General features: G+C 42.2%; 1 protein-coding gene across 1 annotated transcript; it reads right to left on the bottom strand.

Moving 5' to 3' along the window:
* Positions 1-66,969: 66,969 nt before the first annotated feature.
* Positions 66,970-886,965, bottom strand: adarb2 (adenosine deaminase RNA specific B2 (inactive)). The gene is made up of 11 exons (XM_072252060.1): positions 886,866-886,965; positions 533,966-534,076; positions 458,892-458,978; positions 440,017-440,969; positions 276,466-276,580; positions 231,787-231,955; positions 177,879-178,030; positions 167,264-167,432; positions 110,880-111,061; positions 87,303-87,481; positions 66,970-67,146 (listed from the first exon to the last, which is right to left on the bottom strand). The coding sequence occupies exons 1-11, from the start codon at positions 886,963-886,965 to the stop codon at positions 66,970-66,972; spliced, it is 2,394 nt and encodes a 797-aa protein (XP_072108161.1).
* Positions 886,966-972,850: the final 85,885 nt, after the last annotated feature.

Genomic DNA, 972,850 nt, shown 5'->3' with positions numbered 1-972,850 from the left:
AGTAAGTTGCCAAGATCAGAGAACAGCTCAACCCAACCAGTGAGGACATATTTGAGCTGGGCACTAATCCATTTTAACTAATATTTATTCCAGGTTTTGAAAGGAGTGGTCATTGTACAGATTATCATTTTGTAAACCAGCGAAGGGCAAACACAGCTCATGGTGTACGTAAAAGAACACAAAGGGATAGACTGAGCAGCTGCCTCACATTGGGAGTCAGCATGTTGTTGGGAAAGGTTCTGAGGGGCCTCATTTGGAGTGGCACAAGTAACTGTAGCATGGTCTGTTTGGGTCATGTCATATCTGATTAACTTCCAAAGTCCAAATTCATTGCAATGTGGTTCTGATCCAATGACTTTGTTCAAGAAAATAGTCTTATTACACTTTTAGTAACAGGAAGCGTGTACACTGTTCAAGTAAACAGAGTTGCCAATCACATTCAGTTTATCCTGGCTGCATCTTAAATGACCCTTGACACCACTATATAGCAGTTAGCCACGGCTGAAGTTTGAGGTTAAGTTTGTTCATTTGATCCAGGAAATTAACAAGTGAATATAAAACAATTCTCTGTTCTTATAAAGCCCTTGTGAAAGCAATTGTAGGCATATCTTGGTAGGCTGTTCTAATGAAGGGTCTTGGCCCAAAACGTCGACTGTTTATTTTTCTCCATAGATGCTGCCTGACCTGCTGAGTTCCTCCACATTTTGTGTGTTGCTCAATATTTACTGCAGCTGAAGAATCTCTTCTGCTTAAGTCCATCACCTCTAATGGGGCATAGGCCACCAACAGCACCTCGCCAGAGTCCTCTGTCCTGGGCCAGTCTTTCAAGGTGTAACCCACCCAAGATCTGTCTCCTCTCCCAGGGATGAGGCCTTTGGAGCTTCTGTAGTACTTGTTTTTTCTAATATATGGGATAGCGTTGCAGGCCCTATAAACAAGCCTCCTTTGGCAGCTGGGCATGGATTGTCGATAGTGGAGTTCATCTGCAGAATCTTCTATGCTTATCTGTTAGTTTCATCACACTTACAACTCCAGTTCAAAAAAAAATCTCCAGCAATGGCAAAATTTCCCTTTATACACATTATCAAACAACTTGTGAAAGTACTTCTGCCTGCATGAAAAATCCCTATAGGAAATCAGCTTTAATTAAGCTATTTAATATTTCAACTGCTACAACACTATTGTTTCTTTGATATTCTTTAACGTTCTTTAATGTTCAGTAGTTCAAGTTTAATTTTCATTCAATCATGCATGAATACCCATGAATATAGCCAAAGGTAACAAGGCTACTCAGGTACCAAGATGCCAGTGATCACACACAGCACAAAGCAGATACAATGCCTATAAAAAGTATTCATCCTCTTAGAAGTTTTCATGCTTTATTGTTTTACAACATTGAATCACAGTGGATTTAATTTGGCTTTTTTGACACTGAACAGAAAAAAGACTCACAGTGGATTTAATTTGGCTTTTTTGACACTGAACAAAAAAAAGACTCCTCGGTCAAAGTGAAGACAGATCTCTACAAAGTCATCTAAATTAATTACAAATATAAAACACAAAATAATAGATTACATAATTAATCATCCCTTTAATATGATACACAAAATCATCACTGGTGCAGCCAATAGGTTTTAGAAGTCACATAATTAGTTAAATGGAGATCCCCTGTGTGCAGTCAAGGTGTTTCAATTGATTGTAGTAAAAATATACCTATATCTGGAAAGTCCAACTGCTGGTGAGTCAGCATCCTGACAAAAACGACACCATGAAGACAAAAGAATTATCCAAGCAACTCCATGAAAAGGTTATTGAAAAGCACAAGTCAAGAGATAGATACAAGAAAATTTCTAAGTCATTGAATATTCCTTGGAGTACATTTAAGTCAATCAATCAATCAAGAAATGGAAAGAATATGGTACAGCTGTAAATCTGCCAAGAGCAGGCTATAGTAACCATGCAAGAAGGGGACTAGTGAGGGAGGCCACCAAGAGACCAATGACAACTCTGGAGGAGATTCAAGATTCAGTGCTGAGATGGGACAGACTATGCATACAACTATTGCCCGGGTGCTTCATCAGTCACAGCTTTATGGGAGAGTGACAAAGAGAAAGCCACTGTTGAAAAACAACTCACATGAAATTTCGTCTAAAGTTTGCCAGGAAGAATATGGGAGACTCTGAAGTCAGCTGGGTAAGGTTCTGTGGTCTGATGAAACCAATATTGAGCATTTTGGCTATCAGACAAAACACCACGCAACATCATCTCTACCGTGAAGCATGGTGGTGGCTGGATTGTGCTGTGGGGATGCTTTACTGCAGCAGGACTTGGAAAACTTGTAAATAGAGGGTAAAATAAATGCAGCAAAATACAGGGAAATCTGGGAGAAAAACCTGACGCAATATTTAATAATTGTAATAAATTTAGAACAATTTGTAGAAATTTGTTTTCACTTTGACACGAATGAGTCTTTTCTGTTGAACAGCGTCAAAAAACCCAAATCAAATCCACTTAGATTCAATATTTTAGAACAATAAAGCACAAAAACTTCCAGCAGGGGTTAATACTTTTTACAGGAACTGTATGGCATATAAGGTACCAGTAAAATATAGTTGGACAAAAACTACATAATCCAAGACCCTGAGTCAATGAATATTGTAGCAATTTGCAGTCGAACACAATAAAGCTTGTCTTCGATTGAGAAAGCATTGGGGGCAGTAGTGACTCTAGCTCGGATGCCACACCACACCACTGCTGGTGAAGTGCACCGACTCCAGCACCTCTCTCCTGCGCGGCTGTAGACAGGCAGCAATGTGGCTTGCTGCCTAGTCCTCGCTAAAACCAAGTCACAATGTATTGATAAACTATGCAGAGTGTAAAATATATCAAATCTTCCCTCCCTCCCTCTCCCCAGTTACAAAGAGCTTGTGTTCATGTAAAACCATCTTTATAGAGACATTTTGTAATAAACTCTTTTTCCATGTTAGAAGTGGAGATGCAGTCCCACCAAAATTTTTATCAACAGTAATGCCCCTATAGGAGCAGAAGTAGGCCATTTGGCCCATCGAGACTGCTTCGCCATTCAGTCATGGACTGATCCAATTCTTCCAGTCATCCCTACTCCACTGCCTTCTCCCCATATCCTTTGATGCCCTGGCTAATCAAGAACCTATCTGTCTCTGCCAATGACGTGGCCTCCACAGCCGCTCGTGGCAAGAAATTCCACAGATTTACCACCCTCTAACTAAAATAATTTCTCCGCATCTCTGTTCTAAATGGATGTTCTTCAATCCTGAAGTCGTGCCCTCTTGTCCTAGACTCCTCTACCATAGGAAATAACTTTGACATATCTAATCTGTTCAGGCCTTTTAACATCCGGAATGTTTCTATGAGATCCCCCCTCATTCTCCTGAACTTCAGGGAATACAGCCTAAGAACTGCCAGACGTTCCTCGTACGGTAACCCTTTCGTTCCTGGAATCATTTTCATGAAGCTTCTCTGAACCCTCTCCAATATCAGTATATCCTTTCTAAAATAAGGAGCCCAAAAACTGCACACAATACTCCAAGTGTGGTCTCACGAGTACCTTATAGAGCCTCAACATCACCTCCCTGCTCTTATACTTTATACCTCTAGAAATGAATGCCAGCATTGCATTCTCCTTCTTCACTACCGACTCAAGTTGGAGGTCAACTTTTAGGGTATTCTGCACAAGGACTCCCAAGTCCCTTTGCATCTCTGCATTTTGAATTCTCTTCCTATCTAAATAATAGCCTGCCCATTTATTTCTTCCTCCAAAGTGCATGACCATACACTTTCCAACATTGTATTTCATTTGCCACTTCTTTGCCCATTCCTCTAAACTATCTAAGTCTCTCTGCAGGCTCTCTGTTTCGTCAACACTACCTGCTCCTCCACCTATCTTTGTATCATCAGCAAATTTAGCCACAAATCCATTAATCCCATAGTCCAAATCATTGACATACATTGTAAAAAGCAGTGGTCCCAACACCGACCCCTGTGGAACTCCACTGGTAACTGGCAGCCAGCAGAATAGGATCCCTTTGTTCCCACTCTCTGTTTTCTGCCGATCAGCCAAAGCTCCACCCATGCTCGTAACTTCCCTGTAATTCCATGGGTTTTTATCTTGCTAATCAGTCTCATGTGTGGCACCTTGTTAATGGCCTTCTGAAAATCCAAGTACACCACATCTACTGCATCTCTTTTGTCTACCCTGCTTATAATTTCCTCAAAAAATTGCAGTGGTTTAGTCAGGCAGGATTTTCCTTTCAGCAAACCATCCTGGCTTTGGCCTATCTTGTGCCTCCAGGTTTTCCGTATTCTCATCCCTAACATTCCATTCCAACAACTTCCCAACCACTGATGTCAGGCTAATAGGTTTATAATTTCCTTTCTTCTGCCTCCCACCCTTCTTAAATACCGGAGTAACATTTGCAAATTTCCAGTCATCCGGTACAATGCTAGAATCTATTGGTTCTTGAAAGGTCATTGTTAATGCCTCCGCAACCTCTCCAGCTACTTCCTTAAGAACTTGAGTGTGCATTCCATCAGGTCCAGGAGTTTTATCCACCCTCAGACCATTAAGCTTCCTGAGCACCTTCTCAGTTGTAATTGTAGTGGTGACATTATTGTAGGAAATTCTGAAGGTAATCTAATATTGTTCTAATTAACCAACATTGGATGTTATAATGTTTGATAAAGTATGATTGTACAAGTATCAAGAGGAGAGGTAGAATCAGTTTCCAAAGGAAGTGGCCTCCTGCTGGGAACCAGAAGCTAGATAGTTGTCTTAGTAAAGTGGTTGAGTTCTGCGTTTCTTAAGAAAACCTATTCTCACCACCATCCCCCATATAAAGTGCATGAAAACATTTTTTAATTTCATGTATATGTAAATTTTTGGTACTGATTATTGTATAAGGGTGAATTTCTGATACGCAAAATGTCATAACTTGGGGGGGGCGCTGCTTTGGATTTCTGTTATATTACTGATCCTTCGGGTTCTTCGGGGGTCAAGAATGGCGAGCAGTTTTAATTCTTAACAATCGATCATTTTAAAGTTTAAACAAAGATGCAGACTAAGTGAAGGGGTGAGAAACAAAGCAGAGATTCAATGGAAAGCAAAGGAGAAGGTGAAGAGAAAGATGGGGCCTCTGAAAAATCTATCACCTATATAATCCAGTTAAGAAAAATGCCTTAGATAAAAATAAACCAATCAATGGTTGCACAATTGTATCACATGGGCAATGTGCTAACACTTAGCCAATGAAAAATGAGAACGATGATAAATAGTAATGTGACTGCTATACTGACTTCTGCCAGTAAGTGGTGTCGAACCACCACGTACTGTGAAAAATATATGCAACACACACAAAATGCTGGTGAGTGCAGTAGGCCAGGCAGCATCTATAGGAAGAGGCACAGTCGACGTTTTGGGTCGAGACCCTTCGTCAGGACTAATGGAAAAAAGAGATAGTAAGAGATTTGAAAATGGGAGGGGAGGGGGAGACCTGAAAATGATAGGAGGAGGGGGAGGGATGAAGCCAAGAGCTGGGAAGTTGATTGGCAAAGGGGATACAAGGCTGGAGAAGGGGGAGTATCATGGGACGGAAGGCCTTGGAAGAAAGAAAGGGGGAGGGGAGCACCAGAGGAAGATAGAGAACAGGCAAAGAGTTTTTAAAAACGCAAACACAAAAAAATCTGCAGATGCTGGAAATTCAAGCAACACATCCCTCCCCCTCCTGTCTTCTACTGTCTCCTAGTTCTAGCCTTACCTACCAGTGGAAACAACTTTCCGGCCTCTATCTTGTCTGTCCCATTCATAATTTTATATGTTTCTATACAACCTCCTCTCATTCTTCTGAATTCCAGTGAGTAGAGTTCCAGGCGACTCAATCTCTCCTCAGCGTCTAACCCTCTCATCTCTGGAATCAACCTGGTGAACCTCCTCTGCATTGCCCCCAAGCCAGTATATCCTTCTTCAAATAAGCAGACCAGAACTGCACGCAGTACTTCAGGTGCAGCCTCACCAGTACCCTGTACATTTGCAGCATAACCTCCCTGCTCTTAAATTCAATCCCTCTAGCAATGAAGGCCAACATTCCATTTGCCTTCTCGATAGCCTGCTGCACCTGCAAACCAACCTTTTGTGATTCATGTACAGGCACTCCCAAGTCCCTCTGCAAAACAGCACACTGTAATTTTTTACCATTTAAATAATAATCTGATCTTCCATTTTCCCTTCCAAAGTGGATGACCTTGCATTTACCAACATTGTACTCCATCTGCCAGACCTTTACCCACTCACTTAACCTACTTATATCTCTCTGCAGACTCTCAGTATCCTCTGCACAATTTGCCCTTCCTCTCAATTTAGTGTCATCAGCAAACTTAAGAACACTGCACTCGGTCTCCTCTTCCAGATCGTTAATGTATATCGTGAATAGTTGAGGGCCCAGCACTGACCCTGGGGCATACCATTCACCACTGATTGCCAACTAGAGAAACACCCATGTACCCCAACTCTCTGCTTTCTATTAGTTAACCAATTCTTTATCCATGCTAATAAATCACCTCCAACGCCATGCACCCTTATCGAATGGATAAGTCTTCTATGTGGCACCTTATCAAATGCCTTCTGGAAATCCAAGTAAATAATGTCCACCTGTTCCCCTCTATCTGCACTTGCACTTGTTATATCCTCAAAGAACTCCAGTAAGTTTGTCAAACAGGACCTGCCTTTGCTGAATCCATGCTGCATCTGTCTGACGGATCCATTTCTTTCCAAATTATTTGCCATTTCTTCTTTAATGATAGCTTCAAGCATTTTCCCAACACAGATGTTAAACTAACTGGCCTATAGTTACCTGCCTTTTGCCTACGTCCTTTTCTAAACAGTGGCGTGACATTTGCCTTCTTCCAATTCACTGGGACCTGCCCAGAGTCTAGAGAATCTTGGTAAACTATCACCAAAGCCTCAACTAGCTTTGCCTGCTGTTGGCGACCGAGGTTGAGGTCGAATCGTTCAGACAGACATGGCGCTCAGTACCCGGTGTCGGAGCTCGAAGTTTTCGGATGACTCAGAGTCGGACTGTGGTCGACATGGCAGGGAGATTTCTTCCTTCTCCCGTCTGTGTGAGATGTGGGACATTTGAGAGACTTTGAACTTTTACTGTGCTCATGGACTTCTTCATCAAGTTATGGTATTGTTGCACTGTTGTAACTATATGTTATAATTATATGTTATAATTATATGGTTTTGTCAGTTTTTTCAGTCTTGGTCTGTCCTGTGTTTTGTGATATCACACCGGAGGAAATATTGTACCATTTCTTAATGCAGGCATTACTAAATGACAATAAAAGAGGATTACGTGTCTTCGTAATCATAACTATAACCTCTGCCATTTCTTTCAGTACCCTGGGATTCATTCCATCAGGACACTTCACCTGTTAGTCTGTTGGGGTCATCTACTGTCGCCGGTGCTCCAGGTGTGGCCTCCTGTATATCGGTGAAACCCAACATAAATTGGGAGACCACTTTGCCGAGTATCTGCACTCATTCCGTGAGAAGAGGCGGGATCTCCCGGTGGCCACACATTTTAATTCCACTTCCCAATCCCATTCCGGCATGCCAGTCCATGGTCTTCTCTGCTGTTGCAATGAGACCGCACTCAGGTTGGAGGAGCAACACCTTATATTCCATCTGGGTAGCCTCCAATCTGTTGGCATGAACATCAACTTCTTGATCTTCTGGTAATGCCCCCTCCCTTCCCCATTCCCCATTCCCATTTCCCTCTCTCGCCTTATCTCCTTACCTGCCCATCACCTCCCTCTGGAGCTCCTCCCCCTTCCCTTCTGTCCTCTCCTGTCAGATTCCCCCTTCTCCCGCCCTGTATCTCTTTCACCAATCAACTTCCCAGCTCTTTACTTCACCTTTCTCCCTCCCAGTTCTACCTATCACCTACTACCTTATATTTCTTCCTCTCCTCCCCTCACCTTCTCATACTGACTTCTCATCTTTTCTCTCCAGTCGCGATGAAGGGCCTCGACCTGAAACATCGACTCTTTACTCTTTTTCATCGATGCTGCCTGGCCTACTGAGTTCTTCTAGCATTTTTTGTCTTTTGCTGGACACATTTATTTCTAGAATAGGTGAGATCTCAGTATATAAGGCAACAACCGCCAAAAGAGAGAGAGTCAATGTTTCAGGTCTTTGATCCTCTGCCTGACGTACTGGATGTTTATCGTACTTCCTATTTTGCTCTCAGGTTTTCAGCATTCTGCAGTTTTTCTTGCTGCAGATTCTGAGAGGAATTGACAGGATATATACAGTGTATCTCATATGAAGTAAAAAAGATTATCCATTTAAACTAAGTTGTGAAATGTCTTTGTGCAGAATGCTGAAATCATTGAGATTCTCAGAGGCCTGTAAATGTTTGGCTTTCATGAAGATTTTGGACACTGAGGCTTTGAGTGGATAAGATGATAGGGACATAGGGGTCAGCCTTGGCAATCAATGATGAAGTAGGCTCGCAATACAGATTATCTGGTCATTATAAACTGTTGTTTTTGTAGGAGCTTGTTGTCGCTTCACAATTCACTGAATTCTCACAGTGAATTCTTTTAGAGAATATGACTCTTTGAAACTGTCTGTGGCCATGAAAACTGCTACTTTATAAAGTGTGGTGTAAAAACATGTTTTTTTGTGTGTTCCTGAGATGTACACTGCTTTGCAATGCTGCTGTTATTGATCTTTATTGAAGTGTTATATCTTTTGCTTTCTATTGTGTCCAAAATATCAAAAACACAAGAAAATCTGCAGAGTCTGGAAATCTAAACAACACAAACAAAATGCTGGAGGAACTCAGCAGGTCAGGCAGCATCTATGGAAAAGAGTGAAATGTCGACGTTTCGGATCGAGACCCTTCGTCAGGACTGAAATATCAAAACTGAGTTTATTTTTATGTACTTAGCTGCAGTGAAAAGTTTACTTGCGGCAGCTTACAGGTATAGAGCACCCTTATACTGTAGGCGGCATTCAGAAAGAGACAAATTATACACAACTTTTACAAGGAAGAAGACAATTTTTACAAAAGAAACAGTCCATTTTAGTGCAAAGAGTTCCAAGTGTTGCTGAACTCTTGTGATTAGGATTACGCAGGTCAGTTCAAGCACCACGTGGCTGAAGGGAAGTAGTCGTCCTTGAACCTGGTGCAGTGGGACTTCAGGTTTCTGAATCCCTTTTCTGATGGTAGATTTGAGATGGTGGGGATCTTTGATGAATGTTGACTTTTTGAAGCAACACCTCATGCAGGTACTACCAGTGGGGGGTGGGTGGGGGGCGATGTGCCCTTGATGTTTGGGCCAAGTTCACTACTCTGTAGCTGCTTACGTTCCTGTGCGTTCAAACGACTGTACCTGACCATGAGGTAACTAGACAGGATACTTGCAGCAGTACATCTGCAGTGACGTGTTGGAGTGATGACAAGCCAAACCTCCTCAGGTAGAAAGATACTAACTTGCCTCTCTTGTGGTTGCAATAAGTAACCCTTGATGGTCAAGATCCACTTTAGATATTTTTGAAGATTGGAGAGCAAGGAGGACATTAAGCAGATAATTTTACATGTGCAAAGATTGTTTTCAAAAGTGTTTTTTTTTCCCTGACCAATATATGGTCTTACCTGTGAAACAATTTTGTACAGCTAAGGTGAAGAATGATGACCTTTAGATTGAGTGGATGGCCAGAGATCTTTCTCCAGGGTGAAAGTGGAAATGGAAATGGAAATATGAGGCTGCATAATTTTATAGTGATTGGAGGAATGTGCGGGGGGGGGTGGATGTTACGGGTATTTTTTTTACCCAGGGTCTGTGGAACGTGCTGCCAGGGCGGTGGTATAGGCAGATACATTCAGGGCATTTAAGACATTCTTACATCAAAGTTGCTGGTGAACGCAGCAGGCCAGGCAGCATCTGTAGGAAGAGGTGCAGTCGACGTTTCAGGCCGAGACCCTTCGTCAGGACTAACTGAAGGAAGAGTGAGTAAGGGATTTGAAAGTGGGAAGGGGAGGGGGAGATCCAAAATGATAGGAGAAGACAGGAGGGGGAGGGATAGAGCCAAGAGCTGGATAGGTGATAGGCAAAAGGGGATACGAGAAGATCATGGGACAGGAGGTCCGGGAAGAAAGACAAGGGTGGGGGGGGACCCAGAGGATGGGCAAGAGGTATATTCAGAGGGACAGAGGGAGAAAAAGGAGTGTGAGAGAAAGAATGTGTGCATAAAAATAAGTAACAGATGGGGTACGAGGGGGAGGTGGGGCCTTAGCGGAAGTTACCCCATCTGTTACTTATTTTTATGCACACATTCTTTCTCTCACTCTCCTTTTTCTCCCTCTGTCCCTCTGAATATACCTCTTGCCCATCCTCTGGGTCCCCCCCCCCCTTGTCTTTCTTCCCGGACCTCCTGTCCCATGATCCTCTCGTATCCCCTTTTGCCAATCACCTGTCCAGCTCTTGGCTCCATCCCTCCCCCTCCTGTCTTCTCCTATCATTTTGGATCTCCCCCTCCCCCTCCAACTTTCAAATCCCTTACTCACTCTTCCTTCAGTTAGTCCTGACGAAGGGTCTCGGCCTGAAACGTCGACTGCACCTCTTCCTAGAGATGCTGCCTGGCCTGCTGCGTTCACCAGCAACTTTGATGTGTGTTGCTTGAATTTCCAGCATCTGCAGAATTCCTGTTGTAAGACATTCTTAGATCGGCTCATGCATGATAGAAAAATGGAGGGCTATAAAGGAGGGAAGGGTTAGGTTGATCTAAGAGTAGGTTGAAAGGTTGGCACAGGATTGTGTGATGAAAGGCCTGTACTGTGCTGTAATATTGTATGTTCTGTGACAATCAAATGGAAATATGTGTAAGAAACCTCATATTTACTTATAGCTGATGGGCAGAGAATGTATGATTTCGATCCATCAACCATGAATCAGATTTAAAAAGCAACATTGAAAAGAACAACTTTCCTTTCTTTTATGATGCCATATGCTGTCACTAGGTGCTTATTCCAAAACAAAAATCAAGAACACATCAATAGTGCTCCACACGCTTTAAACAGCTTTTGATCTTAGTGATTCACTCTTATCTGAAGTAACCACATGGAATTGACAGTTTACCTCAGTGGGCGTAGAGTGAAGAATGGATTTAGTGTGCTGGGGAAAGAGTTGCCACACTTATTCCCAAAGATGTCAATCAAAAAGTCTTCAAAGAAGTTTATAACGCCTCTTTGCAGACCTTCCCACGTCCTGGAGACAAATTCAGCGCAGTTGCTAACGAGGGTTCACTATTGAGAGCCCACCAATAAAATTATGATTCAACCAGGAAGAAGCTCGCCTGTGAAAACAATCCTCTGCACTGGATATGAAATAAACTTTCTGCCTTGTACCAGCGGGCAGATAAATCTTCAAAAAGAAATTCAGTCGAATGATGCATTATTTGACTGACTTGGGTTAGTCCAGTTGTACTTGGAGGAGACAAAGAAGGATAAACCAAGGAAGAAGCCCGGTGCAATACATATACTAAATACAAGCTTTGTTTCTGAAAAGTTCTCACTCTTATTTCAATGTGAAGCATTACTGCAAAGCCCTTTGCCAAAAATGACTTGCAGTATGCAATTGCCTGCCACGCTACAGCATTGACAGCCAATGACCTGGTACGACAGTAAGTGAAAGAGACTGCAAATTAGGCAAGATTAGAATCGTTATTTTCTAAATTAATTACTTCTATCCTCTAGGTGAACTTCGGCTTTGATCTTGTGAAACAAAGGGAAATAAAGAACTGGTTGTCTTCGTAGAGCCACTGTGACCTTAGGCTGTCACAATAGTTGTGAAATAAATTTTCTTCTTGAAGGTAAATGTCAAAGCAAATTCATGCAAAGAAATACCACAAACAACAGAAATTTTGTTACAGTAAAACTGATCATTTTAAACCTTCACAGTGGTGCTGGACTGGCAGACTTTTGCAACTATTGAATATTACTCCAATTAATCTGCCACACATCCTTAATTCACCTTTTTCAGATGTTAAGCAGCAGTGTAATTTCCCCGGACCCATGTAAGTTTATAAGGAGTGGGGACATAGAGCCTCAGTGAGTTTGGAAATAAGGGCAGGGGGCCAAGCTGAGTTTAGGCCGAATATGGGATGGGGTCCAGGAGAGTTTTGAAAGTATGTGGGAACAGGGTCTGCCAAGGACTCAGAGACCAAGCTATCACAACTTCTGGAGAATCAATAGCAGATTATTAGTGTTATCAATTTCAGGACTGTGAATAAGACCATAAGTCACAGGAATAATATTAGGCCACTCAGCCCATCACATCTGCTCCACCATTACATTGTGGCTGATCTATTATCCCTCTCAGCCCTGTTCCATTGCCTTCTCAGGGATGGGACAATATCACAGCTGAGCCCAGAGGGGACAGAATGGAAGCCTTGTCCATGAAGTTTATACGGATATAACTCAAAAATGGGAACAGATATGCAGGCAGGTTTATGAAAGGTTGAAGATCCCATGACGATCCCATGACCCAATTTGATAGGTGAATCCAAGAAAGTTTCTTAAATCAGTATGTAGATATTCCAACAAGAGGAGGGGCTGTGCTGAATCTGGTGTTGGGTAATGAGCCCGGCCAGGTGACCTATCTTTCAGCGGGTCAGTAGTTAGGGTGTAGTGACCACAACTCCTTAAGGTTTAAGATAGTTATAGATAAGGATAAGTATGGGCCTTGTGGGAGAGTATTAAACTGGAGCAGGGCAAATTACAAGAGCATTAGGGCAGGGTTAATTGGAAACAGCTTTTTTGGGCAAGTCCACATCCAACATGTGGAGGCAGTTTAAAAACCAACTGCACAGAGTATAGGACAGGTACAGTATGTTCCTGGCAGAAGACAAAGATGGCAAGGTGAGAGAACATCAGGTGTCGAAGGAGGTGATGAATCTAGTCAAGAAGAAGGAAAAGTTTGTAAAGATTAGGAAGCTAGAATCAGACAGAGCCTTTGAAGATTAAAAAGAAGTCAGAAAAGAACTCAGTCAGGGAATTAGGAAAACCAGGAGGGGCCATGAAAAGCCCTTGTGTACCTCCTCTGCTGTTCTCCAATGCCAGAACATTAAGGTAGACATCTGGCAAAAGGCACCAAAGCATTCAGGCTCTCATGACCAGACTATGTAACAGTTTCTTCCCCCAAGCCATCAGACTCCTCAATACCCAGAGCCTGGGCTGACACCCAACCTACTGCCCTCTACTGTGCATATTGTCCTGTTTATTATTTATTGTAATGCCTGCACTGTTTTGTGTACTTTATGCAGTCCTGGGTAGGTCTGTAGTCTAGTGTAGTTTTGTGTTGTTTTACGTAGTTCAGTATAGTTTTTGTATTGTTCATGTAGCACCATGGTCCTGAAAAACGTTGTCTCATTTTTACTGTGTACTGTACCAGCAGTTAGATTATGAAGACACACAGTCCTCTTTTATTGTCATTTAGTAATGCATGCACTAAGAAATGATACAATATTTCCTCCGGTGTGATATCACAAAACACAGGACAGACCAAGACTGAAAAAAAAACTAACAAAACCACATAATTATAACATATAGTTATAACAGTGCAACAATACCATAACTTGATGAAGAACAGTCCATGAGCACAGTAAAACGTTCAAAGTCTCTCAAATGTCCCACATCTCACGCAGATGGGAGAAGGAAGAAAAACTCTCCCTGCCATACCCGACCATGGTCCGTCTCTGAGTAATCCGAAAACTTCGAGCTCTGATCAGCTCTCCGACACTGAGTACTGAGCACCATCTCTGTCCGAGTGATTTGACCTCCATCTCAGTCACCAACAGCAGGCAAAGCCGGGGATCTTGAGGCCTTCCCTCCGAAAGATTCCCGATCACGCAGTAACAACAGCAGCGAACTGGCGTTTCAGAAATTTTTCCAGGTGTTGCTCTGTGCTTTCACGTCCGCCTCCGTCAAATCAGAATTGTCCACAGCCCCTATTTAATGGATACAATATAATTTTTCACCGGAGGGCTGCGCACGCATAGCACGCTGCTCTTTCTCCTCCCAACTCTGTTATGGTCGAAATGACAATAAAAAGTGACTTGACTAGATAAGTCTCTAGGGCCTGATGGGATATACACCAGGTTATTGAGAGATGAAAAAGAAGAGATTGCTGGGATTTGGCCAATATCTTTGTGTGCTCTCTAACACAGGTGAGTTCCCAGAGGACTGGTGAGTAGCTGATTTTGTTCCATTGTTAAGAGGGGAACCAAGTCTATTCTCGTGCTGTACCCTTCTACATTCTAACCTCCAGGAAGATGAGGATGCCATAAACTTGGCTGTATATACTTTTTGACTAGAAAAATATCGCAGACCAACCTTTATATATTACCACAGAAGGATTAATAAATGAAAAGCTTGGATTAATCATCCCAAGAAATGAATTTGAGTCTTGCAATAATTTTGTATTTGGTTAGTTAAATGACAACTCAAAAGTTATTATCAGTAATAGTGACAGAAGACTACTAAACTGTTGTTAAAAAAATAAACCATCTGTTCTCTGATCGCTGGTGTATCCCACGATGTTGTGGAAAACAATGGAAGAAAATGCTGGGTTCCTGGCAGGGACTTTGGTATCTTCCTCAGCCATGGGAAGGAACTGGAAGACTGGAGGCTGACTAATGCTGTGCATGTATTTAAGAAAGGCTACAAGGACAAGCCAAGGAACCACAGGCCAGTGAGCCTAACATCATTGGTGAAACGAAAAATTATTGGGGAAGGTTCTGAGAGATAGTGTCTATCAGCATTTGGAAGGGCAAAGGTTGATAAGGGATCACAAACACAAGAAAATTTGCAGATGCTGGAAATCCAAGCAACACCCACTAAATGCTGGAGGAACTCATCAGGCCAGGCAACGTGTATGGAAAAGAGTACAGTCGACATTTCGGGCTGAGACCCTTCATCAGGACTGGAGAAAAAAAGATGAGGAGTCAGTGTAAGAAGGTGGGGAGAGGGGAGGGAGAAACACAAGGTGATAGGTGAAAATGGGAGGGGAAAGGGTGAAGTAAAGAGCTGGGAAGTTGACTGGTGAAAGAGATATAGGGCTGGAGAAGGAGGAATCTGATAGGAGAGGACAAAAGGCCAAGGCCATGGAAGAAAGAAAAGGGGAAGGAGCACCAGAGGGAGGTGATTGGCAGGTAAGGAGATAAGGTGAGAGAGGGAAAAAGGAAATGGGAATGGTGAAAGAGACGGGTGGGCATTACTGGAAGTTTGAGAAATCGATGGTCATGCAATCAGGTTGGAGGTTACCCAAATGGAATATATGGTGTTCCTGCTATCAGGTTGGAGGCTACCTTATATTCCGTCAACTTCCAATCAACTTCCCAGCTCTCTACTTCACTTCTCCCCTCGTCCCAGTTTCACCTATCACCTGCTACTTTGCATTTCTTCCTCCACTCCCCCATCTTCTAACTCTGACTCCTCATCTTTTTTTCCCTCCAGTTCTGATGAAAGGTCTTGGCCTGAAATGTTGAAGGTAATTTTTCCATAGATGCTGCCTGGCCTGCTGATTCCTTCAGAGCTTTGTGTGTGTTGACTGATTACAACAGTCATTTTGGTTTTTTGCATGGAAAATCTTTTCTCACGAACTTGTGTTTTTTGAAGAAATGATCAAGAAAATTGATGAGGTCAGGATGTTGCCTACATGGACTTAAGCAAGGCTATTGACAAGATCTTGCACAGAAGGCTGATCTGGAAGGTTATTACTGCATGGGATCCAGGGGGAGTTAGATATAAAATTGGCTTGGTAGTAGGGGTCAAAGGGCGGTAGCAGAGGGTTGTTCTTTTAGGTTGGAAGCAGATGACCAGATATGTGCCACAGGTTATGTCTAAAATGATTTGGATGCATATGTAGATGGTACAATTAGTAGTTTTATGGATGACCCCAGCAGTTCTGTTTTACTGTCAGCCATAAAGGACATTCAAAACCACAGCAGGATCTAGATCAATTGGGTAAGTGGGCCAAAGAAAGGCAGATGGAATTTAACTCAGACAAGAACAAAGCCATGAACTTTTGGAAGTTAGCCAGGGTAGGATGTAACCAGTGAATATCTGTGTCTTCGGTGTATTGTTGAACAGGGATACCTAGACATACAGCTTTAGTATGTAATTCCCAGAATGTGATGACACTAGTAGATAGGGTGATGAACAAGGGATATGGTATGCTTGTCTTGTCTTCACTGTCTGTGGCATTGAGTATGAGAGATGGGACATCACATTACAGTTGTACAAAATGTTGCTTTAGCTGCTCTTGGAGTATTATGTGCAGTTCCAGTCATGTGCTATAGGAAGGATACAGTTAAGCTAGGGAGGGGCAGAGAAGGTTGATAAGACTGTTGCCTGGACGAGAGGGCTTGATTTATGAGGAGAGATTGGGCGGGCTGTGGATGGTTTCATACAGCATGGGAAGCTGAGGAGTGACGCTATAGAACTTCATAAAATTATGACCGTCATAGATAGGGCAGAGAGTCACAGTCCTTTTCCAAGAGTAGGAACTATTTCTGAAGTCACTAAGGAATGCCCATTAAAATAGGTTAAGTAATTATTGGCTAGAATTATCAGTATGAGTTGGGTAATGAGGGGATCTGGGTGGTAGAGTGAAGATACGTCTCTACCAAAGGAGGTGTAAGGTGCTCCTTCCCTCTGCTAGTCTACAGAGACAAAGTGTAGCTCCTGCTTAGCCCCCAGTCAGGGTCATGTGATACCTTAGGAGCAGATGGTGGATGGTTGCATGAGCAGCTGGTGCATATCACAAGTCTTGTTTATGCAACCACTGACACCAGGCAGACAATCTGTGAAGAGTATTGATAATGGCGGGGGTCACCCATCTTGCCCAGAAGGCAGCAATGGGAAGCCATTTCTGTAGAAAAATTTGCCAAGAACAATCATGGTCATGAGGGCACGATTGCCCATGTCATATAATGATGATATCATACGACACAGCACACAATGATGATGAATGAGGTGATTATGGAGGTTGAATTTGAACTTGAGTTTTAGAGTTACTATATCTGCTTCAAGAAACTCTCACAAGTTTAATTTGTTTATTCTTGTCAAGGTCAGTGAATCTTTCAGCCCTCACAGATGTTGACCAACTTCCACTTACCCAAATGTCAAAAGCCCTCAGGCAAGACGAACATGGATGAACAGAGGATGGAATGGAAGAGTGTGTCATAGAACCACTGCATGTTGACTCTGGCAGTAACTGAACTACTTTTTTGGAGGTGGGGTCTGCTGAGTGAGCCTTGTTCTATAGTCCTCCGAAAGTAATGGGAAATAGCGTACTCACCACAGGCTCTGAGGGTGGCGTGACACAGTTGATAATGGTCAAATTGATTTTGCCAGCCTGAGCAGAATGCCAATTTATTAGTTCCATAAGCTGCGATTGATAGATGATAAAACAACCATTGGTGTCAATACTTCACAGCCCTGGAATAAGACAATACGCCAATACCATTAATAATAAATAAGTAATGTTGTGAATTTGGAGAATACTGTTTATGAATAGTCAAATACAGTGAACAAATATATAGGCATCCGTGTCATTTCTTTATCTGATCTCTCTTTATCACCATCCTTCTGTTCCACCATAGAAGGCAATTACTTCTTTCTCTCTGTAAACACAGCAATGGTTTTCCCCAGCACTGGCAAAGGTAATGCTTGAACAAACTGTGCGTGGCTTAAAAGTTGCGCTGTAATAGCTGAATTATGTCAGCAATTAAAATTAGACACATGCCAATTAGCTATGGAAGACTTGATGATTCCCAAGAAGCAAACTTATCTCTTTCCTTTGATCACGGGCTTACAGTTGAGGACTCACAATAGTTAAATCATGTGCAGTGCCTCAAGGAATCCAGCACCCTGCAGTTTGAATGGTCACAAGCATTATTGCAGCAGATGTTTTATTGCCAATTTTGTCTGACTGTACCAATTAAATGTTATGCCATTGTTCAGATACCCATATGTGTGTATAAACTAGATTATCATTACTGATTGTCAGTGTATAAATAAAGAACACAGATGATTACAGCTCCACTGTAAAATTAAAAGCGACTATATTGAAGGGACCATTAGAGGGCACACTAAGCAAATGTGATTTGCAGAACTGCTGTCCTTGTTTGAAGTGCACTGTATATAAGGCATTAGAATATCGCAGTATCTCGTTCTGCAGAAAGCAAACATCAAACATTAAAATTCCCTGATGAACCATTCTGTAAGAATATATCTACAAAGAGCCTGAAGCTTTCATTTCTATAAATTATGGAAAATAACTAATGTAATATACTTTGTAGCCATAACTCAATGTAATTATTCAAGTAATTTCATTGGAGATCAACAAATTGCAGTAAAGTCACTTATATGCAAATGGAGACTGATCTCTTAAAAAATTCTGTCAGTAAGTCTATCAAATGCAGCTGAGTTCACTAATAGGATAGCAAGTTAATTTTAAATTGTATGGTTAAAAAAATTAAAATTGGACTTATTTCTAGCCTAGTTTTAATAATGACTTGTAGCTGCAAGAGTTTATTTAGTTAGGTAGGGTGCAGAGGACAATTCTAATTGTGTTTCGTCACCAGGGGATTTATTTATTTATTTATTGAGATGCAGCGCAGAGTTAGCTCTTTGAGCCACATCGTCCAGTAACTCCCGATTTAATCCTAGCCTAATCGCAGGATGATTTACAATAGGCAATTAACCTACCAGTCAGTAGGTCTTGGGACCGTGGGAGGAAACACAGGCGGTCACGAAGAGAATGTACAAATTCCTTACAGGCAGCTGCAGGAATCGAACCCAGGGAGCTGGAACTGTGAAGTGTTTAACTAACCACTACACTACCATGCCGCCCTGTGGAAAGTAAGCCCTGGACAGCAAAGAACACACATACGCTGCCGTTCAGGGAAAAAAAAGACGGACAACTGTGTGTTGCCTTTGCCAAACGAAAGTCAAAAAAATTGAACTGAAGAGGTGTTAATGAATGCCACAGCTGCAAGGAACTAAATCTCTGCCCAGAACTTGGATACAAAGATGGTCCTTATAAAGTGTCACATAATTAAAAGTGCAAATAATTCAATTGTTTGTTCTAATTTTTCCTCTTCTAGTAAAAACTGTTTAAAACTTTTATGTTTAATTTATGGTTTTCTTGCAAAGGTTGTGCATCTGTGCTATATTCCCACGATAAGTTTTTCATAGCACCTGTGTAATTGAACTTCATCTGCCACTTCTTAGCCCAGCTCTACATTCTGTCTATGCCCTATTGTAACCTACAACAACCTCCTACACTATCCACAACAATACCAACCTTCATGTCATCTGCAAACTAACTAACCCACCCTTCCACTGACTCATCTACATCCAGTGCCCACTTCATTAAGTACACCTGTGCACCTGCCACTGTCAATGCAAATGTCTAATCAGCCAAGCATACGCAGCAACTCTATACATAAAAGCATATTGACATGGTCAAGAGGTTCAGCTGTTGTTCAGACCCAACATCAGAATCGGAAAGGAGTGTGATCCAATTGATTTTGACAGTAAAATGATTGTTGGTGCTAGATGTGATGGTTTGAGTATCCGAAGCACTGTTGATCTGGGATTTTCACATGCACAACAGTCTCTAGAGTTTATAAAGAACAATGTGAAAAACAAAGAAATCCAGTGAGTGGCAGTTCTGTGGGCAAAAATACTTTGTTAATGAGAGAGGTCAGAGGAGAATGGCCAGACTGCTTCAAGCTGACAGGAAGGCAACACTATCTTAAATAACCACATATTACAACAGTGGTGTGCAGAAGAACATCTCTGAATACACAGCACCTCAATCCTTGACATGACTGGATTACAGCAGCAGAAGACCACCAACCTCCTGTGCTTAATAAAGTGGCTACTGAGTGTAACTCATTCACACTACAGCACAAAAAGTAGAGGTTCAGGAACAAATTCCTGCATAACATCGCTAGTCACAGTCCTCCAAGCAGAATACATTGTACCTATGTAGCCAAGTTTCCATCAAGCTCAAAATATAAGTTTGCTGATGACACCACAATTGTAGGCCGTATCTCCGGTAATGATGAGTTTGAGTACAGAGAGGAAATTAAGAACCTGGTGGCATGGTGCAAAGATAATTACCTATCCCTCAATGTCAGCAAGACAAAGGAATTGGTTGTTGACTTCAGAAGGAGTAGCGGACCTCACGACCCAATTTACATCGGTGGTGCGCAAGTGGAACAGGTCAAAAGCTTTAAGTTCCTCCGGGTCAATATCACAAATGACCTGACTTGGTCCAACCAAGCAGAGCCCACTGCCAAGAAGGCCCACCAGCGCCTTCACTTCCTGAGAAAACTAAAGAAATTTGGCCTGTCCCGTAAAACCTTCACTAATTTTTATAGATGCACTGTAGAAAGCATTCTTCTAGGGTGCATCACAACCTGGTATGGAAGTTGTCCTGTCCAAGACCAGAAGAAGCTGCAGAAGATGGTGAACACGGCACAGCACATCACACAAACCAATCTTCCGTCCTTGGACTCACTTTACACAGCATGCTGTCGGAGCAGTGCTGCCAGGATAATCAAGGGCACAACCACCCAGCCAACACACTTTACGTCCCTCTTCCCTCTGGGAGAAGGCTCAGGAGCTTGAAGACTCGTACGGCCAGATTTGGGAACAGCTTCTTTCCAACTGTGATAAGACTGCTGAACGGATCCTGACCCGGATCTGGGCCGTACCCTTCAAATATCCAGACGTGCCTCTTGGTTTTTTTGCACTACCTTACTTTCCATTTTTCTATTTTCTATTTATGATTTATAATTTAAATTTTTAATATTTACTATCGATTTGTAATCCAGGGAGCGGGAAGCACAGAATCAAATATCACTGTGATGATTGTACGTTCCAGTATCAATTGTTTGGCGACAATAAAGTATAAAGTATTACCACCCTATGGGCAAGCCAATTCTGAATTCCATGCCTCCTGATTTGCTGAATGAACCTATCATAGAGAACCTTGTCGAATGCCTTACTAAAATCCATATACACTACATCCATCACTCTATCTTCATCAGTTTGTTTTGTCCCTGCCTTGGAAAAGTCAATCAGGCTTGTGAAGCATGACCTGCCCCTCACAAAGCCATGCTGACTATCCCTATTCAGACAACTATGCTTCTACAAATGGGTCTATATCTTGTCTCTAAGAATCTTCACTAGTAGTTTACCACCACTGAAGTAAGACTCACTGGTCTATAATTCCCATGATTATCATTATTACCTTTCTTGAACACAGGAATAACACTGACAATCCTCCATTCTTCTAGAAGAACACCTGTGGCCAGTGAGGCCAGAAACTTCATCACCAATGACACATAATCCTTTCCTTCACTTCCTGTGGCCAGATGGGATATACTCCTCCTGCGTGCTACTCTGCCAAAGCTTGTTCTCCAGCTCTTTCCAGTATTCCTCTTTAGCCACCTTGATCTTCACCTTTAGCTCCCTCTGCACATGTTTCAATTCCTCCCTGTCTCCTGATCTAAAGGCTCTTTTTTTGTAATTGAGTAGAGCCTTTAGATCACTGGCAGCCCATGGTTTGTTGTTAGGGAAGCAGCAAACAGTCCTTGGTGTTATTGCACACAGAAGTTGATGTAGTCAGTGACGCAATCAGTAAGTCCGTTAACGTCTTTCCAGTATGGTTCATAACACACATTCCAGTCAATAACCTCAAAACAGCCCTTCAAGGCCTCGATGGCCTCTAGAACATCTGGCAGCCCTTGGGCTGTATTCCCTGGAGTTCAGGAGAATGAGGGGGGATCTCATAGAAACATTCCAAATGTTAAAAGGCCTGAACAGATTAGATATGGCAAAGTTATTTCCCATGGTAGGGGAGTCTAGGACAAGAGGGCATGGCTTCAGGATTGAAGGACGTCCTTTTAGAACTGAGATGTGGAGAAATTACTTTAGTCAGAGGATAGTAAATCTGTGCAATATGTAGCCACAAGCAGCTATGGAGGTCAGGTTATTGGGTGTATTTAAGGCAGAGATGGATAGGTTCTTGATTAGCCCGGGCTTCAAAGGGTATGGGGTGAAAGCAGGGGAGTGGGGATGACTAGATGAAGTGGATCAGCCCATGATTGAATGGCGGAGCAGACTCGATGGGCTGAATGGCCTACTTCTGCTTCTAAATCTTATGGTCTTATGAACAGAGCCTACTCCCATTTGGATAAGCAGGGCAGCAATGTGTAGATCATGTCTTTTTGATTTCTCGAGTGCCTTCAATATCATATAGTCCTCATTGCTGGGAAAAAGCTCCATTCAATGTAGGCTGGCACTTCCATTGTATCCTGGATAATGGAATATCTGAATGGCAGACCACATTTTGTGCGGCTTCAGAGCTGTGTGTCAGACATGGCTATAAGCAGCACTGGGTCCCCACAGGGGACTATATTGGCTCCCTTTCTATTTACCCTGTATACCTCGGACTTTAGATATAACACTTAGTCATGTCATGTGCAGAAATTCTCTGATAACTCAGCAATAGTTGGGTGTATAAAGTGAGGATGGGAGGATGAATACAGGGCCCAGATAGAGGACTTTGTCAAATGGTGCAAGCTGAATCATCTGCAGCTCAACATCAGAGAGACAAAGGAGATGGTGATGGACTTTAGGAAGACTAACACTGCACTACTCCCTGTTACTATTGATGGTGAGGACATGGATGTGGTGTTGCAACGAATGAGGCGGACCTAAGTGCAGGACACAGGCACGGAGATTTGGTCTGGATGCAGACGTGAACGGCAAACAGGAGGGAGAGCAGGAAGGCAGGAGACGGACAGAATTTATCTTGACTCAGAACGTAGAGAAAGAAACGGCAGACAAAACTCTTCTTAGTGTGGAGAGACAGAGTTACACTGAAGTAAAACTTGAGAAGACTTACTCTGGCGTGGAGAGGCTGGGTTTCACAGGTAAACCTCTGAACTGGAAGTGACCTTAGAAAACTGATCTTGACACGAAGAGACAGAGTTTCACAGGTAATTCTCGGTACTGGAGCAAAACTTAGAACATACAGTCCTAAGCGGCCGGGAAACGTTAATTATCACACAGGCAAAACCAATGATCTGGTGACTACTGGTTGTAACGCTGGGGTTCTTGTGCTGCAGGTCCTAATGGAAACCACGTGTGCCATCATCTAAGAGAATTAGGAGCAAATGGGAAATTAATGGTCGGAACTGTGGCACAATCAAAGGAAATTAGGAGAAAATAGGGAATTAACGATCGGGACCGTGACATGTGGTGAGTACCTACAAGTTCCTGGAGGGTGCATCTGAACGACGGACTTGAGTGAAGCACCAACACAGAGGCTGTGTACAAGAAGGACCAGAGCCACCTCTACTTCCTGAGGAGACTGCGGTCCTTTGGAGTAAACAGGCCCCTCCTTCACATGTTCTACCAGTCTGTGTTGCCAGTCCAGTCCTCTGAGTGGTGGTATGCTGGGGCAATGGCATCAACATGGGTGATGCCAAAAGGCTGGCTCTGTTATAGGTGTCAAACTGGACACACTGGAGGCTGTGGTAGAATAAAGGACCCTATGGAAAACCCTGGCAATTCTGGACAATGTTTCTCACCCTCTGCATGCCACCTTGGCTGAACAGAGGAACATTTTCAGTAATAGGCTAAGACAACTGCGCAGCTCCAAATAGCTCTATATGAGGTCATTCTTACCCTCGGCCATTAAGCTCTATAATGAGTCAGCCTATAGTCAGGGAAGTGATAACTCTCCCCTCCTGTTAGACTGTTTGTAGTAACCTGTTTTATTCTTTATACTAAACACAAAATAATCTGCAGATGCTGTAAAAGATCAAAGCAACACCCTCAGTACGCTGGATGAACTCAGCAGGTCAGGCAGCATCAGTTAGAAATGATGAGTCGACGTTTCGGGCCGGAACCCTTCGTCAGGACTGAAGAATGAAAGATGGGGAAGGATTTGAAGAATGCTTGTAGCGTCATTTGATAGACCAGTAATTTGAAAGACAAAGGGGTGGAGGGAGGGGAAGCATTGACGTCATAGCCCTGAAAACAATGGGTAGTAGAAGAAGGAGGCGGAACCATGAGGGAGCTGGGGGAGGGGGTAGAGTGAAATAGGGATAGAGGAAGGGAGGGGGAGGGAATCACCAGAAGTTGGAGAATTCTATGTTCATACCAAGGGGCTGGAGACTACCTAGACGGTATATGAAGTGTTGCTCCTCTAACCTGAGTTTAGCCTCATCATGTCAGTAGAGGAGGCCATGTATGGACATATCTGAATGGGAATGGGAAGCAGAGTTGAAGTGGGTGGCAACCGGGAGACCCTGTCTATTGTGGTGGACAGAGTGGAGGTGCTCGACGAAGTGGTCCCCCAATCTGCGTCGGGTTTCACCGATGTAGAGGAGGCCGCACCGGGAGCACCAGATGCAATAGATGACTCCAACAGACTCAGAAGTGAAGTGTTGTCTCACCTGGAAGGACTGCTTGGGGTCCTGAATAGTTGCAAGAGATGAGGTGTAGGCACAGGTGTAGCATTTACGCTTATTCTTTATACTTCTCTTCTAATATTCATATCTGTGTTCTTGTCATGCTACTGTGATGCTGTAATTTCCTTTGGGATCAATGAAATATCCATCTATCTATCTATCTATCTATAATTTCCTTTCTTTTGCTTTCCTCCCTTTTTAAAGAGCGGAGTGACATTTACAATATTCCAGTCCTTCAGAACCATGACAGAATCAAGCGTTTCTTGAAAGATCATAACCAGTGAACCTACTCTCTCTCCAGCAACCTCTCTCAGAACTCTGGGATGAAGTCCATCTGGTCCAGGAAGACCTTTTACTTTGCCTAGTCCTTTTTCCTTTGTGATAGCTCCCTCCTGCTCCTGCTCCCTGACACTCATGGACCTCTGGCATACAGCTAGTGTCTTCCACAGTAAAGACTGAAGCAAAGTACTTGTTAAGTTCATCCACCATTTCTTAGTCCCCCTTTACGACCTCATGAACATCATTTTCCAATGGTCCAATATTAACTCCTACCTCCCTTTTCTTCTTTCTGTAACTGAAAAAAAATAGTATCCTGCTTTATATTATTGGCAAGTTTGCCCTCATATGTCATCTTTTCCCTTCTTATGGCTTTTTAGTTGCCTTCTGTTGGATTTTAAAAACGTCCCAATCATCCAACTTCCTACTCACTTTTGCTACCTTACATGCCCTTTGCTTGGCTTTTATGCAGTCCTTAACTTCCTTTGTCAGCCACGGTTACCTACTGCTGCGATTTGAGAACTATTTCTTCTGTGGGACATATCTATACTGCACCTTGTGAACTATTCCCAGAAACTTCAGCCACCTCAGTTCTGCTGTCATCCCATCAGTATCCCCCTCCAATTCATCTGGGCAAGTTCGTCTCTCATGCCTCTGTAAGTCCTTTTATTCTATTGCAATACTGATACATCTGACTTCTGCTTCTCCCTCTCAAACTGCAGTATGAATTCAATCATATTGTGATCACTGCCTCCTAAGGGTTCCTTTATCTTAAGCTCCCTAATAAAATCTGGATTATTACCTAACACCCAATCTAAGATAGGCTCAAGAATAAACTGCTCTTAAAAACCACCTCGTAAGCATTCAACAAATTCCGTCTCTTGTGATCCGACACCAGCCTGATTTTTCCAATCCCCTTGCATATTGAAGTCCCCTTTTACAATTGTGACATTACCTTTATTACATGCCCTTTCCAGCTCCCTTTGCAATCTCAACCCCACATCCTGGCTACTGTTTAGAGGCCTGTATATGTTTCTCCTAATGGTTTTTGTACCCTTGCAGTTTCTTAACTCCAAAGATTTGACATTCTCTGACCCTATGTCACTTCTTACCAACAGAGCCACATCACCGCCTATGTCCTTTTGATGCAAGGTATATCCTTTGATATTAAACTCCCAACTATGGCCTTCTTTCAGCCACGACTCAGTGAGCCCACAAGTCATACTGACCTATCTCTGATTGCGCTATGAGTTCATCCAACTTATTCCAAATGCTTCGTGCATTTAAATGCAACACCTTCAGTCCTGCACTTTTCGCCCTAAGAATTTTGCTTCCATGGTACAACTTAACTCTTTGCTCTGTCTGCATTTGTACCCAATCATTGGTTTGTCCTTCCTTACATTCGTATTACACCTGTAACTCTCGTTTCGGCTAGCGGCTTAATATAGGGGATGATAGCCCCTGGCCCGGCCAAACTTAAGAAATCTTGTTTGGGTGGGTGCTGCACGATGTGTCCCCTGTTACAAATCAGTACCATGAAATAACAAACAGTACACAATATGTGATTAAATAATTGAGCTTTATAATTCTTAATTTGACTATATGGTTAGTAAAGAAAACAAAAAAAAAAACAAAAAAAAGGAAAAGGGCCCATTCTCATGAAACAGTCTAATGCGCGACATTGGAGCTCACTGATAAGGCCATTCATCCACCATCGACCTCCTCCGATTGTCACCGACCTTCGGACCCTCACTCCAAGTCCGTTCTGTCCAGCGGTCTACCAACTCTCTCCATGTGCGACTTCCCTCCTCATCTCTCCCCAGCAAAAGACCGCAAATTCCTGGCTTCCAGACACACAAGAAAGAACAACATCCCGCTCATTGGCTAACATGCCCTGTTATCTCTAGTCATAACCCAAACATTGCTGCCAGAGAGAAACCATTACCTCAGCAGTGGAACATTACAGAGAAGCCATTACATTAGCAGTGAAACCTTATAGCGTGTTACGCACTTGTAAACCTGCTGGCTCATGCTCAGCTCTATCATACGGGTTCCTATACCCCTGCCATATTAGTTTAAACCACTCCCAATAGCTCTAGCAAACCTGCCCACAAAGATATTGGTTCCCCTCGGACTTAAGTCAACATGCCTCTTTAGTACAGGTTACTCCTGCCCCAGAAGAGGTCCCAATGGCCCAGACATATGAATCCCTGAACCCTGCTGCAATTCTTCAGCCACCTCATTCTATATCTATCCTCACTGTTGCGTGGCACAGGCAGCCGTCCCGAGATTACTACCCTTGAGGCCCTGCTTCTCAACTTGCTTTCTAAATCTGCACGTTCTGTTTTCAGGACCTCCTCCCTTTTTCTACCTACATCGCTGGTACCAATATGTACCACGACGTCCTGCTGCTCACCCTCCCTTTTCAGGATATTGTGGATGCATTCAGAAACATCGTGGACCCTGCCACCTGGGAGGCAAATACGTTTCTTTTTCACGTCACAGAATCACCTATTTGTCCCCCTGACTATAGAGTCCCCTAATACTGCTGCCATCCTCTTTAGTTTCCTGCTTTCTGAGCCACAGGGCCAAACTCAGTGCCAACGAAACAGCCGCTGTTGCTTCCCCCAGACAGATCGCCCCCCTCAACAGTACTCAAAATGGAGCACATATTGTTGAGGGGGACGGCCAAAGGGCTGCTATCTGATGTTTTTCCTTCCCTCTCTTGACAGTCACTTATTTGTCCCCTGTAGCCTTAGGGTGACTACCTTCCTGTAGCTCCTGTCAATCACCTCCTCACTTTCCCTAACGAGCGAAGGTCATCGAGCTGCAACTCCAGTTCCATAACACAGTCTCTAAGGAGCTGCATCTTGATGCACCTAGTGCAGATGTGGCCATCAGGGAGGCTGGAAATCTCCTGGAAATCCCACATCTGACACTCAGAACAGACCACTGGCCCTGCAGATATACCCCCTATTCTTTCAAGAGTTAAATAAAAAAAAGAAGTAAGAAATAAACTTACCTACTTACCCTGCCTCCGCCTGTTCTCACCGAAGCCTGTTGAGCCAAAGCCTTACCACTTCGACGACGACCGCTTCCACGATGACTTCTCCGCTACACAGTATCTCTCTTTTACAGAGAGTGGGTTTTTCAAGCTCCACTGTGGAAATGCGCTGGAACGCTTCTACTGTGTCTGTTCTGCTGTCCAATCAAAGACCCCCTCTGAAAACTGGCTGCTTTTTCAAGTTCTGCCCCAGACCTGCACAGGAACAGCTCTACAGCGCCTGGCCACTGTCCTGTAAAAGGGCTGGATGGGATACAGTTTGTCAAATGTGTTCAGGAAAGATTCCTTAATCAGTACATTGAAGTCCCAATGAGAGAATGTGGGATGCTAGATCTCCTGTTAGGGAATGAGACAGGGCAGGTGACAGAAATTTATATAGAGGAACGCTTTGCATCTAATGATGATAATGACATTAGTTTCAAGATAATTATGAAGGAGGATAGGTCTGGTCTTCAAGTTGACATTCTAAATCGGAGAAAGACCTATTTTGATGTTATCAGAAAGGATCTGCCAAGTGCGGACTGGGACAGGTTGTGTTCTGACAAATGTGTACTTAGTAAGTGGGAGGCCTTCAAAAGTGAACTTTTGAGAGTACAGAATTTGTATGTTCCTGTCAGAATAAAAGGTAAGGATAGCAGGTTTAGGGAGCCTTGGTGTTTGAGAAATGTTGAGGTCTTGGCTAATAAAAAAGAATAAGGTGCATAGCAGGTAAAGGCAGCCAGGAACAAATATGGTACTTGAACATAGGAAATGGAAGAGCACACTTAAGAAGATAATCAGAAGGGCTAAAAGAAGGTATGAGATTGCTCTAGCAGACAAGGTGCAGGAGAATCCCAAGGGCTTCTACAGATATGTTAAAGCAAAAAGATAACCAGGGATAAAATTGGTCCTCTGTAAGATCAGATTGGCCGTTACGCATGAATCCAAGAAAGATGGGGGAGATCTTCAGTGGATTTTTTTGCATCTGTGTTTACTTGGGAGATGGAAACTCAGTCTATAGAAGTAAGGCGTAGCAGCAGCGAGATAATGGACTGTTTACAGATTAGAGAGGAGGAGGTGTTTGCTGTCTTGAAGAAAGTTGCAGTCGATAAATCCCAGGGCCAGACAAGATGTTGCCTCAGGTACTATGTGAGGCTAGTGTAGAAATTGAAAAAGCCCTAGCAGAGATAATTAGACTCTAGAACCATAAGATATAGGAGCAGAATTAGACCATTTGGCCCATCGAGTCTGCTCCACCATTTCACAATGGCTTATCCAATTTTCGTGTCTGCCCCAGTCTCCTGCCTTTTCTCTGTATCCCTTCATGCCCTGACCAATCAAGAATCTGTCAGCTTTTGCCTTAAACATACATAAAAACTTGTCCTGCACAGCTGCCTGTGGCAAAGAATTCCACAGATTCACCACACTCTGGCTAAAGAAATTCCTCCTCATCTCCATTCTAAAAGGATGCCCCTCTATTCTGAAGCTGTGTCCTCTGGTCTTAGACTCTTGCACCATAGGAAACATCCTCTCCACATCCACTGTAAGGCCTTTAAACATCCAATAAGCCTCATATACCGTCTGGGTAGTCTCCAGCCACTGGGTATGAACATTGAATTCTCCAACTTCCGGTAATTTCCCTCCCCCGAATCCCAGTTTCACTCTGCCCCCTCCTCCAGTTGCCAATCACCTCCCTCATGGTTCTGCCTCCTTCTACTACCCATTGTGTTTTCCCCTATTCCTTCTTCACCTTTCCTGCCTATCACCTCCCTGCTTCCCCTCCCCCACCCCTTGATATTTCCCCTTACTGGTTTTTCACCTGGAACCTACTAGTCTTCTCCTTCCCACCCTCCCCCACCTTCTTTATAGGGCCTCTGCTCCTTCCCTTTTCAGTCCTGACAAAGGGTTCCGGCCCGAAACATTGACTGTTCATTTCCATGGATGCTGCCCGACCTGCTGAGATCCTCCAGCGTGTTATGAGTGTTGCCCTTCATATGACAAACCAATAAATTCTGGAATAATTTTGAACTCTCTCCAGTTTCCGCACATCCTTTCTAAGATAAGGGGCCCAAACTTGCTCACAATACCCCAGTTAGGCCTCACCAATGCTTTATAAAGTCTGAACATTAGTTCGTTGCTTTTATATTCTAGTCCACTTGAAATGAATGCTAACATTGCATTTGCCTTCCTCACCACAGACTCAACCTGAATATTAACCTTTAGGAAATCCCACACAAGGACACCATAGTCCCTTTGTACCTAGTCTTTTGTAATTTCTCTTCATTCCTCTCATTTATAGTCAATAGTCAATCCTTTCATTTCATTTACAAAAGTGTAGGACCATACACTTCCCAACACTGTATTCCATTTGCCATTTCTTTCCCCATTCTCTTAATATAATTCCTTCCGTTGCCTCTCTACTTCCTCAAAACTACCTGCCCCTCCACCTATCTTTATATCGTCTGCAAACTTTGCAACAAAGCCATCAATTCCATCATCCAAATCATTGACATATAACGTAAATGAATCAGTCCCAGTCAGACCCCTGTGGAACATCAGTAATCACCGGCAGCCAACCAGACGAGGCACCCTTTATTCCCACTCTTTGCCTCCTGCCAGCCAGCCACTGCTTTACCTGTGCTGGAATCATTCCTGTAATACTGTGGGCTCATGACTTGTTAAGCAGCCTCATATGTGGCACCTTATCAAAGGCCATCTGAAGATCCAAATACACAACATCAATCGATGCTCCATTGTCTATCCTGCTTGTTATTTCTTCAAAGAATTCCAACAGATTTGTCAGCTAAGATTTCCCTTGAGGAAACCATGCTGAACATAGAACATAGAACATAGAGTAGTACAGCACAGTACAGGCCCTTTGGCCCACAATGTTGTGCCGACCCTTAAACCCTGCCTCCCATATAACCCCCCCCCACCTTAAATTCCTCCATATACCTGTCTAGTAGTCTCTTAAACTTCACTAGTGTATCTGCCTCCACCACTGACTCAGGCAGTGCATTCCACGCACCAACCACCCTCTGAGTAAAAAACCTTCCTCTAATATCCCCCTTGAACTTCCCACCCCTTACCTTAAAGCCACGTCCTTTTGCACTGAGCAGTGGTGCTCTGGGGAAGAGGCACCTGGCTGTCCACTCTATTAATGGCCTATTTTGTTATATGCCTCCAAGTATCCTGAGACCTCTCCTTAATAATCAACACCAACATCTTCCCAGACACTGAGGTCAGACTAACTGGCCTGTAGTTTCCTTTCTTTTGCCTCTCTCCCTTTTCGAAGAGTGGAGTGATAGTTGCAATTTTCCAGTCTTCCAGAACCATTCCAGATTCTAATGATTCTTGAAAGATCATTACTAATGCCTCCATGATCTTTTCAGCCACTTCTTTCAGAACCATGGGCTTTACACTGTCTGGTCCAGGTGACTTATCTACCTTCAGACCTTTCAGTTTCCCAAGTACCTTCTTTCTAGTTATTGTAACTTAACACACTTCATGATCCCTGACACCTGGAACTTCCACCGTGCTGCTAGTGTCTTCCATAGTGAAGACTAAAGCAAAATACTTATTCAGTTTATCCGCCATTTTGTTGTCCCCATTACAATCTCTCCAGCATCATTTTCCTGTGGTCCAATACCCACTTTTGCCTCTCTTTTACCCTTTCTGTATCTGAAGAAACTTTTGGTATTCTGTTTAATATAATTGGCTAGTTTACTTTTGTATTCCATCTTTACCTTCTTAATGACTTTTTTAGTTGCCTTTTGTTTGTTTTTGAAAGCTTCCTAATCCTCTAACTTCCCACTAATTTTTGCTCTATTATGTGCCCTCTCATTGGCTTTTATGTTGGCTTTGACTTCTCTTGTTAGCCACAATTGTGTCATCTTTCCTTTAGAATGCTCCCTCTTTGGGATGTATATATCCTGTGCTTTCTGAATTGCTTCCAGAAATTCCATCCATTGCTGCTCTGCCAGCATCCCTGTCAATGTTCTTTCCCAATCAATTCTGGCCAACTCCTCTCTCATGCTTCTGTAATTCCCTTTACTCCACTGTAATACTGATACATCTGACTTTCATTTCTCCTTCTCAAATTTCAACGTGAATTTGATCCTGTTATGATCACTTGCACCTCAGGGTTCTTTTACCTTAATTATTTAAAACTTCCCCAGCCATGGGTGAGATGCTGGAAGTGTGAGGAATTATGGATCTGTATTGCCAGATCCCTCTGTTCTACACTCCTCAGCATTTCTACCTCTGAATTCACCATGTAAGTCCTACCCTGGTTTGTCCTTGCTGAGGGATCTGGGAATAGAGATCCATAATTCCTTGAAAGTGGTGTCATAGAAACATGGAAACATAGAAAATAGGTGCAGGAGTAGGGCATTCGGCCCTTCGAGCCTGCACCGCCATTCAGTATGATCATGGCTGACCATCCAACTCAGAACCCTGTACCTGCCTTCCCCCCATACTCCCGATCCCTTTAGCCACAAGGGCCATATCTAACTCCCTCTTAAATATAGCCAATGAACTGGCCTCAACTGTTTCCTGTGGCAGAGAATTCCACAGATTCACCACTCTCTGTGTGATGTAGTTTTTCCTCATCTCGGCCCTAAAAGGCTTCCCCTTTATCCTTAAGCTATGACCCCTCGTTCTGGACTTCCCCAACATCGGGAACAATCTTCCTGCATCTAGCCTGTCCAATCCATTTAGAATTTTATACGTTTCAATAAGATCCCCCCTCAATCTTCTAAATTCCAGCGAGTATAAGCCTAGTCGATTCAGTCTTTCTTCATATGAAAGTCCTGGCATCCCAGGAATCAAACTGGTGAATCTTTGTACTCCCTCTATGGCAAGAATGTCTTTCCTCAGATTAGGGGACCAAAACTGCACACAATACTCCAGGTGTGGTCTCACCAAGGCCTTGTACAACTGCAGTTGTACCTCCCTGCTCCTGTACTCGAATCCTCTTGCTATGAATGCCAGCATACCATTCGCCTTCTTCACCGCCTGTTGTACCTGCATGCCCACTTTCAATGACTGGTGTATAATGACACCCAGGTCTCGTTGCACCTCCCCTTTTCCTAATCGGCCACCCTTCAGGTAGGGTAGATAGGTCACAGGTAGATAGGGTCATGAAGAAGTTACAAAACATGGGCCTCTGTACCTCCCTCTGCAATTGGATCCTCAACTTCCTCACCGGAAGACCACAATCTGTGTGGATTGGTGATAACATCTCTTCCTTGTTGATAATCAACACTGGTGCACCTCAGGGCTGTGTGCTTAATCCACTGCTTTACTCTCTATATACCCATGACTGTGTGGCAAGGCACAGCTCAAATACCATCTATAAATAACCATTGTTGGTAGAATCTCAGACGGTGATGAGAGGGCGTACAGAAGTAAGATTTGCCAACTAGTGGAGTGGTGTCGCAGCAAAAAACCTTGCATTCAATGTCAATAAGACGAAAGAGCTGATTGTGGACTTCAGGAAGGGTGAGATGAAGGAACACATACCAATCCACATAGAGGCATCAGAAGTGGAGAGAGTGAGCAGCTTCAAGATCTCTGAGGACCCAAACTGGGCCCAACATATCGATGCAGTTATAAAGGAGGCAAGACAGCAACTATACTTCATTAGGAGTTTGAAGAGATTTGGTATGTCAACAAATACACTCAAAAACTTCTATAGATGTACCCGTGAAGACTACCTCACTTCTTAAAATATATTATTTCTGTATTTTGCATGATTTTTAATCTATTCAACATACGTGTACTGTAATTGATTGATTTATTTATTATTATTATTTTTCTTCTTCTTCTGTATTATGTATTGTATTGAACAGCTGCTGCTACATTAACAGATTTCACAACACATGCCAGTGATAATAAACCTAATTCTGATTCTGATTCTAAAGAAAGCTTTTGACACATTGGCCTTCAAAAAGCAAAATATTGAATACAGGTGTGGGAATGTTATGTTGAATTTGTATAGGACATCGGTGAGGCCTAATTTGGAGAATTTTGTGCTGTTTTGGTCACCAACCTACAAGAAAGATGTCAATAGGATTGAAAGAGTGCATAGAAAATTTACAAGGATGGTGCCAAGTCTTGGGGACCTGAGTTACAGAGAAAGGTTGAATAGAATTGTAATCCCTAGAGCATAGACAAATATCCTCTGACGTTGGATGAGAAGAAAACCGGAGGTTATAGATTAAAGTTGCAAAGTGAAATGTTTAATGGGAACATGAGGGGGAACTGCTTGATTCAGAGTGTGGTGAGAGTGTGGAAAGAGTTGCCGGCATAAGTGGCAGATGTAAGTTCGATTTCAACATTGCAGAGGAATTTTGATAGGTACTGTGCATGGATAGGAGAAGTGTGGAGAGCTATGGTCTAGGTGCAAGTTGACAGGACTGGGTAGATTAATAGTTTAGCATGTAGTAGATAGGCCGAATGTCCTATTTCTCTGCTATAGTGTTGTATCACCCTATGACTACAGAGGGGAGAAGGCAGGAGAATGGGGCTGGGAGTGCCATGTACCATTCAGACACAAGTGAATGGCAGAGCAACTCGATGGGCCAAACAGCCTGATCTCCTTCCACGTCTTATGGTGTTAATTAAGCTCAGTACTGAAGCACATGAAACATGCTGCTCCAGAATGCTGCTGCAACTGATGGTCCAACATGAATCCGATGAGCAATGAATCATTCAGTTTGTTCTATATTCTTTAGTAGTTATCTTTGAAGTGTTGTTGACGCTTGTGTAAAGAAGCATCGTGGTTAGCACAACACTTTACAGTACAGGTGACCTGGGTTCAATTCCCGCCTCTGCCTGTAAGGAGTTTGTACATTCTCCTCGTGGCCATGTGGATTTTCTCTGGGTGCTCTGGTTTTCTCCCTCAGTCCAAAGACGTACCAGTCGGTAGGTCATTGTAAGTTGTCCCCAATTAGGTTAGGATTAAATTAGGGATGGCTGGGTGGTACAGCTCGAAGTGCCAGAAGGGCCTATTCTGCACTATATCTCAATAAATGAATTAAAAAATGGAAGCTGCAATGGCCCTGACTCATTGGGAAGAAGCTGAACATTGTGCCCATATCATATGCAGGTTGCTGAGCTGGGAACAGATAGAAGGAAAGATGCTTAAGAGGAACTGGGAAACCTGTATTAAATACTGAACTAGAATTCAACTAATAGTCTTAATATCAGCCAAGCAAGAGTGCAAGAACCTTGACACAACATCTAATAGTCCCAATAGTTGTACTTGACTTGATTTGCTTCAATAGACAATAGACAATAGGTGCAGGAGTAGGCCATTTGGCCCTTCGAGCCAGCACCACCATTCACTGTGATAATGGCTGATCATCCACAATCAGTATCCAGTTCCTGCCTTATCCCCATAACCTTTGATTCCACTATCTTTAAGAGCTCTATCCATCTCTTTCTTGAAAGCATCCAGAGACTTGGCCTCCACAGCCTTCTCGGGCAGAGCATTCCATATATCCACCACTCTCTGGGTGAAAAAGTTTTTTCTCAACTCCGTTCTAAATGGCCTACCCCTTATTCTTAAACTGTGGCCTCTGGTTCTGGACTCACCCATCAGCGGGAACATGCTTCCTGCCTCCAGTGTGTCCAATCCCTTAATAATCTTATATGTTTCAATAAGATCCCCTTTCAGCCTTCTAAATTCCAGAGTATACAAGCCCAGTTGCTCCAATCTTTTCGACATATGACAGTCCCGCCATCCCGGGAATTAACCTCGTGAACCTACGCTGCACTCCCTCAATAGCAAGAATGTCCTTCCTCACATTTGAAGACCAAAACTGCACACAGTACTCCAGGTGTGGTCTCACCAGGACCCTGTACAGCTGCAGAATAACCTCTTTGCTCTTATACTCAATTCCCCTTGTTATGAAGGCTAGCATGCCATTAGCTTTCTTCACTGCCTGCTGTACTTGCATGCTTGCTTTCAGTGACTGATGTACAAGAACACCTAGATATCGTTGTACTTCCCTTTTTCCTAACTTGAGTCCAATTAGATAATAATCTGCCTTCCTGTTCTTACCACCAAAGTGGATAATCTCACATTTATCCACATTAAACTGCATCTGCCATGCATCTGCCCACTCACCCAGCCTGTCCAAGTCACCCTGCATTCCTATAACATCCTCCTCACATTTCACACTGCCACCCAGCTTTGTGTCATCAGCAAATTTGCTAATGTTACTTTTAATCCCCTCATCTAAATCATTAATATACATTGTAAACAGCTGCGGTCCCAGCACTGAACCCTGGGGTACCCCACTGGTCACCGCCTGCCATTCCGAAAGGGACCCATTAATCGCTACTCTTTGATTTCTGTCGGCCAACCAATTTCCAATCCATATCAGTACTCCGCCCCCAATACCATGTGCCCTAATTTTGCCCACTATTCTCCTATGTGGGACTTTATCAAAGGCTTTCTGAAAGTCCAGGTACACTACATCCACTGGCTCTCCCTTGTCCATTTTCATAGTTACATCCTCAAAAAATTCCAGAAGATTAGTCAAGCACGATTTCCCCTTCGTAAATCCATGCTGACTCGGACCGATCCTGTTACTGCTATCCAGATATGTCGTAATTTCATCTTTTTTAATTGACTCCAGCATCCTTCCCACCACTGACGTCAGGCTAACCGGTCTATAATTCCCTGTTTTCTCTCTTCCTCCCTTCTTGAAGAGAGGGACAACATTAGCCACCCTCCAATCCACAGGAACTGATCCTGAATCTATAGAACATTGGAAAATGATTACCAATGCGTCCACGATTTCTAAAGCCACCTCCTCAAGTACCCTGGGATGCAGACCATCAGGTCCCGGGGACTTATCAGCCTTCAGACCCAACAGCCTATCCAACACCAATTCCTGCCTAATATAAATTTCCTTCAATTCATCCATTACCCTAGGTTCTTTGGCCACTATTATATCTGGGAGATTGCTTGTGTCTTCCCTAGTGGAGACAGATCCAAAGTACCTGTTCAACTCGTCTGCCATTTCCTTGTTCCCCATAATAAATTCACCCGTTTCTGTCTTCAAGGGCCCAATTTTGGTCTTAACTATTTTTTTCCTTTTCACATACCTAAAGAAGCTTTTACCATCCTCCTTTATATTCTTGGCTAGTTTACCTTTGTACCTCATTTTTTCTCCATGTATTGCCTTTTTAGTTACCTTCTGTTGCTCTTTAAAAGTTTCCCAATCCTCTGGCTTCCCACTCGTCTTTGCTATGTTATACTTCTTCTCTTTTATTTTTATGCTTTCCATTACTTCCCTTGTAGCCACGGCCTCCCCTTACTCCCCTTAGGATCTTTCTTCCTCTTTGGAATGAACTGATCCTGCACCTTCCGCATTATTCCCAGAAACACTTGCCATTGCTGTTCCACTGTCATCCCTGCTAGGGTATTGTTCCATTGAACTTTGGCCAGCTCCTCCCTCATAGCACCATAGTTCCCTTTGTTCAACTGTAATACTGACACTTCCAAGTTTCCCTTCTCCCTCTCAAATTGTAGATTAAAACTTATCATATTATGGTCACTACCTCCTAATGGCTCCTTTACCTTGAGGTCCCTGATCAAATCCGGTTCATTGCACAACACTAAATCTAGAATTGCGTTCTCTCTGGTACGCTCCAGTACAAGCTGTTCTAAGAATACATCTCGGAGGGACTCCACAAACTCCCTTTGTAGTAGTCAAGTTGACTACTTTAATACTCTAGCCAGTACAGAATTGGAGATTTCTCAGAACAGCGCATTTAGAACAGTACGCTATGTCTGTGATGCCAATTTAACCTGATCCCATCTGCCTGCAGGTGGTTAATATCCATTCATTCCCTCACTGTTCACATGTCTGTGTAAAGCCCTCTTAAATCTCACTATTGTATCTAATTCCAGCACCTCCCTGGCAACATGTTCTGGTGTTTTAAAGGAAACAATTTGTCTCAAATCTCTTCCTTTAAACTTCCCGCCTCTCACACTTAAGCTATGTCTTCGAGTGCCTGACATTTCTACACGGTGGAAAAGACTGTCTACCCTTTCTATAGCTCTTATAATTTTATGAACTTCTATTAGGTCTCCCCCTCAGCCTCTGACACCCCAGAAAATAATTCAAGTTTGTCCAACCTCTTCTTATAGTCAATACTCTCTAATTCAGGCGTCTTCCTGTTGAACCTCTTCAAACCCTCCACTTGCTCCCTGTAATGTGACAGAACTGAGCACAGTACTCCAAATTTTCCCTTAGCCAGTGTTTTATATAGCTGCAAAATGATTTCCTGACAGTTATAATCAATTCCTCAGATGATGAAGGCAAGAATGCCATACGCCTTCCTAACCACCCTACATACCCATGTTGCCACTTTCAGTGAGCTATGGACTCCAAGATCCTTCTGTTGAGGGTCCTGCCATTTACTGTACACTGTCCACTTACGAAGAGTAGGTCTTCACACTTACCTGAATTAATCTCTCCATCCATACCTCCGGCTGATCTATATCCTGCTGAATCCTTTGACAATCTTCTTCACAATCAAAAACTACAATTTTAGTGTCAACACAACCAATTTAGTAACCAATGAACCGATGTTTTTCACACATGGAAAGTGTCTATCATTTGATATTTCATCTCCATTACACGAGCATGGTTATCAACGTAGACGTACTTAGCACCTTTTAGTCAATGAAGTGATCCTAAAGCACTAATCAGCCTTCAAGCAACTTTTTGATGATGGAAAATTGGGAGGTATTGACGTTCAAAGTGAACGGGTTGACTGAAAGCTAATTTGCAAATGGAACGTAAGAAAGCAATTCTTCAAGGGTTGGAGTTAACATTTCGGAAGCTCTCTACCCAGCTGGGTACACTTAATGCCAAGATGAACAGATTTTTAGGACTACAGGGCACCAAAGGTGATGAAACAACAAAGTAGAATTGAGGTCAATATTAGCTATGATTTTATTGAATGCTGGTGCAGAATTGAGAGGCCTTCTTCTACTTGATCAGAGAGGAGAGAGGATGTCCAGGGTGGATTATGTTTTCTGCTTTATGGAGAAGTGTTGACAGAAGGCTGTATTTTGTGATGTACCGAGCCGGGTCCGCAATCCTCTGCAGAGCAGTTGCCATATCAAGCCATGATGCACCTGGACGAGATGCCTTCATTGGCGACGGGCAAAGTGAACACGCCAAATTTAATTACTAACTGAGTGACAACATTCATGCACTCCTAGATTATTCAGCATTACATTTACAAGTTGGCTCAAAATATAAATCTATGACTTTATTCCAAAAGGAAATCCTCACCTCACATAATCAGGGAATCCATTTGTGTTATGTACAATGATTCTTGTCTCTCCTTCTTTGGAATATTGATACAGGGTTTATGAAGGTATCTGTGCCTGTTCCTGATTTATTGTAGGTATTGCATTGCCCATCATTTCTCATTGTATTGACAAGCCTTCCTGATCCATTTAACAGTGTCTCTTTGACTTGTCAACTGTCCACTGGATGCATTGCTCCAAGCAATGGGCCTAGCACCACTTCATGTCAGTCAATAAAGCCTTGTCATATAAAAATGATCAGGGGAAGATTTACCCCTGTGAAGTGAGCATCACCAGCCCTTTGTGAAATTTTCCATCCTTTCTGGTACAGATAGGGAGAAATGAAGAAGTAAAACTCCAGGGTCACAATTTATATTATATTGTTCTGATATTGGGTTGAGATTGAGGCCTACTTTGGTGAGGGTTGATCATGATGTTGCACCCTAGCTGTCTGGATTCGCAAGTCTGGGCAGTATAATATGGAGGGCAAGCTGTTGCTTATGCAGGAAGCTCTCCCTCTCCACTCATCTAATGAATCCAATGGAATGGAAGAGACGGATACAGTTTGGCACCAGCAGCGTCACAGGAGTTGCCAGTCAGCACTGAACTCAAAGTAGGGCTGCCTTAGGGACTCTAGCTCCAGAATTTCCCTCAGGATTTACTACCAAAGCCTTCCCATGTGTGGGTATAGCTGCAAGGCAGCGGAGGCTTGAGATTGGAATTGTCCTTCTCCAAGATGAGCTGCCAACCACTGCTAACCATCTGCCTCACCAGGTCTGATATTACGCATTACATTACAAATAGAAATCTTTCTTTCCTAGGGTGGTAAACCTCTGGAATTCTGGCGGATGGTGGAAGCTGGATCATTAGACATATAAAGTGAAAGTGAATAAATATTTGGTTGACTGAGGAGTAGAAGGGTACGGGGAATGGTAGATGAAGCCTGCATAGATTAGCCATAATCATATACAATGGTGGGGAAGGCTTGAAGAGTTTGAGGCCTACACTTGCTCATATATTCCTGCATTCTGGCATACATAAGGGCAGATTGTGAAGGGCATATCGTGTCTAACAAGCCTGATAGAGTTCTTTGAGGAGGTGACCAGGCATATAGATGAGGATAGTGCAGTGGATGTGATCTACGTGGATTTTAGTAAGGCATTTGACAAGGTTCCACATGGTAGGCTTATTCAGAAAGTCAGAAGGCATGGGATCCAGGGACGTTTGGCCAGGTGGATTCAGAATTGGCTTGCCTGCAGAAAGCAGAGGGTCGTGGTGGAGGGAGTACATTTGGATTGGAGGGTTGTGACTAGTGGTGTCCCACAAGGATGGGTTCTGGGACCTCTACTTTTCGTGGTTTTTATTAACAACCTGGATGTGGGGGTAGAAGGGTGGGTTGGCAAGTTTGCAGACTACACAAAGGTTGGTGGTGTTGTGGATAGTGTAGAGGATTGTCGAAGACTGCAGAGAGACATTGATAGGATGCAGAAGTGGGCTGAGAAGTGACAGATGGAGTTCAACCTGGAGAAGTGTGAGGTGGTACACTTTGGAAGGACAAACTCCAAGGTAGAGTACAAAGTAGATGGCAGGATACTTGGTAGTGTGGAGGAGCAGAGGGACCTGGGGGTACATGTCCACAGATCCCTGAAAGTTGCCTTACAGGTAGATAGGGTAGATAAGAAAGCATTCATAAGTCGAGAGATAGAGTTTAAGAGTCACGATGTAATGATGCAGCTCTATAAAACTCTGGTTAGGCCACACTTGGAGTACTGTGTCCAGTTCTGGGCGCCTCAATATAGGAAGGATGTGGAAGCATTGGAAAGGGTACAGAGTAGATTTACCAGGATGCTGCCTGGTTTAGAGAGTATGCATTATGATCAGAGATTAAGGGAACTAGGGCTCTACTCTTTGGAGAGAAGAAGGATGAGAGGAGACATGATAGAGGTGTACAAGATAATAAGAGGAATAGATAGGGTGGACAGCCAGTGCCTCTTCCCCAGGGCACCACTGCTCAATACAAGGGGAAATGGCTTTAAGGTAAGGGGTGGGAAGTTCAAGGGGGATATTAGAGGAAGGTTTTTTACTCAGAGAGTGGTTGGTGCGTGGAATGCACTGCCTGAGTCAGTGGTGGAGGCAGATACACTAGTGAAATTTAAGAGACCACTAGACAGGTATATGGAGGAATTTAAGGTGGGGGGGGTATATGGGAGGCAGGGTTTAAGGGTCGGTACAACATTGTGGGCTGAAGGGCCTATACCGTGCTGTACTATTCTATATTCTATGTTCTATAATAATGTTATAACATTCATTGCCGGAGTTTTATGTAATTGTTCCTTTTACTGCTGGTTTACAAAAGCCTTATTATTGTCCCCCTGAGCTGACGTATTGTTTTCTTCAAGTGGGTTGACTAGGAATCGCACAGTCTGCAAAGGACAAAGCCTGAAGACTTAAAGCCATTGAAATGATTCAAATCAAAAGTTTATTCACTTCTTTGACTGAATTCCCTAGGTTGCTTTCTCCTGGTATTTAAGGGGAACAAAACAAACCATTTTATGAAAAAAAGAAGAGGTGTTCGGTGCCTAATTACAATGCTGGATGATGATGCTGGTGATGGCATCCATCTGTCTCGAAGGACAATGGACAACGGCACTGGAGTGACTTCTCCAGGGCACAGGCCTGGCCAGAAGCTGTTGAGATCCTGGGATGTCCAGTAGTCAAGATCCCCCTCTCAGCCTCACCAGTGTAGTCCAAGGGAAAGCAAAGCAATGCATTTGGCACTTTCTTGGTTGCAGGAGCTGCCGATGTTCAATGCTGTCCAACTGCCTTAGGGGCTCCACTCCGGGTTTGCTCCCGTGGCCTTCGTCTCTCCTGAGGATGCCTACAAGACAGTGGGGCTACGTACCTATAGCTGGGGATCTGGTTCACGAGCACCATGGTGTGTCTACACACCGATGGGCCTGTGCGCTACATGTGCAAGGGGCCAGACCTCCTCCCTGTCCTCTGTAGAAACATAGAAAAACATAGAAACATAGAAAATAGGTGCAGGAGTAGGCCATTCGGCCCTTCGAGCCTGCACCACCATTTATTATGATCGTGGCTGATCATCCAACTCAGAACCCTGCACCAGCCTTCCCTCCATACCCCCTGATCCCCGTAGCCACAAGGGCCATATCTAACTCCCTCTTAAATATAGCCAATGAACTGGCCTCAATTGTTTCCTGTGGCAGAGAATTCCACAGATTCACCACTCTCTGTGTGAAGAAGTTTTTCCTAATCTTGGTCCTAAAAGGCTTCCCCTTTATCCTCAAACTGTGACCCCTCGTTCTGGACTTCCCCAACATCGGCAACAATCTTCCTGCATCTAGCCTGTCCAATCCCTTTAGGATTTTATACATTTCAATCAGATCCCCCCTCAATCTTCTAAATTCCAACGAGTACAAGCCCAGTTCATCCAGTCTTTCTTCATATGAAAGTCCTGCCATCCCAGGAATCAATCTGGTGAACCTTCTTTGTACTCCCTCTATGGCAAGGATGTCTTTCCTCAGATTGGGGGACCAAAACTGCACACAATACTCCAGGTGTGGTCTCACCAAGGCCTTGTACAACTGCAGTAGTACCTCCCTGCTCCTGTACTCGAATCCTCTCGCTATAAATGCCAGCATACCATTTGCCTTTTTCACCGCCTGCTGTACCTGCATGCCCACTTTCAATGACTGGTGTATAATGACACCCAGGTCTCGTTGCACCTCCCCTTTTCCTAATCGGCCACCATTCAAATAATAATCTGTTTTCCTATTTTTGCCACCAAAGTGGATAACTTCACATTTATCCACATTAAATTGCATCTGCCATGAATTTGCCCACTCACCCAACCTATCCAAGTCACCCTGCATCCCCTTAGCATCCTCCTCACAGCTAACACTGCCACCCAGCTTCGTGTCATCCGCAAACTTGGAGATGCTGCATTTAATTCCCTCATCCAAGTCATTACTATATATTGTAAACAACTGGGGTCTCAGCACTGAGCCTTGCGGTACCCCACTAGTCACCGCCTGCCATTCTGAAAATGTCCCGTTTATTCCCACTCTTTGCTTCCTGTCTGCTAACCAATTCTCCACCCACACCAATACCTTACCCCCAATACCGTGTGCTTTAAGTTTGCACACTAATCTCCTGTGTGGGACCTTGTCAAAAGCCTTTTGAAAATCCAAATATACCACATCCACTGGTTCTCCCCTATCCACTCTACTAGTTACATCCTCAAAAAATTCTATGAGATTCGTCAGACATGGTTTTCCTTTCACAAATCCATGCTGACTTTGTCCAATGATTTCACCGCTTTCCAAATGTGCTCTTATCACATCTTTGATAACTGACTCCAGCAGTTTCCCCACCACCGACGTTAGGCTAACCGGTCTATAATTCCCCGGTTTCTCTCTCCCTCCTTTTTTAAAAAGTGGGGTTACATTAGCCACCCTCCAATCCTCAGGAACTAGTCCAGAATCTAACGAGTTTTGAAAAATTATCACTAATGCATCCACTATTTCTTGGGCTACTTCCTTAAGCACTCTGGGATGCAGACCATCTGGCGCTTAGCTCCTGGTAGGGTCACCCATGGCAGGAAGCTCGAGGGGGAAGCTCCAGACAAAGAGTGATCCCACCAAGATCTCAATGATGGAGCTGGAGAAAGACGATGACGCATCAGAATGGCAGGGAAGATGGAGGAAGGATCCAGCAGTGAGGGGTCCCACCGTTGTGTTACACTCCGCGCTACTGGACCCTGACTCCGATCTATCAAGGACTGTGTGGTGGCTGCCCTTGGATCAGCCTCCCCACGTAAAACAAAATCACACACAGGGGTTCTCCATGGAGGGAATTCACCCCTATCATCCTAGATTACGCACCATGGTGATCAGCAAGTGGCAAAGGGCGGCAGGATTGTGAGGTCAGGCCAGAATATGTGGGTCTCGGACTGGCTTCTACAGCCACATGATGGCCCACCAATAGACAACCCCTTAGGGCAGCATCTACTCGACTCGAGTGATCGCACCTCTCTGTGCTAGAAATTCCCGTGAATCTGAAGGCATTCGCATATTTTGTAGAAGGTTCTGAGATGGCCTCCTTAAGATCCATGAAAACTTCTCAGGCCACCTAAAATTATTTTCAAGTTTAATTCATTATTCTCCTCCACTCTCATCTGCTCTCTTGTTGTTACTCACAGGGTAACTCTGCCAAGTGACGACATGCAATTAGTCATGATCTGCATGTCACAAAACCAAGCAAAATCACCTTTAACCAGTGTTGATTCTTGGGAGTACTTAATTGATTTGGCTCTAATGTTGATTTTCCTGTAAACCCACTGAGCCTATGAAAGCTTGGTTTATGTCTCTGATGGTTCATCTATATTCTGTGTTTGTTGAGCAGATTGATCATTCATACAAACACAGGTCTTTAGCTGTGTGCACACTATGCACTACCTGCTCTTGCTGATTTGCTGACCTCTTTCTCATAATAAATTTTGTCAATGTTTCCCAACAGGTGACGATCACAAGCATTTGCATGTTGAAGCTGTATGTCCATGACTTGCTCGAGGGTTTTGAAAGAAAGTAAGGAAATAGGAGCAGGAAGAGGGCCCTCTGGTCTCTTTTCATTTGCCACTTTCTTGCCCATTCTCTTAATCTGTCTAAGTCCTTCTGCATTCTACCTGTTTCCGAAACACTACCTGCCCCTCCACTAATCTTCTTATCATCTGCAAACCTGGTAACAAAGCCATCTATTCCATCATCTAAGTCATTTATATACAGCATAAAAAGAAGCGGTCCCAACACCGACCCCTGTGGAATACCACTAGTCACTGTCAGCCAACGAGAAAAGGGTCATTTTCTTCCCACTCGCTACCTCATACCAATCTGCCAATGCTCTAACCGTGCCAGTAGCTTTCCTAGAATATCATGAGCTCTTAACTTGGTAAGGAGCCTCACGTGTGGCACTTTGTCAAAGGCCTTCTGAAACTCCAAATATGTGTAACCCACAGGTTCGGCCAGCGGCGTTAGTCTAAGGAAGACAGTCTCTGGCCCCGCCAAACATATGAAATCTGAGGTGCAAAACCTCTAGTTTGTGTGGATGCTGTGTGATTCATTACTCTGTTACAAATCATTACCACAAAATAACAGACAGTACACCATATGCAATTAAACGATTTAGCTTTATAATTCTTAATTTACTAAAGGGTTAGTAAAGTAAAACAAAAAGAAAAGGGCCCATTTTAATGAAAGAGTCTAATGTGCACGTTGGAGCTCATGCTTCCCTTCTGCTGGTCCTCCATCGATTTCCCCGGGCTTCGTCAGCTCCTGGCCCCACTCCAAGTCCACTCCTTTCTGGTGTCTACGACCTCTCCTTTCTGACATCTTCTCGCTTCATCTTCCGCCAAACAAAAGACCCAGATCACCTCGGTCACATGCACACAACAAGAGAAAACACTCCCTTCATTGGACAGCGCGCATTCCAAAGCCTCCGTTATCTTTAGCCATAAGCCAAACATCACTGCTACAGAAAAACCATTACATTAGCAATGAAACCTTTCCCAGGGTGTTACATATACAACATCCACTGCATCCCTTTTATCTATCCTACTTGTAATCTCCTCAAAGGATTCCAACAGGTTTATCAGGCAGGGCTTTCCCTTAAGGAAACCATGCTGACTTTGTCCCATCTTGTCCTGTGTCACCAAGTACTCCATCACCTCATGCTTAGCAATTGACTCTAACATCGTCCCAACCACTGAGATCAGGCTAACTGGTCCATAATTTCCTTTCTGCTCCAGGACCATTGCAGAGTCAATGATTCTTAAAAGAATCATCCTGGCTCTTCTCCCAAACTTTCCTCATCGTTGCTTGCCCCTGTCACTGTTTGTGGTGATAATTTAACACAACCTCAGAAAAGGTGTTTTAAGAGATGTTTCAATGAATTTTCTTGCCTCTTGAACTACAGGTGAGCTGTAGCATGCATTTGATCGTGCCACCTTTATTTGGAAGCTGTTTGTACACTGTATTTAAGGTAGTTGTTTCTGTTTATTTTGTAATATTATTTTAACTATGTTATGGTTTGAATCATATTTCAATTGATGTGTAGCCCTAAGTTACCTTATGGGTAATTAAAAATGGTCTGTCTGGTGCCTAAAGAAGGGGGCAGATCACTCTCAGTCGCAGAGAGAGGTTGAGCAGTTCACACTGGCCATGTAAAAGTACAGAATTAATGTTGGGTGTTCTGGTGATTATCTTTTGATAAATATTGGCATTTTTCTTTTTGCTAAGTTTTATAAGTTTGATTTTTGATGCACTTAAACACTCTTGCACAAAAGTGCTAAGTGACTCCAGCCGTCTTTTCTTTAGTCTTAACCCAGGTATTGTAACACTGCACCTCTCGAAATGACCTTTTCCTATGCAGTTCTTACTAGCCTCAATGACCAAACAAAGGTCTCCTCTATAAACGACAGACAGTTCAATGTTGAAGAGTTCTCTGTATTTCCTGGATGACTTCAATGACTGCATGGTACTTCTGGGACAATGAACAATATTTTCATGGGGCTCACTGATTCCTCAGAGTAACCAGGAGGATGGTAGTGAAGCAAAAACAACATTGTTGGCATGACGTTCCCATATTGTCCAAAATATTCTTGTAAACCAGTTGGTCAAAGCACTTTAGCTGATCATAAGTCCAAACATAACTCATTATTTTCACACCTAGCCAGGCTATTTAATGGCAATCTAATTTCATTATCACATTAACAGCAATCTAAGAAGCCCCAGAGTGCAGCCATTAAATCCGTGAATACCGATAATTAGTTTGACTACTCAAACGAATATATTCCAAACTCATCAACAACCCTTCTGATCCATTCCAGTGTAGAAGCACAGAATTGCCCGCTCTTTTGTGTCTGAGTTAAAAACAAAAGTTTAATGAATTTAAGTGGAGATTACACAGCATTCTGAAATAAAAGCAGTACAGCATATAAACATCAAGCCACTCTGTGTCTCTAAAGTGAGTGCACCAACATGAGAAAATTCTTGAGTGCTGATGAAGTGTCTCGACCTGAAACGTCAACTGTTGACTCTTTTCCATAGATGCTGCCTGGCCTGCTGAGTCCCTCCAGCATTTTGTGTGTGTTGCTCCAAAGCAAGTAGATATGTTATGGCATTTCAGGCCTGGACCTTCCTTTGAGAATGGTCACAGAGCACTACAGCACAGAAGCAGGCACTTTGGCCCATCTAGTCCATGCTGAATTATTAGTCTGCCTAGTCCCATTGACTTGCACCTGGACTATAGACCTCCATACCCATTCCCATCAAAGTAGCTGTCCATTACATGTTGAAATCGAACCCATACCCAGCATTTCCTCCTAGCAGCTCAATCCATATTTGGGGATTTAAGGATAAAGTAGTGAGAGAAATAGAAATATTTAAAAAATAGACAGGGAGTTAATGCATTATTTGAACTATTATTGAATGGCAGCAAATGCCAGCAGTGAAACGATGCAGAAGAAAAAAATGGGACATGGCAGAGAGTGTGGGGAGAGTGAAAAGGTGGCAAAAAAATCTCTAACAAGATAGTGCACGAGACAATGATAAATAGGCTGAGAGAACTAACATGAACAGCAGTTCTGAATTCAGATCAGAGCCTCTCTAGGACTGCAAAAAATCAATGCACTCAGCTGAGAGCTGTAATAGTGCAAATAGAGCTGTAATAATCACCTAAAACACTTGAAAATTTCTACAGAAGCACTGTGGAGAGCATTCAGACTGGCTACATCACCGTCTGGTGGGGGTGGGGTGGGGCTACTAAACAGGATCGATGTAAGCTGCAGAGAGTTGTAAAATTAGCTCCATCATGGACACTAGCCTCCATAATATCCAGGACATCTTCAAGGAGTGGTGCCTCAAAAAGGCGGCATCCGTCATTAAGGACCCCCCCTGCCCACCCAGAACATGGCCTCTTCTCATTGTTGTCATCAGGAAGGAGGTGCAGAAGCCTAAAGGCACATTCTCAATGATTCAGGAACAGCTTCTTTCCCTCTGCCATCCGATTTCTGAATGGACATTAAACCCATGGACATGACCTCACTACTTTTTTTTCCTGTTATTGCACTATATATTTAACTTAACTATTCATTTGATGTGTTGGGCTGAGACCCTTCATTATTCCCGATGTTGGGGAAGTCCAGGACGAGGGGCCACAGTTTGAGGATAGAGGGGAAGCCTTTTAGGACCGAGATTAGGAAAAACTTCTTCACACAGAGAGTGGTGAATCTGTGGAATTCTCTGCCACAGGAAACAGTTGAGGCCAGTTCATTGGCTATATTTAAGAGGGAGTTAGATATGGCCCTTGTGGCTACGGGGGTCAGGGGGTTTGGTGGGAAGGCTGGGGCAGGGTTCTGAGTTGGATGATCAGCCATGATTATAATGAATGGCGGTGCAGGCTCGAAGGGCTGAATGGCCTACTCCTGCACCTATTTTCTATGTTTCTATGTTTTTATGTTTATACTCCTCCATAGATTCCGCCTGTCCTGCTGAGTTCCTGCAGAATTTTGGGTGTGTTGCTCTGAATTTCCAACATCTGCAAAATCTCTTGTGCAGATAACTGATTAAATGTTATGTAGGTAGAATGGACACAACAGGATAGAAGGGATATCAGTGGTTGTTCAGTGGTATTGTGGTTACCTCACTGGACTTTCATTCGCAAGCTTGGACTATTGATCCAGGGACACAAATTTTAGTCCCATCAGTTCTGACTTAAAAATCATGTATTTAAATAAATGCGGGATTGAAACGAAATCTGTAATCATGGCAGTAGGGCACATTTGTTTCAATGATGTCGTTTAAAGGAGATAAGTGCTGCCCTTATCTGGCTGATATATGACTCCGGACCTTCCAATGATTCTTGATTGTCTCCTCAGTCCATCAATGGTGATCCACAAATCTCATCAGTATTTAAAAAAACTGCACCAGGTAGTAGAATGCCCTGCATGGTCTGTGCCTGGTTCTCAGAAAGTTAAATGGCAGAGGTACTCCATTTTTAAAAATATATATGTATTTTTTCTGTTTTTGCACTATTTTAATCAATTCCATATACATATGTACTTACTGCAATTGAATTACCTGTTTATTTTTTTTCTTTTTATATTATCATGTATTGCATCATACTGCAGCTGGGTTAACAAATTTCCCAACACGTAGCGGTGATAATAAACCTGATTCTGATTCTGATTCTGGAAGTCATCCATCTACGCTGGAGGCCTGAGCAATCCTGGGGTACTTCGGCAAACTGGGTTACAAAATGATAAAAATGTTCAGGAGAGAGACACAAGTGTACTGGTGAACAACTCATTGAAATAAAACAAGCGCTGGAGACAGGGGCCTAAAGGTTAGCCTGTGATTTTCAGGGAATTGTAGGCCTATAGCTGACTTTAGCAGTACTCAATATATAGCACCGCTAATGAAGAGGGACTATCTCGCGATAGAATCGCAGAAAAATTATTTCACTCCAGTTAAATATGGGCTTGAGATTAATCCTGCTTCCAACCCTTGGACCACAGTTCTGTTGGTTATGTCTCTTCAATTGCTCCTTCAGGCATTCTTAAAATAGGCTCACGGTTTCGGCATCCACCAGCCATTCCTACTCCAGGTGCTCACCAACTCGAGGAATGATTATCCCCAACTCCCCTCCAAATGTTGTACAATGAATTAAAGTCAATGTCCCTTTGAAAGGCGGGAGGAGAAGATGGCAGCGCGACGCAGCGTGCGCAGCTCTCCGGTGAAATGATATCGTATCTGTTAAATAGGGACCGTGGACAATTCTGATTTGATGAAGACAGATGTGAGAAGCAGAGGAACATCTGGAGAAATTTCTGAAATGCCTGGTTCGCTGCTGTGGTTACTGTGTGATCGAGAATCTCTGGAGGAAAGGCCCCAAAATCCCCGGCTTTGCCTGCTGCTGGCGACCGAGGCTGAGGTCGAAGTGTTCGGATAGAGATGGTGCTCGGTACTCGGTGTCGGAGGGCTGATCAGAGCTCGAAGTTTTCGGATAACTCAGAGTCGGACTGTGGTCGGGCATGGCAGGGAGAGTTTTCTTCCTTCTCCAGTCTGCGTGAGATGTGGGACTTCTGAGAAACTTTGAAATTTTTTACTGTGCAATGGCCTGTTCTTCATCAAGTTATGGTATTGTTGCACTGTTGTAACTATATGTTATAATTATGTGGTTTTGTTAGTTTTTAGTCTTGGTCTGTCCTGTGTTTCTGTGATATCACACCGGAGAAATATTGTATCATTTCTTAATGCATGCATTACTAAATGACAATAAAAGAGGACTGCGTATCCTCATAATCTAATGTAATATTGATTTCTCTGCTGGAGTTTTTTAAAAAACATTTTCACTGTCTAGGCCCATCATAATAGATCTGTCCTTCATCTCCTTTCTTCTGAGTGCACTTACAGATCAAATGAATAACCTTCTACATGCAAAAAAAAATCAAGGGATATGGGGAGTGATTAGTGATGTAGTGTTGATTTAGATGATCAGCTCTGATCACGTTGAATGGTGGAGTTTGCTTGATGAGTTTAAATAGCCTACCTCTGCTTCTAATTTCTATGACCCTGTTTTCCCTTACTCTGTCCTCTTGTCCTCATGATCTCGCCATCACCTATGCCTTCGTCCGTCTGGGTCCACACCCCCTTTCCGTTTATTACACAGTCTTCAGTTCTCTCTTATCAGATTCCTCCTTCTTGACGCTTTGCCTTCCCAACCTATCCTATGATCAGCAGCACTGGGGCTCCACAGGGTACTGTCTTGTCTCCCTTTCTCTTCACCATTTACACCTTGGACTTCAACTACTGCACAGAGTATTGTCATCTTCAGAAGTTTTCGGATGACTCTGCCATAGTTGGATGCGTCAACAAGGGAGATGAGGTGGGATACAGGGCTGCTGTAGGAAACTTTGTCACATGGTGTGAGCAGAATTATCTGCAGCTTAATGTGAAAAAGACTAAGGAGCTGGTGGTAGGCCTGAGGAGAGCTAAGGTACCGGTGACCCCTGTTTCCGTCCAGGGGGTCAGTGTGGACATGGTGGAGGATTACAAATACCTGGGGATATGAATTGACAATAAACTGGACTGGTCAAAGAACACTGAGGCTGTCTACAAGAAGGGTCAGAGATGTCTCTATTTCCTGAGGAGACTGAGATCCTTTAACATCTGCCGGACAATGCTGAGGATGTTCTACGATTGTGGTGGCCAGTGCCATCATGTTTGCTGTTGTGTGATGGGGCAGCAGGCTGAGGGTAGCAGACACCAACAGAATCAACAAACTCATTCGTAAGGCCAGTGATGTTGTGGGGATGGAACTGGACTCTCTCATGGTGGTGTCTGAAAAGAGGATGCTGTCTAAATTGCATGCCATCTTGATCAATGTCTCCCATCCACCACATAATGTACTGGGTAGGCACAGGAGTACATTCAGCCAGAGACTCATTCCACCGAGATGCAGCACCGAGTGTCATAGGAAGTCATTCCTGCCTGTGGCCATCAAACTTTACAACTCCTCCCTTGGAGGGTCAGACACCCTGAGCCAATAGGCTGGTCCTGGACTTATTTCATAATTTACTGGCATAATTTACATATTACTATTTAACTATTTATGGTTCTATTACTATTTATTATTTATGGTGCAACTGTAACGAAAACCAATTTCCCCCGGGATCAATAAAGTATGACTATGACTATGTTTGCTACCCATACCACATGCTAATGAGGTCAGAAATAGGAAGATCATACAGTTCAACACACAACTAATCTTATGGAGTTGTTTGGGGAAATTACCAGGAAAGTGGATGAAGGCAAGGCAGTGGATGTTGTCTATATGGACTTCAGTAAGATATTTGACAAGTTCCCACATGGGAGGCAGGTCAAGAACGATCAGTTGCTTGGCATTCAGGATGAGGTAGTAAACTGGCTTTGAGCAGAACCCAGAGAGTGGTCCTAGAGGTTGCCTCTCTGATTGGAGGCCTGTGACCAAGGCTGTCAGAATTGGTGCTGGGTCCTTTGTTGTTTGTCATCTATATCAATAATCAGGATGATAATGTGGTTAACTGGATCAGCAAATCTGCATATAACACCAGGATTGGGGGTGGACAGTGAGGAAGGCTATCATGGTTTGCAGAAGGATCTGCATTAGCTGGAAAAATGGGCTGATAAATGGCAGGTGGAATTTAATGCAGACAAGTGTGGTGTTTTGCACTTTGGTTGGACCTACCAGGGTAGGCCTTACACTGTGAACGGTAGGGCACTGAGGAGTGTCGTAGAACAAAGGGATCTAGGAATACAGGTACATAATTAGTTGAAAGTGGCGTCACAGGTAGATAGGATTATAAAGAAAGCTTTTGACACACTGGCCTTCATAAATCAATGCATTGAGTACAGAAGATGGGATTTTATATTGAAGTTTATAAGACGTCGGTGAGGCCTAATTTGAAGGATTATGTGCAGTTTTGTTCAGCTATCTATAGGAAAAATGTAAGCAAGGTTGAAAGAGTGCAGAGAAAATTTACAAGGATGTTGCCAAGTCTGGAGGACCTGAGTTATAAGGAAAGATTGAATAGGTTATGACTGTATTCTTTAAAACGTCTAGATTGGGAGGAGATTTGATAAACATATACAAAATAAACAGGGGTTTTCTACTGAGGTTGGATTGGACTACTACCAGAAGTTTTTGTTTAAGTGTGAAAGGTGAGTAGTTTAAGGGGAACATGAGGGGAAACTGCTTCACTCAGAGGGTATGGAGTGCTATGGTCCCTGTGCAGGTCTTTGGGAGTACGCAGTTCAAATGGTTTCATCCTGGACTAGATGGGCTGAAGGGCCTGTTTCTGGGCTGTACTTCTCTATGACTCTATGACTTTTCACGGCTAAGGAGTTGGTGTAGGAGTGAGGGTGTCAGAGTTTTGGATCATTGGGATCTCTTACAGTGAAAGTGGGACTTGTACAGAAGAGACTGCTTGTACCTGAACTGGAGGGGGATTATTATCCTAATGGGAAGGTTAGCTAGTGCTGCATGAAGGGGTTTAAACTAGAGATGCATGGGGATGGGAGCTAGAGTGCCTGAACAGATAATCACGGGGTTGTAGAGACTAATGTTTGTTAAGACATCAGACAAAGTCAGGAATATAAAGGCGTGTATATTTCAATGCAAGAAGTATCATAGGGATGGAAGACGGGCTCAGGGCATGGATCAACACATGGAATTATGATATTGTAGCCATTCGTTTCAGGAGGGGCAGGACTGGCAGCTCATGGACAGAGTGGATGTGGCAAAGTTGTTTCCCATGATGGGGGAGTCTAGTACAAGAGGGCATGACTTAAGGATTGAAGGGCACCCATTCAGAACAGATATGCGAAGAAATTTTTTTAGCCAGAGGGTGGTGAATCTATGGAGTTTGTTGCCACGGGCAGCAGTGGAGGCCAAGTCATTGGGTAGATTTAAGGCAGAGATTGATAGGTATCTGAGTAGCCAGGGCATCGAAGGTTATGGTGAGAAGGCGGGGGAGTGGGACTAAATAGGAGAATGGATCAGCTCATGATAAATTGGCGGAGTAGACTCGATGGGCCGAATAGCCGACTTCTGCTCCTTTGTCTTACGGTCTAATGGTCTCAGTATTCTGAGGTTCCATTATTTTAGATACAACAGAAAGAGAGGGATTAAAGGAGGAAGGCGTGGTGTTACAAGTCAGGGAAAATGTCACAGCAGTGCTCAGTTGGGACAGACTCATCGAGTGAGGTGTTGTCACCAGGTTCGGACATGGCCCAAGTGCGGAGTGAGACATACTGAAGCGGGTCGACTTTAGTGCGAACAATGTTAAAGGGAAAAAGAAAACAATAAACACTAGGCCAAACAGGGCCGTTGACTAAAACCCTCAAATGGAAAATGAAGCCTACACCGCGGCTGAAAAGAATAACTAAAAGGAATACCGCTAGTCTTCAGAGTCAGTTGACTCGAGAGTCCAATTTCTCAGGCAAGGCAGAATGCAGATAACGAAGCGTAGCTTTGTCCAAGTCTCGACAAAACTATGATGGAATAAATGGAGTTAAATACAATCACAATGAAGTAATTAGCTGACACGTGCATATTCACGAGGGCAATTGCCAAATCTGATGCGCTGCTGAATTTGTGGTTATGACAGGTGTTATGGGAGGAAATAAGGAATAAGGAAGGCATGGCTACATTAATGGGGCTATACTACAGATCATTCGACAGTCTCTGAGGAACAAATTTCTAGAGAGGTTGCGGGCAGCTGCAAGAAACATAAAGTTGTTATAGCAGGTGATTTTAACTTTCATATTGACTGGGACTCCCATACTGTAAAATGACTAGATGGGATGGAGTTTGTCAAATATGTTCAGGAAAGTTTCCTTAATCAGTATGTAGAAGTCCCAATGAGAGAGTGTCCGATACTTGATCTGCTGTTAGAGAATGAGACAGGGCAGGTGACAGAAGTTTGTGTAGGGGAATACTTTGCATCTAGTGATCATAGAAACATAGAAAATAGGTGCAGGAGTAGGCCATTCAGCCCTTCGAGCCTGCACCACCATTTATTATGATCATGGCTGATCATCCAACTCAGAACCCTGCACTAGCCTTCCCTCCATACCCCCTGATCCCCGTAGCCACAAGGGCCATATCTAACTCCCTCTTAAATATAGCCAATGAACTGGCCTCAACTGTTTCCTGTGGCAGAGAATTCCACAGATTCACCACTCTCTGTGTGAAGGAGTTTTTCCTAATCTCAGTCCTAAAAGGCTTCCCCTTTATCCTCAAACTGTGACCTCTCGTTCTGGACTTCCCCAACATTGGGAACAATCTTCCTGCATCTAGCCTGTCCAATCCCTTTAGGATTTTATACGTTTCAATCAGATCCCCCCTCAATTTTCTAAATTCCAATGAGTACAAGCCTAGTTCATCCAGTCTTTCTTCATATGAAAGTCCTGCCATCCCAGGAATCAAACTGGTGAACCTTCTTTGTACTCCCTCTATGGCAAGGATGTCTTTCCTCAGATTAGGGGACCAAAACTGCACACAATACTCCAGGTGTGGTCTCACCAAGGCCTTGTACAACTGCGGTAGTACCTCCCTGCTCCTGTACTCGAATCCTCTCGCTATAAATGCCAGCATACCATTCGCCTTTTTCACCGCCTGCTGTACCTGCATGCCCACTTTCAATGACTGGTGTATAATGACACCCAGGTCTCGTTGCACCTCCCCTTTTCCTAATCGGCCACCATTCAGATAATAATCTTTTTTCCTATTTTTGCCACCAAAGTGGATAACTTCACATTTATCCACATTAAATTGCATCTGCCATGAATTTGCCCACTCACCCAACCTATCCAAGTCACCCTGCATCCTCTTAGCATCCTCCTCACAGCTAACACTGCCACCCAGCTTCGTGTCATCCGCAAACTTGGAGATGCTGCATTTAATTTCCTCATCCAAGTCATTAATATATATTGTAAACAACTGAGGTCCCAGCACTGAGCCTTGCGGTACCCCACTAGTCACCGCCTGCCATTCTGAAAAGGTCCCGTTTATTCCCATTCTTTGCTTCCTGTCTGCTAACCAATTCTCCATCCACATCAATACCTTACCCCCAATACCGTGTGCTTTAAGTTTGCACACTAATCTCCTGTGTGGGACCTTGTCAAAAGCCTTTTGAAAATCCAAATATACCACATCCACTGGTTCTTCCCTATCCACTCTACTAGTTACATCCTCAAAAAATTCTATGAGATTCGTCAGACATGATTTTCCTTTCACAAATCCATGCTGACTTTGTCCGATGATTTCACCGCTTTCCAAATGTGCTGTTATCACATCTTTGATAACTGACTCCAGCAGTTTCCCCACCACCGACGTTAGGCTAACCGGTCTATAATTCCCCGGTTTCTCTCTCCCTCCCTGCTATTAGTTTTAAAGTAAATATGGGAAAAGGTAGGCCTGGTCTGTGAAATGCAAATTCTAAATTGCACAAAGGCCAACTTTGACGGTACCAGAAAGGATCTGGCAAGTGTGGACTGGGACAGGCTATTTTCTGACAAAGGTGTACTTAGTAAGTGGAAGGCCTTCAAAAGTAATGTTTTTGTGAGTAAGGAGCTTGTACGTGCCTGTCAGAATAAAAGGTAAAGATAACAGGTTTAGGGAACCTTGGTTTTCAAGAGATATTGAAGCCCCAATTAAGAAAAAAAAAGGAGGTGCAAAGCAGGTATAAGCAGGTAGGAACAAATGAGGTGATTGAGGAGTATAAGAAATGCAAGAGAACACTTAAGAAAGAAATCAGGGGGTCTAAAAGAAAAAATGAGTTTGCCTTATCAGACAAGTTGAAGGAGAATCCTAATTGATTCTACAGATATGTTAAGCAAAAGGGTTGCAAGGGACAAAACTGCTCCTCTGGAAGATCAGAATGGTAATCCACGTGTGGAGCCAAAACAGATGCAGCAGATCTTAAATGAATTTTGTTGCATCTGTATTTACTCAGATTGACATAGAGTCTATAGAAGTGAGGCAAAGCAGCATCAACTTCATGGACCCTGTAGGGATTACAGAGGAGAAGGTGTTTGCTGTCTTGAGGCAAAATATGGTGGACAAATCCCCGGGGCCTGATAGGGTGTTCCTCAGACCCTGTGGGAGGAAAGTGCAGAAACTGCAGGGGCCTTAGCAGAGATATTTAAATCATCCTTAGTAGTGGAGGATAGGAGGATAGCTAATGTTGTTTCACTGTTAAAGAAAGGCTCTTAAAATAAACCAGGAAGTAATAGGCCGGTGGGCCTGACGTCAGTAGTGGGAAAGTTATTGGAAGGTATTCTAAGGGACCGGATATATGAGTATTTGGATAGGCATGGATGGCTTTGTGCCTGGTAGTTCATGTCTAACCAATTTTACAGAGTTACCAGGAAAGATGATGAAGGCAAAGCAGTGGATGTTGTCTACATGGACTTTAGCAAGGGATTTGATAAGATCCCACATGGGAAATTGGTCAAGAAGGTTCAGTCACTCAGCATTTAGGATGAGGTAGTAAATTGGATTAGACATTGGCTTTGTGGGAGAAGCCAGAGAGTGGTAGTAGATGCTTTCCTCTCTGACTAGAGACCTGTGTCTAGTGGAGTCCTACAGGGATAGGTGCTAGGTCCTTTGTTGTTTGTCATCTATATCAGTGATCTGGATGATAATATGGTTAACTGGGTCAGCAAATTTGTGTGTGACACGAAGATTTGGGATGTAATGGATAGTGAGGAAGACTATCACAGCTTGAAGCAGGATCTGGACCAGCTGATAAAATGGGCTGAAAAATGGCAGATGGAATTTGATGCAGACAAGTGCGAGGAGTTGCACTTTGGTAGGATCAACCAGTGTAGGTCTCACACAGTAGGGCACTGAGGAGTGCTGTAGAACAATGGGATCTGGGAAACAGGCCCATAATTCATTAAAAGTGATATCACAGGTAGAAAGTTTTTGTCTCATTGGCCTTCATAAATCAAAGTATTGAGTACAGGAGATAGGATGTTATGTTGAGGTTGTTTGAGCCTTTGGTGAGGCCTAGTTTGGAGTATTGTGTGCAGTTTTGGTCACCTATCCACAGGAAAGATGGAAATAAGATTGAGAGAAAATTTACAAAGATGTTGCCAGGACCTGAGTTATGAGGAAAATTGAATAGTTTAGGCCTTTATTCCTTTGAACGTCGAAGATTGAGGAGAGATTTGATAGAGGTAAAGATGGGGTAAATGCAAGCAGGCTTTTTCCACTGAGGTGGGATGGGACTACAACTAGAGTCTTAGGTTAAAGGTGAAAGTTGAAAAGTTTAAGAGGATCAGGAGGGGAAGCTTTTTCACTCAGAGGGTGCTGAGCGTGTGGAGCAAGCTGCCAGTGCAAGTGGTGCATGCAAGGTCAAGTTAAATGTTTAAGAGAAGTTTGTTAGGTACATGGATGGTAGGAATATGAAGGGCTATGGATCCGGTGCAGGTCGATGGGAGCAGAGAGTTTAAGTGGTTCGGCACAAACAAGATGGGCTGAACTGTCTGTTTCTGTGCTGTACTGCTTTATGATTCTGTGACTCTATGACTATATCCCATCCCACTTTCTCACATTATTCCCTTTTCTTCCCTCTGTGATGAGCTTTATGGGCCTGTGTGGGGAGCCAGGGAGCGTTGGGCTCCAAGAGTTTTAGAGCACCTGAATTGGTTACTTGTTGTTTAATAAGAATTATTAATTGTTTACAGTTCCTTGTGGTTTTTCTTGAGTGTCTCACTCTTTGTAACGCAGTCTCCCGCTGTTTTCTGTTTAAGCTTGTTCAGTTTATTTTGATAGGCTCGGGGATTCTGTGCTACATGTATTATTTAACTGGATGCCCAATTAGCACTAATTGTGGGGTCCTAGTTTGAGAATGTTATGTCTTGCAATGTCACTCAGCTGAGCCGCCGATGCTCTGTTGGAAGTCTTATGAATAAACTTATCACTGTCTTGACATGGGAGTCTGTCTTGCCTCTGCACTTGGGTTCTCACATTGCCAGCGCACACCGTGAAACGCTCCCACCTACCTACTTTCCTCTGTCACCTGGAATTGCCTATCACCTCCTCTTTCTCCTCCCCTACCCTTTTCTTCTGGCTTCTGACCCCTTCCTTTCCTGCCCTGATGAAGGAACTTGGCCTGAAATGTCGACTGTACCTTTCTCGCCACAGATGCTGCCTGATCCATTGAGTTCCTCCAATTCTTTGTGTGTGTTACTCCGATGTAGTCTTTCATTTGACTTCAGGTGGAAAACGTTCATCTCATCATCACCAGTGTTGGCGGAAATATTGGCAGGACAGCCATATTTTAAGTTGCATGTTCAATATTTTATTTTATGTACAAGGCTCCAATTGCATTACACACTTTTTACATCCTCAAAATAGACTTGCACTCTCTCAGATGCTAACAGAGCTGAACAAAAGTACCCAATCTTGTTACATGTCGTGTCACACGACACAGAATAGTAATCTTTTTACATTTGTTAAATATGAAATTTAAAAATGAAGACAGCAAAAATATCAGGGAACACACATTGGAGTCAAATGGAAAACGCTGGTTCATAAGATCATGACTTATGAATCAAGAACAAATTCCAGGGGGAAAGGAAACGTTTTTCTGTTAATGGGGCTGAATTAAAAGAAAAATGTGTCCGGAGCCATACGTTTACACCAGGACAAAAATCCTGAAAGGAAAAGCTGCCATTTTCACTTCCTGCGTTTCCTGAGCTCTCCGGTGCCTCTCTCTGTTCCTGCCGTAGACCTGGAGTATCCTGCTCCCATCTTTGTGTAAGCTGCACTGTGGGAAATGATGGACGTTCTCTATACATCAGAAATCTGCAGCACAAGTTTAAAGCGTCTGCTCCAAACAAAACACAGTGATGCCTGAGTCTTTCCTTGAGAAAGAAAACGGATTGTGGGTCTATCACACGGAGAAGAAAGGCTTCTGAAAGAAGGTGCTGGAGGGCACAGGACCCCTGAGAACCCATGGGCTGGGCTCCTGCTTTCATCCTCTTCACTGGTGTCCTCCAGTGCTCAGCTTGTGGTGTTTAATGAACTCGCAGCCTGTGCTGGTCTGCCATTGGGAGATGGTGCTGGATAGGGCATCTTGGACACACCTAGGAACTGCCTGAACCAACTGGGCTTTAAATGTGAGCCCAGTCCCCTGCCCAAAACAGGCTGCTTAAGTATGCAAATCCTTGAACCCATGTATTATAAGTCTCCAACTCTAGTCCTTTTGCACAAAAGGTGGAGGCTGCCGTGCTCACTTACTACAGTATCAAAATGTTGAGATAATTGAACATTTGAAAATTGCTGCATAGGCAAATAGGATTTTGAGGAGAGTGAATACGGTGATATTTTTGTTTGGAGCCATTTCCTTCCTGGACAACACACAAAAGATGCGGAGGAACTCAGTAGGCCAGGCAACATCCAAGGAGGGGATGATCAGTCGGCATCAGGGGCCGGGACCCTTCATCAGGATTGTCGAGATCCTCCAGCATATTTTGAGTGTTGCTCCAGAATTCCAGCACCTTCAGCTCTTCATGTGCCTCCATTCACTTCTCGGGACTGGAATTGATTTGGACTCAGGATGTCCAAGGGTACCAGCCATCTCATCTTTCCTTTCTTTGAAGTTGGGTTCATTTCTTATAAGACTGAGCCTCAGCTAAGCATAATAACGCATACACAAAATGCTGGAGGAACTTAGTAAGTTAGCAGCATCAATGGAGTGTCAACGTTTTGGGTCTTGACTCTTCATCAGTCCTGATGAATGGTCTGGGCCTTAATCCCTCGGCATGGATGCTGCCAGAGCTGTTGAGTTCCTGTTTGTGTTACTCTGGATTTCCAGAATCCGCAAAATATTTCAGACTTATGTCAGTGATATTAAACCAGATTCTGATTCTTATGTTTATGCTCAGCTAAACATGTCAACTCATCTATTTCAAACTTAAATCAAGATAATAAAACCTACCCATTCCAAAGTGTCTCGGTGATAATGTACCATAAACACACAGTAAAATTACTGCAGATGACATATAATAAACGGAGCTGTAATGGGCCTTCCTGCTCCCCTTGGGCACTGGTATGATTGCTGTCCTTTGAAGTAGAGGAAACTCTGATGACATCAGTGAGCGTTGGAGATGCTCTTGACCACTCCAGCCAGCTGGTAAGCACAAGTTAGGTACATTCCACCCTTGGAAAATGACAAGCTGGTTCTGGAGGAGCTGAGCACTGTGATAACACTGCACCTTGACACCCTCCTGATCATTGTTGGGGGACCTCAGTCAGGTTAGCTTGAAAAGAATTCTGATGGACTACCACCAGCATGTCACCTACGGAACCAGAGGAGCCACTACACTCAATACCTGTTACACCACTATCAAGAATGCTTTCTGTGCTATCGCACGCCTGCACTTTGGTGAGTCTGATCTCCTGGCTGTACTTCTACTCCCCACGTAAGGGCAGGAACTGAGGGCCGCAGCAGCAGTAGTGAGGACCAGAAAGAAGTGTATGGTCAAGGGAGGTGGAAGAGCATATACAGGACTGCTTTGAATTGGTGGACTGGACCATATTCAGATATTGGTTTCTGGATCTGAATGAGTATGCCATGGCTATTACCAACCCTGTAGATCATTACTTGAGATACAGCCTGCTACAGTGGTATCATCTGCAAGCCTGCCGATGGGACTAGAACAGAAAACGGCCACGCAGTCATGAGTGTACTAGGAGTAGAGCAGGGAACTGAGGTCAGAACCTTGTGCATCACCAGTGTTCAGAATGATCATGGCAGAGGTATTGCTGTCTGTTCTTACTGATTGCGGTCTGTTGGTCAGCAAGTTGCCGTGGGAGGTGTTGATTCCCAGATCTCAAAGTTTGGTGATGAGTCAGTTTGAAATTATAGTATTGAAGGCAGAGCTGTAATCAATAGGCAATTGTTAGATGCAGGTGCCTCTACTGTCTGGACGCTACAGATATGAGTGTAGGGCCAGGGAGTGTTGTCTGTCTTAGACAACCTGGCACTTAATATTAGTAAGACGAAAGGGCTGATTGTGGACTTCTGGAAGGGTAAGACGAAGGAACACATACCAAATCCTCATAGAGGGGTCAGAAGTGGGGAGAGTGAGCAGCTTCAAGCTCCTCAGTGTCAAGATCTCTGAGGATCTCACCTGGTCCCAACATATCGATGTAGTCATAAAGAAGGCAAGACAGCAGCTATACTTTAATAGGAGTTTGAAGGGATTTGGCATGTCAACAAATACACTCAAAAACTTCTATAGTTGTTCCGTGGAGAGCATTCTGACAGGCTGCATCACTCTCTGGTATGGAGGGGCTACTGCACAGGACCGAAAGAAGCTGCAGAAGGTTGTAAATCTAGTCAGCTCCACCTTGGGCACTAGCGTACAAAGTACCCAGGACATCATTAGGGAATGGTGCCTCAGAAAGGCAGCATCCTTTATTAAGGACCTCCAGCACCCAGGGCATGCCCTTTTCTCACTGTTACCATCAGGTAGGAGATACAGGAGCCTGAAGGCACACACTCAGCGATTCAGGAACAGCTTCTTCCCCTCTGCCATCCAATTCCTAAATGGACATTGAAGCTTTGGACACTACCTCACTTTTTTTTATTATGCAGTATTTCTGTTTTTGCACATTTTAAAAAATCTATTCAATATACATAATTGATTTATTTGTTTATTTACTGTTATGTTTTATTTTATTTATTATTATTATTTATTTCTCTCTCTCTGCTAGATTATGTATTGCATTGAACTGCTGCTGCTGAGTTAACAAATTTCACGTCACATGCCAGTGATAATAAACCTGATTCTGATTCTGATCCTGAACTATTTTGGTGGTAGGTGAATTGATGTGGGTCGAAGTTGTTTGGGAGGCTGGAGTTAATGATTGCCAAGGCCAGTCTCTTGAAGCACTTCGCAATGCTGGATGTCAGAGACACTTGGCAGTAGTCATTAAGGCCTGTTATATTATCTTCCTTAGGTACCAGAATGATGGATGTCTTCTTAAAGCAGGTGGGAGCCTCAGACTGATGCAGGGAGAGTTTTAAAAATGTTTGTAAATACTTCAGCCAGCTGATCTCTGCAGGATATAAGGACAGGGCCAGGGATACCGTCTAAGCCACCATCTGAGCCAGATTTTTTCCATGGGCTCACTCTCAGAAAGGCTAATCGTACGTTTGCAGTGGTGACTGTGGGTCAGGTGCACCGGAGGATGTCAGGGTGGGTGGTGCCATACCAATCCCCTGCTGTTCAAAACGTGCAGAGAATTCGACAAGTTCACTGGGAAGGGAAGGAAGGTGGAGAGCTTAGTGACATGGTGTCATGACAACATCCATTCCCTTCATGTCAACAGAAGAGCAGGTCATTGACTTCAGCAAGGGAGGCAGGGCACGTGCTCCTGCCTATGTCAATGGCACTGAAGTCAGCAGGGATCAGTGATAACATCTCTTTGCTGATAATTAACCCAGATACACCTTTTCCTAGAATGCATCCTTATCCTGCTGCTCTACACTCTCTACGCTAATGACAGTGTGGCTAAGCACAGCTCAAACGCCATTTATAAATTTGCAAATGTTACCACCGTGGCTGGTAAAATCTCAGACAGCAATGAGGAGGCGTACAGGGAGTGAGGTAGATTGGCTGGTGGAATGGTATTGCAAGAAGAACAATCTTCCACTCAGTGTCAGTAAGAGCAAGGAGTTGATTGTGGACCTCAGGAAGAGGAAATCGGGAGAACACTCACCAGTATTCATTGAAGGGTCAGTGATGAAAAGAGGGAGCAGCTTTAAGTTCCTGGGTGTCAACATCTCTGAGGATTTTCCCGCACGTTGATGCAATTATGAAAAAAAGCATGCCAGCTGCTCAAACTTGTTAGGAGTTTGAGGACATTTGATATGTCACCAAAAACTCTAGAGCATCCTGACTCATTCCATTACAGCCTGGTGTGGAGGCTCCAGTACACTGGATTTCAAGAGATTTCTAAAGTTGTAGATTCAGCTAGCTCCATCATGGACACAATTCTTCCTCCTTGATGAGGACATCTTCAAGAAGCATTGCCTCAACAAGGCCGAATCCATTACTAAATAACCTTCCCATCCAGGACAAGGTACAGGAGTCTGAACCCCCCCCCCCCACCAATGGTTCAGAAATAGCTCCCCGTCTTATGAATGGTCCATTAACTCATGAACACTACCTTGCTCCAGTTCCTCCAGTGTGTTGTGTGTAATTACCTTGTTATTCCTTTGCTTTTGCACTATTTGCTTACTTCATAATTTCTTATAATTTTTATGTTGTAAAACAACAAAGTTCACATCACATAGGACAGTGATAATAAATAACTGATTCTGAGGCCATTCAGCCCAACTGCTCTATGCTGGCGTGCATGCTGCACTTGAATCTCCTCTTGCATTTTCTCATTAAACCTATTACCTTCTCACTCATCTGTTTGTCCATCCCCATGTAAATATATCTACACTATTCATTCCAACCTCTCCCTTTGCTAGCCACTATCATGTACTCAATATTCTTCAGGTGAAGAAGTTTCTTTTAAATTCCCTATTGGATTTCTTGGTGACTTTTTCAAAATGGTGGCCTCTAGTTACATGCTCTCAACACGTGGGAACATTATCTCTGTATCCAAATTGAAGATGCTGGAATCCAGAGCAAAAAAAACTATAAACTGTTGGAGGACCTCAGTGGACCAAATGGATCTGCGGAGGCGAAGAGACAATTGATGCTTTGGGTGAGACCCTGCATTAGGACTGAGAGTATAGAGAGAGGAAAACCAGTATAGGGGAGGGGGGTGGTAGGCGATGGGGGGAGTTGGGTTAGGTGGGGTTAATGGATGGATTAGCCAGGTGGGGGAGGGGGTGTGGGAAGGTAGTGTGGAACTGGAAACTGATATTGGAAGTTTGATGGACAGATAGAAGCAGATTGGTGAGTGGATAGGAGAGGTAGGCCAAGGAAGGAGAAACCATGAAGATAAGTGTATTGGTGATGAGCAGACGGAAACAGATTGGGGAGTGGATAGGAGAGGTAGGCCAAGGAAGGAGAAACCATGAAGATAAGTGTATTGGTGATGGGCAGATGGAAACAGATTGGGGAGTGGATAGGAGAGGTAGGCCAAGGAAGGAGAAACCATGAAGATAAGTGTATTGGTGATGGGCAGACGGAGGCAGATTGGGGAGCGGATAGGAGAGGTAGGCCAAGGGAGGAGAAACCCGGGAGGATAAGTGTAATGGTGAAGGGCAGATAGAAGCAGATTGGGGAAGGGTAAATTATCTGGGTAACATAATGGTAGGGAGTGGGGAATGAAGAAAAGGTGAACAAAGGGATTTAGACCCTAAGTTGATCGATAGGCGTGATAAAGGAATCCACGAGGAGAGGGTTCTCAGACTGGACTCTTTTCAAAACTTTCATCACTTGAAGTTAGGTCACTGCTTGAGCTTCCACAAGAGGAGAGACCCAGTTTGTTCACCTGTTCTCGTTGTGTCTACACGCACAGTTCTGGTATAATCCATGTCAATCTTCTCTGCAACATCTCTACATCGCTTCTATTCAGTCCTACACACATTGCTCTTAGTCTGGTCTAACCAAGGCTCAATGTAGCATAATGTCACTACATTTCATTTCCATCCCTCGAGCAATAAGCTCTGGAACTTCGCTTCCTTTGTGGCCTTGAAAAGCTAAAACACATCTTCTGAGTCCACATACATTCACATTCTTTAGTCTGCTGTTATACGCCAGCTCATCAAAGCCCTTTGAATATTTACTGTAGATAAATAATATCAACTGTAATGATATGAAGTCAAACTTAACTTTTAGGGTGAACTCATTATGCTGGTCTGCAGGTAGCTTCATGTGGGGGTGATTCAAAACTCGACTGGTAACCCTCCAGATTATTTTCCTGTTCCTTTTTAAGAAAGTATCACTTAGAACGCTTGCAGAGTTTGTCAGACAACCCTGTTTGGGCTGCCAGTAGCTCAGATGGATTTCACCTATTTGTCCCCACGTTCTGCAGCGGGACTTCTTCAACGACCACAGGACCTGATTTGCATAGTAAAGCAGCACTGCACCGTCTCAGCCGTGAGGACTGTGAGCCTCCTTCCAAGCTGGCCTGAATTATGTGTATAGTATGTTAACATCGCACCCTCCCACCTGCCACTTACAACAGCCACTTCTCACTTCTCAAGTGGAAAGTACGCAGCTGTAAGTTGTAGCAATTTCACTCACTCAAGGCTGATTCAATGCTCTTAGGCTGGTCGCTGTTAAGCACTCGATCAATTCCGCAGTTGCCAGGCCGCTTGTTATCTGTGCAATTCTTAAACCAGGATATCTATGACCATTAATCCCTTTAGTTATTGTTTCACACCTAATCCAAACTAAAAGCACCTCAGTGTGAGGTCCCTCTCAACTCCAGCGAAGGGTTGTTGTGCTTCAATGAACTTCTCCCTATTTGGTTTTAGCTCACTTGCCTCTCGGACAGATGGGACTCATTTCCCACAGCGGCGACCTCTACAGGCCCGGAGAGATGCTGGAAAAATGTCTGCTCAGCCAGCTCGGCCTCTGTTTGTTTCAGATCAAAGTTTAATTAACAATCATTGCCAGCTTCTCAAAGCTTGGACAGTAATTGGACAGAATCTCAATGCTTGTGCACCAGGAGGCCTGGATATAAATATCAGATTAATAAGAAACTGATTATAAAATTGTATTCAATGGCCACCACAAAATGTATATGCGTGAGAGGAAAGAAGCACCTTATCAGAGAAGTAGATGAAGGGTTGATTTTACAACTCAATTTTGCCCTCAGACTGTTTGTCATGTCTTTTGTTAGGCCAACAGTTGGTGGGTGAATGCCTTTCTGCTATAGGTTAAGAACTGGAGGATTCCATAGAGCAGTTCATTACCAATGGAGCTGTTGGCGTCTGCATTGCTATGAACACCATCTGTGGAAACAGGAGTGAGCAGGTTTGATGAGGCAATGATGGGAGCTGTCTTCCGAAGAAAGGAGGAGATTTTGAGGTTTGCTTTTACTTTCTCCTTTACTGAAGTTCACTTTGAACATTACAAGCCGTGGTCTATGCTGTCATCTCTACGCAGCAGGCAAGAACTGGTCCTGTTCTGGGGGCTTCTTTACCCACGTGCCCAGGTCAGCTCTCTGCAACACCTTAAACAGCTGCTGCTTGGCGGCCTGGTAGTCCTCGGCTGCCAGCTTGGCCTCGCAGTACATGGACGGCGTTCCCCGAAGGCTCGAGGCTCGTGTGCTCAGCTGTGGAGGAGAGCAGAAAAACAAAGTGAATGAGCCGGCACTGGCAGGAGACTCAAACAGCTGTGTCCACAAACAGCTAATTTCCACGTTATATTTCCAGAAGCCGGCCTCATTCCTCGTACACCTTGTGGGATCACCTGCATCCCACTGTAAAGATTGGGGGAAAAAAAAACGAAGTAACATAATGATGTGAGACTGGTCTCCGATGCTGCTTTAATAATGGTGCTCTTTAATGTTAGAGAGGCAGGTGGACTTCAAGGGGAAAGTCCTATCTGTCCGTCTAATAACTTGAAGGGAGAACATAAGATCACTAAAAAGGAGCACTTACGAGGATATTGCCAGGAGAAGGGAGAAGTAGGGCAGGCTAGCACTTTATTCTTTGGATTGTAGGAAACTGGAGGTGACCTTATAGAAGTGTATAAAATCACGAGGGGCATAGAATGCATGCAATCTTTTTCCTAGGGAAAGATAATCAGAAATTAGAGGGCGTAGGTTTAAGGTGAGCAGGGCACAATTTAAAAGAGACCTGAGGTGTAACTTCTTTACACAGAGGGTGGTGTGGATATGGAACAAAGTGCCAGAAGAAAGGGTTGAGGGAGGTACAATAACAATATTTAAAAAGATAGCTGGACAGGTACATAGATAGTCAGAGTCATAGTCATACTTTATTGATCCTGGGGGAAATTGGTTTTCGTTACAGTTGCACCATAAATAATAAATAGTAATAAAACCATAAATAGTAATATGTAAATTATGCCAGGAGAATAGTTTAGAAGATTATGGGAAAAACACTGGCACATGGGACTAGCTCGGATGGGCATCATTGTCGAGTTGGACTGAAAGTCGTGTTTCTGTGCTGCTATTCTCTACGATTTTATAAGCAGGAGCAGACCACTCGGCCCCTCAAGCCTACCCCTTCTTTCAGTTTGATTTTGGCTGCTTTGCATCAAGCCCTACCTCCTCAATTTGGGTTTGAAGTATTTCCCATATAATGTGCTCCATATCTCAATAATGTTCAAAACTAACAGTAGACACCTTCGGTAATTAAAGGGTCAAGGGCAAACATATTGAGGGAGAAAAAGATTTAAAGTACATTTATTATCGAAGTATGTATGCAGTATACAACCCTAAGATTCATCTTCCTGTGGACAGCTTCGAAGCAAAGAAACACCATGGAACCCATTCAAAGAAAGCATCAAACTAACTAAAATAGTAATTTAAGCGCCACACACAAAAAGCTGGAGGAACTCAGCAGGCTGGGCAGCATCTATGGAAAAGAGTAAACAGTCAATGTTTCAGGCTCAGACCCTTCATCAGGTCTGTAATTTGACTAGACTAATCCATTCTGCCTGAACAATGTCCCTCTCGATCCATTCATGTGCCTATAAGGGCCTTTTAAATGACTCTATCATATTTGCCTCCACCACAACCTCTGGCAGCACATTTCAGGCACCCACCCTTGGTGTAAAAACCTCTACTGCACATCTCCTTTGAATTTACCTCTTCTCACCTTAAGTGCAAGTCCTCTAGTATTAGACGAAAAATGTCAAGAGCGATCTTAACACAGTGCATGAGCTGGAAATTGGGTCATAGACTAGTTTGCTCTATCCTTGCTGGAAAGACACTAGGCTCACATTGGTCCAGGATAAGGGTTGTCCACTGCACAGGTAGTAAAGGTACAGAACAAGTCTCCTGCTCTTTTACAGGGCTTTATCCTGCAGTCTCCTGGGTAACTGAGTAGCTAGCTAGGACCGGTTAACCGAAGTCAGGTGACTCAGAATTAGCGGTACTTCGGAAAATAAGCCCGTGGAGCCAGAACCACATGTTTTTAGCACAGCCTTTGCTGTGTCGAGGGAGTATGGACTTTGAGAGAGGCTCTTCAACGTTCGACTTTGAAACTTGTACTTCTACTATCAAAGTACATGTACTGTCTGTCACCATATACTGTGCTTAGCCTCACAGTCCTAATTTTGAGGTGAATAGACGGGGGCTAAACAGAGGCTTGTGGTGCTCCTGTGGTAATGGAGATTGTGGAGGAGATGTTGTTGCCAATCCGAACTGTCGGGCATCTGCGAGAGAGGAAATTGAGAATTCAACTTCACAAAGAGGTATTGAGGCTGTGGTCTTGAAGCTGATTGATTGGTTTTGAGGGGATGATGGTACTGAATGCCAAGCCGTAGTCGATAAAGAATGTCTTGCTGTATGCATCTTTGCTGAGCAGATATTCCAGAGTTGAGTGAAAAGCCAATGAAATGGTATTTGCTGTGGATGTGTTGTGCCAGTAGGTAAATTGGAGCAGATCCAAGTTGCTTCTCAGGCAGGAGTTGATAGGCTTCATCACCAACCTCTCAAAGCACTTCATCACAGTGGTACTGGACGATAGTCATTGAGGCAGGTTACCATGTTCTCCTCAGGCACCGGTGTAATTGAAGCCTGCTTGAAGCAAGAGGTTAAAGATATTGGTGGACAGTCCAGCCAGTTGATCAGCTTAGGACTTCAGTACTTGACCAGGGGCCTCCATCCGGGCCGGATGCTTTCCTTGGGTTGACCTTCCTGAAGGATGCTTTCATGTTGGCTTCAGAAACAGAAGCCACAGGGTTATTGGGGGCTGTGGGAGTTTATGAAGGTTCCTCCATGTTTTGATAGTCAAAGCGAGTATAGAAGGCATTGAGCTCATCTGGGAATGAAGCCTTAGTTGCTTGCTTTCAATTTGTAAGAGGCAATAGCATTCAAGCTGTCGAGCATCGTTCAGTGATTCAATTTTGGACTGAAATTGCCACTTTGCCCATGAGATAGCTTTCTGGAGAGCGTACCTGGACGTCTTTTATCTTATTTGGTTGCTAGACCTCAATGCCATTGTTTGGTCCTCAGCAGAATGAGGATCTCTTGGTTCATCCAGGGCTTCTGGTTGGGGAAAACTCTGAATGATGTTGTGGGGACACACTCGTCTACGACTGTTTTTATTAACACCCATAACGACTGTGGTGCATTCATTCAGATCCTCTGATGGGTCCTTGAACACAGCCCAGTCTACCGACTCCAAGCGGTCCTGTAGCCGCCCCTTTGCATCCGTTGTTGTCCTTGTCTCTGGAGGCTTCCTCCTTAGCCACTGCCTGTATGCAGGTAGGAGAAGGACAGCCAAGTGATCAGGTCTAGGGATGGACTGGTAGCTCTTCACTGGGCATTAAGGCAATAACAACGGAATTAAATGCACTGACTTAATTAAGTGAGGGAATTAATTTCATTTAGGTATGGTAGGGCAGATAATGTGCTGCAGTACCAGATGGTCCTGAGCTGGTGGAAATCATAACACTCATATGACCTGGGAGTCCTTGTGCAAATCAACCTAAAGGTTAACTTGTGCTGGTGAGGAAGGCAAATGCCACGTTAGCATTCATTTCAAGAATACAAGAGCAGGGATGTGATGCTGAAGCTTTATAAGGCACTGGTGAGGCCTCACCTTGAGTATTGTGAACAGTTTTGGGCCCCTCATCTTCGAAATGATGTGCTGGCATGGAGAAGGTCCAGAGGAGGTTCACAAGGATGATTTTAGAAATGAAAGGGTTATCTTACAAGGAATGTTTGATGGCTCTGGGTCTGTAATTGCTGGATGAGAGGGGATCTCATTGAAACCTTTCGACTGTTGAAAGGCGTAGACAGAGTAGACGTGGAAAGGATGTTTCCTATGGTGAGAGAGTCTAGGATAAGAGGGCACAGACTCAGGATAGAGGGGCGCCCTTTCAAAAGGGAGATGCGGAGAAATTTCTTTTGCCAAAGGGTGGTGAATTTGTGGAGTTTATTGCCACATGCAGCTGTGGAGGCTGGGTTGTTGGGTGTATTTGAGGCAGAACTTGACAGGTTCTTGATTGGACATGGCATCAAAGGTTACGGGGAGATGGCTGGGAACTGAGGTTGAGGAGCAGAAAATAAAAAAAAGGATCAGCCATGATTGAATGGTGGAGCAAACTCAATAGACAATAGACAATAGGTGCAGGAGTAGGCCATTCAGCCCTTCGAGACAGCACCACCATTCACTGTAATCATTGCTGATCATCCACAATCAGTACCCTTTTCCTGCCTTATCCCCGTATCCCTTCAATGGGCCAGATGACCTAATTCTGCTCCTACGGCTTATGGTCATATGGTCATATCTGCAGCAGCTGCAGTATTGGAAGCTCGACAGCCAGTTTACACACCAAGTCCTCATAAAATGTGATCTTATAATCAATGGATAATTTGTTATATTCTAATATTGGAGTAAACAATATTGTCAAATATTCCATTTCTAATCTAGACCATCCCTTCTCCCATCTAATACCACACACTCATCATAAAGACAAGTAAAACGAATAGAGTTATATCTATGTATTGTTGGTGCCAGTGAACAACACCACTAAAGGTGATAGTTCATGAAGCTGCTTCTTTTACTAATTCTTCATCTTTCAAATATGATCTGGCTACCACTGGAACTTGTGATTTATATTTTGATGGTGTGTTTTTGGTCGATTGAGTGATCTGGTGCTTTGCTCTCTCCAAGGGTTCGGTGAGGTTTTGAGTGGAGTGTCAGGCCCGGGGACTGAGAAGACCAGAGACAGGGTGCGAGCCCACGATTGACTCTGTTTCTTGCCAACCTCGCAGAGCAAAATTGAAATCAATGACAAGAGCAGAAGGTGAGTGGGAGTTCAGTGCCGTCAGCCTGCGTTTGACCGTTTTCTCTCTCTCTCTCTCTCTCTCGCTCGCTGCTCTCAGAGGAAGGTATCTGTGTTTGACTGGTTTCTCTCTCTCTCACTCACTGCTCCCAGAGGAAGGTATCTGCATTTGACCTCTCCCTCTTGCTTGATACTGGTTCTTGGATCTTGAGCAAGGTATAATTGACGCCGTTTGTGGATTCGACTCTGTGTTTGATGTTAGGTGTGTTCTGGTTTCATTGCTATTTTGTGTGATTTTTGATCGGGGCAGACTGGCTCTGCAGGTTGCTGTCAGTAAGCAACACAGTGCTAAATTGAACGGAACTGAACTGAGCGGTCCTAGCCTGTTTCAATGACTATGTGGTTTGATGTTTTATATTCTGTGTTTCTTGCTCGTTTTTTTTTGCTGTTTGCATGATTTGTTCTTTTTTTGTGCACTGGGTGTTTGATGTGTTCTTTGAATAGGTTCCATGGTGTTTCTTTGTATCGTGGCTGCCTATGGGAAGATGAATTACAGGATTGTATACTGCATACATACTTTGATGATAAATGTACTTTGAATCTTTGTATATCTATGCATTTATTTACACACACAGGCACGAAGATATTGTATTCTGAATAAATTTTTCAGGTTTTAAATTTTAACTCCCCTTTTACCAACCAGTAGGGGAAAAAGGGAAGTCCACCATGAAAAAATAAAATAAACACACTACTCATTAATCAATACTGATGAAGATATTGATTGTTACTAATCAGTGATGATGTTCCCATATACCTTCTGATTAACAATTGCAGAAAATCCATAAGCCACAGAATGCCAACCAAGTTGCTAATGTCTGTTGGGGTGAGATATCCTCACCTGATGTGGGGCTTGTTGCTGAAGAGCTGACAACAGCAGAGCAACTAATATTTTCAGTGGCAACTCCCTATGGAGCCAACATTTCACCACAGAGATTTTAGTTAACATTCTGGTATAAAACCTTTAACCTGAGGTAAGATGGTGCATAAATGTCCCTGACCGTGTCTTGAATAAAACCAATACATTAGACATAAGACATACAAGCAGAATTAGGCCATGTGGCCTATCCAGTCTATTCCATCATTCCATCATGGCTGATTTATTACTTCTCTCAATCCCTTTCTTCTGCCTTGTCCCCGTAACCTTTTACTCCCTTACTAATCAAGAACCTATCAACCTCCACCTTAAATATAGCCAATGAGCTGTCTGTGGCAATGAATTTCATAGATTCACCACTCTCTGGCTAAAGAAATTGCTCCTCATCTCTTTTCCTAAGTCCCTGAATTTTGAGGCTGTGCCCTCTTGTCATAACTCTCCCACACTAGGAAACATCCTTTCCACGTCCACTCTAACTCAGCTTTTCAATAGTCCATGGGTTTCAATAAGATCCCCCCTCATTCTTCTGAACTCCTGTGAGTACAGGCTCACAGCCATCAAACAGCCTCATACTTTAACACCTTAATTCCTGGGTTCATTCACGTTGATCATCCCATCTAGATCATCCCTAATGCCAGCAGCACCTTCCTTACATAAGTAGGCCAAAAGCAGCTCACAATACTCCAAAATCCATTCAAAGGTATTTCAAATGTTAATCCCTTTCCATTTTGTAGGTAGATTATTATTAGATTTCCTGAAAAGAATTCACAACTTTCTTCCTATGAATATTAATTTTGTGTGTAGTGCATGTTTTCAGGGATAGAAGAAGGGCTTCCTTTATGATACATCATGGTAATAACCCTTTGTGATTCACTCAGTTTTACAGCTATAGAGGAAAAGGATAGAAAACCTAAGAAGAGCAAACAGAAGATTAACCAATGTAGTTATCCATGCAATCAAATTCAGTGATAGAAATAAACATCTGGATGTAAATGCATCCTGAAGTAGTTTTGCACTGAAGTTATATTGGTGATAAACAGTACACTCAGTGGCCACTTTATTTTGTACCTCCTGTGCCTAATAAAGTGGCCACTGAGTGTACATTCTTGGTCTTCTGCTGCTGTAGCACATCCACTTCAAGACACGATGTGCTGTGCATTCAGAGATGCTCTCTGCACGCCACTGTTGTAATGCGTGGTTATTTGAGGTACTGTCACCTTCCTGTCAGCTTGATCCAATCTGGCCAGTCTCCGCTGACCTCTCTCAATAATAATACATTTTCACCCACAGACTCTGTGGATTTTATTTTTTTGCACCATTCTCTGTAAACTCTAGAGATGGTTCGTAAAAATCTTAGGAAATCTGGAGCTCCTAAGAATCTCAAATCACTTAGATCACATTTCTTCCCCATTCTGATATTTGGTCTGAACAACAACTGAACCTCTTGACCATGTCAGCATGCTTTTATGCATTGAATTGCTGCCACATGATTGACTGATTAGATTACATTAATGAGCAGGTGTACAGGTGAGTGGCAACTGAGTGTATGTATATATGTATATTTATTATGTTTTTATTGCGTTATTTATGCTTACTGTGTATTTTATTGCATCAGATCTGGAGTAACAATCATTTTGTTCTCCTTTGCACTGATGAATATTAATAAACAATCTTGAATCATTGTAGTCCAGTACAGACCATTGTGGTACTGTAGTAAAGCCATTATTGAAAAGGAATCATATGTGCACAATCTTAGCTCAGCTTAGAGGTTTTATACCAGCCTATTAACCAAAATCTATGCAGAGAAATTTTACTGATAGGGAGTTGTCACTGAATATATTAATTACATTGCTCTTCTCAGTTCTCAGCATATGAACAGAGGATGTCTCACTCTGCATGCATTAGGCATTTATATGAGCTGCAGCTGAATCAAAGAGTCATAAGTATACAGCAAAGAAGCCACTTGGCCCATCCAGCCTATGCCACTCCCTTCCTGACCTGTATATTTATCTGCCTATTTACTCCCCAATTCTTTCCGCTCACCCACTTTCTCCTTCTTTGTAAGCCTGATAGATAATGTCCCCTTAAGTTCCTATTCAATTCTATTGGCTGTACTGTTCAAATGTGCTCTTGTGCACTAGTTACTGAAAGCCAACATGTATATGCAGCAAACAATTATGTTCATATTTACTATGACAGGATTTAAATTCAACAGTATTGAACGATGTCTCATTGCAATTGTATAGTGCCTTGGTAAGACCACTCCAGAGTACTGTGTACAGTTATGGTCTTATTAATAAAATTGATGTATAGTACTTGCCATATAGAGAGCTTGGTGAAGATCACCCTAGAATGGTTCCAAGGAACATTTGGTTTGCTGAATGAGAGATTGAGTAGAGAAGATCTGATTGAAATTTAGAAAATTCCTATGGCCCTGACAACCTGCATACAGAGGAGTGGCACCACAAGTAGAGAGGATCATAAAGGGAGCTTTGGTTACACTGAGCTTCACAAATCAAAATTTTGGGTGCAAGAGTTGGAATGTTATGTGAAGCTCTATAAAACATTGGTAAGGTCTAAGTTGGGGTATTGTGTGCAGTTCTGGTCAACTACTTACCACAAAATATAAAATATAGGAACAGAATTCAGCCATTTGGTCCATTGAGTCTGCTCCACCATTTCATCATGACTGATCCATTTCCTTCTCAGTCCCAATCTCCTGCCTTCTCCCTGTAACCATTCATGCCCTGACTAATCAAGAGTCTATCAACCTCTGCCTTAAATATACCCAATGACTTGGCATGCACAACCGACTGTGGTGACAAATTCCACAGATTCACCACTCTCTGGCTAAAGAGATTCCTCCTCATCTCTGTTCTAAATGGATATCCCTCTATTGAGGCCGTGTCCTCTGGTCTTAGGCTCCCCCACTATAGAAAACATCCTCTACACATCCATGCTATCGAGGGCTTTTGATGAGTTTCAATGAGAGCCCCCCCCCCCATTCTTCTAAATTCTAGAGAGTACAGGCCCAGAGCCATCAAATGCTCCTCATAAATCAACCCTTGCAGAGAAAATTGACAAGGATGATGCTGGGACTTGAGGCTCTGAGTTATAGGGAAGGTTTGTATAGGTTAGGACTATTCCCTTAAGTGAGGAGAATGAGGGGAGATTTAATAGAGGCAAACAAAATTATGATGGGTATAGATAGGGTAATTGGAAACAGGCCTTTTCTACTGATGCTGGGTGAGACTGGAACTTGAGGTCATGGGTTAAGGGTTAAATGTGAACTGTTTAAGGGGAACATAAAGAGGAACTTCTTCAGTTGGATTTAGAATGTATGTCTAGTGCACATTCTGGAGCAGAGGGTGGCGGTAATGCACCATTAAGCTGGATGCCAACCGCCGTAAAACAAGATACAGACAGACAGACAGAACTTCTTCAGTCAGAGGTGAGAGTGTGGAATGAGCTGCCAGTGGAAGCAGTGAATGTGGATTCAGTTTCAACACTTTCGAGAAATTTGGATAGGTACGTACATGGATGGTAGGGGTATGGAGGGCTACGGTCTGCGTGCAGGTTGACAGGTTTAGGCAAGACAACAGTTTGGCATGACCAGATGGGTCAATGGGCCTGTTTCTATGCTGTACTGTTCTATGACTCTATGAGCCTAGAATCAATGGTCATAGTGTCAGAAATCAGCAGTAGTTGGTCAAGGACTTTGACAATGAGGGGGGAATGGTGAAACTCTGGAATTCTTTACCACAGGGGGTATTCACTGAATTCACCCAAAACTGAGGCTGATAGATTTCTGGATACGAAGAGAAGTAAGTGCCATGGAGATTGGACCAGTGCAGAAAGATGGCTTTACTGAGAAGATCAGCAATAGTTTAACAAATGGCTGAACATCCTATTCTTGTTCCTGCTTCCTATGTTCATATGGAAAACTTAATGTCATACAAAAGATTTCTAGTAGTACAACGCTAAAATCATTAAAATACTAACATTGGAAGATTTCTGTAGGGAAGGAATGAGATTGATACAAAAACCTCTCCAAATAACAGGTCAATGACATGTGAACCAAAATAGTTTTCTCTCAATAAATTACACTGGGAAACAAAAAAGGGTTAAAATGTTTAAGCAGCTTGGATTTTTCAAAACCTCTTATTTTAACCACCTCATCATGTAATTTAAATTAAACAGTAAAACAATTTATGTTCCAGCAACACTTGAGCAAATAACATATATTTATAAAACATTATTCTATTACAATTATAATGAAATTTTATTAAAAGAGCATTTGTAAAACATTTAACTAAGGAAGAAATTGCCTATAATGTAAAAAGTAATTTGAAGGGATATAAATTGAGCTGAAGAGCTTCAGGCTGCAAGTTTTGAGGATTCCTGATATTAAGAAGACTGTATGTGGAGAATATTGATGTGACTGCTTTTAGGTTGCCGTGCATGTTTCACTTATGAATTGTCAGAAATAATTTTCACTAACTGACTACTTGGAAGGAATTCTTATCACAAGGAAACCTCATTGTGACATTTATTAAAGTACTGATAGGTTCCCTCAGGGATATATATTTGCAGTCGTTAATGTGCAAATCCAATAAACCATGTTTTATTGAAGAAGTAATGTTGAATGGGAAATTTCCTGCAAATATTCTACAAGGCTTAGGAGTTCTATGAGTGACCCATCAGTGTATTATTAGGGCCTGAGCATGTCTGTTGCTGTAGAACTTAGATCAAGTTACAATCTGGTGGAACAACTCAGAATTGCATCACGATCGCAGAGTTGTATACAGCGAAGCATATGTATTTTGATAATAAATTTACTTCTAACTTTGATCAGGCAGGGCTTTGACCTAAAACAGCCACTATTCTTTTCCTCCCACAGATGCTGCTAGACTTGGTGATCTTCTCCAGCAAATTATTCCAGCATTCGCTTCCTCTTGCCTTTACATCAAGCTACTTAAGTCAAAGGATCATAGCAGTAAGTACACTTCAGAAGTACTTCATTAGTTGCAAGTAGTTTGGTATGTCCTGATGATGTGAAGTTGGCAACTTATAGCTAAGGGAACGGAATCCAACTTTGCTGAAGAACCTAATCCAGATAGGTTAATAACAAGGAAGAGATGTAACAAGGCTTCAAAGGATATGGACAAGGTGAAGGGCAGGTTCAATATAATATAGAAAATGTGAGGTCGTCCACTTTGGAGAATAAAACATAAAAACAGCATTTTTTTAAAATGGTGAGAAATTGGTAATGCTGATGTTGAAAGTGTTCTTGTGCAACAAACCACTGAAAGCCACCGTAAATGAGCAATGAGCAGCAAGCTCATTCTTACAGGATGTTTTGGAGGTCTGAATACAGAAGTCTTACTGAAATTGTTTGGTGCCTTGTCGAGATTGCACTAGGAATGCTGTGTACAGTTATGAAAAATAATTTATTTACCCGGAGGGAGTGTAGTGAACCTAGCTTGGTCCAAGGGGTAGCAGGTCTTTCCAAGGAGAGACTAGGCCTATATACTGTACACTGGAGTCTGGAAGAAGAGGTGGAGATCCCGTTGAAACTTGCAAAATTCCTCCAGGTTTGAGATGCTGGATGTAGGGAGGAAGTTTCCCCTGACTGAGGAGTATTGAGCCAGGTGTTCCAGTGTGAGGATAAGGTGTGGGGTGTTTAGCACTAAGCTGAGGAGATACTTCTTCACTCAGAGGGTACTGCACCTTTGATATTCTCTGTTCCACAGGACTGCAGAGGCTCAATTCATTCAAAACAAAGATACATAAAGGAAATCAAGATTAAGGAAATCAAAATGATATATGCGGTGGATTCCGGTTAATTTTGGTCCAATAATGTAGCTGCTTCAGTTAGCTGAAGTTTCATGGAAATAGTTAAAAAGGTGTAAAGAAGGCAAACTACTGTTCAACTAGGTAACAAATTATATTTTTAAATAAGATACAGAATAAATTAGAATAATACCAAAACTACTACTGTACTATAAAAATCTGTATTAATTCTTAATAGTTACCAATGGAAGAATTCATCCAGTGTATGCTGACATGTTCTTTTGATTGACTGCAAATGAACAAAATCAGTGCAGACACCTAGTGCAGGTAATGGACTGCTTTCAAACAAAGCATTCAATGATTGCATCCTCCAAATCTTCATTTTAATTGTAACATTCACGATTATTGTCGATACTTTCAAATTCTTTGTAGTTCCTAACTTGGTGGAGCGGTGAAATCGTTTCATTTTCACTCCCGGCTGTTTCTGACATCTCCAAGCCTGAATGCTTGAAACCGCAGTGAGTAGAACAGTTCTGAATTGTCTTACTCTTTATTACTTGCCAACTATCAGTGACAAAAATCACTGCTTTTTGATACAAACATGCAAGTGATGCTATGTTAAAGCTGTTTGCTCTAAGCATGGTGTAATGTCTAACAGCTACATGATGTATATGTGACTGACACAAATTAGAAAATGTATGGCAATAGTCTCCTGCTCCAATTAAGCAACACAGTGTCCCAAATAAAAGAGGGGAATCCTGGCTAGTTTCTCGATTTGATTTTGTTCTTTAAGAGTAGTTCCAAATTAGTGGATACCCCAATTAACCAATAGACCAATTAACTAGAATCTACTATATATTTATATATAATTTCCTTAATATGTGTTGGCACGTGGCCAAGTGGTTAAGGCATCGGTCTAGTGATCTGAAGGTCGCTAGTTCGAGCCTCAGCTGAGGCAGCGTGTTGTGTCTTTGAGCAAGGCACTTAACCACACATTGCTCTGTGACGACACAGGTGCCAAGCAGTATTGGCCCTAGTGCCCTTCCCTTGGACAACATCGGTGGCATGGAGAGGGGAGAATTGCAGCATGGGCAACTGCTGGTCTTCCATACAACCTTGCCCAAGCCTGCACCCTGGAAACCTTCCAAGGTGCAAATCCATGGTCTCATGAGATGCCTATCTATCAATTTCCTTAATATATGTATGTACTATATATACAGTATATAGAAAAGATATATATGTATATGTATAAAAATATATACATAAGTGGGTGTGTATATGTGTTTGTACATATTGTATCAAAAGGATTGCCAGGTTGGCAGAGGGGAGCTGGCTCTTTGGTAAAAATAAGAAATGAAATCCTTAGAAAGATGTGACATAGAATTGGAAGATGGAGAATTTTTGTGGGTGGAGTTAAGAAACTGCAAGGGTATAAAGACCCTGATGGGAGTTATATACTGGCCTCTGAGCAGTAACCAGGGCATGGGCTACACATTACAATGGGAGATAGAAAAAGCATGTATAAAGGGCAATGTTGTGATAATCATGAAGGATTTAATATGCAGATAGATGGGAAAAATCATTCTGTTGCTGAATCCCAAGAGAGGGAATTTCTAGAATGCCTACAAAATGGTGTTTTATAGCACCTTGTGGTTGAGCCCATGAGGGGAAATGACAGTGCTGGATTGGATGTTATGTTATGACCTAGATTTAATTAGGGAGCTTAAGGTAAAGGGATCCTTAGGGGACAGTGATCGTAATATGGTAAAATTCACTCTGCAGTTTGAGAAAGAGAAGCTAAAATTGGACCTATCTATATTATAGTGGAGCAAACGGAATTACAGAGGCATGAGCGCGGAGCTGGCCAAAGTTGACTGGAAGGGGACACTAGCAGGGATGATGGCAGAACAGCAATGGGTGGAGCTTCAGGAAGCATTTTAGAAAGTATAGGAAAGCTGCATCCCAAAGAAGAACAATCCTAAGGAGAGGATGAGGTAAAGGTAAAGGTTAACTTTCAAGTTGAGTTGGTGATAAGGAAGGGAATGAAATGTTAGCATTCGTTTCAAAAGCAATGATAATAATGCTGAGGCTTTATAAGGCAGTAGTCATACCGCACCTGCAATATTGCGAGCAGTTTTTGGCCCCTTATCTGAGAAAAGATGTACTGGCATTGGAAAGGGTCCAGAGGAAGTTCACAAAAATGATCTCAGGAATGAAAAAATTAACATATGAGGAGCATTTGATGGCTCTGGTCCTGTACTCACTATAGTTTAGAAGGATAAGAATAGTTTAGAAGATAGTTTAGAAACCTATCAAAAATTGAAAGGCCTAGATGGAGTAGATGTGGAGAGGGTATTTCCTATAGTGGGGGAGTCCAAGAGCAGAGGGAATAGCCTGAGAATAGAGGGACATCCAATTAGAATGGAGATGAAGAAACATTTCTTTAGCCATAGGGTGGTGAATCTGTCAAATTCATTGCCACAGACAGCTGTGCAGGTCAAATCGTTGGATCTATTTAAGGCAAGTTTGATAGGTTCTTGATTAATCTGGGTGTCAAAGGTTATGGGGATAAGGAAGGAGAATGGGGTTGAGAGGGATATTAAATCAGCCATGATAGAATGGCACAGCAGACACAATGGGCCAAATGGCCTAATTGTGCTGCTATTTCTTATGGTTTTATGATCATAAATATACATGAAATCAAGAGATTACACAGATGGTGCAGGAAAATGATGATATGGCAAAAAAAGTAAAACACCTGCAATCTTGATAAATAACAGAACTGGCTGCAGAGCTGAATAACCAACTCTTGCTCCAATTGTTTACATTCTTATGGGTGTTAAAGGGTCTTAAATGATGTAAGTCACTGTTTTAACCAAAACAGATGCTTTAGTTGGTATCACAATGAATCAGGTTCAACTAGAAACTACAAGGCAATCTGAAGGTCAAGTAACGAAACAGCAATTATGGATAAGAACTGAGGATTGTGGGAGTGAATTGCAGATTTTATGATGGACGGCATTTCATAGGATGAAATGAAGATCGTTGACTAAATCTGTATGATTGAGGTAGACTAAAGGATGAGGGGAGATCTCATTGAAAACTATCTGATACTGGAAGGCCAACACAAAGTGGATGGAGAGGTGCTTCCATTAGAAGGAGAGCCTAGAATCTGATGGTTTAGCCTCAGAATAAAGTGACATCCTTTTAGAGCTGAAATGTGGAAGAGTTTCTTCAGCCAGAGGGTGGTTAATCTGTGGAATTCCTTGCCACCGTGGGCCATGGAGGCCAAGTCATTTGAAACCAAATGACTTAGAGTAAATTGTGTATTTAAGACAGGGATTGATGAGTTCTTGATTGGTAAGGGAATTCAGAGTTACAGGAAGAAGGTGGGAGAATGGGGTTGAATAAAATCAATCATGATTGAATGGCAGAACAGACTAGGTGGGTTGAATTACCAAATTCTACTCAGATTCCTTATGAAGATCATGGATGCAAAAAGAACAGAGATTCAAGTTGAGGATCATAGAGCCGTAAAGTTGCAGAACACAGAAACAGGCTCTTAAACCTATCATAACCATGTTGACCTACTGCTCGCCTACACTATTCCCATTCAGCCACATTAGGACCATGTCCTCCTATGTCTTAATGGCCAGGATGATGATTAAAACCAGGGAGAACTGAAAATCTCAGAAGTGAGTGGAGGATCATGGTGTTTAATAACGAGGCAGCTGATATGTAAGCAATGCTGTTTTTCCACCTCCGAGTGTGAACAAGCAAGCACTGATCCTAAAGTAATTAAAGGTAAATATTTCAAATTTGGTTGCCATGGTAGCAGTTAGCGCGATGCTATTACAGCTCAGGGCACTCTGGAGTTCGGAGTTCAATTCTGGTGCTGCTCTATATAGAGTACATCCTCCCTGTGGAATGTATGTGTTTCTCCATGTCCACTGGTCTCCTCCCCGATCCAAAGATGTACTGGGTAGTTTAATTGGTTACTGTAAATTGGAGAGTCAGAGAGATCTTGGGGTCCGTGTCCACAGGATACCCAAAGCTGCTGCACAGCTTGACAGTGTTGTTAAGAAGGCATATGGTGTGATGGCCTTTATCAGCCCTGGGACTGAGTTCAAGAGCTGGGAGGTAATGTTACCGCTATATAAGTCCTTAGTTAGACCCTGCTTGGATTACTGTGTTCAGTTCTGGTCACCTCACTACAGGAAGGATGTGGATACTATAGAGAGAGTGCAGAGGAGATTTACAAGGATGTTGCCTGGATTGGGGAGCATACCTTATGAGAATAGGTTGAGTGAACTTGGCCTTTTCTCCTTGGAGTGACGGAGGATGAGAGGTGACCTGAAAGAGCTGTATAGGATGATGAGAAGCATTGGTCATGTGGATAGCCAGGGCTGAAACGGCTAACACGAGGGTGCATAGTTTTAAAGTGCTTGGAAGTAGGTACAAAGGGGATGTCAGGGGTAGGTTTTTCACACAGAGAGTGGTGGGTGTGTGGAGTGCACTGCCGGTGATGGTGGTGGAGACAGACACAATCGGGTCTTTTAAGAGCCTCTTAGATAGGTACATGGAACTTAGAAAACTAGAGGGCTCTGCGGTAGGGAAATTCTAGGCAGATTCTAGAGTAGGTTACATGGTCGGCACAACATTGCGGGCCAAACGGCCTGTAATGTGCTGTAGGTATCTATGTTCCGTGATTAGGTTAGGATTAATAGGGTTTGTCTAGGTTGCTGGGGCAGTGAAGCTTGCAGGGCTGCAGGGGCTTACTCAGCACTGTATCGCTAAATAAATAAATAAACAAATAAATCTGATAAAAAGAGAAAATTCTGACAATACTCAGGAGGTCAGGCAGCATCTGTGAAGGGAAAAATAAAGTTAACATTCCAAATAAATGATCCTTAATAAGAATGTAGGTTATTAACTCATTCCCCCAGGTGCTGCCTGACCTGCTGAGTGTTTCTAGCATATTGTTTCGGAGTCTTAGAGTTGAAGATCAAACAGACAAATTGCAAACTGGAGAATCCCTTTCTTCACTATGCAAGTGTCCGTAATCCTGTAAGTAATGGCTTTTATATCATGCTATTGTAAAAGTTAATTAATGAGTGTGTGCATTTGAATAAATTAATACCTTTACTAAAAAGCATGCAAAGGTAGTGTCTGAAACTTGATGAAGGCTTACAATTCAATGGGCTCTCTACAGGAGCCCTGATATAATTTCAGTGAGCAACTTGCTGAATTCCTAGGTCGTCATGAATTGTCATTTCTAGCTATGTTAGCTTTGATGATTCCTCACCAGAATTACTGCAAGATTATGGTAAATCCCACATGGAATTTCAGAATCTAAGTCTTGTTTCCTTATACTGCCAACAATAATTTCTAGACTTACATTATGTTGCCAATAGCTGTGAAGTCTAGTACCAAGTACAGAGATGCTTTGTTAGAAACATTTGTATACTGGGGTTCTGAACATTAAATCTGTTCTCTCACTTCGAGCAGTAATTTGATCTTTCCTCTGCAACCCTGCATTCATTCCAAACTCCAATGAAATCCAACCAGTTTAACTGAAGATGCTAATATGAGTATGAACATCCACCAACACACATCAAAGTTGCTGGTGAACGCAGCAGGCCAGGCGGCATCTCTAGGAAGAGGTGCAGTCGACGTTTCAGGCCGAGACCCTTCGTCAGGACTAACTGAAGGAAGAGTGAGTAAGGGATTTGAAAGTTGGAGGGGGAGGGGGAGATCCAAAATGATAGGAGAAGACAGGAGGGGGAGGGATGGAGCCAAGAGCTGGACAGGTGATAGGCAAAAGGGGAAAAGGGGATACGAGAGGATCATGGGACAGGAGGTCCGGGAAGAAAGACAAGGGGGGGGGGACCCAGAGGATGGGCAAGGGGTATATTCAGAGGGACAGAGGGAGAAAAAGGAGAGTGAGAGAAAGAATGTGTGTATAAAAATAAGTAACAGAAGGGGTACGAGGGGGAGGTGGGGCCTAGCGGAAGTTAGAGAAGTCGATGTTCATGCCATCAGTTTGGAGGCTACCCAGATGGAATATAAGGTGTTGTTCCTCCAACCTGAGTGTGGCTTCATCTTTACAGTAGAGGAGGCCGTGGATAGACATGTCAGAATGGGAATGGGATGTGGAACTAAAATGTGTGGCCACTGGGAGATCCTGCTTTCTCTGGCGGACAGAGCGTAGATGTTCAGCAAAGCGGTTTCCCAGTCTGCGTCGGGTCTCGCCAATATATAAAAGGCCACATCGGGAGCACCCGACGCAGTATATCACACCAGTCGACTCACAGGTGAAGTGTTGCCTCACCTGGAAGGACTGTTTGGGGCCCTGAATAGTGGTAATGGAGGAAGTGTAAGGGCACGTGTAGCACTTGTTCCGCTTACACGGATAAGTGCCAGGAGGGAGATCAGTGGGGAGGAATGGGGGGGACGAATGGACAAGGGAGTTGTGTAGGGAGCGATCCCTGCAGAATGCAGAGAGAGGGGGGGAGGGAAAGATGTGCTTAGTCCATCTTAGCCCCAAACAGTCCTTCCAGGTGAGGCAACACTTCACCTGTGAGTCGACTGGGGTGATATACTGCATCCGGTGCTCCCGATGTGGCCTTTTATATATTGGCGAGACCCAACGCAGACTGGGAGACCGCTTTGCTGAACATCTACGCTCTGTCCGCCAGAGAAAGCAGGATCTCCCAGTGGCCACACATTTTAGTTCCACATCCCATTCCCATTCTGACATGTCTATCCACGGCCTCCTCTACTGTAAAGATGAAGCCACACTCAGGTTGGAGGAACAACACCTTATATTCCGTCTGGGTAGCCTCCAACCTGATGGCATGAACATCGACTTCTCTAACTTCCGCTAGGCCCCACCTCCCCCTCGTACCCCTTCTGTTACTTATTTTTATGCACACATTCTTTCTCTCACTCTCCTTTTTCTCCCTCTGTACCTCTGAATATACCTCTTGCCCATCCTCTGGGTCCACCCCCCTTGTCTTTCTTCCCGGACTTCCTGTCCCATGATCCTCTCGTATCCCCTTTTGCCAATCACCTGTCCAGCTCTTGGCTCCATCCCTCCCCCTCCTGTCTTCTCCTATCATTTTGGATCTCCCCCTCCCCCTCCAACTTTCAAATCCCTTACTCACTCTTCCTTCAGTTAGTCCTGACGAAGGGTCTCGGCCTGAAACGTCGACTGCACCTCTTCCTAGAGATGCTGCCTGGCCTGCTGCGTTCACCAGCAACTTTGATGTGTGTTGCTTGAATCTCCAGCATCTGCAGAATTCCTGTTATGAACATCCACCATTTGCTTTCCTCAACAACGAACCCTCTGCTGTAGTTCACTTAATTAACTCGCAGATGCCAATATGACATTGGGAGTGCAATGAAGGCAGGCCTATGGTAGAATTCATTGTTATAGCAACGTTATTCCACCATCAATGGGGACTTTGGAATCAATGCAAAACCGAAAATATTGGAAGCACTCAGTAGGCCAAGTAATATTTGTGGAAAGCAAAGCAGTGTCAACGTTTCAGTCAGTAACTTGAAATGTTGACTCTGTCTCTCTCCCCCACAGACACTGCCTGACCGTATGAGCATTTTCTGTAATTTCTAGCAACTACAGAGCTTTTTGCTTCTATTACTTTGGAATTGGTGTTTGGCTGTCTGCGCTTTGATCTGCAAGATAGCATTTTGCTGACTGCCGTTAATCCTGATGGAGGTTTTCAACCATCCTTCTGCCTCCAACAGTTGCTGCAGATTACAGCGTCTCCAGCCACCTAAGTTCTCCTTGCTTCCACCTTCAATGTCTCTTTGAACTAAGAGAATCCAATTGTGCTGTCATGAGAATTCCAGGTACAGGAACACTCCAATCACCTGGCATTTAATTGTTTGGAAATCCTATTGGTTGGGCATCTGGTTCCCTCATTGGTCTGGAATGTAAATAGGAGGTCCAGGGTGCAAGGAGCAGTTAGCAGCAAGAGCTTGTATTTGTGGTCCAGGACACCTGGGCCACGTGGATGTAACTGGGTGTTGTGGGCTTGTTGGGCCTGTTACCATGCTGATTGTCTAAATAAAATAAACATCAGCGGTAAGGAACTTGGGTATGTTTGCAGCTGAGCTGGGACCTGGAGGGTTTGTATATTTCCTGCTTCACATAATCACAGAATTATAGAAAAATGCAATACAGACATGGGCCTTTACAGCCTCCTTTGTGCATGAATCCAATTCGCCTGCGTTAGGTCCCTATCCCTCTACTCCTTTCAGCTCAGGTACCTGTCCAAATGATCAGTGGTTGCCTGGAATGTGTTGCTAGGATGTTAGTGGAGGCAGATATAACATCATATCCCTCTATTCCTTTCAGCCCAGGTACCTGTCCAAATGATCGGTGGTTGCCTGGAATGTGTTGCTAGGGTGTTAGTGGAGGTAGATATGACATCATATCCCTCTATTCCTTTCAGCCCAGGTACCTGTCCAAATGATCGGTGGTTGCCTGGAATGTGTTGCTAGGATGTTAGCGGAGGGAGAGATATCAGAGGCATTGAATAAGTTCTTAGATAGGCAAGTGAAAGTGCAGAGAATGAAGGGATATTGTCTATGTACTGGCAAAAGCAGATGGTGTGACTTGACATTAGTTTAATAAGTTTGGCACTAGTTGATGGGCCAAAGGCCTGATCCTATGCTGTACAGATTCATGTCTATGTTCTGTGTCGGTATTGGTCCATCTACAGCGCACATCCATCACCAGATCACATAATTCTTACCTTGCCATACAGCTTTGCCCATTGGGTATAAAGTGCACGCTTACAGAGTCTGGACGAACAGCCCAGGTCCCCCTTTCCTGTTGTAGCATTAACAATCTCCAGGTCGGAATCTCCCAGAGTCCAGTTTACACTGAAGCTTGGAGACTTTCCCTGCTGGCGAAGTCCTGTGCTACTGACCCCTGCAGGAACACCAAAGCAAGTGCAATCAGAAAACAAGCAAAGCCTGAATCAATGAGCCTACTGGGAGGTTAAATGTCGATACCTTTGATTTCTTTAGTGACACATAGAAAGACAGTTTTGTTTCCCCAGGGGTTGGAATTGCTGATTCCATCGCATGCTGAGCTCAAATGCATGAATTATAAGAGAGTACTTTGAAACATAAGTGGATAACTGATTGGTGGAGCACAGAACTGAACCTGGACATATCCTGCACCTTATTGGAACTTGTTCTGCAACATTTTAATGGAGTGCATGTGTTATTTTAAGGAGTCTTGGTATTGACACATTACTAACAAAGGACACTAAATAGGAGAGAAAGCATTTCAATGCCTTTTAATTTTCCCTTACATCTACACGATTCCAGATTCACCAGGCAAATAGTAATCACTGGATGTCACTGTAAAGCATGTCTTGATATGATAGAAGCAGCACCTGTCCTATGTTAAGCAGAATGTCCAGAGGCCATTCTTTTGCCTTGATGAGCAATCTCTATTTCCACAGATATTAAATCAACCTCATCCCCTTTCATAGGGCCCTGATCACAAGGGCTTCGCTTGCTTTTGAGTGCAAACTTCAAATATTTCTAATGTGCTAAAGTGTGTGGAACCTTAAAACCACAAAGGAGAGTTAAACTAGGTTCTCTGTCTGTCTGTCTCTCCATATATAGTACAGTACTGTGCAAAAAATGTTAGGCAAATATATATATATATATAGCTAGGGTGCCTAAGACTTGTGCACCAGTAGTGTATTTGTCAATATGGAGCAGAGAGCGAGATTGTAAACCTGGCGGGAGCAAAGGATGTTGGAATTGGAGAAGGTGGAGCCTGTGGGAGGGGAGTGGACGGGGGCAGAGTAGGCGGTGTGGGGGTGGTGTGGGTGCAGCCACACCCAGCCCTGAGGGACGAGGCAAGGCCATTTGATTCCAACCAATTAGTTTATTGATCATTATAGAATGCCTCTCTGGTGCTTCCCACTCCCTCCCCTCTCCCTTCCCCTTTTCCCAACCCATGCTTCCCCTCTCCCTGCCTCCTTCCCACTCTCAGTCCACAAAAGAGACCCAAATCAGAATCGGGTTTATCATCACTCACATATGCCATGAGATTTGTTTTGTTTTGTGACAGCAGTACAGTGCAATACATAAAATGACTACAGTACTGTGTAAAGGTATTAGATACTCTAGCTATATATATGTGCCTTAGACTTTTTCACAGTTCTTTATATATATATATAGATTGTTAGATATAGATTTACCTATCCCTCTGTCTCTTTATTATTCTCTGTCTCTCTTTTTTACTGTGTTTTGAGATCACAGGGACAAAGGTTAAGGGGTAAGTCATTTAAGGCTGAGATGAGCAGAAATGACTTCTCCCTGGGAGCAGCAAATCTCTGGAAGTCCCTACAATGGAAAACAATTGACACCAAATCTTTAAATATATTTCAAGAAGGAGTTAACAAATGCACGAGATCGAGTTTAATTATCATTCTACCTGCATGAATACCTATGAATACAGTCAAACAAAACACTGTTCCTCCCGGGCTAAGGTACAAAACACAACATCAACAGTCAGACACAGCACAAGGCACATATAGTAAATATACAGTCACACAAAAAAATATAATGTAGCCCAAGTCCCTAAGTGACATGTCCTGTAGGTTGATGGTGCGTCAATGTTGGAGCTGGAGAAACCAAGGGACATGGGGAGAAAACTGAAGCGGGATTGAATTTGAGTGATTTTACTGAATGTCAGAGGACCTCATGCTCTATTCTTGCTCATGTTTCTCCATGTTTCCATTGATGGGACATCTTTCCGAATGCTAATTCAGTTGGAGTATTCTACAGACCCTCCCAATAGGTTCAGAGATACTGAGGAGCAGATCAGGAGGCAGAATTTGGAAAGGTGCGAAAATAACAGGGCTGTTGTCAATGGTGACTTCAAATTCCCTCACATTGATTTGACGCCTCCTTACAGCAAAAGGGTCTGGATGGGAAGAAGCTTGTTATGTGGTGTTCAGGAAGGAATCCTGACACAATATATAGACAGGCTGACAAGAGACAAGACCATACTGATCTGTACTAGGCAATGAAGCTGGTCAGATGTCAGATTTCTCAGTGGGTGAGCATTTTTGAGACAGATCACAATTCCCTGACCAATTTCATGGTGGAATGGCAGAGCAGACATGAAGGGCTGAATGGCCTAATTTTCCTCCTATGTCTCATGGTCTTATGATGCTATTATCAGAAACATGGAAGTGAAATGCACTCAGCAAAATGCACATGGAAATGTGGAAGTTGTTTAAGGAGTACTTGTATGGAGTTCTGGATAGATTTCTCCCATTGAGGCAGGGAAAGGACAGTAGTGTGAAGAAACCATGGTTAATGTGGAACATCTAGTCATGGGGAAGACAAAAGCTTACTTAAGGTTTAGGAAGTAAGGATCAATCAGGGTTCTGGAGAGATACAAGTTAGCCAGGGAGAAGCAGAAGAATGGACTTAGGAGAGCTAGCAATGGGCATGAGAATATAACCATGTAACCATATAACAATTACAGCACAGAAACAGGCCATCTCGGCCCTTCTAGTCCGTGCTGAACTCTTACTCTCACCTAGTCTCACCGACCCGCACTCAGCCCATAACCCTCCATTCCTTTCCTGTCCATATATCTATCCAATTTAACCTTAAACGACAACATCGAACCTGCCTCAACCACTTCTGCTGGAAGCTCGTTCCACACAGCTACCACTCTCTGAGTAAAGAAGTTCCCCCTCATGTTACCCCTAAACTTTTGTCCTTTAACTCTCAACTCATGTCCTCTTGTTTGAATCTTCCCCACTCTCAATGGAAAAAGCCTATCCATGTCAACTCTATCAATCCCCCTCATAATTTTAAACACCTCTATCAAGTCCTCCCTCAACCTTCTACGCTCCAAAGAAGAAAGACCTAACTTGTTCAACCTTTCTCTGTAACTTAGGAGATGAAACCCAGGCAACATTTTAGTAAACCTCCTCTGTACTCTCTCAATTTTATTGACATCTTTCCTATAAGAAGGTCTTAGTGAATAGGATTAAGAAATGCCCCAAGTTCTACATGTACAACAAGAACAGGACATTAACTAAGCTTAAGGTAGGACCGATCAGGGATAGAAGAGGAAGCATGTACCCCCTCCAGTTTAGGTGTAATCCATCCACCAGTTGCTCACTTTCATTATGTTCTGCACTCACACTGAGACATCCTTGACCCTGACATGAGGGAGGCAATAATAAAATAGATGAGGTTGGAGGAGGTGCACATGAATCTCTGCCAGACTTGAAAGGGATGTCTACATCCCTGTATGGTGGTGGATGAAGATAGTCCAGAGGAAATTGTTGGGTCTTTTACATTTTCAGAGGAAAATGCTGGGTACAAGGAAAGACTGATGGAAAGAGATGTGTGTACCAGTACATTATGGAGAGAATAATGTCTGTCGAAAGCAGAAACAGGAATTTGTGCACCTTGAATCTTTTCTGTTTAGAGGGAAAACTCTCAAACTGCATTGTTTTTGCTGAGCTGTTTTATAGCACTACAGCCTTCTTGGTGATTCTGTACACTTCTCACATTTGAGAAGTTGTCTTTCCTTGCAGTCAGAATTTAATTCCAAAGGATTTTTTTTAACACTCAGCACCTGGCTAGCTGAATGACATAAAGACAGACAAAAGGAGTCAAAGGAATTGCAGGCAGCGGCATCCAAGAGCCCATCTAACCTGTGCTCACAGGGATACACAAAGATGGACTTCATAGGCTGGGCTTCACTAAGGCAAACCATGTGATCTCCTGTAATGTCACTCTCAAGCTCCGACACAAGCCCGAATTGCTCTCGCAGCTGAAGCCATGGTCACAGCCGTTCTCAGTTTTCTAGTCTGATCATCATTCTAGTCTGCCTTTGCTGCCACTGATCTGAACACGTTTCAAATTTTTGAGGATGGTGAGCGTATGGAATGACCCACCTGGAGAATTGGTAGAGACAGGTACAGTAGTATCATTTAAGAAGCACTTAGATAGCTACACAGAGGGGCAGGATTTAGAAAGATATGGGCCAGACACTTTAAATTGGGCACTATGGTCAGCAGAGACTTGTTGGGATGAAAGGCCTGTGTATGTGCCGCATTGCTCTATGACTCTATATACACGGAGTCACAGGAGCAAGGATTTGATGCTGAGGATTTATAAGGCACTGGTGAAGCCTCACCTTGAGTATTGTGAACAGTTTTGGGCCCCTCATCTTAGAAAAGATGTGCTGGCATTGGAGAGGGTCTAGAGGAGGTTCACAAGGATGATTCCAGGAATGAAAGGGTTATGATCCGAGCAACGTTTGATGGCTCTGGGTCTGTACTCTCTGGAATTCAGAAGGATGAAGGGGGATCTCATTGAAACCTTTTGAATGTTGAAAGGCCTAGACAGAGTAGATGTGGAAAGGATGTTTCCCATGGTGGGAGAGTCCAGGACAAGAGGTCACAGCCTCAGGATAGAGGGGCATCCATTCAAAACAGAGATGCAGAGAAATTTCTTTAACCAGAGGGTGCTGAACTTGTGGAATTTGTTGCCACAGGCAGCTGTGGAGGCCAGGTTGTTGGGTGTATTTAAGGCAGAGATTGATAGGTTCTTGATTGGACATGGCATCAAAGGTTATGGGGAGAAGGCCGAGAACTGGGGTTGAGGAGGAGATAGGAAAAAAAGGATCAGCCAGGTAGAGAGTGGTTGGAGATGGAGCATGTTATGCCTGGAGGACAGTGACCAGTGGTGTTCTGCAGGGATGTGTTCTGGGATCTCTGCTCTTTGTGATTTTTATACGTAACTTGGATGAGGAAGTGGAAGGGTGGGTTAGCAAGTTTGCAGATGACTTGAAGGTTGGTGGAGTTGTGGATAGTGTAGAAGGTTGCCATAGGTTACAATGGGACATTAACAAGATGCAGAGCTGGGCTGAGAATGGAGATCAACCCAGAGAAGTGTGAAGTGATTTACGTTCGAAAGTTGAATTTAAAGGCAGAATTCAGGGTTAATGACAGGATTCGTAGAGGTGTGGAGGAACAAAGGGATCTTGGGATTCATATTCATAGATTCCTCAAAGTTGGTGCACAAGTTGACAGGGTTGTCAAGAAAGGTTAGTCGGGGATAGAGCTCAAAGGTTGTCAGGTGATGTTGCAGCTCTATAAAGCCCAGTTTAGACCACATTCAGAATATAGTATTCAGTCAGAGAGAGTGCAGAGGACATTAACCAGGATGCAGCCTTGATTAGAGTGAAGTTTTATGGGGATAGGTTGAGCAAGCTAGGGCTTTTCTCTTTAGAGCAAAGGAGGATGAGAGGTGTCTTGATAGAGGTGTACATGATGATAAGAGGCATAGATTGAGTGAACAGCCAGAGACTTTTTCCACGCCGGAAACGGCTAATACACGGAGGAATAATTTTAAGGTGATTGGAGAAAAATCTAGGGGGGGAAATATCAGAGATAAGTTTTTTATAGAGAGTGGTGGGTGCATGGAACATGCTGTCAGAGCTGACGATAGAGACAGATACATTAGAGGTAGTTAAGAGACTCTGAGATAGGCACATGGATGATAGAAAAATGGAGGGCTACGTGAGAGGGAGGGCTAGATTGATTTTCGAGTACGTCAAAAGTTTGGTGCAACATCATGAGCTGATGGGCTCTAATGTTCTATGTTCTATGACCATTGAAGTTTTATTTTCTTGATTCTGTTTCGCTTTTCATCCTTATTTCGGGTTTCTGTTTTGTTCTGTTACATTTCCCTCCCCTAGGAGATGTACTTCCCATTAGTCCTGGTAACAATGCAATTAAAAGGAAGAGTTGTTTACGGAAACACTACCTCTGGACTCTTCGACAGTGAGACAAGAAAGAGTGCTAGTATACACAAATTATTATTTTCAGCATTTAAATAGGGGTCACTGAATGTATGAAATATCCATGGAGACAGCAGAGGTAGAAGTTAGCAGCAAATTGAAAAGCAATTTTGGTAATAATTTAGTATCCAGTTTGGCAATGATTTAAAAGTAGATGGGTGACTGGGTGGAGATACATCTCTCTCAGAGGAGGTGTAAGATGCTCCTTCCCTCTGCTACCCTGCAGGTCATCCTTGGGCAAGATGTAGCACCTGCTTAGCCCTCCATATCAGGGTCACCTGAAGCCATGGGCGCAGGTTGTGGATGGTTGTATGAGCAGCTGATGCATATCACAAGTCCTGCTTATGTGACCACTGATACCAGGCAGGCAGTTTCTGAAGAGTACTGATAATGGCTGGAGTCACCCATCTTGTAAAGACACTACCCAGAAGAATCACTTCTCTAGAACTTGCCAAGAATAAATCATGGCTAAGACCATGACTGCCCACATCATATGTGATGATGGAGGGGAGGGAACGTCGACAATGAGAGGCCTGCGTCGGGCATTTTCATGCCTTACAAGGCGCAGATTGGAAGTCTGTGTGGGGCGCCACTCCTCGCACAGATACTGGAGCAATGTGTGGTTAAGTGCCTTGCCCAAGGACACAAACATGCTGCCACAGCAGAGGCTCGAACTAGCAACCTTCAGATCACTAGACGAATGCCTTAACCACTTGGCCACGTGCCCAACACATAACAATGATGATGATAAAAATACAGATATAGAGTTATACAGCACAGAAACAGGCCATTCAGCCCATCTCATCCTTGGTGATCAAGAAGTCTACTTGAGTTACAAATGATTTGTGAGAGAAACCAACTGGGTCAAACAGCATGTGTAAGAGGAAAAGAATTGTCAACATTTTGGGTCAAAACCTGACATCAGAACAAAGCAGACAGCTCGTTGCTTCTGATTCTAGCATCTGAAGTCTCTTCTGTCTCCTATCAATCTGAGTTGGTCTATTTGCCTCCATTTGGGCCTGCTGGGCCTTTCCTGTTACCGTGTTGGATCTCTAAGTGAAATAAAAATAAAGATAAGTAGAAGGCACATTAAGATGAGGACCCTGCAACAGGATTTAGATGGGTAGAGTGTGTGGATAAAAATGTGGCAAAAGGAATCTGGTGTGAGAAAGTGAGATGTTATGTGCTTTGGTAAGAGGAATAAAAAAAGGCAGACCTAGCAAAATGGAGAAATACCAAAGATGAACGAAGTACAGAGGGATCAAAGTATTCTTCAGTGTGAACCAGGAAGTGAAATGAGTGGTTAGGAAACCAAAGAGCATAATACTTTTTTGCAAAAAGAGCAGAGTTTAGAAATAGGGAAGCATTGTTAAAAGTTGTACAGGATGTTGGTGAAGTCACATCTGGAGTTTAGGTCACCTTATTTAAGAAAGAAGACACTGTCATACCAGGCTTCAAAAAGAGATTTATCAGGCTAATCCTTGGGATGAGAGGATCCTTCCTCTGAGCAGGTGAAGAAATTAGATTTAGAAAGATGATGAGTGATATTAGCTACTATAAGGATTGAAAACCCTCAGTGACATGACGGAGGAGATGTCAAGGTGGAGAATTTTGAATGAGTCGATATGTTACAAGATTAGGGAGTGGTCACTTAAAACTAAGGAACAGAGAAACTTCTCCTCCCAGAGGATGGTGAATCTCGGGAATTTTCTACCCTAGATGTTTGTGGAGACCAGATCACTGGAGATATTTAAAGAGGAAGCAGATATATTTTTGAGGACAGTAGGGAACTGGTGTGGTAGAGGAAGTGAGACCTGGGGCTATCAGCCATGATCACTTGAAAGGCAGGACAAGCTTGAAGATCCAAATGGCCGAATCCTGGTCGATTTACTCATGCTTTTAATTGTGTAAAAAGTTCGAACAAAGGGATATATGATACAAATGAGCAGATGGACCACGGTGCCATATTTTGGAGATCTACGAATGCTTATAGCCTTCGTATTTTTCATCAAATACTAAAAGTATGATTCTAGGTGTAAGCTTTCCATTGTTTCTCTCCAGTATTTTTCCCGGAGAATGGCCAAGATCTAAAGCCAGCTCCCTGATATGATGGACATTGATTCATTGAGTCCCATAAAGCGAGAACTGGACTTTTATCTGGATGAGGTAGATACTGTATAAGCAAAGGACATCCTACAGGGAATGAGGGCTAGAATGAAACCATGGACTAGTTTCCACTACCTAAAAACAACTGAGAAAGGAATTTCCCAGACGTTTTTCACCATGTGTTTTTAAAATTTCAACTAAGAAATTATGATGGAGAATTAATAAATTTCAATATATGGGACTTCACAAATACACAGAATGAACCAGAGTTTTTCTTTGTACACCTGTGTGGAAATGTTTTATTAATACTACATCCATTGTAGATGAGTACTAGGTCTTGGGAAGATGACGTGTGAAATTTTACAAGTAGCTATCAATATCAAAAAACAAAAAAAACACTTGAGGGAAGTCTCACCATTACTGAATGACTTGTTTGGGATTGGCTTTGAGGAGTTAGTTAGAAGATAATATGACTAAGCTGAATCAATGTTGCCGTGAGTTCATTTATTAACCAATACTCTTACTGACTTCATTTCAGCTCCTCCATAGAGATGGGTAATCCTCCTACTCTGGTCACCCGATGGAAAACCCCTTAGTTAACATCAGGAAATCTAAACAATAGAGATCTGTTAAATTGAGTCAACATGTTAATGTGTTGTTCTTAAAAAAAAGTCAACACTCTCTTTGCTTACATTCTAAATTTTACCTTCAATTTTCTGAAATTATTCAAGAATGTGAATATGAAGTAACAAAATTTGCCAATGCTCCCCCCCAATGCCAGAAAGAAAATTGTACAAAAGCACGAGATTACTCAAGCGTTATTCAACATTGGTTTTCCTTGTGTTGTTTCAATGCAACATTAGAAAGCAATGGTGCTTAATAATCCCGACCGTGTGGAATGCATAATTGTCAGTGCTTAATTTGGCTTCAGTCCAAGTAAATTAAAATTTCAGCAATATACTTATGGAGGGAAGTGTTTAGCTCAGTAGGATAATAAGCTTTATTGAGTAACCATTAACAATAAAATTCAGAGGATGAAAACTCAAAGCACATCACAAGTTAAAAATACGAATTTGGATTTTAATAGCCTGCTAACAAACTGCTGATAGCAGTAATAGAGGCTGAAAAGCAGTGTGTATTTTCACACCTCTAGAACTATGGTGGTTCAAAAAGGCAGCTCAGTACCACCTTCGCAAGGGCAATTAAATACTGACAGCCTGTGAAGCCCATATTCCTTGAATGAATAAACAAAAATTGGTTCACTGATGTCCTAACTGGAAGAAAATTTCCTGCCTTTACGGGTGCAGTCTATTCGAAAAGAAATCTTGCAGATGTTGGAAATCTGAAATAAAATGTGAAAATGTTGGGAATACTCAGCAGGTGAGACAGCATCTGTGGAGAGAGAATAAGATTTCAAATTCATGACCATTATCAGAACAAGGGAATGTTTAAAAGATATCTTTAGAGTTATAGAGTACCCCAGCACAAAAACAGGTCCTTCAGCCCATCTAGTCTATGCTGTACTATTATTTTGCCAAGTCCCATCGACCTACACCTAGAACCTAACCCACAATGTACTTGTCCAAACTTCTCTTAAATGTTGAAATCAAATCCACATCCACCACTTCCATTGGCAGCTCATTCCAGGCTTCCATTCCCTCTGAGTGAAGAAGCTGCCCCTCATGTTCCCCTTAAAAATTTCACCTTACACCCTTAACCTATGACCTCTAGATCTAGTCTCACCCAACGTTCCGGCTGATCGGTAGTGCACTGACAGCGGTAAGCATAAAGGAGTTGGGTGCTTACTGATCTGGTTAACAATGGATGGTGCAATCCGGGGCATATTACGATCGAGGAACGTGTTTGCAGACTGGATATTGAACTTTTTACTGTTGGACTTCAGCCACATTCAACCGAGATACAACACTGGGCGGCACGGGAGGTCGTTCCTGCCTGTGGCCATCGAACGTGCAGCTCCTCCCGTGGAGGGTCAGACACCCTGAGCCAATGCACTGGTCCTGGACTTATTTTCCATCTGGCATAGTTTGCATTTTGTTGTTTGATTGTTGGTGGTTTTTGTATTGCTATATTTACGCTCTATTCTGGGTTGGTGCGGCTGTAATGAAACCAAATTTGCCTCAGGATTAATAAAGTATATCTATCTATCTATCTATCTCAGTGGAAAAGGCCTGCTTGCATTTACCCGATTTATACTCCTCATAATATTGTATACTTGTATCAAATATCCCCTCATTCTCTATGCTCTATGGAATACTGTCCTAAACTATTTAACCTTTCCCTATAACTCAGATCCTCAAGCCCTGGCAATGTCCTTGTAAACTTGCTCTGCACTCTCTTTCAATCTTAATGATATCTTTCATGTTGGTAGGTGACCAGAGCTACACACAATATTCCAAATTGAGTCTCACCAACATCTTCTACAACTTCAACATAACATCCCAACTGCTGTACTCAATATGAAGACCAACGTGCCAAAAGCTCTCTTTACAACCCAATCTATCTGTGACACCATTTACAAGGAATTATGGACCTGTATTCCCAGATTCCTCTGCCCTACCGCATTCCTCAGTGCTGACTGTTCACCATGGAAGTCCTACCTTGATTTATCCATGTTAAGTTGTATATTTCCACTCACCCAACTTGTCTAAGTCACACTGGAGACTCTTTGCACCCTCCTTACAGTTCACATTCCATCCCTCCCCTACCCCCAGACTTATGAGAGCTGCAAGCCTGGAGACATAGAATCATAGAGTGGCCCTTGAGACCAACTCCTCCATGCAAACCATGTTGCTCACGTATCTCTAAACCTTTCCTATCCATGAACCTGTCCATGTGTCTTTCAAACATTATAGTTGCATCTGCCTCTGACATAACCCCCAGCCTCTGTGTTTTTAAGCTGCCCTCAGGTTGCCTTTAAATATTTGCCTTCTAAATTTAAAACTCTCATTAAAGATTCCCTATCCTCAAAAAGCCTATAACCATTTTTCCTATCTACGTTTCTCTATATCACCCCTCAGCCTCTTATGGCCGAGAGAAAAATTAGAAACTTAGACCATAAGATATAGGAGAAGAATTAGGCCATTTGGCCTATTGAGTCTGTTCTGCCATTTCATCATGGCTGATCCAATTTTCCTCAGTTCCAATCTCCTGCCTTCCCCCTGTATCCCTTCATGCCCTGGCCAATAAAGAATATCAATCTCTGCCTTAAATATACATAAAGACTTGGCTTCCACAGCTGCCTGTGGCAATGAATTCCACAGATTCACCACTCGCCAGCTGAAGAACTTCCTCCTCATCTCCGTTCCAAAAGGACGCCCCTCTACTCTGAGACTGTGTCTTCTGGTCTTAGACTCCCCTTCCATAGGAAACATCTCCATATCTACTCTGTCAAGGTACCTTACCATTCGGTAGGTTTCAATGAGGTCATCCCTCATTCTTCTGAATTCTAGTGAATACAGGCCCAGAGCCATCAAACGCTCTTCATATGACAAGCCATTCAATCTTGGAATCATTTTCATGAATCTCCTTTGAACCTCCTTTGAACCCTCTTCAGTTTCAGCACATCCTTTCTAAGATAAGGGCCCAAAACTGCTCACAATACTCCAAGTGAGGTCCTACCAATACTTTATAAAGTTTCAACATTACATTACATCTTTGTTTTTATATTCTAGTCCTCTTGAAATGAATGCTAACATTGCATTTGCCTTCCTCACCACAAACTCAACCTGAATATTAACCTTAAGAGAATCCTGCACAAGGAATCTAAAGTCCCTTACAGCTTTTTGTATTTTGTCCCCATTTAGAAAATAGTCAACCCTTTCATTTCTTCTACAAAAGTGCATGAACATACACTTCCTGACACTATTCCATTTGCTATTTCTTTGCCCATTCTTGTAGTCTGTCTAAGTCCTTCTGTAGCCTCTCTACTTCCTCAAAACTATCTGCCCCTCCATCTATCTTCATATCGTCTGCAAACTTTGCGATAAAACCATCATTTCCATCATCCAAATCATTGACATATAACGTAAAAAGAATCGGTCCCAACACAGACCCCTGTGGAAAACCATTGGTCACTGGCAGCCAGCCAGAAAAGGCTTCCTCTATTCCCACTCTTTGCCTCCTGCCAGTCAGCCACTGCTTTATCTAAGTTAGAATATTTCCTGTTATACCTGGGCTTGTAGCTTGTTAAACAGCCTCATGGTGGCATCTCGTCAAAGGCCTTCCAAAAATCTAAGTACACAACATCAACCAATTCTCCTTTGTCTACCCTGCTTGTTATTTCTTCAAAGAATTCCAACAGATTTGTCATGCAAGATTTTCCCTAGAGGAAACTATGCCATTTTATCACGTGCCTCCAAATACCCTGAGACCTCATCCTTAAAAATCAACTCCAACATTTTCCCAACCACTGAGGTCAGACTAACTGGCCTATAGTTTACTTTCTTCTGCTTTTCTCTCTTCTTAAAGAGTGGAGTGACATTTGCAATTTTCCAGTGTTCCAGAACCATTACAGAATCTAATGATTTTGAAAGATCACTAATGCCTCCAGAAGCTCTTCAGTCACCTCTTTCAGAACCCTGGAGTATAAACTGTCTGGTCCAGGTGATTTATTTACTTTCAGACCTTTCAGTTTCCAAAGAACCTTCTCTCTAGTAATGGAAACTTCACGCACTTCATGACCCCTGACATCTGGAACTTCCACCATATCGTTAATGTGTTCCACAGTGAAGATGGGTGCAGAAAGTTCTCTGATACAAATCATTGAAATGTATGATGAATAGCTGGGATCTAACTACTGATCCTTGCATCACCCAGTAGACAGAACCTGCTATACAGAACACATTACAATATAAAAAATACCGAAATTCCAGTACCAATTTCCGACCAGCTCTTAATTTCATGTGGACCCATACCTGTTTTTCACCTCTCTTTCTTGACATCCCTATTTCTATGTCAGGAAATGATAAGTCCAGAACCACTTTGACTCACATCCTATTTTCTGCGAAGACACCTTTCTATTCGCCAAGTCTCTCTGGCTCCATCATACTTGTTTTGATGATGATGGCTTCCCTTCCAGTTCTTTCCTGACTTCATCCCCATCTCCTAACCTTTCTTTCACCTTTTCCATAGCTGACAGGAGTATTAACTATGTCTGTTTGCTTTTCTACATTTCTGCTTTCACTGCCTCTCTTCCCAATCTGGTGATTGGGAAGAGAGGCAGCCTCCAATTCAATGGACCACATCTGTGATTCCTGTCACTTTCAATCTGATAACATCATCAGGCTAATCTTTCCCTCCCTATCCAATGTGATTACTCTCTCTATGGCTCCCTGATTCACCCTTCCATCCCCACCAATCACTTTCATTCTCATCATAATTTCTCATGCAATTGCAGAAAATGCAATGTTGAATTGAATTGAATTGACTTTATTTCTTACATCCTTCATATACATGAGGAGTAAAAATCTTTACGTTACGTCTCTGTCTAAATGTGCAATGTGTAATCATAGTAATTTATAATAATTTATAATAAATAGAACAGCCAATGCAACATAGAATATACTCAAATCAATGTGAGTTAATCAGACTGATGGCCTGGTGGAAGAAGCTGTCCCGGAGCCTGTTGGTCCTGGCTTTTATTCTGCGATACCGTTTCCCGGATGGTAGCAGCTGGAATAGATTGTGATTGGGGTGACTCGGGTCCCCAATGATCCTACAGGTCCTTTTTACATACCTCCCTTTGTAAATGTCATGAATCATGGGAAGTTCACAACAACAGATGTGCTGGGTTATCCGCACCACTCTCCACAGAGTCCTGCGATTAATGGAGGTACATTTCCCATACCAGGCAGTGATGCAGCCAGTCAGTATGCTCTCAATTGTGCCCCTGTAGAATTGGGGGCCCATACCAAACTTCTTCAACCGTCTGAGGAGAAAGAGGTGCTGTTGTGCTTTTTTCACCACACAGCTGGTATGTACAGACCACGTGAGATCCTCGGTGATGTGGATGCCGAGGAACTTAAAGCTGGTTACCTCTCAACCCCAGATCCATTGATGTCAATAGGGGTTAGCCCGTCTCCATTCCTCCTATAATCCACAACCAGCTCCTTTGTTTTTGCGACATTGAGGGAGAGGTTGTTTTCTTGACACCACTGTGTCAGAGAGATGACTTCTTCCCTGTAGGCCACCTTGTTATTGTTTGAGATAAGGCCAATCAATGTAGTGTCATTGGCAAATTTAATTAGCAGATTGGAGCTGTGGGTGGCGACACCGTCATGGGTATACAGGGAGTAAAGGAGGTAGCTTAGTACACAGCCCTGAGGGGCTCCTTTATTGAGAGTCAGAGGGGTGGAGGTGAGGGAACTCACTCTTACCACCTGCCGACGATCTGATTGGAAGTCCAGGATCCAGCTATACAAGGCCGGGTCAAGGCCGAGTTCTATTGCATCGTCTGTCGATCGGTTGTGTCGGTAGGCGAATTGTAGGGGGTCCAGTTTGGGTGGTAGCAAGCCTCTCAAAGCATTTGCTTATTATTGAGGTGAGTACGGCAGGATGCCAGTCGTTCAAGCATATTACCTTGGTCTTTTTCGATACAGGGACAATGGTGCACTCGCCCTGGGATGCCTTCTGGTCCCACAGCCTTGCGACTGTCCACTCGTGGGAAACGTCTGTGTACCTCAGCCTCAGAGATAACCAGGTTGCAGGTTGTAACGGTGGCTTTCCTCGGAGGCTCAGAGTTAGTGACATTGAACCGAGCATAAAATCAATTGAGCTCATCTGGGAGAGAGGCCGCAATGTTGGCGGGACCACAGCGTTTGACTTTGAAGTCTGTGATGGTATGCAGCCCTCACCACAAGTCACGAGTGCTGTTCATTGTGAATCTCGACTCAATCTTGTCCCTGTATTGTTGTTTTGCAGCCTTGATAGCTTTGCGCAGATCATAGCTGGTTTTCTTGAGCTCTAGCTGATCGCCGGCAATGTAAGCTCTACGTCACGCCGTGAGTGCTGCTCGCACTGAACTATTGTTCCAAGATTTCTGGTTCGGGAAGACCCTGACCGGCTTCTGGGGACAACATCGTCGATGCAATTCCGGATGAAGCACATGACTCCCTCAGTGAATAACTACTTTTTTAAAAATTCTCTTTCTTTCTTGACCTTCTCCGAGGATCGTTACCTTCTTGTGGAGGAGTGGCTTGTGAATTCCTGGGTTCCCGAGAGCAATGCTGTCTGGAGCTTACTATAGCTCCTGGTAGGGGATTCTGACCCTGATGGCTGCCTTTACATCAGTCTCCCCTCCTTAACCAAGGCCATGTATCGGTGTCGCCATTAAGGGAATAACCCCTTGGGAGAACATCATACTTGACTTAAGTGATTGCCCTATTACTATCTTTCTTGACATCCATGGACCCAAAAAAGCAATAATTCTCTTTTCCCCCTCTCAGTTTAAATATTGCATTCATTGCTTATGACATGGTCTTTATTCCACTGGAGAAATCAAACGCAGATTGGGTGACTGTTTTACAGAAAACCTGTTCAGTTGATGAAGATGATCTTCAGCTTCCATTTGCCCGTTACTTTAGTTCTTCACTCCACTCCCACTTGACTTCACTGCCTTTGGCTCTTTCACTGATTCACAAAGCCGAACTTGAGCGCAACCAACCATATCTCATTTTCTGAAGACATACGTTGCTGCTCTTGGAATTTAGCATTGAGTTTGATGATTTCAGATCAAACTCAGCCTTTCCAGTTCAAATCAGGGAAGTTCAGTTCTGATGAAAATACAGCAGCTTGCAATATTAACTTCATTTTACTCTCTCCATGACCCGACCTGACCTGCTGAGTAGTTTTCAGATTGCTGCTCCCTAACCTGCTGAGCAGTTTTCAAATTGTCTTTTATTTCAGGTACCCAGTAGTACAAGTGTTTTAAACCTTAGAGTTCTAGTGTTGTTTTTTTCTCTTGGAATTTTCCTTCATTTCTTACGCTTCAGAGTAATTCAAAATTATTCACCATCCTCTCTCAGCTGGCACCATCAAAATGTGTCAATCAGTCTACAACTTCCACCTTTCCATATTTCTTTTGTTTGCTCCTTGTCTCACTTTTCTCTGCAACCTTCTCTAGTTCTGATAAAGGCCGTTGACCTGGAACATTTACCATTTCTCTCTCCACAGCGGATGCCTGATCTGATGAGAAATATCTGTTGTTATTGTGTCCATATTACTCCATTCCAAACACATGCTTAATTCCCCTCTGGTTCTTTGTTTATGGAGCATCGAGGGAGGGACTGAACTGGATGAGTCAGAATGGCTCACTCATGCATCTGTAATTTTGCCGATGGGTCAGTGTTATCCTCTTGTGTGTGGATTTTGCTTTAGAGAGAGGGAGAGAGAGTAGGTTACGGGAAAATGTGGGGGGAAGTGGGATTGCTCTGTGAACTGGCATGGACTTGATGGATCAGATGATCTCTCATGGGAAGATCTTAGAAAGGCAAAGGATGAAGGAGTTATTGAGTGAAACATGATATTTGGGGCATGAAGACATAAAGGGATTTTACGTGGGAGTAACAGTTTCACAGCTCCACCCACCTAGGTTTTATCTTGACCTCCTGGGTGAAGTTTGCACATACTCCCTGTGACAGCATGAATTTCAACCGGGTGATCCAGCTTCCACCAGCATCCCAAAGACATGTGAGTTGGTGGGTTAATTGGCCACTACATACTGCTACTAGTGCACAGGTAAATCTGGGTAGAGTTGGTGGGAATGTAGGAATAAAATGACTTCACTGGGGTATAAGCAAGTGCTCGATGATCAGCTCAGATTCTATGGGCTGAAGGGCAATGGATTTTTGTGCTGTGGGGCTGTATTTTGGGCAGCGGTGGGGCAGGTGCCACTTCAGTGTAGCAGTTAGTGCATTGCTTCACAGTGCCAGCAACCCGGGTTCAATTCTCACTGCTGTCTGCAAGGAGTTTGCACGTTCTCCCAGTGACTACGTGGATTTCCTCCAGGTGCTACGGTTTCCTCCCACATTCCAAAGTCGTAAGGATTACTTGGTTAATTAGTCACAGGGGTATAATAGGGTGGTGTGGGTTGTTACCATGTTGTACCTCTGAGTAAAATAAAATAATTATCAGGTCCCTTGTGAGTGGTGACATTCATATTCACAATATACTGCTGGTTGCTGGGAAATCCAGTGGCAAAAGTCAGTTGAATTAAATATTCCAAGGAGTTTTGATAAAATTTACTGCTAATAAAGCACACACAGAATTTATATTAAAATGAAACCTCAATTTATTAAATTAATGTACTCAGTGACTATTCAACAATGGCTTTTTCTTCCGTTGTTTCAATGCAACATTAGAAAGCCATGATGCTTAATATTGCAAAATTGTGTGTTCTACTCAAGTGCCAGCGATTCATTAATTTGGCTTCAGTCCAAGTAAGCAATTAACTCTAAAATGTGAATTAAACTTAAATTAAGAACTTAATGACTGACATTTTTAAGATAATAGAAAAAATTATGTTGTTCTGCAACAGAGTGCATGGGTTAGAAAGTAAAGCATAAAATTGAAACTTATTTTAATTTTAACAGAGGTCAAGAGTTGGGGGGGGCAGAGCTAAGTCGTCTGGTTTCTGAAAACAGGTGTGGGGATTGTGATTAACTCCTGCCCATTTAAACCAGCAAAAAAAGACCATTCGTCCCATTGGGTTGATCCTATAAATCCATTTCTCCTTTCTTTCCTTGTAGCCCTGCAACTTACTCTATCTCTTTTCTCCCAGCGACACTCTATTGTTATTTCTGACCCCTTAATCACGCCAAGTTTTAGTTTACAATGGCCAATTAGTCTACAAGAATCTCTTCGAGATGTGAGGGAAAACTTGAGGACCTGGAGGAAACCACTGTGGTCACGGGGAGGAATTGCAAACTCCTCCCAGACAGTGCTTTAAGTGAAGTCTGAACCTGGGCTCTTGGATCAGTGAAGTTCAGTACAGTGCAAAAGTCGTAGGCACATGCATAGCTAGCGTATTGTATGTATGTATCGCACTGTACTTCCGCCGCAAAAAACCCACAAAATTCATGACATATGTGTCTCTTTTCACACACTTCATGAGTCCTTATTGTGGACTGTGAGTGGGAAGGGGCCAGGGGGAGGGGAATCATGGTTGGAAAAAGGGGAAGGGAGAGGGGAGGGAGCGGGAAGCACCAGAGAGACATTCTGTAATGGTCAATAAACCAATTGTTTAGAATCAAATAAGCTTGCCTGGTGTGTCAAGGCTGGGTGTGTCTGCACCGGCGGCCACACCCCGCCCCTGACTCTCCTTCTTTTCCACCTTTCCACGCCCTCCCCATGGTGCTCACCAGTCCCAGCATCCTTTGCTCCCGCCAGATTTACAAACTCACACTCCGCTCCACATTGACAAATATAGTGCTGTGCGAAAGTCTCAGGCACCCAAGCTATCTATATATATGTGTGTGTGTGTGTGTATAGTATATATATATATGTGTTGCTAAGACTTTTGCACAGTACTATAGCAGTGTGAAATGGTATATCACCAAGTGATCCTGACTGAAATGCTTTCAGCACACTATTGTCCTGCTGTCAGCTTATTAAGTTTTCCTTCGCAATCGTGCCAACCAATTTGTTTCTTGGCTGCAAACATCAGTTGCTCGAGATTGCAATTTGCTCTGGGCTATAAAGGTATTGCTTAAAACTGATCTGAACCTTTTGAGAGGGAAGTGCACTACACCTGGAAGGGTAATGGCAATCATGCAGGAAGAGAAATTGAGCTGGGAAATAGTGAAGGGCAGCACAAAATGGGGGAATTTGGTCTCCGGTGTTTCTGGACTATTAACTCTGGGTCTGGAAGCGTAGCGGCTATGTTACTGGACTATCAGACAGAGTTTTGGACTTTTGTTCCAGAGACATGATTTTAAATCTCTCCATGGCAGTTTAGGGACTTAAATTCAAGCAATTAAATAAACTTTAATTTAGGAAATAAAGCTGGCCTTAATAACAGTATCCACAAAGTTGTTAGATTTTCATAAAATAGCCATTAGATTCACTCATGCTTCAGAGGGGAAATCTGCTCTTCTTACCGATCCAACCTACAATGTAGTTTCAATCCCACCAATGTAGTGCACAGAACAGGGACACAGGACAGTGGGGCATAGGAACAGGCCTTTCGACCCATCATGTCTACACTCTCCATGATGCCAATCTAAACTACTCTTATCTGTCTGCAAATAGTCTGTATCTCTCTATTTCCCGCCTGTTCGCATGTCTGTTTAAATGGCCCTTTATCTTTGCTTTCGTGTCTGCTTCTAGCTCCTCCCCAGGTAGTGCATTCCAGACATCCACCACAATCTGTGGTAAGAAACACCTTGCCTCACAAATTTCCTTTAAACCTTCCCCCACTTCAAACCTGGGAGAACAACTTTGACCATTTATCTATTCCTCTCACCATTTTATATTACTTCTATCAGTTTGGCCTCAGCCCTCAGAGAAAACAGTCCATGCTTGACCATTCCTCCTTATTGGTAATCCACTCCAATCCAGGCAATATCTTTGGCAAACTTCTGCAACCTCTGCAAATCTCCTACATCCTTCCTATAGTGTTGCGACCAGAACGATAGACCATACTCCAAGTGTGGCCTAATTGTAGTTTGATGCAGCTGCAACCTGGTTTCAGAACTTTTACACTTAATGTCCTGACTGATAAAGGCAAGTATGTCATTCACCAAACTATCTACTTGTGTAGCCAATTACAGCGAGCTATGAACTTGTAGTACAAGAGCCCTCTGTAGATTAAAAAAAAGTTATTCTACAACAGAGTGCGTGGGTTAGAAAGTAAAGCTTAAAACTAAAATATGAAGGCAAGCTAGCCAATAGTATAAAAGAGGATAACAAAAGGTTTTTTTCCCCCCAGATATATCAAGAATAAAAGAGAGCTGAGATTGGATGTCAGACCGCTGGAAAATGTTGCTGGAGAGGTTGTAATGGGGGACAAAGAAACGGCGGACGAACTTAATAAGTATTTTATGTCAGTCTTCACAGTGGAAGGCACCAGCAGTATGCCAGAAATTCGAGAGTGTCAGGGGGCAGAAGTGAGTGTAGTTGTTTTTATTAAGGAGAAGCTGCTTGAGTAGCTGAAAGTTCTGAAGGTAGATAAGTCACTTGGACCAAATAGACTACATCACAGGGTCTGAAAGAGGTGGTTGAAGAGATTGTAGAAGCATTAGCAATGATCTTTCAATAATCAGTAGATTGCAGAATGGTTCCAGAGGACTGGAAGATTGCAAATGCCACTGCACTCTTTAAGAAGGGAGGGAGGCAGAAGGAAGGAAATTATAGGCCTTATTTCCGCCCAGATTTTTAACTGATTGCAATATCCCTTGACAACCTTCCTCACTATCAGCAATTCCACCAATTTTCTTTGATGTTTAACTGTTTTCTCAGTCCAGACAGGTACAATCAAGAATGGACATTAAATGCTGCCGTTGACCGTGTGGTCCATATTCTATAGTAGTGCAAGTGGAGTATGGAAGAGAAGTAAACCTTTACAGGCAGTGAAAGGTCAGTCCAAGCTCTCCAACTCTGGGGATGTGGCAACAGTGAAGCAAGAATTTCAATAACCTCACTTGATTTGTCAGAGTCAACAAATATATTCACAAATGCCTAATTCCCTCCTTCAGGCTCTGTATAATTCACCACCCTCCATCACACATCTGCCAACAATCAGTAGAGTCATAGAGTCATAAAGCACTACAGCACAGAAACAGGCCCTTTGGCCCATCTAGTCAGTACTGAGCTATTTAAACTGCCTACTACCATTGATTTGCACTGAGACCATAGCCCCCCATATATCTCTGTGTTGCATGTACCCACCCAAGCTTCCCTTAAGCATTGAAATCGAGCTCACATGCACCCCTTGTGGTCTGCATTTCCAGATCCCACTCTTCTATCGCACGACTCAGTGCTTTACCATTCACTGTGTAAGTCCTACCCTGGTTAGTCCTCCCAAAATGCAACACCTCATGCTTGTCTGCATTCAGCCCTGACCGCTGCCAGTTAAGTGGCTTCACGCATTCAGCACTCCTGCAGGCTCATCACAACCAAAACTTTCCAACCACTGATCCACTGACAGCTTTGAGGTCATGTCAGCCAGATGTCACATGCACTGGACATAGAACTGTTCAGCCCAGTACAGGCACTGACACATTCCCTTTCCATTCGCAGAAAAAGCCCCCACCCCCAATGGTTGTAGGCTTGTCTGTGTAACCCAACAGACACAGAGGAAGCAGTGACAAACGCAGACCACTACTCAAAGAGGGCAAGATGGGACCCAGGCTTATTGAGGATCTGCTTGAGTTTTTAGAACTCACATGCTGCTGATCGGTTGGGGAGGGGGAATAAGGAACAGTACTTGATAGGGGTTCAGGTGCATGGGAAGGAGATCATAGTGAGTAATGATGGATTCATCCAATTCTAATTTGTGGAGAGTTGCAAGTCTGGTTGTAATAGGTGTACGTTCCTTAGTCTTGACTTGATGTTTCAGATTTCCACTTTACTTGTATGAACCAGCTTCTCAAATATACCTCAGAAAACAAGCGTTGTTTGGGAACCAGCCTTACAGGTGGAATCTCACAGTCAGCCTTGATCTGCTCAGTTTAAGAGGAGGGAGCAGATTCATTTCCTTTCACTTATTTGCTTACAGGATGTGAATGTTCTTGGCAACATTGGCATTTATTGTCTATCCCCAATGGCCCCCGAGAGGGATAGCAATAAAAAGGCAACCCTGCTCATGGGTTTGGAGTCACAAAGCTGGGCCAGACAAGATAAGAATGGTAGATTGCCTTCCCGAAGAACGCAAGTGTACCAGGTTGCTTTCTTTTAACCTCTGCAACCATCCTGTAGTTTTATGTTCACTGGTATCAAGATTATTTTATTTTCAAATTTTGGTTTTATGTAACTGCTTAAATTTCATAAAACATAAAACCTAGGAGTGGAATTATACCATTCGGCCCATCGAATCTGCTCTGCCATCCCATCATGGCTGATTTATTATGCCTCTCAACCCCATTACTCTGCTTTTTCCACATAAGCATTGATGCCCTTACTAATCAGGAACCTATCAACCACTGCTCTAAATTTATGCCGTGATTTGGCCCCACAGCCATCCATGGCAATGGATTCCACAGATTCCCTATCCTCTGGCTAAAGAAATTCCCCTTTGTCCCTGTTCTAAAGGGACATCCTTGTATTCTGAGGCTGTGCCCTCTGGGGTCCTAGACTCCTCCACTATAAAAGCATCCTCTCCACATGCACTCTATCTAGGTTTTTCAATATTAGATAGGTTTCAATGAGATCGCCTCTCATTCAGGTGAGTACAGGCCCAGAGCCATCAAATGCTCATCAAATATTAACCCTTCCATTCCTGGAAACATTCTTGTGAATGTCTTCGGGACCCTCTCTAATGCAAGCTCATTTTTTCTCAGATAGGTGTTTGATGGCTCTGGGCCTTTACTCACTGGAATTCAGAAGAATGAAAGGCGACTCATTGAGACTGATCAAATGTTGAAAGGCCTCATTAGAGCATATGTGGAGAGGGTGTTGGGAGAGTCCAAGACCAGTGGACACAGCCTCAGGATAGAGGGGTGTCCTTTTAGAATGGAGATGAGGAGGAGTTTCTTTAGCCAGACAGTGGTGAATATGTGGAATATGTCACCACAGGTGGCTTTGGAGGCTGTCATTAGGTATATTTAAGGCAGAGGCTGATAGATTCTTGATTAGTCAGGGCATGAAGAGATAAGGGGAGAAGGAAGGAGATTGGGGCTGAGAGGGAAAATGGATCAGCCATGATGAAATGGCGAACAGACTCGATGGGCCAAATGGCCTAACTCTGCACCTATATCTTATCTTATAAGGGGCCCGAAACCCTTTTTGCTGCTCCAGTGGTGGGATTTGAACTCATGTCTGTGGATCAGTGGTCCAGAAGTCTGCTGCAGGTCTGGTAACAGAACCTTTATATTATCATGCCCTTTAGGTGAATTGAATCATGAACCAGTGTGCAGGTTTCCAGAAAAATAATAAATGCAACCAGTCGCGACTCAGTTGCCCTGAGCTTGTCTGCAACTTTGCTCAGTGCTGGCCAGACCGGGCTGATTAACAGGTGGAAAGGAATGGAAACCCAACTGCCTTGTCATTAACTCTAACATTCAGGGTCTTCAGTCATTTGGAAGGTCGACTCGTTACATTCTACCTGTGGCGTAACAATTACTGGATACACCACAGGTCTCAGTGTGGTGCGGGGATCGTCCGCGTGTTCATCAGGCTGACAACATACCACTGAGGAGAGGCTGGTTGTATCGGTAGGGTGATGGCAGCTGGCCGATATCTTCTAGCCGATGGCATATCGCCCGGGAAAGATGGTCAACTCGGTGGGTGCTTCCTAACACAATGCTTTGCAGGTAGATCGGTTCAATGAAATAACTCAGGAGCGATCCCTGTGTGCCCAGAACATTCCACCTGTAATACAGTTAGAAGCAGGAGAGAGTTAATAAGCAAGCAGGAATGCCCTTGACTTGTATTTCCTTTGGAGTTATTTCACCGTGCCAGGACGTGTTTATTCTAAGCAGGGGCCTCAAGCAGATTGTTCCCAGCTGAGCACTTTCCATCTGAACTTGCAGTTTATTTGGCGCAGTTAGCTCCTCGTCCGCTAATTGCAGTTCACTGCAATTAAGTGATGAATGGGCTGCAGGGCGATTAACAATTTAGAGCAGACCACTGTCCAAATGCATCTGAAAAAAATCTGTGAGCAGACGTGTTAATTGGGTGGAAGAATGAAATGAAAGAGCAGGAAGGTTAAAGATATTACAGATTAAATCCATTCTAGTGAGATCCAGATCAAAAGTTTAGAGATAACATCAGAATTTATAATGGCTGTTAGCCACTGTATCTTGTCTGATAGTCTGAATCAACAGAACATGAAATAAATGCAAGGTTAGATCACTTATCCCCACTGTGACATTCAGAAAGATTATCATGGATGGTCGATTTTAATTTTGAATCAGAATCAGGTTTAATATCGCCGGCATATGTTGTGAAATTTGTTAACTTTGTGGCAACAGTACAATGCAATACATAATAATATAGAAAAAAAAGTGAAATAGTGAGTTATAGCAAGTATATTCTGTGGATGTATATATATATATATATATAAATTTTATTTTATAAGGTAGTTAAATAAGTTCATGGCCTAAGGTAGAAGGAGATGAGTTATTAACTTCAAACTTTCTGCATAATCACTCAAAGAGTTGAACTGCACGTGCATTTAACAAGAGTTGTATAACTAATCTCCTTCTACTTTAGGCCACAAACTTATCAATCACCCTTGCTGTGGACCACTTCCTGGAGGTCCAAGACGCCGACTTCTACAAAGAAGGGATCCGTATGCTCCACGAGCGCTGGACTAAGTGTGTAAATGTAGGAGGGGACTATACTGAAAAAATAAATGTGCCAGGTTTTCTAAAATTGACTCCTTCTACCGTAGGCCATGAACTTATCAATCACCCCTTGTTGTATTGGGTACAGAAGATGGGATATTATGTTGAAGTTGGGTAAGATGTTGATAAGGCCTAATTTGGAGTATTGTGTGCAGTTCTGGTCGCCTATCTACAGGAAAAGATGGAAGAGTACAGCAATGATTTACAAGGTTGTTGCCAGGACTGGAGGACCTGAGTTATAAGGAGAGATTGAATAGCTAGAACTTTATTCACTAGAACATAGAGGATTGAGGAGAAATTTGATAGAGTATACAGAATTATGAGGGATATAGATAGGGTAAATGCAAGGCTTTTTCCACGGAGGACTACAACGAGAGGTCATGGGTTAAGTGTGTAAGGTAACGTTTTAAGGAACATGAGGGGAAACTACTTCACTCAGAGGGTCGTGAGAGTGTGGAATGCGCCGTCAGTGCAAGTGGTGGATGTGGTTTTGGTTTCAAAGGTTAGGAGAAGTCGGATAGGTACATGGATTGCAGGGGTGTGGCGGGCTATGGTCCAGGTGCAGGTCGACAGGACATAGAAACATAGAAACATAGAAAATAGGTGCAGGAGTAGGCCATTCGGCCCTTCGAGCCTGCACCGCCATTTATTATGATCATGGCTGATCATCCAACTCAGAACCCCGCCCCAGCCTTCCCTCCATACCCCTTGATCCCCGTAGCCACAAGGGCCATATCTAACTCCCTCTTAAATATAGCCAATGAACTGGCCTCAACTGTTTCCTGTGGCAGAGAATTCCACAGATTCACCACTCTCTGTGTGAAGAAGTTTTTCCTAATCTCGGTCCTAAAAGGCTTCCCCTTTATCCTCAAACTGTGACCCCTTGTTCTGGACTTCCCCAACATCGGGAACAATCTTCCTGCATCTAGCCTGTCCAATCCCTTTAGGATTTTATACATTTCAATCAGATCCCCCCTCAATCTTCTAAATTCCAACGAGTACGAGCCCAGTTCATCCAGTCTTTCTTCATATGAAAGTCCTGCCAACCCAGGAATCAATCCGGTGAACCTTCTTTGTACTCCCTCTATGGCAAGGATGTCTTTCCTCAGATTAGGGGACCAAAACTGCACACAATACTCCAGGTGTGGTCTCACCAAGGCCTTGTACAACTGCAGTAGTACCTCCCTGCTCCTGTACTCGAATCCTCTCACTATAAATGCCAGCATACCATTCGCCTTTTTCACCGCCTGCTGCACCTGCATGCCCACTTTCAATGACTGGTGTATAATGACACCCAGGTCTCGTTGCACCTCCCCTTTTCCTAATCGGCCACCATTCAGATAATAATCTGTTTTCCTATTTTTGCCACCAAAGTGGATAACTTCATATTTATCCACATTAAATTGCATCTGCCATGAATTTGCCCACTCACCCAACCTATCCAAGTCACTCTGCATCCTCTTAGCATCCTCCTCACAGCTAACACTGCCACCCAGCTTCGTATCATCCGCAAACTTGGAGATGCTGCATTTAATTCCCTCATCCAAGTCATTAATATATATTGTAAACAACTGGGGTCCCAGCACTGAGCCTTGCGGTACCCCACTAGTCACCGCCTGCCATTCTGAAAAGGTCCCGTTTATTCCCACTCTTTGCTTCCTGTCTGCTAACCAATTCTCCATCCACATCAATACTCTACCCCCAATACCGTGTGCTTTAAGTTTGCACACTAATCTCCTGTGTGGGACCTTGTCAAAAGCCTTTTGAAAATCCAAATATACCACATCCACTGGTTCTCCCCTATCCACTCTACTAGTTACATCCTCAAAAAATTCTATGAGATTCGTCGGACATGATTTTCCTTTCACAAATCCATGCTGACTTTGTCCGATGATTTTGTCCGAGGAAGTTTAGATGGTTTGGCTTGGGCTTGGTGGACGAAAGGACCTGTGCTGTAGTTTTCTATCCCTCTATGATTCTATCGACATCAACATGCAAGGCATTTCGGAGTATTGGCCCCGTACAGGCAGATGTGCATTTTAAATTGGCATTGTGGTTATGGAGAGCCGTTATAGGATGAAGGGTCTATTCATGTGCTGCACGGTTCCATGTTCTATGTTCTGTGTACTCTGTCAACCACAGTGCAGAAGAAGAGATGCAAAGGGACCTGAACATCTAGGACTCACAGCAAAGTTCTCTCTGTCATTGTGGGATGAAGTGACTCTTCCTCGTGTCCCCAGATTTCACAAAACTAATCACTTGAAAGACGATCTGAGTGACCAGGTCAAGATCTCCTGAGGCAAGTGAAAGGACTTCTTACATTGGGGTAATCTGGCTAGAAGCCCAGTGTAAATCTGATCTGGCTTCAATCATTTGGATGATGGAATTGATGGCTTTGTGGTCAATTTTGCAGATGGTACAAAGATAGGTGGAGGAGCAGGCCGTGTTGAGGAAGCAGAGAGTCTGCAGAAGGACTTAGACAGAATAGGAAAATAGACAAGGAAGTGGCAGATGGAATACAGTGTCGGGAAGTTTATAGTCCCTGCACTTTGGTAGAAGAAATAAAAGCGTAGACTATTTTCTAAATTTAAAAAATCTGAGGTGCAAAGGGACTTGAGAGTCCTTGTGCAGGATTGCGTAAAGGTTAATCTGCAGGTTGGTTTGGAGGTGAGGAAGGCAAATGAAATGTTAGTATTCATTTTGAGAGGACTAGAATATAAAAGCAAAGGTGTGATGTTGAGGCTTTATAAGGCACTGGTGAGGCCTCATTTGGAGTACTGTGAGAAGTTTTGAGCCCCTCATCTATGAAGGACTATGCTGACATTAGAGAGGTTTCAAAGCAGGTTCTCAAAATTGATTCCGAGATTGAAATATTTATCATATGATGGCTCTGAGCCTGTAATCACTGGAATTCAGAAGAATGAGGGTGGATCTTATTGAAACCTATCAAATGTTGAAAGGCCTTGATAGAGTGGATGTGGAGAGATTGTTCCCGATAGTGGGGGAGTCTAGGATCAGAGAGCACAGCCTCACAATAGAGGGACATCCATTTAGAACAGAGATGAAGAAGAATTTCTTTAGCCAGAGAGCTGCGAATCTGTGGAATTTGTTGCCACAGGTGGCTGTGGAGGCCAAGTCATTGGTATTTTTAAGGCAGAGGTTCATATTTTCTAGATTAGTCAGGGCATAAGGCTTACAGGGACTGGGGCTGAGAGGAAAAAGGATCAGTTATGATGAAATGGTGGAGCAAACGCAATGGGCCAGATGGGCTAACTCTGCTTACAGTCTTATGGTCTTGCAGTCTAACATCCAGAAATATTGTTAGTCTACCCAGAAGAGTAATAAAAAAGTTCAGCATGAAAATCATCCTGGAGAAGTGTGAGGAGAGCAAGAGAATTCATATAGTTAGATACTGAGAATGGAGAGGATTTCAGAGGGTGTAAGTACACAGATCCCTAAAGGCGCCAGGAAACATATTGGATATTTTGCTTTATTGATTAATTCATGGAGTAGTAAATGAATGACTGAAGCTGGAAACATAGAAGATACTTACCAAACCGTTCCTTAAACTCTGCGTTCAGGTTGGGTCCAAATAACAGGAAAGTCAGTCATTATTGTAATTCCTCAGGCCCATCAAGCTGTAAGGAGAAAGCTTACAAGGTTTGGAGAACCCAACGTATGAGGAGAAATTGGGAGTGCTGAGCTTGTTTGGAACAATGGAAACTGAAGAGTGATTTAATTGAAGTGTATTAAATTACGAGAAGGACTGGGAGAGTGATAGAAGTCAGAAGATTTAAGCTTGCAGGAGAAGGAAGTTGAGTTTTTTTTATATTCTGAGTGGAAATATGTTTATGAAATTCTAGTAAAGACAGAAACCTCGACCATTTTAAAAGCATGCAGCTGAGTTATTGATATGTCATAACTATAAGGCAACAGGCTGGGAGAAGTGAGTTCAGATCATCAGAATGGTTCTTCATCACTGGCATATACTCAGTGCCTCTTTATGAGGTACACCTGTACACCTGTTTGTTAATGCAAACAGCCAATTAACCAATCATGTGGCAGCAACTCAATGCATAAAAACATGCAGATATGGTCAAGTGGTTCAGCTGTTGTTCGTACCAAACATCAGAATGGGGAAGAAATGTAATCTAAGTGACTTTGACCGTGGAATGATTGTTAGTGCCAACAGAGTAGTTTGACTATCTCAGAAACAGCAGATTTCCTGTGATTTTTACACACAGCAGTCGCTAGACTTTACAGAGAATGGTGCGTTAAGCAAAAAACATCCAGTGAGTGGCAGTTCTGTGGGCGGAAGTGCTTTGTTGATGGGAAGGGTCAGAAAGGAATGGCCAGACTAGTTCAAGCTGACAGGTAGGCAACAGTAACTCAAATAACCATGCAACAATAGTGTGCAGAAGAGCACCTCTGGGTGCACAACGTCGAACCTTGAAGTGGATGGACTAACAGAAGCAGAAGACCACAAACGTACACACAGTGGCCTCTTTATTTGATATAGGAGGTACCTAATAAAGTGGCCACTGAGTGCAAATGTACCTGCCTGAACAGTCTCCTTCTTAAGACCATAAGATATAGGAGCAGAAGTAGGCCATTTGGCCCATCGAGTCTGCTCTGTCATTCAATCATGGGCTGATCCAATTCTTCCAGTCATCCCTACTCCCCTGCCTTCTCCCCATACCCTTTGATGCCCTGACTGATCAAGAACTTGTCTATCTCTGCCTTAAATACACCCATTGACTTGGCCTCAACAGCCTCTTGTGGCAACAAATTCCACAGATTTACCACCCTCTGACTAAAGTAATTTCTCTGCATCCCTGTTCTAAATGGACTTCCTTCAATCCTGAAGTCGTGCCCTCTTGTCCTGGACTCCCCTACCATGGGAAGTAACTTTGCTATATATAATCTGTTCAGGTCTTTTAACATTTGGAATGTTTCTATGAGATCCCCCCTTATTCTCCTGAACTCCAGGGAATACAGCCCAAGATTTGCCGGATGTTCCTCATACGGTAACCCTTTCATTGCTAGAATCATTCTCGTAAATCCTCTTTGAACCCTCTCCATTGTCAGGATATCCTTTCTAGAATAAGGAGACCAAAACTGCACACAATACTCCAAGTGTGGTCTCACGAGTGCCTTATAGAGCCTCAACATCACATCCTGGCTCTTATACTTTATACCTCTAGAAATGAATACCAACATTGCATTCGCCTTCTTCACCACCGACTCAACCTGGAGGTTAACCTTTAGGGTATCCTGCACAAGGACTCCCAAGTCCCTTTGCATCTCTGCATTTTGAATTCTCTTCCTATCTAAATAATAGTCTGCCTGTTTATTTCTTCCACCAAAGTGCATGACCATACACTTTCCAACATTGTATTTCATTTGCCACTTCTTTGCCCATTCCTCTAAACTATCTAAGTCTCTCTGCAAGCTCTCTGTTTCCTCAACACTATCTGCTCTTCCATCTATCTTTGTATCATTGGAAAAATTAGCCACAAATCCATTAATCCCATAGTCCAAATCATTGACATACATTGTAAAAAGCAGTGGTCCCAACACTGACCCCTGTGGAACTCCACTGGTAACTGGCAGCCAGCAGAATAGGATCCCTTTATTCCCACTCTCTGTTTTCTGCCGATCTGCCAAAGCTCCACCCATGCTCGTAACTTCCCTGTAATTTCATGGGCTCTTATCTTGCTAATCAGTCTCATGTGTGGCACCTTGTCAATGGCCTTCTGAAAATCCAAGTACACCACATCTACTGCATCTGCTTTGTCTACCCTGCTTGTAATTTCCTCAAAAAATTGCAGTAGATTAGTCAGGCAGGATTTTCCTTTCAGGAAACCATCCTGGCTTTGGCCTATCTTGTGCCTCCAGGTATTCTGTATTCTCATCCCTAACAATCCATTCCAACAACTTCCCAACCACTGATGTCAGGCTAACAGTTCTATAGATTCCTTTCTTCTGCCTCCCACCCTTCTTAAATAGTGGAGTAACATTCGCAAATTTCCAGTCATCCAGTACAATGCTAGAATCTATTGATTCTTGAAAGATCATTGTTAATGCCTCCACAATTCTCTCCAGCTACTTCCTTAAGAACTTGAGGGTGCATTCCATCAGGTCCAGGAGTTTTATCCACCCTCAGATTATTAAGCTGCCTGAGCACCTTCTCAGTTGTAATTGTATTGGTGACATTATTGTAGGAAATTCTGATTATATTCTAATATTGTTCTAATTAACCAACATTGGATGATATAATGTTTGATAAGTATTGTTGTACAAGTATCAAGAGAAGAGGTAGAATCAGTTTCCAAAGGAAGTGGCCTCCCGCTGGGAACCAGAAGCTAGATAGTTGTCTTAGTAAAGTGGTCGAGTTCTGTGTTTCTTAAGAAAACCTATTCTCACCACCACCCCCCTTAGTGCATGAAAGCAAATTTTTATTTCATGCATATGTAAATTTTTGGATGTCATTTTTTTGCATCCAGACTTCAATGATAGAATTCAGATTCTCAAACTGCAAAAAAAGTTCAAAGATCAAAGTAAACTTATTACCAAAGTACATATATGTCACCATATACAACCCTGAGGTTCATTTTCTTGTGGGCATACTTCTGCAGCCATCTTGTCACCAACCAACTAACTCTCGTTATCAAGATTCTTATTCTCAATCTCTAAATTATTAGTCCACAGACACAACCACGACACTGATGAGGATACTGCACTACTTTTGAGATTTTCAGTATCATTTTGTATAAATGGAAATAATCCGATGAAACTAAAGTAAACTAAGGCTGAAGGCCCTCATTGCAAACATTAAAATTTCATGTAACTGTCTAAATGTCTGTGTACATTTAGTTCCCAGTCTACTTAAGAGAAAATGAACATCACTATTATTACTCATGTAGCTAAACAATTATACTAAATTGTTAACAGCTTTTGATAAAGCCCGTTAAATCATTAGAATTATTTGCAATATTTCAGTTAAGCCACAATATACAAACCAGTTTATAGATGTAATAACATTGTGTAACATGGCTTATTAATTTTTAATAAACATTAGCTATGAAACATTTATAAATGCGATGCAATCAATTGTTATGAGATTACTTTTTATGCCAGCTTTCCAATAATAATCCTTATATTTTGTTCAAATATAGCTTTAATATGTCCTGTGGGACTAAACTAGCATGGCAGACTTTAATTCTTACCCTTACAACTGCAGAAACAAGTGTCAATCCAAAACAGATCCCAGAACGTAGGCACAGCTAGGCTCAGGGGGGTAAAACGGGAGTGGAAAATAGGTGGAAATGAGAATACTGAATCGTCTTAATCATTCGACAGTGTTGTCATTAGTGGTTTGAGCTCCTCCTGAAATGAAATGCTGCTGAGGTCCAGCCATAAGTGATGACTTGTTTTGTATGTCTGCAATCAATTCAATAGATTGACATCATTTCTTGCAACCTTAAATGAGTTCGGCTGCAGCAGGTGGAGTGGGAGACCTGGATTTAATCCTGACCTTGGTGATGACGGTGTGAAGTTAGGACATTCTCCCGGTGGTTATGTGGGTTTCCTCTGGGTGATCTGCTTTCCTCAAACATCCCAAAGACCTGCCTGTTGGTAGCTACGTTAGCCATTGTAAATTTTCCCCTAGAGTGCAGGTTCGTGGTAGAAGCTGAGTAAAGGTGATAGGATTCTGGAGAGGATAAAAGATGGGATGAACGCTGGACGAGTGTAAGTAGGTCCTTAGTGGCTGGTGTTGGCTTGGTGAACTGTGTTCCTTTCCTTATGAACTTATGACTCTCTAAGATGAGGAACTTAGTTTTACAAAACGGATTGATATTACAGGAGACACAAGAGACTGCATCTGCTGGAATCTGGGGCAACATACAATCTACTGCAGGAACCCAGAGGGTCAAGCAGCTTCGGTGAGAGGGAAGAAATTATCAACACCTTGGGTCAAAACCCTGCATCAGCCCGCTGAGTTCCTCCAGCAGACTGTGTTTTGATATTGCACGACAAGTCTACTTTCAGGGAACAGAGTTTATTATAATCTAACACTGTTATAAGTTATTGGTTACAGGTTCTGTACTTAGAGGTGGATTGAAATTTTTTATTGCTCCTAAATATTTGTTAACAACAGATGTTTATTATGGCTCTCTTTGCAGTAACATTGGAGGGGAAGATCTGCCTTTTTTCCAATTGCATGGACTCAAATGGATAATGTACTTATTATGATAATCAGTTTAATACCATGCAAAACAAGTTCACACTTCCCCTGGATTCCTGCAAGTTCATAGCTCCCTGAAAATGGTGAGGCAGGAGGAGACAGGGTAGTGAAAATGGCATTCAGTAGGCTTGCCTTCACAGGCTGAGGAGCTGAGTATAAGAGTCGGGCCGTCGTGTTGCAGGTGCCCAGAACACTGGTCAAGTTGTACTGCAGTTCTGGTCTCCACACACTACATCCTGGAGAATCTCTTTTGCACACTTTCTAATGTTACCACATCCTTCGTGTAGTGTGGAGACCCGAACTGCAGACAATGCTCCAGGTGTGATCAAACCAGTGTTTTGCACAGCTGTGACATGATGTCCCAACATTATACTCAAACCCTCAACTTATGATGGCAAACATGTTAAATAATTTCTCCTCAATCCTTCGAACCCTTGTTGCCATTATCAGGGAGCTGTGATCTTGCATCTCAAGATTCTTCTTATATCAATACTCCTGAGGTCCTGGAAATTTGCTGTATATGTCCTGTTGGTATTTGAAGTCCCAAAATACATTACCTCACACTGGCCCAGATTTAACTTCCAAATGCCTCTGCTCTATCCAGCTTTCAAATTAGTCTATGTCTCTCTGTATCCTTTCACAGCATTCCTAACTCCACAAGTATTTTGTTGTCATCAAGTTAACTATTTAGTTTACCTACATTCTCATCCAACTCATTTATATATGATGGACAACAATGGTCCCAGCTCTAATCCTTGCGATGCACCACAGGTTACAGGATTTTGCTCAGATAAAGACCCCTCGGCTACTGTCCTCTGCCCCCGTGAACCAAGACAATCTTGGATCCAATTTGCAAACTTCCTTTGGATTCTATATGCTACAACCTTATGGACCAGGACTCTGTCACAAGCCTTGCCAAAAACTATGTAATCCACATCAACTGTTCTAACTCCATTAATTCTCTTTGCTGTCCCCTCAAAAGACTCAGCAGAATCATAAGACGGATTTCTCTCATTGAAGATCCTGGGGTTAGTGAAGGTTAATCGTGCTAAGATAGAAAACCAACCATAGTTGTAGTGATGGCAGATCAAGTGTGGGGTAGCAAATGGCCGACTCTTAACTTCTTACGTTTGTGCTTAAAATGATAATGAACGTGCCACCAAGATTACTTTCCCAATGAAATCCACAGCAACAAAGACTGGTGCCTGTCTCTTGGCATAAGGTTCACAGTGTGGGCGCTGTAACTGTCTCCATCACACCATTGATACCACACACGCTAATGAGTTCCCAAAGCATATTAAGTCAGTGGCTAAACATTATGTACCTAATTTTTTACATCATTGTTCTTTTCATTAATTAACGTTTCTCCATCGTTAGTGCAATTATTGCAGCTGCCTTGCCGCTGTATATTTCCTTTCATGATTAATAAGTAGTCATTATATTTAGCTTCCTGAATCAGTCAATTAACAGAGAATACTTTGTGATAATTACAGACTGTTAAAGGCAATGTTCTGTACCTGGAGAGCAATCTGTTTTTTTGGAACCTGCGACACAAATCACCATAAAATAAAGTTCCTTCAGTAATTTTCTCAAACAGAAACAATTTAGTCCACATATTAACTCACCAGCAGAATCAATACTGTGAATTAGAAACATCTTTTAATATCATGCAAGAAAAAGCAACCATCTGGCATTAGTGATTGAGGGAAGAAGTTCTCTGCCAATGTGGGTCGTTAAGGTAACATTTTCATCTACTTAAATACCAGCCTGAAAGCTCGCATCAAATTGAAGATGATATTCATACAGAAACAATTAGTCCATTTTGCTGCCACTGGGAAGTACTTACTGCACTCTGTCAACATAATTTGCATAATTGTACTTAATCCACGATGTAGTTGTATTTAATCCCAAATAAATGTAACAGAGTCAATAGCCTCAGCGTAGCTCAGTTTGTGTGAACTGATTTACATTGTTCATGTATTTAATATTGTGTTTCAGCTTTCAGCTGCATCTTTCAGGTATCGACACTGCAGCACAAAAGGTCTAAGAAAATTAAATGGCATCTGCTGCTGGTTAGATTTGTCCTTGCATTCTTTAATCTCAAAGGTATTCTTTGCCTTGCCGTAAACTTCTGGAAATGGGAATTCTTCAGTGACAATAGACAATAAGTGCAGGAGTAGGCCATTTGGCCCTTTGAGCCAGCACCACCATTCACTGTGATCGTGGCTGATCATCCACAATCAGTATCCAGTTCCTGCCTTATCCCCATAACCTTTGATTCTGCTATCTTTAAGAGCTCTATCCATCTCTTCCTTGAAAGCATCCAGAGACTTGGCCTCCACAGCCTTCTGGGGCAGAGCATTCCATATACCCACCACTCTCTGGATGAAAAAGTTTTTCCTCAACTCCGTTCTAAATTGCCTACCCCTAATTCTTAAACTGTGGCCTCTGGTTCTGGACTCACCCATCAGCGGGAACATGCTTCCTGCCTGCAGCGTGTCCAATCCATTAATAACCTTATATGCTTCAATAAGATCCCCTCTCAGCCTTCTAAATTCCAGAGTATACAAGTCCAGTTGCTCCAATCTTTCGACATATGACAGTCCCGCCATCCCGGGAATTAACCTTGTGAACCTACACTGCACTCACTCAATAGCAAGAATGTCCTTCCTCAAATTTGGAGACCAAAACTGCACACAGTACTCCAGGTGTGGTCTCACCAGGGCCCTGTACAGCTGCAGAAGGACCTCTTTGTTCTTATACTCAATTCCCCTTGTTATGCCATTTGCTTTCTTCACTGCCTGTTGTACTTGCATGCTTGCTTTCAGTGACTGATGTACAAGAACACCTAGATATCGTTGTACTTCCCCTTTTCCTAACTTGACTCCATTTAGATAATAATCTGCCTTCCCGTTCTTACCACCAAAGTGGATAACCTCACATTTATCCACATTAAACTGCATCTGCCACGCATCTGCCCACTCACCCAGCCTGTCCAAGTCACTCTGCATTCTCATAATATCCTCCTCACATTTCACACTGCCTTCCAGCTTTGTGTCATCGGCAAATTTGTTAATGTTACTTTTAATCCCCTCATCTAAATCATTAATATATATTGTAAACAGCTGCGGTCCCAGCACTGAACCCTGCGGTACCCCACTGGTCACCGCCTGCCATTCCGAAAGGGACCCGTTAATCGCCTCTCTTTGTTTTCTGTCAGCCAGCCAATTTTCAATCCATGTCAGTACTCTGCCCCCAATACCATGTGCCCTAATTTTGCCCACTAATCTCCTATGTGGGACTTTATCAAAGGCTTTCTGAAAGTCCAGGTACACTACATCCACTGGCTCTCCCTTGTCCATTTTCATAGTTACATCCTCAAAAAATTCCAGAAGATTAGTCAAGCACGATTTCCCCTTCGTAAATCCATGCTGACTTGGACCGATCCTGTTACTACTATCCAGATGTGTCGTAATTTCATCTTTTATAATTGACTCCAGCATCTTTCCCACCACTGACGTCAGGCTAACCGGTCTATAATTCCCTGTTTTCTCTCTTCCTCCCTTCTTGAAGAGAGGGACAATATTAGCCACCCTCCAATCCACAGGAACTGATCCTGAATCTATAGAACATTGGAAAATGATTACCAATGCGTCCACGACTTCTAAAGCCACCTCCTTAAGTACTCTGGCATGCAGACCATCAGGTCCCGGGGACTTATCAACCTTCAGACCCAACAGCCTATCCAACACCAATTCCTGCCTAATATAAATTTCCTTCAATTCATCCATTACCCTAGGTCTTTTGGCCACTATTACATCTGGGAGATTGTTTGTATCTTCCCTAGTGAAGACAGATCCAAAGTACCTGTTCAACTCATCTGCCATTTCCTTGTTCCCCATAATAAATTCACCCGCTTCTGTCTCCAAGGGCCCAATTTTGGTCTTAACTATTTTTTTCCTTTTCACATACCTAAAGAAACTTTTATTATCCTCCCTTATATTCTTGGCTAGTTTACCTTCGTACCTCATTTTTTCTCCACGTATTGCCTTCTTAGTTACCTTCTGTTGCTCTTTAAAAGATTCCCAATCCTTCGGCTTCCCACTCGTCTTTGCTACGTTATACTTCTTCTCTTTTATTTTTATGCTGTCCATTACTTCCCTTGTCAGCCACGGCCTCCCCTTACTCCCCTTAGGAGCTTTCTTCCTCTTTGGAACGAACTGATCCTGCACCTTCCGCATTATTCCCAGAAACACTTGCCATTGCTGTTCCACTGTCATCCCTGCTAGGGTATTGTTCCATTGAACTTTGGCCAGCTCCTCCCTCATAGCACCATAGTTCCCTTTGTTCAACTGTAATACTGACACTTCCGAGTTTCCCTTCTCCCTCTCAAATTGTAGATTAAAATTTATCATATTATGGTCATTATCTCCTAATGGCTCCTTTACCTCGAGGTCCCTGATCAAATCCAGTTCATTGCACAACACTAAATCTAGAATTGCATTCTCTCTGGTAGGCTCCAGTACAAGCTGTTCTAAGAATCCATCTCGGAGGGACTCCACAAACTCCCTTTCTTGGGGTCCAGTACCAACCTGATTCCTCCAGTCTACCTGCATGTTGAAGTCCCCCATAACAACTGTAGCATTACCTTTGCGACATGCCAATTTTAACTCTTGATTCAACTTACACCCTACATCCAGACTACTGTTTGGGGGCCTGTAGATAACTCCCATTAGGGTCTTTCTACCCTTAGAATTTCTCAGTTCTATCCATACTGACTCCACGTCTCCTGATTCTATGTCCCCCCTCGCAAGGGACTGAATATCATTCCTCACCAACAGAGCCACCCCACCCCCTCTGCCCATCAGTCTGTCCTTTCGATAGGACGTATACCCTTGAATATTCATTTCCCAGGCCCTGTCCGCTTGAAGCCATGTCTCTGTTATTCCCACAACATCACACTTACCAATTTCCAACTGTGCCTCAAGCCCATCCACTTTATTTCTTATACTCCGTGCATCCATATACAATATTTTTAATTCATTACTCCCCTCACCTCCCACATCAATTCCTATATCACTTGGCCATACTGTACGATCCCTTCTTGAGCTTTCTGCTCTGTTGATTCTGCTGTCTTTCTTAACTTTTCTTATTCTCACTTTCACTTTATCTCCATCCTTATGTTTCCAGTTCATCCCCTCCCCCCCCACAACTTAGTTTAAACACACCCGTGTTGCAGAGGCAAACCTGCCTGCCAGAATGCTGGTGCCCCACTTAGTAAGGTGCAACCCGTCCCTTTTGTACAATTTATCCTTACCCCAAAACATACCCCAGTGGTCCAAGAATGTAAATCCTTGATTCCTGCACCAGTTCCTCAGCCACACATTTAGATCCATTATCTCCCTGTTCTTGACCACTCCAGCATGGGGAACTGGAAGCAAATTGGAGATAACCACCCTGGAAATCCTGCTTTTCAGCCTTCTTCTGCCTCAACGACTACCGTCCCGTTGCACTCACATCCGTCATCATGAAATGTTTCGAGAGGCTCGTCATGAGGCACATCAAGACCCTGCTGCCCTCCTCACTGGACCCCCTGCAGTTCGCGTACCGTCCCAACCGTTCAACAGACGATGCCATTGCCATCACCCTCCACCTGGCCCTCACCCACCTGGACAAAAAAGACACATACGTTTGAATGCTGTTCATAGACTTCAGTTCAGCTTTCAACACAATCATTCCTCAGCACCTGATTGGAAAGCTGAAACTGCTGGGCCTGAACACCTCCCTCTGCAACTGGATCCTAGACTTCCTGACTGGGAGACCTCAGTCAGTCTGGATCGAGAGCAGCATCTCCAACACCATCACACTGAGCACGGGGGCCCCCCAGGGCTGTGTGCTCAGTCCACTGCTGTTCACTCTGCTGACCCACGACTGTGCAGTAATACATAGCTCGAACCACATTATCAAGTTCGCCGATGACACGATCGTGGTGGGTCTCATCAGCAAGAACGATGAGTCAGCATACAGAGAGGATGTGCGGCAGCTAACAGACTGGTGCAGAGCCAACAACCTGTCTCTGAATGTGAACAAAACAAAAGAGGTGGTGTTGACGAGAGCACGGAGCGACCACTCTCCGCTGAACATTGACGGCTCCTCCTTTGAGATCATTAAGAGCACCAAATTTCTTGGTGTTTGCCTGGTGGGGAATCTCACCTGGTCCATCAACACCAGCTCCATAGCCAAGAAAGCCCAGCAGCGTCTCTACTTTCTGCGAAGGCTGAGAAAAATCCATTTCCCACCCCCCCCATCGTCCTGAGCAGCTGCATCACTGCCTGGTTCAGGAATTGCACCGTCTCGGATCGCAAGATCCTGCAGCGGATAGTGAGGTCAGCTGAGAAGATCATCGGGGTCTCTCTTCCCGCCATCACAGACATTTACACCACACGCTGCACCCGCAAAGCTAACAGTATTGTGAAGGACCCCACACACCCCTCATACAAACTCTTCTCCCTCCTGCCATCTGGCAAAAGGTACTGAAGCATTCGGGCTCTCACGACCAGACTGTGCAACAGTTTCTTCCCCCCAAGCCATCAGACTCCTCAATACTCAGAGTCTAGACTGACATCTACATCATTTATTATTATATTGTAATTTGTCCTCTACTGTGCCTATTGTCTTGTTTATTAATTATTGTACTGCCCTGCACTGTTTTGTGCACTTTATGTAGTCCTGTGCAGGTCTGTAGTCTAGTGCAGTTTTTATGTTGTTTTACATAGTCTAGTGTAGCCTTGTGCTGTCTCACAAAGTCTAGTGTAGTTTTGTGTTGTTTTATGTAGTACCAGGGTCCTGGAGGAACATTGTTTCGTTTTTACTGTGTACTGTACTAGCAGCTGATGGTCGAAATGACAATAAACATGACTTGAGGTGGAAAGGGTTACTCCAGGGCAGTCAGGCTCCGCCCGCCCAGAGCAAGCACATTGGCAGGCTCTTCACTGGTTGGATTGGAGCAGGGCTGAGGACTGAGAAGATAAAGAAAATTAGACTGGTGAGTTCAAAGACAAATCAAGTACAGAGGGAGAGAACTTCAGAGAAGGAACCAAGATTTGGATTAAAAGAGAGAAAAAAAATTTTAAAAAACCATCTCTGTTAAAATAATGAGTTCGCATCTCTTCAGGACTGGAAAGGAAGGAGGAAGAAGCCAGAGTCACAAGGTGGTGAAGGGGAAGGAGGACAAGCTGGAAGGTAAAGACACGTGAGGGGGAAGGTGAATGGGGGAGATGGGGTGATGAAGTGAGAAGCTGAGAGATGATAGGTGGAAAAGGTAAAGGGCTGAAGAAGCAGGAATCTGATTGGAGAGAAGAGTGGACCATGGGAGAAGGGGAAGGAGGAGGGACACTGGAGGGAAGTGAAGGACAGATGAGGAGAAGAGAAGGGGTAGGGGCTAAGATGGTAAGAGTTGACTGTTTATTTCTCTCCATAGAGGCTGCCTGAACTGCTGAGTTCCTCAAGCATTTTGTGTGTGTTACTCTGGATTTTCCAGCATTTGCAGGGTCTCTTGTGCTCAGTTAAAATAAACAACAACTGAGGCCTAAAGAAATGACATTCCACAGCCGTAATGATTAATTTTCAGTGCCAGAGAAGTTGACTGGCAGTAATTAACACCTCATTGTTAACAGGTTACATCGGAGTTGAAATAATTGACTTAAGTTTCTGCAGTGAGTTTATTCAGTGATTTAAGAGTAAGATGTGGGTGTACACAGACATTTCAATTCACTGGTGTTTGGAAGGGTTCACACTGGCACCTTCAATGCCGAAGTCATGTTTGTTCAACCATAACCTCAATTGAAATAGATTTATTTTGTATGATCCTACCTGTGAATGCTCCTGGTGAAGGCACAGGAATTTATCACTATTCACCGTATCAACTGGGCAGTCAGATCCACTCTAATGCAGGAGGAGTGTCACGCTTCCCACTTCAAACTCTGAAAATTATCACGTAGCTGCAGTTGCCTGAACTTGCTGTGGTATTTGCACATTAGTAAACGCAAGTAGTTTAGACTTATCACAAAGTTGGGCTAAAGAACTCAACTTCTTTAGCCCAAAAGTATTGGTGACCTTAAGGAATGACTCCAAACGGAGTGGTCCCTATGTCCCTATGAACGCATCATCCATCAACAGGGATGCCCACCGCCCAGTTCATGCTTGCTTCTCGCTGCTGCCATCAGGAAGAAAGTACCTTAGGAGGAGGAGGAGGCTCAGAATTCACACCACCAGATTCAGGAATAGTTATTACCCCTCAACCATCAGGCTCTTGAACCAGAGAGAATAACTTCACTCAACTTCACTTGCCTAATCACTCAACTGTTCCCAAAACCTATGGACTCACTTTCAAAGACTCTTCATCTCATGTTCTCATCAGTTATTGCTTATTTATTTATTATTATATTATTTCTTTTTTTCCCTTTCTTTTTGTATTTTCACAGTTTGTTGTCTATTGCACACTGGTTGTCTACCCTGTTGGTGCGGTCTTTCTTTGATTCTATTATAGTTAGTGTTTTTATTGAGTATGCCTGCAAGAAAACGAATCTCAGGGTTGTATATGGTGACATATATGTCCTTTAATTTATAAATTTATTTTGAACTTTGAACGTGATTTTACCTGGTATGGAAACACCCATGCCCAAGGACAGAAAAGCTTACAAAAAGTGATGGATACCACCCATCACTATAAGGAAAACCCCTCCCCATTACTGAGCACCTCTACAAGGAGCACTGGCACAAGAAAGCGGCATCCATCATCAAAGACCTTCACAGTGCAGGCCATCTCTCTTCTCACTGCTGCCTTTGGGAAGGAGGTACAGGAGTCTCTAGTCATCCAGTCATAGAACACCACAGCACAGAAACATGCCTTTTGGCCCATCTAGTCTGTGCCAAACAATTAATCTGCCTAGTCCCATTGACGCACCCAGACCATAGTCCTCCATATCCCTGCCATCCATGTACCTATCCAAATTTCTCTTGGATCTATCCATGTACCTATCCAAATTTCTATCCAAAATCAACCCCACATCCACCACTTACGCCAGCAGATCATTCCACACTCTCACTGCCCTCTGAGTGAAGGTGTTTACTCTCATGTTTCCCTGAAGCATTTTTCCTTTCACCCATTAGCCCATGACCTCTAGTTGTAGACCTACTCAGTCGCAGTGGAAAAAACCTGCTTGCATTTACCCTATCTATACCACTATTTGGTATGCCTCTGTTAAAATTACATTTATCAAAATTAGGTCCCATAGCAACAGGTTCAGAAACAATTATTATCTTTCAACTATCAGGCTCCTGAAACACCGTGGATAACTTCACTAACCTCAACTCTGAACTGATACCAAACCTATGGAATCACTTTCAAGGACTATGCAACTCATGTTTTTAGGGTTATCTATCTATCTATTTATTACTTGTTTTTAGTACAGATTTGCACAGGTTGTCTTTTGCACATTAGTTGTCTATCAGTCTTTTGTGTAGTTTTTCATTGGTTACATTATATTTCTTTGTTCTACTTTAAATGCCTGCAAGAAAATGAATCTTAAGGTAGGTTATGGAGACATTATTTATAGGCATCCGTTCGTTTCATGAGACCATGGATTTGCGCCTTGGAAAGTTTCCAGGTTGCAGGCCTGGGCAAGGTTGAATGGAAGACCAGCAGTTGCCCATGCTGCAAGTCTCCCCTCTCCACGCCACCGATGTTGTCCAAGGGAAGGGCATTAGGACGATACAGCTTGGCACCGGTGTCATCGCAGAGCAATGTGTGGTTAAGTGCCTTGCTCAAGGACACAATACGTTGCCTCAGCCAAGGCTCGAACTAGCAACCTTCAAGCCACTAGACGAATGCCTTAACCACTTGGCCATGTGCCAACACAATAGGAGACATACATGTACTTTTTTTTATTATTAATTTTTTATTGCAACACCAACAAATTACACTTAATATAACCAATTGCCAATTAAGACATACATGTACTTTGATAATAAATTTACTTTGAAATTTGAACTCTGAACTTTGAAACATGGTGGCATAACAGTTAGTGCGATGTTATTATAGCTTGGGGCGTCAAGGTTCAGAGTTCAATTCCTATGTATTCTGTAAGGAGTCTGCACCTCCTCCCTGTGGAATGTGTGGGTTTACTCCAGGTACTCTGGTTTCCTACCAAAGTGCAAAGGCATAACAGGTAGGTTAAGTGGTCATTGTAAATTGTCATGTGATTGGGTTAGGGTTACACTGGCGTGTCAGGGTTCGCTGGGTGGTGCGGTTGGAGGGCTGGAAGGTCCTATTCCATTCAATTTCTCTAAATAAAATGAAACCCTTCTATGACATTGCCCTGGTTCTGTTATTCCAGTTTCTGACTTGTTGTTGCTGTGTTCCAGAGCAGCGGAAGTGAATAATTTTGAAATATTATACGTTTATGGCATTAAAGGTAAGGGATCAATTATGCATGCCTTTAAGTGTGTAACTCATTGGGAAATGCCAGTCGGCCCTTGGCACAAGCTTCCCTATTCACTTAATTATGTGATGCTAACATTATCTGTCTACCGAGACACCATATCCCAGAAAGCAACTGCTTCAGAGAACACCTGCTTGTGGTGCAAAGAAACTGTATCACGTTGAGTCAGTTCTTGAATATATCGTATTCCTAGTTTCCACATCATCCCTTTGAGGGAAAAAATTATCTTCCATCTGTGATCTGTGGTGTCCCAGACCAGATATTCAGAATCCTACAAAATGTCCAGGTACTGTATAACCTATTCATTGGAACACTATCACGAGAGTGAAAAGGCAATTTAGAGGCACAATAGGATGCATGACAGCTGTGGCAGTGTTTGTCTGCCATTATTTCCTTTAAGACAAAGTCTAACAGCATAAATGGCAGTGATACTTCATTCCCCGATGAGCACAATGCTTCTTACACATGCCTTGAAACAGGAGAAAAGGGGGAACTCTCACAAGGCATCAGGTCCAGATGGTGTACCGGACCGGGTACTGAAAACCGTTGCTGACTAACTAACTGGAGTGCTCACGGACATCTCTGACCTCTCACTACTGCAGCCCGAGGTTCCCACCTGCTTCAAAAGGGCAGCAAACATACCAGATGTACTGCCTCAAGGACTATCGCTGGTAGCACTCACATCTACTGTAATGAAGTTCTTTGAGAGATTGGTCATAGAAATCTACAGCATATTACAACCCCTTCAGCCCACAATGTTGTGTCGACCACGTAACCTACAAGAATTAACTCCTGACTGAACAAGGACTTGGACTCGCTGCAATCCATCTACTGCTGCAACAGGTCTACGGCGAATGTAATCCTGCTGGCTCTCTTCTCTGCTTTGGACAGCCTAGACAACAGCAAAACATATGTCAGGCTGATGTTTATCAATTACAGTGTGGCATCCAATACCACCATCCTCTCAGTACTAGCCACCAAGCTTCTCACCCAAGACATTTGTACCTCCCTCTGCAACTGGACGACATCACAGCTAGATACATAGCCTGGTATGGAGGCTCCAATACAAGAGGCTACAGATGGTTGTAGACTCAATCAGCTCCTTTACAGACATCCTCCTCATCATCGAGGGCATCTTTAGTAGGTCCTCCCTCAAGAAGGCAGCATCCATCATTAGGGACCCTCACTGTCTGGTACATGCCATGTTCTCATTACTATTGTCAAGGAGGAGGTACAGGAGCCTGAAGACCCACAGAATCATCTTCTTCCCTTTTGCTATCAGAGCTCTGAATGGTTCATGAAGCCATGAGCACAATCTCATTATCTGTTTTTTCCGCACTATTTATTTATCTTGAAATTATAGTAATTTTATGTCATTTTGCTGTACTGCTGCTGCAAAACAACATATTTATGTCATACTGACAGTGATAACAAACCTGATTCTGAAATATGTAGCTTGATAGAGTGTCTGGAGAGGAATTTCCTCAGCTGGTACGTTTGCATCTTCTGACCAGAATTACATCAGGAGGTTCAAAAGTTCAAAGTAAACTTATTCTCAAAGTACATCTATGTCACTGTATACAACCTCGAGATTCATTCGCTTGTGGGCATACTCAATAAATCCTCAATAGTATAAAAACCATAATAGGATCAGTAATTCGTAAGAGGTATATTTAAAAGTATTGTACATAGCCGTTAGAACGTCACCATGGTTCACCAGCATCATCTTAATGTACACCAGATTTTCAAAACTTGCTGCCCTCTATCCCTCGGTCTCATGTGAGCTGTGATGTTGGGTGTGTTTGGGGTGGGAATGGGGAACTGGTAGCTTTCAACTCCTTAGGTTGCCCTCGCTCGTTGAATGTACAATATGGAACAGGAACTTGCTCTTTGGCCCACAATGTCTGCACCAAACATAACACTGAATTTTCTTCTGTTTCTACATGATCTGTATCCCTCCATTCCTTGTATAATCATGTGTCTATCTAACAGCCTCTACAATGTCATCATTCTATCGGTTTCCACCATTCCCGCAGTCACTTATTCCAGCCACCAATCATACTCTGCGTAAGGAAACTCACTCCACACATCTTCTTTCAACTTTCCCCTCTCACTGTAGATGCATGTCCTTTAATAGAATCATAATGTCATAGAGTCAAACAGCAAAGAGACAAACTCTTTTGTCCAGCTGGTTCATGGTGATCTAGATGCCCATCTAAACTATTTCCATTTGCTCATGATTGGCCCATATTCCTCTAAACCTTTCCAATGCATGTATCTGTCCAAGTACCTTTTAAAGGTTGTTAATATACCTGCAACAGCCACTTCGTTTGTCAGCTTATTCCGTATACTGATCACTCTCCAGATGAAAAAGTTATTCCTCACAATTCTATTAAACCTCTCACTTTAAAGCTTTGTCCTCTATCTCTTGATTCTCTAAACCTGGGAAAAAGACTGTGTGCATTGACTCTGTCTATGCCCCTCATCCTACAAGAGGTAGGATGTTATGTTGAAGTTGTACAAGACATTGGAAAGGCCTAATCTGCAGCATTGTGTGCAGTTTTGGTCACTCACCTACAGGAAAGATGTCAATAAGATTGAAAGATGACGGAGAAAATTTACATTGATGTTGCCAGGACTTGTGGACCTGAATTATAGGAAAAGGTTGAATAAGTTAAGACGTTATTCCTTGGAGTGTAGGAGAATGAGGGGAGGTATGATGGAGGTATACAAAATTATGAGGGGTATAGACAGGGTAAATGCAAGCAGACGTTTTTCCACTGAGGTTGGGTAAAGCTAGAACTGGAGGTCATGGATTAAGGGTGAAAGGTGAAATGTTTAAGGGGAATGGGGTGGTGTGGAATCTATTGCCAGCAGATGTGGTGGATGAACATTAAAGAGAAATTTAGATAGGTACATGGTTGGGAGAGGTATGGAGGGTTTGGTCCAGGTGCAGGTCAAAGGGATTAGGCAGATTAACAGTTGACTGTAGACTAGATGGGCCAAAAGGTCTGTTTCTGTGCTGTAGTGTTCTATGACTTTATAAAATCACCCCTCATTCTCCTATGCTCCAATGAGAAAAGTCCCAATCTGCTCAATCTCTCCTCACAACTCTGTGCTTCGAGTCCTGAAAACCTCCTCATAAATCTCCTCTGCACTCTTTTCAGCCTATTGGCATCTTTCCTTTAGTAGGGTGACCAGAACTGAACACAATATTCCAAACGCAGTCTAACCAACATTGTGTAGAACTGCAACACAACATTCCAACTTCTATACTCAGTGCCCCAGCTGAGAAAGGCCAACGTCCCAAAAGCCTTCTTCAGGAACTCTCAGCGAACATGTTCTTGTCTCCTAGATCCCTCAGTTCTACAACATTCCCCAGAGTTTTACCATTCAGAGTTCACTTATTTGTTTTTCCAAAATGCAACATCCAGCATTTACATGAAATGTAAATACAAGAATTGACATTTCTACCTGGGGTAAGGATTACAACTGTCTACTCTGTCTATGCTTCTCATAATCTTATATTCTATGAAGTCTTCTCCAAGCCTTCTATGCTTCTGAGAAGACAACCCAAGTTTGTTCAAACTTTCCTTATAGCTTATACTCTCTACCTGGTAAACGTCTTGTGCATCCTTTCCAAAGTCTACACACCTTTCTTGTTTGGATTAACTCCATCTATCATTTCTATGTCCATATCTGTCCCTATTTATATTCTAATGTATCCTTTGCAGCCCTCTACACCGTCCACTACTCCAATTTTTGTATTGTTTACAAGCTTACTACCGAACTACATTTGCATCTAAATTATTTACATGTATCACAAACAATGTAAACCCCAATAGCTGAGGAACATCACTGGTTACAGATCTCCAACCAGAATAAAACCCACTGTCCACTCCACTCTGTCTTCTATGGGCAAGCAAATTCTGAATCTAAACTACCAAGTCATCGTGGGTCCCATGTACCTTAACCTTCTGGATCAGCTTTCCAAGAGGGATCTTGTCAAATCCTTGCTAAAACCCACGTGGAAAACATTCACATGTCCTAACCTTGTCAATTTCCTTCATTACCCGCACAAACAACTCAAATTAGGTTTTTAAGACATGACCTGCACTGCACAAAGCCATGCTGACTGTTCCTAATCCAGCCAAATTTTTCCAAATGCACATAGTTCCTATCCCTATGAATTCTCTCCAATGGCTCCGCTAGAACTGATGTGTTGCTCAGCATCTTATAACTGCCTGGATTAATCTTATTTCCCTTCTTGAACAAAAGAATATTTTTGACTAATCTCCAGTCTTCTGGGACCTTGCCTGTTGCTAGTGAGGATAGAAAAATCTTTGTCAAGGCCCCTGCAATCTCCTCTCTTGCTTCCTTCAGTATATCCCATCAGGCACCAGTGAGTTGTCCATTTTGATACTCTTCAAAGCAGCCAGCACAACCTCCTTTTTGATCTCAAAGTGCTCTGGCTCTATGTTTGCCCTACACTGTTCTCACTAACCTCTACGTCCTTCTCCTTGGTGAAACCTGATTGTACCTCACCCACTGAATCCAAGCATAGGGGAACGTCAACTCAGACCATGAGAGGCCTGCGTCGAGCATTTTCATGCCTTACAAGGCGCAGATTGGAAGTCTGTGAGGTGCCACTCCTCGCACAGACTAGAGCAATGTGTGGTTAAGTGCCTTGCTCAAGGGCACAAACATGCTGCCATAGCTGAGGCTCGAACTAGCGACCTTGAGGTAACTAGTCGAATGCCTTACCCACTTGGCCACGTGCCAAGTACAAGTCCTCTCCCATCCCTCTTGCTCTCGAGGACTGTGCTCATAACGCTGCAGGAACTCATCAGGAATGTTCATGATAGGAAATTTCCACCCCAGCCTGGGCAACATGGTTAGGAGCAGAGGTCCTTGAAGGCTCCTGAGCAGTCATGTGCCTTGCACAACCAGTTATGATTGCAAATGTGTTGCAATCTGCAGAATCTCTTGTGATTACAATTACAAATTTACATGTTTGTGCCTGGAAAATCCTGACAGATGGCTTAATGTCACCAAATGTTGCAATACTGAAATTCTGGTCCAAATATTTCAATGGCAATATAAGGAAATCAATGAGACATGGCTATTCTTTGCTGCTTGAATCAAGGCCAGTTTACTTCTCCCGAGCACATTGATTTCCAGGGTGCACCGCCCACAAAATACTTCAGGAACTCAGCAAATCAGGCAGCATCAAAGGAGGGGAATAAGCAAGATCCTTCTGGGGTCTGGGGCTTTGACCCTTCATTGGGACTGGAAAGGAAGGGGGCAGAAGCCAGACTAAGAAGGTGAGGAGAGGGGAAAGAGTGCAAGCTGGCAGGTGATAGGTGAGACCAGGTGAGGCGGGAAGGTGGGTGGATGAAGTGGTGGGGGGGAAGTGACCAGAAGCAGATGTTCATGCCCTCAAGTTTGTGTTGGCCTTTATTTCTTTAGTCACTTGACACAAACTTGTCACCTCCACTTGACAGCTTTATCCAGATCATTCTCCTCATATCTTGTGGCTAATTGACAGTCCTTGAGGTGAGAGGCAAGAGCACTGGAGAACAGAAAGCATTTCAAGTCTTTTTCACTTTCAGGTATTTTTGGTATAATGTCAGTTGCTGGTTTCACTCCACCACTCCAAGTGCATCTGTCAATGCCTCCTGGGTCTCTGAAGAGCACCAATTACTGCTTCAACCTGACATTTCAATTGCTGACATTACCCTCCCTTATGGTTGCCAATATGCTGAAAATTATTCCAGTTATAGCCATCTTTATGTGGCAATAAGAATTGGGTTGGGTCCTGTCAGCCTCATCACAGTTTGTGCCTTTCAAGCCACCAGCTGGTGGAAATGTCCATCACCATCAATCTGGTGTGAATTTAAAACCCTTCTGCAGAGATAAAACTATACCATTGGAACTAACTACCGCAGCCTGAGTAGTTTGTTTTGATTGACAAATGCACTTAGAAATTTGTGAAATATAATGTGAAGATATTTCTCTCCTGTCTACATTTTACCACAGCCATTTATTGATGCTGTAATGGATATTCACTTTCCAGGGCCTGAGCGGCTAATTGCAAACCTCAGTTTTCTAGCTCGGCAGCACAACCTTTTCAAAGGGTCAGATTTGTTTGTGACAAAGTTAAACCTCTAACCAATATTCCTTGCTCAGTTTCCTGTTGTAAACAAGTAAACAATGATGACTTGTACGTCTATGTTTAATCAACATAAGACAATGGGGTTATGTTAATTGACATGCATCAGCCAAGTTTGCAGAGATGACTGATTTTGTCACTTAGCACATCAAATATGATCACAAGTAAGAGTAATCAATGGCTGGAATATTTGTATACTCAGATAGTCAGCTATCACAGCACTAACTTTGGGTGTTTGAGATCTCTGTCCCCAGAAGCATTTAGACCACCAGAGTGAATTACTTTGTCCCAGCAAAGGTATTTGAAAAAAAAAATCACATGTGGCAAAACAGTATAAATGCTAGAGAGCACTTGGGATCGTTAGGAAGGACAAAGGGAATGACAGAAAGACAGAGTGACAAGAGAAGAACTAGAATTTATTCTACAACCTTCAGTTTCTGCAACAGATGACTTATTCATCTGCAACTTGCTGGTATATTGAATTTTTTGAGGATGTGAGTAAACACATTGATGAAGGTAGAGCAGTAGATGTAGTGTATATGGATTTCAGCAAGGCACTTGATAAGGTACCCCATGCAAGGCTTATTGAGAAAGTAAGGAGGCGTGGGATCCAAGGGGACATTGCTTTATGGATCCAGAACTGGTTTGCCCACAGAAGGCAAAGAGTGGTTGTAGACGGGTCATATTCTGCATGGAGGTCGGTTACCAGTGGTGTGCATCAGGGATCTGTTCTGGGAACCTTACTCTTCGTGATTTTTATAAATGACCTGGATGAGGAAGTGGAGGGATGGGTTAGTAAGTTTGCTGATGACACAAAGGTTGGGGGTGTTGTGGATAGCGTGGAGGGCTGTCAGAGGTTACAGTGGGACATTGATAGGATGCAAAACTGGGCTGAGAAGTGGCAGATGGAGTTCAACCCAGATAAGTGTGAAGTAGTTGATTTTGGCAGGTCAAATATGATGGCAGAATATAGTATTAATGGTAAGACTCTTGGCATTGTGGAAGATCAGAGGGATCTTGGGGTCAGAGTCCATAGGATGCTCAAAGCAGCTGCGCAGGTTGACTCTGTGGTTAAGAAGGCGGACAATGTATTGGCCTTCATCAATCATGGAATTGAGTTTAGTAGCTGAGAGGTAAAGTTGCAGCTACATAGAACCCTGGTCAGACACCACTTGGAGTACTGTGCTCAGTTCTGGTCACCTTACTATAGGAGGGATGTGGAAGCCATAGAAAGGGTGCAGAGGAGTTTTACAAGGATATTGTCTGGATTGGGGAGCATGCCTTATGAGAATAGGTTGAGTGAATTCGGCCTTTTCTCCTTGGAGCGACGGAGGATGAGAGGTGACCTGATAGAGGTGTATAAGATGATGAGAGGCATTGATTGTGTGGATAGTCAGCGGCTTTTTCCCAGGGCTGAAATGGTTGCCACAAGAGGACACAGGTTTGAGGTGCTGGGGAGTAGGTACAGAGGAGATGTCAGGGGTAAGTTTTTTACTCAGAGAGTGGTGAGTGCGTGGAATGGGCTGCCGGCAACGGTGGTGGAGGCAGATAAGATAGGGTCTTTTGAGAAACTCTTGGATGGGTACATGGAGCTTAGAAAAATAGAGGGCTATGGGTAACCCTAGTAATTTCTAAGGTAGGGACATGTTCGGCACAAATTTGTGGGCCGAAGAGCCTGTATTGTGCTGTAGGTTTTCTATGTTTCTATGTTTCTGTGCTGGCGCGTGGCCAAGTGGTTAAGACGTTCATCTAGTGATTTGAAGGTCGTTAGTTTGAGCCTTGGCTGAGGTAGCGTGTGTGTCCTTGAGCAAGGTACTTAACCACCCATTGCTCTGCAATGACACTGGTGCCAAGCTGTACGGGTCCTAATGCCCTTCCCTTGGACAACATCGGTGGCATGGAGAGAGGAGACTTGCAGCTTGGGCAACTGCTGGTCTTCCATACAACCTTGCCCAGGCCTGCGCCCTGGAAACTTTCCAAGGCGCAAATCCATGGTCTCATGAGACTAACGGATGCCTATATATGTTTCTGTATTTCTGTTTCTATGTTCTTTTAGTGTGTAAGAGTTGTACCTGTGTTTGGACATCCATTGTAGTTGATAAGTCTTTTGTCATTTGGAATTTTTTTTATAAATTGGAAATCCTCTGTGAGTGTTAGAGGTGTGTTAAGAACTATTTGTGTAAATTTAAATGTGCATCATTAAAAATATAATAAACTGTGTTTAAATAGCTGTGTTAGCTGGAAGTATCTCCTCCATGGGTGGGTGGGGGAACCCACCACTACACAAACAGTGCATAATGGTATCTAGAGCTTGCCACAGAGACTAGACAGGGATCTAGGCTCGTCTTTGAAGACTAGGTTGATACAGTGTAACCTCCCTACAGTGAGGGTACCCTCGATATCTGTATTGGATAGAGCATAAAATCTCCTTCTGAGCTTTGAGGATAGTGAACCCAACACCACCGCAATGTGTAGTGCTTCTGGACGCTATTGCTTCTCCTTGGCAGACAATTGCGTTTTACAAGGTGACAATTATAAATAAGTTTGAGTTGCAGCTGACAGGAACTAACATTTTGTGTTAGGGTCGATAATGATTTGCAAATTCCAACTGAAAGTGCTTCCCACTAAGAGTGGGAAACTCTGAGGAAGCGTCACAGATAACAGCTGCAGTGCACTGCAGGTTGACTGAAGTACTTGCTGTAGCAACAAGAATGTGTCATCTGCCTCAGTATCTATAGAGTCAGGGAGTTATCCAGCGCAGAAGTTGGCCTTTCTGTCCTCAGTGCCCATGCTTTCTGATCCACTCTAATCCCATTTGCCTGCAATCTTTTCCAAGATAGTACAAACAGCTTTTTTTTAGGTGGTAGTGAAGAATTAGCAATTGAAAATTGTGAGATATGATTCCAGATGCATCTATTTCTGCAGCAATTGATTCTGTGTCCTCAGTTCCTCTTTGATATAAACTGGAGTGTGATTGAAATACAACTGTAACTGTCTGAGCTTTCCCAGGACTTAGAAAAGCTGGAAGCAAAATGGAGATGAGAGCTGCCTGCTTTAATCTGAAGGACTTCTCACTGCGCTTTGAGAAAAGAGAAGGGTTTCTTTCAATTCCCAGATTTATCCCCAGCAGAATGTGGCATAAGTTTAACTGAAGCTTACCGTGATTGTATTTCCCTTCTGATTAGCTGAGCTTTGGATTTGAAGAATAGTTCACAAAAGACTTGTTCCAGTAAACATAGCTCACATTAGCTGGGTCTCAGGTTTTTCGCTAGCAAGAACTTTGGTAGAAAATAATTAGCAGTGAAACAAATAGGCAGAGAGGGGTGATATTTGAAACACAACTTATGTTAACTGGTGTTTCAGAGCCAAATGAAAATGACAGATTTTTGGCAAATCGTAAAACAAACTCTTTTCTTTAGAGCAAGGCTTCAGCCCAACATTTAGCAATATTAAAACAAAGAAGTAACATCTTACCTAAAGATTAACTTCATGATTTTGTGCAAGGTGTTCTACAAGCCTTTCTTCCTCAAAGCTTTAAGAAATTAAGAATATTCCAAATAATTTTTTTAACAAATAAAACAAATGTGGAAAATTCTCTTCTGTGAGAATTTTCAATCATTCTCACTCATAAATGCATCATTTTTCAGTTCTTGCGCATGTCTTTCAGATGCTGACGAACTGCACTGACCTCTCCTTGGACAATTATGCCATCTGTGCCTTGTGCTAGAAGTCAACAGCAGCGGAGCATTAGGTGTGGCAGGAAAACTATATGAGTGACTAAATTTTTCCTTGCATTGGGTTGTTTAATTTCAGTTGCTTTTGTTTATATTTAGATCAGATGTACAATAGCAACTCAATTTCTTTATATGTAACGTTGTCACAAGATCCCATTTTTCATATCAAAAGCTCAGTTTCTTCTTCCTCTCTGCCATCAGATTTCTGAATGGCCCATGAAGCCATGAACACCACTTTGTTATTGGTTTATTGCACTATCGATATACTTTGTAACTTAGAGAGTAAGTTTTATGCCTTGCTCTGTACTGCTGCTGCAAAACAACAAATTTTGTGATATATGTTAGTGATAATGAACTTGATTGTGATTCTCTCACTTGACGTAGGGTGGGCTCTCTATGTGCTGAATTGCATCATTTGTGCTGAGGGGAATTAAGCTCCTGGCTCATCTTGAGGCTGTCAAAGCTCCTTTAATAAAGGACCAAGTCAATGAAAAATGCCTCTTTGAACATCTGATTGAAATCATGTGATTGTTAATTCTAACCCACCCTGTCCTTGGTGGAAAATTTGGAGAGAGCTGCATTTATGATGAAAAATTGGAGCAACTGGGCTTGTATACTCTGGAATTTAGAAGGATGAGAGGGGATCTGATTGAAACATATAAGATTATTAAGGGATTGGACACGCTGGAGGCAGGAAGCATGTTCCCGCTGATGGGTGAGTCCAGAACCAGAGGCCACAGTTTAAGAATAAGGGGTAGGCCATTTAGAACGGAGTTGAGGAAAAACTTTTTCACCCAGAGAGTGGTGGATATGTGGAATGCTCTGCCCCGGAAGGCAGTGGAGGCCAAGTCTCTGGATGTTTTCAAGAAAGAGATGGATAGAGCTCTTAAAGATAGCAGAATCAAAGGTAATGGAGATAAGGCAGGAACTGGACACTGATTGTGGATGATCAGCCATGATCACAGTGAATGGCGGTGCTGGCTCAAAGGACCGAATGGCCTACTCCTGCACCTATTGTCTATTGTCTATTTACAGTACTGTGCAAAAGTCTTAGGCACATTTATACAGCTAAGATGCCTGAGACTTTGGCATAGTACTGTATTTATCAATTTGGAGCAGAGAGCGAGTTTGCAAATCAGGTGGGAATGGTGAGAGTGGAGCACGGAAGGGATGTGGACCAGGTGGCAAGAAGGAGTGCCAGGGGCAGGTTGGGGGTGGGTGGTGGTGCAGATGTAAACACACCCAGTCCTGAGACACCCGCCAAGGTAATTTGATTCCAAACAATTGGTTTATCGATCATTACAGGATATCTCTCTTATGCTTCCTGCTCCCACCCCTCTCCTTTCCCCTTTTCCAAACCATGATTTCCCCTCTCCCAGCCCCCTTCCCACTCTCAAACCACAATAGAGACCCATATCCGAATCAGGTTTATCATCACTCACATACATCATGAAGTTTCTTTTATTTTTGTGACAGTAGTACAGTACAATACATAACATCACTGCAGTACTGTGCAAAGGTCTTAGGCATCCTAGATATATGATTAAGACTTTGCACAATACTGTATATGCTGCTTTGTTATGTACTTTGGGAACTGAAGTGCCTCATGTACAATGTGATTATCTTAAAATACAGTGTATGATATTAACAAAGGCTCAATATTTGCATCATTCCATCAGAACCAAACATTGGTCCAAGATCTAAAAATGATCAGGAATGAAGTACAGCTGCAATTATTTTTCCTTCATCAAAGACCCCCAACCTCTTCCCTCAACACCTATCAGGCAGACAGTATAGAAACCTGTTGTCCCCAACCTCCAGTTCAGGAACTACAACCATCAAGCTTCTGAGGAGGTGAGGATAACTTAATCCACCACTTCGCTCAACTGATTCTATGATCTATAGACTCACTTCCTAAGACTCTTTAAAGCACAGGTTCTCATTATGATTTTTATTGGCCCAGTTTGTCTTCTTTTGCACACTGGTTGTTTGTCAGGTTCAACACCCTGGGAAAGATTTCACTGCTAACATAATAGTCTTTTTGTAGAAGCAGTGATTGGATTATGGTTAGAGATAACGGATGCTTTGGAATGTAAGCTGGGTCTTTTGTTCGGCGTGAAATGGAGAGAGACGCTGGACAGATATGGTTGTAGAATACGACATGGTGGGGAGATTGTGATCCAATGGAGCTCAATTGCAAGATCGACTGAGGGTCGGTGAATTGAGATCCAACAGGGGCACATTTGACTGTTTAATTAGAATGGGCCCTTTTTGTTTTTTTCTTTCTACTCTTTACTAACCCTTTAGTTAAGATTCATAAATATATAATTCCTTTAATTGTATGCAGCGTGCTGTCTGTTGTTTCTTGACACTAAGTTGCAACAGGGCTACAAATTACACACTATCTACACAAACCGGAATTTGGGGTGAGAGAGCTGTCTCAATCTCCTGGGTTTGGTGGGACCGGAATGTGTCTTTACTAGACTTACACAGCCAAGGAAACCAGTGGGGTTTCACAGGCTTTGTCTGTTTATGTATAGTTTTTCATAAAATTCTATTGTATTTCAAGGCTCATTTTATTGTCAAAGTATGCATATACAATACAACTCTGATAGTTGTCTTTTCTTTTTCCTGTGAATGTATTAAAGAAAATGATTCTCTAGGCTCTATATGGTAATATATATGTACTTTGATAATCCATTTATTTTTAATGTTGAACTTGAAATATTAGCTATTGCCATGCAATTCATGTAACATCTCTTGACATAGCCAACTCACTCTTTGTACTTTCATAATTTCCTTTGTTTAGATTTAGGGTTGTAAAATTTATTTTTTTTCCCCCAAGTGCTGAATCAATGTCTTCTTGAAAGCCCATACTGATTCTATTGCCATTAAGTTTCTACTTTCCATATCCAAAGTAGTCATTGTGTGATAATGGTTTCATTAGATCTAAAATTTTTAACCGGTTTCTCCTGGCCCAGAAGAGCTTCCTATTATTTACTGTAACTAAACTCATCATGATCTTGAACTGTATTATTAAATCTCTTCCCAATCTTCCTTGCTCCATTGAGAACATCCCTAGTTGCTGCAGTCCAGCTTTATAGATGAAACCATTTAACTCGACCTGTTCCCAGGACAGCAGATCAGAGTTTCTTGAGGTGACACTGACCAAAATCCAATCTACAGGAACCATTCTACAATCCACAGAAGCTTAGGTGATGACACCAATATATCCGTCATTTCCTCATTTCCCTGACTTCTTCTGTTTTTATTTCTTTATTTCCTCGGTTATACTTTGACCCCTATTAATATCTTGTTTATAGCCCTTAAACTTTGGGAGGAGGGGAGTGGGTGGCAAAAAACAACCAATCTGGAACCAAATTCAAAACAGCTTTCTCTTGGCAAACCTGATACCAACTCACCATGACTAAGTGTTAACTTCATAACTAGACATAAGATCAAGTCAGTTGCAATTCTATTTTTAACTTGCTGTACAATCTGTGTTATAAACATTAAAAAACATCAATTATAGTAATTAGATGTATATCGCTTGGGCTGATTAAGTTAATTAGAGTGAAAAAAAGACGAATTCCTTTGCAACCCAGGATTTGTAAACCCTTTCCTTATGGAAGTTGAACAGTATATTCATTATGCCATCAAGAGAAAGAGCTGATTGAATTATGCTAATTACATCTACTTTACATTTGTTAATCAGACCAATTAGGAAATAAATTTTCCCCACAACAATGAAGGGAGCTGGAGCTAAGAAACGGCTCCATCTATTGCTGGTACTTTTGTAGTTAGTTTCCTTAAACCTACAGCACAATGGGGTGTTCAGCAGAGACACTCCTCCAGTTTCATTCATGAACTACCCTTCAAGCTGACACATTGATCCATTTGCTCGTTCGTTATGTGCCTTGTCATATGACGTGGGCGATCATGGTCTTCCCATGACCATGATTGTCCTCGGCAAATTTTTCTACAGAAGTTCTACAATGCCTTCCTCTGGGTAGTGTCTTTACAAGATGGGCGACCCCAGCCGTTATCAATACTCTTCAGCGACTGCCTGCCTTGGGTCAGTGGTCGCATAACCAGGACTTGTGATGTGTATCAGCTGCTCATACGACCATCCACCACCTTCTCCCATGGCTTCACCCGACACTGACGGTGGGGGGGAGAGGGCGGCTCAGCAGGTGCTACTCCTTGCCCAAGGCTGACCTACAGACTAGCGGTGGGTAGGAGCATCCCTTAAACCCCCTTTGGTAGAGTTGTATCTCCACCCCACTATTATCCATAATAGTTATAGCTATTATCCATTACAGTTATAAGCAGTATATCCCACAGAAACAGTACAGACAAGGACAGGCCTTTTGGCCCACAGTATTGTGCCTGACTAATTAAATTAGTAATCAAATGTCTAACTGAACTAAACCCTTTTACCTATGCAAAGACCTTCTATTTATTGCACATTCGTCACATTCATCTATCAGCCTCTTGAGCATCTCAATTGCCTTTGCCTCCACAATCACACCAGGCATCTAATATTCTCCATATGCTTGCTCATCTCCTTTGAATAGACTTCCTCCCACTGGTACCGCGTGGCCTCTATTATTAGATGTTTCAACTCTGGGAAAAATATAGTGGCTATTTTCCCTGTCTATGCCTCTCATAATCTTTTATACCTCCATCAGATATCCTCTCAGCCTCTGACGTTCAGATAATAGGAATCAAGCTTTTGCAGCCTTTCTTTACAACACATGTCCTCTAATCCAGGCAGCATTCTGGCAAACCTCATCTGCATTCTCCCCAAAGTCTCCACATTATTCCCAGAATGGAGTGATTAGACATCAATGCAATATTCTAGATGCGGCCGAATTAGGGATTTATAGAGCTACACCATAACTTTCCAACTCCTGAATGCAGTCCCTCAACTAATAAAGGTAAGCATGTCATGTGCCTTCCTTACTACCCTATCAACCTTGGTAGCCACGTTCAGGGAGCTACGGATGTGGGCCCCAAGGCTCTTTAACACATAAACATTGCATTAACAGCGTTTGGTCCCTTTACGTTTGATGTCCCAAAGAGCAACACTTCGCATTAGGCTAGATTAACCCCATCTGCCATTTCTCTACTCGTATGCGCAACCGATTTACATCCCACTATATCCTTAGCCATTCTCTTAACTATCTACAACACCATCAATCTTTGTATCATTTGCAGATCTCAAAATTCCCTAGCAATTTACATGCTTCACACTGATCTCTCGATACTCGATGCCCTTCCTTTTTAGTAAAGACCTAGGGTAATTACCTAGGTTCTTACCCTCGTCCTCTGCCTCCAAGCACACATTCATTTCTTTATCCTTGAATGGTCCTACCTGGTGCCTAATTATATTCTAGCCCTTGGTCTATATAAAGAATGCCTTGAGGTTCTCTTTAATGCTACTTGCCAAGGAATTTTCATGGCCCCTTCTGGCTTTCCCAATTCCCTTCCTGAGTTTTTTCTTGGTTTCTTTGTGATCCTTAAGGGCTCTTTTTGATTCTAGCATCCAAAACCTTATATATATATATTTTGTTTTTCTTCCTGACTAAATTCACCGCTTTATTGCTTTTTATTATTGAGATACAGCACAGAATAGGCCCTTCCTGCCCTTTGAGCCACGCCGCCCAGCAATCCCCGATTTAATCTGAGCTTGATCACGGGACAATTTACAATGACCAATTAACCTACCAACCAGTATGTCTTTGGACTTTGGGAGAAAGCAGAGCACCCGGAGGAAACCCAAATGGTCAAGGGGAGAACGTACAAACTACTCACGGTCAGCAGCAGGAAATGAACCTAACTAGCCAGCACTGTAAAGTATTGTACTGTTACACTACTGTGTCGTCCCATTTCTCTTGACATCCAAGGTGCCCTGACTTGTCCTTCCCCCTTATTGGAACATACCTGTCCTGTATGGTCTGCATTTGGTCTTTAAACACCCTTCACCTTGTCCCAAACCAACTCTTCCCAATTGACTCCCCCTAATTCTTGCATAATACTCTTGTAATTTGCCTTTCTCCAATTTAATATTGTCCTGCAAGATCCATACTTATCTGCAGCTGTCCTAAAGTTTCAGGAGCTGTGATCATAGCTCCGAACTGAAAGGTCAGTCACCTGACCAGGCTTCATATGTGACACCAGGCCCAGTGTGGCCCCTCCACATATTGATTTAAGAAATCCTCCTCAATACATCTGACAAATTCTGCCCCATTTCACTCTCTTGCACTCAGGAGGTCCCAGTCTATAACAGAGAAATTGAAATCACCCATTACAATAACTGTTGTTTTACACCTTTCCCTAATCCACCTGCATATCTGTTCCTTAATATTCTGGTGACTATCAAGGGGAAGTAGCTAGTAACTTTTTTCCAATATGTTGCAAATAGTGGATTTATTTTGGCTGTTAAATCACATTACAGAATCAGAGATTTATACGGAACAGAAACGATCCCCTTGTCCTACCACTTCCATGCCGAACTTCTTGCCAATCTACATTAATATCATTTACTAACGTAAGGTCTGTATCCTTCTATACCCAGCTTACCTAATGACTATTTAAGTGCCTGTCTAAATGTTACTAAAACATAGAAATTGTATCCCATTAAACTGCCTCCTTTGGCAGTAAATTCAAAAATGAGGTTGGATCTCATAGAAACCTATTGAATATTGAAAGGCCCAGGTACAATGGACGTGCAGAGGACGTTTCCTGTAATGGGGGAGTCTAGGACTGACGGACATACTTTTAGAACAGAGATGAGGAGGAATTTCTTTAGTCAGAGGGTGATGAATCTGTGGAGTACATTGCCACAGACAATTGTGGAGGCCAAGTCATTGGTTATACCTAAAGCAAAGGTTGATAGGCTATTGATTAATAAGGATGTCAAAAGTTAGAGAGAAGGCTGGAGAATGGGGTTGAGAAGGATAATAAGTCCACCATGATGGGATGGCAGAGCAGGCTCAATGGGCCAAATAGCCTAAATCTGCACCTCTGTCTAATGGTTTTATGGCATGGACCACATCAACCAGTTGTGTTAAAAAAAACTTTTCTCCTCAAATTCCCTTTCAATCTACTTAAACCTGTCCCCAACTGCTTTAAATACTCCTGCCATGAGGAAGCATATTCTGACAATCTAACCTTTACATGCTTCTTTTAATTTTATACACCGTATATACAGGTATTTGTTATGTACTTTAATATATATTAACAGCTGCATTAAAAAGAGGTGATTTCCAGCTAGAGGTCAGAATAATTGAATAGAATTTGGATGAAAGCTTATTAACCCAACCTCAGTCCTTTGTCTCCTTTCCCTTCAACGTTGCATGGCCTGGTGAGACTTTTGTTTTCAGATTTCCAGTACCTGCAGTAGTTTGCACTTGAGAATGAAAAAAGTGATCTTCTCTGCAGTCTGACTGAGTGCAATTAAATATAGAACAAGCTGAGTAATGACAAAGTAAATATACTGGCTTGTGGGGCTATCGTTGCCAGGAGCAAACAAACCTGTCAAGAGCCCGAAGTTGAATGGTGCTCCCTATGATTTAAACCATTGAACCTGCAATATTATTGACTGACAAACTATGCTGGCTGCATCACCTGTAACACTCTATGTTTCGTTTTTTATTGCACTGCCCTGATGTACTGATGTGATGAAATGATCAGTATGCATGGCATGCAAAACAAAGATTTTCTCCGTAACTCAGTACAATAATAAACCACTTACCAATTACTTTCAAAACTACAACAGCTCTCTACACTGTAAACAAATTTCCAATTGTATTCACCAATATGGAATGGCTGTTTGTGGATGGTAATTGATTACTAAACTCATTTCCCTGGCTTGAACCAGCCCACCATCCTCACAGCCTTCTACAGGGCAACAAAACCTGTCACCTAATACTGGAATCATAAATTGTACGTTTTACCTTCTAGTGTAAGTTTGATGATACCAGTTTAAATATTGATTACTGCAAAATATTGAAGGCATAAAAATCTTTAAAACTTTTTAAGCTTTACCAGAAAATAATATGAAAGTTAGTACCCGGTTTTAGTTAAATACATATACAGGTTTAAGATTTTTCCATTGGCAGGTAATGTCTGCACCTAATACTCATCTCAACCTCTCTTGATGACTTATATTTTACACAAAATCTCCAAGCAAACAAGGAGATTAAACACAGATGCTAAGATAAAGCATCATATAATGCATCACATATCACCTATAATGTGAAGAGAGGCTTCAGACAGAGAAAGCAAAGGAAAGAAAAGTCCAAAGTTAAGTTGTTTTTTTTCCCCTTCCCTTCTTTATATCTGCTCAGCTAGGACAATAGCGATCTCAGGCAAGATAGTGAAATGCTCCTCTTGCGGGATGTGGGAAGGCAGGGAGACCTCCAGTGTCCCTGAAGAATACAACTGCAAGAACTTCATCCAGCTGCAGCTTCTAACAATTCACGTTAAAGGGTTGGATCTGGAACTGGATGAACCCTTCGGGAAGCTGAAGAGGTGATAGATAGGACATGTAGAGAGGTAGTTACACTCAAGGTGCAGGATACAGGAAACTGGGTGACAGTCAGGAAGTGGAAAGGGGTTAGTGAAACAGTGCAGTGTATTGCTGTGGCCATCCCCCTCAACACCAGGTATTTCACTTTGGAGGTTGTTGGGGAAAGTCACAGTGGGTAAGTCTTTGGCACTCGGTCTGCCTCTGTGACTTAAAAGAGAAGTGGGGAGAAGAGACACGCTGTGGTGATAGGGGATTCGTTAGTTAGGGGAATGGACAGGACATTCTGTGGGTAAGAATGAGATTCCCAGATGGTAACAGAATATAAGAGCAGGGGTGTGATGTTGAGGCAATATAAGGCACTCGTGAGACCACACTTGGAGTATCTTGTGGAGTTTTGGGCTCCTTATTTTAGAAAGGATAATCTGACATTGGAGAGGGTTCAGAGAAGATACATAAGAATGATTCCAGGAATGAAAGGGTTAACGTATGAGGAACATCTGGCAGCTCTTAGGCTGTATTCCCTGGAGTTCAGCAGAATGAGGGGGAATCTCATAGAATCATTCTGAGTGTTAAAAGGCCTGAACAGATTTGATATGGCAAAGTTATTCCCCATGGTAGGGGAGTCTAGGACAAGAGGGCACGGCTTCAGGATTGAAGGACTTCCATTTAGAACAGAGATGTGGAGAAATTACTTTAGTCAGAGGATGGTAAATCTGTGGAATTTTTTGCCACAAGTGGCTGTGGAGGCAAGTCATTAGGTGCACTTAAGGAAGAGATAGATAGGTTCTTGATTAGCCAGGGCATCAAAGGGGATGGGGAGAAGGCAGGGGAGTGGAGATGACCAGAAGAATTGGATCAGCCCATGATTGATTGGCGGAGCAGACTCGATGGTCCGAATGGCCTACTTCTGCTCCTATATTTTATGGTATGCTGCCTCCCATAAAAGGGTTGATTATTTTCTAAATGGAGAGAAAATACAAAAAACTGAGATACAAAGTGCAGAGAGACAGAGGGGTGTAAAGTGAGGGTAGAAACAAAAAGTACTATGGAGAAAAGTAAAAGTGGCAGGCCGACAAATCCATGGCAATCATTAAAGAGGGCCACTTTTCAGCATAATTGTAAAAGGACTAAGAGAGTTGTAAAAGAGCGCCTGAAGGCTTTGTGTGTCAATGCAAGGAGCATTCGTAGTAAGGTGCATGAATTGAAAGTGCAGATTGTTATTAATGATTATGATATAGTTGGGATCACAGAGACATGGCTCCAGGGTGACCAGGGATGGGAGCTCAACGTTCAGGGATATTCAATATTCAGGAGGGATAGACATGAAGGAAGGGGAGGTGGGGTGGCGTTGCTGGTTAAAGAAGAGATTAACGCAATAGAAAGGAAGGACGTAAGCCGGGAAGATGTGGAATCGATATGGGTAGAGCTGCGTAACACTAAGGGGCAGAAGACACTGGTGGGAGTTGTGTACAGGCCACCTAACAGTAGTAGTGAGGTCGGAGATGGTATTAAACAGGAAATTAGAAATGTGTGCAATAAAGGAACAGCAGTTATAATGGGTGACTTCAATCTACATGTAGATTGGGTGAACCAAATTGGTAAAGGTGCTGAGGAAGAGGATCTCTTGGAATGTATGCGGGATGGTTTTTTGAACCAACATGTCGAGGAACCAACTAGAGAGCAGGCTATTCTGGACTGGGTTTTGAGCAATGAGGAAGGGTTAATTAGCGATCTTGTCGTGAGAGGCCCCTTGGGTAAGAGTGACCATAATATGGTGGAATTCTTCATTAAGATGGAGAGTGACATAGTTAATTCAGAAACAAAGTTTCTGAACTTAAAGAGGGGTAACTTTGAAGGTATGAGATGTGAATTAGCTAAGATAGACTGGCAAATGACACTTAAAGGATTGACGGTGGATATGCAATGGCAAGCATTTAAAGGTTGCATGGATGAACTACAACAATTGTTCATCCCAGTTTGGCAAAAGAATAAATCAAGGAAGGTAGTGCACCCGTGGCTGACAAGAGAAATTAGGGATAGTATCAATTCCAAAGAAGAAGCATACAAATTAGCCAGAGAAAGTGGATCACCTGAGGACTGGGAGAAATTCAGAGTTCAGCAGAGGAGGACAAAGGGCTTAATTAGGAAGGGGAAAAAAGATTATGAGAGAAAACTGGCAGGAAACATAAAAACGGACTGTAAAAGCTTTTATAGATATGTAAAAAGGAAAAGACTGGTAAAGACAAATGTAGGTCCCCTGCAGACAGAAACAGGTGAATTGATTATGGGGAGCAAGGACATGGCAGACCAATTGAATAATTACTTTGGTTCTGTCTTCACTAAGGAGGACATAAATAATCTTCCAGAAATAGTAGGGGACAGAGGGTCCAGTGAGATGGAGGAACTGAGCGAAATACATGTTAGTAGGGAAGTGGTGTTAGGTAAATTGAAGGGATTGAAGGCAGATAAATCCCCAGGGCCAGATGGTCTGCATCCCAGGGTGCTTAAGGAAGTAGCCCAAGAAATAGTGGATGCATTAGTGATAATTTTTCAAAACTCGTTAGATTCTGGACTAGTTCCTGAGGATTGGAGGGTGGCTAATGTAACCCCACTTTTTAAAAAATGAGGGAGAGAGAAACCGGGGAATTATAGACCGGTTAGCCTAACGTCGGTGGTGTGGAAACTGCTGGAGTCAGTTATCAAGGATGTGATAACAGCACATTTGGAAAGCGGTGAAATGATCGGACAAAGTCAGCATGGATTTGTGAAAGGAAAATCATGTCTGACGAATCTCATAGAATTTTTTGAGGATGTAACTAGTAGAGTGGAAAGAGGAGAACCAGTGGATGTGGTATATTTGGATTTTCAAAAGGCTTTTGACAAGGTCCCACACAGGACATTAGTGTGCAAACTTAAAGCACACGGTATTGCGGGTAAGGTATTGGTGTGGGTGGAGAGTTGGTTAGCAGACAGGAAGCAAAGAGTGGGAATAAACGGGACCTTTTCAGAATGGCAGGCGGTGACTAGTGGGGTACCACAAGGCTCAGTGCTGGGACCTCAGTTGTTTACAATATATATTAATGACTTGGATGAGGGAATTAAATGCAGCATCTCCAAGTTTGCGGATGACACGAAGCTGGGTGGCAGTGTTAGCTGTGAGGAGGATGCTAAGAGGATGCAGGGTGACTTGGATAGGTTGGGTGAATGGGCAAATTCATGGCAGATGCAATTTAATGTGGATAAATGTGAAGTTATCCACTTTGGTGGCAAAAATAGGAAAACAGATTATTATCTGAATGGTGGCCGATTAGGAAAAGGGGAGGTGCAACGAGACCTGGGTGTCATTATACACCAGTCATTGAAAGTGGGCATGCAGGTACAGCAGGCGGTGAAAAAGGTGAATGGTATGCTGGCATTTATAGCGAGAGGATTCGAGTACAGGAGCAGGGAGGTACTACTGCAGTTGTACAAGGCCTTGGTGAGACCACACCTGGAGTATTGTGTGCAGTTTTGGTCCCCTAATCTGAGGAAAGACATCCTTGCCATAGAGGGAGTACAAAGAAGGTTCACCAGATTGATTCCTGGGATGGCAGGACTTTCATATGAAGAAAGACTGGATGAACTGGGCTTGTACTCGTTGGAATTTAGAAGATTGAGGGGGGATCTGATTGAAACGTATAAGATCCTAAAGGGATTGGACAGGCTAGATGCAGGAAGATTGTTCCCGATGTTGGGGAAGTCCAGAACGAGGGGCCACAGTTTGAGGATAGAGGGGAAGCCTTTTAGGACCGAGATTAGGAAAAACTTCTTCACACAGAGAGTGGTGAATCTGTGGAATTCTCTGCCACAGGAAACAGTTGAGGCCAGTTCATTGGCTATATTTAAGAGGGAGTTAGATATGGCCCTTGTGCCTACGGGGGTCAGGGGGTATTGAGGGAAGGCTGGGGCGGGGTTCTGAGTTGGATGATCAGCCATGATCATAATAAATGGCGGCGCAGGCTCGAAGGGCCGAATGGCCTACTCCTGCACCTATTTTCTATGTATGTTTCTAAAGGGATTGTGAGTCCTTGTGCAGGATTCTCTAAAGGTTAATTTGCAGGTTGAGTCTGTGGTGTGGAAAACAAATGCAATGTTGGCATTCATTTCAATAGACACACACAAAGTTCTGGAGGAACTCAGCAGGCCAGGCAGCATCTATGGAAAAAAGTACAGTTGACGTTTCAGGCTGAGACCCTTCCGCAGGAGTGGAGAGAAAAGCTGAGGAGGAGATTTAAAAGGTGAGAGGAGGGGAGAGAGAAACACAAGGTGATTGTCGAAATCTGAAGGTGGAGGGGTGTAGTAAAGAGCTGGGATTCTTCCAGCACTTGCAGATTTTCTCTTGTTTGTGATTCAGTTCAAGAGGGCTAGAATATAAAAGCAAAGGTGTAATGTTGAAACTTTATAAAGCACTGGTGAGGCATCACTTGGAGTATTGTGAGCAGTTTGGGCCCCTTATCATAGAAAGGGTGTGCTGAAACTGGAGAGGGTTCAAAGGAGGTTCATGAAAATGATTCCAGGTTTGAATGGCTTGTCATATGAAGAGCTTTTGATGGCTTTCCCTGTATTCACGAAAATTCAGAATGAGTGGTGACCTAATTGAAATCTATTAAATGGTGAAAGGCCTTGATAGAGTGGATATAGAGAGGATGCTTCCAAAGGTGGGAGAGTCTAACACCAGAGGACACAAAATAGAGGACCGTCCTTTTGGACGTAGATGAGGAGGAATTTCTTTAGCCTAAGAGTGGAAATCTGAAATGGAAATAGTTTTCTATCTATGGAATTCTCTGGCACAGCCAGCTGTGGAGGCCAAGTCCTTATGTATACATCAGGCAGAGTTTGTTAGACTCTTGATTGGTTGGGGCATGAAGGAATGAGGGGAGAAGGCAGAAAATTGGGGTTGAAAGTAAAATTGGATCAGCCATGATGAAATGGTGGAGCAGATGGGCCTAATTCTGCTCCTATATCTTATGGTCTTATATTGGAAGAAAAAGAATGGGCGAAATTGCAGCCTTTGGAATGCTCTGATATAATTAAGCTCCTCAAATTCTGTATTTAATGGTCCTCAGATTTTAATTGCTCCTCTTTCTGCAGCTGTGATTTCAGCTACTAAATTCTGGGTTAAAAACAGAGAATAATGGAAATAGCTCGCAGCATCTGCAGAGAGGGAAACTGTTTACACTCAGCTGTTCATTGGAACTGGCCATTGAATTTCAAGGAACTAAGTGTTACCCGGAATCCTTCCCTTAAATCACTTTACCTCCCTGTCTCTTCTTCTTCAGAGGATGTTCCTTAAAACCTGAATTTTTGATTAAACTTTTGGCCATCTGCCCCTCAGCTTCCATGTGGCTCAGTAAAAATTCTTCTGGGAAGTGTCATGAAACTAATGCAGTTTTGAACTGACTACATAAATACAAGTTATGGTTGTTGGCAAGGGAATTTTAAATTCAGCACTCAACACAAATCATTATAGAACATCAACCAAGAAACTGATAAATTCTATACTGGAACATTTTATATTAAAATTGTGCATAGCTGAGCATTTCTAGTGTCTTCTATTTCCATCTTAGATTTCCAGCATCTGCAGTTCGTTTGCTTTTAAATATATCTTTAAACTCTGCCACTAGAATGCTCTCAAATCTTTGACACCATAGCACCTGTCCAAGGCTTCTTAACTGTTTTTGAATGTTGCTGCCTTTCAGAGACATGCGACTGAGACAGAGACATGCGGAATTTGGCTTGCAATGAAATTCTCTAATTTGGCTAATGGACAAATTGGTGAATAGTCACATTAAACAATCAGTCAGAATAAACTTTTTTTCTGGCAATTCCAGTACGACTGAAGGTAAAGTTCAAAGTAAATTTATTATCAAAGTACATATATGTCACAACATACAACCCTGAGTTTCATTTTTCTTGTGGGCATACACAATAAATCTATAATAGAATAATAACCATAATAATATTAATGAAAGACCACACCAACTTGGGCATTGAACCAGTGTGCAAAAGACAACAAACTGTACAAATTCAAAAAGAAAGAAATAATAATAATAAATAAATAAGCAATAAGTATTGAGAACATGAGTTAAAGAGTCCTTGAAAGTGAGTCTATAGGATTTAATGATATGGTGTGAAGTTATCTCCTCTAGTTCAAGAGCCTGATGACTGAGAGATAATAATTGTTAACTGTTCCAAGGTATAAGTATCACCATATTATCAACAACTTGTCCTGGTCCAGCTATATAGATGCTATGGCCAGGAAAGCACCCTAGTACCTCTACATCCTCAGAAGGCTAAGGAAAATTTGCAGGTCCCTGACGACCTTCACCAATTTTAAGTGCCATTATCATACCAAGCTGTGCTCACCATAGAATGCACGCTTATTCAAAGCATCACAGCTTAATATGGCAATTGTGCTGCCCATGACTACAAGAAATCAGAGAGAGTTGTCTATCATGAAAACTGGTTTCCCCTCCATTAACTCTGTAGCCAGCACAATCACGGATCTCTCCCACCTGGTCATTCTCTCTTCTCCCCTCATCGACTGGGCAGAAGATACAAAAGTTTGAGAACATAGGCCAAAGGACAACTTCTGTTGCCCTGTTATATGTTGCCCTCTTGAAAGACGTGTTATGCAATAAAGATGAAATCTTGATCTCGCAGTTTATCCTGTCTAGACCCTTGTACCTTATTAGTTTACCTGCGCCTAATTTTCTCTGCAATTGCAAAGTTACATTCTGCATTCCATTTTGTTTTTCTTTTGTAACGGCTTTTTGGACTTAATGATCTGTCTGGATGGCATACATCGCTGTACATACGGCATTAAGTCATTTACTGATTACCAACTGGCTTATTTTACTGTCCATCAAGCCTGGTATCCACAATCCTTTAAGTGAGTGGGAATGATTTAATGCATTAAATCCATCTTAATCACTTAAAGGATTGTGATTTCTACAATTACTGCTCTGCATTTACTGTATTTTCCTGCAGAAATCAACCTTTCCCTTTTTATGGAAGAAGTAGCTGTAGGTTCTATTTCCTCTTTTCAATAGAGAGTTTCTTCTGCACAATTGACAACTGGCTCTGAGTCATACACTGTGATCCACATTCCGACTCTGGCTGACAGTACTGTCCATTAACATTCACTGTAATTTAATGTAGGTGGCATGAGGAGTGGGTCAGGATGGCAGAAAGCATGAGGTAATCAATGCTGTTTATTAACATTAGCAGAGCTGGAATGTGCAGGAGCATTTGAGAACACAAAGTCTGAGACTGTTCATTGACACACCTAGTTGCCTCCAGGATTTCACCAAGAGCCAGGCAGACACTGAATTTCCTTCTGATCAACGTTCTCCATCAATGCAAAACATGATGGTAAACACAAACACCAGTGCCCAAAAACAGAAAAGCCTACAAGGAGTAGTGTATACAGCACAGTCCACCATCGGAAAAGCCCTCTCCACTATTGAGCACATCCACAAGGTCACTGCCACAAGAAAGCAGCGTCCATCATCAAGGAATTCCACCATCCAGGCCATGCTCTCTTCTTGCTGCTGCCATTGGGAAGAAGTCACAGGAACCTTAGGTCCCACACCACCAGGTTCAGGGACAGTTATTATCCTTCAACTATCAGGCTCCCGAACCAATGTGGATGACTTCACTCACTCAACACTGAACTGATTTCAACCTATGGACTCACTTTTAAGGACTCTATAACTCGTGTTCTCAGTATTAAATTATTTATTGATTTATTTATTATTATTATTATTTATTTTTCTTTTGCATTTGCACAGTCTGTCTTCTTTTGCCCATTGTCTGTCTGTCAGTATTTGTTTGTGTGTAGTTTTTCACTGATTCTATTGTATTTCTTTGTTCTACTGTGAATGCCTGTAAGATAATGAATCTCAGGGTTGTACATGGTGACATACACGCATCCGGATAATAAATAGACTTTGAACTTTGAACTTATTTAGACTTCCAGTCAAACCAGCTTCAACAGCATGCAACCTACGCCCATTAGATTTCTGGAATGAGATAGAGAATGCTCGTAACAATAGCAGCATATTTTACCTAAAAATAAGAGGTGCCATGGAGTGATTCTGAGCAGCAATTGAAACTCTGCAATCAAGCAACTGCAGGAAACTATCTGAGCTTCCCTGTTGCAGTTCAATCAGCATTAGAAGGTCTTGTTGAGATCACTAACTTGCAATCATTTCTATTATTCTGTGCTTTCTCTTGAATTCATACCATTATACCCTTTTCAATGCTAGCTATAAATTATTCTGCATATAATTTCAGTCATTATTTTATTCCAGTTATTAATTAACTTCACTTCTATCATTTCAATAAAATAGAAAGAGTCTGCACAAAAAGTGAGTTACAGAGGGATCTCGTGTTGTTGAGGCCATATCTGGAATACTACACACAGTTTTGATCCCTTATCTAATAATTGAAGGGGAATTACGTGGTTAATCGCTGGGATAGGAGGTGGATCCCATCAAGAAAGGCACAGTAGGCCAGATGCTGGATTTATTAATCAAACCATTGAGCATAAAAGCAGGGAAGTGGTGCTGGACCTTTATAAAGCACAGGTCTGGTTTTAGCTAAAATATCGCACTAAATCCTGGTCACCCTGCTTTTGGAGGTATGTGGGGATATTGGACAGGTCAGAGAATCAAAGAGTCACAGCATGGAAAACAGGCCCTTTGGTCCTTCTCATCCGTGCTAACCAAGTTTCCCAACTGAGCATGCCTCATTTAAAAATGAAAGATTACAGAGATTAGCATTATTTGCCACAAGTCTACGAGTCTGTGGTGGCCAGTGCGATCATGTTTGCTGTTGTGTGCTGGGGCAGCAGGCTGAGGGTAGCAGATACCAACAGGATCAACAAACTCATCCGTAAGGCCAGTGATGTTGTGGGGATGGAACTGGACTATCTGACGGTGGTGTCTGAAAAGAGGATGCTGTCCAAGCTGCATGCCATCTTGGTCAATGTCTCCCATCCACTACATAATGTACTGGTTGGGCACAGGAGTACATTCAGTCAGAGACTCATTCCACCGAGATGCAACACAGAGCGTCATAGGAAGTCATTCCTGCCTGTGGCCATCAAACTTTACAACTCCTCCCTTGGAGGGTCAGACACCCTGAGCCAATAGGCTGGTCATGGACTTATTTCCCGGCATAATTTACATATTACTATTTAACTATTTATGGTTTTATTACTAATTAATTGTTTATGGTGCAACTGTAACGAAAACCAATTTCCCCCGGATCAATAAAGTATGACTATGACTATGACTATGACTATGACATGTGAAATCAGTCATTTACATCAACAACTGACACTGCCTGAAGATGTGCTGTGGGCTGCCCGCAAGTGTCACCATGCTTGTGGTCATAGAATGTCCACAACTTACTAACCCTAACCTATACATCTTTTTTGGAATGTGGGAGGAAACCATATGGTCACGGGGAGAATGTTCAGCCAGCATCAGTGGGAATTGAACCTGACGCTGTAAAGTGTAATGTTAACCATTCTGCCACCCGATTTCCCTCAACCTTTCCTATAAATGTATCTGTCCAAGTGCCTTTTGGTCGTGAGGAAATTCCTTTGGACGAAAGACTATTTCTTTGAATGAATATTGGACTGTTTAATTTAGTGAAGAAATTTGATTATAATGTTATTAACGTCACCTTTTCTGAAGTAAATTGTGATGAACTGTCACAGCAAACAGTGAAAGGCGAGTGAAGGTGAAGCGATCGAGGGATCAGCCATGCTGGTGTGTTGCAAAATCGAGGCAGATGGAGTTGGACTGAGCAGTTTGAAGAGGAGGAGATGAGGCAGAGGAGTTTCGATGCCTGTCCAACTAACTTGGGTGCGAGGTTGAATTGCTCTAAGTGTTGAGCTGATTTGGAGAGTTCAAGAATGGCTTTGGGCTGGGTGGTGAGATCTAGGCCCAGAGCAAACGGCTGGGGGTGGCGTGGTCTAGGCATGGAGCAATTCACTGTGGCGGGGCCCTGGTCCTAATGTGACGCTGTTTGGACAATTTAAGCGCTGGCCCGGATATACTGGAAAGGCAAAGTGTTGGAAGTGGAGGCGACGGTCGAGCTGATTTCACACTGAGGCTGTGAGACAACCCCAGCTGCTGTGCTTTGTGTCTGACAGCTTCGCGATGATTTGCCCCGGCAATATGATGAACTGAGACCAAGGCTTTGGGCCTACACTGGGCTGTTCTGGGGATTTGGATCTCGGGACTCAGTCTAGTTTGAAATGTAGTTGCTCGCTTCTATTGTTTGCCTGAGTTGTGCTTTTTCTCTTTCTCTGCACATTGGGTGTTGGTCTTTTTTAAAATTGGGTCATTTCAGGTTTTTTTTGCTCTGTGGCTGACTGTAAGCAGATGAATCTCAAGGTTGTACAATTTATATATTCTTTGATATTAAATATACTTTGAATCTTGAACCTTTGAAAAGGCTAAAGGAAAATCTGATAGAAGAATACAAAATTGTGGAGGAGCCAGACAAGAGTAATAGAGGGACGCTGCTCCATTTGATGGATCAGTTGAAGACGTGAGGTCACAGGTACAGAATAAAAGTGAAGAAGATTAGCAGTGACATGAGGAACAACCTTTTTACTCAGCGTGTGTTTGGAATCTGGAACATGCTGCCTGCAGTTGTGGTGGGGCAGGTTCCATCGCATCCATTAAAAGGAAATTAGATACAAAACATGGTGAGGAAAATTTGTAAAATTGCAGGGATTCCAGTGGGAGGTGATAGGCAGGTAAGGAGAAGAGGTAAGAGGCTAAAGTGAGGATTAGAAGAAGAGGGGAGGGGAGGGAAAAAATTACCAGAAGGAGAAGTCAATATTCTCAGGTTGGAGGATGCCTAGATGGAATAGGAGGTGTTGCTTCTCCAACCTGGGAGTGGCTTCACTGTGGCAGAAGAGGAGAGCTTGGACTGACTTGACAGAATAGGACTGGGGATAGGAATTAAAATGGCTGGCCTATGGAAAATCATTGGCAGCTTGATGGGTACAGCCTGGATTAGTCCTTCTTTCTGAACCTCACCACCTGGAACTGTGAAAGTGATCTAAACAGAAATGTTGTCAAATATTGTAATGGCAACAAAACATAGAGAAGTCCTGACTAGCTTACTCAATGTCCTGTTGGAGTGTGGATTTCTCCTACCTGGCCAAGCATTATCAGGCATCTTGATTAGTCATGGTGTCAAAGGTTATGGGGAGAGACACGAGAATGGCACAGAGAGGGATAATATTTCAGGCATGATAGAATGACAGAACAGACTCGATGGGTGGAGTGGCCTAATGCTGCTCCTATGTCTTATGCTCTTATAGCACATACACAGAGTCCATCCCACATCTCGTGGTAGATAATAAATGTTTTCATGGTAAAATAGTTTATGCCGAGGACAATGGTTCAATCTTGACAATGCAAGCACAATTAACAGCTTATTGATAACGGTGAGAAAATCAGCGTCGTCGAATACGAGAGGCAAACACAACGGCATCTAAGCATATCAATGCTCGGAAGTAACAGACAAGCTCACTATTCTGAACCAAAAAGTTGTCTAGATAAAGCAAACTGATTCAACATCTTCTGAAATAAGGCAGCAATGCTGCCATTGTCTGCATTAAGCAGGTTGGAACAGTGTCATCTAAGAAAACCAGTGTTGGCTGTGTAAGGCAGATAAGGTCACTGTTGTTGGTTGGAACAGCTAAGTTTATTGTCATCTGGGAACAATAGCCCAAAGAGCTTTTCAGTGAAGTTCCACCTGCTATTTAGCATGATATCTGTGTCTTGTCTTATTAACCGCTTCTCTAAGCAAGTTTAGGGCAATTGAATCAAGATGAAACGAGGAGCATATTAATAAACAGCATCATTTACAGTTGGTATAAATTGCAGTCAAACATACACTTCAGGTGGGTCTGTTTTTGTCAGAGTTTGCAGGGCAAGGCACAGAGGTGTGACAATCTGCAGGTTTGATTCACATATTTTCTGGTGTTAATTACTGAAGCCGCATGCCAGGCAACCACGTTATCCAAAAAAATAGTAGGATTCCTAATCAAATAAGAACATTCAAATATCACAGGTACAGTAATATTTACTCTCTTCAGATTTTTAAAACTGAGGTACTTTGAAAATGCTACCTGTGTATTTACTAGACAGATCATAGTGTTAATCTGGGTACAATGTAAATTGACACACAGATGCCTTGTTGGATCTCACTGCCACTGTGCTTCTCATAAGAAGGAACCTCTTACTCCCATCCTACTTCTATTGTATGGGTGCTTGAGCCACATCAAAGTTCAAAGAACAAAGTACATTTATTATCAAAGTATGTGTAGGATATACAAACTTCAGATTTGTCTCCTTACGGACAGCCATAAAACAAAGAAACCCAATAAGACCATAAGACTTAGGAGCAGAATTAGGCCATTTGGCCTATAGAGTCTGCTCCACCATTCCATCATGGCTGATCCTCTTTTTCCCTCCTCCTCGACCCCATTTCCCGGTCTTCTCCCTGTAACCTTTGATGCGATGTCCAATCAAGAACCTATCAATCCCGAGATTGATCAACCTATCAATAGAACCCATTAAAAAAAAGACTGTCAAACACCCAATGTGCAGAAAAAAATCAAATCATGCAAACAATAAAAGGAAGCAAAATAACATTCCAAGCTGAAGTTCACAGAAGTGAGAACACAGCCACAAAGCCAACATTGCTGCAGCTGACCAAGGCGCCTGTTAGTTGGAGGCCACAGCCTTATTCCTGAACAGAGATGAGTAAACTTCACGAAGCAGTGAACTGAACACTGGCCCTGTCCCTTGCCACCCTGACCTTTTTAATCTGGCCTGGTGCTTAAATTGGCAAACCTTGGATTGAACCTCACTCTTGGGCCTGGGCATTGGGCCTGCTGCCTCAGCTCTGCCGCATCGAATCGCCTCCAACCCTGCCTTGCCTCCGCTTGCCTTGCCTTGGTTCTGCCCCGACACCCTGACCTTTTTAATCTGGCCTGGCACTGAAAGGCCAAACAATGGCTCATTCCCAGCTCTCGGGCCTGGGCATGAAAATGATTCCTTTGCCATCATCTCCAAAATGCATTTCATTTTCTTGGTTTGGCATTTTGGAGAGTTCCTTCCAATTCCTTGACCTCTATCAAAAGGAAAGGTGAGAGTTTCAGGCACAAACAAAAGCTAAATTGCATATTGGACTTCCATCTCCTATCCCCTAATGGGATCCCCGGCTTCTTCCTCCTGTAGTCAATAATCAGTTCTTTGGTTTTGCTGACATTGAGTGGGAGGTTGTTGTGGCACCATTCAACCAGATTTTCAATTTTCCTCCTGTATGCCATGTCATCACCATCTTTGATTCAACCAAAAACAACAATGGCATCAGCAAACCTAAAAATGGCATTGGAACTGTACTTAACCTCACGGTCATAAATGTAAAGCCAGTCAAACAATTGGCTAAGGCCAGTGGTATTACACCTGTTATAGAGTTATTGTGGTGTAAGCAAATCGCAACCGGTTCTTGCTCAGGCTGGGGTTAATTCTGGACATGACCAACCTCTCAAAGCATTTCATCATAAGGAGTGAGTGCTGAATTGAAGGCTCAGCCAGCTCCATCACAGCACAAGCCTCCCCACTATTGAGGGCATCTTCAATAGGCAGTGCCTCCAGAAAGAAGACCCTTACCATCCAGCATATGTCCTCTTCTCATTACTACCATCAGGGTGGAGAGACAGGAGCCTGAAGACCCACATTCAACGCTTTAGCCACAGCTTCTTCGCCCGTGCCATCAGATTTCTGAATGGTCCATAATCCCATGAACACTACCTCACTATTCCTCTTTTGCACTATTTATCTACTTGTTTGAACTTGGAGTAATTTATTATGCCTGCACTGGAGTGCCGTCATAAAGCAACAAATTTCATGACCTATTTTAGTGATAATAAACGTGATTCTGGCAACCCACCTGCTCACCACCATCAAGCGCAGCTTTAACCAATATTTACGGAATGTTTCAAAAATCCTGCCTTTCAAGCCCTCAATTATTTCTGTATTATTTTTTATAATGATTATTTATCATTTCAACCATGTTGCAGTTTTTCTGTAGCTTATAAACTACCGCTCATGTGCTTTTCCCCCTTGTTGATCAATATTTCTATTTATGCGTACGGTTTTCGGAGACAAAATAATACTCCTCTGTTGTCGTTATGTCCTCGTTAATTATTGGGGTAGCCCACCAACTCTTTTGCTTTATCTTTCCTTTCCATGCATTAAATACTCAAGAAGATGTACTTCACAACCTTGGTAACCACGCAACCATTTCTATCTAATGTTTATTTAATCAAATCCATTTATCTCAATTTATGCCTAAATTTGGCAATATTATTGTGAATGCCTTATGTATTCAGATACAGTGCCTTTAATTTTATTTCTTCACCATGGGTTCCTTGTCTGACCTTGTTCATTGATGCAATTTGATATTAAACTTCCTTCCTGTTCATTTAGCTTCCCGGCACTACAATGTTACTTTGCACCATGGCCTTGACATTCTGCTGAGATTTATCACATTTCCCTCAAGAAAGTTTTACTCTTGTTATACTTTGATTATATGTGATCATTAACAGACAGGGCATAGAACAGTACAACACAGGAACAGGCCTTATGGCCCACAATATTGTGCTGAACAAATAAAATGAGAAATTCAATGCCTAATTAAACTAACGCCTTTTGTCGACACAAAGTCCATATCCCTCCTTTCTTTGCACATCCATCTGCTTTAAGTGTCCTTATCGTACTTGTCCCCACCACTACCCCTGGCAAAGCATTTCAGGCATACACCCTGAAGCCTCCATCGGTTAGGGCTGACATTGGATGATGCATTCTAGATACGCAAGTCAGGGCAGTACAATATGGCAAGCAAGCTGTTGCCCATGTAGCAAGCTCCCTCTCTGTGTGCACCTGATGAACCCAAAGGAGTGGCAGAGACCGATACAATTTGGCACTAGCAGTGTCGCAGGAGTTGCCAATCAGCATTGAACTCAACATTAATATTCAAGCTCTTGATTTTTCCCTTGGGGTTTACTCACAGAACCTTCCCCATGAGAGGGTATAGCCACAAGGCAGCGGAGGTCTGAGATCAGAGCTTTCCTTCTCCAAGGTGAGCTGGCAACCACGGCTGATGAGCACAATCTGCCTGAAGTGACTGGTTTTAAGGTGCCAGTAACCCATCTTTGCCTGTTCTTCTGTCAGCAGAAACGGTTCCGCCGGGCTTAGTAGCCAAGCCACACGTGAAGGCCAAGAGCTGGACTTGGTTGTCAGAGGCTACTTGAGGTGCACACCACTGGGAGCATTTCATAGATAGTAGTATCTTGTCCCCATCACCACCCTGGCTATAACAATCTTAAGGGACCAGGCATGCACCTCTCCATGTGTAAAATATTTGCCCTGTATCCTCTTTTCAACTTACCCCTTCTCACCTTGAAGTAAGTTAAGAAGTCTGAGCACAGGTAACAGTTGCATCCTCACAAGTTCATTGTATACATATGTAAGGGGGTTTTGTCTTTTATGTTACTGCATAGGCTAATTAAAATGGCTTCTTTGTTATGTTAAACACTGAGAAAGTTCTTGCGCTAGCAGCTTGTTTTGGGTTAGACTGTGATAAGAAGATGTTACGAACAAATTGCGATAGTTATTATGCTTATGGTGTATCTGCAAGATATTGTATGGGTGGGGTTTGGGGGCAGAAAGCGGGAGAGAGAGAGACAGAGGATGGACCAGGTGCTGTGAGTCCGCTAACGGGGTCGGACCCCGAGCGGGGCGTTCGGCGAGGAGAGGAGACAGAGACAGACTTGTGGAGCATCTGGTCGACCACCGTTGTTGGTCCCAGGTGGCCAGTTGAGGTGGTCCGAGGGGTCACAGGGTGAAAAAGAAGGGTCCTGAGCTCCAACTGTTTGCGCACGAAGAGATTGAACTTTGATAAGTTTGGAGCCTTTTATTTTCCTTTTATATTTTATTCTCTATTAATTATATAGATCCAGTAATATCTATAAACTGTAAATCATTTAATCGTATCTGGTGTATTGTCTGTTATTTGGGCGGGGTGGGGTACATCACACAGCATCCACACAAACTAATTACCCAGTTTGGCGGGGCCGAGGGCTGTTTCCCTAGATGACAGTGAGCCGAGCAACCCTGAGGCTAGCCAGGGGGGCTACACATATGAATGGGGAAGACCATTCAGCCCATCTCAATCCAGACCCTCTTATGGTTGTCTCCCCCAAAGAAATCCAGCTATTTACAGCATAGAACAGTACAACACAGGAACAAGCTCTTCGACCGACAATGCCTGCATTGAACCTGATGCCAAATTAAACTAAATCTCTTTTGCCTGTACATGATTCATAGAACTTAGAACAGAGTAGCACTGGACAGGACACTCGGCTCATGATGTTGTGACAACCTTGATGCCAATTTATACTAACTATCCTCCTCCTGTGTATCACCCATATCCCTCCATTCCCTTCATCTTCATGTGTCTATCTAAAAGCCTCGTAATCTCCACCAAACTGCCCACTTCCACTGCCCCAATAACCTTCTCCAAGAACTTACAACTCTCTGCATAAAACACTTGCCTTTAATGCTCCCCCTCCCCAACTTTAAAAGCATGCCACAGGTGTTTTACATTTACACCCTGGAGAAAAGAATCAGACTGTACTCTGTCTATCACTGTTGTGCAAACTTCTATCAGGTCAACTTCCTCAGCCTCTGATACTCCATGGAAAACAACCCAAGTTTGCCTGACCTCTCTTGATAGCTTGTATCCTCTAATCCAGGCATCTTGGTAAACCTCTCTGCACCCTTTCCAAAGTCCCTATATCCTTCCTATAATAGGGTGACTTAACTAATATTTACAGAATGTTTCAAAACTTCTGCCTTAACTACTCTGGAGGGAATACTGTATTTAAGTGAGAGAAAATGAAAAGTGGCCCAAGGTTTGGATGATTTAAGTGCTGGACCAGATGGAAATGGTCAGCGTTTCGGGGTTGGAGGTGAGGGACGGTCCGATTCAGCTTGCTGCTCTGTGGGGTTTGCTCGCCTCTGTGCTGGACAGAGGCTGTGGCCTTCAACCAGTAGACTGGATGCTGTGATGTCGGCTTTGGGAACTTCTGTTCTGAATGTTGTTTGCTTACTCTTATTGTTTACACGATTTGTTTTTTTCTCTCTCTCTGCACGCTGGATGTTTGACAGTCTTTTCTTGTTTTTAATGGGTTCTACTGAATTTTTCTTTGTTTCGTGGGGGCCTGTAAGGTTGTATAAAGGATACATACTTTGATAATAAATGTACTTTGAACTTTTGAATTCCATTCTTCTTCTTGGTGTCTTGCTCCTTGGGTAGAACAATGGCAAAGCACCTGCAACCACTGCATAACTCTCCCGCTCTGGGAGCTCAACCTTCTGTGGACTGAAGGGACTGTCTCCATACTGTATGACTCTACGCAGATGATTTTTATTCTTGCTTCCAAGCTTAAATTGTAAAAAAAATACTGTGAATGGGACTTAGGAGGTGGAGTCCCTATTAACAATCAACCTGGGAAGATGAAATGATACTGTGTGTAGAAATACACTCCTACATTTGGCATTCTTTCTCTCTCTCTACTTGGACTATCCTGGTGCATCACTCTAGATCTTGTAAGAGAAACAACACCTTAATGTTGATCTCTGAATATATGTCAACCAATAGCAGAAAAGTGAGAAGCCATTAACTCAAAAGGTATTTTAATTTCTACAACCACATTAAGTTCTATCTCAGTAAATGGAAAACATTTATTGCAGATCTTCTGCATGTATTTTTGTCTGCTGCCTAGATGAAATGATAAAATGTATCTGAGTGATAAACCAGGTTAACGGAAAAGCAGTTGGCTGGAGGCCGCAGCTTCGCTTAAGTGTTCCAGTCTGCCTGCTTTACCTGTTAATCTTGTCAGTGCAGGACATTGTCAGCAGTTGTTCTCCCTGTAATACTCCATCCCACGTCTGGATGGAGTTGGAGGACCGGATTGGAATGGTGCCTTCTCCAGATTCAATCTTCGTTCTGAGGTGGCTCCGAACTCTCCTGCTCAATGGCCTGCTGTGTTGCACTGGAAAAAGAGAAAATACCGCTTTCAACTCACACACTGAAGCCTAGAGTGAAGAAGCATTCACCTGGAATTCTGACAGAATAATAAAGGTTGCAAGCACTGTTTTCTATTTGTGTGCATTTCTTGGCAACCCATTATAGGAAGGATGTGGAGGTTTTTGAAACAATACAGAAGAGGTTTACCAGGATGCCCCCAGGATTAGAGTATGTAATCTATAAGGAGAGTTTGGACAAACTTGGGTTGCTTTCTCTGGAGTGTCAGAGGGTGAGGAGAGACCTGAGAGAGATTTATACACTTATGAGAAAGGGTAAATGGTCAGAATCTTTTTCTCAAGGTGCAAATGATAAATATCAGAAAACTTACATTTAAGGTGAGGGGGGGAAGTTCAAAGCAGATGTGTGTAGATAGGCACATGCAGTGAATGGAGGGATATAAGTCATAATGAAGGGTCTAGGCCTGCAAGGTCAACTGCTTATTCCCCACCATAGATGCTGCCTGACCTGCTGAGCTGATGTGGATCATGATACCGGGGTTGAGAGTAGGGATAAGACCCCACTACCTATTTAAATGCTCCCAATGGCATGCATATCAAACAGCCTCTGACAAGCAAGTCCAGCCGCCACATGCTGCTTAGGCCCCAAGTCCTTAAATCTAGCAGAAAAGTTCTTACTAACAGGAGAAAGGGCAAAGGCACGTTACTAGCGCCTTAAAACCAATTGTTTTGGGCAGATGGGGCTTGTCAGCCGTGGTTGGCAGCTCATCCAGGATAAGGAAAACTCTGATCTCAGCCTTGTGGCTATAGCCACTCATGGGGAAGGCTCCGGGAGCAAACCCTGAGGAAAAATCTGGAGCTGGAGTCCCAAAGTCAGTCCTACATTGAATTCAACACTGACTGGCAACTCCTGCGACACCGCGGGTGCCAAACTGTATCAGTCTCTGCCGTTCCTTTTGGGATCATTAGCTGTGTGGAGGGGAGAGCCTGCTACACAGCTTGCTCTTTGTACTGTAATGTCCTGGCTTGTGTATCATGTTGGCAGCTAGCATGCAACTTCCATGATCGACCTTGACCAGTGGAGGTCCCCACGGATCACCTGCAGGCAGAAGGGATTCAATTCAATCTAGTATCATGTTTGGCACAGACACTGGGCCTGTCCCTGTGCTGCACTGGTATCTCCTGCATCCCAACTCACAAGAGTGAGGACAGAGAGCAACATCTTGTTCTTTAATGTGTGCTCCTGCTATCTATCTGATCTTTCCTAATCTGAGGAAAGACATCCTTGCCATAGAGGGAGTACAGAGAAGGTTCACCAGATTGATTCCTGGGATGGCAGGACTTTCATATGAAGAAAGAATGGATGAACTGGGCTTGTACTCGTTGGAATTTAGAAGATTGAGGGGGGATCTGATTGAAATGTATTAGATCCTAGAGGGATTGGACAGGCTAGATGCAGGAAGATTGTTCCCGATGTTGGGGAAGTCCAGAACGAGGGGTCACAGTTTGAGGATAGAGGGGAAGCCTTTTAGGACCGAGATTAGGAAAAACTTCTTCACACAGAGAGTGGTGAATCTGTGGAATTCTCTGCCACAGGAAACAGTTGAGGCCAGTTCATTGGCTATATTTAAGAGGGAGTTAGATATGGCCCTTGTGGCTACGGGGGTCAGGGGGTATGGAGGGAAGGCTGGGGCGGTGTTCTGAGTTGGATGATCAGCCATGATCATAATAAATGGCGATGCAGGCTCGAAGGGCCGAATGGCCTACTCCTGCACCTATTTTCTATGTTTCTATGTTTTCTATGTTTCTATCCTAGGGATTGGGTTTGGAGAGAGAAAGAGGAATTTGGGACAAAGTACCTTTTTCCTTAGACCAAATACTGAATGACTTTAGAGTTCCAAGACACATCAACTGTTCTTGGGATTAATGGCCATCTTGAGTCCAATCCTTGAGTGACATGCAGGCTTTTTTAATATTTTAAACAAAAGATGTGGAAAATGATGGGATTTGTAGTAGGGATATGTTAATGCATCAGCCCTTAGTCCTTTCAATCAGATGCAGGAAAGGGTTCCTATTAAAAAACGATTCAAACCAATAGATGCTGCCTGGCCTGCTGAGTCCCTCCAGCATTTTGTATGTGTTGCTTTGGACTTTCTCATGTTTCCTATTAAAATATTTGTCCTTTCTTCCCTGCATATCTTGGTGTAATCATCTCCCTTAAATAGCTGAGCAGAATGTCTTTCTGCAGAGGGACTGTTTAACTCAACTTCATCAATACCTTTCTTAATGTTATAAGACCATAAGTAGGCATCCATTAGCCTCATGAGACCATGGATTTGCATCTTGTAAGGTTTCCAGGGTGCAGGCCTGGGCAAGTTGTATGGAAGACCGGCAGTTGCCCATGCTGCAAGTCTTCCCTCTCCACACCACCGATGTTGTCCAAGGGAAGGGCATTAGGACCCATGCAGCTTGGCACCAGTGTCGTCACACAGCAATGTGTGGTTAAGTGCCTTGCTCAAGGACACAACATGCGGCATCGGCCAAGGCTCAAACTAGTGACCTTCAGATCACTAAACGAACACCTTAGCCACTTGGCCACACGCCAACACATAAGACCATAAGATATAGGAGCACAATTAGGCCATTTAGCCCATCAAGTCTGCTCCACCATTTCATCATGGCTGATCCAATTTTCCTCTCAGTCCCAATCTCCTGCCTTCTCCTCGTTCCCTTCATGTCCTGACCAATCAAAAACCTAACAAACTCTGCCTGAAATATACATAAAGACTTGGGTTCCACAGCTGCCTGTGACAATGAATTCCACAGATTCACCACTCTCTATCTAAAGAAATTCCTCCTCATCTCAGTTCTAAAAGGGTGCCCCTCTGTTCTGAGCCTGTGTCCTCTGGTCTTAGACTCTCCCACCACAGGAAATAATCTCCCAACATTCATCCTATAAAGACCTTTCACCATTCAATAGGTTTCAATGAGGTCACCCCTTATTCTTCTGAATTCCTGGGAATACAGACCCACAGCCATCAAATGCTCTTTTGTGACAAGCCATTCAATCGTGGAATCTTTTTCATGAAACTCCTTTGAATACTTTCCAGTTTCTGCGCATCCTGTCTAAGATAAGGGCCCCAAAACTCCTCACAATACTCCAAGTGAGGTCTCACCAGTGCTTTATGAAGTCTCAACATTACATCCCTGCTTTTATATTCTAGCCCTCTTGAAATGTATGCTAACATTGCATTTGCCTTCCTCACCAGCTGCAAATTAACCTTTAAGGAAACTTGCACAAGGACTCCCAACTCCCTTTGCACCTCAGATTCTTTTGTACTCTCTCTCCATTTAGAAAACAGTCAACCCTTTCATTTCTTCTACCAAAGTGCTTGACCATACACTTCCTGACACTGTATTCCATCTGCAATTTCTCTGCCCATTCTGCTAATCTGTCTAAGTCCTCCGGCAGCCTCCCTATTTCCTCAAAACTACCTGCCCCTCCACTTATCGTCTGCAAACTTTGCAACAAAGCCATTAATTCCATCATCCAAATCATCGATATATAACGTAAAAAGAATGGGTCCCAGCACTGACTCCTGTGAAACACCAGCAGTCACAGGCTGCTAGCCAGAAAAGACTCCCTTTATTCCCACTCTTTGTCTCCTGCCGATCAGCCACTGCTTTATCCATGCTGGAATTTTTCTGTAACAACATGGGCTTGTAGCTTGTTAAGCAGCTTCCTGTGTCACACCTTGTTAAAGGCCTTCTGAAAATCCAAGTGCACAACATCAACCGATTCTCTTTTGTCTATCCTGCTTGTTATTTCTTCAAAAAATTCCAACAGATTTGTTAGGCAAGATTTTTCCTTGAGGAAACCATGCAGATACGGCCTAATTCGTCATGTGCCTCCAAGTATCCTAAAATCTCATCCCTAATAGTTGACTCCAATATCTTCCCAGCCACTGAGATCAGACTAACTGACCATTAGTTTCCTTTCTTCTGCCCCTCTCCCTTCTTGAAGAGTGGAGTGACATTTCCAATTTTCCAGTCTTCTGGATCTATTCCAGAATATAGTGATTCTTCAAAGACATTATTAATGCCTTCACGATCTCTTCAGCAACCTCTTTTAGAAACCTGGGATGCACACCATCTGGTTCAGGTGACTCATCTACCTTCAGACCTAACAGTTTCTGAACCACCTTCTCTCTGGCAATGGTAACTTCACACACTTTATGACCCCTGACACCAGGAACTTCCACCATACTGCTAGTGTCTTTCACAGTGAAGACTGATGCAAAATACTTAATTCAGTTCGTCCTTCATTTCACTGTCCCCCATTACTACCTCTCCAGCATCATTTTCCAGTGGTCTGATATCCACTCTCACCTCTCTTCTACACTTTATGTATTTGAAGAAAGTTTTGGGAATCCACTTTAATATTATTGACTAGCTTACTTTTGTACTTCCTCTTTACCTTCTAAGTGACTTGTTTAGTTGCCTTCTGTTGGTTTTTAAAAGCTTCCCAATGTTCTAACTTCCCATTAATGTTTGCTCTTTTACATGCTCTCTCTTTGGCTTTTATCGCTTTGACTTCTCTTTTTAGCCACAGTTGTGTCATCTTTCCTTCAGAATACTGCTTCCTCTTGGGATGTATATATCCTGTGCCTTCTGAATTGCTTCCAGAAATTTCAGCCATTGCTGCTCTGTTGTCATCCCTGCCAGTGTTCTTTTCCAATCAATTCTGGCCAACTTCTCTCTTATGCCTCTGTAATTCCCTTTACTCCACTATAATCCTGACTTTAGCTTCTCCTTCTCAAATTTCAAGGTGAATTCGATCATAGTATGGTCACTTTCCCCTAAGGATTCTTTAACCTTAAGCTCTCTCATCGATTCTGGTTCATTGCACAACACTCAATCCAGAATAGCTGAACCTCTAGTGGGCTCAACCACAAGCTGCTCTAAAAAGTCATTTCATAGGCACTCTAGAAATTCCCCCTCCTGTAATCCAGCATCAACCTGATTTTCCCAATCTACCTGCATATTGAAATCCCCCATGCCTCTTGTAACGTTGCCCTTTTGACATACATTTCCTATCTCCCATTGCAATTTGTAGGCCACATTTTTACTACTGTTTGGGGGTCTGTGTACAATTCCCATCAGGGTCTTTTTATCCTTGCAGTTTCCTAGCTCTATCCACAATGATTCAACATCTTCTGACCCTATGTCACCTCTTTCTAACGATTTGATTTCATTTTTTACCAACAGAGCAATGTCTCCCCCTCTGCCTTCCTGCCTGTCCTTTTGATACTATATGTATCCTTGGACATTATGCTCCCAGCTATAAACTTTCAGCCATGATCCTGTGATGCCTAAAACATCATACCTGCCAATCTGCAACTGTGCTGCAAGTTCATCTACCTTATTCCGTATACTGTGCGCTTTCAAATACTCCTTTAGCTCTTTTCAAATTTGTCCATTTTATAAGTTGCAACTCATCTTGTTGACTGCAATTTTGCCCTATCAACAGCCTCTCCTCACTACACATTGCCTCTGTTTGTAAACCAGCTACCTCATCTTCAGCACTATTATCCGCCTTTCCTATGATACTTCTTGCATTGAATTATATGCAGCTCAGGACTTTACTCGCACTAGCTCAACCTTTTGATTCCTAACTTTGTCTGAGGTCTTACCAACATCTGCCTCCACAACCTCTCCACTAACTGTTCTGGCACTCTGGTTCCCATTCCCCTGCAACTCTAGTTAATTCCCTACCGTGCAATATTAATAAACATTTCTGCTAGGATATTTGTCCCCCTCCAATTCAGGCGCAGGTCCCACCTTTCTTGGAAGAGAGCCCAGTGATCCAAAAATCTTATGCCCTCTCTCCTACACCAACTCCTTAGCCATGTATTAAACTGTATAACCTTCCTAATTCTGGCCCCACTAGCATGTGGCAATCCTGAGATCACAACCCTGAAAATCCTGCCCTTTAACTTAGCACCTAACTCCCTATGCAGAACTTCGTCACTTGTCCTACCCACGTCATTTGTACCGACATGAATCATGACTTCTGGCTGTTCACCCTCCCACTTAAGGATGCTGAGGACATGATCCGAGATTTCCTGGGCCCTGGCACCTGGGATGCAACATACCATTCAGGAATCTCGTTCTCGCCAACAGAACCTCCTGTCCATTCCCCTAACTAAAGAACTCCCTATCACCACAGCATACCTGTTCTCTCACCTTCTCGTCTGAGTCACAGAGGCAGACTCAGTGCCAGACTTACACACTGTGACTTTCCTCTATAAAGTCATCCTCCCCAACAGTATCCAAAGTGATATACCTTTTGTTGAGGGGGATGGCCACAGGGGTACTCTGCACTGGCTCCTTAACCCCTTTCTCCTATCTGACTGTCACCGAGTTTCCTGTCTCCTGCACCTTGCATGTGACTACCTCTCTGTATGTCCTATCTAACAAACGTTCAGCCTCCCGAATGATCTGGAGTTCATCCAGTTCCAACTCCAATGTGGTGTGTTAGAAGCTGCAGCTGGAAGCACTTCTCTCAGTTGTAGTCATCGGAGACACTGGAGGTCTCCCTGCCTTCCCACATCCCGCAAGAGGAGCATTGCACTATCCTGCCTGGCATCCCTGCTGTCCTAGCTGAGCAGGTATAAAGAAGAGAACAAAAAAAATTATATTTAAGTTGCTGGTGAACGCAACAGGCCAGGCAGCATCTCTAGGAAGAGGTACAGTTGACATTTCGGGCTGAAGGGTCTTGGCCCGAAACGTCGACTGTACCTCTTCCTAGAGATGCTGCCTGGCCTGCTGTGTTCACCAGCAACTTTTATGTGTGTTGATTGAAAGTCCAGCATCTGCAGATTTCCTCGTGTTTGCGAACAAAAAAAATTAGCTTTTCTTTCCTTTGCTTTCTCTGACTGAAGCCTCTTTCGCAGAAACCTCGAGAGCTAAAGCCTCAAGATCACCACTCAGACAATGGCTGCTGCACTTGCCCCTACCTTCCTTTAATTTGCTCTTGCTAATCAATCCCAAATGCTGATAGGCCACTGGTCAAAGCTCTTTTTTTGCTGAACCAACCCTCTGCTGCCTTTTATCCCCAGGCAGCGGATCTGATTGAAGTCCCCTCCTCTCAAAACTTCCGATGTTCGGATTGGCCGCTGGTCAAAGCTCTTTTTCGCTGTACTGACACACTGCTGCCTTTCATCCTTGGGTAGTGGGCCTGATTATGTCCTTGACTTTTACAGTCATAGTATCATGCATCATGAGGACTGGCCCCTTGAACTCAGAAGGTCATCTCTGACCACTGAGCACCAATTTACACTAATCCCTCACTTATCGAATCTTATCCCACCCACACTCCATCAGCTCTCTCCGGATCTGACCACTCACACGCCAGCGGCTTCTTACAGTGGCTGGTCAGTCTAGCAATCCACACCCTCTTTGGGACGCGGAGGAAACCAGATCACCTGGAGGATACCCGTGAAGAATAACAGGGAAAACTCCAACAGATGCCACTGGAGGTCAGGATCGAACCCTGGTTGCTGCATGCACGAGGCAGTTCTCTACTAGCTGTGGCACCATGCGGGATAAAGTTCATCCTTTATTCAACGCGTGCTGCAGTGGAATAATTGTGGGTTCAATCCACAGCAGAAAGTCAGTTTTATGCATCAATGGTATTGAAGCAAAGGTAAATACATGCATATTGTATACGTTTGCACACACGGTGATATCAAAAATCTGACAGGGTGTGGAGAGGTAAAACTCGTTCCTCTGCTGTCTTGCTCCAATATGCGCCTCTGATCGTTATCCCAATCAAATAGCCAGAAGTCAAGTATAACAATCCTCAAATTAAAAAAAAAAGTTTACTGCATACTAAGACATCAAAGTATATTTAACAGCAAATCTGACAACAGCAAATCAGCCTGGGATGAATGATTAATGCTTTCTTTCCCTTGAACGTGTGTAAACATAGTTTCTTCAAATATATTATGTGTTAATGTACATGCTGTAAGCAATGTTAAATTTGTTTCTATTTAAACATTCCTGCCGTTGAATTCTGGTGGATTACAAATTGGGATTATAAACCACATTTACTTGCAAATTTCTTATTTTCTTAATTTATATCACAGAGGAATCCATCAGTTGTTGAGGCAACTTTGGGGAACCTTAGCCAAAAAGAAAGCATGATTTAATATTTCCTAGCATAATTAGAGAAAACATACTCATTTGAAGTTTATGATTTAATTGAATGGAATTTTGTTACTGGAAGCAAAGGAAACAGCTGGTTACAATGGATTTGCAGAAAATAATTAAGCAGCTAATTAACTGTGAGAAGTGACACAAATCTATGAGGGAATGTCATCAGATATTTACAAAATCTCAGATTTTAAAAAGCTGCTTTTTTTCATGTGAATGAATAATTTGCCAAAGGTGCTACGTTTTATAGAGAGCACCACTGAGGAGTATCAAAGGCTAGATGGCGTAGAAAATGGTCATCCTTGAAATGGGCCTCTAAACAAGGGCTGGTTGTGTCTTTGTCCACATGGGTCCTTGTGACGACAGCGCTTGGTAAACTCACTCTTTACACGCGCACACTTACACGCACACAAACGTTGGCTTGTCATTCTGCTGTGGTTGCACTGAGTGTGCGCACGTCAATGTCTCCCCCCCCCCCACCCCCCCCCGGTATATCCTCATAAGGGGTCCTAAACCAAGCTGATGCACACAGGTCGACTATATGGTGCCATTCCCACCATACACGGTGGAAAATTCAATTTTTTTTAGTAATGGGGATGTGTAAATGTGTATAGATTGTTTGTATGCTGTATTTAAGTTAGATTCTTCTGTTTATTTTGTAATATTATTGTGACTACATTGTGGGGTGCATCATATTCTAATTCATGAGTAGCTTTAAGCTAACCTTGTGGATAATTAAAGAAGTTATGAAGTTATGTCCTGGTGCCTAATAAATGGGGTTCATCACCCTCAGTAGGAAACAGAGATAAAGGCTGCTAAGAGTTCATACTGGACAAACATAAAATGGAGCTATTATTGTGTTTTCAGGTAGATATCATTTTGTAAAAATTTATAAGCCTCCTTTTTGCTATTCTTGCTCATTTTTGTAAGTTTGATTTTTGACACACCCAAGTAACATCTTGCATTAAAGTGCTAAGTGACTCCAACCATTTTTTCTTTGGTCATAACCCACGTATCTAACAGCTCTATTATTCCTGGTGCGTGGCCAAGTGGTTAAGGCATTCGTCTAGTGATTTGAAGGTCGCTAGTTCGAGCCTTGGCTGAGGCAACGTGTGTGTGTCCTTGAGCAAGGCACTTAACCACACATTGCTCTGCGACGACCCTGGTGCCAAACTGTATGGGTCCTAATACCCTTCCCTTGGACAACATCGGTGGCGTGGAGAGGGGAGACTTGCAGCATGGTCTGCAACTGCTGGTCTTCCATACAACCTTGCCCAGGCCTGCGCCCTGGAAACTTTCCAAGGTGCAAATCCATGGTCTCATGAGACTAGCGGATGCCTATCAACTATTATTCCTGGGACACATGGGAAGGGTGGTAAGGAGGGATGGCGATGTGAGGAATGAAGCAACTTCATTGGCTCATGTAGAGTATTCCACATTCCACATATTGCAAATGCACAGTGATGATGTAGTGAAGAAGATGCTACAATTTACAGAAGTTACAAGAGTGCTATTTCACATATGATGCAAACACAAGAGATTCTTCACAGGCTGGAAATCTTAAGAAAGATACAGAAAATGCTGGAGGAACTCTGCAGGTCAGATGGCATCCATGGAGAGGAATAAACAGTTGATGGAGAATGCTGTCTAGAGGGCTTCCCATAGTTGAAATCATCTCATCTCAACCTGTTTGGCTCTGTGGTTTAAAGGGAGGTTCACTGACTCTGTGGCTGTGAACTTACTTTCAGGGACTCTGCGGTTCATGTTCTGTGTATTATTGTTTACTTTTCTAGTTGTTTGCACAATTGTTTTTTTACGCACATTACAATGTTTGTCAGTCTTTGATGTGTGTGTGTGGCTCTTCATGGATTCTGTTGTGTTTCTTTGATTTGTGGCTGCCTGCAACAAGATGAATGTCAAGATTGTATATCGCATATATACTTTGATAATAAATTTACTTTGAACTTTGAACTTTTTGAAGCAATTGACACTACCATGAAATAATAACAGGTAGATTTTGTGAGGGTGAAGGCTGTGGAATGTCCCACTGTGACTGATTAGGATGCTGACCAAAATCCAATGAAACTTCGTCCAAAAGCCTACAGCTGACAATCCTATAAAAGGAATTTATAATACTTCAGTGTTCCCACAGTCCATGTCTTATATGTTTTTTATGCATTTCCAAGTTATACAATAACTCAGTATATCCAGAGCTGATATAACATCTTGATACTTACATTCAGCTCTCGCTTCTCGGTGGGAGTTCAGGCGAGCATCTCCACATGGTGGTGTACTGATGTACAGATGGAAAAGGATACTTTCTTTCAGCTTGTAGCCTCCCTCTTTTCGATGAACAAAGATTGAACGTTCCCAGTCATCTGGCTGTTTCCTTTTGGAAGCACAGAGATTAGATCAGTGCCATAATTAAATTAATTCTCACTGAGAAAACTGTATTAGGTTCTCAATAGGAGAAGCTTATCTAAATTGTTGGATTTACTTTTATAACATTAATCTTGACAGAATTTGAAATTAATGCCAGTGTTTGCACAAAGAGCTGTTTGCTTTTGTAACTGAATTCATTTACAATTTGGTGTTTATTTTAGAAAATATCTTCCTGCACTCCAAGCATAGCCTAATGACTTTTGGCCATTTAATTGTTGCAATCACTTCTTTAGCACAATAAGCTGTCACATAAATCACGCCAAACTAAATGTTAAGGTTAAATTTCCTGTATTTGATTTTCAGATCGGGAGTTCGTTGATTGCAAATTGATTTTCCACCTTTTACTTGCGATAATCTTGTGCATTCAGGCTTTACATGAAGTAATCCCCATTTACCCAAACTGAATACCTGGACAAGTTTGGTCCAGTCCAAATTCATTGAGGGAACTTTATGGCTGATAGACTCTGTTAGGAGCTTGAGGAGATTTAGTACAGAATGTCACCAAAGACTCTTGCTAATTCCTGCAGGTACACGTTGGAGAGCATTCTGATTGGTTTCACTAGAGCCTGGTATGGAGGTTCCAATAATAAATTGCAAGAGGCTGTAGAGGGTTGTAGATTCAGCCGGTAATATCATGGGGCACAACTCTCCCCACCATCGAGGACATGCTCAGGAAGGTAGCATCCATCACGAAGAACCCTCACTATCAGGGTCATGCCCTCTTCTTACTCCTATCACTGGCGAGGAGGTCCAGGAGCCGGAAGACCCACATTCAATAATTTAAGAACAGCTTCTTTCCTCCACCATTGTATTTGATGGCTCTGGAGCAGTACTCACTGGAATTCAGAAGAGTGAGTGAGGATCTCATTGAAACTATTCAAATTGAAAAGTCTCAATAATGTGGATGTAGAGAGGATGTCTCCTCTGGCGGGGAAATCTAAGACCAGAGGACACAGCCTCAGGTTAGAGAAATGTCTTTTTAGGGTGGAGATGAGGAGGAATTTCTTTAGCCAGAGAGTGGTGAATCTGTGAAATTTGTTGCCATAGGCAGCTGTGGAGGACAAGTTATTGAGTGTGTTTAAGACAAAGGTTGATAGATTCTTGATTAATCAGGGCATGAAGGAATACAGGAATAAGGCAAGAGATTGGGGCTGAGAGGGAAAATGGATCAGCCATGACAAAATGTTTGGAGCAGACTCGATGGGTCAAATAGCCTAACCTGCTCCTATATCTTATGGTCTTATATGTGAGCTATAATAATAAAGAGACCATCTTTGAATTTGCTACGGTAATTATACACATATTAGGGCAGACAATGTGTGGTTATATTTTGTTACAGTTTGTGTGGTCTGTAGAACAGCAAGTTGTTAGCTTTCCAGGAACACATTTCAGTTTCTCTAATCTATTTTTGATTTCTCTCTATTTTTATTTATAGAAATTTCTATATATTTCTCTAATCATTCTCTGCCTTAATGGTAGAGACTTGTAAATAAATCCTAAGTCACCTGCTTGATGGGTAGTCTCCAGCCCCTTGGTATGAACATTGAATTCTCCAACTTCCAGTAATTCCCTCCCCCTCCCTTCGCCATCCCAGTTTCACTCAACCCCCTCCCCCAGCTGCCTATCACCTCCCTCATGGTTCCGCCTCCTTCTACTACCCATTGTGCGTTCCCCTATTCCTTCTTCACCTTTCCTGCCTATCACCTCCCTGCTTCCCCTCCCCCACCCCTTTATATTTCCCCTTACTGGTTTTTCACCTGGAACCTACCAGACTTCTCCTTCTCCCCCTCCCCCCCACCTTCTTTATAGGGCCTCTGCCCCTTCCCTCTACAGTCCTGACGAAGGGTTCCGGCCCGAAACGTTGACTGATCATTTCCACGGAGGCTGCCCGACCTGCTGAGTTCCTCCAGCGTGTTGTGCGTGATGTTAACTCTGCTCTGCTCTCCCTTGTCCTGCTATCTACTTCCAAGAGTTTCTATCTCTGTTGAACTGATGGTCTGCTGAACTATCTTTATGTTTACTGTATATTAATTTCAAAAAACTTTTCCAGAGCTTTCAAATTGTCCCTTGAATGTAAAGGCAACATTTGAATGCTCCTGAGCATTAAGTTAACTGAAAACTTGGTCTTCTTTTAATAAACGTTATTCTGTAACATTCATTGGCTTTTAAGCCCATAAGACATAGGAGCAGAATTAGCCATTCAGCCCATCGAGTCTGCTCCATCATTCCATAACGGCTGATTTATTATCCCTCTGAATCCCATTCTCCTGCCTTCTCCAGATATCCTTTGATGCCCTGACTAATCAAGAACCTATCAGTTATGCTTTAAGTATACCCAATGACTTGTTCTCCACAGCTATCTGTGGCAATAAATTCCACAGGCTCACCACCCTCTCACTAACGAAATTCCTCCTCACCTCTGTTCTAAATGGACATTCTTCTATTCTGAGGCTGTGCTCTCCTGTCCTAGACTCTCCCATTGTATGAAACATCTTCTCCATATCCTCTCTAACTAGCCTTTCAATATTTCATCGGTTTCAATGAGATCACCCTCCCAATTCTTCTAAACTCCAGTGAGTACAAGTCCTGAGGCTCCAAATGCTCTTCATACCTTAACACTTTCATTCCCAGGATCATTCTCATGAATCTCCTCTGGACCTTCCCCTATACCAGCAAATCCTTTCATTGATAAAGGGCCGAAAACTGCTGATAATACTCCAATTGATCTAAATTGGAGGTGATATTCCATCTTGCAGATAGAGAGCCAAGATAGATCAGCTACAACAGCAGAAAATATTAGATTTTTTGGCATTTCTTAAATGTGCCAGGTGTTGGATCGCAATACCATCTGCTTTCATTGGTAAGAGTAATAAAATATAGCACCCCTTCTGACACTGTTACAGAGAAACTAACTTAATCAGTATGCTTTATAAATCTCGGCACTTGCTTTACTTTGCTACTATTTCACCAATGTTGCTATTGCACTGGGCATATTCTTGCTTGTTGTTTAGTTAGATACAGTAAACATCAGCAATTGTTATGGTTCAATCGAGTAGATGTTGTGGCCAGGAAGGTACACTAATGACTCTACTTCCTCGTAAGACAAAGGAAAATTGACATGTCCCCATTGTCCCTCACCAATTTTAATAGATACATCACAGCCTGGGATTTCAACTGCTCTGCCTGAGACCACAAAAAAATTGCAGAGTCGTGGACTCAGCTCTGTCCTTCATGGAAAGCATCTGCCATGTACTTTGTGGGCACTTCCTACTGCCTTGGAAAAGCAGCCAGAAGAATCAAAGACCCCTTCTGTCCTGGATGTTCTTTCCTCTTCTCCCTCCCCACGGTAAAAGGTGCAAAAACTTGAAAACAGGTATCATCAGGCTCAACAAGAGCTCTACCCTGCTGTTATAAGACCATTGAATGGGCCTCTTGTATAAAATGGACTCTTGTCTTCACACTTTTCCTCATCACAGTCCCGGCACCTTTTTGTCTACTCGCACTGTTTTTCCCCATTACTATAATAGCATATTCTGCATGTTTTGGCATTTCCCTTCAACTTCCTCAATGTGCTTATGTTTCGTAATGATATATATAGATGCCATGTAAAACAATGCTTTTCTGGACGTGACAATAATAAACCAATTATCTTTAAAAAGAACAGTTGATGGCTACACTGGGCCTTGCTGAAGTTAAAAATAAAACCCTGTCCATGAAATTCATCCCCTGTTTGTGGCACTGTTTAGGCTTTTGAATAGCTTTCCTGGATTGTACTCTGCCTCTGAAAATGAATTTTGGAAACAGAGGACAGCATGCTGAAACATTAAAGACATTAGCAACTGCATTATGTTGGAATCCGGAACAACAAACAATCTGATGTGGGGTTTTGACGTGAGACATTGACGATTCATTTCTCAACACAAATGCTGCTTGACTCGCTGAGTTGCTTGATGCTGAAATAGAGCATTTCCAGGCAGGAATGCACAAAGGCTGAATTCTGTTTCATTCCACGGTACAAGGGTTGGAGTCTAATTAGTTGGCTTTTTCAAAGAACTAATCAGATACTGGTTTGATGGACTAACTGACCTCATTCTATCATTCCATGATTTTTTTTAGACAAGGTAAAATGGTGCAGTTGTTGACTGTAGAGTGGAAAAAATAGTCTTGCTTGACTTCATTATCATTAGTGTTTTTTCTGAGTTTAAGAGATGTGGCTACCTTGTGAAGAAAGGCCTGATTTCTCAGCTGTCTTAGACGTCGTGAATAGCAAAATCAGTTCACGCTGAACCAGACGGCAGGTGAAATCTACGGTGGAAGGACCGCAGATTTATCTCAATGGATTTGAAATTACACAATCAAAGATAACAACTCATGAACTATGCCATTTAGCACTTTCTATTAACCCTTCCTGGTTTGAAAAGGCCCCCAGTTTAACCATTACAATGCTCAGATAAATGAAGAAGCTACATCTTCTGGAATACATCTTACTACTCTTTAATTTATTTGCGGTAATATTACTTTATGTGTTGTGTGTATGTTATACGTACTCTGTTGTGCACCTTGGTCCAGAGGAACGTTGTTACATTTAGTGATATACATATATACTGTTAAATGACAATAAACTCAAATTTGAACTTGACTGGGGTTCAAAATTAACCTTTCTCCTCTAATGCTGCTTTGGCACAAGATGTTAGTTGGCTTTTACAGATCTACAGAAAACGGGAAGTTTTACAAGTAATTAAAATATAAATTGCAAATGACCTTTGACCCTGCTGTTTCATCTTGATGTTGGAGTATTTAGATATGTTATGAATACTTCCATTCCACTGTGACTGATAGCTTATTTCTATCTCAGTTGAACCACTTTCTTAAAAGTGAAATCTGATTGATGTCCAATGCTGTTTTTTTTTGAAAAAGCAGAGTTTCTTTTACTTGGTCTTAAATTTGGTGGAGAATTTTCTCATTCATTCCAATATTGCTACTTGGTCTTATCACTGTGGGGTGTAAATATAGAATGTTGACAGTACAGTGCGAGAACAGGCTGTTATCTGTGCTGACCAGAGGGTGATGAAAGTATGGAACAAGCTGCCAGCAGAAGTCGTGGGTAAGGGTTCGATTTCAACGTTAAAAAGAAATTTGGGTAGGTACCTGAATAGGAGGGGTGTGGAAGGACATAGCTAGGTGCAGATCATCAGGACTAGGTTGGACTGGATGGGCCAAAGGGCCATTTCCTTTCCTGTAGTGTTTGATGACTTTATGACCTTGATACCAAATTAAACTAGTCCCATCTGTTTGCATGAGATTCATATTCCACCATTTCCAGCATGTAAATGTGCCTCTCGAAATGCCCCGTAAACATTACTAATGTATTTGCTTCCAGCACACTCCAGCTGTGTGTCCCAGGCACCTACCACTCACACATCTCCTTTAAATTTCCTCCTCTCGCCTTAAAGCCATGCCCTCAAACATTTAACATTCCCACCCTGGGAAAAAGACTCTGATGGTCCATCCTATCTATAGCGCTCGTCGTTTTATATACTGTTACCAGGCTGCCTCTCTCCTTATAGCTTATAACCTATCTGTAGCGCTCGTCATTTTATATACTGTTACCAGGCTGCCCCTCAGTTTTTGACACCTCAGAGAAAATAATCCAGGCTTGTCCAACCTCTCCTTATAGCTTATAACTCCAATCCAGGCAACCTCCTGGTGAACCTCTTCTTCATCCTCTCCAAAGTGCCCTCATCCTTCATGTAACACAGTGAACAGAACGAGACAAAATACTCTGAACGTGGTCTATCCAATATTGTATACAATGCAACAAAACCACCACACTTTATACTCAATAACTCATCAATGAAGGCAAGCATGTCATTTCCCTTCAATAAACCTCAAGGTGGTATACAGTAATGTGCAGTACATATACTTTGAGAATAAATTTACTTTCACTTTGACTTTGCCTTCTTTACCACAGAGGGATCGTGGGGTACAGGCCCTTAGCTCCCTGAAAGGGACAACACAAGTAGATAGAGAGCTAAGGGCTTGTACCCCACGATCCCTCTGTATGTCAGGGTTCCCCAGGGCCCTGCCATTTATGTATACATTACCCTTACATTTGATCAAACCTCACACTTGTCCAGATTAAACAATTTTCCCACCTATCTCTCCAACTGATCTATAGCCTGCTGCCTCCTTTGATAACTTCACTATCAACCCGAAGTCGTGGTACATATTGGTACCAACGACATAGGAAGGAAAAGGGAGGAGGTCCTGAAAACAGAATATAGGGAGTTAGGAAGGAAACTGAGAAGCTGGACCTCAAGGGTAGTAATATTAGGATTATTGTCTGTGCCACCGTGACAGTGAGGATGAGAGTAGAATGAGGTGGCGGATAAATGCGTGGCTGCAGGATCGAAGCGAAGCAGGGATTCAGATCTCAAGATAATTGGGATGTCTTCTGGGGCAGATGTGACCTGTATTAAAGGGTTGGGTTGCACTTGAATCGAGGGGGCGCAATATTCTTGCGGGCAGGTTTACTGGAGCTGTTGGGAGTGGTTTAAACTAGTATGGCGGGGGTTGGGAACTGGGATGATAGAGCTGAGGATGACCCAGCAGGTTTACAAGTAGATGATGTAATATGTCCTATGAATGTAATGAAGGACAAGCCAATGATTGGGTACAAAGGCAGACAAAGCGAAGAATTAAGTTGTGCCCCAGAGTCAAAATTTAAAAGTGCGAAGAATACAGGACTGAAGGTGCTGTATCTAAATGTGCATAGCTTTTGGAATAAGGTGGATGAACACGTGATGCAATTAGAGACTGGTCGATATGACATGGTGGGCGTCACTGAGTTGTGGCTGAAGGAAGGCCATAGTTGGGAGCTTAACTTCAAAGGATATACTTTGTATCAAAAGAACCGACAGGAAGGCATAGGCGGTGGTGTAGCTCTGATGCAGGAGATGAAATTACATCTTTAGAAAGTGTTCATAAGGTCACTGAATGGTGTATCTTTGTGGGTGGAGCTAAGAAACTGTAAGGGTAAAAATAACCACTATGAGAATCATGTATAGGCCTCCAAATAGTAGCCAGGATGTGGGGTTGAGATTGAAAAGGGAGTTGGAAAAGGCAAGTAATAAGGGTAATGACACAATTATAATGTGGGCTTCAATATACAGAGGGATAGGAAAATTAGGTTGGTTTTGGATTGCAAGAGGGGGGATTTGTTGAATGCCTACGAGGTGGCTTTTTAGACCAGCTTGTGCTTGAGCCTACTTGAGGTAAGGCTATCTTAGATTAGCTGTTGTTTAATAACCTAGATGTTGTGAGGGAACTTGATGTAAAGGTACCCTGAGGAGGCAGTGATCATAATATGATTGAGTTCATACTGCAATTTGAGAGGGAGAAGCCTAAGTCAGATGGAAAGTATCGCAATGGAAAAATGGAATTACAGAGGCATGAGAGAGGAGCTTGCCCAGGTGGATTGGAGGAGGATACTGGCAGGGGTGACGGCAGAGCAGAGATGGCTTACATTTCTGGGAAGAGTTCACAAGACGCAGGATAGATCTGCTCCACAGAGGAAGGAAGTTAAGGACTTCATAAAAGCCAAGGAAAGGGCATATAAGGTAGAAAAAGTGAGTGGGAAGTTGGATGATTGGAAAGCTTTTAAAATCCAACAAAAGGCAACTAAAGAAGCCATAAGAAGGGAAAAGATGAAATATAAGGGCAAACTAGCCAATAATGTAAAGCAGGATACTAAAAGTTTTTTCAGTTACATAAAGAGTAAAAGGGAGGTGAGAGTTGATATTGGACCACTGGAAAATGATGCTGGTGAGGTAGTAATGGCGGACAAAAAAGTGGCAGATGAATTTAATGTGTACTTTGCACCTGCCTTCACTGTTGAAGACACTAGCTGTATGCCAGAGGTCTGTGAGTGTCAGGGAGCAGGAGTGAGTGCCATTGCTATTACAAAGGAAAAGGTGCTGGGCAAACTCAAAGGTCTTAAGGCGGATCGGATGAGTGAGGTTGCTGAAGAGATAACGGATGCATTGGTCATGATCTTTCAAGAAACTTGATTCTGTCATGGTCCCGGAGGACTGGATAATTGAAAATATCACTCCACTCTTTTAGAAGGCAGGAAGGAAATTATAGGCCAGTTAGACTAACTTCAGTGGTTGGGAAAGTGTGGGAGTCTAGTAGTAGGATAAGGTTTCTGGGTACTTGGAAAGTAATGATAAAATAAGTCAAAGTCAGTATGGTTTCTGTAAAGGGAATTCTTACTGGACTGTTAGAGTTCTTCGAGGAAGTAACAAGCAGAGTGGACAAAGGAGAGGCAGTGGATGTCATTTACTTGGATCTTCAGATGGCATTTGATAAGGTGCCACACATGAGGCTGCTTCACAAGATAAAATCCTATGGTGTTACAAGAAAGATACTGGCATGGATAAAAGAATGGCTGACAGGCAGGAGGCAGTGAGTGGGAATAAGGGGGGCCTTTTCTGGTTGGCTGCCAGTGACTAGTGGTGTTCCACAGGGGTCAGTATTGGGACCGCTACTTTTCATGTTGTTTGTCAATGTTTCAGATAATGGAATTGATGGCTTTATGGCAAATTGGAAGAATGGGCAAAAAAAATGGCAGATGGAATACAGTTTTGGGAAATGTATGATAATGCATTTTCGTAAAAGGAACAATGGTGCACACTATTATCTAAATGGGGAGAAAGTCCAAACTTCAGAGGTGCAAAGTGACTGAGGAGTCCTCGGGCAAGACTCTCAGAAGATTAATTTACAGTTGAGTCTGTGGTAAAGAAGGCAAATGCAGTGTTGGTATTTATTTCAAAGGAAATAGAATACAAAAGCAGGGAGCTAAAGCTGAGGCTTTATAAGGCACTGGTCAGGCCAAATGTTGAAGGGAGTAGATAAGGAGGATGTGGAGAGGATGTTTCCTATGTTGGGGGTGTCCAGCACCAGAGGGCACAGCCTCAAAATTGAGGAGGGACCTATTAGAACAGAGGTAAGTAGGAAGTTTTTGGTCAAAGAATGGCCAGTCTGTGGAGTGCTCTGCCACTGATTGCGGTGGAAGCCACGTCCGTGGAAATATTTAAAACAGAAATTGATAGTTTCTTGATTGGTCAGGTTGTCGAAGAATATGGCGAGAAGGCAGGTGTATAGGGTTGAGTGGGATCTGGGATCAGCCATGATGGAATGGCGGAGCAGACACGATGGGCTGAATGGCCTAATTCTGCTCCTATGTTCTACAGTCTTATTCACAACTTCACCAAGTTTTGTGCTATCTGCAAATGTACCATCTACATTTTTGTCCAAATTATGCAGGTATTCAAACTCACATTGTCAGATGAATGGTTGAAGCCTCTGGATCTCAGTTCATTATTTGCCTGGCTAGGGTTGGATTCCAGCTTATAGAACTGCATATTAGGTTTTAGCTTTTCTCCCAAATGAACAATCTACTTGCCCTGGTGTGATAATGAACCAATGGAAAGTCAAAGTATTATGCATGGCAATCAATAAGTGGCTATAAGGAGGTGAACCATAGTGTAAAATCTGTGAGACAGGTATTTCAATGTGGAGCCTTTCCTGAGAGCATGGGTTCATTTGAGAAGATTAGTAAATTGGCAAATTGCTTCATTATTGTCATATGTACCAAGTACAGTGAGAAATGGTGTTTGCATGCCGGCAAACAGATAATTTCAAAACATAAGAAATTCCAGGAGGTTCAAGGGAAAAACAATAGTAGAATATAGAACATAGTATTACAATTACAGTTACAAAAAAAGTGTAGTGCAGGCAGACAATAAGGTGCAAAGCCCTGAGGAGGTAGATTGTGAGGTCAAGAGGTCCACTCATAACAGTGGGATTGGAGCTGTCTCTGAGCTTGATGGTAAGTGCTTTCAGACGTTTGTATTTTCTGCCTAATGGGATGAGGGAAATGAATTTCTGGTTTCTGAGGGGTCTTTGACTTTGCTTCGCCAAGGTAACAAGAAGTGTAGACAGATCCATCGAGGGGAGGCTAATTTACATGATGTCCAGACTGGCAAGGGTCCTTGATTATACTTGTTGCTTTGCTGAGGCAGTGAGAAGTATATATAGAGTTCATAGAGGGAAGGCTGGTTTCCATGGTGTGCTGCACTGTGTGAAAAACTCTCTATAGCTTCTTGTGGTCTCAGGCAGCGATACCAAGCCGTGATGCATCTGGATAGGATATGCCTATGGTACATTGATAAAGATTGGTCAGAATCAATAGAGTCACCCCAAAATTATTCACATTGGAATGCTCCATCCGAACTCTTTCGACGTTGAAGCAGCTTACTGTGATGCTGGAAAACATCACCAAACAAACAAATTGATTACAGCACCCAGTTCTCTGATCGATGCACCCAAAGAATCTTTCGATCTTGTCGTCCTTCATTTGTTTTATAAATGTAATGATGGCGAATAACTTCTGCTATTAGTCAGGAAAATACAATGGGTCCCAAAGGAGAAGTTTTTTTGTGGAACACTTTTTTTTGTATTAATCTAGAGGAATAGAAACAATCATATTGGTTTTGCATCTCATTACTTTTCCAGAAGTACATTGCCCAAAACATAGTTGAGAGGATGCGTGAGGAATATATCAGGCCGTATCTTATTGACGATGGCGAGGAGGGGGACACCTTGACATCCACCGCATTAAACTTGTTTCAATCTCCTTTTCTATCAAGGAATTTAAACCAATCCGTTTCCAATCCATTTTTCAGCTTCAAATTTAACTTGTGCTGGGGTTGTCAACTTCCAACTACTTGTTATGAACTGTCCGGGAGAAATATCTCCTGCCTTTGTGTGGGCTCATTTTGAGGAAATAGCTTGCATTTCATTTGCACTTCTTTGCCTCCTCAGTATATCAATCCCAAGGCACATCCCTGTCAAACTTTGATGCGTTATCATTTTTGTTTTATGGCTAAACATGCAAACCAATTTGTTTCCACAGCTAGTACATGATTGAAGTAGCCAGAATACTTGCTGTATATATGTTGGTTTTGCACAAGACTCCATTGGTTTAGGTTGAATTCCACCTTGGGGTCATTCACCTGAATACAGTTCTCTATCACAGCCAAAATTGAGATTGTACATATAGATATGAGTTTGTAGATAGGGTGGACAGTTACAATCTTTTTCCCCAGAGTAGAAATATCAAGTACAAGAGGATATGCATTTAAGGTGAGAGGGGAAATTTTAAGGAGACATGAAGTGTAAGTTTTTTATACAGAGAGTGGCAGGTGCCTGCAATGGGCTAGCAGGTATCATGGTTGAAGCTGATATGATGGGATTATTTCAGAGACAATTAGACAGATATATGAATCAGCAGGGAATAGAGGGGTGTGAATCATGTACAGGCTGAAGTGATTTAGCTTAATTCAGCATCTAATTAGGCTGTAGTTCCTTTGTTGTACTGCTCTGTGTCCTGGAATCTGGAATTATCATATTTGCTGATACATTACTGATTGCTTTCTGGACAGAATACCACGAATATCTATGGTCCAAGAAAATTATAAGATGAGCACAATATAGATGTTAATTTCAAAGTTTAATTTGTTTAATCACTCAATGATATGCCTGCTTAAGGCAAAACTGGGTTGATGAGATCTACAAACAATATTTTCATTCTTCTGCTTATTTGGATATGGCAGACTTATTTGGATATGCTGAATCATATCCCTCATGTGAGTGTTTACATGGATTTCTGGCTCCTTGAGTGCAGGGTTTCTTGCCCCAAGGGCGTACTTTATAAGGGCCCCTTATCTAAGAAAGGATATGCTGGCATTGGAGAGGGGCCAGAGGATGTTCATGAGAGTGATCCCAGGAATGAAAGGGTTAATGCATGAGGAGCATTGGGCTCTGGGCCTGTACCTGCTGGAGTTTAAAAGAACGAGGTGGGATCTCATTGAGATATTCTCTAATTCAGACAACATCCTGGTATATCTCCTTCGAACCCTCTCCAAAGCTTCCACATCGTTCCTATAATAAGGTGACCAGAACTGAGCATAAAACTCTAAGTGTGGTCTAACTAGAGCTTAATAGAGATGCAACATTACTTCATAATTCTTGAACTCAATCCCCTGACTAATGAAGGTTAACCACCATTGCCTCCTTAACCACCAGCTCAACTTGCATGGAAACTTCCAGGGATGTATGGATGTGCGCCCCGAGATCCCTCTGTTCCTCCACTTTGCTAAGAACCCGGCACTTAACCTTGTCCTTGGTAGACTTGGTGGTGAAGAAGAGTAAAAGGAGATAATTTTTTCTTTGTTAGTTTGATCGAGGAATAGCTGCGCAGGCGTGTGGACGTCAGCGAGTTAGACCGGAGAGAAAAGTTTAAAAAGGAGTCAGCTTTATAGAGTGGGCGACAGAGTAGAGGTAGACCAGTAGGATGGCTTTGGCTCAACAGGAGTTTGGCGATAACAACTCAAGGCAAGAATAGAAACAGGAAATATGTCTGTGAGGTCGGTGTTCTGTACTGGCTGTCAGATGCGAGAAGTCCAGGAGACTCCCAGCCTCCTGGAAGGCCACATCTGTGCCGGGTGCATCGAGCTGCAGCTCCTTAGGGAACGGGGGGGGGGGGGAACTGAAGAGATGGAAGAACAGGTGGTGACTCACAAATAGAGAAAGCTTGGAGACAGTGTGAGAGGGAGGATAGGCAGGTGACAGAGAAGGGATGCACTCAGACCAATGGCTTCAGATGTGTCTATTTTAATGCAAGAAACATCATGAACAAAGCAGATGAGCTTAGAGTGTGGATCAGTACTTGGAGCTATGATGTTGTGGCTATTGCAGAGACTTGGATAGCTCAGGGGCAGGAATGGTTACTTAGACTGCTAGGCTTTAGACGTTTCAAAAAGGACAGAGAAGGAGGCAAAAGAGGTGGGAGCGTGGCATTGTTGATCAGAGATAGTGTCACGGCTGCAGAAAAGGAGGAAGTCATGGAGGGATTGTCTACTGAGTCTCTGTTGGTGGAAGTTAGAAACAGGAATGGGTCAATAACTCTACTGGGTGTTTTTTATAGACTACCCAATAGTAACAGGGACATCGAGGTGCAGATAGGGAGACAGATTCTGGAAAGGTGCAATATTAACAGGGTGATCGTGGTGGGAGATTTTAATTTCCCAAATATTGATTGGCATCTCCCTGGAGCGAGGGATTTAGATGGGGTGGAGTTTGTTAGGTGTATTCAGGAACGTTTTCTGAGACAATATGTAGATAAGGCTACAAGAGGAGAGACTGTACTTGATTTGGTATTGGGAAATAAATCTGGTTAGGTGTCAAGTCTCTTAGTGGGAGAGCAATTTGGAGAGAGTGATCACAATTCTATCACCTTTACTATGGCATTAGAGAGGGATTGGGGTGTATGGGGTGTCAGGGACGGGTAGCACATCCGGTGGGGGAACATGTCGTATCTTCTTCAAGGTGGTTTGTCCACCTTTGGTCCCCACCTCGTACTCAGCTCTCGCCTGTGGCTCCTCGTAGCTGTTTGCATGCGACAGTGGCCACACCCCAGGCAACGGCTTTGACAAGCCGGCTAAACCAGGTGAGGGTAGCCGACGGGTCTCAAACCCTCGGTGAGATAGGGAGTTGTCTATCCCAGCATGTGAAGACAGTCTCCGGCAGATTGAGCGGACGAGACTAATAGAAAGTCCAACGGTCAAGAAGGTAGTCTCTGCAAGCATCGTGGAACGTTTACAGCAGGACAAGACAAAGAAGACGCCCTGGTCATCCACTGCACCTAGTCCCATCTCCAGCCATCTTGACTTTGTCTTGCCACTGGATCCAGCTGGGAATTGGGAAGAGAGAATGAGGCTGACGCTGCGCATCTTTCCCTCACTTAAATCCAAATCAAAATGGTGTCGAGGTCCTCATCAATGTCGACGATGGAAGAATACAGACAGGGATAGGAACAGACAAGTTAGGAAAGCATCTAAATGGAGTAAGGGGAAATATGAAGCTATCAGGCAGGAACTTGGAAGCATAAATTGAGAACAGATGTTCTCAGGGAAATGTACGGAAGAAATGTGGCAAATGTTCAGGGGTTATTTGCGTGGCGTTCTGCATAGGTACATTCCAATAAGACAAGGAAAGGATGGTAGGGTACAGGAACCATGGTGTACAAAGGCTGTTGAAAATCTAGTCAAGAGGAAAAGAAAAGCTTACGAAAGTTTCAAAAAACTAGGTAATGATAGAGATCTAGAAGATTATAAGGCCAGCAGGAAGGAGCTTAAAAATGAAATTAGGAGAACCAGAAGGGGCCACAAGAAGGCATTGGCGAGCAGGATTAAGGAAAATCCCAAGGCATTCTACAAGTATGTGAAGAGCAAGAGGATAAGACGTGAGAGAATAGGACCAAACAAGTGTGACAGTGGAAAAGTGTGTATGGAACCGCAGATAGCAGAGAAACTTAATGAATACTTTGCTTCAGTCTTCACTATGGAAAAGGATCTTGGTGATTGCTGGATGACTTACAGCAGATTGAAAAGCTTGAGCATATCGACATTAAAGAAGAGGATGTGCTGGAGCTTTTGGAAAGCATCAAGTTGGATAAGTCTCTGGGTCTGGATGGGATGCACCCCAGGCTACTGTGGGAAGTGAGGGAGGAGATTGCTGAGCCCCTGGCAATGATTTTTGCATCATCAATGAGGATGGGAGAGGTTCCGGAGGGTTGGAGGGATGCAAATGTTGTTCCCTTATTCAAGAAAGGGAGTAGAGATAGCCCAGAAATTCATAAACCAGTGAGTCTTACTTCAGTGGTTGGTAAGTTGATGGAGAAGATCCTGAGAGGCAGGATTTATGAACATTTGGAGAGGTATAACATGACTAGGAATAGTTAGCATGGCTTTTTCAAAGGCAGGTCGTGCCTTACGAGTCTGATTGAATTTTTTGAGGATATGACTAAACACATTGATGAAGGTAGAGCAGTAGATGTAGTGTATATGGATTTCAGCAAGGCAGTTGATAAGGTACCCCGTGCAAGGCTTATTGAGAAAGTAAGGAGTCATGGGATCCAAGGGGACATTGCTTTGTGGATCTCGAACTGGCTTGCCCACAGAAGGCAAAGAGTGGTTGTAGACAGGTCATATTCTGCATGGAGGTTGGTGGCCAGTTGTGTGCATTAGGGATCTGTTCTGGGACCCCTACTCTTTGTGATTTTTATAAATGACCTGGATGAGGAAGTGGAGGGATGGGTTAGTAAATTTGCTGATGACACAAAGGTTGGAAGTATTGTGGATAGTGTGGAGGGCTGTCAGAGTTACAGCGGGACATTGATAGGATGCAAAACTGGGCTGAGAAGTGGCAGATGGAGTTCAAACTAGATAAGTGTGAGGTGGTTAATTTTGGTAGGTCAAATATGATGGCAGAATATAGTATTAATGGTAAGATTCTTGGCAGTGTGGAGGATCAGAGGGATCTTGGGATCCGAGTTCATAGGACACTCAAATCTGCTGTGCAGGTTGACTCTGTGGTTAAGAAGACATACAGTGCATTGGCCTTCATTATCCATAGGATTGAATTTAAGAGCCGAGAGGTATATAGGACCCTGGTCAGACCCCACTTTGGAATACTGTGCTCAGTTCTGGTCACCTCACTACAGGAAGGATGTGGAAACTATAGAAAGGGTGCAGAGGAGATTTACAAGGATGTTGCCTGGATTGTGGAGCATGCCTTATCAGAATAGGTTGAGTGAACTCGGTCTTTTCTCCTTGGAGTGGCGGAGGATGAGAAGTGACCTGATAAAGGTGTATAAGATGATGAGAGGCATTGATCATGTGGATAGTCAGAGGCTTTATCCCAGGGCTGAAATGGCTAACACGAGAGGGCACAGGTTTAAGGTGCTTGGAAGAAGGTCCAGAGGGGATGTCGGGGTAAAAAAGTTTTTTTACGCAGAGAGTGGTGAGTGCATGGAATGGGCTGCCGGCAACGGTGGTGGAGGCAGATATCATAGGGTCTTTTAAGCGACTCCTTGATAGGTATGTGGAGCTTAGAAAAATAGAGGGTTATGGGTAACCCTAGGTAATTTCTAAAGTAAATACATGTTCGGCACAACATTGTGGGCCGAAAGGCCTGTATTGTGCTGTAGGTTTTCTATGTTTCTATGTCTCTAAGACTTCTGGCATGCTGCCTTTTTCAGTCGGGGAACTGAGTGCAGAACTTGGGATGTTCTGTTTTAGTTATAAAAATGATGAGGTGGTATTTGGAAGATCCTGTTAATTTTGGTCACCCTGCTGTAGAAAAGATGTCATTAAACAGGAAAGAGTGCAGAGGTTATTTATGAGGATCATCCTGGGATTTAAATGACCGACATGTGGAGAGGAGTTGAGTATGAGCAAGTTGGGACTTTTCTCATCAGAGTGTAGGAGAATGAGTGATCTTATGGAGTTATATCCATGAGGGACATAGATAGGTTCAATGTTCACAGTCTTTTCCCCAGCACTGGTGAGTCAAGAGCTAAGGGAGATAGGTTTCAGGAGAGAGGGAAGGGATTTTTATGGAACCTGAGGGGCAGCTTTTTCACCCAGAGTGTGGTCAGTATCTGGAAAAAACGGCCAGGGAAGGGGTTGAGGCAGAACATTAACAACATTTGAAAGGTACTTGGACAAGTACATTGTTAGGAAAGGTTTAGAGTGATATAGGCTAAACCCAGGCAAATGGGAGTAGCTTAGATGGGAATCTTATTCTGCATGGAACAGTTGGGCTAAAAGGCACATTTCAACTACTTCTATGAATCTATGATTTCCACATGAACAGTAGGTTCTAGAACAGTCAATTTCCATACAAGAAACATATTAATGGTTAAAAGAACTTCATTTAATTCTGGAATGAAGAATCTCAAAATAATTTATTATGTTTTGCTCTGCATGCAATTAAATTTCTTAATCAGGTTTAAGAATGGTGCTGCTATTTTTATCTGCTGATTATAACTTACATCATTGTCTATTTCTGCAATGGAAAACAATTGTTTTGGCTCTGAGCATATGGTCTAATATTTTCCAATTATCAGATAAATAAGGATAGATTTTCAATTTTAGTGCATCAGGCAGAGAAATAGCTGTGCAGATCTCTGCGCTGGGAGTACTGAAGATGAATATTTATACTGGACTATCTACTGTCCCTAATGCTGCCTTACAGCTCCAGGGGAGATTGTTAAGTTTAAGGGGAGCTATATCTTGTTCAACGTACAGGGAAGGTTAGGCTCTGCTTCATAAATTGTGCCTATTTAAGTGAGCTGTCTGCTCTGGGAGGCTCATATGATGGTTTAAGTTGTAAAAACAATAATGTTTAAATCTTCAAGACTAAAGTGGAGCACATTACCTCAGATGAACTATAAAAGAGAATGGGATGGTGTGAACAGGGTTTTGGTAGTTACACTAATGCACCTGTGATGATATTCCTTTGAAAGCTGCCGATTTCCCATTTCCCACTCACAGCCTTATGTTTTACAAAACTGTGAATAAGAGTTCAGGGCAGAAACGGGACTGCACTCAACTCCTGATCTTTCCAAGTCCCTCGAGCATAGATAAGATCCACCTGTAGGAATACAAACTGTAACGAAGATCGTTTCGCCCAACACTGCCTAAAACAGAACAGTCTACTCGATTATTACTGCTACCTGTGAGATTACTATCTAACCAACTACGTGCAGCATAAAGGCTGAGCAAGTTAGGGCTTTTCTCCTTGCAGTGAAGGAGGATGAGAGTGACTTGATAGAGGCATGGAAGATGATAAGACACGTAAATAGAGTGGACAGCCAGTGTCTGTCAAGAGGGCATAAGTTTAAAATGATTGGAGGTATGGGGGGGGGGGGAAGAGATGTCAGAGGCAGATTTTTTCACACAAGGTAGGAGGGAAGGGTTAGATTGATCTTGGAGTTGGTTAAAAAGTTGGCACGATATTATGGGCTGAACGTTCTGCTCCTCTTTTATACTGTATGAACTAAAACCCTCCACATAGACTTAACTTTTTCCTCTTGACAAGCAGTTAAGGCACTTTGTACAGGACAGCAAAGTCTTGCCCATTGCAGTGGAGGTTATAAAAACATAAAGTACTCAGAGACCTCAGTGGCAACGTATGTTACAGACTTCCAGGTTGAAGATTGGTTCTATCAATTTCAGACAATAGTCATGCTGCTTTCATATAGACCTCCTCTTACCGCATTTAACCTATGAGATTGTCCTCTCCTCCCCCAGAACGTGGGTGTTTATTCCTTCCCTGTGGCTCTCTTTCAGTTAATCACAGTGATCTGAGTCCCAGACCAGATAGGGATGGCAGAGTTCCTGCTCTGAACCACATCCTTCAGATGAATGGTTTTTATACCATGTTGACTAAAGACACACTGTTTATTTTTTTTATTTACTGATTAAAAACCTGAATTTAAATTCTACAGTTGTCATAGCGAGATGTGAACTCTGGTCTCTGGATTGTTAGCCTTGGCCTCTGTTTACGAGTTCGATGATATAACAACTGTGCCATCACCATACCCTCCATTGTACCTTGCTCCTTATCCCCTTTAGAGATTTAGTCTCTACTGTATTCTATTCTACCACAAATTCAACTAGGCTGGCTTGAAGAAGCCTCTGCTGAACTACTGCCAGTATTTCACTTGTAACACCAGAGGACCCAACACACTTAATCAGTGTTACACCACAATCAAGAATGCCTACTATGCCATCCCAAACCCACATCCTGGGCAATCTGACCACCTTGATGAGTTTCTACTTCCTGCAGAGAGGCAGAGACTAAAGAGTGTAGCACCATCAGAGAGGAGCATGAAGGTGTGTTCAAAGAAGGCCTAGACATGTATACAGGATTGCTTTGAATCCTTCATCAGGGTCCATTAGCATCTCTTCTTAATGCTGCCATCAGGCAAGAAGCACAGGAGCCAAAAAACCCATACCTCATGGTTCAACAACAGCTCCTTCCTTACTGCCGCCAGGTTTCTGAACCGACCTGAGACATCTCGGTCACGCATCTGACTATATATCTTTTCTCTCTCTCTCTCTCTCTCTCTCTCTCTCTCTCTCCAAATATTGCACAAGGATCATTGTTTATTTCACTGTTTACTTTCACATGTGTAAATTATGTATAATTTATGTTAACTTATGTCTGTCCAAGTCTGCCCCGTTGCATCAAAAAGCTAATTTCACTGCATTTATACCCCGTCTACGACAATAACAAACTTGAACTTGGACTTGAACTCTTCCTTTTATTCTTTCCTCCTCTGATGATTTGGTTTGCATCTTGAAACTTCCTTTTATTTCTAATTCTTCAGTGATTGTAATTAAAGCTCACTAGATTCACAGAATTATTGAGTCATGTGGTGCGGAAACAGGCCTTTTGGCTCAAACAGGACCCGTGTTTGGTCATATCCTTCTAAACAGCTCCTATCCATGTACTTGTTCAGTTGCCTTTTGGAAGTTTTTATTGTACTTGCCTTAGTCACTTCTTCTAGCAGATCATTCCACACTCTTATCACTTCATTTCCCCTTCACCTTAAATCTATGCTCTCTAGTTCTTGATTCCCCAACCCTGGGAAAAAGACTGAATGTATTCAGTTGACATATGCTGATTATGACTTTATAAACCTCTGTATGATCACCCTTCGGTCTCCTAGCCTCGCTAATCTCTTGTTATAACTCAGTCCCTTGAGTGCTGGTAACATCCTTGTAAATCTTTTCTGTACTCTTTTTAGTTTAAAACACCTTTCCTCTGCCAGAGTAATCAACACTGGACACAATATTCCAATAGCAGGTTCAGCACCATTCTGCAGAACTGAAACATAACATATCCTAACTTGCATATATACTCAGTAACCTGACTGATAAAGGCCAGCGTGCCAGAAGCATTCCTCACCATAAAACTAAAAGACCATAAATCATAGGAGCAGAATTAGGCTATTCAGCCCATCGAGCCTTCTCTGCCATTCCATCATGGCTGATCCTGGATCCCACTTAACTCCATACACCTGCCTTTTCAGCATATTCTTTGATGCCCTGACCAATCAGCAAACCATCAACTTCTGTTTTAAAAACGCAAACAACAGAAATTCTGCAGATGCTGGAAACTCAAGCAACACACATAAAAGTTGCTGGTGAACGCAGCAGGCCAGGCAGCATCTCTAGGAAGAGGTACAGTCGACGTTTCAGGCTGAGACCCTTCGTCAGGACTAACTAAAGGAAGCGTGAGTAAGGGATTTGAAAGTTGGAGGGGGAGGGGGAGATCCAAAATGATAGGAGAAGACAGGAGGGGGAGGGATGGAGCCAAGAGCTGGACAAGTGATAGGCAAAAGGGATACGAGAGGATCATGGGACAGGAGGTCCGGGAAGAAAGACAGATGGGGGGGGGGACCCAGAGGATGGGCAAGGAGTATATTCAGAGGGACAGAGGGAGAAAAAGGAGAGTGAGAGAAAGAATGTGTGTATAAAAATAAGTAACAGATGAGGTACGAGGGGGAGGTGGGGCATTAGCGGAAGTTAGAGAAGTCGATGTTCATGCCATCAGGTTGGAGGCTACCCAGACGGAATATAAGGTGTTGTTCCTCCAACCTGAGTGTGGCTTCATCTTTACAGTAGAGGAGGCCGTGGACAGACATGTCAGAATGGGAATGGGATGTGGAATTAAAATGTGTGGCCACTGGGAGATCCTGCTTTCTCTGGCGGACAGAGCGTAGATGTTCAGCAAAGCGGTCTCCCAGTCTGCGTCGGGTCTCGCCAATATATAAAAGGCCACATCGGGAGCACCGGACGCAGTATATCACCCCAGCCGACTCACAGGTGAAGTGTTGCCTCACCTGGAAGGACTGTTTGGGGCCCTGAATGGTGGTAAGGGAGGAAGTGTAAGGGCATGTGTAGCACTTGTTCCGCTTACACGGATAAGTGCCAGGAGGGAGATCAGTGGGGAGGGATGGGGGGGGACGAATGGACAAGGGAGTTGCGTAGGGAGCAATCCCTGCGGAATGCAGAGAGAGGGGGGGAGGGAAAGATGTGCTTAGTGGTGGGATCCCGTTGGAGGTGGCGGAAGTTACGGAGAATAATATGTTGGACCCGGAGGCTGGTGGGGTGGTAGGTGAGGACCAGGGGAACCCTATTCCTAGTGGAGTGGCGGGAGGATGGAGTGAGAGCAGATGTATGTGAAATGGGGGAGATGCATTTAAGAGCAGAGTTGATAGTGGAGGAAGGGAAGCCCCCTTCTTTAAAAAAGGAAGACATCTCCCTCGTCCTAGAATGAAAAGCCTCATCCTGAGAGCAGATGCGGCGGAGATGGAGGAATTGCGAGAAGGGGATGGTGTTTTTGCAAGAGACAGGGTGAGAAGAGGAATAGTTCAGATAGCTGTGATAGCTGTGATAGCTGTGAACTTCTGTTTTAAATATATTCACGGATTTGACCTCCACCACAGTTGATGGCAGAGCATTCCACAGATTTACTACTCTCTGGCTAAAAAAATCCTCCTTACGTCTGTTCTAAAAGGTTCCCCCTCAATTTTGAGGCTGTACCTCCTAATTTTGGACACCACCACCATAAAAAACATCCTCTCCACATCCACCCTATCTAGTCCTTTCAATATTCGATAGTTTCAATGAGATCCCCTGGATTCTTCTAAATTCCAATGAGCAAAGCTGCGAAACGGTCCACATATGTTAACCCTTTCATTCCCAGAATCATCCTCCTGATCCCTCTGGACTCTAATGACAACACATCCTTTTCTGAGATCATTTCATTCGGGTGCCTTGCTGTTTGGCGTGGGCGCTCATGCCTCTCCACCCATCACGGTCCCTGACCCTCCGAATTGTAGTTGTCACCTCCCCTGTTTCTAACCATGATGTTATTCCATCTGTCATTTTCATTCTCTTTCTGCCTCTGCTTCTTCTTCCTTCCAGCTTTCCAGTTGTATCTAAATGTTCTAATGTCTCTCTTCGCATGATGTGTCCAAAGAATTTTGATTCTGAGATTTGGGGCCCAAAACTGTTGACAATACTCCAAGTGCGGACTGACAAGAAAGACTCAGCATTATTTCCTTGCTTTTATGTTCTAATCCCCTTGAAATAAATGCCAACATTGCATTTGCCTTCTTTATCATAGACTCAACCTGAAAATTAACTTTCTGGGAGTCTTGCACGAGGACTCCTAAGTCCCTCTGCACCTCTGATGTTTGAATCTTCTTCCCAATTAGATAATAGTCCACACTATTGTTCCTTTTACCAAAATACATTATCATACATTTCCCAACACTGTATTCTATTTGCCACTTTTTTGCCTATCCTTCCAATTTGTCTGAGCCTTGCTGCGATCACATTGCTTCCTCAGCAATACCTACCCCTTCACCTGTCTTTGTATTATCTGCAGACTTTGCCACAAAGCCATCAATTCCACTATCTAAATCATTGGCAAGCAATATGAAAAGTAGTGGTCCCAACACTGATCCCTGAGGAACAACACTAGTCACTGGCAGCCAACCAGAAAAGGCCCCTTTTATTCCCCCTCGCCACCTGGTAGCCATTCTGCTATCCATGCCAGTACCTTTCCTGTAGGATTTTATCTTGTTAAGCAGCACCTTATCAATTGCCTTCTGAAAATCCAAGTAAATGACATTCACTGCCTCTGCTTTATCCACCCTGCTTGTTACTTCCTTGAAGGACTCTAACAGTTTTGACAGACAAGGTCCCTTTACAGAAACCATGCTGACTTTGACTTATTTTATCATTAGTCTCCAAGTACCCCAAAACCTCATCCTTAATAATAGACTCCAACACTTACCCAACCACTGAGGTTAGACTAACTGGCCTATAATTTCCTTTCTTTTGCCTTCCTCCCTTCTTAAAGAGTGGGGTGACAACTGCAATCTTCCAGTCCTCTGGGACCATGCTGGAATCAAGTGATAATTTGTAATAGCAATGGTACTTACTCCTCCTCCCTGACACTCACGGACCTTTGGCATGCTGCTAGTATCTTCCACAGTGAAGACCCATGCAAAGTACCCATTAAGCTCATCTGCCATTTTTTGTCCCCCATTACTACCACATCAGCATCATTTTCATAATCTCCTGACTACCTGTGATGCCACTTTCGTAAGGGCATGTAGCTAAACTTTAAGGTGCCTCTGCTCTATAGCACTCCTCAGGTTCAATGCAACAATCCTACCTTGATATGACTTTCCAAATTGTAACACCATGCACTTATCTGAATTGAACTTCACTTGTCAATCCTACACCCACTTATCCAGCTGATCATGATTCTCCAGTAATTCTTCACTGTTTATGGCACCACCTATTTTAGCATCATCTGCGGACTACCTAACCTTGTACATTCTCATCCAAATCATCAATATAAGTAAGGAATAACAAATGTCCCGGCACTGACAGCCTGAGAAGCTGTCTTCTGCCATCACTCTCTGCTTCCTACCATCGAGCAAATTATAAATTCTATTAACTATCCCTGGATCCCATACAATCTATTTTCCAGACTAGCTTGCCATATGGAAGCTGTCAAAGACCTTGCTAAAATCCACATTGACAATACCCACTATCTTGCCCTTATCAATCCTCTTGATTACACTTTGAAAACTCTAACTCTTTAGAAACCATAGAAACCATAGAAACTACAGCACAGAAACAGGCCCTTTGGCCCTTCTTGGCTGTGCCGAACCATTTTCTGCCTAGTCCCACTGACCTGCACACGGACCATATCCCTCCATACACCTCCCATCGGATATAATTTCTCACACACAAAAGCACGTTGACAAGTCCTAAATAGACCTTGTCCATCCATATCGGATCCCCTCCAGCAAATTATCCACCAGTGACACTGGACACTCTGCCCTATACTTCTCTGGCTTGCCTTTGCTGCCCTTTTTAAATAAAAGTACAAGTATAATCAAAGCAGGGACTTGCCAAAGTCGAGGAAATCTGCAGATGCTGGAATTTCAAGCAACACACATAAAAGTTGCTGGTGAACGCAGCACGTCAGGCAGCATGGTCTCGGCCCGAAATGTCAACTGTACCTTTTCCTAGAGATGCTGCCTGGCCTGCTGCATTCACCAGCAACTTTTATGTGTGTTACTTGCCAAAGTAATGTAATCAAAACTTAAGCAGTTAATTGTTTTCTCAAGACATTGAGAAGGGTGACCTTGGCAAATCAGGTCCACGCTAGCTACCTGGACAATTAGTCTTATTCTCCATTCTCCATTTCCTTGCACCTTTACAAATTACTCTCCCTCACACATGCTGAACTGCTTCCCTTTGATACTTATTTGCTTTGAACCTGAATTAAAGGTAACTTAGTGCATCCAGTAATCCTCAGCAAAAGGCAAACTTATGGAAACTCAGCAGGCAATAGAAACCCAACAATTCAGGTTGAGACCGTGCCTCAGCACTGAGGGTGCAGGGGAAAGAAGTAAAAGGGACTGCTGTGATAGAAGCTGGTATGTGATGAGTGGGAACAAAAGAAAATAAGTAAATAAATTAGTCAGTCCTGCTGAAGGGTTTCGGCCCAAAGTGTCAACTGTACTCTCTTCCTAGATGCTGCCTGGTCTACTAAGTTCCTTCAGCATTTTGTGTGTGTTGCTCAGATTTCCAGCATCTGCAGGTTTTCTCTTGTGTGAAACTAGGCAGATGCAAAAAGTTTTTTGCATTATAGATTATTTTCTTCTTTTTTTTTGTATGTGTGTAGCTGAACTCCATTTCTGATACTCAGTTCTACCAAAGTCAAGCAGCAAAGGTCAAAGAAAAGGTAGGTCTTCACATTGACTGTATGTGACTTGAGGGATCCCAGAAGAATCTGAGTTGAAGCCAAAACTATTGTCTAATTTACAGACAACTTATATGATTGCCTCATCTCCAAGCTCGTTGATTTGAACACAGGGGTGATGGTTTAAGTGGTGGAGGAAGACGCGTTAATTACAAAGTAATATTATAATTAAGTGAACTAGCTAAGTATAACAAATAGAATTTGATGCAGGCAAATATGCGGTCATCCACTTCACACTTAAAAAAGACAAAACAAATTACTCTCTAAATTGTACAAAGCTTAAACCATTGGAGATCCAAAGACACTTGGGGAATAATTATTAAAATATTGCATATGAGAAAATAACCAGAAAGGCTAACGAGATGTTGACTTCTCGATATGGTGTATTAGAATATAAGGCCGGCTGGTGGAGCAGTGAGATCAGCGCCGGACTCCGGAGCGAAGGTTCCCGAGTTCGAATCCAAGTTGGGCCACCCCCTAGCACGCTTTCCATCTGTGCCGAGTTGAGTGTCGAGCTAGCCACTCGGCCTCGTAATAAGTATACAAGGGTCGAGTCAGGAACATTCATAACGTGACCCAGTTAATCCTGACGCCACGTGCCAACCAAGAATGGCTGTATGTTTGGTATAATACGCTTAAAAAAAAGTGCAGCCACCGCAAGGGCCCGGTGAGGAAGGACCACGGTGTAGGTTTCTTCACCCGCGGGAGTGGGAGGGGTCGGGTGGCGGGGAGTATACCCCTCAACAATGATGTAGTAAGGTGAACAACTGGAGTGCCACGTGGGTGGCCATAAATATGGATATGTACTGACTTTAATGGAAACGTATGTAAAAGATGGAAAGTTATTGAATGGTTTATTGTATATATTTATTTTTGAATAAAGTATATTTTGAAATTTAAAAAAACACGCTTAAAAAAACAGAATATAAGGATGGATATTATACTACAGTTTTACAATGCCCTGGAGGCATTGTTTGTTAAAAAGGACATATTGACTTTGGAGGGAAGGCATTCTTTTATTGATTAGAGAGCTGACTAGACTAGTATGAATAGACTACCTGGAAACTTGTGGTTAAATTCCTCCAGCAGATTGCTTTGATCCCCTCAAACCTGCCCTACCATTCAGTATGATCATGGCTGATCATCCCAGGCCTTAACACGTTGTCTGTGCCAGTTCCCCACAACCTTCAATTCCCTGAACTACAAAAAATGTATCTACCTCCTCTTAATCACTTCTGAATGATCTAGACGCCACAATCCTCTGGGGTAGAAAGTTCCAGAGTTTTACCATCCTCTATGAGGAGAAATTTTCAAAAGCTTCAGTATTCAATTTCCACCCTCTTCTCTTGTAACTACATTCAGTGGCCACTTTGATAGGCACACTTTACATCTGCTCATTAATGCAAATATCTCATTAGCCAACCATGTGGCAACAACTCGGTGCATAAAAGCATACGGGCATGGTGAAGAGGTTCAGTTGTTGTTCAGACCAAACATCAGAATGGGGAAGAAATGTGATCTAAATGACTTTGACCGTGGAACGATTGCTGGTGCTAGATGGGATGGTTTGAGTATCTCAGGGGCTGCTGATCATCCTGGGACTTTCACACACAACAGTCGCTAGTGTCTACAGAGAATGGTGCAAAAACAAAAAAAAGCATCCAGTGAGCAGCAGTTCTGTGGGCAAAATTCCCTTGTCAATGAGAGAGATCAGAGGAGAATGGCCAGACTGCTTCAAGCTGACAGGAAGGTGACAGTAACTCAAATAATCATGTGTTACAACAGTGGTGTGTAGAAGAGAAGAGCATCTCTGAATACATTACATGTCGAACCTTGAAGTGGATGGGCTACAGCAGTAGAAGACCCCAACATTCACTCATTGGCCACGTTATTAGGCACCTCCTGTACCTACTGAAGTGGCCACTAAGTGCATGTTCCCTTGTTCAAGATCCTCTCACTAGTGGAAACATCTCAGCTTCTACTCAGTCACAACCCTTAGAACCAAACATGTTTAAATAAAATCATCCCTTGTTCTTCTAAGCCTCAAAGAATATAGAAATAGGGCAACCCTCTCATCCCAGGAGGGAGTGTGATGAACGTGTTTTGGACTGGATATTTGAAGATGTAACATGTTCAGTGTGGTTCAGAGTGAAAAAGAAATATAAATACTTTGGATCAGATTCCCTTTGTACTGGTCATTACTGGATTGAGTTTTAATGTTTCACAGCACAGCGTTGAGCTTTATATAACTCCTTCCTGTTTTGTGGAATAATTTCCTGCCTTTGTGAACAAATTCACTGACTGATCCAGTCCCTGTTGTCACCATCCGGGCCATGCTGTCTCCTCGCAGTTACTATTAGGTGGCGGTACAGGAGCCTGAGATCCCACACCAGCAGGTTGAGGAACAGTTTGATCAACAGCCTCCTGAACCAGTGTGGATAGCTTCACTCACCTCAGCTCTGAACTAATTCCACAACCTTTCAAGGACTCTGCATCTTGTGTTCTCAGTATTATTCATTTGTTTGTTTGTGTATTTGCAGTTTGTCTTTTGCACTTTGGCTTATTGTCGGTCTTTGTGTGTAATTTTTCATTGATTCTATTGCATTTATTTGTCCTACTCTGAATACTGCAAGAAAATGAATCTCAGGGTTGTATATGATGATATATATGTACTTTGATAATAAACTGAACTTTGAACTTACACTGTATTTGATTTGTTATGGATTATGTAAAGAAAGGCTGTCAGATACTTGCTTTCCTTGTTGCAGTACAACTCGTAAACCTTGCAGCACCCACAGAATGTTGCCAACAGCTGGACGTGTGCCACAATGCGACTTAATAGCCCCACTACCTTGAGTGATGAGATAGAATGTGTAAATTTAATTATGTCCCTAAGGTTGAGCAGTGGACTTTCCAGTCCGCATGCTGTGAACTAATTCACTGGAGTGCCTGCAAGGGAAAATGGCAGCAAGCCACACTGGCTTTACTTGAACAACAGATTGCCACCACATAATGGATCAGTTCACCCTGCCCTCAACCCTGCAAACAAAGCTGCTGCCATATATTGCATCGACAAAGCCTGACTTGAAAGCAGGGATGCTCTTGACATGAGGAAAAGGGATGAGGTAAAGTTCAGCACCGATGTTGAGTGGATCTCTGCAGGACGTCAACTCAAATCTCTAAAACTGCCAGCCTTTTATTAACCATTGAGCTCAGAAGGTAGAATTGTGATCTGATCAAAAGGGCTCGTAAAGTGAGAGTAATGCTGTTTCTGTGCCAATCTCAGTGTCTGAAACAACAATAGACTCACCGTGAACACCGAAGTCGAGGCGTACGCAGCCTGTGTGCTCAGCACTTTGCATTACACCAGCGAAACTTGGACCCTGCGCACAAAACAAGAGCAGCGACTCAACGCTTTCCATATGTGCTGCCTCAGACGCACACTTGGCATCACCTGGGAATACAAGGTTACCAACAGCATAGTGCTCGGGAGAGCAGGCACCACCTCCACGTTCACCTTCCTCAAACAGGGGCCTGTGTGCTGACGAGGCCATGTCTTGCACGTGGCAGATGGGCGCATACTGAGGAATCTTCTCTGGAGTCTGGAAAGAGGCCAACAGGAGGACCCCGGCTGCACTACAAGGACACCTGCAAGTGCGACCTCAAGGCCCTTGGTATTAGCACCAACACGTGGCAGTTACCCGCCTCAGACAGGTGTGCCTGGAAGCAGAAGGTGAAAAAGGGTCTCTCAAGGTGCAAGACCACTCTGTTGCAGCAAGCAGAGGAAAAGGGAGCCCACCGAAAGCTCCGTGCCCAAGCTGCCCAGGAGCTGCCTCAGCCTTCTGCTGTGCACAGCGTGGCAAGGACTGCCACTCCCGCATTGGACTCCACAGTCACAGCAGACGCTGCTTAACCCAGTCCACTAGAGGCGCAAACACATGATCCCCTGGTACCGATGGCTGTGTGTTCTAATGGAAACCTTGTGATCCCTTTCTAGGAGGCCAGTGTCAGAACATCCCACGAGAGGGTGAACCCCCAATGTTGTACCTGGCTGGGTACTGAAAATCTGTGCTGGCCGACTGGCTGGAGTGATCAAAAACGTCTTCAAGCTCTCACTGCTGCACCCTGAGTTTTTCCACCCGCTTCAAAAGGGCAGCAATCCTATGGCTCAGGAACAGTCGGGTGAGCTGCCTCAATGATTATTGCCTGGCAGGGTTCTCATCTTCTGTAATGAAGTGCTTTGAGAGGTTGGTTATAGCAAGAATGAACTCCTGCCTGAACAAGGACCTGGACCCGCTGAAATTCACCTGGCCTTGTAACAGGTGTACAGTGGGCAAAGTCTCACTGGATCTCCACTCGGCCTTAGACAATAGAGAACAGCAAAACAGACTGCTGTCTATTGATCACATCTTGGTGCTCAATTCCCACAGTATTAATCACCAGGATTCTATACCTGTACCCTTGTACCTCCATCCGCAACTGGATCCTTGACCTCTGCATCAGGAGACCACAGTCAGTACAGATCGGTGAAAACGTCTCCTCCTTGCTGACAATCAACACAGCCACACTTCAAGAATGCTTGCTTGGCCTACTGCTCCACTCTCTCTGCACTAAACTGCGTTCAAATACCATCTATAAATTCACTGATGATAGCGTTGCTGTTGGCAAAATCACAGATGGCAATGAGGAGGCGTACAGGAGTGAGGTTGATTGGGGGTTGAGTGGTGTCACAACAACAGCCTCGCACTCAGTGTCGACAGGACCAAGGAACTGATTGTGGACTTCAGGAAGTGGAAGTTGGGAGGACACAAACCAGTCCTCATTGAGGGGTCAGCAGTGGAATGGGTGAGCAGCTCTCAGTTCCTGGATGTCAACATCTCTGAGGATCTGTCTTGGGCCCAACAAAGGAGGCTTGGGCCCAACCTCTTTAGCAGCTTGAAGAGACGTGGCTTGTTACCAAAGGCTCTCGCAAGTTTCTATGGATGGATGGAGGAGACGATTCTGCCTGGTTGTATCACAGCCTGTTATGGAGCTACCAAAGCACAGGATCGCAAGAGCCTGCGGAGGGTTTAAGTTCAAGTTTATTGTCATTCAACTGTGCACATGTATACCACAAAACGATCTACTCAGCCAGCTCCATCATGGGCACAACTCTCCCCACTGTCAAGGACATCTTTAAGAGAAGTTGCCTTAAGAAGGCAGCATCCAACATTAAGGAATCTCTCCCTCCTCTTAATACTACCATCATAGTGGAGGTACTGGAGCCTGAAGACCCACATTCAGAGACTCAGGAATAGCTTTCACCCTCCACAGTCAGATTTCTGAATGGTCAAGTAACCCACAAACACTACCTCATTGTTCCTTTTTTGTGCACTAATTATTTTGTAATTTTTAGTAATTTTATGTCTTTGCAGTGTAGTACAACTGCAAAACAATGAATTTCATGTCATATGAAATAGTCATAATAAAACTGATTCTAATTCTAATGCAAGCATTACTTCAGCTGCTTCGAGACAAGTAATGGAAGAACTCCATTTCTATATTGCCCTTTAAAAATCTCTGGGATGTTCCAAAGTACTGCACAGTGACTACTTAGGTGTGACAACCAATTTAGTGACATTTCTGCAAACACTGCAAGGGAAAGCTTGAAATAACTTACGCCAAACGATAAAAACTAAAGACAGAAGCTCAGACAGGGCAGTTTTCCTTTTATATTACACTTAAGGGTACAACTAGGTAACATACTTCTTCATTGAAATTGAACATATAATGGCTACTATTGGAGAAAAATATTCACTAGCTGCTAAGCTCTTAGTTAATCCAGATTTGATTCTGTTACATCTTAATATACAAAACAGGTGAAAGCTGAGTTTAGTTCTTTGGAAACTAAACAGTTTAGCCTATGAAGAGTGACTGAGCTGGCTGGGACTATACTTACTGAAACTGAAAATGAGAATGGATCTTAAGGAAACATATATCTTATGAGCCTGATTGAATTTTTTGAAGATGTGACTAAACACATTGATGAAGGTAGAGCAGTAGATGTAGTGCATATGGATTTTAGCAAGGCATTTGACCAGGTACCCTGTGCAAGGCTTATTGAGAAAGTAAGGAGGCATGGGATCTAAGGGGACATTGCTTTGTGGATCCAGAACTGGCTTGCCCACAGAAGGCAAAGAGTGGTTGTAGACGGGTCATATTCTGCCTGGAGGTCGGTGACAAGTGGCGTGCATCAGGGATCTGTTCTTTGTGATTTTCATAAATGACCTGGATGAAGAAGTGGAGGGATGAGTTAGTAAATTTGCTGATGACACAAAAGGTAGTGGAGGTAGATTTGTTATTATTATTTTATTTTATTTTATTTCATAATTCAATTTTTTTTCTACATGATTGTTTTGGAATATGGGATACTATGATCATAGAACATATAGAATAGTACAGCACAGTACAGGCCCTTCGGCCCACAATGTTGTGCCGACCCTCAAACCCTGCCTCCCATATAAGCCCCTACCTTAGATTCCTCCATATACCTGTCTAGTAGTCTCTTAAACTTCACTAGTGTATCTGCCTCCACCACTGACTCAGGCAGTGCATTCCACGCACCAACCACTCTCTGAGTAAAAAACTTTCCTCTAATATCTACCTTGAACTTCCCACCCCTTACCTTAAAGCCATGTCCTCTTGTATTGAGCAGTGGTGCCCTGGGGAAGAGGCGCTGGCTATCCACTCTATCTATTCCTCTTATTATCTTGTACACCTCTATCATGTCTCCTCTCATCCTCCTTCTCTCCAAAGAGTAAAGCCCTAACTCCCTTAATCTCTGATCATAATCCATATTCTCTAAACCAGACAGCATTCTGGTAAATCTCCTCTGTACCCTTTCCAATGCTTCCACATCCTTCCTATAGTGAGGTAACCAGAACTGGACACAATACTCCAAGTGTGGCCTAACCAGAGTTTTACAGAGCTGCATCATTACATCGCGACTCTTAAACTCTATCCCTCAACTTATGAAAGCTAACACCTCATAAGCTTTCTTAACTACCCTATCCACCTGTGAGGCAACTCTCAGGGATCTGTGGACATGTACCCCAAGATCCCTCTGCTCCTCCGCACTACCAAGTATCCTGCCATTTACTTTGTATTCTGCCTTGGAGTTTGTCCTTCCAAAGTGTACCACCTCACACTTCTCTGGGTTGAACTCCATCTGCCACTTCTCAGCCTATCAATGTCTCTCTGCAATCTTTGACAATCCTCTACACTATCTACAACACTACCAACCTTTGTGTAGTCTGCAAACTTGCCAACCCACCCTTCTACCCCCACATCCAGGTCGTTAATAAAAATCACGAAAAGTAGAGGTCCCAGAACAGATCCTTGTGGGACACCACTAGTCACAATCCTCTAATATGAATGTACTCCCTCCACCACCACCCTCTGCCTTCTGCAGGCAAGCCAATTCTGAATCCACCTGGCCAAACTCCCCCGGATCCCATGACTTCTAACTTTCTGAATAAGCCTACCATGTGGAACCTTGTCAAATGCCTTACTAAAATCCATATAGATCACATCCACTGCACTACCCTCATCTATATGCCTGGTCACCTCCTCAAAGAACTCTATCAGGCTTGTTAGATATGATCTGCCCTTCACAAAGCCATGCTGACTGTCCCTGATCAGACCATGATTCTCTAAATGCCTATAGATCCTATCTCTAAGAATCTTTTCCAACAGCTTTCCCACCACAGACATAAGGATCACTGGTCTATAATTACCCGGACTATCCCTACTACCTTTTTTGAACAAGGGAACAACATTCGCCTCCCTCCAATCCTCCGGTACCATTCCCGTGCACAACGAGGACATAAAGATCCTAGCCAGAGGCTCAGCAATCTCTTCTCTCGCCTCGTGGAGCAGCCTGGGGAATATTCCGTCAGACCCCAGGGACTTATCTGTCCTAATGTATTTTAACAACTCCAACACCTCCTCTCCCTTAATATCAGCACGCTCCAGAACATCAACCTCACTCATATTGTCCTCACCATCATCAAGTTCCCTCTCATTGGTGAATACCAAAGAGAAGTATTCATTGAGGACCTCGCTCACTTCCACAGCCTCCAGGCACATCTTCCCACCTTTATCTCTAATCGGTCCTACCTTCACTCCTGTCATCCTTTTTTTCTTCACATAATTGAAGAATGCCTTGGGGCATTCTTAACTACCCTACTTGCCAAGGTCTTCTCATGCCCCCTTCTTGCTCTTCTCAGCCCCTTCTTAAGCTCCTTTCTTGCTTCCCTATATTCCTCAATAGACCCATCTTATCCTTGCTTCCTAAACCTCATGTATGCTGCCTTCTTCCTCCTGACTAGATTTTCCACCTCACTTGTCACCCATGGTTCCTTCACCCTACCATTCTTTATCTTCCTCACCGGGACAAATTTATCCCTTACATCCCGCAAGAGATCTCTAAACATCGACCACATGTCCATAGTACATTTCCCTGCAAAAGCATCATCCCAATTCACACCTGCAAGTTCTAGCCTTATAGCCTCATAATTTGCCTTTCCCCAATTAAAAATTTTCCTGTCCTTTTTGATTCTATCCTTTTCCATGACAATGCTAAAGGCCAGGGAGCGGTGATCACTGTCCCCCAGATGCTCACCCACTGAGAGATCTGTGACCTGACCCAGTTCATTACCTAGTACTAGATCTAGTATGGCATTCCCCCGGTCGGCCTGTCCACATACTGTGACAGGAATCCATCCTGGACACACTTAACAAATTCTGCCCCATCTAAACCCTTGGAACTAATCAGGTGCCAATCAATATTAGGGAAGTTAAAGTCACCCATGATAACAACCCTGTTATTTTTGCATCTTTCCAAAATCTGCCTCCCAATCTGCTCCTCTGTATCTCTGCTGCTACCAGGGGGCCTATAGAATACCCCCAGTAGAGTAACTGCTCCCTTCCTGTTCATGACTTCCACCCATATTGACTCAAAAGAGGATCCTGCTACATTACCCACCCTTCCTGTAGCTGTAATAGTATCCCTGACCAGTAATGCCACCCCTCCTCCCCTTTTTCCGCCCTCTCTATCCATTTTAAAGCATTGAAATCCAGGAATATTGAGAATCCATTCCTGAGAATCCATCATATTACCATAATTTAAATGTAATGTAATTTGTATTACTTACTTGTATCCTTATGAATTTTGTATTTGTATTCATGCAATTTATATAATATTAATATTAATAAAAATATTGAAAGAGATGACACGTGTTGCGGATATTGTGGAGGGCTGTCAGAGGTTACAGCGGGACATTGATAGGATGCAAAACTGGGCTGAGAAGTTGCAGATGGAGTTCAACCCAGATAAGTGTGAAGTGGTTCATTTTGGTAGGTCAAATATGATGACAGGATATAGTATTAATGGTAAGACTCTTGGCAGTATGGAGGATCAGCGAGATCTTGGGGTCCCTGTCTATAGGACACTGAAAGCTGCTGCGCAGGTTGACAGTCTTGTTAAGAAGTTGTATAGTGTGTTGGCATTCATCAACCATGGAATGGAGTTCAAGAGCTGTGAGGTAATGTTACAGCTATATAAGACCTTAGTTAGACCCCACTTGGAGTATTGTGTTAATTTCTGGTCACCTCACTACAGGAAGGATGTGGATACTATAGAGAGAGTGCAGAGGAGATTTACAAGGAAGTTACCTGGATTGGAGAGCATGCCTTATGAGAATAGTTTGAGTGAACTTGGCCTTTTCTCCTTGAAGTAATGGAGGTTGAGAGGAGACCTGATAGAGGTGTATAAGATGATGAGAGGCATTGATCTTGTGGATAGCCAGAGACTTTTTCCCAGGGTTGAAATGGCTAACATGAGGGGGCATAGTTTGAAGGTGCTTGGAAGTAGGTACAGAGGAGATGTCAGCAGTAAGTTTTTCACATGGAGTGGTGAGTGTATGGAATGCACTGCCAGCGAAGGTGGTGGAAACGGATACAATAGGGTCTTTTAAGAGTCTCTTAGATAGGTACATGGGGCTTAGAAAAAATAGAGGGCTATACGGTAGGGAAATTCTCGGCAGCTTCTAGATTTGGTTACATGGTCGGCACAACATTATGGGCCGAAGGGCCTGTAGTGTGCTGTAGATTTCTATGTTTCTATTGACTTGCCGCCACAGACTTGGTTGATGAGGTATTTGCATTAATGAGTAGGTGTGTAGGTGTACCAAATAAAGTGGCCACTGAGTGTATACGACAAATAAAATTGATCCCTGATCTTGATATCTGACGAAGGGTCTCGGCCTGAAACGTCGACTGCACCTCTTCCTACAGATGCTGCTTGGCCTGCTGCGTTCACCAGCAACTTTGATGTGTGTTTCTTGATATCTGAATTGGGTTTCTCCATGCTCAGCAGGTTTCTAATTAAACTGTAAGGAAGGGTACCTCCCTACCCACAGCATCCTTATTAAGATAGACCCCTGCTTATTTTCATCAATATTCCTTCCAAAATTTGTCCCATGGTCGAAAATGAACTCTGTATGGCCATTTTCCCTTCCTTTTTATAAATGCAGGCAGTTGTTGACTCCTCTTCATTGCCACTACTCTTTTAAAATAAATCTTTATAGTCCTAAATGATATCAGGAACCGCATTCTTTGTCATTAGAATGTTAGATCTCAACAAACAAAAAGGCAGAGGCTGCGTTTTGTTCATTCGGATGTTTAATAATTTTCCTAGTAAGAGCATCTGCCTGCAAACACATATGTGTATGTAAAGACTAATCAAAGGCTGCCAAAGAACTAAACATGGTTTTGTTAAATCCTCCAATGCACTCTACCTGTCCCGCATGAAGGGAAGAATTATCAGCTATACTTGTTATTGCAAAACGTCTCTTTGTTGGTTCTGAGACGTTGTATTGCAGAAAATGATCCTCAATGCACTTCAGAAATTCAGTTGTCTTGAAGTTTGTGTTTGGTCAGAAGAGCTAAATGTGATATATGATAGTGCAGGATAATTTAGTTCCACTGATTTCCACAGAAAGAGTTCCATAAGCTGAAATGTGAAAGCAGGAGATATGATTTGTAAATGTGAAGATGGTATGAAAGTTGTTGGTGTTGTGGATAGTGAGGAAATTTGCCCAGCAGGGTATAGATCAGATAGATAGTTGGGTGGAGAATTGGCAAATCCAATTTAATCCCAAGGGCAAGGAGATGAACTTTGGGAAGTTAAAATGCACATCAGTCAATAGTAGAGCATGAAAGAATGTTGATAAACAAAGGGATTCAGGTCTATAGTTCCCTATAGTTGGCAACACAGGTGGATACAGTGATGAAGAAAGCAAGTGGCAGATTTGCCCTTATGGGTTGGGCATATAATAGAAAGTTTGGGACGTTATATTACAACTTTGAAATGCACTGGTTGGACTGCACCTGAAGTAGAATATAGAAATATAGAAAACCTACAACACGATACAGGCCTTTCGGCCCACAAAGCTGTGCCGAACATGTCCTTTCCTTAGAAATTACCTAGGGTTACCCATAGCCCTCTATTTTTCTGAACTCCATGTACCTGTCCAGGAGTCTCTTAAAAGACCCTATCGTCGCTAGCAGCCCATTCCACACACTCACCACTCTGTGTAAAAAAAAAACTTACCCCTAACATCTCCTCTGTACCTACTTCCAAGCACCTTAAAACTGTGTCGTCTCGTGCTAGCCATTTCAGCCCTGGAAAAAAAGCCTCTGACTATCCACACGATCAATGCCTCTCATCACCATATACACCTCTGTCAGGCCACCTCTCATCCTCCACTGCTCAAAGAGAAAAGACCGAGTTCACTCAACCTATTCTCATAAGGCATGCTCCCCAAACCAGGCAACATTCTTATAAATCTCTTCTGCACCCTTTCCATGTATGATGTGTAATTCTAGCCACCACAGTGTTGGAAGGATGTCGCTGTGCTGGAGACAGTGCAGACGAAATTCGCTAGGATGTTGCTCAGATTGGAGAACTTTAGTTATGGGGAGAGACGGGATAGGCAGAGTTTGCTTTCCATGGACGAAAAGAGGCGGAGGGGTGACCTGTTAGTTCTATATTAAAGTATATGAGGCATCTTTCAGATAGATAGAATCTTTTCCCATGGTAGAATCAAAATTAAATAGGTAGAGGAAAGGGTTTTAAAGGGGATTTGAGGAGAATATTTTCTTGTAGAGTGATTATCTGGATCTTCCTACTCTAGAAAGTTGTGCAGTCAGAAACAATCACTGTGATAAAAAAACATTTTTCAGGCACTTACGGAGGCAAAGAAGGATACAGATTTAGATAAATTAGATTTGTGCTGATTGGCAAAAGGGTCAACATGGATGAGATGGGTGGAAGGGCGTATTTCTGTGTTGTATGTCTTCTTTGACTGAGTGCTGAAAGTGCAATATGGATGTCAGATTTCAGTACTCTGGCTAGGTGTCAATTTCTCAGCAAATACATTTCATCCATGAACTTCCCCCAGTCTATTTCACATCTGGAATATGTAACTGAGACAAAATTATCTTCGTTGCATACAATCATATGTTGTGTAATTGGATGGTGCTTTTCACAGCATTATTAAAGCATATTATTCACATTGATGTGAGTACCAGCATCTGAGCTCAGATATAAAAAAAGTTGTTGCATTCACATTGTTGGCACGTTCTGCCTACATTTCTGTTTACAAAGCCTGCCTGGATTAACTTTGCAACTTGTTGTAGTGGATTATTATATGTTTGAATAAAAGAAGTCAGCAGGTTTGATTCAGAGCAGATATTGTACTCTCTTGGACTTTTGGTAGCACAAAGCAAGGAAATGACACCATGGATAAAGGAGAGCAGATGTTTACAACTGCTCCACCAAAGATAACACAATTTGGGGCATGGAATTTAATTTATCAATATTTGGTAATTCACGACGGAGAAAATCAAACTTGCTGTGAGCATTAGTAGATCTGCTAACTTGTAAAGATTTATATATCTTCTAACAGGAGGGTAGCTGATGCATACCATCTTTTGCAACTTCACCTGACAGTACAGCACTGAACAGGCCATGTGGCCCATGATGTTCTGCTGACTTGATGCCAATTTCTACTAAATGTCCCCCTCTCGTCTATCATCCACAACCTTCCTTTCCCTTCATATCTAACAGCCTGCATCCACTACTACTCCCGGCAATCCATTCCAGGCACCTACTGCAGCCAGTGTAAAACCCTTGACCCTCACATCACCTTTAAACTTCCCCCTCACCTGGTGTATGACATTTGTACCCCGGGGAAAAGATTTTGACTGTCTATCCTGTCTATGGCTCTCTCTCAATTTTACAATCTGGTCTTTCGTAGGCCTCTGATGCCCGAGGGAGAACAACCCAAATTTGTCCAACCTTTCCTTATTGCCAGACATCCCACCCTGCAAAAACTAATTTCAGGGAGGTAGCACCCTGCCCCCTGCAACCCCATATCCCCCCCCCCACCCCCGTCGACCTCCAAGGGTGTATGTAATACTTTGTTCAGTGATTTTGTCTAATCTGTAAACCAAGTTGGGTATATGCAGCAAATGTGACATTAAAATATGTACTTATATTATCATGTTTTTTCTATTACAACTTTAAGCAAGTCTACAGGGAGTTTGGCCTCATCACGTAGGACATCAATAGCGTAGCTCCTTGGCAGATAGCCAGCTAGTTTAAATCAGGGGTCCCCAACCTTCTTTGCACCGCGCACCGGTTTAATATTGACAATATTCTTGCGGACCGGCCGACCCGGGGGGTGGGGGGGGAGAGGTGGTGGGTGTTAAACGTGACCGGAATATAGGTGATAAGTCAACTGTAGGTCACTTGTAAGTGGCTAATACACTCAATTTCGTTTCTAAAGGGGATTATCTGACGAATTTCATACTAACCACACAGCGCATATTTTCCTCGCATGAGTATAGTGATAAGTCAATTATAACAGCGGTCTGAAATCTCCAGGCCGCGAAGCATGCAGTGGTAGCCGCAACACACCCAGCACATCTTTAAGAAAAAAACCAAAATAAACAAGCTAATTGGTTAGGTACCACCTGGCACGTAAATGTCGGCCCAGATCAGAGATGACACAATTGGCAATCGGCTTCGGAGGGTGGGGACCACTGATAAGTCACTTGTAAGTCAATAGCATCATAACATTTCAAGTAACGTTTGGATATTAAACACACAGCGCATATTTTCCTCGTATGACATATAACATCATTGCTACACACCAATATCACTGAATCAGTGGGAGCCCTGTGCTTGCTTTCCTGCAACAACACAGTCCTATCGAGGGGTGATGGGAGGCAGCGATACTCGAAGGGGGTTCCTTATGTCCAGTCTATTCCGCAATTTAGTTTTCGTAGCATTCATTGCAGAAAACTCCGCTTCGCAGAAATATGTTGGAAATGGAAGCAACGTTTTCAGTGCTTTCGTGGCTATCTCAGGATATTCAGCCTTGAATTTGATCCAGAATACCAGCAGAGATGTTATGTCAAACATACTTTTCAGCCCACTGTCATTTGCAAGCTCGAGGAGTTGATCTTTTTCCCAGGCTGACATGGATGATTCACCGGGGACATTCGCAAATGTGTCACTGATGACCTCGCGTGCGTTAAAATTCAACAGTGCATGACAGGGAATGAGGAAAGGTGCAGCTGACTCATATCGTTTCATGTCGCCAAATCATATTGTTACCTCGCGGCCCAGTGGTTGGCAACCACTCTTAGCACGAAGAGAGACCAATCAGGATGCTCGCTCACCCTCTCCCTCTCCCGCTCAAAAAAATCTATTTCTGGGATATTGTATATAATTTCTGGGCATCAGGGAGTCACTAACGAGATGCAGGAGACTCCTGGAACTTGTGGGAGACTCCCGGAACTTCCGGGAGAGGTGGGATGTCTGTATTGCTCAGCCCCTCCAATGCAGGCTGTATCAAGGCAAATTTCCTCTGTACTCTCTCCACAATCTCTACATCCTTCCTATAATGGGGCGACCAGAAATACACGCACTGCTCCCAGTTCTGTGCCTGAACGGCCCGGTGCCATGGCGAACTGAGGCCAGTATTGACATTAGTGATTAAGCTTTTGCCTATAAGTTGGCTTCACAATATTTATTCATTTATGGAGATACAGCGCGGAATAGGCTCATCTATTCCTTCGATCTGCACCACCCAGCAATCCCCCAATTTCATCCTAGTCCAATCACAGAACAACCAACATTGACCAATTCCCCTGCCAACTGGTACACCTTTGGGCTGTGGGAGGAAACGGGAGCACCCAGAGGAAATCCACTTGGTCGCAGGGAAAACATACAAACTCCTTACGGGCAGGCAGCAGTGGGAATTGAACCTGGATCACCGGTACGGTAAAGCATTGTGCTAACCACTATGCTACCCATAGGAGTTTGCAGACTGAACCACTCTGCTATCTCCACTAGACATGCTGTGAACTCTGGAGACATAACTCACTGGAAAGGGAAAAAATGGTGGCCTTTTCCTTTAGCTGTGGATGTTCTCAGTTGGCCCAATAAACAGTTTACTTCCTTTCTTTACCAAGGGGATAGAATTGCCTCCAAACATTTCAATCTGCTCACTTATTGACAACATTAAAAGTACTTCCAAATTTTTTTCTGATCAAAGGTAATTTAACTTTAAAACCTGCTTTAATTGGCTGCACACAAATAACAATAAAATATTTTATTCCCCATTTATTTTCTTATAGCAATCATTTATTCTTCAACTATTTGCTGATTGCAATAAAAGGCAATTTCTTTCACCTACTGTGAAACATCCGATTAAGGGGCAATCTATTTGAAATAAAGCTTTTGCTATCGACAAACCAGTTAAGGAGGGAATGCAGTTATTTACAGACTATTCAATAGTTAATCTCAGTTTTAATGCATTAATCTCAGTTTACCAAAAATAAATGTGCCTTATCTTGGTTAAAGTTCTTATTTGCTCCAGTTTGAAGTTTGCAGATTTTCAAAGATGCTTCCCACAGTAAATATTTGCTCCAAAAATTGTTGAAGTGCAAATGATTTTGAAATTAAATGCACCTTTCTGAGAAAGCGGAAGCTGTAAAATTGCTGCTCTGAGCCTTGGAGAGGTTGCCATGACAACCTGCTTATCTACAGAACATTTCATGTCACTCACTCAGATACAAAAAAAAAGAGTTATTTGATGCTGTTTGTGATCTTCAGTCCATCCTCCTCACCTCCCAATGTAGGTCACCTGAACTCACGCACCAATCTCCATCCTACAGGAACAGGCAGAAATCCAAATTTCAGGCTCCCGAACTGTTAGTTAGATGTGTCGGAGGCCACCTCGCACTTAATTTTGTTGGAGCTAAAGTAGGAGTTTGGCAGCAAGTTGGCGTCATGTTCATGCTCTTTCCCCATCTCCTCAAAAGCAATTTCCCCGTACGCTTGAACAACTTTTTCTGCACTCACTGTCTCATTCAATTCAATCTATCCATAAGATCTGAATACCATAAGATCTAGGAGCGGAATTAAGCCATTCAGTCCACCAAGCCTGCTATGCTATTCAATCATGATATTTTTGTTTCAACCTTATTCTCCTGCTTTCGTCCTATAATCCTTAATCACTTGACCAATCAAGAACCTTGTCTTCCATACACCTGCTGACTTGGCCTCTGCAGTTCCTTGTGACAATGAATTCCGAAGATTTGACACTTTCTGACTGAAGAAATTCCTCCTCATCTCACTTCTAAAAGCATGTGCCTTTAATCTGTGGCTCTGCCCTTAGGTCCTAGACTCAATCCCTTTATCATCTTTTTTTCCACCGTGTCTGAATCTCTATTTCGCTTGTTTACCATTTGCAGACATGGACTAGTCACTAGAGTGAGGAAAATGGAACAATAAATGATTTTAATGGATCTAAAGGGAACTAGTCAATCCCTGTACATCCTGGTATTCCCTCCTCTCATCACTGTATGAGAAAACTTACACCAAAGGACTGAAGAAAGCAGCTGATCACTAACATCCTTAAGCACACATAGAATCAGAGTCATAGACGTATACAGTGCGGAAAAAGGCCCTTTGGCCCAACTTGTCCATACCAGCCAAGATATCTGTCTGAGCTGGGTCCCTTTTGCCTGTGCATGACACATAGGCCTTTAGGTCTTTTCTATCCATGTACTGGTCCAAATGACATTTAAATATTATAAACAACAGGAATTCTGCAGATGCTGGAAATTCAAGCAACACATGTCAAGTTGATTTAAATATTATAATTTTACTTGTATCTGCAGTTCCTCTGGTAGTTTGTTCCATATAGTCACTAGCCTCTGTGTGACAAAGTTGCCCCTCAGGGCCCATTTAATTTATGCTTTCTCCTCCTCAACCTCCCAAACTCCAGCAAAGTCCAAGCCTATGAAGTCTCCCCTTTTGACTCAGGCCTTTCAGTCCTGGTAACATCCCCACGATCTTTTCTGCACCTCCTACAGCTTAATGATATCCTTCCTTTAGATGGGAAATCAGAACCGTACATCATACTCCAAGAGTGGTCTCACCAGCAACATGTACAGTTAGAAGATAGCATACCAACCCTTGTACTCAATGTTGTGGCTGATAAAGGAAAGTATGCAGTTTAAGATCCCTGTCACTACTGTAGTCATAGGGTAGAAATAGGTGCCCCAAAGAAACTGGACAAGGCACATCCCATCACATTTCACTTTTGGGACCATTTAGTAAAGGAAGCCATTGAAATAAAACTAGAGGAAAAGAATTTTAACAAAGATGAATGTCTCACTCTAAGTAAGAACAGGAATTCGATTGTAAACAGGGTGGGTGAGTGAAAACCTGATTGGACGAGAACTAACTAATCAGGAGGGATGGACTACAGGGGTATAAATACCACCGGACTAGATATGCCCAGGCATCATCGCTGATGAAGATAGCAGAGTTTGTCATTGAAACGTTGGTTATAATCGATACCTATACCCAGCTGGAAGCCTAAGAAGAGTTTAAACAGAGTTGGATGAGTGTGTACCCACAAAAACATTCAGTGTTTTCCTCAACCAGAAGCCCTGGATGAACCTTGATATCCAAAATCTACTGAGGGCCAGATCAGTGGCCTTCAGGTCTGGCGACCAAATAAGATACAAGAGGTCCAGGTATGCTCTTCGGAAAGCCACCTCCCGGGCAAAGTGGCAACTCCAGACTGAACTTGAGTCAATGAAGGTCTCTCAGCAACTGTGGCAGGGCTTGAATGCTTTTACATCTTCCCAAGTGAAACCAAGCGACATCGGTGACAACAAGGATTTGCTTCCATTTGAGCTCAATGCTGTATACACTTGCTTTGACTGTCAAGGCATGGAGGAACCTTCACAAACTCCCAAAGCCCGCAATGACTCTGTGATTTCTCACTCTGACGTGACAGCATCCTTCAGGAGAGTGAACTCACAGAAAGCATCCTTCCCAGCTGGGGTACCCGGCCGAGTACTAAAGACCTGTGCTAATCAACTGGCTGTAACGTTCACCGATATTTTTAATCTTTTGTTTCGGCAGTCTGCAGTACCCACCTGCTTCAAGCAGACTTCAATTATACCCGGTGCCTAAGAAGAGCATGATAACCTGCCTCAATGTCTAACATCCAGTAGCACTTACATCCAACATGTCAATTCCTGCCTGAAAAATGACTTGGATCTGCTCTACTTTACCTACTGGCACAACAGGTCCACAGTAGACGTCATTTTATTGGCTCTTCACTCAATTCTGGAACATCTGGATAGCAAAGGTGCAAACAGCAGAATGCTCTACAGCTCAATATTCAATACTTTCTTCCTCTCAGAGCTAATCAGCTTCAAGACCTTGGCCTAAATTCCTCCTTGTGGACTTGGATCCTGGATTTCCTCACTTGCTGATCTCAACCAGTTCGGATTGGCAACGACATCTCCTCCACATTCTCCATCAGCACAGGTGCACCACAGGTCTGTGTGCTTAGACTCCTGCTCTACTTGCTTTATCCTGATGACTGTGAGGCTAAGCACAGCTCCAATGCCATATTTAGGTTTGCTGATGATATCAATGTCATTGGCCAAATTAAAGTTGGTGACAAATCAGCATATAAGAGGGAGACTGAAAATCTGGCTGAGTGATGCCACAGTAATAGCCTCTCACTCAATGTCAGCAAGACCAAGGAGCTGTTTCTCTTTCTCTTCACCATTTACACCTCGGACTTCAACTACTGCACAGAGTCTTGCCATCTTCAGAAGTTTTCTGATGACTCTGCCGTAGTTGGATGCATCAGCGAGGGAGATGAGGCTGAGTACAGAGCTACAGTAGGAAACTTTGTCACATGGTGTGAGCAGTATTATCTGCAGCTTAATGTGAAAAAGACTAAGGAGCTGGTGGTGGACCTGAGGAGGGCTAAGGCACCAGTGACCCCCGTTTCCACCAGGGGGTCAGTGTGGACATGGTGGAGGATTACAAATACCTGGGGATACGAATTGACAATAAACTGGACTGATCAAAGAACACTGACGCTGTCTACAAGAAAGGTCAGAGCCATCTCTATTTCCTGAGGAGACTGAGGTCCTTTAACATCTGTCGGACGATGCTGAGGATGTTCTATGAGTCTGTGGTGGCCAGTGCTATCATGTTTGCTGTTGTGAGCTGGGGCAGCAGGCTGAGGGTAGCAGACATCAACAGAATCAACAAGCTCATTCTTAAGGTCAGTGGTGTTGTGGGGATGGAACTGGACTCTCTGACGGTGGTGTCTGAAAAGAGGATGCTGTCCAAGTTGCATGCCATCTTGGACAATGTCTCCCAACCACTACATAATGTACTGGTTGGACACAGGAGTACATTCAGCCAGAGACTCATTCCAACGAGATGCAACACAGAGCGTCATAGGAAGTCATTCCTGCCTGTGGCCATCAAACTTTACAACTCCTCCCTTGAAGGGTCAGACACCTTGAGCCAATAGGCTGGTCCTGGACTTATTTCCTGGCCTTTACATATTACTATTTAACTATTTATGGTTTTATATTGCTTTATTTATACTATTCTTGGTTGGTGCAACTGTAACAAAAAACAATTTGCCTCGGGATCAATGAACTATGACTATGACTATGACTATGACTATGGTTTATTGACTTCAGGAGGAGGACACCAGAGGTCCACGAACCAGCCCTCATTAGAGGATCAGAGGTGGAAAGAGTCAGCAACTTTAAATTCCTGTGTGTTATCATTTCAGAGGATCTGTCCTGGGTACAGGACGCATGCCATTATGACAAAAGCACGGCAATGCCCCTACTTCTTTCGAAGTTTGCAAAGATTCAACATGACATCTAAAACTTTGACTAACTTCCATTGATGTGTGATGGAGAACATATTGACTCATTGCGTTCCAACCTATTATGGAAACACCAAAGCCCTGAACAAAAATCCTCCAAAAAGTAGAGGATATGGCCCAGTCCATCACGGGTAAAGCTCTCCCCAGCATTCAGCACATCTACCCGGAGTGCTGTTGCAGGAAAGCAGCATCCATCATCAGGGACCCCCACCACCCAGGCCATGCTCTCTTCTCGTGGCTTCCATCAGGAAGAAGGTACAGGAACCTCAGGACCCACAACACCAGGTTCAGCAACAGTTATTACGCCTCAGCCACCAAAGTAGGTAACTTTACTCTTCACTCATCCCAACACTGAACTGTTCCCACAACCTATGGACTCACTTTCAAGGACTCTTCATCTCCTGTTCTCGATGTTTGTTGCTTATTTATTTATTTATTATTATTTTTTCTTTAGTATTTGCACAGTTTGTTGTCTTTTGCACATTGGTGTTTGTCTGTCCTGTTGATGCAGTCTTTCATTGATCCTATTCTGTTTCTTGGATTTACTGAGTATGCCACAAGAAAACAAATTTCAGGCTTGTACATGGTGACGTACATATACTTTGATAATAAATTTACTTTGAACTTTAAAAGACAGTCAGACAAGTACAGTGAATGTACAGGAAAGGTTCAGAGGTTCAAGATTAAAGCAAAGTTCAAAGTAAATTTATATCAAAGTACATATATATTATATATACCACCCTAAGATTCTTTTTCTTGCACTTATAAGAACAAAATGCAATAGAATTTTATGAAAATCTATACATAACCGAAGACTGACAAACACCAGCGTGCATAAAGAAGGCAATCAATACAAATAAAACAGCACTGAAAACATTGAGTTGTAAAGAGTCCTTGAAAGTGAGTCTTTAGGTCATAAACTCAGCTCAGAGTAGTGAAGTTCAGGAGCCTGATGGTTGTAGGGCAATAAATGTTCCTGAACTTGATGGTGTAGGACCTAAGGTTTCTGTACCTCCTGCCTGATGGTAGTAGTGAATAGAAGGCATGGCTTTGGCGGTGGGAGTCTTGGAGTGGAATTAAAATGGATGGCCACTGGGAGATCTCGTTTTCCCATTCCCATTCCGATATGTTTATCCATGGCCTCACTTAGGTTGGAGAAACCACACCTTATATTCCGTCTGGATAGCTTCCAACCTGATGGCATGAACATTGACTTCTCGAACTTCCGGTAATGCACCGTCTCTCCTTCACCATTCCCCATCCCCTTTTCCCTCTCTCACCTTACCTCCTTAACCGTTCATCTCCTCCCTCTGGTGCTCCTCCCCCCTTTTCTTTCTTCCATGGCCTTCTGTCCTCTTCTATCAGACTCCTTCCTTCTCTAGCCCTGTATCTCTTTCACCAATTGACTTCCCAGGTTCTTACTTCATTCCTCCCCCATCAGGTTTCACCAATTACCTTGTGTTTCTCTCTCCCCTCCCCCACCTTTTAAACCTACTCCTCAGCTTTTTTTACTCCAGTCCTGCCGAAGGGTCTTGACCCGAAATGTCGACTGTACCCTTTTCCATAGATGCTGCCTGGCCTGCTGAGTTCCTCCTGCATTTTGTGTGTGTGACTCTATGTAAATGTATTCAATGGTGGGGAGGGCTTTGCTTATGATGGATTAGCTGTCAAATGGGACTAACTTGGATGACTATCTTGGTCAAGAAGGACTAGGGTGACTGAAGGACCTGTCTCCATGCTGAATGGCTTTGTAGCTCAATGCTTATGTTATTTCCTCATGACGAGACTGAACTCCTCAGCAAGGACTTGGACCCATTGCAGTTTGCCTATCACCACAATAGGTCAACGGCAGACACAATCTCAATGGCTCTCCACACGGCTTTAGACCACCTGGACACCACAAACACTTATGTCAGGATGCTGTTCATCGACTATAGCTCAGCATTTAATACCATCATTCCCACAATCCTGATTGAGAAGTTGCAGAACCTGGGCCTCTGTACCTCCCTCTGCAATTGGATCCTCAACTTCCTAACCGGAAGACCACAATCGGTGCAGATTGGTGATAACATCTCCTCCTCACTGACAATGAACACTGGTGGACCTCAAGGGTGTGTGCTTAGCCCACTGCTCTACTCACTCTATACCCATGACTGTGTGGCTAGGCATAGCTCAAATACCATCTATAAATTTGCTGATGATATAACCATTATTGGTAGAATCTCAGGTGGCGACTAAGAGGGTGTACAGGAGTGAGATATGCCAACTTGTGGAGTGGTGCCACAGCAACAACCTGGCAGTCAACATCAGTAAGATGAAAGAGCTGATTGTGGACTTCAGGAAGGGTAAGACGAAGGAACACATACCAATCCACATAGAGGGATCAGAAGTGGAAAGAGTGAGCAGCTTCAAGTTCCTGGGTGTTAAGATCTCTGAGGACCTAACCTGGTCCCAACATATCAATGTAGTCATAAAGAAGGCAAGACAGCGGCTATACTTTATTAGGAGTCTGAAGAGATTTGGCATGTCAACAGATACACTCAAAAACTTCTATAGTTGTTCCGTGGAGAGCATTCTGACAGGCTGCATCACTCTGATATGGAGGGGCTACTGCACAGGACCGAAAGAAGCTGCAGAAGGTTGTAAATCTAGTCAGCTCCATCTTGGGTACTAGCCTACAAAGTACCCCCAGGACTTCTTTGGGGAACGGTGTCTCAAAAAGGCAGCGACAATTATTAAGGACCTCCAGCACCCAGGGCATGCCCCTTTCTCACTGTTACCATCAGGTAGGAGATACAGAAGCCTGAAGGCACACACTCAGCGATTCAGGAACAGCTTCTTCCCCTCTGCCACCTGCTTCCTAAATGGACATTGAATCTTTGGATACTACCTAACTGCTTTTTTAATATACAGTATTTCTGTTTTCACACATTTTTAAAAAATCTACTCAATATACATAATTGATTTACTTGTTTATTTTTTATTATTATTATTATTTTTTTCTCTACTAGATTATGTATTGCATTGTACTGCTGCTGCTTAGTCAACAAGTTTCACGTCACATGACAGTGATAATAAACCTGATTCTGATTCCGATTCTGACTTTTTGTTCACATCATGACATCATCATTGTCCTCATTCATCGCTGACATTGACAGAAAATGTGTTGAAAATTTGAGACCTCCACTGTTTGTTGCTCATGCAACGTTAAGGAAGGAACAAGTTACACAGCGTATCAGAAACCATATGCAATTTAAAGGATCTCAGCCGTGATTTGAACTTATTTTCACTGACAGGTGCACATTGATTTACAAATCAGCCCTTTTGCTGATGCAGATAAGAATATCATAGCACCTGTGCACTAGTTACTGCATTTCCTGGCCCTGTAACATCCCGCGGCTTTACTATGGCACGGAAAGCCTCATAGAGTAGTGGGGCGCATCATCCAGTACTGTCCTATATCCTCCCCTATTACAACCTTCTTATTTTCCCCATCCCTTTGTTATTTTCCCCCGATTTTCTCCTTCCCTCCTCCATTTCCCTTTTCCCTATTTCCTCCTTCCTGCTCAATATCCGTCTCCATGTCCGCCTTTCATTTTTTCCCTGCCTCCACCTCACAACATCCCATCTTGGCCTCTCATCCTCTTGGTAGTCTGTGTGACATCTTAGACCTGTGACCACAGAAGTGATCTTCTAAAGCTTTGAAAAGGAGAAAGATTTCTTAAAATGAGAATAGTCATCAAGCCCCAGAGTTGTACAAGACAGACACTGACCCTTTTGGCCCATATCATGGCCTTTTTGACCATCTAACAGTACATAGAACATAGAACATAGAATAGTACAGCACATTACAGGCCCTTCGGCCCACAATGTTGTGCCGACCCTCAAACCCTGCCTCCCATATAACCCCCCACCTTAAATTCCTCCATATACCTGTCTAGGAGTCTCTTAAACTTCTCTAGTGTATCTGCCGCCACCACTGACTCAGGCAGTGCATTCCACACACCAACCATTCCCTGAGTAAAAAACCTTCCTCTAATATCTCCCTTGAACTTCCCACCCCTTACCTTAAAGCCATGTCCTCTTGTATTGAGCAGTGGTGCCCTGGGGAAGAGGCGCTGGCTATCCACTCTATCTATTAATATCTTGTACACCTCTATCATGTCTCCTCTCATCCTCCTTCTCTCCAAAGCGTAAAGCCCTAGCTCCCGTAATCTCTGATCATAATGCATACTCTCTAAACCAGGCAGTATCTTGGTAAATCTCCTCTGTACCCTTTCCAATGCTTCCACATCCTTCCAATAGTGAGGTGATCAGAACTGGACACAGTACTTCTACTCCAAGTGTGGCCTAACCAGAGTTTTATAGAGCTGCATCATTCCATTGCGGCTCTTAAACTCTATCCCTCGACTTATGCAAAAAACAGAAATACTGTATATTAACAGAAGTGAGGTAGTGTCCAAAGATTCAACGTCCATTTAGGAATTGGATGGCAGACAGGAAGAAGCTGTTCCTGAATCGCTGAGTGTGTGGCTTCAGACTTCTGTACCTCCTACCTGATGGTAACAGTGAAAAAAGGGCATGCCCTGGGTGCTGGAGGTCCTTAATAATGGATGCTGTCTTTCTGAGACACTGCTCCCTGAAGATGTCCTGGGTACTTTGTAGGTTAGTGCCCGAGATGGAGCGGACTAGATTTACAACCTTCTGCAGCTTCTTTCGGTCCAGTGCAGTAGCCCCTCCATACCAGACAGTGATGCAGCCTGTCAGAATGCTCTCCATAGTACATCTGTAGAAGTTTTTGAGTGTATTTGTGACATGCCAAATCTCTTCAGACTCCTAATGAAGTATAGCTGCTGTCTTGCTTTCTTTATAACTACATTGATATGTTGGGACAGGTTAGATCCTCAGAGATCTTGACACCCAGGAACTTGAAGCTGCTCATTCTCTCCACTTCTGACCCCCCTATGAGGATTGGTATGTGTTCCTTCATCTTACCCTTCCTGAAGTTCACAATCAGCTCTTTGTCTTTCTGACACTGAGTGCCAAGGTTGTTGCTGTGGCACCACTCCACAAGTTCGTATAAACGATTCACTTTGCCTACATCAATCTTCTTAGTTGTTTCCTCAAAAAACCTAAATCAAATTAGCAAAACAGGAATTCACCTGTACAAACCCATGTCTATTTCTGAACAGCCCGTGCCTTTCCAAATGTACATAAATCCTATCTCTTGGGATTTCCTACAGTATTTCCCTACCAGCGATGTAAGGTTCACAGGACTTGAGTTACCTGGCTTATTCCTACTGCCCTTCTTAAGTAAAGGAAAAAAGGAACAGCAAATTAGTTTGGTACAATATCATGGGCAAAGCCCTAATCCTGTGCTACATTGTTCTATGAAACATTACACAGGCGGCATTCTAACTGGCATGGGGAGAGGTCACTGTTCAGGACTGAAACAAGCTGTAGAAAGATCTGAACTCAGTCAGCTCCATCGTGGGCACTAGCCTCACCAGAATTCAGGCCACCTTCAGGGAGTGGTGCCTCAAAGAGGCTGTATTCATCATTAAGCACACCCATCACCAAGGGCATCCCCTCTTCCCATTGCTCCCATCAGGGAGGAGATACGGGAGCTTGAGGACACACACTGGGTGATTCAGGAACAGCTTCCTCCTCTCTGCCATCAGATTTCTGAATAGACATTAAACCCATGAACACTACCTCACTACTTCTTTTTCTCTTTTTGCACCTATTTATTTAATTAACATTTAATTTTACATTTACTGTAACTTACAGTTTGTATTATTATGTGTTGCAATGTATTGCTGCCACATAACAATGAACTTCACAACAGATACCAAGTAATATTAAATGTGATTCTGATTAGTTTTCTTCCGGTCTTCTGGCACCTTACCTGCATCTAGTAAAAATGCAAAGTTCTCTGACAGGGCCCCAGCTACGTATATCCTCCTTTCCTTCTCATAACAATGTAGAATAGATCGCAACTAGATTCGGGGCGGGTGGGGGGGGGGGGTTATCAACCCTTAAGACATCTTATACTTCCTCCTTCTTAATACTGACCTGCTTCTACTCCAGAACAGAAAGTCATTCAGTGTTGTTCTGAGAAAATCGATGAGTTCCTATGTGACTGATTCAAACCTTGGAATACTCCACAAAGGCTCAGCGGCTAGCTTAAATGAATATACTACCGTACTGCTGTCATAGATTTCCTCATTTAGTATGTAAAGGACTATATGTCGTAGATGTCGGAAGAGTCTTTCCCCAAATAGAAACCGTTGAACCAAGAGATCAACTCTTACTGAAGTTACCCCTTATAGCTCCTGGTAACTCACTCCTCAGTGTAAATATTAGCAATAATTTTGTCCTCATCCTGCTGGGTGAATGCTAAGGCCAAGAAAGCACACCACACATGCTGAATTTTCTTAGCATCTACTCCCTCAGAAGGCTAAGGAAATTCAGCATGTCTATTTGAAGCTTATCGATGTTTATGTTGTACCGTAGAAAGTGCCCTATCCTGATGCAGCATGGTTTGGTATTGCAACGGCTCTGCCCTGGACAGTAGAAGGTGCAGATATTTGTGAAGGAAGCTCAGTCCATCATCAAACCAGCCTTCCTTCCATTGGCTCCATCAACACTTCATACTGCTTTGGGAAAGCAGCCAACATAATCAAGGACCTCTCCCACCCCAGCCATTCCCACCACTCCCCTCTCCTGTTGGGCAGATAGACACAAAAGTTTGAGAGCAAATATCTCCCCACTCAAGGTCAGCTTCATACCACTGTTTTCAGACTCCTGAAAAGCCCTGTCATGCACTAACATATGAAATTTTGAACTTTTAATCTCTCAATTCACCTCATCATGGCCAATGTACCTTATTTGTCTACCATCACTGCGCTGTCTCTGTGACTACACACTATATTCTGCACACTATTTTCTTTCTACTATCTTGATGTGTATGGTATGGTATGATCTTTCTGGATGGCAGACAAAACAAAGGCTTTTCACTGTAGCTTGGTGCATGTGTAAATATTAATAAACCATGCGGATTATCCAAAAGCCCTCGTTTTTCTACAGTATGTCCCAATTTAGTGGGCTTTTTGGGGACCTCTGATTTGGGTGTAGAGAAAAATCCAGAACCTATTTAATGCACAAAAACTGGATGAAATCAATTGTGTGTTTACAAAGCAGATCAATTAGCTTCTGTAGACATCAGATGATTAACTCCAGATCACCAAGCAAACAAGCCACCTTCATGTATTGATATTAGACTTAGATGTAACCAAATAATCAACATATTTGAAAGAGAGGTCTAGGACACCAGCTTTTACAATCGTGTACGAAAGTGGAGGAGAAGAAAGAGATGGGGTTTGGAAAATGTATTATATAATCAATTCTGTTTTATTGGAATTCATGCAGTCTATTTCAATTGGTCCATTGTTGGAGTACATATCACACAGATATGGAAATAGACATTTTGCTGTATTAGCATTAGGTATACATATAAGGATGATAATAAGAATACTTAAAATACAAGAACTTCTTTATGCTTGATGTGTATTTCAACAATCATGCGGACGTTTCGTTTGATAGATATCAGTGAAATAGACTCAATCATGCAACATAGAAATGCTATAAGTTGGAATTAGTTATAGGATAACAATTCTGAAGTCTGCCTTTTGATCCAATCACAAATGGGTCGGGTCCAATGGAATCAGCAGGACTTAATTTTTATGCCTTGCTGCTTATATTTTGCTCAGTTTGGGAGACCTTCCAGTACAGATCATCCTCAGTCTAAAATATGGAGCTTAAGAATATTCCCTTACTCATTAGGTATGACTTCTCTTTGATCAACTATCACCTGGAGAGCACCTTGTGCGACTGAATTAGGACCGCAGTATTCCCTTAATTAAGAACATTACAATGCAGGGATGTGATGCAGAGTGGTAGGAACCTTTCCAACCCCCACCTCAATTCATCAGAATTCTGTTCCAGTCTTATAAAAGGACAAGGACGGTGTTAAATTTTTACTTACATCCATATTATTATAAAGGTAATTTGAAATTTCTAAACCGAACTTGTAAGGCTTTATAACGTATGAAAGCTGTTTCCGCTGCCTACCTCCTGGGAGTGGAGGAGCAAGAGACAGTGGTGTTGGAATGTTGTTGGACGGATTTAGGGAAATATCCAGAACACAACCACATGCTGTGTCGAGTGAAATGGCCAATACATTTCTAAAATACTTGTTTTCTTCATTATTTGGTCATCTATGCAGACAACAACTGAACATGAGAGGTGTGCAACATAGGCAGGCTTAAATTAGAATAGAAAATATATTTCACATGTGCAGTGTATCATGTTTCTGAATTTATTCCTCAACATTATTTTAAAACCTTCCCAGAGGTAGGATTAAATGAGATTAGTAAACCTTCGTCCTTGTTTGTGCAACAGGCATTGAGAATCTGGAAAGACATTAACTGTGGTTGATCCCCACATTCTGTCTTCATTCTGAAGATAATGGTAGAGCAAAGGGTGAAGATGAACAGAGGAAATGATTTTTTTCTTTGTTTACCTTAAGTGTAGTTCCAGCTGAGAGTAAAGGAAACGAACTAATGATCTCCGTACAATAATTTCAGCATGGCAATCATTTAGTGCTAGACCCTGGTTACTAATGTATTCTCCGTTTATACATTTTGTCCCTGTTGACAGTGCAACAACCTGGGCATCCTTCATGTTTAGACCTGCAAGAGGAAACAGCAAGAGAAAATTGTTTTTTTAAAAGTGATTTACGATTGTTCTTAATCTCAAGTGAGCCAGTTATCAATTGTTTACAGTAAAATCTCTTTCGATTATCAAAACTAACCATAGAGGATGGGGAGTTCATTTTGCTTACTACGCAGGGACTTAGTCAGAGATGAAGTCCGTTCACCTTGGCATGCCGAGTAAAATGCTAAATCTTCTTCAATGGCCTTAGGCTATCCTCACAGATTGCTTTGGGGGTCTTTCTCCTGTGTACCCCAACTTCTAATCGTACCCCGAATTTTAATCACAATATTTATAGTGAGTGGAAATCATTCTTGCTTCATTCATTCAGAGATACATAAAGTCCAGCACTGGACTATTCCAAATAGTTATGAAATAATTTCCCAGCTGTCCTCTATCTAGAGGCATATTCCACGCATTAACAAGCCAGTAAGTAAAGAACTTTCTGTGTAAGTAATGAATTTCCTTGCAAACACCTTTACTCCTTCTCTGCTCAATGTAAAGCAAACTAGTTTTGCTGCTTCCTATAGTACATATATCAATATATGATTTTTGGACATCTTCCTTCCCGATTAAAATAAAAACAATTTTCTCAAAACCATGTTCATAACATTGGCTTCTAACACTAGGGAGAAACGCTGTAGCTTCCTGGTTCTCATATAATTTGGAAAGTAAACTTAAAATGGGTGATAATTTGAGGAAGAAAATTCAACTTTTTGTACATGTTGACTTCTTTGTTAAGGAAAGAATGGGAGATTTTGAAGTTTGTAGTTTTTGCTCATCAAAGTATTTCAGTGAGATTGGATTACACATTGCATTGCTATACCTGACTCTATCTCTTTACAACTCTTCTTGCCAAGTGGGGATGATTTCTTATAGATAATTTATAAATCCCTCAAAATAGCACAGATTCCTGGCTTTAGGCATCACTCTGTGGGTCAGTCTATTTCAAAATATAGGAACTATCTTAACATTTCATTCTGAGGAAATTCACTGCCCTTGGGATTTGCTCTGCAAAGTTTCTGATCACAGTTCTCGGCTTTGCCCTGGTTTTAAACTATAACATTAAGGTCACAGAGAAGAATATGTGCAAACCTCTAGTTGTCACATCTACAGAGTAACCTACTACTGGAAGTTAATATGTCCTTTACAAGATCAAAAATCTTTCTTCATTGAAATGCTTTCAATCAAGAGTCAAAGATGGGTAATTGGTATTTCAATTATTACATGGGATACTTTGGAACATCTTTGGTGTCACTGAATGCATGCAAATATATTTCAGCGAGTTAAGTAGTACTTTGTCCTAAAGAGATGGATGGACTTTTACTAAATAAGCGTCACCAGAATTTGGTAGCAAACATAAAATATTTCGCTAAAGTTACAGTACAATCAGGCAAAGGTACTTGCTTGCTTGTACCATAGTTGGAGGAAGCTTTTCATTCTCTACTGTTGACCTCAGCAAGATCACCAGATACATTCCCAATTTTGACCAATATTAGTTGGTGCTGTTCAGGTAGGTAGGGGCATAGTGATTACCACCAAACACAGTCAGTATTCAGTAATAGTGTTTCTGGGGCTTCAGGACAAAATGAGGACCCCTAGAGGGACTAACTTCAATAGGCTAGGAGGTTACAGCCTCATTCCACCGCATTTCTTAGCTGCGCTCTGATCCCATGCTGCTCTCCATCTCAAGACCACACTATCCCCTCCCCCTCCACCCCAGCCATCACAGAGTGAACTAATTGAGGGCAGAGATTTTTCATTCTATGTAACAATTAATAGTCTAGTTCTTTGATCTATTGTGCCCCTAGACAGCTTTCAGCAGAATATAATGAAAGGCCATGAACCAATGTAATCAATGTCCTCTCCCACGTCACTCATTCTCTCTTCTCCCACCTTCCATCAGCAGATACAAAAGCTTGAGGAGATGTGCCACAAGGCTTCAGCACTTACAAGGCTCTTGAGTGGTAAAAATGAACTCTCTATCTCAATCTGCCTCATCATCTCCTTGCACCTTATTTGTCTGCCTGCTCTGCACTTATTCCAACTGGAACATTATATTCTGCACTCTGTTACTGGTTTTGCTTTTGTACTTTCTCAATGCACTTACGTATAGACTGATCTGTCTGGATGGCATGCAGACAGAGCTTTACACTTTAGCTCAGTACATGTAGATAAGCCAATTACCAAACACCAAAATTACTTATCTTCAATCGCTAACTCAATCCCTAAGCCTCAGTCATGTGTTCTAAGCCTTGCTCTAAAGTGGCATCCATCACTTACCTTAACCTTATCCTCACCCATTATCAGTCATATAACTTAATACTAAACTTAATACGTCATCAATCACTTATTAATGGCTACTCTGCCTGCATCTGCTCCTGAATTGACACTATCCACTAGTAACACCAACAGGACTGATGGCCAATCATAAACACGAGAGGTTCTACAGATGTTGGAAATCTAGATCAACATACACACAATGTTGGAGGAACTCAGCAGTCAGCAGAATAAAAGGTTAATGTTTCGGGCTGAGACCCTACATGGGGATCAGTGACCAGGCTGTCTGGATACCATTAAGCATGTAATAACAGAACAATAAGAATAATAATTTTGAACAGAGATGAAAAGGATTTATGAAAGGAAAATCATGTTTGACTAATCTTCTGGAGTTCTTTGAGGATGTATCCAGTAAAATAAATAAGGTTGTTTCTTCTTTAGGAAAATTTTAAATAAGGTCCTGTGCAGGAGTTGATTACCAAAGTTAGAGAACGTGATTCAGGTTAATTTATTTCTCACACATACATCGAAACATACAATGATCTGCTTTGTATGTGTTACCATCACAACCTACTAAGGAAGTTCTGGGAATAGCCTGCATTCGTCACCACATATTCTGGCACAAGCATGGTATGCCCACTCTGTGGAACTGGGAATAACAAATTGACATGGTTTGAGAACTAGTTTCTGGGCAGAAAAAAAGAGTGAGAATGAATTGTTCTTATGTTGGCCCCTGTAGCTACTAAGGTTCTGTGGGATTAGTGTTTGAATACCAACTATTCGCAACATGAACCATTTGTATCAATGATTGTATGAGGGCACTGAATGTCATATTTCCAACTCTGCTAATGATAAATGAAATGGGATTGTGAGTATGGGAGAGAATGTAAAGAGGCTTCAGGGGGTCATAGAGAAGATGAGTAAATGGGAGAGAACATAGAATATGGAAAAGTGTGAAATTATCCATTTTGATTCACAACAGCAGCTGGGCTTCACTGATCCGGAATGCAGTGGTGCAGAATTCATTCTCATATAATACAGAAGGTGGACAATGGGTACTGCAGTGAGCTGGTATCGCCACTGATCACATCTCTCAAACCCACAGCAGAAACTAGGAATGCTTATTGCATGTTGAAAAATATGATGGTGCTGATAATCAAAGAGACCCTGGTGGATTTGGACACAAGTTGTTGAAGGCCAAACTAGAAGTAATGATGTGAGAAAATAGTATATTGGCCTTTATTGTGAAATGATTTGAATACAGCAGTAAGGAGGACTTGTTGCAATTGCACAGTGCCTTGAGGATACTTTACTTTATACTTTATTGTCGCCAAACAATTGATACTAGAACGTACAATCAACACAGCGATATTTGATTCTGCACTTCCCACTCCCTGGATTACAAATATTAAATATTAAAAATAGTAAAAATGAGTAAATATTAAAGATTTTAATTATGAATCATAAATAGAAAACAGAAAAATGGAAAGTAAGGTAGTGCAAAAAAACCGAGAGGCAGGCCCGGATATTTGGAAGGTATGGCCCAGATCTGGGTCAGGATCCGTTCAGCAGTCTTATCACAGTTGGAAAGAAGCTGTTCCCAAATCTGGCCGTACGAGTCTTCAAGCTCCTGAGCCTTCTCCCGGAGTGAAGAGGGATGGAAAGTGTGTTGGCTGGGTGGGTCGTGTCCTTGATTATCCTGGCAGCACAGTGGATATTGCACTTAGAGTATTATCTAATAGGAGTGAGGAGTGATAGGGCTGAGGAAGGGGAAAAACAAAAATAAATCAAAGGTAGCATGCAACAGAGATGATAGAAAGGACAGGCAGGAGATGAGGCTTAATCACAGCCAGTGGGATGAGTTACAGGGCAACAGAGGCATGGTGCAATTAAAACAGAAAGCAATAAATACTGGACTGAAAATGAATTTGAATTCATGCAGCATAAGAAATAAAATGGACGATCTTGAAATTCAGCTGCAGATTGGCAAGTATGACGTTGTGGCCATCTCTGAAACTTGGCTAAAGGATGGCTGCCATTGGGAATTGAATGTCCAAGGATATATGGAGTATTGGAAAGATAGGTTAGTACGTAGAGGGGGTGGTGTGGCCCTGTGTATAAGGAATAATATTAAATCATTAGAAAGGGATGACATAGGATTGGACGGTATAGAGTCTCTATGGGTTGAGTTAAGAAATGGTAAGGGTAAAAGGACGCTAATGGCAGTTGTATACAGGTCTCCAAACAGCAGCCAGGATGAGGATTACAAATTACAACAGGAGATAGAAGAGATGTGTCAGAAGGGCAATGTCATGATAATCGTTGGGGATTTTAACATGAAAGTGGATTGGGAAAACTAGGTCAGTACTGGACCTCAAGAGAGAGAATTTGTAGTATGTCTAAGGGATGGCTTTTTAGAACAGCTTGTTGTTGAGCTCACTAGGGGATCGGCTGTGCTGGATTGGGTGTTGTGCAATGATCTGGAGGTGATACGAGAGTTTAAGGTTAAGGAAACCTTAGGGAACAGTGATCACAATATGATCGAGTTCACTTTGAAATTTGAGAAAGAGAAACTAAATTTCAATGTGTCGGTATTTCAGTGGAATAAAGGAAAGTACAATAGCATGAGAGGGGAACTGGCCAAGGTTGACTGGAAAGGGACACTAGCAGGAAGGACAGCAGAGCAGCAATGGCTGGAGATTCTATGAAAAATGAGTGAAGTGCAGGACAGATATATTCCAAATAAGAAAAAATTTTCAAAGGGAAGAAGGACACTATCGTGACTGACAAGTGAAGTCAGAACCAAAGTAAAAGTAAAAGAGAGGGCATACAAGGAAGCCAAAGCAAGTGGGAAAATAGAGGATTGAGAAGCTTTTAAAAACTTGCAGAAGGAAACTAAGAAGGTCGTTAGGAAGGAAAAGATGAATTATGAAAGGAAGCTGGCAACTAAAATCAAAGAAGATACTAAAAACTTTTTTAAGTATATAAAGGGTAAAAAAGAGTTGAGGGTAGATATAGGACAAATAAAAAATGACACTGGAGATATTTTAATGAGAGATGCAGAGATGGTAGAGGAACTGACTGCATATTTTGCATTGGTCTTCACAGTGAAAGACATCTGCAGTATACCGGACATTCAAGAGTGTCAGAGAAGTGAAGTATGTGCAGTGAAAATTACGACTGGGAAGGTGCTCAGGAAGCTTAATGGTCTGAGAGTAGATAAATCTCCTGGGCCTGATGGAGTGCACCCTCGGGTACTGAAGGAGGTAGCTGGAGAGGTTGCGGAGGCATTAACAATGATCTTTCAAGAATCGATAGATTCTGGCATTGTACCAGATGACTGGAAAATTGCAAGTAATTACTCTGCTATTTAAGAAGGGTGGGAGGCAGTAGAAAGGAAACTATAGATCTGTTAACTTGACATCAGTGGTTGGGAAGTTGTTGGAATTGATTGTTAGGGATGAGATTACAGAACAGCTGGAGTCAGCATGGTTTCCTGAAAGGAAAATCCTGCCTGACTAAGCTACTGCAATTCTTTGAGGAAATTACAAGCAGCATAGACAAAGGAGATGTAATAGATGTGGTATACTTGAATTTTCAGTAGGCCTTTGACAAGGTGCTGCATGTGAGGCTGCTTAGCAAGATATGAGCCCATGGAATTACAGGGAAGTTACTAGCATGGGTGGAGCATTGGCTGATCGGCAGAAAACAGAGAGTGGGAATAAAGGGATCCTATTCTGGCTGGCTGCTGGTTACCAGTGGATTTCCACAGTGGTCGGTGTTGGGACCGCTGATTTTTACGATGTATCTCAAAAATTTGGACTATGGGCTTAATAGATTTGTGGCTAAATTTGTCAATGATACAAAGATAGGTGGAAGAGAGGGTAGTGTTGAGGAAACAGCCTGCAGAGAGACTTAGGTAGTTAAGGGAATGGGCAAAGAAGTGGCAACTGAAATACAATGTTGGAAAGTGTATGGTCATGCACTTTGTTGGAAAAAATAAACGGGCAGACTATTATTTAGATAGGGAGAGAATTCAAAATGCAGAGATGCAAAGGGACTTGGGAGTCCTTGTGCAGGATGCGCTAAAGGTTAATCTCCAGGTTGAGTTGGTGGTGAAGAATGAGAATGGAATGTTGGCATTCATTTCTAGAAGTATAGAAAATAAGAGCAGGGATGTGATGTTGAGGCTCTATAAGGCACTCGTGAGACTACACTTGCAGTATTATGTGCAAGTTTGGGCACCTTATTTTAGAAAGGATATACTGACATTGGAGAAGGTTCAGAGAAGATTCATGAGAATGATTCCAGGAATGAAAGGGTTACCATATGAGGAACGTCGGGCAGCTCTTGGGCTGTATTCCTTGGAGTTCAGGAGGATGAGGGTTGATCTCATAGAAACATTCTGAATGTTAAAAGGCCTGAACAGATTAGATGACACGAAGCTGGGCGGCAGTGTTAGCTGTGAGGAGGATGCTAAGAGGATGCAGGGTGACTTGGATAGGTTAGGTGAGTGGGCAAATTCATGGCAGATGCAATTTAATGTGGATAAATGTGAGGTTACCCACTTTGGTGGCAAGAACAGAAAAACAGATTATTATCTGAATGGTGGCCGATTAGGAAAAGGGGAGGTGCAACGAGACCTGGGTGTCATTGTACACCAGTCTTTGAAAGTGGGCATGCAGGTACAGCAGGCAGTGAAAAAGGTGAATGGTATGCTGGCATTCATAGCAAGAGGATTCGAATACAGGAGCAGAGAGGTACTACTGCAGTTGTATAAGGCCTTGGTGAGACCACACCTGGAGTATTGTGTGCAGTTTTGGTCCCCTAATCTGAGGAAGGATATTCTTGCCATAGAGGGAGTACAGAGAAGGTTCACCAGATTGATTCCTGGGATGGCAGGACTTTCATATGATGAAAGACTGGATTGACTAGGCTTATACTCTCTGGAATTTAGAAGATTGAGATGGGATCTGATTGAAACTTATAAAATTCTAAAGGGATTGGATCGGCTAGATGCAGGAAGATTGTTCCCGATGTTGAAGAAGTCCAGAACGAGGGGTCACAGTTTGAGGATAAAGGGGAAGCCTTTTAGGACCGAGATGAGGAAAAACTTCTTCACACAGAGAGTGGTGAATCTGTGGAATTCTCTACCACAGGAAACAGTTGAGGCCAGTTCATTGGCTATATTTAAGAGGGAGTTAGATATGGCCCTTGTTGCTAAAGGGATCAGGGGGTATGGAGAGAAGGCAGGTACAGGGTTCTGAGTTGGATGATCAGCCATGATCATACTGAATGGCGGTGCAGGCTCAAAGGGCCGAATGGCCTACACCTGCACCTATCTTCTATGTTTCTATATGACAGTTATTTCCTATGGTAGTGGAGTCTAGGACAAGAGGGCATGACTTCAGGATTGAAGAACGTCCATTTAGGATAGAGGTGTGGAGAAAATACTTTAGTCAGAGGGTGGTAAATCTGTGGAATTTGTTGAATAGTTAGCAGACTGATGGGCCGAATGGCCTACTTCTGCTCCTATATTTTATGGTCTTATGTACAGTTCTGATCTCCTTGCCTCATAATAGATGCATTTCCCAAAGAGAAGGGCATAAAAGATTCATAAGACATGTTCTAGAGATAGAAGATTGGCTCAATGTGGAAAAATTGAGTAGGGTGGGACTGAATTCTCCAGAGCTTTGAAGAATGAGAGAAGATCTCAATGAAAGGTACAAATTATTTGAAGCTAGATGGAAGAAAGGTGTACCTCTCCTGGCTGAAGTGAATCAGGGGTCATAGTTTCAGAATAAGGACAGGTTGTTTAGACAGAGTCGAGGAGTAACATTTTCTCTCAGTGGAGGGTGGACCTCTGGAATACGGAGGATTCCCTTAATGTTGACAAATAGGGATGCTACTGGAAAATGATGCTAAGGTGCATCATCTGCCTTGATCTTAAAGTAGGCTCAAAGGGCCAAATGGCCTTCCCTGTTCCTAATTTTGTATTTGCATCAGGACCTGCTCCTGGTATGATCCTGTCCAGCTGTAGCACCAACAGTAATGATGGCCACACAGGCTGATCCTGGTCTTTGAGTGAATTGTCAGCTGCAACACTAATAGGACTGAATGGTCACACTCCTCGTATTGGTTCTGGAGTGACATTGTGCTGCCTGCTCTTGGAGAGACAGTGTTCTGTCTGCCCCTGAGTGACATTGCTCAGTCTGTGCCTAGAGTGACACTGCCCTCCCTACTCATGGAGTGACAGTGCCCTCTCTGCTTTTGGAGTGATACTGTCCCTACTTGCTCCTGGAGTGATACTGCTTGTCTGCTCTTGGAGTGATCTGCCCGTCAGTAACACCGACAGGTCACCTTGGTTTTTGTTTGCATTTCTTGAGCAATAAGTTGACTCCATCTTTTGCGTTCCGTCATCAGTTGCATAGGTTGCACCATTCAAAGCTTTTTTCTAATTCTTCCCATACTGTTACAATTTCTCTTTCAAGTTGGAGTGTGAGATAGTCGGAACTGAGTATTATAGGAATATGTTGCGTAACAGGCACTTCCAGCACGCCACCCAGCAACCCACCAATTTAACCCTTGCCTAATCACAGGACAAGTTACAATGACCAACTAACCGATACGTCTTTGGACTGTGGGAGGAAGCTGGAGCACCTGGAAGAAACCCACACATACACACATGGGAAGAACATTCATACTCTCTTACAGGCAGTGCTGGAATTGGGCTCCGAGCTGCAACGCCCCAAGCTGTAGTAGTATCACATTAACCGTTACCGTGGTGACTCCTTCCTTATACTAATTATACTGCTCATTATTCCCTGCTGATAAAAGGAAGATGAATTTCAGTTGTGGATTCAGGCCCATGGGTGGCTTCCAGTCCTCTTATTGGACCATTTATAGTGACTGTGCCCACTGAAATTTTACTCCTGCCTTCACTCCTAGACCTTGTCTCAGCATCACCTGAGCTAAGTTGTATATCCACACCAAGCACTGGAGGTGAAGATTGGTATATTCAGATTTCAGTCTTGATGTCAGCTAGTGGTTCAGCAACATTTGTAAACTCTTGGCCTGGCTAGAGGACGTGGAAGTGGATTTTATTTCAGTGCACGGACAGAAGGAAAACAGCACTGATGTAGGATGCAGTGCTTCTGAATCCATCGTCTCATACAATACAGAGGGTGAACAAGATGCCTTGCAGTGAATCAGTACGACTGCTCCCCTCGCACCTCCCAGATGCACAAACCCCGCCACCAGGAAGGATAAGGGCTGTAGGCCCCTGCATACACCACCACCTGAAGGTTCCACTCCAAGTTCAACACCATCCTGACTTGGAAACTCTTGTTTTTCTCTCTGTCCCTTCTCTGTCATCGGTTTTTAAGTCCTTTCATTCAATATTCTGGGAGCCCCCTTCGCCACATGGCCTGCAACAGGAGGTTTAAGACTACTTTCTGGAGAGCAATGAAAAGTGGGTTCTGCTAACAAGCACCCATATCCCTCATGTTATAAATAACATGCCTTTTGTAAAACTTCAGTTCTGAATGCTATTTGCTTATGTTTACTGTTTACATGATATTTTTTTCCTCTCTCAATAGGGTCTTTTAAGGGTACATGGAGCTTAGAAAAATAGAGGGCTCTACGATAGGGAAATTCTAGGCAGTTTCTAGAGTAGGTTACATGGTCGGCACAACAATGTGGGCCGAAGGGCCTGTAATGTGCTGTAGATTTCTGTGTTCTATGTTGTTATGCTCTGTGCATTGAGTGTTTGACAATTTTTTTTAATGGGTCGTTTTGGGGTTCTTTGTTTTGTGGCTGCCTGTAAGGAGACAAATCTCAAGGTTGTAAAATATATGCATACTTTGGTAATAAATGTACTTTGAACTTTGAACTTCTGAACTTTGAAATAAAGTGAAACCTATTCAACAATCCTTGTGCAACTCTTTGAAAGAGTTTTCCAGTTAGTCAGTCTGTGTATGTGTTTATGAAGTCTGTAGCACACCTTGCTATTGTTTACAACAGGAATTCTGCAGATGCTGGAAATTCAAGCAACACACATAAAAGTTGCTGGTGAACGCAGCAGGCCAGGCAGCATCTCTAGGAAGAGGTGCAGTCGACGTTTCAGGCCGAGACCCTTCGTCAGGAAGAGTGAGTAAGGGATTTGAAAGTTGGAGGGGGAGGGGGAGATCCAAAATGATAGGAGAAGACAGGAGGGGGAGGGATGGAGCCAAGAGCTGGACAGGTGATTGGCAAAAGGGATACGAGAGGATCATGGGACAGGAGGTCCGGGAAGAAAGATGGGGGGGGGGGGACCCAGAGGATGGGCAGGGGTATATTCAGAGGGACAGAGGGAGAAAAAGGAGAGTGAGAGAAAGAATGTGTGTATAAAAATAAGTAACAGATGGGGTACGAGGGGGAGGTGGGCATTAGCGGAAGTTAGAGAAGTCGATGTTCATGCTATCAGGTTGGAAGCTACCCAGACGGAATATAAGGTGTTGTTCCTCCAACCTGAGTGTGGCTTCATCTTTACAGTAGAGGAGGCTGTGGATAGACATGTCAGAATGGGAATGGGATGTGGAATTAAAATGTGTGGCCACTGGGAGATCCTGCTTTCTCTGGCGGACAGAGCATAGATGTTCAGCAAAGCGGTCTCCCAGTCTGTGTCGGGTCTCGCCAATATATTAAAGGCCACATCGGGAGCACCGGACGCAGTATATCACCCCAGCCGACTCACAGGTGAAGTGTTGCCTCACCTGGAAGGACTGTTTGGGGCCCTGAATGGTGGTAAGGGAGGAAGTGTAAGGGCATGTGTAGCACTTGTTCCGCTTACACGGATAAGTGCCAGGAGGAAGATCAGTGGGGAGGGATGGGGGGGATGAATGGACAAGGGAGTTGTGTAGGGAGCGATCCCTGTGGAATGCAGAGAGAGGGGGGGAGGGAAAGATGTGCTTAGTGGTGGGATCCCGTTGGAGGTGGCGGAAGTTACGGAAAATAATATGTTGGACCCGGAGGCTGGTGGGGTGGTAGGTGAGGACCAGGGGAACCCTATTCCTAGTGGGGTGGCGGGAGGATGGAGTGAGAGCAGATGTACGTGAAATGGGGGAGATGCGTTTAAGAGCAGAGTTGATAGTGGAGGAAGGGAAGCCCCTTTCTTCAAAAAAGGAAGACATCTCCCTCATCCTAGAATGAAAAGCCTCATCCTGAGAGCAGATGCGGCAGAGACGGAGGAATTGCGAGAAGGGGATGGCGTTTTTGCAAGAGACAGGGTGAGAAGAGGAATAGTCCAGATAGCTGTGAGAGTCAGTAGGCTTATAGTAGACATCAGTGGATAAGCTGTCTCCAGAGACAGAGACAGAAAGATCTAGAAAGGGGAGGGAGGTGTCGGAAATGGACCAGGTAAACTTGAGGGCAGGTTGAAAGTTGGAGGCAGAGTTAATAAAGTCAACGAGCTCAGCATGCGTGCAGGAAGCAGCGCCAGTGCAGTCGCCGATGTAGCGAAGGAAAAGTGGGGGACAGATACCAGAATAGGCACGGAACATAGATTGTTCCACAGAGCCAACAAAAAGGCAGGCATAGCTAGGACCCATACGGGTGCCCATAGCTACACCTTTAGTTTGGAGGAAGTGAGAGGAGCCAAAGGAGAAATTATTAAGAGTAAGGACTAATTCCACTAGACGGAGCAGAGTGGTGGTAGAGGGGAACTGATAAGGTCTGGAATCCAAAAAGAAGCGTAGAGCTTTGAGACCTTCCTGATGGGGGATGGAAGTATATAGGGACTGGACATCCATGGTGAAAATAAAGCGGTGGAGGCCAGGGAACTTAAAATCATCGAAAAGTTTAAGAGCGTGAGAAGTGTCACAAACATAGGTCGGAAGGGTTTGAACAAGGGGGGATAAAACCGTGTCGAGGTATGCAGAAATAAGTTCGGTGGGGCAGGAGCAAGCTGAGACAATAGGTCTGCCAGGACAGGCAGGTTTGTGGATCTTGGGTAGGAGGTAGAAACGGGAAGTGCGAGGTGTGGGAACTATAAGGTTGGTAGCAGTGGATGGGAGATCCCCTGAGCGGATAAAGTCGGTGATGGTGTGGGAGACAATGGCCTGGTGCTCCTTAGTGGGGTCACGATCGAGGGGTAAATAAGAGGAGGTATCTGCGAGTTGTTGCTGTGCCTCGGCAAGGTAGAGGTCAGTACGCCAGACTACAACAGCACCCCCGTTATCGGCGGGTATAATAATGTTAGGATTAGTGCGGAGGGAGTGGAGAGCAGAGCGTTCCGAAGGAGTGAGGTTGGAATGGGGACAAGGTCCGGTGAAGTCGAGACGGTTGATGTCCCGTCGGTAGTTAGCGATAAAGAGATCGAGAGCAGGCAGAAGACCAGAGCGGGATGTCCATGAAGAAAAGGAGGGTTGAAGACGGGAGAAGGGGTCATCGGTGGGGGTGGAAGAGTCCTTGCCGAAGAAGTAGGCTCGGAGATGGAGACGGCGGAAGAAAAGTTCCGCATCATGGCGAACACGGAATTGCTATTGTTTACCACATTTACACGTTTTATGCATGTTTAGTTCGAAGAATAGCCATAGAGAAGGAGGCAGGCTTTAGTACTGTACCAACATTTATTTTGGAATGCAGGCATTTTTATTACCCATATCCATTTGCCTTGCAAAGGTCTCTTCTGGAGATACTGTAGTCCTTCTGATGCAGATTCTTGTCAGGAAGGGAGTCCAGGATTTTGGCCCAGTGATGTTAGAGGAACATTGATAGTTTAAATGGAGTGAGAGAAGCCTGCAGTTGGTACAGGCTTGGTGATTGTCCCGATGCATGTTTATTTTTGCTGGTGGGGGGGAGGGGGGAGGGAGGATTGTTGCTTGCTTACGCACGGGAGGGGGGAGCTGGGGGGGGGACGGACTTTGGGGTCCTCATCTTTAACTGTCGTTCATTCTTTGGGGCACTTCTCTGTTTTCGTGGATGTTTTGCGAAGAAAAAGCATTTCAGGATGTATATCGTATACATTTCTCTGACATTAAACTTGACCTTTGAACATCAGTGGGAAACGAAGGTGCTCAATCTGACAAATAACCACTGTGGTCTGCTTCTGTTCCTAAGCTAATGCTGCATTCACATCACCACCACTTTAATCTCATGGGATTCATAGAAGTGGTTCAATGCTCCAAATGGATCCATCAATATATGCAATTAGTACTAGTGCAGATGATTAAAGTATAAAGATTGTTAAATCTTAATACAAGGAGAAGGCTAAGCTTTATCTTTCTGGCAGATTTTAAATTTCAGATCTCTTGAAATTCTGCTGAGAAGCACATCTGCCAAACACAACATTGGTGGAAAACAAATTGAAGGATCGGAGGGGTAGCTCATTGAAACCTACCTAATACTAAAGGGCCTGGAATGAGTGGACTTGAAGAGGAACTTCCATTAGTAGGAGACTCTGTGATGTTTGTACGAGGGCACACCCCCGTATAAAAGAACATCCCTTTGAGACTGGGATGAGGAGAATTTATTTCAACCTGAGGTGATGAGTCTGTGGAGTTTGTTTCCACATAAATTTGCAGAGATTGATAGGTTCTTGATTGGTAAAGGGATTAGTGGTTACAGGGAGAAGGCAGGGGAATGGGGTTGAAATAAATCAGACATGGTTGATTGGTGAAGTTGGCCTGATGGGCCGAATGGCCTAATTCTGCTCCTTCAATTTTTGGACATATGGTCTAAAATAGTGCCTGATAAAGATTAGGCAGAAACCAAGATAATCCCCAAATGAAAATGACTTCCATTAGCTTGAAGGAAAACCCGGGTGCAGGTCGATGGGAGTAGGCAATTTAAGTGGTTTCGCACAGACTAAGATGTTTCTGTGCTGTACTTTTCTATGATTCCATAATACCTAGACATTACCAAAAAGCTAAAGCTAAAATTAAGAGTTTTTCAAATAATCAGAATATAGATGCCTGTGAATTGTAATGAATGAATCTCTGTGTACTGCTCAAAGAAATTCAAAGCAACAGAATCCTACCAATTTCTGCTTAAGTTAAGTGATTGGAGTTAAGGTCCATAATTAAGTTGCAACTGCATACTTGACAATTTGAAAGTCTGAAGTTAATCATATTACACTGTCCTATCCTTGAGTGTCAGCCAGGCATTAATGTTGCAGGAATCTGTACTTGTTTGTGAATTGTCAAAATAATTCTCTCTTCATTTCCCTTTCCAGAGAAACAATGAGATTGCTGTGGTGAGTTTTACATTTGTAAAAAAAGGACAGCTCCTTTGTCCTGCCTGCTTTGCCAAGTAGCTGCCTTTTCATTTTCCAAAAGATGGTGATTGTCACTTCCAACAAAAGGATGAAGCTGGACGGTGACAGATTCATATGGAACTAAATGGCAATGCAGGAGAAGTAGATGGTCTTTTGAAAGCCTGTCTTTTTAAATGAGATGTTAAAAATAACTTGCGTAATTAAACCTGTCAAAATTTATCGAACAAAAGCAGAAAGGGGACAAAATTAAATGGTCTACCACATCTGTTTGAAGTGATTATATAAGTGCAGAGGAAGGTTATTTCTACGTTCCAACTTTGGTTGTCTGGTGGTGCAGAGGTCAAGAATTGAAATTCTGAAGTGAAGTGTGAAGAGAGATGTCAGCTATGCTGAAGTAGGCAAATTTGTTCATAATTCATAATAATTAGAATGGGAAATGGCATGCATGTGGTCTAAGATATGGTAGTTTCCTTGTTGCTCCAATAACTTGGACTCCTGTGTGACCTTGAATGAACATCAATCCAGTCACTGGCCTGGTTTTACCTGAGCTCACTTCCATGGAAAAGATGCAAACCTTTGCAGTTTTCAATGGTTCCAGGCTCACTTAAATGTTTATATGTGAAATACCATTTCAGTCTACTTCATCACACAATGCCAGAAAGAATAAAGGAAAATGGCACTATGCTACTTTTATCATTTGTACAGAAGCTGACAAAGATTTATCGCTGAACTGCTAATATTTGTTTCCAGCTCCCTCTCTCATAACTAATCCAGGTACTTTGACCGTGGTTACAGTATCCCCTGCTGTGGTGACAGAGACTGGTAGCTGTAGAGTGTGATAAGCAGGCAGTGACTCCCATGCTGAACTACAAACTGATAACAAGCTTTGGTTTCCAGTAAGAGGCTCGGTCAATCTTCAAAACTTAAGACTGCAATTGAGTAACTCACCCCACACTTAGGGGTTTACCTCCTTTTCATGTGCCATGGCTTCATTTGCGGCCTTGGAGATATTGGGGAAAATGGTCCCAGTGATTGTATCTGGGTCTGACATCAAGGGGATTATCTAACCCGACCAGTCACTAAGAAATCTTTCAGGGTGGATTGGGTTCTGTTGAAGACCCCAATCTGAAGCATCGCGGGAGAGAACGGAACATCGGGAACAGCGGATCAGCTGTCGGAAACTCTAAACTCTGTGAATCGTTCTCTCTCTCTCTCTCTCCCTCTTCAGTGGGTGAGAGATCGGTGCTGATTCTCAAGTCACAGAACTCGGGGAAAAAAAAGTGGTGCAACAGACATTTAATATCATAATTCAGTGACTTGTTTTGATATGTCTCCCCTTTCACTGTGAAAGGGAGAGACAGTGAGCCTCTTGTATGTCGAATTGTCGGGTGAACGATTAGTTTTTTTGGGGATGCAGATCATGATCTTCATTGGGGGCTTTACTGTTGCATGCTTGGTGAGTGCAGGGTGTTGATGCTTTTTAGTGGAAATGGGTGGGGTGAGGGGGTTTGTTGCTTTGGTGCTGCTTGTGCGTGGGAGGAGGGAGTGGGGGAGATTTGAGGTTCTAACGTTCAACTGTCTCTCATTCTTTGGGCACTCTTCTGTTTTCATGGACGTCTGCCATGAACAAGAATTTCAGTATGTATATTGCATACACTTCTCTGATATTAAATGGGAATATTGAACTATTGAGTTATACTTAATGGCATGAGAATACATGTGTCAGTCTGTGATGTTCTGAAATACATGCAGTACTGGCTCATATCACAAAACTGGTGATCTGTGGATACACTCAGTAACCAGTTTACTAGATACACCTGCTTGTTAATGCACATATCTAATCAGCCAATCATGTGGCAGCAACTCAATGAATAAAAGCATGCAGACATGGTCAATAGGTTCAGGTGTGCGAACCAAACATCAGAACGGGGAAGAAATGTGATCTAAGTGACTTTGACTGTGGAATGATTGTTGGTGTCACAGGGGGTGGTTTGAGTATCTCAGAAACTGGTGATTTCCTGGGATTTTTAACATACACCAGTTTCTAGAGTTTACAGAGAATGGTAAGAAATACAAAGAACATCCAGTGAGCGGCAGTCCTGTAGTTGAAAATGCCTCGTCAATGAGAGAGATCAGAGGAGAATGGCCAGACTAGATCAAGCTGACAGGAAGGACAAAGGTAACTCAAGTAACCATGTGTTACAACAGTGGTGTGAAAAAGAGCATCTCTGAATGCACAATGTGTCAAACCTTGAAGTAGACGGGCAACAGTAGCAGAAGACCACAAACATATATCAGTGGCCACTTTATTAGGTTCAGGAGGTACATAATTAAATGGCCACAGAGTGTATATAGATTGCTGGAGTTGTACAGAATTGCCTATATTCAGAGAACATGGAACAGTACAATACAGGAACAACCCTTGGTGGATGACGACTGTGCTGATTATTATGCTAATCTACAGGAAAGATATCAATGAGATTGAAAGAGTATAGAGAAAATTTCCAAGGATTTTGCAGGGACTTGAGGGCCTGAGTTATAGGGCAAGGTTAAATAGATTAGAACTTTATTCCCTGGAGCGTAGCAGAATGAGGGCAGATTTGATACAGGTACACAAAATTATGAGGGATATAAGTCGGGTACATACAAGCAGGTGTACAACCACTGAGGTTGAGCGAGAATAGAACTAGGGGGCATGGGTTAAGGGTGAAAGGTAAAATGCTCAGGGGGAAAATGAGCGGGAACATCTTCACTGAGAGGGCAGTGAGAGTGTGGAATGAGCTGTCACTGGAAGTGGTGGATGTGGGTTTGATTTCATCATTTAAGAGCTGATTGGATAAATACATGGATAAGAAGGATACGGAGGGCTAGGTGCAGGCCAAAGGGACTAGGCAGAATAATATTTGGCATAGAGTAGATGGCCCAAAGGGGATGTTTCTGTGCTGCAGTGCTTTATGACTTAATGGCTCTATAATCTAACAAGTACCATTCACTTGCACACAGTCTGTATCCTTCTATTCCCTGCCTGTTCATGAGTCTGTCTAAATGCCTCCTTAACATTGTTGTTATATCTGCTTTTACCTGAACCTATTTCTGAACCAATTTCATACCAAATGCCTATGCTACACTTGCTTAAAATCATTAAAACCATTCCAGATGTTAAACACACTTATATGAAATAATCCAATCTGATTCACCCTATTCTAGCTGTTTGGTGTGCTATACCTGTGGATAAAGTTGTGTATTTTAGAGTTGCAGTCTTTCATATTTTTTCATTAATCTCTTCCTTTCGCACTTGCCAACAATAATTTTCAACATCATTTCTTGACTGAGCCTCTCACTTGTCTTGAAGCTTCTGCACTTGATAAACCCACAGATATTCACAAGCCCAACCTTTGGCAATTTTTGATAGTTTTGTATCTATCACTTTATTTAGATCAGCACAGCATTACATAAAAAGCAAAGGTCTGGACATTGACTGCCACAGCTCCCCATGCAGGTATCAAATTCAACAGGGGAAAGTATGAATATAAGAACGTCAGTTGTATGTGGAGCTGAAGAGTTGTCTATCCACAAAACTTATTGGTATTTTTGCTTGTGGTAGAGCAAGAAGATTGGAGAAGACTTGCACTTTTCATATCCAGAAAAAAATAAATATTGGTTAAAGGCATAATGAAAGACCAACAATTATCAACTTCCTAACTTCAGTCAAAAGGACTTGCAGGGCCATTGTCCAACTGCCCGCCATTAACAAGCAGCAGGAAGGCTTTCATATACACTGTGCATTTGTGATTTCAGGGACAATTGGGCACTTTTATTGTTGAATTTGATCACGTGGTTTGTTTTGCTTTCGAGAAGGAAAGAATTGCAGTCAACAAGCGAGATTACTGTGATAGTGCACCACACACAAAATGCTGGAAGAACTCAGCAAGTCATATACCTTCTATGCATGCTTTGACGGTCAAAGCATGGAGGAATGTTCATGAACTCCGTCAGCCCCCGATGACACGATGATTTGTCACTCTGAGGTCAAGGTGAGAGCATCATTCAGGAGGGTGAACCCATTAGGGGTCAGATAGGGTACCAGGCCAAGTATTCGAGAACTATACTGATCAACTGGCTGGAATGTTCACCAATATTTTTAACCTCAGGCTTCGGCAGTCTGATGCACCCATCTGCTTCAAGCAGGCTTCAATTATATCAGTACCTAAGAAGAACATGATAGCCTGCCTGAATGACTATTGTCCAGTAGCACTTACATTCACTGTGATGAAGTGCTTTGAGAGGTTGGTGATGAAACCTGTGGAGTGACTGGGATCTGCTCCAATTTGCCTACTGGCACAACAGGTCAACAGCAGATGGCATTTCATTTGCTCTTCACTCAACCCTGGAACATCAGGACAGTGAAGAGTCATACATCAGGATGCTCTTCATTGACTATAGCTTGGAAGTCAATACTATCATCCCCTCAGAACCAATTTGTAAGTTTCAATACCTAGGCCTCAATACCTGCTTGTGCAACTGGATCCTCGATTTCCTTACACGCAGACCCCAGTCAATTCGAATTAGCATCAACATCTCCTTCAGAATCTCCATCAGCACAGATGCGCCGCAAGGCCCCGGCTCTACTCGCTTTATACTTATGACTGTGTGGCTAAGTACAGCTCCAATGCCACATTTAAATTTGCTGATGACACCACTGTCATTGGCCGAATCAAAGGTGGTGACAAATCAGCATATAAGAGGGAGACTGAAAATCTGGCTGAGTGGTGCCACAACAACAATCTCTCATTCAGTGTCAGCAAGGTCAACAAGTTTATTATTGACTTCAGGAGAAAAGAAACAGGAGGTCCATGGGCCAGTCCACATTAGGGGATCAGAAGCAGAAAGGGTCGGCAACCTAGAATTCCTCAATATTGTTATTTCAGAGGATCTGTCCTGGGTCACGCATGTAAGTGCCATTACAAAAAAACACGCAGCACCTCTACTTCCTTAGACGTCTGTGGGGATTCGACATGTCATCTAAAACTTTGACAAACTTCTATAGATGTGTGGTAGAGAGTATATTGACTGTTTGCATCATGGCCTGTTATGGAAACACCAATGCCCTTGAATGGAAAAGTCCACAAAAAGTAGTGGATATATCCCAGTCCATCACGGGTGAAACCTTCCCCCACCATTGAGCACACCTACGCGGAGCACTGTCGCTGGAAAGCAGCATCCATTAGCAAGGAACCTCACCATCCAGACCATGCTGTCATCTCGCTGCTGCCATCGGGAAGAAGTTACAGAAGCCTCAGGACCCACACCACCAAGTTCAGGAACAGTTATTACCCATCAACCATCAGGTTCTTGAAACAGAGGGGATAACTTCACTTGCCCCATCGCTGAAGTGTTCCCACTAACTATGGACTCACTTTCAAGTACTCTTCATCTGATGTTCTCATTATTTATTGTTTTTTAATTTACTGTTATTATTTATTTTTCTTTTATATTTACCCAGCTAGTTGTCTTTTGTGTGTTGTTTGTCTGTCCTGTTGGGGCGGTCTTTCATTGATTCTGCTGTGTTTCTTGGATTTACCGAGCATGCTCAGAAGAAAATGAATCTCGAAGTTGTACATGGTGAAATACATGAACCTTGACAATGAAGTTTTCTTTGAAATTTGATCGTTTAATCAGACATAATATCGGTGACAGTAATATTTTGCACTGTTCTGCTGCCACAAAACAACAGATTTTGCAACGTATGTCAGTGACAATAAACCAGATTCTAGTTCTAATTCAACAGGAAGTTGTACGAAGGTGGTGGTCAACATCACCCTCGGTTACTTTCATTTTATTGGTAATGAATACAAGTTGGTGCTTTAGTGCCTGGGGTCAGACTTACTGGAGCCAATTACCCTCCCTACAGGCACATCATTGGGTGCGGGGGGAGACTGGATTAATCAGGGGACAGTACAGAGAAAGTGCAAATTCCACACAGAGAGCACCCAAGGTCAGAATTGAACCCCGGTCGCTGGAGATGTCTGGTAGTCAGACTAGGTGCAGCACACCACTGTGCCTCTTGCAAATCTGCTTTGCAATTGCCTGTTGGGACCATGTATTTTCTGCAGGACGAGGTAAAGAGTATCAGGCAGTACCTTGGGTCTGGCTCAAGCAGTGTTTCATAAGGTCTAGAACAGTCCTGTTTGACATTATGGAATCTGTAGGCAGCCACTTCAAAACCTCTCCTTTCCACACTTCTTCTCGTTTCCTTTGAATTCCCTTCCTGTTTTTACTGTCCTCAAAGAGATTCAGGATTGAACATCACTTGATCTCATCTGCCAATCAACTCACCTTACCTGGATACACCTGTCACTTGCCAGCTTTTACCCTGCCCTTCCTCCTCGCCTCTTTATTGTGGCCACTTCCCTTCTACTCTTTCAGTTCAGATGAAGGGTCTGGACTCTAAATACTGACTGTCCATCTTCCACTGTAGATGCTGCTTGACCTACAGAGCTCTCCCACCATTTGATTTTTGCTTCTCGTTCTAGTGTCTCCGGTCTTCTGTGTTTTGTCATTAAGTAATTTGCCACTCTTCTGTTTACCTGACAGGTACTTTGATTTCTTGTTGCACTCTACAGTTTTCCCCATTATCAAATTCATAACCAATTAAATAATTTGGCTGCTCTTACAAAAGGGCCCATTGTAAACAAATTTTCAAAGTTAACCGGACTATTAAACACAGATCTATTATGATACAGGCTTGTTGCACTGGTTTTCAATATTTTAATTGTTAACCCGATGAGGGCTGATTTACATATTACTCATTAACATGACAAGAGGTAATGAGATAGTTGAGCTAATAGATGGCCTGAGGATGCTAATAATATTAGTAATTCAGTTGGTATTAAAATAAATGCATATAATATTATATTAAGGGATTTGTTAAACATTCAGGGGAATGTTTTTCTATTATCAGAAACCTGGCTAGACTTTGTTAATTTTAATGACAAAGAAGAAGTTGCTAATGACTTTAGTTTCCATTGGGTGACTGTATTTTGAAGGATCTCATTAGCTTAACTGACAGAAACTGAGACAATCAAGATTTGCCTGAAAGAATACTCATTTTGTGTCTCTCCAGTGGCTTAGCATCTACTAAACTATTCAGCTGGCAGGCTGTTTTGAAGAACCGCTGAGTAATTTATTATATTTCATGTAAAAAAGATGTGCGTTGAAAAGGGGGATTACTTATTGTTTAAAGGATTTTGTGGCTGTATCTGCTCACCTGATTGAAGCATTAGTAGTGAAAGTGTAGAGGTGGACTCCACAGTTAAATGGTTGTCGGTGAGCCAGATGTTTACTCCCCAAGGTGGTGCTCTTTGATATCCTCCGTGATTGTCAGTAGCTACTGAAATCCTGAGGCCTTCCATTGGTCGAGGTCGACCATGAATATTGCGTCCTAGCTGTCTACATGAAATGCAAGATAGGAAGAGCAAGCTGTTGTCCACGCACCAAGCTGCCCCTCTCCATGTAGCTGATGAATCCAAAGGGATGGCAAAGACTGATACAGTTTGACACCTAGGGCATCGCAGGAGTTGTCAGTCAGCACTGAAGTCAACATAGGACTGCCTTAGGGATTCCAGCTATGGTTTTTCCTTGATGTTTACTCCCAAAGTGGGTAGAGCTGCAAGGCAGTGGAGATCTGAGATGAGAAATCTTCTCCTGGATGAGCTGCCAACCCCATCTGCCCAAAGCGGTTGAGTTGAAGGTGGCAGTAACATGTTTTTGCCCCTTCTCCACACAGCCACACGTGAAAGCAAGCAGCTGGACTTGGTTGCCAGAGGCAATTTGCGACACATGTCATTGGGAGCGTTTAATAGATTGTGGGAACTTATCTCCACTACCTCCCCTGGAGATGAAACCTTTAAGGAACCGCTACTGAAATAATCACTGTAAAATCTATTGAGAAACTCGGTGTCCTTGCTGGCACACAGTGTGGCACGTGGCCAAGTGGTTAAGGCGTTGGACTAGCGATCTGAAGGTTGTGGGTTCGAGCCCCAGCCGAGGCAGCGTGTTGTGTCCTTGAACAAGTGACTTACCCACACACTGCTCCAGTCCACCCAGCTGAAAATGGGTACCAGCAAAATGCTGGGGGTTAACTTTGCGACAGACTGGCGTCCTATCCAGAGGAAGTCTCGTATTCTCAGTCGCTTCGCATAACCGGCATAAGCATCGGCCTATAAGGCCCGGGACAGACTTCAACTTTTTTAACTTGCTGGCACACAGAAGCCTGTGATACATTTCAGCAATGATGTCTACCGCACCAAGACATCTCTGAAATGTGGAAGGTTGTTCCAGGATTTCTTCAGAAGCATTTATTGTCAGATATCAGTGTGGTGTAAGAGGAGCAGCTTGCTAAAACTGCAGTTCTGTGGTCTCTGAGTGGCACAAACATAAGCATTATCTTCATACTGCGGCTGGACACCCAGTTATCACCCAAGGTTTGGTTTTCCTTGGCTCTGAACTGTAATCGCTGTAGGTTGAACAATTTCTTGCTTGTTGTGAAAGTTAACTCCACAAATACAATAAATTTGTTGGAGGTTTGTGACAACAGTTTGGTGAGAAAAAGTAAGAAAAGTATTGGAGCAACGCACATCAAAGTTGCTGGTGAACGCAGCATCTCTAGGAAGAGGTACAGTTGACATTTCAGGCCGAGACCTTGACGTGTGTTGCTTGAATTTCCAGCATCTGCAGAATTCCTGTTGTAAGAAAAATATTGGGCCCTGTTTGGCATTGGTCTTCATTGAGATTGGTTCTATAATGAACCTAACAGCTTCATAGTTTTCATGCTACAAAGAAGCGAATAAGATGGGGGTAATTTTTTATGAGTTGCTGAACTTGAGAAAGAATTTCCACAGTCATTTCTGACTGATGGATTGACAGACTTAAGGGAGGTCAAAGAAGGCAATGGACAGTGTATAGTACTGCTTACTGTATTCCTCTTGGAGTTGTCAAGCAAAGAAGATACACAAAAGGATCATGCAACCCTGATAATCCAAATTTGCCTTTAAACCAAACATTAGCATGATCTGCGATTGTAAAACTTTAATCGTTGGTTGTGTGAGCACCTTCAAATTTGTTGGAAAGCAAACTCATTAACAGTGCAGTGAGCCAGGCAGCATCTGTAGGAAGAGGTGCAGTCGACGTTTCAGGCCGAGACCCTTCGTCAGGACTAACTGAGGGAAGAGTGAGTAAGGGATTTGAAAGTTGGAGGGGGAGGGGGAGATTCAAAATGATAGGAGAAGACAGGAGGGGGAGGAATAGAGCCAAGAGCTGCACAGGTGATAGGCAAAAGGGGATACGAGAGGATCATGGGACAGGAGGTCCGGGAAGAGACAAGGGGGGGGACGCAGAGGATGGGCAAGAGGTATATTCAGAGGGACAGAGGGAGAAAAAGGAGAGTGAGAGAAAGAATGTGTGCATAAAAATAAGTAACAGATGGGGTACGAGGGGGAGGTGGGGCCTTAGCGGAAGTTAGAGAAGTCGATGTTCATGCCATCAGGTTGGAGGCTACCCAGACGGAATACAAGGTGTTGTTCCTCCAACCTGAGTGTGGCTTCATCTTTACAGTAGAGGAGGCTGTGGATAGACATGTCAGAATGGGAATGGGATGTGGAATTAAAATGTGTGGCCACTGGGAGATCCTGCTTTCTCTGGCGGACAGAGTGTAGATGTTCAGCAAAGCGGTCTCCCAGTCTGCGTCGGGTCTCGCCAATATATAAAAGGCCACATCGGGAGCACCGGACGCAGTATATCATCCCAGCCGACTCACAGGTGAAGTGTTGCCTCACCTGGAAGGACTGTTTGGGGCCCTGAGTGGTGGTAAGGGAGGAAGTGTAAGGGCATGTGTAGCACTTGTTCCGCTTACACGGATAAGTGCCAGGAGGGAGATCAGTGGGGAGGGATTGGGGGGGGGACGAATGGACAAGGGAGTTGTGTAGGGAGCGATCCCTGCGGAATGCGGGGGGGGGGGGAAGGAAAGACGTGCTTAGTGGTGGGATCCCGTTGGAGGTGGCGGAAGTTACGGAGAATAATATGTTGGACCCGGAGGCTGGTGGGGTGGTAGGTGAGGACCAGGGGAACCCTATTCCTAGTGGGGTGGCGGGAGGATGGAGTGAGAGCAGATGTACGTGAAATGAGGGAGATGCGTTTAAGAGCAGAGTTGATAGTGGAGGAAGGGAAGCCCCTTTCTTTAAAAAAGGAAGCCATCCCCCTCGTCCTAGAATGAAAAGCCTCATCCTGAGAGCAGATGCGGCGGAGACGGAGGAATTGCGAGAAGGGGATGGCGTTTTTGCAAGAGACAGGGTGAGAAGAGGAATAGTCCAGATAGCTGTGAGAGTCAGTAGGCTTATAGTAGACATCAGTGGATAAGCTGTCTCCAGAGACAGAGACAGAAAGATCTAGAAAGGGGAGGGAGGTGTCGGAAATGGACCAGGTAAACTTGAGGGCAGGGTGAAAGTTGGAGGCAAAGTTAATAAAGTCAACGAGTTCTGCATGCCTCTGAATATACCTCTTGCCCATCCTCTGGGTCCCCCCCCTTGTCTTTCTTCCCGGACCTCCTGTCCCATGATCCACTCATATCCCCTTTGCCAATCACCTGTCCAGCTCTTGGCTCCATCCCTCCTCCTCCTGTCTTCTCCTATCATTTTGGATCTCCCCCTCCCCCTCCAACTTTCAAATCCCTTACTCACTCTTCCTTCAGTTAGTCCTGACGAAGGGTCTCGGCCTGAAACGTCGACTGCACCTCTTCCTAGAGATGCTGCCTGGCCTGCTGCGTTCACCAGCAACTTTGATGTGTGTTGCTTGAATTTCCCGCATCTGCAGAATTCCTGTTGTTAACAGTGCAGTGAGGATAGATCAACTGGAAACACAGGAAAATGCTATATACACTATGTAAATCAACCTATTCTTTTTCCGGTGGTGAACAAAGCCATACTAACTCATTACATTTAAGTTCACTTTCAGATCACATTTATGAATATCATTATCCTCAAAGAGCACTGTGTGTTCAATAGTTCAATAGTTCCATTTAATATCAGAGTATGTATACAATATACAACCTGAAACTCTTACTCTCTGCAGACATCCTCGAAACAGGAGGAAACCCCCAAAAAATGAATGACAGATAAAACTAAGAACCCCAAAGTCCTCTGCTCCCTTCCATGCCCAAGCAGCAGCGAGCAGCATCAATCTCCCCCAACTTATTCTAGCATAAATCATCAGCATTCTCACCACCAACAGCAAAACCCCCAAAGAGAGACATGGTCAACAGTCCATCAAAAACTAACTGTTCACTCCAACGTTTTTAACAGCCCACAGACTGTATCACTAACAAGGGAGAGACAGATATCGCTCCTTCCACAGTGAGAGACAACTGCTGTAATTTCGTTGTTAGTCAGTCTGAAGCCTTGCTTTATCTTTTGAGTTCTCTGACTCAAAAACATTAGAAAAAGATCAGCTTTATTTATGACATGTGCACGCCTTGTCTGCGTCAATGACAATCTGAATAAGTGTTGGGGGCCGTGCTTCAGCACCAACACAGCACGACCAAAACTCACTAACCCTAACCCATAAATCTTCTGAATGCGGAAGCACCCAGAGGAAACCCACGCAGTCATGAACATATAAACTCCTTCCAGACTAGGGTGGGGATTGAACCCTGCTCGCTGGCACTTAAACTCCTCATTTTGTAGATTATCTTCTTGTTCTTAGGCTGTCACCTAGTGTTAAGGCTGACTTATTTTGTGGGATCTGAAGTGATCAATGAGACCCATATGAAGACAGCAGACTGTAGTAGATAGTGGCTGATGGGGCGGGCAGATAGTTTGTGGGTTGCTCCACTTCCTTTGCTTCCTACATGGTTTCTGTGTGGACCTGATGCATGGCCTCAGGGTTTTCAGCACCTTCCAGAGATATGGTCAGATTATTATGGATCAGAGATTGTCAGGAGTCAGTGTTGCACTGTTTCAAGGAGGCCTGAACTCATCCTGGAATCTTTGCTTCTGCGTTCATGGTAAATTCTTTCTGTGACAAAGACAATAGAGTGTCTGTTTATGGCCTATCCAAAGCAGTTAATCTATTGCAACTTGTACTTCACCAGTGGGGATATCAGCCTGGGAGAGGAAAATAAATTTGGTTGACCATCCTTCCAGCTCTATCTCATCACAGACTGACAAATAACACATTTTAAAATTTATAGATAGAATAGTAACAGATTTACAAAGCAGGAGGTGGCCATTTTGGAACAATGTTCTCTGTCTCCACAATCCTTTCAGCCGATGAGTTCCAGAACCTTGCCCTCTGGGTGAAACTGACAAGCTAAGCATTTACAAAACAGTTTCTAAAACTTTATAGATTTGAAAGGAGCTGACAACTGCATCTAAACAAAGTGACAATGCTTAAACCGTAGGGTTGGGTTCCCTCCCCTAGAATCTGTCCGGGACAAATGCACGATGGTGAGGTTAGTAGAGCTGCTGCCTCATATCAAATTCAATCCTGACCTTGGGTGCTATCTGCACGTTCTCCTTGTGCCCATGTGGCTTTTAGAAACCATAGAAACCATAGAAACTACAGCACAGAAACAGGCCTTTTGGCCCTTCTTGGCTGTACCGAACCATTTTCTGCCTAGTCCCACTGACCTGCACACAGACCATATCCCTCCATACACCTCCCATCCATGTATCTGTCCAATTTATTCTTAAATGTTAATAAAGAACCCACATTTACCACCTCGTCTGGCAGCTCATTCCATACTCCCACCACTCTCTGTGTGAAGAAGCCCCCCCTAATGTTCCCTTTAAACTTTTCCCCCCTCACCCTTAACCCATGTCCTCTGGTTTTTTTCTTCCCTTGCCTCAGTGGAAAAAGCCTGCTTGCATTCACTCTATCTATAACCATCATAATTTTATATACCTCTATCAAATCTCCCCTCATTCTTCTACGCTCCAGGGAATAAAGTCCTAACCTATTCAACCTTTCTCTGTAACTGAGTTTCTCAAGTCCCGGCAACATCCTTGTAAACCTTCTCTGCACTCTTTCAACCTTATTTATATCCTTCCTGTAATTTGGTGACCAAAACTGAACACAATACTCCAGATTCGGCCTCACCAATGCCTTAAACAACCTCATCATAACATTCCAGCTCTTATACTCAATACTTTGATTAATAAAGGCCAATGTACCATAAGCTCTCTTTACGACCCTATCCACTCGTGATGCCACTTTTAGGGAATTTTGTATCTGTATTCCCACATCCCTCTGTTCTGCTGCACTCCTCAGTGCCTTACCATTAACCTTATATGTTCTACCTTGGTTTGTCCTTCCAACGTGCAATACTTCACACTTGTCTGTATTAAACTCCATCTGCCATTTTTCAGCCCATTTTTCCAGCTGGTCCAAGTCCCTCTGCAGGCTCTGAAAACCTTCCTCACTGTCTACTACACCTCCAATCTTTGTATCATCAGCAAATTTGCTGATCCAATTTACCAGATTATCATCCAGATCATTGATATGGATGACAAATAACAATGGACCCAGCACTGATCCCTGTGGCACACCACTAGTCACAGGTCTCCACTCAGAGAAGCAATTCTCTACCACCACTCTTTGGCTTCTTCCATTGAGCCAATGTCTAATCCAATTTACCACCTCTCCATGTATACCTAGCGATTGAATTTTCCTAACTAACCTCCCATGCAGGACCTTGTCAAAGGCCTTACTGAAATCCATGTAGACAATATCCACTGCCTTCCCTTCATCCACTTTCCTGGTAACCTCTTTTGTTCGGGTATTCCCATGTCCCTAAGCTGTAAAGACTGGTAGGTTAGTTGGTCATTATAAATTACTCAAGAGTAACTAAATGTTTGCTGAGAATCTGGGGAGAATAAGAAAATGGAATTTATGTAGGTTTAGTGGCTGACGGGATGTTTCCTGTTTGCATTCTGTACCTCTCTATGATTATGCCAAATTGGAACATCACTCTAAATGCCACTTCTTTAGCCAGTTATCGGGAGTCAGGTGGCACGATGATGTGATTGGCTGGACCTCAGTTCCCAGACTCCATTCACCCTAGCAGTGAGAGCTCCAGGACAGTTTAACATCCCTCTGCTCAATTCCTTCAGCAGATTGTTGCTAAAAAAAAACACACCTTTTTCAGGGGAATGATCATCTCACCTGCTCAGGTTAACCTTGAAATGGTTCAACCTGAATCACCTGACCATTATCATCTGACCACAGATCTGCTGTCTCTTATGCACTGACTCTACTAAGGGCTATAAAGCTTGATTTTCTTTTTACAAGGCTTTGTGGTCTTTGATGTACAGACTTATCGTGGCCTAAGGAGGTACTTGGTGAATAAGAAAAAGATACTAATTTGAACACATTTTCAGCTGCAGATCTCAAGAAAAAATGTCTCCAACATCACTTTTATTTTCAAGTTAATAAAAATCTTCATCTTTTGATTTCATTGAAAGACATGTACATTCCAGCCATAACAGTAAGATTAAATTGAATGGGTCAGGTTTTGATCATTATGAACAGTTAAAGTGAAAACATATAGAGATGTATCGACTCAACTAGGCTTCTCTCATCAGACTTAAGATGGTGACATGGGAGAGTCTAGGACCGGAGGGCACAGACTCAGAGTAGATGGAGGTCCCTTTAGAACAGAGATGAGGAAGAATTCCTTTGGCTAGAAAGTGGTGAATGTGTGGGATTTATTGCCACTGATAGTTCAGGAGGCCAAGTCACTGGGCATATTTAAAGTGGAGGTTGAAAGGTTCTTGATTAGTAAGGGAGTTAAAGATTACAGGGAGAAGGCAGGAGAATGGGTTGAGAAGGAAAATAAATCAGCCATGATGGAATAGCGAAGCTGACATTCTGCTCATGTATCTTAATGGTCTTCTCATCTTATGAACAGCAAATTTCACTATTAATTCAGTAACTTGCTGAGAGCCTGAAAATGCTTCAGCTAACAGGTACAGTTAGCTGAATATCAGTGGACTCGAGGTGTCTTGCCTGCTGTGGAAATTATACAAACAGCTCTAGGTAAACAGCATTGATGAATTACTCACAACAGAGACAGGGGAAATATGTTTGTGATTTCAGAGTGCTTGGATTCCAGATGGATTAGCAAATGTTGGGACAGGTATGATTTGTGAAATGCAAAGCAGACAACTATATTTCAGGACAATGACAACGAATCTCTCATGATCTGTCATTGATATCAAAGAAAAACTGCAAGCATGTAGGTACAAAATATATTGCTCGTAGTGAAATAAAGCTCATCTTCTGTCAAACCGTCTAAGAGTCCACAAAAACTACACTTTCTTCTTTACAGTCATGAGGACAGAATCTGTCACTTTTTACCTCAGTTTGTTCTTTAGTTCTCACTGTTATTCAATTTTACACTTATGACTTCACATATACTGACGGATTTTGCTTATGTGAAACCGATCTGCTCCTTGCCACTTCTATTCAATTCCCGTGTAAACATTGCCCTCTTACCTATCCACTGTAACTGAATTGTTTGCTCTTTTAACTTTGAGAGAAAAAAAACTTTCAACTATGGCAAGTTAAACTTAGGCGCCTGAGTTCAAATTACGGAGCGTATAATTTTATTATTAACATTGAGATATGTTTCCTTGCAGCCTTTGGCCTTCTAAACTCTACACCAACCATTCCATTTAAAATAATGATTTAAAAGTGGGATAACATTTTTCAAGCTATTAACAGTTTTATAAATGTCACATCTTGAATTTCTGATAACCAGCTGGAAAGAAAAGCAATATGTCTGACCTTTCTTCATTAGTCAGCCCCTGCCACTAAAGTTCAGTTCTGTGGTCTGTTCTGTGCTGCCTCCAGCACTTCACTACCTTTCTTGTTGATCAATGGGTAGAAATGGCACAATCAGACATACTGTATGCTTCTGGCTATTCAGTTCAGCAGTGATTGCTGCTCTGTATTGATTGCACATGATAAGCCTCATCTGCTCCGATGGCTTGGTCTTTTTCAACTTCATCTCTTACTAGCTTAACACATTCATTCATTCATTCATTCAGTATATTCATTGCACAGAAAATTCACCACTTGCCATTAGCCTAATTTGTCCTTGCCTCATGGGACCCCATGTGAGTCAATCTTAACAATGTCTCAGCACAAGGGATGATGAAGATTTTGAGCAATATGCAAAAAAAAAATGCTGGAGGAACTCAGCAAGTCGGGGGAATAAACTCCACTGTTTATTCATTTTGTGCGTGTTATTCACTGTGACTTTCTAATTCATTAGCACCATATGCATTTATTCAGTTTACTCTTAAATGCTATTAATTTCATCATTTTTATTTTACATCGAATATATGTAAAAGGCCTCTTAGCCCGATTTCGTGCCAAATTAATTAAGTTAATGGTACCTAATCCCTTTTGCCTGCATGTGGTCCATACCCCTCCATTCTCTGCAAATCCATGTGTCTATCAAAGAACCTCTTCAAAGTCTCTGTGGAATCTGCCTCTGCTACCACGGCTGTCAGCACTTTCCGGGCACCCATCTCTCCGTGTGAAAATCCTATCCCTCACACATTCTTTGAACTTTCTCATTAGTATTAGATGTTTTGATGCCGGGGAAGAAGTACAATCTTTCTACTCTATCTATTCCCCTACTATGCAAAAATCCATCCAACCTTGTCTTAAATATATTTCCCTCTCATACCTTTAAAGGTTAGCTTTATTTGTCACATGTACACTGAAACATACAGTGAAACACATAATTTGTATCGAGTGGAATTAGTATGGATTGCCCTTAGCAGGTCGCAAGTGCTGTCATGCTTCCAACACCACCATAATAGCCCTGTGGACTACATCCTCGGGTCCCAAGAGATTGCTGAAGGGATAACGGATACATTGATCATGATCTTTCAAGAATAATTTGATTCTGGCATGGTCCCAGAGGACTAGAAGAATTGCAAATGTCACTCCACTCTTTAAGAAGAAAGGAAATTATAGGCCAGTTAGTCTAACCTCAGTGGTTGGGAAAGTATTGGAGTCTATTATTAAGGATGAGGTTTCAGGCTACTTGGAGACTAATGACAAAATAACTCTATGTCAGCATGGTTTCTGTAAAGGAAAATCTTGCTTGACAAATCTGTTAGAGTTGTTTGAGGAAATAACAAGCAGGGTGGACAAAGGAGAAGCAGCAGATGTTATTTTCTTGGATTTTCAGAAGGCATTTGATGCTTTATACTTTATACTTGTGGCCAAACAATTGGTACTAGAATGTACAATCATCACAGCGATATTTGGTTCTGTGCTTCACACTCCCTGGATTACTAATACTAAATATTAAAGATATTAAAAATAGATAAAATTAGTAAATATTAAAAATTTAAATTATAAATCATAAATAGAAAATAGGAAAGTGGGAATTAAGGTAGTGCAAAAAAACCGAGAGGCAGGTCCGGATATTTGCAGGGTACGGCCCAGATCCAGGTCAGGATCCATTTAGCGGTCTTATCATAGTTGAAAAGAAGCTGTTCCCAAATCTGGCTGTACGAGTCTTCAAGCTCCTGAACCTTCTCCCGGAGGGAAGAGGGACGAAAAGTTGCCATACATGAGGCTGCTTAACAAGATAAAATCCTATGGCATTACAGGAAAGGTACTGGCATTGACAGCAGAGTGGCTGACAGGCAGGAGGCAGTGAGTGGGAATAAAGGGGGCCTTTTCTGGTTGGCTGCCAGTAACTAGTGGTGTTCCTCAGGGGTCAGCATTGGGACCTCTACTTTCCACATTCTTTGTCATTGATTTGGATAATGGAATTGATGGCTTTGTGGCAAGGTGTGCAGATGATACTAAGAGAGGTGAAGGGGTAGGTAGTGCTGAGGAAGCAATGTGATTCCAGAAGGACTTAAACAAATTGGAAGAATGGGCAAAAAATGGCAGATGGAATACAGTGTTGGGAAATGTGTGATAATGCACTTTGGTAAAAGGAACAATAGTGCAGACTATTATCTAATGGAAAGAAGGTTCAAACATCAGAGGTGCAGAGGGACTTGGGAGTCCTCGTGCAAGACTCCATGAGGTTAATTTACAGGTTGAGTCTTTGGTAAAGAAGACAAATGCAATGTTGGCATTTATTTCAAGGGGATTAGAATATAAAATCAAGGAGATAATGCTGAGCTTTTATAAGACACTAGACACGCTGCACTTGGAGTATTGTCAATAGTTTTGGGCCCCAAATCTCAGAAAGGATCTGTTGTCATTGGAGAGAGTCCAGAGGAGGTACATGAAGGTAATTCTGGGAACGAATGGGTTAACATATGAGGAGCATTTGTCAGCTTTGCGATGTACTCATTGGAATTCAGAAGAATGCGGAGGGATCACATTGAAACATACCAAATGTTAAAAGGACAAGATAGGGTGGATGCGAAGAGGATGTTTCCTGTGTTTGGAGTATCCAGAACTAGAGGGTACAGCCTCAAAATTGAGGGGTGACCTTTTAGAACAGAGGTAAGGAGGAATTTTTTTAGCCAGAGAGTAGTGAATCTATGGAATGCTCTGCCATAGGCTGTGGTGGAGGCCAAGTCCGTGGGTATAGTTAAGGAGGAAGTTGCTCATTTCCTGATCAGTCAGGCATTAAAGGATATGGAGAGAAGGCAGGTGTATGGGGTTACGTGGGATCTGGGATCAGCCATGATGGAATGGTGGAGTAGACTTGATGGGCTGAATGGCCTAATTCTGCTCCTATGTCTTATGGTCTTATAATGAAATGGAAACTTACAAGCAGCATCTATGGAGGGGAATGAATGAGCAGTTGAGTTTGTTCCCCTCAGCTGGTGCTGCCTGACTTGCTGAGTTCCTCCGGTACTTTTGTGTCTGTTGCTCAAGATTTCCACAAACTCCTTACAGACAGCAGCAGGAATCGAACCCTGATCATACAGCTGGGAGCTTAAAACAATTGTGCTAGCTGTTACACTACCAGGCCATCCTATCAGCTTCTATCAGGTTTTTCCCTCGACCTCTGCTGCGCCAGAGAGCACAATTCTAATTTTTCAACCTCGCCTTATACCATGTGTCCATCCAGGCTTCATCCTGCTAAATGTCTTGTGGTTATTACAGAGACTGGGATGGCTCAGGGGCAGGAATGGTTACTTCAAGTGCCAGGCCTTAGATGTTTCAGAAAGGATAGGGAGGGAGGCAAAAGAGGTGGGGGCGTGGCACTGTTGATCAGAGATAGTGTCATGGCTGCAGAAAAGGAGGAAGTCATGGAGGGGTTGTCTATGGAGTCTCTGTGGATGGAAGTTAGGAATAGGAAGGGGTCAATAACTCTACTGGGTGTTTTTTATAGACCACCCAATAGTAAGAGGGACATCGAGGAGCAGATAGGGAGACAGATTCTGGAAAGGGGTAATAATAACAGGGTTGTTGTGGTAGGAGATTTTAATTTCCCAGATATTGATTGGCATCTCCCTAGAGTGAGGGGTTTAGATGGGGTGGAGTTTGTTAAGTGTGTTCAGGAAGGTTCCTTGACACAATATGTAGATAAGCCTACAAGACGAGAAGCTGTACTTGATCTGGTATTGGGAAATGAACCTGGTCAGGTGTCGGGTCTCTCAGTAGGAGAGCATTTTGGAAATAGTGATCACAAATCTATCTCCTTTACCATAGCATTGGAGAGTGATAGGAACGGACAAGTTAGGGAACCGTTTAATTGGAGTAAGGGGAACAATGAGGCTATCAGGCAGGAACTTGGAAGCATAAATTGGAAACAGATGTTCTCAGGGAAACGTACCGAAGAAATGTGGCAAATCTTCAGGGGATATTTGTGTGGGGTTCTGAGTAGGTATGTTCCGATGAGACATGGAAAAGATGGTAGGGTACAAGCTATGTGGTGCACAAAGGCTGTTGTAAATCTATTCAAAAAGAAAAGAAGAGCTTACGAAAGGTTCAAAAAACTAGGTAATGATATGAATCTAGAAGATTATAAGGCTAGCAGGAAGGAGCTCAAGAATGAAATTAGAAGAGCCAGAAGGGGACATGAGAAGGCCTTGGTGGACAGGATTAAGGAAAACTCCAAGGCATTCTACAAGTATGTGACGAGCAAGAGGATAAGACGTGAGAGAATAGGACCAATCAAGTGTGACAATGGAAAAGTGTGTATGGAACTGGAGGAAATTGTGGAGGTCCTTAATGAATACAGTACTTTGGTTCAGTATTCAACACGAAAACGGATCTTGGTGATTGTAGGGATGACTTGCAGTGGACTGAAAAGCTTGAGGATGTAGATATTAAGGAAGAGGATGTGCTGGAGCTTTTGGAAAGCATCAAGTAGGATAAGTCACTGGGACCGGGCGGGATGTACCCCAGGCTGCTGTGGAAAGCGAGGGAGGAGATTGCTGAGCCTCTGGCAATGATCTTTACATCATCAATGAGCAAGGGAAAGTTTCCGGAGGACTGGAGGTTGAGGATGCTGATCCCTTATTCAAAAAAGGAAGTAGGGATAGCCAGTGAGTTTTACAGTGAATTATAGGCCAGTGAGTCTTACTTCAGTGGTTGGTAAGTTGATGGAGAAGATCCTGAGAGGCAGGATTTATGAACATTTGGAGAGGCATAATACGAATAGGAATAGTCAGCATGGCTTTGTCAAAGGCAGGTCGTGCCTTACGAGCCTGATTGAATTTTTTGAGGATGTAACTAAACACATTGATGAAGGTAGAGCAGTAGATGTAGCGTATATGGATCTTAGCAAGGCATTTGATAAGGTACCCCATGCAAGGCTTATTGAGAAAGTAGGGAGGCATGGGATCCAAGGGGACATTGCTTTGTGGATCCAGAGCTGGCTTGCCCACAGAAGGCAAAGAGTGGTTGTAGATGGGTCATATTCTGCATGGAGACCGGTGACCAGTGGTGTGCCTCAGGAATCTGTTCTGGGACCCCTACTCTTTGTGATTTTTATAAATGACCTGGGTGAGGAAGTGGAGGGATGGGATAGTAAATTTGCTGATGACACAAAGGTAGGGGGTGTTGTGGATAGTGTGGAGGGCTGTCAGAGGTTACAACGGGACATTGATAGGATGCAAAACTGGGCTGAGAAATGGCAGATGGAGTTCAACCCAGATAAGCGTGAGGTGGTTCATTTTGGTAGGTCAAATAGATGGCAGAATATAGTATTAATGATAAGACTCTTGGCAGTGTGGAGAATCAGAGGGATCTTGGTGTCCGAGTCCATAGGACACTCAAAGCTGCTATGCAGGTTGACTCTGTGGTTAAGAAGGCATACGGTGTATTAGCCTTCATCAATCGTGGGATTGAGTTTAAGAGCCAGGAGGTAATGTTGCAGTTATATAGGACCCAGGTCAGACCCCACTTGGAGTACTGTGCTCAATTCTGGTCGCCTCACTATAGGAAGGACGTGGAAACCATAGAAAGGGTGCAGAGGAGATTTACAAGGAAGTTGCCTGGATTGGGGAGCATGCCTTATGAGAATAGGTTAAGTGAACTCGGCCTTTTCTCCTTGGAGAGACGTAGGATGAGAGGTGACTTGATAGATCATCATCATCATGGCTCCGTCTGTCTAAGTAGACAATGGATGCACCCGTCTCTGGGGCGCAGACCTGGGCGATGAATATGGAGATCCTGGGCTGCCCAGACATCAAGATCCCCCTTTTGGTCTCGCTGATGTGGTCCAAAGGAATGCGAAGCAGTACATTTTGTATAAGCTTGGCTGCAGGAGCTGCCGGGAGTTGACGTGATATGTCATCCAAGCGCCTTAGGGGCTTCACTCCGGATTTGTGTAGCGTTTACTCCTTAGTCTTCTCTTCCCCTGAAGATACCCACAAGGCAGTGGGATCCGTAACCCTGGATAGGGGCCCATACCGGGTACTGTCAGCTGGAGCCAGCTGAGCCCGGGACTCGTATAAGGCAGGGAAGGCAGGGTCGTCATGCCCCGTAGTAGTGACATATGGAACCACTACCCACTACCCACTGACTTGATAGATGTGTACAAGATCATGAGAAGCATTGATCGTGTGGATAGTCAGAGGCTTTTCCCCAGGGCTGAAATTGCTAGCATGAGAGGGCATAGTTTTAAGGTGCTTGGAAGTAGGTAAAGAGGAGATATCAGGGGTAAGTTTTTTAATGCAGAGTGGTGAGTGCGTGGAATGGGCTGCTGGCAGCAGTGGTAGAGGCAGAAATGATACGGTCTTTTGAGAAAATCCTGGATGGCTACATGGAGCTTAGAAAAACAGAGGGCTATGGGTAGGGTAGGGATATGTTCGGCACAGCTTTGTGGGCCAAAGGGCCTGAATTGTGCTGTATGTTTTCTATGTTTCTGTGTCTTCTGCACCCTCTCCATAGCCTCCACATTATTCTTATAATGGGCCAGCAAGAATTAATGCAATACCCTAGAGGGAGCCTAACCAGTTTCATAACACTGCAACTTAACTTCTAATGGTTGTGAGTTCTACATTCTAGCCACTCACTGGATAAGGCAATTTCAACTGATTAAAAATGAATTTATTAGTGACCATTTTTCATTTATTGTCACAGACTATGATTGCCTCAAATGGAAATATGGAAAAAATGTGAATGAAATCTATCTCAGAGAAGTATGTATAGAATTGTCCTTGTACCGAGTACAGGTACAGAATAATATATGAGTAATATACAGGACACAATTAGGAAGCTTTTATTTGTGTTCATGAGATCATAACTGCAACCTTGTTATGGATTTTCTCTTTCTACCTAAGCAAAGATACATTTGTGATAGAGGTTTATAAAAAGGTTCACCAGACGAAACTCCTGAGATGATAGAAGTGTTCTATGAGCAGATATTAAGCAGACTGAGCCAATGCTCTCTCGAGTTTAGGAAAAAGGGAGGTGATCTCATTGAAATACACAAAAATCCTCGTGACTTGATGCAAGGATGATGCTTCCTCTGACTGGGGTGGCTGGAACCAGAGATCACAGACTTAAAATAGGCAGTAAATTATTCAAATCTGAATTGATTAAACATTTCTTCATTCAGGGGATAATAGAAAGTTGAAATTCTTTAATCGAGAGAACTGTTGAGGCTCAGTATATTCAAGGCAGAGATTGACAGCTTTTTTGATGTAAGGCAATGGTTTAGTATGAGAAAGAGAAGCTGAGTTAAAAAATCATCCAGATCAGGTCTGAGAGGCTGAATAGCCAGCTCCTGCTTCTGAATCTTACATTATCGTTCTCTGAACATCTTGTACTTCTAAAATTTGATTTATTTTCCATCAAATGACTCAAAAATATTCATTGTTTTAGCATCTGGTCAAAACTGGAAAGGACAGCATTTATACTGTAATTAGCTCAAACTGCATTGAATCGACTTCTTGTGTTACAGCTCTTACCTAGACAGGTAGCTCCAGCATTTAGACCAAGGGATGATGAAGGGTGAATCATACATTTCCAAGGGAACATGGTGAGCAACTTTGGGGTAAGTAAATGGTTAGCTGGCACTTGGAATACTGTATGCATTTCTGGTCACCAGCTTATAGAAGGAAATGATTGCATTGGAAAGAATTTAGATATTAACCAGGATACTGCCTAGATTGGAGGAATTCAGTGATTGGGTGAGATTGGATCAGATGGTCTTGTTATCCCTGGCTCAAAGGAGTCCAAGAAACAGAGCCCCTCTCTCTAGTTGTGTTGCTGCTGTTAGTGGAACACCCTCCTGTGGATTGAAAATGGACACTAGTGGTTGATTACCAGTAATGAGATTAAACTGTCTGGTTGAAATGTTTTATACCCCAAATCAGACTCAAGGCCTCTCTGTCAATCGTTATGTAATTTTCTCTACCATGGTAAGCATACACAATGTTCACATCCATCACTCATAACATGTGACATGACTGCACCTACACCATAAGGCGAGGTGTCACAGGCAAGTTGCACTGGACAATGCGGATTGTAATGTGTGAGTACAGTGTCTGATGCCACCATTTCCTTGAACTTTTGGAAAGCCACCTCACACTACTTTGTCTATTGCCATTTCTTCATGATCTGCAGATATGAATTCAAGGGGTGGAGTGCAGTTGCCAGGTTTGGCAGGAAGCTGTTACAATAATGGACAAATTCTAAAAAGAACCACAACTGTTGCATGTCCTTTTGCCTTGGGGCATCCGCCACTGCCTGAATTTCCTCAGCACACTTGTGTAAAGCTTGTGCGTCAATGGTATGACCGCAACAAGTGATACCTGATTTAAAGAATTCACACTTATCAGGTCGTGCTCTGAGCCTGTAATCTTTTAATCTTTTTAACACTGTCCTGAGATTTTTGAGGTATTTCTTGTTATTTTCACCAGTAACAATGATGTCATCCAGGTAACACTGAGTGCCTGGGCAGCCTTGCAGCTCCTGGTCCAAAGCTTTCTGCCAGTGTGCAGGTGCAGACGTTACTCCAACAAAAAGCCTATTATAGCAATAAAGCCCTTTGCGAGTGTTTATGGTGAAAAATATTTTGGACTCTTCTTCCATCTCCATCTGTAGATGGGCCTCAACTAAGTCCACTTCGCCAAAGTGTTTCCCTCCAGAAAGGTTTGGAAAGATATCCTCTATCCTGGGCAGAGGGTATTGATCCACTTTCAGTATTGGGTTGATGGTGACCTTAAGATCATCACAGTTCCTGACAGACCTATTTTTTTTGGCCACCAGGACCACTGACATTCCCCACTCAACTTTGGAAAGAACTCCTTCAGCTTCCAGGTGATCTAGATCATTGGTTACTTTATCACAGATGGTGTATTGAACCGGACAGGTGTTGTAAAACTTGAATGCAGCATTTTCATTTAACAAAATTTTACCCTTGATATGTTTAAGTTTTCCAGTATCATCCCTGAATATGGCTGTGGCAGTGTTCACTTTTGCAGAATTGGCTTCATTCACTTTCAGTTGACTCTTTTGAACGGGGGCGATAGCTTCCTGGTCAAGATGGCGCCTGTGTACAATGCTCCTTCGGTAGATCATGAAACCATATATTTCACTTCTTATATGTATTTTATGCTTTTTTTTGTCTTGAATGTGGTTCTGGAACTGTTGGAGCCTGTAATTTGCAGTTTGGAGATCGTTTGGGTGTTTCAGCACTTTGCATTCTCTGAGAGGATTCTGGGAGGCAGAGACAGCGTGAGCGAAACTCATGGCGAGAAGGTTGCGGCATGAGGCGCAATCTGATGTTCGACTTCATTATGCTGATTAAAGCTTCCATTGTTTGCTAATTAAAGTGACGAGGGAGGTTGAATGTGGAAGGTGAGTGCTGGCTGCCTGTCTTTTGATTGCTGGTGAAATCGCTCTGCTGCCAGAGAGGGGCGGCTGCCTTTTGATCGCTGGGGTATTACTCTGCTATCGGCAAAGGAAGATTGACTTTTTGATTGCTGGTGGGATCATTCTGCTGCTGTAGGGGGTAAGGCATGCCGCTGTGCCCAGAGAATGTTATCCAGGTTTTCTGCATTTTACATATGGACTTGAACTATAGATATTTTTTGGTCTTATAGTTTTTTTATATTCTTTGTTTCTTTGCCCGATCTTTCTTGTATTTTTGTGTGTGGGGAGGGGGATTTGGGGGTCGATGTGTCTGTCTCATTTTTGTTCATTTTGTTTTGTACGGGGACAAGGGACTTCGGGGTTGATGATTGTACTGTCATTCTTTTCTTTCTTGGTTTTGTGGCCATCTGGACAAGAAGAATTTCAGAGTTGTATACTTTGATAAGAAACGTACCTTTGAATTTTTGAACCTTTGGTCATCAAAAAGCTAAGTAATTCAACTAAAAACATCATTAAAATACCTTTTCTGAAATAAATTGTGTTAATTTATTGCTGCAAACTATGAAGTGGCAAGTGAATGTGAGACGAATTCGGGGGATAAATCGATGCAGATAGAGTTCCGTTCCACTTACAGCTGGCCTGGGAGCAAGGTTAGATCACCCTGGGTGCTGTAAGGAGAAGTTGCGGCCTGGGCAGAGGAGACTCAACTTCGATGTTCGTACAACTGGCCTGGGCGTGAGGTGGGATCGCTCTGGCTGATTTGAAGAGCTTGAGTGTGGCTTCAGGCCCAGATCAAGTTGCTGGGCAGTGTGGACTAGGCCTGGGGCCTTTCACAGTAGTGGTGCCTGGGTCCTAGTGCAAGGTACAGTGTGCTGTTCAGACTATTGTAACACCGGCCCTGATTGGAGGTGAGAGTCAATTTTGCTTAATTTCCGCGATCTTTACTTCTCTTTCTCCAGGGTGCTGAAGCATTTCGCTGTTCTGTTGTTGGGTCAATTTAAATGCCGGCCCAGATAAATTGAAAAGACAGGATGTTGGTCAGGATAAGAACTGATCTCACTTATTCTCCACAATAGTCCTTTCCATGGTGCTGAGGCTATGAAGACTGCCCCGGCTGCTGTGCTCCATGCCTGCTACTATGATGAATTGATAAGCGAGGCTTTGGGCCTACTGCGGGCTGTGCTGGGGTTCGGATCTGAGGACTCATTTTTGGTTCGGAATGTTGTTTGTTTCAATTGTTTGCATGCATGATTTGTATTTTTTTTCTTTCACTTGTGCATTGAGTGTTAGTACTTTATTTTTTATTCTTCTTTTTCCACTTTAAATTGGGTTCTTTTGAGTTTCTTTTTTGTGGCTACCTATGAGCAAGCAAATCTCAAGGTTGTACAATTCACACATTCTTTGATAATAAATGACCTTGAATTTTGAATCTTGAATCAGATTTTTTATCAATAGAGTGCAGTGTTCTTTTTGAAACTGCATCTTGACTTTTTATCTTTTTACCTTTACCCTGTGCAGTCCATTTATTTTTGTCTGACATGTTCTCTGTATGTGTCCTACTTTATGACATCTCCTGCAAGTTTCGCCTTTAAATCTTCATTGTTGTGATGTATGTGAGCCTTTGCCACAATGATAACAGAATTTGTTCAGTCAGCGTAGCTTCTGTTTAGACATTGTAATGTTGCTCATGCTCACTTTCGTTCCTGACTGCAACTCAATTGTGCTTCTGGCTGCAGTTTCCATTGACACAGTGATTTCAACTGCTCTTTCACAATGCACTCAGCAAAACTGGCACTTGCTTCTCAATGGCTATTTTATTTGCTTCAAACTGCAGTTAAATTTGCTCACCACACAGTATCCAGTTATCTCTTGTATAATCGAACGTGTCTACTTTTCTCATGTAGCCAGCTGTTTCAGCTTTTTTTAGTTATGATTGTACCCACTGTTTATGAACCTGTGAATTTCTCTGATTTCTGCCTTTTTTAAAAAACTCAACTGTTGCTGTTCTTTCCCAAAGAAGCATGTGCTGTGTTATTTTTTTACTTGACCATTTCTCACTGTGCTTTTTAAAAATCTCGTATGTCTTGCTGCACATCAACAGGTAGGTAATTGTCTAAGCTTCCTTTAAAACTTCCTCATCGTCACTGTAATGTTTTCTAACACCAAAACATAAAACTAATTTAAAGAAAAACATGGAGCCGGGATAACTCATGTACATCCTTAGTTTTACTTTTAGCAAGACACTTGGTGGCATGATGACGTTTGCCTTTTACGTACTTTTATACATAACCTGTAATGAATTATGTAAATAACAAAGAATGCTTAATCAAATAATATATTTACCATATTACTCAAATATCACTGATATGTTAAATATACAACAAGCAAGATACTCAAAATCATTTTAGCGTGATAGGAGCATTAAAAAGCAGAGTACAAATGGTAAATGTCACATCCATGATCATATAGAGTTGTAGTGCAGGATGGAGGGGTATTATTTTGTCTCTGCATCTTGCATTTTTATGTTGTAATATTTGAGGGGAATATTTATAAGATTCAAGATTCAAGTTCAAGACTGTTTACTATCATTCTTATGTATATGAGTGTAACGGAGAATGAAATAAGACATAGGAACAAATTAGGCCATTCGGCCCCTCACATTTGCTCTGCTATTCAATCATAGCTGATTTATTTTCACTCTCAACCCCATTCTCCTGCCTTCTGCTTGTAACCTTTGGCGCCCTTACTAAGAGCCTATCAGCCTTTGCTTTAAGTATACCCAATGAGCTAGCCACTACAGCCATCTGTGGCAATGAATTCCACAGATTCACCATCCTTGAAGAAATTCCTCCCCATCTCTGTTGAGTCCTGACGAAGAGTCTCGGCCCGAAATGTCGACTGTGGCGCTTCCTATGGATGCTGCCTGGCCTGCTGCGTTCTCCAGCACTTATTGCGTGTGCTGCTCTGTTCTAAAAGTATGTCTTTATATTCTGAGGCTGTACCTCCGGTGCTAGACTCTTCCATATTGCAAATATCTGTGAATTCATGTGAACTTAGAGTTTCAAATTGATTTTCTGATTTTCATTCCTTTCTGAGCAAGCTCACATTGTTAAATGCAGAATGAATTTTTTACGCTTTTGGCATCTGGACATTATTTTACCATCAATGCTTGCCTCTCGTGTATTTTGTTCCCACGCGGCTGATCAGGAATGACAACCATTACATTAACTCATGAATGCAGTAATAGGGCTGGAGACTGGAGATTGGAGTTCGGAAGTCTGCCCTGGGATTGGAGGACTGTCAATCTGTGTGGGAGTGTGGGAGAGAAGAAGGGGGCTTGTTTTGCTGTTGTTGTTTTGTTGCTTGTTGTGTTCCGTGTTGCTCTACCAAGCATTGTAGGCATGCTGTATTGACAAAGGAATGTTCAGGGACACGTGCAGGCTGCTCCCAGCACATCCCTAGTTGTGTTGGTTGTTAATGCAACTGACGCATTTCATTGTATGTTTCAATGTTCGTGTGACGAATACAATCTGAATCAGGAAAGCAAACCGGAAGCACATCACTATCTGGTACAATTCACCAATCTTGTTCAGGTATGTGACTTGTAAAAAATAAGTATCTTATCAGAGCAAGGATTTACTAGAATTCAGAATCATGGGTATTAAAGCTGTTAGGAGTTTTGGAAATTATACTTGTTACCTACACCTGTTATAGGAGTTACCCATCAAAATAAGCTTACTGTTTAATGCTTGCTTCAATGCATAATTGAGAAATATCTATTGACTTTCTATCAATCCTCAGCAGCTACGTAAGTTATCAATTCCCTATTTATTTAGAGATACAGCACAGAACAGGCCCTTTTGGCTCAACAAGCCACACTGCCCAGCAACCCACCTATTTAACCCTAGCATAATCACTGAACAATTTACAGTGACCAATGAACCTACTAAATGGTACAATTTTGGACTGTCTAGAGCACTGTGAGGAAACCCATGTGCACACCGGAAGGACATACAAACTTCTTACAAACACTGAACTCCGGTGCCCTGAGCTGTAGTTACATCGTGCTAACAGCTATGCTGCCGTGGTGCCTCGTATCTTCTGTTCTCCCCGCTACGGTAAGGATAATTAATAGGCATCCATTAGTTTCATGAGACCATGGATTTGCACCTTGGAAGGTTTCCAGGGCGCAGGCCTGGGCAAGGTTATATGGAAGACTGGCAGTTGCTCATGCTGCAAGTCTCCCTTCTCCACGCCACCGATGTTGTACAAGGGAAGGGCATTAGGACCCATACAGCTTGGCACCAGTGTCGTCGCAGTAAGTGCCTTGCTCAAGGACACAACACGCTGCCTCAGCCAAGGCTCGAACTAGTAACCACTTGGTATCACGCTAACACGTGGCATATATGGTAAGGATAATTACACCTGAATATTACTTGGGCATTACCTTCACCATTTCTTCAATCTATTTATCAGGTTTATCATTGTTTTTAGAAAATGCCCCTGAGAAAAAAGGGAAGAGAATTGAGGTACGTCGAGTATTATTTATTGTTTGTAAAAGGAAAGAAAAGGAAGCATCCTTCAAGCACCACTTCTGCGTTAAGGAAGAATTGTCTCCAGGTTTTCGAATTTTCTTACCTTTGGTCATTACGATTCCTGCAAGTACCTTGTGCCGTGCATGTGAAGAGGTCAAATTGTCTGTTAGCTCTTTGAATTTCTCTGTGACCAGGTGAAATACTGCATCAGCGAATTCCTGAAAGACATGGAAACAATGCATTGCAATGAGACCGGCTGTGATGTGATCTCATGATATGCACCAAAGCCCAAATACTGAACCAGAATCACTGGCATACGTCATGAAATTTGTTGTTTTGCACCAACAGTACGGTGCAGTACATAAGGAAAAACTATAAATTACAATAAGAAATATATAAGAAAGTTACTTGATTTTCATTTTAGTTCAACAATTACTCAAGAGGAGGAAAGAATCTAGAAATGGAAGCTCTCAGTTTTATATAATTATATAAAGCTATGTAATTTATATACATTTAATTATATTTAATATAAAAATGAGGGTGTGAATTGAGCAATTGTTGAACAAAATGAAAATCAAGTGACTTTCTTTTCCTGCATTAAATGGTAGATAATTTCACTTACCAGTTGAGTTGCTTTCTACCTTGAGCAGCGAGGTAATGAGCCTGATTCACTCAGTGTGTTATAGCCTATTCCTTTGGTTACTCTCCATCTGTATCACCGTCTCCAGTCACACGTTATGGCCCTTTATTAATCTTCCCTTCATCGTTTTTTTTACATTAATAATTCCCACGCTCTTCTTAAAGTATAAATAGGCACGATGGAATTTAATAAATGCAGATCAAGCTGTGCACATCCCAAATACTAATTTGTTTTGCCCCCTGCTCCTGACAATGAGAAATGCTACTATCCTTAGCTTCTTTTTTTCCACTGCTTCAGAAGAGGTGCACTTTATTAAATTCATTATATTCACTTCTGTCATAGTTTGGAATGGTTTCCACATCCAAGACTAGTGATTTTCAGATCTCTATTTTTGACCTCTTTTATTTTGTAATCAATATGTAATATCCTTTATGTCTTAATATGCGTTTGCCTATGGACATATTTCCAGAGAATAAATAAAAAAACAAATCAGTCTCAAAGCCTTTCAAATATATTCACCGGCCTAGAAATTTTTTCATTGCTTGAATGCTTTGGGTACCACATGAAAGAATCATACTTGGAATATAGAACTATATAGGCCCTTCAACCCAAATGTTGTGCCAAACTAATTTAACTAATAATTAACCACTTAACTAAAATCTATTCGGCAAATACAATATCCATATTCCTCCATTCTTTGCGCATTCTTGTGTCTACCTTTTGATTCTTTGCACTCTCATGAGCTTCTTAAGCACTTCTGTTGTATCTGCCTTGAATACCACCTCTGGCAATGTAACCCACCACTCTGTGTATAAAACTTACATCTCCTTTGAATTTCCTTCCACCTGCCTGAAGTGCGTACCCTCTATCTCTGGATACTGCATGGTTATTTACTTATTTAGCGACACAGTGTGGAGTAGATTCTTCTGACCCTTTGAGCCACATTGCCCTAGCATCTCCACAACCGCAATTAACCCTACCCTAATCATGGGACAATTTACAATGATCAAAACCTACCTGGTATGTCATTGGGCTGTGGGGGCAACTGCAGCTGTCATGGAAAAGCCACACATTCCATAGGGAAGGTGTACAGGGACTCATTACTGAATGGTGCCGGAATTGAACTTTGACCTCTGGAATGCCCCGAGTTGTAATGGCGTTACATTGACCACTATGCAACTGTAGCCCCCAAACCATACTTGCTGCATGGTTCTCATGGCAAGTTATTTCTGGGCCTTTGATAGTTATCATGTACTTATGCTTAGATGTATGGGGTGATATAAAACAGCACTCACGAAAATTTGCGTGTTGCCCACCGATTTTTTTTCTATGAATAATGTGAGGCAGGTTCAGAAGAAGCATGCTTTGAGTCTGCTGCAGTAATGATAGTTCGATCGCCATAGAGTTGGATGCCTGAATCTTCTTGCGTTTGTTCCTTTTAAGATTTTAAAGTACATCTCACACCCACCCTGCCATATCACTGTAGGTCTCTTTTATAGCACCATCTCAGGAGCCATTCGATGATGATGTTGACCACTCATCTCCCCTCCCAGCTCTCACACTCTCTTCAGCTGACTACAAACCCCCACCCTCTTGCTCTGATCTTTCTCAGAGATGCAGCTGACTGAGATCATGAGCATAAGCCATGCAAGAGCAATAATGGAATAATGCAGGAGAACGGTGGAGGGAATGGGGTGGCTGGGTCCCATGCCCACGCACAAAAAATGCACTGGCCCACTGGTTTAACCTGCCTTTCCAGTAGCACCTAAACACCTCAGCTATTTCTTTACTTGGCCCATACTACAATTGTAACCACACTTTAGAAAGTACATCTCGAGAGAGTGAGCAATTTCAAGTTCCTGGGTGTCAAGATCTCTGAGGATCCAACCAGGTCCCAACATATCGATGCAGTTATAAAGAACGCAAGACAGTGGCTATACCTCATTAGGAGTCTGAAGGGATTTGGTATGTCAACAAATACACTCAAAAACTTCTATAGATGTACCATGGAGACAGGCTGCATCACTGTCTGGTACTGGGGTGGTGGTGGGGGGGGGGGTCTACAGCACAGGACTGAAAGAAACTGCAGAGGTTTGGAAATTTAGTCAGCTCCATCTTGGGTGCTAGCCGACAAAGTACCCAGGGCATTTTCAAAAAGCGGTGTCTCAGAAAGGCAGCGTCCATTATTAAGGACCTCCAGCACCCAGGGCATGCCTTTTTCTCACTGTTACCATCAGGTAGGAGGTACAGAAGCCTGAAGGCACATACTCAGTGATTTAGGAACAGCTTCTTCCCCTCTGCCATCCGATTCCTAAATCAACATTGAGCTCTTGGACACTATTGCACTTTTTTAATATATAGTATTTCTGTTTTTGCATAATTTTAAATCTATTCAATATATGTATACTGTAATTGATTTAGTTATTTATTATTATTATTATTTTGTTTTTTTTCTATATTAGGCATTGCATTGAACTGCTGCTGCTAAGTTAACAAATTTCACGTCACATGCCAGTGATAATAAACCTGATTCTGATTCTGATTCTGACATCACATGTGAAATGGCCCGACACAGCCCAAGTTTCTGAAAGAGATTGTAAAACTTCAACGTATGATAGAAATTCCATCAAAAGTCCAGAATTTCTGAATGCCTTTCCATTCATTCGTTTGTAAGTGGCATTTTATTATCTGGATCTCTGTACTGATATAGCAACTACTGCTCGGTACTTCCAATATTACCTTTAAATGCCCTTTAATGGAACATGACATGTTACCCGAAAGGCAGCTAAGGCTATAATTTAGAGCAGATCTTGTCTGAATGTCAGACAGGCATTGCCTGTCTTGCTAGATCCATTCAACAAATGCTGCCTAAATCACGACTGAAGTAAGCTTAATCCCTCCTACAAAATCACACCACTTACGGATATCAATTTACACTAAGGTATCACTCACCTGTGAGCCAGGAAACTTTGATTAATAATGAAAATGCAAACCTTGATCTATTTTGAGTGGTTTGATTCATATTTGAACTTCAAAAAGACAAATTTCAACACAGGGTGAGTGTGATTTTTTTCTTACAGAATAGGCCTAGCTGCTGATTTATTAAAAGTCCTGTGTTTTGTCTGACACCTGTCGGGTGTCACACTTAGATATCACTTATTAGTACACAGCTTCTTTCATGCAGTTGACAGTAGGACTGAACATTCACAGAATGTGCCAACATATGCGCCTAGACCCTATCTCTATTCTGCATTCCTCAAAAATTAATGAGAGGAGAATCATTTTTCAGAGCAGTGAACATAGCTAGCATTGTTTTATATGTAAAACATCAAAGTAGAACATATTTTTAAAGCAAACTTTTTTCTTCCTTCCTCCCCTGGTGGGTTTGCTGACGAAAGTAACACGTTCAAGCACTGAAAACACAGCCAGCAATATGTGAACCTTAATAAAAGGTGCTTTAATTAAACATCATTGGTTTGTTTGGTTTTACTAGACTGGCTTCAAGTACGCACAATTATAAATCTTTAATATTTCGGGATGCTAAGTCCTCTGGAAACAATATCTTCAAAAAGCTGATGGAAACTTTGAGAGTTAATAACCAACAAAACACCCCGTTAGATTAGCAATAGGAGTCCTGATTTCTGAATAAGAACATAAAAAAACAGAAGCAGGATTAGGGTATTTGGTCCATCATTCCTGCTCCACCATTCAGTATGTTTTTGACTAATTTTGTTTTACTTGAGCATCATTTTCCTGCACTCTCCCCATATTCCTTGACTCTTTAATCCAAAAATGGTGTCGCTTTCTTTCATGAATATATTAAATGCCACTCCAATTGACTTAAGTAGTTTAAGCAGTTGCCTTTGAGCGGAAAATCCTACAAAAGGTAGTGGATTCGTCCGGTATATCACCGGTGAAGCCCGCACATCTGCATGAAACACATCTTATTATAAATACAAGCCTGATCTAGTTTTAGAGTCAGAATACCACAAATTATATTATGACCAATCCGTTATTACAGATAGGACAATTCATAATAACTGTCCGGATATAACAACACAGGATAAACAAGTAAGAACAACTTATTTAATACATATAGCCATTCCAAACACACATAACCTACAGAAATCAATAAGTAACAAACACCAAAAGTATGTTACACACATAAAAGTTGCTGGTGAACGCAGCAGGCCAGGCAGCATCTCTAGGAAGAGGTACAGTCGACGTTTCGGGCCAAGACCCTTCGTCAGGACTAACTGAAAGAAGAGCTAGATTATGAGAACACTCAGTCCTCTTTTATTGTCATTTAGAAATGCATACATGCATTAAGAAATGATACAATGTTTCTCCACAGTGATATCACAGAAAAACAGGACAAACCGAAGACTAACACTGACAGAATGACATAATTATAACATATAGTTACAGCAGTGCAAAGCAATACCATAATTTGATGAAGAACAAACCATGGGCACGGTAAAAAAAAGTCTCAAAGTCCCTGAGTCGATCGACTCCCGAGTCCCCGATAGCAGGCGGCAAAAGGGAGAAACTCACTGCCATAAACCTCCAGGCACTGTCAACTTGCCAATGCCTTGGAAGCAGCCGACCACAGCCGACACTGAGTCCGTCCATCCAAAAACTTCGAGCCTCCGACCAGCCCCTCCGATACAGCCTCCCGTGAGCCATCCCCTGCCGAGCGCCTTCGACCTAGCCCCGGCCGCTGAAACAAGCAAAGCCGAGGATTCGGGGCCTTCTGCTCCGGAGATTCTGGTTACTACACAGTAGCAGCGGCAGCAAAGCGGGCATTTCAGAAGTTTCTCCAGATGTTCCTCCATACTGTCACGTCTGTCTCCATCAAATTAGAATTGTGCATGGTACCCTACTCGACAGATTACAGATATCATTCAGTGAAGAGTACGCGCGCACTGCTGTCGCACCACCATCTTCTCCCCTCCTCCAAGTTGAATTAAAAGAGGAAATTGAAAGACTTTGGAACATGAACGAGGTATACATTGTCCCAATAGTAATATCTACAACTGCTATCATCCGGAAGGCACTACACAATAAGATTAAACAATTAGGCCTACACAGCAAGATCGATGTAAATCTTCAGAAAGTCACAATACTAAACACCACGAGAATAGTCTGAAAGGTCCTAGTGATTGACAAATAAGCATGCTTGGCTACGCATGTACCTCAGGTTTTACTAGCTTGAGCAGAGAAAAATAAATAATAATAGTAATAAATAAACAATAAATAGAGACCATGAGAAGAGTCCTTGAAAGTGACTCTATAGATTTGTGGGAACAATTCAGTGGTGGGATGAGTGAAGTTATCCCCTCTGGTTCAACAGCCTGGTGTTTAAGGGGTAATAACTGCTCTGAACCTGGTGGTGTGGGTTCTGAGGCTCCTGTACCTTTTCACTGATGGTAGCAGCAAGAAGAAAGCATGGCCTGGATGGTGGGGGTCCTTGGTGTGGATGCTGCTTTCCTGTGACGGTGCTCTGTGTAGATGCGCTCAGTGGTGGGGAGGCCTTTGCCTGTGATGGACTGGGCTGTATCCACTACTTTTGTAGGCTTTTCCATTCAAGGGCATTGGTGTATCCACAACAGGCCAAGATGTAATCAGACACATCTATAGAAATTTGATGTCATGCTGAATCTTAAACTTCTGAAAAAGTAAAGGCGCTGCCATGCTTTCGTCATAATGGCTGGACCCAGGACACATCATCTGAAATGATAACACCGAGGAATTTAAAGCTGCTGACACTCTCCACCTCTGATCCCCCTGATGATGACTGGCTCATAGCCCTGTGGTTTCCACCTCCAGAAATCTATAGTGCATTGTTGTGGCCACACTCAGCCAGATTGTCAGTCTCTCTGCTATATGCTGATTCATTACCACCTTCCATTTGCCAACAACAGTGGTATTGTCAGTAAATTTAAAATATGACATTAGAAGTATACTTAGCCTCACAGTCATAAGTATAAAGTGAGGAGAGCAGAAGGCTAATCACACAGCCTTCTGGAGATTGTGGATTAGATATTGTTGCCAATTCAAATTGACTTGAGTCTGCAAGTGGGGGAATTGAAGATCCAGTTGCTCAAGGACGTATTGAGGCCAGGGTCTTGAAACTTATTGATTGGTTTTAAGGGGATGATACTATTAAATGCTGAGCTGTAGTCAATGAGCAGCATCCTAATGTATGCATCTTCACTGCCCGCACGTTCCAGGATTGTGAAGACCCAATGAAATGGCATCTGGTTGTCTTGTTGAGACTGTGCATCTATTGCGCATTTGTAGAATGACACGTGAAGTCCAGCTCTCTTCAGCCTCCTCAGAAAGAAGGGGCATTGATGTGCTTTCCTGACTGTTTAGGATGTGTTCTAGGACCATGAGAGGCTGTGTGTGATGTGTACTTCCAGCAGTATGAAACTGCTTGCAGTTTCCACTGCTGTGCCAAAGATGTAAAGAGGAGTGTGAGTGGTGTGAATTCTCCTGAAGTTGATAATCAAATCCTTTGTCTTGTTGACATTATGGAAGAGGTTATTTGCCTGGCACCAGGCCTCATACTCTTCCACCTCCTCACTGTAGGCTGCCTCATTGTTGTTGGTGATGAGCCCCACCACTGTTGTGTCATCCATTGTTAAATCAGCGTTATCTCCTGCATTAGGTATCCATGATAATTACAGTTCATCGATTCCTGACCAGTTAATGATTTGCACAAGTATTCTAAGCTAATTCCCATGTTCATATGGGTCATTTCTCAAATTTTCATGTAACCTCAGACAAATAAAGGCTACTTCTGATAAAGCAAATGTCTAACTTGTTTCAAAGACTACCCCTCTTTGAAGTACACTGCTTTGACTTTGGTTTTCTCCATTGGTCACTATTCTCATTATACTAACATGCTTAGGCTTTTTGCTTGAAGCACTTGCCACAGTTTAGCAGTGGCATAATTCACATATCTTTCTTATTTTATTTATTGAGCTAGAGCTCAGAAAAGGCCCCTCCAGCCCTTCAACCTGCACTGCCTAGTGATCTCCCAATTTCATTCTCGCCTAATCAGAGGACCATTCACAATAACCAATTAACCTACATCTTTGGACTGTGGGAGGAAACCAGAGCACTCAGAGGAAACCCACATGGTCACTGGAAGAACATACAGATCCCTTACAGGCAGTGGCGGGAAATGGATTTGGGTCGCCCGTACTGTAAAGTGTTGTGCTGCACTTCCTGCTGCTCTTTTCTTTCTTCAGCTTAGCTTTGTTTGACCACCTTCTTGTCACTCATAGGTGACACAGCTTGAAAATATATTTGTGGTATCGTTGGATTTAGACTGCAGTTACAGTCTTGTAACCCATTATGTATAAAATTGTGAAGTAAAATGATATACAAACATTTTAAGTACACCCTATGTACTTTTTTTTCAAGTTTACCCTGCAGAAAATAACTTGCTGTCTTCCAAAACTCCAGAAGTAAACATCGAACATTAGAGCACAGTACAGGCCCTTTGGCCCACAACGCTATGCTGACCTTTTAATCAACTTATTCTTTCCCTCCCGCATAGCTCTTAATTTATCTATCATTCAAGTGCCTATCTAAGAATCACTTACATTTCCTGAATGTGTCTGCCATTACCAGCACCCCTGGAAATGCATTCCATGCACCTAACACTCTCTGTAAAACACATCAGACATCTTCCCCTCCATATACCTCTCTCCTATATGCTGATCTGTCACCAGCTTTGGTTCAGTGCTGACGACACTGAATCAAATTTCAGCAAATTTAAATATGGCATTGGAGCTGTATTTAGCCTCACAGCAATAAGTGTAAAGTGAGTAGAGCAGGGGGTTAAGCACACAGCCTTGTGGTGCACCTGTGCAGGTGGAACTTGTGGTTGTGGTGGGATGTTGTTGCCAATCCCGACTGTCTCCTATCTCCTTAAAATTTTGGCCCTTTGCATTAGTCATTGTCTGAAACTTAAATGATGAAGGCAATTCAAGGTACCAAATGGAATCTTACAGACCTTTTTTAAAAATTTCCAGCATTCCTGAGCAAGTTTAACAATTGCCTGTATTGTCTCCAAGGACTGGTGCCTGTGTTTTGTAACTGTAACGAGTGTTTTAATTGATGATTGTATGCCACGGAAGATGCAGCTAGTGAACAAGCAATGGTGAAATGAGTAACCATCTGACTGAAGAGAGAGAGAAATGTTTGCTCTTTGTGGAATTTGTTTGCTTTGTTTAAAAATTTAACAAGAATAATCACTTATGTCTACATAATTGTCTGTGAAGCATTAATTGCTCACGTTGGGCTGCCTTTAAGTTACCTGCTTGTTAACCTGTTTTGCTGATATCACATAAACAGAGGCATTTTCCCAAGCTACAACATTTTGCAGGGAGTTTTATAAACTTAGAAGCCATCGTTTGTTGTATTACTATATTTATTTATTTGTTTATTGAAATACAATGCGAAATGGGTCCTCCCGGCCCTTCAAGCTGCGCCACCCAGCAACCAAACTATTTAATCCTAGCCTAACCACAGGACAATTTACAATGAACAACTAACCTACCAACTGGTACGTCTTTGGACTGTGGGAGGAAACCCATGCGGTCACGGGGGGAACGTACAAACTCCTTACAGATGGCGGTGGGAATTACGGTATTCGCACTTGGATATTGAACATGATATGTTGACAGATATGATATGTTAACAGATGCATGTAAGATTTTATGAACTTTTTTTTAGCTTAAGGATTTTAAACCCACATGAGCAGCAGAAACTGTCTTAGTGAGCAGTTAGTAAGTTAAAGTTACAAACCAATTTCAATGTCAAAGTCAAGGTCAAGTTTACTGTCCTATATACAAGAATCTGTATGCACAGGTGTAATGAAAAACTTACTTGCAACAACATTTCAGGCATCTGCTTTACATTGGTTCTGATGTTACCTTCCTTTTCTGAGCACCATAGATTAGTCCTTCAGAAGTTTCAAAGTTCAAAGAGTATTTATTATCCAAGTATGTATATGTCATCATACACGTACATTTTCTAACAAGCATTCAAGTGTTCCTTTTCTTGAAGGCATTCACAGTAGAACAAAGAAATGCAATAGAGATTCAGTCAAATGCAGATGCAGATCCAATATTCTCATGAGCTATGGAATCTAGCAGAAGAGGCCACTAATTAAGGTTTCTTTAACTTTGCTTTTGAGGCCAGGAGTGTCTGGTTTCAATTTCTGGGCTCCACAGGAGAAAGTTAGGGTTAGTCCAACCCCTGAGCATCCTCTCCTTGACTTTGCTTCTTGTCACCATTGACTGAAACTTACCTACTTCCCAAACTTCTAATTTCCAAGCACCTACTGGCCAGCTGCTGCTCTGCCAACAGCCTGATTTTAAAGCTATGGCCATTGTTGGTGAGATTTCTTCGCATTAACTCGACAGTTCCATGCAAATAAAAACTAGGTTGGAGTGTTTGGTAGGGAGGAAGAATACAAATAGAAGATCCACAGTATTGTGTCTAATTGATGCTTTGTTGCTGACGCATTTGAAGATTTATTTAAGGAGGCAGGAGAAGTTGGCGGCGCGACGCAGCGCACGTGGCCGTTCCGAATGATATCGTATGTGTTAACTAGGGAGCCATGCACAAACCTGATTTGATGGAGACAGCCGTGAGAAGCATGGAGGAACACCTGGAGAAACTTCTGAAATGCCTGCTTCGCTGCTGCTGCTACTGCGCGATCGAGAATCTCCGGAGGAGAAGGCCCCAAATCCTCGGCTTTGCCTATTGCCTGTTGCTGGGGCCGGGGTTGAAGCGCTTGGCAGAGATAGTGCTTGGTGCTCGGTGTTGGAGAGCTGGTCGGAGGCTCGGAGTTTTCGGATGGACTCGGAGTTGGACTGTGGTCGAGTGCTTCCAGGATGCTGCATCGGCAAGTTTGCAGAGCTGGAGGTTCACCGTCTGCGTGAGATGATGGGACTTTCGAGAGACCTTGAGATTTTTTACTGTGCCCATGGTCTGTTCTTATCAAATCACGGTATTGCTTTGCAATGTTGCAACTATATGTTATAATTATGTGGTTTTTGTCAGTTTTTCAGTCGGTTTGGCATGTGTTTCTGTGATATCATTCTGGAAAAACATTGTATCATTTCTTAATGCATGCATTACTAAAAGACAATAAAAGAGGTCTGCGTGTCCTCATAATCTAATCTAATCTAATTTTTCTACTTTCCTTGTTGCATGTGGACATCACTAGGATTTTACTATTCTTCCTGAATTGTCTTCTAGATTAAGCTTCGTGATGAAAGTGTTCCCACAGAGCTGTTATATAGGAAGTTCAAGGACTTAGACTGAGTGAAAATGAAAGTGAAGTAATATACAGTAAATTCACGTTATTTGGTCTGTCAGTTAATCGGGGCAGCAGCTTATTTGGGACAACTAATCAAGAACAAAAGCTAATCAAGAAAATAGCCAGAATTTCCTCCATTTAGTTGGAACACTATGCTGTTAAGTGGGAAAGGAGGCTGTTGCCACACAGTTTCTACCCAGCATCAGTTGCGTGAATTTATATGGCCATTAGATACTACACCATGCTTAGGGCAAACAGTTTTTAAATATTGTTATTTAGTCATAATCATAGTCATAGTCATACTTTATTGATCCCGGGGGAAAATGGTTTTCGTTACAGTTGCACCATAAATAATAAATAGTAATAGAACCATAAATAGTTAAATAGTAATATGTAAATTATGTCAGTAAATTATGAAATAAGTCCAGGACCAGCCTATTGGCTCAGGGTGTCTCACCCTCCAAGGGAGGAGTTGTAAAGTTTGATGGCCACAGGCAGGAATGACTTCCTATGACGCTCTGTGCTGCATCTCGGTGGAATGAGTCTCTGGCTGAATGTACTCCTGTGCCCAACCAGTACATTATGTAGTGGATGGGAGACATTGTTCAAGACGGCATGCAATTTAGACAGCATCCTCTTTTCAGACACCACCGTGAGAGAGTCCAGTTCCATCCCCACAACATCACTGGCCTTACGAATGAGTTTGTTGATTCTGTTGGTGTCTGCTACCCTCAGCCTGCTGCCCCAGCACACAACAGCAAACATGATCGCACTGGCCACCACGGACTCGTGGAACATCCTCAGCATCGTCTGGCAGATGTTAAATTTGCGTGTCTTTGTGTTCAAAAAGCCATGATTTTTGTCACGGATAGTTGGTGAGAAATAAGCAGGAAGATAACTTGGAACTGTTTTGCTCTTTGCGGTTGGCTTGGAGATGCCAGAAACGGCTGGGATTGAAAATGAAACCATTTCACTACTTCAACAAGTTAGGGACTATGAGGAATTTGAAGCTATCAACAATCATCTTGAATATTACAATGAATCAGAAGATTTTGGGGATGCAATCGTATGAAGGCAGTCCATTATCAGCACTAGGTGTCTACGCAATTTTAATTCATTTACAGTCAATCAAAAGAATATGGCAGTATGTTGGATGGCCATTGTATATGATGATGACAGTGAAACCAGTGCGGGAGAGTTTTTAAAGTAGAAAAGCTGTTGCACTCAGACAGTTCCACTCTCTTGATCTCAGAAGTCCGGTCCCAGTGGTACGAGTAGTTGTCACAAACTGGAGTGGTTGCAGTGGATAACCATGATTCTCCTGTGCCATGTCATGCCCTTCGCTCTCCACGAAGCTTTGCGGAACCGTGTTCTTGGCTGTTGGATCTCACTGTTGGCCTCATCTGCCCAGTTGGCCTGAGATGACTTCATATGGTAGGATAGGCATGTCCCTGTTTTACTGGTATATAAGTCCCACTGGCTACCCTGCTGTCAAAGTGGTGTACTAGGGTGTGGCCACTGTCAAAGGCAAACAGCTACTTGGAGCCACAAGTGAGAGCTGAGTGACTGGTGGGGACCAAAGGTGAGTGAGCTGCCCCAGAGTGGAGATGACAAGCCCCTTCACCAGAGGTGGTACCCCTCCCTGGACCCCCCATACACAACAGGGTTCACTGGATGAATTCCTCTGTTGATGACTATTAGGAACTAATACACAGTTTTATAGTACTGCAGTAGCATTGACAGTGTTCTAATTTGTTCTGTATTTTAATTTTAATGCACAATTGTTACTCAGTTAAATTATAGTTTGTGCTTATTATACCTTTTTAACTATTTTCATAAAACTTTGGCTAACAGGGGCTGCTTCTATATTTTTGCCAAATTGTGCTGGTCCTAATGTGTCCCTGTTAGCTGGAATCCACTGTATTTCCTCCTGCAAACTACATGGTGTTCCAATTTCCTCCCACAGTCCAAAGACATTCAGGTTAGTTGGTTACATGGGTGTCGTTGGGTGGCACAGACTCTTGAAGCAGGAGGACCTGTTATTGTGCTCCACCTCTAAGTAAAAAATAAAATATTTCTAAATCTGGATGGTGTGTGGCTTTAAGAAGAACGTGAAAGTGGTTCATCTGCAAGTGGTTATTGCCTTTGTCATTTTATGTGATGCAGGCTGTGGATCTCAGAGATGTGTTAACCAAGCCTAGGTAATCATTGCAATACCGAGGCTTCGTTAATAGTACTTGGAAACATGGGCACATAAGGAATAGAGGTTCAGTGTTGCAAATGGAGAGTCAGCCAAGCTGGTTGCTTTATTTTGGATGATGCCAAGCTTATAAGTGTATTTTGACGATGAGAGATTTTCTTTATTTGTCACAGATACATTTAAACATACAGTGAAATACGTCTTTCTGCATCACATCGAATCAGTGAGGGTTGTACTGGGCAGTCTGCAAGTGTCGCCTCACTTCTGGTGCCAATGTTGTGAGCCCGCAACTCACTGACTCTAACCCGTACGTCATTAGAGTGTGGGAGGAAACTGGCACACCCAGGGAAAACACACGGTCACAGGGAGAATGAGCAAACTCCAGCAGAGTTGCCGGATTTGCATTAATTCAAGCAAGTCAAGAGTATTCTGTCAAGTTTCCGACGAGTTGGAAAGCCCTTGGGGTCACAGAGTGTGAGTCACTCGGCTTTAATAACCCAGCCACTGCATTAATAGCTAGTCCTCTTTAATGGTGCCACTGAGAGGTGGAAAAGTGCAGAATGCCAAGGAGGGACTGGCTACACCTACTCCTGCTGGAGGTGGCCATGGTTTAGCACTTTTGAGGCATTCAATATCTACAGAATTTCATCAGAAGTATTCCTAATAAACAAACTCCCTGAGTTTTGATTGGCCAGCTGAAGAAAGAGCAGTTTCCAGTTTCAAAAGGGGGTAACTGCTCATAGTCAATTTTTAGACAAACTGTTGTGGGGAATATTCTGAACCAGAACCTTAGCATGTTGAAATTTCATTGCTTTCACTGCTGGTGTTCATAAATGAAATGGAAGATAATGTAATGTTTGTCTTCAATGCCAGTTTGATCACGCGCATTCACATTGCACACTCCATATATTTCAGTCTGTCCACGATGTTAGGGCCACAGAGGGAATTCAGCAATGAGCAAACATTCAGAAATAGGTAAAAAAAAATTCTCAAGCGCATAATTTGTTAATAAATACCCAAGATTATGAGGCATAACTGATGAAAATATTACAAATACAGAAGCACTGGGTAATTCTTAGGACAGTTTTCTGTTGCCTCTGCATAGATTTCTGTAGGGTAGAGAAACGGCCCAGATGTATCATTAACAAAATTCACCATTACGATTATTTGAGTGAGTTTGAAAATTTAGGAGCTGCTTTCCAGTTGTGCGCTTCTGCTAAAGAGCATTGCCCATTAGAAACTCAGTGAAATTATCAGGTGTGCTCTTCATGGAATTTTTCATTTCAGGTGGAGTGGGAGGGAATTATTTTGGTGGGCAAGGGAAAGGGGTTGGAGGAATAATGGGTGGAAAAAGGGTGGCATTTTACAAATGCAGGACGAAGGACTGCTTTTTGTATTTGAAGGGCAGTGGAAGCCAGCTGTTTTGAAAGTGATGCAGGCAGTATAAGAAAGTATAGGAATTGGGAGGTAAGAGGAAGAAGCAGGAGTTGGCCATTTGGCCCCTCATGCCTGTTCATGGATACAATAAGATAATGGGTGATATTTTACCTCAATGCCACTTTCTTGCACTAATCCGCATATCCATTTATTCCAAAAAAATCTAAAAATCTTTTACCCTCAGTCATGAATTTGTCAGTGACTGAGTCTCACAGTCCTCTTTGGCAGAGAGTTCCAAAGTCTTATTACCTTATGAATGAAGAACTATCTCTCCTTTGCCTCATGTCCTGAACACTACCTTGGTCTATATTTTTCTTCTCTCTCTCTCTCTCTCTGAAACTTCCACTACAGTTGTTATGCTTCTGTTTTTGTTCATTTAAATTCATGTTAATTTATATTTGCCCTTGCATTGCTGTTGTGAAAAGCTAGATTGCAAGGCATTTATACCTAGAGTGACCAGGGAAGGGTAACACCTCTTGTTAAGGGGCTTGTTGTGTCCATTCTGGGGCAGCTCTCTCACCTTAGGTTAGCCCTCACCTGCGGCTCCAAGTAGCTGTTTGCATGCTACAACACACGAGCTAGACCAAGTGAGGGTAGCCAGCGGGCCTCATACGTAGGTAAGATAGGGGCGTGCCCGTGCCAGCATGCGAAGCCAGCTCCAGCTGACAGGGTGGTTGAGATCCAATAGCAAGACTTCATTGAGAGTGAAGGACAAGGAACAGAAGGAGTCATGGTCATCCACTGAAACAAAGGAAGACCCTAGTTGTGCCCATTACTCCTACCATTGGACCTGCATTTCTGAGGCCGGGAGAGTAGAACTGCCCCAGTGAAACTGTTTTCCCCTTTAAAAACTCTCCTGCACAGGCTCCTTCCTGTCATTGTTCAATATGACAAACAACCAATCATGTATGTCTATAAGAGCAGCAAGCTGAACTTGGGTAAACTTGTGCTTGAACAGATACCCCTGATATTTTGTAGATTATCACCTTTCAAAACTCGAGGGTGCCCCATGACGTCAGCTTGTATTGCATCTGAGATGCGTGAAGAAGTAGTGACGGCCACTGCAAAGCCTGAGCTGCCTGTCAAACCTCAGAGATGTCGATGATGTCTCACCTCACTATGAGCAGCTTCCACTCATGGACTCACAACCTGAGCTGTCATGTTCTCACCAGGAAACATTTCAGGCAAATAAACTTCTGCACTATCGCAGTTGTGGACCAAGTCAAACAGTTCATTGAGGTCTGCTGCCTAAGTCGGTGGTAATTGAAGGTATTCAGATTCTGATATTTATCATTATCACAGTAGTGTTTGGGTAACTTGATTGCTGTTTTCCTCATTTATAACAATTTTGACACTTCAAAAACTACCTCATTGATTCTAAACCACATTGGGACAATCTGTGGTGATAAAAATCAAGGTTCAAAGTACATTTATTATCAAAGTATGTATGCAGTATACAACTTAGAGCTTTGCCTTCTTACAGACAGCCAAGAGCCAAAGAAACCCAAAAGAACCCATTAAAAATAAGATTGACAAAATCCCAATGTGCAGAGAGAGAGAAAGAAACACATCATGCAAACAATAGATCGTGAACTTAGAGCTTATATCAATATGTGGAACTGTGACATTGTGGCCATTACAGAGATGTCTCAAGAACAGGAATGGCTGCAGGCTTTAGATGTTTCAAAAAGAACAGAGAGGGAGGCAAAAGAGGTGGGGCATGGCATTGCTAATTAGGAATAGTGTCACGGCTGTAGAAAAGGAGGAAGTCATGGAGGGATGGTTTGCTGAGTTGGTGTGGTTGGAAGTCAGAAACAGGAAAAGGGCAATAACTCTACTGGGTGTTTTTTACTGACACCCATGAGTAACAGGGATATTGAGGAGCAGGTAGGGAGGCAGATTCTGGAACAGAGCAATAATAACAGGGTACTTGTGATGGGAGATTTTAACTTTGCTAATATTGATTGGCATCTCCTTAGCACAAGGCGTTTAGATGGGGTGGAGTATGTTAGGTGTGTTCAGGAAAGTTTCCTGATGTAATATGTAGATAAGCCAACTAGAGGAGAGGCTGCACTTGATCTGGTATTGGGAAATGAACCTGGTCAGGTGTCAGATCTCTCCGTGGGAGAGCATTTTGGAGATAGTGACCACAACTCTATCTCCTCCACCATAGTGATTGAGAGGGAAAACAGTTAATTGGGATGGGGGAAATATGATGCTATTAGGGAGGAACTCGGGGGCATAAATTGGGAGCAGGTGTCCTCAGGGAAATGAACGGCAGAAATGTGGCAAATGTTGAGTGAACATTTGCATGGAGTTCTGCATAGCTATGTTCCATTGAGGCATGGAAAGCATGGTAGAGTTAAAGAATCATGGAGTACAAAGTATGTAGAAAATCTAGTTAAGAAGAAAAGAAAAGCTTACAAAAGGTTCAAGAAACTAGGTACTGTTAGAGTGCTAGAAAATTACAAGCTTGCTAGGAAGGAGTTTAAGAATGGAATTAGGAGAGCCAGAAGGAGCCATGAGAAGGCCTTGGTGAGCAGGATTAAGGAAAACCCCAAGGCATTCTACAAGTATGTGAAGAGCACGAGGATGAGCCATGAGAGAATAGGACTAATCAGGTGCAATAGTGGAAACGTGCATGGAGTCGTAGGAGGTAGCGGAGATACTTAATGAATACTTTGCTTCAGTATTTACCAGGGGAAAAGACCTTGGCAATTGTGGGAATAACTTACAGCGGACTGAAACACTTGAGCATGTAGACGTTAAGAAAGAGGATGTGCAGGAGCTTTTGAAAAGCATTAAGTTAGATAGGTCACTGGGATGGGATGAGATATACCCCAGACTACTGTGGGAAGTGAGGGAGGAGATTGCTGAGCCTTTTGCAATGATCTTTGCATCATCGATAGGGACAGGAGAAGTACAGGATGACTGGAGGTTTGCGGATGTTGTTCCCTTGTTCAAGAAAGGAAGTAGAGATAACCCAGGAAGTTATAGACCAGTGGATCTGACTTTAGTGGTGGGCAAGTTGTTGCAGAAGATCATGACAGGCAGGGTTTATGAGCATTTGGAGAAACATAATCTGATTAGGGATAGCCAGCATGGCTTTGTCAAGGACAGATCGTGCCTTATGAGCCTGACTGAACTCTATGAGGATGTAACAAAACTCATCGATGAAGGTAGAGGAGTGGATGTAGTGTGTATGGATTCCAGTAAGGCATTTGATAAGGTTCTCCATGCAAGGCTCCTTCAGAAAGTAAGGAGGCATGGGATCCAAGGGGACATTGCTTTGTGGATCCAGAACTGGCTTGCCCACAGAAGGCAAAGGATGGTTGTAGAGGGTTCATATTTGCATGGATGCCAGTGACCAGTGGTGTTCCGCAGGGATCTGTTCTGGAACCCTCCTCTTTGTGAATTTTATAAATGACCTGGATGAAGAAGTAGAAGGGTGGGTTAGTAGGTTTGCTGATGGCACAAAGATTGGGGGTGTTGTGGTTAGTCTGGAGGGTTGTCAGAGGTTACGACGGGTCATCGATAGAATGCGGAACAGGGCTGAGAAGTGGCAGATGGACTTCAACTCAGATAAGTGTGAGGTGATTCATTTTGGTAGGTCCAATTTGAAAACAGAATATAATATAATGGTAAGACTCCTGGCAGTGTGGAGGATCTGAGAGATCTTGGGGCCCGTGTTGATAGCTGCTGCGTAGATTGACAGTGTTGTTAAGAAGGCATATGGTGTGTTGGCATTCATCAACCATAGGATTGAGTTCAAGATTCATGAGGTAATGTTACAGCTATATAAGACCTTGGTCAGACCCCACTTGGAGTACTGTGTTCAGTTCTGGTCACCTCTCTGCAGGAAGGATGTGGATACTATAGTACAGAGGAGATTTACAAGGATGTTGCCTGGATTGGTGGTGTGACAAGATTACACATAGATAAGATGTTAGCTGTCCTGTGTGATCAGCAGTTGGTCTGCCACCTGTCTTCAAGAGAGAGATAAGGAACACAATGAAACAGCATCTGGAGATGTGTAATGAAGGGACGGGAGAGAGAGCTGTCTGGAGCGGCTCCCCCTTTGAACCCTGAACTGTTTGAAGTGATGGACAGGCGATACCCCAGCAGGGGGATAAAAAGGGACAGGTTCGCTAAGGCAGGACACACGACACCCGAGGTAACGAGACCCTGGAAGCGGTGCGCCTCTCACGAGTCGGTGGGAAGTTCCGGACAACGCACAGGGTGGAAAGGTACGATCAGTGGGAACCCGGTGTGTGTCCGCCCTTGCTTGGGTGCCGAGTTCACTGCAGAGGATCGACCGCATCTGGGGGAGGGGTCACAGTCGGTGACCTCAGGTGACATCACAAAGGACCTGCCCAAAAGCTGCTTGTGAGCAATTATCGCCGGTCTGTGAGTGGAAGCCGTTTCTGAATGATCAGTCGTTCCCGTTCTCTCTCTCTCTCTCCCCCCACGTTGTCCATCGCCATGGCAACGATTACTGCGAACTGAACTACCAAATTGGACTGAACTTTGTGTCACTTTGAAATTGGTCATTTATCCCTAGACAACGATAGAGCTTGATTGATGCTGTTATCTTAATTCTGTGCACGTGTGGTTATCATTGCTGAACTATTGCATTTATTATCCTTTCGATTACTGTGTTGCTTGTTTCTTTAATAAAACTTTCTTAGTTCTAGTAATCCAGACTCCAACTGAGTGATCCATTTCTGCTGGTTTGGCAACCCAGTTACGGGGTACGTAACAGTGGGCATACCCTCCAATATGAGAATAGGTTGAGTGTATTTGGCCTTTTCTCCTTGGAGGAAGAGGTGACCTGATAGAGGTGTATAAGATGATGAGGGGCATTGATGGTGTGGATAGTCAGAGGCTTTTTCCCAGGGCTGAAATGGCTAACACGAGGGGGCATAGTTTTAAGGTGCTTGGAAATAGGTACTGGGGGATGTCAGGGGTAAGTTTTTCCACACAGAGAGTGGTGGGCGTGTGGAATGCACTGCCAGCGGCGGTGGTGGAAGCAGATACAATAGGGTCTTTTAAGAGTCTCTTAGATGGGTGCACGGAGCTTAGAAAAATAGAGGGCTATGCACTAGGGAAATTCTAGGCAGTCTCTAGAGTAGGTTACATGGTCAACACAGCATTGTGGGCCAAAGGGCCTGTAATGAGCTGTAAATTTCTATGTCCTAATAAAGTAAGCAAAAAACTATCGAAAATATGCCCATCTTTTATCCTTTCTAATCTAATGCCATTCATCTACCACATTTTATTCAGACAACCTGAACTTCAGATTGTGTGATCTGAAAATCTGGGAATGATATTTTTCTCAACTATTGCAAGTGATTGCCGATGGGATCTCTTCTCATTCCATTTTTTTACAGATCAGCTTACTAACCTTACCCGATTTCAATTTAAATCATTCTAAGTGTCGTTCAGCGTCTATGAAGAGTGAACCTCAAGCCTAACTTGTGTTAACTGAAATAATATTTCAGTGAACCAGGAATTAAAAAGGTTCCACTTGCAAATTTCGGTCACATCTGCTGCCGTGCTTACCTCGAATCCTGCTCATTACTCCTAAAGGAAGAAATTATTTGGTCTCATGACCCCTCAGGGTACATTCCTGGATTTCTTGCTAAGGTAATATAGAACGCCAATGCCAATATTGCGGAACTCTCCTCAAAGTCAATATTGTGTGTGCTAACAAATGTCAACAGGACATCTCCATGCTGCTCCTTAGCCTGGCTGCCTTCCCCTACAGGGAGCTGTCGGTGGGTGCTGAATAATTTAAAACAATGAAAGGTTTCAGTCAAAGGGGCTATTTCTGAAAGGGAAGAGGATTCTGTCACTAAAGATAGTCGACTGATTAAATACACATTGGCTCATTGTTGAGAAAGGACTGTGGCAGTGGATCAGCTTTTTGATGATTCAATACCATATAGATCTCTCAGCAAAAACTTGTGTTAAAATAGTATCTCCAACATAGTAGAATATCTGAGATTGAGTCACCTAAAATCATAACAGTGTAGGTGATCAAACACCTGTATTAAAAAAAAACACTTTAAAAGAGTAATGGAGACGATTCCAGAGCATGGCCTGCCAAATACAGTGGTGGGGGAAAAGAAATTTCCATAGCAACGATGTATCCTTAGCTTTCCACTTCGATATAAATGAATGATTTCATTATGTATGATCATAATTATTTACTCCCTCATTAGGCACAGTCAGAACAATAACCTGCTTCCCATTCCCATATGTCAGTCCAAGGCCTCCTCTACTGCGGCAATGAGGCCACACTCAGGTTGGGGGAGGAACACCTTATATTTTGCCTGGGTAGCCTCCAACCTGATGGCATGAACATCGATTTCTCGAACTTCTGGTAATGGCGTGCCCCCACCTTCCTTCACTATTCACTATTCCCATTTCCCTCTCTCACCTAATCGTGTTACCTGCCATCACCTCCCTTTGGTGCTCTTCCCCCTTCACTTTCTTCCATGTCTTTCTGTCCTCTCCTATCAGATTCCCTCTTCTCCAGCCCCTTATCTTTTCCACCAGTCAAATTCCCGGCTCTTTACTTCAGCCCACACCCCCTCCTGGTTTCACCTATCACCTACTACTTTGCATTTCTTCCTCCCCTCCTCCCACCTTCTTACTCTGACTTCTCATCTTTTTTTCTCCAGTCCTGATGAAGGGTCTCGGCCCGAAACGTCGACTGTTTACTCTTTTCCATAGATGCTGCTTGACCTGTTGAGTTCCTCCAGCATTCTGTGTGTGTTGCTTGGATTTTCAGCATCTGCAGATTTTCTCTTGTTTGCGAGTGGAAATTCAATAAATTGCTTCATGTGTACTTCATGTGGGATGTGTGCACCCTGAATAACAATACTGTCACTTTCCAGACTGGGCATTTACTGATATATAGTCACTATTTTTATCTCTTCTTCTTTGGCTGTCCCTCAGGACTGAGGATGGTTTGAACCAAGATGTTTTAATCCCAATCCTGTGTGTTCTATTTCTCCATTGCCAGATAGTCTGAGCCTTGATACAACACTGAGATAAGGAGTTTGTTGCTCTGATTTTTGGTGGCGTTAACTAAGGCATATATATTGGACAAGACATGTGGGAGACACCTCCACTCTTTCTCGAATAATGTCATGGGAGCATTCAAATGCTTCTGAGGGGATAAATTGTCCTTGCCTTCCCTTTTGACCTACCGTGATGTGTTTATGCTTTTGTCTGAATGACATGAAAGTTTTTCACTGTGTCTCGCTACATGTGACGATAATAAACCAATTACAAATTACTGAGAGAGCCTCTGAAATGCAGTACTGCTCCCTGGTTCCTATAGAGAATAAACTGGCACAAAGTCTGAATCTTATTCAGAGATCGCAGAGAACATCCAGTGTGAGTTATTTCACTCTTTGATTGAGTGTGTGTTCTTTTGTGCTTCATATTGGAAACTGCCACTTGAGGTCACTGGAGAAATGTCGATGCATTTTGTGAAGATCAACATCAACAGCATCTTTGCCTTTGTGTTTCTGAGAGTGGAAGACATCAAACTTTATTGCCCCTCTTGCCCTCTGCCCGTTCCGCCAATCCGAGCAATAAAGTTCAGCGTCTTTTATTGGGATGTTTTATTTCTGAGTTTGGCCTCTTATTTATTTGAAAGCTTTTCTGAGGGAATAGTGCATTTTGCAAAGCTTGTGGAAAACTGCAGTCCTCCGTTTGAGGCCCTTGAATTGCATGGGTGATATAATAAATCAAAACAAAGCACAATAATAAAATGATCAGAAAATATAGGAGCTGTTGAAGACTACGTGGAAAGGAAAATGTTTGCTTTCTCTTTGAATTTACGCTTCACTTAGCAGGCTGATCTTGCATTCCCTATTCTCCAAGTATTCACTTAAATTCTTTTTATTTAGTAATAATCCTTGACTCTTTTGAATGCTTCGGCTAATCTAGCACTTCCTGTGACAAAGCATACAAACTTCCAATAATTTCTTGCAGGAGCCACACACCCATTCAATTTGATAAGACTTTATGAAAAACAAACATAAATCTGGCCCAGATCCTCTCATATCCCCTTTGCCTATCACCTGTCCAGCTCGTGGCTCCATCCCTCCCCCTCCTGTCTTCTCCTATCATTTTGGATCTCCCCCTCCCCCTCCCACTTTCAAATCTCTTACTAACTCTTCCTTCAGTTAGTCCTGGTGAAGGGTCTCGGCCCGAAACGTCGACTGTACCTCTTCCTGGAGATGCTGCCTGGCCTGCTGTGTTCACCAGCAACTTTGATGTGTGTTGCATAAATTGTGGCATGCTTAGCTTACACCTGAGGAGAGCAGAGTGTGTAATTGGATGAATATATAAGATACTACTATGGCTTAGATTTTAGATCAGTACAATATAGATCAGGTACTGAGGCCATTAATTGCAGTGACCAGAAAATACAGTTACTCATATGCAATGGCTTCATTCCACTTAGTGGCTTTGAAAATCATCTCACTGAATTGGTCCTGTTATATCAATAAACTGAGATTATAGAAACCGGGCTGTTTAGCTATCTTTTTCAAAATTTGTTAAATATCATGAGCCAAAGTGCCTGCTGTTAGGTTTTGCATTGACACTTGGCATTCTCTGGTGCAGCAGGAGTTCAGTAGATTGGCATGTTATAGAATGATAAAGTCATAGAGCACTTTGGCCCATCTGATCCATGGTGACCAAGATTCCTATTGAAACTAATCCCAAATTTCTGCATTTGGCCAATAACCTTTTAATAACATTTCCTACCCACTTACCTGTCCAAGCACCTTTTAAATGCTGCTAATGTACCTGCCTCAGCAGCATCCTCTGGAAAATCATTTCAAATACTGATCATCCTCTGTCCAAGTGTTTTTTTAAATTATTGTAACTGTACTTGCCTCTATAGCTTGTTCCACATATACACCATGCTTTGTGTGAAAAAGTTTCTCCTCAGGTCCCCTTTAAAATGTTCCCCTCTACCTTATGTCTATATCCTCCAATTTTAGACTTATCATCCACAATTTTATTGGGCATGATCTTGTAATTATCAGATCTTCCCTGTTTTATTGAACTTCGATACTACTGTAAATCCCAGTCTTTTGATCCATTTGGATCTATTTTACCAAAAGTTAATTATTTTCCAATTAATTTAATTTCTGCACAAGTTGTGCCTTCAGTACAGTACAAATTAGCCACTGTTAATGACAACTTTCTCACAGCTGGTTTAATCTGGCCCTAAATACGATCACATGAGTCTTTGAATATACTGTATCTCCATTCCCATATAGTAGGGTGTTCAGATACAGCTTTGCCATCCCTGAGCTGACTACATTTTCCAATTTACGTTCAGGTGACAGATCCAATCCTCACTCATAAAGGTTGATGTATCACCGCTACTTCCTCACTACAACAGGGAGCATCAAGCACTGACTGATATGTCTCACCAAATCAGTGATTTGTCCCAATTGTTGCACCTTATTCATGCTCCTCATGAATTTGTATAGCTTTATAAGGTCACCTGTTGGCTTCCTACGTTCCAGGGAAAAAAGGTCCCAGAGTGATGGACCCACCAATCAGGACATGTACAGGGCAGCAAGATATGAAGGTTACCATGGAAGAGAATTGTTCTAAGCACTACCATTTGTTCTAATTGTACCAATTTTACCAATGTTCATTTGTACCAATCACTAACAAGAGAGAATCTGCAAATGCTGGAAATCCAAGCAACACGCACAAAGTACTGGAGGAACTCAGCAGGACAGGCAGCATCTCTGGAAGAAAGTACAGTTGACGTTTCAGGCCGAGACCCTGCAGCAGGGCTGTCCTGTTGAAGGGTTTCGGCCCGAAACGTTGACTGTTTACTCTTTTCCATAGATGCTGCCTGGCCTGCTGAGCTCCTCCAGCATTTTGAGTGTACTGTTTCATTTGTACCAATTTTTCTAAGCACTACCAAGAAGTGATGCCTCAAAAACGTGGTGACCATCATTAAGGACCCCCAGCAACCAAGGTCGTGCCTTGTTATCATTGCTGCCATCAGGGCAGCAGGGCAGAGGTACAGAAGCCTGAAGGCACATGCAAAAATGATTTAGGAACACCTTCTTCCTCTCTGCTATTCTGAAAGGATATTGAACCACGAGTACTACCTCACTACTTTTATAATTTCTTATTTTTGCACTACTTATTGAATTTAATTATATAATTATATATATGTATATATTGTACTGTTGCTTCAAAGACAACAAATTTCATGACGTATGCCAGTGATATTAAACCTGATTGTGATTTAGGGTAAGTGGGGAAAAATTCAACAAGCCTATATTCACTTTACAAGGCTGCCTGTTGGGCTGCAATACCAAGGAAGTACTGAATATATACCCATGGTTTGTGATGTTCATGGTTGATGTCTAGGGTGCAGACAAAACAGAACAGGATGATTAGTCAATCACCTGATAAATCATTAGCAAAAAGTACTTATTTCTCTGCAAATTAACCCTCAATGAAAGATTATTTAGCTAATCCTTTTCAGCTTCATTACACGGGTGAAGGATTGATGTTAAGTCTGTAATATTCAGTGCTCAAGAAGAGAGTTTGCCAATAAATTTGCATTATTTTCTGCTGTGGTGATTAAGTATGTTAGTAATGTGCAAATTACTCACTCACATTTCCTTCACATTCACTGACAACTTTGCCAGGGAAAAAGGTATCTTTTACCATGTTCACTTACTGAGAATCTATCGTTTAATCTACAGTCTTTGATTCACATTTGCTAATTGGCACTTATCCCCTTACACTCAGTGATCAGCTCAAGAGTGAAAAGAACTTGGGGCCAAAAGAATTGTGCTAAACCAGAATTCCAGAGTTAAAAGAATTATCAGACAATATGGAGAGAACTGATTAAGGCAGACTGGGCAAATAGCTCTGAGTTATCCCTTCCATGTACTTGAAGGGAGGGTGGGGGTGCATTGAGATGAAACAACCATGGTAACTGAGGAGATTAAAGAGGATATGAAGTTGTAAATGCAAACTTGTAAAGTTGTAAAATTTAAGCAAAGGAGGGCTAAAAAACAATCGAGAAATAAACAAAGAAGGAAAGAAGTAGGAGACAAAATGTAGGGAAGGAGTGGGACTCCCAAGTGGGCAACATGTGACCTGGAATGATGCATAGGTCAGTACTGGAGCCACACTTGATAACAAAATGGGTTACAGCAGAACGGGTCTTGAACTTTTTTATACCACGAACCCTACCATGAACCGAGGCGTCTGTAGACCACAGTTAGGGAACCTGTGGGTTCGAGGAAGGAAGCTGATGTACTGTACTGATCCAAAACTAGCAATGGGGATGTTACCTGACCTGCTGAGTTCCTTCAGTACTTTGTGTATTGCAGCAGAGAGATATTGAAGGGGATGTAATCAGAGTCAGAATCAATTTATTGTCACTAACATATTGTTGTGAAATTTGTTGTTTTGTGGTAGCAGTACAGTGCAGTACATAAAATATACTACCGATTACAATAAGAAATATAAAGTTATATAAAATAATATTAAAAATATATACAACTAAATGAGTAGTTCATAAAGAGAGCAAAAATAGTGAGGTACTGTGCATGGGTTAATTGTCTACGCAGAAATCTGATGACGGAGGGTAAGAAGCTGTTGGGCATGTGTCTTCACGCTCCTTATATCCTCTCTGAGGGGACTAATGGGAAGTGGGCATGTCCTGGGTGGTGGCCATCCTTAATGATGGATGCCACCTTGCTGAAGCCCCGCTTTTTGTAGATAAGACTATAAGACCATAAGATATAGGAGAAGAATTAGGCCATTTGGCCCATCCTTAAATGAGTGTAGTTTTCCCCTTTTGTTCAAGAGCCTGATGGGTTGAGGGGTAGCAACTGTTCTTGAACCCGGTGGTGCGAGTCCTGAGGCACCTGTACCTTCTACCTGATGCAGCAGCAAGAAAAGAGTACTGTATAGCCTGGGTGGTGAGGATCTTTGATGATAATGCTGGTTTTCAACGGCAGTGTTTCATGTACAAAGTAGATGTGCTCAGTGGTTGGGAGAATTTTACCCGTGATGAACTAAATGTTTCATTTAGATGTGCTCAATGGTCGGGAGGGTTATGACCATGATGTACTGGGCCAAATCCACTACCTTTTGTAGGATTTTCTGCTCAAAGGCATTGGTGTTCCCATCATCATCATCAGGTGCCATGCCCAGTTTGAGCTTTGACTGCCATGGCCCACACACTCCTGTTTCAGGTCAAGTGGTATTCATTTCCAGTTCTCTGGCTGCTGTCTCCATCGTCATTTGTCTTTGCCTTCCTCTTGCTTTCTTCCCTTCAATCTTTCCCATAATTACCGTGCATTCTTTTTTAAAAGATACTTTATTTTCAAAATTTTCAAAAAAAAGCAATGATATCAACAAGAACATACCAGTTCAGACATGTATAAAAATGAAATAAGCAAAAAAAAAAAGAGACATAACATCAGAGGGATGCCTATTGTACAAAGTGCTCAAAAATACTAAACATTAAATCTCAAATGAGGGCCATGAGAAATCAGCTGGGGGAAAATTGCTCATCCAGCCCCGGTCTCGTCCAGGTAGGCAAGAAATGGATCCCAGATAGCTGAAAATTTTTGAATTGAATTGGTTCTCAAGAACCTAAGTTTCTCCATCTGTATGACTGAGATCATATCAGCCATCCATCTCCGAAAGGAAGGGGGAGAAGGTGATTTCCATTCCCTCAAGATAAGTCTTTTGGCAACAATCATCCCCAGCATCAGAGACTGTTGTATGGCTGCAGGAAAACAAATAGTAGACTGCCAGCAGCCAAATACAGCGAGACCAGCTTCCAAGGGGAAGGATCTTTTATAGGCCTTTGAGTACCAATTACTGTGCATTCTAACTCCTCTTTCCTAAACACATGTCCAATGAAGTTACGTTGCCTTTTCATGATCTCATATATTATTTCTCTTTTTGTGCTTGCTCTGTTCATGACATCCTCGTTAGATATTCGTTTCATCCATGATATTCTTTGCATCCTCCTCAAAAACCACACCTCTGCTGCTTCAATTCATTTCCTATTGTCCAACATTCTGAGCCACATAACATAACTGGATAAACGTAACACTTCAGTACTCCGAGGCGGGTTGTCATGTCTAGTTTAGTGTTGGTCAGTATATTCTTCATACCAGGCCATAATGCAGCCATTCAGCACACTTTCCTTCACACATCTATAGAAATTTGCCAAGGTTTTCAATGACATGACAAACCTCCGCAGACTCCTGAGGAAGTAGAGGCACTGTTGTACTTTCTTCACAATATTATTTATATGATGGATCCTGGACAGGTCTACTGAGATAGTGACACCCAGGAATTTACAGTTACTGACCCTCTCCACCTCGGATCCTCTGATGATTACTGACTCATGGACCTCTAGTTTCCCTTACCTGTAGTCTACAGTCAGTTCCTTGGTCTTATTGACATTGAGTGAGGCGTTGTTGTTATTACACTGCTCAGCCAAATTCTCAATCTCCCTCCTGTATGCTGATTCATCACCCCCTTTGATACAGCCCACAACAGTAGTGTCATCAGCAAACTTGTATATGGTGTTGGAGCTGTACTTATCCACACAGTCATAGGTGTAAAGTGAATGGAGCAAAGGGTTAAGTACACATCCCTGTAGTGTTCCTGTGCTGATGGAGATATTTTTGCCAATCCAAACTGACAGGGGTCTTCAAGCGAGGAAATCCAGGATCCAATTGCACATGGGGGTGTTGATGCTCAGGTCTTGGAATTGACTAATTAGTTTTGAGGAGATGACGGTGTTAAATGCTGAGCTGTAATCGATAAAGAGCATCCTGATGTATGCATCTTTGCTGTGAAGATGTTTTCAGGGTTGTGTGAAGAGCCAATGAGACAGCGTCTGCTGTAGACCTGTTGCTTTGGTAGGTGCATAGGAGCGGGTCCAAGTCACCATTCAGACCAGAGCTGATACACTTCAACACCAGGCTCACAAAACACTTCATCACTGTGGATGTAAGTGCCATGGGGTAATAGTCATTTAGACAGGTTACCACTCTCTGCTGGTATGATTGAAGCCTGCTTGAAGCAGGTGGGTACCACACACTGCTGGAGCGAGAGATTGAAGATATCGGTGAATATACCAGCCAGCTGGTTGGCACAGGTCTTCCGTACTTAGCCTGGTACTGCATCGGGACCGGGTGCTTTCCTTGGATTCACTCTCTTGAAGGGAAGTTGGAGAAGCAGATATGATAGCAATATTTTAGAGGCACTAAGACATTCATGTGAGAATAGGCAGGGAGTAGAGGGATACAGAACATGTGCAGACAGATGGGATTAGTTAGATTGGCATCATGGTTGGTGAAGACAGGGTGGCAGCAGGGTCTGTTCCTGTGCTACACTGTTCATTGCTCAGATTGCTTTCACTATGATGACTTTCAAGTCCAACTCCTTCTCACAGTCACAATCTAGAATTCTTTCTGCTTTTCTTATCCACATGTTCACGGTATTGTACTGCCCCAATGCCACTGGTACTTTACTGTTGTCAAACGTAATATTTCCATCCAATCATAGGCACTCATGCATGTAATCTTCATACTGCTGAGGAGAGTATAATGCTTACAAACCAATCAAAAACAAGTACAGTAGATGTAGATGGAAAGACAAAAACATGAAGCCTGTTGTGAGTTTGCCAAGTGGTTACAACTTACATTGTGAGGTGTGGTGAAAACTATTTCTTGATAAGGTGATATAGAGAGGCATCATTCTCACCAGCTTCTTACATGGAAATTCTTACTTTCTGCAATACATCAGACAGGACCCAGGCTGCAAAAATAGGGAACAAGCTCTCCTCTACAATCACTCTGAGCTCCAGTGCCCCACAAGGCTGTGTACTCAGCCCCCTGCTGTACTCACTGTACACCCATGATTATGTAGCCAAGTTTCCATCAAACTCAATATATAAGTTTGCTGATGACACAACAATTGTAGGCCGTTTCTCGGGTAATGAAGAGCTTGAGTACAGAGAGGAAATTAAGAAACTGGTGGCATGGTGGGAAGACAATAACCTGTCCCTCAACGTCAGCAAGACAAAGGAATTGGTTGTTGACTTCAGAAGGAGTAGCGGACTGCACGACCCAATTTACATCAGTGGTGCGCAAGTGGATCAGGTCAAAAGCTTTAAGTTCTTCGGGATCAATATCACAAATGACCTGACTTGGTCCAACCAAGCAGAGTTCACTGCCAAGAAGGCCCAACAGCGCCTTTACTTCCTGAGAAAACTAAAGAATTTTGGCCTGTCCCCTAAAACCCTCACTAATTGTTATAGATGCACTGTAGAAAGCATTCTTCTAGGGTGCATCACAACCTGGTATGGAAGTTGTCCTGTCCAAGACCGAAAGAAGCTGCAGAAGATCGTGAACATGGCGCAGCACATTACACAAACCAATCTCCATCTGCGGACCCACTTTACACCGCAAGCTGTCGGAGCAGTGCTGCCAGGATAATCAAGGACACGACCCACCCAGCCAACACACTTTTTGTCCCTCTTCCCCCCGGGAGAAGGCTCAGGAGCTTGAAGACTCGTATGGCCAGACTTGGGAACAGCTTCTTGCCAACTGTGATAAGACTGCTGAACGGATCCTGACCCGGATCTGGGCCGTACCCTCCAAATATCCGGACCTGCCTCTTGGTTTTTTTGCACTACCTTACTTTCCATTTTTCTATTTTCTATTTATGACTTATAACTAAAATTTTTAATATTTACTAATTTTTACTGTTTTTAATATTTAATATTTGTAATCCAGGGAGTGGGAAGCGCAGAATCAAATATCGCTGTGATTGTGCGTTCTAGTACCAATTGTTTGGCGATAATAAAGTATAAAGTATATAAAGTATAAAGCACATCAGTAGTGCCTGAAGTTGCTGAACTTCTTGTTTCTTTGATCCGTGCGGCCACTGACAGGAATTTCAGTTTGAAAGCTTTTTCTTTATCTTTAAGCTATTGCCCCTTCCCAGATATTTCAAAAAATAACTTTTTTTTTTGAGTTCAATAGTCAGTACTTTAAATCTCAGTTCAACCTCTCTAGCATGGAGTTGGTGACACAGCCAAACCATCGCCCCATTCCATTATCATTAGATCACCCATGTGCTCACAAGTACTGTGTGGCCCCAGCACCGTGGGCATTGATAGAGACCATACTGTTTCCAACCAGTTCATCACTTTGATAGACATACAGCAAAATAAAAACGTATTGAAAACAAGCCAATCATCATCACAATCACTATTTATATCTAACAATTAAAAATGATCTTACATTGTCACATGTACCTCAAAGCATACAGTCAAATAGATCATCTGCATTGCAGAGTCTGAGGATGTGCTACTGATAATCCACCACCCCTGCCATGCTCTCTTATCACTGCTGCTGTCAGTAGAAGATACAAGAGCCTCAGGACTTGCACCACCAGGCTGAAGAACAGTCACTACCCCACAACCATCAGGCTCCTGATTCAAAGGGCATTAACTACAATCAACTTGACTTGCCCCATCATTGAGATGTTTCCACAACCAATGCTCTCACTTTAAGGTCTCTGTCTCATTATCTTATGCTCTTGCTATTTATTTATATTTTCATTTGCATGGTTTGTTGTCTTCTGCACTCCGGTTGATCTTTCACTGATCCTGTTATAGTTACTATTCTATAGATTTGCTGAGTCTGCCCACAGGAAAAGGAATCTCAGGGTTGTACAAGGTGACATGTATGTACATTGAGAATAAAATTTACTTCGAAATTTGAACTTAGAACAACTATTGCCATGCTTCCAGCGCCAACATAACATGCCCACAATTTACTAGCCCCAAGCTGTACATTTTTGGAATGCGGAGGGAAACTGGAGCACCCAAGGGAAATCCACACGGTGATGGGGAGAACAAACTCTTTACGGACGGCGGCGGGAGTTGAACCCCAATATTCCGATTGCCGGCGCTGTAAAGCGTTATGTTGACTGCTATGCTATCACGCCACCCTCAATTCACAATGCGTTTCATCAGGCACTCGAATAGGGAAAGCAGCGAAGGATACAGTCCGAACGTGGGCAAATGGGATCAGTGTAAATGGGCAAAAAGGTTGCCATGGAGACCCTATTTCTGTACAGTACAACCCTATGACTAATGAAGGTATAAGAAAATCTCAGTACAGAAACTCTATCCCAAATGATCTTAAAGTAACTGTTGCTGCTCGGAAGAGAGGAATAAGTGGCAGTAATTTGTAACTGCCTTAAGTCAGCGCTGTCTATTAGCAAGATGAAAGCAGATTGATTTACCCATAGGGAGTCCATCAATCTTCTTGAATATAAAGTGATCTTCTTTTTTTCATATCTGCACTCATCTTGGTGATGTGTTTCTTTTTTTTTAAAGAGTTGGCCCATGAAAGCGAATTTCACAAACAATGCATCAAGCCACTTCCTGATGTGATGTGGAGTTGTGGAGTTGTGTAGTTAGAGAGGGCCTGTGCTGTGCCAATGGACCTCAGTTGAGGCAGTGGAGTGCTCCATTTAACCCAACTATCCCTGGGCTGGAAAGGCTATAGGCAGGGTTTCAATGCCTAATTGTTACCTAGTGCTGAAAATAGATGTAGACAGATTGAGATCAGGTATAAATATAAAAGTATCCACTGGTGTTGGGAATATGATATAATAACAAAAAATGCTAGAAACACCCAACTGACCAAACAGCATCTGTGGATCAAGAATCAGTAAACTTTCCAGGTTAAAGACTCTTCATTACAACCTGGACTCTCTGCTGAAGGCACTGAATCTAAAGCATTAACTGTTTCTCTTTCAATCTGCTAAGTGTTCAAATCATTTCTTACTGAGATCAGCCTTCCTCCAAAACTTCAGTAATCTTTGTAGAAAATGAGATGAATTTTGCAAGGTACTAGGCAATGCCTGGTTCTTGAACCACCTACAAGTTAAAATACACAGGAAAGAAGATAGAGACAAATGCGAAGGATATTTATCTAAGATCAACTTGTGCCCTCTGACTCTAGCACTGGTAATTGTGTTAAATGAGCAAGCTTCTACAGGAATAAGCATCCTGCCAAACTTCTTGAGAATTTTTAGGTCATCTATTCTAATGTGGTAGAAGATAGAAAACTTAGGATGCACAAAGCCTGTTTTTATTGGGTTGGTAATTTATTGGGCTGGAGAAACTAGGGAGGGGTTAAGCCACTGAAAAGTTGAACATGTTTTCACCAGGAGCTATAGGAACTGGCCAACATCTCTGGCATGACATCAATAGCAACTAACTTGTGAAAATCTAGCGCACATTGTACAACATTAAAAAAAACTTTACATAATGATCACCTGCCAACTTGTACTCCCCTTCCTTCCACCTTCTTATTCTGACTTCTGACCCTTCACTTTCCAGTCCTGATGAAGAGTTTCTGCCCGAAACTTCAACTGTCTATTCCTCTCCATGGATGCTGCCCTACCTGCTGAGGTCCTCCAGCGCTATTTGTTATTCACAGTAACCATTTTAGGAAAAGAGAATGATATTTCAGATGTCACAGCATAAAGACAGGTCAAAAGACGTCTGGTAAAACTGTTTGGAGTAGAGAGGGGGAAAAGGATTGGCAACAGTTATGGAAGGCAGAAGGATTAGTCAAGTTGATAAAACTATTCTCAACTTCTTTATCATAACAAAATAAAACAAAAAAGTGACTGAAAATGCATCCATCTACAATTAGAATTTCTTCTCTCCCGGGTTATTAGTTTGATCCACAAAGCTATCACTCAAGCGATTCTGCACTTCTGAAGAAAATCCATCTTTATTACTTGCATTTGTTTGAAGAAGAGCTATTTTTCATGTCTCTGTCAAATGAGCTGCTGTTTTCAAATCACTGGACTGACTATTCTGTCAACAGGATCTACTGCTCATGAAAAAATACTTTGGAGTTAGTTCTCAAATAAGAACTTAAGAATAGGAGCAGGAGTAGGCCATCTGGCCCATCGAGCCTGCTCCGCCATTCAATAAGATCATGACTGATCTAACCACGGACTCATCACCACCTACCTGCCTTTTGCCAGAACCCTTAATTCCCCTACTATACAAAAAACCTATCCAACCTTGTCTTAAGTATATTTACTGAGGTAGTCTCCACTGCTTTATTGGGCAGAGAATTCCACAGATTCACCACTCTTTGGGAAAAGCAGTTGCTCCTCATCTCCATGCTAAATTTACTCCCCCGAATCTTGAGGCTATGTCCCTTAGTTCGTGTCTCACCTACCAGTGGAAACAACTTTCATAATTTTATATCTCCTCTCATTCTTCTGAATTCCAGTGAGTACAGTCCCAGGTGACCCAATCTCTCTTCGTAGTCTAATCCCTTCATCTCTGGAATCAACCTGGTGAACCTCCTCTGCACTGCCTCCAAAGCCAGTATATCCTTCCTCAAGTATGGAGACCAGAACTGCACGCAGCGTTCCAGGTGCAGCCTTGCCAGTACCCTGTATAGTTGTAGCATAACCTCCCTGTTCTTAAATTCAATCCCTTTAGCAATGAAGGTCAACCTTCTTGGTAGCCTGCTACACGTGCAAACCAACCTTTTGTGATTCATGCACAAGGGTTCCCAAGTCCTTCTGCATAGCATGCTGCATTTTTTTACCATTTAAATACTTAAGTAATAATCGGATCTTCCATCTTCCCTTCCAAAATGGATTACCTTGTATTTACCAATATTGTACTCCACCTGCCAGATCCCTGCCCACTCACATAGCCTGTTGCCAATCCTTTTCCCCCTCTCCACTCCAAACAGTTTTACCAGACGTCTTTTGACCTGTCTTTATGCTGTGACATCTGCATCTCTCTGCAGACTCTCCGTATCCTCTACATAATTTGCTTTTCCAGTCAACTTAGTAACATCAGTTAACTTAGATACACTACACTCGGTCCCCTCTTCCAGATCATTAATGTATATTGTGAACAGTTATGGGCCCAGCACTGACCCCTGTGGCACACTGCTCAGCACTGATTGCCAACCAGAGAAACACCCATGTACCCCAACTCTCTGCTTTCTATTAGTTAACCAATCCTCTATCCATGTTAATTCATCACCCTCAACTCTATGCATCCTTATTTTATGGATAAGTCTTTTATGCGGCACCTTATTGAACACCTTCTGAAAATCCAAGTAAATAATGTCCATCTGTTCCCCTCTATCCACTGTGCTCATTATATCAACAAAGAACTCCAGTAAGTTTGTCAACCAGGACCTGCCTTTGCTGAATCCATGCTGCATCTGCCTGATGGATCCATTTCTTTTCAGATGCCTCGCTATTTCTTCTTTAATGATAGCTTCAAGCATTTTCCCAACTACAGATGTTAACTAGCCTATAGTTACCTGCCTTTCGAACAGAGATGCGAAGAGTGACCATAATATGGTGGAATTCTTCCTTGAGATGAAGAGTGACATAGTTAATACAGAAACAAAGGTTCTGAACTTAAAGAAGGGTAACTTTGAAGGTATGAGACGTGAATTAGCTAAGGTAGACTGGCAAATGACACTTAAAGGGTTGACGGTGGATATGCAATGGCAAGCATTTAAAGATCGCATGGATGAACTACAACAATTGTTCATCCCAGTTTGGCAAAAGAATAAATCAAGGAAGGTAGTGCACCCGTGGCTGACAAGGGAAATTAGGGATAGTATCAATTCCAAAGAAGAAGCATACAAATTAGCCAGAAAAAGTGGCTCACCTGAGGACTGGGAGAAATTCAGAGTTCAGCAGAGGAGGACAAAGGGCTTAATTAGGAAGGGGAAAAAAGATTATGAGAGAAAACTGGCAGGGAACATAAAAACTGACTGTAAAAGCTTTTATAGATATGTGAAAAGAAAAGGATTGGTTAAGACAAATGTAGGTCCCCTACAGACAGAAACAGGTGAATTGATTATGGGGAGCAAGGACATGGCAGACCAATTGAATAACTACTTTGGTTCTGTCTTCACTAAGGAGGACATAAATAATCTTCTGGAAATAGTAGGGGACAGAGGGTCCAGTGAGATGGAGGAACTGAGGGAAATACGTGTTAGTAGGGAAGTGGTGTTAGGTAAATTGAAGGGATTGAAGGCAGATAAATCCCCAGGGCCAGGTGGTCTGCATCCCAGAGTGCTTAAGGAAGTAGCCCAAGAAATAGTGGATGCATTAGTGATAATTTTTCAAAACTCTTTAGATTCTGGATTAGTTCCTGAGGATTGGAGGGTGGCTAATGTAACCCCACTTTTTAAAAAAGGAAGGAGAGAGAAACCAGGGAATTATAGACCGGTTAGCCTAACATCGGTGGTGGGGAAATTGCTAGAGTCGGTTATCAAAGATGTGATACCAGCACATTTGGAAAGCGGTGAAATCATCGGACAAAGTCAGCATGGATTTGTGAAAGGAAAATCATGTCTGACGAATCTCCTAGAAGTTTTTGAGGATGTAACTAGTAGAGTGTATGGGGAGAACCAGTGGATGTGGTATATTTGGATTTTCAAAAGGCTTTTGACAAGGATCCCACACAGGAGATTAGTGTGCAAACTTAAAGCACACGGTATTGGGCGTAAGGAATTGGTTAGCAGACAGGAAGCAAAGAGTGGGAATAAACGGGACCTTTTCAGAATGGCAGGCAGTGACTAGTGGGGTACCGCAAGGCTCAGTGCTGGGACCTCAGTTGTTTACAATATATATTAATGACTTGGATGAGGGAATTAAATGCAGCATCTCCAAGATTGCGGATGACACAAAGCTGGGCGGCAGTGTTAGCTGTGAGGAGGATGCTAAGAGGATGCAGGGTGACTTGGATAGGTTAGGTGAGTGGGCAAGTTCATGGCAGATGCAATTTAATGTGGATAAATGTGAAGTTATCCACTTTGGTGGCAAGAACAGGAAAACAGATTATTATCTGAATGGTGGCCGATTAGGAAAAGGGAAGGTGCAACGAGACCTGGGTGTCATTATACACCAGTCATTGAAAGTGGGCATCCAGGTACAGCAGGCGGTGAAAAAGGCAAATGATATGCTGGCATTTATAGCAAGAGGATTCGAGTACAGGAGCAGGGAGGTACTACTGCAGTTGTACAAAGCCTTGGTGAGACCACACCTGGAGTATTGTGTGCAGTTTTGGTCCCCTAATCTGAGGAAAGACATCCTTGCCATAGAGGGAGTACAAAGAAGGTTCACCAGATTGATTCCTGGGATGGCAGAACTTTCATATGATGAAAGACTGGATGAACTAGGTTTATACTCATTGGAATTTAGAAGATTGAGGGGGGATCTGATTGAAACGTATAAAATCCTAAAGGGATTGGACAGGCTAGATGCAGGAAGATTGTTCCCGATGTTGGGGAAGTCCAGAATGAGGGGTCACAGTTTGAGGATAAAGGGGAAGCCTTTTAGGACTGAGATTAGGAAAAACTTCTTCACACAGAGAGTGGTGAATCTGTGGAATTTTCTGCCACAGGAAACAGTTGAGGCCAGTTCATTGGCTATATTTAAGAGGGAGTTAGATATGGCCCTTGGGGCTAAAGGGATCGGGGGTATGGAGGGAAGGCTGGTAAAGGGTTCTGAGTTGGATGATCAGCCATGATCATACTGAATGGCGGTGCAGGCTCGAAGGGCCAAATGGCCTACTCCTGCACCTATTTTCTATGTTTATATGAAATTTTTTTAGCCAGAGGGTGGTGAATCTATGGAATTTGTTGCCACGGGCGGCAGTGGAGGCCAAGTCATTGGGTGTATTTAAGGCAGAGATTGATAGGTATCTGAGTAGCCAGGGCATCAAAGGTTATGGTGAGAAGATGGGGGAGTGGGACTAAATGGGAGAATGGATCAGCTCATGATAAAATGGCGGAGCAGACTCGATGGGCCGAATGGCTGACTTCTGCTTCTTTGTCTTATGGTCTTATGCTCTTTTGCCTACATCCTTTTTTGAACAGTGGTGTGACATTCACCTTCTTCCAATCTGCCGAGACCTGCCCCGAGTCCAGCGAATTTTGGTAAATTATCACCAAAGCCTCTTCTGTAACTTCTGCCATTTACTTCAGTACCCTGGGATGCATTCCATCAGGACCAGAGGACTTGTCTATCCTTAGGCCCACAAGTTTGGTCAGCACTACCTCTTTAGTGATAGCTATTGTATCAGGGTCCTCACCTCCCATTGCATCCATATCTTTTCTCTTTATGTTAGATGTGTCCTCCACCATGAAGACTGACACAAAATAGTCATTCAAAGCCTCGGCCATTTCCTCAATACTCAATATCAATTCCCTATTCTCATCCTCCATTGAGCCTACATTCACTTTAGCCACCCTTTTCAGCTTTATATAACTATAAAAGCTTTTACTTTCCATTTCTATATTTTGTGCTAGTTTATTTTCATAATTCCATCTTCCCTTGCTTTACTGCTTGCTTGGTGGCTCTTTGTTGCTTTGTAAAGTTTTTCCAGTTTTCCAGTTTCCCACTACTCTTGGTGACTTTGTATGCACGAGCTTTTAGTTTGATGCCTTTCTTTATTTCCTTAGTTATCTATGGCTGGCTCTCCCCACCCTTATTCTCCTTACTTTTAACTGGAATACACTTCTGTTGAGCGCTATGAAAAATCTCTTTAAAAGTCTTCCACTGATCCTCAACCATCCTCGAGTCTGTGTTCCTAGTCTACCCAATCCAACTCCTCCCTCATCCCATTGTCGTCTCCCTTGTTTAGTTATAACAGACTGGTTTTAGATTGACCTATTGCACCCTCTGTTTGCTTAAGAATCATACTGTGATCACAGTTTCCAAGAGGATCCCTAACTACAAGATTGCTAATTTTACCTGTTCCATTGCACAGGAGCAGAACCAAGATAGCACATTCCCTTGTAGGTTCAGTAACATGCTGTTCAAGAAAGCTATCATGTATGTATTCTATGATTTCTCCTCATAGTTGAAGTTTTGCTGTTGGACTCCGGCTATATTCCACCGAGATGCAACACTGGGCGTCATGGGAGGTTGTTCCTGCCTGTGGCCATCGAACTTTGCAGCTCCTCCCATGGAGGGTCAGACACCCTGAGCCAATAGGCTGGTCCTGGACTTATTTCTATCTGGCATAGTTTGCATTTTGTTGTTTGATTGTTTGTGGTTTTTGTATTGCTATATTTATGCTCTATTCTTGGTTGGTGCAGCTGTAACAAAACCCAATTTCCCTCGGGATCAATAAAGTATATCCATCTATCTACCTGTCAAGACCTATGTTATTGAAACTTACCGAATGTTGAAAGGACTAGATAGGGTGGATGTGGAGAGGATGTTTCCTGTGGTGGGGGTATCCAGAACTAGACGGCACAGTCTCAAAATTGAGCGCTGGCCCTTTAGAACAGAGGTAAGGAGGAATTTTTTTTTTAGCCAGAGAGTAGTAAATCTGTGGAATACTCTGCCACAGATGGCGGTGGAGTCCATGTCTGTAGGGAAGTTGATCATTTCCTGATTGGTCAGGCATCAAAGGATATGGTGAGAAGGCAGGTGTGTGGGGTTGAATGGGATCTGGGATCAGCCATGAAGGAAAGGCAGAGCAGACTTGATGGGCTGAATGGCCTAATTCTGCTTCCATCTCTATGGTCTTATGGTCGAGACTGCCTCGATCAACTTGATTCACCCAATCTATGTGCAAGTTAAAGGCCCCCATGATAACTACTGTTCCATTCTTATATGCCTCAGATACTTCTCAATTTATTGCCTGTGCCACTGTAATGTTATTATTCGGTGGCCTATAGACAACTCCCAGCAGTGATTTTTCCCTTTACTATTCCTAATCTCTACCCAGATGAATTCAGCATTCTGCTCCTTAGGTCTTACATTGTCTCTCACTATTGCCCTGATCTCATCCTTAATTAAGAGCGCTACCCCACCTCCCTTACCTTCCTGCCGATCATTCCGTATTACCTGATATCCTTGGATATTTAATTCCTAATCCTCTCCACCCTGCAACCACGTTTCTGTAATGGCCACTAAAACATACTCCTTTATAGTCATAGTCATACTTTATTGATCCCGGGGGAAATTGGTTTATACTGATTTGTGCTGCAAGTTCACTGACCTTCTTTTGAATACTACAGGTATTCAGGTCTTAGAAAAGTACCAAATGGTAACTTGTTAGAACTGCAAAAGGTTTGGTACAGTTTGAAGGTTGGGTCTCCATGTGACATGGTGAGGGCCAACAGAGTTTACTATTGACCTAATTAGTACATTCCTCTATACATTTTGGTTGGGTTGGGAAATGATGGGAATTGATTGGGGACTTCAGGAAGGACAAACTGGAACAACGCATACCAGTCTTCATCGAGGAGTTAGCAGTTGGGAGAGTGAGTAGCTTCAAATTTCTGGGTGGCAACATCTCCGAGGATCTATTCTGGGCCCAATGTATTGACGCAATAAGAAGGCACAGATACAGCTATAGTTCCTTAGGAGTTTGAGGAGATTTTGTGTGTCACCAAAAACTCCAGCAAATTTCTCTAGTTGTACCACCAGAGAGCATTCTGACTGGTTGCCTCATTGCCTAGTATGGAGGCACAAATGCACCAGGATCAGAAAAGCTGCAGAGTGTTGCAGACTTGGCTAGATCTATCAAGGCCACTAGCCTTCCCACCATTGAGAACATCTTTAAACGGTGTTGCTGAAACAATGTGGCATTTATCATTGAAGACCCACACCATCCAGGACATACCCTCTTCTCAGTACTACCATCAGGCTCCTGAACTTTTGCAAGAAGAAGGAATAGCTTCTTCCCCTCTACTATCAGATTTCTGAACAGTCAAACCTCTCATAATGTTCATTTTTTTCATATTTCTTATTGAAACTTATAGTAAATTTTGGTGCATTACATTGTACTGCTGCCACAAAATAACAAATTTCACTACATACTCCTGATTCCGATTCTAAAATGAGCTAGCTGCCTTTCCGTTTCCAATAAAACCTGCCCAACAGAGCTCTCTGAACTGCCTTCATTATTATTTCATGAAAAGAATTTCACTATTCTAGTCAAGGGTTAAATTCCAGAGTGAAATAGAAACCATCAAAATAAGAGCAGGAATAACAAGCATTTTATTTTGCAGGCCCACTGCCTTTGTATTGGTTAGGTCAAGTATGAACAAATGGCAAGAAGATTTTGTAAGCCTTTTGGATTTTGTCACTATTTACCTGTTATATTCAACTTGTCTATTAGTAAATTGCTTCCACATGCTACACATTCAGAGTTTCTAACAGAGTTCACAGTTTAAAGTGAATTTATTATCAAAGTACATATGCGGTACATCACCATGTACAACCCTTAGCAACACACACAAACTGCTGCAGGAACTCAGCAGGCCAGGCAGCATCTAGGAAAAGAGCTGACGCTTCGGGCTGAAACCTGATATTCCTTTTCTTGTGGGCAATCGCAGTAAATACAAGAAACACAATAGAATCGATGAAAGACCAAACCCAACAGGGTGGGCAACCGAGATGAAAAAAAAACAACAAACTGTGCAGGTACAAAAAGAGAGAGAAAAAATAACAATAAAAGATAAATAAATAAGCAATAAATATTGAGAACATGGGATGCAGTGTCCTTGAAAGTGAGTTCAATTCAATGGAAACAGTTCAGTGAAGGGGTGAGTGAAGTGAAGTGAAGTTATTCCCTCCAATTCAAGAGACTAATGGTTGAGGGGTAATAACTGTTTCCAAATCCAGTGGTGCTGGTCCTGAGGCTCCTGCACCTTATTCCTGATTACAGAAGTGAAAAGAGAGCATGGCCTTGATGGTAGGGGTCCTTGAAGATGGATGCTGCTTTCCTGTAACAGTGCTCCTTGTAGATGTTTTCAATGTGGGGAGGGCTTTACCTGTACTGGACTGGGCTGCATCCACTACGTTTTGTAGGCTTTTCCATACAAGGACACTGGTTCAAACTTCTGAAGAAGTAGGGGTGCTGCTCTGCTTTCGATGGAATGGCATTCATACCAGACCTGGGACAGGTCCTTTGAAATGATAGTAGCAAGGAATTTAAAGTTGCTGACCCTCTAAACTTCTGATACCCTGATGAGGACTGGATAATGGACCTCTGTTTTTTTCCTCCTGAAGTTAAAAATCAGCTCCTTGGTCTCGTTAACATTGAGTAAGAGGTTGTCGTCGTGGCACCATTGAGCCAGATGTTCAATCTCCCTCCAATATGCTGATCACCACCCTTGATTCGGCCAATGTCAGTAGTGCTGTCGGCAAACTTAAGTATAGCATTGGAGCTGCAAATCCCACAAAGGGAAGTTCTACTTATACGTAAAGGTGTAAATTTTGCATGTTCTGTTTTCAGAGTGTTAACTATGGGTGATGGTAAAACTGAAAGGTCCGAACTTCTGTCAGTTGAGTAAGGCTTCCAGCTGTTGATGACACAATTATTCACGGCTCCTGAGGAGGAACCAGAGCTAACCTCAATTACTTGGTGCCTGATAGTTGAGAAAATCTTATTTTCTAAATAGAAATCGGGTTGAGATTGAAGTGGCAGAAACATGTTTGATGAAAGCCTATTCAGTCTGCGTAACCCTATCCACTTGCAGCCTTTATGTTACTGGGTCTCTCCATTCCCAGTGAGGTGCTGGTGCATTGCACAGCTGAGTTCAAACCATTGATCGATCTCTTGGTTTCCACTACTCTGTTGTAGCAGCACTGTAGTAGAGACTTCCGAGGTAATGGTTTCAAGGTGCAATTAAACAAAGGCACTGCCAATTAGAATTAGAATTGGGAGATTTGTGTACACTGTCGGTAAATTTAAACTTAGTAAAATGAAAAGTTAAGAAGCTCTCTCTGTTGATTAGCACATTTGTTACCCCGTCTTCCTACTATAAACAAAGGCAATGGTTGTTATTAAGATTCAGATTCATTTATTTTTCGCACATACATCAAAACATGCAAATGTTTTGAATTCTGAATGGTTTAATGTTTTCACAGAATGGAGAATCCTGAGAGTTTCTACAAATATATTAAGAGCGAAGGGATAGCAAGGAACAAAACTAGTCCTCTGGAAGATCAGAGTGGTAATCTATACAAGAAGCCGAAAGAGATAGAGAAGGTCTTAAATGGATTTTTTCCATCTGTATTTACTTGGAAGATGGATAAAACCATAAGACCATAGGACATAAGAGCAGAATTAGGCCATTCAGCCCATTGAGTCTGCTCTGCTATTCCATCACGGCTGATCCCTGATCCCACTCAACCCCATACACCTCCCTTCTCGATACAGAGCTGTAAAGTGAGCAAAGCAGCAGGGAGGTCATGATTTCAAAGGCATAGGTATTTGCCGTCTTGAGGCAAATTAGGGTGGATAAACCCCTAGGGCCTGACAGCGTGTTCCCTTGGACCCTGTGGGAGGTTAGTGCAGAAACTGTAGGGGCCCAAGCAGAGATATTTAAAACATCCTTAGCTACAGGTGAGGAGTCAGAGGATTGGAGGGTAGCTAGAATTGTTCTGTTGTTTAAGAAAGGCTCCAAAAATAAATCAGTAAATTATAGGCCGGTGAGCCTGATATCAGTCGCAGGAAAGCTATTAGATGATGGATTCGAGTTGGGCCGTCGGGCTGCAGGAGAAGCTGGATTGAGTATGGAAGAGCTGCTGCATGCTACCCGGAGGCACTGGAGTTGGTGCCTTAGAGTTGGTGTGAAAGCGTGAGTGACTGGCTTGGATGTTTCTCTTGTGATCACAACACCCTGTAGGACATTGACTGCTGCCGGCCTGCTTCATTTGTTTGGTGGTGAGACAGGCGGTGAGGCAGCTGTGATGCCTCGGTCATAGCTAGGACTAAGCAACAGCCTTTGGGCTTTTGTTGTAGTGTGGCGTCTGGGCTTGGTTGGGGGTGAATTCTCCCATTAGTGCTGCCCTCCAGTGTTAGATCTATGGAATTACAAGCTGAACTGTTGGGAACCATCATTTTGCAGGACTCGTTGCTCAGTGATTTGAACAAAAAAATTGTTTTCTTACATGTTCTTATTTTGTTCCTTTCGTATTATTTTGAATGCACGTGTATGTTTTTGCATGTTAGCCCCAGAGGAACACTGTCTCATTCAGTTGTATCCATGTATGGTTTGAATGACAATTAAACTTGATTTTATTTGATAGTTGTAGCTATTTGGATAGACATGGAAAGATTAGGGATGGTCAGCATGACTTTGTGCATGGTAGGTCATGTCTAACCAATCTCATAAGAGTATTCTGAAGAAGTTACTAGGAAAGTTTATGAAGGCAAGGCAACGGATGTTGTCTCCATGGACTTTAGCAAGGCCTTTGACAAGGTCCTATAGGAGAGGTTGGTCAGGAAGGTTCAGTCGCTTGGCATTCAAGACAAGGTAGTAATTGGATTAGGCATTGGTTTTGTGGGAAAAGCCAGAGACTGGGAGTAGATGCAACACACACAAAATGCCGGAGGAACTCAGCAGGCCAGGCAGCATCTATGGAAAAGAGTAAACAGTCGACATTTTGGGCTGAGACGTTTCATCAGGGTCCAACGTGCAAAAGACAGTAAATTGTGCAAACACAAAAAAACCCCTAAAATATTAATAAATAAATAAGTAGTATTGAGAACCCGAGTTGCAGAGTCCTTAAAAGTGAGTCCATGGGTTGTGAAATCAACTTGGTGTTGGGGAGAGTGAAGTTATCCCCTCTGATTCAGGAACCTGATGATTGGGAACTAATAACTGTTCCTGACCCTGGTGTTCATCGTCCACTGTTTCCAACGATGATGCTTTTCTATGCAGCTCATTATTCGGTAAAGAGCTGCTTGGCGAAAAACCTGTGAGGGAAGAGTTTTATAGTGAAAAAGCTACTACACTGGGGCAGTTCCACTTTCTCGGGCTCAACAATCTTGGGCCAAAGATACAAAAAAATCATCATGAATGGAGACTTCCTTGGCTGCAGTGGATCATAATGATGTCTTCTGTGCAGTGTCATGTCCTTTGATCATTGCAGCATCCCCTTCTTAGCTGTTGGATCTCGTCGTTAATCTCATCCACCCAGTCCACCAGAACTGACTTTGCATGCTGGTGGTGTGGGACCTACAGGTCCTGTACCTCCTTCCTTGAAGGCACTAGCAAGATGAGAGCATGTTCTGGATGGTGGGGGTACCTGATGATGGATGCTGCTTTCCTGCAATAGCGCTCCCTGTAGATGTGCTCAGTGATGTGGAGGGCTTTACCCATGATGGACCTGGCTGTATCCACTAATTTCTGTAGGCTTTTCCATTCAAGGACATTGGTGTTTCCATACCCGACTGTAATGCAGCCACTCATTATACTCCCCACCATGCATCCATAGAAGTTTCTTACAGTTTTCAATGACATGCCAAATCTTCGCAGACTCCTAAGAAAATAGTGACGCTGCTGTGCTTTCTTTGTAATGTGTAAACAACCAGCACAACCTGCAGGTATCACCACACATCTGGTACCAACAAAGCATGCCTATAATGTTCAGCCAAAAAAAAAGCAGCAAAACAACAACAAGAAGATATGGCAAGGTTATTTCCCATGGTAGGGGGTTCTAGGACAAGAGGGCATGACTTCAGGATTGAAGGACGTCCATTTAGAACTCAGATGCGGAGAAATTATTTTAGTCAGAGGGTGGTAAATCTGTGGAATTTTTTGCCACGAGTGGCTGTGGAGGCCAGGTCATTGGGTGCATTTAAGGCAGTGATAGATAGGTTCTTGATTAGCCAGGGCATCAAAGGGTATGGGGCGAAGGCAGGGGAGTGGGGATGACTGGAAGAATTGGATCAGCCCATGATTGAATGGCGGAGCAGTTTTGATAGGCCGAATGGCCTACTTCTGCTCCTATATCTTATGGTCTTACGGTCTTAACAAACCAAGCACCTTTCCTCTCTGCCATCCACCCAATCACCCACTCACACACGCATAGACCTGTAGTAGTCAGTTTGCCAAACGCCATGCTGGAGCTACAGTAAATTAAGAAAACCTATCTGGTTTACTTGGTGCAGTTCTGACCATCATGAGAAATGATTGGGCCTTTGAAAGGTGTGCTAAATGTATATGGTTCACTTATGACCCATAAAAGACTACAGTACATGAAACTCTAAGCCTCGTATGATTAATGCGCACAGATTTCTTCCCTTTACACAATCCTGATGGACAATTGTGCAAGTAATGTGTGTGGGTGATGTGATTGCTTGGAAGTTCAGGATCATGGTCGGTGGCGTGCAGGATTGGAGATTGTGGGGATGCTTCGTGAGGAACACCCACGTATAGCATCTTTCACTGCTGAAATACCATCCAAATGATGCCTGTTCCCAAAGGCTAGGTCTCAGGCTGTGACCTGCTCTGCCGGATCCCACACCAGAGACACACCACCAATCCTTGCAAAGAGTTGCTTCTGCAAATGTGGCCTTTCCCAAAAGGGAAACATGATAAGCTTCATCTATCACTTGCACATCAAAACACTGAGATGTTCCACTAACTGTATCACTTGCATCAAGGCAAATAAGCAAGGATTGTGCTGGGTGTGGCCTGCAGATGTCGCTGCTCCATTGATGCTGATATAGTGGGCACACAACCTACTAACCAACTTAGTATACCTTTGGAATGTGGGAGGGAACTGGAGCTCTGGGAGAAAAGCCACTCTTTACAGATAGTGGCGGGGATCGAACCCCGATCAGTGATCGCTGGTGCTGCAGAGCCACTGCACTCACCACCATGCTACCGTGCCACCCATGCAGTTGAGATTGATGCAGCGTTGACCGCATGCCACTTCGTGTCACAGCACACACCTGACTTTCAGTGAATTTTCATGGTCTGCCTCACAAATGGAACAGAGGACATCTTAGGCTTCATGGACAGAGCAATAACTCACCCTTCTTGGTCAGCAATCAGTTTTCTGAGAAAATTCCATTGCATAGCAAGCATCATTGTGGTGCTTCATGCAAAATTTTTTTGGTTAACATAGTTAGACTGAAGCTATAGTTAATGAAGTTAGCAGGGTGACTCCCTCAGAGTTCCCATGACCCAGGTTCAATCGTGACCTCAGATACTGCTTGTCTGGGATATGCCCAATTTTCCTGTGACTATAGAAGTTTCGACCCACATTTCAAATACAGGCAGCTGAGTAGGTTAACTGGCCACTCCCAATATGGAAATAAATGGTAAATGCTTTGGACAGTTAACAGAAATACAGGGAGAATAGAATTTGATTAATATAATGCATGGTTGGTATGGACTTGATGGGCTGAAGGGCCTCTTCCCATGCCTCTGGTGTTTATGTGACTCTGTGGTTTTGGAAGACAAATTAATCCCATGACAAAACATTTCTTTTATCTGACCCTAAGCTGCCCTTTTGTGTGTTTTGGGCTGGTTCCTTGGGCTGACTTCATTTTGCATGCAGATGAGTGGTGTAAACCACCCTCACCACTTGGATGTGGCATCAAATTGAGGGCATAAACTTGGCACAGCTCATAAATCCTGTGCAGAAACATTAAATTGTGCCCAGAATGTGTATCCACGGCATAAGAAACACAACAGATTTTTGGTTGCTCTATTTATGAGAACTGGGCAGATCATTTTCAGTAATGTGCTTCCCTTCCCATCTCGTTCTCTTTTATTTAAATCTGAAGATGGATACAAGCTCTGTAAATATATTACATGCCTGCTGGATGCAAATAAGTTTGAGCGATAGGTCAAATTTACACAAGAAAGCTTACAAATGCCCTGTAAAATTGTAAGTGAATATTGGAAACTCCTGTTTCAACCTAAATCTAGTAAACAAGTCAATATCAGATCTAAAATATGTAAATGCTTAGTGAAATGTCTTCTATTTCACAACAAAAATGGATCTACAGATATTATAGTCAGTTGCACACATTGTAATTCCAGCTACATATCCATTGTAAGTGTACAATTTAAGCTATTTTTGAAGACATAATTATACACATAATCCCATTTGGTGTTCAGGCCATTTCTTAGGTAGCTTTTGTGGAAAGCAGTCAATTTGTCACATTAACCGATGGAACCTATGCTTGCTGGGAACAGAGAGAATGAGCTCAGCCCTGCCAGTGATATGTTTCTTTTTAAATCAGAGCTACTTAGTTAGCGGAGCAGTTAGCAGCAGTAGGGATCAATGCACTGATAATTCAAACTGCATAATTCAGTCGAATAAGATACCTTTTTCTCCAGAATGAATGATTTAGTAAATAAACACTGGAAATGAATTAGATAGGTTTTAATATTTTCCTGAAATTTGGATATTACCTTAAAACTGGAATAGTTCTGTCCATTTATGATTGCTTTTCTATATTATGCAATTACATCAGTATTACAGAAGGCACAGTAGCCTAGTGGTTAGCACAATGGTTTACAGTGCCAGTGACCCGGGTTCAATCCCCACCACTGCCTGCGAGGAGTTTGTACGCTCTCCCTGTGACCGTATCAGTTTCCTGCCACAATCCAGAGACGTATCGGTTGGTAGGTTAATTGGTCATTGGTAAATTGTCCCATGATTAGGCTCGGATTAAAATCAGAGGGTTCCTGAGCGGCGCGCCTTTTCCTCACAGCATGTCAATTAAAATAAATATTGGATTCAGTGCCTGGCCTAAAAATTATATAATGTTTGGTTCTTCTGAAGGAGCTATGCATATACTGTATTTCATCTATTGTGGTGTTGCTGCTACCTGTAAAGGGGGTGGTGTGTGTGTGTGTGTGTGTGTGTGTGTGTGTGTGAGAGGCAGAAGCATCTCAGCTATTTGTAGTTACTGCTATGTCTTCTCCATTTTACCTTCAAAATAGGAAGTGTTTCAGACCATGAAAACTTGAATTTCTAAACTGTGATACAGTATCCTAAAACTGGCCAAACCCATGCAAAAGCTCTCTGAACTACCAGAGCTCGTAGGATCATAGAATAAGTCCTTTGACTATCTCATCCATGACAGTAATGCCTATCTAGAATGATCCCATCTGCCTTCTATAGATCTATGTTATCCTACACCTTTCCTAACCATGTACTTGTCATCAACCTTTTAAACATTGCAGTCAGATGTCTCTTCCACTTCCTCTAGCAGCTTGTTTCATAGACCTACCACCCACTCCCCATGTGAAAATTTTGCCTCTAGATCTTTCAGATTACTCCCCTCTCACATGAAATCTGTTTTTAGACTACCCTGACTGCGAAAATGAATATCTATTCTCAACACTTGTTTGAAAAATATTTTTGTCATTAACGTGAGCTGCCCAGAATAGAGTTAGTCACTATTGTGACATTGTGCTAATTGTGCTTGTTTGTTGTTCCCTGAAAGGGTTCTTAATATGAAATATTTTCAGCTGAGGTATGTTTTAATAGCTATGAGTACAATTTACTGAAATTATTTTCAATATCTCAATATAAATGGCATTTATTCTTCAGTGAATTTAAAGATATTGTAGCACTACTTAAAATCAGGTTATTTGTAAATGGTGGACTGGACATATTGATTAAAATGATTCCTCCTACACACACACCACACACACACCCCTTCCCACACATAGAAACACACCACATCACATACTGTACATCCCACACACTCTAAGCAGTATGAATCAAATACCATCAAGTTCTTTCTCTTAAGATTCTCAAGAAGTAGTTTTAAAAGCATATTTTTTGTCTAAAAGACACATTGCATACCAACCATTGCATATTCACACTGGTACTTGGGAAACTTTCTATTCAGTGATGAAAACGTAAATTAGCTTGTTGGTAGATTCATGAAGATGGATATTTCTACCATTTGGGATGGCTAACAGGATCCCTCTCCATTCATACATTAAGATCCTAAAGTAATCATTTAATCATAGAAACTTGTAGTGTAGAAAATGGCCATTCAGCACATTGTGTCAATGCTGGCCAACCGTAGGTTCGTCCCATTCACAGCTCTTGGTTTACAACCCTTCAAGCACTCACTCATGCACTTGTTAAAAGAGTTTCCCACAATCGCATCATTAACAACACTTAACACAGACTAAGAATGTGCTGCCAACATAGTACATGAAAACGTAACAGTACAGCACAGGATCAGGCTTTTCGATCCGTTGTTTCAGTACTGAACATGATGCCTAATGCTCCCATTAAGCTACCTTGATGACCATCGTAGGCATTCTCTTTGTTCTACACGTCCCCTCCCTTCACATTCCCTCCTGCTGTAAACTACCTTGTATCTCTCTTTTTCCTAGTTCTATCAATTGCTCACAGACCCAAAACATTGACTTGTATCTCTTTCCCTAGCTGCTGAGTGTTTTCAGCACTTTCCGTTTTTGTTTCAGGTATTAGCATTCAGACCCCACACCACTTCATGCATGACTTAACATTTTTCCCAATTCCCCTCCAATCCTCTACCAATCACCTAAAATCAATGCACCCTCAGAATCAGAACCAGATTTCTTAAAGGCTGACTTATATGATATGAAATTTGTTTTGCAGTAGCAGCAAGTGGAAAGAATCATGTGGGCTGGAGGCTTCATATCGGGCAGTGATGCAACCATTCAGAATGCTCTGTACTGTACATGTATAGAAATCTGTTGGAGTCTTCTGTAATGCACCAAATCTCCTCAGGTTCCTAATGAAGTAGAACCACTGGTGTGCCTTCTTCTTGATTCCATCTATGTGTTGGGCCTACGATAGACCTACTGAGATGTTGATGGCAAGGAACTTGAAGCTGTTCACCCTTTCCTCAGCTGACCCCTCACTGAGGACTGGTGTGTGTTCTTCTGACTTTCCCTTCACTTTAAACCACCACAATCTCTTTAAACCACCACCATTACCTTAGTCTTGCCAATATTGAGTGCAAGCAGATCATCGCTGTTTCTGGCCACCTTCAAATAAATCTCCCCTCTGTCTTCATTGTTCTAAAGACGACACACCCAGCCTAGGTGGTCACTTTTCATAATAATCATTCCCTGGATCTGGCAACACTTTGTAAATCTCCACTATACCTGCTCTTGAACCCTACCCCAGTACGGGTATTTATATTGCAGCAGATTTTTTTAGTTACAACAGTGACTGCACTAATGACATGCTTTATTGGCTAAAAACAAGTCGAGACGTTTAGAGATGTAGAACAATATCATCAATAGAAGATTTTCTGTTGTTTCTTTTGATTAGGTCCCATGTGGAAATTAGTGGGGCAACCATGCTTTAACTTTTCTAAAAATGTATTACATACATGATTGCAAATAAAAGCCCTTAATATGTATGGGGATTCTAGTTAAACAAAAGGGTCTGGGCCTCGAAATGACTGTAACAGCAAACAGGAAAAGAAAATCAAATGCATTTCATTAATACCGGTGCTTTATAATTAGAGTTCAAAATGTTGCTGTGCTCGGTGCACCAAACTCTCCCAGTATGTACATGTTTCTTACATTCATTTACTGCTGGAATGAGCATGCTATGGCTGGCCGAGTGCAAAGCATAGTGCGTGTCACATTTGGAAGGCTTGCTCTTTCTTGGCTTTCCAACTAACCATACATCATGAAATATTGATATGGTTCCACTAGGCTGCTGCATTTGACATTTGATTTATAGCTTCAGGTGTCTTTTTTTTAAAAAAAAATGTAAACAATTGAGCAGGAAATCAAAAACAGAATGTCAAATTTGCACTTTTTTAGGAATAACGTGTTGCTGGCAGAAGAGTGCCCTTAGACACCTCTCCTTGATTGGGTCATCCTTTTCTTGTCCCCAGTTATTACTGGAAGGCCTGTTGTTAGTTAATCTGCTCTATCTTTTCTAACTCTGAAATATTTATAACTTATTGATGTCAGCTATCTATGGACTGCATTCATTCTGTCCTTCAGGACTCTTATGGTTTTTTAAAAATATAATATTTGGACAGACAAAAAAAGCATTGGGTAAAAGTCTCCGAGAAATACAATAAGCTATACTGCAATCAATAGTTGCACTAGGCCAGAATTAATAACATTTTGATATAGTCAAATATTTATCACATTTTTAAGGGCACTCCGTTTTCAATATAAAATATTTTAAATGGGTCTCCCAGGAAGGAAATGAACACTGAATATAGAAAATGTGAACTGGAATGTCTCACAGTAAATTATGGTAGGGTTTCAGCTCATCTATAGTTCATAACAATAAAACACATGAAAAGGAGATTGCCAAGCAGTCCCTGGAGTTCCACCATTCAGTTAGATCATAGCTGATCGATAATGCAACTATTTTTCCAGCTTTCATTCTGTATTCTTACCTCAAGATAAGCCGCTGATGGGATGAGTGCCTACTAAATGTGCTGAAAACCTCACTTCAACAAAAAACAAAAGAAAACATTTGGTAGGCACTCATCCCATTGTTCTTGGTAGAACCTTGAAGTAGCCAAATAAGGTGTTTTAAGATAGTTGTCACCATAACAACACTGCACTGGCTGTGAAGCATCTTGAAATTTTGAGTGCTTACAAATCTGCTGAATAAGTTGGACGTCCAGTCCCTATATACCTCCATCCCCCACCAGGAAGGTCTCAAAGCTCTCCGCTTCTTTTTCGGATCCTAGACCTAATCAGTTCCCCTCTACCACCACTCAGCTCCGTCTAGCGGAATTAGTCTTTACTCTTAATGATTTCTCCTTTGGCTCCTCCCACTTCCTCCAAACTATGCCTGCCTTTTTGTTGGCTTTGTGGAACAATACATGTTCCAAGCCTATACTGGTATCTGTCCCCCACTTTTCCTTTGCACCATCAACGACTGCATTGGTGCTGCTTCCTGCACGCATGCTGAGCTCGTTGATTTCATTAACTTTGCCTCCAACTTTCACCCTGCCCTCAAATTTACCTGGTCCATTTCCGACATCTCCCTCCCCTTTCTTGATCTTTCTGTCTCTGTCTCTGGAGACAGCTTATCTACTGATGTCTACTATAAGCCTACAGACTCTCACAGCTACCTGGACTATTCCTCTTCCCATCCTGTCTCTTGCAAAAATGCCATCCCCTTCTCGCAATTCCTCCATCTCCACTGCATCGGCTGTCAGGATGAGGCTTTTCATTCCAGGACGAAGAAGATGTCCTCCTTTTTTAAAGAAAGGGGCTTCCCTTCCTCCACCATCAACTCTGCTCTTAAACGCATCTCCCCCATTTCACGCACATCTGCTCTCACTCCATCCTCCCACCACACCACTAGGAATAGGGTTCCCCTTGTCCTCACCTACCACCCCACCAGATTCCGGATCCAACATATAATTCTCCGTAACTTCCGCCACATCCAATGGGATCCCACCACTAAGCACATCTTTTCCTCCCCCCTCTCTCTGCTTTCTGCAGGGATCGCTCCCTACATGACTCCCTTGTCCATTCGTCCTCCCCATCCCTTCCCAACGATCTCCCTCCTGGCACTTATCCTTGTAAGTGGAACAAGTGCCACACATGCCCTTACACTTCCTCCCTCGCCACCATTCAGGGCCCCAGACAGTCCTTCCAGGTGAGGCGACACTTCACCTGTGAGTCAGCTGGGGTGATATACTGCGTCCGCTGCTCCGATGTGGCCTTCTATATATTGGCGAGACCCGACGCAGGCTGGGAGACCATTTCGCTGAACACCTTTGCTCTGTCCGCCAGAGAAAGCAGGATCTTCCAGTGGCCACACATTTTAATTCCACGTCCCATTCCCATTCTGATATGTCTAACCATGGCCTCCTCTACTGTAAAGATGAAGCCACGCTCAGGTTGGAGGAATAACATCTTATATTCAGTCTGGGTAGCCTCCAACCTGATGGCATGAACATTGACTTCTCTAACTTCTGTTAATGCCCCACCTCCCCTTCGTACTCCATCTGTTATTTATTTATTTATTTATTTATTTATTTATTATTAATCATTTTATTTATTTATTCTCTCTCTCTCTCTCTCTCTCTCTCTCTCTCTCTCTCTCTCTTTTCTCCCTCTCACTATACTCCTTGCCCATCCTCTGGGCTTTACCCCTCCATCTTTCTTTCTCCCTAGGCCTCCCATCCCATGATCCTCTCCCTTCTCCAGCCTCATATTGCTTTTGCCAATCAACTGTCCAGCTCTTGGCTCCATCCCTCCCCCTCCCACTTTCAAATCTCTTACTAGCTCTTCTTTCAGTTAGTCTTGACGAATGGTCTTGGCCCGAAACATCGACTGTACCTCTTCCAATAGATGCTGCCTGGCCTGCTGCGTTCACCAGCAATTCTTATGTGTGTTGCTTGAATTTCCAGCATCTGCAGATTTCCTCGTGTTTGAATAAGTGAAGGCTTGTTTTTTACTTTTTTAATGGCTGCCATATTGATTTGATCAAAAACATTTTAAAAAGTTCCTTCACACATACGTGACACACCGATGACTGTTATTTAGTGAAAAAAACAGAAGTTATGTACTACATTTTAGAAAGGCCATTGACCTGAAACGTTTACTCTATTTCTCTCTCTTCTTAACTTGCTGACTATTTTCAGGATTGATTTTTCCTCTTTCAGGAACTAAGCTGAGCTTCATCAAACACATGTTAGAAAATCTACTCTTGAGTTAACCTAGGAAAACTAATACTTCCACCCAACAACTTTGAATAGAAGCTTTTATGCAAAGTACATTTTTTATTAAATGGGAATTTTACATTATTTTTAAAAATGAGTTTTAGAAACTGAAATTACAAAATTTATAAACTGAATATTATGTAAAAGTCTAGATAAGTTAAACTAGGAAATAGTTTTATCATTATTAAGACTTTGTCTATAAAATTTCAACTGCTGTAGCTTATCTGATTCCTAGTGTTTTTCTTAAAAAATTTGCCAATGAATAAACAATTATCCATCGTAATCTAGGGACAAAATAATTGAAACTGCAAACTGCTGAATGCAGTAATTTTTAGAAGGATAATAGGTTAGCAGGAAGAAATTCACCTTTGAACAGCACAGGTAAACACAAGTAAGAGTTTTTGTCATTGGTTGGGGGTGTTGTGGATAGTGTGGAGGGTTGTCAGAAGTTACAGTGGGACATTCATAGGACGCAAAACTGGGCTGAGAAGTGGCAGATGAAGTTCAACCCAGATAAGTATGAGGTGATTTGTTTTGGTAGGTCAAATATGATGGCAGAATATAGCATTAATGGTAAGACTCTTGGCAGTGCAGAGGATCAGAGGGACCTTGAGGTCCGAGTCCAAAGGACACTCAAAGCTAGTACTCTGTGGTTAAGAAAGCATACGGTGTATTGGCCTTCATCAACCGTGGGATTGAGTTTAAGAGCCGAAAGGTAATGTTGCAACTATGTAGGACCCTGGTCAGACCCCACTTGGAGTACTGTGCTCAATTCTGGTCGCCTCACTACAGGATGAACGTGGAAACTATAGAAAGGGTGCAGAGGAGATTTACAAGGATGTTGCCTGGATTGGGGAGCATACCTTATGACAATAGGTTGAGTGAATTCGGCCTTTTCTCCTTGGAACGACGGAGGATGAGAGGTGACCTGATAGAGGTGTACAAGATAATGAGAGACATTGATCTTGTGGATAGTCAGAGGCTTTTTCCCAGGGCTGAAGTGGCTAGCATGAGAGGGCGTTGTTTTAAGATGCTTGGAAGTACAGAGGAGATGTCGGGTAAGTGAGATGTCGCAGAGAGTGGTGAGTGCATGGAATGGGCTGCCGGCAACAGTGGTGGAGGCAGAAGTGATAGGGTCTTTTAAGAGGCTCTGGATAAGTACATGGAGCTTAGAAAAATAGAGGGCTATGGATAAGGACATGTTCGGCACGGCATTGTAAGCCGAAGGGCCTGCATTGAGCTGAAGGTTTTCTATGTTTCTATGTTGCTGCCCTCTCTACATATTGATATTATTGACTGCAATGGGACTGAATATGTAAATATATAAAGGCTAGTACTGTAGAGGGGAGGAGGGGAAGGCCCCAAATCCTCGGCTTTGCCTATTGCCTGTAGCCAGGGCCGGGGTCGAAGCGCTCGGCAGAGATGATGCTTGGTGCTCGGTGCTCGGTGTCGGAGGGCTGGTCGGAGGCTCGAAGTTTTTGGACGGACTCAGAGTCGGACTGTGGTCAGGTGCTTCCAGGGTGCTGCATCGGCAAGTTTGCGGTGCTGGAAGCTCATGGCAGGGAGAGAGTTTCTCTTCCTTCTACCGTCTGCTTGGGATGATGGGATTTTCGAGAGACTTTGAGATTTTTTTTACATGCCCATGGTCTGTTCTTCATCAAATTACGGTATTGCTTTGCACTGTTGTAACTATATTTTATAATTATGTGGTTTTTGTCAGTTGTTTTAGTCTTGGTTTGTCTTGTGTTTCTGTGATATCATTCTGGAGGAACAAATTGGATCACTTCTTAATGCATGCATTACTAAATGACAATAAAAGAGGACTGCGTGTCCTCATAATCTAAATCTACATCTGACAGCCAAGGCATGTACAGATTTAAGGTTGGATGTCAAAGGTGAATTCCTACTCCCTAATGCCATCATTTCCTTTTCTTAATGACTATTTTTGCACTATTTTTAATCTAACTATTTTATATATATTCTCCCCTTAATCTTTTCTGTTCTAAGGAGAATAAAACCAGAATAACTAACACACACAACCTGAGTAAATCAACTCATTTGCTTCTTAGAAGTTGCACAAACTTGTACTGTTTTGTCTGGAGTATCAGAGGCTGGAGGGTGATTTTCTGTGTATACAATTATGAGAGGCATCACAGGGCTACAACATCAAACACTAGACAGCATGACTTTAAGGTGATAGATCGACAGTTTAATGAAGATAGTTTCATTTTACAGAGAGTAGTAGGTGCTTGGAATGAGCTGCCAGCGAAGGTGGTGGGAACAGATGTGATAGTGGTACTTAGAAAGCATTTATATAGGCACAAGGGCATGCATGGACCATGTGCAGGCAGAAGGAATGAGTTTAATTTGGTAATGTGGCCAGCACAGATGTTGAGGGCTGAACGGCCTGTTCCTGTGGGTCACTGTTCAATGGGTGTATATTCTTTTAAGACCTGGTCATGTTTCCTGATGTGTGGTGCATGAAATTACATCTCATGAAGTTTAGAGGTGGAAGAATTGATGGGTGAAAGAGGTGGCAAGTGGACAATGATATTGTTTTCTCAAGCAAGGAATTCCAGAGGCTCTTGCAGAGTCCGGTGAGGAAACATTAAAGGAATAACACAAGAATTTAAGAGAGAGACCATGACAATCTGTTCAGCACATTGAGCCCGTTTGTTAATTCAATTCTTGATTAATCTTTGTTCTGAATATAGTCTTTGACTGAGACTGTACCTTCCTGTGACATAAGCACACACAAAATGCTGGAGGAACTCACCAGATCAGACCGCATCTAAATAAGTGAATATATAATCGATGTTTTGGGCTGAGACCCTTCATCAAGACTGGAAAGGAAGGGGGAAGATACCATAACAGGAACGTGGGGGAGGGGACAGAGGAGAAGCTGGAAGAGGTGGCTGGGAGAGGGCAGAATGAAATAAGAAGCTGGGAGATGATAGGTGGAAAAGATAAAGGGCTGGAGAAGAAAAAATCTGATAGGAGAGGAGAACGGGCCATGGCAGAAAGGGAAGGAAGACGGGCCCCGGGGGAGGTGGTAGGTAGCTGAGGAGAAGAGTTAAGAGACCAGAGTAGGGAATTGAGGAAGAGAGAAGGGTGGGGGTGGGGGAATTACGGAAGGTTCCATGTTCATGTCAACAGGTTGGAGGCTACCTAGATGAAATATGAGGTGTTGCTCCTCCAACCTGAGAGTGGTCCCATGTGGTGGCAGAAGAGGAGGCCGTGGACTGACATGTCCGAATAGGAATGGGGATAGGAGTTAAGATGGTTGGCCACCAGGAAATCCCGTTTTTTTGTGGATGGAGCGGAGGTGCTTGACGAACCAATCCAAGTCAGGTCTCATCAGTGTAGAGGAGGCTGCATCAGGAGCACCGGATACAATGGGTGACTCCAACAGAAGTGTTGCCTCACCTGGAAGGACTGCTTGGGGCCTTGAATGGAGGTGAGTGAGGAAGTGAATGGGCAGGTGCAGCATTTTTGCTGCTATCAAGAATGTGCCATCTACAGTAATTGTAGAAAAACATCCCTTCTCTTGTACTTAGATCTTTGCACATTCAAGCCGAAAACCTAATTTACTGCACCTGCATGTTGGCTTTAAATAAATCATGCACAAAGACACCACATCCTTTAGACCACCAATATTGAGCAGCCTGTCATCAGATGAAAATATACTTCGTATTTTTCTTTTCCTGCCATTTTGGATAACCTCACATTTTTCAACATTATGTTCTATCTGGCATGTATTTACGCACTCACACAGCTTGTTTACGTCTCCCCGAAACCTCATAGCATTCAAGTTTCAAGATTCAAGACTGGTTTTTGTCACTCTTCAATACACAAGTGTAAAGGAGAATGAAATGATTGTTACTCTGGATCCAATGCAGCATAAAACATACAATAAGAATAAAAACACAATAAATATAAATATAAAAGTGATCATATAAAACAAAATGAACATGTAACTGTAAAGTGGCAGTGCGTAAGGGTACGAAGGGTGCTGAGGGGCTGTGGAGAGGAGCGGCTGATGTGGATGCAGATGGTGGGGGCTGGTGGGTTGGGTTAATGGGTGGAGACATTGATCAGACTTGGCTGACGTAATTGAGATTTGAGTCTCATGATCCTGGTGTGGATGCTGCGATGCCTCTTCCCTGATGGGAGTGGACAAACAGCCCGTAAATAGGGTGGGTGGGTCCTTCGTGATATTTCTGGCCTTTTCCCGGCAACTTTCTGCATACAAGTCCTTGATGGCAGGTAGGCTGGGGTCAATGACTTGTGGGGCAGTTTTAACTATCCGTCGTGGAGCCGTCCTTCCCGTCACAGTGTGGTTCCTGTACCACACAGTGACGCAGCACGTCAGGATGCTCTCCACTGCACATCGGTAGATAGTCGTGAATATTGATGTGCGTAGTCCAGCTCTCTTCAGAAAGTGGAGGATAATGTGACTCGTATTCTGGTGGAGAGCCTTAGCAAGCCATCATGGAGAGAGTAGATGGTAATGGCCAGTGAATAGTAAAAGATATGTCAAAAAGGAAGTCAATAGGAACATATTAGTACAGGAGGGCTGTGATCAGATGGAACAAGCATCAGATTAGACTCCAGGTTGTGACTCCCCTTTTCCTGCTGTGTATGAATATGGGAGATATTTGCTCTATTCTGCACAGCACAGATGTGATTGCCAACTGAGCATGCCAAGCTGAGTTGTGGTGATTGGAGGAAAGTGTAAGGGAATGGGGGGGCGTCAGTGGTGTTTTTTTTTACAGAGAATGGTGGGTGTGTGAAATGTCCTGCCAGGGGTGGTGATAGAGGCAGATACACTGGGACATTGAAGAAACTCTTAAATTAGCTATTTCCACCCTGGAAAAAATTCTCTGGCTATCCACTTGATCTATGCCTCCTGTCAGCTTGTACGCCTTTCTCAGGTCACCTCTCATCCTCCTAGCTCGCTCATCCTATCTTCATAAGACATGCAAACTCTTAGGAGGCTCATGAATGATAGAAGAATGGAGAGATATGAAGGAGTGAAGGGTTAGATTGATCTTCGAGAAGGTTAAAGGTCAGCATGACATTGTGGGCTGAAGGGCCTGTACTGTGCTGTAATGTTCTATGTTCTATGATTTTGCCTTGAATAAAGTTGTAAAGAGACCGGATGCCTCTTCTGAGTTAGCACAATCAAAATGTCAGCAAAAGACTTACTTTCAAATACCTGAGAAAACATGTCACTGACCCCTGGCTTCTCCACACAAGGTATTTATTTTAACAGATCTGACTGTACCACAAGGTAGAAGGGTGGGCTGGTAAGTTTGCAGACGACACAAAGGTTGGTGGTGTTGTAGATAGTGTAGAGGATTGTCGAAGATTGCAGAGAGACATTGATAGGATGCAGAAGCGGGATGAGAAGTGGCAGTTGGAGTTCAACCCAGAGAAGTGTGAGGTGGTACACTTTGGAAGGACAAACTCCAAGGCAAAGTACAAAGTAAATGGCAGGATACTTGGTAGTGTGGAGGAGCAGAGGGATCTGGGGGTACATGTCCACAGATCCCTGAAAGTTGCCTCACAGGTAGATAGGGTAGTTAAGAAAGCTTATGGGGTGTTAGCTTTCGTAAGTCGAGGGATAGAGTTTAAGAGTCGCGGTGTAATGATGCAGCTCTATAAAACTCTGGCTAGGCCACACTTGGAGTACTGTGTCCAGTTCTGGTCACCTTGCTATAGGAAGGATGTGGAAGCATTGAAAAGGGTACAGAGATTTACCAGGATGCTGCCTGGTTTAGAGGGTATGCATTATGATCAGAGATAAAGGAAGCTAGGGCTTTACTCTTTGGAGAGAAGGAGGATGAGAGGAGGCATGATAGAGGTGTACAAGATATTAAGAGGGATAGATAGAGTGGATAGCCAGGCCTCTTCCCCAGGGCACCACTGCTCAATACAAGAGGACATGGCTTTAAGGTAAGGGGTGGGAAGTTCAAGGGGGATATTAGAGGAAGGTTTTTAACTCAGAGAGTGGTTGATGCATGGAATGCACTGCCTGAGTCAGTGGTGGAGGCAGATACACTCGTGAAGTTTAAGAGACTACTAGACAGGTATATGGAGGAATTTAAGGTGGGGAGTTATATGGGACGCAGGGTTTGAGGGTTGGCACACCATTGTGGGCCGAAGGGCCTGTACTGTGCTGTACTATTCTATGTTCTATGTTCTATGTACATAATGCACACTTGCTTGAGTGATATAGCATCTGAAAACCATATCTGAATTTTCATTCTGGTAGGAAAGCACCCTCCCACCAACATCTTGTACTCTGCCAGAATTATGAGTGGACATAGTTTTTAAAACCTACTGTCCATTAATGGCAGGGGAGTAAGACTGTCATAGCCACTGAAACCCTTGTTTGTTCAATGATAACACAGATCTCTTCTGTGGCAATATGAATTTTTAACATTTAGTTGCATCAGTGAGTTTAGGGGTATGGTTCTCACAGGGAACTGACATTACACACACACACACACACACACATACAGTCACACACTCACACACACACATACAGACACACACTCACACATATACACACACACAAAACCACATACACATAAACATACACACTCATAAACACATAACCACATACACACACACCACTCGCTCACACCACCCGCACAGACAGACTCTCACACACAAAAACACTCGCACACACATTGCTTCGACTCAGATCAGACACAGATGTGTGCATGCACCCATACAACCACAAATGACAAACTGACAAACTGACTCTTCTTCAACTTACTGAGAACATGGAACAGCACAGCACAGCACAGGAGCAGGAACAGGAACATGGAACAGAGATAGCAGAGGAACAGGAACAGGAACAGGAACAAGAACAAGCCCTTCAGCCCATGATACCTGTGCCAATCATAAAGCCAATCCAAACTAATCCCATCTGCCTGTATGTGGTCCTTATCCTTTAATTCTCTGTATGTTCATGTGCTTATCCATGAGCCTTTTAAACGGCTTTCTCATATTTCTCTCCATTAACACCCATGCCATTCAGTCTGTTCTGCTAACCTTCTGGTTTCAAAAGTTTCTGCACACATGCACTCAGATCCTTTGGCTCCTGCACGTGGAGTCGTAGAGTACATAACCAGGATTTTCATCCCATCATGTCTATACTGACCATTAAGTGTTTATCTATACTAATCCCACTTTTCAAGACTTGATTTATGGCCTACTAGGCCTTGGCAATTCAATTGTTCATCCAGATGATTCTTAAATGTTGCATTCTTCTTCTTCTGATCCCCTCTAAACACTTTTCACCTTTATGTGGTTTTAGATATCTCTGTTATGGACAGAAGTTTCTTGCTGTCCACCCTGTCTGTGCTTTCAACTTGTAGAACTGAATCACATAGACAATACAGTTGATTTCAGTTAATTGGGACCAATACATTTTGCCCCAATTAGCCGAAGTTTCGTGGAAATAGTTAAAAAATTATGAAAAGACTAACTACCATTTAACTAACACATCATGTATTTAAATGAAATACTTAATAAATTAGAATATTACAAACACTACTGTGAAACAGTGTATTAGTTCCTAATAGTTATCAACAGAGGAATTCATTCAAAGTATACTGACATGTTCTTTCATTGACTGTTAATTGACAAAATCAGCGCAGACACCAAGGGCAGATACTGGACTGCCTTCAAGCAGTGCTTTTGATGATTGCATCCTCCAAATCTTCATTATAATCGTAACATTGAAGATGATTGTCAATAGTTCAAATTCTTTGTAGTTTCTAACATGCTGAAGTAGTGAAATTGTTTCATTTTCACTCCCAGCCATTTCTGGCATCTCCAAGCCTAAATGCTTGAAACTGCAAGTGAGCAACATAGTTCTGAATTGTCTTACTATTTGTTACTCAACAACTTTCAGTGACAAAAATTAGCACCTTAGAACACAATCATGCAAGTGACACTACTTAAGGTATGGTGCAGTGTCTAATGGCCACGCGATGTGCATGCGACACTCAGGAGTTAAAAAGTGTTCACCTACAGTCTCCTGTTCTGATTAAGCAGCAGAGCGTTCCAAATAAACAAAGGGAATCCCAGTTATTTTCTCGATTAGATTTTGTTCTTTAAGAGTGGTCCTAAATGAATGATTGCCCCGATTAATCGATGGCACAATTAACCAGAATACACTGTGTTGCCTTTCTTCGATCTGTCTGACATATGCGCATTGTCTGGCAAATTCAAAAATTGGCAGAAGAATCTATTTTCTGAGGCAGAGAAAGCAAAATCCTGACAATTCTAGCAACTTGAGGTGCAAAATGTTGTGGATGCTCAGCATGTCAGTTAGCATCTACCCAGAGACATATACAGTTAATGTTTCAGCCATTGACCTTCTAAAGTCATTAATCTGAAGTGCTAACTCTGCTTCTCTCTCCATAGCTGCTGCCCAATTTGCTGAGTATTTCCAGCATTTTTATTTATCTTAAATCAAAATTGCTAAAACTCTGGCAAGAGAGAACAAACTTATTGGCATTAATCTAAATGATGTTATTTCTTCATTCAGGCATTGTTACTACAGACTGATAACTCTCCATGAACTGCTAACTTCAAAACTTGCCATTTAATCAGTCATAATGATTCATATTTATTAAGAACATTAAGCTATTGCAGAGGCTGAAATTTAGAGATTGCAAACTGTACTGTTACGTGAGTTAGCATTACAGTGTAGTACCCCTGTTAAATTAACGAAGAAAAGCAAACCATTACTCAGGAGAATAAGAAATCTATATGGGTTATTAACACAGTATAAATGTTGTTACGGTCATAATTACTTTACCCAGAAATGCATAATTGTTAAAGTTGATTTTGTTATGGCAGAGGAGAATTAGCAAGTCATTTTGCTAAAGAAGCATCTATGATCTTTGAAGTTGCTCTCTATACATATGCTGCTTATCCTGTTCTGATGAAACATGACTTTCCTATGTTCAGATGCTGACTAACTTTGTGTGCATTCTCAGTAATTTCAGTAATCAGTGTTCTTGAGGGGGGGCCCATGTCAAATTAGATATCTCTGCTGAAGAGGCAACTTACTCTCACTTGCCTCTGAGGGTGACTGGATATTTCACTGGGACGTGGGTGAATAGATTGACCAGAACCTTACACGAACCAACCACACACATATATTGGCCATGGCACCGGATCAGAGACTGTACGTCTGGTGGCTAGGGATTCAACTCAAGGAGTACATGCCCTTGTGAAGATGGCGATGAGTCGCTTTCTTGAACCACTTCATCCTCTGCTACTCTCATGGTGCTGTGAGACCATGAAGAACTTCTGGCCAGGATGGTGCATGGCTTGGAGGGGATTCTCCAGGCTGTGGTCTTCACAAGTGCAAGGTGTCGTGTGCCATTCTTCTTGGTGGTAGATGTTGCTAGTTTGTGAAGTAGTGTCATAGTAGCTTGGGTGAACAACTACACCGCTTATTGATTCAGATTCATTTATTTAACACGTACGCCAAAACATACAGTGAAATGTGTCATTTTCGTCAACAAACAAGGCACCAGCTTAGCTGAGATGAGGGCTGAAAGGACCCAAACTGAGTCCCACTGGTAGATTATGTGTGAGTAAGTGACATTTCATAATATTTTTGATGATGGCTTCATTCTTTTTTTCAGAATGGACTGAATGAGCAATCATTACCTGGATTGGATTTGTCCAGCTTTTTGTTCTCGGTGTCAGATGTGGGATTTTTGAGAGACTGCCAGCCTCCCCAAGTGATCACATCTGTGCCAAGTGCATCGAGATGCAGCTCCTTAGAGACCGTGTTAGGGGACTGGAGCTGCATCTCGATGGTCTTTGGCTTATTAGGGAAAGTGAAGCAGTGATAGGCAGGTGCTGCAGGAAGGTATTCGCCCTAAGGCTACAGGAAACAGATAAATGGATGAATCTCAGGAGAGTGAAGGGAGAATGTCAGATAGTGGAGAGCACACCTGTGGCCATCCCCCTCAACAATAAGTACTGTTGGCGGGGGCGGAGGGGGAGCGGTTGGTGGAGACAACCTACCTGGCGGAAGCAACAAGGCTGTGCCTCTGGCCCTGTGGCTCAGAAGGGCAGGAAATTGATGAGCGTGGCAGCAGTAATCAGGGACCCTATAGTCAGGGGGACAGATAGGCGATTCTGTGGATGCGAAATGGAAACATGGATAGTAGTTTGCCTCCCAGGTGCCAGGGTCCACAATGTTTCTGAATGCATCCACAGTATCCTGAAAAAGGAGGGTGATCTGGCTTATTATCACTGGCATGTGTGGTAAAATTTGTTAACTTAGCATCAAGGCATACATAATATAGAAGAAAAAAATAAAATTAAAATAATAAATAAATAAGTAAATCAATTACAGTACAGGCGTCTCCCGCTTTTCGAACGTTTGCTTTACGAAACCTCACTGTTACGAAAGACCTACATTAGTTACCTGTTTTCGCTAACAGAAGGCGTTTTCACTGTTAAGAAAGGCAGCACACGAAAAAAGCAGCGCACGATAAGAAAAATCAGCGCACGCCCCGAGCAGCCGCTCCTCCCTGGGAATGGCATTCTCGCCGGCATTGCTTAAACACATGCCTGTGAGCAGCCGTTTGCAAGATGAGTTCTAAGGTATCGGAAAAGCCTAAACGAGCTCGTAAGGGTGTTACACTTAGGGTAAAACTAGACATAATTAAGCGTTTCGATCATGGTGAATGAAGCAAGGACAAAGTGAGTTTGGCTTGTGTGAAGATGATGTTGAAGAGGTTTTGGCATACCATGACCAAGAACTGATAGATGAAGAGCTGATGCAATTGAAAGAGGAAAGGATAACAATGGAAACTGCATTCAGTAGCGAAAGTGAAGTCATCCAGGAACTGAATGTGAAGCAACTGCATGAAATTTTCGCTGCAATGATAAAGTACGACCTTAATTTTGAAAGAGTATGTAGGTGTAGGGGATATTTGCAAGATGGTTTGAGCGCTTACAAAGAACTGTATGATAGAAAAATGCACGAGGCTCAGCAGTCAAGCAAGCCTTCCACATCAGCCACAGCAGATGACGAACCTCGACCTTCGACATCAAGGCGGGCAGTCATAGGAGAAGATGACCTGCCTGCCCTAATGGAAACAGACAACGATGAGATGACACCCCAGTGTCCCACCACCCCAACCCCAGGCCGCGGACAGATACCAATTCGCGGAGAATGCAGCGGTAGCCAGGAGGCACACAGCACAACTTTAAGAAAAAAGCCGAAATAAACAAGTTAATTAATTAGGTGCCGCCTGGCACGTAATTGTCTGCTCAGATCAGAGGTGATTGCCAATTGCATCGCCTCTGACCTGGGCCGACAATTATGTGCCGGGTGGCACCTACTTAATTAGCTTGTTTATTTCGGCTTTTTTCTTAAAGATGTGCTGTGTGCCTCCCGGCTACCGCTGGACCCCTGCATGCTTCCCGGTTCGGTATCGGTTCGCTGCCTGGAGGGTGGGGGCCACTGCACCACCCCAACCTCCGACGACTCAGTCTAACACACCATCATCAGTGTGCTCGGCAAGCTGTCTTCCCAATTCCCGTAAGTGATAACACACTGTACATACATTATTTCTACTTTATATAGGCTGTATATTTTTATGTGTTATTTGTATGATTTGGCAGCTTCCTAGGTTACTGGAGAGAGTGTTTTTGCCAACAGCGCTTGCATGAGATTTTCGCTACGGAGAACAGTGCTGCAACGATTGTGGAAAAGTACTTCTACTTCATATAGGCTATGTATTTATCATATCATTCCTGCTTTTACTATATGTTACTGTTATTTTAGGTTTTATGTGTTATTTGGCATGATTTGGTAGGTTATTTTTGGGTCTGCGAACGCTCACAAAATTTTCCCATATACAAACAGTGTAAATAAATGGTAATTGCTTCTTTGCTTTACGACATTCTGCCTTACGAACCGTTTCATAGGAACACTCTACCTTCGGATGGTGGGAGAAACTTGTATACGTATATTGAACAGAATAAAAATCATGCAAAAAAACAGAAATAATATATATTAAAAAAAGTGAGAGAGTGTTCAAGGGCTCAATGTCCATTTAGGAATCGGATGGCAGAGGAGAAAAAGCTGTTCCTGAATCGCTGAGTGTGTGCCTTCAGGCTTCTGTACCTCCTACCTGATGGTAACAGTGAGAAAAGGGCATGTCCTGGGTGCTGGAGGTCTTTAATAATGGACACTGCCTTTCTGAGACATCGTTCCTTGAAGATGTCTTGGGTACTTTGTAGGTTAGTACCCAAGATGGAGCCGACTAAATTTACAACCCTCTGCAGCTTCTTCTGGCCCCTCCATACCAGACAGTGATGCAGCCTGTCAGAATGCTCTCCACGGTACATCTATAGAAGTTTCTGAGTGTATTTGTTGACGTACCAAATCTCTTCAAACTCCTAATAAAGTATAGCTGCTGTCTTGGTACCAACGACATGGGTAGAAAAAGGGAGAAGTTTCTGAAAACAGAACACAGGGAGTTAGGAAGGAAGCTGAGAAGCAGGACCTCAAGGGCAGTAATCTCATGATTGTTGCCTGTGCCACGCGACAGTGAAAATAAGAATAGAATGAGGTGGTGGATAAATGCGTGGCAAAAGAATTGGAGCGGGGGCAGGGATTCAGATTTCTGGATCATTGGGACCTCTTCTGGGACAGGTATGACCTGTACAAAAGGGATGGATTGCACTTGAATCCGAGGGGGACAAATATCATTGTGGGCAGCTTTGCTAAAGCTGTTGAGTGTGGTTTAAACAAATATGGCAGGGGGATGGAAACCAGTATGACAGAGCTGAGGGTGAGCCAGCAGGTTTACAAGCAGATGATGTACATTTGTAATATGTCATATGAATGTAAGAAAGAACAAGCCAATGATTGGGTACAAGTGATTGGGAGCAAAGAGTTAAATTGTATCGCAAAGGCAAAATTCATAAGGGCGAAGAACGCAGGACTGAAGATGTTGTACTTAAATACATGTAGCAATTGGAATAAGGTGGACAAACTCGTGGCGCAATTAGAGATTGGTCAGTATAATACTGTGGGTATCATTGACTCGAAAGAAAGACACAGTTAGGAGTTTAACATCAAAGGATATACTTTGTATCGAAAGGACAGGCAGGAAGGCATAGGCGGTGGTGTGGCTCTCTTGGTAAGAGATGGAATTACATCTTTAGAAAGAGGTGACATAGGGTCAGAGAATGTTGAATCTTTGTGGGTGGAGTTGAGAAACTGCAAAAGTAAAAAAAAAACATTATGAGAATCATATATAGGCCTCCAAATAGTAGCCAAGATGTCTGGTTGAGATTGCAAAGGGAGCTGGAAAGGGCATGTAATAAGGGTACTGTCACAATTGTAATAGGGGACTTCAGTATGCAGGGGGATTGGGAAAATCAGGTTGGTGTCAGATCGTTAGAGAGGGAAGTTGTTGAATGCCCACGAAATGGCTTTTTAGAGCAGCTTGTGCTCGAGCCTACTCAGGGAAAGGCCATCTTAGATTGGGTGTTGTGTAATAACCCAGATCTTATTAGTTAGCTTTACGTAGGAGAGCCCTCAGGAGGCAGTGATCATAATATGATTGAATTCATACTGCGATTTGAGAGGGAGAAGCATAAGTTACATGTATCAGTATCACAATAGAATAAAGGGAATTACAAAGGCATGAGAGAGGTGCTTACCCAGGTGGATTGGAGGGGGATATTGGCGGGGATCACAGCAGAAAAAAGTGGCTGGATAGATATGTCCCACAGAAGAAGTTGAGTCAGAAGCTTTTAAAATCCATCAATAGGCAACTAAAAAGCCATACAAAGGGAAAAGATGAAATCTGACAGCAAACTACCCGATAATACAAAGCAGGATACCTAAAGTTTTTTTCAGTTATATTGTTACATGCTCAAGGAGACCTTTTTTTTGTGAGAATGATGTAATGGCCTTTTGGAGGTCACCTGATGTGATTTTCCCGCCAACATGAGGTCACATGATGACATGTGCCCTGTGACTATAAGGGTCGACTCAGGTGACGCAGTGGGGATTTTTGAGTTTGTAGATTTCCAGGTAGAACATGTTGTGCGTCCGTTTCTGTTGCGTTTATTTTTGTGACGCAGTTTCATTTTTAAAACGGAAGGTGCATTCTCTTACAAAACATTGTATTATTGGACTGGAAATTTTTGCTAGATGTGTTGATTTACTCAATTCCAACATTCGAAGGAAGAGTGAAGAATTCATCGAAGTGCCGAATCGAGAGGAGTCGGCATCGTTTGGCAGTTTAATAAAGGATCGACCTTATTGAGTCTTCGTTGGAGTAGTAGCTACCTGCATCGAGATAACTCTTGCCAGAAAGAGCAATGAGTTCATGCAAAAAGGTGCTCTCTCTCTCTAAAGGAATTTAAGGTCAGTGGATTTAAACTGTTTATTTTCGGCATCGTGAATCCTGTGGACAGAACCAGCAATAAAGGTGCGTCTGTGAAGAAATCTTTCTCCAGAGAAGTCTCTCCCAATTGAACGTGTAAATCTGTTGGACTTTCGAAGTTATCGCTTTAAGAACTATATCTGACTGTATCACTTTAAGAACTGTTTTCGCATTTAACGCTTTAAGAACCAGAGCCGAGTGGAGTTGGTGAATGGCTGCATATCTGTTAACTTCCAGTTAAAGTTTTCCCTTATCGTTTATACGTGTTTAATCAACGTTTGGTTGTTTTTATATAACCTGTCTTGATTAGTATTCTTTGTTGCCGGTTATGTAACAATATGAAGAGTAAAAGGGCGGTGAGTGACCACTGGAAAATGATGTTGGTGAGGTAGTACTGGGGGACAAAGAAATGGCAGATGAACTTAACAAGTACTTTGCATCTGTCTTCACTGTGGAAGACACTAGCTGTTTGCCAGAGGTCTATGAGTGTCAGCGAGCAGGAGTGAGTGCCATTGCTATTACAAAGGAAAAAGTGCCAGGCAAACAGAAAGGTCTTAAGGTGGATAAGACACCTGGACCAGATGGACTACGTCCCAGGGTTCTGAGAGAGGTTGCTGAAGAGATAATGGATGCATTAGTCGTGATCTTTCAAAAATTACTTGATTCTGGTATGGTCCCGGAGGACTGGAAAATTGCAAATGTCAGTTCACTCCTTAAGCAGGGAGGAAGGCAAAAGAGAGGAAATTATAGGCCAGTTAGCCTAACCTCAGTGGTTGGGAAAGTGTTGAAGTCTATTATTAAGAATGAACTTTTGAGGTACTGGGAGACTAATGATAAAGTAAATCAAAGTCAGCATTGTTTCTGTAAAGGGAAATCTTACCTGACAAATCTGTTAGAATTCTTTGAGGAAGTGACAAGTAGGGTGGACAAAGGAGAGGCAGTGAATGTCATTTACTTAGATTTTCAGAAGGCATTTGATAAGGTGCCTCACATGACACAGCTTTCCAAGATAAAATCCAATGGTGTTACAGGCATGGATAGCGGAATGCCTGACAGGCAGGAGGGAGCGAGTGAGAGTAAAAGGGCTTTTTCTGGTTGGCTGCCAGTGACTACTGGTGTTTCTCAGGGGTCAGTATTGGGACTGCCTCTTTTCTCATTGTTTGTCAATGATTTAGATAGTTGAATTGATGGTTTTGTGGCAAAGTTTGCAGATGATACAAAGTTAGGTGGACAGGTAGGTATTGCTGAGGAAGCAATGCAATTGCAGCAAGACTTAGACAAATTGGAAGACTAGGCAAAAAAGTGGCAGATGGAATACAGTGTTGGGAAATGTATGATAATGTATTTTGGTGAAAGGAACAATAGTGTGGACTATTATCTAATTGGGGAGAAGATTCAAACATCAGAGGTACAAGGGGACTTAGGAGTCCTCGTGCAAGACTCGCAGAAGGTTAATTCACAGGTTGAGTCTGTGGTAAAGAAAGCAAATGCAATGTTGGCATTTATTTCAAGGGGAATAGAATATATAAACAAGGAGATAATGCTGAAGCTTTATAAGACACTAGTCATGCCACACTTGGAGTATTGTCAACAGTTTTGGGCCCCTTATCTCAGAAAGGATGTATTGTCATTGGACAGAGACCAGAGGAGGTTCAGGAGAATGATTCTGGGAATGAAGGGGTTAACAGGTGAGGAGCATTTGGCAGCTTTGGGCCTGTAGTCACTAGAATTTAGAAGAATGCATGGGGAATCATTGAAACCCAGCAAAGGCTGAAAGGACTAGATACTGTGGATGTGGAGATGATGTTTCCTCTGCTGGGGGTATCCAGAACGAGAGGGCACAGCCTCATAATTGAAGAGCAACCTTTTCAAGCAGAAGTAAGGAGTAATTTTTTTTAGCCAAAGAGTGGAGTATCTGTGGAATACTCTGCCTCAGACTGCTGAGGAGGCCAAGTCCATAGGTACATTTAAAATGGAAGTTGATAGTTTCCTGATTGGTCAGGGCATCAATGGATACGGTGAGAGTGCAAGTGTATGGAGTTGAATGGGATCCGAGATCAGCCATGATGAAATGGTGGAGTGGACTCGATGGGCTGAATGGCTTAATTCTGCTCCTATGCCTTATGGTCTAAGAGTCTATCCAAATCCTTTTTGGAAGCCCTCATTGACTCTTGTTTCCACAACTCCTACAGGCTGTGAATACCAGATCAGAATTGGCCCTGTGTAAGGGAAATGTTTGCTTCACGTCCCTTGAATTTTTTCCCTCCTGATGCTGAAATGTTGAAACCTAATTTACTGGGCCTGCCCTTTTCCTAGTGGGTTTGCCTCCATCTCCCTCCTCCACTCTAGATGATTAAAGGTAAGAAGAGCGAAATTTGAGCAGCATGATTGTTCAGGAAGAAGGAGCAAAGAACCCTGAAAGCAAACAGTAACAACTTTACTACTTTAAGCAGTAACAAGGGAGGGTGGTGGGGAAAGCCATAGAGGAGAAATGATTGGAGGTGCACAGACTCTATATTTCTCTAACCTCATTTCTGGGAGTGATTGAATTGTCTTTTCTGATCTGAATCTTTTGCTCTAGCAATGCTGTTTAACAGAATGAGGACCTGTGGAGAGCAGAACCACATGTTCAAATTCTGTTTGGGCTCATATTGTCTAGAATGTGGATAAGGCTCAAATGCCAGCCATGTGCGAACCGCAGTGGCCAGTGAACCTGCCAGGATCTAGCACGGCATCTGCTCTGGCTCCAGGATTTGGAAATATACAGACCTGCAGATGCTGGAAATCTGAAATAAAAACTGAAAATGCTGGAAACAATCAACAAGTCAGACAACATTTGTGGAAAGAGAAATGGAGATAAATTTTCAAGTCAAAGACCCATCACTGGGACTTTCAACTCAGAGGTTTGATTGGTTATGAGTTCCTGCCATATCAGGTAAGCAATTTGATAGGTTACCATATGAGAAGCTCTGCTCCAGTTCTCTCTCTTGTCACCTTTATCGTTCTTTCTCTTCAGCCATAGAGCCATCCCTAATTACCACACCAAAAGAAGTCATTCAGCACATTTTGTGCCCAGGTTAGTCTCTTGCTATGTGCTATTCAAAACTAAATCCACTCCTCCATTAGACATCTTTCTTCCGTTCTTTCTAAAGTTCATATGCCTTCCCTTCAGCAACTACAAATCTTTTGTCATCTCCATTATTTGGCCCTTATAACTCTCTACACGTCACTCCACAGTCAGGAAAATTGCCGAATTGTCAACCACATTTTCCTGATTCCCCAGCCATAGAAGATAGCTTTTTTCAATCTGTCTGATAATAATAACCTTCATAAATAAAATTACAATTAACTCTACTCCACTGGATGTAATCTCTCTTTACAGAGTTTGACATTCCTGGCATCACGCCGGCAGATCAATTGTGTCTTTCATCTCTTTTACTAACCTTTTGATTCCTAGACAGCTGGGATTACCACAGTGCTCTCTCAGTCGCTTGGCTATGCCATGTGCACATCCAATCCTGTGTATATTCTTTCCCTTTCACTCTCACAGTTTAACCCTTGATTTGCACATCAGTCACTTTTACCAGGTACATACAGTAGCTCCTCTTTACAGTTTATTTAACACCCTTCTTTATTTACCCATTTGCAATAATTCTCTATTTTCTATTTTTACTTTGACTTTCACCGATCCACCTTTACAGAGCTCAATCCACAAGCATTTCAACTTCCCTATATGAGTGAAGCTCCAATAATTCTTCCATCCAGGGCAGAGCCAGCCTGATAACCCATCCGCAACCCTACAAATTTGTCCTTTTTACCATTGGTGCACATAGCAGCAAGATCCATTATATACAGTGCAAAGGCTCCTTCCAAAACCACAACCTCTATCGCCGTAAAGACAAGGCCAGCAGGGGCCTTGGAACACCGTCAGGTTCCCCTCCGAGTCGTACATCACCTTGTCTTGGAAATATAATACCATTCCTTAAGCATTGATGGCTCTAAAGTCTGTAATACCCTCCCCACTGGCAGTGCAGGAATGACAGCAGTAATTCAAGAAAGAGGCTCATCAGCATCACATTCTCCAAGGCAGCTCGGGATCTGCAATAAAAACTGGCCCTGTCAGCAACACCCAGATTCAGAAAAAAACCCCAAATATTCTTTACATAGAACACAGCACAGTTCAAGACCTTCAGCCCATGATGCTCTGCCGGCATTTTAGATAGATAGATATGTTATTGATCCCAAAGGAAATTACAGTGTCACAGTAGCATTACATGTGCACTGCTATACAAATATTAGAAGAGAAGTAAGAAAGAATAAAAAAATAAGTTACGTCAAACCAACAGGAGGAGATCATCACTTTCCTGGCTATAGGTTGACTCATTATTGATCCTAATGGCCGAGGTAAGAATGACCTTTTTAGAGCAGTGTAGTTGTCTTAGTCTATGACTCAATGTGCTCCTCTGTTTAGTCAAGGTGGCATGCAGAGGGTGAGGAACATGGTTCAGAATAGCCAGGATTTTCCATAAGGTCCTTTGTTCTACCTCCAGTGAGTCCAGTTTGACTCCTTTAACAGAGCCAGCTTTCCTAATCAGTTTATTGAGCCTGTTGGCATCACCGTGTTGATGTCATTGTCCCAGCACACTGCCGCATAGAAGGTTGTACCGGCAACAACAGACTGGTAAAACGTGAGGCAGAGGCCTGCACACTCCAAAGGACGTTAATCTCCTCAGGAAGTAGAGGTGACCCTGGTCCTTCTTGTACACAGCCTCTGTGTTGGTGCTCCACTCAAGTCTGTCATCCAGGTGCACCCCCAGGTACCTGTAGGTCCTCACCATCAATAGTGAGAGAGAACAGTGCAGGCTAAAGTCCTCCTAAAGTCCATCACCATCACCATCACCATCCCCTTTGCCTCACTGATGTTGAGCTGCAGATATTCAGATTGCACCATTTGACATCGTCCTCCTGACCTCCCCTTATACAGCCAACTATTGCTATCATCAGAGAATTTTCTGTAGATGACATGACTCAGTGTCGTACCTACACCAAGATCAATCCAACCATTTCCTCCCTTCATTTTTATTTTATCCATGCACCTACCTAAGAGTCTCTTAAATGCCTCTAATGTCCGGTATCTGCCTCCATCACCACCCTGGCAGTGAGTTCCATGCACCTGTTACTCTCTATGTAAAAACCCTACCTCTCACATCTCCCCTATACTTTCCTCCAATCACCTTAACATTATGCTGTCTTGAGTTAGCCATTGCTGCCCATGGAAAAGGTTGTTGGCTGTCCACCCTATCTCTGCCTCTTATCATCTTGTACACCCCTATCAAGTCACCTGCTCAAAGAGAAAAATCCTAGATTGCTCTACTTTTTCTCATTAAAAAAAAATTCTCTAATTCAGGCTGCATCCTGGTAAGATTCCTCTTCACCCTCTCTAAAGCTTCCACATCCTTCCTATAATGAGGCAACCAGAACTGAACATAATACTCTAACTGTGGTTGAACCAGAGATTTATAGAGCATCCATATTTTTTCCCAACTTCTCTTTTTGTCTTGACTTTAATACATGTTTACTTTTACCAATTTTAACACCATTGTCTTGAAATATTTACCTATTCCTTATTTCCAAGACAAGCAATAGAATTAAATTAAATGTACCATCCTTTGAAAAAAGAAAGTAGTGAAAACTCTCAACAGGCCAGGTAGCATTAGTGCAATGGAGAACTGACAATTCAGGTTATTGGTGATCCAATATTAGCACTCTTTCCCCTCTAACATTGCCTGACCCATTGAATACTTTCTCTATTTTTGTTTTGCATTTCCAGCATCTGCAAATTTTTTTGTTGCGGTTTTCCTTCAAATATACTTAGCTACTTATTTGTTGTACTAGTTCTCTAGTAGGTTTGATATCTTTCAAAACACTAGCATGACATTACAACCTTAAGTCATAAATAAATGTAAAAATAGAGCAGATACTGGTAACCTGAAATAAAAACCTGTAAGTCCTGAATAGGTCACTCAGCATCTCTGGAGAGAGAAATATTTCAGCATAATCATATTTCTGCAGAAACTCTGATGAAACATTAATGCTGTTCTTTCCACAGATGCTGCCTGATCTGTTGAGCACTTCCAGCACCTTGTTTCCACTTTAGATTTAAAGTTTCTATGTTTGTTTGCTTTATGATTACTGTTAGATGACTACTATTTCTATCCAGGAACGACTACCTTAAATAAATTCCCCTCCTCTCACTGACAGGATTTCTTTTTATCTTTTTACCTTGTTCACTAGCTTTTATTTCCCTTCATGTTTCAATAAAGAGTTGACAAGAACCTACTTTCAGAGCCATCACACTTCCATGAAGAATAAAGTTTTACCAGTAAAATCTGCAAGAACGATCACGGCTTGAAGATCCACCAAGCGAGGATGAAGTGTCTGGTGGGAGCAGGAGCAGCACAACGTGCAGGTGACCAACCTGGTGAGACGAAGGAGGGGCCAGGCCCGGAGTCACCCTATAGTGCCCGGGACCTCCAAGTGTTGCAAACTAATCCCTCTAACATCAAATCTAACAGGAGGCAGATCAAGTCACCTGCAGCTAACATGACTTCACTGTGGAAGCAGTTTGATGAAGATGTCAACCAAATTCTGGAGGCAATGGCAAAGGGAGGGGTCGATATGAGGTTGGTTGTAGGGGATTCGCAGCCCGTTCCTTAGCTAGAGCCTTCAGCAATTTGGGTATCGAGGGAGAGAGGAAGAGGAGAGCCATCTGCAGTACCACCGATGTGGCAGAGAGGGCCTCAAGATGGCTGTGGCTCAAAAGAGGGGAGACTTGGAGTCATAAGTAGCTAGCCATCTGGACACAAGCTGGGGTCTGATCAGCCACGGCTGGGTCACCTGGAGGAGGGTGTATGATGCTGAAATACCCAAAACACCCAATGATTCCAGGAACATCACTGAAGATGTGTCCAGAGGCATCAGTAGATGTATGTACACAGCTTACTGCAACTTTGTATTTTCTAAATTTGTAAAACTTGCTTTCTTCTCGCTGCTGCCTTCAGGAAGAAGGTACGGGAACCTCAGGACCCACACCTCTGGGTTCAGGAACAGATATTACCCCTCAACCATCCGGCTCTTGAATCAGAGAGGATAACTTCACTCACCTTCATTCACCCCACAACCTAGGGCCTCACTTTCAAAGACCCTTCATCTTATGTTCTTGATATTTATTGCCTATTTATTTATTACTATTTTTTTCTCTTTTGTATTTGCACAGTTTCTTGCCTTTTGCACATTGGTTTAACCAATTTTCCCAGGGATTAATAAAGTATGACTATGACTATGACTATGACGATGGTTGTTTGTCCATCCTGTTGGGAGCGATCTTTCATTGATTCCCTTGTGTTTCTTGGATATACTGTGCATGTCTGCAAGAAAATGAACCTCAGGGTTGTATATGGTGACACTTAGAATATAAACTTCCATTATAAATTTACTTTGAACTTTGAACATTGAAGGAATACAGGAATTACTCAATTTACAAGTGTTCAGTGTATGAATTCTTACTTAGAAGCTGTTGAATCCATGGAATTTGGCTATTTGACACACTGAGATATTTTTGGCTATAACTATTAGTGTATCTTTCTTTGTATGCATAGTGATACATTGCTCCATTATGCCTACAGTGCATTTCCCCCAGATTTTCCAGTTACCAAAATTCCACTTAACAAATTTTTTTCTTGGCAGTTATCTTTACAGAAATTGAAGCAGGCTGAAGGGCAGCTTCTAGCCTGCTGTTAAGAGACCCTTAAATGGAGCTCTTGTGTGATAAAGATGAGCTCTTCACCTATTTACCTCTCAATCTCCTTCATCGTAACTCTTGCACCTCGTTACCCACCTGCACTTCATTTTCAGTGTAACAGTAAGACTATATTCTGCAGTCTATTATTGTTTTGTGCTGCATTGATACCCTTACTCTATGTTTCGAAATGATCTGTACGGAAGACATGCAAAACTAAACTCCTCGCTGCATCTTTGTACTTGTGGTAACAATAAACCAAATACTTTTGTAGCTGGACTTCACCGCTACAGACAAGAAACATTCAAAGCGCTGTGGCGTACTTACTGGCTCACAACTGCTTCATTTGCAAATTAGTCTCCCCAGGGTTTGTTTCATCATATGCATAATGAAATCTGCAGACTTGGGACTGTCCTGTCAAGAGACAGAAATTAACTCATCTCTGTACTTCCTGCCATTAGTAGTCAGCCTCCAAACACAGGAGATTTCATTGCCCCTACTGTGGCAAACCATACATATATGTTGTAACTGGGTTACCTGTCTGGACACGCCCCTCTGCTGACTGCTCCTGTGGCTCCTCCCACAGACCCCTGAATAAAGGCGATTGTGCCATTGCTCCTCCTCTCAGTCCAGGGGCAGACACTCAGCATGCTGGAGGTCACATTTTACTGCTAATAAAAGCCTTTCAGTATTTACTCTACTTCTGGTCTTTTGGAGTTATTGATGGTGCATCACCTACAAGATGAAGACAACTCTGTGTTAGGGGGCAGCTTCCCAGAGAGGAGTGTGGCCTCGTTTTAAGTAACAATTATGGCCATAGAGATTTCTGTCTCTTCAGGTATCTCTCCCTAGAAGGGAAACTGAGAGAAACACAATAAAATGTCATCAACCTCAAACCTAAGCTCAATTTCTCTTATCTGCAGAATACTGCCCTACCAGCTGAGTATTTCCAGAATATTCTGTACCTATTTCAGATTTTCATTTTCCACGACACTTGGTTTTTAAAGTGAAAAGGAATCAGGCAATCTCTATGAGTACCACAATGTATCGGGATTAACAATAGGAAGGAAGGCCTTGTATTAAAACATTTTGTTACTTTGCGTTAATAGCTTAGAACAACAATGACAGGCAGGTAATATAAATGTTTGCCTTTGGCAACCAATCACATCCATTGTGAGATGCAGGCTGGAGAAAACAGATGTGTTCTATGATGTTCACTAAATTAAAACAAATAAATGGAAAATCAGATAAAGCCGAGAAAGCGGGAAATTTGCTCTGCCAGTGGTCTAACTAAATTTTTGAAAGCGGGTAATTAAGGACTACAGGGAACCAGAGTAGAAGAAGAGGTGAGACTTAGGACAGATCATATTGAATGGAGATTCAGGTTTCAAGGGTCAGGTGTCCTACACCTGCCCCTTATTTTCTCATGTAGCTCTCTGCTGGCTGGTATGGACTCAAGGGTTTAATTTACCCTCCCAGTGGGTAGGTATGCATTGGAGAAACACCTCTAAATTTCAGGAAGAGCAGTGTTCTCTGGTTAAATAAAGTAAAAGATAAAACTGCCAAAGTCCACAACTTGGGAGGCTGTAATGAGGAAATGGGGAAACATAAATTCAAAACCCACAGGTGAAGTGAGAGTAAGAAACAAGGAATACATTTGCTGTTTCCTGAGGCCCATTAAATATCTGGATTGCATTACTTTTATCTAAGTATTTCCGAGTTGGATAAATCCTTCCAGAATAGCATTTGTGCATGAAGATCACACGGTCAGAATTTGTCTGGTGTGCAAAATGCAAAATCCTGCAGATGCCAGAAGTATGAAGCAGTTGAAGCACCTGCTTCAGAAAAGCATCAATCGTATCAGCACACAAGAAGAGCAGGTTGAGCTGCCCCAGGACCATCACCCAGTTCCACTCACGTCTACTGTGATGAAGTGCTTTGAGAGGTTGGTCTTGGCCAGAATCAACTGCCTAACCCATAGCAATTTGCCTACCGCAACTATAGGTCTACAGATGATACAATATCACTAGCTCTCCACCAGGCCTTAGACCACCTGGACAACAGCAATACCTACATTTTTTAAGGCATCTGTTAGTCTTGTGAGACCATGAATCCGCGCCTGGAAAGTCTTCACTCTCCAGGGCGCAGGCCTGGGCAGGGTTGTATGGAAGGCAGTTGCCCATGCTGCACGTCTCCTCTCTCCACAACACTGATGTTGTCCATTAGGACCCATACAGCTTGGCACCAGTGTTGTTGCAGAGCACTGTGTGATTAAGTGCCTTGCTCAAAGACACAACACGCTGCCTCGGCTGGGGCTCGAACTCATGACATTTAGATCGTTAGTTGAATGCCTTAACCATTTGGCCATGTGCCCACACTACATTACCTACATTAGGCTGCTGTTTATTGATTACAATTCAGCATTCAACACCATCATACCCTCAATACTAATCAAGAGCTCCAAAAACCTGGGCCTCTGTACCTCCCTCTGCAACAGGATCCTTGACTTCCTCAACAGGAGACCACAGTTGATGTGGATTGGGAATAGTATCTTTTCCTTGCTGACAAACAACAGTGGTGCACTACTCTACTCTTTCTACATTCATGACCGTGTGGCTAGGCACAGTTCAAAACGACATCTATAAACTTGCCGATGGCACAATTGTTGGCAGAATTTCAGATGGTGACAAGGAGGCAGACAGGAGTGAGACAGATCAGCTGGTTGAGTGGTGTCACAACAACAACAACAGCTTTCCACTCAATGTCGGTAAGGCCAAGGCATTGATTGTGAACGTCAGAAAGTGGAAGTTGATTGAGGGAACACTCGCCAGTCCTCGACAAGGGCTCTGCAACGGAAAGAATGGTGGAGCAGTTTCAAGTTCCTAGGCCTCAGCATCTCTGAAGAGGGTGAATATTAGCAGCTCGGGTTGAGGCGTTTGATGTTGCGGTGTTCTCTGAGCTTGGCAATTAGCTTGCAGATGTTTCATCACCAGTTGAGGTGACATCCTCAGGGCGCAGTTGTTGGTGTTTCTCTCTGGGAGTGCTCTCATTTATATAGTCCCCGTTTGCTTGCCCCAGTCCTGAGTAACAACCACTTCAGTTGGCCTTTGAATTCTATTGGGTCAATTCTCAAAACAAGAATTGAATTGAATTGAATGATCTTTATTGTCATTATACATAGGTACAATGAAACTCTGGCTTCCTCTCAGGCAATTACATAAAGTGGTAGATAAAAACAAGACTAACAGAAAAACAATATTAAACGGATAAGTAGCAGAAAATAAGTTGCAGCAGCACCAGAATATCACAGTAATGCACAAAGTGCCGTTGGTGCAAGTATTTGAGTCCTTGATGTGTGTGCTCACAGTTTCAGTCATTGTTCTGTGGGAGTGGTGTGATGGAGGCCACAGCTCTGGGACAGAAGCTGTTCCTCAGTCTATTTGTTCTGGCTTTTAGTGTCCTGAACCTTTTGCTGGACGGCAGTGGGTCAAACAGGGAGTGGCCGGGGTGTGTGGTGTCTCCGGTTATGCTGACTGCTTTCCTCCTGAGTCTGCTGGAATAGATGGTGTCCAGTCCAGTCCTGGGAGCTCCATTCACTGGGCAGCCTTCACCACGCGACGCAATTCTTGTTGCTCAGCGGCTGTGCAGCTGGTATACCACACTGTGGCGCTGTTGGTCAGGATGGTTTCAATTGTGCTTCTGTAGAAGTTAAGCAACAGCTTTTGTGGGAGTTTGGCCTGTTTCAGCTTTCTGAGGGAGAAGAGTCTTTGTTATGCCTTTTTTACCAGCAGCAAGGTGTTGCTGGTCCATGTCAGCTGTTTTGACAACATAACTCCAAGGAACTTTAGGTTTTCCACACTTTCCACTACCTCTCCATGTATATGGAGGGGGGTATGTACTCTGTCCTTTGACCTCCTGGAGTCAATGATCATCTCTTTTGTTTTAGAAGTGTTAAGGACCAGGTCATTGTCCTTACTCCACTCCGTCAGATGATCCATCTCAAGCCTGTAGGCTGTTTCATCCTCGTTCGAGATCAGGCCAACCACTGTGGTATTGTCTGCAAATTTAATTATGGAGTTGGAGGTGTAGATGGGGATGCAGTCATGTGTGAAGAGTGTGTAGAGCATAGGGCTCAGCACACAGCCCTGCGGGGTGCCTATTTTTAAGATGAGGGTGGTGGAGGTGTGCTTACCAATTCTGAATTGCTGTGGTCGGTCTGTGAGAAAGTCCATGACCCTTGAGCCCAGGGAGGAACCAAGACCAAGAGCGTTCAGTTTGCTGACCAGTTTATGGGAGATGACTGTGTTAAATGCAGAACTGAAGTCCACAAATAACATCCTCACGTAAGTGTTCGGTTCCTCTAAGTGAGCCAGAGCAATATAGAGGGCTGTTGTGATTGCATCCTCTGTGGAGCAGTTTGCCCGGTAGGCAAACTGGTGTTTGTCCAGATCAGGTGGGATTATAGCCCTAATGTGTGAGGGCACAAGTCTCTCAAAGCACTTCATGGCTGTGGTTGTCAGTGTTACAGGGCGATAGTCACTCAGGCACTTCACTGCTGATTTTTTGGGCACTGGGATGATGGCGGAGGTTTGAAGGCATGTTGGAACAACAGCTTGTTGCAGTGAGAGGTTAAATATACCTGTAAGCACCTCAACAAGCTGGTCGGCACATGCTCTCAGTACCCGGCCGGGCACTCTGTCTGGGCCAGCTGCCTCACTCACATTCACTTTCCTCAGGGTGGATCTCACCTGATGTTGCTTAAGGACCAGTGTGAACTCATCGCCAGGTAGATTGATGAGTGGAGCAGCCTCCTCCCTCTGAGTATCAAAGCGGGCAAAGAACTGGTTTAGGACATCAGGCAGTGTGGCGTCATCATCTGGCAGCAGATTATTGGTTTTGTAGTCTGTCAGCGCCTTAATGCCTTTCCACACACTGCGGGGGTTGTTGTTATCAAACTGATTTTCAATTCGCAATTTGTATTTGTGCTTTGCATCCCTGATGCCCCTGCGGAGATTCCCCCGTGCTTCGCTGTAGGCTTGTTTATCTCCTGACCTGAACTATGTTGGCCAGACAAGGCGTAAACTCTCAACTTGTTTACCGGAACACAAACTGGTGATACAGAGACATGATCCACTGTTGCTGATCTCAGTGCATGAAGACTAAGAAGAACATCACTTTAACTGGGTCATCGCGGAGGTTCTGCTGCAGGCAAACACAAAGCAGGGACACGAAAATTTTTAGAGACGTGGTTCTCTTCTGATAACTCCATAAACAAACACATCAAAATAGATGCCATCTACAAATCCCTAAGAGCCAATAGAATTCAAAGGTCAACTGAGGAGGTAGCCAATCAGGACTGAGGCAAGCAAATGGGAGCCTATATAAGGGTGAGCATTCCCAGAGACAAACACCATCAACTGTGCACTGAGGATGTCAACTCGACTGGTGATGAAATGTCCATCGGCTGATTGCCAAGCCCGGTGAACACTACAATATCAAATCTCTGAAGATCTGTCCAGGGTCCAAATATTTATGCTAGTACAAAGAAAGTATGGCAGAGGCTATATTTCATTAGGAGTTTGAAGAGATTTGGTATGTCACCAAAGACTCTAGCAAATTTCTAAAGATGTACTGTGAAGAGCATTCTAACTTATTGCATTATCATCTAGTATGGAGGAGCCACTGCACAGGATGGGATAAGATACAGAGGACTGCAAATTCCTTTGGTGCCCATTATGGGGATTAATGTCTCCAGCATCAATGACATCTTCAAAGTGCGATGGTTCAAAAAAGCTGGATCCATCATTAAGAACCACCATTTCCTGTTGTCATTGCTACCATCAGGGAGGAGGTACAATATTTTAGGAACAACTTTTTTCCCTCCGCCATCAGAATTTTGAAAGGGCAATGAACCAACCCATGAATTCTATCTCATTTATTTACTCTTTTTCTGCACCACTTATTTAATTTTTTTTACAAACATATATTGATAGTTTTCTTATTGTAATGTATAGATGTTTTGTGCATTGCAATGTACCGTTGCCACAAAACAATAAATTTCACGAAATATGCCAGTAATATTAAATCTGATTCTGATTCAAAAATAGCAGAAAACATTGGAAATATTCAGAAAAATTTCAGATTTTTCTATTATTGCCCAGTGTTAATAGTTATTTGATGATTGCTTTTAAAGTTAGAAATCTTAAACTAATCCATAATATAAGCACATTGTTGACTTTGAGGAGTAACAAAGATAACTGTGGCTTAAAAAGTAAGCCACCAGTTTGTTCTTACCTGCTTTGCACAACAGCAAGGGGGATTTCTGTCGTAGTGTTGCAACTGCTAGGCATTATCATTAAAGTGAATTTGCTAATGATACTAATTAAACTCTACAGAAAATTTCAATAACTAATATCATGGCAGCAATTTGTAAATTAACCCTTCACTAACTGGGATTAGTCTTTTATTTCCATTGCTTGTGGAAATTGGAATAGAACACAATAAGCAATTTGTGACAGTGTTTCTGTGTCTATTGTTAAGAAAAATAACTCAGTAACTCACAATCGATAACACCTACGAAAATGAAACAGCAAGAACAACTATTAATATACTAGCCAATACTTGAATATATTATGTATACTTACAAGTGTAAATTTAAAAATCTAATTAACTAGAATATAATATAGGATGGAGATAACCTCTCAACTTTACTTGCCCCATCACTGAAATGTTTCCACAATCTATGGACTTTTGATTTCATGCTCTTGATATTTATTGCTTGCTTATTAATTAATTAATTAATTAATTGATTTTTCTATTTGCACAGTTCGTTGACTTTTGCAAACTGGTTGAACACCAAGCTGGTGCGATCTTTTAGTAATTCTATTATGGTTATTAATCTATTGCTGATTTATTGTGAATGCCTATAAGAAAATGAATCTCAGGGCCTGTATATGTGACACAGGTCAACCTTCACTAATCCGGCACCATTGGGACCTGAGGAGTGCCGGATTAGTGAAAATGTCAAATTACAGAAGGATTACATTAAGCATAATCAGCGCCGGATTATTGAAGGAACCAGATTACAGGTAGTCGGATTAGTGAAGGTCGACTGTATATATGCACTTTGATAATAAATTTACTTTGAACTTATTTAGAAAACTGAGTTGCCTCATTAATCCAAGGATCATATCTCCTGTGTTTATGAAACTCATGTAATTGTTAAGCAGTTAGTTTAACAGTAATGTTAATTATGCTTCCATTGACAGATATAGATTTGTTAATTGCAAATTGAAGACTCCTTTATGGCATAAACTACCATATTTCCTTTGTGCATTCTGGAGTGTGTACAAAAGGACCATTCTTCTCCAGATTGGATGCTGCACCTACATCAACATTTATTATTAGCATGATGCTTGAATTGATATCCGACTGTATAATGTTCCACCATTTAATGTACATATTAACCCAATCATTTCAAGTGGTATTCATCTCCAGTGGCAAAAGTACAGAATTAGGACTTACAAAAAGAAACAGGAATACACTTTACAGCTCCTTAAACCTTCTCCATCACTCAATGAGTTTTATTGCTGTTTTCACATCCAATTTGCTATTGCATACCAACTCCTTTAGTGTTTTAATGCTGTTGATTTTATCCACAGTCCTCTATAGAGACCTCCAAGGATTTCCAACCAACAAGAGCATTTTCTTCTCATTAACCCTCAATAGCTATCTGAGACTATACCTTCTGGTTGTCGAGTCGCCAGCCTAAGGCAGCAAGTTCTTGTCAATTCCTCTCAGAGTATTGCTTGTCTCATTGAGGTCAGTTACTTAGATTTATTTCCTCAGAGATATTGTGTGGAACAGGCCCTTCCAGTCCAATGAACCGCGCGGTCCAGCAACCCACCTATTTAACCCTAGCCAAATTGTGGGATAATTTACAATGACTAATTAACAAACTAACTGGTAGATTCTTAGACCCTGGGAGGAAACTGGAGCACTTGGAGGAAACCCATGTTCTCATAGGGAGAACATACAAGCTCCTTACAAACAGCTCTGGAATAGAACTCCAAACTCCGACGCCCCAAGCTGTAATAGTGTCATGCTAACTATTTCACTACTGTGGCACCCCATTGTATCTTCTGAATTTTTGTAGTCTATTTAATATTTCAGTAATATATGAATAATATTGTAAATATATTGTTTGATTCAACATTCTTTGTTTACATTATTCATTACGTAATAAATAAATGAATGGTATGTCACCACGTCATATGTGAGTGCCTCACTAAGTTGTAGTTTCAAACAGAGAACCAATCTGCATGCTGTTGATTAAAAATTTCTGAGAATGATGAGAGTGATACAGGACGGGGTAGTCCTGAGATTTACAATGCGGAAACTAATGAGAGACAATCAATATGGCTTACACCAGGAGTGAGTGGCAATAAAATGGGATTGGACACTGGCTTGGCTGTTTCAGTCATTCCACAAAATGAATTTGAACGTCATTTTAAAGATACTGAACTGAAGCCTTCAGAATCAAACTAAGAACTTATACTGGAGAAAAGATAAGTCCTTTGTGAATGATATTCGTAACTATGAAATACAACCAAGAAGCTACATTTGGGTTGTATGTGGTAAAATCAGGAGGGCCAGCATTGTGGGTTGTGATTGGCTGAGACAACCACAAATTAATGCGACATCCACCCTCCATTTGCATGCCACATGCCCTGCAATAAAGTCAACTGAAAGTGAATTAAGAAAGGTACTGGATGATGACACAGCAGTGTTCATGGATGGCAAAGGAAAACTCAAACATATAATATGTTAAAAGAAGATATCACACCCAAGTTCTATAAAGCCAATCCGATTCCTTATGCCATCTGTGATAAAGTAGCCAGAGAGTTAGATGGCATGGAGGTGGAAGGAATTTTTTCCAACGTTGAGTGGAGCCCATGAGCAATACCAGTGGTCTCAGTAGCCAAGAAGGATGGATCTGTGGTGATTTTAAGGTCACATCATATTGTTGGAGCAGCATCTGCACCTGCACTCTGGCAGAAAGCTATGGACCAGGAGCTGCAAGGCTGCCCAGGCACTCAGTGTTACCTGGATGACATCATTGTTATTGGTGACGATGACAAGGACCAACTCCAAAATCTCAAGCCAGTGTTAAAAAGATTAGATTATGAGATCAGAGCATGACGCAACAAGTGTCATTTCTTTAAGCCAAACATCACTTAAGTCCAATTTATACTTCTGCGTCAAATGTACACCGTAGGTACCGCGTACCCTATGCCATAGGGTGACGTGCACCTCCCCAAAAATGTAACTCACGCGTCGCGGTGACGCAGACCGCAACAAAAGTGATTGGTCCGCTTGGTAGCACCGCATTTCCTCCTACGCATTTCCGGTTGCTTTTCTCCGCCATGTCTGTACACTGATGTGAAATAAATGGTTGGAGACGATGAACCAAATCGTCAAATCTACCTGCCAACATCCGAAAATATTTGAAATGCATTTCCTCGTCCATGTCTCTCATGAAGAAACTCAACACCGCATAGAAACCCCACCGCCAACTAGTGTTTTGGTGGTGAATTGCAGAGCGATGCAGACACAACTACGCATGCTCGCTAGGGCGTAGGGCTACGCAAAAGTATAAATCAGCCTTTACTGTGGTCACATCAAGGATTACACAAGTGTGCTGAGAAAGTTCAAGCAGTAATGGATGCCCTGAGGCCAAAGGATATGTCACGGTTGCGGTCTTTTTTAGGATTTGTCCATTACCATAAAAGGTTCCTGCCAAACCTGGATAATGTGCTCTACCCCTTGAAATCAATACTACAGATCAGGAAGAAATAGCAATGAACAAAACAATGTGAGGTAGCTTTCAAAAAGGTAAAGAAAATGGTGATGTCAGACGCTACTAACACATTATGATTCACATTGTTCAGTAACGCTTGTCTATTACACCTTATGATATATGTGCAGTGATGTCACATGTCATGAGTGATGGAAGTGAACACCCCATAGCTTTTGTATCACTTTCCCTTACCGTTGCATAGAAAAGTTACGCACAGATTTAGAGAGAGGCTTTGAGTCTGGTTTGGGATGTAAAATGTTTCAGCCAGTACCTGTATTGGAGAGAGACTTTACCCTCAATACTAATCATCAACCAGTGGTGTCCGCTTTAAATCCACAGAAGAGTGTTCCACTAACAGCACCAGCACAAATGCAGAGGTGGGCCCTGTTTCTTGGAGGACACAATTACAAGATCAAATTCAAGAGGACATCTAATCATGGAAATGCTGATGGATTGTCCTGTTTACTCTTGGAAAATGAAATCACTGAAAAATTTATAAGAGAGGACACTCCTCTGGACATATTCTCCCTAATGCAAATTAGAAGTCTCCCTAATACAGCAGAGATGATCCAAAGGGAAACTGGAAATACCCCACACTGTCTCAGGAATACCCAAAATGGCTTGAATATGCAGCAGAAATTCCAGATCCCCCATTTTTACCAGCACCAGAGTGAACTTGCCGTATGTGGGGATTTAGTGTTGTTGTACCATCCAAGTTGAGAGCTACATGTTGGTCATCTCGGCCTGGTCAAAATGAAATGTTGTCTTGAGCTTTGTCTGGTGGCCTGGGATGGATCAGCAGATCAAGCAGCTTGCCTTGCACTGTTCGGGGTGCCAACATATCCAGAAGAAAGATCTCCAAAGCTGCCTGCAGCCCTAGAGTGTACTTCTACAACCACCATGAAGGAGGCCCCAAAACCTGACATTGTTTCACAGCCACAACTCTCACATATGTATATTTAGTTGACGAGAGAGCAATACAATATTTGAGTTGAGGTGATTTCTCTATTGATTTGGAGGTTATGGATAAATAGAGAGGAGTGTAGTGTACTTGATACTTCAGTAATATTTGAGTAATGTTGTAAATATATTGTTTAATTAAGCATTCTCTGTATGCTTACATAGTTCATTATAGATTACAGGTAATAAGTACATGAATGACATACGTCATTATGCCACCACACCGTATTGGAGTGCCTCACTAAAAGAAAAGCTGAGTAGACGAGTTATCCTGGGCTCCGTGGTTTTCTTTCGATTAGTTTCTGGAGTTCCAAAACATAACACTTCTAACTTTCATTAAGTGTAGCTAAATATTACAGTGTCATAAATTCCTAGAATTATAAAATTGTATAGCAATGAAACTGGCCCTTCAGTCACTGTCCATTCTGACCCTTTTCCCATCTTCTTATGAGACTTATGTGTTTATTCCAGTTCAAAAGGAGATTTTAGACATATTTTGCAGTAAGAAAGCCATTAAAATCCTCTATTCAAAGTGAACAAGATAATGAAAAGAGAATATTCATACAGGAATCTACTAGGATCAACAGGTTCCTCACGCAACAAGTTGCACCTCTAGGTGAAGCCAATCAACATGCCTTGCTAAAGTGTCTCTGTTCACTCAGTAACCAGACTTAAAACATCCCATGGTGAAAGTAACATCTCCTAGTTGGGTTATGTCAAAGGTCAGAAAAGGTTTTTGCAGAACAGTGAAGCTTAAGCAGCAAACTACATCAAATGCAAGGTTTGGAAAGATTGCACGAATGATGATTTGTTCTGAAATATGGGAACAAAACACAAGTTTTATTAACTGTGTATGAGTTTTATTATTCATTCAGTAAGAATTCACAATAAATGCAGGATGTTCTCTGTCAAATTTAAACCAACAAGACGGGGGAAGTAGTAATTCAATCAACTACTTCACAAACGTGAACAAATACCTTCCAGTGAAATTAGAAGCAGGCGTGCTACTGCACAGAAGGCCTATTGCACCCATGCCGGTGTTAACTTTTCAACCGGAACTTATATTCTGATTGAAATTTCCTGGTCATTCCTCCTGTTCTTATGCTTTCTTTTTAAAATCCCTTTGAAGATGTTATAATTAAATACCCATTTGAAGAGAAAGCTTTGCCTGGTCTAATAGGGCTCTGTGTGTAATATTTCCTTCCATCTTCTTCTTTCTTAATTCTGGTGATAAATCTCAGATGGTGCCCTCTTGACCATTCACAGAAATAATCCTTTCCTGTTCACCCTTCCGAAAACATTTCCTAATCTTTTAAACCTTTATTACATTCCTCCTTAATTGTCTCTGCTCTGCTGAGCCTTTCTTCATAACTCTGATTCCTAATTATGTTCTACTGAACCTTTGCTGTCCTCTTTTCTCTACACTTTCACCTGGGACATCCAGGACTCTAAGCAGCACAGTGGTCTAATAAATTTCTATGCACCGTTTCCTTGTATTTATAATCCATTGCTCTGTGAATGAGCCTAAATACTCAAGGGCATCTGTAAGTGAGATCTATAGTACTGTAGATTGGGGGACCGCTTTGCCGAGCATCTTCTCTCTGTCCACAACAAGCAAGGTGCCCTGGCGGCCAACTATTTTAATTCCAATTCCAACATGATGGTCCATGACCTCTCCTAATGCCAAGACAAGGCCACTCTCAGTTGGAGGAGCAACACCTCATATTCCGTTTGGGTAGCCTCCAATCTGATGGCATGACCATTGACTTCTCTAACTTTAAGAAATTTCTCCCCCTTTCCCTTCTCTCTCTTTCAATTTCCCATTCTGGCTCCCCTTTTACACCTTGCATTCTCCTCACCTGCCCATTACCTTCCTCTGGCACCCTTTCTCCCATGGTCCACTCTCCTCTCCTATCAGATTCCTTCTTCTTCAGACCTTTACCTTTTCCAGCTATCACCTCTCAGCTTCTCGAAAATTATTCCAGGATTGAACAGCTCGTCATATTAAGAGAATTGGATGTCTGTGGACCTGTATTCACTAGAACTTAGAAGAATGAGCGGTGACCTAATTGAAACCTATCGAATGGTGGAAGGCCTTGATAGAGTGGATTTGGAGAGCATATTTACTATAGTGAGAGAGTCTAGGACCGGGGACACAGCTTCAGAATAGAGGGGCATCCTTTTAGGAACGGAAATGAGGAGGAATTTCTTTAGCCAGAGAGTGATGAATCTTTGGAATTCTTTGCCACAGGCAGCTGTGGAGGCTAAATCTTTACGAATATTTAAGGCTGAGGTTGCTAGATTCTTGACTGGTCAGGGCATGACGGGATACAGGGAGAAAGCAGGAGATTGGGGCTGAGAGGAATAATGTATCAGCCATAATGAAATGGGGGAGCAGACTCGATGGGTCAAATGGCCTAATTCTGCTCCTATATCTTATGGTCTTATCCTTGCCTGCCCCACCCACCTATCTTCCCCTTCACCTGGCTTCACCCATCACCTACTAGCTTGAAAAGCTTCTGCTTCCCCTATCTTCTCATTCTGGCTTCTTTTCCCTTTCTTTCCAGTCCCGATGAAGGGTCTTGTCCTGAAATATCAACTGTTCATTCATTTCCATAGATGCTGCCAAACCTGCCGAATTCCTCTTGTGTTTTGCATGTACGTTACTCTGGATTTCCAGCATCTGCGAAATCTCTTGTGTCTATATTTTTCATTGTTAATGTTATGGGTATCACTGCCAGGGCCGACATGCGTTGCCATGAGAAAGCGGTGATAAACTACTAGTCTAGGCGAAAGCTATAAGTTCGAGCATCTTTAAGAGCACCATAGCCACACTCCTCTCTTTTCTCCCCCATGATGGCTCTCACTACTTCGGGCTGCTTTTTCTCGCTGGTCCTTTCACCTAAATTTTCTTCCTTGTACGAAATAAATTGAGGAAGCTAGAAGGAGTGTAGCACAGCCCATTATGCATGCCATCCGTGAAATCACCATTCAGGAAGTCATCAGAACAATGACGAATGTCAGAAAGGTCACAGGTTTGATGAACAGACAGAACTGGTCCTATTATTTCAGCATGTTACATCAGACATTTTATTGATGACTCCACAAGGAGTGAAAGCTTCCAATTCAAATGAAAAGAGATCAGTGTTTACACCTATTCATTAAAGTGGAGGCAAACCATTAAAACACAAATCAGCGTCATGTAGAACTAAACACCGTTCATTTAGCAAATTAACAGACTAATCTATAATCAAGTACACAAATCCATCTCTGCGCTAATTTAGCTCTTAGCAGGGAATATCTATTGAGTTCTTTCTTCTCTGCGTAAAGGATAAAATATTGCAAAGTATAGACAAGTAAAATCATATTATTCAGATTTTCTTACCAACATATTCAGCTTTATTGATCAAAAGACTTGGTGACATAGTTTCAACAATCACGCTGTTGAGTGGCCCTACAGTTATCTAATTCATTAAACATCATATCTCATTAGTACAGCCTTTGCCTAAAGCTGCCCAAGTGCTGGAAGAAAGTATTTAGAAGCTGGCTGTTGTTTCAAGTTTCCTTCCTCAAACTTATATCCTACTGCATGTTACTATATTTGCTTATCGCACAGTGAATGAGTGCGCATTTCTTTTTAAAGGCTCTCAAAGCACTAAATAGTTAACATTCACAGTAAACTGCAAGTTGAGTTTCACATAGGTTCCCCTACCATGAACGCCCATCCTCACCCTGGGCCCCCTAGGAACAAGGCAAAATTAGGAATATGTCCCCTCATTAGTTCCCTCAGTCTGTTCCCTCATTCCGTTAGTTTGAGGCCTAAGTAAACCAGTAGTTAATTTAATCATCTTTTCTCCCAACCAGTTAAGCTTACAAAATTCTGTCTGTCCCGTCTTAGAAAGTCCCGTTCTTCTGGCATGGACTGCTGTCTGGAGGAGGGTTCAAGAGGACTTAGGGGTAGGAGATAAATTACCAATGGCACTCACACCCTATGAGCAAATAGAAAGGAATGATAGGTCATTCTAAATTAATATCTTTAACGATAATCCACTGCAGTCTCTAGTATTGTAATTCTAAATTAATTGTGTTCTCAACACCGTTTTTCTCTCCTGTCATTAACTTTCCCAGTGTACTATTCAACAAGGCCTTCAAACAGGTGATACTTGCCCATTTCATAAGGCTTGATAACAAGTGTTGGTGGATGAATAGGCATCGGGAACTCAGCAAGGCAGGCAATATCTGAAGAGGGGAATAGACGGTTGATGTTTCAGGCTGAGACCCTTTATTTGGACTGACAAAGGGCCTCGGCCCAAAACATCAACTGTTTATTCCCCTCCATAGATGTTGCCTGATTTGTTGAGCTCCTCCAGCATTTTGAGTCTGATGTTCAAAATTTCCACCATCTGCAAAATCCAGCATCTGTGAATAAACGGCAGGAACAACAATCACATGCTGACCTCACCACTAGGATCAGTGGGCATCTACCAGACTGCGAAGACACTAGATGCTGCTCGTGCTGCAAGTCGGAACAACAGACAAACAGTTGCAGGAAATCAGTGAGACAGGCAGCATCTGTGGAGGTGGAAGGAAGTTGATCTTTCAGGTCAATGTCCTTCATCCAAACCCTCTAAACCGAAACTTGGCAACAATTCCCCTTCATTCAAACCATGACACTCTAAAGTCAACACAGTCCCTTGACTATAACTTCATTTGAGATTAGCTGACTGGCTGGGAGTAAAACTGGGGTCTTTTCCACCCCGTAGCAAGCAGACTGAGCTTTGACTTATTTTATATTAAAATTGCTGCTTGCAGGATATCCTCCCATTTCAAAATATGGAAATCTCAATGCCAGGCTGGAGGAAATTTTTCAAGCACCAGTTATGCTTGCAGACATCATGATTGGACTCTGCCATAAAAAAAAGGGCCATGTAACATTAATGTTACAATAAGGTATTGCATCTGCATGGGTAATTCACAATGCAGTTAGCGAGATAAACCATCTGATAATTTATGTCAGCATTATGAGACATATTTATTCAATGATCCAGCAGTCACCTGATAACTCCTCAGCTTGACGTCTGATGGCCTGTGTTGACTCTGGAACTACTTTATCTCGATATTTTCAAGTTTTTCCATGGCTTCATTGCAGCTAAGTTACCACGTGGAGTATTGTGAAAAGTTCTGGGCATCATATCTTGGCAAGAATATTTGGCTTTGGAGCAAATACCACTGACTTCTCAGTAACCTGAAACTTGGAACCCAAGGGGTGAAATTTTTGGGAAGAAGTTAGTTTTGTTAATTGTTTTGGATTTTAGAGATATCGCGGAGGGCAAATTGGGAAAGTAGGGAAATCTTAGAGCCAGGGATGATTGACTGAAGAGCATCTGTCTCATTGAGCTATAGAGTAATCGAGTGTAGAGCACAGAAATTGACTCTTCAGCCCAAGTAAATACCAAGCTCATCTACACCAAACAAATTTGCTTGCATTAGATCTGTATCCTTCAATGCCTTGCTTATTTAAGTGTCTGTCTAAATGTCTCTTAAAATAGCAATTGTATCTGACACTACCACCTCATTTTGCATTGAGTTCCAGACATCAACCACTGTGTGTGTAAGAAAACATTCTTTTAACTCCATGAGTCTGTGACAAAGGGTGATAAACATTTTGAATTTATGGCAACTGGTTCAAATCCATAAACCAAACAGCACCTCACATCTGACAACAACTTCTTAGAAGACCTTTGCATTTGACTGGCATGTCAACAAGGTTGTGACTCAATATTAAGGAAAGCTTATTGAAATGCAACAGACATGAATTGAAAACATCGTCAGAATACCAAGATCCCAGTTTATTCTACAGCAGCCTGGATCAATATTGATAAGCTCTTCAGTAATCAGCCGCAGAGGTTACATTTTTTGATACTAAACAGATGTTCACGTGCCAATAATAAGATTAGGCAAATTGTTCCATCAAAAAATGTAATTTAGAAAATAAGCACACCTAATTTGGAAACATATTGCCTCAGCCGGAATATATTTATCTCTGTCCAAATTGTAACCTTTTGTTCTATCCTGAAGTTTAATTCATTTTCAGATCTCCTCCCCTTCTCCATTAACTGTCATCTAGATTTAGATTCTTGACTAATCCTAGTGGAAAAAAAACTACAAACATCTGGTTCAAAGGTACACTGGTGAGGTGACTTGAGATGTATTTTGCTACTTTAAAGACACTATATATAGAAAGTAGACTTTTGTTGCAATGTTTGGCAATATTGTCAAATGCTGTTGAGAAATAATATCCACAAAATCTCAAACAAACTCCAGAAAGTGATTCTTAGCAATACAGGTGCACTCATTCTACAATCAAATCCAGTCAGAGGTAAAATAATATATTGGTCCATTGGTCTGCACAACTTTTCTATGAAGTTGACCACAAATAAAGCAAATCCATTTTGTCCACTTGCCTTCGTTCTTCAAAAAGTCCTAGATTTTTTGTCATACAGCCAGAAACAGGCCTTTGGCCCATTATGTCTATGCTGACAATCAAGTATCTCCCAATATTAATCCCATTTACCAAGATTTGACCTGCTGTCCTTATAGTCGGTGCCTACATTCCCCCCAGTGCCAATGCTAAGGAGGCGCTTGTGAACTGTATGAGGCTATTAGCGAACTGCAGAACGCACACCCTGATGGACTGTTTGTCGCCGGAGATTTTAACCACGCGAACCTTAAGTCAGTGCTCCCCAGATTCCATCAGAATGTGAACTTTGCAATGAGAGGGGAGAACGCGTTGGACCTTGTTTACACAAACATTCTCGGCGCGTACCGGGCAGAGCCCCGCCCCCACCTCAGTTACTCAGACCACATCTCTGTTATGCTAATCCCAGCATACAGACCACTCGTCAGGCGCTCCAGACCAGTTCAGAAGCAGATGAAAAGCCCGGCCAGCAGGAGCCATCTCTGCTCTTCAAGACTGCTTTGAGCACACTGACTGACACACGTTTCAGGGAGGTTGCAACTGATGGTGACTCTACCAACTTAGAGGAGTACACGGCATCAGTGACTAGCTACATCAGCAAGTGCATCGATGATGTCACTGTGGCCAAGACCATCACTACACGCGCTAACCAGAAGCCATGGATGACCGCGGAGGTGCATGCACTGCTGAGGATCTGTAACTCTGCTTTCTGAGCAGGTGACAAGGCAGCCCTAACAACAGCGAGGGCCAAACTGTCCCAGGGCATCAGAGAGGCAAAGCGTGCACACGCCCAGCGAATCCACAGCCACTTCCAGGACAGCGGCGACACGCGGGCGCATGTGGAAAGGCACTCAGTACATCACTAGCTACAGGACAACACCACCTGCCTGTGCTGATGATGCCTCTCTCCCAGATGCGTTGAACAACTTCTATGCTCGTTTTGAGGCGGAAAATGATGTGGCGGCGAGGAAGACTACCGCTCCTCCAAATGACCAGGTGCTGTGTCTTACCGTGGCCAATGTGAGGAGAACCCTGTGCAGAGTCAACCCACAGAAGGCTTCTGGACCAGACAATATTCCTGGCAGAGTGCTTAAAGGATGTGCAGACCAGCTAGCTGAGATTTTCACTGACATCTTCAACATCTCCCTAAGCAGCACCATCGTTCCTACGTGCTTCAAGGCCGCCACCATCGTCCCCGTGCCGAAGAAGTCTTCAGTGTCCTGCCTCAATGACTACCGTCCTGTTGCTCTCACATCCATCATCATGAAGTGTTTCGAGAGGCTCGCCATGAGGCACATCAAGACCCTGCTTCCCCCCTCACTGGACCCCCTGCAGTCTGCGTACCGTCCCAACTGTTCAACAGACGATGCCATTGCCATCACTCTCCACCTGGCCCTAACCCACCTGAAGAAAAAAGACACATACGTTTGAATGCTGTTCATAGACTTCAGTTCAGCATTCAACACAATCATTCCTCAGAAACTGATTGGAAAGCTGAGCCTACTGGGCCTGAACACCTCCCTCTGCAACTGGATCCTAGACTTCCTGACTGGGAGACCTCAGTCAGTCCGAATTGGAAGCAGCATCTCCAACACCATCACACTGAGCACGGGGGCCCCCCAGGGCTGTGTGCTCAGTCCACTGCTGTTCACTCTGCTGACCCACGACTGTGCTGCAATATGCAGCTCGAATCACATCATCAAGTTCGCCGATGACACGACCATGGTAGGTCTCATCAGCAAGAATGACGAGTCAGCATACAGAGAAGAGGTGCAGCGTCTAACGGACTGGTGCAGAGCCAACAACCTGGTTCTGAATGTGAACAAAACAAAAGAGACAGTTGTTGACTTCAGGAGGACACGGAGTGACCACTCTCCGCTGAACATCGACGACTCCTCCGTAGAGATCGTTAAGAGCACCAAATTGCTTGGTGTTCACCTGGCGGAGAATCTCACCTGGTCCTTCAACACCAGCTCCATAGCAAAGAAAGCCCAGCAGCATCTCTACTTTCTGCGAAGGCTGAGAAAAGTCCATCTCCCACCTCCCATCCTCACCACATTCTAAAGGGGTTGTATTGAGAGCATCCTGAGCAGCTGCATCACAGCCTGGTTCAGAAATTGCACCATCTCGGATCACAACACCCTGCAGCGGATAGTGAGGTCAGCTGAGAAGATCATCGGGGTCTCTCTTCCTGCCATTACAAACACTTACATCACATGCTGCATCCGTAAAGCAAACAGCATTATGAAGGACCCCACGCACCCCTCATACAAAGTCTTCTCCCTCCTGCCATCTGGAAAAAGGCACCAAAACATTCGGGCTGTCATGACCAGACTATGTAACAGTTTCTTCCCCCAAGCCATCAGACTCCTCAATACCCAGAGTCTGGACTGACACCAACCCACTGTGCTTATTGTCTTGTTTATTATTTATTGTAATGCCTGCACTGGTCTGTGCACTTTATACAGTCCTGAGTGGGTCTGTAGCCTAGTGTAGTTTTTGTGTTGTTTTACGCAGTTCAGTGTAGTTTTTGTATTGTTTCATGTAGCACCATGGTCCTGAAAAACATTGTCTCATTTTTACTGTGTACTGTACCAGCAATATTGGTCAAAATGACAATAAAAAGTGACTTGACTTGTAATCTACGACACCTTGGTGATTCATGTACTTATCCAGATGTTCTTTAATGCTGTGGAGATACTTGTCTTCACCGCTTACCAGGCAGTGCATTCCAGCATGCAACAGTCTCTGGGTGAAAACCAGTTTTTCTTTGGTCACCTCTAGAACTCTTACACCTCACCTTACACTTGTATGTTCTTAGATGCCCCTATCATGGGGAAATGTTTCTTACTATTCATCCCATCTATGCTTTACATATTTTTCTATACCTCTATAATGTCTCGTGCTGGCTGGTGGCGTAGTGGCATCAGCGCTGGACTGTGAGGCAGAGGTTCCGAAGTTCAAACCCAGCCGGCTCCCCCCGGCACGCTTTCCATCCGCGCGGGGTTAAGAGCTGGTGATCTCTTTGAAAAAAAAACTCACCCGGCAGAAGGCAATGGCAAACCACTGCTGTAATTTGCCTCATATAGTAATTCCAACTACGTCAGAACTGTGTGGGAGGAAGTCATCCACTGCCCGGAAAAATTCCGGATGTACCCTACATTATTAAAGTGTCTCCTCTCAACTGCTTCTATTCCAGGAGAAGCAAGATCATCCTATCCAACCTCCATCACAATCAACGTTCTGATGAATCTCTTCTCCAGTTAAATCTAATCCTCCTTACAGTGTGGCAACTGGAATTGCATTCAATTTCAGCGATGGCTTAATATGGTACCAAGACATCCTTGCCCTCAGACTATATTCTGCTATATTCTGGCTAAAGAAGGCAAGCATCTCACATCTCCAGTCCTGCCAAAGGGTATTGGCCCAAAATGATGACTGTTCATTTCCTTCATGGATGCTGCCTGACTCGCTGAGTTCCTCCAACATGTTGTGTATATCCCTCAGAACTTACAACATCTGCAGAACTCTCGTGGCCCCAGAGGGTTGGGGACTAGATCACAGAAGGTGCTTAAAAAGGAGCTAGATAAATTCTTGAAAGACATATATAACTGAGGCCAGGGATAGACTTGCCATAACCATGTTAAATGGCAGGGCAGTCTTGAGCGGGCAAGTGATTTCACTCTGCTCTTACTTTCTGTTTTCTTGGCTACTCCTCAAGTTCCTCATGTTTTTGTGGTGATATTCAGTCTGATTTTATATTTGTGGATTATGTTGCACATGATGGAATTAGCTGATCCAACTAAGATCAGCTGTTTTCTTTTCACTTCAAGTTTCACCCTCAGGCACGTAATTTATTTTGTCTCTAACAGAAGTTAGAGGTTTGATGGTACAACAGCACAATCTGTTTACAGAGAGAAAAAAAAACACGAGATTCATTACAGGACGAAAGGGTAACTCCAATAATTAGCACTTCCCATTACTCATAATTAGCAGTCATTCGACATTATTGAATAATACTTCGTCATCTTTCTGCATTCAGTATTATAGTAAGCATCTTTGGTATTGTAAGGAAAATAATTTAATTTCATGATTACCAACAAAGTGCAGGAGCGTACAGGACCTAAATCAAATACTGCTTGTTTTAAATATATAAAAACATCTTTGTGCTTGACCCACTCATTGGCAACCTCCTGCAGAGAAATCAACAATCACTGTAGGACTGCATGAAGTGGTGGGCTGGCAAGAGAGAAACAACTAAACACGCCCAAAGGGCCAGGCAGTGGAGTTGGGTTAAAACAATTCTCGGTAGAAGGAATTTCTGCTTGCTCCTCCTAATAACATTACAAATATATCAGTGTAATCTCTTCTGGCCATTAATCTGGGAAAAGTAGTAAACATCTTTTGGATTTGATTTATAGAAGTGGGGAAAGCAGGCAATTCCCTGCAATTGATGAGCTGGTGCTATGGAAGGAGAGGCTCTCCATAGAGGATGAGAGATGAGAGACAGGTAATAATAATGTGGGGGTCACTTTTTGCAGCTTTCGGGAAATGGGTGACCTAGAGATAAAACGTTAAGCAGGAAAGTCAAAACTTTGAAGTAAAACATCTGAAGAGGAGCCATTTAGCATTTAAGCTTGTTCCAGCGATTCATTTGAATCAAGGCTGATTCGTCTTCAGCTCTATTTACTTTCCAATAATCCATAATCCTTGATTTTTCTCATCTTTCAAAAAAATCTGTCCATCTCAGTCTCCGTAAGCTGGGAGAAAGTGCTCACATTTCCTTTATCCTGTATGTGAAAGCTTGTTTCCTGACTTTACTGCTGAGCAACCAGCTTCAATCTTTCCTGTTGCTCTGGATTCCATCATCAGAAGAAATAGTTCCTCTATGTCAGCCGTGAAACCCTTTATAAGCTTTTATTTTAAAGACATTTTGGGGTAAAAGCCACTCTTTAAAACTTAATGAAATGATATTTTGTGGTTCAGGCTCTGGTGTATTGTTTGATGGAAACAATCATGGTTTCAAATTATACTTGGACAGTCTTGTTACTGACTTTCCCAGTGAAAACAGAAATGGCTTCTTTAGTTGTTTGACTTCTGACGGCCTCTTGTTCTCTTCCCACAAAAGCCGACAATCAGACTGAAGAATCACTAGGTATTCCCGACAATTAAATCCAAAATCTTATCTTTTTGATATCATTGGGCAAGGCAATACTCAGTAAGAGTCCTCCATCCAAATGTTCAAGCATTGGTGAGATGTTTTATAGAAGAATAGGTGCTATCCCAATCTGAAGAGCTGATGACCTTAAGCTACAACTCTTCCTTCTTCCTCCACAGGTTCTGCTTGCCCTGTTGAACATTTCCAGCACCCTCTGTTTTTATTTCAAATCTCTGTCATCTACATTTTCTCACTTTTCAAATATTCATTAAATCCAGAAGGTTGGCGTAGACATAATGGACCGAAAGACTCTTCGACTCTGTGCCCAGTCTGCTTCCCTATGAAAGTGTCACTCTAATGTCCACATCAGTTCTATGTTAGTGAACAACTCGACATGGCAAACTGGATTCAAAGCTTGATTGGGAAATACTACAAAAGCAGATACTCAGTCAGATGAGTCTTTGATCTTCCAAATTCTAGGAAGTAAAAGTCAAAACTCATGCAGTCTGATCTCACACCTTAGCATGTGCCTTTCAGCTAGTTACAGCCTGTGTTCCCAATCCATGGACTCAAAGCTCTCAGTATCATCTAAGGTGTTTCTTCCTCACATTGACTGAACGTGGGCTAGAGATTCCAAGGAATCAATGGAGATGTTGCATTGTTTTAAGAAGGCTTTGAGAATGGTCTTCAAACTTCTTCTCTGCTTACTGGATAATGTTGTTTAATTAATTAAGAAGGGCAGTAAGGATAAACTAGGTAATTATAGGCCAATGAGCCTCACTTTGCTAGAAGATAGCAGAAAAATAGGATAGGACTTCACTAAGTTCTCTGGATTCTGGGCAGATCTCAGCAGACTGGAAGACAGTGAATATCATGACTTACTGGTGTTTTTTGAGGATATAATGAGCACAGTGGTTAGAGGGGAGCAGGTGGAAGCTGAATACTTGAACTTCCATAAGACGTTCAATAAAGTTCCTCATAAAAGCTTTAGAAGGATTGGTTAGCCAATAGAAGGCAGAGACTTGTGATGAATTGGGGTTTCTCTGATTGTCTGTCAGTGGTGAGTGGGGTGCTGCAGGAGCTGGTGCTGGGCCTGCATCTTTTCACAATATACATGAGTGATTTGGAAAAGGGGACAGACTGTAGTATATCTAACTTTGCTGATTACACTAAATTAAGTGGAAACCCAAATTGTGCAGAAGATGGTGAGAGTCTGCAGAGAGTTATAGATAGAATAAGTGAGTGGACAGGGTCTGGCAGATGGAGTACAATGATGTCAAATGCAAGCTTATCCAATATGGAAGGAAAAATAGAAGATCAGATTATTACATAAATGGTGCAGTACAGGGGGACTTGGGAATAGTAAAATACTAGTTTGTAGTGCAACAGACTAAGAAGAAAGCAAATGGAGTGTGGCCTTCATTGCCAGAGAGACTGAATTTAAAAACAGGGTGTTTATGCTGCAATTGTACATGGTACTGCTAAGAACACACCTGGAGAAATGTGTGCAGTTCTGGTCTCCTTACGTGAGAAAAGATATACTGGCTTTTGAAGTGGAGCAGAAGAGATTAACCAGGTTAATTCCAGAGTTGATGTGTTTAGCCCATGAGGAGGGTTTGAGTTGCCTTGGGACTATATTCAATGAAATTCAAATACTGAGAGGGGATCTTATAGAATCATATAAAATTATGAAAGAAATAGATAAAGTTTTTTTTCCCCACCAGTAGGTGAAACTAGAACTAAGGAACATCGCCTCAAGATTCAGGGTAGTAGATTTAGGGCAGAGATGAGGAAGAAGTTCTTTTCAGAGAGTAGTGAACCTGTGGAATTCTCTGCCAGGGAAGCAGTAGAGACTACCTCTTTCAAGTAGTTAAGACACAGTTAGATACATTTTTGCATAGCAGAGGAGTTCAGTGTTGTGGGGAAAAGGAAGGTAGGTGGAGCTGAGTCCACAGCTAGATAAGCCATGAGGTTATAGAATGGCTGAGCAGTCTTGACAGGTCTAATGCCCTGCTCCTGCTCCTGTTTCTTGGGTTCTCATGTTCTTATGAATTAAATGCATTTCTAAAGGCAGAGGCTGAACAGAGATAGTCAGCACAGCTTTATGCTGTGGAAATCCTGCCTCACAAATTACTAATTTGAAGGGGTAACTAAAAAGACTGATGAAGGAAGGGTGGTAGATGTTTGTGTGAACTTTAGGGTGCATAGTTACTTCTCACTTTGCCAGTTATCTCCACACGAGTGTACTTGATAGTTGATCCCAATATTGGAAGGGTCAAACATTGAGATATGTCGATGGCTTAAAAGAGGGCCTCAAACGGGAGTTCTAACCTGGTCGTATTTGAGATTCAATGCAATCTCAAAACTGCCTGAATGATTACTGCACAGTTCTGTGGTTTACCTTAATATTTATATAATTTGTTTTTCCATCCACAGTAATAGTCTCATTTTAGCTGTAACTGTAACATTTATGGCAAATATAAAATGTAAATTGTGATTTCCAGAATAAATTTCAAACTGAAATTGAGTTATATTAATTTTTAAAGCTCTTTCACTAACAGCATGAGCACATAAAATATTTTATGTAATTGGCCCCCTGGTACATCACAGATTTCATACCGTTCTCAGTAAATGCTGACTATAAACAGGATGCCATTATGGCTGTTGGCTTATCAGTTTCTTAGATCTGTAAAACTATTTGCTGCCTTAAGGTATCCCAAATAATTCTACCCTCACCTTCCACTATAATCCCCCACTCACTGCACTCCATAGAAGTAGGAACAAGTCCTTAGGCCTATTTGTTACTGTCCGAGATCATAGCTGATCTTTTACTTCAGTCCAATATTCCTGAATTATCCCTAATGTCCTTCATTCCCTTAATATCTGTAAAAAGTTATCAATCTCTGCCTCAAAATCAATAAGCTTGAAAGACCATAGGACCATAAGATATAGGAAAGAAGAAGGTCATTCAGCCCATCAAGTCTGCTCCACCATTCAATCATGGGCTGATCCAATTCTTCCAGTTATCCCCACTCCCCTGCCTTCACCCCATACCCTTTGATGTCCTGGCTAATCAAGAACCTATCTATCTCTGTCTTAAATACACCGAATGACGTGGCCTCCACAGCCGCTTGTGGCAACAAATTCCACAGATTTACCACCCTCTGACTAAAATAATTTTTCCACATCTCAGTTCTAAAAGGAGGTCCTTTAATCCTGAATTTGTGCCCTCTTGCCCTAGAATCCCCTACCATGGGAAATAACTTTGCCATATCTAATCTGTTCAGACCTTTTATCATTCGGAATGTTTCTTTGAGAACCCCCCTCATTCTCCTGAACTCCAGGGAATACAGCACAAGAGCGGCCAGACGTTCCTCATACGGTAACACTTTCATTCCTGGAATCATTCTTGTGAATCTTCTCTGAACCTTCAGCAATATCAAGATATCCTTTCTAAAATAAGGAGACCAAAACTGCACACAATACTCCAAGTGTGGTCTCATGTGTGCCTTATAGAGCCTCAATATCTCAACCCTGTTCCTATATTCTATACCTCTAGAAATGAATGCCAACATTGCATTTGCCTTCTTCACAACTGACTCAACCTGGAGGATAACTTGTAGGGTATCTTGCACAAGGACTCCCAAGTCCCTTTGCATCTCTGCATTTCAATACTCTCCCCATCTAAATAATAGTCTGCCTGTTTATTTCTTTCACCAACGTGCATGACCATACATTTTTCAACATTGTATTTCATTTGCCACTTCTTTGCCCATTCCCCTAAACTACCTAAGTCTCTCTGCAGGCTGTCTGTTTCCTCAAAACCACCCGTTCCTCCACCTATCTTTGTATCATCGGCAAATTTAGCAACAAATCCATTAATACTGTAGGTCAAATCATTGACATACATCGTAAAAAGCAGCAGTCCCAACACCAACCCCTGTGGAACTCCACTGGTAACCAGCAGCCAGCCAGAATAGGATCCCTTTATTCCCATTCTCTGTTTTCTGCTGACCAGCCAATGCTCCACCCATGCTTGTAACTTCCCTGTAATTCCATGGGCTCTTATCTTGCTAAGCAGCCTCCTGTACGGCACCTTGTCAAAGGCCTTCTGAAAATCCACGTACACCTCCTAATGCATCTCCTTTGTCTATCCTGCTTGTAATTTCCTCAAAGAATTGCAGTAGGTTTGTCAGGCAGGATTTTCCTTTCAGGAAACCATGCTGGCTTTGGCCTATCTTGTCATGTGCCTCCAGGCACTCTGTAATCTCATACCTAACAATCGATTCCAACAATTTCCCAACCACTGATGTCAGGCTAACAGATCTATAGTTTCCTTTCTGCTGCCTCCCACCCTTCTTAAATAGCGGAGTAACATCGCAATTTTCCAGTCATCTGGTACAATGCCAGAACCTAGCGATTCTTGAAAGATCATTGTTAATGCCTCTGCAGACTCTCCAGATACTTCCTTCAGAACCCGAGGGTGCATCCCATCAGGTCCAGGAGATTTATCCACCCTTAGACCGTTAAGCTTCCTGAGCACCTTCTCAGTCGTAATTTTCACTGCACAAACTTCACTTCCCTGACACTTTTGAATGTCCGGTATACTGCAGACATCTTCCACTGTGAAGACTGATGCAAAATATGGTTTGAGTTCCTCTGCCATCTCTGCATCTCTCATTACAATAACTCCAACGTCATTTTTTATTGGTCCTATATCTACCCTTGACTCTCTTTTACCCTTTATATACTTTAGTATCTTCTTTGATATTAGTCATTGGCTTCCTTTCATAATTCATCTTTTCCTTTCTAATGACCCTCTTAGTTTCCTTCTGCAAGTTTTTAAAAGCTTCCTAATCCTCTATCTTCCCACTAGTTCTGGCTTCCTTGTATGCCCTCTCTTTTGCTTTTACTTTGGCTCTGACTTCACTTGTCAGCCACGGTAGTGTCCCTCCTTTCAAAAATGTCTTCTTATTTGAAATATTTCTGTCTTGCACTTCCCTCATTTTTTGCAGAATCTTCAGCCATTTCTGCTCTGCTGTCCTTCCTGCAAATGTCCCTTTCTGGTCAATTTCGGCCAGTTCCCCTTTCATGTCATTGTAATTTCTTTTATTCCACTGAAATATCGACACATTGGATTTTATTTTCAATGTGAACTTGAACATATTGTGATCACTGTTCCCTAAGGGTTCCTTAACCTTAAGCTCTCTTCTCACCTCCAGATCATCACACAACACCCAATCCAGCACAGCCGATCCCCTAGTGAGCTCAACAACAAGCTGTTCTAAAAAGCCATCCCTTAGATATTCTACAAATTCTCTCTCTTGAGGTCCAGTACTGACCTGGTTTTCCCAATCCACTTTCATGTTAAACTCCCCAACGATTATCATAACATTGCCTTTCTGACACCCCTTTTCTATCTCCTGCTGTAATTTGTAATCCACATCCCGGCTGCTGTTTGGAGGCCTGTATACAACTGCCATTAGGGTTCCTTTACCCTTGCCATTTCTTAACTCAACCCATAGAGACTGTACACTTTCCAATCCTATGTCATCTCTTTCGACTGATTTAATATTATTTCTTATATACAGAGCCACGCCATCCCCTCTGCCTACTAACCTATCTTTCTGATACATCGTATATCCTTGGATGTTCAGTTCCCAATGGCAGCCATCCCTTAGCCTAGTTTCAGAGATGGCCACAACGTCATATTTGCCAATCTATAGCTGAATTTCAAGATCATCCATTTTATTCATTATGCTGCGTGCGTTCAAATATAACACTTTCAGTCCAGTATTTGTTGCTTTCTGTTTCACATGCACCACGCCTCTATTGCCCTGTAACTCATGCCACTGGCTGTGATTAAGCCTCATCTCCTGCCTGTTCTTTCTATCTTCTCTGTTGCACGTTATCTTTGATCTATTTCTGTTTTCCCCTTCCTCAACCCTCTCGCTCCGGTTCCCAACCCCCTGCCACATTAGTTTAAACTCTCCCTAACAGCTCTATTAAATTTGCCCGCTAGGATATTGGACCCCTTTGGGTTCAGGTGTAACACGTCCTTTTTGTACAGGTTGTACCTCCCCCAGAAGAGGCCCCAATGATCCAGGAATCTGAAGCCTTGGCCCCCACGGCAGTCTCTTAGCCACACATTAATACATGAAAGGGTGCAGAGAAAGTTTACACGGCTGTTGCTGGGACTTGAGGACTCATGTTAGAAGGGTAGTTTGAATAGGTTAGGACTTTATTTCCTGAGGTGTAGGAGAATGAGGGGAGATCTTTTAAGAGCTATACAAAATTATGAAGTTGATTGTATCAGTCAATATTTTGGGCGGAGACTCTTTATCAGGACTCTTGAAGGGTCTCGAGCTGAAACACTGACTGTTCATTCCCCTCCATAGTTTCTGCCTGACCTGCTGAGTTCCTCCAGCATTGTATGTGTGTTTTCAGGATTTTCAGCATCTACAGAATCATTTAAGTTTAGGGTGAATGTTTGCGGGCTTTTTTCCCTTAAATCATACTGGAACTGTTGGTTATAGGTTTATCCTGAAAGATGAAAAATTTAAGGAGAATCTGAGGGGGAACCACTTCAATCAGAGGGTGGTCTAAGTGTGGAATGAGCTGTGAGCAGAAATGGTAGATGTGGTTTCAATTGCAACATTCTAAGATAAGTTTGAATAGGTAGATAGATGAGAGAGTTATGGAGGGCTATGGTCTATGGTCCAGGTGCAGATAGGTGGGACTAGGCATTAAAACCAGGTCAGTATTGACTAGACGGGCCAAAGGACCCATTTCTGTGCTGTAATGCTCTATGATTCTATAAATAGTCTCAGCCACTAAGGTTCCACAGTCCTCTTGAGTAGTAAATTTCAAAGGATCAGCACCATTTGGGCAAGGAGATTTCAGCTCATCTCAGTCCTGAGTAACTTCTTTTTGAAGTAACAAAGTATATTGGTGTGGTTGATGTCCCCTCTGCAGACTTTTGTAGGGCTATTGACGAAGTGTCATGTGGAAGCTCAGTACTAAAAGGGCAGAACCTAGGGGAGCCAAGGCAAGGTGGGAAATTTGTTCCAAATTTGACTTCCTAATAGGAAAGTGAGGGCAATGGTGCAGGGCTCTTTTTGTGATGGGAAGGCCTGGAAGAAGTGCTGGAGGCCTGATGATTTTCATTACAATAATGGCTTTTACATTATTTGTCAATGATACTGATGATGGAATTGATGGCTCTGTTGCAAAGTTTGCAGACGATATGAAGATAGGTGGAAGGATGTGTAGTTTTAAGGAAATATGGAGGCTACAAAAATGACTTAGACAGATTAGAAGAATGGGCAAAGAAATGGCAGATGAAATACAGTGTCAGGAAGTGTATGGTCATGCAATTTGGTAGAAGAAATGAAAGGGTTGACTATTTTCTAAATGGAGAGAAAATACAAAACATCTGAAGTGCAAAGGATTTGGGAGCCCTTGTGCAGGATTCCCTAAAGGTTAATTTGCAGGTTGAGTCTGTGATGAGGAAAGCAAATATAATATTAGCATTCATTTCAAGAGGACGAGAATATAAAAGCAAGGATGTAATGTTGAAACTTCATAAAGCACTGGTGAGGCCTCACTTGGAGTATTATGTGCAGTTTTGGACCCCTTATCATAGAAAGGATGTGCTGAAACTGGAGAGAGTTCAAAGGAGGTGCACAAAAATGATGCCAGGATCGGATGGCTTGTCATACGAAGAGCATTTGATAGCTCTGGGCCTGTATTCACTGGAATTTAGAAGAATGAGGGGTGACCTAAGTAAAATCTATTGAATGGTGAAAGACCTTGATAGAGTAGATATGAAGAGGATGTTTCCTAAGGTGGGAGTGTCTAAGACCAGGGGAAACAGCCTCAAAATAGAGGGGTGTCCTTCTAGAAGGGAGATGAGGAGGAATTTCTTTAGCCAGAGAGTGGTGGATCTGTGGAATTCTTTGCCACAGGCATCTGTGGAGGCCAAGTCTTTATGTATATTTAAGGCAGAGATTGATAGATTCTTGATTGGTCATGGCATGAAAGGATACAGGGCCAAGGCAGGAGATTGGGGCTAAGAGGAAAATTGGATCAGCCATGATGAAATGACGGAGCAGACTCGATGGGCCAAATGGCCTAATTCTGCTCCTATATCTTATGGTCTGGGTATAAATACAAAAGTTAAGATGAGTACCTCTGCAGATGACACAAAATAGGATAGTGAGGAGGTTAGTTTTCGGTTATAGAACCATATGAGCAGCTTGTAAGTTGGGCAGAGAAATAGTAGTTGAAATTTATTCCCAATAAGGGTGAGGGTGATGCATCTGTGATTTCAAAGAAGAGCAGGACATACATCATTGGCGGTTGGGCTGAGGGAACATTGAGAGACACTTGGACCCTGGTGTACAACTCCATAGATCCCTAAAGGTGGCAGCACACTTACATAAAGTTGTGAAGAACGCTGACTTGATGCTGCTCTTCATTAGCTGGGGCATAGAATATCACAGCATGACGGTGTAAAACTTCAGCTGCGGTATTGTGTGGTTTAGGCCACCACATTAAAAGAAGAATTTGAATATACTGGAGATGGCACAGAGGAGATTTACGTGAATAGTGCTTGGGATGGAATGATTCAGATATAATGAGGAACTATACAGAGCAACAAACACAGGATGCTGGAGGAACTCAGAAACTCGAGCGGCATCTACGGGCGGGGGGTGAACAGTCGATGTTACAGGCTGAGAAACTATACAGACATGTTTTCCTTGGGATGAGGAGACTGATATGGGTGTAGAAAACTGTGAGAGGCATTGATAGAGTGGATAGTTAGAATCTATTCCCCATAATTGAGATATCTAAGCTCAAACAGCACAGTTTTTAAGGAGTAAGAAGATAAGAGTTGATCTCAGGAAAGTTTTTGAATCTGGAAAGCACTATGTGTGAAGATGCTCAAGGTAGGTATTTTCACAGCATTTAAACAACACTTATATGAGTACTTGAATCATTAATCAAGGAAGGGCAAGGAAGAATCATTAAAACAAGAGCAAGTATAGGTGAATGTGATTAATAAAGATAGGCCCTTGATGGTCTGAATGGACCTGGTGAGACTGAAGGACTTACTTCTCCACTGTATGACTTTATGATTCGACTATTATCTTGTGATTGAGTGAAGAGACCCTGGCCTGCATCTCTGTGTTAACCTTGTCACGCTCCTCAAGAATTATGTATCTTAAATAGATCATCTCACATCCTCAGACATTTTAGAGAGAATAAGTCCAATGTCATTTTTCCTCAAGGAACAATTCCCTTCATCCCAAGAATCAATCTATTAAACCTTCTTTGCACTTTCCCTTTCCCAAGCATAGACCAGACCAGATCTGCGCTCATATTCCATATGTAGTCTCATCAGGGCTTTATTTGTTTTTGTAATCAAATTATCTCTCACTATAGACCAATGTAGAATTTGCTTTCCTAATTGCTTGCTGTATTTGCACACTATCTTTCAGAGCAAGGACACTCTGGTCCTTCTGAACAGTAACACTTCTCACTTTCTCACCATTTAAAATATAGTCTACTTTTTCCTTTTTCTACACACTTAGCTTTTTCTCACATTCTATTCCATGTCCTGATCCAGCAAGACTATACTTCAGGAAGCTTGTCGGCATTCTTCTCACAATCATCATCTAGCTAAGGTGCTTAGAACAAGTGTTCACAGTCTCAGAATTGGTGTTGGGCCAGTTAGGACTGAAATGAAAGGACTTTCTTTTAGTTAGATGGGGAAGGTTAGAGTTTGCACATCTCCTGAGACTGCTTGGGATACTAGTGTTTGCACTGATTTCCGTGACCCCCCCCCCCCCAATATCTCAAAGGTGTGTGGGTAGGTTAGTCACCTGCTGTAAATTACCACATAGTGTAACTAGTGAAAGAATTCAAGTGGAGTTGATTAACATGTGATTGAGAATATGTTGCAAGGGACAGGCAAATAAGGAGACAGAAAACAAAAATGCGTTGCTTGGGCGGTGGCAAACATCTCTTGGGCTGCATGGTCATCTTTAAAGATTAGATTATTTTTATTTGTCGCATGTACATTGAAACTTAAAAACGTACTTTTTTAAGGTGATTGGAGGAAAGTATAAGAGGGATGTCAGAGGTGCTTTGTTTACACAGATAGTCGTCGCCGTGTGGAATGCCCTGCCAGGGTGATGTACAAGTAGATAGGGGCATTTAAGAGACCCTTAGATAGGCACATGGATGATAGAAATTCAGAGTAAGAGGGAAAGATTAGATTGATTTTAGAGTAGATTAAAAGTTTGGCACATCATCAGGGGCTGAAGGACCTGTAATAATTTATGATCTACATTCTATACAGTGATATGTGTTACTTGCACTGATGATGTGCTGGGGCCTCTCTCTCTCTCTCTTTCTGGCTATCCATCCCATAGGATGATGATGGTTCCTTTCAGTCAGCTTGTGGGTTGGTACCCCACTCCTCAGAAAGGAACAGCGTGTACGTGAGTGGATTTTAGGTGAGTAGGGGCTTGCACAGGTCCAGACCACCCTCTCGACATCCCCTCCTGGATCCAGTGGCATGGTGGGGTCCAAGACGGCCGGGGGAAGTTCTGTTGCAGTGAATGGCCAGACCAGGCTTCGATGCAAGGGATACCCTTTCCGCACTTCACGGCATGTATGTGCTAGGTGGCCGTTGACCCTATGAGAGAGTTCATCCGCCCTTTGACAGGTCTTGTTTCTCATCCTGCAGTGTGTCTAGCCACCCTCCTCACCAGGCAAGCCAGGTGGGGGAGCCGGTTTAGTTGCCGACCACCCGACCATGCGACAGGTAGTACTGGGTTACATGGTACCAGTAGCACTCAGACGAGTGACCTGACCTGGGCCAACCCACAAGGGTCACCATGTTTCTGGCACCAAAATAGCATGCCCACAGCTTACTACCTCAACTCGTACGCCTTTGGAATGTGGGAGGAAACCGGAGCATCTGGAGGAAACAAATATTATTCACGGGGAGAATGTACAAACTCCTTACAGACATCGGTGGGAATTGAACCCTGACCTCACAGCAGGGGCTGTAAAGGTTTATTCTGACTGCTGCACTGCAGTGCTGGCCCTTTGTCACAATAATCAGATAACAACAGCCAGCAAAGAGGGCAGGGGAATGCTTTCCTGAGGTATTCTTCTGACAAAACTCAGGATTAAAACAGGCACCTGACAAGGTGTTAAGTTTCATCCTGATGGCACTGGACTTTACTTGGCAGACGAAAAGCTGGAGCCCTGAAGAATATTCTACAGAAAAGAAAATTTTCTTCTCTCACCAGACTGGCTAAATATGCAATGTTGCATCTTTAAAAGTGGTTGACACTTAACTCCCCTCCTAGATTTAGGAACAATAAATGCCAGCATTCCAATGTCCACGTGGAGTGAATGAACAGACAAATTATAAACCCCTCACAAAGATGACTGCAAAATTTCTCTTCGCTAGCCAAGTTATTTTATCTAAGTCACTGCAAATATTCAGCTGAGCACATCAAATAATATGGTATCAATAATTGCAGTCCAGTGTGTAAGAGTGTAATTGACCCTATTTAATCCAATTAAATTAATTTCAAGGAAGACACAGTGGGAAGTGGACTTGTGAAGCAGCTGGTCTATGACAATTAATCGCTCACAAAGGCCAAGTCTTTTTGTTGCCAGGCCCCTAACTAGCAAGTACCACGTGTTCATTACCATTGACAGAAGCCTTGCTGCTTCTTCCATTCCCCTTGGAAAGGAAGGAGCTTGGTTCAAGTCACCACGGGCTGAATTCTCGGCAAAGCCAGTTGCCAGAGCAATAGAGAGCACTGCATGCACATCCTCAGACCGTGCTGCAGCATGGTTGCCTGTGTGACATCACATCACAAAAAAATCTCCTTTATGCAAGTTCACATTGCTGTTTGGAAGAATGAATATTCCTGAAACTCAGGTTGCAGCCTATGATCAGGTTTGATTAGAAATGGAAATGGAATTGTTTTCATGGTTGTCACATGCACATAGATAAAGTGAAGAGCTTGTCTCATATCCTGTTCATACAGACCAAATCATGACACAGTGCATTGTGGTAGAACTAGGTAAAACTGCCCACTGCCATCGACCTGCACAGGGCTACGGTCCCATTGCAGGTCGATGGAAGCAGGCAGTTTAAATAGTTCAGCATCGACTTGATGGGCCGAAGGGCCTGTTTCTGTGCTGTATTTTTCCATGACTCTATCACTCTAATAAGAGAATGCAGAATAAAATATAACAGATACAGAAGAAGTCCAGTGCAGGTAAACAGTAATATGCAAGATCATAATGAGGTAGGTTGTGAGGCCAAGAGTACACCTTATCGTACCAGAGAACCATTCAATAGTCTTATAGCAGCAGGGTCGAAGCTGCCCCTGAGCCTGGTGGTATGTGCTTTGAGGCTATTGGTTATGCTGGCTGCTTTACTGAGGAAACATAGACGGAGTCCATGGAAGGGAAGCTGGTTTTCATGATGCACTGAGCCATGTCACAACTCCCTGCAGTTTAATGTGATCACAGGAAGAGCAGTTGCCATTCCAAGTCATTATGAATCCAGATAGGATCCTTTCTATAGTGCATTAATAAAGATTGGTAAGGGTCGATGGGGACATGTAGCATTTCTTTAGCCTTCCGAGGAGGTAGAGGCATGAGTGATCTTACTTAGCTGTGGTGTAAATGTGGATGGACTAGGACAGGCCTGGTCCATCCACAAGACATCAGTGATGTTCACTCCTAGGATCCTGAAGCTGTCAACCTCAGCACTGGTGACGTACACTCAGTGGCCACTTTATTAGGTACAGGAGGTACCTGAGTGCATGTTTGTGGTCTTCTGCTGCTGCAGCCCATCCAATTTAAGGTTCAACGTGTTTGTGCATTCACAGATGCTCTTCTGGGAACCACTGTTGTAGTGTGTTATTATTTGAAATACTGTCGCTTTCCTGTCAGCTTGAACCAGTCTGGCCATTGTCCTCTGACCTCTCTCATTGACAAAGTGTTTTTGCCCGCAGAACCACTGCTCACTGCATGTTATAGTTTGTTTTTTGCACCATTCTCCAAAATCTCTAGAAATGGTTGTGGTGAAAATCGATAGTAAGGGGTTCAGATAGGCGATTCTGTGGACGCAGTCTGGAGACCCGGATGGTAGTTTGCTCCCTGGTGCCAGGGTCCGGGATATTTCTGATCGTGTCCAAGATATCCTGAAGTGGGAGGGTGAGGAGCCAGAGGTCGTAGTACATATAGGTACCAATGACATAGGTTGGAAAAGGGAACAGGTCCTGAAAGAAGAATATAGGGAGTTAGGAAGGGAGTTGAGAAAAAGGACTGCAAAGGTAGTAATCTCGGGATTACTGCCTGTGCCACGCGACAGTGAGAGTAGGAATGCAATGAGGTGGAGGATAAATGCGTGGCTGAAGGATTGGAGCAGGGGGCAGGGATTCAAGTTTTTGGATCATTGGGACCGCTTTTGGCACAGGCGTGACCTGTACAAAAAGGACGGGTTACACTTGAATCCTAGGGGGACCAATATAATGGCAGGGAGATTTGCGAGGGCTACAGAGGTGACTTTAAACTAGAATGGTTGGGGGGTGGGAATCAAATTAAAGAGACTAGGAGAGAGGAGGTTAGTTCACAACAGGGGGATGGGAACAAGTGCAGGGAGTCAGAGGAGTGTAAAATGAGGGTAGAAACAAAAAGTAGTAAGGTGAATAGTAAAAGTGGCAGGCTGGCAAATCCAGGGCAAAAATCAAAAAGGGCCACTTTTCAACATAATTATATAAGGGCTAAGAGAGTTGTAAAAGCGAGCCTGAAGGCTTTGTGTGTCAATGCAAGGAGCATTCATAACAAGGTGGATGAATTAAAAGTGCAGATTGTTATTAATGAATATGATATAGTTGGGATCACAGAGACATGGCTCCAGGGTGACCAAGGATGGGAGCTCAACATTCAGGAGGGATAGACATGAAAGAAAAGGAGGTGGGGTAGCATTGCTGGTTAGAGAGGAGATTAACGCAATAGAAAGGAAGGACATTAGCCGGGAGGATTTGGAATCGATATGGGTAGAGCTGCATAACACTAAAGGGCAGAAAATGCTGGTGGGAGTTGTGTACAGGCCACCTAACAGTAGTAGTGAGGCTGGGGATGGTATTAAACAGGAAATTAGAAATGTGTGCAATAAAGGAACAGCAGTTATAATGGGTGTCTTCAATCTACATATAGATTGGGTGAACCAAATTGGTAAGGGTGCTGAGGAAGAGGATTTCTTGGAATGTATGCGGGATGGTTTTTTGAACCAACATGTCAAGGAACCAACTAGACAGCAGGCTATTCTAGACTGGGTATTGAGCAATGAGGAAGGGTTAATTAGCAATCTTGTCGTGAGAGGCCCCTTGGGTAAGAGTGACCATAATATGGTGGAATTCTTCATTAAGATGGAGAATGACATAGTTAATTCAGAAACAAAGGTTCTGAACTTAAAGAAGGGTAACTTTGAAGGTATGAGACATGAATTAGCTAAGATAGAGTGGCAAATGACACTTAAAGGGTTGACGGTGGATATGCAATGGCAAGCATTTAAAGATCCTATGGATGAACTACAACAATTGTTCATCCCAGTTTGGCAAAAGAATAAATCAAGGAAGGTAGTGCACCCGTGGCTGACAGGGGAAATTAGGGATAGTATCGATTCCAAAGAAGAAGCATACAAATTAGCCAGAAAAAGTGGCTCACCTGAAGACTGGGAGAAATTCAGAGTTCAGCAGAGGAGGACAAAGGGCTTAATTAGGAAGGGGAAAAAAGATTATAAGAGAAAACTGGCAGGGAACATAAAAACTGACTGTAAAAGCTTTTACAGATATGTGAAAAGAAAAAGATTGGTTAAGACAAATGTAGGTCCCCTACAGACAGAAACAGGTGAATTGATTATGGGGAGCAAGGACATGGCAGGCCAATTGAATAATTACTTTGGTTCTGTCTTCACTGAGGAGGACATAAATAATCTTCCGGAAATAGTAGGGGACAGAGGATCCAGTAAGATGGAGGAACTGAGGGAAATACATAATTAGTAGGTGTTAGGTAAATTGAAGGGATTAAAGGCAGATAAATCCCCAAGGCCAGATGGTCTGCATCCCAGAGTGCTTAAGGAAGTAGCCCAAGAAATAGTGGATGCATTAGTGATAATTTTTCAAAACTCTTTAGATTCTGGACTAGTTCCTGAGGATTGGAGGGTGGCTAATGTAACCCCACTTTTTAAAAAAGGAGGGAGAGAGAAACTGGGGAATTATAGACTGGTTAGCCTAACATCGGTGGTGGGGAAACTGCTAGAATCAGTTATCAAAGATGTGATAACAGCACATTTGGAAAGTGGTGAAATCATCGGACAAAGTCAGCATGGATTTGTGAAAGGAAAATCATGTCTGACGAATCTCATAGAATTTTTTGAGGATATAACTAGTAGAGTGGATAGGGGAGAACCAGTGGATGTGGTATATTTGGATTTCAAAAGGCTTTTGACAAGGTCCCACACAGGAGATTAGTGTGCAAACTTAAAGCACACGGTATTGGGGGTAAGGTATTGATGTGGATAGAGAATTGGTTGGCAGACAGGAAGCAAAGAGTGGGAATAAACGGGACCTTTTCAGACTGGCAGGCAGTGACTAGTGGGGTACCGCAAGGCTCAGTGCTGGGACCCCAGTTGCTTACAATATATATTAATGACTTGGATGAGGGAATTAAATGCAGCATCTCCAAGTTTGCGGATGACACGAAGCTAAGCGGCAGTATTAGCTGTGAGGAGGATGCTAAGAGGATGCAGGGTGACTTGGATAGGTTAGGTGAGTGGGCAAATTCATGGCAGATGCAATTTAATGTGGATAAATGTGAGGTTATTCACTTTGGTGGCAAAAACAGGAAAACAGATTATTATCTGAATGGTGGCCGATTAGGAAAAGGGGAGGTGCAACGAGACCTGGGTGTCATTATACACCTGTCATTGAAAGTGGGCATGCAGGTACAGCAGGCGGTGAAAAAGGCGAATGGTATGCTGGCATTTATAGCAAGAGGATTTGAGTACAGGAGCAGGGAGGTACTACTGCAGTTGTACAAGGCCTTGGTGAGACCACACCTGGAGTATTGTGTGCAGTTTTGGTCCCCTAGTCTGAGGAAAGACATCCTTGCCAAAGAGGGAGTACAAAGAAGGTTCACCAGATTGATTCCTGTGATGGCAGGACTTTCATATGATGAAAGACTGGATGAACTAGGCTTATACTCATTGGAATTTAGAAGACTGAGGGGGGGATCTTATTGAAACGTATAAAATCCTAAAGGGATTGGACAGGCTAGATGCAGGAAGATTGTTCCTGATGTTGGGGAAGTCCAGAACAAGGGGTCACAGTTTGAGGATAAAGGAGAAGCCTTTTAGGACCGAGATTAGGATAAACTTCTTCACACAGAGAGTGGTGTATCTGTGGAATTCTCTGCCACAGGAAACAGTTGAGGCCAGTTCATTGGTTATATTTAAGAGGGAGTTAGATATGGCCCTTGTGGCTAAAGGGATCAGGGGGTATGGAGGGAAGGCTGGTACAGGGTTCTGAGTTGGATGATCAGCCATGATCATACTGAATGGCGGTGCAGGCTCGAAGGGCCGAATGGCCTACTCCTGCACCTATTTTCTATGTTTCCATCTCAAGAGACCGGCAGTTTCTGAGATAGTCATTTGGTACCAGCAGTCATTCTATGGTGAAAGTCACTTAGCTCACATTTCAAAAGCAAATTCAAAAGCAAAATAATGAAAGTTTAAGTCCAAAGTATTCCAAGAAGAAACAACCAAAAGAATCCTGGATGCCTAGGGACATTGAGTCCTGGATGAAGAAAAGAAAAGCACATGGCCTGGCATAGAGAAATAAGAACAAGGGAGGCCCCTCATGAGTGCAGAAAGTGTAGGAGGGCAAAGAGCAGGCTGAAAATACCACTGGTAGTCAAAATTAAAGAGCAGTTCAAAGCATTTTATATATGTATTAAGACCCAGCAGGTAATCAGAGACCATAAGGAACTAAAATGGCAATCTGTGCATAGAGATGACACCCTAAATGAATACTTCTCAGTTGTATTCAGGTATTAGTTATGAAGACAGGTTTGGATAGGTTTGCTTTGTTTCCTTTTGAACAGGGGAGGCTTCATTGGAACTGATAGAGATGTACAAAGTTAAGAGCGACGTGGATTAGTTTAATATTTGGAAACTTTCCCCATAAGAGAGAGATCTAAAACTAGAGAGTATAGGTTAAGACTAATGGGGAAGAGGTTTAATCAAGATCTAGGGATAATTTCTTTTCACCCAGGAGGTGGTTAACATTGAAACATGCTGCCTGAGAGGGTGGCAGAGGAAGGTACTCTCACAATATTGAACTACCTAGATAAGGACCTGAATTATCAAGGCATAGGAGGTTACAGTCAACAGCTAGCGAATGAGTTTGGTGCCAATGGGTTAGTTGATGGTCAGTCTGGTCATGGTGGGCTGACGTCTCCATAACCATTGGACTTTACTGTGTACTCTGTTATAATGAATTGATCTGTATGAACAGTATGCAGGACAAGTTTTTCACTGGTACATGTGACAATAATGAACCCATTTACCAATTAATAATGTACTTTACAACTCTGAGACTTCTGTTTCTACTTACATGAAATAAGCTGTGAGCTGAGAGTGAAGTGACAAAGACGATCTTCTACAATGAGCAGAGCATCACAAATATTTCAGCATTATTGAATATTCCAGTAGTTTTAACACCAATTATTCTACCCGTTCTGGTATGTTATTATGGTGAAACATAAACGTCTGATTAGATAATTTCCTCATCAAGAGCCAGCTTTTCTTTAGGAAAGCAAGAAGTAGTCTAATTAAGCCTTGTTGGTTTCCATGACTACCTTTGTATCTTTTGTTTTAAGGCCTTTACATGAAATCTTACAAAACGTATGACACAGAAGGAGGCAATTTGACCCACTGTACTTGTACTCTTCAAAAAAGAGAATCCCATCCCTTTTGCCACTAGTCTGGTCATGGCTCTTCAAGTACCTGTCCACTTCTTTTTAGAATTTGTGTGGGTATCTGTGTCCATCATACTTTCAGGCAATGAATTGCAGACCGCTATCACTCTCCAGATGAAATGCCTTTCCTCAACCTCCTCTAATCCTTTATGAATTAAGTTAAATCTATGCCCCTCCTTACCTGACCCTTCTACTAAAAGAAATATGTCCTTTCTATTTTCATATAGAAATATGTCCTCTCTTAGGCTCTTCCATTCCAAAGGAAACATAATGACTGATCTAAGCTTTCATCATTGCTACAACTTTTAGCCTTGGCAATATTTTTGGAAATCTCCTCTGTACTCTCTCCAGCACAATCATATCTTTTTTACAATGTGGTTATCAGAATTCTGTGCAGCACACAAAATGTAGTCCAACTTGTGCTGTATACAGTTTTAATATAACCACTCTGCTCTTACATTCTGTATTTCATTTGGTAAAGGACGGGTTCCTGCAAGCCTTTGTTACTAACTTATTGATATGTTCAGCTCTCGTTAAAGCTCTGCGGAAATGTGTTTTAAACACACACACGGTAAATGCTTTTCTTTAAACTGCAGGTCTTTGGGTGGCACTGAATGTTGAAACAGTCAATGTCCAGGGTGAAAGAACTGTGCCAATATAAAACACAGAGATTTAGTCTATTTGGCCAAGGACTCCTCCTCCACCTCTTTATGGATGACCTCATGAGACAATAGTGCTTCCAGAATCTAAACCACTGAGAAAAGAAATTGCAATCAAATTCAGAATCTTTTATGAACAGGAGAGACAGATAAGTAGAAATAGAAGATTTATTTGTAATGAAAGCGCAGTATCTTTTTTAAACAATTAACAAAGGAGCTTGTAGCTGTATAGAATAATACATCCTCAGGGCATTCCAAGGCATCTCACAACCTATTATGCTACTGCGGCCACTTTGTACTAATTTGCACAAAGAAAGCACCAACGAACATTAATGTTATCAATGATTGGATGGTTTTCCCTGTAGTAGCATGGATGAAAGCTAAAAATCAGCACAAAAGGAGAACTTCCTTCTGCAAAGTTTAAAAAAAAATTATATCTAACTATAGATATTTAACTTTGGGAAGGGGTGGGGTCATGATAGTATAATAGTTGACATAACGTTATAACAGCGCTAACGACCCAGGTTCAATTCCACAGCTATCTGTAAGGAGTTTGTATGTTCTCCCCATGACTGCATGGGCTTCCTCCAGATATTCCAGCTTTAAAGTTCAAAGTAAATTTATTGTCAAAGAATATATATGTCACCATGTACTACTGAGATTCATTTTCTTTTGGGCGTACTCAATAAATCCAATAACCATAAAAGAATCAATGAAAGACCACACCAACCAGTGTGCAAAAGATAACAAACTGTATAAATGCAAAAAGAAATAATAAATAAATAAACAAAACAAAACAAGGATAATCAAGGACACGACCCACACAGCCAACAGACTTTTTGTCCCTCTTCCCTCTGGGAGAAGGCTCAGGAGCTTGAAGACTCGTATGGCCAGATTTGGGAACAGTTTCTTTCCAACTGTGATAAGACTGCTGAACGGATCCTGACCCAGATCTGGGCCGTACCTTCCAAATATCCAGACCTGCTTCTCGGTTTTTTTGCACTACCTTACTTTCCATTTTTCTATTTTCTATTTATGATTTATAATTTAAATTTTTAATATTTACTAATTTAAACTATTTTTAATATCTTTAATATTTAATTTTTGTAATCCAGGAAGTGTGAAGCGCAGAATCAAATATCGCTGTGATGATTGTACATTCTAGTACCAATTGTTTGGCAACAATAAAGTATAAAATAAAGTAAACAATAAATACCTTAAAGGGAAATTAAACACTGCAGATTGAAGTGAGGTTAATTCAAAAGCAGTATATTCAGAAGCCTGCTGAATGTCATTGTGGTTCATTGGCACCATCTTGGATTACTCTCCCATATTCCTAAAACGTAAGGGTTAGTAGGATAGTTGGTCACATGAATGCAGTTGGGTGATGTGGGCTTGTTCGGCTGGAAAGACCTGATACGATATTGCATCTCTAAATAATAATAAGACAGGAGGTTTAACTTTAATGTTATGTTTGGAAAAAATTACCTCAGAGTGCTGCATTCCCTAATTGTGGAACCATGCTAAGATATGAAACGGGGCTCGAGCCAACAACTTTCTTACAAGGGATAAGTGACACTCATAAAAGAAGACCTTGATATAATTTTCTTGGTTTTATTTTCAGTTAGTTAGTAAAAACTAGTTATATTCTTAAATGGTCAGACAGGTGTAATTCAGTGTTAACCTATTTACGATGCAAGAGGACCTACATCACCACCACTGGTAGAAAAATGTAAACACAGTGTGGAAAGGTTACACAGGCAGCTTGTATTTTAAAGCAACAGATATAGACTGGAAGAAATTGGAAGGTCAGACAGATTAGGATCCAGACTGGAACCAAAATATTGACTAACCATTTCCCTCCATAGGTGCTTCTCTACCTGCTAGGTTTTTCCAGTTTTGTGTGTGTTGCTCCAGATTCCAGTACTTGCAGTCTCTTGTATCTGCATTTTTTTTAAAAAAATGGTGACATTTCTTAATGGAAAATCTTCATACAGAAGTTCCACATATATGTATGATGAAAAAAATCAGGTTTTGTGGAGAAAAAAAGATCTCGCAGAAGCTTCAAATTTATAATGTGTCATTGGCGTCTCTGGCCAAATACATCACTTTTCCCATCAATTTCCTGCATGTTCCAGTGCATCTATTGAGGATGGCTGCCTAATTACAGCTTCCAAATAAATCACACTTTGCTGTATTTACTAGCGATATGAGGAGGTGATATTGTAATTCTGTACATTTTTACATCAATCAGTACCCTTGGTGAGATGCTGCAGTGTGAAAATATACAGAGCAAGGCCACTGAGAGTTAATTTACCCTGTTCATTTTAGCTTAGTGCATGTGGTAATTGTGTGTTAAAGGCCTTGATGACTGAGATTTAGCATTAATTGAGCAGGAGAAAACGTTTGCTGATGCTTTTAAATTTACTTTTGGGAGTAAATATTTCTAATGCGCATTAACAAACGACTCCGGGGTTAAGGTTTTCTTATTGCTCATTAACTGGTTGTTAAGCAGCAATTAATATGGATGGACGCTGCAAAATTTTCTCCATTCCCGTAATGCATTCATTATCTCCACTTAAATCTGACACTTGGGCTCTGAAGGAAGCAAAGCACATAGCCTTAAGGTGGAGTCTTCTGGCAGTACGAAACCTGTCATTAAACACCTTGAATTTGGCAGGGGTCTATAGCTTTGGGAGTAGACCAGCATATTCAGCCAGCCTTGCCCATAATGAGCATACACTGAGTGGCCACTTTATTATGCATCTCCTGTACCTAATAAAGTGGCCACTGAGTTTACGTTCATGGTCTTCTGCTGCGGTAGGACATCCACTTCAAGGTTCAACATGTTGTGTGTTCAGAGATGCCCTTCTGCACACTGCTATTGTGACGTGTGGTTACTTAAGTTACTGTTGCTTTCCTGTCAGTTTGAACCATTGTCTCCTGACCTCTCTCATTAACAAGATATTTTTCATCCACAAAACGTCACTCTCCGGATTCTTTTTGTTTTGTTTTTCACCTCATTCTCCGTAAACTCTGAAGACTGTTTACAGAAAAATCCCAGAGTATCAGCAGTTTCTGAAAAAAATTCAAACCACCCTATCTGGCACCAACAATCATTCCACGGTCAAAGTTACTTAAATCACATTTCTTCCCCATTCTGGTGTTTAATCTGAACAACAACTGAACCCCTTGACCATGTCTGCTTACTCTTATGTATTGAGTTTCTGCCACATGATTGGCTGATTAGATATTTGCATTAATGAGCAGGTGTGCCTAATAAAGTGGCCAGTGAGTGTAGAGTACCATCGATGCCAACTGTTCATTTAGTCCGTTACTGCTTAAACCTTGTCTGAATCCCTGCCTTCATCACTTTTTAAGCACTACATTTCAAAGCAGATGGTGGTGTTAACTGCTAACCATGGGGCTCATCTGAGACTTAGCGATGAATAATATGCCTGAGGCTGCTTCCTACCAGTCGTGCTGTCTCTTGCTAAACTGTAACCTGCCAAGCAATTGCACGACAGTCAATGAAAGTGTATGTGATTATCATTTCTGAACTCAACACTGCTGGGGTGCTCTCAACATGAGACGTGATCGGACCAGCCCTGAGAGAGTTTGCCACTGACCTGCCCAGTACAACCTCCAACGTCCTCTGCACATTCAGAACAACAGCAGCATTCCTTCAGGAGGTTATTGCTTCACATCTGGTCAATCCTTTGTCAATGGGAAGATTACCACTCTGCTAGTTCCCAAATGAAAAAGCTCCATGGATTTGTTCTATAGTCTCCGGAATTGTTTGAAAATTTCTAGGATTCTGGGGTCTTTGGAGAAAACTCCATATCAGCCCAGGTCCAAGTGCACTTACTTCATAGAGCTGCAAGGGCAATAATTTACAGGGGACCTGAAAGGCAACTTTTTTCCATACAGAAGGTGGTGGGCATACGGAACAAGCGGCTGGTGGAGGAAGAGGTAAAGGCATTGAACAGACATTTGTACAGGTTGAGGGGTCAGAAAGGTTTAGAGGGCCATTGACCAAATTCAGCCAATTGTGACCAGCTCAGATAGGCACGGACATTTGAGCCAAAGAGCCTGTATCCATGCTGTATGCCTCTAATGCCAGATCAACGCTGGGCTGCAGCCACCAACTAGCTGCAAACACATGCAAAATGCTGGAGGAACTCAGCAGGCCTGGTAGCATCCATGGAAAACTGTACAAGTTGACATTTCGGTACTCCTTTCCTAGATGCTGCCCGGCCTGCTGAGTTCCTCCAGCATTTGGTGTTTGTTGGTCAGATTTCCAGCGTCTGCAGATTTTCTCGTGTTTGTAACTGGCTGCAAAGGTTTCCAGCTAATCCTGCCCCAATAAACGTCAATGATAGGCTTCAGCAAAGAGCAGGCCTCTAATTTCCTTCCTCTCCCGTTGGGCCCTAATGTAATTTCAGCTTCCATCCTGTTGGGGTCATTTACTGAGGATTAAAGCAGGAAAACCTCTCAGCCTGCCTTCCAGCAAGGTTCCAGACAAACTGAACAACAATTGTTAATCACATTCATTGTTGAGAATACTCACTCTAAACACTGAACACGGGAATAATTAAAAGAAATGCTAACAGTGTTCACACAAGAGAAAGAATCAAACTGATACCAATTAAACATTCTGACCTGGTGCTTTTGAGAGGTTAGCATTTTTACCTGAGACTTCGAGCAGCCAGTAAATGCCTCAAGGGGTGCAGTGGGTAGCAAAGTAATCGAAGTCAGAGAGTGTTTAGTATTAAAATAATTGTGTTCAATCTCAGGTCTTTAGTTCTTCCTCCACATAGGCAGCAAAAATAAAACAAACATTTGCATTCAGACCATTTACAAATGGCAATGCAGGCCAAAGGAAAAAGCACTTTAACCTTCTGAGTAACAGTCTTCTGTTGCCCAGAAAATAGGGCTCAGTACAACAGCGTCCTGCTATCAAAGTTAAATAATGAAGAAAGGTTTCAAGTTGAAATTTAAAATGCAATTAATTCATAGCACTGAAATTCAAAAAAATGTACGGAGTGACCATTGGGATCTATTTATTATCAATTTAGCAAGTTGGTTGGGACACAATCTGCTTTGCTTGAGTAAATCTCATAGAGATGTATATGATTATGAGAGGCGTAGATAGAATTGACAGTTAGCACTTTGTCCCAGGGTTGAAATGTCCATTACTAGAGGACAAACATTTAAGGTGAAAGGGAGTGAGTTCAAAGAAGATGTGCGGGTCAAGCCTTTTTTTAAACACAGAGAGTGGTAGGTGCCTGGAATGTGATGCCAGAGGTGGTAGAGGAAGCAACTGTGCTAGGGGCTTTCAAGAGCCTCATGAATGTGTAGAGGATGGAGTAATATGGACAATATAGGATTAGCGAACCAGCCCCATGGCACAGATTCATTTTTAGAGCTGTCACCAGGAAGGGTGTGGAGCAAAGACTAAGCTTATGTGCGTGGCCATGTCAAGGAAGGAACATATTTCACACAAGGGTATTATAGTCATCACCGTCAACTTCCTTGGTGACTCATACCTCTCAAGTGTAGCACAGGGAGGGAAGCACATTTGATGGTGGGTGTCCATACTCTACATGCTTAATCATTTTATTTGCGTAAGGTGAGCTGTATACTGGTTCTAGACTTCCCTTTGGATTTGACTGCATAGGCTCTGCAGCCCCAAGGAGTGGTAGATAGGAAATGACAGCAAATAGTTTCTGTGGCAATGGGAGCAGGGAGGAGAAACAACGATGGGAATTATGAGCTCCTTTGCTCTGTCCGCCACAAAAATGCAGGATCCACTGGTGGCTAACCATTTCAATTCAACTTCCCTTGCCCATTCATAGCTTCCTCTACTAGCATGCTGAGGTCAAACTCAGTTTGGAGGAGCAACACCTTGTATTTCGTCTGGATAGTCTCCAACATGACGGCATGAACCTTGATTTCTCTAACTCCTGGTAATTTCCTCCTCCTCCTTCCTTCTCTCTTTTTCCTTTCCCCTTTCTGGTTGCCCCGTCACCCCTTCTCTTCTCCCCATCTGCTCATCACCTCCCTCTGTTTCTCCTCTTCCTTCCCTTTCTTCCACGGCCCAGTGTTCACTCCTATTAGATCCCTTCATCTTCAGTGCGTTCTCTCATCAACATATCCCCCCTAGCTTCTTACTTCATCCCCACTCCCCTCCCACCCATCTTCCTCCTCACCTCGTCTCACCTATCACCTGCTAACTTGTACTCCTATCCCTCCCCTACCATCTTATCCTGGCTTCTGCCCCCTTCTTTTCCAGTCCTGATGAAGGGTCTTGGCTCAAAAGTTGCTCATTCACTTCCATAGATGCTGCCTGACATCCCGAGTTCCGCCAGCATTTTGTGTGTGTTGCTCAAGATTTCCAGCATCTACAGAATCACTTATGTTTAGGATATGAACTGGTTACTGGACAAACTGGGAAGAATTAAAGGTTATGGGAAAAAGACAAGTAAGTGGAGATGAGTCCATAGTCGGATCAGCCATGATCTTATTGAATGGTGGAGCAGGCTCGATGGGACAGATGGCTTACTCCTGCTCCTATTTCTTATGTCCTTTTGTAACATGCCTAGAGCTTCTCACGGACATCTCACGAGCGACAACCGGAGGCCATGTGGCAGCCGAAGGGAAAGAAAATCATATCTCAGGAAAAATAGTCAGAAGCATATTCAAAAAGGTAACAAAGCATCCACACAAGGCACTGGAACAGCCAGGATTACAGAATTTCTGTATATCCAAACATTCTCAGGGCAGAATCTAAGACATCTTGCGTAAGGCACCCAACTGTGAGAATAAAAGAGTATCATTAGGATAAAGTCGAAGAAGATAGTCTACCATTGATAATTCATAAATGAATATATATATTTTTTGCACACTTAATAGTGCCAAGCACTCCAGTCTCTCCACCACTGATGGCCTTTGTGCCTTCCTTTGGAATGACCTTTATTTTTGTTTCTATCCACTCCTTCTTCCTCATAACACAAACAAAAATGGAGCAGAATAAGTCACCTGGCTTCTCAAGTCTGCCTTGCCATTCAATATGATTATGGTTGAACTACCCCAGGTATCATCTTCTCTTCTGTACGAGTTCATCACAGCCCTCGATTCCACTATCCTTTAAAACTTTGTCCACGTCCTCCTTAAATACACTCAGTAATGAGGAGGAATTTCTTTAGCCGGAGGCCGGTAAATCTGTGGAATTCATTGCCACAGACAGGTGTGGAGGCCAAGTTATAGGGTATATTTAAAACAGAGGTTGATAGGTTCTTGATTAGTCAGAGCATCAAAGGTTACTGGGAGAAGGCAGGAGAACGAGGCTGAGAGGGGAAATAAATCAGTCACAATCAAGTGGCGAGGTAGACTCAATGGCCAAGTGACCTAATTCTGCCCTCTATGTCAAACAGTATAGCCTTCTAATATAGCCTTCACAACTCTCTGGGGTAGAGAATTTTAGTGGTTCACCACTCAGCTCCTACACAGCTGTTTTAGGTGACTGTCCTCTAACCTTGGAACTATGTTTCTCATTTGAAATTCTCTGCTAGTGGAAAGATCTCAACACCCACCCTGTCATTTCTCTGCAGGATCATATATGCTTCAATAAGAATACCCCTTATTATTCTGAACTCCCAATAATATCCAGTAGATCTAATTTTACTAGCAACATACACAAAATTCTGGTGGAACGCAGCAGGCCAGACAGCATCCATAGGAAGAAGCACAGTTGATGTTTCATCAGGACTAATGGGAAAAAGAGACTGTGCTTCTTCCTATGGATGCTGTCTGACCTGCTGTGTTCCACCAGCATTTTGTGTGTGTTGCTCGAATTTCCAGCATCTGCAGGTTTCCTTGTGTTTACTAATTTTACTGGCCATTGGTTACAGGAAAATCCTCTCATCACTGGAATTAGCTCAGTGATTCTCTCTTACCTTGTCTCCAGCACCAGTACTTTCGAAATAAGGGGAACAAAACCATGGAGAATACTTCAGATGTGATCTTACCAGTCGTGGAATCTCAGTCTCTCCTTCTGGTTTTGAGATAGCTCTTAGAACCTGTCTTTTTAACCAAACCTTTGTTCATCTACATTATGTGGCTCAATGTCAACGTGTGACAATACACTTAAGAAATACATTGGGGTATATTTGTTATATTAAAGGTTTCTATATATTTATTCTTACACACTCTAACCAGCAGATAGATGCTGAGGCTGAGAAGAAGGGAATTGCCCAGACAATTAAACTTTTTTGCACTTTATGCAGGACTGCTTTAGAATATGAATCCCATAGAGACCCTAGGAAACGCAGGAAGTAAGAGCATGATCATGGCCTATCTATGCTGGTCTCAATTTCTCTTCCATATCTGTACCAGCTCCCTATAGCTCTTAATTCCTGTTGAAGGGTCTTGGCCCAAAACGTTGGCTGTTTATTTACTTCCATAAATGCTGCCTGACCTGCTGAGTCACTCCAGCATTTTGTCTGTATGGCCAGCATCTGCAGATTCTCTTCTGTTTACCTTCAATTCCTTGATCCTGCAAATATTTATCAAAGTCTACCTTAAATTTATGCAATAATCTGAACTCCACCACCCTCTGGGACAGAGAACTCCTGAGAAGCAATTTCTACACACTTCAGTATGAAACGTGTGGCCTCTTCTTTGTTGCCGCTTTATCTGCTTGTTTGTGACTCTGCCACAGGTAGAAACTTCACATTCATGCTATAAAACTTCCTTCCGATCTTATCTGTTTTAATAACGTCACTCCTCAGTCTTCCAAAGCTGAAAGAATACTGTATAGTCTTTCTCAATAGGACAAAACACTCATCTCAGGAATTAGCCTCTTTTGGACTACCTCCAATGCTACCATATCCTTTGCTTAGCTAAGGGGACCTAAATGTGCGGCCAACCTCAGGTATGGCCTTGTCGACATCCTGAGGAGTACGTTACCTTACAAACTGCCTACTCCACCAACAGCCTCAGGTCCCACCTGTACCTGAGCCTGTGGGTCCCAAACCAGCCTCATTAGCCATCTCAGGGCCCACAGAAGCAGTAAGGAGGCCGGTCCTTTTGATCCCAAGGAGCTGTCTAAAAACATTTACATTACTTTTCACTGCTGCCAGCACTGATGACGATAATCATCTAGCATTGATATTCACAAGCTGAACACATTCCTTACAAAACAGAACATTCCTCCTTCCAAGAGAAACTTACAGCACAAAGGGGCTGGTAACATTACCATAGCAACCACTGCCATTAGCACCATTGCTGAAATACAGAATAAGAAACAATAAATTGCATTTAAAAACAGATTTAAACTCTTTCTCCAGATACTTTAAACTAAGTTATTCCTGCAGTGTAGCCCTGAGGGAATGCTACACAATTGGAGATGCCACCTTCCAAAGAGATGGTTATACTGAGACATTGTCCACTCTCTCAGGTGGATGAATAACAGTCTTTGGAACTATTTCAAAAATAAAACAATGTAGTTTTTGTTGATTACCTTACCAATATGTATCCCTAAATCAATAACATTTATTTAATTTGGCCTTATCACCATGCTCTTTGTGGGATCCAGCTATAGGGAAGTGGACTGTCATGATTCCAATACTACAGCCATGACTATACCCCAAAAAATGATTAAATTGATTATAATAATAAAAACAGAAAATGCTGGAATTGCTCACCAGGTCAGTTTGCATCTATGGGAAGAGAATTCGGAAATTGAAACTGGAAATGGTTTATTGTTGTCACACATACAATACAGTGCTTATCTTGGATAATGTTTATACACATCAAACCATTACACTGAGGTAGAACAAAGCAAAACAACAGAAAGCAGAATAGTTTAACGGTTACAAAGAAAGTGCAGTGCAGATAAACAATGAGGTGCCAGATCATAACCAGATTGGACTCTTGTGAGGTCAAGGGTCCAACTTATCATACTAGGGAACCATTTAATAATCTTATAACATCAGGGGAGAGGCTGTTTTAGAACTTGTTGCTACATTCTTTCAGGCTTTTGTATCTTCCTCCCGATGGAAAAAGGGGAGAAGAGAGAATGTTTGGGGTGGGTGGGGTCTTTGATTCTGCCGGCTGCTTTGCTGAGTCACCAATAGGTATAGACAGAGTTATCATTTTAGATCAAAAACCCTAATCTAGTTCATGTTCTAATTTTAATTGTGTGTAATAGAATCATAGAGCATAGAAACAAGCCCTTTAACCTTACTAAGATATTCAAGATTCTCATCTAAGCCCATGTTTGTTGCATAAAGTCAAAGTCAAGTTTATTGGCATTTGCCCAAGTAGATGTACAGGTTCATTACAGGCACACAAGGTCAGAAAAACAGATTTCACAAGAAAAACATCCATTAAACATAAATGCTAAGAACACGACTACAGGAAACAAAATAAGTCAAGTTTATTGTCACTTAACTATATACAAGTATATAACATATAGAAGTAAGGTCTACTTTAGTGCAAAGGGGTCATAGTGTTGTTCAACTGTAGTGATTTGTGTTTTTCCAGCTGGCTTAAGAACCAAATGATTGAAAGGAAGTTGTTGTTCCTGAAGCTGGTGGTGTGGAACATCAGGCCTCCGTGCCTCCGTACCTCCAGAAGATGGCAAGGCCTGGATGGTGGGCGTTTTTGACGATGGCAGCAATTCCTGTAAGTATTACCAATGATGCGGAGGGACATGAATGTGATTTATGGCGCAGATCAAACACTTTCTGCACCTTCTTAGATTGCTGTGTGCTAAAATTGTTGTACCAGACCATGATGCAACTAAGTTAATATTCCAAACATGTCATATCAACATACCTGTCCAACTGTCCTTTAAAAAGACTTTTAATGCAATTTGAAATATCCTGAAGTTATGAAAATTGTCTGAAAACTGCTTCCACATTCCATAAATCCAAATCCATTCTGAAGGTTTACTTCTCTTACGTTCCTAAGTTTGCTTCTGTTATGTCGAATCCAACATTATTCACAAACTGCTTTTGTGCCAGTGGTCTCTGGTTGAATTTTAGACTGCTGCTGTGAACGAGGTTACTGCAGGTCTATGAGTCTGATTTGGCCTCAAAGCAGGAATCAACGGGGGCACAAATTATCTACCTCTCTGATGTGTGAAAGCCACAAGACTTTCAAGTCTCATTATACTCCCCGATTAGGACTTGTACCGGAATCCAAAAGGAATGACATCACGATCGAAGTACTAAAGTCAAAGTTGAATGATATCACTATCAAAGGACAGGAGTCAAATTTGATCATGAGATCCAGCTGAACGCCCTCCACTCAAAACTTTGATTGTCCAGTTCCCTTCACATATATTACCCAACCCACTGAGTTCCTCCAACGTCTTGTTTGTTGCTCCAGATTCCAGCATCTGCAGTCTCCTGTGTCACAAGCTGATAAGGCAGTTAGATCAAAATCGATTGTCTCTCTGTGTTGATTCAGTTTACCTTGACTTGACTATTAACCTGCATTTGGATTACTCTGTCCCCCTGCACATTCTCTTGAGCTGGCCTAGACTTTGTTTTTCAGGTCAATTGGAAATTCATTGTTGCTAGGTAATGGCAGGTACACCAAAGTTCATCTTCAGGGCATATTAGTGTCAACGTGAGATAATTTCTGAAACACTTCTACTGTTGATTACTGTCTAATGGGTCCTCGAGTCACTACTTTTGTTTTACCGTGCCATTGGCACTGCTGTCTTCACAACACTGGAGGCTGGGCTCCGACAGAACATAGAACCAATCAGAATCAGATCGTTCTGTCCACGATGTTTGTGCTAACCAAGATCCAATTTAAAGTGCTCCTCTGCCTGCACGTATTCCATAATCGTCCATTCCCTGCTTGTTCTTGCATCAACGAAATGCTTTTTAAACGTTGCTATCTTATCCGCTTTCACTACGTCCCTGGCATTATGTTCCAGGCACTTACCACCCTCTGTGTGAAAAAAAAACTTGCCTCATAAATCTCCTCAGAAGTTTCCCACTTTCACTTTTAAAGAGTGCCCTCTAATATTTGACATTTTTACCTGGGAACAAAACTCAAACTGTCTACCCTTTCTTTGCCCCTCTTAATTTGATAAACTTGTATCAGGCTGTCCATCAATCCTTGACACTCCAGAGAGAACACCAAGTTTGTCTAATCTCTTTTTATAGTTAATGCACTCTAATCTAGCTAACATCCTTGTGAAAGCCTTCACATTCTTCCTGCAATGCAGTGATCAGAACTGGATATAATACACCAAATATGGACTAACCAAAATTTTATATATGATTTTCTGTTATACTCAATGCCCTGATCAATGCTTCTTTCCTTCATCCATTTGGTTATGAATCTGCAGGCAAAACACTAATCAGTACCATTCAGCAACACTGTGACCACTTTAATTACTTTGTACTAAAAAAGGCTTTGTTTTTAATTTTGTTTCTTGTCAAATTGGCGTATAATTCACGTTAAATTTATGTTTATGTTGTTAATGCTTCTTATATGATGCAATGTGTTTGTGACGCTTCTGCAAGTAAGTTTTTCATTGCTCCCGCGCAGAAAAATACTTGTGCATATGACAATAAACCCTGCATTGACTTTCAAAGCAACAGAGGGACGTCCGTTTGGAAAAGAGATGAGGAGGAATTTCTTTATCCAGAGGGTGGTGGATCTGTGGACTTCATTGCCACAGGCAGCTGTGGAGGCCAAGTCTTTATTTATATTTAAGGCAGAGATTGATAGATTCTTGATTGGCCAGGGCATGAAGGGATACAGGGAAAAGGCAGGAGACTGGAGCTGAGAGGTAAAATGGATCAGTCATGATGAAATGGTGAAGCAGACTCAATGGGCCAAATGGCCTAATTCTGCTCCTATGTCTTATGGTTGTGGTCTTATAAAACTATAAGACCATAAGACATCGTAGCAGAATTAGGCAATTCAGCCAATTGAGTCTGCTCCGACATTCCATCATGGTTGGCCCCAGATCCCACTCAACCCCATAGATCTGCTTTCTCACCACACCTTTGATGCCTTGACCGATCAGGAAACTATCGACTTCCACTTTAAATCTACTCACGGACTTGGCCTTCACCATAGCCTGTGGCAGAACATTCCACAGGTTAACTACCCTCTGGCTAAAAAAATTCCTCCTTACCTCTGTTCTAAAAGGTTGCCCCTCAATTTTAAGGCTGTGTCCTCTAGTTCTGGATACCCCACCATAGGAAACATCCTCTCCATATCCACCCTATCTAGTCCTTTCAACATTCGGTAGGTTTCAATGAGATTCCCCTGCATTCTTCTAACTGTTATACACCACATTATGGTCAATACTATGGAAGTTTTCTATACCACCTCAAATACAAGTGTTGCTATTTTCAGCGAAATATGCATTGCACTCCAAGGTCCTACTAGATGTCTCGTATTCTCGACATTTCTATTCATTCCTCCTATGGGGGCAGTATGGTAGTGTAGAGGATAGCATAACACAACTTCAGCACTAGTAACCCGGTTTCAATTGCACCGCTGTTTGTAAGGAGTTTGCATTTCCTCCCTGTGGCTGCATAGGTTTCCTCTGGGTGCTCTGATTTCAACCATATTCCAAAGATTAATGGGTTAGTAGGTTCATTGTTTACATGGGTGTGATTGAGCAGAGCAGGCTTGTTGGGCCAGAAGGGCTGTTATGGTGGTAAGTAACTAAAAACAACATTAATGTGAGCCCTCTGTACCTGATCTGCTTGTTTTAACAAAACCATACAGTGATATAGGACTTCTAATGCTGTGAAAGAACGGGGGGCTGGAAGATTTCAGAAAGGCCAGGGTACTTGAAAGGTGCTGTGTGCTTGCTTCTGAGTCTATTCGCTTGCATCAGTAAACACCTCTCCATGATCTCCATTGAAACCTACTGAATGTTGAAAGGACTTGATAGGGTGGATGTGGAGAGGATGTTTCCAATGTTGGGGGTATCCAGAACTAGAGGGCACAGCCTCAAAACTGAGGGGTGACCCTCTAGAACAGAGGTAAGGAGGAAATTTTTTAGCCAGGGAGTAGTAAATCTGTGGAATGCTCTGCCACAGACTGCTGTGGAGGCCAATTCCGTGTGTATATTTAAGGCGGAAGTTGATTGTTTCCTGATCGGTCAGGGCATCAAAGGTTATGGCGAGAAGGCAGGTGCATGTGGTTGAGTGGGATTTGGGATCAGCCATGATGGAATGGCGGAGTAGACTCGATGGGCTGCCTGGCCTAATTCTGCTCTCTGTCTTATGGTGGCCAAGTGGTATGAACGTGCACAAGAAAATCTGCAGATGCTGGAAATTCAAGCAACACACACAAAATGCTGGTAGAACACAGCAGGCCAGGCAGCATCTATAGGAAGAGGTACAGTCGACGTTTTGGGCCAAGACCCTTTGTCAGGACTAACTGAAAGAAGAGCTAGTAAGAGATTTGAAAGTGGGAGGGGGAGGGGGAGATCCGAAATGATAGCAGAAGACAGGACGGGGAGGGATGGAGCCAAGAGCTGGACAGTTGATTGGCTAAAGGGAAACAAAGCTGGAGACATGGGAGAAAGAAAGGGGGAGGGGAGCACCAGAGGAAGATGGGGAACAGGCAAGGAGTGATTGTGAGAGGGAAAGAGAGTGAGAAAAAAAGAGGGGGGAATAATAAATGAACACTCAGGTTGGAGGAACAACACCTTATATTCCGTCTGGGTAGCCTCCAACCTGATAGCATGAACATTGATTTCTCTAAATTCCACTAATGCCCCTCTTCCCCTTACCCCATCCCTTATTTTATTTATTTATTCATTTATTATCCCCCCCTTCTCTCTCTTTCCCTCTCACAATCACTCCTTGCCTGCTCTCCATCTTCCTCTGGTGCTCCCCTCCCCCTTTCTTTCTCCCGTGTCTCCAGCTTTGTTTCCCTTTTGCCAATCAACTGCCCAGCTCTTGGCTCCATCCCTCCCCTTCCTGTCTTCTCCTATCATTTTGGATCTCCCCCTCCCCCTCCCACTTTCAAATCTCTTACTAGCTCTTCTTTCAGCTAGTCCTGACGAAGGGTCTCGGCCTGAAACGTCGACTGTACCTCTTCCTAGAGATGCTGCCTGGCCTGCTGTGTCCTACCAGCATTTTGTGTGTGTTGGTATGGGTGTGGGTCTTTCTGCTGACATTAGATGCTGCAATTGCAAACAAATTGGAACCATCTTATGCTTATGCGGGGTTAGGCCCTCAATCAACCATTGTAATCCACCATAACTGCACTGGGCATTTCTACCTTGAGAAAAAGATTCTGATATCTACCCTATCTATGGTTATCAGAATCTTATAAGCTTCTATCTGATCTCCCTTCATTCTCCGCTGCTCCAGGGAAAACAATTCAAGTTTGTCTAGCCTCGTTTTATAACTCATACATGTCAAGGGAAAAGTGCCAAAAAATCCAAGCCCTTTTGTTCTTTCTCTGACAGCCTTGTCAGCATACCCAGCAGTATTACAATTGGAAGAGGCAGGGCTACAAGCTGTGAACCACTTGCCAAATAATTGCTTGAGATGTCACATCTTTCTGATGCTCTTCCACGAATGATGAATGATCCACATCTGTCCCGAGATCCAGGCTACATGAGCCGATTAATTGTTTGATTATTTAGGATGAAAATGCCATACCATACAATACAAGCGTTCTTGTCCCTAACAGGGTTGTCTGGTAATGACAACACTTTGTCGCAGAAGTATCAAGTTCAAAGTGCAGTTATAATCCAGGTATGCTTACAGTATACAGCCTTGAGATTCGCCTTCTTGCAGGCAACCATGAAACAAGGAAACACCACGGAAGCAGTTTAAGGAAAACCCCATGCAACAAGGCCATCAAATGTGTGGGACAAATTGTGCAATCAACAAAAAGTGAACGGATAACACACAGGAGGTTAAACATCAAACCACAGAGTGCCCAGGAGCGAGTCCACGGCCACGAGCCGCTGAGGTGAGTGACGCTGGTCCCCGAGCCGCTGGCCATAGCCACAGCCACCGAGTCAGTCAGTTCAGTGCTGTGTCGCTGCCTGTGGCCACAGCCGCAGATCCAGTTCCATGCCGAAGCACCTTGATCAAACAGCGCAAATACTGAAGTGTGTTCAGCAGTGAGGTCTCTTCTGAGGCTGTTCTCTATCAGTATTTGAAAGCTTTATGATCTCCAGTGATGTTCTAAATAAGCCTGATTGATTTTTTTCCCCCAACAGAAATTTTATGTGAATCATTGCTATCTTCAAAGCCTTGCAACCTGATGGAGGGTTCTATTCCAATTTCTGGCATAGGTACAGGACTTGAGGCAGTAGTCAATCAATAATGAAGTCACCATTTACACAGATCTGGAGACACAAGAGATAGCAGATGTTATCATAGGGAAAGAACGTCAAGCTGTTGGAGGAACTCTGCAGGTCAGGCAGATTCAGTGAAGGCAGAGGGATGATTGACAAGACCCTGCATCAGGACTTGTCGCTGGATCTGTTTCTGCAGAATCCGGCTTGATTTTCTAATTTGATTGACAGTGATGGAGTTCAGTCTTTCAGGAATTCCCAGGCACTCACTTCTCCCAATGATGTTGCCATCAATTATGGCTAAGAAAGAATAAAATATAGCAGGTTATCTGCTCAGAAAGAATAAAATATAGCAGGTTATTGAAGGAAAAGCCACCAATCTGAGATTAGCTCTGTTTCCTTCTCCACAGCTCCTGCCTGACTCGCTGACTATTCCCACCAGTTCATACTTTTAGTAACACATGCAAAATGCTAGAGGAACTCTACAAAGTCAGGCAGCATCTACAGAGAGGAAGAAATAGTCGACGTTTTGAGCCAAAACCTTTCATCAGATCCAAAACGTTGACCATTTATTCCTCTCTATAGATGCTGCCTAACCTGCTGAGTTCTTCTAGCATTTTGGGTGTGTTACTCTGGATTTCCAGCGCCTGCAGAATTTCTGTGTTTATTTCATATTTTTATTTCAGATATCCAGCACCTACATTTGCTTTACAATGTACAATGAGCTAACTTACATTCAGTGGCCACCTTACTATGTACCTCCTGTACCTAATAAAGTGGACACAGAGTGAATATTTTTTGGTCTTCTGCTGCTGTAGTACATCCACTTCGATGTGTTGTTCACTCAGAGATGCTCTTCTGCATGCTACTGATGTAAAGTGTGGTTATTTGAATCACTGTCACTGTCAGCTTGACACAGTTCAGTCATTCTCTTCTGACCTCTCACATTAACAAGGCATTTTCCCCCACAGAACTGCTGCTCACTGAATGTTTTTTTGTTTTTTTTGCACCATTCTCTGTAATCTCTAGAGACCGTTGTGTGTGAAAATCACAGATCAGCAGTTTCTGAGATACCCAAACCAACAGTCACTTTGATCACATTTCAACGGTTCAAAGGTTAATTTATTATCATAGTACACAAGTCTGAAATTCTTATTCTCCAGGTTGCCATGTAACCAAGGAAAGAAAGGCAGCATGATCATCAACCCCTGAATCTCCCCTCTCCGCACAAAAAAACCAAACTGAAATAGAACAGGCACATCAATCCCCAAATATCCTTCCCCTGCACAAAAAAATGAGAAAGACTGAGAAATAAAAGCAGAATATAAAAAACTATAAGACCGAAAAAAATTCTATAGTCCAAGTCCCTATCAAAAATGCAGAAAACCTGAGTAACAATCTCTGGGTAGAACACCAGGCTCTCCACTTTCCCTCTTTCCAGTAGCAGAGCAATCAAAAGGCAGGCATCCGGCACTCACCTTCCGTACTTGCCTCACTGTTTCATTCTCCCTCATCGCTCTAGTCGGTGCACAACGGGAGCCTTAATCGACGAAATGGAGCCAAGCATCGGCTTGCGCTCCGTCCCGCAGCCTACCCACCATGGGGTTCACTCCCGCTGCCTGTGTCTCCCAGAATCCTCACAAAGACTGCAGAGTGCTGGAACACCCAAATGATCTCAAAACCTCCGCATTCACCTCAGTGTTTCAATCTCCCTCGTATCTTTAATCAGCGCACAATGGAAGCTCCCATTGGCGAAACAGAGTCGAACATCGGCTTGTGCCCCGGCCCGCAGCTTGCCTGCCATGAGGTTCCCGCACACTGCCTCTGCCTTCCAGAATCCTCTTGAAGACTGCAGAGCACTGGAACACACAAACGATCTCCAAGCAGCAAATCACAGGCTTCAACGTTTCCAGAATCACATCCAAGATGAAAAACAAGTGTAAAAGACATAATAGAAGTGAAATATATGGTTTCATAATCTATCTAGTAGATGTTGACGGAAGGAGTGTTGTATGCAGGTGCCATCTTGACCGGAAGAGTTCTTTCACATTCTGATGTTTGGTCTGAACAATAACCGAACCTCTTGACCATGTCTGCATGCTTTTATACATTGATTTGCTGCCAGATGATTGGCTGATTAGATATTTGCATTAACTAGAAGGTGCACTTAATAAAGTGGCCACTCCACTGAGCGCAAATGCTCTGATATTTCAGTTATTCCCTTGTCACAAAGTGGAGCCAAAACACACCAGGTATAAGAATCCCTCTCGTTTTGTGTAGCGGAATTAGAATGGTATTATTTCCTGTACGGCAATGTCAAAGGCATCTACTCAGCAAATCAGTTAAGTGCCAACTGCACTTTGTGGCCACTTCATTAGGTACACCTGTTCAGCTGCTTGTTAATGCAAATATCTCATCAGAGGGAGAATGTGGAAAGTCCATGCCAACAGCACGGGAGGCTGGGATTGATCCTATCGCACTTGAAATGTGAGACAGCTAGATTACGTATAGTACAATTGTTTATCGTTTTTTAATCTAGGGAGACAGTGTGGAATAGACCTTTCAGGCCCTTTGAGCCTCGTCGCCAGGTAGCTTCGATTGAACTCTAAGCCTAATCACGGGACAATTTACAATGACCAATTGAACAAAGATGTACCAGAAAACTGGTACATCTTTGGACTGTGGGAGGAAACCAGAGTAGCCAGAGAAAATCCACGCACCCCACGGGGAGGACATAGAAACTCCTTACAGAGGATTCCAGGAGTGCATTCCGAACTCCGACGCCCCGAAATGGAATAGCCCTGTATTAACCACTCCGCTACCATGACATCCCTCCAGTCTGCGATCCAGTTTTACACATTCCTTCACTGATGCACTTCAGCTGGATGTACATGACTACACGGTGTACTGAAGCCTTTCAGCAAGATTTCTCCTACTTCTCTATCTCAACCTGCTGACTACCCCACAGAAGAAATGCAGCAAAGTTCCACTTTGAAAGAAACTTGTCTAGAAATTCACTACAAAATGAACAGTATGGTTAGAACCAGTGTGAATACTCTTAAATCGGAAATTCAATGTGGATGTATCATGGTGTGATAATTGCTTGGCCCTTGACCATAAGAAACTGCAGAGAGTTGTGGACACAGCCCAACACATCACAGAAACCAGCCTCCCCTCCATGGATTCTGTCTATATTTCCCACTGCCTTGCTAAAATAACCAAAATAATCAAAGACCCATCTACCCTAGACATTCTCTCTTCTCCCTACTCCTATTGGGCAGAGGAGACAAGGAAGCAGTACGTGTGATAATAATAAACCAATTTATCTCATTCAGTGTAATGACTATAATGGAATGAAATCTGGGTCAAAATGTAATGTGTCATAATTATCACTAAGCACATTATCTCCACTGGAAAGGGGTTGTTATGTTTACTTCGATAAATATCTTTGATCGATGCTGGTTTAAAATCTTGCTGCACTCTACGTAGGTGATTTAAGGAAGCCTTATCCATAATTCATGAACCAAAGGCCAGATGGACAACTCGTTAACCAAGTCTGATACTGCCTTCAATAAGAAATAGTCAGTAAATATGTTCTTGCCATAAGTGCAGAGATCCAGGTTCAAATAAATGTGTGAATAATGATGTTAAATTTTTGCTAAGCCAAACAGAGGAGACCGAGGCCAACATATTTCTTTTTGTTGCTATGTATTGTGGCCAATAGAATTTTCATTGTCCATAGTATCCTAGGCAATTGTTATACCTTGCAACCCATTAGTTGTCCAAATGTTCAGTGGTAGTGAAAATGGAATAATATCCACTCATACACGTGAACTCTGTTGACGGCCAAGTTCTAAAGAAAAATTAGGCTTGCTGTCAAATGTTACCAGAAGGATTTTGAGGGCTGGATCTGGGCTTTAATGTAGAAACGTGAAATATTGATAATGGGACATTCTCATTTCTATTAAACAGTGGAAAATAGGGAAGTATAAACACTTTGGTTCTTCGGCGAGCCTGATTCCACATTGTAATGGATGCCATCAGTGTGAACAATAAAGGGCATCTTAACAAAATAATATTCTCCTTGTTCCAGCTCAGTCTGGGTGTGATAGGTGAATTTCAAACTTTAAACTCTACTGAACTTCATATCAGAGGAGACCATTCAAGTCCATGCTGGTTCCCAGTAGCACAATCTCATTGATCCCATTTGCCCCGTTGCTCTGACACTTATCTCTCACCCTCTCTCTCATTTCTTTCAATTCTCTACTTTTGACTCTTACTGGTAATTTTATGGTCACCCATTAATCTAATATGTTTGGGATGTGGGAGGAGATTGGAGCACTGATGAAAATTTATGCATTCACTGGAATAACATGCACATTCCATATTGACGGCACCCAAGGTCAGGAATGAATCCATGGTGCTGATGCAGTGAGGTGACTATTGAACCATTGTGTCACCCCATATCTATTTTCTTTATTGCTTCAGTGAAAGAGAAAATTCCAGTGATCTAGGTTCTTGAGGACAGACTGAAATACCACCATTAATACCAAAATATCATATATCCTGGAAATTTGATGTAAGCTAGAAATCTCTGGATATACTCTGCAGGTCAGGCAGCGTAGGTATGGGCACATGGTCAAGTGGTTAAGGCATTGGACTAGCGACCTGAAGGTCGTGAGTTCGAGCCCCAGCCAAGGCAACGTATTGTGTCCTTGAGCAAGGCACTTAATCACACATTGTTCTACGACAACACTGGTGCCAAGCTGTATCGGTCCTAATGCCCTTCCCTTGGACAACATTGGTGTCGTGGAGAGGGGAGACTTGCAGCATGGGCAACTGCTGGTCTTCCATACAACCTTGCCCAGGCCTGTGCCCTGGAGAGTGAAGACTTTCCAGGTGCAGATCCATGGTCTCGCAAGACTAATGGATGCCTTTACTTTACTTTACAGGCAGCATGTATGTGAAGAGACCGATGCAAAATATTTCAGGTCAATATCTCTTATCAAGGTTGAGGAAATGTTTTTGATAAACAGGTTTTAGCATTTTGAGAAGCAGGGACAAGAAAGGACCAATGAAAAAAAGGCTTGTAAAACAGTGGAAAACAAGAGAATATGGATTTTTATCACACTACCATAGAAACAATGTTAAGTGCAGAAAAGATTAACAAGGATATTGCCAGAATAGGTCACACAACTATAGAAACAATGTTATTAAGTGCAGAAAAGATAAACAAGGGTATTGCCAGGACTTAAGGGACTGAGTTATTGAGAGAGATGTTGGTCAGGCTAGGACTTTATGCGTTGGAGCATAGAAGATATTGATCTCATTGAAACCTACCGAATGTTGAAAGGACTAGATAAGGTGGATGTGAAGAGGACATTTCCTATGGTGGGGGATATCCAGAATTAGAGGGCATAGCCTTAAAATTGAGGGGTGACCTTTTAGAATAGAGATAAGGAGGAATTTTTTTTTAGCCAGAAAGTAGTGGATCTGTGGAATGCACTGCCACAGACTGCAGTGGAGGCCAAGTCTGTGGGTATACTTAAAGCAGATGATGATGATTTCATGATCAGTTAGGGCATCAAAGGAAAGAAGGCAGGTATATGGGGTTGAGTAGGATCCAGGATCAGCCAGGATGGAATGGTGGAGTAGACTCAATGGGCTGACTGGCCTAATTCTGCTCCTACATCTTATGGTCTTAAGACTGAGATTATATGGGTGTATGAAATCAAAAGGGATGTAGATAGGATAAGTGTGTTCAGTTTTTTCCTTGGGTTGGGGAACTAAGGACCATAGGACATGGGTTTAAGGTGAGAGAAGTGAGAGGACAATGATTTAATAGGAAGTTGAGAGGTAACTCTTTTACACAAAGAATGTTATTATATGGAATGAGTTATCAGAAGAAGTAGTTGAGGCAGGTACAATGACAATGTTGAAAAGACCGTTGGACAGGTACATGGACATAAAGGAGACAGAGGTTATAGCAGGGGATTTTTTTCATGGATTGGAGGCCTGTGACCAGTGGGGTGTTGCAGGGATCGATGCTGGGTTCTCCGTTAATTATCACTTATGTTAACAGTTTGGATGAAACTATAGGTGGCTTTGTCAGCAAGTGTGCAGATGACTAGAAGTATAGTGGACAGTGAAAAGATATCCTTACCCCTGCACCCCAACTCCTTCCATCAAAGTGAACATTCCTTTAGTCTGACTGATTACTTGCTGCAATGCAATACGTGTATATGAATACGATAGTCAGAGCATTGGCAGGGAGTCTGGATCTCAGGGCACTAGATTAATGTGAGAGGGAAGGAATTTTAAGGAGCTATGAAGAGTAAGTTAAAAACCAAAAAGGATAGAGGCTGTAAATCTAAAACAAAATCAAAACATTCTGGTCAGGCCACACCTGTCGGAAGTGAAGTTAACGTTTCAGGTTGAAAACTCTTCACCAGGAGAAGGGTCTCTAACCTGAAACATTAACTCCATTTCTTTTCCCACAGACATGACCTAATCTGCTGGGCATTTTCACTACTCTCTGCTTTGATTATGAGATAGGATTTTCCATTCAGAGGGTGGTATTTATTTTGAAGTCCAAAGTTCAGAAGTTCAAAGTTCAAAGTAAATTTATTACTTAAGTACACTTATGGGGTGTATGGGGTGTCAGGGAGGGGTAGCACCTCTGGTGGGGTAACATGTCGTGTCCTTTTTAAGGCGGTTAGTCCACCTTTGGTCCCCACCTGGCACTCAGCTCTCACCTGTGGCTCCTCGTAGCTGTTTGCATGCGACAGCTGCCACACCCCGGGCAACGGCTTCAACAAGCCAGCTAAACCAGGTGAGGGTAGCCAACGGGTCTCAAACCCTCGGTGAGATAGGGAGTTGTCTATCCCAGCATGTGAAGACAGACTCCGGCGGATTGAGTGGACGAGACCAATGAAAGGTCCAACGGTCAAGAAGGCGGTCTCTGCAAGCGTCGTGGAACGTGTTGAGCAGGACAAGACACAGAAGGCGTCCTGGTCATCCACTGCGCCTAGTCCCATTTCCAGCCCTCTCGACTCTGTCTTGCCACTGGATTCAGATGGGAATTGGGAAGAGAGAGTGAGGCTGACGCTGTGCAACTCTCCCTCACTTAAATCCAAGTCACGCGCTAGTCTCAACACCATCAATAATGGTGTCGAGGTCCTCATCGAGGTATGATGGACGAACAACAACAACAACAACACTTATGTCACCATATATTATGCTGAGATTATTTTTTATGGACATTCACAATACAACAAAAAAATACAATCGAATCAGTGAAAAGCTGCACACAAAGACTGACAAACAATCAATGTGCAAAAGAAGGTGATCTGCAAATACAAAAAACCATTAATAATAAAAATAATAAATAATCAGTAAATAAATAATACTGAGAACATGAGTTGTACATGGAATGAAGTTCTAGAGGTAGCAGAGGCAGATCCAATTACAAAGTTGTAAAGCCATTTGAAAATGCAGGAAAGATAGGCAAGGTATAGCAGGATTTGAGCTTTGTGCTAGTGAACGTGGTTAGCACAGATAGGCATCGGGATGGATACGGTCGACCTGAGGGGACTATTTCTGTGCTATACAATTCTATGATGCTATAATCTTATTATCTGTTTCAGTTTTATGAGTGCTCAGCTTACAAAACATGGGTACTCAGTCTATAATACTAGTTTTATACCAGAGGGCAATCAAAAAATCATCCCCTGTTATATCCCAGAAATGATATAGCATATCATGCAGATCATAGAGTGCGGGTGGATCCCTAGAAACTGTTTTTTTTTGCAGTAAAAACCTGAATTATTGGGAGCAGGATCAAATTATTTACAATCTCTCATACTTTATCACAACTGATGACACGTTACAAAAACAGAGAATTGCAAACCCTGAATCAAAACCTACACATGCCAAAGTGGAAACTCAGGAACTGTGCGAATGGGGATGCATTGTGGAAAATGTTTGCTGAATACTTTGAGTGCATCCCAAAATTTGCTGCTTTAGAATGGTGTTCTCAAGAAGCTTACTGGGAACTGAATTGATATTTGGAACCCTCTGCAACTTGACCTGTACATGACTAGATGTCAACTGCCTACTGGTTTTCACTTTGCACAGTGTCTGACTTTTTCATCTGCCTTTGTTTGATATGCTGTTTTGGCATTTGAGGCTTAAATATAATTACAGAAAGACACAAAAGGTAAAAAGGTTGGATTAGACTGCAGTTCCACATTCATTACTTTTGAAACTCATCTCCGAACTCTTAGACCTGCAAAGCATCTTTGATTTCCTGACCAATAGACTGCAATCGGTAAGGATAGGTTGCAGCATCTCTGCCATGATTATTCGCAACACTGGTGGCCCTCAAGGCTCAGCCTTCTACTCTTCTCCCTACTCCCATGCAGCCAGATTCTGCTCTACCTCCGTCTACAAGTTTGCAGGTGAAACCAGTATGGTGGGCAGAATTCTAAATGACAACGAGTCAGAGTACAGGATGGAGATTGAGAACCTAGTGGCACGGTGTCATGACAACAACCTTTCCTTATATTGTCAGCACTAAGGACCCGCATCATCCTAGCCATGTGCTGTTCTCACTATGGCATTGGGTACTGGAGCCTTAGATCCCATAGCGCCAGGTTTAGACAGAGTTATCATGCTACAACCATCAAGCTCCAGAACCAACATGGATGACCTCACTTACCTCAATGCCAAACTGTCTCAGCATTGAGGTAACTGACTACAGCTCATGTACTCAGTAGTTTTTATTTACTTATTTATTGTTTGCACAATTTGTCTTCTTTTTCACATTGGTTGTTTGTCAGCCTTTGTTTATGTACAGTTTTCATGATTGTATTTCTTTATTTTCCCATAAATGGCTGCAAGAAAATAAATCTCCAGGTAGTATACATTCAGTGGCCACTTTGTTAGGTAATTCTTATAGCTAATAGGCAGGCCATTGAGTGTAAGCTCGCTGTCATCTGCTGCTTGCACCCCATCCATTTCAAGGTTCTAGGTCTTGTGTAACGTGTTGTTATTTGAATTACTGTCACCTTCTTGTCAGCTTGAACCTGTTTGGCCATTCTCCTCTGACCTCTCTCATTAGCAAGGTGTTTTCACCCACAAAATAGCCACTCACTGGATGTTTTTTGTTTCTCACACCATCCTCTGTTAACTCTAGAGACTGTCGTGTGAGAAAATTCCAGGAGATCAGCCATTTCTGAGATACTTACACCACCCCATCTGGCACCAACAATCATTTCATGGTCGAGGTCACTTAGTTCCTTCCCCATTCTGATGTTTGGTCTGAACAACAAATGAACCTCTTGACAATATCCGCATGCTTTTATGCATTGAGTTGTAGCCACATGATTGCTTGATGATTGCTTAACAAGCAGGTGTACAGTTGGACCTAATAAAGAATCTGCTGGGTATATGTACTTTGATAATCAATTTATTTTTGACTTTAGACCTTTGTCAAACGAACTGGCCAGGAGGGGGGGAGGGAGGTGGATATGTTCCTGTTTACATCAACGATACTGAGGTCAAAAGGTTTGTCAGCTTCAAGGATTGAACATCAGTAATAGCCTGCTCTGGTCTAACCACGTCAATACCATGGCCAAGAAATCTTATTTGCTTCCTTGGGAGGTTAAAGAAATTCAGCATATCCCTTTTGAACCTCACCAACTTTAATTGGTGCACCACGGAAAGCATCCTATCCAGATGTATTATGTTTTTTTATGGCAACTGGTCGAGCTAACCTTTATCAGCAACAGAACTTTGGATGGGTCCAAATTTATGAGCAACCAAGTCCAGTCATACATCAAACTCCAACAGGACATTACTGCTGGAAAAGCATCATACAAGATGACACTTTTACTGCTGTGACATTATTTACTCTTTTATTCTGCCAAATCAACACGTGATATGGCGGATCAAAATGACAAACAAATGCGTCAGGTAGCCAAAGAACCAAAGCTCTTCAGCACTCCTAATTTGTAACTGACAGCTGACAAACTGTGACATCAGCAGACAGCCAGTCCTGCGAACTGGAGCCACGACAGTGACTGATAGTTCAGTGCATACAGTCACAAACCACAAGATGCTGAGTTGCATTAGCCAACAACAGCTTGAATTTTATGGGTGTGCTATAAAATGCTCTCTACTGTTATCCAGCAACTGGATTGATTTTTGTGGAATGGTAATTAAACATTTACTCTTGACAGAGTTTTGCTGTAGTAATTAAACTGTCATTGTTACATTTGATGCATATTTCACATTCTTACTTCAAGGTACTGAAGTTCAAAGTAAAATTATAATCAAAATATGTATATGTTGTCATATACTACCTTGAGATTCATTTTTGCAGGCATTTATAAGGGGAACAAAGAAAGACAATAGAATTATGAAAAACTGTACATAAACAGACAAAGACTGACAAAGAACAGAAGAAAACAAACTGTGCAAGTAAAAAATAATACTGAGAACATAAGTCATGAAGAGTCCTTGAAAGTGAGTCTGTAGGTTGTAAAATCAGTTCAGAGTAGTGGTAATTGAAATTATCCATGCCCTACTGGTTATAGGGTAATAACTGCTCCTGAATCTGGTGGTGTAGGACCCCTAAAGCTTCTGTACCTCTTGCCCGATGGCGGTCGTGCGAAGATGGCATGGCCTGGATGGTGGGGTCCTTGAGGATGGATGCTACTTTCTTGTGGCAGCACTTAATGGAAATGTACTCATTGGTTGGGGGGGAGGGTGGCTTTGTGAAAGTGTCTTCTACTTTCTGTCGGCTTTTCCAATTCTGGTTATGGTGTTTCCATACCAGGCCACGGTGCAACGAGTTGGGATGCTCTTCACTGTGTATCTATAGAAGTTTGTCAAAGTGTTTGGTGACATGCCAAATCTGCGCAAACTTCTAAGAGAGTAGAATCTTTCTAAGAACTTGATAGGTGCTTGATTAGGTTACAGGGAGAAAGCTGGAGAATGGGATTGAGAGGGATAATAAATCAGCCATGATGGAATGGCAGAGCAGATTCGGTGGGTCAAAAAGCCGAATTCAGAAATGACAAACTCCACAGGGTTTATGTAAAGGGTCTTATGGTCATGGTCACATAATTTCAATTTATGCTCCAGTGAAATACTGTCTTCAGATGGAATTATAACCTGGGGGTGCTCTGCCTGTTCTCCTGTGTGGATGTAAATGATTCGATGGCACTGCCTCATTGGAGTTCACACCCTGTGTCCGATCCAAGATTTTTTCTCCACTCAACATCATGAAATAGACAACAACGTTGTTGCCTGCTGGAACGTGTCATTCCTGAATTGGCTGGCATATTCTCCACATAACAAGATCTACTGTTTCTCATTGAAAGTAAATTACTTTGGGATGCCTCAGGGTCATGAGAGAAGCCACATACCTGAAAGTCTTTTTTTTTCATCCTTAGTAACAAGGCACATGCTTTTTCCAAATTCTATGTGGGATTTCAAAGGAGCTTACATTTGACTTTCTCTATTCAAAGAAAATAAGATGAAGTATCAGCATGAAATTACTCTAAAATTAAATTTTGTGTGTTGTGAATGGAGTCCAAAGAGATAATTCAAAATCAAACCACACCATTTGAATCTAAATACAGAGAACTCAGTTTTCTATTATCAGGACAACTGATTCTTAAAATGCTTCTATTTTAGCATGTATGTGTCTTGCAAAAGCCAGTGGCATTTCACATTCATAAATGCCCTTGAGAAAGTGATGATGAGCCTTATTCTTGCATCACTTCTGTCCTTCTGGTGAAGATACTCACACAGAGTTCTTGCGTATGGAGTTCCAGACTTTAACCATATAACCATATAACAATTACAGCAGGGAAGCAGGCCATCTCGGCCCTTCTAGTCCTTGCCGAATGCTTACGCTCACCTAATCCCACCGACCTGCACTCAGCCCATAACCCTCCATTCCTTTCCTGTCCATATAGCTATCTAACTTTACTTTAAATGACAATATCGAGCCTGCCTCTACCACTTCTACTGGAAGCTCATTCCACACGGCTACTGCTCTTTGAGTAAAAAAGTTCCCCCTTGTGTTACCCCTAAACTTTTGCCCCCTAACTCTCAACTCATGTCCTCTTATTTGAATCTCCCCTACTCAGCCTATCCACATCAACTCTGTCTATCCCCCTCATAATTTTAAATACCTCTATCAAGTCCCCCCTCAACCTTCTACGCTCCAAAGAATAAAGACCCAACTTGTTCAACCTTTCTCTGTATTTTAGGAGATGAAACCCAGGTAACATTCTAGTAAATCTTCTCTGTACTCTCTCAATTTTATTGACATCTTTCCTATAATTTGGTGACCAGAACTGTACACAATACTCCAAATTTGGCCTCACCAATGCCTTGTACAATTCCAACATTACATCCCAACTCCTATACTCAATGCTCTGATTTATAAAGGCCAGCATACCAAAAGCTTTCTTCACCACCCTATCCACATGAGATTCCACCTTCAGGGAACTATGCACCATTATTCCTAGATCCCTCTGTTCTACTGCATTCTTCAATGCCCTACCATTTACCATGTATGTCCTATTTTGATTAGTCCTACCAAAATGTAGCACCTCACAATTATCAGCGTTAAACTCTATTTGCCATCTTTCAGCCCACTCTTCTAACTGGCCTAAATCTCTCTGCAAGCTTTGAAAGCCTACTTCATTTTCCACAACGCCACCTATCTTAGTTTCAGCTGCATCATTACTAATCCAATTTACAACCCATCATCCAGATTATTAACGTACACTTTTGTATATGACAAACAACAATGGACCCAGTACAGATCCCTGAGGCACATCACTAGTCACTGACCTCCAAACTGACAAACAGTTATCCTCCACTACTCTCTGGCATCTCCCATCCAGCCACTGCTGAATCCATTTTACTACTTCAATATTAATACCTAACGATTGAACCTTTCTAACTAACCTTCCGTGTTGAACCTTGTCAAAGGCCTTAATGAAGTTCATGTAGACAACATCCACCACTTTACCCTCATCAACTTTCCTAGTAACCTCTTCAAAAAATTCAATAAGATTTGTGAAACATGACCTTCCACGCACAAATCCATGTTGACAGTTCCTAATCTGACCCTGTCTATCCAGATAATTATATCTACCATCTTTAAGAATACTTTCCATTAATTTACCCACCACTGACGTCAAATTTACAGGCTGATAATTGCTAAGTTTACAATGGAACAACATGAGCAATACGCCAATCCTCCGACCTGGAGACTTAGCCACTTCTATATTTCTTAAAAGCGCCAATACTTCCTTTTCTTTAATCATCATATTTTCCATAACTTCCCTACCTGTTTCCCTTACCTTACACAATTCAATATCCTTCTCCTTAGTGAATACTGAAGAAAAAAAATTGTTCAAAATCTCCCCCATCTCTTTTGGTTCCATACATAGCTGTCCACTCTGATTCTCTAAGGGACCAATTTTATCCCTCACTATCCTTTTACTATTAATATAACTGTAGAAACCCTTTGGATTTATTTTCACCTTACTTGCCAAAGCAACCTTTTATCTTCTTTTAGCTTTTCTAATTTCTTTCTTGATTCTTTTTACATTCTTTATATTCCTCGAGCACCTCATTTACTCCATGCTGCCTATATTTATTGTAGATATCTCTCTTTTTCCAAACCAAGTTTCCAATATCCCTTGAAAACCATGGCTCTCTCAAACTTTTAACCTTTCCTTTCTCAAACTAACAGGAACATAAAGATTCTGTACCCTCAAAATTTACCTTTAAATGACCTCCATTTCTCTATTACATCCTTCCCATAAAACAATTTGTCCCAATCCACTCCTTCTAAATCCTTTCGCATCTCCTTAAAGTTAGCCTTTCTCCAATCAAAAATCTCAACCCTTGGTCCAGACCTATCCTTCTCCATAATTATATTGAAACTAATGTCATTGTGATCACTGGACCTAAAGTTCTCCCCAACACATACCTCTGTCAGCTGACCTATCTCATTCCCTAACAGGAGATCCAACACTGCCCCTTCTCTAGTTGATACCTCTATGTATTGCTGTAAAAAACTATCCTGCACACACTATCCTCCAAACCATCCAGCCCTTTGACAGTATGGGATTCCCAGTCCATGTGTGGAAAATTAAAATCTCCCACAATGACAACCTTGTGCTTACTACAAATATCTGCTATCTCCTTACAAATTTGCTCCTCCAATTCTCGCTCCTCATTAGGTGGTCTAAAATACACCCCATATGTGTTACTGCACCTTTCCCATTCCTCAATTCCACCCAACTAGTCTCCCTAGATGAGCCATGTGATCTATCCTGCCAGAGCACCGCTGTAATATTATCTCTGACAAGCAATGCAACACCTCTCCCTCTTGTCCCTCCGATTCTATCACACCTGAAGCAACGAAATCCAGGAATATTTAGTTTCAAATCACACCCCTCCTGCAACCATGTTTCACTAATAGCTACGACATCATATGTCCAGGTATCAATCCATGCTCTAAGCTCATTCATCTTTCTTATGATGCTCCTAGCATTAAAATAAATGGATTTAAGAAATTTTCCACCTCTTACTCTCTGTTTATCACTAACAACTTTACTATCTCCTTTTTCTTCCTTCTCCCCTACATCTGTTCCTACGCTCTGGGTCCCTTCCCCCCTTGTGTTTGTAGTTTAAATCCACTGGAGCCTCTCTAGCAAACCTACCTGCAAGAATATTTGTCCCCCTTCAGTTCCGATGTAGACCGTCCCACCGGAACAGGTCTCAACTTCCCTGGAAAACTGCCCAATTATCTATAAATCTGAAGCCCTCCCTCCTGCACCATGTCTTCAGCCACGTGTTGATCTGCGCTATCTTACTATTTCTAAACTCGCCTGCACATGGCACTGGTAGCAATCCTGGGATTGATATCCTGGAGGTCCTGTCCTTTAACTTGGCACCTAACTCCCTGAACTCGCCTTTCAGGACCTCCTCGCTCTTCCTACCCACGTCATTGTTCCCTAATGACACAACAATGGCTGGCAGAATCTCAGATGGTGATAAGGAGGAGTACAAGAGTGAGACTGAGTGGTATCACAACAAAATCTTGTACTCAGTATCAGTTAGACCAAGGAAGTAATTATGGACTTCAGGAAGGGAAAATCAAGGGATCACGCACTAGTCCACATTAAGGGATTAGCAGTGGAAAGAGTGAGCAGCTTCAAGTTCCTGGGTGTCAAGTCAAGTGAAGTTTATTGTCATTTAACTATATACATGTATATAACGTATAAAACCATATAATATATATAGACACAAGACGTTTCCCCGAACCAGGGTGTAGGGTGGCAACATCTCTGAAGATCTATCCTGGGCCCAACGTACTGTTGCAATTGCAAACATGGCATGACAGTGGTTGTATTTCATTAGGAGCGTGAGGAGACAGGATAGCACCAAAAACTCTTGTAAATTTTACAGATGTATCCTGGAGAGCATTCTAACTGGCTGCATCACTGTTTGGTATGGATGGGCAACTTCACTGGATTTGAAAACGCCGCAGAAAGCTGCGAACTGCCCCAGCTCCATCGTGGGCACTGGCATCCCCAGCATCTAGAACATCTTCAAAAGGCGATGCCTCAAAAAGGCAGCATCCATCATTAAGGACCCTCATGACCCAGGACGTGTCCTCTACTCATGCTATCATCAAACAGGAACCTGGAGACACACACTCACTGTTTTGGGAACAGCTTCTTCCCCTCCGCCATCAGATTTCTGAAAGGGCAATGAACCCATGTACACTCCCTCAATATTGTTTTCTTTTTTCTTGCTCTCTTTTTGCACTACTTGTTTAATTTAATTTTTAAATATATTTCTTATTGTAATTTATAGATTTTTATTGCAGTATACCACTGCCGCAAAAAAACAACAAATTTCATGACCTCTGCCAGTGATATTAAACCTAATTCTGATTCTATCAGCTTGAACCAATCTGGCCATTCTCCTCTGACCGCTCTTATTAACAAGGCATTTTTTGCCTACAGAATTGCCACTCACTGGATGTTTCTTTTGTTTTTCACACCATTCCCTGTAAACACTAGAGATAGTTTTGCATAAAGACCCCAGGAGATCAACAGTTTTTTGAGATACTCACACCACCCTGTCTGGCACCAATGGTCTGCTATGGTCAAAGTCAATTAGATCTCATTTCTTCCCCATTCTGATGTTAGTTCTGTGGGCAAAAATGCCTTGTTAGTGAGAGAGGTCAGAGGAGAATGGCCAGACTGGTTAACCTCTTGCATCCTTTTATTCATTGAGTTGCTCTCACATGATTGGCTGGTTAGATATTTGCATTAATGAGCAGGTGTACCTAATAAAGTGGCCAATGAGTGTAGAATCAGTCAGTGGCATAATAAGGGATTGAACAAGAAGGACAATAATTTGTGAAAGAAGTGGGGATTGTGACTACAGTATTGGAGAGAGAGAGAGAGAGAGAGAGAGATATTAGCTTTATTTGTCACATGTACACCGAAACATCAAGACAAACAGTGAAGTGCACCATTTGCCTCAACAACTGACACAGTGCAAATATACGCTGAGCAAAGCCTCCAAGTGTTGTCATATTTCCGGCTTCAACAAAACATGCCCACAGCTTACTAACCGGAACGTTTTTTGTATGAGGGGGAGAACCAGAGTACCTGTAGCAAACCCACATGGTCACGGGGAAAAAATACAAACTCCTTACGGAGAGGTGCTGGATTTGGACTCAGCCACTGTAACAGCATGCGCTACCTTGCTGCCTTCGGAACCAGGTAAGACTTAAGGCTGATTTAGACTTGTGTGTACCAGCTTACGCCGTAGCCTACGCAAGTGGGCTATGCCATTGTGAGCATTTATACTTGTGCATTGGTGTGTCTGCATCGCTCTGCAATTCAGGCACGTCGCGCATGCGCACACACCTGCCCATGCAAGGCTTCATGGTCATGGTAGTCCTTCGCAGGGTAAACAACTTTAAAGCGAGCGTCTTTTTTCGTAAAAGCAAAATGTGTCCTCCATAATTTCGGAGGTCTGTAAAGCTTTATGGAAAGCATTGCAGCCAGAGTTCCTTCCCTGCCCTTCAGTCACCCAGTGGGAAGATATTGCAGCATAGGAGGAAATGCGATGCTATCAAGCGGACCAATCACAGCTGTTGCGGTCTGCGTTGCTGTGACACGTAGTTACACTTTGGGAGAGGTGCGCATCAGGCTATGGCATAGGAATCCACGTAGGCACTGCATAGGTTCGCGGCTACGCCGTACCTACGGTGTCGATTTGATGCACAGGTATAAATCAGCCTTTACTGGGCTGAAGGACAGTTCTATGGGGCTCTCACCTTCCAGAGCAAAGGACCGAGCAAAGGACCAAACAAAGTGCTGAAATCAAACAGGAATTAACATCCTTTGGAAAGGCAGAGGGGACCTGGAAGGAAATTAGATGGGAAAAGAAAACAGAATTTACTTGTACGACTGTTTCTGAAGGCACTTGTGCGTATCGGTGCACTTGATGAGAGTGTTCTGTGGAAAGCTAGGAGGTCAGCAGTGCTGAGAGTGGTGCAGACTCAGTGCACAGCTGGCTAGCAATCTCAGCAGATATACGCAGTGAGAGATTAAAGAGAAAAATGTTCCTGTACCATATGTAGCAATATGTTTAACTGTTGGAAAGTCACTGAAGAACTTAGAACCATAGAACACTACAGCACAGAAAACAGGCCGTTCGGCCCTTCTAGTCTATGCCGAAATATTATTCCGCTAATCCCATTGATCTGCATCCAGTCCATAACCCTCCAGACCTCTCCCATCCATGTACCTATCCAATTTATTCTTAAAACTTAAGAGTGAGCTGGCATTTACCATGTCAAATAGCAGCTCGTTCCACACTCCCACCACCCTCTGAGTGAAGAATTTCCCCCTAATGTTCCCCCTAAACCTTTCCCCTTTCATCCTAAAGCCATGTCATCTCTCCTAATCTAAGTGGAAAGAGTCTATTCACATTTACTCTGTCTATACCCCTCATAATTTTGTAAACCTCTATCAAATCTCCCCTTATTCTTCTATGCTCCAAGGAATAAAGTCCTAACCTGTTCAATCTTTCCCTGTAACTCAACTCCTGAAGACCCAGCAACATCCTAGTAAATCTTCTCTGCACTCTTTCAATCTTACTGATATCCTTCCTATAGTTAGGTGACCAGAACTGTACACAATATGCCAAATTTGGCCTCACCAATGTCTTATACAACCTCACCATAACATCCCAACTCCTATACTCAAAACTTTGATTTATGAATGCCAGGATGCTAAAAGCCTTCTTTATAATCCTGCCTACCTGAGACGCCACTTTCAGGGAATTATGTATCTGAACTTCCAGATCTCTTTGTTCCTCCGCACTCCTCAGTGCCCTACCATTTATTGTGTATGTTCTACCTTGATTTGTCCTTCCAAAATGCAACACCTCACACTTGTCTGCATTAAATTCCATCTGCCACTTTCTGACCCACCCCTCCAGTTGGTCCAGGTCCCTCTGCAAGCATTGAAAGCCTTCCTCGCTGTCCACAACGCCTCCAATCTTAGTGTCATTAGCAAACTTGCTGATCTAGTTTACCACATTATTATCTAGATCATTGATATAGACAACAAACAACAATGGTCCCAGCACAGATCCCTGAGGCACACCACTAGTCACAGGCCTCCAGTCTGATAAGCAATCATCCACTACCACTCTCTGTCTTCTCCCACATAGTCAATTTTAGTCAACACATAGTCAGTTTACAACCTCTCCATGGATACCTAGTGTCTGAAGCTTCTGAACTAACCTCCCATGTGGGACCTTGTCAAAGGCCTCACTAAAGTCCATGTAGACAACATCCACAGCTTTTCCTTTGTCTACTTTCTGAGTAACCTCTTTGAAAAACTCTACAAGATTCATTAAGCACGATCTACCACGCACAAAGCCAAGCTGACAATCCTTAATCAGCTCTTGGCTGTCCAAATATTTGTATATCTGATCTCTCAGAACACCTTCCAATAATTTACCTACTACTGATGTCAGGCTCACCGGCCTGTAATTACCTGGTTTACTTTTGGAGCCTTTTTTAAACAACGGAACAACATGAGCTACCCTCCAATCCTCCAGCACCATACCCATGTCTAAGGACATTTAAAATATTTCTGCCAGGGTCCCTACAATTTCCACACTAGTCTCTCTCAAGGTCCGAGGAAATATCATGTCAGGCCTGGGGGATTTATCTATCTTTATTCGCTGTAAGGCAGCAAGCACCTCCTCCTCTTTAATCTCTATATGTTCCATGACACTGCTGCTTGTTTCCCTTCCTTCCATATACGCTTTGCCAGTTTCCTGAGTAAATACTGATGCAAAAAAACTGTTTAAGATCTCCCCCATCTTGTGAGGCTCGACACATAGACGACCACTTTGATCTTCTAGGGAACAAATGTTGTCCCTTACTATCCTTTTGCTCTTAATATACTTGTAGAAACCCTTCGGGTTTACCTTCACATTATTTGCCAAAGCAACCTCATGTCTTCTTTTTGCCTTCCTGGTTTCCTTCTTTAATATTTTCTTACATTTTCTATACTCTTCAAGTACCTCATTTGTTCCTTGTTGCCTATACCCACCAAACACATCTCTCTTTTTCTTAACCAGATCGCCAATATCCCTTGAAAACTAAGGTTCCCTATGCCGTTAACTTTGCCTTTAATCCTGGCAGGAACATGCAAACTCTGCACTCTCAATATTTCACCTTTGAATGCCTTCCACATACTGAACACATCCTTGCAAGAAAACAACTTATCCCAATCCACTCTTCCTAGATCACTTCCTGATTTCCTCAGAATTGGCCCTTCTCCAATTTAGAACCTTAACTCGAGGACCAGACCTGTCTTTATCCATAATTAACTCGAAACTAATGACATTATGGTCACTGGACCCAAAATGTTCGCCTACACATACTTCTGTCACCTGACCTGTCTGGTTCCCTAATAGGAGATCAAGTATTGCATCCTTTCACGTTGGTACCTCTATATATTGATTTAGAAAACTTTCCTGAACTTGTTTGACAAACTTGGAGGTGAATTGAGCATCATTCAGACTGAAGAGCAAACTGGCAAAAGATCAAGTGCCACATGGGCTACATCCATGGCAACAGTGAAATTCGAGAACAAATTTCACACCACTCATTTATTTGCATCGTTGTATTAAAGTTCAAAGGCTTTCAGTCAGGCAGACTCATTAGTATTAGAAAGCAAATACAAATTGGTGGAGGAACTCTGTGGGTCAGGCAGCATCTGTGGAGAGGAAGGACTGTTGCAGAGTTGTGACCTGAAATGCTGAGTGGTCCTTCCCCTCCTGAGATGTTGCTTGACCTTGTTCAAGTTCAAGTTCAGGTTTAATTGTCATTCAGCCATAAATAAATACCCATGAATTTAGCCAAACAAAACCATGCTCCCCTGGGCCAAGACCAAAACACAGTACTAATAGTCACACACAGCACGAGGCACGTGTGGAGCATATATGATAGCGGTAAACATACAGTCAGACTAAAAAATATAATATAGCCCAAGTCTCTGAGCGTCATGTCCTGTAGATTGCTGGTGCCTGGATGTTGTCGGCAAAGACAAGCCCGTAGCAGTCTACAAACACAATCCTGCTTGATATCCACAGAATGAACTCTAGAGGGCAGCACTGAGAGGAGGGGCCAGCCCCTAACCAGCATGAACTTCAGCGTGCCCACCGCACCTCTGCTCTCTCCCACACCCCCTTGGGCGCCAGGGTAGAGTAATGGTTAGTGCAATGCTATTTACAGCTCGAGGTGTTCTGGAGTTTGGAGTTCTATTCCGGAGGCGCTCTGTGAGGGGTTTTTGTTCGTCCTCCCCGTGGAAAGCATGTTTTTTTCCTGGGTGCTCCGGTTTCCTCCCACAGTTTGAAGACATACTGGGTAGGTTAATTAGTCATTATAAATTGTCTTGGAGTTAGGTTAGGATTAATCGGGATTGTGGCTTTGCTGGGGGAGCGTAGCTTGAAGGGAAGGATGGGCCCACTCTGTGCTGTATCGCCTCTCTCACCCAGGTGGCTATAACAGGTGACATCCATGGCTTGAGGCCTAGCCTGTGTAACAATCAAGGCCACACAGCTCCCCCACCATCAGTATTTCCAATAAACCAGTGAACTTGCAGTATTCTACATTTCCAATATCCAACCAGGACTTGTCATCCCAAGAAAAATATCCAAGACAACAAATCACTCCATTTGTTAGACTGCACACTGTCTTCACACACTGACTCCAATGCCTACCTGTAGCAAGCGGTAGCACAGTCCACACCATATCCAGCTACATCGCTAATGAGCAAGGTAAACCTGCAGTACTTAATGTTCTTGATAACCGGCAGTGTCTTGCGATCACAGGAAAGATGTAAAGGATGAACAATTGCACCTTTAGTTGGACTCAGAGTGACTGCCACAACCACGCGTGACACCATCTTACCAAAACAAGTTTGTTCTTTGCTGTAGATTCCAGTTTCTGCAGCCTCTTGTGCCTCCATCTTAGGTTACATCCACACTCTACTGGATGAATCCGTAACTGAAGCTTTTTCTCTTTGTTTTGACCCTCCGTCCACACTGAAACAGCGTTTTCCTCCCCCGAAAACAGAGGTTTTCTAAAACACTGTCCAGAGTGTGTAAATTTGAAAACGCCGATTGGGCGGAGTAGTGTGGACGGGGTAACCAGAGATTTCTAAAAACGCTGTCATGACGTGCCGGAACAGATGGCAGCAGTGCGGCATTTCATTGTTTTCTTGAGCACAACCCCACACACAACCTAACAATTTCAGAACAGATGGCAATGAGACTGAAGCCAGAAGAGTTAGAAATGCACTCACCAAATCCTTTGACCCATAACCTACTGGATAAGTGAGTATACTCACTTTGCCCTGTTTTCTGTCCTTGCTTGTATGAAGGTGGTTTACCTATTTATGCAAGTACTTCTCTGACAATAGATGTGTAACAGCCTAATGTAACATTGTATGGAAATACAAGATAACACTGATGCAGACATGTTTTATACATTTAACAAGGTGCTTTATTAACGCAACAGAGTTAGTCAGCTTTTCAATGTTCGTCATCAGCCGGGTCATACTGTCCGCGAACTCCCTGTCCGTTGCCTCCATACGCTCCAGTATTTGTTTTTTTTAGTTTTAAGTCTTCCTGCACGAGAGCCAACAGTTGTCCGTTATTTGGCAATTTCCTTTAAAGTTTTTCTAGTCTGTAACTGCACAAACACGCACTTTCACAGCGAGATTCAACTCCAAACATGTCGCTTGTTTTCTGTAGATGTGTCCTGCACATGCCCAGTAGGAGGGGATTCGCCCAAATACCTGTTTTAATGTGGATGGAGGTATTTTCAAAAATGCTTTGTGTGGACGCCTATCGTTTTTACGCGAAACCGGCGTTTTCAAAATTATCTGGTCTAGTGTGGACGTAGCCTTAATTTAACAAGATCCTTATCTTCTATTGTCTACCAAAATGGCCATCAGACCATAAGGCAAAGGAACGGAATTAGGTAATTCAGCCCATCGAGCCTGCTCTGCCATTCCAACACAGCTAATTTATTATCCCCGCCAAACCCATTCTCCCTGTAACCTTTGACACCCTTACTAATTAAGAACCTATTAACCCCCGCTTTAAATATAGCCAATAACTTGGCCTCTACGGCTGTCTGTGACAATGAATTCCACAGATTCACCCTCTGGCTAAAGAAATTCCTCCTCATCTCTGTTCTAAAGGGATATGCTTGTTTTGAGGCTGTGCCCTCTGGTCGTAGACTCCTCCACTATAGGAAACATCCTCTCCATGTCCACTCTATCTAAGCCTTTCAATATTCAATAGGTTTCAATAACGTCCTCCTAATTTACTCTTTAGATTAAAATTCTACTTTATCATAAATGCTGATTCTACACTATTAGGGCTGAGAGGAAGGCTAACTGGTTCTAAATAGGCCCCATGAGACAAAACACTATTAGCATGAATAAAATTTTTCAAAGCATTATGTATGTATCTTCAGTAAATACATAATGCAAATACAGTGTGTGAATTGTTTCCAAAGATTTTGCCCTAAGGCCTAAGAAAGATGATGTAGCTATGGCACTGAACATTTTTGCTCACAAAATATTCGAGCTATTTACCCGAGTCATTATTGACAAATATTTCACAATTGTTAATTTAAGTCCTGTTTATACATGTGGTCAAAGGATTGAGTTGACTGGGAAGTTTCTCAGCCTTCTTTTTCCACCTTGTATCATCACTTGTTCCTTACGGGACTGAGCTTATAATAGTTGCATTCACTTGATCTCGGCAAGATGGTATAAAAAGCAAAGCACTCTAAGAGCAAAAGTTTGCAAGAATTGGTCGGGATGTGAGAGACCATACAGTTTCAGGGCTACAGGGGAATGGGAAGAGAGGATTTGCTATTCTTGTGATCCGGCATAACCCCAATGGATTAACTCCTTCTGTATCATTGTAAATCAATCACTTTTAGTTTAAATACAATCCTTTTTGCTTTTTGTATTATTTTCATTGTCATATTTACCAATTGTTCCTATATTCCTTTCATTTAAGCCTTCAGTCTTGTCAAGAGCAAGCAACTTACACAAAGAGCTCATTGTGCAATGAAAGTGGGCATCCGAAATTAGATGGGCAGCATGCAAAACTGCCCAGAGATGTTGGGCACTGACTTCCTGCTCCATCACTGCAAAAAGAAGCACAAATCTAAATTCTATTCTCCTGAATGGGTGAGATTGATGAGGTGATAGTGTCCAGCTGTTTAAAAACATCAGAAGAATTTGAAAGGGGATATACATTTTTGCTGATTCCTCCCGTGGGGGCAACCCTCCCCTCAAGGTTAGATCAAGGCTATTTAGGAGTGAAGCTATTCATCAACGGGGTCGTAGAAGTCTGAAACCTCTCCAAGCTCCATGGATGCTCAGCAAATTGGAGCTTAGTTCAATAGAATTCTGTCAGGTGGCCATACCAAGGGATGTAGGGCAAAGACGGATAGATGGGTTTGGGTGCAGATCAACTATGATTGATCTGGAGAAAAAAACAGGCTAGAGAGTAGGTGAACAACTCATAAACACAAGCGATTCTGCAGATGCTGGAGATCCAGAGTAGCACACATAGAATGCTGGAGGAACTCAACAGATCAGGCAGCATCTAAGGAAAGGAATAATCAGTTGATGTTTCAGGCCGAGGCCCTTCATCAGGAATGAACAAACTTTTTTCACAAAAGGGGTCATGAAATCTGCAACATCTCCAAGATGAACATTTCTCTTTTGCATGATTCTTGAAATGTTTCTACATGTCAACTACTGGGTGAACCCTCAGATTAACAAGTATTCCATTTGTAACTAAAAAAAAGGGAAGCTGATGGTTAGGGGTGGGTGAGGGCTTCTGATTGGTTCATTATTGTCACATGTACCAATATACTGTGAGAAGATATTTTTGAGTGAGCCAGTAAAAAGAAAACAGAATACAAAATATAGTGTTGAGATTTATGGGAACTTAGAAGTGAGATTCAAAAGAGTAGAATAATTTTAATAAATGTACTGAATGGTTCTGCTGAAGCAATCTTGCGGTGTCCCGATGCTCCAATGCCATCTTAGGTTCCCTGTTTGAGCTGAACTTTCTGGAATGTTGCTGTCGATGGCTGTTGATGGGAAGGGGCTGGAGGGAGTATAAATTGTTTGGGCCACTCCCAGAGGGAGGAGTACTGGTGTAGGTTGTCAGCTGCAGTGGAATATACTACCTTAGGTATTAGTTGTGCTGCCTGGCCTGCTGAGTTCCTCCTGCATTTTGTGTGTGTTGCTTCGTTGTTCCGTACTTGAATTGAATTGACTTTATTACTTACATACTTCATGTACATGAGGAGTAAAAATCTTTATGTTATGTCTCCATCTAAATGTGCAATTTATAGTAATTTGTAATAAATATTATTTACAACAGGACAGTCAATATAGCATAGAAATACCATTGTATCAGCATGAATTAGTCATCTGATGGCCTGGTGGAAGAAGCTGTCCTGGAGCCTGTTGGTCCTGGCTATTATGCTGTGGTACCTTTCACTGGATAGTAACAACTGGAACAGTTTGTGGTTGGGGTGACTTGGGTGCCCAATGATCCTTCAGGCCCTTTTTACACACCTATCTTTGTAAATGTCCTGAATAGTGGGAAGTTCACATCTACAGATGTGCTGGGCAGTCTGCACCACTGTCTACAGAGTCCTGTGATTGAGGGAGGTACAGTTCCCATACCAGGCAGTGATGCAGCCAGTCAGGATGCTCTCAATTGTGTTCCTGTAGAAAGTCCTTAGGATATGAGGACTCATGCCAAACTTTAACTATCTGAGGTAAAAGAGGCATTGTTGTGTCTTTATCACCACATAGCTGGTATGTACAGACCATGTGAGATCCTCGGTGATGTGTATGCCGAGGAACTTAAAGCTGTTCACCCTCTCAAACCCAGATCCATTGATGTCAATAGGGGTCCAAGTGTTTCAGACACATTGACTAGATATGATTTTCTGTGTCTGACCACAGGTTTTCTATCACTTTTATGTCCTTTGGCAGACAGACCAAGTCACACCCCTGGGAAAAATCCTAAATATCTTAAAAATCCTAAACATATTTTTTTCTTCAAATATAGGAACAAAATAATCTTCATGTCCTCTGGTTTATCAGCCACTGAACTAAATTAATAAATTGGTTCATTATTGTCACATGTACCAAAACAGAGTGAAAAAAAAACTGTCATGCATGCCATTCCTATAGATTAATTCATTACACAGTGCATTGAGGTGGTACAAGATAAAACAACAGCAGAGTGCAGAATAGAGTGCCACAGTACAGAAAAGATGCAGTGCTAGTTGACAGTAAGCTGCAAAGGGACAGGGAAGTGTGCTGGTTAAGTTACTGATTAATCCAAAAGCCTAAACAAACTATCCAGAGATGTAAATTCAAATCCTCATCACAGTAACTGGGAAGTTTAAATGTGGTTAATTAAATAAAATCTGGAACCAAATAGGATCAGTCAGAGTGAGCATGGAATAGCAGGGCTGCTGTAAAAGCTGGTTTCTACAGCTCATGGAAATTTGCTATCCTTACGTAGACAAGCTGACTTCACCTGTGACTGACCTCGATGCCAGTCTGTCAGGGCCATCTATGGCCTCCAGTGCTCCCGGATCGGCCACCTCTGCATCAGGGAGACCCGACGCAGATTCGGGGACCACTTTGTCGAGCATCTCTGCTCCATCAGTAACAAGTAGAATTTCTGGGTGGCCAACCACTTTGATTCCATCCCCATTCCCACTCTGACATGGCAGTCCTTGATGCAACCGTCAGGTTGGAGGAGCAACACCTCATATTCTGCTTGGGTGGCCTCAAACCTGAGAGCATGAACATTGACTTCTCTAACTTCAGATAATTTCTCCCTCCCCTTTCCCTTCTCTCTTTTTTTATTCCTCATTCTGGCTCCCCTCTTACCCCTTCTCTTCTCCTCACCTGCCCATCACCTTCCACTGGGTCCCCTCCTCCTTCTTCCATTTCTCCCATGGTTCACTCTCCTCTCCTATCAGATTCCTCCTTTTTCCAACCCTTTGCCTTTTCCACCTATCACGTCCCAGCTTCTCGCTTCATACCCCTCCCCCACCTACCTACCTTTCCCCTCACCTGGATTCACCTATCACCTTCTAGCTTGTCCTCCCTTCCCTCCCTCTCACTTTCTTATTTTGATTTCTTCCCCCATTTTTTCTCTTAGTCTTGGTGAAGGGTCTTGGCCTGAAATGTCACCTCTTTATTCCTTTCCATAGATGCTGCCAGACCTTCTGAGTTCCTCCAGCATTTTATATGTGCCACTTTAGTCAAGCTCTAAATGCACATCAATATGGTTGATTCTGAACTGCCTCAGGAATTGTCAAACTGTTCACAGGTACTAAAAGGACAAACAATGCCTGCTAAGTGCATTTTGGATTGACAATGAATGCACAGTGTATGTTGGATGAGCAATTATAGTAAGTTACATTGGTAGTGCAGGCTGTATTGTATGCAGGGAGGTTTCATTACATTAATGACTCTTTAGGGATAATAATATTATGGGATGTCTCTTACACCAAACTCAGAGAGAGCATTTGTGGTTCCCATGACCAACATTGGACTCTGGGCGTTTTGGACAATTTTCAGATGCCATTCTCAGGTCATGGGTGGAGCAGACAGTTTTGAATCCACCTCCTGAGTCTTAAGTAATGGGGTGAAGATGTCCTGCTTCTAATGTGCTTCTGAAATGCTGCCACTTCAGTTTTGTTGTTCTCTGTGATGATTTGCTATCAGAAATCTAGTGCAAGTGGTGTGCTCACATTGGTCACTTGAGGGGTGAAATTTGGATTGTCCATCCATCTGTCTGTAGGAAAGAGCCATTTGTCTCTGGGTAGCGGGTACAACTAGGCACCACTTTCAATTTCCATTCTTCCTGATAATTTCTAACCGGGACCAACAAGGGCCTCTGTTTCAATTTAATTCCAAAAGATTTTACAGCACAGAGAATGGACATTGGCCTAGTAGATCTGCTCGTGCCCAATATCCATCCTCTTCATTCTACGTGTCTATGTTTCATCCAACTTTGTTAGTGTATTCTTCTACGCTGTTCCCCTCTAAGTATTTATTAAATTATCTCTTCAGTGCATTAATAACATTTGCCTCTGTTTCTCTTTGTTCAGAGTAAAGTAGAACTCTCAAGCCTTTACTGGGTTTATTAATAGATTTATTGCCTCTGATTTTGGACTTATTCAGGAGCAGAACATCTCCACAAATCCACCCCACTGAGGCTTTCACCATCTGATCATCCTCTCCATCAGATCACCTCTGCTTCTTCCCCTTAGGAAAAGGAACACCAAGGCCTTCAGGCTTTTACAATCATTGGATTCTCACAGACCTGCTGTGCTACTCACTGGACTGACTTCAACTTGGTGTGAGGGTTTCTGTGCTCCTTTAACAAAATGGAATGGCTGAGAGGAGCAATGATTGAGTGGAGTTGAATGTAACCGAATCAGGCAAGTTGATTTACAATCCCACGACTGTTCCATTTGGCCTTTAATTTCCGTTTATTTTAGGTTGCTCAAGGCTCACGGAATGGTCAGTGGGGACTTAATCTGATGTGCAAGTGTCACAATTCCTTAGCTATTGGTACAGCGTCAATGTTTTTACTTGGACAAAGAAGAATACCTCCTTGTAGAGAAACCATCAGAGACCAGGCTGGAGACAACAGTATGAATTGGCCTAGTTTGGTCCAGGTTTCTCTTTTGTGAAATGATCCATAGGCAGCCCTGGAGAGCAGCAGAGAGAGATATCACATAGGAACAAACCCATGTACATTGCGATTGTACCGCCCTTCAACCATCCAACCATTCACATATCACCATTTACATTAATTTCATCTTTTATTCTTCCCACTTTCTCATTAACTCCCCTCAGACGCTACACTCAACCAACACACTAAGGCCACTTTATTGTGCACATCTTCCGGAGGTGGGACGAAACAGGAGACCCTTGCACGGTGGGGGAAGGGGAGGGGTTGGTGATTTTGCCGGGGGGGGGGGCGTTCGATGCTTTGGCTGCTGCTTTGGGGGTTTCAGTGTTTCTGTCATTCATTCTTTGGTGTTTCTTTTTTGTTTCGTGGATGTCTGCGAAGAGTAAGATTTTCAAGTTGAAAAAAGTATATTAACTTGAACCATTTGAACTATTTGAACATGGAGGAAGCACTCGAAGTCGGAGGGAAAACCATGCATACTCTAGCAACCAAGATGGAACCTGCATCTCAAGCACAGAGCTAGTAACTACGCCATTGTGCTGCCCCCAGATTTCCTTGAGTCTCAGAGCTTACCCCGCCAATGTCTGTCCTCTCCCTTCAGCTATCAGTGCCTGCTCTCCAACCAGGTACCTTCTTTCACTCCTCCAACTGCTACACTGATCACCTTAGGCCGAAAGTCCTTTTATTGTACAACAACCAATTGTCATTCCTATTGATCATTCCTGACATCACCTGCACCGGTTTGCGCACAAGAGAGCCAAAAGGTGACTGCCCATCCTTAGACAGTTGCAGTCTCTAACGGATTGGACACCTCATTTAAAGCTCCATTTTGTTTGATAAATAGAGTGATCTTGCAAAACTGGTCACTTCTGTAAAGCAACATTAGCTCTAATGACATCATATTTGCAGTGCTAATTTTCTTTATACATTTTTCTTTATACCCTCAAAGAAGAAACCATCTGATATATATTTTGTACCCTTGCATCTCTGTTTTATTGACAAAAACTCTTAAAAATCTGTATTAAAAAGTAACTTTGCTGCAGAGACTGAACTTTCCATTAATTTACTAGGCTTCTGCAAAACCATAGGTAGATTGAAATGTGTTTCATGGCTCAACACCTTGCAATTATTTTGCATCATCTCTCTCTCGTCCACCATACTGTGTAAATGAAGGTTACCTGAGATCAGCCAACGACCCGGTGTGAAATTTCCAAGGTCTGCCAAAGGCTGGCAGGCAATTCTCACCTGTGGTAAACGAGGACATTTATTCCTGTCAGGCATTTGACAAGGCTTTCCACTGGGCACTGGCGGGATGTTAAAGAGAGCATGAAGAACAGCTTGTGCAGTCTGGGCTTTTGCCAGCTTCTTGCTGCGTCCTGTGCCTTCAAACGTTCTCCCATCCACCCTCACTGCCATCACAAATTTCTTGATGTGCCTCTCCACTGTCTCCGAGAGGCACACATATCTCAGTCCCGGGCGCAGCTCATTTAACATCTCGACTGGGTTCTTATTGCCAGCTGCTGGGAACGACATCTTGTGCTTGTTCTGTTTGGCTTGGACCATTAAGTCCAACGTGTGGCAAAGTACTCGTCCATGCCGCCAACCACCGTACAGCAGCTCGTTGTCAGCAGGACTGCAGCAAGTCAGGCCGTCGCTCTGCACCGAGGGCTCGAACTCTTTGAACAGTGTATTGGGGAAGTCGGCCTGGTCGGACGTGAAGTCCGCACTGGGGTTTACGCAGTTCCCCATGGCAAAGTGGGCCTGGGAAGCATTCGGGAACTGCACAAAAGACTGCAGGGCCATCTCCGCCGCCCTCATCTTTGCTTTCTTTTTGGTGGGTCCCGTGCCCTCAAAGAGAAAACCATTCACTTCGACTGCAATGGCGAAAATGGGCGCGTGCACAGGTCCGGTTTGAGAGACCATCTTATACTGTAGTCCGGGCTTCAGCTCATTTAGCTGCACAAGAGCATTCTTTGGCATCACTGACCATGACAATTTCTTACATTTCAGCTGCACCTTAGGGTGCATGTGTCCATTGTTCCCTTCCTCCAGTGGCCTTTTCCTTTTCAATCCCGATGCTCCACTTCTGGATATGTCCGTACAGCGAAAGACTTGCCGATCACCAGAGGTCCGTGTATGATCTTCCAACGATAAGTTACCTACATTACGATTCTCCTTTACCTCCACGCTACTGGTACCTGTTTAAAAAAAAACAAGGGGATGGTACAGTTACTGTGTGACCGAACCCGTATTTCAACCGAATCACCAAAGCAGGCTACAATGCAAACTTTTTTGCTTCTAGGGAAAGAGAATTCTTACAATCTGCAGACTCCCTTAGGTACTAATTCGTTTCTGCGGATCTGCAGGTCTCCAGTAGCTATTCTTGTGGGTTAACAGATATGACCATAAGACCATAAGACACAGGAGCAGAATTAGGCCACTTAGCCCATCAAGTCTGCTCCGCCATTCCATCATAGCTGATCCTGGATCCCACTCAACCCCGGACACCTTCCTTCTTTCCATATCCTTTGATGCCCTGACCGATCAGGAAACTATCAACTTCTGCCTCAAATATATGCACAGACTTGGCCTCCACTGCAGTCTGTGGCAGAGCATTCCACAGATTCAGCATGCTCTGGCTGAAAAAAATTCCTCCTTACCTCTATCCTAAAAGGTCGCCCCTCTATTTTGAGGCTGTGCCCTCTACTTCTAGATACCCCCACCATAGGAAACATCCTCTCCACATCCACCCTATCTAGTCCTATGGACATTCAGTAGGTTACAATGAGAACCCCTTGCATTCTTCTAAGTTCCAGTGAGTACAGGCCCAAAGCTGCCAAACACTCCTCATATGTTAACCCCTTCGTTCCCAGAATCATCCTTGTGAACTCCTCTGGACCCTCTCCAATGACAACGCATCCTTTCTGAGATATGGGGCCCAGAACTGTTGATAATACTTCAAGTGTGGCCTGACTAGTGTCTCATAAAGGCTCAGTATTATCTCCTTGCTTTTATATTCTATTCCCCTTTAAATAAACATCAGCATCGCATTTGCCTTTTTTTTAACCACAGACTGAACCTGTAAATTAACCTTCTGGGAGTCTTGCATGAGGACTCCTAAGTCCCTCTGCGCCTCTGATGTTTGAACCTTCTCCCCATTTAGATAATAGTCTGCTTTATTGTTCCTTTTTCCAAAATGCATTATCATACATTTCCCAACACTGTATTCCATCTGCCACTTTTTTGCCCATTCTTCCAATTTGTCTAAGTCCTGCTGCAATTGCATTGCTTCCTCAGCACTACCTACCCCTCCACCTATCTTTGCAAACTTTGCCACAAAGCCATCAATTCCATTATGCAAATCTTGACAAATCGTTGGGTGTATTTAAGGCAGAAATTGATAGGTTCTTGATTGGACATGGCATTGAAGGTTACAGGGAGAAGGCCAAGAACTGGGGTTGAGGAGGAGAAGAAAAAATTATCAGCCATGATGGAATGGTGGAGCAGACTCGATGGGCCAGATGGCCTAATTCTGCTCCTATGTCATATGGTCTAAACACTGTGAGAAGTAGTGGTCCCTATACTGACCCCTGAGGAACACCACTAGTCAAACAGAAACACCGGCAGCCAAACAGAAAAAAAGCCCCTTTTATTCCCACTTGCTGCCTCCGGCCTGTCAGCCATTCCTCTATCAATTGCAGTATCTTTCTTGCAACACCATAGGATTTTATTTTGTTAAGCAGCCTTATGTGTGGCACCTTATCAAGGCCCACAACGGTGACTGTTTACTTATTTCCATAGACGCTGCTTGACCTGCTGAGTTCCTCCACCATTTTGTGTGCGTTGCTTTGGATTCCCAGCATCTGCAGATTTTCTTGTGCTTGTCTGCCACAAACAGTTTTCTTTTCTTATCATAAGTGAATTGGTCTTGACCGTATTTTATGACTGTACAATTGTGATTTTTTTTGCCCTGTATTTTCATAAGTTGCTTATTCTAGGCTGGGTCCAATCCCTTCTCTGTTCTTCAAAGTATTTTGAGATTTCAGGGAAAATAACAACATTGCTTGTTGTGGACGCTTAGAAAACTATGTCAAAAATAACTTAGGACTGCAACAACACTGGATGTACAATGCACTGGCACAAAGATTGGACATGTTATCAGAGCAGATGGATTAAAAATGTTCAAATGTAATATAATGCTGCATTCTGAATTAAACCCAAAATGCTGGAGAATCTCAGTGTGTATGACAGCTTTTGTGGAGACAGAAATAGTTAATGCCACGGATCAGTGACCTACCACCGTGATGAAATGTTAACTCTTGCTCAACACACACAAAATGTCAAGGGAACTAATTGAGTCGGGCAGCACCTGTAGAAGGGAATGAACAGTCGACATTTTGGTCCGAAACCCTTCATCAGAACTGCTAACCCGTGCTTTCCTCATATCCAAGTGAGCCAGGGATGTAAATCCCTGTATGTGGGGTGGAAGTGAGCTATCCAAATAAATCTGGTCCCCTTCAGTTTGACGCATCTCCGTGCTACAAAGTTCAATCGATGTTCATTCATAGTGAACTGGTGGCCTTACTCAGAATAGTTGTAAATTTGCAAAAGGAATGTCCCTTTAGTCATATTCAGCATTAGAATCAATGGTATGGATGTGGAAAGAAAAGAAAATGGAGCATTCAGAGGAGAAGATGGCAGCGCGACGCAGCGCGTGCAGCCACTCTGGTGAATGAGATCTGTAATCTGTCAAGTAGGGGACCGTGCACAATTCTGATTTGATGGAGACAAACGTGAGAGTACGGAGGAACATCTGGAGAAACTTCTGAAATGCCTGCTTCGCTGCCGCTGCTACTTTGTGGTCCGGAATCTCCGGAGGAGAAGGCCCCGAATCCTCGGCTTTGCTTGTTTTGGCGGCCGGGGCGAGGTTGAAGGCACTTGGCAGAGGATGGCACTCGGGAGGCTGTATTGGAGGGGCTGGTCGGAGGCTCGAAGTTTTTGGACGGACGGACTCAGTGTCGGCTGTGGTCGGGTGCTTCCAATGCATCGGCAGTTGTTGGTGCCTGGAGGTTTATGGCAGTGAGTTTCTCCCTTTTGCCGCCTGCTATCGGGGACTCGGGAGTCGAATGGGACTTTGAGACTTTTTTTTACAGTGCCCATGGTCTGCTCTTCATCAAATTATGGTATTGCTTTGCACTGCTGTAACTATATGTTATAATTATGTGGTTCTGTCAGTGTTAGTCTTTGGTTTGTCCTGTTTTTCTGTGATATCACTCTGGAGGAACATTGTATCATTTCTTAATGCATGTATGCATTTCTAAATGACAATAAACGAGGACTGAGTGTTCTCATAATCTAAAAAAAACCCATATGGTCACAGGAGGAGCATGCAAACTCCACACAGATTGTATTGGAGTCAAATCTGATCTTGAGCTGATGGACGGTGAGCTAGCTGCATTCTTCTAATTCTCATTTCAGTGGCTTGTGGAGAGTAGCAGCGTCACCGATTAGAATGTACAAATGCAGCCTGCTGCTGGAGTTTTACTGGAGTGCTGACAAATTTGTACCAGAGGAAGGGTTCATCACAACAGCTGGTAAATCTGCCTCAGCCAAATGATTTTAATCCATTCTGACATTTGTCCCCGAGAATCTGTGTATACTGATTAGTTTGTGCTGGTGTCAGGATTAACTTTTCACTTTAAGTATCTGCCTGCTTCATTGGACTGGTGATGTTCTGGAAGTTGCTGATCAGTCTTTTTAACAGTATTATGGTACACTGAAAGTAAAATAAATTACGAAACCAGAACACTTCAGAAGTGCAAAATCTAGCTAACTTTTCAGGTTATTTTTGGAACGTGCAAGGGATAAATCTACTTAAAGAAGGAGGGAACTATATATACACATACAGATGATCATATTTGGGATTCTTTTTACACAAAAAGAATTTCAATTTCATGTTTTTATTTTAAGGTAAAAAAATTCCCGAGTGTACAATGAACTTCAGTATGCTGAAAGGAAGTTGCATTCTTAGTCATAGAAAAGTACAGCACAGAAACAGGCCATTTGGCCAATCTAGTCTGTGCCAACCCACTTAAACTGCCTGCTCCTATCTGCAACATTCAACAAGGGTATAGCTTTTCAGACCCCTACTATCCATGTACCTATCCAAAACTATTATTTTACACATATTTGTGAACCTATCAGAATTTCCATTGAATGTGGAAATCGAGCTCGCTTGCATCACTTGCACTGGCAAGTCGTTCCAGACTCTCTCGACCCTCTGAGTGAAGAAGTCTCCCCTCGTGGCCTCCTTAAACATTTGACCTCATACCTTTAACCCATGACCTCTGGCTGTAGTCCCACCCAACCTCAGCCTGCTTGCATTTACCCTATCTCTGCCCCTTATAATTTTGTATACCTCCATCAAATCTCCTCTCAATCTTCTACATTCTTTAAGAAACTAAGATGTAGGACTTTTTTTAAAACTCAAAATCACACCCAAAGCCATTGTTATACAAAGTTCTTTCAGTTCCAAAGGTTCTCTCGAGTCTGTAAACATGCTGTCCTCTCTCTAATTACTGCTCAATTTTCTTTCTATATCTTAACTGAATTTCATCAATTATGGTCACAATTATGGCTGCAATGAAGAATTGCCATCCTCTGTGATCTAAGTTAGATGCAGAGGAAATATATTAGGATGGTTTCAAAACTATCTGTCACCTAGAGAGCACAAGAGTATGAGTCATCTTCAGTCTGGAGAAATGTATCAATGGAATACTGCGGAGATCAGTTCTAGGTCCTCAGTTGTTTACTGTCTTCATTCATGGCTTGGAGGAGGGAACCAAATGTAAAGTTTCCAGGTTTGCTGCTCATATGAAGATTCTGATGAGGATGCTCTGATTCTGGCTCTGGGCATAGATAGATTGATTGATTGTGTCAAAACCTGACAAATGGAGTTTAGTGTGGTGAAGGGCGAGGTCATGTACTTTGGTAGGAGGAGTCAAAATGCTGATTATTATCTAAATGGAGAGAGATCGTGACATTCTCATGTGATGTATAAGATATTGGTAAGGCCTAATTTGGAGTATTGTGCACAGTTTTGGTCACCTACTGACAGGAAACATGTAAATAAGGTTGAAAGAGTATAGCGAAAGGATGTTGCTGCATCCGGAGGACCTGAGTTGAAAGGAAAGATTGAGTAGGTTAGGATTTCGCTCCTTGGAAGATAGAAGATTGAGGGGAGATTGATAGAGGTATACTAAATTATGAGGGGTATAGATAGGGTCAATGCAAGTAGCTTTTTTCACTGAGGTTGGGTGGGACTACATCTTGAGGTTAAGGGTGATAGGAGAAAAGTTTAAGGGGAACATGAAGGGAAACTTCTTCACTTAGAGGATTGTAAGAGTGTGGAACGAGCTGCCAGACCAAGTGGATTTAACTTGGTTTAACTTTTTTAATCTTTACCACATTCTAACTGAAGTATTTATTGCTGTATTTTTTTTTATCAATGTGAGTTGGTCATAGTATAGTACAGGCTTATTGCAAGTCAGTCTGAATTGTGTTAAATTAAATGCACGGACAAAAATTTATTAGGTTTCAAAAGAAATATGTGAAAACACTGCATACTGCAGTTGATGTGGGTGAAAAGAGAAGTGAAATGGGCACTGGATTCTCTCTCATTTTTCTCAGACTCTCATTTGGTATTAGAGGGTAATGTCCCCATTCCAATTCTGAGGACTCTGAGGAGACTGATGAGACCAAAGTGGGCCTTGCACAATCTACCACCGGAAGTGCTTTATGAGCAGGTGGGGTGTGATGTGTGGAGGTGAGCTCCTTTGACATACCCTGTACTAATGGACTACGCCAACCCAAATACTTCCACTTCATTTTGAGCAATTACAAGAGAGAAGTCCCCAGAAATCTGTAGGGATGCTGCTAGGGGTGAGGGAAATGAGTTTACAATGCCAGCGGCCACTGATTGGCGTTTGATTCCTGGCACTGTCGAGAAGGAGCCGGTACACTCTCCCTGTGACCGCCTGGGTTTCCTCTGGGTCCTCCAGCTTCCTCCCACGTTTCAAAGACGTAATGTTATGGTTAGTAGCATTAGTAATGCTACGTTGGTGCCAGAAGCATGGTGACATATGTGGACTGCACCCAGATATAGAGGAAAAAAATAAAATAATACAAGCAACACATTTCATTGTAAAGTACATAAGACCAATAAAGTTGACCTTTATCTTTAAGAGGCTTTTAGAACATGTGGCTTTCCACTGCCCAGACACCTAACACCATCAGATTTCAATAGGGTGTCAATTCTGTTCATAAGTACTGGGAGAGGCCACTAGCATTGACCTAACTATCCTTCTAATGGACTTGGCTGACAGCGTGTGAGCTATCTTTCCTGTGCTTTGAGAAGCTTGCTTGCTCTTAATAGTTTCAGAGGTGCATGGTTGTTTTGTACTAGGTTTGACATCCTGTTCTTCAAGTACTTTTTTTCCCAGCTGGCCAAAGGCTATGAACTGAAGGTGATGGTGAACTTGAATGATTTTCTGAGGATTTTGACATGGACATTTTCTGTTGGAGGGCAGTGCTATGGAGTGAGAGCAGTTTATTAAGGGATCCTTTTTTTTGAGGATGTTAATTGTAAAGCCGATTCTGCTGTATCCTTCAGCATATGAGTTGATGATGACATGGAGCTTGGTCCCCAGACGTGGGCCTATGCAGTTGTCACCTGCACACTGCAGCTCAGTGATAGAAGTTCCGAGGTGGGGAGGTGTCACAGGCCAAACAATTGCCCAATCGTCCTGTAGGTTAGGTCCATTCCAGTGGAATGATGCATTGATGCTTTATACCAGTCTGCACAGAGGTAGGGTCTGGTGTGAAGTGAGGATATAATGATTAAGGTGCTGCTGGACAGCTAAGAGATTGCATATGCTTGCATATGGATCATAACCATTTGGTTGTCCCATGCCATATGAGGGAACTCAGCCAACAGATCTGTAATTGCTTTTGGTCAAATTTTTTGCGAGAAAATTATATGGATAATCTTGTGAACCAGACATTTTTATTATATGGTTGTAATGTCTAAAATTAAGTGTTGTGGGAAAACCTTACTGAGTCTGCATTACGATTTGAGTAATTCCTTCCTGCCTAAGACATGCAGCATTGATAAAGAGATTCCCATAATATTACAATATGACCATTTAAAATGATCTTAAAAAATCAACTTCCAAGTGGTTCTTGTGAAGCTCTAAAATTCCTGAGGCAACAGGGAATGCACATTTATCTTTTAATTGAACATTTAGAAAATAATGCAAAGATAAACATTTTTAATTAGCTGAGCTTGCTCTGGTAAACCAGGCGATGATTATTCATGTGAGGAAATGGTTATTTTTTTTAAAGTCTCCTGTGCTGATTATAACTGCCTAATAAAAACATTATATTCGATTATTGTCACTTTATCACTGCCCTGTGCTTTAAAAGCCAAAGGGTTTCCTGTATACTGTTGGCACCTACAATTAAACAAAATGACCAGTTTAAAAGTCCATAAGACCATTAGACATAAAAGCAGAATTAAGCCATTTGGCCCATCAAGTCTGCTCCACCATTCAATCATGGCTGATCCTTCTTGTCCCCAGTTCCTGGCCTTCTCCCCGTAACCTTTGATACCGTGTCCAATCAAGAACCTATCAAGCTCTGCCTTGAATACACCCAACGACCTGGCCTCCACAGCTGCCTGTGGTAACAAATTCCATAAATTCACCACCCTCTGGCTAAAGAAATTTCTCCACATCTCTGTTTTAAATGTTACGAGCAGGGTGTGATACTGAGGCTTTATAAGGCAATTGTGAGGCCTCACCTTGAGTATTGTGAACAGTTTTGGGTTGCTCATCTTAGAAAAGATGTGCTGGCATTGGAGAGGGTTCAGAGGAGGTTCACAAGGATGATTCTGGGAATGGAAGGGTTATCATATGAGGAACATTTGATAGCTCTGGGTCTGTACTCGCCAAATTAGTTGAAAAAATATCCTTAAGAAACAAAGCACAAACTTCTGAATTTCCAGCCATCTTTCAGTTGTTTCTTCTTCTGTTCAAGAGGGAACTGTTGTGGAAATATTACCATTGTTCAATAAACCCTAGCTATTGTTATGAAGCCAGTGGTTCAATGTATGGTATTTGGCAGATCAGACCAATGGTGAGTGTAACTACAGTGAGAAGGTCCTTCAATGAAAGCTGAATTTTTCAGGTGTTGGGGGGAATTATACAGGGATTGCAGTGGAGGAACAAATTGTGTGTGCGTGTGCTGGGAGGTCTAGTGTTTGTGTATCCTATTCTTCTAGAGAGTGCTAATATCTCCAACAAGAGTCTCGGCCCGAAACATCGACCATTTATTCCCCTCCATAGATGCTGCCTGACCTGCTGAGCTCCTCCAGCAATTAGCATGAGTTATTCTGGATGTCCAGCATCTGCAGAATCTCTTGTATTTTATGTTTTCTATTCTGCTGTTTTGTTGACTTGCCCCATCTCCAGGAGCAGGTGTCGGGCATGCAGCTTCTCTGCACACCATCTCCGCAAAGCACTTAACTATGTTCAATTGTTACTGACACCCATGTTTACACTCTCCATCACAAGTGAGCCAAAAATTGTACTTATATTAACTCATCCCCTTCCCATTGTTCTTCAACTTTCATCCATTGCTTCCCACTCAGCTTGAATTAGACATTGTCATTTTTTTCCAGACACTAGTTGTGGAAATAAATTCCATACTTGGGGTATTCTGAGCAGTTCTGGGGTCCTTATCTAAGATCGTCTGTGCTGACATTGGAGGGAGTTCGGAGGAGGTTCACGAGAATGATTCAGGGAACGTAAGGGTTATCGTATGAGGACCGTATGATAGCTCTGGACCTGTACTTGCTGGAATTTAGAAGAATGAAGGGGGAGCTTATTGAAACATATCAAATGTTGAAAAGCTTAAGTAGAGTGGACGTGGAAAGGATGCTTCTTACAGTGCACAGCCTCAGAATAGAAGGATGTCCCTTTAGAATAGAGTGTGGTGAATCTGTGGGATTCATTACCACATAAGGCTGTTGAAATCAAGTCACTGGGTTTACTTAAAGCAGAGGTCACTAGGTTCTTGATTAGTAAGGGTATCAAAGGTTATAGGGAAAAGGCAGGAGAATAGGTCGACAGGGATAATAAATCAGCTACGACGGAATGGTGGAGCAGGCTCCATGGACATTCAAGTTCCTGGTGTCAATATCTCTCAGGATCTATCTTGGGCCCAACACGTCGATTCAGCTACAAAGAAGGCACGACAGTGTCTATATTTCATTAGGAGTTTGTGGAGATTTGGTATATCACCAAAGACACTCTACAGATGCACTATAAAGAGCATTCTAACTTGCTGCTTCACTGTCCGGTATTGGGGGTTGTGGGGGCAGGAACTGCTACTACACAGGATCAAAATAAACTGCACAGACTTATAAATTTAGACAGCTCCATCATAGGCACTAGCCTCTGTGGTTCACAGGACATCTTCAAGGAGCGAAGCCTCAAGAAGGCAGCATCCATCATTCAGGACCCTCAGCACTCAGATCATGCCTTCGCCTCACTGTTACCATCAGGAGGGAGGCATAGGAGCATGAAGGCACACACTCAGTGATTCAGGAACAGCTTCTTCCCCTCTGCATTTTACTGCTGCTGCAAAAATAGCAAATTTCATGACATAAGCTGGTGATGTTAAACCTGATTCTGATTCACCTAACTCTGCTCATATGTCTTGTGGTGTTAGACTTTCACAACACATCAACCTTGCCCCCACAGCCTCTTGTTGTTTGCCCATCAACTCTAGGGAATAGCTGCCTTTTTCCACTGAGCCATTTCAAATGTTCTGTCATTTTATCCTGTTGTACTAATGAGATAAGACCAAACTTTTCAAGTCCTTATTTGTTTTGTTTATTTCTACATGTCACTGTTCAAATAAATCTGTGGTATACTTTCCTTAAAGCTCCAATATCCATTAATGTCAGACCCCATAGTGTTCCCAGTACTCTAAATGAGGTTTTAATATGGTTTTAGCAAGTATCATCATTACATTCTGACTTTTATATCTAAGATTAAACTTAAGAGTTCCATTAGTACTTCTACTGTTTTATGAATCTGTTGCTTCATTAAATATTGTACCCCAAACACTTCATCCACAGCACTGTGCCTATTAGAATATGATTACTCTTTTGTTTTGCTGAAACACATTGCTTATATTTCACTGAGAGTGAATATTGACATTGCAACCCATCCCTAAACTTATTAAAGGCTTTTTGCATTCCTTTGGTTATCTTGAAGAATTCATGAAATTTCCTGCTTTGGGTAATATCAAAATATTGATATACACAGCAAATGGTATTGACCCTTAAACAGAAAACTGAACACCACCTCCAAACGCTGGGAAAAGGAAAACTTTATGTACCCCTGACTTTTTTTTCTCCTTACCAAATAGTTTCAAGTAGTTTTCTCTATCAGGGTGGATGAACCTCAAGGATCCCTGCCGGGATCCAGGATGTCACGGACCGATTGCAGGGAATCTTCAAGAGTGAAGGTGAAAATCCGGAAGTGGTGGTGCCTGTCGGCACAAATGACGTGGGGAAGAAGACGAATGACATTCTACAGCGTGACTTCAGAGAACTCGGAAGAAAGCTGAAAAGCAGGACTTCCAGGGTGGTTATCTCCGGTTTGCTTCCAGTTCCTCATGCTGGAGTGGGCAAGAACAGGGAGATAATGGATCTGAATGTGTGGCTGAGGAACTGGTGCAGGAAGCAAGGATTTACATTCTTGGACTGGGGTAAGGATGAATTGTACAAAAGGGACGGGTTGCATCTTAATAAGCGGGGCACCAGCATTCTGGCAGCCAGGTTTGCCTCTGCAACACGGGTGTGTTTAAACTAAGTTGTGGGGGGGGGAGGGGATGAACTGGAAACATAAGGATGGAGATAAAGGGAAAGTGAGAATAAGGAAAGTTAAGAATGACAACAGAATCAACAGAGCAGAAAGCTCAAGAAGGGATCGTACAGTATGGCCAAGTGAAATAGGAATTGATATGGGAGGTGAGGGGAGTAATGAATTAGAAGTATTGTATATGGATGCACGGAGTATAAGAAATAAAGTGGATGAGCTTGAGGCACAGTTGGAAATTGGTAAGTATGATGTTGTGGGAATAACAGAGACATGGCTTCAAGTGGACAGGGCCTGGAAAATGAATATTCAAGGTTATACGTCCTATGGAAAGGACAGACTGATGGGCAGAGGGGGTGGGGTAGCTCTGTTGGTGAGGAATGATATTCAGTCCCTTGCGAGGGGGGACATAGAATCAGGAGACGTGGAGTCAGTATGGATAGAACTGAGAAATTCTAAGGGTAGAAAGACCCTAATGGGAGTTATCTACAGGCCCCCAAACAGTAGTCTGGATGTAGGGTGTAAGTTGAATCAAGAGTTAAAATTGGCATGTCGCAAAGGTAATGCTACAGTTGTTATGGGGGACTTCAACATGCAGGTAGACTGGAGGAATCAGGTTGGTACTGAACCCCAAGAAAGGGAGTTTGTGGAGTCTCTCCGATATGGATTCTTAGAACAGCTTGTACTGGAGCCTACCAGAGAGAATGCAATTCTAGATTTAGTGTTGTGCAATGAACTGGATTTGATCAGGGACCTCGAGGTAAAGGAGCCATTAGGAGGTAGTGACCATAATATGATAAGTTTTAATCTACAATTTGAGAGGGAGAAGGGAAACTCGGAAGTGTCAGTATTACAGTTGAACAAAGGGAACTATGGTGCTATGAGGGAGGAGCTGGCCAAAGTTCAATGGAACAATACCCTAGCAGGGATGACAGTGGAACAGCAATGGCAAGTGTTTCTGGGAATAATGTGGAAGGTGCAGGACCAGTTCATTCCTAAGAGGAAGAAAGCTCCTAAGGGAAGTAAGGGGAGGCCGTGGCTGACAAGGGAAGTAATGGACAGTGTAAAAATAAAAGAGAAGTATAATGTAGCAAAGACGAGTGGGAAGCCAGAGGATTGGGAAACTTTTAAAGAGAAACAGAAGGTAACTAAAAAGACAATACGCGAAGAAAAAATGAGGTACAAAGGTAAACTAGCCAAGAATATAAAGGAGGATAGTAAAAGCTTATTTAGGTATGTGAAAAGGAAAAAAATAGTTAAGACCAAAATTGGACCCTTGAAGACAGAAACGGGTGAATTTATTATGGGGAACAAGGAAATGGCAGACGAGTTGAACAAGTACTTTGGATCTGTCTTCACCAGGGAAGACACAAACAATCTCCCAGATATAATAGTGGCCAAAGGACCTAGGGTAATGGATGAACTGAAGGAAATTTATATTAGGCAGGAAATGGTGTTGGATAGACTGTTGGGTCTGAAGGCTGGTAAGTCCCCGGGACCTGATGGTCTGCATCCCAGGGTACTTAAGGAGGTGGCTTTAGAAATCGTGGACGCATTGGTAATCATTTTCCAATGTTCTATAGATTCAGGATCAGCTCCTGTGGATTGGAGGGTGGCTAATGTTGACCCTCTCTTCAAGAAGGGAGGAAGAGAGAAAACAGGGAATTATCGACCGGTTAGCCTGACGTCGGTGGTGGGAAAGATGCTGGAGTCAATTATAAAAGATGAAATTACGACATATCTGGATAGCAGTAACAGGATCGGTCCGAGTCAGCATGGATTTATGAAGGGGAAATCGTGCTTGACTAATCTTCTGGAATTTTTTGAGGATGTAACTATGAAAATAGACAAGGGAGAGCCAGTGGATATAGTGTACCTGGACTTTCAGAAAGCCTTTGATAAAGTCTCACATAGGAGATTAGTGGGCAAAATTAGGGCACATGGTATTGGGGGCAGAGTGCTGACATGGATTGAAAATTGGCTGGCTGACAGAAAACAAAGAGTAGCGATTAACGGGTCCCTTTCGGAATGGCAGGTGGTGACCAGTGGGGTACCGCAGGGTTCAGTGCTGGGACCGCAGCTGTTTACAATATATATTAATGATTTAGATGAGGGAATTAAGAGTAACATTAGCAAATTTGCCGATGACACAAAGCTGGGAGGTAGTGTGAAATGTGAGGAGGGTGTTATGAGAATGCAGGGTGACTTGGACAGGCTGGGTGAGTGGGCAGATGCGTGGCAGATGCAGTTTAGTATGGATAAATGTGAGGTTATCAACTTTGGTGGTAAGAACAGGAAGGCAGATTATTATCTAAATGGAGTCAAGTTAGGAAAACAGGAAGTACAACGAGATCTAGGTGTTCTTGTACATCAGTCACTAAAAGCAAGCATGCAAGTACAGCAGGCAGTGAAGAAAGCTCATGGCATGCTGGCCTTTATAACAAGGGGAATTGAGTATAAGAGCAAAGAGGTCCTTCTGCAGCTGTACAGGGCCCTGGTGAGACATCTGGAGTACTGTAGAACCATAGAACCATAGAAACTACAGCACAGAAACAGGCCTTTTGGCCCTTCTTGGCTGTGTCGAACCATTTTCTGCCTCGTCCCACTGACCTGCACACGGACCATATCCCTCCATACACCTCCCATTTTTGGTGTTGGTCTCTAAACTTGAGGAAGGACATTCTTGCTATTGAGGGAGTGCAGCGTAGGTTCACAGGGTTAATTCCCGGGATGGTGGGACTGTCATATGTCGAAAGATTGGAGCGACTGGACTTGTATACTCTGGAATTTAGAAGGCTGAGAGGGGATCTTATTGAAACATATAAGATTATTAAGGGATTGGACATGCTGGAGGCAGGAATCATGTTCCCGCTGATGGGTGAGTCCAGAACCAGAGGCCACCGTTTAAGAATAAGGGGTAGGCCATTTAGAACGGAGTTAAGGAAAAACTTTTTCACCCAGAGAGTGGTGGATATATGGAATGCTCTGCCCCAGAAGGCTGCGGAGGCCAAGTCTCTGGATGCTTTCAAAAAAGAGATGGATAGAGCTCTTAAAGATAGCGGAATCAAAGGTTATGGGGATAAGGCAGGAACTGGATACTGATTGTGGATGATCAGCCATTATCACAGTGAATGATGGTGCTGGCTCAAAGGGCCGAATGGCCTACTCCTGCACCTAGTGTCTATTGCCTATTGTTATATACTGCATACATACTTTGAAAATAAATGTATTTTGAACCTTCTCCACGTTATTTCACAACTTGTACAATTCTCCTGTAACTTCTCATAGCTATGACAATGAATATATTGTCTATACTTGACACCTCCTCAGAAAAGTAGCCAACATAATCGAAGAACCCACCATTCCCGAGGTTCTCACTTCGCCTCCGTCTATATCATTGAAGATAGAAAAAGCATGAACCACTGGACTTAAGGACAGCTTCTATAAAACTATTCAGTAAAACTATTGAAAGGTTCCCTAGAATGATAAGATGGATTTGACTTCAGGAATTATGATCTTGCACCTTATTATCTACCTGCACTGCACTTTCTCTGAAACGATTACACTATGTGATCCGGGTATTCCCTAAACGGAAACATAGAAACATAGAAACCTTGGATGTATTATGAGGTCATGTCCCTTTTAAAGTCTAGAGCTGCGGCTTTTAGGTCCGGGGATACCAGTCGCAACACAGAATCCTGGCGTGAGCTCCGGAAAGCCATTAAGGGTGCCAAGAGGCAATGTCAAGCCAAGTTGGAAGCCCAGGCTAACCAAAGGGATGCCAGTAGACTATGGCAGGGTCTAAATGAGATCACTGGGTGCAAAGAAAAGGCTGGGAATATCAATAACTGTGGCGCTTCTCTTCCTGATGAATTTAATGTATTCTACGCAAGATTCGAACAGTAGAGGAGCATCCCGCTCCCTCCGGATGAACCGGACCAGCTGGCATCAAGATTCATCGTCACCGAGGAGGACGTTAGAAGGGCCTTCCTGAAGATAAATCCAAGTAAGGCAACGGGCCCAGATGGCGTCCCAGGACGGGTTCTCCGGGCCTGTGCAAGTGAGCTAGCTGGAGTGTTTTCTGTCATCTTCAACGGCTCCTTGCTTCAGTCTAAGATCCCCTCGTGTTTTAAGAAGGCAACGATAATCCCAGTGCCGAAGAAGAGCAAGGTAGCATGCCTGGATGACTATCGACCTGTGGCTCTGACATCAATTGCTATGAAGTGCTTCGAGCGATTGGTTATGGTACACATCAACCACAGCCTACCGGTCAACCTCGACACTTGGCAATTCACCTACCGGAGCAACAGGTCAACGGCAGATGCCATCTCTCTGGCCCTATATTCCTCCTTAGAACACCTGGAGAATAAAGACGCATACGTAAGGCTCCTTTTCATTGACTACAGCTCTGCCTTTAATACCATCATTCCAAATAAACTGACTCCTAAGCTCCGGAACCTGGGCCTTAGCACTCAGATCTGCAGCTGGATCCTCAACTTCCTCACAGACAGGACTCAGGCTGTAAAAATAGGGGACAAGCTCTCCGCTACAATCACTCTGAGCACCAGTGCCCCACAAGGCTGTGTACTCAGCCCCCTGCTGTACTCACTGTACACCCATGATTGTGTAGCCAAGTTTCCATCAAACTCAATATATAAGTTTGCTGATGACACAACAATTGTAGGCCATATCTCGGGTAATGATGAGTTTGAGTACAGAGAGGAAATTAAGAACCTGGTGGCATGGTGCGAAGACAATAACCTATCTCTCAACGTCAGCAAGATGAAGGAATTAGTTGTTGACTTCAGAAGGAGTAGCGGACCACATGACCCAATTTACATCAGTGGTGCACAAGTAGAACAGGTCAAATGCTTTAAGTTCCTTGGGGTCAATATCACAAATGACCTGACTTGGTCCAACCAAGCAGAGTTCGCTGCCAAGGAGGCCCACCAACGCCCTTACTTCCTGAGAAAACTGAAGAAATTTGGCCTGTCCCCTAAAACCCTCACTAATTTTTATAGATGCACCGTAGAAAGTATTCTTCTAGGGTGCATCACAACCTGGTATGGAAGTCGTCCTGTCCAAGACCGAAAGAAGCTGCAGGAGATCGTGAACACAGCCCAGCACATCACATAAACCAATCTTCCATCCTTAGACTCACCTTACACTGCATGCTGTCGGAGTAGTGCTGCCAGGATAATGAAGGACACGACCCACCCAGCCAACACACTTTGCGTCCCTCTTCCCTCCAGGAGAAGGCTCAGGAGCTTGAAGACTCGTATGGCCAGATTTGGGAACAGCTTCTTTCCAACTGTGATAAGACTGCTGAACAGATTCTGACCCGGATCTTGGCCGTACCCTCCAAATATCCGGATCTGCCTCTTGGTTTTTTTGCACTACCTTACTTTCCATTTTTCTATTTTCTATTTATGATTTATAATTTAAATTTTTAATATTTAATAATTTTACTATTTTTAATATTCTTAATATTTAATATTTGTTATCCAGAGAGTGGGAAGCGCAGAATCAAATATCGCTGTGATGATTGTACGTTCTAGTATCAATTGTTTGGCGACAATAAAGTATAAAGTATGTTCTGCATTGTTATTGTTTTACCTTGTACTATCTCAGTGTACTGAGTAATAATTTGATCTGTATGAATAGTTTGCAAGAAAGATGTTTCACTCTTTTTGGTATCTGTGCCAATAATAAAACAATTCCAATAACTTAAATCCAAGTTCATAACATCTACTTCATTTTTCCCATCCACATATAGTGTAGCTGTCTCACAGCAGCAGTTATCCAGGATCAATTCAGACCTCTGGTGCTTTCTGCACCTTCTCTCCATAAATGCATCCATTCACCTTGTATGCTCTGGTTTTCTCTCACGTCCCAAAAAGGTATCAAGAACAAGAGGGTGCAGAAGCCGTTTACCAGGATGCTGCCTGGTTTAGAGGGCATGCGCTATCATGAGAGGCTGGATAAGCTTGAATTATTTTCTCTGGAGCGTCAGAGGCTGAGAGGAGATCTGATAGAAGTTTACAAGATTATGGGAGGCATAGATAGAGTGGACGGAGACCTGTTTCCCAGAATTGTTCCAGGATTCAAACCTGTTTTTCAGGATTGAAATGTTTAATACCAGAGGTCATGCATTGAAGGTGGTGGGGGAGAGAGTTTTAAGGGGGATGTAGGGGGAAAGTTTTCTACTTATAGTTGTGGATGCCTGGAGTGTGCTGCCTTGTATGGTAGTAGAGGCAAATACATATAGAGGCTTTTAAGAGATTTTTGGATAGGCACATGAATGTAAGGAAGATGGAACAATATGGACATCGTGTAGGTGGGAGGGATTAGTGTTTGGGTCCTTTTGATTTGCTTTTCAGCTGGTTCAGCACAACACTGTCGGCCAAATGGCCTGTTCCTGTGCTGTACTGGTCTCTGTTCTAAGAGGGCATTTGGTTTAAGGTGAGAGGAGGGTGTTTTAAAGGAAATCAGAGAGGAAGCGTTTTACACAAAGAATGACTGCTATCTGGAATCTGCTAACAATGAAATTCATACGTTCACTGAAAGTTGAAACTCTCTCCTCCCTGTGGATATCATTGCTACTCCAGTTAATTCATTGCGCTCCCACAATCAAATGAGGGCTCTTGGACAAAGTGACCTGCACTACACTGAGGTGCATTTACCCAGTGCAATAATTCTGTCTGAGATAATTTCATAATTTTCATATTTAATATTCATAGTTCTAAATCCTCAATGTTACAAGATAGAGCTATTTAATGTCTTATATTTATATTGACCTTTATAAAAGGGGAAATATGGATAATTGGTTCTACGTTGCTGTCCATAGCCAGATGGTTCGAAGTTTGTACTGCAGTTTCCTAAAACCAAATCCTTCCTTTTGTGCTCAACTCTGTAATGCTGGTTGGAACATGTTGGTATGCCCTTAATAAGAAATTAGGCACAAATTAGATTTGTTTGCTTCAGTCGATGTTAACTGAGTGTTTTCTGTGTCAATCAGCAGTCCATTATTTCAATGCAAGCATTAGCTCATCCATTCATTTAAACTCCAGACATGTTATTATGTCAAGGATTTGTCTGGCAACAGGGGCTGAGTTTTAATTCCATTGTAGTGCTGCTCATGATTTGTTTAACCAGAAAGGAAACGACACTCACTCAAATTATCTTCATCCTCAGTATTGTCCAAACCAGGGCTGAAATACTTGAATGGACCGATGAACGAAGAAAGGGTGTTTAATTTATCTGAAAATAGAAGCATATAATAGAACATTAGTTTTATTAGACTTGCAGTGCCCTACATTCATATTATAATTATTCTCACAGTAGTATAAGCAACATTCTCTTCAAGTTGAAGAAAAATTGGGAGCAACATGAGTCAGACTCCATGAGGAATAATATGCATAGTTCTGATCAGCATATTATAGGAAGGATATGGTTGCACTGGTGAGAGTAAACAGGAGATTGACCAGGATGTTGCTTGCATTGGAGGATTTTAAATTTACAGTGGGCTTCAGATAGGACAGGCTTGTGAAGGAGTCTGAAGGGTAACCTGAAGAAGTAGTTAAAATTTTGAGAGGCATAGATAGTCAGAATCTTCTAACTATGGTAGGGGCACAGGAGGGCATAGGTTATGGGAGAGGGGAAAGAGCTTTAAAAGAGAATTTATGAGAAAGATTTTTATTTTTGTGCAGAGGATGTTTTATATCTGGAACTCACTGTCAGAAAAGGCAGTGGAGTCGAATACAATCACCACACTTTGAGGGACATTTAGACATGCTCTAAGATAAGCAAGATATAGAAGGGTACAGGCATATTGTTGGCCAGTGGGATTTTGCCATGGACATTGTGAGCCAAGGAGCCATTTTCTCTGATTGTACCACACTAGGACTCTATGAACTGTGACAATGCCTATTATCCAGGAAAATAATGAGCAGCTATCAAAAATGCAGACACACGTGGTTCCAAAATGGCCTGATTTCTCTGAATTTATCTTTTAATATGGCAAAATTACTGTGTTTCTAATACACCCTTTAATATAAGTAAATAATGCCAAAGCACCTTACAGGAGTATTTCGAAACCTAATTCAGCACCATTAGCACTGACGATCATAAGCTTGATCACAGAGGCACATTTACAGAAGGTAGAGAGTTAAGGAAGATTTCTGGATTTATCAGCAAATTAGTGAGTCAATTACATGTGGGATGACCAAGAGAGCAGAATGAGTGTGAGTCAGGTATGGATAGAGTATAATGAGGTAGTTGAAGATGCTACTTTTAAAGAGTGCCTTGAAGGATGCCAAGAGAAGTGTAGATGTGAATTTTATTCATACCACGAGTCTGACAAGAAAGTAAGAAAATCAAGGAAACTAAATGGTTGGAAAAGAGATTTGAGTGGGTAGAGCACCTGAGAGTGGAAAAATGATGTGAGTCATATCAAGCACAGTGAGAGTTCTATGTAGACTGAAGAACATTCTTTGACACTTGAAGAAAACAACCTGCAGGGCTATGGACAAAGATCTGTAAGGTGGGATGAACCTAAAGCCCGTTTCAGGTTGGGATGTACACAACAGGATGATAGGCATTCTGCACATTGATTCTCTGGTAAGGCAAAAGCAGAACTATGCATTCCAGCTGTAATGTACTCAGGTTCACCACAGCAGACAAAATGTCTGTGGGATAAGTACAGAAAATACTCAGCAGGTTAGGCAGGATCCGTGGAAAGAGAAGCAGAGTTAGTATTTCAGGTTAAAGAAGTAGACTAGAGGCAAACTCTGAAATACAAACAAAACAGATCATTTGAAATCAGGATCTGGTAACATGTTCATAGATTGTGACTTCATAACTAATGTCACAAAAGTTTCTCATCCATTAATCATCATATGAGATTTTTAATTAAATCATAGATTTAGAAATTCAGTAGAACAAACAGCCTGCTCTACGTCTTTGAGAACCGACGTAGATTGGGGGAGGCTTTGTCAAGCATCTTAGCTCTATCTGCAACAAACAGGATTTCCTGGTCGCCAATATTTTAATTTCACTGTCCATTCTAGTCTGACCTGTTGGTCCATGGCCTCCTCCACTGTCATGATGAGAACACTCTCAGGTTGGAGGAGAAACATCTCACCTCATATTCTGCCTGGCTGGCATCCGCCCTAATGGTATGAATGCTGATTTCTCTCATTTCTAGTAATTTCCCACCCAAACTTCTTTATCTCTTTTTCCATTCCCTGACCTGCCCCTTCTCTTCTCCTCACCTGCCTATGACCTCTCTATGGTGCTCTTCCTCCTTCCCTTTCTCCCATGGTCCTATCAGATTCTTTCTTCTTCAGCCCTTTATCTTTTCCACCTATCATCTCCCACTTCTCACTTCGTTACCCCTCTCCCACCCACCTAACCTCCCCCTCACTTGGCTTGTCCTATCACCTCCCGAAACGTCGACTAATCTTTTCAACTGATGCTGACTGACCTGCTGAGTTCCTCCAGCACATTGTGAGTGTTCCTTTGACAACGGCATCCGCAGATTATTTTGTGTTTACGACCTCCTACCTTGTACTCCTTCCCCCCCCCCCCAATCTTCTTGCTTTGGCTGCTCCCCCCTTCCTTTCTAGTCCTTTCTAGAAGGGTCTCAGTCTGAAACATCGACACTTTATTCCTTTCCATCGATTCTGCCAGACCTGAGATCCTACAGCATTTTGAGAGTGTAACTTTGGTTTTCCAGTATCTGCAAAATCTGTTGTGTATTTGATAGAACTAATTTAATGACCTGCCCCTGGACACTGGAGATCAGAGAAGAATTTACGGTATCTTTAATTTTTATGTCATATAATTTACATGGGATACAGTTTGATGTTAATGCTGAGTTTCCTATTTTTATTGCTAGCCTCTGAATTTAAGTTTGAATTTAGTGAATTAGATTTCTCTTAACAGGCACCAACTGCTTAATCCTTGACAGTGAGGGTTTACACGTTGAAAATGCTTTATGTGGCTCAATGCCATCAGGAGTGGAGGGGGTTAAAAGGCAGGGAGATAGAACAAATTCTAATCAGAAAAAAAGGAGAAGACAACATTGACAGCCAGATACATCATGTTGTCAAACATTTAGAAATTCAAAAGCTATAGAAATTTCCATAAATTAACATTAAAACAGTATAAAACCAAACAAGAACTTCTGAAAGCACACATACATGAAAGAAAACATCAGAAGTAAGCAATATACACCTTGGCCATTCCCTTCTTTTCAAATGAGTGGTAAAACATCCTCAACTTATCTCCAGATCTCTATGCAGACTCCATGAGGAGTCCAACATTGGAGCATGTTTGGTATGTCATCAAATTCTCCAGCAAATTTTCTACAGGTGTACCCTGGAGAGCATTGTGACTGGTTGCATCACTGCCTGTATGGACAGGATCAGAAAAAGCCACGGAGGGTTGTAAACTCTGTCAGCTCCTTCATGGACACCAGCCTCCCCTTCTCCAAGGACATCTTTGAGAGGCGTTCCCTCAAGAATGCGGCAATCAACATGAGGACCCTCACCTTCCAGGCCATGCCCTCTTCTCATTACTACCATCAGAGAGGAGGTACAAGAGCCTGAAGACACCACACTCAAGGTTTTAGGAACAGCTTCTTCCCATCCACCATCAGATTTCTATATGGTCCAAGAACCCATGAAAACTACCTCACTATTTTGCTCTTTATTGTGTTTTTTTATATTTCAGATTGTAAATTACAGTAATATTTTTATGTATTGCTCCATTCTGCTACCACAAAACAACAAATTTTATGACATACTGTTTGTCAGTGAAGTTCAACTTGATTCTGATCCTGATGTTTGTATTTGAGCGGAAGTCCTGATGTGGTTGACAGGGAAGTGGGGAGACATGGATACTGAGGAACTCCCCTAAAAAAAAATTGGGCCAATGTGTTGACAGTCAGCAATTGTGCGCATGTACAAATAACAATCCGAAGGATGTGCACACAGAAAGTGTATCATTCCATGCCTAAACGGCATCTTCACAGAGCAAGGAGAAGGTGGTATTTTGAATCACACCAGGATCTCACTTCTTAGTCAAACACCAGGCGGTCCATGGCAGTCCATGTAATGGGCATGAAATGGAAATGTTTGGTAAGTAAGGTAAATTGGTTTATTATTGTCACACATACTGAGGCACAGTGTAAAATTTTGTTTTGCATGTGATGTAGATCACATTAATACACTGTTACTGCTTTTCCTTTGCACTGCCTTGCACTACATCAAGGTAGTGCAAAGGAAAAGCAATGACAGAATATAGTTCGAGTTACAGAGGAAGTGCCATGCAGGCAGATGCAAGGTGCAAGGATGTGATGAGGTATTGTGTGAGGTCAAAGGTCCACCCTATTGTACAAGAAGACCATTCAGTAGTCTGATAATGGCAGGATGGAAGCTGTCCTTGACCTCGGTGATATGTGTTTTCAGTCTTTTGTAAATTCTTCCCAGTGGGAGGGGTAAAAAGAGAGAATGTCTCGAGTGGGAGGGATCTTTGATTCTGTCGGTTGCAAGAATTCTTGCAATGATTAAATGGGCTGGGATGATTTTTCTCCAACAACCACAACCATCCTCCTTTGTGTAAGATTTGAGTCCAAATATACGTGCTTTCTTTTTGAAATTAATTGACTAGGACACCGTGATGCCGCACTCAGTTAATGCTGCTTTGATGTCAAGGACAGTCACTCTTTCTTCACCTCTCGAGTTCAACTCTTTGTCCATGTTTGGATCAAGCTGTGATAAGTGAATGCTCACCTGGGTAATGATTGCTGGGAGTAGATGGGGCTGCTGGTGATATTCTTCAATACATTGCTGATGAATGAGGGAAGACTGTTCGGATAGATGTTAGGCAGATATGATAGGTCCAGTCCCGATTTTAATGGACAAGATACACCTGGACACATTTCCATATTGTTGGGCAAATGAGTATATTGTAGTGGCTTGACTGCAGGTACAACTAGATCCCATAGACTTTGCTCTTAATATTGAATGGAGTAAATCAAACTGGCGAAGGCTGACTTCTGTGTAGGTAGGGATTTCAGGAGGAAGCTGGAGAGATTATCTAACCAGCACTTTTGACTGAACATGGTTGTGAATGTTTCAGCTTTACTTTATAGATGGTGGTAGACATTGTGTTTAAAATAATATAAAACATAGAACAGTTCCCCACAATGTTGTGCCAATCCTTTAAATTGCTCCAAGATGATTCCCAGCCTTCCTCCCTAGCCCTCCATTTTTATTTTATGCCTATATATGTCTAAGAGTCTCTTAAAATGTTCCTAAAGTATCTGCTGCTACCAACACCTCTGGCAGTGTGTCCATGCATCTATCACTCGGTGTAAAAGAATTATCCTGATATCCCCTCTATCCTTTCCACCAATCACCTTAAGATTATGCCCTCTCATATTAGCCATTTCTGCCCTGGAATAATGTTGCTGAATGTCCACTCTATCTATGCTTCTTACCATTTTATACACTTCTATCAAATCACCTCTTATGTCCTTCGCTCCAAAGAGAAAAGCCCTATCTTACTCAACTTTTCTTCATAAAACATATTCTCTAATCCAGGCAGCATACCGGTAAATCTTACTGTCCTCACCGGCCAGAGGAGTAGTACTAGAAAATTGCAAGTTTGCAAATATTATTCCTTTGTTCAAGACAGTTAATAAGGATAATCCTGGGAACTATAGACAACTGAGTCTTACATCAATGGAGGCAAACAATTGGAGGGGATTTTTAGAGATGGCATTTACAGGCATTTTTGAGAACCATAGTTTGATTAGGGATTGTCAGCTTGGCTTTTTGAGGGGCAGGCTGTGCCCCATGAGCCTCATTGAGTTCTTTGAGGAAATTAATGAAGGTAAAGCAGTGGATGTGATGCATCTAGATTTAAGTAGGCATTTGTCAAGTTTCTTCATGGTAGAAAGTCAGGAGACATGGGATCTCCAGGGAAGTTTGGCTGCATGAATTTGCAATTGGCTTGCCCACAGAGGGCAGAGAGTGGCAGCATATGGACTATATTCTGTGTGGTCTGTGACTGTGATGTTCTGGGACCCCTGCTTTTTATGATTTTATAACTGATTTCGATGTGGAAATGGAAAGATGGGTGAGGAAGTTTGCAGGTGACACAAAGGTTGGTGGTGGTGTGGATAATGTAGGAGATTGTCACAGGTTTCAACGGGACATTGACAGGATGGGCTGAGAAGTGGAAGATGGAGTTCAATCGGAAAGGTTTTGGAAGCTGTAGAGAGAACGCAGAGGAGATTACCAGGATGCTGCCTGGATTACAGAGCAATGTTGTATGAGGAAAGGTTGAGTGAACTAGGGTTTTTCTCTTTGGAGTGAAGGAGGATGAGAGAAGAGTTGTTTAAGAGGTGTTTAAGATAAGAGGCATCGATAAGAGTGGCTAATATGAGAGGACGTACTTTCAAGGTGATTGGAGGAAAGTACAGGGGAGATGTCAGCAGTTTTTTTTTACACAGAGAGTGGTAAGTGCATGGAATATTCTGCGAGACATGGTGGAAGGTGCAGGTATATTAGAGATATTTGAGTAACTCTTAGATAGGTGCAAGGATGAAAGTAAAAATTCAAAGATTCAAAGAACATTTATTATCGAAGTATGTATACAGAATACAACCCTGAGATTCATCTTCCCACAGACAGCCACGAAAAAAAGAAATATGGAACCTGTTCAAGAAAAGTAGGTACAGAGTTTATATCAGGGGTAAGTCTTTTATGCAGAGTGTGGTGAGTGTGTGGAACGGGCTGCCGGCGACAGTGGTGGAGGCAGATACGATAGGGTCTTTTAAGAGACTCCTGGACAGGTACATGGAGCTCAGGAAAATAGAGTGCTATGGGTAACCCTAGGTCATTTCTCAGGTAAGGATATGTTCAGCACAACTTTGTGGGCTGAAGGGCCTGTATTGTGCTGTAGGTTTTCTATGTTCCTATGCTTCCAAAACATCAAAAACCCAATGGGCGAAAAAAGAAGAAATTGCTCAAATGGCATAAAGCAAGTGGATAACACATAGAACGTCAAACATCAAACCAGGAGGCCAGTAGTATTCAGTTTAGTTCAGTTCAGTGTCGTGCTGCTGAGCCACTGTTGGCCGCAGGGCAAAGCATTCTTCACTGAAGCGCCCCAGACTGCATCGATTGCCCCGATTAAACTGCTCAAAAATGGCAAAAAAAAAAGAATAACCGGAATCCAGGAACACATGCAACATGAACCCTAATGTCCCCCAAAGTGAGTCCGCAGACTCTCCAATCAATCCTTGCAAGGTGGACCCCAAGGCTCCTGCACTTTCCTCCGACAGCAACTAGCAAGACCGGAGAGGAAAATCGGTCAAATACAGGCAGATGGTGCAGATCCTCCACTCTCGTCTTTGTGGACTTTAACCTTGCTCAATGTGTCAGCTGGAGAGAAGCAATGGAGTCGATCATGGGCTCACACCCTATGTGCAGGTTTCCAGGCCTCCAAGCTGCAAACTCCACTCCAAACCTCACCAAACTCCCTCAGAGACAGCTGAGTGCCAGATTGCTCAAGTAGTACAGAAACACACCACCTCAATGTAAGCTACATTGTTCCTATCACACACAGCTTAGTAACAGAAACATATTTGAGAGGAGAAGTAAAAGAAGTAGTTTTGTGAACTGTCTGCTGGATGTCACCGTTGGTCACGTTGTTTGCTGGTTGGTGCCATCTTGTCCATTCTTGTAAAATGGAGGACTATGTGGAAGGGAAGGGTTAGGTTGAACTTGGAGAAGGTTAAAAGTTTGGCACAACATTGTGGGCCAAATGGCCTGTATTGTGCTGTACTGTTCTATATTCTATCTCCTATATAAGCAAAAAAACATTGACATATTGCCACCAGAACATGGCAGATGGCAAGCTGTACATTTATAGGTCTATATGGACAGGTGGCACAGCTTCCCTGCTGAATGCCAGCCTGCTCAGGTGTTACTCTTCCTCTCCGTCCAAGGTATGTGATTATCATGCTGCAGTATGAATGCCTGGGGTAGCACTCACCGTGTGTCAGGCACCTCCCCTGCCTTCTGCACACTTGCTGTTCGCTGATTTTAGCAAAGAAAAGCTGACCTGGAGAAATGGTAATGCATTAACGACGGAAGGCTGTTTGCTCTTGTTCTCCAATTGCTTCAGTCTCAGCAAAACAAATTAACAGAACAATGGGGAGAAGAATCCCCACTCTTGCCACACCAGCCTATCAACCACAGTCATTGTGATAAAATCTGCTGCTTATTTTCTCTATTTGTGCCATGGCTGTGTTGTTGGTCCTGAACCATTGCCTTCATTAATCTCACTAATGCCAGGTCTAACCTGCAGTAAAATGCTCAATGTCCGTTTGCCTGCGGAACTCTACAAAGCTGGCTCACACCCTCATTACTGTCTCTTAACAAGCACTTTCACTAATGCCTGCTAATCTATTCGACAGATTGCTCTGAGTGGACGAGGGCTAAATTTTCCAATTGTAATATGAATGGGAAATCACTCAAAATGAGCAACACACTCAGTACACCGGGGGAACTCAGCAAGTCAGGCAGCACTGATGGAGAGGAATGAACTGTCGACTTTCAGGGTAGAGACCCTTCATCTTGGCCCAAAACGATGACTGCCTATGCCCCTCTATGCCTGACTTGTGAGTTCCTCCAGCATTTTGCACATTTTGCTCTGGGTTTCCAGCGTCTGAAGAATCTCTTGTGTTTATGGTTTACCTTCTGCTTCACCTACAGCAGTGTGTCAATGCTCACTGCAGTAAAAGTTCAGGAAATGCAGGTGTCTTAAACAGGATGTTTTAAAAAGTACAGAGCTGCTTCAATAAGTTAAACAAGATTTTGTTTAAATCTGATTTAACAGTTCATTAATTTTCAAATGAAGATTTGTGCTGTGCTGTGGAAGCAAGGCGTTATTGCCTGAATTCCTTCATTCCATTGAGTGTAATATTCAGCCTTTCTCCTTTTCCTGACATCTTCACACTGCTGGTAATTCTTGCCTCTTGGATATCTTTACCCCCGGTTGGGTGCTGGTCTGCATTTAACTCTAGAGGAACAAGCAGTTTGTTGGAGGCGCTCAGCAGGTCAAGCAGCATCTGTGTTGGTTTTAAAATGTCCATGTTTAGGTCAAAACCCTACATCAGAACTCGAAATATCAGCGAATCCTTTCCCCTCACTGACATTGTTAGATACACTGAATTCCCCCGGCAGGCTCTCTGTTGCTCTAGATTCCAGCATCTGCAGTCTCTAGTGTCTGTGCATAGCACTCTCCTCTCTAATTCTCTCCATCTTCTCCTGACCCATCCTCTCCTTCTCTTGCTTGCTATTACCACCTTTACACATGCTTGACTTTTACTGTCAATACCTCAGCTTCCCACGGTGGGCTGGTCTCATGCAGGGTTTCAGCCTGAACTGTTGACAATTTCTTCCCGCAGATGCAGCTCAACCCACTGAGTTTCTCCAGAAGGTTGCTTGTTGCTGCAGTCTCATGTGTCTCCTTTGGCTGGACCTGCCACACAGCTTGAACACATCGCCTGTGATGGTCAACCTAACTTACATTTTCTGGCTCAACTAATAAAGGGTTTTGGATCTGAAAGGTTCAATTTATTTCTCTTTCCACAGATGCTGCCTGACTTAATTTAAAACTACTGAGGTAGATTTAAATAATATAAAAAAAACTTAAGAGTATTGGAATACCTTAAAATGGTAATAAATAATACAAGATGTTGCAGTTACATTCATTATCTTCATCATTATGTGCCATGTCATATGATGTAGGTGATCATGATCTCATGACCATGACTGTTCTTGACAAATTTTTCGACAGAAGTGGCTTGCCATTGCCTTCTTCTGGGCAGTATCTTTACAAGATTGGAGACCCCAGATATTATCAATACGCTTCAGAGATTGTCTACCTGGTGTCAGTGGAATTGTGAATAGTTACGTTAGCCAGGCCTTTACCGGTATTTTTGCTTTCCCACATGTTTGGTGATTCCAAAACGTCTGCCCCACACTCCTTGGTGTAAACCTACAGAGATGATTGTGAAGTGCCCTTGCAGACATCCCACCTCTCCCGGAAGTTCCGGGGGTCTCCCGCATATTAATAGCGGCTCCCTGATGCCCACAAATTATATACAATATCATGGAAATCAATTTTTTTGAGAGTGAGCGAGAGAGAGGGAGAGAGCGTGAAAGCGAGCGCAAGAGCGACCACGAGAGAGACAGAGAGAGAGAGAGACTACACTAAAGTGTACTCCTGCCTAATAGGGGTCAAAATAATGACAGTGCTGCTCGCTGCACTGTTTGCAACAGTGACTTTTCTATTGCCCATGGTGGGTTAAGACTGTAAAAGACATGTTGAGGTGAGTTTAACATGTGTCATTTGTTCATTAGCATAGCTAACATTATTTAAACTAGCTGGCTAGCTGCTAAGGAGCTACTCTATTGCAGACATCCCACCTCTCTCGGAAGTTCCGGGAGTCTCCCGCAAATTGATGGTGCTCCCTCCCTGAAATGAGCTTTTGCAGGGTGGAATGTCTGCCCTTGAGACCCTGCCGTCTATGTTGGCACTCACTGCAGGGTTCAACAGGAGAGCTGAAGTCAGGTGCCCTGCCAGCTGACCTCGAGCTTAGTTTGGACCCCTGCGCTTGGACAACCATGGGGGGACATCCTTGGTAAGAAGAGAGATGAATGGCTGATGGTATCACTGGATCCTTGGCTGAAAGTCGGCTCTATTTAGCCTATTTAGCAATAAACTATCTTTATTCTTTTTTTTTTTGCAGAATTATTAAAAATGGTACAGGGTTCCAGTTTTAGTTTTAAAATCATTGCAATGAATTTTTTCTTCATCCTCCAGTTTAAAAAGTCAAATGCCAAAGGGAAACTAAAACCAACTTGAAGCCAATATTGCTCCTGTCAGTTAGTCTGAATCCCTTGGTGCTACTGCACTCTGCAATACTTTATTTAGTTCTCCTTCTCAATATATTTCCACCTTGTAAATGACCATCCTTGACACCATCCATAACACAGTTTATGTGTGTGAAGCTCACTATGGGATACTGACTGGGGCATTAGGGAATTGATTCACATTGAGATGACCTTATCCAGCTGTAATTTTAATAATGCGTGAAGATCTTGCTTTTACAGTGAGAGATCTGTTTTAGGAGCACTGATGGTGATGATAGAACTGACAGATTTTTGGGTGCAAGTTTGAAGTTGATTCAGATGTTGAACCAGACTCTTCCCCAGATGCATTCTGTAAAAGCAAATTTAAATTTAAATTAAAGCACCTCATTCTAAAAGAACATAGAGCAATGGAGGTTGAAATTCAGAATAAAAGCAGACTGTTGGTAGAAATTAGTTGGTCAGGTAGCATCTGTGCTGGCAATACCTGTAGGATGATGTTTCAGGTCGATACCCTGGAATGAGGGGTAAAAAAAGAAAAGACAGACAGTGTATAGAGTATATAAGAGTATATTATTTTGGGAAGGGGACAGCTGGGAGTTAGAGTAGAGGTTGGCAGATGATAAGTGAAACCAGATGGGGAGGGGCTGATCTGCAGATGGAACAAGATGGAAAGTAGTAATGGGAGAGATGATCAAATCGAGAAGATAACTAAGTGGACAGGTGAGTGTGTGTGTGAGGAAGGAGAAATTGACAAATTCAGTGTTCATACCATGGGACTTCAGCTGCCCAAGTAGAACATGAGATGTTGTCCTTCCAATTTACATTTTGCTTTACAACGGAGAAGGCCGAGGACAGATCAATGCGGGCCGGAGAAAAGGGTTTAATATAGCATGCAACAAGTTGTCCATTACGAACAGAATGCAGGTGCTCTACAAAGTGGTTAACCAGTCTACCAGTCTACACATGGTCTCACCAAAGTTGAGGAACCACCACACCAAGAACACCAAATGCAGAATATCGGGTTGGAAGTGCAGATGAACCTCTACCTCACCTGGAAGAAGCAGGTGAAAGGACAGGTATTAACCTCCTTCATTTGCAGGGGAGAATGCTAGGGGATAGGGAGAGCTGAACAAATGCAGTCATTGACAGAGTGGGGAAAAGGACCGGGAAGTGAGTTGGGGGAAGGATGGTACGTGGTAGTGGTGGTTGAGATGTTACCATAGCAGGAAAAATGTAAAGTTAGCCAACAGGTCTAGCTAAGGACTATGGCTACATCATCGATCTATAGAAGGTGGGAGGAATTGAAAAAGAAATTGTTGAGGGTAAGATCAAGTTCTGCTAAGTGGATGAGAGTATTAGTGCAAGGAAACTGATTGGGTATTTGTGCAAGGAAGAAGCAGAGCACTCAAGCACCCTCCTGATGGGAATGGAACTGGATGTTCACAGTAAAGCTGATATGGTTGGGATGAGGGATTTAGAAGTTATTAAAATGGTGGAGGGCATGAGAGGTACTCTTGATGTAAGTGGGAAGGGACTGGACAGAGGGAGACAGGATGGAGTCAAGATATGAAAGTAAGTTCAGTGGGGCAAGAGTAGGTGGAAACAACAGGCCTATCAGGACAGTCCTGTTTATATCAAAATGGTGGGGGTTTTTTGATATAAGTAGCAAAAGATCAAAGCCAGAAATTCACCTTTATGTCCTAGCATTAACCATTCAAGTGGAGATTTTTGCATATGACATCAAAGACATTCACATCTCTGCAATTGGGGTCTAGTGACTGGCGATGAGGAGGAGGTGGGGGCAATTACCACTGAAGAACCCATCAACCTTGGCCTTAAAACTATACTTAATGACTTGGCCTCGATATTCCTCCATGATAACAAGTTCCTCTTGCTGAAGAAATTCCTCCTCATCTCCATTCTAAAAAGATGGACCATTATCTGAGGCTGCATTCTTGGATCTTAGTCTCTCTTACTAATGGAAACATCCCCTCCCTCTATTCACTCTGTCCAAGTCTTTCAATATTTGGTTGGTTTCAATGAGATCCCCCCTTCAGCCTTCTGAATTCCATTGAGTACAGGCCCAGAGTAATCAAATACTCCTCATACGTTAAGCATAACTTTTGAGGAAACGAAGGTTCAGCCACAATCTCAGGTGGCAGAATATTCCTCTGAACATTCTCCTGCCTTCACCCCATGATTTTTGATGCTCTGATTAATCAAGAACCTATCAACCTCCGCCTTAAATATACCCAATGAGTTAGTCTGCACATCCGTCTGTGGCAATGAATTCCACAGATTCATCACAGAGGAGAAAAAAAACCCCACAGATTCATCACAAAGGAGAAAATCTGCAGATGCTGGAAATCCAAGCAACACATACAAAATGCTGGAGGAACTCAGCAGGCCAGGCAGCACCTAGGAAAAAAGTTAACAGTCGATGTTTTGGGCTGAGAGCCTTCATCAACACCCTTCATAGAAAGAACAAGAGGGTTGGTAAAAGTAAAATAGAGTAAAGCAGGGTAGTGTGGCTCTTTCACACCCATGAGAAACATTAGAATATTGTCCAAAAGATGAGATACTATGAGCTGAAAGCATAGAGATTTTGGATTCAAGGCATCAATGACTAAATGCTAAGGAATGGGTGACAAAAGGACTAATGGGGGTATTTGGAATGCAAACTGGTGGAAGCTATAATAGATCAGACTGATGGATTCACCTGAATACCACATCGGTGGATGGATAAACTGGCCTTGGAAAGGGCATAATGTGTGGGAGTCATAACCACGTGGTTAATTTATTGGGTAAATATCCAGAGACCTGAACCATTAATTTGGAGACATCCCACCACAGCAGTTATATATGCAATATATAGAGAATTTACAGAACTATCAGCGATGGAAATGATGAGACTGCAGGGCCTTGAATGAGATTGATTCACGTGCCTCCTTAATTTGGGGGAATGAACATGGGTAATAAATTCTCATTTATTTCCAATGCATTGTTTCACCATATATAAATTTGCTGGTAAGATCACCATTTATTGTTCATCTTCAAACATTAATTGAACTGAGGGAGGGTATTAAGAATCTCTTTGCCTTTGAGGAAAAATGGCTGAGCAGCAATCTAATATGGATGAATGATGTGATAGAATGATTAAAGAGAGAATGTTTTGTTCTGTGTGGAAGAACAATACGATAGGCCATCATGACAAGATTGTCACCAGGAAATCCAGTGAAGAATTCAGGAAAAGCTTCTTTATCTAGAGTGTTGCGAACCTGGAAGTCATCATCGCAAAGAGAAGATGAAGTGAATGGAATAAATAGCTCAGATGGATATAGATGGGTAAGAAGGAAATTGAAGGTTTTGGTGATAAACTTAGGTGAGGAAGCAGAGAGATACAGTACTGTGCAAAGGTCTTAGACACATACAGAATAAAGTATATAGCTAGGGTGCCTAAGACTTCTGCACAGTACTGTGTTTGTCAATGTGGAGTGGAGAGAGAGCAAAGGATGTTGGGATTGGAGAGGGTAGAGCACCGCAGGTGTGGTGTGGGACAGATGACAGGGAAAGAGTGGTAGGGGCGGGGGTGGTGTGGGTGCAGACAGACCCAGCTCTGGGACACCAGGCAGGGTCATTTGGTTCCAAACAATTGGTTTATTGATTAATCCTGCTCCCTCCCCTCTCCCTTTCCTGTTTCCCAACCGTGATTTCCCTCTCCCTGCCCCCTTCCCACTCTCAGTCCACAGCAGAGACCCATATCAGAATCAGGTTTATCATCTCTCACATATGCTATGGTTGTTTTTGTGGCTGCAGTATAGAGCAACACATAAAATTACTACAGAACTGTGCAAAAGTCTTAGGCATCCTAGCTATATATATGTGCCTAATACTTTTGCACAATACTGTAGGCTCATGTGGTGCATGAACGTTCATATAAACTAATTGGCTTTAGTGTCCTGTTGACTGCAAAGCAAGAAACCTACAGAAAGTGGTGGTTCTGTGGGTGAAAATCTTCTGTTAATGAAAGACATCAGGGAAGAATGGCCTGACTGGTTGAAACAGATAGGAAGGAGGCAGTAACTTCCTGTCATTACAACAGAGGTGTGCATTAGAGAATCTCTAAATGCACAACACATTGAATCTCAAAGTGAATGGGCTACGGCAGCAGAAGGCCACGAACATACAGTAGGTACCTAATAAAGTGGCCACTGAGTGTATATTGACTATATTGAAAGAGGAAGCTGAACCCAAGCCTACTACAGAAAGCTATCAGAGATCTTTTCAGATGGTTGGGGGAAATGGAGAACTGATGGCGTTTATTGTGTGATTCAGCTGTTCTGATTCCATTATAGGCCGGCTGAAGCACTTCACACACAGTGATTAGGCTCTTGCTCATAATGGAGCAATTAATGTCAGCACCCAAACGTGCTGCTTTTCTCATAATGTGCCATCTGCTCCTGTTTCAGAGCAGGAAGAACAGTTGCCCACCAGAATCTAAAGAGTAATGTTCAGCAGAACACCCACCGTCAGTAGCGCATTTACAGTGTGTCAAGCTGCAGCGCAGATACCCACAGGCTGTAGGAATTAGATAACAAAGGAGCAGAAGAAATACTGGTGGAGAGGGATCACTGAGGCTGCTCAATTAGGGCAGGGCACTGGCACAGTGGTTAGGGTAATGGACTAATAAGTCAAACACCTGGACGAACAATACAGAAAACCTGAGTTCAAATCCCACTGCAGCAACTGTGGAATTTAAACACATTTGTGGGGCTACATTTGAAGCTCTGTGTACAGCGTTATTCTCCTTATTTAAGGAACAACTTTATTGTGTTGGAAGCAGTTCAAGGATCAACTTTATTCACCATATACATTTACCGGTGTTAGGAATTTGCTGTGGTGTTTTGGTCAGGGTGTGACATGCAACAACAAAAACGAAATATTTAACAATTATAAAGAATCAAGAGTGATATAAAAACGAAGCAACGCAAACACAACACTGGAGGAACTCAGCAGGTCAGGCAACATCCGTCGCCCGAAACATCGACTGTACCTCTTCCTAGAGATGCTGCCTGGCCTGCTGCGTTCACCAGCAACTTTGATGTGTGTTGTTTGAATTTCCAGCATCTGCAGAGATTTCCTCGTGTATCCGTCGAAATGAATAGGTTGTCGACATTCTGGGCCGAGACCCTGCTTCAGGACTGAGAAGGAAGGGAGTAGATACCAGAATAAAAGGTGGGGGGGGGAGGGGAAGGAGGCTAGCTGGAAGGTGATAGGTGAAGCCAGGTGGGTGGAGAAGGTCAATGGGCTGAAGAAGAAGGAATTTGACAGGAGAGGAGGGTGGACCACAGGAGAAAGGGAAGGTGGAGGGGACCTAGGGGGAAGTAATAGACAGATGAGAAGGGGTAAAAGATCAGAGTTGAGGATGGGGGAGGGGGAAATTTGTTTACTGGAAGGAGAAATAGATATTCATGTCATTAGGTTGGAGGCTACCCAGACAGAATATAAGGTGTTGCTCCTCCACCTTGAGGGCTGCCTCATCTTGGCAGAAGAAGAGGCCATGGACTGACATATCAGAGCTTCATAAAAATGAAGTTAGAGATTTGAAATAAAATGTGCATAAAAAATGTAAATATCGGCATGTATTTACAAAGTAAACAGCATTATAAAAAGGTGGTTTGAAGTGTTTGTGGTGCAATGACAGGGGTAATAGATGGGAGGCTAACTGGAATGGCTGATCAGATTAACTGCCGGGGAAAGAAACTTCCAAGATGGTATGAAGCTTTTGGTCTCAATAGCTGTAGCGCTTTCCAGAAGGGAGCTTTTGGAAAAGACAGTTTGCAGGCGGGTAGTGTCCGCAGTGATCTTTCCTGCCTGCTTCTTTGTCCTGGAGATGTACAAGCCCTGCAGAGGTGGTAGACTGCAGCCAAAATCTGTTTCAGAACAGATTTATTCGACTGATGCATGATAAGGGGAGGAGAGGCCAGACAGAAACACAAGAGATTCTGCAGCTGCTGTAAATCTTGAGCAACACACACAAGATGCTGGAGGAACTCAGCAGGTTGGGCAGCGTCTATGGAGGGGATTAAACAGTTGACGTTTTGGGCCGAGACTCTTCATCAGGACTGGATAAGAAGGGGGGCAGAAGCCAGAATAAAATGGGGGGAGGGGGAGGAGTGCATGCTGGCAGGTGATAAGTGAGTCCAGGTGAGGGGTGGGGGGGGGGAAGAAGGGAATGATAATGATGTAGTGCAAGAAACCAGGAGGTGATAAGTAGAAGGGCTGAAGAAGAAGAAATCTGATAGGAAAGGAGAGTAGACCATGGAATAAAAGGAAGAAGGCGGAGGAGCAGTGTGAAGTGATAGGCAGATGATATGGACGGGGAAAGGAGGAGAAGGGGTGAGAGGTCTACCAGAATGAGGGAAAACAAATGCGGTGGGTATAGACAAAGGGGAGTAGCTCTCACCCCCTTCCTTTCCAGTCCTGATGAAGAGCCTCAGCCCAAAACATCAACTGTTAATTTCCCTCCAATAGCTGCTGCCTGGTCTGCTGAGTTCCTCCATCTTGTGTGTGTTGCTCAAGGGGAGGGGAGGACTGTCTTGTCAGGAGATGTTGTATCGACCAGGTGTGCATCCACTGGAGCTTAGAAGGATGAGAAGGATTAGACTGATACCATATAAGATTCTGAGATATCTTGACAGATATGATTAAGATGTTTTCCTCTTGCGGAGAGTCTAGAATGAGAAGTCAATGTTTAAAATATAAGACAAAAATGAGGTGAAAATTTTCTGCCAGAGGATTGTGAGTCTTTGGAACACTTGTTGTCAAATGGTGGTGAAAGCAAAGTCTTTGAATATTTTAAAGCAGGGGCAGATAAATACTTGATAAGAAACCTAAGGACAAACAAATGTAGGGAGAAGGTGAAGGTCACTCGGACCCTCTTGCCTATCCTGTTATCTAATATGATCATCACTGCCTTGGACTCTTCCCCAGAGCCTTTAATTCCTGATCTCTCAAAAAAATCTACTTTCCCTTTAAATGCAGACAAGGCACTGCAGATGCTGGAATCTAGAGCAACAATTTGCTGGAAGGACTCAGGGGGTCAGGCAGAGCCTGTGGGAGAAAAGAAATTGTTGAGGTATCGGGTAGAAACCCTATAGCAGGACTGAGAGTGAAGAGGCGAGACAGACGGCTTCAAGAGAAGGAGGGGAGTGCGAGGATTGGAGGGTGGTTAATGTAACCCCGCTTTTAAAAAAGGAGGGAGAGAGAAACCGGGGAATTATAGACCGGTAAGTCTGACATCGATGGTGGGGAAAATACTAGAGTCAGTTATCAAAGATGTGATAACAGCACATTTGGAAAGCGATGAAATCATCGGACAAAGTCAGCATGGATTTGTGAAAGGAAAATCATGTCTGACGAATCTCATAGAATTTTTTGAGGATGTAACTAGTAGAGTGGATAGGGGAGAACCAGTGGATGTGGTATATTTGGATTTTCAAAAGGCTTTTAACAAGGTCCCACACAGGAGATTAGTGTGCAAACTTAAAGCACACGGTATTGGGGGTACGGTATTGATGTGGATAGAGAATTGGTCGGCAGACAGGAAGCAAAGAGTGGGAATAAACGGGACCTTTTCAGAATGGCAGGCGGTGACTAGTGGGGTACCGCAAGGCTCAGTGCTGGGACCCCAGTTGTTTACAATATATATTAATGACTTGGATGAGGGAATTAAATGCAGCATCTCCAAGTTTGCAGATGACACGAAGCTGGGTGGCAGTGTTAGCTGTGAGAAGGATGCTAAGAGGATGCAGGGTGACTTGGATAGGTTAGGTGAGTGGCAAATTCATGGCAGATGCAATTTAATGTGGATAAATATGAGGTTATCCATTTTGGTGGCAAGAACAGGCAAACAGATTATTATCTGAATGGTGGCCGATTAGGAAAAGGGGAGGTGCAAGAAGACCTGGGTGTCATTGTACACCAGTCATTGAAAGTGGGCATGCAGGTACAGCAGGTGGTGAAAAAGGCAAATGGTATGCTGGCATTCATAGGAAAAGGATTCGAGTACAGGAGCAGAGAGGTACTACTGCAGTTGTACAAGGCCTTGGTGAGACCACACCCAGAGTATTGTGTGCAGTTTTGGTCCCCTAATCTGAGGAAAGACATTCTTGCCATAGAGGGAGTACAAAGAAGGTTCACCAGATTGATTCCTGGGATGGCAGGACTTTCATATTATGAAAAACTGGATCGACTAGGCTTATACTCGCTGGAATTTAGAAGATTGAGGGGGGATCTGATTGAAACGTATAAAATTCTAAAGGGATTGGACAGGCTAGATGTAGGAAGACTGTTCCCGATGTTGGGGAAGTCCAGAATGAGGGGTCACAGTTTGAGGATAAAGGGAAAGCCTTTTAGGACCGAGATGAGGAAAATCTTCTTCACACAGAGTGTGGTGAATCTGTGGAATTCTCTGCCACAGGAAACAGTTGAGGCCAGTTCATTGGCTATATTTAAGAAGGAGTTAGATATGGCCCTTGTGGCTAAAGGGATCAGGGGGTATGGAGAGAAGGCAGGTACAGGGTTCTGAGTTGGATGATCAGCCATGATCATACTGAATGGCGGTGCAGGCTGGAAGGGCCGAATGGCCTACTCCTGCACCTATTTTCTATGTTTCTATGAGAAAGGATTCTGAGGTGATTGCTGTTGGACGACACAGGTAGTATCAGGTAAGCGAGGTGGAGTTGGGAGACAGTGACAGGTGAATAATCGATGACGGCAAACAAAGAGAGAGAAGAAAAAGACCATTACACCATAAGACGTAGGAGCAGAATTAGATCATTCAGCCCGTTGAGTTTGCTCCGCCTTTCAATCATGATTTATTATCCCTTTCAACTCCATGTTCTGCCCCCAAAGGGGACAGATACAGCTGGAGTAAGGTGGGATGAGTGTGAAGATAGGAGAATGCTGCTGGAGGGATTTAAGCAGGAAGACAAAGTGGTGCTGGATTCTGATAACTAAAGGAGTTGAGAACGGGAACAATTAGGGGAGAGGCAAACAGCGATTGGAACCAGATTGACAATTCCTTTCCTTCCAGAGACTCTGCTCAGTTGGCTGAGTTCACCCAGCAGGTTGTTTGTTAATTTGTTAATACCACCAATAATCTAAGACCATAAGACATAGGAGCAGAATTAGGTCATTCGGGCCTTCAAGTCTGCTTGCCATTCCATCATGGCTGATTTATTACTCCTCTCAACTCCATTCTCCTGCCTTCACTCCATGACCTTTGATGCTCTGAATAATCAAGAACCTATCAACCTCCACCTTAAATATACCCGATGACTTAGTCTGCACATCCGTCTGTGGCAATGAATTCCACAGAGTCATCACAAACAACAGAAAATCTGCAGGCACTGGAAATCCAAGCAACACACACAAAATGCTGGAGGAACTCAGCAGGCCAGGCAGCTTCTACGGAAGAGAGTACAGTTGACGTTTTGGGCCAAGACCTTTCAGTAGCTACCGTGTCGCCTCAAGAGGTGGAAATACACGGCTAGTATAAGAGATAAAAATCAAACATTTTTAATACTTAGCTTGCAAGAGTGATTTGCTTCTGGTTAAATGATTAATTACTTGCTTACTGCCTCGGAAAACACTTCAACTTGATTGGCTGCTTTCACTAGTTGAAGACTCCAGTGGACCTGGATACCACAGACCCCTATAGAATGCCTGTCATTTGGGGGAATGGGAAAATCCATGGTATGGCCATTATTAAAGCCTCATGGGTTGTCTTCTGTGAGGTCAGCACTGACTGCAACCATTTGCCACTGACCATAAAATCCAGCCAATCATGTTTTGCTCACTTTGCTAAACACTTCAACATTTGAAGATCGCTTCTTGGTATTCCTTTCTCAAGTGAACAGTGTCTCACGTATCTCTTCGTAGTACTTGTTTATTGACCTTTGTATCATCCTTGCCTTTCCATAAGTGTGTGAAGTAATTCTTCTCTGAAGTAATGCTCAAAACCACACACGTTACTCAGACTCTGAACTAAGCTTGCACAAATCTGATGCTCTGTTCTACTATTTCATGATATAATGTAATCAAATATCCTAAGGCAGTTTATTAAAAAGAGGCTTGCATTTACATAGAGTTTAAGTACTTCACAGTTAAATAAGCCCTGTTTGAAGTATAGGAGCTGTTCCAATCTGCAAAATGCAGTTCAATAAAAAACAATCTGCTAGATAAACACTGAGCATTGAGCGGTATCTGATGGGGGAAAGCATTTGTTGTCATTTCCGACTGAAAACCTGCATCACAAAGGTCTTGACCTGAAACATCTAAAATTCCATTCCCTTTCATGGATGTTGCTCGACTTGCTGAGTTCCACCAACAAATTGTTTATTGCTCCAGATTATAGCATCTGCAGTCTCTTGTGTCTCTGGAAAATGTGGTTGTCCAATTGGTACACAGTTATCTAGAACTCAGAAATGCAACCATCGGTTTTAATCAAGTGGATAGAGGGATAAATATTAGCCAGAGCACTAGATTACGAAGACACGCAGTCCTCTTTTATTGTCATTTAGTAATGCATGCATTAAGAAATGATACAATATTTCCTCCGGTGTGATATCACAGACCAAGACTGAAAAAACTAACAAAACCACATAATTATAACATGTAGTTACAACAGTGCAACAATACCATAACTTGATGAAGAAGTCCATGAGCACAGTAAAAAGTTCAAAGTCTCTCAAATGTCCCACATCTCACGCAGATGGGAGAAGGAAGAAAAACTCTCCTTGCCATGCCCGACCCATGGTCCGACTGTGAGTCATCCGAAAACTTCGAGCCTCCGATCAGCTCTCCGACACCCAGTACTGAGCGCCATCTCTGTCCGAACGATTCGACCTCAATCTCGGTCGCCAACAGCAGGCAAGGCCTGGGATTTTGAGGCCTTCCCTCTGGAAGATTCCCGACCGCGCAGTAACAACAGCAGCGAACTGGCGTTTCAGAAATTTCTCCAGATGTTCCTCTGTGCTTTCACGTCTGTCTCCATCAAATCAGAATTGTCCAAGGCCCCTAGTAATAAATAATCATTTCTTCTTTACAGTTGTGCCATGAGATCTTCTATACATGTTCTCAGGGCTAACAGTTCTTTAGTTTAATCTCCTGTTTAAATGCCTTCACTTATGCAGAGTCTCTTAGTAAAGGAACATGCAATGTTTCCTTCATACACAATTAATGCAGCATTCCTTCTGTACTGGAACATTGCCATGTTCTGTAGTACGTGAATAGTGCAGCAGTGCAAGAACAGTAGTGCAGTCCTCCCTAAAGTGCAGCAATAATGCAACAGTCCTTTATTATGTAACAATGCAGTGCTCCCTCAGTACAACAGTGCAGCACTCCCTTACTACAAACACATCGTAGTGTTCCTGCAATACAGCAAAAGTGCAGTGCTTCCTTAGTACAGATGCATCGTAGCATATCCACAGAACAGGAGCAGTACAGTGCTCCCCTTGCAGAGCGGTACAGAAATGGGGAGTGCTCATTGATACAGGAACAATGTAGATATACATCTATAAGAGGTAGATATATGTGTCTGAGTTTTTTTTGCAATCAATGACTTTAACTGCAGAACAGTAACTACAGTGACAAATGCACAGGTAATTTTCAGGATAATTTTCCTGAAAGGACAGGATAATTTTCATGATTAGGCACATAGACCACTGTGGTAAACAACCTGAGTTAGGTCAATGCCAAACGCAAAGCAATAACACCATAGTTTCCTCCAGCATTTTGTATGTGTTGCTTTGGATTTCCAGCATCTGCAGGTTTTCTCCTGTTTGTGATCCTCCTAATACTGCGAGGTCTTTTTGACGGATGCCTGCCCTGAAGAAGTTTAAATCTTTTCTTTGATAGGATTTCAGTGAAACCCTCTCTCACTGCTCTTCCTCCTGTAATCTCTTCTGTCCTTGACACTTCAGCCATGTGCTCACCCAGACCTGCTACCACAGCCACCTACTCTTCCTGGGAACTTGTCTTCACGGTCATCTTGTGCAGATTCCCTCTTCCCCAGCCCTTTAGCTCTTTCACCAATCAACTTCCCAGCACCCCCTCCTCCTCTCCTGGTTTCACCTATCGCCTGCCACCACGTACTTCTTCCTCCCCTCCCCCCACCTTCTTACTCTGACAACACCACCTTCCTTTCCAGTCCCGATGAAGGGTCTCGGCCCAAAACGTCGTCTGTTTATGCTGCCTGGCCTGCTGAGTTCCTCCAGCATTTTGTGTGTGTTGCTTTGGATTTTCCAAAACCTGCAGATTTTCTCCTGATTGCCATAGTTTAATGCTCTGGATCTATAGATGTGGCAGACGGAATCCTGGTTACACCATGCCTATAAAATAAACCGTATTTTACACTAGAAGCTCACATATCTCTACTGCCCACCCTCTGCTGAGAATCTGGATGTATTTTAGCCTGACTGAAGCCAGCTGTGGATATTCCTAAAAGATCACAAAAAAAAAAAAGATGCTTATGAAGGATAAACAGCATTCAGCCCTTGGCTGACTCCACTTCAATGCACCCAGCAGGAAAATTTATGCCCACACTTTAACAGGGTACATATTAAAAGACTAAATAATGTACATTCTGCTAGTCCGGGCCCTCAAAGCTAAGAGTCCGATTGATCGTAGTGCAGTGTATGCAGATGGTTGGCATTTATGGCGAACATTTACTGGAGCAGACGTCAATCATCAGATGATGTTTTCAGTATGCTGCTTTGCCAGGCACTTAATGAATGCTATTAATAACTGCCATTAAACTGTGCACACTAAATACACAACATGGATTGGCCAGATGGCCCCCAACAATCCAGGCTATGAGAATAAGTCATTTTACAGAGTCAGATCAGCCATCCTACTCTAAATGATTGTTATAAGCTGCTTTATAAAGTGATCTATCTAACCTGCAAAAAAAACTAGTGCATCAATAGTTTATTGTGATGTGGCTAACGCTCGACTTAGCTAAAAGCATTGTGTGTGCGGCTGAGTGAATAGTCGCATTGTATCGAGACAAACCATTGAAAGCACAGACTAATTTCCTCTTTGCAGAATTAGATGGTGCGACATGTTTCCCATTAGATGAATCTATGGGCACAAGATGGTACGTAAGATCATGCCAATTAAACAAGATAGGAGAAAACATCACCATAGTTTTGTTGGGAATGATCAACTGCCGTGAGGACATAAATTGGAATTCTCTGACCTAACTGTAGGCACTCTTAACATTGAATTCTTTATTAAATCACAACAATGTAAGAAATGAAAGCAGTTAGTCAGCTGACTCCTTGAACTGGCTCTGCCATTAAATAAGTTTGGCTGATCCAGTCCTCAGCTCCACTTTCCTGTCTGAAGCCTGTTAACCTTGAGTCCCTCCCTAACAATCTTAGAACCTGTCCATCTCATACTTATGTACATATATTCTCTAATTTAACCTCCACAACTGTCTAGGTCAGGAGTTACCAACCTGGGGTCTGTGACCCCCTTGCTTAATGGTATTGGTCCATGGCATAAAAAGGGTTGGGAAACCCTGGTCTAGAAAAAAAAAATCCAGACATTTACAACTATGAGTGAAGAAATCTCCCCTGGTAAATGGATGGCATTTCCTTCTAAAACAAAGCTCATGTCCTGCCCCAGATAGGAAGTTAACTCCCATGAGGCAAATTATCCTATGGGCATCCTTTCAATCAAACTCTTCAGTGCTACATGCTTCAAGAAGATAATACTCCTCATGTCCTAATGAGTATAGATCCAATCTGCTCAACTGTTGTTCATATGGCAACAGCATTATCCCAAGGATCAACCTTGTGCAAACCTTCAAGTCTTCAAATCCACTTTTCAAATCCTCAAAATCCTCACTTTAAACATTGAAGATTTAACATTGCTTCATTCTTTTGAAAATCATGCATTCATAGACTCCACAGCACAGAGGGAGGAGATTTAGTATGCCTTTAGTAGAAATGTCCCTGTCACTTTTCTTTTCTGGATGTTGCTTTGACCAGCTTAATCAACATTGATAATGAAGACTTGTGAGATCTTTGATTCAAACAACTGCAAGGAAGAAGCCATTTCTTAATGGAAAAAAAAAACTGTGTTTATTGATTTATTCAAAATCTGGTAGAGAAACTGTACGTAGCCTGGTTTGTAAATGAAAAGGATTGATTCCCTATGAAAGTTAGAATTGAACCAGCTTCCCCACACCTTCAGGCAGCCTATTCCAAATTGCAACAACTTGCTGTGTAGAAAGATTACTCTCTAATTTTCTTCCCTCTGGTTCTTTTGACACTGGTATAGCTAACATTGGCAGCTTTAAAACTGTGTTTCAATGGTTCACAATTCTTTCATAAACCAAAGATCAAAGTTCAAAGTAAATTTATTATCAGAGTATGTATATGTCACTATACACTACCCTGAAATTAATTTTCTTGCTACATTCACAATAGAACAAAGAAATACAACAGAATCTATGAAAAACTATAGACAAAGACCGCCAAACAACTATGCAAAAGAAAGCAAACAGAGCAAATTCAAAAAAAAATCTACTTCCATAGTAACACACCTTACTCTTTTGTGAGATTCCAAGAGCATTAATAAAGCTGAGGTGTTAGTGTTTCATTTAAACACAATTACAGCAGTTTCTTCATGCTTGTTAAAAGATGATTAAGGGAAATTCATTAGAAAGGCTGAATAAAAGTAAGGCAGGAGCAAGCAGAGTGACCATTGTGTGAGAGGGACATTCCTCATCTGTTAGGACACAGTTAGTGCAGTGAGAATGTCTCCAGGGTCTGTGTTGTGTTCATTGTGTGAGATATGGTAATTCTGGGAGACGTACAGCCTCTTGGATAACCACATCTGCATCAGGTACACCAAGCTCTATCATCTCCTCATTTTTCCATATAAGTCAAAGGTCATTGAGCTGCAGCTCCAGTTCCTTAACACATTCTATGAGGATCTGCAGGTCCCTGCACCTGGTGCAGATGTAGTTATCCGGGAGGCTAGATGTCTCCTAGAATTCCCACATTTCATACAAAAAAAAACACAACACAGCCCCTGGCACCATTCTTGCTGCAATAACTGATGAAGAATGAAGAAGAAGAAACTTACCTCACCCAAGCCTGTTCTTGCTTAAGAACAGTTTTGGGCAAGCTAAGTTTCTTTTTCTTAAGCCTGTTGAGCCAATGCCTCCCCACTCTAATGCTGGTCCACTCTAACAATGGCCACTCTCCATGTCCCTACCTTATTTTTATTAGCCCTTAATAATGAATCGCAATTTGGTGACACTACCAGGGAGGTAGCAATATGGAGTGTTTGTGACAATTAGAACAGCCATGAACTTATTGAATAAATTGACTGCTCAAAGGGCTGAGTGGCCTTTCTTTGTCCCTAATTTGTACACCCATACATTGAAATCCTCCCTCAAACATGTACAAACATAAAATGTCAGCCAACAAATCATCAATTATTATCAGCGGTCAAAATTCAAATCTGTTCTTCACATCATCACAATCTTTCACTTACAATTAAATATTATACTGCTGCACTTCTTTTAAACTGTGTGTTTAGAAGACGCCTCACAGCAGAGAATGGTCCCTGGTTGGAATGCTCAATCCTTTCCAAATAAGCATGCTGGTTCTGAGGTGAAGTATTGCACCAAGGTTTAAAGAAGGCCTGATTTAAGGTAGTATAATAGACCGCATATGCACTTTATATAATAATGGTTAATATGGTGAAAGTATAAATATTCTAAAGTGATCATCTCAGAAGATGGCTGCTTGGTGCCCCACACATGACGGTTGCTACCTGCCTTATGCCCCAACTACTGCTGGTAGTAAAAACTAATAGGGATAACAATTTCCACTTATTTTTGCAGCACTTTCCACAGCATTGGGCACCAATTTATTGCCTCTGAATTGCTCTTCATTTTTTAGTGCCTATTTTGATGCTGCAATTGGAATTCTTCCTACTGAAGGGAATGCAAATGGAAATTTGTTAATAACTGGGAAATTCTCATTATGGGAAGGATGAGAGGGTGCAGTGGAGATTTACCAAGAAGCTGCCTGGATTAAAGGACATGTCTTATGAGGAAAGGTTGAGCAAGCTACGGCTTTACTCTTTGGAGTGAAGGAGGATAAGGGGCGAGTTTATAGAGCATTCTGAGCAGCATAGCGAGAGTGGGCAGGACAGCAGTGGAGAAAAGCAGTGAATATCTGTTTAAGATGAGTGGAGAAAGTTTAGGGGAGATGTCTGAGATAAGTTTACTCAGACAGAGTCTTGAATGCACAGCTCATGGTGGTAGAGGTAGAGGGACATTTAAGAGATTATTAGATAGATACATGGATGTAAAAAATAGAGGATTATGGGCTTTTTAGGAGGGAAAAGTTAGGCTGATTGTGGAGTAGGTTTGTATAGGTCGGCACAATGTCATGGACTGTAGGGCTTGTACTGTGATGTACTGTTCTATGTTCTATGTTATCTTATCTTAATGATGCTGTCTAATGGGTAAATGTTTAGCAGGACACAGGAGAGAGCTCCTCTGTTCTTCGTTGTAATGCCATAGGTTCTTTTAGATCCTGAGAGTGCAGGCAGAGTGATGGATTTAAAGATGCATCTCAGACATTGCAGTGCTGCCTGACTGTGGTGCTGGGAAGTCGGCCTCGAACTTGCGCTTTAGTCTCCTGAGACAGACATCAGTCCACAGCATTCTGACTTAGGGTTCAGAGGAATACCACTGAGCATTATGTCTAACAAATTACTGATCACTGGTTCTTCTAAGCAAGCCTAGAAACATAGAGGTATCTTATGCTGCAAGAAAATAGATGTAAACCACACATTGATGTTAATGTAGAGGATTCTGCAGAATTCAAAGAAAATAGCAACAGGGATACTAAGGAGCAGTGGGCAGATTTTGGAAATGTGCACAAATAACATGGTTATTTTCATGGGTGACTTCAACTTTTCTAATACTGATTACCTCCATTGTTCAAGAGGTATAAATGGGGTATAATTTGTTATGTGTGTCCACAACATAGGAAATGCTGACTTGGGGAGAGGCCATATTGAATCTAGTATACTAGGCAATGAATCTGGTCAGGTGACAGACTTTCAGTGGGTGAGTAGTTCAAAGTCAAGTCACTGTCAAAGTACGTATCTGCTGTCTGAGGCGTTCTCCTAGCAGGTTGTCCTTCGGGGTCATCTTCCTGACGTACTCATGGAATTTTCGCATTTGTTCTGGGACTGTGGCCTTGGCACTTCCAAATCCCCAACTTCCTTTATCCCGGCAGGTCTACTGTCGCTCAGTGTTGGATTTTGGATGAAATCCTCCATGTAGCGTTAATAGTTTCTGGGTCTTGATGTCAGGGATTGCCAGTTCGTTCCTTGGCCAGCACACTATTGTGGCTAGGTATCGGATAACTGGTAGGGTGAATGTGTTGATGGCTTTGATCTCGTTCTTCTCATTCAACTGGCTTTTTAGGACATGCCTCACTCTTCGGAGGTATTTGGATGTTGCACCCTTTCTTGTGTCCTCAACGTGGCTTCCATGCACCTGCAGCATCCCCAGGTACTTGTAGCTGTCCTGTGCATCTTCAGGTAACTCAACTCCTTCAGTCTTGATGGGTTTGCCTCTTTTCACTACTATCCGGCTGTACTTTTCCTGTCCAAGTGACAATCCGATGTCGCTACTGTACACCCTTGTCAGGTGGATTAGCAAATCAATGTCTCTTTCACTTCTGGCATACAGCTTGATGTCAGCTTGATCCGTGCATAGGAGGTGGCTGATGGTTACTTCACTCTTGAACCTGTACACAAATCCATTCTTTGAGATGATCTGGCTTAGGAGGTTCAAGCCATGCGTGGGGCATTGAGTCATATGCTCTCTGGTAGTCAATCCCGGCTGTGCTTAGGTTGGTTTGCCTGGTCTTGGCGTCTCTCATGACTGCTTTGTCTACCAGTAGTTGGTGCTTGGAGCCTCTGATTCCATTACCAATCTCCCTCTGAGCAGGGCTCTGGAATTTACACACATGTTCCTTGAGCTTGGTGCCTATGATGCCGATGCCAATGCCCGATAGGAGCTTCCATGTTGTTGACAGGCAGGTTACAGGCTGGTAGTTTGATGGTGTTGCTCCTTAGTGAGGATCCTTCATTATAAGTCCTGTCCTTCCTTGAGTTAGCCAGTTAGGGAGGGAGTCTGCTTCAAGCAGCTGGTTCATTTGAGCTGCCAGCCGCGTATGTAATGCTGTTAGTTTCTTCAGCTAATTGGCATGGATCTCATCGGGCCCTGGTGATGTCCAGTTCTTCACACAATATCAGAATCAGGCTGATCATCACTCACATATGCTATGAAATTTGTTTCTTGTGGGGATCTCCTGCTGGTCGTTGATGGAGTAACAGCCTTTTGCAGTTGCTCCTACTCTACTGTTTCCAACCTGTTTTGGAACCTTACTTTTAAAAGTGATATTATTTTACTATGAGTACAAGGGGTGCCAAAGGTACTAAAAAAGAAGACCCTCCTGCATCTTTGGAAGCTCTAATGGATTTGCTTCAAAAACACAGAAAAGAATCCTCCGACGACTTTCAGCACCAGTTCCAACAACTCAGCTCTGAAATTAAACAAATAGATGCAAAATTGGATTCTATTCAATAAACCTTAACTGAACGTGATAAACGAGTAGAAGAGAATGAAGAAACTCCGACTATTTTGGATGCGAAAATGGATGACCTACAGAAACTTTGTGAAAAACAATCTATGTCTAATGAAAAATTAAGACAGAAGATTATCGATTTAGAAAACAGAAGCAGAAGAAATAATCTATGAATTCTGGGTCTTGAAGAGTTAATGGAAGGTGATCAGCCTACTGAATTCTTTGCAAGCTTTTCGGCAAAATTATTTCCTAAACTCTTACCGTCTTTACCTATGATTGATCGAGCTCATAGATCATTGGTCTCTAGACCACCTCCAGGAGCAAAACCCAGATCAGTAATAATCATGAATTTCAAACAAAAGATCGTTTAATTCGTGAATCCCGTTGAAGAGGAATGATTGATTATAATGGTCAGAAGATCAGGATTGTCGAGGATTTTTCATCCGAGGTCATGAATGAGCATGCTAAGTTCAAAAAGGTTATGTTGGAACTTTTTAACAAAGGTTTCAAACCTTCTCTTTGTTATCCTGCTCGGCTCAGAATTATACTGAAGAATAGCTCTAAGGAATGGTTTCATTTGAGTGGAGAAGCTCAGAAATTCTTAAAATCAGAACATTAACTGTTCAGTACCTTTCTACATGAATAATTGCTTCTTTTACCTTTGGTAAACCTTTGTAGCTAACTCTCCTTTTGAAACTTTAAATGCTTTACTTAGAGAACAAGATTTTAACGACTTAATATCTTGTATGTTTGTATGTTTTGAATTTTGATAGGTTTTTTATTATTTTATATTATACTTATTTTTCTTGAGTTTTTTTCTGTCAATAAGGCTTAGTTTGGGTATTTCTCATTTTATCATTTTGAAACTGTAATAATTAATCTATATGTGTTCTTATTATGAGTGTTAAGTTCTTTTTCTTTGTCTACTGTTTTGTCTAGGTTGGAATGCAGTTAACATTGAAACTAATTAGGAGCTAAACCAGTAGGTTTTTTTGGGGGAGGGTGACATCATTGGATTTAGCTGTTGGCTTTCTTTTGGCCGGCTTTCTGACTTTGCGAGGAGGGTGGGGGATGGATGGATTTTTTTTTCTGGAAGCTGTTTTGGATTTTTAGCCAAATCTGTTGCTTGGTTACCACATTTCAAGGTTTATTGTTTGGTTTTAATATACATTCCAGTGGTTATTACTTTAACCTTTCTATTAAATAGTATTAAAAATGGATCAAACTATTAACTTACTTAGTCTTAATGTGAAAGGATTAACTCACCCTGTGAAACGGAATAAGATTTTTGCATATATTAAAAAAACTTAAGGTTCCAATTATTTTTCTACAAGAAACTCATGTATGTAATTGTGATAATTTACGCCTTTTCAGTAGATGCAGACGGCTACACTTTCATTCCTCTTTTCAAGATAAGTCTAGGGTCATTTCAATCTTTATAGATAATACAGTTCCCTTTGTCCAACATAAAGTAGTGTCTGATACTAATGGGCATTTTGACATAGTGTCAGGAAAATTAGATAATAAATTAATGGTATTTGTTAAAATGTACGCCCTGAATACAGATGACCCAGAATTCTTTGAGCATTTTTTTTTTCGTTTTTGCCAGATTTGAGCCTTTACTCATTGGTGATGGGAGGAGACTTTAATTGCTGGTTAGATCCAGCTTTAGATCGGTCATTTTTTAAACCAGCGACACTTAATAAATCAGCTTTGTTTATTCAATCTTTTCTAATGAAATGTGGTATTGTTAATGTATGGTGTTTCTTACATCCACTAGACAGGGAGTATTTGTTTCTTTCTCATGCCCACCATACATATTCCAGGATTGATTATTTTTTTAATTGATAGCCAAATGATTCCATTAGTTAGATCCTGTGAATATAAAGAGATTGCTGTCTCAGATCATGCCCCTGTGCTTTTATCTTTAAATCTCCCTAGTCTTCCTCAAACAAACAGATCTTGGCGCTTTAATCTAACTTTGCTATCTGATAAGAATTTTTTAAAGTTTCTGGAGAGACAAATTATTCTTTTTTTTTTGAAGAGAATACACCGGAAGAGACTTCTAGTCTTATTATATGGGATGCTTTTAAGGCCTATATTAGAGGACAAATTATTTCATATACTGCAAGTGTCAAGAAAAAAGCTAATAAAGAGAGAATTGAGTTAGCTAATCAGTTGAAACAATCAGACCAAAAATATGCCTTGGCTCCAGCTCCTGCTTTATATAAAAGGCATGTTGAAATTCAAACTAAATATGATCTTCTTTTAACTTATCCAATTGAAACTCAACTCCTAAAAGATAGAAGTCAATTTTATATTCATGGAGACAAAACATGTACTTAAAGAAAATTTCCTTACCCATCTGAATTATGTAAAAAGTGCAATATCAAACTGGTCACCCCTTTCGTTATCATTGATTGGCTGAATTAACTCTATTAAAATGAATATTTTACCTAAATTTATATACCTCTTTCAGGCCTCACCCATTTTTATTCCTAAATCCTTTTCTGACTCTCTTGATTCTATTATATCTTCTTATATATGGAAAAATAAACATTCTCGACTATATAAAGTTCATCTTTAAAAAGCTAAAAAGAATAGAGGTTTTATTACTGGGCAGTCAGTATATGAAATCTTACGTTTTGGTCATATTATATTAACCATGAGGACTGTCCGATATGGGTTTCTTTAGATGCTAACTCTGTTAATAAATTTTCTATCATTTCTCTTGTTGGATCCTCACTTCCTTTATCCTTAAGTAAATTAACTGATAATTTGGTAGTTAAACATACTCTGAGGATCTGGGTACAATTTAGAAAATATTTTGGTTTAATGGGATTTTCTCTTTCAAGTCCCATTTTTTCTAATTATTTTTTTAAACCCTCTATGACAGATCCAGTTTTTGAAGAATGAGATAGATTGGGTATTAATTGCTTCCAGGATTTGTTTGTTCGAGAAAGTCTCCTTTCGTTTGAGCAATTGTCAGCTAAATATAGCTTACCAAAATCCCACTTTTTCCGATATCTACAAATTAGAGACTTTCTGCGTTCTCAATTATATTCATTTCCTAATAGTCCCGATAAGGACCTACTAGATGTAATTTCTAATTGAAATCCTTTCATAATGGTTCAATATCCAATATTTATGGCACGTTGTTGGGAATGAGAAATGCTCCTTTAGACAAAATTAAAAATCTCTGGGAACAAGATTTACAGACTTCAATTTCTGAGGAAACTTGCAATGAAATTTTTAAATTGGTTAACACTTCTTCGTTATGTGCCCACCACTCCCTCCTACAATTTAAAGTGGTCCATAGGGCTCATATGACTAAGGATAAGCTATCTTGTTTTTACTCGGCTATATCTCCCTTTTGTGATAGATGTAACCATGGAGAAGCTTCATTAATTCACATGTTTTGGACATGTCCGAGTCCTGAAAGATACTGCAAGGAAGTATTCAGAACTTTCTCGGTACTTTTTAAGGTAAATTTTAAGCCTAACCCTTTAATGGCCCTACTCGGTATTGTTGGAGGAAAAAATATTATTTTGCAGACACCTAATTTGCACATTTTGGTGTTTACTTCTCTTATAGCTAGGAGGGCGATCTTGTTTAAATGGAAGGATGTCGTTCCGCCTACTCACACTCAATGGTTACATGATGTTACGTCATGCTTAAATTTAGAGAAGATCCGTTGTTCAATTTCTGAATCTAGTCAAGACTTTCAAACATTGTGGGGACCATTTTTGAACTATTTTCAAAACCTTTAACTTCCTCTTAAAGTACAGATGGTGGCTAATAACATATTTCACTTTATATGATAAGGATTTTTTTCCCTTTTTTCTTTACCAAACAGCTTTGATTTTGGTAGTGGGTTTAGATTTTTTTTCTGTATAATAAAATTATTACATTTCAATATTATGATTTAATTTAATTTACATGAATATAGGGTATTGTGATTTGCAAGTGTGATTCTAATATAATGTATTTGGTATTATCTTATCTTTTAAAATTTATAATATATATCTTCATGTACTCGGTATTCTTTTATGTAGAAACTAATAAAAATATTGAAAGAGAAATTTGTTTCTTGTGGCAGCAGTACAGTGCAATACATAAAATTACTACAGCTCTGTGCAAAAGTCTTAGGGACCCTAGCTACATACAGTATGTGTAGCTACATATATATATATACACACAACTACACCTTTTTGACAAGCTACCATTATTAGTCTCTGTCCTACAATAGAGTCACACAGTATAGCAATATGCCCTTCAGCCCAACTGGCTCATGCCAACCAAGATGTCCATCCAAGCTTCATCCCATTTGCCTGCATTTGGCCCATAATCTAAATGTACTTGGTCAGCTGCCTTTTAAGTTGTTATTGTACCAGTACCTGACTCTCCCACTTCCTCTGGAAGCTACTTACACACACATATCACTCTTTGTGTACAAAAAAAATGCTGGCCTTCAAGTTCCTATTAAATCTTTCCCATCTCACCTTCCAGTTCTTGATTCCCACCCCTGGGTAAAAGACAATGTGTTCACCCAGTCTATGTCCCTCATGATTTTATGCACCTCTATAAAATCATCTCTCAAGTCTCCATGTACTGTTGGGATTATTTTTATGCCACACCATTTATTTTCTCATCTCTGCCCAAACTGCATCTGTACTCTTGTACTCTGAACTAACATTATCGCTTTCTACTGTGCTAATATCAACATTAATTATCAGTGCCACTCCTCTACTCTTCCTTAAACCAGCTCCAAAGGATCTTTCACACACTGACATGGGTGAAAGCATATGAAGGATGATACCTCTAACAGGACACCTGCAGTTTTTTAACATGCTAATCTGATCATCTGTACACAAGTCTCTAGACTAGGATTTGAACCTTGACTCAATGAACTCTTAAATCCAACATTAACCAGCATTAAACAGCCCTGGCAGAATGGATTAATAAATATTTCCCACCTGCTATGACCTTCCACCAGTTACATTTCTTGTTCTTGTTGCTTTTCAATTTTCTTTCTTGGCAGATTGTCAAGTCATTTCACACATTCTCTTGAGAGAATTAGTCTTTTCAAGAAACCTTCTGGGTTTCATATTGTTCAATCCTTTCCAAGGAAATATGCTGAAAGCGTTCTAAGCTGGATGTGTTGACCCAGTGTTTACAGCTGACGGGATTTCCTTCATTAAAGTTGAAGTAATTGGTCGTGTGTAAAGTGAGAAAACATATACACAATGATGACATTGTGAATTGGTAAATTGATTTATTGTTGTCACATGTACCAAGGTACGGTGAAAGACTGCTTTACATGCCATCCAAACAGATAATTTCATTTCAACATTGCATTGAGGTACACAAGGGACAGCAATCAGATAAAGTAGAATAAAATGTTACATTTATAGACAAAGTGCAGTGCAGTCAGACAATAATCCCCAAGGCCATAATGAGGTAGATTGTGAGGTTGAGTCTATTTTGTCATGCTAGGAAACCATTCAATTATTTTATAACAGGGAGATAAAAGCTGTCCTTCAGTCTAGTTGTATGAACCTATAGGCATTTGCATTTTCTGCCCAATGGGAGGGGGGAGATGAGAGAATGTTTGTGATGAGTGGGCTCTTTGATTATACTGGTTGCTTTCCTTAGGCAACAAGTATAGGCAGAGTTCTTGGATGGGAGACTGGTTTCCATGATGTGCTGCGTTCTGCCCTCAACTCTCCGAACTTCTTGTGTTCTTTGGCAGAGCACCTGCCATACCAAGATGTAATGCATCCATGTAGAGTGTTTACATGGTGCATCGATAAAGCTTGGTGAAGGGCAAAGGGGACATTTTTTTGCCTTTTGAGGAAGTAGAGGTGCTAGAGAATGGTATAAAATAAGCAAAAGAAGGCGACTAGTGATCAGTTTTACAGCTAGGTAACTAGACTAATGTGGTTTAGCTGAACACCAGGTTCAATCCTTACCTCCGGTGCTGTCTATGTGGAGTTTGCACATTCTCCCTGTAACCATATGGATTTCCTTTGAGAACTTGGGTTTCATCCCATATCTTAAAGATGTGGGGGGTTGATAGGTTAATTGACTTCTATAAAAATTGCCTCTGGTGCGTAGGTTAGTGTTAGAATCTGGGGGCAGTGGGAGGAGTTCAGTAATTGACGGGAATGAGGGAGAATAAAAAAATGAGACTCAAATAATATTTGAGTAGATAGGAGTTTTACAGTGGCTGAAAGGCTTGTTTCTGTGCATTAGAACTCTCTGACAGTATGAGTGTAATGTCTTGGTTTATCAGCCAGTGAGATTGAATCAGCGGAAACTTCTGATGACTCATTGGGCAAGCTACCTTTAAGGTCCCGAAGAGCACAATTACGACCTTCAATTCACTATGTCTGCATCCATTTCCACTAATTTCAGTTTAATCTCCATCAATACCATTTTGGTAGAGACTCTAGGTTCTACCACTCATCTACAGTGGGAGCATTTTACTGTGGCCAATTAATGTAATGACCTGCACACCTGTCAACAAGGGAGGACATCGGAGCATGTGAAGGGAACCCACAGAGAGACTGAGAGACTGGGACAATATGCAAACTCCAATATGAAGGGTGCAGATGGGGTGACTGAATATAGGCCTTCTCTCCTTAGGTTAGAACTAGAGGTCATAGGGTTAGGGGGCAAAGTGAAATACTTCAGGGGAATCTGAGGGTGAACTTCTTCACTCAGAGGGTGGTGCAAGTGTGGAACGAGCTGATGGTGGAAACGGTAGAATTAGGTTCAACTGGAACATTTAAGGTAAATTTGGATAGGTACATGGATGACAGGTGTATGGGGGGCTGTGGCCCAGGTGCAGGTCGACAGGATTAAACAGAAGATGAGGTTGGCATGAGCTGTAAGAGTTGAAGGGCCTATTTCTGTGCTGTAGTGCTCTATAACTCGACACAATTATCATCAGACTGAACTCCAGTTGAACTCTAGAGCAGAGGGGTATTGGCTGAAATAGCTATCCTCCGAACTCACTGAGCCTTCACATATCTCTGGTGACAAGCTCCAAAGGCTCATCACCTTCCGCATGAAGGAAATTCTCCTTTTCAGCCCTAAATTGCCTCTCACTATTACAAGACTGTGCCTCCGGATTCTAGATTCCCCAGCCAGGGGCACCAACTTTCTTCGTTCTACCTTGTCAAGCTCTGTTAGAATTTTGCAAGATTCAGAGATTACCTCTCACCCTTTACCCTTTACTCAGTCTCTACCTTGCCAAGCTACGAACCAATGTAATGACTCTTTTCTACCCTTCCTCAAGGGTAAAGACGCAATGACTGCACAAAATACTCCAAACGAGGTCTCACCAAGGCCTATAGAAGTCATCTTTACTCATGTGGGTGCATGCTATCATAATAAAGGCCAACATGTCATTTTGCTTCCTATTTCACACTGCATTCACATGTTGCCTCTCAGTGACTTGTGTTTAAGGACACACAGGTCCCTTGGAGCATCAACATACCTCAGTCTGTCACCATTTAAAGAAAAATCCTTGCTTTTCTGCTTTGTGTAGTGGCATGGATGACCTCATGTTTGTCAACATTGTGTTCCATTTGCTGTGGTCTCACTTATTTTTTCTATCACCCCTTGGACCCTCCTTCCTACTTACAGTCCCATCTGGTTTGGTACCATGATTTGTCATTTGGTCCCTTCAGCCAGATCATTGATACAGAATATGAATAGCTGGAACCCAACTATCAAATGACACACTTTCTATTAACCATTTCTCAACATATTGTCTCCAATTCCAGGTGCTGAATATTTGTTCGCTTACCTCCTGTTGTGGGAATTTAATGAAAACCCTTGAAAAATCTAAATAATCCATATCTGCTGGTCGCCTTGCATTTTTTATATCAGACAGATACACTCAGCGGACACTTTATTGGGTACACCTGCTCACTAATGCAAATATCTAATTAGCCAATCACGTGGCAACAACTGAATGTATAAAAGCATGCAGACATGATGGTCAAGAGGCTCCATTCAGACCAAACATCAGAATGGTAAAGAAATGCAGTCGAAGTGACTTTGACCATGGAATGATTGTTGGTGCCAGAGAGGGTGGTTTGACTATCTCGGAAACTGCTGGTTTCCTGGGATTTTCACACACAACAGTCTCTAGTTTTTATAGAGAATGGTGCAAAAGCAAAAAAAAAACCATCCAGTGAATAGCAGATCTGTGGGTGAAAACACCTGTTAACGAGGGAGGTCAGAGGAGATTGGCCAGACTAATTCGAGTTTGACAGGAAGTAGAAAGCAACTCAAATACCATGTATTACAACAGTGGTTTGCAGAAGAGCATTTCCGAACACACAAAGCGTTGAGCCTTGAAGACTATAAACAAACACAAAGTGGGCCGCTTTACTAAGTACAGGAGTTACGTAATATAGTGGTCACTGAGCATAGAATCACAGAGCAATGCAGCATAGATACAGCCCTTTTGCCCCACCCAGCTAGTCCCAATCTCCATCATTTGGCCCATATCCCTCTCAGTCCCAACCTTCCATGTACCTATTCCGTTGCTTCTTAAACGATATTATTGTGTCTGTCTCAGCCAGTTCTTCTGGCAGCTCATTCCATATACTCACTACCCTCTGTGTGAAAAAAAATTGCCCCTCAAGTCTTTTAAATCTTTCCCTCTCATCCTAAACTCATGCCCCTAATTCGAGACTCCCCTACTCTGGGGAAAAGACTGTTACCATCCACCTTATCTCTATCTCTCATAACTTTACACATTTCTGAAAGATCATGATCATGCCTCATTCCTCTACATTTCAAGGAAAGAAGACTGGCCAATCTCGTCCTATAACTCAGGTCCTCTGGCCCTGGTAACACCCTCCTAAATCTAGCCTTCTCAAAGAACTCGAATTGTCAAACATGATCTGCCTTTCATTAATCCACATTGCCTTTGCTAAGTCCTATTATTAGTTTTCAGGTGTTTTAGCATGGTTACTGATTGTAGCATTTTCACAATTGCTCAAGTTAGGCCAATACTTTGAGAGATCTCAAGTCGTGAGATCACATTTTCTATTTGCCAATTTGCACGAAAGGAAGAGAGGGAGTGGGGAAAAAATTGGGAAGTGGGGTTGTTAAAAATCTTTTAAGATTTATTTTGAAGGTGGGGCAATAGCTGAGGCACTGTAGCTCTGGGATACTGGAGTGGTCTTGTTTATTGCACATTATGTGTCCATTAACAATGGATGCTGACAGAGCAACAGGCTTAATGTTGTTGCCTGCCTCTGAGTTTTCAAATAAATTGTTCTCTTTTTATTGACCACTAGATTACACACAAATCCACCTTATACCAAGAAAATTAGATCTTGAGTAGTTTAATTTTGTTTCCAGAGGCAGGCTTTACTCTGACTATCACTATCTGGGTGTCTAACAATTGTGTCTGATCTCAGACATGATCCACCCGTGGGCACCTCCACCTCATCTGTGATCAAATAATATAAAGTTATTGCACAACACAAGCATTGTGTGCATTCACGGAATAATTTCTTATACATTTGGGATTTCCTCTTATCTGCCTGAGGTTCCAGCAAGGCAGGTCCTGGAAATGCCAATGTTTTCCTATGTCAGAGTGCTGATTAAATTTTCAACTAAAATATTTCTTCCCGCCGTTATTGAAAATATTCTTCACTTCCCACCTGACATTTTCCACTGAGATTAATAATATGAAAGTTTACTTTGTATTCTTTCAAAAGGATTCAAGCAGACTGGAAATTGACATAAATGACATACTAGGGTGTGTTTTGATGGGGTTGAGGAGATGGGGAAAGTTAATTGGTTGCTTCTATATTGGGAAGCAGGGATTTGCAGAGGAACAGAAATTTGATTGCCCTTTGGAAGGATATGTTAAACAGTGATGATTGGAGAGTGTGGGTGAAGGAATTGTGCTCTTGCTTCCCTTCCCATGCATGTTCTTATAGGGAGATCTCAATTGATATGACTGATTCAAATGAGAAGATGGCGGCGCGACGGCAGCGCGTGCGGCCTCTCCGGTGAATGATATCTGTAATCTGTCAAGTAGGGGACCGTGCACAATTCTGATTTGATAGAGACGGATGTGAGAGTATGGTGGAACATCTGGAGAAACTTCTGAAATGCCCGCTTCGCTGCCGCTGCTACTGTGTGGTAACTGGAATCTCTGGAGCAGAAGGCCTCGAATCCTCGGCTTTGCTTGTTTCAACGGCTGGTGCTCGGCAGAGGATGTATCGGAGGGGCTGGTCGGAGGCTCGAAGTTTTCGGACGGACGGACTCAGTGTCAGCTGTGGTCGGCTGCTTCCAAGGCATTGGCAAGTTGACGGTGCCTGGAGGTTTATGGCAGGGAGTTTCTCCCTTTTGCTGCCTGCTATCGGGGACTCAGGAGTCGATCGACTCGGGGACTTTGAGACTTTTTTTTACCGTGCCCATGGTTTGTTCGTCATCAAATTATGGCATTGCTTTGCACTGCTGTAACTATATGTTTTTATTATGTGGTTCTGTCAGTGTTAGTCTTTGATTTGTCCTGTTTTTCTGTGATATCACTCTGGAGAAACATTGTATCATTTATTAATGCATGTATGCATTTCTAAATGACAATAAAAGAGGACTGAGTGTTCTCATAATCTAAATTCACTTTGGCCCACAGAGTTTTTGGGATGAAAGGGATGGGGGTGGGGTGGAGCTAAGCAGACCAGGTTGGTACAGACAAGGTGGGCCAAAGGGCTAGTTTGTGAACTGTAATGCTCATTGACTTTGCTCTTGGTTTGGCCCAATTTCAGATAAAATTGGGGTTATCATGTCTAGTTGGATGCCTACCCTGAGATCTTGTTACTTGATGTTGGGTCTTGCCACTTACTCTAACCACTAATTCTCTTCCAAAAATAAATGCATGTCAATAACATGTACAAAGCATTTTTAACCCATTGACATGATAAGCAGCTATGTACATCTAATTTTCACAAATGCATTATATTCTTAGTCGATGCAAAAAAAAGCATGAAGATTGAACATCTAAATACCAATGGACAGCTTTGAAAGAAGGAAACTGATGTACAGCATGTTGATATTACCTTAACATTTACACAAAAATGTTTCAAATATTACAATGCAGTTTGCTTAAATTGTAAATGGAAGAAGTCAAGGTATTATGAGAATGGGGAATTGAAAGACAATGAATGTTCCAAACTCCACATCGATGTATAATTTAATATCCATGAGGTGACACGGTTTTCTACACTTTATAGTTAATGAAGTGATAGGTAGTGGCACTAGATTAGCTCCACATCCAGGTCCGTTGAAGTGTTACTGAGGAAGAAAATTATGTGCTTATAAGAATTAAATTCTCTTCACATGGAATTTTTTTAAAGCTGCTTATTGCAGATTAAATCTGGCAATAAAATGAAACTGGAAAACCCATTAATATCTATGGGGTGTGAGGCTTTGATCTCCCAAACAGCCTGAAAGACAAATGATATTAAGTCCCAAGCTATGTGATAGGTACCACCACAACAGTCAGCCAAAAATTACTCCAACCCCACCCCATCGCTTTAGCTGCAGTGATATTTTCCCGCCGTTCTTTTCTGAAAAACTACTGGCTAAGCCCAGAGAGACAAGGACCTGATTGACATTCTATAAGAGATTATGAGTTGGATTATGCTGACCAAGACCAACCAGCCATGGTTCTGACATTCCATACTCATACCAAGCTGATGCATTACCTCCATCTCACTAAGGTTTCTCCCTATGACTTAGCTGCCATATTCTAGCCACCAAGTAGGCCTCAGGTAAAGTGTGGAGGCCTTCTTCCTGGAACATCTGTTGACAGAAAGTAAATATTGGAGGTTGAGCTATGCCCTAATATCAAGTGAAATTCAACACAAAGAAATACGAGTTAATACATATTTGTTAGGCAGACTAGTGAAATTATTGATTAGGTTGCTTAGGGATTTCAGCATGTTGAGGAAGCAGGGAGTCTGCAGAAGGATTTAGACATATTGGGAGAATGGGCAAAGAAATGGAAGAGGGAAAATAGTGTAGGAAAGTGTATGGTCATGCCAGTTTGGTAAAAGGAATAAAAGCACAGACTATTTTATAAATGGACAGAAAATTAAAAAAAAACAGAGTTACAGAGGGACTTTGGAGTCCTCATGCACGATTTCCTAAAGGTTAACTTTCAGATTGAGTTGGTGATAAGGAAGGCAAATGCAATGCTAGCATTTAGTTCGAGAGGACTAGAATACAAAAACAAGGATGCAAGTGCTGAGGCTTTATAAGGAATTGGTCAGATCTCACTTGGAGTTGTGTGAGCAGTTCTGGGCTCCTTATCTAAGGAAAGATATACATGCTGGAGTTTGCAAGAGTGAGGGGATCTCACTGAAACCTATTGCATATTGAAAAGTTTAGAGAGAATGAATGTGGAGAGGATGTTTCCTATAGTGGAGGAGTCTAGGGTACAGGCTCAAAATAGAGGCACGTCCATTTAGAACAGAGTTAAGGAAGAATTTCTTTTGCCAGAGGGTAATGAATCAGTGGAATTCATTGCCATGTATAGCTGTGGAGGCAAAGTATTTGGTATATGTAGCAATCATTAAAAGGCCTGACACAGTTTAGCCAGGACATTAAAGTCAAATAGAGCACTAGGTCAGACTGCATCACAGCCCTTTCAAGATGATGTGTTTGTGTAAGTCATATGGAGGGTTGGAAATGTAGTGGTTGGCCCTCTATCTCCATCTGTGGAAGTGTCTACAGTGCCCTCCTTGGCTTTGTCAGTCATTTCAGAGCTCAACAAACCACAGTACACACGTCGCTGTCCATCCTGAGGAACAGCCTAAGTACAAGCGAAAGTCATTTAAACTGTCAGTGTAAGTTTGTCATGTTGAATCAGCATTGATTCACCAGAGGAGGCACTACAGCACCACCAGTGGCAGGACAGTGTCATTGCAGCTTGAGACTTGTTACAGATTGAACTTCAAAGTTCAAAGTATATGTTACCATATTCTCTCCAGAGATTCATTTTCTTGCAGGCATTCACAGTAGAACAAAAAATTACAATAGAATCAATGAAAAACTACACACAAAGACTGACAAGCTACCAATGTGTAAAAGAGAAACTGTGCATATACAGAAAAACAAGTAAATAAATAAAACTGAGAACAGGAGTTGTAGAATTCTTGAAACTGACCCTGTGTTGCCCTTAAGGCATTTATTTGACTTTGTCAGGTCTACGTTTTAAATGATTTGTTTGTAACTATTTTCTAGTTAAAGTTAAAGGTTGATAATTATGTTACAGTTTAACAAAGGTAAATTCATTGTCTATGGTATTGCAGCATGTGATGACGTCACCTCTGGTTTCACCGCGTCTTATGTGTAACTTCCTGTTCGGAGAAGTTGTGAAGGCGTGCAGCATGATCATGAAGAGCTCCATTTCTACCCACAAAGAAACATTATAGAAGCAATGCCGTAAGTTCATAAGAATGTATTTGAAGTAAAAATATTAACGCGGTTTCTATTAAGGAAGCGGCGATTGGGGCGGCACGCGTGCCGGCTTTTCAATTTCAAATGCGGGGTTGGCTCGGGCCCGGCGGCGGTTTGACGCAACCCCCTTGCCCGCTACTCGGGGCAGCTGGAGACACTCGCTGAAAGAAGAGAGCGCGCGCAGTCTCCAGAATGAAACAACCGCAGTATATGTTTGTATTTTTTTTATCAACAGTTTTCATCATACAATGTTAATGTGGAAGAGTGAACAGTAGATGGTTAACCTTACTACGATTCTGTCTTCATTGGCTCAGGTTTAACTTGGTGTTTAGTCAGAGTTTCAACACACTGCACGAGAACACTACAGACCCCCATAGGTTGTGTTTAGTGATCAGACAGTGTGTTGAGGTGAGCAAAGTTCTCCATGCTGGTTCAGGAGCTTGATGTTTGGAGGGTAAAGACCTTTAATCTTAAAGATTAACTTTATTAGCTTTGTTTGTCACATGTACATTGAAATATACAATGAAATGCATTATTTGTTGTCAAATTAAATCAGTGAGGTTTTTGCTGGGCAGTCTGCAGACGTTGCTACATTTTTGGTGCTAACTAATCATGCCCACAACTCACTAACCCTGTAACCCTGACCATACTGTACGTAAACACGAGGAGTTCTGCAGATGCTGGAAATTCAAGCAACACACATCAAAGTTGCTGGTGAATGCAGCAGGCCAGGCAGCATCTCTAGGAGGAGGTACAGTCGCCGTTTCAGGCCGAAACCCTTCGGCCCAAAACGTCGACTGTACCTCTTCCTAGAGATGCTGCCTGGCCTGCTGCGTTCACCAGCAACTTTGATGTGTGTTCCATCCTGTACGTCTTTGGAATGTGAGAGGAAACTGAAGCACCCAGGAGAAACCCATGGTACAATGGCATAGCAGCTAGTGCAAAGATTTACAGCATCATCTGTTACCGCTCGGGCTTCACTTCCCACCGATGTCTGTAAGAAATTTGTATGTTCTCCCTGTGACCACACGAGTTCCCTCTGGGTATTCTGGTTTCCTCCCATATTCCAAAGAAATGCAGGTTAGAATTAGCAGTTGTCCGCAAAGTCTTGACTTCACTGAAGGACAAGAGATTCTGTAGATGCTGGGAATCTGGAGCAACACTCACAAGATACTGGAGAAACTCAGCACATCAGGTAGCATCCATGGAGGGAAATTAATAGTTGATGTTTCAGGTTGAGACCCTTCATCAGGATGGAAAAGAAGGCAGAAGCTAGAATGAAAAAACGATATGGGGGAGGGGAGAGAGTACAAGCTGACAGGTGACAGGTGATCCAGATGAGAGGGGGAAGTTCATTGTTTTGTTTCGGAGTCAGTTTGGGCCCTGTTGTCCAAATAACAACCCAGAACTTTATTACTGAAGCAAAGTCAAGTCCTCTTCTTTCTCATCAGTCTTGAATTATATGCATATGCTCAGAACATGAAGACAACTACAATTTCAAAGTACAGGCACAGCAACTCTAATATTCTATTAATGGCAATACTGATTGAAAAATTACTTAAAGACTTCTCTTTCATTTCCACTAAACGTGTTGTGCTTGTCTTTTCCAATTTGTGAGGCCGATGATATAACTGTTTAAAAAGAAAAAAAAATCTGGATCCAAGACTGGTTTAAACCAAAGTCAATTCAGAACTACACCTTTATTTAATCTTTTCTTAAGACGGAGAAAGAGGCCATTCAGCCCATTAAGCACGTGCCAGCTCTCAGAGAAATCTTGTAGCCTATTCCCTCAGACATGTCCATTAACACCCTATTTTCCCTCTCAACAGCCACCTTACATTTGGGTTAATTTTACAGCAGACAATAAACTACTAACACATAATTGGGATGTAGGAGAAAACATGTGTGTCCATGGGAAACCTACATATTCACAAGGAGAAATTGCAAATTCTGCAACCATAGCGCCCAAGGTCAAGGTTGATTCTGGGTCACTGGAGCTGGGAGACAGCAGCACTACCTGCTGTGTTACCTTGCAGTTGAGTGATTAAGTGATCCTGTTAGCACACTTACCAAATGCCGAATGACCAGAGGCAGCTCTCTCTGGAGTTGTGTGCACTGAATTTCCCATTACGTTGTGTAACAAACAATGGCAAATTTGCATTATTATATTCAATATTATCCATTACATTACTTGATAAGTGACATGGGATCTGGAATTGTTTCACCATAAATGGGGTTTCCTTGGATCGGATTTACTATAAACAAGTGACAATAGCATGCTGTTTGTTGAGTCTGAACTGCTACAGCAAAACCCTTAGGAAAATACTCTGCAAACAGACAGTGAATTTAATTTGTTAGAATTGCTAATTTTGGAATTATCATTGGTTCAATTCCTGCTTGGCACCAGCCACTATTCTGTTTGCTCTGTGGTTTCAATATGCAAGTATTAAACATCCTGCTGTGATTTATAGCACAGTGAGAGGCCAGCATTTCTGCACCTTGACCTTCTAGGTAAGCTCCAGGTCCCACAATTACAGTGATAAGGAAGACTAGAACATTTGCAGTGGTCAGTTAATCTACTGAGGTGTATTTGGCTAAGACTTAAATTCCACTCCAGAGAATGGAGCAGAAAAAAACCAAGATGACTACTCTGGGGAGGGTTGCACAATTAGAGTCACTATCTTTGCAACATAATGTAATACTGCAGACATCCCTGCACTTTTAGATGGCAAAAATATTGCACAACATTATAAAAAGAAGCTTAGAGTTATTCTTGAAGTTTTGGACAATATTTATTTGTTGACTAGCATCGCCGCAATAGGTTATCCAATAATAAGTACAAGAGATTCTGCAGTTGCTGTAAATCTTGAGTAACACACACAAAATGTTGGAGGAACTCAGAAGGTTAAGCAACATCTACGGAAGGAAATAAACAGCCGATGTTTTGGGCCAAGACCCTTCATTAGCACAAATCATGATCAGACTGCAGTTCTGGGAGCTTCCTGTGCACGAATTGGCAGCCGTAGTGAACAGGTTACTAAAGCACTTAGTTTGGGATGTCCTGAGGCTGTATAGGTAGCTAATGCAAGTTCTGCTCATCATTAAGTATGTTTAGGAATACATTCGTGAATTGAACCACCTATATGAAGCCTCCAATGCACAGAATCAAAAAAGGTTACACAGGGTTGTAGACTCATCTAGTTTCATCACTTGCATTAGACTCCCCATGATCAAGATCTGCAGTCTTACATCTTGTTGCAAAGACAAGAGGGCAGCATGCATCATTAGTTTGCTGCCAGTTCTTGAGTAGGAGAACTCGAAAAAAGCGACTCGGTAGAAGTTAACTGTAAATCAGTGAGTTGTTTTACTTTTGTTGGTCTTCCCTCTCTCTTCCCCTTTATTAGGGAGAGAGACAGCCTGTGGCATGTTGGTCGGGTGAACGATTAGTTTTTTGTACTGCAGATTGTGGTCGCTCTTGGGGGCTTCACTATTGCTTGCTTGGTGGGTGATGGGTGCTGATTCTTTTTGCTGAGGTAAGTTGGGAAAGGGGAGGGGGAGACTTGATACCTTGCTGCTGCTTGTGCGTGGGGGGGGGAGAAGGGGGATTTTGACTTCTAATGTTTTTACTAGCATTCTTTCTTTGGGGTACTCTTCTGTTTTCATGGATGTCTACGAAGAGCAAGAATTTCAGGTTGCATATTGTATACAATCTCTGATATTAAATGGAGCTATTGAACTATTGAACTATAGTAATTTTGTCTGTGTGTTGCATTATACTGCTGTGGCAAAACGACAAATGTCATTACATATGTCAGTGATAATAAATTTGATTCTGATTCTGATTCCTGTTGCTAAAATTGCTGGCAGCAAATAAGAGAGACAGATTTATGCCTGCCAATCGCTCCACACTTCCAGGCACAACTTAGTTTGAACTCACTAGTGTTGAGGGATCATTAATATGAAATATTAACTTTCTTCTCCACAGAGGCTGTCTGACCTGCAGAGTTTCTTTCAGTCTTGATGTAGGGTCTCAACACAAAATGCACAGTATATCATCCCTTTGCCTTCACTGAAGCAGTGTGACCTGCGGAATTCTTTCACCTGTTCTTAGAATCAGATTATAGTATCTGCAGCATCTTGTGTCCCTGGCATTTTTTGTCTTCACTTCAGATTTTCAGCATCTACACTATTCTATTTTAATACAAACTCAATTTGAGTAATTAGTAGTTGAAACTTCACCCATATTTAGGAGTTTGCAATGATGCTGGAGTGAAGAATGTTGCTGTCAAAGTTTAAAGAATAGGCAACCACAGTTTATAAAAGAGCCCTGAGGCCAAAGTGGCAAAAGTGACCCATTTGTCTTATTCTATACATGTTCCTCCACCAAGGTCATAGATCTTCCTGTTGAACATCATGAATATCTCCTGTTCTATCTTGGTTAATATCCTGAACCGTAGACTCAAGTGTGTGTTATATACTATATTTAGTCTCTCACTGCAATCACGCATCTCAGGTAGTGTATTAGAACTCAAGATCACCATGTCAGCTGTTGAGTTGGGTCTTCCAGCTGGTTATTTCTCATCTGCTCCCAATAGAAACTGCTCAAATTTGACTGTGTAATGATGGTGCCTCAATCTATTAGATGCAGTGCCTTCTTTATCAGGGGGCCTCCGTATTCCTCTATATACATTTATTGGGAACTTACACATACTGTAACAAAAACGCTGATTTTGGAACCAATAGTAATGATGGCATTATTCAATCCTCTTGATTCTCCAGTTACAGTGGATTTAAGGTCCCTTAATGTGCAATGGACATAAACCTCTCTTTCATACATAATAATTTGGTGGCCATGTTTCCGTAAACATTTACTGTAACACGATTAGGCCACTCGGCCCAACAAGCCTGCTCTGCCATTCTATCATAGCTGATTTATTATTTCTCTCATCCCCATAACCTTTGACGCCCCGGCTAACCAAGAACCTGTCAACCTACACTTTAAATATACTCAGTGATCTGGCCTCCACAGCTGTGCATGGCTATTAATTCTACAGATTCATCACCTTCTGGCTAAAGAAATTCATTCTTATCTCTATTCCAATGGATGTGCCTGTATTGTGAGGCTGTGTCCTCTAATCCTAGACTCACCCACTATAGGAAACATTCTCTCCACGTGCACTGTATATAGGCCTTTCAATATTTGAAAGGTTTCAATGAAATCCCTCCCCCTCATTCTTCTAAATTCCACTGAGTACAGGCCTAGAGTCCTCAAATGCTTCTCGTATGTTTACCCTTTCATTCCCAGAATCATTCTCATGAACCTCCTCTGGATCCTTTCCAATGCCAGCATATTTTTTCTTAGCTAAGAAGCCCAAAACTGCTCACAATACTACCAGTGCCCTATAAAGCCTCAGTAATACATCCTTGCTCTTATATTCTCCACCTCTTGAATTGAACACTAACATTGCATTTGCCTTCTTTACCACCGACTCAACCTGCAAGTTAACCTTTAGTACATTTGATTTTTGAATTTTCTCCTCATAATAGAAAATAGTCTACATCTACACCTTTATTCCTTCTGCCAAAGTGCATGACTATGCATTTCCCTACACTCTGTTCCATCTGCCACTTCTTTGCCCATTCTCCAAATTTGTTCAAGTCCTTCGGCAGGCTCTGTGCTTCCTCAACACTGTCTGCCCCCCCATCTATCTTTGTCTCATCTGCAAACATTTTCATGAAGTCATTAATTCCCTCATCCAAGTCATTGACATAAAATGTGAAAAGAACAGTCCCAATACCAACCCCTGTGGAATATCACTAGTCACCAGCAGCCAACTAGAACAGGCTCTCTTTTTCCCAAACTTGGCCTCCTGCTAATCAGCCAATCTTCTATCCATGTTAGTATCTTTCCTGCAATACCATGGGCTCTTATCTTGTTAAGCAGCCTCGTGTGCAGCAACTTCTGAAAATCTAAGCAAACAACATCCACTGACTATCCTTTGACTATCCTGTCTGTTACTTCCATCAAATAATTCCAACTGATTTGCCAGGCAGCATTTCCTCTTAAGGAAACCATGCTAACTTTGGCCTATTTTATCAAGGGCCACCAAGTACCCTGAAACCTCATCCTTAATAATCGACTCCAACATCATCCGAAACACAGAAGTCAGGCTAACTGGTCTATAATTTACTTTCTTCTGCTTCTCTCCCTTCTTAAAGAGTGAAGTGACATTTTCAATTTACCAATCCTCTGGAACCATTCCAGAACCTAGTGATTATCAAAAGGTCATTACTAATACCGCCACAATCTCTTCAGTTAGCTCAGTCAGAGCGCAGATGGCTGAGCATCGACCTCAGCGGTACAGACACAAATTCTCAACAGACTGCTCCTGAAGTACCAATGTTTGATCTCAAGGTGGAAGAAAAACAAGAAGAGGAAGAAACAGAGCCAGAAACTGTGGAACTAAAACAAGAAATTAAACAAGAGGTCCAGATGACTTATCTACCTTTAGACTTTTCAGCTTCCTAAGTACCTTCTCCTAACAACAGCAACTACACTCACCTCTGGCCTCTGAGTTCCTGGCATATTGGTAGTGTCTTCCACATGGAAAACTGATTAAATTTGTCTGCCATTTATTTGTCCCCCATTGCTACCTCTTCATTGTCATTTTCCACTGGTCCAATATCCACTCTCACTTCTCTTTTACTCTCATATATCTGAAAAAACATTAGATTGGATTAGATTAGATTCAACTTTATTGTCATTGTGCTGAGTACAGATACAAAGCCAATGAAATGCAGTTAGTATCTAACTAGAAGTGCAAAGAATAGTGATATTTACAAAATAACTGCAAATAAAAAGTAAGTGCTACAGCACACAAATATAAAAGTACTGAGACAGTACAATATGGGTGCAATACTGCTTAGCGCTGTGACGTGAGTTTCAGCAGGGTCATAGCCTCAGGGAAGAAGCTCTTGCTGTGCCTGCTGGTGCGGGATTGGAGTCTCCTGTAGCGCCTACTGGATGGGAGGAGAGTAAGGTTCATCCATTGTCATTGATGAAGACCTCGACACCATTAGTACTTTTTACGAGGTCGAGTTGCTAGCTCGACACTCAACCCGGCGTGGATGGAAAATGTGCCTGGGAGCGGCCCGACTGGATTCAAACTTGGGAACCTTTGCTCCGGAGCCCGGTGCTGATGTCATTGCGCCACCAGCCGGCAGATAGTGCCGAGACTAGCTCTTGATTTGGATTTAAGTGAGGGAGATTTGTGCAGCGTCAGCCTCACTCTCCCTTCCTAGTTCCCATATGGATCATGAGTCGAGGCTGGAGATGGGACTAGGCGCAGTGGATGACCAGGACATCTTCTGTGTCTTGTTGTGCTCTACACGTTCCACGACGCTTGCAGAGACCACCTTCTTGACCATTGGACCTTCCATTGGTCTCATCCGCTCAATCCACCAGAGTCTGCCTTCGCATGCTGAGAGAGACAACTCCCTATCTCACCGAGGGTTTGAGACCCATCGGCTACCCTCACCTAGTTTAGCCGGCTTGTCAAAGCCGTTGCCCGGGGTGTGGCCGCTGTCGCATGCAAACAGCTACAGGGAGCCACAGGTGAGAGCTGAGTGCCAGGTGGGGACCAAAGGTGGACAAACCACCCTGAAAAGGACGTGACATGTCCCCGCACCAGAGGTGCTACCCCTCCCTGACACCCCATATTAGGAGTACAGAGGAGGGTTAAAAAGTCTATGGATGGGGGAGATGCATCATTGATAATGCTTTTCACCCTGCCCAGGCAGCATTTATGCTAGATGTTCTCAATGGTGGGCAATTGGGTGCCGATAATCTGCTGGGCAGTTTTCACCACATGCTGGAGTGCTTTGGTATCCTCTTTTATATATTCAACAGCGCATCTTCGTATTTCATTTTTTCTCTCTTTCTGGATTTTTTACTTGCCTTCTGTTGGTTTGTAAAATTTCCCAATCCTTTAACCTCCCATTAATTTTTTGCTGTATCATATGCCCCCTCTTTTGCTTTTATGTTGCCTTTGAATTGTTACTCATGGTTGTCTCATCCTTCCTTTAGAATACTCATTCATCTTTGGGTTGTATCTATCTGGCACCTTCCGAATTGTCCCAGAAATTCCAGCCATTGCTATTCTGCCATCATTTCTGAAAGCGTCCCATTCCAATTCATTCTGTTATGTTTCATTAATTTGTTTTACTTCTCTGCAATACTGATACATCTGACTTCATGTTCGCCCTCTCAATCGGCAGGGTGAATTCTATCATATTATGATCACTGCCTCCTAAGGGTTTCTCTACCTTAAGCTTCCAAATCAAAATTGGGTCATTACACAACACTCAATTCAGAATTGCCTTTCTCTTAGTGGGCTCAACTGCAGACTATTCTAAAAAGTCATCTTGTAGCCATCTGATAAATCTAGAAATTCCCTCTCTTGGAATCCAGCACCATCCTGATTTCCCCAATCTATCTGCATATTGAAATCCCCTATGACTACTGTAACATTGACCTTATTACATGTCTTTTCTATTTTCTTTTGAAATTTATATCCCACATCCTGGTAACTGTTCAGGGGCTTGGTGATAACTCCCATTTGGGCCGTTTTACCTTTGCAGTTTCTTAACTATAACCACAAGGATCCTACACCTTCCGATCCTATGTCACCTCTTTCTAAGGATTTGATTTCATGTTTTACCAACAGAGCCACCACACCCCTTCTGCCTAACTGCCTGTCCTCTGATACAAGGTGTATTCTTGGATGCTAAGTTGCCAACTATGGTTCTTTTTCAGCCACAGCTCAGTGATGCCCACAACATCATACCTTTCAATCTCTAACTGCGCTACAAGGTAATCTACCTTATTCTGTACACTGTGAGATTTCAAATATAACATATTCAGTCCTGTATTCATCACCCTTTTTGATTTTGCCCCCATGTTGCACTTCAACTCATTCCACTGACTGCAGTTTTACCCAGTCCTCTGCCTGTCCTTCCTCATAGTCTCACTACACACTGCATTGACTTGTACACCAACGACCCCATCATCAGCTCTATCATTCCAGTTCCCAGTCCCCTGCCAAATTAGCTTAAACTCTCCCAAACAGCTCTAACAAACCTGTCTGCAAGGATATTGGTTCCTCTCAGTTTCAAGTCCAACCTGTCCTTTTTCTTTTAAACAGGTCATACTGTATATTCTTTAGATGAGATCTCAATGATCCAGAAATCTGAAACCCGCCCCCTACACCACTTCCTCAGCCACTCATTCATCTGTACTGCCATCCTATTTCTCCCCTGACTAGCACATGGTACTGGGAGTAATTCAGAGATTACTGCATTGGAGGTCCTGCTCTTCAGCCTCTTCCCTAACTCCCTATACTCATTGCACAGGAGCTCTTCTCCCTTCTACCTATGTCATTGGTGCCAATGTGCACCACGACCTCCGACTGCTCACCCTCCCTCTTGAGAATCTTCTGCAGCCATTCTGAAACATCCTGGACCCTAGGACCCGGGAGGAAACACACCATTCTGGCTGGCTTCTCTTTCATGGCCACAGCATCTGCTGTCCATCCCTCCATCTAGCAAGTGCCCTATCAATATCACTCTGCTTGACTAATCAAGAACCTATCAACTTCACTTTAAACACACCACTCTCTCCATGACTTCTGGTTACCATATCCTTCCCCAACCCTTCAAACATACTGTGCAGCCACATCTACCAATACACCTCCTTCTCTTATCACCATCCAGGAATCGAAACAGACCTTTCAGGTGAAATCTTCATGCACCTCCTCCAACTTTGTCTATTGCATTCAGGTTCCATAATGTAGCCTCCCCTGGACTATCAAGACCAAGCATAGACGAGGTGACTGTTCTGCTGAGTGCCTGTGCTTTATTTGAATGGCCATTTTAAGCTCACAACATTTCAACTCCCCTTCCTACTCCCACACTGACCTGCCTGTCCTCGGCCTTCTCCACTGTTGGGCAAAGGTCAAATGCAGATAAGAAGAGCAGCACCTTATATTCCTCCTGGGTAGTCTCTAACCCTATGGCATGAGTATTAAATTCTCCAGTTTCAGGTAACCCACACTCTGTGTTCCTTTCCCTCTCTTACTGATCCACCTAGGTTCTCTCACATCCCTTCTTCCAACCACCACAGCCACACCCCAGTTACTCAGTTCTTTTACACATTGGTGTTGTTTGTTAGTATTTGCTTATGTACTGTTTTTCAGATATTCTATTGTATTCCTTTATTTTCCTGTAAATGCCCTCAAGAGAAAGTACTTTGATAATAAATTTTATGTTGACTATGACTTATCCCTTTCTCATTTGGTTTTATCTGCCTATCAGTCAAATTCTCAACCCATTGGATCCTCTATCCCTTTCCTCTACTTTCTTCACCTGCCCATCATCCCTCCCTTATCTCGTTCTACTCTTCACCTTCCTTAATTAGCAGATTCCACAATATCCCTTAATTGGTTCCACTCTTAACTATAATATAAAAGCAAGGATGCAATTCTAAGGCTTTATAAGGTATTGGTGAGACTACATTTGGAAAATGGTGAACAGTTTTGGGCCCCTTATTTAAGAAACGATACACTGGCATTGGAGAGTCCTGAGATGGTTCAAAAGAATAATCCCAGGAATGAAGGGGTTAACTTATGAGGGGTGTTTGATGGCTCTGGGCCTGTTCTGACTGGAGTTTAGAAGAATGGTGGGGGAGGGCTGGATCTCATTGAAACCTATCGAATATTGAAAGGCCTAGATAGAGTGGACACGGACAGGGTGTGTTTTCTGTAGTGAGGGAATCTAGGACCAAAGGGCACAGCTTCAGAATATAAATGATGACCTTTCAGAATAGAGATGAGGAGGAATTTTGTTAGCTATGTAGCGGTGTATTTGTGGAAATCATTGCCATAGATTGCTTTGAGGGCCAAATCATTAGGTATATTTAAAGCAGAAGTTAATAGGTTCTTGATTAGTAAGGGTGTCAAAGGTAATAGGGAAAAGGCAGCAGAATGAGTTTGAGGGGATTATATATCAGCCATGATAGATGGGTGGAGCAGACTTCATGTACTGAATGGCCAAATACTGCTCCTATGTTTTATGGTTTTATTATGGGCTAACGGTTGCTTCATCCCATTCCCATTCTGACATGTCTATCCACAGCCTCCTCTACTATAAAGATGAAGCCACACTCAGGTTGGAGGAACAACACCTTATATTCCGTCTGGGTAGCCTCCAACTTGATGGCATGAACATCGACTTCTTTAACTTCCGCTAATGCCCCACCTCCCCCTTGTACCCCATCTGTTACTTATTTTTATACACACATTCTTTCTCTCACTCTCCTTTTTCTCCCTCTGTCCCTCTGAATATACCCCTTGCCCATCTGGGTCCCCCCCCCTCCCCCCCGTCTTTCTTCATGGACCTGCTGTCCCATGATCCTCTCGTATCCCTTTTGCCTATCCCCTGTCCAGCTCTTGGCTCCATCCCTCCCCCTCCTGTCTTCTCCTATCATTTTGGATCTCCCTCTCCCCCTCCAACTTTCAAATCCCTTACTCACTCTTCCTTCTCTTCCTTCAGTTAGTCCTGATGAAGGGTCTCGGCCTGAAACATCGACTGCACCTCTTCCTAGAGATGCTGCCTGGCCTGCTGTGTTCACCAGCAACTTTTATGTGTGTTGGTTGCTTCATCTTCCTTAGTTAGTAGATTCTACAATCCCCATGAAGTCTCCTTTTATCTCCTCCCAACCTTTGTCTCTCCCACACCTGATTCCATCCATCCATCTACTCCTCGCCTCGTTTCATCTACCATTCACCAGCTCCTGCCTCATCCTTTTCCCTCAGCACCTTCATACTGGTTATCTTCCCTTTGCCCTCACAGTCCTGATGCAGGGTCTTGACATGAAACATTGACCATCCCTATGCCTACGCAGATGCTGTGCCCACAGTCTGAATTTTTTGGTTACAGCCTTAGGATCAAAAGAGAAGGTGAAAAATATCTTACTGAGGCATTCACAAATGAACACTTTAACAAGAGGAAGTCAGAGATGCTGATTCCAGCATGTGCAGTTTTGGTCCCCTAATCTGAGGAAAGACATTCTTGCCATAGAGGGAGTACAAAGAAGGTTCACCAGATTGATTCCTGGGATGGCAGGACTTTCATATGATGAAAGACTGGATCGACTAGGCTTATACTCTCTGGAATTTAGAAGATTGAGGGGGGATCTTATTGAAACGTATAAAATTCTAAAGGGATTGGACAGGCTAGATGCAGGAGGACTGTTCCCGATGTTGGGGAAGCCCAGAACGAGGGGTCACATTTTGAGGATAAAGGGGAAGCCTTTTAGGACCAAGATGAGGAAAAACTTCTTCACACAGAGAGTGGTGAATCTGTGGAATTCTCTGCCACGGGAAACAGTTGAGGCCAGTTCATTGGCTATATTTAAGAGGGAGTTAGATATGGCCTTTGTGGCTAAAGGGATCGGGGGTATGGAGAGAAGGCAGGTACAGGGTATTGAGTGGATGATCAGCCATGATTGTACTGAATGGTGGTGCAGGCTCAAAGGGCTGAATGGCCTACTTCTGCACCTATTTTCTATGTTTCTATGTGGGACAGTGAGACAGAAGACCAAAAGACAAAAATTGTATTGGATTGGCAAAAGGAACCGCAAGCAACACAAGAAAGTATACGTCAACATTGAGAATGGATCCAGACACCATTGTCCAAAAGACTAATTGAAAAACTATTTCACAGTAATAGTCAGAAGAAGATTGGATAAGTGCTTAAAGCAGGGCTGTGTGAATGGAAGAAGGAAATGGACCTAATTGGATTGTTCTTACAAACAATAAGTACAAGGAGATGCACAGGAGTGAGATAGATGGGCTGGTTGAGCAATGTTGCAACAATAACTTTACACTCAACATCAGTATGACCCAGGAATTGATTGTGGAGTTGAGGAAGGAGAAGTCAAGAGACAACATACCAGTTCTCATGGAGGGGACAGCAGTGGAAAGGGACAGCAGTTTCAAGTTCCTGGGTGTCAACATTTCTGAGGATCTATGCTGGGCCCAACATATTGATGCAATTACAAAGAAACCATGACAATGGCCATATTTCACTAAAAGTTGAGGGAATTGGTATTTCACAAAAGACATTCAGAATTTATACAGGTGTACTGTGGAGAGCATTCTAACTGGCTGCTTCACTAACTAGTATGAGGGTCCACTGAACAGGATTGTAAACAGCTCTATTATGGGCACCAAGCTCTCAAGCATCAGGGACATAAGACCATAAAATATAGGAGCAGAATTAGGTGATGTGGCCCATCAAGTCCGCTCCACCATTTCATCATGGTTGATCCATTTTTCCTCTCAGCCCCAACTTCCTGCCTTCCCCCCAAATCTCTTCATGCCCTGACCAATCAAGAATCTACCAATCTCTGCCTTAAATATACATAAAGATTTGTCCCCCCACAGCTGCCTGTGGCAACAAATTTCACAGATTCACCACTCGCTGGCTAAGGTAAGTCTTCCTCATCTCTGTTTTAGAAGAACACCCCTTTATTTTGAGAGAGAGTCCTCTTGTCTCAGACTCTCCCACCATGGAAAACATCCTCTCCACATCCACTCTTTCAAGGCCTTTTACCATTCAATAGGTTTCAATTAGGTCGCTCCTCATTCTTCTAAATTCCAGTGAGTTCTGTCTCAGAGCCATCAAATGCTCTTCATATGACAAGCCGTTTAATCTTGGAATCATTTTCTTGAGCCTTTATTTGAATCCTCTCCAGACACAGCACTTCCTTTTGAAGATAATGGACACAGAACTGCACACAGTACTACTCCAAGTAAGGCCTCACCAGTATATAAAGTCTCAACATTACATCCTTGCTTTTATATTCTAGTCCTCTTGAAATGAATGCTAAATCACATTTGCGTTCCTCACCACAGACTCAATCTGAAAATTAACCTTCAGGGAATCCTGCACAAGGATTCCCAAAATCCCTTTGCTCCTCAGATTTTTGTATTTTCTTTCCATTTAGAAAGTAGTCAACCTCTTCAGTTTCATACACTTTCCGACACTGTATTCCATTTGCCACTTTTTTTCCCATACTCTTAATCTGTCTAAGTCCTTCTGTCGCATCCCTATTTCCTCAAAACTACATGTTTGTTGTGATGCATCTAATGTGGTAGTATAGTGGGTAGTGCTTGTTATTCTCACCTTCATTATTGCGAAAAGGGGAGCTGAATGTGTAAGTCTGTCTCTGCCAGTACACAGCCTCTCCAACGGCAAGCCGCATGTAGTGCCTCCTTGCTGGCAAACACATGGAAACTGAACTCCTTTTGGACTCAGGCTGAACTACAGAGGAGGGGGGAGGAAGTCTGGCCCCTGCACACGTGGCATGCAGGCCCACTGGTGTGTGGACATGCCCTGGTGTTCATGAACCAGATCCCCAGCTATGTGTAAATGGCCCCATTGCGTTGTGGGCAGCCTCAGGAGAGACAAAGGCTAAGGGAGTAAACCCAACAGAAAATCTGAAGTGGCACCCCTGAGGCAGCTGGACGTCCTTCTGGCAGCCCCTGCAGCCAAGCTGGTGCCTAATGTATTGCTCCATAAGCTTTTCTTTAGACTACATTTATGAGGCTGAGAAGGTGATCTTGATGACTGAGCATCTCAGGATCTCCATACCTTCTGCCCAGGCTTCTGATGATGATCATCACCAATCGTCCTTTCAAACAGACAGATGCCAACCAACTAACATGCCCCTCCATCTTTCTTCATATCGTCCACAAACTTTGCAACAAAGCCATTAATTCCATCATCCAAATCATTGACATATAATGTAATCAGAATCAGTCCCTACACAGACCTCATGGGAACACCACTCGTCACTGACATCAACCAGAAAAGGTTCCCTTTATTCCCACTCTTTGCCTCCTGCCAATCAGCCACTGCTTTATCTATGCTAGAATTTTTCCTGCAATACCATGGGCCAGTAGCTTGTTAAGCAGCCTCAAGTGTGGCACCTTGTCAAAGACTTTCTAACAATCCAAGTACACAACATCAACTGATTCTCCTTTGTCTATCCTGCTTGTTATTTCTTCAAGGAGTTCAACAGATTTGTCAGGTAAGATTTTCTCTTGAGGAAACTATGGCCTATTTTATCATACACCTCCAAGCACCTCGAAACCACAACATTAACAATCGACTCCAACATCTTCCCAATGACTAAGGTCAGATTAACTGGCCTATAGTTTCCTTTCTTCTGTCTCTCTCCCTTCTTGAAGAGTGGAGTGACATTTGCAATTTTCCAGTTTTCCGGAACCATCCCAGAATCTTGTGATTCTTAAAAGATCACTACTAATGCCTCTACAATCTCTTCAGCCACCTCTTTCAGATCCCTGGGGTGAACACCATCTGGTCCAGATGACTTATTTACCTACAGACCTTTCAGTTTCCCAAGAGCCTTCTCTCTAGTAATGGTATCTTCACACACTTCATGCCCCCTGACAACTGGAACTTTCATCAGTCTTCCACAGTGAAAACTAATACAAAATACTTTTTCAGTTTACCTGCTATTTCCTTGTCCCCTTACAAACTTTCCAGCATTGTTTTCCAGCGATCCGATATCTACTCTCGCCTCTCTTTTACACTTTATGTATTTGCAGAAAATTTTGTATCCTCTTTAATATTAGTGGCTAGCTTACTTTCATATTCCATCTTTACCTTCTTAATGACTTTTTTAGTTACCTTCTGTGGGTATTTAAAAGCTTCCCAATCCTCTAACTTGTCCTCTCCTTAGCTTTTCTGTTGGCTTTGACTTCCTTTGTTAGCCATGGTTATGTCATCTTGCCTTCAAAATACCTCTTCCTCTTTGGGATGTATATATCCTGTGCCTTCTGAATTGGTTCTGGAAAATTCAGCCATTGCTGCTGTGCCGTCATCCCTGCCAGTGTTCTTTTCCAATCAATTCTGGCCAACTCCTCTCTCATGCCTCTGTAATTTCTTTTACTCCACTGTAATACTGATACATGTCACTTTGGCTTCTCTTTCTCAAATTTAGGGGTGAATTTAATCATATTATGATCACTTTCCCCAAAGAGTTCTTCTACCTTAAGCTCTCTAATCAATTCCGGTTCATTGCACAACACCCAATCCAGAATAAGTGATCCCCCAATGAGCTCAACCACAAGCTGCTCTAAAAAGTCATCTCATAGGCATTCTAGAAATTACCCCTCTTGGAATCCTGCACCAATTTTATTTTCCCAATCTACTTGCATATTGAAATTCCCTCATGACTATTGTAACATTGCCCTTTTGGCATGATTTTTCTATCTTTCATTGTAACTTGGAGAACACATCCTTACTACTGTCTGGGGGTCCGTATATAACTCCAGTCAAGTTCTTTTTACCCCAACAGTTCCTTAGCTCTATCCACAACGATTCAACACCTTCTGACCCTATATCACCTCTTTCTAATGATTTAACTTCATTTTCTACCAATAGAGCCATGTCATCCCTCTGTTTTCCTGTATTTCCTTTCAATACAATGTGTATCCTTGGACATTAAGCTCCTAGCTATAATCTTCTTTCAGCTATGATTCAGTGACATCTTCAAAAGGCAGCATCAAGGATCTCCACCACCCAGAACATGGCTCCTTCTCACTGCTACCATCAGAGAGGAGGTATTGGAGCCTGAAGATACACCCTCAATGTTTTAGCAACAGTTTCTTCACCTCCGCCATCAGAACCTATAACACTATCTCAGTATTCTCCCCTCACTTTTTTTGCACTATTTACTCAAATTTTAAATTTATATTTTTTTTCAAAACTTGTAGTATATTTTATGTATTTTACTGTATAGCTGCCACAAAACAATACGTTTCATGAAATATGTCAGCGATATTAAAAGCGATTCTGATTCTGACCCTGTTCTGCCAAAGGGTTTCGGCCCAAAATGTCGACTGTATACTTTTCCTAGATGCTGCTTGGCCTGCTGAGTTCCTTCAGCATTTTGTGTATGTTACTCAGATTTCCAGCATCTGCAGATTTTCTACTGTTTCTGATTCTGTGGGGCCTGTACTTTTCTGTGATCTTGATGCATCACTGACCTTCCTGCTTCTGTCACTGGGGGAAGGTGGGGGGTGGTGGCTGAAAAAGAACTGGCTATCTATGATTTTGCACTGATGTCTGCACCCATAACAATTATGTGGTTCTAATATTCCTGTAATTATTCAGAAACGTTTTAACAAAGTGGCCTATACTTGTGTATTGGTCAGAAAGTTCTGAGATTATAAGGGAATTAATAGTTATTCCAGTCCCATAAATAAAGCAAATTTCATCATATATTTGAGCAATAATAAACCTGATTCTGATATGGGTCTCTATTGTGGACTGATAGTGGGAAGGGGGCAGGGAGAGGGGAATCATTGTTGGGAAAAGGGGACGGGAGAAGGGAGGGATTGGGAAGCACCAGAGAATAAACCAATTGTTTGGAATCAAATGCCCTTGCCTGGTGTCTCAGGGCTGGGTGTCTCTGCATCCGTGCCACTCCCTGCCCTTGGTACTCCTTCTTTACCACCTGTCCCACACCCCGTCCATAGCACTCCACCCTCGCCGTTCCCGACATCCTTAGCTCCTGCCAAATTTACAAAACTCACCCTCCACTCCACATTGACAAATGTAATACTATTCAACGGTCTTAAACACCCTGGCTACGTATATGTGCCTAAGACTTTTGCACTGTAGTGTATATTTCTCCAGAAAATGCATAATATAATGCTGCAATTAGTTTTCATGTTACCACTATATTGTCATCCTTCTTCAGAGTTCAAAGTAAATGTATTATCAAAATAAGTATATGTCACCATATACTACCCTGAGATGGGTTCTTGTGAACATTCATAGTTGAACAAAGAAACACAATAGAATCAATGAAAAACTACACACAAAGACTGAGAAACAACCAAGGTGTAAGAGAAGACAAATTGTGTAAATAAATAAATAAATGGAAAATTAATAATACTGAGAACATGAGTTATAGAGTTCTTGAAAGTGAGTCTATATGTTGTGGAATCAATTCAGCATTGAGGTGAGTGAAGTTATCCACATAATCTCCCTGTTGCCAATAGATAACAGTATATTGCTCTAATTCTGATATTGCTCCAGTATAGCTGGTATTACTGGACAGTAAGTGTCAGGGTTTCTCTTTTATGTTAACTGTTAAGGCTAACAAAATGGCTTCTCTGTAGTATTATAATAAAATGGCTTCTCTGTAATGTTAACTGCTGAGGTAATGGGTTCTCTGTAGCAGCATGTTTGGGTTATAGGTAGAGATAACGGGACTTTGGAATTCAGTTGCTAACCAATGGGCAAGATGTTATTCTTTCTTGTTTGTGTGAAAGCTGTTTGTTTCCGTGGGCTTTGGGAGAGAAGGCGCGAGGGGAATGAAGAGAGGAGACGCGACTTGAGGAGTCGGTGGCTGCCCAACCCTCTGGGTTCTGGCGGGAGCTGAAGGTCAACGACGATCAAAGGAGAAATCAGCGAAGGAAAACCGTGAGCTCCAATGAATGTGCACAAACTGATTAAATAAATTCTTGGCGCCTTTTATTTTATATTTTGTTCTCTACTAGTCTCATAGTCCAAGTAAGAGTTATAAAATCTTACTTGTTCAGCTCCATATTGTGTACTGTTTGTTATTTCCGGGTACTGGTTTGACACAGGGGACACTTTACGCAGCATCTACCCAAATGGGAGTTCTAAAGTTTGGCCGGGCAGGGGAGTTACCACCCCCGAGATCGTGCCACTAGGCAAAGCGAATGTTACACAAGTTTTTTTGGTAACCTGCTTTTGGGCAGTAACTGTATCAGGAAGCCGAAGTTGTAAGTTTATCGGTAAAAGCTTAAAGCACTCAAGCAGTGTATTTGTAAAAGTGCGGTACATGATCCAAACATAACAGTGCCCTTAAAGATCAAATATGAAAATAATACCCAGCATATAACTTATGTGTGTGTGTGTATTTTATAACGCATCCATCATGATACTGGCAAGGCACTTCATGTCAAACCAATTAGGCTATCTCAAGAAAACAGTCTCAGATTGATTCATATTAACATTAATAGCAATTAGCCTGCATCTGAACTCAAGATGCAGCAATTACCTTTAGTGGTCTTAAAAGAGACAGAACAACTTGAAGGCAGCTTCACTATACAGCTCTAGCTGCATGCAGCTTGCACTTAATAAGGAAATGAGTTCAGGCACTTTCGACACACGATTCCAGGCTGAAGTGGACAATGAAAGAAAGAAGGAGAGACCAATAAACTGTTCGGTGCTTTTAAAAGGAAGTATAGGGCAGAGGAGTTCACAGAACAGTAACACCACAGAACCTGGTGACAGGGCACAGTGACACAGCAGTCAGTTCTGCAGCTCAAAGTCCAGTGATGTGCATTGGATGCTGACCTCCATGCAGTCCATATGCAGTCTCACTCTCCTTCTGTTGCCAATTAACTTAAACTGCATCGTCCAATACATGGTGACCACAGTTTCTCCTTGTGTGATTAAAAACAAAACTATATGTGGTTTTGCACACATCTTCAGGATCACTTTTAATATTCTCCACTATAAAGAAAAAGGAGTCTGGTTTCTCTGGCCCCTGCATTGTTGAAATTTTTCATCCTTGGTTACATACCAACAAATAACTTGCCTCAATGATAATTGGGAAACTTTCACTTGGCAATGAAATTTAGTTCAAAGTTCAAAGTAAATTTATTATCAAAGTACAGTGTGTCACCATGTATAACCCTGAGATCCCTTTTCTTGCAGGCAATCACAGTAAGTACAAGCAACACAATAGAATCAAGGAAAGACTACACTCAACGGGATGGACAACAACCAAAGTGCAAAAAAACCCATCCAATTGTGTAAATACAAAAGAGGAAGAGGAAGACATTGACAACATGGCCTGGATGGTGGAACCCTTGATGATGGACACTGCTTTCCTGCGATAGCACTCCATATAAATGTGATCAATACTGGGGAGGGTTTTACCCGTGATGTACTGGGCCATATCCACTACTTTTTAGAGGCTTTTCTATGCAAGGAATTAGTGTTTCCATACCAAGCGATGATGGAACCAGTCAATATACTCTCCACCATAAATCTATAGAAGCTTGTCAAAGTTTTAGAAGACAAGCCAAATCTACGCAAACTCCTAAGAAGTAGAGGCACTGCTATAATGGCACATACATGCTGGTCCCAGGATGGGTACATTGAAAAGGTAACACCGAGGAATTTAAAGTTGCTGACTCCCTCTACCTCTGATCCTCTAATGAGGCTCATGGGCCTCCGATTCCTTCCTCCTGGTCAATAATCATCTCCTTGGTCTTGCTTACATTGAGTGAGAGGTTGTTGTTGTGGCATCAGTCAACCAGACTTTCAATCCCACTCCTATATGTTGATTCATCACTACCTTTAATTTGACTCATGACAGAGGTGTCATCGGCAAACTTAAATATGGCATTGGGGCTATGCTTAGCCTCACAGTCATAAGTAGAGCAGGGGGCTAAGAACACAGCCTTGAGCTGCACCTGTGCTGATGAAGTGTATGGAGGAAATGTTGTTGCTAATCTGAACTGACTGGGGTCTGCAAGTGAGGAAATTGAGGACGCAGTTGCACAAGGAGGTATTGAGGCTTAGAACTTGAGATTATTGATTAGTTTTGAGGGGTTGATAGTATTGAATGCCCAGCTGTAGTCAATGAAGTGCATTCTGATGTATACATCTATGCTGTACAGATGTTCCAGGATTGAGTGAAGAGCCAATGAAATGGCATCTGCTGTGGACCTGTTATGACGGTAGACAAATTGGAGTGGATACAAATTGCAGTTCAGGTGATCAGGTTTCATCACCAAGCTCTCAAAACACTTCAACACTGTGGAGGTAAGTTCGAATAGCTGACTATCATTGAGGCAGGTTACGTGTTTTTCTTAGACACTGATGTAATTGAAGCCAGGTCTTTAGTATTTGGCCAGGTACCCCCATCTGCGCCAGATACATTCTGTCGGTTCACCCTCCTGAAGGATGCTGTCATGTTGGCCTCAGAGACTGAAATCACAGGGTCATTGGGGGGTAAGGGAGTTTGTGAAGGTTCTTCCATGTTTTAATGGTCATAGCAAGCATAAAAGGCATTGAGCTCATTGGGGAATGAAGCCTTGTCACTGGATTTCACTTTGTAGGAGCACTCAAGCCATGTGGTAGCTGTCGAGCATCCCCCACTGACTCAAGTTTGGTCCAGGATTGCCATTCTCGTGTGAGATGCTACCTTGACATCTTGTATTACTTGGTCGCCAGACCTGAATACCTGAGCAGTTTTCAGATCTCATAGTTTATCCAGGGCTTCTGGTTAGGGAAGACTCAGAATGATTTTGTGGGGACACACTCAGCTATGACTGTTTTTATAAGGTCTGTGGTGTATTTGTTCAGATCTACTGAGGAGTCCATGAACATGGCTCAGTCTATCAATCACAAAGCTGATCCTCAGTCTCCCATGACTATTCCTTTGTTGTCCTTCTATCTGAAGCTTTTCTCTTTAGCCTCTGCCTGTATGCAGGTAGGAGGGCAGCTCAGTGATTAGATTTCCCAAAATGCAGGCTAGGCATGGAACTTGAGCCATTCTGAATCATAGCGTAAAAGTGATTAAATGTGTTGGGACTCCCAATGTTGGCAATGATAAGTTGATGATAATTGGGCAGAGCTTTCTTCAAACAAATGTGATTGAAGTGTCCAACAATTATTTAGAAGGCGTTAGGGTAGGCTGTTTCATGTTTGGTAATCGCAGCATTCAATGCATCGAGTGTTTTTGGCAGTATGCATCAGAGGACCACAGAGAACTCCCTTGGTAAGTAGAATGGTTGGCACTTAATCATCAGATGTTCCAGGTTGGGTGAACAAGAGTGCTACAAGAGAGTCTTGTGTCTGAGCACAACAAACATCAGGCTTGAAAAGGTTTTAACCACACTTGGGGGCTAGAAGAACAAAAAGCTAATCAGGACATAAAGCTACAGATCTGCAAAATTGGTATTTTTCCTCTTTAAGACCATAATTTGGATTCCCATTCTGTTCTCATTTTCAATAGTCTACCTCTGAATCTTCCATTTCTTCCTGAGATTTCTCTAACCCCGCCTCAGGAGTGAGGTCAGTGACCAAAATCCACTTCAAGCACACAGACTCACACAGCTAACCCACCAGTACTTTCTGCTACCTTGCTCATTGTATGGGCACCGAGCTATTCTCTAAATTCCAGATTGAGCAACAGCACTGATCTGCATTTCACAGCTGAAGATGGTGGAAAACCCAAGACTCCCACAATGATGTCCTGGGTCAGAAACGATTGACTTGCAACAAAACCACAAATATCCTTTTTTGAGAGATACTCAAAAACTTTATCTGGTTACTATGAGTTATCAACGAGGCACGTATTGGCAGATGATACTTGCTGCTTACAGTTTTCCTTATATAATCACAGTCCAATTGTTTGAGAACTTTAAAGGTTTCGCCAGAAATAGAGACCCTGGCGAACTGTCCTCATCCTCACAAGTCACTTATATATTCCAAACAGGGAGAAAAAATTCTTGTCTCGATGATGGAGAAGATTAGAGAGAGCTTTACTCAAAATCTGTGTGAGCCTAATGCTGACATGAGGATGTACAGGGAACTATTCCAATCCTCAACAGCGACACACTTTGACTTGATAAGCTTAAATTCAACAAAGAGAGTTTACATTCAAAGAGAGAAAGTGTAAATCTAACAGTTAATTAAGAGAACAAGAAGCAACTGAGCCTTTCTCCAACAGAAGCATGCCATCATCTTTAATTATTTCATCCATGTGCAAACTCCAAGGATTTCATTTAACATAAATTGGTGAACCTTTCCTAACTCCATCCAATTCATTCATTTCAATTAGAAAAATAGGCCAGAAAGTTATTTATTTTTTGAAACAGTAAGCAAACATAAACGGCAAATACTTTAGAGAAGCAGAATGAAAATAAAAGCAGAATAATTAAGGAAAACATTTCACATTTGCCATCTGCGGAATAACTAGGATGCCACAAAGACCTTCGCGGGGTGTCTCAAAAATGCCTTTGCTCACTGTATAAACAATACCCATGAAGGTTGTCATTTGAACAGATTTTGTGTGTTATATTGGTACTAAGAATTGGGCTGCATTTGAGAATAATATTGTAGTCTATGCATCAGACATTACGGAATCAGAATCCTGTTTAATATCATTGGCATATGTTGCAAAATTTGTTAACTTTTGCACTAGCAGTACAAAGCAATACACAATAATAGAGAAAAAATTGTGAATTACAGTGAGTATATAGATATCAAATAGGCAGGTTAACTAAGTAGTGCAAAAATAGAAATAGAAAAAGTAGTGAGATAGTGTTCATGGGTTCAATGTCCATTCAGAAATCTGATGGCAGGGGGGAGGAAGCTGTTCTTAAATTTTTGAGTGTGTGCCTTCAGGCTTCTGTACCTCCTTCCTGATAGTAGCAATGAGAAGAGGGCATGTCCTAGGTGATGGGGGCCCTTAATAATGGACACCACCTTTTTGAGCTACTGCTCCTTGAAGATTTCCTGGACACTCGGAGGCTGCCATGATGGATCTGACTAATTTTACAACTCCCTTCAGCTTAGTGCACCTGCGCAGTGGGCCCCTCCACCTCACCCATACCAGTTGGTGATGCAGCCAGTTAGAATGCTGATCCCTCTATGAGGATTGGTGTGTATGCCCTTTGTGCGCAAGATTGGAGAGGAAACGCTGGAGAGGTTGCAGAAGAGTTTTAACAAGACTTATATTGGGAACAGTCATTTATTAACGTGGTTATACACATTTTACACCTTTCCGTTAGTGTAGGGTGGTAAGAGTGCGGAGCACACTCTATGGAAAGTCAGTGAGGCAGAATCACTTACTGCTCCTACAAAATCATTTGATAAACTCAGGGTACGGCATAACCTAGGGGACATGCATCAAGAAATTTGAATTGGCATTAGGCTGAAAAGCTCTCATTGAATTGAATTGAATTGACTTCATTTCTTACATCCTCTGCATATGTGGGGAATAAAAATCTTAATGTTACATCTCCATCTGAATGTGCAATGAGCAAATTATAGTCATTTTTAGTAAATAGTATGTTCAATAAGACATACTACAGAACAGTCAATATAGCTTAAAAATACGATTGTGTCAGTGTGAATTAATCAGTTTGATGGCCTGGTGCAAGAAACTGTCCCGGAGCCTATTGGCCCTGGCTTTAATGCTGTGGTACCATTTCCTGGATGGTAGCAGCTGGAACAGTTTGTGGTTGGGGTAACTCAGGTCCCCAGTAATTGTTCGGGCCCCTTTTACGCACCTGTCACTGTAAATGTCCTGAATAGTGGGAAGTTCACATCTACAGATGCGCTGGGCTGTCCACATCATTCTCTGCAGAGCCCTGCGATTGAGGGAAGAACAATTCCCATACCAGACAGTGATACAGCCAGTCAGGATGCTCTCAATTGTGTCCCTGTAAGAAAGTCCTTAGGATTTGGAGACTCATGCCAAACTTCTTCAACTATCTGAGGTAAAAGAGGCATTGTTGTGCCTTTTTCACCACATAGCTGGTATGTACAGACCATGTGAGATCCTCTGTGATGTGTATACCAAGGAGCAAAGCTGTTTACCCTCTCAACCCCAGATCCCTTGATGTCAATAGATGTTAGGCTGGCTCCATTCCTCTTGTAGTCTACAACCAACTCCTTTGTTTTTGTGACATTGAGGGAAAGGTTGTTTTCTTGACACCACTGTGTCAAGGTGATGACTTCTCTGTAGGCTGCCTCGTTATTATTTGAGATAAGGCCAATCAATGTAGTATTATCTTCAAATGTAATTAGCAGTTTGGAGCAACTAATGGATTCATGGAGTTGCTGGTGTGGAAAGTAGTGTCAAACTGCAGATAAATACAGATGTGGTGGCAAATTGGGCAAACAAATTGTCAAACAACAGGAATTCTGCAGATGCTGGAAATTCAAGCAATACACATCAAAGTTGGTCTCGGCCTGAAACATCGACTGTACCTCTTCCTAGAGATTCTGCCTGGCCTGCTGCGTTCACCAGCAACTTTGATGTGTGTTAAACAAATTGGCAAATTGGGCAGATGGAGCTTAATCCAGACAAATGTGACATGAGTGATAATGAGGCCAGGACAAACACCATGAATGGTAGGGTCTAAGAGAGTACTGAGGAACAGAATGACATTGACGTATAAATCTATAAATCCTTGAAGATGGCCACACAGATTGATAACATATGTGGTACTGCCTTTCATTAGTTGGGGCACAGAGTACAGAAGTAGGGAGATTGTGCTCGAAACTTAGTTGGAGCTTGGAAGGAATACTATGTACACACCCGGTCACCGTGGAACAGGATGGATGTGACAACACTGGAAAGATTGCAGAAGAGCTTCATCAAGATTTTGCCTGGGATGGATTACTTCAACGATGAGGAAATTCAGTTATAGATAGGTATGTTCAATTATAAATAGGCACATGGATAAGAAAGGTTTACAGAGATCTGAGTTAAACGTGGGCAGGTGAGCCTGGATTGGACAGGCATTTTGGTTGGAATGGATGAGTTGTGTCAAAGGCAAACAACAGGAATTCTGCAGATGCTGGAAATTCAAGCAACACACATCAAAGTTGCTTGCTGCCTGGCCTGCTGCGTTCACCAGCAACTTTGATGAGTTGTATCAAAGGGCCTGCTTTTGTGCTCTAAGACTTTATGACTCTATGAGAGACTGGAGAAATTCCCTCTTTAGAGGTGTATAAGGTGATAAAAAGCATAAATCAAATGGATAGCCAGAGACTTATTCCTAGGGTGGAAATGGCTGCTACAAGGGGAAATAATTTTAAGGTGATTGGAGGAATGTATGGGGGAAGTCGTAGGCTGTTTTTTTTTATCATAGAGAATGGCATGTGAATGAAACATACTGCCATAGGTAGTGGGAGAGTCAGATATATTAGGGATATTTAAGAGAGGCACATGGATGAAAGAAGAATGGAGGGCTATAGGGAAGGGAAGGGTTAGATTGACCTGAGAGTAGGTTGAAAGATCAGCACACCATTGTGGGCTAAAGTGCCTGTACTGTGCTGTTCTATGATGCATGTTCTTTGTTAATCTCCCTCCTGGAGCAGAGAAAACTAAGGGGGAACATGACTGAGATATATAAAATTACAAGGGATATTGATAGTGTCTTCTGCAGGGAACCTTCCTCCATATCTGGAGGTAGCTAAAAACAGAGAATATAGTTTTGGGGTAAGGAGGAAAAGATTTAGAGGTGTCATGAGGGAGAACTTCTTCACCCAAAATATCTTAAAATACGCTGCCTGAGAAACTGGTAAGGGCTGGGTCACAGTATTTATGAAGTGTCGAGATGAGCATTTGTATCGCATAGGAATAAAAGGATATGGATGAAATGCTGGGAGATGGGAATGGATGCCCACTGGTCAGTGTGAATGGCTTGGGCTGATTGGTCTGTTCCCCTACTGTATGATTCTATGATTCTGTGTCTGGAAAGTCATCATTCTCGGCTTTTCTGAGCTGCAATTGTAAATTAATTTGTATGCAGTAAAAGACTTGCACTGAAATAATGTCTTGCACGACCTCGGATCATTTTGGAGTGCTCTACAACCCAATTAAGCACTTTTGAAGGATAGTTACTAATGCAATGTATGTTTTAAGAATTATAAATTTGCACAGCAATAAGCACCTACGAAAATGAGAAACCTCTCAATGTCAACTACGCAGTTGTAATTGTAACCTCACTATTTCCTCCGAATCATGAATTTTCATAATGTAGGAGGTAATTCTGATATAACTGAACATCAATTACAAAGTAATCGAGGTCAATGATTAGCACTTTCATTGCAATTGCACGCATATTGTAGTTTCGAGAATATCAACAGCACACTCAAGACAGATTTTTGGGCAAACAGGGAATCGAGTATTATGGGGGACAGGTGCCAAAGCAAAATTCAGGCCAAAATCAGGTCAGCCATGCTTTTATTGAGTAGTGGAGCAAGTTTGAGATGTTATTCTGCCTTCACCTGTGTTCGTATGTAAAGTACTGCTAAATGTATTACTGAATCAGAGGTTAATGACCCTGATAATATCTGTGTGCTAACCAAGACGAAATTTTATGTTTTCTGCCTCACAGTGAACCACACATCCAAAAGGCTTTTAAAGCCAAAGAAATAGATAGTGAATTCTATTGCCAAATTTATAACTTTACAGAGTTTCCATGCAAAACTTCCAATGTCTTTGATTCCTTTAAATCTCTTTGCGTTACTGGCAGGTGTCCATTTTATTTATATTTATCTGATTTTAGGTGACCATTTAACATAATAATCAGCCGCTGTCACAGACACATTTCTGAGGTATTTTCCCTGGAGACGAGCAACCTCTTAAATGGTGCATTCATCCATCATGTGAAGGTTTCTGGTGTACAATCTGTTTTTAACTGTCTAGCATGGTTGAAAATGTATTGATGAATGACAAGGAAAGAGAGATCACCACACTTTCAAAGATGCTTATTACAGCCTCTGTTTATAACACTTAAAACATACAGCTCTGCTTCAGCATTTTGTTCTGTGCTGATTATAAATGACCCAAGTACATTCTTTATGATGAGATTCATCTGAAGTGCTTCAATCAAAATGTGCTTATTAAAGGGAGCAGGATAACATGGAAGGGTTCAGATATTCTTCCACTTCGCATGGCTTCTAATAGTAGCAAGTTAAAATTACATCCAGATGACTAGATTCCACATCTTGATTTTAGACTGAAATTTTAACTTTGACTTTATCACATCGAAGTTGAGAACTGCAATGATTTAAATATCCACAAAAGAGTTTGTTTCATTCTATACTGGCTTGTGCTAAATTTATTCAAAGCTGATATGACCACACTGCTCAAAGAAGATATCATTACTTTGTCTTTAAGCCTTAACATAGATTACAAGTGCAGCCAGTAGATAACGATTAATGATATTTAAATTGAAGACTTTCTGCCTTCCCTTCTACGAGTCACTGAGTCACCCTGAAGTATGAGCTACAGGTAAATCTGGATTGGAGAACATGAGCAATAATGGGAGATTGCATAGGTTGGGTCTGTTTTCATTGGAGTAAAGGAGGCTGAGGAGTGATAGAGGGTAAAAAAAATTATGAAAGGCATAGATAGGGTAGATAGACAAGCTCTGTTTCCCAAGGTCAGATTGTCTAAAACTAAAACTAGAAGAAGATTACAATGCAAAGCAAGAGACTTAAAGGGGATCAGACAGGTAAATTTTTCACAGAAAGATTAGTTGGCATCTGGGGACAGATAGCTGAATGACAAAGGCACAGTCAGATATGGATTAATATAGAAAGCCATGATGGTCAGTAGGGACGTGGTGGGCTGAAGGGCCTGTTTCTATGCTGTGCTGGGACTTTAAAAATACAGTTTCATGAGTGATACAAATTCAGCTTAATTCAAATGAATAGCATCATGTCCAGAACAACTGTGGGTCCAAATACAGTAGTTTCATTACAAAGAACACCAATACTTGTAAGGTGCACAATGTTGATACGGGAATTTACTGCCATTCCTTCATTTTGCTACCTTTAAATTCCCTATCCAACATTAGTGTGGGATAGTTTCATCAGATTCAGACTCAAAATCATTTATTTATCAACCGATGAAATGCATTGTTTATGTTAACAACCAACACAACTTAAGGATGTGCTGGGGACAGCCCACAAGCGTTGCCACATGGAGCATGCTGACAATGTTCAGCAGAATAACACAAGCAACAACAACAATAGCAACTACAGAACAACAGCAACAAAACAGAACAATAACCTAAAAATATGCTCCTTTCGTCCCTCCCATTTACACACACAGACAGGCCACCTCTGGGCTTCCGGCATCTCAGTCATGGACTCACAGACATGGGACTTCCAACTTCCAGATTCACCATATTCAGTCTCTGACCTTTGAGCTTCGATATTCTGTATCAACCCAGACCTCTCCAATCATGGACTTTGAACTCCAGGCTTTGAACTCAGGACTTGGATGGACTTCCAACTCTTGGACTTAACAACCTGGGGGGTTGGGGTTCTCCAGCTCTAATGTCTCCAGCTCGTATGGACCTCTGATCCCAGAACTCACCAACCTTCAGAGATTGGCTGACATGCTGGGTCAACAGCCTCATCCATAGGGCCCATTGACCTCAGTCATTGATTATGGAGATCATTGATCTTCATCCACAGTGCTTGTCGAACCAACATCACTGGCTTTTGATAGTGGAGCACTCCAGCCTGGATTCTGCCACTGGCTCTGGTCCCTGACTCTTCACTAATTGGCCGTGATCTTTAACTTCCACTCATCCTTACCCTAAAACCTAACTTGACCTTCAACTCCCTGTGGTGTCCCCCAGAAAAAGGACTGCAGAAGGTGCCTCCTTTCATGATGAACTGAGATGAGCAATAAATGCCAGTTGATGAGAGACACCAAAACTCTGCTTAAGAAAATAGTTTACTACATAAGGAAGAAAGGAACAGATTGATAGGTCAGATTGATCGGGGGTGCAGGGTTGGTGGGAGGAAGGCCATGTAGAATTGCAATAAGATTTGCTTAATTTTGCAGTTAGCCAGCCGATGGAGTGGTGGCATCAGCACTAAACTTCGAGGCGTGTGATCCCGGGTTTAAATCCGGTTGGCTTCTTGCATGTTTTCCATCTGTGCTAGGTTGAGCGTCAAGCTATCAACGCTGCCTTGAAAAACAGACAAAATGCTAGAGAAACGGCAAAGTTGCTGCCCAATACACTACAAGGTGCGGAAAGGAATAACAAATTCTCCAATTATACCATGTCTTTATAAAGGGTCATATTCTATATGCTTTCTTAACCTGTGTATTGATTTTCAGTGACTTGTGTACAAAGGCACCCAAGTTCCTTTGAACATCACTGTTCCCCAGTCTCTCATAACTTAAAAAATTCTGCTTTTGAGTATGTCAATTTTTTTCCAGGTAAAGCAGGAGAATTTAGACTCTGTTTAGAAGGATTTAGTACATTCCCAGAATTCTGGCTAAACCACGAAATTTACCCATTAATGAGACAAAAATTACAAATTTCCACTTAAGTGCAGTCGACAACTAAACAAAACCACAAGGACTTAACACACACATCGCACACTGAAGGCGCAGATGGGAGATTGACAATTTTTCATTGCTTGTTCCATTTCACAGAATTCAACACATCTGGTATTCAGTAGAAAGCATCTTTGCACTAATTTGTTTGTCACTGTATATTGAAACTACTATCTGTCATCTTGTCATGTTTTTGTTGTCCTAGGCTGTATAAAGACATGGCAAGTCAGAAGCTTCAGTTGTTGGCCCCACTGGGACTCTGTTGTGCAAAGTGCCACCTGTTTCTAAACGTCAGCACCTTCTGGGCCACTACAGATGCTGGCAGATGAAAACACAAGTCAGCATTCTTTAGGAGGCTGATAGGACCATTCGATCCAAAAGCCCATATTCTGCAAAGGCCATTGTTTCCTTCAGGGTATTCATCAATAATACAAACTGACACAGTCACTACATTGCCAGCACATTATTTATTTATAATGTGTTAAACACTGCTACTTTTATTTGTATAAGCTGTTTGTATGATTAATGTCATGAATTCCTGTTCTCAACCTGCATAGCTATTCCCACCATATCTATTATTGTCAGCTACTGTTTATCTAAACACATTTAATCATGTACCTCTGTTTCCTTTAATATCTTTGAAGGATTTTATATTAAAAAAAACTTATGGATTTATTCATATGTGATTGTATTGATAATACAATAAAATCACACATGAATAATAGTTTTTTGCTATGAAACTATTATGGATAATTGACTGACAATGCCAGAAGCATGGCGATAGTTGTGCCCAGCACATCCTCGGTGCAAATGGCATAGTTCATTGTATGTTTCGATATACTGTATACGTGACAAATAAAGCTAATCTTTAACCCTTATGATCTTTGATCTTTAAGAATTGAAACTCAAGGATGATATTAAAGAGCTTTTATAAGAAATCACCAGCACTCGGTATGAAACCACATTATCCCTTCTACTTCCATGCTTTTTCCTGGGAACTCTTTCACAACATCTCTTAACTGGTCAGCTTTTCCAAAATTTCAAACATTATTGATCTAAAGACTTAGAAACTGTGTTTGGGGTGTACACTGAATTACAGATTTTTACCGAAGATGAGCATGTGAAGAACTCTGTGGATCTGCTTCTTCTTGCGTTTAAGTTTGACTTCAAACATCACACACACGGCATACATGGTGTCGTTAGGGACAACATCCTAGCAACAATATCTGGCAACGTTATGGCAAAACAGAGTACCCATGAAAAGCAATATGAGGTCACAAAAAAAAAGCAACTGTCAGCTAAAACCTTTGAGTGACATTTCTGACAAGGGATGGGAAAACAGATGTTCAGAGGTGGCTGATGAGGCAAATCATTATTGGAATAGAAAGTACTTTGTGCAGCTTCAGCCCATTCTGTTGTCCATTGCAAATGCGTCATGAAATGTTGATTTTAAATGCATTAGTCACTCCATGAAAGCATGATAATTTGCATTTATGTAGCCGCTGGAAGATGATAAAATGGTCCAAGGTTCTTCACAAGATCTTAAGATTAAAGAAACTGATGCTGAGGCAAAAAGAGAGATTAGGATAGCTGACCAAAAAGTTGGTCAAGACGACACGACAAAAAGGTCTGGAAGGGAGGTAGAGAGCTTGAGAGATGAAGAATTTTGGCAAGGGAATCCCAGAGATACTATAACATTGCACGCTAAGATCTCTATGGTACGCTTAGGAAAAGGAGGGAGATGCTGCTCTGAGAAGTGAGTTCTGCCAGAACATGGTAGGGCACAGATGTTAGGTTAGGCAATGGGCACCCCGAGTGGTTGAAAATCTCATTGACACTTACGCTCGCTGCTCTCACATGAAGAGTACTCTGTTCGGTGAGGGACTGAAGGCCTGGTGGTGCAATGGAGCCATACCCCAGCATGGGTCTTCAGAACAGGAGGAGGAGAACAAACTAGAAGGAGAAAAAAGGAATGAGAGAATGTGTCAGCTCGACTCACAGTCTGACTCCCTCTCCCCGCCCTGCCCATCCCTCATAGTCATATGGGAGGTGCCATTGCCCCCTCATTTGGGCTTCTGTATGGCTGCTGAGGTGAAAGGTCACTGCATTGCTCTGTTCAGAGGAGAAGAAGCTGTCTCATTGGTATCAGTCATCCATCTCGCTTTTATCAAAGCCATCAAAACTGATCATTTGCCTCATTGGTACAATTGACTGGCAAACGTAGGCACCTCCACGGGGGCTAAATGACCTCCTTAATCTCTCTGTGTGTAACTATTTTTTATCCCATGAATGCCTTTGAGTAGCTCTGCTGACACAATAAGGAACTGGGAATTTTCTCTTACTAATGACACAATATGCCATTGTGTCTGAAATGATGCACTGCACAGCTAAAGCAATAACAAGACTTGAGAACTCCATAGCAAGGCAAAAAAATCATTAGCGCGATGCAATATTAGGCCAGAACCAAGTAAAGTAAGCAACAGTGACAGTACTTTTTACATTTTTTAATGTACACATCACTTCATTTGCAATGAAAGAACTTGCATATAGAGTATGTCCACCATAACTTCCATCGAGAGTAGTTACCACTATGATGCAAGAAATAAGATTGTTGGTTCCCCCAAAGACCAGTGATCATTTCAGATTCAGATTCAGATTGATTTATTTATTCCATGTTCATCTCATTTATATTGGTTCTTGGTACACTGTGGGGTCAAGTTAATTGGGACACATCAGGACCCATACATTTTGGCTCAATTAGGGGGCTGCCCCAAATTGCTGAAGTTTCAAAGAAATAGGTAAAAAGGTATAAAAAAAGACAAACTATCATTTAACTAAGTAACAAATTATGTATTTAAATGAAATACAGAACAACTTAGAACATTACCAATACTACTACTATACTATAAAACTGTGTGTTAGTTCCAAATAGTTAACAGCAGAGGAATTCAATGAGTGTACACTGCAGTGCTCTTCTGATTGACTGTAAATGAACAAAATCAGTGCAGACTCCTAGTGTAGACAATGGACTGCCTTCATACAAAGCTTTCTATGATTGCATCCTCTTAATCTTCATTTTCATTGTAACATTCAAGATGATTGTTGATACCTTCAAATTTTTTGTAGCTTCTAACTTGCTGAAGCAGTAAAATTGTTTCATTTCACACCTGGTCATTTTTAACATCTCCAAGTCTGAATGCTTGAAATCGCAGTGAGCAAAACAGTTCTGAATTGTCTTACTATTTATTTTTTGCCAACTAACTGTGATAAAAATCACTGATTTTTGGACACGAACACATTGATGCTATTTTAAAAATTTTCGCTTTAGGCCTGGTATAGTGTCCAACTAGTGCATGTGATTGACATTGGTTAGAAATGGTTCAGCAACAGTCTCCTGTGACTGCTCTGGTTAACCAATGGCCCAACTAACCAGAATCCATTGTATATCGGCCAAGATGTGGAGAGATAGGGAGTGTCATAGATGGTGGCAGGAACTTCTCTTCTGTCTGCTCTCATGAACCCAACTGGTGCAGTTACCCTAAAAACCAGCATTGCTGAGATTTCTGTAGGAGACAGGAATATATAACAGGGATACACTTAAGAAATCCCCCCAACACTTCTCTAGTCATAGATGATTCCTCCTCTCCCCTTATCTTTTTTTATTTCCTCTCTCCGCTTTCTTTCAAATACTGAAAGCCCTGGAGAGAGTGGATGGGGAGAGGATGTTTCCACTAAACATAAAATAAAAGATCAACTTTATTGTCACGTGTACATCAAAACATACAGTGAATTGCATAGTTTGAGTCAACAACAGTCGGAAAGTCTAGGATCCCATGGTACAGCCTCAGAATAAAGGGATGTCCCTTTAAAACTGAGATGAGCAGGAGTTGCTTTAGCCAGAGGGTAGTGGAGGCCAAGACATTCAGGCAAAGTTTGATAGTTTCTGGAGATTGTTCAGAAGGTTAAGGGTATCGGAGAAGGCAGGTAAATGGAGTTAAAAATATATATAAGGTATGATTGGATACTGGACCAGATGGACTGAATGGCTCCTATACCTTGTGGTTTTATGGTTTCTCTCTACTACACACACACACACAAACTAATCACTCAAATGTCTTGTGAACTGCAAATCAAGTTACCTCTTGTCAGAACCGGATAAGTTCCTAAGAATTTCTGGCATCTATGGAAATAGATAACAGTGGAGCTAAAGACTGAGCCCCATACCCTGCCTACCCTGTGCAGCTGACCAGGTACAGGATGGTATAGACTCAAGCAGAGGTGACAGAGAGGAGCAGCTATATTACTGATGGCTCTTTGGTTCTGGATTGTTTTTCACTTCTGATCTTAGGAAGACACTGAAGATTAATGGTGCCCTTAGTTCAGCTTTGTGCATTCAGCAATGTCATGATGACAGCTGCTGTTGAGTGAGTGAAACTCTTAGCTATTAATAGTCATGTTTTAAGCACATGTACCAACCTACAAAACTTCTAGAAGGACATTAAGTAATATCAAGCTAAAAAGGCTGTGCTCGCCCAAAAAGCCAACAACTCAAAAAAAAAAGACAACTTTAAGTGTCTATACCTTAAACCAATGTGTTCTGGTGACTGTGACTGAAGTGACACTTCACCAGGGTGAGGCTGGCCTTTCGGAATAATGTACGGACAATCCTTGTAATGCCCATTAACTCCGAGAAATGAATGAGTTGCTATTTGCTAGTTCTAATGGTCTCTCTCATCCGCAGGAGTTTCACAAATGTGCATTTGAAAAGACTGCACTTCTCCGTTGAGTTCAAAGAAAATACAATGTTTGCTTTAAACCAGACAAGCAGCACACTTATAGCCTGTTCCTATGTTGTCAGTTGCTGTGACTTTTGCCTCTGGCTCCAGCCTGAAATTACTCTGGCATACTGAAAGAGTTAAATGTCACTGGAAATGAAGGGCCAGCTGTGGCAGTAGGCAGCAGATCCTGCTACTTAGTTATATTGAGATTAAGCGTGAAGTAGGCCCTCCTGGTCCTCCGAGCTACACCGCCCAGTAATCCCCCAGTTTAATCCTAGTCTAGTCATGGGACAATTTACAATGACCAATTAATTTACCAACCAGTACGTCTTTGGAATGTGGGAGGAAACCAGAGCACCCGGAGGAAACCCACACGGTCACAGGGAGAACATACAGACTCCTTACAGGCAGTGGCAGAAATTGAACCCTGTACTGCAAAGCGTTGTGCTAGCCACTACGCTACTGTGCAACCCCATGGCAGTGGGCAGCAGATCCAGTTCTGGCAGTGGGCAGTAGAACCTGATATGGGACTTCTGTCAGTTTCGGTGATGGCCCTGGTCCAGATTTTCTGCTCATCTTTGGAGCAAAGCTCAAACTCAGCCTTCACTCCTCGATATAAAAGCAACCAGACAGTTGTCAGTGGACAACTAAAGGGAACCAGGTTCTGGCAGCAGCATGGGATTAATGTTAAATCACATTAAAAGCTAATCACTGGAATAAAATTGTAATGCTGTGAAAAATTTAACTTCAAATTCACAACATTGGCCTGGAGTTCCCCAGTGGCTACCCCCAACCTCCATAATCACACATGTAGAAATAAGTCCATAGGATATAAGACCAGACTTAGGCTATTTGGCCCAGAGAGTCCCCTCTGCCATTGAATCATGACTTTTTAAAAATGTTTTTCTCCTGCCTTCTCTCCATAACTAATAACTTATAAAACCTATCAATCTCTGCTTTAAATGCGCCTAATGCTTCCCCAGCCTCGGTGGCAACACATTCTACAGATTCACCACTGACTGAAGAAATTGCTCCTCACCTCAGTTCTGAAGGGATATCCCTTCATTCTGCGGTTGTACACTTAGATTCAGCATCAGAATCAGGTTTGTTATCACCGGCACGTGCCGTGAAATTTATTAACTTAGCAGCAGCAGTGCAATATATGATAACATAAAAAGAAAAAAAAGTAAATCAATTACAATAAGTATATATATGTATATTAAATAGTTAGATTGAAAATAGTGCAAAACAGAAATTATATATACATTTGCATACATATATATACACACACACACACACACACAAACAAACGTATATATATATATATATATATATATATATATGTGTGTGAGGTGTTCATGGGTTCAATGTCCATTTAGGAATCGGGTGGTAGAAGAGAAACATAGGAACATAGAAAACAGGTGCAGGAGTAGGCCATTCGGCCCTTTGAGCCTGCACTGCCATTCAGTATGATCATGGCTGACCATCCAACTAGAAACCTATACCTGTCTTCTCTCCATACCCCCTGATCCCTTTAGCCACAAGGTCCTTATCTAACTCCCTCTTAAATATAGCCAATGAACTGGCCTCAACTGTTTCATGTGGCAGAGAATTCCACAGATTCACCACTCTCTGTGTGAGGTAGTTTTTCCTAATCTCGGTCCTAAAAGGCTTCCCCTTTATCCTCAAACTGTGACCCCTCGTTCTGGGCTTCCCCAACATCGGGAACAATCTTCCTGCATCCAGCCTTTCCAATCCCTTTAGAATTTTATACGTTTCAATCAGATCCCCCCTCAATATTCTAAATTCCAGCAAGTATAAGCCTAGTCAATCCAGTCTTTCATCATATGAAAGTCCTGCTATCCCAGGAATCAATCTGGTGAACCTTCTTTGTACACCCTCTATGGCAAGAATGTCTTACCTCAGATTAGGGGACCAAAACTGCACACAATACTCTAGGTGTGGTCTCACCAAGGCCTTGTACAACTGCAGTAGTATCTGCCTGCTCCTGTACTCGAATCTTCTTGCTATGAATGCCAGCATACCATTCGTCTTTTTCACTGCCTGTTGTACCTGCATGCCCACTTTCAATGATTGTTGTACAATGACACCCAGGTCTCGTTGCACCTCCCCTTTTCCTAATCGACCACCATTCAGATAATAACCTGTTTTCCTATTTTTGCCACCAAAGTGGATAACTTCACATTTATCCACATTAAATTGCATCTTACGAATGAAGAAGAAGGGAAGAAACTGTTTCTGAATCGTTGAGTGTGAACCATCTGAGATTCTACTAACAAAGGCTTCTGTACCTCCTTCCTGATGGTAACAGTGAGAAGAGGGCATGTCCTGGGTGATGGGGGTCCTTAATAATGGACACTTCATTTTTGAGGCACTGCTCCTTGAAGATGTCTTGGATACTATGGAGGCTAGTACTCAAGATGGAGCTGACCGATTTTACAACTTTCTGGAGGTTTTTTTGGTCCTGTGCAGTAGCGCTCCCCACCTAATATTTGTATATCTGTGTAAGTGTAATGCTACTGTGACACTGTAATTTCCTTTGTGATCAATAAAGTATCTATCTATTTATCTATCTATACCAGACGGTGATGCAGCCCATCAGAATGCTCAACTGTACATCTTTAGAAGTTTCTGAATGTTTTAGGTGACAAACCAAATCTCTTCAAATGCGAATGAAGTATAGCCACCGACTTGCTTTTATAGCTGCATCTATATGTTGAGACCAGGTTAGTTCCTCAGAGATCTTGACACCCAGGAACTTGAAACTGCTCACTCTCTCCACTTCTGATCCCTCTATGAGGATTGGTTCATGTTTCCTCATTTTACCCTTCCTGAAGTCCACAATCAGCTTGTTCACTTACTGACATTGAGTGCAAGGTTGCTGCTGTGACACCATTCAACTAGCTGGTATATTTTGTTCCTGTACGCCCTCTTGTCACCATCTGAGATTCTACTAACAATGGTTATATCATCAGCGAATTTATAGATGGCTTTTGAGCTGTGCCTAGCCACGCAGTCATGAGGGAGTGGAGCAGTGGGCTAAGCACACATCCCCGAGATATGCCAGTGTTGATCATCATTGAGGAGGAGATATTATCACCAATCTGTACAGATGTGGACTTCCGGTCAGGAAGTTGAGGATCTAATTGCAGAGCGAGGTACAAAGGCTCAGGTTCTGTCGTTTCTCATTCAGAACTGTGGGAATGATGGTGTTAAATGCTGAGATATAACCAATGAACAGCATCCTGCATAGGTGTTTGTATTGTCCAGGTGGCCCAAGGCTGTGTGAAGAGCCTTCTAGGCTCTTCTACTAATGGAAATATCCAAACCAGCTTTCCTTCCTGCTTGCAACACACATCAAAGTTGCTGGTGAACGCAGTAGGCCAGGCAGCATCTCTAGGAAGAGGTGCAGTCGACGTTTCAGGCCAAGACCCTTCTTCTGTTGCTTGAATTTCCAGCATCTGCAGAACTCCTGTTGTTTCCTTCCTGCTTGCTTCACTCGTCCGTAAGTTTAGTTCTACAGGCACTTCAGTGATAAGCTTAGAGCTAACACCCATGCTGAAGCATGAAATTACTTCCTTATGCAACAAATGTTTAGGGCTGGTATGGTCTCTCTGTTATCCCTGTTGTAAAGTCCAGGCTATCAGTGCTGTTCTCATTGTGTAAGCAGCCATTTTGTGGCATGAACTCACTCATATGCCATACGCATGCTAATGTAGACAGCTAAATTAGTTAATACAGAGTCAAGTCTCTAAAATAGGTGCATATTGAGATACATAAAGTTTGTAAAGTCAATTAACTTGATTTCAATTTGTTGAATGGTGGGAGAAAGTATTATCTAAAATTGGAAGAGTGTGTGATGTGGGAGGGCAGCCAGTGGTAGAGTGAACTTTCATGGACTCTGTATAGAGAGGGTTTCTCGGGTTGCGTTCAACCTTTCCTCCCAGCCTTGTGATATAGTGGAATATTAAATGTGCATTTTGTTGCGAGCAACTGCCATTAAAAGCAGAACGAAAGACGAGGTAACCAGCAACTTAAATGCTGACATGGTAGATTTTACAGTAAAGTGGATCAGCTACAATAACAATTTTCAATTTCCCATTGTCAGCAAGTTAATCCCCTTTCCTACTTTACTCACTGTGATTCAGCCTAAATAGAAAACCAATCTGACAGGATGTCCAGCTTTTGACCAGTAGATTTCATTTAACCCCCCAAAAGAGGGCACATTTCTTCCAGTGCAATTCTAATGCTCTAAAAATTATTTCGACAGTTTTGGTTGTTCACTTGGCTTCTCCATATTTACGTGTTTCTCTTTTGCTGGTTCCTGGATATTGATACGCCTGTAAGTGCTGTCCTTTCAAAGAGTTGTACAAGATTAAAATGTGGTTTTCAGCCCATGGCATCCAAGTGAAACATTTTGCCTTTCTACACTAATCCAGTTCCAATGCAGATAAAGGGTCTCAACCTGAAATATCAACTGCTCATTTCCCTTCACAGTTGCTGCTTGACCTGCTGAGTCTCTCCAGCTTCTTGTTTGTTTCTGGAGATTCCAGCATCTGCAGCGCTTGTGCCTACATCAAACCCAACTTGCTTCATTTAGGACCGTATCCCTCTCTGCCTTACTTAATTTTATGTGCCTTTCCAAATATCCCTTAAATGTAGTAATTGTGTCTGATTCCACCATCTCCTCTGGCAATACATTCCGAATATCACATTCTTTGCAGATGAAGCTTTATCCTCAGATTCACATTAAAACTCCTTCCTCTCATCTTAAATCCATATCATTCTGCTTTAAATACCCACTGAGAGGAAAAAAATCTGACTGTCTACTCTATGTTTCTCAGAATCTTATATATTTCTTTCAGTGGGAGGACTGATGATAAAACGCTGATAGTTGGAAATCCCTCTGAAGTAATTATTCCTCTACTAAAACACATTCCTCGTTTGTTGAAGCATCACAGCAACTGAAATTAAAGATGAACTAATATCTCAAACAACAGGAATTCTGCAGATGCTGGAAATTCAAGCAACACACATCAAAGCTGCTGGTGAACGCAGCAGGCCAGGCAGCATCTGTAGGAAGAGGTGCAGTCGACGTTTCAGGCCGAGACCCTTCGTCAGGACTAACTGAAGGAAGAGTGAGTAAGGGATTTGAAAGTTGGAGGGGGAGGGGGAGATTCAAAATGATAGGAGAAGACAGGAGGGGGAGGGATAGAGCCAAGAGCTGGACAGGTGATTGGCAAAAGGGGATACGAGAGGATCATGGGACAGGAGGTCTGGGAAAAAAGACAAGGGGGGGGACCCAGAGGATGGGCAAGAGGTATATTCAGAGGGACAGAGGGAGAAAAAGGAGAGTGAGAGGAAGAATGTGTGCATAAAAATAAGTAACAGATGGGTTACGAGGGGGAGGTGGGGCCTTAGTGGAAGTTAGAGAAGTCGATGTTCATGCCATCAGGTTGGAGGCTACCCAGACGGAATATAAGGTGTTGTTCCTCCAACCTGAGTGTGGCTTCATCTTTACAGTAGAGGAGGCCGTGGATAGACATGTCAGAATGGGAATGGGATGTGGAATTAAAATGTGTGGCCACTGGGAGATCCTGCTTTCTCTGGCGGACAGAGCGTAGATGTTCAGCAAAACGGTCTCCCAGCCCCCCCCCCCCACCCTTGTCTTTCTTCCCGGACCTCCTGTCCCATGATCCTCTCGTATCCCCTTTTGCCTATCAGCTGTCCAGCTCTTGGCTCCATCCCTCCCCCTCCTGTCTTCTCCTATCATTTTCGATCTCCCCTGCTCCTCCAACTTTCAAATCTCTTACTCACTCTTCCTTCAGTTAGTCCTGACGAAGGATCTCGGCCTGAAACGTCAACTGCACCTCTTCCTACAGATGCTGCCTGGCCTGCTGCGTTCACCAGCAACTTTGATGAACTAATATCTAATGACTTGCGATATTTCTTTCACATTGAGACAATAACTGGGGAGAACTGCAATGCAGCCTTAGGGCTCACACCACCAGGTTCAGGGAAAGTTATTGTCCTTCAACCATCAGGCTCCTGAAACAGTATGGATAACTTCACTCACCTCAACTCTGAACTCATCACTGAACACAACCCTTCCAGGACTCTACAACCCATGTCCTCAGTATTACCTACTCATTGATTTGTATTGATGCATTGATCTTCTTTTGTCACTTTTTGTTTGAGTGTAGTTCTTTTTAATTGATTCTATTGTATTTCCTTGTTCTACTGTGAATGCCTGCAAGAAAATGAATCTCAGGGTCGTATATGGTGGCATACATGTACTTTGATAATAAATTTACTTTGAACTTTGATGAAAACTGATAAACTTCTAAGAAGCAGTAAGTATTGAGCTGAATTTAAAGGGTGTGCAGCTGGAGGCAGGATCAGAGATGTGGCTTGTGGATATTGAGGAGCTGACTTTAGAGACCTGGGCTCTTTCCTCCACGATCTAATTGTAAATTTTTGGTATTTTTTTTTTCTTGCTGGCGGTTTGATGTTTATCTTTAGAAGCTCTTTGCACGACACATGGCTCTAGGGTTGTACACCTAATGGTTTTTTTCCCCCCCACTTTTTCTGCTTAGTAGGTTTTTTTTATCATCACCAAAATTTATCAATCTCTAAAATAATGTTTTTTTTTCCTTGAGACATTTTTAGTGTTGCTTACTTCGATGTACTCGTGTTATTTTTTGAATAATATAATGATAATAAAAAGATTTGAAAAGAAAAGAAAGATAGAGACCTGGACTTGGTGTGGGGCTGAAGACAAGGACTTGGGCCTAGTGTGCGTCTGAGGCCAGGGTATGGGATGGGGGGAGTAAGTGTGTGGCCGGAGCTGGGGGGGGGGGGGGGGAGGAGGTGGGGGTGGTCAGGTCTGTGAGCCGTGTATGAGGTTGGAGCAAGATGCTAAACATTACTCGACGAACCCTGTCTCACAGCTCTAGTCCTCACCTCCAGTGTTGTCACTGTGGAGTTTGCATGTTCTGTCTGTGACGATGGGGGTTTCCTCTAGTTAGTCTGATTTCTATCCCAAATTCATATTGGTTGATAGCTTTGTTGGCTGCTATAAATTGCCTCTAGTGTGAGTGGTAGAAATTGGGGGTGCAGTTGGTTTGGTGGGAATGTGGGGCAACAAAATGGGATTATTACAGAATTAGTGTAGATGGGTTCTGGCAGGTCAGCATGTACTCAGTGTTTCATAGAGTAATAGAACAATAAATTATTACAGCGCAGAAACAGGCTCTTCAGCCCATCTAATCCATGCCAAACTGTTATTTTGCCTAGTCTCATCGACCTGCCCCTGGACAATAGCTCTCTATACACCTCCCGTCCGTGTGCTGATCCAAACTTCTCTAAATGTGGAAATCAAGCCTGCACCCACCACTTCCTCTGGCAGAAGGGCATGTTTCTGTGCTGAGTGACTCTATGAAAAACGAGGGATGGGATCTGGAATATTAGGGCCCTCGTCAACATTCACGGCACTGACAGATCTGAACACTTCCTCTGCTATCATGGCACTGGAACTCAGGAGATTTGACTTTGCTTTGTTGCGCTGAGCCAGACAGACCAGGAAGGAGAACACCAGTTTAAAGATCAACCGGTGTGACTTCTTCCTGAAGGGCAAATATGAAGAATATTGTCACCTTCACAGAGTGAGCTCTACTCCCTTTGTGGAGATAGCAGATCGATCTATCAGTTCAGTTATACATAGAGCTGACATGCTGTGGTCATTAGTGGACACGTTTTAACCTGAAAGCTTTAGACCAAGGAGGCCTTGAAAATGTTCCGATCTGCATCCCAAAAGGGGGGGGGGGGGTCACACTGATCACCCTGGGAGATGTCAGCACAAAGGTGCGAACGGATGCAAACCACTCATGATTGATTTTATTATTGTCATATGTATGAAATACGGTGAATCCAGCACTTGTTTGAATACTATCCAAACAAATAATTTCACAGTGAAGTACATTGAGGTAGTATGAAAAAACCTCACAGAACAGAATGCAGAATATAGTGTTACAATGCTGGATATAGACAAATAAGATGTACAAGGTGTCCATTCAAGAGTTTTATAACAGTGGTATAAAAGCTGAGGGAAGGGCTTGATCAGCAGGAAGGGCACAGGGAAGGCTAACTACAACAGTGCTGTTAACAAAATGCTCGGACCACAGACTCGTCACAATGAATACCCTACATTATCAGATTGCTAGAAAAGAAAGATGTCATGGTAACACACCCAGAACAAGGACTTGCACGGGACACATTACGTTATTATCTGAGTAGGGAAGCTTATATCACCTGCACCATGATGGGCACCAACAATTTTAGAACTGACCGCTGCCTAATCCACTCTGTTATACTCATCAAACTGGCCCTAAAACATCAACATCAATAAAATTGTTGCCAAGGTGATATCTATATTGAAGCTCTCAAGAGCCCCATGAAGTTAACTCTTCTCAAACAACACTTCACCAACATCTGTCAACTTCTAGTCTACAGGGTCAGAAGACTGTCCACAGCTAATGCCCGCCCTGAAGTCCAACAGAGCTGGCACGTGCGAAGAGACTTCTCTGCTAAGAAGAACTAGGGCTGGTTGGGTGAGATTGACCAGGAGATTTAGAATCTAAACGACAGCAAACATAAGATATTCCTGGACTGTCAGCCCCACCATCCTTCAAAATTAAAAAAAGACAGCTCTACAGGCAGAGGTCCAGCAGAAGACCTAAAGAACAGATGGTGGTGGGAGAGAATACAAGGGTCTCAGCAACCTGCTGTTGGCTGTGGTCCTGCAAGGTCTTCAGTGATGTAGGAGGGATTCATAATTCAAACAAGCAAGGCTTCAACCAGGAATTGGGTAAATTAGTTGAAAGTTCAAAGTATATTTATTATCAAAATATCAAAGTACTGAACAGGACCAAAAGAAGCTGCAGAAGGTTGTAAATCTAGTCAGCTCCATCTTGGGCACTAGCCTACAAAGTACTCAGGACATCTTTGGGGAACGGTGTCTCAGAAAGGCAGCGCCCATTATTAAGGACCTCCAACACCAAGGGCATGCCCTTTTCTCACTGTTACCATCAGGTAGGAGGTGCAGAAGCCTGAAGGCACACACTCAGCGATTGCTCCTCTGCCATCCGATTCCTAAATGGACATTGAAGCTTTGGACACTACCTTACTTTTTAAAAAAATATACAGTATTTCTGTTTTTGCACATATAAAAAAAATCTATTCAATACATGTAATTGATTTACTTGTTTATTTACTATTATGTTATTTATTATTATTTTTTTCTCTCTCTGCTAGATTGAACTGCTGCTACTAAGTTAACAAATTTCACGTCACATGCCAGTGATAATAAACCTGATCCTGATTCTGATATATGTCACCAAATACTACCTTAAGATTCATTTTCCTACAGGCAATCACAGAAAAATAACAGAATCTCTGGGTAGTATTTGGTGATGGACAGAACCTCAAAGAAATCCTCAGCCAAAATACTACTAAATAATACTCGAAGACCTCGATTCCCTTGTCCAGCAATCTAGTCAGATTAGTCTTTTCAACAGTCCTGACTGACAAGAAGTCAAGAAGGCCATAACCCAACTCAAGAACAATAGGACCATGGTCATGAATGGCATGCATTTTCACTAAAATCCTAAAGCTGGGTAACAAAGTGCTTCAGTCTGAAATTTACAGCAGGAAGTGGGGGGGATACTCCAAGGGACCGGAGGTGCTGTAATCATGAACATCTTCAAGATACGGCGGCCACAGAGAGGTTTTACAGCTGTTTTCTACAGTGTCCTACTCAACTGCCTCCTCCCAGTGGATGTTACTTGAATCAATGCGGATGCTGTGAATCTAGGGGTATGACCTTCACTGCAAGACAACTCCAACAGAAGTGCAGGGAGTAGCACCTTCTTCAAATTCACTAAGTCTTTTGACTCCATGGATCGGGGGAGCCAGTAGAAATTTGGTGGCCCACATAAAATTGTCTCCATCTTGTGTTTGCATTCAAGCCATGATCCCGACCAACAGATTGGCAATAGTACAGATCTCAGTGTCAAACAATGCTGTGCCATTGCCAGAACGCTTTACTCAATTATTTCTCACTGCATTGCTACATTTGACCTCTAATCAGCTTTCTGTGGGAGTGAAGCTAATCTCCAGAACTAATGGAAAAACCTCAGTAGTCCACACTGCAGTATGCAGGTGACACATGTTTTTGTGCAGTTTTGCAGACAAGCCTTAGGAAAATCATCAACTTGTTCACCATTCAAGAGGATAGTGCTTAATCTCAACATCCATCAGACCAAAGTCCTGTGCCAATCCACTACACTGACCTTCGACAATGAAAGTTCACAATGTGATCTTGGAAAATGGGGATTACCGTCCGCATCTCATGAACCTCTTCTCGAGGAAAGCAATTAAAAATGGTGACATTCACTGCTGCATTCCATGAGGCAGCAGCAGCATTTAGTTGGTTGAGAAAAAGTGTACAAGACCTCAGAGATAGCAGAAATTTGCAGCCTAGCAGGTATCAGTTCCCTGCCATCCTAAGTTGCAGAAACTTATAAAATTAGTCAGGCGTATCATAGGTACTATCCTCCATAATATCCAAGACATCTTCGAGGAGCGGTGCTTAGGAAGGTGGTGCCCATCATAAAGGATCCCCACCAACCAGGACGTGCCCTCTTCACACTATTACCATCAGGAAGGGGATACAGAAGCCTGAAGGCACACACTCAGTGATTCAGGAACAGCTTCTTCCCCTCTGCCATCCGATTCCTAAATGGGTATTGAACCCATGAACACCATCTCACTACTTTGTATTCCTGTTTTTTTGCACCGCTTATTTTAACGTAACTATTTAATAAACATATATATATTTACTGTCACAGTTTTTTTCTATATTTATACGACTATAAGACACTGGAATAGAACTGGGCCATCTGGCCCACTGAGTCTGCTCCACCATTCAATCATGGCTGATCCTTCATTTTCCCTCCTCAGCCCCACTCCTGGCCTTCTCCCCCCTTTGATGCTGTGGCCAATCAAGAACCTATCAAGCTTTGCCTTAAATACACTCAATTACCTGGCCTCCACAGCTTCCTGTGGCAACAAATTCCACAAATTCACCACACACTGGCTAAAGAAATTTCTGCACATCTCTGTTTTAAATGGACGCCCCTCTATCCTGAGGCTTTGCCCTCTCGTCCTAGACTCCTCAATAATGGAAACACCTTTTCTCACATCTACTCTGTCTAAGCCACACAACGTTCAAAAGGTTTCAGTGAGATCCCCTTCATCCTTCTAAGTTCCAACAAGTACAGGCCGAGAGCCATCAAATATTGCTCATATGATAACCCTTTTATACCTGGAATCATCCATGTGAACATCCTCTGAACCCTCCCCAATGCCAGTACATCTTTTCTTAGATGATGCGCCCAAAATCTCAAATTCACAATACCCAAGGTGAGGCCTCACCAGTGCCTTATAAAGCCTCAGCATCACATCCCTGCTCTTATTTTCCAGACCTCTTGAAATGAATGCTCACATTGCATTTGTCTTCCTCACCACTGACTCTACCTGCAAGTTAACCATTAAGGTGCTCTGTACAAGGTCACCCAAGTCTCTTTACACCTCAGATTTTTGGATTTTCTCCCCATTTAGAAAATAGTCTGCACATTTATTTCTGCTACCAAAGTGCATGACTATGTATTTTTCAACATTGCATTCATTTGCCATTTTTTTGCCCATTTTCCTAATTTGTTTTAGTCCTTCTGCAGTTTATCTGTTTCCTCAACAATACCTGGCCCTCCACCAATCTTCATATCATCTGAAAACTTGGCAACAAAGCCATCTATTTCATCATCTATGTCATTGATGTTCAGCATAAAAAGAAGCGGTCCCAACACCGACCCCTGCGGATCACCACTAGTCACTGGTAAGCACCAGAAAAGGATCCTTTCATTCCAACTTGCTCCTCCCTACCAATCAGTCAGTGCTCTAACCATGCTAATAACTTCCCTGAAATGCCATGGATTCCTAACCTGGTAAGCAGCCTCATATGTGGTATCTTGTCAAAGGTCTTCTGAAAGTCCAAATACACAACATCCACTACATCCCCTTTATCTATACTCCTTGTAATTTCCTCAAGGAATTCCAGCAGGTTCACCAGGCAAGGTTTTCCGTTAAGGAAACCATTTTCTCCTACCTTGTGCTGTGTCACCAGGAACTCCAAGACCTCATTCTTAACAATTGACTCCAGCATCTTAGGTCAGGCTAACTGATCCATAATTTCCTTTCTGCTGCCTCCCTCCTTTCTTAAAAAGTGGAATGACAGTGGCAATTTCCCAGCCCTCCAGAACCATACCAGAGTCCAATGATTCTTGAAAAATTATTACTAATGCCTTCACAATCTCTACCATTACCTATTTCAGAACCCTTGGGTGCAGCTCATCTGGTGACTTATATACTTTTAGGTCTTTCAGCTTTTTGAGCACCTTCTCCTTGTAATAGTAACTGCACTCACTTGTCTTCCTTCACATGCTTCAACACCTGGCACACTGCTAGTGTCTTCCACAGCGAAGAGTGATGCAAAGTACTCATTTAGTTCAGCTGCCATTTCCTTGTCCCGTTATTATTTCTTTGGTCTCATTTTCTAGTGGCCCTACATCCACTCTCATCTCTCTTTTAGTTTTTACATACTTGAACATTATTTTTCTATCTACCTCGATAATGTTTGTCAGCTTGTTTCATATTTCATCTTTTCCCTCCTTATGATTCTTCTAGTTGCTCTCTGTAGGTTTTTGAAAGCTTCCCAATCCTCCATCTTACAGCTAATTTTTGCTTTGTTGTATGTCCTCCTTTGCTTTTACATTAGCTTTGATGTCCCTTGTCAGCCACAGTTGTACAATTTTGCTATTTGAGTATTTTTCATCTTTGGAATACACATATCCTGCACCTTCCTCATTTTTCCCAGAAACACACACTATTGCTGCTCTGCTGACATCCCTGCCAGCAGCTCCTTCCAATTTACTCAGGTGAACTCCTCTCTCATACCACTGTGATTTCCCTTACTCCACTGAAATACTGCCATGTCAGACTTTACTTTCTCCCTATGAAACTTCACGTTTTAAGTGGATTACCTTTTTTATTTATCATGTATTACATTGCACTGCAGCCATAAAGTTAACAAATTTCACGACATATTAAATCTTACTCTATTTCTGATGTGCTCCAGAGACACAGACTACTGAGACATCTTGAGGCAATGTAATAATATGACCAAAAAAAAAACACTGGAAGGATAAGTGAACTAACTCTAGTGTCCTCTCCCAGGTGAACATCCCCAGCAGTTGAGGCACTAGTTATACTTACTTGACTACGAAGGCAGGGCATTTAGTTTATATGTCTGACACCAGACACAAAAAACAGACTCCCTGTACTGAGTTCTGTTGTAGGAGAGGATTATCAAGTGAAGAGAGGAAGCTGCACAAGAACTTGCTCAACACCTCCTTGACTCCTCCTGTCTCCTTGGAAACACTGGCCCATGACTGCCCTGAATGTGTGTTGTGTTTCTGACAACCTTAAGAGCACATTCTATATAAAATCATTAACACATACAAGGGTCCTGCATGAGAATCTGAATGTGCACACCATCACACAAACAACACCGATGTCCACTCTGACAGACTGACCCCTCCTGACTCATCCATGTCTGTGGGTCCCACACTGGCCACCTTAGAACCCATGAACAAGAGTACAAGCCATCCTGAACTCCAAGGGATTACTTAAGTAATCCCTCAATAATAATAATAATATAAGAAGAAAAAGAAGAAGAAAAATCAGTCGATTATAAAGGGTCATGGGATTAGTCTGATTTAAGTATCCAAGAATGACTAAGGCACCTGCTGGGAAATCAGGAGAGAGTGCCAAAGCCCTGTGGAGTAGTGTAGAGAACCCAGGCTAATTCTAAGCTTTATGTTCAATAGGATAACCTTTGCAGGACATATTGCCTCTGTCACAACATCTACTTTTGCTGGAAACCTGCTGCTCATTAATATTAAATATCCAATTATGCTACCTTTAAAAGGAGTATTACTGCAGCCTGTAAAGTGAAAACAATGCAGTTTACAGCAGGAAACACATAATTCCAAGTATCAGGGCAGTGTTTCTAACACCTTGAGGGAAAACAATAAATGACTGAGAAATCCTTAGAGCTCCACAGCATGCCCGGTTACCGTAGTGACTGAATCACTTCAGAGAAAAGGAGCTGTATAGTCTTTAAAAAATCTACTGTGGAATCTAAAATGGCACTTAGTAGACTCCCCCCTCATGGCACCATGATTAGTATTTGTGTGTTGAGTGGATTTGACTTATCTATTTATGAGTCTTTCAGGCTTCGCACATTAAACACCTTTTAGTCTCAGATTGCTGTAATGTTTTTACAGCAGCTTTTTGTGACATTCCTGGTACTACTTTCTGTCAGTACAGAGTAAATACTGATGTAGTTCAATGCTTAAATGAACATCAACATAAATTTGTGTAAAATGAGAACAATATCATATTGGGACGTAAAGTATTTATGGGTGAATACACTTGTTTTGTTCTGATGGAAAACGACCATTTCCTCGATGAACAAACGGAATACTGGTAATTTTAAGGAAGTACCTTGGTTCCTACAGTAGACTCCATCTTCGATGATTTCATCTTGCATTGATGTCTGGCATTTAACTGTCAGGTGTCTGTGTGGATTGGAGTTTCTCTCTTCTCACCGGCTTCCTCTGTGTCTTCTGACTTCCTCACATATCCTTAAACTGTGCGGGTTGATAGGTTAATTGGACACTATAAGCTGCTCCTAGTGTGCCGGTGCATGTTAGAATCGAAGGGGGAGTTGATATAATAATGCGGAGATTAATGTTGGATTTGTGTAAAAGAATGGATAATGGTTGTAGGGCCTGCTGTATAGCTCTGTGTCTCTAATCTCTCTCATGATTAGGTGACTTCCAAGTGAGATCGGGGTACATATGTAGAAACAGTGCTTCTCAGAACTGACAGGGCCTCAGGCTCTCTCAAAAACAAATCTTATATTAAGTACAGATGCACTAAAAGAGTTATATAATTGGCCCCCACTCAAGCAGGGCTCCAGAATCTTCCAAGTTGTACCTCTTTCAAATATTTATCCAATTCCTTTTTGGAAGTGATTGAATTTCCCTCCACTGCACTTTCAAATAATTTGTTCCAGATCGCAAAAGCTTTTCACATAAATTCTCCTCAGGGTATCTCAAACCGAATGAATTATTTCTTTGTAGGCAAACAAGGCACTAGTTCGTATTTAGCAAGGTCTCCCAAACAGCTGTGAAATGAAAGATTTATTAAGTAAAGCAGAAAATGCTGAAATACTCAGTGGGTCAGTCTGCACCTGTGGAGAGTGAGGAACAGTTAATATTTTGAGTTGATGACCTTTCTTCTCCAGTCAATTGCTTTCAAAATGAAGCAATGAAGTTGATTAAAATTCCAGAAAAACTTTGTTTGCATATTGAATATTGTTTTTACATTGTCTTGAATACATTAGATTAAATCTCAAAGTTCCAAGTAAATTTATTATCAAGGTGTATACATACGTTACCACATATAAACTTGAGATGTGTTTTCTTGCGGGCATACTCAATAAATCCAATAACCATAATAGAATCAATGAAAGACTACACCAACATGGCAGACGACCAGTGTGTAAAAGACAACAAACTATGCAAATACAGAGAGAAAGAAAATAATATTAATAATAATAATAAATATATAAATAAATAAACAAAACATTTCAAGAGCATGAGATAAAGAGTTCTTGAAAATGAGTCCCGAGGTTGTGGGAACAGTTCAGTGACGGACTGAGTGGTTATATTTTTTGATTCAAGAGCCTGATGAACGAGGGGTAATAACTGTACCTGAACCTGGTGGTGTGAGTCATGAGACTCCAGTACCTTCCTCCTGATGGCAGCAGTGAGAAAAGAGTATGACCTGGGTGGTGGGACACCCTGATGATGGATGCTTCTTTTCTGCGACAACGCTCCATGTAGACATGCTCAATGGTGGGGAGGGCTTTACCCATGATGGACTGGGCCATATCCACTACTTTATGTAGGATTTTCTTTTGAAGGGCATTGATGCTTCTATATCAGGTTGTGATGAAGCCAGTCAACATACTCTCCACCACACAAATATAGAAATCAATCAAAGTTATAGGTGTCAAGCCAAATCTTTGCAAATGCCTAAGTAGAGGCGCTGCCGTGTTTTCTTCATAATTTCACTTATATGCTGGGCTCAGGACAGGTCCTCTGAAATGATAACACCGAGTAACTTGAAGCTGCTGACTCTCTCCAACTCTGGTCCCCCAAAGAGAACTCCAGTTTCCTGCTCCTGAAGTCAGTAATCAGCTCCTTGGTTTTGCTGACCAAAGACTCTGGATTAATAATTGGTGCTACTGACAAGGCAATAGCTACATTTATCTTTCCTTCCTTACATTCCACACACCCAACACTATCTGTGTAAAAAAACTACTTCTGACATTTCCCTCCTCACCCCCCCCACCCCCCATAGTCTCCTCCAATCTCCTTAAAATTATATCCCCTGGTGTTAGCTACTTCCACCTTGGTAAAAAGTTTTGGCTGTCCACCCTCGATATATGTCTTTTATAATGTTGTACACCTCTATCAAGTCACCTTTTATCCTCCTTCTCTCCAAAGAGAAAAAGCCCTAACTCACCCAACGTATCTTCCTAATTCAGGCAGCATCCTAGTAAATCTCCTTTCTACTTTCACTGAACTTCCACATCATTCCTATAATGAGGCGACCAAAAGCTAAGAAAGCTAATGGCATGTTGGCCTTCATGACAAGGGGAGTTGAGTATAGGAGCAAAGAGGTCCTTCTGCAGTTGTACAAGGCCCTGGTGGGACCACACCTGGAGTATTGTGTACAGTTTTCATCTCCAAATTTGAGGAAGGACATTCTTGCTATTGAGGGAGTGCAGTGTAGGTTCACGAGGTTAATTCCCAGAATGGCAGGACTGTCATATGTTGAAAGATTGGAATGACTGGGCTTGTATACTTTGGAATTTAGAAGGATGAGGGGGGATCTGATTGAAACATATAAGATTATTAAGGGATTGGACATGCGAGAGGCAGGAAACATGTTCCCGATGCTGGGGGAGTCCAGAACCAGAGGCCACAATTTGAGAATAAGAGGTAGGCCATTTAGAATGGAGTTGAGGAAAAACTTTTTCACCCAGAGAGTTGTGGATCTGTGGAAGGCAGTGGAGACCAATTCTCTGGATGCTTTCAAGAAAGAGTTAGATAGAGCTCTTAATGATAGCGGAGTCAAGGGATATGAGGAGAAGGCAGGAACGGGGTACTGATTGTGGATGATCAGCCATGATCACAGTGAATGGCGGTGCTGGCTCAAAGGGCCGAATGGCCTACTCCTGTACCTATTGTCTATTGTCTATAAAAGTGAACACTGTCTACGGGTGAAGTGCCGGAGGATTGGAGAGTGGCTCATGTTGTTCCATTGTTTAAAAAAAGGATCGAAAAGTAATCTGGGAAATTATAGGCCGGTGAGTTTAACGTCAGTAGTAGGTAAGTTATTGGAGGGAGTACTAAGAGACAGAATCTACAAGCATTTGGATAGACAGGGGCTTACTAGGGAGAGTCAACATGGCTTTGTGCATGGTAGGTAATGTTTGACCAATCTGTTGGAGTTTTTCGAGGAGGTTACCAGGAAAGTGGATGAAGGGAAGGCAGTGGATATTGTCTACATGGACTTCAGTAAGGCCTTTGACAAGCTCCCGCATGGGAGGTTAGTTAGGAAAATTCAGTCGCTAGGTATACATGGAGAGGTGGTAAATTGGATTAGACATTGGCTCGATGGAAGAAGCCAGAGAGTGGTGGTAGAGAATTGCTTCTCTGAGTGGAGGTCTGTGACTAGTGGTGTGCCACAGGGATCAGTACTGGGTCCATTGTTATATGTCATCTATATCAATGATCTGGATGATAATGTGGTAAATTGGATCAGCAAGTTTGCTGATGATACAAAGATTGGAGGTGTAGTAGACAGTGAGGAAGGTTTTCAGAGCCTGCAGAGGGACTTGGACCAGCTGGAAAAATGGGCTGAAAAATGGCAGGTGGAGCTTAATACTGACAAGTGTGAGGTATTGCACGTTGGAAGGACAAACCAACGTAGAACATACAGGGTTAATGGTAAGGCACTGAGGAGTGCAGTGGAACAGAGGGATCTGGGAATACAGATACAAAATTCCCTAAAAGTGTCGTCACAGGTAGATAGGGTCGTAAAGAGAGCTTTTGGTACATTGGCCTTTATTAATCAAAGTATTGAGTATAAGAGCTGGAATGTTATGATGAGGTTGTATAAGGCATTGGTGAGGCCGAATCTGGAGTATTGTGTTCAGTTTTGGTCACCAAATTACAGGAAGGATATAAATAAGGTTGAAAGAGTGCAGAGAAGGTTTACAAGGATGTTGCCGGGACTTGAGAAACTCAGTTACAGAGAAAGGTTGAATAGGTTAGGACTTTATTCCCTGGAGTGTAGAAGAATGAGGGGAGATTTGATAGAGGTATATAAAATTATTATGGGTATAGATAGAGTGAATGCAAGCAGGCTTTTTCCACTGAGGCAAGGGGAGAAAAAAAACCAGAGGACATGGGTTAAGGGTGAGGGGGGGAAAGTTTAAAGGGAACATTAGGGGGGGCTTCTTCACACAGAAAGTGGTGGGAGTATGGAATGAGCTGCCAGACGAGGTGGTAAATGCGGGTTCTTTTTTAACATTTAAGAATAAATTGGACAGATACATGGATGGGAGGTGTATGGAGGGATATGGTCCGTGTGCAGGTCAGTGGGATTAGGCAGAAAATGGTTCGGCACAGCCAAGAAGGGCCAAAGGGCCTGTTTCTGTGCTGTAGTTTCTATGGTTCTATGGTTCTAAGGTAATACTCCAAATGTAGTCTAACAATGTTGTTATAGAGCTGCAACATTATCTCTTGGACTCAGTCCCCTGGCTAATGAAGGGCAGCACACCATACACCTCCTCAACAACGCTATCAACTTGTTATGATTTGGAAGAGCTCTGCCTGAAGAGAAGTATCAATAATACCTAATAAAGTAAAATTGCACATACCCTTCCAAATACGGTAGAGTGGGAAACTACAACCAACTGCTCAGACCTTGCTAACAGCTGACACGGGTTGAGTGGGTTGAATGTGCTGTACAATTCAGTCATCTGAAACCTGGGGATGTTGATGAGAATATTGTGAAGACGTGCAGTCAGGAAGTAGTCATGGCAAGACCACTTGGAATCGAAAGGAATAGCTGGGGAGAATTTGGGAAAGTTGCTATAATGCACTACTTATTACTATGAGTAAGAAGTAATAATGGAATTTTTATTTTTATTTATTTGAAGCTTTACTTTCTTTATTGCCATTCATCACTGTGCTTTTATGAACTTAATTTTCCCTTGACTAATATATTATTTCATTAACTTGCTTTTCTATGTTATCACGGCCATTTTTTGATGATCCATTATAAATAGTCAAGCACTAGATCTGCTTATGTATTATGCAATAAATTTATTTTATTTATAGAAGAAATCAGCATTAAATAAGGCTTCAAAACCAATGGCTGTGATAAGCCTTCCCTCTTAAAATTAAAATATCCATTAGTCTCAGTGCTTGTCATGAGAGAAATGAATTGCTTCAGTGATGTACAAAAATCTTTCTTGCTCTGCTTCCAAATTATCTGCATATTCCCAGATGTATTTTCCAGAGCTTCAGAAGCCCAAAGTATAAACCCTTTCTATAGCACAGTCTTTGAGTCTATTATCTAATAAAACATTTTGTCTCTTTCTCTTTTCTTCCAGACCAAAGTTGCCAGTAATAAGGCTCCAGTTAAACTGACTTTGCTACATCGCACAGGACAAGCTGTTTGCTTAGTCCCAGATGAAGGGTCACAATCCAAAACATTGACTGTCCATTTCCTTCTTGCTGCCTGACCTGCTGAGTTCTGCCAGCATCCTGTGTGTTGCACAACACTAGTCTTCCCAAATATATCCACAATCCCGAGCTCTTTTACGGAAAGACAGAGAAAGGGAGTGTTTCAAGGATGTGCTCAAAGCTTCTTTAATAATTACAACGTCCAGGCTGACTCCTAGAAATCTCCGGCACAGACACCTCAAAGTACAGAAGAGCATTTGGACTGGTATTGAGAAATGTAAGGCCATTTATATCAGTTAGAGACGACCTATACAAGCAGTGGGTGTAGCAAAGCATCTCACAAACTGCTCATCTGCCTGTCTTGTCAACCACCTTCTGCTCCATCCATGGAAGAGTCCACATTTCTCATATTGTTCTCATTAGCCATCACTGAAGCCACAGAACTCAGTGCTGGAATGTCCATCTTGATCCCAATGGAATGCCTAAGAAGAGGAATGTTATTTATCTGGCTCATTGATAGTAAGACATGGGAGTAGATTTTTTTAATAAAATACAATTATCTTATATTATTTCATTTCATAATTCAATTTTTTTTCTACTTGATCTTGTATATGGGATACTGTGATCATATTACTGTGATTACTTATTTGTATCCTTATGAATTTTGTATTTGTATTTATGCAATTTATATAATATTAATACAAATATTGAAAGGGTTTAATAGTAAGACAAATGAGACCACACAGTTCGTTACTCAGCATAGAATAACGTCAAGCAAGGTTGCAAAGTTGGCTTAACACTCCTCTACATTTTTCATGCCATGGAGTTGCACTTCATCTTATGTGCATCCTGTTGAATTGGAGCTAATCTGAAAATCAAATTAGGAACCAAGAACCAAAGCTTGGCCATCACAGTATCTAGAAGAAGCTTCAATATGTGAACATCTGGAGATCAAGCTTCCAATCAGGAAAATCAAAAGGCTGCCGATGTTGGAAATTTGAAATAAAATCAGAAAATGCTCAACGTATCAGGTAACATCCATGGAGAGAGAAAAAGAGCCAACATTCCGGTCCCAAAGAAGGGTGTCGGCCTGAAATGTCGACTGTTAATTCATTTCCATAGATGCTGCCTGACCTGCTGAGTTCCTCCAGCATTTTGTGTGTGTTACTTCAGGTTTGAGCCTGGAGCAAAGTTCCAGCCTGAAACATTAACAATCTCTGTCTTCCCACAGATGCTACACGATCTGCTGTGTTCCTTCAGCAGATTTTTTTTTTTGCTTGTTATTTCAGGGCTCTGAGCGGCTACGTATTTCCAATAATCTTTGATTTTTTTTTAATTTCAGAGCTCTAAGTCAGCATTGACTAATTTACTAAAGCATAGGAAAGATTGGGACTTACTCTAAACATTCATAAATCAAAGATCCTCTACCGAGCTGCCTCTAATGCTCAATCACAACACTGGCAATAAAATTCTGTGACAACACGCTGGAAAATATTGGCCTGTTTTTATACCCTGCCAGCCAACTCAGTAAAGCCAGACATTGATGTTGAATTTCATCATGGCCTTTGGTGTGGCAACAAAACCTGTGACTGTTTGAGGAAAAGAGTGTTTGACGATGAAGATCTTAAGCCTGGTACAAAGCAGTGATCCCTGCCCTTCAGCAGATTTCAGAGACGTGGCGCAGTCACTTCAAAGCTCCTGAGAAGAGCCATCAGCACTGTCTCTGCAACATCCAGTCAATCTACTGGTTGAGTAACCACATCAAGGTCTTCTCTTAGATGCACAGTCCCAGCATTAATTGCAATTAAGAAGGGCAAGCAAACCAGAATCCTTAAACCAGAACAGATTAGTCACAGAGTCATAGAGTAACACTGCATGGAGACAAACCCCTCAGCCCAACTTAGCAATGCTGACCAAGGTGCCCATTAAGCTTCCTTGAAGAATTGCAACATCCACATTGGCTCCTAGAGATCTCCAGCGCAGACCACTTAAAGCAGAGAGCATTTGAACTGGTACTGAGAACTTCAAGGTCGTTTGCCTGTGTTTGGCCCCTATCTCCCTAAACCCTTACTATCCAAATGTTTTGTAAATATTTTTACTGTGAGTCCCTCAACCACCTTATCTGTCAGCTCATTCCATAAACACAACACGAATTCAAGGATAATTTCAGAGTTCCCCTTAAAATGTTTCACATCTCTAACCACTCATGGGAATTGGTGATAAAAACAGAAAATACTGGAAACACTCTGCGGTCTTGGACCTGAAACACTGATTGTCTTTTTTCTGTCAAAGATGCTGCCTGACCTACTGAGTGGTTCCAGTATTTCTGATTTTATTTCAGATTTCCAGCATCAGCATTAAAAAAAATCTTTAACTCATGGCAATCCCTGGGTCTGACGCATACAAATAGAGCAACAGGATGCTGGATAACCTTGAGTTCCTTCATCAGAAGGATGTGGGAGCCCAAAAAAAGTGGAAAAATTGAAGGCACCATCTCCCATACCACCCATTTAGCTGCCATATTGAGAATCTCCTAGCCCTTCTGTGGCAAAGTTGGTGTTTTTCACATTTTCCTTATTCATCACCTTAGCACCTACAGAACTCAACTGGAGATAAGTCATTTTCCACTTCAATGGACAGCTTAAGAAGAAATCTAACAATTTAGGAATTTTGAGAAGATATTTAGAAGAATTAGGTAATATATCATTTCTTCCCTATTGATAAAATCCCAAGGTTAGGAGTGAACATTTAGATCCATGAATTTGTTCCACCATTCAAGGGTTATGTTTGATCAGTGATCTAACTTATCTACCTTAGTCCCAGCTTCTTTATTCTCAGTTTAATGTTAGTCATTGGTTGCCATTTGCAGAAGAGAACTTGTATTTTTTTCCTGCTCTTTGAGACCAGAAGTGGTAACCCGCTGGAAAACCTTGCCCCTACTTTTAAATAAAATATTATAATTTTATCACTGTTATCATGAAGCAAACATTTCACATTTCATGCTTTCTTAGTATCCTTCTCCAAATCTACCCTTTTGTTATTCACTAGCTCCTTTACTGCCCTCTTGATCCATCTTTCCCTCTGTCACTTCCTCTCTCCTGGGCTACATCCCATTACAGATCATGTTTGTTTTCTCCTCCCCTTCTCACAATCTTAAAACTTGTTTTATCCCTGATTTATCACAGATCAGACATTGGGTCAGTGATCTGGAATGTTAATCCATTTTCTTCCCCACCGCTGCAGTCTGATCTGCAAAGTATTTCTGATGTTTCTGGTTTCATTTTGAATTTCCAGCATTCATAGTGTTTTGCTTCTGGATACTATCAGTTCCAAGCAGATGAACACAAGAAAATAGAACAGAAGTAGGTCACTCTGCCCCACCAACCTACCCGGATCTTCTCAACACTTCAGCTCCTCCTCTATGCCAGAATCTAATTAAACTGCTTCTGCTGAGTGAAACCATACCACATCCGAGAAGAATTAAGCCATTCTGCCCATTGATTCTGCTCCACCATTCCATCATGCTGATTTATTATCCTTCTCAATTCTATTGTCCTGCCTTCTCCTCATGTTAACCTTTGATACCCCTACTAATCAAGAATCTATCAATCTCCACTTTAAATATACCAAATGACTTGGCCTCCACAGTCGCCCATGGCAATGAATTCCACAGATTCACTACCCTCTGGTTAAAGAAATTCCTCCTCATTCTGTTCTAAAGGGATATCCTTGTATTCCGAGCCTCTGTCCTCTGGTCTGAGATTCACCTACTATATGAAACATTCCCTCCATATCCACTCACTCAATCCAGGCCTTTCAATATTTGATAGGTTTCAATGAGATTCGACTTCATTCTTCTAAAGTATATGCCAGAGCCATCAAATGCTTTATATACGTTAACCCTTTTGTTCTTGGGATCAAGATATCCTGAAGTGGGAGGGTGAGGAGCCAGAGGTCGTGGTACATATAGGTACCAATGACATAGGTAGGAAAAGGGATGAGGTCCTGAAAGGAGAATATAGGGAGCTAGGGAGGGAGTTGAGAAAAGGACCGCAATCTCGGGATTACTGCCTGTGCCATGCGACAGTGAGAGTAGGAATGTGATGAGGTGGAGGATAAATGCGTGGCTGAGGGATTGGAGCAGGGGGCAGGGATTCAAGTTTTTGGATCATTGGGACCTCTTTTGGCGCAGGCGTGACCTGTACAAAAAGGACGGGTTACACTTGAATCCTAGGGGGACCAATTTCCTGGCAGGGAGATTAGTGAGGGCTACAGAGGTGACTTTAAACTAGAATGGTTCGGGGGTGGGAATCAAATTAAGGAGGCTAGGCGTCAGGAGGTTAGTTCACAACAGGGGGATGGGAACCGGTGCAGAGAGACAGAGGGGTGTAAAGTGAGGGTAGAAGCAAAAAGTACTAAGGAGAAAAGTAAAAGTGGCAGGCCGACAAATCCAGGGCAAGCATTAAAAAGGGCCACTTTTCAACACAATTGTATAAGGGCTAAGAGAGTTGTAAAAGAGCGCCTGAAGGCTTTGTGTGTCAATGCAAGGAGCATTCGTAACAAGGTGGATGAATTGAAAGTGCAGATTGTTATTAATGATTATGATACAGTTGGGATCACAGAGACATGGCTCCAGGGTGACCAAGGATGGGAGCTCAATGTTCAGGGATATTCAATATTCAGGAGGGATAGACATGAAGGAAGGGGAGGTGGGGTGGCGTTGGTGGTTGAAGAAGAGATTAACGCAATAGAAAGGAAGGACATAAGCCGGGAAGATGTGGAATCGATATGGGTAGAGCTGCGTAACACTAAGGGGCAGAAGACGCTGGTGGGAGTTGTGTACAGGCCACCTAACAGTAGTAGTGAGGTCGGAGATGGTATTAAACAGGAAATTAGAAATGTGTGCAATAAAGGAACAGCAGTTATAATGGGTGACTTCAATCTACGTGTAGATTGGGTGAACCAAATTGGTAAAGGTGCTGAGGAAGAGGATTTCTTGGATTGTATGCGGGATGGTTTTTTGAACCAACATGTCGAGGAACCAACTAGAGAGCAGGCTATTCTGGACTGGGTTTTGAGCAATGAGGAAGGGTTAATTAGCAATCTTGTCGTGAGAGGCCCCTTGGGTAAGAGTGACCATAATATGGTGGAACTTTTCATTAAGATGGAGAGTGACATAGTTAATTCAGAAACAAAGGTTCTGAACTTAAAGAGGGGTAACTTTGAAGGTATGAGACGTGAATTAGCTAAGATAGACTGGCAAATGACACTTAAAGGATTGACGGTGGATATGCAATGGCAAGCATTTAAAGGTTGCATGGATGAACTACAACAATTGTTCATCCCAGTTTGGCAAAAGAATAAATCAAGGAAGGTAGTGCACCCGTGGCTGACAAGAGAAATTAGGGATAGTATCAATTCCAAAGAAGAAGCATACAAATTAGCCAGAGAAAGTGGCTCACCTGAGGACTGGGAGAAATTCAGAGTTCAGCAGAGGAGGACAAAGGGCTTAATTAGGAAGGGGAAAAACGATTATGAGAAAAAACTGGCAGGGAACATAAAAAATGACTGTAAAAGCTTTTATAGATATGTGAAAAGGAAAAGACTAGTAAAAACAAATGTAGGTCCCCTACAGACAGAAACAGATGAATTGATTATGGGGAGCAAAGACATGGAAGACCAATTGAATAATTACTTTGGTTCTGTCTTCACTAAGGAGGACATAAATAATCTTCCAGAAATAGTAGGGGACAGAGGGTCCAGTGAGATGGAGGAACTGAGTGAAATACATGTTAGTAAGGAAGTGGTGTTAGGTAAATTGAAGGGATTGAAGGCAGATAAATCCCCAGGGCCAGATGGTCTGCATCCCAGGGTGCTTAAGGAAGTGGCCCAAGAAATAGTGGATGCATTAGTGATAATTTTTCAAAACTCGTTAGATTCTGGACTAGTTCCTGAGGATTGGAGGGTGGCTAATGTAACCCCACTTTTTAAAAAAGGAGGGAGAGAGAAACCGGGGAATTATAGACTGGTTAGCCTAATGTCGGTGGTGGGGAAACTGCTGGAGTCAGTTATCAAAGATGTGATAACAGCGCATTTGGAAAGCGGTGAAATCATCGGACAAAGTCAGCATGGATTTGTGAAAGGAAAATCATGTCTGACGAATCTCATAGAATTTTTTGAGGATGTAACTAGTAGAGTGGATAGGGGAGAACCAGTGGATGTGGTATATTTGGATTTTCAAAAGGCTTTTGACAAGGTCCCACACAGGAGATTAGTGTGCAAACTTAAAGCACACGGTATTGGGTGTAAGGTATTGATGTGGATGGAGAATTGGTTAGCAGACAGGAAGCAAAGAGTGGGAATAAACGGGACCTTTTCAGAATGGCAGGCGGTGGCTAGTGGGGTACCGCAAGGCTCAGTGCTGGGACCCCAGTTGTTTACAATATATATTAATGACTTGGATGAGGGAATTAAATGCAGCATCTCCAAGTTTGCGGATGACACGAAGCTGGGTGGCAGTGTTAGCTGTGAGAAGGATGCTAAGAGGATGCAGAGTGACTTGGATAGGTTGGGTGAGTGGGCAAATTCATGGCAGATGCAATTTAATGTGGATAAATGTGAAGTTATCCACTTTGGTGGCAAAAATAGGAAAACAGATTATTATCTGAATGGTAGCCGATTAGAAAAAGGGAAGGTGCAACGAGACCTGGGTGTCATTATACACCAGTCATTGAAAGTGGGCATGCAGGTACAGCAGGTGGTGAAAAAGGCGAATGGTATGCTGGCATTTATAACGAGAGGATTTGAGTACAGGAGCAGGGAGGTACTACTGCAGTTGTACAAGGCCTTGGTGAGACCACACCTGGAGTATTGTGTGCAGTTTTGGTCCCCTAATCTGAGGAAAGACATCCTTGCTATAGAGGGAGTACAAAGAAGGTTCACCAGATTGATTCCTGGGATGGCAGGACTTTCATATGAAGAAAGACTGGATGAACTGGGCTTGTACTCGTTGGAATTTAGAAGATTGAGGGGGGATCTGATTGAAATGTATAAAATCCTAAAGGGATTGGACAGGCTAGATGCAGGAAGATTGTTCCCGATGTTGGGGAAGTCCAGAACAAGGGGTCACAGTTTGAGGATAAAGGGGATGCCTTTTAGGACTGAGATTAGGAAAAACTTCTTCACACAGAGAGTGGTGAATCTGTGGAATTCTCTGCCACAGGAAACAGTTGAGGCCAGTTCATTGGCTGTATTTAAGAGGGAGTTAGATATGGCCCTTGTGGCTACGGGGATCAGGGGCTATGGAGGGAAGGCTGGGGCGGGGTTCTGAGTTGGATGATCAGCCATGATCATAATAAATGGCGGTGCAGGCTCGAAGGGCCAAATGGCCTACTCCTGTATCTATTTTCTATGTTTCTATTCTCCTGAAACTCTCTGGACCCTCTCCAATGCCCGCACATTCCTCCTCAGATAAGGAGCTCAAAACCACTCACAAAACTCGAAGTGTGGATTGATCAGATCTAACTGAACAGCAGAAATGTAAAGAAATTTCTTGATTATTCAGATGCACATAACCACTTCCGGGTTTGAACTGAGAAACTTAAAAGCAAAAAGCTACTTCTCATAGCCCAGTGAATGAATATCCATAATAAAAAGTACAAAAGTAAAGGAAGGATGTGGAGCATGATTGCTGTTAAGGGGTAGCACTGAGTATGATCACTGAACGTATCCAATCAGCAACAGCACCAGATATAATCAAGCAATGCCATAGTTCTCAAGGGAGCCTGATTAATGATTGAAAGAGATCATTTTAACCTTCATAGCTCACCGGTAGGAGCACATTTGTAACCCCATGTGCAGTTTTAGACACCAGTTGGCCTAACCATTTCAGGAGATTAGGTTGAAGATACAAATAGACTGCAAAACTAAAATGTTATTCATGAGGAACTGGGTTACAGATTGAGAGGGCACAGGTTTTAAATAAAGGTGTCCACCACAGGTTATTTAACAGAGATTATGATTACAGATCAAGACAATAATGCTAACAATCTCAAGGACTCAAATGCTACAGCTATTTAGAAGATTTTTCTCTCTTTTGTCTAGTTAATGTTCAGCAGACTCTGAGAGAGAGCAATCAATGCTCTATTGATTAACTTTTCAAAAACAGAACTGGATGAATAATGTTTCGAAGTGACTGTGGAAGATTATAAGCATGGAAAAATACAGTCACAATATTTAATGAGGTATGATGGTTTCTGGTCTGCCTAGGATAGAGATGGTCACCTCCGGAGGAAAATAGGGCATGATTGTAAATCTACGTGGTTCCATTAATACTTTTTTTCTCCAACTCTCAGAGAAATTACTTGGCCCTTTGAATTTTTTTTTCCTGTTGGTTGCCTCAATCCCGAAACTGAATGTATCAGAAAGATTCCTCAGTGATGTGATGTATCTCTGGTCCCTGGAGAGAATAGGATTCCTGGAGAAGAAGCCATTTATCTCTTCCTGTATTACTGAATCTGATAAGTTACATCTATGATCTATCTTTCTAGATAATTAAAAGTTCAAAAGCTATCAGATTGATATGTGATAGTGGATAGTAATCTGTTTTTAAATATGTTGAGGAAATTTTTATTTGACTGTATAAATAAAGGGTGGAAATTGTGTTTTCCTTGCGTAAAAATCTTTTCCTCTCACTTTTAGGAAAATTCCTATTAAAATTTGACATATTGACTAAATATTTTACTGCATCACAAATATCATTGTGCAGACTCATGAGCTAAAAGTTTTAATTAAGACACTTTGTTAAATAAAAAATATGCCAAAGAAGTGTAAAGAAATTGGTGAAAGCAATAAATAAAATTCACAATATCTAAAATAATAATTTGCCATGGATGGTCTCAGGCCTGGTTGTGAAACGAGGAGGGTTAGGCCTGAGACTAGCAACTCCATCCTGTGAAAAGCTGGAGCTTTAGAACTGCCAAAGACAGGATTCTGGTGAGCTGGTACCCATGGCTTTTGCCCCCATAGGGGTGACGGTCTGCAGAAGTACCTGAAATAATCCCAAACTACCGGGTCTCAAATCCATTATCTTTACCACAAGATGGACAGTTACTCTTGGCTATACTTGTTGCCCAGATGGTATTGGATGGAAAGGATTCTATACACTTCGCAACTGATTATTGAAGTGACTACAACCTATTGCTTCCCATTGTTGGTTACACATGGATATTTTAGGATTAAGTGATGGATTAATCAAGAGGACATTGATTGAGGTTGTGTTCATTGCATGTTTGTACTTCCTTTCTTCTTGAAAACCATCTGCAGGTGTTTTTTTTCAGATAAAGAAAACGCTTCTTAATTGAACTCTTGCAGGGTCAGTAGGCAGTAACAATGTGCATTAGTTCATAAGCAGAAAATTACACCGAGAATATCGCTCCCTCCATAACTTTGCAGGTAATGGGAATGTAAATCAACCTACACTAAAAATCTGTTGTGGCCGGGTCAATTAAAACATTCAGGGATTGATAGCAAGGTCATTAGGGGGTTACGGAGCAACATTGTATGGATGGAGTTTAAATAAAGATCAGTCATGATCCAACAAAATGTGGGAACAGTGCTAAAAACATGAAACGTAGATCAGAATAAAATAGGCGATTGAGTCCACAATATCTATGCCATTCATGATACAAAATCAAGTGAATCCCATCTGCCTAGCATGAGTCATATCCCTCCATTTCCTTCCTGTTCATGTGCCTATCTAATTTAGGTGCCTCTCATCATCACTATTGTATCTGCTTCCACAACGATACTTAGCAGACGAATACAGCCACCTACCACATTCTGTATAGAAACCTACCATGTACATCTCTCTTAGGTTTTCCTTGTATCACTTTAAAACTAGGCCCTCTAGTATTCAATGTCTTTTTTTTTCCCACCCTGAAAAAGTGACTCTGGCTATCTAACCTTGCATAATTTTATAAGTGTCTGTCAGGTCTCCCCTCAGGCTCTGATACTCCAGTAAAAATGGTCTAAATTTGTTCCAAGTTTCCCTTGTAACTAATTCTTTCTAATCTGGGCAACATCCTGGCAAAATGCCTCTGCACCCTCCCCAGAACCTCCGCGTCCTTTCTGCAAAGAATGTCCTGAATTTAATACAATAGAAATGCTGTATATCTAGAGTTTTATATAGCTTCCTGACTTTTATACTCAATGTAATGTGTCAGAAGCTCAACAGTCTACTCCTGTTTTGGAGTTGCTGCCTGTAATATTGTGATAGTGTGGTGTGCTATTAGAAACTGTAAAGCATGTCCAGCAGATTTTTTTAAGGATTGGTTTTTCATCACATGGTTTTTGATAGCAAAGTCAACACTTATTTCCCATCCTTAAATGCCCTTGAAATGACCTTGAAATGCCCTTCAGTTACTTTCTGAATCATTTTAGTCCTTCGGGTGAAGGTGTTCTTGTAATGCTGTTGGGAAAGGAATTCCAAGACTTAGAGCTAACGAGAACAAAGGAATGGTAACATATTTCCAAGTCAAGATGGAACTTGGTGATTTTATGTCATGTACTTTGTCCAGCTCAGTAGTAAAGGTCATGGGTTTTGTAGACTGTAGTCATGACACCGCAATGTTAGATGGATTGGTTGATAGAGTGCCAATCAAACAAATTGCTTTGTCCTGGATGGTATCAGTTTTTCTTGTATGTTGTTGGAGCTCATCTAGGCAAGTACAGAGTATTCATTCACATCCCTAACGTAGGCCTTTTAAATGGTGATAAGGCTTTGAGTATGCCTTTTCAACCAGTGGTGTAATCTTAAACACATATTTCTGGTGGGTCCAATTGAATTGCTGGCCAATGGTGGCCACCAAATAATTAATGGAAGGGAACTCTGGCAATATTTTAGTGCGTTATCAAAATGCTTATGATCTAAAATGTTATATATAAGCCAGAAAAGATTTTGCTAAAATGCACTAAGAGGGAGACGAACAACTCTATTCAAATCAAATCAGTCAACAGCATGGGGAAGTGAGAGGTACTGGCAATCACCAACAGAAGAGCATTGTGAAACTAAAGAAGAGGCCATCAGCATGCATGATCAGGAAGTAACAACTCTGCTTCCACATGTCTGCATCTCCCAATCACCTCTGAGTATTGGTTAAATGACTGCAGAGTGTGACGACCTTCTCTCCAATTGTCAAAAGGACAGTTTAGATCTTGCTGCTAGCTGTCGAAGGCTTAGTGATGTGCCTTTAACACAGAACATGTCAACATTTATTCTCAGACTGCTGTTAAATATTAAGAAATGGTAGGTCACATGATTAAGATTAGTGGCCATTTGCTGTAGCTGTCATTCCTGATTTCGTGCTAAAACTAGAAAAAAATTTTCAAATTCTCATGTTTTCTTATGACATTGGAAGAGGTCTTCTGGGCCATCAGATTTCTGACTGTCCTACAGCTATTCCATTAAACTTGGCCCCAACTAGTCAGCCTCTGCAGGTCGCCCTGGGCTACGAAAGATTGGTAATTATTGTTTCAGTCCATAAGACCATAAGATATAGGAGCAGAAGTAGGCCATTTGGCCCACTGAGTCTGCTCCATCATTCAATCATGGGCTGATTCAATTTCTTCAGTCATCTCCACTCCCCTGCCGTCACCCCATACCCTTTGATGCCCTGGCTAATCAAGAATCTATCTATCTCTGCCTTAATGACTTGGCCTCCACAGCTGCACGTGACAACAAATTCCACAGACTTACCACCCTCTGACTAAAGTAATTTCTCCGCATCTTAGTACTAAAAGGATGTCCTTCAATCCTGTAGTTGTGCCCTGTTGTCCTAGAATCCCCTACCATGGGAAATAACTTTGCTATATCTAATCTGTCAAGGCCTCAACATTTGAAATGTTTCTATGAGATCCCCCTCATTCTCCTGAACTCCAGGGAATACAGCCCAAGAGCTGCCAGACGTTTCTCATATGGTAACCTTTTCATTCCTGGAATCATTCTTGTGAATCTTCTCTGAACCCTCTCCAATGTCAGTACATCATTTCTAAAATAAGGAATTCAAAACTGCACACAATACTTCAAGTGTGGTCTTACGAGTGCCTTATAGAGCCTCAACATCACATCCCTGCTCTTATATTCTATACCTCTAGAAATGAATGCCAATATTGCATTCGCCTTCTTCACAACCGACTCAACTTGGAGGTTAACCTTTAGAGTATCAATGACTTTCATCTGAACTTTGTTTCTCTCTCCACTGATGCTGTCTAACCTGTTGAATAGTTCCACCATTGTTTGCCTTATTTCATACTACTAGCAACTCTGGTGGTTTTGATGATATCTGTTCATTTTTCTTGGAATAACTCAGCAGTCCTCAGAGACAGGTCTATATGTAAGTTATATTTTGTAACTCACCAAGCTAACTCTCTTCCTGTCCACTTCACTACTGAGAATAACTCAACACTCTGAACAGGTCACTCAACATCGGATGTATACCACCATCCTTTTTCTCTGCTGAAACAATGTCCTAAAATTCTGTTTATTTTTATCAGGCCACTTGAAGGACTCTGGAAGCTAAGCTGAAGCCCCTTATCATCTTCATACAGCCAACTAGAAGTGGAGAGCAACAAAGGTCTTGCATGTATCACACATAATTAACATTGAAAATAAAGTAAGTGAGGTGAATCTATTCCCAGTCCTGGTAAACCTCTGTCACATGAGACAGCAAGTTGAACTCGGTTGACCTAGGAATGCAGTTTGTAAAAGGGCTCAAATCACAGATTAACATCAGATGCTAAGGGTTGGTTCTCCCATGTGAGAAATTGGAGAAAAATTCATCTGACATGTTGGCACACCCACCTGGGATGTTCTCTCTTCTCCCCTCTCCTATCAAACAGAAGATACAAAGAACAGAGAGCACAAACCACCAGATTCAAAGACAGCTTCTATCCCACAATAAACAAACCTCTCATATACTAAAAGGTGAACTTTTGAACTCTTAATCTCTCCATCTACTTATCAGAGCCCTTGCACTTTATTTGTCTACCTGTGCTGCACTTCCTCTGTAAATGAACATAGATCGTAGAACCTATCAGCACAGTAAAAGGCTTTTGGCCTATGAGGTTGTGTCAAACTTTAAGCCTACTCTATGATCAATCTAACTCCTCCCCTCTACATAGTTCTCAATTTTTCTACCATTTATATGTTTTGTAAATGTTCTTATTGTATCTGCCGCTTTCACTACCTAGTTTTACAGAGCTGCAATATTACCTAGTAGCTCTTGAACTCACTCGTCCCATCTAATGAAGCTCAGTACACCATATGCCTTCGTAACCATTCTATCAATTTAGTTTATGGGTTTTTTTTGTGACAAATGTCAAAGGATGTTGAAAACATTTGCTAGTTAAGTAATTAGAAATACATAGTTTAATTACCTCTGCTCTAATTGTTGCTTTTCATTTGGCTTATACACTCATTAGCGACTTTACTAGATACATCCTTTACCTAACAAAGGGGCTCTGAGTGTATTTTTATGGCCTGCTGCTGCGGTAGCCCACCCACTTCAAGGTTTGAAGTATTGTGCATTCAGAGATGCTCTTCTACACACCACTGTTGTAATGCAAGGCTACTCGAGTTCAGCTTGAACCAGCCTAGCCGTTCTTCTTTGACCTTGCTCATTAACAAGGCATTTTTGCCCATAGAACTTCCGTTCACAGGATGTTTTTATGTTTTGTTTTTCTCACCATTCTCTGAAAATTCTGAAACTCAAACCACCCCATCTGGCATCAACAATCATTCTGCTTAGTCTGAACAACAACTGAACCTCTTGACCCTGTCGACATACTTTTATGCATTGAGTTGCTGTCACCTGACTAGCTGATTAAATATTTGTATTAATGAGCAGGTGTAAAAAGGTACCTTATAAAGTGCCGTTGCATTGAGTGTATATTACTGTGCAAAAGGCTTTTGCATAGTACTGTAGTAATTTAATGTAATGCTCTGTATTGCTACCACTAAAAATGGAAATTTCATGACATTGGTGAGTGATAATAAGCTTGATTCTGATATGGGTCTCTATTGTGGACTGAGAGTGGGAAAGGGGAAATTATGGTTGGGAAAAGGGGAAGGGAGAGGGGAGGGAACTGGAAGCACCAGAGGGACATTCTGTAATGATCAATAAACCAATTGTTTAGAATCAAACGACCCTGCCTGATGTTTCAGGGCTGGGTGTATCTGTCCCTGCACCAACCCCCTCCCCTGGCACTCCTTCTTTGCCACCTGTCCTACACCCTTCCTGCGGTGCTCCATCCTCGCCGTTCCCAATATCCTTTATTCCTGCCAGATTTACAAACTTGCTCTCCATTCCATGTTGACAAATACAGTGCTGTGCAAAATTCTTAGGTATCCTAGCTAAGTGTATGTGACTAAGACTTTTGCACAATACTGTATATTTGGAGCTATAATTGGCTATTTTGTAACATATTTCTTAACTATTGTCAGCTCTCTGACTTCCCATGCTACCGAAAGCTAAATCTCAGTTTTGACTAAGGGTCCTCAACCGAAAAGTTAACGGTTTCTCTTTAATAGATGCTGTTCAACTTCCTGAGTATTACTGGGCATTTTTTGCTTCTCTTTCAGCATGTGTTTGTTTGGCAGTCAATTGCTCAGAACATGTAGATTTGAACAGTTCAGGTTGGAGAAAAGATTTTCTTCCATTCAGTAAGTCCTCGTTCTGAAAGAAAATGAAGTTGACAAGCTCAGTCTTTGTAGGTGTGCTGGCACTTCAGCCCTGTGGAATGTTAGAGTGATTTATTTATCAGGGCAAAAACGTCTGAACCTTTGATGGTTCGTGAAACACATCAGTAAGACGTGCAGTCATATCCTGAAATGCAAAGGTCTCTAAGTTTGCTTGCTCTGCTGTGTTGCAAGCCTTTCTCTTTCCTTAGTGCTTTATCCTTTTTACTGCAGCCAATGGTGAACAAGGAAAGATGGACCCTGAAAGAATTGTGAACTTGTAGCTCGTTGTTTGCATTACACGGTGTAGGTGCAACTGTTGACAATAGACATGGAGCAATATATTCTTTGTAGGTATCTGGGGGAAGGTCTATTTTAAAGACCGCTGTCAAATACAAACACATATTGCAGATAAGAAGCAATCAGTCTATAATATACTGCAATTTACAGTCATGGGGAACATCTATCTCTAAGGCATCAAGTTTGTAAAATCAGATTACCCAGTTGCATAACAATAAACCTCCCGGGAGGGGGGAGAAGATGGCGGTGCGATGGCAGCGCGCGTGGCCACTTCAGTGATGATATCTGTTATCTGTCAAGTAGGGGACCGTGCACAATTCTGATTTGATGGAGACAGACGTGAGAGCTTGGAGGAACATCTGGAAAATTTCTGAAATGCCCGTTTCACTGCCGCTGCTACTGTGTGGTTACCGGAATCTCCGGAGCTGAAGGCCTCGAAATCCTAGGCTTTGCTCGTTTCAGCGGCCGGGGAGAGGCCGAAGGCGTTCGGCAGAGGATGGCGCTTGGGAGGCTGTATCGGAGAGGCTGGTCAGAAGCTCGGAGTTTTCGGATGGATGGACTTAGTGTCGGCTGCTTCCAAGGTATCGGCAAGTTGACAGTGCCTGGAGGTTTATGGCAGGGAGTTTCTCCCTTTTGCCGCCTGCTATCGGGGACTTGGGAGTCGATCGACTCAGGACTTTGAGACTTTTTTTTTACTGTGCCCATGGTCTGTTCTTCATCAAATTATGGTATTGTTTTGCACTGCTATAACTGTATGTTATAATTATGTGGTTCTGTCCATGTTAGTCTTTGGTCTGTCCTGTTTTTTGTGATATCACTCTGGAGAAACATTGTATCATTTCTTAATGCATGTATGCATATCTAAATGACAATAAAAGAGGACTGAGTGTTCTCGTAATCTGATGTTACATTTCACCTGATTTTGTCACAGATTTGTGCAGCATCTTTTCACTGGGGGCCACCTGTTATATTATTCAGCAATGAATAAACGGAATGCATTACATAACAATATAGCACAGAGCAATTGAGATATTGGGTTTTGGTCGGCTGTAATGTTGAAACAGTTTCATGTGTTTGGTGAGTGAGGCAGAAAACATTGACTGTGAGTAAGCATATTAACCATTTATTTACAAACAGTAAAAAATTCTACCAAACATTTAAGATCCCCTAATGTTACACAAACTACAGAACTAAATATTTAACAGACAGATACTCAGCTAAAAATGCGCACGGAGCATACCTTCCCAAGGGTTTTGTGCAGCATTGCCTGGAAACAAAGGGAAAGAGAGAGAATCTCTCACACATGCTATTCTCTATACCCCTGATGTGTTTGAAACTGAACACTAGATGCTGTGGCACGCAAGCCAACCAATGGGAAGAGCATCTGCTGTTTGCAAACCGGCCAATCACCATCGACACAACAGAAGTGGCTTTTGACTGAAATAAGCCACGCCCCCACAGGACATAGGCCAAATATGTGCAGTGGTCAACATAAGTGTCTACTTTGAGCGCGACCCCAGAATAAAAACATGAAATTGGGCAAATTTCTGTAAAGGTAGCGTTATACTACTTTGCACAGGGAATGACATGCGCAACAAAACTTCGGCAGTGCTTGCATTTGCTGTGGTGTTTAGAGTGCCATGCTGATCATTGGAAGCAAACATGTACTTGAAATAATCGAGTGTCTTCTGTGTAAAGATCAATGGCTCCATTTAATATCAGAGAATGTACGCAGTTCGCAACCTGAAATTTTTACTCTTCGCAGACATCCACTAAACTGAGAGAAAAAGAAACAAAGAACGATTGACAGAAAAAGGTTAGAACCCCAGAGTCAGGGCCTGAAACTTTGAGGATTCACAAAACTCATGGTAGCCATGGGAAAGAAGGTTGCCATAGAATTGACACAAAACAGGGTTGAGATGATATTCTGAGTCTCCCCAATGTATCTGCCTCTACCACCACCCATGGCAGTGTGTTTCATGCACCCACCACTCTCTGTGCAAAAACGTACCCCTGACATTCCCCTTCCCAATTTAATTTTTTCCAAATACCTTAAAATTATGCTTCCCGTAAACCCTTGTATTAGCCATTTCCATCCCGGGAAAAAGTGTCTGGCTTTCAATTCTATCTATGCCTCTCTTCATCTTGCACACCTCTATCAAGTCACTTCTCATCCTCCTTTGCTCCAAAGAGAAAGGCCTTAGCTCCTTCAGCCTAGCCTCATTGAAACATAGAAACATAGAAAACAGGTGCAGGAGTAGGCCATTCGGCCCTTCGAGCCTGCACCGCCATTTATTATGATCATGGCTGATCATCCAACTCAGAATCCTGCACCAGCCTTCCCTCCATACCCCCTGATCCCCGTAGCCACAAGGGCCATATCTAACTCCCTCTTAAATATAGCCAATGAACTGGCCTCAACTGTTTCCTGTGGCAGAGAATTCCACAGATTCACCACTCTCTGTGTGAAGAAGTTTTTCCTAATCTCAGTCCTAAAAGGCTTCCCCTTTATCCTCAAACTGTGACCCCTCGTTCTGGACTTCCCCAACATCGGAAACAATCTTCCTGCATCTAGCCTGTCCAATCCCTTTAGGATTTTATACGTTTCAATCAGATCCCCCCTCAATCTTCTAAATTCCAATGAGTACAAGCCTAGTTCATCCAGTCTTTCTTCATATGAAAGTCCTGCCATCCCAGGAATCAATCTGGTGAACCTTCTTTGTACTCCTTCTACGGCAAGGGTGTCTTTCCTCAGATTAGGGGACCAAAACTGCACACAATACTCCAGGTGTGGTCTCACCAAGGCCTTGTACAACTGCAGTAGTACCTCCATGCTCCTGTACTCGAATCCTCTCGCTATAAATGCCAGCATACCATTCGCCTTTTTCACCGCCTGCTGTACCTGCATGCCCACTTTCAATGACTGGTATATAATGACACCCAGGTCTCGTTGCACCTCCCCTTTTCCTAATCGGCCACCATTCAGATAATAATCTGTTTTCCTATTTTTGCCACCAAAGTGGATAACTTCACATTTATCCACATTAAATTGCGTCTGCCATGTATTTGCCCACTCACCCAACCTATCCAAGTCACCCTGCATCCTCTTAGCATCCTCCTCACAGCTAACACTGCCACCCAGCTTCGTGTCATCCGCAAACTTGGAGATGTTGCATTTAATTCCCTCATCCAAGTCATTAATATATATTGTAAACAACTGGGGTCCCAGCACTGAGCCTTGCGGTACCCCACTAGTCACTGCCTGCCATTCTGAAAAGGTCCCGTTTATTCCCACTCTTTGCTTCCTGTCTGCTAACCAATTCTCTATCCACATCAATATCTTACCCCCAATACCGTGTGCTTTAAGTTTGCACACTAATCTCCTGTGTGGGACCTTGTCAAAAGCCTTTTGAAAATCCAAATATACCACATCCACTGGTTCTCCCCTATCCACTCTACTAGTTACATCCTCAAAAAATTCTATGAGATTCGTCAGACATGATTTTCCTTTCACAAATCCATGCTGACTTTGTCCGATGATTTCACCGCTTTCCAAATGTGCTCTTATCACATCTTTGCTAACTGACTCCAGCAGTTTTCCCACCACCGACATTAGGCTAACCAGTCTATAATTCCCCGGTTTCTCTCTCCCTCCTTTTTTAAAAAGTGGGGTTACATTAGCCACCCTCCAATCCTCAGGAACTAGTCCAGAATCTAACGAGTTTTGAAAAATTATCACTAATGCATCCACTATTTCTTGGGCTACTTCCTTAAGCACTCTGGGATGCAGACCATCTGGCCCTGGGGATTTATCTGCCTTCAATCCCTTCAATTTACCTAACACCACTTCCCTACTAACATGTATTTCGCTCAGTTCCTCCATCTCACTGGACCCTCTGTCCCCTACTATTTCTGGAAGATTATTTATGTCCTCCTTAGTGAAGACAGAACCAAAGTAATTATTCAATTGGTCTGCCATGTCCTTGCTCCCCATAATCAATTCAGCTGTTTCTGTCTGTAGGGGACATACATTTGTCTTTACCAGTCTTTTCCTTTTTACATATCTATAAAAGCTTTTACAGTCAGTTTTTATGTTCCCTGCCAGTTTTCTCTCATAATCGTTTTTCCCCTTCCTAATTAAGCCCTTTGTCCTCCTCTGCTGAACTCTGAATTTCTCCCAGTCCTCAGGTGAGCCACTTTTTCTGGCTAATTTGTATGCTTCTTCTTTGGAATTGATACTATCCCTAATTTCTCTTGTCAGCCACGGGTGCACTACCTTCCTTGATTTATTCTTTTGCCAAACTGGGATGAACAATTGTTGTAGTTCATCCATGCAACCTTTAAATGCTTGCCATTGCATATCCACCGTCAATCCTTTAAGTGTCATTTGCCAGTCTATCTTAGCTAATTCACGACTCATACCTTCAAAGTTACCCTTCTTTAAGTTCAGAACCTTTGTTTCTGAATTAACTATGTCACTCTCCATCTTAATGAAGAATTCCACCATATTATGGTCACTCTTACCCAAGGGGCCTCTCACGACAAGATTGCTAATTAACCCTTCCTCATTGCTCAAAACCCAGTCTAGAATAGCCTGCTCTTTAGTTGGTTCCTTGACATGTTGGTTCAAAAAACCATCCCGCATACATTCCAAGAAATCCTTTTCCTCAGCACCTTTACCAATTTGGTTCACCCAATCTACATGTAGATTGAAGTCACCCATTATAACTGCTGTTCCTTTATTGCACACATTTCTAATTTCCTGTTTAATACCATCTCCGACCTCACTACTACTGTTAGGTGGCCTGTACACAACTCCCAGCAGTGTTTTCTACCCCTTAGTGTTATGCAGCTCTACCCATATCGATTCCACATTCCCGGCTTATGTCCTTCCTTTCTATTGCGTTAATCTCTTCTTCAACCAGCAATGCCACCCCACCTCCTTTTCTTTCATGTCTATCCCTCCTGAATGTTGAATATCCCTGAACGTTGAGCTCCCATCCTTGGTCACCCTGGAGCCATGTCTCTGTGATACCAACTATATCATAATCATTAATAATAATCTGCACTTTCAACTCATCCACCTTGTTACGAATGCTCCTTGCATTGACACACAAAGCCTTCAGGCGCTCTTTTACAACTCTCTTAGCCCTTATACAATTATGTTGAAAAGTGGCCCTTTTTGATGCTTGCCCTGGATTTGTCGGCCTGCCACTTTTACTTTTCTCCTTACTACTTTTTGCTTCTACCCTCACTTTACACCCCTCTGTCTCTCTGCACTGGTTCCCATCCCCCTGTTGTGAACTAACCTCCTCTCGCCTAGCCTCTTTAATTTGATTCCCACCCCCCAACCATTCTAGTTTAAAGTCACCTCAGTAGCCCTCGCTAATCTCCCTGCCAGGGTATTGGTCTCCCTAGGATTCAAGTGTAACCCGTCCTTTTTGTACAGGTCACGCCTGCGCCAAAAGAGGTCCCAATGATCCAAAAACTTGAATCCCTGCCTCCTGCTCCAATCCCTCAGCCACGCATTTATCCTCCACCTCATTGCATTCCTACTCTCACTGTCGCGTGGCACAGGCAGTAATCCCGAGATTACTACCTTTGCAGTCCTTTTTCTCAACTCCCTTCCTAGCTCCCTATATTCTCCTTTCAGGACCTCTTCCCTTTTCCTACCTATGTCATTGGTACCTATATGTACCACAACCTCTGGCTCCTCACTCTCCCACTTCAGGATATCTTGAACACGATCAGAAATATCCCGGACCCTGGCACCAGGGAGGCAAACTACCATCCGGGTCTCTGGACTGCGTCCACAGAATCGCCTATCTGACCCCCTTACTATTGGATCCCCTATCACAACTGCCCTCCTCTTCCTTTCCCTACCCTTCTGAGCTACAGGGCCGGACTCTGTGCCAGAGGCACGGCCACTGTCGCTTCCCCCGGGTAAGCTGTCCCCCCCAACGGTACTCAAACAGGAGTACCTATTGTTAAGGGTCACAGCCACCGGGGTACTCTCTATTACCTGACTCTTCCCCTTCCCCCTCCTAACCGTGACCCACTTGTCTGCGTCCCGTGGCCCCGGTGTGACCACCTGCCTGTAACTCCTCTCTATCAACTCCTCACTCTCCCTGACCAGACGAAGGTCATCGAGCTGCAGCTCCAGTTCCGTAACGCGGTCCCTTAGGAGCTGCATCTCGATGCACTTGGCGCAGATGTAGACGTCCCGGAGGCTTGGAGACTCCAGGGGCTCCCACATCCGACACCGAGAACAACAAACTGCCCTCACACTCATACTGCCCCTCTCCTCAAATAACAGAAAATGAGACATATTCTCTGATCCAGGCAGCATCTTGGTAAATCTGTGCTATTACGGAAAGCTACTTGCTTTCTCTTTCTACTGAGAATACAGGAAATATGTAGAACATGACCTGTGATCTCATTAGTGGCACACTAGGGCAAATCGTGCACACACCGGTTGCTGGGCCAATCTTCCAGTAGACATGCTTTCCCCTAGAAAGCATCACTAATGTGCTAATAGATCCACTTTCTAAGCTAATAGTTAATTCAAGCCTTTGATCAATCTTAATTAAACAACAGGAGGAATTGAACTGAGGCTCCTCAGTGGGTCAGCCAGAAAACATTTTGCCTATTGTGGCATCTGCAAGTAATTTGCTGCAAATCTGTTCCACACATGACCTGATAAACTAAGCAGGTTGGATACTCTATTTATCTGACTGAGCGCAGATCCACCAATACAAGTAACTGGCACTCTCTCTACCAAGCTGAAGACTGGACAAGAACCCAGCCTGTGATGTGCAGCGTGTTACCAACTCTCACCACCCCTGCCCTCCATGATAAGCTTAGAATATCTGCCACCTAGAAGGACACAGGCAGGTGGCCGGTGGAAAACGCCTGCTGACTCCTCTCCAAGGTGCACACTATCTCAAATTGGAAATACTTCACCGTTCCTCTGCAGTGCTGCATCTACATCCAAGAACTCGCTATGAAACAGCACTGTAAACCTGTCACAAAGGCTGCAGTCGCTCAGTGCACCAGCTCCCCTCCATTCTCTCAAGAGTATTAAATGCAATGACGGAAGAGAAAAAAAAGCTGTCACCAGCCAGTCACCTCTTTCTCACTCTGTCCTCGCACTCAAAATTAAACCTTGTCCCATTCTTTCAATTCAGGTGCTAGAACGATTGACCCTACCACTTCCATCACAGACAGTAAGTGTCATTTGCGTTTATCCCTGTAAATACCAGCTTAGGAACAACTGCCATCCACACTTCACACTGCAGAGTTGAGAATGGAACATCATGACCACTGTGCTTATTGGCAATGCTGTTGTGTTATCATAGTTTCCTCAAAGGCCTGGGTCCTCTGCAGCAGAGTAAATGTAGTAATGTCACACCGTCCCCTACTCCCTACCTTATCATCCAGTCCTGCTCTCACACCTGACAACTGCATGATGTTCCTTTATTAAGAATACTGCGATGCTTAAAGGAACTGAAACAAAGAAATTAATGACTCCTTTTTAAATACATTAGCAGTGCAAATTAACCACAAATGCAGATTATTAAGGACCGTCACCATCTAAGCCATGCCCCTTTCTCATCACTACCATCAAGGAGAAGGTACAGCAGGGGTTCCCAACCTGGGGTCTGCAGACACCTCAGTTAGCGCTAAGGGTCCATGGCATAAAAAAAAGGTTGGAAACCCCTGAGTTACAGGAACCTGAAGACCAACATTTAGCATTTTCTCAACAGCTTCTTCTCCTCTGACATCAGATTTCTGAACGGTCCATTAACCCATGAACAATAGCTCGCTAAGTTTGAAAGTTTGAAATTTGAAAATGTATTTATTGTAACTTAATAGCAATTTATTATGTCTTGCACTGTACTGCTGGCAGAAGACAAGAACTTTCATATGTCATTATAATTTTGTAGCCTAGGGAAAAGTACACGCTCAGGACAACAAATACTTTTTCGGGTTTTAATTCCTTTATCTGTTTTAGATGTTTAAGTGCCAGAAGAGGGTCGCAAAACAAAACGAACAAATTTACAACCAGTTCTTGTCGTTACAATCTCAGTTTAACTTTCGATCCACACCCTTGTGTATGGACAGGATTGCGTATGCAGCATAAAAAAATACCAGAACTAATATGGTACTAATACGGTAGTGACAATTCTGAAAGAACACAATACAAACAACATTAGAATCCCACCCACCCTGCATCTTATACATAACAACGCAAAATGTAAGCGAATACATCCCGTCGGAGACGTACACACGTGCTGAACTTCCGAACAGAGACTAAACAATCACGTTACGCAGTTACATGCACAATCAGTCCTGATACAATAAAGTTAGACAAAAGGTTCACTTTGGCACAACTTTGACAAGGTATTGCCTGGTAGTTAAATTACAGGAAGACTGACCCACTTGGCTGGTGAGGAACTTTGCACAGGCCACGCTGTCCAGCGCCGATGCCTTCACTCATGAAAATCTAAAGCATCCACATGTAAAACATGTCAAATTACCGATATTCTCGATTCGCCAACAAGCATAAACCAATTCACATGGATATCGTCAATTAATGCTCACCTTTCCTCACCATGCCCAGTCTTGGGGAGGAACTCAATTCCAATGCCCCGCCAGCGTCTTCAGCAGAAAACGAAATGGTCTGCCCACTATCCCGCGCGTGTGTAATGACATCACCGTCTCCCTTAAAGGCACAGACAACTCTTCTAGCATTACCCGGATGGATGCCTAAGTACACTTTTAACAATACTGTATAAGATCTGACGGTTACCCGGTTACAATAATAAAGCTGATTTTGGTTCTGACTCTGTACACCATTGGCAAGAGTCAGAGAGGTTGATGGCATGCACTGGTCAACAAGGTATTCAACAAGTTACAGGTACTTGTCAAAATCAAAATAAACTAAAAGCAACATTGCAAGCTACAAAATGTTGAAGTATCTCCACAGTTTAATTATTTGTATTCTTTTTTAGATTCTATCAAAAACCAAAAGTCTTTGGTTAATCAAAATGTCAAATTTTCCCTTTAAGGATACGAGGTTCATATCCAATAAAGAAATGCTTATTTGCTGCAGGAGTTTATAAAAGACCTCTTTCATAAAAGCAACACCAACTCCGATGGATAGGTCATGTCATTCAGATGCCTAACTTAACGTCTCCACGAACAGATCCGTTACTCCCAACAGAAAGAAGGTCATCGAGCCCCTAGTGGGCAAAGGCAATGCTTCAAAGATAACATTAAAACAGCCTGAAGAAATTCAACATTTCATCTAAAAACTGGGAAGGCTGGATACATCTGGGGGAAATTTGTTCAAGAGGGAGTTGTGCTACATGAGACGACCTCTGCTGTGGCACAGAGAACGAGCAGCAACTGTGAAAAGAGAGACTGAAAAACCTAAAGACCCAACCACCAATCACAGCCACCACTTACTCTTGCCCACACTGCACCAGAATACATGGATCCTGGATCAGCCTCTACAACCACCTGAGGACCAGCCAATAGACAACCCCATAGGATGACGTCATACTCGACTCGAGTGATTGCAATGCTACAAAAGACAGTATGAGCAAGCCTGATTAGCATTAGATGCTGATTTGATCAATGAATTAACAGCAGAAACCTGCAAATGACAAAGTCAATGTGTACAGATTTCTAGCAGTCTAATTTTACCTGATTCTATTTATTTAAATGATAAACAAAGAGTATATTAACATAAATTAACATCTATTTACATTTTGTACGTGCATTCAAGGTGTTCAAGATCAAAGTAGCTGCAAACTAATTGGTGACAAGACATATGTAATACCCAAATTAGGCAGGTCAATCAGTGTGCCATACATGATCCATCAGGGAACTTAACTCACGAGTAGAACCAGTGGCCTGAATGGTTTGGATTCTTTCTGCTGGAGACCTCATGGATGATTTTCTCCTGACTGATGACCAGTGCTAAAGCAAAACAGCTGTCCAAACAGGAAGCATAAAGTGCCCTCTGTTAGTCCAAGTCATAGTTGGTTGGGCAAAGAGAAAGATGTACATTTTGCCTTATAGTAAATTCTCCCTAACTTTGCATTTAGCAAGTCTTCCCAAACATCTTAATTTTGGATAGGAAATGAATTTATACAAACCCTAATAAGTCTAAGATTATATAGACAAGGAAGTGGAGACGATGTGCAATCACACAATTCCCAGAAGTAATGACCACATTTTCTTTTATTTGGTGGGATGTATCCCTTGCTCAGGACATTATGGTTAATTGCCCTTCTATTGGAGATGTGGATTTTTTTCTACATTCACCTTTGAGAACAGAGGAGGCTCAATTTAACATTGAAATGCATTATCCAGCGACTCTGGTCTACAGCCAGTGAGAGATACGGTTGAATGTCTATAATAGCATTAGTGAGAAATGTGTGACTTGTTGAAAGCCTGTAATGGTATCAATAAAATGTGTTGCTTATCTAGTGTCTGTAATAGTGGCAGTGAGAAGCATGATTCATGGCCTGTAATAGTGTCAATGAGAGAGATAAGACTGTTTGAAAGTGTGTAATAGTGGCAGTAAGAGGAATGTAACCATCTCGTATCTATATAAGTGTCAGTGAGAGGTGAAACTCATTGGGTTGCTGTAATCATGTCAATGAGATTTGTGAGTCTAGTGAAGCATCTGAAGAAGTGTCAGTGAAAGGTGTTTAACAAGTAGAGAGTCTGTAATTGTGTCCATCAGTGGTATGTGATTGCTTGGTGCCTATAATTGTGACAGTGTGATGAGCGTGATGGATCAAGCTTGTAATGAGATCAGCCACAGGTGTATGACCAGTCAAGATTCTGGAACAGTAAAAGCGTCAATGAGCTGTGTGTAACTGGTCCAGAATCTGTAATAGTGTCAGTGATCAGTGTGAGAACAGGTGAGAGCTCATAAACTTGAGCGGTGCGTGACAGTTCAAGTATTTCTTCCAGTGTCAGGGTTAACCAGATAGAAGTTTTAAAAAATGCAATTATCATCTTGCACTTGCTTAAATGTCATTTGCTGTGTGTGGCAGTGATGTTTCTTCTCTAGTATTTTCTTCACAAGGACTGAAGGCTTAAGCTGAGAAGGGAAAGATTTAATAGGAACTTGAGGGCCAGCTTTTTTTTCCCACACAGATTGTGATACAAATATGGAACAAGCTTGCAGAGGAAGTTATTGAAGCAGATAGAATAACAACTTTTAAGGCAGTTGGACAGGTACATGGATAGGAAAGGTTTAGATGGTTATGGGCCAAATGCTGGCAATTGGGACTCGCTTAGATGGGCATCTTGTTAGTATGGACCAATTGGGCCAATGGATCTGCTTCCTTGCGATGTGATTCTGACTATGACTGGCTACAGTCACAGATGTAAGGACACCACTGTGGACCTTAAAGTTCCTGCAACCCAGATTCAAATCCTCCTGTGTTTGCTGATTGAAGTTCATTCTGGAAGCAGATAAGTTTCCTCCAGATAAGTATGGACTCACTTTCAAGGACTTCTCATTTCGTATTCTTGATATTTGTTGCTTATTTACTTATTATTATTATTGTTTCTTTCTTTTTGTGCCTGCACTGTTTGTTGTCTTTTGCACACTCCGAGCTGGTGTGGTCTTTCAGTTGATGCTGTTATGGATTTATTAAGACTGCCCACAAGAAGATGAATCTCAGGGTTGTATATGGTGACATAAATACACTTTGATGTTAAATTTACTTTGAACTTTGAAGAGCATGTTTACTTGCTCTAAGACTCCACGTAATATATAATTTGCAGAAATGTTAATTGAAAATGGTCTGATAATAGCAACTTAAACCTTATTTTAAAATGTCATATTTCCAGAAAAAAAAAGTTTATTGTCTAAGATCTTTACTGTGTGGTCCACATCAAGCATGTTGTAAATTGTATCTGTCAATTTAATATTGCAGTTTAGAAATGAATCTATTACTATTCGCTCTATTGATCCTAATCTAATAACATGTAGACTTTTCACTAAAAGAAGGTTTTAGTTCCCTAACTTCTATGTTTGAAATGATGTTTCATGTTATCAAAGATTTATACAGGACACTTGGTCTCATAAATATCCCTTTATAAAGCTGATGGTTTCTTCCACTGTGACAGACCAGGTTTTGTTGTAGGTGTGTCATCCCCTTCAACACCCGCTTTTGTCTTTAGTTGTGCACTGCTCTTTTCCTCTGTTATTTTATTGATGACTGCTCTTCAGGAACTAGTCCTATGAGTTCTATCACAGCATGCTGCTTAGTCTCTTACTTGATTCCAAGCAGATTATTTGCTTAATAGTTTCAACAAGGGTCTCATTGCATTGATGTGCTCGGTGCTCAACCAGCACAGAAAGAAAATGTCCAAGGAGCTGGCCAAATTCGAACCCTGGACCACTTGCCTCGAGGTCAGGTGCATATGCCACTATACCACCAGCTGGCTATTTCACCAACATGAAAGTGGGCTATTTTAAACTCAGTGAAGCATCTCACAAATAGAACACTAAATAAATTAAACCAAACAACTTCAAATTTGCACAATTTATGGTTCAGTTGGTGAGAAGAGTTGAGATTTTGCAAAGAATCACATGCAGAGAGCTGAAATACAACATGAAACAACCAGCACTTGCTTTCACATTCACGAATAAATATCAATTCAAAGACTTGGCAAGAAGGGAACAAGTTTCCTTTGTACTATCACTGAGCTACAGCTTTGCTGCGTAGTTGATAACAAGGAACAGACAGTGTCATTGTAAATGCCAAGAAATACCAAGATTGGCATGCGGCAATAATTTATGTACATACTTCCCAAGATCCAAATTCTGAAAAGGGTAATCTTGTTTTTTTAAGATACGCTGCCTGACTTGCTGAGTATTTCTAGCATTCTGTGATATTATTACACAGTTTCAGCATGCAAAGAGTTTTACTTTTGAGTTACTTTGTCCGACCAATTAATAGTAGAATCAAGTACTTTGAAGAAGAGAACGATAGGTAAAAAGTTATTAACTTCCAACTCTATCATCTTCATATATTGCGAATTATCTGAGCTGAGTTCATTATGACCTCTATTTTTCATTACCTATGATTAATTAGCTGTTGGGTCTGAATTTTTATGCAGTTAATCTGTATGACTGACAAACATTGCAGTGATATTAAACACTGCACAGCATAAACCTCCAGCCAGTTGTCCTTCAATCAGCCTGTTTACACGGAAACACTAAATGTCAATATTGTTGGCTGGAGATAGCGAGGTGCAGCAATGAACCAGAAAACTATAAATGCCCTTAAGCATAGGTTGGATTATTTTATACTATCTAGATGTACTCAAAGACAGTTGCAGTAAAAACATCTCTCAAAAAGGAAATGTTGCTTGTTTGGTGTACAACAGATTTATATTCTTTGAAATATTGGCCTCTTAAGTTATACTGTTACAGCAATTCGGATGTAAGCAGCCACACATGAGGCTGCTTAACAAGTTAAGAGCCCATGGTATTACAAGAAAGATACTAACATGGATAAAACATTAGCATATTGGCAGGAGGCAAAGAGTGGGAATAAAGGGAGCCTTTTCTGGTCGGCTGCCAGTGACTAGTGGTGTTTCACAGGGGTCGGTGTTGGGACTGATTCTTTTTTGGCTAAGTTTGGTCATACATTTTAGTAGAAGAAATAAAAGCATAGACTATTTTCTAAATGGAGAGAAAGTTCAAAAATCTGAGGTACAAAGGGACTTGGCAGTCCTTGTGCAGGATTTCCTAAAAGATAATTTGCAGGTTGAGGTGGTGGTGAGAAAGGCAAATGTGAAGTTAGCATTTATCTCGAGGACTAGAATATAAAATTAAGGCTGTAACATTGAGGCTTTATAAAGCACGGGTGAGGCCTCCCTTGGAGTATTGTGAGCAGTTTTGGGCTCCTTATCTAAAGAAAGGATGTGTGCAGGCATTGGAGAGGGTTCAAAGGAGGTTCACAAAAATGATTCTGGGATTGAAATGCTTGTCATATGAGGAGCATTAGATGGCTCTGGGCCTCTACTCACTGGAATGCAGAAGAACGAGGGGTGACATCATTGAAACCTGTTGAATGTTGAAAGGCCTCGAAAGAGTGGATGTAGGGAGGCTGTTTCCTATGGTGGGAGAGCTTGAGACCTGAGAACACAGACCAGAATAGAGGGTTGTCCTTTTAGTATGGAGATGAGGAGGAATTTCTTTAGCCGGAGAGGGGTGAATCTGTGGAAGTCATTACATTGCATTGGTTGTGGAGGCCAAGTAACTGGGTATATTTAAGGCAGAGGTTGACAGATTCTTGATTAGCCCAGGCATGAAGGGATACAGGGAGAAGGCAGGAGATTGGAGCTGAGAGGGAATATGGATCAGCCATGATGAAATGGTGGAGCAGACTTGATGGGTCAAATGGCCTAATTCTGCTCCTATATCTTATGGACTTATGGTCTTCTGGTATGAAGCTGGTGGACTTGGCCCATCCATCAGGGGGGCATCCCCTCCATTTATCTGAAGTATTTACACTAAGTATTGCCTAAAGAAGGCAGCACCTGTCTTCAAAGATTCCCTCCATCTGAAGCATGCCATCTTCTCGCAGCGACTATCAGGCAGGAGGTACAGAAACTTGAAATCATACCACACCAGGTTCAAAAACAACTACTCCCCTTCAACCATTTAGTTCTTGAACCAAGCTGCACCACACTAGTCACAACCTTAGTGTAGCAGCACCATAACCAATTTGCACTGCAATGGGCTTTGTTTTGTTCTTGTTCTCTTTTGTATCATTTAATATAACATGTTTAATTTTTCTTGTGAATCTTATGTCTCTAGTGCTGTGGTTATAGAAAAGAGTAGAGATAAACCAGTAATACATTATGGGAAATGCCGGCTTCATTAATGTAATGAAGGACCTGGCCAAGATACACAGGGAATACTTTCTTGAAAGTAGGTCTCCATCTGTACAATGGGAAGCATTCAAAGGAGAAAAAACAAGAGTTCAAGGCCACCTTGTTCCTATAAGGGTAAAAGCCAGGAGTAACAAGTATCAGGCTGTCTATTGAGGGTTGAATAAAGAGGGAAAAAAACAGGCATAGGAACTAATAATAGGGGAGTCCTGTCAAGAGTATAAGAAGTGTAGGGGAGTACTTTAAAAATGAATCAGTAAGATTAAGAAGGGTCACGGAAAATCACTTGTATTGCCCTAAAATGCATTAATGTTGGTCATATATTTCTGGAAAAGTTTGCTTTTTAATTTTAATAAAAAATTGGAGTAAATTTTAGAATTGTTGCAATGTCCAAATATGAACATGGAAGATTAAGAGGAGCTGCAGGTGTTGTTAACGATTATAATGAAAATCGCTCCCACTACAGACAGTGCTTCCGAAAATTTTATTTTGTACTTTAATGCCACAAGTAATATATAAACATAGGCTCATTTGACTATAATGGGCTGTTATTGATGACCACCTTCATAATATTAAGCTTTCTGTAAGAAGCACACTACAGGAACCAGCCTCCATGCTAGAGACTTTGCCTATGCTTTCCACTACCTCAGTGGAACAGCCAGTACAATCAAAGACCCCATCAAACCCTGACATTCCCTGTTCCTCCTCTCCCATTGGGCAAAAGATACAAAAGTCTGAAGGTACATACAACCATGCTCAAGGGGAGCTTCTACCCCTCTGTTATCAGTTTTTTGAATGGACCTCTTGATCTGCATAAACAGTATGCAACACAAGATTTTCACTGTGCCTTGGTACATGTGACAGTAATAAATCAATTCCAATACTAAAGAATGTTTCACATGATAATTCTGAAGATGTTAAACTTATTGGCTTTGAAGTTTATGTATGAGCCAACACTTTAAACATATATGATGTAGCATAACCATAGTTGTGTCTAATGGTTTATGTTTTATTAAACATATGAATCTGGAGCAACACACACAAAATGCTGGAGGAGCTCAGAGGGCCAGGCATCATTTATGGAAAGGAGCAAACAGTCAACGCTTCAAGCCAAGATCCTTCATCAGGACTGGTGAAGGGTCTCGGACCAAGACATTGACAGTTTACTCTTTCCCATAGATGCTGCCTGGCTTGCTGAGTTCCTCCAGCATTTTGTGTGTGTTACTCAGATTTCCAGCATCTGCAGATTTTCTCTAGTCTGTGAATCTGGAGGTTCATTTCTGTTGCTATTTTGTCAGATGTTCTGTACTGTGCACAGCAGAGACAGCGACCTGACAGAAAGCCATGGAACAGATCATGCTTGACTTAAATTTGTGGCAATTTCATCTCTCTTGAAGGAAGCAGGAGCTTGTTTTAGTTCCTTTGCATGTTTCAAGACGATGTTCACCTATACCTGTGCTGCTTGCAGTTACATCCTCTGAATCAGCATATTACAAATTTTGCCAGCTTAGGGCAATGTGATGCCATGAGTACCCAGCTACATCATTTTGTCATCCTTCCTCACTCCCCCTCCCCCTCTTTAGCTGCTCCCCCCCGCCGACATTACTAAGTGAGCCAAATGGCAGAGGGATATTTATCTCCCTCCATGTCACAGGTCGGCAATAGAACTGATAGAAAGCCTCGGCATGTAATAGCAAAAGCCTTTCTGATCAGAAGCACCACAAGATTTATATCTACTTTCACTTGTGCTCAATACTCTTTGAAAAATATGCCTCCTGGTCCAACATTGCAATTTGAATTTAAATTGAAATCAACACACAGATCCACTCAAACATCTTTCCACTTTTATCGGCTATTTATGTGCTTTTATTTCAGGCTTGGGGACTCCAATGGTCTGCAAATATTTTATTTAAAAGAGATACCACAATCAAGAAGAATAAAGAAAATAGTCACCCATGTAATTTTTGAGACTAAGCTGTTGAACTCTGTGTGGAAGATGCCACAGGCACATCACTGTGGAATTTTAAGTGAGGATACATAAAAGTGAAGCTAGAATTTTGCCATCTCCTTGTTGTATTTCTAGGAAAAAATGTATGCATACATATATGTACACACATATACACTATGTACAAATACAATGTATGCTTGTGTGTGTGTGTGTGTGTGTGTGTGTGTGTGTGTGTGTGTGTGTGTGTCCATCCAGTTGGAAGGACTTAGCATTAACGTGACTTTTTTGGTGGACTTGGAATCAGAGCTGTGCTTCTGCTCCTCTCTTTCTAAATCCAAGATATTGCAGATACCCAGTATGCAAGTCAATGTAGCAAAGTTCCTCAACCGTGCTCTCAACAGTGTTAATAAAACATTCTGCAAGGTCACAATGCTCATTCACCTATGTTAAAGATAAATTAGAAAATCTAGCCTACATACTCTGTGTTCCTTAACACAGCATATCAGTACTGTGGACCAATTTGACCTCTTTAAGCAACACTTTCCTTTTTTTTTTGAAGAGTTTTATTAGCCCTATGAAATCTACTGACATTAATCTATGAAAAATTTTATAAAGAACAGAATACTTGAAGAACTCAGCAGGTCAATCAGCATCTGTGGAGGCAGAATATGCAAATCAACATTTTGGATGAAAATCATTCATCGTGACTGAGAGGGAAGAGGAAAGATTGCTGGTATATCACAGTTTGAGGTGGGGGTAGGAATTGCAATGTGTGTCAAGAGGCTGGTAGATGACAGATGGAACCAGATAGGGTAGGGATGATAAACAAACGGAAGAAGAGGAGTGGAAGGGGAAATGTGCACAAAAGAAGAAAACTAGATTGGGGGTATGAGTGTCTGTGTGTGAAGAGAATACTGGGGATGAAACTAAAATATTCAGTATTCATACCATTAACCCATAAGCTGCCCAATACAAAGATTAATTTCCCATCCCCATTCCAATACATTTTAATTCCACTTCCCATTCCCATTCTGCTAGTGCTCCTGCTGAGGATGTTCTACGAGTCTGTGGTGGCCAGTGCTATCATGTTTGCTGTTGTGTGCTGGGGCAGCAGGCTGAGGGTAGCAGACACCAACAGAATCAACAAACTCATTCATAAGGCCAGTGATGTTGTGCGGATGGAACTGGACTCTCTGACGATGGTGTCTGAAAAGAGGACGCTGTCCAAGTTGCATGCCATCTTAGACAATGTCTCCCATCCGCTATATAATGTACTGGTTGGGCACAGGAGTACATTCAGCCAGAGACTCATTCCACCAAGATGCACCACAGGGCGTCATAGGAAGTCATTCCTGCCTGTGGCCATTAAACTTTACAACTCCTCCCTTGGAGAGTCAGACACCCTGAGCCAATAGGCTGGTCCTGGACTTATTTCCTGGGATAATTTACATATTACTATTTAACTATTTATGGTTTTATTACTATTTATTATTTATGGTGCAACTGTAACGAAAACCAATTTTCCCTGGGATCAATAAAGTAGGACTATGACTATGATGTGGTCTCCTGTATATCGGTGAGACCTGATGCAGATTGGGAGACCGCTTCACCGAGCACCTAAGCTCCCTCTGCCAGAAGAAGTGGGATCTCCCAGCGGCCACCCATTTTAATTCTACTTCCCATGCCCATTCTGATATGTCTATCCATGGCTTCCTCTACTGTCACAATGAAGCCACACTCAGATTGGAGGACCAACACGTTATATTCTGTCTGGATAGCCTCCAACCTGATGGCTTGAACATCGATTCCTCGAACTTCTGGTAATGCCCCCTCTTCACTATTCCCCAGCCCCTTTTCCCTCTCTCACCTTATCTCTTTGGCTGCCTATCGCCTCCCCTGCGCTCTTCCCCCTTTTTCTTTCTTCCATAGCCTCCTTTCTTCTGCTGTTATGTTCCCCCTTCTCCAGCCCTGTATCTCTTTCACCAATCAACTTTCCAGCTCTTTACTTCACCCCTCCCCCCCCCCCCCGGTTTCACCTATCACCTTGTGTTTACTTCATTCCTCCCCCTCCCGGTTTCACCTATCACCTTGTGTTTACTTCACCCCTCCCCCTCCCGGTTTCACCTATCACCTTGTGTTTACTTCACCCCTCCCCCTCCCGGTTTCACCTATCACCTTGTGTTTACTTCACCCCTCCCCCTCCCGGTTTCACCTATCACCTTGTGTTTACTTCACCCCTCCCCCTCCCGGTTTCACCTATCACCTTGTGTTTCGCCCTCCCCTCCCCCCACCTTTCAAATCTACTCCTCATCTTTACTTCTCCGGTCCTGCTGAAAGGTTTCGGTCTAAAACATCGACTGTACTCCTTTCCATAGATGCTGCCTGGCCTGCTGAGTTCCTCTGGCATTTTATGTGTGTTGCTTGGATTTCCAGCAGATTTTCTCTTGTTTATTAATTCTTCCAATTTATGCTTGGCCTCTTTATGGCAATAGAGAAAGCCAGAATAAGTGTGGGAGGGAGAGTTCAAGTGGTATGCAAGCAAAAGCTCGAGATGATTTAATCAAAAGTCAGATTAAACCTTGACTAGATTTTAAGTTACTTCTTCAATTAAAAATGACTGATAATTAAAATACTATCAAAGCAGACTATTCAGCTGATATTTTTTGAAGTGGCTCAATAAAGGAGCTATTCTGTTAGTTTTTTTCCCACAACCCTCTTGTCATTCCTTTGTAAAATATAAATTCAATTCTTTTTCAACCTATTACTGAACTTGTTTCATACATTTTTTTCTGTCAGCATTTTCCAGTTAACCCTCAGTGAAGGAACATTTATCAGAATAAAATCTCGTGAGCCATTAACCAATTAGTGATAGATTCCTACTTACCACAAGGCTTCCAAGAATAGAAGACTAAAGAGAAAACTGTGAAAATTGTGCTTTACTAAATCTATCCTGAGACAAGTCCAAAGCAGTAAATGGATGTTTATTAGGTAACTAGGATTGACAGCAGTATTTACTTAAAACAAAACATCATTTAGCTCTAAAGTATGTGAGCCTAATCAGCCCCAGATATTTAGAATGAAAACTATTTTTATCCAAACCAGTGGGATGGTGCTGGCAGCTCCAATTTCATTTGACTGAAATCAGTTGTAAAAATGACACCCCTGATATAATAACCCAAGCACAGGTTAGATCAGACTGATAGTGAAATAAATAAGCTAAAATCTGGCCACCACTGGCCTTTTTATTTAATGAATATATGATTTCTATTTGTGTAATAGCTCTTAATCATTAAAGATACAGATTGCCATTTAATAGCAGTTATGGTGAAACTTAATTAGGAAGAATTAAGGACATAAAACTGTAAGATCATTAGACAAAGGAGCAGAGTTAGGCCACTCAGCTCATCAAGTCTGCTCCACCATTCCATCATGGCTGACTTATTATCCTTCTCAACCCTGTTTTCTCCTCAAACCTTTGACCCCCACCCCAACTAAACGAGAACCTATCAAACTCCACTATAAATATACTAATTGACTTGTCTACCACAGACATCCATGGCAATGAATTCCACAGATTCACCACCATCTGCCTGAAGAAATTTATTCTCATCTCTACTCAAAATGAATATTCCTCTATTCTGAGGCACTGCCCTCTGGTCCTAGACTCACTCACTATAGGAAACATCCTCTCCATATCCACTCTGTGAAGGCCTTTCAATATACGATAGTTTTCAATAAGATCCCCCCTCATTCCACTAAAGTCCAGTGACTGCATGCCCTGAGCCGTCAAATTCTCTCATGCACTTTCATACCTGGAATCATTCTTGTGCACCTCATCTGGGACCCTTTCACGTGTCAGTGCATCTTTTCTTAGATAAGGTGCCCAAAATTGCTCACCATACTCCAAGTATGGTCTGACCAATGCTTTATAAAGCCACAGCATCTCATTCTTGCTCTTATATCCTTGTCCTCTCAAAATGAATGCTAACATTGCATTTGCCTCCCTCACCACCAAATCAACCTGCAAGTTAACCTTTCGCAAATCCTACGCAAGGGCTTCCAAGTCCCCTTGCACCTCTGATTTCTGATTTTTCTCCCCATTTAATAAAGAGTCTACACCTTCATTCCTTTTACAAAATTGAGTGACGATGTACTACCCTACACTTCTATCTACCGTTTCTTTGTCAATTCTCCTTATCTGTCCAAGCCCTCCTGCGGACTTCCTGCTTCCTTAACGTTATCTGTCCCTCCACCTATCTTTGTATCATCTGCAAATATCGCCATAAAGCCATCAAATCTGTCATTCAAGTCACTGACATATAATGTGAAAAGAAGCGGTCCCAATACCAACCACTGCGGAACACCATTTATTACCGGCAGCCAACCAGAACATTCTGACTCTCTGCCTCCTGCTAATCATCCAATCTTCTACCCATGCTTACGTATTTCCACTAATACTATGAGCTCTTGTTAATCAGCCTCATATGCGGCACTTTGTCAAAGGCCTTCCGAAAATCCAAATAAACAATATCACTGACTCTCCTTTGTCCATCCTGCCTGTTATTTCCTCAAAGAATTCTAATAGATTTGTCAGGCAGTATTTCCCCTTAAGGAAACCACGCTGACTTTGGCCTATTTATCATGTACCTCCAAGTATCCTGAAACCTCATTCTTAATTATAGCCTTGAACATCTTCTCAACCACTGAAGTCAGGGTAACTGGCCTATAAATTATTTTCTTCTGCCTCCCCCCATTCTTAAAGAGTGGAGTGACATTTGCAATTTCGTAGTCCTCTGGAACCAAGCCAGAATCTAGTGATTCTCTAAGGATCATTACTAATGCCTCCACAGTCTCTTCAGCTACCTCTTTCAGAACCTTGAAGTGTAGTCCATCTGTTCCAGATGACTTATCTACTTTCAGCTTCCCAAGCATCTTTTCCTTAGTAATAGCAACTACACTCACTTCTGCCCCTGATACTCTTGAATTTCTAGCATGCTGCTAGTGTCTTCCACAGCGAAGACTGGTGCAAAATACTGCTAAAATTTGTTCATCATTTCTTTGTCCCCCACCCCCCCCCCCATTACTACCTCTCCAGTGTCATTTTCCAGTGGTCCAATATCTACTCTCGCCTCTCTTTTACTTTTTATACCACGTATCTGAAAAACTTTTGCTATCCTCTTTGATATTATTGGCCATCTTACCTTCATATTTCATCTTTTCCCTCCTTGTGGCTTTTTTAGTTGCCTTCTGTTGGTTTTTGAAAGCTTCCCAATCCTCTAACTTCACATTGATTTTTGCTGCAATATTATGTTTTCTCTTTAGCTTTTATGCTGTCTTTGATTGTCAGCCATGGTTGCCTCATCGTCCCTTTAGAATACTATTCATCTTTGGGATGTATCTACCCTCCATCTACCAAACTAACACCAGAAAACTTCAGCCATTGCTGTTCTGCCGTCATCCCTGCTAGTGTCCCCTTCCAATCAACTTTAGCCAGCTCCTCTCTCATGCTTCAGTAATTCCCTTTACTCCATAGTAATACTGGTACATCTGATTTTATTTCATCCTTTCAAACTGCAGGGTGAATTCTATCACATTATGATCACTCTCTCCTACAGATTCCTTTACCCTAAGCTCCCCAATCAAGTCTGTTTCATTACAGAACACCTCTAATTCAGAACTGCCTTTCCTCCAGAAGGTTCAGCCACAAGCTGTTCCAATAAGCCATGTCATAGCAATCTCAAAATTCTACAAATTCCTTTTCTTGGGAACTAGCACCAACCTGATTTACCCAATTTTCTTGCATATTGAAATTCCCCATGACCTTTGTAACATTGCCTTTTCTATTTCCTGTTGAAATTGATATCCCATATTCTGGCTACTGTTCAGAGGCCTGTATATATCTTCCATCAGGATCTTTTTACCCTTGCAGTTTCTTAACTCTACCCACAAAGATTCTACATCTTCCGACCCTATGTCACCTTTTTCAGAGGATTTGATTTCATTTTTTACCAAAAAAATCACCGACCCCCCTCTACCCACCTGCCTATCCTTTCTGGGATTTGATTTCAAAGTTCAAAGTACACTCATTATCAAAGTAGGTACTGTATACAGTCTACAACCATGATATTCATTTTGCAGGTGGCCACAAAACAAAGAAACACCACAGAGCACCTTTAAAAAAAAACACATAACAAGACCATCAAAAGCGTGAAGAAAAGAACAAATCATACAAAGAACAAGAAACAAATAACACAGAAAACACTGACTATCAAAACACAGATTCCCCAAAACTGAGTCCACAGCCATGAGCAGCAGAGGCAAGTGAAGCCAGTACTAAAGGCAATGGCTCTGTTTTTCTTTACCAACAGATCACACCACTCCCTCACCTACCTGATACAAAGTGTATTCCTGGATGCTAAGCTCAACTATGATTTTCTTTCAGTCATGTCTCTGTGATGCCAACAACATCATGCCTGCCAATCTCCAACTGTGTTACAAGATCATCCATCTTATTCCATACACTGCATGCACTCAAATACAACAGTTTCTGTCCTGTATTCATCATCCTGTAAGATTGTGCCCCCATGTTACACTTCACCTCATCCCACTGACTGCATTTTTGCCTAATCATCTGCCTGTCACAATGCAACAACTTATCTACAAACTGCCCCATCCTCAGGCCTATCATGTTCTTTTTGTACAGGTCATACTTTCCCCAGAGGAGATCCCAATGATCCAGAAGTCTAAAACCCTGCCCCCTGCACCATTTCCTCAGCCACTCATTCATCTGTACCATCATCCTGTTCCTGGCTGACTAGTACGTGGTACAGGGCGTAATCCAGTGATTACCAAATTTGGAGTATTGTGTACAGTTCTGGTCACCGAATTACAGGGAAGATGTCAATAAAATTGAGAGAGTACAGAGGAGATTTACTAAAATGTTGCCTGGGTTTCATCTCCTAAGTTACAGAGAAAGGTTGAACAAGTTAGGTCTTTATTCTTTGGAGCGTAGAAGGTTGAGGGGTGACTTGATAGAGGTGTTTAAAATTATGAGGGGGATTGATAGAGTTGACGTGGATAGGCTTTTTCCATTGAGAGTGGGGGAGATTCAAACAAGAGGACATGAGTTGAGAGTTAAAGGGCAAAAGTTTAGGGGTAACATGAGGGGGAACTTCTTTACTCAGAGAGTGTGGCTGTGTGGAATGAGCTTCCAGCAGAAGTGGTTGAGGCAGGTTCAATGTTGGTGTTTGAAGTTAAATTGGATAGATACATGGACAGGAAAGGAATGGAGGGTTATGGGCTGAGTACAGGTCAGTGGGACTAGGTGAGAGTAAGAGTTCAGCACGGACTAGAAGGGCCAAGATGGCCTGTTTCCGTGCTGTAATTGTTATATGGTTACTATACTACCTTGGAGGTCCTGATCTTGAGCTTCTTCCCTAATTCCCTACAGTCACTGCACAGGACCTCTTCCCCCTTTCTAGTATGCCATGGTGCCAATGTGCACCATGACCTCTGTCTGCTCATCCTCCCTCCTGAGAATCTTCGGCAGCTGCCCTGAGATATCCTGGACCCTGGCATCGGTGAGGCTACACACCATCCTGGCTTCTTTTGCAACCACAGAATCTGCTGTCCATCCCCCTAAGAATCAAGTCTTCTATCACTGCCCCTCTGCCTGACTTTACCCTTCCCAGCTGAGCCTCAGAGCCTGCGACAGAGCCACTGGCCTGGCTGCAGCTGCAGTGCCCTGATAGGTTGTTCCCTCCCCCCAGCCATATTCAAAGGGGTATGCTTGTAGCTGAGGGTGATGACACAGGGGAACCCTGTGCTGACTGTTTATCCCCTTACTTCTCCTGGTGGTCACCTATCTACAGTCTGAAACCTGCACTCTGGGTGTCACTGTTTCAGTAAAAGACATATTTATGCAGTTTTCAGCCTCCCGGACAGTCATAATACATCCAGCTGCATTTCCAGTTCCTTGACCTTGTCAGTCAGCAGTTGCAGTTGGATGAACTTCTCACAGATGCATTCATCGGGGAGACTTATCAGGTACCCTGAAATCCCACATCTCACAGGAGACCATTCCACTGCCTGAAATACCAACCTGCCTGTACTTATTATGCCTATAACTTCTCAAACTTTTGTTCTCGCCCAAGCCTGTTGAGCCAGAGCCTGACCGCTTTAACACTGGTCCGCTCAAAAATGGCCACTCCAACAAGAAACACTCTGCTTAAACCTCGCTTTTTTTTGTTCGTTCTTGCTAACTTATTAATAATACAAGTAATCTCCCTCTCCATGGGCAAGTCCTGACAAGCTCCGCTCACCCACAAGGAACCATCTCCAACTCTGCAGATAGATCCAGACAGCCTCGCTTTTTAATACTGGTGCATAGAGTCCACAAGGAATTGTCTCCATCTCATAGCAACTATAATCGTGCAGAACATAGTAATTGTTTTCCGAACATATGCACTGTTTTCAGTTTCCACTTCCCCTCTCACCCTTAACAATTTTTAAAGATGCACCATAGAAAACATGCTTTCCAGACATATCTTGGCTTGGTTCAGCAACTGCTCTGTTCACGGCCAAAGGAAACTGCAGAGTTGTGGACACAACTCAGCACATTATGGAAACTAGCCTCCCCTCCATAGATTACACTTCTCATTGTGTCAGGAAAGCAGTCATTGTAATCAAAGACCTCATGTAACTTGGACTTCCTCTCTTCTTCCCCTCTCATCAGGTAGAAGATAAAAAGCCTGAAAGTGTGTATCACCAGGCTCAGAGTTTCTATCCCGATGTTATGGAACAATTAGTCTGAAAAGATGGGCTTGCTGTCTATGTCATTATGGCATAGAACTTTATTGTGTATTTGTACTGCACTTTCTCTATAATGAAGCACTTTAATCTGTACTCTGTTATTGGTTTATCTAGTACTACCTCACTGTACTGTTGTAATGAAATGATCTGGGTGAATGGTATTTTCTACAGTCTTCAGTACACTTACCAATTTACCAATTCTACTTGATACACATGAGTTACAGAATTTATGCTGGATAACCAAGAGCCACTCACATTGGGAAAATCCAAGCTGCATTTTCAGAGCAATATAAAAAGACCACAAGATTAAATTTCTGTGTAGCATGTGAACCATTCAATTTGAAGGGCCAAAGTGTAGGCCATGAAAATTTAGAGTGGGTCAGTTCAAGGTTGAATCAGGTGAACAATGGAAAATAAAAGCAGGGGAAGAAAAAAAATGTTTAAAAAATTTCCAATAATTCTCAATCAAAGACTTAAACTCCACAGGAGTGGCATTCCTTGAGCCTACTGAATTTCCTGCAACCACTCAGGTCTCATCATGTATGAGGTGCCAGCAGAGTAGTCTGTTACTTTTTAACTTGCTGTCATAAATGCACCTTATTATTTGTTAAATAATATATATCCAAATATCCAGACCTGCCTCTCGGTTTTTTTGCACTACCTTACTTTCCATTTTTCTGTTTTCTATTTATAATTTAAATTTTTAATATTTACTAATTTTTACTATTTTTAATATTTAATATTTGTAATCCAGGGAGTGGGAAGCGCAGAATCAAATATCGCTGTGATGATTGTACGTTCTCGTCTCAATTGTTTGGCGACAATAAAGTAAAGTAAAGTAAATTGTTTGTGGTTATGTTACCTCATGTTGTGGGTGAGTTGATTTGGAGGAACATTGTTTTGTTTAGCAGTATTTACATATACGGTCAAATGATAATAAACGAAGTATTTCTTTCCAATGTTAGAAAAATGAGCATTTCCATGACATCTCTCAGAGAGTGAGGATATCCTAATGTGCTCCATATCTGATAAAGAACCCTTGAACTGTTTTGTAGGAAATATGGCCATTTTTAAAATTGTTTAGAAAGTGCATGTGGGGTCTTAGTATCATTTCTTCCCTGACTCTGCCGCTTTCCCTTTTAGTGCTGAACAAGGTCTCGGTCTGAAATATCGACTGTTTTCTCTTCTCCATAAATGCTGCCCGACCTGCTGAGTTCCTCCAGCATTCTGTATGTGTGTTGCTTTGGATTTCCAGCGTCTGCAGACTCTCTTGTGTTCGCATTCGCTTTATTTAGTCTGGACTTCTGCGCTCTTTAAACACTGACATTTCTGACCCATACAAGGATGCTGCGCACTAAGCCACAACTGACACTTAAATTACATTAAATTATTCTGGCAACAAAAGCCACAAACTTATTCTTTTAGAGAGCGGTTCAAGTGTACAAAATAATCCGACACTCCTGGCGCAACTGATCCATAGATCATCCTCTATTACACCTGGATTCTTCACTGTTATCTCAGCACACTAAAGGACTTGGGACTGAGCCACATCTGCACTTGGATTATTGACTATGATAACAGTTTTGGAGTTCTGGAACAGGGCCAAGTTTGAAGGCCCTGGGGTCAGGTTTGCATTGAACTCAACTGAACATCCAGACAATGTTTGCTCATCTGTGCTGTGAACTGCATGCTGCCACTGGGACCTTGTTTGAATGAACTGTCTAAGGACAGTTGTGACTGAGAGCATGTAAAACAAAGGCACATTGCACTTACATCTGTTAGCCATGAAGGACTTTGCCCTATTTTACTGTTCAAAGGAAGTGTTCAGGTCTGAACTAACTGACCTGACCGCACTGAGAGGGGAAATGGTTACAGACTCCATTATGACCCAAAAGAGGTGCAAACAATTTCACTTAGATCATCAGGGAAAATTGATAACCACTGCTGTTTGCCTGTGGTTACTTCTTTTATGGCCTTGTGCTTCTCTTCCTTGTCCCTTTCCTCTCTGCAAAGCTATTCCTCATCATCCCATTTAGATCAAGAAGGTAACTTCTAGGGAAAAAATGTCATTGACTTCATCACGGGAGCACTTAGCACATTGAAAACAAACTAAGAGACTTTATGGAAGTGACATAAAAAGAAACTGCACTTAACTATTTCAGAAAACATTAGTATTTTTGACTACAACATCAGGAAAGAAGTAATTCCTCAGGTGCAGCTTTAGGCAGTGTTGCAAGGCAGGGAGAATACGTGAGGAAACTTCCTTAATTATGGCATGTTACATCTTATTACTTTGGCATGCACCTTCCATTTACCCTTTATCCAAAAGAATGAAAGGTGGCGAGAAGCAGCATCCTGCTTGAGGTTCACCAATTTGTCTATTTTCACTGTCTTTGGTTCTTCACTCTTATTTGGCTCATTAATCCAGTAATTTATACAAGAGGCCAAGCAGCCAAGAAATAATGACAATTATCAACATCAAATTAGATTGTTCCAGTATGTCAAAGCCACAAAGCAGGATGGTTTAGATCCAGTCTAGCTTTCTGCACGCGGAGAATGAAATGGAAATGAGAAGGGATCAACAGATGTGTCTCGGGTTAAATACAATCGTCTATTGAAAGCGTCTCCTGTTAAGTACATGTAGTCTAATGATTGGAACTAGAGTGGCATTAGCTGAGGGTACACAAGGCACTGAGAGGTGAAAGAAAATTTGATAAAGGTTACAAATTAGAACTTGATGAGAAAAGAAAATAGACTAGTAAAGATAAGATAAATATTTGGATGCACTGGTCTCATTAGCAAACAGACAATTAAATGTTACTACTTTTTCAATATTTATCTCCAATCCAAGTCAAAATCAAACCAAGTGAAATTAAGAAGAGATTTCCAGGCAGGAGAATCATAATATTATCAAACATAAGTGTGATACATAATGCAAACAACAGGAATTCTGCAGATGCTGGAAATTCAAGCAACACACATCAAAGTTGCTGAATATCAGTCATAGAGTCATGGAGTGATATTGCACAGAAACAGGCCATTTGCTCCTGACTAAGATCCTGCTGAAACTAATCCCATCTGCCCTGCATTTCACCATTATCCCTCTAAATCTTTTTCTTATCCATCTACCTGTCCAAGTACCTTTAAAATATTGTTGCTTTAAGGCTGTCACCCCCTCAAGTATTGTGTCATGTGTTTATCTACACTGTGTTGCAACATATTTCCCCCTGGGATCAATAAAGTATGACTATGACTATGACTATATAGTTCCAAATAGAGTCAGTTTGGAAGAATGCTGCCTTGGACGGTGAGTTCTTTCATTAATAAAGTGCATTGTCACAGGTTTTTTTGGTTCATTATTGTCACATGAAGCAAAATGCAAATGAAAAACTTGTCTTGCCTTCTGCTTATACAGATCAAATCATTACATGGTGCATTGAGCTAGGATTAAGGTAAAGCAATACGATGCAGAATTAAGTATAAAAAGCTACTGGAGAAAGTGCAGTGCAGGTAAATGATAAAGTGTCAAGTCAAGTCACTTTTATCGTCATTTCGACCATAACTGCTGGTACGGTACGCAGTAAAAATGAGACAATATTTTTCAGGGCCATGGTGCTACATGAACAATACGAAAACTACACTGAACTACGTAAAAAACAACACAAAACTACACTAGACTACAGACCTACCCAGGACTGCATAAAGTGCACAAAACAGTGCAGGCATTACAATAAATAATAAACAAGACAATAGGCACAGTAGAGGGCAGTAGGTTGGTGTCAGTCCAGGTTCTGCGTATTGAGGAGTCTGATGACTTGGGGGAAGAAACTGTTACAAAGTCTGGTCGTGAGATCCCGAATGCTTCGGTGCCTCTTGCCAGATGGCAGGAGGGAGAAGAGTTTGTATGAGGGGTGCGTGGGGTCCTTCATAATGCTGTTTGCTTTACGGGTGCAGCGTGTGGTGTAAATGTCTGTAATGGCGGGAAGAGAAACTCCGATTACCTTCTCAGCTGACCTCACTATCCGCTGCAGGGTCTTGCGATCTGAGATGGTACAACTTCCGAACCAGGCAGTGATGCAGCTGCTTAGGATGCTCTCAATACAACCTCTGTAGAATGTGGTGAAGATGGGGGGTGGGAGATAGACTTTTCTCAGCCTTCGCAGAAAGTAGAGATGCTGCTGGGCTTTCTTTGCTATGGAGCTGGTGTTGAGGGACCAGGGAAGATTCTCCGCCAGGTGAACACCAAGAAATTTGGTGCTCTTAACGATCTTTACGGCAGAGACATCGATGTTCAGCAGAGAGTGGTCGTTCCGTGCAAGATCATAACAAGGTAGATTGTAAGGCCAAGAGTCCATCTTATCTTACAAGAGATCTGTTGAAGAGACTGATGACAGTGGGATAGAAGCTCCCCTAAAGCTCGGTGATACAGATTGAACACCCCTTATCCAAAATGCTTGGGGCTGGAAGTAGAGAGATGGATAGATACATAGATACTTTATTGATCGCAAAGGAAATTATAGTGCCACAGTAGCATTAGAAGTGTACAGATATACAAACAGACAAATATTAGAAGAGAAGTAAGAACGAATAAAAGATAAGTTACCTCAAACAGTCTAACAGGAGTGGGGGGTCATCACTTCCCTCATTATAAAGCCTAATGGTTGAGGGCAAGAATGACCTCACAAAGCGCTCTTTGGAGCAGTGCAGTTGTCTTAGTCTTCTACCAAAAGTGCTCTTCTGTTCAGCCAAGGTGGCATGCAAGGGGTGAGAAACATTGTCCAGAATTTCCAGGATTTTCTGCAGGGTATTTTTTTTTCTGCCACATCCTTCAGTGCGTCCAGTTTGACTCCTATAACAGAGCCAGCCTTTCTAATAAATTTATTTAGCCTGTTGGCATCACCCGTGTTGAGTTGCCCCAGCACACCACCACATAGAAGATTGTACTGGTGACAACAGACTGATAGAACATGTGAAGGAGAGGCCTGCATATTCCAAAGGGACCTCAGTTTCCTCAGGAAGTGGAGGCGGCTCTGGCCTTTCTTGTACACAGTCTCTGTGTTGGTGCTCCACTCAAGTCTGTTATCCAGGTGCAGCCCCAGGTACTTGTAGGTCCTCACCACATCCATGTTCTCATCATCAGTAGTAACGGGAGCAATGCAGGCTTAGTCTTCCTAAAGTCCATCTCCATCTTCCCCTGACTGACTGATGTTGAGCTGCAGGTGATTCAGCTTGCACCATTTGACAAAGTCCTCCACCCGGGCCCTGTGTTCAGCCTTCCATTCTCCCTTTATACACCCAACTATTGCTGAATCATCAGAGAATTTCTGCAGATGGCATGACTCAGAATTGTATCAGTGTTTCGGATTTCAGATTTTTTTCAGATTTTGGAATATTTGCATCCATATAATGAAGTACCTTGTGGGTGGAACTCAAGCCTAAACATGAAGTACATTTATGTTACATAAACAGCAACTTATACATGTACCCTGAAGGTAGTTGTATATAATATTTTTAATACTTTTGTGCATGAAACAATAATGTTTACATTGAACCATCAGAAAGGTAAGCTATCACTACCTGGGCTGCCCAGGTGCACAGTCAGTGGCTGTTTATTATCACTATGATTCCTGACTCTGAATTCATGAGCTACTGGGAAGCAGTCTTTGCATTACACTTGTTGATCACATTCATACTGATGCAGCATTTCCATGAGTCAGACTTCCATCAGCGGCAAAATTGTCAATAAATTTCTTTTCTGCTACGTGATCAGCAGATGCTTTATCACTACAGATCTTTAAAACTTTAATGCCATGCCTTTCTTTAAATTCCTGCAACCAGCCTGCTGAATATTCACAATATTCACCTTCAACTTTCAGCTTGTCATGATAGATCTTTTCTTGTTTCATGATCAGCATACCATTGAGCGTCATATATTCACTCCAACACTCACAAATCGACTCTTTCAAAACACAATCAAAATCTTCATTGTTTGCTTTATGCAATGTTTTTTCTATCTTTCATTAACTTCTGTTCATTACATACCTGAGGTCACTGCTCAAACTGTGGTGCACAGAGACCTGCACATCGCCTGGGAATCTTCCCAGCGACTTGTGGAATTTTCCATTTGAGATGCCATATTAGCACTCAAAAAAAAGATTCATATTTTGAATTTTGGCATTTTCTGATAAGGGGTGCTTAACGTGCCTTTTAGGCTTTTGCATCTTCCGCCTGATGGGAGATGGTCCTTCCCAGCTTATGAATGTCCTATTTATATGCAGCTCTTACTTACGAACGAGCATTTGGGAGACCAGCGTGATGGATTTACCAGCTACTGCATGCCGGGCTTCCAGGCATCTTCTGTTTTCTGGGAACTCAGTTTGCAGTCGCATTTCTGACTAGCAAATTGTTGGAGGTTATGAACAGTTCACAGGGATGGAAGTTGTGTTATAACCTGGCGGATAACTTGCATCAGTTTAAATTATCAGTTATTTTCAATACCTTGGTGAGGTGAATGAGCTTGACCCTTAAAGGATGGCTTGTAAAAACAAGAAAATAGTACCATAGCAGACTGGTGTGAATGGTGAGGACATTGCTGGCAAGTTTGGGATTTATTGTCTGCCTATAATTGCCCTTGGATGCTTGCTCGGCCTTTTCAAATGATATCTGTACTGCAAAATATGTCCAGAATCACATGCAGATCAGACTGGGTAAGGATGGTAGACATTTTCCCCAAAGGTCTTTAGTGAACCAGATGGTTTGTCTTCAACAATCCAGTATCTCATGATCATTAATAATGATAATAGTTTATTAATTCCAGATTTATTTAATTAACTGAACCCAAGCTCTTTTGCTGTCACTGTTGGGATTTGAACTTACGCCTTCAGATAATTAGTCAACTACGCTGCCACATCATTCTGGGCTGTGTCCTTAGTTGAATGGACAAAATTGGACAAAAGTGCAAGAGTTTTGAGCCAACTGGTCTTTGTGTCGGGTGTCATTACAACAAAATGTGTGGGAAAAGGCTTGGTAGCAGGAGATCTGGAAATGGAAGAAGGTGCTTCTGTTAAGGTGCAGGGTGTGAGTTAAAAGCTTCATGCAAGATGGCTGTGAAGCTGTAGAATTCTCCACACCAAAGTGCTATGGTCAAGAACATCAGAATTCGTGATTGACAGATTTTTGAATTACAAGAGAATTAAGGGTGAAAGGAATGGGACTGAAAAATTAATTTTATGCCAAAAATGTAATCAGTTATGACCTTAGTGAACCGTGTCATAAGTCTGAGGGGTTTCATAGCCTCTGCTGCTCATGTTAAGTAGTGGTAATTTGGTTTATTGTTCTCGCTGCTGCTGAGGTACAATGAAAATTTTTGTTTTGCATGCTAACTATACGAATCAATTCATCACATCAGCGCATTGAGATGTACAAGGGGAAAACAATAATAGAATATGAAATGAAGTGTTACTGTCAGAAAGAAAGTGCAGTGCAGGCAGACAATAATGTGTCACACCATAACATGGTAGGTTATGAAGTCAGGAGCCCACCGGATTGTAATAGAGGACTGTTCAATAGTCTTCCAATAGTCTTATATTGATGACAGTTATTTAGGATGTACAGTTTCTGAATATGTGGCAAGTTTTCTGTCAGGAACCAAATGGATGGCTTTGAAATTCGTGGAACAGCAAAATGAAATCCAAGAGGGTAAGGGGAACCATTTAAAGGCATTGGATAACATTTAAGAACGAAGAAAACAAAATAAAAGTAATTAATATTAATTATAGATGAAAATGTTAGAAAATGTAATTGCATTACAGTGAGTAGAATGACTGCAACTTAATTCAAATTAAATATAATTAGTATATTTTTCATCGGTTCCTTCAGCAAGTTTTTGCAGTGTTGATTGTGGCATTAGCACATTACTAACACTAAGATGGTATAACACAAAATAAATGAAAAATACAGTGATTCTATTTAAATTAATATGAAATGATATATCCAAATTTTCAAGTATATTCTGACAGAGAAGAGATTTCCTGAGCTTTGCTGTTACAACTGTCCAGAGTGAAATGCTAACAGCGTTGAGTTTGGTCATATCGGACCTGACCCATTGCCCAGACTCAGTGCTGAGGGTAGCCATCCAACTTTCATCCACAGTCAAAAGTCAAAGTCAAGGTAAATTTATTATCAAGGTACATATATGTCACCAGATGTTACCCTGAGATTCACTTTCTCATTGGCATTCACAGTGAATCCAAAGAAACGCAACAGAATCAATGAAAAACTGCACAGAAACAAAGGCGAACAAACACGCACTGTGCAAAACATGATAAATTGTACTTGAAAGGAAGTTGTCAGGCTGCAAATTGCAGTGATAGTAGTTCAGAAGAAGTATGTCTTGAAGTTTTGTGAACTTCCCACAAAGCATTGCCATGTATTGCCAATACCCTCGAAGTTCCCTACAGCCAGTGAGTTTATTTGCTGAGCTTCAATTCCTACATCAGTGGAGGAAAACACATCAGGCAATATATGCAGAACAAATTTCCAGAGATAGCAAAGAGATGCTAGAAAAACTTCACCCCCTCTTTTCACTACTCCAATCCCATTTTAAGACATTGCTTTGTAAAATGTTCAAATCAAACTATATGGCAAGGTTGGCAAATGTTGACTCACCAGATTGTTCCAAAACTGTTACTACGGTGTGCCAACTTTTACAAGTGGATTCCTAAGTGTCTTTGGCTATTTGCAGTTTACAGAACAGTTCCTTCACACTTTCAAGCACATGACTTACGTACAGCCCATATGAGAGACAGGCAGTCTGCACTTGCCAGGTGCTGTGAAGCTGCAGGCACCTTCTGCTGCCTGGGACCACGGCTGTAGTCCGTGAACACATTTCTGACAATGAAAACTGTTCGGATCGTGAACTCTGTCATAGTCTGAGGAGAAGCCATATTAATTTCAATAACAAATGGGGGACCAGTTATTGAAGCACAGCATGACTAAGAACATAATTTCAGTGGTAAATCTAACAAAGAGGTGTAGTCTAAAGAATGAAGCCAGAATTTTTCAAAAGTGAAATGAAAATTCTGAGTATACTCTGCAAGTAAGGCAGCATCTGTAGAGAGAGGAACAAGGATAACATAATACAGGCTAATGTCCTATTGTCAGAACGAGGAAAAGTAAGAAATCAAACATGTTTTAGGTTGCAGAGAAGTGGGAGAGGTGAGGAGAACACAGGGCACATACATCTCTCAATGGGGGTGGTAGAGGGCAACTGAATCATATGCACACTCAATGGCCACTTTATTAGGTAAACCAGCCATTAACGCAAATATCTAATCAGCCAATCATGTGGTAGAAACTCATAGAACATCGAACAGCTCAGTACAGGAACAAGCCCTTGAGCCCACAATGTTGTTCTGAAGGAGGGAAGAGAAGATGGCGGCATGACGCAGCACACGCGGTCTCACCGGTGAAATGATAACGTATTTGTTATATAGGAGCCGTGCACAATCCTGATTTGGTGGAGACAGACGTGAGAAGCACAGAGGAACATCTGGAGAAACTTCTGAAATGTCCGGTTTGCTGCCACTGCTACTGTGCGATCGAGAATCTCTGGAAGGAAGGCTTTTCCTGTTGCTGGCGGCCGGGGCTGGGGTTGAAGCGTTCGGCAGAGATGGTGCTCGGTGTCGGCGGGCTGGTTGGAGGCTCGAAGTTTTCGGACGACTCGAGTCGGACTGTGGTCCGGTGCTTCCAGGATGCTGCATTGGCAAGTTTGCGGCGCTGGAAGCTCATGGAAGGGAGAGTTTTCTTCCTTCTCCCGTCTGCGTGAGATGTGACTTTTGAGAGACTTTGAACTTTTTTTTGCCGTGCCCATGGCCTGTTCTTCATCAAGGTATTGCTTGCACTGTTGTAACTATATGTTATAATTATGTGGTTTTTGTCAGTTTTTCAGTCTTGGTCTGTCTTGTGTTTCTGTGATATCACACCGGAGGAACATTGTATCATTTCTTAATGCGTGCATTTCTAAATGACAATAAAAGAGGACTGTGTGTCCTCATAATCTAATCTAATCTAAATAAATTAGTAATCAAATGGTCATCTAAACTAATTCCTTCTGCCTACACGATGTTTATATCCTTCTAATTTCTCTGACATTCATGTGCCTATCTAAACATCTCTTAAAAATCACATATGTGTCTGCCTCTACCACCACCTCAGGCAGTGTGCTCCAGACGATCACCACAGTGCAAAAAAACTTGCCCTTCACACCTCCTTTGAATTTATCCCGCTCACCTTAAATGCATGCCCCCTGGTATCAGATACTTCTACCCTGGGAAAAAAAGACTGTTTAAATTATTCATGCCTCTTATTATCTTATAAACCTCTATCAGATCTCTCCTCAGCCTCCACCGCTGCTGAGAAAACAACCCAGGTTTGTCCAAACTCTTGTATTAGCACGTGCCCTCCAATCCTGGTAAACATCTTCTGCACCCACTTCAAAGCCCTGGCATTCATCCTATAATGGGATGACCAGAATTGTGTGCGGTACTCCAGATGCGACCTATCTAGAGTTTTATAAGGCTCCAACATAACTTCCTGATTTTTGAACTCAATGCCTCAGCTAATAATGGCAAGCATGATTGCATGCAGACATGGTCAGGAGATTCAGTTGTTGTTCAGACCAAACAACAGAATGGGAAGTAAATTTGACCTAAGTGAATTTGACTATGTCGGTGCCAGATGGGGTGGTTTGAGTATTTCAGAGTCTACTGATCTCCTGGGATTTTCATGTTTATAGAGACTGGTGTGAAAAGCAAAAAAATTCCAGAGAGCAGCGGTTCTATGGGCAAAAAAAGCCTTGTAAGTGAGAGAAGTCAGAGGAGAATGGCTAGAGTTGTTCAAGCTGACAGGAAGGCAACAGTAACTGAACAACCATGCATTGCAACTGTGGTGTGCAGAGAAATGTGTCTGAATGCACAACACGTCGAACCTTGAAGTGGATGAGTTACAACAGCAGAAGACCACGAACATACATTCAGTGGCCACTTTATAAGGTACAGGAGTTTTAGTGAGTGCTCAGTGTGGGTGTCAGCTGTTGAAAGATACAGAAGTCTTGTTAATTACAGCTGACCTGTCTGGGTGAAGTACAAGCAGAAGATCAATAAAAACAGATGAAAGAAAAAGAAAAATTGCTGCAGCTGTGAGATATGAAACACTGCCTTTGTTGAAAGTCTGAAATGAAAGACAATGTTGGGAATACTCAGCAGATAAGGCAACTTCTTCAGAAAAAAGGATCAATGGAGTTAATGTCATAAGCGGTCCATCATTCATCAGAACTGGCTGGTTGTGATATAAACTTGAAAGGCTGGTTAGCTGAAATTGGTAAATCCATTGGAAATTCAAGAAATGGTTCTTTATGGAATCTGGAGCAAAATAAAAGAGCTACTTGCAGATCACAGTGTTTCAGATTGAGATTCTTCATCAACCGTCTATTTCCCTCCACTGATGCTGCCTGACCGATTGAGTTCCTCCAGCAGCTCATTTTTTAAAAATTAAGTTCACTCTTAAAGGCTGTAACTGTGACTAGTCAAAAAAGAGATACTATCCTTGAGTCACGGTCAGAGGTTAAAGCAGGTATGGGATAGAGAATCAAAATGAAGGAATGAAATTTCAAAATACTTTAATACGGAAGTAGTGACGTACATTTGGTTTACTTCTAAGTGACTATTAAAGTTAGATCAATTTTAATTGTATATCTGAGATAACCTTGGACAACTAAATTGGTAGAATGTTTTGGCAAAAAGGAAGGAAGGCGAAATCATAAAAGAGCCACTATTTTATTGAACAGTGGGAATGGACTGAGGGGCAAAATGGCTTCTCAACCATGAGACAGCAAATCTCCATTCCAGGATTGACACAGAAAATGTAATCTGAATCTTTGGGTGTCATTGTGAGTGAGTGCTTCGTTGCCAGAGGGCTTGCCTCTAGGCAAGACGTTAAAGGAAGGTCCCTTGTTGCCCTTGCAGATTGATGTAAAAGCTCAAATGTACTATTTTAAAGAAGAGAATGGAATTCTCCAAATATCCTGATCAATGCCCCTCCTCAGCTTACATCACTGAAACCAATTTACCTCTCAGCAAACCGTGGTATGGGTATCTGTACCATAAGACGTTCAGATGTCATTCTTTTGAAAAAAAAACGCATTCAGTGGATTTTTTTTTGTGTGAAGGAAGATGACAATTTAGTTTTACAACGAGCCCAGCAGCTGAAGTTAGGACACAATATCAAAGGACCCAAAGAGGAACCTTTTAAAAAAAAACCTTCAGAGACCTTCTGGAAATTCTGCTCCAGGAATTTCAGTAAGCTGCAAACCACGATAACATCTGTCTTCAGAGCATTATTCTTGAGGTCATCATTTTTCTCAATGCCGTTTAATTTCTCATTATAGCTCTATAATGCTATAACCTTAAAAGATGTGTTCCAGGGGTATGTTAGCAGACACGGTTCATTTAACTGCAAAGCGCAAAAGATTTGCCCTTGAGTAGTCCCTTTGTCAGCATCTGATTAGAGTTGCATGTGTCTCCACATATTAAGCACACAGCATGTGTAGCTCGCTGGAATCCTCATTCTTCATGCAGATGTGAAGAGAGAAGAGTGAATTGTTTTTGTCACATCAGAGCAATTTTGTACTTGGCATTTTCAACACAATGGTTTACAGCTCCGACATCTCACCAAAGGGGTCTGGAGACATATTCTTAAAATAAATTTTTGCAGGAAAGCAGAGAGAGAGTGTTTGTGGATAAATTTCCATTATAAATAATAAATTATAGATATTAAACTGATGAAAAATATCCTTCATTTCAAGAATACATAGAATAATTTTTAAGGATTATTCTAAACTTAACATCCGAGTGTGTTAGATCCTTGTAAAGTTAATTTTAACTGTGTAACACATAGTACCTCCCACGTCCTGGCACATTACATTCAAGCATGCAATAAAGAAAAACGGTCTACCATTGGATAGAATCTTTTCCTGCTTTACTCTGACATTAGGCTATATTATGTGTTGTTTTTAACATAACATTTGCAGTGCAGGTAGGTCATTCAGCCCAGCAAAACTGTTTATATTTATGCAAAAGGCTTGATAGTTTCCCCCTTCTCTCTTTTTGCATTCCCCATTCTGGCTTTCTTTTTTTACTTCTACCCTTCTCCTCACTTCTGGTGCCCCTCCTTCTTCCCTTTCTCCTATGGTCTACTCTCCCCTCTAATCTGATTCCTTCTTCAGTTCTTCACCTTTTCTACCTATCACTTCCCAGCTTCTCACTTCGCACCCCCCCTCCCCCACCCATCTACCTTCCCACTTGGCCTTACCTATCTCCTTCTAGCTTGTACTCCTTCCCCTCCCTGCTCCTCCTTATTCTGGCTACATCCCCCTTTCTTCACAGTCCTGACGAAGGGTCTCGGCCCAGAACATCTCTTTATTCCTCTCCAGAGATGCTGCCTGAGCTGCTGAGTTCCTCCAGTATTTTGTGTGTGTCCCAAAGGCATTAGATACAGTTCTTGCTTTCCAATTTTGCATTACAAAATGACTTAACTGTCAATCTAATACAATGCCGGGTAGCAGATTGGGTAGGTTGCAGAAACAGTGTCCAAATACCTGGACTATTGATCTAGGGACAAGAGTCTGAATATCACAATGTTAGCTGAGATATTTTAAAAAAAGCCAGTGTCAGCTATGGTAACCTTGAAACTACCACATTATCATAAAAACCTATTAGGTTCAACGAACATCCTTTAAGAGAGGAAATCTGTCATACTTACCTGTCTGACTTGCATGTGCCTCCAGACACTAACTTGGACTATATTTTTCTCTTCCTCTCTTTCAATCTTACACTAGTGTCATTTATTTTGAACACATGTAAGTTATGTATAATTTATGTTAATTTAACTTTATGTTAACTTATGTTTGTCCTCCTTTTGTAGTGTACTTTGCTGCTGCTGCATTAAGCTAATTTTCATGGCATTTATATCCTGTCTTTATGCCTTTGATAACAATATACTTGAACTTGGCCCATCAATGTGGCTGATTTATAACCTCAGTTTGGAGGCAAGTATGGACAACACCATTGAAGTTTCCATCCTGTGAAGCAAACTTACAATACTAGATTGTGCAGAGGATGGGTATTCAATACAAGTGCTCTCCATAATCAAAGTGAGCATTTTAAAAATCTTCCAACATTTTCATGAGCAAACGTGCCTTTGTCCATACCTCACTTGGTCCGAAATCTCAGCTTGTTTGCAATTTTAGCCAAGGTGAATAATTTATCTGGATTAATTTTTGATAGAGAAATTGTCATTAAGTGACATTTAAGATGGGCTTGTGACTAAATTATATTGTGACCTAAATAGTTGTGGAAATAAATTCATGACATTTTTTTTTAGAAAATGAGAACATAACATCGGCAAATGCAATGCATTGCACCAGTCTGTGAATGTTGCATTGACTGTTAATTAGCAAGATTTCACACAAATTATGTTAGAATAAATTGAAAAAAAAAGCAATCAAAAGCCAAAATACAAGAAATATCATAAACTTTACAGTGTGTGGAAGAAGTATACACAAGCTTAATGATCCACTTTTGGGGAATGTTAGAACTTATTGCTTGGGATTATAATCAACCATCAGCAATTAAATGCAAGAGAAACAATTGCAATTACATTTCTGATTTTTCTGATCATTTAGTTTTTAAACAAGAGGTAACAAAAGGAATTACATCAGGGACAGTGGCTTGTGGCTGCCAAGAGTTGCTGTTTGATATTTTAGTGCCAACTCTTCCTATAGAGTTACAGAGCACTACAGGAGAGAAACAGGTCCTTTAGCCCATTTAGTCTATTTCAAAAAGTAGAAATAATGATTAACAAAGTTGGTGGAAATGCAAACTGTCAGCATCTTCAAATTGAAAACAGTAATGGGTTGAGAGGGAATGATTTGGAGGCTCCAGAGAGAAAGCAGTAGAATGAGGCTGATGCTATAGTGTAAACCTCATGAGCCAAGTGCCCTACTGCTGTGGCATAACTTTGAATTCTTCATTCTCTATGACTTTCCACCTAGTCTTGTAAACGGTAAAAGTCTCCTCTCTCCATCTGAGGAGTTGACAGATGCCACAGGTAATGTGTTCGACGAGCAGTTTATCATGTTCTAATATTGTGTGTCCACTTCATGGAGAACACTTAACTGTACTGACACGACATTAGTAGGGTGATGATTGATAAGCTCATCCGCCTGGATTGCTTTTTGCTTTGCTGTGGTACAAAAGCGTTTGAGCTCTAGAAACTACAGTCCCTTCTCCAGAGGCAATATTGTCTTGTGCACAAATAGTGATGATAACTGAAAGGCAGTTCTATCTTTCAAACTGGTGGTGAAAACAAAGTACTTGCTACCTGACTTCTCCCTGCCACTAAATACTACAAAATTATCCCACAGCATGCCTCATGTAAATAATTTATAAAAATGGGACATCGATTCCTTTTTAATGAAATGTTACCAACCTTGCATGTTAATTCTGTTTTATTCTCCTTAGATGCTGCCTGATAATGTTGAGTACCTCCAGTATTTTTGTTTTTATTCAGACTTCCAGCATCAAGTTTTCTCCGATAGGACTAATGGATTTTCACCCACCGTACCCAAATTCTTGCCAATATCTAAACAATTTCTCCTATTTTACTAAACAATGTATGACTTCTACTTAGAAAGAAAGAATTTAAGGATCAATAGAAGATAGATGATCACTAACTTTATACCGATTCAGGATAAGCGTTCAAAGTAGCACAAAACTTAACCATATATAACAATATAACAATTACAGCATGGAAACAGGCCATCTCGGCCCTTCTAGTCCATGCCGAACTCTTACTCTCACCTAGTTCCACCGACCTGTACTCAGCCCAAAACCCTCCATTCCTTTCCTGTCCATATAGCTATCCAATTTAACTTTAAATGACAACATTGAACCTGCTTCAACCACTTCTGCTGGAAGCTCGTTCCACGCAGCTACCACTCTCTGATTAAAGAAATTCCCCCTCATGTTACCCTTAAACTTTTGCCCTTTAACTCTCAACTCATGTCCTCTTGTTTGAATCTCCCCCACTGTCAATGGAAAAAGCCTATCCACGTCAACTCTGTCTATCCCTCTCATAATTTTAAACACCTCTGTCAAGTCCCCCCTCAACTTTCTACACTCCAAAGAATAAAGACTCAACTTGTTCAACCTTTCTCTGTAACTTAGGAGATGAAGCCCAGGTAACATTCTAGTGAATCTTCTCTGTACTCTCTCAATTTTGTTGACATCTTTCCTATAATGCAAACAATTCTGCAGAGCTGGAAATCCAGAGTAGCAGACACTGAATAAACTGCAAATGTTTTTTGCAAAACATGTCAGAGCAAACTATCAGATTGTTTTGCAATCCCCCAATTTTCATCGGTCTCTTTCTGTGTTTGGAAAAGAATATCATGGTCTGTCAAATAGATGCCCGATTCATTTTAAAAAGATACTTGCACTGGAAATGTTGATCTTGATATGTCTTGAGAAGCTTCCTGTTCATGAGCACAAGGTGTGCGAGGAGAGGGATTTCCTTGTTTCTGCTGACATTAGTAACTTGAATAGTTACCTGAAAAAGGTGATGTTGTCACTTATCTGCCACCTTACCTCCTCTAGATATTGAATTATTTATGGAGAGCTGTGTTTACTGTTCTGGCATGACTTGGAAAGGGGGATACATTGACAGCATCCCCTACCTGCAGTGTGTGTTTGCTTCCTTGTAGTTCTAGGCAGTATCAATTGTGCTCAAACACCAAAAAAGAGATCCATTGGGATCCTCTCAAGTATTCAGATTTCCTTCCCGAAGCTGTTTATGAAAACATTTACCGCAAATCATGGGATTTGAAGTGTGCTCAGGTCTTGGGCAGTGGTGAAGGAAGCCTTGGTTTGTTGCAAAGCCAGATAATTGTATTTATTTTTCAGGATGAGGGTATCGCTGAACAAGGCTGGCATCCATTGCTTATCCATAATTACCCTCAAGCAAGTGGCAGTGAGTTTGAAGTCCTTCTGGTGAAGGTACTCCCCCATTGTAATCGATCCAGGATTAAAACCGAGTGACTATGTATTTCCAGTCTGAGTCAATGAGGGGAATATGTATTTAGTGGTGCTTTCACATATAGTACCTCCTGTACTTGCCTTTTCCCATGAGAGAGATTCAGGCTTTAGGAAATACTATTCGAGTGGCCTGAATCAGTAACTGCAGAGCAACTTGTAGATACCACAAACTGCAGCAAGTAGTGGATGGAATGAATGTGGATAGAAGAGGAGGGAGAATACCATAAGACCATAAGATATAGGAGCAGAATTAGGCCATTAGGTCCGTCGAGTGTGCTCTGCCATTTCATCACGGCTGATCCAATTTTCCTCTCAGCCCCAATTTCCTGCTTCTCCCCGTATCCCTTCATGCCCTGACCAATCGAGAATCAATCAACTTCTACAAGCAAAGAACCAAGCAAGCAGCTTGCCTGTATATAGCTCAGCACTTAACACCATCATTCCCACAAACCTGACTGAGAAATTACAGAACCTGGGTCTCTGTACCCCCCTCTGCAATTGGATCCTCGACTTCCTAACTGGGAGACTACAGTCTGTGTGGATTGGTGATACTATCTCCACCTCGCTGATGATCAACACTGGCACACCTCAGGGGTGTGTGCTTAGCCCACTGCTCTACTCTCTGTATACCCATGACTGTGTGGCTAGGCATAGCTCAAATACCATCTATAAATTTGCTGATGATACAACCATTGTTGGTAGAATCTCAGATGGAGACGAGAGGGCGTACAGGAGTGAGATATACCAACTAGTGGAGTGGTGTCGCAGCAACAAACTTGCACTCAACGTCAGTAAGATGAAAGAGCTAATTGTGATCTTCAGGAAGGGTAAGACGAGGGAACATGAACTAATCCTCACAGAGGAATCGGAAGTGAAGAGAGTGAGCAGTTTCAAGCTCCCGGGTGTCAAGATCTCTGAGGACCTAACCTGGTCCCAACATATCGATGCAGTTATAAAGAAGGCAAGACAGTGGCTATACTTTACTAGGAGTTTGAAGAGATTTGGTATGTCAACAAATACACTCAAAAACTTCTATAGATGTACCCTGGAGAACATTCTGACAGTCTGCATCACTGTCTGGTATGGTGGAGAGGTGGGGGGTGGCTACTGCACAGGACCGAAAGAAGCTGCAGAGCATTGTAAATTTAGTTGGCTCCACCTTGGGCACTAGCCTACAAAGTACCCAGGACATCTTTAGGGAGCGGTGTCTCAGAAAGGCAGCGTCCATTATTAAGGACCTCCAGCACCCAGGGTATGCCCTTTTCTCACTGTAACCATCAGGTAGGAGATACAGAAGCCTGAAGGCACACACTCAGCGATTCGGGAACAGCTTCTTCCCCTCTGCCATCCAATTCCTAAATGGACATTGAACCTGTGAACACTACCTCACTTTTTAATATATATATAATTTGTTTTTTCACAAGATTTTTAATCTATTCAATGTACTTATACTGTAATTGATTTACTTATATAATTTTTTTTTCTTCTACTATATTATGTATTGCAATGAACTGCTGCTACTAAGTTAACAAATTTCATGACACATGCTGGTGATAATAAACCTGATTCTGATTCTGTTCTGATGGTTTAAAGGCATGGAATTCCTCTGATGGAGGGAATAGATATCAAAGCTAATGCAAGTGGTGTCAAACTGGAACTTCTTGTGTAAGGCTAAAGCTGCACATGTCCAGGCGAATGGAGAGTCTTCCATCCTATTTATCTGCTGCCTAGTGAATGAATGATGGAGTTGGTGATAAATTGTGATGTTTTGCGGACAGCTCACAAAAACTTGTGACATATACTTCCTCTGAACCACTGTCGCTGCAAGATGCAGCCTGTAATTTCCCTTTAAGAAATGTATTTTTGAACTGAATATACAAACTAACGATTTTACACCTCTTATACACATTGGTTGTTTGTCCATCTTTGCTTGTGTGTAGCTTTTCATTGATTCTATTGTGCTTCTCTGTGTCTACTGTGAATGCCCACAAGAAAACTTTAAATTTCTGGGGGTTGCTATTTCAGAGGACCTGTCTTGGATCCAACATGTAAGTGCAATTATGAAGAAAGGAAGGTAGTGCCTCCTCTTCCTTAGGAGCCTGTGGAGAACCAGCATGACATCTAAAACTTTGACAGGCTTCCATAGTCTAGTGGAGAGTATATTGACTGGCTGCATCTCGGTCTGGTATGGAAACACCAAAGCCGTTGAAAGGAAAATCCTACGAAAGGTAGTGGACTCAGCCCAGTGCATGATGGGTAAAGCCCACCCAATCATTGAGCACATCTACATGAAACGCTGTCGTAGGAAAGCAGCATCCATTATTTGAGATCCTCACCACCTAGGGCATGCTCTCTTCTTGCTGCTACCACCAGGTAGAAGGTACAAAAGCCTCAGGACTCACATCATCAGGTTCAAGAACATCAACCACCCCTCTTGAAAAGAAGGGAGTAACTACACTCACTTGCCCAATCATTGAAATGTTTCTACAACCAATGATCTCATTTTAAGGACTCTTTATTTCATTATCTCATGTTCTCATTATTTATTGCTAGTTATTTATACTTGCATTTGGACAGTTTGTTGTCTTCTGCACTCTGATTGATCTTTCATTGATCCTGTTATAGTCACTCTTCTATAGATTTGCTGAGTATGCCCGCAGGAGATTGAATCTCAGGGTTGTATAAGGTGACATATATGCACTTTGATAATAAAATTTACTTTGAAATTGAATCTCGAGGTGGCATATGGTGACATATACATACTTTGATAAATCAATTTACTTTGAACTTTGAAACGTTTTTAATGAATTAGGAGCTTAACATTCATTGCAGAAGACCTGGCTCTGACCTATTGCAGTAGTCATGGCATTTATGTGGCTGTTTCCCTTCAGCTTTTGCTGTTGCTCCTCAGTTAAACTTGTTTCTCCAAGTGATCTTCTTCACGTGACAGCTTCGATCTTCGAGAAATGTTAAACATAGTAGTTGAAAGGCATTTGGATCGAAGCACAACCCTGTGGAATGTAAGTCCACCCCAGCTTCTCAAACCAACAATGGAAAGGTCACATGAGATCCTCATGGCATATTTGAAAAGCATCTTTTCATGCTACATGGTTTTTAAAACTGCACTGTCAATCAGAGGATTTTAAACAAAATTCCTCAAAAGACGGGCAGTGCTGACAGGGCTGACATTTACTGCCATGGCTTCTTAAGCAGGCCCAGTCCCTGTGCTGATACTGCTCTTGTAGTCACGGAAAATATTATCATATGGGGGGCCATTTGCTCAGCCGAGTCGACAACGTTCAGGGAGAGCAACCTGCACCAGGCCCATAGCTCTTCAAAGTCCATGGACTCCTCCGAAGCACCCACAAGGCAGGCTTTCTGCTTCTCAACTCCTGTTCCGGCAATGAGCTGTAGGTAACCACCATCCTCTGGGTGGAAAGGTCTTTCCTCCTCCTCCTCACTCTAATCTTTCAACTGATTATTTTAAATCTATTCTCCCTGGATTTAGATCCTCTGCTAAGGAAAAAAAGTCTTCTTATTTACAACATTTAGGTCTCTCACAGATTTATACACCTTCATACAACTTCCTATCTTTCAAAGAAATTAGCCTGAGTTTTCCTCATAGCTACAACTTTCCAGTCCTGTCAACTTACTTATATCTCTTCTCTGCACTATCTCCCGTACAATCACATCTCCCTATTCATGCAGAACCCAGTACTGACCTGCCCAGTGTTACAGACAACTATTGCAGAAGCTGTGTACTCTTTTTGTTATAAACCTTTTTAACCATTCTGTTGATGCCCTACTATTTTATGGTCATATATGGGAAGAAAGGAATTGTCAATGGGTTTGGAGTTTGGTGTGGGTGGTCTATTGGTTTTTGTGTGAGGGAAGGGTTGGGGGGTTTGGGGTTCAGTATTCCAGCTGTTATTTTTTTGTGTAGACAATCTGTTAGGTTTTTTTGTGCGAGGGAGGGAATGAGATGTTTGGGGTTTGCGCGTTTAGTTTCTTTTTCCTTTTCATGTGGGGGAGTTGATACCTTTTCTTTCAACGTCACCCACGGTTGTTCCGTATTTTATGGCTATCTGGAGAAGACGAACATCAGAGTTGTATTTCTCATGCATGTTTTGACAATGGAGTGAACCTTTAGGCCTTTGAATAGCTGCAAAACAACAAATTTCATAACATATGCCAGTGATAAGAAGTGTCATTTCTAATCAGATTCTGGGATGTGTTAACTGGCAGGATGAACGTTCATTGCAAATTGTCCTCTGTGTAGATGGGCAGTAGAACTGATTGGAATGTGGGAGAATAGTTTATTGGGAAAATCAGAAGGGGATGGGATCGTTCAGTGAGCTGGCATAGACTCAATGGCCAAATGGCCCTCTCCAATATCGAAGTGACATATAGAACATAGATTTCCTTCCTTGAAGGACATTAATGAATACTATGGGTGTTTATGGCAGTGTTTTTTTAATTTATGGCTACTGTTAATGAGACTGCTTTCTCAAGTTCCAGATTTATTTGGTAAGTTGAATTTTAATCTTCCAACTGCTGTGGTTGAACTTGAACTCATGGTTCTAGCCCAATGGCTCTGATCTCAATGATACTTGCCTGGTAACATAACCACAATACAATTTCCTATTAGATTCCTTTAAAAAGAAACATTTACTTCTTTTCCAACCTCAAGACTGATGTCAAAGTAATGTTGGTATCTGGACAAGAAAGGACATTGAAAATAGTCAAAATCCATACATCCCAAGAGGAGTTTGGATGAGCTTGGGCTGCTTTCTCTTGAGTGGTGGAAGCTGAGGGGAGACCTGATATAAGTTTTTAAGATTATGAGAGGCATAGATAGAGCAGGCAGTGGTATCTTCTTCCCAGGGTCGATTGTCTAATTAGATGACATGCATTTAATGTGAGAGTGGGTAATCTCAACAGAAATATGTGGTGCAGAAGAGCACTGAGTGCTCAGATTGTACTGCCAATGGTGGTGGTGGTGGTAAATACGGTAGAAGCATTTAAAAGGCTCTTAGATTGTCATGTGAATCTGCAGACAATGGAAGAATGTAGACATCATGCAGGCAGAAAGAATTAGTTTACTTAGGCATTAATTACTGGTTTAATTAATTTAGCACTACATTATAGGCTGAAGGGCCTGTTCCTGTATTGTACTGTTCTATTGCTCTATGTTCTGACTAGTTTATAGAGGCTTGGGAAAAGCATTGGGTGGATAACATTTCATAAATATGCATGATCATTTCTCAAGGTATTGGCTGCAACCAGCCCCTAATATTCAGCTCCATTAAAGTCGATTGGTAATCAATCTTCTCAGTCGAAGTTAAATTTGGAAATCTAAGACTGGTTTCAATAGCCGTTCATGTCCTCTCTCCACCAGCCCCACCACCATTTGTCATTCTGCCTGATTGGCCACCTTATTGTCTGCCTACACTGCAGTTTCTCGGCATCTGTAACACAGTACTCTGCAATTTGATTTTCCTTTTTGTACTACCTCAATGTACTTGTGTTTGGAATGAACCATCTGGATGGTACACAAAAAAAGATTTTCACGGTTTTTCATATTTTTGACAATAATAATCCAATTATGTGCTGACAGAAGAGATTTAGTTTAATTTGATGTTATATCTGGCACAGAAATCGTGGGCTTGTCCTGTTGCATGTCCTAAGCTGGTCCCTTTCATGATAGCAGCTAAGTGCTGGAGACGCCAGAGCTCTAGACGTGACTTCCGTCCTGGACACCTCACAGCTGCTCATAAAAGGAATTGGCACTCCCTGTACGTCGGGCAGATTGTACCCCACAGGGGTACAATTCCAGGGTTAGCAGGTTTATATCTGAATTAACAACCACTCAGCTAATGCACACGGCTTCTAGCCACTCAGTGCTAGGTCTTGCAACTCTCAGAGCTAAAGCATACGGGCCCGAAACATCAGTACATCCTGATCTCAGTAGGATACTTCAGACTTCAATTAATCATCTTTCCGAGGTATAGATCAGACCAACCCTGTAATCTGAAAATATAATGGATTGATTGGGTCAGAGAAAGTGCAATGTTATCAAATAAGGCAAAATACACTCACCCGCCACTTTATTAGGTATACCTTACACCTGCTCGCTAAAGCAGGTATCTAATCAGCCAATCATGTGGCAGCAACTCAATGAATAAAAGCATGCAGACATGGTCAAGAGGTTCAGTTGTTGTTCAGACCAGACATCAGAATGGGGATGAAATGTGATCTAGGTGACTTTGACAGTAAAGTGTTTGTTGGTGCCAGACGGGATGGTTTGAGTATCTCAGATGCTGCTGATCTCCTGGGATTTTCACACATAACAGTACTTGGAGTTTATAGAAAATGGCACAAAAGCAAAGAAGAAAATCAAGTCAGCATCAATTCTGTGGAAAAAGTAACTTGTTAATGAGAGACATCAGAGGAGAATGGCCAGACTGGTTCAAGCTGACAGCAAGGCAACAGTAACTCGAATAACCACACATTGCAACAGTGGTATGCAGAAAAGCATCTCTGAATGAACAATACGTCAAACATTGAACTGGATGGACTACAGCAGAAGACCACAAACGTACACTCAGTGGCCACTTTATTAGGTATAGAAGGTATGTAATAAAGTGACCACTGAGAGAATGTAAAAAGGCTCAAAACATGAAGCATAATTGAAGGCCCTGCAATAGAAATTGTGCAGGGTGAAATGGAACCACAAGACAAGATCAGGACAATCCAGTGATCTGTATGTGGCCAACTAAAGTGCAAGGCATTACACAGAAACACTTTTTTCAGTGAACAACTTTAATTATGAACAAGAGAAAATATGCAGTTGCTGGAAATCCAAGTAACACACACAAAATTCTGGAGGAACTCAGCAGGCCAGGCAGCATCTATGGAGAAGAGTACAGCCAATATTTCGGGCCAAGACCTTTCATCAGGGCGTTTAATTACGGCTTTGTGAACCTGTGAACTTCAGTGTTTGCATTGCACAGCATTCATGAAATGCTAGAGAAGTACAGAAGTTGTACTTGGTGGCCAAGTGAAACCCTCAGAGTGAAAGTCAGTTTCAAGGCAACACACACAAAATGCTGGAGGAACTCAGCAGGTCAGGCAGCATCTATAGAGAGGAATAAACAGTTGACGTTTCAGGCCAAGACCCTTCATCAGGACTGGAAAGGAATGGGGCAAATGCTAGAATAATATGGTGGGGGAGGGAAAGACATACACAATGGCAGCCAATAGATGAAGCCAGGGGAGGGGGAGATGAAGTGAGAAACTGGGAAGCAATAGGTGGAAAAGGAAAAGGGCTGAAGAAGAAATCTGACAGTAGCGGAGAGTGTACCATGGGAGGAAGGGAAGGAGGAGGGGCACTAGAAGGAAGTGATAGGCAAGGAAGCCAAAATATGGAATGGAAGTGGAGAGGGGAGAAATGAGCAGAAGTTGGAGAAATTGATTGTCATACTATCTGGTTGGAGACTAATCAAATGGAATATGAGGTGGCATTCCTCCAACCTGAGAGTGGCCTCATCTTGGTGGTACAGGAGGCCATGGGGCAACATGTCAGATTGGGAATTGGGAGTGGAATTACAATATAGAGTGGAATTAGTTAGATTTAATCCAATCAATGAGTTTATTCTACATTACAAAGCCTCAAAAATATTCCATTGGCTAAAGCATTTTGAGACTTCCTGAGGATTTAAAAAGGTCATAAATAGATGCAAGCTCTTTACTTTCCAATATCCCAGTCAATTACACTTTAAAACAAATCATTAGATTGTCACACCAACTTCCAATGTATCAAGCCTCATGATAGGCAGCCTACAGGCTAAACAATTGGATTAGCACACAGAGAACTGCACCACTGACCTGGCAGGATGAGTTTGATCTCATAACTGGAGCTGGGAATTCAGATTCAAGTGTTTAAATAAGACCAGAAGGACATAAAACATAGGAACAAACCAAGCCATTTGGTCTATCAAGTCTGCTCTGCCATTCCATCATGGCTGATTTATTATCCCTCTCAACCCTATTCTCCTGCCTTCTCCCCGTAACCTTGATGCCATGACCAACCAAGAACCTATCAGCCTCTGCTTTAAATATACTCAATGACTTGGCCTCCACAGCTGTCATGGCAATGATTTACCATTCTTTGGTGAAAGAAATTGCTTCTTATCTCTGTTCTAAATGGAAGTCCCTCTCATCTGAGGACGTGCCCTTTGGTCATAGACTCACCCCTTACAGCAAACATCCTCTTCACATCCATTTCATCTAGGTCTTTCAATATTCAATAGGTTTCAATGAGGTCCCTCCCTCACTCTCCTAAACTCCAATGGGTACTGGCCCAGATCCATCACATGCTCCATGTGCATTAACCCTTTCATTCCCAGAATCATTCTCATCTGCCTCCTTTGAGATCTTTCCAATGCCAGCACATCTTTTCTTATATAAGGGGCACAAAACTGCTCACAATGCTTCAAGTGTGGTCTGCCCAATGCCTTATAAAACCTCAGTATCACATCATTGCTCTTATATTCTAGTCCTCTCAAAATTGCATTTGCCCTCCTTACCACCGACCCAACCAGCAAGTTAACCTTAAGGGAATCCTGCAGAAGGACTCTCAAGTCCCTTCACACCTCTTATTTTTTGAATTTTCTCCATTTAGAAAATAGTCTACACTTTTATTCCATTCTCAGAATCTGTACAAGTCCTTCTGCAAACTCCCTGCTTCCTCAACACTACTCGCCCCTCCACTGACCTGCAAATTGACCACAAAGCCATCCATCCATCATCCAAATCGCTGACATATAATGTGAAAAGAAACAGTCACAATACCAATCCCTGAGAAACACCACTTGTAACCAGCAGCCGACCACAATAGGCCCCCTTTATTCCAACATTTTGCCTCCTGCCAGTCTGCCAATCTTCGAGGTTCAAAGTAAAATTTATTATCAGAGTACATACATGTCACCACATATGACCCTGGGATTCTTTTACTGTGTATATACTCTGCAAATCTATAGAATAGTAAGCATAAACTGCAAAGATCAAGAACTGTAAACTGTGCAAATAATAAAGAAATAGCAATAAATAATGAGTCTGAAATTAATAAGATAAAAGAGTCCTTAAATGAGTGTAGCTGTCTCCTTTTGTTCAAGAGCCTGATGTTTGAGGGGTAGTAACTGTTCTTGAACCTGGTGGTGCAAGTCCTGAGGCTCCTGTACCTTCTACCTGATGGCAGCAGTGAGAAAAGAGCATGGCCTGGATCTTCTATTCATGCTAATATTTTTCCAGTAATACCAGGTACTCTTCTCTTGTTAAGCAGCCTCATGTCTGGCACCTTGTCAAAGGCCTTCTGAAAAACCAAGTAAACAACATCCATTGTCTATCTTGCCTGTTACTGTCTCAAAGAATTCCAACAGGTTTGTCAGACAAAATCTCTTCTTGAGGAAACTGTGCTGACTTCAGCCTATATTATCATGTGCTTTCATGTACCCTGAAACACCATCCTTAATAATGGACTCTAACATCTCACCAACCACTGAAGTCAGACTAGCAGGCCTATAAATTCCTGTCTTTTGCTTCTCTCCCCTTTTAAAGAGTGAAGTGACATTTGTGATTTTTCAGTCCCTCAGAACCATTCTTGATTCTAGAGTTTCTTGAAAGATCATTAATAATGTCTCCAGAATCTCTTCAGAGATCTCTTTCAGAACCCTGGGGTGTAGTCCACTGGGTCCAGATGATTTACCTACCTTTAGAACTTTCAGCTTCCTAAGCACCTGCTCCTCAGTAATAGTTACTACACTCATTTCTGCCTCCTGACACTCCTGAATTTCTGTCACGCTGCTAGTGGCTTCCACAATGAAGACTGACTCTTGTTCAATAACGTCGTACAGGGAAGGAAATCTGCTATTGTCACCCATTCTCACCTTCACATGATGACATGCTTTCCAGTAGGTTATATGGCCAACTTTGTTTGGGGGCAGTTAGGGATCAGTGTTAGCTCTGCCAGGGAGGTCAGCATCATGGGAATGAATGATGAAAAAACAGAGAACGAAGTTCAGTTCTAGTTGGACGGATAATCCAGTGGTTACTGATTTGTAAAACATGCCTTAATTGGAATTGATTCACAGTGAGTTTAAACTAGCTCCCATCAAAAGTCTGCCATGCAAATTTACCTCTTCCATTGAGCTGCCATTGTGCAGTCATAGAATTCAGATTTACTTATCATGTGTAAATTGAAACATACGGAGAAATGCGTCATTTGCGTTAATGACCAACACACCCAAGGATATGCTGGGGGCAGTCTGCAAATGTCACCACACATTCCAGCGCCAACATATCATGCCCACCGTGTCTGGCAGAACAACACAGAACTCAATGAAGCAGAGCAACAGCAAATCAAGCGCTGTTCCTCCCTCCCACCACCCACCAATGTACGCACACATGCAGGACAAACCTTCTTCAGCCTCTAGTGGACTTGTGGATTTGCTGACACTGGGCCTTTGACTTACCCAGTGAACTCGCAGACTTGGGGCTCTGGTTATCAGGCCCCAACTTCTGGACTTATCATTGACCCTTGGGCTTTGATCTGGACTTCGCATCGACCTTTGGCTTCAATCTGGATTTTCAATTGACCTTCAGGCTTCTGTTGTATTTCTCAGAACCTGGCCATTTGGCCCACAATGCCTATGCTGACCTTTTTCTGCCCATCTATACTAATGCCAGTTTCCTGCATCAGGACCATATCGTTCTAAACCTTGCCCATTGAAGTGTCTACCTAAATGTTGTATAAATGTAGAAACTGTATCTCATTCCTCCAGCTCCTCAGGCAGTACATTCTAGATATCAACCTCCCTGTGCGTATAGGGACTACTCTTCTGAGGTTAGCAGAATTTGACTGATTTATATAGAGGGATATTAGCACTGGGCTGGGTTGATCTATTTGATCAACAAATGCTCAGTGTCACTTCAGTGTATATGTCACAGCCCAAATGTTCCACTGTCCAGAGCATTGCCATTTCTAACACACGTGAAATTCACACCGACTGAAGAAAAAATATTTATAAAAAGGGAAGCCCTCATTTGTGGGAAAGTGATAAGAGTGGAAAGGTGCTCCCTGTGACTTTTTGTAAAATGTTTCAAATATGGAAGGGCCCTTGTGATTTGCATTTGAATAGCTGACATATGGAACACTTCTTATAGTTCTCTACTCTAAAGCTCCCCAGATTGTGAAAATGTAAAATCCAATCCATTCCACTCTATCTGACCTTTACAGATGGAGCTGATGACAGCAGGACACTGTGGGGATTGAAACAATGAAGTCAGAGCTGTTATGAAGTCGACTGACGCTCCCTCAGTAAACTACATGCCTTTTTTTTCTGGACCACATATAATATGATTCTTTTTCTTCAGCTATAAACTGCTCAGGATCCTACCTAACCTGCTATGCACCAGATGAAACCAGCTATGCTCTTATTGTATTGGGCCCCGATCATTTCTAGTAAACCAATAGTCATTAAGTATGTAACAGTTAGTTTTCAGCTCATAACAAGCCTAAGCTAGACATAAATACAGATGGGCCAAGGCAAAGCTAATACTACTATTATAGGTGCTGAGGAACCCATTATGGGAATCATATATAGACCTCAAAATAGTAGCCAAGGTGTGGAGTTGAGATTGCAAAGGGAGCTGGAAAGAGCATGTAATAAGGGTAATGACACAATTGTAATGGCAGACTTCAATATGCAAGGGGATTGGGAAAATCAGATTGGTGTTGGATCGCAAGACAGGGAATTTGTTGAATGCCTATGAAGTGGCTTTTTAGAGCGGCTTGTGCTCGAGCCTACTCAGGGAAAGGCCTTCGACCTTGTGAGCAGAGACGGCCTGTTCAAAATCCTTGCCAGGATTGGTTGTCCCCCGAGTCTCCTCAGGATAGTTCAATCATTTCACACAGACATGAAGGGCGTCGTTCAGTTCGATGGCTCTTCTTCGGAGGCCTTCAACATCCACAGCGGTGTGAAGCAGGGCTGTGTGCTTGCCCCCACCCTCTTTGGCATCTTCTTCGCAGTCATGCTGAAGCACGCCTTTGGAACATCAACTGATGGTGTCTCCCTCCACACCAGATCGGACAGGAGGCTGTTCAGTCTGTCCCGGCTGAGGGCGAAAACGAAGGTTTGTGAAGTACTCATCAGGGACATGTCGTTTGCAGACGGTGCGGCACTGGCAACACACTCTGAAGAGCAACTGCAACGCCTCATGGACAGCTTCTCAAGAGCCTGCCAGAACTTCAGCTTGACCATCAGCCTGAAGAAGACCAACGTGTTGGACCAAGGCGTTGAGCACCCCACTGCCATTAACATCAACAACTACAAGCTGGAGGTAGTCCATGAGTTTACATACCTTGGCTCCACCATCACGGACAGTCTCTCCCTAGACCCCGAGATCAATAGACGGATGGGATGAGCAGCCTCAACATTCGCCAGGCTGACAAAGAGAGTCTGGGAGAATAGAAAGCTGACATTGCAGTCCACGGGGCCTGCGTCCTCAGCACACTGCTTTACGGCAGCAAGACGTGGAGCCTCTACTACCAACAAGAGTGGCGTCTCAATGCCTTCCACCTTCGCAGCCTGAGACGCATCCTGGACATCATGTGGACTGACCGAGTCACCAACAATGAGGTCCTGGCCCGCGCCCAGATACCCAGCCTCTTCACCCTGCTCCAACAATGCCGTCTCCGCTGGCTGGGCCACGTACACCGCATGTCAGACGGGAGGATCCCGAAAGACCTGCTGTACGGGGAACTGGCCTCCAGCAAGAGAGCACAAGGGTGGCCCCATCTTCATTTGAGAGACGTTTGCAAGAGAGACGTGAAGTCACTGAATATGAACATCGAGAGGTGGAAGATATCGCAAGCGATCGCTCTCACTGGAGGCTGGAACTATGCAGAGGTCTAAAAAGAGGAGAAGAGAAGCTAAAGAGCACACTCATTGGAAAAACAGCACCAAGACAACACTGGAGGACAGTGCCTTCAAGTGCATTCGTTGCAGCCGAGACTGTCACTCCCGTGTGGGCCTCTACAGCCACAACAGACGTGGCTCAAACACAGACTGAAGCAAGACTTTCCAGGCGCAGATCCATGGTCTCGCGAGACTAACGGATGCCACCACAACCTGTGCTCAAGCCTACTCAGGGAAAGGCCATCTTAGATTGGGTGTTGTGTAATAACACAGATCTTATTAGGGAGCTTAATGTAAAGGAGCCCTTAGGAAGCAATGATCATAATAATTCATACTGCAATTTCAAAGGGAGAAGCAAAAGGCACATGTATCAGTATCGCAATGGAATAAAGGGAATTATAGAAGCACGAGAGAGTAGCTTGCCTGGGTGGATTACAGGGGGATACTGGTGGAGATAACAGCAGAGCAGGGGTGGCTGAAGTTTCTGGGAATAGTTCACAAGGTGCAGGATAGATAGGTTCAACAGAAATAGTTCTCAAATAGCAGGGCTAGGCAAACATGGCTGACAAGGGAAATTAAGGACTGCATAAAAGCCAAGGAAAAGGCAGATAGTGTAGCAAAAGTGAGTGGGAGTTGGATGATTGGGAAGCTTTTAAAATCCAAGAAAAAGCAACTAAAAAAAGCTATAAGAAGGGAAGAGATGAAATATGAGGGCAAACTAGCTGATAATATAAAGAAGGATACCAGAAGTTTTTTCAGTTGTATAAAAAAGATGAGAGTTGATATTGGACAACTGGAAAATGATGCTGGTGAGGTAGTAATGGTGGCCAAAGAAATGGCAGATGAACTTAGTGGGTACTTTGCACCCCTCTTCAATGGAAAGCACTAGCAGTGTGCCAGAGGTCCATGAGTGTCAGGCAGCAGGTGTGAGTGCCATTGCTATTACAAAGGAAAAGGTGTGAGGAAAACTGAAAGACCTTTAAGCTGGATAGCATTATGAAAGACCCAACACACCCCTCATACAAACTCTTCTCCCTCCTGCCATCTGGCAAAAGGCACCAAAGTATTCGGGCTCTCAGAACCAGACTATGTTACAGTTTCTTCCCCCAGGTCATCAGAGTCCTCAATACCCAGAGCCTGGACTGACATCAACCTACTGCCCTCTACTGTGCCTATTGTCTTGTTTATTATTTATTGTAATGCCTGCACTGTTTTGAGCACTTTATGCAGTTCTGGGTAGGTCTGTAGTCTAGTGTAGTTTTGTGTTGTTTTACGTGGTTCAGTGTAGTTTTTGTATTGTTCATGTAGCACCATGGTCCTGAAAAATGTTGTCTCATTTTTACTGTGTACTGTACCAGCGGTTATGGTCGAAATGACAATAAAAAGTGACTTGACTTGACTTGTTAAGTCACCTGGACTAGTGGACTACATCCCAGAGACCTGAGAGAGATTGCTGAAGTGATTATGGATGCATTGGTCATAATCTTTCAACAATCACTTATTCTGGCATGGTTCTGGAGGGCTGGAAGATTGCAAATGTCACACAGCTCTTTAAGAAGGTAGGAAGGCAAAAGAAAGGAAATCATAGGCCAGTTAGCCTAACCTCAGTGCTTGGGAAAGTGTTGGAGTCTATTTTTAAGCATGAGGTTTTGGAGTACTTAGAGATTAATGATAAAATAAGTCAAAGCCAGCATGGTTTCTGTAAAGGGGAATCTGTTAGACTTCTTCGAGGAAGTAATAAACAGGGTGGACAAAGGAGAGGCAGATGTCATTTACTTGGATTTTCAGAAGGCATTTGATAAGGTGCCATACATGAAGCTGCTTAACAAGATAAAATTCAATGTTGTTATAGGAAAGATACTGGCATGAATAGAGGAATGGCTGACAGGCAGGAGGCAGTGAGTGGGAATAAAAGGGGCCTTTTCTAGTTGGCTGCCAGTGACTAGTGGTGTTCCTCAGGGGTCAGTATTGAAACCGCTACTTTTCACATTGTTTGTCAATGATTCGGATAATGGGATTGATGGCTTTGTGGCAAAGTTTGTCGATGATACGAAGATGAGGTGGAGGGGTAGGTAGTGCTGAGGAAGCAATATGATTGCAGCAGGACTTAGACAAATTGGAACAATGGGCTAAAAAGTGACAGATGGAATACAGTGTTGGGAAATGTATGATAATGCATTTTGGTGAAAGGATCAATGGTGTGGACTATTATCTAAATGGGGAGAAGGTTCAAACATCAGAGCTGCAGAGAGACTTAGGAATCCTCATGCAAAACTCCCAGAAGGTTAATTTACAGGTTGAGTCTGTGGTAAAGAAGGCAAATGCAATGTTGGCATTTATTTCAAGGGAAATAAAATATAAAAGCAAGGAGATAATGCTGAGCCTTTAAAAGACACTAATCAGACCACACTTAGAGTATTGTCAACAGGATTTTGGGCCCCATATCTCAGAAAGGATATGTTGTCATTGGAGACAGTCCAGTGGAGGTTCAAGAGGATGATTCAGGGAATGAAACGTTTAACATGTGAAGAGCGTTTGGCAGCTTTGGGCCTGTACTTACTGGAATTTAGAAAAATGCGAGGTAATCTCATTAAAACCTACCGAATGTTGAATGGATACTGGTGGGAGTATCCAGAACGAGAGAGCACAGCCTCAAAACTGAGGAGCGACCTTTTAGAAGAGAATTAAGGAGGGAGTTCTTTTAGCCAGAGAGTGGTGAATCTGTGGAATGCTCTGCCACAGACTGCAGTGGAGACCATGTCCGTGGGTATATTTAAGGCAGAAGTTGATCAGTTCCTGATTGGTCAGGGCACCAAAGGATATAGCAAGAAGGCAGGTATACGGGGTTGAGTGAGATCTAGGATCAGCCATGATGGAATGGCAGAGCAGACTCGATGGGTTGAATGGCCTAACTCTGCTCCTATGTCTTATGGTCTTATATGTATTTTATTATTATTTTTAGTTAGAGATACAGTGCGCAACAGGCCCTTTTAGCTCAGCAGCCCTCCTATTTCATTCTAGCTGAATCACAGGAGCAACTTACAATGACCAATTAGCCTACTAACCAAAATGTCTTTGGACTGAGAGAGGAAACAGGACCATCTGGTGGAAACCCATGCTGTCACAGGAAAAACGTACAAACTTCTTACAGTGGATGTCGGAAATGAACTCTGAACTCCATCCCAAGTTGTAATAACGTCACACTGACCACTATGCTCTTCAACACAGCAGTACTCATTACATGCAAAATACATTAAACAGAAATGTGTTCTACTTCCTATTGAAAGAAAAATGGAGGGAAGGGTTAGATGGATTTCAAGCAGGTTAAAAGGTCAACACAACACCGAGGGCTGAAGGATCTAGGCTGTGCCATAATGCTCTATGTTCTAAACTATACTGAGAACAGTGCTTCCTTAAAAAGATACTTACTAAACAAATATTTGATTTTCTAGCAAGGGATAATTTTTATAAACTGCGGTTATTATTCTAAAAAATGTATTTTTTGTACATTTGTTTCTTCACCCAACTCCTCTCATGCTACATACAAACAATTTCATATTCTCATACAACAGATGTTCCTTTACATTTAGGTCCAATCCTCAGAAGAAGGAAGTCCTGACGAAGGGTCTTGTCCTGAAATGTCGATTGTTTATTCATTTCCATAAATGCTGACTGACCCGCTGAGTTCCTCCAGCACTTTGTGTGTGTTGCTCAGGAAGAACACAAGAGCCAAGAGCATAGTTTCTTTTACATTATTTATGGGTAATCCCAAGAACTTCCCGACCAACAAGTGCAATTACTTTTGTGCAGTTACTCTTACGTGTAGTTGTTGTTGAAAGAAATGTTGCTGCAATCTTTGCTTCACATACTAACATAAACAACATTGGGATACACAGTAGATTAGCAATCAGTGTTAGTATACACTTTTGATCAAGTATTAGGGATAACTCCTCTGGATGCTCTCTAAACAAGGTTCTTCTATGTCCATCTGAGTCAAAGCTTCAGATTAATGGGTTGGATCACATTGCTGGCTAGCCAGTGGTCACTGAGGGATCTGTTGCTCCCTCCTGGACTCAGCACCAAGTCCACAGGCAGTTCCCTTACAAAATCTGCCGAGGATGGTGGATGCATTTTGTATCTAGCTTCTTATTTTTGCGATGAGTCTGTCAATACATGAATCTGAAGTTCTGCAAATTCTTATTTGTAGAAAATCTACAGTAGTGAGGACAATAAAAGCAGAACCCACCGCCAATAATCAGCAGCACCAGCAAAGAGATAAAAAAGCAGAGCTGAAATTTCAGGAGGTCAATCAAGGTTTGCCAACCAACATTATTGACTCCAATTCTTTCTCTGCAGAAGCTGCCTGAGAATTTCCAGCTTCTCGGCTGTTATGTTGGATTTTCACCACCTGCAGTTTTAATTTTGTTCTTCATCCACTAGGAGTGAAACTGGGGTGATGAATCAATGCACCATCTTGCTACAACTCTGTATGCTTGTACATGAAGAATGGATAGTGCACTGCTCTGCACCAAACACTCCCATTTACCATAGCACTTACAACAGTGTATCAGATTATAATGAAAGCACATAAATAGAGTTAAAAGTTACTAACATTTTTAAACTTTTAATAAAATTTATTATCAAAGTACATATGTTTATGCTACCATACACTACCTTGCAATTTATTTTCTTGCAGGCATTTAGAGAACTGTTTATTCATTTCTATAGATGCTGCCTGACCTGCTGAGTTCCTCCAGCATTTTGTGTGTGTTGCTTTGGATTTCCAGCATCTGCAGTTTTCTTGTGTTTATAAAGCAATTATTGCGGCAACATAGTATCATAAACAGCATTGGGACATACAGGTGATTAGCAGGATGTTGATGTACAATATTGACCAAGTACTGGGATAACTGGGGAATTTTACATAAAAGAACTGTACACAAGCAAGGAGTGGTTGAGCTTTACTTTCAATGCCAAATCAGCCTAAGGATTGGTACATTTTTTGATAGCCTGATGACCCAACTCTTGGCAAAGATTAAAAATTACCTTAATTTGTTACATCCATGTCAAAATATCAAAACAAAGTGAAATGTGTAGTAAGTGTCACCATACTTCTCGTGCCAGAAGATCACTAATTCTAACTTGTATGCCTTTGAAATATGGGAAGACACTGGAGCACCCAGAGGAAACCCACGCGGTCACGGGGAGAACGTACAAACTCCTTACGGACAGCGGTGGGATTTGAACCCCGATCTTACAGCTGCTGCTCTAAAGCATTGCACTAACTACAAAGCTACTGTTCCACCTTGCTATTTAAGCAAGGGCAATTTAGCAGCTCATACTTTAATCACCTTACCTAACCTAGAAGCACGAACTTTTACATCAAAGTTCTGATGTAAAACATCAACAATTCCTTTCCTCCCAATGAGCTCCTCCAGCAGATTGCTTGTTTCTCCAGATTCCAGCTTCTGCAGTCTCTCGCGCCTCTCGTAAAAACATTTCTCCCCTTGCAAAACCTTTTCCCTCTCCTTGACAAGCACTTGTATAATTCAGTAAGCATCTGAATGAGCACTGGAATCACTCAGGCATAGAAGGCAATGGGCCAAGTGCAATAAGATAGGAATAATAGGAATGGGTGCCCACTGGTTGGTGTGATATCAGGGGCGGGTGGGGCGGGGGGAGCTGAATGTACTGTTTCAAAGTTGTAAAAGTCTATGGCTCCCTTTCCAGTCAAATTCACTGGCTGCCCTCTCTAGACAAACTCTCATAGCTTTTCCAGTATAATCTGGGGACGTATCCATGGCAATAGCTTGAACTTGATCTTGAGACTTGCCGAATAGAAACCATCGTGGCAGCAACTTTTTCAGGGTCTTACCTGGATGCGTCTGACCGGTACTAACAATATTTCACCCTGAAAGATTTCATCATAGTAACTGTGCAGTGCCATACCTGCTCAGCACCGACTCACCACACTGACAAGCAATATAAAATGGAACCATGTGAGGAGATATATAATAGCACATCATTTAATTTACAGGCTTAACTTTGACATGGTGGATGTACAGAGGACGTTTCCTTTTGATGAACAGTCTAATGGGGTTTACTGTTTAAAGAAGAGTTGGCAAAGTAAGGTAGATGTAGTATTATTTTTATTGTGGTGTCTTACTTGGTTTTGTAATTTATAGCAAACCAATGTACTGGCTACTGCAAAACAACAAATTTTATCTCATTTAATTCACTGACAATAACTCTGATTGTGATTCTGATACCCAAACCAGATTATTGTTAATTAAGGGAGAGGAAGGTTACAGGTAGAGGCTGGAATGTGTCAAGGTTACAATTCGATCAATTGTGATTGTATTGTAGGGAGCAAGGATGCAGGCTCGAGGTTTCCAGTGCCCTACTCCTATTCATACACTTGATGTCAGTCTTTGTTTATGTCTGGCTTTTTGTAAATCGTTTTCCCTGTAATGTCTGCAAGAAAATTAATCTCAAGTAGTATATGGTAATATATCACCACCGTGTATTAATTTATAAAACATTGGCAGCGACTTGTCCCAGCCACTTTGATCAAATACTGAGGAACATTTTTCATTTCAAACCTAATCCAGACGGTTAAACCCATTAGACTTCAGCCGGCAAGGAATGGGGGTGAAACAGGCTAGGGAGAAAGTTACTTTGAACTTTGAACTCTATCCTTGTCCTCTTTCTTGGTTGGGACAGACAAAAGCTCCGACTGGGGTGACGGGCTGGAGACAGGACCCAGCTCACTAACCAGCCAATCACTTTACAGATGCTGTCGTGAGGCTCTTCACATACAGTTGCACCAATGTCAAAGTAAACTTAGGGCAGAGGTTGATAGATCCTTGATTGGTCTTGGCTTGAAGAGACACAGGAAGAAGGCAGGAGATTGGGGCTGAGAGGGAAAATGGATTGGCCATGATGAAATGGCAGAGCAAACTCAATGGGCCAAATGACCTAATTCTGTTCCTATATCTTATGGTCTTATGGCCAAAGTTGACTTTATTGTCATATGCATGAGTGCAATGAAAAACTTATTTGCATCAACATCACAGGCATGTAACATTATATAAGCAGTATACATAAGAAAAGCATAATACTGTGGCGACCCACTTTCTACACAAGCGAACCGGCTCACAAAATAGCCCGCGTGTGGGGAGAGATTTTTGTAATGCACCTCTGATGTCATTTCCGCCTGGAGAGGGCTGGAGGGGAACTGCTTAAAAGCCAGTGCCGCGAAGTTTGAATAAACGAGTCTCGAGTGTGACTTACAGACTGCGTGTCGTTATTTCTAGCTCTGTGTGTAGCACATCGCTACAACACAATTTTTACAAGAAAACACAATTAGAACAAAAGAAGAAAGTATAGCTTATTTTCCTAAAATTCTTTGATTCTTTTAAAATAGATTATTAAAATAGTCAACAGGGAATGTGTAAACTCGTGCACATTATTTTAACAAAATGCATAAAAGACTTGCATTTTGAACACAACTTTCCTGACCTCAGGGTATCCCAGAAGGCTTTGTGGCCTTTTGAGTTGTACTCCTGGAACAATGCAAGAAATCCAGGAGCTCGTGTACACACAGAAAGCTCCCCACAGGCAACAACGTAGTGATGACCAGATAATCACTCTTTAGTTATACTGACTGAACCTTCAGTGGAATCAGCTCTGCTGTACTTTGAGAGAGTGACACAGTCCCTGTTTCATGTCCACCCAAGAAAGCGACACACACACGCAAACACACGGTCTTGTCATTCTGCTGGGTGTGCGCACTTCAATGTCTTCCCCAGTGTATCCTCATAAAGGGCTTGGCCTAATGGTGCCTTTCTCGCCACACTCGATGGAATATTCCATTTATATAGTAATGGGGATGTGTATATATATTGTTTGTATACTGTCCTTAAGGTAGATTCTTCTGTTTATTTTGTAATATGATTGTAACTACATTGTGGGGTGCATCATATTCTAATTGATGTGTGGTCTTAAGTTAACTTTGTGGTCAATTAGAAATGGCATGTCCTGATGCCTAAAGAAAGGGGGCAGGTTGCTCTTGGTAGGGGAGAGACAGAGGTTGAGCTGCCAGGCATTCACACTGACCAAGCAGAAGTATGGAGTTAATATGTGCTGGATGTCTTTGTGTAAATAGTCGCAGATTTCTTTACGCTATTTTCGCTAATTTTTATACAAGTTTGATTTTTGATCCACTTAGTTAAAAAAGCACCCCTGCACTATAGGGCTAAGTGATTCCAGCCATCCTTTTTTCTATCATAACTCATATATCCGTAACAGTGACATTCACGATTCTGTAACTCAGTGCAGTAGTCTATCAGTGCAGCACCAGGACTGCACTGGTGTGGCAGCAAAAGCAAACACACAACATTTACAGCAACACACACAAAGCGGTAAAGGAGCTCAGTAGGTCGGGAAGCATCCACGGAGAGAAACAGATGCCGCCTGACTTGCTGTGATCCTCCAGCACTTTGTGTGCATTGCTGAAGATTTCCAGCATCTGCAGAACCTCTTGTGGTCCCATGTTATTTGCCGCCATCTTAATTCCAAAACAAAATAGGCAGTAAGAGAAGAAAATCCATCTCTTTGTAAAGAATAAGGAACCAGTAATAGGATGCAGAAAGAAAATTTGCACCTGGAAACCCACCCCCACCCCGACCTCCCGCCAGTGTGCTAAGTAGTAGCTGAAGCTGTTATATTGAAATCAATGGGGCTGAAAGCTGGAGGCAGAGTACAGCCTACTGCTATCACTACATTATCCACTTAGTGCTGCTGACCAGGGCTGATATCTATCCCATTCCCACATCAACATGCCTGTCCATGGCCTCCTTTACTGCTACAATGGGGCCAAATGCAGGTTGGAAGAGCAACACCTTTATTTTATCTGGGTGGTCTCCAACCTCATGGTATGAACATCAGTTTCTCTGATTTCTGGTGACCACTCCCCTTTCCCACCACACCCCCTCCCATTCTGGTGGCCCTCTCAAAGATTCAAAGTACATTTATTGTCGAAGTATGTATGCAGTATACAATATTGAGATTCATCTTCCAACAGCCACGAAACAAAGAATATCATGGAACTCTTTCAAAGAAAAATATCAAACTGCACCCCCCTCACGTGCAAAAACTAAGTAAATCGCACAAACTGCAACGATAAAGAAAACGAGTGAGAAACACAGAATACCAAACACAAAACTTACCCCTTCTCCTCCTCTTTCCCACACTCATGACCTGCCCATCTGGCTTCCCTCCTCCCCTTTAGTTCACTGTTGTATCAGATCTCTTCTTCCTCAGTTGTCTACTTCTTCCATCTCTTCCGATTATCCACCCATCTTCCCACTCACCTGGTTTCACCTATCACTTGTACTCCTCCCCCTTCATTCACTTCCTCATTCTGCCTTCGGCCCGCGTCTTTTTCAGTCCTGATGTATCTCGACCCGAAAAGTCGACTGTTTATTCCCCTCTGTAGATAAAGCCAGACCTGCTAAGTTCCTCCAGGAACTCAGTAGTCCGGGCAACATCCTCCAGCACTTTGTGTGTATTGCTCAGGATTTCCAGCATCTGCAGAGTTGATGTCTATGATATCTGGGTTTGTTTGTTATCTGTTGATTTCAATGACGATGATGCAGCTCACCTGATGTGTGGAGGTGACTGTGGAGGCCAATTCTTGGCCAGCAGAGACGTTCACAGTGGGGACAAGGGATTTGTCCTGATCACGTAGGCATGGCTGTTACTGTGCTTTGCTCTACTGTTGGGCGGTCTCCAAACCCCTGTGACACCTGTCTTCTAAGTTGCTGTGAGCAAGTTTAACCAAGGCATGCCAACTAGGTCTGTCTCATGACCCATCTTCCAAATGCCAGGGAGCAAGCCCACTATAAGCAATGCTGGCTTTGACACAGTTTTTATGCCTCTTACAGGGTCTACATGCTTTCTGCTTCTCCGTGATAACTGGCCATAGAGCAGCTGCTCAGGGAGCCTGGAGACCTCCACGCATGTAACATGTCCGGTCCAACAAAGTTGTGCTTTCAGGATTATGGCTTCAATACTGGTAGTCTTTGCTCTCTGAGGACTTCTAAGTTAGTGATATGGTCATGCTAGTGGACACCCATAATGAATCTCAGGCTGCGTATGTGGAAGTGCCTTTTTGTATATGGTCCATATTTCACAACCATACAGGAGGCCAGTGAGCACAACAGCCTTGTACAAGTTGATCTTGAACATCTGGATATTGTGCTGGCTTAGCACACATGATCAAAGGCAGCTCAGACTCTGAATAGCCTTGCAGATCCTGGTGTTGACTTTTTTATCCAAAGACCCACCAGTGGAGATAACACCACCAAGGTATTTAAATCCCTTTACTACCCTCAGTGTTGTGCCTTCGATGGTAACGGAGGCATTACAGCGGCAGATCCAGAAGCAGGCTGAAATAAAGCCTCTGTTTTGTCCACATTGATGGGGAGGTCAAACAAACATGAGGCTTCTGCAAACCTACCAATAACCAGTTGCAGATCAGACTCTGCGTGGGCCGTTAGAGTGCAGTCGTCCACATAGAGTGCTTTGAGAATGACTCTTTTAACCATCTCAGATTTGGATTCAAGGTGACACAGATCAAGCGATGATCCATCAAGTTTGTACTGTAAGTACACCCTATGCTCAAGATCCCTGAATGCACGGTTGAGTACGCTGGACGGCACGGGGGACTGCAAACACCATTGCTTCACACCATTTGGGATACTGAGTGGCTCTGAGCCTTCCCCATTTGAGAGGACAAGGCCAGTCATGTTATTGTGGATGAGACAAGTAAGACTGCTGAACCTGTGTGGGCATCCCAAATTTGGCAATGTTGTCCAGAGCTCTTCTCTGTCAATCGTGACAAAGACCTTGGCTAAATCTATGAAGACAATGTTCTGTTGGTTTAAGGGTTAATTGCATGGATCTGTGAAATATGCAAACACCACTTAGGATTTCATTTTTAAAAGAAATTGAACTTTTAAAATAAAACCTCATCACTGAATGTTTGACCAGCTGGATGCAGATTTGAAGAATGTAGTGAGTGCATTTGCAATACGGTATCAAACCAGACAAGGCAGTGCTCCTTCAAACTTTCAGCTATTAGCTGGTAAATAAAACCAATCCCTGTTGTCATTTTCTATCTAATCTGCAGTATAGAATAGTACTCATGGGAAACATAAGCCTCTTGTTAAATTATGAGCTGGAAGCAAAGGAAGTATTAAAGTAAACTGCCAAGTCTGGCAGGAGGCCATCAATGAAGCTCAAGTGACTGATTCAGAATATTCTAGAGTGACGCACCTCATTGACAAATTCAATAGTGTAAATTAAAAGGCACGTAGCTGGATTGCAAACTGTTTATCATGTACTCCTAACCATTCCTGATTATCATAGTAACCATTGTGTTCCATAGAATGGAAGAGAAACTTCAACAGAAGGAACTCATGTTTTGCCCAAGTGATTTATGTCAGGGTTTGCTGAATTCCTTGGTTGAGCCCGTTCTAATCCAGCAATGCATGTAAAATTAGAATTTCCCCTTTAATGAATTAATACTATTTTCTTCAACCAGTCCTGAACTTCTGTATAATTTTGTACTTGTGACCACTTGTCCCGGACGTGCTCATGACCAGGAAGGTTTATTTCCCTTCTGCTTTATCAAACTAAACATAACGTTAAGCAAATACGAGGAATTCTGCAGATGCTGGAAATTCAAGCAACACACATCAAAGTTGCAACGTCGACTGTACCTCTTCCTGGGGATGCTGCCTGGCCTGCTGCGTTCACCAGCAACTTTGATAACGTTAAGCAACTCAAAGGGAGGCACTGGAGTAACTCAGTGCGTCAAGGCAGCATCTCTGGAGGGAAGTGGAGTGTCAATGGTTTGTGTTGAGACCCTTTGTCTTCTGTGTTGCTCCTGCGGCTTCGTGAGTACCTCTTCATAAAACTGCACCCTGATAGAACAGGGACAGACCCTTTGGCCTGTGATGTCACACTGAAATAATCAAACTGATCACTAAATGCCAAACTAAACGAATCCCTTCTGCCTACCTAATGCTCAAATCCTTCTTTTCTCTGTACGTTTATGTGCCTCTCTAAGAATCTCTTCAATGCCTCTATCATATTTGCCTCCACCACCATCGCTGGCAGTGCATTCCAGGCACCCATCATTATCTGTGTATAAAAGGTGCTCCACACATCTCTTTTGAATTTACCCCTCTCATCCAAAATCCATGCTCTCTATTGACAAACATTTTAACCATGGGATAAAGATACTGGCTGTCACTCTTCTGTATCTATGTTTCTCATCATCTATTAAACTTCTATCAGGTTTTTCCTCAGCCTCCACTATTCCAGAAGAAATGACCCAGTTTGTGCAGTCTCTCCTTACAGTATAGCTGCCCTCTAATCCAGGCATCATTCTGGTCACCTTCTTCTACATCCTCTCCAAAGCCTCCGCATCCTTTCTATAATGGGCTACCCCAGAATGAATGCTGAACTTAGATTTTCAGGACAGAGCTCTCCAACTTCTTTTTCCCATTCTCCCAGTTTCCTCCTCTTAACTCTAACAATTGAAACAAATATTAGTAACAGGCTGTTCTTAAAGTTGTTCCTCCTGAGTGCATTTAGCAGTGTTACTTCCAGCTCCCCCACAGCTAACTGAGAATTTGAGGACTCTTTCCTCCAAATTCAAGCGGCTATGCTTTAGGAGCATGCATTGTATTGAACTATGCAACTCATCATGTTTGACTCCATTGGGTTGCCATAGCTTGGCGTACCAGCAGAAGTCTGAAGGGGAGAGAAAAACAAAGATGGCTGCAAACAGATGAACCATTTTCATTTGTTTCCCCACTCTGTTTTCACAACAAAGGTTTTACAGAGAAGTGGGTGCCCTTCTGGCTGGAACTTATTGCCTACAGTTTGAAAGTAAAGGCACTATTTTCTGGTGAATAGTCTCCAGTGCACATTCCAAATAATTTTTCACATCATAAACGTAAAAGTTACCATCTGTAGAAAATATCACCCACCATTTTGAGCCTGGCCAAGAAGCTTGATTTAGAATCAGAGCCTGAATTAGGTTTAATATCACTGGCATATGCCATGGTTTTTGGTCGGGCGCCAGATGCTCGGAGAGATTTGGCGGGGGGGCAGGTGCCTGGTGCTCGGCCGGGGGCCGTGGTCGAGTGGTCGGCGACGGCCGGCTCCCCCACCGGACTTAGTCTGGTGAGGAGGGTGTGAGGACACCCAGCAGGACTAAAAAAAAAACAAGACCTGACAAAGGGCGGATGAGCTCCTTGTGAGCCAACGGCCATCTTCCGTGGAAGAGATTAAAGCCTCACCACGTATCTACGAATCATATGCTATGCACTTAGTTAGAAGAGACTGATGAACTTGGGCGCTGCACCCTGTGTCTGGACCTGTCCAAGGCCTCCGCCTAAGGAAGGGCCGAACTCAAAGAAGCGGCCGCGGCTGTAGGCCGACACGTCCTTGGGCTCAAGTTCGGCGGAGGCGGCAGTGGACGGTGCCAAGGCGGCCAGCGAGAACAAACTGGAGGACAGGCTGTACTTGGTGCTGTCGCAAGATCAAAGAAGATGGAGGTGCGTAGCGCCAACCCCAGATTCGGGACGGCACTCACTGACTGACTGATATGTCATGAAATTTATTGTTTTGCAACAGTAGTACATTGCAAAACATAATAATAAAATAACTATAAATTATAATAGGAAGGCTGTTTTAATAAAGTTCATTTTTGATGACCATCATTGGTTACATGGCTTCCTTATTATACATATTGAGGTTCCTTATAACTTTCTTAATTGAAAGATTTTTTCAAGACCATGTCTGTCATATGCACTGACCTCCTCACACAGAGGGTGGAGGGAGTATGGAATGAGCTGCTGGAGGAAGTGGTGGAGGTGTGTCCAGTTACCTCATTTAAAGGACATTTGGATTGGTACATAAATGGGAAAGGTTTAATGTGATATGGAGCCAACAGAGGCAAATGGGATCAGCTGTGTTGGGCTACTTGGTCAGCATGAATGAAATGGGCCAAATGGTCTGTATCTGTGTTGTACAGCTTGCCCCAAACAACTTTCAAAATTGCTTGGAGGTGCTTGAGGGTGAAAAAAGATGTGAAAAGGCTGCAGGAGGTTGCTCTACAGCCTAGTGAACATCTGTAGACTTCTCTACCTCATAGGATGGTTACTGAGGCCAGTTCTCCAGGAAAGTGAATGCACAGGGCTGTAAAATTATTTGTGGCCATAGCAAAACTGGTATAGCAAGTGCAATTCCATCCAAGAAACAAGATCTGATCATCTGCTCAAATTCCGGGTGAGTTGACAGGCTCTTTCTCTTCTTTTGAAGGTGGGTAAATGAACAGTACCAGAATTTTACAGAAAAGCTGGTGGATCAACTCAAAAGAAAGCAACTGGAAGTAGAAACCGTTCCTTGTTTGGACATAAACAGCAAACATATATACTGCGGTTCAGCACAAGTACATCTTTCACTACACATGATAAAGGATTTCGGCCCAAAATGTCAGCTGTTCATTTCCCTCCATAGATGCAGCCTGGTCCGCTGAGTTCCTCCGGCATGTTATGTGTGTAATTTAAGAATTCCGGCATCTGCAGAATCTCTTGTGGTTCCATTAAGTGCTTCCTTCTGTGGGTGGCGAATAAGCTTTTATTACCTTACCATTACAGCCAACAACATTAGCAAATCCAATGAAATATTCTTTTGAGAGCCTCTTTTAATTTTATTTTTGATGTTCATTGAACACCATAAGTGAAAAAAATTTACTCTAATACCTTCTTGCTATTAACTAAGTCAGAATAGATCCTTTGGGGCAGCAGAGCCTGAAATGAATACACTTCAAAGGATTTTTGCAGGATATTGCAACAGAAATTCACCATGGGACAAAGGTTTAAATACTGATCAGCTCCTGTTTTCCTTATGATTAGCGCCTCAATACCGTTAAACACTATTTAAATGAACCGAGTTCTAAAAGTTCGTTACACAGTCTCTCTAAATTCATGGTTAAGTGTTATTACTGTTGGGGATTTTGTTTTATTTGAGAGGAGATTGAAGTTTATCAGACAGCAGCAGACAGCCATGGTGTTAATGTGAAGTTAATGTGAAGAATGTGATCAACTGCTGCAGCTCTTCTTGATTAGCGATAGCACAGCCAAACAGAAAATGCTACAACAGAAGGCTTCTGACTTTTCAGAAAGGCCACCATGTTACGGGAAGCAATAGGTCATCTCAAGATCCCAAAGTGGCTTGTTACCCCAGGATTTACAATGTTGTCTTTGCACTGCGGCATGCACAATGCTCTTGGGTTTTCCCTCACAAAGGGAACCCTCTCCATCATAGAACTTTTTGAAACTTGGAACGTGAGACTGTGCTTTTGTCAATGGTGATAAGGGTCAGCCATAAACATATTGGAGGATAGAACAGACTCAAGGGGAAGAATAGTCTATTCCTGTTCCTGTGTTTCCTGGTGGAATTTTTAGCAGTACGATAGTGCTACTTTTATTTTTAATCAATATTCTTACATTAGACTTATTCTATTTTCCCCCTTTTAACCAGGATGTTGTGTAGCTGAGCTGAAAATGCCTATTCAGAGCAGCTTGAGGTATTATTCAAAGCTCCCTAATGGAGTTTTTTTGCGGAAAAACCTTGCCAATGAACAGATCAAACACTTATAACATTATCAAAGTGGTGCCTTTTCCAGCATCCTGTTGAAATTGTAAATTCATACATCTGAAACTCCTTTTAAATTATTTTCTCCATGATGTCAGGAAAGTAGAAGAACCATGTCAAAGTAGTTAACATCTGTGCACAGAAGCGGGAGCTAAGGATGAATGGATTTTTTATAAAGCCGTTTAAGAGCAATTCTATCTCCACACTTCTATTATCTGAAGAACAAATATCTTCAATAACATTCACAGCATTCAGCTAATTCAGGAGCCAATAGTCCAAGTCCCTTCTTGCACAGAGTCTCACAAAGCATTCAGCTTCATTGTAACATGCACAAAGTGCTGGAGGAACTCAGCAGGTCAGGCAATATCAATGGAACAGTGAACAGTCGATATTTCAGGCCGAGACCCTTCATCAGGATCGTAGACCAAAACGTCGACTGTTTATTCCTGCCTATAGATGCCGCCTGACCCAGCATTTTGCGTGTGTTATTCTGGACTTGCAGCATCTGCGGAATCTCTTGTGCTTTTGATTTAGCTTCATTGCTTGGCCACTTTCTTAGTTTTAACACTTTCCAATGAATTGACCTCAAGACTACTTTTTGCACAATTACAATCACAATGACTTCTCTCCAAGTTAACTTCTACACATCATCTGTTGCAGTTGATACACTTCTGTTTCTCAGGAAGTTTTGAATCGGTACAGAAGTTAGTTCTGAGATCGCAAACATCTGTTGCTGAATTGGTCAAAAAACAATACACCACTCTGGCACTATGGTTATTGCTGTTGGACAGTTCCAGGGTTCAATCTTTACTTCTTCAGTGCTCTCTCTGAGGAGTTTGCATTATTCCTCTGAGTGCATGGTTTTCTCTCACTCCTCTGAGTTCCTTCTGCATACCAAAGACGTACTAGTATACAGTATGTTTTGGTCACTATAAATGGTCTCTAGTGGAGTTGGCTGATAGGAGAAATTGAGTGGATGGGCAGGTGAGAGAGAATTGATTTCAGGGAAGTAATTGGGAGAATGAGATTGATGCAGGTGCTTCAAGAGCCAGCAGAAACTCAAAAGACTGAATGGCCTTCAATGTTGTAAGAAAGTGGCCTACCTTTCCTCTACCAATTCGCCCAAAACAATCTTCTTTGAGCCCACCTTTAGAATTCTCTCCCACCACCAAACTTCTCTTCCCAAACCTGAAGTTCTCCACCCTGGCTTATTAAATGTGCAAAGTAATTTTCACCATGGTTGCTGGATAAATGGAGCTGTTGCTCATTGCCATGATGGCAACGTGGGTGTGTCAATAATGTTATGATTTCCTGTGGAATGATGCTGAGCCTTTTCATTTGAATTTGTGGGATTCATTCAAGTCATCAAGGATCAAGGAATAAGGATCAATTTTATTTGTCATATACATTAACATGTGATAGGAATTTGCTGTGGTGTGTTGCCACGACATGCAACAAAACAACAAAATTCAACAATTATAAAGAATTACGTAAAAATAAAATTAAAAGTACAGATGTGGAGTAAAATGTGCATAAATACCAGCATGCATTTACATTAAGCAGCATTACAAAGAGTGGTTTAAAGTGTTGACAGTGCGACACAGTGACTGAGGTAATAGATAGAGGGGGGTGGGGAGGTTAAGTGGAATGGTTGATTAGATTAACTGTCTAGGGAAAGGAAACTTTTAAAGTGGCATGAAGTTTTGGTTTTCGTAGCCCTATAGCACTTTGCAGAAGGGAGATTGCAGGGTGGGTAGTATCAGCATTGACTTTCCCAGTCTGCTTCATTCTCCTGGACACATTCAAGTTCTGCAGTGATGGTAGGCTGCTGCCAGTGACCTTGTCTGCTGTCCTGACAGTTCATTGTAGTTTTCGTGTACCATGAAAGGATACTGCACCAAACCAGACAATAACAGCTGATGTGAGGACGCTCTCTATAATGGCAGTGTAGAATTGCACCAGATGATGGAATGTTACCAACTGCCACAAGAGTCAATCCTCTGCTGGGCCTTTTCATTAATGAAGAGGTCCTCGAGTGACTGTGTTAAGATGAACCAATTCACAGTCACAGAATTAGTATAGATAGGACTTGATAGCTGGTGTAAATAGAATGAGTGAAAAAGCCTGTTGCTGTGTTGTATGAATCTATGGCTATTTCAGGTTTTCAAAGAGAATCTCACAGGGGCCTTTTAGAAGCTCATCACAGACCAAAGCTGAATGTTTTCCATTGGAATCCTTGGTAGGTTTATGACAGCTGCAGGTCCTAACATAATTAAGATTAATTAAGTCAAATTAAAGACCAATTGCCAATTGCTGAATACTTTTAATGCAATACAGAACACTGTAGGTCATAAAAGAGTGAGGCCCTCTGTTAAGCAGCTTATGCTTCCTTATGTTAGTAGAACAGCAAACCCAAGTCATTGAAGTCACTTCTCGCCTTGACTTTAAAAAGAATTTATCAGCCACACTCTTCCTTTGCTTGCACACTTCAGAGTGTTATATTGATATGAATGCTTCTTTTAAAAACATAGGACATTTAAAAACATGGGGTATTTAAATTAAAGGCCATTGAAGAGTCGATATGAGTATTTAGTTCGCTGTTCTTGATCTGAAGACACAGTGCAAATAGGTTTATAGACCTTCCTGTCCAATAGGCTTAGCAGATGATTAGCATAATGATTTCAACCTGCTTTCAAAACAGAACAAATGAAAGGTTTGGATCCGTTGTTTATTGAACATGGTGCAGGGCTTCCTGAGACATCCTCACTTTCACAAAGTGTGGACAGTAATAGTCCTGCTGTATTAGGGGCTCTGCGGATTTGTACTGGTGGGTGGAAAACTAGTCAGGGGCTTTAACTTTCTACAAAGTGTAAAGGTTCTGTGGATACTGGAAGAAGCAAATTTGGATTGGTTTACTATATTGACCTCTCCATTTAGTCCCCAAGGGTTACCCAGAGCTCCCAGTTGTGTTGCTGGAAGTTCTTCAACTTGATGAAAAGTGCAATTCCCGCTGCTGCCTGTAAAGAGTTTGTATGTTCTCCCCGTGACTGTGGAGGTTTCCTTCAAGTGCTCTGGTTGCCTTCCACAGTCCAAAGATGTACCGGTTGGTAGGTTAATTGGTCATTGTAAATTGTTTTGTAAATAGGCTCAGATGAAATTGGGGAATTGCTGAGCAGGGCGGCTGGTCTTGGTCCACACTGTATGTCCCTTTTGCCACTTGTTATCGGGGACTCAGGAGTCGATCGGGACTTGAGACTTTTTTTTTACCGTGCCCATGGTCTGTTCTTTATCAAATTATGGTATTGCTTTGCACTGCTGTAACTATATGTTATAATTATGTGGTTCTGTCAGTGCTAGACTTTGGTTTGTCCTGTTTTTCTGTGATATCACTCTGGAGGAACATTGAATACATGTATGCATTTCTAAATGACAATAAACGAGGACTGAGTGTTCTCATAATCTAAATCTAAAAAATATCTTCTCATAGATGATATTGAAAGCAAGTGCATTGTCTGTACAACCATGATATTTACCTCTCACAGACATTCCTTTTGTTCTCATCACTACTCTATGCCTTTGCGGTTTAAGATCTATTTGTTTTCTCACTTTCACAAACAAGAGAAAACCTGCAGATGCTGGAAATTTGAGCAGCACACAGAAAATGCTGGAGGAACTCAGCAGGATAGGCAGAGTTCATAGATGCTCTTTTCCATAGATGCTCTTCTCCAGCAGTCTGTGTTTTTTCTCACTTTTCCTGATTATAATGAGAAGTCACTGACCTGAGATGTTAACTCTGCTTCTCACTCCATACACTGCCAGGCCTGCCGAGTACTCACAATATTTTGCATTTTTATTCACAGATTTCAAGCCTCTGTAAATTTGATCTATTTTTGTTACAACCTTGAGATGCATTAGAATTAGCCTAATAACACACTATAAGCACCACAATTTCCAATCTCAAGTGAGGGCATTTGTGTATCATTCTGTGTGCCCCATGAACAGAATTAGTCAAAGTAAATTTATTATCAAAGTGTATATATATGGAACCATATACTACCTTGAGATTCATTTTCTTGCATGTACAGGAAAATAAAAAAATTACAATACAATAAAGCTACACACAACAAAGACTAACAAACAAATAACCATATAACCATATAACAATTACAGCATGGAACAGGCCATCTCGGCCCTTCTAGTCCGTGCCGAACGCTTACTCTCACCTAGTCCCATCTACCTGCACTCAGCCCATAACCCTCCAGTCCTTTCCTGTCCATATACCAATCCAATTTTTTTTTAAATGACAAAATTGAACCTGCCTCTTCCACTTCTACTGGAAGCTCGTTCCACACAGCTACCACTCTCTGAGTAAAGAAGTTCCCCCCTCATGTTACCCCTAAACTTTTGCCCCTTAACTCTCAACTCATGTTCTCTTGTTTGAATCTCCCCTACTCTCAATGGAAAAAGCCTATCCACGTCAACTCTATCTATCCTCCTCATAATTTTAAATACCTCTATCAAGTCCACCCTCAACCTTCTACGCTCCAAAGAATAAAGACCTAACTTGTTCAACCTTTCTCTGTAACTTAGATGAAACCCAGGTAACATTCTAGTAAATCTCCTCTGTCCTCTCCCTGTTTTGTTGACAATAATATGCAAAAGAAGACAAATTGTGCAAATAAGACAAAAATAAATAAACAATATTGCAAAAATGAATTGTAGAGTCCTTGAAAGTGAGTCTGTAGGCTGTGGAATTAGTTCAGAGTTGTGGGGAGTGAAGTTATCCACACCAGTTCGGGAGCATGGTGGTTTAGGGTAATAATTATTCCAGAACCTGTTGGTGTGGGGCCTAAGGCTCCTGCACCTCCTGATGGTAGAAGCGAGAGGAGAGCATAGCCTGGGAGGTGGGAGTCCTTGATGATGGTTGCTGATTTCATATGGCAGAACATTTAAAATGTGCAAAGTGGTGTGGAAGGCTTTTCCTGTGATGAACTGGGCTGTATCTACCACTTTCTGTAGACTTAGAATACAGAATATACTAGAATTAGGTGGGAATATTGAATAGGCTTTTTCTCTGGAAAACAATTTGTATTTTAGTAGAACAGTTGAATCACAAAGTATCTTAAAACTATGGAAGTGGTTTGAATTAGAGTAAATTCTGAAAGAGCCCAATGTGGATAGAAACAGTAAAACTGTGTTCCTTGTGGGCAAACACAGGACAAAAAGCATAATATATTTGCTGAGTGCTTCTAACAATTATGAACCAATGGTTTGTTTAATAAGTGAATGTGTATTTTGTGTCAGTCTTCACTGTGGAAGAAACCAACAACATGACAGAAATTTGAGAGTGCCAGTGTGCGTAAGTGAGAGTAGACGCATGATTACAAAGCAGAAGGTACTTGAGAAGCTGAAAGGTCTGAAGGTAGATAAGTCATTGAAACAAATGGACTACACCACAGGGTGTAGTCCTGAAAGAGGTAGCTGAAGAGATTGTGGAGACATGAGTAGTGATCTTTCGAGAAACACTAGAATCAACAATAGTTCTGAGGACTGGAAAATCACAAATGTCACTTCACTCTTTAAAATGGGAGGGAAGCAAAAGACAGGAAATTATAGGCCTGTTAGTCTGACTTCAGCAGTTGGTAAGATGTTAGAATCCATTATTAAGGATGATGTTTCAGGGTACATGAAAACAGGTAATAAAATAGGCCGAAGTCAGTGCAGTTTCCTTAAGAAGGGATCTTGCCTGACAAACCTGTTGGAATTCTTTGAGGAAGTGACAGGTAAGATAGACAAAGTAGAGTCAGTGGATGTTGTTTATTTAAATTTTCAGAAGGCCTGTGACAAGGTGCTACACATGAGGCTGCTAAACAAGATAGGAGTCATTGGTATTACAGGAAATGATAAGAGCACGGTTAGGAGATTGGCTGACTGGCAGGATGCAAAGACTAGAAATAAAGGGGACCTTTTCTAGTTGGATACTGGTGACTAGTGGTGTTCAGCAGGGGTCTTCTGGGCTTCCATTCTTGCCAATATATGTGATTAAGATGTAATCCAATAGCAGTATTTAAAGAGATTATAACAAGTGACAAAGTAAATCACTATTATCTCTGAAGGCACATGCTTAAAAGTAGAACAAGCGCACTGAGGTATTAATTCAGGAAGCATCTCAGACTCACAGAGTTATTACTTTCAAAGGTTGTACAGCGTGTTACATCATTTAAGAAAGTACTCTTACATAAGTATCAATAGAAATGATTGAATGTCAATTTGCAGTGGCCTGCCACAACCAGACTAGCAGCTTAGGTCCTTGTGTTATTACATTCACTTTAAAAATCTGTCATACTGCATGAAAACTGGCCCTTCATGCCAACCAAGATATCCATCTAGCGTAGTCCATTTGGCCACATTTTACTGATATCTCTAAATCTTTCTTATCCATGTACAGTACCTGTCCAATTGTCCTTTAAATGTTGTTAACGTACCTGCCTCAACCACTTCCTCTACCAGATTGTTCCATATTTTAACCACCATCCGTGTGAAAAAACATTGCTCCTCAGGTCCCTGATAAATCTTAGCCATCTCACCTTAAACCTACTGCATATTCTGACCATCAAGCTTCTATTTTTTCTTTCAAGATGGCGCTGTTGATTTACGGCAATATTTTATGGGTAGCTCATGAAACTACTAGATATTCTGCTAGATGCACTTTTGGACTATGAGTGCTGCAAATCGTAGCTTGTAATTTCACTTTAAGACACAAATGAAATAACGATTTTACTGAAGGATTCTGGCTCTCAGGAAAGTGTGCAAACTCTACCGGTGGTGCCTGGAGTTCGGGATTGAACCAGGATCGCTGCAGCTGTGAGGAAGCAGCTCCATTAACTACACCACTGTGCCATCCAATAGGCTCAGGGCTTTTGAATATAGTCTGACAGTGCCTTGGAGCACTAAGAATTACACAAGAACTTAAACAGCATAAACTGAAGAGGCTCCTGCAACTAACAAGTGGGAGTCTACAAAAGGGCCACCTTTGCGAGCAGTGGGGGTGGGTTTGCACAGGCATGGGGCAGTAATTCGTTGCACAGTGGTTTTAAATCTCTGCCTTCGTGTTCTTTCACTCTATTGTGCTTTTATCAATCTGTCATGTACGTCTATTAGGCTTTTTTAAAATTAATTATACACTAGATTGAAATACACAGCACACAGCGGGCTATTTCCATATTAATGCATTGAAAATGGTGAACTGCACCTGACACTTGAAAGTACCTTACAACAGAAGAAATAGTGTACAGGTTTCCCTGTATCATTTTGTGGTGTGTACACAGTATGCACTGTGTTGTGTGAAATGCTACCATGCATTATGCAGGTCTGTCAACACATAGACTGAAAAATCTAAAAACAGTGACAAAAAACTGGACTCAATAGCGTTTGTGACAGTATAAAAAAGTACCTCAGAATTTCAAAGGGAAAATCAGACAAAAGGTTACTAAATAACACCAATAATAAAATTTTTATAAAATAACAACCTGCCTTCGTATTTGAATATCAATGTGCTGAAGAATGTTTTTATAATGGAACTTTTCCAATATATGAGGCTCGTTCATATATTGAAGTATTCAGCTAGATTTTTTTTGTTTTACAGAGAGGTGACAAGCTTAATCTAATCCACCCTTTGGATAACTGGGTGTTACACTGTCTGGATATCTGCCCAGTTCTACAACCTACTTCAAGGAGAGAAACAGGTGAATTGATTATGGGGAGCAAGGACATGGCAGACCAATTGAATAATTACTTTGGTTCTGTCTTCACTAAGGAGGACATAAATAATCTTCCAGAAATAGTAGGGAACAGAGGGTCCAGTGAGATGGAGGAACTGAGCGAAATACTTGTTAGTAGGGAAGTGGTGTTAGGTAAATTGAAGGGATTGAAGGCAGATAAATCCCCAAGGCCAGATGGTCTGCATCCTAGAGTGCTTAAGGAAGTAGCCCAAGAAATAGTGGATGCATTAGTGATAATTTTTCAAAACTCGTTAGATTCTGGACTAGTTCCTGAGGATTGGAGGGTGGCTAATGTAACCCTACTTTTTAAAAAAGGAGGGAGAGAGAAACCGGGGAATTATAGACCAGTTAGCCTAACGTCGGTGGTGGGGAAACTGCTGGAGTCAGTTATCAAAGATGTGATAACAGCACATTTGGAAAGCGGTGAAATCATCGGACAAAGTCAACATGGATTTGTGAAAGGAAAATCATGTCTGACGAATCTCATTGAATTTTTTGAGGATGTAACTAGTAGAGTGGATAGGGGAGAACCAGTGGATGTGGTATATTTGGATTTTCAAAAGGCTTTTGACAAGGTCCCACACAGGAGATTAGTGTGCAAACTTAAAGCACATGGTATTGGGGGTAAGGTATTGATGTGGATGGAGAATTGGTTAGCAGACAGGAAGCAAAGAGTGGGAATAAACAGAGACCTTTTCAGAATGGCAGGCGGTGACTAATGGGGTACCGCAAGGCTCAGTGCTGGGACCCCAGTTGTTTACAATATATATTAATGACTTGGATGAGGGAATTGAATGCAGCATCTCCAAGTTTGCAGATGACACGAAGCTGGGTGGCAGTGTTAGCTGTGAGGAGGATGCTAAGAGGATGCAGAGTGACTTGGATAGGTTGGGTGAGTGGGCAAATTCATGGCAGATGCAATTTAATGTGGATAAATGTGAAGTTATCCACTTTGGTAGCAAAAATAGGAAAACAGATTATTATCTGAATGGTGGCCGATTAGGAAACCGGGAGGTGCAACGAGACCTGGGTGTCATTATACACCAGTCATTGAAAGTGGGCATGCAGGTACAGCAGGCGGTGAAAAAGGCGAATGGTATGCTGGCATTTATAGCGAGAGGATTTGAGTACAGGAGCAGGGAGGTACTACTGCAGTTGTACAAGGCCTTGGTGAGACCACACCTGGAGTATTGTGTGCAGTTTTGGTCCCCTAATCTGAGGAAAGACATCCTTGCCATAGAGGGAGTACAAAGAAGGTTCACCAGATTGATTCCTGGGATGGCGGGACTCTCATATGAAGAAAGACTGGATGAACTGGGCTTGTACTCGTTGGAATTTAGAAGATTGAGGGGGGATCTGATTGAAACGTATAAAATCCTAAAGGGATTGGACAGGCTAGATGCAGGAAGATTGTTCCCGATGTTGGGGAAGTCCAGAACGAGGGGTCACAGTTTGAGGATAAAGGGGAAGCCTTTTAGGACTGAGATTAGGAAAAACTTCTTCACACAGAGAGTGGTGAATCTGTGGAATTCTCTGCCACAGGAAGCAGTTGAGGCCAGTACATTGGCTATACTTAAGAGGGAGTTAGATATGGCCCTTGTGGCTACGGGGGTCAGGGGGTATGGAGGGAAGGCTGGGGCGGGGTTCTGAGTTGGATGATCAGCCATGATCATAATAAATGGCGGTGCAGGCTCGAAGGGCCGAATGGCCTCTTCCTGCACCTATTTTCTATGTTTCTATGTTTCTATATGCAAAGAGAATAAGGACACCACAGCAATGTAGTGGTTAGCGCGACACTATTACCGCTCGGCGTGTTCCAGAGTTCAGAGTTTAATTCCGGCGCTGTCTGTAAGGAGCTGGTATGTTCTCCCCATGTACAGCGTGCGTTTCCTCCCTCAGTCCATAGATGTACTGGTTAATAGGTTATTTAGTCATTGGAAATTGCCCTGTAATTAGCCTAGTGTTAAATAGCTGGGTAGCTGGATGGTGCGCCTTGTTGGGCTGGAAGATCTTGTTCCGCGCTGTGTCTCTAAATAACTAAGATAACTACAAACATTGTAAATATTAGTCGGGCTATACTTCTCATTTTACCCGCATTGCATGGATTTTCTAATCTAGAGAGGCTGGTAAAACTGGGCCCTCTTTCTTCCTGTGCAAAATTAGAATAGTTATTATTATTCCTCTTCCCGGAAACAGAGGGCTTCCTTGTCGCCATACAAGTCCAGGTGGTTAACACAAAAACTTATCAAAATATAGAATAAAAGACCAAGAAATTCAGGATGATAAATGTAAAAAATGTCAAGAGAAACCAGAAAAGAATGTGACTATCCTGCAGCAGTTTTACTTACAGACACAATCAAGTGGCAAATATCATTTGCCAAAGTCTTGCTTTAAAATACGAACTCATAAAAGACACCATACTTACTGTAAATACGAGCCTAATCCACTCTTAGAGCTAGAGCCCCACAAATTATATTACGATCGATCCGTTATTACAGATAAGACAATCCATAATAATCAGATATAATAATACAAGATAAACAAACAAGAACAACATACTTAACAATTAGAGCCATTCCAGACACACAGAACTTTTATAAATCAAGAAGTGAGGAACATCAAAACTATGCCGAATTAAAAGAGTAAATTGAAAACTATGGAACATGAACAGGGTATACTTTGTCCCATTAGTAATATCTACAACTCGTATCATCCCAAAGTCCCTACACACTAACATTAAACAATTAGGCCCATACAGCAATATCTATGTAAATCTTCAGAAAGCCACAAAACACCACGAGAATAGTCCGAGAGTTCTTAGCAATTGAGAAATGAGTGTGCTTGGCTATGCCTGTACCTCAGGTTTTACCAGCTTGAACAAATAAAAGATAAAAAAAATAATAATAATAACTTATTTACAGGGCACATTTCACACAAGTGATGTAGTTCAAAGTGGTTTACAATGGGATAATGTGCAAATATGAAAATAAAAGACAAAAAGATGTTAGTTAAAAGCAAGGTTAGATAAATAGGTTTTGAGCTGGCATTTCAAAGTGTCACCTGAGTCTGCATCTCTTATAGTTTTAGGCTTTGGGTTTGGAAGTTCAGGCGCCTAGTTCAAAAAATCTGGCCTGCCAATTATATTTTGAGGAAGATTATTTAAATTTAAGAGAACGGTGGAAGAAGACCTGAGAGCTCGAGCAGAGTTATAATAAACCGAATGTGATTCTGTGATGAAGTTTGGTCACAGACCATTGAGATTTATAAAAACAAGTGAGAGAGCAATTCTGAAAGGTACAGGAAGTCAATGCAGAGTAGTGAGGCCAGGAGTGATATGCTCCCTCATCCTTCTCCAGCAGCATTCAGAATGATTTGAAGTTTGTCAATGGATTGCTTTGGAAGGTCAGTAAAGGCTGCATTGCAGTAATCTAGTCTACTCCTCTGGCTGAATATTGTGAAAGTAAATGTACAAGCTAATGTTTCTAACAAATAAGAATGATGCTGCTCTAGGAACACACACACAAAGTGCTGGAGAAACTCAGCAGGTCAGGCAACATCTCATAGAGAGGGAGAAACAGTCAACGTTTCGGGCTGAGACCCTTCACCAGGACTGCGGCTCTTGGCGCAAAACGCTGGTTATTTATCCCTTGCCATAGAAGCTGCCTGACCTGTGGACTTCCTCCAGTACAGTGCAAGTTCCTCTTGTATTTATGATGTTGCTCTTGTCACCAAAATGGAGAACAGCAAATTCTGCAGGAAGGATTCACTAACTGGCTTAATAGGTCATAATAGGGTCCAAGGCATCAATCTCCAGATGGTAACAACAGAACCAGTGCAAATATCTTCTGTTTTGAATGCAACAATGATCAACTTCTGATATGTCTATCCACGGCCTCCTCTACTGTAAAGATGAAGCCACACTCAGGTTGGAGAAACAACACCTTATATTCCGTCTGGGTAACCCCCAACCTGATGGCATGAACATTGACTTCTCAAACTTCCGCTAATGCCCCACCTCCCCCTCATACCCCATCCGTCATTTATTTATATACACACATTCTTTTTCTCTCTCTCCTTTTTCTCCCTCTGTCCCTCTCACTATACCCCTTGCCCATCCTCTGAGCTCCCCCCCCTTTTATTTCTCCCTAGGCATCCTGTCCCATGATCCTCTCGTATCCCTTTTGCCAATCAACTGTCCAGCTCTTGGCTCTATCCCTCCCCCTCCTGTCTTCTCCTATCATTTCAGAATTTCAGATCTCCCCCTCCCCCTCGCACTTTCAAATCTCTTACTAGCTCTTCTTTCAGTTAGTCCTGATGAAGGGTCTCGGCCCGAAACGTCGACTGTACCTCTTCCTAGAGATGCTGCCTGGCCTGCTGCGTTCACCAGCAACTTTTATGTGTGTTGCTTGAAATTCCAGCATCTGCAGGTTTCCTCGTGTTTGAATGAACAAATTTGTGTTACCTTAGCTGACATTATTCATGTATATTTCTCCCTGGATTTGTTTAGCCCCTTAATTTTACCTCCTTCGGTCCAGAGATTGGGCTGTGGTCTTCACCTGAGCTTCCTCTCTCATCCATCTTCCTACTTGGTAGCTCCTATTATTCAATCATTTCTTCACACCTCTGCCCAATAAAAGGCACAAGTCTAGTCCACCTCTGCCCAACTTGTACATGAGGCCCTTTTCAAGCCAGGAGTATACAGTACATGGAAAATATACAGTAAATGGCAGAAACCTTTGAGATGCTGATGTACAGTGGGATATTGGGATGCAAGTGCATAGCTCCCTGAAAATGACAACACAGATACAAAGGCTAATAAACAAGGCAGATTTCATACTGGCTTAATTAGGATGCTGAGTATAAAAATTGTTATGTTGTGTTGCAGCTGTATGAGATGTTGGTTAGGCCACATTTAGAGTATTGTGTGCAGCTCTGATCACTCTAGTACAGGATGTAGAGATTTTGGAGATGGTGCAGAAGTTGTTCACCAGGATGTTGCCTGGAATGGAGTATATTAGCTATTAGAAGAGATTGGATAAACTTGCATTGTTTTCTTTGGAGTATCCAAGGCTCAGGGGCATAGAAGTACTCAAAAATTGTGAAGGGCACTGACAGTGCAGATAGTCAGAGTCTTTTCCTCAAATACTACAGGGTATAGCTTTAAGATGAGAAAATTTAAAGGAGATTTACGTAACAAGTTTTTTCTTACACAGAGTGTGGTTAGTTTCTGGTACGTGCTGCTAGGGGGAGTGATGGAAGCAGATACAAAAGTAACATTCATGGGAAATTTAGTCAGACACATGAGTAAGCAGAGAATGTAAAGATACGGATCATGTGCAGGAAGGTGGGATAGGTTAAAATTGCCATGGTTAGCACAGAGATTGTGGGCTGAAGGGCCCGTTACTGTTCTCAGTTCTATGCTCTATGTTTCTTGATGGTCATGGGATAGACTGATGCTTATCCAGGTGAATTTAGGCCAACTGTACACTTGAGCCTGTCTAATGTTGGCTAGCTCAACATAGTTTCAAACACTTAACTCCAATTCAAAAGGTTTAACACCCACTCCAGCAACCAGAGCCCTGAGGAAGTGTAGCACCAAAGGCCACCTTTGCTCCCTCAACAAATGTAAAGGAGCCTGTGGCAATGTTTTGTAGAAACAGCGGGGGAGGTCTCCCTGGTAGCCTTGACAACATTTACCATTCAATCAATATTTCAGAATTACAACCCTGCTGTGGGAGCTTCTCTAGGAAGAGGTGCTGCCTGGCCTGCTGCGTTCACCAGCAACTTTGATGTGTGTTGCTTGAATTTCCAGCATCTGCAGAATTCCTCGTGTGTGGGAGCTTGCTGTGCCCAGGTCAGCTTTACAACAATGCCTATATTGGAAATGTATTCCTGTATTGAGTAAGTGCCTCGGGAACCAGACTGAAGGGAATTATATAACTTCAGGTCTCCGGGTCTGTGTGGCTTATTTACTGAATGTCACAGATTGCCACCATGATCAACAGCTTCACTCTGTAGGCTTCCGTAGTTGACAGGCACATCTTCTAAGTAACTGGTTTCTTTAGAGATCTCACTTTTACTTTAAGCAGAATGAAGTGTTCAAGATTGGTTTTGGGGCAGAATTCTCAAAGGAGAGGGAGGGAGGCTTGGGAAGGGAAGTACAGATCTTGGAGCCAATGGTAAGTCAAAAGATATAGGAATGTTCTGTATATACAAAGGCAAGGACATGTAAGATCAATCACATGGTGAGAGTAAGAGTTCGGCACGGACTAGAAGGGCCGAGATGGCCTGCTTCCGTGCTGTAATTGTTATATGGTGATGAACTTGCCAGTATCAGAAATTTAAAACCAGGAATCAACATTGCTTAACAAGCAAATAAGACCTCAAAGAAGAATTAGGAGCCTTTCCCCTATTCCTACTGAAGAGGAATAAAATAAAAAAACATTTCATTCCTGATACCTACGTTATAGAGTGATTGAGTAATACAGCATGGAATCAGGCCCTTCAGCCCGATTCATCCATGCTGACCACAATGCTCCCCTCCCCCACAAGCTAGTTCCATTTGCCTCTGTCTTGCCCATATCCCTCTAAATGCAGAGCAAATTCAGAAAGTAGCAAAAGGAGTTGGGAGTCCTCATCCAGGATTCCCCAAAGATCAACTTGCAGGCTGAGCCAGTGGTAGGAAGGCAAATGCAAGGTTAGTATTAATTTGAGAGGACTAAAATATAAAAGCAAGTATATAATGCTGAGGATTTATAAGGCATTAAAGATATTTTTAAAAACTCATAATATCTTTTAGTGTGCAGAACCTTGAATTGTCCAGGCTTACCCTTATTTGACATGGCAGGTCCTAGAAAGTCAAGGAAACCACTTGTAAGATTTGAAATATGCCTTTCTAATGTGGCACAGTCTGTAGCTTAGGGTAATGTTCTGCAAATTGTCCACACGACATCAAACATCATTCAGTAAAAGCTGAATAACACGAAGATAAAACAACGCTTTTCACAGGCAAATCACACAAAAAAAGGCACTGTGGCTGAATTCTATGTAAACAGAACACATTGAAATGATATTGTTCTCTTCTCTCAGATTAAATATATCTCATCCAAAGATTTATATGGGCACTTTATAGCTTCGGCAAATGACTGTCTCAGCGCACAAAGTAATTCCATCCTGTCATATTTGTCTTTAGAAATTGTAACAAATTATGGTGATTTATAACATCAAACTCTTCTCTTCCATTTGTTCCCAGATGGGATTGTCGCTGATGGCAGGATTCTAGGCCATTCATTTATTCTGTATGCTGGGTGACAGGAGAACATGTTTCATCTCTCCCCAGACGACGTTCCCCTTCCCTTTGAGGGGAGGTTGTCATCATAAAGCTGACTGCCAGACTTGTTTGTTTGGCTTGTAAAAAAAAATCTGCCTTTGTAGTCTATTTTGCTACCTGCAGACCCGCTAATGAGGTGTGACATCTCCAAAAACCAGGCCTTGGTAAACCTGCCTGCTGATGACCTGTTGTGGTCTTTCCCTGGTCAATGAATGTCAGTAGACCATCCATCATGTTTACAGTAGAGGGTGAATTCGATTCTTTCCTTCACAGTGAATGAAAAGGTTGTCTCGTGCTGTTCATTAAAAATATCTGCATTGTGCAATAGTGTTTCCCATTCAATTTACCTTCCATAGGGTGGAGCTTAGGAGACAATGGCGCCTAATGGCAACTCTTTTGTTTGCATCTTCGGAAACAGCTGTATTTCTATCTTTAATATCTCTATTTTCCCCTTCTAGGGTTCTTTTGAAGACCCTGACCTGGAGTTACATGCTGATTTCAGTTCTTTGTGGGAATGGGACCCGCTCTTGGGGGCTCACGACTGGCAGCTGTCGATATACCAAGGACAGGGCCTAGACGATTGGCATGCCTTCAGGTTTTCCGGATTTTGTGGGTGGACTTGAGGTCAGTGCCGCCGCTTGGTGTGTCACGGGAGTACACAGAAGATCGAAAGCAGAAAGCTGGCTGCTGGCTGTGTGGCCAGATACCTGAGTTCTTGGGGCACAGAGCTCAGAAAAAGCAACGAAACAGACTTCTAACATCATAAAACAGCGAGTCGTTTGTTATGTCTCTCCTCTTGCTGCGAAGGGACACCTCTTTTCTCTTTATTAGGGAGAGAGAGAGCCTGTGGTATGTCGAATTACCAGGTGAACGAGTAGTCTCTGGTGTACTGCAAGTCTGTGTCTTTCTTGATGCTTTGCTGCATGCTTGAATGCTCAGTGGGGGGTGCCAGTGCTTTTTTTTGCTGGTGGGGGGGGTGTTGCTTTGCCGCTACTTACGTGTGGGAGGGAGGAGCTGAGGGGGTGCTTTGGCGTTCTAACATTTAACTGTCATTCATTCTTTGGGGCACTCCTCTGTTTTTGTGGATGGTTGCAAAGAAAAATAATTTCAGGATGTATATTGTATATATTTCTCTGACATTAAATGTACCTTTGAAGCCTATATTACATTTTTGCTGTTCAAACTTCAAAGTAAATTTATTATCAAAGTACATATATGTCACAATATACAACCCTGTGTGGGCACGTGGCCAAGTGGTTAAGGCGTTCGACTAGCGATCTGAAGGTCGTGAGTTCAAGCCCCAGCCGAGGGAACGTGTTGTGTCCTTGAGCAAGGCACTTAATCACACATCGCTCTGTGACGAAACTGGTGCTAAGCTGTATGGGTCCTAATGCCCTTCCCCTGGACAACATCGGTGTCGTGGAGAGGGGAGACTTGCAGCATGGGCAGCTGCCGGTCTTCCATACAACCTTGCCCTGGTCTGCGCCCTGGAGAGTGAAGACTTTCCAGGCACAGATCCATGGTCTTGCAAGACTAATGGATGCCTTTATAGACTACCCTGAGACTTGTTTTCTTGCAGGCATACACAGTAAATCCAAGAAACACAATAGAATCAATGAAAGACCACTTCCAACAAGATGGACAACAACCAACGTGCAAAAAACAACAACCTGTGCAAATACAAAAGAATGAATGATGAATGAGTGAATTAATCAATCTATCATAGATAAATAAATAAGCATTAATGATCGAGAACATAAGATGAAGAGTCCTTAAAAATGAGTTCATAAATTGTGGGAGCTGTTCATTGTTGGGGCAAGTGAAGTTGAGTGAAGTTATCCCTCTGGTTCAAGAGTCTGATGGCTGAGGGGTAATAACTGCTGGTGTGTGTCCTGAAGTTCCTGTACCTTCCTCCTGATGGCAGCAGCGAGGAGAGAGCATGGCCTGGAGGGTGGGGGTCCTTGACGGTGGATGCTAGCTTCCTGCAACAGCGCTCCGTGTGGTTCTGCTCAATGGTAGGCAGAGCTTTACCTGCGGTGGACTGGGCCATATCCACTACTTCGTGTATGATTCTCTGCTCAGGGGCAGTGGTAGACAGACAGTGCAGAAAGACTGTGGAAATATGGAGTGCAATGCATCAGATTTCAGCTGACAGGATATAATCACACTTGCATGGAATCTTAGGCAAATCATCAGCAAAACCGCTGCCATTCCTCGATCAAGTTGTCAGCAGCTTTTGGATGTATAGAGTCAGAGAGTCACAAAGCACCGAAAATGGTCGTCCAGTCCAACTGGCCCATGCCGATCAAGGTTCCCTTCTAAGCTAGTCCCATTGTTCCATGTTATTAATGTACCTGTCTCAACCACTTCCTCTGGTGGCTCATTCCAAATACTGACCACAGACTGGATGAAGATGTTGACTCTCAAGTTCCTATTAAACCTTGCCCCTTAAGCCCTTGCTGTCTAATTCTTGATTTCCCAGCCCTGGGAAAATGACAGTGCACATTGACCATATCGGGGCACGGTAGCACAGCGCTTTACAGTACCAGCGACCTGGGTTCAATTCCCGCCACTGCCCGTCAGGAGTTTGTATGTTCTCCCGGTGAACCGTGTGGGTTTTCTCTGGGTGCTCCAGTTTCTTCTTACAGTCCAAAGATGTACCAGTCGGTAGGTTAAATGGTCATTGTAAACGGTCTCGTAATTAGGCTCGGCTTAAGTCGGAGGGTTGCTGGGCAGTGCCGCTTGAAGGCTGGAAGGCTGTATCTCAATCTATAAATAAATGATTTTATACACTATACGATTACCCTTCATTTGCCAATCTTCCAAGGAAGAAAGTCTCAATCTGCTCAACCTATCTCCATGACTCAGTCTTTCAAGTCCTTTCAGCATCCTGTAAATCTCTCCTTCACTCTTTCTAGCTCAGTGGCATCTCTTTAAAATGCACCATATCAAACTCATCAGACTTAAATTCCAACAGAGCAATGGAAAACTGAACACAATACAGTATTCCAAATGTGGCCTTCCTGTGTTTGTGATTACAAATACAGGAATCCCATAGTCAATGATGGATACTCACAGGTCCTTTATGAGCTGTGCTTTGAGACTGGACTCCTTGTGGGGTGTGATCTTGTGGAGATTCTCCCATTGCACATAGGAAAGAAATCACCACAAGCATCCTGTGCCAGGTGCCTAGGCCAGAGGAACCATTCAGTTCATTGAAAAGAAATAATTACTGAGGACTGAGCTGCTTTATTTTCATTTCGTGTCATAGAATCGTACAGCACAGAAACAACCCCTTTGATCCAAAGAATCCATACTGACCCCTGTATTCCAACCACAACTCCAGCACATGATCCTTAGGCATCTATGCCTCAGAATCCACATGCTTGTCCAGATATTTCTAAATGTGAGAGTTTCTGCCTACACCACTCTGTCAGGCCGTCCTTTTCAGATATTAGACACATCCTTGGTGAAAAAAAATCTTTCTGAGATCCCCTGATAAAAAACCCAGTTCTTATTCCGATTCTGATTCCCTCCAAACCTCTTACCCTTTAAACTTTTGACTGTTGGTTTTATATAGCTATGTTCGGGCGAAAGGTTTCCTGCCAGCTAATCTATCAATGTCCCTCACAATATTGTATACTCCATCAGCTTTCTCCACTCCAAGGAAAACACACCCAGCTTATTTATTCTCTTCTCATAATTAAAAGTCTTCATCCCAGGCAACATCCTGGTAACACACGCAAACTGCTGGAGGAGTTTGGCAGATCAGGCAGTATCTATTGAAATGAATAAACAGTTAACGTTTCAGGCTGAGACCCTTCATCGGGACTGGAAAGGAGGGGGAACTTGACAGAATAAAACTTGGGGGAGAGGGCCAGGAGGATAGCTAGGAGGTGATCGGTGAAGTTAGGTGGGTAGGAAAGGTGATGAAGGGATCTGATAGGAGAGGAGAGTGGACCATAGGAGAAAGGGAAAGAGGAGAGGACCTGGGGGAGGTGATAAGCAGGTGAGAAGAGCTAAGGGACCAGAGTAGAGAATAGACAAAGGGGGGGTGGGGGAAACATACTTTAGGACATACATACATTTGCCAGGACTTCAGAAACTCAGTTACAGAGAAAGGTTGAATAGGTTAGGACTTTATTCCCTGGAGCGTAGAAGAATGAGGAGAGATTTGATAGAGGTATATAAAATTATGATGGGTATAGATAGAGTGCATGCAAGCAGGCTTTTTCCACTGAGGCAAGGGGAGAAAAAAACCAGAGGACATGGGTTAAAGGTGAGGGGGGAAAAGTTTAAAGGGAACATTGGGGGGCGGGGTTCTTCACACAGAGAGTGGTGGGAGTATGGAGTGAGCTGCCAGACGAGGTGGTAAATACGGGTTCTTTTTTAACATTTAAGTATAAATTGGACAGATACATGGATGGGAGGTGTATGGAGGGATATGGTCCGTGTGCAGGTCAGTGGGACTAGGCAGAAAATGGTTCGGCACAGCCAAGAAGGGCCAAAAGGCCTGTTTCTGTGCTGTAGTTTTTCTATGGTTGTCTACTGGTAAAACTCCTCTTGACTGCACTGAGCTGATGGATCAAGATCTGCTTCTTAGTCTCATATTCAGAGGTGAGGACAATGTGAATAATTCTATATCACCTAGTTAATGCATACAACTTTGGATCTAACTGCATTGTGAATGTGATCATTTCTGGGTCAGACTGAACTAAACCAGAATTTTGACCTATCATTTTCCTTGTGCATCTGACATGATTTTCTGCTTTAGAATTGCACCAAATATCATAATTCCTGTGCAATGCTCTTCTAAGGCTATTGAGGGGCAAGGAGTCCACAATGTGTTGGGATTTCTCATTGTTGGAACGACCATGTTTTATCACTCCTCTCCCAGCTGAGCTGAGTCCCACTACTGTCCCTTCTGCTTGTGTTGTGGGCATGCATCATGGTGACACTTGCAGGCTGTCTTCAGCACCCCTGGGTGTGCTGGTTGTTAACACAAACAAAGCCTTCTCTTTATGTTTCGATGTACTTGCCTTAAAAGTCTGTTATAGCTGGGGCAGGCAATGACGACACACTCCCACTATGTATTAAAAGCAACACGCACAACACACTGGAGGAACTCAGCAGGTCAGGCAGCATCCGTGGAAAAGATCGGTCGACGTTTCGGGCCGGAACCCTCCGTCAGGACTGTAGGGGGAAGGGGCAGAGGCCCTATAAAGAAGGTGGGGGGAGGGTGGGAAGGAGAAGGCTGGTAGGTTCCAGGTGAAAAACCAGTAAGGGGAAAGATAAAGGGGTGGGGGAAGGGAGGCAGGGAGGTGGTAGGCAGGAAAGGTGAAGAAGGAATAGGGGAAAACACAATGGGTAGCAGAAGGAGGCGGAACCAAGAGGGAGGAGGTAGGCAGCTGGGGGAGGGGGCAGAGTGACATAGGGATAGGGGAAGGGAGGGGGAGGGAATTACTGGAAGTTGGAGAATTCTATGTTTATACCAAGGGGCTGGAGACTACCTAGATGGTATATGAGGTGTTGCTCCTCCAACCTGAGTTTAGCCTCATCATGGCAGTAGAGGAGGCCATGTATGGACATATCTGAATGGGAGAGGGAAGCAGAGTTGAAGTGGGTGGCTACTGGGAGATCCTGTCTGTTTTGGCGGACGGAGCGGTCCCCCAATCTGCGTCTGGTTTCACCGATGTAGAGGAGGCCGCACCGGGAGCACCAGATGCAATAGATGACCCCAACAGACTCACAAGTGAAGTCCTGATGAAGGGTCACGGCCCGAAACGTCGACTGTACCTCTTCCTAGAGATGCTGCCTGGCCTGCTGCGTTCACCAGCAACTTTAATGTGTGTTGCTTGAATTTCCAGCATCTGCAGAATTCCTGTTGTTCACAAGTGAAGTGGTGCCTCACCTGGAAGGACTGTTTGGGGCCCTGAATGGTGGCAAGAGAGGAGGTGTAGGGACAGGAGCAGCACTTGCGCTTACAGGGATAAGTGCCAGGTGGGAGATCCGTGGGGAGGGACGTGTGGACCAGGGAGTCGCGGAGGGACCGATCCCTGCGGAAGGCGGAGAGGGAAAGATGTGCTTAGTGGTGGGGTCCTGTTGAAGGTGGTGGAAGTTGCGGAGGATAATGTGTTGGATCCGGAGGCTAGTGGGGTGGTAGGTGAGGACAAGGGAACTCTGTCCTTGTTGTGGTGGCGGGAGGACGGGGTGAGAGCCGAAGTGCGGGAAATGGAGGAGATGCAGGTGAGGGCATCATTGATGACAGCGGAAGGGAAACCACGATCCTTAAAGAAAGAGGACATTTGAGATGTCCTGGAACGGAAAATCTCATCCTCGGAGCAGATGCGGCGGAGACGGAGGAACTGGGAATAGGGAATGGCATTTTTGCATGTGGCGGGGTGGGAAGAGGTATAGTTGAGGTAGTTATGAGAGTAATTAATGTATTAAATGTGTTAAGTATTAAATGCCCCCAGTGGCGTGCGCCTCAAATAGCCTCTGACAACCAAGTCCAGCTCCAGGCCTTCACGTGTGGCTTAGCTACTGAGCCTGGCAGAACCATTTCTACTGACTGGAGAAGGGGCAAAGGCGGGTTACTGGCGCCTTAAAACCATTCGTATCGGGCAGATGGGGCTCATGAGCCATGGTTAGCAGCTCATCTAGGAGAAGGAAAACTCTGATCTCAAACCTCCAATCACAAACAAGAGAAAACCTGCAGATGCTGGAAATCTGAGCAGCACACACAAAATGCTGGAGGAACTCAGCAGGCCTGACAATATCTATGGAAAAGAGTACAGTCGAGGTTTCAGGCCGAAACGTCGACTGTGCTCTTTTCCATAGATGCTGCCTGGACTGCTGAGTTCCTCCAGCATTTTGTGTGTGTTATCTCAAACCTCCACTGTCTTGCGGCTATACCTACTCAGAGGGAAGGCTTTGAAGTAAACCCTGAGGGAAAATTCCAGAGCTAGAGTCCCTAAGGCAGTCCTACACTGAGTTCAACGCTGACTGGCAACTCCTGCGACGTTGCTGATACCAAACTGTATCGGTCTCTGCCGATCCTTTGGGTTCATCAGTTGAAACAGTTTGTTCTCCATATCGTACTGCCCAAGCTTGTGTATCTAGACAGCTAGAATACAATATCGACAGTCAAATCTGACTGAGGGAGGCCCTCACCCTATGCAATAAGTAAACCTGAATCTGAATTCCACAACTGGAAGACAATTTTCTACAAATGATGCAGTTGTAAAATCAAAAGTCACACTACCATTAAAGTGGTCCTTCTCCATATAATAGAGGATGAGAAAATTGTTTCTGATCACTAACACTGGTGATCCTTGCCTTCAGGTATTGAAGCCAGTGACTATAATCCTGTTTAGTACTTAAACACACATTTAGTAATAGCTACCAAAGATGAATTTATTACCCCTGAAGAGAAGTCTTCAAATTTTGAGTCAGTCATCTGAGGATGCATTCAAACTAGGTGCACTAAGGTTTAAAAGAGTCTCTGAGAACATTCGCTTGGTCTAGTTTTTATATAAACAACCCCCAAGACACCAATAACCACTCCAACTTGATGCTTTCCAGCTACTAGGCAAAAGGATTGTCAGTTAGCACTCGTAGGTTTTCCACTAAATAGCCATTTGGGAACAAAAGCTTGAATACCATACAGACTTATAAAGAAGTGGAAATTGCATAACGTGCTTATATCTGATTCATTAGTGGTTTAACCACAAAATTATTGCATATATACTCTGACTATGGGCACCGCAGTTGTTTCTACTTGCATAGAAATGTGTATTATATATTGGCCATGGCCTAACTTTATGCAAACTCAAGTAAAGCAGATCCGGGAATCGCAAATTCTCTTCGTTAAACAATGAGCTAGTATTATCAGTGAGGCTTAAAATTGCTAATAAAAGTTTTAAATCTATTTGCTACATTTCCAAGTTAATGTTTGTCTCAATTGCCAGCTGTGAGGATATTAGCCAGGTAGCTCTCTTTCTAGACAGCTAGAATGCAATATCGATGGTCAAATCTGACTGACTGAGACCCTCACCACATGCAATAAGTAAACCTGATTCTGAATTATAGTACATTATGAAAAAGGTAGATCATTTATCCCCACATATGGAAGCACAGCAATAACATCTGGTCACAATGTGTGATACTAAACATTTATAAGTGGCAAACCACCAAAAAGAGTAAATTAGCAAGGGAGGAACTACAGGAACTATGAGGACTGGCAACAGTAAAACAAAAGCAATGTTATGGAAATAGCACCTACAATATATTGTGTTAATATTATTTTATGTGCGGTATGTGACATATATACAGTTCAAGTTAAAATTCAAACTATGTTTTGCACCTTGGTTCCCAAAGAACATTGTTTTGTTTAGCTGTATGCATATGTCCAGATAAATGACAATGAATTTGAACTTGAGTAGATTGAACAATGAATGCCATTGCTGAGACAGACGCAGGAAATTTGTCCTAGCTAGGTATTGAGCCATAGATGTATAAAGTAATACAGCATTGAAACAGGCCATTCAGCCCAACTCATCCATGCCTATCAAGGTACCCACTGAGGCTAGTCCCATTTGCCTGCATTTGGCCCATATCCCTCTAAACCTATCCTATCCATATACATACTTTATACTTTATTGTCGCCAAACAATTGATACTAGAATGTACAATCACCACAGCGATATTTGATTCTGCACTTCCTGCTCCCTGGATTACAAATCGATAGTAAATATTAAAAATTTAAATTATAAATCATAAATAGAAAATAGAAAAATGGGAAGTAAGGTAGTGCAAAAAAACCGAGAGGCAGGTCCGGATATTTGGAGGGTACGTCCCAGATCCGGGTCAGGATCCGTTCAGCAGTCTTATCACAGTTGGAAAGAAGCTGTTCCCAAATCTGGCCGTATGAGTCTTCAAGCTCCTGAGCCTTCTCCCGGAGGGAAGAGGGACGAAAAGTGTGTTGGCTGGGTGGGTCGTGTCCTTGATTACCCAAAATCTTTTAAATATTGTTTGTGTACCCATGTCAACAAATTTCTCTGACAGTTCATTCCACACACCCACCACCCCTGCATGAACAAGTTGCTCATCTAGTACGTTTTAAAACTTTCCCCCCTCATCTTCAACCTGTGGACTCTAGTTTTTGATTCCCTTTCCATGGGGAAAAAGAGTGTGTGTATTCACTATAACTATGCCCCTCATGATTTTTTTACGTCTCTATAAGGTTATTCTCCAGTCTTCCATGTTCCAAGGAGTAAAACCTTAGATGCCCAACTGCTTCTTATAACTAAGGTCCTGGCAACAACATCCTCGATCTTCTTGGCTGTACAACTTCCAAAGTTTTCTCTTGAGGTGTATATGACTAGAAGGTTGAAGACTTTAATTTGGACAGGGAGATCATTTAACCCTTTGACTTGTTTTGACATTTGACAGCAGTAAAAGCACCCCAAGTGCCATTTTTTTAAGCCAAAATTTGATGGTTTTTCCTGAAGTGACCCAAAATGCGCAAAAATGAAAATATTTAAAAAATTCATACTTTTGTACAGGTGCTACAAATTTTTGTACATTGAGGCTGTTCCGGGTCAAATTTGACCCGTATCTGTTGAAATGGATATTAAATCTCTGAATCATTAATTAAGGATTAATGTACATTGAAGCTGCTCCGGGTCAAATTTGACCTGTACCTATTGAAATGGATTTTACATCTCTGAAACATTAATTAAGGATTAATCACCCATATATTAATGTCAGAGAGGCTATTTATACAATCTAAATAGATCTGTGGTTCAAAATTTGGTATAGACAGTTGTTATGAGGGGATTCACGGGCCTGGTCAAAATTGACCCGGACCATACTGTGAAGGTATAGAATATGAACTGTATATAAGGGTTAAAGATAAAGATTTCCATTTAGATGGCACCTATCATGTCCTTTCCCATGATTGTGTTTTTCCAGACCATTAAGTAATTCTGAAGTGATTTGATACAACTGTAATATTGGACCTACAGCAGCCAATCTGCACACATCAACTGCTGTTAAACAACAGTGTAATAATGGCCAGACAATCTGTCTTATTGATGGACAAATATTGGCAAGAAAGCCATGGATAAACAAGTTCTCTCATCACAAACAAGAGAAAATCTGCAGATGCTGGAAATCCAAGCAACACACACAAAATGCTGGAGGAACTCAGCAGGCCAGGCAGCATCTATGGAAAAGAGTACAGTTGATGTTTCAGGCTGAGACCCTTCGGTATAGAATTATTATAGAATATTATAAAATATTATAGAATGTATAAATAGCCTATCTGACATTAATAAATGGGTGATTAATCCTTAATTAATATTTCAGAGATGTAAAATCCATTTCAATAGGTACGGGTCAAATTTGACCCGGAGCAGCCTCAATGTACATTAATCCTTAACTCAACCCAAGTTCTCTCCTTGCCGTCAAAACTGCCTTGGAATCATTTCACCCTTGCTCCCTTGCTGCACAAGCATCTGAGATGAGCTTGAAATGATCGCCCTCAAAATTGCAGCGGAGAAGCAGATGAGACGTTTGGGCATATATCTCTGGAGAATTATTAAATCACCAGTCTTCTGGTGCAGAGCTGCTAAGTGGGGGTGTCTGGGGAGGAATCCTCCTCACATAAGTTCATAGAGTTGTAAAGTTGCATAGCACAGAAATGCGTCCTTGGTACATCACGTCCATGATGAACCTTCTGCCCATCTATATTAGTCTTATTTGCCTGCACTAGGAATGTATCTTTCCATACCTTGTTTACTGTCTAAACGCTTCTTAAACATGAAGATTGTGCCTGACTCCACCACCTCCTCTGGCAGCGAGTTGCAGACACCAGCAAATCTCTGTAAAGATCTGCGTTTGAAATTCCTTGCCTCAACTTAAATCATTATATTTTTGATGAGAAAAGATTTTGACTATTTATCCTTTTAATGATCTTACATAGTTCTAACAGATCACCCCTCAGCCTCCTTTACTCTAATTCCTGACTGACTATTTGGGGTTCTATTACGATAGAACATAGAACATAGAAATCTACAGCACATTGCAGGCCTTTTGGCCCAAAATGTTGTGCTGACCATGTAACCTACTCTAGAAACTGTCTAGAATAACTCTACCACATTGCCATCTATTTTTCTAAGCTCCATGTACCTATCTAAGAGTCTCTTAAAAGACCCTATTGTAGCCGCCTCCACCCCCGTTTCCAGCAGTGTATTCCACACACCCACGACTCTCTGTGTGAAAAACTTACCCCTGACATCCCCCTTGTAAATACATCCAAGCACCTTAAAACTATGCCTCCTTGTGTTAGCCATTTCAGCCCTGGGAAGAAGCCTCTGGCTATCCACACAATCAATGCTTCTCATCACCTTATACACCTCTATCAGGTCACCTCTCATCCTTTGTCGCTTTAAGGAGAAAAGGCCAAGTCCACTCAACCTATTCTCATAAGGTACGCCCTCCAATCCAGGCAACATCCTTGTAAATCTCCTCTGTACACCTTCTATAGTATCCACATCCTTTCTGTAGTGAGGTGACCAGAACTGAACACAGTACTCCAAGTGGGGTCTGACCAAGGTCTTATATAGCTGTAACATTACCTCATGGCTCTTGAACTCAATCCCATGGTTGATGAATGCTAACACATCATACACCTTCTCAACAACACTGTCAACCTGCGCAACAGCTTTGAGTGTCCTACTGAAACGGACCCAAAGATTTCTCTGATCCTCCATAATGCCAAGTGTCTTACCTTTAATACTATATCTTGCCTTCAAATTTGACCGATCAAAATGAACCACGTCACACTTGAACTCCATCTGCCACTTCTCAGCCCAGTTCTGCATCCTATCGTTATCCCGCTGTAATCTCTGACAACCCTCCAGACTATCCACAACACCCTCAACCTTTGTGTCATCAGCAAACTTACTAACCAATCCATCTACATCTTCATCCAGGTTATTTATAAAAATCATGAAAAGGAAGAGTTCCAGAACAAATCCCTGTGGAACACCACTGGTCACCAACCTCCATGGAGAATACGAACTATCTGCAACCACCATTTGCCTTCAGTGGGCAAGCCAATTCTGGATCCTCTAAGCAAGGTCTCCTTGGATTCCATGCCTCCTTACTTTCTAAAGAAGCCTCGCATGGGAAACCTTGTCAAATCCGTATACACTACGTGCACTGCTCCACCTTCATCAATGTGTTTTGTTGCATTAACTTTGAGGACATCTTCAAATGGTGATGACTTAAGAAGGCAGATCCATCATTAAGGATGTCACCATCAGGCACTATCATTGAGGAGGAGTTACAGGAGCCTGAAAATCCACACCCAAAGTTGTAGGAACAGCTTCGTCCCCTCCAGCATCAGATTTCTGAATGGTCCATGAACACTGTTTATCTATCTATCTATCTATTCATTTAGTACCTTATTATAATTTTTATGTCTTGTACTGTACTGTTGACACAAAACAACAACAAATTTCATGACATTTGTCAATGAAAATAAACATATTCTGATTTTGATGAACATATTGTATTCAGTAACTTAGCTGGATAATTTTCAATCCTCTATCCTGCAGCTCAGGTGACTGGGGTTAAAATGGAGGATAAAGTGAAAGATAAGGGGGTACCATATGAGGAACGTCTGGCAGCTCTTGGGCTGTATTCCCTGGAGTTCAGGAGACTGAGGGGGGAATCTCATAGAAACATTCCAAATATTAAAAGGTCTGAAAGGATTAGATATGGCAAAGTTATTTCCCATGGTAGGGGAGTCTAGGACAAGAGGGTATTGAAGGACATCCATTTAGAACAGAGATGTGCAGAAATTACTTTAGCCAGAGGGTGGAAAATCTGTGAAATTTGTTGCCACGAGTGGCTGTGAGGTCAAGTCATTGGGTGCATTTAAGGCAGAAATAGATAGGTTCTTGATAAGCCAGGGCATCAAAGGGTATGGGGAGATGGCAGGGGAGTGGGGATGACTGGAAGAATTGGGTCAGCCCATGATTGAATGGTGGAGCAGACTCGATGGGCTGAATTCCCTTCTTCTGCTCCTATATCTTATGATCTTATGGTCTTAAAGTGAATAAGTTTACCTGTTTTATATTACTTTTTGCAATGGGAGAATATCCTGCACCTCTTTTTGTTGAACTCTTGGAAACAATGGGTAGGATCCCATCAGCTATTGCATCTAGCTGCTTAAACTAAACTAAGCTCAAGACTCACAAGTGCACACTGTGACCCCTGTATGTCTGGGACTTGTTGACACTTTCAGAAAGCTGAGGCTGTCAGTGTGCTCTCTGCCAAAGGGACACTCATAAATCTTGAAACAGGCCCAGTGTGGCTGAGATTTCTGAGCATCTCAGATCACATATGCAGTCAAGCTTAGTGCAGGATTTGAGTCCTAGCTAATTTCCAAGCTGATTGGATGGCTGTGCATTTAGAATCCGGGGGAAAGAAAGTTATAGTTTAAACAATTTTGCTTTACTTTAGAAGGATTCATAGATTCATATGGTTATACAGCACTCCTCCAGGCCAAGCCATTCACAATATGTCCTGGCCTGGTTTAGCTACTAAAAATGGATCACTTCTTGTTTGTGTCAGATGAAGATTAGCTTTACTTGTCACATGTACATTGAAACATACAGTGGAGTGTGTTGTTTCGCTTCAAATCAAATCAGTAAGGATTGTCGCGAGCAGTTCACAACTGTCGCCACGTTAGCGGCTCACAACTTATTAACCCTAACTGTATGCCTTTGGAATGTGGGAGGAACCCAGAGCACCAGGAGAAAACCCACACGGTCACGAGGAGAATGTACAAACACTTACAGACAGTGGTGGGAATCGAACCCCCATCTCGCAGCTTATGCTTTAAAGCATTGTGCCAACCGTGATACAACTATACCACCGTAGTTAAATTACAACAACCATTCCCTTTCCACTTACCCAACTAACTTAACTGCTTTCTTCATTCTCCAGTATACCAACAATTTTGATGTCATCTGCACACTGATTGATCATGCCACTTACATTCTCTTCCAACTCATTTGCAAATACGATGACCATTAGAGGACCTAGCAGTTATCCCTGTGGCACAACACTGGCCAAAGGTATTCAATCCAAAAAGCAGCCTTCCTCTACCACCAAGTTATTTTGCTATCTCACCTTGTACCCCATGATTTTAACCATTTGGGCGAGCCTACCATACAGAACCTTGTCAACTGCCCTACTAAAGACCATGTAGGCATCATCTACTGCCCTTCCCTCATCAATCCTCTTTGTCAACTACTCAAAACTTCCTCAATCCTTGCCTATCATAATACAAGAACCCCTATCACTCAGAATCACTTCTAGTTAGTTTCCCCCACTGATGTAAGATTCATTGGCCTGCAGTTATCTGGCTTGCCTTTGCAACACTTTTTAATGAAGACACAATATTATCCATTCTCCATTCTTCTGGTACCTTACCCATGACTAACGAAGATACAAAAATCTTTGCCAGGGCTCCAGCAACCTCCTTCCTTGCTTTCACCTTTATTTTTTTGAAGTCAATTCACAATTCCTCCTCGTAATGTTGATAAGCTTCAGATATCACTATCCTCTTCCCTGAATTCATTAGCTTGCACATCCTTCCCCATGGTAAATACAGATGGGAAATACTCATTTAACCCCCTGCCCAACTCCTGTGGGTCCACACATACAGTAATTATCACACTGATCCTGAAGGGGGCCTGCTCTCTCCCTAGTTACTCTTTCCCTCTTATTATTCTGATAGAATCTTTCATCTTTAATGTTTCTTTTATTATTTATAAGTATTTTACTGTAACTCTGGTTAGATGTTTAATTTATTTACCATATTCTTTAATAACTTTTAATATTTTATGAATTACTCACATATTTTAATGGTCTTCAAATGTCTCTGAACATAAAAGGCATTTAAAAACTATTAAAATCAATTTGTTTTTATAGCTGACAACAACCACCCCAGCTTTTGCAGCTGTGAAAGGCTGTATTGGTATTACAGATGGTACCCAGCTGAGACCTTACTGCTGAACTATATGTTGCGAGTGGCTAGTGAAATTACCCCTCTGCATCTGAATGATTTACGTATGGCTAGTAGGTGAGTCACGGTGGTAGGACCAGTTCACCCAATCACCTCTGTCCATTCCTCTGAAGCTTATTGTCAAAGCTGGAAAGATTATTTTTAATTCACGACATGTACTAATTATTAATTTCCCTCTTAAAACTTTCATCTAGTTTGGTGCCAGATGCTATCATCAAACTCAGGCCTAGTCATGTAACTGCTTCCTGGGTAAAGATGGGTTGCTCCTAGTTCATTCCTCAAACCTATTTTAATGGCTTTGCCTTTCTCCTAGTTTTATTTAGCTGGGGCCTGTGGGAGTGGCCTTGGACCTAGACCCTGCCCTGACACAGCTACCAGTTCCTTATGTCCGGTCAATAATTTGCAGGCACGGTTTTACATCAGGTCTTGACGTTAGTTCACTTCCCCTTGGGTTGTTGTATCTTGTTGGTGCACTATGGTTTCTGTGGTTAGTCACTGTCTTGGCACACTATCACCATAATGTTTTTGTCATCCCAGAGTCACCTTTGGAACTTACTCTATTTCTGAATTTCTATGGTTTGCGGAGCCCTGAGAATCTTGTCTGTATCTTGCAATCAATGGCTCTTCGATTCAGTGATATGTTTGGAAGAAACATGCTTTTCCCAACATTTTCTATAGTGATAACAATTTCCCAAAATACAATTTGCCTCGGCTGCCGTTTCTCTTAAACCCAAACAAATGACCTGTTAGTAGGGGTAGTGGATCTTCAAACCACCTGCAGAAATCCCACAAGTTTGGTTAATAGAGTGCAATTGAATTCATGTCAGACTGTGAACCAATCTCCCTGATGCTATTCATTACATGACATAAAAGCTGAGTGTGATAAAACAGAGCTTGACAAGAGTCACTGCCGCAAGACCCATCAGACAGTCAGCTGGAGGTAGGCAGTCGCAAATCCGGGCTCACAGAAAAAATCTCTCTTACAAGGTAAAGGTAGTCAATTCATTGAGACAAAAAGAAATCACTCAAAGAACAGAGGAAACAGGACTTATTGAGTCATGGGGTAATACAGCACAGAAACAGGCCCCTTGGCCGAACTTGTCCATTTCAGATAAGGAGCCCACCTAAATTAGTCCCATTTGTCCACATCTGACCCATATCACTCTAAGCCTTCCTTATCCATGCACTTACCCAAACGTCTTTTAAATGTTATTATATACCTGCCTCAAACACTGCTTGCAGCTCATTCCAGATATGCATCACCCATTGCATGAAGAATTTTCCCCTTTGGTTTCATCCCTAGACTTTCCCTAGGAAAGTCGGTGTGCATTCACGAAAAAAGTTGTTTGACTTCTGACAGGAACTTCAGCAGCTTTTTCAAGCTCTTGCAAGATATTTTCTTTCCCAGAAAAATGCTGAGGGTGGAGAATAGTTACATATAAATTATGTGCATCAAATCAATCGCAGTCACTCACAGTGGCGTGATTACCCAATGGCATTGCCAGGGAAATCATTTAATCATCTCCATCTCAGCCACAAGTAGCAGCCAATGCAAAAAGGTAAAAAGTACCATATGCTTTCTCATAGGTAACATCATTACTGATATTTTATATTATTTTAAAACTTTTTACTTAGAGATACAGCACAGTAACTGTCCCTTCGAGCCCAATGAGCCGGTGACACCCAATTACACCCTCGTGCCAAATTAACCCATTAACCCATACGTCTCTGGAATGTGAAAGGAAACTGGAAACTGGAGCACCCAGAAGGAACTGACACAGTCACGGGGAGACAGTAGAGGGAATTGAATCCAGGTTATTGGTGCTGTAATAGTGTTACTGTAACCACTACGCCACCATTCCACCCACTTCTTGTGTTACGTTCCCTGGGACTCATTTCAACATAAAACACTTGCTCTTCACTGTATGCTATCATTTTCAAGAGCTCTAGAACTCATGTTTTCAGCATTATTTTATTTATTTAATATTATAACTTTTTTTGTATTTCCACAGTTTGTCTTCTTTTGCACAAAATTGTTTGCTTGTCAGTCTTTGTGCATAGTTTTTCATGGAGTCTACTGTATTTCTTTGTTCTACTGTGAATGCCTGCAAGAAAATGAATCTCGGGGGAGTATTGGGGGGTTGGGGTGACACAGTAGTGTAGAGGTTAGCACAGCGCTTTACAGTGCAGGCGACAGGGGTTCAATTCCCGCCACAGCCTGTAAGGAGTTTGTACGCTCCCCCCGTGACCGCGTGGGTTTTTCCTCTGGGTGCTGTGGTTTCCTCCTACAGTCCAGAGACACACTGTTTGGTAGGTTAATTGGTCGCTGTAAATTGTCCCGCGATTAGGCTGGTATTAAGTTGGGAATTGCTGGGCTGTGCAGCTCAAAGGGCTGGAAGGGTCTATTCCACACTCTATCTCAATAAATCTTCATCATCATCAGGTGCCGTGCCCCAGTTTGAGCTTTGACTGCCATGACCCACACACTCCTGTTTCAGGTCAAGTGGATCAGTTCATTGGTATTCATTTCCAGTTCTCTGGCTGCTGTCTCCATCATCATTTGTCTTTGTCTTCCTCTTGCTTTCTTCCCTTCAATCTTTCCCATAATTACCGTGCATTCTAACTTCTCTTTCCTAATCACATGTCCAATGAAGTTACGCTGCCTTTTCATGATCTCATACATTATTTCTCTTTTTGTGTTTGCTCTGTTCATGACATCCTCGTTAGATATTCGTTTTGTCCATGATATTCTTTGCATCCTCCTCAAAAACCACATCTCTGCTGCTTCAATTCCTTTCCTCAAGTTACTAAATATTGTCAATAAGTACATAAAAAATAAACGTGGTAACAAATACACACCTTGACAATAAATTTACTTTGAACTTGGAACTTTGTTCTGTAACAGGAAAGCATACCCTCCAACATAACTTGTTAACATGTGCAATGCCAAGGAAGATCACCTAGCAATCAGGAGCAATAATGTGTCTCAATGCAACTTAGTAAAATCAGTTTGAAATCTAATATTCCTCTCTAAAGTCATCAATTTAACCTGATGTTTCTACTTTTTTTTTAACAAATTATACATCACTTACTTTGTTCTCGGTCAGAGCTGAAGCAATCAATCAAGCTCCTGATTGATAAATGGCATGCACAGCAGAATCCTGTCACCTTCACTGAATAATCACAACCTTTTTTCTACTTTCCATTTTCACCAGCTTCAGGTTTTTTTTTACTCCCTTATTACAATTCCATCTGACACACGTAGTTCCATCCTGCAGCATCACCCCACTCGGTTATGTCAGCCGCTGTCTAAAATCAGTAAGGTTCCTTGATGTTCCAGTGCACAATTAAGCTACACTTAAGTGTACATTTTCTCCTCGTCAGAGAGGAGGATAGCAGGGCGGCACTGTAGGAAATGCTGTTTGCTGAACATGCTCTGAAGATGTTCACTGACATAGATATCACTTGTAAGCGTTCCTCTTTTGCAGCATATATTGATTAGTGGATCATAGCAACAGAAGTTTAATGTTGGACCATACAGCTGTTAGACATAGGAGCAAATTAGGCTATCCAGTCCTTTGAGTTTTCTCTACAATTACAGCATAGACACAGAAATCTACAGCACATCACAGGGCCTTCGACCCACAATGTTGTGCCGACCATGTGATCTACTCGAGAAACTGCCTAGAATTTCCCTACTGCATAGCCCTCTATTTTTCTAAGCTCCATGTACCTATCTAAGAATCTCTTAAAGGACCCTATTGTATCTGCCTCTGCCACCTTCACTGGCAGTGCATTACATGCACCCACCACTCCCTGTGTGAAAAACTTACCTCTGACATTCCCCTTGTACCTACTTCCAAGCACCTTAAAACTATGGTGCCCCCCCCCCCGCCTCGCGTTGGCCATTTCAGCCTTGGAAAAACGCCTCTGGCCATCCACACAATCAATGTCTTTCATAATCATGGCTGATTTATTTTCCTTCTCAACCCCATTCTCCTGCCTTTTGCATGTAACCTTTAGTGCCTTTTCTAATCTAGAACCTATCAACTTCTGTTTTAAGTATACCGAATGACTTAGCCTCCGCAGCCTCCCATGGCAATGAATTTCACAAAATTTCAATGAATTTCATCATCCTCTGGCTAAAGAAATTCCTCCTTATCTATGTTCTTCCATTACGAATGGAATTATGAATGGCGTGGCAGCATAGAGGCTAGCATAACGTTTTACAGCACCCGCTGTAAGATCGGGGTTCAATTCCTGCCGCTGTCGTCGCTGTTTGTGAGGAGTTCGTATGTTCAAGATTGTTTGTTCCAGTATGCAAGTGTAAAAGAGAACAAAATAATTGTTACCCCAGATCCGATGCAGCACAAAAAAACACAATAATAGTGAAAAAACACAATAAATTTAAGTACATAAGAGAGCTTATATACATAGATAGATTGCATATCCATAAATTGACACTAGTTACAGGTGTGTCTGTACATAAGGTGCCTGACAGGAAACGACAAAGGGAGTGGTGACTGGGGGTGTAGAGGAGTGGGTTAGTGGGTGGAGATGTTGATCAGTCTTACTGTTTGGAGAAAGTAACTGTTCTGTGGTGTTACTGGTGTTCCTGTGGTGGACATACACAGCCACTTCTCTGATGGAAGTGGGACACACAGTCCCTGAGCAGGGTGGGTGGAAACCTTCATGAGGTTACTGGCCCTTTTCCGGCACCTTTCTGTATAGTATGTCCTCGAAGGCGGGTAGGCAGGTGCCAGTGATGCTTTGGTTATGTGTTTTCTCCATGGCTTTCCCCTAGGTTCTCTGGTTTTCTCCCAGATTCCAAAGACGCGTGAGTTACGGTTAGTAAATTGTGGGCATGTTATGTCAGCATGGCAACACTTGTGGGCTGCCATCAGCACATTCTCAACATAGAAGACGCATTTCACTGTACGTCTTGCCGTATGTGTGACAAATAAAGCTAAACTCTCATCATAGAAATAATAATACAAATCCCTTTTACATTAAGTATAAGAGATCTCACCATTTGCAGGAACTTCAGTAAAAATGAAGTTAAATGTCAATTAATATGGCAATTTGCAAAATATAGTCGCACGATGGTAGAATGGTAGAGTGGGGGACAGGGGCAGGAGTGAAGGAAGCAGGACATTGGTGCGGTAGTTAGTACTGCTGCCCTGCAGCTTCTCTGACCTGGGCTCGGTCCTGATCATAAGTGCTGTTTGTGTGAAGTTTGTATGTGATTCTTGTGACCAGTCACAAAGCATACAAACTCCATGTCGTCACTTGAGCTGGAAGCAGAGCAGAACCATGTACTCTGGTTTCCTCCCTGATGCCATCCACGACGTGACATAAAAGCCACATGTGATCAAAACGGATCTGGACAGGAGTCACTGCCACTGCAAAGACGTGATGATAGATTAATCAAGTCCAATAAGTTATTAACATTAGAGATCCTGCAGATTCTGCAGTTACTTCTGTAGGGTAATATACACAAAATGCTGGAGGTACTCAGCAGGTCAGGTAGCCTATAAACTCAGTGGCCACTTTATTTTTCACCTGTACATCTGCTCATTAATGTAAATATCTGATCAGACAATCATGTGACAGCATGCAGATGTGCAAGAGGTTCAGTTGTTGTTCAGACCAAGCATCAGAATGGGGAAGAAATGTCATCTAAATGACTTTGACTGTGAATTGATTGCTGGTGCCAGACAGAGTGGTTTGAGTATCTCAGAAACTGCTGAACTCCTGGGACTATCACACACAACAGCCTCTGGAGTTTACAGAGAATGATGTGAAAAGCAAAAAAAGACATCTAGTGAGTGGCAGTTCTGTGGGTGAAAATGCCTTGTTAATGAGCGAGGTCAGAGGACTGGTTCAAGCTGACAGGAAGGCAAAAGTAACTCAAATAAGCACACATTATAACAGTGGTGTGCAGAAGAGCATCTCTGAACAAATAAAGCATTGGACTTTGAAGTGGATGAGCTACGGCAGCAGAAGACCACAAGCGTACACTCATTGGCCACTTTATTATGTGCTAGAGGTACCTATTAAAATGGCCACTGTGGGTATAGTTCTATAAATTATTCCTTGGATAGGTGGCTGGCTGTGGAATCAGGGTGGAGTTGATGAGCATGAGAGAGAGAGAGATAACAACTAACAGGGAATTAAGTAGGAGGAATAGGACTGGAAACAGGCCATTCGGCTCAACTCGTCAATGCTGACCAAGATTTCCTTCTCAGCAAGTCCTGTTTGCTCGCATTTGGACCATATGCCTCTAAGCCAGGGGTTCCCAACCTTTTTTGTGCCATGGACCTCTACCGTTAACTGAGGGGTCCATTAACCCCAAGTTGGGAACTCCAGGTCTAAGCCTTTCCTATACATGTCCCTGTCCTTTCAAATGATGTTAATGTACCTGCCTCAACCACTTCCTCTGGTAGCACATTCTAGGTGCAAAAGTTGATCCTTGGGTTCATATTAACTCTCTCCCCTCTCCCCTTAAACCTTATGTCCTTTAAGTTCTTGATTCTCAAACCCTGGGGAAAAAATATTGTGTACATTGTCATTATCCTGATTTTACACATCTCTACAAGATCACTGCTTCATTCTTTTGTGCTCCAATGATACAAGACCCATAACCTGCTCAACGTCTCCATATAACTCAGTCCCTCGAGTCTCAGCAACATCCTCATACTGAAAAAAATATGGAAGTATGATTAAAATTAAGACATCCCCAAGTACTTCATAATGTAATGATGAAATATAATAAAATGATAAAATATAAAAATATAGCTGCTGATGAATTCTATTATGGCTCAAGGGATGTTTCAAGGAACATAGACTCTGTGACAGGGGTCAAGAAATTTAGCAATTGATTAGAGCACAACAGGATTTGGCATGATTGCGAGGCAATGTTTATAAAAGGGCCCTCAGCACTCCTGCACCAAAATGGCAGGCTGTTTCAGTGGTAGTTTCTTCATCGGCAAACTAGTAATTCAATTCATTTCGAGTTCATTTTTCATTCAACTATATACGAATACTCACAAATAAAGCCGAACATTACTCCAACACGGTACCACCAGTCACACACAGCCACATGAACACATAAGATAACAAGCACGAATGGTAGCACAATCAGGCAATAAACGAGTCCCAAAACTCGCACCATCAATTCACAGTCGATCATAGTGGAGCCCCACTTCCACCTAGCGAACACTGGGGAGCAGCACCAACTCCAGTCTGAACGCTGTGCCACATCGCCCCCGATGAGGCACACCGGCCCAGACACCGTCCTTCCCCACCCCAGGTGACACCGTGGCTTGAGGCCCAGTCCTTGCAATACAAGACAACAAGCACGTATAGAATATCAGTAAAATACAATGATACAGAATATAGCTGTATACTATCCAGAGATAAAGTCATTTACCTCTGTCGTTTGTAGGCACTTGCAAACTGCATGCTGCATTTCATTGCATAACAACAGTAAATATATCTTAAAAACTGTTTATTGATTGTGACATGTTTTAGTCAGGACTGCTACTTAACTGCAAGCTCTCCTGAACTTGTAGATTACGAGGTGATGCTCATTAGTAATCTTTGAAATTGTGTTCACCCTAGTGCAACCTCTGCAGCAAAAACTTGAGCCAATAATTTTTATAGAAACCAGAAATATGCTTATGAATAGCTGTAGTCCTGTAGCTTCATTAGCATATTGTTCAAGTAAATTCTACTTTGAAGATGTCTTTAGTGTTTCATATTCAACATTACAACATTGTAATTTTCAAAGTAGTTTTCAAGGACATGGATGTGAACCAAAATATATTTAAGCACCCAATTATGCACGCATTATCCTCCAGAAATGCTCCCAACCAGAAATGGCAAGCCTTGTCATTGCTGACAAATCTTAGAGACCAATAAATGATTAAGGTGCGCCACCGAGGAGCCAAACTCATTTTAAAAAAGCAGTGCCACTCGCCTTGCTGTTTCCAAGAACCTGGTCCCTTCAGGTCGAAAGAAACAACTATTAATTGCTGTCTTGTTTCATACTCCCACTAACACATACAAGAAAGAAAGCCAGAGGGATTTCCTGATCAGTAATAGCCTGTGTTCATTCAATTCCAACAGGAAACACAACATGAAAAGCCAACATGGCAAATTATTGATTACAATTCAATGCCGGCGGTCAAAAAGACACAACACTTGAAAATCCCCAAAGGTGATCATTACCACTGAATGAGTTTGTCACAAGGCATTAGGAGCACTCCTAGACTGCAAGAAAAAAGAAGCAGCTGATTTTAACCATTTTAGTCTATGTGTCATTTCTCCAGTGGGCTTGAAATTGCTGACAAAAAGCTGCAGACATCAGAGGCTTACCAATGTTTGATGAGATGCTGTACTGCTTTAATATTAATTGTTTAAAACGTTTGATTACAGCTTGTAACCATCAAACTGTACATTATAAATCTAGTAATTTATAAGCAAATACAGCAAATAGGGCAAGATGATATGTTGGGAAAGTGTTTCAAACTGTCTTTTATTAGAGGTATTAATTTAAAAGCTATATTTGCAATAAAATAACATTTTTGATCTACATTTCTTCTGACTAAACTGATGCTGGCATGGACCGTATGACCTCATTTTGAGCTGCAGATTTCAAAGATTCTATAAAAATACCTTGAGGGCTACTTGATAGACAGTACAGGTAGGTAGCTCCTCAATATAAATTCAGTCTGAAATTGGATTGATCTTTGTCTCTCGTGCCCAGGGCAATGTGGGGAATTGACGCCAGTTGTCAGCCATTTCTCCTGTCTGTGTGATTGGATTGGACTGAAGAAGGGCCAATGTTAGCAGCAAATCAGCACAGATTTGGCCCCACTCACTGTCTATACAGCAGCAGCCTTAACTTGTGTGACAATATTCACTTCAGATTCAAGTCCTCCTAATGCAAGCTGCTGGAGGAAGTGTTAGAAGCAGAAACAAGTACAATGATTAACGTACATTTGGACAGGTTTTCGTATAGGAAGGGAGTTGAGAGATAGGCGCTACATATAGGCAAGTGGGATTAGTATAGATAGGCTTCACAGTTGGTATGGACAAAATAGGCTGAAGAGACCATTTCCATACAGTACTTATCCAAATGGCATTTGGATAAATACGTGGATAGAAGGGGTTAAATGCAGGCAACTGGATTAGTTTGGTGGTCACCATGTTTTACATGGACAGGTTGATCCGAAGGGCCTGCTTTCATTCTGTATTACCCTCTGGCTTAATGACTCTACAGTGAAGAGTCATCTGTTATCTGGTTTAGCTTTTGGACTTAACGGTTGACGATGTCGTTTCAGAGGCATACTGGTGGGTCTGGAGTCACATGAACAAGGTTTTGCAGATTTCAGAGGCATACTGGTGGGTCTGGAGTCACATGAACAAGGTTTTGCAGATTTTCTTCACTGAAGCAAGAGGTAGACAAGAGAGTATTGTTAGAGAATGGTTCTGTGCAATGAATTACTAAGTAGTGGGCTCTTTATCATTGCCACATCTTCTTGGTTCCTTCAGCTTTGAGTGTTGAAAAGGTGTCACAAGAAGTGAGAACATTGAGAGGTGATTCCTGCAGATAGAACACAGACCATGATAAAGTGGTTCACCCTGTCCACAACAGTAGAAGCAGTTTAGAGAGTCTCTGCTCATTTGAGTATTCGTCTCATTCCATCATGACATGGAAGATTTATGTTAATATAGTTGACTCTTGACCTGTCGCCATACACACGATTATTTGTATTAGGACCAGGGGAAGACTACTTATCTTCTCAATCCTGCTTTCTAATGCTGTGCAAAGACATAGAAAGAGAATAATTGGCCATTGTACCTACTTTAGTTCTCAAAACAATGAATCCCATTTCTTATTTATTTCCATGTGACATATTTTCTTACATGTCTATTAACATCTCCCTGGTTCTCCTACAACCTATCTACACTAGGAACAATTTACACTGTCAATCAATCTAACAACCAGCTGACCTTTGGGAAGAAACCAGGGTACCCCAGGGAAATACACACAATTGCAGGAAGAATTGAACCTGGGTTGGTAGAAGTGTGAGACAGCCGCATTATTGTTAGCACTACTATACTGACCAAGTTCAATAACATGATGTCCAATTTGTCTGTAACCACAACTCCACATTGTCTTTTATCCAAGGTTGTCTTTCACCTCATAGTAGTAGAGGTGGTAGTAGTAGTAGTAGTAGTAGTCTTTCACCCCTTGCTTACCTAAAATATGTTAAACTCAGCCTTTAAAAATATTCAAGGATCCTACTTCCTCTGGCCTTTGAGGAAGCAGGTTCGAAAGGAATCACAAGCCCTGAGAGAAAAAAAAAGTGTGATCTCTTCTTTAACCAGAGAATCTAGATATGTATTATTCCACATTGTCCTGTTGAGATCCTTCAGTATCTCCTACATTTTAATTAGATTGCCGCAAGCTCCAACAAACACATATCTAGAGTCCCCACCTTTCCTTATAAGGCAGCTTACCTATTCCAGGTATCAGCCCAGTAAACCTTCTTCTGTCCGTCTTTAAGTGTGGATTATAATACTGTACACAATATTCCAGATGTGGCCTTATCAAAGCCATATGGTTGACACCTTTTGTATGCTTTTGCAGCCTACTTTCTTACCTAAATTGGATTCCCATTAAGATTGGTGACATCCAAGCTTTTATCCAGCAAACCTGAGTATATTACAATTGGTGTACAATTGAACATTGATATCTCTAACTTCTGGTAATTTCCCTTTTACCATTCACAGGTCTGGCTCCCCTCTCACCTCTTCTCTTCGTCTGCTTTTCACCTTACTCGAGTGCTCCTCCTCCTTCCGTTTCTCCTATGGTCCACTCTCCTCTCCTTTCAGGTTCCTTCTTCTTCAGCCCTTTGCCTTTTCCATGTATCACCTTCCAATTTCTCACTTCACCCCCATCCCTCATCCGCCATCCACTTACCTTCCCCCTCACCTAGCCTCACCTATCACCTTCCAGTTTCTACTCCTTCCCCTCCCCCTACCCGCTCATTCTGGCTTTTGTTTTTATTTTTACTGAGATACCGCGTGGAATAGGCCCTTCCGACCTCTCGAGCTGCGCCGCCCAGCAATCCTCGACTTAACCTCTAGCCTAATCACAGGGCAATTTACAAAGGCAAATTAACCTATCAACCAGCATATCTTTGGACTGTTGGAGGAAACCCACGAGGTCATGGGGAGACCTTACAGACAGTGGCAGGCATTGAATCGGATCACTGGTATTGTAAAGCGTTGTGTAAACCACTATGCTACCGCGCTATCCTTCTTCCCCCTTTCATCTCGTCAAGGTAAAGGACTTTGGCCCCAAACCTTGTATTCCTTTCAATAGATGCTGCCTGACCTGTTGAGTTCCTCCAGCATTTTGTGTGTGTTACTCTGGATTTCCAGTATCTGCAGAATCTCTTATGTTTGTATATTACACTTTGTTCCCTCATTTATATAGATTGCATTAAACATACACTTTGTTGCTTTCCACAATGTGTCATCCTAAAAATTATCTCTCTATTTTCAGTTTCCTGTGCCTCAATCTACATTTTTATTTTTGTTACAAATGCCAAGAGTCTCGATAGAGATTGAAAACTAAAGTTAGCTTTTAGCATCAACATTTCTGTATCGTGATGAAGGGAAGAGGGGATGCTAGGCTTTTATCATCTGTAATTCCTATGTTCCAAACACAACATTCTGTGTGAATAGCAACTGAACCACAAGACAAGGCACTCAAGTGTGAAGATCTTCAAATGAAAAATCAATTCAAGCCAGCACAATAACAGCGTTTAAGCTGTCTCTAACTGGTGCTTCTGAAGGCTGGTCAAATCAGCGATCTATATGTACAAGTTGTGAGGTTAACTCAGTGATAGCATTTATCCCTCTGAGGTGCTGCCTTTTGCATGAGATGTAAAATATCTCATGAAGCTATTTCTAGGAAGCCCAGGGGAGATGTTCCTGTGCCAAGGATAACACTCATTCTGCACCTAAATCATTTTCTGGACGATTCCTCATTGTTGTTTGTGGGAGTTTGCTGTGTGCATGAGAGCTCTGCGTTTGCCTGCATTACAGTGGCAAGTTCTTCAATGGCGATAAAGTGTTTTAGGCATCCCAGGGCCACGAAGGACACTAGAGAAAGAATCCATTTTCTATTTGTCTCAAGGTCAAAATTCTCCATTATTTGTTCTCTTTATCATTTAAAACACATCACATGCATCTCATAAATACTTAGTAAATCATTGGCTAAATTGAAAAAATAGCAATATATATATTAATCTTGAGTTTGGCCAAAAATAATAGTTCACCCTAGTACGGTGCTTTATCATGCATTAAAATAACTTGCGTTCCCCCAGGTTGACTGATCCAGGTCCCGAGCAGCATTGTGGTAAAGGGGAGGTGATTAAAGACAGCGTAAAAGTGATAAGATTCTGCGGAGGATTTGGAAATAAGGAACAAATACTGTGAGGCGAAAGGGTTTATTGATTTAAAGAGAGAGTTTCAGACTGCAGTGCTAAGATTGATGAAGGCTCTGTCACCGAAGATTGACTGCAGCGAGAGAGGAACAATGGAAGGCATGTGCTACCACATTAGGATGGAGAGGGCACAGATATAAAGGGCAAAAAAGTGGATCAGGGATTTTAGAGTCATAGAGCACGACAACACAGGAACAGCCTCTTTGGGCCATCTAATCTGTGCTAGCCTAGTCCCACCTACCTGTACAGAGATCATAGCCCTTCACATCTCTCTCATCCACTTACAGTACTATATAAAGTGCCTAAGACTATTGCAGAGTACTGTAGTAATTGTATGTATTGCACTGTACTGCTGCCACACAAAAAAATAATTTCATGACATATGTGATAAACCTGATTCAGATATGTCAATTGTGGATAGTGGGATGGTGGCAGGGCAGGGGGATAATGGTAGGGAAGGGAGAAGGGAGCGGGAAGCACCAGAGGGACATTCTGTAATGATCAATAAACCAATTGTTTGGAATCAGATGACCTGGTCTGGTGTCTCAGGGCTGGATGTATACTTTGAGAATAAATGAACCTTTGATCCCCTGAGTTTGACTGTTAATGCTTGCGCATTTAAGGAGTGGTCTGAAATCCAGAGTGATATTGTGATGGCTGTATCCAGAAGAACCTCACGTCTGCAGGCTAGGTAAAAACCAAACTGAAGACTTTTAAGCTTCCCATCAATGGAGAGGTAATCATAAGGTATTCCTGCACCTTAAGATGGGAATGAGAGCTTAGATACGAGACTTAATTAGAGAGGGTGGAGGGGTCAAGCCAAAAGGAAGAGGTGGCAGAGACAGATTTGAAAGGTAGAGGTGAAGGAGCTGGATAACAAAGGATTGGTAATTCCAGTGAAAAGCTATGCTGGCCGGAGTCTGGGCTCACGGTAGGGTCACCATGCCAAACAGGTCCAAGGGTACAGGCCAGACAAAGAGTGGTCCTCCTGGTTCGAGGGTTCACCTCAGGGCTAACAACCCTGACTGGTAAAACAAAATTGTTACTGAAACAGTAATGAAGAATCCTTTTACATCTGAATGTGTTGGTATTCCTGCGTTTCCGCCCAGGACTTGCATGACTGACAGTAGTGTAAACCAAGAGGAAGCTCATGACATGATGAAGGAAGCCCTGAACACCACCAGTGACAGAGGACCTTCTTTGTTGCCCTAAACACCAGTAGCATAATGGGTACTAAGTAAGTACTACAGATATAAGAAACATAGTTTGTATATCATATTAGAGTTAAATATATTCATCAACAAAGCCACAAGACAAATGTGGTCTAGCAATAGTCTGCTATATCAACAATGATAGGCTGAGGAGCATTCTCATATTGGCTTTAGACACTGTATGGTGCATGTGGAAGACAACTACTTTTGGTTCCTTGGTCTGAATGACAGTATTGATATAGGATCTGTGAAAATGCTCACTGTTGATCAAACTCAAGAGTATGTCTATTGGACACAAGCAGTTCTGTATCTGGCTGGTTCAGATGGCAAATATATAGAAACGGGAATGAATCTAAAGTGAAAGAAACCAAAGCTCCCAATATACTGTATATTGGACACCACAGAGGCAGAGAAAGGTTATTGACTTAGAGGTGGAGTGTGGAGCTGGCCCTTCCAGGCCTTTGAGCCACACTGCCCAGCAACTTCTAATTTAACCCTAGCGTCTTCACGGGACAATTTCCAATAACCAACTATCCTACTGACCAGTATGTCTTTGGACTATTGGTGGAAACCAGAGCACCTGGAGGAATTCCACGCAGTCATGAGAAGAATGTACAAACTCCTTACAGAGGATGCCAGGATTGAACTCTGAATTTCGACGCCCTGAACTGTAATATTGGGGAAGGAGAGGGAAAGGGCCAAGACTTAGAGAGGGAATCTAAGATGGGCAGTGACTCAGAAGAGAGAGAGTGAGAGAGAGATAGAGATAAAGGTAGAGAGAGAGATTAAGGTAGAGGTAGATAGGGAGAGGGAAAAGGAGGGAGTGGGAGAGAGAGAGAAAGACAGAGAGACAAGAAAATTAGTTGGATAAGAGGAGAGAGGATTAAGAGAGGCAGATGGGAGGGGGCATGAGGTGAAAAAGGGGGACTGTGGAAAAAGGGCTTAAAATGTTAGAGTAAGACCAATGACTGAGAGAAGTCCCTTGGGCCTGCTCTGCCATTCAAAAACATTATGTCTTAGCTTCCATTTCAGCATTGATTTTTTGCTCTATCTAATTATTGCTTGAGTATTTTATTATCCAAAACACTTTTAGAATGAAGGTGTTATACATGACCGTACAACATGGACCACCACTGCCATGTTGACCTTTTGACCGTCTATATTAATTCATTTTTCCTGGATTAGAATTGTATCCATCAATGCATTCCTCCTTTCAGTGGCTGTCACTGGTTTGATCTGTTCTGAATTACACAAGTTAGATCCTAAGGTCAAGAATTCTGAAGGTTCGTTACTCTTTCGTTGAACAGATTTCTCCTATTTCCAGTACTAATTCCTTTTATTGAGACTGTGAATACTATTTCTAGACTCAGCCAGGGAAAATAATCCCTCTATGCCTTATTGAGTCCTTAGAGAATAATGTTACAATGAAGTAACCTCTCATTTTCCGGACCCTAAAGAATGAAGACACAACTACAAGAGATTCTGCAGATGCTGGAAATCTTGAGTAACACACACAATAATACTCAAGGAACTCAGCAAGTCAGGCAGCACCTATTGTGAGGAATAAACAGTCGATGTTTTGGTCCGAGAAATTTATAAATCGAATCAAAGTTGAGAGAATTAATGTTCTAATGCAGTCATATTCTGGTTGTGAGGTACCACCTCGTAAATATTCCTCAACCTAAAATGCATACGAAACAGGATATTAATTGTGCTGATATAACATCACTTTCGGAACTCTGAACCTACTCATTATGACAAAATTTATTTAAAAATTAAGCCTTTTTAAGAAATTTTAAAATGTTGGCTTCCTTATGTTCCATTGATTATCAACAAAAAGTGAGAGCCATGAAAAGGTATTGTATGCCTGATTCTCCTTCCACAACTGCAAAAGCCACGAACAACAATGAAAGTTTCACACTACAAAAGATACCTTTCTTCATCAACAATAAAAATAAGGCTTTTTCATCGAAAGAAATAATTATCATATTTTAGCTGAATTTTTGAACATTTTAGAAACTGGAAATTACATAGACCCAAAGGAGAGATTAATATTTGATCGCCACCATTACATGCATGCCTCAGTTTCAGCCAATGGTTACACCTACTCGTTAATGCAAGGATCTAATCAGTTAATCATGTGGCAGCAACACAATGCATTAACACAAGCAGACATGGCCAAGTGGTTCAAATGTTGTTCAGACCAAACATCAGAATGCGGAAGAAATGTGATCGAAGTGATTTTGACCGTGGAATGATTAATGGTGCCCGAACGGATGGTTTGTGTATCTCAAAAGCTGCCGATCTCCTGGGATTTCCACACACAACAATCTTCAGAGTTTACAGAGAATGGTACGAAAAAAACAAATATGTGAGCGCCAGTTCTTTGGGGAGAAATGTCTCGTTAGCGAGAGAGGTCAGAGCAGAATGGCCAGGCTGGTTCAGGTTGACAGGAAAGCAACAGTAACTCATATAACCATGCTTTACAACAGTGGTGTGCAGAAGAGAATCTCGGAACACACAACACATCGAAACTTAAGATGGATGGGCTACAGCAGCAGAAGAGCATGAACATAAATTCAGTGGCCATTTTATTGGGTATGGGAGGCACCTAGCTAATTCAAATCCTTGAAACCATTAGTGTAGAAGTACAGCTCATGGACATGTTGCTGAAGATCACAGAAGAAACCCTCCTTCCTTCTACTGTCAACATTCAAGGAGAAATATTGTTTTCCTTACCACAGCTGGAAGCCTATTTCTTTTGAAGTTAAATCAAATAACTACAGCTGGCAAATAGGACATTTATATGCCCTACAGACTATTCCCCTCACACTTAGAAATATGGAAGGAATGTATATGAAACCATTAGTTTGGCAGAAAGACCAAACTGGATTACATCTCCAGAATGGAAGCAGACAGGCAAAGATACCCAATGGGTTAATGGATAAATATTACTGAAGTATAAAAAGTTAGAATGAATATAATGTACTCCATCCATCAATTTATTAGAGCCAGGGGAAAATACGGAGTATTACAATTGATCAATTCCATGGAAAGGACCACGGCCTCCATTAAAACATGCACCACATCTTTATAAAACACCAAGGGCTCCCCAGATGTAATTCTTGTACTTGTATGCATTATTTAGTTACTCGATGCTTCTGCCAAGTTGAGAAACATGCCCTCAGTTTTGTGCTTTTTTATTATTAAGGAAATCTGATGTCACAGTTACGGCCATGATTATTTTGCAGAAATATGTTATTAAAAAGCAGAATTATCTTTGGCTGTTTAATAGTAAAAGTGATATAATGTGTTATTAATTGACTGTAAATCATTACTCATTGGAGTCTAGTTAACAGACATAAGTAGCTGGAAGATTGTCTTGCACAGATTAATTTATGCTAATTGCAGGAAACTGTCCAGATTCACTAAAACAGTTCTGATAAAAATAGAGTTTAATTTGATTCAATTCTCATAGAAAGACTGCAGTTGGGTAGCTGCAATTATTGTGTTATTATACCGATAAAAATCTTCCTTTCAAAAAATCACTAGCATTAGAAAAGTCAAATTGCTTTGTATTGATGACATTTGTCTTTTTTAACATTATGACATGTTGTTGACAATGGGCTGTGATCAGACCAGAGATCAGTGCTGTGGTGCTTCGTGCAATAGCTGATAAAATTATTTAGTTCTGCTGGACCATTTATCCTAAGTGATGAATTCTGACTGACAAATTTAGATGTTGATAAAATCATCAATATAAACTGGGTCATCTGTTGGCAGGAGAATGTGCAGCCTGGAAATAAAAAAAAAATGTGTCATCAGTAAAAATGACTGAAACTCTGTCTGAATGGTGCTAAGATTACAATTGGTTCATTGATGTCCCTTGGAGAAGTAAAGCAGCCCGGCCTATGCATGCTGTTTTCTTGGATGAGACGTGCATAGGTGATTGCACAGCACAGACATGATGGACTGAATGGTCTCCTTCAGAGACATTGATGGTTCTTGTCCCCACTAACTCCTGTGAATCTCTTGCCCATTGCCACTTAAAATGGAGGAGCCACATGACCTCAAGGCTAAACATTGGGATCTCTCGGATGTCCTGCAGAGCTGAATGAAGGAAATGCACTGCCCACTTGTCTATCCTGTCACGGACCTCACACCTCAACCATGGAAGAGTCTGTGGCTCCCTTATTGGCCTCATCAGCTATCTCATAACCCACAGTCGAGGTAAACCATTCTTGGTCCTGGCAAAATGTCTAAGAAGAATGGTTTAGGGATTTTAAAAGAGCAGGAAGAGTTCTACCTTGCATCCTGCCAATATTTGTATCTTAACTATCATCCAATGTGATGGTTATATCATTTCATTTCATCTTTAAAATCTTTTTATTGATATATAATCTTCTACAGCTATAAAATACAGAAGTTCAACAAGTAAGTATATATATAATTAATAAAGCTGAAGAAGCATATATGCTAATAAAAAAAAATCATATCATTGATATTTGTAGGGCCACATATCATGCATTATAGAAACAGGCTATTTACTCCCTTCAAGCCCAGTCCTTCAAATCAGCAGGCAATACTAATCAGTAACCTAACTGTATATGCTCTACTGCAATTCCTTTCTGTGTTTGGTAAACAAGAATCCTTCAAACTCAAATCTAAAATTAACAATTGTCCCACTATCAACTGCTGTTCGTTGAAATGAGTTCTAAATTTCTCCTGTCCTCTGGATGCAGAAATGTTTCCCATGTATATTCTGAAGGCCTTACTCTATATCATAAGCTACCTCCCCATGGTCCCATACCACTACACAACCCTGCAAACTTGCAGAACTAGCTCACACAACCACTGAAAGCCAAAATAGCTTAGATGGAAACAATCCAACCATGAAGCAGGACCCATTTATGGGCAAAGTATGCACTTAACTGTGGCGTATTTAATATTAGTAATATTGTAAATGTATTGTTTGAATACGCAATCTTTGTTGAATATATAATGCATTGCAGGTTAAGAGTATGTAAATGGCATATGTTATTACGCTGCCGTGTCATAAGCACACACCTCGCTTAAAGTAAAATCAAAGTTAGACCCGCATTCCAGACTGCATTCCAGTTATCTTCATGTTTTGGAGTTACAAAACATAACACTAACTAATTACCTTTTAAAAGACTGTTGTACAGGTACTTGGATTGGAAAGGTTTAGAAGGTTAGGGGCCAATAGCTGAAGAATTAGACTAGGTTGTAGGGGGCATTTTGGTCAGCATGGACAAGTCGGACTGAAAGGCCATTTCCCATGCTGTATAAATCTGTGACCCTACGACCCAATGATACCACGAATTGTCAAAGACCTGCTCCTCCCTCCAATGTCAATTTGAGTTTAGATTAGATTAGATTAGATTATGAGGACACACAGTCCTCTTTTATTGTCATTTAGTAATGCATGCATTAAGAAATAATACAATGTTTCTCCAGAATGATATCACAGAAACAGAAGACAAACCAAGACTAAAAAAAACTGACAAAAACCACATAATTATAACATATAGTTACAACAGTGCAAAGCAATACCATAACTTGATAAAGAACAGACCATGGGCACGGTAAAAAAAGTCTCAAAGTCTCTCGAAAGTCCCATCATCTCACGCAGACGGTAGAAAGAAAAGAAACTCGCTTCCTGCCATGAACCTCCAGCGCCGCAAACTTGCCAATGCAGTGCCCTGGAAGCACCCGACCACAGCTGACTCTTGAGTCCGTCCGAAAACTTCGAGCCTCCAACCAACCCTCTGACACCGAGCACCGAGCACCATCTCTGCTGAGCACTTCGACCCCGGCCTCGGCAACAGGCAATAGGCAAAGCCGAAGATTTAGGGCCTTCCCTTCCGGAGATTCTCAATAGCACAGTAGCAACAGCAGCGAAGCAGGCATTTCAGAAGTTTCTCCAGATGTTTCTCTGTGCTTCTCATGTCTATCTCCATCAAATTAGGATTGTACCTACTGAACAATACAATTTTGCGGGGAGGGGGGGGAGTGGAATTTATAACATGCAATAAGCACAATAAAATTAAGGGTTCACTCGGCTACTTTGAATATATTCAGACGGCCACACATGCTGACTTTCACATTCTGAATGGACAATTTTAGACTCAAATGCCTTCCAACATCCACAGATTAAGCTTTGACTGACATGAAGATTTTTCCCAGTATTACATTCAAACGGGTGCCTCAGCAGTGAGACCATGAGCAATACTGCATAAGCAATCTTTCTAGGGAGGCACGGTACAATCTGCAATAATGCTTGCAGCTGCCACATTAGTATCACTTATCTCTGCAAAGCGAAGCATGTTATTTTCCCTGAATGAGGGGTCACTTTACTAGTACTTGCGTGCTCAGAATATTTATAACAGGAATATAATAAATAACACTGCAACTGAAGTGCTTGAGTTACAAGGAGAGGCTGAATGTGGGCCTTTTCCCCTCAAGTGTGTAGGATTCTGAAGAGTGATCTTATGGAGCTTTATAGAATCATGAGGGGTGTAGATAAGGTAAATCTACCAAGATAGTGGAACCTAAACCAAAAAGGCACTGGTTTTAAAAGACGGGCAGGTTTTTCCACACAGATGTTGGCGGGTATATTGAAAGAGCAGCTAGAGGAAGACATAGAGGAGAGTCTAATTACAATGTTTTAAACACAAATATGCAGGTACATGGAGAGGAGAGGTTTAGAAGTGCAGGCAAATAGGGTTAGGGTAACACACACAAAATGCTGGGGGACTCAACAGGACAGGCAGCATCCATAGAGAGAATTCATAGCTAGTTCCACTTCCCAGCTCCCACTCAAACATGTTGGTCCATGGCATTCTCATATTGGGGAGCAACACCTCATATTCCATTTGGGTAGCCTCCAACCTGATAGCTTCCACATTGATTTCTCCAATTTACAGTAATTTCTCTCTCTTTCTCCTTCTTTCTTTTTCCATTCCCCATTCTGGCTCCCCTTTTACCCCTTCTCGTCTCCTCACCTGCTTATCACCTCCCTCTAGGGCCCCTCCTCCTTCTCTTTCTCCATGGTCTACTCTCCTCTCCTATCAAATTCTTTCTTCTTCAGTCTTCTATCTTTTCCTCCTATCACCTCTCAGCTTCTCACTTCACCCCCATCCCCCTTCCATGTACGTTCCTGCCCACCTGGCTTTATCTATCATCGGTCTGCTTGTCCTCCTTCCTCTCCCCCACCTTCTTATTCTGGCCTCTTCCCCCTTCCTTTCCAGTCCCGATGAAGGGTCTCAGCCTGAAATTATGCCCCCTCATATTAGCTATTTCTGTCCTGGGAAAAAGTCTCTGGCTATCCACCTGATATATGTCTTTTATCATTTTGTATACATCTACCAAGTCACCTCCTTTTCTCCTTTGCTCCACAGAGAATTGCCCGAGCATACGTAACCTGATCTCATAAGACATGCTCTCTAACGCAGGCACCATCCTGGCAAATCTCCTCTGTACTCTCTCTAAAGCTTCTACATCTTTCCTACGTTGAGAACGGAACTGAACACAATATTCCAAATGTGGTCTAACTAGGGTTTTATAGAGCTGCAAGATTACTTCATGATTCTTGAACTCAATCCTCTGACTAATAAAGTCCAACACACCACTTACCTTCTTAACCACTCTATCAACTTGCACAGCAACTTGGAGGGACCTATGGACGTGGATCCCAAGATCCACATGCTCATAAGCTGCAAGACAGTCTCCTGTTGATGGTGCAATAAGCAAAGCCCTCCTCCTGTTCTTCATTGGCTTTGTCCAAATGGAGGTGAAAGACATTCGAATTCTGACTTTTGTATGGGCATTGGTACAGGAGAGAGTTTGTGTGAGTCTGTACACACTTGCACATTTGTTAGAATGAGAAGCAATATCTCCAATGATCTATAATTCATTTTCAGCTATTGTTTGAATTGATAGAATTTATTCAGTATTGGTCTATATTATAAGTACTCTTTCTCTTGGTGGAGACAACTTTTGTTGAGTAGTCGTGCCAGTCCACACTCGCTCTCACTCGTCTTTTGTCATGTGAAGGGTCCTGCTCAGATTGACTCTGAGGAGAGGAGTGAAGCTGCCTCTGTGCAGCGGTTCAAACTATGGTAAAGTGGATGGAAGTGGTCTGGGTGCCAATGGGTTTTCTAGTGAATTGTGTGTGAGTTAATATACCATCCACCACACAAAGGATATCAGATTTATGTTAAATTAATCCTCCCCTGACATTTCTATGAATGATTGCGGTTGGATTTTTGTTATGTCAAGGCTCCGTGAGCTGGTAAATTTCACTTGCAGACTTGTTGATCTGTGAACTGGATAAAGAAACATTACTTTCCTCAATAGTTTGTTCCTTCCAATCTTTTTGTTCCGCAATCTCCACACTCCACCATTCCATCTCAATGTCCATTCTCCCTTATCCCCTGGAGAGATCTCCTCAGAAGTGCTGAGCTCGTTCCAGTGGGTCAGCACCCTTGTGACCTTTCACTTTTATTTTTGTTTGGAGATACAGCACGGAATAGGCCCTTCCGGACCTGTGAGCCACACCACACAGCAAACTCGATTTAACCCTAACCTAATCACGGGACAATTAATGACCAATTAACCGACCCGGTACTTCTTTGGACTGTGGGAGGAAGTTGGAGCACTCGAAGTAAACCAATGCATTCCATGGGGAAGATGTACAGACTCCTTAGGGAGGACACTGGGATTGAACTCCAAACTCTAATGCCCTTTGCTGTAATAGCATCACACAAATTGCTGTTCTACTGTGGCACCCCAGTGGTGACATGTCACAAAAGCAGCAGCATCTGCAAGATGTGGGCTTTCTGCTCCTGAAGAGAAACAAACCCTGTTTGTGACTTAATAAAGCAAGAAGGTCTCAATGTCACATGTTCCTGACAATAAAAATCTTAAGCAGCCCATAATTTAATTACTTTGTCATTCCGTTCCAAAACAGCTATTAATCTAAGAAAAATATCTATTCTTCTGCTTTACTCATCTTTCTATTCAGAGTAAGACACATCCTTTTTATAAAAGCAAAATTCTACAATATCATCTTCTGAGAAAATACCAAACACAAGAATGAAGTTATGTTTTGTCAGGATGAATTTATATATTTAGTATTTATTTAGAGATACAGCATGGAAAAGGCCCTTCCAGCCAAATGAGGAGTCCGTCTGGTGCCTCTGGAGGAGGAAACCCGAGGTCCATGAGCCGGCCCTCTTTGGGACATCAGAGGTGGAGAGGGTCAGCATTTTAAGTTCCTCAGTGTTATCATTTCAGAAGGATCTGTCCTCGGTCCAGCACATAAGTGCAATTACAAAGAAAACATAGCAGGACCTCTACTTTTTTAGAAATCTGTGAAAATTTGGGATGACATTTCAAACTTTGACAAACTTTTACTGATGTGTGGTGGATAATATATTGACTAGTTGCATTACGACCTGGTAGATCATATGACCATAAGATATAGGAGCAGAAGTAGGCCATTGGGCCCATCGAGTCTGCTCCACCATTCAATCATGGACTGATCCAGTTCCTCCAGTCGTCCCCACTCCCTTGCCCTCTCCCCATATCCTTTGATGCCCTGGCTAATCAAGAATCTATCTATCTCTGCCTTAAATGACTTGGCTTCCACAGCCCCTTGTGGCAACAAATTCCATAGACTTGCCACTCTCTGACTAAAGTAATTTCTCCGCATCTCTGTTCTAAATAGACACTCTTCAATCCTGAAGTCGTGCCCTCTTGTCCTAGAATCCCCTACCATGGGAAATAACTTTGCCATATCTAATCTGTTCAGGCCTTTTAACATTCGGAATGTTTCTATGAGATCCCCCCTCATTCTCCTGAACTCCAGGGAATACAGCCCAAGAGCTGCCAGATGTTCCTCATACGGTAACTCTTTCATTCCTGGAATCATTCTTGTGAATCTTCTCTGAACCCTCTCTAATGTCAGTATATCCTTCCTAAAATAAGGAGCCCAAAACTGCACACAATTGGTATAGAAACACCAATGCCCTTAAATAGAAAATCCTGCAAAAAGTAGTGGATATGGCCCAGTCCAACACAGGTAAGGCCCTGCCTAGTACTGAGCATATCTACATAGAGTGCTGTTGCAAGAGAGCAGCATCCATCATTAAGGAACACACACAAAATGCTGGAGGAACTCTGCAGGACAGACAGCATCTATGGAAAAGAGTACAGTCGATGTTTCGGGCTGAGACCCTTCTTCAGGACTGGAGAAAAGAGTGATGTGCAGTCAGACTAAGAAGGAGGGGGGAAGGGAGGAAGAAACACAAGGTGATAGGTGAAAACAGGAGGAGGGAAGAGTGAACTAAAGAGCTGGGAAGTTGATAGGTGAAAGAGATACAGGGCTAGAGAAGGAGGAATCTGACAGGAGAGGACAGAAGACCATGGAAGAAGGAAAAGGGAGAGGAGCACCAGAGGGATGTGATGGGCAGGTAGGGAGATAAGGTGAGAGAGAGAAATGGGAATGGGAAATGCTGAGGAGGGGTCATTAACGGAAGTTCAAGGAAGTTCATGCCATCAGGTTGAAGGCTACCCAGAAGGAATATAAGGTTGTTAGGTTGTTGCTCCTCCAACCTGAGTGTGGGCTCATTGCGACAGTAGAGGAGGCCATGAACCGAACATGTCGGAATGGGAATAGGAAGTTGAATTAAACTGGGTGGCAATTGGGAAATCCCACCTTTTCTGGAGGATGGAGCATAGGTGCTCGGCGAAGTGGTCTCCCAATCTACATCGAGTCTTACTAATATACAGGAGCGCCAGATACAGTAGATGACCCCAACAGATTCACAGGTGAATTGTTGCCTCACCTGGAAGGACCATTTGGGGCCCTGAACGATAGTGAAGGAGGAGGTGTAGGGGGTGGTGCAGCATTTGTTCTGCTTGTAAGGGTAAGTGCAGGAGGGAGATCAATGGGAAGGGACGAATGGACAAGGGAGTCGCAAGAAAAAGCGGGATCTCCCAGTGGCCACTCATTAAGAAATGATACAATGTTTCTGTGGAGTGATATCACAGAAAACAGGACAAACCAAAGACTAACACTGACAGAACCACATAATTATAACATATAGTTACAGCAGTGCAATGCAATACAATAATTTGATGAAGAACAAACCATGGGCACGGTAAGATAGTCTCAAAGTCCCCCAGTCGATCAACTCCCGAGTCCCCGATAGCAGGCGGCAAAAGGGAGAAACTCCCTGCCATAGACCTCCAGGCACCGTCAACTTGCCGATGCCTTGGAAGCAGCCGACCACAGCCGACACTGAGTCCATCCGTCTGAAAACTTCAAGCTTCCGACCAGCCCCTCCGATACCGCCTCCCGAGCGCCATCCTCTGCCGAGCGCCTTTGACCTCACCCCGGCCGCTGAAACAAGCAAAGCCAAGGATTCGGGGCCTTCTGCTCTGGAGATTCTGATTACCACACAGTAGCAGCGGCAGTGAAGCGGGCATTTCAGAAGTCTTCCAGATGTTCCTCCGTACTCTCACGTCCGTCTCCATCAAATTAGAATTGTGCACGGTCCCCTACTTGATGGATTACAGATATCATTCACCGGAGAGGGCGCGCGCGCTGCCGTCACGTCGCCATCTTCTCCTCCTCCTAAGCTACTTAACACTATTCTAATCACAGGTCAATTTACCGTGACCAATTAACCTACTAACTGGTACGTCTTTGTACCACGGAAGGGAACCAGAGCACCCAGAGTAAACTCACACGGTTCATGGAGAGAACTTACAAGCTCCTTATGAATGGTGCTGGAATCAAACTCTGAACGCCGGAATGCCCCGAGCTGCTATAATGTCATGCTAACGGCCATGCTACCACGGTGTACAATTTGCATTGACAAAACTATTGAGAAAAATGTCCTGAGATATTTAAGGCTGGAAATTGCTGTATTGGTATTAATGGTGTTAAAACAGCAGCGTGCTTCCTCCTAACCCTGTAATTAAAAGTGCCATAAACATTTAGATCAACTGCTATCAGGTTCTCAGAACAACATTGTTGGGATTCCCTTTATCATTTTTGAGATAGTTTACTGTACCAATCTGATGCAAGTTCTCACCGCAGCCTGCCTTTAGTCTAGCAACTGTAACCATGGCAGCCAGCATTCGTAGGGACATACCATGACCTATGGAATGGATTGCCAGATATTGCAGAGTATTGCTACTTAAAGAATGGATGTTTGAAATGATGACAGCAGGGTGTAAAGGTGTTCCCAGAACGTTGGAGTGATCTGGATAGCTTGATTAAGAGATATCCTGTAGAAGGCATTGTCATCACACTGTACATATATACAACCAAATGAAACATCGGTCCTCCTAACCACTGTGCCCCAGCAACCCATATATCACACTCAGCACAAAAATGAAGATGTTACCACAAATAAGTTTAAATACAATTGAAAATGCACGTGAAGTGCGCAGCACGGGTCAACAGTAAACAATGTAGTAAACAGCTCACTGTCCTGGTGATGAGACCTTGGTGGTGGCAGGGTATCGATTAGTCTCACAGTCTGAGGGAAGAAGCTGCTATCTAGACTGGCAGAACTAGTCCTGATGCTCCTGTACCTCCTTCCTAATGGCAGTGAGTCAAAGAGATTGAGGGATGGGTGGTAGGAACCCTTAACAATGTTTTGGGCTGTTCGTATACAACACTCATGGTAAATGTTACAAATAGGATGGAGGGACACCCCATGATCCTCTCAACAGTTTTTACTGTCTTGCTGTCTGATGCCTTGCAGCTTTCATACCAGACAGGACACTCTCAATGGCGCTCTTGTAGAAAGTTGTTGGAATGGGGACAGGGAACCTTGTACGTCTCAATCTCCTCAGAAAGTTTAGACACTGCCGTGCCTTCTTGACTAAAGTGGAGGTGTTTAGGGTCTAGGATAGATTATCAGTAATGAGCACATCAAGGAACTTTGCGCTCTTCACTCTCTCTACTGCAGAGCCATTGATGTGCAATGGCGGGTAGTTGACCTGCATCTTCCTGAAGTCTACAATCATCTCTGTTTTCTTGTCCATGTTGAGACTTTGGTTATTGTTTTGACAAGCCTCTCTGCCTCCTCTCTGTATACTAACTCATTGTTGCCAATGAGGCCAACCACTATTGTATCATCAGCGAAGTTGATGATGTGGATTGAGCTGGATCTGGGAGTTCAGTCGTGAGTTAGTAGCACAAACAGCAGCGGGCTGGTCGCACAACACTGGGGGTGTCAGTGCTCAGTGTGATGGAGCCTGAGATGTTGCTGCAAACTCGGACTGACTGGGGTCTTTCCATCAAGAAGTCCAATATCCAATTACAGAGAGGGAAGTTGAGTACCCACCATCCTCTAAGGGATGATCATGTCAAAAGCCGAGCTGAAGTCAGTAAGCAACACCCTGGAGTATGAGGCATCGTTTCCTATGTAGGACAGGACTGAGTGGAGGGAAGAGGCTATGACATCATCAGTGGACTGGTTTGAGTGGTAGACAAGTTGGAAAGAGTCCAATTTAGCTGGAAGTTGGCATTTTATACGATCCATTACCAGCTGCTAAAAGCACATCATGATTGTTGAAGTCAGTGCCACTGGGCGGTAATTGTTTAGGCCAATTACTGTTGCTCTCTTGGTCACTGGAATGATGGTGGCTTGCTTGAAGCTTGCAAGGAAGTGGACTGTTGCAAAGGGATATTAAATATGTCCGTTAAGACCTCTGTTAGCTGACTCACCTAATCTCTCTGCACAAAACCAGGTATGTTGTCCAGCCACACACATCAAAGTTGCTGGTGAACGCAGCAGGCCAGGCAGCATCTCTAGGAAGAGGTACGGTTGACGTTTCAGGCCGAGACCCTTCGTGTACCTCTTCCTAGAGATGCTGCCTGGCCTGCTGCGTTCACCAGCAACTTTGATGTCTGTTGCTTGAATTTCCAGCATCTGCAGAATTCCTGTTGTTTATGTTGTCCAGACCTGCAGCTTTGCCTGGGCTTACCCTGGGTTCAGATCTTCTTCACCTTGGCTGGGGCCTGCAGTCTCTTGTTTGTCTGGCAAAAAGTTGCCCAGGGGTCTCCGTGAACAGCAACAGATTCAGATTCAGATTTATTTATCCCATATAAATTGAAACACACAATGAAATGTGTCACTTGTGCTAACAAGCAACACACTTAGATATGTGTGCTGGGGAGTACTCTGTGAATGAAGTCTATAAAGCTATGCTTTGGGGAAAGCCTGCAGCTCGACTAAATCTCAGCTTGTGAAATAAAAAAGAAGTTTTCTCTCCTTTATGTCCAGAGGGCCTCAGTGTAACAGCACTATGACCACTATGAACTACAATGGACTTCACACTTTTTAAAGTTCTAGTTGTGTTCTTTCTTGTGTCATTTTATATAATTTAAGTTTAATTTAGTTTTTTTTTTCTTGTCAGTTGCGTTTCTGATGCTGTGTGCATGTGACACTGTTGTAAGTTTTTCATTGCACCTGTGCATACATGTTCTATGTATAACTCCTCGATGACTCATGTAACACTATGAGAACATTGATCACCTTGCACAAAAATGGACTTTGTTTTTGTTCTAATTGTGTTCTTTCTCATTAAAAATGTGCATAATTAATGTTTCTCTATGTACCCGTGATGCTGTTATAAGCATGTTTCTCCTTGCACCTGTACATACATGTAGTTTTGTGCATACGACAATAAATTGAATCTGAAATTGACATTGACCAAGCCCTCTCCAACAGGCTGCTGTAAGAAGACCAGTGAAAGGTGAGCATCGGCAGAGGGTTGCTGAGGGATGGGCTTGAGCAGCTGATGCCTCTGTGAAAATTCAGGGCCAGTATCTACAAACCCCATTTCCAGAAAAGTTGGGATATTTTCCAAAATGCAATAAAAACAAAAATCTGTGATAGGTTAATTCACGTGAACCTTTATTTAACTGACAAAAGTACAAAGAAAAGATTTTCAATAGTTTTACTGACCAACTTAATTTTTTTTTGTAAACATACACAAATTTAGAATTTGATGGCTGCAACACACTCAACAAAAGTTGGGACAGAGGCATGTTTACCATTGTGTTACATCACCTTTCCTTTTAATAATACTTTTTAATCGTTTTGGAACTGAGGATACTAATTGTAGTAAATTTGCAATTGGAAATTTTGTCCATTCTTGCTTGATATAAGACTTCAGCTGCTCAACAGTCCGTGGTCTCCGTTGTCTGATTCTCCTCTTCATGATGCGCCATACATTTTCAATAGGAGATAGATCTGGACTGGCAGCAGGCCAGTGAAGCACACACACTCTGTGTCTACAAAGCCACGCTGTTGTAGCCCGTGCAGAATGTGGTCTGGCATTGTCCTGCTGAAATAAGCACAGGCGTCCCGGGAAGAGACGTCCCCTTGATAGCAACATATGTCTCTCTAAAATCCTAATATACACCTCAGAGTCAATGGTACCTTCACATACATGCAACTCACCCATGCCATGGGCACTGATGCACCCCCATACCATCACAGATGCTGGCTTTTGCACCTTTCACTGATAACAATCTGGATGGTCGTTTTCATCTTTGGCAAGGAGAACTTGAAGACCGCTTTTTCCGTAAACTAGCTGAAATGTGGACTCATCTGACCACAGCACACGGTTCCACAGTCTTTCGGTCCATCTGAGATGAGCTTGGGCCCAGAGAACTTGCCGGCGTTTCTGCATAGAGTTGATGTACGGCTTCCTCCTTGCGTAATACAGTTTCAAGTTGCATTTCTGGATGCAGCGACGGACTGTGTTGAGTGACAATGGTTTTCCGAAGTACTCCCGAGCCCAGGTGGCTATAATTGTCACAGTAGCATGACGATTTCTTAGGCAGTGCCGCCTGAGGGCTCGAAGATCACGCGCATTCGACAGTGGTTTCCAACCTTGCCCTTTACGCACTGAGATGTCTCTGAATTCTCTGCATCTTTTCACAATATTATGTACTGTAGATGTTGAAAGACCTAAATTCTCTGCAATCTTGCGTTGAGAAATGTTCCTTTTGAACTGACTAACAATTCTCTCACGAATTTTGGCACAAAGGGGTGAGCCACCATCCATCCTTGCTTGCAAAGACTGAGCCTTTGATGGACGCTACTTTTATACCCAGTCATGATACCTCACCTGCTACCAATTAGCCTGCTTAATGATGAATCTTCCAAACCGGTGTTACTTGAATACTCTGCACTTTTCAATCTTATTTTAACTCTGTCCCAACTTTTGTTGACTGTGTTGCAGCCATCAAATTCTAAATTTGTGTACATTTACAAAATACAATTAAGCTGGTCAGTAAAACTATTGAAAATCTTTTCTTTGTACGTTTGTCAGTTAAATAAAGGTTCATGTGAATTAACATATCACAGATTTTTGTTTTTATTGCATTTTGGAAAATATCCCAACTTTTCTGGAAATGGGGTTTGTACATTCTCCACAGCACAGTGGTAAATGCTGGTGCTCTGGAAAGCCCTTGCTCAACAATCTCCAAACTGAAGTGCTGGTGGGGACAAAATGTAACACCAGTCTGAGTTCTCAGAATGCCAAACTCTTCAGAATTTGTTTCCCTAAGCAACTTAAGATCAACTGAAGAATCAGGACTCGGAAACAGACCAACGTACTTACACTTAGTGCTGTAAATTACTGTTGGGTAATCCATCTGTTTCATATCACTCACTCTTTCTTTAAACGAATTTCGCATTTTTTATACAAAGGCATTATGCCTCCTTCTCTAATACTGCCAATGGCAATTTACAGCTTATAGATTTCTCCACACGAGTACCTTTTTATGAATCTGAGGACATCTGAAAAATGCTAGAAAATAATAGTTATTCATGAAAATGATAGAAATTATTCAGGAAGGTTATGGAAATAATTCAAAGAGCAAGATTAATTTTACTGATGTTCATATTAAATTTCACACATCTGAGGGAATGGGGTAGGACGATATTCCCCAACCACATCTAGGTATGCAACACTTAGTCACACATTAATTCATCTTTTATTCCATAGACCTCAGCAAGAACCATTTAGGTGATTAAGTCAACTGCTTAAAACCTGATAGCTCCTTTACTTTCATCCTGGCAAGCATGAATTAAGTGGCCCCAAAACATAATGATCGTCCTCACAAATTGCCTGGCCTTTAGTGTCAGCCACAGCACCTCCTCAGTAGGAGAGTGAAAGGAAAATGTCTGCAGCTGCCAGGATAAAGTTTGAGCTGTCTGATCATTACTGACTAAATTAAGTACAATGTAGCCTATAAGCAGCTGACACTTTTGATTTGCCTGTGCTGCAGGAGATAGCGATGAGTGCAAGTGCAAACCCACAGGGAATCACCTGTCATTATTTACTTTAATGGAGTCAGCTTCTACATTGTGTTAAGGCTGCTGCAGACCGCATTGTGTGCGTGTGTGTGCGTGTGCGTGTGTGTGCGTGCACATGGAGGAGTTCATTCATGCCACCAATAACGTCCGCAGATGTAGAGACTTAAAGTCTCTTCCTGTGAAAGATGATTGACCGCCCAATAGTTCAAACAGATCTCCACAACTCAGAAGTTTAGTGCCTGGCCTAATCATATTTTTAATTAACAAATGTTCAATAGACACATTTTTAATTAGCAAATATTCAATTGAGACGTTCTTTTGCGGGAGTCTCTTCAGCAGTAAGTCGCAGGTGCACCAAACAATCCGCTGGATGAAGTCAGAGCGTCAGCAACATTCTGTGGGGGAGAGGACCTCTTGAGCTGAATCCTTCCAGTAGATTGTTCATTATTCCAGGCTCCTGCGTCTAGAAACAGTTCCCAAAGTGGGTGAAATCACCCACCTGGGGGCAGTGGGGGTGCTTGTTGGCAAGGAAGCCAGCTGAGGGCTTAACTTATTAAATTTATTGCTTTGAACTGATTAAACACATGTGCAATGTTTCTAATCAACACCGGGACGTGATGAGAATGTCTTCTTTGGAGAGATTGGGCCAAAACCAGCCCTGGCGGCAATGTGATGATGTAAGCGGCATCACGTAGTGAGCAACAAATCTGTTGGCTAAAGTTGAGCGTGGCAGTAGCAGCTGGATTGGTTGGTGCTACCGTAACCGGGGAAGTTGGTGAGGTTATGGACAGGTGCAGGGATAGGAGGGAGTGGCATGGTACGAGAGGGAACATAAGGCAGTAGTCAGAAACTAAGGGTTTTTTTTGTCATTAAAGGGGTCATCGGAGATGGACGGGGGTTGTGGAGAGGGTTAAATAGTTATGGGCCCTGGAGCAAGGGGCTGTGATGGTTTGCATGCTTCGTACAATATTTCAATGCTTGTTGCTAAATCTGAATAGCCCCATTCAATTGGGGAAGAACTGATTCTGCCAGCAGTAAAGTGAGTTTTGAGTATGGTTTTGCATAAGTCACCAGACCAAATAATTAAAGCGATTCTGCTCAGCAACAAATCTGTTCAAAGACAAATAGATGAATTGTTTGAGAACGTGGAAGAAGCATTGTCTGATATAATTAGGACAAAAGAATTTGCTCTGCAATCGGATGAGTAGCCTTTGCCAGGCAACTAATCTTTGCTTCTTGATTATGTTTGCTTCATAAAAGATGAAAGCAGAGTTCAAGAATTGTTTTTGCAAGGAGGCTCAAAACAAATACAAAGGGGAGTCAATGTTTTAGGTTGTTGAGCAATTTTTCAAAGAGAAGGACATGCCACTCACCAACATTCAATGACAGAATGCCACTGTGGGGTTATTACTTTCTTGAAGAAAGCTGTACCTAACATATTTACCATTCACTGCATAATTCACAGATAAAATCTTGTCTCAAAAAACCTAAGTGATAGGATGCACCAATCACTAAATACTCTTATCATGGTGATAACTAAAATCAAGTCTCATGCTCTCAATCTTGACTATTCCAAGAGCTTTGTATTGAGAATGATGAACATTGTGAATACTTGCTGTTCCACACAGAAGTCAGATGGCTCTCAAAAGAAAACTGCCTGAGAAGCTTTCATGCACTTTTTGAAACTGTGATAAAATTCTTTGAAAACTCAAATGCTTTATTCAGTATTCATCTCAAAAATATTCGGCATGACATTACTTATTTATCAGAATTATTCACAAAGTTTAATAAAATCAATCTTCAATTGCAAGGAAATGATGTTAATCTTATCGAAGTCAAATTAGTCATCCAGCTTAACCCCATTTAAGTGCAACATTGGGCGTCCTGACCTTTTCCAATTTCCAAATCTCTCTGAGTCAGAAGAGAAAAGAAGAACCCCAGCTGATAATTTTCAAGTATATTGTGTCCTCCCCAGTAAACTTCATAAAAACATGTCATAGAGATTTCAGGATCTTCTTTCGATCCAAATTCCAGATAGGGTAATAACTCCATTCCTGAACACTTGTAAAGAGGAATTACCAAGAAGGATGGAGGAAGAACTGATCTTGCCACAAAATGACTTTGAGCTGAAGCCGAGATTCAAAAAAATCACATCAAGACTTCTGCTTGCAGAAAGAAATCACTGAACAGTCGAGACATTGTTTATTGCCTTTCCAATATCAGATTTGGTGCAGCATGGTTTCAGTGCAGTCACCCAACTTCTCTCAAAGCAATGAAACAGACTTCAAGTTACTGAATGTGAGGATCTGAGACTCTTTCTGACTGTCATTCAGTCTGATGTTTAGAAGCTAATATCATTGTATTTAATAAATAATAATTTTATTTTCAGCTTTGAGTACACTAGATTTGAACAATTTTTGCAATTATTTGCCATTGCTTTGAATTTGCAGTTCCTGTTTTCTTTCACACTGCATTGTAAATCAACATTCTTAATAGTTTTCATGTAATGGCTGGAAAGGGAGGGAGGGTGCGGGGAGGCAAGGAGGTAATAACCCAAAAGATTTTGGGAACTGCCTCTTGTGTCAGTTGTGGCACCACTCAACCAGGCGTCCTATCTCACTGCATTAAGCTGCCTCATTGCCACCTATGATTGCCCAACAACAGTAGTGTCATTGGAAAATTTGAGGAAAGCATTGGAGCTCTGCATAGCCACACAGTCATGTGTGCATAGAGAGTAGAGCAGGGCCTTGTGGGGGCGGCTGTGTGCTCAGGGATGAGGAGAAGATTTTACCGGTCCTCACTGATTGAGGTGTTCCAATGAGGAAGTTGAATATCCAGTCGCAGAGGAAGGAACAGAGGCCTATGTATTGCAGCACAATGATGAGTTTGGATGGGATCATAATGTTGAATGCTAAGCTGTAGTGAATCAACCGCAACCAAATGTACGAGTTCCTGTTATCCAGATGCTTCAGAGCAGTGTGAGGAAGCAGAATAATCACATATGTTGTCGACCTGTTATAGCAGTAGGCAAGTTTAAAGTGGATGCTGGTAATCTTTGAGGCAAGAGTTGATTTGCACCATAATCAACCTCTTGAAGCATTTCATGACAGTTAATGTAAGTGCTACCAGATAGTAGTTATTGTGGCAGGTCGCAATGCTCTTTTTGGTTTGTCTAAAAAGCCTGCCACGCACATCTCCTTTAAACTTTACCCCTCTTGCCGCAAATACATGACCCTTAGCGTTTGACATTCCTACCCTGGGAAAATGATTCTGACAATCTACCGTACATATACCTCACAGAATTTTATAAACTTACATCAGCCTCGGACACTCCAGAGGAAATAATCCAAGTTTATCTGATCTCTCCTTGTCGCTCATACCCTCTATTCCAGGCAGCATCCTGATAAATTCTCTTTGTATCCTTTCTAAAGCCTCCACGTCCTCCATGTAATGGTGTGCACACACTACTCCGGCTCGTCAAAACCAAGTGTTATACTGCTCCAACGTTAGATGTGTATAAGATTGTAAGAGGCATAGATAGAATGGACAGCCATTCTTTACTAGGAAGTCAATGGCAATATGAGACGACATACATTTAATGTCCCCTCCCCCACCTCTTTGGCTTTCTGCTTCCCCTCCCCCACCCCTTTGTCTTTCAACTGAACCTACCAGCCTTCTCCTTCCAACCCTCCCCCACCTTCTTTATAGGGCCTCTGCCCCTTCCCTCTTCTGTCCTGACGAAGGGTTCTGGCCTGCAACGTCGACTCATCGTTTCCACTGATGCTGCCCGACCTGCTGAGTTCCTCCAGTGTGTTGTGAGTGTTGCTTTGATCCCAGCATCTGCAGATTATTTTGTGTTAATGTCATTAGATGGAAGTTTGGGATGTCAGAGGTAGGCTTTTGACACAGAGAGTGGTAGGTGCATGGAATACATTGTCGGCAGGGTAGTAGAAGCAGATACATTAGGGATATTTAAGAGACACTTAGGATAAAAGAAAATTGGAGGGCTATGTAGGAGGGAAGGGTTAGATTGATCTTAGAGTAGGTTAAAAGGTTGGCACAATATTGTGGGCCAAAGAGCCTCTCCTGTGCTGTATTGTTTTAAGTTCCAACATAACTTTGTTGCTCCTTATACTCAATGTCCTGACATGCCATATGCTTTCTTTACCACTCTGTCTACTTGTGTGGCCATTTTCAAGAAGCAACGGATCCCTCTGTACATCAGTGCCATTAAGGCTCCTTCCATTAACTGTCTTCTTTCCCCTTTTAAAAAAATCTACTTTAGAAATACTCCACTGGCTGATAGTTAATCTGGGAAATACCAAGGTCAGGAAAGGCACTATGTAAACACAAGTCCTTTTTAAGAATAGTAAATATTTCTTTTTTAGATTATGCTGTGCCATAGAATTTGAACTGTTCTTTCTTTTGAGTCAACTCATCATGAAAAGAGGGTAAAATCATATTTAATATCCACAAGATAATTCTGGCCAGGCGGACTTTTATTGATAACTTTCCAGTGGGATTATTTTAATGTCAATGGTAAATGCTGTAATTTATTCTCAATACCATTTTTAGCAGCTCAGTTTACATTGTTCTTCTCAGTTCTGTTGTCCGTACATCATTGACTAAGCCTTTGATATTACCTGTGGTGAAATGGGAATCAGTGTGTCGAGTTTAATAACGTTAAATTGAAGTAAAATTGAAATGAATTAAGCATTGGATTCTTTACAGAACGCTCTTGAGTCCAGATAGCTACAGGAACAGGAAGCATTTGGTGTTGAGCTTGATTAGTTCTCGCTGCCTGTCAAGGCTAAACTAGTTAACTATTAAGAAATGAATCTATGACCCTGTGCAATGTCAGATGGGTGCACAGTTTCCTACTGATCATGCCAAGCATCAGAGTATAAGAAAGATTTTACATTCAAATTTCTCCACCAGCATCCTTTCCTTCAACACCTTGCAGAAACTAGCAGGAAATATTTAATCAAATAGCACAAGGCAAGCAAGCTGGGGTGGATTTTGATTTACTCGTGACTGTATGAGGTTAAGTGGCAAACTAACATTCAGGCAGAAGGATTATTCAGCCTTTCTCTCTCCATGGAAGCTGCCTGACCTGTTACGTGTCCCAGCATCTTCTGCTTTTACTTCAGATTCCAGCATCTGCAATTTTTTTTTGCTACTCTGATTAGGAAGAGTCAACATGATGGGGACTGATAAGGGAGAGGCAACCTGGTTTTCTTCAGGGGGAAACCGGTCTCACAAAACTTAGTGAGTATTTTAAGTAGGTAACAGAGAAAATTGATGAAGGCAGGGTAGTAGATATGGTTCACATATATTTCAACAAGGCTTTTCACAAAATTCTGCATGGTAGGCTAGTTAGAAAGTCAGAACACGTTGGATGCATCATTTGTAAACAAACTGGATTTAATACTGGGGGTTGAAGGCAATGACTGAGGGGTGTTTATCGGACTGGAAATCTGTAATGGGTGGAGTTCCACAGGGACTGATGCTGGGCCCATTGTTCATTGCTATACAGACTCAGTGAACTTCTGGTACCTAATAAAGTCACCACCAAGTGTACGTTCATGGTCTTCTGTTGCGGTAGCCCATCCACTTTAAGGTCTGATGTGTTGTGCATTCAGAGATGCTCTCCTGCACACCACTGTTGTAATGCATGGTTATTTGAGTTACTGTCGCCTTCCTGTCAGCTTGAATCAGTCTGGCCATTCTCCTCTGACCTCTCTCATTAACAAGACGTTTTTGGCCACAGGACTGACACTCACTGGAATACACACAAAATGCTGGAGAAATTCAGCAGGCCAGGCAGCATCTATGGAAAAGAGTAAACAGTCAGCATTTTGGGCCGAGACTCTCCATAGCTGTTGCCTGGCCTGCTGAATTTCTCCAGCATTTTGTGTGTATTACTTTGATTTAAAGCATCTACAGATTTTCTCTTGTTTTGTGACACTCACTGGATTTTTCGTTTGTTTTTTGCACCATTCTCTGTCAACTCTAGAGAATATTATGCCTTAAAATCTCAGGATGTCAGCAGTTTCTGAGATACTCAGACAAGTCCATCTGGCACCAACAACCATTCCACAGTCAGTCACTTGGATTACATTTCTTCCCTATTCTGATATTTAGTCAAAACAATTGAACACTTTGACCATGTCTGCATGCATTTATACAAAGAGTTGCTGCCACATAATTGGCCGATTAGATATTTACATTAATAAGCAGGTGTACAGGTGTACCTTATAAAGCAGCCACTGAGGGTATATAAGTGACCTGGAAAATTGGTGGAGTTGCAGACAGTAAGACAGAGATGTAGAAGGATGCAAAGGGATAACACATTAGAAAGTTTGGCAAAGCAATAGGATATGGAATTTGATCCAGTTAAGTGTGAGGTAGTGCATGTTGGGATGTCCAGTACTAACAGGGTACGTACAGTAAATGTCAGGTATGTCAGGAATGTTGATGTATAAAGGAAACTTGGGGTGCAACTCTATGAAAATAGTAACCCAAGTGGATAGGTAGTGAAGAAGGCATTCAGCATTTATAGACCAGAGCACTAAGTATAAGAATTGGGACATTATGTAGCAGCTGAACAAAACATTGTCCAAGCTGAGGGTGGACACCTCAGCTTAAAGATTTGCAGGGTTGTTATTTACATAGAGGGTGGTGGTTATTTGGAATGAGCTGCCAGTTACCGTGGTGGAGGCATAAGGCATTTGGATAGACACAAATGCAGCCAAATAGGATCGGTGTGGGTAGGCACCATGGATGAAATGAGGGGAAGGGCCCATTGCTCTGCTGTACAACTCTGACTCAGCCTCAGTTTCACTGAATGATGGAGCAGCTCTTCAGCCCCACAGTTAACTCTTGCTCCTATTCCTTAAGCTCAACAAAATGAGCTTAGGGAGAAAATGAGAAGACTTACTTTTATACTGGAGCAATGGAGGCTGGGGTGGGCCAAGTGGGGTTTAGTTTCTGATTCAGGAATACAAAATTATCAGGGACAAAAAGAGGGTAGATAGTAAGAAACTTTTCCCACTGGCAAAGCCACATGGAAGCAGGTGCATAAGTCTAAGAGAAGATTAAGAGGAGATCTGAGGATGAAGTTTTTCACGGGTCAAGTGCTAGAAACGGGATTAGCACTTGATGGTCTACCATGAGAGCCTGAAGAGCTTGTTTTAGTGCTGTCTGATTTCCTTTGGTATGTTACGGAGTCACAGAGCAATACAGCACAGAAATATGCTGACCAAGTTGCCCATCGATTCTGGTCCCATTTGCCCACCTTATGTCAACATGCCTCAAGACATTTCCTATCCATGTACTTATGTTGAAACAGATCCATAAAGGAATAAATTCCTTTATTCTTCCAAAGGGAAAAGGAAGGATCACTAAGTGAAGGTTTAAATAAATCGTTTCTACAATTTCTAAAGCTTTAAAAATTAATTTACAACCTAATAAATTGACAGTTTTGTTCGGTATAATCCCTCAATATATTCACAATGTTTCTATATTAGACCAATATGTAATTGCATTTGCCACACTATTGGCCAGAAGGGCTATTTTATTAAAATGGAAAGATGCTTCTGCTCCCACTTTGATACAATGGTTTTCCCAGGTGATGTTATGTCTTAGTTTGGAGAAAATCAGAAGTCGAACTTCTGATCCTCGATTTGACTTTGAGAAAAGGTGGGGCTCTTTTGCCCGCTACTATCATTTGATTTGAGTTAATTAAGATGGTCCCCTTCTGATTCTTGGGTAAATGGATTTGGTTGGCGTATCAATGGCGCATAGCTCCGGGTTTGTGCTCCAAATGGTTTTTTTTTTCGTTTTTTTTGTTAGGGGTCTTTTTTTCTGTTTTAGTTAGTAAGGGTTCTTTTTCCTTCTTTCTTTTTTCCAAAAAAAAATAGCTTTAACATTTTGTTTTTTCTTTTTATTATTGATATATTGTTTAACTTGGTTGATAGTTTAACTCTTATTGTACATATTGATATGTTGACTTGATTACTTCAGTGTATTTTTTTGTTGTTGATTTTCAATAATAATTAACACAAACGCAACAGCCACTCAATCCAACAGTCGCTCCGGAAAGGGAACTGGTTAAGTACAGAGGAGAATATTGCAGAAAGCAGGTGAGATGGCTTAAACAAACACCTTTTGTGCTGTGTGATTCCATGCATGATACTTGCAGTCTAAATCACTGAAGTTGTGAAACTAGCTTCAATGTTACTTTGTGTCTGCTCGAAGCATCATCATTAAACATCAGGATACTGTTCCGATAATGAATGTCATAGTCTCGAACACATCATCACCATCTATAACAGTTCATGTTAAATATAAATAAGAAAAGCCTCTTCCCGTCCACCAGCAGATTTCTGAATGAACAACAACCCAACCCATGAACGTTACCTCTTTTTGCACTGCTTATTTCATTTATTTTATTATATTCTTCCTGTATTCTCAATAACTTCCCTTAGATTCTACTACTCGCTTATTTACCAGGTGCAACCTACCCTGACCAACTAAGCTACCAACCCTCGTGGCTCTGGGATGCAAGCAGCAACCGGAGCCCCCAGAGGAAACCCACATGGGTCCCAGGGAGAATATGCGACTTCACAGCACATCAGTTTGGGATTGAACTAGGGTGCCTGGTGCTATGCAGCAGCAGATCTACCTGCCGTGCCCCTGTGCCACCCTGATTCAAAATGTCCTCTCAGTGATAAGTCTGTAGCAGAATTAGTCCATTTGGCCCATCGAGTCTGATGTTCTTACCAATCACGGTTGATCTTTTTTCAATCCCGTTCTCCCGCCTTTCACCTGTAACCCTTAAAACCCTTTCCAATCAAGAATCTATCAATGTCTGTCTTAAATACACCCATGTCACAAATGACAAGCTCAAGTATAGCTTAAAGTAGATGTAATAATTTAAGTTTGACTGTTTCTGGAGGAGCATATTGGGTAACCCTATGTACTAAGTGATTTTTGGAGCTTTTACCCCTGTTGCTCAGTTTCTCTCCCACATCCACACATGTTCTTGACTCTTTAAAAAAAGCTCAAAAGACTGACCATTAGCTTAAAATGAATAAAATCAAGAAGGAAGCAAACTCTGTTCAAAGAATGAAAAGAACTGTGCATGGAATGGCAAAGATAGACCGAGAATAGATACTTCAAATGAAACTGTAGAGCAGGAGAAGAGAGGGCAGATCCAAGCTGTCAGGAGTCTTCTGCACAAAAAGAATGGTCAAAACACAAACTGGAGCCAATAACCCTGCAATTATTTAAGAAATCCTTGGACACAATATATGTCGCATGGGATCTTAATTGTAAATTGATGAAGTACAATTAGCTGAATGGTTCTCCTGCCTTGTTGCCTTCATATGACCTTTTATCTGAATTGCTATTTGTTGAATTGTGAATATAGCTGAATTGTAAATATATATCAATAGAAGACAACTGGTCCATCTCCACATTGCTGGAATATTTGTGTGTCTTACTGAGTATCGTAAATCTTAGTCCGAACATATAATTGACTGGTATATTGGTGTACAATGCTGTTAATGCAATATGCGCTCTGACAGAAATATGTACTTCAAGAAACACTGTTCAATAATAAATCGCCATTTGTTATTTTCCAAATTCAGCCGTTTAATTCTGTTTGTACAGCAGTTAAATTCAGGTCAGGAATGGAAATTGATTTTCCTCGACTCAAGTGCTGTGCTTGCAACTTAAGATATCAAATAATGTCCGAGAATTTATTATAAAAGTATGGCTATGGCTTATTTGGTCAAGCATTCAGATTTTTTACCTCTTTCCAAGTTGGGGTAGCTTGTAGATTTTGGCCACCAATCAGTAGTCTGCACAAAATGGCCGTTAGCAGTCACTCTCACAAACTATTTAGGAAAATGGAATGCAAAATTGACTGGTACTGTCTAATACTGTCTATTGAGCATAATTGAAGTGGAATTTTAACATTATCCCAAAGGAGAGCATCAGTACATTACAATATTTTAGATGAGAGTGTCTGAAAGCACAACAAAGGCAAGATTTTTCCTTACACTAGAGGAACTTGCTGAATACTCAGTCTTGGTCTATTTTCTCAAACAGGAAAAATGGAACCGTTACAAAAACTGATGTTCTTTATCTCTTTTACTCCAGTCCTGATGAAAGGTCTCGGCCTGAAACATTAACTATATTCTTTTCCATAGATGCTGCCTGGCCTGCTGAGTTCCTCCAGCATTTTGTGTGTCTTGCTTGAATTTCCAGTATCTGCAGATTTTCTCATTTGTTCCGTAGGATACTTTTTAAAAGATCAGACTTCAGTGAAATTTGTCCTGGAATTTGTATTTTGATATTGCTGAGTTACAGGAATCTTGTCATTCCCTCCCGAATTAAAAAGGGAACAAATATAGCAAAATCTCCCTCTACAGCAACATGTTATTGCTTCAAAAATAGAGCTTACCTTTAGCGTATGCATAATTCCGAAGATTCAATTGGAAGCCTCTGCTTAAAAATAGCAAATTTTATCAATCTTCCCTTTCAGAAACCACTAGGGCAAATTTCACCCTGGTTTCTGAATTAAAACAGGTCCTGGAAGTTCTGTAAAGAAGCACGGGATGGAGGTTGAAGCTCAAAAGGAGTTGTCTCTGTGGGTGCCGGAAGAGCTGTGAAAATAGTCTATCATGAGGATTAGGGAAATCATGGGGAAGGTCAGGGCACATGCCTTCAGCGTCTTTGGGACCGCCATTGGTTTAGATCAAATCCTATGTTGCAAGTGGCAGCCCAAAGCCATGGAGAGGCTCGCGTTCAGAATTTTGCAAAGAATACAGCAGCTTGCTGTATGCAATGGCAGTAAGTTCAGCAAGACTTGGTGACGTGTGATCATGCAGAGTGTTGACACTTCAGGTAGGCACATGCAGCCAGCTGGACATTGATATCATAATGGGGTTCCTTCAGTTCACATCTCCCTGCTGATGAATGTGTCATTTCAACTGCATCTCCATCCTCATACTGACTTGTCTGTCGTCTACCTTTTTCACTGCCACAGTGAGACCAAAATCAAGCCAGTAGTGCAGCATCTCATATTCCACTGAATTAGCCAACAACCCAATGGAGCGTAACTTCCCAATGTCCGAGTACCCCCGTTCCATCCACCAAAAGCAGAAGTTCCTGGTGGCCGAACATTTTAAATCTGATTCCCAATTTTGTTCTGGCATGTTGGTCCACAGTCTCCTCTTGTGCCACGATAAGGCCACCCTCAGGGTGGAGGAGCACCACCTTATATTCCAATATTCCTCCCTTTCTCTTTTTTTCTATTCCCCACTCTGACCTCTTACCTCTTCTCACCTCCCCCAGGTCCCCTACTCTTTCCCTTTCTCACATGGTTCACTCTCCTCTCCTATCAGATTCCTTCCTTTCCAGCCCTTTACCTTTCTTACCCTCTTGGTTTCACCTATCACCTTCTAGCTTTCTTCTTCCCCTCACCCTGCCTTTTTTATTCTGGCATCTTCCCCCCAGTCCAGAAGAAGGGTCTCGGCCTGAAACAGTTACTGTTTATTCACTTCCATAGGTGCCTCACGACCTGCTGATTTCCTCTATCATTTTGTGTTTATTGCTTTGAATTATCTAGTTTCAGGTTACACTCTTTGGATGCCTTTTCCAGTACCCCCTCCCAGTCCACACAGGATCTCATCTCTTTGTTTAGTTTACCCTTTCCATTGCTACTCCCCTCACCTGATCTCCTAGTTATCCTTCTCCATCTGGTTTCATCCACCTATCTCTTGGGTTTCTTCTCCCTTGGTTCTGGTTCCATCTATCCATTATATCCATCCTTATCTCATTCCACTTCCAACCTCTGCCTCACCACTGCTCCCTCCATCTATTCCACCTGACTCCATTGGCCTACAACTATAACTGTTTAGTCTCAACCTGAAATGTTGACCATCCCTTTACTTCCATAGATGCTGCATGACCTACTAAGTTCTTCCAGTTGTTTGTTTATTGCTCAGGATTCTCCTGCAAATCCTCTCTGGATGCAAAATGAAGCTGGGGATAAGAGGCAGACCATAATGGTGGATGGACGACCAGAAATCTTGAACTTATAGCAGGAGCAGTTCTGGGACCATTATTGTTCATAATGTATATGTTATTGACTTAGATGAGAATTCAGTATTAGTATACTTGCAGATGACAGAACAAGTGGTGGTGTTGTAGGTAGCAAAGAAAGTTGTCCAAGAATGAAGCAGAACATAGATCAGCTGAAATGCTGGGCAGAGTGGTGGCAGATAGTACTTAATCCAGACAAGTGTAAGGTAATGCATTTTGGGAGGTCAAACTCTTACAGGACAGATAGAGTAAGTGGAGAGACCTTAGAACAGCGATGTACAGTACAGAGAGATCCTGGGGTGAAAGTCCACAGCTCGCTGAGTGTCACAGATGGATAGGGTAGTGAAAAGGGAATTTGGCACGCTTTCTTTCATAGGCTAAAACATGGAGTATAAGATTTGTGATGTTCTGTTACAGATGTGTTGCTGAGACTACACTTAAGATTATTATGTACAGATCTGGTTGCTACACTGTAGGAAGGATGTGCTAGCAATAGAGAGAGTGCAGAAGAGATGCACCAGAAAGGAAGGCTGTTGTTGCAAGGAGATATTGGACAGGCTTCATTTATTCTCAGTGAAATGTAGGAGTCGAACAGAGTGATCTTATAGATAATTATAAAATTACAGGGGCCATAGATAGAATAGGTAATCAGAATTTTTTTCCCAGAACTAGAGGACACAATATTAAGGCGAGAGGGAAGAAACATAAAAGAGATCTGAAGAGTAAACTTTTCAACATAGGGGATAGAATCAAGCTGGATACAATGACAATGGACAGGTACTCAGGTAAGAAAGCTGTAGAGGGATACAGGCCTAATGCAGGCAAATAGGATTGACAAAGATCGGCATCATGTTTGGCATAGATGAACCAGACATTCCATGTTTGTGCTATATCTTTTCTTTTGCTGTGCGATTCTTATGAATCGTGGCCCAAATATTTATTAGGCCAGCATTCCAATAGCTGTAGAATGGCTTTCTGTGCAGCAATTGCATTTAAAAGTGGGCTCAAATCACCAGATGGAAGAGCAGGACAGCTGTGAATGATGGAAAACTCAAATCACAGAAAGAACAGACGGAAATGCCTAACAAAAGATATGTCCACTCTAAATTGACAGAGAGATATTGGAGTAATTTCCAGTGACTTTGAATCATCCTGTGGAAGCTCTTTATTCATTTCAATTTAATGAACCTGGGGCTGGATTCTGATGCCTGTGCTACTCAGTCTATTTTCAGATAAATGTCTACTGACTGGTAACTCCATCCATGCCTTGTGGGCTTCTGGGTGTCTGATTGGTTTCTTTGTGTCACTGCAAAGCGCGCTGCCCATCAGACAATCATTCGCCTTGAAATTAGATTGTCTCACACATTACAAAGCTCAGGCGAGCCATGGACAGATAGCTGAAGATGAGGATACAAAATCCTGCCTGACCCTTCAGTAGAGGATCTAGGGAGTGTTTCACTCTCTGGGATGCAATTCTTCAGGTGATATGTTGATATGTCCATTGAGATGAATGTAAAAAACAATGCCATTACCCTAACGTAAGAAGAAACAGGTACTGCTTAGCTCACACAGCGCACATGGGGTTCAGAGTGGTGGTTTCCGAAACTCTGAGACGTTCGCAACTTGTAATGATTTGCAAGAACATTCTTGTTCATCAATTAACCTTTAATCCAGGAGTTCCCAACCTTTTTTGTGCCATGGACCCCTACCACTAATCATTTCTCTGGTTAAAAACTCTATCAAACCCTTAACTTATGTTTCATCAAGAATGGCAAATGGGTTTGAAAGTCTTAAGATCCAGACACCATGGTTATCTTGGTGTACTTGGCATCTTCTTTCTGTGTCGGTTTCCTTTGGATGCTCTGATTTCTTCCCACATCCAAGAACATGCTGGTTGGTAGCTTAATTATTGACTGTAAATTATTCCTACTATAGGTGGGCAGCAGGAGAACCTAAGGAAGTTACACAGAACACAGAAAACCTACAGCACAATACAGGCCCTTCAGCTCACAAAGCTGTGCGAAACATGTACTTACTTTAAAATTACCTCAGGTTATCCATAGCCCTCTATTTTTCTAAGCTCCATGTACCCATCCAGGAGTCTCTTAAAAGACCCTATTGTATCCACCTGCACCACTGTCGCCGGCAGCCCATTCCACACACTCACCACTCTCTGCGTAAAAAACTTACCAATGACATCTCCTCTGTACCTACTTCCAAGCACCTTAAAACTGTGCCGTCTCGTGTTAGCCAGTTCAGTCCTGGGAAAAAGCCTCTGACTACCCATGTGATCTTTGCCTCTCATCATCTTATACACCTCTGTCAGGTCACCTCTCATCCTCCGTTGCTCCAAGGGAAAAAGGACAAGTTCACGAAACCTATTCTCATAAGGCATGCTCCCCAATCCAGGCAATATCCTTGTAGACAACAGGAATTCTGCAGATGCTGGAAATTCAAGCAACACACATCAAAGTTGCTGGTGAACGCAGCAGGCCAGGCAGCATCTCTAGGAAGAGGTACAGTCGACATTTCAGGCCGAGGCCCTTCGTCAGGACTAATTGAAGGAAGAGTTAGTAAGAGATTTGGAAGTGGGAGGGGGAGGGGGAGATCCAAAATGATAGGAGAAGACAGGAGGGGGAGGGATGGAGCCAAGAGCTGGACAGGTGATTGGCAAAAGGGATACGAGAGGATCATGGGACAGGAGGTCCAGGAAGAAAGACAAGGGGCGGGGGGGCGAACCCAGAGGATGGGCAAGGGGTGTAGTCAGAGGGACAGAGGGAGAAAAAGGAGAGAGAGAGAGAGAGAGAGAGAGAGGGAGGGAGGGGGAGAGAGAGAGAGAGAGAGAGAGAGAGAGAGAGAGAGAGAGAGAGAGAGAGAGAGAGAGAGAGAGAGAGAGAGAGAGAGAGAGAGAGAGAGAGAGAGAGAGAGAAAGGATGTGTGTATATAAATAAATAAAGGATGGGGTACGAGGGGGAGGTGGGGCATTAGCAGAAGTTAGAGAAGTCGATGTTCATGCCATCAGGTTGGAGGCTACCCAGACGGAATATAAGGTGTTGTTCCTCCAACCTGAGTGTGGCTTCATCTTTACAGTAGAGGAGGCCGTGGATAGACATGTCAAAATGGGAATGGGATGTGGAATTAAAATGTGTGGCCACTGGGAGATCCTGCTTTCTCTGGCGGACAGAGCGTAGGTGTTCAGCAAAGCGGTCTCCCAGTCTGCGTCGGGTCTCGCCAATATATAGAAGGCCACATCAGGAGCACCAGATGCAGTATATCACCCCAGCCGACTCACAGGTGAAGTGTCGCCTCACCTGGAAGGACTGTCTGGGGCCCTGAATGGTGGTAAGGGAGGAAGTGTAAGGGCACGTGTAGCACTTGTTCTGCTTATAAGGATAAGTGCCAGGAGGGAGATCAGTGGGGAGGGATGGAGGGGGACGAATGGACAAGGGAGCCGCGTAGGGAGAGATCCCTGCGGAAAGCAGAGGCGGAGGGGAGGGAAAGATGTGCTTTGTGGTGGGATCCCGTTAGAGGTGGCGGAAGCTATGGGCACCCGTATGGGTCCTAGCTATGCCTGCCTTTTTGTTGGCTTTGTGGAACAATCTATGTTCTGTGCCTATTCTGGTATCTGTCCCCCACTTTTCCTCCGCTACATCGACGTCTGCATTGGCGCTGCTTCCTGCACGCATGCTGAGCTCGTTGACTTTATTAACTTTGCCTCCAACTTTCACCCTGCCCTCAAATTTACCTGATCCATTTCTGACACCTCCCTCCCCTTTCTAGATCTTTCTGTCTCTATCTCTGGAGAAAGCTTATCCACTGATGTCTACTATAAGCCTACTGACTCTCACAACTATCTGGACTATTCCTCTTCTCACCCTGTCTCTTGCAAAAATGCCATCCCCTTCTCGCAACTCCTCCGTCTTCGCCACATCTGCTCTCAGGACGAGGCTTTTCATTCCAGGACGAGGGAGATGTCTTCCTTTTTTAAAGAAAGGGGCTTCCCTTCCTCCACCATCAACTCTGCTCTCAAACGCATCTCCCTCATTTCACGCACATCTGCTGTCACTCCATCCTCCCACCACCCCACTAGGAATAGGGTTCCCTTGGTTCTCACCTACCACCCCACCAGCCTCCGGGTCCAACATATTATTCTCCGTAACTTCCGCCACCTCCAACGGGATCCCACCGCAAAGCACATCTTTCCCTCCCCCCCCTCTGCTTTCCGCAGGGATCGCTCCCTACGCGACTCCCTTGTCCATTCGTCCCCCCCATCCCTCCCCACTGATCTCCCTCCTGGCACTTATCCTTGTAAGCGGAACAAGTGCTACACATGCCCTTACACTTCCTCCCTTACCACCATTCAGGGCCCCAGACAGCCCTTCCAGGTGAGGCAACACTTCACCTGTGAGTCGGCTGGGGTGATATACTGTGTCCGGAGCTCCCGATGGGCCTTCTATATATTGGTGAGACCCGACACAGACTGGGAGACCGCTTTGCTGAACACCTATGCTCTGTCTGCCAGAGAAAGCAGGATCTCCCAGTGGCCACACATTTTAATTCCACATCCCATTCCCATTCTGACATGTCTATCCACGGCCTCCTCTACTGTAAAGATGAAGCCACACTCAGGTTGGAGGAACAACACCTTATATTCCATCTGGGTTCCGTCCAACCTGATGGCATGAACATCGACTTCTCTAACTTCCGCTAATGCCCCACCTCCCCCTCGTACCCCATCCTTTATTTATTTATATACACACATCCTTTCTCTCTCTCTCTCTCTCTCCTTTTTCTCCCTCTGTCCCTCTGACTATACCCCTTGCCCATCCTCTGGGTTCCCTCTCCCCCTTTTCTTTCTTCCTGGGCCTCCTGTCCCATGATCCTCTCATATCCCCTTTGCCAATCACCTGTCCAGCTCTTGGGTCTATCCCTCCCCCTCCTGTCTTCTCCTATCATTTTGGATCTCCTCCTCCCCCTCCCACTTTCAAATCTCTTACTAACTCTTCCTTCAGTTAGTCCTGACGAAGGGTCTCGGCCTGAAACGTCGACTGAACCTCTTCCTAGAGATACTGCCTGGCCTGCTGTGTTCACCAGCAACTTTGATGTGTGTTGCTTGAATGTGTGTATCCTTGTAGACCTCCTCTGCACCCTTTCTATAGTTTCCACGTCTTTCCTACAGTAAGGTGACCAGAACTGAGCACAGTACTCTAAGTGGAGTCTGACCAGGGTCCTGTATAGCTGTAACATTACCTCTCAGCTCTTAAACTCAATCCCACGGTTGATGAAGGCCCATGCACCGTATGCCTTCTTAACCGCACAGACAACCTGCGCAGCAGCTTTGAGTGTCCTATGGACTCGGACCCCAAGATCCCTCTGATTCTCCATACTGTCAAGAGTCTTACCATGAATAATATATTCTGCTATCATATGTGACCTACCAAAATGAACCACCTCGCACTTATCTGGGTTGAACTCCATCTACCACTTCTCAGCCCACCTTTGCACCCTATCGATGTCCCGCTGTAACCTCTGACAGCCCTCCGCACTATCCACAACATTTCCAACCTTTGTGTCATCATTAAATTCACTAACCCATCCCTCCATTATCCAGGTCATTTATAAAAATCACAAAGAGAAGGGGACCCAGAACAGATCCCCAAGGCACACCACTGGTCTCCAACCTCCAAACAGAATATGACCCGTCAACAACCACTCTTTGCTTTCTGTGTGCAAGCCATTTCTGGATCCACACAGCAAAGTCCCTTTCAATCCCATGTCTTCTTACTTTCTCAATAAACCTTGCATGGGGTACCTTATCAAATACCATAAGGCACGACCTGCCCTTGACAAAGCCATGCTGACTATTCGTAATCTTTTTATGCCTCTCCAACTGTTCATAAATCCTGCCTCTCAGGATCTTCTCCATCAACTTATCAACCACTGAAATAAGACTCACTGGTCTATAATTTCCTGGGCTATCTCTACTCCCTTTCTTGAATAAGGGAACAAAATCTGCAACCCTCCAATCCTCTGGAACCTCTCTTGTCCCCTTTGATGATGCAAAAATCATTGCCAGAGGCTCAACAATCTCCTCCCTCGCTTCCCACGGCAGCCTGAAGTATATATCATCATGGTGACTTATCCAACTTGATCCTTTCCAAAAGCTCCAGCACGTCCTCTTTCTTAATGTCTATATGCTTGAGCTTTTCAGTCCGCTGTAAGTTGGTGGACATGAGAGAGAATAGGATACAGAGAAATACACTCAGCGAGCTTGACTGATTGTGGCTAGATGGCGTAGTTTGAGTATCTCAAAGACTGCTGATCTCCTGGGATTTTCATGCACAGCAGTCTCTAGAGTTTATGAAGAATGGTGTGAGGAAAAACAACCAGTGAGCTGCAGTTCTGTGGGCGAAAATGTCTTGTTAATGAAAGAGGTCAGAGGAGAATTGACAGACTGTTTCAACTTGACAGAAAGACAACAGCAACTCAAATAACCACTCGTTACCACAGTGGTGTGCAGAAGAGCATCTCTGAACACATGGAATGTCGAACCTTGAAGTGGATGGGCAACAGCAGCAGAAGATTGCAAACATACACTTAGTGGCCACATTATTAGATACAGGAGGTATGTAATAAAGTGACCACGGAGTTTAAGAGGCATTCATGGACTCTTTTACAATTCATATTCTTGGTCATTTTTATTTATTTGCGAAGTTCGTTTGCCTTTGCACGTTAGTTGTTGATGCCTGTTGTTTGCAGTTTTCGCTTTTGCTTAGTTTTTCGACGATTCTATTTAATTTATTTTTCCTGTAATGCCTGCGGGAAAATGAATCTCAATGCAGTATATAGTGACATAAACGTACTTTAATAACTAATTTACTTTGAACTTCAAAATAAGTGGGGGAAATGGGAATACTCTGCGACTGGTAGGGGGTATTTATGTTGCATTTCTACAAGATATTGCTGGGGATGTACTTGGAATATTGTGAGCAGTTTTGGTCACTCTGTCAAGGGAAAGGTGTCAATAAGCAGGAAAGAGTGCAAAGAAGATTTTTGACTCTGTTGCTGGGATTCAATGGCCTCAGTTATAGGGACAGTTTGGACAGGGTAGGACTTTATCCCTTGGAACATAGGAGACTGAAGGGTTACCTTACAGTGGTGTATAAAATCATGCAGAATGAAAGCACAGTCTTTTTTTTTCCAGGGATAGGAAGCCAACAAACAGAAGACCTTGGGTTAAGGTGAGAGGGGAAAGATAAAAAGGAAGCCTATGGAGCAACCTCTTCATGCAGAGCATGGTGTGTATGTAGAATGACCTGCCCGAAAAAGTAGCTGAAGGGAGGTAAATAACACTATTTCAGAGGTACCTGGATGGTACATAGATAGGAAAGCTTTAAAGTGGGGGGTCTCCAAGCTGACCCCTTGCTTAATGGTAAGGGTCCATGGCATAAAAACGATCCGGAACCCCTGTTTTAGAAGGATATGGGCCAAACACAGGCAAATAGGAGTAACCTAGGTGGGCACCTTGGTCAGCACGGATGAGTTGGGCCAAAAGGCCTGATTTTATGCTGCATTACTCAATGACTTGATGCACTGAATCAAGTGTTGTGAGGAAAAAATGTGAAAAAGTATGGGCATGCAACGTCAAGATTGTAATTACATCTCTGTAAAAACAATGTGGGATTTCTGTACAGAATCAGAATCAGGTTTATTATCACTGACATATGTGGTGGTATTTGTTGTTTCATGGAGTCAGTACAGTGTAATACATAAAATATACTATATATTACGATAATATACGCAGGAGCACCTGTGCACCCTCTCGTTAATGCAAATATCTACCGGTAATCAGCCAATCATGAAGCAGCAACTCAGTGCATAAAAGCATGCAGACATGGTCAAGAGGTTCAGTTGTTGTACAGACCAAGCATCAAAATTGGGAAGAAATGTGATCTACGTGACTTTGACCGTGGAATGACGGGGTGGTTTGAGTATCTTGGAAATTGCTGATCTCCTGGAATTTTCATACACAACAGTCTCCTGAGTTTACAGAGAATGGTGCAAATAATATGAAAAAAAAAATCCAGTTAGCAGCGGTTTATTGTTAATGAGAGAGACGTCAGATGAGAATGGCCAGACTGGTTCAAGCTGACAGAAAGGTGACAATGACCATGTGTTACAACAGTGGTGTGCAGAAGAGCATCTCTGAATGCACCGCACCCCGAACCTTGAAATGATTGGGTTACAGCAGCAGAGGACTGGACCGTGAACATGCACTGTGGCCACTTTATTAGGTACAGGAGGCCCCTTATAAAGTAGGCTTTGAGTGTATATGTGTGTGTGTATACCAGACAAAAAAGAAGTAGTGCATAAGGTGGTGTTTTTGGGTACATTGTCCCCTGATGGAAGAGCGAAAGAATTTGTTCCCAAAATGTTGAGTGTGTGTACACTGAAATGACTATATTTTATGATTGTTGAATGGGGATAATCACACTAATGATGGGGCGTTCATCACAAGTATAGTGAATGAGCTCATTATGGTCGCTATGGAAGGATTTTATGGGGTAGAAGTAGAGTTGTTTCCACATTGGAAGTGGAGCAGAGTGATGACGGCGCTAAACGGCGGCTCCTTTGCTTGCATCTTCGGAAACAGCTGTTTCCATCTTTACTATCTTTATTTTACCCTTTCAGAGTTCTTTTGAAGACCCTGACCTGGAGTTTCACGCTGACTACAGTTCTTTGTGGGAATTGGACCCACTCTCAGGGTTTCATAACTACCCATTGTTGTTCGGCACCCCAAGGGCTCAGACTTGGAAGCCTAGGATCTTGGGGCGCTGGAGCTGGGCAGGTCGAGGGTCGGTGTCATGACAGGAGACCCGTGTGTTGGCAGGGGAGTCAGAATATTTGCGGTTGTGTGCCCAGACTTTTGGGCAAAGAGCTCGAGAAAAGCGACGTGGCGGACTTTTAACATCGTAAACCAGCTGGTTGTTTGTTATGTCTGCCTGCTCGCTGGGAAAACGGAGACACCTCTTTCTCCCTTATTAGGGAGAGAAAAAACCTGTGGTATGTTGAATACAGGGTGAAACGTGAAGTCTTTGGGGTAACTGCAAGTTTGTGTCTTTGCTGTTGCTTTGCTCAGACTTGAGTGCTCAAGGGCAGGTGTCGATTCTTTTTTTTTGCCGGTGTGGGGAGGGGGTATCGTTGCTTGCTGCCGCTTATGCATGGGAGGGTGGAACTGGGGGGGGGGGGGGAGGACCTTGGGGTTCTAACATTTAACTGTTGTTCTTTGGGGCACTCCTCTGTTTTCGTGGATGGTTGCGAAGTAAAAGCATTTCAAGATGTATATTGTGTACATTTCTCTGACTTTAAATGTACCTTCAAAACGTTTGACATTGAGGTGAGAATAAACAGTCAGAAAAAAAACATAAGAAAGTCACTAATAAACTTAACAAAGTAAACCAGAATCATTTTTGTCTAGAAAGTACAGAGACTGGAAGTCTTTACTCTCTGAGGCAAGTAACACAAATACATTTAAAGGTGAGGTTATTTGGGCAAATGTCAGGAGAATATATTTATTGGGCTTGAAGAAGAGGAATGAGAGGATGTTCATGTTGAGCATTAACTTTGGCACAAAACCATCTGAGCAGTAAGTGTGTTGAAAATTCCTTGTAATTCAAATTCTACTCACACTTTCCTGGAACAAATAGAAAGTGGCTGAATGGAGTGGGGGACCAATTATGTTTTTACAGTGGTCTTGTACAGAATGCAGTGCTTTTCCTAACCTCATTTTGTAGGTATAATGCTACCTGTCAAGTCTCCACGATAGACTTTAATCTTTGACGCTAGATTAGAAAAGATGTAAGCACTAAGATGAAGGATGATTACTTCGGAATGGTAATAAGATTGCAGCTATCAGTTTGCTTTGCATAGAAAGAAAAATATTGTGCAGCTCAGCATTTCCCTTTTTAACAAAGGTCGATGTTAACATTTCACTGGGGCATCTTTCTAAAACAAATCAGAATTGATAACATACTTCTGATATTATTTTCTGCTTAAAATATCCTCTCCCAGGCATAGAAGGCTGCAACTTTAACAAATACTTCCCCAGGTGGTAATGAATCTGCTTGAAATAGCAAAATTACTACAGAATATCACTTACTGAGCAAATATTATTCCATTTATTTGGTGTGTTAATACTAAATATCTTAAAAATTTAATCATATAAAGATAATTGAACATTGGTGTTAGAAGTTAGTCTGGTAAGAGTGCAACATACTCATCTGCTAAGATAAATTTTCTTATAAAAGAAAGCACCAAACAGAAAATATATTCCTACGCATTAAACTCTAAACCTATAAGCATTTACAATGTCACTCTACATACTGGTAAGCCCTTACCTCAGGATTTATACCCAAGTGAAAGCCTTATGTATAATATGAACCATTTATCTGAAATTAAGGCCATATGACTATAAGACATAGGAGTAAAATTAGGCCATTCAGCCCATTGAGTCTGCTCCACCATTTAATCATGGCTGGTTTATTATCCTTTTCAAACCCATTCACCTGCCTTTTCTCCATAACCTTTGACACTCTTACTATTCAAGAACCTTTCAACCTCCACTATAAATATGCCCAATAACTTGGCCTCCACAGCAGTGCGTTGCAATGAATTCCATGGATCCACTACCCTCTGTGTAAAGGAATTCCTTCTCATCTCTGTTCTAAAGGGATGTCTTTGTATTCTGAGGCTGCGTCCTCTGGTCCTAGGCTCTCCCACTATCAGAAACAGCCTGTACATGTCCACTGTATCTAGGCTTTTTAATTTTCAGTAGGTTTCAATGAAATTCCCAGTCGTTTTAAACTCCAGTGAGTACAGACCCAGGACCATACCCTTTTAATAACTCTTTCATTTCTAGGATCACTTTTGTGAACCTCCCTGGTCACTGTCCAATGCCAGCACATTTCTTCTTAAATATGGGCCCAACTGCTCACAAAGCTCCAATGTGGTCTGACAAATTCCTTATTAATGACTGAGCATTACATCCTTACTGTTATATTCTAGTCCTCTCAAAGTTAATCGCAGTTGCTCTTGTTACCACCAACTCAGCCTGCAAGTTAAACTTCAGGGAATGATGCACGAGGATTCCCAAGTCTCTTTCCACCTTCAATTTCTGAATTTTCTCACCATTTATAAAATAGTCTATGCCTTTATTCCTTCTACCAAAGTGCATGACCATACATTCCCCTGTACTGTATTCCATCTGCCATTTCTTTCTACATTCTTTAACCTGTTCAGATTTCTGCAGACTCTTTGCTTCCTCAACACTACCAACCCAGCCACCGAAAATGTCACTCAAAGATGTATCCATCTAATAAACTTGCATTAGTGATTGGTAAAAATGATCACTGAAGTTACTAACTAAATATCCATGAGTACCAGAAAAAAGAATTGATTACACAGTTCTATTTTTTTACTGGGTACAATTAAAAATGAGTGACCATTAATCTCGCAACCTCTTGAAGAAAGGATGTGCTGACGTTGAAGAGGGTTCAGATAAGATTCACTAGAATGATTCTGGGAATGAGAAGGTTAACATATGAGGAACGTTTGACCGCTCTTGGACTGTATTCCTTGGAATTTAGAAGAATGAGGGGGGGACCTCATAGAAACATTTCAAATGTTGAAAGGCATGGACAGAGTGAATGTGGTAAAATTGTTTCCCATGGTGGGGGAGTCTAGTACAAGAGGACATGACTTAAGAATTGAAGGGCGCCCATTCAAAACAGAGATGCAAAGAAATTTTTTTAGCCAGAGGGTGGTGAATCTATGGAATTTGTTGCCACGGGCAGCAGTGGAGGCCAAGTCATTGGGTATATTTAAGGCAGAGATTGATAGGTATCTGAGTAGCCAGGGCATCAAAGGTTATGGTGCGAAGGCGGGGGAGTGGTACTAAATGGGAGAATGGATCAGCTCATGATAAAATGGCAGAGCAGACTCGATGGGCCCAATGGCCAACTTCATAAGTCTTATGGTCTCTTATAAAAGCTAGGAATCTTCACCGAGCAAACCAACTTTTACAAGCCTCCTTGTTAGTTCTCTGTGTCCGTCTATTTTTTGTAACCAGCTGAATATACCTCTATGTAACTTGCATTTATAACGAGAAGCATATGTCTTTCAAGGATTTTTTTTATGTCATGCTTTTCACTTCAATGAAAGGAGAAGGAAAAGTTGGCGGCGCAACGGCAGCGCGTGCGACCTCTCTGATGAATGATATCTGTAATCTGTCAAGTAGGGTACCGTGCACAATTCTGATTTGATGGAGACAGATATGAGAGTACGGAGGAACATCTGGAGAAACTTCTGAAATGCCCGCTTCGCTGCCGCTGCTACTGTGTGGTAACCAGAATCTCCGGAGCAGAAGGCCCCGAATCCTCGGCTTTGCTTGTTTCAGCGGCCGGGGCGAGGTCGAAGGCGCTCGGCAGAGGATGGTGCTCGGGAGGCTGTATCTGAGGGGCTGGTCGGAGGATCAAAGTTTTCGGACGGACGGACTCAGTGTCAGCTGTGGTCGGCTGCTTCCGAGGCATCGGCAAGTTGATGGTGCCTGGAGGATTATGGCAGGGAGTTTCTCCCTTTTGCCGCCTGCTATCAGGGACTCGGGAGTCGATTGACTCGGGGACTTTGAGACTTTTTTTTACCATGCCCATGGTTTGTTCTTCATCAAATTATGGTATTGCTTTGCACTGCTGTAACTATATGTTATAATTATGTGATTCTGTCAGTGTTAGTCTTTGGTTTGTCCTGTTTTTCTGTGATATCACTCTGGAGAAACATTGTATCATCTCTTAATGCATGTATGCATTTCTAAATGACAATAGAAGAGGACTGAGTGTTCTCATAATCTAAAAAAATATATAGAAGTAGGAATAGGATATTCAGGTTGTTTCATGTGATGTGAGATTACGTGACCGGTTATATTCCAACTCTCTGATCTAATCTGATATCTTCTATTTAGTTGGTATGTTGGGGAGAATATTTGGATATTTGGAGCTGTTTGGATTTAGCTACTGACATAAACTAATTCCTAGTAGTTTAAAAAAATGGTGTACCTTTCATGAACTTAATGAAGTAAGTAAGGAAAAAGCTATTTATTTGAGGTGTTTTGTTTTATTTGATATTCTGCAGTGTGGAATTCAGTCCAGAAAGATGGACTATTCTAGATACAATTCAGCAGGATGTTGTAATTGGTTCATATCTGATTTTCGTTTGCTCAATGATGCTGGCGGCAGGGTTTGGGGAAATTGTTCTAGAATATAATTATTAATATAATACAAGCGAGTGCAGACCACCACTCCCTTGCCCCCAGTCACAGCTCAAGAAAGTATCTAAAATGAAAACATATGAAAGCATTGAGAGCTGAAGATGTCAGCAGTTAAATGATTATGGGGCAGCAAGGGAATTAAAGACTACTAATTGCAATGTGTTCCTTGTCCTTTAGTGGGAGGGGGAGAGAGATTGAGATTCTTGGTCTGAACAATTGACTATTTATTCCCTCCATAGATGCTGCCTGATCTGTTGAGATCCCCCAACATCTATTTATTGACTTACAGCACAGAATAGGCCCTCCAGCCTTTCAAGCCATGCTGCCCAGCAACCCTCAATTTAACCCTTGCCTAATCACAGGACAACTTACAATGACCAATTAACCAACCAATCTGTACTTCTTTGGAATGTGGGAAAACCTGAAGGAAGCCCACGTAGTCACTGTGAGAACGTACAAACTCCTTACAGACAGCGGTGGGAATTGAACCTGGGTTGCTGATCTTGTGAAGTGCTGTGCTAGCCACTATGCCATCATGCCACCCTTCTGTGCGTGTGTTGCCCTGGAATTCCAGCATTTGCAGAATCCCTTGTGTTTCTAACATTGGATCCAAGCATGTACAAATTAAAAATATGCTTCATTACTTGGGGGAGCTGCTTTTTAATGGAGGTGAGTATTCAGAAAAGGCTACATGTGGACCTCTGTGTCATGATAATTAAATATGTGCAAAGTTGCTGCTTTAATGGATAGCATCAATGAATAAAGGTCTCATTTACCATTTCAACGTTCTTAGCTTGAGGTGAGCATCTATTCACAATGGTGGCATTTAGATGATCAGGATAGATTCTAATGCAAAGGCACTGACCTAAAATATTAAAACTGTCCCTTCCTCAACAGAAGCTCTTTGAGCTGCTGAGTATTCTCAGCATCTTCGGTTTCTACTATTTGATTTTGTAGCAATTTCTAGAAACCGACACACTGAGAGGTCACAGTATCCACAAGCTGGATTCCCAGTTATTTATTAGTTTGACTTCAAACCTTATTGCTCCCCTCAGATGAGCCAAATATTGCGTCTGAATCTGAGGAGGAGTGTGTTATGATAGGTTTTGGCTGAGTATGTTAATCAATTAAGTGAAGTCCTAATACATTGATATAGTAATTGCAATATTGTAGATTTTCAATAAACTGTTTTTTTTTAGCAAATGAACCTTCATTCTAGATAAAATGCCTGAAGGACTGTTCAGGATTGTAATAATTATTGCTCAAAATTACTGTATAAACCACAACCAATTTTAAAAAAAAGCTTTGGGCAAATATTTTATACAACAATTTGCATGTCATTACCAGCAATAATCTGGTTTCATTCCTTTGTTGTGATCGCAATAACTGTTCTATATCTACATTCTCTCTAAGATCAGCTGTTCATTGTATAGGGAGCGCATTGTATTTTTCTCCCTGTTTTGGATCTGAGTGACCCTGGATTTTGGTTCACATGAACCACTAATCACTTTCTTTAGAGATCGGAAAGGACTCGAAACATTTTTTTTATTGAGTAGCCACATATCTTATTTGAATAAATTAAATCACACAAAGAAACACACATTCTGAAAAAATTTGTATGATGGGTGGTGATCATAATTTTGTTCAAATATCATTGAGAATTCAATAAAATCTTCTTATTCCTTTAACATAATATTTCCGGGGCTTAATCTGACTTCGGAGTGATGGGCAAACAGGTAGTGGCAGGTGATGGGAGATGAAATATGTATGGAAAGCCGATTGTAAATGAAAATTAACCGCATCAGAAACCCGAAAGGTAAAGCAAGTTTGGCGTAGTGTGGAAAATATCTTTTTGCACTCAGGCCTGACCCTGTGCCTTACAATCCATTCCTGTGATTTGTTCAGGTCACAAGTGGGATGGAAATGAGGCTCCGTACTGCTTCTCCACACATCCGGATTTAATAGACTTTTTCCACTGATAAAAGACCACTAATGAGTTCATTTTCAAGCTATTAAATTGACTGTAATAGTTAGTTCTACTGATGATTGCACAGAGACATGCTGGTCACAATGGGTTTTGTCTTTCCCTGAATTTTAACTCTCTCGTTAACAGGATTTCTTTTTAAGAAGCATTGCATTTTAAAATCTCCAGAAAGCTGTACAAGGTCATTCGTGCTACAGCTCTTCATGTGCTTCCTGGCAGATAAAGCTTAATTGAATTTACCTTGGTATTTTTAAATGCCCGAGGGTTAGTTAAGTGTGTTGTTATATGTACACAATACCCAGTAGAAAAGCAAACACATGCTACAATTTCTAATTATGATGTTTAAATGAGATTTCTGCATTGAAATAAGAAAAATAACGGCCTTGTCTATCACAATGCATCCTTTGTTGCATTTACAAAGAGTACATATATTTGTGAATACAAACACAGGAATATTTCAAATGCTTATTCCAATGATTCTCCCTTGACATGAATCAGCTTGAGTTGGAGGATATTTTATTTCTGCATAGGGCTGTTATGTGGAGCACAATGCCTATCATTAATGAAATAAACCTTAAATGGGGTGACTCAATTTCTTTCTAATCGGTTGACTTTTAATTATTCTTGTTGGTTATAGAAATCTGATCTGTTGTAGTTTTAGGAATAAGGGAACTGAGCTCATGTGGGGGCTGCCAAGAGGATTGCCAATTGGCCATTCATTACACATGTTGCATTATTACCCTCAATAGAAAGGCTTTCCTTCTCTATCTGCCTTCATCTACTTGGTGGTCCTGTCGAAGCAGTAAAATCTGATCGAGTTGCAAGGCATGATGCGAGAGATCAATATCTGATGAGGACCCCTCAACTGTGAAGCAGGTGACGACTCCTCTGTTTGACCATTTGTTCATGTTGTCATGGAGGTCATGCAGGTTGAATGTCTAAATTTCATATTTAACACAGATAGTTCCTAGTTGCATACAGAGACATTAGGAAGCCAAGAAATGAAGTAATTTCACTATATACTGTAGATGGCCCCAAACCAAATCGTACAAGTACATAGAACATAGAAACCCTACAGCACAATACAGGCACTTTGGCCTACAATGCTGTGCCGGACATGTACTTACTTTAGAAATTACTTAGGGTTACCCATAGCCCTCTATTTTCCATGTACCTATCCAAGAGTCTCTTAAAAGACCTATTGTATCCACCTCCACCATTGTCACCAGCAGACCATTCCATGCACTCACCACTCTCTGCGTAAGAAACTTACCCTTGACATCTCCTCTGTACTTACTTCCAAGCACCTTAAAACTGTGCCCTCTCATGTTAGCCATTTCAGCCCTGGGAAAAAGCTTCTGACTATCCACACGATCAATGCCTCTCATCATCTTATACACCCCTATCAGGTCACCTCTCATTCTCTGTCGCTCCAAGGAGAGAAGGCCAAGTTCACTCAACCTATTCTCATAAGGCATGCTCGCCAATCCAGGCAACATCCTTGTAAATCTCCTCTGCATCCTTTCTATAGTTTCCACATCCTTCCTGTAGTGAGATGACCAAAACTGAGCACAGTCCTCCAAGTGGGCTCTGACCAGGGTCCTATATACTGTATCTATTTGGCAGAGATATGGCAACATTTCTAACGACGTCTGTTTTACAAAGCAATGAAGTGTAATACAGATAATTACCCCTAACCAAACTTCTGCCAATTACTTTTGATTTTAATTTGTAAACATCTGTGGAAAAAAATAAAATAGGCTCAGCAACAGTAACCATGAAACTATTGGATTGTTGTAAAAAATTCCTTGGTTTACCAATGTCCTCTGATATTGTTAATCTATCTGCCTATAAATGACTATTAGATCCTTTAATGACGTTGATTTTTATCTGCATCCAGTGTTTCAAAGGTTTATTTTAATATCAGGGAATGAATACAGTATACATCCTGAAATTCTTACTCTTCACAGATATCTATGAAACAAGAAACCCCATAGGATGAATGGTAGAAACGTCTGCCCCCCCCCATACAAGCACCAGCAGAAACACCGACCACTCCACCATACAATCTCCAATGAAATTTTAATCCAGAGTCCATCAAAACTACAATCTGTAATCCATCACCTTGGCATCTCAGACAGGCTCTCTCTCTCTCTCTCTCTCTGGCGAGGGAGAGAGGTCCCTCCTGAAACAACGGGAGCGGAGACCAGCAGCTCACTGTTCCAATGTTACGCTAATCGCGTAGCTAATTGCTCAGCGAGGGCTGTGTACTAAATGCTGGCAAGGCGGCATTCTCCATGCATGAATGAGTAAATAACAAAAAGCAATCTTGTAAGCAGCCTATGCAGGCTGGTGTATTCTCTGTGGTACAAAGTTTAGTTAACTTTCCCTAATCAAAGAAATTATGCCATTAACATGATAGATTAACATTCTGTGCAATATCTTTAATACACAAAAACATAAACCAGTGAACGAAAGCCAAGGATACTTATGGCAATCTAACATAAGTGTGGTTGACCCTGAACCTGAGATGTCAAGGGCAAACAGGAACTACAATGTGATATACTGTATGTAGGCACAATCTGACTGCCAATTATTCATTAGTGTCCCTTGGGTCATGTAGTATATGTATAAGGCTAAGAAATCTGATATACGAAGAAATGATGGAAGAAACAAGAGCAACATTGAATAATTTCTGTTTCAGGAAACACACTTCCAAAATTCCTGTGTTTTGCACTGTCTTCAAAAGTCAGTTTGAAGTGTCCAACACACAATAAATTCAAAATAATATATTACTAAAGGCACTTTTCTTAAAAGTTTTGAGTTGCCCTCTGGTGAACTCACTCTTCATTTTTGTACTGTTAGCCCAGGTGCAACAAGACAATAAGTAGGAGAATTTTGACTATGCAGAGAATCAAGTGGCTCTGAGTATATACTGTATCCACAGATGCTTATAGGTAACTAACTAGGTCAATAAATTGGATTAAAAGACCTACAGAATGTTTTCCTTTATTAATTGAATAAAGCGGGGAAGGTATGCTGGTATTGCATACCATACTTTTTAGACCACAGCTCAATTACCGTGTACAGTCTGGTTACCACAGTACAGGGAAATGACTACATTTGAGGCAGTGTGGAGGAGATTTATGAGGACGTGGCCAGGTCTGGAAAGTGCAGCCTAGACTAGATAAGTTCAGGTTTTTGGAACATAAAGGACAGAATTGAAACTTAATTGAGGTGGATAAAATTATGCCAAAGCAAACCTATTAGGAAGAATAAGAATATATTTATTTTAATAGAGGGATCAAAAACCTAAAAAAGTATAGAAAATCTGAACAGGAGTCAGCACTTAGCCCTTCAATCTTTTTCAACCGTTCAATACAACCAATACCGATCCTATATTTTAATCCTGTGTTCCTATTCCTTTCCCATATCCCTTGAACTTTTGTGACTAGAAATGCATTTATATTCCATGTGTATCTGCCTTTCCCTTTCTAATTCTTAGACATATCCAGTAACTTGGCCTTCACAGCTTTCAGCCAAAGAGAATTCCACAAACTCACCTTTCCTCTGAGCTCAATTGCTCCACATCATAATTGTTTTACCCGACACCCAGATACAGTCATCTCTAGTTCTAGAATAGATGCTCCCTTGCCGCAGTCAAAGGAAACATCTTCATGATATCCAGCTTGGAGACCTCTGTCAGGATTTTGTATGCTTCAGTGAGATCTTCTCTCATTCTGACTGAGATTAATTTATAGGATGATTAATTTGGAACCGATTTTGATCCAGGAAGTGGTAGGGGTATGGAAGTCTTTGCCTGAAAGGGTAGTACAGGCAGGAATCTTCATCACATTTAACAGGTTCCTGGAATATCCTCCCAATATGTCTCTGCCTGCACAATCATAAAGTCATAAGCAATTTAATAGGGCCTTTGGCCCACCAGTCAACATCAACCATTAAGCACCTATTTACACTAATGCAACACTAACTCCAGTTTTTTTGTTCTCTCACCAGTTCCCCTGGGTTTTACCACTCACCCACACACTCGCCAATGGCCAATGATTTCTATCAATCCAGAAGAGTCCAACATGTGGGAGGAAAGCTTAAGGTGAAACAGAGGAGATTTAATAGGATTAAAATGAGAGGGAGGAAGTTCGAAGGGGATCTGAGGAGTAAATTCTTTACAGAAAGTGCTGCAGTATTCTAGACTGAGCTGTCAGAGGAGGTACTTGGAGGCAGGGACAATAGCAACATTGAACAGGTACCTAAATAAGCAAATCATAGAGGGAAATGGAATTAATCCAGGCAAGTGAGATTAGTATAGACCAGGGATGCCCAAGCTTTTTTATGCCATTAACCCCTACCATTAACTGAGGAGTCTGTGGACTCCAGGTTGCGAACCACTGGTATAGATACTCACCATGGTCAGCAAAGCCCCAGTGGGCCGAAGGGCTTCCTTCTTTGGTGTAAAGCTCTATGCCTGGAAACTGGAGTAGCCTGTGGAAACCCACCTGGTCAGAGGGAGAATGTAGAAAGTACAAAAGTATACGAAGTAAATTTATTATCAAGGGACAGCTATGTCACCAGATAGAACCCTGAAACTCATTTTCTTGCAGGCCTACTCACCAAGAATCATAATAGACTCAATGAAAGACCACACCCAGAAGGATGGACAAGCAATCAATGAGTAAAAGGCACAAACTTCAAACCCTACCAACACAGCATTGAAGATTAGGACTGAATGTGGATGACTGGAAATGTGAAGTTACATCTCCAGTAAATGTACCACCTATGGACATAGTGACAGAGGGTGGGATCAGACTGGACAGTACTTTATCAATGGGTTACATAGCCTCCTCCCCGAATTGCATATTTTCTGTGATTCTCTAAGTGTGTCATTTCCCTTTCTGTCAGCAGCAATGAAGGGGGTTGCTACTGTGCCCACTCCATACCCTATTGCATCCAGCCCAAACTGATTGGTATCGAGGGCCAGCTGTTACAGCTTCCACTTTCCCTTCCACCTCACTGAGAGGAATGCTTGGCCCTGCTCTGAATGCAGCTCAGATTCCAATTCCTGGCACTGAATATTAACTAAGTAGTCTTTAGAAAGCTGTAAAATCCAGCTCTGTCGTAATTATGCAGAATGCCATGCACAGTATTGTACACAGCTAAGCCAATTGTCAATAGAAACCTGTTAATCTTGTGTAAAGAACTTGCTACGTTTATGTTTAAAAATAAATAAAATGCATGTTCATCTCTGACCTCTGAATCAATCAATACTCTTTTCATTCTTTTTGGAGACAATTCTGGCCTTTTACAGAACTATTTCTTTTAACTCACCAGTCAAGGTGAGAAGCCAAGGCTCAAAGAATAAGCCACACATAGAAATAGTTCTGTCAATTTGTGGCGCTGTCTCTATTCCGGACTTCTGATTGCTCGGACTTGGTGTAAGCAGCAGGAACATAGCCAATATATGCGCTTCTCAGAATCCCAAAACAGGCTCCCGCAGCTAACACAAGACCCTCTAGTATGTATGAAATGAGACTCCTGTGGCTGTGCTGTACACTTGAATGCAGCCCTTGGGATATGTAAAAGTGCCCACGGTGCCGCCATTACACTCTGGTAAAAATTGTATTTTACTGGGACTTAAATTCACAATTATAATTGTTCATTTCGATGATGCTTGCTGCTGCTCGTGCGTGGGAGGGACTTTGGGTTCTTACGTTTTTTCCTGCCATTCATTCTTTGGGGGGTTCTCTTCTGTTTCGAGGATGTCTGCGGGGAGTAAGAATTTCAGGTTGTTTATTGTATACATTCTCTGATATTAAATGGAACCATTGAATCATACTAAGGTGGTGAGGAATTGGGGTAAAAGCCGAAAACGTCCAATTATCATTGGTTTCTCCAACATACTGCCAAATTTTTCATCCAAGTAACCACCAAAAAAAACATCCAGATCTCAATTTTAAACAATCGCCCTCTTATCTTTCACACTCCCTCACCCCCGACATTCACTCTTCTCTCCTCTTCCATTGGGCAGAAGGTACAAAAGCCTGAAATCATGTACTGTCAGAACAGCTTCACCCACTGTCATAGGACTATTAATTGGTACACTTGTTAGGATCACTACACTTCTGTAGCTGTTACACTTTGGTTACAATGGTTGTAACGTTGGTACTATTTTAACCTTGTACTACCTCAATGCACTGTCAATGACCTTGAATACCTTACATCCCAAAGCCACCGGAGATTCGGGAGATGCCAGAAATCTTGAGCAACACACACAAAATACTGGAGGACCTTAACAAGCCAAACAGCATCTATAGAGAAAAATAAACAGTCACCATTTTAGGCGGAGACCCTTCAATAGTCCTGGTGAAGAGTCTCAGCCCAAAACATCAACTGTTTATTCACCTCCGTGGATGCTGCCTGATTTACAGAGTCCCTCCAGCATTTTGCATGTGAAACTGTACATCGCACTTCCTCCTCCAAATCATGGAAACATAGAAACATAGAAAATAGGTGCAGGAGTAGGCCATTCGGCCCTTCGAGCCTGCACCACCATTCAGTATGATCATGGCTGATCATCCAACTCAGAACCCTGTACCTGCCTTCTCTCCATACCCCCCGATCCCTTTAGCCACAAGGGCCATATCTAACTCCCTCTTAAATATAGCCAATGAACTGGCCTCAACTGTTTCCTGTGGCAGAGAATTCCACAGATTCACCACTCTCTGTGTGAAGAAGTTTTTCCTAATCTCAGTCCTAAAAGGCTTCCCCTTTATCCTCAAACTGTGACCCCTCGTTCTGGACTTCCCCAACATCAGAAACAATCTTCCTGCATCTAGCCTGTCCAATTCCTTTAGGATTTTATATGTTTTAATAAGATCCCCCTTCAATCTTCTAAATTCCAACAAGTATAAGCCTAGTCGATCCAGTCTTTCATCATATGAAAATCCTGCCATCCCAGGAATCAATCTGGTGAACCTTCTTTGTACTCCCTCTATGCCAAGGATGTCTTTCCTCAGATTAGGGGACCAAAACTGCACACAATACTCCAGGTGTGGTCTCACCAAGGCCTTGTACAACTGCAGTAGTACCTCCCTGCTCCTGTACTCGAATCCTTTTGCTATGAATGCCAGCCCACCATTTGCCTTTTTCACCGCCTGCTGTACCTGCATGCCCACTTTCAATGACTGGTGTACAATGACACCCAGGTCTTGTTGTACCTCCTCTTTTCCTAATCGGCCACCGTTCAGATAATAATCTGTTTTCCTGTTTTTGCCACCAAAGTGAATAACCTCACATTTATCCACATTAAATTGCATCTGCCATGAACTTGCTCACTCACCTAACCTATCCAAGTCACCCTGCATCCTCTTAGCATCCTCCTCAGAGCTAACACTGCCGCCCAGCTTCGTGTCATCTGCAAACTTGGAGATGCTGCATTTAATTCCCTCATCTAAGTCATTAATATATATTGTGAACAACTGGGGTCCCAGCACTGAGGCTTGCGGTACCCCACTAGTCACTGCCTGCCATTCTGAAAAGGTCCCATTTATTTCCACTCTTTGCTTCCTGTCTGCTAACCAATTCTCTATCCACATCAATATCTTACCCCCAATACCGTGTGCTTTAAGTTTGCACACTAATCTCCTGTGTGGGACCTTGTCAAAAGCCTTTTGAAAATCCAAATATACCACATCCACTGGTTCTCCCCTATCCACTCTACTAGTTACATCCTCAAAAAATTCTGTGAGATTCGTCAGACATGATTTTCCTTTCACAAATCCATGCTGAATTTGTCCGATGATTTCACCGCTTTCCAAATGTGCTGTTATCACATCTTTGATAACTGACTCTAGCATTTTCCCCACCATCGATACTAGGCTAACCGGTCTATAATTCCCCAGTTTCTCTCTCCCTCCTTTTTAAAAAATTGGGTTACATTAGCCACCCTCCAATCCTCAGGAACTAGTCCAGAATCTAAATAGTTTTGAAAAATTATCACTAATGCATCCACTATTTCTTGGGCTACTTCCTTAAGCACTCTGGGATGCAGACCATCTGGCCCTGGGGATTTATCTGCCTTTCATCCCTTCAATTTACCTAACACCACTTCCCTACTAACATGTATTTCCCTCAGTTCCTCCATCTCACTGGACCCTCTGTCCCCTACTATTTCTGGAAGATTATTTATGTCCTCCTTAGTGAAGACAGAACCAACGTAGTTATTCAATTGGTCTGCCATGTCCTTGCTCCCTATAATCAATTCACCTGTTTCTGTCTGTAGGGGACCTACATTTGTCTTAACCAATCTTTTTCTTTTCACATATCTATAAAAGCTTTTACAGTCAGTTTTTATGTTCCCTGCCAGTTTTCTCTCATAATCTTTTTTCCCTTTCCTAATTAAGCCCTTTGTCCTCCTCTGCTGGACTCTGAATTTTTCCCAGTCCTCAGGTCAGCCACTTTTTCTGGCTAATTTGTATGCTTGTTCTTTGGAATTGATACTATCCCTAATTTCCCTTGTCAGCCATGGGTGCACTACCTTCCCTGATTTATTCTTTTGCCAAACTGGGATGAACAATTGTTGTAGTTCATCCATGCGACCTTTAAATGCTTGCCATTGCATATCCACCGTCAACCCTTTAAGTGTCATTTGCCAGTCTATCTTAGCTAATTCACGTCTCATACTTTCAAAGTTACCCTTCTTTAAGTTCAGAACCTTTGTTTCTGAATTAACTATGTCACTCTCCATCTTAATGAAGAATTCCACCATATTATGGTCACTCTTACCCAAGGGGCCTCTCACGACAAGATTGCTAATTAACCCTTCCTCATTGCTCAAAACCCAGTCTAGAATAGCCTGCTCTCTAGTTGGTTCTTCGACATGTTGGTTCAAAAAACCATCCCACATACATTCCAAGAAATCCTCTTCCTCAGCACCCTTACCAATTTGGTTCACCCAGTCTATATGTAGATTGAAGTCACCAATTATAACTGCTGTTCCTTTATTACACGCATTTCTAATTTCCTGTTTAATACCATCCCCAACCTCACTACTACTGTTAGGTGGCCTGTACACAACTCCCACCAACTCTATCATAAAATAGAGTTAGCAAGTAATGTTCATCGTGTTGTTGAGTAGTCCCAGAAAGTCTCTAAGTCCATAAAGCTATAGCTCAAACCATTTCTAATAGGAGAATTAGGGCTATTAAATTCTATAACACTCTCGTATCAAACTCTTGCAGAATGTTGCAAGATTAATCTCTTGGTGCTGGACATGGTGGTCAGCTAAAACCAGGGGATATTATCATTTCAATAAATTAAACAGTCCCTACTGCTTTTGCTTTTGGGAAAATATTTTTCATGCCTTCATAAGAATTGATCCCATGCATACACGCAAGTTGGAGCTTGGGTGCCTCCCACTCTTATGCAGGGGTGACATTGTTGGGGACAGAATGCCTGAGATTAACCATGCAGAAGAAATTTGATGCATTCAAGTAGTTCATTTCTTCAGGCTTACAAATTTGATTACCACGGTGTACAAAGCTATTAAAAAATATGACCTTTCCATACAGTACACGCTGGAAACAAGCCAAATAATAACTTGTGTTGACTTTGTTCGTATGATAGAGTGCTTGATCAACGAGGGCTAAAATGATTGGCTTTCTGATGAAAATTATCCCTATGTATCTTAAAACCTGTCATGTGTGGCAAATGCACAAAGTCATGAGTTTACCACTTAAATGGTAAAACAGGAAAAATAATATTTTATGTAAGAAATTATAAAAAAAAATGTCTTTAATATGGAAATGCCTTGGATGTCAACAAGTTACTGACTTCTCTAGCTCCAGGGAATAGTGCTTGACATGTTTCCGGTGGTGTAATAAATTACTGATTGATCAGCTCGTATTTCAATTGGGTATTTAGAAAATTATTCTGTCCCTGCCCTTGTTTTACACAAGTGCTTTCCAACTTTTCAGACTTGTACAATGAGAACTATTGAAATAAGGGCAAGTTCTAGTCATGTTTCACACTGCAGTAGTTCACACCATCAGCATTACACCCCAGCTGTCCCTCCAGTCTCCACCCCCTCAACCTGCTCCCTTTGGATAAGCCATGCTGGTGTAATGAAGGTTGAGAGGAGATTTGAAAGAGACACTTAGAACTGTGATAAAATAAACAAGGGAAGACTACGTCCAGTTTGTAATTGCAGCGAGAACTAGAGAGCACAGGTTTAAGTCATCACTGGGAGAAGTAGGGGCCAGATTATGAGCTTGAAGTTTTTCCACAGCACTTTAAGGAGCAAGTGCAGGAAGAAGAGATTTAACCTTTCTTGGTATCACCGGCACAGCCATTGTGGGATGAATTGGCTGTTACTGTGCTGTACTGTTCTATGTTCTATACGTCAGTAAGATCTGTCAGTTACTGACTGAAAGGCTGATGGAAATAGACGCAGTTGTCCAGGGAATTGATAAATGCTTGAGAAATTTAAAGATTTTGTTGGACTCTGGGGACATGGTAGGAGTTAGTTGGGGGGAAGTATGGGATTCACTGGATAGCTTTCCAGAATCGGCCTGGGCATGATGGGAACAACCTCTGAATTATCCAATTTTATGATTCCATAATAAGTAACTGAGGCCAAGGAGTGACCTGATAGAGGTATGTACAATTATGTGAAGAGTATAGATAGGACAGATATCAGAACTCTTCCCCTTTTCGCAGAAACTACAGGTTTAAGGTGAGAGGAACACAAGAGATTCTGCCCATGCCAGAAATCTTGAACAACACACTCAAAATGCTGGAGGAACTCAGCAAGCCGGGCAGCATCAATGGAGGGGAATGAAGAGTTGACATTTCAGGCTGGGACCCTTCATCAGGGCTGGAATGGATGGGGGAAGAAGCCAGAATAAGAAGGTGGGAGAATTGGGAGGAGTACAACCTGACAGACGATAGTGCAACTAGGTGAGACGGAAGGAGGGTGGGTGGGGGAAGGCTGAGGATGTGAGAAGCTGTGAATTTGAAGGAATCTGATAGGCGGGTCAGTAGATAATGGAATAAAAGGAAAGAGTTGAATAAAGAAAGAGGAGGGGCATTGAGGTGGGACCTCAAACTCTCACGTTAAACCTAAACTCTGCAGTTCTTATTCCCCAGCCCTGAGTGGATTCACCCTGTCTATGCCAATATCCCATCTATACTCTATGTTTATGACTTTATACACCTCTCAAAGATCATCTTTCAATGATCATGTTAGAATAAGGCATCCCACGCCCCCCCCCACTCAGACAGAGATAAAGAATGAGTTTTTTTACATGATATGGAATGTTTGAAATTCACTGGAGTGAATTATGATAAATGAGTTATTGAACTAATCAAGAGTGAGCTACACAAATTTTTGGAACAGAGGATTTAGGCAAGTTAGTGGAGTTAAGACCAATGATCAGATCAGCCATGTTGATATTGAATGATAGAGCAAGCCTGGGGGCTACTGTGCCTTTATCCTACTCCTATTTCTCAACATCTCCAGAGTTAGCATTTAGCTTTGCATGTAATCAATCCACTTTGCAACTCCCTTAAATGCAAGCTCGCAAATGACCTGATTGTGCTTTTATAGGAAGTAAAAGCCAGTCCATATCCAGTACATGCTCAGCAAAACTAGAACCAGATTCAGATCAATGAGCAACCAAGTACAGTGTCCACACCAAGATGAAACTGTACCAAAGCTATATGCAGTCCACATTTTTGTAAGGGTCAGAATGGTGGCACATGGCAGAGGATTATCTTGCCAAGCTGTTGGCATTCCACAGCAGGAGCTTCTAGAAAATCCTCCCTATTTTCTGACCAAGGAAGATCTCCAACCATGCTCTACTCCTTCAGTGTCATCAAGAGGACATGGCCACCATCATCAAGAGGAAACGTTGGAGATGGATTGGGCATGTGATAGAAAGAGAGGCCAACTCCTTCATCAAGGCAGCACTTCATTGTATCCCTGAATGGCAGAGAAAACGCAGAAGACCAGACCGCCATACTGTAGAGAACCCAGAACCACACTTGGGGCACAACAGAGATAAATGACTGTCATTGTTGCCTAAAATACCAATGGCGTAACAGGCAGTAACTAACTAAAAGTCAGACCAGCTGCAAGTCCTTGCCAGTCCTTCCAAGTCAGCTTCTTCCCCCCCTAACGCCTGTAACTTGCATTTCTTGTTCTTTGAAGAACACAAGATATTGATCTGAGCCTGAAATTTGTGATGTCTAGAACAGAACTATCTAAAGTGATCGACATTGAACTACTGTGTACCCTGACTCCAGGCACTTCAATGTATATTTTATTCATTTTTGTCAAAATTACAAAATAATTCAGGTTTCATGGAGTGAAGCTAGCAGCAGAGGCATAAAATAAATATGTTGTATAATATTCCCAATTAACATTTGAAATTCTCATGTAATATATGGTATTCCAACGTTTTTAATGTAACTTCCAAATGTTTCAATAGATTTCCTTCTCAGACTCGTATTCCGATCTTCTGCCAAGGCGCTAATGCAAATATTGACTGACTTAACAGTGGCAACACCAGTTTACAAAGTAGCAATTTTCTCTCAGTGATTAGTGCATGCAAAACCTGAGCTGAAGGGCTGAACATATGCTTTGAAGTAGTTTTGTGCCAGAGCTTCATGGAGGAGAGCAATCAGCATTCTGGCACTTGTTTATCACCCTGGGATGATGTGCTTTATTGCTTGTTGTCATCTCACTGCGACAGATTAAAGGATGAGGGGCAGCTCTTTATGATATTTGTTTCCTTCGAGATGTGCAGCGACTCAGTGTATACATGTGAGATGACATCAAGCCTGACTTGTCTCTGGGCACATCCCTCCCAGCTGTCGAGACAGAAAACTCCTTAAGTGCTTACGGAAGAAAGATCATAGGGGACAATTAATCAGGCTTCTCTGATAACACTGCACAAATCGTGGGCTCCCTAGATATGTTTCCTTTGTAGCATTCAGTCTCAGCCCTCTGCAAGAACCAGGTTTGTTATTAGTTGCAATTAGCCAGTCAAACACTTCATGTCTGTCCACAGGATCCTGCTATGTGCACAATTGTTGTCACTTTTGCTAACTGTCTTCAAAGTAACTTCTTACTCTTACATTTATTTCTGATTGATTCAATAAGATGTTGATATCTACGGAAATCCTTTTTAAGCAAAGTTAGAGCAATGAGTACTGGAAATATACAGCAGATCCACGAGACCTATCATATTACTTGAAACAAGTCATCTTAGCTTCAGCATCGAACTGCTGGTTTCTGCCTCCTGCTCTTATTTTTTGTTTCGTCCGTTTGAGAGGATTTTCCTGACTTCAAGCCATAAACCTCCTGTTTCCCTTTAACAATCTTTGTGTTACTCCAGTGTATTATAATTTGGATGCCCAGTGTAATATTTATTGTATTGTCTTTTTGAAAGTCCTTTGCATTTAGTATTGAAGGTAGTTGATAAAATGTACAACCTTTGCATTCATTGGTACCAAGTGATTGAAGATGGTTGAAAAACTGTAGGTTATTTCTACTATTTCTACTCAGTAAACTTGAAGAATATGCAATGTAATATTCTTCTTGAATGTAGCTGGTGAAAGTCTTGATGAAGGGTCTTGACTTGAAACATCAGCTGTAGATTGCTTGAATTTCCAGCATCTGCACATTTTCTCTTGTTAAAGATCTGTACCTGCACAGTTCAATTTCAGTGAACCATATTTAATTCAGCAGGCTTTTTAGATGATGATTTTTTTCTTTATTTTATCCCTTCTATTTATGTAGTAACTAATATTTACAGATATTCATCAAATACATAATTGAACAATATTTAAGTTTAAAAACAAACAGCTTTCAAAATATTGGTGGAATGCAGCAGGCCAGGCAGCATCTATAGGAAGAAGTACAGTCGATGTTTTGGGCCAAGACCCTTTGTCAGGACTAACTGAAAGATGAGATAGTAAGAGGTTTGAAAGTGCAAGGGGGAGGGGGAGATCCAAAGTGATAGAAGAAGACAGGAGGGGGAGGGATGAAGCCAAGAGCTGGGAAGTTGATTGGCAAAAGGGATTCAGAGCTGGAGAAGGGAGAGGATCATGAGACAGGAGGCCTGGGGAGAAAGAAAGGTGGAGGGGAGCACCAGAAGAAGATGGAGAGCAGGCAAGGAGTTATTATGAGAGGGACAGTGAGAGAAAAAAGAGAAAGAGAAAAAAAGGAAAAAATAATAAAGAAAGAAAAGAAAGAAAGAAAGGAAGGAAGGTTGGGGTAAGAAGGGGAGGTGGGGCATTAATGGAAGTTAGAGAAATCAATGTTCATGCCATTAGGTTGGAGGCTACCCAGACGGAATATAAGGTGTTGTTCCTCCAACCTGAGTGTGGTTTCATCTTGACAGTAGGGGAGGCCATGGATTGACAAAACAGAATGTGAATGGGACATGGAATTAAAATGTGTGGCCACTGGGAGATCCTGCTTTCTCTGGTGGACAAAGCGTAGGTGTTCAGCGAAACGATCTCCCAGTCTGGGTCAGATCTCACCAATATATAGAAGTAGAATATATCTACTGAATATATCTGATGGACAGCAATCAGGTCAGAGACTGTAGAGGGGATATCTCCTGAAGTGATGAAATCTAACATAGAAACATAGAAAACCTAAGCACGATACAGGCCCTTTGGCCCACAATGCTGTGCTAAATATGTACGTACTTAGAAATTACCTCAGCTTACCTATAGCCCTCTATTTTTCTAAGCTCCATATACCTATCCAGGAGTCTCTTAAAAGACCCTAACATATCTACTTCCACCACTGTCGCCAGCAGCCCATTCCATGCACTCATTACTCTCTGCGTAAAAAACTTACCCCTGACATCCCCTCTGTACCTACTTCCAAGCACCTTAAAACTGTGCCCTCTCTTGTTAGCCATTTCAGCCTCTGACTATCCACATGATCAATGCCTCTCATCATCTTATACACCTCTATCAGGTCACCTCTCATCCTCCGTCACTCCAAGAAGAAAAGGCTGAGTTCACTCAACCTATTCTCATAAGACATGCTCCCCAATCAGGGCAACATCCTTGTAAATCTTCCCTGTACCCTTTCTATAGGTGCCATATCCTTCCTGCAGTGAGGTGACCAGAACTGAGCACAGTACTCCAAGTGGGGTCTGACCAGGGTTCGATATAGCTGTAACATTACTTCTTGGCTCTTAAACTCAATCCCACAGTTGATGAGGCCAATGCATCATATACCTTCTTAACCACAGAGTCAACCTGTGTAGCAGCTTTGAGTGTCCTATGGACTCGGACCCCAAGATCCCTCTGATCCTGCACATTGCCAAGAGTCTTACCATTAATACTATACTCTGCCATCATATTTGCCCTACCAAAATGAACCACCTCGCACTTATCTGGGTTGAACTCCATCTGCCACTTCTCAGCCCAGTTTTGCATCCTATTGATGTCCCGCTGTAACCTCTGAGAGCCCTCCACACTATCCCCAACACCTCCAACCTTTGTGTCATCAGCAAATTTACTAACCCATCCCTCCACTTCCTCATCCAGATCATTTATAAAAATCACGGATAGCAGGGAGCCTAGATCAGATCCCTGAGGCACACCACTGGTCATCGACCTCCAAGCAAAATATGACCCATCTACAACCACTCTTTGCCTTCTGTGAACAAGCCAATTCTGGATCCACAAATGAAGGTCCCCTTGGATCCTATACCTCCTTACTTTCTCAATAAGCCTTGCATGGGGTACCTTATCAAATGTTTTGCTGTAATCCATATATACTACATCTACTGCTCTACCTTCATCAATGTGTTTAGTCACATCCTCAAAAAATTCAATCAGGCTCGTATGGCACAACCTCCCTTTGACAAAGCCATTCTGACTATTCCTAATCATATCATGCCTCTCCAAATGTTCATAAATCCTGCCTCTCAGAAACTTTTCCATCAACTTACCACCACTGAAGTAAGACTCACTGGTCTATAATTTCCTGGGCTATCTCTACTCCCTTTCTTGAATAAGGGAAAAACATCTGCAACCCTCCAATCCTCCGGAACTTCTCCTATCCCCATTGATGATGCAAAGATAGTTGCCAGAGGCTCAGCAATCTCCTCCCTTGCCTCCCACAGTAGCCAGGGTTATATCTCATCCAATCCTGGAGACTTATCCAACTTGATGCTTTCCAAAAGCTCCATTTCTTCTTGACTAGATTTTCAACAGCCTTTGTACACCACAGTTCCTGTACTCTACCATTCTTTCCCTGTCTCATTGGAACATACCTATACCGAATGCCACACAAATATCCTCTGAACATTTGCCACATTTCTGCCATGCATTTCCCTGAGAACATCTCTTCCCAATTTATGCTTCCAAGTTCCTGCCTGATAGCTTCATATTTCCCCTTACTCCAATTAAACGCTTTCCTAACTTGTCTGTTGCTAACCTCTCTAATGCTATGGTAAAGGACATAGCATTGTGATCACCATCTCGAAAATGCTCTCCCACTGAGAGACCTGACACATGACCAGGTCCATTTCCCAATACCAGATCAAGTACAGCCTCTCCTTTTGTAGGCTTATCTACATATCGTGTCAGGAAGCCTTCCTGGACACACCTAACAACTCCACCCCATCTAAACCCTTTGCTCTAGGGAGATGCCAATTAATATTTGGGAAATTAAAACCTCCCCTACATGACAACTCTGTTATTATTACACCTTTCCAGAATCTGTCTCCTTATCTGCTCCTCGATGTCCCTGTTACTATTGGGTGGTCTATATAAAACACCCATTAGAGTTATTGACCCATTCCTGTTTCTAACTTCCATCCACAGAGACTCAGTAGACAATCCCTCCATGACTTCCTCCTTTTCTGCAGCTGTGACACTATTCCTGATCAACAGTGCCATGCCCCCACCTGTTTTGCCTCCCTCCCTGTCCTTTCTGAAACATCTATTGCCTGGCACTCTAGGTAACCATTCCTGTCCCTGAGCCATCCAAGTCTCTGTAATGGCCACTACATCATAACTCCATGTGCTGATCCACGCTCTAAGCTCATCCGCTTTGTTCATGATGCTTCTTGCATTAAAATAGACACATCTCAAACCATCGGACTGAGCACATCCCTACTTTATGACCTGCCTATCCTCCCTCTCGCACTGTCTCCAAACTTTCTCTATTTGTAAGCCAACAGCCCCTTCCTCTGTCTCTTCAGTTCGGTTCCCACCCCCACATCTGTAATGGCATGGGAGACCTATTGTTCATTGGTGTGTTCATAGTCGGGGGGCTAAAATACTTTACGGCACAATGAATGATATAAATGTTAATGATAAATGTTATGGTTTGTCCTGAATTTTGCGATTGTGCGCATTATATCCTTCCTGTCAGGCGTCATACCGTTTCAAAGGTGCTGATGGAAACATTGAATTAACAGAAAACGGTAAGCTTGAGGATTTTGAGCATTTTGAGTTTGAGTTGAGGAAGTGGTTAGTCATTAAGGACCCTTATTGCACACTAGCACTAATGTTATCTCACATACTTTTCTTCTTCAGCCAGAGAGTGCAAAATTTGAATCTTTTTTGTAAGTGCACTGACTTGGACCTCCAGACCTAAGCAAAGTAATCCATTGCCACTATTAACTCACAGGCATTAACAACCACAGATGGCTGAACATTAGCACGACTGAGCTCTGGAACTGAACATTAGCACGACTGAGCTCTGGAACAAGCAGGTTCTGGACATAGGTCAACAAATCATGGAAACCAACCTTCCTTCCATGGTATCTTTTCACACTTCTCACTCCCTCAGTAAGGCAAGCAGCATAATCAAAGACCCCACCCTAGATATTCTCTCTTCTCCCCTCTCCCATTGAGCAGAAGATGCAAAAGCCTGAAAGCACATACCAGCATGCTCAAGAACAGTTTCCACCCATTGTTATATAATGACTGAATGGTTTCCTAGTATGATAAAATGGACTCTTGTCCTCTCAGTCTAAATCATTATGATCTTGTACATTGTCTACCTGCACTGCACTTTCTCTATAGGTGTTAGACTTTATACTGTAGCCAGTTGTTTTTTTTTGTACTACCACTAGGCATTAAGAATTGATCTGTATGAACAGTATGCAAGACACGTTTTTCTCTGTACGAAGGGTCCATGTAATAACAAACCATTTCCAATTCAATATTTACAAGATTGCTCAGCATTTTATAAAGGAGGCCGGGATCTAGTCACTTCCACACAATAAACAACCACTATGTTTGTTTTCAGATGCTAATGCTTAGTATTGTAGTGGGAATTTAGAGCAGGTGCTGAGATACAAGTAGGCAGGTGAAGATAAATGAATTGAAGGGTCGGGGAGAGCTGTTTTAAGTGCCTAATTTCCCATTATGTAAATGCTGGTCTGAACACCAAGATTAGGTGCCTTGCTTTGTGGCCAACACGCAACAGCAAAAAATGACTGAATACTAATTTTACATGTTCTTTTTCCCATCTTATGTTTTAATTAATGGGCAAATGGGCATTACATCAGCAAGTCCAGCATTGCATTTAGAAAATAAAGAAAATTTTACAGTTAAATAAAAGCAGAAATTACTGGAAACACTCATAAGGTAAGATAGCAACAGTGGAAGGAGAAAGGTTTAATGTTCTATATCCGCAGCCCTTCATCAGACTGGCTTGAAATGTTACACTTTTCTCCTTTCACAGAACGTGCCTGACCTGATGAGCATCTCTGGCATTTTCTGTTTTGTTTTGTTTCAGACCTCCAGCATCTGCAGTTTCTAAATTTTCTTTGCACATAAATAACTCCTTAGATATAATTTCTAGTATGTCCTAAAACACTTGCAGTCCAAGAAATATTTGAAGTTTAGCCATTGTTGTAACGTGGCAGCAAATTCTGCCCAGCATAAACCCAGAAAGGCAATATGATATTGACAGTATTAAATCTCCAGCATGCAGGGATGACAACTTTAAGCAGACAAAAGTACATTGCAATGGCCGGAGGGGAGGAAGGAGAGGAGGACTCCAAGCCAGGATGAGACGCAGAGGATTGAAACTCCCTCTATCCAGCATTTTGCATGCAAATGTGCATTCACTGGAGAACAACATTGAGGACCTAAGGGCAAGATTGCTACATCAGAGGGAAATGAAGAATTGCTGTGTTCTGCATTTCATGGAGACATGGCTCACTCCAACACACCTGCTTCAAGCAGGCTTCAATTATACTGGTCCCTAAGAAGAACATGGTAACTTACATCCACTGTGATGAAGTGCTTTCAGAGGATGGCAATAAAACATCAACACCTGCTTGAGAAGCAACTAAAACCCACTCCAATTTGCCTACTATCACAACAGGTCCACAACAGATGTTCGGAACATCTGGACAGCAAAATGCACTGATCAGGATGCTCTTTATTGACTACAGCTCGGCATTCAATACCACCATCACCTCAGGACTAATCAATAAGCTTCAAGACCTTGACCTCAATACATCTTTATGCAATTGGATCTTCAGTTTCCTCATTTGCAGATCCCAGTCAGTTCAGATTGACAACATCTCCTCCATGATCTCCACCAGCACAGCTTCACTACAAGTCTGTGTGCTCAGCCCCCTGCTTGACTCACTTTTCACTTATGACTGCGAGGCTAAGCACAACCTAAGCAATGCCGTACTTAAGTTTGCTGACAACAACACGGTATTTGGCCGAATTGAAAGAGGTGACGGATCAGCATATAGTAGGGAGATTGAAAATTTGGCTGAGTGGTGCCACAACAACCTCTCACTCAATGTCAGCAAGACCAAGGAGCTGATTATTGACTTCAGGAAGAGGAAACTGCAGTTTCATGAGCCAGTACTCATCAGGGGATCAAAGATAGAGAGAGTCAGCAACTTCAAATTCCTAGGTATTATCTTTTCAGAGGACCAGCACTTAAGTGCCATTACAAAGAAAGCACAGGAGTGCTTCTACTTCCTTAGAAGGTTGCAAAGATTCAGCATAACATCTAAAATTTTGACAAACTTCTATAGAAATGTAGAGGACAGTATATTGACTGGTTGCATCATGGCCAGGTATGGAAACACCAATGTCCTTAAATGGAGAATCCTACAAAAAATAGTGCATGTGGCCCAGCCCATCACAGGTAAATCTCTCCCCACCATTGAGCACATCAACATGAAACACAGTCGCAGGAAAGCAGCATCCATCATCAAGGATCCCCAACAACCAGGCATGCTCTCGTTTCACTGCTGCCGTTAGGAAGGTACAGGAGCTTCAGGACTTACACCACCAGGTTCAGAAATAGTTATTACCCCTCAACCATCAGGCTCTTGCACCAGAGGAGATCACTTCACTTAACTCATCACTTAACTGTTCCCCCAACCCATCGACTCACTTTCAAGAACTCTTCATCTCAGTTTCTCGATATTTATTGCCTATTTATTTATTTTTTCTTTCTTTCTTTATTTGAGCAGTCTGTGATCTTTTGCGCATTAGTCGTTTGTCCATTCTATTGGGTGTAATCTTTCATTGATTCTGTTGTGTTTCTCGGATTTACAGTGTATGCCTGCAAGAAAATGAATCTCAGAGTTGTACGTGGTGACTTTGATAATAAATTTATTTTGAACTTTGCATTTATTTGGAACTTTGAAGTTTAAAATATGTTTGGGATATTTTGAGGGAAAATATTCACCAGGAACCAGGGTTAAATGTTTTTTTTAATCAGATACATGATACTTCATTTCCACCTGGAAGGGGAACTGATCATAAAGTCATACAGCATGGAAATAGACCATTCATCCCTCTATGTTTATGCTGATCAGTACCCATCTACTGCATATTAAGCCAATCTTCCCGAATTTAGCCCATTGAGTTCAGATCTCAGGCAACTCAAGTGCTGTTCACAATTTAATATCCCAGAGATTTAAATTTAGTGAAAAAGTTGTTTTGAAGGCTGGGTAATGATGACTAACTGGCTAATGTAAATTGGAAGGAATCAGGAAATAACCAGTCCAAGTATGAGAGTTTCTTGCCCTTGCTGATGACCATAAGCATCAGCTGTTCCACTTTAAACATAACTGAGGTTCATGTGTTCCAGTGCAATATTGGAAGTAGAAGGGTTGAAATTTTGGATCCTTTGCTTTTTGTAGGTATGGTGGAACTGAAGAGTGGGGGGTGTACCATCAAACTCCAATGACTGAAAATGACAAGAACTACAAATAATCAACGAAAACAAGAAAGATATTTTATTGGCCAGGCAGCATCCGTGGGGAGGGAAACAGAACTGGTGCTGCAGGTTGATGGTTACTGGATATTTGGTCAAAACCTTAATTCTCTTTGCAGAGATGCTGTCTGGCCTGCAGAGTACCTCTACTCTGCTTTTTAAACTGTATTATATTGAGCCAACAGTACTATAGTAGAATAGTAAGTAAGACTGGTTGAGAACAGCACCCAGGCTTCAGATAGCCCCTCCCACCATCCCTTCTCTAACCCCTTCCTGTATTCCTGATGTGGATATCCAGCTTTTCTTTACGTGGGTAAGTGCTTTTAAACGTTCGTTGTTACTGTGAGCTCTATTTTTCTATCATTCTCTGTGAAGAACTTCTTCTGACTCAGTTGTTTGTATTTATTCAGAGGATGCAGACATCATTGACTGATTTATATTTGTAATTTCTGGCTTTGTCTCTCCCATATGACAATACAGGAAACAATAATTTCTCCACTCCAATCTTTCAAACTCTTACGTTATCTTAAAGTTCCAAATTCACTGCCTGTAAGAATGTCGGAAAAGAGTAAATCAGGGCTTTCAAAAAGAAACAGAATGGGAAACACAAACAAAATTCCTCCCCACGGATGCTGCCTGGCTTATTGAATATCTCTCTCATCTGCTGTTTTTGTTATTTATTTGCATTTTTTAAAATTTCAGCTCCATCAGACCTTCTAAAAAGTAGAGTATCCAAAATGTCAACATTCCTTAAATCTATTGGTATGCTTTGGGGCGCCATAGTAGTGTAGCAGTTGTGCAACATAATTACAGCACGTTGGAGTTCAGATATCAATTCTGACACTGTATAGAACTTGTATATTCCCCCAGTGAACACATGGGTTTCCTTCGGGTGTTCTGGTTTCCTCCCACATTCGTACTGTTTGGTATGTTAATTGCTGATTGTAAATTATCCTTTGATTAGGCTAGGATTAAATAGCTGGTTTATTAGACAATACAACTCATTGGGCCAGAACGGCCAAATGCTAGAGGAACTCAGCAGGTCAAGCAATACCTATGGAAAGGAATAAGCAATTACTCTCCTGAGCCAAAACTCTTTAATCAGAACGAGAAATGAAGGGAGCAAAATTTTGGGGTCCAAAATGCTGACTGTTCTTCCCCTTCCATCGCTGCTGTCTGACCTGTTAAGTTCCTCCAGCATTTTGTGGGTGTTAATCAAGATTTCCAACATCTGCAGAATCTCTTGTGTAGTTTTGAGTATTTAAAAAGAAAAATCTGCTTCAGAATGGTACCTAGAACTCTAGATTTAGTAGCAACACTTATTTTTATAAGTGTTGCTACTAAATCTAGAGTTCTAGGTACCATGCTGAAGTAACTGGAGTAACTCAGCATCTCACACACCATCTATGGAGAGAAAAAAGGGAAGGAACATAAGGAGCGTGATTGATAAGATCATTGGAATGAGTCCATGGTCTAAATGGTCTCTTTTAGTACCAAACTCTATCTAGAGTCCTTGCTTATCCCTCCCTTTTCTAAAGAAAATCTTCCATTTGAGTCAGAATTTGGTGACAGTAGCATCTTTAGGTCATTCTACAGTTCCTTCATGAATGTCACTATTGTCTTATTGTCTAAACTAGAACTGTCAATGGCAGAACATGTTGTCCAAGTGAGGTCCCATATTTTTCACAATTCTTCTCAGTTTTTTAGATCTATGGAATTAGCTTGGTAAAACCGGATACTTTGGTTAGGAACTTGCAAGAGTTTGGAAAGAATATGAATATGTGGAATACTAAGTTTATGGCAATAATCTGTTGAAAATGTATTCAAAAACAAAATTGGGCTTTACAGATATTTAAGCTTTTAGGAGTTTGCAAAATTTTATGAATTCTATTAGCTCTTAGAGCAATGGCAGAGAAGGGCATTATCAGAGACTGACAGTGGTGTTTAAAAATCTCCATAACAAAGAGAGGATTTAATAGACATTAACATTGGAATTTAAGATATTCCACAACAAAGCGACCTGAAAGGAGAATTTTGAGGGAGATAAACCAGCAGATGAAAAAGAGAATTAAATAAAAACAGAGTAAAAATACTTGTCTATGTATATTGAAACGAAACAGTGAAGAGGTAAATTGAGGTGATGAGATGTTTAAGGAATAATCTGTAGGCCCTGACCTTTCTCCATTTAATTTGCTCCAAGACTTTTTCCTACAGCACATTATAATTGTATTTATCATTACAACCATATTTATTTATATCTGGACTGAGAAAAGGCTTATTTTTATGGAGGACCTTTTGCAAACCAAGGACAATGAAGTCTTTCTGAAACCTACCATAGTTGTAATATCAGAAAGACGCGGAAACAACAGACACAAGAAACCAAGGCAGCACAGTTAGTGTGATGCTTTACAGTGCCAGCAATTTTAAGATTAGGGTTCAAATCTCGCCATTGTCCATAAGGAGTCTATCCCCATGCCTTCAGGGGTGCTGTCATTTCCTCCCACATTCCCAAGGTTAAAGTCAATAAGTTGTGGTCTTGTTATGCTCAAAGTACATATATGTCACCATATTCAACCCGGAGATTAATTTTCTTGTGGGTATACTCAGTAGATCTAAGAACCACAGTAGAACCAATGAAAGACCGCACCCAACAGGACGGACAAACAACCAATGTGCAAAAGACAACGAACTGTGCAAATACAAAAAGGATAAAAAGATAGATAAATTAGCAATAAATATTGAGAAAATGAAATGAAGAAAGTGAATCATAGGTTGTGGAAACCATTCAGTGATCGGGCAAGTGAAACAGATTGAAGTGGTTCACTTATTCAACTTCGCTGGTTCAAGAGCCTAAGAGTTGAGGGATAATAACTGTTCCTGTAACTGGAAGTGAGAGTCCTGTTGGCGCCAGAAGCATGGCATGCCCCCCAGGCATGTTAGTCTTTGATACAAATGACATATTTCACTGTGTATTTCTATGTTTTGATGTACATGCAACAAAGAAACAGATACATTGCATTTTCTTCAATGATGTTGATTGGGGGAAAGCTATTGATCAGGTCAGTGGACAGAATACCCCTAGCATTCTTTAAAGTCATGACACAGGAGCTTTTACGTCCACCTAACAGAAATGACATGGTTCTCAGTTTTGTGTCTCGTCTGAAAGGCAGTAGAGCGCCTGGGAGGTAGATTAGTGGTGAGGGGCTTTGTCTGTTATCAAAGATCAGAAGGGATTGATCTGTATAGGGTTAAGTGGGATTCGGGATCAGCCATGATGGAATGGCAGAGCAGACTCCATGGGCTGAATGGCCTAATTCTGCTCCTACGTCTTACGGTCTTGAGGCTCGAGTTCAAATCCCACCATGGCATTTGGAAGTTTAAATTTAAGTAATAAATTACAAACGTATCTCCTTCTCTAGCAGTACGTTCCAGATATTATTTACTTAGCGATACAGCGCCGAGTAGACCATTCCAGCCCTTCGAGCTGCGCTGCCCCATCAACCCCGATTTAACCCTAACCTAATCACGGGACAATTTACAATGACCAATTAACTTACACAGTACATCTTTGGTCTGTGTGAGGAAACCCCACACGTTCCACAGGGAGCATGTACAGAGATTCCTTACAGACGGTGCCAGAATTGAACTCTGAACTCCAATGCCCCAAGCTCTAATAGCATCGGGTTAACCGCTGTCCTATCGTGTTGCCTTTTATCCCTTCTGCATAAAAATAATCTTGCTTCTCAAACTCCTTCCTTTTATTTTGAATTTAAGTCAACTGGTTCTTGATACCCTTACCATGGCAATAGTAAGATTTTGACTATCTACGCCTCTAATAATTTTATATACATTTATCAGGACTCCCCATACCCACCTTCATTCCAAGGAAAACAAACCTTGTCTATCCAATCTTTCCCATAACTGAAATCCTCCAATCTAAATTATACAGGCAGGGTAACACACACAAAATGCTGGAGGAACTCAGCAGGCCAGGCAGCATCTATGGAAAAAAGTACAGCTGCCGTTTCGGGCCGAGACCCTATCGAAAGGCCCGAAACGTCAACTGTACTCTTTTCCATAGATGCTGCCTGGCCTGCCGAGTTCCTCCAGCATTTTGCGTGTATTAATTGGATTTCCAGCATCTGCAGATTTCCTCTTGTTTGTATACAGACAGGATATTCCCCCACACACAGCAAAATTGACTGAGTCCTGATGAAGGGTATTGCCTGGAAACGTCGACTGTTTTTCCCTCTCCGTAGGTGCTGCCTGGCCTGCTGAGATCCTTCAGCGTTTTGTGTGTGTTACTCTGGATTTCCAGTATCTGCAGTATCTCTGTGTTTATAGAAAACTGACTCTCCCCTATCAGGCCCTCCCTTCAAAATGTACATAAAACCTAAGCCTTCGAATTTTCTTCAGTAACTTCCCTCTTAATGATGTAAGGCTTACAGTCCTGTAATCACCTGGATTAATCCTGCTGCCCATCTTAACGATTCAAAGACTCAAAGTACATTTATTATCAAAGTATGTATGCAATATACAACCGAGGTTTGAATTCCCATTGGCAGCCTTGAAACAAAGCAGAACCAAAGAAAAAACATCAAACCCCACTCCTCCCCAAGGTGCAAAAAAAATCGAGTAAACGGCAAAAATAACAAGCAAAGTACACAGAATATAACCCACACAATCGAAAGAGTCCAGGCATCATAACGTGAACTATAGAGTCCAAAGCCACAAACTGCATCAATTAAACCTTGCCCAAGAGCCAAGACACCAGCACAATCGTCCAGCAGCGCGCGCGCGAGAGAGAGAGAGAGAGAGAGAGAGAGAGAGAGAGAGAGAGAGAGAGAGGGAGAGAGAGAGAGAGATTGATTGATTGATTGATTGATTGATTTCAAATGAAAGGGCTTTCTTCTGAGAGCAGCAGGCAAGGGGGAGAGAGAGACCATCACACACAGCCACCTTCCTCTGGAAGCTGCCAGCAAGAGGTTGGTGGACAGTGCTGAGCACCCGCTTGCCTTCTGCTGTCAGCTTGATGACTTCAGCGTTCCTCGACACTTTAATCAGCAGGATCGACGACAAATGGATTTGATCATGGGCTTTGTGCCATTATCTATTACCCAGTCCCCTCCCAGTGGCTAATATAATGAGGACAATAAATGGTTTATTTATGATAATGACAGCTTAGTCGGTGCTTCTCTTTTCCTTCCCATTAGAAGTGTGACAAAAGAGAAAGATATCTTATGCAGTCCCAAAGTCATCAGCATCTCTTTAGTAAGCACCTCCACAACTCACATCATAAACTGGAGACAGTAAGTGGGTGGTGAAGCCACCATCACAGCAGATAACATTATGCAGAAATATAAAAAGGAGCCCTTCCGAATGTAAAGATCATTTTACTATCTCTTTCAAGTTTTGTGTATTTATTGTTCCTAAGTTTGGAGTATTGTGTACAGTTTTGGTCACCGAATTATAGGAAAGATGTCAACAAAATAGAGAGAGTACACAGAAGGTTTACTAGAATGTTACCTGGGTCTCATCACCTAAGTTACAGAGAAAGGTTGAACAAGTTGGGTCTTTATTCTTTGGAGCATAGAAGGTTGAGGAGGGACTTGATAGAGGTGTTTAAAATTATGAGGGGGATTGATAGAGTTGACGTGGATAGGCTTTTTCCATTGAGAGTGGGGAAGATTCAAACAAGAGGACATGAGTTGAGAGTTAAAGGGCAAAAGTTTAGGGGTAACATGAGGGGGAACTTCTTTACTCAGAGAGTGGTAGCTGTGTGGAACGAGCTTCCAGCAGAAGTGGTTGAAGCAGGTTCGATGTTGTCGTTTAAAGTTAAATTGGACAGATATATGGACAGGAAAGGAATGGAGGGTTATGGGCTGGGCACAGGTTGGTGGGACTAGGTGAGAGTAAGGGTTCGGCATGGACTAGAAGGGCCGAGATGGCCTGTTTCCGTGCTGTAATTGTTATATGGTTATATGGTTATAAATCAGGGAATGTAGAGGTGCTGGCACAGATTATTCATGAGTTACTTGAACAGGTCAAAGGCCCCAGCACTACTTGGGGTTCAAGAAGGCATCTCAGCACCACCTTCAGAGGGCAATTAGGGATGAACAATTAAGTGCTGGTTTAGCCTGTGAAGAGCACAGCCCCTTTTAAAATAAATGCAAAAACCTGTTAATTCACCTGATTACTCTTACCAATTTCCACATCTGCACCATAGGACACATTCTGTCTGGGTGTATCACAGCTTGGAGTGGCAACTACTGGGCCCAAGACCACAAAACATTACAGACGGTTGTGAACACATTGTGAACACCAACCTCTGTTCCAGTGACTCAGTCGACACTTCCTGCTGCCTTAGGAACGCAGTCAACAAGGAAACTCCCTGACTCCAATCTTTCCCTCTTCACGACTTCTAATCAGGCAGAAGACACATACCACCAGGCTCAAGAACTGCTTCGGGCCCACTGTTATCAGTCTTCTGAATGGATCTCTCATGCACTGAAGGTGAATACTTGATCTCCAGACAAAGGCGACACTTTGCTAGCAGCTAACAGCAACACAGTTGCATACTTGAGGTCTGATCTTCTAAAGCAATGGAAACTACCAAACTAAACTACATGGCTTTAAGCCATTCCAAAGCAGTGGAGACTACCTCAGTAAACAACATGCTTTTAAGCCATTTAATTTAATTTGCAATACTCACTCTGCACTAAAATGGGCATTTTTTTCTAGTTTTGTATACTGGGCCACTGTGGCTGCTGCAGTTACCATCTACAAAATGCACAGCAGTTACTGGAATAATTTATCCTAAACTCATAATCCCCCACCAAGGACAAGGACAGCAGATGGATGGAAAACCTGTGTGTTCCCCTTCAAGTCACGCATCATCCTAATTTGCAAATATATCACGTCTTTCATCATCACTGGCCCACGTCTTCAGACTCCCCACCTTATAACACTGTGGAATCATCTGAATGATATAGGACAGCTCAATATCAAGGGCAATTAAGGTTGTGTAATAAAAGTGGTAATAATATGGCTGGCGGGGTGGAAAAACATCTCTATCAAAGGAGGTATATGGCACTCCTTCCCTCCACTAGCCTGCAGGTCACCTTTGGGCAAGCTGTAGCACCTGCTTAGCCACCGATCAGGGTCACGTGAAGCCATGGGTGCAGATAGTGGATGGTCGTCTGAGCAGCTGGTGCATATCACAAGCCCTGGTTATGTGACCACTGATGCCAGGCAGACAATCTCTGAAGAGTATTGATAATGACTGTGGTCACCCGTCTTGTCAAGACACTGCCCAGAAGGTGGTAATGGCAAACCACTTCTGTAGGCCAGGTAGTGTCTATGGAAAAGAGTACAGTCGACGTTTTGTGCTGAGACCCTTCATCAGGCCTGCTGAGTTCCTCCAGTGTTTTGTGTATGTTGCTTGGATTTCCAGCATCTGCAAATTTTCTCTTGACAGCACTATTCATGCAGTTTTAGATTCAGACATCAAAATGTCCATTTTTCTTTAATGTTAGAGATAATTGCTTACTCTGATACAAAATTATATTTTGCTTCAGCATCCTTATAACTGCGCATATACCGTAACTATAATCTCGGGAACTCAGATATTTATTTTTCTAAACTTCTATTTCTTCATTTCCCTGTGTTTTCTAACGTTTATCCATTTAGAGTATATTGTTTATTTCCATAGATATCAAATGCCAAATTAAATATTGGTCAGAGTCACAAGAGCATTGCCGGATCTTTGATATCTGCCTGAGACAGAAGAGAGTTTCTCAGTTCAGAATGACAGTGCAATGCTCCGTTGACACTACGTACACAAGTCAATATGGATTCTTTAGTCCAGTCTCCAGAGAGCAGCTGGATGCCATAAGTTTCTAATGTAGGTGAGAGCACAAAACCGACACCAGAATAATGATGTGGATTTTCTTTCCTGTTAGGAACAGAAACATGTTAATAGCTCCCCCGTGTTAGTATAATTTTCACAGCAGCTGCGAGGATTTTGCAGGCTTTCTGTGTATGACTTGCTGCTTTAATCTGAGGGCTCAAGAACTGCTTTGAAGCACACTGGCTAGTTTTGTTCCGTTTTCTGGTAGGCATGTTCCACGATACCCAGACCTGAGCTACATCTGCATCATTCAAAGAAACTTTGTCATTGTGACGCCACATTACTTAGCGAGAGTTCTTTATAGCAATCGACACTGCAGCACAGCACATCAGGGTTAGTACTGACAGCTGATAGAGCAGCTGTCTCACTGCTCCAACAAGCCAGGATCAATGCAGACCTCTGGTGCAGTCTGTGTGGAATTTGGATGTTCTTCCCCTGATGGTTTGTGTTTCCTCTCCATGGTTCCGTCTCCTCCCACATCCCAATATTTGGATAGGTAAGGTGCCCCTAGCATAAAGGTAAATGGTAGAATCTGCGACTGGAGGATGACTGAGCGGCGTGGAAAGATTATGTTAGGTTGGGGAAGGATTACAGTAGAGCCATATCAAACTAGAAGGCATAGGTTTAAAGCGGGGTTTCCCCAACCTTTTTTATGCCATGGATCCTTACCATTAGCCGAGGGGTCCGTGGACCCCAGCTTGGGAACCCCTGGTTTAAAGTAACAAACTGTTGGAGGAACTCAGCAGGTCTATGGAGATTAATAAGCAGTCAACGTTTTGAGCTGAGACCCTTCTTCAGGATTGGAATAGAAAGGGGAAAGAAGCCAGTATAAGAAGGGTGGGGAGGGCAAGGAGTACAAACTGGGAGATGATAGGTTTGAAGTAAGGAATGGGAGATTTAGATAGATAGATAGATATACTTTACTAATCCTGAGGGAAACTTGGTTTCATTACAGCCGCACCAACCAAGAACAGAGCGTAAATATAGCAACACAAAAACCCCCAACAATCAAACAACAAAATGCAAACTATGTCAGATGGAAAATAAGTCCAGGACCGGTCTATTGGCTCAGGGTGTCTGACCCTCCACGGGAGGAGCTGCACGTTTGATGGCCACAGGCAGGAACGACCTCCCCTGCCGCCAAGTGTTGTATCACGGTGGAATGTGGCCGAAGTCCAACAGTAAAAAGTTCAATATCCAGTCTGCAAACACGTTCCTCGATCGTAATATACCCCGGATTGCACCATCCATTGTTAGCCAGAACAGTAAGCACCCAACTCCTTTACGCTTACCGTTCTCAGTGCACTTCCGGTCAGCCAGAACGGTATTCACCACCAACTCCTCTTCTCCAAAAGTCTCTGTTGTCTCGACCCGGTCCTCTTTCCTCGGCTTTGTGATCCCCCTCTGTGTGTTTTCCTCTGGGTTTCAGCAGGGGTGTCCACCGCTCTGTTCGCTAAACCGGCCGGTATTTGCTGGTCCGTGGAATACACAATGCGACCTTGTTTCTGTCCCGCGTGTCGGGATGTAACCATTTCCAGCGCTAAAGAAAACCCAAATAAAACTCTCTCTACCAGCATGTTAGAGAGGGTGCAGCTTTGATTTGTTACCGTGAGAAAAAAAATACAAAAAATAACGTAAGTTAACAAGTAAGAAGAAGAAAGTGAGAATAGATCGGAACGGCTGTACCAGGCTGCATGCATGACCGGCACATGTGCACTAATTTAGAGGAGATTTGACAAAGTAATTTTTAATCATGGGCGATGAAAATTTGAAAACACACTGCCTAAAGTGATCATGGAGGCAGGTAATCTCAGGGATGTTAAAAAATTCAATTTACAGGAGCAAGATAGAACACCTGGTTGAGTGGTGCCACAAAAACAACTTCTCACTCGCTATCAGTAAAATTAAAGAGCTGATTGTGACCTTCAGGAATAGGAAGGAGGATGAACATGCCCCAGTTTACGTTGATGGACTGGTGGTGGAGACGGTTTGTTGCTTTAAATTCCTGGGCATTAACATATCACATCACCTGTTTTGGGCCCAGCACATAGATGCAATCACAAAGAAAGTGAGCCAGCTTATTTACTTTCTTAGGAAGTTAAGGAGGTCCAGCAAGTCGCTGAATACTTTAGCAAACTTCTCCAGATGGGTTGCATCCTGGGTCTAGCACAGCATTTCATATTCACAGCTGCAGAGAGCAGCGGACTCAGCCCAGTATCTCACTGGCACCTCACTCCCCACCATCAGGGTTACTGCCACAAGAACGTCCATCATCCATGCCATCTTTTTGCAGCTATCATTAGGCATGAGGTATAGCTGCCTGAAGACCCACACCACCGTGTTCAAGAACAGCTTCTTCCCTTCAACCATTTGGCACTTCAACTAACCTGGAACCCCAATCACTACAATTTAGCCCATAAGACATAGGAGCAGAATTCTGTCAGTTTAGTTGGTCTATCGAGCCTGCTCTGCCATTCCATCAGGGCTGATTTATTATCCCTCTCACTCCATTCTCCTGGCTTCTTCCTGTAACCTTTGATGTCCTTACTAATCAAGTACCTATCAACCTCCGCTTCAAATACACCTGATGATTTGTTCTCCAAAACCTTCTGTGGCCATGAATTTGATAAATTCATCACACTCTGGCTAAAAAAGTTTCTCTTCACCTCTGTTCCAAAAGGGACATCCTTGTATTCTTAGGTGGTGCCCTCTAAGTCCAAGACACTCCATTAAAGGAAACATCCACTTCATGTCCACTATATCAGGGCCTTTCAATATTTGACAGGTTTCAATGACGGCCCCCTCAGCAACACAATGGCCACTTTGACCATTTGGCACTACGTTTCTGTTCCAATTGTGTACCACTACATTTTTGTTCCAATCTTGTACAGTTAAACATAATTTATACCAAAGATAATGTTCTTGAAGGCTACAAGTTGTGTGAAGGAAAGTGGAATTAGGACAGTTAGATACTTGACAGATGACAAGGATTTGCTGGGCTGAAAGGTCTCTCTCTGTGCTCCATGACTCTATGGCTCCGATCTACTGTAACACTAATTACTCGTGTACTCATCTAGCTCACTGGCTAATGCAATGTCTAAACTTAGCACTCTTTTACTCAATCATTTTTCACTACTTCAGACAGATCAATAAATATTAGCGAGCACCAATAGCAGACAGTGAAAGTCATTCTGCGTGCAATCCCGAGTGAATCTAAATATATCAGGCGATTTCATTTATCAATACCTGAAGGTCAGATGTTCTGGATTTACAGCAACTTCTGGAATTAAGGATTGGTTAAATCATCAAATTAACTGGTGAGCTGCCATTGATCCATCAGAACTTTTCTTGCAGGAAATTGCTGGACTGGAAATTTTGAAATATTATATAAAAATAATTAGAATGACATTTTGGTGAAATATGTTACTTAATGATGGAGAAAAGTAAGTAGCTGATGAAATATTTGAGGAGGGTCAGTTGACAGAAGGGGTAAATAAGTTTCCACAGTCCATCTGATGAGAGGCCACCGGTAGGAATTGTGGTGACCTCCTCCTTTGAATTACACTCTTGTATGAAGAACAGCCAGTTGGACAAGAAAGGTGAAAACCAAGAGCTGAAGCCTACTTCAGAGTAAGGAGGTTAAATCCAGTAAGATAATCAACTCATGAAACTGATTATCATCCACGTGTAACACCTTGAGGCTCTATAGCATCCACAACTGGATAGACACCCTGCTCTGAGTTTTGTGGAGATATAGAGTAATACAGCACACCCAAGGCCCTTTGGCACAACTCATTCATGCTGACCAAGATACATATTTAAGCTAGTCCCACTTCAGAGAGTCACAATGAGCTTCAAAGTAATTAGAGCAGAATGTTTTGTGCAGATATCCATGAGTTCCTAAGAAATTTTATTGACATGTAGGTTTTGGATGAAGGTTTAAGGAGCTGGTGCAATGATGGCAGGATGTGTACTGTGAAAGATAACAGTCCAAATTACTTGAGACCGAAGAATATTGGCATTACAAATAAATATGGATTAAAGATGAATGCAATCTTTTAAAGATTTAAAAATGTTATGTATACATTATATCATGCTTTACAAGTAACCAAGTACTATGAGGCTGTAGAAAATTGAAAAACAGTCATTGTACAAAAAAAATGCACAGGAAATACTTACTTCCTGGGTGTCAACATCTCCAAGGATCTGACCTGGGTACAACCATGAAGAAAATTTGCCAACGGATTTTGAGGAGATTTGGTATGTCACCAAGGACTCTTGCAAATTTCTATAAATGTATGTTGGAAAGCTTTTTGACTGACTGCATCACAGGTTGGTGTGAAGACTCAAACACACAAATTACTAGAGGATGCAGAGTGTTGTAGATTCAGTCAGCTCCCTCAGGGGCACAGCTCCTTACATTCGAGGATCTTCAAAGCTGGTGCCTCAGGAAGGCAGCATTCATCATTAAAGTCCCTCACCACCCGGGACATGACCTCTTCTCTTTCCTACCATCAGGGATGAGGTACTGAAGTCTTGAAGACCCACACTCAATGATTCAGGAATAGCTTCTTCCTCTTCATCGTCAGATTTCATAACAATGCATGAACCCATGAATGGAAACTCATTATTCCCATTTTTGCACTATTTATTTGTTTTGTCATTTATAGTAATCTTACATATTTGTACTCTACTGCTGCTACAAAGTAACAAATTTCACATTATGTAAGACACAGATATTAAATCCAATTCTAATTCATATGCGGAGAGAAAAATAGTTAACATTTCAAATCACTGACTTTTCATTAGAATTGTTAATGAGTGGAAACAAGGTGTTTTAAGTTCTGGAATATTGTTGAGATCACTGTTGTCCAGGTGGTATAATGCATTTGGCATTGTCTTAGATGGATGAGGACAGATAGAATGAAAATTAAATAAACAAGCAACATGCTGGAACTGGAACTTGGAGAGCACAGAATGAAATGTATTTCCGTATTTATTTTAGATTTTCTAAAGCTTCGTAAGTTTTTTTTAAGAGACACCATCTTCTCCTTGTGACTGCAGGAGTTTTCCCAAGGTGCTTGAGTTTCCTCCTATATCTCAAACTTGTGCTGATCATTTCGGTAATTGGTCAGTGTAAATTACCCCTAGTGTCAGCAGGCAGCAGGAAATGATGGTCCATAAGATACAGGAGTGGAATTAGGCCAATTGGCTCATCAACTCTGCTCCGCATTTTGATTATGGCAGATTTATTTTCCTTCTCAAACCCATTCCCCTGCCTATTTCCCGTAATGACGGCAGTGTGAGAAAAAAAATGTAATGTGATGAAAAAGGGACTGTCATTCCTATCGCTATGATGCTCCTTACACTCAACTTAAATTAGTAAATTATAGGAGGACCCATTTAAATGAGCCTGAGTCAAAAATTACTTGGTATAGAAGCCTTTTTGCTCAGGAGCCATATCTAGATTAGGTAGTATTTGTGGGCACGTCGTATGCATCAGCCTCTGAGTTACTGCATTAGAGACAACATTCCATCATATTTCCTAAGCTGCCATGACTAGTTTTTTTTAATCCCCATTGGCTCAAGGCTTACAGCAACAAATTAATCACCTACCTGTATATTATACAAAAAGCCAACCATATTTATCACAACAAGCCTTTTACTGGGCCAAGAAAAACATATACAACCTTATCCTTTCAGGCATAAGCTTTGAAGGCCGGGGGTTATCAGTACAGTTGACAAGGAGACATGTAGCCTTATCACAGACCTGTCAGTCGTGCTTTACCATTCCCACTGTGCAATGCCGCTGTAAGGACCAGTTTACAATTTCCTCAGTCTGCAAGCATCGCTCCTTGCCACCATTTCCTCAATCCCAGAGCTCCTCACTACTTCCTCAGATCATTCCTAAAAAAATTCTATAAATCACACAGGAGGCAAAGTGGTTTGCAAAAAAATGGTGTCTACAGACAGTGACAACCATTCACACAGCAGGACTTGAAGAAGGGATTTCAGGATGCACTAAACAGTGACGTAAATTTCACTGCATGGCACTCTCGGATTAGGAACACACCAGTTCAGTGGCTTCAATGAAAGTGTGGCAACTAGCAAAGTATGAGAGAGTTTCATACTACTTTCAATAGCCTGGTCTGCCACATCCAGTGAATATAAAAGGTCCCATTTCAGAGAGCGAAGTACTTACCCCAATGTATACTTACCAATGAAACAACATCACGTGAACAAATTACCTAATTATTGTCACATGGCTGTGGATGATTGGGCATTACCAACAGTACAACAACCAACAGAACTACAAAGGATCTCTACCGGCTGCAGCATTGTATGATGTCTTGAAGTTGCGAAAGGTTTTGCATTATTCAAGTATTCCCTTGTTTTTGAAATGGCCTTTTCAGTTTACAGAAGCTGCAGAGTTCCACCAGTCTGTGCATCATTGCTGTCTGTCTGATAACACTTACGGAATCCAAAGTTTTGCTACGGCAAATTCAATCTCCGGAGCAAAGAACCTTCCAACACTATTCACATTTTGGTCACTTTGTACTAAAATGGACTTTGTTCTAATTGTAGGTGAACGCAGCAGGCCAGGCAGCATCTCTAGGAAGAGGTGCAGTCGACGTTTCAGGCCGAGACCCGACTGCACCTCTTCCTAGAGATGCTGCCTGGCCTGCTGCGTTCACCAGCAACTTTTATGTGTGTTGCTTGAACTTCCAGCATCTGCAGAATTCCTGTTGTTTTTGTTCTAATTGTGATCTTTCTCATTAAAAGTGCCTAATTTATATTACCCTCATGAATACTACTTATACTATATAAAGCTATGAGCCTGTGATGCTGCTACATTGCACCTGTACACACGTGTACTTTGTTCATATGACAGTAAACGTGACTTTGTGTGAACACTCAAAATGCTGAAGGAACTCAGCAGATCAGGCATCATGTATGGATGGAAGTGAAAACTGGGGGTACCAAGTTGCTTCGTCAGGATGGGTCTCAATGACTTTGACTTTGATCTCTAGTGATGGGGTGTATGCAGCATCAGATGGCAATGACACAGAATGAGAAATCTGTGAATTCCTGTAGATTCAGCTCTCCTGATTATTGAATTGAGTTAGTGTAACTCCTCTGGGATTGATTGTATTGCCTGTGTAGTTTATATACAGGGAAGGCTGGTTTTATTGCACATCCCTAATAGCCTCTAAGAATGAATGACTATGGGACCATTTTCAGAGGACAGTTGTCAGTCACATCAGTGGACCTGGAGACTAGATTGACTAGACTGGAGAATGATAAGAGATTGCCTTTTCTGAAAGACAGTGAACCAAATGGGATTTTCACCATTCCAGTAATTTAGTGCTCTCCAACACTAATGAAAGATTTCCATACTAGACCTGTTTAGTTATTTGAACTTGTGCCCTCAGATCAGTGATCCGGGTTAGTTAATGAAAAACTGTGCTGCTGGGCCTTCACACAATTCTTGAAGTGGTGCTTGTTTTTAATATACAGTACTTCTGTTTCTGCATGTTTTATTAAAATCTATTCAATATACATAATTGATTTACTTGTTTATTATTTTTTTATTTTATTTTTTTTTTCTCTGTTAGGTTATGCACTGCATCGAACTGCTGCTGCTAAGTTAACAAATTTCACGTCACATGCCGGTGATAATAAACCTAATTCTGATTCTGATTCTGTTGTGAGTAAAATTTGACGGGAAAATCCAGGAATGACCCTAAAAATGCTGCCTCAATGTAAATATGCATTGTTAAATATTTGTCCATTGACCATGCATCTCTTCTAACAACCTAATACTAGAATTTTAAGCGCTGGGTAGAATTAGGATGCAAAAAAATACTTCCAAAATTTCAGTTCTGTCCTCCGTTTAAATTATGCTTCTCAACTAGGAATTTGTAACTGTTTCTTCCATCTCATTCTTCCCAGGACCCCATGCTCCTTTACTTTCTTCCTTTCCTCCTGCAAGTAAAAGGATTCTGTACTGTCAAGATATTTTTTCCCCAATTATCTCTTCTTTTCTTCAAAAAAAGCTTTTCTGCTGTGCAAGTGTACTGCCCGATGTGCTTGGCATCTTCTCCCTGCATTAATAACATATCTGGAAATGCCAGATTGATCCCCTGGACAGAATTAAAAGATTATTGATTAAATTAAATATCTCAGCCAGTGCACGCATTGTATCTTTAAGCAGAAAGTTAGTGAGATGCTTGCACAGGATTGACATTTTCTTATTGACTACTGACTTAGCCGTGTGGTATAACGCAATAGCCTGACATTTATGAATTTCGCAAAAGCCGTTGGAGTGATTCTTTAAGTTGCTACCCACCCACGTTCCTTCACGTTCTCTGACTCACCTTGAACTTATTCACCTCCAAGGACAGATTTACTGCAGGTTGAAATAGCATTGAAGTACTTACTTTATTTTGAAAAGGCACAGACTTTACATTAAACCAGAGGTGCACAAACACACAAATCCTTCCCGCATGGTATGTCCAAAAATTACTGCACTGGGAATGGGATTCTATTCTTGCTTTTAGCCAATAACTCAGCAAAATAACCTTCTTCCCTCTTTTATATTTTCCAACATTTTAAACCAAGAGAAACAATTCAAAGGATACATAAAGAAGTAACACAATTTTTTAAATATCTCCAATGATACTGAATGGTCATTTAACTCATGAACACTACCTCACTATTTCACTTTCACAAAAGTTATTAATTTATTGAAACTTATAGTAATTGTTTTATCTCTTGCACTGTACTCCTGCCACAAAACAACAAACATCACAACATACCCAGTGATAATAAAACCCTGGTTAGATTCCACACTTGAATATTGCGATCATTTCTGGTCCATGAGACCATAAGTTATAGGAGAAGAAATAGCCCATTTGGCCCGTTAAGTCTGCTCCATTATTTCATCATGGCTGATCCATTTTCCCGCTCAGCTGCAATCTCCTGTCTTCTCCTCGTATCTCTTCATGCCCTGACCAATCAAGGCCTTAAATATACATAAAAACTTGGCCTCCATGGCTGCCTGTAACAAAGAATTTCACAGACTCACCATTCTCTGTGTAAAGAAATTCCTCATCATCTCCATTCTAAAAGGACACCCTTCTATTCTAAAGTGGTGTCCTCTTGTCCTAGACTCTCCCACCATAGGAAACATCCTCACATCATCCACTCTATCAAGGCCATTTACTATTTGATAGGTTTCAATACGGTTACACCTCATTCTTCTGAATTCCAGCGAATACAGGCCTGGAGCCATCAAACACTCTTCATATGACAAGCCATTCAATCCTGGAAGCATTTTTGTGAAACTCCTTTACGCTCACTCCAGTGTCAGCAGATCCTTTCTAAGATAAGGGGCCTAAAACTGCTCACAATACTCCAAATGAGGTCTTACCAGTGCTTTGTAAAATCTCAACATTACATCCTTGTTTTTATATTCTAGCCCTCTTGAAATGAATGCTAACATTATATTTGGCTTCCTCACCACCGACTCAACCAGAAAATTAATCATTAGGGAATCCTGCACAAGGACTCCCGAGTCCCTTTGCACCTCAGCTTTTTGTATTCTCTCCTCATTTAGAAAATAGTCAACTCCTTCATTTCTTCTGCCAAAGTGCATGACCATACACTTCCCAATACTGTATTCCATCTGCCATTTCTTTGCACATTCTCCTAATCTAAGTCCTTCTGTAGCCTCCCTACTTCCTGAAAACTACCTGCCCCTCCACCTATCTTCATATCATCTGCAAAATTTGCAACAAAGTTATCAATTCCATCATCCAAGTCATTGACAGATAATGTGAATAGAATCAGTCCCAACACAGACCCCTGAGGAAAACCACTAGCTACCGGCAGCCAAAAAGAAAAGGCTGTCTTTATTCCCACTCTTTGCCTTCTGCCAATCAGTCACTGCTTCATCCATGCTAGAATCTTTCCTGTAATACCATGGCTTGTAGCTTGTTAAGCAGCCTCATATGTGGCACCTTGTCAAAGGCCTTTTGAAAATCCAAATACACAAGATCAACCAATTCTCCTTTGCCTATCCTGGTTGCTATTTCTCCAAATAATTCCAACACATTTGTCAGGCAATATATTCCCTTGAGGAAACCATGCCCATTTTATCATGTGCCTCCAAGTACCCTGAGACCTCACCCTTAATAATCAACTCCAACAGCTTCGCAACCACTGAGGTCTGACTGTCCTATGGTTTCCTTTCTTCTGCCTCTCTCCCTTCTTGAAGAGTGGAGTGACATTTGTAATTTTCCAGTGTTCCAGAACCATTCCAGAATCTAATGATTATTGAAAGATCATTACTAATGTCCCCACAATCTCTTCAGCCACCTCTTTCAGAACTCTGGGGTGTACACCATCTGTTCCAGGTGACTTATCCACCTTCAGACCTTTCAGTTTCCCAACAAAAATTCTCTCTAGTTATGGTAACCTCACACACTTCATGCCGCCGACACCTGGAACTTCCACAATACTACTAGTGTATTCCACAGAGAAAACTGATGCAAAATACTTATTCAGTTCATCTGCTATTTCGTTGCCCCTATTACTACTTGGTCAGTATTGGTTTCCAGTGGTCCAATATCCACTCTTGCCTCTCTTTTACACTTTATGTATCCGAAGAAACTTCTGGTATCTTCTTTAATATTATTGGCTAGCTTACTTTCGTATACCATCTTTACCTTCTTAATGACTTTCTTAGTTGCCTTCTGTTGGGTTTTAAAAGCTTCCCAATTCTCTAAATTCCCACAAATTTAGACACTGGAGGTCTCCCTGCCTTTCCGCATCCCGTAAGTGGAGCATTTCCTATCCTGCCTGACACCTCAACTGTCCTAGCTGAGCAGATATAAAAAAAAGGAAAAAAAATTGAGCTTTTCTTTCCTTTGCTTTCTCTGAGTGAAACCTCTCTTCGCTGAAGCCTCGAAGAGCTAAAGCCTTAAGATCACCACCCTGACTATGTCCACAGGGACTATGGCCACTACGCTTGCCTCTGCCTTCCTTTAATTTTTTCTTACCTATCAATCCCAAATGCCGATTGGTCACTGGTCAAAGCTCTATTACACTGCTGCGACATTAGAGGAAGGATGTGGAAGTAACAGTGTGGGTGCAGAGGAGATTGACCAGGATACTACCTAGATTAGAGAGAGTCTAATATGAGGAAAGGTTGAGTGGAGCTAGGGCTTTTCTCTTTGGACAGGAGGAGGATGGGAGATGAAAATTGACAGATGTGTACAAGATGATAAGGCAAAGTCCTCAGCCGGAGACTTAAACTACTCTGGCCTTTCTCCTCTGACTTCTCTCATTAACCAAGGCATTTTTCACCCACAGAATTGCTGCTCACTGGATTCTTTTCCCACTCTATTATCAAGACAAGGGTCATAATTTTAAGGTGATTGGAAGAATGTATAGGGGGATGTCAGCGGCAAGCTTTTTTTTCCACAAAGAGTGGTGAAAGTGTGAAACAGCCTGCCTGGGATGGTGGTAGAGCCAGGTACATTAGGGGCATGTAAGAAACTCTTAGAGAGGCAATGGAGACAGGAAAAATGAAGGGCTATGTAATCAGAAAAGGGTTAAATTGTTCTTGGTATGGGTTAAAAGGTAGACACAAAATCATGGGGCAAAGTGTTTGTACTGTGCTGTAATATTCAATGTTCTATAATAAATCCGATTTGGATTTGGATTCGGATTTGTCTCCTGATGGTCGCCAAAATTTGAAATTAAAACAAAGTGCCGGGAATACTCTTAAGATCATTCATGTCTACTATTCATTTTTTGTTAATATGCAGGCATCACTGGCAAGGCCACTTGCAACCGACCTTTGAGAAGGTGATGGTGAGGCAACTTTTTGAGTCACTGTATTCCTTCAGCTGAAAGCTGTTAGAAGTGTGGAGTTCCAGGATTTAGTCCTGGTGACTATGTACAAAGTTAAGGGAGGGAAGTTTAGGGGAGACATCACGGGTAAGTTTTTTACACAGAGGGTTGTGGGTACCTGGAATGACTTGCCAGGGATGGTAGTGGAGGCACAAAACATTAGGGGTATTTAAGAGCCTCTTGGACAGGCACATGGATGAAAGAAAAATAAAGGGTTACGGGGTAGTGTGGGTTTAGTACGTTTTTTTAAGGATATATGGGTCAGCAGAACATTGAGGGCCGAAGGGCCTGTACTGTGCTGTAGTATTTTAGTGTCTAGTGGCAATGAAGAAAGAATAATGAATTTGAGTGCAGAAGTTGTTTAGGGAAATAAAAACATAGAAAAATACAACACAGTATTGGGTCCTTTGGCCCTCCTAGACTGTGCCGAACCATTTAAACTGTGTAAACTGGGACCATACCCCTGTCATCCATGTACCTGTCCAAAATTCTTTTACACCTTAAAATCAAGCTTGCATGCATCATTCCTGTTGGCAGCTCGTTCCACACTCTCACGACCCTCTGTGTGAGGAGGTTTCCCCTCATGTTCACCTTAAACTTTTCACCTTTCACCCTTAACCCATGACGTCTGGTTGTAGTCCCAATCGTTTTTATGCCATGGACGCCTACCATTAACTGAGGGGAATGTGGGCCCCAGGTTGGGAACCACTGTATGTGTGATGGATAGATTACGCTGTAGAGTCCAATTCTGTGCTGTGTGACTCTATGACTAGCAAGTCCTATAACAGATCTTAAACCCAAAAAATACACATTTAAATCCCACATGGAAATTGAAAATTTGCACAATTTTACACAGGCCTGAGAATCCCAGGACATAAAAACATTCTAGCAACAAACACTTCACGCTGAGAATCCACTGGACTACAGGAGAACCAGGGGTGATCTTATAAAAGTATATAAACTGATGAGGAGCATAGATCAGATGCACGCACACAGTCATTTTCCCAGGTTTGGGGAAATCAAAGGCTGAAGGACATTGGTTTATGCTAAGAGGGGAGTGACTTACTAGGAACTTGAGGGGCAACTTTTTCATTCAGAGGGTGGTCCTTATATGGAATAAGCTGCCAGAGAAAGTGGTTGAAGCAGGCATATTAACAATATTTAAAGGACTCTTGGATATCTGCATGAGTAGGAATGGTTTAGGGGGATATAGGCCAAACACGGACTAATGGAAATAACAGATGGGAATTTTGGTCAGCGTGGATCAGTTGGAGTGAAGGCCTGTTTCCATGCTGGATGAATCTACACAATGAGAATATTATCAAAACCCAACTGAGTTGTTTGAGGATCAGTACTGTATTTCCGAGTCTTTGATCTGCATCCTGTGTGCAATGTACGCACTGAGAGAGTTCTCTGTGGTGACATCAAATGCTTATTCGGCGCATTTGCAAGAAATTATTATATATTGTGCTTCCGAGATCCATGGACGGTGGGAGTCTCAAAAACTGCACTATGTCTTATTGACAGTGGCAGCTCTGGATGAATGAATTTGTCTGCTGAAAGTGACCACTCACAAAATCATTGGATTTCAACAACTCCCTTTGAGAAGCACCTCATGTCAATGTACCTGTTGAAGTTCCATGGTGATTTCTGCAAACATATAGGACAGCAAACATTTAAAATCATTGAACTTTTTCTTTTTAAATGAAAAACTAAAAAAGTTATGGCCAAGGCATTCTTCAAAACAATCCATTTTAATTTTATCTTTGCATTGTTTAAGCTTCAGTTTTAGTTTTAAGTTTTAGGAGTTTACATTTTCATTCATTCGAGTAGTTTCATAGAGTAACACAACACGGAAGCAGGCTCTTCAGTCTTGCTGGTCCAGGCCAACCATGGCATCCTCCCTGCAAGTACTAATTGCACATGTTTGGCCCATAGCTCTCCAAGCCCTTCTGCTCCATATGCCTATCCAAATGCCTACTCAATGTTGACCACTTCCTCTGGCATCTCATTCCAGGAACTCGTTAACCTCTTGTGTAAAAAAGTTATCTCTCAGGTCTCTTTTTAGTCTGTTTTCTTGTATCTTGTATCTGTGGCCTCCAGTTTTGAACTCCCAAATACTGGGAAAAAGAATATGACTGTCCAGCAAACTTCTACGCATTCTCCTGTGCTCCAGCAAGTAAGTTCAAGTTCAGGTTTAGCCATTCAACCATACACACACATACAGCTAAACAAAACAGTGTTCCTCATTAGTGTTCTCATTCTGCCTTAAGATAACTTCACGTGGTTTCAAGATACTCACAAATGCTAAAGACCAGTCCTACTTGTTTGTGGGATACACTGGACAATTACATTCTCTGGTGACTCAAAACATGGTAGCGTTTAAGATGAGTAGACGAAAGTTTAGGGGAGATGTCAGAGGTAGTGTTTTCTTTCGACACAGTGAATGTTAGGTGTCTGGAACACATTGCTAGGGGTCGTGGTAAAGGCTGATACAACAGAGGCATTTAAGAGACTCTTAGATAGTCATACGGAGGGTTATGGGCTATGTAGAAGGGAAGAGTTAGATTGAACCTGGAGTGGTTTTACATAGGTCAGCACAACACAATGGGCCAAAGGGCCTGTACTGTATTGTACTATTTTTTTGTTCTACGAAATATTACTGCGGATATTACCCTGAGCATGCATGTGATATTATTGCCAATTCACTTGTTTATTTTAACAAATAAAAGCACAAGTACACATAAATTTGCTGAAGACAAATAAAGTCAGAAAAACATGGCCAGATGTAACCAAAGACTGCATGCACTTTACAACACCAGCAGACTGTTATTCTTCATTGCTGTGTGTGAACTGTGAAGATATAAATGTGTCAGCACAAACTCAACCTCGTTAATCAAACAGGACCGAAACTAAACTAGGCCAAGAAAGTTCTTGGACCAAACTCCAAAGAAAAAAAACATGCAATGTGGCAAGCTAATTTCCTTAGCCCTTGTAGCCAAAATTTATTACAAATTAGCTTTGTGTCATTTTTCAGTCTCTGACATATTTTGGGACCATACAGCACATAAATTACATGCTTCACAATATTACCTTTGGGTTTAGGGAATAGTCTGGCAGAGGTTTACCTCGGGGAGAGTAAATGGGAGGGACAGAATCTACACTTGGAATATCTGTACCTACTCTGGTAAATAGGAAAGCTGGAGAGGCTGAATAACATTCCTTCTTTTGTGCTTTGCATTGTCCGGTAGAAGGTCCTATCCAGCAATGCTCAGCATTGTCCATTAGCTCTACATGCCAGAAAAAATATTCCAAGTGACACTCTGGCCAGGAAACAACAGGAGGATCAATTATTACTGCACGGATCCCCATGTAATCCTCCTAGTTTCCCATATGATGAAGAGAAAGATTTTGGCCATTGGATTAAGACTGTAGGACCATAAGATATAGAAGCAGAATTAGGCCATTCAGCCCATCCAGTTTGCTCCACTATTCCATCATGACTGATTTATTATCCTTCTCAATCCTATTCTCCAAACTCTTTGGAAAGTGTACTGAGGAGATTCACCAGGGGGTTCCTTGGATGGAGCATTTCATTTACGAGGAGACATGAGATAGACTGGTCTTTGTTTACCTTGGAGCGGACTGAGGCCGGAGTAAACTTCTAAAGTCGAGTAAAATTCACCATAGCAGAAGTATCTAAAGCTATGGGGAATAGGTATAAGGTAAGGGGTAAGAGCTTTAAAGGGAATATAAGGAAGGACATTTATGTATGTAATATAGGTTCTGAACAAAATGTTTTAAAGTTGTCACTCCTTTAAGGAGCAAGTCATCTGAAGAGCTACTATGTGGATTTGCAACATTGTGTGTAGTTATTCAAGGGCTCTGCACATGCTTTTTGCTTACTGTGTCTTACAAAAAATGGTCTGTGTATTTTCCAATGGGCTCACTTAGAGATTAAGAACTCAGTGAACAGATATTCTTTATACCGACAGAAAGCAGTTCCACACAGAATATCTCTCTCTCTCTCCCTCCCTCCCTCCCTCCAGTGAGTGTCTCACTTCCATGCCTGCGTAATGAGCCACAAATAGAAAAACACCATAATGGTGACTAAAACACAAACAGACTATATTTCTGAGCTTTCAAAATGGAATACAGTATAACATACACTATGTTGGTGAACAGCCTAGTAATATTGGCCTGCGAGTCGAGAAAGGTCTCTGTATCTCATAACCTACCATGGAAGGAAGAAGTCCAACCACTCTGCTGCCTGTCCACCTCACCCTGAACATGGGCAAGTACTATCAATGGCAGGCTGCAGCATTGAATTAAGATGAGCAGGGCAATTCCTAGAGAGGAGGTTGAAGCCCAGAATAACAAGACAAACTTTCCAAAAACCGTCATGGAGCTAACTTTCCACACTGAAATCCAGGAAGAAGTTCAACCTCTTTTCCTTAGTTTCTAGAACATAGAACAGTACAACATGGTACAGGCACTTTGGCCTGCAATGTTATGCCATCTTTTTAACCTACTCCTCAATCAATATATCCTTCCCTCCTACATAGCCCAATATTTTCCCTCATGATCAAGTTTTAAAAAAACTCAATAATTATCTTAGCACGCTGTTTACTAAACTGGAGATGGGAACCAATGACAATCTCTGCAGATTTAGATGTAACAGGTGGTACTTAATTCGCACACAGTTGAAGTGGAGACCTTTTGAGTGGTAGCTGGATTCCAGCCTGGAGAAGCAAATGTATCTTTGAAACTATTATCAAAGATATCCAGACATCCAGACGCACTATTTCTTTACATAAACTGTGTGATAATTTGATCTGTATGTACAGTGTGCAAGATAAGTGATTGGTGATCTTGGTGCACATGACAATTCCAGTTCCAGTGAAGGTTGGCTTGCTGTAGGCCAGTTGGATATGGGGCATGACTGCTGCTAAGTTTAAGGCATTCAAGTCAACATAAGGTTGTTGTTGATAGTTCTCCATCTGATTAGTATGTCACTTGAATGAAGAGAACAGAAGGTGCTATGGTGCTAACCTAGCTCTCAGTATATCACATCAACAGTTATTTCCACATTGTGCGTCCAATACTCTTGATTAATACAATGGAGGATGCCATTCATCCCATCAGGTTCATTCCATCTACTAGCAGAACATCTTCAAAATTGCACCCCCTTCTTATTTGGTAAATTGGTAAACTGATTTATCAAAGGTTCATCTTATTGTCAAAATACACATCTGCAGTACAACTCTGATATTCGTCTTCTCCAGATAACTGTGAAATACAGAAAAATTATGGGAGTTGTTGAAAGAAAAGACATCAACACCCCACCCCCCGCATGTAAAGGATAAAGAAATAAAACTCACAAACTGCAAGCCCCAACCCTCTCTCTCGCACAAACAAACTAACAGATTGCCCACATGAAAAGTGGCAGCTAGAACACTGAACCCCGAACTTCCCAAAACTCCCTCCCTTGCACTAAAACAAACACGGAAAACAGCAGCTGGAATATCAAAACCCCAAACCCTCAACACCCTCCCTCACGATAAAACAAACGCAGTAACCCTGACCCCCTCCCTTGCAAACAAACAGCAACAAATCCCCAACCCCCTCCTCCACAAAAAAAGAACAGCAACAACAGCACTGTATCCCCCCAAACCCTTCTCCCACACAAAAACCAACAAATCGGCCACACAGAAAATCCAGCAAAAACATCAAACCCCAAATCCCCAACCCCTCCCTCACACAAAAACCAACACATCGTCCACTCGGAACCCCAACCTGCCAATTGGAAACAAGAAAAAAAGACACAGAAAATTGAAGGACAGCAATATAAACTACAGTCCAATAATCACATTAATCTCAGAATTTCGAAAACATCCTCCTGCCAGAACCAAGAAGAGCGGCTGTTCGAACTATTATTGAACCAAAGCACAGTGAGACACTTGTCTTAATGCTATCCATGTGGATAATTTTATTACAACAGTGCATTGAGTTAATGCAAGGACAAACAATAACAGAGTGCAGAATAAAGAGCTAGAGTTGCAGAGAAAGTGCAGTGCAGGCAGACCATAAGGCTTTAATGAGCTAGACTGTGAAGACATGGGTTCAACAGACGATGCCATTGGTATCAACCTCCACCTAACCCACCTGGACAATAAAGACACATAAGTTCGAATGCTGTTCATAGACTTCAGTTCAGCATTCAACACAATCATTCCTCAGAAAGTGATTGGAAAGCTGAGCCTGCCAGGCCTGAACACCTCCCTCTGCAACTGGATCCTAGACTTCCTGACTGGGAGACCTCAGTCAGCCCGGATCGGGAGCAGCATCTCCAACACCATCACACTGAGCACGGGGGCCCCCCAGGGCTGTGTGCTCAGTCCACTGCTGTTCACTCTGCTGACTGACGACTGTGCTGCAACACACAGCTCGAACCACATCACCAAGTTCGCCGATGACACGACCGTGGTGGGTCTCATCAGCAAGAATGATGAGTCAGCATACAAAGAGGAGGTGCAGCAGCTAACCGACTGGTGCAGACCCAACAATCTGTCTCTGAATGTGAACAAAACAAAAGGTTTTTGCAACATCCGTCCAGTGGGAGGGAGGATGAAGGGAGAATATCTGGTGTGATTAGGTAACGTATTGCCTGCTTTACTGAGGCAGAGAGAAGTAATAGCAGAATCTATTGGAGAGAAGTCTTGTTTCTGTGATGTGCTGAGATGTGCCACAACTCTAAAGGTTGATTTATACTTGTGTGTCAAATGAACGCTGTAGCCTACGCACGTTGTGAGCATTTATACTTGTGTGTTGGTGTGTCTGCATCGCTCTGCAATTTGTGCACATCACGCATGCGCACGCACCTGCCTGTGCAAGGCTTCATGGTCACGGTAGTCTTTCTCGGGGTAAACAAGTTTAAAGCAAGTGTCTTTTATCGTAAAAGCAAAATGTGTCCATAATTTCAGAAGTCTGTAAAGCTTTATGGAAAGCATTACAGCCAGAGTTCCTTCCCCGCCCTTCAGTTGCCCAATGGGGAGCTAGTGCAGCATAAGAGGAAATGCGATGCTACCAAGCGGACCAATCACAGTTGTTGCATTCTGCGTTGCTGCGACACGTAGTTACATTTTGGGAGAGGTGCGCGTCAGGCTACGGCATAGGGATCCGCATAGGCTCTGCGTAGGGTTTGCGGCTATGCCGTACCTACGGCGTCCATTTGACGTAGAAGTATAAATCAGCCTTAAGCAGCTTCTTGCGGTCATAGGCAGACCAGTTACCAGCATGGGCAGAGCATGCACCCAGATAGGATGCATTCTTTGGTGCCTTGATAAAAATTATTTTCCCGTAAACCTCTCAAGGGACACAGTAACCAATTAACTTACCAGCATAGAACATGCATCAGGATGTGAATCACATCATTCAGGAATCTTCCAAAAAGCGACTGGAATTAGCAATTGTGCAAAACTGCAGAGAACACATACTACACATCACAGTCCTGAGGAGACACTGGATTGAATAGCGAGACTTTAAAGAAAGCGTGCAGTTCAAACAGCACTTTCTGTGACTACAGTCCCGAGGAGACACCAGATTTCGTAGAGGGAGAGAGAGTTTAAAAGAAGTGATTGGGGACAGTCAGCATGTTTATGGCTTTGTGTGTGGTAAGTTATGTCTAACCAATTATACAGAGTTTTTCAATGAATTTACCAGGAAAGGTGATGAAGGCAATCCAGCAGGTATTGTCTACATGACTTTAGCAAGGCCTTTGACAAGGTCCCAGATGGGAGTTTGTTCAAGAAGGTTCAGTTGTTTGGCATTCAAGATGAGGTAGTAAATTAGATTAAACATTGGCGTCATGGAAGAAGCCAGAGAGTGGTTGTAGCTGTCTGACTGAAGGCCTGTGACTAGTAGTGTGTCACAGGGATCTGTACTGGGTACATTATTGATTGCCATAAGACTACAAGATATAGGAGCTAAAGTAGGCTATTTGGCCCACCAAGTCTGCTCTGCCTTTTCATCATGACTGATCCAATGTTCCTCTCAAACCTAATCTCCTGCCTCTCCTTATATTCCTTCATGCCCTGACCAAATAAGAACCCATCAACCTCTGACTTAAATATACATAAAGACATGGCCTCCACAGTTTGCCTGTGGCAAAGAATTCCACAGATTCATCACCCTTTGGCTAAAGAAATTCTTCTTCATCTCCATTCTAAAAGGACACCCCTCTATTCTGAGCTGTGTCCTCTGGCCTTAGACTCTCCCACCATGAGAAACATCCTCTCCATATCTACTCTATCAAGACCTTTCACCATTTAATAGGTTTCAATAGGTCATCCCTCATTCTTCTGAATTCTAGTGAATACAGGCCCAGAGCCATCAAATGCTCTTCATAATGACAAGCCACTCAATCCTGGAATCATTTTCATGAACCTCCTTTGAACACTCTCTAGTTCAGCCCATCCTTTCTAAGATAAGGGATTCAAACCTGCTCACTATACTCCAAGTGAGGCCTCACCAGTGCTTTATAAAGTTTCAACATTACATCTTTGCTTTTATATTCTATAATCAATGTATATCAACAATCTAGATGAAAATGTGGAAAACCGAATCTGCAAATTCATAGACGACACTAAGATTTGGGGTGTAGTAGACAGTAAGGCGGACTATCAAAGATTGTTGCGGAATCTGGACCAGATGGGAAAAGGGGCTGAAAAATAAAGAAGTCCTGACAAAGGGTCTCGGCCTGAAACGTCGACTGCGCTTCTTCCTATAGATGCTGTGTTCCACCAGCATTTTATATGTGTTGCTTGAATTTCCAGCATCTGCATATTTCCTCGTGTTTGCGCTGAAAAATAACAGATTGGATTGAGTGCAGACAAGTGTGAGGTGTTGCATTTTGGGAGAGTAAACCCAGGACTTACATGGTGAGTAGTAGGGTACTGAGGAATGCAGTAGAAAAGACAGATCCGGGAATACAGATCCGTAAGTCTTTGAAAATGGTGTCACATAGGTTGCCTGGTGGAGCTTCTGCTCAAGATGGAGCTGAGCTGTGGTCTCCCTCGAGGTCGAGGCTCAGACTTAGCTGCTTTTTAAATTTCTTTTAGGTTTGTAGGAATGGCTTTGGGGATAGAGAAGGGGACCAGGGGTCAGGTTAGGGCTCAGGGACAGAGATGTGGGTGAATTAGAGGACAGGCCAGGGTCTAAGCCTCCACTCCACCTTTGAAGGCTCGCAATATCGACACAGTCTTATGCTGGGCCGGCAGTCCAGTGAAGACAGGGGACTGATGGAGGTCAGCAAGTCATTGATATGTTCTGGGATCGGAGTTCCATGCGGGTAGGCGATGCAAAGATCAATAAACCCCTAAGGCCCAATGTCAGAGAGTTCACAAGTCCACTGGAAGCCAGAGAAGACAGCCTGCCCTGGGGTTAGAGGGCTGCATATGTGCATGTGTGGGTGGGTGGGTAAGAGAGAGTAATGGGGCTTGTTCTGTTGTTGCTTTGACACTTACTGCATTCTGTTTCGTTGTGTTCTGTGTTGTTCTGCTGAGCACGATGGGCATGCTATGTTGGCGCCGGAATGTGGGGCAACACTCAGTGGGCATATGATAAATAAATCAGAATCCGATTCACCAGACATGTATCTGGAAACCTAGACCAGTGGTCTGGAGATTGGAGCCTAAAATCAATCTCAACAGCTGGGAAGTTTAAATTCCTGCAGATTAACTAATGCTGCAACTCAACAGCCCATATCAGTACCAATGATCATCAAACCATGGGATTGAATCACTAATTCCCTTCAGAAAAGGATATCTGCTGATCTCATCCAGGGTAGTCGATACGTGACTCCAGAACTACTGTATCAATGTGTTTACTATCAAGTGCCTTCAGAAATAGCTGTGTATGTTCTTCTGAATAAGGTTCCAACCTTATGGTATGGAAACAGACCCAATTGGAATATACATCTCATTGACATTGATGGTAAAGTTACAATAAAAGATGGGGACACTGGAAGTGTTCTCCTTTGTTGCTACCATTATTGATTTTCAATTTTTGACTCAGTACAAGTGTTGTTCTATGGAGACATGAACAAAGGTGATGTATTGTAACCCTCATCTATTAGATTCCTTCTTTTCACTCAACAGCATACAGTGGAAAGAAAAATGAGTTGTATTGTGTTGGACATGGAACTGAGCATTAGAACACATGACCTGTCGCCAATAGCCACATCCTATTTGGGCTTTAAGCAAATACCCTTTGAAGTTAGCACAAGAGCCTGGATTGTGGATTTGGCTTTGATGTACTCAAAGCAAGCGAGAAAACTGTGCACCCTACCCAAATTAGTTACTGGAAAGTGCAAGGCTAATCCTGTTACAACTTTTATCATTCTAAACATTTTATTGAGTCTTAAATCATAAAATCATAGAGCATGGGAACAGACCCTTTGGCCCATTTATTCCATGCTGACCAAGATGCCCAATTTAGTCCCATTGCCCACACATGGCCCAAATCCCTCTAAACCTTTCCAATCCATCTATCTGCACTAGTACCTTTTAAATGTTGTTAATGTGCTTGCTTCATCTACATCCTCTCATCCAGTATATAGACCAAACTCTGGGTGAAAATGCTGCCCATCAGGTTCCTATTAAAGCTCTCCCCTCTCACCCTTAAACTATGCCATCTAGTTCTTGACTTCCTAAATTTAGGAAAAAGATTTGGTGCATTCACCCCATCTGTGGCCCTATGATTTCATTCAACTATTTCTCTGTTCCCTCCACTGAAGTTGCTGGTTTTAAGGATCTCACATTCAAAAACAAACAGCTTAACTCTGAAATAATTCCTAATCCCTTTCACTGTTGAAACAATTGCACATTATGTACCTACCCAAAGATGTTTGTCAATGCCTTCTTTCTTAAAGCAAAAGTTTGAAAATTAAAAAAATCAAGATTGTTTGTTTTCATTCATCAGTACACAAGTGTAAAGGAGAACAAAATTATTGTTACTCTAGATCTGATGCAGCATTAAAAGACACAATATGCATAAAGAACACAATAGAAAACAATAAGTATAAATAAACATTTTAAATAACAATAAAAACCTATATCAAAGGGGGATGGCTGTATAATCATTGTTAAAAATTGGCTTTTGCTGTCTTTGAACAGCAGCAAACTTGAATTTATACAACACCTTTATTCTCAGTAACACCACCATTGGAAATTTGATATCAAATCTTTTAAGCAGAAATCGGCAACTGACCAAAAGTTTCACCAGAATTAGTTTGATACAGTAGATTAAAGGATGAAAGAAGATAGAAGTAGAAGCTTAAGGAAGGAATTCCACAATTACTGGAAACACTTCCATCTTCTGCATCACCTCTCAGCTCCTATTGCTATTTCTATTCTTCTGTCCTCCAACTGCCTGTCATGTTTCCTCACCTGGAGCCACCTATCACCTGTCAGCCCTTGCTCCACACCTTCCCCTCATCTCATCTCCCTCCACTTTCAGTCCAGATGGAGGGTTTTGACCTGAAACATTGACAGTCTATTTTCCTCAACAGATGCTGCCCAAACTGCTGGCTTCCTCCAATGTTTCTTTTAACCTCTTGCTCCAAAACTACTGGTGTTGACAACTGGGATATATTCACCATATGGCATGACTAAACTAGAGGTGGTCAAGGTGCAGGAACGACAAACAGAAGAGATCTTGGAATGTGTGAAATTACCACTGGTGGCTGGCCATGGCTCTGAAGAGAACTACAGCTAGTTGCAAAGGGCAACTCAGCACCTTCCAGATGTCCAACCCTGCACATTGGATCGGGGAGATGCGCTGGCAGTCAATGGTAAGTCTATCACCCCAAGACTCAGCACTACAGTACTGAGCAGTTAGAGAACTGGAATGTAGATAGATTGCTACCCTAAAGGTCAAATCCTCAGTTAAAACAGCGGAGGAAATAACTTTACATGAACACATTAAACATTTGTACACCAATGTCACACAGCATACTCTCAAGGCCTTTGTGGCTTTGCATCAGCATCATGGGGTTTTTTTGTTTAATGTGGTGTGGAGGTAGCTGGGCTTTTACATTACCTGTTACACACATGAGAAGGGCACTGCACCAGTGTGGATTGCAATTCCACTTTGAGATTGATAGGTTTTTATTAATTCTGCTTAGACAAAAATTGAACCAAACCAGCTTGCTGCTTTCTTACAAATGCTGAGCAGTGGGGAAAACACAGTGCAAAGTATTGTAAAATGCAAAGTAATTGCTCTCTGTCAACTGTGTTTTTTCTCTTGTTCGTACAGACGAGGAGTGAAATCTGATACTCGGAAAAAGCCTGCAGGCAGATTTGCTCCAAGTCCTGGCCACTTGCACGTGGCAGGCTCCTGTTCAATGCTGAAGCCTGACAAGTGTAAAAAAGATTGATTTATGGCCACGCCGATTCTTTACCTGCAAAACCTTCCCTAAAGGTCATTCAGTGCAGTCCCTGGACGTGGTCTACATTAAAAATTGTTAACTTCAGTGTCAGCCTATTTTTTTTTTGCAATTGTGCTTCAGTCAGCACTTCTTTCACATTATGACATTCCTTGCCTCAGAAACATTAATGAATGATTTGACATGTTAACTACCACAGGGATGTTATTTTTTAATAAAAGTGACTTGCTCACAGTCTGATTAACCAGAGTAATAGGGAAATCACATTCAATTGAACATCTTAAAAGTACCAATTTCAGCCTTCACTGGTGAGAGGAAAAGACCGAGAAATTTTGTTGCACAGAACACTTTCATGGATAACATAGTCAAATTTTATCCATGGGTTCAGCAAAGTTTCCTAATGGGTCCTTTATGTATTTCAAAAGATTAGTGAAATGTGTTTTTTTTCAATAAAATCAGATTAGTGAGCATTGGGCTGGGTAGCCCACAAGCATTGCCATACTTCCGGTGTCAACACAGTACAGGGACAATTCACTGACCCTAACCATACATCTTTGGAATATGGGATGATTGTTGTTTATGTGTATAAATACCATTGACTCAATGTACACTGACATCCAAGACTAGTACCCTCTTTGATGCCTTGCTATTATAGTGGTTAGCATGATACTATTACAGCTCAGGGTGCGCCAGAGTTTGGGGTTCTGTTTCAGCGCCATTCTGGAAGGAGTCTCTATATGTCCTCCCTGTGGAATGTGTGGGTTTTCTCCTGATCTTCCAGTTTCCTACCACAGTCCAAAGGCGCACTGGGTAGGTTAACTGGTTATTGCAAATTGTCCTGTGTTTAAGATAGGGTTTATTGGGTTTGTCGGGGGTTGCTGGGGCAACGTGGTTCAAAGGGCTGGAAGGGTCTACTCTACACTGTATCACTAAATAGAAAATAAAATAAGTAAACTAGAATTAAGTTGTATCACACACAAAAGGCAACCAAATATCACAGATCTTAATTGAAACATGGAGATTGAGGATATTCTGATATTATTTAACTGTACCGTATCAGATAGATTATGTGAATGTGCCAGGTGTACATGCAGTCACTTGATAGGGTGGTGAATTGATTGGGCCTCCTTCGTGCGGAAGGGACTCTCTTTTGGCGCAGGTATTTGAATGCGCACGTATTTGTGTTAATGAGCCCGGTTCGTAGCTCTAGCACAGTGTGTACTGTTAGTAATATGACTCAAAGAAAACTTTTAATCCTACTACACAGTCCTTGCACCCCGTACGCGTACCATGAACTCAGCCCATCCTTGGCTGCTTCCATATGGAGGGATCAGATGAATTCTTTTTCCAGTGATCTCTGATACCACACTCTCTTTTCAAATCTTTTTTATTATTATATTATTAAAAAAAATGCAAGTTACCACACTCTCTTATCCCTTCCACAAATTGTGAATTTCCACTCCTCCAACCGATTATATCCCTAACATCAACTGGCTCGACTTCAGCCCTCCTCTCTCCTCTTCAAATTTTAACCCCTCTGAACGCACTGCCCTCCACTCTCTCCACACCAATTCCAACCTCACCATCAAACCCTGCAAAAGGGGTAGTGTGGCGGACCGAGGCCAGGTGGCATCTCCACTTACTTACCCCTTGAAAAGGGCCCCATTTGGGATCATCAGGCCATTGCCTGCTGCACCATCAGCAACCTTATTCAATTCTGGAGATCTCCCAGCCTCTGCGGCCATTCTCATAGTTCTGTTACCCCACATGGCTGGTTTATACCTCCAACCCAAGGTCCACAAAGCTGACTGTCCAGGTAGGCCTGTAGGTTTTCATAAGATCATAAGATATAGAAGCAGAATTTGGTCATCTGGCCCATCGAGTCTGCTCTGACATCATGGCTGATCCAAATTTCCTCAGCCCCCATCTCCTACCTTCTCCCTATATGCTGTCATGCCCTGACCAATCAAAATCTATCAACCTCAGCCTTAAATATGTATAAACACTTGGTCTCCACAGCTGCCTGTGGGTAAGAATTCCACAGATTCACCACTTGCTGGCTAAAGAAATTCCTCCTCCTTATTTCCATTCTAAAAGGATGCCCCTCTATTCTGAGGCTATGTCCTCTGGTCTTAGACTCTCCCACCATAGGAGACATCCTCTCTTCATCCACTCTATCAAGGCCTTTCACCATTCGATAAGATTCAATGAGGTCATCCATTCATTCTTCTGAATTCTATTGAATACAGGCCCACAGAGCCGTTAAAAGGCTCTTCATATGACAAGCCATTCAAATCTGGAATCATTTTTGTGAATCTCCTTTGAATCCACTCTAGTTTAGCACACCCTTTCTAAGATAAGAGGCCCAAACTTAATCACAATACTCCAAGTGAGGCCTCACTAGCGCTTTATAAAATTTCAACATTGTATCCTTGCTTTTATATCCTAGTCCCCTTGAAATGAATATTAACTTTGCATTTACATTCCTCACCACAGACTCAACCTGCAAATTAACCTTTACAGAATCCTGCACAAGGACTCCCGTCCCTTTGCACCTCAATCTTTTGTATTTTCTCTCTATTTAGAAAATAGTCAACTCTTCAACTTCTTTTACCAAGGTACATGACCATACACTTCCCAACGCTGTATTCCATCTGCCATTTGTTTGCCTATACTCCTAATCTGTCTAAGTCCTTCTGTAGCCTCTCTACTTCCTCAAAGCCACCTGCTCCTCCACCTATCTTCACATCATTTGCAAACTTTGCTACAAAGCCATCAATGCCATCATCCAAATCATTGACAGGTAACGTAAAAAGTATCAGTCCCATCACAGAACCCTGTGAAGCACTGGCAGCCAGCCAGAAATGGTCCCTTTGTTTCCACTCTTTGCCTCCTGCCAATCAGGCACTGCTTTATCCATTCTAGAATCCTTCCTGTAATACCATGGGCTTGTAGCTTGTTAAGCAGCCTCATGTATGGCATCTTGTCAAAGGTCTCCTGAAAATCTAAGTACACAATGATAATTGATTCTCCTTTGTCTATCCTGCTTGTTATTTCTTCAAAGAATTCCAACAAATTTGTCAGGCATGTTTTCCCTTGAGGAAACTATGCTGACTATGGTCTATTTTATCACATGCCTCCAAGTACCCAGAGACCTTGTCCTTAACAATCAACTCCAACATCTTCCCAACTACTGAGGTCAAACTACTTGGCCTGTAGTTTCCTTTCTTCTGCCTCTCTCCCTTCTTGAAAGGTGGAATGACATTCACAACTTTACAGTCTTCCAGAACCATTACAGAAACTGGTGATTTCTCATGATTATTGTTACTAATGCCTCCATGATCTTTTGAGCCACCTCTTTCAGAATTCTGGGGTTCTTTTACAAATAAAATGACATGAGGAGTTTCATGGTTAAGACAAATTGTAACAACTCATTTATTGTACTTCAAAAACTGAACACAAAGTGCAATAACAGAACTTCATGAAATACATCATCGTGTAAGACCAGCCTCTTAAAGTGAGCCTCAACACAATGCTTCAGCAATTACATTACAATATAGGCCCATTGTTTCTGCCTGCTCCTGTCCTGTGTTTGCATACCTTGACTTTTATCCCCTTGGTTCAGTCCCTTCCCACCCGCATCCACAACACTTCTCATATTCTTGATCTCAGTAACTTTCAATTCCTTGGCCTGAACATCTCATTGTCATCATAGTTGTCCAGGCCCAAAACACCTATATCCCCCATCAAGAAAGCCTTAAAGCTTTCTGTTTCTCTCTCAACAACAGAATCAACCAGTTCCCCTCCTCCACTACACTCCTCCTTCTGGCAAAACTGGTCCTGATCCTCATCAATTTCTCTTTTGGCTTCTCCCACCTTCTCCAAACTCAACGTGTTGCCAGGGGCACCTCCATGGGTCTCAGCTATGCCTGCCTTTTCATTGACTATGTGGAACAGTCCATGTCCAAAGCCTTCCTTAGTACACTCCCCAACTCTTTCTGTGCTACACTGATGACAACATTGGTGATGCTTTATGCACCCATGCTGAGCTTGTCAATTTCTCCATTTCCCAGACATTCACTCTCAGCCCATCTTCCCACCACCTAAACAGGGATAGAGTTCCTCTTGTCTTCACCAACCACCCCCTGAGCTGCCACATCCAAAATACCATTCTTTGCAATTTCTGCCATTTGCAATAGGACCCTGCCAGCAAACATTTATACCTCCTGATATTCTCCACTCTCCACAGAGATTGCTTCCTCCATAATTCTCTTGTTGATTTGTCCCTCCCCAATAATCTCCCTCCCTGCAAGTGGCAGAAGTGTTTCACCTCCTTGCTCACCTCCAGGGCTCCAAACAGCTTTTCTAGATGAGGCAACACTTCACCTGCAAATCTGTTGGGGTCATCTACAGTATCCAGTGCTCCCAATGCAGCCTCCTCTACATTGATGAGACCTGACAGAGACTGGGGGACTGCTTTGTCGAGCATCTTCGCTCCATCTGCAAAAAGTGGGATTTCCCGGTAGCTAACCATTTTAATTCCTATCTCCATCCCCATTCTGACATGTCGGCAGCATAGAGGCTCCCTTTCTTCCATGACGAGGCCACTCTCACGTAGAGCAACACCTCATTCTGTCCTGGTAGACTCCAATCTGATGGCATGAACTTTGATGTTGCCAACTTCCAGTAATTTTTCTCCCAAACCCCCTGCCCTCTTCAATTCTTCCACTTCAGGCCTCTTTGTCTTCTCCTCCCCTGTCTATCACCTCTCCCTCGTGCCCCTTCTCCTTCCCTCTCCTACATAGAAACATAGAAAAACCTACAGCACAATACAGGCCCTTTGGCCCAGAAAGTTGTGCCGAACATGTCCCGACCTTAGAAATTACTAGGCTTATCCATAGCCCTCGATTTTTCTAAGCTCCATGTACCTCTCCAAAAGTCTCTTAAAAGACCCTATCGTATACGCCTCCACCACCATTGCCGGCAGCCCATTCTACGCACTCACCACTCTCTAAGTAAAGAACTTACCTCTGACATCTCCTCTGTACCTATTCCCCAGCACCTTAGACCCGTATCCTCTTGTGGCAACCATTTCAGCGTGGGAAAAAGCCTCTGACTATCCACACGATCAATGCCTCTCATCATCTTATTCACCTCTATCAGGTCACCTCTCATCCTCCGTGCTCCAAGGAGAAAAGGCTGAGTTCATTCTACCTGTTTTCATAAGACATGCTCCCGAATCCAGGCAACATCCTTGTAAATCTCCTCTGCACTCTTTCTATAGCTTCCACATCCTTCCTGAAGTGAGGCAACCAGAACTGGGCACAGTACTCCAAGTGAGGTCTGACCAGGGTCCTATATAGCTGCAACATTACCTCTCGGCTCTAAATTCAATTCCACGATTAATGAAGGCCAATACACCATATGCCTTCTTAGCCAGAGTCAACTTGCGCAGCTGCTTTGAGCGTCCTATGGACTCGGACTCCAAGATCTCTCTCCTCTCCTATCAGATTCCTTCTTCTCCAGCTCTTTACCTTTTCCACTTATCACCTCTCAGCTCCTTATTTCATTCCCCCTCCTCCACCCACCTGGCTTCACCTATCATTTTCTAGCTTGCCCTCCTTCCTCTATCACCCACCACTTAGTTCTGGCATCTTCCCCCTTCCTCTCCAGTGTTGACGCATGGTTCTCGCCCAAAGTGTCGATTGTTTATTCACCTCCATAGATGCTGCTTGACCTGCTGATTTCCTCCACCATTTTGAGAGTGTGTTGCTCCGGATTTCCAGCATCTGCAGAACCTTGTTTTTAAATGCATAAAGAGGTTGCTGGATCTTGAGGACCTAAGTTGTCGGGAAAGTTTGAATAGTTTGTTCGTAGGTGTGAAGAAGAATCAGGGAAGATCTTATACAAAATTATGAGGGGTAGAGACAGGGTGAATGCAATGCAGGCTTTAGACCCACAGGTTGGGTGAGGCGAGAACTAGAGGTCATAGGTTTATGCTGAAAAATTAAATATACAAGTGCAATCTGAGAGGAAACTTCCTCACTCATAGGGTGGTGCAAGTGCGCAAGGAGCTACTAGTGGAAGTAGTACTGTAGATGAGAGTTCGATTGTAACATTTAAGAGAAGCTTGTATGGGTACTGTACATAGATCTATTAGAAGATTGCATCAGCATGAACTGAATGGGCTGAAGGGCCTCTTTCTGTGACTTATGCAATGCAAGCAGAAAGCAGCTAATTAAAGTAGATGAGGAAAGAGAAAGGTTGAAAGAAAAAAGTCAATGCAGGAACTTCGAGATTCAAATTGGGGTAAAACTCTGCAGATGCTGGAAATTTGAAATAAAATCAGGATACTTTAAATACTGAAACCAGGCTATCTGTGGAAAGAAGAACATGATTACGGTGTCATTTCAGAGTAATGTAATGCCCTGTTCTCTGTGTAAGCTGCTTGTTTGGGTTACTGTTGAAGATAGGAGATAGGAGAAATGTGTGCCATCCAATTGGGATGAACTGATTCAGGGGAGGTTTCTCTGGTGAGAGACACTAAGGTTGAGCTTGGGGCTTTTGTGAGGGAAGAAGAGAGAAGACGTCGGAGAGAAGAGGTCGGAGGAATCGACCCAGAGTGAGGCCGTGACTCGATGAAGGCCGGGGAGATCAAGGGAGGATTAGTGAAGGGGAATCATGAGCTCCAACTTGTACATGTTAGACTGTTTTATTTAAAATGGGCCCTTTTCTTTTTTTTGCTCTTTCTTTCCTAACCCTTTAGTCAAATTAGGAATTATAAAGCTAAATCTTTCCATTGTATATGGTGTACTGTCTGTTATTTCACGGTACTGATTTGTAACAGGGTAACAAGTCATGCAGCATCCACACAAACAGAGGGATTTTGGAGGCTTGCAATTCAACCTCTCATTTCTGGCAGGGCCGGAGCGTGTTTCCCTTGATTTACGTAGTCGACATAACCAGTGTTAAGGCTGATTTATGCTTGTGCAAGTGGGCTATGCCGTTGTGAGCATTTATACTTCTGCGTTGGTGTGTCTGCATCTCTCTGCAATTCACTGCCAAAACGCTAGTTGGCGGTGGGGTTTCTATACCACTGTGTTGAGTTTCTTCATGTTGAAACTCAACACGAAGAAACTCGAACTTCAAACAATGGCGACTGAAACTGAAGGAGGGTAGATTTTCTGTGCTTGTCCCGCCAGTGAGAGACATGGACGAGGAAATGCATTTCAAATATTTTTGGATGTCGGCAGGTAGATTTGACGATTTGGTTCATCATCCCCAACCATTTACTTTGCACCAGTGTCTGCACAGTCTACTCAGAGACTGGCAATCACCATTGGAGTTTTAGCTTCGGGTGGAAGTCAACAGGCTGTAGCAGCTAGCTACAAACTGGCGTCAAGCACAGGGTCCTCCATAATATTCGGAGGTGTGTAAAGCTTTAAGGAAAGCTTTGCAGCCAGAGTTCCTTCCCTGCCCTTCAGTCGCCCAATGGAAAGTTATTGCCGCATAGGAGGAAATGCGATGCTACCAAGCAGACCAATCACAGCTGTTGTGGTCTGCGTCGCCACGACATGTAGTTACATTTTGGGAGAGGCGTGCGTTAGGCTATGGTGTAGGGTTCGGCATAGAGTACAGCATAGGGCATGCGGCTACGCCATACCTACGGCGTATATTTGATGCACAAGTATAGATCAGCCTTTACAGTAACACAGAACATTCTGGAGGAATTTTGGAGGTCAGAATCCATCTAAGGAAAGGAATAAAGTGTTGACATTTCAGGCCGAGGCCCTGAGGGTGCCTGACCTGCTGAGCTCCTTCAGCAATTTGCATGCTTTTCTCTGGATTTCCAGCATCTGCAGAATCTCTTGTGTTCACAGTGTCATTTCAATGATCTTTCATCACCACTATTCAGTCAGTTCTAATTCAAACCAAAAATGCTATAGTAAACAAAATGAGATGACAGCTTTAAAAAATAATTATTTTGCACAAACCATATAAGATCTATTTTTCCAGAGGCAGAAAATTTATTTGAATACATAACAGAGAAAGGTTGCCGGAACGAACAGTTCTTTTTTTTTACATCCAATCTACCATGCACATGTACTGGAAAGAGCTTTGGAGCAATTATGGATTCGTTGTTAAATAAGGCAAGAGTTTTAATAAACACCCTAATGAAAAACTAAGAAAGGTTTCCAGCATCAACATATGAAAACAATTTAGTTCTATAATTCATCTAGACCAAACACTCAAGTACCAAGTCTACACAAAACTCTGCATATTTTACCCCTTAGTGGTTTTACAGAAGCACAAAGTTCAAAGTTCAAAGGGCAGCCTATCCTGGGATTCATTTTCATTCAGGCATTCGCAATAGAACAAAGAAATGCAATAGAATCAATTAAAAACTACACACATACACACACACAAACAAACAGCCAATGTACAAAAGAGGACAGAGTGTGCAAATACAAAAACAAGTAATGATAAATAAATAATACTGAGAATACAAGTTGTAGAGTCCTTGTACGTGAGTCGATAGGTTGTGGAATCAGTTCAGTGTTGTGGTGAGTGAAGTTATCCTTGCTGGTTCACACAAATTGCAGTGTGTTGTACATTCGGAGATTCTGCAATAAAAAATCCGATAGGCAGTAACAATGGTGGCTTTCTAACTCTCCTCAATGATAAATCACTTGTCATGACAAATTGCTTGCCGATTTACAGTGGAGCCAACATTATGCTCTGTAAATTTCTATTTAAATACTCGTGTTACCATGTATAGTACAGTTGGGAATTGAAAGTAGGCTGGTTAATAGGAGAGCAGAGAGAATCAGTCAATGGACTGCACTGCCTTAATTTCAAACCAAGAGTATTGTAGGAATATGCACTGTAGATATTCACTGTATAGGTGGATGTTAAACCTTTGACGGATAGACCACCTATAACCAATACTGATAAAATGGCAAATGAAATCACCTCCCCAAGCATAAGGCCAGTCGACTGAGTGGCCGGAGAAAGTGTTGGGTTTGCAGGTGACCGTGCTTTCATTGGGAACAGAGTTAAGATAATGGCCTGGAACACGCAGCAGGACTTTCACTGAGACGTCAGGCAATTGACCATTACATAGGGTAATGGGCAACAGGTTATGGAACCTGTAAGTATGAAATAAATCACAGAAATGCCTCATCCTAGGTTTCATTACGAAGCCATGTCAATCCAATGCTTTTAATTAAAATTAGTGAATTGACAGGAATGTTTATTAAATTAACAAAATTAAGCTTTAAAGAATGGGATGCAGATGAATTTAAATTGGTTATAACTACAGCTGAACAAATTCACCCTGGAGAAACTTATACTAAGTGTGGAGAAAATAATTTTTGAAAATATATAACTTTGAAACACCTTTATGAAACGTCAGCAGTATCCAGAGAGGGCAATAAACAGAGGATATTTCGATCCAAGACCTTTCATCAGGACTGGAAAGGGAGCGGGAATAGGCTGTTCATTTCCTTCCATAAATGCTGATCTGCCAAGTTTCTCCACTATTTTATGTATGTTACTCTAGATTTTCAGCATCTGCAGAATCTTGTGTTTCAAAAATCTTGCTTGTCTGATTATTTTGATGTTAGGAGAATGCTTACAAGGCTAAAATCTTTTTCAATCTTTTTATTAGGTTTCAAAATTAAACATAACAATAGTAGTAATGATACACAGATATCAGAATTACAATAATAACAGTTAACATGTACAAGCACAGATTCCAAGTAGCAAATATAGTTTAGCCTCCCAATCTCATAGTAATTGACCATGAAAAAGATATTAATAAAGACTAAAATCTGCCGAGCGTTTTATTTTTGTCCTTGAGAACTCCTTGCTGATTCCTTGATAAGATCACCATTTTTTGAATGCCAGAGATTCCCTATGACTAATTTCAGAATAAAACTGACATTGTGAGTGGTGAAATCCACACCAATGAGACTGGTGAATCTTTGTGGGGAGATTTCATTGATGTCCACTCTTTGATGTGAAGTCCAAATTTAGGCCAATAATAACAAAAAGAGGTCAGAATCTGCTGAGTATGAGCACTCCTGGATTGTTTGAAAATGGAAGCATACTTGCCTGCAAATTCACCCCCTATTTAAAGCAATTAACTCTGCATCAATGTGTATATTCAACAGTGATTCTGATTGGGCAAGAAAACCAAGTGAAATGAAAATCAACAACAAAAAGCTACAGATGCTGGAAATCTAAGCTCAAAGCAGAAAGTACTCAGCAAGTTAGGAGGCATCTGTGGGAAGAGGTGCAGAGTTAAAACTTCTAGTTGAAGACACCATCAAAACAGGAAACCCCTTAGCCTGATATTTTACATGAAATGTTAATTGTATCTCTCTTCACACTAAATCATGTATCTGCTTCTTTTTGTTTACAGTCTGGAATAGTAATGTAACCACCTTGAACTCTCAATGTGTAAATAGTTTTAATGTTCTACAGTACCTTGTGAAATAAATCAATATTGTTGGTATATAAACAGGAACATACATACATGCTTTAAAATTGCATTACGGTCTGTAGCTCTAAACATACTTTATAGCTGGGTTACTGTGATTCACTCAGCTTCCAAAGTGTATTCAATGTAATTGAATGAGTCACTGAAGACTAGGGTTAGGTCTCTACTTGCCAGTGAGGACTAACAGAGCCCAAATTCATAGTTAAACTGCACTTAAATGGATGTTCTCCATCCAAAGTACAACTAGAATCGAATCGGCTGAAAGCATGCTGACATATATGACTATGCACGCCACTTGAAGTGCTGTCACAATCAATCCAAACCAACAATAATATTTAATTATCCCATACAATTGTTTGCCTAGATCTGCCTTCTTGAAAGCTGGAATGGTTTTGAATGCTCAAGCACACATAACAGAAGCAGGTGTGGCCCAGCGAGCCCTTCTTGTCTGCTCTGCCTTTCAGTAAGATCATAGCTGATTTTTTACCTCAGTGTTGCTTCCCCGGACTAACTCAATACTCCTGATTACCCAGACGTAATCAAATTGTTATAGATTATGAAGAAGCACTTATTCTAATCACTTGTTCTCTCAAGCAGGTTTAATCAAAAAAAAACCAAAACGTAACAAAAATACATGCATGTGATCTGATAACTAGAGGGCTCATCTACAATCGGTTAAGGAAGATAGAGGAATGAACTTTATTCAGTAGATTAAGTATGGAATAGACTTCCAAATGCAGCTAAAGAAGTAAATGGACTGTAGGAATTCATGAAGCAGAATTATGAAAGGGGACAACCAATATCCATGAACACAGGACAAAGCGGACAGCTCATTGAGAGAACAATATAACAGACCAAATGCCCTTCTTCTGCAGAGCTCACTAATTGTCCCACTCATATTTATCAAACTTAGACAGTTTTATGTTATTAAACATGTTTCCACAGCAATCTCCACAACTCCATGAATACTTCCAACTAAACTCGGCTAAAAACAGATGCACTTCCGTTTGTGCCGAGTACTTAGCCTCTTAGTGAAAATGATCTGTTCAGAGTTGTGTGTGGGAGAGTCCCCGCAAAGATTTGTTGAACCTCCCCATTACAGATCATGGCTTTCTTGAGGTACGATAAGAGCAATTTTGAAGGCTCTGGCCAGCGAGTCAATCACAGGTAAGAAAATTATAAAGTAGGATATATTTCTTTACTGTCCTGTTGTAGCTTGATAATTAGGAATAAGAAAATCCTTCTATCGGAACTTAAGATATTAAAAGGAAAAGAGTGCCACAAATCCAACACATTTTCAAATCTGGATTAAAAGGATTGATTGATGTATGTGTTTGTCAGGGGGAGGGAGAATTGCCTGAAGGATATGAAAGTGTGAGGAAATATCCCTCTTGATAGGCTGCACTGATGCACTGTAACACTTCCATGGCATGCAGCCATTATGTTGTAAGACAGATTGCTGGTGCTCTTCTTGGGCCTGGAGTCACTCACTTGCCGGTCATCAGCTTCCAGGATGACAAATTACATTCTTGCCGGCATCAGAACAGGGACAGTCTCCTCACAATCTAGCAGATGTGCCTAATTAGACCATTAGCCAATGAGTAAGGTCTGATAGCTCCATTAGGAATCGCTCAACACTTAAATCAACCGCAAACAGTAGTTTGTCTAACAATATTAAAACCTTCAACAGAACCAAGCACGCTGCCCAGTAGAGTATCCCAACCATTCTAGTCAGGTGAGGATGGATTATTCCTTCAGCTGTTTAGGACCTTCACAAGCTGGTCCGGTTTAATCTCCCTGGCAGGTGATAGCAAACAGCTGTTAATGGCACTCGTCCATGAACAGCGAGGGGTTACTTTAAGTAAAAACTTATCAACCACCCAAATCCCTCCACCTTCCCCAATCGGGAATGGTGGTATCGTGGTTAAGTACCTGGACTAGTAATCAAGAAGTCAAAAAGGTCCAGAATCAAGTGTTCAAGTCCCACCTGAGGTGGTGGGTAATTTAATGTCAAGTAGTTAAATAAAGTGGGATTTTTTTTTTAAAAAAAACACTAGTGTCCAAAATGGTGATTTTCTCCAGCATTTTTTTGTATGTTGCTTTGGATTTTTAGCATCTGCAGAATTTCTTGTGATCGAGAGACAGTCAGTTTTCTTCAGGGAATAAGATCCATAGCCTTTACCTAGACTGGTCTGTATGTGACTCCAAATACAGAGCAATTAACCACCGCCCTGCCTTAATTATTCAGTAAGTCTCTCTGTTGTACTAACACTTGCAATCTTCACTGCAAATATTGCAGAGCTCAGAAAGATGGCTCACTGTCACCTTCTTAATAACTATCACCTAATTACCTTGAAGTTGGTTTTGATAGTTCTGCCCAGAATAAAATAAAAACACTCAAATTCACTTGTCCACGTACTGACAGATCAGGTCTCTCATCTCTAAGGCTGTAGAAGACGCGAGCCAATGGAAAACCACAGTGATAATTACGGGGCTTTTTGTTGCCGTTTGAGAAATCTTGTGCTATTGGGTTCACGTTCAAAGCAGGAAAGATTTAATGATATTTGTCACATGTACACCAAAACATCAGAACGTACAGTGAAATGCACTTTTTTGCATCAAATCAAATCAGCGAGGATTGTAATGGGCAGCCCACAAGTGTCGCCACGCTTCCAGCATCGACATAACATGGCCACAGCTCACTAACACTAATTCATATGTCTTTGGAAGGTCGGAGAAAACGGGAACACCCGGAAGAAAAGCACATGATCACAGGAAGAACCCAAATTCTTCAGAGACAGCAGTGGAAATTGAACTCCGATTGGTGATTGATGGCACTGTAAAGTGATAGTATTAACCGCTATGCTACCTTACAGTCATACGCACTCTCCCCTACTTTCTCAGAATGAAGTAGACCTGAGAACAGTTTCAGCATTCAGTGGTCAAGTCTGTGGTTGCTTTAAATGGCTCAGTGGGGATTAAAAAGTGGTGAGATTCTGAACTGCTCATCCACTTAATGATCTGGAAAGTAAGCAGTTAAGTTATTGACCCTTACATTAACCATATGATATAGGACTGTATGTTGGAACTCTGTTTCCAAAGTCTGATTGCATTGAAATTAATAAAACAAATTTTAAAAGTGAAGTATAATACCTACCTGTTCTTATATTCCCATCACATTCCAACCCCATCCTTTCCAACAACTCGAGCACATAATTCAGACTTGCCTTGCAAGTGTAATAGTGCTTAATGGATCCACTTCATAACACCCTCAACATGTTCCAGTGAAGCTACAAGTGTAACACGCAGAGTTTGTGGCAACCACCCGTGCCAATGACCCCATGATCCTTGTGATGACTTAATTCTCCATGGCCTGTATCAGTGTAGTCTGGCACAGACTGAAATGGGATGGTCTCTGAAGCCATTCCACCGCGCATCACTATATATTTTAATTTATCGGCATGGAATGCCACATTTAGATGGCCAACCCATCTCCCGAGAGTGGCTAAACTGGTAGCTCTTTGATGGATACTGGCCACGTGCCAAAACAAATGTTCAGAGATTTTTGCATAAATCCATTTAAACTCAACCTTCCTCTACACCTACTGTAACTTAAGCTTAAAAATATAACCATGGTTCTCCACAGCTTGGTCCACAGTGTATGCAGTGTAATGAAAACATAACAAAGAACAAAGGCCAGGCAGCATCTCTAGGAAGAGGTACAGTCGACGTTTCGGGCTGAGACCCTTCGTCAGGACTAATTGAAAGAAGAGCTAGTAAGAGGTTTGAAAGTGGGAGGGGGAGGGAGAGATCCAAAATGATAGGAGAAGACAGGAGGGGGAGGGATGGAACCAACAACTGGACAGTTGATTGGCAAATGGGATATGAGAGGATCATGGGACAGGAGGCCTAGGGAGAAGGAAGGGGGAGAGGTGAAGCATTTTGGATCTCCCCCTCCCCCTCCCACTTTCAAATCTCTTACGAGCTCTTCTTTCAGTTAGTCCTGACGAAGGGTCTCGGCCCGAAACGTCGACTGTACCTCTTCCTAGAGATGCAGCCTGGCCTGCTGCATTCACCAGCAACTTTTGTGTTTGTTGCTTGAAATTCCAGTATCTGCAGATTTCCTCATGTTTACACATTAAAATCAGTCGGCCACTGCAGTTAGGTGTATTCTTGTGGTAGCAGAATCCCCAGGTATTTGGCTTGTGATTGGAGATCTCACTTTAAGGACTTGTCCAACACTGACATCTCTCAATAGTAGTCGAATTATTGTGGTCAGGGCAGAATTGGAAGCTTGTTTGAATGAACTTTGTATTTGAATAAAGAGATTTTTTTCAGTGCTTAACAAAAGAATATTGCAGTTAAAAGTAAGGACAGTGAGAAAGGGGAGAGCCAGACCTGATTAACTAAGGAAATAAAATGGGCATCAAACTAAAACCTCATTCATACAAAGTCACCAAGAGAAGAGGGATACCAGAAGACTGGGAAAAATTTAAAAAACAAGGAAGAACTGCCAAGCAAGTAATAAGGAAAAGAGAGACTGATTATGAAAGTAAACTAGCACAAAATAAAAAAAAACAAAATACTTAATATTTATATAAGGTGGAAAAGGGTGGCTAAATTAAATGTATTTCCCTTGAAAGACGAGAAGGGGAATAAATATTGGCTAACGTGGAAATTGCTGAGGCCTTGAATAACTGCTTTGTATCAGTCTTCATGGTGGAGGACACATTTCACATGCCAACCAGATGTTATGGATGTAATGGGAGGTGAGAAGCTCAATACAATCATTGTCACTAAAGAGTCAGTGATGAGGAAACTAGGTAGACAAGGCCTGATGGCATGCACTCCAGGGTACTGAAAGAAATGGCAAGTGTTTCACTAAACACATTGGTGATAAAGTACCAAAATTCTCTCAACACTGGGTAGGTCCTAGTGGATTGGAAGATAGTGAACGTCATGCCACTGTTTACAAAAAGGATTAGGCACAAAGTGGGTAGTTATAGGCCAGGTAGCTTAACATCTGTAGTGGGGAAAATGCTTGCAGCTATTATTAAGGAAGAAATAGTGAAATATCTAGTTAGGAGTGGCTCCATCAGGCAGACAACATCATGATTCATAAAGACCAGTGCTGATGAAGGGGCTCAGCCTGAAATGTCAAAACTGTTTATTCTCCTCCAATAATGCTGCCTGACTTGCTGATTTACTCCAGCATTTTGTGTGTGCTGCGATAGATTCATATAGAGCAGGACAACAGCAATTCTGCAGATGCTGGAAATTCAAGCAACACACATCAAAGTTGCTGGTGAACGCAGCAGGCCAGGCAGCATCTGTAGGAAGAGGTGCAGTCGACGTTTCAGGCCGAGACCCTTCGTCAGGGCTAACTGAAGGAAGAGTGAGTAAGGGATTTGAAAGTTGGAGGGGGAGGGGGAGATCCAAAATGATAGGAGAAGACAGGAGGAGGAGGGATGGAGCCAAGAGATGGACAGGTGATTGGCAAAAGGGGATACGAGAGGATCATGGGACAGGAGGTCCGGGAAGAAAGACAAGGGGCGGGGGGGACCCAGAGGATGGGCAAGAGGTATATTCAGAGGGACAGAGGGAGAAAAAGGAGAGTGAGAGAAAGAATGTGTGCATAAAAATAAGTAACACATGGGGTACGAGGGGGAGGTGGGGCCTAGCGGAAGTTAGAGAAGTCGATGGTCATGCCATCAGGTTGGAGGCTACCCAGACGGAATATAAGGTGTTGTTCCTCCAACCTGAGTGTGGCTTCATCTTTACAGTAGAGGAGGCCGTGGATAGACATGTCAGAATGGGAATGGGATGTGGAATTAAGATGTGTGGCCACTGGGAGATCCTGCTTTCTCTGGCGGACAGAGCGTAGATGTTCAGCAAAGCGGTCTCCCAGTCTGCGTCGGGTCTCGCCAATATATAAAAGGCCACATCGGGAGCACCGGACGCAGTATATCACCCCAGTCAACTCACAGGTGAAATGTTGCCTCACCTGGAAGGACTGTTTGGGGCCCTGAATGGTGGTAAGAGAGGAAGTGTAAGGGCATGTGTAGCACTTGTTCCGCTTACACGGATAAGTGCCAGGAGGGAGATCAGTGGGGAGGGATGGGGGGGACGAATGGACAAGGGAGTTGTGTAGGGAGCGATCCCTGCGGAATGCAGAGAGAAGGAGGGAGGGAAAGATGTGCTTAGTGGTGGGATCCCGTTGGAGGTGGCGGAAGTTACGGAGAATAATATGTTGGACCTGGAGGCTGGTGGGGTGGTAGGTGAGGACCAGGGGAACCCTATTCCTAGTGGGGTGGCGGGAGGATGGAGTGAGAGCAGATGTACATGAAATGGGGGAGATCATATAGAGCAGGTTCTGTTTAACAAACTTACTGGAGTACTTTGAGGATATAATGAGCTTAGTGGACAAAGGGGAACAGATGAACAATATATCTTTGTATTTCCAGATAGCATTCAACAGGGTACCGCATAAAAGGTTTATCCATAAGATAAGGATACATGGAGTTGGAGGTAATATATTTGCATTGAGAGAGAAAGCAGAGAGATATGACAAATGGGCGTTTCTCTGGTTCGTGGTCAATGGTGAACAGAGTGCCTTGAGGTGGCAGCCTCACGATTGCACATGATATACATTAACGATTTGAAAGAGAGTACCAAACGTAGTGTATCTAAGTTTGCTGACGACACTAAATTAAGTGGAAAAGAAAATTGTGCAGAGGATGCCAAGAGTCTGTGAAGAGATGAAGTGAGTGAGCAAGGGTCTTGCAGATGGAGTACAACATTGGTAACTGTGAGGTCAGCCACGTGGGAAGGAAAACAAAAATATCAGATTATAATTTAAATAGTGAAAGAATGCAGCATGCTGTTGTGCAGATGGACTCGGGATTGCTTGTGAATGAATCTCAAAGGTTAGCTTGCAGGTCAACAGGTTATCAATAAGGCAAATGGAATGTTGCTCTTCATTGCCAGAGGGATTTAATTTAAGAGCAGGGAGGTTATACTGCAACTGGTGAGGCTGCACCTAGAGAACTGCATGCAATTATGATCTCCTTACTTGAGGAAAGATATATTAGTTTTGGAGGAGATGGAAAGGAGGTTCACTGGATTGATTTCAGAGATGTGGGGGTGGTGGGATGGTTGGTCTATATGTGGAGATTGAGTCACCTGGGACTATACTCATTGGAATAGGATGGAGATGAGGAGAAACTGCTTTTCCCAGAGAGTGGTGAATCAATAGAATTCTCTGCTCAGAGATGCAGCAGAGGCTACCTCACTAAATATACTTATTGGATGGAAAGATGGATAGATGAGTAGCTGGATAGATAGATAAGTGGATAAAATGGATATCTGAGTAGTAGGGGAATTAAAGGTAACGGGGAAAGGGCAGGTAGGTGGAGCTGAGTCCACGGCCAGATCAGCCATGAACATTGATGACAGAGCAGGCTAAATGGGCCAGATGGCCTACTCCTGCTTCTATTGCTTTTGTTATTATGTTCTAAGCTACCAATAAGCCATCTACCATTTTCTAGCAATGGTACAAAGTCAGAAACCTTAGCATTTCCTCCCTTATTCTCTCACTCTTTGATGTTCACTCCTACAAACTGTTCACGGCCACAATACCCCATTAGTTGCTGAGCTGAATTCCCAACATCCTGTTATCACCCCAAGCAAAGAATGACCCACCTCCAAATCCCCCAAAGACACTTGCTGCCTTCCCTACCTCAGTCAAAAAGCATGAGAAGGGGCTTGAGAGAAACACCTTCTAAGAGCTGTTCACAGGATTGTGTGGGGAGGATACTATCTCTTAAGGGAGAATCAAGAACTCGGGGTCACTGACTAAAATAAGAGATTGTCCATTTAAAACCAACTTGAGGTGATTTTTTTTCTCTCAGAAGATTGCAAGGTTTTGGAACTTTTTTTTCCAAAGGGCACCTGGAAGTCTACATATTTTTTAAGGCAGAGGAATAGAAATTCATGATCCTTCTGGGGATAAAAGACTGGGAATGCAGAATTGCTATTAAAGTGAGGTTATCTTATTATTAAATGGCAAAAAGACCAAACAATCTATTCCTGCTTCTAATTTGTATACTGTTATATTTATGACCCAATGTATTTCTTCATGCTTTAGAGAGATAAAGACAAAACAACATGGTAACAGGTCCAGTGACAGATGGCACGTGGCCAAGTGGTTAAGGCATTGGACTACTGATCTGAAGGTCGTGAGTTCAAACCTCAGCCAAGGCAGCATGTTGTGTACTTGAGCAAGGCACTTAACCACACATTACTCCTGCACGTTTATAGCCCAGTGGTGGCGTTTGGTGCAGTATGGACAAGACAAGACACTAGTCCAACACATTTTCAGTCTCCCAACCTTTACATCATATCCATCTACACAGGAGGAACAATTTACAGGTCAATTTACCAGTATATCTTTGGGATGTGGGAGGAAACCCATGCCATCACAATGCAAACTCCACACAGACAGCACCCAGAGTCAGAATTGAACATGAGCCTGAAATTATGAGGCAATGGCTCAACTAGCCCAAAATGTCAACTGTACTTTTTTTTCCATAGATGCTGCCTGGCCTGCTGAGTTCCTCCAGCATTTTGTGTGTGTTGCTCGGATTTCAAGCATCTGCAGATTTTCTCCTGTTTGTGTAAAGCTTGGAGCTTATAAGCCTAGTGGCCTCCTCTGTACCTATACAACCTACATGAAATGGAACAAAATACCAGCATGGTAGTGTAGTGGTATAGTACGTGCAACCCAGGTTCAATTCCCGCCACTGTCTGTAAGGAGGTTGTACGTTCTCCCTGTAACCACATAGGTTTCCTCTGGGTGCTCTGTTCTCCTCCCACAGTCCAAAGATGAACTGGTTGGTGGGTTAATTGGTCATTGTTCTGTGATCAGGTTAGGATTAAATCAGGGAATTGCTTGGCGGCACAGCTCAAAAGGACAGAAGGGGCTATTCTCCGCTGTATCTCAATAAGATAAAATAAAAATCTAAAAATTCATTTCTGACCTAAATATTTCTGAAAGAAACAGAATCTTGAAATGGTAAACCCCACTGGACTGAAATCAGTCAAGGCTATGCCCTGAAAACTAACTGAAAATGTGTCATGTGCTTTCAGGAACGACGTATTCTCTTGCTGCCATCAAGCAATTGACACTGAAATTGTCAGCCGCATGTGAACTGAAAATCTTACAAAGTATCTACAAGCAGATGTTGAGTTTTAGAAATGTAAATCACTGCGAATACGTGTCACACATAACACAGGAACAGGCGTTTCACTCCGCAAAGTCCACACAAAGTGCCATGCCAAATTAAACTAATTCTCTTCTGCCTGTACATAATCCATACCCCTCCATTCCCTGCACATTCATCTGTCCATCTCAAAGGTTCAGTTATTAGCAAAGTGTACAACTCTGAAATTCTTCTTCTCTGGGTAGCCATGAAACCAAGAAAAGAAAGGCAGCGCGATCATCAATTTCCCAAAAACCCCTTCCTGCACAGCCTTTTAAAAGTCACAATTGCATCTGCTGCTAACACTACTCCTGCCAGCCTGTTCCAGGCATTTGCCACTCCCCATGTAAAAAAAACAGTACATTTCCTTTAAAAATTACCCCTCTCAGCTTAAATGTGTACTTGATACTTCTACCCTGGGAAAATATTCTGACTGCCCTCTCTATGGCTCTCATAATTTTATAAAATTATATCAGGTCTCTGATTGTTCAGAAAAAGCATCCTGAGATTTTCCAACCTGTCCACATAGCTCATACCCTCCAATCCAGGCAACATCCCAGTAAACAACAGGAATTCTGCAGATGCTGGAAATTCAAGCAACACACATCAAAGTTGCTGGTGAACACAGCAGGCCAGGCAGCATCTCTAGGAAGAGGTACAGTCGACGTTTCAGGCCGAGACCCTTCGTCAGGACTAACTGAAGGAAGAGTGAGTAAGGGATTTGAAAGTTGGAGGGGGAGGGGGAGATCCAAAATGATAGGAGAAGACAGGAGGGGGAGGGATGGAGCCAAGAGCTGGACAGGTGATAGGCAAAAGGGGATACGAGAGGATCATGGGACAGGAGGTCCGGGAAGAAAGACAAGGGGGGGGGGACCCAGAGGATGGGCAAGAGGTATATTCAGAGGGACAGAGGGAGAAAAAGGAGAGTGAGAGAGTGACCGCTTTGCTGAACATCTACGCTCTGTCCGCCAGAGAAAGCAGGATCTCCCAGTGGCCACACATTTTAATTCCACATCCCATTCCCATTCTGACATGTCCATCCACGGCCTCCTCTACTGTAAAGATGAAGCCACACTCAGGTTGGAGGAACAACACCTTATATTCCGTCTGGGTAGCCTCCAACCTGATGGCATGAACATCGACTTCTCTAACTTCCGCTAAGGCCCCACCTCCCCCTCGTATCCCATCTGATACTCATTTTTATGCACACATTCTTTCTCTCACTCTCCTTTTTCTCCCTCTGTCCCTCTGAATATACCTCGCCCATCCTCTGGGTCCCCCCCCCGCCCGTCTTCCTTCCCGGACCTCCTGTCCCATGATCCTCTCGTATCCCCTTTTGCCTATCACCTGTCCAGCTCTTGGCTCTATCCCTCCCCCTCCTGTCTTCTCCTATCATTTTGGATCTCCCCCTCCCCCTCCAACTTTCAAATCCCTTACTCACTCTTCCTTCAGTTAGTCCTGACGAAGGGTCTCGGCCTGAAACGTCGACTGCACCTCTTCCTACAGATGCTGCCTGGCCTGCTGCGTTCACCAGCAACTTTGATGTGTGTTGCTTGAACATCCCAGTAAAACTATTCTGCAACTTTCCCAAAGCCTTCCTAAAATGAAGCAATATAACTTTTATATAGCTGGAACACAAGTTCTTGACTAATTCTCAGTGCCCTGACCAATAAGTGCATGCATACCATATGCCTTCTTTACTACCATATCTACTTGTGTGGCCACCTTCAGTGAGCTATAGACTTGGACCCCCAAGATTCCTTTGTACATCAAAGCTGTTAAGGATTCTACTCATATCTGCATGCCTCGACTCAGTTTTATCCCCCCAGTTCAGTCCCTTCCTACCTATATCGGTGACACTTCACACACTCTGGATCTTTTCAATGATTTCAAGTTCCCTGGCCCCCATCTTCTTATTTTCATTATAGATGTCCATTCCCTATACACCTCCTTCTCCCACCAGGAAGGGCTCAAAGCTCTCCGCTTCTTTCTGGACATCAGACCCAACCAGTTCACCACTCCACCACCACTCCCCTCCATCTAGCGGAATTTGCCCTCACTCTTAATAATTTCTCCTTTGGCTCCTCCCACTTTCTTCAAACAAAAGGTGTAGCCATGGGCACTCGAATGGGTCCCAGCTATGCCTGCCTTTTTGTTGGCTATGTGGAACAGTCTATGTTTCAAGCCGGCACTGGTGGCTGTCCTTCACTTTTCCTTCGCTACAGTGACGACTACATTGGTGCTGCTTCCTGCACCCATGCATAGCACCTCAACTACAACAACTTTGCCTCCAACTTCCACCCTGCCCTCAAATTTACCTGGTCCATTTCCAGCACCTCCTTCTGCTTTCTTGATCTCTCTGTGTCTATCTGTGGAGACAGCTTACCTACTGATGTCTATTATAAACCCACGGACTCTCACAGTTACCTGGACTGTACCTCCTCCCACCCTGTTACTTGTAAAAATGCCTCCCCCTTCTCTCAGTTCCTCTGTCTTCACTGCATCTGCTCTCAGGATGAGGCTTTTCATTCCAGAGTGAAGGAGATGTCCGCCTTCTTCAGAGAAAGCGGCTTCCCTTCCTCCATCAACACTGCCCTCAACTGCATCTCTTCCATTTCACACACGTCTGCTGTCACCCCATCCTCCCACCACCCTACTAGAGATAGGGTTCCTCTTGTCCTCACCTACCACCCCACTAGCCTCCGCATCCAGCACATAATTCTCTGTAACTTCTGCCATCTCCAACGGTGTCCCACCACCAAGCACATCTTCACCTCCCCCTCACTTTCTGCTTTCCAGAGAGATTGCTTCCTACGTGATTCCCTTGTCCATTCGTCCCTCCCCAATGATCTCCCCCCGGCACTTATCCTTGCAAGCGGATAAAGTGCTACACCTGCCCTACACCTCCTCCCTCATTGCCAATCAGGACCCCAAACAGCCCTTCCAGGTGAGGCAACAGTTCACTTGTGAATCTGTTGGGGTCAGGTACTGTGTCCGGTGCTCCCAGTGTGGTCTCCTATATAGCGGTGAGATCAGATGTAGATTGGGAGACCGCTGCCCCAAACACCTCTGCTCCATCTGCCAGAAAAAGCAGCATCTCCTAATGGCCACCCATTTTAGTTCCACTTCCCATTCCCATTCCGATATGTCTATCCATGGCCTCTACACTGTTGTGATGAGACTACACTCAGATTGGAGGAACAACACCTTATATTCCTTCTGGGTAGCCTCTAACCTGATGGCATGAACATCGATTTCTCAAACCTTTGGTAATCCGCATCTCCTTTTCCCTCTCTCACCTTATCTCCTTGCCTACCCATCACCTCCCTCTGGTGCTCCTCCCCCTTTTCTTTCTTCCATGGCTTTCTGTCCTCTCCTATCAGACTACTCTTTCTCCAGCCCTGTATCTCTTTCACCAAACAACTTCCCAGCTCTTTACTTCATACCTCCCTCTCCCAGTTTCATACCTCCTACCTAATAAAGTGGCCATGAGTGTAAATGATTTGGCCAAGGCTACTCCCAATTTTCCCTTGATCAGACTAGCTTGTTTGTCTTATATGGAGAGAAGTTAAAGGTTAACCACATTACTGTGGTCTGAAGTGACACACTGATCAGGCCAGGCAGGCAGAGTCCCATCCCATAAGTGAACTAGGAAGAGTTTTAAAGCAATCCGGAGGTACCACAGTCACTGTTATAACAATGGTGTACTAAAACAGATTTACTTAAAAATACTTGAATTTAAATCACCCAACAGCTGTAATGAGGTTTGGACTTGTGTCCTTGGATTGATGATTCTGAATTTTAAATGAATCATAGTAATCAAGAGATACAATTCCATTAGCTCATCGAATCCATCCTGACCACCAGGTGCCCAATTATGCTCTAATCCTATCCAATTCTATTTTATTTTCTCCCTAAATTCTATATGGTGAAAATGCATGACCTATTCCTGCTTTTAACTTCTCATTTTAAAAAAAAACTATATATTCATTCAAGGGATGCGGCATTAAATGCCCATTCTTTGTTGGAGGTAATGAATTGCCTTCTTGAACCACTGCTGTCTTTCAGTCTGCCCACAATGTTGTTAGGGAGGATGTTCTGGGATTTTGACCCTGCGACAGTGAAGGATCGGTGATGCATGTCCAATACAGGATGGTGTGTGACTTGGTGGGCAACGTCCAGGTAGTGGTGTTCCTAAGTTCTTGCTGCCCTTGTCCATCTAGCTGCTAGAGCTGTTGTGTTTGAAAGGTGCTGCAGTGCATCTTGTCGATGGTACAGATTGCTGCTTCTGTACATCAGAGATGAAGTGAGCGAATGGTTGCGGACGCAGAGTCTATCATGTGGGTTGATTTATCCTGTACGTTGGTGAACATCTTAAGCATTTGTACATAGAATATGACAGCATAGTACAAATCCTTTAGACCATGATCTTGTGTGACATTTTAACCTACTCCATCATCAATCTAACCCTTCCCTCCTACATAGCCCTCCAATTTTCTATCATTTATGCGTCTATCTAAAAGTTTCTCAAATGCCCCAAATGTGCCTGCTTCTACTACCACCGATGGCAGAGCCTTCCACACGTCTACCATTCTTTAAAAAAAGACTTACCTCAGACAGTCCTCCATATTTCCTTCAACCATCTTAAAATTATGGCACCTCGTATGAGCCATTCCTGCCCTGGGAAAAGTTCTCTTGGCTACCCATTTTACCTACGCCTGCTAAAGCTGATCTCATCCACGTAAGCGGAGAGTACTCCATCACACTCCATCTATCATCTTGCATTCTTATAGCCTGGGGTTCTGAACCCCTCCATCTCCTCTCTCCTACACTTTAACCTGAGCTCGCCCAATGACTGCCAATACAGTGAAAAGGAACAAGAAAGAAATCACTTAAATAGCACTTAACAAAACACCACAGAGACATGTCCAATTAGCAGTTCTGATAATCCTATGTTAACTGTCAATCTAATTAAGAAATCACTAATTATGTTTGTAACCACAAATAACATCTCAGCTATAAAGTTTTGCCATCAGGAGTAAATGGAGACCGCTACCGGGGTGGTGCTAGCGAGTGAGCATATCAACATGCAGCTGTTAATTTAGTCAGCACTGGATTGTAAATTAAAAGTGAATCACTTTAATGTACTAGAAGCCTGGATCATGATAACAGAGCAATAAAATTTAACACCTGCTTAATAAATGATAATGCATGTCTTTAGTGGCTGGCTGCAGGGGAAATTGCACTCCAATCAGATTGGCTTCAGCCCAGTTTGTGAGAGGCAGGGAAGATTCTTGTGGATAGAGGAATAGTTAACCCTTTTACATAAATTTGCTATCAGGTGATTTCAGAAGGTGTTTGAAACTATGAGGCGCAAGGTGGGGAAAAACTGGCTTTTCTCTGCAGAATGCGCGGGAGTATCTGAGCATCATTTGGCTTCAGTGGTGCTTTTGCATGATTTAAAGTTTTCACGTAATAAAGTCATAATTTCTTCACAATTATAGTGCCAGCAACCAGGGTTTAATTCCATCCCTGTTTGTAAATTGTCGGTAGTTCTCCCCACATCTGTGTGGGTTCCTAAAGCACTTCAATTTCCTCTCACACTCCAAAGACACAGAGGTTAGTAGAGTAATTGTGCTTGCTGGGGCAGAAGGCCCTGTTATACTGTATCTCTCTTCCAGGTAACTTTTACTTTCCCCAGACTTCAGCTGAAAGCAAAATTAACTTCTTGTTCTTTTGAAAACAGAAGTGATATGACCAACTGTGCATGCATTATGATATGCTCCTTGTCAACTTCTAGCTTCTAGCATTCTGGCCTGAAATACTACTGCCATTCTTTTAGGGTGCCCCCCCCCCACACACAATGCTTCACAGGCGATGAAGTACTTGTGAAGTGCAGCCACTGAAACAAAGGAATGGAAGAGAGCATCTGTGTACTGCAAACTCCGTCCAGGCCTTCTGATGTTGTTATTCCTCTCCGCGCTTTGAGGTGCGTTTGGTGACAACCTTGCCTTTTATTAAGCATTTTGTCTGTTTTTTTTTACGAGGCTGAATTGCTAGCTCGATGCTCCACCCAGCATGGATGGAAAGCGTGCAAGGAGCTGGCTGGATTTGAACCTGGGACCACTCACTGATCCCACTACACCACCAGCCAGCATGTCTTCAGATACTGCTCTCCAATTGGCATTTTGTTTCAAGCAGCACTTTTAGAAAAATATGCATCCATGTTTGGATAAAACAAGTATTTATTTTATTTTATCCAATTTACTTTTTACAAGTATTCAGGCTTGCACACAGAATCATCAGTCAAGGTACAGAAGAAGAAATTAGTCAGAGCGTCATGTTGTCATGGTCAATATACAGGTCATTTGGAATATTTGAGTATGGAACAGTGTGTGAGATTGCAGAGCTGTGTATCAGATACTGTGGTTAGCAGCTCAGAGGCACCTCAGGGAACTGTCCAGTCCCCCTTCCTGTTCACCATCTACACCTCAGACTTCAGATACAACTCGGAGTCCTGCCACCTGCAGAAGTTTTCGGATGATTCTGTAGTTGTGGGCTGTATCAGCCAGGGTTAGGAGTCTGAGTACAGAAGAGTGGTGGACAACTTTGTTGCCTTGTGTGGGCTGAATCACCTGCAGCTCAACATCACTAAAGTAAAGGAGGTGGTGGTGGACTTCAGGAAAGTGAAAATAACGTGCATTCTCATCTCCATCAAGGGAACAGATGTGGAAATCATCCGGGACTACAAATGCCTGGGAATTCACCTGGACAACAAACTGGACTGGCTGGCTAGTGGTGTAGTGGCATCAGCGCTGGACTTTGGAGCGAAGGCTCCTGAATTCGAAACCAGCTGGCTCCCTTGCATGCTTTCCATCCGTGCTGGGTTGAGCATTGAGCTAGCAACTCGGCCTCGTAAAAATAAGAAAGCCTGCTAAAAAAAAAGTCATCATGACAATGTCCCGATGACTTCACTCGGAGTTAAAGGCAAAAAGAAAACTGGACTAGACTAAAAATACAGGTGTTCTGTACAAGAAGGGACAGAGCCGCGTGTACTTCTGAGGAGGCTCCGGTCATTCAACGTCTGCAGTACAATGCTGCAGATGTTCTACGACTCAGTGGTGGCCAAAGTGCTATTCTACGCTGTAGTATGCTGGGGCCGCAATGTGAGAGCAGCTGACACCAAGAAGATCGATAAGCTTGTCAGGAAGGCTGATTCTGTTCTGGGAGTGGAACTGGATTCCCTGGAGGTTGTGTCTGAGGGGAGGATGCTGCAAAAGCTACGGAGCATTATGGACGATCCTTCTCACCCTCTCCATGACGTACTAGATAAACAGAGGAGCACCTTTAGTAACAGACTGACTCCACCCAGGTGCACCACTGAACACCACAGGAGATCCTTTCTCCCCATGGCTACAAGACTCTACAACTCCTCCTCTTTAAGTATATGTATATGGTTTCATTGCACTATTACTTTTTAATGCACATTTTGTATGCTTACAACAACAATTTCCTTTGGGATAAATAAAGTTGTATCTCATCTTATCACGAAGTGTCAAATACATAAAATCTAAACCATGCAGATAAAGCAAAACTCCCGATCTGTCCTGGTACAGGGCTTCAACCTGAAACAGCAACAATTCCTTTCACCTCCCCTGCCAATCCCTCCCCTGAACCCCACCGTGCTGCTCCTCCAACATTTTGCTTGAGGGATTAGTAAAATAATTTATTATTGTCACGTGTACTGAAAGTGCAGTGTAAAATTGTTTTGCTTGTGATCTATATGGATCATTTCATTAAAACAGTGGCATTGAAGCAGAGTGTGGGATAATGTGGTCATGTTATTTTGGCACCAGACATGTGCCGACACTTGTGGGCTGCCCCCAGCTCAGCCCTCAGACCGTGTTGTTCATTGACACAAACGATGCATTTCGTTGTGATTCGATGTAGGTGTAATAAATAAAACTAATCTAGAGTAAAAAGTGTTCCAGTTACAGAGAAAGTGTAGCGCAAACAGACAGTACGGAGCGAGGCTACAAAGAGGTAGATTATGAAGTCAAGAGTCCATCCTTCTGCTCCACGAGTCAGCATCAGCAGTTTCTTGTATCTGCAAAATTTCCAATCTGTCCATTGTCCCTTCAAAGGGCTACCTCAGACATTTTTCACCTCACAGAAAAGTAATATGCAGAACCTCTGACCTCATGGATAGACTGAGTTCAGACAAAGTTAAGGTCACGTTTCCTGATTACCATGAGCCATTTTGTAGTGGCAATTCCATTTGCACATTCTGACTAAAAGCAATCTTCAACTTCAATGCTTCTTGCTAAGCTCTCTGTTACAATATGTACAATTATACTGTTCTTTCAATTATTTTATCTGGCTTAGTGTTCAAGGCTCAAACCCTTTGAGCTTTTGAACTGAAAAGACTGGAGTCTTGCTATTGTTCAAGTGAATGGCAGTTTACGTCTATGTGCTATGCTGCTGCAGAAATATAATCAAAATGTGACAAATTTCATCTATTGTTAAAGAGAAAATATTTCTGCTTAAGTGACAATACAAATGCAAAGCAAAAATTTGCAGATAAATTTTGCCATGTCTTTCGAAAATGTTAACGCAGTGGATATCTTTCTAAAGTCATATAGTTATAAGAACACTACCACACAGAAATAGGCCTTTCAGTCAATCTAGTCCATGGTAAACTATTAATCTGCCTAGTTCCACCAACATGCACTGGAACCATTGCCTTCATACCCCTCCTATACCTACCCAAATTTGTCTTAAATGTTGAAATTGAACCCAAATCCACTCCTTACACTGGCAACCCATAGCATAGTCTCACCACTCTGAGTAAAGTTCCCCCTCATATTCTTCTTAAACAGTTCACCTTTCACCCTTAACCTATGACCTCTAAAGTACTAGTCTTACCCAACCTCAGTGGAAAAAAGCCAGCTTGTATTTACCCTATCTATACCTCCCAATTTTGAATAACTCCATCAAATCTCCCCTCCTTCTCCTGCATTTGAGAGAATAAATTCCTAACCTATTCAATCTTTCCATATAACACACATACTCAAGTCCTGGCAACATCCTTGTAAATTTTCTCTGCACTCTTTCAGTCTTCCTCCGAGGAGACCACAGCCTTGTTGTAGGCTTTGGAGGCTTGCGTGCTTCCTTGACCTGGAGAGCTATGTTGGCTGGAGTTAGGGCCTTATGTTGTGGCTCTTGGTAGGGGCACATGTCAAACAGGTCAAAGGGTAGAGGCCAAACTAAGAGTAGTCCACTGGTCCCCCAGGTTCAGAGGTTCAGCTCAGCACTAACAATCCTGACTGGTCAAAAATTTTTTTTTTTTTTTTTTTTTTACAGAAACAGCAATGAAAATCCTTCTGTATCTGTGTGCAAAGGTACATGGCTAAGGACAGACAGAGATGGAGGACTTAGTTTCAGCCCTAAACACCATCGAGTAACAGGCAGTAACTAACTAACTTTCAGTCTTATTGATATCTTTCCTCTAGGTACAGTAGGTGACCAGAATTTTGAAGAGTTTCTGCATTCTCATGGTGAGAGCCTTAATAACAAAGTTTCAAGACCTGACAGAACAATGTATCCTGAGGACACGGATGGAGAAGAGGAAACAGCGGCAAGAAACCTCACCACAAAATTCCTCAGCGTGAGCATCATTATGATCACACAAACCATGGACCAGCTCATCAATAATGACCCTGACCAGGAGCGAAAAAATGAGGCAAACAGAGGTATTCTCAACATGATTTCCTGCTACCAAGAACTGCTTCATGAGAGGAAACTTAAGAAAAAGCAATTAAATCCCAATGCCTACTTGAAGAAGAAGCCGAAGTTAGAGGAGAACCCACAGCCCGGTCCCTCCTCTGCGATGTAACCACCACCCACTTCCCTCCCCTGCTGCTGCTGTGATGCGTTGCTGCTCCACAGATGTACAGGTTAGGCCTATTTGTGTGGCTGTTACTCCACAGGTTACTGTGTATGCATAAAATAACATATCATGCATCTCAGATTTGTTTTTTTTAAAAATCAGGCACACATATCTATTTACATTCTGTTATAATGGCCCCGCAAAGCAGTAAGTTACATTGTGCTCCACCTCCGAGGAAGTCATCGGGGTCTGAGTGAACCTAATCCAGGCAATATCCTGGTGAACCTCTTTTCAAAGCCTCCACATCCACACTGCAGTGTGCCAACCAGAATGTGTCTGAGCCAAAGTTTTATATAGCTAGTACACTCCTTCCTGACTTTTATACTGAACAGCCCGACCTATGAAGGCAACTGTGTTGTACGCCTTCATTACTGCCCTGTCAACTTTGTGATAGAAACCATAGAAACCATAGAAACTACAGCACAGAAACAGGCCCTTTGGCCCTTCTTGGCTGTGCCGAACCATTTTCTGCCTAGTCCCACTGACCTGCACACGGACCATATCCCTCCATACACCTCCCATCCATGTATCTGTCCAATTTATTCTTAAATGTTAAAAAAGAACCCGCATTTACCACCTCGTCTGGCAGCTCATTCCATACTCCCACCACTCTCTGTGTGAAGAAGCCCCCCCTAATGTTCCCTTTAAACTTTTCCCCCCTCACCCTTAACCCATGTCCTCTGGTTTTTTTCTCCCCTTGCCTCAGTGGAAAAAGCCTGCTTGCATTCACTCTATCTATACCCATCATAATTTTATATACCTCTATCAAATCTCCCCTCATTTTTCTACGCTCCAGGGAATAAAGTCCTAACCTATTCAACCTTTCTCTGTAACTGAGTTTCTCAAGTCCCGGCAACATCCTTGTAAACCTTCTCTGCACTCTTTCAACCTTATTTATATCCTTCCTGTAATTTGGTGACCAAAACTGAACACAGTACTCCAGATTTGGCCTCACCAATGCCTTATACAACCTCATCATAACATTCCAGCTCTTATGCTCAATATTTCGATTAATAAAGGCCAATGTACCAAAAGCTCTCTTTACGACCCTATCTACCTGTGACGACACTTTTAGGGAATTTTGTATCTGTATTCCCAGATCCCTCTGTTCCACTGCACTCCTCAGTGCCCCACCATTAACCCTGTATGTTCTACGTTGGTTTGTCCTTCCAACGTGCAATACCTCACACTTGTCAGTATTAAACTCCATCTGCCATTTTTCAGCCCATTTTTCCAGCTGGTCCAAGTCCCTCTGCAGGCCCTGAAAACCTTCCTCACTGTCTACTACACCTCCAATCTTTGTATCATCAGCAAACTTGCTGATCCAATTTACCACATTATCATCCAGATCATTGATATAGATGACAAATAACAATGAACCCAGTACTGATCCCTGTGGCACACCACTAGTCACAGGCCTCCACTCAGAGAAGCAATTCTCTACCACTACTCTCTGGCTTCTTCCATCGAGCCAATGTCTAATCCAATTTACCACCTCTCCATGTATACCTAGCGACTGAATTTTCCTAACTAACCTCCCATGCGGGACCTTGTCAAAGGCCTTACTGAAGTCCATGTAGACAATATCCACTGCCTTCCCTTCACCACTTTCCTGGTAACCTCCTCGAAAAACTCCAACAAATTGATCAAACATGACCTACCACACACAAAGCCATGTTGACTCTCCCTAATAAGCCCCTGTCTATCCAAATGCTTGTAGATTCTGTCTCTTAGTACTCCCTCCAATAACTTACCTACTACTGACGTTAAACTCACCAGCCTATAATTTCCCGGATTACTTTTTGATCCTTTTTTAAACAACGGAACAACATGAGCCACTCTCCAATCCTCCGGCACTTCACCTGTAGACAGCGACATTTTAAGTATTTCTGCCAGGGCCCCCGCAATTTCAACACTAGTCTCCTTCAAGGTCCGAGGGAACACTCTGTCAGGTCCCGGGGATTTATCCACTTTAATTTTCCTCAAGACAGCAAGCACCTCCTCCTTTTCAATCTGTACAGTTTCCATGGTCTCACTACTTGATTCCCTCAATTCCATAGATTTCATGCCAGCTTCCTTAGTAAATACAGACGCAAAAAAACCTATTTAAGATCTTCCCCATTTCCTTTGGTTCCGCACAAAGCCGACCACTCCGATCTTCAAGAGGACCAATTTTATCCCTTACAATCCTTTTGCTCTTAATATACTTGTAAAAGCTCTTTGGATTCTCCTTCACTTTGACTGCCAAGGCAACCTCATGTCTTCTTTTATCCCTCCTGATTTCTTTCTTAAGTATTTTCTTGATTCAATTTTTTTTGGATACAAATTTTCATTCAGTGGATGATAAATTTATATTATGGGATGCGATGAAAGCATATCTTAGGGGCCAGATAATAAGTTATACGTCTAAAATTAAGAAAGAATATATGGCAGAACTAGATCAATTGGAAAAAGAGATTACAAAAATAGAAAAAGAATCTCAAAGATATATATATCAAAGATATAAAGAAAAAGGCAACTTGTCAATAAGAAGTTACAATATAATACGCTTCAGACATATAGAATGGAAAAAGCAATTATAAGAACTAAACAAAGGTATTATTAGGTATAAGACTTGATAATGATGTAAAGAATTTATATAAATTTAATTATTTACCACTATTGAAAAAAATTCAAGAAGATTTTGACAAATGGATGATACTACCAATAACATTAGTAGGTAGAGTCAATGTTGTAAAAATGAATATATTTCCTAGATTACAGTATTTGTTTCAAACATTACCAATACAATTGCCACAGAAATTTTTTCAAGAGTTAAATAAATGTGTGAGAAAATTTCTTTGGAAAGGTAAAATGTCAAGAATATCATTGGAAAAATTGACATGTAAATTTGGGTTAGGAGGGTTACAATTTCCAAACTTTAAAAACTATTATAAAGCAAATCAACTTAGATTTATTGCATCTTTCTTCGATGATCGAAAACCAGCATGGATTAAAATAGAATTAGACAAGATAGGAGAAAATAGACCTGAAGATTTTATATATAAATGGGAATCTAAATGGATACGGGAAAAGAAAGAATCTCCTATATTAACACATTTGATTGATCTATGGAATAAGATAAATGTTGATAATGAAACACAGAAATCTCTATTAGCAAGGAGACCTTCGTTCCAAAACAGACTTATTCCTTTTACAATGGACAATCAACTTTTATATAATTGGTACCAAAAAGGGATTAAATTTATAGGAGATTGTTTTGAATGGGGTATATTGATGTCATTTGAACAATTAAAGGATAAATATAAAATATCAAATAATACTTTCTTTCGTTACCTTCAATTAAGGGCTTACTTAAAAGGTAAGCTGGGTCAAACAATGTTTTTGCCAAAACCTAATGAAATTGAAATTTTAATTCAAAAAGGGAAAATTAAAAAATTTATTTCTTGTATGTATAATTTGATTCAAGAACAGACAATTAAACAAGGAACCCATAAGTCAAAGCAAAAATGGGAAACAGATCTGAATATTAATATTGATGAAACAAATTGGTCAAGACTCTGTCTTGACAGTATGACAAATACAATAAATGTTCGACTTAGATTAGTACAATATAATTTCTTACACCAATTATATATTACACCACAAAAAATAAATAGATTAAATTCAAATCTAGCCGATAAATGCTTTCGGTGTAATCAAGAAATTGGTACTTTTTTACATTCTACTTGGTCTTGTTTTAAAATTCAACCCTTTTGGATAAATTTAAGAGTCTTATTGGAACAAATTACTGGAACTCAACTTCCACATAACCCTGTATTATTTCTATTAGGTGATATTGAAGGGATTAAGCCGAAACTTAAATTGAATAAATATCAGAAAGAATTTATAAAAATTGCATTGGCAGTAGCTAATTAGACTATAGCAGTTACTTGGAAATCTGATTCGTATTTAAGTATGGATCGTTGGAATAATGAAATGGCTAGTTCTATTCCACTCGAAAAAATTACTTATAATTTAAGAGATAAATATGTAACATTTTTGAATATTTGGCGCCCTTATTTACAAAAGATAGGATGGCATATTTAAGTGCTCCGATAAAGATCTTGGTCCCTTGGGGAAAGTAACGAATAATTATACCAAATTTATTTTGAATCCCATGGAGCATGTGGAAACCTTCCAATACCCAGGCGGCTCTTTTTCTTTTTCTCTTTTCTTTCTTTTTAGGTAGGACTATATATGGGGGGGGGGAGGGTTAAGGGGAGGGGGGAGGGTAGATTTTATCTTTTCATGTATTCTTTTTGAAAACTCAATAAAAATTATATTACAAGTATTTTCTTGCACTTCTTATACTCCTCAAGCACCTGATTTACCCCCTGTTTCCTATACATTTCATACAACTCCCTCTTCTTCTTTATCAGAGTTGCAATATCCCTTGAGAACCAAGGTTCCTTATTCTTATTCAATTTGCCTTTAATCCTGACAGGAACATACAAACTCTGCACTCTCAAAATTTCCCCTTTGAAGGCTTCCCACCTACCAATCACATCTTTGCCAGAGAACAACCTGTCCCAATCCACGCTTTTTAGATCCTTTCTCATTTCTTCAAATTTGGCCTTCTTCCAGTTCAGAACCTCAACCCTAGGACCAGATCTATCCTTGTCCATGATCAAATTGAAACTAATGGTGTTATGATCACTGGAACCAAAGTGCTCCCCTACACAGACTTCCGTCACTTGCCCTAATTCGTTTCCTAACAGGAGATCCAATATTGCATCCCCTCTAGTTGGTCCCTCTATATATTGATTTAGAAAACTTTCCTGAACACATTTTACAAACTCTAAACCATCTAGACCCCTAACAGTATGGGAGTCCCAATCAATGTATGGAAAATTAAAATCCCCTACCACCACAACTTTATGTTTCCTGCAGTTGCCTGCTATCTCTCCGCAGATTTGCTCTTCCAAGTCTCGTTGACTATTGGATGGTCTGTAGTACAATCCCACTAATGTGGCCATACCTTTCCTGTTTCTCAGCTCCACCCATAAGGACTCAGTAGACAAGCCCTCTAATCTGTCCTGCCTGAGCACTGCTGTAATATTTTCCCTAACAAGCAATGCTACTCCCCCACCTTTCATTTCTCTGCCTCGATCACATCTGAAACATCAGAACCCTGGAATATTAAGCTGCCAGTCCTGCCCCTCCTGTAGCCAAGTTTCACTAATTGCTACAACATCATAATTCCATGTGTCAATCCACACCCTCAACTCATCCACCTTCCCCGCAATACTCCTAGCATTGAAATATATACACCTCAGAAGATTTTTACCACCACTCACAACCTTTCTATCAGCGGATTTGCTTAAACTTTCAACATCATTTATTTTCACCCCAGCCACACTGTCAGCTCTGGCACTCTGGTTCCCATTCCCCTGCAAATCTAGTTTAAAGCCTCCCCAATAGCACTAATAAACCTCCCTGAAAGGATATTGGTCCCCCTGTGGTTCAAGTGTAACCCGTCTCTCTTGTACAGGTCCCACCTGCCCCAGAAGAGGTCCCAATGATCCTGAAATCTGAAACCCTGCCCCCTACACCAGTTCCTCAGCCACTTGTTCCTCCTCCAGAGCATCCTATTCCTACCCTCACTGGCACCTAGCACAGGTAGCAATCCTGAGATTACCACCCTTGAGGTCCTACCTTTCAACTTCCTACCAAGCTCTCTATACTCACTGTCCAGGACCTCTTCACTCTTCCTTGCTATGTCATTGGTACCGACGTGCACCACGACATCTGATGTTTTCAGGTAGCCCAAAATCCCTCTGTGCATCAGTGTTCCTGAGCGCTGTGCCATTACTGTATACTTGCACTTGACCTCCCAAAATGCTGCTTCTCTAAACAGAGGAGCAGCATGGTAACATGCTCAGGTTCAAAGAGCCCAACTATACCCATGTGCCAATTAACCTAACCTGTGCCCTTTGGAATATGGGAGGACACCGGAGCACCCAGGACTTGGTCGTGGGGACCATGTCCACTCTCTTTACAGACAGCAGTGGAATTGAACCGAGATCACTGATTCTCCACCCCTTTAACTTTTTCTACCTATCACCTCCCGGCTTTTTACTTCATTCCCCCCATCATCTTCTCTTCCCCTCACTTACTTATTCTGGCGTCTTCCCATTTCCTTTCCAGTCCCGATGAGAGGTCGCAGCCCAAAACGTTAACTGTTTATTCATTTCCACAGATGCTGCCCGGCCTGCTGAGTGCCTCCAGCATTTTGTGTGTGTTGCTCTGGGTCACGAGGACTGTAATGGTGTTATGCTGACCTCTGTGCTACCATGCTGCCCCTAAACCAGACCCTCTAGGTGAGGATTTGTTCCGATTAGGCTCCATCTGCTATTTTCCACCCATATTTATACCCTGCTGAATCCTTCGGCAGATTTCCTCACTATCCACAACTCTGCCAGTTTTTGTGTCATCTGCAAACTTACTAATCAGCCCACCCATATTTTCATCCAAATCATACATTACAAACAGCAGAGGTCCCAGCAGAACACCACTGTTCACAGACCTCCAGCAGGAGAAACGCCTATCCATCACTCCCCTCTGATATTATAACCAAGCTAAATTTTCATCCTCCTTTTCAGGCACAGCGAATAATGGAAATGCAGGAGGAGACAGACGGTAGCATCTGGAGCAACCATCAAGATGCTGGAGGAATTCCACTGGTCAAAACGTTTTCTGTCCATTTCCATCCGTTGATACTGCCTGACCCCCCTGGATTTCTTCAGCAGCTGGTTTATGCAGTAGATAAGATGAATACCAAATGGATCCCAAGAGATCACTGTCTGGACCAGACTAACAAGAAGGACCTTGTCAAACACTTGAAAAAGTTAAACCCAGTCTAACTCTGCCATATAAGCTTGTTATATGAACCCACCTTTGTGGAATTCTAAAAACTAAGTATTAAGGAATCAATTCTCAATATTCAAACAAAGAACATTAAGAAGTCTATTTTTTTTAGTACATTGATATTGATTTCTCTTCATTGTCCCTATTTCTTGACAAGAAAGTGAAGCGGAGGCCATATATTAGGTATGCTCTTATTGAAAGATAGAGCAGGTACAAATGACAGTATAGTACATTCCTTCTAATACTCCTCATGTTCTTATTTTTTAAGCTTATTTTCTATCATCTCATTGGGAAATTGTATTATTGCTTTGTTTTGCTTCCTTCTCTACAGCTATCTTTGTCCAATTAATAATCACAGTAGTCATTTTAATGGTGGTAAATTGCTGTAGTGAGAAGCTGAGGATGTAGAAGCACGGTTTATTATTAGACTTGCATTCCAAACGCTCGGACCGATGATCCAGAGAGAGAAGATTTGATTTATTTGGCGATACAACATTGAGTAGGCCCTTCCAGCGCTTCGAGCACTGTTGTCCTGGCAAACCCCAAAAAATCTCATTAACCCTAACCTAATCACGGGACAATTTACAAAGACCAATTAACCTATCCTGTACACCTTTGGACTGTGGAAGGAAACCGGAGCAGGCGAGGAAAACCCACACATTCCAAGGAGAGGAAGTCAGGACTGAACCCCGGCACCCTGAGCTGTAATAGCATCATGTTAACTGCTACACTACTGTGGTGCTCAAAGCTCTGAGATCTAAATTGAGTTAATTAAATAATCTCAAGAATAAATATCAGAAATTCATAATGGTGATCAGAAAACTTTTGGACTGTACTTAAAAACGTACCTTGTTCAGTACTGTCCTTTAGGGAGGGAAACTTGTCATTCTTACTCGGTTAGTGTATGACTCTTAGAAGGGCTCCAGTAGGTATCTCGTTTTAAATACAGGATCACAATAGTGGAGCTGGTTAGAGTGGTGTCTGAAAAGAAGGTTGAATGATAATGGAAGACCTTGAATATCTTGGATATCCAGAGTGGTCCTATCTCAATGAAACATCCTTCATCATCATTGCAACTTAACATCAGGATACAATAAAATACTCATCATTGTAATCACAGCACAAATCAAAGGTCAATGCAAGTGTTTCTTATTGTAACCAAATCACTACCTAACAAAATGGCCTTTACCACATCCTGAAATCAATCTTCTTTGAGGCATTCCTTATGTTACAATATATTCATTGTCTGTCTAATTGGGTGTTCCCCACTGTGAACTACGCATCAAAATCAATACCCATTGGGGTGCTTCGTATTACAAACTTAGGATCAATATCCAACTCTTTATTTAGTCAGAGTGAAAATATACTTTGGGAAGCACTTTCCCTATTTAAGGATTTTACAAAAAGCTCCCTCTCTTAAAGCCCATTTAGATTTTCAATGGCTCTTTGTTACAAGTTGGACAGTTCCTTAAGCTAACAACCAAGAATGTTACTTACTGTAATTATCACAGTTGGACATCAATTTATAAAATTGCCGGGGATGTCTGCATCCTATGGTTGACATTTCTTTCAGCAGAACATAGTGTCATTTCAACCCTCCCTTTTTAAAAATATACTATTCAAAAAAATGAGAGAGATTATCAAAAAGTGGCATGAAGCATTTAGCAAATCTGTGGAGAAAGGAAAATCATACAGTTAGTGCTTCAAGGCAAGGAACTGTTGTGTATTTAATATTCAGAAATAGCTGAGTGATATTGCAAATCTAGCTCGATTAAGCATCCTTTGTTAACAAATTCATTTTGGTTATATGCAAGTAGTACATGAATGGCACATGACATCACACCACCATATCATAAGTGAGCATCTCACTAAAAAAAATTAAGTGGACAAGTTATCCCAGGTTCCTGTGTTTATCGTTTTAATTAATTTATGGAGTTACAAAACATAACAGTGGCAATGAGAAAATTTTAAAACGAATGAGTATACAATCTACCTGCTGAAGTGTAGTGCTTTTTTTCCCCTTTGGAAGGGGAGGGAGAAGATAGAGTTTAAAAAAAGGTAGGAAACAGATGAAATACATGGATTCATTAAAAAGCAAGTACTGGGTAATAATAATAATAAATAAATAAAGCAGAAATGGTTGGCTATGAATCTATTCTATGTATCTACATCAGAAAAGATAGACTTGTTTGATTGCACAACATATACTGTAACTGGATGATGTATACTGAATGAATTGAGCAGTATTTTAAAGCAAGTTGAATAGTTGATAAGAAACTAATATCAACTTTGCTGAGTGCAATAGGTGGCAAAGCACATGGTTTGCTCAGAAGTTCAACTGCTCCAACCAAACCAGCCAAAAGGAGCATTGCTGATATTGTGAGCATAATGCAGGAACATTTAGAAACAAAAACATTGTTGATTGCAGGATGCCCTAGGAAAGGGAATCCATTTCAGCTTACGTGACTGAATTGATGAATTGGTCCAAACATTGTCAGTTCAGTGATGAGTTTAGTGATGCACTAAGAGATCATTTAGTTTATGTAATCTTACAAGACAACTTCCAAAAATAGCTCCTAAATGAAACCCAACTCAAATTTAAAAGAGCAGTTGAAACTGCTTATCAATGGAAACAGCAGCCAGAGACATAATTGAGTTGAAGTCAGGAATGAAAGTGTGTGTGAATAAATTTTCAAAATCTAAACAGAAACCCACCTGGCTAAGCAACTTGTGTTACCATTGTGGCAGGGGCTCACATACACCAGACCAAAGCAGGTTCAAAGGCAAAACTGCAGAAAATACTACAAAGTAGGACAAATAGAAAGAGCATGCCATGAACAGCAATAAATGGGCTGCATAGGCAAGAGAAAAAGTTAAGAAGTCAAGTTGCAGTTTCAAAAGGAGCACTAATCTGTATGCTGTTCATGAAAGATCTGATAGGGATGAAGGTGAAACAGGACTAGGTACCCTTGAGATTTACAGTGAGAAAACTAACAATTAAAATGCAATATGGCTTACACAGAAGTGAATGAGAAAGTAATCAAAATGGAATTGGACACCGGCTCGGCTGCTTCAGTCATTCCAGAAAATGAGGCTAAATGGCATTTTGAAGATGCTGAACTGCAGATACCCAACTAACAACTTGCCCTGGAGAAAAGATAACTCCTGTGAAAATGACATTCCTAACAATGAAATACAACAACTAACAAGCCACATTGGGCCTGTACGTGGTACAAATGGGAGGGCCAGCATTGTGGGGCCGTGATTGGCTAAGACAACTACAACTTGATTGGAGAATCCAACCACCACTTGCATGTCACATCCCCTGTATTAGTCAACTGAACGCGAGTTAAGGATGGTACTGGATGATGCCACAGCAGTGCTCAAGTGTGGCACTGGAAAACTCAAACATAAAGGGTAAAGTCGTGTTAAATGAAAATGCCACACCCAAGTTTTGCAAAGTCCATTTGGTTCCTTAGATCATCTGTGATAAGGTAACCATTGAGCTGGATCACATGGGGACTTAAGGAATTCTTTCCAAGTTTAAGTGGACCCATGGGCAATGCCCCTAGTCCCAGTAGCAAGAAGGACGCATCCGTCGGTATCTGTGATTTTGAGGTCACCATCAATCCAATACTGAAAGTAGATCAATACCCTCTGCCCAGGATAGACGACATCTTCACCGGGTGGCACCTAATTAATTAGCTTGTTTATTTCAGCTTTTTTCTTAAACATGTGCTGGGTGCATCCCAACTACCGCTGCATTCTTCACGGATCAGTATTGGTCCGCGGTCTGGAGGGTGGGGACCAGTGTACCACCCCAACCTCCGATGACTCGGCCTAACACACCATCATCAGTGTGCTCGGTGCTGTCTTCCCGATTCCAGTAAGTGATACTACACTGTACATACATTATTTCTACTTTACATAGGATGTGTATTTTTATGTGTTATTTGATATGATTTGGCAGCTTCATAGCTTAAAGGTTACTGGAGAGAGTGTTTCTGCCGAGAGTGCTTGTGTGAGATTTTTGCTATGGTGGACAGTGCGGCGATGTTTGTAGAAAAGTATTTCTACTTTATATAGGCTGAGTATTTATCATATCATTCCTGTTTTTACTATATGTTACTGTTATTTTATGTTTTATGTGTTATTTGACATGATTTGGTAGGTTATTTTTTGGGTCTGGGAACGCTCAAAAAATTTTCCCATATAAATAAATGGTAATTGCTTCTTCGTTTTACGACATTCCGGCTTACAAACTATTTCATAGGAACGCTCTACCTTCGGATGGCGGGGGAAACCTGTACTGCATGCAGTTCTGGTCTCCTTACTTGAAGAAGGATATACTGGCTTTGGAGGCCGTGCAGAGGAGGTTTACCGTGTTGATTCCGGAGATGAGGGGGTTAGACAATGAGGAGAGATTGAATCGCCTGGGACTGCACTCACTGGAATTCAGAAGAATGAGAGGAGATCTTGTAGAAACATATAAAATTATGAAAGGGATAGATAAGATAGAGGCAGGAAAATTGTTTCCATTGGTAGATGAGACTAGAACTAAAGAACATAGCCTCAAGATTCAGAGGAGTAGGTTTAGGATGGAGCTGAGGAGGAACTGCTTTTCCCAGAGAATGGTGAATCTGTGGAATCCTCTGCCCAATGAAGCAGTGGAGGGTATGTCAGTAAATATATTTAAGACAAGGATGGATAGATGTTTGCTTAGTAGGGGAACTAAGAGTTAAGGGGAAAAGCCAGGTAGGTGGAGATGAGTCCATGGATGGATAAGCCATGATGTTATTGAATAGCAGAGCAGGCTCAACGGGTCAGTTGGCCTACTCCTGTTCCTGTTTCTTATGCAACATCTCCAAGACAGTGTCAAAAAGATTTGAAGCTTGGGAATCAGAGCACGACACGACAACTGTGAATTCTCTAAACCAAACATTTTGTACGGTGGTCACACCATTGATGCACAAGACTTACACAAGTATACTGAGAAAATTAAAGTAGTGGCCAAAAGATATGTTACAGTTGTTGTTCTTTTTAGGATTTATCACTTACTATAACAAGTTTCTGCCAAACTTGGCTAATGTGCACCACCCCTTGAACTCATTACTGCAGATTGGGAAGAAAAGGCAATTCACAAAGCGGTGTGAGGTGGGTTTCCAAAAGGCAAAGAAAGTGGTGATGTCAGACAGTGTACTTGCACATTATAACATACATCATAAAGTGAATCTTGCCTATGATGCCTCATCTTACAGTATAGGTGTAATCATGTCACACGTTATGAGTGATGGAAGCAAACACCCCATAGCCTTTACATCACGTTCCCTTAATGCTGCAGAAGAAATTTATGAACAGCTTGACAGAGACTTTGAGTCTGGTTTGGAGTATAAGATATTTCAACCAGTACTTGTATGGGAGAGAGTTTATCCCTTTTACTGATCATCAACCACAAGTGTCCATTTTCAATCCACAGAAGGGTGCTTCACTACCATCAGCAGCATGAATGCAGAGATGGGCTCTGTTTCTTGGAGAACACCATTACAAGATCAAATCCCAGAGAACAACTCATCATGGAAACACTGATGGATTGTCCCATTTTCCCTTGCAGAAGGAGATACCTGAAAAATTTACAAAAGAAGACACTGTCTTGACGTATTCTCCCAAATGCAAACCGAAAGTCACCCTATTACGACAGGGAGGATCCAAAGGGAAACCAAAAAAGTCCCACACTGTCTCAGGTCTACGTGGCTGGAATGTGCAGCAGAAATTCCAGCTCCCCCATTTTTACCAGTGCCGGGATGAACTTAACCTTGATGGGGGCGGGGGGGGGGGGCGGTGGACGAGGGGGTTGCCTTATTTGGGGATTGAGAGTTGTTGCACCAATCCAATCTGACAGCTCAAGTGTTAGAGGAGCTACATGCTGGTCACCTAGGCATGGTCAAAATCGAGGCATTGGCTTGAACTTTTGCCTGGTGGCCTGGGATAGCAGATCATCAGATCAAGCAGTTCACCATGCACTGCTTGGGATGCCAACACATCCAAAAGATGCCAGGAGCAGTGCTTCTCCATCCTTGGGAATGACTTGCATTGCCCTGGCAGAGGATCCATGTGAATTTAGCCAGACGATTCATAGGCACAAATTATTTGGTAGTAGGATGCAATTACAAAGTGGCCAAATGTGTTCCCAATAGCCTTCTCTACAGCCTCACACACTGTTGATGTGTTCCAGATCACTTAGTCAGTGACAATGGACCACAGTTTGTTGTGGAACAATTTCAGTCATGTATGAAAATGAATCGAATAAGACACATTACATCTGCACCACACCACCCAGTCAGAATGGCTTGGTGGAAAAGTTTGTCCAGAGTCTAAAGAACACACTATGGACAATGCCAGCAAAGCACACTACACTGAATCAGAAGCTCACCAATTTTCTCTTTGCATATCACAATGCAGCACACTCCACAACCAACACTCACCAGCTATGTTGTTCCCGGGTTGTCCCTTGTGCTCCGCTTGGATCACCTCAAACCCAGTCTCAGAAGGAGTATACAGAAGAACCAGCTGAGAGAAATTCAGGGTTCCTCAAGCAAGGAGGATCAATCTTTCACCGCTTGACAGGCAGTACTGGCGAGGTACTACAGATTGATCAAAAGTAGATACTTGGAAAGATTAAGGACAGAAGTGATCCTATCTCCTACACTGTGGAGATTGCATCTGATGTCAACTGCAGACAACACAACAATCAATCAATTTTTAAAGAAGAAAGGTGTCCACAGCTGTCAGAACCACTTTCTGCAGTCCCAGAGTCAACTGGTACAAGCATCACTAGGAAGTCTCAGAATCTGACATTGTTTCACAGTCACGCCTGCAAGCAGAATAACCATCCCCTTGTCAGGAAATATATTATCCTGCAAGAGTAATAAATCCTCAATGGTAATTAAATATTTAGGCCTGAAGGGGACAATTTAAAATTTACTATGCTGTGCGTGTCTACATAATAGTTGCATTATATACTATACCATGTAGTTCAAAGTTCAAAGTTAAATTTATTATCAGAGTATATGCATGTCACCACATACAGCCCTGAGATTCTTTTTCCTGTAGGCATACTCAGTAAAGCTATGGAATAATAACTGTAAACAGGTTCAATGAAAGAGCAAGGGTATAGAAGACAACAAACTTGCAAATACAAGAAAATAGTAATACATAAAGAGAGCATAAAATAACAAGATAAAGAGTCCTTAAAGTGAGATTATTGGTGGTGTGAATGCTAGAAATAGAATGAATGTAGTTATCCTCTTTTATTCAAGAAACTGATGGTTGAGGGGTAATGAGACCATAAGGTACAGGAGCACAATTAGGCCATTTGGCCCATCAAGTCTGCTCTGCCATTTCATGATGGCTGACGTAATTTTCCTCCCAGCCACAATCTCCTGCCTTCACTCTGCATTCCTTCATGCCCTGACCAATCAAGTATCTATCAACCTCTGTCTTAAATATACCCAGTGACTTGGCCTCCTCAACTGCCTGTGGTAAAGAATTCCACAGATACACCACATCCTGACTAAAGGAATTCCACATCTCCGATCTAAAAGGACACTCTTCTATTCTGAGGCTGTGTCCTCTGATCCTAGACTCTCCCACCATAGGAAACATCCTCTCCACATTCTCTCTATTAAGGTCTTTCACCATTCGATAGGTTTCAATGAGGTCACACCTCATTCTTCTGAATTCCAGCAAATACAGGCGCAGAGCCAAACACTCTTCAGATGACAAGCCATTCAATCTTGGAACTATTTTCGTGAACCTCCTTTGAATCCTCTCTAGTTTCAGCATATCCTTTCTAAGATAAGGGGCCCAAAACTGCTTAGAAAACTCCAAGCAAGGGCTCACCTATGCTTTATAAAGTCTCAATATTACATCTTTGCTTTTATATTCCAGTCCTCTTGAAATGAATGCTAATATTGCATTTGCCTTCCTCACCATAGACTCAACTTGCAAATTAACCTTTATGGAATCTTGCACAAGGACTCCCAAGCCCTTTTGCACCTCAATTTTTATATTTTTTTTCACCCTTTAGAAAATAGTCAATCCTTTCATTTCTTCTACCACCATGCATGACCACACACTTCCCGACACTGTATTCCATCCGCCATTTTTTTTCCTTTCTCCTAATCTGTTCCAGGTCCTTCTGTAGCCTCTATACTTCCTCAAAGCTTCCTGCCCTCCACTTATCTTCATATCATCTTCAAAGTTTGAAACAAAGTCATCAATTCCATCATCCAAATCATTGACATATAATGTAAAAAGAATCTGTCTCAGCACAGACCCCTGTGGAATACCACTAATCACCGACAGCCAGCCAGAAAATGTTCCATTTATTCTCACTCTTTGCATCCTGTCAATCAGCCACTACTTTATCCATGCTCGAACCTTCCCTGTAATACCACGGGCTCATAGCTTGTTAAGGAGCCTCATGCATGGCACCTTGTCAAAGGCCTTCTGAAAATCCAAGTACTCAATATTAACTGATTCTCTATTTTCTGTCCTGTTGTTATTTCTTCAAAGAATTCCAACACGTTTGTCAGGCTAGATTTTCCCTTGAGAGAACGCTGACTTTGGCCTATTTTATCACATGCCTCCAAGTACCCTGAGACCTCATCCTTAATACTCGACTCCAACATCTTCTCAACCACTGAAGTCAGACTAACTGGCCTATAGTTTACCTTCTTCTGCCTCTCTCCCTTTTTGAAGAGTGGATTGATATTTGTAATTTTCCAGTCTTCTGGAACTACTCCAAAATCTAGCAATTATTGAAAGATCACTATGAGTGCTTCCATGATCTCTTCAGCCACCTCCTTCAGAACTCTAGGGTGCACACTCTCTGGTCCAGGTAACTTATCAACCTTCAGACCTTTCAGTTCAGTTTCCCAAGAATCTTCTCTCTAGTTATGGTAACTTCACAAACTTCATACCCCCTGATACCTGCAACCTCCACTATACTGCTAGTGTCTTTCACCATGAAGACTGATGCAAAATACTTATTCAGTTCTACCACCATCATTTTGTTGTCCCCCATTACCATCTCTCCAGCAGTATTCTCCAGGGGTTCGATATCCACTCTCACCTCTCTTTTACACTTTGTATTTGAAGAAACATTTGGTATCCTTTAATATTATTGGCTTGCTTACTTTTTTATTCCACCTTTGCCTTCTTAATGACTTTTTTAAGTTGCCTCCTGTTGGTTTTTAAAAGCTTCCCAGTCTTCTAATTTTCCAACTAATTTTTGCTCTATTATATGCCCTCTCTGGATTTTATGTTGGCTTTGACTTCGCTTATTAGCCATGGTTGTGTCATCTTTCATTTAGAATACTTCTTCCTCTTTCGGATGTATATATCCTGTGCTTTCTGAATTGCTTCCAGAAATCTCTCCACTATCTATTCTGGCACTCTGGTTCCCATCCTCTGAAACTCTAGTTTAAACCCCACCATGTTGCACTAACAAACCTTCCCACTAGGATATTAGTCCCCCTTCCAGTTCAGGTGCAAACCATCCCTTCTGTACAGGTTCCACCTTCCCTGGAAGAGATTCAAAAATCATATGCCCTCCCTCCTACACCAATTCCTTAGCCACGTATTAAACTGTATAATCTTCCTAGTTCTGGCCTCACTGGCATGTGGCATGAGTAGCAATCCTGAGATCACAATCCAGGAGGTCCTGCCCTTTAACTTAGCACCTAACTCCTGAACTCCCTATGCAGAATCTTGTCACTCATCCTGCCCATGTAATTGATACCTACATGGACCACAACTTCCAGCTGCTCACCCTCCCACCTGAGAACGCCGAGGACTTGATCTGATATATTCTGGACCCTGGCACCTGGGAGGCACCATACCATTCGGGAATCTCATTCTCACCCACAGAACCTCCTGTCTATTCCCCTAAATCTTCTCCCCCCTTGCCTTCTGAGTCACAGAGGCAGACTCAGTGCCAGAGACTCGACCACTGAGCACTTTCCTCTGTTTGGTCATCCCCCCCAGCAGCATCCAAATTGATATACCTGTTGTTGAGGGGGATAGCAACAGGGGTACTCGGCACTGTTTCCTTAACCCCATTCCCTTTCTTAACTGTCACCCATTTTCCTGGGCCCTGCACCTTGGGTGTAATTACTTCTCTATACGTCCTATCCATCACCCCCTCAGCCTCTCGCATGATTGGGAGTTCATCCAGTTCCAGCTCCAACTCCTTAACACGGTTTGTTAGAAGTTGCAGCTGGATGCACTTCTCACAGTTGCAGCCGTCAGGGACACTGGACGTCTCCCTACCTTCCTACATGCCATAAGAGGAGCATTTCACTATCTGCCTGGCATCCCTGCTGTCCTAGCTGAGCAGATATGAAGAGAACAAAAACAGAAGAGCTTTTCTTTTCTTTGCTTTCTCTGAGTGAAGTCACTCTTCATTGAAGCCTCGAGGAGCTGAAGCCTTAAGGTCACCACTCTATATCCACTCAGACGACGTCCACTGCAATGATGGCCGCTGCGCTTGCCCTGCCTTCCTTTAATTTGCTCTTACTAATCAATCCCAAATGCCAATTAGTTGCTGGTCAAAGCTCTATTGCTCGGCCGCGAGCCGCTTCTGCCTTTTATCCTCGGACAGTGGACCTAATTGAAGTCCCCTCCTCCCCAAACTTCTGATGTACGGATTGACCACTGGTCAAAGCTCTAACTGCTCTTGAACCTTGTAGTGCAAGGCCTGAGAGCAGTTGTACCTTCTACCTGATAGCAGCAGAGAGAAAAGAGCATGGCCTGGGTTGTATGGATCTTCGATAATGGATGCTGCTTTTCCATGACAATGTTTCATGTAGATGTGCTCAATGGTTGGGAGGCTTTACCTGTGATGTATTTGGCTGAATCCACTCCCTTGTGTAGGATTTTTCACTCAAAGGCATTGGTGTCCCCATACCAGGCCATATTGCAGCCAGATTCAATACTTTAGTAGTATTTGAGTGATATTGTAAATATATTGTTTGATTAAACATTCTTTGTTTGTTTACATAATTCATTGTAGGTAATATCTAAGTAGTACGTAAATGGCACATGTCATTATGCCACATCATATGTGAGCATCTCACTGAAAGAAAACTAAGTAGGCAAGTTACCCCCAAGCTCCTATGCTTTTCTTTTGATTAATTTCTGGAGTTACAAAACATAACAGGAAGATTTTAGCAGTTCTGATGCTAGGTCATCAACTTGAAATGATAATTCAGTTTTCTCTCTTTGCAGTAGCTGTCCAATTCATTGACTATTTCCAATCATCTTTGATTTAATTTCAGATTTTTAGCTTCAGCAGTATTTTTGCATTCTGTAAAAAAAAACTCCTGCTCCCATTCGCATTGCTCATCAGAGTTTTAACTATTCATGGGCAGTGGATTTTAGGTAGTGGATTGTAAGAATTTTTTTTTAACAATACACTAATGAAATCTGGGCTAAATAGCTTCACAATAACAAAATTCCAGCATTTTTATTAACAATAGTCTGGCAAAATGAAAAGCCAAAGGACAAGATAGAGGAACACGGCAGTTCAGGAGGCATCAGTGCTGAGTTCCTCCTCAGGCATTTTGTGTGTGTAGCTCAAGGTTTCCAGCATCTGCAGAATCGCCTGTTTAGGTCGAGCTGTAATAGCTTTAATGCTTGGCTGAGTGAGTGGACCAGCAATGTTTACATAGAACATGGAACAGTACAGCACAGAAAAAAGCACCTTCAGCCCACTGCTTCTGTGCCTAACATGATACTAATTTTATCTAATTGATCCAATATCCCTCGATTCCCCCATTTCCTCCATATTCATGTGCCTAAATAAAATCCTCAAATACTACTAATGTACCTGCTTCCCTGGCACTATGTTCAAGCACCTACCACTCTGTGTTTAAACAAAAACACTTGCCCCACACATTCCCTTTAATTTTTTTTCTCCTTCTCATCTTGAAACTATGTCCTCTAGTATTAAACATTTTTTTTTCTGGCTGTATAAGAAATTTGGTATGCTGATGATGTTTGTTTACAGGGAATATGGTTTGATAGAAGACTGGGTCAAATAGCCTATTAGTGTTTGTTTTGAGAGCTAAGCAGATCAAAGAGTGCTGCATTCTAGATTGGAAAACTTCCACTTACCTTTTGCTTTGAAAAATCATATATCAGAGCCAATTCAATATGTTCCTTCAGCGTGCATTGCAGGCTCCATTAGTTATGTGCCAGTGTAACAGTGCTCTTTTTGTGCATCACCGCCAAGTCTGGAGCGTTATCAAGGCTTCATCTGGAGTTAGACTAAACAAGATAAATGCCGGGTCTTAATCTCGCATCAACTAACCGTATAACTCAAACTGAGGTCCCTTTTGCACGGTGCCTGGTTGGGTTAACACTTCACAATTAGGCGAGAAAAAGATAAATGATGGATATTAGGGCAATTAAATATAATGCTTGCAAAATAACCATGCTAGCCAAACCAAGATATCAAATATGTAAGATAAGAAGGAATGCTGGAAGTACTGAGCAAGTCAAGCATGTGTTTTAGGAGAATCAGAGATTTCTGGTTAATGACCTAACTGAAATTTTAACTATTTCCCTCTGCCACCTGATTTTGCAGAATTGCTAGCACATTTATTTCAATTTTTTAGGACCTGCAGTATTTTGATCACAGCTTTGTGTGGGTAGTTATCCCCACAAATGCTACAAAATACCTCTGACAATCTCCATGGCGGAAGCGAAGTTGCAAGGAGATTTGATGGAAGTGCACCAAACCTTGGTATAGTAGTTACGGAAGTGACCAGGTCAGGATAAACTGTTTTCATTTATGATGAATTCAAGGACCATAGAACACAGATGCAAAAGGTAAAGATCCTGTGGGGATGAAAGAGAAATGTCTGAGTAATCTGCAACCTGACAGCATGAACACTAACTACTTCCATTAACTTCGCCCTCTGTACATCCTTTCTCTCCTGTTCTGATCCTCCTGGCCCCCATCACCCTATCTACCCATCACCCACAATGTCCTTTATCTGTTTCCTTCCCTAGCACTCTAGCACTCTCCCTTTATTCCATGCTCTACCTTTCTATTAAATCAGATTCCATTATCTTCCACCCTTTGTTACTTTGATCTATCTCCTCCCCATTTCTGAAGCAGTACCTACCCTTCACCTTACCAAACCTCACCTGGGTCCATCCAGTACCTGCCAGCTTTAGATCCATCCCTCATCTCCACCACTTTATTCTGGCCACTTCCACTCTTCCAGTGCAGATGATTGATCTCAACTCAAAACATTGCCTACTGGTTTCCCACCAGAGATGCTGCCTGTCCTCATTAGTTCCTCCAGCATTTTGTGTTACGCAAGGAATAAGTTGGGCAGCCATCACCAGGAATCATGGGGATACAGCACAGAAACGTGGTCTTCAGCCCATCGCATCCTCAATTGCCATAATTCACACAAATCCTACGTTAATCCCATCTTTTTTATTCCTCCACATCCTCATCAACTCACCTTCTCCAACACTCATCTACAAATTAGGGATAATTTACAGTGGCCAGTTAACCTACTAACCCACATGAGCTCAGGATGTGGAAGCAAATTGGAGACCCACATGATCACATTCAAGCTGCATACAGACGGCAGCTGAGCTCAGTGTTGAACCCTGGCACTGAGGCAGTGGCTCAACTAACCCTGGCACTGAGGCAGTGGCTCGACTAACCATGCCACTGTGCCACCAATTGTGCTTTCTGAAAGCGCAGCAGATGCAGTATTAATTGTGGCCTTCACAAGGGATTTGGATAAATGTTTGATAGATAAAAAAATAAATGCAGGGTTAAGAGAGATGAGGGGAAGGATGGGATAGACTGGATTCCTCTGCAAAGGGTTACTATAAACACAGTGGATCAATTTTTTTTTTTAAAAAGTGTGTCGCACCAGCCATTCTTGTCTGGCACGTGGTGTCAGGATTGGTCTCCTTTCGGAATAACCGTGTCACGATATGAACGTTCCTGACGCGACACTTTTTTTTTGACGAGACCGAGTGGCTAGCTTGACGCTCAACCCGGCATGGATGGAAAGCGTGCTCGGGGGGTGGCCCAACTTGGATTTGAACTCGGGAGCCTTCGGTCCGGAGCCCAGCGCTGGTGCCACTGCGCCACCAGTCTACCCAAGTTGTAACAACCTTAACCAATTCTTTGTACTCAATTATTATTTTGAGATATTAACTAAGTGAAATGGGAGCTTTATATTTAAGGAATGCTCCTTTTTTTAAAGGATAAAAGAGTACAACACAATACAGACCCTTTGGCCCACAATATTATGCCGACCTATATAAACCTACTCCCCAATCAATCTAATCCTTCCCCTCTACACAGCATATAACTCTCTACTTCTGCTTACATTCATGTGCCTAAGAGTCTCTTAAATGTCCCTACTGTATCAACATCTACAACCACACCCGGCAGTGCATTCTAGGCACCCACTTCCTGTGCAAAAATTGCCTCCTTGGGAAAAAGGTGCTGGTTGTCAACTCTATCTATATATGCCATAACTTATACACTTCTATCAAGATTCCTCTCATCCTCATTTTCTCCAAAGGGAGAAGCTTTGCTCCAGCTTGCTCAAAATTTCCTCAAAAGACATGTTCTCTAATCCAGGCAGTATGCTGGTAAATCTCCTCTGTAGAGCTTCAACACCCTTCCTGTAATGAGATGACAAGAACTGAACACAATTCTCTAAGTGTTGTCCAACCAGACCCTTAGAGCACTGAAACATTACCTTGGGGGTCCTGAACTCAATCCCTGACTAATGTAGACCCACACACTGTATGCCCTCTTAACCACCCCATCAACTTGTGCAGCAAATTTGAGGGATGTATGGCCGTGGACCCAAAGATCCCTCTGTTCCTCCATACTGCTAAGAATCCTGACATTCGCCTTGTATTCTGCCTGCATATTTGACCTTCCAAAGTGTAACACTTCGCACTTTTCTGGATTGAACTCCATCTGCAACTCCTCAGCCCAGTTCTGCATCCTGTATAACTTTCTACACTATCTACAACACTAACAACCTTCATGTCATCAGCTAACCCACCCTTCCACCTCTTTCCTCAGACTATCAGACTAATACCTTATCACCACCAAGGTCTCAACACTAGAATGACGAGCTGTTTACTGCTTAGCAGTGCTGCGCACTGCATGCACTTTAAATTATTTTATTAACTATTTATGGTAATATTTTGTTTTATGTGCTGGGTGTGATATATCTTTTGTGGGTGCACTATGGTCCAGAGGAATGTTGTTTCCTTCAGTTGTATATATGTACCGTCAGAAAACAATATACTTGAACTTCGAGAACTGCTGTGAATTAACTCATTTGTCACTGGGAAGTGCAAGAGCTGTATATTAGTAGAGAAAGTGTGGCTTGAACAATTAAGACTTCCAAACTGATATATCTGGATCCACAGTTCAAATAGATGTTTATTGTACGATGCTGTCATTCACCAAATAACTTATAATACTGCCAAAAATGAGAGGATAATCTGTCTTTTCTGCAAAAGGGATAGGAGCTAACAGCCATCTCATAATGAGGAAGATATGTCAAATACACATTGCAAGTGATTAGACTTGGTGACCCCAAGAAAAACAATGAATTCAGCTTTTTCCAAGTCTGGCAAATTGGGGATGTTCATCTTCTTGTTGTTCAGCATCCAGAAAGTGCAAGTCAAAGGATTTGTCTGCCTTGGAGTTAGTCTTTAAATATCAGTGTTTGAATCCTTTATATATCCATCCAAAATCCACCTAAGCCTTGTGTTGTTAAGCATTTGTGCACTAAATATTCAGAGGGCCTATTTTGAACGATTTGTTTTTACAAAAGGATTCACACATTATGGGAATACATGTATCAAATTAACAATTACCCAGCTGGCAAAATAGAAAAATGCTAACTGCATTTTGGATCCATTGATGATAACACTATTTTTCTTCTGATGTTTCAGTGCGTGGTGTCTGCCAACTTCACTCACTTAACTGTCTGAAGATGCAGAATTCATAAGGACTATTACCGAATATCAGAGGTGCAGTCAGTATGCTAAGGCTTCCTTTATCTCAGGAGACTCTCCACTTGTACGTTCTTTTCATGTCTTGTAAACACTTTCTGTCTCCTGCACAGGAGAGAAAATTATCATATGTTTGAACGACGTTGGGCTCTTTCTCCTGATAAAAAGTTCCTCCAGACTGACAGTTCACGACAGCCACGTCTGTTTTGTAGAGATTATCTGTTCTCTCACATTATGGTACGCCAGTAATGCCCATGTCAATTATTTGCATATTGGTTGAGAGATAGGATGAAAGGATGACCATTTCCAAGAAAGATGCTTCTGAAATCTGTGGGAAGCAACCCCACAATCTCATGGTTTCTGCATCCACATTAATTGCAGCCATTACTTCACAAGTGCTGTGAATATAATATACGGACTATACAGTATGTTCTATTGTTGAAATTCTATTGGTTTTAATAGATGGGCCTCAAGAAACAGAACCTTCATAATGTGCAGTTTTCACTGTTCATCATGTTTATCTCTGCAGCCCAAGGTGAATTTTGAATACTGGTATTACTATTCAATGATGCTGCTTGGTTTGAAAGGAATTACCTTATAAAAATACTGGAAACAGTCAGCGGGTCTGGCAGTACTTGTTGGAGTGAGAAAGAGTTAATATAACATTTTGTCATTCTGGCAAAGTGCCCTGGATCTGTTATGTTAACTCTTTCTCTTTCAACAGATGTTGCCCAACATCTAGTTTCCAGTGTTTACTGCAATTTATTTATTTTAAAGATTTCAAACAAGATTCTTACCTTTTCTTCACCCCCCCACCACCCCCTTCCCCAAGATTAGTGCAGCCAGGGCAAAGGATGTCAAATTCTTGTGCAATTTGTGTTTGTACTATATATATTTTTAAAACAATCTTTTGACAAAGGCGAAAGCCTTTTCTCTAAGGAAATTAACATAAATACAAACTGCTATTCTGCTTCCCATTTCAAATTCCATAAGAAGGAACCAAGAGTATTCCGAAGATTTGTGTTATTAAAGTGGGCTAAGAATCTCCAGTTTATTATTGTAATTATTGGTTAGGTCCATGCAATAGAGCCATTTGGCCCATCAAGTTTGTTCTCGATCTGGCTAACTGTAATCTAGCTGCAAGTTTTCTCCTTTCCAGTAATTGTCCCATTTTCTTTGCTGAATCAATATCAACCAGTAAATTTAAAGTTGTTACTCCAGGTTGCATAAAAAGACATTTTCCTTACATCGATTCTGCTTCTTTGGAGAGTTACCTTAAGTGTGTGTTCATTCGTTCGTGAACTTTCGGCTATAGGACAACCTTTAGTTATTATATAACCCCTCGGCCCTTCAAGAGTCAAAACGTTCCTCTTAACTGTTTCTTTTGGTACTTTATGGAATAATTTCTCATTGCGAATAAATAATTGTGATCCCACTCCTTCAGAGTTTTGCTGCAGTTACATACTACTGCAGGAATAATAGTGTAAAGCCCTTTGTCCAGCTCTGTGTAAAGTGATGCAGACAATCACCATCCCATAGCCCTACAGCAGTACTTCCTTCAAATACCCATCCAATTTTCTTTTGAAATCATCGACGGTCTCAACTTTGATCAATTTTGTAGGCATTGGGTTCCTGGCCATTTCCATTTGCTACATTAAAGAAAATGTTACCAAAAGACCATAAGACAAAGGAGCAGAAGTAGGCAATTCGGCCCATCGAGTCTGCTCAATCAAAGCATTACCTGACCAAAGCACTTAGTTAACTAACTTAACTAATTTACTTAGAAATACAGCATAACAGGCATTTCTAGTCCAATAAGCCCGCACCGCTCAATTAAACTACTAACTTGTACGCCTTTTGAATGTGGGAAGAAACCAGAGCACCTGAAGGAAACATGGAGAGAACATACATGCTCTATATAAACAGTGGCAGGGATTGAACCCATGTCATTCGAGCTGTAATAGCATTACACTGAACGCTATGCTAGCATGCCACCCTTACCCGTAATAGATATACTAATGCCAGCTCCAAGGGTCAGAATTGAATGCAGGTTTCTGGCCTCCAGAGGCAGCACATTTGCTAACAACTGCTCCCCAGACCATCTCTGGTAAAGCCCTCCCCACCACTGTGTACATCTACACAGAGTGCTGTTGCAGGAAAGTGGCGTCCATCGTCAAGGGCCTCTACCATCCAGGCCATGCTCTCTTCTTGCTCTGCCATCAGGAAGAAGGTACAGGAGCCTCAGGACCTGCACCACCAGGTTCAAGAAAAATCATAACCCCTCGACCACCAGGCTCTTGAACCAGAGGGGACAACTTCACTCATCTCCATCACTGAACTGTTCCCACAACTTATGAACTCAATTTCAAGGACTCTTCATCTTCTGGTCTCGATATTCATTGTTAATTATTATTATTGCTCTTTTATCCCCTTTCTTTTCTTTCTGTATTTGCACAGTTTGTTGTTTTTTATTGCTCACTGGTTGTTGTCCGTCCTGTTGGGTGCCATCTTTCATTGATTCTATTGTGTCTCTTGTATTTAATGTGACTGCCTGCAAGAAAATGAATCTCACAGTTGTATAGGGTGACATATCTGTACTTTGATAAATTAACTTTGAATTTCTTTTGAGAGATTCTACCCCTAACCCGCACACTGGGGTGATGAACCTTACACTTACACACACACACACACACACACACACACACAGTGGCTCCCTGATGCCCGCGAGTTATATACAATATCCCAGAAATCGATTTTTTTGAGAGTGAGCGAGCGAGCGCAAGAGAGAGTGCTAGAGAGAGCACGATCAAGAGAGAGAGCGCGAGAGCGCGAGAAAGCATGTGTGAGAGAGGGAGAGAGTGCCATGGCAGAATGTTCCAAAAAAAATATAAAACGTACGTCACCCCAGACTACACTAAAGTGTACCCTTGCCTAATAGTAGCTGCTCTATTTGTCTCCCCATACTTCATAATATTAGCAAAAGGGAATAGTTTTCTTTACATTAGCTCAACCAATCATAATTTTTTAATACACCTCTATAAAATCTCCCTTCAATCTCAGCAAGAAATGCCTCAGTTTCTTCAGTTTTATTTTGTAGCTGAGATCCCTCCTATCCGGAACTGTCCCAGTTAAATCTATTCTTTTGCCGCTCAGGAGCCTGTGTGCCCTTCCACAAACATGGTGATGACTGTATGTCAAAAATACAAATAAATAGCAGTGACACACACCAAGAAACATTACTTTTAAAACTACCCCTTCCTGAAGACAAAAGAAAACTCCATTATAAAGAAAATATATATTTTTTTGCCAAATTGAAACCTTTCTCCACTGCCAGCTGGTATTTCTGATGTGCAAAGCATTTATCTGTTGAAAAGGAAATACCTTTTATCAGTTGTAATTATAGCTATAATGTACTTTGCTGGAAGACCATATTTTCTGTATCTGAATCTGAAAGGGCTCCAGGGAACAGGAGCCAATGAAACATGAGTAAATAGGCAGGCAGTTTTAAAATGGCCTTAAAAGGTTAGAGTAAAGACTGAACACTAACCACTGGTGTGTCAGGTCTTTGCTGTTTCCTGCTTTTTCTCCCATTCACTTTACCCCAGTCCTTCCAGGAGCTGTTTTACTAAGCTTTTATCTTCCTAATGGCTTATGACAGTCTGAATGAGATGGCATTTGTATCTCATCCAGCAGTTTTCATCTCTTTCATGCATGTAATGTGTAAAAGAGAAACCCTGTTTAGTGGCTCCTGGATCCATTAGCAGCTCCACTTTGTACTAGCATTTAGCATATTGATATGCAACTTATCTATTCTTCCTTCTCTTCGTTGGGTAGCCCCACAGGGCACAAATGTACATGTTGTTTGTCTTTGCAAGTTGCATAATGCACACCATGGGGCCTCAGGGCCACATATAAAATTTAAATTCGTGTTTACTTTAACCTCTCGCTGACGGTATTGAATTTGATCTAGGATTGATTTGATGAGGCTCAGAGAAGGGTCCTCACAAAGCCTACAAAATTAGGGATGAAAGCATTGCTAAACAGATTAAAAAGACTCTTGCCCGTGTAGTCACCTGACACAACATGATCACAGCTGTTGACTAATCATGGCAATCAATCAATTATTCTTAATTTATTAACAGTTGCTGCTCACAAACTGGCCCTTATTGCTAAATGCCCTTGAGAAGGTGGTGGTTAGCCACCTTCCTGAGCCATTGAGGAAGAATAGAGCCTCCCAGAACAGCAAACCAGCAACAATTAGAAGAATGTTAAAATATTTTCAGGTCATGAATCAACACACGAGTTACAGATACGATTCTAAAGATAAACTCTGGGAGTGCAGGGAGAAAAAGAACCATCATAGGGGACAAGCTTTCCTCTACAATCACTCTGAGCTCCAGTGCCCCACAAGGCTGTGTACTCAGCCCCCTGCTGTACTCACTGTACTCCCATGATTGTGCAGCCAAGTTTCCATCGAACTCAATATATAAGTTTGCTGATGACACCACAATTGTAGGCCGTATCTCGGGTAATGATGAGTTTGAGTACAGAGAGGAAATTAAGAACCTGGTGGCATGGTGCGAAGACAATAACCTATCACTCAACGTCAGCAAGACAAAGGAATTGGTTGTTGACTTCAGAAGGAGTAGCGGACTGCACGACCCAATTTACATCGGTGGTGCGCAAGTGGAACAGGTCAAAAGCTTTAAGTTCCTCGGGGTCAATATCACAAATGACCTGACTTGGTCCAACCAAGCAGAGCCCACTGCCAAGAAGGCCCACCAGCACCTTCACTTCCTGAGAAAACTGAAGAAATTTGGCCTGTCCCCTAAAACCCTCATGAATTTTTATAGATGCACCATAGAAAGTGTTCTTCTAGGGTGTAACACAACCTGGTATGGAAGTTGTTCTGTCCAAGACCAGAAGAAGCTGCAGAAGATCATGAACACAGCCCAGCACATCACACAAACCAATCTTCCGTCCTTGGACTCACTTTACACCGCACGCTGTCAGAGCAGTGCTGCCAAGATAATCAAGGACACGTCCCACCCAGCCAACACACTTTTCGTCCCTCTTCCCTCCGGGAGAAGGCTCAGGAGCTTGAAGACTTGTACGGCCAGATTTGGGAACAACTTCTTTCCAACTGTGATAAGACTGCTGAACGGATCCTAACCCAGATCTGGGCCGTACCTTCCAAATATCTGGACCTACCTCTCGGTTTTTTTGCACTACCTTACTTTCCCTTTTCTATTTACAATTTATAATTTAAATTTTTAATATTTACTATCGATTTGTTCTCCAGGGAGCGCAAAGCGCAGAATCAAATGTCGCTGTGATGATTCTATGCTCCAGTATCAATTGTATGGCGACAATAAAATAAAGTTCTCTCAAAGTCAAAAGTTTTATTATCAAAGTACAGATACATCACCATATACAATCCTTACATTCATTTTCTTGTGGACATACTCAGCAAATCTATAGAACGATAACAGAATCAATGAACCAGAGTGCAGAAGACAACAGACTATGTAAATGCAAATATAAATTAATAGCAATAAATAGTGAGAACATGAGATAATAAGGCAAATAGTCCTTAAGGTGAGATCATTGATTGTGGAAACATTTCAATGATGGGGCAAGTGAGTGTAGTTATCCACTTTTATTCAAGGTGTAGTAACTGTTCTTGAACCTGGTCATGTGAGACCGGAGGCTCTTGTACCTTCAACCTGATGGCAACAGTGAGAAAAGAGCAGAACCTGAGTGGTGGGGGTCTCTGATGATGGTTATCTTCTCTGACCTATCATAATCCCAATTACTTGTATACCATATCCAGATTTGGAAATTTAAACAGGGTCCAGATCAGGCCAGTAAAACCCAGGACTGTCAGTAAACCAATATCCTTAACAGGATTTTATTTTCACTACCACGTTGCTATTTGTGCGTAGATTGGTTGTCACACTATCTAATTTGCAAATGTACTTCCAAGAGAAAAAAAAGTACTTATTTGGAAAGAAAATGAGGTACCCTAAAAAGGGGCATGAAAGGCCCTGAAGAAATGCAAGCAACACACACAAAATGCTGGTGGAATGCAACAGGCCAGACAGCATCTATAGGAAGAAGTGCAATTGAAGTTTCGGGCCGAGACCCTTCGTCAGGACTAACTGAAAGAAGAGATAGCAAGAGATTTGAAAGTGGGAGGGGGAGGGGGAGATCCAAAATGATAGGAGAAGGCAGGAAGGGGAGGGATGGAACGAAGAGTTGGAAAGTTGATTGGCAAAAGGGATGCCAGGATGGGGAAGGGAGAGGATCATGGGACGGGAGGCTGAGGGAGAAAGAAAGGAGGAGGGGAGCACCAGAGCAAAATGGAGAGCAGGCAAGGGGTTATTGTGAGAGGGTCAGAGAGAGAAAAAAGGAGATAGATAGATAAATAAATAAAAAGGATGGGGTAAGAAGCAGAGGAGGGGCATTAATGGAAATTAGAGAATCAATGTTTATGCCATGAGGTTGGAGGCTACCCAGACGGAATATAAGGTATTGTTCCTCCAACCTGAGTGTGGCTTCATCTTGACAGTAGAGGAGGCCGTGGATAGACATGTCAGAATGGGAATGGGATGTAGAATTAAAATGTGTGGCCACTGGAGATCCTGCTTTCTCCTGGCGGACAGAGTGTAGGTGTTCAGCGAAATGGTCTCCAAGTCTGCGTCGGGTCTCACCAATATATAGAAGGCCACACTGGGAGTACTGGATGAAGGAGATGTCTTCCTTTTTTAAAGAAAGGCCACACTCAGGTTGGAGGAGCAACACCTTATATTCCATCTGGGTAGCCTCCAACCTAATGGCATGAACATTGATTCTCTAACTTTTGTTAATGCCCCTCCTCCCCTTCTTACCCCATCCCTTATTTATTTATCTATTTGTTTGTTTATTTATTATTTTTTCCTTTTTTCCCCCCCTCTTTTTTTTCCTCTCTGTTCCTCTCACAATAACTCCTTGCCTGCTCTCCATCTTCCTCTGGGCTACCATCCCCCTTTCTTTCTCGCTAGGCCTCCCGTCCCATAATCCTCTCCCTTCTCCAGCTCTGTATCCCTTTTGCCAATCAACTTTCCGGCTCTTAGCTTCATCCCTCCCCCTCCTGTCTTCTCCTATCATTTCAGATCTCCCCCCCACCCCCTTCCATTTTCAAATCTCTTACTATCTTTTCTTTCAGTTAGTCTTGACAAAGGGTCTCGGCCCGAAATGTTGACTGTACTTCTTCCTATAGATGCTGCCTGGCCTGCTGCGTTCCACCAGCATTTGTGTGTGTTGCTTGAATTTCCAGCATCTACAGATTTCTTCGTGCTTGTGAAGAAATGCAAGTTTCTTTTTAGGAAAAGGGCTACAAGCGACAAACATGGGATAAAATAGAGATATATTGGATGATATTGGCAGAGTTTGTGTCAGAGGAGAGGGTAGGTAGGGAGATGAATAGAGATGGGACAGGATTGTGAGGGTTTATAGGAGGCAAGTGAGATCATTTGTCTGCATCTGGCATCCTAGTGAAAGGGAAGCCAGAGTTTTTCCACCTTACAAGTTGCTGAGCTGCAGTTTTCCTGTCCATACAAATAGTCAAAGTCCGTTTATTGTCATATGCATATGAAGCTATGATGTATTGGGCAGAGTCCATTGCTCACTGCAGCTTCCTGCACATCTGAATTGTCAAATCAGACCAAGACACAAATAGTCAAGATTCTCCACCTCTATCTATCCATGTTGCCACTTTCAGAAATCCATGTGCTTATATTTCTTGGTCTCTATGCACTCGTATCCCCAGGTCTCTGTTCAACAACACTCCCCAGGGTCCTGCCATTAACTATGTCCGACCATGGTGATATTTTCCAAAAAGCATCACTGCTATTCATGGACTAATACAGCATGGAAAGATTCACTTTGTCCACGATGATCATGGTGCACACCAAGTTAATCCCATTGGCAATCTCCCTCTAAAGGGTCTAAACCCATCCAGATGTCTTTCGAGTGCTGTTATTAACCTGCCTCATCCACTTTATCTGGCAACTCACTCTGTATATGCACCACCCTCTGTGTGAAGAAGTTTCCCCACAGGCCCTTTTCAAATCTTTCACCTCATGCTTTAAATCTACTTTTTGTTAGTTCCTCTTCTCTGAGAAGACTATTTGCTTTCCCCTTAGCTATACCCCTCATGACCTTATGCACCTCTATAAGGTCACCCCTCAATTTCCTACAAGTAATATAGTCCTACCTTGCTTGGCCTCTCCCTATTACTCAAGTCCCAGCAGAATCCATGTAAATGATCAGTTATAGGAAAGACATTATTAATGATGTCTTCCCTCTAACAGGGTGACCAGAACCCTACATAATATTCTAAGTGCGATCTCACCAATGTCTTATACAATTCCTTTGCCCACTTTCCCAGTAAATCAATATCCTGTTTTAACTTTCACAACCATCTTCACTGTGCACTATACCCCCAATTTCTGACATCATATACAAATTTGCTAATCATACAATTTATGATCACTCCCAACAATAACCAAAGCAACGGCATAGATCCTTGTTGAACACCATTGGTCGCAGTCCTTTGGTCTGGAAAACAAACCTTCACTACTTGGGGTATGGTTCTAGCCTGAAACAGCAACAGTTTTTTTCCTCCCACCAATGCTGCTGGACCCACTGATCTCTTCCAACAGATTGAATGTAAACCCTTAACTATCACTTTGTATCCAATTGTTTCGTTCATCCAGATTCTGACCTCCCAGAGCAGTCTATCATCTGTGACATTGTCGATAAAGTCCATGCAAAAATGTCTACTACCCTGCTTTCATCTGTTTCGTCGTCACCTCAGAGTATGAGGATTCCCAACTCCAATTTTCAGCATTTATGTAACACAATACATTGCTGGAGGAACTCAGGTCAGGCAGCATCTATGGAAAAGAGTAAACAGTTGATGTTTCAGCCCGAGACCCTTCATCAGGACTGAAAAAAACGATGAGAAGTCAGTAAGAAGGTGATGGGAGGGGAGGATTAAATACAAGGTAGCAGGTGATAGGTGAAACTGGGAGAGTGGGAAGGGTGAAGTAAAGAGCTGGAAGGCTGATTGGTGAAAGAGATACAGGGCTGGAGAAGGGGGAATCTGATAGAAGAGGGTGGAGGACCATGGAAGTAAGGGAAGGGGGGGGGAGGAGCAGCGGAGAAAGGTGATGGGCAGATAAAGATACAAGGTAAGAGAGGGAAACAGGAATGGGGAATGGCAAAGGAGAGCAGGGGCAATAACCGGAAGTTCGAGAAATCAATGTTCAAACCATCAGGTAGGAGACTACCCAGACGGAATATAAGGTGTTGCTCCTCCAACCTGAGTGTAGCCTCATCGCGGCAGTAGAGGAGGCCGTGGACTGACATGTCTGAATTTAAATGGGTGGCCACCAGGAGATCTCGCTTTTTCTGGTGGACAGAGCATAGGTGCTCAGCGAAGCGGTCTCCCAATCTACATCAGGTCCAGTCGACGCCAGTTCAACATTTACGACTAGTGTCCCTTTTCACTTTGTCCTTTTTATTTCTTTTTTTTTCCCCCCTCTCTCCTCAATGAAATGCTCACACTGTTTTGCATACTGTGTCTGCCAGAAGCTACATCATGGCCCAAGGTTAATTGTGGCATTTGTAACAACTTTAATTAATATTATTTCCTTTATTGCAGTGCAATTTAAATATAAAGCTCAATCTGCATGAAATTAACTATTGATCAGAATCAGATGCACACAGTGAATTTGTAATTCACATGTCAAACAGATTTCCCATCTGCCCCACTATCATAATGGGGGCGGAGCCCAATTTGCATTTGCACACACAGAATTTATTAAAAAAAGCCTAATAAGACATGACATGCATGACAGCACTGCTTTCAGCCCTCTTAACCCTCTTGACAGAAAATCCCATCCCATTATGATTAATATTCCCAGAGAAGTTGACAGCAAGTAATGAAAATGCTATTTGAAGAAAAAAAAATAAACCAAAATATTTGCAGAAGCTGGTGGTCATTGATAAGGAAGGTTGTGCAGATTTTATGTTGAGTAATTGAGAGATGCAGCCTGCATCGTCTGACAACCAACTCTTTAAACTGCAGAGGTGCTCGACTGTAAATTCAATACCTCTGCTCGGCAATAATGTCCTTTCGTTCTCTATAATTAAGTGGCTCAGTGTTCTAATTTAAACCAGCCATATATTTTAAGCGATTCAGAGGCTTAAACAACAGGCACTTAGAGATTAGCCACATTAGAACACACTGCTCTCCAAGTCTTCATCTTATTGGCATTAGTAGCAGGGAGCAGAGATTTCAAAAGAAATTTATTATTTAGAAAAAAAAGACTTGTACTTATGTGCTGACTGTCACAATCTCAGAATGTTCTGAAAAGTTGCCCACCATTTCTGAAGTACTGTGGGGATGTGCTGCAAGCTGTACTGTAATCTATATGGAGAAAGCAACATTAACGCCATCTAGATCATCTGATTGAGAGTGCCTTGGAAAGTTAGATGTCCCACAGGAAGAAATCCACAGCTCTTCAACGTACTGCCTCAGGGACCTTCGTGTCTAGCAGCATCTCCGACAAAGGAGCTGCTGCTAGACACGAAGGTCTACCCCTGCACAACACTGGGGTGCCATCCGAGACTAAGTCTCAGTCTTAGGGTTCTGAACTATTCTGGCTCAATGCTCAGCATGTTACACAAATAGGCACCAACACCTCATGGAAAAATATTTCCATACTGAGATGATATTTGCATAAGAACAAGGGAAATAGGAGAAAAGACCATTTGTCTCCTCGTGCTGCTCCATGACTCACTGTGATCTATTACTAGTGTTATTTTCCTGCACTAACCTCACTTCCTGTGATTAATTTAATCCCCAAAAATCTTCATCACAGACTGAGCCTCCACAACTCTCTTGGCTAGTGACTTCCAAAGATTTACCATGCTGCTAGATGGGAAGCCCTGGGCTGATAGGTCAATCCCTCATTTTGAGACTGTGATATCCCACCAGTGAAATGTCATTCTTGTATTCATCCTGCCAGGCCTTAAGAGAATTTTGAACACTTCAATGAGATCCCAGTTTTTTTCTAAACTCTGAAGGGTAAGGCCCAGTGTCATTCATCTCTCTTCAGAGTCCCTCATCTCAGGGAGATTAGTTTGAACTTTGTTGTACTCAACCTATCACACAGAGAGGACTCCTACAGTATGGAGCATGGATTCCCAGATGAGGGGATCCTAATCCAGGATTCACAGACCCCTCGGTTGATGGTGACATAAAAAAGGTTGGGAACCACGTCCTATGTGAAGGTCTTTATTCCAATTTTCCTAAGTGAAAAACTATTAAAGAATGTCAGCAGCTATATTTCATTAGGAGTTTGAGGAGATTTGGGATGTCATTAAAAACTCCAACAATTTTCTACAGATATCCCATGGGGAGCATTCTAACTGGTTGCACCGCCGTCTGGTATGGAGGGGTGACTGCACAGGATCAGGAACAGCTGCAGAAAGTTGCAAACATGTCCAGTTCCACCAAAGGCACTCGCCTCCCCAACAATGGACATCTTCAAAAAAGGTGATAACTTAAAAAATACAGCATCCATTATTAAGGACCTCCATCACCCATCAGCGAGGTGGTACAGAAGCCTAAAGACACACATTTTAGGAACAGCTTCATCCCTTCCATTGTCATATTTCTGAACGAACAATCAACCAACCCATGAAAACTATCTTACTACACATATACATAAAGACATACACACATAGAAACATGCACACACCTGTCTTTGGGTAGTGATTTGTGAATTCTGCAAGGGTAAATTTTCATTATCCATACAGTGTAATGGGGAGGAAGAAAGACCAGGCCCATTCACAAAATTGCAGATATAATCTCATCAGGGCCCTGTGTAATCACAATAGATTACTCCTATACTTAAATCTCCTCTTCAAAAATGTCCACATACTACTGTCATTCCTAATCAACTGTATGTTAAGCAACACATCAAATTTGCCGGTGAACGCAGCAGGCCAGGCAGCATCTCTAGGAAGAGGTACAGTCGACGTTTCGGGCCGAGGCCCTTCGTCACGACTAACTGAAGGAAGAGCTAGTAAGAGATTTGAAAGTGGATCAACTGCATGTTAATTTGGTGATTCATTTAGTCAGACAACCAGGTCCATTTGAGTTCCTCTTGTACCTCTGAGGTGAAAGGTGTTGATATTCAGAGGGCTGGCAGCATCTGTGGGGAGAAATTAATTGTCAATGTTTTGGGCCGAGACTCTCCATCAGGACACTTTTCAATCTCAAGCTATTTACAAACGCTCCGATTTTCTGCTATTTCTCCCAAAATGGATGACACTTCACATTTTTCCTCATTACATTTGGTACGACCATGCAACCCAAATCCCATTGAAGCCCTTTTGAATTCTACTCCCAACCTGACACTGCCACAGTGTTGCATTGTCAGCAAACCTGGATATTTTACACTTGTTCCCATTTCCAAATCATTGATGTGTATTGAGAACAGCTGGTAATGTAACACCTCATTAGTCACAGGCTTCAAATCCGTGATTTAATAGTTTAGCTCAACTGCTGAAAACAAAGAGTTGGAGGAACTTGGTGGGTCAGGGCCTGTTTCAGTGTGTCGCTTCAAAACATAAACTGTCTCTTTGCCTCCACAGATATCGCCTGAACAGCCAAGCTTCTCCAAAGTTTTTCAGCTCCAGATCACAGCATCTGCATTCTCTATGTTTCCAGCCTAGTTCTGTTGTTTTCTATGTTAATCAGTCCTCTATCTGGCCCCATATACTATCCCCAAAATTATATATTCTAATTTTATTTATCAATCTGTTTTGCAATAAATTACTGAAGACCATCTAAAACACAAAACACTACATCCAACAGACATAAAAGTTGCTGGTGAACGCAGCAGGCCAGGCAGCATCTCTAGGAAGAGGTACAGTCGACATTTCGGGCCGAGACCCTTCGTCATCCACTGTTTCAACCTTGTCTTCTGCTGGTTATACCTTCAAAACGCACATTCAACAAGCATGATTCTCTTAATCTATGTTGAGTCTGTTCAATCCTACTGCTATTTCAACGCAATTTTAAATTTCAGCTTGGGAGAGTTCAGAGAGGAGAGTGTAAGCAGCTTCAACTTCTCAGGCACCAACATCTCAGAGAACCTATCCTGTACCCAACCTTAAAAAAAGGCATGCCAGTGACTCTATGTCAGTCGGCGTCTGAGGAGATGTGGTACGTCAATAAAGACTCTTCCTAATTTATACAGATGTACAATGGAGAGTTTTCTAATTAGTTGCATCACAACCCAGTAGGGAGCTTCAAGTGCACAGAACTGCAAAAGGCTGTAGAGGGATGTAGGTTCAGCAAGTCCATCACAGGCATATTCAAAAGGCACTGCCTCAAGGCAGCATCCATCATTAAAGACCCTCACCATCTGAGACATGCCTTCTTTGTGTTACTACCATTGGGGAGGAAGAGCAGGAGCCTGAAGACGCACAACTTTTTAAGAACGGCTTCTGTTCCACCATTCAGATTGCATAAGCCCATGAACACTGGCTGCCCCATTATTTTCTTTTGTACTCTTTAATTTGTAAGTTGCAGTAATTTTTAATGTCATGCACTGCTCTGCTGCTGTAAAACAACAAAACTTCATGACATAAACCTGATTCCAACATTTTCCTCCTTTTACTCATGCCAGGATAGTTAGTAGGTAATTCCTCTATTTCTCTCTTTTTAAGTGGTAGGGTTATGCTGCTACATTCCAGGGTGGAAATGATTAGTGATTCCACACAACATTGGAAGAAAGCCTCCTTTTAACCCTACAATCGCCCCCTCAACACCTTTCCTAATTCACGCTTTCACTAATCCACGTTCACAGCAAGGCCCTGCTGGCAGCAATCATCTACTGAAAGTCAAAACGGTTGATTGCAGGAAAAGCAACAGACTCTGCAAAATCTTGTTAGTCATTCATGGACTGTAGCTGTTTCAGGGGTTGTCACTTTACTTACCTTCTCTACACTGGCTTCAGAGCAAATATCTTTGGGGAGATTAGAAGCCTTGTCTCTTTATGGTATTTGGAAAATTGTGGCGAGAATGTCTTGTCCCGAACTTTTACAGATTAAAAAACTGCACTCTGCCGGCTTACTATTGCTTTATTGTCCCAGCACCTTTAAAGGTTCAGGAGGCAAATGTTATCCAATGGCTGTAAATAGGTTCAGAAAGTACTTAGTATTCCCCCCCAGCGTCCCCCACTATAGATTAATCTACACATTGCAGCAGGTTATTAAACTTGTTTATTTTACCTCAATCTCAATTCATGCTTTGAAAACGTTAAGATTTAAAACCAGACATCCCACCCTACAAAAACTCATTTCAGGGAGGTAGCACCATCAATTTGCAGGAGACTCCCGGAACTTCCAGGAGAAGTGGGATGTCTGCAATAGAGTAGCTCCTGAGCAGCTAGCCAGCTAGTTTAAATAACATTAGCTATGCTAATAAACGAATGACACCTGTTAAACTCACCTCAACATATCTTTTACAGTCTTAACCCACCATGGGCAATAGAAAAGGCACAGTTGCAAACAGCGCAACGAGCAACACTGTCATTATTTTTGACCCCTATTAGGGTGACGTACGTTTTATAGTTTCTTTTTTTGGAACACTCTGCCATGGCGTGTTCTCGCTTGCGCTCTCTCTCTCTCCCTCGTGGTCGCTCTCGCTTTCTCTCTCGCTCTCTCTCAAAAAAATTGATTTTTGTGATATTGTATATAATTTGTGGGCATCAGAGAGCCACTATTAATATGCGAGAGACTTCCGGAACTTCCAGGAGAGCTGGAATGTCTGTTTAAAACCAGATGCATGCCACACTGTGATAAATATTACTAACCATGCACCAAGTCCCGAGTTTCAGACATTGCGAGGTGAATAGGTTGTCTTAAAATGAGTATTTCCTTGGTGCAAGAATAAGTACTTAACAGAGCTTGGCCATTTCGGTGCTGACAAAAGATCCACAAACTGGCTGCTATACTCACCATGATAACATTATCTTTCAGGCTGCTAAGTATTGTGATTTAACTTGATCTAACCCCTTAATGTAGTTTTGAACATGATTAGAATGTGTTTGGTAAATTAAAGTGGTATAAATAGCAGAAAATGTTGGAAACATTTTTTAATCTGCAATGTTAAATACTTTTCTCTTTGCACAGATACTGCCTGATTCAAGTGTTTTCAGCAATTTTGGTTTTATTTCAGATGCCTAGGATTTACAGTATGTTAAACAGTTACCTAGCTAAGATGGGATTCTCTTAATTAAGCCACTTGGATTCAAATTTAAACTACACATCTGCTTGCACTTAGTCTATGTACCGCCGGCCCCTGCCAGGGCTTGTCTAAATCCCTCTTAAACGTCGTTATAATTTCTGCTTCCACCACCTCCTACGACAGCAAATTGCAGGCACCTACATCTCCACATTAAAAAAAATTCTGCGGTCAACATTTCCTTTAAAACTACACCCTCATATTTGACATTTCCATCCAGGAGGGAGAAAAAACTTGACCATCAACCTTATCTATACCTCAGTTTTATACACTTCTATCAGGTTATCCCTCAGGCTGCAACATTCCAAAGAAAACAATCCAATTTTGTCCAACTTCTGCTTATATTGAATACCCTAATGCATGCAACATCCTGGCCACCTTCTTATGCGCCCTTTCCAAAGCCTTTATGTATTACCTGTAATGTGATGACCAGAACTGACATTCAGGATGAGATAGAAAAAGTTCTGCTAATCTTCTAGTTACCATTTATATCAATTTGTGACTATCCCGACCATGCTCTCTTCTCACTGCTGCCACTAGGAAGAAGATACAGGAGCCTTAGGTCCCAAACCACCAGGTTCAGGAACAGTTATTACACTAAAGCTATCAGGCTCCAGAACTGGAGTGGATAACTTCACTCACCTCAACTCTGAACTGATTCCACAACCCCCAGATTCACTTTCAAGGACTTTACAACATAATTCTCAGTATTATTCATTTACTATTCATTATTATTGTTATTATTTTGTATTTGCAGTTTGTGTTTGCACATTGATAATACCAGTTTGAGTGTGTTTTTTCACTGATTCTTTTTTCTTGTTCTACAGTAAAAGCCCATAAGAAAATGAATTTTAGGGGTTGTATATTGCAACATACTGTCTGCACTTTGATAATAAATTTACTTTGAAACTTTGAAGTTTATCATGTGTAAAGTCTGGAATTTCATTCCCAGTGAGATGTAGTAATAGATGGCATGGTAGTGTAGTGGTTAAAACAACGCTTTACTGTACAGGCAACCTGGGTTTAATTCCTGCCGCTGGCTGTAAAGAATTTGTACGTGCTCCCTGCAACCGTGTGGGTTTCCTCCAGATGCTCTGGCTTCCTCCCACAGTCCAAAGATGTACTACTTGATGGGTTAATTGGCCATTGCAAATTGTCCAGAGACTGGGCTCAGAATAAATCAGGGGATTGCTGGGAGGTGTGGCTCGCAAGGCCGGAAGGGTTTGTTCCGCATTGTATCTCAAATAAATAAAACTGTTTCTATTCTATTTTGCCTTCATTATTCAGTACTCAGGCACAAGTGCTCTTAGGACAGATGTTCTACAGAGAACAATGCTGAATAGGAATTCTGCACATTCAGCAGGTGTTGGAGAAACTAGAGAAAGCAGACAAAGGCAGAAATGGGAAGACAGGGCACCTTATAAAAACAAACTAAGGCAATTGCACATATTTAGGAAACGAATATTAAAAAGCAAGACCATAATGACGGAGAACAACATCAACATGTTGGCATAAAAAGGGCAGGAAACCCAGCAGGCCAAGCTTGTTACAGCAAAGAGCTGAGCAGCAGTGCCAGTTGATTAGAAGTAATAGGGGAACATCAGAATGGTCTATGTATGGATTTGTCTATAAAAACAGGATTTTGAAACCAAAGCATTAGGGATCAGGGAATCGATGTAGTGGAGCTAACCAAATAATGCTTCTTAAATGTTATTTAAATATAAAATCCACTGAGCACACAACTTAGATTCCACTACCCACCCCCACCACCGTTTCTCAGACCAATCAGGATTATCATGTCTCAGAGAAAGTTGTATTATTAATCAAAGGTAAATTATCAGCAGTATTGTTTTGTCCATCAGGATCTGGATGTGAAAGCCTGGGTTCAATTCACTTTCAACACAGGGCAAGTGAAAATCCCCTATTCATTCCAGGTGGGATTAGAGCCCAAAATTCAAAAACACCAATTTATTTCATGACCTGGGTGCATACAATTTATATTACTGTTCAAGTTTCAGAAAAAAACAATGCCATTTCATGTTTCAAACTATAGCTTCTTCTATTTGAAACGGATTCCCACCTTCACTTGGTAGTTTGAAATCATTTTGTAATCTACAAAGCTCATAGCATAAACTTTAAAGAAATGCAATTTTTAGTCTGATGTAGGAATACTATCTTGGCCTTTTTTTGAAGAATTAACCCTTCTTTCAATCCCCGTGCCACTTGTAGCTTAGCAACATGTTCTGGTCACTTTTTTGTGCCCAAAATGGATAGAAATGCAAGAATAATACTCATTACATGAGGTGCCAAACCTAGTAAACACTGTACATTGTACAGCATGATTTAAACTACTCTACATTGTAGTGTGTATAGTTAGCTCAACACATAATATTCTAAAGATCACACGATACTTACACATTAAATATACTACAGTTCTATACTGCACAATAGTTTCTCATATTCAAGATAGACTTTAATAAATCCCATCAATAATTCTGGAGAAACTGCTTTGCACATAATATAGTTCGAATGTTACTGCAAATAGGCAAGGGTGATATTGTAAAAACATTAAAAGGGAACTTTGATACATACAGTGCACGAAGGAGAAAGGTGGTGTCAATAAGAGCTGGATGAGGAACAGAGAGAAAAGGCTCATGTATATTTTGAATACTGTCATGGACCAGTTAGACTGACCAGCCTGCTTCTATGCTATAATTCAGTGTAATTCTGTCATTTTAAATCCAAATAAAGATTTCAGGCCATGGCATCATATAATGGAGCAGTGGGCTCTTGTCAGCTGTACCACACTTGTCTTCAAATATAGTATGAATGAAATAATGCCAAAATTTTAAAACAATCTCAGGAAATGTCTAGGAATTCACACCAAAATATTAGCATCTAGAAAGAAAGGAAAACAGAATGACAAAGAGAAATCTCACAAGGCCAATGATCGTACATATTAGGGCATCCCTGTGAAGAATCTGAAGGGAGAGAGTTCAGGAATCTACCCAGCATCGTGGAATACCAGAGATTGCCTGACAGTATATTTTGCTGATCTGAGCACATCATTCAATGATTAATGTGATATGTGAATTATGCAAATTACTCCTTTAAGCTATATGATACGTCTAAAGATGGCAATGTGTTCACTATCAGTCCTTTTTGGAAAAGGCCACATAACTTCTGTATTATAATAATAATAAAAAATCAATGCTGTGGTGTATTTGAAGGATATGATGAATTAATATTTTATTAATAGGTTTTTGAAATGTTGCTTACAAATAGAATAATATGGGGATGGAATTGATGAAAATTCATTCTTCTCTCAATTTCACCCTTTAACTCTAGTGATACTTTTCTGGGTAACACCCTTGATCCATGAGAATGTGATGACCCGTTTAATGTTCACGGCAACTCTGATTATGTAAATAAGACTAACACAGAGCACATGTCTGCAACAGAGTGATGCCAAGAGATCACAGTCTTTCTCAGTTATGTTAATATGAGTCAGTCTGATTTTAAAGTGAGACCTCACTTTATGTCTGATTAGCAAGTTTGTGGATAGTAAGGAAGGTTGTCAAAGGATATGGCAAGATATAGAGGCGTTGGAAACATGGGAGGAAAAATGGCAAATTGAGGTTAATCTGGACGAGTATGGGGTGATGCAGTTTGGGGCGTCAAATGTAAGAGAATAGAGTAATTGATAGGTTGTTTAGGAGCACTGATATACAGAGGGATCTAAAGCAGCTCCCTGAAGGTGGAAACAAAAGTAGATGGAGAGGCTGAAACAAAAGTAGATGGAGAGGCTGAAACAAAATGTATACGGCATTCTTGGCTTCATGGGTAAGGGAATTGAATACAAAATTCAGAAAGTCAGGTTGCAGCTCAACACCCCTTCAGTTAGGTCATATTTGAAGTACTGTGTGCACTTCTGGACACATTACAGGATGGACGTGGAGGCTTTGGAGAAGATGCAAAAGAGTTCACCAGGATGTTCTCTGGATTTCAGTGTATTAGCTATAAGGAGATGTTGGACAAACACAGAACATAGAATAGTACAGCACAGTACAGGCCCTTCGGCCCACAATGTTGTGCCGACCCTCAAACCCTGCCTCCCATATAACCCCCCACCTTAAATTCCTCCGTATACCTGTCTAGTGGTCTCTTAAACTTCACAAGTGTATCTGCTTCCACCACTGACTCAGGCAGTGCATTCCACGCACCAACCACTCTCTGAGTAAAAAACCTTCCTCTAATATCCCCCTTGAACTTCCCACCCCTTACCTTAAAGCCATGTCCTCTTGTATTGAGCAGTGGTGCCTTGGGGAAGAGGCGCTGGCTATCCACTCTACCTATTCCTCTTATTATCTTGTACACCTCTATCATGTCTCCTCTCAGCCTCCTTCTCTCCAAAGAGTAAAGCCCTAGCTCCCTTAATCCATACTCTCTAAACCAGGCTGCACCCTGGTAAATCTCCTCTGTACCCTTTCCAATGCTCCCACATCCTTCCTATAGTGAGGCGACCAGAACTGGACACAGTACTCCAAGTATGGCCTAACCAGAGTTTTATAGAGCTGCATCATTACATCGCGACTCTTAAACTCTATTCCTCGACTTATGAAAGCTAACACACCATAAATTGGATTTTTTTTCTGGATCGTCTGAGGCCAGAGAAAACTTGATAGAACTACATACAAACATAAAACAGGGGTTCCCAACCTTTTTTAATGCTGCAGACCTCTACCATTAACTGAGGGTCTGTGGACCCTAGCTGGTGTAAAATGACGGGACACAGATTCTTGACTAACAAGGGGGTTATGGGTTAAATACAGAAAAATAGGATTGAAAAAAAAAGCCTTGATTAAATGTCAGAGCAGACTCAATGGGCGAAGTGGCCTAATTCAGATCCTATATTTAATGGTCTTATAGTCATTTTCTCCAGGCTAGAAACATCAAATAACAAAGGGCATAGCCTGATGATGGGGGTGGGGGGGGGGGAATGGTTTAAAGGAGATCTGTGAGGCACTTTGTTTTCTGGTTCTTCTGCACCCCCACCCCTCACACACACATGCTACCAGGGAGGAGATGAAAGCAATACTCAAGAGTTAATCCGACAGGCACAAGAACAGGCAGGGAATGGAGAGATATAGACCACAAACAGTCTGGTGGGAGTAGTTTTTTTAATTGACGTCATTGTCAGCACAACCATGATGGGCTGAAGGGCCTGGTTCTCTTCTGTACTCTATTTTCTATGGTGAGGAATAGCATGGAGTGTGTACCTTTCTAACCTCTTTATTTCAACTGAATTATTAAGTCTTTATGGAAGAGAATACATCCACTCAAAATCTGGAGTATTAGAAAAGTACAGCACAGAAACAGGCCCTTTGGCCCATGTAGTCTGTGCCAAACCATTTAAACTTCCACTGATGTGCATTGGTAAAGGTGCATGATAAATAAAAATGATTTGTTGTTGGAATTTTATCAAGTTTTGATTTTAATGAGCATTATAATTTAATATTACTCCTACAATATCCAGGCAAAAATTGCATCAAGGGTTCTGCATGGATGTTCAGTGCAGGTTATTGAGATATTGGCACAGCAGCGTATTTTAAGAAATAGAAGGATTCTGAGATACACGCTGTGGATGCGCTGGGACACATCATCAGTTGATGTAACCTGGGGTCGTCGGGTGTTTCGGGTCTTTCAGCATCATACACCCTTGCCGAGGTGACCCGGCCGGGGTTGATCAGACCTCAGCTTGTGTCCCAGCAGCACTGGCCCACGGGTCACCCCTCCTGATCCATAGCCATCTGGAGGCTCTCTCAGAGGCCTCTGTGATGGTCCTGATAGCTTTCCTCTTGCCAGCCCCAGTGATGCCAAGTAGAGTGTAGACTCTGCAGAGTGAGCGGCCGGCAAAACCCCTGCATCCCACTTCGATGGGCTCGCAGTGGCCCTTCCAGCACTGCTCCACCAGCTCCTGGTACCTGGCCCACTTCCGCTCGTTTTCCTCCTCATTGTGGTCCTCCCAGGGAACTGTCAACTCAATGAGGACAACCTGCTTCGAGGACACTGAAGAAAGGGCCACATCCGGCCTCAGTGAAGTTGTTGCTATTTGGTTGGGAAACTTCAGCTGCCTCCCCAGGTCAACTTGAAGCAGCCAATCTGCTGCGGAGCTAAGGACATGCTGGTGTATTGCTCTTGCCCCAGACATGGAGGTTTGCAGGGCTTGGCAAGGCATCATAGACAGCCTGGATCATAAATTTAATGAGCTGGGGTTCTGTCTGCCAGATGTCAGACCAGGAGATTTTCCGCTCCAGCACACCTTCCCACCTTGTCCATGCTCCCTGCTGCCACATGTCCACCATCCTACTATTCCTCTCCTCTTCAACGCCAGCCCGTACTTCCTCCAGGACTGGTTGGCGTCTGTCCTTGCCTTTGGCCTTGTCATAGCAAGTTTGTGAAATGGAGCCCAGCCCTGCTCGCCCAGTTGACACTGTCCCCACCAGAGCCCTGTGTCTCAGCCGGGACTCTGCTACCACCAGCCCTTCCTGTGCCTTCCACTCCTTACCCGTCTGCACCTGAATGCCTGCTGCTGCCACTTTAGGGTCCTTGGAATCCCTGTACTGCAGCACCTCTCTTGTGTGGGAAACCCTGAACTCCTCGTCCAGGCTGCTGAAGGGAAGTCTCAGCTCATTGCACCTTCCGTACAGTGCTGCGTCACTCAGATTACGAGGTAGGTCCAGCCACCTTCGAAGGTAGTCACTGACCTTGCTCTCCAGCAGCTCTAGTTGTCGCAGGCACCTCGTATACCAGTAGCGTCCATAGGGTTCGGGGTAGGATGCCATGCTGGTAAATCCAGGCTTTGAACCTTCCAGGTAGGCCTGACTTGTCCACCGTGGTGAGCCAGCTCTCAAGCTCCTTGGAAGCTGATCGGACGGCAGCTGCATCTCCGAGGTGACAGTCGAAGACCTTCCCCAAACTCTCGACTGGCTTCTCGGTGATAGATGGAATTGTAGTGCCATCCAAGGCAAAACGAAACGTGTCCACCACCTTGCCCTTCTTCAACACCATGGACCTGGATTTAGCTGGTTTGAAGCTCATCTTTGCCCATGCGATGAGCTTTTCCAGACCCTGGAGGATCCACCTGCTGCCAGGAACTGATGTTGTCGTGACAATGAGGTCATCCATAAAGGCTCTGATCAGGGGCTGCCGAACACCAGCCTTGGTCATCGGGCCTCTACACTCTGCCTCAGCTGCCTTGAATATCATATTCATGGCAAGGGCAAAGAGAATAACGGAGATTGTACACACAGTTATAATCCCCTTCTCCAGCCTATGCCAGCCTGATGTCATAACTCAGAAGTGACTCTCAGTCTGAAGTTCCCGTAGTAGTTAACGATGAGGTCCTTGACCTTTCTGGGAACATGGTGTTGGTCCAATGTAAGCTCCACCAGTTTGAGGTATTCGCCCATACGCATTGGTGAGATCTAGCCAAAGCACAACCAGGTCTCCCTTCCCCATGTGCGGCCCCCCGATCAGCTGTGTGATTACTCCAGAGTGTTCCAGGCACCCAGGTGCTCTGGGAATTCCACCCTTCTGCACTGAAGTGTCGATGTAAGTGTTCTTGAGGAGAAAGTCCGTCATCCGGCGGGACAAGACACTAAAGAAGATTTTCCCTTCCACACTAAGCAGCGAGATTGATCTGAACTGCTCCAAGTTCAACAAGTCCCTCTGCATTCCTCCACTGGTCTGCCACTGTCCCCCTGCACCAGATCACTCGCAGGATCTTCCAAAGAATCTTGAAAAGCTCCGGGCAGTGCTTGTACACCTTGTAGGGTACTCTGCTGGGTCCTGGCGAAGAACTGGCTCTGGCTGAAGACACAACCTCCTGGTCTTCCTTCCAGGAGGGCTTCCTCACATTGAACTCCACTATGGGGAGTGGTTGGCTTGTAAGGGTTCTGTGGAGGCCCAGCTCTTGCTCCCTTGCAGGGTTGCTCAGGATGTCATGAAGGAAATGGTCTACCTCTTCTTTAGAGCACACAAGGTGGCCACTGCGTTTCTGCCCTAGGAGCTGTTTTGTAAAACCAAGTGGATTGGCTATGAAGGCAGTTCACTTCCTGGCTGTTTCTCTCCCTCACCTGCTGTGCCATTCTGCTCTGCGCAGGCTCATTAGCTTCTTCCTGCAGATGTTCTGGAGCTCAACCGGGGGAGGTTTCTCCTCCTCCGTTGCTACCGTGAACTGCCGTGCCAGGGACCAGAGCTCTTAGCACAGTTGGTGGATCTGGGCTGCCCTGCAGTTCATAGTGTATTGGGACCTGATGGTCTTTCCCTCCTCTTTTCCAAACCTCTCTGTGGCAAAGCTGACAATGATGGTGGTCATTGTCTGAAGCCGTCTGTCAACATCTCCCTTGGCTGTCAACTCTATGATCCTTGCTACATCTCCATCGAACTGGAGCCACTCGTTCTTGTTGCTGGCTGGGGGCCACTTGATCCGGTGCTGTTGAACTGTGTTGCTTGGGACAAAAGCTTCTGGCGCTTGGAGGTTCTGGGCTCTAGGCCAGGCTCTTCCTTTGTCTCACCAGAATCCTTATTTCTTGACATGACTTTGGAAAATTAAAAGTGTAAGTGGTTATTTTGTTCACTTTGTTCCAAAGTCCATACTCTCCATATTCCCACCACCTGTGTTCTTTTCATGACCATAACATCCAGTTCCTTCTTGCTTCCTTGTTGCCTCACTATCTAATGTCTCACATACCTTTAAAATTTTGCTCTGTGACTGTCTTGTTTTAGATTTGTGTGCCTTGTTTCCTCCACAGGATTATCATTCCTTCCAAAAAAAATGTTAAGCTACATCAGAAAATGTAGAATTGTATTATCACAACACTGGAAATTCTTTGTCAGAAGTTTTGATGAAAGATATCTATTTAAAATGATGATATATTACCCTTTTACCAGATATAGTGCTTTATGTTTTTAGGTTAGATTTCTAGCACTTAGATTTATGTTTTTCACACAGTACAATATACTCAAGTAGTTAAATGCCCACAAACTGACAGACATACAGACACAAGACAGACAATGATACACAGGCACACAGACAGGGACGGTCATGCACACATATGACACAGAGAGACATGTATGCATACTTATGATACAGATAGAGACAAAGAAAGACACTTTCAGCCTCAGTTCTAAATGAAACTGCACCTAAAACAGATGATTACCCCAATAGCTCAGCTGTGTTATTGAGACATTTCAGTGTGAAATTTGTTTTTCCTCACTGAACTTTAAACAGAAATTCAAGTGCCAAGTCTTTAAATCCAAGAGGGGCTATTAGGAGATAATTACTAATTATGCTAATTTGAGAAGTTGCGCTATTTCTTTCCTGGTCATTTTATCTCCAACTCTCCAGAGAATTAACCGCCATTCACCTTCGATGCTAAAAATTCAGTCGAGGACAGCGACTCCTAAACCAGGGAATATTTCAGTGATGACTTTGAATAGGAAACTAGATTTCTACAACGCAACATGAATGGCCTTCATTAACCTTCCAAATACCATGAGTCTTTGATCTTGATTAATAGAATGATGTCGTGTTAGCAAATTGCCTTTCAAAGGCAGACTTTATCACAATTTTCATCCAGATCATTTATCAGTGAAATTACATTTCTTCATCAATACAAGCTGGAAGACATTTTACATGGAATACATCTTTAGGAATATTTGCATAGTGCACTACTCGTACAATTTTTATCTAATACTTATAATGACCAAAGAGGCCCGTCAGTCCATTAAGTTCAAACTGGCCACCAGAGGAGCAATCTCATTACTTCCTTTTTTGCATATATCCCTGCATCTTATTCTTTTCACATATGCCCAATGACCATTTGATTTTATTGGGCCACTAACTTACACTATGAGGCAACTTACAGCAAAACTAATGCAACAGACTACAGACTACTAGTGGCGTGGAGTACTACTTTATCACTCGAGTTTCACAAGATGTACAATGTCCTTTTACGTTATTTTGCCAGTCGTAATATGCTAACCTTATTTAGGCACAGAAGTACTAAATTGATAGTATGTCTGTATATACAATACACATATGGATATGCTATTAGTATGTACACATTTTCATAGTATATACACTCAGTGGTCACATAATTAGGTACACTCTGCTCATTAATGCAAATATTTAATCAGCCAATCATGTGGCAGCAACTTGATTGATAAAAGCATACAGACATGGTCAGTTGTTGTTCAGACCAAATATCAGAAAAGGGGAGAAATGTGATCAAAGTGACTTTGACCATGGAATGATTGTTGGTGCCAGACGGGGTGGTTTGAGTATTTCAGAAACTCCCGGGATTTTCATGCACAACAGTCTCTAGAATTTACAGAGAATAGTGCGAAAAAGAGAAAAAAATATCCAGTGAAGGTGACACCAACTCAAATAACCACACATTACAACAGTGGTGTGCCGAAAGTAACTCTGAAAACACAGCACATCGAACTTTGAAGTGGATGGATTACAGCCACTGAATGTACATATAGCATTTTGAAGAATTCTGGGATTCACGCACTAAAGTACATAATGCTTGCATGCATATAATCTGAAGATACAGATGCATGTATATATCAGAGATCAGGAGTTCCAAATTTTTTTTAATGTCTTGGACCAATACTATTAAGCAAGGAGTCAGTGAATCTCAGGTTGGGAACCCCCTGACAGACAGACAGTCACATGTGTGAATCCCAGATTACTTCACAATGGTATTATCAAACAATGGAACAAAGCCTCACTTTTCACACAGAAACGAATCATCCATTACCATCTACTAACCTTGTCTGACAGGTGCCACTTCAATGGCATGTTGCAAAGATGCTCTTGCAGTTTGAGACATGGAAGCCCAAAACTGTCATCAAAATCTAATTTTGAACTCCTTTGTCCTACAAGCTTGTCTTAGCATTTCCAGGGTAGAGGTCATAAAATAAAGAGGAACAAATTATTAACTGATGAAGGGTCTTGGCCTGAATGTTGATTGTTTTCCCCCCTCCACAGATGCTGCCTGACCTGCTGAGTTTCTCCAGCATTCTCCATGTGCTGCTCAATATTTCCAGCATCTGCAGAATCTCTTGTGTTTACAAATCATCGACTGCCTCCTACAATCTGTCCCAGGATATCCTTGTGGATTCTCTAAGGACAAATCCTGACACAGGGTAGTGTCATTGGTGGTGGGTTTTCAGCAGAAATTCCATCAGGAAACCCTTCTGAAGACCCATGAACTGATATCCATAGCATGCAAGTGAAAGACTCATTCAAGGGGCATATGCGTGCTTGCTGTTCCATTGGAACATACAAAGCATGGTGTGGTGGCCTCTCCTGTGTGGTACCGCTGATGTTCATCATCATTAGCAAGATGTCATCTCATGTTCCTTAACAAGTGTATCTAAAGGTCTGAACTCTCTCAGTGCCAGCCACCAAGATCATTCAGACTTACTTCAATGTTTGAATCCTCATGAAGGCCAACTGGACTCATTTCAGAATAGACACACTGCAAGTTCAGTGACGGTAGTCAGTTCAGCAAAGGAATGGTTATGAAGGCGATGGTCAAGTTAATTAGCGTTTTCCCAAAATGCAATTTATGCTTGATTAAAAACAAAACATTAATGTATCAGGCATAGGCCAGCAGTAGGGCACAGGTCTAGGAATTAAATTCTTTTTGGAATTTAGAAAGAGGTATGATCTGATTGAAACAACAGATTTTTAGGGTCATGACAGCAGACATCGATTTCACCAATGGGCAAACCTTGAATGAGGTGACAGTTTTAAATGACTACTCCATCATTATGTTATTGAGTTATGTAGGAACTTCTCAGAGGGTGGTGAGACCCCAGAATTCTTATTCCAGGCAATTATCAAATTAGGTTATGAGGAAGCAGAAGCATTTTAAAACAATCAGGTAATTGAGAGCAATGAGAAACTCTACAGAAGAGAAAAGGCCTGGGACAGATCACACTGAATGGTGGAGCCATCTTGAGGAGCAGAGTTATCTACTCCTGTTCTTCTCTTACGTTCTTAAATGTATTTGTTTTAAATGTTTCCCGGCATTGATAATTGGAATGTTATACTTTTATTTTTATTAAACAATTTTAATTGTAAGTTTTTTTTCAATCTTTGTTTTAAGATTTGGCAGATGGAGTTCAACCCAGATAAGTGTGAGGTGGTTCATTTTGGTAGGTCAAGTATGATGGCAGAATATAGTATTAATGGTAAGCCTCTTGGCAGTGTGGAGGATCAGAGGGATCTTGGGGTCTGAGTCCATAGGACACTCAAAGCCGCTGTGCAGGTTGACCCTGTGGTTAAGAAAGCATACGGTGCATTGGCCTTCATGAATGGTGGGATTGAGTTTAGGAGCTGAGAGGTTGGGTTGCAGCTATATAGGACCCTGGTCAGACCCCACTTGGAATACTGTGCGCAGTTCTGGTCGCCTCACTATAGGAAGGATGTAGAAACCATAGAAAGGGTGCACAGGAGACTTACAAGGATGTTGCCTGGTTTGGGAAGCATGCCTTATGAGAATAGGTTGAATGAACTTGGCCTTTTCTCCTCGGAGCGGCAGAGTATGAGAGGTGACAGGATAAGGGTGAATAAGATGATGAGAGGCATTGATCATGTGGATAGTCAGAGACTTTTTCCCAGGGCTGAAATGGCTAGCACGAGAGGGCACAGTTTTAAGGTGCTTGGAAGTAGGTACAGAGGAGATGTCAGGGGGAAGTAGTTTTTTTAAAAAAACGCAGAAAGTGGTGAGTGCGTGGAATGGGCTGCCAGTGACGGTGGTGGAGGCGGATACGATAGGGTCTTTTAAGAGATTCCCGGACAGGTACATGGAGCTCAGAAAAATAGAGGGCTATGGATAACCCTAGGTAATTTCTACGGTAAGAACACATTCAGCACAGCTTTTTGAGCCGAAGGGCCTGCATTGTGCTGTAGGTTTTCTATGTTTCTGAAAAGATTTATGAACTGTTTTGAGAGCGGGTTCCAGCTTGCCTCAACTTGCTGCTGATCTACAATCATTGAAGTCAGGAGCACTTCACCTAGTGAACCACTCCATTGAAGAATAGGTGTAATGGATAAGTGACAAACACGAGAAAAGCTGCAGATTCTGGAAATCCAAAAACAACACATAAAATGCTGGAGGAACCCAACAGGTCAGGTAGCATCTATAGAAAAGAGTAAACAGTCGACATTTTGCGTCCTGAGAAGGGTCTGGGGCACAAAATGTCAACTGTTTACTCTTTTCCATAGATGCTGCTTGATCAGGTGAGTTCCTCCAGCATTTTGTGTGTTAATGGATGTGACAAGTTAATAGGGCTGGCTCGATCCACCTAAATTTGGGGCCAATTATTAATATTTTGATCTTTGCTTACTCATCTAAAGCCTAACCAATTGTTACAAACACTTTCTTAGATTTTAGTAGATTGGAAATTAGCTGTCATTAGCTTAATTAGTTCAGCACAATGTTGTAGGTCGAAGGGGCTGTTCCTTTGCTGTGTTGTTCCACAGAAAAACAAATGTTGTGAGAATGCTTTACAATCAGCATTGTGGAGCCTAAAAGACTGGACTCTCAACTTAATAACCAAAGTACATTGTATAAAATAGAACAAATGCTGTAGGTTAATGGCACCCAAGTGTTTTTGTGCTTTCAGCTGAATTTTCTTTGTCTCCTTTAGCAGAGGTATTAGCTTGCAATGGGGTAAAGCCTCTATTAAAATTGTGAACAAAGAATTTCAGATGACTGCATTATACATTCACATGCAATCATCCCTCAATGTAATTCCAAGGCCAAGACGACTTGGAACTGTTCTATAAATTGACAGATTGCATGTTAAACAAACATGAGCTTCGAACACTGACAGCACATTTAATAGTAATGGGTGATAAGAGAAACAATCGTGAAAGCAAGCTTCCTGCAAGTCTGAAAACAAATGCAGTCACAAAGAGCTCTTCAAAATGGTTTACTTTCCATTCATTTACTAATACACAGCAAGTTAATATAAATCATGCTGAAGTGCATGCACTGCATCATAAAAATGCTGTTTTGGCTTTCAACCATCCCCAACAAGAATATAGTTTATCATATACACACAGTGGCCACTTTAATAGGTACCTCTCATATTTAATAAAGTGGTCACAGTGTGTGCTTGTAGTCTTCTGCTGCTGTAGCTCATCTACTTCAAGATTTGATGTGTTATGCATTCAAGGATACACCACTGTTGTAAAGCGTGGCTACTTGAGTTACTGTCGCCTTCCTATCAGCTTGTACCGGTCTGGCCATTCTCCTCTGACTTCTCGTTGAAAAGGTATTTTCATCCACAGAACTGCCATTCACTGGATGCTTCCGAGATACTCAAACCACCCTGTCTAGTACCAACAATCATTTCATGGTCAAAATCATTTGAATTGCATTTCCTCCCCATTCTGATGTTTGGTCTGAACAACTGAACCTCTGGATCATGTCTCATGCTTTTATGCAATGAGTTGCTGCCAGGTGATTGGCTGACTAGATATTTGTATTAACTGGGTGTACAGGCGTACTTAATAAAGTGCCCACTGAGTGTAAATGACACTGAAGTACATGCACTGCATGATATAAGTATTGCTTTGGCTTTCCTTGACATAAGAATATAGTTCGCTAAATAGTTTCTCTTGAAAGCACTGCCCTTTACGAAGAGGCGCAGAACAATATCTGACCAACAGAAGGTCAGTCTGTCACTGATCTTTGCACCCTGAATACCATCAGGCTTTCTTTAAAACATGCATCAATTTGAAGAAGCTTTTCCCATTGAATTATCCTGGAACTTTACTAGATATAAAACAGGTTTATCTTTAAGGAGAAGGAAGAAAACAAAAATCCTTCTGCATTCGTAGATAGAGAATGACATTTTACCTCAAAATTCATTATTATAAATTATAGGAATTTTGCCTAAAACACTAACATTAATGCTTGAAGATAAAAAACTTAGAAAGCATATTTTTTTTGTGAAAACAAAGTCTTGTTTTGTTTAAATAATTAATACTTGACAGCATCATCAGGGAATTGGCTTTGAAGCAGTTACTCACGCTAGTGTTATCACAAGTATGATAAGTAATGGTGGTGATGCATCTATTAATCCATTTCACATAGCCTGTATCATCTGGTTCAACGGAGAATATGCTTTGATTCCCTCCCAAAATATGCTGGGAGCTAAGACTAGCTACTATATGTGTATTGATACTGTTATTAATTCTTATGTGCTTATAATAGCTCAACGCATCCATCCTTCCCAAACTCAGATACTTTAATTATTTTTTTAGATACAAAGGCAAAACATGCTAAAATGATCTCTTCAATCATTATTAATGATAATATTCATCACATCCGGCAGCATCCTCATGGAGGATCTTTGATCTGAAATGACCATAACACCATAAGACAAAGGAGCAGAAGTCAGCCATTCGGCCCATCAAATCTGCTCCACTATTTTGTCATGAGCTGATCCATTCTCCCATTTAGTCCCACTCCCCCACCTTCTCACCATAACCTTTGATACCCTGGCTACTCAGATACCTATCAATCTCTGCCTTAAATACACCCAATGACTTGGCCTCCATTGCTGTCTGTGGCAACAAATTCCATAGATTCACCACCCTCTGGCTAAAAAAAAAATTTCTTCGCATTTCTGCTCTGAATGGGCGCCCTTCAATCCTTAAGTCATGCCCTCTCATACTAGACTCCCCCATCATGGGAAACAACTTTGCCACATCCACTCTGTCCATGCCTTTCAACATTCAAAATGTTTCTATGAGGCTTCCCCTCATTCTTCTAAACTCCAAGGAATACAGTCCAAGAGCGGACAAACGTTCCTCATATGTTAACCCTCTCATTCCCGGAATCATTCTAGTGAATCTTCTCTGTATCCTCTCCAACGTCAGCACATCCTTTCTTAAATAAGGAGACCAAAACTGCCCACAGTACTCCAAGTGAGGTCTCACCAGCGCCTTATAAAGTCTCAACATCACATCCCTGCTCCTATACTCTATTCCTCTAGAAATGAATACCAACATTGCATTCGCCTTCTTCACCAGCCACTCATCCTGGAGGTTAACCTTAAGGGTATCCCTTAAGGGAAACAAATGGTATTTGTTTCTCTTCCTACAAAAGATGCTTGACCTTCTGCGTGTTTTCAGTTTTGTTTTGATTTCAGATCCCCACCACTGGCATCGATTACAAAATTTTCAATTCACCTTAAATCATTCTAATGCGTTTTGTATTTTTATTTTATTAATCAACTCTCATACACAAGAAATAGAAGGCACTTGGGCTCTCATAACAATTTTCTGTTCAATAGTACCATGGCGGCTCCTTTAATTTTGTGCCACTTTCCTACTCTAAACTCATATCCCTTGCTTCCCTTAGCATCCAAGTAATCTATCAACCTCTGTATTAAATAAACCCAGTCATTAATGAATACCACGAACATTCAGACCCCCATTGCATAATTAATTCTAGATTCACAGCATTCTGGCTGGAAAAAAAACTTTCCATCTCCATCCCGAATGCCCGATTTTGGGACTGTGACCCACAATTCTAAACACTACAGCCAGGATAATAGTTATGCAGGTCACTCCAAGCACTAACACATTCAATCTCTGTTTTAAAAAATATATATACAGCACAGGTAGTCCCTGGGTTAAGCAAGGGTTCCATTCCTGTGAATATTCCATAAGCCGATTTCTCTGCAAATCAGAAATACCCTCTTTGGACAAAGACAAGAAGATTCTGCAGATGCTGGAAATCACACTCAGCCTTCCTGATGAAGGGTGTCGCCTCAAAATATTGACTGGTTAGTCCTTTCCATAGAAGCTGCCTGACCTGCTGAGTTCCTCCATCATTTTGTGCATGTTATCCATTTTCTATAGTAACAATACTAATCACTCCAAATGCACTTGTATCCGGATATTACTGAATACCATGAAACTTTTTACTATTATTGCTAGCTTGAAAAACACACAGCAGAATTTCTGTCAGTCGCGTCATGCATGGTCCCCGGAGCCCCTGGGGTTCCCTTTTCTATCAAATGAATGATTCTATGTTTTGTAAACAAAATTAAATGTGGTGCCCTCAAACATCCTTTTTGCTTGTATATAACCTTAAGATCTTCCGTATCCCCTTCCCAAATCAAAGTGCATGGTAAGTCAGCAAACTTGAATCTATTACTTTTGATTCCTTCACACAATTGATATTGATCCAAGTGTTGTGGAGAAACATTAAACTGACATTTTCCCCCAGTGCCTGTGAACATTTCTGAATTTCTCTGCCAAGCCCCAAAGTTGCTTGCCATTATTTTTCAGAAACCCTTCCCTCTCTGGATTAAGTCTGGTAATTCGACATAAACTCTTTCCCTCTGGTGGAGTACACACATCTTGGAGCCTGGAGAGCTTCCCTATAAATTTGTTGGAGGTAAACAGCTCCTGCGAGAGAGTGGCAGCAGCTCATTTGCTGGCCCATTTCATGTAAAGGTTAATACATTTCTGGATATTAAGATAATCAGGGGAGATGTGGCTGGAGTAGGAAAGTGATATTAATTTAATTAGATAACCAACTTTTAAGTTTCTTTTAAATTGAGTGTATTTAGAATTAAAATTTTTTTGGCATTTAAAATGTTTTCAGTATTTTAATTGTCTTTTTTTTGTTCTGAAGGACAGAAACATTTTAAATGTTTAGAAACAGCCCTTTTTTTAACCTTAGTTTTGAATGTCCCCCCCTCCCAACCACTGTTCCCCATTCTCCCTGCCCCATTTCCACGAAATGTTTTTGGAGGAATCAACATGCCTTGCCCAGATATATGTATCCTTACTCTATTTAATTATTAGATAGACAAGAGCAGGAAATTCTGCAAGTACTTAGTATGTCAAGCAGCATCTGTGGAGGGAGAAGCAAAGTTAGCACTTTGAGTGGAGGACCACTGGAAAATAAATGGTTTTCCTCACCACATGCAGTCAACCTTGCTGAAAATTTTTAGCTTCTTTTTTCCGTTTATTCTTACTTCAGATTTCCAGCACATATATATAGATTTTTTCTTTGTATGTTGGATCCTTGAAAAAGTAGCCTTTGTTTTTTTTTTAGGCATGGCTTAGTTCCAAGTGTGAACGTGGTCTATTGAAGTTTCAGCATCTTTAACTCACGAAGATTAAAACATTCAGCCTTCCTTTCAAGTACGTCCATGGTACTTGACATGCCTTTTACTATGATTTCTAACCACCTCCCACCAGCAACCCACCCGTGCCCCCCCTCTACCCCAACCTCCACCAAAATTTTGGAACTTTTCCCATTTCGATTTCTTGATCGCATGATTATTATAATGTCCACCAATGAGTATCATACCTTCAACGCTGAGGATCTATGCTTTGGAGTTCCTTCACGATACTGTTCTTTTGACCAAGCTTTTGATCAGCTGCCCCAATATAGTCTTGTGGTTACGTGTCAAATTTTATTTGAGTGTCACTCGAGTTTTGCTGCATGGTAGATGCTGTGTAAATTTCAGTGGCTTTTGGTATGTGTTATGATAATGCGCTTAAAGCAGTAATAGTTTCTCAGCACTGTCACTGTGCACAGGTAATCATTAATTTATTCCAAAGATGGATTAACTACTATGCAATATACACTTATTTTCCTTTCAATGTATTTGAAATTGCTGGTGGTGGGCCTGAGGGTGGGTGAGGTAGAGCTGGTGAACTTCAGCAGCACATTCTAGCATACTTGTCTTTCTGCAGAAGGATGCACACTCAGCCAGCTCTAGCCCTGCCCCCCCCAACCATCGAAGACATCTTCGATAGGTGACGCCTCAAGAAGGTGGCATCATTAAGGACCCTCACCATCCAGGACATGCCCCCTTCTCATTACTGCCATCAGGGAGGACAGTACGGGAGCCTGAGGACACACACCGAAAGAAATAATTTCTTTCCCTCCACTATCAAATTTCTGAATGGACCATGAACCCAGAAACTCTTTTTGCACCTTAGCTTTTCATACTTCTCGTTGTAACTCCGTATTTTTTTTAATGTATTGCACTATCCTGCTGCCTCAAAACAACAAATTTCTTGAAATACAGGGATAATAAACCTGATTCTGAGTTTTACTAGTCCAGTGAAGTCAGGTTAGCATGTTTAATAAGCTTGCCAACTTAGCAAGATCTTCAGCACAATGTATTAAGTGATCAAGGATATATGGCAATGTTTGAGGCAATAATCCAATCTGTAATTTGTGACATCCAAGGGGGAAGGCTGGCTGGCCTGTAACAAACCATCTATTATTCCACTGTGTAGCTTTCTTAATGAAAGTTGTATAGGAAGGCACTGGGTTTTTGAGATACCATCATTTCACAAAGATTTCATGGTCTCTAATGTGCACTCCCAATCACATTTAAAGCAGTAACACACTTTTGCTGCTAGGTTTTTGCCTATTCACTGAAGCTCTGGATTTTCTTGCACAGGACATGTGTACTAGAACTTTTAATCCCCATCACAAGAGAGATATTGATAAAGTACTCCAGTCAGTATCTTCAAAACTCAATTCATTCCAAACAGAAGTTTGAATGAATGATGTAAATTCTTATATCTAAAACTATATGCAGACGTATGTCGATCCTCCACAATCCTGATAGCAATCTGATCTAAGTTTTTCACAAAATGGGTTATTTACTTAATAGAAATCAATTATATATGCCTAATACAGAGAGACTGCTGTATATCAATGCATTTTGCATGTTGAATGAGCTGAATAAATTAGCCCTTTTACAACTCCAGAAAATACCTAGTTTAAAAATAATGTGGATTCAAATTATCTCTGCTTCTCAGATAGTTCCTTTGAAACACGTTAATGAACCTATGTGGATAAATGTGAAGTTATCCACTTTGGTGGCAAAAATAGAAAAACAGATTATTATCTGAATGGTGGCTGATTAGGAAAAGGGGAGGTGCAACGAGACCTGGGTGTCATTATACACCAGTCATTGAAAGTGGGCATGCAGGCACAGCAGGCGGTGAAAAAGGCAAATGGTATGCTGGCATTTATAGCAAGAGGATTCGAGTACAGGAGCAGGGAGGTACTACTGCAGTTGTACAAGGCCTTGGTGAGACCACACCTGGAGTATTGTGTGCAGTTTTGGTCCCCTAATCTGAGGAAAGACATCCTTGCCATAGAGGGAGTACAAAGAAGGTTCACCAGATTGATTCCTGGGATGGCAGGACTTTCATATGAAGAAAGACTGGATGAACTGAGCTTGTACTCGTTGGAATTTAGAAGATTGAGGGGGGATCTGATTGAAACGTATAAACTCCTAAAGGGATTGGACAGGCTAGATGCAGGAAGATTGTTCCCGATGTTGGGGAAGTCCAGAACGAGGGGTCACAGTTTGAGGATAAAGGGGAAGCCTTTTAGGACCGAGATTAGGAAAAACTTCTTCACACAGAGAGTGGTGAATCTGTGGAATTCTCTGCCACAGGAAACAGTTGAGGCCAGTTCATTGGCTATATTTAAGAGGGAGTTAGATATGGCCCTTGTGGCTACGGGGATCAGGGGGTATGGAGGGAAGGCTGGGGTGGGGTTCTGAGTTGGATGATCAGCCATGATCATAATAAATGGCGGTGCAGACTCGAAGGGCCGAATGGCCTACTCCTGCACCTATTTTCTATGTTTCTATATTTAGTTCATTGCTGCTTTGGGCAATTTTACACTGTACCCTCAAAAAGGTTAAAGCTTCTTCAATATTCCAATTATTTAGCCACAGAATTTCTGTGCCTGATACAGTATTGAAAACAGCAAGTCACAATTTAACTGAAAAAGGTTATCAAAATGTTTCCAACACTTTTAAAAGGTCTTTTGAATTTAAAAAAAATGAAACAACTATTTATTCCCAACATTCCACAAAATTACTTCATCTTTCTCTTGGTGTTGGTGCTAACTACAAGGCATAGGAGTAGAATTAAGCCATTCAGCCCATCGAGTCTGCTCTGCCACTCCATTATGGGTGATTATTTCCATCAGCCTCGTTCTCCTACCTTTGCCCCATGATCTTTGACCTCGTTACTAATCAAGAACCAATCAACCTTTACTTTAAATATACCCAGTGACTATCTGTGGCAATGAATTCCACAAATTCACCACCCTTTGGATGAAGGAATTCCTCATCTTTCTAAGGGGACGTCGCTCTATTCTGAGCCTGTGACCTCTGGATCCAAACCCTCTTCCCCCCCCCCCCACTACAGGAAACATTCTCTCCATACCCATTCTATGCTGGACATGGTGCAGAAATTTTAACCAGTTAGCAAAAAGAACAATCTGTTTGCCTTTCAGAAACATTATTCTCCTCAAATCAGAATGGAGAGGCCTAGTCTTCAGCACTAGTAATAATGCAACATATTCTAAAAGGATATTTGCTGAAAAACTACTTCAAATGAGCATAAGCTCAAGGCATAAACGCCTTTCAGAGCAAGGACAAACGAACAATAAGGCTCGAAGAAATATTCTAAAAATGTCTTTGAAGTTGGCCATTTCTCCTTCCACCTACTTTTCTCCAACATGCTGAGTGTTTCTAGATTTTATATAAAAGATCCTACCTTCACAGCTTCTTTAAACATTTTCATTTAGAGAGGAAAAAAAATTCTCTTTCTCAATGTCTTAATCGCGGGTACAGGAACGCGGGAAAATGAAAATAGATCACGGCGCGGCTGGGCCACAGTCTCATTAAACGATCGGATTGCTTAATTGGACCGAATGGTTCAGGTAGACAAACAACGTCTCTAACTCCCGTTGCAAAACCGTTAGTACTTTCCCCTAGGAGTTGGCTCGAGGGCACAGATGACGATGTCGGAAGCTTGAACAAATGTAAATTTTAATAAAGCGCCCGAAAAAAGCCAAAATAAACATGAGAGGCATCCAGGGGTAATAGTGGAAGTGATCCTGTAAGCTACAGGAGTGGCTAACGGCGGAGAAACCGCCATTTTAGAGGCAGGCTGTGGTATATTGCCTTGATTTGATCGTTTTGATTTGTAGAATTTAAGGGGAGACCGTTTCTCTTTCTCTCTCTCCCTGTGTAAATGTAAAGGGCCGTTGGAACAGTCAGAGTGTGAATATGAACTAATCGTTTGAAATTGAAGGAGAGTGTGTTTTGATATCTCGTCAGGCCACGCGGAGATTCGGATCCTGGTTAACTCGCTCAGCACACGTTCTCAGGATACAACTTCTTCCACTTTGAAACCTCGACTCCGTTTCTCATCCCACAGACGCGGCCTGGCCTGCCGATCACTTTCTGCTGGTCTTGTAGACAGTAAAATGACCACTAATTCGTTCATCTGCCCGCTTTCCCCTCATCCCTTTCTGACCAACTCCGCTGCCCGACCCGCTCAGCGTCTGCGGCGTGTGTGTTTGCGTTACTAACCGGGATTACTCCACACACCCAGACATCGCGGGTCCTGCTGCGAGCACGCACTCTAAAACTGACAGCATGGCCATTAATGACTATTAAATGGGGGAGCATTAGGGGAAACTGGCACATTGATATAAATGGGTCAGAGGCATTAATGCATTAGAGCTTGTGGTTATGAAAGAGCATCCGTTAAATGCTTCAGGAGATTTTATTTTGATTGCAAGGAGAGATCCAAATAAACCTAGCAAGGCTCGTATCTAGCAGCGAACTAGTGAGTTTCTCCCCCCGTGCGTTAACAAGCCAGTGAGAGTATGTATAAAGCTGGGAAATCCGGAGGCATTTTGCGAACCTGTTTGGCTTCTGGAGCTATGCAGCCACGGGGCGAACGAGCGAGCAGGGATTGCGATACTAAACGATGCAACAATCGGCGAAGGCTTCTGAAAGCGGATAAACCGTGTTTTTTTTTCGATAAATCTCCCTCCTCCCGCCTCATTAAATACATCTCCACTGCTTCCTCGATGACTAGTCTATTCATGCAGAGCTTCCTTTCTGCGCAGTCTTCATTTCTCGGTGCAAACTGAAACTATTTCACATGTCTAGATTACATGCAGCTTCTATTAATGAGACGTGAAGTGACTCGTGCATCATCTTCGCATATTGATATCGGCGATAAGAAACTTAACGCCGTAATTCTTCAGCGGAATTGACCCACGACAGACAGGTAAATGCCTCTCTCGGAGTGTGCCACGAGAATTAACAATTGTCTATTTATGTTAAAATATTCGTCTCTCGTTTTAAATAAGAGATACGAAATCTGATTAACATGCAATTCCAATAATTCCAAGTTCTCGCAATTAAAGGATTTGTAAACTACAGCTCTTCAACTTTTGCCTCACCTGTCAGGCAAATGGATTTCATCTTTTGTTCTAAATTAAGTACTTAATTTATTTTGGCGTTAAGATAGCCAATACTTTTAGTTTGTTAAAGGTTCTAGGTAATTCGGGCGGCATAGTCACGAAGGCCTGTTTCTCTACTGTATGATTGCACGTAATTGTTCACACACTTCCAAGTAGCACAGTTACCTTGGCTCAAGGTAAAACAAAACATCGTGCATCTCAGAATATGAACAATCACTTGTGGAAAGGTTCCGACTTTTTCTCCTTTAGAAAACGTAAATAGAACATCGCATCGTGTCATATGATAGAACAAGGACTGGGCAACAGCTTTTCATCTCAGGCTGAGAGACTCCCAGCCCAGCCAGTACACATTATTTATGGCCCCGCCAGCAGCGTTATACTGTTGTATATGACGTACATGCACTTTATGTCAACCTGTACATCTGCAGAATATGTCTTAAAATTATGCTAATATTTCATGCGCCGTATGTGATGTACGCACTGTATTTTTCACCTTGGTCCCGGAGGAACGTCGTTTCGTTTAGCTGTATACATGTGCACGGTTGAATGACAATAAACTTGAAATTGGAAACTAGTTACAGGGTAATTATTCTGTTATTTCAGATAGGAAACAAAATGTGTAGTTAGAGAACAAAGAAAAAAAACACGGGTCTGCATTCTTCATCAATAACAAGGAAATGGTTATTGCCGACATCTCTGGTTTTACATGTTGTACTGACTTTATTTACTTTTATTACATTGTTCCATTGTGGGGATTTAAGAGTGAGCAAGGTACACGAGTAACCAGGAGGTTTTCAATATGATTTATATCTCATGTACGAAGTTATTGTGAATGATTTATATGGAACGCCATTTCCACGATTTCTCATTTCGTCTTTTGACCCTGAACTTCTGCCGAAAGATTCAGAATGACTGAAAAGCGAACTTGTTTCTGCTGGGTTAGTACAGCCGTTAACGATAAGGAAATTAGACCTTAAAATGATGAACAAGATTTCCAGTGATATACCTGTGATGTGTCCATAGTGTCGTGTCAAGGTAGTAATCAGCATCACACTTATTACTCAGATTAAATTGAAGAGCCATCCATTCTGCATATACTCCGTGTCCAATGGCAGGACGCGAAAGGATTTTTATGATACATCCTTACAATTTACGAGGAAGCATTTCACCAGGAATTGCAACCAAATATTGATTGCTTTATACCTCAACATAAATCTATTGCATCTTTCAGCGCTGTAGAAGTGAAAGAGCGGAACTGTTTTGCACACAAAATATCCCATTATGAAGGAACATTCCCAACTAATAATGAGCACACAGAATCAGATTTTGTGTTACCCTAGCCGCTCGTGTACTTCTTGTCAAGATGTGGAGCTGAAAATTGGAAATGAAAAGGAACTAGGGGCATCTCTTATAACACATTCCTAGTTTATAACAGGCATTGTACTGCTTGCTTTTGGAAAATGGAATAGTTGGGCAGACAATACTCGAGTTTGGGCGGACGCAGCACTATCGAATTGTGTGTACACGTATATAATTTCCCCAGTTCTCTGCTCTCTTATTCTACCGAGGCGGTTTGTGATGGTGTGTATTAAGGTCGTCAGGTGCTGTTCCTGTTCTTCAAGCGTGGACCAAAACAATGAGTACAGGTAGCAAATCAAAGCACACAGGAGATGCTGGAAATGCAGAGTAACACACACAAAAATGCTGGAAGAAATCTGGAGCTCAGGCAGCATCTAGTGAAAGGAATAAAGCGTCGACGTTTCGGGCCGAGACCGTTCACCGGTACGGGCAGGTTGTTCACCCTTGGGTGGGGCGTCACTGTGACACCCGGTGGCAGTGCGCACAGGTCTTCTGCCCGATTGTGAACAAGAGTTCTACTTTGGCTTAGGTTACAGTCTTTGGATTACATGCATATCTGGCACAAAATATGGGTTTGCCTCGCCGGAACAGACCAACACAATCTACTGAAATCGGCGCAAAGTCTACTTACGACTCCCGCCCAAAAGAAATCAAATTAATCTGCAACATTTCCTAGCGATTGGTCCATCAAAGCCGCTACTGCGTAAGTTTAGCACATACTGTACTGCATCTACCTGCGATGGAAAGCTTCTGAATTACAGAATGAGCTTGTAGATAAATAGCACGTTACACTCACATCCAATGCCGATTGCACACTTAAGCTGCATTACTGTGTAAAGCAAGGCTGATTAAAGCAATCCTATGGAACAGCGGGGATGTGGTGGGAATGGAGGGTGAAAGGCCTGGGATCACATTCGAATTGCGCCTCCTTCCCTCGGATCTACCTTGCGAACTCAAGAGCTGGATTTTTAAAACGAATGGCTTAACATCACTATTCAAAACCATGTACAAAATAATCACTACCGCCAACTTCATTCTTTTCTACCCAGCGCCCGTGTTGGATTAGAACCAGAAGGCGGCGGAGATTTTCTCTTTGTTTTCTGTGGTTCTCCGCACCTTGCAGCTAGGACATTATGTTCCAATTCGATAGCAGTGTCTGTGCAAACTTGCTGGGCGATTCACACAACATATCTGTTCACCCTCCTCCTAAGTTTTGCCGGTTGTCTGGAATTACCAAATCTTCTGTCAAATTGTCCCCCCCCCCCAAACCAACCATTCACCCCAGGGATTGAGGTCCCCAGGAAAACCCCTGTACATGAGGTCGGAAGAAAAACGTTTATGAAAACACGAGTTTCAGCGGATGCTGGAAATGCAGGGAAACACACACAAAATGCCGGAAGAACTCAGCTGGTCTGGCAGGTTCTATGGAAAGGAGTGAACTTCCGCTGCTTTAGCCCGAGTCTTCATGAAAGGTCTCGGCTCGAAACGTCGACTGTTTATTCCTTAACATTATGTGCGGCCTGAGTTCCTCCAGCATTTAATTTATATGAAAATATTTACTTACGGCCACATGTACGTAGCGTACAGTGAAAACTAGTTTCAGGAAGTGTACAATAAATGTAATGAAATATACCTGGAAACGTTGCGCTGTTTTTTTTTATTCGCGCGCATATTTAGTTTCTGATAGACATTTGAAACAAAAATGTGCATCGATGAGACCATCAAATGGGTCAAATGCAAACAGGTGCTGAAATCTGAAGCACCAAAAAAATATGCTGGAGGAATTTCGCAGGTCGAGCAGCACCTGTGACGGGGAGGTTTATGATGCTAGCTATCGACCCGGAAAGTGGACAGTTCCTCGTCCCATACACAGATGTTTCTCGATCCGTTAAATTCCTCCAGCAAATGGGTTTATTGTTCCATGAAACCAGTCCGCAGCTTTAGATACTCTGGGGCGACGAAAGAAGTCAGGAAGTTCTGAAACTATAGATGACAGTGGGACAGCTTTCCAGTCGAGTTCTGTCACTAAAACACCTTAGTTCTGGACAGTATCAGTGAAATTGCCTTTACCACACTTGGCGGGTCAAGCGGCGGTGCAATGTGCAGATATTCAGAAAAATAAAACGCTAGGTAAAAGGCGGCCGTTTCAGAGAACTGAGCCGATTAGATGAGGAATGAAAGTATGTTCTCTTCTGAGTGAGTGAAATCATTAGACACAACACCAGCAAAATAACGGCCATCAGGTTGATGTCGGGAAGCACTTCCTCGCGCAAAGGGAGGTGGGCATTGAAAATCCCACTAAGGTTGCAAATATCAAATCAATCGAAGTCCACAAGTGAGATTGACAGGAGTACTTGTTGTGAGTCTCAAGGATTACAGAGCCGAGTTCTAACTGAATACCAGCTCTGGCTCGAGGGGGCGAATAGCATATTCCATTTCTAGTACTTATCAATCGGGGGTGACAGCTTTCAGAGTGTTTGGCCCAGAGATCTTTTCTCGTATCAAAACTGAATTTATTAAATAATAATCATAATGTATAACCGTGACGTTTGTACACACAGAGCAGACTGGGGAAAAGTGCTGGAAATAATTAATTGCTGCACATACCAGTTAAAAGCCACCAAACCTTTGTCTTTGTGGCCAAGTTTGCAGATGATATAAACAAAGCTAGTGGGGGGTGGGAGGTAATGTTGTGGAAGCAGAAAGTCAGCAGAAGGACTTGGGCAGATTGAGAGAATGGGCAGAGAAGTGGCAGATGTAATACAGTGTATAGTCATGCACTTTGGTAGCAGGAATAGAGACACAGACCATTTTCGAAACAGGAAGCAGATTCAGAAATCAGAGGTGCAAAAAGTGTCCTCATGGAGGATTCGCTAAAGGTTAAATTAAGTCAGTGGTAAGGCAGGCAAATGCAATCTTAGCATTCATTTCAAGAGGACTAGAATACAAAAGCAAGGATGTGATGCAGGGGCTTTACAAGACATTGGTCAGGCATTGAGAGTATTGAGAGCATTTTTGGGTCCTTATCCAAGAAAAGATGTGCTGGCATTGGAGAGGTTCCAGAGGAAGTTTATGAAAGGGTTGCACTATAAGGAACATTTGATGGCACTGGGCCTGAACTCACTGGTGTTTAGAAGAATGGGGGGGCAGGGGAGAAGAGGAAGATACTCATTGAAACCTATTGAATATTGAAAGACTTTGGTAGAGTGGACGTGGAGAGGATGATTCCTATAGTGGAAGAGTCTAGGACTGGGGGCATAGCTTCAGAATAGAAGGACATCCCGATAGAACAGATCAGGAGGGATTTCTCTAGCCAGGGATTGCTGAATCTGTCTAGTTCATTGCCACTGATGACCATCATTGGGTCTGTTTAAAGAGGAAGTTGATGTGTTCTTCATTTGCAAGGGTTATAGCGAGAAGGCAGAAGAATGGGGCCAAGGGAGGGGGGATAAATCAGAATGGTGAAGCAAACTACGGGGTGAAGGTCCTAATTCTGCTGCTGTCTTATGGTCTCAATCTCAATGGGAAGCAGGGCAAGGTGAAACAGCAAGAGTACGAATCATTTACATTTCCAAATTAACACCAGAAACTCAACGTGTACTAGTAAAAGCCATTTAACTAGTCTGATCAGGGACTAGACTAGGCTGATGCAGTGTAATAATAGATAGTGACCCAGGTAGCAATTAATAAAACTTAACTGAACTCCACTCTGTCCATGGTCCTTCCTGTATAGTCAGTACACATAAAAGTTTAAGGTCATCACAAGAACAAAATCATTCAACCCCATCAGCTCCTTGTGATTTGGAAGCTCATCCAGATAGCTTCGAAAATATCATCCATTTTGATCTGATATTTAATAATAGAATTAATTGCACAGTGAAGCTTTTTTAAAAAAAAAATACGGTCAGTTTAGGAACTATGGCGTTCTGGTTTATTGCTGGACCCGAGATCCAGACTAAGGATTTGAATTTCGTCAATTAACTGAATATACCAGGCATTGAAATATGCTAAATACACAAATGTCTATTTGGAAATTAATTCAGCTTCCCGTTAACAGGTCCGGCCTACATGTAACTCACGTTAATTGCACTTGAAAGAACCGTCTTGTGTAATAAAATCCAGCGCAAAAAAAATGTTTCAAGAAGGTAGCACGCCTGCATCTTCTGGAGGACGATTGAGGATGGGCCACCCAAACCCGTATTCTGAATGAATTAGTTCCAGCACAGAGCTTTGTGTATTGGGTACGCATATTAATAATTCACCCTAATGATTTGCTCTCCATTAGGTTATTGAAGAGGAAGGATTGATTATTGTAATGGCGTTTCTCCGCTCCCTTGCAAAGCTCCCAGCTGAGATTACAATTTTAACAGGACCACCTCTATCTCTGTCCAGAAAGCAGCTTGCAAGTGTTTCTCTGTGAAAGAAAACCCCAGCTCCCGAAGTAATCATCCTCTAAAACGAGCCTGCTTTTTTGACTTGTTAGCTGCACGATTTTAAGTAGCATAAGGAGAGTCGAGGTTTAACTTTTGGGGGGGGGGGGGCTGCTCACATCTGCACGCTTCAGTTACGCTCTCCGTCAGCAAGGACGCGAGATGATTGCGGCATCTCGTTACAAGCATGGCGGGAAGATGGCCTTGTGCCACTCGAGGTTGCGCTAGCAGCCCCCCTCCCCCCGCCTTACTTGTTCAGATGGATTTCAATTCTGCCATCAGATCAGCGAAGGAGCAGGCAAGCTACGCACTGACAGAAGATTACAACTATTAGCTAAGGTTCAGAGCATGAAAACGTTGTCTTCAATTTACTAGGCCATGCTCCACCACCGGAGAATGAAGGCAGAATTAAACACTTAAATAATGCTAATTTGCTTCCTTAAAAAATGGATAGTTTTATTACATTGCGTACATCTGCAAGTGGTTAAAGACAAAACTCATATGTTTAACATAAAATCAGTTTTAAGAGGGACATGAATCCTCCATTTGACCATTTTTTTTGAGTGAAATCTTTGTCACTTTTTTGTGGGCTGTGCAAACTGAACGAAACAAGTTAACGGTTTGACCTAGCCACCGGCCATTTACCCGCCGTCCTCGAAAGCTCCCTCTCCCCAGATCCCCATTTTAAACACTTTATAAAAACCCGCTTCAATGATTTTGTTTGCTTTCTTTCACAAACTCCTCTCGTTTCCAGGAGAGCTGGTCTGCACAGAGGCCAAGTTCTGCTGATAACTCCACGCTGGGCACCTCCTGGTGTTGGCTTAATTGGTTCGTCTTTTTGCTATCAGTCTCTTCCTCCACCCCGTTTCGTTTCTTTTTCCCCCTCTTGAACATCCCCAAGCACCGAAACACTGGCTCCCCCTACTCTTCCTACCCCCGCCTCCCCCCGCCGCCGATATCTCCAGCCTGGAAATGCTGGAGCTCCCATTCTCAAATCTGGGGCGTTTCCTGCATTCTTCATGGCAAACGGCATTCTGCCAAGGGAGATTCTCAAGTGAGTGGAGTCATCAGGCAGTTTATACAGAGGGACAAATCAGCTATGACAATATAATCGAATACGCATTCGGTTGTAGGACTGGAAGGCTTGGCCTAGAAGTTATGGGACGAGTGAGGGTTAATCCATTCCGGTATACATAAAAAGAGATCATCACAGATAGTGCGAGTTTTGCTTTAGTACGTCTTGTCTTTTTTCCCCCCACAATCTGCAATTAAAATTCAAAGCTGGGTTGTTACAGCAGTAAAAAGAATCAACTGCCGAGAATCAATCAAGGAAAGGAGGAATTCTAAATTGCTCACAGCAACCCATGAGTGTCCGAATCGCTTCGCGCTCGTAGAGAATGAATTGTTTGGTACAGAACTGCCATCTCCAACGTGGATACATACCACCAGCTAATGTTAGGGATAAAAAGGGAAAGTGTGGGGCAGGAAAGCAGGACTTCTTGCATACCCAGAACGGGCACACCATGCCGAGATAATTTCACTTATGTATTTTGAGCTCAGCCATCGTTTGCTAATGCCCTTGATGCAATCTCAAATTGCTGTCATTACACGGATCACTGAGGATGAAGGGCGACGATGAAAGCTTGGTGAAATTAGATGAAGGATGGAGATTTTTTTAAAAAATCAATTTAATGTTATCATGGAACCCACACGATTCTCTATTCGGCTGTTAGCAGAGGGTGTCGGCGATAAGGCTCAGGAGGCGGCAGAGGTAGGGGATCACTTCTGCCGGAGCTCAGCTGGCCCGACTCTGGAGAGGCAGACTAACGTCGCTCAACCCAGTAAAGGCGAAACAAGCCCTTTTCCACTGCCGGAGACGGACGGACAAGCGAGCTGAGCAGCCAGATGCCATTTCTCAGCCGATATTGTTTACCCCAACCCCAGACATACAACTCGAAGGAAAGATACACCAATGTTCTCTGCTCCGGTGCTTAACTTCCAGTGCCGTTTCTACCCATTTATTTCTCTGTTTTCCGTCTCGGTTCCTTCACTCCTCCGATCCCCGCTGTCCTCCCGCAATTTGGCCAGTATTATCTTTTTGTTTTCGAGTTACCTTGCTCTTGCCGACACCGCTATTACCCTCCCTAGGTAGTGTCATGCTGTGGAGCAATACTGCTACGTTTTCGTACTTCCACGGTGAATTAGTCACTAAATGCGTTCCGCCCCTCTGAGCTAATAGTTGGCCACATTAATTCAGGAGTGAGGATTTCGAATCTAATTTGACCTCAATCCCAGAAGGGCCGAACTGCGAGAAGACTCATTTTCTTTAAAGTTTACAGATAAAAATGCCGGTCATTCATTTTACTGAGCAGCAGAAAATTGCCAGAAAGGCGTCAAAACACTATTGAACTTTACATACTTGAAATGTCCTTGGGATGAGAATCAGAAACGACGACCACGCTAATTTTAGCGCAAAATGCAAGGACAACAGTGCGAAGTTTGAGAGATTGTCACTTGCTTTGTAATGAAATTCCTGCAAATCATGGCGCTTTTCTATCTTTAACATCAAAAATATTTCAAAACATGTTTTTGTTTCAGTCGTTATCCCTTTGCTAGGTATTGCGAGTGAATACTGGAACAATTTCGCCCCAGGGTAGCACCAAGTAGAATGATTAAAATATTGACCAATTATGCTAGGATCATTTCAGAAGCTGGTTTGTTCCTGATATCCGACTAGTACTTAAACAAAAACTTCTAACAGTTAAATTAAGAACAACTGCTGGGAAGAGGGCGATGGAGGTTGAATACAAGAGCAGGTTTGAAGTCGGCACCAGAACAGTTCTTCAAAACAAATTCTCAACTGAAAAGATAAACTGCAGGAACAAACAAGTTTTGTGTTATGCTGCGTTTCCATGACAACCGTGTGCTAGAGTCAAACAGGGAGTATTTTGCGATTTGATTTTTTTTGTTGCTGCCTGAAGAAGCAACAGCGGCGAACTAGTGGGAATTACTGCACAGGTTGCTTGGAATGACACTTCATTCAGAGCGGCGTGGCAACTGTGCACTGGCGAGGTTCGGCTCCGACTTGCCCGCATCAGGCCTCTACTAGAATCACTTGTCACGAAAGATTCTTCAGCAATGTCGGCAGTTTCTACGTTGCAATTGCTGTTGTCAACTTTAGCCCGGTCGGTTGTCCACGCCTTTGTCCGTTAAAAGCGCAGATCCCCCAGGTCCGAGTACAATCCCAAACATGTCAACTTCCACAAACAACTTGAGATTTTAAAAAATGAATTATTTTGCACCGTTGCCCTTTCGAGCTCAGACAAAATACCGAAATCCGCGGGAGGAAGGGGGCAAGGTGAGAGTGCCAACTTCTGGTAACTGGACTGTCTACGTCTGTCCCGCGCAATCACTAGCTGTCATCTCAAAGGAGCGATGTGTACAGGCAAGATATAGCTGCTCTCAACACATGGAATGTGCTTTATTTAGTACCTCGACACAACCGAATTGCTCCGCGTGACACTAAATAATACCATTTATAATCAGAATGGAAAATATCCACAGTCAAAAACAACCTCTAATCTCGGCGTCTTTCCTTGTCATACAGTGACCGCGCCGTCAAAACCTGGATAAACACTATGCTCTTCAATTATTCATCAATTATACTTTTAGCTACCGTTACCGGGGAATATCCCTGTTTAGCAGAAACGTAGAGTGGCGACAGGACTCCCTATCACTTTCCCGGGCGGCAATAACACAGCCCAGGACCGAGCCGTCACACATTAGAGAAGAGCATCCTACCTTTCCTCTTCGATCGCCTCCTTCTCCTCCTCTTGAACTTGCATTTCAGCTGGCTGCCCGGAGTTGCCGAGGCTCTGTTGCTCACCAGTACCGATGCCATTACCGTAGGTTTGAGAACACGCTGCTGGTTCAGAGTGGCTTTAAATGCGTTGCTTTTTCCTTCGTCTCCCTCTCTCCTCCACTCCAGTTTTCCCTTGTCTATTGATCGCGAGTCACTCGTTCCCACCTCCCTCACACTTTCATCCCTTGCAGCGCGCGCTCTCTCTCTTTCCTTTTTGCCTGCCAACCCTCTGAACCTCTGTACCTCTGTTCTTGAGCTGTCCTCTCGTCACTAAAGCACTTGGGAGAGCGAGGTGGCTCTGGCTCGGGCCGATACACAAGCGGCCCTCAGGCGACCCTTCAACGTTGCCACCTCTACTTTGCCCTGCCGGTCTTTGAATGCAATAATCCTACTTTCTCCTCTTCTATCAGTTTCTCTTTCTCTTTTTTTTTCTCTCTCTCTCTCTCCCTCTCCCTCTCTCTCTCTCGGCACCATACACTTTAAAGTCAATCGTGCAGGGAAGCCTGTCTATTTGCTGCTGCAAATTATAATTAGATCCAATCATGACCGTCTCTTGGCTGTGACATCAACGGTGACCAGCTCCCTCCCATTCCAGTAGCACACCCCCACCCTCCACACACCTTGCCCTCCCCCCACAGGCTCTCCCTGTCAATGCAAACTCAGCTCCCATTTGTCTGATGGATGCCCCGGAACTGACAGCTACACTGCAGGGAATAAAACAAAACAATTCTCACCGAAATCTAAGACAACGTTTATGGGAGAGACATGTTGTAAAAAGGGATTTCGGGACCTCCCCATAATAACCTCATTATTACTTCGCACTGCATTATTCAACATAAAAAGCGCTTTTACTTCTGCACACATGAAGCAAATCTTATAATTAATTAGCACTTAATTATATCCAATAGAGCCTAAATATTTTGCACATTTTCGTGCAATTTCAAGTAATCCAAGCTTCCTTACTGATTAGAAAAAAAGGTGTACTTTGTCTCTGTTTGGGTTCCCTGTATATTTTCAGTGACCGAACACCAAAACACATCTGCAGGATTATTTTGATCTTCCACATGCCCCCCTCTCTCGTTCACTAAATCCTACTCAGAGCTGTGCACGGATGCGTGTGTTTGGAAAAAAAAATGTGCGGAGAAGGTATAGACCTCTTCCTCCACTGACCCCGACATAAACCTGGGAGACAAACATTGTGTCGCTGTTTGATGATTGCGGTTATTCAGAGTTGTTTGAAGTTTAAAGTCCACATTCACTATGATGACATTGAAAGACAGAACAGACTCCAGGGACTGAATGCCTACGTTCTTACGTCAGCCAAGTTCAAATTTTGACGCGGCTGGGTTAAATGTTCCAGCCGTCGCCTTCACTTTCACAGGCGACTGGATGGGATTGGTAGACCCATCGACCCATGTATTAAGAAGGAGAATTTATTACATTTAGCCATCATAATAAAAAAACGCCCTTCTCACATCTAGCCGTTAACTAGTGACTTACATCTCCAATATCTGCATTGACTATTATAGCACCGTGTCCACATTTTAAAAAAAGAATGCAACACAATGCAACAAAAACATAGAATAAAAGTCACACTTGAGTTTTGAACCCTCTTTAGAATTGAAGGGACTGGTGGTTCCCCTTGCTTGTATTAATAGTTATGCTTTTGATAAATAAAGTATTGAAGTAGAGATAACTCAGTCTGTCATCAGATTCATGTTTTATTTGCTTTTACATGATCTCTTTGTCAAATCTGTTTGTGTTTTCTTTTAAATCTATGATTTATAATGTATTAGAAGATTGTGGCTCATATGATTTATAATGGCACGATGTGGGAATTTGCACTTGTCAGTTCTGTCTGAAGCAATAAATGGTTCCTGTGCTGGTTAAATGCCCCAGCTGAGGGAGGGCCACTTAGACACTGAAGAGGAGTTTTTTTTTATTGTCCTAACTTGCAATTTATTTTCAGTTTGTGTTTCTCTTTTTTCCTTTCTGTTTGTGTACCACAGAGTTCAGTGCAGAGACCCTTTTAGCTTATGATATATAATATTGCTAGTAGGTATAAGTTTGTGAATGACACTTGCAGGAGCCATGTATTCTCTGTTGCACGTTTATTGTGTTTATTATGGTAACAGATCACATTAGCGGGGCTTGGTAAAAGTAATGGGAATAAGTTAATTATTCTTGCTTATTTTATGGCAATTTTGTGTCTTGGGGCCAGTGGAGGTCATATCTTTGCTGACCGCTGAGATAATGCTCAATAATCTTTAATTTTATGTTTGCTAATTGCTAATAAATGATTGAAATAATAAATACGACTCATTGGAGCTATGGCTGTGTCACACAAATATAACAAGTCTATACAGTCACAGGCAGGCAGCAATTGATTTTGGATCACTTTTTCTGTCGCTACAACACCCACGTTTGTGGAGTTGTGGAAAGAAAAGAAGTTTGTCTAAGGGTTCAGCAAGATACGGATCAAATGAAAAGTTGGGTGAAGCTTTGACAGAAGGAACTCAATCCCAACAGGTGTGAGGTGATGCACTTTCGAAAGTCATATATTGATAGGTCTTGCACAGTAAATGGTAGTGCCTCTGTAAGAAACGGAGGGATCTTGGAGTTCAAGGCCATATTTCGCTGAAGATAGCAACTCAGGTAGATAGTGTGTGTGTAGAAGGCATCTGGCATGCTTGCCTTTATAAGTCAGGGGGATAGGATATTAAAGTTAAGATATTATATTGCAACTTTACAAAATACTGCTTAGAGCGCACTTGGAGTGTTGTGTTTCATTCTGCTTGCAGCACCATGAAGGATGTGATTGCACTGAAGAGAGTGTGAAGGAGAATCACAGGATAATGTCTGAATTAGAAGACCACAAACACGAGGAAATCTGCAGATGCTGGAAATCCAAAGCAACACACACAAAATGCTGGCGGAACTCAGCAGGTCAGGCAGCATCCATGGAAAAGAGTAAATAGTCAACGTTTCAGGCCAAGACCCTTTTTTTAGGGTCTTAAGTTGGTTTACAATAGTAAATTGGTTTACTATTGTCACTTGTACTGAGATGCATGGAAAAACTTGTCTTGCTTACCGTTCATACAGCGCACACTTATTACAGCAGTGCATTGATGTGGGTCAAGGTAAAGCTATAAATGTAACATCTTAGTTTTTATATTCAATGCCCCAACCAATAAAGGCAAGCATGTCGCATATCATCTTTACTACCCTATCCACTTGCGTTATTACTTTAGGGGTATTATGGACTTGGACCTGAAAATTTCTCTCTACGTCAATGCTTCCAAGTTTCCTGGCATTTACTATAAATTCCCTTGCAACTGACCTCCTAACATGGGCTGGGTTTTCATTTTCCTTGGACTGAAAGAGGGGTAACTACATGGAACTATATAAATGTATGAGGCATAGATTAGTTAAATCATCAGATCCTTTTCTCATGTTAGTGGTATCAAAGACAAGAACACACATGTTTAAGGTGAGGGGAAAGAGTTTTTGGTGATAGTTTCTCTTTGACCAGAAATTGGATAATATCTAAAACTTTCAGCTAGAGTAGTTGGTGGAGTCAGAGAAAAGTCAACTAGATAGGCAGGTAAGTAGGCAAGGCACAGAAGGATAGCAATCAAGTGCAGACAAATGGGATTAGTGTAAATGGGCAAAAAGGTTGGCATGAATATGGGGAGCTTTTAGTACCGTATAATTTTTTGACTCTGTGACTCCTCAAGGCATGACTCTATTAATACATTGCACGAAGGTGCCAATGCTGCCAAATCATATTGATTAGACAAATCAGATTGGCAAGGGCAATTTTAAAAATGAAAGATTTCTATTTTAGAGAAATGTGTTGAGGAATCAACTCTGGGGAGGCTTTTCAGATATGATATTGTGTAATGAGATCTGATTAATTCATGATCGCATGGTAAAGGACCCCTGAGGGAAGAGTGATCATCGAATGACAGAATTTCAAATTCAAGAGAAACTTTGGTCTGAAATTTGTATTCTAAATTTAAATAAAGGCAATTACAATGTGGGAGAGTTAGCAAAGTGGTAGATCAGCAGAGGCAGACACTTAAATTTCAGTAAGGTTTGATTCCATTAATAAAGAAAAGCTTTTGAGAAGGATGTACTAAGGAGGTTAAGGCCATAAGACACAGGAGCAGAATTGGGCAGACGGCTCAAGTCCGCTCTGCTCTGCTCTCTGCCATTTCATCTTGGCTGATCCATTTCCCTCCGAACCCCATTCACCTGCCTTTTCCTTTAACCTATATGACCACAGGTTAAGGATGGTATCAACTTGAAATTAATGGCATACAATGTCACAAAGGTTAGAGATTGGGAAATTTGAAGAAACCAACAATGTGCAAGTACAATACTTTTAAAGGGGGAGAAGATATGGTATGGAAGCAAACTAGTAAATAATATTAAAACAGACAGTAAAAAAAATCTATAGGTCTTTAAAAAGGAAGATAGAAATTAAAGGAAGTACTAGTCTCTTAGAGGATAAGACTGCAGTATTAATAATGAGAAATGAGGAAACGACAGAGACTGTAAGTAACTATTTTGGATTGGCCTTCATGATAGAAGACACTAAAACATCCTCAAAATAATAGCATTCTGAAGAGCTCCTGTAGATTTGGAAAACAGCAAATATAATACTTCTATTGAAAAAAAGGATTGAGAAAAAAATTGAGGAATGTTAGATCAGTTAACCTATCATTTATCATCAGGAAATTGTTGGAATTAAATGAATTAGGCAGTAAACCTCAGAATGAGCTAACATTTTGGGAGAATGTTAAGTGATCAGCATTAGAATTTTGAAATGCTTTTACAACTGTGCTTTAATATACATTACCGTTAATAAAACACTTTGAATGAGAGCACTTGCAACATCAGAAGTACTGCGATACTGGATTGCAGAATGTGAATTGTTGTGTATTACATCTCATTCCGTAGCTCAAAGCGCAGCAAAATCAAAGGAATCTGGACCATTGGTAATAAGCACAGGCGTCCCATGACATTGACCCTGGTGGCTGCCAAGAGAGCAAAGTATCCAATGAAACTCATGCTGGCTTGTGGCTGGATGGTATCAAAGTCGCAGCTTTCACATGTCCAAAGGAAAAAAAAATAGGAAAAAGGCTTCTCATTAACTTGTAATGCATTTGTAAATAAAACTGGTATGCTATGCTACTGGTTCATATGAGGTAGTAGTCCTTTATTTGCATTATGATGCCTGGTTAATTTTACATCCCTGCTTAACACCCAAGAGGAAAATCTGCTCAGAAAGATTTTATATGTAAGAATAAAGGAATAAGTAGTATTTGCAATGACTTTAAAGTTGCATTTAACATTCATCAGCCAACTGAACTTGTATGTTATAACTGGATTAAATTAACATGTCCCAGCCAACCACTAACATATCTGCATTTACTTTGGTGAACTTGTGTTCATGGTTTATTGATTACTTGATAATGCAATAACTCTTGACGGACTCCTCCAGTGATCTGGAAAGATAGTGGGCATTACAGGACGTTGACAACCAGTATCATTGTGCCTTTATGAGGACTCAGCAATTACTACTGCTGCTTCACAGCTTCAGGGACCCAGGCACAATCATAACCCTGGGCACTGTCTGTGTGGAGATTGCCTATTCTATCCATGACCACACTGCTTTCTGCTGAGTGCTGTGCTTTCTTATTACATCCCGAAGATGTGCAGGCCATTGGCAACCATCCTTCGTCTTGGTAGGTGCCAGAAGAATCGAAGGGGAGCTGATGGGCATCTGAGTAGAATGGATTGCTGGACAAAAGGGGAATGGACCTGTTGAGTTTAAATAACTCCTTAAGTAAAAAAAGACAATACAATAAAGATGAAGAGTAACACAAACAGTGCTGAAGAAGAAATGTGTTATTTCTAGAAATAAGAAATAAAACTTTAAGAAATGCTGATACTTTACAACATTTCTCCAAGTGGGAAAAAATAATGATCGAAGCTGACTTCATTAGGAGCCCACTAGTGTTTCCAACCTTCTTAATCCCTAATAGAATTATGACATAAAAATTAATTGTTCAATGCAATGAGAGTTATGGACCTGGAATATTCACTTCAGCTGAGTGTGGTTTACTAATCCTACCTCCAAGTCAGGTGGCGGCACAGTAGTGTAGTGGGTAGCGTAATGCTGCACAGTGCTAGTAATTAGGATTCAGTTCCTGATGCTCCCTCTAATGACGTTGTATATTCTCCCCATCACTACAATGTTGTTTTGCTCCCACAATCTAGATATATGAGTTAGGGTTATTAAGTTGTGAGCATGCTATCTTGTCGCTGGAAGCCTGGTGAGACCTGTGGGCTTCCCCCAACACACAGTATTTGGATTGTGCTGGTCATTGATGCAAACGACACATTTCAATGTGTGTTTTGATGTTTCGGTGCATGTGTGACAAAGAAAGGTAATATTTATCCTTAAAAGTTATAAATAGCTGAAAAGGTTCCTGTTCTACCCCAGTGTGAACGCAATCCATTATCATGATAATTTTCTCTTGCTTAGTTGCACTTCAACCCATGCTAACAAATAACATTTAACTTTGTGCCCTCTTAGTTTGTGCAGAAATCTTTCATGTGTCAATACACCTGGGGGTGGTACATGGGTCACAGCTTCAGTAACCCATGTTCACTGTTAATCTCCAGTGGAGTTTACACTTCTGCTTGTACAGTGTGGGATTTTTTTGTGGTGCTCTTATTTTATCTACATCTCAAAGATATGCTGCTTGGTTGTTTAATTGGCTACTGGAAATGACCTCCAGGTGGAAAGGAGGATAGATTAGATTATTAGATTAGATTATGAGGACATGCAGTCCCCTTCTATTGTCATTTAGTAATGCATGCATTAAGAAATGATACAATGTTCCTCCAGAATGATATCACAGAAACACAATACAAACCAAAACTAAAAAAACCTGACAAAAACCACATAACTATAACATATAGTTACAACAGTGTAAAGCAATACCGTAATTTGATGAAGGACAGACCATGGGCACGATAAAAAAAAGTGTCAAAGTCTCTCGAAAGTCCCATCATCTCATGCAGACAGTTAAAGGGAGAAACTCTCCCTGCCATGAGTTTCCAGCATCGCAAACTTGCCGATGCAGCATCCTGGAAGCACTTGACCACAGTCCGACTCTGAGTCCGTCCGAAAACTTTGAGCCTCCGACCAGCCCTCCGACACTGAGCACCGAGCACCATCTCTGCAGAGCGCTTCGACCCCGGCCCTGGCAACAGGCAATAGGCAAAGCCGAGGAATTGGGGCCTTCCCCTCCGGAGATTCTCGATCGCACAGTGGCAGCGGCAGCGAAGCAGGCACTTCAGAAGTTTCTCCAGATGTTCCTCCATGTTTCTCACATCCATCTCCATCAAATCAGGATTGTGCATGGCCCCTATTTAACAAATACGATATCAATTTGGAGCGGCCGCGCGCGCTGCGTTGCGCCACCATCTTCTCCTCCCCTCCTGAAGAGTACGTTTCAGAGAAATTCTTAGGATAATGAACATGAAAGAATCCGTGGTGTGATCTCGAAAGATGGAATTGCTCTATTTTGTGTCAGGAGAAAATGAGAAAAATGTATAAAATTTAACCCTGCCATAGATGGTCCCAAGTCCGGCTGCGAAAGGAGAAGGGTTGGGTATAGGGCTAGCAACCCCATCCCATAAAAACCCAGAGATAGAGAAACACCAACTGAAGCTCCAAAGATGCCATCCCTGGAAGAGAAGGATACAACTTGAAAGACTAACCCAGGATTGAGGACTCTGGTGAGCTGCTGTTGGTAGCCGATGCCCCTGTAGGGGTGATGGGCTTAAGTAAGTAAGTAATATAAAATATAAATCTGAAAACTACACTCAGCCATTATTATCATTATTATTCTGATCCTGTTCATTCTTTACTGATGTGCTTGCTTATCCTGTTTCATTTCTACAAATAGTTATTCTCACACTGTTGATTTCAAACCCCACATGATCTCACAATTCACCTCTATACATATATCTTTCTTCATGCCTACGGTCCAATGAAAACTCTGCAAGACTCCAATCTTGTCCATTATCACAACCCCAGCTTTAATTCACCAACTCTGTGCTGCTGTTCTCCAATTGTCCAGGCCTTAACTGGCAGACTCATCTCCCTAAACCTCTTTTAATATCTTTTCCTCCACACTACTGCAGGAAATCTGTGACCACATGGATTTGAACCAATTGCTCTAGTTTCCTCCCACAAAGACATGAGTGTTGGTAGTTTAATAACCTCAAGCATGTAGCTGAGTCATGGACTTCAGTGAGAGTTGATGGGAATGTGAGAAGAATAAAAGATAGAGCCTAATGTAATATTTGTGTAAATATGTATTTGATGGTTGGCAGACGAAGTGAGCCGAAGGGCTATGATGTATCTATCTTTGATTCCATGACTCAAAACTCCCTGTCTGTCTGTCTGTCTGTCTCTATCTGACTTGATTGTCTAAACTATAATTTCTTTGTGTAGCTTCATGATATATTTTGAATTCATAATTATTCTATGAAAATCTATGGGAAGTGCCATTACATTAAAGCTGTTACATTGATATGAATTATAACAAAATCATAAATCTACACCATAAATGGAATACTTTCTTTTTCCTCTGCTGTCTTGCAGAAGTAAATCTATCCAACTCTTCATATTTCTAAATGGAACAGAGTCCCAGGTTTCTGGCAGTGATTTTGCAGAAAGCTCAATCACCTAAAGAGAGCTTGAACAATTGAGATAGGAGTTGTTGATTTCATCATTGTTATTGATGAATTAACAACAATAGGTTGGAGTGTGGAAAATGCATAGATCCACAGATGATTCAAAAATACATATGGTGTCCAAGCTGTCTGAGAAGATTAGATGGTCCAGAATTAGATGTAATGAGAAAGTAATTGATACTTGACTGAAGATACTTAATGCAAGTAAGTGTAGTGTTTTCCACTTGGGTCAGACCAATGATAGATATACCATAAGACCATAAGATATAGGAGCAGAATTAGGCCATTTGGCCCATCGAGTCTGCTCTTCCATTTCATCATGGCTCATCCCATTTTCCTCTCAGCCTCAATCTCCTGCCTTCTCTCCGGATCCTGACCAATCAAGAATCTATCAACTTCTGCCTTAAAAATACATAAAGAATTAGCCTCCACAGCTGCCTGTGGTGAAGAATTCTGCAGATTCACTACTCGCTGGCTAACAAATCTCCTACTCATCTCCATTCTAAAAGGATGTCCCTCTATTCTGAGACTGTGTCCGCTGATCTTAGACTCTCCCACCATAGAAAACATCCTATCCACATCCACTCAATCAAGGCCTTTCACTGTTCAATAGGTTTCAATGAGGTCACCCCTGATTCTTCTGAATTCTGGTGAATACAGCCCAAGAGCGATCAAATGCTTTTGAAATGATGCCATTCAATCCTGGAATCATTTTCGTGAACCTTCTCCAGTTTCAGCACATCCTTTCTAAGATAAGGGGGCTAAAACTGCTCGCAGTACTCCAAGACATGCCTCACTAGAACATTCATTTATCCAGGGATGTACGAAATAGCGCAGGAAAAGCCAGACAGATCACTGAGAATCCATCAGAATTAGACTTGAGAAAGTACGTGTTTAGTGATGAAAGGTCTGCCCTTGGGATAAGGTAACTAACTCTAAATAGTCTTGTAAAGCAGCATGAGTTCCCATGTCAGACCACCAACAATTAGATCTCGAAGCTGAGTGGGTATTGGGAAATGTGTCTCCCAGCGACTGTAGCTCAGCAGAACCTCAGTCAATTTGGGTTTCCCAAGGTGAATTTTACGTTCCTTTATTCAAAGAGCATTTACAGTTTGTGTTTCTTTTCCCTGTTCTTGGGAATTGGATGGGTGATGATGGATGAATAGGTTTGGTACAGTTGGCAGAATCAGAATCAGGTTTAATATCACTGGCATATTTCATGAAATTTATTGTTTCACGGCAGCAGTACATTGCAATACGTAATAAGAACTATAAATTATAACAAATATATACAGATGTACACATGTACAGTATATATACATACAAAAATTAAATTAAATAAATAGTGCAAAAAGAAAGGAAAAAATACTGAGGTAGTGTTCATGGGTTCATTTTCGTCTCAGTAGATGTGAATGCCACTGGGTGATAGTTATTAAGGCATCTCACTCTGATCTTCTTGGGCACTGGTATGATTGTCATCCTTTTGAAGCAGGTCGTAACCTCCGAATGCAGCAGTGAGAGATTGAAGATGTGACTGAACACTCCTGCCAGTTAGTTGGCACAGGTTTTCAGTGTCCTACTAGGTACACCATCATGGCATGACACCTTATGAGGGTTTACCCTCTTGAAAGATGTTCTGGCACTGGCCTCCAAGACAAAGATCACAGGTTCACCATTTACTGCAGGGAATTGCACAGGTGTGGTGTTATTCTCCCTTTCAAAATGTGCATAAATGGTGTTGTGCCATTCCGGAAGTGAAGCGTCACAGCCATTCACGATGTTAGGTTCCATTTTGTCGGAATTAATGGCCTGTAAACCCTATCTGAGAGGATGTACATCCGATTCTGTCCCTAACTTTAATTGGAATTGCTTTTTCACCCTTTGCCTCCCTTTGGTCATACCTGGAAGATATGGGATCGGACTTTTCAACACGTGGGTGCGGTAAGACTGTGGTCAAGTGTGTTGTCTCCTCTGGTTCCACAAGTGATACGTTGGTGGTGGTTGTTCAGAGACTTCTTCAAGTTTTCTTATTCAAATCCCTTGCAATGATAGGAAAAATATCAAGGTTTACAGTTCATGACTGCTGATTACGTTGCTCAGCTCCTCCAGTGCCTGCCTTTTGTTGGTCTGGGGCAGAATGTACACAGCTACCAGGACGATGGTGGAAAACTCCCTCGACAGATAAAATAGACAACACTTGACCACTAAATGTCCCAGGTTGGGTGAGCAGGACAGGGACAGAACCGCCACATTTGTACACCATGATGAGTTGATCATTAAGAATACTTCACCTCCTCTACTTTTAAAAGACTGAGCTGTCCTTTCTTTGCAGAGAAATTATTGGTCTGCAGCACTGTGTTTGAAATAGTGGGGGTGAGCCATGTTTCCATAAAGCAGAGTGCCCAGCAATTCCTGATGGCCCTCTGGTACAGCAATCTCGTTCTAAGGTTTTCAGTTTTATTTTCCAGAGACTGTACATCCACCAGTAAGATTACCAGGAGTGGAAGTTTAAGATCTGTGAGTTTTAATCATACCAGTAGAGTGGTGTGGCATTCCCGCTTCTGTTTCTTTTAAAGGGGAACTGCACTCACAACTCAAGTTTGCTGTCTGAGGTTCATCGATTTTAAGTATTGATAGATTCTTTAAACATTCTTTATTCTTTAAACAAAATGATGCTGCTTTTGATGAAGCAGTTACTACCTGCATCAAAACAGCGACAATTATACCAGTGCCTGAGAAGAGTGTGGGCATGTGGCCAAGGGGTTAAGGTGTTCGTCTAGTGACCTGAAAGTTGCCAGTTCGAGCCTTAGCTGAGGCAGCGTGTTGTGTCCTTGAGCAAGGTACTTAACCACACATTGCTCTATGTCTGTGTGAGGAGTGGCGCGCCACACAGTCTTTCGTTCCGCGCCTTGTAAGGCATGAAAATTCCCAATGCTGGCCTCTTAGGCCTGAGTCGACGATCCCCACTCCCCCCCTCCTAAGAAGAGCAGTGTGAGCTGCCTTAATCCAGTAGTACTCACATCGACAGTGATGAAGTGCTTTGAAAGGTTAGTCATGGCTAGAATCAACTCCTGCCTCAGCAAGGACCTGGACCCACTGCGATTTGCCTATCATCACAATAGATCTACAGCTGACGCAATTGCATTGGCTCTCCATGTGGCCTTCGATCACCTGGATAATACAAATACCTATGTCAGGATGCTGTTTGTTTACTATAGCTCAGTGTTTTAATAGCATCATTCCTACAGTCCTGATCAAAAAGCTACAGAACCTGGGCCTCTGTACCTCCCTCTGCAACTAGATGCTCGACCACCTAACTAGATGACCACAATCTATGCGGATTGGTAATAGTATCTCCTCCTTGCTGATCAACACTGGTGCAACACAGGGATGTGTGCTTATCCCACTGCTCTACACTCTCGAAACCCATGACTGTGTGGCTTTGCACAGCTCAAATGCCATTTTGGAATGTTACCTAAAAACTCAAAAATTTCTACAGGTGTACTGTGGAGAGCATTTTAACTGACTGCATCACCATCTGGTATGGGGAGGTGGGGAGGGAGGACTATTGCACAGGATCTAAGTAAGCTGCAGAGAGTTGTAAAGTTAGTCAGCTCCATCATGGATTCTAGCTTCCATAGTATCCAAGACAGCTACAAGGAGCAGTACCTCAAAAAGGCACTGTCCATCGTTAAGAATCCCCACCACCCAGGACATGCCTTCTTCTCACAGTTGCCATCAGGAAGGAGGTACAGAAGCCTGAAGTCACACACTCAGTGATTCAGGAATAGCTTCTTTCTCTCTGCCACCCAACATCTGAATGGACACTGAAAGCCTATCCATAGCAATGACTGTGACTTTTGTTGTGTATTTAAAACACCTGTAATATTTGAGTAATATTATAAATATATTTTTGATTAACCATTCTTGTTCATTTAAATAATTCATTACGTGTTATATGTAAAAATACGTGAATGGCATACGTCATCACACCGCCATGTCATAAGTGTGCGACTCGCTTGAAGTAAAAATGAAACTATGACGTGCATTCTGGACTCTCCATGTTTTTCTTTCAATTAGTTTGATATTTATGGAGTTACAAAACATGACAGATTTCAGCAGTAGTGATCCTAAATGGGAATATTTGATGATTCCCAACAGAGCTGCACCCAGAGTCGCGACAATGGCGCCATCTTACTGGAAGTAATCGGGTAAAGTTTGAAGCATGTTGACATTAAAGAAGTTAAATTCAACAGAAAGTTAAATGAGCTGATTGCTGTGGCCTGGACAGTTTGAATAGCTTATACATTTCTTGCTCAACACTTGCTGAATCTGTCTGGCTAGACACTGATGTCATGTCATAAGACCATAAGACATAAGAGCAGAATTACACCATTCAGCCCGTTGAGTCTGCTCCAGCATTTCATTAATAATAAGGTTCAATAATTTAAATAAGTACATTTAATGTCAGAGAAATGTATACAATATACATCCTGAAATTCTTTTTCTTCGCAAACATCCACGAAAACAGAGGAGTGCCCCAAAGAATGAATGACAGTTAAAAGTAAGAACCTCAAAGCCCCCCCAGCTCCCCCCTCCCACGCATAAGCAGCAAAGCGACAACCCCCGCCCCCACCCCCACCAGCAAAAAAATCATCAGTCCCCTCCACCGAGCACTGATGCGTGCAGCGAGTATCAATAAAGGCGTAGACTTGCCATATCCCAAAAACTACTCGTTCACCCAGTAATTCGACATACCACAGCCTCTCTCTCTCTCCCTAATAAGGGAAAAAGGGGTGTCCCCGTTTCACAGCGAGAGGGGAGACATAACAAACGACTCGCTGATTACGAAGTTAAAAGTCTGTTACGTCACTTTTTCAGGGTTCTACATCCAGTGAATTGGCCTTGGAAAGGCTCAGGTCTCCAGACACTCAGCCAGCCGCTAACCAACTGCTCCCGATGTTCTGTGTTCTCCTGTGATGCCTCAGTCAGGGGCATCGGCCTTGAATCAGCCCGTCTCCAGAGCCATGAAAATCCATCTCCCTGAAGGTATGCTAGTCTTCCAGGCCGCGTCCTTGGGATCTCAAAATAGGTTGAGACCCATTCCCGCAAAGAACCAAAGTCAGAGTGCAACTCCAGGTCAGGGTCTTCAAAAGAACTTTGCTAAGGAAAAAAAAAAGAGATATCAAAGATAGAAATAGAGCTGTTTCTGAAAATGCAAGCAAAGTAGTTGCCATTTAGTGCTGTCACGTCCCTGGCTCACCCCCTAGATGCCTTTCACTCACTTGGGGGCCCAGATGGAATCCTTTCTCTTCATCCAGAGCCACTGACTACCCTTTTCAGCAGCTCTGGAGAGGTCTTTGACCTCTTGTCTATGTGTCTTCCCTCGCAATCCCCACTCCCGGAGTAGCCTCAATGTTGATGTGGCTACAAATCCTCTGCCACCTACTTCGACTGGTCGGACCCTTGCTTTCCAGCCACGTTGTTGCACATCGGCTGCAAGCTCAGCATACCTCAGCCTCTTGCGCTCGTAGGCCTCTTCCACTGCGTCCTCCCAGGGCACCCCTCCGGAGGTATCGTGGGCCTATCAGCGAAACACTGAGGAAAGAGGGCACCCACTTGATATCCCAGAAGATGCCACCACTCACTTGGCCACCCCACAGAGTCTAGGCAGCATGTCTCTGAAGTGCAAATAAGGGATATTAGCATCTAGTCCTACATAACATACCATATCTTGACTTTGCTCAACCCTTTCAACCGCAGTCTCCTGCCTTCTCCTGTAACCTTTGACACTCTTATTTTGTATTTTGCAGTGGTAGTTATCATACATCCTGTGTGAGAATTACACAAAGGATGATCCATTGTTAGTGCAAGTCTCTGTAGCTTTTCAGTGGTTTCTGTTTTGTGCTGTATCTGGTCCTTATACTGTGTTTGATCCAGCTTGTGCTGGTTCTAGATAGCATTTTGTAATGGACACTCCTGTCTGGGTGATTGACGTGGAATTTGTTCAGAAATTGACGTGGAATTAGTTAACAGAAGTACGATAGTGTGAATGGAGGCCTGCAGAGATCAGCACTTCGATTCCTGTTGCTTCTAATTGTCATAGATAATGTGATGTCAAAGCCAGTTGTAAACTTGTCAAATCTGTGGGTGACACAAAAGTGCAGAAAGATAAAACCATCACACAGACATTTTGTAAAAACCAGATATTAACAAGAAATTAAAATTTAACACAAAACTGCACACTACTGTGTGTTGAGTGAAAGCGTACAAGTAACAAGTGAAGATTTGGAAGGAGAGCTAGAAGAAGCAGAAGACTTTGTAACATTTAATGAGCACGTTGCATGAGTAACAGAAAGAAGCACAAAGTGTCCTGGGACATGGAGCAAGAAGGGTGATCACACTGAATACTGGGATCCTTCTTGAATACCTCAGTATAAAATGGATGCACGTTCTTCAGAGATAAGCACCAGGGATGATCCCAAGTGCAAGGCGGAACTATGCAAGAAAGATTAGGAAGACATAAACCTTCAATCCAAAGAGAATGTTACAAAGAAATTCATTGAGATATATAAATCCTTAAGCAATATAGATAAGGGAAACCTGGAATATTATTTTAAAGTAATTCAGGTTAATATGACATGAAGACATCTATTTAAATAACTGAAAGGAAAATTTAGAATAGATATTATGGAGTATGATATGGTCATAGATCATTGAAATAATCTGCTATATTTGGCGGCAGGAATTCAGATAATCAAAGCTGCAAGGTTTCAGTTAAAGCAGATTCTGGTAGATAGGAAGCTGGAGAAGAACTTCAAGAGTAGAATGGCCTTTTACAGCCATGGTTGTCCTAATGAACAGTATGTGTACTATAGACATAAAAGATTCTGCAGATTTTGGAAACCTGAACTGCTTTAAAGACAGAATATGGAAATCATTTATTCACTGAGGCTGAGGGGCTGGTGACCAACATTAAATTGTATGATATATGGTATTGCTTGTGGTTCTTGATTAGTGAACGCTCAGACTTGAGCTTGTTGTTCATGTAAAAAATTATGCTTGTCCCTTTTTGTGAGGATAGTCAGATGGTGGGGTGGGGTGGGGGCGGGAGAGGAATATGATGTTAGTGACCGAGTTGCTTTATGACGAAAGACGTTGCACTGAAGAAAAGTCAGCACTTAGGTAACCCTCCTTTGAGTTTGACAATAATCCCACACATTTAAGACTGATCAAGGGACTAATCAAATGTTTTTGTTTGGAGAAGTAAACCTGTCACTGGAGCCTGGTATTCTTCAACATTCTTACAAGAACCATGCAGACCAATGCTTTAACAGATGGAGCTTGTTATGTAATTGAAGTCCCACAGCCCCATCATTCATGTTTATGCAGCTCAAAGCCTTTTTGGCTGCCAATCAATGCCAAAGAAAGCGAGAAAACATATGTTCAGCCCAGAAAAAGAACCACACCGGTTTTAGTTGGAAAAATTCTTAAATGGGCTTTGGTGTCTGGGCTGATACCAACCAACTTACAAACAAAAACCATAGAACCATAAGTACCGTAGAACATTACAGCACAGAAACAGGCCTTTTGGCCCTTCTTGGCTGTGCCAAACCATTTTTCTGCCTAGTCCCACTGACCTGCACCTGGACCATATATTCCTCCATACACCTCTCATCCATGTACCTGTCCAAGCTTTCCGTAAATGTTAAAAATGAGCCTGCATTTACCACTTCATCTGGCAGCTCATTCCACACTCCCACCACTCTCTGTGTGAAGAAGCCCCCCCAATGTTCCCTTTAAACTTTTCCCCCCTCACCCTTAACCCATGTCCTCTGTTTTTTTTCTCCCCTAGCCTCAGTGGAAAAAGCCTGCCTGCATTCACTCTATCTATACCCATCATAATTTTATATACCTCTATCAAATCTCCCCTCATTCTTCTTTGCTGCAGGGAATAAAGTCCTAACCTGTTTAACCTTTCTCTGTAATTCAGTTTCTCAAGTCCTGGCAACATCCTTGTAAACCTTCTCTGCAGTCTTTCAACCTCATTAATATCCTTCCTGTAATTTGGTGACCAAAACTGAACACAATACTCCAAATTCGGCCTCACCAATGCCTTATGCAACCTCACCATAACATTCCAACTCTTATAATCAATCCGTTAGTCTTGCGAGACCATGGATCTGCGCCTGGAAAGTCTCCACTCCCCAGGGTTCAGGCCTGAGCAAGGTTGTATGGAAAACTGGCAGTTGCCCATGCTGCAAGTCTCCCCTCTCCATGACACCAATGTTGTCCAAGGGAAGGGCATTAGGACCCATACAGGTTGGCACCAGTGTCGTCACAGAGCACCATGTGATTAAGTGCCTTGCTCAAGTGTATACTCAATACCTTGATTTATAAGGGCCAATGTACCAAAAGCTCTCTTTGCAACCCTATCTACCTGTGATGCTACTTTTAGGGACTTTTGTATCTGTATTCCCAGATCCCTCTGTTCTACTGCATTCCTCAGTGCCCCACCATTTACATTGTATGTTCTACCTTGGTTTGTTCTTCCAAAGTGCAATACCTCACACTTGTCTGTATTAAACTCCATCTGCCATTTTTCAGCCCATTTTTCCAGCTGGTCCAAATCCCTCTGCAAGCTTTGAAAACCTTCCTCACTGTCCACTACACCTCCAATCTTTGTATCATCAGTAAATTTGTTGATCCAATTTACCACATTATCATCCAGATCATTGATATAGATGACAAATAACAACGGACCCAGCACTGATCCCTGTGGCACACCACTAGTCACAGGCCTCCACTCAAAGAAGTAATCCTCCACTACTGCTCTCTGGCTTCTTCCATTGAGCCAATGTCTAATCCAATTTACTACCTCTCCGTGTATACCTAGCGACTGAATCTTCCTAACTAACCTCCATGCGGGACCTTGCCAAAGGCCTTACTAAAGTCCATGTAGACAATATCCACTGCCTTCCCTTCATCCACTTTCCTGGTAACCTCCTTGAAAAACTCTAATAGATTGGTTAAACATGACCTACTGAGCACAAAGCCATGTTGACACTCCCTAATAAGTCCTTGTCTATCCAAATACTTGTAGATCCTATCTCTTAATACTCCTTCCAATAATTTACCTACTACCGACGTTAAACTTACCGGCCTATAATTTTCCAGATTACTTTTAGAGCCTTTTTTAAACAACAGAACAACATGACCTACCCTCCAATCCTCCGGCACCTCACCCGTAGATACCAGCATCTTAAATATATCTGCCAAGGCCCCTGCAATTTCAACACTAGTCTCCTTCAAGGTCCGACAGAATACCCTGTCAGGTCCTGGGGATTTATCTACTCTGATTTGCCTCAAGATAGTAAGCACCTCCTCCTCTTCAATCTGTACAGGTTCCATGACCTCACTACTTGTTTGCCTTATTTCCATAGACTCCATGCCGGTTTCCTTAGTAAATACAGACGGAAAAAACCCATTTAAGACTCTCCCATTTCTTTTGGTTCCATACATAGCCGACCACTCTGATCTTCAAGAGGACCAATTTTATCCCTTACTATCCTTTTGCTCTTAATATACCTGTAGAAGCTCTTTGGACTATCCTTCACCTCTACTGCCAAAGCAACCTAGTGTCTTCTTTTAGCCCTCCTGATTTCTTTCTTAAATATTCTTTTCGCGGCCCTCCGATGAAAATGATATCGTATCCGTTAAATAGGGGCCGAGGACAATTCTGATTTGATGGAGATGGACGTGAAAGCACAAAAGAACATCTGGAAAAATTTCTGAAACGCTCGTTCGCTGCTGTCATTACTGCACAGTCGGGAATCTTTTGGAGGGAAGGCCTCAAAATCCCCGGCTTTGCCTGCTGTTGGCGACCGAGATGGAGGTCGAATCGTTCGGATAGAGATGGCGCTCCGTACTCGGTGTCAGAGAGCTGATCAGAGCTCGAAGTTTTCAGATGACTCAGAGTCGGATTGTGGTTGACATGGCAGGGAGAGTTTTTCTTCCTTCTCCCGTCTGTGAGAGATGTGGGACATTTGAGAGACCTTGAACTTTTACTGTGCTCATGGACTTCTTCATCAAGTTATGGTATTATTGCACTTTTGTAACTATATGTTATAATTATGTGGTTTTGTTAGTTTTTTTTCAGTCTTGGTCTGTCCTGTGTTTTGTGATGTCACACCGGAGGAAATATTGTATCTTTTCTTAATGCATGCATTACGAAATGACAATAAAAGAGGACTGCGTGTCTTCATAATCTAATTAATCTAATTATACTCCTCAAGCACCTTATTTGCTCCCTGTTTCCTATACATGTCATACGTCTCTCTCTTCGTCTTTATCAGAGTTCCGATATCTCTTGAGTACCGAAGTTCCTTATTCCTATTCACTTTGCCTTTAATCCTGACAGGAACATACAAACTCTGCACTCTCAAAATTTCTCCTTTGAAGGCCTCCCACTTACCAATCACATCCTTGCCAGAGAACAACCTGTCCCAATCCATGCTTTTTACAGATTGGATGGGTTGCACCTGAACTCGAGGGGGAGCAATATCCTTGCAGGTAGGTTTGCTAGCATGGTTCGGGAAGGTTTAAACTAATTTGCGAGGGGGATGGGACGCAGAGCGATAGAGCAGTGAAAGAAGTGCATGGAGTAAAGCCAGATCTAACATACAGAGAGGCTTTGAGGAAAGAGAAGCAGAATAAATGGTGTAAGGACAGTAAGGTAGAAGAGCTGAAATGTGTGTACCTCAGTGCAAGAAGCATCAGGAACAAAGGTGATGAACTGAGAGCTTGGATACACACATGGAATTATGATGTAGTGGCCATTACAGAGACTTGGCTGGCACCAGGGCAGGAATGGATTCGCAATATTTCTGGATTTCAGTGCTTTAAAAGGGATAGAGAGGGCGGAAAAAGGGGAGGAGGGATGGCATTACTGGTCAGGGATACTATTACAGCTACAGAAAGGGTGGGTAATGTAGCAGGATCCTCTTTTGAGTCAATATAGGTGGAAGTCAGGAACAGGAAGGGAGCAGTTACTCTACTGGGGGTATTCTATAGGCCCCCTGGTAGCAGCAGAGATACAGAGGAGCAGATTGGGAGACAGATTTTGGAAAGGTGCAAAAATAACAGGGTTGTTATCATGGGTGACTTTAACTTCCCTAATATTGATTGGCACCTGATTAGTTCCAAGGGTTTAGATGGGGCAGAATTTGTTAAGTGTGTCCAGGATGGATTCCTGTCACAGTATGTGGACAGGCCGACCAGGGGGAATGCCATACTAGATCTAGTACTAGGTAATGAACCGGGTCAGGTCACAGATCTCTCAGTGGGTGAGCATCTGGGGGACAGTGACCACCGCTCCCTGGCCTTTATAATTATCATGGAAAAGGATAGAATCAAAGAGGACAGGAAAATTTTTAATTGGGGAAAGACAAATTATGAGGCTGTAAGGCTAGAACTTGCGGGTGTGAATTGGGATGATGTTTTTGCAGGGAAATGTACTATGGACATGTGGTCGATGTTCAGAGATCTCTTGCGGGATGTAAGAGATAAATTTGTCCCGGTGAGGAAGATAAAGAATGGTAGGGTGAAGGAACCATGGGTGACAAGTGAGGTGGAAAATCTAGTCAGGAGGAAGAAGACAGCACACATGAGGTTTAGGAAGCAGGGATCAGATGGGTCTATTGAGGAATATAGAGAAGCAAGAAAGGAGCTTAAGAAGGGGCTGAGAAGAGCAAGCAGGGAGCATGAGAAGGCCTTGGCGAGTAGGGTAAAGGAAAACCCCAAAGCATTCTTCAATTATGTGAAGAAAAAAAGGATGACAGGAGTGAGGGTAGGACCGATTTAGAGATAAAGGTGAGAAGATGTGCCTGGAGGCTGTGGAAGTGAGCGAGGCCCTCAATGAATACTTCTCTTTGGTATTCACCAATGAGAGGGAACTTGATGACGGTGAGGACAATATGAGTGAGGTTGATGTTCTGGAGCATGCTGATATTAAGGGAGAGGAGGTGTTGGAGTTGTTAAAATACATTAGGACAGATATTCCCCAGGCTGCTCCACGAGGCGAGAGAAGAGATTGCTGAGCCTCTGGCTAGGATCTTTATGTCCTCGTTGTCCACGGGAATGGTACCAGAGGATTGGAGGGAGGCGAATGTTGTTCCCTTGTTCAAAAACGGTAGTAGGGATAGTCTGGGTAATTATAGACCAGTGAGCCTTACGTCTGTGGTGGGAAAGCTGTTGGAAAAGATTCTTAGAGATAGGATCTATAGGCATTTAGAGAATCATGGTCTGATCAGGGACAGTCAGCATGGCTTTGTGAAGGGCAGATCGTGTCTAACAAGCCCGATAGAGTTCTTTGAGGAGGTGACCAGGCATATAGATGAGGGTAGTGCAGTAGATGTGATCTATATGGATTTTAGTAAGGCATTTGACAAGGTTCCACACAGTAGGCTTATTCAGAAAGTTAGAAGGCATGGGATCCAGGGAAGTTTGGCCAGGTGGATTCAGAATTGGCTTGCCTGCAGAAGGCAGAGGGTGGTGGTGGTGGGAGTACATTCAGATTGGAGGATTGTGACTAGTGGTGTTCCACTAGGATCTGTTATGGGACCTCTACTTTTCGTGATTTTTATTAACGACCTGGATGTGGGGGTAGAAGGGTGGGTTGGCAAGTTTGCAGACGACACAAAGGTTGGTGGTGTTGTAGATAGTGTAGAGGATTGTCAAAGATTGCAGAGAGACATTGATAGGATGCAGAAGTGGGCTGAGAAGTGGCGGATGGAGTTCAACCTGGAGAAGTGTGAGGTGGTACGCTTTGGAAGGACAAACTCCAAGGCAGAGTACAAAGTAAATGGCAGGATACTTGGTAGTGTGGAGGAGCAGAGGGATCTCGGGGGACATGTCCACAGATCCCTGAAAGTTGCCTCACAGGTGGATAGGGTAGTTAAGAAAGCTTATGGGGTGTTAGCTTTCATAAGTCGAGGGATAGAGTTTAAGAGTCGCGATGTAATGATGCAGCTCTATAAAACTCTGGTTAGGCCACACTTGGAGTATTGTGTCCAGTTCTGGTCACCTCACTATAGGAAGGATGTGGAAGCATTGGAAAGGGTACAGAGGAGATTTGCCAGGATGCTGCCTGGTTTAGAAAGTATGCATTATGATCAGAGATTAAGGGAGCTAGGGCATTACTCTTTGGAGAGAAGGAGGATGAGAGGAGACATTTTAGAGGTGTACAAGATAATAAGAGGAATAGATAGAGTGGATAGCCAGCACCTCTTCCCCAGGGCACCACTGCTCAATACAAGAGGACATGGCTTGAAGGTAAGGGGTGGGAAGTTCAAGGGGGATATTAGAGGAAGGTTTTTTACTCAGAGAGTGGTTGGTGCGTGGAATGCACTGCCTGAGTCAGTGGTGGAGGCAGATACACTAGTGAAGTTTAAGAGACTACTACACAGGTATATGGAAGAATCTAAGGTAGGGGCTTATATGGGAGGCAGGGTTTGAGGGTTGGCACAACATTGTGGGCCGAAGGACCTGTACTGTGCTGTACTATTCTATGTTCTATGAGATCTAATATTGCATCCTCTCTAGTTGGTACCTCAATATATTGATTTAGAAAACCTTCCTGAACACATTTTACAAACTCTACCCTGTCTAGACCTTTAACAGTATGGGAGTCCCAATCAATATGTGGAAAATTAAAATCCCCTATTATCACAACTTTATATTTCCTGCAGTTGTCTGCTATCTCTCTGCAGATTTGCTCCTCCAATTCTTGCTGACTATTGGGTGGTCTACAGTGCAACCCCATTAATGTGGTCATACCTTTCCTGTTTCTCAGCTCCACCCATATGGCCTCAGTAGACAAGCCCTCTAATCTGTCCTGCCTGAGCACTGCTTTAATATTTTCCCTGACTAGCAATGCCACCACCCCCCCGCCCTTCATACCTCTGCCGCTATCACGTCTGGAACATTAAGCTGCCAGTCCTGCCCCTCCTGTAGCCATGTTTCACTAATGGCTATAATGCCATAATTCCACGTGTCAATCCACACCCTCAGCTCGTCTGCCTTCCCCATAATACTCCTTGCATTGAAATAGACACACCTCAGAAGATTATTACCACCACACACAACCCTTTTATTTGTGAATTCGCATGAACTTTTAACATCATTTATTTTCACCCCTGCTCCACTATCTGCTCTGGCACTCTGGTTCCTATCCCCCTGCAAATCTAGTTTAAAGCCTCCCCAACAGCACTAACAAACCTCCCTGAAAGGATATTGGTCCCCTTGTAGTTCAGGTGTAACCAGTCTCTCTTGTACAGGTCCCACCTGCCCCAGAAGAGGTCCCAATGATCCTGAAATCTGAAACCCTGCCCCCTACACCAGTTCCTCAGCCACGTGTTCATCCACCAGAGCATCCTGTTCTTACCTTGTATTGTTCTGTGAGTCTTTGTCCTCAGAAGGCCTATTCCAGTGATTGGCATTCCCATACTACAGTGCTGTGCAAAAGTCTTAGGCTCCCTGAATTTTTCATATGGTTTCAGATGATATGGCCTCCAAAGAGCCCTGATCTCAATTTCATCGAGACTGTCTGGGATTACCTGGAGAGACTAATGCCAAAGTTTTCAGAAGAACTGTGGCAAGTTCTCCTGGATGCTTGGAACAATCTACCAGCTAATTTTCTTATAAAGTTGAACAACAATATACCTAAGAGAATTGATGCAGTTTTAAAGGCAAAGTGTGGTCACACCAAATATTGATTTGATTTAGTGTTTTTTTTACTATTTATCTTCATTGTATTTTTTTTGTTATTATTTTTGAAAACATTTTTGCTTTATGGAACTGTTTTACATGTGACTAAGACTTGCACAGTACTGTACAAAATGGAGTTTCCAACTTAGGAAAGGATAATGTTCATTGAATAAGAAACAGCAGACACAAGAAATACACAGCCCGAGGGACAGCATTTGGGGGGGGGGGTGGGAGAGGGAGGGAGGGGGGGAGAGACAGAGAGAGAGAACAAAAAAAAACAAACTAGATTTAACATTTTATGTCAGTGTCCTTTCATTTGGAAAGTATCTAAACAAACACTGGAAAGTTAAAGTCATATTTATTGTCTTATGCAGAGGTACATGTATGCAGAGCTAGAATTAACAACTTTCTTGCAGAAGCATCGTTAGCACAAAGATCAGGGATAGAACATTCTAAAGAAAAATAAATAAAAGATAAATTATACAAAATTATACTATAAAGATTTGCATTAGAAAAAAGTCCATTGCATTGCAAAGTGGTCAAAGAGGTCATAATGTATATTGAGCAATATTGGCTATACTAAACTACTAAGCATAGTTTAGGTTGGTTCAAGAACTGAATGGTCATAGCAAAATAGCTGTTGTTGAACCTAGTGACGTGTGACTTAAGGCTTTTGTACTTTCCTCCACAAATGGTGTGTTATCAAAGACTCTTAAAGTTTTCTAGAAGGTGGAGGGCATTCTGGTTGATAGTATCACAGCCTGGGACAGAGGCTCCAATGTACCTTCAAGAGGCAGTATCTCCAGAAGGTAGCATCCATGATTAAGGGCCATCACCATCTAGAACACACTCCCTCCTCGTTACAACCATTGGCGAGGAGGTACAGGAACCTAAAGTTGCCTTCTGCTATCGGGTTTCTGAATGGTCCACGAAACCATGAACACTACCTCATCATACCTTTTTGTTTTGCACTATTTTCTTTATTTTTGAAATTTATAGATTTTTACGTTTTTCCACAATACTGCTGCTGCAAAACAAAAAATAAATAGTCATGCATATGTCAGGGATAATAAATCCATTTCTGATTGTGTTGCTGGTCACGGGAGCTTGCTTTATACCGGGTGGTATATTTCCTCATACACTTCAGAAGTACTTCATCAATTCTTTATGTTGTTACACTCTGGCCCTACATCTCTAAGTTCTCCTTAATTGCAAACACTATTCACTTTAATTCTTCCATGTGATTGGAATTTCCTCAGTTTAACCATTCTCGTCTAAAAATGTCTCTCCTGAAAACCTTGCTGTGTTTATTTGTCAGTGCTTTTTTTTGTTCAAAGCCATGATGCAAAATCCATTGGAAAATATACCTGTCACTCATATTCATTTCTAAATCTGAGTTGTGTCCTCTGCTGAAACTGATCAGAGTTGTAAACAGATAACATTTTAAATTGGAGGCAATTTGAAGTGGAAGTTCATAAGTTCTCCTTTATTTCGTATATGCTACCTGCCACAGATCAGGCTTTAGTGGACTGTAGATATTACCAATGCACCGGTCAGTGTGTTCAATCAACCTCAGCATACTCAATGGTATTATTTTATGACAATCCACATTTTGATAATTTCATTGTTATTAAATCACGTTTAACCTTTCTGCAAACTTTTTTCATGATATGTTTCTCTATGATGTCTGATACCAAGGCCTTTATGAGTGTCTCTACTTTCCTAGAAGTTCAAGGAGATTCAGCATGTCATTGGAGACATTGGCAAACAGTGGAAAGCATTCTCAATTGTTGCATTGCAGCCTGATCTGGATACTTCAATGCTTCGCAATACAAGAGCTGATCGAGAGTTATGAACTCAGCCAGTTCCAACAGAGTCACAGCCCTGCCCGTGATCAAGGATGTCTGTAAGAAGCAATGTCTCAGGAGGGATCCCTGCCATCCAGGCCTGCCCTCTTCTTGATGTTGCCGTTAGGCAGGAGGTACAGGAGTCTCAAAAAGCCACACCTTACAGTTCAATAACAGCATCTTCATCATAGCCATCAGGTTCTTGAAAAACTCGAACAAGTAAGAGAAGATCTAAAGATGCTGGAAATCCGAGCAACACACACAAAATGCAGGAGAAACCCAGCAGGCCAGGCAGCATCTACGGAAAAGAGTATAATCGACATTTTGGGCTGAGACCCTTCATCAAAAACCCCAAAACCATCTTAGACTGTAATTCATTTACTTTCCCACAAGTTGCATGATTACCATTTTGCTTATTTTGTCATATGGTTATTTTTAATTTTATGTCAATTTAAGTTGATGTTAACTCATACTTATGCTTATATATGTACTGAGCTGCTGCTGTGAAAAGCTAACTTTCATTTTGAATTTCCGCCTGGAATTAACAGCTCAGGCTAATTTGTTTTTTTTTTGGCTATGAGCAATTGTATTATGTTTGACATTAGAAGAATTCAGTGCATGGATTTGATTATAATGAAGACAGCTGGCGGGTTCTAACAGCACCTGATGGTTTCTAAACTTTTCATCAAAATTATGTCCTTCCTGTCAGTCATTCAGTATTACCCATTAATTTCAATGTTTTGTAAATACTTGGGATCGGACAGGTGGTTAAAGACTTACCATTCACCTTGAAGAGCAATAGTTATATATCATATCTATCTTTCTATCTATCAATATAGGTATAATCTTCAATCATGTTTATTGATCTGTTTGGTTACAACACTCATGGTTATTTCCTTTGCTGTGTAGACTAGGGAGATGTGACAAGCAGGCGGGAAATCTCCCTGATTCGCTTATACAACTTGAGATTAAATATAACTGTAAACAAGAGGATAATGGTTAACCCTCTCTGCAGGCAATACTGAAAGCAAAGCCTTCCATCGGTTGAACTCAGTCCATTGAATGAATGCTCATGAAAAAAAAATACCTACTGAGAATTGACACCTGGGATTAAGTTGCGACTCCTTAAGCCCCAGTGCTAATTATGGGGTGGTAAATGGAAATGCCACACCAGTGCAGTAGGGGGTGCTGTATTGCTGAGGTTGACAATCCCCTATACTGTTGAGGAATCCAACTCACACCAGTGTTATATTTCACCTCAGGACTCTGACAATGAATGCAAAGGAATTCCTAAATAAGATGTTTACAAAACTATATGCAGAATCAAAGATTAAAGAAGCAGTATTTCAGAGATCCTTCTGAGCCTGACTTTTTGCAGCACGATGTGGGAATCGTTTTTTTTGTGTTGTGAAGACAGCAGAAAATGTTCCTAATTCCAATAAAAAAAATCCTCCAACATTAGATGGTTAACTTTCCATTTAATGAGTCTGTTCAGATAAAATCTTCCAAAGACTCACCCCTTACTACACAAGTATTTGCAGTCTTAGAATGCAATGCATACAGCCCTGTCACACAACAAATGGGCTTTCCTTCTTGATTTGCACCTTTGCCTTAATCTCTGTCTATATGCTCCTGAAAACATTGACCTGGTTATTGATAACTAATCATTTTTATTTATTGGATGTAGGCCTTATTGATGAAGCCAGCATAAATTGCCCATCCCAAAATGCTCCTGGAACTGGGATGGATCATTAGAAGAGACAATTAAGATTCCTTGGTTCTTCCTGATGAAGAGTCTTGGCCCAAAACATCGTTTATTCTGCTCCACAGATGCTGCCTGACCTGCTGAGTTCCTCCAGCATTTTATGAGTAAGACACTTTGCTGTAGGTTTGATGCTGCATACAGTACATACTGTGCAAAAGTCATAGGTGTATATATATAGATAGGGCACCTAAGACTTTTACACAATACTGTAATTTGTCAACACAGAGTGGATGGCATGGGTGCAGACACACCCAGCCCTGAGACACCTGGCAAAGTCCTTTGATTCCAAACAATTCATTTATTGATCATTACAGAATGTCCCACTCTCAGTCCACAGTAGAGACCCATGTCAGAATCAGGTTTGCCATCACCCACATATATGATGAATTTTGAGTTTTTTTGCAGCAGTAAAGTGTAATACATAAAATTACTACAGTACTGTGCAAAACTCTTAGGCACCCTAGCTATATATATGTGCCTAAGATTTTTGCACTGTACTGTATGGGACAGACCAGATAAAGGTGGCAAATTTCTCTCCCCAGGGGCACAAGTCATAGAGTTACAGATTCATACAGCATAGTATCAGGCCAGTCCACTTACTGACTTTATATTTACTATTAAAAACCCACTCACACTAATGCTACACTAATTCTATTTTCCTCTCCTCTCATTCCCATCATCTGCCCCAGATCCTGAGTCACCGACACATTAAGACAATTTACAAACTATTTAACCTAACAAATCTCACTCCTTTCGGATGTGGGAAGAAAACAGAGCACCCAGAGGAACCCACATAGTAACAAAGACAATGTGTAAACTTCATGCAGGCAGTACTGAAGGTGAAAATTAGACGTGGATTCCTGGAACAGTGAGACATAACCTCTTTATAGCTGGGCAGGCAGTCAATTTCTTAAATTCAATGTTCAAATTTCAAAGTTTATTATCAAAGTACATATATGCACCATATACAACCTTGAGATTCATTTCCTTGTTAGCATTCACAGTAGATACAAGAAACACAATCGAGTCAATGAAAGACTGCATCCAACAGGATGGACAGACAACCAATATGCAAAAGACAACAAACTGTGCAAATATAAAAATAAATACATGAATAAATAAGCAATGGATATCAAGAGCATGAAATGAAGAGTCCTTTAAAGTGAGTCCATAGGTTGTGGGAACATTTCAGCGATGGGGTGAGTGAAGTTATCCCCTTTGGTTCGAGACTCTGATGGTGGAGGGGTAATAACTGTTCCTGAAGCTGGTGGTGTGGGTCCTGAGGCTCCGGTATTTTCTTCCTGATGGCAGAGTGAGAAGAGAGCATGGCCTGGATGGTGTGGATCCTTGATGATGGATGCTGCTTTCCTATGACAGCGCTCCATGTAGATGTGATCAATGGTAGAGAGTTTAATTGTCATTTAAACATACATGACTACCCATGACTACAGTCAAACGATACGGCGTTCCCCTGGGGCCAAGGTGCAAAGCATAATACAAACAGTCATATACAGCACAAGGCACATATAGCACATATAAGATAGCAGTAAACCATAAGTCACCCAAAATATATAATATAGTCCAAGTTTCTGAGTCCTTGTACGTTGTCACCAAGAACAAGCCGGCAGCAGTCTGCAGATGAATGCAATCCAGCTTGTCTTCTTCTCAGCAAACACTGCAGGGCAGCAGCAATGGCACCATGGATGATGTGCCACATTGTCCCTGGTGTGGTCCCTCCTGGGCGGCTGCAACAGGCAACACTGCGGCATGAGGCCAACTCTGTGCTACAACCAAGGCCACGCAGTCCCTTGCTGTCCGCACCACCAGAAAAAAAACAGTGAACCAGGCCTGCAGTATTCTACATTATCAATGTCCAACAGGGTCTTGCAATCACAAGAAAAATGACTAGGACAATGACTCGCTGTTAGTCTGCACAGCACCTTTGCACAACAACTCTCTGTCGCAGGCAGCAACACCAGTTTGCACCAGGTCCAGATCCTCCAGTTCCTCTGTCAATGAACAACTCACTGATGGGGTAGCATTTGAAGTTCTTAATGTCCAGTGGAGTCTTGTGATCATAAAAGAAGTCATTTAAAAGAGTCAATAACACCTTTAGATAACCCTGTAGATGCCCGCAGCATCCAAGCACACCGCCATCTTATCATAGCATGACCTAAAGTGTTGCTAACTATAATGGAAGAACACAGATATCAGTAAGTAGTGCAACACAGTCAAACCAAACACTGAATGTAGGACAATGTTGATGCAGCACCACTGAGTTGTCCCAAACTCTTTAGAAAGTGAGTTAACCCTTTCTCTGCTGCACGTAGAATGCATTTTATCTCAAATTAAAGATACATTTAACATTTATTTATTTAGAGATACAACACTGTAACAGACCCTTCCAGCTCAATGAGCCCATGCCACCCAATGATATCCATGTGACCAATTAACCTACTAACCTATCTGCTTTCAGAATGTTGGAGGAAACCAGAGCACTGGGTGGAAATCCACACAGACACAGGGATAACATACAAGCTCTTTACAGGCAGCAGCAGAAATTGAACTTGTGTTGTTGGTGCTGTAATAATGTTACGCTGACTGGTACACTACTGTCCCATCCATAAATGCTGCTACTTGAAACAGCTCGCAGCGGCCACTCCGGTGGTGATGTCTGTTATTTGTCAAGTAGGGTGCCGTACACAATCCCGATATCCCGATTTGATGGAGACAGGCGTGAGAGCACGGGGAAACATCTGGTGAAATTTCTGAGATGCCTGCTTCGCTGCTGCTGCTACAGTGTGATCCAGAATCTCCAGAGGAGAAGGCCCCGAGTCCTCGGCTTTGCTTGTTGCTTGGCAGCCGGGGCAGGGTCAAAGCGCTCGGCAGAGGATGGTGCTCGGAGAGGCTGTGTCGGAGGGGCTGGTCAGAGGCTCGAAGTTTTCGGATGGACTCAGTCTGCTGCGGTCGGGTTCTTCCAATGGTGCTGCATCGGCAAGTTGGCGGCACTTGGAGGTTCATGGCAGGGAGAGTTTCTGCCTTCTGCTGCCTGCGTGAGATGATGAGTCTATCGGGACTTTGAGAATTTTTTTTTACCACGCCCATGGTCTGCTCTTTATCAAATTATGGTATTGCTTTGCACTGTTGTAACGATATGTTATAATTATGTGGTTTTGTCAGTTTTAGTCTTGGTTTGTCCTGTGTTTTCTTGTGATATCATTCTGGAGGAACATTGTATCATTTTTTAATGCATGCATTTCTAAATGACAATAAACGAGGACTGAGTGTCCTCATAATCTAATCTAATGTTTTGGAAAAATTATTCCCTGAAACAAACTGCTTTAAAAATCCTACTGAATTGCAAACATTATAATTTTTTTTTATGTCTTTTCTGTTTTTCTCTTTATATCATGATGTCATTAAGCTGAAAAGGGTGAAGAAAATATTCACAGGCATATTACTGGGACTGGAGGGTTAGAGTTAGAAGGAGAAACTGGATAAGCTGTGGCATCTTTCCCTTGAGTGTAAGAGGCTGAGGGTGACCTTGTACCAATTTATAAAATCACAAGCAGCATAGAAACGTTAGATGGTCACAATCTATTTCTGAGGGGAGGGGAGTCTAAAATTGGGAGGCGGGGATCAGATTTAATACAAGAGGGGAAAAATTTGAATGAGCAAGTTTTTCCACACATGGGGCAGTGGGTATTTAGAACAAGCTGCGAGAGAAGGGGTGACTGCAATTGTAAAATTTGAAATGTATTTACACAGGTACATGAATAGGAAGAGTTTAGCAGGAAATGGGCCAGATTCAGCCAAATGGAACCAACTTGGTTAGTTTGCATGGACAAGCTGGGGTAAGTGGCCTGTCCCTGTGCCATGTAACTCTGTGACTCTAATTCATAGTTTCCTCAGGTACTAGTCGTCATCAGTAACTTGCCCATGTAAATCATTTCAGTTGTGTGACCTCCTCCCTACTGTCTGTAAATTTTCCATAGGTTTTCCTGAGCATGGAAGGTTACTATCAGGAAAAGGAGAAGTGGAACAAAAGACAGCAAACTGTATGAGGGAACACCAACAATAGAACTGAAGGAAACTTCCACTTACTAACAATGAAAATGGTGGGATCTAGATCAGTGTTAGGTTACAAACAGCAAAGTGGTTGATATGAAAAGAGATAAAGGAACCTTAAACCTGAAGGCCAAATAGCTGCACATATAGGAAATATAAACTCCAACAGATACTGCCTGATATGCATCTCAAACACTCTTTTGTTGATGTGTCAACTGCACATTCATCAACCCTGCATCAGGTGTTCCTAGCCTTCCCTCCACTCACGGGTACACTGATCAGTTCATTACGTTTGATTAACGGCCTTTGATATTTCTGTGGAATTTTACTCATTGCAAATCTATCAAGATTAATAATTAAAGACAGAAAATGCTGGAAATTCTCAGCATATCAGGCAGCATCTGTTTTGTTATTTTATATTTCTAACGTGTGTAGTTACTTGGCTTTCAAGTTTAAGGTTCCTTTACCTTTTTTTCCATATTCAACCAAAGCTAATTATCCTTAACAATGCCTTTTGTAATGTAACATTGATCCAGATCCCACCGTTCCCTCTGTTTGGGAGTGGAAGCTCCCTTCTATTCCATTACTGATGTTCCCACCATTTTGCAGCCTTTTGTGCCATTTCTCCTTTTCCTGTTAACAATCTTCCCTGCTCAGCAAAATCTATTGAAAATTTACAAAAACTGCTAGGATTTTAGGAGATCCTGAAGACATGAAACGTGTTTCATTAAAGGGTAATTACTTCTTTTTCTTCATTGTTTGAAGTACTTCCTTAGTTCCTGATGAATCCTGATACATTTTGCAATCTATAGATTCATCAGAAGTCAAGACTGAGACAAAACTTGTTGCTTACGACCATTTTATTAAATGTTACGAGAACAAAAAATGAACAAGAAAGAGGAGCCAAGAGAACATGCAAAAGAAACAAGGAGAAAAGCAGTTGCTGTTGTCTCACACTCAAAGAGGAGATAGCACAAATTCCATGAGACCATAAAATACAGGAGCAGAATTAGGCCATTTGGCTCATCAAGTCTGCTCTGTCATTTCATCAAGGCCGATCTAATTCTCCTCGCAGTCTCGATCTTTTACCTTTCCCTGTATCCCTTCATGCCCTGACCAATCAAAAATCCATCAACCTCTGCCTTAAATATACGTAAAGTTTTGGCCTGCACAGCTGACTGTGGCAAAAATTCCACAGATTCACCACAGTCTTGCCAAAGAAATTCCTCCTCACCTCCATTCTAAAGGGACGCCCCTCTATTTTGAGGCTGTGTCCTCTGGTCTTAGACTCTCCCACCATAGGAAACATCCTCTCCACATTCACTCTATCAAGGCCTTTCACCAATTGATGGGTTTCAATGAGGTCACCCCTCATTCTTCTGAATTCTAGTGAATCCTAGACATTCCAGTGATAACAATTAACCTAGAAAACAACCAGATTCAGGTGGCATGACACCTGGTACTGAAAACTAAGAAGTTTCTAGAAAAATGCAGAAGCACCAGTACCATAATTACTGGAATATTCACTGAACACATACTAGTACATAGATAATTATATGAAAGTCCAAACAAGGAGGTTAAACTACAAGAAAAATAACAATTCCACACCCCCGTCCAACATTTCTCCATTTTAAGTTAGGCCACTCATTATATTGTTTTCCTTTGGTGAATTCCCTTTGTTAAGAAGAAGATACATTACCTCTTTTCCTACTCTGTAGTTCTTTTCAGAAATTGTAGCCTCCCAACATCCAATTGTCCTTATTCTTCTCCTGCTTCTATGATACGAAAACTTAATATCTAGTAGAGTCCAGGAGAATGGTAGTGGCAGGAGATGCAATACTAAAGGAGACAGCCATGAAATATTGTGGGTGTACACAGGACTGCAGGTTTAGGTGTTGCCTCCCTGTTGCTAAGGTCAATTATGTCTCCAAATGGTTGAAGAATATTCTCAAGGAGATTGCCAAGCAGCCAGAGATCCAAGTACCATGGTGTACATTGGTACTAACAACATAAGTAGAGAATGGGATGAGATCTTGGAAAGTGAAGAAAAGAGTTAGGCAGAAGGTTAAAAAGCAGGACCTCAGGATTGATCTCTGTGCCACATGATAGAGGGGATAGGAAAAAGAGGATTGAGCAAATATGTGTGTGATTGAGATGCTAGTTCAGATGAGAAGGATTCAGTTTTCTTGACCACTGAAACATTTTTTGGGTAGAGGTGGCTTGCAAAGGAAAGATGAGATGCTTCTGAACTGGAGGGGGAGTAACCATCCATGTGGGGACATTCACTTGAACTACTTGGGAACATTTAAATAGTGTAATGCCCGGGTTAAGATTTCTACTGCTGTGATGTGCCTGGTTAATATTTCTACTGCTATGTTGTGAGGTATTTAATTTTAGCAGTTTTCTGTAAAAGCATTGTGTCCTGCTGGTGGAGTACTTAGGTTTCAACTAAAGATAAGGCGCCATGTTGTTCAACTTAGGAATATTGTGTCAGCCAATCAGGATGGTGGGATGGAGAGAAGGTCCTGGAGAGAGCTGGGCAGAAAGAGATTTCTGATGGATACCATTCAGGTATGTGGTCTTTTGGCAGATTATGCGGAGAGGAGTGGATCAGGGAAGACGCCTGGAAGATCCTTTCCAAATGGAACACCTTAATGCAAGGAGTGCTTTGCGAGATGAAGGAGTTCAAGAAGAGAAGTTCTACCTGTGATTGATGATGAGAGTTATGCACTGCGAGTAAAGCGATACACGTTTATGTGTGCATTTAGACTGGTTTAATTGTACTGGGCCCTTTTATTTATTTATTTTTTCTTTTATTTTCCTATTAATTGTTTGATAAAGCTGAAATTAGTAAATATACTCCCTTTATAATTTTATACTGATGTATGATCTGTTATTCCTTGGCGACTGATAATTGTGTATGGGCAGTATTCACACAGCATTCACTAAAATTGAGGTTCCTTTCTTCAGAATTCCCAATTGGGAACCCCAAATCATACTGACCCCAGATGTAAGTTATTTAGATAGGTGGCCTTCTCACTGCTGAGTCACGTGGCTGTTAGCAGTGTCAGCTGATGAGCCAAGCTGGCATACGAGCTCTGATGAGAGGGTTACACTAGTCTGGCTGTGAGGTGGGACTCAGACTAGTAGATAAGCAGGCAGGGGAAAGTCAAAGATATAATAAGATAAATTGCAGTTATTTTAATGCAAGAAACCTGACAGATAAGGCAAGTGAGCTCAGGTCATGGATTTGTAGATGCAAATGAGACATTATACTGTAGATATTGTCTAAATGTGGTTGAGAAATGGGCAGTACTGGGAGCTCAGGGTGTTCCAGATTATAGAGGCTACAAGCATGGGAGAGTGGGGGTAAAAGAAAAGACAAAATAGATTTTTTGATTAGAGAGGATATTCCGGGGTGGGAGGGAAATGTCCAAATAGTTATTTGGATAGATCTTAGAAATGAAAAAAAGGGATGATCACTTTGATGGTGTTAACATTAGCTAAAAACTATTGGCGGGAATTAAAGGAGCAAATACGTACAGAAATCACAAATAGAAGTAGGAATAACTAGGTTGTAATCATTGGTGATTACAACATTCCTAATATTGACTGGGTCTGCCTCAGAGCTCAGGGTTTAGATGGAGTTGAATTTGTTGATTGTGACCTAACTAGAGGAATGGCTATTCTCAACACCTTCGAAGGAAATGAGGCTGGGGAATTATCTGGTGTATCAGTGGGGATATACTTTGTGACCAGTTACCATAATTGAATTGAATTGACTTTATTACTTACATCCTTCATATACATGAGGAATAAAAATCTTTATGTTACATCTCTGTCTAAATGCGCAATGTGCAATTCATAGTAAATTATAATAAACAGAATGTACAACAGGACATACATGGACATGGAAATACAATTATATCAGCATGAATTAATCAGTCTGATGGCCTGGTGGAAGAAGTTGTCCCGGAGCCTGTTGGTCCTGGCTTTTATGCTGCGGTACCATTTCCCGGATGGTAGCAGCTCGAACAGTTTGTGGTTGGGGTGACTTGGGTCCCCAGTGATCTTTCAGGCCCTTTTTATACACTTACCTTTGTAAATGTCCTGAATCATGGGAAGTTCATATCTACAGATGCACTGGGCTGTCCTCACCACTCTCTACAGAGTCCTGCGATTGAGGGAAGTACAGTTCCCATACCAGACAGTGATGCAGCCAGTTAGGATGCTCTCAATTGCACCCCTGTCAAAAGTTCTTAGGAGTTGGGGGCCTATACCAAACTTCTTCAACCATCTGAGTTGAAAGAGGCACTGTTGTGCCTTTTCACCACACAGCCGGTATGTACAGACCACGTGAGATCCTCGGTGATGTTTATGCCGAAGAACTTAAAGCTGTTCACCCTCTCAACCCCAGATCTATTGACGTCAATAGAGGTTAGCCTGTCTCCATTCCTCCTGTAGTCCACAACTAGCTCCTTTGGTTTTGCGACATTGAGGGAGAGGTTGTTTTCTTGACATCACTGTGTCAGGGTGATGACTTCTTCCCTGTTTAGGGAGATTAGGCCAATCACAGTCGTGTTGTCAGAAAATTTAATTAGCATATTGAGGCTGTGGGTGGCGACACAGTCATGGGTATACAGAGAGTAAAGGAGGGGGCTTAGCACACAGCACTGAGTTTTAGATTAGAAATGGAAAAGGATAGGACTGGTCCACAATTTAAAGTTCTAAACTGGGCAGGGTTAATTTTGAGAATTAAAGTTGAGACTGTAAGGATATAAATGGACATCTGGCAAATGGGAGGCTATTTTAGAGCTGAGCCAAGTTTATTATCATATACACAAGTATGTGAATGCACAGGTGCAATGCAAAACTTACTTACAGTAGCATTACTGTCACATAGAATTGGTGGCATGACATTCAAAAGAAAAAATATAAATCAGAGACAAATTATATGCACAAGAATTGTACAGGAAATAATGCAATTAGAACCAAAAATAAACAAAATCCATTGCACTGCAGTGTTCAAAGTGATCATGGTGCCGTTGTATCGAGATGCTGATCTGTGTTGTGCAGCTGGGTTCAAAAAACACGGAATTATTTGTTTTTGAACTTGCTGGTGTGAGAGTTCAGTCTTCTGTACCTCCCAGTCAGTGGTAGCTGAAAGAAGATGGTATAGCTCAGATGGTGGGGATTGTGGATGATGGATAGTGCTTTCTTACAGCAGCCCCTCATGGAGATACCACTGATGGTGGGAGTGCTGATGTACTGGGCTGAGTCCACTACTCTCTGTAGCTTCTTGCACTCCAGTGCAATCTGTTTGCCGTATCATTCCATGATGCAATCATCGAAGATAATCTCAGCAGAAGATCTGTAGAAATTTGATAGTGTGTTCAGTGACAAGTCAAACCTACTTAACCTCTGAAGGAAATAAAGACATTGACGTGCCTCCCTTATGATTACATCTGTCTGCCGGGGTCAGGACAGATCATCCAATATATATATATATATATATATATATATATATATATATATAAACACCCAGGAATTTAAAGAAGATGACTCTCCCCACCACTGATCCTTCAATCAGACTGGTGGACATTTGCCCTCCTCCCACTTCCTGAAGTCAACAATAAGTTCTTTAGTTTTGCTGACATCGAGCAAGAAGTTGTAGCTGCAGCACCTCTTTCGTGCTCCTGTACACTGACTCATCACCACCTGATTCATCCAACACCAATGATAACATTGGCAGATTTGTAAATAGCATGGGAACTGTGCTTAGGCCCACAATAATGTGTGCACAGGGAGTAAAGCAGGAGGTGCACATGTTGATGATCATTGAGGAGGAGATGTTGTTAACAGCCCTCACTGATTGAAGTCTGGCAATGAAAACGCTGATGATCCAATTGCAGAGAGGGGTACAGAGACCCAAGTCTTGAAACTTGGTGACAAAGTTCAAAGTACTTTTATTATCTCAGTATGTATACATTATACAACTGTTGTAGCGTGGATGAAATTACTGGAGAGACAGAGTCACCGGTAGATACAAAGCAGCTTCTTTATTCGACACAACAAGGTACAGCAGGCATCTTACGGACGGAGATGCTTTCCACAGAAAGGTCTGCTAGCTAAATGTGGGCTCGATATTTATATGCTAAACACAAAGGCAATCGCTACTTAAGAAGTTATAGACAATGCATAGACAATGCTTCCTTTTGAAGCTACATGCAAAATATCACACCATCCTTTCCTTCCGACACCAACATGTCTGGGTTAGTATTCACAGCCTTTAGGATTTATTTGGCATTTTGCGTGCTGACATAGAAGACAATTAATATTTATAATGCACAGATAATACTGTCTTCAAAACTACAGCATTAGGTCAAACTACGGTGCCAGAAGCATCTGGTATTCACACCCTTTTAGGAAGCCCATTGTGGTGGACTCAATCCACAGTACTTTGTCAAATAGAAGTCTGGTGGCCAAAGTCATTTAAGTGTAAACAAATCATCTACCCAAAAAAACTCACTCTAACACAACCTTGAGATTCATTTATTTACAGGCAGCCACGAAAAAAAGAAACCCCAAAAGAACCCACTACAAAAAGACTCAAACACCCAGTACACACAAAGAAAGAAAATTGTTCAAACAGTAAAGGTAAGCAAATAGCATTCAGAACTCAATCAACAGGAATTCTGCAGATGCTGGAAATTCAAGCAACACACATCAAAGTTGATGGTGAACGCAGCAGGCCAGGCAGCATCTCTAGGAAGAGGGTCCTGACGAAGGGTCTTGGCCTGAAATGTCGACTGTACCTCTTCCTAGAGATGCTGCCTGGCCTGCTGCGTTCACCAGCAACTTTGATGTGTGTTGCTAGCATTCAGAACTGAAGTTTTGCAAAAGACATGAATCTAGGCATCACTGCAGACATGGCAGGCCACAGCCTCGCCTCACCATAGAACTGAGTAAACATCACAGAGCAGCAAACAGAACTGGCCCCTCTCTCACCTCCGGTCCTGACACCCTGACCTTCTCAATCTGGCCCCACTTAAATCACCCATGCATCAGGTAATAAGTTTGGTGAGGACGATTGTGTTGAATGTTTAGTTGTAGTCATGTAACAGCAGCTTGATGTATGTGTTCCTGTCGTCCAGAGCAGAATGAAGAGTTAGTGAAATTAGATCTGCTGTGACCTGTTGCAGTGGTAGGCAAAGTGAAGGAGATTCAGGTCACCTCTGAGGAAGAATTGATTTATGCCACCAGCAAGATCTTTGTTATGGTTGATACAAGTGTTACAGGTGGTAATCATTTGGGCATGTCTCCACACTGGATGGTGAGGGCCCTCTTCCCAGGCCAATAGAGTTAAAAACCAGAGGACACAGATTTAAGATTAGAAGGGAAAGATACAAGGGAGAATTTGAGAGGCATTTTTCCCCCACACAGAGGGTGGTAGGCATATGGATTTTTAAAAAAAATTTAGAGATACAACAAGGTAATAGGTCTATGGCACTCAATCACCCTACGTGAACAATTAACCTACTCACCTGCACGTCTGAGGAATGTCGGAGTAAATTGGAGCACCCAGAGGAAACCCCACGTGGTCATGGGCAGAACACAGAGACTTCTCACAGACAGTGGCAGAACTGAACCCCAGTCACTGGCTCTAATAAAGTTATACTAATTGGATCGCAGGAGTGGCTTTGAACTAACCGCTATGCTTCCAGCCAGTAATGAGAATGAATTGCCACAGGAGGCAGTAGAAGATGATTCAAAAGACATTTGGATCGGAAAGACTCTGGGAAGCAGGCCAAATGCAGGCAAATTGAATCAGCTCCAGTATCCAGCTTGTTTGGTATTAACGCGCTGGCCTGAAGGACGGGTTTCCATGCTCTATAACTCTATGATTCTATCAATCTACGAATCCAAACATTATGTTTAATATACAACTTTTATTCACCTCCATCTTCAAAAAAGATTTCTAATTTTGGTGATATCTTTGAGCTTAAGGGATCTGATTAAGAATCTGAAAGAAAAAAAATCTTTGCCGAGCTGCTTGGGAAGTGAGACTAAATAAGTCACGCTTGCACAGGGCTAATTTGGACTCAACGTGCCGACTGGCGCCTTTCCACGCAATCACCAAGATTACAACCGCGACACAAATTTTCTCCAGGATGCCTCTTCTGGTTTCGTGCGGCCAACAGGCACTATTAACAGCCTCACACCGTTGATCACTAATTGCATGGTTGGCTTTAGTTTTATAATAGTGTCTGATTGGCAATTCTTCAGTAAGTGGCTCCGGGGTTATACACTAATCGATGCTAATTAAGCAATGTGTTCGAATTAACAGCGCGGGTGCAGCGTCAGGCCCAACATTATTGACAGCTGCAAATATTGCCGATCCCTTTCCCAGTGCCGCACTGGGACTGATCTAGTTTAGAACCAGGAAATGTGCCCTGCTAACAGCAAAGTGCGCTCTTACCCGTTTGAGTGAAACAATTTGAAATCCCATTGTTCCTGGCAAAAAAAAAGCGCATTGGAACTTTCTTAACCTCTGCAGCGACCTTGAACAACTCTGTGTTAACGTAAGCGAAGGGACAAAAATCACCGTGACGGACAAGACATTTAAGATTATGGAACTGCTGCGTGCACACAGTTGTTGTTCTGACAAGTAGCATCTCTTTGCTGCTGGTGGCATTGGTTTGAGGTTTTCGTATTCTTGCGGGCTATGTGGTTCTCTAAAACCCATGGCTCGTTCCCCGGGACATAGGTCGAGCGCTGTAGAATTTGGGGAGGGAGGAGTCACTAGGAATTCACGTAACTTGCAACTCGGCTGCGATCAATAGTTGTGACAAGCTGCCAGTTCCAGCGGCCGGCAACAAATGAAGGTGTGACTGTGTAAAAATGCAACTGAGAATGCTCTGGGAAATTATAGAACATTGTTGTATTGAATAAATGTAATGTGAAATGAGCTGCCGCTCTCAGGTCATGCCTTTCTGCAGCTGAATTGACTCTCGCTCTTGTCCTTTGTAATTATAAGTGGCAGTGATGCCCTGCTGAATAAGTTGAGGGCATGTATTCAGCACTTACACAGCCTGCATTGCAATACTGCCGAAAATGTTAATAACCATTCTTCAGTGTCACCGACCCTTTTGATTCACGTTTTACCATATTAAAATGCAGATTTGTCAGTCATATGGCTTCATTTCATACACAGGGCCCTGATGTTTGCGCGGCGATTCTTTCTCCACGGAGCCGAAGAAGCAAGACCGAATCAGGTCGCTCTCCATGGTACTGAAAAAAAGTAATGGTACTACATAGCACCAACAAAAACATTTTTTTAAACAACAACCAACAACAGGAACTCTGCAGATGCTGGAAATTCAAGCAACACACATCCAGGTTGCTGGTGAATGCAGCAGGCCAGGCAGCATCTCTAGGATGAGGTGCAGTCGACGTTTCAGGCCGAGACCCTTCGTCAGGACTAACTGAAGGAAGTTACTTAAACGTCGACTGCACGTCTTCCTAGAGAAGCTGCCTGGCCTATATTTTTTAAACATTTTTCTGTCTCGTGTTTCTTTAGAGAACTTTGTTGTCAGCCCCACACTCTTCGCTCCCCTGCACTTCCCCCTTCTTCAAACAAACTGTCCGAAAAGAGAATCATGATGGGGGGGGGGATGGGGTCACTTTTTTCCTCAGAGGTTGGAATGAGGGTAAAATGATCTGCCTGCAGAAGTGATGGATGCGGGTTCGAATTTGGATACGCACAAGGGTGGGAAGGGTATAGATAGCTATGGTTCCGGCGCAGGTCGATGGGACTAGGCAGAGACTAGTCCCATTTCGGCACTGACTAGATGTCCCAAGGGACTGTTTCCGTGCTGTAGTGCTCTATGATTCTATATGAATTCGTCAAAAAATGGAAGGGGTTAAAAGTTCTAAGGTTCATATTTATAGTTAATAATAAACTGGATCTATTCATTCCCATTTAGGGAATGCTTCCCCGGTTCTCAGTAGTCTCAAAGCTGCCCATTGTAACTCCAAAGCAGACACAACACGCGAACAGTACTACTTTGTGTATCAACATAGAAAAAGACATGTCAATACCCATGATGTAACTTCCCTATGGAAACATTTGATACTTATTTAGCATGTTTAAAGTTGCATATGCTTCACAGTTGCACAAGAACATGATTTATTAGGGAATACAAAACACATCCTGATAAAAAGGAGTAACTAAAACCTTGATTATGGAGGTATGTCTTCGGGAGTGTTATTAAACAGAATGGAAAGAAATGGAAATATAGGAAGAAAAATATTTCAAAGTTCAGAGCCAATTTAACAATAGACAGGAGGGATGCAGTGCCCAGGAGACTCAAGAGAAGCAAATGACGAAATCTGTCTTGATGAAGCGTTTTCACAGGAAATATCATCAATTCCTTTCCTCCCACAGATGGTGAGTTCCTCCAGCAGATTGTCTGTTACTTCAATAGACATGACAGTCAATGGTAAAGCGAAGGGGAATCAGGTATGGATGGGAGCACGTGAATCTGAAAATAAAATGGAATATTGCAGTGCTGGAGGAGGATAGAGAAATAGGCAGGGGAAAAAGCTACAATGGTATTCGTGCAGGTTGAAGATTCTAAATGAATATATTGGTTATAAATATAGGTCAGCTGTAGCCCAAGTGCTGGAAACACTTTGAGAAAGTGAATCTGTGCAACAATCAACATATAAATGAAATTAATGACTTCATTGGCTCTTTCAAAGTAAAATTGTTTCTTGCATCTCTTGTTCTTGCTCAAATCACTGCAGGACCACTTTTGAATTAACAATCATTTTAAAATTAATTGGATAACTAAGTGAGGAGGCAAATCTACAAAACAGATTTTAGCATTTTCTGTACAATTTCAGAACTGCTACTGATATCAAAAACTTTGCAAAATGTCTTTGCTTATCACCATTCAACACAAACTGGTCTATGCATTGTATGCGTTGTAACTCCTTTCTTAGCCTGAGTGCATGACTAATTTAACACTTTGTGCAGAAGTTTCCATGCAAGAGAGCGAAATAGTCAACAGAGGAGAAAAGTTTTCCAATTCTGCAGGCAAGCAAAATCTCAGATTGCACCAGAATTGGGTAAGATGGAAATCTGGAGTCACAGTAGCACTGGTCATCAACTTCCTTGCCTTTTCTATTTCTTCGTGATCATTATGTGCATACATTCATTGATTACCTCAATGTACATTCAGTGGCCACTTTATTATGGGCATAGTAAATACCTAATCAGCCAATCATGTGGCAGCAACTCAATGCATAAAAGCATGCAGGCATGATCAAGAGGTTCTATTTTTGTTGAGACTAAACATTGGAATGGGGAAGACGTGATTTAAGTAACTTTGACTTTGCAATGATTGTTGATACGAGATGGGATGGTTTAAGTGTCTCAGAAACTGATGATCTCCTGGGATTTACATACACATCTGTCTATAAAGTTTTCAGAAAAAGGTGCAAAAACAAAAACAAATCCAGTGAGTGGCAGGTCTGTGGGTGAAAATGCCTTTTTAATTAGAAAAGTTAGAAGAGAATAACCAGACAGTTTCAATCTGACAGGAAGGTTACAGTAACACAAATAACCATAAGTTACAACAGTGCTGTGCAGAAGAACATTTCTGAATGCACAACACGTTGAACATTGAATTTGATGGGTCACAGCAGCAGAAGACCACAAGCGTACACTCAGTGGCCACTTCATTAGGTACAGGAGGTAATATCCGCCAGTTGTCTGCATTGAAACTGATGCTAAACTACAAGTTATTGTTGTTCCTTTTCAAGCCTTGCGGTGCATTGGGTGCTATTTTTGCTGTTTCCATAGCATTTGACTGTTTTTTTTATGAGGCTGAGTTGGTAGCTCAACACTCAACCTAGCACGGATGGAAAGCATGCAAGGAGCCGGCTGATTCCACTACACACCTACAAGTTAGTTACTAATTAAATCTTTCCCAATGCATATTTGTCGACCTTATTTCTGCACGGAATGCTTGATGTTCCACTCTCTCTTTCATTAGCCTGGATAATTTAAACAAATAACATACACAAGTAGAATCCTTTGAAGTCTGCAATAAATGCTTGATCCATTAATTGCAACAGCGAGGCTGAGTTTAATGATAAGTACAGAACTCTATCATCTAGGTGACAATCATGCAAATATGTAGGGTCTTGTCAAGAATCAGCAACAGTTTTAAAGCTATTTGTTTGGCCAAATCATACTTCGTCATTTGAGGGGTTATATGCAGCCAAAACAGAACAGCGGAGTGATCTTGAGGTCCAAGTCCATAGCTCTCTGAAAGTGGCCACACAACTTAGTAAGGTGATAAACAAAGCATATGACATGTTTTCCTTTATTGGAGCATTATATTTAAGAGTCAGGAAGTTATTTGCTTAGGCTGCATCTGAAGTATTACATTCAATCCTGGTCACCCAATTACAGGAAAGATGTGGAGACTTTACAGAGGATTCAGAAGATGTTTACTAGGATGCAGCAAGAATAAGGGGCAGTTGATATAATGAGAGATTGGAGAAACTTGTGTTGTTTTCTCTGGAGTGCAGAGGCTGAAGTGAGATCTGATAGAAAATTAAGGGGAGCATGGACAGACTAGATAGCTACTATCTTTTTCCCAGGCTGAAATATCTAATATTAGAGGACAAGCATTTAATATGTGAGGAGTATAGTTCAAAGGAAATTTGTGGGACAACTTTTTACGCAAAGTGGCAGATGCATCGAAGGTGCAAGGTGGTGGTGGAGGCAGAAACAATAGAAGAATTCAAGAGATTATTAGTGTGGAGAGAATCGATGGGATATCGACCATGTGCAAGCAAAAGGGATTATTTTCATTAGGGATCATTGGCTTAATTAGTCTGGGACAAAAATGTGGGCTGAAGGGCCTCTTCTTATTCCATTCTATTTTCTGAAGTCATACCATAAATACATATTATGTTAGTCTCCCAAACCCTCTGGTTAGACATTCATATAAATAGGAGGGAGCACTTACAAATTCCTTGCTTTTAGCATAATGCACTAAATGGGGTCTCAGGTTGCAGTCTGTAACTGCATCACCCACTAGCAACAGAGCTGGTTATATTTTCAGCATCTTGTCCCATCCTAGATTTCACACCAATGACCAATGTAAGGCCCATGACGTTGAACTTTCAATTTGAAGAGGGATCTTTCTTGTAGACATTTAATGGCTTATGTCGACAGTGCTGAAAGTGGCTTTCTAACTTATAAAAAGTACTGCCTATTTCAGGAAACGGCCTTAAGAAACTGGTGATTCAGATTTTCAGATAATTAATACAGAAAGTATCACTGGGAGCTGAAAAAAATAGATGTGCTAATTCCTGAATCAATACTTGGCAGTCACTTCAGAACTTCACATTGGTTCCTGTAGCAGAAATGAAACAGGCAGTAACACAAAATGCATCAATTAGTGAATTTCCATGTTAAGTACGAGGCAAATCTAATCTGACATCAAACCCAACTAATTTAGTCTTACCAGGAATGCAGTGGTAGCCTGAAATATATCAGCATTACAGAGAATGAGGTGCTGGAAGTCTTGAAGCATATAAAGGTGGGCAGATATCTGGCTGTGAACCAGGTGTATCTTGGACAGAGTGATGGAGGCTGAGAGGAGATCTGACAGATAAAAGTTTATAAGATTATGAGAGACAGACAGCTGGTATCCTTTTCCCAGGGTTAAACTGTCTGAATCTAGAGTGCATGCCTTTCAGGTGAGAGGAGGCAATTTCAAAGGAGATATACTGGGCAAGGGCCTGTTCCTGTGATGTACTTTTCTATGATCTCTTGTGGGGAGAACGAGAAGAGATTGCTGGGGTCCTGGCAGAGATTTTTGAATCTACATTAGTTACAGGTGAGGTACCAGAAGACTGGAAGATAGCTAATGTTTTGTCTTTATTTAAGGACAAGCCAGGGAATTGGAAGTTGGTAATGCTAACTTCAGTTGTGGGGATCTTACAGGAAGGAACATGATTCACTTGAATTTGGAAATACAATGACTGATTACCGTAATCAGCAGGGCTCTGCTCGTGGGAGATCACAAAATGTCTCACAAATTTGACATTGTTTTGAGGAGATGAAGAAAGGCAATGACAAGGGCAAGCTGGTGGACATTGCATGGGCCTCAGCAAGACTTTTGGTAAGGCTTCACGTGACTGGCTGGTCTGAATGTTAGATTACATGGAATGCTGGGTGAGATAGCAAGTTGGACAAAAAATTGGCCTGGAGTTAGGAGACAGAGGGTAGTTGCTTTGTAGATTGGAGGCTGAGAAAACAGGGATCAGTGCTATATTATAGCACTATGTTTTATATTATATTTTTATAAATTATGTTATACTAAATTTATTAATTAAATTATGTTTTATATATTATATTATATTTCTTATAATATACAGTGTATGATTGTTTACCATATATATTTCTGAATTGAAAGAGAATGTAGGTGGCATGATTCATATATTTAGAAATGACACAAATATTGGATAGTGGAGAGTGAAGGAGGTTGTCTAATGTTACAACAGGATCTCAGTCATCTGGGAGGATGGTCAAAGGAATGGCAGATGGAAATTAATTCAGACAAACCAGAAGTGATGCTGCTTGGGAAGTTAAACCAGGTCTGGTCATACACAGTGGCAGGTCCCTGGGGAGTGCTACTAAACAGTGAGCTCTCGTGGAGCATGCATACACTTCTGTGAAAGTTGCAACACAGGTGGACAGTGGTGAAGAATGCACTTGGTATGCTTGCCTTCATCCACCTAAGCAATGAGCAAAATAGCTCGGATATCGTATTAGAATAGTTCAAATGTTGGGATCCTGGTTATGCTGCATTTGGAGTATTCTGTTAAATTTTGGTTGCCATGCTGTGGGAAAGGATACAATTAAACTAGGCAGTATGCAAGTAAAATTTGCATGGACATTGCCTGGATTGTAGGGCTTGAGTAACAAGTCGAGATTGCAGTGTCTGGGTTTATTCTCACTATGGGAACTTGAGTAGTGATCTTACGTAGGTTTATAAAATTATGTGGTAAAGTCAATAATCACAGTCTCTTCCCAGGATAAGGAGTTTACGTTTTTATTCCGAGGTACTGCATGGTAACAGGCCCTTCCGGTACAATGAGCCTGCGCCGCTCAATTACGCTGATTTGACCAATTGACCTACTAACCTGCATGTCTTTGGAGTTGGACACTAAAGAGCACAGGTTTAAGGTGAGAGGGAAAAGATTTAAAGAGATGTGGTGTGCAAGTAGTGGGAAGGTGGAATGACTGCCTGAGAAAGGTGAGATTCAGATTCAGATTTATTTATCACATGTACGTCAGATTATGTAGTGAAATCTATCATTTGCATTAACAACCAGCACGTCTAAGGATGTGTAGGGAGCAGCCTCCACGTGTCGCCACGTATTCCAGCACCAGCATACCATGCCCACTGCAATGACATAACAAAACAAAAACAGCAAAAAGCCCCTTACCCACTCTTAACCCAAACACACAGACAGGCCTTCAACCCCCAGGTCAGGCCATCCCTAAACCTCTAGTCCTCGGCCTTCAACTTCTGGACTCACATACAGGATACCTCCGACTCTGAGATTCATGGAGATTCACTGGCCCTCGTGCCACCTACCTGCACGATGTCCAACCCAGGACCTACCAGTCTGGGGATCGCTGGTCTTTGTCCTCAGTCCCTGCTGACCCAACCCTAGGCCTTGACTTTCGGACTCACATGGACCTTCAATCCTGGAACCTGCATAGACTTTCAACCTCGGGATGTGTGGTGGAGAGCGGGAGTGTTTGTCACTGACTCTTGTGCCTCTTACCCACATGGGCCTCAGGCCCAAGATGCACTGACCTGGCGGTCCATCCTCTGTGCCTGCCTCCAGGACCACTGACCTTTAACCATGGAGTGTAGGGGCTCTGAACAACAGCTTCTCTCCTGGACTCCTCACTTACTGCCCATGACCTCTCACTCCCCTCATCCCTCTATTAAATCCTAATCTGACCCGTAACTCCCCATGCTGTTCCCAAAACAACTTCTATGAACTGAAAAATGGAGTAGCATCATAGTAACTGGACTGAGATGTGCACTGCAATCAGATCCAAACCCATATACTCCGTTGTTTAGTGTTGGAAGTCATTTACTCTCTTTTGCAAAAAAAGCTGTATACATCTGGGTTGCTGACAGTTTCTTAAGGATGGGAAGTAAGGTTCTCCTTAATACTCCTGGTTAGTAGAACATGTAAAGTTATTTACATTCTACTCATTAAGGAGTTGCAAAACAGTTCTCAGCCAATTAATTATTTCTGATGTACAGTTGCAGTCAAACATAGCAGCCAATTTTTGTGTACAGCAAGTTCCCTCAAGTATCTGATAAGACCAATCAACAGTTAATCTACCTTCTTAATATTAGTTGATGGGAAAATGTATAGGTCTGGACAACTTGAGAATTCACTGCTTGAAACAGCGTGAGGCTAGTTTAACATCATCTGGAACAGACAATGGCTTGGATTAACATTTTATTTGTCAAACGGCACCTCTGACAATGTATCAGTTCCTACAAACCCACATTCTCCCCATGACTGTGTAGTTTCCTTCCACATTCCAAAGACTTGTGGTTTATGGTGAGTAAAGTATGGGCATGCTATATTGACACTGGAAGTGTGGCGACTCTCGTGGGTTCCCTCCGGCACATCCTTGGATTATGTTCAGCTTTGATGTAAATGATGCATTTTACTGCATGTTTCAATCTTTTGATGTACATGTGAGAAATAAAGCTAATCTTTCCTTTAAAAATTATATCAATCAAACCTGTTCAGTTTTTCATCTAAATCCTGGCTGATCTGTACCTTATCTCTATTTATTTGTCCTTCATCGAAATCCGATCAGATACTTGAGGGAATTTAATTTTATGTACCTGGATTATAATTTGAAGTCTGACAATTCTCCAGTCTGCTAACCTCAAAGTGAGAAAACCAAACATATAATCTGTTATGAATTCATAACCTCCTAAGATTTTTATGTATTTGCACTGATGGTTTCCTTCATGGTCTATCTCGCCCTCCTGAGGTGCAATATCCAAATCTGAACACAATGCTCCAAAGCTCTCTGTAACCAACAGAAACGTCAATTCTCCATTTTTATAATGCATTGCCCTCGAGATAAGGGCCAATATTCCATTAACCTTTTTGATTTATTTTGTACTTGATATTTATGTTTTCAGTCAATTATATATATTTATTATTTTCCAGTTTTGTTTTTGTAATGTTAAAGTCTCTTCTTTCTAATTTTATGGACAATCGTGCAAGTAAACATGCAACAAATCAATAATTATTATTGGCAATATTAAATACATGAAATAGATTAATAGCACTGTCAGAATAGTGGCCAGAGGAATATTTTTCAAATGTCATTCCCCCAAACTAACTGCCAACCAGTTAGATTTCTCCAAAGCTCCCTTAGCCTGGAATGGGCCAGAACTTGCAGCAATAGTGCCAATGGAACCATTAGGATTCACTTTAATTACATAGTGAAACAGCAACCTTTGTGATTTCTGAGCATGCTTTATTCAGCATTGAAGCCCTGAGATTGCTTTTGGTGATTCAACACATTCAGAATTAGGTTTAGTGTCACTGACATATGTTGTGAAATTTCCACAATCTTCGTCCAAGTCATCTAAAGGAAATTAATGACATTTCAGTGACTTCAGTATTAAAATAACCAGTTATTCCGCAAAATAACATGAAACTATCATGAGATGTAACTGGGTTCTTAATGCTATAATAAACCAAGTGACAATGTGGTAATTTTAGAAACATAGAAAACCTGCAGCACAATACAGGCCCTTCGGCCCCCAAAGCTGTACCGAACATAGCCTTACCTTAGAACTACCTAGGCTTACCCATAGCCCTCTATTTTTCTATTTTTCACGGCCTAAAACTTTGATTTTATGTACCTAGATTATATTTTGTCAGACAATTATTTCCAAGAAAAGTAATATGTTCTTGAGTATTTGTAATACCTTTCACATCCTTACGAAAAGATCCCTAATGCTTTAGGATGGTATGAAGTATTTCTGGAGTATAGTTATTCTGTTGAAATGAAGTAAATGTGGGCCAGATTGTGCACATGTCTACCTCACAGTTTACTTACCTACTGCCCGTTACACTGCTGGCTCTTAGGGCAGTGTAAAGGTCCTCCATTTCTGTCTGTATAGAAAGATTCTTCACAGCTGTTCCCATAACAATTATTTTTTGACCAGTCAGGGTTGTTAGCCCTGAGCTGAACGCAGAAATTTGGAGGACTGGTGGACCACTCTTAGTCTGACCTCTACCCTTTGACCTGTTTGGCATGAGTGACCCTACCAAGAGCCAAAATCAGGGCCCTAACTCCAGCCGAGATAGCTCTTCAGGTCATTGAGGCACACAAGCCTCCAAACCCTTTTGCAAGACTGTGGTCCTCTTGAAGGTACCTTAGAGTTTGGGCTATGTTGTCTCTGACCATTGGGTCCAAAGCAAAGAACAGATGTACAAAGCTGCTGGGGATGAGGGTAGAGTTAAGGGAGGTGGATCTACTTTGCACCAGGCCTCTCAGTTTCAAGCTAGTTGTGGATGACCCAATTACCACAACTTAATTTAAAAATCAGAAAATACTGTAAATACTCAGTTGGTCAGGTATATCCAGTATTTTTTTCTTTTCATTTAGATCTCCAGCATCTGTGAACTTTTTGATTATTTAAATTATTTGATAGGATTTGCCAACTTTGACTAAAAGAAAATCACGCGGAGGCTAGTAGTTTTATACATATTTTCCTCAATTAACCTTATATTAATGTTTTAATTAATTCCTTGGACCTCAACAGGTTCAAAATTGAATCCATTGATTTTATTTTTACATTATACATTTAAAAGACCCTACACGCTATTTTTACGTTTCTCTGATTATAAGGTTCTTTTAAAAGCTGTTCAAAGATGTTTAGAGTGTGAAAAAGCTACTGGGATATTCTGGTGGAGGGGACAGAGTGTACACTTACCACAGGTATAGCATCACTTGCTGTCCAGGCCACTTCATAAAAGAGCTGTCAAGGGCAGGCTGGCACAGTGAGCATGGAATTCAGGCAAACAAATTGGCAACTGGGCTATTATAGCCACAAGCACAAAGATATCATCAGACTGGCTGAGCAGGTCCCGATGCTTGGCAGCAATCATTACTGTTAAAAGGGAAGAACACCCCAGCACGGTTCCCAGATCTTGATGGGAATTTTTCATTTCGATCAGTGGTGAATGCCATTCTTTTTCCTTCTCAGTATAGTTTAACAGGCAATATATGTACTACTTTATTTTCCCCATTCAGACACTGAATGACCTTCTGAGTATTTATATCCTACTTTCAGATCATTCTCTTTGTTAGAATGTCTCTATCATGGCCAAAGCATGACAAATGAAATTTATCCAATACTCAGTTGCTGAGAAACATTGAATCATTGAATTTTTATCCAGAGTCCTAAGACTGAATTTTTAATAAAATCACCGCACTCTTTACAGTGAGTTTAATAATAACCTGGCAAAGGAAGGAAGTGTCAGGAAACATTTCTTCGCAGAAAGAATAATTAACACATGGATGACCAGTTAAGTGGAACTCAAGTGAGAGGGGTCTCACATTTGGCACTTCCTTTCTCGGGATGGAGGGACACCATGTAGATTTGAAGGATTTAGATCCTGTGTTTGTTATTAAGCACACATTCACTGACACAGATATATAATGGAGTGGAGGAATTAATTTCTTTATGTCTTACTCTATCTGTGCTCCTACTGTACAATCTCTGAACAAGGAATTGCATGGCATTTTCACAGTAGATACGGTAAAGCAGTCTAACAATAATATTGAACATTGGGTTCACCTTTGACTGTGGGATGTGTTGAAATAACACATGACAGAATCAAAATTGTAAACACGAAGAGTCTGCAGTTGCTGGAAATCCAAAGCAACACACACAAAATGCTGGAGGAACTCAGCAGGCCAGGCAGCATCTGTGGAAATAAATAAATAGTTGATGTTTCAGTCAGAGACGCTTCTTCAGGATTGGAAAGGAAGGGGTAAAGTGCCAGAATACAAAGATGAGAGGAGGGGGAGGAGGCTAGCTAGAAGTTGATAGGTGACTCCAGGTGGGTGGGAAAGGTAATGGGCTAGAGAACAAGGAACCTGATAGAAGAGGAGACTGGACCATAGGAGAAAAGGAAAAAGGAGAGGATCCAGGGGAAGTGAAAGGCAGGTGAGAAGAGGTAAAAGGCCAGAGTGGGGAGTAGAAGAGGTGGGGAGGGAAAATTTATTTTACTGGATGGATCAATATTGATGCCATCAAGATGGAGGTTACCCAGATGGAATATAAAGTGTTGCCCCTCCACCTTGAGGTTGGCCTCATCTTGGTACAAGAGAAGGCCACACACTGACATGTAGCGACAGGAATTAAAATGTTTGGCCCCTGGCAATTTCCTCTTTTGGTGGCTGAAGCCTATGTGCTCGACAAAGCAGTTCCCCAATTTACGACAAATCAAAATTAAGCCAACTGGTCTATTCCAAGCTAATTCAAAGGATTTTAAATCTTTTGGCTGTGATGGGCTGGGGATCAGGTATAATAATGTAATGACACTTTCAACTACAGTGTGAAGGATCCAGGAAATGCCTAACATGGCAATTTAAGACATATTCCTTCAACATTACACTGGAGGTGATGTGATGTAGTAATTTCTCTCTGTAGCTTTTATCAGGGTGAATTGAGTTTGTTTAGAGATCACTTATTTCTAGGCAGATTTAACTCCACAGATAAAGGTTCTCATATTGGAAAACTTAGGCCTTCAAGAACAAGACTACATTTACTCCTCATTACTAGTTGGTTTGGGTAGGTGATCATTAAAAAATAGTCAATAAAGTGCAATGGTTTTGGAGGCCATTAAGAATTAGGACATGGTATTGGAAGTGAGCTACATTCCAAGTAGCGAAGCAAGCAAAATTTACATCTGCAATGTGTGTATCTATGTGATGTACGCCTTTAATATTTGCACAAAGTAGTTGGAGAAAGTGAAATCAGATGCATGTATTTTGGCCGGTTGCAGTTATCTTTGTGATTTGATACATTCCTGGCAACATGTGTAGTTAGAATGAGAATCCACTCAGATGCTACAGCAATAATCTGCAACTCAAGTTTGCTTTATTTGCTCTTCTGTTCCCTGTCTCTGTTCTTTTCTATCCTTGCTTGGTTGCACTTTGATTGGCTCATCTATGTTTCTTACTGAGAAGCTTGGACTCAATCTTGCAGGACGTATTTCACAGAGGTTTTTCCAAAAGGACATTACTGCAAGCAGAATGCAGGATAGGTACATCACGTAACTGAAGTTCTTAAGAAGCAGTATTAACTATTTTTACCAAATGCAAATATAATCTCATAGAACCCCCCCTAATGGCATGAAAAATAAGAACTGAGAACCTAATAATAATGAGCAGTAAAAGTCAGCTGGTTAATTTTATTTCTCTGCCTCTGGTCTCATTGGAATTGTACAGCGAACATTGCGCCAAGACTGCAGTCCACATTTAATCGAGTGTGATGTAAATTCTATATCAATGTGTATTTTTGTTGGAACATGGTCAAGTTCTTTTGCTTGATGAATGATGAACTTGGGATATTGAAGTGTTAACATGATTGATATTTCCATATAACTTTGATATTAAAACTATTGTATTGCAAAATCCATCTAATTTCAAGAGTTAAATAATTAAAACCTTTATGTGAGGAAAGAATTGATCGTTAATGTTGCCTCAGACCGGCCATCACTGAGACAGGGTAATTGCATTCGGAAGTGCAATAATTCACTGATGCTTTAACTCCTGAGGTTAATTCGTCTGTCAGTGCCCATAAAATGATTTGGCAGCTCCATGTCTCAAGTGAGCTTTTACACGATAAATGGCATCAATGCACATCTGATCTGTTCCAAGCCTGACAATGAATGATGTTTGTCATGTAATGAGGTCCCAAAGTGTAAAATGACCAATTTCAGCAATAAACTCTCTCGTTCTCAGCAGGAAAATAAAGAAAACAAAAGAAGAAAATGTCTCTAGACTGACTTGCTTTGAACAAGTGCCAAACTAAGTCTGAGAATCTTTTGTCCATTCTCAGCTAGCATTTATTGCACTGCTGTGGATCTCATTCACGGTTTAGATTCTCATTCTGCATGGGTGACATCCAACTTTCACACGACTGGTCCCCTGCACTATTATCCACTTTCATAGCTCAATCTGCCTTTCTGTACATTGGCATCAAAGACTATTCCCACCCTCTTTAGAGCTTCATTAAGGTTCGCCCTTGATACCTGCACCCTCTTCAACTCTGTGCCCTTTCCACTTAGCATCAAGTCCACCCCTGCAGTATTTCCCATTCGAATCACTTCAGTCCAGTATTGTCACTTCAGTAAGTACCTCTTTGTCCCCTAATGCCATGACCATGGTTATCCACCTTACCAGCATGACCTCCCTCGTGTGACATCTGCACAGCTGAATATCTTGTCCACTGTTTTATTTTCAGTTTAATTGATGTGACATTGTTCTATTCAAAATAAATGTTTAAATAACTACATGGATGATAGAGAACTGAAAGCTTGTGTAGGAGGGAGTGGTTGGATTTGATCTTAGTCTATTTATAAAGTTGGTGCAACATCATGGGCTGAAGGGACTATACTGTTCTATATTCTAAAATAACCACTCCCATCTTACACCATCATGCCCTCTTAGAATATTACAGTCTCCTTGCACTCCTTCTATTCCCTAATCTCTAAATTGGAAACATAATCTACAAGGATATCATGAGTCTCTTAGGTTAATCTGAAGCAATGCGGCAAGTTCCATCAATATGCCACAAAAACTAGATTTTGTACGCCTTGTATAGTAAGGTGGAAGCACTTTTATGACTGCTTTTTATCATTCAAGAGATGTGGGCATCACAGGTTTAGCCAGCGTTCAATTGCCCATCACCATCTGCCCTTGAGTAGGGTGGAGAGTTGCTGCCCCGAACCGTTCCATTCCTTGAGGTATAGTTATCCACACAATGTTGTTAGGGAGGGAGTTCCGGAAGACTGAGCCAGTGACAGTGAAAGCACAGTGATATATTTCCATGTCCAGATGGTGTGTGACTTAGTGGTATGGGACCCTGAAGATGCAGATTCAGAGATTTAGAAACAGCTTCTTGCCTTCACCATCAGATTCCTCAATTGTCCACAAATGTATGAATACAACCTTGTTATTCCTTTACTTGTACTGTTTGTTTTGCAATTTATAGCAATTTTTATATCTTTGCACTCTACTGCGCTACAAAACAACATATTTAACTTCTTGTGAGTCAGTAATAATAAATCTGATCCTGATTCTGATGCCTGGGTCCTTCTTGGAAGTGTTGGGTTTGAGAGGTGCTGTCTAAGGAGACTTGGTGAGCAGTTTGTACCAGCTGATGGTACAAACTGCTGCCACTGTGCAATGGAGGTGGAGTGAGCAAGTGGTTGTGGAGGCTGCAACATATTCATTTAGACCTCCTGTGAGACCTTGCCGCATGGCGCTAATGGACTTGCTTGCGTCTCATGTCATTGTGCGAGGAAGTGAAGAGTTACTCAAAGGACATACGTTATGTGCCGTGCCAATGAAGCCTGTAATACCATAGGACCATGAGATATCTGAGCAGTTTCAAACCATTCAGCCCTTCAAATCTGGTTCACCATTCGATCGTGGCTGATTCATCTTCTACCCCATTTTCCTACCTTCTCCCCATAACCCTTATCCTTCTTACTAATTAAGAACCTATCAGCCTCTGCCTTAACTACACTCAATGACTGTACCTCCATGGCACTCTGTGCCAAGGAATTCCCCAGTTCATCATCCTACGGCAGAACAAATTTCTCCTCTTCTCAGTTTTAAAGAGACATCCCTTTATTCTGTGGCTGTGCCCTTGGACATTCGACACCCCTGCTAATGGAAACATCCCCTTCAAGTGCTCTCTATTCACGACTTTCAGTATCTGGTAAGTTTTATCTTTCTGAATTCTACTGAATACAGGCCCGGAGACATAATTCATCAGATAATTCCCATGATGCTCCTCTGGACCCTATCCAGGATGAGCACATCCTTTTTTAACCCTTGTGTTCAGTCAGAATACAATGCATGTAGTGAATTCTCCATCAGTATCTGCCTTCTCATTGAACTGACCATGGTTGCTGACAGCTTTCTAGGCATGACATTATATTGGACAGTGCATAACATTTCCATGAGATTCTGAAAGATGTGTCTAGGATTCACTTGCAGGTACAGCAGCTTCCAAATGGAGATGGCCAAATCAAATGTCTTGTTCCCAGCAGCACCTGCTGTAGCTCATCGACAAGTGAGCGAGATCAGAATCAGTTACCATTTCTATTTGCTTCCATTTACAAAAATCATGACTCCGTAATCACCGGTATGTTGCCTTCATGTCCTTGAACATGTTAAGTCAAAGGGGCAATCTGGAATATTGGCAATACTGCTGTCTGTGGTCTGTCTTTCATGATTCCCAACATGAATCTACTAGTTGCTCTTGCCTTTTGGCCTGTGTGATTCAAGAAGTTTCCATTGGTCAATTAATTCCCTAATGTGCTTTTGTATAACACTTGGTCCAGGAAGGGTACGCTTCCATGCCTATCCAGTTTTGCTTGCCTCTTCCTCTAGAAATATATTCTAAATTCAATTGCTTCATATTCTTCCACCTCCATCTGTCAGCCATTCCACTTGTTCCCTCAAATATTATGCTCTTTGCTTAAAAATTGTCTGAATTTTCTCATCTACCAGTTTGCACATTAATTGACCTTGCGGCTCCTGATCTACATGGAAGACTGAAATCATCGAGGCGGTTGCGGAGGTGAGTTTAACACTGTCTATCAGCCTCTTGCTCACTGCTTCCGGACAAGGTGTCCACGTATGGTGGTGTCTCACTCGCTGCTCCCGAGGGAGAGTCCTTGTGTTCAAATGATCTCTCTCTCCCTCAATGCTAATGGCAGATGGGGCCTGGGCAAGGTTGAATCAATGCAGATTGTAGATTTGAATTCTCATTCAGTTTTTATGACGTGTTCTATTTCTTGTTCTAGTTCTGCTTGCTCTTTTTTTTTGTGACAACTATTGGCCGATTTTTGAATCGGTTGGTGGTTGGGGGGGGGCGGGGAACCTGTAGATAATGAACACTGAGCTGAATGGTACTGAAATACGCCTGTTGTGTTTTATAGTCTGTGTTTCTGTTTCCATTTGCGTGATTTATTTTGCGCACTGGGGGGGGCGGTGTTTGATGTTTGATGATTTTCCATGCTTCCTTATTTCGTGACTCTCTGTGGGGAAGATGAATTTCGGGGTTGTATACTGTGTACTTACTTTGATAATATGTGTACTTTGAACTATCTCTGATGATGTTCTTAACCTGAGTAATATTCGCAAGCCATTCCCTCTGGTAGATGGATGATGAATGACACTTGTAGCTTAGACAGTGCCAGACTGCAATATCCATTCAACATTTTCAGCATGTCCTCAGATGAGAGCTCCTTTTGTCTCTGTCATTGCATTTTTCTGCAATTCACCTTGCAGAATATTTACTCATTGACATCTTAAAAGTCTGTTAAGGAAATAATAGGAGTAAAATTTAGCAGTCTGTAAAGGCAGCCAGCCAAGCATCACCAGGGTCCTGAGAGTGCTGGATCACTTGAGTTGTTCCTTACAGGGCGAACGGCTGAGTTTATCTTAATGTCAGGAAGCTGTCATCACCACTGCTCTACTTAGAGAAATCTACCTCCAACGCAAGCTCCACAATCCTTACTGTCCAGGTAGGCTTGTTGTCTCTGTCCGCTCCTGCCAAACTGAACTCGTGTCCTCGTTTCCTGATTTCATTCTATCTCCCTTGGTTCCATCTCTTCCCGCCCACATCTGCAACACTTTTCATGCCCTCAATCTCCTCAGTAACTTTCAATTCCCTGGCACTGATCACCACATCCTCACCATGCATGTTCAGTCTCTATCTATGCCCTTCTATCGCCCATCAAGAAGGCCTCAGTGCTCTTCACTTCTTGCTTGACAAAATAACCAACTTATCCCCCTCAACCACCACCCATCTCTGTCTGGCCGAACTGGTCCCCACTTTGAACTTTGTTTCCCTTGGCTGCTCCATCTTTCTCCAAACTCAGGGAATAGCTATGGGCACTGGCTTGGGCCCCAGCTATGCAGTGTTTTGTACTCTGACTGTGTGGGATGTGGGAAGTCTGGGAGATGTCCAGTTTCTCAAATAGACACGTCTGCATTAGGTACACTGAGCACGTCTTAAGAAGCTGCAGCGCTCAATGACCTTCAGGAGAATGCGGAGGTGAAGGACAGGAGCTACAAGGAGGTAGTCACCCCTGGGTTGCAGGAGACAGGTAAATGGGTGACTGTAAAGAGAAGGTGGGAGTGCACAGCCAGTGCAGAGTACACCTGTGGCCATTCCCATCAATAATAAGTTAACAACTTTAGATACTATTGAGGGGGATGACCTACCAGGGGAAGCCACAGTAACCAGGTCTATGCCACTGCTGTAGCTCAGAAACGCAGAGAGGTGAAGAGGACTGCACTGTTGATAGGACATTCCTCAGTCAGAGGAACAGAGATGAGATTCTGTGGGCGCGATAGAGACAGCTGGATGGTACATTGCCTCCCTGGTGCCAGGATCAGCAGTCTCGGATCATGTCCATGACATTCTCAAGGGTGAGGGTGAGCAGCTAGAAGTGTTGGTGCATATTGGCACCAATGACATAGGTAGACAAGGTGAGGAGATCCTGAAGAGAGATTTTAGGGAGCTAGGTAGAAAGCTGAGAAACAGGACCTCCAGGGTAGTAATCTCTGGATTGCTGCCTGTGTCAAGTGTCAGTGAGGGTAAGAATAGGATGATTTGGCAGGTGAATGCATGGCTGAGGAAATGGTGCAGGGGCAGGGGTTCAGATTTATGGATTGTTGGGATCTCCTCTGGGGAAGGTATTACCTGTACAAAAGGAGTAGGTTATACCTGAAACTGAGGGGGTCCAATATCCTTGTGGGCTAGAGTGATTTGCGTGGGTTTAAACTAATTGGCAGGGAATAGGAACCGGAGTGACCTTGCTGAAGATGTAGTTGGTTTACAAAAAGGGGCAATGTATAGAGAGACTCCTAGCAAGGAGAGACTGAAGATAGGGCAAAATGGCAGTCAACAGGATGATTTGCAATGTAAAAGATAGATAAAATCAAGAATGGTGATTACAGGACTGAAGGAGTTATATTTGAATGTGCACAGTATACAGAATAAGGTAGATGAACTTGTAGCATAGTTACAGATTAGCATGTATGATGTTGTGGTCATCACTGAATCGTGGCTGAAAGAAGATTATAGCTTGGAGCTTAATGTCCAAGGATGTGCTTTGTATTGAAAGGATAGGCAAGAAGGCAGAAGGGATAGCGTTTTTCTGTTGATAAAAATGAAATCAAATCATTAGAAAGAGATGAAAGGTGTTGAATCATTGTGGATAGAGCTAAGGAACTGCAAGAGCAAAAAAAAAATCCCTGATAGGAGTTATATACAGACCCCCCAAATAGTAGTAAGGATGTGGTCTACAAATTACGGGAGATAGAAAACGCATGCCAAAAGGGTTATGTTACAATAGTCATGAGTGATTTCAATATGCAGGTAGATGGGGAAAATCAGGTTGGTGCTGGATTCCAAGAGCGGTAATTTCTAGAACTCCATACTGAAGAATCTTGGCCTGAAATGTTGACTATCAATTCATTTCCATAGATGCTTCCTGACCTGCTGAGTTCCTCCAGCATTTTGTGTGTGTTGCTTTGAATTACCTGCATCTGCAGAATTTTTCGTGTTTATTATTCTTGAGCTATTTGCACTTGATTATGTTTTGTTACACCTTCAAGAAGCAAGTTCCTAATCTAGACACTGACGTACTGTCTGTAGATTCTTTTGCATTATTGGCTCCATAAATGAGGCTGAGTTGCAAAGAGTTTGTTTTATTGAAAGCAGTAAGCTCTCAACTAAACGGCAGCGTGTGCTGCAATAATGTATCATAAACATAGCATGTGACACTTGTTAAAGCTGCCATAATGTGAAAACATGGCCTGCTGCTTAATATTTATCCCTGAACTAACATCGCTGAAACTACATGTATCAGAAAATGATGGAAACACCAAACAAATCAAGGTTAAAGTCGAGTTTATTATCATATGCACAAATACATGTATGCACAGGTGCAATGAAAATTTTATTTGCAGCAGCATCACAGACACATATCATCAGATAAGCAACATTCACAACAAAAGCCTAAACATATTTTGTAGCCTGGGGAAAAGTACACACTCAGGACAACAAATACTTTTTCGGGTTTTAATTCCTTCATCTGTTTTAGATGTTTTAGTGCTGGAAGAGGGTTGCAAAACAAAACGAACCAATTTACAACCAGTTCCTGCCATTACAATCTTAGCTTAACTTTCGATCTACACACTTGTGTATCAAAAAATCACGTATGCTGTATAAAAATATATAAAGCAAACCGTACAGAACTAATACAGAACTAATACGGTAGTGGCAATTCTGAAGGAACACAATACGAACAACATTAGAATCCCACCAACCCTGTACCTTATACACAGCTGCGAAAATGTAAGTGAATACATCTCATCTAAGACGTCTACTACTTTTTAGTACACACGTGCTGAACTTCCAAACAGAGACTAAACATTCACGTTACGTTGTTACATTCACAATCAGTCCTGATACAATAAAGTTAGACAAAAGGTTCACTTTGGCACAACTTTCACAAGGTATTGCCTGGTGGTTAAACTACAGGAAGACTGACCTACTTGGCCGGTGAGGAACTTTGCACAAGCCACACTGTCCAGCGCCGATGCCTTCACTCATGAAAATCTAAAGTATCCACATGTAAAACATGTCAAATTACCGATATTCTCGATTCTCTAACAAGCATAAACAAATTCACATGGATATTGTCAATTAACACCCACCTTTCCTCACCATGCCCAGTATCTCAGGGAGGAACTTAATCCCAAAGCCCCACCAGCTTCTTCTGTGGAAAACAAAAATGGTCTCCCCACTATCCCGCGTGTGCATAATGACATCACCGTCTCCACTTAAAGGCACAGACAACTATTCTAGCATTACCCCGATGGATGCCTAAGTACACTTTTAACGAGAATGAATACGATTCGAAGGTCACCCGGTTACATTCTCCCCGGCATTCAAGTAATTGTCCTCGATTACTCGCTCACTACAAGGGTACTTTTAACTTCCTTAACTGCTTCTCTAAATAGAACTGAACTGAGACTAGCCAGTATCTCAGACACTGCTGCCAGACTTATGGAGGGGAGGCCTCATCAAGAACTGTCTGCAAATGGAGTAGCAGCAATCTTGTGCTGCTCTTGGTTTTGTTTCTCTCCCCCTAGTTTAAACTTTGAATTTAAAATTTTTATTTGCTGATTCTTGAGGGGGAACAATAAGTCTATGTCTACGAGGAGTGGGAAGAACTTGTCTGAACCTAGTGACAAAGGTAATGGGCTGAAGATATGGTTCAGACACTGAATTCAATTAAAAATCAGAATGGATCAATTAAAGACCAACTGGAAAAGAATAGTAATGAAATAAAATCATTTCTGGGAAAACTTAAAGACTTGGAAACTCAAGTTATTACACAGGAAGAGGAATTGAAGATAACTAAGCAAAAATTGTTTGAAGCTACAACCCGTTTGGAATGATATCAAAATAAGATTATAGACCTGGAAACTAGTCTTGCCAAAGGAATATACAAATTGTTGGGCTGCAAGAAAGAGCTGAAGATGGAGATTTAACTGCTTACTTTGGTAAGCTTTTTCATACCTTATTTCCCACCATATTATCACAGCCACCTACTATAGAAAGAGCACACAGAGCTTTTACTTCGAAATTTAAAGATCCAAGTAAACCAAGATCTGTTTTGGTTTGTTTTCATCATTTTAAAATTAAAGATCAAATAATGCGACAGGCAAGAAAACAGAGAGTTTTTAGATTTAAGGAATCTGAGCTCCGTTTTTATGAAGATTATCCAAAGGAGGTAATGGAAGCGGGAGAGCCAGTCCCTTTTTACCATCTGACCAGCCAGCTGCAATCATTGGTCCAGAGCAAACACGGAGGACTCTTGCCAGGGTCAACTCACGAAAAGCAGGAGGTCCTGACAACATCCCTGGACGTGTGCTCAAGGAATGTGCTGATGTATTAGCAGATGTCCTGACAGACATTTTCAACTTCTCCTTTAGTCAAGCTATTGTCCCCAGATGCTTCAAAACCTCCACAATCATCCCTGTAGCAAAGAAATCAGTTGTAGCCTGTCTGAATGATTACCGTCCCGTTGCCCTGACCCCCATAGTGATGAAATGTTTTGAATGGCTTGTCAAGCCTCATATCACAGTCAGCCTCCCCTCATCGCTGGATCCCCTGCAGTTTGCTTATCGTCCAAATCGCTCTACGGAGGATGCAACATCCACCACACTGCACACAGTTCTCTCTCACTTGGATAACAAAGACACTTATGCCAGAATCCTGTACATTGATTTCAGTTCAGCGTTCAATACCATCATCCTGCAGAGACTAGTGGAGAAACTATCACTGCTTGGCCTTAGCACTGCCATGTGTCGCTGGATTCTGGATTTCTTGACAGAGAGACCACAGTCAGTTCGTGTTGGCAGGAACATCTCTGACTCCATCACACTGAGCACTGGATCCCCACAAGGCTATGTGCTTAGCCCATTGCTGTTTACACTGCTAACACATGACTGTGCAGCCAGATTCAAGGAGAACCTGAACATTAAATTTGCAGATGATACCAGTGGTGGGGCTTATCAGCAAAAATGATGAAACTATGTGCAGGGAGGAGGTCAAACACCTAGAGAGCTGGTGCAGGGATAACAACTTGATGCTAATGTCACCAAAACCAAGGAGATCATCGTCAATTTCAGAAGGTCTCAGCCTGAGCACACACCCCTCAGCATCAGCGGCTCCACACTGGAGAGAGTGGAAAACATCAAGTTCCTTGGGATGCAGATCTCGGACAATCTCATCTGGTCCAGGAACACCACTGGGATTGTGAAATGGGCCCAGCAGAGATTGCACTTTCTGAGGAAGCTTAAACAAGCATCACTCCCCACTAACATCTTAACTACATTCTACAGAGGCATGGTTGATTGTGTGCTGACCTTTTGCATCACAACCTGGTACTCCAGTGCTGTCGACAAAAAAGCCTTGCAGAGGGTGGTTAGGGGAGCAGAGAAGGTTATTGGGGTCTCCCTACCTTCTGTCCAAAACCTCTTTCAGGGTCGATGCCTCCAGAAGACATGGTACATCATTAAAGACCCCTCACACCCTTTCCATGAACTGTTTGTTCTTCTGCCATCAGGCAAACGTTACAGGAGCATCAAAACTAAAACCACAATGCTACTAAACAGCTTCCTCCCACAGGCGGTCAAACTGCTAAATAGCTGCTCTACCTGACTCTGCTTTGGACACTTTTAACTTGCACTGGACATTTATAACTGATATGTGGCTGTTGTGTTTTACTATTTATTGTTATGTTTATTATTTAGTGTTGCGTTTGTTATGTTATGATTGCACTGCTCCTGGGAAACGCTGTCTCATTCTGCCCTGCAGAGCTGATGTATGGTTAGAATGACAATAAAGTTTTTTGAATCTTGAATCTTTGAATCTTGAACAAAGATCAATATATGCTCTGGTAATGAAACAGACATATGATAAGAAACTGTTTCCTTCTTTGTGTTACCCGACAAGAATTAAAGTTTTTCCTCCTAACTCTCCTCCTTGTACATTTTTTGATCCAAAAGCCGCACTGGACTTCATTTAAACTATACCCGCCGTTGCTACCAATGCTGCTACTGAATGAACTATCTGAAAGGTTGTTTGGTTATCTGTACATTATTTGCATTTCGGAAAGAAAGTTTATGAAGGTTACTTGAATATTCCATTGAGAGACTAATAAAAGAAGATAAGGAGATTTGTTCATTATTGCATATTATTGGTTTTCTTTTGGAAAGAAGATCTATGGTTCAAGTGCCACTGTTTAAATGGTTACTCGGACATTTGACTGAGAAAAGAAGATAAAGGGATTTGTTTCTTTAACCTAATATCTGGCTTGAATTTTTTGTTTCTATCTTAATTAACTAATTGGTAGTTTTTTCCCACAAATGGGCTTCTTCTTATAAATATATTTGGGAGGGTTCAATTACTTATGGTATTATTAATTAGTATTTTTGAAAATTTAGCTGGGTTAAATATGCTATTAACTTTTTTCTGCTTTATTATAGTGTCTTATAACCGATTTAATATTTAGAGATTTAACGTTAAACTTAAAAATAGCACTGATTTTCTTTTTAAGAGATAACATTATTTTGGTTCTTCATTGTGTAATAGATGCTGGAATGTAAATATTTCCCTTTGTTGAGACTATTGTTTTTTTACAAGGTCACTTGTTTTTTTTTACTAACTGGGGGAGGGAAAGAAAATCCTTTAAAATTTCTTTTATCTGTACAGACAGAGTTTTCGCTGGCTTTGTATTCTATCATAGCTTGCTTGCCTTTTTTTTTGGCTTTCGGGGAGGGGGGTGGGGTTAGAGTTAGGAGTTTTTTCCCATTGGGTGGTTCTGGAGCATGTGTGTTTTCTATGTGGTTGTATTCTTCACCGCCGCCATTTTTGATCATCCCATATTGGTATGTGCTCTGTGCATGTATAAAGTAGAATAAAATTATAATATGGTACTTAAATGGATTAATGTAATAAGTTGGAATGTACATGGTTGGAATCATCCTAATAAATGAAAAAAGACTTTTAAGATTATTAACCGATTCCAACCTGACATAGTTTTTGCTCACGACACACATATCAGGGCGAGAGATCAAAATAGATTTTTTTGAATGGTGGAGAGACTTACAGTTCCACTCTACTTCTCAGAGTAAAACTAAAGGTGTGTCCATCTTTATTAAATCCAATAGATTTATTCAAGAGGATATTGAGTCAGATTCTAATGGTAGATTTTTAATTGTTAAAGAAGTGATCTGTAACAGAAAAGTTGTTTTGGTCAATCTGTACAGTCCTAACTTAGGTGATCCTTTTTTTTAAAAAAGATATTTGCTTTACTGCCTGATTTAAATGAATATTTGTTGATAATGGGCAGGGATTTTAACTGATGTTTAAATCCTATGATTGGCAAGAGCTCAACCAATCAGCGACTTCCAAATTGCTCTGCGTCACTTATTAACTCCTTTTTGATCGATTTTGGATTGATCAAATTATGGAGGTACCTGCACCCCGATAACAGAGAATATTCTTTCTTTTCACATGTTTATAAAATATTTGAGGATTGATTATATTATAATCGATCCCCGCTTCTTGCCTAGTGTTAAAATTTCTGAACATGACGCTATTGCTATATCTGGTCATGCGCCTCTGAGTTTGTCTTTTGAATTTGATGATGTCATTTTTGCTCACCCACCATGGCGCATGTCTCAGACATTATTGCAAATCTCCGACTTCGTCAGTTTCATTGAAGCCCAGATAAAAGAATTTTTTTCTTTTTAATGATACAGGGGGTACATCCAAATTAATTATACGCGATACATTTAAAGCATTTTTACGTGGTCAGATCATTTCTTACTCAGCTAAGCTTAAAAAACAGACTAAAGCAGAATTAAATAAGATTTCAAAACAATTTAAAGACTTAGATATACTTACGCAATTTCCCCTAATATTGATTTATTCAAACAAAGGGTGGAACTTCAATCACAATATAAACTATTATTAATTCATCCCATTGAAGGCGATTTGCTTAAGTTAAAGAGCCAATTTTATATGGTTGGAGATAAAAATAACAAACTGCTCGCATCTCAATTAAAAACGGCTAGAGCCAAAAGGCAAATTTTGATAATTTGTATAAAAGATGGTACCCTGGCTTGAGGATATGAAGAAGTTAATAAGATTTTTCAAGATTTTTATACTGAACTTTATAAATCTCAATGTCCAGTAGATTCTTCTGAAATGAATGCTTTCTTACGAAAGATTGCTTTTCCTAAAATTTCTGTTGAGGAACAAAAACTCTTGATGGCCAAATTACTGAAGCTGAAATTCATAAACCTATTTTTTCAATGCAATCTTGTAAGGCCCCTGGACTTGATGGCTATCCTGTAGAATTTTATAAAAAATTTGGAAAATTGCTTTCTTCGTATATGTTGGAAATGTTTAAGGATTCTTTTGTAAGAGGTGATTTACCCTCTACTTTCTATGAGACTTCTATTTCTTTCATTCTTAAAAAGGATAAAGATCCTACTGACTGTGCCTCATATAGACCTATTTCATAATTGAATATCGATGCTAAGATTCTGTCGAAGATAATGGCCAATCGATTGGAGAATATTTTGGTAAAATTATTTTTAAAGATCAAACAGGCTTTATAAAGGGTTGTTATTCTTTTTCAAATGTTCGGAGACTATTTAACATTATAGATTCATCCTTTTTTAAAACTCCACAATGCGTCGTCTCTTTGGATGCTGAAAAAGCGTTTGATCGAGTCGAATGGAAATATTGATTTAATGTTTTAGAGAAATTTGGCTTTGGTGTTAATTTTAAGAATTGGATCAGAATGATATATAAAGCTCCTACAGCTACTGTTGTCACTAACAACTGTATGTCTCCTTTTTTTCAGCTTTCACAGGGGACAAGACAAGGTTGTCCATTAAGTCCTTTGTTATTTAATTTAATATTAGAACCCCTTGCTGTCTACCCTGTTCACCCTCTTGCTAGGCCCACCCTCCCAAGTTTCCACCATGTAGGTGTTGCCCAGTACCTCTACCACCTTGTAGACGGTTGAGTTCCAAGCATCCTGGATCTTATTACGGCCTAATGGTCTGTTCCTCAAGTAAACCAGCGCATTCACATCAACTTTGGGACAGTAAACTTTGTCACAGTAAACTTTGTCCTCCTGCCAGGCAATGCGTTCTGCCGTCTTCTGTTCAGAGTATTCTTTTGCTCTGGCATGTGCATCCCTCAGTTAGCTCTGGCTTACAGCTAGCCAGTCATGTTTCCAGTCCACCGTCTGTTCTTGCCCCAGCAGAGCATCCACGGGCAAGTAGGGATCCACCTCAAACAACAGAGAGTAAGGTGAATACCTGGTGGTTGCGTGAGGTGTCACATTATATGCAAACACCAACTCGGGTAGATGTTCTGGCCATCTGCGCTTCTTTTCTGGAGGCAACGTATGCAACAAATCATGCATCGTCCTGTTGAAACGCTCACACTGCGTGTTGCCAGTAGGATGATGAGGTGTAGTATGGCTCTTCTTTACCCTGTATAGTTTGCAAAGCTGAGCTATGTCCTCACTTTCGGAGTTACGGCCCTGGTCAGAATGCAATCTCTCAGGGACACCGTACTTCATGAACCAGTCCCTCAAGAGCACCCTTGCTGTGGTATCGCCTTTTGATCCTGAGTCAGAAATGCTTGAGTGAATTTAGTGAAAACATCTGTAACCACTAAGACATCCTCACGCCCGTCAATTGCCGGCTCCAACACAGTGAAATCTACCACTACAACTTCAAGCGGCGTAGAAGCCGGAAATGAGTTCATGGGGGGGGGGCAGATCCTAGGCGGCGGCATCTTAGTTATCACACAACTTGGACAATATTTGATCCACCGTGCCATATCCTCGTGTATGCCCACCCAAAAACATTGGCTTCTCAACAACTGCAGAGTACGTTCTATGCCTTGATGGCCCATACAGTCATGTACATACTCTAACACTTTGCTGCTCAAGCTGATAGGTACCTAGCTTGGGAAGCTGGTAACACTCCCCAAGCTTCTCACCCTCAACTACCCTATACAGTAACCCTTCATGCTCCTGGATACTGTCCCAGTGCTTTAACGGAGACAAAACAGGTTTAGGCAGAGTTTTATGCTCCTGGCCACTCAGCTTCCTTTTCTGATCCCATAAGTTTCTTAGGACACCTAACACAGGGTCTTGCTGCTGAAAAGTACACAAGTCTCCATTAGAGTAACCTGGGAGGGTTGGAGCGTTCCCCTGCATTTGACCACTTACATCACTAGTACCAGCTTCCCAGGCTCGTATTTGCTTAACCCTACAGCTGTTAAGACCAGCGGTAACCAGTGCCGGGTCAAGAGCAGTGCCGCGATTGATCCAACTACAGATCGCCAGAGACCCATCAAACTCTGCATCCTCTGAGACAGGCTCAGGCTCCTCTGCAAATGGCTACCTGGAGAGTGCATCAGCCATGGTATTGCTCCGACCCGGACAATACTGGACAATACTGGACATTGAAGTCAAAAACTGACAGCTGTGAGATCCATCTCTGCTCCACTGGTCCCAACTTGGCAGTTTTCAAGTGGGATAGGGGGTTATTGTCAGTGATTACAGTGAATTTGGAACCCAACAAGTATCCATGAAACCTCTCTACTACAGCCCACAAATGCAAGCAGCTCCAATTTCATGCTGCTATAATTCCTATCATTCTTTTAGGCATTCCTTAACCGCCAGCTTGCATATGTAATAACCCTGCTGTTGGTATAACACAGCTCCTAGCCCATGATTGCTGGCATCTGCCTCCACTATAAAGGGCTGGGTGAAATCGGCAAAGCCAAGGATGGAGGAACTGGTCAGTTTCTCTTTGAGCAAGTCAAAGGCAGTTTGACATTCTTCCGTCCAAGACTGTTCTAACAGCTGGTTTGTTTCACTTGGATTCCCTACATTAGTACACAAATTCACTACATCATGCAGTGGACCTACAATCTTTGAGAATCCCTGAATGAATCGTCAATAATAACTGCAAAAGACAAGAAACAATCTTAAGTCCTTAACTGTAGATGGTACCGGCCACTGCTGAACAGCCGAGACCTTCTCAGGATCGGTGCCTATTTCCTTGGATGATATCTGGTCTCCTAAGAACTTGACCTCTGACTGAAGAAAATGACATGTCTCCAGTTTTACCTTCAGGCCAGTCTCCTTGACGTGCTTAAGCACAGTGTCAAGTCTCTCCAGGTGTTCATGGACAGTCTGTGAGTACACCAGAATATCATCCAAGTACACAAGCATGATTTGGAAAGACTAAGTCATTCATGGTTGCCTGCATGAGCCTTTGAAAAGTCACCGGTCCATTGCAGACCCCAAATGGCATGCGAAGATATTCATACAGACCAAACGGGATTGATAAAGCAGTCTTATGCCTATCACGCTCCTCTTTTCTTTTCAAATCTTTTTATTATTGTTATTATATTATTCAAAAAGAACAAGAGTACATCGAAGTAAACAACACTTACAATGTCTCAAGAAAAAGAAGTACGTTATTTTAAGGATTGAAAAATTTTTGGTGATAATAAAAAAACCCTACTAAACAGAAAAAGTGGGAAGAAAAAAACTCATCAGGTGTACAACCCGGAGTCATGCGTCATACAAAAAGCTTCTAAAGATAAACATCAAACCGCCAGCAAGAAAAAAATATACCAAAAATTTACAATTAGATTGGGGAGGAAATCTATCAATTAACTCAAATGATAATAATGAGCAAATGAACCCCATCTTTTCTCAAAATCAAATAAAGGTTCAAAGGTTTGACATCTAATTTTCTCCAAACTAAGACATAGCGTCTCTTAAGAGAACCATTGTGACAAAGTGGGAGCTGATGTATCCTTCCACTTCAACAAAATGGCCCTCCTAGCTATCAATGTAACAAATGCAATAACATGTTGGTCAGACACAGAGATACCACAAATATTTTGAGGAATTATTCCAAAGAGCAAAGTTAATTTGCTAGGTTGTAAATTAATTTTAAGTGTTTTAGAAATTGTCGAAAAAACTGACTTCCGGAACTGTTCCAATATAGAACAAGACCAAAACATGTGTGTCAATATAGCGGTCTCAGTTTTACATTTATCACAACAACTATCAACGCTAGGAAATATTTTAGACAGTCTCTCCTTCGTCAAATGGTAACGATGTACAATTTTAAATTGAATCAGTGAATGACCAGCACAGATCGAAGAAGAGTTAACCAGCTTCAGAATCCGCGTCCAATCCTCCGTCATAAAAGTCAAATTGAGTTCCTTTTCCCAATCTTGTTTAATCTTAAATAAAGGACACTTATCCCATTGTAATAAATTATAAATTCTTCCAATAGAACCCTTCATTGAAGGGTTCATACTCATAATAATATCTAACAGGTTAGCCTCCAATATGTAAGGAAAATTACTTAAGTATTTTTGTAAGAAATGTCTAACTTGAAGATATTGTAAAAAGTGTGTGTTTGAAAGAGAATATTTATCAACTAATTGTTCGAAAGACATCAATCTATCTTCTTTAAATAAATCCAAAAAAGAATTAATCCTTTATTTTTCCAAAGTAAAAAAATTGGATCACACAAAGAAAGCTTAAAAAAGTAATTTCGATAAATTAAACTACAAAGTTTAAATTTTTTAAGATTAAAAAAATTATGGAACTGGAGCCAAATTTGTAAAGAATGTTTAATCACAGGGTATAGGTTTAAATTAGTAACTTTAGCTAATTGTATAGGTAAAGCAACTCCCAATAATGAGGTTAAATAAAACTGTTTCACAGCTTTCAATTCCAGGTCTACCCAAATTGGCCGATCTTTCTTATCAAACCAACAAAACCAAAAGGACATGTATCGCACACTAACAGCCCAGTAATACATTCTTAAATTAGGCAAAGCAAGATCTCCACCCATTTTCAAATTTTGTAGGTGACATTTACTAATTCTTGGTCTTTTATTATTACAAATAAAAGATAAAACAATAGAGTCAATCCGATCAAAAAAACTTCTTTGTCAAAAATAACAGGGATATTCTGAAATAAATATAAAAACTTTGGTAAAATCATCAATTTAACTATATGGATACGACCAACAAGTGAAATTGTAAGTGGACTCCATCTACTAAATAAATACTTCATAGAGTCTACCAAGGGAACGAAATTGGCTTTATAAAGATCCTTATATTTTTTAGTGATTATAACACCTAAATATAGAAAAGAATCCATGATTTTAAAAGGAGTATTATCATATATAGAGACGGATTCATTTAAAGGAAACAATTCACTTTTACTAAAATTTATTTTATATGCTGAAAAATCTCCAAATTCATTGAATAATTTTAGCAAGGCAGGAATAGATTCTTCGGGATTAGATATATAAACCAATAAATCGTCAGTGTAAAGAGAAATCTTATGAATGGTCTCATTCACAAAGATCCCATGAATATTTTTAGCTTCACGAAGAGCAATAGCAAGGGGTTCTAATATTAAATTAAATACCAAAGGACTTAATGGACAACCGTGTCTTGTCCCCCGTGAAAGCTGAAATCAAGGAGACATACAGTTGTTAGTGATAACAGTAGCAATAGGAGCTTTATATATCATTCTAATCCAATTCTTAAAATTAACACCAAAGCCAAATTTCTCTAAAACATTAAATAAGTATTTCCATTCAACTCGATCGAACGCTTTTTCTGCATCCAAAGAAACAACGCATTGTGGGGTTTTAAAAGAGGACGAATATATAATGTTAAATAGTCTCCGAACATTTGAAAAAGAATAATGACTCTTTATAAAGCTTGTTTGATCTTTTGAAATAATTTTACCCAAAATATTCTCCAACCAATTAGCCATTATCTTTGACAGAGTCTTAGCATGCAATAATGAAATAGGTCTATATGAGGCACAGTCAGTTGGATCTTTATCCTTTTTAAGAATGAAAGAAATAGAAGCCTCATAGAAAGTAGAGGGTAAATCACCTTTCATAAAAAGAATCCTTAAACATTTCCAAAATATACAGAGAAAGCATTTTTCCAAATTTTTTATAAAGTTCTACAGGATAGCCATCAAGTCCAGGGGCCTTATGAGATTGCATTGGAAAAATAGCTTTATGAATTTCGGCTTCAGTAATTTGGGCATCAAGAGTTTTTTGATTCTCAACAGAAATTTTAGGAAGAGCAATCTTTCGTAAGAAAGCATTCATTTCAGAGGAATCTACTGGACATTGAGATTTATAAAGTTCAGTATAAAAATCTTGAAAAATCTTATTAATTTCTGCATATTCCCAAGCCAGGGTACTAAGTAGGGGACCATGCACAATTCTGATTTGATGGAGACAGACATGAGAGCACGGAGGAACATCTGGAAAACTTTTGAAATGCCTGCTTCGATGCCGCTACTACTGTGTAGTAACCGGAATCTCCGGAGCTGGAGGCCCCAAAATCCGCGGCTTTGCGTGTTTCAGCGGCCGGGGCAAGGTCGAAGGTGCTCGGCAGAGGATGGCACTCGGGAGGCTGTATCAGAGAGGCTGGTCGGAGGCTCGAAGTTTTCGGATAGATGGACTCAGTGTCAGCTGTGGTCGGCTGCTTCCAAGGCATCGGCAAGTTGACGGTGCCTGGAATTTTATGGCAGGGAGTTTCTCCCTTTTGCCGCCTGCTATCGGGGACTTGGGAGTCGATTGACTCAGGGACTTTTGAGACTTTATTTACCATGCCCATAGTTTGTTCTTCATCAAATTATGGTATTGCATTGCACTGCTGTAACTATATGTTATAATTATGTGGTTTTGTCAGTGCTAGTCTTTGGTTTGTCCTATTTTCTCTGATATCACTCTGGAGAAGCATTGTGTCATTTCTTAATGCATGTATGCATTTCTAAATGACAGTAAAAAGAGGACTGAGTGTTCTCATAATCTAATCTACTCTTTCCTATGAATTTCAAAATTTGCCTTTTGGCTCTAGCCATTTTTAATTGAGATGCAAACAGTTTGTTATTTTTATCTCCAAACATATAAAATAGGCTCTTTAACTTAAGCAAATAGCCTTCAATGGAATGAGTTAGTAATAGGTTATATTGTGATTGAAGTTCCACCCTTTGTATGAATAAATCAATATTAGGGGAAATTGCATAAATATTATTTAAGTCTTTATTTTGTTTTGAAATCTTATCTAATTCTGCTTTAGTCTGTTTTTTAGGCTTAGCTAAATAAGAAATGATCTGACCACGTAAAAATGCTTTAAATGTATCCCATATAATTAATTTGGATGTACCTCCTATATCATTAAAAAGAAAAAAATTCTTTTATCTGGGTTTCAATGAAACTGACAAAGATAGAATTTTGCAATAACGTCTGAGACATGCGCCATGGTGGGGGGGCAAGAATGACATCATCAAATTCAAATGACAAACTCAGAGGCACATGATCAGATATAGCAGTAGCGTTATATTCACAATTTTTAACACAAGGCAAGAAACGGGGATCGATTATAATATAATCAATCCTTGAATATTTTTTATAAACATGTGAAAAAAAGAATATTCTCTGTTATTGGGGTGTAGATACCTCCATAATTCGATCAATCTGAAATCAATCAAAAAGGAGTTAATAAGTGACACGGAGCGATTTGGAAGCCGCTGATTGGTTGAGCTCTTGTCAATCATAGGATTTAAACAACAGTTAAACTCCCCGCCCAATATCAACATATATTCATTTAAATAAGGCAGTAAAGCAAATACCATTTTTTTAAAAAAAAGAAGGATCTTCTAAGTTAGGACAGTATAACCTGGTATGGAAGTTGTCCTGTCCAAGACCGGAAGAAGCTGCAGAAGATCGTGAACACAGCGCAGCACATCACACAAACCAATCTTCCGTCCTTGGACTCACTTTATACCGCACGGTGTCGGAGCAGTGCTGCCAGGATAATCAAGGACACGACCCACAGAGCCAACACACTTTTCATTCCTCTTCCCTCTGGGAGAAGGCTCAGGAGCTTGAAGACTCGTATGGCCAGATTTGGGAACAGCTTCTTTCCAACTGTGATAAGACTGCTGAACGGAACCTGACCCGGATCTGGGCCATACCCTCCAAATATCCGGACCTGCCTCTTGTTTTTTTTGCACTACCTTACTTACCATTTTTCTATTTTCTATTTATGATTTGTAATTTAAGTTTTTAATATTTACTATCGATTTGTAATCCAGGGAGCGGGAAGCGCAGAATCAAATATCACTATGATGATTGTACATTCTAGTATCAATTGTTTGGTGACAATAAAGTATAAAGTATCAAGTACAGATTGACCAAAACAACTTTTCTGTTACAGATCACTCCTTTAACAATTAAAAATCTACCATTAGAGTCTGACTCAATATCCTCTTGAATAAATATATTGGATTTAATAAAGATGGACACAGCTTTAGTTTTACTCTGAGAAGTAGAGTGGAACTGCAAACCTCTCCACCACCCAAAAAATCTATTTTGATCTCCTGCTCTGATATGTGTCTCTTGAGCAAAAATTGTATCAGGTTGCAATCGGTTTATAATTTTAAAATTCTTTTTTTGTTTGATAGGATGGTTCCAACCACGTACATTCCAACTTCTTACGTTAATCCGTTTACGTACCATACTATGATTTTATTCTACTTTATACATGCGCAGAGCACATATCAATACGGGATAATCAAAAATAGCGGCGATGAAGAATACAACCACATAGAAAACACGCATGCTCCGGAACCACCCAATGGGAAAAAACTCCTAACTCTAATCCCAGCCACCTCCCCGAAAGCCTGAAAAAAAGGCAAGCAAGCTATGATAGAATACGAAGCCAGGGAATGCTCTGTTTGTACGAAAAAAATTTTTTTAAAGAATTTTCTTTCCTTCTCCCTAGTTAGTAAAAAAAACTGAGTGACATTGTAAGAAAAACAATAAAGTCTCAACAACATTCCAGCATCTATTAAACAAGAAAGAACTAAAATAATGTTATCTCTTAAAAAGAAAAATCAGCGCCATTTTTAAGTTTAACATTAAATCCCTAAACATTAAATCGGTTATAAGACGCTATAATAAAGCAGAAAAAAGTTAATAGCATATTTAACCCAGCTAAATTTTCAAAAATACTAATTAATAATACCATAAGTAATTAAACCCTCCCAAATATATATGTATAAAGAAGCCCCATTAGTGGGAAAAAACTACCGATTAGTTAATTAAGAAAGAAACAAAAAAAAAATCAAACCAGATATTAGGTTAAAGAAACAATTCCCTTTATCTTCTTTTCTCAGTCAAATGTCCGAGTAACCATTTAAACAGTGGCACTTGAACCATAGATCTTCTTTCCAAAAGAAAACCAATAATATGCAATAATGAACAAATCTCCTTATCTTCTTTTATTAGTCTCTCAATGGAATATCCAAGTAACCTTCATAAATCATCTTTCCAAAACGCGAATAATATACAGATAACGAAACAACCTTTCAGATAGTTCATTTGGTAGCGGCATTGGTAGCGGCAGCAGGTATAGCTTGAACAAAGTCCAGTGCAGCTTTTGGATTAAAAAATGTACAAGGAGGAGAGTTAGGAGGAAAAAGTTTAATTCTTGTTGGGTAACACAAAGAAAGAAACAGGTTCTTATCATATGCTTGTTTCATTACCAGGCAAATCTTGATCTTTGTTCCATTACCCCCCTCGGATAATCTTCATAAAAACTGAGCTCAGATTCCTTAAATCTAAAAAACTCTCTGTTTTCTTGCCTGTTGCAGTATTTGATCTTTAATTTTAAAATGATGAAAACAAACCAAAACAGATCTTGGTTTATTTGGATCTTTAAATTTCGAAGTAAAAGCTCTGTGTGCTCTTTCTATAGCAGGCCACTGTGATAATATGGTGGGAAATAAAGTATGAAAAAGCTTACCAAAGTAAGTAGTTAAATCTCCATCTTCAGCTCCTTCTTGCAGCCCAACAATTCGTATATTCTTTCGGCGAGACCTAGTTTCCAGGTCTATAATCTTATTTTGATATCTTTCCAAACGGGTTGTAGCTTCAAACAATTTTTGCTTAGTTATCTTTAATTCTTCGTTGTGTGTAATAACTTGAGTTTCCAAGTCTTTAAGTTTTCCCAGAAATGACTTCATTTCATTACTATTCTTTTCCAGTTGGTCTTTAATTGATCCATTCTGATCTTTAATTGAATTCAGTGTCTGAACGATATCTTCAGCCCATGGTGGCATTTCATCAGATCTTTCCTTTTGCACCTTTCCTTTCCCATTACCTTTGTCACTAGGTTCAGACAAGTTCCACCCACTCCTCGTAGACATAGACATATTGTCCCCCCTCAAGAATCAGCAAATAAAAATTTTAAATTCGAAGTTTAAACTAGGGTGAGAGAGATAAAACTAAGAGCAGCACGATTGCTGCTACTCCATTTGCAGACAGGCGCGGTCTCCTCTTATCACGCTCCTCTACCGCCACTTGGTGGTAACCACTTGCGAGGTCTATTGTCGAGAAAAATTGCGCTCCCCGCAGGGCATCAAAACTCTCATCAGTATGTGGGAGCGGGAATGCATCCTTTCTGGTCTTAAGATTCAAGGCTGATTTATACTTCTGCGTCAAATGGACGCTGTGACCTACGCAAGTGGCTACGTGCATTGTGAGCATTTATACTTGTGCGTTGGTGTGTCTGCGTCGCTCTGCAATTCGCGCACTTCATGCATGCGCACACACCTGCCTGTGCAAGGCTTGGTGGTCATGGTACACTTTCTCGAGGTAAACAAGTCTAAAGCGAGCATCTTTTTTCATAAAAGCGAAATGTGTCCTCTATAATTTTGGAGGTCTGTAAAGCTTTATGGAAAGCATTGCAGCCAGAGTTCCTTCCCTGCCCTTCAGTCACCCAATGGGAAGCTATTGCAGCGTAGGAGGAAATGCGATGCTGCTAAGCAGACCAATCACAGTTGTTGTGCTCTGCGTTGCCGCAACGCGTAGTTACATTTTGGGAGAGGTGCCATCAGGCCACGGCCTAGGGATCTGTGTAGGTTCTGCGTAGGGTACGCGGCGATGCCGTACCTATGGTGTCGATTTGACGCAGAAGTATAAGTCAGCCTTCAGTCTCCGATAATCTACACACAGTCTTATGCTACTATCAGCCTTCCAGACCAACACCACAGGTGAGGCATACGCACTATCGCTTTCCTGAATCACACCCTTCTTCAACAACTTTGAGATGTGCTCTTTCACTTCATTTTACTGATTCGGTGGAACGCGACGGTATGACTGTGAAACAGGCTCGTCATCAATTAACTGAATTTCATGCTTGACCTTGTCAATGTACCCAAGATCTTCCTCTTCAACTGCAAAGATATCCAGGTACTTAACCAGTAAAGCTCTCAAATGAGCTTGTGGTCCTTCATTACCCCCAATGTCGAGCTTGTCTAGAATTGACTTTAACTTGTGATTACTACACTCCTCCTTTACACCCACTGTCATGTGATCAATGCCAGCTGAGATCCGCTGAAATCTTCCTGCACATTGTTGATCACTATCCACGCACTCCACCTTTGACAGGATACCCAGCCGGGTCCTGGGTTGCGAGCCTTACACCCTCTCGAGAGAGGTTTAAAATTTGTTCTGGCACTATACGATTACCAGAGTCAATGAGCGTAGGAATGACGACGATACCTCCTGGTAAAGGGGTGTTGAGCGGCTCAAGTTACATTTATGGTCACTACCAGCATCGCCAGTGGCCTTGCTAGCTGCAATGGTGACTACAGATCCCGCAAGTATGTGTTCAGTATCTTTTCCCAATACTCGGACTACTGCCTTCTTTTCAGTGCTGTGCATCTGCACTTTCTGGAAAACATCTCTCCAATCAGAATCCAGCTTCCCTTCTAGGGTTGTGTCAGACTCTGCGTAGACAAGTTGCCTACACCGGCTGATAATGTTCATGCCTACAATACATGGGACAGGTGGTTCGGTGCTAACAGGATCCCTGACTACTAGAGAGCCACGATTTGGCATCTTCATGCCCATTGCTTGAACCTCTAGCTCTAGATACCCAAGGTAAGGAATATCAAGACAGTTTGCAGCTGTTAGCCTAAGCCAGTCGGCAGTGGACAACGTATCCTCTTCCTCTCCATTCAAGTGTTCTCGAAAGAACTGCTCAGTCAGGGTGCTTACTCGACTACCTGTGTCCAACAGACAACGGACAGCAACACCTGATATTTCAAGCTCAGCAACTGGACATGTTCCTATGGCGCGTTGCAGCAACTGGTCACGGGATAGCTGTACATTATCTGCATCTATGAGGTTCCGCCGAATTGCCCAACTCCCAACCTCTTGAGGGTGGGAGGATGCATGCTCCACTTCCCTTGCACCCCGATTCCGTGGGCAATTCCTGACACTTGAAACGTATTGGTTGCCCATCTTCTGTGAACCTAGGCTGTAACTTACGTCTGCTGCTAGTAGCATGTGTAAAATCCCTCTGTACAGTGAGATCTTTCACTGCTTGAGTCAATTCACAAAGGGCTTTGCCCTGCTCTGCGACTACTTTAAGGACGTCATCTAGTGTGACTGACTCAGATTCCCGAGCTTTAAGAATCGAGCACTGTGCCTGGCTACTGCTACACTTTGACTGTCTAGACTTTGTATTTCCCAGGGGCTCTTCTACGAGCCACAGACAAGCCTCCTCTCGCACTTCTATCATTGAGGACTCAGGGTGGTCCTGCACGAACCTGTGGAGCTCCCTTCTGAGGGAAGGATCCAGGATCCCCTCTATAAATTGATCTCTTAGCACCACCCTCTTATCGGTCATGGCATCAGGGGAGTGCTTCAGTAGCAAGTTAAGAGCTTGGGCTAGGGCATGTGAAAACTCTCTCATGTCTTCACCCTCACACTGTTTGTGACTGTAGAAGCTATGCCACAGCTGGGGTGCACTACGCTTGTCTCTAAAAGCTTCCCTGAGATAGGTGAACAAGTCATCAGCGCGGTCTTCCCCAGCATCACTGTGCATACGTGTTTCCTCTAAGGCTGCACCCCTGAGCAGGGACATAACAAAGTCATACTGATCCTGGTCAGACTAATTTCTGGTGTGAAGTGCACGTTGTACTTCTTCAATAAAGTCTTCAACAGACCTGCCATCTTTCTCAACATTCCCCGTAAATGGAACAATGTGTCTTTCCCTTGGGAAATACGCGTAGGAACTTTTGCTTAATTTATCTATGGTTGCCGTGGCTTCATCATATCTACTATGCAATTCCCTAATCTGTTCATTCAAATCAAGTACTAAAAGCTCAAGTCTTTAAAGTTTTCACAACAAGCCTGCAAAAGGAGCTGCTGCTGTCCTTTGCTGCAAACGTGATGGCTTCACGGCCCACAGTTCCCTGGATCCATGTCTCCGTTCTGCATCCTGACTTCAGTCGCTGACATCTCATCCCATTCCTGAGGCTCTACCGTGCTCTCCCCGTGGCAACAGGCACTCTCTCCTTCCGCCCAATGGGAACAGCGGTCCTGGTCTTCACCACTACCATATTAGGTATTGTGTATTCTACTACATACAACAATCAGAGACCCTCTAAACTGGCGTGGAATTAGCCCCACTCCTGGTACCAAATTTTGTAGCCTGGGGAAAAGTACACACTTAGGACAACAAATACTTTTTCAGGTTTTAATTCCTTTATCTGTTTTAGATGCTTTAGTGCCGGAAGAGGGTCTCAAAACAAAATGAATGAATTTACAACCAGTTCCTGCCGTTACAATCTCAGTTTAACTTTCGATCCACACCCTTGTGCATCGACGAATCGCGTATGCAGTATAAAAATACATAAAGCAAACCGCAGAAAACTAATGCAGAACTAATACGGTAGTGGCAATTCTGAAGGAACACAATACGAACAACATTAGAATCCCACCAACCCTGCACCTTATACACAGCTGCGAAAATGTAAGTGAATACATCTCATCTAAGATGTCTACTACTTTTTAGTACACACATGCTGAACTTCCAAACACAGACTAAACATTCATGTTACGTTGTTACATTCACAATCAGTCATGATACAATAAAGTTAGACAAAAGGTACACTTTGGCACGACTCTTACAAGGTATTGCCTCGTGGTTAAATTACAGGAATACTGACCTAGTTGGCCGGTAAGGAACTTCTTACAAGCCACACTGTCCAGCGCCGATGCCTTCACTCGTGAAAATCTAAAGCATCCACATGTAAAACGTGTCAAATTACCGATATTCTCGATTCACCAACAAGCATAAACAAATTCACAGGGATATTGTCAATTAACACTCACCTTTCCTCACCATGTCCAGTACCTCTGGGAGGAACTTAATCCCAAAGCCCCACCAGCTTCTTCTGTGGAAAACAAAAATGGTCTCCCCACTATCCCGCGCGTGCATAATGACATCACCATCTCCACTTAAAGGCACAGGCAACTATTCTAGCATTACCCCGATGGATGCCTAAGTACACTTTTAATGAGAATGAACAAGATTCAACGGTCACCCGGTTACACATAAAAGGTGCACAAGTTTTACAGGAATGCAATCATAACAATAAAAATGTCCATTTTTAAGGCAAATAGATCAAAATGATCATGGTGTTACTGAACTGTAGTGGTTAGGGTTGTGCTGGTAGGTACAGGAACTGAATGGCTGAAGAGAAATAGTTGTTCTTTGATGTGGTGGTGTGGAATTTCAGGCTTCTGTACCTATTTCTCAATGGTAGCTGCGAGAACGTGCCATGGCCCAGATGGTAGGGAATCTTAGATGTTGGATGTTGTGTTCTGAGGTATTTCCTCCTGTAGATGCTCCCAGTGATGCAGAGGGACGTGCCTGTGGATTATTGAGCTGAGTTCAATGCCTCGTGTGGCTTGTTACTCCCCTGTGCACTTGAAATTCCATTCCAGACCATTATGTAACCAGTCGGGATACTTTCAGTAGTATATCCGCAGTTGAGTGCTTGGTGACAAGCAGAAACTCAACCTCCTAAGAAAATGAAGGTGCTGGCATCGTTTCCTTGTGATTACATCTATGTTCTGAGCCCAGGACAGGTCATCTGATACGTTAATTCTCACAAATTTACAATAACAATCCAATTCCAATTCTAAACAGACTCCTTAACTGCAACTGCATTCACCATTGTAAACACACGGATGCACTGTGCCTGCAGTGTATGTCATTTTCAAAATGAACAGGAGTTACTCATCTGGACTGCTTCATTTGTATCTCCATAAGAAATAGGCGCAGAATTAGGCCATTTGGCTCTCTAGGTCTACTCCACATTATCTCTCAAATATGCCACTGGTAACACCGAAAAGAGCAACAGATGTGTGGGGAAAACTACCAACTGCAGGCGACTTCCTGACTCTATACACCATATTAATTTGGAAATGTCTTGCTATTCCTAAATCATCACTTGGTCTTGTCACGTACCCCGTGACGGGTTAAAGATCCAGCAGAAATGGAAAACATTTTGTAGTCCAGTATTGCTATTAACTAATGGTATTTATTAATAACTACACAATGCAGTAATATAAATGCAAATATATCAAACAGGATAGCAATGATTTTATATGATATATATATATATATATATATATATATATATATATATATATATATATATATATATATATGTATGTGTGTGTGTGTGTGTGTGTGTGTGTGTGTGTGTAAATATATGAAAACCAAGCTTCTTCACGTCTATGGGTAAATAGATAGTCTTATAATGATGAGTGAAGTTCAGTTCAGTTCGTGGAATTGAGTTGAGTAGTGATGGAGAGAGAGAGAGCTAGAGATTTGAGTCTTCAGGTGAGCTGACGCCTTCGATCTTCCAGTTGTCCTCGGAAAACCTTTCGAAGTCACTGACTGTGACCACAACAAAGGGGACTGTTCTTCTGTGGTGGAATTATCAACCCTGGTGAGGGTTGGACACACAAATAACTCCCTTTTCACACTGCGAGAGCCACTGATCGATCTGCTTGATTGATCCTCCAAAACCCACTTTTTCTGTGGGCACAACAAAGCTCATTCAGTGTCCATAACCATGTGTCTCCAGGTCTAACAGCTGACCTTCAATTTATCTCACCGTGCTGAATACTAGCTGGCCATCAAGCAGCTCCTTCCTTCTCTCTCTGTGAGCTTGGAAGCTGCCTGTGTCCTTGTAGAAAGTATAAATGAACTGTGAGCAGTTTTTGCCTCTCTCTCTCTTTTTAACAAGGTGTCTAGTGTTGAACAACTCCCTCTCTCTCTTTTCAAAAGCACAGTTCATAGGGGTAATTCAGAACCCCGTCACAGTCTAAATCCTGGAGCTCACTTCCAGTGATCCAGTTTCAATCCTGACCTCTGAAGCTGTCTGTGTGGAGTTTACGTGTCTCCTCTGTGACGATGTGGGTTTAGTTCTGGTGCACCAGATTCCAACTAGGTCCCACAGAGCGGCAGAATGGTGTTTTAATTGGTTGCTGCAAATTGCCTGTAATATGTAAGTGAGTGTTAAAATCAGGGGGAGAGTTGGTGGCAAAATGAAATAGGGTTGGAATAGAATTGGTGCAAATAAGTTCTTGAGGGCTGGTGTGGACTCGATGGGCTGAGGAGCCTGCTCTGTTTGACTCTACTGCTCCCTAACACCACTACGTGAATATCTTCAGGAGCAGAAGTGCAGTAGTTCAAAAAAGCTCACTGCCCACTTCTCACGGAACATCATATTGTAGCCAATCAGAAGTTTTTTGGGAGGAACTTAAGAGTTTAATTTGCACAGAGTGCCTCTTTCAATCAGCTTGATGATTTTCTGATCCTGCTTGACCTTCCAGAAGACATAATCATATATTCCAACAATTATTTCTCTCTCCAGGTAACCACAGGATGTGTTTCTAACGTTTGCTTTTCAGTTATAAGTAAGGTCAAACTCATGGGGAGCACTTTTCAGGCTCTGGCATGTTGTACCTTTTGAGTATCATTGTCCTTCAACTCAATGGAGTGATTACTGACGTCAATGTGCTGCTGACAGTACTAGGACCTTTCGCTGAGTGTTTTTGGATGACTATAGTCAGGATCAGCAGTCTAATCTGTCATGAGACCCCTTATCCATCCAACATTATTGGTAATTTTCACTGCAGTAAGACATAAATTAAGGTGTGATATTGCCTTGGAAGATACTTTGGAATCTAAGTTATTTTGGGGAATAGCAAAAGTGATTTAAATAGAAAAGCAGCTGCATAGGGAGATGTTGCAGCCACTCATGTTTACCATTAACACCCCTGCCGGCCTCCAGTGCATCTGAAGCCACAGTCACCGAGTCACCATTCTGGATGAAAGAACTCTCTTTTTCTGTGTGGACCCATGGAAAGCAACTGGCCTGGATGGTGCCCCCGGCTGCATCCCTAAATCCTGTGCAGATCAGCAAGTGGGGGTATTTGGAGATGTTTTTAACCTCTTCATGCTTCAATCTGAGGTCCCAGCTGCTTTAAGAAAACCACTATCAAAGGTCAAAGTCAATTCATTATCAAAGTGCATATATGTCATCATAACCAACCCTTACGGGCATGCGCAGTAACTCCACAACAGAATAATAACCATAACAGGATCAATGAAACACTGTACCAACTTGAATATTCAAATAGTGTGCAAAAGGAAACAAACAAAAAGAAAGAAATAATAGTAATAAATAATTAAGCAAAAAGTATTGAGAACATGAGATGAAAAGTCCTTGAAAGTGAGTCCATAGCAAGGGGGAGCATTTCAATGATGCGGTAAGTGAAGTTGAGTGAAGTTCACAAGATCACAAGACAAAGTAGCAGAAGTTGGCCATTCGGCCCATCAAGTCTGCTCTGCCACCCCACCATGAGCTAAACTATTCTCCCATCTAGATCCAATTTCCGGCTTTTCCCCCATATCCCTTGATACCCTGACTAATTAGATATCTATCAATCTCCTCCTTAAACATCCTCAATGATCGGGCCTCCACAGCTGTATGTGGCAATGAATTCCATAAATCCATGACCCTCTGGCAAAAAAAAAGTCTCCTCTTTTCTGTTTTAAATGGGTACCCTCTAATTCTAAGACCGTGGCCTCTTGTCCTGGACTGACCCACCAAAGGAAACAACCTTTCTACATCTACTCTGTCCAACCCTTTCAAAATTTGAAATGTTTCTATGAGATCCCCTCTCATTCTTCTATACTCTAATGAATACAGTCCAAGAGCCGACAAATGCTCCTCATATGTTAGCCCCTGCATTCCAGGAATCATTCTCATAAATCTTCTCTGAACTCTCTCCAACATCAGTACATCCCCTCTAAGATAGGGGGCCAAAAACTGCATGCAGTATTCCAAATGAGGTCTCACCAGTGCCCCATACAGCCTCATCAACACCTCCTTACTCTTATACACTATTCCTGTTGAAATGAATGCCAACATAGCATTCGCTTTCCTTACTGCCGATCCAACCTGGTGGTTAACCTTTAGGGTATCCTGCACGAGGACCCCCAAGTCCCTTTGCACTTCCGATTTTTGAATTTTGTTCCCATCTAAATAATAATCTGCCCGATTATTTCTTCTTTCAAAATTTACAACCGTACATTTCTCAACATTGTATCTCATCTGCCATTTCTTTGCCCACTCTCCTAAACTGACCAAGTCTTTCTGCAACCTTTCCGTTTCTTCAACACTTCCTGCTCCTCCACCTATCTTGGTGTCATCTGGAAGCTTAGCCACAAAACCATTTAATTCATAATCTAAATCATCAATATACTTTGTAAAAAAAAGCGGCCCCCAACACTGACCCTGCGGAACACCACTAGTAACCAGCAACCAATCAGAATAGGACCCCTTTATTCCCACCCTTTGCTTTCTGCCTTTCAGCCAATGATCCACCCATTCCAATATCTTTCCTGTAATTCTATGGGCTCTCATCTTATTAAGCAGTCTCTTATGCGACACCTTATCGAAGGCCTTCTGAAAATCCAGCTCTCTCTGCCATGATTATTCTCAGCACTGAGCATCCTCCATTCATGTCCATGTGGCCAAATTCTTCTCTAACTCTATCGAAAAGTGATATGACTGTAGTGGATTGTATCTTAAATAATGATGAGTCGGAGCACAGGATGGAGAAAGAGAGCCTAGTGACAGTATCATGACAACAATCTTTCCCTCAATGTCATCTGAACATTGACTTCAGGAACAGAGGAGGTGCATGGGCTCATCACCAGTATTGAGGTTGAGAGCTTCAAGTTCTGAGATGGACCAGGACTGTTCTGGTCCAACTACATAGATGGCACAGTCAAGAAAACTCTCCAGCACTTCTACTGGAAGCTGTCCCACATCCACACCGCTGTCAAAATGTCAAAGGAAATTTGGTGTGACCACGTTGAACCTTGCCAATTTTTATTGATGCACCAGAGAAAGCATCGCGTCTTGGTATGTCAACTGGTCTGCCCATGACCGCAAGAAACCGTATAGAGTTGTGGACTTAGATCAGCACCTCACAGAAACCAGTCTCCCCTCCATAGATTCAAGTTTATTTATCTTATATACATCGAAACATGCAGTAAAATGTGCCATTTATGTTAACAATCAATATACCCAAGGGTGTGCTGGTGGTAGCCAGAAGTGTTGCCACCCACACTGGTGCCAACATAGTCTGCCCACAATTGTCGGCAGAACTACACATAACACAACAAAACAGAATACAACAAGCAACAAAACAGTAACAGCAAACAAGCCGCTGTTCCTCCTTCCCACCCACATGCATACACAGTCTTTTAACCCCCAAGACAGTCTGTACTCTTCAGACTCAAACCCACAGTGGATTTGGATTTGGTCTCAGATTCTGACCCGGGCATGCAGATATTGGGCCTTCGGTTACTCTAGCGAACACACAGAGATTCACACGCCCCGGGGCTTCAGCTAACAGGCCTCAACTTCCAGTCTTCTAATTTGACCCTTCGGCCTTGGTATCAACCACAGGGCTTGCTGACCATCATGAACTTGCTCTTCAGCTCTGGTTTCACCCAGGGAGCCATTGGATCTGGTTCCTCCTACTCACTAAGAACTCCGAACTGGAACCCACCAACAACTCGCTGACCGCAGTGGAGCTATCAGCCTTCATCAATGCTGATCTGTCGACTGGACATCCCGGCCTGACATACAGCTGACCCACATCCACACCACTGTCCTTTGAATGCGGAGCGGACACTTAAGACTCCAACCGGCCCTCTAATTCCTCTAATGTCACCAATTCCTGTCCCTGACCTGATCCCTAACTTCCCTCTCAGTCCCCAAAACAATCCCTACAAACCCCAAACAGTCATTAAAAATCAATTAAAACTGATCTGTGATCTCAATGGAGGTTGCAGCTCGGCACTATCTTCAGCATTTGTCTCCACTTCTGTAGACTCTTTCTACACCTCACTGCCTCAGCAAAGCAGCCAACATTATCAAAGATGCCACCCATTCTGGATATTCCCTATTCTCCCCTTCCCATTGGCCATAACGCCCAATAGCTTGAAAATACGTACAGCAGGCTCAAGAACAGCTTCCATCCTGCTGTTATGAGACTATTGAATGATTCCCTGGTTCGATAAGATGGGCTCTTGACCTCACAATCTGCTTCATTGTGATCTTCCACCTTAGTGTCTACCTGCACTGCTTATTTTCTGTAGTGTAACACTTCTGTTATTGGTTTACCTTGTCCTACCTCAAT

This window comes from Mobula birostris, chromosome 3, assembly GCF_030028105.1.
Source record: "Mobula birostris isolate sMobBir1 chromosome 3, sMobBir1.hap1, whole genome shotgun sequence".
Taxonomy (NCBI): domain Eukaryota; kingdom Metazoa; phylum Chordata; class Chondrichthyes; order Myliobatiformes; family Myliobatidae; genus Mobula; species Mobula birostris.
Note: the sequence above shows the minus strand (reverse complement) of the source record. Positions and strands in the feature narration are given on the sequence as shown.

Coding starts and splice junctions, on each gene's coding strand:
- adarb2 (XM_072252060.1), bottom strand. CDS start 886,965: ATGGCATCGGTACTGGTGAGCAACAGAGCCTCGGCAACTCCGGGCAGC. Junction 440,970..458,891: donor TGAGGATGAAGATAATTTGA/GTGAGTGTCGTT, acceptor TTTTTTAAACAG/GTACCAGTAGCGTGGAGGTA. Junction 231,956..276,465: donor AGGAATCGTAATGACCAAAG/GTAAGAAAATTC, acceptor TTCCTCTTGCAG/GTCTAAACATGAAGGATGCC.